The following is a 1,153,433-nucleotide window of genomic DNA, read 5'->3' on the forward strand; positions in this document are numbered from 1 at the left end:
CCAGTGAGCCCGGGGGTCAGGCGAAGGGTATATGCCTTATATAAATACGGTCTTGCCTACTCCCGCAGATTTCTTTCATGACAGAGGATCAAATTATTTCAACAGACGCTGGCTGTAGGACTTGGCCTGAAAACCAAGGGCCAGCCGGCTGGGGCCCGGTAGATTCCAACGTCTTTCCCGGGTTGAGCTTTGTGACCTAAACTTTTGCCCGAGGGGCCGTGGCTGCCGGGAGCCACTTCCCAATCAATCAATCATATTTATTGAGCGCTTACTGTGTGCAGAGCACTGTACTAAGCGCTTGGGAAGTACAAATTGGCAACATATAGAGACAGTCCCTACCCAACATTGGGCAGGCTGGGGCCCCGCCTTTCTGGGGCGAGGACCTTCTTTAGGCTCAGGACTTCCCAGGGAGGTGGACTGAGGTTCACCTGGCAGCCCTCCTCCCCAGTCAGCTTCCCATGGAGGTCACTGCTGGCCGGCAGGGCGGGGGTTTTACTACCTGATCTGAGCGGAAAGAGGTGCTCCCGGGGGGCCCACCTGCAGTCGGCGAGGGTGGAACTACCCTCAGCCACTGGCACCGATCCCCCAAACTGGCAGAGGGCAGTGAGGTGGGGTCCTGGAGCCTGCCCGCCCGCGGGGCCCTTCCTATCTCTCCGTCACGGATGCTGAACCGTCCCCACACATCCCGGGCCCTCCCTGCCCCAACGGACCGCGGGCCCCGCAAGCGAAAACCACAGCCCCTGCTCCGAGCACAGGTGGAGCGGCAGGAGCGGGTCGCTCCGCCCCTTGGCACGGGGCCCGGACCCAGCCGGGGCACGCGGCTCCCATCTGGACTGAGGCAGGGTGCCCACTGACCTGCCGCTTTGTCTGCCCGCTAAGCCATCTCATCGGCTTGGCCGGAGGCAGGCTAAGTATAAAGCCACATGACCTAAATTAGGCCACCACCTTCAACTGATTGTCCCAAAGGGGCTTTAATCTGGGTGCTAATAGGGAGGTGGCTTGCCCGCTGCTCCTCGCCAGCCTTCCAGGACCGCTGGCGAGGAAGGGACCGGGATTCATTCATTCAAACGTATTTACTGAGCGCTTACTGTGTGCAAAGCACCGTACTAAGCACTTGGAAAGTACAATTCGGCAACAGACAGAGACAATCCCTACCCAACAACGGGATAGGATGGTGCCACAGACTCCAACCCCGCCCTTGAAACCCAAGTTTGGAGATACAGAGCACAGGACTTGGGTACTAGCCCTGCTCACGCCACTTGCCTGCTGCGTGTGACCTTGGCAAAGTCAATTAACTTCTGTGCCTCGGTTTCCCCACCTGTAAAACGGAGGGAAGATTCCCCTGCTTTCTCTCTTCCTCAGACTGAGTGCCTCCACGTGGGAAAGGGAGGCCGAGTCGGACCAAATCATCTTACCTCTATCCAGCCAGGTGCCCGACCCGTACTTAACGCTTCGAGAGCGCCACAATTACTATTTTTGCAAAATGGAGGTCTGATGCCTATCTTCTCTCCTGCTTAGACTGTGAGCCTCCTGTGGACCTTTACCTCCCCCAGCGCGGAGTAGATTGCTTGGCACAGAGAAAGTGCTAAACGAATGGCACAAGTGAAAATGATTAGGTTGCCCCAGCAGCCAGGGTCTGTGGTTGGGAGTGAGTGGTGAGTTGTGGGATGGGGACGGGCTTGGAGGAGAACACCCTGGCCCGTAAACGTGCTCGCGGACTCTACCCTGCCAGGCAAAAGCCAGCCACCCCGGAACAGGCCACGGCCGGCTCAGCGCGTGCTTAACTGAGCCCCGGGGTCGGGGGCCCTGGACCGTCCCCACCCTCACTGACCTCTGAAACTCGCCCCCTCCCTGAACGGGGTTAGTGGCCTCAGAGGGAGCTCAAAAAATCCCACTTGTCGGGGCAGGGAAGGGCATTCCGCTCCCCGATCTGGATCCCTTCTCCCATCCGGCAGGTGCCACCCAGCAGATGGCCAGAGCCCAGAACGCGGGGGCACAGGGTCTCCTGCTCCACCATCCTGGCCCTAGACAGGTGCCCGGTGGCCTCCTAGGGTGCCGAACAAAGCCCGGGTTTCCCCTCGCTTGGTGAGATGACTTACCTAGGGTCACACAGCGAGCAGCGGCAAAGCCGGGGGAAGAACCCAAGTCGGGTTCCTGGCGTGGGCCCGTGCCGTGGGCACAAAGAGAGGAAAGTGGCCGGCGCTCAGGGCGGGGGCGATGCCCGCGGCCCCGGAGCCCGGTCCTGCTCCTAAACCGTCTAACGCAGAAACGCCTCGGCCGGCGCGGAGCCCCCCACGGCCAGGTCCCCGTCCGGCAGGGAACGGCAAAGCTGAGTGCCCTGCAGCCATCCCACCAGGCAACTCCGCGTACACAAATGACTCTTTATTGGCAAAGGTGACCTGAAAAACAACTTGAGCACATCCAAAAGGTTTACAAAGTCAAAAGCACCGTACAAAAGACCCTCAACCGTGAGCTGCGGACACAGTGGCGGGCGGAGGCCCCCCGCTCCATGGGATCGGGGAGGGGGTGGGGATCCCGTGGGCCCTTTCCTCCCCGTAGCTTTTAGTGGCCCCAGGCCGGGGGTGGGAGGGAGGGAGGGGAGGAAGCTGGCGAGGCCCACCCTGTTCTCAGCAGCCGGGCATCGCAACGGGGGCTCGGGGAAGGTAGGAATGAACGGGGCGAAGCGGGACTTTTCCAAAACTGCCCCCCAGAAGCAGTGGACGACGGTACAGAGACACAACGAGCCATCTCATGTCTGCCTGTTGCCCAAACAGCCCCCGACACCAGCGACAAGTCCTGTGGCATCCCCAGAGGCTCCCTCAGCCGGTGCTGGCCCCAGTTCCCACAGGCAGCAGGGCCTCGTGCTCTGTGACTCGAAAACCTTCACTTTTCCTCCCCACGAACTCGTAAAGCTTTACCGGTGCGACGACAGCCCCCAAAGGGGTGGATGGACCTTCCCGGGTCCCACTTGGGACCAAACTCACCCGGACTGGACGCCAGGCCCGGGGGTCAGCCCACACCTTTCCTTGAAGGGAAAGAATGAGGCTTTACTCAACACTAGAAGACCGGCGCCGGCCCATAAATACCCAAACTGTGACCGAGGCTACGGCAAAGGGGGGTGGGAGCGGCTGAACGGAGGCACTGCACTCCCAACAGTCCAGGGGCTCGGGCCCCCGTGGACGGAGGTGGGGCCGGGGAAAGGGTCTAAAGGCCCAGCGCGGCCCCATCCCCAAACAGCAGGAACGGCTGGGAGGGGGGATCGAGGGGTGGGGGAAAAGGGGCGGTCGCTGAGCTGCCGCGGCCACCGTGCACCCCGTGTCCGCGGCCGACCCCAGAAAGGGCAGGCGCCCGGCCCGGCTCTCACCAAAGTGGAGGAAGGGAGGAGGAGGGAGGGGAAGCGGGAAGGCAGGTGGAGGTGTCCACCCTTCACAGGGTCCCCAGGCAGACACAAGGCACAGAGCAGCAGCACAGAGGGGGTGGAGGGGGCAGATGGGGGAAGTCCTGGAGCACTCGGCAGTGACGCAAGATGGACTGGGGGCAACGAGGAAACCCAGGGATGAGCCCTCGGCAAGCACCCTGGCTTCCCCCCGACCTGGGGACAAGTCAAACGGCCTTTCCCCTTTCGGGAAGGGAAAGGGAGGGGAGAGAGACAGAGAAAAAGAGGTGGCCACATGAGGGCACCGTTGCCCTGGCATTCCCCACACTCCGAGGCCTCGGGAGGCGGCCAGGGAAAGGCCCTCTCAACCCAGCCCCACCCCGTCGACAGGGCTGACAGCAAAAGCCCTAACCCCCGGACTCGGCTGCGGCGGCCACCAGCCTGCCTGAGCCCTGGACCAGCAGGCTACCAATGCCCCTTCCTGGGATCGTGAGTGGTGCTGAGTGAACCGCGGCCGTCCCTAACCCTCAAGAGCCCAGGCCCCGTCCTTGGGCAGCCCGCTGTAGTACCAGGCCGCGAGGGACGCTTGCCCGCTTCTGCCCTGGCCTGCCTCTCACAGGAAGCTCTGGGAGAAGGCAAGGGCGGGCGGGGTGGTGGGCAGCGGGCCCGACCGCCCGATAAAAGACTCCTTGCGGGGTGCGGAGCCTGGCTCCGGAAGCCCCCCCTGCTCCTCCGCCCACCAAGGCCCGCACAACCTCCGCTGGCGATGCGGTGGGCACGGGACCCGACTGATGACAGCGCTCCAGCCCATACTAGCATCCTCCGCAGAGAGACCCAGAAGTAGCACTGTCCGCTGAGGACGCGGCTTCCCTCTTCCCCAACGCCACCCCTGGGTGGCGGGGGCACGCGCGGCAGAACATCCAACCCTCCAGCATCAGCACCGTGGCACAAACAAGAACCAGCCCCCCCCACCCTCCTCCTCCTCCCATCCGCCCCTCCGACCATCCCACCCCCTGACACACCTGAGACGGGAAGTCATTGCTCGCTCCCGCGCTGAAACCTGAAGCTGGGGGCAGGCAGGGCAGGGGTCTCCCGCTGGCGGAGGGGAGGGTGCTGTGCTGGGAGGGGCCCCAGCCAGGGCACGCATCCCGGGCAGTGAGAAGTGGGGGGCCGCCCTCGGCCCCGACAGTAAAAGCAGTTCTGCGGCGTTTGTCCCCGGCCACCGACCCTCGGGGTCCGAGAGGCCCCGGCCCCTCCTGTCTCCTGTCCCCGCCTCTGCTAAGGCCACTGATCTTCCCCTGTGACTGGCACGAAACGGCAGAGGGCAAGGAGAAGACGGAGGCCGCAGATGGGCACGAACGGCCGACCGGGAAAAGGGGGGGCGGCTTGGTGGGAGAGCAAGTGGTTGGGAGGGAGAGACACCGAACGAGCTACTCTCCCTCCTGTGAGATGGTTTCCCCAGGCACCGGTCCTGCCCCCGGGGGTGGGCAGCTACGACGACAACAACCGGCCCCCTCCCTCAGTCTACTTTCTTGGCGGGCAGTCGGAGCGCGTCGGCCAGGTGCTTGGTCACGGGCCCGGCCGTGTAGAAGAGGAGGATGACCAGCTTCCCGTGGGTCAGGGTCATCAGGGTCTGGTGGCCCGAGGCCCAGACCCGGTACCAGGGGCCGTAGAAGGGGTCCGAGATGGCGGGGCAGAGCATGTTGTTCAGATTCACCTCCGTGACCTGCAACAGCGGGGAGACCTTTGACCACCTGGCCCCGGCATCTCCCTTCAGCTCCCCCGGCCGGCCCCTGCAGCCTCTCTGCCCCGGAGGGAGGGGCACACCCTCAGACCCCCGTCCACCCCGGGGAGCCAGCGGGAGAGCCGAGCGTGCCCACGGAGTGTGCCCGCCAAGCCCCAGCCGGTCCCGGGTCAAACCTGACCTCGATGTCTGAGCTCCCCGCGTCCGGCCCTTTCCTCCTGCCCAAAGGCCCGGCCGCGGGCTACGGCCTTTAGCTGGGCTCTGCACGGAGCTAGCATCTTGCCTCATCTCTAGGCACCGTGGGAATACCGTGAAAGCCCACCGGTCTCTCCCGTCCCGGGCCGGGGAAGCACCGGATGGGGATGACGAGGGCTGTCCCCTGTGGCCCTCCAAGCTAAATTCAGCCCGGTTGCCCAAAGCGTTGGTCCATCCCGGGGCCGCCCAGCACCCTGGAAATCACCCAGTTTGGGGCCAGGAAGGACACGAATCTGCCTCGACGGGTCCCTGAGCATGCTCTGACCGGACTCCGACACACTCCGGGGGAGCAAGGGAAGTGACTGTCCCCTTGGGGGCTGGTGCCGAGGGGGGCGGCTCTTGGGGCAGAGTGGCCCATCCAACCTTGTGCGCCCTGACCCTCGGAGCCAGGAGGGGACCAGAGCCGAAGCCGAGACGTCGGCTCCACCCTGGCCTCCGTGGGCAGTGGCAGGAGGGGGATGGCGGAGATGCCAGTGGCCCTCTCTCAGGCACCTGGGCTGGGCACAAGGGGTTCCTCTCGCCCGCCAGCCACGCTCAGCTCACCTAGGCAGCTGGTGGGTCTACGGGGGCCGGAGTCCCAGAACCACAGTGGCAGCGGCTGGACACCAAAGGGCAACGGGACCACGTGGGGAACCCCGGCCCAGATGAAGGGGAGGCAGGCCAAGGGACAGACAAGACAGGAGAACCTGCCTCCCTCCAAGGGCTTTAGGGTGGGCGCGGGCCCAGCGCGGACTAGGAAGGCATCAGTAGTGGAGAAGGAACCGCATGAGTTCCTTTTTCTCCCTCTTCCTTCCTCCTCCTCCCCATCCTCTTTCGCCCTGTCCAGTCGAGTTCAGATTTGAAGAGGGGGCTGCCCTGGCTCTGACGGCCCCGGTCGCGGAGTCCACCCGGGACTCGTCCGCCCCCCGGCCTCGGCCTGCCGGTCCCCGCCCCTCGCTCACTCACCAGACCCAGGATCTGCAAGACGCTGAAGTGGTAGAAGAACATCAGGCCGGTCGACAAGAGGGCCCAACGGAAATTGGACAGGGGCTCGGGAGTGTAGGCTCCTGGTGGAAAGAAAAGGAGATGAATCAGCCGCGTGAATAGTCTTCTAACCATTTCATCCATTCATTCGATCGTGTTTATTGAGCGCTTACCGTGTGCAGAGCACCGTACTAAGCACTTAGGAAAGTACAATACAACAATAAACAGTGACATTCCCTGCCCACAACCAACTTTCTGTCTAGGAGGTGGGGGAGACAGACAACAGTACAAATAAAAAGAAATTACGGATTTGTACATAAGTGCCGTGAGGCTGAAAGGGGGGAAGAGAAAAGGGAGCTAGTCAGGGCGATGCAGAAGGGAGTGAGAAATGAGGAAAAGTGGAGCTTAGTCTGGGAAGGCCTCTTGGAATAGATGTGCCTTCAATAAGGCTTTGAAGGGCGGGGGGAGCGTAACTGTCAGATTTGAGGAGGGAGGGCGTTCCAGGCCAGAGACGGGACGTATGCGAGGGGTCGGCGGCGAGACGGGCGAGGTGGAGGCCCAGTGAGAAGGTTGGCACTGGAGGAGCCAAGTGTGCGGGCTAGGCTGCAAGAGAGAAGTGAAGTGAGGAAGGAGGGGGCGAGGTGATGGGCTGCTTTTAAGCCAGTGAGGAGGAGTTCTGTTCGATACGGAGGTGGAAGGGAAACCAACGGGGTTTTGTGAGGAGCGTGTGAGTGCAAGGAAAGCGCGGACGTGGCCCTTCCCCGCTGCAGAATCGGCCCTGGGGCTGGGGGCAGGATGGCCGAGCCACTGGTTTAGCAGATGAGCGCTCTCCCTACGGTAACGAGGGCTCCAGGCGGTGTGGCCGGGAGTCCGTGCTCTTCACCCCCAGCCCCCTCATCCCAGCCCCGCTGCCTGCTCTCTGGCTAGCCCGTGGGGCTCCGCAAGGGGAATCCATTCTCAGCCCCTCCCTCTCCCAGACCGGGCCGGGGTAGAGCAGACCATGGCCGTGGCTCGTGGAAGGTCGGAGAGCGAAGGGAGTGGCCCGGGGCCGCAGAGCAGGATGGATGGCACGGTGCTGGGGGCACAGTGCCGGGGCTAGAACTCAGATGGGCCACCAGCCCTCGGCAGCAATCGGCAGCGAGCGCTCCTCCACTCCCCCAAAACGGGACAGCCCCCGGTGCATCATGCACACAATTGCTCTGATGACAACCACCACCTAGTCAGTCGGTCAACTGTCACTGTGTTAAGCCCTTGAGAGACCTGGGAGTCGGAAAGTCAAGAGTCCAAATCCTGGCTCTGCCGCTTATCTACTGTGTGACCTTGGGCAAGTCACTTCACTTCTCTGTGCCTCAGTTATCCCATCTGTAAAACGGGGGTGGCGACTGTGAGCTCCATGTGGGACACGGACCGGGTCCAACCCGACTTGCTTGCATGCACCCCAGCGCTTAGTACAGTGCCTGGCACACAGTAAGCGCCAAACAAATGCCACAGTTATTATTATTGTAGTAGAACAACATAACAGACACGTTCCCTGCCCGTAACGCAGGTGCGCATCTGACCAAGAAGAGAGGGCCAGAGGATGACCCGCTGGTTCAGCTGAAGTCAGGCTGAGAAGGCCACAACTGGTCCAGACCCCCACAGGTCTGCTGTGCGACCCTGGGTAAGTCACTTAACTTCTCTTTGCCTCAGTTACCTCGTCTGGGAAATGGGGATCACGACCGTGAGCCCCATGGGGGACAGGGATTGTGTCCACCCTGATGAACTTGTATCTCTTCCAGCATTTCGAACAGCGCTTGGCACATAGTAAGCGCTTAACAAGTACAATAATAGCAGCAATTATTATTATTATTATTTAGCACCCCCCTCCCCTGCACCACTGCAGGCCACCTGCCATCCACCTGTGAAGAGGCCACCAAATGATGGGGGTCACAAGCCCTCAGACAAGAAGTCCGGAGGGGCAGGGCTGAGCCTCCATGGGGGATAGCTCTCCCACACAAATCCTCCAGTAGCCGGTGGCTCAGAATCCAGGATGGCTTCACCCGTCCGCTGCTTCTGCTCTTCCCTTTCCCTCCTGCCCAATGCCAAGGAGGAGGAGGACCTGGGAGGGCAGGGCATGGACACCCGTCCGTTCTGCCTAATGCCTGTAAGCTCACTGTGGGCAGGGAACACGTCTACCAACTCTGTTGCATTGTGAACTCTCCCAATCGCTTTGTACAGTGCTCCGCACACAGTTAAGTGCTCAGTAAATATTACCGACTGGTGCCAGTGACTCAAGGTAGAGTATGGGGAGAGGGGGAGGGAGAAGAAAGGGAGGAAAAGCGGATGGAAACTCCCAGGTTAATATAGGCAATGGGATTGCTGAAAGCAAAGCAGTGAGCGGAGCACGTGGGAGAGTCCAACAGGACGAGGAGCCCGAGGCTGTTCGGGGGAGCCCAGAAACACCACCAGAGGGCAGCAGACTGCCACGAGCTGATAATAATAATAAAATAATAATAATAATAATAATAATAATAGTTAAGCACTTACTATGTGCAAAGCACTGTTTTTAGACTGTGAGCCCACTGCTGGGTAGGGACTGTCTCTATATGTTGCCACCATGTACTTCCCAAGCGCTTAGTACAGTGCTCTGCACACAGTAAGCGCTCAATAAATACGATTGATGATGATGATGATGATTCTAAGCACTGGGGGGATACAAGGTGACCAGGTTGACCCACGTGGGGCTCACACTCTTAATCCCCATTTTACAGATGAGGGAACTGAGGCACAGAGAAGTGAAGTGACTTGCCCAAAGGGATATGGGAGGCCAGAGCGCAGAGAGGAGGAAGCTTTGGGAGAGGGTCGGGGGAGGTCAGAGGCCGCTGCGGGTGTCGGGACCCGGGACGGGTGTCCTAAGGACTAGGCCCTGGGCAACGGTTAACGGCTCTCCCACCGGGCTCAGGACAACACACTTTTGGTCAAGCCCCTTGAGGAAGCCCCGGAAGAGAGTGTGGTCACCCACGGATGGGTCTGCTGATGGGCCCCAGCGGTGGTGAGAACGAACCTCGGATCCTGGCCATTCACAGGGGGAAGGAGGGCAGTGGCCCCCTCAACCCCACTTCCTCAGCCCATGCCCTGACACTGCAATTGGCCCCCCAAGCCCCGGCAGGGACCAGACCCTGGAATTCTCACGCACCTGCCAACCTAGACTCTGCTTCGACAGCGGCCAAGATCCCAGCCTACCGGGCCGGCAGATCCCCTGACGCTGCCCAAGGGGCCCAGGGAGGGGCGGGGTCTGGCCAAGGCCTCCTCTCCCAAGGCCACTAAACCGATTCTTCCCAAATATCCCAATGAGAGTCCAAGCTGGCACCTGAAGGAAGCAGGTCTGGGTGTCGGACACCCCATTTTTCACTTTCACACTTTGGAATCCCACCCCTCCCTGCTCCGGAGAGGCTCTGCTTCCTTGCCACGAGGGCCTGGCCTCTGGTCTTACCCATAACCCTCCAGCACAGGGGGCTCGGCTCCAAGTCTCCCCGACTCCCTATCCTCATCCATAACTTAGGCTCTGCCAGGACAAAAGGACTTGGCCGCAGGCCCCTGGTGAGAGGAAGTCAGGGCAGGGGAGAGTCCCTGACCCAGGATACGGGATCTCGGGCACGCGTCTACCAAACCAACTCTGCTGCGTTGGACTCTCCTATGGCACACTGCACACAGTCCATGCTCGATGTACACCACTGGACTGCACTGCCTCTCTCGCCTCCTTGATCGGGCAGGCTCGGGGGAGGGGGATGCTCAGGTGAGGCCCTCCAGCCGGGGAGGAGCGAGAGGCAGCCTTACCTCCTTGGCGCAGCAGGTAGACGGGCACCACGTAGAGCATCACATGCTGGATGTAGTAAATCTCCAACTCAAACGGCAGCTGAGGGGGAGAAGGTGGGAGTGAGTGAGCACCGCAGCCCCCAAAATACCGACCGACAACTTTCCCTAAGGAAGATTCCCAAAACCCCTGCAGGACAGGGCTGTGCTTTGCTCCCTTCTGAGGCCGGGAGCGCCTGGGGGAGATTGGCCCCTGAGAACACTGCCCGGATAACGCCCGACAAGGAGTGGTTGGAGGGGTCTCTACCCCCTTCCCCTCCACCTCCCCGTCCACCTGGGGAGCAGGGAGGGGCAGACCCAGTGAGCTGACGGACGGTGGAAGCGGCAGCTTCACAAGCCCTGTGCCACCAAGCTGGAAAAGAGCTCAAAGGGAGGGCACAAAGCTACCCCACAGCCGCCTGGGCCCGAAGCCCATCCTGGCACCTGAACAGACAGTCTCCCGCCAAGGGCCTCTGGCTGGGCACGGCCCTCATCGGGCGGGCAGGCGGGTGGGCTGCCTGCTGCCAGGAGCCTGGGGGCAGGACCTAAGGAGCAGGCCTGAGACTTTGAGAGGAGGCTTCCCTGAGGGAAGCAGAACACAGAAACCCAACAGGGTCATTCACTAACGGGACATCCACCCCGGTCCGCAGCTAAGCATGGCCCGTGGGCAGGGGGGCTGACCCCGAGGATTGCAGCCCCTTCCCCCCCCCCAGCCATCTCTGGCCTAAGCCCCGATCGTCCTCAGCTCTGAAGGAGCAAGGAACTGGGGCTCAATCAGTCAAATCAATAATTGTATTTACCGAGAGCTTACTGTGTGCACTAGGCACGTGGGAGAGGACGACGTTATTAATGATAATAACGCCTCCATGGGCAGGGAATGTCTATTACCTATACTCTCCCCCAGATTTAGTACGGTGCTCTTCACACAGTACGTGCTCAATACCATTCATCGACTGATTCATGCAAAAACAGCCCAGAGAGGGTAAGCAACTGGCCCACGGACACACAATGAGCGAGCGAGTGAGCGCGTGACGGAGCTGAGGGGAGAACTAAGGGCTCTAGGCTCCCAGTCCGGGGCTGCTTCTGCTACAGTGCCCAGCTCAGTCGTCAGGGGAATGAAATCTGCAATTTAGAGTCCAGCCAGAGCAGAGGTCTGACCCATACCACAACTCCAGCAAGCACACGACCACCACTACCGCCACACGACCTCCCCCTCCACCCCCGCATGCCAACCCCGGCCCCTCCGCAGGCCTCAGTGCACTGCTGTTTGTCGTAGGCCTCAGCTGTGTGGTGTCCCCGCGGCCCCAGTGAGCCCGACGCTGGGAGAGCCCTGGACTGGGGTCCCTACTCTTGGCCAGGGAAACAATGGGGTGGCAGCAGCTGACCTCCTCCCTGTGAAGTCTGGTGGGTGGGGGTGGGGTCGTGGGGAGCCCCAGGAACCTGATCTCAAATCTGTGGGCTGAGAGGTTTGGGAGTTTCACAACCCCCCCGTGGACTTGCATCTCTGCTACCCTCCCCATCTCCCACCCCTGTTTTCTCCCGAGCGTAGACTTCCTCGGAAGCCCTGGTCAAGTCCCGTCCACAACGGAAGGAGGCCGAGAAGCTGCCCTACCCACGGCCGGCACCGGGTAGGAGAGTGCTTAGAACATAGTAAGCACCTCACAAGTACCATAATGACTATTCGTTCGGGACTTGGGCGGCTGCCTCGACTACTCTCCCTCATCAGGGTGGACCCGAGCCCAAGTCAGGAGAGGTCTCCCTGTACCCGACTCCGCCACCACCGCCACCACCAGCAGCGCTCTGCCCCTCTTCCCAGGAACTCAGTGGGGGCTGTGCTGCCTCTCCATCCCCACCCGCCCCCGGCCTGCCAAAGATCAAGAACAGAAAGGGCCTTAGACCTGGGAACACACAAGGAGGCCCTTCAGGACTTACACCTCCAGGCTCTAACATTACCCTATTGGACTCCACTTTGCCAGGTGGAGGGGAAACAAATATTGGTGCCACTGTCTGGGCGGAAGGCAGAGCAATTCCAACGGCCGAGACATTTGGGAAAAGTGGCAAGGGGCATCCCCTTAGAGGACACAGAGGCTCCTCTAAGGACCAAGGCCTGTCCTCTCGTCTCCCCCACGCTTTGATGGGACCCGACCTCGAGGCTGGTGTGGGGCTCCCAAGACCCTCGGAACTCGGGCCCCCCAGGAGGCTGGCTCTCCACCCATCGCAGGCCCCCGCCAAGAGGATCAGTAGTTCCGTAATGCCGGGAGCCATTGACAAAGGGGTTTTTCGCCCTCTGTGAAGGCCCGAACTCCCAGCTCGGGCAGCTGAGGGGGCGCGTGCAGCTTTCAAACAGCAGCCGCCTCAGGAAGCCGTTTGGATGGGCCTCCGAGATGGGGGTAATCGCTCCCTCCCTGACGAGCTGGGTCACTTTCCCTCCCCCGGCTGGCCCAGCCCGAGGAGCCGCCGTGGGACTGGACTCCAAGCGTGCGCTCTCCCAGCCCATCGGCCGACTGTTCCCAGGCCGCTGACAGAGGAGGACCTTCCGGGCGGTCAGGATGCGCCTAACTGGCACAGGCAATGGCCCAAGGAACAATCAGCACGGCGTGGTGGCTTGAGCACGGGACTGGGAGTCAGAAGGTCATGGGTTCTAATCCCAGCTCTGCCACTTGCCTGCTGGGTGACTTTGGGCAAGTCACTTCACTTCTCTGGGCCGCAGTTCCCTCATCTATAAAATGGGGATTGAGACTGTGAGCCCCACACGGAACAGGGACTGTGTCCAACTCCATTTGCTTGTGACTACCCCAGGTTTAGTGCAGTGCCTGGCACACAGTAAGCACTTAAATACCATTATTATTATTATTACTATTATTATTCCTGCCCTCACTACCTCCTCCCAAACTGCTTGTCTGCACCTGCTCTTCAGCTTCTGGGCTATCCCAACGCCGAAGCCATACCCCCAGAACGACAAAGGGCCCAGAGGCTGGTTCCGGCACAGCCTCCGGGCGGGGAGAAGTGTGCTGAGGGGTGGGGGTGCCACTTCCCTGGACTAGGTTTGGCCCACCGGCCCATTCCGGGGCTCTGCAGGATAATGGGCTCAGCAGCTGGGCCCGGGAAGTCTGGGACAACAATCCCACCCCTTGCCTCTCCCTCCTCACCATCACCTACAGTCGCCGTTTCCTGGTTGTCTCCGGGGCTGGAGGTTCAGAGCAGAACCCCAGAGACACCTCCCTTCTCTTGCTTCACGAGTCCCCAGGCCTCTTCGGAGACCTCCCTGGGCCCTTAGCATGCCAGGTGCACCTCTGCCCCCGCCCCCCGGCCTCGAGATCTTCCACTCAGCAGGTGCCCGCTGGGAAATCGGGCCGCTAATGACCTCTTCACTGAATTGTCAGTCCCCGCAACACCGTTTGGTGTTAAAACAGGCCGACGTTCTAATTGGAGACCTGAAATCATGCGCTCTGGGGCTCATTCCGCCCCGGCCCAGGCTGTGACGAGCGAACTCCTGGGTACCATGAGAAACACTGATGACCGTGGCCGGCACCAAGAGACAACACGTTCTCGGGAGCAGTAGGCCAGGGGGATAAGGACCTGGTTCATCCCAAATGGGAAAACCAGTCCACCACACACACACGCACACACACCATTCCTGGACTAAGTCCTAGGCTGAGGCTGCCACCTTCTAAAATGATAAGCAGAGACAGCAGCTGGCCTGGGGCAGAGGGAGGAAGGGGAGATGGAGACAAGTGCCACAGCACAAAATTACCAGGGCCCACCCCAAGGCCCAGGAGCACTTCATCTCCTTGCCCGCTCTTATCTCACCTCACTACTGTCTCAGTACAACCCAGACCGCACACTTCGCTCCTCTAACGCTAGCCTTCTCACTGTGCCTCCATCTCGTCTATCTCACCGCCGACCCCTCACGCACATCCTGCCTCTGGCCTGGAACGCCCTCTCTTCTCAAATCCAACAATTACTCTCCCCACTTTCAAAGCCTTATTGAAGGCACATCTTCAAGAAGACTTCCCTAAGCCCCCCTTTCCTCTTCTCCCACTCCCTTCTGCATCGCCCGGATTTGCTCCCTGTGTTCTTCCCCGGCTCCAGCCCCGCAGCACTTTTACACAAATCTGTCATTTATTTATTTATATTAATGTCTGTCTCCCCACATCCTAGACTGTAAGCTTGTTGTGGCCAGGGAATGAGTCTGTTTACTGTTGCATTCTACTCTCCAATGCGCTTAGTACAGTGTTCTGCACAGTCAGCACTCAATAAATACACCTGAATGAATGAATGAAAGAGATGTGGACTCCTCTTTCCTGGAGATCCTCCCAGAGTCACCTTGGACCTGAGCAACGACCTGCTTGGAGGCGGGGGCCAGAACCAGATAAACCATGAGGTCTTTTCCAGGTCCAGGAGTCCACTTCCCCAACTCCCCTTCACCCCTAAAACGAGACCTCTTCCCAACCAAACTTTCATTCATTCCATCGTATTTACTGAGTGCTTAGTTGGGTGTAAAGCACGGTACTAAGCGCTGCACATTCCCTGCCCACAAAGAGGTTTCAGACTAGGTTTATTAGAACAGGTAACAAACCCAGCCAAGTAATAAAGTGCAGGACAACACGGGCCTGATGACTACCGGCTGCACTTTGGATGGGCAAGAAAAAAGCAACGGGGAGCGAGAAGGAGAAGAGCTGAGAACCTCATTCTGCTTTGTCCCACTGAAATCCAAAAAATGAGGGAAAAGTCACAACCAAAGGCTCAGGAAGCAGGCTGGCCTAGTGGAAAGAGGATGAGACTGTGAGTCAGGAGACTGGGGGTCTAATCCTCTGGCCGCCTGTGGGTGATCTGGTCCTGGTCATTTTGTTTTATATGATATGTTAATGCTTACTATGTGCCAGACACTGGACTAAGTACTGGGATAGATACACGCTAATCAGGTTGGCTACAGTCCCCGCCCCAAATGGGGCACACAGTCTCAATCCCCACTGTACAGATGAATCACTGAGGCACAGAGAAGTTAAGTTACTTGCCCAAGGTCACACAGCAGACAAGTGGAGCCAGGGTAAGAACCTAGGTCCTTCTGACACCCAGGCCCATGCTCTAACCACTAGGCCATGCTGCTTCTAACATCCTCTCTGGGTCTCAGTTTCCTCATCTGTAAAATAAGGATAAAATGCCCCACCCCGCCCATCATGCCCACGTATGAGCCCCGCAGGTGACAGAGTCTGTGTCTGATTTCAATATTCCGCTTCTAGTAAATGTTTAATGAATGTTGCAATTATTATTGTAATCATCATCATCATCATTAACCCAAAAGGAAACAAGCAAGGGCCAGATCAGACCAGCCCATGCTCCTGAAAGGATAGGTCACAGAGTGGTCGTATCTGCCGAGGGGAGAGCAACAGGGATTGGGACAGGCCTTTGACACAACCAGGAGACTTCCAGGAAACAAGTCCCTGTGGCCGAGGAAAGGGACAATACTGGAAGGAGCGCGGTCTGGCTCACTCTTCCGGCCAGCGGGCAGGGAGCAAGCCAAGGGGTTGGGGAAACCCAAGTTCCTTTGCCTTCTCCTTACTCTAGGACGACTGTGACTGGGACGTAAAGACCCAGAGCACTTAGGAAGGCTCAGGGAAACCAGTCAGAGTTGGGGCTCCTTAGAACCCAGATATCCTGGCTTCCAGCTGGGTGCTCAATCCCACAGTGCCACGGAAGAATTCAACTCTGCCCACCCCAGGAATGGACTTGGGCCTTAGAAGGGCAGCTCCCAGAATTTAGTTGGTAATCGACTAGGTCATGTCGCCCTTAACTGGAGATAAAGGCAAGCCCGCTCCTCCTGCACATTCCCTCCCTTCCTCCTATCGGTTTCTAAAGGCAAACACGCTGATAGATGCTAACGAGGCCCCATGGACCTTCCGATTCCACAGCCTCCTCCAAATCTGCCCCTTCCTCAGACACTGGCCCTCGGTGACTGTAAGACAGACCGTTGAGGGCAGGGAATGTGTCTGTTCATTGTTGTACTGTACTCTCCCAGGCACTTGGTACAGTGCTCCGCAACAGAAAGTGCCCAACAAATATGACAATGAATGAATGAATGAGGTATTTCTGAAATCTGTGCTTCACGGAAAGCCATGCCCCATTCCACTCTGGGGCGGAGGGGTGCTTGCGGAGGCCCATCACGAATGGGGAGGATGTGACATGGGAAATGAGGGATGTTGGTGGGGTGGGGGTAGGAGCTCTGCTCCTCCAGGCTGACCATGTAAGACCCTGGGCAGGGACTTCACTTCTTTCTGAGTCTCCTTTTCCTTTTCCCTAAAGTGAGGCTGACTGGTAGTCACCCTAGTGTGAGGGTGGAAAAAAAAGCAGAAGGAAGAAATGTGCTCGATTATACTGCAGGCACCTAGAGCAGTGCAGCCTAGTGGAAAGAGCCCGGGCCTGGGAGTCGGGGGACCTGAGTTCTAATTCCGACTCCGTCACAGGCCTACCGTGTTAACTTCATCAAGTCACTTATTTCCTGCGCCTCAGTTTCCTCACCTGTAAAATAAGGATTCAGTACTTACTGTTCCTCTTGCTTAGACTCTGCTCCCCATGTGGGAGAGGGACTGTATCTGCCTGATTATCCTGTATCTAACCCGGCGTTAAGAACACTGCTTGACACATAGTAAGTGCTTAACAAATATAATGATAGTAATAATTATAATAATAGTAAAAAAAACCCCTCGAAAAACCAATCTGTTTGGGCCAGACAATTTTCAACTCTCAGCCCGTCTGCCCCCACTCAGGGCAGGATCACAAGACTGCAGTTGCTAAAATGCAAAGACTGTCGACCGCTGGCTGGTTTCCGGGCCCGCCTCCTCCCCTGAGTGGCTAAGTAGCACTCTCAGTTTCTCCTTCACTCCTGACCACTGGCTTTAAGGCACTCGATCAGCTCCTGCCCTCCCATTGCTTCCTTCCACTTGGGAATCTCAGCATTTCCGAATCAATGCCTCTCCCAGCCCAGGACCACAAATGGGTGGGGGAAGGGGGGTGGAGGCGGCGGCAGCAGCAGCAGCGAAGAACCCAGCTCCTGGATCGACTTCTCGCCTTGCAGCCCTGAGCAGGGGCTTCGGGGAAATAGCCAGAGTTTACCCTCTCCCTGCCAAACAACAGGGCAGTCCCTCCCCCTGCTCACCCCGTCGGCTGGCTGGGCAGAATGAAAGCTCAGACCGCAAGAAGCACCCCCCGGAGAAGCTGCTGGGTGGGGGCAGGAGTCCTGATGGGGATCAAGATGCCGCCACGGCCCACTCTCCTGCCACTTCTGGCCCCAAGGTACCTCTCCCGGGGTCACATCTCCAGCAGGCCTTCGGGAATCGGGTGTTCCCCCCTTCCATCTCAAATCTCCCCTTGCCAGATCCCGCCGCTCAGAAAGCACACATTGGCGGCGACAGACCAGAGGCTCCGGTCCACTCGGGACCGCACAGATCAAAATGCCCCTCCAGTGGTGGGGGGAGAGAGGTGGCCACCTGTTACTTACCAGGCGGGTATTCACCACAGGAAACAGCAGTGCCAGGAAAGCCCCATTCAGCATGTGCATCTGCAACCTGAAAGGGAAGAAAATCCTCTCAGCATCCAGGCCTGGGAGGAAAACGCGACTGGGAATTGGCACAAGCTGCATTTGCGCTTACACCAACACTGGGGACAGGCTTGTAGGGAAGGGAGCGGAGAGAGGGAGAGGAGGCCTGGTTCCACTGACGTTTGTTTCGGCTTGTTTGATGCCCAGTCTGTGGCCTGTGTAGGCATTGGTGACTTTAAAAATTCTCTTTGCAACATACATTCCCGCTGGGCAGTCCCAAGTAATGTCAACTCTGGGGAGGCCCTGGTCCAAAATAGGAGCCCAAATCCTTGGGGGAAAGCTGCTGGGGAGATTTCTGATATGTGGGGTATCATGCATCAAACTCACTTACTGACCCAGGACCCCGAACATTTACTGAGGGGCTGAAAATGTTGGGGACGGGGGGGGCTTTCTACTAGCTGGGTGCCTTCAATAGGGGAAAAGCTGGACCGATGAGACCTTTGCTAGTTTTCACAAGACCAATTTTAAAATCAGAAAAGTCAATTACCAGTTTCTGTTGAGTCCCGACTGCCTGCAGGGCACCATACTAATCACTGATCCCTGCCTACAAGGAGCTTGCAATCTAGCAGGCCAGACACAGACACTGAAGTAGATTTCAAATAGGAGGGATCAAAGAGTAGATCTGTACGGAAATGCTTCAGGGGATCTGAAGTGCTGAAGTGGAAGCTGAAGAGATAGGAAGGAGGGGGGAGAACTGAAATCAATCAAGGAAGGCCTCCTGGAGGATTTGTGAGATTTCAGAGGAATGAAGATGGTGAACCAGGAGGTGGTAGAGAACAGACTGAATATGAAGAAGAGAACTCACAAAGCTGGCAACAGGAGTTTCTGCTGGATGAGGAGGAAAATGGGTTTTGGGGCTTTTGGGGAGATGTGGGTAGGACATCATTTTAGAAGACTGATCCCTGCAGCAGAGTGAAATACGGACAGGACAGGGGAGGGACTGAGAGGCGGGGAGGTGAGTGAGAAGCGGAAACAGTAGCCAGGCCGGGACACAACACACACCCGGATCCAGGTGGCGGATGTCGGCGTGGAGAGGAAGGAACTGACCCCTGGGAAAGTTGAAGATGAGGAACTGTCAGGGTTTGGGGACAGACTGGAGATGGGGGGGGGTGGAAAGAAAGGGAAGAATCAAGGAAAATGCCAAATCTTCCGGGCTAGAGAGATGGTAGTGTTGTCGCTTGAGACGGCAAAAGTTAGGTGGAGAAGATATGGGAAGGAAGATGAGGAGTTCTGTTTTGAACATATTGTGCTTGAGGGGCATGTGGGACAACCTCAGAGAGAGAGAGAGGTCCTGGAGATAGGGGGAAATGGGAGATTACAGAGAAGGAGAGAGGTCAGGGCTAGCAAAGTAGACTTGGGAGTCATCCACAAAGAGGTAGTAAAGCCATCCCCCCCATCTTACCTCCTTCCCTTCCCCACAGCACCTGTATATATGTATATATGTTTGTACATATTTATTAATCTATTTATTTATTTATTTATCTTACTTGTACATATCTATTCTATTTATTTTATTTTGTCTCCCCCTTCTAGACTGTGAGCCCACTGTTGGGTCGGGACTGTCTCTATATGTTGCCAACTTGTACTTCCCAAGCGCTTAGTACAGTGCTCTGCACACAGTAAGCGTTCAATAAATACGATTGATTGATTCATTGATTGAGTGGCACGCTTCCCAAGGAAGTGACCGTACAACTCAGAACTGAGCCTTGCGGGATGCCTGCAACCCGGGGGTGGGGGGCAAAGGAAGAGCCAGGCCAGGCAAGGCAAGACCGGCCTGGTGTGGACAAGATTTACTCTTGGGGAGATGCACCCGTACCATCACCCCCTAGAAGGTGAACCCAGGTCCCTTCTCGGGCTGGCGGAACTGAGGTCTGCTGACTGGGGCACCGGCACGTGGGCACTGAGCTGTGCACAGTGCTGCTCCTCGGCAGCAGGAGCTGAGGCCTATGGCTGGCTGATGGGCAGGACTCCACCCTTTCAGGCGAGACTCTTCTGACCACTTGCAGCTTCACTCTCCCCAAGGAGGGAAGAGCTGAGAGGGTGGCCCAGATACTATCTCTCCCCGGAATGCAGAAACAGCACGAACATCAGGCTCCTTCCGCGGGAGACAGTGCAACTCCTAACAGCAGCAGCTGGTGGTTTCCCACTTCCCTGTTCAATGACCCACGGCCACCAGATAACAGTTCCCCAAACACGCACTCCCTGCCCAGTCTCCCCTCCCTTCACCCACCCTGGGCCCTCAGGGACTTGTGCGTGTGGGAGTGGGTGTGGGTGTGCAGGTGGGAGCAAGAACTATGCGAGAAAGTTTGTCAGTATTTCTGGTACCTGCAGAGTAAAATCTCACTCAGCTGGATTTAGGGAGCAGGGGAGGGACACGAATGATTGAATTCTTTTTTACATGCCGCTTTACCCGTTTGGTGGGCATCCATCTTCCCTGAGTCCTAAGCTTCACCCCTTCCTGTTGTCTCTACTGGCCTCTTTCTTTCATTATCTCTTTAAATCTCTCCATGGCAGTAGGGATGACAGGAAGTGCTTTACTTCTAATGTTAATCGCAGTAACACCTCACGACACTTATCTTTGAAATTATATATTGTAAGTTGTTTATTTATATTAATGTCCGCTTCCCCCCCTAGGCTGTAAGGTCATTGTGGACAGGGAACGCATCTGCTAGCTCTGTTGTGTTGTACTTGCTCAAGTGCTTAGTACACTGCTCGGTACATAGTAAGCAGCGGGAGAAGTAGTGTGGCTTAGTGGAAAGAGCCTGGGCTTGGGAGTCTGAGGATGTGGGTTCTAATCCCGGCTCCGCCACCTGTCAGCTGTGTAACCTGGGGCAAGTCATGTAACTTCTCTGTGCCTCAGTTACCTCATCTGTAAAAAGGGGACTAAGACTGTGAGCCCCACGTGGGACAACCTGATTGCCTTGTATCTCCCCCTGTGCTTAGAACAGTGCTTGGCACAAAATAAACGCTTGGCAAATACCATCATCATTATTATCATCACTCAATAAATACTACTGATTGATTGAGAGCAATGAATTGTGTGCTTACTATTTGCCAAGCCCTGGGGCCCACACACTACATCAGACTGAATAAAGTTCCTGTCCCACATATGGCTCAGTCAAAGAGGGAGGGAGAAGAGGTATCTTATCCCCATTTTACAGATGAGAAAACTGAGGCACAGAGAGGTTAAGTCTCCAGACACTGGGTCCCATTCTTCTTCCACCAGCCCTTGAGGTAGAGGATTCTCTCCTCCGACACCTTCCCCAACAATCTGGCTGCTTCTGCATATTTCCCTGCAGCCTTGTTAATACCAGTGCTGTCCCAGGAAGACTAAGACCTGGCTTACCCTGGTGCCAGATACCCCTGGCATCTGCAGAGGGAAAACTGGAAGGTACAGAGGATAAATCCCACGCTAATCAAAATTCCATTTAGGCGGGGGCTGATTTAACAAGGTTTCGCTGAATTCCCGTTCTCCCGCCTTGGGCTGCAGCCCTCGGGGGAGAGAGGGCAGGTGGGTGGCAGGGATTTGCCAGCACAATTCAAGGTGGCCACTACCCTTCTTGCCCCAAGAAGATTCGGGTCAGAAAAGGAGGCTTCTTCAAAGCTACTTTAACCACTGGGCAGATGGGGCAGCTGCCCAAGGGCTTCCAGCAGAGGCGGGAAGAGGAGTGCTTGCCCAAGGCTGAGCCTGGCCCATGGAGGGGCAAGCCCTTCTTTTGGGAGGTCTGCCAGTCACCCCCCTGAGCCAGGCTCTGGTGCAGACTCTGAGTCCTCTCCAACCTCCCCCCATAGCCCAACCGGCTGCGGCACTCAATAATTATTTGTGGCTGCAGTGGCTGCACTCTCTTGGGCTGAATGGGAGGCTGTTTGGCCTGCAGCCGCTGCTTGGCAGACAAGACTGCCCTGTGAGGGGGGAAAAAAAAGAATTTACCCGTCACTGCCTTCTTCCTTTGGCATTCCCCTATTACTGTGCTTGTCTAACTAACCCAAATCATCCATTCAATGCTGGAAGTTCAAACGCCAGAGAGGGAGTCGATCGAAGCTGAAAGGGATAGGAGACAGGGATGGAATGAACCTCAAAAAGCGGCGAAGCGGCGCAGTGCACTGTACAAGGTGTTTGGGAAGCTCAGAATAACCAAGTGACCCGGCCCCTGCTCACAAGAAGCATCTAGGCTCCAGGAGCAGTGTAATACTGGACGTCTGGTATTACCGGGCCCCGCGGTACTGGACACTGCTACAAGGAGCCCCATCCAAGACTGACGAGAGGCCGGCCTGTTGTGGTAGCTCTCCAGAGATAGCCATCACCGCATCTTCCACAAATTCCCAGGGTTGTAGCCCTCAACAGGTAGAACTGGATAGCCCACCTAAGGTCTTGGGACCTTCCGGGATCACGTCAGGGACTAAGGGAAGTGATCAGTTTACCCTGATCTCTTCCCAGACAGTCAACTGGCCAAGTCTCAGTGGGCCAGGAGGCTCCTGTTGGCTTGGTTGGACTCTAGACTGTGAGTTCATTGTGGGCAGGGAATATGTCTGTTATACTGTTATATTGTACTCTCCCAAGCGCTTACTACAGTGCTCTGCACATGGTAAGCGCTCAGTAAATACAATAGAATGACTGACTTTGACATGAGCAAAAAGTGACCCTAAGCACAAAGCCTCACTGAGGGCCCATCTCCTCCAAGAGGCCTTCCCTGACTAAGCCTTCATTTCCTTTTCTCCCACTCCTTTCTGTATCACCCTGATTTGCTCCCTTCATTCACGCCATCCTGGGCCCTATAACAGTAATGTCTGTATCCATAATTTATTGACATATTAATGTCTATCTTTCCCTCTCTACCGCAAACTCACTGTGGGCAGGGAATGTGTCTACCAACTCTGTTACATCATGCCTACCCAAGCTCTTTGTACAGTGCTCTTGACACAGTAAGCGCTCAACAAATATGACTGATTGAAAGTGTGGAGGTGGTGGGCCATCTCTCTCTCTGTCTCTCTCTTCCTCTTCCCGTTTCTCTCCCCCACCCCACAATCAGGGACAGCGACCACAATGCAGTTTCCAAGGAGACGCTGGCTTTGCACAAGCCCAAGTGTAGGGCAAGGGGACAAAGCTGGTTTTGACAGGTGGAGTTGCCATTCTATAGCTCTCAGCTTAAAGTGGGCAACTTTCTGGAGTAGGGGAGGAGAGGCCTCAGGGTCAGACTGGACACTGCATGAACATCAGACCACCCAGGGGCCAGGGACACATCTGAGGGGGAGAGGGGGTTCTTGAGGGCAGGATCATCATCATCATCAATCGTATTTATTGAGCGCTGACTGTGTGCACAGCACTGTACTAAGCGCTTGGGAAGTACAAGTTGGCAACATATAGAGACAGTCCCTACCCAACAGTGGGCTCACAGTCTAAAAGAAGAAGCTGCCGGGCCCCTAGGCTCCGGAGGCTGGCTGAGCCCGCTGGGCACAGCTGCCCTCGGTGGCTTCTGTGACAGGGGCCCCAACCTGGGAAATGGCCTTCCCTCCCCCACCGTCACCTCTCTCTGGCCTCAGCCCGTGCCAGGCCCCCTGAAAGACCCTAGCTCTTTGGGGCTGGGACCTGGAGATGAGGAGTTTTGGAGATGAGGGGTTTTCAGCTTCCTGCAGGGGAGGATTAGAATGGCCCTGGAGCTGCACTCCTGGAAGCCCTTCGGCAGCTGATCGATACAGAGCGGGGGAACTAATACAATTTGAAGTGGTTTAGCAAACGACTAACAGGAAACAACCCTTATCTTGAAGAGACCCAACATTTGTCTAAGGCACACAAAAAGATTACTTTGGCCTCTGCAAACCTGACAGGTTTGACCTTCGCTGGGTGCCTGGATCAAGAACTTTCCTGGGAAGTACTTTTTTTTTTCTTTTTAAACAGTATTTTGTTAGGCGCTTACTGTGTGCCCGGCACTGGGGTGGATGCAGGCTACTCAGGTTGGACACAGTCCCTGTACCACATGGGGCCCACAGTCTTAATCCCCATTTTACAGATGAGGTAACTGAGGCACTGAGAAGTGAAATGACTTGCCCTGGGTCACTCAGCAGACAAGTGGTGGAATTGGGATTAGAAACCAGGTCCTTCGGACTCCTAGGCCTGGGCTCTATCCACTAGGCACACTGCTTCTCACTCAGCAGTACAAGTAGCGTTCCTTGCAAAGCAGAGCTCTGGGGTCACAGCTCATAAGGGCAGATGGGGATATGGCCCCCATTCATTTCCCAGTATCTCCAGGATTCTCCCCACTGACCCTCCATGCCAACAGTTAGAAAAGCTTCTCAGAGCAAATCATTCCAACCCACTGAACTGAAGGAATCGGCCTGCTGGGCAGCCCCTCTCTTCCCTCAAAAAAGGAAGCTCCCGTTCGCATCTGCCAGCTTAGCCTTAAGAGGCTGAGTTCGGCCAGAGGCCCCGGGGCTCCGCCAGTTAGCCCTGCCAAGTTCCCTGCCAACTGTGCCAGGTGCAGGGTCACCTTCAGACCCTATGCGAGGGAGGTAACCGCCACAGGGCACAAAGCCTGATGAAATGGTGGTGTGGTACAGCGGGAGCACGATGCCAGAGGGAGGCGAACATGGCATGTGGATGCCATATCGGCGGGGCAGTGGCCTGGCATGAGAGGAGCAGCGGTGAGGGCACAATGGCGGAGGGGACAGAGATCAATCAATCAAATCAATCAATCGTATTTATTGAGCGCTTACTGTGTGCAGAGCACTGTACTAAGCGCCTGGGAAGTACAAGTTGGCAACATATAGAGACAGTCCCTACGCAACAGTGGGGATAGTGGAAGAATTAAGACCGTCTAACCTGCGTCCACGCCAGCTCCTGAGGTAACAGAGACCTGGGGGAGCGGGGAAGAACGCGATGGCTCTGGAGCAGCTGAGTTCTGCGGGTGGGTCAGGGGCCCACCTGGAGAAACGTCCCAGGGTCGGGGGCTCGTCTAGATTTCCACCTGACATCATTACATTCTGTTATGCTGCACGCACATGCAACATCGCAGGACGATGCCCTAGGCCCCAGGAGGAGGTGGCAGCCAGTGTTTCCCTGGCTTGAGGCAGCAAGGTGCCTGAAGCCAGCCCTGACCGGGGAACCACCGGGGTCCGTGACTGGGAGGGGGACAAGGCCAGACATCCCAGATCAGAGGGGCCCTGTCATCCCAAGGACTGACTGCACCACTCCCACCTCCTCACACTGCTCAGAAACCACCGCCCCGCCCCGGCCCACACACCCCAGGACTCCCAGCCTCATATCAGGGAAGATCAGGCTCCTGCTTCACCTGGAATCGTGGGCGGGGGAGTGTGTCCGTTATACTGTTGTGCTGTACTCTCCCAAGCGCTTAGTACAGTGCTCTGCACACAGTAAACACTCAATTAGTACCACTGATTGACCGACTGATTGAATCTGACACTCTGAGTCCGAGCAGGGGACCAGAAGGGAAACCGGCTCCTTGTTGGAGGCTTAGATAAAAACCTTGAGCTGGGAGGGGCTCTCGGGGCGAACGGCTTTTCAGAGGCTAGAGGCCTGGTCTGGGCCAATCTACCCATTCATTCATTTATTCAATCGCATTTATTGAGCGCTTACTGTGTGCAGAGCACTGTACTAAGCACTTGGGAAGTACAAGTCGGCAACGTATAGGGACGGTCCCTACCCAACAATGGGCTCACAGTCTAGAAGGAGGAGACAGACAACAAAACAAAACATGTAGACAGGTGTCAAAATCGTCAGAACAAACAGAATTAAAGCTATACACAGTACATGAACTAAAGCCATATACCCACTGCACCTCCATCTCATCTATCTCACCACCAACCTCTCGCTCGCATCCCACCTCTGGCCTGGAACACCCTCCCTCTTCATATCACTCTCCGCACCTTCAAAGCCTTATTAAAGGCCCATCTCCTCCAAGAGGTCTTCCCTAAGCCCCCACTTCCTCTATCTCCCACAACCTTCTGCGTCACCCTTGCACTTTGATTTGCTCCCTTTATAACCCCTCCCTCAGCACTTATGTACGTATCCATAATTTATGTATTTATATTAACGTCTGTCTTCCCCTCTGGACTGCAAGCTCGTTACGGCAGGGAGCTTGTCTACCAACTTTGTTATGCTGTACTCTCTCAAACGCTTAGTACAGTGCTCTATACACAATAAGCACTCAATAAATACAGTTGATTGGCTGGGCACTCCGTTTATCTGGGGTTCCCTCCTCCTCTACAGCATCCTAAAACTTGTGGCCTCATTAAAGTTAAGTCTCATTAAAACAAAACACGGCAGCAAAGGATTGCTCTGGGGACCAGCATTCCCACTGAGGTGTGGGAAGTGATCTTAGCAGGGTCAAGAGCTGTGGGGGCAAGAGAGGCCAGGCAACGGCCAGGGGAAAGTCCCTCCATCCCTGTCTTCACCTTATATTGTTCTCTCCTAAACTGTCGGTAAATACAATTGATAGACGGATTGACCTTTCCCACCCCAAGGCAGGCAGGCAGGCAGGCTGACTCTGCGTGAGGAGCCCAGAGGAGGGGCCGGATGGGAAGACAGAGGCCACTGGGCTTGGGTTGGGGGCAGGGTACACCACACAGGGGACCACCCCGGAGGGAGCTGAGAGGCCTTCTCATGGGATTGTTTTTAAAGTACAAACCCAAACATCGTTTTCCTCTTACCTGAAAAGGACAGCTGCACTCCGGCAGGGAGGACAGGCCAGGAGGTAGATCTGAAAACAGAGAACAAGTGAGTGTGCTTGTCAGGAGTGGCTGGGAGGCGGGGGGGACTTCAACCTTCTCAAGCCCAGAGCAGAGAGATAATCTTCCCTCTGTGGGGTGGTCTGGCTCCTAACACTGCTTCCTCCCCTCCTCTGGGTCCAGCTGTCACCCGGCAGGAAACAGTTATCCCGAATAGTGTGTATCTATCTAGACTGCCCTCTCCCAAGCGCTTAGTACAGTGCTTTGCACACATGTTAAGCACCTGACTGATCACCCAGCTGGACCACAGTTCTCCTCTTTGATGGGGAGAAGGGATGCAGAGCCCTCCCCCACGTGCTTGAGTGAGTCCCACCTAGGACGGGGAGACGGGGCTCAGGCCAGAAGATGTCCTTGGAGGCCCAGGGCCAGCGAGGCAAGAATCGCGCTGGGAACGGGCCAGAACCGCTGGAGCTCAGCTGGGGAAGAGGATTCCGGCAACTGGCTTTGGAAAGCCAATAATAATAATAATAATGGCATTTATTAAGCGCTTACTATGTGCAAAGCACTGTTCTAAGCGCTGGGGAGGTTACAAGGTGATCAGGTTGTCCCACAGGGGGCTCACAGTATTAATCCCCATTTTACAGTTGAGGTAACTGAGGCACAGAGAAGTTAAATGACTTGCCCAAAGTCACACAGCTGACAAGTGGAGGAGGCTGCATTAGAACCCATGACCTCTGACTCCAAAGTCCAGGCTCTTTCCACTGAGTCACGCTGCTTCTCTAAGAGCAGAGCAGGACTGTAAAGGAGCCTGTAGCTCCTCCTGCTCTTTTAACCTCCAGCCCACGGGGCAGCCTCCTTTAGGTACCTCTGTTGGAAGCATGGGGATTGTCCCAAGGCAGCCGACTAGCTTGGGGGTCAAAAGGTCATTGGTTCTAATTCCGGCTCCACCACACATCTGCTGTGTGACCTCAGGCAAGTCACTTCACGTCTCTGGGCCTCAGTTACCTCATCCGTAAAATGGGGATTGAGACTGTGAACCCCATATGGGACAGAGACTGTGTCCAAACTGATTTGCTTGTATCCACCCCAGCACTTAGTACAGTGCTTGACACAGAATAAGCACTTAAAAAATACCACAATTATTATTATCATTATTATTAAGTGGACCCCGGATGAAGGGTCTCATCTTCTCTATGCAGTTTGCATATGATCTCATAATAACCAAGTCAACTTTGGTCATTTTATCCCAATGTGGCCTAGTGGAGAAAGCACGGGCCTGTGAGTCAGAAGGACCTGGGTTCTAGTCCTGGCTCTGCCACTGGGCCACTGAGTTGTGACCAGGGGCAAGTCATGTCACTTCTCTGGGCCTCAATCGCTTCATCTATAAAATGGGTTAAGACTGTGAGCCCCATGTCGGAAAGGGACTGTGTCCAATCCACTTTGCTTGTACTACCCTAGTGCTTATTTCAGTGGCTGGCATATAGTAAGCACTTACATACCACAATTTTTAAAAATTATTATTATCATTATTATCTCCCAGGGGAGGGGAAAAAAAACTGGCCCCCCCTCCCAAGAGTAGCCACCCTGGCACCTGTTATGCTGCATACAGGATGTAACCTAGTGATGTCCTACATCCATCAGTGGTATTTCTTGAGCTCTTTCTGTGTGCAGAGAATTATACCAAGAGCTTGGAAGAAAACAATGTAATAGAATTGGTAGTCACATTCCCTGCCCAGAATGAACTGACAGTCTAAAATCATGCTATGTCATGTATGTAAGCCCACTCAATCCTATGTCAAGACTATAAGAAAAACAAGCACACGTGGATTTAGGCCATCCACCCACAATCTCTGCAATGAGCTGATCTCAAAATTCCGTGTTTTGAAAGTCCCGGATGGAAAGACCTGGCAGAGTTGCGAGGGCTCCTGCTTGCCTACCCTCCATCCCACCCCCGGACCTGGGCCCTGAGGTAGCTGTCTTTCATGCTCACCCTTGGAACCCACCCTGAATCACGCCCTGGGCAGGGGGGCGAGGACTGAGTGGATTTGCTCGCCTCCTCCAAGAAGCTTTCACTGATTAACTCCATCTGCCTCTCATCACCCCATCCATTCCAGTGCTCCTCCAGAAAGCTCAAGTGGAAATATTTCTCTATATCCCATGCCTTGGTCATGCCTCTCTCGGGTCTGGGCGTGCATATCTGTCCCCTCTCACCCAGGAACACTTTAAAGGCAGGTGCTGAGTCTCATTCTCCCTAACTCGCCATATAGTGAGTGATAGGTCAGTAATAATGATGACATCTGTGACATGCCGAGCACTGTACTAAGCGCTGGGGTAGATATGAGATCATCGGATCCCACATGGGGCTCCCAGAGTAAGTAGGAGGGGGTACAGGGATGGAATCCCCATTCGGCAGATGAGGGAACTGAGGCCCAGAGAAACTAAGTGCCTTGCTTAAGGTCACACAGCAGATAAATGGCACAGCCAGGACTAGAACTCAGGGCCTCTGACTTCCAGGGTCTGGGCAGTTTCCTGACCAGCTGCCCCAAAGGAGCACAACCTGGGTAGGATGTATGTGCCTTTGCGGACCCTGCTCCAACCACCGAGTTACCCCCGGCCCCTGTTTTCTAAACCTCAGAGAGCGCTGCTGTTTAATCCTCTCCCCAAAGCCCTATACTGGCCTCCAAAAACGCAGGTCGGAGGAGCCAGTTACCAAGGTAACCAGACGGGAGCACAAAGAGGGAGATCCTGTGGGCTCAGACACCAGAAGGGATGGGAGAGGAACAGACAAAAAGGGGGGAGGAAGGAGAAGGCGCGAGGTAATCCACTCCATGCATCCCCGCTTAGCTCCATCCCGGCACGACAGGTCCACCTTCCCCCTCCTCCAGTTAGCGCTTCCCGGCACGGTCCCTCCCTTCTCGGCCCAGAGGAGAAATGGAAACATAAATTCTTCAATCATATTAATAGAACTTCCACCCAGCGGGGTTTAAAGAGGCAGTTGCTAAACCTGTTTTTCCTCCCAGTCATTGTTTCCCCAAAGCCCCAGGTCCTGGTTGCCAAGCAGCATAATGATGGCATTTATTAAGCGCTTACTATGTGCAAAGCATTGTTCTAAGCGCTGGGGAGGTTACAAGGTGATCAGGTTGTCCCACGGGGGGGTCACAGTCTTCATCCCCATTTTACAGATGAGGTAACTGAGGCACAGAGAAGTTATGTGACTTGCCCAAAGTCACACAGCTGACAGTTGGCAGAGCCGGAATTTGAACCCATGACCTCTGACTGCAAAGCCCGTGCTCTTTCCACTGAGCCATGCTGCTTCTTTAGCAGCATGAAGCGTGGGATGGGGTGGAGGGGAAAAGTCACCCCAGACTTGGCGTTCAATCAGTGGTATTTACTGAGCACTTACTATTTGCAGAGCACTATATTACGCACTTGGGAGAATACAATCCGGAGGTAGGCAGACCGCAGCCCCACCCTCAAGAAGCTGACCCGTTTCCAGCATGGCTGGAAGCAGCACTTAGTGGATAGAGCATGGGCCCGGGAGCCAGAAGGTCATGGGTTCTAATCCCAGCTCTGCCACTTGTCTGCTGGGTGACCTTGGACAAGTCACTTCACTTCTCTGGGCTTCAGTTACCGCATCTGGAAAATGGGGATTAAGACTGTGAGCCTCACATGGGATCAGGGTCTGTTACCAACCCGATTACCGTGTACCTACCTCAGTGCTTAGAACAGTGCCTGGCACATAGTAAGCGCTTATAAAATGCCACAATTGTTATTAATGTTATTTTCACCAGTCTGGTGTGCATGGAAAAAGACTTTGAGCTGCCTTGGGGGGCTCCACAGTCTGTGGATCTGGCGGCTCCCCGAAACGCCTGCCCATCCTGACCCGAATGGGAAAGTAGCCTTCTTACACCTCCTCTAAGGCGATTTTGCCTGCTGAATTTGAGTGCTGAGGATCGAATGCTTCAGAGCCACTGTTGCAGCATTAAACTGCCCCTGAAAATATGCAAGAAGGAAATCTTCCCTGGCCAACATTTCCCAATCTGAAAAAACGCAGTTGCCCAGGTCTAAAGAAAATCAGGTAGTGGGAGCAAACAATGGGATTTCCTTTGACTCTTTTTTCCATGCTCTTTTTGGCTGCCTTCGTTTGGCTCCATCTGAGGTTAGGGGGACTCGTGAATGGGTGAGTTATTGGCACACGCTGGGCCTGAGACACAGGGGAACAGGAGAAGTTGTGGGGAGAGTGTTAGTTAGGAAAGGGGTAGGAATGGGGTAGAAAGAGAAGCCGTAACTGCTTTGCCAGGTTGTCCTATCCAGACCTGGGATTCTAAAAATACAGTCCACCCTCGCTTTTGCTACCACCAAAGAATCTTATAGTCTTCCCAGGGGCAGCAAAATGGGGGTGGAGGGGAGAGGGGTACATTCTAGGGAGGTTCCACCCCAGTCAGACCTCCGAAGGAAAAGAAAAAGAGCATCACACCGTCGGGCCCCATGTCGTGGCCAGATAAGCCTTCCTGGTCAGATAAAACCAGAGATCTTGGTGGGGACTTGAGGCAAAGCAGGCCCGGTATATGCTGGACCTGAGCCGGGGACCACTCCACACCGGCTTTGGGGCCACATAATCCAGTCGAAGGGTGCTCTGGTTAAGTCTCCAGTTAGGACACCCGCATTGTTGGAGGGGTGGAGATTAACCCGAGAACTGAACCGAGAACACTAAATCACCCATCGCCTCAAACCCTTCTTTGCTCCCGTCTCGGATGTGGAGCCACTGCCTGACCATGAATTCCCAGACTGATCTGATATGCTACATTTTCATCCTCCAGTCCTCGACAACAGTTCCCTCTCCAATACCCTCTGCTCAATAGGATGAGTTTTCCATGAAGGCTCCAAACCCAAAGGGCTAATAATAATAAAAATAATAATTAAGGTATTTGATAAAGAGCTTACTGTGTACCTGGCACTGTACTAAGCACTGGGGTAGATACAAGATAATTGGGTTGGACACAGTCCCTGTCCCACAAAGGGCTACCGGTCTCAATCTCCATTTTACAGATGAGGTAACTGAGGCACAGAGAAGTTAAGTGACCTACCTAAGGTCACACAGCAGCCGAGAGGCACAGTCAGGATTAGAACCCAGGTCCTTCTGAGTCCCAGGCCCGTGCTCTATCCACTAGGCCACAGAGACTCACCTAGCCCTTCCTAAGACTCTCCAGGGCTCAAATGGGAGTCTCGCGAGTCATCCTGAACTTCCATTAGCTGCATAATTCCAGCACAGCCCCTCGCTTACTATTCCCACTCAATCTTCGTTAGGTAAAAATGGATTACTGTGCTCCCATAACCAGTCCCAGAATGGCACCTCATCTAATCATTCCCACTCAATAGTTAAGTAAAAACGGATGTCTGTGTTGCCACCATCTAAACAGAAATTCAATAACCTGGCTTCGATGGGGACGGTTATATTTAGCAACAGCCTCTCAAGGACACCGAGGAGCCTCCGCAACAAATCTACACTCACTACTTTCCCTGCTAAGTCGAGAAAACACTGAAAATATCAGCATGATTTCAACAGCAAGATCACCTTGAACTGTGGAGGGCTTTTGATTTCTCCAAAACCCTCTGGCCTCAGTGATCTCAATGTGTCTTCAGAGCAGCAGCGCGCTAGGAAGACAGCCTTTTTACAAATGAGGAAACCCAGACCCAGAGAAGACTCGAGGGATTTGCCCTCCTCGGGGTTGCCCCAGTAACGGCAGCAGAACTAGAACTCAGGTCTCCATACCTTGTCTCCCAAACTCAGTTTTCCACTAAGCAGAGAATGGTCTCAGCAAACTCCAATCGCAAGGACTCCACAAAGGCTCCCTTGGTCTTTCTACTAAGAACTTTAGATACACCCAGCCGGTCTCTCCTTCGGGCAAAAAATGGAGTAGCATGGCCCAGTGGCTAGAGACCGGACCTTAGAGTCACAAGGACCTGGGTTCCAAATCCCGTCTCTGCCACTTGTCTGCTGTGTGACCTTGGGCAAGTCACTTCACATCTCCCCGCCCCACAGCACTTTGGACAGAGCATGGGCTTTCAAGTCAGAGGTCATGAGTTCTAATCCTGGCTCCGCCACTTATCAGCTTTGTGACTTTGGGCAACTCCCTTAACTTCTATGTGCCTCAGTTACCTCATCGGTAAAATGGGGATTACGACTGTGAGCCCCACTTGGGATAACCTGATTATGTTGTATCTCCCCCAGTGCTTAGAACAGTGCTTGGCACATAGTAAGCCCTTAACAAATACCATCATTATTTTTATTATTATCTCTGGGCCTCAATTCCCTCATCTATAAAATGGGGAATAAGATCGTGAGCCCCATGTGGGACAAGGACAGTGTCCAATCCGACTAACTTGTATCTACCCCAGCGCCTAGTACCATGTCTGGTACATAGTAAGCACTTACATACCACAATCATTATTATTATTATTATTATTACTATTATATGGATAAAGATACGGCCGCTGGTTTAGCGAGGTGATCTGCCAAATGGTGACTGATTCTGGGGGTCGTGACTCCCCCGGACCCAGTTCTAAGTAACAACTGAGAAGCAGCGTGGCTCAGTGGAAAGATCCCAGGCTTTGGAGTCAGAGGTTATGGGTTCAAATCCCGACTCAGCCAACTGTCAGCTGTGTGACTATGTGCCTCAGTTACCTCATCTGTAAAATGGGAATTAAAACTGTGAGCCCCCCGTGAGACAACCGGATCACCTAGTAACCTCCCCAGCGCTTAGAACAGTGCTTTGCACATAGTAAGCGCTTAATAAATGCCATTATTATTATTATTAAGAGCTTAGTAAGTGCCAATCAATCGATCGGTGGTATTTACTTAGCTTTTACCATGTGTAGAGTACTGTATTAAGCACTTGGGAGAGTACAATATAACAGAGTTGGCAGGCACGTTCCCTGCCCACAACGAGTTTACAGTCTAGAGACTGTACTCAGCCCTGGGGGAGACACAAGATGATCAGACTGGACACAGTCCCGATCCCCGATGTGGTACACACGGTCTAAAGAGGAGGAGGGAGAGAAGGTACTTCATCCTTACTTTCTACAGATGAGGAAACTGAGGCCCAGAGAAGTGAAGTGACTTGGCCAAAGTGACCCAGAAGGCAAGCAGTAAAGCCGGGACTTAAATCCAGGCTCTCTGGTTAGCAGATCTCGGCCCTTTCCACTGGGCCACGCTGCTTTTGTGGGCCAGTGCAGTGCTCAGTGAGGCAAGAAACACTGACAACGGACAAGGACTGTCAAGGCCTACTGGGGCAGGACGAGCCAAGGCAATCAAGAGAAAGCACTGCAGGGGACAGGTCTCAAAATGAACAGGGAGATGGAGAGAGACATCGAGGGGCTTGAATTACTTCCTCTAGAACAATAATGAAAGTGTCTCTTCGCCCGCAGCCCCCTTTCCCATCATCCTCTCCCTCCCCCTCCTCAAAAGATGCTAATAGTGCCTTAGAAATGCCTATTTGCCTAATTTCCCAGATTCATGCTGGGCCAATGGAAGATAATGCCAATTTCACTCATTCCGTTATTTGATTCACATACGAGGCAGGTACCAGATCCGTGGGCTGGAACATTTTGTCCTTATTTTCAAGGCCATGCTACTAAAGAGCAATAATACCGCCCATTCTGACCTTTACTCGGACAAGGCGCCCAGTGAGGGAGAGGTACAAGCAGAGAACACCCTGGGAATTGAGAAAAGTACTTTTTAGAAAGATCATTTGACAGGTAGGCCAGGAGACAGGACCTCCCAGTAGAGATCGCTGTAAAAATCAAGTCAGTCAAGAAGCTTGTTGAACAGGACCCAAGCTGAACCGGCCAGGCACAGACTCCTGGCGCTGCATACGTACAGTGCATCTAAGCTCCTTGAGGACAGGGGTTGGGACCGCCAACTCTACTGTGCTCTCCCAAGTGTTCAGTACACAATAAGGGCTTGATAAATACCACTGATCGGATGCCAGGTGGATTCATGAGTGCTTGGTTTCAAACTCCACGTCTTGGCAACGCCCAGGGGCAACTGCATATGGGCACACCTGCCCGGCACCGAGGGTTCTGCCCTTCCAGAAGTGAGGACCGAGTTCCTGCCTGGTCCTTACTACACCAAGGCGAGCTCAGACTCTGCACTCCTGGGACTCAGCTTAGACTATTCAGTTGTATTTATTGAGCACTTCCAGTGTGCCGGGCGCCGTACTAAGCGCATGGGACGGTACAATCCCTGCCCACAGTGAGTTTACAGGCAGGGCCAAGTGGGCAAGGTGGCTACCTAAAAGACATTGCCCTTCTAGGCTTCCAGTCCCGCCCTAGACCACTCTACCTCTATGGGGCAACTTGAGCCCACCCAACGGTCCCCAGGAAGGGCAGGCGGCCAGTCACCTGGAAAGTAGGGAGGCAGAACCGAACTACCCCCAGGGCTGCCATAATGCTGGCTTTCCTGCTGTGTTTCGGCTGGGACGTTGGGTGATTGGACAATGTTCACCCAACAATATGAGCCCGGCCGGGTCCAGGGCTCCATGCGGTCGGAAAACACAGTCTGTGTGCAACGGGGCATTGAACACCCTGCATACCATGGCGAGACAGCATATGCAACCCCTGGGGGTTTAGGAGAACTGGGTGGAGATCAGTCTCCCCTACCAACTCTCTCCCTACTAAAGAATGATGATGATGGTTTTTGTTAAGCGCTTACTATGTGCCAAGCACTGTTCTAAGCACTGGAACACACACACTGAATAATGTGGGTGGACCTAGGGGAAAGAGGATGTTCCAAAGGCCACCCTGTTTAAGGGTAAAAAAAAATCCAGTGAACAGAACAAGGGTACAGTGGCCCCCATGGAACAGGGCTACTTATCTCTAGTCACTCTAGTCAGTCGGTCAATTGTATTTATTGAGTGCTTTCTGTATACAGAGCACTGTTCTAAGTGCTTGGAGAAGCAGTGTGGTTCCGTGGAAAGAGCACGGGCTTGGGTGTCAGAGGTCATGGGTTCTAATCCCAGCTCCACCACTTGTCAGCTGTGTGACTTTGGGCAAGCCATTTAACTTCTCTAAGTCTCAGTGACCTCACTGTAAAATGGGGATTAAGACTGCAAGCCCCATGTTCCCACATCACCTTTTATCCCCCCTGGCACTTACAGAAGTGCTTCACACATAGTAAGCGCTTAACAAATGCCATCATCATTATTATTATTATAAACAAACAGACACATTCCCTGCCCGCTATGAGCTTATAGTTCGGTGGCAGCGGGGGAGACGGATACTAATATAAATTACAGATATGTACATAAGTGCTGTGGGGCTGGGAGAATGAATAAAGTGAGCAAGTCAGGGTGATGAGGGAGAAGAATAGAAATCTTCTCGGCTGTAAAATGCAATCAGCACTCAAGGCTCGCCATCCGGCATGGCACATTAAGACAGCACGCGTGCTGATGGGGTACCAATAGATGCACGTATCAGGAGTCTCTGAGCAGTCAACACCCATCCCATGTGAGGAGCAGAGGTGCGGGGAGAATGGGGAGAGACGGGCAGGAAGAAACAGGCTCTCTCCAGCCCCCTTCTCCCGCCCCTCCTCTCGCCAGCCAGGGCTCTTAGACCAGGAAGAACCACCCCGGCTCTCCAATCCGATCCGTCCTTCGCGGGGATCCGAAACCATCACCCCACGGAGGCAAAGAGGCGGGCAATCTCGCCAGGTGGCCCCTGGGGCCCTTGTGTCGGATGCTTGAATTCTGAAGCCAGTTACACCCTGTAATGGAGCTTTCTTTCAGGTCATCACCCATTTCGTGCCTCCCCACAGCCCCGCCAGGGATTCAGTAGCAGTAAATCTGTCCCCTGACAGTTTCCTGAACAGAAACGAGACTATGAGATTGTGCACTGAAAGGCCTGGAAGGAACAAGCACAGGGTCTCTGGTCCAGCGGGTACCCGCTCCGATGTATCATTCCTTTCCACCCTTCCTCTGAAGGAAACCTGCTCCCAAAAGCGGGAAGTGCCGAACGTTTCGGCTGGTCGGAAGCAGAGATGCATCCCGTCCTCCCACACCAGGGCAGTGCGGGGCAAGGGGTGGGCGATTTGTGGATTACAGGCAGGGGACGAGGCCGTGGATCTTGGGCTGCTGCTCTGCGGACGGCCCAAGGCTCAGCAGAAAGGCAGGGGAAGAAGCCCCACGGCTCTGCCAATTAGACCTGTGCTCTACAGTGCAGCTCCCCGCAATCGGACTCCGGGGGTTGTTGCTGAATTGTACTGTCCAAGTGCTTAGTACAGTGCTCTGCACAACAGTAAGTGCTCAATAAATACAATTGAATGAATGAATGAGTGAGGGACTTCAGAGTTCACTCATCTTCCCTGAGGCGGGGTAAATCGGAGGGCTTCAAAGAAGCTCCTTGGTGAGTCACTCCACGAGGAAGGTGCTGCTTATGGAATTCTCCTTGGCCTCCATGAAGGCACTACCATGAAGACAGAGAAGAGGGTGGGGAGGGGGAAGGATGGAGAAAGGCTGAGGGGATAGAAAGGTCTGTTCGACCTCACCTAGCCAGTCAATCAAAGAGGATCCTACTCCTCTCTACTGCCAGTGTTCCCCTGTTGCTTACCCAAGGTAACTTCTCTGCTATCTGCTCTGCTCTAGACTGTTGTGGGCACAGAATGGGTCTGTTTATCGTTGTACTGTACTCTTAGTACAGTGCTCTGCACACAGTAAGCGCTCGAGAAATACGATTGAATGACTGCTGGCTGCTGGGATCAGGACCAGGCAGAGAAGCCACCCCGAGGGGTAAGGTAATCCCACTCAGGTGGTCTTGGGCGTAACTCTGGGTAACCCCGGGAGCAGCCAAGCAGACGTCTGCCCTGAGCCCCCCATTAGGTGAAGGGACCTGAGTGGGTACCATGGGAGAGTCTGGGGGAAAGGCTTTGAGGAGTTTACAACCTACATGGGGAAGCAGAGCAATCCCAAATACACAAACGTACACAAAAGTACAAACCACAGCTACAAGTCATATTTAAAGGCACAGACCTATTGGAACTTGGTGGAGGAAGTGCAGAGGCTTCAGGGAAGAGGGGGCGAGGGGGAGGAGGAAGTGATCTCTTCCCTGCCAATCTGGGAACATCCCGACTTGGAAAGATACAAGGGGAAAAAGCTCCTCCCAGGGCTGCTGGAGTAAGGGTCCCTGCAGTGTGCACCAGGCCCCAGGAAACTCATCAATTCCTCCTTGTCCCCGGCTGGGACTTTCAGGGGTTCCTCGGACAGTTTCCTTTGTTGGCCCCTGCCCAGGGGTGCCTGGGGGTCCCCAAGGTGGAAGACTAAGGTCAGCAGAGTTTCAAGGACATTGGTTTCCTGAAAGGAAAGCACACAGCCACTGCCTGAACTTAACTGCTCAGCCTGACTTTAATCACTCATCCTGTTCTAAGGCTGAAAGAGCCATGGAGCCACCCACCCCCCTGCCTTTAATAAAAACAATAATAATTATCACATTACTAATATTGTTATAGTATTTGTTAAGCGCTAACTAGTCACTAGGTACTAAGCGGCGGGATAGAAGTAACATCAACAGGTTGGTCACATTGCCTGTCCCAGAGAAGCAGCACGACTTAGCGGAGAGAGCAAGGGCTTGGGATTCAGAGGACATGAGTTCTAATCCCAGCTCCGCCACTTGTCTGCTGGGTGTCCTTGGGTACTTCTCTGGGTCTCAGTTCCTTTTTCTGTAAAATGGGGATTAAGACTGTGAGCCCCACGTGGGATGGGGACCGTATCCAACGTGACCAGCTTGTATCTACCCCAGCACTTAGTGAAGTGCCTGCACACGGTAAGCCCTTTACAGACACCACAATTATTGTTATTATTACTGTTATTAAATGTCTTGCTCACCATCTCTGGCTCTGGAAGAAAGCGAGCAGCCAGCAGGAAGAAAGTTCCAGGTCAGTAGCTGGTCAAGGGCAAGGGAACCGCTCCCATAGATACCGAGAATCAACGGGGATTCTTCTCAGCTCCCGGCAGAGGCCAGCACCCCTCCACTCGCCAACTAAGATGCGGACAGTTGCCCTGTCGCCGTGGCTACACAGAGGGCCCTTGGCCGGGATGTGGCCAAGCCACAGGGAGGCGCGTGAGAAGGGGAAGCAAATCCCCAATCTGGCTCTGCTGCATTGGCCTGCCAGGCTGGGGTCCCGGGCCCTAAGCTCATAAATGGGAAGAGAATGGGTCTGTTGCATTGCTCTACTGTCCTCCCCCAAGCGCTTAATACAGTGCTCTGCACAAAGTAAGCGGTCAATAAATACCATCGATTTATTTGGGAGCCTCGCTTCCCAGTACTGTGCTGGTGGAAAGGTGGGGTTGACGGGAAAGAGATGAGGACCCTGGGGGCCGGGCCCAGTTCTGAGGAGGTCCGTCTGAGCCTTGGGGCAGGGGGCGAGCGCAGAACTCGACCCACACCATACATGGTGGCCCCCCCATGAGTCCTGGGCTCCTCTTGAACCTGGGGTGGGCAGAGGGCAACACCCCAGGAGGCCGGGCCAGAGGACCCGATCTGCTGAACAGAAGACCACATGGATGCAGGCTAGCTTGGCCCCCGGTGCTCCGCTGGAGGTGGGGAGATTGTGCCACCTGGCACTCCTGCAACTCTGGCCCCTTGGTGGGGGCTACTCTGACACACACACACACACACACACACACACACACACACACACACACACACGTGCGCCTTGCCTCGCCCTTCCTTTCCTCTCCCACACCCACCATGGAATCCCAGTCCAGAGTAGCCCAGTGGCAGGTATCTGTCAATCAAACAATGGTATTTATCGAGCACGTATTATGCACAGAGCACTGACCTAAGCGCTTGGGAGAGTTTGATACAAGAGAAGTACGGGACATGATCCCCGCCCACAAGAAGCTTAACGCCTACAGTGGAAGACAGACATTAATAGAAATCTCAACCTCAGGGAAGCCCAAATCCAGCAGATGTTGGCATTGGGCAGTGGGGGGGCCTGGTGCAGTTTGACACCCTTTGGTCTAAGGCTCCCAGCAGGCACAATGATCTATCTCCAAGTCTCAGCTGGAAGCTTCCCTCCTCCCCATCCCCACACTTCTCCATAATCTCCTACTTGACTCCACTCAGCTTTCTCACGACCAGATGCCTCCCCACCCCCAACCCCAAGCGCAGTTTCATTCCTCCAGGCAGGAACCTGTTTGTGTGGAAATGATCCGGGAATAGGTGCTCTGTTCAAAATAAAAAAAAAATCACTATCAACCTATGCTCTTCCTATGGAACAATAAGACTGCCCAAAACTGGTGGGACAGGGATTTATGCCAAGCCTGATTGTCTTGTGTCTACTCCAGCATTTAGTATAGTGCTTGGCCCCAAGTCAGTGCTTAATAAGTACCATTAAAAAAAAAAAAAAGGCAACAATTTCAGGCTCCAGATGGACTAATGAAGAGGCGCTTTTTTAGTCATCCCCAGAATTAGGGCTCAAGTAATTTAAGACGCATCAGATCCACAGGAGTGCATCTTTATGCAGGTTATTTGCAGCGCTGGGCGGTTCTAGTCCCTTTGGCCGGTTCTGGCCCATTCAGTCCATGCTTCTTAGAGGGGCCAAAGGACCATCTAGAGGACCACCAATACATCATGCCTGGAAGATAGCCGATCTCTTATCGAGGGCTTTGCATTTACCACTAGTGGAGTGCCCGACAATTATTCTCACGGGGCTTTTTGAACCATTAAGCCGTGCCGCTCTCCTTCCTCTGAATCAAATACAAGTCATTTGTTGTCATAGCAATGCACTTCCCACTCTCCAAATAGTTCAATTCGGGCTTTGTTTCAGCAGACAACGCTCTGTCGACTAAAAACCGGTCATTATCCTCCGCCTCATCTTGAGAGGGCTTACTACATCAGGAGCCTAGCTTTTTCGGTCCTCTTAAAGATCGTCTTTCTAAAGCATCAGCGGAACTTCTCTGGTGAATGGAAGAGATGCTACTCGATCTGACTGGCTGAGCAGACCTGGGTACGGAGACTGACTGTGGGAGCTGGAGAGCTGGCTGGCAGAATTGATGGAATTGAGGGAAGAAACAGGTTAGAGCCCTCCTGGCAAAGCAAAAGCAATACGCTCTCCGATCTGGAATGGGGGACCCTGGATTGTCCTCCTCTGGATCTGAGGAAGGGTTAACAGCCACACACTTTACTTCCCCCTGCTTATACAACTGAAATGTTGTTATTTCTAGAAGCACTGGATTTTCACCATTGGCTGCCCACCTGCTCTACGTCCAACCAAGACTCCTCGGTTGGCTTTAGGGCTCGTGCTCTCCACCTCACTTATCAGCTCTCTATACCCACTGCTCCCCGGCTCGCGCTCTTCCCTCTGCCCAAGCACACCCGACTGGGATCCATTCTCCTGTCTCCATCTTCCTGCTCGGACTGCTCCCCTGACCTGGACCCCGGCTCCCTTATGAACCCAGATGGCAGTCTTCCTATCTTTGAAGCCCTCCTAAAATCTGACCTCCTCCAGAATGTCTTCTTGGATTAAGCCCTAACACACCAAGTTGAACTAATCCATCAGCCACCCTTATATCTTAACTATTTCATTCAATCATATTGACTGAGCGCTTAATCTGTGCAGAGCGCTGTACTTTATAGGCATCCTCAGCACTTATACATATATGTGTGTGTTTGTGTGTCTTGCTTGAGCAGACTCTGGAGGCAGCAGGTTGGAGGCGGGGAGGCGCCCAGAGGGGTGGAGTGGGGTTCTGGTCGGGGGAGATGGAGCGGCTCATAATGGAAGATGCTGCTCACTGGTTGTTTGTTTTGGCTGTGGAGCAGCAAACCTGGAAGATTCTGTTGTCAGGGCCCTCCCAGCCTGACCTCACCCGATTCCAATGTAATCACTACCTTTCATACCTGTGATAAGTTGTCCATCTCCTCCCCCTCTCCCCCTGCCAACTCTATCTGATCTTCATATCTAGAGAGAGCTTTCTTTTGTTAACACCTGTTTCAAGTGTACTTTGAATTATTTATTCTGATTTACTCTGACATTTCATCCTAACTAATCTGCTTTACCACCTATTCCATCTTTGCTCTTCTTCCTACTCCCATTATCTGAAAACCATTTTGTACGTCTGTCTCTTCCCACCCCGCCCCACTTCTTATTGACAGGAAACATGTATTTTGCTTCTGCTGTACTTTTCCAAACACAAGACAGTGTATTATACCTAGCAGGGGCTTAAATACCACTGATCGGTTCACTGATCGGCTGATTCAAAGTGAAAGAGACAAAACAAGGGTCTCAAGGCCACCCACTTCATCCTGTTGACTAAGCCAAAAGCTTCTCAAAGCCCAAACATAATCACAATAATTGCTACTACTAGTGTTGCAGTACTTGTTAAGCACTTGCTATGCGCCAAGTGCCGTACTAGGTATTGGGGCAGACACCAGATAATCAGATGGGACACAGTCTCTGATCCCACATAGGGTTCACGGTCTAAGTAGGAGAGAGAACAGATACTGAATCCCCATTTTATTGATGAGGAAACTGAGGTCCAGAGAAGGGAAGTGACTTGTCCAGGGTCACACAGCAGGCATGTGACAGACTCAGGATTAATTAAAATCCAGGTCCCCTGCAGCTAATTTCATTAGGCCTCAGTGCTTCTGGGGGAACTGCCACTTTCAAATGGAGGCTTTTAGTACATATGTAAGGTCTTCCTCATGCGTGTGATTAGTCCAATCAATAATACATACTGAGCGCTTACAGTGTGCAGAGTATTGTACTAACACTACTTTACAGACATTAATATACATAAATTAGAGATATGGATGTAAGTGTCGTGGGGCTGGGAGGAGGGGTGAATAAAGGGAGTAAGTCACGATGATGCAGAAGGGAGTGGGAGGAGAGGAAAGGAGGACTTGGCCAGAGAAGGCCTCTTGGAGGAGATGTACCTTCAATAAGGCTTTGAAAGGAGGCAGGGTAATTATCTGTCAGAAATAAGGAGGGTGAGGGTTCCAGGCCAGAGGCAGGACGTGGGTGAGAGGTTGGCGGTGAGATAGATGAGATCGAGGTACAGTCATAAGGTTAGCATTAGAAGAGCAAACTATGTGAGCTGGGTTGTATTAGAAGAATAGCAAGGTGAGGTGTGGTTTGCATGAAACCTAGCAATGGACTCCTGACCTAGCAACGAGAGAGACCTGGCCCTCCTCACTGGGGAACTTTCCTGCTCCCCAGGCTAAACGCATTTCATTCCCTTTGCCCAAATTATAGCAGCTCACCCTCCCCACCTTCTCCCCTTGCAACCCACTGCAAGCCGAGCACTACTACTAACAACAGTGCTGGTGGTATCAAACCCTATTCTGAGGGCTGGAGTGGATGACAGAAGACAGTCTGGCCGGCCATAGCCCCTGCCCCTCACCAGGCACGCAGTCTAAGTGGGACAACAGGGTATTGATGAGGAAATACAGATGAGGAAACTAAGGCACAGAGAAGTGATGTGACTTATGCCCAAGGTCCCAGAGCGGGCAAGTGGAGGAGCCGGGATTGTAACCCAGGTCTTCCAATTCCCAGGCCCGCGTTCTTCCCACTAGGCCATGCTGCTTCCTCCTAGCTGGTTCCATCCCTTGACCAATGCTCCACAGCCCCCACCCTGTTTCTGTCTTTCTTAATCTTTTGTTTCTCCGCTTTCTGTTGCCCCCTTTCCATTTCCTTTCCCATCTTTTGCTCCTTGCTGGTCAGTGAGTCATCCCAGGTGGTAACCTTCCCAACTTCGCCCTCTCCACAAGCCTCCTCGAAGGACTGGACTCTCTGCTCCCAGCTGAGAGGGCTCTCCCAGGCTTGGCCCCAAGCCACATGATGCTTCTTGGGTTGCTTAATGTTCCTGCTAGATTGCTGTCTAACTTCCTTCACCTTCCTCCGGCTGACAAGCTGTTCTCAGAATATTCACCCCAGATAAGGTTCCCTGCAACTGTGCACATTCAAACACATTGGGTTTCCTGCCTGGGTTTACCTCTGCAGCCAGCTTGAATGTGGATTAAAAATCAGTCAGCCCAAGAACCATATCCCTGACACGAACTAATGTGTCACGTTCACCTACTTCGAACTGCCAATCGGCGCAGAACATTGGAGGTAGCATTTGAGAGAGATTACCAGAAGCAAGACATGCCATTTCCTGCCCTCAAAGACCTCATAATCTAATCAGGGAGATGAAAATCGGAGAGATGATAGTGGGAGCAGTAGTTTAGCTCTATCAGGACAAGAGACCACAATGAGTAATTAAACATACAAACACCAGACCGATAAAAGCTCAGGACCAAGGCAACTAGGGTCTTCTGAATGATTTGGGGCAGTGGGGTTTTGTTGGCTTCATGTTTGTCTGCCTTTTTTCCCCTGGTAGACGGTCTGTTTCTTTTTTTTATCATAACGTGGTCTCTAGCGTATCGGTGTGCGTGAATTTTATACATGCTCATTCACAGGTGTCGATTAAAAAGGCGGACACACAGTCCCTTCCAGACTCCAAATATGAACACTGTCATTTTGTTGTGCACCTGCATTTGTGGGCTGAAACACCTGGCACGGTCTGTGATTTTTCCATTTTCCCCTAGGTTCTGCCCAAACTGAGAGCTTCACAGGGGCATTGTGAGAGGAAGGCCTGGGGGGAGGGCGGTTGGCAAACTCCCAGCTGGTCTGCCTGTCCCTATTCCTCTCCCCAGCCCCACAGTCTGCTGCTCTATCATCCTGTTTGAGAAGGGGCTTTTTTTAAAAAAAGTGGCATTTAAGTACTTACTATATGCCAGGCACTGTACTAAGCACTGGGGTAGAAACAGGGTCATCACATTGAACACAGTCCCTGTCCCACACAGGGCTCATAGTCTCAATCCCCATTTTACAGATGAGATAACTGAGGCACAGAGAAGCTAAGTGATTTGCCCAAAGTCACACAGCAGAGAAGAGGCAGAGCCGGGACTAGAACCAAAGTCTTGCCAGGTGTGTGCTGTTTCCACTAGGCCAAGCTGCTTCACTTGTGCTTTTAAAACATCTGCTCTGTCCAACTCTGCTCTCCTCTTTCTCACTGGTGACTCCCTCCTCACACCCGCCCTCTGCTTGGAACTCCCTCCATCTTCACATCTGACAGACCACAGCTCTCCCCATCTTCAGAGCCTACTAAAATGACATCTTCCCCAGTCAGCCTTCCCTGACCCATCTCTCATCTCCCCCATCCTACTTTCCCGTCTCTATCATATCACACACATAATCAATCAATGGTATGGACCGAGCATTTATTATGGGCAAGAGCCCTGCACTAAGCAGCTTGGAGAGTACCATCAACAGAGTTGGTAGACATGACCCCAGCCCTCAAGGAGCTTACGGTGTAGTGGTGGAGACTGACGCTAAAATAAATTACAGATAGGGGAATAAAGAGATGTACCTAAGTGCTGAGAGGTTGAAGGTGGGGTGTGCTTCAGAGTGCTTAAGGGGTACAGACCAAAGTGCACAGGTGGCACAGAATGAAGGGCAAATAGGATGGAGAACTGAGAAGTTAGTTGGGGAAGGCGTCTTGGAGACATGATTTCAGAAGGAATTCAGATGTGGTTTCAGAACACGGGGAGAGTGGCGGTCCTGTCAGATATGAAGGGGGGAATGGAGATCCTGGCCAGGGGGAGGATATTAGCAGGGTTTCGAAGGCGAGATGAGATCGAGGTATAGTAAGTAGGCTGACGTTAAAGGAGTGGAATACATGGGCTGGGTTGTAGTGGGAGATGAGAGAGGATGGGTAGGAGAGAGCTAGTCCAAACCCCCTAAACTATTGCTTCTCACAATGTCACCGGCTTCACAGTACGTACACATACCTAGTTGGCTACTGAGGTGCTTCCAGTCAGCCAGTCGATCTTATTCATTGAGCGCTTACTGTGTCCGGAGCACGGTACTAGGCACTTCGGAGAGTATAACATAACAATAAACAGACAGTTTCCCTGCCCACAATGAACTTAAAATCTAGAAGCCTAGAATTTGCTTTAATGGCTGCCTCCCCTGTTAGCCTGAAATGTCCCTGAGGGCAGGGATCCTGACTGAGTAGTGTCCTCTCCCAAGTGCTTAGTACATACTCTGCACAGAGGAAGTGCTCAATCAGCACCATTCATTGCCTGACTGATTGTCCTCCCTGTTTTAGAGGGCCCCCTGTGTGTTCACTGCCCAGTGGCTGTTGGGGAAACCGACCCGCTCCTGATCTGGTCACCTGGCCCGCCCGTCTGCCCTCCCGGTGAAACTGTGTCGCGAAGGGCGCTGCCTCAGAGCTGCTAGATCGACTGCATTCCAATCCATCCATCCATCCATCGCCACTGTCGATCCGGTCTTGTCATTTGTGGCCGAGTACGGCTCGAGGATGGCGCCCATCAGCAGCCCAGGATCCCGCTGGAGTGACGCCAGTTGTCCCAATGACTTAGGAGGGTGGGCAGACTGCCGCTCTTTTCCTGTCCCTAAGGCCACTTGCCAGATCCACTCACACAGGTCACCATCCTCAATTTGGGGGCCTGACTTGTTCCTTTTATCCTCCCCGCTCCTACCCAGCCCCACAGCACTTACGTACCTATCATTTATTTATCTGTATTGACGTCTGTCTCCTCCCCCCCAGACTGTAAGCTCCTTGTGGGCAGGGAATGTGTCTGTTTATTGTATTGCATTCTCCCAAGTGCTTAGTACAGTGCTCCGCACAAAGCAAGCACTCAATAAATACAACAATGAAATAGGATTGAACAGAACCCTTCACTATGAAAAGCAGCATAGCATAGAGCATGGGCCTGGGGGTCAGAGGGTCGTGGGGTCTGTTGTGTGACCTTGAGCAAGTCACTTCACTTCTCTGTGCCTTAGTTACCTCATCTGTAAAATGGGGAAAGAGACTGTGAGCCCCATGTGGGATAGGGACTGTGTCCAACCCAATTTGCTTGTATCTACCCCAGCAAGAAGGAGCGTGGCTCAGTGGAAAGAGCACGGGCTTTGGAGTCAGAGGTCATGGGTTCAAATTCCAGCGCCGCCAACCGTCAGCTGTGTGACTTTGGGCAAGTCACTTAGCTTCTCTGTGCCTCAGTTACCTCATCTGTAAAATGGGGATTAAAACTGTGAGCCCCCCGTGGGACAACCTGATTATCCTGTAACCTCCCCAGCGCTTAGAACAGTGCTTTGCACATAGTAAGCACTTAACAAATATCATTATTATTATTATTATAGCAAGTGCTTCACAAATACCATAATTATTATTATTAGGCTCTGAGGTGCAGAGAGTCCCAAAGCTTTGGGGGGAGGAAAGGAGGGCTTTGCACTCCCCCTTTCTTGTCTCTGCTCCCTTTCAAGGCGAGGGGCAGAGGTTTGGCCCCATGGTTGTACATATTTATTACTCTATTTATTTATTTATTTATTTATTTTACTTGTACATTTCTATCCTACTTATTTTATTTTGTTGGTATGTTTGGTTCTGTTCTCTGTCTCCCCCTTTTAGACTGTGAGCCCACTGTTGGGTAGGGACTGTCTCTATGTGATGCCAATTTGTACTTCCCAAGCGCTTAGTACAGTGCTCTGCACATAGTAAGCGCTCAATAAATACGATTGATTGATTGATTGATTGATTGATTAATCCCTCTTTGCTGGTGGTGGTAAGTGCTTTCTATGCACTGTTCTAGTGTGACGCTGCCCACTTCCTTCCAGGAAGACTGTTGGGAACCACATGCCTCTCTGCTTTGCCCTGCCCTGCAAGTTGCCATGGAGATGGAACCCAGGGGGAGCTGGACAGTGGCTAGTTTGCAAGTTTCCTTCCTGAATTTCTGGATTTAGCCTGGGTCCCCCAAGGGCTCACTGGCAGGGGCCCAATCAATTCTTTAATTATTCAATCAGTAGTATTTATTGACCGCTTACTGGGTGAAAAACACTGTACTAAGCCCTTGGGAGACACGTCCCCTGCCCACGAGGAACTTACATTCCAAAGTGGGGACACGGACATTAAAAGAAATGACAGATAGCACATAACTGCTGTGGAGCTGAAGGTTGGGTGAATGTCAAGTACCTTAAAAGATACAGACCCAAGCGCACAGCTGATGCAAGAAGCAGAGGGAGTGGGGGAAAAGAGGGCTTAATCCAGGAAGGCCTCTTGGAGATGTGATTTTAATACAGCTTTGAAGGTGGGGAAGAGTGGTGGTCCCTCGGCTTTGGAGAAGAAGGGAGTTCCAAGCCGGAAGGGGGACTTGGGTGAGGGGTCAGCGGTGAGGTAGGTGAGATTGAGGTACGGGAAGTTGGCATTTGAGGAGCGAGGTTTGTGGACTGGAAAATATAAGGGTGCTGCCTGGACAGGGATTCTCAGAGCCCACCACGAGCCACTGACCCACAGCCTAGATCCCCCTAGGGGAAGCGGAGGCCTCACTCCCCATCTTCCCAGCCTGCTCTGGTTCAGGAAGACTTGGTCAGAAACCCCTGCTCCAGAGAGAACCACCACCCCACCTCCCCGGCTCTGCCACTTGCCTGCTGTGGGATCTTGGACAAGTCACACCACTTCTCTGGATCTCCATTTCCTCAACTGTAAAAGGGGGATTCAATACCTGCTCTCCCTCCTACTTTAACTGTGAGTACCAAGGGGGATGGGAACTATGTCCAACCTGATTATCTTGCATCTATCCCAGTGCTTACTACAGGGCCCGGCACATACTAAGTGCTCAATAAATACCAGACCAGCTCTGTCTGCCACGGGTTCTCCAAACAGTTCAGCTCCTCGGGGCCCCCTCGAACCCCCAGGAAGGTTTGTACACGGGTTTCCACACTCTGCACTATGACATCTTCAAGGCTTCCGACACTCTAGACTGTATTATCATTGCAGGATGGAAACGTGCCTGGTATATTGTACTCCCCCAAGCGTTTAGTACAGCGCTCTGCACACAGTAAGTGCTCAATAAACAGGATTGACTGACTTGCACTTTATAGCTACTTGCAGGATCTCCAATTTGTCCTTCTACACCCCTGCATTAGAGAGTCATTTCCCTCAATCAATCAATTGTATTTACTTAGCACTTACTGTGAACAGGGCACTGTGCAATACGATAGACACTTTCCCTGTCCACAAGGAGTTTACAGTCTACAGGGGGAGAAAGACATTAATATACATAAATGACATATGTACGTAAGTACTGCGGGGCTGAAGGTGGGGTGAAGAAAAGCTACAAATCCAAGTGCAAGAGCGATCCAGAAGGGAGAGGGAGCAGGAGAAACGAGAAAGGCCTCTTGGAAGGAGATGTGATTTTATTAAGGACATGCCCTCTAGACTGTAAGCTTGTGGTGGGCAGGAAATATGACTACCACTTCTGCTATATTCTAGTAATAATAATGGTATTTGTTAAGCGCTTACTATGTGTCAAGTACTGTTCTAAGTGCTGGGATAGATACAAGCTATTCAGATTGGACACAGTCTCTATCCCACATGGGGCACCCAGTCTTAATCCCCATTTTCCAGATGAGGCAGCTGAGGACCAGAAGTGAAGTGACTTGCACAAGGTCACACAAAAGACAAGTGGCAGAGTCAGAATTAGAATCCAGGTCCTTCTGACTCCCAGGCATGTGCTCTATCCACTAGGCCATGCTGCTTCCCCTTATTCTTCCAAGCGTTTAGTCGAGTGCTCTGTACACTGTAAGTGCTCGATAATTACGACTGATTGGTGTCCCATCCTCTCAGTGCTTCATGCTGAGCTCTGCACGCAGAGGACTCACTTCTGCCAGAGGTCAGGTGGAGAATAATGCTGTCCTCAACTGGCCTGCCCTGGGTAATCACCAAGGTCCCTGCCCTAGATCTGTGGGCGGAAAGCCCGAGATTTCTGTTTACAAAAGGAGGACGAGGGATAAGTGGGATCCCAAAGCGTCCTCCATGCCCAGGAAGTGCTGCAGCCTGTCCGAGCAGCCTGAAACAAAGAACGGGGACAACCAGAGAAAATGGTCACCTTTCACAAAAGTATATCACTTTGCTGTGGTTCAGAGCTGCCTGTAGGATGTACACGGTATAAGGAAGATGTCTAAACCAGGTCGACTGAGTATAAGAGCAACTCTTTCCCTAAATCTCCCTCCCAAACTCTTTCTACCAACCCCAACCTATTAGGTCTGGGTCTAAGGATGGGCTCCCGAAGTTCAGAAATAAGTTATTGTGCTCCAAAATGAACCATTCACTCTGCTTTCTACTGAAGCAGGGCTCTGCATCTCTACAGCAGTTTCAGTCTTCCAAAGCAATGTCACATTACCTCTCATTTTGTCCTTAGATCAATCAATAGATGGTATCTATTGAGTGCTTACTGTGTGCAGAACACTGTACTAAGAGCTTGGGATAGTACACTGTAAGAGTTGGTAGATACGTTCCCTGCCCACAGTGAGAGACAGAGGTGGAGATAGACATTAGTAGAAATTACAGATATGTACATAAGTGCTGTGGGGCTGGGGGGGGGGTGTGAATAAAGGGTGCAAATCCAAGTGCAAGGGCGGTGCAGAAGGGAGTGAGAGGGACAGATATTCCTAGCCTCATCATATCTGTGTGTGTGGGTGTGTACACATATGTATCTATGTATATATAAAACATATTAATACACACATATTAGATGTAGATAGATACACACACACATACACACTATATTTGGGAGTCTGGGGGATAATGAAGGGCGGAGGAGGATGGGGTGGGCCCCTTCCTTCCTCTCCCCCTCGTCCCCCTCTCCATCCCCCCCATCTTATCTCCTTCCCTTCCCCACAGCACCTGTATATATGCATATATGTTTGTACATATTTATTACTCTATTTATTTTATTTGTACATATCTATTCTATTTATTTTATTTTGTTAGTATGTTTGGTTTTGTTCTCTGTCTCCCCCTTTTAGACTGTGAGCCCACTGTTGGGTAGGGACTGTCTCTATATGTTGCCAATTTGTACTTCCCAAGCGCTTAGTACAGTGCTCTGCACATAGTAAGCGCTCAATAAATACAATTGATGATGATGGGCAGTTATGAGCAGTAGCAGAGCAGTGAATAAAGCACAAAAGGCAGGATGATAGGACCAGGGCAGTTACTGGAGCAACAGAGAAGGACAAGAGGATGGCAACAAGAAGAGATAATGCCATCATCTCCAGGAAAAGTACTGAAAACAGCAATATCGGAGGGATCGGGAAACTCCCCCTCTATTCTCCAGGTGATCACATATAAGTTCTCTTCAAGGACTGAGGTCACACTAGCTGAATGGACCATGACCTTTTTTTTTATGGCATTTGTTAAGGGCTTATATGTGCCAAGCACTGTACTAATTGCTGGGGTTACAAGATACAAGGTTGGACACTGTCCACATCCCATGTGGGGCTCACAGTCTTAATCCCCATTTTACAGATGAAGAAACTGAGGCACAGAGAAGTTAAGTGACTTGCCCAAGATCACACAGCAGGTAAGTGGTGGAGCTGGGACTAGAAGCCAGGTCCTCTGACTCCCAGGCTTGTGCTCTGTTCCCTAGGCCACAACGTTTTCCAAGAATGGTGCGGACAAGGGAACAGACTTAAATATGTGGAGACCACCCAGGGGGACTTCAGAGGTGAGGAAGCCCACTTTCAGAGAGAAGCTAGGAAAGGGCAGAAAGTGCTGAAGGGGGTAAAAAGCAGCTCAGGGGTAGAGAGGCATGATTAACAATCCAAACAACAGGGGGGTTCTTTCTCTTCTGGGGCATTTCTCACAGGAACCCCGGTCCATTGGCAACAGCAGCATGGCTCAGTGGAAAGAGCACGGGCTTTGGAGTCAGAGGTCATGGGTTCATATCCCGGCTCCGCCAACTGTCAGCTGTGTGACTTTGGGCAAGTCACTTAACTTCTCTGTGCCTCAGTTCCCGCAACTGTAAAATGGGGATTAAGACTGTCAGCCCCATGTAGGACAACCTGATCACCCTGTATCTCCCCAGCGCTTAGAACAGTGCTTTGCACATAGTGTGTAACAAATTACCATTTAAAAAACCAGCAGAATTTATTGAGCTCTCGGTTCAACTTAAAATAATTAAACAAGTGTGACCCCCATCTGTCTCCCCAGGGTGACACTGAAACAAAGGGCGTGGGTTGGGGGAAAGGGGATGGAAATTTCATTTGCCAGAAACCAACTGGTCGGGGGGCGGGGGGGAGAAACCCAGAGGTAGGCCAGGTCGCGATCTACAAACCTCTTTCTAGGAGAACCTAGGCGGGATGCCTGGTTTTGAGGAACTTGGGCAGCAAGGAGGGAGAGGGAAGCCCTTGGAGTGACACACAGAGTGAGGCAGACTTCCAACTCTTTGAAGTTGCTTTCAAGCTAAAAGCCTCCAGGATCAAGCAAGTTTGGGGAGGGGAGGAGTGGAGATCGCCGGCTCAGGGAAATCTGAGAGAGAAAGCAGGAAGATCGGTGAGAGGAGCAGTTCCTCCGCTGCCGATCCAAGCGGCTTCCCTTGGTCCCTCTCTGCCTCTCTTCTTCTGCCGTTTGAAGTCGATTGGCCAGAGGCCCCTTTAGTAACAGTAGTAGTAGCAGTATTTATTAATCTTAAGCATCTGACCTCCCTGCCTCCTGTCTCTCCCCTCTCCAGGCCATACTTCACCCTGCTGCCCGGATCATTTTCCTAAAGAAACGTTCAGTCCACACTTCCCCACTCCTCAAGAACCTGTAGCAGTTGCCCATCCACCTCCGCATTGAACAGAAACTGCTTACCATCAGTTTTTAAGCACTCGATGACCTCCTACCTTACCTCACAGTTTTTCCAACTACGACCCAGCCCGCGTACCTTGCTCCTCTAATGCCAACCCACTCACTGTACCTTGATCTCGTCTATCTCGCCATCGACCTCTCGCCCACATCCTGCCTTAGGCCCGGAAAGCCTTCCCACTTCACATCCAACAGACAATTATCTCCCCACCTTTAGAGCCTTATCGAAGGCACATCTCCTCCAAGATGCCTTCCCCGATTAGGCCCTCATTTCCTCTTCTCTCACTCCCTTCTGTGTCACCCTTCCACTTGGATTTGCAAACCTTTATTCACCCCACAGCCCTTATGTACTTATCTATAATTTATTCATTTTAATGTCTACCTTCCCCTCTGGACTGTAAGTTCGTTGTGGGAAGGGGACATGACTACCAACTCTGCTATACAGCACTCTCCCAAGCACTTAGTACGGTGCTCTGCACACAGTAAGTACACAAGAAATACAATTAACTGGCACTCAGCACCTCTGCTGAGACTGGCCATTCAACCAATTTCGTACTGAACAGTCTGGATTTTGGATTTTAAGCCTCCAGTCTCTTTCCGGCTCCAAATCCTGCTTTAGAAGTGACAGCCCTGTTCACAGGAACTGGTGAGGGAATATGACAGCTTTGGAGGGGGGGGGAAGGGGGAACCAGGGGCAGGGTCTCCCCAGAGAAATGGGATCCTGAAACTTGCTCCTGAAGATACCACATGTTTTGCTGCAGCCCAGCCGGCACTTCCCCAGCTAGTACCACATACATCTGAGAGGCCCCTCCCTCTGACATCTTTGCCTGGAGTGGGAGGTGGACTGGGTCTCGTCTTCCCTAGCGTTTGACATAGAATAAGCATTTTACAACTATCAATTTTTTTTCAGAAGCTTTCTTTTCCATCAACCAGTAGCATTAATGAACACCTGCTGTGCAGAGCACTGTATTATGTACCTGGGAGGGTACAATCGAGTTAGAAAACACTATCCCTACTCTCAGGGAGTTTATAATTTAGCGGAAGAGATAGACACTTTAATAAATTACACCTGTTCCCTGATGCTACCAAGGAAGAGATTTTTCTCTGCCACAGGACTGCAGCCTGGGGCCCAAATGGAGAGAAACCCCCTTTCCCAGATAGGGCAGTCAGGCCCTCTCTGGAGAAATGTTTTTCTGTTCCAGTTCCTCTAAACATCACAACAAAGCCAAACCAATTCTCCCAAGTACTTAATACACTGCTCCGAACACAGTAAAAATAGCCCTGATTGTTTGATTGTGATTAAGTAGCCCTAACTTTTCCCTCTGGATCTGGGCAGCCCCAAAACTAACTGCACATAACAGCTTAATAAATACCAGAATTATCTTTTTTGGCAATGATTTCTGTTAGCAGTCTTGGGAGTGGTGGGAGAGAAAAAAAATCAGAAAGTGTACACACACACACGGGAGAATACATCAGAAACTGAGACACAGAGAGACGCAGAAGTCACGCTTGTGCAGATCCACATATTGGAGTTCTTGAGAGAATAGGTTGCAGACAGCCTTTCTGAATTGTTCTGGATTGCCAGGCATGGCTGGTTTGAGATGAAACTTTTAGAGGAAGATGAAAAAATGAAGAAATGTTGGTGCAGAGATGACAGCTCTGTTCCAGCCTCCACTAAAAACTCTCCCCGGCCTTAGCAATGACCTTAGCTGCTGTAGCCTATTTTCTTTAGACTGATTTGGTTTTCCTTCTAAGGAGGATGCATGTAGGATCAGACTCATTCTAAGGAGCCCTGGTCTGGGTGACTCCTAACTTCAAATGGGGGGAGCAGGGCTGAACAGTCACCCCACCCCCTGACTTCGGCAGAGAGACAGGAAGGTTGTGGCCATGGCAGGGACGGAACAGATGGGAGCCTAGACATCCATGCCCAGCTCTGACCAGGTGACTGGTAGAGGGACCTCGGGAAAAGTCCTTTAAGTCTGTCCCCAGCCCCTCCAGGGCTACGTTTATCCCCCTCCCCGAGGGAAGCGATTTGCAATACCATTGGCAAAGAGGGACAGTTGTCTAATGTAATTCTCCCGTTTTGCAGATGGGGAACCTGAACCCCAGAGACATTAACTGATGTAACCTAAGTCACCCAGCAAAACAGACCAAGTCCCTGGATGCCTGCGGTGCTAAAGGCCCCAGAGTCCCCGACTCATTCACTCCCAACGCTCTTCTTTCATGCCCCCTCCCCTCTGCACTTCACTCAGCCTCTGGGGCAGCAACAGGCCCTGGTAGACCCCTCCTTGGCTATTACCATTTTGAGGAGTACTTTTTTTATGACACTTGTTAAATAGCTACTACGTGCCGGGCACTGGACTAAGCACTGGGGTAGATACAAACTAATCAGATTGGACACAGTCCACGTCCCACATGGGGCTCAGAGTCTTAAATCCCCGGCTGGGCTTTACCGAAAGCTGAGCTTTCCACTGCGATCTTTCACGGAGAGTTTGTCTCCCTCCAATGCACCTACTTTACTGATGCAGACAGGGAGTGGACAGATGTCCAGACCTTCAGCTCAGGGGCCTGGGGTTTCTGCCCTTCCACCTAATCCTCTTGAGCAGCTAGAGGGGTCCAGGTTCAGAGGCTGCAGGCAGAGCTGGGGACGCTCTCCCTTCTCTCTCTCTCTCTCTCTCCCCCCGTCCCCCGAGCCTAGGAGATGCTCGCTCAGCTCTGACGCTGGCAGCACGTTGCCTGCTGCCTCCTTGGTGCCAGGGCTTGCTGTTTCCCAATCTGGGTCTAGAGCCCCAACCTACCTCTCGTTACCACCTGAGCACGCAGCTGCCCACCCCTGGCACGGCAGTATAGACAGGAGAGCCATTACTTAGACCCATTCCTCTCCCACCTCTCCTCCTCCCAACTACTCAGCATCTCTTTCCCATTCCCAATCCTCCTCCGCTCAGACAGCTGGGGAGAGAAGGGGATTCTGCCACAAACCCAGAGCCCCACCCCTATTACGGCCCCAGTACCCCCGTTCCTGAGAGGCTTGGTCCCCGGGAGGATGTGGTGAGTGCGTCTGGGAAAAACTGATGTAAAAATCCAATTATCCCCCAAAAGCCTAGCCGAAGCCGGACTGGGCCCCCAGATGATGGATTTTCCTTCTGCTCTGTTCCCACGCCCCTCTCCTGGCAGCGACCCCAATAACACACTGCTGCGGGGGTTTTGGGGGTCATGGGGAGCAGCTCCCTGTCCTTGGCTGACACCGACAGGCCACACGTCCGGATGACTGAGTTGCCAGGACCTGGGGATCCAGAGAAACATACACAAATCTGGGCTGAACCAAGACTTCTGGCCACAGGCCTTACATACCAAAGGGTGATTTGGGTAGAATGTGGGACTGGCAAATAAATGGCAGGGTTCTCCGCCCCCTGCCCCCCATCCTCCGCCTCCACCTCCATGTCCTGGAGGACTCTGCTATTCCTCTGCACAGAGCCCCTCAAAGGGGTTTACCCACAGCACCAGGAGACCAAGTGACAGGAACTGAACGTACTGTCTGGCTCTGAGCCCGATTCAATCAGCTCTTGACAGCTCCCATTCACAGCCCTTCTGGAAGCAAAACCTACCAATCGGCCAGGCCTGCGTTACTTTTAGGCAAGGGTAATTAATTTCAGGTAGGAGGGAGAGACATAGGGAGATGACAGGAAGAGATTTGGGGGGGCGGCGTGTGTGTGTGAGAGCGAGAGCGAGAGAGAGAGAGAGAGAGAGAGAGAGAAATAGAAATTACTCAATTAACACTGGTCTTAGAGACCAGGGCCAGGGGGCATTACGGCCTAGAGAATAAAGCACAGGTTTGGGAGTCAGAGGACCTGGATTCTAACCCTGGCTCCACCACTTGCCTGCTGTGTGATCACTTACTTCACTTCTTTGTACCTCAGTTTCCTCACATGTAAAATGGGGATTCAATACCTGTTCTCCCTCCTACTTAGATTGGGAGCACTGTATGGGACAGGGATTGTGTCTGACCTGATTATCTATATCTATCCCAGAGCTCGGTACACTTCTTAGCACATAATGAGCACTTAATAAATACCACAATTATTAAGGAGGGAAGGACGGAAGCTGGGAGGGGAGGGGTGACATGGGACAGAAATTCAGTGACCGTATGGGATCTGACCAGCTCCGAGTTCCTTGGGCAAGTAAAGGTCACATTCGAAACAGCAGGGTTGGCGTTCTTTGAGTTCTTTCTGCTCAAACCCTTTGCCGCCCCAAAGCCAAGGGAGCTGGAGACAAGTGTTAGCTGGGGAGGCGGGCGTGGGTGAAGGTGCTACTTCTAGCTGCCACAAACACAACTCTGCCCCTTCAATGACCAAACACTCCTTTCCAAACAATGTGTGAGCAGGAAATGTGTCTGTTCTAATGTTGTGCTGTATGCTCCCTAGTAGAGTAAGCACTCAATAAAAATGACTGTCTGATCATTTCTGCCAACAAGCTATCTGCTGGCCAGTCCTCTCCCAGCCTTCACTTCCAGCTCTGGCCCAGCTCATTTTCTCTGCTTCTGCTCCCAAATCCCCTCGGCCTTCCTACCCAACTTTCCTCCTTCTTCAAAACTTTTAAAACCGGCTTCCGCCAGGAAGACCTCCCAGAATCATTCCAGCTCAAGCTAGGCGCTCCGAACAGCCTAGCGTGCATTACCTTCGTGAATGGCTATGGAGGAAAAATTATATGTTTTCTTTGGTTGGATGTTCAGGGTCAGGTTTGGGTCAGACAGGGAAGCTTCAACTCCAACTCTAATGCCACACTTGTCACGGACCGGTCTGAGGACCTCGTAAGGAGAGGATAGATAGAGCAGGACAGCAGAACTAAGGAAGGGTCTTCGAACAAAGAGCCGGATACAGCACCCACATGGAGTAGCAAAATGGTTCTGGGGTGAGCGCTATCAAACAGGCTTTCCTTGGCAAGGGGTTCTAGAAACACGCAATCCCCATTCTAATGGGAGATGTGGGTGTCCTATAACCTCTCTGAAATAAACAAGCGTGCTTGCTTCGATACATGAAGTTCTGAATATGTCTACTCACAGGTTAGTACGCAGCAAAACCTTCAGCCAGCTAGTAGTTTAAGTAAGGAGACAGAAGGAGAAAGAGAGACAGAGAACACACCCAAGGCTCCCTCTCCTGAATGTAAAAGGCTCTGCCCAATTTGCTGATTTGCTCTCATTCCCAGGATGTTCTGGGAAATGGAATTCCTGGCCAATAAATGCTGCAAGTATGTTTCCTACCTCGCCCTTCAGTCCCTTAAACTCAAATCACTTCCAGGGGAAACCTGAACACAATCCCAACAGGGCTTGCCTAAAAACACCTGTTGAGAGAGTGTACCATCAGATGACAGCAGGATACCCAACAGGAGAAGAGCCCCTACATCCACGTAGATTCTGGGGTCAGGGGAGGGAAGAATGCACACTGATGATAAACCCAAGTCCCAACCCTGTGCTACTGCAATAAGACCACTGGGATCTAGGGCAGCCTGACAGGCAGAGATTGGGAGAAGAGTGGTTCTCCTTGAGCGGAGGTTTCTCAAATATTAGGCCGCTGAGAGGCAGGCTCCAAAACAGACAATAGCCCTAAATGGGCCCACCTGGCCAACATGGCTAGTTTTCTTCACCAGTGTATAACAGCCTAGGAAGGACAGCTGGCTGCACCTTGGTCTTCCCAGCCACGCTCAAACAAGTGGTCGAGATTTCACGTCAGTAACGTCTTCTACAAGAAAAATGGCCAGCTCTCCCTTCACCCTTAGACATCTACACACATCTGTATGCCTAGAGACATCTGTTCGTTTATACTGCTTTTGCTGTAGGTTCCAGCTATCTTACTGTGTCCATATCAATTTGTGTTTGTGTTTCCGGCTTTTCCCCCTTTAAAGTCCTTAAGAGCAGGGACTGGGTCTCATTCCCACTAGGGTCTGGAACCTCCGCAGGTCACCCTCATCCTCTCATCCTCTGGCTCAGGGCCCCTTCCCACTTGAAAGAGCCCAGCCTGCTTCCTTCCCTACCACACATCAAACCCCGCCTCTTCCAACAGCATCCCCCAGACCCTGGCATGCCAGTGTGAGAGGCACAAGCCACCGATCAGAGGGAATGCCGCGTCTTCCCAAGCTTCAGGGGGTTGGGGGAGCTGCCTCAGGAAAAGCAGTCAGAAAGGAATGGCAACTGTGAAAAATATGAACCACCCCCAGACTCTCTCTCCCCCTGTGTTAGCAGGAAACAGGGAAACAATGGCTCTGGAGCCTGGGGGCGGGCGGGGGAAGGGACAGGGTAGGGGTCCCCCCAGAAAAATTCTAGTTGCCGGAGGGTTCGGTCAGACTTGGGCCCGACATTATCACATTGCGTGTCCGGCGTGATCAACGCAATGTCATGTGTGTGGGTGTGTGTCAGGACAGGGAGGGCTGGTGGACTTTTTCCAGCCTCGGGAATGCCCAAATGTCAGAAGCCGACCCTGCTGCCCGCAAGATGTGAGCATCTGAGGTCCCCAGGTTTGCAGCTCCCTTTTCCCACTGACCTTTACAACCTGTCCACTTCCTATTATGCAATAACCAAACAACAGGAATGTGCAAGAGAGGACACCCACAAGGTCTGGCGACATCTGGCTCTTTCCACTTCTAATAATTCAGTCAGAGGCCAGGACAGTGCACTCCCCACCGGGGAACGTCGGGTCCTCCCTCCAGGGTCGAGGCAGAGATGAGCAGTGAGTCACTAGCTGGCAAAGTCTTTTTGCTTGTTATTAATATATTTTCTATTGAAAGGGCTAAGCAGCAGGGAAAGGGGTGGGGGGGAGAGAGAGAGACAATGAGAGAGAAAGAGAGAGAGACGAAGATCTTAGAGGTGCAATTTCCTGACAGATGAAAGCTGGCTGTTCAGCCTGGGCAGGGAGAGATCCAGCAGGGGCAGAGGCGGCAGTTCTGGTGATGAGCTTTTTGTGATGCAAATCAAACTAAAAGGTCCGTGAGCGAGGGCAGAGATTTATACTCCTTCCTTTGGCTATTTCAAAGGATAGTCAGAGAGGCTTGCTTAATGGGCACGAGGTACCCTGGATCAATGCCCGCAGCCTTCTAGGAAGGCAGGCAGAGCCTCCAGAGGAGCAAGACAAGAAAAACAAAAACAAATCGCCTCCACCGGGGGTCGAAAACGTTGCTGGAACCCAAACAGTCCATTGTAATGGAGTAATGAAAATATTATAATCTAATGGGGTTGGCAGGACACATATGAATACACACAAACACACACTCACAGATGTGCGTGTGCACTTCCTGAGAAGCAGCATAGTTTAGTGGATAGAGGATGGGCCTCGGAGTCATGAGATCTTGGGTTCTAATCCCGGTACTGCCACTTGTCTGCTGTGTGGCCATGGGCAAGTCACTTCACTTCTCTGGGCCTCGGTTACCTCATCTCTAGAATGGGTATTAAGACTGTGAGCCACATGTGGGACAGGGACTGTGTCCAACCTGACTGGCTTGTAACTGCCCCAGCCTTAAGTTACAGTGCCTGACACATAGCAAGCGCTTAACAAATACCATTATATCATCATCATAAGTATTCCTGTACCAATGGAAACAAGGGGCAGAAAGGTATGTACCATCCAAGCAATGGATACAGCTGTACAGGCACCTCCTGAAGGACTGGGGGGTGGGGCTGTCACTGGAATGTCTCGATGAGGAGATAATGTGGGAAGGTTTAGCTGAGGAGTGAATCTTGACCTGTTTGAAAGAAGTGGAGCAAGAAGCAGTGGGGCCAAAAGGAGAGAGCACAGGGTATCGGGCAACTTGGGTTCAAATCCCGGCTCTGCCACTTGCCTGCTGGGGAACCTTGGGTCAGTAGCTTAACTTTCCGGTGCCTCAGTTGCCTGTGCTTCCCTTGGCCCTCCTTAGACAGTGAGTCCCTTTAGGGGACAGGGACTGGGTCCAATCTGCTTATCCCGTAGCTACCTCAGTGCTTAGTAAGCACTTCTATAGAGGGTACACCATTTTCCGGTCCAGGGCGACCTCTCTCTCCAACAGGGAAGGAATGAAACCCCATCCCTTCAGTGGAGGATGGGCAAGCCGCTTGAAACTGCACAGGCCAGAACTCCCAAGCCACTGGAGCTCCATCCCCAGCCCACGCTACTACCAATCCATCACATTTATTGAGTAGTCACCGTGTGCAGAGCACTGTACTGATCGGTTGGGGAGTACAATATGACAGAGTTGGTAGACACATTGCCGACCCACAACGCGACAGCGTTCAGTTCATGTCTCCCATTTCCGAGAACCTCCAGTGGTTGCCCATCCAATACTGCATCAAACAGAAACACCTCACCACTGGCTTTAAAGCAATCAGCTCACCCCCATCAAGTGCTTAGTACAATGCTCTGCACACAGTAAGCACCAATAAAAACGACTGAATGAATGAATGAATCCCACCTTACCAATCTCCTACAACAGCCCAACCCACACATTCCACTCCTTTAGCGCCAGGCTACTCATTGGGCCCTGATCTCACTTTATCTCACTGCCGACCCCTTTCCTATGTTCTCCCCCTTGCCAGGAACTCCCTCCCCCTCCATATACGCCAGACCACCACCCTATCAACCTTCAAAGCATTACTAAGGTCACATCTTCTCCAAGAGGCCTTCCCCGATGAAGCCCTCTTTTCTCCCCCCACTCTCCCTTCTATGTCATCTCTGCACTTCGAACTGTGACCTTTGGACATTTATTTGCCCCCCCCCAGCACTTATGAACATACATATCTTTAAATTATGTATTAAAAAATATTTATTCATCATCATCAATCGTATTTATTGAGCGCTTACTATGTGCAGAGCACTGTACTAAGTGCTTGGGAAGTACAAATTGGCAACATATAGAGACAGTCCCTACCCAACAGTGGGCTCACAGTCTAAAAGACTGTGACTATTCATATTAATGTCTATCTCCCCCTCTAGACCTTAAACTTGTTGAAGGCAGGGAACATGTCTGCTAATCCTGTTGTATTGTGCTCTCCCAAGTGCTTAGTATAGTGCTCTGCACATAGTAAGCACTCAATAAATATGATTAACTACGATTACTACTACTAAAAATTATAATACAAAGTGTGAAATTTGCTAAGTGCTTACTACGTGCCAAGGATCGTACACACAAGATAATCTGGTGGGACACTGTCCCTGTACCCCTTAGAGCTCACAGCCTAGGTAGGAAGGAGGAGAGGAATTGAATCCCCATTTTAGGGATGAGGAAACCGAGGCACCAACAAGGTAAGTGACTCGCCCAAAGTTACCCAGCTGACAAGTGGCAGAGTGGAATTGGAACTCAGGTCTCCTGACTTTCAGGTTAGGACTCTTTCCACCAGACCAGGCTGCACTGTTCAACCTGCCTATCGTGCTATGTCACATTGGAGGGTTGAGGTTTAGCGTGCTTTTGTTCTTGGAATTATCTTCTTACTGGTGCATGTCTGCCCCTCCCCAACTTAGTTTGCCAGCCCCTAACAGGGTAGGGATGAAGCCTCAGTTATTTTCTTGCAATCGTTCCAACTACTTACCACAGCGCTCTGCATATTGTAAGTGCTCAATAAATTTAAGTGATGATGATGAGAATGATAATAAAGGTGTAGTGGGAGGGAGGTTCAGGAGAATAGGAAGCCACAGCTCTAAGGAGGCATGAGGGAAGTAACTTACTCTCACCCTCTGCCCTCCCCACCGCCATAAGTCAGTTCCCCTTTAACACAAGTTTTCCTTGAACAGTTTGGACAGGCCGCTACTGAAGAACAAGGGAAGTTCCTTCTACAGCACAGCACACACCTTTCGGGACAGAATGCGATCCGTGGGTCAGTGCAAATAAACGTGTGTGACCTAGTGGAAATAGCCCAGGCCTGGGAAGACCTGGGTTCTAATCTTGGCTCTACCATTTGCCCACTGTGAAACGTCGGACACATGACTTCGCTTCGCCATGCCTCAGTTTTCTCACCTGTAAAAAGGGGATTTGACAGCTGTTCTCCCTCCATCTTACACTGTGGGCCCCATGCGGGGCAGGGACGGTGTCAAACTTGATTGTCTTGGATCTGCCCCAGTGCTTACTACGGTTATTGGCACGCAGAAGACAGTGGTCTAGTGGATAGACCATGGGCGTGGGAGTCAAAAGAACCTGGGTTCTAATCCCAGCTCCACTACTTGTCTGTTGTGGGACCTGGGGGAAGTCACTTTACTTCTCTGAAGCCTCACTTACCTCATCTGCAAAACGGGAATACTATGAGCCCCATACGGGATATGCGCTGTGTCCAGCCTGATTAGCATGTATCTTGAGAGAAGCAGCGTGGCTCAGAGGAAAGAGCACGGGCTTTGGAGTCTGAGGTCATGGGTTCAAATCCTGCCTCTGCCAATTGCCAGCCGTGTGACTTTGGGCAAGTCGCTTCACTTCTCTGGGCCTCAGTTCCCTCATCTGTAAAATAGGGATGAAGACTGAGGGCCCCCCATGGGACAACCTGATCACCTTGTAACCTCCCCGGCGCTTACAACAGTGCTTTGCACACAGTAAGCGCTTAATAAATGCTATCATGATTATTATTATTATTATTATTATTACCCCAGAGCTTAGTACAGTGCTTGGCATGAAGTTAAGTGCTTAACAAATATAAGAAATACTGTGATTATTACTGATTATTATTACCAAACACGGTGGCGCGCATCACATGACACTGGTTCAAGGTGCAGTTATTATAGCGCAATTTCCCCCCTCCTCCCATAACATGAGGTTCTTCGAGGACCCTACTGCCATGGTAATTGGGGAACTGATTATCTCTGTTTCCACTCCTAGAGACTGACTGTGCCCTGAGCTGGGATCAGAAGTCATGATCCTTGAGAGATCCGGGAAGCTGATCGGAGCCCATTAATGACCTCTCTAGCCTTCCGGAATGACCTCGACCCCAAACACGGGAGTTTTTGGGGGTGGGAAGGGCGAGGTCGTCGTTCTCCCCATCCCCTACCACCCGCCCCCACCCCGTAAGATCTTGGGAGCCAGCCCATCTGCTAAACGCCATCGGCAGACGGCTGGGTGCCTTGTTGCAACCCCCGCCCGCAGACCCTGGAGCTACAGACAGCAGATGGGGAGTGGAGAGGCGTCAGGTCTGAAGCCAGTAGAGAAAACTAATGATGACTTCATGGGTCCTCTGGGTTTTTCCTGCATCACCAGCATCATCCACGGATATTCCTGAGCCCCTCTGTGGGCTTTTCACACTGTAAGGAGTCGGTGGAAAACAGGGGGACATTTATTACCCCAGAAAGTTATGAAGTCAGAAACCATCAAGCTGCAAGGAAGGCTTGGATACATTCCTGAATAAAAAGCGCTATTGGGGAGAACATCTGCCCCCTGCCCCTTTCGACTCTTGTGGTTGGATGTTCCAGAGGTCTTCGGGTATCTGTGTTGCTCCGGTCGGGAGAAGCACCCTGGGCCTCATTTCCTGGATCTGCCCCTTCTTCTCCCTCTAAATGGCCCCCTCCAGTGCCCCAGGCATTTGGTCGTAGCCCATCTGGACTACTACATCCGCCTCGCTGGTCTCCCTGCTGCCAATCTCTCTTCCGTTCCCTCCTCCGCTGCCCCGATCATTTTCTAAAACGGTCTGCCCACATCACCCCGCTCGCCAAACACTTCCAACGGTCACCCATTCGTCTTTGCACCAAACGGAAGTTTCTGACGGCTGAGTTTCGAGGCCCTTCCTCAGCTCTCTCCCTCCTACATATCCGCTCTTCTCTCGCCCTCCTTGCCCTTTGCTCCTTTCCAGCCAACCTACTCAGTGGGCCTCGCTCCCTTCTCTGCTGCCGCCCCCCCCTTTTGCTTGCCTCTTTCCCCCTGCCTGGGACTCGCGTTCACTTCAAACCCAAATCTACAGCTTCTGCAAAGCCCTCCGGAAATCACAGCTCCTCCAGGAGGCCGTCCCCATTTTAATGTCTCATTTCCCCAGGTAAAAGCTCTTCAACTGACATTCCGCCTTTCTCCCAGCTCCCAACACCTCTCGTCTCCAATGCCGCCCAGGGAGTACACTCGTAATGGGCAGGGAACGTGTCTGCTAATTCTGTTGCATTGTACTCTCCCACGCACTTAGAACAGTGCTCTGCTCAACACTTCTGTGCCACCTGGGCGTTTGTGTATGTGTCTTCTCCCTAAAGCACCAACTCATGGACATCTCCTCTTTCCCTCCTTTCTCCCATCTGTAATTTATTTTAGTTTCTGTCTCCCCCACTAGACTGTCACCTCCTTGAGAACAGGGTGTGTATTTATTAACTCCAATATACTCTCCCAAGTCCTCAGACCGGGCCTCTGTACAGGGTAATGCAGAGCATTCACTAATTGGCTCGCGGTCTTACTTTGACCCAAAGACCCACACTGAACCAGAGGTGGGGTTTCCAACCTCATCCAGACAGAATATTAACAATTTATTAAATTACAATATAATTATTACAGGAGTGGTACTTGTTGTTAGGAGGTTCCATCAGAGATAAACCCCAATTGCCAGGATCTCCGGGAGAACGTGAGATGGTCTTTTCAGGGACCACGGGGCCAACAGCTAACAACTCATTCCTCCACCCTGAAGCCACCGGCTTTCATTCCCGAGAGTCCTGTAAAATAACGCATGAGGCGCAGGCGGCTTCCCGGAAGCCCCAGGCTGGAAACAGAATGCAGGCTCAGCCACCGACTTGCTAGTGACCTTCGGGAAGCTGCGTGGCCTAGTGGGTTCTAGTCCCGGCTCCACCACTCATCTGCTGTGTGACCTTGGGTGAGTCACTTCACTTCTCTGGGCCTCAGTGACCCCATCTGCAAAATGGGGATCGAGACTGTGAGCCCCACGTGGGACAGGGACTGCGTCCAACCCGATTTGCTTGTGTTCACCCCAGCACTTAGTACAGCGCTTGGCACACGGTAAGCATTTAAACACCATAGTTATTTATTTATTATGAGGGTAACGTCCCCAGAGCTCTGTTATCCCCTTCCGCGAAATGGAAGGGTCCTCACTGACCAGCCCTTGGTCTCTCGGGCGGGACCATCAGCAGGGCCGAAGCTACTCCGCCATTTTTCCCAGCTCCCAACGCCTCTCTCTTGTCTCCAGGGCCACCCGGAAAGCAACTGTAAGCTCACTGTGGGAAGGGAAAGTGTCTGTTTATTGTCTTGTATTCTTCCAAGTGCTTAGTACAGTGCTCTGCACACAGTGATTAATACGACTGACTGCTCAGGTGTAGCCTGATTGTGTCAGTTCAGTTAGTACTTAATTTCTTTTCTGTATGTACCCAGTCAGAAGAGGTTTTGCATATACCATGTCCCCCTGACCCCCCAATCCTCCCACCCAGAGAAGCTACTGCATATGAAAAGTTGCGTTCCAGGCCACGTCTCCACCTGATCTCCCCTAGCACTATCACGGGTCATCACGTCCGCCGAAACCGAGTCGAAAATTTCGGCAGCTGAAAAGGTCACGCTCGCACCTCTGCTCCTAGGTATGTGGCGGCTGGAACTGATTCCTTAAAAAGGCCGCTGAGTAATTCCCACCTTCCTTCCTGGCGTGGCTCTGCCCCCTCTACTCGATGCCCGTGTGCATCTCAATAATCCCAAGGTAGAAGCAAGCCGTTGAGAAGCCGGCTCTGGGAAATCTAAGCTCCCAGGGGAGGCTGGCCTGCTTTGGGCCCCTGCCCAGCCGGGACCGACCCGAGTACCCCCAGGGTCTGCCTGCCTTGGCCCCGCCCCGATCCCACCCGAGGAGAGACTTACCGCCCCGACCGCCCCCCACCCCGACGAGAAGAGGCGGGAGGCTCTGGGGAACGGAGGGCAGCCAGCCACACGTCTCTAAGGCTTGGCCGCCTGCCCTCTCTGGAGGAGAGAGTTGGCTGGGTTTCTGCAAACAAGACGACAAGGGGGTGAAGGTGTCCTGGCCTAGGAAAACAGTGCTCTCTTTCGCCTCCCCTACCGCCTGGCCCCAGAGGGGCAGGCCACCGCCCCAACGTTCGGCTCAAGCTCCGCCAGGGTCTCGCCGTCCAGCCCAGACGGACTCGCACACCACCTGCCCCGGGAATCCACTCCGAGAGGGCACCTCCCACGGGATGGAGGAAAAAAAAAAAAGAAAAATCACTGAGCCGGACGGCCCCGCTGCAGCAGCAACAGCAGCGGCGGAGACCCACTGTTTCCTCTCGTTCACAGAAAGTCCATTCATGAGAGAGAAAGAAAGAGGCGCGAAGAGTTTGGCTCCAAAGAAACAGACGTGAGGCCAGTCTTCTTGCCAACAGCATCACTTCCAGATGGGCATCCTAATCGGGCTCCCCGCCCCCGTCCCTAAACCGGCCTCCAGACCCCCACCCCGGATCCCCAGAGAGCCAGCCGGCCCTCGCCCGAACCCCAAGCTTCAACACCTCATCCCGGGGATGGTCACGTCAGTGAGCGTGACACTGTCCCATGGCTCCAGCCCTCAACCGCAGCAGGAGGGGATCTGTCTGGCTCCCAGCCCCAATTTTGCCTCAGTGGGTCCTGCAAAGATCGCTTATCGACCTGTCAGTGCTCCTTATTAGTGCCAGGTGTCGAGTACTGTACTAGTCACCTGGGAACTGTACCGTACAATAGATCCCTGCCCTCGGAGAGCTTAGGCTCTATCATTCAGAGCGGTTTCTGGTGAGGACTCCATGACTGTTTGCTGACCGACCAATTGACCCCATTAAGCTGGATGCTGCCTTGGGGGGGTGGCGGACAGGTAATGAGGGTCTTGCCACTGGCTTCAACCTCACTCGATGACTAGCACTGCTGATGTCGCTGCATTGGTTACAAGGTCCTAGACTAGTCTTGCATTCCCAGCCTACAAAAGGGGAAGGACAGTTGACCTCCCCTGCCCAGAATGGCTTGGGAGAAAGAAGAATTGGTGTGGAGCAATCTTGAAAGCACGGAAAAAGCCATAAGGAGTCTAGTGAGGACTACAGAGGTACGGATGAATTACAAAAACACACTCCATCACCACCCCGTGGCCTGCTGCCTTAAAATCCAAAGAGATGAATGTCTCTTTTACCTTGTTCCCCACCTCCACTGGATTTTCATTGGATCAGAATGTCACTCCATCCAGGCCGAGGAGAGAGAGGCAGGCAATCCTCCTCTTGGCCCTACCCTGAAAAATATCTGTGTAGCTGCCAGGGCTCAGGGAGGCCAAGCTATGGCTTTCTGAGCCCCGGTGGACTGGGATCCCAAAGTGAATTCAAGCTCGAGATGCCCTATCAATCTGCCTCACCCTTGTTCCCCACTGGCAGACTTCACCAGCCCTCACTCTCCACTCTTCCGTTTCCATTCCTACCTCAGTTTTTCGGTTTTAAAACACATCCATCCTCTCCTTCTAAAAAAGGTCACTCCCTTTGGGAGGTCTTCCCTAATGAACCCCCTCATCCCTCATCCGTAAGCACTTCCCACGTGCCAGGCACTTTACTAAGCACTGGGGTAGATCAATCAATCAATCAATCGTATTTATTGAGCGCTTACTGTGTGCAGAGCACTGTACTAAGCGCTTGGGGAGTACAAGTTGGCAACATATAGAGACAGTCCCTACTCAACAGTGGGCTCACAGTCTAGAAGGGGACGGGGGAAAGGCACCTAGCCTGGAAGTACGGCAGTACCAGGCCGATGTGTGGAGGGGACGGGGCAAGCTGCCGACCCACCTCCTTTCTCCAAAAAGCTGCTTAACACAGTGTCTTCACATCGAAGACGTATCAGATATTAAACTGAAAAGAACAGATACTACACTTGATCTTAGCCAAAAGGCCGAGAAGCGATAAAAGGTAAAAGGTAGATAAAAGGTAATCGGGTTGGACACAGTCCCTGTCCCACATAGGACCCACAGTCCTAATCCCCATTTTAGAGATGAGGTCACTGAGGCCCAGAGAAGTGAAATGACTTGTCCAGGGTCACCCAGAAGGCAAATGGCAGAGCTGGGATGAGAACCCAGGTCCTTCTGACTCCCGGGCCTGTGCTCTATCCACTAAGGCAGGCTGCGTCTCTTCTCTCTGCATCCCCAGCCCCCCGAACAGTGCTCTGCACCCAGCAGCCACTCACTAGGTATCTGTTATGGACACTTGACTGACACAGAGCCACACCCTGAGCCAGCCCCATTGGCACAGCCTGGCACAGCCCAGCCCTTCGAGACATGCAGCGTGCCCCCGAGCTGGGTGGGTCTGGAAGGGAGAGTGGTGTGCCGCAGGGACCAAAGACCACAGAGGTCAGCACCCCATTGGCACAGCCTGGTGACAAGAGTCACGAGGCACAGAGCTCAGACACAGAGGCCAAATTCCAATCATGGGAAACTCATGCAGGCACTTCCCAGGAAAGGGACAAAACGAGGGCATCAGGGGTCTTTGGTCCCTGCAGCGGCCCGGGTGACGTGGTGGGCCACACCACCTCTCCCTTCCAGACCCACCCAGCTCTGGGGCACGCTGCATGTCTCGAAGGGCTGGGGCTCTCCAGAGACCAGTACCTGGCTCGGATATTTCCCTCCGGCATTCCAGGCAGCTGCCCAAGCCCCAGGGGAGGGGTCAGGAATCACTAGGGGCTCCATCCGCCGAGGAGGGACCCTGGAACCCGTAAAAATGTCCCTTCCAGGCTGCAGAGCTTCCCTGGCCTACCAATAGCAACTGTCTACAGACTGACTTGGCTGCCACAGCACCATCCCTTCGTGACACCTCCTCCTCGCTCGGCGACTGTCGGGGTGGAGAAGACAGGCTGACGATCCTACTTTGTACAGCCATCCCAGAAGGAAAAAGGCACAACGTTGGGGGATCGAAATGAAGCGGACCCCAGCGCAAATGCAGAAGTACAAGCAGGAGTAGCAGGGGATTAAGTGGGTTAGGGTGACCACTTCAACTGCCCTAGAACGAACCACGGGACAGTTGTCTATTGTCTTGAAATCGTACAGTGCGGCCGACGAAAGCCCAGGACGTCCCCAGCTCACTTGGGATCTGTGGGCAGCCATCTAGACCGTAAGCTTGTTGTGCGCAGGGAACGTGTCTACCCGCTCTGTTCTACTTTACCGTTCCAAGCGCTTAGTACAGTGCTCTGTCCACGGTAAGCGCTCAATACATAGGATCGATCGATCCCACCGGGTCCCTCTTCACCACTGGGAGATCTCCGGCCTGATCCTGCCTCGCGGGGTGGGGATGGTGGGAAAGAGGGCGATGGTGTGGAAAAGGCTAATGGCCCCAGAGGCCGAAACCGCGTTATGTAAGAAGCCACCGGCTATTCACCTGGACAGTGAGCTCGCTATGCTCGCTTAGTACAGCAGCATGGCTTAGTGGCAAGGGCCCGGGCTTGCGAGCCCGAGGTCGTGGGTTCTAATCCCGGCTCTGCCATTTATCCACGGCGTGACCTTGGGTGAGTCGCTTCTCTTCTCTGGGCCTCAGTTCCCTCATCTGTAAAACGGAGATGAAGCCTGTGGGCCCCACGTGGAACAACCTGATTACCGTGTATCTCCCCCAGCACTTAGAACAGTGCTGGGCGCATAGTATGCGCCTAACCAATTCCAAAATTATTATTATTACGGCGCTCCGCGCACAGTCAGGACTCGGTAAATGGGACGGAGTGACGGTTCCAACATATTATTATATTGCAGCACTCTGCGCACTGTCAGGGCTGTATATCACCCCAGCGCTTAGAACAGTGCTGGGCACATAGTAAGCGCTTAACCAATTCCAACATTATTATCATTACAGCGCTCCGCACACAGTCAGGACTCGGTAAATGGGACGGAGTGACCGTTACAACATTATTGTTATATTGCAGCGCTCTGCGCACAGTCAGGGCTCAATGACTTCTGACTTATGAGAAGCAGCGTGGCTCAGTGGAAAGAGCCCGGGCTTTGGAGTCAGAGGTCAAGGGTTCAAATCCCGGCTCCACTGATTGGCAGCTGTGTGACTTTGGGCCAGTCACTTAACTTCTCTAAGCCTCAGTGACCTCATCTGTAAAATGGGGATGAAGACCGTGAGCCCCCCCGTGGGACAACCTGATCACCTTGTAACCTCCCCAGCGCTTAGAACGGTGCTTTGCACATAGTAAGCCCTTAATAAATGCCATTATTATTACTACTTGTGAGAAGCAGCGTGGCTCAGTGGAAAGAGCCTGGGCTTTGGAGCCGGAGGTCAAGGGTTCAAATCCCGACTCCACTGATTGTCAGCTGTGTGACTTGGGGCAAGTCACTTAACTTCTCTGTGCCTTAGGGCCCTCATCTGTAAAATGGGGATGAAGACTGTGAGCCCTCCCCATGGGACAACCTGATCACCTTGTAACCTCCCCAGCGCTTAGCATGGTGCTTTGCACATAGTAAGCGCTTAATAAATGCCATTATTATCATTACTTATGTGAAGCAGCATGGTTCAGTGGAAAGAGCCTGGGCTTTGGAGTCGGAGGTCAAGGGTTCAAACCCTGGCTCCACCGATTGTCAGCTGTGTGACTCTGGGCAAGTCACTTCACTTCTCTGGGCCTCAGTTCCCTCATCTGTAAAATGGGGATGAAGACTGTGAGCCACCCCACGTGGGCCAACCTGCTCACCTTGTAACCTCCCCAGCGCTTGGAACGGTGCTTTGCACATAGTAAGTGCTTAATAAATGCCATCATTATTATCACCTTGTAACCTCCCCAGCGCTTAGAACGGTGCTTTGAACATAGTAATCGCTTAATAAATGCCATCATTATTATTATTACTTATGAGAAGCAGCGTGGCTCAATGAAATGAGCCCGGGCTTTGGAGTCAGAGGTCACGGGTTCAAACCCCGGCTCCACCGATTGTCAGCTGCGTGAGTCTGGGCAAGTCACTTAACTTCTCTGGGCCTCAGTTCCCTCATCTGTAAAATGGGGATGAAGACCGTGAGTCGCCCCACGTGGGCCAACCTGCTCAGCGCTTGGAACGATGCTTTTCACATAGTGAGCGCTTAATAAATATCATTATTATTATTATCACCTTGTAACCTCCCCAGCGCTTGGAGCGGTGCTTTGCACATAGTAAGCACTTAATAAATGCCATCATTAGTATTAGTATTATCACCTTGTAACCTCCCCAGCGTTTAGAGCGGTGCTTTGCACATAGTAAGCGCTTAATAAATGCCATCATTAGTATTTGTATTATCACCTTGTAACCTCCCCAGCGCTTAGAACGGTGCTTTGCACATAGTAACCGCTTAACAAATGCCATTATTATCATTATTACTTATGAGAAGCAGCGTGGCTCAGTGGAAAGAGCCCGGGCTTTGGAGTCAGAGGTCACGGGTTCAAACCCCGACTCTGGGCAAGTCACTTCACTTCTTTGGGCCTCAGTTCCCTCATCTGTAAAGTGGGGATGAAGACCGTGAGACGCCCCACGTGGGCCAACCTGCTCACCTTGTAACCTCCCCAGCGCTTGGAACGGTGCTCTGCACATAGTGAGCGCTTACTAAATGCCATCATTATTATTACTATTATCACCTTGTAACCTCCCCAGCGCTTAGAACGGTGCTCTGCACATAGTGAGCGCTTAATAAATGCCATCATTATTATTAGTATTATCACCTTGTAACCTCCCCAGCGCTTAGAATGGTGCTTTGCACATAGTGAGCGCTTAATAAATGCCATCATTATTATTATTATCACCTTGTAACCTCCCCAGCGCTTAGAACGGTGCTCTGCACATAGTGAGCGCTTAATAAATGCCATCATTATTATTAGTATTATCACCTTGTAACCTCCCCAGTGCTTAGAACGGTGCTTGTAACCTCTCCAGTGCTTAGAACGGTGCTTTGCACATAGTAAGCGCTTAATAAATGCCATCATTATAATTATCATTATCACCTTGTAAACTCCCCAGAGCTTAGAACGGTGCTTTGCACGTAGTAAATCAGCTGTGTGATTCTGGGCAAGTCGCTTCACTGGGCCTCCGTTCCCTCATCTGTAAAGTGGGGATGAAGACCGTGAGCCACCCCACGTGGGCCAACCTGCTCACCTTGTAACCTCCCCGGCACTTGGAACGGTGCTTTGCACATAGTAAGCGCTTAATAAATGCCATCATTTTTATTACTATTATCACCTTGTAACCTCCCCAGTGCTTAGAACGGTGCTCTGCACATAGTGAGCGCTTAATAAATGCCATCATTATTATTAGTATTATCACCTTGTAACCTCCCCAGCGCTTAGAACGGTGCTTTGCACATAGTAAGTGCTTAATAAATGCCATTATTATTATTACTTATGAGAAGCAGCATGGATCAGTGAAAACAGCCCGGGCTTTGGAGTCAGAGGTCACGGGTTCAAACCCCGGCTCCACCGATTGTCAGCTGTGTGACTCTGGGCAAGTCACTTCTCTGGGCCTCAGTTCCCTCATCTGTAAAGTGGGGATGAAGACCGTGAGCCGCCCTACGTGGGCCAACCTGCTCACCTTGTAACCTCCCCAGCGCTTGGAACGGTGCTCTGCACATAGTGAGCGCTTAATAAATGCCATCATTATTATCACCTTGTAACCTACCCAGCGCTTAGAACGGTGCTTTGCACATAGTAAGCGCTTACTAAATGCCATCATTAGTATTACTATTCTCACCTTGTAACCTCCCCAGCGCTTAGAACGGTGCTTTGCACGTAGTAAATCAGCTGTGTGATTCTGGGCAAGCCACTTCACTGGGCCTCAGTTCCCTCATCTGTAAAGTGGGGAGGAAGATCGTGAGCCGCCCCACGTGGGCCAACCTGCTCACCTTGCGACCTCCCCGGCGCTTGGAACACTGCTCTGCACATAGTGAGCGCTTAATAAATACCATCATTACTATTACTATTATCACCTGGTAACCTCCCCAACGCTTGGAACGGTGCTCTGCACATAGTGAGCGCTTAATAGATGCCATCATTATTATCACCTTGTAACCTCCCCAGCGCTTAGAACGATACTTTGCACATAGTACGCACTTAATAAATGCCATCATTAGTATTAGTATTATCACCTTGTAACCTCCCCGGCGCTTAGAATGGTGCTTTGCACGTAGTAAATCAGCTGTGTGATTCTGGGCAAGTCACTGCACTGGGCCTCAGTTCCCTCACCTGTAAAGCGGGGAGGAAGACCGTGAGCCGCCCCACGTGGGCCAACCTGCTCACCTTGCGACCTCCCCGGCGCTTGGAACGGTGTTCTGCACATAGTAAGCGCTTAATAAATGCCATCATTAGGATCAGTATTATCACCTTGCGACCTCCCCAGAGCTTGGAACAGTGCTTTGCACATAGTGAGCACTTAATAAGTACCATCATTATTATTACTATTATCACCTTGTAACCGCCCCAGCGCTTACAGCGGTGCTTTGCACGTAGTAAATCAGCTGTGTGATTCCGGGCAAGTCACTTCACTGGGCCTCAGTTCCCTCATCTGTAAAGTGGGGAGGAAGATCGTGAGCCGCCCCACGTGGGCCAACCTGCTCACCTTGCGACCTCCCCGGCGCTTGGAACACTGCTCTGCACATAGTGAGCGCTTAATAAATACCATCATTACTATTACTATTATCACCTGGTAACCTCCCCAACGCTTGGAACGGTGCTCTGCACATAGTGAGCGCTTAATAGATGCCATCATTATTATCACCTTGTAACCTACCCAGCGCTTAGAAACGGTGCTTTGCACATAGTAAGCGCTTAATAAATGCCATCATTATAATGATCATTACCACCTTGTAACCTCCCCAGCGCTTAGAATGGTGCTTTGCACGTAGTAAATCAGCTGTGTGATTCTGGGCAAGTCACTGCACTGGGCCTCAGTTCCCTCACCTGTAAAGCGGGGAGGAAGACCGTGAGCCGCCCCACGTGGGCCAACCTGCTCACCTTGCGACCTCCCCGGCGCTTGGAACGGTGTTCTGCACATAGTAAGCGCTTAATAAATGCCATCATTAGGATCAGTATTATCACCTTGCGACCTCCCCAGAGCTTGGAACAGTGCTTTGCACATAGTGAGCACTTAATAAGTACCATCATTATTATTACTATTATCACCTTGTAACCGCCCCAGCGCTTACAGCGGTGCTTTGCACGTAGTAAATCAGCTGTGTGATTCTGGGCAAGTCACTTCACTGGGCCTCAGTTCCCTCACCTGTGAAGCGGGGAGGAAGACTGTGAGCCGCCCCACGTGGGCCAACCTGCTCACCCTGCGACCTCCCCGGCGCTTGGAACGGTGCTCTACACCTAGTGAGCGCTTAGAACGGTGCTTTGCACATAGTACGTGCTTAATAAACGCCATCAGTAGTATTAGTATTATCACCTTGTAACCTCCCCAGCACTTAGAACGGTGCTTTGCACGTAGTAAATCAGCTGTGTGATTCTGGGCAAGCCACTTCACTGGGCCTCAGTTCCCTCATCTGTAAAGTGGGGAGGAAGACTGTGAGCCGCCCCACGTGGGCCAACCTCCTCACCTTGCAACCTCCCCGGCGCTTGGAACACTGCTCTGCACATAGTGAGCGCTTAATAAATACCATCATTACTATTACTATTATCACCTTGTAACCTCCCCAACGCTTGGAACAGTGCTCTGCACATAGTAAGCACTTAATAAATGCCATCACTGTTATTCTTATTACCACCTTGTAACCTCCCCAGCGCTTAGAACGATACTTTGCACATAGTAAGCGCTTAATAAATGCCATCATTAGTATTAGTATCATCACCTTGTAACCTCCCCAGCGCTTACAGCGGTGCTTTGCACGTAGTAAATCAGCTGTGTGATTCTGGGCAAGTCACTTCACTGGGCCTCAGTTCCCTCACCTGTAAACCGGGGAGGAAGACCGTGAGCCGCCCCACGTGGGCCAACCTGGTCACCTTGCAACCTCCCCGGCGCTCAGAACGGTGCTTTGCACGTAGTAAATCAGCTGTATGATTCTGGGCAAGTCACTTCACTGGGCCTCAGTTCCCTCATCTGTAAAGTGGGGAGGAAGACCGTGAGCCGCCCCACGTGGGCCAACCTCCTCACCTTGCAACCTCCCCGGTGCTTGGAACACTGCTCTGCACATAGTGAGCGCTTAATAAATACCATCATTACTATTACTATTATCACCTTGTAACCTCCCCAACGCTTGGAACAGTGCTCTGCACATAGTAAGCACTTAATAAATGCCATCACTGTTATTCTTATTACCACCTTGTAACCTCCCCAGCGCTTAGAACGATACTTTGCACATAGTAAGCGCTTAATAAATGCCATCATTAGTATTAGTATCATCACCTTGTAACCTCCCCAGCGCTTACAGCGGTGCTTTGCACATAGTAAATCAGCTGTGTGATTCTGGGCAAGTCACTGCACTGGGCCTCAGTTCCCTCACCTGTAAAGCGGGGAGGAAGACCGTGAGCCGCCCCACGTGGGCCAACCTGCTCACCTTGTGACCTCCCCAGCGCTTGGAACGGTGCTTTGCACATAGTAAGCGCTTAATAAATGCCATCATTATTATCACCTTGTAACCTACCCAGCGCTTAGAACGATACTTTGCACATAGTACGCGCTTAATAAATGCCATCATTAGTATTAGTATTATCACCTTGTAACCTCCCCAGCGCTTAGAACGGTGCTTTGCACGCAGTAAATCAGCTGTGTGATTCTGGGCAAGTCACTTCACTGGGCCTCAGTTCCCTCACCTGTGAAGCGGGGGGGAAGCCCGTGCGCCGCCCCACGTGGGGCAACCGTGAAACCTCCCCGGCGGTTGGCGCTCACTAAATGCCGTCGTCGGAGGCGGGCGTACTCACGTGCATGACGGTGACCAGGTGGCAGGGGTTGAGCAGGTAGATGAGGGTCCTGGTGGCGAACTTGAAGCCCAGCTCCACGCCGAAGGTGAGGCAGAGGGCCACGAGGAGCAGGGAGCGGGCCGGGCTGCCGCCCCCGGGGGGGGCCGGCCCGGCGCCGGGGCTGGGCTCCCGCCGGCCCCGGATGTGCCGCAGGGCCACCCGGATCTCCAGCAGGGCCAGGGCCAGGGCCACCACGCTCTCCGCCAGCCGCTGCTGCCACGGCAGGAAGGCGGCGCAGTCGGGGCCCCCGTTGCCGGCGAACCGGGGGTCCACGCCGCCGTACAGCCAGTCCAGGAGGCTCGACACGTCGTAGCGGGCCATGCCCGCTCAGTACAGTGCTCTCCACGCGGTGGGCGCTCAGCAAATTCACCGACTGGCGTCCCACGGCGGCTACATGGGGGCCCCTCGCCGGCTCAGGGGGCGGCTGCGGCTTCCGGGCCCCTCGACGACTCTTCGCCCCTCACGGGGGAGCCTGCGGGCGGGGGAGACACGGGACACGACGCTCGGTCGGGGGAACAGCACGGGGGGGAATCAATCACTCCGTTTGCCCCACGCGCGAGGGGGCCGGGGGAGAAGCAAGAGACGATGGAAGAAAGAAAGGATGAAAGGAAGGGAAGCCCCTCGCTGCTGCTGCGGGCGGCTCCCCTCAGGACGCTCCCCTCACGACGCCCCTCACTGTCTCTCTCTCCCCTCTCCTCACTCACTCGCTCGCACGCACGCACGCGCCGGGCGGCCGCCCCGCCCCCGTGCGCACGCACCCCCCCGCCCGGGCCGCGCGCCAGGCCACGCCCCCAACGCGCACGCGCGCCCCGCCCAGGCCACGCCCCCAACGCGCACGCGCGCCCCGCCCAGGCCACGCCCCCAACGCGCTCGAGACACGCCCCGCCCGGGCCACGCCCCCAACTCGCACGCGCGCTCCGCCCCTCCCCGCGCTCGACACGCCACGCCCCCACCGAGCACGCGCGCTCCGCCCTCGAGACACACCCCGCACAGGCCACGCCCACCGCGCTCGAGACACCCGCCGCCCAGGCCACGCCCTCACCGCGCACGCGCGCTCCGCCCTCCTCGCGTTCGAGACACGCCCCGTCCGGGCCTCGCCCTCACCGCGCACGCGCACTCCGCCCTCCCCGCGCTCGAGACACGCCCCGTCCGGGCCACGCCCTCACCACGCACGCGCGCTCCGCCCTCGAGACACGCCACGCCCTCACCGCGCACGCGCGCTCCACCTCCCCCGCGCTCGAGACACGCCCCGCCCGGGCCACGCCCCCAATGCGCACGCACGCTCCGCCCTGCCCGCGCTCGAGACACGCCCCGCCCAGGCCACGCCCCCACCGCGCACGCGCGCTCCGCCCTCGGGACACACCCCGCCCAGGCCACGCCCTCCCCGCGCACGCGCGCTCCGCCCTCCCCGCGCTCGACACACCCCGCCAAGGCCACGCCTCTAAGCCCCGTCGCGCGTGCGCGAGAGAGAGAAAAAGAGAGGGAAAAAAAGAGAGAAAAAGAGAGAGAAAAGGAGAGAGAAAAAGAGAGAAAGAGAGAGAGAGATAGAGAGAGAGAGCAACCCTCTGCAGGGCCCACGTCCTCCCCCTGGCCTCCCCCTCTCCATCCCCCCCATCCTACCTCCTTCCCTTCCCCACAGCACCTGTATATATGTCTGTACATATTTATTACTCCGTTTATTTATTTATTTATTTTACTTGTACCTAATCTATTTATTTTATTTTGTTAGTATGTTTGGTTTTGTCCTCTGTCTCCCCCCTTTTAGACCGTGAGCCCACTGTTGGGTAGGGGCCGTCTCTATATGTTGCCACCTTGGACTTCCCAGGAGCTTAGTACAGTGCTCTGCACACAGTAAGCGCTCAATAAATACGATTGATTGATTGGCATGCCCTCCCTCCTCACAGCTCCCTCTCTTCCTCCCTTCAAATCCCTACTGAGAGCTCACCTCCTCCAGGAGGCCTTCCCACACTGAGCCCCCTCCTCTCTCTCCCCCTCCTCCCCATTCCCTTTTACTCTATTGATTGATTTATTACTATATTGATTTATTTTACTTGTACATATTTATTCTATTTATTTTATTCTGTTAATATGTTTTGTTTTGTTCTCTGGCTCCCCCTTCTAGACTGTGGGCCCGGTGTTGGGTAGGGACCGTCTCTAGATGTTGCCATCGTGGACTTCCCAGGCGCTTAGTCCAGTGCTCTGCACACAGTAAGCGCTCAATAAATACGATTGATTGATTGGCATGCCCTCCCTCCTCACATCTCCCTCTCTTCCTCCCTTCAAATCCCTACTGAGAGCTCACCTCCTCCAGGAGGCCTTCCCACACTGAGCCCCCTCCTCTCTCTCCCCCTCCTCCCCATCCCCTTTTACTCTATTTATTGATTTATTACTCTATTTATTGATTTATTTTACTTGTACATATTTATTCTATTCATTTTATTGTTAATATGTTTTGTTTTGTTCTCTGTCTCCCCCTTCTAGACTGTGAGCCCGCTGTTGGGTAGGGACCCTCTCTAGATGTTGCCAACTTGGACTTCCCAAGTGCTTAGTACAGTGCTCTGCACACAGTAAGCGCTCAATAAATACGATTGAATGAATGAATCCCCCTTGCCCTACCTCCTTCCCCTCCCCACAGCACCTGTATATATGTTTGTACAGATTTATTACTCTATTTATTTTACTTGTATATATTTACTATTCTATTTATCTTGTTAATGTTTGTACAGATTTATAACTATTTTACTTGTACATATTTACTACTCTATCTTGTTAATGATGTGCATATAGCTTTGACACCCGTCTACTTGTTTCGTTTTGTTGTCTGTCTCCCCACTTCTAGATTGGGAGCCCATTGTTGGGTAGGGACTGTCTCTAGATGTTGCCGCCTTGTACTTCCCAAGTGCTTAGTACAGTGCTCTGCACAAAGTAAGCGCTCAATAAATACGATTGAATGAATGCCCTCCCAACTCCCTGCTCTCTTCCCCTGCCTCCATCTCGACTGTGAGCCCGTTGTTGGGAAGGGACCGTCTCTAGATGTTGCCGACTTGTACTGCCCCAGCACTTATACAGTGCTCTGCACACAGTAAGCGCTCAATAAATACCACTGAATGAAGAATGAATTTCTCCACGCCTCCCTCTCCTCCCCAAGCATTGCTACTCTGACATTCTTAGAAGCATTGTGGCCTGGTGGCTACAGGATGGGGCTGGGACCACGGTGACCTGGGTTCTAATAACAGTAATAGTGATGGTATTTGCTAAGCGCTTACTATGTGCCAAGCACTGTTCTAAGCGCTGGGGGAGATACAAGGTAAACAGGTGGGGCTCCCAGATGAGGTAACTGAGGTGCAGAGATGTTCCAGCTCTACCATTTGCCTGCTTTAGGACCTTGGGCAATTCATTTCTGATAATAATAGTGATGGTATTTGTTGAGTGCTTACTATGTGCCAAGCACTGTTGTAAGCGCCGGGGGAGATACAAGGTAAACAGGTGGGGCTCCCAGATAAGGTAACTGAGGCGCAGAGACGTCCCAGCTCTACCATTTACCTGCTTTAGGACCTTGGGCAACTAACTTCGTTTCTAATAATAATAGTGATGGTATTTGTTGAGTGCTTACTATGTGCCAAGCACTGCTCTAAGCGCTGGGGGAGATACAAGGTAAACAGGTGGGGCTCCCAGATGAGGTAACTGAGGCGCAGAGACATCCCAGCTCTACCATTTGCCTGCTTTAGGACCTTGGGCAACTCACTTCGTTGCTAATAATAATAGCGATGGTATTTGTTGAGTGCTTACTATGTGCCAAGCACTGTTCTAAGCGCTGGGGGAGATACAAGGTAAACAGGTGGGGCTCCCAGATGAGCTAACTGAGGCTCAGAGATGTCCCAGCTCTACCATTTGCCTGCTTTAGGACCTTGGGCAATTCACTTCATTTCTGATAATAATAGTGATGGTATTTGTCAATCAAATACGATTGATGATGATGATGATTTGTTGAGTGCTTACTATGTGCCAAGCACTGTTCTAAGCGCCGGGGTAGGTACAAGCTAATCAGGTTGGAGACAGAGTCCCTGTCTCACACTGGGCTCACACTCTTAATCCCCATTTTACAGCTGCGGTAACAGACCCAGAGAAGTGAAGTGACTTGTCCAAGGTCACCCAGCAGACAGGTGGTGGAGCAGGGATTAGAACCCATGCCCTTCCAACTCCCAGACTCACGCTCTAGCCACTACACCATGCTGATGGAGACTCAACACCTGGTCACCCTCCCCCTAAACCAGCAAGCCCCACATGGGACAGGGACTGTGTCCCATCGGATTACTACGGATTTACCCTAGCAAATTTTCCTAGTGCTTCCTCCGCCCACCTCCGCTCCCTGGCACCATTTAACCGCCCCCACCAACATCTTGCAGCACCTCATTAAAGATTTTAAAACACGAACCTGGTAGCAGAGCCCCTTATTTCAGGAGCTAGCCGGGGCGGGGGAGACTGGGGCCGGAGAATCACTGAAAAAGAAGAAAAAGAGACAGAGTTCAGTGGCGGGCAGGTGGGTGAGGCTCAGGCCGTGTGTGGTAGCCGTCTCGATGAAGGCTCTGGATGGCACCGCCTCAGAGAGCAATGTTGGTGCCCCCCACCAAACCCATGGGCCCAGTGGTTGGAAATTTTAAAATCATCATCATCAATCGTATTTATTGAGCGCTTACTGTGTGCAGAGCACTGTACTAACCGCTTGGGAAGTACAAGCTGGCAACATATAGAGGCAGTCCCTACCCAACAGTGGGCTCACAGTCTAAAAGAGATGGGAAAGGAGGAGGAAAGGAGATGGGAAAGGAGGAGGAAAGGAGATGGGAAATGTCAGCTGGACGTGGCTCTAGGGTTACAAGAGACCTGGAAGGGGTGATGCAGTGGCTCTGGGAAAGAGGGGGCCCAGAGGTCTCCGGGAGAAGCTCTCTAGATTAGGGGATTTGGGCATGCTTCTGTAAGCATTCAATCGCATTTATTGAGCACTGACTGCGTGCAGAGCGCTGTACTAAGTGCATTTTTTGCTAATCCAAAGTGGGCCCCTAAGGGGCTAAAGATGTAAACCCTTCCACCCAATGCAACAGGAGCGTGGCAGCCAAATCAGCTTCCAAGTCACCTGGTGATCACAAACTGCATGGCCTAGTGGAGAGTGCCCCGCCTTGGGAGTCAGAGGATGTGGGTTCTAATCCCAGCTCTGCCACTTGTCCGCTGCATGACACTGGGCGAGCCACTTCACTTCTCCGGGCCTCAGGTCCCTCATCCGTAAAATGGGGATTAAGACTCCGAGCCACAATGATTACCACAATGATTGAACAGTGCTGGGCGCATAGTAAGCGCTTAACAAATACCATCATTATTGTCATTAAAACACCTGAACCAGGAGCCAAAGGGATACATTCAATCATTCAATTCATTCGATCGTATTTATTGAGTGCTTAATGTGGGCAGAGCACTGTACTAAGCACTTGGGAGAGTACAATACAAGCAACAGACATTCCCTGCCATTTTTTCTGTCGCCTTGTCCCACCCCAACCTTTCCAAAGCCCACTTTGCACCTTTTTTTTTTTAAAGCTATTTGTTAAGTGCTTACTATGTGCCAGGCACTGTACTAAGCGCTGGGGTGGATAAAGATAATTGGGTTGGACAGAGTCCCTGTCCCACATAGGGCTCCCACCTGTGAGCTGCGCCTTAATTGCTGGGCTGTGAATTGCTATCGTAAACCACCCTGTGTCACCCAGAGAGACCAGTTCGTGATGTTCCCATCCTAGATCCGAGTGATAATACTTGCTCCTGCCTGTCGCTTTTCCCTGGGTTGAATCAAGAGACTTTATGCTCATTAACCTCCGGCCGCGGAGGAGGCGGCAAAATCCAGTCATCACCAGCGGGACGGAGAGGGCACGCAGCAGCTTTCTCCCTCTCCGTCTCCCTCTGGCCTTGCCGGGTCTCGGGGGTTAGAAGAGAGCCTGTCCTGGGTTCGACTGACTTATCCCCCACTCGCCCGGGGTCATCTGGAGACTTCTGGGTCGTTCACTGGGTAGTTTCAGAAAGCAGAGAAACCAAAGCGGCAGTCCCGGCTCCCAAAAAGGCCTTTGAAAGATGGGCAAAGTAACTATGAATCAATCAGTCAATCAATAATTACTGAGCGTTTACTCTGTGCACTAAGCACTAGAGAAAGAACCAAGGGTACAACAGAATTCACAGGTGCGTTCCCTGCCTATAACGATGAACAGCCCATGAACCAACATAATTAATCCTTTATTTAGAGCCCGTGACATCAGTGCCGAACGGGAGATGTGAGATCTGAGACTTTAACAAATTACCTCTCCGGCTTCTGGCGCCCAAATGGAAGCTTCCCCTTTGCTCCATTGATTATTACAGGATAAGTGGTTCTCAGTTTGCTGTCCTAAACCGAGGACATGGTCTGCCCAACCGTGATCCGGACCTCGGAGCCGGAGGCAAAACCCGATGGCTCGGTCCTCCCCGCCCGCTACTCCACCTTCCCGCTGGTCTCATCGTCGCTGCCTTAGCTCCCGGCCAACTCCGAGCTCCCGGGATTTATGAGGCCGATGCTCACGATGCCACTCCTCTCCACTTGGCAGGGATCGGGATATCGTTTGGAACCTCGCCCTTTCATCCCTCTTCCACGTTTTTCCAAGGGCCTCCCGACTGTCAGTTGGTCACTGGATCATTCTCTGATACAAATTTAGTCCTCCCTTTCGCTCATGCAGTTGTATTTATTGGGTGCTTAGTGTGCTGAGCACTGCGCTAAGCACTTGGGAGGGTACAATACCTCCCAAACGGACACATTCCCTGCACACAACAAGTTTACAGTCTGGGCGCAGAGCCCTGAAGAAGGCAGTGTGAGGAGGCTCTGGCCCTCAGACAGTCAATAAATCGGATTTATTGAAAGCTTACCGTGTGCACAGCACTGTTCTAAGCGCTTGGGAGTGTACAATGTAACAGCCACAATCTCTGCCCACCAGCTCACAGTCTAGAGGGGGAGACAGACATTAATATAAATAAATAAATTACACATATGTACATAAGTAGTGTGGGGCTGGAAGGGAGGATGAATAAAGGGAGCAAATCAGAGAGGCACAGTCTGTTGAACAAATCCCAGAAAATATATAGGGATACCCTAAGTGCTACATCATTCCCTGGCCATGATGAGCTTCAAATATAAGAGAAGCAGCATGGCCTTGTGGCTAGGGCCTGGGTGTCGGAAGGACCTGGGTTCTAATTCCGGCTCTACCACTTTGCTGTGTGACCTTGGGCAGGTCACTTCACTTCTCTGGGCCTCAGTGATCTCATCTGTAAAAGGAGAATTAATAATAATAATAATAATAATAATGGCATTTATTAAGCGCTTACTATGTGCGAAGCACTGTTCTAAGCACTGGAGAGATTACGAGGTGATCAGGTTGTCCCACAGGGGGCTCACAGTCTTAATCCCCATTTTACAGATGAGGAAACTGAGGCACAGAGAAGTTAAGTGACTTGCCCAAAGTCACACAACTGGCCATTGGCAGTCAGAATTCGAACCCATGACCTCTGACTCCCAAGCCCGGGCTCTTTCCATTGAGGAACGCTGCTTCTCTGAGATGCCTATGTGGGGCATGGACTGTGTCCAACCTGATTACCTTGTATCTACCCCAGCACTTGGAATAGTGTCTGCCACATAGTATGCGCTTAGCAAATTCACTCAATCGTATTTATACTGAGCGCTTACTGCGTGCAAAGCAAATGCCATTTAAAAAAAAAAAAATCAGAGTTTCAGAAAGCAGAGAAACCAAAGTGGCAGTCCCAGCTTCCAAAACAGCCTTTGGAAGATGGGCACAGTAACTATGAATCAATCAGTCAATCAATCACTGGAAATTACTGAGCGTTTACTATGTGCAGAGCACTGCACTAAGCACTAGAGAAAGAACCAAGGGTACAACGGAATTAACAGATGCGTTCCCTGCCTACAACGATGAACAGCCCATGAACCAACATAATTAATCCTTTATTTAGAGCCCGTGAAATCAGTGCCAAACGGGAGATATGAGATCTGAGACTTTAACAAATTACCTCTCCCGCTTGTAGCTTCCAAATGGAAACTTCCCCTTAGCTCCATTAATTATTACAGGATAAGCGTTTCTCAGTTTGCTGTCCTAAAATACCGTACCTTCTGCCAGCACAAATCCAGTCCTGAAAGGTTCAGGTCATTCACAGTCAGGCTGCTTCCCCGAGTAAGAATAATAACAATAATTGCGGGATTTGTTAAGCACTTACTGTGTGTCAAGCACTATTCTGAGCACTGGGGAAGATACAGGGCAATCAGGTCAGACACAGGCCCTTCTCCTACACAGGGCTCGCAGCCTAAGTAGGAGGTATTCATTCATTCATTCAATCGTATTTATTGAGCGCTTACTGTGTACAGAGCACTGTACTAAGTGCTTGGGAAGTGCAAGTCGGCAACGTATAGAGACGGTCCCTACCCAACAACGGGCTCACAGTCTAGAAGGGGGAGAGGGAGGGGGAGGAATGGGGAGTCTAGAAGGGATGTGTCCATGGACGGCATAAGACAAGACGTCATATGGCCCCAGGCTGCACTTTTCTCCAACACCCAGCCCGATCGGAAAATATTTTGAGAAAATAACTGCTTTCTTTCCTTTTTAGACTGTGAGCCCACTGTTGGGTAGGGGCTGTCTCTATATGTTGCCAATTTGTACTTCCCAAGCGCTCAGTACAGTGCTCTGCACATAGTAAGCGCTCAATAAATACGATTGATTGATTGATTGATTTCCTTCTTTTCAGTTGTCCCCCTCCTCCCCCTCTCCATCCCCCCGCCCCACCTCCCTCCCTTCCCCACAGCACCTGCATATATGTTTGTATGTATTTATCACTCTATTTATTTTACTTGTACATATTCATTCTATCTATTCAGTCAATCAATCATATTTACTGAGCGCTTACTGTGTGCAGAGCACTGTACTAAGCGCTTGGGAAGTACAAGTTGGCAACATATAGAGACAGTCCCGACCCAACAGTGGGCTCACAGTCTAAAAGTCTAAACAGAATATTCCATTATGCTAATATGTTTTGTTTTGTCTCCCCCTTCTAGACTGTGAGCCCACCGTTGGGCAGGGCCCATCTCCACATGTTGCCAACCTGTACCTCCCAAGCACCCAGCACAGTGCTCTGCACACAGTAAGCGCTCAACAAATACGACTGAATGAATCAATGCTTCCCGTTTCACGGCTGAGGGAATTGAGGCCCAGAGAAATGAAGGAAAGGTCACACAGCAGACAAGCGGCACAGTGGGGATTAGAAGCCAGGTCCTCTTACTCATCATCATCATCAATCGTATTTATTGAGCGCTTACTATGTGCAGAGCACTGTACTAAGCGCTTGGGAAGTACAAATTGGCAACATATAGAGACAGTCCCTACCCAACAGTGGGCTCACAGTCTAAAAGGCCCGTGCTCTTTCTATTAGGCCATGCAAGGGCAAGATGGGCCCGAGAGTCACAAGGCCCTTGTGCAGCATGGCCAAGTGGATATAGCTCGGGCCTGCGAGTCAGAAGGTCATGGGTTCTAATCCCACCTCCGCCACTTGTCTGCTGTGGGACCTTAGGCAAGTCACTTCACTTCTTTACACCTCAGTTACCTCACCTGTAAAATGGGGATTAAGACTGTGAGCCCTCTGTGGGACAGGGACTGTGTCCAACCCAATTATCTTGTATCTACCCCAGAGTTTAGAACAGTTCCTGGCACATAGGAAGCGCTTACCACCTCCGGCCCGAAATTCCCGACTCTTCGCCCACCTCCGGCCCGAAATTCCCTCCCGCTTCGTATCTGCTAGGTGACAGCTCTCCCTGCCTTCAAAGCCTTTTTCAAATCCCATCTCCTTTTAAGCCTTGATTTCCTCTACCTCTCCCTTCTATATCACCCTTGCACTTCGATTATTGTCAGCTCCAAAGTATATCTATCTGTAATTTCACTTATTTATATTATTATCCGTCACCCCCTCCACACTGTAAGCTCCTTTTGTGCAGGGAACATATCTACCAACACTGTTGAATCAATGGCTATTCTATTTATTTTATCCCCTCGTCCCCCTCTCCATCCCCTCAATCTTACCTCCTTCCCTTCCCCACAGCACTTGTATATATGTATATATGTTTGTACATATTTATTACTGTATTTATTTATTTTACTTGTACATAGCTATTCTATTTATTTTATTTTGTTAGTATGTTTGGTTTTGTTCTCTGTCTCCCCCTTTTAGACTGTGAGCCCACTGTTGGGTAGGGACTGTCTCTATATGTTGCCAATTTGTACTGTGCACATAGTAAGCGCTCAATAAATACGATTGATGATGATTGATGATGATCTATTCCATTTATTTTATTTTGTTAGTATGTTTTATTTTGTTAGTATGTTCGGTTTTGTTCTCTATCTCCCCCTTTTAGACTGTGAGCCCACTGTTAGGTAGGGACTGTCTCTATATGTTGCCAACTTGGACTTCCCAAGCGCTTAGTACAGTGCTCTGCACATAGTAAGCGCTCAATAAATATGATTGATGATGATTGATGATGATCTATTCTATTTATTTTATTTTGTTAGTATGTTTTATTTTGTTAGTATGTTTGGTTTTGTTCTCTATCTAGACTGTGAGCCCACTGTTGGGTAGGGACTGTCTCTATATGTTGCCAACTTGGACTTCCCAAGCACTTAGTGCAGTGCTCTGCACACAGTAAGCGCTCAATAAATACGATTGATTGATATTATCAATAAGGCCTGCAGTTAACTGTAGAGCTGTAGCCTGAGTTCTGTCAGTAGCTGGCTGTGAAGGTTCATTACTAGCCTGCCCTTGCTTCTTCACCCCATCGGCGATTAAGTGACTGCTTGTCAAGTCTTCTGAAATACTTGAGGGGCTTGGACAAGTGCTATTGTATGAGAAAACAACAATTTAATAGCTGGAGCAAAACAAGTCTGTTTGTGGCCACAGCTGGAGGGACAACAATAGGGAGTTCAGCCGGGAGATGAGAGAGCACTGCCTCTCAGTCAGGGTAGGGAGAATTCATTCATTCAATCGTATTTATTGAGCGCTTACCGTGTGCAGAGCACTGGACTAAGCCCTTGGGAAGTCCAAATTGGCAACATCTAGAGACAGTCCCTACCCACTAGCGGGCTCACCGTCTAGAAGGGGGGAGACAGACGACAAAACAAAACATATTAACAAAATAAAATGTTATGATATGATATGTTATACGATATGTTGCCAATTTGTACTTCCCAAGCGCTTAGTACAGTGCTCTGCACATAGTAAGCGCTCAATAAATACGATTGATGATGATGATGATAAAACAAACAGAATAGTAAATATGTCCAAGTAAATAAATAAGAGTAATAAATCTGTGCAAACGTGTATACAGGGGCTGTGGGGAGGGGAAGGAGGTGAGGCGGGGGGGGATTCATTCATTCATTCAAGCGTATTTATTGAGCGCTTGCTGTGTGCAGAGCACTGGTTTTGTTCTCTGTCTCCCCCTTTTAGACTGTGAGCCCACTGTTGGGTAGGGACTGTCTCTATATGTTGCCAATTTGTACTTCCCAAGCGCTTAGTACATCATCATCAATCGTATTCATTGAGCGCTTACTATGTTTAGAGCACTGTACTTAGTACAGTGCTCTGCACATAGTAAGCGCTCAATAAATACGATTGATTGATTGATTGGACTAGGCACTTGGGAAGAACAGTGCTAAGCACATAGTAAGAAATGTCACTATGATTTTATTATTATTATTGTTATAAGGAACACTAGAACAGGCTAGATGGAGGGAAGTTGTGGGATTGTGATTTCTGGAGAGCTTTAAAAGAGGATCTGAGGCCTGGGGGACGAATCATTCCCCTGCATGGACAGCGTCCATCTCCCCCTCTAGACTGAAAGTTTCTGTAGGCAGGGATCGATTCTCCCAACTCGGGTGTACGGGAGTCAGTCACATTTATTAAGAGCTTACTGTGTGCAGAGCACTCTACTTAAGCTACGACAACAGACACATTCCCTGCCCACATGAGCTTACAGTCTAGAGGGGGAGTACAGTCTACTGTACTCTCCAAGTGCTTAGTAATAACAATAATAATTGATATAAATAATAATAATAAAATAATAATTATTATTATTATTACTCTATTTATTTATTTATTCATTTTACTTGTACATATCTATTCTATTTATTTTGTTTTGTTAGTATGTTTGGTTTTGTTCTCTGTCTCCCCCTTTTAGACTGTCAGCCCACTGTTGGGCAGGGACTGTCTCTATATGTTGCCAATTTGTACTTCCCAAGCGCCTAGTATAGTGCTCTGCACACAGTAAGCGCTCAATAAACACGATTGATGATGACTGATGATATTTATTACTCTATTTTACCTGTACATATCTAGTCTATTTTATTTTGTTAGTACATTTGGTTTTGTTCTCTGTCTCCCCCTTTTAGACTGTGAGCCCACTGTTGGGTATGTTTGTACATATTTATTACTCTTCATTTATTTTACTTGTACACATCTAGTCTATTTTATTTTGTTAGTACGTTTGGTTTTGTTCTCTGTCTCCCCCTTTTAGACTGTGAGCCCACTGTTGGGTATGTTTGTACATATTTATTACTCTTCATTTATTTTACTTGTACACATCTAGTCTATTTTATTTTGTTAGTACGTTTGGTTTTGTTCTCTGTCTCCCCCTTTTAGACTGTGAGCCCACTGTTGGGTATGTTTGTACATATTTATTACTCTTCATTTATTTTACTTGTACACATCTAGTCTATTTTATTTTGTTGGTACGTTTGGTTTTGTTCTCTGTCTCCCCCTTTTAGACTGTGAGCCCACTGTTGGGTATGTTTGTACATATTTATTACTTCATTTATTTTACTTGTACATATCTAGTCTATTTTATTTTGTTAGTACGTTTGGTTTTGTTCTCTGTCTCCCCCTTTTAGACTGTGAGCCCACTGTTGGGCAGGGACTGTCTCTACATGTTGCCAATTTGTACTTCCCAAGTGCTTAGTACAGTGCTCTGCACACAGTAAGTGCTCAATAAATACGATTGATGATGTTGATGATGATGACCTTGGGAAAGTCATTTCATTTATCTGTGCTTTAATTCCCTCAGGTGTAAAATGGGGGTTAAGACTGAGCTTTATGTGGGCATGACTCATTTGAACCTATCCCAGTGCTTAGTACAGTACCTAGCACAAAGTAAGTGCTTAACAAATGCCACTAAAGAAAAAAGGGATGAGCTTAGAAGCTACAAAATATGCGCTTAGTACAGTGCTCTGCACACAGTAAGCGCTCAATAAATACAATTGATGATGATGATGATGATTAGAAAACACCGCCTCGGATCATCTTCTTAACCTTCTGGCTTGAAATGGTAAAAACGAAGCTCCCTGTCGCAATGCTCCTCTGATTCGGGCAGCATGGCTCGGTGGAAAGAGCACGGGCTTTGGAGTCAGAGGTCATGGGTTCAAATCCCGGCTCCGCCACCTGTCAGCTGTGTGACTTTGGGCAAGTCACTTAACTTCTCTGTGCCTCAGTTACCTCATCTGTAAAATGGGGATTAAGACTGTGAGCCCCAAGTGGGACAACCTGATCACCTTGTATCCTCCCCAGCGCTTAGAACAGTGCTTTGCACATAGTAAGCGCTTAACAAATGCCATTATTGGGGGAAGCAGCGAGGCTCAGTGGAAAGAGCCTGGGCTTTGGAGTCAGAGGTCATGGGTTCAAATTCCAGCTCCGCCACCTGTCAGCTGTGCGACCTTGGGCAAGTCACTTCACTTCTCTGGGCCTCAGTTGCCTCATCTGTAAAATGGGGATTAAAACTCTGAGCCCACCTTGGGACAATCTGATCAGCTTGTAACCTCCCCAGCGCTTAGAACAGTGCTTTGCACATCGTAAGCACTTAACAAATACCATCATTATTATTATTCGGGAGAATGCTTTTCTCCAGAGCATGGGGAGAATGCTTTCCTCCAGGGCATGCCTTTACATCATCATCATCATCAATCGTATTTATTGAGCGCTTACTGTGTGCAGAGCACTGTACTAAGCGCTTGGGAAGTACAAATTGGCAACATATAGAGACAGCCCCTGCCCAACAGTGGGAACATACCCAACAGTGGGCTCACAGTCTTAAAGGGGGAGACAGAGAACAAAACCAAACGTACTAACAAAATAAAATAAATAGACTAGATGTGTACAAGTAAAATAAATGAAGAGCAATAAATATGTACAAACATACCCAACAGTGGGCTCACAGTCTAAAAGGGGGGAGACAGAGAACAAAACCAAACGTACTAACAAAATAAAATAGACTAGATGTGTACAAGTAAAATAAATGAAGAGTAATAAATATGTACAAACATACCCAACAGTGGGCTCACAGTCTACAAGGGGGAGACAGAGAACAAAACCAAACGTACTAACAAAATAAAATAGACTAGATGTGTACAAGTAAGATAAATAAATAAATAAATAAATGCGAGCAGGGCACTGTACTAAGTGCTCGGGAGGTGGGCAGAGAGGCAGGGAGGGAACATGGCGGGCCTGAGGAGAAGCGAGTCCCTCAGAGGGCCGTCTGTCAGCTTGGTAGATAACATAAAGTTTCTCTCCCCCTGCTAGACTGTAAACTCCATGTGGCCAGAGACCGTGCCATTCCTTCTTTCTGGGGTCTATACTGGGGGCACCTGTCACAGGGCACTGCATCAAGGAGGCTGTCGACACATTCTGCGCCCACTACTATCTCTGGCTTTGTCCCTCCCCAAACCTCGCAGTACAACCCCAAGGCAAAAAGCAATCGTAGTTGATGATCTTAGGTGGATCAGTGATCTGATCTGCAGATTTCTTGTTCATCCTCCTCTGTCAGGAGGAGCACAGTTAGTACCTACTATGTGCCTGGCAGCGTATTAAGCTCTGGTGTAGAGACAAGCTAATCAGGTTGGACGCAGTCCATGTCCCATGTGCAGCTCACAATCCCGAACCCCATTTTACAGATGAGGGAACTGAGGCACAGAAAAGCTTAAGCGACTTACCCAAGGTCACATAGAAGATGAGGGGCAGAGCCAGGATCAGAACCCAAGGCTTGTCCACTTTCCACTAGGCCACACTGCTTCCCTTGCAGCCAAGGCACCAAGGAGAAGCCTGGAGGGCCATTTTATGCACCTTAGCATAAAAGGGACTGTATTTAGCCTGATTATCATCGAATCTGTAAATTTACAATGGCATAATGATTATTACACATCAGGGTTCTGTCTTCTTTGAGACTTTGGTGGATATTAGTCTAGTTGAAGTTGAGACTGGCAAGAAACGGAGGGTTTTTACAGATAATAGCTGTTATTGAAATCACTGCCCAGTCCTCTTCCTCAGGAAGGCAAGAGATCTGTTTTCACAACATCTGAGGTCTGAATAATTTTTCCTACATTATCTCGGATTAGCTCCAATCCGCACGAGGCTATTATATGGCTAACGAGAAGGTACTTACGGATTGAGGAGGGTATTGTGGGCAACCTTATCCAGTATTCTTAATGGATTCTCTTCCTCCCATAATTATGTCTGATGCCTGCTCTCCACTTTGCCCGGAACGAATCTGTGGAATCGTTATATGATGGTTCTTAATCAAAACCGGAGGAGAATGGATATGGGTGGCTGTTGAAGGCATCGCTGGTTATTCTCTCTCCCAGAATAGTCAGTGTGTGGAAGGTTTGTGAGGCTGACATTTCTTTTGGCTTGATGGTCCAGTTCCTCAGTGCTTCCAGATTAGTTAGGCTAATAAAGATTGAAAAGATCTCAGCGCGGGAAACTCTGCAAGGACTTTAAAAGGCAAAAATCTAATAATAACAATGGTATTTGTTAAGCGCTTACTATGTGCAAAGCACTGTTCTGAACATTGGGGAGGTTACAGGGTGATCAGGTTGTACCACGGGGGGCTCACAGTTTTAATCTCCATTTTACGGACGAGGTAACTGAGGCACAGAGCAGTGACTTGCCCAAAGTCACATAGCTGACAGTTGGCGGAGACGGGATTTGAACCCATGACCTCTGACTCCAAAGCCCGGGCTCTTTCCACTGAGCCACGGTGCTTCTCCGATGGTAGGCATACAAAAGGTGTCCCTCACAGTACAAAAGATTCAAGAAGCAGCATGACCTGGAGGAAAGAGCCGGGGGCCTGGGAATCAGGGGACCTAGCTGCTAATCCCAGCTCTGCCAATTCCTTGCTGTTTGACCTTGGGCAAGTCACAACTTCTCTGTACCTCAGTTCCCTCACCTGCAAATGGGGATTCAATACCTGCTCTCCCTTCCTTCTTAGACTGTGGGCCCCATGTGGGACGGGCTGTGTCTGACCTAATTAAAATGAACCTACCCCAGTGCTTAGAACAGTGTTTGACACATAGTAAGCGCTTAGCAAATAACATAAAAAAGGGTCACTGGCTCCAAAAAGGGCCTTTTCTCCTCTGAAGTCAAAAAGTCACCACTCTGACTGCTCACAGACTCTGCCGCCTGCAACCTTCCTGCTCCACTACGCCTGGAGGAAAACCCCTGGAATTAGGCAAAGAGAGGAAAGGAGATTTTCACGGAAAAAAAAATACCGACAGGTCGGAAGTGGCCTCTAGCAGTGCTTAATTATCCCTTTTAGGAGCATCAGATGTCTTTCTTGACTTGGGCTGGTTCAGAGAGGAAAGGGAAATGGCCAGGGGAAATTATTTTAACCTAACACAGGTCCTGCCAGGGACCTAGGGCTGAACATCTGCCAGGATAATAATAATAATAATATTTGTTAAATAGCTCCATAAGTAGGGACACAGAATGATCTAGTGGTTAGAGCACGGCCTGGGAGTCAGAAGAACCTGGGTTCTAATTCTGGCTCTGCCACTTGTCTGCTTTGTGAGCTTAGACAAGTCACTTCGCTTCTTTGGGCCTCTGTTACCTCATCTGGAAAATGGGGATTAAGACTGTGAGCCCCACGTGTCCACCCCCATTCACCCAACACATCCAATCCGCCATCAAAACCTGCCGGTCTCACCTCCACAACATCGCCGAGATCCACCCTTTCCTCTCTATCCAAACCGCTATCTTGCTGGTTCAATCGCTCATCCTATCCCAACTGGTTTACTGCATCAGCCTCCTTTCTTATCTCCCATCCTCCTGTCTCTCCTCGCTTCAGTCTATACTTCCCTCTGCTGCCCGAATTATCTCTGTACAGAAATGCTCTGGGCATGTCACTCCCCTCCTCAAAAATCTCCAGTGGTTGCCTGTCAACCTACAAATCAAGCAAAAACTCCTCACTCACGACTTCAAGGCTGTCCATCACCTCGCCCCCTCCTACCTCACCTGCTTCTCTTCTTCTCCAGCCCAACCTGCACACCTCCGCACACCTCCTCTGCCGCTCACCTCCTCACTGTGCCTCGTTCTCACCTGTCCCGCCGTCGACCCCCAGCCCACGTCCTTCCTCCGGCCTGGAATGCCCTCCCTCCACACATCTGCCAAACTAGCTCTCTTCTTCCCTTCAAAGCCCTACTGAGAGCTCACCTCCTCCAGGAGGCCTTCCCAGACAAAGCCCCCCCTTTTTCCTCTCCTCCTCCTCCATCGCCCCCCCCACCCTATCCCTTTCCCCTCCCCACAGCACTTGTATATATATTTGTACATATTTATTACTCTATTTTATTTGTACATATTTACTGCTCTATTTATTTTATTAATGTTGTGTATATTTATTTTATTAATGTTGCCCCCCCTTTTTCCTCTCCTCCTCCATCACCCCCCCACCCTATCCCCTTCCCCTCCCCACAGCACTTGTATATATATTTGTACATATTTATTACTCTATTTTATTTGTACATATTTACTACTCTATTTAGTTTATTAATGTTGTATAAATAGCTATAATTCTACTTATTCTGATGGCATTGACACCTGTCTACTTGTTTTCTTTTGTTGTCTGTCTCTCAATTCTAGACTGTGAGCCCGTTGTTGGGTAGGGACCATCTCTATATGTTGCCGACTTGTACTTCCAAAGCGCTTATGCAGTGCTCTGCACACAGTAAGCGCTCAATCATCATCAATCGTATTTATTGAGCGCTTACCATGTGCAGAGCACTGTACTAAGCGCTTGGGAAGTACAAATTGGCAACATATTGATTGAATGAGTGAATACGATTGAATGAGTGAATGGAATCTTGTATCTACCCCAGTGCTTAGTCCAGCGCCTGACACATACTAAGTACTTAACAAATACCATTTAAAAAACCCACCAAACAGCAGAGAGCCCTGGGGAAGAAAGCTGGATCTCAAATGGATGTGAACCAATCACTTCCTTTTCTAAAGCGTTTAGGGATCCCTACCAGCCCTCCCTGGCTTAATGTCTCAGAAAGGGGGAGAAACATTCTGCCAACTTCCTAAAGAGACTGGAGCCAGCTAATCTACTATGACTTCACTTTTAAAGACTTTTCTTTCCCCGGGGATTAGCACGGCTGTAGGGGAACGTTTGGCTTTGTTTGTCCTCTTTCTTGTCAATATGGGATTGAGCTGACTTCTTGGAGGGTGGAGCTGAGAGAGGAGGCCTGAAGCTGGGGATTTGAGGTGCAGAAGCTGCAGGAACGGGGATGAGCTGGCAGGGAGGGCAGTTCAGGCCTTGGAGAGGTGGAACAAGTGTTTCCCAGCTCCTTCAGCCCTGTCAGCCCAGCTTCTCCCCCTTCTAGACTGTGAGCCCACTGTTGGGTAGGGACCGTCTCTATATGTTGCCAACTTGTACTTCCCAAGCGCTTAGTATAGTGCTCTGCGCACAGTAAGCGCTCAATAAATACGATTGAATGAATGAATGAATGTCAGCTATCGACTGATGGAAAGTGCAATCGGCCTGAGAATCCGGGGGCCCGGCTTCTAATCTCGGGCTCTTGCCACGTGCCTGCCGGGTGATCTTTCTCTATGCCTCAGTTTCGTCATAAGTCAAATTCATTCACTCATTCAATCGTATTTATTGAGCGCTTACTGTGTGCAGAGCACTGGAGTAAGCGCTTGGGAAGTACAAGTTGACAACCTATAGAGACGGTCCCTACCCAACAACGGGCTCGCAGTCTAGAAGGGGGAGACAGACGACAAAACAAAACATGTAACGGATGTCAAAATCGTCAGAGCAAATAGAATTAAAGCTATATGCACATCATTAACAAAATAAATAGAATAGTAAATATGTACAAGTAAAATAGAGTAATAAATCTGTACAAACATATATACAGGTGTTGTGGAGAGGGGAAGGAGGTAGGGCGGGGGGGATGGGGATTCAAATGGGGATTCAATAATAATAATAATAGCATTTATTAAGCACTTACTATGTGCAAAGCACTGTTCTAAGCGCTGGGGAGGTTACAAGGGGATCAGGTTGTCCCACTCAGGGCTCACAGTATTAATCCCCATTTTACAGATGAGGTAACTGAAGCACAGAGAAGTGAAGTGACTTGCCCAAAGTCACACAGCCGACAGTTGGGGGAGCCGGGATTTGAACCCATGACCTCTGACTCCAAAGCCCGGGCTCTTTCCACTGAGCCACGCTGCTTCTCTATAATAATAATAATAGTATTTGTTTAGCGCTTACTATGTGCAAAGAACTGTTCTAAGCGCTGGGGGTATACAAGGTGACCAGGTTGTCCCACGTGGGGCTCACAGTCTTCATCCCCATTTTACAGATGAGGGAACTGAGGGCCCAGAGAAGTGAAGTGACTTCCCAAAGTCACACAGCTGACAATTGGCGGAGTTGAGATTTGAACCCATGATGTCTGACTCCAAAGCCCGCGCTCTTTCCACTGAGCCATGCTGCTTCTCCGCCCAGGAGAGCAATACCTGTTCTCCTCCTTAGATTGAGAGTCCCATGTGGGACAGCCCCCCGGGCGCTTAGTACCGTGCTCTGCACACAGTAAGTCACACAGCAGCTAAGTTGTGGAGCCAGGATTTGAACCCATGTCCTTCTGACTCTCAAACGCGTGCACTAGACGTTTTGCCTTACCTAGGCCCGGTGTGAGGCGGTGAGATGGTTGGCTCAGCCCCAGGGCTCCGGGTCCATCGGCCTCACCGTCCCCCGGGTGTCCGACGCAGACACCACCGTCCCCGACTCTGGCCAACAGCGGGTCTAATGAAGGCTAGCAGGGAGGAGGCCTGTATTGTTCCCTCCCTGAAAGAAACTATGTGCTCACTCTGGAGTCACCTGCACCAGGTGGGTGCAGGTGCATCATAAATACGATTGAGGATGATGAGGATGATGACGATGATGAGGTGGGAGGGTTCCCTGGGGCCTGAATTACATGGAGCTGGCGGAGGAGGCCACCCCCTCCCTCCCGCAGGCAGACAGAGCCAGCTTTGACTTGATAACCTTTTCCTGAGAAACCTTGGAAGCACTGTTGACTAAGGTAAACTGACGCTGAAACCTTCAGTCCCACTTTCCCAATGAATTCCACCTCCCTCGGTCCTCTGTTTCTGTGTTGCTTCATGGCATTTGTTAAGAGCTTGCTACTATGTGTCGGACACTGCTTTCTGAGCAGTGTCCCCCTTTTAGACTCCCCTTTTAGGCTGTGAGCCCACTGTTGGGTAGGGACTGTCTCTATATGTTGCCAACTTGGACTTCCCAAGCGCTTAGTACAGTGCTCTGCACACAGTAAGCACTCAATAAATACGATTGATGATGATGATTGATGATTTTCTAGGATTCACTCCAGCTCCTCTCCACTCTCTATACATAAGGAAAACATTAGAAATCAGAAATTATTATGATGGCATTTTTTAAGCGTTCACATGGACCATGGCCTGGTGGATAAAGCATGGGGTCAGGAGATGGAGGACCGGGGCTCTAATCCCCTCTCTACCAATTTGCCTCCCGTGTGGCCTTGGGCAAGTCACTCCACTTTTCGGTGCCTCCGTTTCCTCAACTGAAACATGGGGATTCAATATCAATTTGTTTTGTTTTGTTTAATGGCATTTCTTAAGCGCTTACTATGTGCAAAGCACTGTTCTAAGCACTGGGGAGGTTACAAGGTGATCAGGTTGTCCCACAGGGGGCTCACAGTCTTAAGCCCCATTTTACAGATGAGGTAAGTGAGGCCCAGAGAAGTTAAGTGACTTGCCCAAAGTCACACAGCTGACAAGTGGCGGAGCTGGGATTCGAACCCGTGACCTCTGACTCCAAAGCCAATGCTCTTTCCACTGAGCCACGCTGCTGCTCAGTTCTCCCTACCGCTTAGCCTGCGAGTCCCACGTGAGACGGGGACTGTGCCCGACTTGATCGACTCGCATATACCCCAGTGCTCAGAACAGTGCTGGGCACATAGTAAGTACTAACAAATGCCGCTGTTATTACCAATCACTGTGCCGGGGTTGTTAGAAAATAACCCGATAAGATAGCCTCTGCCCCTCATGGGGGTTCACCATCTACGTGGGAGACAGGACAAGTATTCCATCCCCATTTTACAGATGAGGTAACTGAGGGAGAGATAAGTGAAGTGACTTGCCCCAGGTCACTCAGCAGACAAATAGAGGAGCCGCCATTAGAACCCAGGTTCTCTGATTCCCAGGCCATGTAGACTCTAGCCTGCAAAGCTTCCGCCTCTAGATCTTGTTTTGGGCAGGGAATGTGTCCACCAACTCGATAATATTGCTGTATAGTACTCCCCAAGCACAGAGTAAGCGCTCAAGAAATACAATTGATTGACCAATTGGACAGATCCCTCGTCTTTGCCTCTGCAGTTTGAAGACGATGCTTCTGGCGGTGAGATTTGATCCACGTGTGCACGTGTGGCGCACGTGTGGCACACGTGTGGTCGATATCAGGCAGAAACTCCTCACCCTGGGCTTCAAGGCTGTCCATCCCCTCGCCCCCTCCTACCTCACCTCCCTTCTGTCCTTCTCCAGCCCAGCCCGCACCCTCCGCTCCTCTGCCGCTAATCTCCTCACCGTACCTCGTTCTCACCTGTCCCGCCATCGACCCCCGGCCCACGTCATCCCCCGGGCCTGGAATGCCCTCCCTCTGCCCATCCGCCAAGCTAGCTCTCTTCCTCCCTTCAAGGTCCTGCTGAGAGCTCACCTCTTCCAGGAGGCCTTCCCAGACTGAGCCCCTTCCTTCCTCTCCCCCTCGCCCCCCTCTCCATCCCCCCATCTTACCTCCTTCCCTTCCCCTCAGCACCTGTATATATGTATATATGTTTGTACATATTTATTACTCTATTTATTTATTTTACTTGTACATATCTATTCTATTTATTTTATTTTGTTAGTATGTTTGGTTTTGTTCTCTGTCTCCCCCTTTTAGACTGTGAGCCCACTGTTGGGTGGGGACTGTCTCTATATGTTGCCAATTTGTACTTCCCAAACGCTTCGTACAGTGCTCTGCACATAGTAAGCGCTCAATAAATACGACTGATGATGATGATGATAAGCCTGACAATACGACCGACAATCCCTTCCTCATCTGGGCGGGAGAAAACTGTCCCTTGCCGCTCGATGATTTGAATCTCGGGGCAGCTGCCCGTGTACCCTGAGACTGTCGGTGAGAAATACTTGATGGAAATCTGAGTCCTACTAGTGACCCTGAGGTTGTCGGTGAGAAATACTTCGCGGAAATCGGAGTCCTACTAGTGACTGCAGGAAATTAGTGCCCAGAATTACCCTCTCCCCCTTTACGGGCAGTAAGATACAGGAGCCCGAGTCCCACAGAGTGTGAAGGGCCCAGGCGAGGGACTCAGGAGACCGGGAGTCCGCTGGCTCACCTGTTGGGGCTTGCCTGCTTGCTTGCAGGCTAACTTGTACTTCCCAAGCGCTTAGTACAGTGCTCTGCACACAGTAAGCGCTCAATTCATTCACTCATTCAATTGCATTTATTGAGCGCTTACTGTGTGCCGAGCACTGTACTAAGAGCTTGGGAAGTACAAGTCGGCAACATATAGAGACGGTCCCTACCCAACAACGGGCATTTACTGAGTGCTTAATTTATGCACAGCACTATACTAAGCACTTGGCCAGATACAACACAATAGAATTGGCAACACAATCCCCGCCCACAAAGAGTTTAGAGTCGACCAGCTACTAATGAAGTCACTTAACTTCTCTGTGCCTCAGTTTACTCATCTGCAAAATGGAGATTCAAAACCTGTGGGACCTATCTACCCCAGCGCGTGGCACTCAGTAAGCACTTAACAGAAACCAGTTACCGTTATTACAGACCGAGACCGTTAATGTCTCAATGAATGAATACGACTGATTGGTTGCTTGACTTGTCCATGCCTCAACTTCCTTACCTGTAAAAGGGGGGCAAGATGCCTGCCCGCCCTCGGACACCGTGAGCCTGGGAGGGACAGAGACGATGCGCGACCTGATTGTCTTGAACCTACCGCACTGCGTGGCACATAGTAAGCGCTTAATAAATGCCACCGTTGTGATGTCATTCTAGGAAGCCCCGAAGTTTGGCCCCGGCTTCACCGCTGACTCTTCGGGCCGCGTGGTGTCAATCAATCAATCAATCAATCAATCAATCGTATTTATTGAGTGCTTACTATGTGCAGAGCACTGTACTAAGCGCTTGGGAAGTACAAATTGGCAACACATAGAAACAGTCCCTACCCAACAGTGGGCTCACAGTCTAAAAGGGGGAGACAGAGAACAGAACCAAACATACCAACAAAATAAAATAAATAGGATAGAAATGTACAAGTAAAATAAATAAATAAATAAATAAATAAATAGAGTAATAAATATGTACAACCATATATACATATATACAGGTGCTGTGGGGAAGGGAAGGAGGTAAGATGGGGGGATGGAGGGGGGGACGGGGGGGAGAGGAAGGAAGGGGCTCAGTCTGGGAAGGCCTCCTGGAGGAGGTGAGCTCTCAGCAGGGCCTTGAAGGGAGCCTCCGCCTCCGACATTCTCCGCGACCTCCCGTGGATCCCCGCCCTCCGCCTGTCTCCTGGTTTCCCTCTTGCCGCTCCTGAGCTCTGCGGAGACAGCTGGGCAGCAGAAAGTGTGGCAAACAGGATGATGATTGCATTTATTAAGCGCTTACTACGTGCAAAGCGCTGTTCTAAGCGCTGGGGGGACACAAGGTGATCAAGTTGTCCCACGTGGGGGCTCACAGTCTTAATCCCCATTTTGCAGATGAGGGAACTAAGGCTCAGAGAAGTGAAGTGCCTTGCCCAAGGTCACACAGCAGACATGGGATTCCAACCCGTGACCTCTGACTCCAAAGCCCGGGCTTTTTCCACTGAGCCACGCTGCTTCTCTAAGCATGATACCCCACCCCCTCAGGGCACGGGGCCAGATCGTCGCAGGCATTATCGGTGGCGCTTTTGTGAGCGCCTACTGGGTGCGGAGAACTACCCTGGGGAATGCCATCAGGGCAGCCCTCACCCCACCGCCCTGAGGGGAGACATTGGGGAGGACGAGTAGGAGTTGGTGGAGAAACAGGTTTGTCCTTCAGTTCACAGGTGATGGGGAAGGAGGGGCTGAATTCGCTAGTGTGAGGGTGTCGCAGAGAGAATCTCTTGCACACTTTCTCCTGGGAAAATTCAGAAAGGTTCCCTTTAATAATAATACTAATCATAATGATGTGGTACTTGTTAAGCGCTCTCTATGTGCCAAGCACTGTTCTAAGAGTTAATCAGGTCGGACATAGTCCCTGTCCCACACGGGGCTCACGGTCTTAATCCCCATTTTACAGGTGAGGTAACTGAGGCCCAGAGAAGCGAAAGGACTTGCCCAAGGTCACACAGCAGACGCGGGGCAGAGCTGGGTTTAGAACCCAGGTCCTTCTGCGTCCCAGGCCTGTGATCTGTCCACTAAGCCACACTGCTTTCTGACTCTTTGCCTTTTCTTTTAGACTGTGAGCCCACTGTTGGGTAGGGACTGTCTCTGTGTGTTGCCAACTTGGACTTCCCAAGCGCTTAGTACGGTGCTCTGCACACAGTAAGCGCTCAATAAATACAATTGATTGATTGGGGGAGCATTGCTCCGACACAAATGATTGAGAGGAGGAAAGGATGTCAAATCTATCAGTCAATCAACGGGAGGCTGCTTATGGGCAGGGATCGGGTCTGCTAATTCTGTGGTATTGTACTCCCCCAAGCACTTTTTTTATGGTATTTATTAAGCGCTTACTATGTGCAAAGCACTGTTCTAAGCGCTGGGGAGGTCACAAGGTGATCAGGTTGTCCCACAGGGGGCTCACAGTCTTCATTCCCATTTTACAGATGAGGTAACTGAGGCAGAGAGAAGTTAAGTGACTTGCCCAAAGTCACACAGCTGACAATTGGCGGAGCCGGGATTTGAACCCATGACCTCTGACTCCAAAGCCCGGGCTCTTTCCACTGAGCCACACTGCTCCCCTAGCACTTAGGACAGTGCTCTGTACACAGTAAGTGCTCAATCAATACCACTGATTGATTGATAACAATAATGATAATTGTGGCATTTGTTAAGCGCTTACTATGTGCCAAGCTCAGTACTAAGCACTGGGGCAGGTACAAGATGATCGGGTCTCACACGGAGCTCATCGTCTAAATAGGAGGGAGATCAGGTATTGAATCCCCATTTTGCAGCTGAGGAAACTGAGGTACGGAGAATAATAATCATCACCACCATGGTATTTGTTGAGCACTGACTATGTGCCAGGCACTGTACTAAGCCCTTGGGTGGATACAGGCAAATCAGGTTGGACACAGTCCCTGTCCCACGTGGGCCTTCCAGTCTCAATCCCCATTTTACAGATGAGGTCACTAAGGCACCGAGAAGTTAAGTGACTTGCCCAAGTTCACACAGCAGGTACGTGGTGGAGCCGGGGTTAGAACCCAGGTCCTCATGACTCCGTTGCCCCTGCTTTATCCACTGCACCACGCTGCCTCCCGCGCTTACTGTGTGCAGAGCGCTGTGCTACAGAGTCGGTAGACATGTTCCCTGCCCGGTAGGAGCTTACAGTCTAGAGAGGGAGAAGGGCATTAATAAGGCTTGGATCATTTTTGCACTAGAGGCGACGGCTTGCATCCGTACCCTCTCACCCAGGGCCCCTTGGCCCAGCGGCCAGGCCTTGTGAAAGCTCGTTGTGGGCAGGGAATGTGTCTGTTGTTGTTTCGTGATCTCCCAAGCGCTTAGTACATCATCATCATCATCATCAATCGTATTTATCGAGCGCTTACTATGTGCAGAGCACTGTACTAAGCGCTTGGGAAGTACAAATTGGCAACATATAGAGACAGTCCCTACCCAACAGTGGGCTCACAGTCTAAAAGGTGGGCTCACAGTCCAAAAGAGTACTAGTACAGTGCTTTGCACACAGTAAGGGCTCAGTAAATCCAACTGAATGAATGAATGAGCGATTGATTAGTTGGGAGAACCGGTGGAGTCTGTGGCCACAGAATTGACATCTGGGCAGGGCCTAATACAAAGGCCTATGACCATCAGGGGACCCATCTTACCTCCTTCCTTTCCCCACAGCACCTGTATATATGTATATATGTTTGTACATATTTATTACTCTATTTATTTTACTTGTACATATCTATTCTATTTATTTTATTTTGTTAGTATGTTTGGTTTTGTTCTCTGTCTCCCCCTTTTAGACTGTGAGCCCACTGTTGGGCAGGGACTGTCTCTATATGTTGCCAATTTGTACTTCCCAAGCGCTCAGTACAGGCTCTGCACACAGTAAGCGCTCAATAAATACGATTGATGATGACTGATGGTGACCTGAAAGCTAATCCCGGCTCTGCTGCTTGCCTGACGTGTGACCACGGGGAATCAGTTCTGCGTGTCTCAGTTTCCTCCCCTGTAAAATGGGCATCTCTCTTCTCTCTTCCACTTAGACTGTGAGCCTCACATGGGACAGGGTCTGCGCCTGACCTGATTTCCCCATCATCATCATCATCATCAATCGTATTTATTGAGCAGTGCTAGGCACTTCAATTCCACAACCGTCATTAACAGCAGCAAACAACGCGGTGTCCTCGCCCATCTGGCAAGCCAACGTTGAGTAACTACGCTACTCTGAGCGGCTTAGTGACAGTTTAGGAGGCGTCTTTTCCAGTTTCTTGTCAAAACCAGGGGGAAGCAAAAGCCGAGAAATGAAAAACGCACAGAGCAACGGCAAAAATACGGTTGTTCTCCGCACAACTAGGGAGTACGGAGGAGCGTCAGAGTGGGGCATAGGCAACAGTGGCTCTCTCTGGGAGCAAGGTGATGTCGCCGGACTATCACTCGGGGCGGATTTGGTAAGGCCCTGATCCCAGCAGCTGGGTGACTGCGAAATTACTCCCACATCAGCAGCTGTTCTGATGAGGAAAGACCTCTGAACTGTTGCAAATCAGGCTGTCCAACTCCTCGGGCTACAAGGGTCACCCTCCTCTCCGGCTGATGAATTCCCAAAGACACGTGTGCTGGCCTAGCCGGGGCGGATCAACTACGGAAGCGACCCTTGAACAGAGGAGCAGCGTGGCCTAGGGGATACGGCCCGGGTCTGGGGGTCAGAAGGACCTGGGTTTTGATCCCAGCTCTGCCACTTGTCTGCTGTGTGACCTTGGACAAGTCACTTCCAAATCCCATTTTATCTGTAAAATGGGGGGTTAAGGCTGTGAGCCCCCTGTAGAACACAGACTGTGCCCAACCTGAATACCTTGTATCTACCCCAGAGCTTAGAACAGTGCCTGGCACATAGTAAAATGCTTAACAAGTACCATAAATGTATATATATTCTGTGTGTATTTATATATATATATATTATATTATAATTATATATATATTCTATGTATATTTATAAATATATATTTATGGTACTATATATATAGTGAAAGAGTAGTGGGGGGTTGTAGAGGCAACTGGGGGTGGAGGTCAGCTGCAGGGAAGGCAGGAGAGTATATGTATGGTGAAGAGGAAGGGTGCAGGTGACGGGGATTTCTCAGGTGCTAGCACTAGCTTGGCCCTGCCCTGGCATTCAATAGGGCAGGGCACCATCATCATCATCATCAATCATATTTATTGAGCGCTTACTGTGCGCAGAGCACTGTACTAAGCGCTTGGGAAGTACAAGTTGGCAACATATAGAGACAGTTCCTACCCAACAGTGGGCTCACAGCCTAAAAGGGGGAGACAAAACCAAACATACTAACAAAATCAAATAAATAGAATAGATCTATATTATTATCTAAAATCAATAAATACGATTGATGATGATGAATAGATATGTACAAGTAAAATAAATAAATAAATAAATAGAGTAATAAATATGTACAAACATATACACATATACACAGGTGCTGTGGGGAAGGGAAGCAGGTAAGATGGGGGGGATGGAGAGGGGGACGAGGGGGAGAGGAAGGAAGGGGCTCAGTCTGGGAAGGCCTCCTGGAGGAGGTGAGCTCTCAGAAGGGCCTTGAAGGGAGAAATGCCAAACACTTTGGCATCTCTCTGGGCTAGCAGCCATCACTGCTGGATAATCCAAACATGATTCATTCATTCGATCGTCCTTGAGTTCTTACTGTGTGCAGAGCACTGCACTAACTGCTTGGGAGAGTACAATACATCAAGGAACAGACACATTCCCTGCCCGCATGGAGCTTACAGTCTAGTGGGATTCTGAACTCTGGGCAAGAACAAGGGGGCTCATTTATAGGGTGCCCCATTTTGAGCTCCAGGAGGAACCCGGAGACCAATTTGGAGCCCAATACCTCGGCCGAGGCAAATTTCTGTCAAGTGTGGAGGGCACGCCTTGAATTTCACCTTTGCCACCTGCCTCTCTGCAGGTGGGGGCCGTCACTTACTGGCCATTGTCCTTGACACCGCCTCAGCCCTGTGGGCTGCAAATAATAATAATAATAAAAATAATTATAATGGTATTTCTTAAGTGCTCACTAGGTGTCAAGCACTATTCTAAGCACTGACGCAGATACAAGCTAATCAGGTTGGATACATTCTCTGCCGCGCGTGGGGCTCACAGTCTTAATCCCCAGTTTACAGATGAGGGGACTGAGGCCCAGAGAAGTGAAGTGACTTACCCAAGGTCACACGGCAGACAAGTGGCGGAGCCGGGATGAGAACCCAGGTCTTTCTGACTCCCAGCCCCGGGGTCTAGCCACTAGGCCATCCTGCTTCACGCGAACCGAGAAGCGGCGTGGTTGCACACAGTAAGCGCTCAATCATCATCATCAATCGTATTTATTGAGCGCTTACTGTGTGCAGAGCACTGTACTAAGCGCTTGGGAAGTACAAGTTGGCAACATATAGAGACGGTCCCTACCCAACAGTGGGCTCACAGTCTAAAAGGGGACTCAATAAAATAAAACTCAATAACTCAATAAAACTCAATAACTCAATAAAAGGGGGCTCAATAAATATGACTGAATGAAAGAGCAAGGGGCTGGGAGTTGGACGACCTGGATTCTCATCCTGGGTCTGCCCATTGCTGGTGGGGTGGCCTTGGGCGAGTCACTTCACTTCTCTGTGCCTCAGTTTCCTCAACTGTAAAATGGGGATTCCAAGCCTTTTCTCCCTCCTACTTAGACGGTGATCCCCGTGGGGGACAGGGACTGTGTCCTTCCTAATTAACTTGTACCTAGCCCGGTGCTTAGGACAGTGTTTGATGCATAGTAAGCTCTTAACAAACACCATTAAAAACTCTCCGAGTTGAGATGAGTCAAGGAGTGATATTACTTACTTTGAACCCGAGGAAATGATGACCAACTGCTCCCAGGAAGCCACCGGGTCTGGTGACATTTCATACCCCACCCCCGGCCAGGCTAGGGGGCTGAAGAAGCCGGGCCGCCCTGACGGGGACCAGAGAAGTTGTTAGGACTATCAGACGCTGGGGTGGCTGAGGCAGTTGGTCACCAAACCCTTAACAGCATCGTATAAATGGTATTTGTTAAGCACTTACTGTGTGCCAAGCACTGTACTAAGTGCTGGGGTGGATACAAGCAAATCCAGTTGGACAAAGTCCTTGCCCCATGGGGGGCTCGCAGTCCCAACTCCCATTTTACAGATGAGGGACGTGAAGTGACTTAGCCAAGGTCACACGGCAGACAAGCGGTGGAGCCAGGACTCCCAAGCCCGTGCTCTATCCATTATGCCGTGCTGCTTCTGATCAACCACCTGAAGTACTGCCTGGCCCACATCTCTCCTCTTCTCAAATCCTTGCTGGCTTTCGACAAGTCCTCCTCCGCCTTGGCTTCGAGGCTCTCTGCCATCTGAGCTGGCCTGACTTCTCTGCTCTCTTCACCGGCTATTCCCCACCCCGCTGCCTTTGTTCTTCCCAATCTACCACGCCAGCTATGCCTCGCTCTCAAAGCCTCCAACCCCTCGCTTCTGCTGTTTCCCCCGCGTGGAACTCCCTCCCTCCCACATCAGACGGACCACAGCTCTCTCCACATTCAATCCCTCCCCCTCCAACAACCTTCCCCAATCGATCACCTCTCGCCCCGAGCCATATGGTCCCTTCAGCTTAGCATCTTATTCACCCACTGTTGTAAGTGTCCTCAATCATTTAATTTGACCACTTGAAATGTAAACATTTCCAGGCCCCACAGCAAGCCTGGGACCAAGCTGGGACCCGGATCTCTTGATTTCCAGAAGTAAGCTCTTTCTACTAGGTCATACTGCCTCCCTGGGCCACAACCAGCTTTACTCTACTTTGTCCCCCTCCCCACCACCCAGACCCTCCGATGGACCCACCTGCACTTTGTCCCACCCCTTGCCCGACAGGGTCAGCTATCGGGACCAGAAGAAACTAGACAAGGTTGACAAACGACCCAGCTGGAAATGGTGAGCAATTCTCTGGGAAGTGAGCCTAAAAAAAGCCCTATTTCTGCTCTATTTTTAGCTTTTTCAATTTTCCTTTTAAGAAAAATCTCCTGAGAGATTGTTATAGACATCCACACACTGACACACAAATGCCCACACTCATTTATGAGTTCCTTACATACTCAAACACGAGCACGGATAGATAGCTTTTATCCCTGTAGAAGCTTCCAGGGACAGAGTTCAGGTATCACACAGACACACACGCACACACACACACACACACACACACGTGCACATCCATACACAAACACACTTAGACACACACATTTCTGTGGCAGAAGGCCAAGTACCTAGAGTATGGAAAAGACTTTGAGCCCTAGGTGTGCGTCCAATCCAATTACCTTGTATGTACTCCAGTGCTTGGTACAGCGCTTAGTAAGCGCTCAACACTTTACTATTCAATTTTACTATTTTCAATTACTATTACAGTGCTCTGCACAGCAGCAAGTGCTCAGTAAATACCATTTGGTTGATTGATTGATCTAGATGTGACATGAATCTCCCTACCATTCCCTCACCCTCTGGCTAAAGAGGAGAACATGCTGGGACTGGGGGATAAGTCTGAAGAGAATTCATGCATTCATTCATTCAATCGTATGTATTCATTCATTCAATCATATTTATTGAGCGCTTACTGTGTTCAGAGCACTGTAGTAAGCGCTTGGGAAGTACAAGTTGGCAACATATAGAGATGGTCCCTATCCAACAACGGGCTCAACTGAGCACTTACTGCGTGCACTGTACCAAGCACTTGGGAGAGTACCATACAACAATAAACAGATGCATTCCCTGCCCACAGTGAGCTCACAGTCTAGAGATGGGGAGACAGACATGGATACAAATACACAAAATGACATAAGTGTCGTGAGGCTGGGAAGGGAAAGAGGAGGCCTTCCCAGACTGAGCCCCTTCCTTCCTCTCCCCCTCGTCCCCCTCTCCATCCCCCCATCTTACCTCCTTCCCTTCCCCATAGCACCTGTATATATGTATATATGGTTGTACATATTTATTACTCTATTTATTTATTTATTTATTTATTTTACTTGTACATTTCTCTCCTATTTTATTTTGTTGGTATGTTTGGTTCTGTTCTCTGTCTCCCCCTTTTAGACTGTGAGCCCACTGTTGGGTAGGGACTGTCTCTATGTGTTGCCAATTTGTACTTCCCAAGCGCTTAGTACAGTGCTCTGCACATAGTAAGCGCTCAATAAATACGATTGATTGATTGATTGATTGAAAGAGGAAAAGTCAGGGCGATGCAGAAGAGAAGCATCGGCAAAACTTTGGGGGCCCGATTCCACTCCCTCATTTATCCTTGTAACCTTCCCAGCACTTAGAACAGTGCTTTGCACATAGTAAGCGCTTAATAAATGCCATTATTATTATTATTATTTTTAATTGGCATTTTTTTTAATTGGCATTTTTTTTTAATTGGATAATATTATTATTATCTTCCCAACCACGTTCTCCTCTCCTACTCATCCACCGGCCCCCACCCTTGCAGAAGCACCCTGCTCCTTCCTCTCTCACCTGGCAGGCCGGCCGCCAGCACCCCCGCGGAGGGATTATGCCAAGACGGTGGCTCTCTCCTCTCAAAGCCAACATGAAGTCAGGAGGGCTTCCCTGCCCTGGTTGTGTTCGAACTGACAGGATGGTTGGGGGGAAGCGGCGAGCAGAGACTCCTCCTGAAATGCCCTGGGATGTTGTGGCGGGAGACCAGCCGTGCCAACGCTTGGCGTGATGGAAAAACAGCGTCATGGGCACCACCCACACCACCTACTCTGGCAGCCATATGGGTCGGGTTGAAAGGGAGCTAAGCGGGAGGTGGGACAAGCGGTGGTATGACAGTAGAGTAGGTGATGCGGGGAAGAAATAGAGGGTCATTTGGGCAGGGCCAGCAGTAAACATGGGGTTCTTCTAGAAGCTGGCTACTGCAGTGATATTGGGGGCTCTAAAAAGCAGGAGGAAAAACAAACAAAAGGAGGTATTTTGCATATCACTGAGAAGAGAAACTGATCATCATCATCATCATCAATCGTATTTATTGAGCGCTTACTGTGTGCAGAGCACTGTACTAAGCGCTTGGGAAGTACAAGTTGGCAACATATAGAGACAGTCCCTACCCAACACAGGGCTCACAGTCTAAAAGGGGGAGACAGAGAACAAAACCAAACATACTAACAAAATAAAATAGAATAGATATGTACAAGTAAAACAAATAGAGTAACAAATATGTACAAACATATATACATATAAACAGGTGCTGTGGGGAAGGGAAGGAGGTAAGATGGGGGGATGGAGAGGGGGATGAGGGGGTACTTGTATGATGGCGTACTTCATGCTTAAGAGAGGCTGAGAAGTGTGTACGGTCAGACCTGAGGAACAAGAAAAATCAAGAGTTTTGGAGAAAACTGGTGCCTGGGCTGTGGAATGTTTTGGGCCATGAAAAATGGTTGCAAACTGTGAGAAATGGGGGACAACTGCTGCTTCTCAAGTATGTTCAAAATGCCAGCCCTAAAATGTGTCAGAGGTTTGGCAGGATTCTGACCTAATTAACTACCCCAGCACTCAGAGTTCTCTCTGCAACCCAACAATTTCTCTCCCTCCCTCCTTCACCAATCACTTGGAAGAGTATGATAATAATAATAATAATAATAATAATGACGGTATTTGTTAAGCGCTTGCTATGTACGGAGCACTGTTCTAGGCGCTGGGGTAGATACAAGGTAATCAGGTTGTTCCGCCTGGGGCTCACAGTTTTAACCCCCATATGAGGTAACGGAGGCCCAGAGAAGTTAAGTGACTTGCCCGAAGTCACACAGCTGATAAGTGGTGGAGTCAGGATTAGAACCCACAATCTCCGACTCCCACGCCCGGGCTCTTTCCACTAAGCCACGCTGCTTCTCTATGGTAACAACAGACTTCCCTGCCCACAGCAAGCTTACAGTCCGGAGCGGTAGACAGACACTGATAGAAAGAAATTACAGATATATATGTAAGTGTTGTGGGGCTGAGGGAGGGATGAATAAAGGGGGCAAATCCAAGCTCAAGGACGACGCAGAAGGGAGTGGGGGAAGAGGAAATGAAGGCTCACTCTGGAGAAGGCCTCACCAGCTTGTGTTTCGGAGCAGCTGTTGCGCTGAGCCCCTTTTTTCCATTCCCCCTCTCCATCCCCCCCGCCCTGCCTCCTTCCCCTCCCCACAGCACCTGTATATACGTTTGTACGGATTTATGACTCTATTTATTTTACTTGTACATATTTACTATTCTATTTATTTTGTCGATGATGTGCATCTAGCTTTACTTCAATTTATTCTGATGACTTGACACCTGACCACATGTTTTGTTTCGTTGTCTGTCTCCCCCTCCTAGACTGTGAGCCCGCTGTTGGGTAGGGACCGTCTCTATAGGTTGCCAACTTGTACTTCCCAAGCGCTTAGTACAGTGCTCTGCACACAGTAAGCGCTCAATAAATACGATTGAATGAATGAATAATATTAGACACAAAGTAGGTGCTTATCGAATACTAAAAAAAAAAAAAAAAAGGAAAGCTGGAATTGGAATGGCCGCATTAATTTCGTGAGGATGAGCAGGGGTCCTGATCAAAAATCCAGAAATATGGCCAGCTCACTTAGGGATCAGGGATATGAGCCTCGTCATCCTTCTCCCCCGCCGCGACTCTAGTCCGTAAATTCGTTGTGGGCAGGGAATGTGTCTGTTTATTGTTACAGTGTACTCTCCCAAGTGCTTAGTATCATGCTTTGCACACAGTAGGTACTCTATAAATGTGATTGAACGAACCAACAAATACCTCCATAATGCTCTCTCCAGTTTGGCAGCCATCTGGGTCGGGTTGAAAGAGACTAGGACTAGGAGTCAGAAGGACCTGGGTTCTAATCCTAGCTCCACCACTTGTCTGCTTTTTGACCTTGGGAAATCACTTCACTTCTCAGTGCCTCAGTTCCCTTATCTATAAAATGGGGATTAAGATTATGAGCCCTCTTTTGTTTTGCTGTCTGTCTCCCCCTCCTAGACTGTGAGCCCGTTGTTGGGTAGGGACTGTCTCTATATGTTGCCGACTTGTACTTCCCAAGCGCTTAGTACAGTGCTCTGCACACAGGAAGCGCTCAATAAATACGATTGAATGAATGAATAGGGACTGTGTCCAACCTGATTGTCTTGTGTCTACCCCTTGTAGATATAAAACAGTGCGTAGAACACTTCTTAGAACGGTGCTTGGCACATAGTAAGTGCTTAAAAATACCATTAAAAAAAATAGGGCTGGAATAGAATGCTAGGGTAACTGTCTCCTAAGGAATTAAACAGTTTCCCTCTATGAGCCAACTGATTCCTTGAACCGTCCGGGGCGAGTGCCAAAAGGCAAATAGTTGTTCCGCGGACGGACGGACAGAGAGAGGCTCAGAGTGACCCCCGGCAAGAACAAAGTCCAGAAGGCAAGACTCCAACCTGCCGGCTAACCCAGGTCACTCAGCTGTGGGACGTGGAATTCAATCAGACCATGAGAATGCCAATCAGCCACTTTAGAGTCCTGCTTCAAAGGCGGCCTCGGTTGTTGATTTAAACGCCACAGGAATTAATTTTGAGGAGACACGGCCCCTGGATTTTATTTCAGGTCCAAAACTGATGTAAGCCTCCGATCCTTCCACCCACTGGGCAGTGACAGTGACTTATTCAGAAAAAGCAGCTTCTTGAATTCCGCTTAGGTGCTCTCTGAAGCTCACCTGAGCAGAGGGTCTGAAAGCTGGCATAATAATAACGATGATGATGATAACAACAACAACAATAAAAACTGTGGTATTTGTTAAGTGCTTACTATGTGCCAGGCACTGTTCTAAGTGCTGGGGTGGATCCAAGCAAATCAAGTTGGACACAGTCCCTGTCCCGTGTGGGACTCTCAATCTCAAACCCCAACTTATGGACGTGGGAACTGAGGCCCAGAGAAGTGAAGTGACTTTCCCATGGTCACAGAGCAGAGAAGTGATGGAGTCGGTATTAGAATCCATGACCTTCTGACTCCTAGGCTTGTGCTCTATCCACTAGGCCATGCTGCTGCTGGAAGGAACCTCAAGGGCAATCCCCTCACCTCCCTGTTTTCTCCACCTCACCTTGACTTCTCTCAGTCTCAGTTACCTTATCTGTAAAATGGATATTAAAGCTATCAGTCCTAGGTGGAACGTGGACTTGCATCAACTTGTGCCACACAGTAAGTACGCAACAAATATCATTTTAAAAAATACTCAATCATGAAGTGTTCTATATTTTTCTGCATCGCCCTGACTTGCTCCCTTTATTCATCCCCCTTCCCAGCCCCCTCAGCACTTATGTACGTACCTGTAATTTACTTATTTATATTAATGTCTATCTTCCCTCTAGACTGTAAGTTCACTGCGGGCAGGGAATGTGTCTGTTATATTATTATAGTGTACTCTCCCAAGCTCTTAGTACGGTGCTCTGCACACAGTAAGCACTCAATAAATACAACTGACTGTTGAGCGGTTACTCTGTGCAGAGCACTGGACTACACTCTTGGGAGGGTACAATACAGTTGGTAGACCCGATCCCTGCCCTCAAGGAGCTTACTAAGCTCGGTCTTGCTGTTGGCCCAGTGGAAAAATTAAGGTTTTGGGTTCCGGTTCCAGTTCTGGGTGGGGCTGGGCCAAGTGAGCCCACTGCTGGGTAGGGACTGTCTCTATATGTTGCCAATTTGTACTTCCCAAGCGCTTAGTACAGTGCTCTGCACATAGTAAGCGCTCAATAAATACGATTGATTGATTGATTGATTGGTCGTTCGGACTCTAACCAAAACATTACCTGTGGCGTTCAGCAGGCAGCCTGAAAAAGAACTGGCTGATGTGGGCAGCAAAGACCGACGCTGGATGATTGCTAAGGCGATTTCTTATTATTATTATTGTTATATAATGATTACATATAATATTAATAGAATGATATAAAATAATAAGAATAATAACTGTGGTGTTTGTTAAGCACTTACTCTGTGCCAGCCCCTGTTTTAAATGCTAGAGTCAATGCAAGCTAATCAGGTTGGACACAGTCCCTGTCCTTCATGGGGCTGGCTCACAGTCCCAGTCCCCATTTTACCCAACAGCAGGGCCCGAGGAGATCCTGTAACGTACCCTTCAACTGCCTTATAGAGTGCTGAACTCCCCATGGGTGCCTGATAAATTCTCTTTGGCTGACTCATGTGGAAAAAATAGGCCGAGTAAGTTGATGCCTCTTGTGAATTGAAAAAGGACAGTGTGTGTGTGTGTGTTGTACGTGTATACATGTGTGAGACATACGTCAATCCAGATGGTCCTTAGGTTATCCTAGCCCACCTTGATTACTGTAGCAACCTCCCTGCCTCCTGTCTCTCCCCACTCCAGTCCATACTTCACTTGGCGGCTCGGATCATTTTTCTACAGAAACATTCAGTCCGTGTTTTCCCACTCCTCAAGAACCTCCGGTGGTTGCCCATCCTCTTCCATATCGAACAGAAACTCCTTTCCATCGGCTGTAAAGCACTCAATCCCGTCGCTCCCTCTTACCTCACCTCCTCACTCTCCTACAACAACTCAGGCCGCACACTTCCCTCTTCTAATGGCAACCTCCTCACTGCACCTCGATCTTCTCTATCTCTCTGCTCACCTCTCACCCACATCCTCTCTCTTAATATCTGGCAGACAACTACTCTCCCCTCCTTCGGAGCCTATTGAGAAGCCTATGAGGAGCAGCGTGGGTTGGTGGCAGGAGCCCGGGCTTGGGAGTCTGAAGTCGTGGGTTCTAATCCCAGCTCCGCCACTTGTCAGCTGTGTGACTTGGGGCAAGTCACTTCACTTCTCGGGGTCTCAGTGACCTCATCTGTAAAACGGGGATTAAGACTGTGAGCCCCATGTGGGACAACCTGATTACCTTGTACCTACCCCAGTGCTTAGAACAGTGCTTGGCACATAGTAAGCCCTTAATAAATACCATAATAATAATAATAGTATTTAATAATTATTGTTATTAATAACTATTAGTTATTGTTATTATTATTATTATTATTAAGGGCACGTCTCCCAAACCCTGCCCCCTCCCTGACTTTCCCATCACTGTTGACGGCACTACCATCCTTCCCGTCTCACAAGCCCTCACAACCTGATTACCTTGTATCTACCCCAGTGCTTAGAACAGTGCTTGGCACATAGTAAGCCCTTAATAAATACCATAATAATAATAATAATTGTATTTAATAATAATAATTATTAGTTATTATTATTATTATTACAGGCACGTCTCCCAAACACTGCCCCCTCCCTGACTTTCCCATCACTGTTGACGGCACTACCATCCTTCCTGTCCCTCAAGCCCGAAACCTTGGTGTCATCCTCAACTCTTCTCTCTTGTTCTTCCCACACATCCAATCTGTCACCAAAACCTGGCGGTCTCACCTCAGCAACATTGCCAAGATCCGCCTTTTCCTCTCCACCCAAACCGCTACCTTGCTGGTTTAATCTCTCATCCTATCCCGACTGGATTACTGCATCAGCCTCCTCTCTGATCTCCCATCCTCCTGCCTCTCCCCACTTCAGTCTATACTTCACTCTGCTGCCCAGATTATCTTTGTGCAGAAACGCTCGGGGCATGTCACTCCCCTCCTCAAAAATCTCCAGTGGCTACCAATCAATCTGCGCATCAGGCAGAAACTCCTCACCCTGGGCTTCAAGGCTGTCCATGCCCTCGCCCCCTCCTACCTCACCTCCCTTCTCTCCTTCTCCAGCCCAGCCCGCACCCTCCGCTCCTCTGCCGCTAATCTCCTCACCGTACCTCGTTCTCGCCTGTCCCACCACTGACCCCTGACCCACGTCCTTCCCCTGGCCTGGAATGCCCTCCTTCCACACATCCGCCAAGCTAGCTCTCTTCCTCCCTTCAAAGCCCTACTGAGAGCTCACCTCCTCCAGGAGGCCTTCCCGGACTGAGCCCCCCTTTTCCTCTCCTCCTCCCCATCTCCCCCACCCTACCTCCTTCCCCTCCCCACAGCACTTGTATATATATTTGTACAGATTTATTACTCCACTTATTTTACTTGTACATATTTACTATTCTATTTATTTTGTTAATGATGTGCATATAGCTTTAATTCTATTTGTTCTGACGATTTTGACACCTGTCTACATGTTTTGTTTTGTCGTCTCTCTCCCCCTTCTAGACTGTGAGCCCGTTGTTGGGTAGGGACCGTCTCTATATGTTGCCGACTTGTACTTTCCAAGTGCTTAGTACAGTGCTTTGCACACAGTAAGCGCTCAATAAATACGACTGAATGAATGAAAGTCTCCTCCAAAAGGCATTCACTAAGCCCTCATTTCCTCTTTTTCCACTTCCTTCTGCATTGCCCTGATTTGCTCTCTTTATTCCTCCCTCAGCCCTCAGCCTCACAGCACTTATGTACATATCTGAAATTTATTCATTTATATTACTGTCTGTCTCCCCCTCAAGACTGTGAGCAGGGAACGTGTCTCCCAATTCTGTTGTATTTTACTCTCCCAAGCGCTTAGTACACTGCTCTGTACATACTTGAGAACGGACGATACCATAGCAAGCGGACACATTCCCTGCCTACAACAAGCTCTGTTTAACTTCCTCCCGCGCCAGGCCTCATCATCATCATCATCAATCGTATTTATTGAGCACTTACTGTGTGCAGAGCACTGTACTAAGCGCCTCCCTCCATCTCGCCTGCCCAACCCTCAGCCCTGGATTGCCCCTGCGGTTCACTCCCTCCACTGGCACGCTTCTCTTTTAGAGAAGCAGCGTGGCTTAGTGGGAAGAGCCCAGGCTCGGGAGTCGAAGGTCATGGGTTCTAATCCTGCTCCGCCACTTGTCAGCTCTGTGACTTTGGGCATGTCACTTCACTTCTCTGTGCCTCAGTTACCTCCTCTGCAAAATGGGGATTAAGACTGTGAGCCCCACGTGGGACAACCTGATTACCTTGTATCTACCCCAGCACTTAAAACAGTGCTTGGCACATAGTAAGCGCTTAACAAATACCATCATTATTATTACTATTATTATTATTAGAGGAGGGATACTGTTCAGCAACCACTTTGGTCATTCTTCTACTGAACACCAATTGAACACTAGATTTTGGTTCAGGATTCGCTTTTACTGTTTAATTATTTGCCTCCCCCTAGCAAATTGGGTGGAAATCTCAGCCTTGGAAATTAATTACCGAGGCTGACTCTTCTAATCCAAAACACGAGCCGTCGAAGCATTTTAAAATAATAAAAAGTCAACGAGTGCCCAGGCCGAAATAGCCCATGAAGCCATTGGCGAACTGGGAAATGGTCAGCAAAGATCACTTCTCGTGGTTACTGAGCACCGACGCTTCACTTAACCTGTCGACTGCATATATACCGGTATATATGTGTATATGTTTGTACATATTTATTACTCTATTTATTTATCTTGTACATATCTATTCTATTTATTTTATTTTGTTAGTATGTTTGGTTTTGTTCTCTGTCTCCCCCTTCTAGACTGTGAGCCCGCTGTTGGGTAGGGACTGTCTCTATGTGTTGCCAACTTGTACTTTCCAAGTGCTTAGTACAGTGCTCTGCACACAGTAAGCGCTCAATAAATGCGATTGATTGATTGATTGATTGATTGATTACTCAGACTGTGAACCCCCTGGGGGCTGGGGGGCACAGAGTGGGGTCTGAACTCTTTGCTTAGTGCTTAATCAGCTTGGCCAAGAGCCTGGGTCTAGATATCAGAGCACCTGAGTTCTAATCCCAGCTCCTCCATTTGACTGCTGTGTGATCTTGGGCCAATCACTTCACTTCTCTGTGCCTCCGTTCCCTTTCCTGAAAGATAGGGATTCAATACTGTTCTTCCTCCTATTTAGTACTCAGCCCCATGTGGGACCTGATTATCCTACATCTACCCCAGTGCTTTGTGCAGTGCTTTTTTTTTTAATGGCATTTATTAAGCGCTTACTATGTGCAAAGCAATGTTCTAAGCGCTGGGGAGGTTACAAGGTGATCAGGTTGTCCCACGTGGGGCTCACAGTCTTAACTCCCATTTTACAGATGAGGGAACTGAGGCACAGAGAAGTTAAGTGACTTGCCCAAAGTTACACAGCTGACAAGTGGCAGAGCCGGGATTTGAACCCATGAACTCCGACTCCAAAGCCCAGGCTCTTTCCAGTGAGCCACGCTGCTTCTCACATAGTAAGTGCTTAACAAATACCATAGTTATTATTATTAATAATAAGTCAGTCAATGGTATTTATTGAGCACATATTGTGTGCATAGCACTGAGTACTTAACTAAACTTCTTTAGGTTTTCTCACCTGAAAAATGGAGATAATCTACCTGCAGCTCCTCACGTCACAAAGTGAGGATAAAATAAGTTAATATACTCAACTCTCAAATATTTATGAGTGGATTAACCACGGCAGTTTTTTTGAAGCTCTTACCTAGCTACTCATTTGTTTGCCTCCCCTTTTCAGACCTATGAGGGAAGAAATTTTGACATTTTCTTCTGCAAATTCTCTCCAAGATTACAATAATGCTATGCATAGAATAGAAAGGCTCCATAAATTCTGCTAATGATAATTGGGCTTTTTTTTGTAATGGTGGTTGTCAAGGGTTTCCTATGTGTCAAACTCTGGACTAAGTGATGGGGTAGATACAAGTTAATCGGGTTGGACACAACCCCTGTCCCACCTGGGGCTCACTGTCACAGCCTTCTATCATCATCAATCGTATTTGTTGAGCGCTTACTGTGTGCAGAGCACTGTACTAAGCACTTGGGAAGTACAAGTTGGCAACATATAGAGACAGTCCCTACCCAACAGTGGGCTCACAGTCTAAATGAATGTTTAGACATTCTACTGAATGTTACGCACAAACATTAGCAATCCTAACTTCCAAACTGTCATCTACTGGAAACTGATTCAAAGCAGATATTCCGGGGCCCTGAGAGAGGAGAGATCCTGAGACCACTCATTTATTGAGCGCTTACTATGTGCAGAGCACTGTCCTAAGCATTTGGGAGAGTACAGTGCTCTGCACACAGTAAGAGCTTAATAAATACGATCGAATGAATACAATAGAACCAGCTTCCTGTTCAGTTTCCCCAAACTGGAGGCCTCTTCTGGGGATGAGAGGTTGCAGGGGAGGTGAAACTAAGACCACCCCTGCCCTCAGTAGAAGGCGCATCTGATAAACTCTGATACTGGAAAGAATGGGGCAGACTCAACAGCGGGACCATCTGCTGCTTACTGAAGTGAAGAACAGTGCTTAGCACACAGTAAGCGCTTAACAAGTACTATTATTATTATTATTATTATTATTATTATTATTATTATGTTCTAATGGCTCTGGGTGGACTGAAGAGCCCTCTGGTGGTCAGTGGAAATAAAACATGAGCCTTCCTAAAGCGGAAAGAAATCCAGTGGCCACTTGATTTTTTTCCCAGTTCTTTTTCCCAGTTCTTCATCCCGCCTCCCAACCCTCCGGGCACCATCCATCCCAATTGGGAAGGGGAAGAGGGCGATGAGGACGTGATTTTGAGTTGGTGTGGGGGTGATAAGCACCCAGAGATTATTCCGTAACTGAGAAGCGGTGCGGCATGGTGGAAAGAGCACGGGGCTGGGAGTCGGAGGGTCTGGGTTCTAATCGTGCCCCTGCCCCTTGTCTGTCAGTCAGTCAATTGCATTTATTGAGCACTTACCGTGTGCTCAATATATATATGTATATATGTTTGTACATATTTATTACTCTATTTATTTATTTTACTTGTACATATCTATCCTATTTATTTTACTTTGTTAGTATGCTTGGTCTTGTTCTCTGTCTCCCCCTTTTAGACTGTGAGCCCACTGTTGGGTAGGGACTGTCTCTATATGTTGCCAATTTGTACTTCCCAAGCGCTTAGTACAGTGCTCTGCACACAGTAAGCACTCAATAAATACGATTGATGATGATGATGATGATGCAGAGCGCTATACAGCGTGGCTCAGTGGAAAGAGCCCGGGCTTTGGAGTCAGACGTCGTGGGTTTGAATCCCGGCTCCACCACAAGTCTGCTGTGTCACCTTGGGCAAGTCACTTAACTTCTCTGAGCCTCAGTTCCCTCACCTGTAAAAATGGGGATTAAGACTGTGAGCCCCACGTGGGACAACTTGATCACATTGTATCCCCCCAGCGCTTAGAACAGTGCTTTGCACATAGTAAGCACTTACCAAATGCCATCATTATTATTATTATTATTACTAAATGCTCAGGAGAGAACAACATAACAATGAACAGACACATTCCCTGCCCACAACGAGCTTAAAGACTGGAGCTTACTTGTCTGTTAGGTGTCCTTGGGCAAGTCGCTTCGCTTCTCCGTGCCTCAGTTGCCTCATGTGTACAACGGGAATAAAGGCTATGAGCCCCATGTTGACAGGGACCTGATTACCTTGTACCTACCCCAGCACATGGAACAGTGCCTGGCACATAGTATGTGCTTAACAAATAGCACTAAAAAAAAAAACTGTTTTGGTCATCCAGGCCTTCCCAAGTATGGAATTTCCTTAGTTAAGCTCACAAATTCATGTGTTCTCTGTATATCCCTCCCCAAGCAACCCGAGTCTAAAATTGTAAGCAATTTGGAGACATTTTATGATGAAATCCAAATATTCTGCTTCATGTGACTTGCTTCTCTCTAAACAAACATATTTGATCTGATTTGCCTGTTCTCCTAATGGGAAGGCACGGTTGGAAATATTAGGTCTTGCATCTGAGAACTGATTCCAGGGAAATGTTCTAATGATGCCAGGCACTGTACTAAGCAGCTGATACAAGGTAATCAGGCTCGACACGGGCCGTCCCACAAAGAGCGCACAGTCTTAACCCCCCATTTTCCAGATGAGGGAACTGAGGCCCAGAGACGTGAAGTGACTCACCCAAGGTCACATAGCAGACAGGTGGTGGAGCCAGGATTAGAATCTGGGAGTTGTTCTGAATGTGAGGCCTGAGGTCTATCCGCTAGGCCACCTGAAAGGCAAACCTTTTTCCGCAATACGAAAAGACTACTCATCTTCCGGATGATGTAGCCTCACTTTATAAATCATCATCATCATCATCATCATCAATCGTATTTATTGAGCGCTTACTATGTGCAGAGCGCTGTACTTGGGAAGTACAAATTGGCAACATATACAGACAGTCCCTACCCAACAGTGGGCTCACAGTCTAAAAGGGGAAGACAGAGAACAAAACCAAACATACTAACAAAATAAAATAAATAGAATAGATATGTACAAGGAAAATAAATAGAGTAATAAATATGTACAAACATATATACATATATACAGGTGCTGTGGGGAAGGGAAGGAGGTAAGAAGGGGGGGATCCAGTCTTAATAAACATGGCAATCAGTTCCCTTTAGCCTAGTGCTCACTCAAGGATAAAATATGCTGACTATCACAAACCTTTTAATTTAGTGGAGTTGGCTACCACAATTATAGCTAGGAGATTTCATTATGCCAGGTATGTTCTAATAATATGCTTTCAGTCTTGGCTAGGGCCACCTGTCTTTTATGGCCGGAGACTCCATCCACGGCGCTTCCCATCTTGGGTCTTGGCTAAAATCCTCGTTGGCAAACAGCTCCGATGTGGTTGACCGTGACCAGCTGCGTTACCGGACAGAAAAAGGACCAAGAGGATTTCCCTAGGCACGGCTGAATCCGGTGGATTAGGTTGGAAATATCTCCCTTGTCAGAGTTCCCTTTCCAGGGCTCTCATTCATTCATTTCCTTCATTCAAGCAAATCGGGTTGGACGCGGTCCCTGTCCCACGTGGGGCTCACAGTCCTCATCCCCATTTTACCCATGAGGGAACTGAGGCCCAGAGAAGTGAAGGGACTTACCCAAGGTCACACGGCAGACACGTGGTGGAGCTGGGATTAGAACCCAGGTCCTTCTGAGTCGCAGGCCCATGCTCTATCTGCTGATGGACTGTGTCCAACCTGATCTTCTAGACTGTGAGCCCACTGTTGTCTCTATATGTTGCCAACTTGTACTTCCCAAGCGCTTAGTACAGTGCTCTGCACACAGTAAGCACTCAATAAATACGATTGATTGATTGATTGATCACCTCCAAGAGGCCTTCCCAGACTGAGCCCCTTTTTTCCTCTCCTCCTCCCCATCCCCCCGGCCCTACCTCCTTCCCCTCCCCACAGCACCTGTATATATGTTTGTGCAGATTTATTACTCTATTTATTTTACTTGTACATATTTAATATTCTATTTATTTTGTTAATGAAGTGCATCTAGCTTTAATTCTATTTGTTCTGTCGACTTGATCCCTGTCCACCTGTTTTGTTTTGTTGTCTATCTCCCCCTTCTAGACTGTGAGCCCATTGTTGGGTAGGGACCGTCTCTATGTGTTGCCAACTTGGACTTCCCAAGCACTTAGTACAGTGCTCTGCACACAGTAAGCACTCAATAGATACTACTGAATGAATGAATGAATTCAATCACATCTATTGAGCACTTACTGTGTGCGAAGCATTGAACTAGGCGCTTGGGAGAGTACCCTATAACAATAAACAGACACCTTCCCTACCCACAGTGAGCAGTCTAGAGGGGAAGACAGACATTTATATAAAACTAAATAAATTACAGATATGTACATAAGTGCTGTGGGGCTGGGAGGGGAGATGAATAAAGGAAGCAAGTCGGGGCGATGCAAAAGGGAGCGGGAGAAGAGGAAATGAGGGCTTATATGTTGCCAACTTGTACTTCCAAAGTGTTTAGTACAGTGCTCTGCACACAGTAAGCGCTCAATAAAGACGATTGAATGAATGAATGAATAGTCAAGGAAGGTCTCTTGGAGGAGATGTGCCTTCAGTAACGCTTTGGAGGCAGGGAGAGTAATTGTCTGTTGGATATGAGGAATTACCTTCCATTTCATTTCCATTAAAGCCATCCTTTTCTTTTCCCTTTCACTCTTTATGTCTTCGTTTTTCAACTAAAGGAGGACCGTGGCAATGTGGTTTTGAAGATAAACCACAGGTCTAAACTGGTCCAAAAGCTTAACAGGCTTCAGCTGTGTCCCTCCACATTTCGTAACAGGATGAATATCTGCTGAAAAGCGACGTTGGCTAGGAATTAAACCCAGGCCAGCGGCTTGTGCGCACCAAGCTACCGGCAAAGGAGGGCTGCGGGGGCTGACATGGTGATGAACCGGAGCCGGGGAACGGGGGAAGCTCCAAAGTTGCTACGTGAAAGCAGTCGGCGGTTAGAAACCTGGTTAGAATTCACCATTCCAGCACTAAATGACTTGCCAGGACTGCTCCAGATGCTTGGCTAGCAACCCCACAGGGAGAAATAGCCCGTGAGCATTCGTGGGAGAAACTAAAAGACTCCCCTCCATGCTGGCCTGTGACACAGTCTCATAAATTAACACTTATGCACTCACTCAGCGCGTTATTATTGAACTATTACCAAGCACCCACACAACCTGGATTCGGCAGCTAGTGGGCAAAACAGACTTCCAGAATTCCTCTCCTTAAAAGAACACCTCAGTCTGTCACATAAGGATGGGCAGTTCAAGACTCCACCAACCAGAAAAACTTACTGAGTGCTTACTCTGTGCAGAGCACCGTACTAAGCACCTGGGAGAGTGCAACATAGAAGGCAAAATCCCTGCTATGACGGAGGGACAGATTGAAAAATAGCTAGTTGCCCCTTAACAAATAATCATCATCAATCGTATTTATTGATGATGTTAGACTGTGAGCCCACTGTTGGGTAGGGACTGTCTCTATATGTTGCCAACTTGTACTTCCCAAGTGCTTAGTACAGTGCTCTGCACACAGTAAGCACTCAATAAATACGATTGACGATGATGAAATAACACTATTATTATGATTATAGTTTGATCATTATTATTGTGCAGGAGTGTGCAGGATATCATTAGGTGGACAGTAACTCTAAGTGCAGAATTGTCCTTTGGCTTGAGGGGGATCTGTCAACTAGCGGTATATTTTCCTAAATGGTTTAGCACCTTCAGTGGCCCAAAAGTTAATGCCGGTAGGATCCCTTTTTTTATGGTATTTGCTAAGCGCTTACTATGTGCCAGGCACTGTACTAAGCGCTGGAAGGGATATAAGCAAATTGAGTCGGGCACAGTCCCCGTCCCTCATGGGGCTTAATCCCCATTTTTACAGATGAAGGAACTGAGGCCCAGAGAAGTGAAGTGACTTGCCCAGGGTCACACAGCAGACAAGGGGTGGAGCGGGGATTAGAACTCAGGTCCTTCTGACTCCAAGGCCCGAGCTCTATCCACTAGGCCATGCCACTTCTCACCTGCTGCTTTTGACCTATACTGACCTGAGTTTGGCCTGTGACCTGGTGAGGGTCTTCTCTTCCTCAGGAGAGGGGCGACTTCTCTTTGTGGGCCTGACTGGTTCTTTCTACGTTGATGAGACGGTTCATCACGGAGTTTATTTATTTCTTTTTATTTAATGGCATTTGTTAAGCACTTTACTATGTGCCAGGCACTGCACTAAGCACTGCGCCAAGGCACCGATCAGTCTGCAGCTGAGCTGCCAGCATGACATAGCTGATCTTACCGTGGGCGGAGCACTGTACTGAGCACTTGGGCGAGTACAATAAAAGAGAGTTGGTAGACGGGTTCCCTGCCCATAGGAGCAATTTGACTGCAGATACTTTCAGGCACACTAGAAGTACAGTGTTAATACAGTGTATTAACTGGCACCCTGATTAAAGGAAAGCGTTAATTCAGATTTCAAAGACTTGCCATTCCAGACTGAAAGCCACATAATACTTGGGGCGATCTGCATCTCACTCTATTATTATTGATTTGGAACAGATTCATTTGCTGAATCGTTCTTTTTCGGCAGAGCACTGCAGGAATGCTAATCTTTTAAGGACCGTAATTCTTTTTTTTTTTCATATATTTCCATTAAAAAAAGTTTAGGGAATTCTCAGTACATAGAGGGATTTTTTTATGGCATCTGTTAAGCGTTTCCTACATTCCAGGTACTGTACAAAGTGCTGGGGTAGATATGAAACTATCAGTTGGACACAGTCTACGTCCCACATGGGGCTGACGGCTTTAATCCCCTTTTTACAGATGTCACTGAGGTACAGAGAAGTGAGGTGACTTGCCCAAGGACACACAGCAGACAAGTGGCGGAGGAGGGATTGGGACCCAGGGCTTTCTGACGCTGAGGCCGGTGCTCTAGCTACTAGGCCACATTGCTTCTCTGGGGGATTTCGGGGAGGCATTCTCCAACCCAGGGCTAGGGATTCCTCTTCTCCTGATCTGGTATCTGAAAGGAGCAGTGAGAACAGAAAGCAGCCCACTGTCTCCACCACCAACTACAGTGCCAACGGGGCCATGGGAGAAGGAGGTGTCTCCCCAACTTGAGACACCTTGAGCATATTTTCAGGGGCACGCTGACTTTTCTGTGCTCTAGACTTGGAGCTCATCCTCTAGACACATTTGTGGGCAAGAAATGTGTGCCATACTGAATGCAATTCAGTTGAATTGCATTCAGTCAACGCAATTGAATGAATGAACCTGGGCCTTGACCCCATCCCCCGCCCAGTCTCCCGGGCCTGGCCCAAGACAGGGGACAGGCAGGGGTGATTCTGGGGCACTCGGTCTTCAAATACAAATACACATTTCCCTCTTCCCTCTGCCTTTTTTTTATTAAAGCTATTTGTTAAGCACTTACTATGTGTAGGCTAAGTGCTGGGGTGGATCCAAACCAGTCAGGTTGGATGCAGTCCATGTCCCACATGGGGCTCTTAACCGCCGTTTTGGGGATGAGGGAACTGAGGCACAGAGAAGTGATTTGCCCAAGGTCATACAGCAGACAAGGTTAGAACCCTGCGTCTGTTATATTGTACTCTCCCATGCACTTAGTACAGTGCTCTGAACATAGTAAGCGCTTAATCAATACGATTGAGTGGCCTTTCTAACTCCTACGCCTGTGTTCTGTCCCCTGGGCTGTGCTGCTTCTCATTTATTTTAATATCCGCCTCCACTACTATACTGTGAGCTTCTTGAGGGCAGGGATCTTGTCTCCCAACTCTATCATCCTCTCCCTTGTGTGTAGTCCAACTTGTTGCCAAATTGTACTGTGTGCTCTGCACACAGTAAGCGCTCAATAAATACGATTGAATGAATGAATACTGTTGTGACGTACTCTCCCAAGCGCTGAGTACAGTGCTCTGCCTGCATTAAGCGCTCAATAAATATGATTGATTGCTCAGGACCTATTAAATGCCGAAGTGACTTCAGCAGTGACAGAACAGTGCCATAGTGCCAGCGGATGACTGCTTTGGCCAGCTCTGCGGTCTCTGTCTCCCACCTTAGTCAACTATCTTTCGGGATTCCTGCTGAACCTGTACACCTTGGGGAACTCCCTTAGGTGGCTCTTTGGCCAGAAGCAGCGTGGCTCAGTGGGAAATTGCACAGGCTTTGGAGTCAGAGGTCATGGGTTCAAATCCCAGCTCCGCCAATTAGCTGTGTGATGTTGGGCAAGTCACTTAACTTCTCTGTGCCCCAGTTACCACATCTGTAAAACGGGGATGAAAACTGTGAGCCCCCCATGGGACAACCTGATCACCCTGTAACCTCTCCAGTGCTTAGACCAGTGCTTTGCACATAGTAAGCGCTTAATAAATGCCATTATTAAGGCTTCATCACAGATGCCGTAGCTCCACCTAAAATTCCCTTATTTGCAGAGCAGAGACGGGGACCGGGTTTTCTCAGTCCCAGAGGGGACCAAGAGCAGAAGTACCTAAGGCAGCACTCTCGTGTGCGCACACACATGCACATACACAAAATCATCCCCAGATACACCAGCATTTAGAACAGTGCTTTGCACATAGTAAGCGCTTAATACATGCCATCATCATCATCTGTATATATGTTTGTACATATTTATTACTCTATTTATTTATTTATTTATTTTATTTTGTTAGTATGTTTGGTTTTGTTCTCTGTCTCCCCCTTTTAGACTGTGAGCCCACCGCTGGGTAGGGACCGTCTCTATATGTTACCAACTTGTACTTCCCAAGCGCTTAGTACAGTGCTCTGCACACAGTAAGCGCTCAATAAATACGATTGATGATGATCATCATCATCATCATTCCCCGATACGTGTTGTACAGTGACACACAGAGGGTCTCACGCACGACACAGCCACACAAGGGTCACACACTGACTCAGCCCCACTGGCCCCACGTGTGGAGTTCCTGACACGGGAGGGCGAACGAGGAAACAAGCGTGGGGTGGTTTTCCTCTCCTTGGAAGACGGGAGGAGAGAGGGGAAAGAGACAGAGGGAGGAGGGGAGAGACAGAGAGGAGAGGGAACAAATCTGAGGACTCGATATTTCTCCCGCCCATCCTCTGAGGCGGACGGGCTCAGTTCGTGAGCTTTACAAGGCATCCAAGCTCCACCTTCCATTTCCCCCGGCTCACCACGCCACTCCTTACAGCCGGCGTTGGTGGTATAGTGGTGAGCATAGCTGCCTTCCAAGCAGTTGACCCGGGTTCGATTCCCGGCCAACGCAGCTCGAATGTTTTAGCTTCAAATTTCCCACTGGGAACAAAACGGCCCAAACCTTTTCCAGCCTTGGATGCCGTCTTCTGTTTTCGCAGCAGGGGGAGATCAGGCTGAAGCGTCTTAGGGACTCGATTAATTTTATAACCACGCGGACACAGTCTTCGACATAACTGGGACTTAAAGAAGGAGGCACTGACCTGTTGTGCGACCTTCTCTCGGCTCCTCAGCTGCTTCTTCTGCAAAATGGTGATGACAGCATAAGGATGTTGAAAAGGGAAAAGAAAAAAAAGAATAATTTTGGCAGTTGTCTGGACAGTTGAAAAATAACAAATTCGAGCTATTATTACTGTGCCTGGCCAGTGTGGCCTTGTGGATGGAGCACGAGTGGAAGGGCCTGGGTTCTAATCCTGGCTCCGCCACTTGTCTGCTGTGTGACCCTGGGCAAGTCACTTCACTTCTCTGTGACTCAGGGACCTCATCTATGAAATGGGGATTAAGATTGTGAGCCCGACGTGGGACAGACACTGTGTCCAACCCAATTTTCTTGTATACCCCCTGCCCACTAAGCACTTAGTACAGTGCCTGGCACATAGTAATAATAATAATAATAATGGTATTTGTTAAACACTTACTATGTGTAAAGCACTGTTCTAAGCACTGGGGAGGTTACAAGGTGGTCAGGTTGTCAAATGGGGGGCTCACCGTCTTAATCCCCATTTTACAGATGAGGGAACTGAGGCACAGAGAAGTTAAGTGACTTGCCCAAAGTCACACAGTTGACAGTTGGCAGAGCTTGGATTTGAATCCCTGACCTCTGACTCCAAAGCCCATGCTCTTTCTGCTTAACAAATAACACGATTATTATTCTCTGTGTCTCAGTGACTTCATCTGTAAAATGGGGATTAGGGCTGTGAGCCCCACGTGGGACAGGGACTGTGATGAACCTATCTTGTTTCTACCTCTGCACTTCGTACCATGCCTGGCACATAGTAAGAGCTTAACAGATACTATATGAAAAAACAAACAAATAAAAACCCGTGGAGAGCCAATTTAGGGCACGCTGAGTTTTCAGAAGTCTATAAACACCGGCTAATTCTGGGGCTTCCCTGCGTGGTTCCAGACAAGTTCAGACTCAGTTGGTCTGTGAACTGGTGATTCAGTCTTGGCTCCAAGATACCACTTGCAGGCTCTTTGGGGAGAGGGGCCGTTAGTCAACCCGTCCGACGCAAGTGTGCGTTTGCTAAGAGGATCTGTGAGAGGCGGTTCCACCAAGCCGATCCAATAGCCTGAGGAAATTGGACCGGATCAGCCCACAGGATTCCTGGGATAGCAATCAATCAATTGCATTTACTGAGCACTTACTGTGTGCAGAACAATCAATCAATCAATCAGTCAATCGTATTTATTGAGCGCTTACTGTGTGCAGAGCACTGTACTAAGCGCTTGGGAAGTCCAAGTTGGCAACATATAGAGACAGTCCCTACCCAACAGTGGGCTCACAGTCTAAAAGGGGGAGACAGAGAACAAAACCAAACATACTAACAAAATAAAATAAATAGAATGGATATGTACAAGTAAAATAAATAAATAAATAGGGTAATAAATATGTACAATCAATCAATCAATCAATCAATCGCATTTATTGAGCACTTACTATGTGCAGAGCACTGTACTAAGCGCTTGGGAAGTACAAATTGGCAACACATAGAGACAGTCCCTACCCAACAGTGGGCTCACAGTCTAAAAGGGGGAGACAGAGAACAGAGCCAAACATACCAACAAAATAAAATAAATAGGATAGAAATGTACAAGTAAAATAAATAAATAAATAAATAAATAAATAGAGTAATAAATATGTACAAACATATATACATATATACAGGTGCTGTGGGGAAGGGAAGGAGGTAAGATGGGGGGATGGAGAGGGGGACGAGGGGGAGAGGAAGGAAGGGGCTCAGTCTGGGAAGGCCTCCTGGAGGAGGTGAGCTCTCAGTAGGGCCTTGAAGGGAGGAAGAGAGCTGGCTTGGCGGATGGGCAGAGGGAGGGCATTCCAGGCCCGGGGGATGACGTGGGCCGGGGGTCGATGGCGGGACAGGCGAGAACGAGGTACGGTGAGGAGATTAGCGGCAGAGGAACGGAGGGTGCGGGCTGGGCTGGAGAAGGAGAGAAGGGAGGTGAGGTAGGAGGGGGCGAGGGGATGGACAGCCTTGAAGCCCAGGGTGAGGAGTTTAATATACTATTAAACTAAGCACTATTACTATACTATACTATTACTATATACTATTAAACTAAGCACTATACTAAGCACTTGGGAGAGTGCAATATAAAAGAGTTGGTAGACACGAAGCCACGGGTAACTCAGGCCTATTAAGAGCCATCACTCAGGCCCGGGCTGGAACCAGCTGGATATGCTAAGAAATCCAAACTCTGAGGAAACTCTGACCCTATTAAGAGCTGTCGGCTCAGGACTGGACAGGGTCAGTTGCCCACGGGAACGGCTGGGGAATTCGGGCATCCCGAGAGGGGCTGGAATAACTAGCAACTCTTCCAAAGAGGAAGCCACACGGGCCCTGAGAGAATGTGACTCGGCATAGTCGGGCTACGTTTGGCTGGAGTCACTGGGGAGAGGGGAAATGACATTGTTGATGATGATGATGGCATTTATTAAGCGCTTACTATGTGCAAAGCACTGTTCTAAACGCTGGGGGGGTTACAAGGTGATCAGGTTGTCCCACGGGGGGCTCACAGTTTTAATCCCATTTTACAGGTGAGGGAACTGAGGCCCAGAGAAGTTAAGTGACTTGCCCAAAGTCACACAGCTGACAATTGGCAGAGTCGGGATTTGAACCCATGACCTCCGACTCCAAAGCCCGGGCTCTTTCCACTGAGCCACGCATTGCTGTCAATCCACAGGCATCAGAGAGGAATATCAATCAATCAGTGGTATAGTACAGTGCTCTGCATGCAGTAAGCACTCAATAAATACCACTGATGATGATTTATTAAGCCCTTACCGGATGCAGGGCTCTGTACTAAGCGCTAGGGAGAGTATAGTACAACAAAAGGGGTACACAAGTTCCCTGCACACCAGGTGCTTGGAGTCTACAGGGGAGAAACAGACATGAAAATAAATCATGGATTTAAGGAAGCAGTGTGGTCCAGTGGATAAAGTCACGGGCCCGGGAGTCTGAGGAACTGGGTTCTAATCCTGGCTCTGCCACTTGCCTGCTCGGTGATCTTGGGCAAGTCACTTAGCTCCTCTGTGTTTCAGTTTCCTCATCTGTAAAATGGGGATTAAAGACTGTGAGCCCCATGCGAGACGCAGACTGTGTCCAACGTGACTGGCTTCTATCTACCTCAGTGCTTAGTACAGTGCCTGGCATGTATATGTACATAAACATGTATATATGTTTGTACATATTTATTACTCTATTTATTTATTTATTATGTATATATGTTTGTACATATTTATTACTCATTTATTTATTTATTTTATTTGTGCATATCTATTCTATTTATTTTATTTTGTTAGTATGTTTGGTTTTGTTCTCTGTCTCCCCCTTTTAGACTGTGAGCCCACTGTTGGGTAGGGACTGTCTCTATATGCTGCCGACTTGGACTTCCCAAGCGCTTAGTACAGTGCTCTGCACATAGTAAGCGCTCAATAAATACGCCTGATGATGATGATGGCACATAGTAAAGCACTTAAATACAATTTTTAAAAAGTGCTTAAGTGCTGCGGGGCTGAGGGTGGGGTGACTATCAAGTGCTTAAAGGGTACAGATCAAGTAATAATTATGGTATTTGTTAAGCTCTTACTAGGTGGCACTTAATGCCGGGGGGCAATACAAGCAAATAGGGTTGGACAGTCCCTGTCATCATCATCATCATCATCAATCGTATTTATTGAGCGCTTACTGTGTGCAGAGCACTGTACTAAGCGCTTGGGAAGTACAAGGTGGCAACATAGACAGTCCCTACCCACCCATTTTAGAGAGGAGGGAACTGAGGCCCAGAGAAGTGAAGTCACTTGCCCAAGGCCACACAGCAGACAAGCGGCGGAGCCAGGATTAGAACCCAGGATTTTCTGGAGGAAGGCGGCACCACAGACTTCCCAGCTGAGCTGAAGCGTTCACACACAGACTACGGGAGCCAATGCATCTGCAAGGAATGAAGGAGAGAAAGTTCACCCGAGAGGAATATTTGGCGTACCTCTGGCTGTGGGAAAACAGGAACTTGTTCACTTCCCAAATAAACGGTTGCATGGGAGGCCAATTTCGGAAAAACCCCACTCCAAGTGTCTCATTACGCTTGATTAGAAAGGTCTTCCTTATGTCTCTCCCAAGCCTGACTGCGTAAGGAAGAGCCTATCAGTCCCTAGTCAAGAGGTGAGGTGTCGAGTAATGAAAAGCCTAACAGCCCCGGAAGCGGCTGGGATATCCTCCTCATCACCATCAATCGTATTTATTGAGCGCTTACTATGTGCAGAGCACTGTACTAAGCGCTTGGGAAGTACAAATTGGCAACATATAGAGACCGTCCCTACCCAACAGTGGGCTCACAGTCTAAAAGGGGGAGACAGAGAACAAAACCAAACGTACTAACAAAATAAAATAAAGTTCCAGGGAACTGGGAAGAAAGTGTATTATTGCTGTTGTTGATGTGATTTTTTTCATTTTAATTTGGGAAGACAGGGAATTTTTTTTAATTCTTAAGGCCTCGGCTAAAAGTCTATATATACAGAGAAGCAGCACGGCGTAGTAGATAGAGCACAGGCCTGGGAGTTGGAAGGTCATGGGTTCTAATTCCAGCTCCGCCACTTGTCTGCTGTGTGACCTTGGGCAAGTCACCTTCCTTCTCTGAGCCTCGGTTACCTCATCTAAGAAATGGGGATTGAGACTGTGAGCCCCACGTGGAACAGACACTGTGTACGAGCCTATTTGGTTGTATCCACCCCAGCGCTTAGCACAGTGCCTGGCACATAGAAAGCGCTTCACAAATACCACAATTATTATTATTACACAGGGGAGGGTTGCGAGAAGCAGTGTGGCTCACTGGAATGAGCCCGGGCTTTGGAGTCAGAGGTCATGGGTTCAAATCCCGGCTCCGCCAATGGTCAGCAGGGGGACTTTGGGCAAGTCACTTCACTTCTCTGTGCCTCAGTTACCTCATCTGTAAAATGGGGGTTAAGACCGTGAGCCCCACGTGGGACAACCTGATCACCTTCTAGAGAAGCAGTGTGGCTCAGTGGAAAGAGCCCGGGCTTTGGAGTCAGAGGTCATGGGTTCAAATCCCGGCTCCGCCAATTGTCGGCTGTGTGACTTTGGGCAAGTCACTTCACTTCTCTGTGCCTCAGTTACCTCATCTGTAAAATGGGGGTTAAGACCGTGAGCCCCACGTGGGACAACCTGATCACCTTGTAGAGAAGCAGCGTGGCTCAGTGGAAAGAGCCTGGGCTTTGGAGTCAGAGGGCGCGGGTTCAAATCCCGGCCCCACCACTTGTCGGCTGTGTGACTTTGGGCAAGTCACTTCACTTCTCTGTGCCTCAGTTACCTCATCTGTAAAATGGGGGTTAAGACCGTGAGCCCCACGTGGGACAACCTGATCACCTTGTAGAGAAGCAGCGTGGCTCAGTGGAAAGAGCCTGGGCTTTGGAGTCAGAGGGCGTGGGTTCAAATCCCGGCCCCACCACTTGTCGGCTGTGTGACTTTGGGCAAGTAACTTCACTTCTCTGGGCCTCAGTTCCCTGATCTGTAAAATGGGGAATAAGTCTGTGAGCCCCCCGTGGGACTTTGGGCAAGTCACTTCACTTCTCTGGGCCTCAGTTCCTTGATCTGTAAAATGGGGAATGAGACTGTGAGCCCCCCGTGGGACAACCTCATCACCTTGTAACCTCCTCAGCGCTTAGAACGGTGCTTTGCACATAGTAAGCACTTAATAAATGCTATTATTATTATTATTATTATTATTGCCCCCAAAAGGAGCTACTTGAGAGACCGGTGATGCCCTGGCTATAGTCTTTTCTTGGTTGTCTATGTATGCAGCGCTCGATAAGACCAGATCTCAGCGCTCTTGGAGAGAAGAGAGGCCGATGGCAAGTGATGGATGGTTGAGGGTCTGAGCGGTGGGCTCACCTTTCAGCAGCTACTTGAATAGCAGGTGGTGATGTGAGCCCACTGTTGGGTAGGGACCGTCTCTATATGTTGCCAACTTGTACTTCCCAAGCGCTTAGTACAGTGCTCTGCACACAGTAAGCGCTCAATAAATACGATTGATTGATTGATTGATTGATTGCCTCTCACCCCCCTGCTCCTTTGGGGAGGGGCACCTCCAAGGCAGGCAGGGCCTAAAGGGGAAAGCCCAGGCCTGGAAGCCAGAAGCATGCATGATCTGTCAGAATATCATTTATGTTGTAGTTTAAATAAATGCGGATAGAGACCAGAAAATGTCTGGCTGTCATTAATGTTTTAATCGGCCTTAATATCCGTGTGGACATGCAATTAATGTACTATATACATATAATGTACCTGCTTAATATACATATATATATGTAATACTAATCATAATTAGTACGTACATCATAATGTATGGGGATAAAAGATGAATGCACGATGTACATTCTAATTCCAGCTCCTCCACTTGTCTGTTGTGTGACCTTGGACAAGACACTTCGCTTCTTTAGGCTTCAGTTCCCTCTTGCGGAAAATGGGGATGAAAACTGTGAGCCCCACATGGGACTGTGTCCAACCTGACTGGCTTGAATCTACCCCAGTAATAAGAACAGTGCTTGACACATAGTAAGCGCTTAACAAATACCATCATTATTAGGTGGGCAGAGATGATTGGCAGAGAGGCAGCATGGCTCGGTGGAAAGAGCCTGGGTTTGGGAGTCAGAGGTCATGGGTTCAAATCCCAGCTCCGCTGCTTGTCAGCTGTGTGACTTTGGGTAAGTCACTTCACTTCTCTGGGCCTCAGTTCCCTCGTCTGTAAAATGGGGATTAAGACCGTGAGCCCCACGTGGGACAACCTGATCACCTTGTATCCTCCCCAGAGCTTAGAACAGTGCTTGACACATAGTAAGCGCTTAACAAATACCATCATTATTAGATGGGCAGAGATGATTGGCAGAGAGGCAGCATGGCTCGGTGGAAAGAGCCTGGGTTTGGGAGTCAGAGGTCATGGGTTCAAATCGCAGCTCCGCCGCTTGTCAGCTGTGTGACTTTGGGTAAGTCACTTCACTTCTCTGGGCCTCAGTTCCCTCATCTGTAAAATGGGGATTAAGACCGTGAGCCCCACGTGGGACAACCCGATCACCTTGTATCCTCCCCAGCGCTTAGAACAGTGCTTGACACATAGTAAGCGCTTAACAAATACCATCATTATTATCATTATTAGGTGGGCAGAGATGACTGGCAGAGAGGCAGCATGGCTCAGTGGAAAGAGCCCGGGCTTGGGAGTCACAGGTCACGGGTTCAAATCCCGGCTGCACCACTTGTCAGCTGTGTGACTTCGGGCAAGTCACTTCACTTCTCTGTGCCTCAGTTACCTCATCTGTAAAATGGGGATTAAGACCGTGAGCCCCACGTGGGACAACCTGATCACCGTGTATCCTCCCCAGGGCTTAGAACAGTGCTCCGTATATAGTAAGCGCTTAACAGATACCATTATTATTATTATTAGTATCATCATACTCTTCCAAGTGATTAGTGAAGGAGGGAGGGAGGGAAATTGTTGGGTTACAGAGAGAACTCTGAGACTGTGGGACTTCTGCTGGTTTAATAGCTAGAGTTCAGAGCCGACGAGACGTTTACCTCCCATTAAAATTTCTAGTTGGACAGGAATGGCTAGGAGGCTTTATTGTGGTCTCTTAAAAGCCTCAATAAAAATAATGCTTTGGCTGGATGCCACACCTTTAATCCAAGCACCTCAAAGTGTTTTGCAGAGACTAAGCGTTAGTACCTGCACACAGTAAGCACTCAATAAATATGACTGATTGATGGCATTGTGAGCCCCACCCAGCACCTGTGTAAAGTGGGAGGGTGGTGAGAGCTGCTTTCACTGTCAGCACACACCTGGGGAGAAACTGAGGCACAGAACACAGAATTGTTCATGAATTCATTCCTTCATATTTATTGAGCACTTGCCGTGTGCAAAGCCCTGTACTAAACGCTTGGGAGAGTACCCTGTAACAATAAACAGAAAGTCAGAAACAGCAAGCTGGACACTGTCCCTTTCTGGAGTCTGTAATCAAGTCTCCTTCAGCCTAGGATTACCCACTCCTCCAACTCTCTTTTAGCAACAAGGGGCCGGCTGGCTGAAAACAAGACTGTCTGGAATAAAACAACTAGTGATCCTAGTGGGGCAGAAGTGGGGCTGGGTGTGGGGGCGGTCTTCCTTCCCCCCAAAAAAACATTTAGGCCACAATACAAATGAATGAAATTACAGGTATATATATATATAAGTGCTACGGGGAGTGGGGGGAGAACAAAGGGAGCAAGTCAGGGTGATGCAGACGGGAGTGGGAGTGGGAGATGAGGAAAAGTGGGGCTTAGTCAGGGAAGGCCTCTTGGAGGAGATGGGCCTTCAGTAAGGCTTTGAAGTGAGGGAGAGTGGTTGCCTGTTGGATTAGAGAATGGATTCATTCTCAGTCTCTTTTGCTGGCTCCTCCTCCCCCTCCCATCCTCTTACTGTGGGGGTTCCCCAAGGTTCAGTGCTTGGTCCCCTTCTGTTCTCGATCTACACGCACTCCCTTGGTGACCTCATTCGCTCCCACGGTTTCAACTATCATCTCTACGCTGATGACACCCAGATCTCCATCTCTGCCCCTGCTCTCTCCCCCTCTCTCCAGGCTCGCATCTCCTCCTGCCTTCAGGACATCTCCATCTGGATGTCTGCCCGCCACCTAAAGCTCAACATGTCGAAGACTGAACTCTTTGTCTTCCCTCCCAAACCTTGCCCTCTCCCTGACTTTCCCATCTCTGTTGACGGCAATACCATCCTTCCCGTCTCACAAGCCCGCAACCTTGGTGTCATCCTCGACTCCACTCTCTCATTCACCCCTCACATCCAAGCCGTCACCAAAACCTGCCGGTCTCAGCTCCGCAACATCGCCAAGATCCGCCCTTTCCTCTCCATCCCAACCGCTACCCTGCTCGTTCAAGCTCTCATCCTATCCCGTCTGGACTACTGCATCAGCCTTCTCTCTGATCTCCCATCCTCGTGTCTCTCCCCACTTCAATCCATACTTCATGCTGCTGCCCGGATTATCTTTGTCCAGAAACGCTCTGGGCATATTACTCCCCTCCTCCAAAATCTCCAGTGGCTACCAATCAATCTGCGCATCAGGCAGATACTCCTCACCCTGGGCTTCAAGGCTGTCCATCCCCTCGCCCCCTCCTACCTCACCTCCCTTCTCTCCTTCTACAGCCCACCCCACACCCTCCGCTGCTAATCTCCTCACCGTGCCTCATTCTCGCCTGTGCCGCCATCGACCCCCGGCCCACGTCCTCCCCAGGGCCTGGAATGCCCTCCCTCGGCCCATCTGCCAAACTAGCTCTCTTCCTCCCTTCAAGGCCCTGCTGAGAGCTCACCTCCTCCAGGAGGCCTTCCCACACTGAGCCCCTTCCTTCCTCTCCCCCTCGTCCCCCTCTCCATCCCCCCCACCTTACCTCCTTCCCTTCCCCACAGCACCTGCATATATGTATATATGTTTGTACATATTTATTACTCTATTTATTTATTTATTTATTTTACTTGTACATATCTATTCTATTTTATTTTGTAGTATGTTTGGTTTTGTCTCCCCCTTTTAGACTGTGAGCCCACTGTTGGGCAGGGACTGTCTCCATATGTTGCCAATTTGTATTTCCCAAGCGCTTAGTACAGTGCTCTGCACACAGTAAGCGCTCAATAAATACGATTGATGATGATGATGATTAGAGGAGGGAAGGCATTCCAGGCCAGAGGCAGGACGTGGGCTAGGAGTCAGTGGCGAGACATGAGAGATCGAGGCACAGTGAGAAGGTATCACGGCCTCGACAGACTGTATCACTGTTGGACGCCGTCTCGGTCCCTGAAGCTCCCTGAGAATAGCGTGTCTCCTTTCCTGGGTGCAGCGAAACTCTGGGTTCAATTTCTTCGTTCAGTCATAGGCCCCTGGGGCTCAGAATGGAACTGAGTTTGTCGCACTTAGTCCACTGCTCTAGATTTATGAGATTACAGGGTTTAATTACAAGCCCTGCTGTGTCTAATTAAAGTCTGAGGCCTCCTAGGGTACTGGCTGTTGCTTACATGTATTAAACATTTTAATCCAATTGGAAGAGTATTTACAATTACAGCCTGTAGCACTGGGGACTTTCAAGCAGCTCAGGGCCCCGATACCATGGTCAGCGCAATGCCTCAGAATTTCATCTTTTAATGCAAATCATTCGTTTCTTGGTTACATATCAGGGTTTCTTTTTTCCTGCAAAGAGCTCAAAAGCTATAATGATCTATACCAGGGTCCACATTCAGATATTAAACCCACTCTCTGTCCCTAGAACCTAGCGTGGCAAAGACTGAAAGGAAACCAAGGGGCAGGGGGATAGGCTCCATTGCATAAAATCAGTCAGTCGATCGTATTTATTGAACAGTTATTGTGTGAAGGGCACTGAACTACGGTCTTGGGAGGCTACAATGTAACAGGCACATTCCTTTTAGACTGTGAGCCCACTGTTGGGTAGGGACTGTCTCTATATGTTGCCAATTTGTACTTCCCAAGTGCTTAGTACAGTGCTCTGCACATAGTAAGCGCTCAATAAATACGATTGATGATGATGATGATTCCCTGCCCACGAGAAGTTTACAGCTTGCATAAAACGCCAACGCTCTTTGGAGCCATCATTCAACTCCACTACAGGCATCGAGGAACAGTTACTGGGGAACAAGCAGCAGCGAGCCCTAGTAGATAGAGAGTGTGGGACTGGGAGCCAGAAGGATCTGAGTTCTAATCCTGACTCCTCCCCTGGTCTGCTGAGTGACTTGGGCAAGTCACTTAACTTCTCTGTGCCTCAGTTACCTGATTGGTAAAATGGGGATTGGGACTGTAAGCCCCTTTTGGGACAAGGGCTGTGTCAAACCTCATTTGCCTGTATCTACCCCAGCACTTAGTACACTGCCTGGCACATAGTAAGCACTTAACAAATACCACAATTATTGTTATTACCTCTTCTTTCCATTCAACCATCTTTATTGTCCTCGTCCCTCTCCCCCAAATGTGTTCTCTCATTCCCCCTGCATCGCCCCTTCTCTCATGTACTCCTGTCACATCTAATAATATTAATAGTAATTCTGGTGTTTGTTAAGTACTTAATATGTAAGTACTATGTAGGCACTGTACTAAGCGCTGGGGTGGATACAAGCAAAACGGGTTAGATAGTCCCTATCCCACAGGGGGCTCGCAGTCTTAATCCCCATTTTACAGAAGAGGGAACTGAGGCCCAGAGAAGTGAAAGGACTTGTCCAAGGTCAGACGGCAGACAAGTGGTGGAACCAGGATTAGAACCCATGACCTTCTGGGTTCTATCCACTAGGCCATCCCGCTTCTTATTACACCATGCTGCTTATCATAGGCACATGTAGGGCAGCTGGTCCACCCAGGATGGGTCAGAATTTGAAGATGATATTTTACTGTGATAAAATCCCCTATGCCTTCTCAGCTGTCAGCAAACATTAATATTATTTGGGTTTAATGCCAGGAAGGGAGGCTTCCCAAGAGAGGATCTGTAGTCAAGTGGTTTGCCCCCAGGACAGAGGAATATGTACATATTTGTAACTTATTCATTCATAGTAATGTCTGTCTCCCCCTCTAGACTGTAAGCTCTTTGTAGGCAGGGGATGTGTCTGTTTATTGTTGTATCGTACTCTCCCAAGCGCTTAATACAGTGCTTTGCAAACAGTAAGCCTTCAATATGATTGAACGAATGGAAGGGAGCACTCATTGGGTGATGTGTGAGACGATATTTTTGAATAAAATGCCTGTACCACTTTGGTGAAAAACCACTCTACGGTACAACTACTACTACTAATAAATAATTACGGTATTTGTTAAGCACTTACTATGCAACAGGCACTGTTCTAAATGCTGGGGCGGATCCAAGCAAATCGGGGTTGGACACAGCTCACAATCTCAATCCCCATTTTACAGATGAGGCCCAGAGAAGTGAAGTCATTTGCCCCAAGGTCACACAGCAGTCAAGTGGCGGAGCTGGGATTAGAACCCGTGACCGTCTCTGACTCTCAGGCCTGTGCTCTATCCACTATGCCATGCAGCTCCTCACTGCTTACTAGGTAAAAGGGACCTCCAACAGGGCCCAAACCCCTCTCCTGCATTTTATTCTAAACACATTTACAACTTTCCTCAGAGTGTACTCACCTGCCAAAAGTTCTGACGAACACCCAACTGAAAACTGTATAGCACACTCCAGGCCGGGATGCTAACAGCCCTCTGAGGGACTCACTTCTCCTCAGGCCCGCCATGTTCCCTCCCTGCCTCTCTGCCCACCTCCCGAGCGCTTAGTACAGTGCCCTGCTCGCATTTATTTATTTATTTATCTTACTTGTACACATCTAGTCTATTTTATTTTGTTAGTACGTTTGGTTTTGTTCTCTGTCTCCCCCTTTTAGACTGTGAGCCCACTGTTGGGTATGTTTGTACGTATTTATTACTCTTCATTTATTTTACTTGTACACATCTAGTCTATTTATTTTATTTCGTTAGTACGTTTGGTTTTGTTCTCTGTCTCCCCCTTTTAGACTGTGAGCCCACTGTTGGGTAGGGACTGTCTCTATATGTTGCCAATTTGTACTTCCCAAGCGCTTAGTACAGTGCTCTGCACACAGTAAGCGCTCAATAAATACGATTGATGATGACTACTGTGGGTCTGTGTCATTTGTATGACACTGACCCAGTTGGTTACTGTGTTCTTGGTCAAATATGTACAAATCTAGATACGGTAAAGGGATGGGTCAGGCCTTGGCTGGTGTCAATTCATTCATTCATTCAATTGTATTTATTGAGCACTTACTGTTTGCAGAGCACTGCACTAAGCACTTGGGAAGTACAAGTTGGCAACATATAGAAACGGTCCCTACCCAACAAGGGGCTCACAGTCTAGACGGGGAAGACGGAGAACAAAACAAAGCACGTGGACATGGTGTCAAGTCATGCTGTGTGGTTGACAGGCTTAGAGAAGACTTGAACAAGTTAAGATGGGCAGTTCCTTGGACAGACATCACTCAGGGGAGAAGGTAACTCCTTCTTTGGGGGTTTTGGAACCGTGCCTCGATTGGATAGGTGTAATTTCCCCTGGTACGGTAAACTGTTTAATAAAGGCAGTAAAGAGTTTGGCCTTGAACTGCGTGGTGCCTCCGAACTTGGGAATTGGACTTTAAAGGCTTCTGTTTACTACACAATGTAATTCTTAAAACCAAAGCCCAGAGAGCTGGAGTTGAACGTCGGTTTAGGGGAGATGGAGAATTTGGAAGCGCAAAAGGTCGGAACATGATGGAGCAATTATCGGAATCTTTATGAAGAACTGTTATAAGTTAGGACGCTGAACAGATGATAATAATATTAATAGTACTTGTTAAGCATTTACTATGTGCCAAGCACTGTTCTAAGCACTAGGGTAGATACAAGCTAATGAGGCTGGACACAGTCCCTGTCCCACATGGGGCTCACACTCTTAATCCCCATTTTAACTGAGGTAAATGAGGCCCAGAGAAGTGAAGTGACTTGCCCAAGGTCAGACAGCAGACAAATGGCAGAGCCAGGATTAGAACCCAGGTCCAAGCTCTATTCACTAAGCCACACGGTTTCTCCATGTCTCCAGAGATTGGAAGCAAAACATCAAAGAGGATTGGGCAACCATCTCCTCTTGACAACTTACCCATTTACGTGGCTAGATGCAGGGAGCTAGACCAGATGACCTCTTGATTTCCCTTCCAGCTCGAGGAGCTGATTGAAAGGATTCAGAGGGAAAGAAAGACACAAACAGGCAAGCAATAATCAATCAATCGTATTTATTGAGCGCTTACTGTGTGCAGAGCACTGTACTAAGCGCTTGGGAAGTACAAGCTGGCACTAACCCTCACTCCCCCCTAATTTTTAAAAATTTGTTAAATAGTATTCCACGAAACTGGTCACACCACTAATGACATACGTCACTGAAGAGCCTTTACTATCTCTAGCACTTATGTACATATCTGTAAATTTATTTACATTATAAATATTATAATATAAATTATATTATATTATGTCTATCTTCCCCTCTAAAACTGGGAGCTTGCTGTGGGCAGGGAATGTAGTCTGTTTATTGTTCTCTTGGACTTTCCGAAGCACTCAGTAGAGTGCCCTGCACACAGTAAGCACTCAATAAATATGATTGAATGAATGAATGGTGCGGCACAGTAATCCAGATTAAAAAGTTTGGTGGTTGTTTTTCAATAGAAACTTTCCCTCTGTTGATCGCTTGGAACAATTTTCTAACCATTCAGGTAGTCCTATTCTCGGTGACTTTTTAATTCACTAAATAATTCATGCTACTTTTAATAACTTTTTTCCCCAGAACTCACAAAATGTCCATCATTATGCAGACCATAAAATGCTATTTTCTACATCAAAAGTGTCCACGGGTTAAAAAGATAAGCCATTCCTCAGTCTGGCCTTGGCTGCACTTGTGAAATTCCCTTTGGTTTGGTTTGGCATATCCTGAGGTTACAATTCCTGCCTGTTTATTTAGGGCTTATGAGTCATCACCCCATTTCAACCCCACCTAGAAACCAAGTCATACATGCATTTTTGTAAATCTAAAGCAAGCCTACGTTTCCCTTAGAGCTCACGCAAAACCTGACCGCAGGATACATTTGTTCAAAGCAAGACCAGAATCAGCCTGGCTAACGGATCTTGGTTGTGAAACTCAACTTTTAAAACAACCACGTCTAACATAGTTTGAATTTTAGATGGGCTTGCTGGTCTGCTTGGAGGCAAAGATTTTTGAGCAGCGTTTTAAAGGACTTATCCCTAAAAAAAAATATCATAACTGTTAAACTTCATTTTCTTTCACTAGTGGGCACTAGAGGAAAATTAACAGCAGTGAATAACCTAATGGTGAAAGAATCCCTGCCCAGATAGGGTGTTTGGTTTTTTTTTCTAAGCAACTCTGAAATTACTCTCTCCTCGAGGAAGGTTTTTTCCACTCTTTTGGTGTGATGATTTGCACACAAGCCTAGCACGTGGAGGCGTCTAGTGGACAAGGATAGCGTCTACCAGCTCCATTCAATCGTATTTATTGAGCGCTTACTGTGTGCAGAGCACCGTACTAAGCGCTTGGGAAGTACAAATCGGCAACATATAGAGACGGTCCTTACCCATCAATCAATCAGTCGTATTTATTGAGCGCTTACTGTGTGCGGAGCACTGTACTAAGCGCTTGGGAAGTACAAGTTGGCAACATATAGAGACAGTCCCTACCCAACAGTGGGCTCACAGTGCCTGGCACATGCTAAGTGCTTTACAAAAACAAAAAAGGAATTGAGTGGAGTGGCAGCTCTTCATCCACAGCGGAAGAGCCACCAAATGAACTTGGCGCAGCCTTTGTTCTCAGAGGAAACAAGAGCGGAGGTGAACCAAGTGGGTGGGTGCATCTAATTTTGTAGACAGTGGCTTTGGGCAGGGGAAAGATGAATGCTGCATTTTTGCAGTACAGATAAAAGAGAGGGGAAGGTATGTTTTTGTAGTGTACTCTTCCAAGTGCTCTGCATACAGTAAGAACTCAATAAATGCCATTGATTGAATTAATCAAGATTTGGTTTATATGGTCACAGCAGCCTGGTCAGTGGGGTTCACTGCTTTTGGGTGGGGCAAGGCAACAGATGAGAATAATGATATTGGTATTAAGTAGTTACCAGGCCCCCTCTCGAGTTGGCACATGGAGAGTTTCCAGTCCTCTACCAGTCCTGGCTACAGGAGGGAGAGTCAAGCAGAGGCCTGTCCCTTCCGTTGCCAGATTGGGCAGTGGCTAGTGAGTGGAAAGAAATCTGCCGCAAGTCAAACTCCCTTGTGCTGGGCAGCAGCGGTATGGGAGAGAGTCAAGTTTACAGCGTCGAAAAAGGTGGAAGAAGAAATACCACTTCCGTATTTTTATCAGGAAAACTCTACGGATCCACTACCTGAACAATGGCAGATGGAGGTGGGGTGCTCCGAGAGAGAGGTGGCTATGGAGTCACTGTGGGTCGGAAACGACTCCACAGGGTAAGACAAGTTACTAGGTGCCAAAGCATAGTGCACATATCGATCAATGGTATTTACTGAGCGCTTACTATGTGCAGAGCACACTACTAAGCATACATCCAATTGAATATGTGAGGATTGTTTCACCTCCCATTATTTGGGCCTTACAATCATTCATTCAATCATATTTATTGAGTGCTTACTGTGTGTAGAGCACTGTACTAAGCGCTTGGGAAGTACAAGTTGACAACATATAAAGACGGTCCCTACCCAACAATGGGCTCACAGTCTACAGTCTACGATCAAAGCCACTGTTCTACTTACAGGACCAGTCACAAAACAGAACAGGAACATAATCTCAAATGCAAAGCCAGCTGATCTTTAGTTAAGTTTCAAAGATGTTGAGAACTTTGGGTCCATTTTGTTTTTCAACCTGACATTTCCGTGGCTCCTGAGAGTCTTCAACCTTGGAGCGGGAGGCTGCAAGAACCTCTGAAGTTTTGGATGGAAGGAAAAAGACACAGAAGGAAGTAATCAGGCTGGCCAAAAGTGTGGATGACAGCCCCTGGGAAAAACCTAGACTCATTCTCTGTGCTGTTCCCACTTTGATTACTGGGGCTGGGATAGGATGGGAGGGGATTCGGAGGCGCAAGTTCTATGCTGTAACCTCGTTGTGGGCAGGGAACTACCAGATGCTTAGTACAGTGTTTGGCACAGAGTGCTTACACTCAATAAATATGATCGACTGATAGACGCTCAATCCTGGCATTTATTTACACATAACCAGAGTGATCAACAAGACTAAAGATGCGGCGTCTGGAAACCAAAGAGTCCTACAGACTGTAAGCTCCTGTGGGCAGCGATCACCATCTACCAACTCTGTTGTACTTTCCCATAGGTTTAGTACAATAGCATTTATTGATTGATTAGTGGGGATATTTTCTTTTGTTATGGTATCTATTAAGTACTTACTATATGCCAGGTACTGTTCAAGATGCTGGGGTAGATTACAAAGTAATCAGTTCGGAGATAGTCCTTGTCCCCAGTGGGGCTCACAGTCTTAATCCCCATTTTCCGGATGAGGGAACTGAGGTGCAGAGAAGTGAAGTGACTTGCCCCGGGTCACACTGCAGACAAGTGGCAGAGCCGGGATTAGAACCCAAGTCCTTCCGAATCCCAGGTTTGGGCTCTATCCGCTAGGCCATGCTGCTTCCCGCTGCATTTCTGGCCCAGAGTGGGCAGGGAGGAGAGAGATTATAGCCTGAATCGCTCAGACTCCCCTATTGCACAAGGAGTACAACAGGATTGACCTGGGTGTTCTCTGATTTACTTAGTTAATTCCTTAACTCCACTTCATTTGGGCAGCAGAGATGATGCCCAACACAGCTGCTGGGGGGGCAGGGGTGGAGAGGAGGTTCCATTTACATTCAAACCCTTATTTCTCCAAAACCTGACTTTGTTTTGGACCCAACCAGGAATTTCCAGACCCCGAGTCGGTGGGGCTGGTGCCGGCATTCCACTTCCATCCCTTTTAATATTTCTAGGATCACGGGAGGAAAGCCCTGGTGGGACTTTGGTAGGGTAGCCTATGCTTAGGGCCTGGCTGTAAAGTTGCATTAAGGCGATATTAAGCCTCGTGGATATTATTAGTCCTTCCACTGTAACACAGAGACCAGGCTAAAACATCTGCTCGCCCAATTTCTGAAAGAGATATTCGATCTGCCTTGGGGAGTCCCAGGACGGGTGAGCTGACCTGATCCTGACTGGAGAAGCAGCATGGCCTAGTGGAGGAGCAGCGTGGCTCAGTGGAAAAGAGCCCGGGCTTTGGAGTCGGAGGTCATGGGTTCAAATCCCGGCTCCGCCACTTGTCAGCTGTGTGACTTTGGGCAAGCCACTTGACTTCTCTGGGCCTCAGTTACCTCGTCTGTAAAATGGGGATGAAGACTGTGAGCCCCCCGTGGGACAACCTGATCACCTTGTAACCTCCCCAGCGCTTAGAACAGTGCTTTGCACATAGTAAGTGCTTAATAAATGCCATTATTATTATAGAGCTTGGGCCTGGGTGTCAGAAGGACCTGGGTTCCAATCCCAGCTCTGCCATTTGCCTGCTTTGTGACATCGGACAAGTCACTTCTCAGTGACCTCGTCTGTAAAATGGGGATTAAGACAGTGAGCCCCATATGGGGCAGGGACTGCATTCAACCTGATTAGCTTGTATCTACCCGAGTGCTTAGAACAGTGCTTGACACATAGTAAGCACTTAATGAATACCATCGTTATTGTTGTCATCCTGTCCGCAGGTTTTTGGTTTTGTTCTCTGTCTCCCCCTCATCTGTAAAATGGGGATTAAGACTGTGAGCACCCCCGTGGAACAACCTGATCACCTTGTAACCCCCCCAGCGCTTAGAACAGTGCTTTGCACATAGTAAGCACTTAATAAATGCTATTATTATTATTATTATTCTAGACTGTGAGCCCATTGTTGGGTAGGGACTGTCTCTATATGTTGCCAGCTTGTACTTCCCAAGCGCTTAAGGGCTCTGCACACAGTAAGCGCTCAATAAATACGATTGATTGATTGATTGGAGATGTTTTCCCAAGATTTTCACTACTTTGTGGCCTAAGGTGTGGACAATGGTAGACTTGGCGGGGTGGAAGAGGAGGAGAAGATACATTCCCCTCACACAGCCTCTCTTTCTGCTAACTTGATGACATCAGGGAGCCAAGTCTTTAATGACTGGGTGGGCAGGCAATTCAATTGGCTTGTAAACCCTGCTTTACGGTCTGCTTTCTTTCTCTAAAACCAGCTTCACTCTATGGTTTCAAGGCAATCCTTCTGCCAAAAAAACCCTCCCCCTTTTCCCCCTGCTTCCAATAACCTAGGTTAGAGCTATAAAGGAGGAACTCCCGGTCAATCCTTGGCTCTAGTTCAGGATTCCATTTTGGCATATTACACCAATTATAAAAGGAAATTGCACAACCAAAAAAGGAACTCAAAGTAATTCCGCCCTAACTTCACTTTGCCTGGCATTGAGTTGGCAGAGCATGGCCGTTCTCTTTGCTAAAAGTAGACAGAACTCTCCCTCCCCTCTCGGCGGGACATTGTTTTCTACAAGAGGCAATTGAAAAGAGCATGGGCCTGGAAACCAGAGGACCTGGGTTCGAATTCTGCCTCTGCCAGATGATGGCAGCGTGAACTTGGGCAAGTTCTGTGCTTCTGTTTCGTCAACTATAAAATGGAGATTAAATACTGGTTCTTCCTGCTACTTCTCCCCCTTTTAGACTGTGAGCCCACTGTTGGGTAGGGACTGTCTCTATATGTTGCCAACTTGGACTTCCCAAGCGCTTAGTACAGTGCTCTGCACACAGTAAGCGCTCAATAAATACGATTGACTGATTGATTGCTACTAAGAAAGTGAGACCGAAGCGGGACAGGGACCATGTCCAACCTGATTTCGTATCTACTCCAGCGCTTAAACAGTGCGAGACACAAAGTAAACACTTAACAAATACCAAAATAATAATAACAATAATAATAATAGAAAGTACATGAGACAGGGAGTCAGGAAGACCAGAGTTCTAGTCACAGCTCGGCCATTTGATGGCTATATGATCTTGGGCAAGTGACAGCTTCTCTGCATTCCAGTTTCCTCTTCTGAAAAATGTGGATAAAATACATGTTCTCCTTACCTCTTAGACTGCATTTGCTGTGTAGGACAGGGACTATATCCAATCTGAGTATCTCGTACCTGCTCCTGCAGTTAGTACCATTTTATACATTAGATCTTTTACAGTAAAGATTTCCAGATGATGACTTCTAGACTGTGAGCCCGCTGTTGGGTAGGGACCGTCTCTATATGTTGCCAACTTGTACTTCCCAAGCGCTTAGTACCGTGCTCTGCACACAGTAAGCGCTCAATAAATACGATTGAATGAATGAATGAATGAACAGGTTCTCCTGACTGGACCAAGGCCCGTCTGTCATCAGGCTCCCTATCAGGCCTTAGAGATGACCTTATAGATAAAAATACAGGGCTGAGAAATGAGGGATTCTGCTTGGCAGTCAGACAGTCAATCGCATTTATTGAGCATTTACTATGTACACACCACTGTACTAGGCATTTAGGAAAGTACAGTATAACAATATAACAGACACATTCCCGGCCTACAGCGAGCTGACAGTTTTAGACTGTGAGCCCACTGTTGGGTAGGGACTGTCTCTATATGTTGCCAATTTGTACTTCCCAAGCGCTTAGTACAGTGCTCTGCACATAGTAAGCGCTCAATAAATACGATTGATGATGATGATCATCATGGGGGGAGAATATGCTTTGAGCATTTTGATCTTTGAAGTGGAATGTACACTTCGGTTTCTTTTTCCTCTGTTTTGTGTCTTGGGATTTTGACATTTACTTTAGAGACCTGGTGTAAAGTAGTAATCTCCTGGGCCTTTCCAGTACTCACTGGTTAATGCTGAATAACTACTGGCACGTTAGCTGTGCGGCAGAATTCATCAAGCCTAACTGTAACACGCAGGGTGCGATCCTTCTGAAAGAAACTGACTTCAGACCTACACTTATGACTCTGACGCCTGGCCAAGGAGGGGAAACTCCTCCACTGTGAGTCACGAAACTCCTGGCTGAACCCAAGGCTCTCTGACCATTCGAGTGGGCCAAAAGAGCCAGGCACAAACAACGGCAAAATGAACTTCCGCTTTAAAGTCCTTCCCACTGGCTAAGGTCACTGATCACCGGTTTTTCCCACTGGCCAGGCTAAGGATTCGGCAGCGTGACCAACTGGGCTCTAAATAAGCCCTGCAGACTTTAATCAATCAATCAATCAATCAATCAATCATATTTATTGAGCGCTTACTGTGTGCAGAGCCCTGTACTAAGCGCTTGGTAAGCACAAGTTGGCAACATATACAGTCCCTACCCAACAGTGGGCTCACAGTCTAAAAGGGGGAGACAGAGAACAAAACCAAACACACTAACAAAATAAAATAAATAGAATAGATATGTACAATTAAAATAAATGAATAAATAAACAAATATGTACAGACATACATACAGGTAAATAGAGTAATAAATATGTACAAACATATATACACATAGACAGGTGCTGTGGAGAAGGGAAGGAGGTAAGACGGGGGGATGGGGAGACTTTAATAGCCTGGGGCCTAGAATTCCTGGGTCCACTTAGAATCTAACAGCTTCAATCCTGAGAAGCAGCATGGCCTAGTGGATAGAGCGGCAGCCTGGGAGTCAGAAATATCTGGTTCTAATTCTGGCTGCCACGTGCCTGCTGTGTGACCTTGAGCAAGTCACTTCACTTCTCTGGGCCTCAGTGACCTCATCGGTAAAATGGGGATTAAGACTGGGAGCCCCATATTCCCTTTTCTACCACTCCTTTCTGTGTCGCCCTGCCTTGCTCCTTTTATTCATTCCCGCTGCTCAGCCCTACAGCATTCATTCTTTCATTCAATCGTATTTATTGAGCGCTTACTGTGTGCAGAGCACTGTACAAAGCGCTTGGGAAGTACAAGTTGGCAACATATAGACACGCACTTATGTTCATATCTGTAATGTATGTATTTATATTAATTTCTATCTCCCCCTCTAGACTGTACGCTTGTTGAGGGCGGGGAATGTGTCTGCTTATTGTTATACTCTCCCAAACTCTTAGTACAGTTCTCTGCATACAGTAAGTGCTCAATAAATACTATTGAATGAATGAATGATTAAATGTGGAAAGAGCGCGGGCTTTGGAATTAGAGGTCATGGGTTCAAATCCCGACTCCACCAACTGCCAGCTGTATGACTCTGGGCAAGTCATTTAACTTCTCTGTGCCTCAGTTCCCTCATCTGTAAAATAGGGATTAAAACTGTGAGCCCCCCATGAGACAACCTGATCTCCTTGTAACCTCTCCAGTGCTTAGAACAGTGCTTTGCACATAGTAAGCGCTTAACAAATACCATCATTATTATTACTATTATTAAATGGATATGGACTGTGTCCAACCTGATTGGCTTGTGCCTGGCACCTAAAAAGTGCTTAACAAATACCATAAAAAAAACCCAAAACGAAAACAATGAAAGGAAATAAGCCCATCTGAGAAGAACTCGCTTTGCAGGCAGCACGCTCAGCTTTGTTGACCCAAAGACGAAGGCCACAGGTGTTGTTCGGCAAACGTATGAGCGGGTGGGTCGCATGGAGAGAGTGAAAGGCCGGAGCCTGGCGACAGATTTCCCTCTTTTCTCTTGCACAACCACCACCACGCCTCTTTCCCATCCTCAACGGTGTGTGGACAAATTGCCTAAAGTGCAGGTTTTATCAGTGATGAGCCAAAACATCAGAGCCAAGGAGTCTAAGCCCATTGAGAGCAAGGAGTTGGTCAACAGCCACTGGTGCTGTGACAACCCCTTCCTCGGCTCCATTTTCTCTTGCCTCCCCTCCCTCCCCCGCAAGTCACAGCTCCTGGACCTCTTGTAGACATGCTCACTTCCTCATGCAGCCCTGACTTCCTTTCTCCCTATGACCAAGGCATCTGTCCCTCTCACATACGCAACTACCTTCCTCTTGTAGACCACCCACCTCTTTCTTCTTTGGTTTTCTTTCTTCATTCCTCTTCTTCAAGTGGCTTTGAAAGTCCCAGATTGGACAGAGAGGAGCTGGTTTCAGGTTTACACAGAGCCGATAATAATAATAATCGTGGTATTTGTTAAGCCCTTGCTATGTTTCAGGCACTGTACTAAGCACTGGGATGGCTTCGAATTTGTCAGGTTGGACACAGTCCCTGTCCCAGATGGGGATCACAATCTTAATCCCATTTTACAGGTGAGGTATCTGAAGCACAGAGATGTGAAGTGGCTTGCCCAAGGTCACCCATCAGACAAGTGACGGAGTCGGGCTTAGAACCCAGGTCCTTCTGACTCCCAGGCGTGTGCTCTATCCACTAGGCCACGCTGCTTCACACTGCTTCCTGTCATCCTAAGCATCTGCAAATCAGTGGAAACTAATTTATGCCGTGATTGGCCTTGAGATGATTAGATCCTTAAGGATTTTTTTTTTTTTGGACACCTTTAATTGGAATCTATTTTCAGATTGTTTTCAATCTCCGGTTCCTGGGCCCAGTTAAGAAAATGAAAACAGAAATTAAGAGATGGAGTCAAGCAAAGCAATTTAACTGCTCAGGAAATGACTGACAAATATACCTGTGGCCTCAGAGAGCATAACTGCCTAGGGAGCAAGGATCACTTCTTCTGAACCTTTTTGAATATTGTGTTTAGTACAATTGGCAGATGATACATATCAAGGAGCAGGTCTACGAGGTTAATAAGTATGTCTGGACATGCCTGACCTTTTTAACCTTTCTGAGTAACCAGCCACGCAGATGTTCCTATATGACTGTATCATCAACCGAGCTTATCCTAACAGAAGGTTTAGAATGACTCATGAGGAAACATACGAGACCCGAAGTCAACTTCATGACTTCATTTGCTGGGACCTTTTCTGCCCTTCCTCCCCCAACCCCCATCCCTGCTCCCACCACAGACCAAAAACTACAGCACCATGATGAAAAGCGGAAGAATGTGGAGCCTTTTTGAAGGAGACAGAGGGACGAGGGTAGCAAATTATGATCTAAATCATCATCCTTCCCCAAGAATGGCCACCCGAATTAAAAACAAACTCTGCCGATCTCAGATCAACCTAGTTTATCAGGACAACTCATAGTCAACCCTGACAGAAAAAAATAAATTCTCCTCCTCTACAAGAAATTGCTAGCTTTTTTTAAAATGGTATTTGTTAAATGCTTACTATGTACCAGGCATTGTACTAAATGCTGGGGCAGAAACAAGGTTATAAGGTTCGACCCAGTCCCTGTCCCACATGGGGCTCACAGTCTTAATCTCCATTTTGCAGATGAGGTAACGGAGGCACGGAGAAGTGAAGTGACTTGTCCAAGGTCACACAGCAGACATGAGGCAGAGCTGGGATTAGAACCCAGGTGCTCTGACTCCCAATGCTGCTTCTCTAGTTCAAATACAACGCATTTTCCTCAGCTACATCTGGGAGTTTGGGTAGTGTGCATAGCCAAGAAGAAGGATCAGCGACTCTACTAGTAAGTGTGTAGGACCATAAAAAGGAAAAAAAATTACCAGGAGCAGTCCTGCTTTCACGTCGAAGACCCTTTTCAGATATCAGCCTTGCTTCTTGTCACCGGATTACAAGCGATGTCTCATCTCAGCCCAGCAAGGAGGCTTTTATTGGAAACAGAACAGGAGGAACTGGATTGGTGACAACAGTTACTTCCCCTCTGCTTTTAAGAGCTGCTCTTCATTAGGCCAAAATACAGGTGGAAAGATTGATCCTAAGGTCATTCCAATTCCTAGGCCAAAGCAGGGTGCCAAAAGCGTAAGCCGCTCTACTCCTTCACTGGCCCAAAGACTCTCCTGGCACACAATATTCTCCTCACACATCTCACCACATCACTTCCCCATCCTCCCCCCAGCTATTTATTCGGTCCCCCTGCCCAAACCTGGACAGTCCTCCAGATTTTTGTGGTCAAGCTCTACGGTTTTCGCTCTCTTGTGAGGGTCATGGATCTTCTGCACTGAGCCCACCTGGGGAAGAACAGAGGATGGTCTCACACTGTGAGATACGGTTACCCAAAGAGTGAGGGAAATGAAACCCCGAGGCAAGAGTGCTGTCCACCTCCAGAGCTTTCACTGACGTCACCATGAATTGAGGGTGAGGAACTGGCTCTTGGGTTTAGGGAGGGCTTGGTCTGGTCACCTTCACGTTGTCTCGACAGTACTTTTGTTCCTGTAGCTCATGCGGAAAAATCTGACCGGTGGCAGCTTCTCCCCAGGCTGGTGAGAACCCAGGTCCTTTTGACTCTCCATTAAGCCGCCCCTACTTTGCGACGAGTATCGCTAAAAGTGTGTCTGAAATGCAGTTTATTATTTGGGGGACATATGAACCGATGGTGGGAAAGCGCTTTCATTTCAAGGTTAGACAAAGTGATCACACGGTCGCTTGTACCTCTGGGCATATTACTACTACTACTGCTAATTTGGGGTATTTAAGTTCTTATTACATGCCAAGCACTGAGCTAAGCAGTGGTGGGTACAAGATAACCTGGTCAGAAACAGTCCCCGTCCCATATGAGGCTCACAAGTATCTAATGGGGAGGGAGTCAGGTATTTTATCACCATTTTACAGTTGAGAAAATGATGCACAGAGAAGTTAAGTCACTTACCCAAGGTCACAAGTGGTGAGGCTGGGATTTAGAACCCAGGTCCTGTGACTCAAAACCCAGCTGCTCAGCAGACACCATCCCCAGTACTTTTCTCATTGCTGACCAATTGGCCAGTGGTTTGTAAAAACTATTTCCGTGAGGGCATGCATAGAATTAGGTGCTTGCTCAGCCAGGTGGGACCCCGCTTCACTTCTCTGGGCCTCAGTTATCTCCTCTGTAAAATGGGGATTAAGACCGTGAGTCCTATGTGGGACAGGGACTACGTCCAACTTGATTAGCTTGTATCTACCCCAGCACTTAGTACAATGCCTGGCATATAGTAAGTGCTTAACAGATGCTATTAAAAATTAAAAAGGCCATGAAATGAGTCCAGGAGCTATTGCCAGGGAAGCCTGGACCCCAGTGCACTAGCTGCCCTAGCCTAAGTTCCTCTCCTGCTCTGTGCTGGTCCATGTTGCCACCTCCCAGCTTGTAATTGCTGAACCAAACATCCCTATCAAGTGAAAAACAAAATCACACATGTGCCAGATTGAATTGGACTGAAGGACTGAATACCAATATTCTTCTCTTTTTTATGATCCCTGGAAGCTAGGGTGTTCTGTTCATTCAGGAAGGAGTTTCCTTTTCCAATGAACCAAATTGGATTTGTCATGTGATGACATACTGGGAAATCTCATTCCAGGGAACTCTCTTTCCTTGCAAGTATACCAGCCAAAACAGAAATATTAGAAGCCAGGCACAGTCATAGAGATACTCCAAAGGAAACTTTTCATCCAATTTTATGGCCATGGCAAGCAGGGTTGGTTTCAAAGATTCAAGGACAGGCTGCTAGCCAGGGCCACCAATTTGAAATGATCATACCTACAGGCCTACACTCTGCCTCTGAGAGTGGAGAAGTTTCAGTCATTCATTCAATCGTATTTATTGAGTGCTTACTGTGTGCACAGCACTGTACTAAGTGCATGAGAAAGTACGATACAACAATAAACAGTGGCATTCCCTGCCCACAATGACCTTACTGTCTAAGGCAGGGTGGGGGGAGACACACATCAATACAAATAAATAAAATTACAGATAGGTACATAAGTGCTGTGGGGCTGGGAGGGGGGAAGAGCAAAGAGAGCAAGTCAGGGTGACGCAGAAGGGAGTGGGAGATGAAGAAAAGTGGGGCTTAGTCTGGGAAGGCCTCTTGGAGGAGATGCGCTTTCAATAAGGATTTGAAGGGGGTGTACAGTGATTGTCTGTTGGATTTGAGGAGAGAGGGAATTCCAGGCAAGAAGCAGGATGTGGGCCAGTGGTCGGCGGTGGGACAGGCAAGATTGAGGCACAGGTTAGTACCAGAGGAGTGAAGTGTGCGGGCTGGGTTGTAGAAGGAGAGAAGCGAGGTGAGGTAGGAGGGGGCAAGGTGATGGAGGGTTTTAGAGCCCATGGCCAAGAGTTTATGTTTGATATGGAGGTGGGTGGGCAACCACTGGAGTTTGGGGGGGAGCGGGGTGACATGTCCTGAACATTTTTCTAGAAAAATGATTCAGCTAGCAGAGTGAAGTATGGACTGTAGTGGGGAGAAACAGGAGGTTGGGAGATAAGCAAGGAGGCTGATGCAGTAACCCGGGTGGGATAGGATGAGTGACTGTATTGGATTTTAACAATGTTGTAGAGGTGGGACTGACAGGATTCAGTGCTGGATTGAATATGTGGGATGAATGACCGAGAGGAGTCACCATTGAACCCAGCAAGACGTGCCCCAAGACTCTTAAAAAATGTTTTTTTTTTTGGTGGTGGTGGTGAAGGAAATGTAGATTTCAAGACGATCAGCATTTGTGTGTCTTCAGTAAACACTATGCTGAGTTCTAGTCCATAATACCCCGAAGTATTTTTCATGTAGACTGTAAGCTCGTTAGGGGTAGGGAACATGCCTACTAAATATGTTGCATTGTACTCTCCCAGGCGTTTAGTACAGTGTTCTATATGTTGCCAACTTGTACTTCCCAAGCGCTTAGTACAGTGCTCTGAACACAGTAAGTGCTCAATAAATACGATTGAATGAATTAAGTGCTCAATAAATACCATTGATAGATTGATTGATGGGCTTCATTCTGATTACCCACCAAACCTTTTCTCTGAACAGAACTGTATAAATGTTAATAGGGCTAGAAAAGATCCATGGATTCATGGAGAGTCAGGATCCATGGATCTTCTCTAGCTGGTTTATAAAAGCCTACATTTATGAGAATTACATTCAAGTATTCAAATTCACAGCTCCTTTTTAGGTACTGTGACTATGCACCTATGAAAGCCTACTTCATTCATTCAATCGTATTTATTGAGCATTTAATATGTGCAGTGCACTGTACAAAGTGCTTGGAAAGTACAATTCGGCAACAGAGACAATCCCTACCCAACAACAGGTTCACTATTCTTTGTGCTGCAGAACAAATCAACTGATAGGTCAAATAGTTCTCAAAGAAGCACCTTTTGAATTTAAAGAATTTCAAGACATTGAAAAAAATTACTCCACCAACTAGATGAAAATCAATCAATCAGTCATATTTATTGAGCACTTACTGTGTGCAGAGCACTGTACTACACTCTTGGGAGAGTACAAGATAACAGAACTGGTAGACAAGTTCCCTGACCACAACAAGCTTACGGTCTAGAGGGAGACACAGACATTAATACATAAATTACAGATATGTATATAAAGTGATGTGGGGTTGAGGGAGGGGTGAATAAAGGACGCAAATCCAACGGCAAAAGCGACACAGAAGGGAGTGGGAGAAGAGGAAGTAAGGGAAGCCTGGGAAGGCCTCTTGGAAGAGATGCAACTCATCAGCCTTAACATCTAATTTTAGCAGGTTGCTGATGTATTTAGTGAAGAATTGACACCCTGGATACAAAACTGCCTAATAAATTAATAAACAAGAGCCGACTAACCATGCTGGGTTCAAGCAAAGCTTGCACACTGCTGTACTGAAGAATAACCCATTTGAAACAGACCCAACTTAATGACAGTCTTAACAGTTTAGTGTATTACAAGAGGCTTCTTAAAACAGGCTCCTTTCAACCATATAATTTGGAACTTAGTCCTGTTTTCATCCAAGAGTCTTAACGCATTTTGCAAAACTGATGAAAATGAGGTAGAGACAGTTAGGAAGTCCTGAATGTAACAGAGAACAGAACCCAGGAATCCCAATTCTAAGGCCAAGTTTTCTCCTTCTCTAATGAGTAATAGCTTGTTATCTTCATGTGTAAATATACCAATTGCTCACTTCATTATAGCCAAACTTTATGAGACAAGTGGGAGGGGGCTAGTCTAATGACTAATCTAAAACAAATGTCAGGGTTAAAATGAAAATAGGTAATGAATTAGGGCAGCTCTGATGAATGTTCACAGTGCTGAAATTCTAAGTCTATCTGGATAATATATTACATGGTTTGTTTTTATAGTGTCTGAAATCCCATTCTTGGTATTAAGTCTGTCCTTGGTGAAAGTGCTCAATAAATACGATTGAATGAATTAAATAACACTCACTTCACTAGTATCTTTCAATTAATATTAATGAAAATGAGAGGGAGAAAGGGAGAGGGAGAAAGTGCAGGGTGGGGGAGGGAGAGGGAGAGAGAGAGAAAAAAAAAGAGAGAGAGAGAGAGCACCTGCTTCATGAAAAATAGAAAATAGAGACCCTGAGGGGACTGGGAAACAGGCCCAGGAGGGGATTTATAATTTAATTATTATGACCCTTCATGTTTGAAGATGGAGCTACTAACAGGGTTGTCTATGTGTGAGGAAAGGCCTGCACACCAATCCTTTCTATCCTCTACCCTATATTCTTTGGTTAACAGTTGGTGCCTGACTCTTAACAACCATTTTTGCTCAAAATAAGCCATCCCATGTATGACTGTTCACCCCTGCTGCGTCTGAACTCTCCACAGGTATGACGCATTGCTAGAGGCTGAGGTCCTGAGCTTGTCAGGTAACGTTAGCATGAGATGACCTCATGCTCCCCTTTTAGACTGTGAGCCCACTGTTGGGTAGGGACTGTCTCTATGTGATGCCAATTTGTACTTCCCAAGCGCTTAGTACAGTGCTCTGCACATAGTAAGCGCTCAATAAATATGATTGATTGATTGATTGATTGATTGATGACCTCGATCAAATGGCTCAAGAAGACAGTTATGACGTCTGTGGCAGGTCCAAGTCTCTCAAAACCATCAAGAAAATTGGTCAACTCCACAGCTCAGTTTGATATGGGGTTTGATGCCAATCTGCCCTTGGTCCTTCTTACTCCCTGATCATCAGAGGTCATTCACCAGGGTGTATTGAACGTGATACAACTTTCAGTGACTGCCTTTGAAAATCTTTTTCCTGTCCAGATTGCTTCACCACCTCGGCGTTCTTCAGGTTTATCACAGTCCTCTCTTTTCTGCTGTTTTATAGCTTGCATTTGCTGCTTTATGTTGTTATACTGTACTCTCCCAAGCATCTAGTACAGGGCTCTGCACATCCAGTAAGCACTTAAGAAATATGATTGATTGATGGTTTCCTGGTGTGAACACTTTGAGAGGGATGTCAAAATTCAACATCAATCTGCCACCAATCATTGTCAGTGGTTTTGAGTTACCTTGGCACCAGCTCACACTAGCTCTTAGGAACATATCTGTACCCATCCTCTGCACTCTACTATATATGTTGATTCAATTATTTTATTTTATTATCATTGCGACCATATTACTTGTAAATGTTTTTGTGCTTGTCTCCCTTTTAGGATAAAAGCTCCTTGTGGTCAGGGAACATGTCTCTTCTGTATTCTACACTTCCCAAGGGCTTAATACAGTGTATTGGGTAGGGAACATATCTAGTAACTCTTTTATACTATACTCTCTCAAGCGCTTAGTTCAGTGCTGTGCGCGCAGGAAGTACTCCATAAATACGACTGACCAATTACTGCACCAAGTGTACCCAAAATAAATACTACTACTACAACAACTACTACTATTTTATTTAAAAGGAAACCAAAGCAGTCCCGAAGTTTACCCTACCCATAAGACCCTTGTTTCTGATGAAACTGAGAACCCCCAAGACTGTTGGAAATTCTGGGGTGGCTCTAGAACCACACCACACCAGCCTCACTCCCAGAAAATCCACCTAATACAAACCCTTGGACAATCCTCTGCCACTTTTTGGGGGCCTATTCACTCAGCTTTATGAGGCCTTCTTGGCATTAATCTCCACCTGCATGGCATTTTACCACACCAAAAAGCTTAATGTCATCTGCAGATTTGGAGATTTTACTTCTCAGCACCTCTTCCAAGTCATTCATGAAGATGCTTTAAAACTTCAGGTCCATGCACTGATCCCTGAGAGACCCAGGCCTTTATCTTTCTCTGTCTAGAAATATGGCTGACTAGTCTTATCTTTTGTTTTCCGACATTTAGCAAACTTTCTTATCAGAACAGAATAGTTCCTCTAATTCCATGACATTGCTTTTTTTAAAAGTCTTTGGAGTAGAAGCTTTACAAAGGCCTTTGAAAGATCTACATATATTATATCCATGCTTACTGACCCTTTCAAAGGACTGGAGCAGATCAGTGAGGCATGAATTACCTGGATAGAAACCAAATAGTTTTTTGCCCCCCAGCAGGTTATATTTTTTCTCAGTGCTCACTGATCCTCAACATAAATGGAGATTTCACAAATACGTGAGCTACAGAAGTGACGCTCGCTGGACTATAATTCCCAGGATCTCCTCCGGGGCCTTGTTAATGGATGAGAGTTACGTTGGTTATTTCCAGGCCACCAGCCCAGTTGGGCTCTTGTAACGATAGGTTAAGCTCTGGCCAGAAGTTCCATGACTTCACTGCCAAGTTCTTTTTGTGGCTCCTCGTTGATTGTCTTTCTGGGAAACTTTCAACTCAACGGGTTACGAGAGTCTGATGATTCCTGTAACCTGATGGGTGGGAAAAAGTTTCCCAGAGGCTTGGAAACATAATCTCAAATCAGCTTCCAAGTTCCTTGTTGTTTCCTTGAGCATAGCCCTAGAAATTAAACGGAATTAAGCTGGACTTGTTATACAACTCTCCTTCACTCCAAAGGAGTTGTGGTTTGGATTAGACCAAATTCTATCAACGTTGGAGTTACATAGGTTTTCAGAAGATTTCCCTCAGTTAAGAACTCTTGGAAATCCAGCCCTGCCGATTCTTCTGAGATCATTTATACAGTGTGAAGATTATTCTTCTTATTAGTAGTAGTAACAATTGTTAAGTGTTAAAATGTGCAAGGATATATTAGTAGTAGGATGAATATATGCAAGTCAAATTAGGTCTTTAGGTCATAAGGGACTCACCACCTAAATGGGATTCGGCCGACCCACAGGACAAAGAGAATGTAATCAAAGCCAAAAGAAAACTGGTTAAAATTCAACAAATCAGAAATATCTTCCAATAGAAGCAAGAGTTAATGAGAAGCTAAGAGTAAATCAGGGGGTACCTCTCCACTTCAGAGAGAGTAATTGAGTAATTGCACAATGAAATGCAATCATTTTCCCCAAACTGTAGGTGCTCTTTGCCCTCTGTTCTGTGGGGATTGGGGGAGGTAGGAGGGGCCTGGCTTTGAGAAGCCCTGTGCAACCCACAGAAGGAGAAGCTTTAGGGCCACATGCTGATTAGCTTCTGCTTACCCTGCATCCCAAGTAGTAGGAAGCGGGACAAAGGGCGCAGAAAGGTGGGACAGAGCACAGTGGAAGTGCATTTCTGATCCTCCCACTAACTTTCTTGGGCCACACAGCTCTCCAGCGGAGCGGGAGGTTGGGATGTTGTTCCCTGCTTCTCCACTGAACATGCCGTACCTCAATAATTACGTTCATTTTTTTCCGCGTGGCTTAGTGCTACTCTGAAATTCCATGAACACTCAATTGACTGTGTTGTGCAACAGTTTGTCCGGGAGGGCTTGGGTCAAGCCAACAATATAGAGCACTGAAAACAGGTTACTATAAAGTTGGAAACCTTGGGTTTTGCTTGTCCTATCTCTTTTGACTTTTAAATTTGTAAAGTAGATATTTCCTCAACGGAGTTACAGGTGGTTTCTTGGGGAAGTAGGAGAGGCAAAAGTACTTTCGCAAAGTCACTCAGGTGAACTGGTGGCAGAATATGGAAATGTTTCTGCCTTCAAGAACTGGAATTTGGAATCTGTCCTAGTAGCTACACTTTGCCTACAAGTTGAGTTTATAGCCAAGCAAATAAACTAAATTGAAATAGGTATGCCCTCTGCCCTCTGATGCCCTCTGGTATAATTTTAGGAACGAATAAAGTACAATAATGTATCTGGAATATCTGACAGGAGTCATTGTGAGAAAATGCATCATCTCTGACAGTAACATTGTGCTTTTGCTGACATTTTACGGACTGTGTTTCTAAAGCTGGTTCGTGGTATAGTTATCATTGAAAAACTTAAAGAAAATGTAAAGAAACAAAGGTAGTCTAGTCAGCATACCTACTATCTTGGGTTTTGAGTAAATCACTCGCTGTGAAATGTTGGTGAGTGATATAAAAGAAGGAATTTAATGGGTGTTAACCGTATAATTAGAGGGTACTACCTTTTCATTTTCTCTTCAAAGATTAGTTTAATTCTCCCTAAGAAATTAACTTTAAATTCAGTGAGGGGTTGCCCTTGTGTGGTTTTTACTATGGTTTCACAGTACTACACCCCAAACTATCCTGTTCCAAGTGTCCATTGTATATGCAAAATGTTGTCCTTTCTATTCAAAGGTGATACTGCTGACAGTTACCTATGGGTTCAAATGTGACTGAAAAGATTGATACGGACTAGCCATCCTTTCCAAACAGTACATATAAAATCTGTTTTTTTTTGCGAGCAGCTATCTCCAGTATTTTCAAGCTATGTCCACCTTCATAAGATACACTGGCTTTTGTTCAAAAAGTTTGCTGCCTGGCAAGTCGATCCTATCTCTCGGTGCTTTCGAACAGCGCGATTCCACAGCTCTGCTGCACTGCTTGAAGTTATTTCCAGTTGGATAAAAATAAAGTGTCTCCCGGCTGCCCTGCTGGGTTTGCGGCGCTTTTGACTAGTAGCCTGACAAGAGGGGTAAACGGAGTACAAACAGTACTCCTTGCAGTTCTGGTTTAAATCTAGGGTCGGGGCTCCCTGGAAGGGGGCTAGGTGTATTGGTTATGGCCCCCCTCCCGGGGTTTCGAGTGGCTTTATTACAGGATGGAATATCTGGCCACTGACCCAGTTTGCCCAGAGTCCTCAGCCACGGGGACGAGTCATTCATTCAATCGTATTTATTGAGCACTGTGTGCACTAAGTGCTTGGGAGAGTGCAATGTGGCTTAGTGGAACGAGCATGGGCTTGGGAGTCAGAGGTCACGGGTTCCAATCCTGGCTCTTCCATTTCTCAGCTGCGTGACTTTTGGGGAGGTCACATAACTTCTCTGTGCCTCGGTTACCTCATTTGTAAAATGGGGATTAAGACTGTGAGCCCCAGGTGTGACAACCTGATTACCTTGTATCGACCTTAGTGCTTAGAACAGTGCTTGGCACATAGTAAGCGCTTAACAAATACCATCATCATTATTATTATTATTGCAATACAACAATAAACAGATACATTCCCTGCCCACAATGAGCTTACAGGACCAGTCTTGATCCCCTGGGCTTTGGTGCTCTCTTCCCCTCTGCCAGTTAAATTCCAGGGAACCAGTTCTGATTCAATTTAAACCCCCAGATTTTGGGATGAACCAGATTTGGTTTATTTATTTTATTTTGTTAGTATGCTTGGTTTTGTTCTCTGTCTCCCCTGTTTAGACTGTGAGCCCACTGTTGGGCAGGGACTGTCTCTATATGTTGCCAATTTGTACTACCCAAGCGCTTAGTACAGTGCTCTGCACATAGTAAGCGCTCAATAAATATGATTGATGATGATGAAGATTTGGTTTAGAACCCCAGGGATGGAAATAAGTAGGAGCCAAGGACAGGCCCATCCTGAAAAACGGCTGGTTAACGTGGCTTACGTGGGCGGCAAAAACCATAAACCAAAAACCCAATTCCTCTGGGTTGAGAAGTCTCAAAACTGAGCCTCGCCTATTGTTCTTAGGGGGAGGCTCCGACATTGTTAACATCATCCCATGGTTTAGAGCATGTCTGTGCTTAGTACAGTCCTAAGTGCTTAGTACAGGGCTCTGCTCACAGTCGGTGCTCAATAAATATGACTGACTGAGCAAATGTCCATGGTTCAGGAAAGGGATTAGATGTCCATGGGGATCAAATCTAGTCCATGTAGTTCGGAACAGGGATTGACCCTGAAGAGAGTAAAGGACTCCGAAAACCTACGAAAAGCATAGAGAAACAGCGTGGGCTAGAGAATAGAGCACAGGTCTGGGATTTAGAGGGGCCTGGGTTCTAATCTCAGTTCCGCCACTTTTCTGCTGTGTGACCTTGGGCAAGTCACTTAACTTCTCCCCCTCTAGATTGTAAGCTCATTGTGGGTAGGGAATGTGCCTTCAAACTCTGTTATATTGTTATAGTGTACTCTCCCAAGCGCTTAGTAATGTGCTCTGCACACAGTAAGCACTCAATAAATACGATTGATTCTCTGCGCCTCAGTTACCTCATCTGTACAATGGGGATTAAGACTGTGAGCCCCATGTGGGACAAGGACTGTGTGGAACCTTGAATCTACCCCAGCACTTAGCACAGTGCCTGGAACATAGTAAGTCCTTAACACATACCATAAAAAACCTGATTTATTAAACAATCATCCTCCTTTGTGGTTGAGAAGATTATCTTTATCAGCACAGTGCACTTCGCCACAGGGTGTACTTTCCATATTATAAATGGAGAACAAAATCAACTCACTATAAATCACATTATGGAACACATTGGTTAAAGAACTCAGGAAAATTAAATGTTAATCCTATTTGAATCATGAGCTCCCACCCTGGATAAGACAACATTTAATACTGTTTAAGATATAATACATTTGCAATGATTTATTCCTGCCTTAAAATATCTTCATCTAAATTTTGCAATGTGTATCTCAGGTGTGTATTTATCAAGCATGACCCAAATAGTTTAGATTCATTCACTCATTCAATTGTATTTACTGAGCGCTTACTGTGTGCACAGCACTGTACTAAACACTTGGGAAGTACAAATCGGCAGCATATAGAGACGGACGCTACCCAACAATGGGCTCACAGTCTAGAAGGGGGAGACAGACAACAAAACAAAACATGTAGACAGGTGTCAAAATCGTCAGAATAAATAGAATTAAAGCTATAGGCACATCATTAACAAAATAAATAGAATAGTAAATATGTACGAGTAAAATAGAGTAATAAATCTGTAAAAATATATATAACTGCTGTGGGATTGGCACACTGCTATTTTCTATCCAGTGGGTAAGCACATTTCAGCTAACTAAACTTTTTCGGTATTTCACTCCGCGTAACATATGGCCCAAGGCAGTGAAATTTCAAGACTAAATGGTTCTGATGCCAGAGCTCGTTTTCAATAGATCCTCCTACAGAAATAGAGAAATATAGGAGGATCTCACCTGTCCTTGAGGCTTTGAGTCATATTATGTATTTGGAACAATAACGGTGGAAAATTTCCCCTTTGTTCTGGTGAGTTTTGTGTGGTAGTAGTAACGGTGGTGGTAATAGTATTTTTTGAGCACCCAATGGATGCTTAGTACAGTGCAATAAAGTACAAGCGCTTAGTACAGTGCTCTGCACATAGTAGGTGCTCAATAAATGCGATTGATGATGATGTAATTTGCTGAACTTCTAAAACACTTGGAAAGTACAAAACAGAAGTGATGTGTTCTCTACCCACAAAGAACTTATGTGCTAACGTTAATGAGGACAAAATTAGAAATATTTTAAAATTGACTGATTAAATGAAATAATTGAATGTACAATTGTATTAGCATGCTACATATGGGCAGAGGGTGGGTATGCCCATGTATTCACGTGGTTGATTTTGACAACTTACTGGAAACTAAAGGGAGAAGACTTGTTGGAGGGGGTGAGATTTTGGGAAGGCTTTGAATATGGGGAGAGTTGTCTGTTGCCTTTGGGGAGGGAGGGAATTCCAGGTAAGAGAAATAGGGAGGAGAGAGGAGAGGGAGAGAGGAGAAGGAGAAAGAAGAGGAAGAGAAAAGAGGGTGAGTGGAGAGGGAGAGGAAGAGAGATGGCACAGTGAGCAGGTTACCTCGGGGGGAATGAAGGAAACCAGCTGGGAAGAAGCTGGTAAATAGAACAGATACGTAAGATGGGGTGAGTTGGAAGACATCCTGGAAGCCGAATGTGAGGGTTTTGTAAACTCATGGGCACGAAATGTGTCTGTTAGTCTTTACTCTCCAAAGCGTTTAGTACAATGCTCTGCACACGGTAAGCGCTCAATAAATATGACTGACTGAGTTATGCAGATGGATGTGAGGAGCCAGTGGACAGTTCTGAGGAGTGAAGTGACATGGGCAAAGTGATGCTTTAAGAAGATGATATCTGCAGCAGCTTGATAAATAAATTGGATAAATAAACAGGATAAATTGGATGGGGGCGAGGGTGAAGGCAGAGAGACCACTGTGCAGGCTGATATCACTGATAGATAACTGTATGACAAGAGCTCGGACCAGGGTCACGGTTAGTGGGTAGAAAAAAGGGGAGGATCTGAGAAATGTTATGTACATTGGTACATATCTGTAATGTAACATCCACACATATTACATATCTGTATCTTCTGTAAATATCTGTTTATTTATTTTTATTAATGACTGTCTCTCCCTCTAGACTGTAAGCTCATTGTTGGCAGGGAATGGGTCTGTTTATTGTTATATCGTACTCTCCCAAGTGCTTAGTACAGTGTCTGCACACTAAGTGCTCAATAAATATGACTCAATGGATGAATGAATGAGATGTAAAGTCAGAACTAGAATCAGCAGGATTGTTGTGGGCAGGGAATGTCACTGTTTATTGTTGTATTGTACTTTCCCAAGCACTTAGTACAGTGCTCTGCACACAGTAAGCGCTCAGTAAATATGACTGAATGATTAAATGAATGAATGGCTGTATATCAGATGAAAGAACTGAGAAATGGCAAGGCGGCCAGGATGACCCCAATACTGCAGGAGACGGGAAAGTTAAGAAAAAGAGTGGTTTTAGGAGGGAAGATGAGTAGTTCCATTTTAAGCATATAAAGTTAGAGGTGCTGGAGGGACAACCACGTGGAGATGTCCTGGAGGAAGATGAGAGTCAGAGGGGAGTCTGGGGAGCATCAGAAAGATAGATTTGGGGGAGTCTGGGGGCATCAGAGGGGTAGACTTGGAAGTCATCTGCAGAGACGTGGTAGCACAGCTAGGTGAACAGATAATAATAAAAATAATGATGGCATTTATTAAGTGCTTACTATGTGCAAAGCACTGTTCTAAGTGCTGGAGAAGTGATCAGGTTGTCCCACGGGGGGGCTCACAGTCTTAATCCCCATTTTACAGATGAGGGAACTGAGGCCAAGAGAAGTTAAGTGACTTGCCCAAAGTCACACAGCTGACAATTGCCGGAGCCGAGGTTTGAACCCATGACCTCTGACTCCAAAGCCCGGGCTCTTTCCACTGAGCCACACTGCTTCTCATGTACTCCCCAGGAGTGAATGTAGAACTAGATGAGTAGGGAGCCCAGAACAGAGCAAGGAAAGGCTTGCCAGAGATTAAAATGGAGCTAATCTGGGTTGTCTAAGAACATCGCCCAGCTAATTCTTTATTAAGGAGCCCCTCAAGGGACAGAGCTTGTGTCTAATTCCCAGCCATATGCTTTCCCAACACACAGTACAGTGATCTGCACACATTAAGCGCTCTCTAAAACTCTTGCTGCTTACTACCCCATTCTAAGAAGACTGACTGGGAAAGTACATCATCGATGGTTAAGATCAAGATAGCTGAGCTGTAACTAGAAAAGGTTACCTCACATAATGACTAGCTGAAACTGGCTTCCAATCAGTAGGCATTTAAAAAAATTAGGGAGAAAGCTGGCCTTAGGGCAGAGAGAGTTTGTTCATAACCCAAGTACAGTACTTGGTGTTTTATTAGAATGTGAAAATCTACGTTTCTCGTATCTGGTTTCAAAAGCGGGACATTACTTTCCTTCTTGGCAGAACGTGTAAATAATAGGAGTTGGAACATTACTGCGATAGAATGCCAGGGCTAACTGTTTGATTAGGGGCAAAGAAGATAGTTTTGAGAGGCAATTCAATATTCAACTCTCAGGCCCGGGAAGTAGCACTTCACTGTTCGAGTGGAATTGAATAACTCTGCGGCTAAATAAGACTAGCCCCCTGTATCCGGGTGAAGCCAGGGAAGGCATTTATGGCGTTATTTCGCAATAGGCTGGAAATATCCATTTTCTCAAAAGGTCTCTATGGGTACCATACACAGGCAATGGAGCCTTGCCATTTACTAGCTGTAACCTAAGTCTAATAGGATGATGTTAATAGGAGTCTAATAGACCGTCTTGGTGCAGAAACGCTCTGGGCATGTTACTCCCCTCCTCAAAAATCTCCAGTGGCTACCAATCAACATCAGGCAAAAACTCCTCACCCTCGGCTTCAAGGCTGTCCATCACCTCGCCCCCTCCTACCTCATCTCCCTTCTCTCCTTCTCCAGCCCAGCCCGCACTCTCCGCTCCTCTGCCGCTAATCTCCTCACCGTGCCTCATTCTTGCCTGTCCCGCCGTCGACCCCCGGCCCACGTCCTCCCCCTGGCCTGGAATGCCCTCCCTCCACACATCCGCCAAGCTAGCTCTTGTGTGGGAAAGAACAGATGAGTGGGTGGATGAGAGGGAGACTGTCAGGTGGTAGAGGAAAAAGGACGTAAATGGAGGTAACCAGAAGGTGTTCAGAGAACTAATCCCATGATGCGAATACCCAGGGAATTAGAGTCACTCATTCAGTTGGAGATGATGAGTTCTTCTTTTTATAACTGACATTCATTTATTGATACTTAACATATATTTCTATTTTGAGGTTTTTGATATTTGGAAGAGCTGACCCCTAGAAATATCCTCTTTCCCTTCTCCTTTCCTCTCCCAGGTCCAATCATATTCCTGGGCCTTGTGCTCAAAGTGAAAAATGAGCTCCTGTGTGTTGCAGGACTGACATTTAGATGGAATAAGATTGATCCTGTTACACAACCTTCCTGTACTCTGCCGGTGATGGATTTTCCATTCAGGATCATGAAAAACTTCTTGAGGGTAAACTCTTAGTGGGCAGGGAATGTTTCTGTCAGCTTTGTTTGACTATACTCTCCCAAGCGCTTAATACAGTGGGCCGTGAGCAGTGTGGCCTAGTGGAAAGAGCACAGGCCTAGGAGTCAGAGGACTTGGGTGCTAATCTTGGCTCTGCTGCCTGCCTGTTTTGTGAGACCTTGGGCAAGGCACTTAACTTCTCTGTGCTTCAGTTACCTCATCTACAAAATGGGGATTAAGACTGTGAGCCCCATGTGGGACAGGGACTGTGTCCAACCCGATTTGCTGGTGTCTACCCGAGCGCTTAGTACAGTGCCTGGAACATAGTAAGTGCTTAACAAATACCAAAATTATTATTATTAGTATAGTAGTACAGCGCTCTGCACGCAGCAAGTGCTCAATAAGTATGATTGATTGATTGACAGAGGGTGGGTGAAATCCTGAGCAGGTTGGGGGAAAGGTTAAAAAATAAAGATGGCAGGACAACTAGTACTGAGTTTTCTGGCTTAACCTTTTAAGCGCCAGAGATATAGAAATGAGGAGTCAAATTAAACTGAAGAAATGCTCAAAATTAATAGCTCCCAGCATTAACTGTGAGCCCCTTTTAGACTGTGAGCCCACTGTTGGGTAGGGACTGTCTCTATATGTTGCCAATTTGTACTTCCCAAACACTTAGTACAGTGCTCTGCACATAGTAAGTGCTCAATAAATATGATTGATGATGATGATTAACCATTTCTTTTCCGGTGGTCACATCGCTGCCCGATGAAGCCAGGAGGAATATTTGACTAAGCAAAGCAGGAGTAGGCAGAGCTGCCTAATGAAGGAGGAGCTTGGCTTGGAGTGGGGAAATATCAGAAGTCCTGAACTACTGTATCTTAATTCGTCCTGCCTTTTCACTTTTAATGATGGGTATGTGTGCTAATTACTACTTCATAAGTGCCACATTGGGTAACGCTAGAGTCTGAAGCCACCTGTTTCTGGCATTACAAGGCATTCATAAAAATAAACAGGAAAATTTAAATACCCTCTTTGAAGTTCTACATTTGCTGGGTCTCACCTAAAAACTTTCCAGGTATAGAACTGCTTTTGGCTAAACCATTATTTATTAAAAAAAAACTAACAGGGTGGGACTCTTCAGATAAAAGATGAGTTTAAATCACATAGACTTGCAACAAGTAAAAAAGAGATAGCCTTCAATGATAATAATAATTACATTTTTTGTTAAGCACTTACTATGCGCCAAGCACTGTGTACAAAGTAGGATAGATACAAAATAATCAGTGTGGACACAATCCCTGTCCCAAATGGGGCTTACAGTCCAAGTGGGAGGGAGAACAGGTATTAAATCTACATTTTACAAATAAGGAAACAGGCACAGAGAAATTAAGTGACTTGCCCATGATCAGACAGCGGGCAAGTGGCAGAGGCAACATTAGAACCCAGGTCCTCTACTCCCAGGCCTGTGCTCTTTCCACTAGGACACTCTGCTTCTCTAATTTGGTTATTAAAAATTACTAAGTGAAATGATCCTAGGATAGAAAAGGTGAACAAGTTACTTTTGTGCCCCAATACAAACCAACCCAAATTTGAAATACATACAATACAAATACAAATCTCACAATTTTCAGTGACTTTATACCAATAAAATATTATTTATTATACTCTTTACTCACCCACATGTCTAAGGCAACTAAAGCTTTTGTGTCTTCCTCTATGTGAACTTACTGATGGTCTAATCTAATATGAAGTTCTTTGCCCTAGCATTTTTTATGGACAGTATTCCTAATGCACCAAGGTTTTCTTGTCCCATTGTATCAAGTAAGTAGGTCTCCACTTGAGTTTTGAGAATGAAAGTTCTGCACTTGACAGTCTTACAGAGATTGCTAAAAATAGCCCGACTGCCCAGCGCCCTTTAGAAAAACCTGATGAAAGAGCATTGCCAACAATCGCCATCTTTGCTAAAGTCTTCAGATAGCCTCTTTAGACATTTTGGTTCTGAAACTGTTGTAAATGAATGTACTTGTTAAAATTTGCCTCAGGTACATCACCAATGGCATTTATCAGCCGCATTCACAGCTGCTTAAATCGTTCATGAAAATTCCATAAATATGGAGATGGTTCTGCCACTCACAGGACGACTCAAACTTATTAGCCTTTAAATGAGGCACAGGCTGTTACTAAATGTCGTTTACACCCTCTGGCCAAGAAACGTTTTCTTAAATATTCTACAAATATTTCTACATCTTTGTAGGGAAATTTTTGGTTAAGTATCAGGTTTGCAAGCTCCTTTGCTGGCTTCTGTTGCTCTCCTCACACTTTACCTGGAAAAATCTTCCAAGGTTTAGTTCTATGACTTTTACGCTTCTTGCTTTTTATAGCATCTTCACTGGGTAATGAATTATTTTTAGGGGTTCCCCTAGCATTCCTGGTGCATGATTCCCTGGGTAGATAGCCTGCTATCTCACCTGCCCTCTGTCCTTCAATCAGTCAACCAATTTGTTTTTACTGAGCACCTACAGCATGCGTGATTGCATGTCAAGGGCCTTAGTCTTTCTGTTGATGCAAAGATGAATGGATGCAAAGATGAATGGGTGACTATTGGAGGAGTGTGCAGAATGACATGATAGAAAAAATGATCTAGGCAGTGGAGTGAAGTATGGACTGGAGAGGGGAGAGAGGGAAAGCAGGGAAGTCAGTGAGGAGGAGGTAGTCAAGCTTGTCTGCTGTGTGACCTTGGACGAGCCACTTAACTTTTCTGTGTCTTAGTTCCCTCATCTGTAAAATAGGGATTAAGATTTTGAGCCCCACGTGGGACAACCTGATTACCTTGTATCTACCCCAGCGCTTAGAACACTGCTTGGCACATAGTAGGCACTTAACAAACACCACCATTATTATTCATTTCTCTGGGCCTCTGTTACATAATGATTAAGAGTGTGAGCCCCATGTGGAACATGGACAGTGTCCAACCTGATTACTTTGTATCTAGCCCAGTGCTTAGAAAAATTCCTGGCACATAGTAAGCCCTTAGTAAATACAATAAAAGAAAGATAGGTGCAGGAGAGGATACTGGTGGGGGTAAAATGAGTTCAGTTTTGAACGTGTGGAACTTGACGTGCTGACAGGACATCCAACTAGAGCTGTCCTAGAAGCAGAAGGAAAATGTAAGATGGCTGAGAAAGAGAGGGGTCAGGGCTAGTGAAGTAGATGATAAGAATAATAGTGGTATTTGTTAAGTACTTGCCATGTTTCCCACTCTTTTCTGCATTAGGTAGCAACTATTGACCACTGTCCTTATGGCTTTCAGTTCTCTTCCTTTCACCTAACCACTCTCTCCTCCAAAATCATCCCCTAATTCTCACATTTTACTCCCTCTCAGGATAACTTATTCACCGCGCCATCTCTTCTCTTCTCTCATCTCTTTTGCAACTGACTCTTGTTCACGTCCTTCCTCCTGCCCGGAATGCCCTCCCACTCCACATCTCTGACAGGACCTTCCCAAATCCTCTTCCCATCTCCAAAGCGCTCCTGAAATCCCAACTCATCATCAATCGTATTTATTGAGCGCTTACTGTGTGCAGAGCACTGTACCAAGCGCTTGGGAAGTACAAATTGGCAACATATAGAGACAGTCCCTACCCAACAGTGGGCTCAAAAGGGGGAGACAGAGAACAAAACCAAACATACTAACAAAATAAAATAAATAAACTCCTCCAGGAGGTCTCCCCCAGTTAACTTCTAATCTTTCCAGGTGATATATCTCAATAGAGAAGTAACATGGCCTAGTGGAAGGAGAAAGGGACTGGGAGTCAGATGACCTGGATTCTAATCCTGGCTCTGCCAACTGCTTTCTGTGTGACCTTGGGCAATTCACTTCACTTCTTTGTGCCTCAGTTACCTCTTTGTAAAACTTAGACTGTGAGCTCCATCTGGGACAGGGACAGGGACTGTATCCAATCTGATAGACTTGTATCTACCCCAGCGTTTAGAATAGTGCTTGATCCATGGTAATCACTTAACCCATACTATACAAAAAAAACCTACACCCTTGAGCTTGAGTCACCTAAGTTCTCACACTACCTCATAAACCATAAGTACATATATTTATACTCTATCGTTTCTTGTGTGGAAATTATTTCAGTGTCTATCTCTCCTGTTACATTGCTACTTCCTTGAGGGCAGAGGGGAGCACGTCTATTTACTTTACTGTACTCACCCAAGCACTCAGTATACTACTCTGCACATAGTAGGCATTCAGCAAATACTGCTTAATGACTGACTGACCGACTGAACTCAAACCAGTCACCAAATATGATAATAATAATAATAATACTGGTATTTGTTAAGTGCTTACTATGTGTCAGGCACTGTACTAAGCGCTGGGATGGATACAAGCAAATCGTGTTGGACACAGTCCACGTCCTACGTGGGGCTCACAGTCTCAATCCCCATTTTACAGATAAGGTAACAGACACAGAGGAGTGAAATGACTTGCCCAAGGTCTCACAGCAGACAAATGGCAGAGCCAGGACTAGAATTTATGACCTTCTGACGCCCAGGCCCGCCTCACGTCCAATGATGCAAAGATAGATAGAAAGCAGACTATAAAAGATCACAAAGGCCATCGGAAGACAGCAAGACAACAAAAAGGCAACGAGCCCCATACCATGACCGGTACCAACAACCAGAAGACATCTTCTGGAATAGTTTCCTCAGGGCTATCTCTGAACCATGTACAAATGCAAACGACAGAAAAGCTTATCAACCGTGACTTCCTGAAGCTCACCAATGTTGAAACAAAGTTCATGGCAACAAGACTGTCTGGGACACGTGAGGGATTAATTAACCACAAAATACCCAAATAGTTACTGTATAGGGAACTGGAAGGGGACACAGTCAATCCCAAGGGCAGAAATTAGGTTTTAAAGGCACGGGGAAGCACAGGCTTAAACGCTGTGACAAGGCAGTGGGCTGTTGGGAAACAGCTGTTGCAGACAAAGAAATTGGGCATGAAGTTGCTCATTCAATTGTCTTTATTTATTGAACACTTACTGTGTGTAGAGCACTGCTCATAATAATAGTGGTATATGTTAGGTGCTTACTATGTACCAGGCACTGCTGTGGATAAAAGCAACTTGGGTGGACACAGTCCCTGTCCCATGTGGGGCTCACAGTCTCAATCCCCATTTTACAGATGAGGTAACAGGCACAAAGAAGTGACTTGCCCATGGTCAAGCAGCAGACAAGTGGCGGAGCCAGCATCCGAACTCATGGCTTTCTGACTTCCAGCCCTAGAGAAGCAGCGTGGCTTAGTGGAAAGAGCATGGGCTTGGGAGTAAGAGGATGTGGGTTCTAATTCCGGCTCACCACTTATCAGCTGTGTGACTTTAGGCAAGTCACTTAACTTCTCTGTGCCTCTGTCACCTCATCTGTAAAATGGGGATTAAGACTGCGAGCCCCACGTGGGACAACCTGATTACCTTGTATCTATACCAGCGCTTAGAACAGTGCTTGGCACCTAGTAAGTGCTTAACAAATACCATAATTGTTATTATTATTATTCTAGAATACAGGCCTTGTGTAGAGGAGCGTGGCTCAGCGGAAAGAGCCCGGGCTTTGGAGTCAGAAGTCATGGGTTCAAATCCCCGCTCCGCCACTTGTCAGCTGGGTGACTCTGGGCAGGTCACTTCACTTCTCTGGGCCTCAGTTCCCTCATCTGGAAAATGGGGATGAAGACTGTGAGCCCTCCGTGGGACAACCGCATCACCTTGTAACCTCCCCAGCGCTTAGAACGGTGTTACAGCTGAACAGCGTGGCTCAGTGGAAAGAGCACGGGCTTGGGAGTCAAAGGTCATGGGTTTGAATCCCGGCTCCGCCTCTTGTCAGCTGTGTGACTTTGGGCAAGTCACTTCACTTCTCTGTGCCTCAGTTACCTCATCTGTAAAATGGGGATGAAGACTGTGAGCCCCACATGGGACAACCTGATCACCTTGTAACCCCCCACCTCAGCGCTTAGAACAGTGTTTCACACATAGTAAGTGCTTAACAAATGCCATTATTATTATTATTATTATTAGAGGAGGATATCAGGAGGCAGAGTCGAAACAGTCGGGTCCAGATCTTTTCTTACCTGTAAATGACGCAGGTCAGTGTATTGATCCCATATTGGTCTTTTCAGCCCCATTCACATTCATGGGTAGGGTGTCCCCAGAAATAGTACCACAGTCTTGGTCCACGAAAAACTATGAGACAGAGAGAGCCTTTGTAAATTATCTTTTGCTAATGGATTTGTTAGCCATTTGTGAACGGACGCTAAGGATTACCTTTCATTCCTTTTTAGTTGCTGTTGCAGTTTGCTAAGATTATTCCCTTTTTGCCAGCCATTCTCAAGTTTCCGAGCACTGTTCCAGAGACTTTGATTTTTCATTCTGTGGATATTTTTAACCCGCTGGATGATCCAGCGCCTCTATCAGCCACTCACAAAGCTTCTGGGGGCTGTTCCGCAGACTATTTCTAGGCCTCTTTTTTCCTCTTTTTTTTTTCATTCTGTTGATATTTTTAAACCGCTGGATGATCTGGCCCCATGTCACAGGAGGAGGATGTCACCCTCCCCTTCAAAGATGAAGTCCGATGTGTCATCGACATAGGCTAACACTTCGCTTCGGGCCAGTCCTGAGGGACGGCAAGTCCTTCCCGCGGGGGTGCTAACTGAAAGAGAAGTTTTAGAAGAGTCTTCTTGGGGTAAGACGCTATTTTGACACCATTTTGGGGTTGAAGTTTCAGGGCAGGGAGGCCGCAGTTAGGAAAGCTAGACTGTGAGCCCGCTGTTGGGTAGGGACCGTCTCTATATGTTGCCAACTTGTACTTCCCAAGCGCTTAGTACAATGCTCTTCATTCATTCAATCAATCATATTTATTGAGCGCTTACTGTGTGCAGAGCACTGTACTAAGTGCTTGGGAAGTACAAGTTGGCAACATATAGAGACGGTCCCTACCCAACAGTGGGCTCACAGTCGAAAAGGGGGAGATGGAGAACAAAACAAAACATATTAACAAAATAAAATAAATAGAATAAATATATACAAACAAAATAAATACGTACAAACATATGTACATATATACAGGCGCTAGACTGTGAGCTCACTGTTGGGTAGGGACCATCTCTATATGTTGCCAACTTGTACTTCCCAAGCGCTTAGTACAGTGCTCTTCATTCATTCATTCAATCGTATTTATTGAGCGCTTACTGTGTGCACAGCACTGTACTAAGCGCTTGGGAAGTCCAAGTTGGCAACATATAGAGACTCTACCCAACAGCGGGCTCACAGTTTAGAAGGGGGAGACAGAGAACAAAACAAAACATATTAACAAAATAGAATCAATAGAATAAATATGTACAAATGAAATAGAGTAATAAATACATACAAACATATATACATATATACAGGTGCTAGACTGTATATACAAGTTGGCAACATAGAGAGATGGTCCCTACCCAACAGGCTCACAGTCTAGAAGGGGGAGACAGAGAACAAAACAAAACATATTAATAAAATAAAATAAATAGAATAAATATGTACAAATAAAATAGAGTAATAAATACATACAAACATATATACATATATACAGGTGCTAGACTGTATATACAAGTTGGCAACATAGAGAGACGGTCCCTACCCAACAGGCTCACAGTCTAGAAGGGGGAGACAGAGAACAAAACAAAACATATTAACAAAATAAAATAAATAGAATATGTATAAATGAAAGAGTAATACGTACAAACATATATACAGGTGCTAGACTGTGAGCCCACTATTGGTTGGGACCGTCTCTATATGTTGCCAACTTGTACTTCCCAAGCGCTTAGTCCAGTGCTCTGCACACAGTAAGCGCTCAATAAATATGATTGATTGATGTTGCCAACTTGTACTTCCCAAGCACTTAGTCCAGTGCTCTGCACACAGTAAGCGCTCAATACGATTGATGTTGCCAACTTGTACTTCCCAAGTGCTTAGTCCAGTGCTCTGCACACAGGAAGCGCTCAAAAAAAATGATTGATTGATTGATGTTGCCAACTTGTACTTCCCAAGCGCTTAGTCCAGTGCTCTGCACACAGGAAGCGCTCAATAAATACGATTGATTGATTGATTGACTGAATGGGGAGGGGGAGGAAAGAGGGGGCTCAGTCTGGGAAGGCCTCCTGGAGGAGGTGAGCACAGTAAGCGCCCAATAAATATGACTGAACGAAGTAATGAATGAAAGCTGGAGATTTGTGGTCTTTTAGACTGTGAGCCCACTGTTGGGTAGGGACGGTCTATGTTGCCAACTTGTACTTCCCAAGCGCTTAGTACAGTGCTCTGCACACAGTAAGCGCTCAATAAATACGATTGATGATTGATTGGCCTTCTTCGGGGGGGGGGGGCTTATGTCAAGGGACATCGTGGACTGAGGGGGGAGGAATCTGGGCCCTTCCCAGCGATGGGGGCGGGGGGGACTCATTCAAGTCACTTCGCTTCTGTGGGCCTCAGTTACCTCATCTGTAAAATGGGGATTAAGACTACGAGCCCCCCAAGGGACCACCTGATCACCTTGTAACCTCCCCAGGGCTGCGGGCCTACTGTTGGGTAGGGACCGTCTCTATATGTTGCCAACTTGTACTCCCCCGGCGCTTAGAACAGTGCTTTGCACATAGTGAGCGCTTAATAAATGCCATTATTATTATTATTGAGCGCTTAATGCGTGCAGGGCACTGTACTAAGCGCTCGGGAGGTGGGCAGAGAAGGAGGGAGGGAACATGGCGGGCCTGAGGAGAAGCGAGTCCCTCAGAGAGCCGTTAGCCGAGGCTCGCTCAGGCCACGCCCCCTCCGCGTGACGCATGCGCGCACGCGCGTGGTCCGAGCGCGAGGCCGCCTGCCATTCGGCGAGCGCCTCCACACCACCGCCCCCCCCCGGCTCCCTCAACCGCCGCCGTTGGGGGGGGGGGCGGGGGAGAGCGTGCGCGCATGCGCGCCGGAGCCCGCGCGCCCTTTAGGTGCCCGGCCGCGGCTTTCCCTCTTAAAGCAGCGCGAGCGCGAGCCGCCGGCCGGGCGGACGGGGTGGAAGCAGCGCGGGTGAGTGGGCCCTCGCGCCCTGCGCGTGCGCGTGGCCTCCCCTCATGGCCTCCCCTCACGGCCCCCGCGGCCTAGTCGGGCGGGAGAAGCCTGACCCTCCCGCCCCTGACGAGGACCGGACGCCACATTTTTTTCTCCCCCCTCCTTCTCATTTCATTTAATCCTATTTATTGAGCGCTAACTGTGTGCAGAGCACTGTACTAAGCGCTTGGGAAGGGCAATTCAGCAACAAAGAGAGACCCTCCCTGCCCACAGCGGGCTCACAGTCTAGAAGGGGGGGAGACAGCAAAACATGTAACAGGCACCATTCGTTCATTCAGTCGTATTTATTGAGCGCTTACTGTGTGCAGAGCGCTGTACTAAGCGCTTGGGAAGGGCAGTTCAGCAACAGAGACCTTCCCTGCCCACAGTGGGCTTACAGTCTAGAAGGGGGGAGGCAGACAGCAAAACATGTAACAGGCCCCATTCATTCATTCAGTCGTATTTATTGAGCGCTTACTGTGTGCAGAGCACTGTACTAAGCGCTTGGGAAGGGCAGTTCAGCAACAGAGACCCTCCCTGCCCACAGTGGGCTCACAGTCTAGAAGGGGGGAGGCAGACAGCAAAACATGTAACAGGCCCCATTCATTCATTCAGTCGTATTTATTGAGCGCTTACTGTGTGCAGAGCACTGTACTAAGCGCTTGGGAAGGGCAGTTCAGCAACAAAGAGAGACCCTCCCTGCCCACAGCGGGCTCACGGTCTAGAAGGGGGGGAGACAGCTCATTCATTCAGCCGTATTGATTGAGCGCTTACTGTGTGCAGAGCACTGTACTAAGCGCTGGGGAAGGGCAGTTCAGCAACAAAGAGAGACCCTCCCTGCCCACAGCGGGCTTACGGTCTAGAAGGGGGGGAGACAGCAAAACATGTAACAGGCCCCATTCGTTCATTCAGTCGTATTTATTGAGCGCTTACTGTGTGCAGAGCACTGTACTAAGCGCTTGGGAAGGGCAGTTCAGCAACAAAGAGAGACCCTCCCTGCCCACAGCGGGCTCACGGTCTAGAAGGGGGGAGGCAGACAGCAAAACATGTAACAGGCCCCATTCATTCATTCAGTCGTATTTATTGAGCGCTTACCGTGTGCAGAGCACTGTACTAAGCGCTTGGGAAGGGCAATTCAGCAACAAAGAGACCCTCCCTGCCCACAGCGGGCTCATAGTCTAGAGGGGGGGGAGACAGCAAAACATGTAACAGGCCCCATTCATTTATTCAGTCGTATTTATTGAGCGCTTACTGTGCGCAGAGCACTGTACTAAGCGCTTGGGAAGGGCAGTTCAGCAACAAAGAGAGACCCTCCCTGCCCGCAGCGGGCTCACGGTCTAGGAGGGAGACAGCAAAACATGTAACAGGCACCATTCATTCATTCAGTCGTATTTATTGAGCGCTTACTGTGTGCAGAGCACTGTACTAAGCGCTTGGGAAGGGCAATTCAGCAACAGAGACCCTCCCTGCCCACAGCGGGCTCACGGTCTAGAAGTGGGGGGGAGACAGACAGCAAAACATGTAACAGGCCCCATTCATTCAGTTGTATTGATTGAGCAATTACTGTGTGCAGAGCACTGTACTAAGCGCTTGGGAAGGGCAGTTCAGCAACAAAGAGAGACCCTCCCTGCCCACAGCGGGCTCACGGTCTAGAAGGGGGGAGACAGCAAAACATGTAACAGGCCCCATTCGTTCATTCAGTCGTATTTATTGAGCGATTACTGTGTGCAGAGCACTGTACTAAGCGCTTGGGAAGGGCAGTTCAGCAACAAAGAGAGACCCTCCCTGCCCACAGCGGGCTCACGGTCTAGAAGGGGGGAGGCAGACAGCAAAACGTGTAACAGGCCCCATTCGTTCATTCAGTCGTATTTACTGAGCGCTTACTGTGCGCAGAGCACTGTACTAAGCGCTGGGGAAGGACAATTCAGCAACAGAACTGACTTGTTTTTGAACAGTAAGCGCTCAAAAAATACGACATTGATTGGACTGGTTAGCTGTGCGCTGCCAGCTTGTCGTGGGCAAGGAATGTGTCTCCACTAATTATAATTATCATATCCCCTCCCCATCCCTCCCGCCTTACCTCCTTCCCTTCCCCACAGCACCTGTATATATGTATATATGTTTGTATGTATTTATTACTCTATTTTATTTGTACATATTCTATTTATTTTATTTTGTTACTAGGTTTTGTTTTGTTCTCTGTCTCCCCCTTCTAGACTGTGAACCCACTGTTGGGTAGGGACCGTCTCTATATGTTGCCGACTTGTACTTCCCAAGCACTTAGTCCAGTGCTCTGCACACAGTAAGCGCTCAATAAATACGATTGAATGAATGAATCGTATTGGCTAAGCCCTTACTGTGGGCTAGGCACTGCTCTAAGTAATAATAATAATGACATTTATTAAGCGCTTACTATGTGCAAAGCACTTTTCTAAGCGCTGGGGAGGTTACAAGGTGATCAGGTTGTCCCACGGGGGGCTCACAGTCTTCATCCCCATTTTACAGATGAGGTAACTGAGGCACAGAGAAGTTAAGTGACTTGCCCAAAGTCACACAGCTGACAAGTGGCAGAGCCGGGGTTTGAATCCATGACCTCTGACTCCAAAGCCCGTGCTCTTTCCGTTGAGCCACACTGCTTCTCTAATTATAATAATAATGATGGTATTTAAGCGCTTCCTATGTGCCAAGCACTGTTCTAAACGTTGGGGTAGATACAAGGTCGGTTGTCCCATGTGGGGCTCACAGTCTTCATTCCCCTTTTACAGATGAGGGAACTGAGGCACAGAGAAGCTAAGTGACTTGCCCAAAGTCACACAGCTGATAATCAATCAGTCGTATTTATTGAGCGCTTACTGTGTGCAGAGCACTGTACTAAGCGTTTGGGAAGTACAAGTTGGCAACATATAGAGACAGTCCCTACCCAACAGTGGGCTCACAGTCTAGAAGGGGGAGACAGAGAACAAAACCAAACATATTAACAAAATGAAATAAATAGAATAAATAGATAAGCGGCAGAGCCTGGATTAGAACCCATGACCTCTGACTCCCAAGCCCGGGCTCTTGCCATTAGGCTACACTGCTTCTCCAATTATAATCCTCATAATTACTGTGGGCCAGGCACTACTCTAAGCGCTGAGGTTTATACTAGTTAATTTGGTTGGACACCCTCCCTGTCCCATGTAGGCCTCACAGTTTTCAGCCCCATTTTACAGGTGAGGGAACCGAGGTGCGGTGAAGTGACGTACCCAAGGTCACACAGCAGACAAGTGGCGGAGCTGGAATTAGAACCCAGGTCCTGCTGATTCCCAGGCCTGGGTTCGATCCACTAGGCTATTGGGCTCTCCCAAGCGCCTGCCACGGTGCTGTGCACACAGTAAACGCTCAATAAATACGGCTGAATGAATAAGCTTTTGGCTGTAAACTCACTGTGGGCAGGGAATGTCTGCTTATTGTTATCGGGTACCCTCGCAAGCGCTTAGTACAGTGCTCTGCTCAGTAAATACGATTGAGAAGCAGCGTGGCTCAGTGGAAAGAACCCGGGCTTTGGAGTCAGAGGTCATGGGTTCAAATCCCAGCTCCGCCAACTGTCAGCTGTGTGACTTGGGGCAAGTCACTTCTCTGGGCCTCAGTTGCCTCATCTGTAAAATGGGGATTAAGACTGTGTGCCCCCCGTGGGACAACCTGATCACCTCGTAACCTCCCCAGCGCTTAGAACAGTGCTCTGCACATAGTAAGTGCTTAATAAATGCCATCATTATTATTATTATTATTATTGACCGGCTGACTGGGCGTTTCTGCATGTCCCATGAGGTCAAACAGAGTCAGGCCCTTGCGGAGCATCATGGCTCTCTATTTTTCCCCTGGCATCCCTGGCCGATTTCCCCCTCATCCCTTCTATTGGCATCCCTGGCTGATTTCTCCCTCACCTCCCCATGTCCCCCCCATCTCACTGGCTTCCACATATCCTTCAGTCATTTTTGTGGAGCATTTACTGTGTCAGGACACTGTGCTAAATGCTTGGTTCCCTACAGCGTAACAGAGTTGGTAGCCACATCTCCGGCCCCCAACGAGCAGATTTGTTCACATCCTCTGCCCCGTTTTGGGTGCCGGATTCTCATTGACTGGGGTCAGTTTGCGTAGACAAACTGGGGAAAATGTGATTCACTGTTAGGCCCATCCAAAGGTCACATTTTTTAAACAGGGCGTCATTTCTCCTCCTCGCTTCAAAACTTTTGGCATCGCCGTATCGAGTAAGTATTCCCCGTGGACAGTTTTGCCGCTTGCGTTAATCCTGGAGAGGGGAACAAGGGTTAATTTTCGGTGTCGCTATGTGGGTCCTGTTGAGAAACGGAGCAATTTGTTCAGCTACTTTAAAAGAACAGGTACCTGGCTAAAGAAACCTGTATTCCATATATCGGTGGTTTGGCACATCTTAGCTCAGATGCCAAACTACGGAGGGTGTGCAGTCTTAAATTGCATCTTAATTAGCCTCAAACGAGGACTGGTAATACCTTTGGTGTATTTAGGTTAAAAGGCTGCAATTTGATGGATAGGGTTTTGGGTTAAGGAACAGCTGCTTCCACAACGCAAGGCTTTATTGAAATAAAAGTGCCTTCCGTAAATGGTAAAGCAGTTTGTTAGACAACTTAAAATTTAAGATCTGGGGCATTTCTGCTCTGGATGTTTCCCTTTGCTAGTTGTAGGTCATAATAATAATGATGATGGCATTTATTAATGTGCAAAGCACTGTTCTGAACGCTGGGAGGGTTACAAGGTGATCAGGTTGTCCCACGGGGGGCCTCACAGTCCCTATTTTACAGATGAGGTAACTGAGGCTCAGAGAAGTTGTGACTTGCCCGATGTCACACAGCAGACATGTGGCAGGGCTGGGATTCGAACCCATGACATCGGACTCCAAAGCCCGGGCTCTTTCCACTGAGCTCTGCTGCTTCTCTATGTGATCAGACTGTTGCATTACTAAACTGCGAAGTAAGATGTTCTATGTTCTGGTAAAAGTGGGTTTTTGCATCTGTCTAGGTACTGGAAAAGAAATTTGAAATTTGAGAAGCAACGTGGCTCAGTGGAAAGAGCACGGGCTTTGGAGTCAGAGGTCGTGGGTTCAAATCCCAGCTCCGTCAATTGTCAGCTGTGTGACTTTGGGCAAATCACTTAACTTCTCTGGGCCTCAGTTACCTCATCTGTAAAATGGGCGTTAAGACTGTGAGCCCCCTGTGGGACAACCTGATCATCACCTTGTAACCACCCCAGCGCTTAGTACAGTGCTTTGCACATAGTAAGTGCTTAATAGTCAGTCAATCATATTTATTGAGCGCTTACTGTGTGCAGAGCACTGTACTAAGCGCTTCATAAATGCCATTATTATTAAAAAAATTTATAGAAAAGCGTTTTGCAACCGTATAGAACATAGGATGCATTTTTGTCATTTTGAAGACACTATTTTAGAATAGGTAACAGTGGAATCAACCCACAGTGTGATTACCGGTAAATAAAATAATGAAATGAGAGTGTACTTCACTGTTGAATGCTGTGTGTTCAGTGTTGGCTGCTCTTTTAAAAAGCTTTGGAGGGTTATGAAATCTGCCTCTCCCAGTTACAAGGATACAATTTGTTCCCTTCTGGTCCTTTACATCTCCATTTCTGAAGAATAAATTCCTCCTCGACTTTTTGTTGGTTTGCGTTATCATCTGGCCTGTTGCTCTGAGTAACAAATTTTCCTGTCACAACTTGTGACTCCCCTATTTCATGGATTATCTGGAAATGTATGCTTTTATAGAAGTACGGCAGAGCTTACGTAATTATGCTTATTATTTTTGTCTTCCTCTGGTCTGTTCAGTTTGTAGTCTTTTCTGGGTATTCACAGACATAAATGTAGTATTAATAATAGTAATCCCCCAAAATCTTGGATTTAGTCTTCTATGTATCAACAAGTCTCAGGCTCCAAACTGGCAGTACTGAAGCATTTATCCTCAGAAAAAGTACATTATTTTTGAGTTCATGGTGTGTACCAAGTGGGCCATTCTAGTCAGTAGGAAACGAAGGACTTATTTATTCATTCATTCAGTCGTATTTATTGAGCGCCCCCAAAATCTTGGATTTAGTCTTCTATATATCAACAATCTCAGGCTCCAAACTGGCAGTGCTGAAGCATTTATCCTCAGAAAAAGTACATTATTTTTGAGTTCATGGTGTGTACCAAGTGGGCCATTCTGGTGAGTAGGAAACGAAAGACTGTATTCATTCATTCATTCAGTCAGTCATATTTATTGAGCGCTTACTGTGTGCAGAGCACTGTACTAAGCACTTGGGAAGTAAAAGTTGACAACATATAGAGACGGTCCCTACCCAACAGCGGGCTCACAGTCTAGAAGGGGGAAGACAGATAACAAAACAAAGCATATTAACAAAATAAATAGAATAAATATGTACAAGTAAAATAAATAGAGTAATAAATATGTTCAAACATATATACGTATATAAAGGTGTTGTGGGGACGGGAAGGAGGTAAGGCAGGGGGGATGGGGAGGAAGAGGGAGAGGAAGTGGGGGCTCAGTCTACAATTTTACACAAAGGTGTAACCTGTGGGAAAGTTATTTATTATTAGTAATAATAATAATGGTATCTGTTAAGCCCTTACTATGTGCCAAGCACTGTTTTAAACACTATAATAGTGTAATTAAGTAATTGGCACATTACTGTACTAAGCACTGGGGTAGATTCAGGATAATCAGGTCCCATATAGAGCTTACAGACTTAAGTGGGACGGAGAACAGGTATTGAACCACTATTTTGCCGATGAAGGATCTGAGGCACAGAGAAGTTAAGGGACATGTCCAAGGTCACGCAGCAGACAAGTGGTGGCGCTGGGACAGAACCCGCGTCCTCTGACCCCCAGGCCACCATGCTTCTTTAGTTTCACCTTTTGCTGTATAACTATTGGGACCAAGGAAGGCAACAATATTCTTGGCAAAAGGTAAAAAACGTTTTCAACCTAAGCTGTGTTTAAAATTCTAGCAGTTGGGCAAAAGAGGTCTACTCAGTAAATACGATTAATAATACTTTTATTTTGTAATAGGAGTAGTAATTGTGTGACATTAGGTCCAGGAGACTTTCTCCAAAAGATTTGGAACTGGCTGCCAATTTAATGAATGGAAGAACATTGGACTTCCAGCTTAACATTGCCACATTGCCTAGGTTACATTATTTTGATGCTTCTACTTATTTGCTGTTCATTCTTATGGAAAAACTAGAAACACTGTCTTTTAAAAGACATTAGTTAAATGTTTTATTATGTTGGTTTTGTTGAAGTATAATAGATCTGAGTAATTTTGAATTACTGAACAGTGACTCTTGTGTGTGTGTTTGATCACTGGAGCAAATTTTTTCACTGAAATCATGTAATACAGATAAAATAGGAAGCTTTTTTATGTCTGAAGAGAGGAACTGCCAATTCTTTACTGTACCATTAAAACAACTAAAGGTGCCAAGATAGAATTGTATGGCATTGTACGGCAGTTGATTCTGTGTCTGTAGTCAGTTGTGATGACAGTTCAGCATTTACATACTGCATGCTAACAAATTGTCACATTCTCAAAGCTTAAATTGTTTAATAGATTCAACCTTGTTGTGTGTGGGGAGATCGGTAGATTTTCATTGAAACTCATGTTTGCTTGGGCCCTTTGTTCTTGGTCTTCTGAAAACACCTGCAACCTTTTTGTTAAGCTTAACAAGGGGGTGATAATAAGAAGAATAGTGACATTTCTCAAGTGCATACTTTGTGCCAAGCACAGCACTGACAACTGGGTTAGGTACAATCAGGACAGACACAGTCCCACGTGGGGCTCACAGTCTAAGACAGAAAGAGTCTGATATTGAATCCCTATTTTACAGATGAGGAAATTGAGGCCTAGGGAACTGAAGTGACTTACCCAAGGTCACCCAGCAGGCAAATGGCAGAGTCAGGATGAGAACCCAGGTGCTCTGGCTGCCAGTCCCTGCTTCTTTCCACTAGATTATGCTTCTCATGTACACTCAGTTCGGTAACGTGGGACTTCCACTCTTGACATATCCTACCTTGAGAGAGGTACATGTCTCGACCAGCCCTGTGCATATGCCCACAGCTATTTTTTTTATCATATTGAGTGCTTACTGTGTGCAGAGCATTGTACTAAGTGCTTGGGAGAGTACAACATAAGAGTTGGTAGACATATTCCTTGCCAACAATGAGCTTACAGTCTGGAGAGGGTTAATGAGAGAAGAGAGGGGATGAAAGGAAGACTAGGAGTTGTGGGCAGTGTCAATCAATCATTTATTGAGCACTTACTGTGTGCAGAGCACTGTACTAAGCGCTTGGGAGAGTACAGTATAGCAGTGAACAGACACAGTCCCTGCCCACGGAGTTGAGAAGGGCAGCAGGAAACCAACCTCCTGATGATGTCCTTGGGACAGGGATTCCTCAGGCTAATCTTCATGTGGCAATATCAGAGCTTATCATCCTACAAGGGTGATAGACGTTGGCAAGGCAGTAATGATCATTCCAATCGAAATAACTGATGCCAAGTTTCCTGATGGAAGCTGCAGTCTGCAGTTTTCCTAAAATTGAAGCCCAAACTCAAAATGCATGCCCCCAAGGAATTTTTCCTAATCTGAGGAAGCTGAACTGGTAATGCTTTCTGATCTATTTTGAGTTCCGCTCTGAAAGAAAGTGCTTCGATTCAAAAACTAACCACAGTTCAATTAAATTCATAGTCACGGGCATCTTATTTGGGCTCAATTCAGCTGTAACAAAGATGGCAACATTGAGCCCCAGAGTTATTTCAGCAAAAGGAAAAGCAGTTGCCCAGTTCACTCTCCAGCTCACTGTAGTGTTTGAAAAAGAAGCGTGGCCCTGGGTTCTAATTCTGCCTCCAACACATGTCTGCTGAGTGACTTTGGACAAGTCATCTAACTTCTCTGTGCCGCAGTAACCTCGTCCATAAAACAGGGAGTAAGACCGTGACCCTGATGTGGGCCACAGACTACCTCCAACTTACTCTCAACCGTAGCATTTATTACAGTGCCTGGCACATAGAAAGCACTTAACAAAAATAAAAAGACAAGACATCATTGTGGGTGAAATTAATACGAGACTGAAATGGGGACTATAACAGTCCTGGGCTCAGCCTTTACCCAAAAGTGCAGTCTCCAGTGATGTTGGCCTGTTGGATATTTGCACCAGTTGCCATATTTTTACTCTTTAGCCTCCCCAACCCTCATATAGTACTGTCTGCTCAAAAAGAGAAGTTCCTTTTTCCGATAAAGGTTACACCGTGGAGATGAATCCTTGGCAACGGGCTCCCGGTTTTCTGAGGCTTGGTATTTTATTACTCTGCCCTTATAATGTTTCCTCTGTCCTCCCTGCTTTCGGTTTCTCAGTTTCAGTTGTCCATTCAGCAGCTGTTTAGTCACCCTGCTTTCGTTCATCCTCTTTGTGTCCCACCCAGCGTACCTTTGTGGAGCTGAGCATAACTCTGACGCTAAGAAAAGTTTTATTGTCTCTTTTAAATTTGAGTGCAGTTTGACGCATTTCGTACTGAAATAAAGACGCGCTTTACTTTGTATATTGTGAGTTCTTCAAAAGTGGCTAGCAAGGACGTTGATGAATTGCAGAAAAAAGGCCTTTGGTAGGAAGGAAATGATTGAAAGCAGCATGGCTTAGTGAAAAGAGCATGGACTTGGGAGTTAGAGGACCTGGGTTCTCATCCTGGCTCCGTCACGCCTGTTGGACGACCTTGGACACACCACTTAACGTCTCTGGGCCTCATTTTTCTCACCTGTAAAATGGGCTTCCGATATCTGTTCTCCCTCCTATTTAGACTGTGAACTCCAAGTGGGAAAGGCACTGTTTGACTTGATTTTACCTACCGCAGCGCTCAGCGCAGTGCTTGGCAATTAGTAAACGTTTAATGAGTTCCATTATTCCTCGACTGTGAGCTCTCTGGTGTCAGGGAACTTGTCTACCAACTCTGTTATATTGTACAGTGCTCTGCACGCAGCAAGCACTCAATTGGTGTGATTATTACGATAAATTTAACTTCCTACATCAAGAAGGACCATATGCAGTCAACTGCCAAGAGGCTGTTGCAGGATTATGTTTATCAAAAATTTTTCGCTTTGTTTTGACCACTTTTCTCTCTCTTCTTACTAGTGGCTTTAAAGCACTTAATCACCCTGCCCTCTCCCTCACCTCGTTACTCTCCTGCTGCAACCCAGCCCACACACTTCATTCCTTTGATGCTAACTTTCTCACTGTACCTCAGTCTTGTCTGTCCCACTGACCTCTTGTCCGCATCCTACCTCTGGCCTGGATTGCCCTCCTTCCCATAAGAGACAGATAATTGCTCTTCTCCACTTCAAAACCTTATTGAAGACACATCTCTTAAGAAGCCTTCCCTGACTAAACCCTCCTCTCCCTTCTCCTACCCCCTTCTGCTTTGCTCTCACTTTCTCCTTCATTCATCCTCCCTTTCATCCCCACAGCACGTGTATATATGTGTAATTTATTTATATTAATATCTGTCTCCCCCTCTAGAATTTGAGCTCCCTGTGGGCAGGGAATGTGTCTGTTTGCTGTTATATTGTAAGCTCCCAAGCACTTAGTACAGTGCTTTGCATGCAGTTAAGTGCTTAATGAATATGATTGAATGAATGAGTGGTTTCATGATACTAAATGTTATTTCACCCCATTGTAAAGAAAATGGTAGAACCATAATACTCTAATGTAGTAAAATATGCTTCTCGGTGCAAAAAGGCTCTAGAAATCTTAGGCTCATAGAAACTTGAAAACAAGTTTTATTCTTTTGCCAGAATCCTTTCTAGGGATTTTTTTTTTTGGCTTAGATTGGAGAGTTTGATTTTTTGCCATTTATATGTAATGCTTGAGCTACACATTTTCATTGTCGTATTTATTGAGCGCTTACTGTGTGCAGAACACTGTACTAAGTGCTTGGGAAGTACAAGTCGGCAACATATAGAGATGGTCCCTACCCTACAACGGGCTCACAGTCTAGAGGGGGGAGACAGACAACAAAACAAAACATGTAGACAGGTGTCAAAATCGTCAGAGTAAGTAGAATTATAGCTACATGCACATCATTAACAAAATAAATAGAATAGAAAAGATGTACAAGTAAAATAGAGTAATAAATCTGTACAAATATATCCAAGTGCTGTGGGGAGGGGAAGGAGGTAGGGGAGGGGGATGGGGATTCTTCTACTGAAATGATGGGCTGCTGTTCCCTGATGAGAAAATTGAGGACTGGACAGAAGTAATGTTGCCTAAAAGAAAGAAGCGTGGGTTCTCATCCCGTTTCTGCCACTTGCCTGCTGTGTGACCTTGGTCAAGTCGCTTCACTTCTCTGTGCCTCAGTTTCCTCATCGGCAGAATGGAGATGAAACCTCTGTTCTCCCTCCAGTTTAGACTGCAAGCTCCAACTGGGGCAGGATTGTGTCTGACCTGATGACCTTTAAGTCTGAAAGATGAGAGAGAGAGAATGAATGAGAATTTACAATTTATGGGAACGTATTGAGCTTTAGAGCAGCCCTCTGGCATTGCTGCCTTTAGTTTCTCTGGTGATTTCTCGATCTTCATATTTCAGAAACTGTTGTGCATACAAAGCTCCATCCCTGCCCTCTTCCTTATCGTCACCTTATCATCAACTCAGGCAACCCCACCCTGGCAGTGCAACATTTGGCATATTTTTGATATAGATATTGTGCTAAGCAGCAAAAATATATTTATTGGTGAGTAGTCTTAATTTTAACTAGAAACTGTACTGGAGAAGTCTCCTCCAAACTCGGCAACATTCTTTTCCGGTTATTCATTGGAGTTTTCTGTGTTTCAGCAAATGTACTGTGAATTTCAGTGGTGTGTAGGGGAGGAAATGCTATTTTGACCACTGTACAATACCATTGGAGCCCTCAGAAGTGGGAAAGAGTGAATAGATGAAGCATGCTTTCTAAAACTTAGCCAATTTTGAACAATCATTTGAATTAGAGGCCCAGAAGCTATCTAAAGCAAGCAAGTATGCCATGAGATTGTACTTCATCATCAATCGTATTTATTGAGCGCTTACTGTGTGCAGAGCACTGTACTATGCACTTGGGAAGTACAAATTGGCAACATATAGAGACAGTCCATACCCAACAGTGGGCTCACAGTCTAAAAGGGGGAGACAAAACCAAACATACTAACAAAATAAAATAAATAGAATGTACAAGTAAAATAAATAAATAGAGTAATAATAAATAAATAGAGTAATAAATAAATAGAGTAATAAATAAATAGAGTAATAAATAGAGTAATAAATAAATAAATAGAGTAATAATAAATAGAGTAATAATAAATAGAGTAATAATAGAGTAATAAATAAATAGAGTAATAGTAATATACTTATTCTTCCAACGGGGTTGGATAGAGTACCACTTATCCCTTATAACATTGGTTCTACTGGTTGGCTGTGAGCCCCTTGCTGGGTAGGGATTGTCTCTACTTGTTGCTAAATTGTACTTTCCAAGTGCTTAGTGCAGTGCTCTGCACACAGTAAGTGCTCAATAAATACGATTGAATGAATGAATAAAGCTGAGAAGGTTTGAGGAAATAGTTCCCCATACTAGAGTTAGATATGTGTTCATTACAGTGGGCACCAATATTCTGTCATATAATTTCAAAATGTACTTATACCAAGAAGAATCTATGTGGCACATGTTCCCTGGGAATCAGAAGGACTGTCTGTCCATCTTCTGCCCCAGATTGGGTCATAAAGAGAAGTCCTGTTTCAGAGCCGAGAGAAGGCATCCACCATTCATCTTAAATTGTGGCATTTAGGCGCTTACTCTGTGCCAGGCACCGTATTAAGCACGGGGGTGGATACAAGCAAATCTCATTGGACCCATGGTCCCTGGTCCACCTGGAGCACTCAGTGTTAATCCCCATTTTACAGATGAGGTAACTGAGGCCTAGAGAAGTGAAGTGACTTGCCCAAGGTCATACAGCAGCTACATGGCAGAGCCGGGATTAGAACTGAGACCCTTCTGACTCCCAGGGCCATGCTCTATCCACTAGACCACGCCATTCTCATAGACCCTACTGGCTTTTTTTTTTTTCTGAAAGTGAGCTCATATCTCCTAGTTTGGCAGTTCTTTTTTCCTTCACTTTTGAGGCTGACCTCCACTCTACATTCTGTTACATTTTCTTATCTCCAATCTTGACTTTTTCATTCTCGCCCTTGCATTTTTGTGTTCTTTTCAGCTTCCTCTCCTCCCCGCAACATACCGGAGCTGGTCCTTCAGGGCCAAATGAAAGTCATGGTGGGCCCAGGCAGAGGACGTTTGGTGGCCTCTTTAAGTCCCCATTCACCCCTAACCCCTTCTCCTGAATATGTGTGCCTCTTCCTCCATGCCCTCCCTCATCTGGCTGGGGCATTTTTTAACCTGGTAACAGCTTTGGCAAAGGTCAGAGCAGGAGGTGGGAGTTAAGGTGCCGTTAAAATAGTTCTGTGGGGGGGGTCCTTGCTGAGAACAGTGGGCTCAGGACAGCTGCCCCTTTTTTTCCCTGAGCTCAAAGCAACCCTTTCCATTCACTCAAAATTTAGCTTTGTCCCTCACTGACACGCAGAGTCCAACTTTCAGGTGAAGCATAACAAGAACTTGATTATATTAACTCTCTTAGGTATGAATCAACTTCGTGCGTGAGAATGGAGAGAAAAAAGAATGGTTCTTTTCTTTTCGTTTCTTGTGTAGCCCCAGGGTTTCCTTAGAAATTTCCCATCCTGGTATGGACCTATATTGAGAAAGATCACGGTGGCAGTGAACCTGAAAACTATTCTCTGAAAGTAACCTAAAGAGTCATTATTGGAAAGTAGCTGGCTGCCCTTTCCAAGGATTGCTCACAGTTTTAAGTTGTTAAATGGTGGATCACCTAAAACATAAGCACTTTATGTTGGGATAGTTATAAAACCTCATGAACGTCTTAATTTTGCTTTTTTTTACCCTATCTTTCTTTTTAGTCAGAGGCAAACCAATCTGATTCTTTCTCCTTGCGAAGAGAGTATAATCTCTTCCTTCGAAACATTGAAAGTGCTTCTGTAACTGTGACTCCGAAGGATCTAGCATTATTTTATGTTTCCAATAGGGCATTAGACTCCCTTTCAATAGCTCACCCAGTAGATGTTACCTTTACACATAGTCTCCTTTAGGCTAGTTAAAGTATCACTTGTACCCGGTGGGGCATCTGGGAACAACTGAATTTGTTTCTGGTATCTTTTTCTTTAATAAATAACTAGTAGGATAGGTGTACTGACCTAATTTGGGGGAGTAGCAGGGGAAAGGGGAGCTGCATAGATTGTTCTTTGAATGAAAGATGACTCCTGGTAACATCTTATTTGTGACAGGATGTGGCTTGAGGCCAGTGTAAGACCTGTAGGATTTTCCTCCACACAAACATAAAGACTGTTCTTTGTTTTATAACTGCAGCCCCATTTTCCCCAGCCTGGTTCTTAGTGAATGTTACTTTGTTACTCATGTCCTTCCAGATAAGTGCTCCATAAAGTCACTCCGTCCATAGAGCAGATGGGCTGTTCTCCTCTGTTTTTCACAGCTATGCCACAGGGAAATCAGGCTGGTTGGCCATATCTTATACGGCAAAAGGTTTTACTTCAAGATCATATAAATATTATATTTTTGGTCCCCAGAAAAACATAGGACCCCATAAAACACAAATCCAGGGTACCCTGAGAGTCAGTAAAATGAGTATTTTGTAAAGGTTTCCCAACTATTTCACTTGAAACTAGTTTAAACAGCACCAAAGCAGGCTCTGTTTGATTGAGAAACAGTAAACATTTGCTCATTTAATAATACATCATGGCTAAACAATGCTTTTCTCCCGAGGGACTTTGTACCAGCCCTACTCTTGATCCAGTGGAAGGAGCACAGCTCGGAATGAGGAGACCTGGGTTCTAGTACTGGTTGTCTGTTTTTTAATGGTATTTGTTAAGCACCCATTATGTGCCAGGCACTGTACTAAGCTCTGAGGGAGATACAAGGTAATCAGGTTGGACGCAGTCCCTGGCCTACCTGGGGCTCACTGTCTCAATCCCTGTTTTACAGCTGAGGTAACTGAAGCACAGAGAAGTGAAGTGCCTTTCCCAAGGTCACACAGCAGACATGTGGTGGAACCAGGCTTAGAAACCCAGATTGAGCCCTCTCCTCTCCTCTCCATCACCCCCTCTCCCTCTGCCCTACCCCCTTCCCCTCCCCACAGCACTTGTGTCTGTTTGTACATATTTATTACTCTATTTTTATTAATGATGTGTATGTAGCTATAATTCTATTTATTCTGATGGTATTGACACCTGTTTCCTTGTTTTGTTTTGTTGTCTGTCTCCCCCTTCAAGACTGTGGGCCAGTTGTTGGGTAGGGACCGTGTCCGTATGTTGCTGATTTGTACTTCCCAAGCACTTAGTACAGTGCTCTGCCCACAGTAAGTGCTCAATAAATACCAGTGATGGAAATGAGTTTGCCCAAGATCACAGCAGGCAGCTAGTGGCGGTGGGCCTAGAACCCTGGCTGTCTTGGCTCCCAGCCCTGGATTCTGTCCACTACACCTCTAATCAATTAATCAGTAACTACTGTCTCCCTGTAATCAATTCCTCTGTGCTATTTCTTAGTCCTGAAGTGTCAGAACCGAGGCTGAGCCATCATGTTTGACGGGAGACTTCGCCACTGTCCCTATTCTTCCATATTTCTGTACAACTTCATTAGAAAGTGTATAGGTGTTCTCTATAACAGATGGGGGAAAACAGTGAGGTACAACAGATTGACTTGCCTAGTGTCACCCAGCATGCCACGGGCAGAATTAGGAATCATACAGATTAACCTCCTTTCTATTATTTTTGTTATAATGCTGAGTGGAGGGTGGGTTTGCACTCACAGCCACCTGTAGCACTTGGGAGTTTAGGGAGTCCCACAGTCTACGATTTAAGCACCCATTTCATTCACCTGTCCATCTTTCCATTGTCACTTTCCTGTCACTGTAGATAGTACGCCTGTCCTCCCTGTCTCACAAGCCCATGACCTTGGCGTTGTCTTCGACTCATCGCTCTCGTTCAGCCCACCCATTTAATCACAAAATCCTGTCAGCTCTACCATCATAACATTGCTAGAATCTGCCCTTTCCTCTCCATTCAACGCTGATCCAAGCAGTTACCGTTTCTCGTTTGATTACTGCCCTTGGCCTCCTCGCTGACCTCCCTGCATCCCGTCTCTCCCCTCTCCAGTCCATATTTCACCCTGGATCATTTTTCTGGGGCGGGGTGCAGGGGTGGGGGGGGAAGCTTAGTCCATATCTTCCCCATGCCTCAAAAACTCCCAGTGGTTGCCCATCCATTTCTGCATCAACAGAAACTCCTCACCATCAGCTTTAAGGCATATAACTGGCTCTCTCCCTCCCACCTTAACTTCACTGATATCCCACTAAAGCCCAATCCACATGTTCCTCTCCTCTAACAGCAAGATATTCACTATTCCTGGATCTCATCTATCCCACCACTAGCCCTTTGTCCAGGTTCTCCCTCAGGCCTGGAGCTTCCCTCCCCCTTCATATCCAACGGTCTATGGCTCTCCCCACTTTCAAAGCCCTCCTAAAATCGTACTTCCTCCAAGAGGCCTTCCCAGACTCAGTCTTCCCTTCTGTGTTGACTCTGTACTTGGCTGGGCACCCCTAGAATACTTTCGTGCCCACCCCATCCCCAGAGAACTTATATCAATTTTATTCTACTCTTTCTCCTATCCTTAATTTATTTTAATGTCTTTCTCCCCCAGTAGACTGTAATTTTGTGGGCAGGAATTGCATCTACCAACTCTGTCTTGTACTTTTTCAAGCACTTGGTACAATGTTCTGCATATGATAAGCCCCCCATAAATACTATTGATTGATCATTTTCACTTATGAATCATTTTTTTGTCTGTCTTACACTTTAGATTATTAAAATCTTGGGCAAGGATTATTCATTCATTCATTCAATCATATTTATTGAGCACTTACTGTGTGCAGAGCACTGTACGAAGCGCTTGGGAAGTACAAGTTAGCAACATATAGAGACGGTCCCTACCCAACAGCGGGCTCACAGTCTAGGAGGGGGAGGCAGCCAACAAAACAAAACATATTAACAAAATAAAATAGAATAAATATGTACAAGTAAAATAAATATTTATTGAGCGCTTACTGTGTGCACAGCACTGTACTAAGTGCTTGGGAAGTACAAGTTGGCCACCTCTTGCCTCTGTTGTAGTCCCCCAACAGTTAGCACAGTGTGTTGCACATAGTATGGGCTCAAATACTTTTGATACACTTTTTTTTTTTTTAAAAAAAAAAAGAACCCCTAAACCTCAAGTATTGTCCTGGCAGATGTTAGGGTTTCAGCTATATCTTTGGACAACTGCAGAATTTGAAATAACTCATTCCCCCTGGCAAATGAGTAATCCTTGGCAGAAAAAGAACAACTATTCCTAACTTTCCAAGATTTAATTTCATGATCAAGATGGCAGATTTCAAAGTTAAGAATCTCTGGTCTTAAAGAGTTGCAGTTTATTTTCTATTACATGTCTGTAGGGTTTCCACTTCACACTGCCTATATGATCTTCTGCCATATGTTTTTTGTTTGCTCTTTTTTTTTTTTTTTTTTTGCCTGAGCTAATATTTGACTGCCTCTGGGTTGTCTAGTGTTGCTTCCTGAGCATCTGCACTAAATTGTTCTCCACGCAGTGGGATCCAGGAGTCTTTCTCCACAGCAACACAATTGAGAATTTGGATTAGAATCTGGATTTGCCAGGGCAGTTGACTAGTCTGTCCGGCGACGGGGGTGGAGGTTGGGGTGTATAGGTGAAGCTGCCTGACCTGCTCGTTCCACAGACAATGGAAGGTGGCTCTTATGACCTTGGTTTAGAGATCAGTCAACAGACGAGGCCTCGGCTTCCCTCGCACCCCACCTCTGATCCCACTCCAGGAGTAGGATCAGGGGGCAAGGACGGTGAACTAGGGCTAATCCTCTGGTTGTACCCAAGCCCCTCCCTGCCGTCCCCAATCCCCAACAGGATCATCAGCTGCAGAGTCAATAGGGGTGGGGTGGTAGATGCGGGATCGGTTTCCCCAGGTCTTTGTCTCCACTCTCCCCTCTGGGAACTAGAGGCCTAGGGTCCGGGACGCCGGGGGAAATCTGGAGGATTTAGCAGGAAAGGGTTGAGACATGGATCAGACGTGATAATAATAATTGTGGTGCTTGTTAAATTCATTCATTCATTCATTCAGTTGTATTCATTGAGCTCTTACTGTGTGCAGAGCACTGTACTAAGCGCTTGGGAAGTACAAAGTTGGCAACATATAGAGACGGGCCCTACCCAATAGCAGGTTCACAGTCTAGAAGGGGGAGACAGAAAATAAAACATATTAACAAAATAGAATAAATGTGTACAAGTAAAATAGAGTAATAAATATGTACAAACATATATACATATATACAGGGTGCAGTGGGGAGGGGAAGGAGGTAAAGCGGGGGGGTGGAGAGGGGGAGAGGAAGGAGGGAGCTCAGTCTGGGAAGGCCTCCTGGAGGAGGTGAGCACGCGCGCGCACACACACACACACACATACACATATACACATACTGTCGCCTCCCCCCCCCCCCCCCCCCCCCCCCCCCCCAGAGAAGCACATGGCTTGTGGGCTGGGGTGACCTTTCTTTTTTCCAAGTGACCGGATGGGCAGGCCTGGCCAAGCCAAGCCCCCGGGCCGGCCAATGGCCGGCAGACACATAAAGTGGGTGGGAGGAGGAGGAAAGGGGAGAATCAATCAGTGGTATTTAATAATAATAATAATAATGGTATTTGTTAAGCGCTTACTATGTGCAAAGCACTGTTCTAAGCACTGGGGAGGTTACAAGGGGATCAGGTTGTCCCACGGGGGGCTCACAGTCTTCATCCCCATTTTACAGATGAGGGAACTGAGGCCCAGAGAAGTGAAGTGACTTGCCCAAAGTCACACAGCTGGCAATTGGCGGAGCAGGGATTTGAACCCGTGACCTCTGACTCCAAAGCCCGGGCTCTTTCCACTGAGCCACATTTAGTGACCGCCCTCTGTGCAGAGCACTGTACTACACGCTCGGGAATATAATACGGAGAGTACAATATAACAGAGGCGGCAAACAATCAGTGGTTAAGTGCTTACTATGTGCCAGGCACTGTTCCACGTTCTGGGATAGATACCTGATAATCAGGTTGGACACAGGCCCTGTCCCCACGTTGGGCTCTTAATCCCCATTTTCCAGGTGAGAGCACTGAGGCCCAGTGAAGTGACTTGTCCAGGGTCACAAAGCAGACACGTGGCCGAGGCAGGATTAGAACCCAGGTCCTCCAGACACCCAGGCCCATGCTCTTTCCACTAGGCCAAGCTGCTGCTTGGTCTGTCCCAGCTCTCATCCATCCTCCGCCCTTGAAAGTGCCCTCTCCCAGACATTCCAACTGGCTCAGACACTTTCTGTCTAGCTCTGGAGGTAAACTAAGTCACCTAACCGTGCAGTTAATCTCTAGGGGTAGTATGTCTCTTTGGAGCGGTCAGAGCTGTGACCGGTTTATAGCTCGTGGGTTAAACTGAGCAGATTTTTTATTTTTTTGGCCAGGCTCCTGGTAACTCTAGCACTTCTTTGGATCCAGGCCTTGGTAAAATGACCCATTTCTTCAGTGCCTGTGATCACGTTATGGGCAGGAAATGTGTCTGCTAATTCTGTTCTATTCTCCCAAGTGCTTATTACACATAGTAAACACTCAGTACCATTGATTAATCATGAGCCCACTGTTGGGTAGGGACTGTCTCTATATGTTGCCAATTTGTACTTCCCAAGCGCTTAGTACAGTGCTCTGCACACAATAAGCGCTCAATAAATACGATTGATGATGATAAGCACCAGGATTTCCACAAATTAACTCCAACGGTCAGAGTGACCTAGTGGATAGAGCATGGCCTGAAAGTCAGAAGGGCCTGGGTTCTTATCCTGGTGCCGCCACTTGTCTGCTGTGTGACTTTGCGAAGGCACTTAACTTCTCTGAGTTTCAATTCTCTCAGCGTGGCTCATTGGAAAGAGCATGGGCTTCGGAGTCAGAGGTCATGGGTTCAAATCCCAGCTCCGCCAATTGTCAGCTGTGTGACTTTGGGCAAGTCACTTAACTTCTCTGGGCCTCAGTTACCTCATCAGTAAAATGGGGATTAAGACTGGGAGCCCCAAGTGGGACAACCTGATCACCTTGTATCCTCCCCAGCGCTTAGAACAGTGCTTTGCACTTAGTAAGCACTTAACAAATGCCATTATTAGTATTATTATTATTTTGTCCAACCTGATTAGTCCTGCACTTAGAATAGTGCCTGGCACACAGAAAGAGCTTAACAAATACTGCAGTTGTTGATATTATTATTTGATATTTGAAATATTTAAGTAAATCCTAACTCTTGCCTGTTTAAACTTGAAACAGAAAAGAGATGCCGATAAAGAAAATATTAGTTGTCTTGGACGAGAAGTTCTTTGGGTTTTTTTTTTTTCGTCTGAATTCAGTAGTGTTAGAATGTGATTCTGGCTGGATAATGTCAATTCTAGATCTTTTGAAAATTAGCCTGTTGGTCCAGCTAGACTATTTCTAAATATAAAGGTGCCATAACCATATGTTTGTGGTTGTGCGTTCATACCATACACATTTAGAAGAGATGGCTGAAAACTAACTGGCTTAGCCTCACCAAATGCCAGCTTTTGCCCTCTGACTTCCCAAGACAACCAGTTGAAAGCTTCAAAGCAGGCAAATAATCAGTTGTCAGGTAGATCTGAGAAACTTGCGGAGGAGCAGCAACTGAAGGACTGTAGGTAGCACTTTCAGGGAGAGAGTTTCTGATATGAGGATTTTTGAAGCGTCAGATATCTTCCTTTTATTAAGTCAACTGCCAACATGTTCAAGGAGCAACAATTTACCATTGAGGCTTCAGTTTTACTTGTGGAAGCTAAGCCATGACTCCCTCGCATGCGAAAAGAGACCAGTCTTCATCTTATCTACTTTAGCAGTTGTAGCTTTTGGACAAATGTCAAGGATTCCCGAGGGAGGTTCAAATATAAAGATGGCCTCATTTGAAGGTGATGTTTATGCACAGATTATGGCTGCATTTCTTCAGGGTTTGCAGAATGTCATCTTACTATATGTCAAATATCTATCAACCTACCTCAGAATTTGTGTGATATTTGCCGCGTGGGATAGATTCGAGGCTGCAAATGCACATTATTTTTTAAGACGCTGTTTGTTTGGGGTCTTTCATGAAGTCTTTCATGTCTTGAATTGATCTAATCTTTTGAACCAATCAGTTCTTGAAGGATGTGAACCTTCAGATGTCCACATCAGCCACTTCATTGTGAGTAAAATGTTTGCCTATTCTTGACTTTTGATAGAGTACAGCAGTTTATTCATTCATTCAGTCGTATTGAGCGCTTACTGTATGAAGAGCACTGTACTAAGCGCTTGGGAAGTACAAGTTGGCAACATATAGAGACGGCCCCTACCCAACAGCGGGCTCACAGTCTAGAAGGGGGAGACAGACAAAACAAAACATGTGGACAGGTGTCAAGTTATCAGAATAAATAGAATTATAGCTAGACGCACATCATTAACGAAATAAACAGAATAGGACGTTGCTATGGTGTGTCCCGGAAAATATACTCTCTGGTGGTAATTGATTCCTTTTCTAGGAGAGCATGAGGGAGATGGTGAGATCAAGTTTTGAAGGCTCTGAGGCACAGGCAAAGAAGACCAATAGGGTCACGGTTACATGTGGATTTAATTGGTGCTTGAAAACAATCAGTCGCTGGTATTTATTAGAAGAGACCAAATGGCTGAGTATCCATTGGACTCTGGAATCAACAGTTTTCGTTTGTAGCTTCCTTCTTAGCCTTCACATCCTCTGTGAAGTCACCTGCATTAATCCTCTCCTTCAATTACTTGAGTGATCCCTCTCTTAAAATGAGGTCTGTGGATAATGAAACATCACCCTGCCAGTTTTCTTGGTTGAACTGACACTGAAGTCCATTACTACTGTGCAGGTTTGGGCGGATGTGTCGGAAATGGAGGCAGGAATGTCAGCTTGCAGGGCTTGGTGTCTAAAACGGCCAAGCGCAAAGGTCACTGAACTCCCCCCTGCTCCTGCCCCCCTGTCTGTTGATGTATAAATTGGGCAGCCCTCGGTTGAAGTGTTGGCAGTTGTGGCTTAGGGAAAGTGAGTCCCATCCAGTGGCTGGCTCACTCCCAGGCATAATCAGGCTTCCGGGACTTTGAACGAAATATAGTGTGGGCACGGGAAAGGTCATGAGCCTCAGCATTCATTCATTCATTTAGTTTTTTTATGGTATTTAATAAGTGCTTGCCACGTGCCAGGCACTAAATTAAGTGCTGGGGTAAATAAAAAGTGAGGCCTAATGAAAAGAGCACGGGCTTGGGAGTCAGAGGTTGTGGGTTCTAATCCCGGCTCTGCCACTTGTCTGCTGGGTGACCTCGGGCAAGTCACTTCACTTCTGTTTGCCTGTTACCTCATCTGTAAAATCGGGATTAAGACTGTGAGCCCCATGGGGGACAACCTGATTACCATGTACCTATCCCAGTGCTTAGAACAATACTTGGCACATAGTAAGCACTTAACAAATGCCATTATTATTATTATTATTACAAGCTGATCTGGTTGGTTACAGCCCCTGTCCCACATGGGCCTCACAGTCTTCACCCCCATTTTGCAGATGAGGTCACTGAAGCACAGTGAAGTTAAGTGACTTGCCCGAGGTCACGCAGCAGACAACGGGCGGAGCCAGGATTAGAACCCAGGTCCTTCTGACTCCAGGCCCGTGCTCTATCTACTAGGCCACACCACTTCCCTTTACTGTGTGCAGAACACTATACCAAGTGCTGGGAGGAGTACAATATAACAATTACCAGACACATTCCCTGCCCACAGTGAGCTTCCAGTCTAGGTACTAGGAGCGCTAGGATCTAAGTGGATGCCATCTGGATTCATTTGTCCTCTTTTCCCTCCCCAGCACCTCTCCCAAATCACCCCCAATCCCCTGTTTTGGGCAGGGAGTGGGCACGAAACCTCCCATATCCTTCCTTCCTTCTATAGATAGGGAATGCTTATCTGGCAGCGTCCATCTATCTGGACAGGACACACAGTGCTGATTAGGGGCACATTGACTATAACAGAGGTTTTCTTTCACACAAGATTTGTCTGGAACATCATCATCATCATCAATCGTATTTATTGAGCGCTTACTGTGTGCAGAGCACTGTACTAAGCGCTTGGGAAGTACAAATTGGCAACATATAGAGACAGTCCCTACCCAACAGTGGGCTCACAGTCTAAAAGGGGGAGACAGAGAACAAAACCAAACGTACTAACAAAATAAATAGAATAGATATGTACAAGTAAAATAAAAAATAAATAGAGTAATAAATATGTACAAACATACCCAACAGTGGGCTCACAGTCTAAAAGGGGGAGACAGAGAACAAAACCAAACGTACCAACAAAATAAAATAAATCACCTCGGGCACCTCTCCCACCCCCCTACCCTCACGTTATTGGAGAAAGGAGGGAACCAAAATGAGCCGATCCAGATTGGAGTCACCTCAGGTACCCACAACTTTCCTCGCCATGGGCAGAGAATGTGCCTGTTATATTGTTATACCCTGCTCTCCCAAGAGCTCAGTACAGTACTCTGCACACAGTAAGCACTCGATAAATATAATTCACTCCCCAAATGAGTTGGTAACCATTCTCTGTCCCCATTATTTTGGTGGTTGTATTAGGGTGACTGGCGGTGTGGCATAATGGATAGATAATGGGCCTGGGAACCAGGAGGTCGTGGGTTGTAATCCCGGCTCTGCCACTTGTCTGCTGCGAGACCTTGGGAAAGTCACTTCACTTCTGTGCCTCAGCTCCCTCATCTGTAAAATGGGGATGAAGACTGTGAGCCCCATGTGGGACAGGGACTGTGTCCAACTCGATTTGCTTGTATCCACCCCAGCACAGTGCCTGGTACACAGTAAGCACTTAACAAATGCCAGAATTATTATTAGTTGGGGATGGGATCAGCCCAGCACATGCAGATCTCTTCCTTGCAAGACTAAGAACTTGCTTGCTTGCAAGGAGGAGGCATTTTCATTCATTCATTCAGTCATTCAGTCGTATTTATTGAGTGCTTACTGTGTGCAGAGCACTATACTAAGCGCTTGGGAAGGACAAGTCGGCAACACATAGAGACGGTCCCTAACCAACAACCGGCTCACAGTCTAGAAGGGGGAGACAGACAAGAAAACAAAACATGTAGACAGGCAGAGAATGGAGTGGTTTTTGTAGAGGAAGGTGACAAATGCCAGGGTGGAAATCAAGATAAAAGACAGGGTGGGCGTGAGGAAGGAAGGAACAGAGATATGCTGCAGTTTTTTCCCGAAAGTACTGCTGCCATGACCTCACTTCTGGTGATCCGTGAGATGACTTTTTAAAGAAGCCGCTATCTAATCAACAGTTCCTTCCACAGAAGTTGTAGACAAAATTTCCGAGGAAGGTGGTGTAATGAGTGTGTGTATGGGGTTGCATTAGGAAACAGCGTGGCTCAGTGGAAAGAGCACAGGCTTTGGAGTCACAGGTCATGGGTTCAAATCCCGGCTCCACCAATTGTCAGCTGTGTGACTTTGGGCAAGTCACTTAACTTCTCTGTGCCTGTTACCTCATCTGTAAAATGGGGATTAAAACCGTGAGTCCCCCATGGGACAACATGATCACCTTGTAACCTCCCCGGCGTTTAGAACAGTGCTTTGCACATAGTAAGCGCTTAACAAATACCATCATTATTATTATTATTAGGAGGTTTGGGAAATTTTCCTTAGGTAAGTCTTGTAGAAAAGGAGGCTTTCAGATCAGATAATAAAAAGGTGGCTAGATTAAAGCTCAGAAAGGTCACATTTTTGAAAAACTAGAGAGAACAAATAGTTTGCACTTGTGGACTTCCAGTAAATAGTTTTGAAAATGTATCCTTGATGATTATTTAATGTGTTTGTGATACGAAATTCAGTACCGTTTTACATTTAGAAAAAGATTTTTCCAGCTTCATTCCATTGTATGGGGAAGCAGCATTGCCTAGGGGAAGAAACACAGGCCAGAGAGTTGGAGATTTTAATCCTGGCTTGGCCACTTGCCTTTCGTGTGACCCTGAGCAAGTCACATAACTTCGCTATGCTTCACTTACCTGTAAAATTGGGAAATCATCTTGCGCTACGTTGTTGGCATGGATTATTTCTGTCGCCTTAATGTGATAACTGCTGTTCCTGAAACTGAACTGATCAAGAGCATTTTTCAAACATCTATTTGCCCGTGTACTCTGCTGTGTAAAAAGTATAAACTGCAGACCCAGCTCCTGTCCTCTGCGGGGAGAGATGTATATGTAGTCCTTTGTGTTTGAAGGTGACATTTCCCAGGAGTGTAGGTTTGTGTGAATTACAGCCATTTCAAGCAAAAGTATTTATTGAGCAGTTTGTGCAGAGCACTGTACTAAGTGCTTGGGAGAGTACAATATAATAGACACATTCTCTGCCCACAATGACCTTATAGTCTAAAGGGGGAGATAGACATTAATATAAATTACAGATAGGAATATAAGTGCCTTGGGGGTCGGAGTTGGGGGGAGGCAATGAAAAAAGGGAGCAAGTCAGGGAGATAGGGAGTGAAAGAAAAAAAAGAGGGCTTCGTCAGGGAAGCCTTCGTGGAGGAAATGTGCCTCCAATAAGTCTTTGAAAGGGGGTGGAGAGTAATTGTCGGATAAGAAGAGGGAGGGTATTCTGGGCCAGAGACAGGACGTGGGTATGAGGTTGGCGGCAATCAATCAATCAATCGTATTTATTGAGCCCTTACTGTGTGCAGAGCACTGTACTGAGCGCTTGGGAAGTACAAGTTGGCAACATATAGAGACAGTCCCTACCCAACAATGGGCTCACAGTCTAAAAGGGGGAGACAGAGAACAAAACCAAACATACTAACAAACTAAAATAAATAGAATAGATATGTACAAGTAAAATAGAGTAATAAATATGTACAAACATATACATATATACAGGCAAGATAGATGAGATGGAGGTACACTGAATGGATGTGGATTAGAGGAGCGAAGTGTATGGGCAGGATTGTAGGAGACTAGCGAGGTGAGGTAGGAGGGGGAAAGGTGATCGAGTGCTTTAAAGCAAGTGTATTTGGAAGAGTATTGAATGGGGCCAGAAGTGTTGTGAACATCAGATAAATTGCTAAAAAAAATGTAAATTTTGTCAAATTCAGAACTTACATACCTTGATGTCTGTCCTCGGCCACCTATTCAAATTTGGGACCACAATTTGGATTTACAAAACTGTTAAAAGCACAAATCTCTAAATGTGATTTTCTTAGATTTGAACTTTGTTTGCAGTGCAACTCATCTTCTGAGTTTGTTCATCACGTAAATCAGATTTACTTGAATTCGAAGTGCTTATTCATTAGTTGATTATTAGTTATTAGAGTCTTTGCATATTCGTGTGCCATACCTATCCTGACAACCTTTTAAAATTTTTGTATCTCTTCTCCTTCTATATAGAAAGAAAGGAAGCTATGGTAAATTAAATATTCTTTAGCATACTTAAGGGGGAAGAGGGGAAAATCTTCTCATCCCTTGCCCTCTAGTAGGGGTCATCAGTCAGAGAATTGTACCAAGTGCCTCAGAGAGTACAGTGTAACAAAGACACATTTCCTCCCTATAAAGAGTCTAGGGGGGAGATAGACATTAATTGAAATAAATTTCAGATATGTACATAAGTACTGTGGGGCTGGGAGGGGGAATGAATAAAGGGAGCAAGTCAGGGCGAGGGAGAAGAGGAAAGGAGGGCTTAATCAGAAAAGGCATCTTGGAGGAGATGTGCTTTGTAATCACAAAGCATGCTCCTGAACTGGATGCTTATGGCAGTGGGTCAGCAATGGAGTGACAGCTGGGGGCTCCCAGCAATTGTGTCTGAAATTAAACAGAAACTTAAGTAGCTCCCATGTACATCTCTCTGAGGCGTAGGGAGCCGTGTCATGGAGTAATTTTTTTAGCTTGATAATTGTGGTATTAAGTGCTTACTATGTGTTAAGCACTGTTCCAAGCACTGGGGGCATAATAATAATAACGATGGCATTTATTAAGCCCTTACTATGTGCAAAGCCCTGTTCTAAGTGCTGGGGAGGTTACAGGGTGATCAGGTTGTCCCATGGGGGGCTCACAGTCTTCATCCCCATTTTACAGATGAGGGAACTGAGGCCCAGAGAAGTTAAGCGACTTGCCCAAAGCCACACAGCTAATTGGCAGAGCTGGGTTTTGAACCCATGACCGTGCTCTTTTCCGCTGAGCCATGTTGATAGGTCAGACGCTGTCCCTGCCCCACACGGGCTCCCGATCAAAATCAGAGGGAGAACAGGGATTGAATCCCCATTTTTCAAACGACATGACCGAGGCCCAGAGAAGTGAAGTGATTTTGCCCAAGGTAACCCAGGAGGCATGTGGCAGAGCTGGGATTAGAACCCAGGGCCTCTGACCCCCAGGCACGTGCTCTTTGCACTATACTACACTGCTCCTTGAATGCTTGAATGTTTGAGCCATTCTTGGAGAATTAAAGATGTGGATGGGATGGAGAATGGGAATAGGGGGTTCATCGCCACCGCAGTTCCCAAAGATACACCCTTCCACTGGTTCTTGTGACACCAAGAGGATGCTTTTAGTCTGTCAGTTTGCTGACATTTCGTGCCTACCTTTCTAATTGTCAGCTGTGTGACTTTGGGCAAATCACTTAACTTCTCTGTGCCTCGGTTACCTCATCTGTAAAATGGAGATTGACTGTGAGCCCCTTGTGGGACAACCTGAGCACCTTGTAACCTCCCCAGCGCTTAGAACGGTGCTTTGCACATGGTAAGCGCTTAATAAATGCCATTATTATTATTATTATTATTATTATTAATGTCCTAATAGTAACCCCTTCTGCTCACTGCTGTAACCTTTGCCCTCTACAGGAACAAAAACACCACCTCCTTGTGAGGGAGGGTTGTGTTACAGACCTGCAGCCTCCCATCACTGGCCCTGGCAGGGAAACTTCAGGTAAAATCAATCTGGTTCCAATTTGGGGCTGGGGCAGAGGGACCAGGTGAACAAAAGAGAAGCAGCGTGGCATAGCGGAAAGAGCCCGGGCTTCGGAGTCAAAGGTCATGGGTTCTAATCCCGACTCTGCCACTTAGCTGTGTGACTTTGGGCAAGTCACTTCAGTTCTCCGTGCCTCAGTTACCTCATCTGTAAAATGGGGATTAAGACTGTGAGCCCCATCTGGGGCAAGCTGATTACCTTGTATCCCCGCAGCGCTTAGAACAGTGCTTTGCACATAGTAAGCACTTAACAAATGCCATCATAAAACAAAAACAGAACCCAGCAAGAGCGTGTTGGAAAAAAAAGCTAAATGACAGGTCAAAGGGGCGAGAGCAGGGAGGCAAGGAGTTGGCCACAGGACATTGGAAGAACAGAGGGAAGAGAAGCCAAGATAGCCACAGAGGCTTAGAGAGGTGGACAGGGGAATTCATTCATTCAGTCGTGTTTATTGAGCGCTTACTGAGTGCAGAGCATTGTACTAAGCACTTGGGAAGTACAAGTTGGCAACATATAGAGACGGTCCCTACCCAACAATAGTCTCACAGTCTAGAAGGGAGAGACAGACAACAAAACAAGACATGTAGACAGGTGTCAAGTTGTCCGAACAAATAGAATTAAAGCTAAATGCACATCATTAACAAAATAAATAGAATAGGAAATATGTACATGTAAAATACAGTGATAAGTCTGTACAAACATATATACAGGTGCAGTGGAGAGGGGAAGGAGGCGGGGGGGCGGATGGGGAGGGGAGGAGGAGAGGAAAAGGGGGGTTCAGTCTGGGAAGGCCTCTTGGCAGAGTGAGGAAGGAGAATTGAGACAATAACTCAGGAAGGGACCAGAGGATAAAAGGATTAGATGGATAAGGTTACAGGGTTGGGGGCAGGGCTGGGGGGATAGAGAAGAAACTGACAGGTAAATCGATGGAGGAAGAGACAGACAGATGGACAAACGAACCAAAGGAGAGTCCCGGGATTTAGGAGGTGTTTAGGAGAATGGCAGGAGGAGAGGAATTATAGGAAGATAGAAAGGGAAGGGAAAGGATTATGAGGAGAAAAAAATGCAGCATCTGACCTGGTTGAAACAAGGATACTTTGCAATCGTATTCTGGTGAATAATAATGATGGTATTTGTTAAGCGCTTACTATGTGTGAAACACTGTTCTAAGCGCTGGTGAAGATGTGAGCAATTAGTTGTACCTGTCATATATGCTCCCTTTTAAAAATGTTTTTGATCCCTGCCTTTAGGCCAACTAGAGGTTATTTTAGGGCACTTTCATAGATGTTTGCCTCTTTGTTCCAGGAAGTAAGATTGCTTAATGACTCTTTCTTCACTATTTGCCCCCTCTGAGCGGTCTGTACAGGATTGAGCTAAACAAACTTGGTAAAAGGAAGTGATTCAGCATCCCCCCTACCTCCTACATTGTGCATCAGAGTCTGAAGTCAGATTTGTTCAAGACTGTCACCGCCTATTGAAATGTGCAATGTCACTTCATCAGGGTAAGAGTGGAAGTATGAAGAAGAGCATGTTGCCTTCGGAATGCAATGTAAAATTCTTTGGAATTTATATTTTCTTTTTTACTAAAGAAGTCTTCATTGATTAATCCCCAAGGTCACAGGCAAATAAGAGCTATGGTGACCATTTTTTGTTGTAGAATTACAAACCAAGGTGAAGCCAGTCTTCCAGTAACATAGGGGTGGTGTTCTGTCAGTCACAACCCCAAGTTAAGGAACTGTCATGACGCACGGGACTGTCTGGTGATCTGCACCCAAACAGGCTCGTGTAGTCAGACGCATGTTTTCTAACAATGTTCCACCTGGAACGTGTAGCGCAGAGACACGTTACGACAGGAGCGAATGTACTTAATAGAAATAGTTCAGTGTGATTTCCTTTTTTTTTTAATTTTAAGCAAAGGAAGGCAAGAAGTCTCATTTTCCAACAGTGGTTTACAAAATGGGCACCGTGTTGTCAGCTGCTTTTGAGGTTCCATGACCACAGAAAGACTGCACCCACTTTCCCTGACCACTCTCTTGCAGTGTGTGCCACGGGGCATAAGGGGATTGAGTGAAAAGATGTGGATGACTCAGGGAAATCATCATCTTTTTTACTGAAACAACTCGAGGATTTCCTGTGATTTTTTTTTCTTCCCACCTCTTCTCCTTCCAACCTTAATATGAAGTTCTGGGAAATGTAGACAGCCCCAGTCCGACCTTGTTCAGGTGAAGGCATCTTGGATTTTCCCCTCAGACCATTCAGTCAATCATATCAGATGTAGGTGGGTAGATGACTAGGCCGTGGTGAGCTGGACTTATCCCAGTTTTTAAACTGACTCTTCAATACTATTATTATTGTAATTATTAAAGTAATGCAGTCATAGATTTAGAATGCATTTCTTTCAAGAAAGTTAACCCTGTTTGCATATATCATTTCACTTTAACATATTTATTCATATTTATTGCGGGCAGAACATTGTACTAAAAACTTGGGAGAGTACATAACAGACACATTCCCTAAAGGGACCCTGCTCAACATCCTTGGGCAGAGCTGTTAGTAGATTGTTCATTTCACGCATACTCACAAATACAGTCTCACTCAGCAGCAGCATCTTTGAGCTGAGAAGCAGAGTGGTATAGTGGATAGAGCACCAACTTGGGAGCCATAAGGACCTGGGTTCTGATCCCGGATCTGCCGCTTGTCTGCTGTGTGACTTTGGACAAGTCATTTCAGATCTCTGTGCCTCAGTTACCTTATTTGTAAAATGGGGATTAGGACTGTGAGCCCCATGTGGGACATGGAACTGTATCCAACAAGATTATTTTGTATCTACCCTAGCTCTTAGAACAGTGCCTGGCACATAGCAAGCACTTAACAAACACCATAAAAAAAACCCCTATATTCAGTTGATATCCTTTCCAGTTTGGGATCTCTTTCCCAAACGCTTAATACAGTGCTCTGCACACAGTAAATGCTCAATAAATACGATTGATTGATAGTACAAATCAGTGCTAGGGGAGGCTGAGCTAAGCACAATAGATGTAGGTGGGTAGATGACTAGGCTGTGGTGAGCTGGACTTATATCAGTTTTTAAACTGACTCTTAACTAATTTGTGGTGTTTTTCTTAAATTTAGAAGCAGCAGAGATAAGGGCCAACGTAAAAGCCTGAAATCGAATCTGTAGCAAAAGACTGTAATGCAAATCCTTTTAGCATCAGGAGGTGCCTCTAGGGAGGCTTCAAATCGCATTGAAGTAATAACCGAGTTTTAGTGAATGCATTGTCATTGATTCAGAGTTCTTTGTCACTTTAGACTTCTGATTTTTCATGCTTATATTTTCATTTGTCCTAAGTGGAAAGGGCACAGGTCTAGAAGTCAGAGGACCTGGGTTCTAATGTCAGTTCTTCCACTTATCTTGACAAACCACATAACTTCTCTGTGCCTCGATTTCCTCATTCGTAAAATCGGGGTGAAGTACCTGTGCTCCCTCTAACTTAGGCTGTGAGCCCCAGGTGAGGCCTGATTACCTTGTAGCTACCCCAGTATTTAGTATAGTTCTTGGCACATTGTAAGCTCTTAAATACTATTATTATTGTAATTGTAAAAGTAATGCAGTCATAGATTTAGAATGCATTTCTTTCAAGCAAGTTAACCCTGTTTGCATATATCATTTCACTTTAGCAATTTGGGAGGTAGAGAGGTAGTTTTTACAGAAGGCAAAATTGAGGCATTTAATAGAAAGGTTGAGGGCCTTGCTCAAAATCCCACAGCAAGTATCTTGCAAGGTGGGAAACAGAAGCAAGGTCCTTTTGGCTCCTGGTTTAGTACTTTTTTAAAAAATAAAGCCAGATTAGATTATTGAAGGCCTTTTTTAAAAATTGCAGTGTAACCGCTGGGCTTTTTCCTCCAGGATTCTTCTTGCTCCGTGAGAGCTCACCTCCTCCAGGAGGCCTTCCCAGACTGAGCCCCCATTTTCCTCTCCTCCTCCCCACCCCCCCACCCTACATCACTTGTATAAATATTTGTACAGATTTATTACTCTGTTTTACTTGTACATATTTACTATTCTATTTATTTTGTTAATGATGTGCATATAGCTTTAATTCTGTTCTGACGATTTTGACACCTGTCTTCTTGTTTTGTTTTGTTGTCTGTCTCCCCCTTCTAGACTGTGAGCCCGTTGTTGAGTAGGGACTGTCTCTATATGTTGCCAACTTGTACTTCCCAAGCGCTTAGTACAGTGCTCTGCACACAGTAAGCACTCAATAAATACGATTGAATGAATGAATGAATTTGATCTCATATTTCACTGTCTTAATCATTCACTCCTGTGCTTTCGTCAGTTGGGACTACTTTTCTTCCCAACCACTGCCCCCGTCCCCAGTGTTGTAAGATGAGCTTCTCGTAAAATACTGTTAAATTGCACAAATTGTGGAAAGTTGTAGATAGCATTTTGAACTTAGAATCACTTCCTTTTGGACTTCGTTCAACTTGTTTCTCAATGCTTGGTGGAAGAAGGTTGTAGGCTCTCAGGCTTTTAAGATCAGTCTCATTCCTGTGTCCGTAAAACTTCTTGGACCCAGAGACAGTGAACTGGTGAGTTAATTACATATATTTTTAGATCGTGAGTATCCCCAAGGAACAGATATTGTATTTTTTTTCCCAGTGCTTTAGTACACTGCTTGCATGTAAGTTCTGTTACTACTATATGTTATTTGCTTTAGGTTCGTTTAAAAAAACCGATATGCATAATTTAATTTTCATTCTTTGAGGCATAGATTTTATTATCAATCCATGGTATTGAGCACTTAGTGCAGAGCACTGTAATAAGTGCTTGAGAGAGTACAATACAACAGAATTAGCAACCACATTCCCTGCCCGTAGCAAGCGTACGGCCTCAAATTTTTAGAAAGCATTAAAACACTTGTAGTTTTCAAAAGAGGCTCATAAAGTAATTCTGAGCTCTATATTCAGTCCATCCAATAAGTATGCTATGACAGAAAATATGTATGTTGGGCATAAGACCTTTAATGCCCCAAATCAATCTTACTTGGAAGTTGCTAGGGGGCGAAGGCTATTTTTATATATGTTCTGTTCTTTTACTGCATGCTATTTTAGGAAACCAGATGTTTTCAAGGGAAAGTAGTGCCTAAGTAGCAGGGCATGGAATATTCTAATCAGCCTCAACTGTAGTACACTAAGTGTTCTCTGTCAGGAAAATTTCAATGGACACAAAGCCAGATTACCGAGGCCAAGTATTATAATAACGACAATGCTGGCAGTTTCTTTTCATCATCATGATCATCAATCGTATTTATTGAGCGCTTGCTATGTGCAGAGCACTGTACTAAGCGCTTGGGAAGTACAAATTGGCAACATATAGAGACAGTCCCTACCCAACAGTGGGCTCACAGTCTAAAAGGGGGAGGCAGAGAACAAAACCAAACATACTAACAAAATAAAATAAATAGGATAGATATGTACAAGTAAAATAAATATATAGTTCTTCCCAAAAGTTCTTGCCGTTAATGGAACCTGTTGTTATATGCCTCTAATTTCCTGAAGGAAGAAAGTCTATGTAGAAGCAGTGTGGCCTACTGGATAGAGCCCAGGCTTGGGAGACAAAAGGACCTAGGTTCTAATCCTGGCTTCACCTCTTGTCTGCTGTATGATCTCGGGCAACATAATTTATGTGCCTGTTATATATAAAGTGGGGATTAAGATCGTGAGCCCCGTGTGGGACCTGAATTGTGTCCAATCGATTTACTTTCATCTACCCCCGAAATTAGCACAGTGCCTGGCACATAGTAAGCACTTAAGAAATACCATTATTACTATTATTATACAACTTGACTGAAGGACAAACTAAGGGAACCTTAAGAAAGTGCCTGCTGTCTTTGTTTCTGACTAATCCCAGTGAATGAGTTTTGGCATAGATAATGTGCCTAGTATGAATTAGCCTCGTTTCAAATTAGCCTTGTTTAGACTGTGAGCCCACTGTTGGGTAGGGGCTGTCTCTATATGTTGCCAACTTGTACTTCCCAAGCGCTTAATACAGTGCTCTGCACACAGTAAGTGCTCAGTAAATACGATTGATTGATTGATTGATTCAAACCTGATAGCGAAATCCTTTGGGGACACTGAAACTTTAACCATCAGGAAGCAATCTATGAAGTAGTTGTGGCTATGAAATTTTAAGATCTATTTTCCTAACGTTGAAAAGTGTAGTCCACGTGTTACCAGAGAAACTCGGAGGTGAAGTAAGTTGCCATCCTAAAGATGTTTTAGTTTTAATATCTGGTTAAATCAGAAAATTGTAATTTGTGGGCTTTGTAATGGAAAATCCTGATTGAAATAACAATTATGTTTGTATGCATTTCTATTGCTTACTAAGACTGAAGGGAGAATGGAGAATCTGGTATTTCTGGAAACAGAAACTGAGTTTTTATTTTCTCGGAATAACTTTTTTAATGTTTATAATAATAATGATGGCATCCGTAGTATGTTTGGTTTTGTTCTCTGTCTCCCCCTTTTAGACTGTGAGCCCACTGTTGGGTAGGGACTGTCTCTATATGTTGCCAACTTGTACTTCCCAAGCGCTTAGTACAGTGCTCTGCACACAGTAAGCGCTCAAGAAATACGATTGATGATGTGCAAAGCACTGTTCTGAGTGTTGGGGGGGATACAAGGTGATCACGTTGTCCCATGTGGTGCTCACAGTCTTCATCCCCATTTTACAGATGAGGTAACTGAGGGTCAGAGAAGTTAAGTGACTTGCTCAAGGTCACACAGCAGACGTGGGGGGAGCCGGGATTAGAACCCATGACCTCTGACCCCCAAGCCCATGCTCTTTCCACTGAGCCACGATTTGATAAGCACTTAGAATTTGCCAAACACTGTTCTAAGTGCTGGGATAGATACAAGCTAATCAGGTTGGATGCAGCACATGTCCCACATGGGGCTCACAGTTTTAAACCCAATTTTACAGATGGGGTAATTGAGGCACAGAGAAGTTAAGTGACTTGCCCAAGGTCATATAGCAGACAAATGGTGGAGCCGGGATTAAAACCTAGGGCCTTCTGTCTCCCAGGCCCGTGCTCTATTTGCTAATAATAATAATTCATTCATTTATTGAATCATTTATTGAGCACTTACTGTGTGCAGAGCACTGTACTAAGCACTTATTTGTTAGTATATACTAAGCACTGAGGTAGATACAAGATACTCAGGTTGGATACAGTCCCTGGCTCAAATGGGGCTTACAATCTAAGTGTAGGGAGGAGGAATTAATCCTCATTTTAGATGGGGAAACTGAGGCACGGGAAGCTAGGTGACTTGCCAAGGTCACACAGCAAACAAGTGGCTGAACAGCATGAGAACCAGGTCCTCCAGCTCCGAGGGCTCAGCTCTTTCCGTTAGGCCTCATTGCCCCTTACCACATCAATGCCACGATTACGCTCTTTTTTATGCAGATGTGTTTTTGAGGCGAAAAGTTTGAAGGCCTAAATAATAATAATAGTAATGATGGCATTTATTAAGCGCTTACTATGTGCAGAGCACTGTTCTAAGCACTGGGGAGGTTACCAGGTGATCAGGTCGTCCCACGGGGGGCTCACAGTCTTAATCCCCATTTTACAGATGAGGTAACTGAGGCCCAGAAAAGTTAAGTGACTTGCCCAAAGACACACAGCGGACAATTGGTGGAGCTGGAATTTGAACCCATGACCTCTGACTCCAAAGCCCATGCTCTTTCCACTGAGCCACGCTGCTTCTAAATTGGAACCCCTCTACTTAAGTTTAGTTCACGAACCGTTGGGCGGGTTACCTTATTTTCAAGAATGTATTTAAAGAATTAGCTATACCGTTTTTAAAATGTTTTCAAGGAAGACCGTTAAAATAAGGCAGGTACAGATAATTTGAAACCAGAATCTACCAACTTTTCCTTTTCATATAAGTTCGTGTGATTATAAAAATATTTAAAAAATTATCCAGTTGTTTCTGAAGTTATCAGTAATAGCTGTCAAACTGTAGACGTCAGGCTGAAGAGCCCTGTATAATTTCCTCTTAGATTTTTATTTAAGTATCTAGTGTTGAGGGCATCATCCGGATTCAAAGAGATGCTACTGATAGTGAGATTCTATCTGCGCGTAGGCGAGTTTGATTGCTTACGACAAATGTCACGGACTGTCCTTTCCATCGTGTGTGGGCCCAAAGAACTGCGTGTGCTCATCTGTTCCTTTTGCTGTCTGCACTGTCTGGTGCCTTATTCATTTTCTCTCTGTGTCACAGTCATTTTAATCTCTGTTGGGGAGGATTTGTACTCACTGAAACCCAGACTAATCGGTCCGCTGCTGGTTTCTCTCTGGACCGCATGTCCTGCCCCAAAGCCAGAAGATGTACTGTCTTTCGTGTGTGCTCACTGACATATTGCCTTATATGCATCCCCACCCGAGCCCACCATTGCACACAGAAACCCACTCAATTCATCCATAATACATGGTTTTGCTGTGGGTTTTAGTGGGATGTTGTTAAGGAATTAGGGTATGTTCTTCCAGCACCAGGTTGGCATTCGATGGCAGGTTTAGAAGAAATGATCGTATACGGTCATTCCGCAATGGTCACGGCGCGTGTACCGTGACCCAAGTTTTCCTTAAAGCCGGATCCATCATCCTCAAATATTATGAGATCGCAGCTCCTCCAAGAGGCCGTCACCAATTCATTCAATAGTATTGACTGCTTACTGTGTGCAGGGCACTGTACTAAGCGCTTGGGAGAGTACCATATATCAATAACAGACACATTCCTTGCCCACAACAAGCTTACAGTCTAAATGGGGAGACAGACATTAATATAAATAAATTATATATACATATATATGTGTGTACGTAAGTGCTGTGGGGCTGGGACGGGGGGATGAATAAAGGGAGCAAGTTAGGGCAGGAGTGGGAGAAGAGGAAAGGAGGACTTCGTCAGGGAAGGCCTCTTGGAGGAGATGTGATTTTAATAAGACTTTGAAGCAGGGGAGAAATTCTGTCGTAATTTCAAAACTCCCCAGGTTATAGTCCCAAATGCCACTTGAGTGCTTCTGTATCACCTAAGCATTTAAATGCTCAGTCTCCCGTAACCATTATGTATATATCTTCTATACCTATTACTTCCTCCTAAAATTTAATTCATTGTAGTGTCTGTCTCCCCTGCTAGATTGTGAACTCCTTGATGCTGAGGATTTTGTTACTAATTCTAGCGTGCTCTCCCAGGCATTTAGTACAGGGCAGGCACTCAAATAGCATTATTGACTGATTTGATTAACTAAGAGTACAGTTAAATTTTTAGGTAGCTCTTTTAGCTCGTATTTTAAAGATAACGCTGTGGGGAGTCATGCCAGCTCAACCAGAAAACACTATTTTTATGAGTAAGTGCTTAAATGCTGCTGGTTGATAATTGTTCATTTCTATTAGCATACAATTCAAGTAGCTAGTGAATGATTATATATGATATTTACCCTAACATTTTACTTGGGTGAATCTGGTGTATCATGGCAATTTCTCCTTTGGCTTTGTAAAATGTAATGAGGTCTTGTCTTCATATCTGATGCTGGGCTGATTTTCTGTCTTTTTTAAATCATGGTGCATGCTATTTCCTTTATTGTAGAGCTGTGCCACTAATAATAATAATAATAATGATGACATTTAAGTGCTTACTATTTGCAAAGCACTGTTCTAAGCACTGGGGAGGATAGAAAGTGATCAGGTTGTCCCACCTGGGGCTCACAGTCTTAATCTGCATTTTTCAGATGAGGTAACTGAGGCACGGAGAAGTTAAGTGACTTGCCCAAGGCCACACAGCTGACAATTGGCGGAGCCGGGATTTGAACCCATGACCTCTGACTCCCAAGCCTGTGCTCTATCCACTGAGCCACGCTGCTTCTCTAACCTCTCCTTCTAAACCAAACGTACTGTCCAAGGGCAGTCTCGGGATTTTCCCCTGTTGCAGGAGTCTCCCATTTATTCTTCCTGGGTGTTTTTGTTTTGGTTTGGTTTTTTTGGTGGTACTTGTTAAGCACTTACTATGTGCCAGGCACTGTACCTAGCTCTGGGGTAGGTACAAGGTAATCAGGTTGGACGCAGTCTGTGGCCTTCATGGAGCTCACAATCTTTAATCCCTCATCTTACAGATGAAGTCACCGAGGCCCAGAGAAGCAAAGCGATATGCCCATGGTCACACAGCAGCAGACAAGTGGTGGAGCTGGGATCAGAACCCAGATCCTTCTTACTCCCACGCCCATGCTCTATCCATTACACCATTTCTCGGGGGTTCCTGCAAAGGCCAAGTTGTGACCTTTCAGCAGCTTTTGTATTAGGCTGGTGAACCACTTGTCCATTGTGACATTTCTACCTGATCCAGTGATATTAGAGAAATCGGCTTAGGGACCAAAGCAAGGGGAGGATTGTTTCTCGTGGATGAGCCATCTGGCCACTTGCCTATCTAGTGATACGTTGTTACATGTATAGCATAGCATTGACTATATTGCTCACCTCTTTGGGCCATTCTTAATAGGCATATTTGGCATGAATAGTCTGAGTGGTCACCTGCCCCATCCATTTCATAAGCTTCAGATCCAAGTTCTAGGCTCATAAGAGTTAAGACTGCTTTTAATGCCCAAGTGAAATTGGTCCTTAAAATGCTAAGGACATTATGAAGCTGCATCATGCTAGTGACCTTTCTGACAGATTGCTATCAAAGCTTCACTAGCTGACTGCAGGAAAAACACTCTCTTGGGGAACCTAATCTTCATTTGAGGGCAAAACCAGAAATGAACAAATGGTTTCATCTTTGAAGTCAACCCCAAAATGCAAAAGGCCTGCCTGATATTTTCCTGAAGAATGGTAAGCAAATTTTCCGGGAGTGTTCCACAGAAATTCTTCCAGTTGCTGTGCTGGAAGGCAAATTGGGTAATTTGCTTTTATTTACAATAGTCCTTTTACTTTGAATCATTTTGGGCCTTGCAATTATTCATCAATAAGTGGTATTTAGGAAAAATGCAGTAGAATTAGAAGACGCTTTCCCTGCCCTCCAGGAGTTTACCCTCTAGCAGGGGAGACAGGCACCGAGTAAGAAGACGATTGTGTCGGGAGGATGATTTTTATTTCATCCAGTAGTATTTGTTGAGCCCTTACTGGGTACAAAGCACTGTACTAAATGCTGGGGAAGACTACAATAAAGGATGAAGGAGATTTCATCCCTGGTTCTCGGGGGCTCACACTGTGAAGTGTGGGGCAGGGACCTTGGCTTCAGACACCCGAAGAAGCCTCAGATGCATAAAGATGAAATGTCAGTCATATTTATTGACCGACCGTTTACTATGTGCAGAACAGTGCAGGGCAGAAGCACTTGGGAGAGTACAATGTAACAGACACATCCCCTTTTATTCCCATTTATTGCGTCCCTTTTGCTTAGAAGCCACAGCCCCGAGTGTCACCCAGTAACCTTAATGATGTGTTACTGCACATCAAGTGCAGCGGAGAAGCAGCGTGGCTCAGTGGAAAAGAGCACGGGCTTTGGAGTCAGAGGTCATGGGTTCAAATGCCGCTCTGCCAATTGTCAGCCGTGTGACTTTGGGCAAGTCACTTAACTTCTCTCTGCCTCAGTTACCTCATCTGTAAAATAGGGATGAAGACTGTGAGCCCCATGTGGGACAACCTAATCATCTTGTATCCGCCCCAGCGCTTAGAACAGTGCTTTGCACATAGTAAGCGCTTAATAAATGCCATTATTATTATATTATTATTATGTGTGGGTGATAGCAGCCATGGTTTGAAGGCCTCGGACAATTTTGGTTGACTCATCGACGGCCCCAGCTGTCTTTGGGTGGTCTACTTCAATGTGGATTGTGCACTTCCAAATGAAGGTAGCTAGGGATGGGCTCCATTCCCAGCCTCCCCAGGGGTTCGTTTCAACTAGAAAAGCAGGGTAGCTTTGTGGAATGGTCATGGGAGTCAGAGGAACTGGGTTCTAATCCTGGCTCTGCCACTTGCCTGCTGCGCAACCTTGGGTGAGTCACGTAACTTCTCCATGTCTAGGTTTCCTCATCTGGGTAACGTGGATTCCATACCTGTTCTCCTTTCCCCTTAGGCTCTGAGCCTTGGGTGGGACAGGGACCAGGTCCAATCTGCTTATCTTGTATCTTCCCCATTGCTTAATACAGTGCTGGGCACATAGTAAGTGCTTAAAAGGTATCACACTTTTTGGGGTGTTCCAGGGAACCAGTACAGAACCAAGACTGTCTTTTGATTTACTCCTGAACCTATCAGGACAAATACCCCCACCAATCCTCAAGATACAGACACGGCTAGCCATGCTGGAATCACACAAGAGTCCCAGAGGAATATTGATGCCATCACAGTGTTTAGTGTGCCCCTTTTCCTGACAGACCAGGGGAGCAAATTGACAGGATCCATAAATGGATTGGACTTCGGTTTTCCTACAGCTTCTGCCGCTGTTCACCGCAGTCAGCATTACGGATAGAAGCAGAGTGGCCTCGTAGAAAGCACAGGCCTGGAAATCGGAGGACCCGCATCCTAATCCCAGCTCTGCCACTTGCTTGCTTTAGGACAAATCACTTCATTTCTTTGTGCCTCAGCTTCCTCATCTGTAAAATGGGGATCAAATTTTCCTCATCTGTACAATGAGGATGAAAGACCCATTCTCCCTCCTACTTAAACTGTGAGCCCACTGAGGGACAGGCACTGTGTCCAACCATCGCCCCTGCTTACCTCCTTCCCCTCCCCACATCACCTGTATATATGTATATATGTTTGTATGTATTTATTACTCTATTTTATTTGTACATATTTGTTCTGTTTTATTTTGTTAATATGTTTTGTTCTCTGTCTCCCCCTTCTAGACTGTGATCCCACTGTTGGGTAGGGACCGTCTCTATATGTTGCCAACTTGTGCTTCCCAAGCGCTTAGTACAGTGCTCTGCACACAGTAAGCGCTCAATAAATACGATTGAATGAATTGAATGAATGAATGAACCTGATTATCTTCTATCTACCCCACGTTGTTTGGCACTTAGTGAGCACTTAACACATACCACCACTATTATTACTCCATCCTAATCCTCCTTGACCTTTCAGGTGCCTTTGTCACCGTTGACCACCCCGTTCTCCCGGAAACGTTATCCAACTTGGGCTTCACTGTCACTGTCCTCTCCTGCTTCTCCTCCTTTCTCCCTGGCCGTTTATTCTGAGTCTTTTTGCGGGCTCTTCCTCTGTCTCCCACCTCCTAACTGTGGGAGTCCTTCAGAGTTCAGTTCGGGGTCCCCTTCTAGTCTCCATCTACACTCAACCACTTGGAGAATTAGAGAAGCAGCGTGGCTCAGTGGAAAGAGCCCGGGCTTGGGAGTCAGAGGTCATGGGTTCAAATCCCGGCTCTGCCAATTGTCAGCTGTGTGACTTTGGGCAAAAGTCATTTAACATCTCTGGGCCTCTGTTACCTCATCTGTAAAATGCGGATTAAGACTGTGAGCCCCCTGTGGGACAACCTGATCACCTTGTATCCTCCCTAGCACTTAGAACAGTGCTTTGCACATAGTAAGCACTTAACAAATGCCATTATTATTACTATTATTATTGCTTCAACTACCACCTCTTCGCAAATGATTCCCAAATCTACGCCTCCAGGCCTAATCTCTCTCCTCTGCCGCCTTGCATTTCCTCCTGCCTTCACCAGAAAAGAAGCAGCATGGCTTAGCGGATAGAGCACCGGCTTGGGAGTCAGAAGGACCTGGATTCTAATCCAGGCCCTTCCTCACGTCTGCTGTGTGACCTTGGGCAAGTCACTTCACTTCTCTGGGCCTCAGTTACCTCATCTGCAAAATGGGAATAAGAATGTGAGCCCCCCGTGGGACAGGGACTGTGCCCAACCTGATTAACTTGTATCTACCCCAGTGCCTAGAACAGAGCTTGGCACGTAGTAAGCGCTTAAAAGGTACTATAATAATAGTCATTATTATTATAGTATTCAGGACATCTCTATCTGGATGTCCTGCTGACACCTCCAATTTAACATGTCCAAACCAGAACTCCCTATCTTCCCACCCTCCCCCGTCCTCCCCCTTGACTTTCCTGTCCCTGTAGGCAGCACCACAAGACTCTCATAAGCCCATTACATTGGCATTATCCTCATTCATTCATTCAATCATATTTATTGAGTGCTTACTGTGTGCAGAGCACTGTACTAAGCGCTTGGGAGGTACAAGTTGGCAACATAAAAAGACGGTCCCTACCCAACAACATATGTTGCCAACTTGTACTTCCCAAGCATTTAGTACAGTGCTCTGCACACATTAAGCACTCAATAAATACGATTGAATGAATGAACAAAGGACTCGCAGTCTAGAAGGGGGGACTCAACTCCCCTCTCATTCAACCCACATGTTCAGTCTGTTATTGTATTCTCCTAAGTGCTTAGAAGAGTGCTATGCCCACAGTAAACATTCAGTAAATACCATTGTTTGTTACCAAATCCTGTCAGTTCAACCTTCACAGCATCGTTAAAATCTGCCCTTTCCTCTCCACCCAAACTACCACTTTAATCCAAACACTAATCCTATCCTTTCTTGATTATTCATTCATTCAGTCGTTTTCATTGAGCGCTTACTGTGTGCAGAGCACTGTGCGAAGCGCTTGGGAAGTACAAGTTGGCAACATATAGAGACGGTCCCTACCCAGCAGTGGGCTCACGGTCTAGAAGGGCCTGTCTAGATGGCCTGTCCCGCCATCGACCCCCGGCCCACGTCATCCCCCGGGCCTGGAATGCCCTCCCTCTGCCCATCCGCCAAGCTAGCTCTCTTCCTCCCTTCAAGGCCCTACTGAGAGCTCACCTCCTTCAGGAGGCCTTCCCAGACTGAGCCCCTTCCTTCCTCTCCCCCTCATCCCCCTCTCCATCCCCCCATCTTACCTCCTTCCCTTCCCCACAGCATCTGTATATATGTATATATGTTTGTACATATTTATTACTCTATTTATTTTACTTGTACATATCTATTCTATTTATTTTGTTAGTATGTTTTAGTTCTCTGTCTCCCCCTTTTAGACTGTGAGCCCACTGTTGGGTAGGGACTGTCTCTATATGTTGCCAATTTGTACTTCCCAAGCGCTTAGTACAGTGCTCTGCACATAGTAAGTGCTCAATAAATGCGATTGATGATAATGATAGAAGGGGCTGATTACTGCATCAGCCTCCTTTCTGACCCCCCTGCTTCCTGCCTGTCCATACTTCACTCTACTGCTCGGATCATTTTTTTTCTACCAAACCACGTGGTCCATGTTTCCCCACTGCTCAGGAACCCCCAGTGGTTGCCCATCCACCTCCGTGTCAAACAGAAACTCCTGTCCATAGGCTTTAAGGCAGTCAATCACCTTGCCCCTTTCTGCCTCACCTCGCTGCTTTCTTACTGCAACCCAGCCCACACATTTGGCTCCTACTGCCAACCTATTCACTGTAGCTCAGTTTCGTCTATCTCGCCGTCGACCACTCGCCCATGTCCTGCATCTTGCCTGGAGCAGTCCCCGCTCACCCTCCCCATCCCTGCCAACAGCCTTCATGTCCAACAGACTATCACTCTTCCCCACCTTAAAAGCCTTATTGAAGGTACGTCTCCTCCAAGAGGCCTTCCATGACTAACCCCTCATTTCCTCTTCTACTCCCTTCTGCCTTTACCTTGCACTTGGATCTGTACGCTTTATTCACCCCTCCCTCAGCCCCACGGCACTTAGGGTACCTATCCATAATTTATATTAATGTCTATCTTTTAGACTGTGAGCCCACTGTTGGGTAGGGACTGTCTCTATATGTTGCCAATTTGTACTTCCCAAGTGCTTAGTACAGTGCTGTGCACATAGTAAGAGCTCAATAAATACGATTGATGATGATGATCGTTGTGGGCTGAGAACATGTCTGCCAACTGTTATATTGCACTCTCCCAATCACTTAGAATGGTGCTCTGTAATAATGATGGCATTTATTAAGCGCTTACTATGTGCAAAGCACTGTCCTAAGCGCTGCGGATGTTACAAGGTGATCAGGTTGTCCCACATGGGGCTCACAGTCTCAATCCCCATTTTACAGATGAGGTAACTGAGGCACAGAGAAGTTAAGTGACTTGCCCAAAGTCACACAGCTGACAATTGGCGGAGCCGGGGTTTGAACCCATGACCTCTGACTCCAAAGCCCGGGCTCTTCTCCACTGAGCCACGAGGGCTCAATAAATATGATTGAGTCATTATTAATATTGATAAACGACCTGCTCAACCTTTCGGTACTTTTTAGCTATTTAAATTATAAATGTTTTTGGACAAAAATTTAGTATCAGTGTTTTTTGTTTGTTTGAAGTAATCAGAATCTTTGTTTTTATATTGGCTCACATACACACACTTCTCCTAAACATGGAGATTGCATTCTTGCCAAACTTTGCATTAAGGCATGTTTACTTTGGAGTAGTCACGGTGTGTGACGCTGTCTCCAAACAATGTTTTTCAGTACTGTGGCATGCTGCTCCTAAATATGCTTATGATGTTGGACAAAAGTTCCCTGACTTCCTATGGGGGAACCCTAGGTAGGAACTGAAATTAAAACACATGATGTAGCGAGACGGAATGTATGTCGTCCACAAACTGATCTTGTTCCTGAACAACATATTTCATAACCTATTTGCAAGTTGAGGCCTTTGGACTGAAATAGGTTCATGTGTCTTTTCAGGACAGCACTGACGTGAATTTGGAAAAGAGCCTTGATGCATTCAAATGCCGTTAATAATTCAAATTCATGTTTTTCTCAAAAGCCGTGAACAGCTGTATCCAGGCTTATGAGTTTTGTCATTTTGTTCCAGGTTGAACCAAGAGAAGAAACTCAAAAGTGTCCCAGTTAAAATCAAAGGCCTGTAAGTACTGTGCTATTTTCTATTTTCCACTGTTTTTTATCATCTAAATTTGGAATTTGTAAGCACTTAAAGGTGTATTTCCTAATGGGACTTTTTGCGAAATCCTGCTTCTCTCTTTGAAGAGGTAAAAAAATGTCTACTGAAAGCCCTATTTGTTAAGGTTTTAGGGTCTTAAGAAAGAGTGATATGCATAATAAATTGTTCTTTCTCATCTTCCAAAGATGAGTAGGTAAGGTGACTGATTTTATTATGAAAATGTTAATTATAATAATAAGCCTTATTGATATTTTTGGCAATAATAATGAAATTTATTAAGTACTCACTGTGTGCTGAATGTTGGTGTAGATAGATACAAGGTAATGAAATTGGATACATTCCAAGTTCCAAAGGGGACTCGGTCTATTTTACAGGGGCTCAGGGCGCTGAGATGCAAATCTACAGCCCCGTGCTCTTTCCACTAGACCACACTGCCTCCCACAGATCTGTACTTCTCATATCAAAAAGTATCTAATCTAGGCCTTCTCCTCCATTTGGTTATGTCTCAGATTCAGTTCTCAGTGGTAATCTGAATCGGATGATCTAGATCATGCCTATACTTAAGAATAACTTTAAAATTATAGAAAATGTTAGAAAGGCAGCCACTTGAAGGCCTTTCCAAAATTAGATCGTCAAACCATTTGAAAAGTTGGCATCTAGGTAACAATTCAAGATTTAAAGGGCTTTTTCCTTAGATGAGGCCTTTATAGGAGTTCTTCATAGGGATTTCAGGTGTGTTCAGTTGGGGCAAACTCCTAAATATCTCAGATTCCACTGTAACTATACAGTAACCTAACCACTGCCTTTGCCTGAAGAGTGTGTGTGGTGGAAGGGGTGGGTGGGTCTGTATGCGTGAATGGTGACAATTCTTAAGTTGGCAACAAAAACTTCAGCGACCTTAATATTTTTTAGATGTCAGGATTGAACAATGTGAGCTTTTGCTCAATCTTTAAGAATGTCACTGGGGTAATCCAACCCAGGAAGAATGATAAAGTCTCTGGCCCAAGTAAGGCGGGTATAGGGAGTTCCTAAATTTCTGTACAGGATTTTCCTCAAGTAGGGGAGTACAGAGTAAATGCCAACAGGCATCAAACACTTCTGTCCTCTTCAAGTGGAAAGATGGTAGTGCTTCATGTGGCAATTATAGTGAACTTTCTCTCATATCCTTCAACTCTGGCAAGGAATACTACTTCTTACTAATAATAGCTTTTATAAAATAACTAGGTTCCCAAGACCACAGTAGATATACAATTCTAAGATCAATCTATGGTATTTGGGGTTTATAAGGTTCAGGATACTATACTAAGCCCTTGGAAGAGTACATTACAACAGAGTTGGTAGACATGTTCCCTGCCCACAAGGAACTTACAGTCTAGAAGATCAAATATAGTCAGATAAATAGCAAATGAAGGAGAGTGGCCTAATGGAGTCAGGGGGATCTGGGTTCAAATTTCAGCTCCTCCTCCTGTGTGCTGTTTGACCTAGGGCAAGTCACTTCACTTTTCTGTGTCTGTTACCTCATCGGTAAAATGGGGATTGGCTGTGAGCTCTTTATGGGACACGGACTGGGTCTAAAATCATTATCATATATCTACCCCAGTGCTTAGTACATGGACCGTGTCTAAAATCATTATCATATATCTACCCCAGTGCTTAGTACAGTGTCTGGCACATAGTAAGTGCTTAACCAATACCATAAAAAAAAAATCTACAGCCCCCATCCTACACGAGGCTCACAGCCGAAGAGGTAGGGAGAGCAGTTATCTCATCCCCATTTTATAGATGAGGAAACTGAGGCATACAGTTTAAGGAACTTGCTCCAAATCACCCGGCAGGCCAGTGACAGAGCCGAGATTAAGCTGCAAGATCTTGCCCATTCACAGTGAACTTCTGAGGCTTTTTGAATTTTGAGCATCATCTTTTTAGCTTGGAAGTTCAGGGAAACAGCAGCAAGACTTACACTGTATTCAACTGACATATCAGTTTGACCCGGACACTCAAATTTGGAACAATCAATCAGTGGTATTTATTGAACACATAGTGCAGAGCACTGTACTAAGCGCTTGGGAGAGGACAATGCAACAGAAGTAGCACACATGTCCCCTGCCTATAAGGAGTTTACAGTCTAGAACAAATTTGTTGTCCAAAAAAAGTTCACAAATATTATTCCTGTTAGCAAATCATGACAGAGTTCAGAGTGGAGTGAAGAATAGTGGCCCCAGATCTAGTTTTATTTAATCTCTTAAAAGTCAGGTCAAGGGACCTTTGACCTGGTCTTAAAGGAAGCTTGTGGTTCTCGAAGAAACTCTTTCAGTTTACCAGCCTATGAGCATTTCCAAAAACCCTCGAATCCAGAAATTACAAGTGTGCCAGTGGTTGTTTTCTAGAAGGAAACAGTCAAGAAAATATATAAAAGATTACGGACCACTTTGCAGTGTCAGCAAAACACTGTCAATGGAAAATAAGCCTGAAAACCAAAGTCAGCTATTAGATTGCCCTAGGAAAACATGACCCACTAGCCAAGATGTTCTTTGAAAATATGGAATTAAAAACTGTCTGGGAAATCTGCTTCCTAAACCAGACAGCCAGTGGTTGAACAAAGAAGTGAAGTAAAAATTCAGAAATTAAAGGAGAAGGTGAGTAGTCTCATGCTGACAATTCAGTCACTCAGTGCTATTTTTGGAGCACATATTGTGTACTAAGTACTTGGGAGAGTAGGCTACAATCGAGGAGGTAGACACGATCCCCGCTCTTGAGGAGCATACAGATTCAACTAATTTTCCCAGTTCAAAAAAATTATTTTGGTTCTCTGCGCAGACGTTCTGCTACGCCGTGGGAAATCTGATGCAAACAGTGTGAGAAGAGCTTCCTCCAAGAACCATTGGTTATTGAAGGTTTAATCTCAGCCCACATGGGCGGGAGGCATGAAGGGGTTTACTAATGCCCTGGGCCAGAAAGACCAAACTAAATTAGGTTCTAGGTAGCTCCTGAGATCTGCACATCATTTTCATAATCGGTTTCACAAGCTTGGCCAATGAGCCCTCCTAACAGATGGTAAGATAAGATCACTGACAAAGAGGGCCATGAGTCGGTTGCAACATGAAGGCTGGGCATTTGCAGAGGGTTAAGGGCACCAATTGTTATGGTGAGTTGAAATAGACAGAGGAAACTTAGACACACTAAAGGAGATAGGTGAAGCCGAATGATGTGAAATAACCAGGTAAGAGAGCAATCAGAAACAGCGTGGCTTTTGCTTTCTGAAGGCATCAGACAGGGCATTCATTCATTCAATCAATCGTATTTATTGAGCGCTTACTGTGTGCAGAGCACTGTACTAAGCGCTTGGGAAGTACAAGTTGGCAACATATAGAGACAGTCCCTACCCAACAGTGGGCTCACAGTCTAAAAACTCTATTGAGCGCTTACTGTGTGCAGAGCATTGTACTAAGCACTTGGAAAGTACAATTTGGTAACAGAGACAATCCCTACCCAACAATGGGCTCACAGTCTAGAAGGGGGAGACAGACAACAAAACAAAATATGCAGACGGGTGTCAAAATAATCAGAACAATTAAAGCGATATGCACATCATTAACAAAATAAATACAACAGTAAACATGTACAAGTAAAACAGAGTAATAAATCTGTACAAATATATATACAACTGCTTTGGGGAGGGGAAGGAGGTACGGCCGGGGGGATGGGGAGGAGGAGAGGAAAAAGGGGGCTCAGTCTGGGAAGGCCTCCTGGAGGAGGTGAGCTCTCACGGAGCAAAAAGAATCCTGGAGGAAAAAGCCCAGTGTTGTTATATTGTAATTTTTTAAAAAAGCCCAGTGCTGTTATATTGTAATTTTTTAAGAAGGCAGAGATCACTGGAGACAGGAACTCCAAACAGCAACACAGCTACGATTTAAGGGAAAGTCCTAAAGCTTTTGCAGTGGCCATTTGGATCTACATCCTGGGAGCAGTGACCTAATTTTCTAATTCTCAGGAAACACTAAACTTAGGAGCTTGCCGAGAGCTGATCTGTAAGGTTTCAGCAACTGGGGACAATTACCCCGAGCTCCAGGGGGTCCTATTCCTCTGAGTGGCTCAGCCCTTGACCATGTTGATTCATTCATTCATCCAGCGCTTAGAACAGTGCTTGGCACATAATAAGCGCTTAACAAATACCATTATTATTATTCAGTGGTATTTATGAGTGCTTACTCATAAATAAGCAAATAAATAAGCAAATAATAAATTTGCTTAAATAATAAATTTGCTTATTAATAAATAAGCAAATAAATAAGCAAAGCGCTTGGGAAAGTACAATATAACAATAATAAATCAGCCCCGGAAGCAGTGACGCTAAGACTCGGTCAGTGGTGGTGGAGCAGAGAGGTGACCAGAGTGTTGCACTACTTTTTAGACACCACATTTCCACCTCCCCATACTTGATGGCCTCACACCATGAACTTGACTTTCCCAGTGGATTTTTTTTTTTTCCACATTCTTTAGTTTTTCTTGAAGATTTTACCAACCGGGTCAATCAGTGGACTGGATCGAACACCTACATTGTGCAGAGCAGTGTACTGATTGCTTCTCTCCCCCTTCTAGACTGTGAGCCCACTGTCGGGTAGGGACCATCTCTATGTGTTGCCTACTTGTACTTCCCAAGCGCTTAGTACGGTGCTCTGCACACAGTAAGCGCTCATTAAATATGATTGATTGGGAGAGCACAGCCGAACTAAAAGACTCAAACCCTCCTCCCAAGCAGCTTAAAACCAACAGGAGGGACAAACCAAGATTTCCCCCAGAGTGGTGGTTCTGAAGGAAGAATTCCAAAGGGCAACTTTAAAATCACGGAAGATTCATGAAGAGACACCCTCCCCACGTGCCCCCCGAACACACACATACATACCCCAGGTACAGCTGATTACTTCTCATGTGACCCTTGTGCAGCATCCAGTCTTGTCAACCACACCTGTAACAGTGGAGAGCTACTCTCTGTCTTGCCAAAGCCACGATGGATACAGTCTATGTGAAGTGTGTAGGCTGCAACATTTACTGTCACTCATCTATAGGCAGGTTCCCAATTATGCCACTCCGACCTAGGAAAAAAAAAAAATTAGCTGTTGCATTCTGGGGAAAGTCTCAGGAGAAGTCCTGGGAGCGGACTCACTTAAGTCACTTATCAGCATGGCTTTTGGAGCGCTTTCGTTCTTGGGAATAGCTGGAAGGAAATTTGGAAGATGGCAAGTGCAGACGCTATCATCTCTACAGGTGGGATGACCTAAATGAGCTAGGTTTATGCTGCCAAGGCGAGGTTTAAGCTTTATTACAAGGGTGTGGCGCTTTTTATGTAAAATCCGAAGGCGCGAGGGATGGGTTTCGAGTATTGAATAGATTCCCAGCTTGGGAGTCCAAATTGTATTCTCCCGTTTTTTGTTTTTTGTTTTGTCCTGAGTTAAAAATGGATATGCTGTGAGTTAAAGGGAGGGAGTGCAGGATCTCGAGAGCTTTTTTCTTATCTGTAGAAATCAAATCTTTCCTCTTGGAGAAAAAATACATTCCGAGTTAGTCACAATCTTGGGAGAGGTAGCAATAAATGAGAATCGATGAGTTATGTAACTTTTACAGTTAGTTACAAATGTCTGCTAATAGCTTTGTTAAGCTTATTGTCTTCTGATAAAGTATGCTTTACTGTATTAACTTTGATATTAACAAAGAAGCCCCACGAGGGACAACCTGATCACCTTGTAACCTTCCCAGCGCTTAGAACAGTGCTTTGCACGTAGTAAGTGCTTAATAAATGCCATCATTATTATTAAGTCTGTCTATTTAAAATGCAGCATACATTTTTCCTCCCACTTAAACTGTGAACCCCATGGGTGACAGGGACTGTATCCATCCTAATTATCTAGTATCTATCCCGGTGCTTAGTACAGTGCTTGGCACATAGTAAGTCCTTAACAAATACTCATATTATTAGTTCTAAATAGGTAATTCATTCAATCATATTTATTGAGCACTTACTGTGTGCAGAGCACTGTACTAACCGCTTATGTTATCCTCGTCCACAAAAAGGTAGCATTTCTGTTTAATAGTATATTTGATCTGCCTCCCCTATGGTGCAATATCTGTTGAAATCTTATTAATATACTCAAGTGAAATAAATGTGTTTTTAAAAAGCACCCCACCCCTTTGCAGAGCTCTTGGTGTTGCAGTGACTGCTTCAAAATGTGATATTCTCAAGCTCTCAACAACCACCATTCTCATCTATGTAATCTCAGAATATTTTATAACAACCTTCCTCGGATTTTAATGCCAAACAAGCACCAGTCACGGACCTTTAGGCACAAACTAATTTGCCTCAAGTTTGAAGTTAAAATGGCCTTATGAAATAATTTGACATTGAGAGGTTATTTCCTCCTAAAGCTTAGCATTCATGGCTCTTGGCTATTTGAAACCTGGTTCTTTCTGTGTTCGGGGTTCCCAACATAGCGTCAGTAACGGGGCTGGACCAGGTCAGCCGTCTTGGGGGGCCGCTGGAGAGAAGACCCCATGATTTCCCCGTAGTCTAAATCCCACCATTCCGCCCATTTGGGATGATGGAAAGCTAAGGATATGGGGATGTGGGAAGACAGGGAACACTGTCAAAACTGATGTCCAAGACCCCCCCCCGCCAATTGCTAAACTAATTATGACACCAGGGCTTGTAACGTTTAGGACAAATGAATTACACTTGGCTTGTTACTGATAAGTGTCTCAAGGTGTAGGAGGCATGTCCATTTTTTTGTTTCCTTATTTTGCCGAGGGAGTGGGGGAAGAGGAGCTAAGCTTGTTCTTAAAAAGGCTTTACACTAACCCAACTCCATTCATTTTCTCTTGTGTGTAGTGTTGGTGTTGCATGCAAAGAGGAATAGAATTTCCTGTTTTTAACCATTTGTTGTGCCTATAATTTTTGTGTATTGGAGCTGAATTGTAATACTAATGCTTCTGTTTTGTGTGTAACCTAAACTGGTTCGGCAGGAGTGCTTGAAGTAACTGGAATGAAATATCAAATGAATCTGCTTTACCTCCAAGTCAAAGCAAAAGACAAATTTAACTACTGAAAAATACGTTGAATTTGACAACATTTAGGGTTCTCTTCCATTTTTTTTAAACGAGACCCTACTTTGGGATAGGTCTCAAGATGAAGAAGAGATTACCAGTACACAAACATGCATCCAGAGTATCTTTAGTCACACCTACTTAGTCTAGAAAAACTTGCGAAGCGCAGCTTGTGTAACCTTCTTGCTTTCGGAACTTACTCTGAGAACAATAGGTTGTTTATCCTGTTGTACGTCGTGTGTTGAGCAACTACAAGTGTGTCAGCACGTGAAGTCATTGGGCTGAAGCAAAAAGAATGCTCCGTATATCAGTGGCCTGAAGTTTTTAAAATGAACCGCATGGGGTATCTGACAGGGTATAGTCACCCACAGCCTATCTGTCGATCTTTGAAAAATATCAATTACCAGTACAGGGATAGAGTCTGTTGAGTCCCACCAAATTGGAGTTCCACATATTACTTGAATGAGGGAGAATTGAAAATGCCTGATCTGAATTCTGTGTTTAGCCACCAGTGACCCTTGGCATGCTTGATTTAATGGGCATCCTACGTCTGTTTCTCTGACAGCTCTTTAGTCTTCTAGAAAAGCGTATATACTCATTTCTCCTCTAATGGGGTTGCATTCTTGCAGATCCCCGTGTTCAGGTCAACTCCCGTTGAGATACTCATCCCAAATTCAACAGTGTGAATACGCACCACCATTTCTTCCATTACACCTTCGCCCCACATCTAGACAGATGCACAGTCAGAAAAAACATTCTCAGATTTTGCTCACAGGTTCTGTCCAAAACTCATAGGGAAAACACGTGTTCTGGCAGAACTGAATGCCTCTGTTTGAATGACTCGTGCCTATGAGTTACTAATAAATGAAGCTCTATCAAAAGAACAAGGAAAGATAGGGGCTTGAAAATATGGCCTGTTTTCTAGCCAAAGAGCTTTCTTGGGATTTCTTGCCTAAAGTTCTCAAAGAACCCAAAGTAAGTGGAATGAAACATCAAATTTATCAGATTTCCTTGCGGAGTGGAGCATATGATTAATGAATGCCAGACAAAAAACTGTCCAAGTATTGAAACATTAATGTATTCAGGGAGCTATGCAGCTGTTCCTTTGCATGCATGGAAATGCATTCGGAGATCACAATGTAAGATAAATCCCTGTACAGTGAAACCACTGAAAGAGAAAGTTTGACTCCATACAGAAAGTGAGTCGCTTATTAATATGAAAGAAGCTAGAAGCAAGATTGCATAAGTGTGCAAAGCAAGGTACATAAAAGGTCAGTTCACAGCTGGAGTAGTATATAGTAAGCACTTACTGTGTGCAGAGCACTGTACTAAGCTCTGAGAGAGAATGCACGCATGAGAACTAGACATGGTCTATGTAATGTAATCCATGTAAACCATGTAATCCCTTGGGGTTTTGGGGGGCAGGGTAGGGTTTTCAGTGTGTTAGGCTGTGAAATACTTCTCACTTTCTCCCCACCTTGATAAGGTATTTTGAAGACACTGTGTTCAAAGGACTGTTCAGCTCGTAACACCCTAGCTTAATTTACACCGCATAAGTCTCCAGGGTGATTATGCAAAAACAAATTTTGTAAAGTGAACCCAGTTTCACAGAGTAAACAGATTAGTTTCTAAATGAAAAGAGACCGAGCCAATCAATGTAAAAAGAACCAGTGTAAAATAATTGGGGTTCACTGTTCATTATATAACATGAGAAAATAAAGGTCATCATCAAACCAATTTTGCCGCACAGGGATACGAGGGTATCTTTAGATGTTCTGGGCACTCTTTTGTGAGCAGCTTAAAAATGTACTTACCTATCACGCTCATGAAGTATCACAGGTGTTAGATTTCTGTGTGTCCCAGAATTAAGTAACAGTGAAGCAGGTTTCCCTTGTGAAACTGGTTGTGCTTGGGAGGAATGAAAGTGTTGAAGGTAGTGTGGCATGATGGTTTTCTGCAGATGTGAAAGAGACAGGCTTGCAGTACCACCAGCAGAGTACTACCTGTGCCTCTCAGATGTCAGCTGAGGAAAGAATTATTTTAGAGAGGAATTTAGTCCCTTCCGAAAGTCATGGAAATCACTTTTCGATAGATTAGAGGATTTGTTGAGAAGCAGTGGCAACTTCTTCCTAGTCCTCAATCTGTGGACTCCAAAAGATAAATATCTTTTCCACTTCTGTTCAGTAGTGATAGGTAAAGTCCGAAAGTGACCATATTCTTAGAGATTGGTCACTTCTCCTCTCACATCAAAAGCTTAGCTGTTGAGCTGAGACGATAGGGTCTGCTCAGCTAGAAAGATATGGGTTTGTTGAAGTATCTGAAATTTCTCCCATCTTTTCTCCACACACACAGACACAGAATTTTTTTTTTCCAAGACAAAAGCTGAGGTTATTTAAAGCGTTGTTTAGTAGTACAAATACCAAGGTATTACTGTATGCACCTAAACTGTTGAGAGAAACTGATCCTTGTCCACAACATCATGTTATAACTCCATGGAGTTACCAGAGAACATTTTAATGTAAAGAACGCTGTTAGTCCTAAATGCCCAGAAAAAAAACAAAGCTCAAATGTTGACATTCTCAGCAGAAATATTTGTAACAATTCACAAACATGGATAAGACTTTACATTTTTCAGACCAGTTATTTCAACCGTCTTTGACTAATCATACACTACCATAAAGCCAGTAAGACTTTAGGTATATCGATGGTGTTATTAATGTGTTAACATTTTCTTCTTTGTGTGTGTGTTGTTGTTTTTTTTTTTCTCTGCCTTCTGCCTGGTTTGTGATCTTCACCCACAGGTGCATTCTCTTGTTGGCTTCCAAAGATTACTAACTTTTATCTGTAACTTTAAAATTGAGCTGCCTTGGCTGTCCTGCTACTCTTGTTGCTCCTTCCATTGTTGCCTTGAGAAAAGTAAGCACCCAAAGACTATCAAGAACTTTCAGACCTTCTTGAACAGTTCTTCCCGCTATGAAACCCAAGCTAGATGTGGTTAGCATTATTTTGCTCCCTGTCCACTTGTTAATATCCATATACAGCACCCTCGTATTTATTCCCTGGTATTTTCTTACCAATGCCAAGAAGAAAAGCACTATGGCCAAACGACTAAAAGCTAAGCCCATCTCGGACCAACCCGGAAGTCCATATCGCTCAGTCACCCACTTCGAGTCTCTAGCGGTCATCGACATCCCAGGAGCCGACACTTTGGACAAACTGTTCGATCACGCAGTATCCAAGTTTGGGGAAAAGGATTGCCTTGGGACCAGGGAGCTGTTGAGCGAAGAGAATGAAACGCAGCCCAACGGAAAAGTTTTTAAAAAGGTAAAACCAGTTGTCTCACTTGTAATGCACCGTTGCTTGAAAACAAAATTTCGATAAGTTTAAAAGGTTAACACCTTGGGGTGTGAATCCTGTTCCTAGGAACATAGTGAATTGATTAGATATCTCTAACATGTAAATAAATATCTGGCAAATATTTGTGTTTTGTAATATAAATGTAGATGCCGGCTGCTTGTTGGAATAGTTGTACCAATACAAAAATGTACTTTTTTTAAATCAGCTGATCTTAGGAAACTATAAATGGATGAACTACGTTGAAGTGAACAACAGAGTGAATAACTTTGGTAGTGGACTTACAGCATTAGGACTGAGACCAAAGAGCACTATTGCTATTTTCTGTGAAACCAGGGCGGAGTGGATGATCACAGCGCAGACCTGTTTTAAATACAACTTTCCTCGTAAGTGCTTTGGGCTCTTTAAGTTATATCAACTGTCCAATGGGGGTCTTGTTTTTAACATTGGATTTATCCCCTAGAGAACCTAATAACTCTTTAGGAAGTGGCAGTTTAATGGTTCTAAATTGTAGTAACACTTAATAGATTTGCAGTGAACTTTTATCTAAACTCTTGCAGGAAAAAGGTGTTGGAACAAGTTAATAACATGGAAAACTCCCAGCTTATTGTTTTTTGTCCTTTTCCAAAGACTGAGTGCGATGAACAGAATTCATGTTACTCATAAGACAAAACATTCCCCAAGAAACTACAGTGGTTTCTTACTTCATTTGCTTGTTGGGCAGGGAATATGTCTGCCAATTCTGTTGTGTGGTACTCTCTCAAGCACTTAGTACAGTGCTCTGCACATAGTGCTCAATATTTGGCATTGATTTGAAGTGACCCAATTGAGACCGACTTTCTGTGTGACTTCCTTCAACAGCTTAGTTTGGGCCCAGCTCTTCATTGTGAATAGGATTGCCCAAAGGGAAAAGAGGTTTTTACCGGTGGAGGGTAGGGGTGAGTTGACTGGAGGTTTGGGAGTGGAAAGTATGCTTCAATTAGCCAATAGGTCATAAAGGCAAAATTGTGAGTCCTTTTCAGCCCCTGCTCAGAAACTCGTAGCACATTTCAAACCTGTTTAGAAGCACTCAGGCTTTATCAGAAACCAGGGAAGAGAGGAGATTCCAGTTCCATTAGTTGGTTGAAAACAATGGATTTGCCTCCACAGAAATAAGCATCTCTGTCCCAAACCTACTTGGTGCAACAAACTTGACTAGGGACTGAGAGGTTATAAATAGACTTCTAAGCCCAAGTCTCTGCCTTCAAACTTATGCTGAAGAGGCAGATACAACGTGGAATACATTAGTACCTTGGCACTTGAGGATTTTTCTTTTCCAGAGTTGTGCCTATTTTGCATTTGGCAAAGTCCATACTCCTAGAGGTGATGGGCCCCGGCCCTACCTCTAATCCCTGTTATCTGCTGATTTCTCTGTAACTCTTCAGTTACTGGCCGACCCCACTTTCTCTGGAAAGCCCAGTTAGCCTTGAGTTGTTGACTAAACGTATGTGTTCAGGCCCAGATGGAATATGTATTTTCACCTCACTTTTGGGGGAGGATGGGGTTGTTCTAACCAGTACCCTGAAAATCAAAGGGACTATTGAAAGTGCCTCAACTTAACAAGAATGTGTTTCTTCAGAACAGAAATGCTGCAGAGGTTATTCGGTATGGTAGGACCGGGATAGAGTATAATTAAATTATTTCTAAAGCACCAAATTATTAATCTAGTATTGAATAGGTCAGTGTTAGCTTGAACTTTTATGCTGTATGAAAATTAATATTCTTGACTAACTAGGGTAATTTTTCAGTCGGTCTATGGAATATTTGCATCTTTGATAGGGTGGAGTAGGGAGAAAACGGAGGGAAAATTTTTTACGATTCCAAGCGCTGGGGGAAATGGCTGGAAAGAAAGCAAATTACATTTTGAGGGGGTAGGGGAATTATGGATGCAAATTAAATGAGAAGGAAGTGATATTAAGCCAGATCATACTTTGCTTCAGAAAGTGATAAGACCTCTAAAAGATTCTGTATCTAACTTTTATGGTCCTGATAAATGTTTTCTCTACAGGCAGACCTCAACGTAAGATGTTTCTAGTTAAGCCAAACGGCACTTACAACACTACTGTATTTTTTTATTTCAGCCTTACAATACTGGTCTCCTCTCCAGCACTAATTGTGGGGTTTTGGCGGGGGGGCAGATATTTTTAAAAGTTACTAATGTGAGAAATGAGGGATAGAGTTTTAAATGTGGGGATGGAACAGGGAGAAGCAGATTCACGGGATAGTCAAACGTATTTGAGTGCTTACTATTTTCAGAGCACTGTACTAAGCACTGGAGACAGTACAATATAGCAAAAATCAGACACATTCCCTGCCCACAATGAGCTTATGGTTCTGGTGGGGCGGGGAGGCTAGCCAAGCAGAATCACCACAGAGAAGGGAGACTTCCATTTTACTTTGAAGTAAAAATCGACTGCCTGATCGTGGAACCTCTCTGACCTAATAAATATCCAGTTGTGTAGCCGTACTACTCATCTAGAACTGACTTATTGAGTCATTTTGACCAAAATAGGGAATCCAGTCTTGATTCAGGAATTTATTCCCACATTTGTAACATTACGCCCGTGAGAAAATTGTTTCTGACTTACAGTCAATCAGTGTTTCTCCTTAAGACAGTCGGTTCCTGAGCCATGTATATTAATTTGGAGGACGGCTTGTGCTACTCATTTTTTTTTTCTTGTTTCTCAATAGTTGTGACTTTGTATGCCACCCTTGGTGAGGAGGCAGTGATCCATGGATTGAATGAATCTGAGGCATCCTACCTAATTACCAGCGTTGAACTTCTAGAAAGTAAACTTAAGGTAAGCTTAAAATCCAGTTTCTGCTTTTTAGGAACACCAGCGTATTAGTATTTGTTGAGAATCCTTTGGCTGCAGTGCACTATATCCAGCACTTTGGAAAGTACAACACAGGCTCCGAGGACCTTACGCTCTTACTGGGTGAGACAGAACTAAAGCTACTGACTTAAGAACAACCAGACTAAATAATGGAACAAACAATAGATAATACATATCTAGCATTCATTCATTCATTCATTCAATTGTATTTATTGAGCACTTACTATGTGCAGGGCACTGTACTAAGTGCTTGGAAAGTACAATACAGCAATGAAGAGAGACAATCCCTGCCCACAACGGGCTTACAGTCTAGAGGAGGGGGAGACAGACATCAATACAAGTTAACAGGCATCAATATAAATAAGTAGAATTACAGATAGATACCTAAGTGCTGTGGGGCGGGGAGCAGGGGAAGAGCAAAGGGAGCGAGTCGAGGTGATGTGGAAGGGAGGGGGAGCTGAAGAAAAGGGGGCTTAGTCTAGTAAAGTGCTAGAGGTGGCTGTTGGGGTGAGGCAACTCAGGATTTCTCAAGTTAACTGCCGGTGGGGGTGCCTGTTCCAGGAATCGAGACCATGAACTCGTTGTGGGCAGGGGATGTCTCTCTTTATTGCTGTAATGTACTTCCCAAGCGATTAGTAAAGTGCTGTCCACACAGTAAGCACTCAGTAAATACGATTGAGTGAATGACTGTGGCCTGTTGGATTTGTGGGGGAGGGAGTCCTGGCCGGGGAAAGCATGAGTAAGGAGAGAAGCAGAAGAGTTGCGAGCAGGAGGTCGGTTTGGGAGGAGCGAGAGTGTGAACTGGGGAGGAGTGGGTAAAGGGAAGTGACTCATAGAATGGGAAAAGTTGGTGGAGAGCTTTGAAGACAAACATGAGGGATTTCTACTTGATGTGAAGGGAGACGGGAAGCCAGTGGAGGTTTTTGAGGGATGGCGGAGACGTAATCCAGTCCGCAGTTCAAGAACCGGGGGCGGGAGTGTAACTTGGACTAGGGGTGGAGGCAGTAGGAAGGAAACTGGAGACGGAAGACCAGTTACGGGACTGTGTACAACATCTTAATAATACTCCCCAAATAATGGCCTGACTTTTTTTGTCTTTGATAGACTGCACTGTTGGAGATCAGCAGTGTTAAGCATATCATATATGTGGATAACAAGACTATCAACAAATCAGAATATCCGAAAGGATTCGAGATTCATAGCATGCAAGCGGTGGAGGAGTTGGGAGCCCAGCCGGAAAACTGTAAATTTAAGAATTTGATTAGTTTTATAATTTGTTTTCGTAGTTCACAGTTCTAGTTAAACAGTGGGGTTTAATTGGGGGGCTTGTTTGTCCTCTTTTTTTTCTATTTTTTTTTTCATTTTTGGCCTCTGATGATAAAACATTAACAAAATACATTAAGGATGTCTTTTGTGGATATTTCCCAAGCAGTCGGGATCCATTCATACTTGTAATGACAATTAATGATCTAAGACAGTGGGTCACACAGCGGACTGTCTGCCAGAGAATTGATGTGACAACCATAACGAGTCTGTGAAATTTTGTTTTTCCTGTTTCCTTTTTGCAAAATAGTAGCAATTACTTTAGAGAAAGTAAGGTCTTTGTTATCAGCTACATCAGTTTGGTGTTTCATTTTTATTTTAAATTCTGTATTTGCTGGATGTAGCTAGTCTTCATTTCCTCCAGTGTGTTGATCAATAAGTGGTATTTGTTGAGCAGTTACTGTGTTCCATAGCGTGCTGGGGAAAATAGTGCTACAGAGTTCCCTGCGTACATTGAGAATATAGTCTAGAGAGGAGCTTACAACTGCTAACGGTGCTTTCAAATTAAAGTTTTTTTTTTTCTTTTTTCTTTTTAGCAAGTATTCTTCCAAATAGGCCTATTCCCTCAGACATGGCTGTAGTAATGTATACCAGTGGCTCAACTGGCCGCCCCAAAGGAGTGATGATGCATCATTGCAATCTGATAGCTGGAATGACAGGCCAGTGTGAAAGGATACCTGGCCTGGGGTAAGGGATACCTCCCTCTCTGCAAAGAGAGCTTTATTTGGATAATCAGTGCCAGTGTTTGCTATCCTCTAAGCATGGTAGTAACTCTTACATTTTTTTTTAAATTTATTCCCATTCCTTCTTTCCTGTAGGCCAAAGGATACGTATATTGGTTATTTGCCGTTGGCTCACGTCCTGGAATTGACAGCGGAAATATCGTGCTTTACTTACGGCTGTAGGATTGGATATTCTTCTCCACTCACCCTGTCTGACCAGGTGAAAAGCTTCTCAGTTACTTGACTGCATTATCTTGAGGTGTGTAGGTTATCTTTTATAACATCTAAGTGAGAAGTAGCAGGCATTTTAAGCCCAACTGAAACTTTTTGCCTAATCGTCCAATAGTAACATGATTTCTGTGACACCCGAATGGTCACGTAAATGATCTGGCTGTTTTTCCTCAATCAATCAGTAGTTTTTCTTGAGCACCTCCTCTAGGCAGAGCTCTGGGAGAATAGAGTTCCTTGTCCTCAAGGAGCTTATTGAAAAATAGGACAGACAAAAATAAAATACAAGTAGGGGAAAAAAAACAGAGTGTAAAGACATCTACATAAATGCTACAGAGTGCAGGGAGAGTGTGGAGATCAGCACCCAGTATGATGTGGAAGTTGTTGGGGTTTTTTACCCGCCTCTTGGAAGGCCAAGCTGACACATTGTCTAGCTATTTTCTTCTTCTCTGACTGTTGTTTCCAAGTAAAAGCCGAAAACAGAGCTAAATGAGTCTGAGGTTTTAGCTTGTGACTGACTAATCTGACTGTTCAATACTGCTGCTGTTAGTGTAAAAGTACAAATTGAGACTTTAAACCTCCTGTACACCTCCCTCACCCAAGGGAAATGATAAGGTGAGAATGAGAGGTGCATTTTAATTAAAAAAAAAACCTCTAATGCACAATTTATAAGTCTGATTTGGCTTGTCTAAAGCAGGTATAACTGTGGGACCCAAACCCCAGGGGATAATTGCTCATTCCTTTTTGGGATTAGCTGTGCCTGGTGATCAATCTCATCTCAATTTTGATATGGCTGCAAAGCCGTTGGTTTTTTGAATATTTCATTAGGCACCACATAGCTTTATCCGACTATAGTCATAGTCTTCTCCTGTCCTTCCCACAGGGTGAGTTTTGAAAGTCAGCCACAAAAAGGCCTTTTATTCCATTCCTCTCCAAAAATGGTAGCTTTTTGGGGGAAGAAGAGAAAATTATTGACTCTTCACAGCCATCAGCAACCAATTCATTACCAGCTCCCTGCTTCTTTCTCTTCACTTTACTGTGCCAAGCCGCTCTTCTGTCCACTGACGTTTTTTTTTTAAGTGCACATGATGAGATTTGTTTCAGGGTCCTTACTGGAGTTGAGACACTAGAGAGCTCATTTTGAAATAAAGTGCACCCAAAGAAGTATTTGTTAAAGCCACTGAACTATTTTTTTTTTCTTGCACAGCTCTAAATTTTTGTGATAATTATCTAGTCTTTAAAAAAAATGGTATTTAAGTGCTTACTACGTGCCAAAAATTGTACTAAGTGCTGGCATAGATACAAGATAGGTTGGACATAGCCTGTGAGCCACATGAGGCTCGTAGTCAATCCCCATTTTATAGCATGTCTGAGGCACAGAGAAGTGAAGTGACTTTCCCAAGATCACACAGTAGACAAGTGGTAGAGCTGGGACTAGGATCCACATCTGCTGCTTCCAAACTCGTACTCTATCCACTAGGCTTCTGTTCTGTTCTGCTTCTGTTTCACTGTAGGTGGATAAAAAGTTATGACCAGTTTTGCCCCCAATTTTTGTCCTCATCTCCCTTTTCTAGATAATGTTAATGTTGTGACTGAAGGATTCTAAAATTCTCAAAGCTGTTTTTCCAGTGTCTGAATTAGCTGAAGTAATTTTTTTGATGCCCTTTTTTTTTTTGTCATTTTAGTCCAGTAAAATTAAAAAAGGAAGCAAAGGAGATTGCAGCGTACTCAAACCTACACTTATGGCAGCTGTACCTGTGAGTATAAAATAAAATTAAGACTCAACAAGAATACTTCATATTTTTATTTCTCTTTGCAAGTTAAGCATCCCAATAAGCTATGGTTTTAACACTACCATTTTCATTACAAATTTAGGATTTTATTTCCTTTGCCGTTTTCTCAGGCATTATCTTATGCCCAAAAATACAGGGTAAACATTTGGAAAGGAGCAGAACGCTTCTGAAATGTTTCTCCTTCAATGTGAGTAACTAAAAGGTAGAGGAAGAATTATTATTACTACTATTATTATTGTATATTATTATATACCCAATTTTAGAGCAGGCAGTGAGAGTGATGGATTCAATGACAAGTATTCTAGAAAGACTTCAACCAGGAGAAATGTTTCTCAAAACTTTAAGATCCTTCTAAAAATGCTGTTCTCTACAAAACAAAAGTATAGTGGGAAGCTCAAAATGGTAATTTAAGAAAAAAACTAACCTTTGTCTTCATCAGTGTGAATTATCTAAAGTTTGCATGTGTTTTTTCTCACTGTAGGCCATACTTTTTAACGTTTCATCCAAGCTTAATTTCATATTTATTCCATTCCTTAAATACTTATCATTGAGTGAGGCTGCAGTTGGTTTAAAAATGTGTTTTGATCTCTTGTGGTAAAATTTTGACTTGAGATCTTATCCAGCTGTCTCTTGAAAAATTAGTTTTTGCATACAGTATATCTGCCATCAGAGTGAAACCATTATCAGAATTTTTGTACGAACTGTAGATAACATTTGGCAGTCTTGGGTTTCAGTGGGTAGTAATCTTAAATCTTAATACAGAGTTTCAAGGCACTTTATGTGAGTCACTGTTTTTGTTGCTGATGTGTACTTTACAAAGAAAGGGAAATGCTTTTTCAGTCCTCAGTTGGGTTTTTGTTTTTATAGGAAATCATGGACAGAATTTATAAAACCGTTATGAGTAAAGTCCAAGAGATGAACTATTTTCAGAAGACTCTGTTCAAGATAGGCTACGACTATAAACTGGAACAGATCAAAAAAGGTTATGATGCACCTCTGTGTAATCTGTAAGTTCAAGATTCTTATCGTTGCTTTATAGGTTGAGTCCCGGAAGGCTAATGCTTGTCTTATATAGGTAGTTACTGCTCTGTTAGACAACGTAGAAATAGCTAGCCCTTTTTATTCAGTAGCCAAGCTGGAAAGGAAACATGGGTCTTTTGATTAAAAAGACCAATGTCCCCCCGGACCCGTAGGGTGGGGAAATTGTTCTAGATCCTAGATCATTAATACAGAATTTGTTGTAAAGATCATTCCTCCAAATATACCTTCATTTGGTAATAATAACAATAATTGTAGAATTTGTTAAGTGCTTGCTGTGTGCCAGACACTGTATTAAGCGCTGGGGTGGATACGACCCAATCGGGTTGGACACAGTCCCTGTCCCACTTGGGGCTCACAGTCTCTTTTATGTTTTAGACCCTTAGATTATTCTATTAATGCATTTTAGGGATGTGAAAAAATGACTTTTATCTATAAAGGTAAAAAAAAAGTGTCTTACATGCTGATTTTGACAATGGAAAAGAATGTTCAGCTTACAGTAACTATAAAAAAATTTGTTTCTTTGAGACAGTATGTATAAGTGATCTGTCTTTTTAGAGAAAGTTCTGAGCAGCGACGTAAGTGATGACCTATATTTCAGTATCAGTAGCAACAGTATTTGAGTATCTGATAGGTGCTGATCACTTTATGAGACACTAAATAGAACCCCAGGTGTTAGGCATCTGCAGTTCATCATATTTCATGTTTTTCATTGATGCTATTTATTGTGATATTCTTGGAAGGCTTTCTGATGATTTTGTTTTTAGCAATTGTATGTGGTCATTTTAAAGAATTTAAATAACCTGCTGTTAGACGAGGTTTACAAACATTTCGCATTAAGCAAAATACCAAATTTATTCACTTAATAACCCCCCCCCCACCGGTATAACTTTTGTAACATTAAAAGAGGTGGGGCTACTACACAGGCCACCTAAGAATTAAGTCCTGTAATAAGGAGAGCAGTAGAAAAAAGTAGAGAAGCGCTTAGAACAGTGCTCGACGCTTAGAACAGTGCTTTGCAAATAGTAAGCGCTTAATAAATGCTATTATTATTATTATTATTATTAAAAGGAAGGTGACAAGAGGGTACTAGAAACGGCTTCTCTGTTCTGTACTGCACCATCTCAAGTGCTGTGTAGGATAGGCATGTAGTAAATTAACCGCCTCCCCATCTCCTTTTCTGCCCCTTGAGTACCCTTGTTGTTGTGAAGAAACTACTCTCCTTCTTCCCTGAGGGCCCGCTGCTATCACTGCCTTCAATTAAGCAGTACAAAAAATGAACTTTTCCGTACTCCAAAATCAGGGTGGGATCATTGTGCAAGTAAATACAGTAAACTGCTCATTACTAAGCAATTCCTGGTGTGAGGTTTCCCCTCACCTTGGCATCAGGAGATAATAGCTGTACTATAATATATAGGTAAAAATGTTGGTAGCATATTATGTAAATTGCTGCTTAGGTTTGAAAGAAGGCACAAAGGTACAAAAGCAACAATCCCACATCGGGTGACTTGTAGCAAGTTAGACAGGACGCAGCTTCTTAGTAGAGACCCAACGACCTTTCCTAAAGAATAGTAGGTAAATATGGACTCTCGCACGATCAGTTTTGCTATAGCCGAATCATTTTTCTCAACCCGACCATCTAGTCCCCCGTCATACCGAGCTTTGGAATTGGTGATTGTCTGCTCTTCGCTCAGGTGGCTGGAACATTATCAGAAGACCTGAATCATATTTTCACCTCGATTACTGAGTTCTGCTATATGCTGTAATTTTGTTGAAACAATAAAATAAGCAAAGATGTCTTTGGCCACATTTTAAAAAATCATATGCAGAAAATGGGCTTAAGAATCATAAGTTTAAGTGGATTAAACCTGTTTGTTAAGAAACTTAGAGAAAAGCTAGCCCTAGGCACGTGAGACAAAGTCAAGAAATCCTTGGATCAAGTATCCAAGTTATGGTATTCATTGGGGTTTGGTGGCTAGTACGATATATACGTTGGCAAGCATTATAGCTGTATTCTATTTTTTAATGTTTTTTTTTTCATTTCTATTAAGGCTTCTATTTAAAAAGGTTAAAGCATTGTTAGGTGGGAACATACGTATGATGCTGTCCGGAGGAGCCCCTCTTTCACCTCAAACCCACAGATTTATGAACGTCTGCTTCTGCTGCCCAATTAGCCAGGGATATGGATTAACAGAATCATGCGGTGCAGGAACAGTTACTGAAGGTCAGTGCGTTTTTCAATCAATCGTATTTATTGAGCGCTTACCGTGTACAGAGCACTGTACTAAGCGCTTGGGAAGTACAAGTTGGCAACATATAGAGACAGTCCCTACCCAACAGTGGGCTCACAGTCTAGAAGGGGGAGACAGAGAACAAAACCAAACATATGAACAAAATAAAATAAATAGAATAGATATGTGCAAGTAAAATAAATAGAGTAATAAATATGTACAAACATATATACAGGGTCAAGAGAGGGTTTTTTTAGGATGGGAGAGACGTGGGCATGTTTGAAGGCAGAGGGGAAGGAACCAGTGGAGAGTGAGCGGTTGAAGATGGAAGTTAAGGAGGGGAGAAGGGATGGAGCGAGAGATTTCATGAGATGAGAGGGAATGGGGTCAGAAGCACAGGTGGCCGGAGTAGCACTTGAGAGGAGGGAGGAGAGCTCCTCTGAGGATACTGCTGGGAAGGATGGGAGAGTAGCAGAGAGTGTTGAGAGCCGGGGGGTTGGAGAAGGGTGGGGAGTGACTTTGGGGAGGTCGGACCTGATGGATTTAATTTTGTTAATGAAGTAGGAGGCCAGATCGTTGTGGGTGAGGGAAGGAGGAGGGGGAGGAACCAGGGGCCTGAGAAGGGAGTTTAATGTACAGAATTTTAATTTGCTTAGTGAGTCTAACTGGAGATCGCAATGTTCATGTAGATATTTTCATGTGCATTGTATTTATTTAACTAGTTGTAAACTCAGAAAATCAGAGGGCCTTGGAGTAAGAGTTCACTCAGTTCTAGAATGAGGGGATAATTAGTTCCCAGTGAAGCCCCGCATTAGGAAATTCTCACACTGGAATATGCCTGGCTTGGCCAGGTCTGCCCACCCAAGCCCAGCCATTACTTCCAACACAGCATCAGTGTCAATCGTATTTATTGAGCACTTACTGTGTGCAGAGCACTGTACTAAGCGCTTCAGCAAGTACAATATAACAGACACATTCCCTGCCCACTATGAGTTTACAGTCTAGAGGGGGGAGAGTCTATTCAGATAGGCAACATGTGCCAGAAGAATCCTAATTCCCTAATGGCGTTCAGTCCAAAGCGTGCCATTAGAGAAGCAGCGTGGCTCAGTGGAAAGAGCCATGCTTTGGAGTCAGAGGTCATGGATTCAAATTCCAGATCCACCAATTGTCAGCTGTGTGACTTTGGGCAGGTCACTTCACTTCTCTGGGCCTCAGTTACCTCATCTGTAAAATGGGGATTAAGACTGTGAGCCCCCCGTGGGACAACCTGATCACCTTGTAACCTCCCCAGCGCTTAGAACAGTGCTTTGCACATAGTATGTGCTTAATAAATGCCATCATTATTATTATTAATATTATTGTGGATGAACTAAGCATGTCTAGCTGCAAATGTAAATTGCGGCAATAAAAATGGCCAGCATTTAATAAGTAAACCAAGTCAGCTCTTTGTTTCCATCGATCAGAGTCTTTGCAGTGTACTAGCTCAATCAGTAACTGAAAAGTCATCCATCTCTCATGAAAATGCTAGTTGAATAGTTTAATATTATTACAAAACTAACCAGTATTGTAGTCACAGATTTAAAAAGGAGAGAATTACAGGGAGTCCTTGACTTTAGACCTTTCGAGGTAAGACACATGACACCGAAAACTTTTCTAAATTTGTACTCTGCTCCCAACTTGACAGCACTTAGCTTTTTTTTTATAGCAGTAGCTCTGTGGATTCAGGCAGTTGGGATTTAGCCCAGGGGAGCTGTGGGGAAATGGGGCAGAAAGCTTAAAGAGGTCAGAGTACTGGGAGAAGAGGGGTGGTTGACGTCCATTTTACTAGCAGTGAAGTAAAAGTGGGCTACTCTGTCATGGAACCTCTCTCGCTCAACATGAATAATTAATGAAGGCCTATGGTCTATAATTGGGTGCACTATCTGGGTAGCTTTGATTAAAAATAATAAGGTCCCCCATTCATAACGTTATTCCCATAAGAAAAATGGTTCCCTCTTGCAACATTTTGACTTAAGGTGCTGTTTTCAGGAACCAATTGGGTCATAAATCAAAGGACTTCCTGTATGGATTGTTTTCATCACCAACTGTGGTGCAACCAACTCAGTTTCCAAAACAAAAATACTTGCACAGACCTGTATTAAACATACAATTTTAGATGTCACAATGATGTCACACACACACACACACACACACACTCCCTGTCTCTCTTTCTCTCATGTCAGTAGAGTTTACTGGCAGTAGAACCCGTAGGAACACTTTCATTTCTAGGGAAAATGGTTAATCTAAATTACACTTCTTGGTTTTTGGAAATAAACATAAGGCGAGAACTTGTTTTGGCTGAAATCTTTCCAGTCATTTCCCCAGAATAATGGGACAGGTTTTTCCACTGGGATGTAAGAGTTTCCATTATGCTAGGATTATACTAAGCAAAGTATATTCACCCTGTCTTTGAAGTCAGTATTCTAAATTTACTAGTCCAGTTCGTATTGAAAATCAAATGGGGCACTTAGAATTAAATCGGAATTTTTCAAGTAATTATAAGATGTGATGATCATTTTTAAAGAAACTTGGTATTTTAAACCTCTTAGTAAACAGCTGCATTCCTTTTTCACCCATCTACTCTTCTTTGTAAATATACTGAAAAACATTAACAGATAATTGTCCATTTACAGTTACCGATTATAGCACTGGCAGAGTTGGAGCCCCTCTCATATGCTGTGAGATTAAACTAAGAGACTGGCAAGAAGGTGAGATCATTTTCTAGTACTTTGTTTCCTGGGTGCTTTGAGCAGACTTTTCAGGTTCCATCGCTATGTTCGTTATTGACATTCACCTTATCTTCCGTGATAGCCTGCTTTCTACCTCTGCTTATGCCTTCTCTCCTAGACTTCCCTTCTTCCTTTCCCTATGCTAGGGTTCCCTCAGGTCTCTGAATGAAGTGAACTGGCAATCCCGCATATCCACATTGGGCAACTCTGCTCGCTTAAGACTAAGGATTTCCTCCGACTGCCCAGAATTCCTTTTTGCCTGAGAAGTCCTTCCCAACCAGGGGGTTAATTTAGCTCTGGCAGAGAAACCCTGTGAGGTAGGGATTTCCTTGGATCGAGTTTATCCCCATTTCTGTCATCTACCCTGAGGGTGTCGTCACCAGCTATTGGAGAGAGGATGTCTCCAAGTTCAAAGTGGAGAGGGTCACTGATTAAATCTGTCTCTTCTTTGTGCCATCTCCTTACTTCAGTAGATCTTGGATCACTGAGATAGAAGTCTGGGCCAAGATGTGATATGTATTGAGGAATGTGCTTTTGATGACAATTTTCAGGAATACGGAGGGGATGCTGACGTATGTTACTAGTATTCATTCATTCAGTTGTATTTATTGAGAGCACTGTACTACGTGCTTGGGACAGTACAATACAACAGTAAATGGACACATTCCCTGCCCACAGCACACTTACAGTCTGTAGAGGGGTAGACAGACATTGTTACAAATAAATAAATGACAGATATGTACATAAGTGCTGTGGGGCTGGGAAGGGGGAAGAACCAAGGGAGCAAGTCAGGGCAACGCAGACAGGAGTGAGAGAAGAGGTAAGGAGAGGCTTAGTGTAGTCTGAGGACAGTCTTATCTAAATTAGAGTGTACTCCTGCAGTAAAAACGATATAAAACTTGATTGCCAAAATAGTTTGACTTGAAATAACTGATCACACATTTTCTGCCGTTAAGTGGATTAGCAGAAGGGCCCATTTAAGACCTAGAGAAGCAATTTCAAACTGTTGGGAGTTCTTTTTTGGGTTTTTTTATTACACCGAATAACCCCTCTGCTTTTTTTTTATCATCACTTTCAGGAGGCTACACAACTCAAGACAAGCCAAATCCCAGGGGTGAAATTATAATCGGAGGGCAGAATATCTCCATGGGCTATTTTAAAAATGAAGAGAAGACAGCAGAGGATTACTTTGTGGATGAAAATGGGCAGAGGTGGTTTTGTACTGGAGATATTGGTGAATTTCATCCTGATGGGTGTTTGCAAATCATAGGTTAGTAGGGGTCCTTTTGCCTTCTGTGATTGAAAATAATTGTGGGAAACCAAGTGTCAGGTATTAGACCTGTTCTTTTCAGGGTTTTTTTTTTGTTTGTTTTGTTTTAAATGGTATTTGTTAAGCACTTACAATGGGCCAGGCATTGTACTAAGCACTGAGGTAAATACAAGCCCCACATGGGGCTCCCGGACTTGATCCCCACTTTACACATGAGGTAACTGAAGCATAGAAAAGTTAAGTGACTTGTCCAAGGTCATACAGATGACAGGTGGCAGAGCCGAGATTAAAAACCCAGATCCTTCGAACTTCCAGGCCCATGCTTTATCTACTGGGCCACACTGCCTCTCTTTCATTAACCACCCTGGGTTGACAAACACCATTATTTACACCTATTTTGAATCAGACTCGTCACTGAAGGAGAAACCAACAATCCACGTTTCATATGGCAAAAGCCAGAACAGAAATTGTTGGGTGGTTTGGGCAGTGTTCAGCTTATTAATGACAAAAAGTTGTTCAGTAAGGCTTTGCTTTCTGTAACGATTGAATCGGTGAAAGAAAATCAAAACCAATCATAAATAAGAGTTGAGGTATCAAAATATTTTTTCCCAACCTTTTGACAGATCGGAAGAAAGATTTAGTGAAGCTGCAAGCGGGAGAATACGTATCGCTTGGCAAAGTGGAGTCGGCCTTGAAGAACTGTCCACTTATTGACAATATCTGTGCTTTTGCCAAAAGGTAATGAGGAAGAGTGCATTTTTGTATTTTGACTTCTAAGGCAAGATAAGTTCATTGGAAAATAACTTTTGATATAGATTAGCCTGCAGAATTTGAAAAATCTTCATCTTGGTTGAAATAGTAATGCTCCAGAGTTCAGAAAATTCTTCAGAATCAACCGAGTGAGGTTTCAGCCCAAAGTCTTGCCTCTATTTTAATACTGAGGTACAGAACGGATAAATCGAGATCCGTAAAAGACGTCTCTATATTATTTAGAATCGATTTAAAATCCATTTCCTTTACCATATCCCTAGTGATTAGGCCATTGTCGTTATCGTTTATTGGATTTCTTCTGTGTTTCGTTCTTTACCTGTCAGTTGGAATTACCGGTATTGGATGTTTTCTTCTGTTTATCATCCTTCGCCTTTTAGTGACCAGTCTTACGTGATCAGTTTTGTGGTTCCGAATAAAAAAAAACTGACGTTATTAGCTCAGCAGAGGGGAGTCGAGGGATCCTGGGTGGATATCTGTAACAACCCTACCATGGAAGCAGAAATACTGAAGGAGATCAAAGAGGCCGCAAACACAAGTAAGAAATGGATGATTGGTCGGTTGAATGCCATGACTCTGGGGATTGTGTCCCCGGACGGTGAGGTTAAAGATCAGCTCAGGCCCCGGCTGATGGCACCCACCCAAATATCTCTTTGCCTGGCGAGGGGATATTGTCTGGGCCTTCTAAAGATAGTATTTGTCAAACGCTTATTATGTGCCAAGCACTCTACTAAGCAACTGGGATGGATACAAGCAAATCACATTGGACACAGTCCCTGTCCCACGTGGGGCTCACAGTCTCAATCTTTATTTTACTCATTCAGTCAGTCGTATTTGAGCACTCACTGTGTGCAGAGCACTGTACTAAGCGCTTGAAAAGTACAGTTCAGCAATAGACAGAATCCCTGCCCACAACGGCCTTACAGTCTAGAAGGGGGGAGACAGACGTCAAAACAAGTAAAGAGGCATCAATATAAATAAGTAGAATAGACCATTAAAAGGCACCAGCAAAGTGAAAGTGAAATTGCCTTGAAAGTGCTAAATAAAATCATCCCAGGTTATTTCAGCAAGCAGGAAATCATTATTTCTCCCGGCCTCTCCCCGGCGTTTATTCCTCCCCTAGTTCTGCCACTCACCAATAGAAGGTAGAACTGAGAGAGGGGAAGGAAAGTCAGGGGGAGCAGGTGGGAGAGAAAAGGGGGTGTGTAGGGACAGAGGAAAGCAGCAGAGAGGGATTCCCATAGCCCAGACCACGCTATTTTTTGGCCCTGAAACCTGGCACTGGACTGACTGATTGAAGAAGTAGGTTTCATCCCTGCCAAGGTAGCACCCTCTATTGTCGACAAGATGGAGAAAACCAGGCTCCTTTTTGGCTGTTTTGGCTTCTTGGCTGAATATTTGGAAAGGTATTTTTCAAAAACTTGTTGTTAGATGGCATGTTCCTCACCCTAACCTGACCGGTGTCTCTCTAACGCTTTGCGCATCTGAAAATTAGGATAGTTGCCCGTGGCCACTTGTTCAAGCAGGAAGAAAGCTAGGATTCATTCATTCAGTGGTGTTTATTCATCATCATCATCAATCGTATTTATTGAGCGCTTACTATGTGCAGAGCACTGTACTGAGCGCTTGGGAAGTACAAATTGGCAACATATAGAGACAGTCCCTACCCAACAGTGGGCTCACAGTCTAAAAGGGGGAGACAGAGAACAAAACCAAACATACTAACAAAATAAAATAAATAGGATAGATATGTACAAGTAAAATAAATAAATAAATAGAGTAATAAATATGTACAAACATATATACATATATATAGGTGCTGTGGGGAAGGGAAGGAGGTAAGATGGGGGGATGGAGAGGGGGACGAAGGGGAGAGGAAGGAAGGGGCTCAGTCTGGGAAGGCCTCCTTTATTGAGTGCTTACTGTGTCAGAGCGCGGTACTTAACACTTGGGAGAATACAATACAGCAGTAAACAGACACATTCCTTGCCCACAATGAGCCTGCAGTCTAGAGAGGGAGACAGGCATTAAGATAAATGATATGTATATATGTTTGTACATATTTATTACTCTATTTTACTTGTACATATCTATTATATTTATTTTGTTAGTATGTTTGGTTTTGTTCTCTGTCTCCCCCTTTTAGACTGTGAGCCCACTGTTGGGTAGGGACTGTCTCTATGTGTTGCCAACTTGTACTTCCCAAGCGCTTAGTACCGTGCTCTGCACACAGTAAGCGCTCAATAAATACGATTGATTGAGATAAGGACATAAGTGGTGTGGAGCTGGGAGCTGGGATGAATAAAGGGAGCAAGTCAGGGTGATGCAGAAGGGAGTGGGAGAAGAGGGAAGGCCGCAGTAAGGCCTTGAAGAGGAGAAAGTGATGGTTGCATTTGAGGAGGGAGGGTTTTCCAGGCCAGAGGCAGGATGTGGGTGAGAGGTCGGTGCAAGATTGATGAGATCAAGGTACAATGAGAAGGTTGGCATCAGAGGAGCCATGTGTGCAGCCTGGATTGTAGTAGGAGAGTAGCCAGGTGAGATAGGAGAGGGTAAGGTGATTGACTACTTTAAAGCCAATGGTGAGGAGTTTTTGTTTGATGCCGAAGTGGTGAGTAGCCAGGGTAAGGAAATTGGCTGCTTTAAAGCCAATGGTGAGGGGTTTTTGTGGTGAGTAGCCTCTGGGGTTTCTTGAGGAGTGGGGAAATGTGGCCTGGATGTTTTTTAGAAATGAATAGGATTAGGACCGAGTAGCCTCAGGTCACTAAACTGTAGTGTTTCTAAAGTGGAATCCTTTTTTTGTTTGTTTGTTTTTTGCCAGCAATTGCTTCCTTTCATTACATGCACTGCAGAGTTTAAACAATATAAAATGGATTTGCCTACAAATTCATATTTATTGCTATCGGATCATTAGCTACAACTATAAATTGAGACTAATTCATAACTTGACCAAACAGACTTTATTAAGGCTAAAATGATATAATGCCCTGTGACACATTCTCTTTAGATATCCTCTAATGTTCGGACATTGTACCCAACTCCTCAGCTCTGACTTATTTTATAGTCTAGATAGCTCTAAGTGGGTAAAATTCAGAAGATATATGGTAGGATGCCTGATCTCTTATAAAAGGCCTTCTTTTGAAATGTAGCAAATACCTAGAAACATAGCAAAATGCAATTGTTCTCAGATTCTCCCACTCCCTTTTATGTCACCCTTGCACTTGGATGGGCACTTTATTCAGCCCTCCCTTGTCCCCACAACACTTATTTGCATGTCCGTAATGAATTTATATTAATGTCTGTCTCCCCCCCTAGACTGTAAGCCCATTATGGGCAGGGAACATGTCTACCAACTCTTACATTGTACTCTCCCAAGTGCTTTGCACACAGAAAGCATTCCAATGATTGATTTAGTTTGTGGAATGGCATAAAACCATAAATTGTATCCGTAAGGATTATGCCAACTGAGTGGAGAACCTCACAGTCAGATCCTGAAAGAGGTAGCCCTACCTTTTAGGCTATTTGCTATTCCATGAAGTCCATTTACAGAGTCTTTGTAGGTCATCTAATAGGAAATTCATATATCCATCTTTTTTCTTTGACCTGGAGAATTCGTGAGCAGCTCGTCACCATACTGTTTTGGTTTTTTTCTGTCCTTTTTTCTTCCCTTCCTGTTCCAGTGAAGTTGGAGCGATTTGAAATCCCAATCAAGGTACGGTTGAGCCCTGAACCCTGGACCCCAGAAACCGGCTTAGTAACCGACGCTTTCAAATTGAAAAGGAAAGAACTGAAAATTCATTACCTCAACGACATCGAGAGAATGTATGGGGGCAAGTAATGCTTTGGTGAGAAAGCTGGGCATGAGGGGCCCCGGTCAGCCGTCATTTCTAACGTTCGAAGCCTCCTAGGTGGAGAACATCCTGCAATATAGGTCTGAAGACTCGTAAGATAGCAAAACTGAAAACAAAACTTGATTAAAATAGCTGTTGGAACGCCTTTCAACTTTGTGGTCTCGCATTGTTCAAGTGAAGCTGAAATTGGAAAAAATATTTTCTTCTGAATCCTGTATTGAACTCAAAGTCCTCCTCCCACCCCACATGTGAGTTAGAACAAAAATAGCATTTTCCCTTTTGGTGTCTGTGGGTCCCTAAGAGGGGAAAAAATGTAATGGCAAATGGAGGTGTGAGGCATTTCAGGGTGTATGCAGCTTCAAGAAGGGGATTCCAAAACCAAGTATCAAGCATGTTCCTGCTTCACAAGACACTCGGCCACGTTTAGCATTTGCCAGTCCACCGTCACCAAATAAACCGAATCCGGGGGTTTCCAGAGTTCTCTTTCAAGTATTTATTTTGGCGGGCAAAATCACTGTTATTTAGGAATATAGCCTGCAAATTCAAATGAATTTCCTTTATTCTTAGAAGCAGAATGGATGTGTAGAGCTAGGCCAGGGATTGGATCCTCTGCCTTAGCGCAGGCCTGTGTCTATTAGCAGTCCCTAAAAGGGAATATTTTCTAAACCTGCTGAATTTGCCCGGGAGAGCCAAAACGCTTTATTGAAACTGCAATCCCAAATGAATACCTTTGATTTTTTTTGTAGCCTTAAATGACAAGAACATTTGTAAAGGTTCCCTAGCCCATCAGGATAAGTTTTCACTTTACAACCTGAGATCAAAATTGAAATGATCCTCCTCTAGATTCTCAGCTCACTGAGGGCAGGGAACGTGTCTGTCAATTCTCTCTCACTCTCCCAAGTGCTTAGTATAGTGCTGTGCACATGGTAAGCTCTGAATATACACCATTGATTGGTACAACCAAAAATTGGAGTAAGGAGTTGTTTCCCCACCCCTTCCTCTTTTCCCCTCTCCTACCAGAGTTGGTATCATCACATGCATCTTAAAAAGAAGTTTGGAAAGAGAAATGAACCTTTCATTTGTCTCGGCAAACAAGTAAATGGAGGATTTGATTTTTAAAATATAGCCATTTTAAAATATATTTATTCTTGGCCGAATTTGAATGGCTATTTCGTATTGCCGATTGGGGTTCTTAATCTCTTGCATTTTAGAAAGCATTCCAGTTCACCTAATTCCACTAAAGCAGGTTACAGTGAACAACCTTCCCAGTACCTTGTCTTTTTAATTTTATATTTTTAATCTACAGGTTTTGGCTAGGTTGTAGAAGTTGGTTTTTCCAGGGGAAGGCCTTGCTGTCGTGAAAGCTCTTTTCCTGTTATGCAACTGTTCGAAACTGGAAATTCTACACATGTCGGGTGGGAGGTGGGGGGGGGGGGGGTCTGATCAGGGGGCTTGATTTGTGTGCAGTAATTTGTAATGTATATTTTTAAAATCTGTAGTTAAAACTACAGGCTAGCTGTTCACAAGGGAACCGTGATGACTGTAAAGAGTGAAAAATGCTTAATACCATTCTACTTTGCACTTTTCTTAATCATTTGATAGGTGTGTTTGCTTCAATTGCTTTGTACAGCTCTGGGCCTCCCTTGCAGGAGACTAGACTTTCCTTGCTCTGAAATATTTATGAAGAAAAAATAGATTATTCTATTCATTAATATTTAAATGTTATGTATATGATGGTTAAAAAGGAAAACAATCGGGTATTGTCATTGTCAACAGGAATGAAGGTTTTTGTAAAGATTATCTGTGCAGTATTCAGCAGGGTAAAATTCTAGGCAAGTTTTTCCTGCGTGTGTGTGCTGTGTGTGTGTAGACAGTCTCCCCCCCCCCCCCCAACTTATAATCTTCCCTCCCTTTAACCGTCTCCTAAGTATGAAAATAAACCATCATTAACAAGTGGACAGATAGCCAATCTTGACCGTAAAACATGGGCAAATGCTTGCTTTTCCTCAAGGGACCATTTTCTTAACCTTTTGAAGATGTGATTTCTTTTTGTTATTTTGGAAGGCAAGCTTTCGGCAAACACTACACACATGCGTGGGTATGCACATGAATGTGTATGTGTTGGTGAACACGTTTTATTTTCCATCTGTTTCTTTCTGTTTTTATTTTGGATCTCTCCTCCTCCTTGCCTTCCTTAATGCTAACACACTGCCAACTGCTATTGTGTAAAAGCTCCGGAAAAGTGAATACAAAAAACACTGGCTGCGGGCTGCTAGTTTTCTGAAAATCCAGATAGCATTAAGGGACCAAAAGATGCCACTGCCCCTCTCTTTCCTTTTCTAGATCCATCCACCTGTTTACATACCTGGGGACTCTCTTTTTCCACTTATTAGTGACTTTTTAAATGATTGGATCTCTTGGCATTTGGGTCCTGATGTTTTCCTCCTTGTTAAAACTACTCACTGTTCAGTGTTTTTTCAGACCATGTCTACCATCACAGATGCTATAATTTTTAAAAAATGTACTGTGGCTTAGTCTCCTCTTTCAATTTCTTACACTGTATACCGGAATTGTATCCCCTTGGCTCCTTTAACCCCTTGATAGTATTAAATCTTTTTTTTTTTTTGTCTGTGGAATTAAAACAAGATCTCCACTGTACATGGAAGTATGACTGCATGTTATAGGTATGATCTGTCAGAGCTGAACTAGAGTTGAATGGTTGAAGAACTGCTTGAGAGAGTAAAGGGTCTTTCCACCACTTGCAGAATGTTTTTTTGATCACAGATAGGACACTTTGCCTCTATTTTCTTGGTAGTGCGTGTAAAGTGTTGCTGAATAAATAAAATGGGAACAGGGAAAGGATTTGCGTTGTCTCTTTGGTCTGAGAATCTGAATGTTTTCCCTTTTCAAATGTTGTTTTTTAGTGGGGAATCAATCAATCATATTTATTGAGCGCTTACTGTGTGCAGAGCACTGTACTAAGCGCTTGGGAAGTACAAGTTGGCAACATATAGAGACAGTCCCTACCCACCAGTGGGCTCACAGTCTAAAAGGGGGAGAGACATGTAAAAAATTGTACTCTTGCAGTCTGGGTCTTCTGTTGAATGTTTTCCCTTTTCAAATGTTGTTTCTTAGTGGGGAAAAAATTGTACTCTTGCAGTCTGGGTCTTCTGTTGAATGTTTTCCCTTTTCAAATGTTGTTTCTTAGTGGGGAAAAAATTGTAGTCTTGCAGCCTGGGTTTTCTGTTAAGCACCGCTACTGGGTGAGGTGGATTGAATCTTGGTGAAGAAAGCTGGATGGTAAATGACCTCCCAGTTAAAAAAAAATAAATGCCCCTTCTGGGGAAGAGCTAGTGTGTGAATGAAGGCCTTTATGATGGAATCCACAGATTTGAGGAGTACCGTTTAAATCTGTTTCCCTTTAAGTGCTCATTCCCACATCTAGCCACAATTGTTGTAAATGTGATTTTAAAATCAGTGATACAATCCCCGTTCATTTTGTTGAGTAACCCCATAAAGCACAGATGGTTTGAATTTTCCCCAAAGTCTTGTTGAGCCCGATGTAACCCCCAGAGATACTCCTTCACCAACTGCACCGTTGAAGCCTGTGCCCTCTTCAGCGGCAGAGTAGCCAGACGGGCCTCTTCAGAGCCCGGTGGCCCGGCCGGCAGCTCTGAGCCTTCTGATAGTTTAAAGAACCTTTAGGTCCCCAGGCATATCTATTTATTTTATTAGTATGTTTGGTTTTGTTCTCTGTCTCCCCCTTTTAGACTGTGAGCCCGCTGTTGGATAGGGACTGTCTCTCTGTGTTGCCAACTTGTACTTCCCAAGTGCTTAGTATAGTGCTCTGCACACAGTAAGCGCTCAATAAATATGATTGATTGATTGATAAATGATTTTAAAATCAGTGATACAATCCCCATTCATTTTGTTGAGTAACCCCATAAAGCACAGATGGTTTGAATTTTCCCCAAAGTCTTGTTGAGCCCGATGTAGCCCCCAGATACTCCTTCACCAACTGCACCGTTGAAGCCTGTGCCCTCTTCAGTGGCAGAGTAGCCAGACGGGCCTCTTCAGAGCCCGGTGGCTCGGCCAGCAGCTTTGAGCCTTCTGATAGTTTAAAGAACCTTTAGGTCCCCAGGCATATCTGTTCTATTTATTTTATTTTGTTACTATGTTTGGTTTTGTTCTCTATCTCCCCCTTTTAGACTGTGAGCCCGCTGTTGGGTAGGGACTGTCTCTCTGTTGCCAACTTGTACTTCCCAAGCGCTTAGTACAGTGCTCTGCACACAGTAAGCGCTCAATAAATACGATTGATTGATGGATTGATTTCAGGGACCCCCTCAGAGGAAAGGGGCCGTCACCTTGCCACCCCTCCGACCGGAATTGGGCACTGGCCTAGCCCAAGCCGGATTCCCCCGGAGGGCCGACCCCTCGGCCTGGTCGGACATTCTGTTTTTCCCAAGATGATCCAAGCCACCACGGAGGTGGGAGGGCCGGTTCCTGCCCATCTCAGCTAAGCACTGTAGGTGGGTTTGTCGTACAGCTTCTCAAAGGGGTCTCTGGGTAATTGCTCTGTTGGCAAGCGTGGTATTTACTATGTGCCAAATACCGTACTAAGGGCTGGAGTCGATACAAGCAGATCGGTTTGGACACGGTCTCTGTCCCACTTGGGGCTCACAGTCTTAATCCCCGTTTTACAGATGAAGTAACCGAGGCCCAGAGAAGTGAAGTGACGTGCTCGAGGCCACACAACGGACAAGTGGTGGAGCTGGGATTCGAACTCATGACTTTCCGACTCCTAGGCCATGCTGATGAGATCCAGGGAGAGAGGGAGGCTTCCGTTCTCCCGAGATCACCCAAGCCACCATGGAGCTTGGAAGGCCCGGTTCTGCCCATTCCAGCTAAAATTTGTAGATGGGCATGGCACTGAGCTTCAACAAAGCGGCCTCTGGGTAATTGCTGTGTTGGTGGTAGGATTGGAACCACAGTCTTCTACCAATCAATCAATCAATCGTGTTTATTGAGCGCTTATTGTGTGCGGAGCACTGTACTAAGCGCCTGGGAAGTACAAGTTGGCAACATACAGAGACAGTCCCTACCCAACAGTGGGCTCACAGTCTACAAGGGGGAGACAGAACAAAACCAAACATATTAACAAAATAAAATAGATATGTACAAGTAAAATAGAGTAATAAATATGTACAAACATATATACATATATACAGGTGCTGTGGGGAAGGGAAGGAGGTAAGACGGGGGGATGGAGGGGGGAGGAGGGGGACTGTCTCTATATGTTGCCAACTTGTACTTCCCAAGTGCTTAGTACAGTGCTCTGCACACAGTAAGCGCTCAATAAATACGATTAATTGATTGATTGGAACCACCTCCCTGCCCCCAAATTGCTTTGTGCAGTATCTCACGGCAGGGTTGATGGTGGTTAATTGAAATCTTTTTTCTTTTGGTTTTTTCCTCTCCTCTGCAAATGAATCTGTGGAGGAAAGCCCCCGCCCTCTCCCTGGAAATTAAGCAGTTCTCCTGTTCTGGAGTATAACAGCTCAACGTTTTGGTGATGAGATATGAGAATCGGTCATAAATGATCTCCTAACACAGGATCCTAACCCCGGGGTGGAACCACTGGTGGAGGGGATGGGAGTCCGAAGGTCATGGGTTCTAATCCTGACTCTGCCACTTGTCTGCTGTGTGACCTTGGGTAAATCACTTCACTTCTCTGCACCTCAGTTACCTCATCTGTTAAATGGGGATTGAGATTGAGCCCCATGGGGGACAGGGATTGTGTCCAACCCCATTTCCTTGTATTCACTCCAGTGCTTAGTACAGTACCTGGCATATAAGCACTTAATAAATACCACAGTTGTTATCATTGCTAGATTTGAAGGTCCGCCTTCTCATCTTTAATAATAATAACAGTATTTAAGTGCTTACAATAATAATAATAATAATAATAATAATAATGGCATTTGTTAAGCGCCTACTATGTGCAAAGCACTGTTCTAAGCGCTATGTGTCAAGCACTCTTAAGCACTGGGGTAGATAGAAGCTAATCTGGTTGGACACAGTCCCTGTCCCACATGGGGCTCTCAGTCTTAATCCCCATTTCACAAATGAGGAAACTGGCACAGAGAAGTTAAATGAGTTGCCTGAGGTCACACAGCAAAATGGGGATTAGAACCCAGGTCCTTCTGACTCCCGGGCCTGTGTTCTATCCACTAGGCCATGCTGCCTTTATCTGGGTAATCTATAGGTGCCCCAAAGGGAACAATATATTCTGATCAGAATAATATTTTTTAAAAAAACACCAACTTTGAGTAGCTAAGATAGCCAGTGTGCTTGCCTCATTGGAAAATTCACTTTTAAAACTTTGCCACCGTAGACGGAGGAAGACTCTGCTGAAATTCAGCAAGACTTTTCAATTCTCTTATCTGTGGTGTAGAATAGTGATGAAGGTATCCTTACTTTTTCCATTAACCTTAATGGCATAGGATAGAGAGCCAATACAGCGAGACTTGAGTTCTGAGAAACCAGAGTGCAAAGCGCATCGGCGTACCGCGAACCCAGTTTTATATAAAAGGGGGTCGGCTTTGGACCATAAAAATAATAATAATAATAATGATGGCATTTGTTAAGCACTTACTATGTGCAAAACACTGTTCTCGTTTCTTTCACCTCCTGTAGACTATACATTGTGGGCAGAAAACATGTCTGCCAACTCTGTTATATTGTACTCTCCCAAGCACTTAGTACAGTTCTCTGCACACAGTAAGTGCTCAATAAATTCAATCGTATTGAGCGCTTACTGTGTGCAGAGCACTGTACTGAACGCTTGGGAAGTACAAGTCGGCAACACATAGAGACGGTCCCTACCCAACAATGGGCTCAGTCTAGAAGGGGGAGACAGATAAAACAAAACATGTAGACAGGTGTCAAAACGTCAGAATAAATAGAATTACAGCTATATGCACACCATTAACAAAATACAGTAAATATGTACAAGTAAAATAGAGTAATAAATCTGTACAAATATATACAAGTGCCGTGGGGAGGGGAATGAGGTTGGGCAGAAGGGTGGGGGGAATAAAGGAAGCACTGTGGCAGATTGAGATGAAACATTGTGGGCACTCTGAATATCCTAAACGCCCCCGTCCCCAACATTGCAAGAATTGAGTCAGGATATTAAGGGGATATGGCAATAATGATAATAATGATGGCATTTATTAAGCGCTTACTATGTGCAAAGCACCGTTCTTCCTGTAGAGTATTTAAAAAGTGTACAGCAGAAACTCCCATTCTCCTTTGCCTAAGTTTTCCATTCAGATGTGCTCCAAGAACTTGATTATTCTATTTCTTTTAGGTCAAATCTCAAGACTCATTTGTGGTGTGGAAGCTTCGGCCAGGTAAGCTGACTAGCTTCCCAGTTCGGAACCTAGCCCCCTCTGAACGGGAAGCTCACTATGGGCAGGGAATGTCTGTTATATTGTTATATAACAATATATAACAACTCTTTTATATAACAACCCTTCCAAGTGCTTAGTACAGTGCTGTGCACACAGTAAGCACTCAATAAATATGATTGACTGACTGGCCAGCCTGGAGCAATCAAAGGAATGGTGTTTGGGGTGGATGAGAGAGGTGCCCACGTACACATTTTTTTTTTGGTGTGTATGTGTTTGTTAAAATCCAGAGCACTGTACTAAGCACTTAGGAGAGCAAAATCCAATAAAATTAGCAGACACGTTCCCTGCCCATAATGAGGTTACAGTCTAGAGGGGGAGACTATAATAATAATAATAATGATGGCATTTATTAAGCACTTACTATGTGCAAAGCTCTGTTCTAAGCACTGGGGAGGTTACAAGGTGATCAGGTTGTCCCACATAGGGCTTACAGTCAATCCCCATTTTACAGATGAGGGAACTGAGGCCCAGAGAAGTGAAGTGACTTGCCCAAAGTCACACAGCTAATTGGCAGAGTTGGGATTTGAACCCATGACCTCTGACTCCAAAGCCCGTGCTCTTTCCACTGAGCCACGCTGCTTCTCACTAGGAATTGTTATTTCTAATGTACAGTTTAAAGATACGTTCCTAAAAGCTTTGGGGTTGGGACAAATATCAAATATCCAAAGGTCAGATGGAAGTGCAGCCCAAACTCTGAGACAGCCAAAGGGCTGTGGGAAGGAATGTGCCTGTTTAGTGTTATACTTTGTGCAGAGCACTGTACTAAGCAAGCGCTCACTAAATGTCTGCCAAACTAGGCTCAGTTCCTCAGTATCCCCAGACCCACAGCACTTACATTATGTTTGTTCATATTATGACTGTCTTCTCCTCTAGACCATAAGTTCACTATGGCCAGGGACTGTGTCTGCTTATTATGCTGTACTGGACTCCCCTCAAGCACTCAGTATGGTGCTCTGCATGTAATAAGTGTTCAGTAGATACCATTGATTGAATGGTAATTAATTAAATTGATTAAATTTAATCAATTAATTGATTAATTAAAAATCACCCCTTCCAAGCTCCAGCAAATCATCATCAATCGTATTTATTGAGCGCTTACTATGTGCAGAGCACTGTACTAAGCGCTTGGGAAGTACAAATTGGCAACATATAGAGACAGTCCCTACCCAACAGTGGGCTCACAGTCTAAAAATCTGCCTTTATTCCTATTTGACCCCACTGTCAAGTGTAATCACAAGAATAATTACGGTATTTGTTAAGCGCTTACTATGTGCCACGCACTGTTCTAAGCGCTAGGGGAGATACAAGGTAATCAGGTTGTTCCACATGGTGCTCACAGTCTTAATCCCCACTGTACAGATGAGGTGACAGGCACAGAGAAGTTAAGTGACTTGCCCAAAGTCACAAAGGTGACAAGTGGCAGAACCAGGATTAGAACCCACGACCTGTGACTCCACTAAGCCACGAGCTTCTCATGTTGAGGAGTCATCCGGATTCAAGAGCATTCCTTCTCCGGGAGGATGCAGAATGGGACTGTAACAGATTGTTGGGCAGGGAAGGGAAGAAGACAAAGAAGACAGGAATCATTCTCAGCACTTTAATATCCTGAAAAGTTTTTGCAATACAAAAAAAACAAACCCTCAATCTGATCCTCCTTAAAAAAAAAAAACCTACCTTAAAACATCTTTTAAAAAGGTACATTCAAGAGATGGTCTAGTTCACCCACACAAAGCAGAAACTAGGTTCTTTCACAATGACTTTGGCTTTCCCAAAACAGTGAGCTTCTATATTCTTAAATATAAAAATTAAACCAGACATGCCTCGTGGAAAACAAATCCTAACAAAAAAACCCTACAGAAATACCATTTTTCAGCACTATTTTTCACGCCAGTCCTCAGTGACCCTACTTTGACTCCTGGCATTTCGGCTTGCTGGAGTTCTTTCCATCTGTGGCCCTTTTCAACCGGGTGGGTACTGTTTAAGCGTGTTAACTGCTGCTTCGACAGTTTGGAGCCTTTAAAAATTAAATGCCAGCGCCAAGACAGGTACAGACAGACTGTGCGGAATCGAGTGCCTAAATTTCTAGCCGGATCATCTGAGCCAACATGATCACAGGCCTCAGATGGGTTGCAGAAACCTACCCTCCACACAAACTCCTAATAGCAGCCATTTTCCTCCCAAAACAGCTTATAAAATGTGAAGAAAGCTTTCTTGTAAGATGAGCAAAGTAGTCAAGGGGAAAGCTTATATCACACAGCTCCCCCAAAATGCTCCGATGAATCAAGAAAAGCCGGCTTTACCTGTGAACGTTTTCAGGTAAGGGAAAAAGGTGGGAGGGAAAGGGGGAAGAGGCAACAGTTTACCACTGTTCCAGTCAAATCGACCACTTTGCTCTTTCAGATCTGCAGGTTGCCATTCTCCACTGTTTCACAATCTACTGTATAGTGAAAACGATGAGCTTATTAAAAGACAGTTGTTCCTGTGCATTTCCTCTACTGTGAACAGAACCAACACACTGGTTTGAAACAGAACCATTTGTCCACGTGCATCCTTAGGACACAAATCTGACACTGACAGACACGATTTATTAGAGGGTGTCTTTTTTTTTAGCAAACAAAAATAGCTGTAAACCAGGCAAAAAATAATGGATGTTTGGTGTAAAGAACCACTTTGGAAAAGGGGGGTCAATGCAGTTAGAAGGCAACCATAGGGATGCTTCCCAAACATTTGCTTTGATTATGCGGCATCCTATCCTTTTGTCGAAATAAGCAGGCCCCAGATTCAAACTAGGGTCATGAGTAGCAACTTAAGAGGCTTACGTGGCCCTTCAGATGTTGCAAACCTTCTCTGAGAGAAGGTTTACATCAAACAATAACAATATAGCTAGCTACCTCACAGACTTAAATTCTCCAGTACTGAATTTTGCTACGAGGCAGGAGAAAGCATCAACAGTTTTAAAGCGGCTCTCACTTGGTCCTTGACTTCGGAGCCCTTCACTGAGCCTATTCCCCTCCTCGCCCCTAATTTTGTTCAGAACCCTGCCGGCAGGCGGGCAAGCAGCCAGTAATGCATTCCGGAAGAAACGAGACCCACTTGGAGGCTGGGACAAAGACTTTGGGGAAACAAAAAACCAACAAAACTACTTTTTCACCTATTACGGGGTCTAGGCACCAATGGAGAACTTTCTCCTTTTGTGGACCTATTCGATTTAGGTAATACGCAGCAATATGCAGCAATAATTAGTGAGCGATTACGAACAGAGCCCAAACGAACAAATAAAACCACCACATCTTTCGACGCCCTTCCAGTCCCTACTAAATGAGGCGGGTGCCAACTCGGCTTTGGGTCAAAATACGTGGCACTTTTTGTCTCTGGTCCAGGTGACCCGGTGATATTCCTCTGATAGGAAGGAGGCAGGTGTCCTGCCTTCACCAATCTTGCCCGGCGAAGAGCTTCTCTCCGGGGGTTTCGGTCGCCTAAGAAAACAGTCCCTGTGGTAGCCGAAAGGAATCGGATGTCCGATCTTAGGTGGAGCAGGCTTGTCCGGCTAAAAGTGAGCGTCGACAGTTTATCAAGCTGCCCGGCTCCACGCTTCAGTTTCCACGACAGGAGTCTGCGTGCTCAAGCTGGCTTAGAGAAGGTGATGGGGTGGGGGCAGTTCAAAGAGTAACTAAAGGCTTTAAGGTTTAGAAGATCTGGCTTTGAAGTGGTTCTACAAAAGTAAATCGAACAGATCTCCGTGCGTTTTAGTCAGAATGTCTTTAGGTTGCTGGCTCTCAGAACCTGAAATTGAAAAAAAAGAAGAAAAAAAAGGGGGGGAAGAAGAAAGGAGACAGGGTTTTCACCCTCCACTAACTGGCCCAGTCTTGGAAACGGAAGCAGTCACTTGCAATCTTCCACACCGTGTTGGTGGGGGTGACTTGGGCTGTCAAGAGGAAGTTCTGGTTGAAGTGACGTTGTTTGTTGCCGTCGAACTTCACCGTCCCGCTGGTCACAACGAGAACCGTTGTCTGACTCTGTGTGGCTTGCTCTTCAACCAAAAAAAGGGAGAAAAGGCCATGAAAACGGAACATGTTTGCTTTTTAAAGGGGGGGGAAAGGCATCATTGAAAGTTACACACTCTTCTACCCTGAACACGATCTGCCTTTTATCCCAAAGGCTAATCGCTCCGGCCAGTTGGAATGAGGTCAAGATTACAGTCGGGTGGAAGACGTAGTTCGGAAGAGCTGTAGCGTAAACTTTGCCTCTGCAAAGAATTCATAATTGCCAGTTCTACTACTGGTGGCCGGTTCGTCTTTCCAAATGGTCTCCTGGCTCGGGGCCTCCACGACCGACCCCTGCTAAAATATCCGATAGAGTGGGGAATCCATCATCCTCAGGCAGACCCTCCTGCTCATCGGCTTCGAAGTCATCCACCGACTCTCTCTTTAAAGGGGCTGCTCCTCTCCGGCTTTTTTGTCTTACAAGTTGGATGGACGAAGCAGGAGTTATACTGAGATACTGGAGAAAAAGCCCCTCAGAAAGGATTGCCAAATCACGGCCTGGCCATTTTTCACTTCCAAGGCAGGCCCGTCTCGAAGTAGGAAAACGGCCCGGATTGCCTCAAACCCCGATTCCGGTACCTGAGAGAGCAGGGATCGATATCACGTGACCCACTACTGCCTATTATTACGCCTTGGCCGACCATTATTATTTTGGTTGCAAACAAGAACACAGGCCGCTGTCCCTAGATTGACTCCTCCTTTCCTTCTAGACTGCCAGCCCGTTGTGGGCAGGGAATATGTCTGTTATGTTGCTACCTTGTACTTTCCCAAGCGCTTAGTACAGTGCTTTGCGCACAGTAAGCGCTCAATAAATATGATAGACTCTAAGCAACTGTGAGAGGGAAAGCAGGAGGAGAAAATGTGGGGTTAAAGCACCTCAGGATGCTACAACACCTGTATTTTTGAGAGCCTAGAATATTGCACTGATATTCAATATTGATATTCAATAAATACGATTGATTGATTGCATAAACCCAAAACAAACCGAGCATGCTCCAATCTAGATGGGGAAGACCTCACAAAATGCACACACAAGAAGGGAGTCGGGTGGGTGGGAGCGGTGATCAACCCAAGTAGGCAGATGAGAAAAATGTACCAATCTCCTGGAATTTCATTACAACCACCTGGGACTAAGCCAGCTAAACCAAGAAGTATAATCCACGTAACTAAGCGAACCTCGGCAAGACACATCACAGGGTAAAAACTTCAGAAAGACTCATCGTGAGAGGTATTCCCTCCAAACACTTTTTGCTGTTATAACTGGCTTGTCCCAAGACTAAATAAAGCATCCCTGGATTCACTTACAATGCATCAATCAGTTCTATTATCAAGCATTTACTGTGCGCAGGGCACTGTACTAAGCTGGGAGAATACTACATAACATATAGAAGACAAGAGAGAAATTCTTAAATGATCCTACCGTGAACTGGCTGGCAGTCTAATGTATTGATCTGGAATTGACTGGATGGCAGCATTTCAAAAAACTCACTCAGGGCCTCTTGGCCTGAAATTGCATTCCCGTTCCACACCAGCGTTGCTTTGTCCAGGTACAGCCTCGTCAATACCTACGGCACACCGGGGTGGGGAAAGACGACAGGTTAGTTTTTCTGGAGAGAACTGGCGGAAATAGGACGCTTCCCCTATTGGGAATTTATTTTAAATGTCTGTCTCCCCCACTAGGTAAGTTCTTTGAGGGCAGGGGTCTTGCCAACCAACTCTTTTGTACTGTCCTTTCCCATGGGCTTAGTACAGTGCTCCGCCCACAGAAATACCATCGACTGAATCATAACGGATGACAAAACCCAGCTAATAGCCCCATAGCAAGACTGTCCAAACTAGACACGCGCCTGAAGACTAAAAGGCAAGGACGGCGTGGGCAAGGCGAACATGGAATTTAGTAAGCAGATTCCGTGACTCCAGGATGCGGGGATGGTTACTGAAGCTTGAGAGTGGCGGGTTCAAATATCAAAAAACGCTCCCCAACACAAGTGGCGATAAACAGAGAGAATTCATTGCCGCAGGAAACTGGGGAGGACAGAGCTAGCAAAAGGTTCAAGAGCTGTGTGGACCAGTTCAGGAGTGAACAGACCATGATGGGTTACTATCAATTAGGGTCCTAAATGGTTCATGAGTATCAATATCAAGGAGGTCAACCCCGCAACCTTTTTTTTTAAAATGGCATTTGTGCTAAGTGCCGGGGTAGATACAAGCTCATCAGGTCGGACACAATCCCTGTCCCACATGGGGCTCGCGATCCCCATTTGACAGACAAGGTAACTGAGGCGCGGGGAGTGAAGTGACTTGCCCAAGGTCACACAGCAGACAAGTGGTGGAGCCGGGTTTAGAACCCAGCTCCTTCTGACTCCGGGGCCCGTGCTCTAACCACTAAGCCATGCTGCTTCCCAACTCTTGCTGCCAGGAGGAGACTGGGTTGGTTGGGCAGACCGCTGGGGTGACTTAAAAATGGGAATAACGGAGGTTTTAAGCTCGACGGGATCTCTTTTAGACTGGGAGCCCACTGCTGGGGTAGGGACTGTCTCTATGTGTTGCCAATTTGTACTTCCCAAGTGCTTAGTATAGTGCTCTGCACACAGTAAGCGCTCAATAAATACGATTGATGATTGATGATGATGATCTCTGGAGAGTAGAGCGCTTCCAGGCTGGCTGACAAGGGGCATGGCTGTGTGGCTGGGTTCAATCAATCAATCATATTTATTGAGCGCTTACTGTGTGCAGAGCACTGTACTAAGCGCTTGGGAAGTACAAGTTGGCAACATAAAGGGATTGTCCTGCTCTGAATGGAAGAGGCCCGTTCTATCTTTCTATCATCATCATCATCAATCGTATTTACTGAGCGCTTACTATGTGCAGAGCACTGTACTAAGCGCTTGGGAAGTACAAATTGGCAACATATAGAGACAGTCCCTACCCAACAGTGGGCTCACAGTCTAAAAGGGGGAGACAGAGAACAAAACCAAAGATACTAACAAAATAAAATAAATAGAATAGATATGTACAAATAAATTAGAGTAAAAAAAAATATGTACAAGCATATATACATATATACAGGTGCTGTGGGGAAGGGAGGGAGGTAAGATGGGGGGATGGAGAGGGGGACGAGGGGGAGAGGAAAGAAGGGGGTATCAAGCGCTTAGTACAGTGCTCTGCACACAGTAAGCGCTCAATAAATACGATTGATATGTTTCCATCCCAAGGCTGCAGCCACTGGGAGAGCTTTGTGCAGAATGATAATCTAAGGATGAATGGGCCAGAACGAGGACCCAAAAGGGCTCCACTTAATTTCTGGGACGTATGGCGACTCACCCAAGAGTAAATCTGCTCCACCTGATAACAATAATAATACTGGCATTTATTATGCGCTTCCTTTGTCCAAACTAGAGACGCGCCTGAAGACTAAAAGTCAAGGATGGCGTGGGCAAGGCGAACACGGAATTTGGTCGGCAGAATCCGTGACTCCAGCACGCGGGGATGGGGCTCGGTGGAAAGAGCCCGGGCTTTGGAGTCAGAGGTCATGGGTTCAAATCCCGGCTCCGCCGATTGTCAGCTGTGTGACTTTGGGCAACTCATTTCACTTCTCTGGGCCTCAGTTCCCTCATCTGTAAAATGGGGATTAAGACTGTGAGCCCTCCGTGGGACAACCAGATCACCGTGTAACCTCCCCAGTGCTTAGAACAGTGCTTTGCACATAGTAAGCGCTTAATAAATGCTAGTATTATTATTATTATTATTACTGAAGCTTGAGAGGGGCGGGTTCCGAAATCGAAAAGCACCCGATTTTGTGCCAAGCGCTGAACTAAGCGCTGGGGCGGATACAAGCAAGTCGGGTCGGACACAGTCCCCGTCCCACTTGGGGCTCAGAGTCTTAACCCTCATTTTATGGTCACTGAGGCCCAGAGAAGTGAAGTGACTTGGCCAAGGCCACCCAGCAGACGAGGGGCAGAGCCGAGACTAGAAGCCATGTCCTTCACCACGCATTTTTCACACTGTTCATCCGGATTTCCCGGGAAGAGACCTCGGTACTCACCCTTCTCCTTTTGTCCATTGTTTCGTAGTAAATATTGGCGAATTCTTCAGCAGCTCTACATGCTTGCTCCACGTACGCTTTAAAATCCTGCCACAGAATTACAGGTTATTTAAGCACCTTCTGAAGTCAACCTGCTTCGGGGTCACTTCGCCAATCCTTCTGCTCTCTCCAAATATACTTTGATTTTCCCTGGAGATTTCCCAAGTAAAGCCACAGGGGTTTTAGAGTTATTCTGTAGTCCATTATCTTTATAGTTACACCTCCTTGGTCACTGAAAAAAAAATCCCTCAATACTGAACTTGCTCCTTATCAAATTCAGCCAGTGTTCGTCCAAGTGGAAAGTTGGACACTTAACAAATACCATCATTATTATTATGTGCCAGGCACTGTACTAAGCGCTAGCAGTGAGCCCCATGTAGAACAACCGGATTACTTCGTATCTAACCCGGTGCTTAGAAGTGTGCTTGGCACAGAATAAGTGCTTAATACCATTATTCTTATTATTATTACGTGCCAGGCACTGTACTAAGCACGGGCAGTGAGCCCCAAGTAGAACAACCTGATTACTTTGTACCTAACCCAGCGCTTAGAAGTGTGCTTGGCACAGAATAAGTGCTTAATACCATCATCATTATTATTATTACATGCCAGGCACTGTACTAAGCGCTAGCAGCGAGCCCCATGTAGAACAACCGGATTACTTCGTATCTAACCCAGTGCTTAGAAGTGTGCTTGGCACAGAATAAGTGCTTAATACCATCATTATTATTATTATTACGTGCCAGGCACTGTACTAAGCGCTAACAGTGAGCCCCACGTAGAACAACCAGATTACTTCGTATCTAACCCAGCGCTTAGAAGTGTGCTTGGCACAGAATAAGTGCTTAATACCATTATTATTATTATTATTACGTGCCAGGCACTGTACGAAGCGCTAACAGCGGGCCCCATGTAGAACAACCTGATTACTTCGTATCTAACCGAGCGCTTAGAAGTGTGCTTGGCACAGAATAAGTGCTTAATACCATTATTATTATTATTATTATTACGTGCCAGGCACCGTACTAAGCGCTAACAGTGAGCCCCACGTAGAACAACCAGATTACTTCGTATCTAACCCAGCGCTTAGAAGTGTGCTTGGCACAGAATAAGTGCTTAATACCATTATTATTATTATTATTATTACATGCCAGGCACTGTACTAAGCGCTAGCAGTGAGCCCCATGTAGAACAACCTGATTACTTCGTATCTAACCCAGCGCTTAGAAGTGTGCTTGGCACAGAATAAGCTCTTAACACCATTATTATTATTATTATTATTATTATTATTATTAGCCAGGCACTGTACTACACGCTAACAGTGGCAAGTAGAACAATCGGATTACCTCATATCTACCCCAGTGCTTAGAGGACTGCTTGGCACAGAGTAAGTGCTTAACAACTGCCATTTTTATGACTAGCGAAGCGCCGTGCTTTAGTGGCAAGAGCCCGGGCTTGGGAGTCAGAGGTCACGGGTTCTAATCCCAGCTCTGCCGCTTCTCAGCTGTGTGGCTTTGGGCAAGTCACTTCACTTCTCTGTGCCTCAGTCCCCTCACCTGGAAAATGGGGATGAAGACTCTGAGCCCCACAGGGGACAACCTGATGACCCTGTATCTTCCCCAGCGCTTAGAACGGTGCTCGGCACATAGTCAGCGCTTAACAAACACCACAGTTATTATTATTCTCTGTGCCTCGGTGACCTCATCTGTCAAATGGGGATGAAGACTGAGCCCCACGTGGGACCACCTGATGACTTTGTATCTCCCCCAGTGCTCAGAACAGTGCTCGGCACATAGTAAGCACTTAACAGATACCATTATTATTATTATTATTCTCTGGGCCTTCATGACCTCATCTGTAAAATGGACATGAAGACTGTGAGCCCCATGGGGGACCACCTGATGACCTCGTAGTAAGCGCTTAATAAATGCTGTCATTATTATTATTATTGTATTGTATCTCCTCCAGTGCTTAGAACAGTGCTTAGCACATAGTCAGCGCTTAATACATTATTATTATTATTACCATTGTCTGTGCCTCAGTTCCCTCATCTGTCAAATGGGGATGAAGACTGTGAGCCCTACGTGGGACAACCTAATCGTCTTGTATCTCCCCCAGCGCTTAGAACAGTGCTCGGCACATAGTGAGCGCTTAACAAATACCATTAATATTATTATTCTGTGCCTCGGTGACCTCATCTGTAAAATGGGGATGAAGGCTGCGAGCCCCCCTGTGGGACCACCTGATGACCTTATATCTACCCCAGTGCTTGGAACAGTGCTCGGCACGTAGTAAGCGCTTAACAAATTCCATCATTATTACCAAATACCATTATTGTTATTATTCACTGGGCCTCAGTGACCTCACCTGTAAAATGGGGATGAAGACTGTGAGCCCCCTGTGGGACCACCTGATCAGCTTGTAACCTCCCCAGCACTTGTAACAGTAATTTTTAATGGCATTTATTAAGCGCTTACTATGTGCAAAGCACTGGGACACCACGTGGGGCTCACAGTCTTCATCCCCATTTTACAGATGAGGTAACTGAGGTACAGAGAATAATAATAATAATGATAACATTTATTCAGCACTTACTATGTGCAAAGCATTCATTCAATCAATCAATCGTATTTATTGAGCGCTTACTGTGTGCAGAGCACTGTACTAAGCGCTTGGGAACTACAAGTCGGCAACATATAGAGACGGTTCCTACTCAACAGCGGGCTCACAGTCTAGAAGGGGGAGACAGAGAACAAAACAAAACATACTAAGAAAATGAAATAAATAGAATATGTACAAGTAAAAATAGAGTAATAAATATGTACAAACATATACAGAAGAATAATGACATTTATTAAGTGCCTACTATGTGCAAAGCACTGTTCTAAGTGCTGAGGAGGTTACAAGGTGATCAGGTTGTCCCACAGGGGCCTCAGTCTTAATCCCCATTTTACAGATGAGGGAACTGAGGCCCAGAGTAGTGAAGTGACTTGCTCAAAGTCACACAGCTGACAATTGGCAGGGCCGGGATTTGAACCCATGACCTCTGACTCCAAAGCCCGGGCTCTTTCCACTGAGCCATGCTGCGCTGAGGAGGTTACAAGGTGATCAGGTTGTCCCATGGAGGGGCTCACGGTCTTAACCCCCATTTTCCAGATGAGGTCACTGAGGCCCAGAGAAGTGTAGTGTGTTGCTCAAAGTCACACAGCTGACAGTTGGTGGAGCCGGGATTTGAACCCATGACCTCTGACTCCAAAGCCCGGGCTCTTTCCAGTGAGCCATATGCTTGGCACACAGTAAGCGCTTTAACAAATAGTGCTTTGCACATAGTAAGCGCTTAATAAATGCCATCACTTACACCCTTACCCTACACACTTACCCTACTGAGAGCTCACCTCCTCCAGGAGGCCTTCCCAGACTGAGCCCCCTCCTTCCTCTCCCCCTCGTGCCCCTCTCCATTCCCCCCGTCTTACCTCCTTCCCTTCCCCAAAGCACTTGTATATAAGCATATATGTTTGTACATATTTATTAATCTATTTATTTATTTATTTTACTTGTACCTATCTATTCTATTTTATTTTGTTAGTATGTTTGGTTTTGTTCTCTGTCTCCCCCTTCTAGACTGTGAGCCCACTGTTGGGTAGGGACCGTCTCTATATGTTGCCAACTTGTACTTCCCAAGCGCTTAGTACAGTGCTCTGCACATAGTAAGCGCTCAATAAATACGATTGATGATGATGATGATATATGCATCTATACAGGTGCTGTGGGGAAGGGAAGGAGGTAAGATGGGGGGGAGGGGGCGAGGGGGAGAGGAAGGAGGGGGCTCAGTGTGGGAAGGCCTCCTGGAGGAGGTGAGCTCTCAGTAGGGCCTTGAAGGAAGGAAGAGAGCTAGCTTGGCGGAGGGGCAGAGGGAGGGCATTCCAGGGAAGGAGGTAAGATGGGGGGGATGGAGAGGGGGACGAGGGGAAGAGGAAGGAAGGGGCTCGGTCTGGGAAGGCCTCCTGGAGGAGGGGAGCTCTCAGTAGGGCCTTGAAGGGAAGAAGAGAGAGGCTGCATATAGTAAGCGCTCAATAAATACGAATGATTGAATCATCATAAATCGTATTTATTGAGCGCTTACTATGTGCAGAGCACTGGACTAAGCGCTTGGGAAGTACAAATTGGCAACATATAGAGACAGTCCCTACCCAACAGTGGGCTCACAGTCTAATGAATGAGTGAATGAATGAGTGAATGAATGAATGAGTGAATGAATGAGTGATTGAGTGGATGGAGTGAGTGAATGAATGAGTGATTGAGTGAATGAATGAGTGATTGAGTGAATGAATGAATGGAGTGAATCAATCAATCAATCAATCAATCGTATTTATTGAGCGCTTACTATGTGCACAGCACTGTACTAAGCGCTTGGGAAGTACAAATTGGCATCACATAGAGACAGTCCCTACCCAACAGTGGGCTCACAGTCTAATGAATGAATGAATGAATGAGTGAATGAATGAGTGAGTGAGTGATTGAGTGATTGAATGAATGGAGTGAGTGAATGAATGAGTGATTGAGTGAATGAATGAGTGAATGGAGTGAGTGAATGAATGAGTGATTGAGTGAATGGAGTGACTGAGTGAATGAATAAGTGATTGAGTGAATGAATGAATGAATAGAGTGAGTGAATGAATGAGTGATTGAGTGAATGAATGAATGGAGTGAGTGAATGAGTGAGTGAACGAATGAGTGATTGAGTGATTGAATGAATGGAGTGAGTGAATGGAGTGAGTGAATGAATGAGTGATTGAGTGAATGAATGGAGTGATTGAGTGAATGAATGAGTGATTGAGTGAATGAATGAATGGTGAGTGAATGAATGAGTGACTGAGTGAATGAATGGAGTGATTGAGTGAATGAATGAGTGATTGAGTGAATGAATGAATGAATAGAGTGAGTGAATGAATGAGTGACTGAGTGAAGGAATGAATGGAGTGAGTGAATGAATGAATGGAGTGAGTGAATGACTGAATGAGTGAGTGAATGACTGAATGAGTGAGTGAGGGAGGGAGGGAGTGAATGAATGCCGCCCCTCCCGCCCCCAGGCCGGGCACTTACCACCGAGGCCGCCATCCCCGGGCGAGCAGACAGCAGGCTCGGCGTGTCTTCTCCGGCCCGGGCCCCCGCCGGCATGCGACGAGGGACAAACTCGGCCCGGACACCCACGGAAAACCTGCGGCCAACCTTGCCACCCTGGCCAACGAGGGCCCGCTTCGGCGTCTCCCCCTTCCGGCAACCCCCGCGGCGGCTTCCGGTCCGCCCCGAAACCGCCCCGCCGCGCCCACTTCCGGGCCGCCCTTCGCTCGGGTTCCGCCCGGTTCTCCGGGCCCCCACCCCAGATAACGCGAGAACGGCGGGGGGCCAATCAGCGCCCGCCTCGCGGCGGCGGCCGGCCAATGGGGAGGGACAGCCGAGCCCGCCTCGTGGCCGGCGGGGCGGGGGCGAAGGAGACAAGATGGAGGAGCGGGGCTCTGAGGGAACCCGTGTGGGAGGCTATAGCGGCGATTTTATCGTCATCAACATCGTCGTTATTATTATTATGGTGTTTGTTAAGCGCTTACTGTGTGCCAAGCAGTGTTCTAAGCGCTGAGGTAGATGCAATAATCAGTCAATAATGATGGTGTTTGTCATCATTATTACCTTTATTATGCAATATTACCATTATTATGTAGATGCAATAATCAGTCAATAATGATGGTGTTTGTCATCATTATTATTATTATGGTGGTGTTTAAGCACTTACAATGTGCCAAGCAGTGTTCTAAGCGCTGAGGTAGATGCAATAATCAGTCAATAATGATGGTGTTTGTCATCATTATTACCATTATTATGGTGTTTGTTAAGCGCTTACTGTGTGCCAAGCAGTGTTCTAAGCGCTGAGGTAGATGCAATAATCACTCAATAATGATGGTATTTGTCATCATTATTATTATTACTGTGGTGTTTAAGCGCTTACAATGTGCCAAGCAGTGTTCTAAGCGCTGAGGTAGATGCAATAATCACTCAATAATGATGGCATTTGTCATCATTATTATTATTACTGTGGTGTTTAAGCGCTTACAATGTGCCAAGCAGTGTTCTAAGCGCTGAGATAGATGCAATAATCAGTCAATAATGATGGTATTTGTCATCATTATTATTATTACTGTGGTGTTTAAGCGCTTACAATGTGCCAAGCAGTGTTCTAAGCGCTGAGGTAGATGCAATAATCAGTCAATAATGATGGTGTTTGTCATCATTCTTACCATTATTATGGTGTTTGTTAAGCGCTTACTGTGTGCCAAGCAGTGTTCTAAGCGCTGAGGTAGATGCAATAATCACTCAATCATGATGGTGTTTAAGCGCTTACTGTGTGCCAAGTAGTGTTCTAAGCGCTGAGGTAGATGCAATAATCAGTCAATAATGATGGTGTTTGTCATCATTCTTACCATTATTATGGTGTTTGTTAAGCGCTTACTGTGTGCCAAGCACTGTTGTAAGCGCTGAGGTAGATGCAATAATGATGGTGGTTAAGCGCTTACTATGTGCCCAGCAGTGTTCTAAGCGCTGAGGTAGATACAATAATCAGTCAATAATGATGGTGTTTGTCATCATCATTATTATTATTATGGTGTTTGTTAAGCACTTACTATGTGCCAAGCAGTGTTCTAAGCGCTGAGGTAGATGCAGTAATCAGTCAATAATGGTGGTGTTTAAGCGCCTACTATGTGCCAAGCAGTGTTCTAAGCACTGAGGTAGATGCAATAATCAGTCAATAATGATGGTGTTTAAGCGCTTACTATGAGCCAAGCAGTGTTCTAAGTGCTGAGGTAGATACAATAATCAGTCAATAATGACGGTGTTTGTCATTATTATTATTATTATGGTGGTGTTGAAGCGCTTACAATGTGCCAAGCAGTGTTCTAAGCGCTGAGGTAGATACAATAATCAGTCAATAATGATGGTGTTTGTCGTCATTATTGTTATTACTATGGTGTTTAAGCGCTTACTATGTGCCAAGCAGAGTTCTAAGTTCTGAGGTAGATACAATAATCATTCAATGATGATGGTGTTTGTCATTATTATTATTATTATTATTATTATTATGGTGTTTAAGCACTTACTATGTGCCAAGCAGTGTTCTAAGCACTGAGGTAGATGCAGTAATCAGTCAATAATGATGGTGTTTGAGCACTTACTATGTGCCAAGCAGTGTTCTAAGTGCTAAGGTAGATGCAATAATCAGTCAATAATGATGGTGTTTGTCATCATCATTACTATTATTATGGTGTTTAAGCGCTTACTATGTGCCAAGCACTGTTCTAAGCGCCGAGGTAGATACAATAATCAGTCAATAATGATGGTGTTTAAGCGCCTACTATGTGCCAAGCAGTGTTCTAAGCGCTGAGGTAGATGCAATAATCAGTCAATAATGATGGTGTTTAAGCGCCTACTATGTGCCAAGCAGTGTTCCAAGCGCTGAGGTAGATACAATAATCAGTAAATAATGATGGTGTTTGTCATCATAATTATTATTATTATGGTGTTTGTTAAGCACTTACTGTGTGCCAAGCAGTGTTCTAAGCGCTGAGGTAGATGCAGTAATCAGTCAATAATGGTGGTGTTTAAGCACTGTTCTAAGTGCTGAGGTAGATACAATAATCAGTCAATAATGATGGTGTTTGCCATCATTATTTTTATTATGGTGGTGCTTAAGCGCTTACAATGTGCCAAGCAGAGTTCTAAGCGCTGAGGTAGATACAATAATCAGTCAATGATGATGGTGTTTGTCATCATTATTGTTATTACTATGGTGTTTAAGCGCTTACTATGTGCCAAGCAGAGTTCTAAGTTCTGAGGTAGATACAATAATCATTCAATGATGATGGTGTTTGTCATTATTATTATTATTATTATTATTATTATTATTATGGTGTTTAAGCACTTACTATGTGCCAAGCAGTGTTCTAAGCACTGAGGTAGATGCAGTAATCAGTCAATAATGATGGTGTTTGAGCACTTACTATGTGCCAAGCAGTGTTCTAAGTGCTAAGGTAGATGCAATAATCAGTCGATGGTGTTTGTCATCATCATTACTATTATTATGGTGTTTAAGCGCTTACTATGTGCCAAGCACTGTTCTAAGCACCGAGGTAGATACAATAATCAGTCAATAATGATGGTGTTTAAGCGCCTACTATGTGCCAAGCAGTGTTCTAAGCGCTGAGGTAGATGCAATAATCAGTCAATAATGATGGTGTTTAAGCGCCTGCTATGTGCCAAGCAGTGTTCCAAGCGCTGAGGTAGATACAATAATCAGTAAATAATGATGGTGTTTGTCATCATCATTATTATTATTATGGTGTTTGTTAAGCACTTACTATGTGCCAAGCAGTGTTCTAAGCGCTGAGGTAGATGCAGTAATCAGTCAATAATGGTGGTGTTTAAGCGCCTACTATGTGCCAAGCAGTGTTCTAAGCACTGAGGTAGATGCAATAATCAGTCAATAATGATGGTGTTTAAGCACTTACTATGAGCCAAGCAGTGTTCTAAGTGCTGAGGTAGATACAATAATCAGTCAATAATGACGGTGTTTGTCATCCTTATTATTATTATGGTGGTGTTGAAGCGCTTACAATGTGCCAAGCAGTGTTCTAAGCGCTGAGGTAGATACAATAATCAGTCAATAATGACGGTGTTTGCCATCATTATTTTTATTATGGTGGTGCTTAAGCGCTTACAATGTGCCAAGCAGAGTTCTAAGCGCTGAGGTAGATACAATAATCAGTCAATGATGATGGTGTTTGTCATCATTATTTTATTACTATGGTATTTAAGCGCTTACTATGTGCCAAGCAGAGTTCTAAGCGCTGAGGTAGTTACAATAATCAGTCAATAATGATGGTGTTTAAGCGCTTACTATGTGCCAAGCAGTGTTCTAAGTGCTGAGTAGATACAATAATCAGTCAATAATGGTGGTGTTTAAGCGCTTACTATGTGCCAAGCAGAGTTCTAAGCGCTGAGGTAGTTACAATAATCAGTCAATAATGATGGTGTTTAAGCACTTACTATGTGCCGAGCAGTGTTCTAAGCGCTGAGGTAGATGTAATAATCAGTCAATAATGATGGCGTTTGTCATCATTATTGTTATGACTATGGTGTTTAAGCGCTTACTATGTGCCAAGCAGTGTTCTAAGCGCTGAGGTAGATGTAATAATCAGTCAATAATGATGGCGTTTGTCATCATTATTGTTATGACTATGGTGTTTAAGCGCTTACTATGTGCCAAGCAGTGTTCTAAGCGCTGAGGTAGATACTATAATCAGTCAATAATGATAGTATTTGTCATTATTATTATTATGGTGTTTAAGCGCTTACTATGTGCTAAGCAGAGTTCTAAGCGCTGAGGTAGATGCAGTAATCAGTCAATAATGATGGTGTTTAAGCGCTTGCTATGTGCCCAGCAGTGTTCTAAGCGCTGAGGTACATACAATAATCAGTCAATAATGATGGCATTTGTCATCATTATTACTATTACTATGGTGTTTAAGCGCTTGCTATGTGCCAAGCAGGGTTCTAAGCGCTGAGGTAGATGCAGTAATCAGTCAATAATGATGGTGTTTAAGCGCTTGCTATGTGCCAAGCAGTGGTCTAAGCACTGAGGTAGATGCAATAATCAGTCTATAATGATGGTGTTTAAGCGCTTATTATGTGCCAAGCAGTGTTCTAAGCGCTGAGCAGATACAATAATCAGTCAGTAATGATGGTGTTTGTCATCATTATTATTATTATGATGGTGTTTAAGCGCTTACTATGTGCCAAGAAGTGTTCTAAGCGCTGAGGTAGATGCAATAATCAGTCAATAATGATGGTGTTTAAGTGCCTACTATGTGCCAAGCAGTGTTCTAAGCACTGAGGTAGATGCAGTAATCAGTCAATAATGATGGTGTTTGTCATCATTATTACCATTATTATGGTGTTTGTTAAGCGCTTACTGTGTACCAAGCACTGTTCTAAGCGCTGAGGTAGATGCAATAGTTAGTCAATAATGATGATTTTAAGTGCTTACTATGTGCCCAGCAGTGTTCTAAGCGCTGAGGTAGATGCAATAATCAGTCAATAATGATGGTGTTTAAGCGCCCACTATGTGCCAAGCAGTGTTCTAAGCGCTGAGGTAGATGCAGTAATCAGTCAATAATGATGGTGTTTAAGCGCTTACTATGTGCCAAGCAGTGTTCTAAGTGCTAAGGTAGATACAATAATCAGTCAATAATGATGGTGTTTGTCATCATTATTATTATTATTATTATGATGTTTAAGCGCTTACTATGTGCCAAGCAGTGTTCTAAGTGCTCAGGTAGATGCAATAATCAGTCAGTAGTGATGGTGTTTAAGCGCTTACTATGTGCCAAGCAGCGTTCTAAGCGCTCAGGTAGATACAATAATCAGTCAATAACGATGGTGTTTAAGCGCTTATTACGTGCCAAGCAGTGTTCCAAGCGCTGTGGTAGATACAATAATCAGTCAATAATGATGGTGTTTGTCATCATTATTATTATTATGATGGTGTTTAAGCGCTTACTATGTGCCAAGCAGCGTTCTAAGCGCTGAGGTAGATACAATAATCTGTCAATAATGATGGTGTTTGTCAACATTATTATTATTATTATTATGGTGTTTAAGTGCTTACTATGTGCCAAGCAGTGTTCTAAGTGCTGAGGTAGATACAATGATCAGTCAATAATGACGGTGCTTGCCGTCATTATTTTTATTATGGTGGTGTTTAAGCGCTTACAATGTGCCAAGCAGAGTTCTAAGCGCTGAGGTAGATACAATAATCAGTCAATAATGATGGTGTTTGTCATCATTATTGTTATTACTATGGGGTTTAAGCACTTACTATTTGCCAAGCAGTGTTTTAAGCGCTGAGGTAGATGCAATAATCAGTCAGTAATGATGGTGTTTTAGCGCTTATTATGTGCCAAGCAGTGTTCTAAGCGCTGAGGTAGATACTATAATCAGTGAATAATGATGGTGTTTGTCATCATTATTATTATTATGGTGGTGTTTAAGCACTTACAACGTGCCAAGCAGTGTTCTAAGCGCTGAGGTAGTTGCAATAATCAGTCAATAATGATGGTGTTTAAGCGCTTATTATGTGCCAAGCAGTGTTCTAGGCGCTCAGGTAGATGCAGTAATCAGTCAATAATGATGGTGTTTAAGCGCTTACTATGTGCCAAGCAGTGTTGTAAGTGCTGAGGTAGATACAGTAATCAGTCAATAGTGATGGTGTTTAAGCGCTTGCTATGTGTCAAGCAGCGTTCTAAGCGCTCAGGTAGATGCAATAATCAGTCGATAATGATGGTGTTTAAGCGCTTAGTATGTGCCAAGCAGTGTTCTAAGCACTGAGTTAGATACAGTAATCAGTCAATGATGATGGTGTTTAAGCACTTACTATGTGCCAAGCAGTGTTCTAAGCGCTGAGGTAGATACAATAATCAGTCAATAATGATGGTGTTTAATCGCTTATTATGTGCCAAGCAGTGTTCTAAGCGCTGAGGTAGATGCAATAATCAGTCAATAATGACGGTGTTTGTCATCATTATTATTATTATGATGGTGCTTAAGCGCTTGCAGTGTGCCAAGCAGTGTTCTAAGCACTGAGGTAGATACAATAATCAGTCAATAATGATGGTATTTGTCATCATTATTGTTATTACTATGGTGTTTAAGCGCTTACTATGTGCCAAGCAGAGTTCTAAGTGCTGAGGTAGTTACAATAATCAGTCAATAATGATGGTGTTTAAGCGCTTACTATGTGCCAAGCAGTGTTCTAAGCACTGAGGGAGATACAATAATCAGTCAATAATGATGGTGTTTGTCATCATTATTGTTATTACTATGGTGTTTAAGCGCTTAATATGTGCCAAGCAGTGTTATAAGCGCTGAGGTAGATGCAGTAATCAGTCAATAATGATGGTGTTTAAGCGCTTAATATGTGCCAAGCATGTTATAAGCGCTGAGGTAGTTACAATAATCAGTCAATAATGATAGTGTTTAAGCGCTTACTATGTGCCAAGCAGTGTTCTAAGCACTGAGGGAGATACAATAATCAGTCAATAATGATGGTGTTTGTCATCATTATTGTTATTACTATGGTGTTTAAGCGCTTAATATGTGCCAAGCAGTGTTATAAGCGCTGAGGTAGATGCAGTAATCAGTCAATAATGATGGTGTTTAAGCGCTTAATATGTGCCAAGCAGTGTTATAAGCGCTGAGGTAGATGCAGTAATCAGTCAATAATGATGGTGTTTAAGCGCTTAATATGTGCCAAGCAGTGTTATAAGCGCTGAGGTAGATACAGTAATCAGTCAATAATGATGGTGTTTGTCATCATTATTGTTATTACTATGGTGTTTAAGCGCTTACTATGTGCCAAGCAGTGTTCTAAGCGCTGAGGTAGATACAATAATCAGTTAATAGTGATGGTGTTTGTCATCATTATTGTTATTACTATGGTGTTTAAGCGCTTACTATGTGCCAAGCAGAGTTCTAAGTGCTGAGGTAGTTACAATAATCAGCCAATAATGATGATGATGGCATTTATTAAGCACTTACTATGTGCCAAGCACTGTTCTAAGGGCTGAGGTAGATACAATAATCAGTCAATAATGATGGTGTTTGTCATCATTATTGTTATTACTATGGTGTTTAAGCAGTTACTATGTGTCAAGCAGTGTTCTAAGCGCTGAGGTAGATGCAATAATCAGTCAATAATGATGGTGTTTAAGCGGTTACTATGTGCCAGGCAGTGTTCTAAGCGCTGAGGTAGATGCAATAATCCGTCAATAATGATGGTGTTTAAGCGCTTACTATGTGCCAAGCAGTGTTCTAAGCGCTGAGGTAGATGCAGTAATCAGTCAATAATGATGGTGTTTAAGCGCTTACTATGTGCCAAGCAGTGTTCTTAGCGCTGAGGTAGGTGCAATAATCAGTCAATAATGATGGTGTTTAAGCGCTTACTATGTGCCAAGCAGTGTTCTAAGCGCTGAGGTAGATACAGTAATCAGTCAATAGTGATGGTGTTTGTCATTATTATTATTATTATTATGGTGTTTAAGCGCTTACTATGTGCCAAGCAGAGTTCTAAGCGCTGAGGTAGATACAATAATCAGTCAATAATGATGGTGTTTGTCATCATTATTAGTATTATTATGGTGTTTAAGCACTTACTATGTGCCAAGTAGTGTTCTAAGCGCTGGGGGAGATATAATAATCAGTAAATAATGATGGTGTTTGTCATTATTGTTATTATTATTATCATTATTATTATTATGGTGTTTAAGCGCTTACTATGTGCCAAGCAGAGTTCTAAGCGCTGAGGTTGATACAAAATCAGTCAATAATGATGGTCTTTGTCATCATTATTGTTATTACTATGGTGTTTAAGCGCTTACTATGTGCCAAGCACTGTTCTCAGCACTGAGGTAGATACAATAATCAGTAAATAATGATGGTGTTTGTCATCATTATTATTATGGTGTTTAGGTGCTTACTATGTGCCAAGCACTGTTTTTAGCACTGGGGGAGATGCAATAATCAGTAAATAATGATGGTGTTTGTCATCATCATTATTATGGTGTTTGTTAAGCACTTACTATGTGCCAAGCACTGTTCTAAACGCTGGGGGAGATACAATAATCAGTAAATAATGATGGTGTTTGTCATCATTATTGTTATTATTATGGTGTTTAAGCGCTTAGTATGTGCCAAGCAGTGTTCTAAGCGCTGGGTTAGATACAGTAATCAGTAAATAATGATGGTGTTTCTTAAGCACTTACTATGTGCCAAGCACTGTCCTAGGCCCTGGAGTAGATAGGATAATAAATATTGATGGTATTTGTTAAGTGCTTACTATGTGCTAGGCACTGTTCTAAGTGCTGGGGTAGATACAAATGGTGGTATTTGTTAAGCGCTTACTATGGGCCAAACACTGTTCTAAATGCTGGGGTAGATACAATAATAAATAATGGTGGTATTTGTTAAGCACTTATTATGTGCCAAGCACTGTTCTGAACGCTGGGGGAGATACAGGGTCATCAGATTGTCCCACATGGAGCTCACAGTCTTCATCCCCATTTTACGGTTAAGGTAACCGAGGCACAGAGAAGTGAAGTGGCTTGCCCAAGGTCACCCAGCAGACAAGCGGCAGAGTCAGGATTAGAACCCACTCCTCCGACTCCCAAGCCCGGGCCCCGGCCACCAGGCCGTGCTGCTTCAAGGCAATTAAGGTAATCATGTTGTCCCACGTGGGGCTCACAGTCTTAATCCCCATTTTACAGATGAGGGAACTGAGGCCCAGAGAAGTGAAGCGGCGTTCCCAGGGTCACACAGCAGACAAGTGGCAGAGGTAAGCGCTTAACAGAGTCATTCATTCAATCGTATTTATTGAGCGCTTACTGTGTGCAGAGCACTGTACTAAGCGCTTGGGAAGTACAAGTTGGCAACATATAGAGACAGTCCCTACCCAGCAGTGGGCTCACAGTCTAACAAGTATCGTTAAAAAAAATAGTGGAATAGGGGAGCAGTGAGAAGGTGAAAGGGGGGCTTAGGGGAGTTAATGTTGGATGGTGTTTATTTTACTTAGGAACGTAGTTGGCCAAGTCGTCAGGGTGAGGGAGGCTTTCTGAGCACAAAAGATTTAAGGAGGGAATAAAAGGTCTGCAATAGTTGGTGAAGGAGTTTGAAGGAGGAGTAGAAGAGCAGGTTGGTTGAATTTGGGCAATTTGGTTGAATTAGAGCAGGTTGGTTGAATTTGGGCAATTTGGTTGAATTAGAGCAGGTGAGACTTGAATTTGAAGTGGCAGAATTAGGACCGGACTTTTTCTCCTGTGATGTTCAGTGGCAGGAGTGGAGGAAATGGACTGTGGGGGTGATCAATAGATCAAATAGTATTTGTTGAGCACTTACTACATGCAGAGCACTGTACTACATTTGGGAGAATAGAATTATTTGTCCCGATCCCTACCTTCAAGAAGCTTGCAGTATAGGAAGGGGGTTCATTCATTCAATCATATGTATTGAGCGCAGAGCACAGTGTACTTCCAAGCCTGGGCTCTTGCCATTCATTCATTCATTCAATCGTACTTATTGAGTGCTTACTGTGTGCAGAGCACTGCACTAAGCGCTTGGGAAGTACAAGTTGGCAAGTACAAGTTGCCACCAGGCCATGCTGCTTCAGGGTAATTAATCATGTTGTCCCACGTGGGGCGCACAGACTTATTCCCCATTTTCCAGAGGAGGTAACTGAGTCACAGAGCGCTTGGAAAGTACAATTCGGCAACAAAGAAGCAGTCCCTACCCAACAGCGGGCTCGCAGTCTAGAAACCTGTTGTGAGTACCTTAAGTGATTAGGTGGTGCGAAAGTGCTGATGTGGAGTTTGGGAATACTAAGTCCAGCGCTTAAAACAGTGCTTTGCACATAGTAAGCACTTAATAAATGCCATTATTATTATTAAGTGGGGAGATGAGTCATTAATCTTTGAAAGCCTCTTGGAGGAGATGTGATTTCAGGAGGGAATGTGATCCGGGGCTGCAGTAGTTGCAAGAGCGATAGAGGGACAGGGTGGGTGGATAAAAAGGACGGTTTTGAGGGTATAGGTTTGAAAATCAAAGGGTGAGAGAATCAGCAGGGTGTCCTGTGTGGGTGTGATAGCCTGGGGTAGGTGGAGTGAGTCTAGTAGTGTCAAGGGAGTGTCAATGGGGTGAGGACCGAATTGGGAGGTGAAAGAGTGTGGTTGAGGTGTCAGATCGAAAGGTTGTGGTCAGAGAGTGATGTGTTAGAGTTGTTGAGGTTAGAGTGTAGTATTTCCTGGAGGTGTTGCAATTTAAGGGGCATCCAAGCTGATGAGTGGCTGAAGTGGAGTAAAGCAAGGGGTCGCCAGAATGGAAAAGAATGAGAAAGTGAGCTGGGAATATTGAGAGATCATCAACAGGGAGGCTGAACACAACAGGTGCAGTTGGAGGAGGAGCAGGAGGGAAAGGTGCCAAAGTCGTGAGAAATTGTGGGGTTCTAGAGAGGAAAAAGTGAGGAGTGGGAGTGATAAGATAGACAATGGGGGTGAGGAGAAGGCCGCCTCTGCCCCCTTTCCTTATGAGGTGTGGGTGGGGTGGGAGAAAGTAGCCCTTGAAAGGGAGTGCTTAAGCGGTGTCAGCGTTCATTCATTCAATCGTATTTATTGAGTGCTTACTGTGTGCAGAGCACTGTACTAAGCGCCTGGGAAGTACAAGTTGGCAACATATAGAGACGGTCCCTACCCAACAGTGGGCTCACAGTCTAGAAGGCAGCAGGCAAGAGGCAGGAGCCAGTGGGTCTGATCGATGATAATAATAATAATGGTGGTATTTAAGTGCTTACTATGTGCAAAGTGGGGGGATACAAGGTGATCAGGTTGTCCCAAGTGGGGCTCACAATCGTTATCCCTATTTTACAGATGAGGGAACTGAGGCACAGGGAAGTGAAGTGACTTGCCCTAAATCACACAGCTGACAAGTGGAGGAGCAGGGATTAGAACCCATGACCTCTGACTCCCAAGCCGTGGCTCTTTCCACTGAGCCATGCTGCTTCTCTGATAATGAAGGTGAGTTTCCCTGATGATGAAGGTGAATTTGCCTGTGGTGGAATGAGGGTCCCACAGACCACAGCGGAACAGAGTCGGGGCAGGCTTGGGTGATGAGGGTGGGAGATTTGGGGGGCAGTGGGAGTAGAGAACGGAGCTGAGGTGAAAGGAGGGAATAAGGACCTAGGGCTGTCGGAAGCAAGGACTACATCTTCACTTTGAGTCACAGTAGCCTTCACAGCAGTCCACAAATTCTGAAAGCCAACACCATCTCCATGCTTGGAGTTTTCTTATAGCTGCTGTAAAAAAGTCAGTTGGACATTTTTCTTCCCAGTAATTGTCATTGTCATCATCAGTTGGCATTTATTATACACCAACCTGAGCATCATACTTTGCTGGGCTTCATGGTGATACTAATAATAATAATGATGGCATTTGTTAAGCACTTACTGTGTGCCAAGCACGGTTCTAAGCGCTGGGGTAGATACAAGGTAATCAGGTTGTCCCACGTGGGGCTCACAGTCTTCATTCATTCATTCATTCATTCATTCATTCGCATTTAGCACTTACTGTGTGCAGTGCACTGTACTAAGCGCTTGGAAAGTACAGTTAGGCAACAGATAGAGGCAATCCCCCATTTTACAGTTGAGGGAACTGAGGCACAGAGTGGCTTGCCCAAGGTCACTCAGCAGACAGGTGGCGGAGTTGGGATTAGAACCCGTGACCCCAAGCCCCGTGCTCTTGCCACTAAACCACGCCGCTTCTCATGGTACTCGTCGTACTTTCATTCATTCATTCATTCAGTCGTATTTATTGAGTGCTTACTATGTGCAGAGCCCTGTACTAAGTGCTTGGGAAGTACAAGTTGGCAACATATAGAGATGGTCCCTACCCAACAGTGGGCTTACAGTCTAGAAGGGGGAGACAGAGAACAAAACAAAACATATTAACAAAACAAAATAAATAGAATAAATATGTACAAATAAAATAAATCAATAAATAGAGTAATAAATATGTACAAACATATACATATATACAGGTGCTGTGGGGAAGGGAAGGAGGTAAGATGGGGGGATGGAGACGGGAAGGAGGGGAAGAGGAAGGGGAGGAGGGAGAACTACTTCTCACAGTTCAAGAAGCAACGTGGCCTAGTGGATAGAGCTCAGCCCTGGGAGTCAGAAGGACCTGGGTTCTAACACTGGCTCCGCCACTTGTTTACTCTGTGACCTTGGGCAAGTCACTTTACTTCTCTGTGCTCCAGTTACCTCATCTGTAAAATGGGGATTTTTTTTTATTCATTCATTCAATCATATTGAGCACTTACTGTGTGCAGAGCACTGTACTAAGCACTTGAAGTACAAGTCGGCAGCATATAGAGATGGTCTCTACCCAGTAATGGGCTCATGGTCTTTTTTGTGGTTATTAAGCACTTAGTATGTGCAAAGATCTGTGCTAAGCACTGTCATTGATACAGGATAATCAAGTTGGACACAGTCCCTGTCCCACATGGGGCTCACAGTCTTAATTCCCATTTTCCTCCCTTCATCTTCCTCCCTTCAAGGCCCTACTGAGAGCTCACCTCCTCCAGGAGGCCTTCCCAGACTGAGCACCCTCTTTCCTCTCCCTCTCCTTCCCCTCTCCATCCCCCCCGCCATGCCTCCTTCCCTTCCCTACAGCACCTGTATATATGTATATATGTTTGTACGTATTTATTACTCTATTTATTTTACTTGTACATATCTATTCTATTTATTTTATTTTGTTAATATGTTTTGTTTTGTTCTCTGTCTCCCGCTTCTAGACTGTGAACCCACTGTTGGGTAGGGACTGTCTCTATATGTTGCCAACTTTTACTTCCCAAGTGCTTAGTACAGTGCTCTGTACACAGTAAGTGCTCAATAAATACGATTGATTTTACAGATGAGGTCACTGAGGCACGGAGACGTGGAATGACTTTTCCAAGGTCACAGAGCAGACTAGTGATTGAGCCGGCGTTTGAACCCTGGTCCTCGGACCCCCAGATCCAGGCTCTTTCCACTAGGCCATCATCATCATCAATCGTATTTGTTGAGCGCTTACTATGTGCAGAGCACTGTACTAAGCGCTTGGGAAGTACAAATTGGCAACACATAGTGACAGTCCCTACCCAACAGTGGGCTCCCAGTCTAAAAGGGGGAGACAGAGAACAAAACCAAACATACTAACAAAATAAGATAAATAGAATAGATATGTACAAGTAAAATAAATAGAGTAATAAATATGCACAAACATATATACATATATATAGGCACATAGAAAGCGCTTTACAAATGCCACAACTATAACAGCATTATATTATTATTAAGGCATATTGAATGGATCAGGTGTAACAAGTCTGACCTTGGACTTACGACACAATTGGTTCCTGAAAAACGCATCCTATGGGTGTGAATTCAAGTCGGAATCAGCCTTCCCCTCGGAATAATAATGACCGCATTTATTAAGCGCTCACTACGTGCCAAGCACTGCTGTGAGCCCTATGTGGGACAGGGACCGCGTCCAAACTGATCATCCTGTATCTACCCCACCGCTTAATACAGCATCTGACACATAGTAAGCGCTTAACGAGCCCATGGTTGGGTAGGGATTGTCTCTATTGGTTGCCGACTTGTACTTTCCAAGCACTAAGTACTGTGATCTGCACACAGGAAGCGCTCAATAAATACAAGTGAATGAAATACCATTTTTTTAAAAAAAAAAGGTGCGGAAGGTCTAGGTTGCCACTGTGCAAATTTTTTTTTATATAAAAGGCTTCAGAACCAGTTTAATTATGTTGCTAGTGGCATCTGGTGGCGCTCAGCAAATGGTGCTTTATCGGACTGGTTTTGGCAACCACTAGATAGACTGCCGGCTTGCACGAACCAGGTTCCAGTGTGTGTGAAGGGCTTACTCGTGAGAAGAAATCCAGCTTCCCTCTGCAAAGAAGGTGATTTTAAACTAAAAAATGTAATAAAAAAATTTTTTAATTTAAAATCACCTTTAGTATATTCTGCCTTGAAGCGGGAAAGTTTCCGATTGACCAGATTTTGCTAGGAGAGTGAGCACCAGCCTCAACAGAATGGGACTCGTTTGTATCTAGTAAATTGTAGTAAAATAATAATAATAATAGTGTTGACTTTTGTTAAGCGCTTACTATGTGCAAAGCACTGTTCTAAGCGCTGGGGGGATACAAAGTGATCAGGTTGTCCCATGTGGGGTTCACAGTCTTCATCCCCATTTTACAGATGAGGTAACTGAGGCTCAGAGAAGTTAAGTGACTTGCCCAAGGTCACACAGCAGACATGTGGCGGAGCCGGGATTCGAACCCGTGACCTCTACCTCCAAAGCCCGTGCTCTTTCCACTGAGCCACGCTGCTTCTCTGCAGTAAAAATGAGTCAGTGGTTGTTCAGCCGTCCTCCTCCATATCAACAGCAGCGATTGAGTTCCTACTGTTTGAGCCTGGTGCTAGACACCTGGAAACATACTGCTTGAAGCAGTGAAGCCTAGTGGATAGAGCATGGCCCTGGCAGTCCGAAAGGCCTGAATTCTAATCCTGGCTTTGCCATTTGTCTGCTGAGCGACCTTGGGCAATTCACTTAACTTCTCTGTGCCTCAGTTTCTCATCTGTAGAAACCCCCGTAAGGGATTAAGGCGATGAGCCAGCTCTGGAACAGGGATGGTGTCCAACCCAATTTGCTTGTATCCACCCCAGCGCTTAGGACTGGGCCTGGCACATAGTAAGCACCTAAATGCCACAATTATTGGTATGGTGTTTACTGCTAGACTGTAAGCTCGTTGTGGTGGGAAGGGAATGTGTCTACCGACTCTGTTATATTGTACTTTCCCAAGCATCTAGTACAGTGCTCTACATACAGTAAGCACTCAATAAATACAACTGATTGATTGATTTATTATACAGTAGAAGTCAAAGATTCTGCCCCATCCCTTAGCCTGGATATGTTGCCTCCCAAGCGCTTAGTACAGTGCTCTGCACACAGTAAGCACTCAATAAATACGATTGAATGAATGAATGAATGAGGCAAAGTAGAGGGGCGAAAATAATGTGGGTAAGAGGACTCCCGGGCCCATGTTCTATCCACTAGGCCACACTGTGAGCCCTATGTGGGACAGGGACTGTGTCCAGACTGATTATCTTGTATTTTCCCCAGTGCCTGGCACGTAGTAAGCACATAACAAATACCACAATTATTATTATTATTACTAGTAGTAGTAGTAGTAGTAGTAGTAGTAATAATAATGGATATTTGAGACGCCAGCGCTTCTCATTTGTAGTTTCAATCCATCCAAAACACCAGCAGTATGTCTTTGCAGCTTCATGTCATGCAGGAAGACGTGTGGTTGTGAGGCAGAAAGCAGAAAAAAGGAGGCCTTCCACCACTTAGGTGCATGCTTTGAGGGATGATATTAGGACTACTTATATCGATTGCATCTCTTGTAAAGAACACTGCTTTTGCACGTGAGACTACTTGTTCACTGATGAATCTCCAGGTCATCACTTTAAGGTCATTAATGAACACTGAGCCTTGAGGTTTAAAGGATTAGCAGGGTTGGTGTAAATTAATCCGAATCCAGGCCTTGGTCCAGAGATGCTGAACGTGATTTTTAAAAGGTTTATTTCACCTCCAACTAATGTTTTTTTTCCTTTTCCCTCCTCTAGGATGGAAAGTATCTCGACCCTGGAGCGGACGTCCAGGAACCTGAAGGTTTTGGGGATGTTTAGAAACGGATGGAGTCGGGGTTCCTAAAAATGGAGATTGACTGCAATTTGTCTCAACTGCCAGGAGCAGTTAATGATGCATGAAAGGCCTGGCAGTTGCTGAAAACCACACATCTCAGACGTGGTGAGTAAAAGATAGCTCTTATTTAGATGAAAGGTCACAGTGGAAAAAGATAAAAAACCGTTCTTATGTTTTGAATTAGTATTGCCTGACTACGGTCTATTCATTCTAGTATGGAGAAAGCCACAATCGGTCTCTGAGGCCCGTCTGTTTTTTTCAGCACAGTTTCACTCAGGTTTTTTTGTTGTTGGTTTTCCATGTTGTTTCATTTCATTCTGATAATTGTCTTTCTTGAGCTGTTAATTTGATTTGGGCAGTAATGGCAGAAAGCGATCATCCACGGGAAAGGTATGAAGTCCTCAACGTGACCAGCTAATATGAATAGGACTACTTCCCTTGAAGCCATTTTTCATCATCTGCCTTTTTTTAACATGTTTATTGAAAGGAAACTCATTTCACTGGCAAAACTAAACGTCCTAGTGCATAATGAATGCTATCAATCATACTTACTGAGCATTTACCATGTGCAGAGCATTATACTAAGTGCTGGAGAGAATACAATATAATAGAGTTGGTATACGTGGTCCCTGCCGAGAACAAACTGTTTCCTGAATCATTGTTCCCTTCCCACTGGTTGGTACAGTAGTCCAGGAATTAATTGTCACATAAAGATGCATAAGACCTTGTTACCTTATGAAATAGCACAAGACCGCCCCACTAACTAGTAGTATTACTTTACAAGATTTCTTCCCCTGTCTTATTTTCAATACGCTCATATTTGCCATTAATAGCAGTGGGAAGTCTTCAGTGGTTGGCATGGAAAACTTTATTTGGGGTAGAGAATAAGTGTACTAGAAAGTGTTTTCACTTGTTGGCGGCTGGCAGCCCTCCTTATTTGGGGGAGACTTTGGTGTCTTTGGTGGTTTCTCTTTTATCTGAGTCTGCCGGTACGGATTGATGATCAATTAGTCGTATTTATTGAGCGCTTTCTGTGTACAGAGCACCATACTAAGCGCTTGGGAGAGTACAATATAAAAAAGTTGATAGACACATTCCCTGCCTGCAACGTGCTTATAGTCTAGAGGAGGAGCTAGTAATATAAATGAATAAATTATGGATATGTATGTAAGTGCTGTGGGCCTGAGGGGGGTTGAATAAAGGGAGCAAATTAGGGTGATGCAGAAAGGAGTAGGAGAAGAGGAAATGAGGGCCTAATCAGATTGGCAGGGTGGAAGGAATCGTTTGAGGGGAAACGGAATTGAGAGTTAAGGTCCCCAGTTTGAATCTAGGAGCCAAGAACCCCTCAGGCTTCTCATCTACTCCCTTGCTAATGGTCCTAGAAAATGCAATCCAAGGTCCCTGGGGGAGCAGTGTGGCCTAGGGGAAAAAGCCCAAGCCTGGCAGTCACCTGGGTTCTAATTCAGGTTCTGCCACTTGCCTGTTGTATGACCTTGGGCAAGTCACTTCACTTCTCTGAGCCTCAGTTACCTCATCTGCAAAAATGGGAATTCAATGCCTGTTGTCCTTCCTACTTAGATTGTAAGTCCCATGTGGGACCTAATTATCTTGCATCACCCCTAATGCTTGTCTGCTGTGTGACTTTGGGCAAGTCACTTAACTTCTCTGTGCCTGTTATCTCATCTGTAAAATGGGGATTAAGACTGGAACAACCTGATTACTTTGTATCTACCCCAGTGCTCAGACAGTACTTGGCACATAGTAAGCACTTAACAAATACCGTCATTATTATTACAGTGCTTGACATATAGTAGGCACTTAACAAGTACCACAATTATTATTATTACTATTATTAATGAACAGGAAGTGTACAGAGGCCCATGGGGTAAGGCCAGGCAGCCCATGGAGGAAGAGGCTTTTGGGGCCTCAAGATCCTATTCATTCAGTCATTCATTCAATCGTATTTATGGAGCTCTTACTGTGTGCAAAGCACTGTACTAAATGCTTGGGAGAGTACAATATAACAAGAAACACATTCCCTGCCCACAGTGAGCTTACAGTCCTAGGGCCGAGGGACATCCAGAATGCAACTGATCACCAGGGGCCTTGTAGGGATCGTGGCAGCCCAGAGCGACCAGGCAGGTGTCTCTGTCTGGTGTCTCTGTCTCCCTTGTACTGGGAGACCAGGAGAGCCTGGGTTGCTGCCCACGGAAATGGAAGCATAAAGGATAGATTGCTACTTGCAATCTACTTACAGCATGGCCTAGTGGACAGACCACAGGCCTGGGAATCAGGTCAAGAGAAGCAGCGTGGCTCAGTGGGAAGAGCTTGGGCTTTGGAGTCAGAGGTCATGGGTTCAAATTCCAACTTCACCAATTGTCAGCTGTGTGACTTTAGGCCAGTCACTTCACTTCTCGGGGCCTCAGTGATCTCATCTTTAAAATGGGGATTAAGACTGTGAGCACCCATGGGACAACCTGATCACCTTGTATCCTCCCCAGCACTTAGAACAGTGCTTGGCACATAGTAAGCGCTTAATAAATGTCATCATTATTATTTATTATCATTATCCCGGCTCTGCCACTTGTCTGCTGTGTGACTTTGGGCACAGAGCCGAGGTCCTTCTGCTAGTGCTATCCACTAGACCACACTGCTTTTTGGCTTCAAGGGCTGGAACCTGGGCCGTACCCGTTCTGAATCCCATAAGGACGCCCACTGAAGAGTTGCTCCCTTTTTCCAATCATTTCTGAATCCCCAACCTTTATTAGGTTATTTTAAATGTTCCTTCTGTTGACATATTTGATGGTGATTTTAAGCACTTACTGTGCGCTGAGCGTTGGGGCAGATAAAGCGCAATCAGATCAGAATCTGTCCCCGTCCCACCTGGAGCTCCCAGGCTAAGGGGGAGAGAGAAAAGGTATTTTAGCCTCGTTTTACAGGTGAGGCCACTGAGCCCCAGAGAAGTTACCATGTGTCCAAAATCACACAGCAGGCAGGTGGCAGTCAGTCGTATTTATTGAGCGCTTAATGTGTGCAGAGCACTGTACTAAGCACTGAGGGCAGGGCCAGGATTAGAAACCAGGTCTCTCCCACTAAGCCACATTGCACCTCTCTCCATGCTGTGTCTGTCGATTGTCTCGTATCTCCATTTATTTTATTTTGTTAGTATGTTTGGTTTTATTCTCTGTCTCCCCCTTTTAGACTGTGAGCCCACTGTTGGGTAGGGACTGTCTCTATATGTTGCCAATTTGTACTTCCCAAGCGCTTAGTACAGTGCTCTGCACATAGTAAACGCTCAATAAATACGATTGATGATGATGATGATCTCCATGACACTGAACATTGTTCCACCCAAGAGTGATCCTGGGCTGGGATTTCAGTACAGGAATCCTGAGTTGTACTATACCGCACCTGAATCTTAGGGGAGGCGGTGAACTGTGGGAACATTTCTCGGTATCTGTCCCGCTGACGATACAGAAAATGCCGCTTGCCAGACCGATCATTACTAGGATTCTTCCTAATCCGAGTCATTCCCTGAAAATAACGATGGGCTCGTTAGAGAATCTCCTTAAAATGCCAGTGGACGGGTTGCGTCCGACCAGGCCTGGAACAAACAGCTCATTCTAAAGTACCGATGTCCCTAGGAGTACGCCGTAATTGTGGTCATTATGATAATTTGGAGGCAAGAGCTCTTAGTCTTAGGATCTGCCTCTGGCTTCATCTGGAGTGATGCAGTGAATGTTCAACAAACATAATGACATCGTTTCCCTCATATTAAGAGTTCAGTGCTTTAAGATTAGGGAATGTACTCTTCTGAGACAAAACAGTATTTCTAGAGTAGAACCTCGACAGCTTAACTTTCAAGACACGTGGGAAATCTTTCTGGATTTCAGCGTGTCCCCTAATTTTACATTCCAAGGAAATTTTGCCTACCAGACATCTCATGAATCTGGAAATAAGGCAGCGTGCATGGTCTTGGTGGAAAAAAACCCTAAAAAACGGGAGTCGGAGACCCAGAAGTCCCAGCTCTGTTACTGGCCTGCTGAGTGACCTTGGGCAAGTTGCTTTAGCTTTCTGGGCCTCGATTTGCTCATTGGAAAAATGGGGATAAAATATATTGTGACACCCATGTGGGGGTGGGGAGGCATTTGTCCATCTTCTGTCTCCCTCCCCCAGCGCTTAGTATATAAGAAATACTGAATCGATGCCATTATTCCTTTTTTATAATTATTGTTACTTCAGCCCTTAAGATGTAATGGTAAATACAGCTAGAGAGCGAAACACTTTGAGACCTCAGACGAAGAAGACCCAAAATTAAGTTGCCTAATTTTAATTTCCTTAATTAAAATTCAGAGAAGCAGCGTGGCTCAGTGGAAAGAGCCCGGGCTTTGGAGTCAGAGGTCATGGGTTCAAATCCCAGCTCTGCCAATTGTCAGCTGTGTGACTTTGGGCAAGTCACTTAACTTCTCTGGGCCTCAGTTACCTCATCTGTAAAATGAGGATTAAGACTGTGAGCCCCGAGGGACAACCTGATCGCCTTGTAACCTCCCCAGTGCTTAGAACAGTGCTTTGCACATAGTAAGCGCTTAATAAATGCTATTATTATTATTATTATGATGATGATGATGATGATGATGATGGGGCAAGAGTTAGTCACCACTGAGGTCTCAGACATATTCTTCAAAGAACATTTTCTCAGCCTGAGCCTTGCAATCAGTTGATTAGCATCCATCCTCGGCTAAGAGGATGAGGATTTTTGGCTTAAGGAAGTGCTTTGGTGTGAGACATGAAGTCAAAAAGCCATCTTTGCCAAATGTCAAATTTGGGAAGAAAGTACAAATTTAAATATACTAGCAGTTCTAAATTCTATTTTATTTTTTCCATTTACGGAATAGGTAGTGTGGAAGCTTGATACAGAGGCGAGAGAACTGGGTTTTGCTTTCAAGTCTGCTGCTAATTTGCTGGTGTGAACTGGTCATTTTAAACCCTCTACCCCTCCGCCTGCCTCAGTTTCTCCATAAGAAAATTAGGGATAATAACAGGCATAACCTCCCTACCTCGAGTGTGCTTTCATGAGTTAATAGAGCACGTTTTTGTTTCCAAAGAGACTCTGATGAAAGGGACCATAATATTATTATGAATCTCCCTATTGGCCAACACAGCCAACCTTTCCAGTGGGTGTCTGCAAGATTCATGGGAAAGAGTTTTTCCCCCTTGAACACAACAGAGATGCAACTGAGAGGACTTAAATGAAATGGAGATTTTTATTGAACACCATAAATTCTAAAGCCTATCTGAAGGCATTTCCCTTGGGGTGTAACACTGAGATGAAATACGGTAGCCCATCTTGTCTTTCATACAAGAAAGACTATTATCCAGGGAAACGTCCAAATTTCTTATATTTCAGCGTCAGTCGGTTGCATTTTTCCCCATTCTCTGTATTTTCCCTAATTCAAAAATGCAGCTGTCAGAAATGCTGCTGTTGAAGAGTATCCTTTATAGGAAAGCAACTTGTTCTTACTTGTTCTTATCTGTTTCTGCAATGATGTCATACTGTATGTTTTCATTATTATTATCCTTAATAGGAAAGCAACTTGTTTTTATCTGTTTCTGAGGTGATGTCATTTGCAGTAGGAATGCAGAGTAATCAATCAGTTCAATCAGTGGTATTTATTGAGCGCTTACTACATGCAGAACACTGTGCTAAGTTCTTGGGACAATACAATAAAACAGAGTAGGTAGGCACATCCTCCGAGCTTCTGGTCTAGAGGGGGAGACAGACATTTATATAGATAAAAAATTTCTGAAATATTCGGTTGAGTGTGACAGGTGAGCCTCGTTCCTGGGATTTTAGGTCCCCAGGACCAAAGACCTATCATCATCAGTGGTATTTATTGAGTGCTTAAATGGTATTTATTGACAGCACCACCGTCCTTCCTATCTCACAAGCCTGTATTCAAGGCGTTATCCTTGACTCCTTTCTGTCATGCAACCCACAGAGTCAATCTATCACTGATTCCTATCGGTTCAACCTTCCCAACATCGCTAAAATCTGTCCTGTCCGCTCCATCCAAATTGCTATCATATTAAACCAAGCACTTTTCCTGTCCTGCCTTGATTACCGTATTAGCCTCCTCGCTGACCTCCCTGCCTCCTGTCTCTCCCCACTCCAATTCAGACTTTACTCTGCTGCCTGGATCATTTTTCTACAAAAAATGTTCAGCCTCTATTTCCCCACTCTTCAAGAACCTCCAGTGGTTGCCCACCTACCTCTGCGTCAAACATCGGCTTGAAAGCAGTCAATTACCTTGCCCCCTTCTACCTCACCTCCATACTCTCCTACTTCAATCCATTCCACACATTTCACTGCTCTAATGCCAACCTTCTCACTGTACCTCGATCTCATCTATCTTGCCATCGACCTCTTACCCACGTCCAGCCTCTCATCTGGAATGCCCTCCCTTTTCATATCTAACAGTTATTCTCCCCACTTTCATTCGTTCAGTCATATTTATTGAGCGCTTACCGTGTGCAGAGCACTGTACTAAGGGCTTGGGAGAGTACAATATAATAATAAACGGACGCATTCCCTGCCCACAGTGACCTTACAGTATAGAGATAAGTTGCTCATTGAGAACGTGTCTTTTAATTCTGTTGCATTGTACTCTCCAAGTGCTTAGTACAGTGCTCTGCACGTAGTAAGTGCTTAACGGATGCCATCGATTGATTGATTTGTTCCCCCAGGGCCCAAGGTGCAGTAAGTGAGTCAGAGGGTAGCAGAGTACAAAGGGCAGGTAGTGGTTCTTTAGAGAAGCAGTGTGGCTCAGTGGAAAGAGCACGGGCTTTGGAGTCAGTGGTCATGGGTTCAAATCCCGGCTCTGCCAATTGTCAGCTGTGTGACTTTGGGCAAGTCACTTAACTTCTCTGGGCCTCAGTTACCTCATCTGTAAAATGGGGATTAAGACTGTGAGCCCCCTGTGGGACAACCTGATCACCTTGTAACCTCCCTAGTGCTTAGAACAGTGCTTGGCACATAGTAAGGGCTTTATAAATGCTATTATAATTATTACTATTATTATTATTATTATTATTATTATTGTTATTATTATTATTATTATTACAGGACCCAGGGGTTGGCCAAAAGGACCAGAGCATACTACTTGGGCTGTGTCTTCCAGTTGAGGCCTTTTAGGAAGTTGCTTCGGTAGCCACTGTGATCTAGGTCACTCCCGGGGGCCATCTATTTTTGAAGATTTCTGCTCTGCTTGACCAGGCAGCCCATCTATCATATTTATTGAGCGGTTACTTTGTGCAGAGCACTGTACTAAGCACTTGGGAGAGAACAATATGACAGATACCTTTCCTGCCCACAACAAGCTCACGGTCTAGAGGGGGAGACAGGCATTAATGGAAATAAATAAATCGCCAATATGTACATAAGTGCCGAGGCGTTGGGAGGAGGATGAATAAATTCATTCAGTAGTACTTATTGAGTGCTTACTGTCTGCAGAGCACTGTCCTAAGCACTTGGGAGAGTAGAGTATAACAGACACATTTTCTGCCCACAATTAGTTTACAGTCTAGAAGGGGAGAACGGCATTAATATAAATAAATTAGAGATATGTGCATAAAGTGCTGAGGGGCTGGGATGGGGGATGAATAAAGGGAGCCAGTTAGGGTGATGGAGAAGAGGAAAAGAGGGATTAGTCAAGGAAGGCCTCTTGGAGGAGATGTGCCTTCAGTAAGAGTTTGAAACAGGGGAGAATAAATGTCTGTCGAATCATCATCATCAATCGTATTTATTGAGCGCTTACTGTGTGCAGAGCACTGTACTAAGAGCTTGGGAAGTACAAATTGGCAACATATAGAGACAGTCCCTACCCAACAGTGGGCTCACAGTCTAAAAGGGGAATATGAGGAGGAAGGGCGTTCCAGACCAAAGGCAGGATGTGGGCAAGGGGTCTGTGGTGAGATAGATGAGACTGAGATGAGAGGGCTTCACAGAAAGCCCTAGAGGGTTCTTTGTTTAGAAACATGCCCCAGCAGGCCAAACTGGGACTGAACCCCAAGTTGCCTGATTCCCAGATCAGGCAGTCAGCCAGTGGTATTGAATAAGCACTTACAGCACTGTAGTGAGTGCTTGGGAGAGGACAGTAGAATGGAGTATTTATGCGCGATGCCTGCCCACAAAGAGCTGACTAGAACGGGGAGACAGACATTAAAATAAATTACAGATGGATCTATGTTCTTAAGGGCCATGTGGGTGGGAAAAACAAAATACTTGAGGGGAAACAGATCCAATACAGAAGGAAGGGCTGACCAGCAAATTAGGGTTTAGTCGGGAAGGCCTTTTGGAAGAGGTGTGGTCTTAGGAGGGCTTTGAGGGTGGGGAGAGCGTTGGTCTGTTGGATATGAAGGAGGAGGGAATTCTAGGCCATAGGGAAGAATTGGGCAAGGGGTCGGCAGTGACAAAGACAGGATCGAGTTACATTGAGTGGGTTGGTGTCGGATGAGTGAAATGCACGGGCCTGGTTGTAGTGAGAGGTGAGGCGTGGTAGGAGGGAGCAGGGTGACTTAATGCTGAGGGAAAGGCGTTTGATGTGGAGGCAGATAGGCATGGAGTCTGTGTAATGCGGAGGTGGATGGGCAACTATTGGAGGTTTTTGAGATGTGGACTGAGCCGTTTTTTTAGAAAAATGATCCAGGCAGCAGAGTGAAGTGAGAACTCCAGAGGGGAGACAGGAGGGAAGGAGGTCAGTGAGGAGGCTGATGCAGTAATCAAGATGGCAAATGAGGAGTGCTTGGTTCAGGGTGGCAACAGTTTGGATGGAGAAGAAAGGGCGGATTTGAGCGATATCGTGAAGGTGGAGCCGACGGGGTTGCGTGACACAGTGTGCAGATTGAATGAGAGCGATGAGTCGAGAATAACGCCTAGGTTATGGGCTTGGGAAACGGGGAAAGTTATGGGTAAGTCTTGGGAAGGATAAAGTGTGGGTGGGAGGATAAGGAGTGCTGTTTTGGATACCTGTTTTGAAGAGATGTCTTGAAGGCAGGAGACAATGTGAGACTGCAGAGAAGGAGGGAGATCAGGGCCGGCGAGGTAGATTTGGGAATCATCTCCGTAGAGACTGTAGTTGAAGCCATGGGAGCAAATGAGTTCTCCGAGGGAGTGGGTGGAGGTGGAGAAGAGAAGGGGACCCAGAACTGATCCCGGAGAGACTCTCACAGTTAGAGGGTGGGAGGCAGAGGAGTTGTTGAGTGTGAGACGGAGTGACCTGGGAGACAGGAGGAAAACCAGGAGAGGATAGTGCCAGTGAAGCCAGTGTTTTCGGGAGAAGGGGATGGTCTGCAACGTCCAAGGCAGCTGAGGGGTCGAGGAGGATTAGGATGGAGTAGGTGCCATTGAGTTTTGGCAAGCAGATGGACGTAGGACATAGGGCAATAACTGGAGGGAGCATTGGGGTGAAGGGAGGGTTTTTTTTTTTTAGGACAGAGGAGATGTGAGCACGTTCGAAAGCAGTGGAGTAGGAACATCTGGACAACGAGCTGTTGAAACCAAATTCTTTCTGTTGAACCAACAGCAGCCCGAATTGGAAAAAGCTTGGGTGTTAAGAATAAACACCTAAGCAGGAGGGACTCACTGGTCATATATGCCTAAGACAGGTATCATTTTTGAGAGGAGTTTTGGAAGGACAGTGTTATTTTTGAACCACCTCTGTATGCTGGGGAAGCCTTCATTCACAAGCCAAGACTATAAGGACTGTGCTGGGAGGCCAAGGGCTGTGAATTCTGGGCTCCTGACATTAGCAGGCCCTCCTGACTGACTAGTCTACTGACTAGTGACTAACTAGTGACTACTGACTAACTACTGACTAGTTAGAATTTTTCCTCCTTCATCCAGCTGCTGATGCCCTGGGGGAAGGAGGGTGGGAGGGAGGAGGAAAGGGGATTGGGTTGAGGGGGAGAGAGGGAGGCAGGCAACAAAGGCTGAAGGGTGTGTTGTATGTAGCAGGTAAGTAATGACAAGAAAGGAAGGGAAGCTAGCAATTACAAAACAAACCTGCCTCTTCCTCCAGCCCTATGTGAGCTCTGATTCCTGTGGAGACTCAAATTCTTACTCTTGGATTTGCGGCCTTTCTTCTCCTCTCCTTCAGCCCCACAGCTCTTCACTCTTGCCCCACGTGCGACCTGATTATCTCATGTCTACCCCAGCACTAAATGTGGTGCTTGGCACATAAGAAGTGCTTGACAAACGCCACAGTTATTATTATTATTGCTTGTGACTTCTCCAAGAAGTTAAATTGGTTGTAATCAGTTTTCAGTTCCACTCACCTGGCATGAATTGGGATGAACCCATTCACTCACTCATCCAAGGCATTTCCCAGTGGTCTACGTAGTGTTTTGTTTACAACGGTAATAGTATGTAATATAAGCATTGTCGCTGAACATTTCAATTCCTGGTGTGGGCAAGGGAAGAGACAGAGAAGATTCAGCCTGCTCACCATCACCAATGGTATTTATTGAGCACTTACGGGGTGCAGAGCACTCTACAGATTTATTACTCTATTTTACTTGTACATATTTACTACTCTATTTTGTTAATGCTGTGCATATAGCTGTAATTCCATTTATTCTGACAGTTTTGACACCTGTTTACATGTTTTTTCTTGTCTGTCTCACCCTTCTACACTGTGAGCCCATTGTTGGGTAGGGACCGTCTCTATACATTGCCGACTTGTACTTCCCAAGCACTTAGTATAGTGCTCTGCACACAGTAAGCGCTCAATAAATACAGTTGAATGAATGAATACTAAGCCCTTGGGAGAGGACAGTAGAACAGAGTCGGTAGACACATTTCCTTGTTCACAACGGACTTACAGTCTAGGAAATAAACCGAGTTTCAGGCTGGTTTCTGTGGGTGCTTGCAAGGATCTTTTGCTTGCAGTGTGAAAGATCAAAAGCCTGTGTTTCCCAGGGGAAACTTCTCAGCCCTGAGGAGTACTGGTTTTGACCCGAGTGCAGTAGATCAGATCTCTGGGAGCCCGCTGAAAACCCCAGGTCTCCAAGAGTCCTGCTTATTCTTATAGAAACCTTATTCATCCTATAAAAGGTATATTTTGCATTATCGTTACACGCCCAACTAACTTGCTACTGTTGTTGCCATCTATTTCTGATTGAAAGAACAAGACCTTTCAGCTTAGGAACATTGCCAAGTATTAAAGTTTTTCTAAAGGGCAGTTCATGGGCTGAAAATCCTAATTACTCTAACGGGGCTCACCCTTGAGTGTCTCGCCCTTGAAGGATAAGAGGTTTGTTTTCTACTCACTCTCCACAAGAGCTCCAGGCCCAGTGAATTAGAAAGGTCTTTTATTTTTATGAAAGCCACACGATACTTACCCTTCACAGGTGAGATAATGTATTTATCCCAGATAGCTCAGTCTCGAGTCTACTAAAATTAAGCTAGTCAGGTTTTTCCAATCTTGAGCCCTTTTCCTCAGAAGTGCCAACAAGTGCAGTCTTAATTTTGGTGATTTGTCTTTGTCCCAGTTGGTGAGCGGCTTCTGCTGTGGAACAGTGAAATTGGGCCCCGTATCAATTAAACAAAGAAGACATATTCTGTGCTTTGGGAAAATGGAATTAGGTTAAGAAGATGTGGCTTGATTTTTAGAATTAAAAAAAAAAACAGAAAAAGTAGCTGTATCTTGGCTTCTGTTGTTTCCTAGGTCTGAAGGAACCCCCACCATTTTTTCCCCACAAGTATCGACCCCAGCTTTGCTATGATGACTCGCCTTGTCTCCTGGATGCTGTTCTTTTCATTAATGGAATTGCTTACTTTTGAAGGTGCTGTCTTTTAACAAGCTTTTAATTGTCTGGTTAATATTGATTGTCAGGAAGTGGTGTTTCAATACAATTACCTTGTTACGTGACACACAGATTCTCTCTTACCTCTGGCGGAGCTGGGATTAGAACCCAGGTAGTCCAACTCCCAGGTTCGTGCCCTTTCCTCTAGGCCACGCTGCTTCAGTACTGAACTCAAAATGCTATTTCATTTTTCATTCTGGAGCAGTGTAATCAGAGCTCTGAAACCCTCCCTCTGCTCTTCAAATATTTTTAGCCGTGCCTGAAGCGCCCAAGGAGAGACCTTTGGACCATCAGCTCATTGTGGGCAGGGAATGTATATGTTATATTGCTCTCTGTGCTCTCCCAAGCACTTAATACAGAGCTCTGTACACAGTAAGCGCTCAGTAAATACGACTGACTGCTGTTTGGGCTGTAGCATTTGTACCATGGCCAAAGGAGCTAACTCCTGCTACACAGTCACTGGCGTGGCCCAGAACACCCTGGGGAATAGCGGAGAATTGCGTGCAACTATTTTGACTAAAAACAAAGCACTTTAGTAATAACGATCCATGCCGCGGTCCCTGGGGATTGATACAAGAGGAACCAAGAGGGGAAATTGTCCCCCGAAGAGGCAGCAGCAGGGTGGCGACAAAGTAGAATGGCACAGGTCCGAACAAGTCTGGCGATGTAGGCTGTACACGGTTACGGGGAGATTGATGTGCTTATGGTGTTGAGCTTAGAGGGGGTGTTGACGTTCCTCGGCAGTTGATGGGAGCGTCCTCTGGATCCTGGACTGACTGACCTCCCTGGGAGCAGCTCCAGTGACCCTGAGGAAGATGCTGCCCTGGGCGAGGAGGGCGAAGCCAGCCGGGGTGGGGAGAAGGGAGACATCTGGGTCAAAGCTGAGCCAGCGTACTCTCCCAAATGCTTAGTACAGTGCTTCACCTATAATAAGTGCTCAATAACTATGACTGAATGAATGAATCCAGCCATCAGGATGGTTCCGTTGGGGACCCGGGAACCTCTTCCCCTTCCCTGCTCCTGCTGGTAGTGGCGGCAGCTCCGTCATTCATTCATTCATATTTACTGAGCTCTTACTGTGGACTGTGGGCAGAGCACTGTACTCAGCACTTGGGAGAGTACAATAGAGGGGGACTCACAGCAGCAGCTCTTGGTTTAAATGGGGATCGCTTGTGACGCTCGTTGAGATGTGAACCAATGTCTGGAGGGAAGGCGAATGCCCAGATGACTGGCTGAAAGGGCACCATCCTCAAAACCTTCAGAGAAGCAACGTGGTCTAGTAGTTCATTCTTTCAGTCATATCTATTGAGGGCTTACTGTGTGCAGAGCACTGTACTGAGCAAATGGGAAAGTACAATCCAACACTCGTTTCCTGCCTACAGTGAGCTTACAGTCTAGAGGGGGAGACAGACATTAATATAAATAAATCATAGATATGTACATAAGTGCTGTGTAGCTGGGAGGGGGGATGAATAAAGGGAGCAAGTCAGGGTGACACAGAAGGGAGTGGGAGGCGAGGAAAGGTGAGCTTAGTCAGGGAAGGCCTCTTGGAAGAGGTGGGCCTTCAATGAGGATCTGAAGGCAGGGAGAGTAATTGTCCGTGGGATTTGAGGAGGGGTGGCGTTCCAGGCCAAAGGCGGGACGTAGGCCAGGGATCGGTGGCGAGACAGGCGAGATGGAGGCACAGTGAGAAGGTTAGCACTAGAGGAACGAGGTGTGCGGGCTGGGTTGTAGAAGGAGAGAACATGATCCCCATGCTATTAATGCTCTCTTTCATTGCATCTCCATCTCTAAACCTACTGAAAAACCCCAGGAATCCTGACGTGATAGTGGGTTTTGGCTCCGGGCTGAGTCTGTTAGGGGAAGGAAATTTCCCTGTTGGGAATTCCTAGTCTGGGCTGAACCCACAAACCTATCTAAATGCAAGAGATACTGTTTAGAGCCCAGTGTACTGTGCCAACAGGAGGGTTAATGCTTTTGGGTCACCAGGCCGCGACTCCTTGGGGTAGACTACTGTTAGCAATCTCCAGAAAGGTGTGGGGTCCGTAAAGGCGGGCTGATGTTTTTGGAACCCCGTGCTACTAATCCTTAGGAGTAGAATGCTGTTAGTACTCCAGAAAAAGATGGATTCTGTAAGGTTGCTTCAGTTGTCAGTCAGGTTTGCCTTGTGTAGCAAAGGCTGGGTTTTGTTGGGATCAGCAGTTTCAGAAAGATCTCCATTGAAGCTTTCTGGCTCTAATGAGGTGATTCACCCACTGAAGAGCTGGCTCAAAAAAGTGTGCCAATATAATGTGCTAGGAAGAAGTAATCTCTCGTGACTCAAATAAAAAAAGGCTTGTTTTGAACAGGCATCTCGTCTAGTAACTGGTGGTTAGGTGAGAGGATTGGAAGGAATTTTCTGTCTGTAGCTAAGTGTAACCAAAAGCTTGTCCCGGGGTATCCGAGCCATAAAATCCCTGGGTCAGAGTGAATGTCAGCCCATTGTCTTTAAAATACTTATGACTGTGGCTCCTCAATTTTAGAGGAGCATTTAATAATGAGGAAGAGGCCATGTTTGGATTACTAAGGGTTTGTATTAACAAAGTTACTTAGTACAGTTGGGAATATTTGGCATCGGTTTCAGTTGTTCTTGTTTTGTTTTTTTTTTGTTTTTTAATGGTATTTATTAAGTGCTTACTTTGTGCCAGGCACTTGAATAATAATAATAGTAATGGCATTTATTAAGCGCTTGCTATGTGCAAAGCACTGTTCTAAGCGCTGGGGTAGTTACAAGGTGGTGATCAGGTTGTCCCACGGGAGGCTCACAGTCTTCATCCCCATTTGACAGATGAGGTAACTGAGGCTCAGTGAAGTGAATTGCCCAAAGTCACACAGCTGACAGTTGGCAGATGCGGAATTTGAACCCATGACCTCTGACTCCAAAGCCCGGGCTCTTTCCACTGAGTCACGCTACTTCTCACTTTACTAAGTACTGGGCTAGTTACAAGCTAATCAGGGTGGACACAGTCAGTTGCGGTAACTGAGGCCCAGGGAGGTGAAGTGACTTCCCAAGGTCACACAGCAGACAAGTGGCAGAGCTGGTCCTTCCGATTCCCAGGCCCGTATTCTGTCCACCAGGCCACACTGCTTCAGTTCAGCAGGCCGGGATCTCCGAGCAAGAATAACCTCTCTCAGGTTTCTGATAACGGTAAACATTGGGAGAGTCTTGATCTGCAAGAGAGGTAGATCAAAAAGAAAAACAAAATCTCTGTTTTCCAGATGGGTGGGAAGAAATAGTAGTGGCTGGGGTGGTAAATCTGGATTGGCAGAGAATGCTCTTATCCTTGGGTCCAAGAAGGAAAGAACTGAAGTAGCACAGAAGACTGCAAAAAGGGACAAATTCAGAATCTAGCCTTCTGTTTCAAATTCTGTTTGGCATTTGGAGGGTGTCACGTAGTCCGATTTTAAGAAGACTGAGAGCTTTTCTTTAGTCTCCGTTGGTGTCAAAAACTTACAGCAGGAGCCATTTAATCCAAGCAAAGGCTTCTGACTAAAAGGAATGTCCAAATGTTAACCCTTGGTGGAGAGCAGTTCATGCAGAGAAATCTGGTCTCCCAAGGAGGCAGGGCTAGAAAAGATATGAGGCCTAACAAAGCCCGGCTGAAGTTGATTTGGGCAGATTTTCTTTTTGTCTGGTTTCTAGGAAGAAGTCACCTTATCCAGGTAGGTCCGGCTGTTTCAGCTGAAATACAGACGAAAAGAAGAAATCAGGGGTAGGGCGATACATGTTTTTTTCCCCTTGTCTCCTCTCCATTGGAGGTGGCTCAGGGCGAATGGAGAAATACTTAGATGAGAGCGGGTATCCGCCTCCTCACTGGTCTCTCTGCCTCCAGCCTCACTCTTCTACAGTCGAAGCTTCACTCTGCTTCCCATATTATTTGTCTTCAAAAGCCTTTGTGCACATGGCACCTCAGGCCTCAGAAACCTGCAGTGGTTACCCATTCCTCTCTGCAGCAAGCAGAAACTCCTAACCTTTGGATTTAGGGCACGCCAACCGCCGTCTCCCTCTTACTTGTATCCACTCTTTTCCTCAGCTCTCATGCTGTCAAAGTAATCCACTCACCGGCCTCAGTCTGTAGACCGTAAGCTCATTGTGAGCCGGGGATGTGTCTGTTTATTGTTGTATCATACTCTCCCAAGCGCTTAGTACAGTGCTCTGCACACAGTAATCTATTGATAAATAAGATTGAATGAATGGATTCCCATACCCACACCTTTCTTCCTGCCCAGAATACCCACTCTGTCCAAAACCTCCAGACCACACCTCTCCTCATCTTCAAAGCCCTTTAGAAAACTCACCCCCTCTGGGAGGCTTTCCCCAGCTGAAATTTTCTTTCCCCAACATCATTGCCTCCAAGCTGTGTATGTGACACTTTTGGATTCCCGCTGTATTTCTGCACTCGCAAACAGAACTTGTGAACATATCGACATATCTGTAGTAGAACATAATTAAGAAACTAATTGCACCATTGCGTACTAAGACCTGGGACGGATCCAAATAATCAGGTGGGATAGAGAAGGTCACAATCATGGAGGTAGGGAAAGCAGATAGAGGTGAGGAGACTGAGGCCCAAAGTGTTTGAAATGACCTGCCTCAAGTCACAAATGGGCCAGTAGCAGAGATAACAATAATAATCATGGTGATTGTGGTATTTCTGTACAGTATTGAGGGCTGGATTAGATACAAGATGATCAGATCGGACTCAGGCCATGGGGTTCCCAGTCTAGTAGGGAGAGAGAACGTACATGTAATCTATATTTTTTTTTTACAGCTGAGGAAACGGGGGCCCAGAGAAGCAGCGTGGTCTAGTGGAAAGAGCCTGGGCCTAAAAGTCAGAGGACCTGAGTTCTAATCCTGGTTCTCACAACTGCTTGTACAGTGAGCTTGAGCAAGTCACTTGATTTCTGTGTGCCTCAGTTCCCTCATCTGTAAATTGGAGATGAAGACTGTGAGCCCTTTGTGGGATAGGGATTGTATTCAACCTGATTAGCTTGTACCTACTCCAGTGCTTAGTACACTGTCTAGAATGTAGTAAGCACTTAACAAATACCATCAAAAAAAAAACAAACGAACAGGCCCAGGCATACACAGCCGAGCTGGGACTAGAATACTGGTGTCCTGATTCCCAGCCCCGTGGTGGTGGTAGGTGATCATCATCATCAATCGTATTTATTGAGCGTTTACTGTGTGCAGAGCACTGTACTAAGTGATGATGATGATGATGATGATGGTGGGGTCTCCTATTGACGCTCAGCTCAGATGCTTAAGACTTTAGACCAGAGACGTAGGGCCGAGGAGCTGATTCTGTGATCCTGGTTTGCATGTGCTGCTTGCCTTCTCTCATCCGATCCAGTCTCATTCCCACTGGGTAAACCACCATCACTAGATCAGTTCCTCGGCCCAGATTCGCAGCTGATCTAAGCAGGACCAAATTGGGACCAAAGTGACGGCCACAGTGGACTGCCATAGTCCAGCTCGTGGTTGCCTTTGGTAGCCACTCTGGTTTTCACTGCCCAAAACGCCCAATACACATCATTTCATCTTCTTCCACCAGATCAGCCAAAGGTGCTTCTACGAACAACTCGGCTTCCCTTAGTCCCACCCAAAGAGAAGGAAGTTCTGGATTTGAGACCTTAGGAGGTCCTGCCACTTTAGTCAGCAGGCTATTTGAGAGGTGGAGGCGTAGTGTAATGTCCACAGCCTTATTAAAGCAAGCGATGCTGTGGTTAAGTCTTGTGGTATTTGTTAAGCACTTGCAGATGTGCCAAGTGCTAGGTCTCAGATGGGGCTCATGGTCTAAGCAGGTGGTAGAACAGGTATTGAATCTCCATTTGGCAAATGAGGGAACTGAGGCACAGAGAATTGACTTGTCCAAGGTCACCCAGCAGGCGAGTGGCAAGCTGGGATTAGAATTGTATTGTACTTTACAAGCACTTGATACAGTGCTCTGCACACAGTAAGCGCTCAATAAATACAATTGAATGAACCCAGGTCCTTGAGCTCCCAGGCCTTGCACTTTCCGTTAGACCTCACTGATCTTCTAACTGGTCTTATTGGTTTGGGGAAGTCACAGCCCGGCTAAAGCAGATGATGACCATTGTTACGTCACCCCGGTTTCTGGGATCCATGGGCATGAAGTTCCAGGGATGTCCTAGGGTTTGCTGGGATGTCACCACTCGCCTCGTGGTCCTGCGAAGCCAGTGCCCGCACAGAGAGCTCCAGTAATTAGCCAGTAATTGTCTTATGCTGTCCAATCACATCTGACCATAGCGACTCCATAGTCACATCTCTCCCAGAACGCCCCTCCCTCCATCTGCAGTTGTCCCGATAGTGGATCCTTAGAGTTTTCTCGGTAAAAATATGGAAGTGGTTTACCATCGCCTCCTTCTGCACAGTAAACTTGAATCTCCACCTTCAGTTCTGTCCCCTGCTGCTGCTGCTGCTGCCCAGTACAGGTGAGGTTTGACTTGTGGCAGATTGCCTTCCTCTTTTTAGCCACTGGCCAAGCTAGAAATGGAATGGGTATGCCTCTGCTTGACTCTCCCACCCGAAGCTGAGACTGGTAAAATACTGGAAACTCTCCAGGTACCATCCTGAGAGGGGTTATCCAGTAATTACTTTCTGCCTTTTCCCCTATCTGTAAATTATTTTAATGTCTGTCCTCCCCCTTATCCTCCCCATCCCAGACTGTAAACTCCTTGTAAGCTACCAATTCTATTGTATTGTGTTCTCTAAAGCACTTAGTACAGTGCTCTGCATACAGTAAGTGCATAATAGGTACCATAGATTGTGGTATTTGCTAAATACCTACTATGTACCAACTACTGTACTAAGTACTGAGTTAGATATAAAATAGTTACACATCCCTTGTCCCACGTGGGGCTCACATTCTACACGGGAGTGGGGGGGACAGGCAATTTAATCCCTATTTTACAGAAGAGGAAACTGAGACACAGAAGTTAATGACTTGCCCAAGGTCTCACAGCAGGCAAGTTGTGGAGTGGGGATTAGATAGACTGTAAGTTCCTTGTGGGCAGGGAACGTGTCTGTTTGTAGTTATATTGTACTCTCCCAAGCGCTTAGAACAGTGCGTCACACACAGTAATCGCTCGATTAATATGATTGAATGCATGATTGGATAACCCAGTTCTCCTATTCGCAGACCTGTGCTCATGCTGTGAGTCCACACCGCTTCTCACCGTCTGTCTAGGCACTTTTATTGAGACTGTTGGCTCGCATCCTTTGGCTAGTAACCCATCAGCCACACGAGCCTGTTTTCTTCCTGTCTCCCGGAATGGGTTTCACATCAGCGCCGTACAACTCAGCAACTCAAAGCCAAACAAAAGCTTGGGCAGAACTGTGGCATGGGAAGCTTCCGGAGAGAGGGCATTGGGATTCCTTCCAACTGGCTCTCCGATTGCAGAAAGGAGGCCCGGGCAATAGCCTTTTGGGCCCGTAGCCCAATTTATTTCGGCCACTCAGCGCCTCTTCAGTGGTGAAGCTGTCAAAGGGCATATTTGTGGTCCTTCTCTTTCTGGCTCTCTCAAGTAGCTGAGGGTTGGGGTCTCTAGGATTGGGGAAACTGGGTATAATCACCTTCTCTAAGGTAAGACTAAGAAGGGGCAGAGGGAGCCTTCTGAGTTGCCAGCGTTCCCTGCTGGGGTTCTGTCTGGAAACTAGCGGGGCCAGTGAGTTTGCAAGGCCTCTGTTTCCAGAGCTGTTTGGAGAATGCATTCCATCTGAAGAGTGTTTAGAGCTCTCGTTGGAAGGTCCCATCCACACAAATACCCCACAGAGCCCTACAGAAGAGTCATCATCGATATGCTCTCATCCCATCTTAACCCATTCCCCTGTCAGATTTCCGGACGGCCTACCCTAGCGGGATATCTTCAACAAGAAGAAAATATCTGTAATTTTTTTTTAAAAAAAAAAAAAGGACACCAACAAAATCCTCCATGTGTTTTTCCTTCTCTATCTCTCAAAAGCCTCGTGGCTATAGAGAGAAAAGGAGCTGTGTTTGTATTGCTTTTTTATTTGGATTGGACAGGAACTAAATAGGGTTTGATGACAGATGGCTCCTCGAGGCTATACACATAGAAGAACATTATCCATCAGGCTCTGGAGTTCAAGCCAAGGCACTCTAATAATTGTTGCTCTCTGTCTTGACGGCAGCCTTAAAAAATAACTGCTATGTGCTTAAAATTTGGGGCTGAGACTTACTCAACGTCCATATTGCTCATACGGGCGCATCTATCAGTTGGAATTACAAAGGTTTCAGCTCCCTTTAATCGGATCAGTTTGGTATTAGAGCGGAAGAGGTTAACAAACGGCAACCCTTAGGGCTGAGAAAAGTCAGCAGCAGAAAAAAAAAAGATACGAAAAATTTGCCGTCCCATTTAATTCTGCCTCGAGGCCCCAGGTTCTGGGTAGTTCAACTATCCGGCATTAATTGAGGGTGACCACATCCCCCTGTTCTTACGAAGGAACGAATTACCTAGAGCCAAAGCAATTTCTGCTGCAGTCTATGCCCCAGCATGATGATGATACACTGCAGAATCTTTCAGGGTAGGTGAGTTTGCAGTAGTTCCCCCGCGTGCCGACTCAGCCAGGATTCTACTTAACTCCACCTTGTCGTCGGAGCTGAGGACAGCCCCTGTGCCCAAACGGTCTTGAATTTAATGAAGGTGGGGATGCTTGTGGTTTGAGATGATCCTACTAATTCCACGAGGCTGACGTGACTCTGGATTTTCAAACTGTTCTCTATCTCTTCTTTCTAGTCTGACTGGGTTTGGCTGAAAAAAAAAATCCAAAAAACTAGCCCCTGGAGACTTCAGAAACATCCAGTACAGTGCTCTGCACATAGTAAGCGCTCAATAAATACGATTGATGAAACATCCAGTCAAGTAGAAGTCAGACATTTGAATTAGTACAAACGGAATGATCCCCGTGCCACCAGGTAGCAATAATAATAAAGTACTTGTTAAGCGCTTACTACGTGCCGAGCACTGTTCTAAGCACTGATCAGGTTGGACACAGTCTCTGTCCCACATGGGGCTAACACTCTTAATCCCCATTTTACAGATGAGGTAACTGAGGCCCAGAGAAGTGGAGTGACTTACCCAAGGTAATATAGCAGGCAAGTGGCAGAGCTGGGATTAGAGCCCAGGTCCTTCTGACTCCTGGGACCATTCTCTATCCACTAAACCATGCTGCTTTTCGTTGGAGGCCAATTCCTTCGGCCAAGTAGATCATCAGTCGTATTTATTGAGCGCTTACTGTGTGCAGAGCACTGTACTAAGCGCTTGGGAAGTACAAATTGGCAACATATAGAGACAGTCCCTACCCAGCAGTGGGCTCACAGTCTAAAAGTAGATGACACAGGGGTTTGAGATGAGACCTTCTTCTGGCCAGTGGGAAGTGGCGTGGCCGCTGAAAGATTGGGCAGTGTGAGACCACCGTGTGTCTACTGTGAGCTCGTTGTTGGGTAGGGACCGTCTCTATATGTTGCCAACTTGTACTTCCCAGGCGCCTAGTACAGTGCTCTGCACACAGTAAGCGCTCAATAAATAATGAATGAATGATCGATTAAAGATCTTTGTGGGCAAGCGTGAAGAGTCACTCAGTCCTGACTCTAAGCTCACTGTGGGCATGGAATGTGTCTATTGTAATATTGTACTCTCCCAAGCACTTAATACAGTGCTCTGCACACAGTAAGCACTCAATAAATATGATTGAATGAGTGAATGAAGGTTTACTTGCCAACAGATTAATTCAGTCGTATTTATTGAGCGCTTACCGTGCGCAGAGCTTTGTTCTAAGCACTTGGGAGAGTATAATACAATAAACCGACACACATTCCCTGCCCCCGGTGAGCTTACGGTCTAACAGATGAACCCGTGCTAAGCAATCAGCCTCTCCTGCTCATCCCCTAAAGTACCTCAAAACGATCGCCTAATCAGGAGCCACGGTGGATTGTTGTAGTGTACTCTCCAAAGTGCTTAGTACAGTGCTTTGCACACAGCACTCAGTAAATATGATTAAATTGAATTGGATCTGCCCCGTTCCGAGGCCGGTGAGGGGACTGGGCAGCCAGCGCAGTCAGTCAGCGAGCCATTTGTGGAAATAGTCCCTCGTCGCCTTTGCTTTGGCATTTGGCTGCTGGAAGAGACTCCAATTTTTCACACCCTCCTTGAGCTCTTGCTCGGTCTCCCCATGGCAGCAGGCATCTCTGCTGCTCCCATCCAAGGCGCACGGCAGCGGGGGAAAAATGCACAACCCTGTTAACATACCGGTTTCCCCTTGCATCTTTATGAGCAAATTAAAATGCGCACAAAAGCGAGGCCACCGAGGCCAGCCTTATCTGCTGGGTACACATTGCTCTCCTGGCCCCTTTCCTGAGCGTTCAGATGCTACTCGCCCGGTTCCAAGCGGCGGAGGAGAACCGAGCCGAGGCTATAAAAGGCCAGCTGAAGTGAAACTAACGACTTGGTATCCAAGCGTGCAGCTCTCTTTCCGTCCCGATCTTTCCGTCTCTCGGTGATTTGCCGTTTTGGGTTGTTTGTTGTTTTGTTTTCCTGGGTCCCCAACTTAAAAGGGTAGTGGAGTAGAAACGGTACTAATTTGAGGGCCGTTTTCAGTTCTGTTTTGGAAGCTAACGGTGCTTTTAGGCCTGGGAGTTCGTGGAGGGTTCGGCGGGTCGGCCGCCTGGTCACAGGCATCCCCTCCTCCCCCCGTAGCTTCTTGGACAGGTATCGAAGCCAGCCACCCTTCCTCTGTCGATTCCGGGAAGATCATCATCATCAATCGTATTTATTGAGTGCTTACTATGTGCAGAGCACTGTACTAAGCGCTTGGGAAGTACAAATTGGCAACATATAGAGACAGTCCCTACCCAACAGTGGGCTCACAATCTAAAAGGGGGAGACAGAGAACAAAACCAAACATACTAACAAAATAAAATAAATAGAATAGATATGTACAAGATTGGACTTAGAAGACCTCTTTTCATGTTATCGAAGAGAGGGGAATGGCCCCTCAGCCCTGACTCGTTCCGAAAAGGGTCTTATAAGAAGCAGCCCCAAGAGTCTTATAGTAATAATAATGATGGCATTTATTAAGCGCTTTACTATGTGCCAAGCACTTTTCTAAGCACTAAACGAAGGTGATCAGGCTGTCCCACGTGGGGGTCCCAGTCTTAATGCCCATTTTACAGATGAGGTCACTGAGGCCCAGAGAAGTGAAGTGACTTGCCCAAAGTCACACAGCTGACAAGCAGTGGAGCCGGGATTAGAACCCACGACCCCTGACTCCCAAGACCAGGCTCTTTCCACTAGAAGCCTAGTGGATAGAAAACGGACCTGGGAGTCAGAAGGACCTGGGTTCTAATTCTGGCTCTGCCGCTTGTCTGCTGTGTGACCTTGGGCAAGTCACTTCACTTCCCTGGGCCTCAGTTCCCCATCTGAGAAAAGGAGATTAAGACTGTAAAATCCATGTGGGGCATGGACTGTGTCCACCCTGATTAGCTTGTATGTGGCCAAGCGCTTAGTAAAGTGCCCGGCACATAGTAGGAACTTAACAAATACCATCATTTTTATTGTCATATAACAACAATAACAATGATGGCATTTGTTAAGCGCTTACTATGTGCGAAGCACTGTTCTAAGCGCTGGGGGGATACAAGGTAATCAGGTTGTCCCACATAAAAACAATGATGGCATTTCTTAAGCACTTACTATGTGCGAAGCACTGTTCTAAGCGCTGGGGGGATACAAGGTAATCAGGTTGTCCCACATAAATAATAACAATGATGGCATTTGTTAAGCGCTTATCAGACACTGCCTTAGACAGATTCCTGCCCGGCTAAAATTGGAGCAATGTTGCCCAGATATTAAGAGGTGCGAAGGCTTGGGGCTCTGCTTCCTCACCCTGCTGACCTGTGGCCCTCCCTTGATCTTTGGTTCTTGGATGGATTGCGCCCTGAGAACATTATCCCTTTTTTTATGGTCTTTGTTAGCGCTTACTATGTGCCAGGCACTGTATTAAGCGCTGGGGTAGATACAAGCTAATCAGGTTAGACACAGTCATTTCAGCGTGGCTCAGTGGAAGGAGCCCGGGTTTGGAAGTCAGAGGTCATGGGTTCTAATCCCGGCTCCGCCGCTTGTCAGCTGTGTGACTTTGTGCCTCAGCACCTGTATATATGTATATATGTTTGTACATATTTATTACTCTATTTATTTATTTATTTATTTTGCTTGTACATATCTATTCTATTTATTTTACTTTGTTAGTATGTTTGGTTTTGTTCTCTGTCTCCCCCTTTTAGACTGTGAGCCCACTGTTGGGTAGGGACTGTCTCTATATGTTGCCAATTTGTACTTCCCAAGCGCTTAGTGCAGTGCTCTGCACATAGTAAGCGCTCAATAAATACGATTGATTGATTGATTACCTCATCTGTAAAATGGGGATGAAGACTGTGAGTCCCACGTGGGACAACCTGATCACCTTGTATCCCCGCCAGCGCTTAGAACAGTGTTCGCACATAGCGCTTAACAAATGCCATCATTATTATTCACTTCTCTGGGCCTCAGTTACCTCAGCTGTAAAATGGGGATTAAGATTGTGAGCCCCGTGTGGGACAGGGACTGTGTCCAAGATGATTATCTTGTATTTACCCCAGCGCTTAAGTACAGTGCCTGGCATGGAGTAAGTGCTTGACATCTTCTAGACTGTGAGCCCACTGTTGGGTAGGGGCGGTCTCTATATGTTGCCAACTTGTAGTTCCCAAGCGCTTAGTACAGTGCTCCGCACACAGTAAGCGCTCAATAAATACGATTGATTGATTGATTGAAATACCAAAAAAAAAAAAGGGAGAGAGAGGAGCGGCCAGAGAGATAGGAGGAGAACCTGGAGAGGACAGTGTCAGTGAAGCCAAGGTTAGATAATGTTTCCAGGAAAAGGAAGGAGGTCCACAGTGTCTCAGGCAGCTGAGAGGTTGAGGAGGATTAGGATGGTGTAGAACAGTGCTCTGCACATAGTAAGAACTCAATAAATGCCATTGATTATAGAGGACATTGGATTAGACAAGAAGGAAGTCACTGGTGACCTTAGAGAGGATCAGATCTGTGGAGTGGAGGGGTTGGAAGCTTGATAGCAGGGAGTCAAGGAGAAAATTGCCTGCTGTGTGACCTTAGGCAAGTCATTTAACTTCTCTGTGCCTCAGTCCCCTCATCTGTAAAATGGGGATTTAGATTGTGAGCCCTAGGGATATCAGATGTGTCCAATCTGATCATCTCATATTTACCCCAGCACTTAATACAGTTCCTGGCACATAGTAACTGCATAACAAGGACCATTAAAAAAATAAATAAATAAAGAGGAGTTGGTGAACGAGACTCAAGAGATAGGAGGAGAACTAGGAGAGGGCAGTGTCAGTGAAACCAAGCATGGATAGCGTTATCAAGAAAAGGGAGCTGAGAGGCCAAGGAGGATTAGCACGGAGTAGAGGCCATGGAATTAGTCAAGGAGGAGGTCATTGGCGACCTTAGGGACCGATTCCATGGAGTGGAGGAGTGAAGGCCAAGTGGCAGGGGACCGAGGAAAGATTTGGAAGAGAGGAAACGGAGATAGAGGCAGGAAACAGCCCTTTTGAGGAGGTTGGGCAGGAATGATCAAAGGGAGGTGGGGTTAAGGAAAAGGTTGGTTTTCTCAGGATAGGCGATACCGGGCCATATTCCAAAACAGAACCTCTGCCAGTGGCTTGGAGGCGGTCCTCCAGTTTTCTCTGTTTTCCACATGAGTTCTCTTCACCCACTTCTCCCCGGCACACAACTTTTACTCCTCCCAAACTCCTCGTCTGCCTGTACCTCTCTCGACTCTTCCAGCTCCATCCCCTTGCTCACGTTGTTCCCAAAGACTGGAATTCCCTCCCCTGCCCCAAAGTTGCCAGACCATCTCCAAAGTCCAGCACCTCCGTACAGCCTTTCCCCAATTACTGCCCAAAACCCCAATCATATCAGCCCAAATTTTAGCACTCACAGATTCTTGTTCTTATCCTGAATCCTCAGGTACTTGTGAATATTTTTATTCAATGTATGTTCCGTTTATATAGTTTAGTTTGTTTTTGTTCTGTGGTATTTGTTAGGTGCTTAAGGCTCCGGGGTAGATACAAAGTTATCAGGTTGGACATAGTCCCTGGCCCACAAGGGGCTCACAGTCTAACTAGGAGGGAGTAGGATTTAATCCTCATTTTGCATTTGAGGAAACTGAGGCGCAAAGAAATGAAGTGACTTGTCCAAAGTCACAGAGGAGACAAGTGGCAGAGCCAGGATTGAACTCCTTTCCACTAGGCCACTCTGCTTCTCATCTAGTCATCTGTGCATTCAATTGCTTATTTCCGCGGTTTGTCCACTTCTTGCTTTATCTTCATTCTTCCTCTTGCTCTCATTAAATGTAAATACTTTTTGTCTGTCTCCCCGTGACACTGAGAGCTCCTTGAGCTTTGGGGAATGTATCTTACTGTTGTGCCCTCCCAAGCCCTGAGAGGTTGCTCAGTAAATCCCATTGGTTTATTGGTTCCCATTAGATTTTAAGTTCCTTCAGGGATTTCTGTCAGATCTCCCAAGCTTCGCACAGAGTAGTTGCTGAGTAAGTATAACTGCTGGATGGAGTCGTGAATGGAGGGCTGGAGAAGTGTGAGCAGTAGCTGAACTGCGAGGGAGAGGGCTGGCTGGCTGGGGGAGTGAAACGGGGGTAGATTGGCTAGGCGGAAAGAGAGAGTGTCTGGTGGGAGAGAAAGGCAGCTGAGCATTAAGAATCAGCGTGGTGTAGTGGATAGAGCACGGGCCTGGGATTTGGATGGACCCGGGTGCTAATCCTGACTCTGCCCCTTGTCTGCTGTGACACCTTGGGCAAGTCGCTTAACATCTCTGTGCCGTAGTTACCTCATCTGTAGAATGGGGAATAAGATTCTGAGCCCTATGTGGGATGTAGACCGTGTCCAACCTAAGTAGCATACGTGTACCCTAGTGCCTAGTATAGTACCGGCACGTAGTAAGCACTTAATAAATACCATAAAAAAAAATGCAGGGGAGGGCGGTGGGAAAAGAGGACCCAAAACCTGGGATTAGGGTTTGGATCTGACTGTCACTTCAGGCTTCTGCAAGGGAAAGTGACATGATCGGAGTACTCCGAGTGGAAAATGAATCTTACTGCTGGGTGCCGAACAGACTGACATGGGGCGGGCTCCCAGCAAAGGAGTCAGCCTCTTTGGAATTAATGAATGATTCGAAGCCAGGGCCAGAGCACTCGGGGAAAGCCCTGCCAAACCCCTAGCAGATGAGCATGCCACAGACCGATTCCCTTTTCCTGTTTGACCAAGTGAGCTAAAAAGTGGGCAGGGCAGAGAGTGGGACACGGGATCTCCATGCCTGATCCTTAAACTGCTGCAGCAGTTCTCTGTTGACAGATCCCGGGCCAGGGACATCCAGGGAACCTTTCCCTATCACGAGGCAGAGGGGGTTTATCTTGCACAAAACACGTCGAGCAGCAGGCTTGGATCCTGAGCCCCCCGCCCAGGTCTCCTGTTCCTTTGGACTCTCAACTCTTTATGGGTTAGCTGGGCAAGTACAGACCAAACTGGACAAGAAGAAGAAAAAGTCTGGGCAGATTGTGACATTGGCACATCCCTAGTACACTGACAAAGATTCCTCTCTCCTAAAGGCTTTCCTTAGTTGCTAACCTTGTCCCCCTAGACTGTAATCTCACTGTGGGCCGAGAAAACGTCTACTAACTTATATCATACTCTCCCAAGTGCTTAGTACAGTGCTCTGCACACACTGAGTGCTCAAGAAACAGCAGTGATCGATGTTTTACCTCCACTTCAACCTGAGATTAGGGAGTGGCGGTTTTATGTTTGTCAACCCACTTTCCCACGGGCCTCGTGGCTGCTGGAGTGGTGAACCTCACCATACCCAGAGACCGCCTGTTTTTAGATTGTCAGATTTAGTTTGGAGTTTCCCGGATGGAGTCCAGGGGGCCACTTGAGGAATCTCAAACACAGGGCAAAAATACAAGCCCTGGGCAGGCTGAGGGACTGAATGCCCCCAGTTCTCCCAGAACATGGAGGTTACACTCTTCCAGAACCCCGCAGCGCCTTCAGCGCACGACTCTTTCTTCCAGCACCCCATCTAGACTGTGAGCTCGTTGTGGGCAGGGGACGTGTCTGTTTTATCGTTCTGTTGTACTCTCCCAAGCACTTAGTATAACAGCTCTACACACAGCAAGCGCTCGATAAATACAACTGAATGAATGGAAGCTCGGTCCCCCATTGTGCTGTCGTGTTTTAGCCCAAACGCAGGGTAAAAACCTGGGTTACAGCAGGACCGAGTAGGTGTGTTCCCTCAAGGTGAAGAGAAAGAAAAACGCAGGGGGAGAGTGGTTTAATAAAAGGTCACTCTCATTCCTCCTCCCCTCCCTAATCGTTCCCCTTCCCGAGGGTTTGACTCCTCGGCAGCTCCGTGGGAAGGGAATTTTCAGGAATCGCCTCAGGATTCCTTCCTGAGCTTCCCTAGGAAAGCCAGGAGGGGGCGGTGTTGCACCATTCAGCTTCCCTTTTATGGAAACTGAGTCACAGGCCAGTTAAGTGGCGGTCGCTTGAAATTCTGGTCCGGTCCCTAGCCTAGCCCGGAGTCCCCAGGGAGCCGGCTTCATTAAGCGGCTCCCTTGACCTCAGCCACAAACGCACACCTCACCAGAAGAGTATTTGAACTCCGTAGCAATTAGTTCAGGTTGCCCTACAAAGCCACCCAGCTTTGATCGTAAACAGAAAGCAACGCCCTAGAAGGTTTGGTGTAGAGGCGTAGTCACTGGGGGTAGAAGACTCTTGACGAAGGAATGTGGCTTCCCTGTTGATGTGGCGGGCAGCACAGTATTGAGTTGATGTGCTGAAGCCAAATGGAAAATACACCCCTTTTGTCATAGAAATGCGGGGGTATGAAAAACCTGGGAATCCTGCGCTTCCACAAGCACTGGGGAAAGAGTCGTTTTTGCCACCCTTTCCCCCTCCAACGCAGGAAGGCCAGATTTCAGCCGAACGTCCAGGAGTGTAATTTCTTTTTGTCATTAGGGTTTAGCCGTCTTGTCAAAAGGGCACCTTTCCACCTGAACCCATTTCAGCTCAGATTGGAGCTAGGAAGCAAATGGCAGGGTTTGCAGGCAAGGGCCCTTGAATGAATGATGGCATTTATTAAGCACTTACTATGTGCAGAGCACTGTTCTAAGTGCTGGGGAGTCTACAAGGTGATCAGGTTGTCCCACAGGGGGCTCACAGTCTTAATCCCCATTTTACAGATGAGGTAACTGAGGCCCAGAGAAGTTAAGTGACTTGCCCAAAGTCACACAGCTGACAATTGGCAGAGTCAGGATGGCCCTTGTTGGTTTGCTGTCGGCCAACCTCCCCACAGAAACCCGCGGCCTGGGGATTTTCTAGACTGTGAACCCGCTGTTGGGTAGGGACCGTCTCTATATGTTGCCAGCTTGTACTTCCCAAGCGCTTAGTACAGTGCTCTGCACACAGTAAGTGCTCAATAAATACGATTGAATGAATGAATGATAAAGGGCGCTTACTGAGGGGAGCCAGGGACTAATTTGTCGTCTTCTCCCCCCCACCAGCCTATCACGTTCATGTCAGCCGCAACGCTGTGAAAATCTTCAAGGCTCCAAATGAAGATGATGAAGTGGAACTCTGAGGAAGAGCAGAGCTCAAGCTTAAGTCCTTTCGTCTTTCAGCCACAGCTCCTTGTCGGCAGCCAGAATGAGGTAAGCTCCCGCCAAAGGACTCAGCTCGGGAGCCTGACACTCTGAGGTTTTTAATCCCGACTCTGCCCCTGGCAGTTTTAGGGGTGTTGGGAAGATTGCTTCAGCTCCCTGCCTCAGTTTCCTCTTCTATAAATGGTCATAATCTGGAGCCGCTCTGCAGGGCTGTGGTGAGAAATGCCTAATTAACGATCCTGTCGAAGAGCGTTGCAAAAAGGGCTCGTGAATCATTTCTTGAAAGGGCCCGAGGATTAGGGCCCGGCCGGCCGGGAGCTGGGGCGTTCGGTCCCGGCTTGGCTGTGAATTCATTGCATAATAACCCTGGGCAAGACGCCTCATGTTGTCTTCTCCTTTCCCCCATCTGGGCCACGGGGCTACCCGCATGTTTGGGAAGGGCCCTGAAAACTGGATGAGGCGCCAAAGGGGAATGCTGCATCGAGGTCTTGAAGAAGTGCTTAGTACAGTGTTTTGCACACAGTAAGTGCTCAGTAAATACAGTTGAATTGCGTGAAAGAACCGATTTGGCAGCTCAAAGCCTCTTTTGATTCAGGTGCTCCATCTTGACCCAGTGTGGGGGCGGTGGAGGGGGGAATCTCTGGCAGAAGGGTTACTGAAGAAGCGGAAGGATGGACTGTGGGAAGGCAGTTGGGAAGCTTTTGTGTTTCTCTTTCATGGTCCCCTCGTTGGCCCCAACACTGTCACGTGGGTCCTGTCGGCGTCTGCCAGTTTAGACAGCGGCAGGAAGTGAGGCTCGGCCCCTCGGATCGAATTGAATTTCTCTCGTCAGAAATTGTGGAGACATCCGGGCTGTCTTGTCTCTTGAGGTTCTGAGGTCCCGAACAGATGGCTCAGTTTGGATCTGCCGTGGTCATTGATCAGGTGATCGGGGAGGGTGTTGAACCCGCGCATCCCAATCTCTGTTTTCCCAATCCTCTTGAGCCGGAGGAGAGATGGGGCAAGGTACCAGAGTTCCCAGTGAACTCATGTCCACTGAGTGTCCTTTAGCTGGAAGAGAGATGGAGCAAGGGATCAGAATTGTTGTCTTTCACTCTCTCGTGTTCATTAAGTGTCCTATAGACTTTCCAAGGCATTCCCTGTAGTGAGAGAGGAAACTGAGGCAGAGGTGGGCCTGAGACTCAAAGAGTAGAAAGGAGTGTGGCACCTGGGGATGGAGAGGCAGCACGGGGCCAACCTCGCAACCTGAAGAGGGGATTTGGGAGGGAAGTAGAGGAGGAAGCGATATCTAGTTTGTGGACTTGCATGTTCAGTATTTGCAAAGGAGTTGCCCAAGCGTCTCCATCAGGGGCCGACTCACATCTCAGCCCGGTGAGGCAGAGGTTTGGTGTTTCCATTTTGCAGCGGAAAGGAGGAAGGCCTAGAGGGATTCGGGGACTTAGCCAAAGCCGCCTAGTTTTAGAGCTAGAATTTGTACCCAAAGTTTCTCAACTTAAAAGGGTTCGCAATGATGCCGGGGTGTTTTTTTTTCTGTTATTTATGTGGGGCCATTCGGTAGCTTGGGGAGAGCACAGTGCGTGAAGGAAAACGTTTGTGACCCCAGCCAGATATGGGTTGAGAAATCATATTTTGTCTGAATTTTCATCTGATGCCCGTCTGTTCACAGTTTCATGAGTGGATTCCATTCTGGACTCCCAGCCGGACGTCTCAGTGAAAACCGCCAGGCAGACAGGCGGGGGTTTCACAGAGAAGCTCTGTGTCCTCAGGCCCCGAGTGGGGAGGGTGAGGCCGGTTTATTTTTTCTCCTTCAACGGATCTGTGGTCTTTGGTGCCCCCACTCCCCTCCATGGCCCCGCGCCGCTCATCTCATTGTCCGAGCTGACACCTGACCTGAGACTTTGAGCCTGTGTCCAACCCGGTTTGCTCGTATTCACCCTGGCGCTTAGTGCAGTGCCTGGCACATAGTAAGCGTTTAACAGATAACATAATTAGTATTACTAGTATCCGGGCTCAAATATCTATTCCCCGGCACCCCCTCCAAGGAGAGAGTCTGCTCAGCTTCCTCAGTGCGATATGTCCAGGGTTGAGCAGAACCCCGAGACCCTTCCTCTCCTTGCCCCATCCCTCCGGGGGTCAATGTCTGGACTGAGCCCAGGTGGGGAGCGGAAGGGAGCCAGGGCTGTGGTAACAAGGGGTGATGGTCCCTCTGGGAGCTGCCTGGAGACCCCCCCTCCCCTATTCCCAAACACTTATGAACATACCACCCCTACGGGGCAACACTCTCAGTCCCAATCTGGCCCGGGGGTCCCCAACGGGGAGGATCCCTCAAACCGAGCTGTGTTTTTCATCGGGACTCAAGTCATCGGGCTAGTCCTGGCCCCGCCATGCAAATCTCCCCCATGAACTCAGAGACACCCGCCACCCACCCTTGTGTTTTCTTCCTTAATACCCGGGAGCAGCTAGGAAGGAAGGAAGGACTTGAGTCACCCAGGGTTTCTTGAAGTCTCCTCAGACCTGGCCAGGTTGGTGGCGATTTACATACAACTGAATCACAAGGACAGTGGTGGGAAACACCTATTAGATCATCTTTTCCCCTGTAACTCGTTCTGGCCGCTTCCCCCAGGCGTGTTTACAGCTGTGTACCACAGGTTGGATGAATCATTTACACACCCCGCTCCCCCCCAAAAAGTGAGACTCCCTTTCCACCTCTGCTCATAGTTCAGAAAGTGAGACAATATGAGGGGGGTGGGGGGCCTTGTGCTAATAAAAAAACCAAGCAGGCGGGCTTCACCTTAGCCTTGAGAGATTTTATCCACTCTGCTCAAGCATTATCACCACGAAGGGCGGGGGCAGAGTGAATTCCTGCACCAGTTTTCTCACACAGTCTCACTCTGTGGGGATTTCAGACCAACACGGCTGCTTTCAAAACTTTAAAGGGAAAACAACTGCCCCCCCTCTAAATGCCCTATACTTTGGGGGCTTTCACCGACCAGGCCATAAGAGGGTTTAGTAGACTTTGTTAGAGCAGTGGCATCTCTCTAAACGCCCAAGGGCCAGAGGTGTGGGAACTGGTGTAAATGTTTTACAGCACTTCCCTCAGTTCATGACCCTAGAAGAGTTGATCATCTGAGTTAATCAGGACTGAGGTTTGTTCCAGTCATCGATGTGAGAAGCAGCAGCACGGCTTAGTGGATAGAGTCCTTTCTAGGAGTCAGAAAGACCTGGGTTCTAGTCCCGACTCCGCCATGTGTCTGCTGTGTGACCTCGGGCAAGGCACTTCACTTCTCTGGGCCTTAGTTACCTCATTTATGTAAAATAAGGATTGAGACTGTGAGCCCCACATGGGACAGGGACTGTGTCCAACCTGATTTTCTTGGATCCACCCCTGCGCGTAGTACAGTGCCTGGCGCATAGTAAGTACTTAACAAATATCACACTCATTATCGTTAGTATTATGAGTTCAGTTAACTGAAGCAGTGGTCCTTGGGTAGGTGGGATAGCGATGATCATGAGGGCCTTACTCGGAGCAGTGCGCTATGCGGTCATCCTTCAGTCAATCAGTGGCAGGTATCAAACAGTGCTTAGAAGAGTGCTCAGTGCTTAGAACAGTGCTTGGCATACAGCGCTTAACAAATTCCATAATTATTAGTAAGCTCTTGGGAGAGAACAGTAGACATGATCCCTGCTCTGAAGGGATTTGCAGTCTGGCGAGAGACAGATATGAAAGTAAATAATAATAAATGATAATGTTAGTATCTGTTAAGCACTTACTATGTGCCAAGCACTGTTCTAAGCGCTGAGGTAGACACAAGATAATCAGATTGTCCCACATGGGGCTCACAGTCTTCATCCCCGTTTTGCAGATGTGGTAACTGGGGCACAGAGAAGTTAAGTGACTTGCCCAAGCTCACACAGCTGACAAGTGGCAGAGTTGGGATTAGAACCCACGACCTCTGACTCTCAAGCCCGGGCTCTTTCCCCTAAACCACGCTGTTTCTCGAGGTAGGGGTTGGTGACAGACTCTTAAGAATGTAAAAAAAATGTGAGTGTGGGGAAGGACCTAAGTATGGATGCAATAATAGTAATAAAAAGATGGCATTTGTTAAGGGCTTACTATGTGCCAAGCACCGTACCGAGCTCCGGGTAGATGTAAGATAATCAGGTCAGGCACAGTGTCTGTCGCAGGTGGGGCTCACAGTCTAAACTGGGAGGGGAGAGAACTAGTATCCAATCCCCATTTTCCAGATGAGGACAGAGGCTCAGAGAAGCAAGGTGACTTACCCAAGGTCCTTGGCGTCTCCCAAATGGCAGGGACTCAGACAAGTCCTGTAGGTTTTCCCGGGGCTCTTGCAGTGACCGTCTGTTGAACGAGACGGCCCAGAGTTTCCTGCCCACCTGCCTCTTAGGGGAGCGGTTAGGAGCAGTGAAAGCAGACGTTTCAAAAACTCATTTTCAAATCTCAACTCCAAGACGGTAAATGGTACTGTAATTGGGATGCTCCATTTGGATAGACAGGCACAGGAGAGAGGCAGATTGGGATGAGACTTTATTAGATGGTTTATTAATATTAATAATAATAATGGGATTTAAGTGCTTACTTTGTGCCAAGCACTGTTCTAAGGGCTGGGATAGAAGCAAGGTAATCAGGTTGTCCCACGTGGGGCTCACAGTCTTAATCCCCATTTTACAGATAACGTAACTGAGGCCCAGAGAAGTTGTGGCTTTCCCAGGGTCACACAGCAGACGAGGGGCAGAATGGGGATTAGAACCTATATCCTCTGACTCCCAAGCCCCTGTTCTTTCCAGTAACTATGGAGGGCAACGGGTGCGGGCAGAAGAATGAAACGGCCTAGCGGATTGAAAATCTCCCCCATCACTTTTCTGGGCTGTGATGTGAGTAGGGGCACCGAGGGGCTCCGTGAGAGCTGGGAGGGGGTGGGATGGTTTGAGGTGGGGGCACGGTGGGGGCAGGGCCTCTCCGGATCTGCAGCCTTAACCCTTTTCCCGCTTGCCGTTGGTTGTTCCAAACCGACAAGGCACACCCAGGCGTAGAGCACGCCATCCCGGCTTCCCCGAACGGGACCCGGGAGTAGGTCCCTCTGAGCCCCAGGGAGGAGCGGGGATCTTTACGGCAGCCGTGGCAACCGGCCCAAGCCCGGGAGCCTGTCCGAAATCAAGTCGGGCCTGAAGGGAGAGCTGCAGGTGGGGGTGGGCAGTAGCCCCGGGCCATGCTGCTAGAGCCGAATCTTTGATCTTGGCCACCAAATCAGATCTGGGGAGCCGGATTAAGTTTTTGAAAAAAAAAATCTCGCCCGACTGCCTTAAGGTGTGGGAAACAACTGCAGAGACGTGGAAGAGACCTTCAGGCCGGCCGGGAAGAGGGGGGGCTTCGGGAAATCTCTGTCCAGGCCCCCGCCCGGGAGCAAAGCAGGGTAAGGGGCTCGTTGTGGGTAGGGAACGGGTCTGTTTATTGCTGTATCGTAGTCTCCCAGGCGCTTAGTACAGTGCTCCACATGCAGTCAGCGCTCAGTAAATACAGCTGACTGAGCGCCATGGCAGGCTCCAGGCCCGAGCGGTCCCGCTGCGGCCGCATTGCGTGCCCACGGGCAGCTTTTGCTGTGCTGCCGCCTGCGGGCTCGGGGGCCGGGCCGGGCCGGGCTGCAGGAGGTCAGAGCAGCTTGCCAAAGAAGAGAAACCGAGGTAAGCAGTGTGGCCTAGTGGATCGAACACACCTGGGAGTCAAGAGGAACTGGGTTCTAGTCCCGGTTCCGCCGCGTGACCGTGGGTAAGCCACTTCCCTTCTCTGGGCCTCAGTTACCTCATCTGTAAAACGGAGGTGACGACCCTGAGCCCCGTGTGGGACAGGGACTGGGTCCAACCTGATTCCCCTCCGACAGGGCTCTTTCGGTTCTTTGTAGCGTCTCGCTCCTTAGTGGGACTTGGTAGTGGTCTGAGTGCCGGTGGTGTACGTGGAATGGCTGCCCTGCTCCCAGGCTGCATGAGCCCGTTGTTGGGTAGGGAACCGTCTCTATCTGTTGCCGACTTGTACTTCCCAAACGCTTAGTACAGTGCCCTGCACCCGGTAAGCGCTCAATAAATACGATTGAATGAATGAATGGATGAATATTTAAGCACTTGCCACCCCCACCAGCTAGAATCCCCCAGAGGGGTGTGGGTGGCGTTCCAAGTCATCACCCCAGAATGGAGAATCAAAGCAACACTTACAGAGGCTCAGCGGCTTTTAATAGTAAATAACCCTCTACCTTAAAGAAACCAATTAACCGGCCAGCCATCAAACAGTAGTATTTAATAATAATAAATGTGTTTGTTAAATGGTTACTATGTGCCAAGCACTGTTGGGTAGATATAAGGCAGTCACGGGGGACACGGTCCATGTCCCACGTGGGGCTCACAGTCTTAATCCCCATTTTACAGATGAGGTCACTGAGGCCCAGAGAAGCGAAGGGACTTGCCCGAGGTCACACTGCAGACATGTGGCAGAGCCGCGATTAGAACCCATGTCCCCTGAGTCCCAGGCTCGGGGTCTTTCCACTAGAGCCTGCTGCGTCCCTGAGCGTGAGTGCTTATTTGGGGCAAAGCACTGAACTCTTAAGCCATTGGGAGAGTTCGGTATTTGGCAAACGTGATCCCTGCCCTCAAAGAGCTTACAGGTAGGTGGGGGTGAAAATAAAACAAATTACATGGAAGAGGAAGCTACAGTATATTAAGCTAGTACATAGCTTTGCCTGCAAAGGGGCAGGTACATGCATAGGTGAGGTGGCAGTGCTACGGTAAGCGTGACACCAGTAATAATTGTGATTTTTGTTAAGCGTTTACTGTGTACTGAGCATGTACTAAGCTGTTGGGGTAGATCCAAGGTAATCAGGTCCCACATGGGGCTCACAATCTTAAGTAGGAAGAAGAGCAGGTATTGACTAACCCATTTTGCAGATGAGGGAACTGAAGCACAGAGAAGTTGTAACTCACCAGGGGTGGCCTGAGGTTCTCTGGCTCCCAAGCTCTTTCCCCTAGGCCACCCTACTTCCTGCAATGGGGGGATGTTGCGGGGAAAGGGGAGGAATTCGGGGAATGGCTCAGGGCGGATTGCCCCCACTCCCCTAAGGGTAGTGGACACTCCACTGGGAGACATCAGGAGCTGCGGGGGTTGGGGTGAGAGAGAGATAAAGTTTGAGAGAGAGAGAGAGCGCTTGATAGCTTGGCTCAGTGGAAAGAGCCCGGGCTTTGGAGTCAGAGGTCATGGGTTCAAATCCCAGCTCGGCCAGTTGTCAGCTGTGTGAGTTTGGGCAAGTCACTTCACTTCTCTGGGCCTCAGTTACCTCATCTGTAAAATGGGGATGAAGATTGTGAGCCCCACGTGGGACAACCTGATTGCCTTGTATCCCCCCCAGCGCTTAGAACAGTGCTTTGCACATAGTAAGCGCTTAGCAAGTACCATCATCATTGATCTCTTCCGCTGTGGGTGGATGGTCAGGTTCCCTTGGGAGGCAAAGGGGGTTCAAGCGCCCGCCCCAGGGGAGCAGTTCAAACGGGGGGCCGGCCCCCTGGGGTTCCCAAGCCACTCTGCCAGATGGCCGCTTCTGCCAAATGATCCTCCCGAGTCCCTGCTTTCAATTAGGAAAACCCCTGTTAATAGCAGCATCTAATTAGGCAAATTAACAGCTGCCTAAATGCATAAACGATGATCCGTTCAACGATCCACCAAGTAAAACAATTCTAAATCTAGTTGAGGGCCTAGGAAGGAGGAGATCAATCTCTCTCTCTCTCCCTCCCTCCCTCAGAAGGGCAGGCTTGAGAGCATTCAACTTGGGCTGGGAAAGGCAGCCAGCTCAGGCCCCAGCTGCAGCCTTCATTCATTCAATCATATTTATTGAGCGCCTACTGTGTGCAGAGCACTGTACTAAGCGCTTGGGAAGTTGGCAACATATAGAGAAGGTCCCTACCCAGCAGCGGGCTCACAGTCTAGAAAGGGGAGACAGACAACAGAACATATAAACCAAATAAAATAAATAGAATAAATATGTACAAGTAAAATAGAGTAATAAATATATTAAATATACTATACTATAGTAAATATAATTAAATATACTCAATTAAAATCATATTAATATAATATATTATATATAATTAAATACATAATATATTATAAAATATTGTTGTAATTAAATATGCTATAAATAGATTAAATATTAAATAATATTAAATAAATATACAAACATATATACGTATATACAGGTGCTGTGGGGAGGGGAAGGAGGTAAGGCAGGGGGGATGGGGAGGGGGAATAGGGGGAGAAGAAGGAGGGGGCTCAGTCTGGGAAGGCCTAAACATTTTTATACTCTACCCTGCCTCTAATGTATCTGTGCCTGCAGGCTGTAAGATCCTCATGGGCAAGGGACCGCGTCTACCCCCCGTTGAATTGTACTTTCCCAAGTGTTTAGTTCAGTGCTCGGCACACAGACACTCTCATCTCCAGCTTCTCTTTCGGCCCTAGACTGACCAGAAAGCTCTCTCTCTGTAGGGCCCCGCGGATTTTATTCTCACTCTCTGCAAAAGAGGGGAATGGGATCGGCTGGCGTGGCCTAGAGCCCCGGGCCTGGGAGTCGGAAGGACCTGGGGTCTAATCATCCCACCTGGCCACCCCCTTAGCGCCTGATGGGACCCCCCCCCCCCAGGTGGGAGCCAAGCTTGGGAGGGTGCCTGTCTCCCTCCCTCTGCGGCAGTCATCCCCAGCAAACTTCCTGCCGCTCTCTTCATTTCTGCCACTCGTCCGGGGGCTGGGCTGCCAAGGTGGGATGCAGTTTTTAACCGAGTTTCCAGCTGCAAAAAAATAAATAAAAGTAAAAGGTTGAGTCAGACCGCTTCAAAATAGTCTTGTGTTTAGACCGTCTTGTGTTTAGTATCAGCTAATAAGGCTTGGGAATTGCTTAAGACCCTCTGCTCATCATTTTCCTTTTTTTTTTTTTACAGTGTTTGTTAAGCACTTATTATGTGCCAGGCACTGTACGAAGTGCTGGGGTAGTCGGTCAGTCAGTCGTATTTATTGAGTGCTGTGTGTGTTCATTCAGTCATATTTATTGAGCGCTTACTGTGCGCAGAGCACTGTACTAAGCGCTTGGGAAAGTGTGTACAGCACTGTACTAAGCGCTTGGGAGAATTTACCAGTATTTAACAATATAACAGACACGTTCCCGGCCCCAGTGAGTATACAGTCTAGAGGGGGAGAGGATAATAATAATAATCGTACTTATTAAGCGCTCACTATAGGCCTGGCACTGTACTAAGTGCTAATTAGCTTGGATACTGTCCATCTCCCCCATGGGCCCTTCTAGACTGTGAGCCCGCTGTTGGGTAGGGAACTTCTCTATATGTTGCCAACTTGTACTTCCCAAGCGCTTAGTACAGTGCTCTGCACACAGTAAGCGCTCAATAAATGATTGAATGAATGAATGAATGGGCCTCATGGTTTTAATCCCCATTTTACATAAACTGTAACTGAGACAAAGAGAAGTTAGGGTGACTCGCCCAAGGTCACACAACCGGGATTAGAACCCAGGTCCTTCCGGCTCCCGGGCCCATGCTCTACCCGTCATCATCATCATCATCATCAATCGTATTTATTGAGCGCTTACTATGTGCAGAGCACTGTACTAAGCGCTTGGGAAGTACAAATTGGCAACATATAGAGACAGTCCCTACCCAACAGTGGGCTCACAGTCTAATAGGGGGAGACAGAGAACAAAACCAAACATACTAACAAAATAAAATAAATAGGATAGATATGTATAAGTAAAATAAATAAATGAATAGAGTAATAAATATGTACAAACATACATATATACAGGTGCTGTGGGGAAGGGAAGGAGGTAAGATGGGGGGATGGAGAGGGGGACGAGGAGGAGAGGAAGGAAGGGGCTCAGTCTGGGAAGGCCTCCTGGAGGAGGTGAGCTCGCAGCAGGGCCTTACAGCTTCATGCCACACAGCTTCAGTGTGGTCTTGGCTTTATTCAAACTTCCCAGGGAAGGGAAAAGAAAAATAACTTCAAAACCCAACCGGTCGTTTTTCCAATACTAGCAGTTCTGGGGAAAGGCTCGGTGGGCCGTCAGAGTGGTAATATTAATCCTATAGTGGTGTTTGTTCAGCACCGTCGACGTGTCCAAGACTGGTGAGATGGTCCGCGTCATTGGGTCGGGCACAGTCCCTATGCCACAAAGTAGGAGGGAGAACAGGGACTGAATCTTCGCTTTTCAGATGAGGCCACAGAAGGCACAGGGCAGGTACGTGCTGCTTTCAACAGGAGAGTTGTCTGGACGCTCCTCAGGCGTTACGGGCCCAGCCTCTTGCTGCCCCACATAAGCGAGAGCTGGCCGTCTCCACCTCCCCATTCATTTATACTAAAATCACAGGTCCTCCAAGAGGATTCCCCAGCTAAGCTCTCACTTCTTTGTTTGTTACACTACTTATTAAGCACTTACAAAGTGTCGAGCACTGTTTTCTAAGCTGTCTAAACCCTCCCTTCTGCATCACCTATGCATTTGGGTCCGCTCACCTTAAGCACTCTTTTTTTCTTCTGGCATTTAAGCGCTTTACTACGTGCCAGGCACCGTCCTGAGCGCTAGGGTAGATACCAGCTAATCAGGCTGGACACAGTTTTAATCCCCATTTTACAGATGAGGTAACTGAAGCCCAGAGAAGTTAGGCAGCTTGCCCAAGGTCACAGAGCTGGGATTAGAACCCAGGTCCTTCTGAGTCCCAGGCCCTTGCCCTCCGCCCTCAAGTCTCTCCCGTGCCACGGCTGCCCAGCACAGGGGAGTTTTGACTTGTAGCATCATCATCATCAATCGTATTTATTGAACGCTTACTATGTGCAGAGCACTGTACTAAGCACTTGGGAAGTACAAATTGGCAACATATAGAGACAGTCCCTACCCAACAGTGGGCTCACAGTCTAAAAATGGCCTTCCACTCTCTAGCCACTGGCCAAGCTAGGAATGGAACGGGTAGGCCTCCGCTTGACTCTCCCTCCTGAAATCAGGACTGGAAGACACTTATGTCCGTACCTGAAATTTATTTGATCATCTGAGGCCCCCTTCTAGTCTCGTAAGCTCCATGTGGGCAGGGATTGTCTAGCTTTCTAGATCGTGAGCCCCTTGAGGGACAGGCGTAATTCCCACCTGCGTATTAAAACAGTGCTCTGTGCGTATTAAGCACTCAAATACTACTACTACTACTACAATGCCTCCTCCACTGTATCATACTTGCCCAAGCGTGTAGTACAGTGCCCTCCACATAGCCCTCAAGAAACACCACTGATTGATTGATTTAAAAGTAAGTGACAGACAGGGCAAATGGCAGAGTGAAAGGCTATAGACGTAAGCGCTTTGGGGCTGAGGGGAGTATCAGCCTCCTCGCTAACCTCCCTTCCTGTTTCTTCTCCCTCCAGTCCATACTTGGCTGTGCCACCTGGATCATTTTTCTACAAAAACAGTCTATATCCCCCCCATTCCTCAAAAACCTCCAGTGGCTGTAAGGCACTCAATCACCTCTCCTACAACTGGGCCCACACACTCTGCTCCTCTAAATGCCAACCTGCTTTGTGAACATCAAGCTCGACAGCTTGTGCCTCAGTCTTTACCCCCGAAGTAAGTGGTGTTCACCCCGCCCTCAGCCGTACGGCACTAATTCCATACCTGTGATTAATTGTGATTAATTGTGATTAATCTGTGATTAATCGTAACATCTGTCTCCCTCTCTGGTCTAAGTTCCTTGTGGGCAGGGATCGTGTCTACCTAGCTCTGCACTGCACTCTTCCAAGCGCTTAATTTTCTGGGTAGGGGCTCGGTCTCTTGCTAGAAGAGGGCGGCTACAGATCCCAGTGAGTAAGTGACGGAGAAGAGAGGGCTTGGAAGGGAAGTGAGGGCTGAGGGAAGGTCTCTCGGAGAAGATGTGATTTCAAGGTATTTTGAAGGGGCCAAAAGGAGCGGTGGTCTGTCTGTTATGAAAACGGAGTACAAAGGCCCGAGGGATGGGGTGGGCCAGGGGTTGGCGGCTAGACAGACGAGATCGAGGTACAGTAAGTAGGCTGGTATTAGGGGAGCGAAATGTGTGGATTGGGATGTGATGGGAGGGAGAGCTGACTGAGTTTCTAAAAGCCGGGGGTAAGGAGTTTAATGCGGCAGCGGGCGGGCAACGATTGCGGGTTTTGGAGGAGAGGGGAGCTGGGGATTGGAGCGTTTCTTTTAGAAAAATGATCCGGGCGGCATAGCGAGGTAAGGATCGGACTGGGAAGGGACAGGAGGCAGGGAGGGTCAGGGAAGAGGCTGATGGATACTCACCCCAGCCCCTTGGTAGGTATTCATTCATTCAATCGTATTTATTGAGCGCTTACTGTGTGCACAGCACTGTATTAAGCGCTTGGGAAGGACAAGTTGGCAACATATAGAGACGGTCCCTACCCAACAGCGGGCTCACAGTCTAGAAGGGGGAGACAGACAACAAAACAAAACATATAAACCAAATAAAATAAATAGAATAAATACGTACAAGTAAAAGAGAGTAATAAATATGTACAAACATATATACGTATTTACAGGTGCTGTGGGGAGGGGGAGCAGGGGGAGAGGAAGGAGGGGGCTCAGTCTGGGAAGGCCTAAACATTTTTATACTCTACCCTGCCTCTAATGTATCTATGCCTACAGGCTGTAAGATCCAAATGGGCAAGGGATCGCATCTACCCCCCGTTGAATTGTACTTTGCCAAGTGTTTAGTTCAGTGCTCGGCACACAGACACTCTCATCTCCAGCTTCTCTTTCGGCCCTAGACTGACCAGAAAGTTCTCTCTCTTTAGGGCCACACGGATTTTATTCTCACTCTCTGCAAAAGAGGGGAATGGGATCGGCTGGCGTGGCCTGGCGTTTAGAGCCCCGGGCCTGGGAGTCGGAAGGACCTGGGTTCTAATCCCGCCTCCGCCACTTGTCTGCTGGGTGACACCTTGGGGAAGTCACTTCTCTGAGCCTCAGTGACCTCATCTGTAAATCGGGATCAAGACTGTGAGGCCCATGTTGGACAGGGGGCCGGCTCCTACCCAGTTTGCTTAACAAATACCACAACGACTTTACAATGATTAGATTTTAGAGGGAATTTTCTCAGGGAGACAGAACTCAGCAACCAGAGTAATTGGATGATGAAGGTCAGTGTCGGCGGTTCTGACGTGGTGCTGCTGTATTCTCCGGATTCCCCCATCACACCCTCCTCCTGCTGCCTCATCATAATTCAGCGCTTAGAACAGTGCTTTGCACATAGTAAGCGCTTAATAAATGCCATCATTATTATAACGGAGAGGCAGCGGGTCCCCCGCCCTGCGGCCCAACCCTCTGCATGGAACTCCAGCTCCTCGGACCCTCACCAATTTTTTTCTCTCCGAGGGAAGCGGTGAAGTCCACGGCTGGAAGCCAACAGAGAGGCCCCAGTGAACTCCGTGATGCACCTGGCCGTCGCCCGTACGAGAGTGGAGAAAGTCATGACCGGAAAGGCAAATTAATTGGGTCTTCCGATGAGTCACCAGATGCTCCAGATGGCCCCCGGGAGTCTGCCTTTTCTTTCCGTAATGTTTGGCACTTAAGGAAGAGTGGACAATCTGGATGATGAACCCGGCTGGTTGTGAAAACGACCCAAGTAGGTAAGTGATGGGCTTTGCTTTGCAGTCCACATTAGGCGAGCTCCTGACATTCCCGCTCAGCTGTCTGCCTTGATCCCGCGATTGGGTAAGTGGGTTTTGCCTTTCCCATTCCCCAGGTCATGTTTCTTCCCCCCGCCCCTCTTTTTATTTCTCTCTCTCATCTCTTTTTTTCCCCTCTCTTTCTCTCCCTCCTTTTGCTGCCTCCTTTGGAAATGTGCTCCCTCCCTCATAAAAACTCTTGATCCTACTTTTCTCTCCTCCCTGACCGTTCCCTTCTGGGACCAACAGTCCCATTCTGTTTGCTTCAAACCTGCCCACGTGTCTCCTCTCCCCAGAACTGCCCCTCTTTCAACCTCCCTGCACCTTCCAACTAACGCTCACTTACCACTCCGGTCCAAATCTCTGTTTTTTCTGACAGTATCCCCCGGCCTGCTTCTCCTTCTCTTTCTCTGGCCAGTCCTCTTGGGGCTGACGTTTTGGGCTTTATCCTCTTTGCCCGACTCCCTGGACTGTGGGTGCCCCTCAGTCTTCACTGCTTTCGATCTCACTGCTTCAAATGTCCCCTCTCTGTGCTGCACCACTGCCGCATCAAACTCATTATCCCTCCTTGGCGATTCTTCATCTCTTCCTCACTCCGGGACAACTGTACACGGATGTCCTCCCCTGGCACCTTAAACTCAACTTGTACAAAATTTAACCGTTCACATCTTCCCATCCCAGTCCTCTCACCCTCTCAACTTTCCTGTCATCGTTGAGATCCCATTTCCTCCAGGATTGCTTCCCCAGTTCCTCTCTTCTCCCCCCCGCCACCCAGTCTTTCCCCTCCTCCTGCCACTCATTATTGCAGTATGGCCTAGTGGATAGAGCATAGGCCTGGAGGTTGGAAGGACCTGGGTTCTAATCCCGCCTCCGCCTCTTGTCTGCTGTGTGACCTTGGGCAAGTCACTTAGCTTCTTTGTGCCTGTTACCTCATCTGTAAAATGGCAATTAAAGATTGCCATGTGGGACAGAGACTGTATCCACTCTGATTAGCTTGTATCTACCCTAGCGCTTAGTACCACGCCTGGCACACAGTAAGCACTTAAATACCACAGTTATTATTATTATTCTCTAATGTTTCTGCATACCCAAAATTTATTTGAGGATCTCGAGATAGTAAGCTTCTTTTGGGCAGGAATTGCAGTAAAATTTCCCTGTACAGCTCTTGTTGCTTTCTTCATGAAACAGTGAGTCCAGTTGTTTGCTGTGCATCTGTGCATTAATGTAACGGGGACTCTCTCTCTCTCTCTCTCTCTCTCTCTCTCTCTCTCTCTCTCTCTCCCCCCCCCCCCCCTCCCTCCCTCCCCCTCTTTCTCACTAGACCCCTCAACCTCTGCCTATAACCCCACAGTCAGCCCTCAGAGCCACACTGGATCCTCCTTTCAACTCAGTGACAGCACCTTTACCTCTCACAACTTCCCCTCTAGACTGGCAGCTCATCCTGGGCAGGGAATGTTTCCATTCACTGCTAGATTGCACTCTCCCAAGTGCCTAGTACGGTGCTCTGCACACAGCGAGTGCTCAGTAAACGCCAAATCGCAACTGAGTGAGTTTCTCCGAGTACTTCTGCTCCACGGGGCTGGGTTAGTCATCTGCCCCATTTGCTTGGTCACTTATCTGATCCCTACCCAGAGATTGTTTGCAACCTGCCGAGGGCAGAGTCTTCTGGTCTGCATGGCAGAAGTCAGAACTGGGAGGAGGAAAACACTTCCTCAGGAAAAGCCTTCGGGAAGAGTTGCACTTCCGGGGGTTTCCGGCAGCATGAAGGAACGGGAGTCAGCTGCTACAGTCAATAAAGGACTAATACAATGGTGGATGCCTTTCAGGTTTCTTCTAGAGCATTAGTGGCATGGGCAACTATTGGCAGTGTTTCTGGAATGGGGAGATGTGCAGAACCACAACTGAAAGAAATGACACCTGAAACAGGTTCAAAGGTTTTGGAGGAACAAGGAGCATTGCACAGAACATTAAACCCATTACTCGCTGGGTGGGTCCAGCTTTCCTCCCTCCCTCTCTCCCTCCCTCCTCCCTCCCCTTCTTCCCCCCTCCTCTTCCCTTCCTTCCTTCCTTCTTCCCTCCCTTCTCCCCTTCCCTCTCCTCTTTCCTCCCTTCTTCCCTTCCCTCTCTTCTTCCTTCTCCTCTTTTCTCCCTTCTCCCCTTCCAGGCAGTTTGGCTGTGGAACCTCAATGATCCAGAACCTCCATCTCCTGTAGGTGGCTGGCTCTAGAACCTCAATGATCTACAGCCTCAAACACCTAGAACCTCAATCGTGTGTAGGTGGTTGGCTCTAGAACCGCAATGATCTAGAACCTCAACGTGCTGTAGGCGGTCGGCTCTAGAACCTCAAACACCTAGAACCTCAATGTGCTGTAGATGGTTGGCTCTAGAACCTCAATGATCTAGACCCTCAAACACCTAGAACTCCAATGCGCTGTAGACGGCCGGCTCTAGAACCTCAATGATCTAGAACCTCAATGATCTAGAACCTCAATGTGCTGTAGATGGTCGGCTCTAGAACCTCGATGATCCAGAACCTCAAACACCTAGAACCTCAATGATCTAGAACCTCAGTGCGCTGTAGACGGCCGGCTCTAGAACCTCAATGATCTGGAACCTCAAACACCTAGAGCCTCAATGATCTAGAACCTCAATGTGCTGCAGACGGTTGGCTCTAGAACCTCAATGCGCTTTGGGTGGTTCTAGATCACTGAGGTTCTAGATCATTGGGGTTCTAGAGCCAACTGTCTGCAGCACATAGAGGTTCTAGATCATTGAGGTTCTAGGTGTTCGAGGTTCTAGATCATTGAGGTTCTAGAGCCGACCGTCTGCGGCACATAGAGGTTCTAGATCATTGAGGTTCTAGGTGTTTGAGGTTCTAGATCATTGAGGTCCTAGAGCCGACCGTCTACGGCACATTGAGGTTCTAGATCATTGAGGTTCTAGGTGTTTGAGGTTCTAGATCATTGAGGTTCTAGAGCCGGCCGTCTACGGCACATCGAGGTTCTAGATCATTGAGGTTCTAGGTGTTTGAGGTTCTAGATCATTGAGGTTCTAGAGCCGACCGTCTACGGCACATTGAGGTTCTAGATCATTGAGGTTCTGGGTGTTTGAGGTTCTAGATCATTGAGGTTCTGGGTGTTTGAGGTTCTAGATCATTGAGGTTCTAGAGCCGGCCGTCTGCAGCACATTGAGGTTCTAGGTCATTGAGGTTCTGGGTGTTTGAGGTTCTAGGTCATTGAGGTTCTAGAGCCAACCGCCTGCAGCACATTGAGGTTCTAGATCATTGAGGTTCTGGGTGTTTGAGGTTCTAGATCATTGAGGTTCTAGAGCCGACCGTCTACAGCACATTGAGGTTCTAGATCATTGAGGTTCTAGAGCCGACCGTCTGCAGCACATTGAGGTTCTAGATCATTGAGGTTCTAGAGCCGACCGTCTGCAGCACATTGAGGTTCTAGATCATTGAGGTTCTAGATCATTGAGGTTCTAGAGCCAGCCATCTGCAGCACATTGAGGTTCTAGATCATTGAGGTTCTAGATCATTGAGGTTCTAGAGCTGACCGTCTGCAGCACATTGAGGTTCTAGACCATTGAGGTTCTAGGTGTTTGAGGTTCTAGATCATTGAGGTTCTAGAGCTGACCGTCTACAGCACATTGAGGTTCTAGATCATTGAGGTTTGAGGTTCTAGAGCCGGCCGTTTACAGCACATTGAGGTTCTAGATCGTTGAGGTTCTAGGTGTTTGAGGTTCTAGATCATTGAGGTTCTAGATCTGACCATCTACAGCACATTGAGGTTCTAGGTGTTTGAGGTCCTAGATCATTGGGGTTCTAGATCTGACCGCCTACAGGAGATTGCGGTTCTAGGTGTTTGAGGTTCTAGATCATTGAGGTTCTAGAGCCAACTGTCTGCAGCACATTGAGGTTCTAGGTGTTTGAGGTTCTAGATCATTGAGGTTCTGGGTGTTTGAGGTTCTAGATCATTGAGGTTCTAGAGCCGACCGTCTACAGCACATTGAGGTTCTAGATCATTGAGGTTCTAGGTGTTTGAGGTTCTAGATCATTGAGGTTCTAGAGCCGACCGTCTGCAGCACATTGAGGTTCTAGATCATTGAGGTTCTAGATCATTGAGGTTCTAGGGCCGACCGTCTGCAGTGCATTGAGGTTCTAGATCATTGAGGTTCTTAGAGCCGGCCGTTTACAGCACATTGAGGTTCTAGATCATTGAGGTTCGGTGTTTGAGGTTCTAGATCATTGAGGTTCTAGAGCCAGCCAGCTACAGCACATTGAGGTTCTAGGTGTTTGAGGTTCTAGATCATTGAGGTTCTAGATCTGACCGCCTACAGGAGATTGAGGTTCTAGGTGTTTGAGGTTCTAGATCATTGAGGTTCTAGAGCCAACCGTCTGCAGCACATTGAGGTTCTAGATCATTGAGGTTCTAGGTGTTTGAGGTTCCAGATCATTGAGGTTCTAGAGCCGACCGTCTACAGCGCATTGAGGTTCTAGGTGTTTGAGGTTCTAGATCATTGAGGTTCTAGAGCCGACCGTCTACAGCACATCGAGGTTCTAGATCATTGAGGTTCTGGGTGTTTGAGGTTCTAGATCATTGAGGTTCTAGAGCCGACCGTCTGCAGCACATTGAGGTTCTAGGTCATCGAGGTTCTGGGTGTTTGAGGTTCTAGATCATTGAGGTTCTGGGTGTTTGAGGTTCTAGATCATTGAGGTTCTAGAGCCGGCCGTTTACAGCACATTGAGGTTCTAGATCATTGAGGTTCTAGGTATTTGAGGTTCTAGATCATTGAGGTTCTAGAGCCAGCCGGCTACAGCACATTGAGGTTCTAGGTGTTTGAGGTTCTAGATCATTGAGGTTCTAGAGCCAACCGTCTGCAGCACATTGAGGTTCTAGATCATTGAGGTTCTAGGTGTTTGAGGTTCCAGATCATTGAGGTTCTAGAGCCGACCGTCTACAGCACATTGAGGTTCTAGGTGTTTGAGGTTCTAGATCATTGAGGTTCTAGAGCCGACCGTCTACAGCACATTGAGGTTCTAGATCATTGAGGTTCTGGGTGTTTGAGGTTCTAGATCATTGAGGTTCTAGAGCCGACCGTCTGCAGCACATTGAGGTTCTAGGTCATCGAGGTTCTGGGTGTTTGAGGTTCTAGATCATTGAGGTTCTGGGTGTTTGAGGTTCTAGAGCCGGCCGTTTACAGCACATTGAGGTTCTAGATCATTGAGGTTCTAGGTGTTTGAGGTTCTAGATCATTGAGGTTCTAGAGCCAGCCGGCTACAGCACATTGAGGTTCTAGGTGTTTGAGGTTCTAGATCATTGAGGTTCTAGATCTGACCGCCTACAGGAGATTGAGGTTCTAGGTGTTTGAGGTTCTGGATCATTGAGGTTCTAGAGCCAACCGTCTGCAGCACATTGAGGTTCTAGATCATTGAGGTTCTAGGTGTTTGAGGTTCTAGATCATTGAGGTTCTAGAGCCAGCCGGCTACAGCACATTGAGGTTCTAGGTGTTTGAGGTTCTAGATCATTGAGGTTCTAGATCTGACCGCCTACAGGAGATTGAGGTTCTAGGTGTTTGAGGTTCTGGATCATTGAGGTTCTAGAGCCAACCGTCTGCAGCACATTGAGGTTCTAGATCATTGAGGTTCTAGGTGTTTGAGGTTCCAGATCATTGAGGTTCTAGAGCCGACCGTCTACAGCGCATTGAGGTTCTAGGTGTTTGAGGTTCTAGATCATTGAGGTTCTAGAGCCGACCGTCTACAGCACATTGAGGTTCTAGATCATTGAGGTTCTGGGTGTTTGAGGTTCTAGATCATTGAGGTTCTAGAGCCGACCGTCTGCAGCACATTGAGGTTCTAGGTCATCGAGGTTCTGGGTGTTTGAGGTTCTAGATCATTGAGGTTCTGGGTGTTTGAGGTTCTAGATCATTGAGGTTCTAGAGCCGACCGTCTACAGCACATTGAGGTTCTAGATCATTGATGTTCTAGGTGTTTGGGGTTCTAGATCATTGAGGTTCTAGAGCTGGCCGTCTACAGCACATTGAGGTTCTAGATCATTGAGGTTCTAGGTGTTTGAGGCTTTAGATCATTGAGGTTCTAGAGCCAACCACCTGCAGCACATTGAGGTTCTAGATCATCGAGGTTCTGGGTGTTTGAGGTTCTAGAACCGACCACCTAATGCGCATAGAGGTCCTAGATCATTGAGGTTCTAGGTGTTGGTGTGTTGTTGAAGTGCTAGATCACTGAGGTTCTAGATTGGGCAGCAGGCATGCCGCTGAGGTTCTAGATCATTGACGTTCTAGATTGGACGGGGCGTGCTTTTGAGGTTCTGGATCATTGAGGTTCTAGAGCGGGCAGGGAGCATGCTGTTGAGGTTCTAGATTGTTGAGGTTCTCGATCGGACAGGGGAGTGTGCTTTTGAGGTTCCAGATCGTTGCAGTTCTAGATCAGCTAGGGGAGCATGTAATTGAGGTTTTAGAATACTGAGGTCCTAGATTCATTCATTCAGTCAGTCATATTTATTGAGTACTTACTATGTGCAGAGCACTGTACTAAGTGCTTAGGAAGTCCAAGTCGGCAACATGTAGAGACGGTCCCTACCCAACAGTGGGCTTACGGTCTAGAAGGGGGAGACAGGCAACAAAACCAAACGTGGACACGTGTCAAGTCAGAACAAACAGAATTAAAGCTAGATGCACGTCATTAACAAAATAGACAGTAAGTATGTACAAGTGAAATAGAGTAATAAATCTGCACAAACATATATACAAGTGCTGTGCGGAGGGGAAGGAAGTAGGGTGGGGAGGTGGGGGAGAGGAAGGAGGGGGCTCAATCTGGGAAGGCCTCCTGGAGGAGGTGAGCTCTCAGTAGGGCCTTGAAGGAAGAGAGCTAGCTTGGCGGATGGGCAGAGGGAGGGCATTGCGGGCCGGGGGAGGACGGCAGGACAGGCGAGAACGAGGCCCGGTGAGGAGATTAGCGGCGGAGGAGCGGAGGGTGCGGGCTGGGCTGGAGAAGGACAGAAGGGAGGTGAGGTAGGAGGGGGCGAGGGCATGGACAGCCTTGAAGCCAAAATGCCCAGAGCGTTTCTGCACAAAGATGATCCGGGCAGCAGCGTGAAGTATAGACTGAAGTGGGGAGAGACAGGAGGATGGGAGATCAGAGAGGAGGCTGATGCAGTAATCCTTATCTTCCCTCCCATGATGGAGATGTCTTGAAGGCAGGAGGAGATATGAGCCTGGAGGGAGGGAGAGGGAGCAGGGGCAGAGATGGAGATCTGGGTGTCGTCAGCGAAGAGGTGATAGTTGAAGCCGTGGGAGCGAATGAGGTCACCCAGGGAGTGTGTGTGGATAGAGAACAGAAGGGGAGGATCAAGAACTGACCTACAGTAAGGGGATGGAAGGGGGAGGAGGAGCCCGCAAAGGAGACTGAGAGTGAACGGCCGGAGAGAAAAGAGTCGAGAACCAGGAGTGGATAGTGCGTGGAGGAGAAGGGGGTGGTCCACAGTGTCTACAGCAGCCTGGAAAACGGGCAGTCCTCACACTTCCAGCGTCCAGGACTGGGCGGGCCGCGGGCGGGGACGGAGAGCGGAGGGCAGCAGAGCAGAAGGCCGGCTGGCTCTGAGGCCGGGCCCGCCCTCCGCCTCACTTGGCTGTACCTTTGGGCGGCTCGTTTGCCGGCCCCCGCCGGGCGGGCTCACGGTGAGAAACGAACCTTTCAGCAGTTGGTGAGTCTCCGGAGAGGTCTCTGTGAGAGGCTGAGCAGCGCGGGAATTTCCTGGCCAGCGGAGGACAGGCTGAGGGCGGCCTGCTGGGGTGGTTACCTTGAAACATAGTAAGCGCTCAATAAAGACGATTGAATGAATGACTAAAACCAGAATCTTTTCACTAGGGGCCAGGATCATCATCATCATCATCATCATCATCATCAATCGCATTTATTGAGCGCTTACTATGTGCAGAGCACTGTACTAAGCGCTTGGGAAGTACAAATTGGCAACATACAGAGACAGTCCCTACCCAACAGTGGGCTCACAGTCTTAAAGGGGGAGACAGAGAACAAGACCAACGTACTAACGTACTAACAAAATAAAATAAATAGAATAGATATGTTCTATAGGATATCCCTGGTGAGCACGCCCAAGCCAGGATGGGCGCTTTTCTTCCCACGTCTTCTTCCCACTCTCACAGCACTTCTGTACATATCTGTAACAGTGACTTACACGCATGTCTGTGTCCCCCTCTAGACGGTAAGCGTGAGCAGTGGGCATGTCCCGTATACTACACTCTTGCAAGCGCTTAGTACAGTGCTCTGTATACAGTAAGTGCTCAGTAAATACAACTGACTGGTGTCTCCGTGTCCCAAGCGGGATCCTCAAAGGAACCATTAGACTCTGGGATAGAACCGTGGACTCCAAGACGGACAGACACATGCACAGAAAGAAATCTCTGCTCCTGGGTGCCAAACTCAGGAAAAAACCGTAGAAGCAGTGTTGCCTAATGGCTAGAACACCGGCCTGGGAGTCCAAAAGACTAATCCTGGCTCTGCCCCTTGTCTGCTGTGTGGCCTTGGGCAAGTCACGTCGCTTCTCTGGGCCTCAGTTCCCTCCTCGGGAAAATGGGGAATGAGACTGTGAACCCCACATGGGGTTGGGACTGTGTCCAACCTAATTTCCTTGTGTCCATGCCAGTGCTCAGTACAGTGCCTGGCACATAGTAAGCACTTAACAAATACCACAATTATCATCATCAAAACAACTATTAAATCCTGGCCTCCGTCTCTGTAAAAGGATGTCCAAAGATTCAGTCACTCAGTCCATGCCAGTGCTTAGTACAGTGCCGGGCACATAGTAAGTGCTTAACAAATACCACAGTTATCATCATCATCATCATCATAACAACTATTAAATCCTGGCCTCCGTCTCTGTAAAAGGATGTCCAAAGATTCAGTCACTCAGTCCATGCCAGTGCTTAGTACAGTGCCTGGCACATAGTAAGCACTTAACAAATACCACAATCATCATCATCATCATAACTATTAAATCCTGGCCTCCGTCTCTGTAAAAGGATGTCCAAAGATTCAGTCACTCAGTCCATGCCAGTGCTTAGTACAGTGCCTGGCACATAGTAAGCGCTTAACAAATACCACAATTATCATCATCATCATAACAACTATTAAATCCTGGCCTCCGCCTCTGTAAAAAGATGTCCAAAGATTCAGTCACTCAGTCCATGCCAGTGCTTAGTACAGTGCCTGGCACATAGTAAGCGCTTAACAAATACCACAACTATCATCATCATCATCATCATAACAACTATTAGATCCTGGCCTCCGTCTCTGTAAAAGGATGTCCAAAGATTCAGTCACTCAGTCCATGCCAGTGCTTAGTACAGTGCCTGGCACATAGTAAGCGCTTAACAAATACCACAATTATCATCATCACCATCATAACAACTATTAAATCCTGGCCTCCGTCTCTGTAAAAGGATATCCAAAGATTCAGTCACTCAGTCCATGCCAGTGCTTAGTTCATGCTTAGTACAGTGCCTGGCACATAGTAAGCGCTTAACAAATACCACAATTATCATCATCATCATCACAACTACTATTAAATCCTGGCCTCCGTCTCTGTAAGAGGATGTCCAAAGATTCAATCACTCAGTCCATGCCAGTGCTTAGTACAGTGCCTGGCACATAGTAAGCGCTTAACAAATACCACAATTATCATCATCATCATCATAACAACTATTAAATCCTGGCCTCCGTCTCTGTAAAAGGATGTCCAAAGATTCAGTCACTCAGTCCATGCCAGTGCTTAGTACAGTGCCTGGCACATAGTAAGTGCTTAACAAATACCACAATCATCATCATAATAACAACTATTAAATCCTGGCCTCCGTCTCTGTAAAAGGACGTCCAAAGATTCAGTCACTCAGTCTATGCCAGTGCTTAGTACAGTGCCTGGCACATAGTAAGCGCTTAACAAATACCACAATCATCATCATCATCACAACTATTAAATCCTGGCCTCCGTCTCTGTAAGAGGATGTCCAAAGATTCAGTCACTTAGTCCATGCCAGTACTTAGTACAGTGCCTGGCACACAGTAAGCACTTAACAAATACCACAGTTATCATCATCATCACAACAACTATTAAATCCTGGCCTCTGTCTCTGTAAAAGGATGTCCAAAGATTCAGTCACTTAGTCCATGCCAGTGCTTAGTACAGTGCCTGGCACATAGTAAGCGCTTAACAAATACCACAATTATCATCATCATCATAACAACTATTAAATCCTGGCCTCCGCCTCTGTAAAAGGATGTCCAAAGATTCAGTCACTCAGTCCATGCCAGTGCTTAGTACAGTGCCTGGCACATAGTAAGCGCTTAACAAATACCACAATTATCATCATCACCATCATAACAACTATTAAATCCTGGCCTCCGTCTCTGTAAAAGGATGTCCAAAGATTCAGCCACTCAGTCCATGCCAGTGCTTAGTACAGTGCCTGGCACATAGTAAGCGCTTAACAAATACCACAATTGTCATCATCATCGCAACTATTAAATCCTGGCCTCCGTCTCTGTAAAAGGATGTCCAAAGATTCAGTCACTCAGTCCATGCCAGTGCTTAGTACAGTGCCTGGCATATAGTAAGCGCTTAACAAATACCACAATCGTCATCATAATAACAACTATTAAATCCTGGCCTCCGTCTCTGTAAAAGGATGTCCAAAGATTCAGTCACTCAGTCCATGCCAGTGCTTAGTACAGTGCCTGGCACATAGTAAGCGCTTAACAAATACCACAATCATCATCATCATCATCATAACAACTATTAAATCCTGGCCTCCGTCTCTGTAAAAGGATGTCCAAAGATTCAGTCACTCAGTCCATGCCAGTGCTTAGTACAGTGCCTGGCACATAGTAAGCGCTTAACAAATACCACAATCATCATCATCATAACAACTATTAAATCCTGGCCTCCGTCTCTGTAAAAGGATGTCCAAAGATTCAGTCACTCAGTCCATGCCAGTGCTTAGTACAGTGCCTGGCACATAGTAAGCGCTTAACAAATACCACAATTATCATCATCATCATCATCATCATAACAACTATTAAATCCTGGCCCCCGTCTCTGTAAAAGGATGTCCAAAGATTCAGCCACTCAGTCCATGCCAGTGCTTAGTACAGTGCCTGGCACATAGTAAGCACTTAACAAATACCACAATTATCATCATCATCATAACTATTAAATCCTGGCCTCCGTCCCTGTAAAAGGATGTCCAAGATTCAGTCAGTCAGTCGTATTTACTGAGCGCTTACTGAGTGCAGAGCACTTGGGAGAGTCAACAATAAAACAATAAACAGACACATCCCCTGCCCAAAACGAGCTTACAGTCTAGAGAGGGAGAAGGTACATAGAGAACCTCACTTGTATCCACCCTTATGGTAAAGGATCCACCCCCCGAGCCAACACCCCTACTTTTTTCCCTCCCCTAGTTGAGACTGAAGCATCTGCCCATGAGAGAGAGAAACAGGTGGGAAGAGCCCAGTTTTGGGAGACCAAAGACCTGGGTTCGAGGCCCCACTCCATCACTTGACTGCCTTGGGACCCCGAGCAAGGGACACTGCAAAAGAGGGATGAAATGCCTCTTTTCCCTGTTAAGCTGTGAGTCCCAGATGTCCAATCTGATGGTATGCTATCTACCTCAGCGCTCAGCACAGTGCTCGGTACATAAGGGCTCAACACCACAATTGTAATGATCACCTAAATCGATCATTTGCCGATGTGGTGGCCTGAAAGAGTCAATGCATCGCCAAAAGGTGAGCAAGTTAACCAATCGTTGGCATTTGCTGAGGGCTTACTGTGTGCAGAGCGATGGACTAAGCACTGGGAAGAAGGGATAGACAGGATCTCTGCCCACAAGGAGGCTACAGTCCTTTTAAGGGGAGACACACATTAAAACAGTTTACAGATAGGGGAAATAGAGTCTAGGAATATTTATAGAACAGTCGCATGAAGCCAAATGCATGGTCAACAAAAAGGAGGGGCAGATACTGGAATTAAAGAGTTCAGTCGGGGAAGAAAGAAGGCTTAAGAGTAAGAGGGGTGTGCGGGTTGGGTCACAGTAGAAGGACAGAGCTGATTGAGCGCCATAAAGCCAACAGCTAAGAGCTTCTGTTTGATGGGGAGGTGGATGGGCAACCGCTGAAGGGTGTTTTTTTATGAGTGGAGAGATATGGACTGAACAATTTTCCAGAAAAATGATATTTTTTCCAGAAAAAGGCAGCAGAGTGAAGTATGGACTGGAGGCGGGGAGGTCAGCGAGGAGCCTGATGCAGTCATCAAGGCGAGAAACAAGTTCTTGGATCAGCAATTTGGGCGGAGAGGAAGGGGGAGAGTCTAGAGATGCTGTGAAGGGAGACCCGATAGGAGGGGGCGACAGATTGCAGGTGTGGGTTGAATGAGAGATGAATCGAAAATGCTAAGGTTATGGGCTTAGGAGACATGGGGGGTGATGATAGGGCTGTCTACAGGGATAGGAAAGTCAAGGAGAAGACACGGTTTTAACGGGGAGACGAGGAGTTCTGTTTTGGACGGGTTTAGTTTGAGGCATCAGGCGGTACAACCAAGTAGAGGTGCCCGGAAGGCAGGAGGAAATGCAAGAATTCAGAGGAGAGAAGTCAGGGCCGGAGAGGTAGATTTAGGGAATGCCCACATCGGAATGGTAGTTGAAGTCGGGGGTCTGGGGTAGGTGGAAAATAGAAGAGGACCTTGAACTGAGCACTTCCACAATTAGAAGTGGAAGGCAGAAGAGAGAAGAACCATGAGAGGATGGTGTCAGGGATGGCACGGGTAGATGATGTTTTCGGGAAAAGGGGGCGGTTCACAGCGTCACAGGCAACAGAGAAGTCGAGGAGGCTTAGGGTGGAGTAGAGGCTGTCGGACGTGGCAAGAGGGAGGTCACTGGTGATCTCAGAGAGGGCCGTTTCTGTGGGGTGTAAGGGACAGAAGCCAGATTGGAGACGGTCGAGGAGAGAAAGTAGAGGCAGGCGGTGAAGACGGCTCAATCGAGGAGTTTGGAGAGGAATGAATGGTAGGAAGTTGGGGCAATCACTGGAGGGTGTCAGGTTTTTTTAGAAGAGGGGATACTTGAGCATGCATAGGGTTCGTCGACTGGATCGTCTCCACAAGCTCATCAGCCCTTACGGCACCACTCACTGCAAACTGCAGAGAAGCCGCGTGGCCTAGTGGATAGAGCCCGGGCCTGGGTTCTAATCCCAACTCCACCTCTTGTCTGCTGGGTGACCCTGGACAAGTCACTTCACTTCTCTGGGCCTCAGTCACCTCATCTGTAACATGGGGATTAAGACTGCAAACGCTATACGGGACATGGACTGTGTCCAACTTGATTAGCTTAGCTTAACTTAGTGCTGTGCCTGGCACATCATCAGTGCTTAACCAATACCATGAAAGCAATAATCAAAGTATAGGCCCCTTTACCAGAGGAAAATGGAGGCCCGCCTGGTCAGGTCCTGATTATCTGTTATTCTGCCATTTAGATAACGTGGAAGCGGAAAACGGATCTGATGTCTACCCGTGAGCAAGGGTTTTAAGATGGACGGGGGTGTCTGGAACGGCGTTAGCTGTCAGTTACCCAAGTTAATGGAGAGGATGAGTGGAGTAGGGCATATGAAACAAGCCTGCCTGGGTCACAGGGAGGGAAGCGAGAGGCCCTCGGAAAAAACCCGCAACTGCCGACGGATTCCTGCAGCGGGGGAAGAGGGCGGAGAGATGGAGATGGCCAGCCCAGGACTCGGGAGAACTTTAAGAAGTTCGGTCAGGGAGAGACCCAAGAAGGCAGTGGAAAGAGCCCGGGCTTTGGAGTCAGAGGTCATGGGTTCAAATCCTGACTTTGCTTCTTTGTGCCTCAGTCACCTCATCTGGAAAATGGGGATCAAGACTGTGAGCCCCCCGTGGGACAACCTGATCACCTTATAACCTCCCCAGCGCTTGGAACAGTGCTTTGCACATAGTAAGCGCTTAATAAATGCCATAAAAAATTTTTTTGAAAAAAAGGCAGAGAGGTATCCATCTGCAGAAGCAGAGTTGCCCATCTAGCCCGTTAACTACTCGATCGATCCCTCTAGATCATAAGCTCGCTGTGGACAGGGAATACCAACTCTATTCTGGTGTACTCTCCCAAGCACTCAGTACAGTGTAGGGGGAGAGCCTCTACCATTTCTGTAGTATAGCGGTTATCCCATTTGCCTAATAACACGCTAGGTACCTGGTTTGAAACCGGGTGGAACCACTGAAACTTTTCCCTCCAGATTGTAAGATCATTGTGGGTAGGGAATGTGTCCGTTTATTGTTGCACTGTATTCTCCCAAGCACTTATTTGTAAGCACTCAATAAATACGACTGAATGAACCAAAGAGCCTGGGGGCTCGGGTCTAAAATAAGTTTCCTCACTTATGGAGGGGGGGGTGTCACCTCTTCCCAGAAGTTTCTCGGATTCCTGTTCCCAAAGAGGTGTGCTCGGGATGGAGGTTGGGAGGGAGGGCTGAGGGAGACCAGTGGTCTGCCCAGCCCTGTGTTCCATCCGCCTTGGACACTGGCACCGGGTTCCTTGGAGGGATAGTGCGACGGCTGGCCCCCCGGACACCAGCCCAAAACCCCCAACTTTTCCCCTAGACATCCCCTAACTCTCTCTCCAGTAACCCACTCTGGACTTTTGCTTTGGCATCTGCTGATATTTTTTGGCTACACAATTTCCCGTATCAAAGAATGCAATAAACAAAATACCTGCTGGTGGCGAAGAAGGGTATCCTTTCGTCCACGGGTTTCTCCTTGCTCCGGGGTGTGAGACGCAGCCAAGTTCCAATGCCGTGTTCGCCCTGCTCAAACCATCCCTGGTTTGGTAGATTTCAGGCCCGTCAACTCTGAGCCTGCGATCTGGGCCCAGCAGGCTCTCCAATCAATCAATCAATTGTATTCATCGAGCTCTTACCGTGTGCGGCTTGAAATGTCTTAGACTGGGGGCTGCTGAAGTACAGTTTCTTCTTTTTCCATTATTCAGTTACTTGAATATCTCCTCGCGCGAAGACTTGAGAACTTAAAAGAAAAAAAACAAAAAGGTATTCTTATTATCCCATCAGAAAAGCAGCCTGCGAGTCAGAGGATCTAACCTCTGATCCTGACTGCCCTATTGCCTGTGTGACCTTGGATAAATCACTTCATTTCTCTGGGCCTCAGTTTCCTCATCAGTAAATTGGGGAAACACCACGAGCCCCATCTGGGTCCAACCCGATTATCTCGTCTCTGCCCCAGTGCGTAGAACATAGCAAGCACTTAAACACCACTATTAGGACAATAATGCTGCACTGGCGGCAATTATATGAAAATGAAATATGACACAGTCCCCACCCTACAAGGGGCTCCCAGTAAATTGGAGAGAAGAGACTCAGGGGACCAATAATCAATCGATTATTGGTATTTTCTGAGCACAGGGTACGGAGCAGTGTACTGAGCACTTGGGAGAGTACAATACAAGCGAGTTGGTAGGCATGTTCTTTGCAAACCCGGACCTTTCAGTCTAGAGGGGACAGACATTTAGAGAAATGACAGCTATGGAAGAGTGAAGATCATGTGCTTAAAGGGGACAGATCCAAGTGTTTCAGGCGCTATGGAAGGCAGAGGGCACATGGAAAATGAGGACTTAGTTCGGGGAAGGCCTCGTGGAGGAGATGTGATTTTAGTAATGCTCCGAAGGCCGGGAGAGGGATCGTCTGTTGTATGAGACGATGGAGGGATCTCAAGGTCAGAAGGGCGACAGCAAAATAGACGAGATGGAGATACAGGGAATCGGCATTAGAAGAGCAAAGCGTGCAGCCTCGGTTGTAGTAAGAGATCAGAGAGTTGGGGTAAGAGGGGTAAGCGGAACGGGTGCTTTAAAGCCGACGGTAAGCGGAGGTAGATGGGCAGCCACTGGAGGTTCTTGAGGAGGGGAGAAACACGGACTGACCGTTTCTGAAGAAAAATGACCTGGGTAGCAGAGTGAAGTATGGACTGGGGTGGGGAGAGACAGAAAGCGGGGAGGTCAGCAAGGAGGCTGATCCAGTAATCAAGGCGGGATAGGATAAGCGCTTGGATCAGCGAGGTAGCAGTTTGGATGGGGAGGAAAGGATGGATTTTGAGAGAGACTGCGAAGAGAATCCTCCAAATCAAAAATAGAAACGGGTCAAAATTCAGGTATGTCAGCGATCAAATAGGGGTGTTAAATCTTGGTGAACAAGCAGAGGGGAGTCAGTCAGCCAGTCATATTTACTGAACGCTTATTGTGTGCAGACCACCGTACTATGCACTTGGGAGAGTACACTATAACAATGTAACCGATATTCCCTGCCCCCAACGACTTTACAGTCCAGAGGACAAGCTTATAGTCTAGGGGGAAGAGGCGGCAGCCTCCGGGACATTCTTGCTCTAAGGAAAATTGGTCCTTGGGACTCGTATGGCAGGGGGCAGGATGAGGGCAAGGGTTGGGCCTCCTCTCAATCGTGGAGCCCCCTTGACATTTAGCCAAAAAGACCGGGACTGCCCAGAAGCGAAGGACGGAGCTTCTCCCCTTAGGTCGTCTGTCTGTGGCCAGCGGGTGCCCGTGACTCAGGTATGAGTGGGGGCACCCCCAGCCTGGGCTCCTCGGGGCCATGGCGGTGGCAGGAGCAGGATTCGCTTACCGGGAGAGGTTGCCGGGTGTCTTCATTTTTCCATTTGCAGTCAGCTAGACAGACTGGGCTGGCTCAAACAAAATCCTAGGGCAGCTCATGCATTTTTTTAAATGGTATCCGTTAGGCGCTTATTATGCGTCAGGCACCGTACCGAGCGCTGGAGTAGTACTTCGCTCCCCTTATGCCAACCTGGTTGCTGTACCTCAATCTCGTCTATCTCGCCGTTGACCTCTCGCCTACGTCCCGCCTCTGGCCTGGAACCGTCTCCCCCTTCCTATCTGACAGACCACCATTCTCCGCTTTTTGAAAGCCTCATCGAAGGCACACCTCCTCCAAGAGGCCTTCCCCGGCTAAGCCCGCATCTCCTCTTTCCCCACTCCCTTTGTGTGGCGCCCTGACTTGTCCCCTTTACTCGCCACCCCTGCCCCCAGCCCCACAGCACTTACGTACGTATCCGTAATGTATTTATTTCTATTAATGTCTGCCTCCCCCTCTCGACTGTAAGCTCATTGTGGGCAGAGAATGTCTGTTATATTGTTTTTTGTACTCTCCCAAGGGCTTAGTACGGTGCCCCAGAGTTGACAGACGTGTTCCCTGCCCACAATGAGCTTATAGTCTACAGCCTCCTCCTCTTCCTCCATCATGACCCCCTGGCAGGTGGGCTGGATCTCCCTGGAAATCCAGGGAAAGGGGCTTTCAATTGGAGCCCGGGAGGAGGACGGGTGCGGGGTGCGAGGGAGGAGCGGAGTCCGGGCCTCCACACCGTCCACCGTGGGGGGTGGCCAGCTGGGCTGTCCCTGGAAACCACAGCCGACCTTCCCCGTCCTCCGGCCGATGAGCCTCTGGGCCACTCTGAGGTTGGGCCGCAGCCACCCGGCCGGTCCCCGGTGAGGCAGCGGAAAGGTCAGGAGGAGAAAACCCAACATCGCCGCCCGGGCGCCGTGAGCCAGGCGGCCCAGAATAACCCCGGCCCGGCCAGAGAGATTTACCCACAGGCTTCACACCTGACGCTCGCAGCTGTCTCCTGGATCCCATCTGCGGGAACAGCTGAGGGCTCGCAACAGTCGCCAGATTGTGCGACACGGACAACTGGTGACTAAATTAGGAGCGGGCCAGGGCCTCGCCATCCAGTTGGAGAAAATGGCCCTGTTGGCTCCTCTCGGGGGCTTGGGGCCTGAGGCAGTGGCGAGGCACCCACCGCTTGGAGGTCCGTGGACCGGCCGGCCCCAACTAAGGAAGGGTGACGGGCAGACTTCTGTTCCAAAAAAGGCCCCCGCTGACGGCAGGGTGACCTCCCACAGTCTCCCCACTGGCCGAGTTATCGCGAAGCTCCCTGCCTGCTGCCGACCTGAGGAGGAGCAGCGTGGCTGAGTGGACACAGTATGGCCCTGGGACTCAGAAGGACCTGGTTCTCATCCCAGCTCTGCCCCACATCCTCTGGGTGACCTTGGGTATGTCACTTCACTTCTCGGGGCCTCAGCTACCTCATCTGGAAAGTGGGGATTAAGAGTGTGAGCCCCACGTGAGACAGGGACCGTGTCCAACCTGATTTGCTTGTATCCACCCCAACGCTTAGAACAATGCCTGGCACATAGTAAGCACTTAAGTACTGTAATTATTAATTATTATTCTTATTATTATTATCCAGGAAAGGCAGGGCCAGGTGCCCCAGTCAAGCTCTTTCTCTGCACCAAATGCATCTCCAACAAAATGGCAGCAGGCCACCCACCCAGCCCTGCACGCCCCCATATCATTTACCCTGCCTCTCGGGGGGGCAAATGGCATGGTCCCTTGAGGTCCGGCCCACGTCATCCCCCGGGCTGGAATGCCCTCCCTCTGCCCATCTGCCAAGCTAGCTCTCTTCCTCCCTTCAAGGCATCCTGAGAGCTCACCTCCTCCAGGAGGCCTTCCCAGACTGAGCCCCTTCCTTCCTCTCCCCCTCGTCCCTCTCTCCATCCCCCCCATCTTACCTCCTTTCCTTCCCCACAGCAACTGTATATATGTATATATGTTTGTACATATTTATTACTCTATTTATTTTACTTGTACGTATCTATTCTATTTATTTTATTTTGTTAGTATGTTTGGTTTTGTTCTCTGTCTCCCCCTTCTAGACTGTGAGCCCGCTGTTGGGTAGGGACCGTCTCTATATGTTGCCGACTTGTACTTCCCAAGCGCTTAGTACAGTGCTCTGCACAAAGTAAGCACCCAATAAATACGATTGATTGATTGACCTCCCAAACCAACAAGTTGCCCCCCACGTCCATCGTCCAGGGGCCTCCTTCCCCATCGGCCTCAGCCCTCCCCGCGGAGGGACAGCAGCGATGGGGGCGGTCACTGGGGCCGAGACCGTGGGAATTCTGAGCCGCCACCCCCAACGGCTTTTACTCTATCGTCTGTTTCTCCCTGTCCTCACCTTTTAAGTGCATTTTTGCCTTTTGGGGGCTTTATTTTCTCCTGTGTGTCTGTCATCGGCCCCATTTCCCCTCTTGTTCTTAGATCTCATGCCCCTGGAGATCCAAGGACACGGTCTAATGCTCCCCCATGTGCTCTGCCCCAACCCACAGACCAGTGCTCTGCACCCAGTAAACACGTAGGAAATACTATTTCACTATCCGGTCCCTTTTCAAGAAGGTGAAATCTGGAGCCCTGGACGGGGTGGGGGGCGGAGGGGAGAAATCACCCAATTGTCCAATTGAGCAATGGCTCAAGCCCCGTTTTCCGGCATCAGCGGCTTCACCTCATGGACAGAAGACTTGTTTCTTGTTTTGTTTTTATGGTATTCGTTAAGCACTTCTTACGTGCCAGGCACTGTCCTAGGCGCTGAGGTGGATACAAGGTTAGGCACAGTCTATGGCCCACATGGGGCTCACAGTCTTAATTAATAATAATAATAATGGCATTTATTAAGCGCTTACTACGTGCAAAGCACTGTTCTAAGCGCTGGGGAGGTTACAAGGTGATCAGGTTGTCCCACGGGGGGCTCACAGTCTTAATCCCCATTTTTACAGATGAGGGAACTGAGGCCCAGAGAAGTTAAGCGACTTGCCCAAAGCCACACAGCCGACAGTTGGCGGAGCCGGGACTTGAACCCCTTACCTCTGACTCCAAAGCCCGTGCTCCTTCCGCTGAGCCACGCCGCTTCCCATTTTACAGAGGGAATTGAGGCCCAGCGAAGTTAAGTGACTTACCCAAGGTCACCCAGCTGACAAGTGGTGGAGCCGGGATTAGAACCAGGTCCTCTGGACTCCCAGGCTTGCGCTCCCTCCACTAGGCCACGCTGCTTCTCACGTTAGCGCCTGTCCCAGAAAAGTCCGGCCTCCTCCGTGGGTTAGCGAGATGAGAGGGAGCTAATGTGGGAGATGGCTTCTGGCGGATAGCTGCTCGCCTGCTCCAGGGTGGGCTGGACCACCTCCGACGGGCGGACAAAGAGAGAGCCAGCCTCTCGTTCCACACCGGGCCCCTGGGGTCCCCTGCTCGGGGGGCAGTGCCAGGGGCCCAGGGTCAGGTGGTGGGAAAGCTGAACTGCTGGCTTCACCCCCTGGATCCCAGGGCGCACCCTCGGTGCCCACTGGGATCTCCGGAGATGGTTGGGGTGGGAGGCTCAGGCGGCCTCCAGCTCCCACTCGCACCCCGGGAGCGGAGCCACGGGGGGCTCGCCCTTGGGATCTGCCACCGTCGATACCCTCTGCGGTAGCCAAATGCCAGAAATGAGGATGGGGACTCCTTCTCCCTCTCCCTGCCCTCCACACCATAGGGACGGAGTTGGGGGGTGCAGGGGTTGACCGTTTGGCCCCTGCCTACGGAGGCTCCCTGTGCCAAGTGAGCCCAAACTTACCTCTTAGTCACCCGGATGAGGGTTGGTGTGGTTCCCCCGCGACGTAGACACGGTCTTGGGAGTGCTCCACCTTGGACCTTAATAAAATCATAATGATAATGGTACTTCCTAAGTGCTTATTATGTGTCAAACATAGCGCCGGTGTCGATACAAACTAATCGAGTTGGACAAAGTCTATGTCCCACAGTCTTTGGGGTCATTGAGGCACAGAGAAGTAGAGTGACTTGCCCAGTGCTCACACAGCAGACAAGTGGTGGCGCCGGACTTAGAACGCGGGTCCTTCCGACTCCCAAGCCCAAGCGCCATCCACTAGGCCACAGCTGCTTCTTCAGTCAGGACCGGGTCGGCCCGGGGTCGTGGGGGGCGTGGAGTATCTCCTGACACGGAGAACAGGAAGGAGAGAGATTGACTGTGCGCTCAGTACAGTGCTCTGCACACAGTAAGCGCTCAATAAATACGATCGATTGATTGATTGACTGTGGCGCTCTCTTCCCCGGAGAGCGCCACAAAATGTTGGCCTGCCCGTGGTGGCTCAGGGGGAGCACTCCGGTCAGAGCCGGGGGGATGGCCCGGATGACCCCATGAGGACCCCCTCCCCTCTCCCAGGGCCTGGGTCCGGCTGTTTGTTGGACACAGGTTGGGCCATTCATTCATTCACTCACTCAATCGTATTTATTGAGCGCTTACTGTGTGCAGAGCACTGTACTAAGCGCTTGGGAAGGACAAGATGGCAACAGGGGGGAGGCTTCCGCTGTGACCACCAGGTGGCGGCTCCGGGCCAGTAGCCTGTGTGGCCAGCTCCCTCGGAGGGCCGCGCTCCGCCGCCGGACCCGCAAAATGACCAAACAAGCTCAGGTGCCGGACACACGGGGCCGCGCCGTCCCGTGGGCCCTTAGGAAGGTTAAAGTTCAAAGCTTAAAACCACAGCTTGATTCTGACTCTCCAGGGAGCCACCCTGGGGAGCACTCAGGGATGGGGAGATGGGCAGAGCAGGGTGAGCAGGCCAGCAGGGTGGGGATGGGTGGGCAGGCAGGCGGGGAAGGGCAAATGGGAGGGGGGAAAGAGGGCAGGGCCAGGCGGAGCGGGCGGGCTGCCTCTCCGGCTCCCAGGGGGCCTCGGAGGGTCCGGGGGTCCGCGCCTCCAGACAGGGTTGTCCCGTTTGTAAACAGTCTTTTAGACTGTGAGCCCAATGTTGGGTAGGGACTGTCTCTATACGTTGCCAATTTGTACTTCCCAAGCGCTTGGTACAGTGCTCTGCACATAGTAAGCGCTCAATAAATATGATTGATTGATTAAACACCACCCGCCTCCCTGCCAGTCCTGCACCGACACGTTCCCCCGTCTCCTCCCGGAGATGGAGCAAGCCGTGGCCCTCCTTGTGTCACCGACGGAGAAATGGCGCAACGCTAAAGGTCAGCAGTTTGGCAGGGGGCACATCTCCAGCTTTTCCCACCCCCTCCTCCCCAGCCCTGGGCTCCGGGGCCTCGCGCTGGTTCTGCAGGTAAGGGGGTGTGTGTGTGTATATGTATGTGGGAGTGCGGGGCAGCTGTCAATCACACGGCCTTCCCAGTCAATCGGGATCCACGCCCAAAGAGCCCACTCCACCACCAAAGCACCGGAGAACAATTCTCCATCATTACGTTGGATCGCCCCCAAAATCGGCAGAGCCGACCCTTCCCCTCTGGCTGTTCTGGAAGCGAGCCCGGGCAGTAGAGGCAGATGTGCACAGCTTTTCTCCCAGACCCGGGTTGGGGGCGGGACGGGTTGCCCTTTCAAATCCCTGTAAGATCAATAAATACGCTCAAATCAATACCTACAATCGATAAAATACACTCCATACGATGGATTGCGAGGGCTAGAGGCTCCATACTTAAGGCTTAGGGTCTTGTGAGGCCACTAGGCAGGTGCCCTGCAAATTCTATATAAAAAAAGCATCCTGTGGCCAAATGCCTGGGACTAAAGGCCCTGCAGAACGGGGGTGGGAGGTGGAAGGGCGAGCCACTTCACTTCTCTGTGCCTCAGTTTCCTCATCTGCTAAATGAGGATGATATACCTGTTCTCCCTCCCCCTTAGGCTGTGCCTAATTTGACTGTCTTGTACCCCAGCACTTAGCACGGTGCACGTCACAGAGGAAGCGCTGAACAAATCCCGCCATCATTATGAACACTTTAGACTTGACGGATGAAGGGAAGCAGAGCAGCTGAGGTAAAGTCCACACCCGGCCCCTCCTTGGGGGTGGAAAAGGGGGCGAGGGGCGGATGGGAGGGCTTTGTGTCCCATCTCACCCCTCCCACCCCCTTTTCTCTCCCCCAACCTTTCCCCTTCTCCATTCTCCCGTCATTCCCACGTCTCTTGCCTCCTTTCCCTTCCCTCCCTTCCCTCTTCCCTGTAGGCAGAAAAGGCTCTGTTGCTACGAATCAGCCACAATGATATCACCACACTGTGCCGTCTATCATCACATCACACGCCAAGAGACGGGATGGGCTCTTGGATCACACCACGGCTCCAAGGTGCCGTACCGTTCGGCTCGTCTGCACGAGCGGAACCCCTGGTCCTCTCTGGAAACGTCTGACCGGGTGACCGAGACCGTCCTGACTGGCCCCGGCCGCCTCTCCGATCCCGTTGGCGGTGTGTTCCCTAAAGGGAGTGCTCCTGGCATCAACGAGGCTTCTCGGGAGCCCTCGGTCCAATCCGGAATCGGACTGAGATGGCCCCTTCGGCCCTCTGGGGCTCCTCGGGAGGAAGAACAGCTCGGCCAGTCAGGGAGCAACCCGGAACGGTGACGCGGACACGTTTGGACCAGGCCTCCCGGCCGTCAGTGCGGCCGGCCATCAGAGCACAGATACATGATTCCGAGAGAATCGGGGTTGGAGGGCAGGGGGGTAACTGCCTCCCACCTCCACCACCTTGCAGAGAAGTTCTCTCCCTCTGGAGTCCTGGTGGCCGTGGGGACCTTCTAGTCAGAGAAGCCCCCGGCAGCAGGGAAGGTCACCAGATCCATCCCTCTGCCCCCAGGCTGCACCTCCCCAACTCAAGCGTATCCCACACGGTTGGGAAGTTCTTCCAGTGCTCTTACCCGAGTCCCTCCTGCTGCAGGTGGAGCCACCCCTAAGCGTCGGTCCTGGGGGCCAAGTCTTCTCCTGGCCGGCCTCAGCCTCCCGTCCCAGAGACTAGCAGCCCTCCTGGTCAGTCCTTTCTTTCCTCTAACCCAAGTCCCTCATGCTGCAGTCCTCGTTATGTGCAGGTAATGGATCTAACTTGGTTGTACTGTGTTCTCCCAAGCGCTTAGTACGGTGCTCTGCACAATATAAGGGCTCAATAAATACCACTGATTGATTTCCTGGCCACTGGACTGAGAGAGGAGAGCCAGTCAGTCACCCCGGCTAGAGAGCTCTCCGTGGGCTGGCAAGGGGTGCCAATCACCCAGCTCCCGGACCCTGCTGAAGGGTCAGAGGCAGACGGGCTCAAAAATGTCTCTGCCCTGCAGGGACCGGCCTGTTCCCCGCCTGGGCAACCCCCTTTCTCCCACTCCCCCGCTGCCGCCTGCTGATTTCTGAGCGGGGAGGGCGGCCTTGCGGCTGTGACTTCCAACCGGGGGCGGATGCCCGGGCGTCCGTGCAGAGCACGCTGGGTCCAACGCTTTCTCCGGCAGCCCCCTGGCCGAGCCGACCCCCGAGAGAAGCCCCGAGGTGGTGAGGGGGGGTGTGGGCGGGCACTCTGCTTGGGGGCCCCTTCCCCTCCGGCTCTTCCCGTGAAGCCCCGCCACTGAACCCCGGAAGACCACGGGGCTCCAGCCTCATGCTCCCCTGTAGCCAGCAGGAAGGGGGAGAGAGCCCGGGACGCGGGAATGCTTCCCCTTGTCCGACCCAATTCTCTTGTCTCGACCTGAGTGACTGGCACAGTACCACAACTACAGCAGGCAGCGATGCCGGGGGTTGAAGGGCCGGGCGGAAGGGCAAGAGAGCAGGGTCCAGGTCCTGTACTATTCTAAGCGCTGGGGTAGCTCAGTGAATGTCAGTCCATCAGTGGTATTTATTAATAATAATAAGCGCTTACTATGTGCAAAGCACCGTTCTAAGCGCTGGGGAGGTTACAAGGTGATCAGGTTGTCCCACGGGGAGGCTCACAGTCAATCCCCATTTTACAGATGAGGAGGCACAGGGAAGTTAAGTGAGCTGCCCCAAATCACACAGCTGACAGTTGGTGGAGCCGGCATTTGAACCCATGACCTCTGACTCCAAAACCCGGGCTCTTTCCATTGAGCCATGCTGCTTCTCTTTATTGAGCGCCTACTGTGTGCAGGGCACTGGACTAAGCGCTTGGGAGACTACCGCACAACACAGCTGGAAGACACGTTCCCTGCCCACAACGAGCTGGCAGTCTAGAGGGGGAGGCAGACATTATTAGAAATCAGTTGTGGATGTGGACATTATATTAATGTCTGTCTCCCTACATGGGGCTGCCTACGTTCTCCCACTTCAGACTGTCGGCCCCGTGAGGACGGGGGGCACGGGCGTCTCCTCCTTCCTCCGTCCCCCCGCCCCCGCCGCTGCTGTCGTGTTGCTGTCATGCCTCGGTCTCCCCACGTGGCAGAAACCCCTCCCCTGCCCGGTCCCAGGGTGAAAGCGGAGGAGTTGGCCGGTCCGGGACGGCCTCACCCCTAGCTCCGTGGGATGGGGGGCTCGGCCCTGTCCTCCGGCGACTTCCCGGTTTCCAAGGCCCTCTTAAATCCCAGCCACCACCCGGGCTGTTGTTTACGCGGGGTCATGCCCGGCCAGCCACATACCCTCAGGACTTCATACAGGAAATCGTTAAAATTCCTCGTCTTCTCCCCACGCACAGGCGGGCCCGGCCCGTGCCTCCTGCCGTCCCCCACCTCTGCCGCCCGGCCACCCAAAGATGAGGACGGAGCCGGCTCCCCTGGCCCCACCACGGGCCTCGGCTGCTGGCCGAGGGGTACCACCGATTGAGGCGGGAGGATCCCCACAAGGAGGGGGTCCCATCCACGTCGGGGGAGCGGCCGGCCGGCCCCCCAAAACGGAGCCTGCCGTTGACCGGCCGATCCCCGCACGTCTCCGGCCTGGCTCTGGCTTGACTCCCATCCCTCACGTTCACGCTCTCCCAACTGGAAAATGAGTCACCCAACGCCCCCTCCCCACACCGCGGGTCCACCTGCCTTCCTCCTCCTCCTCCTCCAGCCGCTCCTTCACCCGCAACCCAGAAACCGGCCAACTCGGCCCCTTCCCCCACTCGGGGTCGCTGAGACTCGAAGCAACAAATATCCTGATATTTTGCAACATCTGTTGCTTGTACCCTGTAGCTGGGCCGGCTCCAGTGGGCCTCACAGGGAAGGGAAGAGCTAGGAAATACCCGTCGTAAACTTTTTATGTGGCTTGTCAGCCCCGAGGAGGAGAAGCTCATGCTAAGTCCCCACATTCTTCTCATTTCTGCTGTTCTAATGAGCACCAGATGATCCCCAGTCGCGACTCTACTCGGGCCCCCTCCGCCGCCCGCTCGGAGCGCCGAGCCCCCTCCGCGCCACGACTCCAAGATCGCTTCCGCCCCGTGACCCCCGCTGCCTCCTCATCTGACATCTTGCAACCAGAGACCGGCTTTCCGTCGGCGGGAGACCCAGAGGAGAGGAAGGGGGCCCGGGTCAGGGCGGTGCCGCCTCAGCCCCGTCTCCCGGGTCACCGGGGCTCGGGGCCGGGCCCCCCAAGAAGCAGGGACGGACCCCGCGGGAAGGCCAGCCGGGAGCGGGGCCTAGTGCTCTCTCACAACTCCAGCCTGGGGTGTCCCCAGAGACGACCCCCCACCCCCCGTCCTCGCCCCCCTAGGTCCCCTGGCACTCAGGGGGTGAAGATTGGACTGGGAAGGAGCGAACCTTTAAGGCAGGGATGTGAACAGAAAAAGCTCATCTCTCTCCAGCCCCTCAGAGGCTTCTGACATGGCACCAGGGAATGGGAGGTGGGGAGGGAGTGCCCGCCAGCCAGCTGGCCACATCCACTCCCCAGAAGAGAGGCTTCCCTCAATTTTCTTTTTACGGTATTTGTTATGCTCTTACTGTGCGCCAAACGCTCTTCTATGCGCTGGGACAGGTACAAGTTCATTAAGGCGGACGCAGTCCCCACCCGGCACGGGGCTCACGGTCTGAGCAGGATCTCCTTTGTTCCAGTTCAGAAGCCGCCGGGCTTCTGATCGGTGGACCCCACCTTCCGAAAGCCTAATTCGTTTTGGTTTCGGGGCCCCGAGCCCTCCGTAGTCAGTCAATCGTATTTATTGAGCGCTTACTGTGTGCAGAGTATCATCATCATCATCAATCGTATTTATTGAGCGCTTACTGTGTGCAGAGTATTGTACTAAGCGCTTGGGAGAATACAACAATAGGAGATGCCCCTGCTCCACCTCCCCCTATGGTTCTGAGGACCCAAAGTGCTGAGCCTAATGTGCCTCATTTGGAAGAGGCCCCAGGCCAGCCAATCCGCCCTCAATCAATCAATCAATTGCATTTATTGAGCGCTTACTGTGTGCAGAGCACTGTACTAAGCGCTTGGGAAGTACAAGTTGGCAACATAGACAGTCCCTACCCAACAGTGGGCTCACAGTCTAATGCAGGTCTGTCTCAGAGGGGTCAGCTGATCAATCCGCACAGGGTGGGCGGGAATTTGGGATGGGCTCAGGGGGTGGCCGGGGAGGGACACCCAGTGTCCGGCCCACCGTATCCTCGTGGAGTTCTCGGGGGTCTCACAGAGATGGGTCACGCTCGGGGAGCCCCCAAGATGCAGGGACACCCTTCCCCCACACCGCCCCCGTCCCTAAAGGCGAGCAGGGCCCGGAGAAACTCCGCTTCCTCCCTTATCCAGAGAGAGTAAAGGTTGATGCCAGGTGAGTGGCAGAGCAGGCCAACTCACTAACTTCCTTTCCCCGGGGCCTCCGGGGGGAGAGCGGGCCGCTAAAATAATGCGTGCGGGAGCCGGGACACGTCTCCAACCCATCTGCCAGGCTGGGCGTGAAATGTTGAGCCGGCTCGGGCCCGGGGCCCCGACTGGATCGGGCCGCGCGGCGAGACCCCGAGCGCCCTATACGTTTAGGAGGCTGTAAAAGGGCACGGCTCTGCCAACTGATTCATTTCTCTGTTACTGGAAAAACGACTTTGCGGCAGTAACACGCTGTACTTTAAAGGTCAGCGAGAACAGGCGTCTGATAAATTAGACCTGACAACCCCACAGTGAGTCAATGATAACCAAACAGGCAACCTTAAAACAAGTAAACAGAGGCGGGGGTGGGGTGGGGGGAGAGTTAGCTGGAACATACAGCCATCGTCAAAGTCCAGGCTGGTGAGGCTGGGCCCCAGAGGGAGGGAAGGGAGGAGAGAGGGGAGCAGAGCATGGTTGAGGATGGAAGGTTTTAGGGAGAAAGGTGACGGGAACCTAAGCTCCGTTTGCTCAGGGGTTCCCGGGCATAATCCTGACACGTGACCAGGTCCAGACCTCGGGGGGCTGGCTTCCTATACTTGGCTTTGCACCCCCTTTTCCAAAAACATCCACCATACATCCAAAACATGTATGTTTTTTCCGAAAACATCCATCCACCCGCTTCCCCCCTGCTTTCTTGCCCCACTGCCACCCAGCTTCCCAGCCTTCACTGGGAAGCCTGCCCTGAGAGGAACATTGATAATAATTATACAGCAAATGAACAGCTGGGTGGGGGGGGGGGGAGGCTCTGCTGCAGGGAACAGAACCGCCCACCCACCCCCACCACCCCCCTCCAGCCCCGACCTGGCAGGGTGGGATACAGCAGCCCCCGGTGCCGGGGCTGGTGCCGAGCGGGGACAATACAGCCCTGTGGAAGCCCTGTGGGCGGCTGAGGGGAGGCTGAGGGAGGACGAGAAGGGGCGAGATGATTCAGACGGGAGGATGGAGAGCTTCAAGAGGTCTGGGCAAGTATCCGCTGTCCAAAGCCGGTCATAGAGACAATCTGAGGCGCAGGTGTGACAGGGGAGTGCAGAGGGGACCTCCCTCAACTCTGCAGGGCAGAGTTCCGTCCTCTCACAAAGGCAGGCTGTCCGGGGGGCTTGAGGACTGCTGTCCACAGAAGTCGACTTAGCATTTCGAGCATGGGAGCGTGCTGGGACAGGGGTAGTTTTGAAGGGTGAAGCTGCCCCTGCCCTTCAACTTTGGGATGCACAAAGCCCCCGGTTGTCCTGGCAGCTGGTAGCGGGGGAGTGACCCTAGAGTCCAAGCGGGACGGGGGACGGCCCTAGCTCACCCCCACGGTCCCACCTGACTCTGGGCTGTGCTGGAAGGGGGCAGAGAGGAGGGTCTGCCCTAGGGGTCCAGCGGCAGCCCCGCCCAGAGCCCGAACATCAGCAGAAGAGGCCGCTCTCCAGTCAGTGACAGGCCGACCCTCACCAGGGTCCACCCCAAAGCATGGGGGCCAAAGTCAATGGCTTTTGCCCTTCGGACAGCTCTGGGACATCATGGCCCCACTGTGCTCCTATGGGTGGGCAGGATTTCAGGGGTCCAAGTCCTACAGTACGTCTCCCGTTCTCTTCCGCTCGCTCTGGCAGCCGGGGACTGCCCCTGCCCGCACTTGAGACAGCCTTCTTTCTAGAACAGCCATCAACCCCAAGGCTTGTGGACCCCCATCTGCAGAACGGCTATCGAGTATCCCACGTCATCCAGGGGGGTGGGGGGACACGAGAAGAGGGTTGCCAACCCTGGGCCACTGAGGAGCCAGGACCCCGGACTTCCCACCCGGCCAGGATCTGGTAAAGAGGGGTGGGGCAGGGGAAGAGCCAACCTGCAGACGTACGTACGGCTTTTGGGGTTCCGAGGCCACGGCTTCCCCCACCCCATGGCCCGCGGTGCCCAGAGCGAGGGGAATGGAGGGCGGGTGGGCGCCCCAGAGCCTACTCTCTGTTCCGGCTTCCAGAGTCCTGCGGGTCAAGGGGGCGGCCCAGGGGAGGGCTTTTCCGGGATGGCCCAGCTTGAGCAGGCGTTTGGGCAATACAGCAAGAGTATGCAAAACCCGGCTAAAACATACAAGTTGGCACCCGGTCACTTTGAGATCAGGCCCGAAGCACCGCGGGGAGGAGGTGGGGGAACAGAGGGGAGAGAATCCGGGGGGATTTCGACGCATGTGGATATCATCAAGCGCAGAAAAACTGACATACAAAACATGCAAACAATCAATTAGCTCCTCCCCCCGCCCCACTCCAGCAAGTTAGTCATCTAGGCCCATTTTCTAAAGGGGCCAGTGCAGCCCAGCGACCCCCAAAATCGCGTCACCAAGCCCCTTTCCAGAAAGTCTCTTCCACTCAGCCTTTCGCCTGCCTGCGTGCCTGTCTTTCTATCTGTCCGGCGGGTGGGCAGGGCCTCGGGTCTCTGAGAGGTGTTTGCTACCTCTCGGTGGGTGAGGGCAAGGATGATGCCCCCCAGGCTGGATGGGATGCTCCGCTGGCTCAGGCCGCCTCTGGGGCCTCGCCGTCCAGGCCCCGTCACGAATCTCTGGGCTGGGGGGACAGGGAGCCCCGGTGGTGTCGCTGGGGTTGGGGTGGGGGTGCATGGTGAGTCGGCGCGGCGGCGGAGAGCCCGAGGTTGGGGAATTTGCTGCCTCCAGGGATCAGCCGGCACGTCAGCATCAGCATTTTCAGGAAGGAGTGCCCGCCCACCTCTTTACGCCAAGAAATCTGGAAGCTGCAACCGGGGAAACATGCCATGCCCTGTGGCCGGAGGCCCTGGGGAGCAGGCCACGGGAGGACTCATTTGGCCCTCTTGGTCGGCGGGATTTTTTTTTTTGTTTTTGTTCCCACTATTGTGTATTTCTAGGCTCCTGGGCTGAGCCGATCACACCCAGCAGAACCCCTGACGTCACTTAGCATGGCCAAGGGGAAAGGGCACCCGACTGGCAGACGGGAGACCTGGGTTTTAATTCCTGCTTTTAGTCCACTAGCCCGCTGGGCGACCTTGAGTAAGTCACTTAGCTTCTCTATGCCTCAGTTTCCTCACTTATGCAGCCTGGATGAATACTTGTTCTCTTCTTTGACCGTGAGTCAGTCAGTCATATTCATTGAGAGCTTTACTATGTGTCGAGCACAGTACTAAGCGCTTGGGAGTGTACATTATAACAAGAAACAGATACATTCCCTGCCCACAACGGGCTTACTGTGTCCCACATGATTACCCTGCATCTACTCTAATGCTTGGCACATAGTTAAGTGCTTAATATGATCCAGTGCTTAGCACAGTGCCTGGCACAGAGTAAGCGCTTAACAAATACCATCGCTATTATTATTATAATTTATGAGGATGACAATGACTATTATAAACACCTTCCTGATAACCCGGCCACAGAGGCTAAGCTTACACCTGACCAGAGAGAACAAAGCAGAATTAGACTAAAGAAAATACACCAAATAAACGACTGACGTTAGATTCTGAATGAACCAACGAACTGGCTGCTTTTTGACGTGCCCGTTTCTCCAGGTGCCATGCCCCTCCTCAGCTTGTTTTTAGGATTAGGTGGTTTCCCAAGGGCTGCCACGTCAATGCTGTCACCTGTCCTCTCTGCGGAGGAGAGGCCCAGATTACTCCCCCCATTTTCCAGACAGGGCAACGGAGGCTCAGAGAAGTTCATTCACTCATCCAAGGTCACACAGCAGGTCGGAGGATGATTGGTTCTCACCCAGCTCTTGGCACCCTACCTCACGTGCTGTCCTCTAGACTCTGCTACCTGTAAATTTACAGTCCAAGTCAGTTGCTCTGTAGAGCGTGCGCACTAATCTACAGAGCCGAAATTTATTTTAACGTCTGGCTTTCCCCTCGAGATTGGAAGCTCCTTGTGGGCACGGAACGCCGTCTGCCAACTCTGTTGCACTCTCCCAAGGGCTGCTTGATACAGTGCTTTATACACAGTAAACACTCAATAAATACCATGATGGATTGAATAACACCACCGAAATGAATGAAACCAATCCAGATCGCCTTTTAAGCTCACATCCAAGTAATGACGCTGAGATCGCTGGCCTTTTTAGACCTGCACGAAACATGAGCACTAACTCAGATAGGAGGCCTTATAAAACCACTGTCAAAATCACCACAAATTCTTAATTACCGGGGTCCTAATCTAAATTGTTTTACTGTAGTCGTATGTATTTCCTTAAGGATTTGTGCTGGGTGGGGCTGTTCCAAAGTGGTGGATGACCAGGATCCCAAGTCTGGAAGGGCCCTCACCTGTTCCACCCCTAAATCCGGCCCTCAAACCGTCCCAGAAACTCATGGTCCACTCTTCTTCTCAGGAGATTTCTAAGAGATTCCACAACCTGCCTAGGCAAGGTGCTTTCCAAGTTTATCCCTAAAGTTCTTCCCGAAGGGGGGAGGGATCGAAAGAGAAGAGAGAAGGAAGGGACAGAGAGAGAAGAGAAAAAAGCAGACAGAGAAGAGAAGGAAAGAATGGGTCAAGGGGTGGAAGGGGGCGGAAACAATCAAAGATATTTATTGAGCACTTGCTATGTGCAGAGCCAGGTACTAAGCAGAAAGCAAGAGAAAACAGAGGGAGAGTTATGTGTGAGAGAGAGCCGGGAAAGGGATGTCCATTTCAGAGAGGCTTAACAACTGTAAATACGCAGGCTGCACTTCAGCTTTTAGACCACAAATAAATTACCCTGGATACGATAAAAAGCTTTTTTATTGATGTGGATAAAGCTACTTTAAAGAGGAAACTCCCGAGGCAATTCCCAGCTTTATCTAAGACTTCCCTTTCCCTATTGAAAAACTCAATGATTTCCTTCTGCGGTTTTTATCAATGGGCCAGAGGTCTGATAAGATTGCTTCCTTCCTATGGTGCAAACCCTTGGAGCCCTGCCATCCCATTTGGAAAACTAATCCACTCACTCGCCTTCCTGTCCTGTGTCAGAGCTAAATGGAGCGTGAGGCCGGCTGGCTAGTCGCTGTCCACGAAACCCAGACGTGGGCCAGGCCCGGCTGAGCCCGCTTACCGGCTAAGCTCTGCCTCTGCTCTCGTCCCTGCTGCTCCCTTAGACGCACGGGGGCCTGTGAAAATCAACTGAAGGTCCGTTTCCCATGTTAGAGGACGAAGCCCTCACTGTGGGCCAAAGCACCGGGCTAGATTGAACGTCATCACATCGGACGCAGTCCCCGTCCCACATGGGGGTCTCACAGACCAAGAGGAAGGGAGAGTGGGAACTGCATCTCCATTTTACAGATGAGCAAACTGAGGAAAGTGATTTCCAGCACAGCCTGGGGACCCCAGGGCTGCCCATCCCGCCCACCCCTCCCTAACCCAGAGGGAGGGCCGAGGCAACCGTTCAAGATGGTCCCGAGGCCCCATTCTGATCCGAGGCAGTGGGATGTTCACGGTGGGCAGGGCCCCAGGCCCCCCGCAACACCACGCGGACCCCGGCCAGACTCACATAGGTAACTGACTGTCATAGGTAACTGACTGCACATGTATATATGTTTGTACATATTTATTACTCTATTTATTTATTTTACCTGTACATACCTATTCTATTTATTTTATTTTGTTAGTATGTTTGGTTTTGTTCTCTGTCTCCCCCTTTTAGACTGTGAGCCCACTGTTGGGTAGGGACTGTCTCTAGATGTTGCCAGTTTGTACTTCCCAAGCGCTTAGTACAGTGCTCTGCACATAGTAAGCGCTCAATAAATACGATTGATGATGATGATGATGATAGGTAAAGACGGCAGCCCCGGCCCGTTACCCGTGCCAGTCGGCAGGACTTGGGTCCGGCTGAACCGGAGGCAGTCCAGGTTGTCCCGGTCAGAGGCCCGAGATCTTCCAGAAGCCGCTGGGGTGGCCTAGTAGGTAGCACCAGAGTGAGTTTCAGGACAGGGCTTGTTTGATTTGGCCCAGCTTGGTTTTGGCGCAGAGGCCCCACTGGGCCAAGGCAGTCAGCACTGGGCTGTGACTGTCATGGGGAAGGAAAACAGTGGGGGAGACTGGAGACACGATATAGCCCTTCCCTGCGTGGAACCCCCTTCCTAAAGGGGATGCATCAACGTGGACACCTGAAGAGAAGCAGCATGGCCTAGTGGATAGAGCACAAGCCTGGAGTCAGAAGGACCTGGGTTCTAGTCCTGTCTTCACCACTTATCTGCCGTGTGACTTTGGGCAATTCACTTCTCTGTGCCTCACTGACCTCCCCTGTAAAATGGGAATTATGACTGGGAGCCCCATGTGGGACATGGACTGCATCCAACCAGATTACCTTGGATCTACCCCAGAGCTTAGCACACAGTAAGCGCTTACCAAATACCATTAAAAAAAGAGCAATCGATCATATTTACTGAGCACCTATTGTGGGCAGAGCACTCCCAGACTGAGCCCCTTCCTTCCTCTCCCTCTCATCATCCCCCCCATCTTACCTCCTTCCCTTCCCCACAGCACCTGTATATATGTATATATGTTTGCACATATTTATTACTCTATTTATTTTACTTGTACATATCTATTCTATTTATTTTATTTTGTTAGTATGTTTGGTTTTGTTCTGTGTCTCCCCCTTCTAGACTGTGAGCCCACTGTTGGGTAGGGACTGTCTCTATACGTTGCCAACTTGTACTTCCCAAGCGCTTAGTACAGTGCTCTGCACACAGTAAGCGCTCAATAAATATGATTGATTGATTGATTGAGAGAGTACGCTATAACAGAGTTCAGGAGGCATGTTCCATGCCCACAACAAGCTTAGAGTGCAGCAGCAGTGGATTGAACTCAGAGAGATGCGCACATCTCTGAGGTGTTGGAAAAATACCACAGATGGGCTTTTTAAAAAAACAAGGGGGAGGTGAGATGAAAATGAAGTTCAATGCTAGAAGAAAGAAGAGACTCCTACCTACTAGGTGGAAATCAAGCTGCTACTCTCAATCTCCACAGGCCAGTGATACTACAAGAAGCACCCCGTGTCCACTGGCCCGCACTTACTGGCTTCTCCAGCCCTCAGTTACTACAGAGCTTTTACTTCAGGCCCGTTATGTGTGCAGAACACTGTACTAAGCGCTTGGGAGGGTCCTGCCTTTAAGTTACTGATGGTCTAGTGGAGGAATAATAGCGTAAATAATAGCGTACAGAAGATAGGTATAAAAGCGCTACAGGGTTTGTGGAGGTTTGAATGCTTAGGGGGGCTGAAGAGGCAGAAGGAAGATACGAAGTGATGAGATGTGGAGTTAAGCAGGGAAGGCCTTCTGGAGGAGAGGCGGTCTCAGATGGGGAGAGCTGAGGTCTGCTGGAGGTGAAGTTCTAAGCAGTGGGGAGGGCCTGGGCAAGAAGCTGATGGTGGGAGAGGTGAGAGCGAGAAATGGTCAGTAGGTTAGCTTGAAAGCAATGAAGAACTGGGAGCTGGGGTGAGAGCGAGAAATGGTCGGTAGGTTAGCTTGAAAGCAATGAAGAACTGGGAGCTGGGGTTTCTTGGGAGAGAAATGACTGGATAAAAGGAAGCAGTCTACTGGTCTCATCAGTAGAGCCCAGGCCTGAGAGTCAGAAGGACCTGGATTCCAATTCCAGCTTTACCACTTATCCGCTGGGTGACCTTGGGCAAGACATTTCACTTTTTAGTGCCTCAGTAACCTCATCTGTAGAATGGGGGTTAAGACGACGAGCCCCATGTGGGACCTGGACTGCGTCCAACATGATGGACTTGTATCTACCGCAGCGCCTGGCACATAGTGCTCAATACCTAAAAAAAAAAAAATAGGAGGGAGAGAGCTGACTGAGTGCCCTCTCAACACGGGAGAGGAGTAGGGAAGAGGGAAAAGATGAGTGAAAAATTGGTTCATTTTCGATTGAAACTGTCTCACTTGGGACCAAAAGCTCCCGGTAAATCACTTGGAACAAAGGCCCTAGGATCAAGCCGACTGAGAGGAGCGAATGGTGCATTTGGAGAAACTAACCCCGAGTGAGTAGACTGCTCTTCACAGCTCTCTCATCTACCTGAGTTGAGCACTCACTTCTCTTGGCTATCATGAGCTCCCTTCTCTTGCCCTGACCCAAACCCCTCCACGGGGGCTCCTCTAAGACAAGCCTATCACCTGGACAAAGGGGAGAGCCACCAAGACAATGTGCCCAGTGCTGGGCCTGCCTAGTCCTCTCCAACGCTCTCTTGGGGCAGAGGACCTAGAGCTAAAAACCATCTTGAAATGCCCTTGGGCACCTCACCCACCATTTCCCTCGGCCAAAGGCCAGACCAACTCGGGTGCTGTGGTGACCATCGCTGCCCAGGGTCTATCTCTTCGGAATTGGCCGATTGGCGGCGAGGGGGTGGAGAGTGACGGTGAGAGGGCCGGACCCTCCCTGAAGCTCCGCGTCAAGATTATAAGCCCGCTCCGGCCCCATCCTGTCGCCAGCGGCCCGACGGGCCCGCACATGCTCGGGGATGGGAGCAGAAAGGGTGCCGCCGGTGAGTCACGTCAGGCTGGAGAGGGGGTAGGGGCTAGTCGGGAGCAGGAGCCCAGGGCGACATCACCCCCGGCTCACGAGACGGGCAGGCCGGCCACATGCCCGCCGAAAAGCCCCGCCGCACCCATTCGGGGAGCTCCGGGACAACTAATATATATGTATATATGTTTGTACATATTTATTACTCTATCTATTTATTTTACTTGTACATATCTATTCTATTTATTTTATTTTGTTAGTGTGTTTGGTTTTGTTCCCTGTCTCCCCCTTTTAGACTGTGAGCCCACTGTTGGGTAGGGACTGTCTCTATATGTTGCCAAATTGTACTTCCCAAGCGCTTAGTACGGTGCTCTGCACACAGTAAGCGCTCAGTAAATACGATTGATGATGATGATGATGAACTAAGCCAGACCTACTCTGGCCCAGAGCTGGAGGGAGGGACTGGAGAGGGGAAAGGCCAGCCTGCCTAAGCCAAAGTCTATCACTGCTATTTCCCGAGTGCCTTCCACGTGCAAAGCACCGTACCAAGCACTTTGGGAGAGTACAATCAATCAATCAATCATATTTATTGAGCGCTTACTATGTGCAGAGCACTGTACTAAGCGCTTGGGAAGTACAAATTGGCAGCATATAGAGACAGTCCCTACCCAACATTGGGCTCACAGTCTAAAAGAGTACAGGTAGAATTATTACACAAGAACGCCGCCCTCAAGGAGCCTACAATCTGGTGGACTGTATTGGGCTACATTGGTATATGGTACTCTCCCAAGCACTTAGTACAGTGCTCTGTGCACAGCACTCAACAAATACCATTGACTGAAGGGAGGACGGACGCTAAAGCAGTTTACAGAGAGGAGCAAGAAAAAGGGGTAAAGGCAGAGGAGTTAGTGCTTAAGTGTTTGTTTTTAAGACCGTGAGCCCCATGTGGGACAGGGACTGTGTCTAACATGATAACCTTGTATCTACCCACTGCTTAGAATAGTACTTGGCACATAGCGCGTAACAAACACCGTTATTACTATTAAGCAATAAGGTGTATGCTATTTATTTACTTTACTTGTACATATTTATTCTATTTATTTTATTCTGTTAATATGGTTTGTTTTGTTCCCTTCTAGACTGTGAGCTCACTGTTGGGTATGGACCGTCTCTATATGATGCCAACCTGTACTTCCCAAGTGCTTAGTACAGTGCTCTGCACACAGTAAGCGCTCAATAAATACGATTGAATGAATGAATGAATGAATATGAACGTTCGGTCACTGGAGTCGTTACCAAGAGGGTGCTTGGTGAATCCCAATGACGGAATCCATCCTAGACCCAGAGGGAATGCTCCGAGAGACTCCAGGTGTGGGGAGGTGAATAATTAGGCCAGCTAATATGGATCCAATTTTTTTTTTCCTCCTTCAAGATTTTGAGGGGTGAAGACTCCATAGCCCTCCCATTCCAAATCCTGCTTTGAAGCGTATGATACTATCCAAATGCAATTCCTCCTGCTGTAACGGAAGCTCGTTTCCTCTCATCCAGTCCTCCCCAGAGAAATCCCAGAACATTCCCGCTTTGCCTTCTCTGGGCTAGGCAGTGTCCAGTCCCTTGCCCTTCTCCACTGGACTGATTTTTCACCATTCCGTCCCCTTCGCACCCACACAAAGTGGCGGTGATGAGTCAGGTCTGACTGAATCCTGGTTCTCATGTATCCCCGAACCAGGCCTCCCCTCGGGGGGGATGGGAGATTCCCAAACACTTTGGCCTCGCCAGAGTGCCCTTTCTCAGGGAAAGCTCAGGAGGACCAGGTGGTTCCCCCTCAAGATTGCCGCTAGCAGGGAGGACCCCAACAACCCCAGGGAGGTGGGGGTGTGCCGAAAAGGACTGACTCAAGTCAAAAGGCTTTGGGCTAGACCCAACTTGGCCCAGGTGATGACCCCTGCCCTGGCTGCCATGATGGGCTAGACAGCCTCACAGAGCCCAGGGAAGCTGCAGAGGGGCAGCCCGTGGGATGACCCTCCAATCGGTGGTCCATAGCATGGCGAGTCACCCAGAGTGAGCCGAGTGTCCATGGAAAATGGCAGGGGGCCTTAAGAATCTACCTCTCTGAGGGTCCTGGGCTTCCCCAGGAGTGTTTCAGTGGAAGCTGAGCCAGAGGGTAAGGGTCATCCCGCCCGGCCACTGGCTAGCTGTCATTCAAAATCAATTTGTCAGTCAAGAACATTTCCTGAGCGCTTAACTGCGTGCCAGGCACTGTACTAAGTGTTTGGGGAAGTACGCAGATAAGTCTGAATAACCGCTTCTGGCCACTACGGACCTCGCCAGATAGGAGGGCTTCCCCGCACTGGGGTGTGGAGCGAAGGGAATGGAGAGAGGCCTCTCCTCTCAGCCTTCACTTGTCATGTCAAAGCCAGCCCCGTTCCCTTCTTGGTCATTGAGGTCCCGAGGGAGTATCTCAGACATCAGCCTGCCTCTACCCGAGGCAGGTCCCCTTACAGCCCCCACCCGCCCAAGGCGAAGAATCCAGATGATCGCGGGCCTTCCCAAGCCCAGCCACCAAACGGCCATCCACGGGCTTGAGAAATCTCATCCGGGCTGCAGCTCTGCCGGCAGAGGAGCTCACGGGCCTACAACTGTGTACGGGCCGGTCCCCGCATCCGGGAACTCATGCTCCCCTCCACCCCCTCTCCCCTCCTTCCTGCAGGCCAGCCTGGACACGGGAGTTGGGGAGGACCAGATGCCAAACAGCTGGAAGACACCAGCCATGGGCCAGTTCTCTGCTCAGAACAGAGAGGGCGGCCAGCAACCGATCGCATCGGCCTGGGCCTCCTGCTCTCCATCCTAGCCACCTCGCAACTCCACCAAACCCCTCCTCTCCCCCGTGCAGCCAAGCCCTCCCGGGCAGATGAAGCCAAGTGAGAAGCCCTCCCTGGCGCTGCCCTCTTCTCTCCCACCACCTCAGATGGCAGTACCCACGGGAGCTGAGCGCTCGTCGCAGCTATGAGGGGATGGGGGCTAGGCCTGCTTCTGAGGCATGCAGAGCTCTTGCTGGCTAAGGATGAGGCTGGAGCCTTGAACTCCATCTTGCCAGCCCTCTTTTTTTTTTTAATGTGGAAGTTGTTAAGCGCTTACTATGTGCTGAACTCTTGTTCTACGCGCTGAGGTAGATGCAAGTTAATCAATCAATCAATCGTATTTATTGAGTGCTTACTGTGTGCAGAGCACTGTACTAAGCACTTCGGAAGTACAAGTTGGCAACATATAGAGACAGTCCCTACCCAACAGGTTGGACACAGGCCCTGATCCACTTAAGACTTACAGTCTGGAGCACAGGGATTGAATCCCCATTTTACAGTTGAGAAAACTGAGGCCCAGAGAAGTGATATGGCCTGCCCCGGGTCACACAACAAGCAATTGGCAGAGCCGGGATTAGAACCCAGTTCCTTTGACTCTTAGGTCCGGGCTCTTTCCACTACGCCACGCTGCCCCTCCCAGCAGGAGGATCCTTGACGCTGGGGAGTCACTGCTTCTATCGAGCAGCTGGAGCCCGGACGCCCAACTCTGTGGTGGTGGAAATCAGAGCTGGTCCAAGCCAAACTGTTAACCGACAAACAAATCTCATTCGGTTCCGGCCTAAGCCCAAAGCAAGACGGGAGCAGAGGGGGAGTGGTGGAGGGGAGGGAGAGTAGTTGGGAGGGGGAGAGTGCCAGCAGAGCTATTGGAAAGTGGCCACTGGCCATTCACTGGTGGCCAGTCTGGCTTTCGGCAGCTGGTCTGACCCCAGGCCAGTCCTGATCTGACTCCACACACCTTTCCAACTAGTATTTTTATTCCAAGCACCCACCTTCCTTCGATTTTCATCGACTGTGAGCCCCTAGAGGTGTCAGGGATCTGGACTATAACTCATCTGCGCATTTCTTTCCCAGTGTACAATAGTTTACATACAATAAGAGCTTAATAAATACTCCTGCTATTGCCACTCCTGCCATCAAATCCCACGGGTCGGTAGTGAGGTGGGGGTGAGTCAGGGGTCGATCATTAATCAATGGTATTTATTGAGCACTTACCACGGGCAGCACTTGGGAGCGTACAATACGACAGTCCCACGGGGGGCTCACAAAGTGCTTAGAACAGTGCTTTGCACATAGCACTTAACAAATGCCACTGTTGTTATTATTTTACAGATGAAGTAACAGGCACAGAGAAGTGAAGTGACTTGCCCCAAGTCACACAGCTGGCAATTGGCAGAGCTGGGATTTGAACTCATGACCTCTGACTCCTAAGCCCAGGCTCTTTCCATTGAGCTATGCTGCTTCACAACAAAGCAGCGGGACTGGGGTGTGATCGAAAGTGGGTCGAGTGAGTCAGCAGTGGGTGCTGGCGTTTGAGCCTTCGGTGGGTGAGGGTTCCACCATAGAACTGTGGTGGTGACACCATAGACTTTCTCTATATGTTGCCAATTTGTACTTCCCAAGCGCTTAGTACAGTGCTCTGCACATAGTAAGCGCTCAATAAATAAGATTGATGATAGAACCCACACCCAGCAGGCAAACGGGAACAATCTGGGGATGTTTATGCTTTTGGCTTAAAGGACTGTGCAGGGAGGAGAGAGAAGGCAGAGGTGAGCTTGGCCCTTCCTGGGCTACTGTTTAGGGAGTGGTCCAAATGGAGCCTCAGCAAGCCTCAAGTGTGAAATCAGTGCTCTTTGGCTACAGGACACAAGGGAACTGGTGCACTCGGAAGGCAGAAAGGCTGTTATCTGTCTCCCCCATCTAGACTGCGAGCCCATTGTCGGGTAGGGACCGTTCTCTATATGTTGCTGACTTGTACTTCCCAAGCACAGTGTTCTGCACACAGTAAGCACTCAATAAATAAAATTGAATGAATGAAAGAAACACTTCAAATTGTGCCCCATTTCCCTTTCTAAATAGCAGGCCTAGAGATTTGTTGGGTTTGGGGGCCAGTGCCAGAGGGTCCAGGGGCCTGAGGGGCTGGGGCAGTCCGAGGGGACGGCCACCCCCCAAGTGCTGCTACGCAGGGAACACTTTGTCAATCAATCAATTGTATTTACTGAGCACTTACTGTGTGCAGAGCACTGTACTAGGCGCTCGGGGGAGTACAATACTACAGAGTTGGTAGACACATTCCCTGTCCACAATGAGCTAACAGTCCTCATGCTGCCCACCGAGGCTTGGCTCTGGGGGTCCACAGCCAAGTGCTCACCTCAAGATCACCAAGGGGTCTGCCTCATGAGCAAGCCCAGGGCCAGGCTCATTGCTGTAGGGGAGCGCATGAGCTCAAACTCACATACACCCCGGGGTGCACTCACCAGGCTTCGCCTTGGAAGGCTTTTCATCTTCTGTCCCTCCCTTCTCCCACCGCAAGGCCACAATAATTCCATCTGGCTGAAAACTGTGCATTTTCCCCTCCCCTCCCTCTTTCCCCATGCTTCTTTCTCCTCCCCTCAGAGTCAGCCCCAGCTCCTGCTTCCCTTCCCCAAGAAATCAGCTACACCGTTTGCATTCATTCAATCATATTGAGCGCTTACTGTGTGCAGAACACTGTACTAAGCGCTTGGGAAGTACAGATGCAGATTTGCATCAGATACCCTCCTAGGGTATGTGTGAGAAAGAGAGAGAGAGTGAGAGAGTGTGTGCGTGTGTGTGTGTGTGTGTGTGTGTGTTTTTGGGGGGAATGGCAGTTTCAAAATGGATTCCCCTAGTTGGAAAACTTCTAGAACCAGGACACTTATGACACAGATGGGGAAAAAAATCACATTTTTTGCCAATCTAGAGGCTGCAGGAGAGCTCCACCTGGATAGAATGAAGACTTCTGAAGCTTTCTCCCTATCTGGCCCCACTCCAGTCCCCGCCCAAACTGGACAAAAGGTGACTCTTTCATTTGACAGATGGCCCTTCCTTGTGTCTGTGGTTGCCTGCCTGGGGAGCATCTATTTCAATCAATCACTGGCATTTATTGAGCGCTTACTGTGTATGGAGCACTGTACTAAGCGCTTGGGAGAATACAGTCCAGCAGAGGTGGTAGTCACATTCCCTGCCTCAGTGAGCTCCCAGCCTTTGTGCCCACTTCCGCTGGCGTGGTGGGTGCTTTCTCTCCTTGGATCCTTCCCTTCCTTTCAGCTCAGCAGGGGTCAGGAGCATGGAGGAAAAGCCATTTAACCGTAAGGGTGGAAAAACACCTGCCGGAACCACAGTATCAGAAAGACTGGCACTTCTAGGAGGGGGATTGGTTCTCAGGCGAGGCTCACTTAGAAGAAGGGAATTTGGCCCTTCCTGGGCAATCATTTGGGGCCCGATCCAGAGGAGCATCAGCGTTCCTCTGGCATGATATTAGCGCTCTTTGGCTACAGGGCGCAAGGGAACTCTTGCACTCTGAGGGAAGAAAGGCTGAAAGAAACACTTCGGATTGTGCCCCAATTCCTCTTCTAAATAGGCTGGGAGAGAAAGGTGCGAGATCAACCGAGAGACAGGCAGGAGAACCTCTTCCCGGGACCACAAATCCCCATCTCTTTACGGGAAACTTCACATTTCCACTTGAGCCCCAACTGAAGTGCTTTCTGCCTTGACTGCTGCTTCAGCTTCCTTGCTGACCTCCCTGCCGCCTGTCTCTCTCCACTCCAGTCCTTACTTGACAGATCGCTTTTTTAAAGACCATTGAAGTCCACATCTCCACTCTCCTCAGGAATGTCTAGTGGTTGCCCATCCACCTCTGCATCAAACAGAAACTCCTCCCCGTTGGTTTTAAAGCAATCAGCTTGCACCCTCCAATACTACTTGGCTGATTTCCTCATACGCTCACTTTGTTCCTCTAATGCCAACCTCCTCATTGTACCTCAATCTCATCTATTGCACCACCGACCCCTCACCCGCATCCTGCCTCTGTCCTCGAATTCCCTCCCCGCTTCGTATCCGATAGCCCACCACTTTCCCCACCTTTAGAGCCTTATTAAAATCACATCTTTTCCAGGAGGTCTTCTATGACTAAGCCCCCTCATTTCCCCTACTCCCTCTCCCTTCTACATCACTCTTGGTCTTGGATTTGTATCCTTTATTCACCCCACCCTCGACCCCCAGCACTTAGGTACATATCCATAATTTACTTTCAATGTCTGTCTCCCCCTCTAGACTCTAAGTTCCATGTTGGCAGGGAATAGGCCAACCAACTCTGTTATATCGGATTTCCCCAAGCCCTTAGTGCAGTGCTCTGCACACAGTAAGCACTTAATAACTATGATTGATCGATTCATTGACTGATTTCCCTGCAGTGGAAGAACTGAAATTACCCTCTCAGTCTGACAATGGGGTAAGTGAAAAATACCAGGACATGTTTCCCACGCTCCCAATGAAGCTGATGGAGTTTCTCCCCAGGAGCACGACTGAGAGGGATGGCTCCGTGCTTCTATACAATAGAAATTGGAACTGCGGCAGAAGCCAGCCCTAGCTCTACGGTATCGACCAAAACAACTTTGCACTCGTCTGAGATTAAGACCCTGAAACAGCGCCTGGTGGTTACCATGGCACATTTGCCTTTGAGAACTCGGGTCTTTTTCGTTTTATGAAATGCTAAATACCACTGTGATTTCTTCTGCACATTTACTTCCTTTCTTCTACTAAAAAAAAACCCAACGAAATAAAGAAAGAAAAAAGTCCGGGCGTTTGCTGAGTTATGGAAGTGTGCTTTACTTTTAATGACACGGTGTCCAACGTGTACCATTAAGCCCCTAATTACGTTCTTAATATCTTTTATCTGTCTAAGCGGTTAGAAACAGCGTGACGTTCAACTCACCCAGCCTGGGTTAAAACAACCCGCGAAAGACATCAGAGCCGAGGGAAAGACCTCAGCAGCCGGGCCGGCGAGGCTAGTGTCGGGCCAGCTTGCTGAGAGTTTGGTTTGGATCGGCACCAAAAAGGCCAGAGCCGTTAGTCAGCATCTCTCCCAGTGATCCGGACCGCGGGGCTCAGAACATCCTCCTCTCCCACTGGGCTCTGGACCCAATTCTGGCTGCTAGTTCTGGCTGCTGGTGGGAACTACTCAACTGGCAAATTGTCTTCCAAGGGTTGGAGGGGAATCAGGAAAACCCTTGGGTAGCTTCGAGCTCGGCTAGACCAAACACGGAGAAGCACGATGTAGAAAGCGATGCTATTTGGCAGGGAGACGTACAGGGGAGGACGCAATGAGGCAAAACAGACTTCGCCCTCGGCCACTGCTCCTGGTAGCATGGGGCTTCCATTCCGAGGCCTAACCATCACCAAGGGACCACACCCCGCCGGACAGAGAAAGCTCTGAACAACAAGAGGGACACATACCATGTCACGGTCAAATACGCAATCAGGCAACAGCTGCCTTATTTATGGGAAAACAGCACACCAAAAACAGGATACGTGCATGTGTGTTTATGAATGTGCGGATATGTGGTTTCCTCCAGCCCCCCTTCGGTGACTTTATGGGGATAGCGGAGAGGGGGAGCGAGGGAGGAGGGAAGACGTTCACAAAGATGAGAGGAGGGGGAGGCAAGACCCTAGAGTAAGTTACCACAGTGAGCTGTGTGGATTTAGAACAGTGCTCAGCGCTTAGAACAGTGCTTCGCCCATAGTAAGCACTTAATAAATGCCATCATTATTATCGTTTGGGTCCAAGAGGGTATGGATAAATTTGCGGATGAGCATTTCAGAATGAGCTTCGAGAGGGGAAGCCAGAGGAGTCAAGGGAAAGGTCAGGTGTGTTAGATGGCAGAGTCTGGATGATTAGAATGGGAGTCAAGAGGAGAAACAGGTCCTCCTTGCAGGCTGGGTGGCCCATGGGTCCTGGTGGAAGAGCACTGCTCATGGATGGATATTCTCAGAACAGGGGCACCCCAGAAGTGAGGGGTGACCTCACCCTCAACAGAGGAGCACTGTGATGATGATGATGGCATTTATTAAGCGCTTACTATGTGCAGAGCACTCTTCTAAGTGCTGGCAGGGGAAGCACTGTGAAGGGGAAGCAGTTAGCCTCACCTTCACAACTTCTGGGGCAGGGTGGGTAGCTGTGAGACTTGGCTCTTCCTACAGCATGGATGCTGGATGGATGCTGGAAGTGGGGTCAAAATGTTGGCTTCACTCATTAAGGGGGCTCCCCTGCTGGCAGACCACACCTCCCCGCCCAACCTGAGAACCCAGCAAGGTGCTTGTTCCTGGACCGAGCTGACAACTTGTTGGACGCTCCTAGGGGCGAGCTGGGGGCTGCCCTCACTTTCACGGGTACATAGAGTCAGGGCAAAGGCTCTTTCCGCCTTCTGCCCTAATCTCCGAGCCCACGGGTGGCTTGCGGGATTGAGCTGGAGGCAAGCAGGGAGCTCCTTTCTTGGCCCTGGTCCTCAAGGGGAGCCTCACTCTCTCTCCACCCCCGGTCTTCTGGACTAGCACGAATCTCCTAGAGGAAGTCTAACCCAAGAACACACTCTTCCCTCCAAGACAGACACCTTCCCACCTGGAGGCACTGCTCCTTTCAACTATTAAACGCTAGGTCTCTTGGAGGCAAGGCCTGTTCCTAGTCCTTAAAGGTGCATTCCTCATGCCTAGCACCATCCTGTCACCCTGTGGATTAAAAATAAGAATAACAGCAACAATAAAAATAGCGATATTTGTTAAGCACTTACTATGTGCCGATCAATCGTATTTATTGAGCACTTACTGTGTGCGCAACACTGTACTAAGGGCTTGGCAGAGTACATTCCCTGCCTAACACAAGCTTGCCAAGCACTGAACTAAGCACTGGGGTAGATATAAGATAATCAGGTTGGACCCAGTCCTTGTCCCATATGGGGCCCACAGTCTAAGGGGGACTCCCTTGTTGCCCCCAGCTGTCCAGAGAAACTCCCCTCATCTTCCTTTTCCCCCCGGAGCATGGACCACTCCCCTTAGCACTCCGTCCACCACCCCCCCAGCCCCAGGAGGAATTATTTATTGGGGTTGAAGCCCCAAGTAGTCGATCAGACCCTCCCTTTCCCATTTGGACCCTTCCTGCACTCATTCATTCATTCATTCAATTGTATTTACTGAGCGCTTACTGTGTTCAGAGCACTGTATGAAGCGCTTGGGAACTACAAGTTGGCAACATATAGAGACGGTCCCTACCCAGCAACGGGCTCACAGTCTGTAGGGGTTGGGGGCACAGGGAATAAATGTCTGGTCTCCAGTTGTGTGTGTGTTTGTGTGTGTGCGTGCACGAGCTCACTCTATTGTCGGCTTGTGTGGTCCACGGGCCCCTCCCCTCATGATAGGGTCCGATTGGCTGGGTCGGTGCCCGAGAGGGACTTGGTCACGCCCGCATTATCATGGTGGCACTGGTTCAGCGATTACTCTCTGTTTACAAATAAGGAAACTGAGGCACAGAGAGGAGCCTCAGAAATGGAAATTCAATACCCGTTCCCCCTCCTACACAGACTGTGAGGCCCATGTGGGATCTGATTATCCTGTATCTATCCCAGCACTTAGAACAGTGCTTGGCATACTTAACAAGTATCACAGTAATTATTCTTATTTCCTCTCTTGCAAGGAGCCTGGTTTACTTTCCATTGACTGTTAAGTTCACCACGTACCCTTTGGAAACCAGAAGGAGAGGTTCCTTTTATATTCGATTGTGATGGGAGAACAGCTTAGGCTGCGGTGATCACTTTGAACCTTCTACTCCCTTGATTGCTCCGTCTCCCCTCTTTTCACTTTTCGCTCCGAAAGTCTACCAGGAAGAACTGTTTGGTGAGTTGAAATTACAGCAGGATTAAATGGTGAAAAAGCACTACAAGTACCAGCTGTGCCACCCTTAATGTTTGAAGTTGTAACATTTCAAAGAAGCCTTGTAGAATCTTCAACGGGAAAGAACTCCGAGAAATCTCTCTCTCACACACTCCGGCGAGCAGCACCGGCAAAGAGAGAAATAGGAGCCCGTTTCTAAGCGTCTCTAGAGAGGACGACCCTTCCACATCCCACCCTTCCAGTCGGGAAGTTCTTCACTTTAATAACCTAGGTTCCCCTTCTCCTCTTGGTGGGAATTCAGAAAACATGTAAACCGGCTGCCCAATATCTTTTCTAACAAGGTGACAGGGGAAAAAAAAGGGATAAGAAGTGGATCAATCTCTGTCCCTCCCCTTCTCTTCCAAACTCAAGAAGAGGTGGCTCTTATCTTTTATAGTTTAGAATTAATCCACGGGTGCAAATCTGATGTTCTACCGTGATGCTACACAACTCTTTTCTCTGTGAGAGAGAGAAAGAAAGATGAACACTCAGAAGACGTGAGCTTGGCCCTTCCTGGGCAATTGTTCGGGTCCCGGTCCGAGAGGAGCAACAGAGACAGAGAGTCTCAAGCGTGAAATCAGCATTCTTTGGTTACACTGCACAAGGGAACTCTTGCACTCTGATGGAAGAAAGGCTGTAAGAAACACTTTAAATTGTTTCCTCTTCTATATAAATTTATATAGCAGGCTGGGAGAGGCAGGATTGAGGTCAACCAAGAGACAGCCAGGAGAGTCTCTTCCCGGGACCACAAATCCCCATCTCTTCAGGGGAAACTTCACCACTTCAGCACGAGCCCAAACTGAAGTCGGTCACTAGCACACACCCCAACTCCACTCAACTTTTGTCTGAAGAAAAGCAGTGCGGTCTAGTGGATAGAGCATGGGGATGTGAGTCAGAGAGTACAATACAACAATAAGCAGTGACATTCCCTGCCCACAATGAGCGCAGAGTCTGGAGGCGGTGAGACAGACATCAATATAAATAAATAAAATGACAGATATGCACATAAGTGCTGCGGTACTGGAGGTGGGGTGGGGGGAGCAAAGGGAGCAAGTCAGAGCAACACAGAAGGCAGTGGGAAATGAGGAAAAGTGGGGTTTAGTCTGGGAAGGCCTCGGAGATGTGCCTTCAATAAGGCTTTGAAGGAGAGGAGAGTAATTGTCTGGTGGATTTGAGGAGGGAGGGCATCCCAGGCCATAGGCAGGACATGGGCCAGGGGTCGGCGGCGAGACAGGCGAAATTGAGGCCCAGTGGAAATGTGAGCAATACAGGAGTGAAGTGGTTGGGTTGTAGGAGAGAAGCGAGGTGAGGTAGGAGGGTCCAAGGCGATGGAGTGCTTTAAAGTCATTGGTGAGGAGTTTTTGTTGGAAGCAGAGGTGGAGGGGCAACCACTGGAGTCTTTTGAGGAGCAGGGTGACATGTCCTGAACGATTTTATAGAAAAATGATCCGGGCAGCAAAGTGAAGTATGGAAAGGAATGGGGAGAGGCAGGAGGCTGGGAGGTCAGCAAGGAGGCTGATGCGATTATCCAGGCAGGACGGGATGCGTGATATCAGACAGAACATTTTATATCCCCTGCTATTTAACCACTTCTTTGTCCTATCTGTAAATTATCACAAATATCACAGTTATGATTATTATTAAGTGCTATGTACTAAGCACTGTACTGCTATATATATATAGCATATATAGCAGTTAGCACTGCTATATATATATATAGCACTGTATATATGTTTGTACATATTTTTTGCTCTATTTATTTATTTATTTATTTTATTTGTACATATCTATTCTATTTATTTTATTCTGTTAGTATGTTTGGTTTTGTTCTCTGTCTCCCCCTTTTAGACTGTGAGCCCACTGTTGGGTAGGGACTATCTCTATATGTTGCCAATTTGTACTTCCCAAGCGCTTAGTACAGTTCTCTGCACATAGTAAGCGCTCAATAAATACGATTGATGATGATGATGATGAACTGCTAGGGCAGATACAAGATAATGAGGTCCCTCCTGGCGCTCACAATCTAAGTAGGAGGGAGCACATGTATTGAATCCCCATTCTGCAAATGATGAAACAGAGGCACAGAGAAGTAAAGTGCCTTGCCCAAGGTCACACAGAAGACAAGAGGCAGAGCTGGGATTAGAACCCAGGTCCTCTAACTCCTAGGCCCATGCTCTTTCCACTAGACCACACTGTTTCTCTATTGTGTGCTGCCTTGCCCATTAGATTGTAAACTCTCTATGGACAAGGACTGTGTCTTCCTTACCTCTTGTACTCTCCCCCGGGCCTACAGTGCAATGTTCTGCACACAGCTGGTGCTCAATAAATGTTATTGATTGATTTCTTTACAAGTAATATGAGCAGAAGGAAGAATAACCATACACCTGACAATAACCAGAGTATGGAAAGTTGAATACAAGACTAAGTATGCATGCTCAAAGACTGATATATTCCAGAGTGCCAAAGACGGAGGAATTTACAAGTGTTAAGTTAGGTGTTTGTTGACCCAACTTGGGTTGGTGGAAATTAGCCAGGGCAAGCATCCTGGAGGAGGTGAGACAGAACACAGGCTTAGGAGTCAGAGGTCATGAGTTCAAATCCCACCTCCACCACTTAGCTGTGTGACTTTGGCCAAGTCACTTCACTTCTCTGGGCCTCAGTTACCTCATCTGTAAAATAGGGATGAAGACTGTGATCCCCACGTTGGACACCTGATCACCTTGTATCCTCCCCAGCGCTTAGAACAGTGCTTTGCACATAGTAAGCGCTTAACAAATGCTATCATTATTATTCTAGAGTGCTTGAAAACATATGGCCTTACTGATGTTATAACTTAGCACCTCACCATTGTTCCCCCTCTACAGAAACCAGAAAAACTAGGGCCTTTGGCCTATGGGCCCCAGAAGGCAATGTCACCTAATGAAAAGTACGCAGTCCTGGACATTTGGAGGCTCGGTTCTACCACCACCTGTTTATGGTATGACCTTGGCCAGGTCATTTGACCATTCCGGGCCTAGAGCCTGTCTTGAGAGTTGTCCTACCCAAGAACCAGGTCTCCTGCAGTCAGTGGGTGGGATCAAGTGGGTAGGGAAGGAAAGCTTTGACCACCTTTCATTCCTGGGCTTGGGACCCCCACAGCAGGCCCAGGACACCCCCCCCGGGCCCAGCCACAGCTATTCTAGGACCCCACAATACACCCATTGAACCGCAAAGCGGTGATTCACTGTCACTGTCCCAGGGTTTGTTTTTTTTATGGTATTTGTTAGGCACTTACTATGTGCCATGCACCGTTCTAAGCACCGGGGTAAATGCAAGCTAATTGGGTTGGACACAGTCCCTGCCCCACTTAGGGCTCATGGCTTTAATCCTCATTTAACAGATGAAGGGGTGGAGGCCCAGAGAAGTGAAGTGATTTACCCAAGGTCACACGGCAGACAGGTGACCGAGCTGGATTAGAACACAGGTCCTTCCGATTCCAAGGCCCAGGCTCTGCCAACCTGTCCATGCCGCTTCTCTAGGGTGAGGGAGCAGACCTCTAGCTGGACAAGGGCAAGGGGGAAAGGCAGCACGAGGGTGTCGTGACCCGGAGGAGCTGATGTTCAATGGCACGATCTGTGTCATCAACAGTCGAACCTCCCTCCTGCTGAACTGACATTGTGTTTCAGTTGATAATGCAACTTCTCAGAGCACTGGGCTTCGGAACAAGCTGTACTTGGCAGGCGGCCACTGTACTGAGGGGATCACACTCCTGTGGGATGCCGGAGCCGAGACAAACACAACAGGTCACTTTCCACTAATGTGACATAAAAGGGCGGGGAGGGGGGGCGGGGGGAGAGGTGTGTGTGCGCCAGAGAGCGAGAGGGGGACAGAGAGAGCCAGAGAGATTTGAAAATGTCAGTGTTGACACTGGCAGCACGCCGGACTCAGTTGGCGGAGCCGGAATCTGTTTACCGTGTAGATGTTTAAGAGGGAAATCGGACACCCGATTTCTTGTTCGGCTCTCCTCTCCGGCCACCTTCTCCTCCTCCCGCACCCCAGCACTGGGGACGGGGGATAAAGCGGGCCCTTGTCGGGCGCCGGAATTCTTTTCGTGAGTGCGTGTCCAAGTGGTGAATGGCGGCACGGAGGGGGGGCTCGGGGGCTGGAGCCCTTGGCTCCAAGGGAGAAACCCTCACGTGGAGACGACCATTTGAATCATTCCCGCCATCCCGCCTCACGGCTGATCCACTGAAACCGCCTCTTGAAAGGCCTCCCTTACTAAGAGGACGTGCACAGGGCCGGGGCAACCAGCAGGTATAAATCCTTGCAACAGGAACCCCCACAAACACACAGTTTCGTCTCCGGGACCCCAGAGGTGCCCGGCAAGTCCTCTGAACTACGGACTGAGAAACGTTTTTCATGGTATTTTTTAAGCCCTTACTAGGTCAGGCATTGTACTAAGTGCCGAGGTAGATACAAACTAATCCGGCTGGACACAGTCCAGGTCCCACATGGGGCTCATAGCCTTAATCCCCATTTCAGAGCTGAGGGAACCGAAGCCCAGAGAAGTGAAGTAACTTGCCCAAGGTCACCCAGCAGATGAGTGGTGGAGCTGGGATTAGAACCCAGAGTCCTCTGACTCCACTAGGCCACATGATCTCCTTCGGGAAGGAGTGGAGCCAGAGAAAGCTCCAGGGCAGCCAGGGGCCCCAGCTGGCAGCTCGGTGGGTTCGGGGTGGGAGAGGGCAAGAGGAAGTGGAGCCGTGGGCACCCAGCTACGTGTTGGCGATGTGAAGAGAATTACGATGGTTTGTACTTTGAGGAGAAGAAGAAAACTGATCTGAAGCTTTAAGGTCACAGCAGCCCAGAGACATTGTTGTCAAAGCTCCGTGCCAGGCTATTCCCCACTCCGAGGGGGAATTGCGAGCTGGGTCACATGGGGCCCTTCCCACCCTGGCGCTCAGCCCGGATCGCCGGGGGCAGGGAGGCTGGCGGGGGTGCCCGGATTCCCTGGGCGGGCAGGGAGGCTGGCGGGCCCCTCGGCGAGTCTCCATGCTGCGGAGTTCCACGGTCCGGGCAGCGATGCTCCGTCTGAAGCAGGCACAAGTCGGGTTCGCTGGCCAATTTGGGTGAAAACCCTCATTCCCCCCGCCATCAAAGCCTCTGGGGGTTGCCCATCCAAACTCCTGAATTTCGCTTTTAGGCGGTCACTCAGCTCGCCTCTCCTGGCTCCTCTCCCATTCTAACCCAGCCCGCACACTTCACCCCTCTACCACCAACCTCACCGGGCCTCACCCTCGTCTCTCTCACCTTCGATCTCTGGACCACGCCCTCCCAGAACTCTCTCCCCCATCAATCAACCAATCAATCGTATTTATTGAGCGCTTACTGTGTGCAAAGCACTGTACTAAGCGCTTGGGGAGTACAAGTTGGCAACATATAGAGACAGTCCCTACCCAACAGTGGGCTCACAGCACATCCAAGGGACCACCGCTCTCCCCATCTGAAACCCCACCTCCTCCAGGAGGCCTTCCCAGATTAATTTCTCCTCTCCCCATCCCATATTCTCCTCTTCTGCACTGGAATCCTCACTCCCTAAGCACTCAGGCACTAATCCTCCTCCACCTCACGACGCTTATTTACCGACCTTTAAACTCCGTCGCTTTTCCCCTAGATGTAATTTCTTTCAGTGTCAGTCAGTCAATCGTACTTATCGAGAGCCTTCCGTGTGCAGGGCAGTGTACTATGAGCTTGGGAGAGTACAATATAACAGACACGCTCCCTGCCCGCCATGAGCTTAGAGTCTTGTGTCCGTCTCCCCCGTGAGATGGTAAGCACCGTGAGCGCAGGAATCGTGTCTACAAACTCTACGGTACTTTGTCAAATTTATCCCCAGGTTAAGTGCTCATTAAACGCCACTGACGAAAGGGTGGAGGGGGCCTGCTCTCTCCTCTGGGACCAACGTGGATCCACCAGGAGCCTCACATAGGAGGGTAATGTTTAAGGTTGCTGGGATGTAGTCCACAACGGCCTTCTTTCCAACAGGCCCCACCACTGCCAGGTTTCAGGAAAACGTTCCAAAGCATCAACACAGGCGAGAGTCTTTCTTCAGTGGGAACTGAGGGGCTGTTCATAAGAGTTAGCCGACCTGGGAGAGTTCTTGGAAAAGCGATCCGAACCCCGCTTCCCCTCTGTTTACCTGGAGAACAGAAGCCCTTTGGTCGGTTCTGCCTAGGAGGCCTCTGTGAGAGCCTTTCATTTAGAATCTCTCTCCTCTGAATCAGCCAGAGAAGCAGCAGCTCCTTCACGAGGCCTGTGGAGAAGGGACGAGGGAGCAACAATTCTCTGCCTGTTCCCCTATCAATCAATCGATGGTATTTACTGAGTGCTTACTACGTGCAGAGCGCTCTACTAAGCGCTTGGGAGAGCACAACCGAATTAGAGGGCATGTCCCCTGGCCAGAACAAGAAGCAGTGTGGCCTAATGGATAGAGCACTTGCCTGGGACTCACGAGGACCTGAGTTCTAATCCCAGCTCCACCACTTGTCTGCTGTGTGGCCTTGGGCAAGTCACTTTCCTGGACCTCAATTCCTTCATCTGGAAAATGGGGATTAAGACGGTGAGTCCCATGTGGGACATGGGCTGTGTCCAACCTGACTACTTTGTATCTACCCCTGCGCTTAGAACAGTACCTAGCACATAGTAAGCGCTTAACAGCTATCGAACACCAAAACAAAACCCAAGCTTACAGTCTAACAAGGCAACTGAAATAATAGTAATTGTGGTATTTAAGTGCTGACTACGTGCCAAGCGCTGTTCCAAGTGCTGGGGTAGTTACAAGATCATCAGGTCCCACATGGGGCTCACGGGATCTATTTATTGAGGGTTTACTTGGGTGCAGGGCACTGTATTCAGTGCTTGGGAGAGGACACCAGAGTTGGTAGTCAACCCTATCCCCGCCCTTTAGGGAGTGTACAGAATCCCCGCCCTCTACACAGAAATCTCCTTGTGTCTACCAACTCTTAGGCATTGTATCCTCCCAAGTGCTTATTACAGTGCTCGGCACACAGGGAGTGCTCAATACATTCCATCGATCGATTGACGGATTACAATCCTCTCCCTGGGAGACATTTTTCCATACTCAACGTTCCCCACACAGCATTCATTCATTCATTCAATCATATTTATTGAGTGCTTACTGTTTGCAGAGCACTGTACTAAGCACTTGGGAAGTACAAATAGGCCATATATATATATGTTTGTTGCTGATTTGTGTGCGTGTGTGTGTATATATATATATATATATATATATATATATACACACACACGCACACAAATCATCAACAAAAGCCCTTTTGGGGACAGGAAATCAGTACGTCTTAACTTCTTGGCACGAGACTAGTTCTGCCCTTGCAAAACTTTTCACAAGAACATCTAAGCCCAAGTGGTGTGGCCTGCCTCACGGGGACGGGTTCTCTGCCTAAAGCTTCCCGATAGCCTGACAGTGACTTTTCTTTAAACACCTTCTCCATCTCTGAGCAGACTGACCGCCCAGAAGGAGCCGAGCGTCCGGGGAGGGTTTGGAAACACGTTCCTCTCGGGCTCCTGGAAAAAGAGAGTCCGTGGGGAGCGAGGATGTAGGTGTTTCTGTACAAGGTTTCACGCCAAGCGGCTGCAATGTAAGCCAACTGGGATGACCTTCCCTCCACCCAGTCGATTTACCGTTCGCAATTCATCAAGAATGGAACAAGCAGGACACGCTCTACTTGGGCCGTTTTAAAAACTGAAGCTAAATAAAAACTCAGCCACAAACCCGTTTTTAGACCCTTCTTTTGGTTTTCCTAATTAAAAGAGCACCACGAAACAAAGGTTTTCCGTTATGCTCACTGTGTTCCCATCTGTATATTAACAGCTGTGGTGAAGATGCCGTTCACATTCAAGACCCGCCCAGTAGCACCGACTTTCAGCCCCGCCGACACAGAGAACGCAGAACCAGAGAAAGACTGACAGAAAGGCAGGCTGAGACACAAAGTCAGAGACAGGGAGAAAGGCAGAGATGCACATTGATTCAGAGAAATGAAAGTCAGCCTCACTGAAAGCAGAAGCAGCACGACTTAGTGGGAGTCAGAAGGACCTGGGTTCTAATCCTGGCTCTGCAACTTGCCTGCTGTGTGACCTAAGGCAAGTCACTTCACTTCTCTGGGCCTCAATTCTCTCATCTAGAAATGGGGGATTAAGACCGTGAATCCCATGAGGGGCATGGACTGTGCACTATGTCCAATCTGATTCGCTTTGTATCTACACCAATGCCTAGTACAGTGCCTGGCACATAGCAAGTGCTTAAATACCACAGAAGAAATGAAAAACGAAAAAGAGAGGCCCAGATATAATGAGACTCTACAGAATCTAAAATAGAAATGGCCTGTATTTTAACTCTCCCCCAAATGTACTGAAACTACCAAAGGCCGGCGGGAAACCTCTCGGAGCAAAACAAGCGTGTCACTTAGGACACAGGGAGCAATGGTTTGAGAGAAGACTATAGGTGATAAGGAAATGACAGAGAGGGCGTAGCTGAGGAGTGAATAAAAAAATGATTTTTAAAACTTGACTAGCAAGAACAATGGCCCAAACACTCCTCTAGAATCAGTTTCTGCCTCGCGGCCGCTCGGAAACCGAACATGGGTTTTGCACCGTGGTGCAGTGGTGGTCCTTTGGGGCAGGGCATGCGTCTGTTAGATTGTTAGACTGTACTCTCCCAAATGCTCAGTACCATGCTCTGCACACAGTAAGCACTCAAATACCATCGACTGACGGACTGAGGCTTCTGCAGCCCAGCCGGGCGGGGATCCGGAGAGGGATCTGATCCCAGTTCTTTGCGGGAGTCGGGAGAAGTCAGAAAGGAATGGGAGAAGCGGGAGATGCTGGGGGCACCTTTGCCCACCTCAACCTCCTCTTACTAAACTGTCCCTCTGACTGTGGCAAGCTGCTCCAGCCTTGGATCGGTCTCCTGGGGAGGCTTCCCTATCCTCAGCCTCCTTATCATGATGATATTTGTTAAGCGCTTACTATGTGTCAAGCACCGTTCTAAGCGCTGGGCTAGATACACGCTAATCGGGTTGGACAGAGTCCTTGTCCCATGTGGGGCTCACAGTCTTCATCCCCATTTTAAAGATGAGATAACTGCGGCCCAGAGAAGTGAAGCGACTTGCCCAGGGTCATCATCATCATCATCAATCGTATTTATTGAGCGCTTACTATGTGCAGAGCACTGTACTAAGTGCTTGGGAAGTACAAATTGGCAACATATAGAGACAGTCCCTACCCAACAGTGGGCTCACAGTCTAAAAGGGGGAGACAGAGAACAAAACCATACTAACAAAATAAAATAAATAGGATAGATATGCACAAGTAAAATAGAGTAATAAATATGTACAACCATATATACCTATATACAGGTGCTGTGGGGAAGGGAAGGAGGTAAGGTGGGGGGATGGAGAGGGGGACGAGGGGGAGAGGAAGGAAGGGGCTCAGTCTGGGAAGGCCTCCTGGAGGAGGTGAGCTCTCAGCAGGGCCTTAAGTCACACAGCAGACAAGTGGCAGAGCTGGAATTAGAACCCAGGTCCTTCTGACCCCCAGGGCCGTGCTCTATCCACTAGGTTGTACTGCTTCCTTCTAAACCCAGACCCCCTTGCTTGGGCCTGCTCCTGGAGGGGATCACTGACTAGCCAGCTCCGATGCCAGCAGCACCCCGGGGGTAAAGGGGCAGCCATCCTTCCCCCAGTTCCTGTACAAGGAGCTTGTTTTACTTTAAGGGGGACTCTCACACAGCTCCAGGAGGGGGACATGGGACAGGGCTCTCCGGGAGGGCAGGGAAAGGCTCCAGGGCAAGAAAGCTAGGGGCCTCTGGAGAAGACGGCTCCAGTGCCCAGGGCTCTGGGTTCGCCAAATCTTGCCCGCCCCCGGCCTTGACCTCCACTCACTCAGGCTTTGCTCTCTGCTTACCAGCTGAGATCAGCCTGGCAGGAGCCATCTGGGCACCCCCACCCCTTTTCTGTATATGTTTCCACCAGAAAACTTTCCTCCTCCCTTATGACCATGTCCACTTTCCTCTGAGCCCAGTTTGGAGAGGGGGCAGAAAGTCAAGGCCCAGAGGGGTAAATGGACCCACCTGAGGTCCCATTAGCCACCACCCTTCCTGGAGATGAATCATTCAGTCGATGACATTTATTAAGCATTTACTAGGTGCAGAGCGCTGAACTAAGCGCTTATGACAGCGCGATACACCAGTGGTGGCAGATATGTTCCCTGCCCACAACGGGCTTACAGTCCCAGCTAACCTGGGAGTCGAGGAGAGGAATGGCACAGCCAGGAAAACCAGCACAGAGATTCTCTTATCTTGAAGGGGGAAGATCTCTACAGATCGCTGGTTCACCACATATTAGACCACCCCCCCAACCCAAATGGGGAATCCCACCCCAAATGGGGAATCCCACCCCAGCCACACTCTTCAGAGAAATCACGAAAACCAATCCGTCCCAGCCTCCTCACCGAAGCCACGCTCCATCAGTGGGCTCCACACTCAAACAAACCAAGAGGGAAGTCAAACAGCGCATTTCCTATGCAGAAATTTCAGGGGGAAGCCTTACGGCCAGAGAGAGACGTGACCAAAATGCCACGTGTTCTTTTTTTTTAAAAAGATCACTGCCAAAGGAAAGACCCAGTAGGACACACACAAAAAAAATCTTACAACGGTAGCCAGCAAGTCTCCCTCACATTTGTGGTCTACTCCAGAGTCTTGTATTAAATTATGACTAAAGGTCACCCCTGCATGTCTGAACAGGCATTTGTGTTGTTGACTGAGAAACGGTTAAAATCCCCATTTTCCTCTTCTTCAAGGGAAGTAATTCTAGAGAGGAAAGGCCGGAGGTAAAGAGGAATGATTGTGATGAAGGCAGCGTTCCCCCTGCCCCCGCCGCACCGCCGGGAATGAAACGTTCTCATTTCTTTACCCTGGTCAAGTTTGCTTCTGATTTTCACTGCACACTTTTGCTGGTTTCAAAACGATAAGAAGAAGAAAAATAGGGTACTTGTCATGCAATTACTCTGTGCCAAGCACAGAACTAAGCGTTGGGGTAGACAGAAGATAAACAGGTCTGACACCATCCCTGCCAATCAATCATATTCACCAAGTGCCGAGCAACGTACTGAGCACCGGGGAGAGTACTATACAATAGAGTCGGTATCCTATGTCGGTATCCTATGTAGGACTCATGGTCTAAGGGAAAGGGAGAGCAGGTATTGACTCCCCATTTGTCAGATAAGGAAACTGAGGCACAGGGAAGTCAAGTGACTTGATCCCACAGCAGCCAAGTGTTGAAACCAGGATTAATAATAATAATAATAATGATAGCATTTATTAAGTGCTTACTATGTGCAGAGCACTGTTCTAAGCGCTGGGGAGGTGACAAGGTGATCAGGTTGTCCCACGGGGGGCTCCCAGTCTTAATCCCCATTTTACAGATGAGGTAACTGAGGCACAGAGAAGTTAAGTAACCCGCCCCAAGTGACACAGCTGGCAGTTGGCAGAGCCGGGATTTGAACCCATGACCTCTGACTCCAAAGCCCGTGCTCTTTCCACTGAGCCACACTGGATTAGAATCCAGGGTCCCCCGATTCTCAGGCCTGGGCTTCTGAAAAGCTAAGCCCGTATGTCCCTGTGCTGTCTCTGGTGGAAAAAAATAAAGGGAGAACTGCAAAGTGCAATATGTCTACAAGATGGCTTAGGGGTGGGGAAAGAAGATTTGCTTCTGAAAGCCAAAATACAAGTCTAAATGCCGTGGTATGGGAGCCAAAACACACAAATGACAGCTCTTTCATTAAATCTTGACTAGGCTCTGCAGCTTATTTTTTTCCTCTAAAGAAGAAACAGGCTGCAACCAAACAAAGCCAAAATGATCCAATGGAAACTGTGGGGAGATGAAACAGGGCTGCTTTGTCAATCAATGCGGCCTCCTTTTGTCTTTGTCAGGGACGGGTTTTAGAGCCCATTTGGAGCTCAGCTCTTGGATATCGGAACCCAATTCAGCCTGTGCTATCCCCCCTCCCGGCCCCACAGCACTTATGTACATATCTGTAATTTATTTATATTAATGCCTGTCTCCCCTCTAGGCTGTAAGCTCTTTGTGGGCAGGGAATGTGTCTATTTACTGTTACACTGTACTCTCCCAAGGGCTCAGTACAGCGCTCTGTGCACCGTAAGTTCTCAATAACTGACTGAATGAATGCACTGAATGAACGTTGCTGGCTACTAAACTAAAGGCCCCCCAGAAACTCTCTAGATTTGCCTCGGTCAGCTCTTCTATCTGGAAGAGGGTCTCCCCATTGCTGCCACTTAAAAAAAAAACCCACTATTTGCTAAGCGTTTACTATGTGCCAGACACTGTATTAAGTACAGAGGGTAGATACAAGCTAGTCAGGTTGAACGCGGTCCATGCCCCACCTGGGGCTCACAGTCTTACTCTCCATTAAAGATGAGGCAACTGAGGCCCAGAGAAGTGAAGTGACTTGTCCAAGGTCACACAGCAGATGAGGAGGAACTGGGATTAGAAGCCAAGTCCTTCAGCTTGTCGGCTGTGTGACTGTGGGCAAGTCACTTCACTTCTCTGGGCCTCAGTTCCCTCATCTGTAAAATGGGGATTAAGACGGTGAGCCCCTCGTGGGACAACCTGAGCACCTTGTATCCACCCCAGCGCTTAGAACAGTGCTTCGCACATAGTAAGCGCTTAACAAATGCCATCATTATTATTATTATTATTCAGTGTCCCAGGCCTGAGCTCCATCCACTAGGTCACGCCCCTTTTAGAGTGTGAGCCCACTGTTGCGTAGGGACCGTCTCTATACGTTGCCAACTTGTACTTCCCAAGCGCTTAGTACAGTGCTCTGCACACAGTAAGCGCTCAATAAATACGATTGATTGATTGATTGATTGATTCTCAGGCCTCACCTCAAGGCCATCGGCGGGGAGACTGGGCAGGGTGGCCTTCTGCAAAGAGCCTGGGGCTATGAGTCAGGAGGAAGGGGGTTTGAGGCTCCACTCTGCCACCCGCCTGCCGTGTGACCGGGAGCGAATCACAGCTTCTCCGAACCTCAGATCTGACCATCTGGAACTGGGGATGAGAGCTTTGCGCTCTCTACTTCTTGGCATTGTGAAAAATCGAATCTGATCCTCCTGTGCCGTCCCCGGTACTTGGTCCCTAGGAAGGACTGAATAGGTTTCCTAATCATTATTATCAGGAGAAAGAATTCACCTTCCCTCCTGATTGGGAAACTCCCGTCACTTTCTGAGAAACCCCTCATGTGTCATCTTTTGAGAAAGCCTCTCTAGTCTCTCTCCAACTTCTCCCACTCTTTCCATCACATCCTGGCCAGCTCCAAGCCTTACCCCGCTATGGTTTCCCTGACCTCCACCCTTCTTCCACTCCTACGCCACCCCCGGCTTCGCCATTCCCACCCGTCTTCCCGCTATCTTCCCCACGGCTCATCCCTTTCCCTTGGGTTGGCGCTAAACACCTCTGTTGCAATGCCCTGTTGCCATGGCCACATCACTCTCCTCTTCAGCCCTCACCCGACACCATGCCACCAAAAGTTTAGACATATGCTTATCTTTAAAGCTCTTCGTCCAGAGTTTTCCACCCAATCCCCCTTGCATAATTCCCTCCAGCCAACTTCTTCCACATCTAAAGCCCTCTTGCAAGATTCTCCCTCTCAGACACAGAGCTCAACGCTTTTTTTTAATGGTATTTTTTTTTAAGCACTTACTATGTGCCAGGTACTGTACTAACAGCTGGATTAGATAGAAGCTGATCACCTTGGACCCAGTCCATGTCTCACACGGAGCTCAGTGTTACTCTCCATTTTACAGATGAGGTAACTGAGGCCCAGAGAAGTGACTGGCCCAAGGTCACACAGCAGGCAAGTGGCAGAGCCGGGATTAGAACCCAGGTCCTTCTGGCTGCTAGGTCCGTGCTCTGTCCACTAGGCATGCTGCTTCTCTAACCTTCTCCTACCTATCCGTTCAGATGCCTTTAAAATCCCTCATTTGAGGTCTCCTTCAAAATCCAATCCAAAATCCAAAATCCAATTCCTGGATTGGGGTGGCTGGTTCATTCATTCAATCGCATTCCTTGAGCGCTTACTGTGTGCAGAGCACTGTACTAAGCGCTTGGTGAGGTGAGGCTGGTGAGGACTCCACAGCCCAGATCCAGCTGCCTAGTGGAGAAGCAGAGTGACTTGGTGGAAAGAGCCCGGGCTTTGGAGTCAGAGGTCATGGGTTCAAATCCTGGCTCCGCTAACTGTCAGCTGTGTGACTTTGGGCAAGTCACTTCGCTTCTCTGGGCCTCAGTTCCCTCATCTGTAAAATGGGGATTAAAACTGCGAGCCCCGCTGTGGGACAACCTGATTACCTTGTAACCTCCCCAGTGCTAAGAACAGTGCTTTGCACGTAGTTAGTGCTTAAAAAACACCATTATTATTATTAGCATTATTATTATTGGTGCCTGTGTGCAGACCTTGAGAGAGACTACCCCTGCCCTCCAGGACCTTCTTTTTAGTGGGGAGAGAGAGACATTTAAAAGCAAACACAGATGGGAGAGAGCAATACAGCTGTGTACATAACTGCTATGGAGGCGGTGAGAAGAGGAAGAACTCAAGTGGTTGGGAGAGACAGAAGTGCTCGAGTGGGAGCTGGAGGAGCCGGAGGTAATAGATGGAGAGATGAGAGATTAATCGCAGAAGGCCTCTTGCGGGAGATGTGATTCCTAACGTCCATGGTGATGAGCAAGCTGGTCATTTCCTGGGGTGGTCTAGGTTATTCTTGTCTGGCTGTTTACTTGGAAACACACAGGTTCTCCGGACAAAGGACACCTAGTTCTCGAGAACCCACGATGGAAAGGACTGCTGGTCCCTCAGTCAACAGATCGGTGGCATTTATTGAGCACTTACAAAGTTCAGAGCACTGTACCAAGTGCTTGGGAGAGTTCGGTCTTTTCAGTCCTACCTGCTCGCAATCAGCGGTCCCACCAATTCCCTGTGCCTCAGTTCCCTTATCTGGAAAATGGGGATTAAGACTGAGCCCCGCGTGGGACAACCTGATTACCTTGCACCCCCCCGGCGCTTAGAACAGTGCTTGGCACATAGTAAGCGCTTAACAAATGCCATCATTATTATTAATGCCTGCTTAGTGCAGGGCACTGAATTCAGCATTTACACCTTCCCAGACCTCCGGTGGGCTTGGGGGAGAAGCCAACAGGATGATAATTAGCCAGAAATCGTGGCTGCAAGTACAGACGTTTACTGTCCAACTATCCTCCTCACTGTGTTCACGTGGAGTGCCGCTGTCACTCTGTCTACGACGCCCAGGAGCTCAAAAGGTGGGCGAGAGGAGAGCGCCATGGCCCTGAATAATCAAAAAGGTGATTTGTCATGGGAAGAGATTCTCCCTAAGAATTGAGTTCTCTTCCATCTTGATTGATGCAGCATGGAGATGATCTCTTGTGTAGTATTTTTTTTTTCCCCTTCAAAAAAACTGATGATCTTACATGATTGTCATCAAGAGAAGCAGCGTGTCTCAGTGGAAAGAGCATGGGCTTGGGAGCCAGAGGTCATGGGTTCTAATCCCGGCTCCGCCACTAGTCAGCTGTGTGACTGTGGGCAAGTCACTTCACTTCTCTGGGCCTCAGTGACCGCATCTGTAAAATGGGGATGAAGACTGTGAGCCCCCCGTGGGACAAGCTGATCACCTTGTATCCTCCCCAGCGCTTAGAACGGTGCTTTGCACATAGTAAGCGCTTAACAAATGCCATCATTATTATTATTATTATTATTATTATTATTATCTTGAATGAACTCTAAAGGGTAATGACAGATACAGGCAGACGTGGTCAGGAAAAACCAACAGAAGATGGATCGGGTGGGTCTGGTCTGCAGTCACTAGAAAGGGGGTAACTCCCTTTGAGTTGATCACATCACCAAGAGGGAAAACCCAACTCAACATTAGGCCCTACAAAATAATAATAATAATTGTGGTATTTGTTAAGCACTTGCTATGTGGCGGGCACTGTACTAAACACTGGGGTAGATACACGGTAATCCGGTTGCACACTTCCAGGCCCGTGCTCTGTCCGCTAGCTGCTTCTCTACAAAAGCACGCTTATGGTCGGGCTTAGTCTTTACAGACACATAACGGGGGAAGTTATTGATTATCCATCTGGCCTTGGGTCTGTTCAGTCACTTGTACACACGGATAAATATCCACCCGTCAGTAGCACCATCTCTGAATCCAAAGGACAAATGAGGGCCATGGGGGTTTGGAGTACACCCAAAGACTACTTCTAGCCCTGTGCTTTCTCTGCACGATGGCAGAGTATTGGGATGTATTCTAGTTGAGAAGATTAAAACTACCTGCGTAATAATTCTGACTGTCATTAGCAGGAGCCCGCCTGCCCTGACTTTGCCAAAAGCAACGATGATGATCTCCATTTATATTCTCCTCTAAATCCTCTCGGCCTTACGGTTCAGATTTCTGTTTCAGGGCTGGAAGGCTGGTCCCAGATGGGTCATGTCGCATTCAGTGCGAGGCTGGAGGGTTTGGCCTGTCATGGGGACGAGACTCTGGATTGGTTACAGTTCAAGTGACTGCATCAAAATACAATTAGACCGTGAGCTCCTTGGGAAACACTGTCTGAACTGTACATCTGCAGCTGGTCGCGCGCTTAACAGAGTCCTTATTTATGAAACGCCTCATAACTGTAATAATCGATGAGACTGGCCACATAACGTGATAAATCCAAAAATATGAATTAATCTGGTGATCTAATCTGCCTCTGGATGGCAACACTTTATTATTGGGAAGAAGCATGGCGTAGTGAATAGAGCACAGGCTAGGGAGTCAGAAGGACCTGGGTTCTAATCCTGTCTGTTGGGTGACCTTGGGCAAGTCACTTCACTTCTCCGTGCCTCAGTGACCTCATCTATAAAAGGGGTATTGAGACTGTGAGCTCCATGTGGGATGGGGACTGTGTTCAACCGGATTTGTTTGTATCCACCCCAGAGCTTAGTACAGTGTCTGGCACATAGTAAGCGCTTAAAAATGCCATAATTATCATTATAACTGATTTTTGTTACACACTTACTATGTGCCACACAAGTGTTCAAAGCACTGGAGAGTTAATGTCATATAAGCAGACTGGGCACAGTCCTGATCCCACAGGGGACTCACAGAGGAAGGGAGGGCGGGTCTTTAACCCCATTTCACATATGAGGAAACTGAGGCATAGAGAAGGTAAGTGACTTGCCCAAGGTGATACAGCAGGCAAGTGGTGGAGCCAGAATTAAAATCCAGGTCCTCTGACTCCAAATCCTGCGCTCTTTCCACTAGGTCATGCTGCTGGTACCAAAGCAAATGGATAATTCAGGTTTTTAGATGAACTGACCTCTGGACAATTAAATCCTCTGGATAATTTTTTTTGCCTAAAATATCCTCTTAATAGCGGCGGAATAGATCTAGCCTCTAAAGGCTCAGCAAAGCTGTTTTCCAACATACGCGAGAGCATTTCAGGCATTAGGAGAAATAATGGATTCGCTTTGTCCTTGGAAATTTCAGCAGAATTATCTTTCATGGCGGGGGGCAGAGAAAGCAACTGCCTTTCCCATAGGAGTTCAGGGAGCACTTCTTATTTCCTAAGCTAAAGGGAACATGACAGTAGACAGGTTGCCATCAGTGCCTTGATGAAGAAGGCCGTACATCAGGCAAAACGGTTTTGAGCTTGTAATTTGGGTCCTGATGCAGCCGCCTCTGGGAGTCATATAATTGTACTGCTTTGCATGGGACATTATGCAAAATGCAAATAAAATATGGAAATAGCAGAAGACACGGTTTATGTGGGGGGTGAGGAGTGGGTGAGAGAGAGATTAGAGGAGATTGAACCTACTGTGTAGTCATGTGACTGACAGCACCTCACCTATTGCCCCTTTACCCAGTTGGCCAATTCATTTTCACTCTCATTCTCATATTCATTCATTCTCTCTCTCTCTCTCTCTCTCTCTCACACACACACACACACACACACACACCCCATGAGAAACAAGAAGCATTGAAAAAAATACAAAAAACATCAGCCAACGGGTTAGGTATTTTGAACAACTAATACCGCCAGGCCACCAATATGGCCCACACGCTGACCACTGGAAGGCGGCGGGCAGATCCGGCCCCACGGAACAGAAAACGGCCTCAAATTTATTAGTCGGAGAAAACTCTAAAGACCGGCCCGGGAAGCCAAGCTGCGGGGCCGGCGCCAGAATGAACCAAGTGAAAACGATGCCATCTGTCTCGGGGCTTCCGGAGGGTTTCTCTAGGGTCATTACAGCAGTCGGCAGTGAGACGCTGACCAGGGTCAGTGTAGAAACGGCTGACCCACCTCATCATCAGTTACAAAGCACGAGCTGGATGGACTCTAGAGCTTCCTTACACAGGTCGGAGAAGCAACGGGCCGGCAGCTATTTCCAAGAGATGCAACCGAAAACAGGTGGGCTGGTGGAGGCGGAGAACACGCTCCAGGGAAGCCTCCGAGGGCAACTGGGTTAGCTGGGGCAAGAAAGCCCAGGCTTGGCCCAGTCTGCCTTTAACCTGGGATGGAGCGGGGGCAGCTGTGGAGTCTGAGATGGTCCAGAGGAATGACCGTCAGAGGGATAACAAGAACTGTGATGTTTATTAATCACTTACTACGCACCAGACACTGTACCAAGCACTGGGGGAGCAAATCGGGTTGGACACGGTCCCCGTCTCCCATCAGGCTCACAACTCTAATCCCTATTTTCCAGATGTGGTAACTGAGGCACAGTGACTTGCCCAAGGTCACCCAACAGACAAGTGGCAGAGCCGGGATTGGAACCCATGACTTTCTGATTCCCAGGCCCGGGCTCTAATCTACCGGTGGAGGCTGGGGCGGGAGGAAGAGGCTCCAGGGCCCCATCCCCGCCAAAACAATTCTGGGACACACTGTCTCAGTAACACTATCCGGCAAACAGGGTGATATTGCGGGATTATGTGTCCCGGAGACGTCCAGGCTGGAGGGACAGGCGGTGGTGGCAGGGACGGGGGGCCCCCCACGTCCCCCGCCGGCCTGTCCACCCCCGCCGTGAGTTGGCTTCACTGGGGCACCCGTCGCTACCGCTTCCTTGGCGGGCCCGCGTGGCCACCGTGGCAGGGCTGCTGCTGTTTCCATGGAAACGCCCAGCAAGACAGGCACCCGGCCTGGCTCGGATGAACCCGCTGAGCCACACTGCCATCGCCCTGCCTTCTAAACCGTCCGGGGCCAGGTCTATCAACCGTTTGCTGCGGCGGGCGGGTGGACACACCAGTCAGTCCCTTGAGTCGGGAAGGAGGCGTTGCCGGAGGGCACACGGAACTCTGCTCCCGTGGATGCAAAAGCCATTCATTCATTCATTCAAATTTATTGAACGCTTACTGTGTGCAGGGCACTGTACTTAGCGCTTGGGAGAGTATAATACACCAATAAACAGCTACCTAGGGAGGGAGGGGAGCATGTAGATGACCCTGTCCAACTGAGCCCACAGCCCCAGACCTCCCCTCCAAATGGCCTTCCCTGACTATGCCCCCCTTTCCTCTGCTTCCACTCCCTTCTGCATTACCCTGACTTGCTCCTTTAATTCATCCCCACTCCCAGCCCCAAAGCACCTCGGTACATAACTGTAATTTATTTAATGTCTGTCTCCCCCTCTAAACTGTAAGCTCATTGTGGGCGGACACCCGCTTAGCCTCTCCCTCCATCAGGGACTGGCCGCGATGCTTCAGTTCAGTCAGTCGTGTTTATCGAGCACTTACTGCGTGCAGGACACTGGACTGAGCGCTTGGGAGAGGACAAAACAACAATAAGCAGACATCCCTAGACTGTAAATTCATTATGGACAGAAAACACGTCTCCTTATTCTCTTGGAAGAAGCAGCGTGGCTCAGTGGAAAGAGCCCGGGCTTTGGAGTCAGAGGTCATGGGTTCAAATCCCAGCTCTGCCAGTTAGCTGTGTGATTTTGGGCAAGTCACTTCACTTCTCTGTGCCTCAGTTACCTCATCTGTAAAAAGGGGACCAAGACTGTGAGCCCCCCGTGGGACAACCTGATCACCTTGTAACCTCCCCAGCGCTTAAACCAGTGATCGGCACATAGTAAGTGCTTAATAAATGCCATCATTATTATTATTATTGTTGTTGTATGATACTCTCCCAAGTGCTTAGTACAGTATTCTGCACACATTAAGTGCTCAATAAATGATTGAATAGTCCCAACTCTCCCATTTGACCCTACCCCGAGACCCTGGACCACGTGACCACAGTGCCCAGCCTGTCCCTGAAGCCAGAAGGGGCAGAGATTGGACATCATCATCAATCGTATTTATTGAGCGCTTACTGTGTGCAGAGCACTGTACTAAGCGCTTGGGAAGTACAAATTGGCAACATATAGAGACAGTCCCTACCCAACAGTGGGCTCACAGTCAGACTGGACGTGATGATGATGATGGCTTTTGTTAAGTGCTTACTATGGGCCAAGCATCTTATTACGCGTTGGAGTAGATACAAGGAAATCAGGCTGGACACAGTCCCTGTTCCACATGGGGCTCACAGTCTTAATCCCCATTTTCCAGATGAGGTAACTGAGGCATATCAAAGTGAAGCGACTTGCCCTAGGTCACAAAGAAGACAAGTGGCAGAGCTGGGATTAGAACCCAGGTCCTTCCGACTCCCAGGCCGTGCTATCTTCTAGACTGTGAGTCCACTGTTGGGTAGGGACCGTATCTATATGTTGCCAACTTGTACTTCCCAAGCGCTTAGTACAGTGCTCTGCACACAGTAAGCGCTCAATAAATACGATTGATTGATTGATTAGGGTGCACGGCAGAATCCGACAGGGCGATCTAGACCCGCCTGCCTATGCCAGGCCCAGTCCCGCCACCCCAACCATGCAGCAAAACGCCCACGTGGCAGTGCCAGCGTTCAAGGCGGAAAGTCTATACTTTCTCTCCTGGATAGGAGAGTCCTGTGGGGAAACAGTCCGAGATGAAGTACTCCAAAAATGATCTCTAAGGATTCTGCGAAGACCAGTTCTCATACTCCTCATGAACCCTGGTAAATATGGCTTGATAGCATCGGGACCAGGAGGAACCTACAGTATGGTGCTAATGCTTTCAGAAAAACAGAGTAGGCCTCAAAAGTAGTTGGAATTGCATTTACCAAATGCCCAAAACGAACTTACAATCTAACTGGGGAGACAGATGCAGAAATATCACATATCCACATATACACAGAATAGCCAGGAATGGGCATTAATTAGAACGTAGGTGGAAGAGGGGGGCTGAAGGATTGATAAGCAACGTGGCTCAGTGGAAAGAGCATTGGCTTTAGAGTCAGAGGTCATGGATTCAAATCCCAGCTCTGTCAACTGTGATTTCATTTCTCTGTGCCTCAGTTACCTCATCTATAAAATGGGGATTAAAACTGTGAGCCCCACATGGGACAACCTGATCATCACCATCATCATCATCAATCGTATTTATTGAGCGCTTACTGTGTGCAGAGCACTGTACTAAGCGCTTGGGAAGTACAAGTTGGCAACATATAGAGACAGTCCCTACCCAACAGTGGGCTCACAGTCTAAAAGGGGGAGACAGAGAACAAAACCAAACATACTAACAAAATAAAATAGAATAGATATGTACAAGTAAAATAAATAGAGTAACAAATATGTACAAACATATATACATATATACAGGTGCTGTGGGGAAGGGAAGGAGGTAAGATGGGGGGATGGATGGGGGACGAGGGGGAGAGGAGGGAAGGGAATATATACACAGTATATACACAGAATAGCCAGGAATGGGCATTAATTAGAACATAGGTGGAAGAGGGGGGCTGAAGGATGGATAAGCAGCGTGGCTCAGTGGAAAGAGAATGGGCTTTGGAGTCAGAGGTCATGGATTCAAATCCCAGCTCTGTCAACTGTGTGACTTTGGGCAAGTCACTTCTCTTCTCTGTGCCTCAGTTACCTCACCTGTAAAATGGGGATTAAAACTGTGAGCCCCACATGGGACAACCTGATCACCTTGTAACCTTCCCAGTGCTTAGAACAGTGCTTTGCACACAGTAAGCGCTTAACAAATACCATCATCATTATTATTATAAGCACTGGGGAACTGACGCTTATTCCAGGAAGACTTCCTGGAGGTGGTGGGCTCAAGTCTGATGGATATGGGGGCAGAGGGGGGGAAGAAGTTCTTGGCCTTACGGACAGTGGGGTTAAAAGCAAGATATAGCCAGAAAGTGGGTCTTGGTGGAGGGAAAGCCCAGAGGGTGAGGGGGGTGGGGAGGAGCACAGGCATTGATTAGAGGCAACAGATGAAGTTCAAGGAACTGGTGGAATGCGTTAAAGCCAACGGGCAGGAGCCTTGGCTTGATGTGAAGGAAGATGGGCATGACTGCTGGAGGGCTTGGAGAGGAGAAGATGTGTGCCAAACAATCTTTCAGGAAGGTGATCCCAACAGTGTGAAGTATGAAGTGAAAGGAGAAGCTGGAGGTGAGAAACTACTTAGGAGGCTGAGTCGGACGGACATGAGTCGGACGGACATGACGAGTGCTTGAACCAGAGTAGTGAGGAAGGGGTGGATTTGCAAAAATATAAAATAAAATTGGTTGACTTTGGCAGTTGACTGGCTATAATGGCAGAGTGACAGTGAAGAGGAAAAGATGATACCAAGACGGCAGACTTCAGAACAGCACCGTTCTCCTTTCATTCACTCAACTGTATTTACTGAGCACTTACTGTGTGCAAAGCACTGTACTAAGCGCTTGGGAGAGTACAATTGTGACAGGAGAGACAAGTATGGCCTAGTGGACAGAACATGGGTCTGGGTGTCAGAGGGCCTAGGTACTAATCCCATTCCCGCCACATATATGCTGTGTGACCTTGGGCATGTCACTTAATGTCTCTGTGCCTCAGTTCCCTCATCTACAAAATGGGGATTCAATACCCATCCTCCCTCCTACTTTCACTGTGAGCCCTTCATGGGACCTGATTATCTTCTATCTGCCCCAGGGTGTAGTACAGTGCTTGGCGTTATATTAAGTGCTTAACAAAGACCACAATTATTATTATTCTGGGGGCTTGGGAGGAAAGATGAAGTTCTGTTGTGGACAGGCTGAGTTTGAGAGGGCCAGTTGGCCCATTGGGTGGCAATGTCTTGGAGAAAAGAGGAGATGCAGGCCTGGATAACAAGGGGAAAGAGATCAGGACAACAGAAGTAGATTTGTAAGCCAACACACAGAGGTGGCTTCTGAAGCTATGAGCGTCGATGAGTCCCCCAAGTTAGGGAGGGTAGAGGGAGAATAATAATAATAATTATGGTATTTGTTAAGCGCTAACTGTGTCAGGCACTATACCAAGCGCTGGGGTGGAAACAAGCAAATTGGGTTGCACACAGTCCCTTTCCCACATGGGGCTCATGGTCTCGATCCCCATTTTACTGATAAGGTAACTGAGTCACAGAGAAGTGAAGTGACTTGTCTAAGGAAGCACAGCAGGCAGGTGGCCGAGCCGGATTAGAACCCATGACCTTCTGACTCTCAGGCCTGTGCTCCATGCACTATGCCATGCTGCTTCTCAAAGAGTAAGGGGGCCAGGTTTAGTGCCTTGGGGGGATCTTCTGATAAGGAAGAGGAGAGGTGGGGGGGGGGGGGATGGAAGCGGGAAAGGGGACAGAGAAGGAGCGATCGGAGAGGTAGGAGGGCTCCAAAAGAAGCAACAACTGGAATCTGAGAGTCTAAGAGGGTTCCCAGTACACTTCTAGGAAGTTGCCCCACTAGCTTCCTTATCTTCTACTGCCTCAAGTCAAGATAAGATAAGCTGGGGCTCATAATCAGCCTTGTTCCCAAACATGCCACCCTCTCCTCTGCCCTTACTAGTTCAACACCTCCAAACACTCTTCACTCGGCCCCACTGCAAGACACCATTTCAGACCTCTGATGGATCCAACTTGCACTGAAGCTCTGGAGTTTAATTCCTCTAGACTGTATGCTCCGTAATATCGTATACCAACTCTGTAATATCATACTCTCCCTAGCGCTTAGCACAGAGCTCTGCACTCCATAAGCGCTCAATAGATACAACTGATCTGAATTCATTTTGGAAAACTCCTTTCTCCCGAGCCAACGGGGAGCATTCCGTCTATATCCAGAACTCTCCACAAACCCACTTCCAGAACAGGCTCATTTCAGAAAGATCCTTTCTCCTGAGCCAACGACAGGCATTCTCTCTACATTTAGTCATATGTATTGAGTGCTTACTGTGTGCTGAACACTGTACTAAGTACTTGAGAGAGTACAATACAATAAACAGACTAGTTTACCGATGGGGGGGCAGGGAGGGGACACATTAATATAAATAAATGACAGATAAGGACATAAGTGCTGTTGGAGAGCTTGGGGGTTAGACAAAGGGAGCAAGGCAGGGCAACACAGAATGGAGTGGGAGAAAAGAAAAGGGGGGCTTAGCCAAGGAAGACCACTTGAAGAAGATGTGCCTTCAATAAGGCTTTGGGGGGTGGGGGGGGTGTAGGGAAGAGTCATTGTCTGCCAGATTTGGGGGTGGGAGGTGGGCATTCTGTTCCAGGCCAGAGGCAGGAATCAAACCCACCTACAAGGCAGGCTCATTTCAGAAATGTACTTTCTCCTGAGCAGAGGGGCATTCCCTCTATATCCAAAACCCCTCAGACCCACCTTCAAAACAAGCTCATTTCAGAAACACCCTTCCTACTGAGTCGACAGCCAGCAATCCCTCTACATCTAAACCTCCCCGCAATCCCACGGCCAAAACAAACTCATTTAGTTACCAAAGATAATAAATAGCTCAGTACCTGGGGAAACTTTCAGCAAGCTCCACTGCTGACTCCCAAGTCAGGAAATCCGAAGGCAATCTTCTCCAGAACGGCCGGAGGCCCGCCTGAACGCCGAGCTCCCCCGGAGAATCAGGCCTGGAGGCAGAGCACATTGATTAGCGTCCCAGGTGAAACACATTGTTAACACGTTCTCCTCAAAGGGGAGGAGCCTCTCATCTGATCTGAGATGGGGAGGCTGGAGATTGGGTCGATGGCTTTTTCTCCCCCCCACAGCACTTATGAACCTATAAATAAACCGTATATTACAAATTACTTAGCTAGATTAAGATATTAAGGCAGGCCTTAGTCTGCCTCCCCTTCTAGACTGTAAACTCATTGCAGCAGGGAACAAGTCTGCCAACTTTGTTGTATTGTACTCTCCCAAGTGCTTAGTATAGTGCTCTGGGCACAGTAAGTGCTCAATAAATACCACTGATTGACTGATTGATTTCTCCTTTCTTATCCCTCCTGGGCTCATGCAGTGTCTGCAGCTTAATTTGTAATGAAAGAAGTGCCGGGCTCAAGGGAAGCAGTGTGGCCTAATGGAAAGAGCAAAGGGCTGGGGGTCAGAGGACCTGGGTTTTAATCCCCGCTCTGCCAACTGCTTGCTGTCTGACCTTGGGCAAGTCACCCAACCTCTTGGTGCCTCAGTTTCCTCAACTGTAAAATGGGGATTAAATCCTACTCCCTCCTACTTAGACTGTGAGCCCCATGTGGGCCAGGGGACTTGATAAACTTGTAATAATAACAATAATAATGGTATTTATTAAGCATTTACTATGTGCAAAGCACTGCTGTATCTCAGTGCTTAAAACAGTGTTTGACATAGAGTAAGCACTTAGCAAATGCCATAAAAAGGGGAGATGATGAAATTTACATTTTCACTGCATGACAATTTTGAAAATGATGGGGGACTTGCTGCAACTTAAAGACCTTAATATTACCACTGAGTTAATCTTAACAAGTGCTGCACAGGTTTACAAATCTAAAGTAGAAATTGTATTTCCCCTTTTATAATGGGAATGAAGAGTGCAACCAGTGGTACTGGTCAAAGCCCTGGCAAACTTTGACCTAAAGTAAGCAGATGCTTCAGATGGTCGATTTCATTCATTCATTCAATCGTATTTATTGAGCGCTTACTGTGTGCAGAACACTGTATTAAGTGCTTGGGAAGTGCAAGTTGGCAACATATAGAGATGGTCCCTACCCAACAGCTGGCTCACAGTCTAGAAGGGGGAGACAGACAACAAAACAAAACATATTAACAAAATAAATAGAATAAATATGTACAAATAAAATAGAGTAATAAATACGTACAAACATATATACATAATCAATGGCAGCCTGTTTCTGAAATGGGGTGTGTGTGTGTGTGTGTGTGTTTGTGTGTAAATGTTAGGGGGGGTGTCAATCAGTGTGAGCCCACTGTTGGGTAGGGACTGTCTCTATATGTTGCCAACCTGTACTTCCCAAGCGCTTAGTACAGTGCTCTGCACACAGTATGCGCTCAATAAATATGATTGATGATGATGATTTAATGAGTGCTTACTATATGGGAGCTCTTTGTCTCTTTGTTGTAATGTATTCTTCTAAATGCTTAGTACAATGCTTTGCACACAGTAAGCACTCAATAAATATGATTGAACAAATGTGTTAATGAGGAGCACTGTACTAAGTAAATGGGAGCATACCCTATAACAGAGTTAGTAGATATGTTCCCTGCCCACAGTGAGTTTACAGTCTAGAGAACCTGTGGGCTTTTCCGTGTGGGGGTCCATGATTAATTTTTTTTTTAACGGTATGAGTTAAGTACTTACTATGGGCTAGGCACTGAACGAAGCACGGGGGAAAATACAAGCTTACCACCAGGTTGGACACAGTCCATGTCCCACATAAATATTTATTTTATTTATTTTACTTGTACATATCTATTCTATTTATTTTATTTTGTTAGTATGTTTGCTTTTGTTCTCTGCCTCCCCCTTTTAGACTGTGAGCCCACTGTTGGGTAGGGACTGTCTCTATATGTTGCCAACTTGTCCTTCCCAAGCACTTAGTACAGTGCTCTGCACACAGTAAGCGCTCAATAAATACGATTGATTGATTGATAAGGGGTCACATTATTAATCTCCATTTTACAGCTGAGGTCACTGCGGCACAGAGAAGTGAAGTGGCTTGCCCATGGTCACACAGCAGGCAAGGGGCAGAAGAGGGATTAGAACCCAGGTCCTTCTGACTCTTAGACCTGCAGTTCTATCCAATAGGTATGCTGCTTGCCACCGTGGTCGGTGACATATGGATTGAAAAATTCTTTGGGTAAAGGGAATCATCTGTTGATGAAATACCAGGGTGGGATGGTCTAAACTAGCCCATTGATGAATATTAGAAAGTTTTGGGAAACATGTAGAAAAATATTTTAGCAGTTTGCCGGCTGCAGTGACTTCTGCTCTGGATCCAATTCCTTCCATTTACTGGTCAGAATGCATTTGTATCATCGCCATATCATCATGGTTAACAATAGCGTGTGTTAGTGGGGAGAGGACAGACCTGGGAATCAGGAAGACTTGGGTTCAAATTTTGGCTCTGCCACCTGCTGTGTGACCTTGGGCAAGTCACTGAACTTCTCTGTGCCTCAGGTCCCTCATCTGTGAATACATGTACTCCCTCCCTCTCACACTGTGAGCCCCATGTGGGACAGGGACTGTGTCCAGGCTGCTTATACTGTATCTACTCCAGCCCTTAGTACAGTGCTTGGCACACAGTGGGTGCTTCCCAACGCATTCATTATCATTATTGTGTCCCCCCTTTTTCAGCTCATACTTTCTACACCCTCGTGCGGCCCTCTTTTCTAAAGTTTAAGGTTAAGTAGGGGAAAATCATCATCAAATATTTGGGAGAATAACAAAATTCTGAAATATGGGAGCAAACTGGCTTTAATCTGGATTACCAGGAAAACCAAAGTGTATTCAGGCTTTAAGGATATGCTTGATGATTACCTGCCTGGGTTTAAAAAGTCTGTCATAAATGTCCTCACAAACATCAATCGAATGAGAGATAAATGGACTTGAAGACCTAGTTGAGGTATTTTTGTTAAATCAATCAATCAATCAATCGTATTTATTGAGCGCTTACTGTGTGCAGAGCACTGCACTAAGCGCTTGGGAAGTACAAGTTGGCAACATATACAGACAGTCCCTACCCAACAGTGGGCTCACAGTCTAGAAGGGGGAGACAGAGAACAAAACAAAACATATTAACAAAATAAAATAAATAGAATAGATATGTATAAGTAAAATAAATAAATAAATAGAGTAATAAATATGATCTATCCGGGGAGCAGAGATGATGAGGGTAAAACTTTGGCTGGAGAAACTGTTGGAGGTTCACTTGGGGGAAAAGTTACTCGTGTCATCTTTTGGGCTGGTGGTAGTAGTGTTTCATACACCTGTGTGTCTTCTGCTTGGTGCAAGATCCCAACTCCTCTCCAGGCACACACTTGCAAAAAGAATCTCTGGTTACTTTGGAATACCGCGGCAGCTGCTCTTTATTCACCCCAGAGCGTTCATCGATGAAAGGTGCTGGGGGCTCTTACTGAGGCAGAGGCTGCTTGATTGATTGCCAATATTTCTGAATGATAGTTAAACACTTATTATGGGCCAGGCACCATTCTAAGCACGAGTAATCAAGTAGATACAAGTAATCAGATTGAACACAGTCCATATCCCAAATGGGGCTCACAGTCAATCCCCATTTTACGGATGAGGCATCCAAGCGGCGGAACCAGGATTAGAACCCAGGTCTTTCAAGGCCCTACTGAGAGCTCACCTCCTCCAGGAGGCCTTCCCAGACTGAGCCCCTTCCTTCCTCTCCCCCTCGTCCCCCTCTCCATCCCCCCATCTTACCTCCTTCCCTTCCCCACTGCACCTGTATATATGTATATATGTTTGTACATATTTGTTACTCTATTTATTTATTTATTTATTTTACTTGTACATATCTATTCTATTTATTTTGTTAGTATGTTTGGTTTTGTTCTCTGTCTCCCCCTTTTAGACTGTGAGCCCACTGTTGGGTAGGGACTGTCTCTATATGTTGCCAACTTGTACTTCCCAAGCGCTTAGTACAGTGCTCTGCACACAGTAAGCGCTCAATAAATACAATTGATGATGATGACCACACCCATGCTCTATCCACTAACCATGCTGCTAATCATTCTGTACAGGGAACGAGTCTACCAACGCTGTTATACTGTACTCTCTCCAAAAGTGTACTACAGTGCTCTGCACACAGTAAGTGCACAATAAATATGATTGACTGCCCCACGTGGGGCTCACCGTCTTAATCCCCATTTTACAGATGAGGTAACTGAGGCGCGGAAAAGTGAAGTGACTTGCCCAAGGTCACAGAGCAGACAAGTGGCAGAGCCGGGGTTAGAACCCAGGTCTTTCTGACTGACTCCCGGGACCGTACTCTGACCACTGGGCCACTTTGCATCCCTGTCTTGATGGTCATAATCCTGATGACACAAGTCAACCTCCCAGCTCGGTTCAATTTCCCAGCCTCTTTCACTGCCACCGCTTTCAGGTCTGGTGTCTGGTGACCATCAGTGACTAAATATTGACCTTGTGGGAGTCTAAGTGTCCGAATCGGTCAATCTGAGTACCTTCGGTGGGCAGGCTGCACCCTAGACACTCTGGAAAATTTCAGAGGAAGAACGGGACGTGGACCCCAAAGAGTTGAAGCACCCAATGTGAAAATGAGGGATTATCAGGGCCATTTACCTCCCGGCAAATAACTACAACTTTCTGAGCCCAAACTGAAACCATATGGAAGATCTGAAACAAAAATCTATGGACCGGGGGTGCTCTTTGGCCCCAGCCAACGTGGATGGGAGCCAATCTGCAGACCCTGGAGATAAAAGTCCAAGGCCTCAGGGCTCTGACTTATTTGATCTCTTTATTTGCTTTGAAAATAAGCACCTGGTTTGGAAAGAGATGTTGAAGATGACACAGGTTCGGTAAAGAGAGCTAAAAAACAACACTCGAAAAGTGGGACGAAAAGAGAGGCGGCAGTGGGATGTGGAAATTGTTTCTGTGGGCTCCTGTGACTACAAGAGGCCCGTCGAATCCTATATTGTAGCCAAGGCCACAGAGTCATCTGGTGGCCCAAGTTTCTCAATGGGATTTAAAATTCATTCAATCATATTAATTGAGCACTTACTGGGTGCAGAGCACTGTACTAAACGCTTGGGAGAGTACAATATAACAATAAACGGACAGATTCCCTGCCCACAGCGCACAGGACTCACAGTCTAGTGGGGAGGAAGAGGCATTAAATCCCCCTTTTATGGATGAGGAAACTGAGGCACAGAGCAGTTAAATGACTTGCCCAAGGTCACGTAATAGGCAAGCGACACAGCCGGAATTCGAACCCAGGTCTCCTGACTCCAAGTCGTTCTATTTCCACAAGGCCTGGTTGCTCCTCAAACTACTTCAATTCCCTGGGTCTCGATTCCTGTATTGTTCACCTTACTGTTAATGAACCCTCTTGATTCATGAGTTATTTATTTATTTATTTTACTTGTACATTTCTATCCTATTTATTTTATTTTGTTGGTATGTTTGGTTCTGTTCTCTGTCTCCCCCTTTTAGACTGTGAGCCCACTGTTGGGTAGGGACTGTCTCTATGTGTTGCCAATTTGTACTTCCCAAGCGCTTAGTACAGTGCTCTGCACATAGTAAGCGCTCAATAAATACGACTGATTGATTGATTGATTGAGTTACCTGATGGGCGAAACCCGTCAGTAAGCGGCTCAGTAAATACGACTGAATCGAATGAATTGACAGGGACCCGTCCAGCCTGATTATCTTTTATCTATCTCAGTGCTTGGCCCATAGTAGTCGTTTAACAAATAACATGGTTGTTATGAAGGGAGGCAGTGAGGTCCCGTGGAAAGAGTCGGGGCCTGGGAATCAAAGGACCTGGGTTCTAATTGGGGCTCTGCCGCTTGCCTGTTATGGGACCTTAAGCAAGCAATTGAGTTTCACAGTTGAGTCCCACAGTTTCCTCATCTGTAAAATGGGGATTAAATACCCGTTCTCCCTCCTACTTAGTCCTATAGAGAAGCAGCGTGGCTCAGTGGAAAGAGCCTGGGCTTTGGCGTCAGAGGTCATGGGTTCAAACCCCAGCTCCGCCAACCGTCAGCTGTGTGACTTTGGGCAAGTCACTTCACTTCTCTGTGCCTCAGTTACCTCATCTGTAAAATGGGGATTAAAACTGTGAGCCCCCCCCCCGGGGGCAACTGGATCACCTTGTAACCTCCCCAGCGCTTAGAACGGTGCTTTGCACATTGTAAGCACTTAACAAATACCATCATTATTAGAGAAGCAGCATGGCTCGGTGGAAACAGCCCGGGCTTTGGAGTCAGAGGTCATGGGTTCAAATCCCAACTCTGCCACATCTGCTGTGTGACCTTGGGCAAGTCACTTAACTTCTCTGAGCCTCAGTTACCTCATCTGTAAAATGGGGATGAAGACTGTGAGCCCCACGTGGGACAACTTGATCACCTTGTATCCCCCCCAGCACTTAGAACAGTGCTTTGCACATTAGTAAGCGCTTAATAAATGCCATTATTATTATTATTATTATTAACAGCACCTGGGTTTAACCCTGATTATTTTGTCTCTGCCCCAGCTCTTAGCACCGTGCTTGGCACATAGTAAGCCACTGTTATTGCTATTGTTGTCATTGTTATTACATTATTACTACTATAATGATCATTATAATCATCATCGGTATTATTGCTGCTAGTACAACTACCTGCCGAAGGGCACATAGCAGGCAAGTGGCAGAGCAGAACTGGAACCCAGGTCTTCTGACTCCCAGGCTGAAGCTCTTTCCACTAGGCCACACAGCTTCCCACTTTAGATCAGTAGCTGCATGATTCCAAGTGGATACTGATCTTTTTTAAAAAAAATGTGGGCTTCTAGACAACTGATAATAATAATAATAAAACAATCAATGGTATTTATTGAGCCTCTACCGAGTATAGAATACTCTAGGAAATACTTGAGAGAGAATGATGGAAGATTCATGTTCTCTGTCCTCACGGAGTCAGAAATTATTGACCCAAACTTGAGGGAATCAGAAATTATTGACAAATTATGGGAGCAGGAAGAACAAAATGATAACAATAATAAATCTATGTGTTAAGCATTTACAATGTGTGAAGCACTTTTCTAGATAAAAGTTAAAAAGGAGCCCACATGGGGCTCACAATCTTAATCCCCATTTTACAGCTATGGTAACTGAGGTCCAGAGAAGTGAAGTGACTCGTCCAAATCTGCTGTGCTCATTCATTCATTCATTCATTCAATCGTATTTATTGAGCGCTTACTGTGTGCAGAGCCCTGTACTAAGTGCTTGGGAAGTACGAGTCAGCAACATATAGAGACGGTCCCTACCCAACAACGGGCTCATCGTCGTCAATCGTATTTATTGAGTGCTTACTATGTGCAGAGCCCTGTACTAAGCGCTTGGGAAGTACAAATTGGCAACATATAGAGACAGTCCCTACCCAACAGTGGGCTCACCGTCTAAAAGGGGGAGACAGAGAACAAAACCAAACATACTAACAAAATAAAATAAATAGAATAGATATGTACAAGTAAAATAGAGTAATAAATATGTACAAACATATATACATATATACAGGCTCACAGGCTAGAAGGGGGAGACAGACAACAAAACATGTAGACAGGGGTCAAAACCATCAGAATAAATAGAATTATAGCTATAGGCACATCATTAATAAAATGTAGTAAATATATACAAGTAAAATAAATAGAGTTATAAATATGTACAGATATATACAAGTGCTGTGGGGAGGGGAAGGAGGTAGGGTGGGGGGGCGATGGGAAGGGAGAGAAAAAAGGGGGCTCAGTCTGGGAGGGCTTCCTGGAGGAGGTGAGCTCTCGCTCCAGGGGTTGCATAACTATGTAACTGTGTTCAAGATCATACAGACGACACGAGGTGGAGGCAGGATTAGAACCTAGGCCCTTCTGACTCCCAAGCCCACCTTCTAGGCCATCCTGCTTCCCCCATGTGGTAATAATAGGCGGTAATAGTAGAAATGCAGTCATGGTGAATCACATCGATTAGTGTTATTTATTGAGAATTTACTGTATGCACAGCACTGTTCTAAGTGTTTGGAAGAGAATGCAACAGAGTTGGTAGACAAGACTCCAGGCCTCAAGAATCAAGCAGAGTGGCTCGGTGGAAAGGGCACGGGCTTGGATGCCAAAGGTCATGGGTTCTAATCCCGGCTCTGCCACTTGTCAGCTGTGTGACTTTGGACAACCCACTTAACTTCTCTGCGCCTCCGTTACCTCATCTGCAAAATGGGAATTAAGACTGCGAGCCCCACGTGGGACAAGCTGATCACCTTGTATCCTCCCCAGCACTTAGAACAGTGCTTTGCACATAGTAAGCGCTTAACAAATACCATCATTATTATTATTATTATTATTAATATATTTGAGCACTGTACTAAGACTGTGAGCCCACTGTTGGGTAGGGACTGTCTCCATATGTTGCCAACTTGTACTTCCCAAGCGCTTAGTACAGTGCTCTGCACACAGTAAGCGCTCAATAAATACAATTGATGATGATGATGATGATGCGGGAGAAGACAATATAACAGACACATTCCCTGCCCACAATGAGTTTATTGTCAAGATGATGAGCTAGTTTATAATCGAGGGGGAAACAGCCAAACAACTCACTGACTTTACAAATAAAGACATCTGCACATAAGTGCCAGGATGGGGTAGAGGTGACATGACATGGCAGTGGTTGCCAATTTGTACTTCCCAAGCGCTTAGTACACTGCTCTGCACACAGTAAGTGCTCAATAAATACGATTGATGACGATGATGGTGGTTAAAAACTTTAAGGGGCTCAGAGGTCAAATGAAATCAAGCAACGGAACACAATGGCCGGAGCCCCCCTCCTCTCAGCCCCCCAGCTAGATTGTAATTCCGTGAATCCACTGATTCGACTGTACTCTCCCAAGCCCTTTGCACAAACTAGCTCTCTTCCTCCCTTCAAGGCCCTACTGAGAGCTCACCTCCTCCAGGAGGCCTTCCCAGACTGAGCCCCTTCCCTCCTCTCCCCCTCGTTCCCCTCTTCATCCCCCCCATCTTACCTCCTTCCCTTCCCCACAGCACCTGTATATATGTATATATGGTTGTACATATTTATTACTCTATTTATTTATTTATTTATTTTACTTGTCCATATCTATTCTATTTATTTTATTTTGTTAGTACGTTTGGTTTTGTCCTCTGTCTCCCCCTTTTAGACTGTGAGCCCACTGTTGGGCAGGGACTGTCTCTATATGTTGCCAATTTGTACTTCCCAAGCGCTTAGTACAGTGCTCTGCACATAGTAAGCGCTCAATAAATACGATTGATGATTACTCTATTTATTTATTTATTTATTTTGCTTGTCCATATCTATTCTATTTTATTTTGTTAGTATGTTTGGTTTTGTTCTCTGTCTCCCCCTTTTAGACTGTGAGCCCACTGTTGGGCAGGGACTGTCTCTATATGTTGCCAATTTGTACTTCCCAAGCGATTAGTCCAGTGCTCTGCACACAGTAAGCGCTCAATAAATACGATTGATGATCCAATTGACGATTGACAATTGACGATTGTCGATTGACGATACGATTGATGATGATGATGATGATGATGCACAAAGCAAGTGCTCGCTACACACCACAGATGGATTAAATAAAGTGGAGGCGCAGGCCTTCCCCCCACCCAGAAAAATGCTCTGGGTTCAAAAGTTCGAATAGGGGAAATGGCTATTTTCCCCCCAGGCCTCAGGCTAGGAAATTCCTCTGGTCCTGATTGCAGGGGGGAAGTAGAATAAATCATTTTGCTAGCTTTTCTAACTGGGGAGGGTTTCTCCTCTGGCAGAGTTCTCAGGAAAAAACCGTAATTGTTTCTTAGAGAAAATTCCAAGGTAGGAACAGCCTCCCGGCTGAGGACCAACCCACATGCTGTGCCGCAGCTCCCGCAAAGGACTCTTGGTGAGGACAATGTGCTCCTTGTTCTCCCTTTGTTCCTGCTGCTAAGGCATCCAGGTTGTACCACCGATGGTACTTTTTCATTTGAGCCCCTTAGAAGACCCTTTCCTTTCTATTTATCACAGCTCCTTGAGTCCTCCCACCTTCGGGAGTGAGAGGAAGGGAGGGCTCTCCTTTAGGAAAAAAAAACTCCCTAGCAAAAGGTGAAATGGAACTTAAAAAAAGAGACCACGCTGTGAAGCAGCATGGCCTAGTGAAAAGAGCACGGACCTGGGTTCTAATCCCGTCTCCCCCGCTTGTGTACTCTATTTATTTTACTTGTACATATCTATTCTATTTATTTTATTTTGTTAGTATGTTTGGTTTTGTTCTCTGTCTCCCCCTTTTAGACTGTGAGCCCACTGCTGGGTAGGGGCTGTCTCTATATGTTGCCAATTTGTACTTCCCAAGCGCTTAGTACAGTGCTCTGCACATAGTAAGCGCTCAATAAATACGATTGATTGATTGATTGGTTGCTTGATCTTGGGCACATCACTCCTCTGTGCCTCACTTACTCATCCATAAAATGGGGATTAAGACTGTGAGCCCCGTGTGGTACATGGATTGAGTCCAACCTCATGGTACCTACCCCAGCATTTAGTACAGTGCCTGGCACATAATAAACGCTTATTACCATTTAAAAAAAAAGTTCACTAAGCAAGTGAGTTGAGGGCTACAAAAGCTAACTGTAATGAATCTTCTTCATAATGAATTATAACAAAAGCCTTTGCAAAACAAAGTTTCCCTTGCAAAACAAAGTTTCCCTTGATCCTGGAAATCTACTGAATTATTCTGCTTTTTAAAGAACACCATACAGAGAAATCCTATAGAACAAAGTCCATCTCTATCAATTATAATCAATTAATGGCATTTACTGAACCCTTACTGTGTGCAGAGCACTATACTGGGAGTCAGAAGGTCAAGAGTTCCAATCCTGGCTCCAACACTTGTCTGCTGTGTGGCCTTGGGCAAGCCACTTCCCTTCTCTGTGCCTCAGTTACCTCATCTGTAAAGTGGGGATGAAGACTGTGAGCTCTATGCGGGTCAGAGACTGTCCAATCCGATTTGCTTGTATCCACCTCAGTGTTTAGTACTAATAATAATAATAATAATGACGATGGCAATTAAGTGCTTACTATGCGCAAAGCACTGTTCTAAGCGCTGGGGAGGTTACAAGGTGATCAGGTTGTCCCACAGGGGGCTCACAGTCTTAGTCCCCATTTTACAGATGAGGTAACTGAGGCCCAGAGAAGTTAAGTGATTTGCCCGAAGTCACACGGCTGACAATTGGCGGAGCTGGGATTTGAACCCATGACCTCTGACTCCAAAGCCCAGGCTCTTTCCACTGAGCCACGCTGCTTCTCAGTGCCTGGCACTTCATTCATTCATTCATTCAATCGTATATATTGAGCGCTTACTATGTGCAGAACACTGTACTAAACACTTGGAAAGTACGATTCGGCAACAGATAGAGACAATCCCTACCCAACAATGGGCTCACAGTCTAGAAGGAGGAGATGGACAACAAAACAAAACAAGTTACTTAAGTACGTAACAAATATCACAATAATAAAAATCCCTTTCCTTCTACACCTCCACTGTCCCATCTGTAAAATGGGGGCAATTTTCAATGCCTCCCCACCCCACCGACCCCCGGAATGCAATATGTATGGTGACCTAGACAGGCTGTAACAACACCACCAATACCGAGGTATGCATTTGGGGTAGTAGACATTTAAGGAATGCATAAAGTAGTGCTTTGCACATACTAAGCGCTTAATTAATGCCATTATTATTATTATAAAGTCTATCAAAGACAGAAAGTTCTGCGGTACAGAGCAGAGCCTGGATCAGAAGCTTAAAAGAAAAATGCTGGGCCCAGGTTCACTTCTAAACAGGTTCATTCATTCATTCAATCGTATTGAGCGCTTACTGTGTGCAGAGCACTGTACTAAGCGCTTGGAAAGTGGCGTGGCTCAGCGGAAAGAGCCCGGGCTTTGAAGTCAGAGGTCATCGGTTCAAATCCCGGCTCTGCCACTTGTCAGCTGTGTGGCTTTGGGCCAGTCACTTCACTTCTCTGGACCTCAGTTCCCTCCTCTGTAAAATGGGGAATAAGACTGTGAGCCCCACGTGGGACAACCTGATCACCTTGTAAATTCCCCAGCGCTTAGAACAGTGCTTTGCACATAGTAAGCGCTTAATAAATGCCATCATCATTATTATTATTATATTGGAAAGTACAATTCGGCAACAGAAAGAGACAGTACCTACCCAGCAACGGGCTCAAGGGGTCATTCGACTGCATTTATTGAGCGCTTACTCTGCAGATGAACAGGTCCCAGCGCTTAGAACAGTAGCACACAGTAAGCGCTTAACAAACACCACGATGATTATCAGCCTACTGTTGGGTAGGGACTGTCTCTATATGTTGCCAACCTGTACTTCCCAAGCGCTTAGTACAGTGCTCTGCACACAGTAAGCGCTCCTCCAGGAGGCCTTCCCAGACTGAGCCCCTTCCTTCCTCCCCACCTCGTCCCCCTCTCCATCCCCCCATCTTACCTCCTTCCCTTCCCCACAGCACCTGTATATATGTATATATGTTTGTACATATTTATTACTCTATTTTTTTATTTATTTTACTTGTACCTATCTATTCTATTTATTTTATTTTGTTAGTATGGTTTCGTTCTCTGTCTCCCCCTTTTACACTGTGAGCCCACTGTTGGGTAGGGACTGTCTCTATATGTTGCCAACTTGGACTTCCCAAGCGCTTAGTACAGTGCTCTGCACACAGTAAGCGCTCAGTAAATACGATTGACTGACTGATTGATTGATTGATCAGATGTTCAGTTTCAGGGATGAGCCACGCCGGTGTGCCTGAATGGAGACTACGAGACCCAGCATGCAATGCTCTGGGGGCACTGCCTCCTGGGACATCATCAATCGTATTTATTGAGCGCTTACTCTGTGCAGAGCACTGTACTAAGCGCTTGGGAAGTACAAATTGGCAACGTATAGAGACAGTCCCTACCCAACAGTGGGCTCACAGTCTATGTAGTCTCAGCCCCCTCCCCTGCCCTGGAGGGGCCTGGTGCCATCACTAGTCCTCCTGGCAGCCCTCCTGGTTGTCTGTGGCCTCCTACCCCCTCGGCTGCTGGACAATTTAATTGCCCTGCAGTACATAACCCTGGTTCAGGACGGTCGCTCACTTAAACCTCCTCCTCTACTTGGAAAGAGGAGACGATTTCCCCCTCCCTCTCTCCCCTCTTAATCTCAGCCCCAAATTTGCAGTCTCCCACACTGAAACCAATCAATCAATCAATCAATCAATCAATCGTATTTATTGAGCGCTTACCGTGTGCACAGCACTGTACTGAGCAAGTTGGCAACATATAGAGCCAGTCCCTACCCAACAGTGGGCTCAAGCACTTGGATAGAATGTAGAAAGAAAGAAATACGGCGAGAAAGAAGGATTCTCAGGGACCTTCATTACAGTCTGAGACAGGGAAAGGCATTTAAATTAATATGTGCACGTGAAGACTATAATTTCTGTGCTTCTGGGGATAACACATTCTACCGAGGCTCTGTATGCTAAACTAAACTGAAAAGGTTCAAGCCTCTCTTTATGCCGATGACTCAGGCTAGCTTTGATAGCAAATAAAAACATCGCGTCTTCCTGTAAAGAATATCGATATTAATCATCTGGTTTAAAGAGGGGTTACGTGTTTGGAAAGAATGAATCATCCAATACTCCGCAGCAACATCGGCGGAGGAATTATGTTCCCTGGCAGGCAGCGAGTTCCCTGCAACAAGTTACTGAAGGATTTCTGAGAGCTTTCATCAATGGAGAAATTCTTCCCCTGGAATTTATAATCCCTTCACTCCCACAGAACGAGCTCTCCTTTGTTTCTTCTCTTTCAGTCTTGCGGTTTTAAGAGACGGATTTCTACTTTTGCCAGATCCGAGTATTCAAATGGGCTAGAGGCCCCGGCCTAATGCGTAAAACGGGATGTTGACAAAAAGGCAGAAACCATTTTTTTTTTGGTGGGGCGGGGGGGTGGGGGGGTGAAATCTATGAAAGGAAAATGTGTGCGAGCCCAGGCCCGGCCAAATTGTCCAACGGCCGGCTGGCGTGTGTCAGGCCCTCAGGATTTAGTAAACCAATGATGGTGGGTTCTGGTGAGGTCACCCTTGAAACTGGATATCGTGGTGGAGGGGGAGAGGTTTTGGGGGGGTGAGGAGGGTGGGGAGGACGGATTGAGGGGGGCGGGAGGGCGGATTTAGGCAGGATCGTAGGCCCCAGAGGAGCCAGACTCCATCACATCCCACTCCTGTTCGAATCCCGGGGCTAGGGACTTCCAAACCAGAAGCCAGGAACTGCCAAGTACAGCCCAAACAAGAGTCGCTTTTACCTTCCCAACATCGCTAAGATCCGTCCTTTCTTCTCCATAGCAATCGTGGTACTCGGTAAGCGCTTGCTATGGGACAAGCGCCGCCCTAAGCGCCGGGGTAGATTCAGGTTAGTCAGGTTCAACGTGGTCCCTGTCCCACATGGAGCTCACCTCCTCCAGGAGGCCTTCCCAGACTGAGCCCCTTCCTTCCTCTCCCCCTCGTCCCTCTCTCCATCCCCCCGATCTTACCTCATTCCCTTCCCCACAGCACCTGTATATATGTATATATGCTTGTACATATTTATTACTCTATTTATTTATTTATTTATTTTATTTGTACATATCTATTCTATTTATTTTATTTTGTTAGTATGTTTGGTTTGTTCTCTGTCTCCCCCTTTTAGACTGTGAGCCCACTGTTGGGTAGGGACTGTCTCTATATGTTGCCAATTTGTACTTCCCAAGCGCTTAGTACAGTGCCCTGCACATAGTAAGTGCTCAATAAATACGATTGATGATGATGATGATGGTCTAAGTAGGAGGGAAAGGGATTTAATCCCCACTTTACAGATGAGGTAACTGAGAAGTTAAGTGACTTGCTCAAGGTCACGCAAGTGGCGGAACTAGGATAATAATATATATAATATACCTGTATATATGCATATATGTTTGTACATATTTATTACTCTATGTATTTATTTATTTTATTTGTACATATTTATTCTATTTATTTTACTTTGTTAATATGTTTTGTTGTCTGTCTCCCCCTTCTAGACTGTGAGCCCGCTGTTGGGTAGGGACTGTCTCTATATGTTGCCAACTTGCACTTCCCAAGCGCTTAGTACAGTGCTCTGCACACAGTAATAATAATAATAATAATGGCATTTGTTAAGCGCTTACTATGTGCAAAGCACTGTTCTAAGCGCTGGGGGGGATACAATGTGATCAAGTTGTCCCACATGGGGCTCACAGTCTTAATCCCCATTTTTACAGATGAGGTAACTGAGGCTCAGAGAAGTGAAGTGACTTGCCCAAGGTCACACAGCAGACTTGTGGTGGAGCTGGTATTCGAACCCATGACCTCTGACTCCAAAGCCCGGGCTCTTTCCACTGAGCCACGCTGCTTCTCGAGCAATAAATTGAGCAGTAAACGCTCAATAAATCCAGCGCTTAGAACAGTGCTTTGCCCATAGTAAGCGCTTAACAAATACCATTTAAGAAATAAATAAATAAATAAATAAATATGATTGAATGAATGAATAATAATAATAATGGTGGATTTGTTAAGCGCTTACTATGTGCAAAACACTGTTCTAAGTGCGGGGGGCGGGGGTACAAGGTGATCAGGTTGTCCCACTTGGGGCTCACAGTCCTAATCCCCATTTTACAGATAACTGAGGCACAGAGAAGTGAAGTGGCTTGCCCAAGGTCACACAGCTGACAATTGGCGGAGCCGGGATTAGAACCCATGACCCCTGACTCCCAAGCCCGCGCTCTTTCCACTGAGCCATGCTGCTTCACCCAGGGCTGCTGATTCCCAGGCCAGTGGTGTTTCCACTAGGCCAGCTGCTTCTCTACCCATATTACTACTACGCTGAGCCAAGAACTTCTACCCTTCCTCGCATCAGCCTCCTAGCTGACCTCCCGGCCTCCTGTCTCCCCCACTCCAGTCCATACTTCATTCTGCTGTCCGGATCATTTTTCTTAAAAAAAAACACAACCCACATCTCCCCAGTCCTGGAGAACCTCCAGTGCTTGCCCATCCACCTCCACATCAAACAGACCCCTTAATAATAATGATGATGATGGCATTTATTAAGCGCTTACTTTGTGCAAAGCACTGTTCTAAGCGCTGAGGAGGTTACACGGTGATCAGGTTGTCCCACGGGGGGCTCACAGTCTTCATCTCCATTTTCCAGAAGAGGTAACTGAGGCCCAGAGAAGTCAGGTGACTTGCCCAGAGTCACCCAGCTGACAATTGGCGGGGCCGGAATTTGAACCCACGACCTCTGACTCCAAAGCCTGCGCTCTTTCCACTGAGTCACGCTGCACTCGATCAGCTCTCCCGCTCCAGATTTACTACTACAGTCCAGCCCACACACCTCACTCCTCTAATGCCACTGTACCTTGACCTCACCAATCTCGCTGCCAACTCCTCGCCCATGGCCTGCCTCTGGCTTGGAACTCCCACCTCCTTAATCTAATAATAATAATAATAATAATAATAATAATAATAATAATAATAATAATAATGTTGGCATTTGTTAAGCGCTTACTATGTGCAAAGCACTGTTCTAAGCGCTTGGGGGATACAAAGTGATCAGGTTGTCCCACGTGGGGCTCACAGTCTTAATCCCCATTTTACAGATGAGGGAACTGAGGCTCAGAGAAGTTAAGTGACTTGCCCAAGGTTACACAGCAGACATGTGGCGGAGCCGGGATTCGAACCCATGACCTCTGACTCCAAAGCCCGGGCTCTTTCCACTGAACCACGCTGCTTCTACTGCCACTCTCCCCACCTTCAAAGCTTTATGGACATCATGCCTCCTCCAAGAGGCCTTCCCTGATTAAGCCCTCTTTCCCCCTACTCCCTCTCCTTTCTAATAATAATAATAATCATGGCATTTGTTCAGCGCTTACTATGTTCTAAGTGCTGGGGGAGATGCAAGGTGATCGGGTTGTCCCGCGTGGGGCTCACAGTCTTCATCCCCATTTTACAGGTGAGGTAACTGAGATACAGAGAAGTGGCTTGCCCAAGGTCACACAGCGGACAAATGGCAGAGGTGGGATTAGAACCCATGTCCTCTGAGTTCCAAGCCTCTACTCTTGCCACTAAGCCACGTTAGATCTGTACCCTTTAAGCCCTTGATATTCACCCCACTCCAGCTCCACATCTATGTACATACCATCAAGCGTATTTAATCAATCGTATTTATTGAGCGCTTACTGTGTGCAGAGCATAATACATACATACCCATAAATGACTTATTTATATTAATGTCTGCCTCCCCGCCTAGACTGTAAGCGCTTGTTGTGGCAGGGAATGTGTCTGCTTATTGTTGTATTGTGCTCTCCCAAGCACTTAGTTCAGTGCTCTGCACACAGTAAGCATTCAGTAAATTCACAGTGCTCTCCCAAGCACTTAGTACAGTGCTCTGCACTCAGGAAGCACTCAGTAAATACCATTGAGCATGGCGTAATGAATAGAACATGGGCCTGGGAGTAAGGAGGTCAAGGGTTCTAATCCCGGCTCCGCCACTTGTCCGTTGGGGGACCATGGGCAAGTCACTTCACTTCTCTGTGCTTCAGTTAGCTCATCTGTAAAATGGGAATTGAGACTGGGAGCCCCAGGTGGGACAGGGACCGTGCCCATCTCGATCTGTTTGTAACCACCTCAGCGCTTAGCACAGTGCCTGGCCCACAGTAAGCGCTTAACAAATACCATAATTATTACAAGTACCACAGGGGTGACGAAGCGATGGCCCCCACAAAGGTCCGAGCAGGACTCGGACGCCTGCACTCGTTCACCCCAGGCCTCCTTCAGATCAATCAATCAATCATATTTATTGAGCACTTACTGTGTGCAGAGCACTGTACTAAGCGCTTGGGAAATACAAGTTGGCATCAGATAAGTCCTGGGAGCTTCCGACCGGGGCTGTAAAGCCCCCCAAAGCTGTCTTTCCTTCCTGGGATCTCTCTGAAGCCTGTCCTTCTCCCAAGCCTCATCCTTCCCCAAATCCCACCCACCTGTCGCCCCCACCCCCTCCCCATGCTCCGGACAAAAAGCTGGCACCTATGAAGGGGCTTAGATTGCAGCCAAAGGCAGGCAGGTCAGGGAAGTTGGTGGTCTAGCCCCTTCAGCACCTGGTAGGGTGGTTGGTGGCCCCCGACACCCTCTCACGGTACCAGGCCAGGAGCCCCCCAGCTGACGTCACACGCATTTCGCCGGGCACACCACCTAAGGTGTTCTGACATCACAGGTGCCATTTTGTGGAAGAATGAAGATTGCAGGCAAGACTTGAGCGTTTCTTTGCCGGGGGGAAACCCATGAACTCGCCCTCGACCTGCCTCAGAGTCTTTGGGTTCCCCACCCAGGCCAGGGTGAAGCCTGGCATGTCCAAGCCGTGGCATTCGGTGGCAGGGGCTGCAGGCACCAAAAAATGTTTAAGGTGACACAAGGGCATTCAACACCACCACATCAGGACCAGAGTGGGGGGTCGGGGGGCAAACCAGCTGAAATCTGGATGGTCTGGCTTAAAATCGGGTGACCGGCCACCTTCACATTAAGCAATGGCCTCTGGGGAATCGCTCTCCCCAGAGATCTGTGAGATGAGGAGAGATGCCTACCTATATGAAATGATTTGGGGCTGCTAGGAGGCAGGGGGCTGGACTAAAGGACCTCTGGGGATTCCTTACAGAGCTCTGGTAGGTTGTGATTTACAAGGGGCTTCATCCACCGTGAAAAATGAACGTAAACTGCTCAGTTGGTTTTTTTGTATTTTTGGGGGGGGCGGTGGCTGGAGACAAGCTCATTCTCTCTAACCTAACACAAAGGATCCAGTACTCTCCCTAGCACTTAGTACGCTGCTTTGCACATAGTAAGTGCTCAATAAATATGAATGAATGAAGGGAAATTACCTTTTCCAGTGTGCAATATGAGTAGAGAGGCTCAAGTGCCATTTAGATAAATGAAACATTTATTTTTACATCTGTCTTTCTAATTCACCATAAACTCTTCTTTCTCATTATCACTCCTGTCATTTTTTAATTCTCCAGCATTGCTCAGGGAGAAAATGGGGATATCGTATCTGCCTGTAAGGACTTTGAGAGAGAGATGCAGATGAAAGCAATCTGTTGTTCTCCTCATCCTCAATGAATATTTTATCTAGCACCCCTTCCCCATCCAGGGCAACTGGGTATCGGGCCGGTGCCGTGGGATCATCCCGCAAGGCTCCATACGCCCAAACAGAAAGGCTCCATCACGGACTCCCTCCCCGGACCCACTTTCCCCGTCCTGAGCTAAGCCTTGAATCCCCCCGGTCGCTCTCCTGGGTGGGTCTGTCTTCTCAGCCCAATTGCAGAAGTTCTGTCTCAGCCACGCGGCTATTTCACGCGGATAACTCAGTCCCCAGGGTAGTCCCTTTCTAAGGAAATGTGCGGATATGCCTCGGGTGGTGGGAAGGCACGAAGCCAAACACAAAACAACAGCGGATATCCGAGAAGCATGAAATAATCCCCCTGAAAAGTGGGATATCTTATTACCATTATAAAACAGAAATGACACAGACCAAACAGAAAAAGGAAGTCGCTGTGTACTTCTTTGAAATTGTTGTCATGTGCTTGGCACCGAATCTGAGAACTCCATTTGTGTACAGACCGTTAAATCAATGGATTACTACGGCTACATTCCTATTGCCAATTGACTCTTCCCACTCCTTAGCTTTTTTAAAAAACCAGGCCCAGACTGAGGAATAACGTCGCCAGAACCGGGCGTGCTTATGGGTTTGAAACGAGGAAGGACCCTGCGGCCCCCCTTCCAAAATTGAAGGGAAACCGAAGAAATCACCTTTCGATAGGTTGAAAACGGTTCTGCCGGTTGCCATGGACACCAGGTCTTCGTCTGTCTGATGCCGTGTCCCCCCTCACGGTTCGAGACGAAGGGCCGGGTTCTCCGGCTGAAATGGAAACTCTGCCTGCTGGTGCCAAGGTGCCCAGAGGGAGTGGGGGCGGGAGGAAGGAGGCAGCCTATCTGCCGAATCGTATCCCAGGCGAAAGACCCCTGTCCCTGTTCTGTCGGCATTATCCCCAAACCTTGGGTTTCCCAAGGACACTTGGAGCTCTCAGGTTTTCTAATTCTGGTTCACTGCCCGGGAATGTCGATCGCTCAACGGGGTGGCAGAAGCGGCATGGCCTAGTGGATGGAGTCCATAAGGGCCTGGGAATCAGAGACACTTAAGTTAGACACAGAAGTCATTTAACTTCTCTAGGCCTGTTCCCTCGTCTGTAAAATGGGGATAAAGACTGTGAGCCCCATGTGGGATAGGGACTGGGTCCAACTTTATTAACTTGTACCTACCCCAGCGCTCAGTACAGTTCCTTGCACATAGTAAGTGCTGAAATGAAGCAGCGCAGCTTAGTGGAAACAGCATGGGCTTGGGAGACTGAGGTTGTGGGTTCATTTATTCATTCAGTCAGTCATATTTATTGAGCGATTACTGGGTGCAGAGCACTGTAGTAAGTGCTTGGAAAGTACAATTAGGCAACAGAGAAGCAGCGTGGCTCAGTGGAAAAGAGCCCGGGCTTTGGAGTCAGAGGTCATGGGTTCAAATCCCGGCTCTGCCACGTCTTTTAGACTGTGAGCCCACTGTTGGGTAGGGACTGTCTCTATATGTTGCCAATTTGTACTTCCCAAGTGCTTAGTACAGTGCTCTGCACATAGTAAGCGCTCAATAAATACGATTGATGATGATGTCTGCCGTGTGACCTTGGGCAAGTCACTTAACTTCTCTGAGCCTCAGTTACCTCATCTGTAAAATGGGGATTAAGACTGTGAGCCCCACGTGGGACAACTTGATCACCTTGTATCCACCCCCAGCGCTTAGAACAGTGCTCTGCACATAGTAAGCGCTTAACAAATGCCATTATTATTATTATTAGATAGAGATAATCCCTACCCAACAAGCCCGGCTCTGCCACTTATCAGCTGTGTGACTTTGGGCAAGTCGCTTAACTTCTCTGTGCCTCGGTTACCTCATCTGTAAAATGGGGATTAAGACTGTGAGCCCCACGCGGGACAACCTGATTACCTTGTATCTACCCCAGCGCTTAGAACAGTGCTTGGAGCATAATAAGAGCTTAACAAATACCATCATTATGATTACTATTATTACCACAAGGATTATTATTATTATTATTTTTGCTATGTTGTTAAGTTAGGGTTGGCTCAGGGGTTTACCGGCTCTGAAACGGCACGTCCCCAGCTCCTAGGGCCAGCATTATCATCAATCGTCCTCTTCCTCCATCCACCAGCCTGCAAAAGCTGATTCGGACCAGACGCCTTGTATAATAATTATGGTAGTTGTTAAGTGCTTACTATGCGCCAGGCACTGTACTAAGTGCTGTGGTGGATACAAGCAAATTGGGTTGGACACAGTCCCTGTCCCACATGGGGCTCACGGTCTCTATCCCCATTTGACAGATGAGGTAACTGAGGCCCAGAGAAGCAAAGCGACTCACCCAAGGTCACCCAGCAGACAAGTGGTGGAGCCAGGATTAGAACCTATGGCCTTTTGATTCCCAGGCTTGTGCTCCATCCATTATGCCGTGCTGTTTCGTCGGAGGCACGGCCCGGCCCAGACGTTTCACCCTGTTCCTGCCGCTGCCCGAAATGGTGCTAGCAGGGCTCAAAGATTCTGGTATTCCCTACGGCAGCTGCCGGAAACCCAACGGGCAGTTGGAGCAGCAATGGCGGGAACAGTGAGGAAGCGCAGCTGCCGCAGCCTGGCCGCTGGTGAGGTCACTCACTGCCCGAGTTCCTGCCCCCATTGGCTCAAACGGACTCCCCGCTGGGCAGCTAGGAGTGGGAAGCAGCGTGGCCAAGTGGATAAAGCCCGGGCCCGGGAGTCGGAAGGACCTGGGTTCTAATCCAGGCCCCGCCACTTGCCCGCTCTGTGACCTTGGGGAAGTCACTTCACTTCTCTGCGCCTTAGTGACCTCATCTGGAAAATGGGGATTAAGACCGTGAGTCTCACGTGGGACATGGACTGTGTCCAGCCTGATTTGCCTGTTTCTACCCCAGTGCTTAATACAGTGCTTGACGTATACTAATCGCTTAACAATTGCCTTAAAAAATAACAATTAAAAAAAAACAACCCTCCAGAGAGCCAGTGGCAGCAATACTGGAATCTCTGCTGTGTGACCTTGGGCAAGTCACTTAACTTCTCTGAGCCTCAGTTACCTCATCTGTAAAATGGGGATTAAGACTGTGAGCCCCACGTGGGACACCTTGATCACCTTGTATCCCCCCCAGCGCTTAGAACAGTGCTCTGCACATAGTAAGCGCTTAACAAATGCCATTATTATTATTATTACAATGTGGTGAGCTGTGGAGGCTACATTAACTGCTGTTTCCCTTCAACTACTGCCCCTAAGGCTCCTCCTGTGGGGGTCTGTGTCTCCTCCATCTCTCGGCCTCACTTTGTATTTCTCAGTCTCCCCGTTTTGACCTTTTTCTCTCTCCTTCCTGGGGTCCCCTGAGGGCCAGAAAACACGGTCAGTTTTGCACAATCCTACCCATCTACCGCTGAGTATGCTGATGCAGAGGTAGGGATCAGTCAATCAATTGTATTTGCTTACTGTGTGCAAAGCACTGTACTAAGTGCTTGGGAGAGTACAATACAACATTATAACGGACACGTTCCAGTTCCAGGCCCACCATGAGCTTACAAGCAAGAAGGGGAGACAAGATATTAATAGAAATGAAATTTCAGGTATAATAATAATAATAATGGCATTCATTCAGCGCTTGCTATGTGCAAAGCACTGTTCTAAGTGCTGGGGAGGTTACAAAGGTTGTCCCACGGGGAGCTCACAGCCTTAATCCCCATTTTACAGATGAGGCACAGAGAAGTGAAGTGACTTGCCCAAAGTCACACAGCTGACAATTGGCGGAGCTGGAATTTGAACCCATGACCTCTGACTCCAAAGCCCAGGCTCTTTCCACTGAGCCACGCTGCTTGCTGGGGGGCTGGGAGGGGGAGATGAATAAAAGCAGCAAGTCAAGGCAATGCAGAAGGGAGAAGGGGAAAGGTGGGCTTAGTCAGGGAAGGCCTCTTGGAGGAGATGTGCCACTAATAAGGCTTTGAAGGAGGAGAGAGTAATTGTCTGTCGGATATGAAGAGGGAGGGCGTTCCAGGCCAGAGGCAGGATGTGGGTGAGAGGTCGGTGGTGAGATAGACAAGACTGAGGTACAGTGAGAAGGTTGGCATTAGAGGAGCAAAGTGTGCGGGCTGGGTTGTAGAAGAGAGCAATGAGGTGAGACATGAGGGGGCAAGGTGATTGAGCGCTTTGAAGTTGATGGTAAGGACTAAGCCCACGTTGGAAGGATCCACCCTTCCAAGGCTCAGCTCTTATTTTTTCTTCTGCGGATGACTAAGTTGCTTCTCTGAGCAATTTCAGGGGATCTCTGACCTGGTGAAAGAATCCCTGGAAAGAGCTCTGGACAGAACCCTGCTCAAAGCATTTTCCTACTACAGTCCAGCCTCTCCTCCTATAGCTTAGCGCACACACTCCACTCCTCTGGTGCCAGCTTATTCACTGGGTCCCAAGCTCGTCTATCTTGGCACCAACCCCTTTCCCACATCCTCCCCCTAGCCTGAAACTCCCTCCTCCTCCATATATGCCAGACCCCTACTCTCTCCACCTTCATAGCACAATTAAGGCCATGTCTTCTCCATGAGGCCTTCCCTGATTAAGCCCTCTTTCCCCCGGCTCGCTCTCCCTTCTGCATCATCCATGCACTTGGATCTGTGACTTTTGGACATTTTATATTCGCCCCTTCCCCAAACCCATGGGATTTATGTACGTATCTTTAAATGATTTATTATTAATTACTTATTCATTCATATTAGGGATTGTTTCTCTTTATTGCTGTATTGTACTTTCCAAGCACTTAGTACAGCACACAGTACTCTGTACTGTGTACTCTGCACACAGTAAGTACTCAATAAATAAGATTGAATTGAATATGATTGAATGAATGAATGACTATTAATGTCTGTTTCCCGCTCCAGACTGTAAGCTCATTATGGGCAACTCAGCTACAGTGTCCTCTCCCTAGCACTTAGCACACGGTAAATCCTCAATAAATACAACTAACTGATAACAGGGATTTCTCAAGGGCCATAATTCGGGGTTTTGAAATAGCCAGGGGGACCACACATACTTGCATAGAGTTAGCATGTAATTTGGGTCCAGCTATACAGATTTCCAGGTCTAGTCTCAGGCAAATGTCAAGTAAGCCTTTTATTTGTGATTTTTTTTTCTCTTTTTTCTTTCTTCTTGGTCCATTTTCTCCCAGTTACTATCACTACAGTGAGATCCCCTACTTGTGGGGAGTGGCAGGGAGCATAAAGTTACAAGCCACTGAGGCTCCCAGGAGACACATACACACATATACACACACCATGCTGGGGCAAGGGGGAAGGTGGAGGAAGCAGGGAGATGGACAATTTTAAACCTTTGGGGATTTTCTTCATCTATTGGATTGGGGAAGGGAAGAGAAAGGGGAGAGGCACCGAGCTGCTACACTGGGCTAAGTCCTGATGAAAACACGGCTCAGGCTGAAATCACGCTGAATCCCATGTTTAGGGAAATTTGTGTTTCCTGACACCTTGTGAGTATGCACAGCACTGTTTCTTCTGACTCTATGACATCTGCTTCCAGACAGGTGTGTGTTCTACCATTACATCCTATCCCAAATCTACATCTCCGGCCTGATCTTTCTCCCTCTCTTCAGTCTCATATTTCCTCCTCGCTTCAGGACATCCCTACTTGAAATTCCTGCCGACACCTCAAACTTAACATGTCCAAGACAGAACTCCTCACCTTCTCACCCAAACCCTGTCCTCCCCTTGACTTTCCCATCACTGTAGACAGCACCACCATCCCCCCTGCCTCACAGGCCCGGAAGCCTGGTGTTATCCTTGACTCATCTCTTTCATTCAACCCACATACTCAATCTGTCACCAAATCCTGTCAGTCCAACCTTCACGACGTTGCTAAAATTGGCCCTTTCCTGTCCATCCAAACTGCTTCCATGCTAATCCAAGCACTTACCCTATCCCACCATAGCAACTGCCTCATCCTCCTGGCTGACCTCCCTGCCTCCTGTCTCTCCCCACTCCAGACCACCCTTGACTCTGCAGCCCAGCATGGTGAGGCAGATAGAGCATGGGCCTCAGTTACTTCGTCTGTAAAATGGGGTTTGAGACTGTGAGCCCCACGTTGGGCAGGGACTGTGTCCAACCCAGTTTGCTTGTATCCACCCTAGTGCTTAGTACGGAGCCTGACACGTAGTAAGCACTTAACAAATACCACAGTTATTATTATTATTACAAACCAGTTCAGTCCACATCTCCCCACCCCTCAAGAACCTCCAGTGGTTGTTCATCCACCTCTGCATCACTCAGAAACTCCTTAACATAAGCTTTAAAGTACTCCATCTACCCTTCTCCCCTACCTCTCTGATTTTCTGCTACAACCCAGCCCAAACACTTCACTCCTCTAATGAATACAACCTACTCACTGAATCTCAATCTTGTCTATCTCACTGCAGACCCCTCAACCACGTCCTGCCTCTGGCCTGGAACACTTTCCAACTTATTCAACAGACAATCACTCGCCCCACCTTCAAAGCCTTAAAAAGACATCTACTCCAAGAGGCCTTCCCCAACTAAGCCCTCATTTCCTCTTTTCCCACCTGGATTTGTACCCTTTATTAACCCACTTTCAGTCCCACAGCCTTATGCGTATATCTGTAATTTATTTATTCATATTATTGCCTGTCTCCCTCCCTCTCTAAACTGTTAATTTCGTTGTGGGTAGGGAACATGTCTACCAACTCTGTCATATAGTACTCTCCTAAGGGCTTAGTATAGTGTTCATTCACTCACTAATTCATTCAATCGTATTTATTGAGTGCTTTTTGCAGAGCAAACAGTGCTGTTTGCAGAGCACTACACTAAGCGCTTGGAAAATACAATTCAGCAATAGAGACAATCCCTGCCCACAAGGGACTTACAGTCTAGAAGGGGGGAAGTCTAAAAGGTGTTCTGCATACAGTAAGCGCTCAATAAGTACGATTGATTGATTGGAGCAAAGACATGGGTTGGGGAGAGCAGACTGCACTTGTTGATTGTTTCTATATTTGCCTTCCCTCCGAGACTGTACATTCTTTGTGGACAGGGACTGTCTTCCATTTAGATCTTTGTTTATTCCCAAGGCTTAAGTACAGGGCTCTGCACAAGGAGAGTGCTCAACAAATGTTAGCAATAAATATAATAAATAATCAGAGACGCACGCATAGTGGAGAGACACGGAATGAGGGGGAGGGGAAGAAGGGAGAAAGAGAGAGAGAGGGATGAGAAAGGCCATCAGAAACTTTTGATGGGCCCTCACTCAGAGACCAAAAATTGAGAAAACACTCTCCTAGTCATTCAAGCTTTCATTTTAGGGAAATGGAACACAATGGTGGAGAACGCGATTGCAGTGACTTCAGAATAAGCAATTGACGTCTGAACCTGGGATAATGTAGCTTCCATAATCTCACATGTTCCTTTCAGTCCAGAACAGAAAATTGATAACAGAAATACTCCTGAAAAATAAGCATTGCACAATGTGGAGCAACCTGGAGATTTCTATTTCAGACTGGCAATGATTTCTGCTAGAGGGCAAAGGGTACTGGTGTGGAGAAAAAAAAAGGAGTTACGGGAAAGGGAGGACTCTGGGCCCTCCACGAGGAGGGGAAGGATGGAAATCCACCAATCGCACCTGATGAGAAGTGCCTAGTACAGTGCTCTGCACACAGTAAGCGCTCAATAAATATGACTGAATGAATGAATGAATGAATGAGAGGAAAAAGAAGCTGCTTTTCCCCACCCTAGGAAAGCGTTCTATATGCTGTGCCATCTGTAAATGTTACCCCCCCAAATCCCAAGGTTGGTAAATGTGGACAGGCTGGACAATGCCAAATAGACTGTCCGTTTAGTCCATGAACCCGAGGGCTCCTCCTTTATAGACATCATGGAATGACTTGTGAGGAACTGGATTCACAGAGTACAAGTGTGGTTTGGAATTTTCTGTGGGCTGAACTTTCATTCATTCATTCATTCATTCATTCATTCAATCGTATTTATTGAGGGCTTACTGTAAGCCAAGCACTGTACTAAGTAGAATATAAAAATAAACACACACTCCCTGCCTACAATGAGCTTATTGACGTTCTCTAGACTGTAAGCTTGTTGTGGGCACATAGGGAACGTGTCTATCAACTCTGTTATATTGTACTCTCCTGAGCGCTTAGAACAGTGCTCTGCTCACAGTAAGCCCTCAGTAAAACATTTGAGAGGCTTCGAGGGAACACTCCAAGGGCCCCATCCACCAGCTGGAAGCCCAGGAGTGGTGGGATTCCTCTATATGCCTTGCTGGGGGGAGACATGAGAACTCAGGCAAAGTGAGGAGGGGCCCGAGGCTGTGACCCTCCAGCTCATTCCGTGGAGGGGGAGGCTGCCGATAGCTAAATTAAAGGAGCTTCGGCCCTGCAGGGTGTAGATGGGCTGCTGACACACATCAAACCCACCTGAATGACTCCACTCTGCAGAAGCAGCATGGCCTCGTGGATAGAGCACAGGTCTGGGAGCCGGAGGGACCTGGGTTCTAACCCCAGCTCTGCCATTTGTCTGCTGTGTGACCCTGGGCGAGTCACTTGACTGCTCTACGCCTCAGTTACCTCATCTGTAAAATGGGGGTTAAGGCTGTGAGCCTCAGGTGGGACAGGACTGTATCCAACCTGATTAGCTTGTGTCCAACCCCAGCCCTTAGGACAGTGCCTGGCATATAGTAAGCACTTAACAAATACCATTAGAGCAAACAAACAAATAAAAACTCTCCACTAGAAGGACCAGACAGCTTCAACTCCTCTGGGAAAGCCCAGTTGGGAAGAAGCAGGGGGCCCCAACTGGCTATTGGGATGTTAATAAGCAAATTCCTTTCCCCTTGTTGAAGGCAAAAAAAAAACCACCCAAAAAGCAAAAAGAAATCCCCCCCCAATCTTTTCTCAGGGTTTGTTTATCTGCCCCCTGCATTCATTCATTCGTACATTCATTCAGTCAATCGTATTTATTGAGCACTTGCCGCGGGCAGAGCTCTGTACTAAGCTTAAGGCCACTTTCAGAATGCCCTCTATTTATAGAAAACAGGGAGTTCGCAGAGGCTTAAACCCTGCCCTGCCAGTTAGCTAAGGGCCGATTTTGCTATAAGGGCAGGCAGCAAGCTTCTATTTACAGAAGAGGAGTTCTGTGGGGTGGGTAGGGGTGAAGCCCCAGGAAACTCTGCCAAAGATAAAACTGCTTGCCCCTGCCTTGGGGCCCGACCTTATCGGGCAACTGCCAAGGGTGGGGTTTGTTGCCAGGAAATGCGGTCCCGTGGACTGATCCACCATTTCTGAGAAATGTCAGTTTGGGGTGGCCCTTCTTCCTCTGTTAAGGTGGTTTCGGTGGCCCGTCCGGGGCACCGAGGTCCGGGCAAATCCCGCATGGATGGTTTGACCCACTGCTATCTCGTTTTTCGAAAGCGGTGGGCCCAGGGGTTGATTTCGGTGAGAAATCTCCTGTCCCTTTTCCCAGACAAAAACCATTATCCTCTGCAAGCAGGGTAAAGTATGCCACCCGGTTCGATTTAAATGCAGCCTTTTATTTTCCTCCCTTCCCGGGTTCGGTGATGGTCTAGGTTCAGCAGGGCCGTGCTGACTGAGTTTACGAGAAGGGTGATACTTTGTACTTCTGCGGATTCACCGGAATCGCTCCAAAAGGCTTCCAGGAAAAAAGAAAAAAAAGAAAAAGACAAGAGCTGGAAGCCGTAATCTACCAGCTTTAGGAGCTGTCTAGCTCCCTCCCTAAAGGAACTATCTAGAGAAATGTTTTAGAAGTGTTAGCCGCCTCGCTTGGCTCCTGTAAGCTATGAGGCAGTCAAACCCGAATAAACAGAAAATAAAGAAGCCTAGTGGACAAAGCCCAAGTCTAGGAGTCAGAAGGATCTGGATTCTAATCCAGATCCCCCACTTGTCTGCTGTGTGATCTTGGGAAAGTCACCCGCACTTTTCTGTTTCTCAATTCCCCCCATCTATAAATTGGAGATTAAGAACTTTGTCCAATCTGATAAGGTTGTATCCACCCCAGTACTCAGAACAGTGCCTGGGGCATAGTAAGCACTTAACAAATACCATTAAAAAAACCAAAAACACCGGAGAGGGGACATGGTTCAGCTACTTCCCATGGTTTGTGTGCATAACCTCTCTGGAATACTGTAATAATGATACTTTGCCCTCAGATAAGCACCTTTCCTTATAGCACTTTTATAGGCGTTAATTAAATGAGCTTCCCAACATTCCCACAAGGTAGGGGGAGCGTTCTTCCAAACTGAAAGTGAGCTGAGCTTCCTACACCCAAGGGTTAAGTGGTTTTCCCAACATCAAACAGCAAGTTGGTGGGGGGGGGGCGGGGGGCGGCAGGAGCCCCCCAGGAGGTCTGATTAAAAAAAAAAAGTCATATCTCGAATTTAAATAAGGCTTTTCTTCCCAGGAATCCCAAGAACTTCACACATTTAACTCTTTTGTTCTCACCGCCCAGGGAGACAGTCTGGGAGGGGGGCAGGAATAGACGCTATTCCTGTGCTGGTCCCAGAGTTGATAGCTTCAGAGTTCAATCGGGGGAACTGGGCCTGTAACTGAAGCTAGCCCGTCCCTGACAACGAGTTAATTTTGGACACTTTCCCTGCTCGGCGCCTTGCCCGATTCCCCCAAATGGTTTGCCTGGAGTGGGAACAATCTCGATGTCGACTTGAGCCAAAGGAAGTCTTTTCCATCACCTTTTTCCAGACCCCCTCCTCCTTCTGATCCCGCCCCCCCCCTAATTAGTAAACATCTTTATAAGCAAACTAGACTCCCAGGCTAAATGTTTGGCAACCTTAATTTTGGCAGCGGGGGATTCCGTGCCAGTTTACAGGCCAGGTGGGTGAGAGGGGCTATGACTGACTCTCAGGAGTGGGCTGGGACTGAGAAGAGAATGGTGGCCCATGACCTCACTTGACATCTGGCAGACATTGGAGAGAGAGGGTGTTGTCTCACCTGGGAAAGAAGGAGCTCTTTGGGCGGGCAAGCCCAGGAGACCTGCAGAAAGGCCTCACCCAAAGTCTTTCCAACCCAGCTGTGGGGAAGGAAATGCTCCTTATGGGCAGGGAGCGTTATCAACCATCATATTGTACTCTCCCAAGCGCTCAGTATAGTGCTCTGAGCACAGTAATCGCCCACTAAAAACCATTGACTGATTTGGCCTAAGCGGGCGATACTCAGGTGCCTCAGAGAGAGACCCTCGGGGAGCCAATTGAGGCAATTTATTGTATCAGGGGCTCTGGGAACTAATGATAATAGTAATAATTATAACTATGGAAGCACTTACTATGTTTTGGGCACTGTACTAAGCACTGGGGGAGACACAAAGTAATTGGGTTGGCAGAGGGACTCTGGGCTCACAATCTTAATCCCCATTTCACAGACGAAATAACTGAAGCAAAGAGAAGTAATCTGACTTGCCCAAGGTCACACTGATTAGAAGGGGACATGTCCCTGCCCTGGAGAAGCTTACAATCTTTTGGAGGGGGTGACGGGAGAGCTCCCCATGCAACTATCCTTGACAAAACACCAAGGGTCAGGGCCATTCAGTAAACAACACCTCCTATATCTACAGCTCTGTGTGCCAGTGTGTGTATGTGTGGGTGTGTGTTTGTGCACTCCCCCCTCAGCTGCCCTTTGTATTCAAAGATGAGGTTAATGACAGTCCGTGCACATAAGGGTGTGGCTGGAAAGATTCATGGAAAAATCAGTATTTCCAGACAGTCTTGCAGTGTTAATGCACTCGCCTTGTGCGTTCTGATGGCATTTACTGAGCCGCTGCTTGTTTTTTAATTCACGTCTTGGTCTTCTGATCTTTCCAAAATCCCTTTCGAGGAGAGAAAGCCCTCTCTGGGCTGTCGTTTTTGATGTTTCATCTTTCCTTTGGTTTCTGTCACCAAACAGTATGTATGAACCTCTCGGGGGCCAGGGACTGAAACGGTACTCTTCCAAGTGCTTAGTACAGTGTTCTGCACATAGTAGGTGCTCAATAAATACCATTGGTTGGTTCTCACCCACGCTTAGTACAGTGCTTTACTACACAGCAGGCATTTAATAAATACTGTTTCCATGGCTGATTGCATGCCAGACTGGTCTACCTGCTTTAGTTGTTTCCCTGCCTGCATGTGCCCCCTTTCAGTTCATCCTGGAGTGATGGGTATTGTGGCATTAATCGGTTAATCAATCAATCTTATCTACTGATCATTTACTGCGTGCAAAGCACTATACTAAGCACTTGGGAGAGAACAATATAATAGAGTTGGTAGACACATTTCCTGCCCAGAATGATTAGTGGCACAGTCTGGTCACCAAGAGGACTTCTAATACTGGCTCTGTCGCTTGTCTGTTGTGTAACCTTGGGAGAGTCATTTCACTTTTCTGGGCCTCAGTGACCTCATCTGCAAAATGGGGATTAAGACTGTGAGTGCCACGTGGGAAATGGACTGTGTTCAACCTGAATACCTTGTATCTACCCCAGTGCTTAGAATGGTGCCTGGCACTTAGTAAATGCTTAACAAAAAATGAGCTTACTATTCTCCTCACATTACAGTGCTGTGATGGGCACTGCCTCAGAAATATATCCAGACCTGCTACACATTCATGGAGGGGAGGGGTGCCAACTAGAGAGGTGGGAGTGACTGAGAGGCCCCCCCAGATCTTACCTAGAAGGGGGTTCATGGAAGAAGGCAGCTTGAGCAGAGTTAAGGTAAAGGGGAGGGACGTGGCTTGGTGAGGAGGAAGTGCGGGGGGGGAGGGGGGTATGCCAGGAGGGAAGAATGAATGGGAAGCAGGCTGTTCTTCGGCAAACAATTCCTCTTCTGGGATGTCTATTCCTCTCAGATACAGTTTGCAACCTTCTTGTTTCCCCTTAGTCAATTCTTACCCCAGCCAGGCACATTTTCTCCTTGAATTACCCTCCAACTCAGATCTAGTCACAGCAAGATCCTCTCACAGGTTTCTTGACCAGTGCAGGCTCTACAAGGCGCTCCATCAGCACGTAGCCATTTGCCTTACATGCTGCTCACATACAGGAGATTTTCTTGAACCACACATTGGAAATCAACCGTGGAGCTACCAACTAAATGGCGCTAGGGACTTACTGCCTCCTCTGCCTCTGCCACAAGCCTGAACCCACAGCTGAACTGATGACTCCTGCTTTGCATCCTGTTGTGGGCAGGCAGGCTTTCCCTATGCCTAGTGGGTTGGGGGAGAGGGAGGAGAAGGGGGAGGAGAAGGGGTTTGAAAATCTACTACCACTGACAGCTGGAGACTGATCCTCGGCTCTCCGGACCTTCCCTTCTTCCTTCCTTCCCTCCTGCATCCACTGTCCCAGTTCCAGCCCCCGTATTCCCTTTCCCGGCCACCCTGAATTACCTTCCTAGCTCTCTGGCTCTGGTGTTTTCTCTGGATCTGGCTCCGTCACGGCTTGAGCCAGACAGGTTCTGCTTGGCTCCTCTGCTGCAGCAGGACCTGGTCCTCGGCTGTCCTTCAGAAGGCAAGCTCTGTAATGTTAAGAAAACGGCCACCTCATTAACTCTAGGTATTTAAATCACTTTGAAAGCTTATGCATTTTAAGCACTTCAGGGATAAGGGATGCTGTATGGTAAATGATAATAATGATATTTTTAATCACTGATTATGTGCCGGGCACTGTTCTAAGCACTGGGGTAGACACCAGATAATCGGGTTGGACACAGTCCTCATCCCACACAGGCCTCACAGTCTTAATCCCCATTTTACAGATTAGGGAACCGAGGCCCAGAGAAGTAACGTGATTTGCCCAAGGTCACACAGCGGACAAGTGGCAGAGCTGGGATTGGAACCTGTGACCTTCTGGCTCCCGTGCTCTATCCTCTAGGCCACACTGCTTCCCCAAGCGCTTAGTACAGTGCTCGGCACATAGTGAGCACTCCCCAAAACCCATTCATTGATTGAGCGATTTATGGTCAAACTAGATGAACCGTCTTGATTGTTAAAGATGGGCGCATCAAAGTTTTTTTGTTTGCTGCGGCCACTGCTGGGGCTTTCTCATCTCAGATCCCATCTGGGTCGCTAAAACCGACTGGCTGGGCTTCTACCATCCACTCTCCATGGGCAATGCTCTGTTCCTAAACGCTCCCCTCTTCTTGGCTCTCTGCTAAAAGCTGCTTTGGGACTCAAAGGAGACCTCTGTTGTGCTCCTGTGGCCCCCAGTCCTCTCGCTACCCTGGGGCAAGCTTGCCGTGACTGCCACCACCTCACTTTGCTGGGTTCCCTTGGCTGAAAAGCCGGGCCTGGACCCCAATCTTGGCTGCCATGGCCTTGTTTGAGCCTGAGGAAGGGCCCTGGAGGCGCCTTCTCGTTTGGCCATTCTGGGGTGCTCCCTCTCATAGCCCCACTCCAACACTTTCATTTTTATTTTAAACGATTTTCGTGAAGCGCTTATTATGTACTAAACGCTGGGGTAGATACAAGCTAATCACTTGTTCCACATGGGGCTCGCCATCTTACCCCCCATTTTATGAATGAGGAAACAGGTCCAGAGGAGCAAAGTGACTCACCCAAGGTCACACAGCAGACAAGCGGTGGAGCCAGGATTAGAACCCAGGTCCTTCTGACTCCCAGGTTTATGCCCAGTCGGGGGGCTTCGGGCAATTGCCTCTTTATGGCCACCGAAGGGGCAGTGGGCCAGCCTTTACCCTTAGACACAACACACCAGGGTCATTCTGCTGGGAAAGTGAAGGGGAGAGCTGAGGAGTTATCTGGGGAAACGAATCGGCGTCCAGGGCCAAATTTGGATGGTTCTGATGCCACTCCAACTTCAGTGTTCTCGAACCGCATCTGCCGCACAGCCCTTTCCATGGGTTCGTCCTCTTCCCTCTCTATTTATTCTCATCAGATGGATCCCTCCTGAGTGACAGAGGGTCCCTGATGCCGTCCAAGATAAATTGTTGGGATTCATTTCAGCTGACTTCTCATCATGTTTACAGTCCCCGCAACTGTTTGACGTTGTTTTCCAAAGCCTGCGGCTATTAAATGGCCCCAGTCGAGAAATCCACCTCGCGTATCGGAAGGCAGCACAGTAAAGCACAAATTTCACCTGGCCTGCAAGCCACCCCGTCGTGAGCTTTATCCCCCCCTCACCTACTTTGTTCTCCCACGATTAAATACCCAAGGTTAAACTCTGGTTTGACTGTCACTTTGAATGAAAGGATTCACCGTAGCTATGTGATGTTCATTATTCAAGACTCAAAAAAGCATGTAGCTGCTTCAGTCATTAAATTTATTCTTGATTGCTGGGTGACTCGTTAAGCGAGATTCACAGTGTGCTGTTATTTCAACGGGCTGATCAGCTTTTTTATTGGCTCAGTAAAACCCTCAGATTTATGGCCCGCTGTAATGTGAAATGACTGTCCTAATCACATTTAAGTCTTCTCTGGGACTTCCAAACAGCCTAACCCGACCTGTCAGTAATTTTTAGCACATACATTAGAGCTCTCTTTGGCCAGGTTGTTGAGGAGAACAATACGGGCTCATAAATAAGCCCTCGATTTGCAGAGAGAGTGGCCTGCCACTTCAGTGGCTCCTAGACATTTGGGGGCTTGCGGAGTGAATAGCCAGTTTCCTCAGAGCTTGCGGTTCTGTAGACCAAGGTGGCCTGGGGGAGCGAGCTGTTCTCAGGACCCTCTCATAATAGTAGCTACGGGCTCCAGCCTGCTAGAAAGGGAATGCTTTTGTTTTCCAGAGAGAAACTCCCAAGCTGGGGAATGTAACCATTAGGGATTGCAAAAGTCATACCAAAAAGGTGCCATAATAATTACTCTATTTATTTATTTATTTTACTTGTACATATCTATCCTATTTATTTTATTTTGTTAGTATGTTTGGTTTTGTTCTCTGTCTCCCCCTTTTAGACTGTGAGCCCACTGTTGGGTAGGGACTGTCTCTCTATGTTGCCAATTTGTACTTTCCAAGAGCTTAGTACAGCGCTCTGCACATAGTAAGCGCTCAATAAATACGATTGATGATGATGATGATGATAATAATAAAGTCTTTTAGACTGTGAGCCCACTCTTGGGTAGGGACTGTCTCTATATGTTGCCAACTTGTACTTCCCAAGCGCTTAGTACAGTGTTCTGCACACAGTAAGCGCTCAATAAATACAATTGATTGATTGATTGATAATAATAATAATGATGACGGTATTTGTTAAGCGCTTACTACGTGCCAAGCACTATTCTAAGCGCTGGGGTAAATACGGGATAATCAAGTTGGCCCATGTGTGGCTCACAGTCACTATTTTACAGACGAGGTCACTGAGGCACAGAGAAGTTAAGTGGCTTGCTCAAGATCACACAGCAGACAAGTGGCAGAGCCTCTTACTCCCAAGCCAGTGCTCTTTCCACTAAGCCAAGCTGCTTAGGGTACCTCCACCCCCCTTTGACGAGGTGAAGATGGGGAGTCTGGAGGTGGGGTAATCAACCCTATTCTCCTCTCCCCTCACCAACCACAGGGATTGTCTCTATCTGTTGCCAAATTGTACTTTCCAAGCGCTTAGTCCAGTGCTCTACACACAGTAAGCGCTCAATAAATATGATTGAATGAATGAATGAACCACAATGTCTCCTAGGGCTAGTGACCAGAGAGGACAGTGTGGACTGAGGGATACAGAGGAGGGGAGGGGGTGCAAATTGCTTCTCCCCCACAAAACACTGCCTAGTCTAGTGGAAAAAGCCCGGGCCTGGGAATCAGAAGGGCTGGGTTCTAATCCTGGCTCTACCGCTTCTCTGCTGTGTGACCTTGGACCAGTCGATTCATTATCATCATCATCATCAATCGTATTTATTGAGCGCTTACTATGTGCAGAGCACTGTACTAAGCGCTTGGGAAGTACAAATTGGCAACATATAGAGACAGTCCCTACCCAACAGTGGGCTCACAGTCTAAAAGGGGGAGACAGAGACCAAACATACTAACAAAATAAAATAGAATAGATATGTACAAATAAATTAAATAAATAAATAGAGTAAAAAAATATGTACAAACATATATACATATATACAGGTGCTGTGGGGAAGGGAGGGAGGTAAGATGGGGGGATGGAGAGGGGGACGAGGGGGATTCACTTTTCTGGGCCTCCGTTCCCTCATCTGTAAAATGGGGATTAGTCTGTGAGCCTCAGGGGACAGGGACTGTGTCCAACCTGATCAGCTTGTATCTACCCAAGCTCTTAGTATAGTGTCTGGCACATAGTAAGCACTTAAATTCCATAAAAAGCAAATAATAAGACAAAACACGGGACCTGCCTTCCTTCCGGAAAGACTGCCCTAAAGCGCCTAAAGAGGAGGGGAAACAGAACCAAAGCACAGCCTTACCTGTCAGTCGATTGTCAAGACCTATGATAGCTATTAACTAGTAACTTGGGCCAAGTCTTACAGAAGCACAACAAAAACACTGCATGGCAATCAACCAATCTGTGCTATTTGGTGACTGCCTACTGAGAGCAAAGTACTGTATTAAATGCTTGGGAGAGCGCAACAGAAGTAAGACAAATGTTCCATGCCCTTAAGGAGCCTACCATCTAGTGGGAGAGACCAATCAAAATGATTTACAAATAGTAGGAGCTGGAGGAAGAACAAGGCTATAATGGGAATAAACGTGTTAACCCCAGTGTTTAGAACAGTGATCGACACTTAGTAGTGCTTAACAAACACCTTTAAAAATGGGGAGGCGGTGGGGGTGGGGAGGGCAAAATATCTGGATGAAATAACCAAATAAATAATTGCATGTTCAATGGGCTAGGAAGATGGGGAGAGTTGAAGTCCAGTGGATTTGGAGGGGGAGGGAATTCCCGGAGGGGTAAACAGCCTGAGCAAGGGAACAGAGGTGGGAGAGCGGGAATGAGAGAAGCAGCATGGCTCAGTGGAAAGAGCCCGGACTTTGGAGTCACAGGTCGTGGGTTCAAATCCTGGCTCCGCCAATTGTCAGCTGTGTGAATTTGGGCAAGTCACTTCACTTCTCTGGGCCTCAGTGACCTCATCTGTCAAATGGGGATGAAGACTGTGAGCCCCCCGTGGGACAACCTGATCACCTTGTAACCTCCCAAGCGCTTATAACAGTGCTTTGTGCATAGCAAGTGCTTAGTAAATGCCATCATTATTATTATTATTATTATTAATGAGGTACAGTTGAAAATGAGGGTGGGAAGAGCAAAGAATGTGAGCTGGGGAGTAGTGGCAATATGTGCTCTGCATACTGTAAGCGCTCAACAAATACCACTGATTGACTGATTGATGTAAGATTGGTGGGGGGGAGCTCCTGGAGAGCCCTGAAGCCAACTGAGAATGTTTTTCGCTTGATGAGGAAACGGATAGCCAGTGGAGGTATCTGAGGAGTGGAGCGATGTATGCTGAGCAGCAGCATTTCAGGAGGGTGACTCGGATAGCAGTGGGGAGAAGAGACCGTGGCGGGTAGACACTGTAGGGCGGGAGACCAGAGAGGAGTCTGACGGGGATATACGACAGTCCCAATTAGGGTGTCGGCTGTTTTGGTAGAGGGGAAGGAGTGGTTCTGGGATTTAGCACTCAAGGGAACGTGGGAGACAAGTGAAAGACAGGGAGGAGGTGAGGGGGTCGCCAATGTTACGTGCTTCTGGGAGGGTGAGGATGCTGCTGTAGTTGAGCAAGGTTAGAGGCAGGAGTGGATTTAGGAGGGGAGCGCAGACGTTCGGTTTCAGACGTGTGAAATTTGAAGTGCTCACAGGAGGAGATGTCCTGGAGGTAAAAGGCGAGCACTTGTTGGCCAAACTGAGGTCTGGATAATAACAATAATGATGGCATTTGTTAGGCGCTTACTGTGTGCAAAGCACTGCTCTAAGCGCTGGGGAGGATTCAAGGTGATCAGGTTGTCCCACATGAGGCTCATAGTCTTAATCCCCATTTTACAGATGAGGGAACTGAGGCACAGAGAAGTTAAGTGACTTGCCCAAAGCCACACAGCTGACAATTGGCGGAGCCGGGATTTGAACCCATGACCTCTGACTCCAAAGCCCGTGTGCTTTCCACTGAGCCAAGCTGCTTCTCTGAGTAGCGTTTCAAGGGAGAGGGATTGATCTGGGGTCAAAGATGATCGAGAAGAGGACAAGGAGAATCAGGACAGAGACTTACATCTGCGTTTGCAGGTGGTCGAATACCGAGAAAACCAACTGGTAAAAACTGCCTTGCCTCCCACCACTGAGGGACCCTACTCGTGATAGGCCCTATGCTTGCCGAGCTGTGGGGATAATAGCTATTGCCAGGAACTCTTTTTTTTTTTTAATGGCATTTGTGTACTACGTGCTGGGGTAGATACAAGCTAATCCAGTTGGACACAGTCCCTCTCCGGCACGGGGCCCACAGTCTTAATCCCCATATTACAGATGAGGTAACTGAGGCCCCGAAAAGTTAAGTAACTTGCTCAAGGTCACACAGCAAACAAGTGGCTGAGCCAGGACTAGAACCCAAGTCCTTCTGACTCCCGTGCCCGTGCTTTAACCACTAGGCCACGCTGCTTCTCAGTGCGATGGGTCTGTCTCCACACTTGTGAGCCCTCCGATGGGGACCGTGTCTAAATTCCCACTCGTGTATTCTTTTCTGGGGCCTATTACAGTGCTTTGCACACAATAAGCGTTTAATAAATACTATTACTACTATACTCCCACTACTACGGATGGTGAATTCTTTCAGTGTGGGTGAGGGCAGCTGAAATGGCTCCAAGTCCCCCTGGGCACATGCAATCTTGTCCCCCATGTACTCCTGTGTGGGTTGCTTGCAGTGAGTACTGCCTTTTGGGGTGGGGGTTGCCTCTTGGTCTCACAAGCTGTTCCGGCCGCCTGCGTGGAGAACCACTCCTTTCTTGACTGCCTCCCGCCCGGCTGCCGGGCCTGCTGCTGTGTTGTCTCCCGGCAATCTGTTGCTATGACAGAGCGCCCGAGGCTTGGCTTCCATGCTAGTTACCCCGACTTCCTTCTGGGCCTTGGGGGATGGTGGTATTTGCCTGGCTGCTTAAATGTTGAACGTGGGGTACGGGTGAGGCCGATGGGACTGCTCGAGAAGCACGACACCAAGTCTCGGAAGTTCCCAAAGAGCTGAACATTCGTACGGCTCTGTGGCTCTTCGGGTGGGTCTGAAGCTCGGAGCCGCGTTTTCACCAGTCCGTTTCCCAGGGGGTTGAGGAATTCTGTGAATGCTTCCCTGAGGTGACGAAGATCTCTGGATGGGTCTGGTGTTTCTCCATTGTGGGCTGCTGTGTTACCTTGCTTCTCTCCAGGCTTATCAGCAGTCCGGACTACGGAGAGGACTCGGCAGAAGCCTCTGCCACGAGGGTGGGGTCACTAGTGAATGACCCTGGCATGATTTTCATGCTCAATCATATTTACTGAGCGCTTACTGTGTGCAGAGCACTGTACTAAGCGCTTGGGAAGTACAAATCGGCAACATATAGAGACGGTCCTTACTCAACAGTGGGCTCACGGTCTAGAGGGGACTGTATCTGGAGATCCGAGGTTTCCTGGGAGATTGGTGTTCATTCCCAGGTACCAGCAGCACCCTTGCCCACTGCTGCAGGCTCCAGAACAGTGCTTGTCAGACAGTGCATGCTCCCTTCCGTGCTCGCTGCAGCTAAGGCGAGTCTCGGGTCTGTGCCGGTGGGTACGTGCTGGCATGGGCACTCTCGGCAAGATGTTTCCCCACTCCTCCAGAACCTCCAGTAGTTGCCCATCCACCTCCGCATCAAACAGAAACTCCTCACCGTTGGCTTTAAAACACTCAGTCATCTTGCCCGCTCTTGATAATAATAATAATTCTGGTATTTGTTAAGCACTTACTGTGTGCCAGGCATTGTACTAAGTACTTTGGCGGATACAAGCAAGTCTGATTCGATACAATCCCTGTCCCACATGGGGCTCAAAGTCTTAATTCTCAGATGAGGAAACTGAGGCCCAGAGAAGTGAAGTGACGTGCCCCAGACAAGTGGTGGCTCTGGGATTAGAACCCACAACCTTCCGACTCCCAGGACTGTGCTCTATCCACTGTGCCACGCTGCTTCTACACCTCACCACTCTCCTACTCCAACCCAGCCGGCACACTTCGCTCCTCTAATTCCAACCTTCTCACTGTACCTCCATTTCGTCTATCTCACCGCTGACCTCTCGCCCATGTCCTGCCTTTGGCTTGGAACATCCTCCCTCTTTTCCCTTTCAAAGCCATACTGAAGGCACATCTCCTTCAAGAGGCCTTCCCCGACTAAGCCCTCTTTTCCTTTTCTTCAACTCCCTTCTGCACCACCCTGACTTGCTCTCTTTATTCATCACCCCTCCCAGCCCCGTGGCACTTATATACCTATCTTATTTATTTATATTAATATCTGTCTCCTCCTCTGGACTGTAAGCTCACTGTGGGCAGGGAATGTGTCTGTCAGATTGTTCTTTCCCAAGCCTGCAGTTCAGTGCTCTACACACAGTAAGGTCTCAGTGTATACGATTGACTGACTGACTGACTAGCGAGGATGACAGAAGAAGGCTGATATTGTTCTAGCTTTGGATGACCTGAAGTCTGGTCAGGTTGGGGTGGGATGAGGCTGGAGCAAATGGGCAGGGGGGAGGGGGAGATAGACGACAGAGAGGAGGAGGAGAAGGAGAAAAAAGAGAGGGGAGGGGAAAAGTGAATAAGATAGGAGAGGAGAAAAGGATAAAAGTCAGAAAGACCTGGGTCCTAATCCTGGCTCCATCACTCATCTGCCGTGTGGCCTTGGGAAAGTCACTTCACTTCTCTGGGCCTCAGTTACCCCATCTGGGAAACTGGGATTAAGATTGCGAGCCCCATGCAGGACAGGGACTGTGTCCAAACCAATTTGCTTGTATCCACCCCAGCGCTTAGTATGGTGCCTGGCACATAGTAAGCTCTTAACAAACACCATTGCTTAGAACGGTGCCCCAGTGCTTAGAACAGTGCTTGGTACATAGTAAGCGCTTAACACACACCAACATTATTAAATTATCATTATTAATATCTCTTGCTGCAAGACCTCTCCATAGGACATACCACTGACACCTTAAAAGCTCAATATGTTGAAATGGGAACCCATCTCCCTCACAAACCCTCTCTACCGCCTGACTTTCCCTTTATACTTGGCAACTCCTTCAGCTTCCCTGTTACTGTAGGCTGAGATCTCACCATTATCCTGGATTCCTCACTCCACCTCAACCCTCTCATGCAGCGTTGCTCCTCCACATCAGTTTTTTTGAGGTGGACCTCTCCTCTCCATCCAAATTGCCCCTACTCTGGCTTGTCATATCCTGGCTCAGCTACTGTATCAGCCTCCTCACTGCTCTCCTCCTCGCCAGGCCACACTTCACTCCATCCATTGCCCAGATCATCTTCCTAAAATGTTATTTGGTACTCGCTTCTTTACTCCTCAAAATTTCCACTGGTTACCCATTGAGACGTAATGTGATCTAATATAAAGAGCATGGTCTTGGGAGTCAAAAGACCTGGATTTTAATTCCGTCTCTGCCACATTTGCCTGCTGTGTGACCATGGGCAAGTCACTTAACTTCTCTGGGCCTCAGTTTCCTTGCCAGTAAAGTGGGGATGCAATACCTGTTTTCCCTTCCCCTTAGGCTGGGAGCTCCATGTACAAAGGTACTGTGTATCTACCCCAGGGCTTAGTACAGTGCTTGGCACACAGTGAGCACTTCACAAATACCGCAATTATTATTCATCTCCACCTCAAGCAGAGACACCTGACCATTTTTATACGGTATTAATGTGCCAGGCACTGTACTAAGCGCTGACCGCTAATCCTTGACTGCTGGCTCCAAGGCACTCAATCATTTATTCATTCATTCATTCCGTCGTATTTATTGAGTGCTTACTGTGTGCAGAGCACTGTACTAAGCACTTGAAAAGTACAATTCAGCAATAGGGATCTAATCAGTTCTCTCCCCGCTCTACTTATCATACCTCTCTCTCACCTCAAAACAGCTCACAGACTTTGCTCCTTTCAAGACAACCTATTCCCTGTGCCTTGACCTCGTCTCTCACCAGTGGACTCTGTTCACACCCTCCATCGGATCTGGAACTCCCTCTCCCTTCCCGTTCAACAGACCACTGCTTTCCCTATCTTCAAATACCATCTCCACCAGGAGGCCCTCCCAGATTAATCTTTCATCTCCTACTCTTTCACCCCTACTGGCACTTCTAAGTTACCTAAGGATGTGGGCAGTCACTCCAACACCCCGTTGTCTCCATAGCACTTCTTTACATAGCTTTATACTCGGTTGCTTCTCCCCTCCCTGAAATTTATTTTAGTATCTGTCTCCCTGGCTATATTGAGAGCTCTTAAAGGGCAGGGATCCTGTCTACTAACTCTGTTATACTCTCCCAAGTCCTTAGTACCTTGCTCTCCAAAGAGTAAGTGTTCAGTAACAAGTATAATAATAACGAATAATCGATTCACTGATGGACTGCCATATGAACAAGGAAATCCACTTGGTGGAATGGGGATTCAACTAAATGTTTCAGTTGGTGTATTCGATGGAAGTGCCCTTTCGGTAGGTGTGGCAACTTCCCAGGCCTCTGAGATTTGAGGGATTCCCTCCTTCAGGGCATTAAACGCTTACTATGGGCCAGGCACTGTATTAAGTGCTGGAACGGATTTAAGTTTGTCAGGTTGGACACAGTTCCTGTCCCGCATGGGGCTCACAGTCTTATTCCCCATTTTACAGATTAGGGAACTGAAGCCCAGAGTGGTGAAGTGACTTGCCCAAGGTCACACAGCAGACAGGGGCATTGTCAGGATTACAACCCAGGTCTTCCGACTTACAGGCCCGGGCACTATCCACTAGGCCATGCTGCTTCTCTGGGAGCAAAGGATACACCTCACCAGAATTCCCACTGCTCGGCAGACCATGGGGCCACCTCTCACTGGAAGTGTCAGTTCCCAAAATTCCCTCGCTCTCCAGTAATAGCAGGAGAGGATCTAAAGGGAGAGACCCTGGTGTGGGCTCAGCACAGAGCTTGTTCAACACACATATACTTATGTGCCTCACAGAACTTAGGCACATATCTGCAATTTATTTATTTATATATTAACGTTTGTCTCCCCCTCCAGACTGTAAGTTCGTTGTGGGCAGGGAATACGTCTGCTTATTGTTATAGTGAACTCTCCTGAGTGTTTAGTACAGTGCTCTGCACACAGTAAGTACTCAATAAGTAGGACTGACTGACTCTCTCTCTCTCGGGAAGTGAGCTCTCTGAGAGCTATTTTCTCTCTGTTCAACTCCCCCATCCCACAGCACTTAGTCTAGGGCCTGTTCCCCAATCCGGATATTCGAAGGTGATGACATAAATGAGAATTTCTACTTGGCTCCTCTTTGGTTCACTTTATGCTCACGTGTCCCTTTGACCCATCAATGAAATGCAGGCCTGAGGTCGAACTTAAGGGGGTCAGGAGAGTGCAGGAGCAATAACAAACACAGAATGATGGAAACCACAGGGGGAATTTCAGGCAGCCACCAGGCAAATAGCCATACCTTGCGCCTGATCCTCCTTTGCAATTTTAGGCGGCTCCAATGAGGTGATGAGGCGCACCTCCCTCCCCAACCCCGCGGTTAAGCCCTGTGGCTTCTGTGTGCTCATCTTCATGAATCTCAAAATGCAATAAGATGACCATTTCTCACTCCCCCAAAGAGTTTGGAAAGAATTCCGGAGGGAACGGAACGTACCATTCCAAGCTGATGCGAGCAGTCCGTGGGATCGGGCCTCTTCCTTCTCTGCTGAATCTGTTTCTGTCCTGAAACGACCTGAGGCACTTGTCTTCAGGTACTGTTCTCACAGGTCAGTGGCTTCTCACACAATCAGAGGAGCGGAGGGGGGATGAAAAAAAAATGGACAAAAAGAAAAAAACAATGGTGAGTAATCGAATCTCAGTGGAGAGCCGAGACTTTTGAAACTTGGTTCTGAGTCACTGTGACAAATTCAGAGCGTCCAGACTAAGTGCTGAAATAAACAGACTTGAGGCCTTCTGCCCTGATCTCAAAACAAATAGGAGGAGAGCACCTGGTTTCAGTATCAAAACGCCCTAGGTTACCCTCTGTAATGGCACAATGGGGTTGCTGAATTAAAGCTAGTCGAAAAACAGACACGGTCAGAAGGGGAAAAAAAAGCCCAAAGTAGGCTGTTGCTAATGTTCCTCTCCTTCACTTAGGAGAAAGAAAGGTTGATTATCGTGGAGAGCCCTTTCAGTTCAGAACTGCCCGAGTGTTAATCAGGACTGAAAGAAAATAGCATATAATGACCCAGGGGCACCGACACAATACCTGCTTGCATTAATGTCTGGTTTTAACCAGAGTTATTAATCCTTCAATTTTATGCACACCGAATTCCAAGACAATGCATCACAAAAACAACAAATAAGAACACAGAGTTATTATGTAAAAGGCCTAGTTGCTCCGGTATCATCAAGTCCTGCTTCCTTCAACTGTTGTGAATGAGCTAGGTTAGATGGCCAGCTCTCGTGGATCTGGAATTTAAAAAAACCCCGAAATGACCAGATTAACTCCAGTCCCAAGTGGGGCTGGGGCAGAGTGTCCACAGGCAGGCTACATGCCTGTTTAAACTCACTATGGGTGGGGGACGTGTCTGTTATTTCTGTTATTTCACTCTCCCAAGTGCTTAGTACAGCGCTCTGCGCACAGTAAACACTCAAAGACTGTAAGCTTGTGTGGGGAATGTGTCTGCTATATTGTTACTGTGTACTCTCCCAAGAGCTTAGTCCAGTGTTCTGCACACAGTAAGCACTCAATAAATATGATTGAATGAAATACCATTGATTGATTGATTGGGGGGGGGAGGGCGAAGGGAGGTGAAGAGGCCAAAGTCAGAGAGAAAAAACAATCACTCAGTCAATGGTATTTGAGCACTTACTGTGTGCAGAGCAGTTTGTTTGGGAGAACACAATCCAACAGAGGTGGTAGACACCTTCCCTGCACAAGAAGAGCTTCGAGTGGAGAGGTAGGAGGCCGTGGGAGGAGCAGCAGCCTCCTCTGAAGCTGGCCACACAGCCCCCACACCCTCACAGAGAGAAAGAAGACAGAGAGAGCAGAGAGAGTGCGAGAGATGGGGAGAAAGAGATAGAGTTGAGGAGGGAGAACGGGAGAAGGAGATGCAGAGGGGCCCAGGTAGGATACACCAAAATGTACAAAGGCAGAGATGATGCACCTCCATGCACTTGTCTGCTGTGTGACCTTGGGCAAGTTTGAGCCCCCTTTTTCCTCTCCTCCTCCCCATCCCCCCCCGCCCTACCTCCTTCCCCTCCCCACAGCACCTGTATATATGTTTGCACAGATTTATTACTCTATTTATCTTACTTGTACATATTTACTATTCTATTTATTTTGTTAACGATGCGAATCTAGCTTTACTTCTATTTATTCTGATGACTTGACACCTGTCCACATGTTTTGTTTTGTTGTCTGTCTCCCCCCTCTAGACTGTGAGCCCGTTGCTGGGAAGGGACCGCCTCTATATGTTGCCAACTTGTACTTCCCAAGTGCTCTGCACACAGTAAGCGCTCAATAAATTCGATTGAATGACTGAATGAATGAAAGTCACAGAGAAGGTATCTATTTATTGTTGGATTGTACTCTCCCAAGTGCCTAGTACGGTGTTCTGCACACAGTAAATGCTGGATAAATACAACTGAAAGAACTTCTCTGTGTCTCAGTGTAAAATGGGGATTAAGACTGTGAGCTCCATGCGGGACAGAGACATATCCAAACTGATTAGCTTGTATCTACCTCAGCGCTTAAAACACTGCTTGGGACATAGTAAGCGCTTAAAAATTATGATTTAAAAAGAAGAAAAATTATTCCCTGCCCACAGTCTAAAGGACAGGTTACAGTCCCTGGTCCCATTGGCCGAGACTGTGATTCCAGGTGCTGTGCCTTGTCCCCCCCACCCCCTCTGTCTTTTATACATTCATTCATTCATTCAATTGTATTCATTAACACTATGCTCCTTGGGGTCAGCATGGTCCTTGCCAGGTAGCAAACATGGGGTGGGGAGTGACCCCACCAGACTGCACCCCTAACATTCACTGGCTTCCATCTCCCCCAGTCGCAGGCACACGGGCTGCCATCGGGAGGAAGGACGTTACTGACTCTAAACCCCCAGTCTTGTCCTCAGCTTCATCTGTGAAGCTAAACGCTCGGGCAAGGGAGTCCAGAATCTCCCGGTGGTTACGCTTTCGTCACGGAGGTACCCGTTGCTCATTAAGGATATGCGTTTAGGCAAGTCGCGCAGTGCTGTCATAACAAAATGCATCAGAAACTGGATGTCTCACTCTCCCTGGCACTCCTCTAGAGTTCAAAAACCAAACCAAACCAAAAAAATAAACCACACATACATTTAAAAAAAGAAAACAAACTCCAAGGGAGCAATCCTGAAGAGTCCTTTTGAGACATCAAAACAGCAATGCTTGCATGGACCATGATTTTCAATCAAGACACTAACAGGTGCCTAAGAATAAAGGTTCAGCTTAGGGGTGGCTTCGCCCTCTTTTAAGAGCCAAGCAGAACTGGGGCTGGTTGGAGCTGGGGATGAGAGATCTTGTTAAAAAAAAAGAACAAAAAATCCCCCAGACATGACAGGAAGGATTCTTGCGAAGAGCCGACAGGGGAAATGATTGTTCTCTTTATAGTCTTTATATGTCTGGATCTGCTGTTTTGTTAAGCGTTTATCATGTGTCAAACACCGTTCTACGATAGACCCAAGTTAATAAGGTTGGACACAGTCCCTGTCCCGCATGGGGCTCGCAGACTAAGGAGGAGGGAGAGCAGAGACGTGAAGTGACCTGTACGAGGTCACACCGCAAGTCACTGACAGAGCCGGGAATAGGACCCACACCTCTGACTGCCAGTCCGTGCTCTTTCTGCTAGGCCATGCTGCTTCTCCCACCGTTAGAGCCTTAGCTGCTGGCTAGGGACTGTCTCTATATGTTGCCAATTTGTACTTCCCAAGCGCTTAGTACAGTGCTCTGCACATAGTAAGCGCTCAATAAATACGATTGATGATGATGATGATGATTAGCTCCTTGTGGGCAGGGGTTACTTTGCTCTTCATTTTGTACTTTCCAGCCACACATAGGATGGTGCAGTGTTATCATCCTCTAGACTGTGAGTGCGTTGTGGGCAGGGAATGCCTGTTTATTGTTATAGTGTACTCTCCCAAGCGCGTAGTACAGTGCTCTGCACACAGTAAGCGCTCAGTAAATATGACTGAATGAATGCTACCATTGGTCCCTCAGTAAATGCAATCACAACTACTACTACTACTACTACTTTTAGTACAGGTTGAGTCCGTCCCGACTGTGATGTTGGACATCTTCTGGTTGGAAGTCTTTCCCCCGGGATCATTATGGGAACTTCGTACTATGGGGCTGGGGGAGGTTGTGTGCCTGCAAAAAAAATACAATCTGTGCTTGGACATTTCTGCAGTGCCATCTTTGCTTGAAACAGTTGGTTGGGAGTCTGTCCTCTTGAATCTGCTCTTGGCAAGCGAGACCTTGACGCTCAAGCGCTCCAAGGCCAAGACATTCATCACCGCTGAAGATCCTGCTGTTGGAGTCTGTTTTGCAAGCTCTGAGCAGAGGTCCAGATGGGTGCCTTGAATCATTCGGTACTGAGGAAATAGATCTCAGTTGCCTCTTTGGGATTTTCTGAATCGCCGATCAGTGTTTCATCTTCATCATCATCATCAATCGTATTTATTGAGCGCTTACTATGTGCAGAGCACTGTACTAGGTGCTTGGGAAGTACAAATTGGCAACATATAGAGACAGTCCCTACTCAACAGTGAGCTCACAGTCTAAAAGGGGGAGACAGAGAACAAAACCAAACATACTAACAAAATAAAATAAATAGAATAGATACGTACAAGTAAAATAAATAAATAAATAGAGTAATAAATATGTACAAACATATATACATATATACAGGTGCTGTGGGGAAGGGAAGGAGGTAAGATGGGGGGGATGGATCAGCAATCTTTTCAGCAACCTTTTCTTCAGCTAGATATGTCTTCCCATGCTTTCCCACCACACTTTGTCTTCTGCAAGTTTAGACAAACGAACGAGGCAATTCACTTCAAATCTGGGCTCCTCAGAATAATAATAATAATAATGATGGTATTTATTAAGCGCTTACTATGTGCAAAGCACTGTTCTAAGCGCTGGGGAGGTTACAAGGTGATCAGGTGGTCCCACTGGGGGCTCACAGTCTTAATCCCCATTTTACAGATGAGGTCACTGAGGCCCAGTGACTTGCCCAAAGTCACACAGCTGACAGTTGCAGGAGCCAGGATTTGAACCCATGACCTCTGACTCCAAAGCCCGGGCTCTTTCCACTGAGCCACGCTGCTTCTCAGGAGAGGCGTGATCTGTATAAAACGGTTGCCCGACGCTGTAAAGGTTGTTCAGTTAACGCAACACCCATCTCCATCAGTGGGCAAATGGAGGGCAATGCACACTTCTCACCCCCATAACTAGGGTGACCAGCACATGAAACCACCCAGGTCAAGTGCGCAGCCTATCGCGATGCCATGTGCCATTCTGTGATAGTGCCTTGAGTCATCATAAAAATAATCGTAATCAATTAGTGTTTATCAAGCACCTGCTGGGAGAGTGCGGTAGAATTATTACACATGATCCCTACCCTCATGGAGTCACCATTTAGAGGGGGAGACGGATACTAAAACAAATTTCGGAGAGAAGGAAGTAATAGAGTTTAAAGATCATCATCATCATCATCAATCGTATTTATTGAGCGCTTACTATGTGCAGAGCACTGTACTAAGCGCCTGGGAAGTACAAATTGGCAACATATAGAGACAGTCCCTACCCAACATTGGGCTCACAGTCTCAAAGGGGGAGACAGAGAACAAAACCAAACATACTAACAAAATAAAATAAATAGAATAAAATAAATAGATAGATATGTACCAAAGAGCTACAAGGGCACTCGACGGAACTTAAGTGCGTCAGTGGCACGGATGTGCCACTTTTAGACTTTTAGCCCTTTTTCCCCCTTTTAGACTGTGAGCCCACTGTTGGGTAGGGACTGTCTCTATATGTTGCCAATTTGTACTTCCCAAGCGCACACAGTAAGCGCTCAATAAATACGATTGATGATGATGATGATGATGATGTGTTAAAGTGCCAGTCGAGGGGAATACAGGCCAGGGAGATCAGAAGTTATCTGAGGGAAGGCCTCCTGCAGGAGGAGTGATGCCTCAGTCGGGAAGGGGAGCGTTGTCGGGAGGGGATGGGAGGAAGGGGGGCCCGATAGGAGGTTGTACTTGGAGAGTTGGATTTCGGAGTTGGTGAGGTGAGAGAAATGGTTCAGTGAGAAGAGGTGCTGAGGTATGGCCTTGTCCCAAGGGGTGAGTGGGTGGAGTGGAGTGGAGCAGGAAGTCTATCCAATCATGGAGCTGAAACTGTCTCCCCAGTATGGGGAGCGGGTCCTGAGACCCCCACGCTTGCTCCCAGGCCATTGCGACCATAGCATAGTGCCCAGGCCTGGGAGTGAGAAGGTCATGGGTTCTAATCCTGACTCTGCCACTTGATGGCTGTGTGACCTTGGGCAAGTCGCTTCGCTTCTCTGGGCCTCAGTTCTCTCATCTGTCAAACGGGGATTAAGATGGGGAACCCCTCGTGGGATGGGGACTGTGTCCAACCTGATTTGCTTTTATCCACCCCACTTAGTACTAGGCCTGGCACATAGTAGGCGCTTAAAAAAATACCAAGGTGATGATTCTTGGCTCTGTATGAAAATGGGTATAGCATCTGAGTGGGGAAACTTGGCATCAGGAGCTGAAGTGGAGGCAGGCTTGGCCCGGAAATTTTGTTTTTTTAATGGACATGAGACCATCCGGTTCGTATTGGTACTGGGGAGGGAGCAGCTGGAGGACAGTTTTTTGGGTTTTTTTTTTATATAATGGCATTTGTCAAGTGCTTACAACATGCCAGGCACTGTTCTAAGCACTGGGTAGATACAAGGTAATCAGGATGGACGCAGTCCGTGTCCCACTTGCGGCTCATCGTCTTAATCCCCATTTTACAGCTGAAATAACTAAGGCACTGAGAAGTGAAGTGGCTTGCCAAAGGTCACACAGCATACAAGTGACAGTCGGGATTAGAACTCAGGTCCTTCTGATTTCCAGGCCCATGCTCTATCCACTAGGCAACACTGCTCTGGATGTCAAACAAAATGGCCTGGGCCCTTGCCTGAAAAATTACAGGAAAACAACTCCTCAAAACCAATCACTCAGTGGTATTTATTCATCATCATCAACCGTATTTATTGAGCGCTTACTGTGTGCAGAGCACTGTACTAAGCTCTTGGGAAGTACAAGTTGGCAACATATAAATGAGAGATTTATCATATATATATATATTTTTATTGAATGTTTCCTGTGTGCAGAGCTCTGCACTAAATGCTTGGAAGAGTACAATATAATAATAATAATAATGATGGCATTTGTTAAGCACTTACTATGTGCGAAGCACTGTTCTAAGCGCTGGGAAGGATACAAGGTGATCAGTCTGTCCCACGTGGGGCTCACAGTTTTCATCCCCATTTTACAGATGAGGTAACTGAGGCACAGAGATGTTAAGTGACTTGCCCAAGATCACATAGCTGACAGTTGGCAGAGCCAGGATTTGAACCCGAGATCTCTGACTCTCAAGCCCCTGCTCTTTCCATTGAGCCACGCTGCTTCTCTAACAGAGTTGGCAGACATGTTCCCTGCCCACAATGAACTTACAATCCTGGGGGGAGACAGACATTAACAGAAATGAATGAATTATGGATATGGGCATAAATTCTTTGGGGCTGATGGAGGGGTGAAAAAAGGGAGCAAATGCAAGTGCAAGGGTGATGCAGAAGGGAGTGGGAGAAGAGGAAATGAGGGCCTAGTCACGGAAGGCCTCTTAGAAGAGATGGGCCTTCAGTGAGGCTTTGAAAATAGGGAGAGTGATAGTCTGTGGGGTATGAAGAGAGAGGGCGTTCCAGGCCAGAGGCAGGTCTTGGGCAAGAGGTCGGCGGCAACAGACGAGATCGATGAGCAGTGAGTAGGTTGGTGATAGAGGAGCAAAGTGTGTGGGCTGGGATGTAGTAAGAGAGCAGTGAGGTAAGGTAGGAAGGGCAAGGTGATTGAGTGTTTTAAAGCTGACGGTAAGGAGCTTCTGTTTCATGCGGAGGTGGACGGGGAACCACTGGGTGTTCTTGAGGAGTGGGGAAAATTGGACCAGTTTGGCAGAAAAATGATCCAGGCAGCAGGGTGAAGCATGGGCTGACGTGGGCAGAGACAGGAGGCAGGGAGGTCAGTGAGGAGGAGGCAGATACAATTGTCAAGGAAGAATATGTTAATAATAATAATAATAATGGCATTGATTAAGCGCTTACTATGTGCAGAGCACTGTTCTAAGCACTGGGGGGATACAAGGTGATCAAGTTGTCCCACGTGGGGCTCACAGTCTTAATCCCCATTTTACAGATGAGGTAACTGAGGCTCAGAGAAGTGAAGTGACTTGCCCAAAGTCACACAGCAGACGTGGTGGAGTCAGGATTTGAACCCATGACCTCTGACTCCAATGCCCGTGCTCTTTCCACTGAGCCACGCTGCTTCACGTTAAGTGCTTGGATAAGCGTGGTAGCAGTAGGGATAGATAGGAAAGAGCGGATTTTAGCAACGTTGTGAAGGCTGAACCTCCCAGGACTTGGCGACAGATTGAATATGTGGGCTGAATGAGAGAAAGGATTTGACGATAATGCCAAGGTAATGTGGCTTGTGAGACGGAGAGGATGGTGGTACTGCTGGGCTCAGAAGAGCAAGAAGAAAAACGTGCTTCTTGGTTTCCTATCAATAGATATGTTCCTCCAGCCTCATCGGTGGTGGAGGAGACTCTGCACCTTCCTCTGTTCTTGCAATATCAGTGCAACTGAAAATGAAACTTTTTTTTCAGCTCGTTGTGGGCAAGGAATGTGTCTGTTTATTGTTATATTGTACTCTCTCGAGCGCTTAGTACAGTGCTCTACACACAGTTAAGCGCTCAAAAAATATGACAGAATTGAACAAGTGAATGAACATCCACAATTCCTTTCCAGAAACTGGCCTTTCAATTTCCCAGAAGCATGACATCAGGGCATGGGGCCCCATCCAAAGCATGACCCACCAGAAATCTCCAACGGGGACAATTTCACAAAACAGTAAACTGTGTGATTATGATGTGCGTTCTTCATGCTCACCTTCTTTGGGCCGAGGCAGCATCACTTATGCTATGTGAGTTCAACATGCTTTTCTCCTGTTTCCTTGCACGACTATTATCATTCCTTACTAATAGGTGTATCAGGGAAGCCACCAAACCCCCTGGTATATGTCACATTGGCTTTTGTTTCAGCTAATCCACAGGCCACAATACTGCACTTCTCATGACATAAGAATAATAACAATGGTACTTGTTAAGAGCTTACTATGTGCCAGGGACTCTACTAAACGCTGGGGTGAATACCAGCAAATCGGGTTGGATACAGTCCCTGTACCACGTGGGGCTCACAGTCTCAATTCCCATTTTACAGATGAGGTAACTGAGGCCCAGAGAAGTGAAGTGACTTGACTAAGGTCACAGAGCAGACAACTGGCAGGGCCAGAATTAGAACCCACTGCATGCCTAGAAAATTACTAGTATTCCACGGACTAGTCTCGCCACAGTTCCCTGAATCATGAGAAGAGGAGACGAACCCTGGGTGCCCAATTTTTCAAATGGGGTAGGAAACGATGAGACTGAAAATAAAACATCTCACTACTCTGAGAGGGAAACTCGAGTACACTACTTTAGGAGGTCACTTGCAGTGGGGATTATTTGAATATGCACTAGACAAATCTCTAGACTGTAAGCTTGTTGTGGGCAGGGAATATCCCTACTATATTGGATAGCACTCTCCTAAGTGTTTAGTACAGTGCTCTGCAACCAGTAAATGCTCAATAAACACCATACTGTATTCCAGAAGTGGGATTGAGGACTAAGAAAAAATGAAGTAAAATGAAGAAGAAAATGGTCACGGTGCCTGAACACCCGAAATAGGATACAAGTTAATACAGGTATATGTTGCACAACCGAAAGCAGTTATCAGTCATTCAGATGTAACCAATTATTAAAGAATGCTACCCATCAAAACGGCTTTAAAAGAAACTAGAACAGGCTAAAAGGTACATCTTCTAAAACAAACACCAAACGGAAGACTATGAAGTGGGGCTACTCAGGTAACTGCTGAATCGGAGAATTCCCTACTCCCTCTCCCTTCTTTGTCACCTCTGCGCTTGGATCTATACCGTATAAGCTCTTGATAGTCACCCCATCTTAGGCCCTATGGCACTTGTAGACGTATCTGAGTTTATTTTAATGTCTAACTTCCCCTCTAGACTGTAAACTTCGGGTGGACAGGGAACACGCATTAATCCATTCAATCGTATTTACTGAGCACTTACTGTGTGACCAGCACTGTACTAAGTGCTTGGAAGAGTACACAATAACCATAAACAGACACATTCCCTGCTCGCAATGAGCTTGCAGTGTAGAGGGGGACACAGACATGAATAGAAATAAATAAATGACAGAAATGTATATAAGTGCTCTGGGGCTGGGAGGGGAAATGAATAAAGGGAGCAAGTCAGGGTGACACAGAAGGGAGTGGGAGAAGAGGAAAGGAGGGCTTAGTCAGGGAAGGCTTGCCTACCAAGTCTGTTGAACTGAAAGTATTGTACTGTACTTTCCCGAGTGCTTAGGACAGTGCTCTCCACACTGTAAGTAAGTGCTCAACAAATACCACCGAAGGATTGACTGATTCATTGGACTGATTATCAGGCTCAATGGCAACCCATTTTTAGGTCATGTTGTGCTTGATTTGAAGAGCAGGTCAGTTCAGCGCTGCAGAATGGCTTGGGCCAAAGGAGTTGTCGATGCCCAGAAATCATGGGCACCAGATGCCAGTAAGGCATAGTGCCCAACCAATCAGGACCCAGGCATAAGCACACGGCCAACTTGATAAAAACCAGGTCTACATTGGCTCAAAAGCCTTTCAGCCAATCCAAAAAAATGGTCAAAAGGACCAGTTGCAAATTTCTCTTTCATTGGATTGAAAAAAGCGGCATCTGTTTCAGCAGTTAATTAGATTGGGAATTTATTTTTCAAACAAATAGCAGTTCTGCCCTGCGCAGACTGAGCCGATGAAAATATGTGTTAGTTTTTTGCTTAATAGCGGTGATAATTGAACATTTCTCTAGTAATAATAATTGTGGTATCTGTTAAGCGCTTACTGTGGGCCAGGCACTATACTAAGTGCTGAGATAGATATAAGCAAATTAGGTTAGACACAGTCCCTGTCCCAAATGGGGCTCTCAGTCTAAATCCCCATTTTCCAGGTGAGGTCACTGACCCGGAGAAGTTAAGTGACTTGCCCAAGTTCTCACAGTAGACAAGCAGCAGAGCTGGGATTAGAACCCAGGTCCTTCAGACTCCCACTCACTTGCTCTATCCACTAGGCCACACTTTTTCTCTACTGGCATCTAAAACACCATTGGCTCTTACATTAGCCATGCTGGGAAAATTACAATAATAATAGCTATAATAACAATGCTAATTGAGGTATTTGTTAAGTGCTCACTATGTCCAAAGCACTTTCTAAGCACTGTAGTATATACAAGATCATCAGACACAGTCCCTGTCCCTCACAGAGCTCACAGTCTAAAGTGGAAGGGATAAGAGCCATTGAATCCACAGAGATGAGGAAACTGAGGCCCAGCGAAGTGAAGTGACTTGCCCAAAACCACACGGCAGATAAGTAGCAGATCCAGGATTAGAACTCAGGACCCCTCACTCTACAGTCTGCACTCTTTCCCCTAGGCAAAATGATTAGAGATGTTTGGTGAGCAGGCCCTCTAGTTTAATAATAATAATAATAATAATAATAATAATAATAATGATATTTGTTAAGTGCTTACTATGTGCAAAGCACTGTTCTAAGCGCTGGCTTAGATAAATCGCTAATCATGATGATGATCATCATCATCAGTGATATTTATTGAGCACTTACTGTGTGCAGAGCACCACACTGAGCGCTTGGGAGTCTATGAAAAAGGTCCGGCTCTAACGGTTTACCCTGAAACGAGGGACTTCCCACCCGCTACCATCAGTCCTGAGCAGAAATCCCAGCCCTGCCGATGAAATCATTAGGGAACTCCTCACAGGCAAAAAAAACCTGGTGCCTCTTTGCATGCTTAGTGCTCTTTCGCCTGTAGCCCTAGCCAACAGCCTTAGCAGCGTTTCCAAATGATACCTTTGAGAAATGCATTCTGTCCTAGTTCTAGGAAAAAAGGCAGAAATGACCATTTATGCTTCTCTCCCAAATTACATCTGGCCTACACTGGGATGGCAGCAGTACCAGTAATAATAATAATAATGATGATGGTATTTGTTAAGCACTTACTATGTGCCGAGCACTGCAGTCATGAGATGTATGAATTCATTCTCTTGCATTTATCGAGAGCTTACTGCGTGCAGAGCACTGTCCTAAGCGCTTGGGAGAGTACAAGATCACAATAAACAGACGTAGTCCCTGCCCACAATGAGCTTCAATCAATCAGTGGTATTTATCGAGAGCCTGCTATGTGAGGAACACTGTACTAAGGGAGAGTACAATACAACCGAATAAGTAGACACATTCCCTGCCCATAAGGGGATTACAGTCTTTACAATGTGCTAAGCACTGTGCTTAAACCCTGGGAGGAAGTACAAGACTCTTGGTTCAGGCCCGATCCTTGGACCTTAAGGGATTCATAACCAAGAAGCAGAAGAGGACCAGCACACAGGAAAAGAATAACAAGAATAACAGCAAAGCATCCCACACTTATTCCCAACTCCCCACTCCCTATTCTCATAATTCTGTTTCCTTGCTTCTACTTCCAAGAGGTCAGCATTATTAGACAGTATCCCTGTCCTTACAAGGTTAAGATCTAGGCGTGTTTCCTAATTACCTCTTTTAGAGACAATGCTGCCCAGACTCTACCCCTGAAGTCACAGACAACTTCTTTCCATTTCGACCCTCCCCGACACCCTCTGGAATCGTTTGCAGTTTTGCAGCCAGTGTGTCTGCGTAAAGAGAATACTGCAGTTCCATTTTATTTTGCTCAAAAGATCATTCCAAAAACAGGAAAGACGGGCAGAAAATACATTATCATTAAGAATGGCCATGGATTTCATTGTCATTCATAGCCACTGACAAAGCTGGTTTATCAGAAACAGGCAGGAAGGTGGTAATTCTACCCTGAATAACTATAGTGTCAGTATATAAATTCAATCGTATTTATTGAGCACTTACTGTGTGCACAGCACTGTACTAAGTGCTTGGGAGAGTACACAATAACAATAAACATACACATTCCCTGCTCGCAATTTGCTTACAGTGCAGAGGGGGACACAGACATGAATAGAAATAAATAAATAACAGAAATGTATATAAGTGCTCTGGGGCTGGGAGGGAAAATGAATAAAGGGAGCAAGTCAGGGTGACACAGAAGGGAGCGGAAAAAGATACCAATCAGCTTTATCCTTCTACCTTATTTTTGAGAGTGCGAGATTGGGAGTAGAATGTCATGGGTTCTAATCCATAGTCTGTCATTTGTCTGCTGTGTGACCTTGGATGAGTCACTTCACTTCTCTGGGCCTCAGTAACTTCATCTGTAAAATGGGGATTGAGACTATGAGCCTCACATAGCGCAGGGACTGTGTCCTACCTGATTTGCTTGAATTCACCCCAGTGCTTAGTTCAGTGCCTGACACATAGTAAGAGTTTAACAAAACCACAATTATTATTATTATTATTATTATTGCCCAGTTTCCACACTTTTAGTAAGCAGTATGGCCTGGTGGAAAGAACTCAGATCTAGGAGTCAAGAGGACCCAGGTTTTAATTCCTCTCCACCCCGTACCAGCTGAAGGATCTTGGGCAAGTCACTCAACTTTCCTGCACCTCAGTTCCCTCATCTGCAAAGTGGGGATTCAATACCTGTTTATAATAATGATGGCATTTGTTAAGCGCTTACTATGTGCGAAGCACTGTTCTACCTGTTCTCCCTCCTACTTAGACTTGAGAGGCCCACGTGGGCCCTGACGAACTTATATCCACCCCAGCGCTTAGTAGAGCTCTTAACAAACACCACAATTGTTTATTAAGAGGCACAACCCTTTTGGCTCCACCAGATCCCAGAGCCGGAGAGAGCTACAAGGCCTCCTCAACAATTACAATGCTGCGTGAAAATGCAGCGATAGCTGGCCATACCTAATCTCCTGCAAGCGGTGAATTTGGAGCTGATGTTTTTAAGGGACACTGAAAATGCTGTCCATTAGTTATGCTGCATACATCGAGAGATGATCCGTTCCTGTTGAACAAGACTTTTTTTTTTCACTTCCTAAATACTTTGCAAATGCCAGAGGACCAGCTGGGGAACACTTGCATATTGTGTCTTTGACTCTCGACTGAGGATCCTATTGATGAGGACAGTGCAGTTATTGAGAGCCTACTGCTGGCTCACTTGGCACCATCAGGGACAAAACGCCTTGACACCCAGAGAGGGGCATAAGATTGATATTATTTCCCAATGCATAAATTATGCTGTTATGAAACAACAGTGCCCTTTTCAGGTTTGGAAACCCCAACATAGCTCTTTGGATCTTTGACAACAGGAATTCATTTTTCTTTCATTCTACTTCCTTTATGTCTAAAACAGCATTCATATCCAAGAACTACGTTGCTTTTTAGGGTAGCGTCGGTGACTGCCATCCACAAATGGTAAGAAGAGAAAAAAGTCCTTTTCTCCTCCCTTCCAAAAATTATTTTGGCAGTCAACTCCTGAAGGTGCTTTATTCCGTTAATTTATCTGGCCCTTTTTTAAAGGCAAGGTGGGTTGCCTATTGGAATAAGCAGGGACCGGGAAATCAGAGAACCTGGGTTCTAATCCCGGCTCTGCCACTTGTCTGCGGGGTGACCTTGGGCAAGCCGTTTCACTTCGTAACCTCATCCATACAATGGGGATTAAGGCTGTGAACGCCATGTGGGACATGGACTGAGTCCAACCTCATTAGCTTATATCTACCCCAGTACTTTGTACAGCGTCTGACACATCGTAAGTGTGCATAACAAACACCATTAAAACAAAGTTCAAGTTACAGTACAAAGAAACTAAAGAGAAAAAAGTACATCTAAAAGAGCATTTCAGTGCTTTGCGCATGGTAAGCACTCAATAAATACGATTGACTGATATATCTCAAATGTGGCCACTTCTGGTCTCCAGAGGGATTCTGAGAAGCCTCTGAGATGGACACAGAGGGTGATGGACAGGCAGGTAGAGACCGGGTGACAGATGCTGCCAGAAGCAGTGCGGTCTTGTGTGGATAGAGCATGGGAATGAGAGTCAGAAGGACCTGGGTTCTAATTCCAGTTCTACCACTTGTCTGCTGTGTGACCTTGGGCAAGTCACTTCACTTCTCTGGGCCTCACTAACCTCATCTGCAAAATGGGGATTAAAACTGTGATCCCCATGTGGGACAGGGACTGCGTCCAACCTGATTATCTTGCATAATAATGATGATATTTGTTAAGTGCTTACTATGTGCCAAGCACTGTTCCCATTTTACAGAAGAGGTAACTGAGGCACAGAGCAGTTAAGTGACTTGCCCAAAGTCACACAGCTGATAAGTGGCATGGCTGGGATTAAAACCCACAACTTCTGACTCCCAAGCCCTTGCTCTTTCCACGAAGCCACGCTGTTTCTACGCCAGGGCTTGGAACGTGCCAGACACATAGTAAGTGCTTACCAATTATCATAAAAAAGATAAGATCAGAGAGTCCATGAATTGTATTTTAATATCCTGGATGCTGAAAAGGGTTTTCCTAGTTTTTCATTATCAGCCTAATTTTTAAAAGGCAGCCACCAAAAAGGTTGTCATGGTAATTTTTTCTCTGGAAACCCTTGACTGGTCTAATATATTTTAAATGGTGCATATGACTAAGAGTTTGAAGCATTAGATCATTCCTTGTTGTTTGGATAGCCTCTTAGTTCCAGTATAATAATAATAATAATAATAATAATGGCATTTATTAAGTGCTTACTATGTGCAAAGCACTGTTCTAAGCGCTGGGGAGGTTACAAGGTGATCAGGTTGTCCCACGGAGGGCTCACAGTCTCAATCCCCATTTACAGATGAGGGAACTGAGGCCCAGAGAAGTGAAGTGACTTGGCTAAAGTCACACAGCTGACAATTGGCGGAGCCAGGATTTGAACCCATGACCTCTGACTCCAAAGCCCGGGCTCTTCCCACTGAGCAACGCTGCTTCTCAGTATCAATATCACCACCGTACAGACAGTAAACTTTTGGGCAGGGAACATGTCTGCTGATACTGTTATTCTGTACTCTCCCAAGTGCTTAGAACAGTGCTCTGCACACAGTAAGTGCTCAATAAATCCGATTAATTGATTTATTTAGGCAGAGCACTATATCGGAGGTTTGGAGAACATAAGGAAGGACTTCAAAATGTAATCCTCTGCTCTCAAAAAGCTGATAATCTAAAAGGGAAGGCAAGCAGAACAGGGTAAAAGAATGTGAGAATAGATGGAAAAATCAGCACACAGTATAAAACATTGGAAAAATAACAGATAAATACAGCCAAGTGGCTGAGATGGTGTGGGCTCCTCACACTGAGGATGGATATCTGGGTTACAGCGGGAAGTAGACTGCCTTTTTTTCTGGAAGGACAATAAACAGGGAAACACTGAAGAATTTCACTCTGGCCCGCTAAAGACCCTGAAACCCATTACAATGTGCTCCTGTTAACACTTGTGGAAGCTCAGAGGAGCTCCTGGAGCAGAGGATAAGGGAATCAGAAGGAAAAAAAAAAGGAAAAAGGAGTAGGGGAGGAGAAGGCGGAGGATTTATTAGCGAACAGAAGACCCACGCATCCCTGGAGATTTCACTAAGCCCTGCTGTGTTTATAATGATAATAATTGTGGTATTTGTTAAGTGCTTACTATGTGCCAGGCACTGTAATAAGCACTGGAGTGGAAATAAGAAAATCAGGTTGCACACAGTCCCTGTCCCATGTGGGGCTCACAATCTCAATCCCCATTTTACAGTGAGGTAACTGAGGCCCAGGGAAGTGAAGTGACTTGCTTAAGGTCACAGAGCAGACAAGTGACTGAGCGGGGATTAGAACCAGTACTAAAAACTGGGAAATGATACTCTGGTGAGAACTAGATGCCCCCTGGCCCTCGGGAGGCTCCCAATCTAAGGAAAAATCAAACAATGGAAACCAGTATAAAACACAAAGTCAAGGACCAATACAAGAAATAAAAATACCATTTTTAAAAAATAGGAAAAAAATCCCTGCCTGCTGAATTTAAGGGCTGGAGAGGTGGCTATAGGGACCAAGAGACTAAGAAGATTAATCACGCAAGGCCTCAGGGAGGGGAAGAACAACGTCATCATCAATCGTATTTACTGAACGCTTACTGTGTGCAGAGCACCGTACTAAGCGCTTGGGAAGTACAAATTGGCAACATACAGAGACAGTCCCTACCCAACAGTGGGCTCACAGTCTAAAAGGGGGAGACAGAGAACAAAACCAAACATACTAACAAAATAAAATAAATAGAATAGATATGTACAAGTAAAATAAATAAATAAATAGAGTAATAAATACGTACAAACATATATGCATATATACTTACTATGTGCCAAGCACTGTTCTAAGTGCTGAGCACTGTTCTACCTGCCTGTTTATCGTATTACACTCTCCCAGGTGCTTAGTACAGTGCTCTGCACAAAATAAGATTGAATGAATGAATGAATGAATGAATGAATAACAAGAGTGCTGGGTACAGTAGAAGGGTGAAGAAGCACTGGTGGTTCAGTGGCAGAATTCTTGCCTGTCACGCGGAAGGCCCAGGTTCGATTCCTGGCCAATGCACTGAAATCTTATGAGAAGCAGTCTGGCCTAGTGGCAAAGGCACGGATTTGGGAGTCAGAGGACGTGGGTTCTAATCCCGATTCCGCCACTTGTCCGCTGTGTGACCTTTGGCAAGTCACTTAACCTCTCTGTGCCTCAGTTACCTCCTCTGTAAAATGGGGATTAAGACTGTGAGCCCCACATGGGACAATCTTATGACCTTGTATCCACCCCAGCGCTTAAAACAGTGCTTGGCACATAGTAAGCACTTAACAAATACTATAGTTGTTGTTATATTATTATTAATAAGAAAAGGCAGATCCATAAACTAGTACTGAGGAAGAGTAGTCTCTCCCAAGTATCCAGAACAGTGCTCTGCCCACAGTAAGCGCTCAATAAATAGCGCTGGTGAGGAGGAGGGGGAATCAAAAAAGACATTAGGATTACAAGACTGAAGGACAGGGAGGGTGGTCGGTCCTAGCATCAACAGGGATGGGAAAGTTAGGAAGAAGAGAGTGCTTGGGATGGAAGATGAGTTTTGTCAGGACTATAATAGTAATTACGGAATGTGCTTAGTGCTGTGAGCCAAGCACTGTTCTAAGCGCTGGAGCAGTTACAAGGTAATCAACAGGTCAGACACAGTCCCTGTCCCACTTGGGGCTCACAGTCTAAATAATCTCTTGCTACACCCTCCCTGGGGTTAAATAAGATTTCTCCTCTCAGCTGGCTGTTAGCTGCTCACTAGGTCATCCACCCAGATGGAAATGTTTAGGGAGGTTGGAAACCAGAGTGTCTGAGAGTGTTTTTCATACTTAAAATGAGAATTAGGCTAAATGCACTGAATACTGCCACCCCCTCCACAATACACACACACTTTATCTAGTTGCTAGTAGGCACTCAGCATTGACTGCCACAAATAGGAAGAATTTTCCAACTTGCTAATCACAAATTTTAAGTAAAGATTTGTATTTATCCGAGTACCTTCCAACATGGTTAAATTCCCTTATGCACATACTTGTTTGCAGTTACTGTAGAGTTCAATCAATCAATCCATGGTATTTATTAATAATTATGGTACTTGTTAAGCACTTACTATGTGCCAAGCACTTTTCTAAGCAGTGGGGTAGATATAAGTTAAATCAGGTTGAACACAGTCCCTGTCCCACATGGGGCTCACATTCTTAATCCCCATTTTACAGATGAGGCAACTGAGTCCCAGAGAATGAAGTGACTTGCCCAAGGTCACAGAGCAGACATATGGCGGAGCCGGGACTAGAACCCAGGTCCTTCTAACTCCCACGCCCGTGCTCTAACTACTAAGCCACGCTGCTTCCCATGCTTACTATTTGCAGAGCACTGTACTAAATGCATGGGAGAGTACAATAGAAGAGAATTAAGAGACATGTTCCCTGCCCACAACGAGCTTACCGTCTAATGGGGGAGACAGACATTAATATGAATTCATTCATTCATTCATTCGATCGTATTTATGGAGTGCTTACTGTGTGCAGAGCACTGTACTAAGCACTTGGGAAGTACAAGTTGGCAACATATAGAGACGGTCCCTACCCAACAGTGGGCTCACAGTCTAGAATAAGTAATAAGTAATTTATAATTAATTAATTAATTAATTAAGTATATAATAAGTAATTTATCATATATTTTTGAAGATATGAACTTAGGTGCTGTGGGGTTGGAGGTGGAGTGAATATCCATTGTCCAAAAGTCACAGATCCAAGTGCCTGGAATGCCCTCCCTCCACACATCCACCAAGCTAGCTCTCTTCCTCCCTTCAAAGACCTACTGAGAGCTCACCTCCTCCAAGAGGCCTTCCCAGACTGAGCCCCCTTTTTTCCTCTCCTCCTCCCCACCGGCCCTACCTCCTTCCCCTCCCCACAGCACCTGCATATATGTTTGTACAGATTCATTACTCTATTTATTTTACTTGTCCATATTTACTATTCTATTTATTTTGTTAATGATGTGCATTTCAGTTTAATTCTATTTATTCTGATGACTTGACACCTGTCCACATGTTTTGTTTTGTTGTCTGTCTCCCCTTTCTAGACTGTGAGCCCGTTGTTGGGTAGGGACCGTCTCTATATGTCACCAACTTGGACTTCCCAAGCGCTTAGTACAGTGCTCTGCACACAGTAAGCGCTCAATAAATATGATTGAATTGAATGAATGAATGCATAGGTGAAGCAGAAGGGAAAGCGAACAAGGGAAAAGAGGGCTTAATTGGGGAAAGCCTCTTTGGGGGATATGTGACCTTAGTAATGCTTAGAAAGTAAAGAGAGTCAGAGTCTGGCATATATGGAGGCGGGCTGGGGGGAGTTACAGGCCAAACAGAGGATGTGGGAAAGGGGTCGGCAGTAGATAGATGAGATGGGGGCATAGTGAGTAAACTGGAATTAGAGGAGTGGAGTGTGCGGTCTGGGCTGTAGTAGATCAGTGAGGTGAGGTAGGAGGGGGCGAGCTTACTGAGGGCTTTAAAGCCAGTGGCAAGGAGTTTCTGTATGATGCAGAGGTGGATGGTCAGCCACTGGTTCTTGAGCAGCGGGGACACTTGGACTGAACGTTTCTGTTGGGAAAAATTTCAGGAAACTAGACTAGACTTGGTGGCAGTTGCCTGATGGTGGTAATTCTATTACAGGGTGCTCTAAATCAACATATCCTGCGCAAGGTGCCCTCACTCCCACCTTTTCTTTTTTATGGTATTTGTTATGTGCTGACAATGTGCCAGGCACTGTTCTAAGCACCAGGGTAGACATAAGGTAATCAGTTTGGACACAGTCCACATCCCATATGGGGCTCACAGTCTTAATCCCCATTTTACACCTGAGGTAACTGAGGCCCAGAGAAGTGTGACTCTCCCAAGGTCACAGAGGAGATAAATGGCAAAGCTGGGACTAGAACCCAGGTCCCTGCTCTCTCCACTAGGCCATGCTGCTTCTCAGTGTGGGAGCCGGGGCAGTTCAAACCCCAGTGTTTTCCCCATTATGTCGCAGGTTCCTGCTTCTACTACGCTCTCCCAAATGCTTAGTACAAGGCTTTGGACTCTGTAGGTGTTCAATAAATGCCACTGATCAACCAACCTGTGAGCTTGGAACACAATAATTCGAACTCCACAGCCCACCTTGCCCGATCCTCCACCTAGAAATAGGAACTCATTCCAAGTGGGAAGCAAGTCCCACCCCACCCAGCCCTACCTCCTTCCCCTCCCCACAGCACTTTATATTTGTACAGATTTATTACTCTATTTATTTTACTTGTACATATTTACTACTCTATTTTATTAATGCTGTGCCTATAGCTATAATTCTATTTATTCTGATGGTTTTGACGCCTTGTCTACATGTTTTGTTTTGTTGTCTGTCTTCCCCTTCTAGACTGAGCCCATTGTTCGGTAGGGAACATCTCTATATGTTGCCGACTTGTACTTCCCAAGCGCTTAGTACGGTGCTCTGCACACAGTAAGCGCTCAATAAATACAACTGAATGAATGAATGAATGAAGTCCCAAGACCCCAGAGCCGAGTAGCTTCAGAGACAACTTGTTTTTCGAGTTTCTGAAATCAACTGCCCTCCAGCTCCACCAAACCAGCACCTGGGCAATTCACAAACTCACATTTTGTGGGTTTTAAAGTGGTTAACCAACAGAAGGATTAAAACCTGATCTTTCTTAAATTTCTCGAGGAGGTTACAATCGAATGAGGGAAACACGCCAACACAAAGGCCTGGAAGTATAATTGGATGAGAGTACCGGGGAAGACAAATAGAAATCCCAGTTTTCCAGAGAGTTAAGGTTGCTGGAGGCGGCGGTTGTAGCTGGAGTGGGCGGTTGTAGCCGGAACGATGGAGCGGGTTTGCGGGAGACGTGTTTTGGAGAGATTTTGGGAGAAGTAGCAGAATGGGGTTTGACAGAAGAGGGTTGGGAAATCCAGGCTTGGGGAGGTCATTGGCTCAAAAGCAGAAGAACTGTGTATGTGGGTTTGTTTGAGTGGGAAAGAGAGTAGAGGATGGCGTAGACCGGGAGGAGAGTGCGAGGGACAGGGCTGGTGTAGACTCTGGCATATCTTTGTTCTTTGATTTGAGGAGCAACCAGAAGCCACTTTTAGGGTCAGATTGATGTTCAGCGATTATCAGTACTGCTAACTGCAGGAGATAAAAAGAGAGAAGTGTGGTCTAGTGGATATAAGGAAGTCTAATGGACCTGGGTTCTAACTCCGGCTCCTCCGCTTGTCTCCTGTTTGACTTCCGGCAAGTCACTTCACCTCTCTGTGCCTCCTTTACCTCATCTGGAAAATGGGGATTAACATTACGAGCCTATGTGAGATGGGAACGGTGTCCAACCTGATGTGCTTGTATCCATCCCAGCACTTGGTACAGTGCTTGGCACATGGTAAGTGTCTAACAAATACCATTTGAACAAAAAAAAAAACCCACACTGAGGTTAGGGTGGAGGATATTGAGGGGTTTTTTTCCTTTCATTCATTTACAAACATGATGAAATAAACTTGGAGAGAAAGAGTTAGAAAAGCTCCCTCTAGACTGTAAGCGCACTGTGGGCAGGAAATATGTCCAACAACTCTGTTATACTGTATTCTCCCAAGCGCTTACTACAGTGCTGTAAACACAGTAAGTACTCATAAATATGACTGATTGATTGATTGGTAGATTTAGAAAAGTTAAACTCTTGTAAAGACTGAATCTGGATCTTAGTTCATGGGTTCAGTGTCTTTTATCCTCAAACTTCATCTTCTTTTTCTCACTTTTTGGCGCACTCACAGTTTCAGTTCCAAAATCCAATAAAAGGTTCTAGGAGGAGGATGAACCTCGGGAAGAATTCCCTCAGATGAGCCTTGAAACAGTTGGGGAGAGTTCCTCCGCTGGATGGAAAGGGCCACTTAACAGCTCTAATAATAATAACACACTGAGAAGCTGTTGGGCCGAGTGGATAGAGCACAGACCCAGAATCAGAAGGACCTGGGTTCTAATCCCGGCTCTGCCACCTGTCTGTTGCGTGACCTTGGGTAAATCACTTCACTTCTCCATGCCGTGGTTACCTCATCTGTAAAATGAGGATTAAGATTGTGAGCCTCATGCGGGACAGAGACTGTGTCTGACCTGATTAGCTTGTGTCTACCCCAGCGGTGCTCCTTTCAGGATGGCATCTGGAGAGTTTCCAGTACTCTACCAGTTACGACTACGGGAGGGAGAGTCGAGCAGAGGCATACCCATTCCATTCCTAGCTTAGCCAGTGGCTAGCCAGCGGAAGGCAATCTGCTTCAAATAAAACACTCACCTATGCTGGGCAGCACGACATGGGAGAGAGTCAAGGGCAGAGACTCGGGTTGACTGCGTGGCAGAAGGCAAGGGTAAACCAATTCCGTATTTTTACAAAGAAAACTCTACGGATACATTATCTTAACAGAAGCAGAAGGAGGTGGGGCGTTCTGGGAGAGATGTGTCCATGGAGTCTCTATGGGTCGGAGATGATTTAACAGCATAAGGCAAAACAAGACCCCAGTGCTTGGTACAGTGCCAGGTACATAATAAGCCCTTACAAAATACCATTAAACGACAAAAAAACTCCCAACAAAAAACAAAAATTGAGGGTTTCTTTCCTCCATGAGACTATTTCTGGACTCAAACTTTTGTCATCATTTGTTGCTTCCTGAATGTTAATAACGCAACAGGCCCTCTACTTGTCCACAAAAGGAGAACGATCTGTATTCAGGTTTCGGTTGAAAATCTAGCCTCACCGCAGATGTAGAAACTCAGGGGGAAATTTCACAGTGTTGCCCCTTGAGATTGGGTCTCCTTTCAGCAGGGTAAGAGGGTTTCATAAGAAGGAAGCAGCCCTGGTTTGAGCTATTTGTAATGCATGGTCAGAGTTGCCGGACTAAAAGTCCCCACGGAAAACTTAACCTCGCAGTCATATACCGGGAAGGAAGGTTAATCTCATTTTGAGCAATCCATTTTTCTTCTTCCCCTTCCTTTGTATTTGAAAAAGACTCTGGAATAAAGAGAACTAAATAGACTGCCTAAAGTAGGGGAGACACATCCTCTTGCCACCTTTATCTTAATCTTGCAAATTTACCGGTTTGCGAGGCCACTCATGGCGGCATCAAGGGGAATCAAGGGGAAAAGGGAATCCATGATGGATTAAGTGATAAAGCCCTTTTAAACTGTGCAGCTATTAGTTCGATAATTGTGAGCCATTGTGAGGCATGTCTGGTCTCCATTTATAAAAAAATAAAATAATCTCATGTGAATAATCTCTGACAAGGATGAATGATTAACAAGCATAAACAAATGTTGTCCTTGACAACAAGCGCTCCAGCTACAGTTACAGTAAATATTGAATGATGAACAATTGCCTGTTGTTTCAACTTATTGCAACATAATACATTCTTTTAAGGCTCATCATCACCTTCTTGTTGGTAACATTTTGCATTTTGGTTTAAAAAAAAGGGGGTGGGGAGGGGGGAGGCTTTCTGAATCCGAGTTTTTGTTCTCATGTAAATCACAGGATGGTAGGAAGAAAAATCCGGCAGGGTAGAATAACTCACTGCATTCAATGGAACGTTTTAACTATTAATAGAATAATCATATTTATCCTAGAGATTCCAAATACTTGATTTGGTCACGGGGCATTCAGCATGAATCATCTTGAGCTTGAAGAACAATGAAGTTTTTCAGTATTTGGTGGAAACCAAATCACCCAATCCCTCCTTTAGGCTAATTTATGAACAGGCAAATTGGACTCACCTGCAAAATAACCTGATTGAACTTGTTACAATGAACTCTGCCAGTTAACTGATTTAGTCATTGTGTTTGGGTACACTGAGTGTTACATTTACTTAAGGGGGGAGGGGTGTTACCAAAATGTATGGTTTTATCTTTTAAAAGATGCGGAACAGGTCCAAGTTTAAACTGAGTTATGTCTCCATTTTCAACCACACCACAACAGATTACCATTAATGCTAACAATGGGCCTGATTTTCTCCAGTTTGAAAGTAGTCTAAGTTCCAACCCTGTGGTTCAGAGGGACAGCAGGATGCTAAGCTGTTGTAACTAACTACTCCCAAGTTACCTCTGTGCACAGAGAATCCTCATTCGCCACACTACCCCAGGTATCCGAACGCCTCTCAAAATGTTCATCAAGACCTCCCATTCATCCAGAGGATGCAATTCAATGAAGCAGTGATATTTCTTGAGCATTTCCTGTGTGCTGTATATGGGCAAAACCAAAGCCCATATACTCTACGCACAAAACTGTCCTGCCCCTGTCAGGCGAGAAGGAGAATTCTCCCGTGGCGCTTCTTTTGGCTTTGGCTTTACTTGCTTGTACATGTTTGTTCATAGTAAACATAGCAAGCAGTTTAATCGTGAAACTGTACCTCTTGATTATCCACTGTGATCGCAGTCCACGTTAATTTTAGAAGGCTGCCTTTGGATGAGAACTGGGATGCGGTTGAGTCGCTAAAGAATTTTAACACTTAACACACCCCGTCTTCAGGCTGTTTTTAAAAATGTTGACGTTGCCGACGTGGCTCAGGACTTCGATTCATAAGAAAATCAACGCTTCTGCCACGGCACATCACGCCTACCTGGGGAAATCGTATTTTCCGGAGGATTTTTCCCATGGAATATTCATTTTGAACACTTGGCCTCAACGAACGCTTGTGGGTCGAATGCCATGCGGAGAAACAGCGTGGCCTAGTGGGTAGAGTACTGGCCTGGAAGTTAGAGGAGCTGGGTTCTAATCCCAGCTCTGTCAGTTGCTTGCTGTGTGACCTTGGGCAAGTCACTTCACTTCTCAGGGCCACAGTTTCCTCAACTGTAAAACTAGGGATTCAGCACCTGTTCTCCCTCCTACTGTGAGCCCCATGCTGGGCAGTGACTGTGTCCAACCCCAGGGGTTGACACATAGCAAGCACTCAAGAGATGCCATTTTAAAAAAAAGAGCAAGGAAATGTTTATGGAGACATCCTTCCACTTTAGCCCCAGAGTTCATCCTGGTCATTCAGCCTCTCTGATAGTCAGCTGGTCCAGTGGATCATTGAAGGACCCTACCTGTCTATGGCCCTACCAGTTGGACTAGACCAGTTATCTCCAAATGTGTAGGGGCAGGGTCTCGGACTGGCAAAAGATGGTTTCTAATAAAAGCCTACGATGCAGTCTGCTAGAGAGTGAGCGAGTGCGAGAAAAAGAATGAGTGAGAGTGAGAGTGTGTGTAGAGAGAGAAAAAAAGAGTGAGAGTGTGTATGTGTGGAGAGAGAGAGAGAGAGAACACATCAAGGTCCAGCCTCCTCCCTGTGAATGTCTGGTTTGTTAGAGACTGTTAGGCTTCGGTCATACATGGTTATTTCAAGTGTGAAAAACCTTTCCAACAGACCCGACAGGTCCCATAAAAAAATGGTATTTGTTAAGCGCCTACTATGTGGCAGGCAGTGTACCAAATGCTGAGATAGATACAAGTTGATCAGATTGGACACAGTTCCTGTCCCACATAGTTCTCACAGTCTTCATCCTCACTCTCCAGATGAGTAACTGAGGCACAGAGAAGTGAAGTGACTTGCCCGTGGTCTCACAGCAATAATAATGGTGGCATTTGTTAAGCGCTTACTATGTGCAAAGCACTGTTCTAAGCACTGGGGAGGATACAAGGTGATCAGGTTGTCTCAAGTGGGGCTCACAGTCTTAATCCCCATTTTACAGAGGAGGTAACTGAGGCACAGAGAAGTTAAGTGACTTGCCCAAAGTCACACAGCTGACAAGTGACAGAATCCATGACCTCTGACTCTCAAGCCCGGCAGAACTGGGATCAGAACCCAGAACCCTGGAACTTCCAGGCCCGGGCTCTATCCACTAGGCCTCACTGCTTCTCCTGACCTCTCCATATTATGGTAGATTTTGGAAGCAAGACCACTGGCCAGGGACATCACAAGGGGTTGGAGCTGGTCTCCCTCCCAAATCAGGAGCCAGGCCCCAGCTGGACGGTGGGATGAGGGGAACCGAGTCGCGGGCGTTGTTGGGAGGCAGCTGACAATGGGGTGGCCTTCTGGACCAATCGGGAGGCCGGCAAGAAAATGCAAACACTCCCTTGGATATGTGACCTCTAATGGCTCAAACGCTGACAGAGAATCAGTTGCGTGGGCGCCTTCTGTTAGATGGAAAATGAAGCTGTGGGTTGGGCCCTGTGGAAGACTGTAAGCTTGTTGTGGGCAGGGAACGTGTCTACCGACTCTGTTGCGTGGCCTAGTGGATAGAGCATGGGCTTGGGAGTCAGAAGGACCTGGGTTCTAATCCCGGCTCCGCCGCTTGTCTGCTGGGTGACCTTTACTTCTCCAGGCCTTAGTTACCTCACCTGTAAAATGGGGATTAAGACTGTGAGCCCCACGTGGGACAGGGACTGTGTCCAACCTGATAATCTTCTGTCTATCCCAGAGCTTAGAATGGTGCTTGACACATAGTAAGTGCTTAACAAATGCCATTATCATTACTAGTATTACTCTCCCAAACGCTTAGTACAGTGCTCTGTGCACAGTAAGCGCCCAATAAAGTCCACGGATTGACGGACTGACTGGTCCAAGTCCCCAAACTGTTTCTACATAAATCCAAAGACAGAAAAGATCATGAAGATCCCATACACTACAGGGCACTGGGAAGAAGTAGCAAGATAAGACTGGGAAGACTGCATTCACCTATGTTCATGATTAATTATTCAAATGTTAAAATTATACTGTAGAAACACTGGAATCCCAAGTAAAGTGATGGTGACTGTCAACGTTCAAATGCACTCTTGTAAACATGTTTATTTATGGCAAATGTGGTGATTCACACCCGCTTATTTCCCTGCGTCACAATGCTTTCTTGTTCCACTGCTCCAGATTTTCCAAACAAGTGGAGAGAGTGAGAAACTTTATAAATCATTCAGGCAATGCATAACAAATATTTGGTCTTTGCAATCAAAGACTCTAACTACATCTCAGCAATTATTCCTCAGCTGTCACGACAGAAGCGGTGTGGGCCTAGTGGATACAGCACGGGGCTGGGAGTCAGAGGACCTAGGTTCTAATCCCAGCTCTGCCAGTTGCTTGCTGTGTGACCTTGGGCAAGTGGCCTCAGTTTCCTCAACTGGAAAATGGGGATTAAAGCCCAGTCCTCCCTCCTGTTTAGACTGTGAGCCCTGTGCGGGACAGGGACTGTGCCTGAACTAATTAACTTGTACCTACCCCAGAGCTTAGAACAGTGTTTGACACATAGTAAGCTCGGTGTGGGCAGGGAACTTGTCTGTGTATTGTTATGCTTAGTTCAGTGTTCTGCACATAGTAAGTGCTCCATAAACACTATTGACCGACTGACTGATAGTAAGTGCTTAACAAATACCATAAAAAAAAACAGTTTGCATCGTATTCCACCATGAAAGATTTATTAATAATAATAATAATAATGATAATGATGATAGCATTTGTTAAGCACTTACTATATGCAAAGCACTGTTCTAAGTGCTGGTGGGGATACAAGGTGATCAGGTTGTCCCATGTCTTCATCCTCATTTTACAGATGAGGGAACCGAGGCTCTGAGAAGTTAACTGACTTGCCCAAGATCACACAGCAGACATGTGGGGGAGCTGGGATTAGAACCCATGACCTCTGACTCCCAAGCCCCGTGCTCTTTCCACCGAGCCACACTGCTTCTCAAGCCCTGGAGGAGCCCTAAAATATCCTAGTTTTTGGAGTCAATCTGCCCACGGTGCAGATAGGGCTGCAGGTTTTTTTGTTGTTTCTTTTTTATGATATTTTTTAAGCGACTAATATACGCCGGGCACCAAACTAAGAGCTGGGGCAGATAACAAGCTAATCGGGTTGATGCTCTGGCAGGATTTCGTCAAATCTTCGTCAAATAGGGGCACATTTAGGATGAAGAGGCGCCCCAGTTTCCTCCATGCTGGCATTAGCACCAGTCCAAAGGTTTCCTGCCTTTTCCTAGCAGCTCCTGCTGTTGCTGGACTTAGCCCTGGGCCCGAGAGATGGAAGAGGAGCGGGAGTGGGGACAGATAACGAGCTCGTCCGGGCCTGGATGGAGAAATCTCCATCTGAGTTTATCAGTCCGGTGAGCAGTTCCACAGGAGCAACAAAAGTGTACCTTCGCCTCAGGACCGGGAAGTTTCAGGAAAAACTGAGGGGTGCCACAAGGAGTCAGTCAGTCAGTCGACTGCACGTCCTGAGCGCTGACTGTGTGCAGAGCACTGTACTAAGCGCTTGGGAGAGTATAACAGACACATTCCCTGCCCACAATGAGATTACAGTCTAGACGGGAAATAGACATTAATATAAATAAATAAATTACACGTATCCACCCCCAGTGCTTTGTACAGCGCCTGGCACCTAGTAAGCGCTTAAACAAATACCACTATTATCATTACATTTCAGGAAAAGCTTAGGGATGCCAAAAGGAGAAAGCTTAGAGGTACCAGAAGGACTAGGCAATCAACTAAATCCCAAAGCTCTGTCAAGTGAGGGCGGGTGAGGAGTCCCTGTCTCTGTCTGTCTCTAGCAAAGATGACCCAAAAGTTGATATTAGCTATTCTCTTATGCCAAATAGCATGGGGTCAGACAACCCAGAAGGAATTTTGGCTCTTTTCCCAGGTTCCCATGAGGTAACCATTTTACACTTTTCCAGATGGGGAGGGGTCAAGACTCTGGTTCAGTTCTGTCCCCTGGCTACAACAGTGAGACATCACCCATCCCCTGAAGTCCTTCCCTCTGGCAGTTTCACTCAGTAACTTGGCATTCTGGAAATGTACCTAGCCTGCACTGTACAGGTAGTCCGACCCCACAGGGATGGTAATATCAGGGGGGACTGCATGGCAGGAGTGGGGTCAGGGGAAAGGGTTTGCTGCCTAACCACACAATTCACCGCAACCTTTGATTTTACATCTTTCCACCCACACAACCCTTTGAACCTGACCTTAGACGCCCTTCAAAATACGGCTGCACTTTGTCGACTATTTACTCTTCAGATGGGCTCTGAAGAGTTACTGAACTTGTAAATTCGCCAAAAAGGAGGAGAAACAATACAGCTGCAGCTGGGTTTCTCTCTGGTGAGAGCTCACGGGATTTCAGATTTCTAGAACTCTTTTCTGTTGACAGGAAGGAGAAGGGGCTGAGATTTCTCCACAAGTGAACGTGGGGGTAAGAGGATCAAATTTAACATTCTTGCTGGGGGCCCGGAGTATCCCAATACAGGGATATTGAATTTTAGACAAGGACACTAGGAAAAATGTGGACTTTAATTAGGAAGAAGCTGAAAGAAGAGCTAAAAAAACCCCCCACAAAACCAAGGGGGCTGCTAAAAGTCTGGAAGCAGTTACAAAATACCATTTTAGACAAGTAGGGTGGCTCCCCAATGCTTAGAACAGTGTTTTGCACATAGTAAGAGCTTTACAAATGCCATCATTATTATTATTAATGGAAAGAACACAGGCTAGGGAGTCAGAGGACCTGCGTTCTAACCCCGGCCCCGCCACTGGTCTGCTGCTTGACCTTGGGGAAGTCACTCAACTTTTTTGTGCTTCAGTTCCCTCATTTGCAAAATGGGGATTCATTAATTCATTCATTCAATCATATATTATTGAGCACTCACTGTGTGCAAAGCACTGTACTAAGCGCTTGGGAAGTACAAGTTGGCAACATATAGAGACGGCCCCTACCCAACAACGGGCTCACAGTCGAGAAGGGGTGATGGACAACAAAACAAAAAATGTAGGCGGGTGTCAAAATCGTCAGAATAAACAGAATTGTAGCTATATGCACATCATTAATAAAATAAATAGAATAGTAAATATGTACAAGTAAAATAAATAGATTAATAAATCTGTACAAATATATGTAAGTGCTGTAGGGAGGGGAAGGAGGTAGGGCAGGGGGGCGATGGGGAGGAGGAGAGGAAAAAGGGGGCTCAGTCTGGGAAGGCCTCCTGGAGGAGGTGAGCTCTCAGTAGGGCTTTGAAGGGAGGAAGAGAACTAGTTTGGCGGATGAGTGGAAGGAGGGCATTCCAGGCCAGTGGAAGGACATGAGCCAGGGGTTGAATACCTTTCCTCCCTCCTACTTAGACTGTGAGCTCCATGAGGGATATGATTATCTTGAATATACCCCAGCGCTCAGTACAGTGCTTGGCACAGAGTAAGCGCTTACCAGATAATACAATTATGACTGTTATTATAATTACTGCTTTCGAAGACCTGTTAAAACGTTTGCCACCAAACCTAAGAACCAGAGGACCAAACAGATGCCTTGCACGGTTAGACTACTGAATCGGTCTGCTAACTGGTCCCCCTGCCTCCAGCTTCTCTCCACATCAGTTCACACCCCTCGCTGGCGCCTGGGTCTCCTTCCCGAAACATGGCTCAATGGCTGTCTCCCGCTCCTTGAAATTCTCCATATGGAACGTAGGCTCCTTCCCACTGGATTCGAGGCTCTTCATAATAATAATAACAATAATAATAATGGCATTTATTAAGCACTTACTATGTGCAAAGCACTGTTCTAAGTGCTGGGGAGATTACAAGGTGATCAGGTTGCCCCATGGGGGGCTCACAGTCTTAATCCCCATTTTACAGATGAGGTAACTGAGGCACAGAGAAGTGAAGTGACTTGCCCAAAGTCACACAGCTGACAATTGGCGGAGCCGGGATTTGAACCCATGGACTCTGACTCCAAAGCCCGGGCTCTTTCCACTGAGCCACGCTCTTCATTTTCCAGGTCTTCCCCAACTTTCATTCATTCATTCAATCGCATTTATTGAGCACTTACTGTGTGCGGAGCACTGTACTAAGTGCTTCCTCATCTGCTACTCCCCAACTCATACTCTTCCTGCACCCCAAGCCTTCCTCCTGACTCTGACCTCTTGCTCATTCTGCCTGCCAAACCTGGAATATCCCTTCTCCCCAACCCCCTCCTCCCCCAACCTCAGCCCTCTCCACCTTCCAAGCCCTCTTCAAACCCCACTCCTGATTTTTTTATTTTATGGTATTTATTAAGTGCTTACTATGTGCTGTACTCCCCTCTCAGGGTCACACCTGGAGAGTTCCCACTACTCTACCACTCTCGACTACAGGAAGGAGAGTCAGGCAGAGGCATATCCATTCCATTCCTAGCTTGGGCAGTGGCTAGTGAGCGGAAGCACTCTGCTACAAGTCAAAACTCATCTTTGCTGGGCAGCAGCGGAATGGGAGAGAATCAAGGATAAAGACTCAAGTTTACTGTGTGGAAGGAGGCAATGGTAAACCACTTCTGTATTTTTATCATGAAAACTCCCTGGATCCACCACCAGAATGATTGCAGGTGGAGGTGGGGCGTTCTGGGAGAGATGTGTCCATGGCATCGCTATGGGTCGAAGACGACTCGACGGCATAAGGCAAGACATTGCGCTGTACTAAATGCTGGGATAGATACAAGTTAATCAGGTTGGACACGGTTTATGTCCCACGTGGGGCTCACAGTCTTAATCCCCATTTTCATGAGGTAATGGAGAAGTTAGGTGACTTACCCAAGGTCACACAGCAGACAAGCAGTAGAGCCGAGATGAAAACCTAGGTCCTCTCTCAGGCCCTTGCTCTTTTCACGAGGCCACGCTACTTCCACAATTAATTTAACGCCTTGATTCATATCAACTGACAGCCATTTCCGGTCCTTGTGACACCGTAAGCGCTCAGTAAATACAATTGAATGAATTTACTTATAGCCATCCTCAGCACTTGTGTATACACATATATTCAGCTGAACATTCACTTTATTCAGATTCCAATTGTAAATAATTTTAGGTCTGTCTCCCAGATAGAATTCAAGCTCCTCTTGGGCAGGGAACATGTCTTGTGCTCCTGTAGCACTTCCCCAAGCACCGAGTATGGTGTACTGTACCCAACAGGAGTTAAATAAATACAGGTAAAAAAGGTCAACCGAGAGAAAATGTCATCCTTTAGGTGGCTTGGTGGATAGACCACAGGCCTGGAAGTTAGAAGGACTGGGGTTCTAACCCCAGCTTCTCCACTTGTTTGCTGTGTGACCTTGGGCAAGTCACTTCACTTCTCTGGGTCTTGGTTACGTCACCTGTAAAATGGGAATTAAGAGTGTGAGCCCCATTTGGGACAGGGACTGTATCCAACTTGAATGACTTGCATGTACCCCACTGCTTAGAACAGTGCTTGGCACGCAATAATAAAAATAAATAAAATAATAATAATAAATAATAATAATAATAATAATAATAATAAAACAAGTACCATAATTATTAGCCTTTAAAAAATGGGAAGCTCACATAAATGAGAACAAAATGGGAGGTGAGGTACAAGTAGGAAATTAGGCAGGCTTTAAGAGTGCTCTGCAAGAATGTAATTAAATATTCTTCAAATATACCGAAAGAAGAAAACCGGAGAGGTGATCAATGCTGATCGAGGGATAAACATTACACTTGGGGATGAAAATATGATCATTGAGAGGCTCCAGTATTTCTTTAGCTAGGTACCTAGAAAGGAAATTGCTTGAGAGATTCCATACATGAATTGTTTTACCAAAGCAGATGTGACACTGGAAGAACTGCATCTGGCCAGGATGACCATCCAACATGCTTTTGACCCAACTGATGAACTAGATGTAGCAACTCACCAGGACTGTAAAGCAACCACCGAGACTTCTGAAAGAACACTGAGTGGCCTAGTGGATAGAGCCTGGGTCTGGGGGTTAGAAGGACCTGGGTTCGAATCCCAGCACAGGGTAAGCACTTAATACCAAAAAAAAAAAGGAACTTGGAGGGAAGTTATGGAACTCTTGGCAAGATTCGATAAGCTATTGTTATTGTAATCTATGGCTGGGGGTAAGGGTGTGCCAGTGAAACCCCCAGAGACAAGAACAACTCTTGAAGTGAACCTGGAATCACAGACTAGTCTTACTTCCCTAGCTGGGAAGTCAGTAAAATCGATTAAGAAGTTTAGCATCCATGAGCACTTAATTCATGAAATTCAACATGGGAACATGGAAAGACCATGACCTCACTGAAATCATGGTGGGGGTGTGTGTGTGTGAAAGAGCCTGTAGATAGAGGGAAAACCCTGAGAGTAATATGTTCAGATTTTTCCAAGATCACTGTCAAGGTTCCATTCTACAGGCATTTAGAAACTGAAGGCCATTGAATTCGATGGAATGTCCTGACACAGAGAGAAAACTGGCTAAAAGATAGGAGAGCAAATTTAGGAAGGAAGAAGTGGCTGCTCTTCCAAATGGAAAAGTCAACCAATCGATGGTATTTATTGAGCACTTACTGTGTACAGAGCAGTGGGAGAACACAATACAAAAGAGTTGGTAGACAATGCTCCCTGCCCACCAGGAGTTTGCAGTTGAGATGGGGAAACAGACATTAAAATAAATTACAGCTATGTACACAAGTGCAATGGGGCTGAGGGAGGGTGACTATCAAGTGCCTAGGTGCTGGAGAAGGGTGCGGGAGTAGGGGAAATGAGGGAAGTTTGATTTTAATAAGACTTGGAAGGAGGGGAAAGGATAGATTGTTGGATATGAAGGGGGTCAGAGGGAGGACGTGGACAAGGGCTTGAAGGCGAGGTAGACGAGATCTAGGTGTATTGGGTAGGTTGGTGCTGGAGGAATGAAGTGTGAAGGCTGGGCTGTAATAGGAGAGTAGCAAGGTGAGGTGGGAGAGTGCTTTAAAGCCCATAGTAAGGTGCTTCTGTTTTATGGGGATGTGGATGTCACTGTACCTCGATCTCGCCACCAGCCACTGGCCCACATCCTACGTCTGGCCCAGAATGCCCTCCCTCCTCAAATCAGACAGTTACTCTCCCCCTCAAAGTCTTATTGAAGGCACATCTCCTTCAAGAGGCCTTTCCAGACTAAGTCCCCCTTTTCCTCATCTCCCACGCCCTTCTGCATCACCCTGACTGGCTCCCTTTATTCATCCTCCTTCCCAGCCCCATAGCACTTATGTACGTATCTGCAATTGATTCATTCGTATTGATGTCCGTCTCCCTCCCAGACTGTAAGCTCAGTGTGGGCAGGGAACATGTCTGTTTATAGTTACATTGTACTCTCCCAAGCGCTTAGTCTGACACTCTGCCACACAGTAAACACTCAATCAATTCAACTGAAAAAATGAATGAATGAAACACCAACAGCACTAGTGGCTCAGCTTGATCCCTGCCCCAACCACGTTTCCATTCCATGGTCTGCGCCTGCAGGTCTTTACATTCCATTTGGTAAGAAATGCTTTCCCTTCCCCACTGCTTTTTCTCCCCCTCCGTCTTCCAAAACTGGGCAGACGGGTCCGTACGCTGACTTAAGGTTGACCATTCTCTTTCGGGGAAGGGCACAGGATTGGGCTCAACATTAATCCTTTCATAGTGCGTTATAGTATAGATAAGCGAAGAAAAGAATCCAGATTGTCCTAGCCAAAATGATGGAGAAGTCAATAATAGGGGAAATAATTTTGCGGCCGTTAAAACCTGTAGCAGGATGGCCTGTTTTTTTTGTACAATGTGGCCAGGTCTATGGGTCTCACATTTGTCTTCTTAGCCACACATGCACACACACATCAACCTCACCATCAATGGTTTCTTCTCTGAAGATGAAGGACTGGTATGTGTGTGTATAGATACACACACTCTCTCTCTCTCTCTCTCTCTAGCACACAGTGGTCTCAATAAATTGCACTGAGAATTTAAAATGTCTTGAAAACACTAACTCACTAATATGAAAGTGGTATTAGGAGCAATTCTTCTTTATTCCCATTTTATAATTGGAGAAACTGAATTAAAGGTTCATTGAACCAATTAAGGTTCATTGAACCTGATTCTTGCCTTCAGCTTAGAGGAAGAACAGTGAGGGTTTAAGGGTCTAGGAGTGGGACCTACTGGATAGAGCATGGCGTAGTGGATAAAGCCCAGACCTGGGACTCAGAAGGTCATGGATTCTAATCCTGGCTCTGCCACATGTCCGCTGTGTGACGTTGGGCAAGTCACTTCACAGGGACTGTGTCTAACCTGATTAACTTGTATCTACCCCAGTGCTTGGCACAGAGTAAGCACTTAAAAGGTACCATTACTACTACGGGAAGCAGCGTGGCTTAATGGAAAGAGCGCGGGTTTGGGAGTCGGAGGACGTGAGTTCTAATTCTGGTTCTGCCACTTGTCTGCTTTGTGACCTTGGGCAAGTCACTTAACTTCTCTGGGCCACAGTGAGTTCATCTGGAAAAAAACGGTGATTAAGACTGTGAGCCCCCCCGTGGGACAAGAGCCCACTGTTGGGTAGGGACTGTCTCTATATGTTGCCAACTTGTACTTCCCAAGTGTTTAGTACAGTGCTCTGCACACAGCAAGCGCTCAATAAATACGATTGATTGATTGATTGATTGACAAACTGATTACCTTTTATCTACCCCAGCACATAGACCAGTGCTTGGCACATAGTAAGCCCTTAAAAATACTATTATTATTATTATTATTATTAGCACAGGCCTCAGAGTCAGAAGAACCTGGGTTCTAAACTCAGCTCCGCCACTTGTCTGCTGTGGGACCTTGGGCAAGTCACTTAAACTCCTCTGGATCACAGTGAGCTCATCTGGAAAAAGCAGGTGAAGACTGTGAGCCCCACGTGGGACAGGGACTGTGTCCAACCTGATTACTCTTATCTAACCCAGCTCTTAGAACAGTGCCTGGCACCTAGTAAGTGCCTAACAATTACATAAAAAATTCTTAGGAATCCCTTCATTCAGTGAAGAGGTGAGAGGGACAGGAAAATCTTGCTGGGTGCCAGAAAAAGGATGTCGTGCCAGGAGAGCATTGCGGTTGTTAAGTGCCATTTGAGGGGGGTCAACTGGAGGCTAAAGATGGGTCCCTGCTGCTGCTTTTCTCTCCAGCATAGCTCTTCAACCTGCGTTAAAGAGCTGAGTTGGGGACTGCAGAGGAGGTGGTTAATAACACAAGCTGCTCCTGACTGTCTGGTTCTCTGCTCAAAACTGGGGTACACCTCTTTCAAATAGAGAAAAAAAATAGGGGGAGAGGGTGGCCTTTCTCTTTTTGGCTTCTGAAAGGTGCACTGCTAACCCTCCGGAGCCTAGGACAGAAGAACTGTTGTGATGATTTGGAATACTCTATTTCAAACCCAAACAAATAATAAACCCTTATTCCCCAGCCCGGCCGTTAGGAGTGAGTTGGCAAAGAGGAATCCTGGGAGCCTTATCTCCCGCCCTAAATGGAGAATCAAAACCTGCTCTGTACAAAATAAGCGCTTAATACCCAAGCGCTTAGTACCATGTTCTATATATAGTAAGCACTCAATGAATTCGGTCGATGGATAATATTACTGCTCCTGAGTGGCAGTGGGGAATCATTCGTTATGGGCAGGGAACGTGCCTGCTAATTCTGTTGTCCTGTATTCTCCCAAGTGTTTAGTACACTGCTCTGCACATAAGCAGGCGCTCAATAAATACCATTGATTGATTGACTGATTTCAGACACTTGAACAGAAGTATGCTGTGTGATTTTCCTCTCCCTGCATATTTTGCCCCAAGTACAAAGCTTAAAAGGGATTCCCCTATCCTAAAAATACCTTCTTTGGACCCCACTGTACCCTTGAGTTCAACATGGCCTCATGGAAAGACCCCTGGAAGTCTGAAATCCCAGGTTCTAATCCCGGCTCCGCCACATGTCTGCTGTGTGACTTTGGGCGAGTCACTTCACTTCTCTGAGCCTCAGTTACCTCATCTGTAAAATGAGGATTAAGACTTTGAGCCCCATGGGTACAACCGGATTCCCTAGTCCTTATCCCAGTGCTTAGCACACAGTAAGCACTTAACAAATGCCATTATTATTATTATATCCCGTCTTCCCCCTCCCATTCCTATCAAACTTCTCAAACGGCTTCTGTTCCACCCACTGCCTCCACTTCCTCTCTTCCAACTCCCTCTATGATCCTCTTTGATCTGGCCTCGGGCCTCTCCAAACTCACCAATGACCAATCCCCTTTCTACCCAACGGCAGAAGTGGTATTTATTGAGCGCCCACTGGGTGCGATGCACTAGACAAAGAAGCACTTGAGAAATACAAAATAAGCAAGCGACACATTCCCTACCCACAAGAAATTTACACTCGAATGGAAGGAGGCAGACCGAGAGGAATCTACAACTCTCTGAGCCTCAGTTCCCTCATCTGTAAAAATGGGGATTAAGACTGTGAGCCCCACGTGGGACAACTTGATCACATTGTATCCCCCCCAGCGCTTAGAACAGTGCTTTGCACATAGTAAGCGCTTAACAAATGCCATCATTATTATTATTATTACAACTGAAGAAATCAAAATAAATAAAGGGACAAATAAATACATATATTTACAAGAGCAGTGAGGATGAAGATGAGAAGGAATGAGTATTAGAGGTGGCTGAGAGATTTAAACCTCCCCAATCTCTCATCTGCCTTTGACACTGTGGACTCTTTCCTTCTTCTGAGTGCTCCGCATCCAGTGAGCGATCAATAAAGACGATTGACTGATCGACTGATTTCTGGAAACTCCATCTAACCTCAGTTTTACGCTGCCCCGGTTTTCTCCTGATTCTCCTCTTACCTCCGGCTGAACCTTCTCAAGTCTTTTTTTGCCAGCTTTTTCTCTGCCTCACCCCCTAATCTCAGGACTGTTTTCTGAGTCCCCTTCTCTTCTCCATTTATACTCATTCCCTTGGGGAGCTCATCCACTTCCTAAGCCTCGACTACCACCTCTGTGCAGATAACTCCAAAATGTACCTCGCTAGCCCTGACCAGTCGCCCTCTGCAACCCTCACATTTCCTCCTGCCTCTGGGACAGCTTTATCTGAATGCCCCACTGTCACCTCAAACCCTCAAAAAGGCACTCCTCATCTTCCCTCCTGGTTCTCCTCTTATCTCTCCGGTCGTTCTTTCTCAGTCTCTTTTGCAGGCTCCTCCTCCCCCTCCCATCCTCTTACTGTGGGGGTTCCCCAAGGTTCAGTGCTTGGTCCCCTTCTGTTCTCAATCTACACTCACTCCCTTGGTGACCTCATTCGCTCCCACGGCTTCAACTATCATCTCTACGCTGATGACACCCAGATCTACATCTCTGCCCCTGCTCTCTGCCCCTCCCTCCAGGCTCGCATCTCCTCCTGCCTTCATGACATCTCCATCTGGATGTCCGCCCGCCACCTAAAGCTCAACATGTCGAAGACTGAGCTCCTTGTCTTCCCTCCCAAACCTTGTCCTCTCCCTGACTTTCCCATCTCTGTTGACGGCACTACCATCCTTCCCGTCTCACAAGCCCGCAACCTTGGTGTCATCCTCGACTCCGCTCTCTCATTCACCCCTCACATCCAAGCCGTCACCAAAACCTGCCGGTCTCAGCTCCGCAACATTGCCAAGATCCGCCCTTTCCTCTCCATCCAAACCGCTACCCTGCTGATTCAAGCTCTCATCCTATCCCGTCTGGACTACTGCACTAGCCTTCTCTCTGATCTCCCATCCTCGTGTCTCTCTCCACTTCAATCCATACTTCATGCTGCTGCCCGGATTATCTTTGTCCAGAAACGCTCTGGACATATTACTCCCCTCCTCAAAAACCTCCAATGGCTACCGATCAATCTGCGCATCAGGCAGAAACTCCTCACCCTCGGCTTCAAGGCTCTCCATCACCTCGCCCCCCTCCTACCTCACCTCCCTTCTCTCCTTCTACTGCCCAGCCCGCACCCTCCGCTCCTCGACCACTAATCTCCTCACTGTACCTCGCTCTCGCCTGTCCCGCCATCGACCCCCGGCCCACGTCACCCCCCGGGCCTGGAATGCCCTCCCTCTGCCCATCCGCCAAGCTAGCTCTCTTCCTCCCTTCAAGGCCCTGCTGAGAGATCACCTCCTCCAGGAGGCCTTCCCAGACTGAGCCCCTTCTTTCCTCTCCCCCTTGTCCCCCTCTCCATCCCCCCGTCTTACCTCCTTCCCTTCCCCACAGCACCTGTATATATGTATATATGGTTGTACATATTTATTACTCTATTTATTTATTTATTTATTTATTTTACTTGTACACTTCTATCCTACTTATTTTATTTTGTTGGTATGTTTGGTTCTGTTCTCTGTCTCCCCCTTTTAGACTGTGAGCCCACTGTTGGGTAGGGACTGTCTCTATGTGATGCCAATTTGTACTTCCCAAGCGCTTAGTACAGTGCTCTGCACATAGTAAGCGCTCAATAAATACGATTGATTGATTGATTGATTGATTGATTCCCTCCTCCACCTAACTTTCCCCATCAGAGTCGAGAACCCCACCATCCTCCCTGTCCCCGGAGTCTGTAAGCTTTGAATTGACTTCTTGCTCTATTTCACCTCTCACACTCAGTCTACTGCAATGTCCTCTGGTTTTTCCTCCTCAACATTTCCAGCATCTGTCCCTTTCTCCCCACCTGAAGAGCCACCACGGGGGTCAAGGCCCTTGTATCCCGGCTCAGCTACTTAATCATCCTTCTCGCCAACCTCCCTGCTTCCGCTCTCTCTGGCCCATATTTCCCCTAGCGCCGGGATTAGTTTACTAAAATCTCATTCTGCACAAATCTCCTCACTTCTCAACGACCTCCAGTGCTGACCCGATCCTCCCTGCATCGAGCCTGACCATTAATTCTAAAGCCCTCAATCGGTTTTCTCTCTCCCACTTTCTTCTCTCAATACTCCCCAGTTTGCAATCTACATTCCTCTCAAGCAAACCAACTCGTGGTGTCTTGATGATAACAATAACTGTGGTATTTGTTAAGCGCTTACTACATGCCAAGCACTGGTCTAAACTCTGGGACAGATACAAGGAAATCAGGTTGTCCCACCTGGGGCTCACAGTCTTAATCCCCATTTAACAGATGAGGTAACTGAGGCACGGAGAAGTTAAATGGCTTGCCCAAGGTCACACAGCAGACAAGTGGCGGAGCGGGGATTAGAACCCACGTCCTCTGACTCCCAAGCCTGTGCTCCTTCCACTGAGCCATGCTGTTCCTCTTGATCTTGTCTCTCCCACCACCAACTTCTTCCTCATGCCCTCCCTTCTACCTGGAACTCCCTTCTTATCCAACAAAACACATTTCAGTCATACTTATTGAATGCTTACTGTTTGCGGGGCACAGTACTAAGCATGTGGCAGAGTACAACACAACAATATAATAAATTCTCCTCCATTTCTGGGATCATAGCTCCTCCGGGCACCTCCCCCAAGTAATCTCTAATCTAAATTCTGTTGTATTGTACTCTCCCAAGCACGCACTTAGTGCAGAGAGTAAGAACTCAATAAGTACCACTGAATGATCAATCCCACAGCACGTATGTACATGTCAGTTATTTATTTTTTATATTGATGACATCTATCTCCCCCTTTAGACTTTGAGCTCGTTGTGGGCAAGGAATGTGTTTATTGTTACACTTTTCTCTCCCAAGCTCTTAGTACACTGCCTTGCCCCTCGGTTAATTCATTCATTCATTCGTTCATTCAATCATTGCCAGTGCTCCCACAGATCTCAAGTTACCAAGCCAGCACTTAAGTAAGATGATGGTGTTACTAATTCCATCAGGGCAGCAACAGAATAAGCATTTGGCGACACGGTACTTGTTTAAAAACTTGTGAAAGTTTGAGGGAGGAAGGTGATTTATTAATGGTACTTAGTGGGCGCTTAATCCGCAGAACACTGTATTGAGTGCTTGGAAGAGTACAATTTTTTAAAACTTGGTGCCTAAAATTAGTCAGGTTTCTAGACATTTCATGCTACATCTTTCTCCAGTAGCAGAGATAATCGAGAGTTGGATAAATACTACCAGTTACAATGTGGCAGGCTTTTACCTAGACTTTACCTTACGGAAAAAGTTGGTCGAACCAACTGCCTTCATTTTATGCTCTAAGTTAAAGAGTTTGAGACTGCGAGATTTCTTAAGATGCTGGTGTTGAAAGTCTCACTTGGGGTAAACAAGTCGCCTGCACCTTTTACAAGGGACAGACTCTTTCTTAAACATTCGTCCCCGTTTTCCCAAGCACTCTTTAGAGAACACCAAATTATCCCTCCTTTCTAAATGAGGGTGCTTTGTGGGGTTAAGGGGACAAAGAGTAGGAAGCAGCCCCCATCCAGTCTTTTCTTTAAAGATTCCTTTAGGGCAGGCAGAGGGCCTCTTTTTATGATATGTAAAAGGCTCAATTGACTGTGAATGTTTATTGCATTTTGCACCTTTTGCCCAAGTCGAGGCTGGGATGAACAAAACAATCATGACATCGATTCCAGAGAAGGATATTATATTATTACCTTTTTGCGTGTTGCCGATCCGGTCCCCCAGGTAGCACGTTTCCTTAATTCCAAACTCGGGTTTTCCAGTCCTAGGAGAAGACAAGGGATCTCGCTAGTGCTCGGTCCAGGTCTCGGATGTAAATTTCTCTCCATTTTCGGCTGTTAATTGTGCCTGCTTGTACGCAGAAGTTAAGCAAAGCTCTCCCAGTTTCTCTAGGGTCAGCGGGAGAGGTAATAATCACCTCCTGGAGGTGAATTTTTTTTTAAAGATATTAGGGCTCACCCATTGGAAAGGGAGAAACACGGCGTGGTAGCTAGAGCACGGGCTGGGAATCGGAGGGTCATGGGTTCTAATCCCGACTCTGCCATTTGTCTGCTATGTGACCTTGGCGAAGTCACTTCACTGGGCCTCAGTTACCTCATCTGTAAAACGGGGATCAGAGCTGTGAGCTCCACGAGGGACGGGGACTGTTTCCCTGTACAAAGTGCTGGGGTGCATACAAGCACAGACCCTGCCCCAGGTTATATTGTCATTAATTCCCCTTTTTTGACTGTGAGCCCATTGTTGGGTAGGGACCATCTCTATATGTTGCCGATTTGTACTTCCCAAACGCTTAGTACAGTGCTCTGCAAACAGTAAGTGCTCAATACATACGACTGAATTAATTAACTAGGGCATTTGTAAAGAAGCAGCGTGGCTCAGAGGAAAGAGCCCGGGCTTGGGAGTCAGAGGTCGTGGGTTCTAATCCGAGCTCCGCCACTTGTCAGCCGGGTGACTTTGGGCCAGTCACTTCACTTCTCTGGGTCTGTTACCAGCGCTTTGAACAATGCTTCGCACGTAGTAAGCGCTTAACAAATGCTATTATTATAATTACCTCATCTGTAAAATGGGGATTAAGTCTGTGAGCCCCATGTGGGACAACCTGATCACCTTGAATCTCCCCCAGCACTTAGAACAGTACTCAGCGCGTAGTAAGAGTTTAAGAAATACCATTATTATTCTAATCCCGGCTCTGCCACTTGGCAGCTGTGTGACTTTGGGCCTGTCGCTTCTCTTCTCTGGACCTCAGAGACCCTGTCTGTAAAATGGGGATGAGACCTATGAGCCCCACGTGGAACAATCTGATGACCTTGTATCTCCCCCAGCGCTTACAACAGTGCTTCGCACATAGTAAGTGCTAAACAAAAACCATAATCAGTATTATTATTACCTCCCCTGAAAATGGGGATTAAGTCTGTGAGCCCCACGTGGGACAACCTGATCACCTTGTATCTCCCCCAGCGCTTACAACAGTGCTCTGCATGTAGTAAGCGCTTAAGAAATACCATTATTATTACTACTATTATTATTATTATTGTTCTACTGAACATGTGAAGTGATTTGGGCTGGCCACTTCAATTCTCTGGGCCACTCTAGTCTGTAAAATGGGGATGAGGCCTATGAGCCCCACGTGGGACCGCCTGATGACCTTGTATCTCCCCCAGCGCTTACAACAGTGCTCAGCACGTAGTAAGCGCTTAACAAAAACCATTATTATTATTATTATTCTAATGAACATGTGAAGCGATTTGGGCCGGTCCCTTCAATTCTCTGGGCCTCAGCGACCCAGTCTGTAAAATGGGGGTGAGGCCTGGGGGACCGCCTGATGACCCTGTATCTCCCCCAGCGCTTAGAACAGTGCTCAGCACGTAGTAAGCGCTTAACAAAAACCATGATTATTATTAATCTAATGAACATATGAAGCGATTTGGGCCGGTCCCTTCAATTCTCTGGGCCTCAGTGACCCAGTCTGTAAAATGGGGGTGAGGCCTGGGGGACCACCTGATGACCTTGTATCTCCCCCAGCACTTACAACAGTGCTCAGCACGTAGTAAGCGCTTAACAAAAACCATTATTATTATTATTATTCTAATGAACATGTGAAGCAATTTGGGCCAGTCCCTTCAATTCTCTGGGCCTCAGTGACCCAGTCTGTAAAATGGGGTGAGGCCTGTGGGACTGCCTGATGACCATGTATCTCCCCCAGCGCTTACAACAGTGCTTGGCGTGTAGTAAGCGCTTAAAAAATACCATTATTATTATTATTATTATTCTAATGAACATGTGAAGCGATTTGGGCCGGTCCCTTCAATTCTCTGGGCCTCAGTGACCCAGTCTGTAAAATGGGGGTGAGGCCTGGGGGACCGCCTGATGACCTGGTATCTCCCCCAGCGCTTAGAACGGCGCTCAGCACGTAGTAAGCGCTTAATGAAAACCATTATTATTATTATTATTAATCATCAATCGCATTTACTGAGCGCCTACTGTGCGCAGAGACCTACTAAGCGCTTCATGATTAATTAACGATAATAAAATAATATAATTAACGATGATAAAAACCGACCTCCCTTCCTCTCCCTCCTCGTGAGGCGGCGGAGGCCCCAAGAGGGGCGGGCACGAGGCCCCTGACAGGAATGGGGGGGGAGGGGCGGGTTTTGCGCACGGCTCACTCGGCCGTTAACGGCCGCGCGCGCGCGGGCTTGTTTACGCGCGTGCGCGACCTGCCGGAGCCTCCCCCCCCCACCCCCCCACCCCACCGCATTCCTCGCCGCCTCCCCACCGCGGCCCGCCATTGGTCCGCCTCCCGGCCAATCGCCGGCCGGCTCCGCTTTCACCTGCCTTTCCAAATAAACAAACAAACCGTCGCCCGAGCGCGCAGGCGCGCCCCTCCCTCCCCCCCCCCGCCCCCCCCGCCTCGGCGCTTCCCGCGCGCTGGAGGGCGGCCCCCCCCTCCGCGGCGGCCGCTCCGAGCGCCGATTGGCCGGCAGGGCTGCTTCTCAAGGCGTGGCTCCGCCCCCTCCCGCGGGGGCGCGTCTCCCATTGGTGCGGGCGTGGCGGCGCAGGCGCGCGCGGCGTCCGCGTGAGGGGGCGGTCACGTGTTGTTTTGCCCGCCGCCGCCGGCGGCCGGGCTCAGTGTGTGGCGGGCGGGGGAGGGGGTGAGACGTGCGGCGGGAGCTGCGGCCGCCCCCCTCCCGTCCCCCCCCCCTCCCGGTCCTCCATCCCCTCCTCATGGCCAGTTCCCCGGGCGCGGGCATGGGGGGCAGCGGCGGCGAGGAGAGCGGCGGGGACCCCCTGCCCCCGGCCGGCGAGGACGTGAGGAAGTGCGGCTACCTGCGCAAGCAGAAGCACGGCCACAAGCGCTACTTCGTCCTGCGGGCCGCCAGCCGGCTGGCCCCGGCCCGCCTGGAGTACTACGAGAGCGAGAAGAAGTTCCGCAGCAGCCTCCGGGCCTCCTCCTCCGGGCAGGCCTCCGGCGGGCCCCCGAAGCGGGTCATCCCCCTGTACCAGTGCTTCACGGTCAGCCGCCGGGCCGACGCCAAGCACCGCCACCTGATCGCCCTGTACACCAAGGACGACTACTTCGCCATGGTGGCCGACAGCGAGCAGGAGCAGGAGAGCTGGTTCCAGGCCCTCAGCCGCCTCATGGGCCAGGCCCGGGGCCGGCCCGGGCCCGAGGAGGCCGGGGAGGACGAGGCCGCCGAGCCCCCGCAGCCGCCCGGCGGCGACGACGACGACGACGACGAGGACGGGCCCAGCCCCGGCTTCAAGGAGGTGTGGCAGGTCCAGGTGAAGCCCAAGGGCCTGGGCCACAGCAAGAACCTGAGCGGCGTCTACAGGCTGTGCCTGTCCAGCAAGGCCGTGCAGCTGGTCCGGCTGAACGCCCAGGCCCCGTGCGTGCAGCTGCAGCTGCTCAGCATCCGGCGCTGCGGCCACTCGGAGCACTTCTTCTTCCTCGAGGTGGGCCGCTCCGCCTCCATCGGGCCCGGCGAGCTGTGGATGCAGGTGGACGACTCGGTGGTGGCCCAGAACATGCACGAGACCTTCCTGGAGACCATGAAGGCCCTCAAGGCCTTCGCCGAGTTCCGCCCGCGGAGCAAGAGCCAGTCGTCGGGCACCAACCCCATCTCGTTCCTGTCCACGCGGCGCCACCTGGGACACCTGCCCCCGAGCCAGGCGGGCCTGCCCAGGAGGCCGAGGACCGACGGCACGCCGCCCAACGCCTCCGCCAACGCCGCCGCCAACGCCAAGAGCGGGGCCTACAGGTTCCGCACGTCCAGCGAGGGCGAGGGGACCATGGCCCGGCCGTTCCGCTCGGTCACGGGCAGCCTGATGCACCTGAACGCGGCCCGGCTGGGCCTGGGCCGGCCCGAAGGCCCCGGCGGGGCCCGCTCGGCCCGGGCGGTCCTGGGCGGCCCTCAGCACGCCCGCTCCGCCTCGCTGCCCGTGGCCCACCTCCCGGCCGCCACCAGCCCCGTCAGCGTCTCCCCGGGGTCCGGCCCGGACCCGGCGCCCCGACCCGCCAGCGCCTCGGCCGCCTGCTGCGGCTCCCCGGGCGACGGGGGCTTGGCCTCTTCCGACGAGTATGGGTCCAGCCCCGGGGACCCGCGCTACCTGCGCGTGCGGAGCGGCACCCCGGACTCGCTGTCCAACACCCCGCCCATCCGCGAGGAGCCGGGCCTCGGCCACTACATGGCCATGGGCCCCCGGCCGGCCCACCGGCCCGGCCCCGGCGGGGAGGAGCCGGACCCCCCCCGGGAGCAGCAGCAGCAGCAGCAGCAGCAGCAGCAGCAGCACTCCCACCCCCGCCACCCCCACCCCAGGGAGCACTGGCTGCTGCTGCAGCAGGAGCCCGAGCCCGACGGGGGCTTCGAGGCCGACAAGGGCCTGCGGAAGAGGACGTACTCCCTGACCAGGGCCAGGACCGGCCCGCCGGCCGCCCCCGACGACGGGCCCGACCCGCCCCGGCCCCGGGGGATCCCCGCTCCCGAGGACGGCCGGGACCTCCAGGGCCGGGCCAGGGCCAGGGAGGAGGGGTACATGCCCATGCTGCCCGGGGTCGCCGCCACCCCGCCGCCGGCCGGCCACGGCGACTACCTGCCCATGGCGCCCCGGGGCGTCCCCGCCCCCAGAGCCTGGGGCGGCCCCTGGTCCCCGTCGCCGTCGTCGTCGCCCTCCTCGTCGTCGTCCTCGTCTCAGGCGGACTCGCGGGGCTATGTGATGATGTACCCCCGGGCCGGCTCGTCGCCCCTCCGGAGCCCCCTGACGGGGCCCCCGCCCCGAGGGCCCGGCGACAAGGGGCGCAACAGCGAGTACATGGACATGTCCCCCGGGGGCTCCGCCGCCCCCAGGCCCGCGGCCGACGGGCCCGGCGGCCCAGCCCACTCCCTCTCCAGAGCCCTGAGTGCCTACTTCTCCCTGCCGAGGAGCTTCAAGGCCCTGTCGGGGCAGGACGACCACAGCGAGTACGTCCCGATGGCTTCCCCCGGGAGGCTGCTGGGCCGGGGGGGCCCCGCGGCCCCGCCGAGCCCCCCGCCGGAGGAGGGGCCGGGCCCGGGCCGGGCCGCGAGGCCCACGCGGCTCCCCCTGGGCCCCGGGGGGAGCCACGCCGGGCCCGGCCCCTACGAGCGGGCCACCCCGCCGGAGCCGGCCAGCCCCGGGGACTACATCAACATCGACTCGAGCGACAAGGCCAGCCCCACGCCGTACTCCCTGTCGGCCGAGGGGTCCCCGTCGTCGCTGGGCTCCAGCGGGGACGCCAGGCGGTCGCCCCTCTCCGACTACATGAGCGTGGACCTCGACGTCCGGTCCCCGAGGGCGGGCCGGGGGCTCTCCGGCTCCCCGGCCGACGGGCCGCCCTACGGGGCGGGCCCCCGCCCGGCGAGGAGCCCGCCGGCGGCGGCGGCCGACTACGCCCGCCTGGCGTTCGGGACCACGTGCGCGAGCGTCGCCGGCGGCGGCGGCGGCGGGACCGACGACTACACCGAGATGACGTTCAACCCGGCCGGGACGCCGCCCCTGCCCTTCGCCCCCCAGGCCAACGGCGCCGTCCGAGGAGGCGACAGTCCTCCCTCCGTCGTCGTCGGCCGGTACCCCGGTGGCCCCTGCTTCCCCGGGCCCCGCCCCGAGCCCCCCGTGGGACCCAAGGTCATCCGGGCCGACCCCCAGGGCCGGAGGCGCCACAGTTCCGAAACCTTCTCCTCCTCCGCGGGAACCGGGGCCCCTTCCTCCTCCTCTTCCTCCTCCTCCTCCTTCTTCACCGACGGCAGCAAGAGACACAGCTCGGCCTCCTTTGACAACGTCTGGCTGAAGCCGGAGGAGGGCCCGGCCGACGGGCAGGAGAGCAAGATGTCCAGGGACACCTCGACCGGCTTTCAGAACGGTTTAAACTACATCGCCCTGAATTTACGGGAGGACTCCCTAAACGGTGAGGCCGGCGGCCCGGCCGTCGTCGCCGCCGCCGTCCCCGCCGCCCCGACCTGCCATCCCCTCCAAAACGGTACCGCGAATTTGGACAGCGGAGCTTACGTAAGCATAGACTTCTCCAGATCGGATGGTTTAAAGTGTAATTCCGCAAGAAAAGGTTTGTAAGCTTCAGACTTTCATTCCCTTAGCCGGAAAGAGGCCCCCTGGGTGGTTCGTGTCACCTTACCCTGACGCCCCGGGGCGGTGGGAGGAATCGGATGATGTGGGGACAGTTACAGAGTTTATTCTGCAGGGCTGAGGCGCCCCACAGATGATCTCCTTCCCGCTCGGTAGCATTTGACCGTAAGTAGGGGCTTCGGCTCTGAATGGCTAAGGGGTCCCAGGGTAGACGGAGCAGAGTTAGGGTTTACTAGGGCCCACCCCAACCGGGGGGCTAGCGTTGACTGTTACCCAAATGCGTGACTTCTCCCATCCCCTACGTGTCCAGGAGATGGGCGGCTGAGTCCCGTCCACCGGTTCCCAGTGGATAAAATCAACTAGAAGGTTGGATTTCCAGGCCTTTCTAGTTGTCTCCACCTGCTGCTTGAATTTGGGGATTTAGTAGGGACTGGGGACTCTGAGTACTTTGTCGTTCGGGGAGAACTCCTTGTCACCTGAGTGATTTTTTTTTGGGGGGGGGGGGACCCAAACTGGCTGCCCTTTTCCTGTGATTGAAGCAATATCTGTTGTGGTGTGGCAATATCCCAAGCCCATCCTGGTGCCTTACCAAGGAGGGGTGAGGCGGTAAGTTCCCCTCTGTTTCGGGATGGAAAAGGACCTGGCCTGCCTCCCCCCAAGCATGAGAGAGAGAGAGAGAGAGCCCCGACGTGAGAGTCAGAGTCCTTGGCTTTTAAACCAGGTCTCCTCCAGCTGCTTGCCGTGTGACCTTGGGCAAGTCACTGAACTTCTGCCTCAGTTCCCCCCCGCCGACTCAAGACCGTGAGGCCCACGCGGGGCAGGGACCGAGTCCGGCCTAATTACTCTGTACCTACCTCAGTGCTTAGGACGGTGCTGGGCACGTAGAGAAGCAGCGTGGCTCAGCGGAAGGAACCCGGGCTTGGGAGTCAGAAGTCATGGGTTCTAATCCCGGCTCCGCCACTTGTCAGCTGTGTGACTTTGGGCAAGTCATTTCACTTCTGTGGGCCTCAGTGACCTCATCTGTAAAATGGGGGATTAAGACTGTGAGCCCCACATGGGACAACCTTGTATCTCCCCCAGTGCTTAGAACAGTGCTCAGTGCATAGTAAGCGCTTAACAAACGCCATCATTATTGTTATTAAGTCACTTTGCTTCTCTGTGCCTGAGTCACCTCATCTGTAAAAGGGGGATGAAGACTGTGAGCCCCACGTGGGACAACCCAATCACCTTGTATTCCCCCCACTCCAGTGATCAGAACAGTGCTTAGCACATAGTAAGCGCTTAACAAATGCCATTATTATTATTATTATTAAGTCACTTCACTTCTGTGCCTGAGTTCCCTCATCTGTAAAAGGGGGATGAAGACTGTGAGCCCCACGTGGGACAACCCAATTACCTTGTATCCCCCCCCCCCCACTCCAGTGATCAGAACAGTGCTTAGCACATAGTAAGTGCTTAACAAATACCATCATCATTTTTTATTATTATTAATTATTAAGTCACTTCACTTCTCTTAACAAATACCATCATCATTATTATTATTATTATTAAGTCACTTCTGTGCCCGAGTTCCCTCATCTGTAAAAGGGGGATGAAGTCTGTGAGCCCCACGTGGGACAACCCAGTTACCTTGCATTTCCCCCCACCTCAGCGCTTAGACCAGCGCTTGGCACGTAGTAAGCGCTTAACAAATCAATCAATCTATCGTATTTATTGAGCGCTTACTGTGTGCAGAGCACTGCACTAAGCGCTTGGGAAGTACAAGTTGGCACCACATAGAGACAGTCCCTACCCAACAGTGGGCTCACAGTCTAGAAGGGGGAGACAGAGAGCAAAACCAAACGTATCAACAAAATAAAATAAATAGAATGGATATGTATGTGGCTGAGTTCCCTCATCTGTAAAAGGGGGATGAATCAATCAATCAATTGTATTTATTGAGCGCTTACTGTGTGCAGAGCACTGTACTAAGCGCTTGGGAAGTACAAGTTGGCAACATGTAGAGACAGTCCCTACCCAACAGTGGGCTCACAGTCTAAAAGAAGAGGAAGAAGAGGAGGAAGGGGAAGAGGAGGAGGGGGAAGAAGAAGAAGAGGAGGAGGAAGAAGTGAGCCCCACGTGGGACAACTCAGTTACCTTGAGTACTGAGTTGTCCCAGAGGGGGCTCACAGTCTTCACCCCCATTTTCCAGATGAGGGAACTGAGGCCCAGAGAATATAATAATAATAATAATAATAATAGCATTTATTAAGCGCTTACTAGGCGCAAAGCACTGTTGTAAGCGCTGGGGAGGTTACAAGGGAGTCAGGTTGTCCCGGGGGGGCTCACAGTCTTCATCCCCATTTTCCAGATGAGGGAACTGAGGCCCAGAGAATATAGTCATAATAATAAGGTAATCAATAATAATAATATCCCCCCCCACCTCAGTGCTTGGCATGTAGTAAGCGCTTAACAGATGCTATTATTATTATTAAGTAAGCAATTAAAAGCACCGCTTTTTAAAAAAAATCTCCCCCCCCCCCCCGTGCCTTAACTTTTAAGCTGCTCTGTGGGGGGGGGGGGGCACACGCGCTTTGGCTCGCGGCCGTGGGGGGGCGCGCGCGCGCTCTGGCTCGCGCCCCTTGGCGGGGGGGGGGGGGGGGAAGGAGCGCGCGCGGGAATGGGCTCCGCTGATTGGCTCCCGGGGTCCCCCGCTCCCCCCCCCTCGCCCGCCGCCAGGCCCAACTAGCGGAGCGCCGATAGGGGGCGCGCCCCGCCCCGCAGCCACGTCGCTCCCCGCTGGCGGCCGCTCGGCGCTCCCGCGGCAGGCCCGGACCGGACCGGACCGGATCAGGCCGGCTGAGGCCGGGCCTCGGTTACCTCAGCCGTGACGTGCGCGCGCAGGCGGCGATAAATAGCAGCAATAATGATGGCGTGTGGGACGCCCTTACTAGAGAAGCAGCCTGGCTCAGTGGAAAGAGCCGGGGCTTTGGAGTCGGAGGTCATGGGTTCGAATCCCGCCTCCACCACAAGTCTGCTGTGTGACCTTGGGCAAGTCACTTAACTTCTCTGAGCCTCAGTTCCCTCATCTGTAAAAAGGGGGATTAAGACTGGGAGCCCCACGTGGGACAACTTGATCACCTTGTATCCCCCCCAGCGCTTAGAACAGTGCTTTGCACATAGTAAGCGCTTAACAAATGCCATTATTATTATTATTACTATGTGCCAAGCGCTGGGGGGGATACAAGGTCAACAGGTTGTCCCACGTGGGGCTCACAGTTTTCACCCCCATTTTCCAGATGAGGGAACTGAGGCCCAGAGAAAATAATAATAATAATAATAATAGTAGCATTTATTAAGGGCTTACTAGGTGCAAAGCACTGTTCTAAGCGCTGGGGAGGTTACAAGGGAGTCAGGTTGTCCCAGAGGGGGCTCACAGTCTTCACCCCCATTTTCCAGATGAGGGAACTGAGGCCCAGAGAAAATAATAATAATAGCATTTATTAAGGGCTTACTAGGTGCAAAGCACTGTGCTAAGCGCTAGGGAGGTTACAAGGGAGTCAGGTTGTCCCAGAGGGGGCTCACAGTCTTCACCCCCATTTTCCAGATGAGGGAACTGAGGCTCAGAGAATATAATAATAATAATAGCATTTATTAAGCGCTTACTAGGCGCAAAGCACTGTTCTAAGTGCTGGGGAGGTTACAAGGCAGGTTGTCCCAGAGGGGGCTCACGGTTTTCATCCCCATTTTCTAGATGAGGGAACTGAGGCCCAGAGAATATAATAATAATAATAATAGCATTTATTAAGGGCTTACTAGGTGCAAAGCACTGTTCTAAGCGCTGGGGAGGTTACAAGGTAGTCAGGTTGTCCCACGTGGGGCTCACAGTTTTCACCCCCGTTTTCCAGATGAGGGAACTGAGGCCCAGAGAATATAGCAATAATAATAATAATAATAGCATTTATTAAGCGCTTACTAGGTGCTAAGCGCTGGGGAGGTTACAAGGTAGTCAGGTTGTCCCAGAGGGGACTCACAGTCTTCATCCCCATTTTCCAGATGAGGGAACTGAGGCCCAGAGAAGTGAAGTGACCTGCCCAAAGTCACCCAGATGTCAAGTGGTGGAGCTGGGATTAGAACCCATGACCTCCGACTACCAAGCCCGGGCTCTTTCCTCTGAGCCACAGTGCTTCTCCAATAATAATGATAATAATAATGATGGCATTTATTAAACACTTACTATGTGCAAGTCACTGTTCTAAGCGCTGGAGAATTTACAAGGTGATCAGGTTGTCTCATGTGGGGCTCACAGTCTTCACCCCCATTTTACAGAGGATGGCATTTGTTATTCATTCATTCAATCATATTGAGCGCTTACCGTGTGCAGAGCACTGTACTAAGCGCTTGGGAAGTACAAGTCGGCAAGATATAGAGACGGTCCCTACCCAACAACGGGCTCATAGTGTAGAAGGGAAAAGTGATCAGGTTGTCCCAAGTGGGGCTCACAATCTTAATCCCCATTTTACAGATGAGGAATTGAGGCACAGAGAAGTTAAGTGACTTGCTCAAAGTCACACAGCTGACAAGCGGCAGAGCTGGGAGCGCTTACTGTGTGTCAAGCTCTGTTCTAATCACTGGAGTAGATACAAGGTGGGGCTCACAGTCAAGAAGGGAAAAGTGATCAGGTTGTCCCATGTGGGGCTCACAGTCTTAATCCCCATTTTACAGATGAGGAACTGAGGCACAGAGAAGTTAGGTGACTTGCCCAAAGTCACACAGCTGACAAGCGGCAGAGCTGGGAGTGCTTACTATGTGCCAAGCACTGTTCTAAGCGCTGGGGTAGATACAAGGTGATCAGGTTGTCCCATCTGGGGCTCACAGTCTTAATCCCCCATTTTACAGGCGAGGTCACCGAGGGGCAGGGAAGTGAAATGACTTGCCCAAAGTCACCCAGCTGACAAGTGGCGGAGCAGGGATCGGAACCCATGACCTTCCGACTCCCAAACCCGGGGTCTTTCCACTGAGCCACATAGCCACCCCAGCACTTAATACAGAGCCTGGCACGTAGTAAATGCTTAACAAATACCATAACTATTATTATGGGGCCTCGTGAAAACCCAGCAGGGAGGCAGCACTGTGGATTTAAGGCAACCAGAGCATTGGTAGTAGCCCTTCTCCAAACAGTTGCCACACTGGTCACGATCAGACCTCTGTCAGTCCTATTTATTGAGCGCCTACAGTGTGGAGAGCACTGCACCAAGCGCCCGGGAGAGTCCGGTGGAGCAATAAACAGAGACAGTCCCTGCCCACGGGGAGCTTAATAGGTATGGTATTTGTTATTTATAGTAATAATAATGGTATTTGGTAAACGCTTACCATGTGCCAAGCACTGTTCTAAGCGCTGGGCCCTTAAGGGCTTACTACGTGCCCAGCATTGGCGTAAGCACTGAGGTGGATAGAAGCTAATGGAGTTGGATACAGGCCCTGGGGGGTTAGAGTCGCAAAACCCCATTTTAAAGATGAGAGAACTGAGGCACAGAGAAGTGAAGCGACTTGCCCAAGGTCACCCAGTAGACAAGTGGCAGAGCTGGGATTAGAACCCATGACCTTCTGACTCCCAAGCCTGGGCTCTATCCAGTACACCATACAGCTTACAGTCTAGAGGGAGAGACGATCAATCAATCAATCGTATTTATTGAGCGCTTACGGTGTGCAGAGCACTGTACTAAGCGCTTGGGAAGTACAAGTTGGCAACACATAGAGACAGTCCCTACCCAACAGTGGGCTCACAGTCTAGAAGACTGTGAGACAGACATTATTAGAACGGTTGGGGGCTCTCGGGTTAATCAGTCAATGGTGTTTATCATTATTATTATTCTTATGGTACTTGCTAAGCGCTTACTGTGTGCCAAGCACTTCTAAGCGCTGGGGTAGATACAAGGTAATCAGGTTGCCCCTCGTGGGACTCACAGTCATCATCCCCGTTTTCCAGATGAGGTAACTGAGGCACAGAGAAGCTAAGTGGTTTTGCCCAAGGTCATACAACAGACAAGTGGTGGAGCCCGAATTAGAACCCATGACCTCTGACTCCCAAGCCCCTGCTCTTTCCACTAAGCCACGCTGCTTCTTTTAATATTGAGCGCTGGCTATGTGCAGAGCACTGTACTAAGCGCTTGGGAGAGGACAACAGAATTACTAGGCACATTCCCTACCCCATAGTGAGTCTAGAGGGTTAAAAAAAAAAAAAGGCAGAGAAAAAGTGGCCAATATTGAGGTGTGGCGGTGCGATTAACATCCCAGAGGAAACAGCTTTTCTTCAAATTATTTGGACTGTAATGTCTCTAAAGTACTGAGTACCGAAGGTTTCTTTATTTTAATTTTTTTTAAAGCAACTTTAAGCAAGGAGGTTAAATGGACTTGGTAAAAAAAAAAAAAAGTGATGTGAGGAATTGCTTGAGGTTGATCCTTCGGAGAAACCACTGAGTGAGATCCCGCGAAGTTTATGTACCACATTTGGGGAAAGTTTAAACCGTAAAGTAAGGAAGTTATATTAGTATCTTTGAAAGAATTAGAGACCCCCTAAATATTTTTAGCTGGAGTGCTTAAATAAAAATGTTTCGCTCCTGGACTCCCCCCCTTTTTTTTTTTTTTGAAGGAATTTGTTAAGGGCTTACAATGTGGCAGGCAGGTAGGTGTGAGATAATCGGGGGGTTGGCCAGAGTTGGACTCTTTTCCCCTCTGCCTAGTTGCCATGGAACCAAATCAGAAAAATCACGGTCAGTATTGCGCTGGAGGGGCGCGGAGAATCCTTTTTAATAGTGGTCACGTGTCAGGAGGAGTTGGGTTTTTGCATATCCTTGATGCAAAGTTGCATCATCTGCATTTCTCAATACTTTATAAGGACACAGTATGGTTAGGATGTAATATGCTGACTTGAAACCTTACACAAGTGGTATGCAAACCCCAGCCCTTCCGAGGGGAGTTTTAGTTCCTAATATGGTTCAGCTCGCTTTGACCCGGGGATTTTAGCCCCGTTTATGTTTTGGGGATTGAATGGGAATCTCCTCATTTTGTGCCCCTGTTTCACTTGTGAAATCTGAGACATTGTTACTGTGGTGTGGGAATGTTTCCGTCTTGTTACATTAGACCCAATGAATGATATTTTCTGTTGGGAGTGATAATAGCCCTCTTTCATTCAGTTAACCACCGTCATCCTCTTCTCCTTTATGGGGAGTACACCGTAATGTTTTTTATTTTTTTTTTCCCCAGTAGGAACTCCAGGAGGAAAGTGGCACAAAAGCCAGCAGCTTGGCTTTAGTGGAAAGAGCATGGGGTTGGGGGTCAGAGGTCGTGGGTTCTAATCCTGGCACCACCACTTATCAGCTGTGTGACTTCGGGCAGGTCACTTCACTTCTCTGTGTCTGTTACCTCATCTGTAAAATGGGGATTAAGACTGTGAGCCCCACGTGGGACAACCTGATCACCTTGTATCCTCCCCAGCGCTTAGAACAGTGCTTTGCACATAGTAAGCGCTTAACAAATGCCATCATTATTATTATTATTATTATCATTATTATTATGTGGGACAACCTGACTACTTTGCATCTATCCCAGCGCTTAGAAAAGTGCTTGGCACGTAGTTAAGCGCTTTAGTACCATTATTATTATTATTAACGTGTACTCCTCACGGATTCTATTACTTAAGCAAAGCTTTTTCAGTTTCCTCAGTAACACGATGCCCTCCCTGTGCCAGAATTAGCTTGTTGACATTATTACGTCTCACTATTAATACCGTGCATTGACAAGAGGGCAAAAACAGATCATGTGCAGTTAGTACTTGTGCCTCTTTTCAGTTCCCTTTAAGGAGCTTAGGTAGGCTTTGAAAACTCTGTAATCCTATAGTGTCCCATTGGCTGATTTTTTTTTTCCCCCCCTCAATTAAAAAGCAAGCACAAACCTCAAGCATTTTATCAGCAGTATGGGGAGGCATTGCTAATAATAATAATGAGGTATTTGTTAAGCGCTTATGTCCCAAGCACTGTTCTAAGCTAGAAGCAGATGCGTAGCACCTTAAGGGATGTGCTGGATCCCATAATGGATCCCATAATAAGAAAATCATCTGTAGTTGAATAAAAATAAGCGAGCTTTTCTTTTCATTTTCAAGGCGATTGATTGCATAATGAATGCTCGATTTTTGACCCCAAATTGCACTCTATTAGGATGGTGATTTTATTATTAATGTAATTAGGAAAACAATTCTTACTGCCCTGGAAGCTTCTCCCCCCCCGCCCACCCCAGTAGTTTGGCAAATCTGTATTGGTTAGGCTGCTGCAGATGGCCAGGCTAACGTTCATTCATTCAGTATTATATATGGAGCGCTGACTGAGTGCTTGGGAGAGTACAACACCTACAGCTTCTATGAATTTTGGAGGAAGCGTACTTCCGTACAGTAATGGAAATTTTAAAAGATAATATTAATGATGGTATTTGTTATACCCTTACTATGGGTCAAGCGCTGGAGTAGATACAAGATAATCAGGTTGGACCCAAAAGATCTTGCTCAGGTGAATCGAGTGGTTTGAAATTCTGGATGCGTCCCCTCACCCCCTCCTTTTTTGTGGGGGGGAAAATCTTTGAATGGTTCACTTTTGCTACAAGAGGATTTTCTCTGTTCATGTAGGGGAGAATTTTGACAGTGAATTGTGTATTTAGAGAAGCAGCCTGGCTTAGTGGTTAGAGCATGGGCCTGGGACTCAGAAGGCAATGGGTTCTAATTCCATTTCTGCTACATGTCTGCTGTGTGACCTTGGTCAAGTCATTTCTCTGGGCCTGTTACCTCATCTGTAAAATGGGGATTAAGAGTGTGAGCCCCATGTGGGACAGGGACTGTGTCCAACCTGCCTAACTACTCCAATGCTTAGAACAGTGCTTTCTACATAGGAAGCACCTAACAAGTACCGTAATTATTATTCCAAAGGGACAGAATTTGACTCTTCTGCACTTGCTCCCATCTACCAACCATCCATTTCAATCATTCTGTTGTATTGAGTGCTTATTGTGTGCAGAGCACTGGACTAAGCGTTTGGGAAAGTACAGTAGCTGAGAAGCAGCGTGGCCCAGTGGAAAGAGCACGGGCTTTGGAGTCAGAGCTCATGGGTTCAAATCCCGGCCCCGCCCACTGTCAGCTGTGTGACTTTGGGCGAGTCACTTAACTTCTCTGTGCCTGTTACCTCATCTGTAAAATGGGGATTAAAACTGTGAGCCCCCCCGTGGGACAACCTGATCACCCTGTAGCCTCCCCAGTGCTTAGAACAGTGCTGTGCACATAGTAAGCGCTTAACAAATACCATCATCATCATTATTACAGTACAACAATAAAGAGACACATTCCCTGCCCACAACGAGTTTACAGTCTAGACTGGTTTTTTTTTTGATGGCATTTATTAAGCGCTTACTATGTGCAAAGCACTGTTCTAAGCGCTGTTTTCAGTGGGTTGTTTTTCTTTGGCGGGAGTGGGGGGTGGACTATGGTAGTTTTTTCCTGGTGTTTGAGCCTTTTACGCCCCTTGCCCGATTTGGGCAACCCCCTCCCCGCAGGCCTTGCTCCTCCCACCCACTTGGGCACCTCAACCCATCCTCTCCAGGGGCTGGGGATGAGGGCGGGAGAAGCAGCAGCATGTCTTCTCCTCAGCGCTTAGAACAGTGCTCAGCGCTTAGAACAGTGCTTTGCACATAGTAAGCACTAAACAAATGCCATCATTATTATTATTCTAATTCCCTTACGGGCCCGTCGGCTGCCACCCGTGCTCGCCGCCGGCGTTTACGGCGGTTCTGCTTCACGTGGGTCTTCCCCTCTTTTGGAAGCTTTAAACTGTTAATGCAGGAGAAGCGTCCTGGCCTCCCCCCCGCCCACCCCACAACTCCTATTTCTGGCACTCAGACAGCTGAACCGGCATCTTAAAAGTTATTTTCGCGGCTGACTTCACCGTCACGTTTTCTGCCGGTCAAACCTCCGCGCTTGGCTGAACGTGCCACTCATCAAAAGGCGGCCGGACAGTCGAGCTGGTTTTTCGAACTCGGCCGCCGCACGGTCACCGATGGGCTTTGTCAAATACCAGATGGGTGACGTTAGGGAACGCAGCGGCTCGGCTGAAAATGAAGGCTTGTTTGTTCCCCAGCCAGCCTCTCCGGTTTTTCCGTAGATAAATAAGCGTGCTTGCCATACATACGGGCCCAAATATAGGTTTGCCGTATATAGCCTGAGTAATCCACTCAAAATCAGATTTAAATGTGATGTTTGCCAAATGCTCATCGTGCATTTTCGGCTCCAGACACATACATGGCGTGAGACTATTTCGGGGTGGGTAGGTTTTAGTCAGGGCGGTACGTTAAGGGCTTCACTAGAAATATATGAGAAGCAAACAGAATTTAGGGTGACATCAACAAAAGATGACACGATTATTTAAATCGTAAAGGAGGAGCAGCGTGGCCTAGCGGAAGGAGCACAGGCCTGGAAGTCGGAGGACCTGGGTTCTAATCCTGGCTCTTGCCACCTGTCTGCTGTGTGACCTTGGGCAAGTCATTTCACCCCCTCTGTGCCTCAGTGACCTCATCTGTAAAATAGGGATTGAGACTGTGAGCCCCATGTATATATAATGGCATTTATTAAGCACTTACTACATGGAAAGCACTGTTCTAAGCCCTGGGGAGGTTACAAGGTGATCAGGTCGTCCCACGGGGGGCTCACAGTTTTTATCCCCATTTTACAGATGAGGTCTCTGAGGCCCAGAAAAGTTAAGTGACTTGCCCAGAGTCACATAGCTGACAATTGGCAGAGTCGGGATTTGAACCCATGACCTCTGACTCCAAAGCCCAGGCTCTTTCCACTGAGCCACGCTGCTTCTCTTAAGCAGCAGCCCCATGTGGGACGCGGCCTGTGTCCAGCCTGATTAGTTTGTACCTACCCCAGCACTTTGTACAGTGCCTGGCTCTTAGTAAGTGCTTAATAATAATAATAATGGCATTTGTTAAGCGCTTACTATGTGCAAAGATACCACCTTTATTTTTTTTTTTAAGTACAACCCTTTTTTAAAAAAAGATGGACTGCGTGTGTGTCTGCCCGGATCTCAAATCATCTTTTCCTTCAGTCTTTTGAAACAACGTAGTAAAGTCCTTTGGACTCAATCTAACTAAGGTGTTGGCTTCTTGAGAAAAGGGTAAGTGATTGCTGTGGGGATCTGACCCCACCCAGACACGCCTCATCCTTTGTTTTTATTTTTTCAGGATTCTTTTGATGATCCTGGAGAGAAGCCTGCATGACTGTGCTAAGACAGTATATCTGAGGCCCTTTTTCTTTTCTTTTCTTTTTTTTTCCTTTTTTTGAAGCTAATGACTAGTAACAATTCCATGAGGGCACCCTGTTGGCAAGCCTCTTCAGTTACTGGCCCCAGGCCAGTTCTTGCTCTTTTGGACTAGTCGAGTGATTTAAGAGCCAACATCCAGGCTTGCGTCCAGTCCTGCCCTCGCCCTCTTTTTACAGTAGTTTCAAGGAGGCAGCCCCAGGGGAAACCCAGAAGCCGTGCCACCTTAAGTAATACTCTATTTATTTATTTATTTTACTTGTACATATCTATTCTACTTATTTTGTTAGTATGTTTGGTTTTGTTCTCTGTCTCCCCCTTTTAGACTGTGAGCCCACTGTCGGGTAGGGACTGTCTCTATATGTTGCCAACTTGTACTTCCCAAGCGCTTAGTACAGTGCTGTGCACCCAGTAAGCGCTCAATAAATACGATTGATGATGATGAGGATGATAGAGCCCGGGCTTGGAAATCAGAAGTTCTGCCCTTGTCTGCTGGGTGACCTCAGGTGAATCATTTCATTTCTCAGTGCCTCAGTTCCCTCAACTGTAAAATGGGGGTTAAGACTGTGAGCCCCATTTGGGCCAGGGACTGTAAAAATACTACTGCTAATACTTGTGATGCTTGTTAAGTGCTTACTAAGTGCCAAGCACTGTACTGAGCGTTGGGGTGGATCGGGTTCCCAGTCGGGTTGGAAGCAGTCTCTGTCGCACGTGGGGCTCACGGTCTCAGTTCCCATTTTAGAGACGAGGTCACGGAGGCACAGAGAAGTGAAGTGAGTTGCCCACGGTCACACAGCAGACGTGGTGGAGCTAGGATTAGAACCCGTGATTGTGTCCGACCTGATTAGTTTGTATCTACCCCAGCACTTAGTACAGTGCCTGGTACATAGTAAATGCTTAATAAATACAATATTTAGGCACCGCCTATAGCCCTTCAGTACAGTCTCCCTACTCTGCAAAAACAAAAACCTTACATCAAGGAACTGTGAATTTCCTCGCTGTTTTCCTCCCCATTCAGGATCCATTTGTCCAGGTCCTGCCCTAGAGTTACACAATGGTATTTATTGAGCACTTATTTTGTGCCAAGCACTGTGCTAAGCGCTTGGGAGAGTGCAATACAGCAGACATACGCTACCCACAGCGACCTAACAGCCTAGAGTTTAGAGCACTTAAAAGGCAGAGCTTCTGATTAGCACAGTAGCAATGCTACTTTTCTGTCATCCACCTCTGGGGGAAACTTGGGAGTTTTCGGGGGGATTTTTTATGGTGTTTAAGTACTTAGTATGCACCTGGCCCTGTTCTAAGCGCCGGGGTAGATACAAGCCAGTTGGGTTGGACACAGTCCATGTCCCACATGGGGCTCACAGTTTTAATCCCCATTTTACAGGTGAGGGAACTGAGGCACTGAGAAGTGACTTGCCCAAGGTCACACAACTGGGATTAGAACCCAGGTCCCTCAGACTTGCAGGCCCACTGTCTATCCACACTAGGCCACACTGCTTCTCAGTTCCTAATAGTTTTAGGAGTTGCGTTCCTCAAAGATGTCATCGGAAGATTAATCAGTCCATCCATTCATTGAGCACTTACTGGGTGCAGAGCACTTTAGAATTATTTTTCAAGGAATCGAGAAGCCCATTTCGAGTTGTTTGCTTTGGCAAGTGTATTCCCTTTTGACCAGGGGTACTCAAATCGTGCTGACAGGCCCCTTTGGAATAATTGCCAGTTGATGGTAGTTGCAACAGGTCATCTAATCAATAGTAATAATAATAATAATGATGGTATTTGTTAAGTGCTTACTATCATCATCATCAGTCATATTTATTGAGCGCTTACTGTGTGCAGAGAACTGTACTAAGCGCTTGGGAAGTACAAATTGGCAACATATAGAGACAGTCCCTACCCAACAGTGGGCTCACAGTCTTACTATGTGCAAAGCACTGTTCTAAGCGCTGGGGGGGATACAAGATGATCAGATTGTCCCACATGAGGCTCACAAGCTTAATCCCCATTTTACAGATGAGGTCACTGGGGCACAGAGAAGTTAAGTGACTTCCTCAAAGTCACACAGCTGACAAGTGGCGGAGCCGGGATTAGAACTCACGACTTCTGACTCCCAAGCCCATGCTTTTTCCACTGAGCCACTCTAAGTTTTCATTGAACGCTTAGTGCGGGCAGAGCGCCGTTCTCAGTGCTTGGGAGAGTACGATAAAACAGAGCTGATCCATCAGCAGCTGATGGGCGAATCCAGTGGAGGTTGGGAGACCCGCTCCCTGCCTTCAAGGAGAGTCCGGTTGAAAGAAAAAGAGGAGGAAGTTGCAACCCCAGTTCTTCAAAATAAAATTATGTTTCACGGGAAGCCGAGAACTGAGCCGGGGGACTGATCAAAGCGATAAAAAAAAAGACCCCGGGAAACTGGAATGCAGTGTTACCAGTGAGCGTTTCTCGGGGTAGGACTGAAGTTGGTCCTCCAACTTTTATTAGAGTATTGTTCGATGAGTCACCCCGAAGTGGCCTGTAATAACCCGGAGAAGGGCCTCCTGGGCCCACCTGCAAATTGCTGTTTTTTCTCTTTAGTCATGTAGGGCTCGATTAGCATATTAAAGATTTAATATTCAGGTTTATATCATTACACAAGTTAGAACAGACAAGTTGACTTCATTTGTTTTGAAGAAGCAAATGACAGCTGCCAGGTTGCCGGGAGGAGAGGGAGGGAGGGAGGGGAGGAGAGAGATTCAGGCACATGGAGTTCATTTCAGAGGCTGAAAAGTTTGTTCCACCTTTGGAAGGGAGGGGAAGTATTTGCTGAGATCTCCGATTAACTGGAAGGGCGGCAGTTCCAGAAGCCGGCAAGGTGACCAATCAAGCAATCGGTCTTAATCGGTGATCAGAATAGATGATAAATTCGGCTGGCTTCGTACTACCGCATCCCTAAAATGGGTCTTTTAGTTTTTCTTTTCTTTTATAAGAAAATGATCACAGTCCCTCTTGAACTCAAGATTTTGGGAGCACAGAACAACCTTTTACCAGAGTTGAACAGTATTTAGCCCGTGCAAAGGAGAAAGCAGGCTGCTCTGCCTGGTTCTCTTTAAACTTGGCAAAATCTAGTAAAACGCTCAGCTTGCTAAATCGATTTTTTTTTGTTTTCATTCAAGACCACTCTCTCTTGGTTGTTCTCACCTTTTCTCATTTGTAGCTGACACCCTGCTCAGATCTAGATTGGGTAGATTTGTTTTTTGGACTTTGAGGGATGAAATGGGTGGCACTCAAGTCCATGTGCTTGCGAACGTGGTGGTTTGTAAGGGTGTCACGTTTCTAGACTCTCAATCAGTGGTATTTATTATGCCCTTACTGTGTGCAGAGCACTGTAGTAAGCACTTGGGAGAGTAAAATATAAGAGTTGGTAGACTCGTTCTCTGCTTTAGTAGCCGGGGTTACTGAGCAGGACTGGAGCAAAAGTCCTTGCATAATGCCTTTTTCCATCACGATTGTTTTCCATTTAGTGACCAGGACCAGGTTAAGCCTTGCCCAGGTGGACAATCCGAGGCCCAGATGTGACTCGCTAATTAATTATGGCATTTAAGTGCTTACTATGTTCCAGGCACTATACTAAGTGCTGGAGTGGATACAAGAAAATCAGGCTGGACACAGTCCCTGTCCCACATGGGGCTCACAGTCCTAATCCCCGTTTTACAGATGAGGTAATGGAGGCCCTGAGAAGGGAAGTGACTTGTCCAAGGTCACACAGACAAGTAGCGCAGCCGGGATTAGAACCCATGGCCTTCCGACTCCCAAGCCCGTGCTCTATCCACTAGGCCGTGCTGCTTCGTTCTAGACTGGGCCGGACTGTGCTGCCCAATTCTATCCTGACCCAAAATGAGCCCTCCCCAGAATGGTCCAGGGTCGCCTGTCGCAGACATCATCCCATGAGGCCAAGGGCTGGTTCTGAGGCGAGGGCGCCACTTCTGCCATGTTCCTGGGACCCTGTCGATCATCCCAGTCCGAAACCTACGAAGCAGCAGGTTGCCAAGTCCCAGTGGGATTGGACGTGGCTTATCGGCTAGAGCCTGGGCCTGGGAGTTGGAAGGACCTGGGTTCTAATGCCGGCTCTGCCACTTGGCCTACTGTGTGACTTCGGGCAAGTCACTTCATTTCTCGGGGCCTCCGTCCCCTAATAAGTCCTTGCATAAGGGGGATTTTACAGAGCCCCATGTGAGACGGACTGTGTCCAACCTGATTTGCTCACCTCCTCCAGGAGGCCTTCCCAGACTGAGCCCCTTCCTTCCTCTCCCCCTCGTCACCCCCTCCATCCCCCCCATCTTACCTCCTTCCCTTCCCCACAGCACCTGTATATATGTATAAATGTTTGTACATATTTATTACTGTTTATTCTACATGTACATATCTATTCTATTTATTTTATTTTGTTAGTATGTTTGGTTTTGTTCTCTGTCTCCTCCTTTTAGACTGTGAGCCCACTGTTGGGTAGGGACTGTCTCTATATGTTGCCAATTTGTACTTCCCAAGCGCTTAGTACAGTGCTCTGCACATAATAAGCGCTCAATACGATTGATGATGATGATGATATCCCAGCACTTAGAACAGTGCTAAGCACATAGCGCTTAACAAGTACCATAATTATTATTATTATTTTGTGTGCCGACCTGAGGCCGCCCTCAATAGCTTGGAACCCAGGCGACTCCAGTATGGCCCAGTGGCTAGAGCCCGGGCCCGGGAATCGGAAAGACCTGGGTCCTAATCCCATCTCCCTGACGCGCCTGCTGGGTGACCATGGTCTAGTCACTTCACTCCTGGGCCTCGGTTCCCTCATCTGTAAATGGGGATGAAGACTGGGGCAGGGACTGTGATTTAGTTCCTATGTGGGACAGGGACTATATCCAACCTAATTAGCTTGTATCTACCCCAGTGCTTAATACAGTGCCTGGCACAGAGTAAGCACTTAAAATCTCCCCACAAAAAATTGACCCCATTTCTTGCGCAGGGAAAATATAGCATCAGTTCTTCTAGAAATCCTATTGAGGGGATATCCTTTCAACAATGCACACCTGTCTGGATACAGCACATTGTTGTTAGTAACTGTCGTGTGCGGTAGACACGCAATGAGGCCTAAAAGCCAGGCTTCTGAAACAAGGCAACTCCTGCATTTCACAGAACTGGGCGTGCTGGGACTCTTCTAAAGACGTCATTCACCCCATTTACCCACTGGTGGCTTCCTGCAATTTTCTACAGAGCAATACTACAGTATCTGGTCTCTTCATCTGTGGCGAAACCACCTCCGATACACGTCTACGCCAGAACCTATATCTGGATTTATCTCAGAAATCGGTTTCAGTGTTGAGAGGGGAAAAAAAAAAAAGCATACATTTCTATCTCCCAACCACTACCCCATAACTAATTCCTCACATTAGCTGGATGTTTGGTCTGCGTGCCAAGTAAGGTTGAAAATCACATTCGAGAGAGAGTCAAGCCAGTTGTATTTACTGAGCACTTACCGTGTGCACAGCACTGTTCTACGTGCTTGGGAGAGTAAACTACAACAGAGTTGAAAGACACATCCCCTGCCTACAGTCCAGAGTGGGAGAAAGACATTAATAGAAATAAATTTTGGGTAGGCACGTAAGTGCTGTGGGGCTGAGGGAGGGGTGAATAAAGGGTGCAAATCCAAGTGGAAGGGTGATGCAGAAGGGATTGGGAGAAGAAATGAAGGCTCAGTAAGTGAAGGTCTCGTGGAGGAGATGTGCCTTCAGTAAGTGAGGAGAGCTTGTCTATAAGAGTGATTGTCTTTTGTTCTGTTGGATGAGGACATTAAGAAATATCTCTTATTTTTGTCTCAAGTTTGTAGTGTATAAAAATGAAACCAGCCTAGTTGGACAGCTGCCCTTGGAAGAGGCTGTAGAAGGGAATGTCGTTTAGTCACTTTGGTTTGTGAACAGGATTATCAATTGAAAAAAATATCCACCGTCTAAGAAAAACGGTCAGGAAATGAGCTGCTGGCTGAGCAGTTGGGGCAGTTATTGAAACAGAAGTTACAATGAACACGTTTCTTAGGTTTTCTATTCTCATAAAGGCCCCTAATTTCAGGCGGAGCATTGTGAGGTACTGTATTTGGCTAACGGTGTTGTACAGACGGGATTGTTAACTCCAGTTGGATTTTTCATGAAACTGTATTAAATGAAGCGCATTTATGTCGAGGAGCAAAGAACAAATTCCGAACTGCTGCAAAAAGGTGTGAATCTGATTTGCTCTGAAAAGATTTGAAGTATATAATATCAGATTTGAAATCAGAGGCGCAAGGGGCTTCAATTTTGACTAGGGTCAGGGCCCTGTGAAATCAGTGGCAAGGGGGTTTATAGTGCTGTAGTGGGATTGGTGGGAAAGAAGGCTGGGAAGAGCTAGACCAGAATTGGGAGAGAAAGAGTAGTTGACGGGGCTTGTCTCTGCCAGTCCACCCCATGACACACTTTTCCTCCCTCCCCTCCCTCTTCCTTCCCTCCTCCCAGATGAAGGTACTTGGGAAGACTGTTGATTGCTTAGAAACCTCTGATGCCCAGCACTATGTTGTTGTTCTTTTTCTAATCTGAGGAGTTCAGTGGAATAACCAAAATGATTTCAGTTGGGGTTCAGTTTGTTCATCAAAATCATCCTGAAGATTAAAAATACTTATTTCTCGGTGTAAACAGCTAGAATCCCATGAGATTTGATGTTTTCATAAATGACACTGCCCCTCCAAAATATTGAATGGGAATTATTTTTTCTTTCCTTTTACCAAAAAGCTAATAAGTATTTAGTGCAGGAGGTGAACATGTTCAGTTAGGATTGCGTTCCTATGAGTGTTAGACACCCAAAACCTTTGGACCTTGAAGAATTATATGTATCACGCAAGTGTCAGACTAAAATGACCATGTATAAAGGGCACTTGGCACAGGGCCATTTCTTGCACTTGGAACATTTTTTAAAAAAATTGTTCACTTCAATCTTTGGACTTCTGACCTTTTTTCTTAATTCTTCAAGCGTGAAGGTAATGAAATGAGCATGTGCCGCATATCCTGACCAGTAGCCGGGAGGAGGTGTGTTGGGGGGTGGGGGGAAATGCAGGCCTTTGAAATTGCAGCCAGATGCAAATCTGTTGTTTTTAAAATCTCCGATTAAATAATGACGAGTGTAAAACTGTGCTCGGCAAAGCTCAACGTAGGAGTCTGTTTAAGGCAGGGAGTATGTCTAACAAATCTTCTGTGCTCTCCCAAGCACTCAATTCGGTGCCCTGCACATAAAAAGCGCTCATGGAAGGATCGGTTGTAACCCAAAACCCTTTGGGTGGGGGGCGGGGAGGGGATCTCTGCACTGGTCTCCACAACCCAGCATATGGCTCACCTTGGGATTTGGATTTAACAGTCTGTAAGCAACAACTCCGTATTTTCCTTTAGCTTTCAGGCCTACCATTGCACTTCCAAAACAATGAATTTGTAAAGGAAACACGCCCGGAAGTGTGTAGAACTCCTGCCCCCCTTAGTAAGCTTGAACAACCCCCAGCCCACCTCTTCATGGTTCTTTTTTCTATTTTGTCCACCACTTACTATGTGCCAGGCACTGTACTAAGCGCTGGGGTAGATACGAGTTAGGTTGGACACGGTCCCTGCCCTACTTTTCAGTCTTAATCCCCATTTCTCTAGCAAGGGAACTGAGAGGTCCAGAGAAGCGAAGCGACTTACCCAAGGTCACTCAGCAGATAAATGAGGAGCAGCGCGGCTCAGTGGAAAGAGCACGGGCTTTGGAGTCAGAGGTCGTGGGTTCAAATCCCAGCTCTGCCAATTGTCACCTGTGTGCCACTTAACTTCTCTGGGCCTCAGTTACCTCATCTGTAAAATCATCATCATCATCAATCGTATTTATTGAGCGCTTACTATGTGCAGAGCACTGTACTAAGCGCTTGGGAAGTACAAATTGGCAACATATAGAGACAGTCCCTACCCAACAGTGGGCTCACAGTCTAAAAGGGGGAGACAGAGAACAAAACCAAACATACTAACAAAATAAAATAAATAGGATAGATACGTACAAGTAAAATAGAGTAATAAATATGTACAACCATATATACATATATAAAATGGGGATTAAGACTGTGAGGCCCGCCGTGGGACAACCTTATCACCTTGTAACCTCCCCAGCGCTTACAGTGCTTTGCACATAGTAAGTGCTTAATAAATGCCATCATTATTATTATCATTATTAAATGGGATTAGAACCCAGGTCCTTCTGGCTCCCAGGCCCCCTGCTCTTTCCACAAGGCCACGCTGCTTCTTGCCATGGTCGTGAAGTGATTTCTGACAATTTCACGGGTTTCTCATTAGGTCTTTCACTGGATCAGATATCTGACCACAGATAAACTGTGCTTAGGGTGGGGAGACCAACACAGTTGGCTAGATCCGGTCATCAACTGGAATAATTAGGTTAGTCAGTCATCAGCTGAAATAATTCTGTTAAGGCTCTCATTTCTGCCCTTACCTGCTGATGATCCAGGGAGCAGAAGCCAAGGAAATTTGGGCCGAATGCAAATTAATCCATTTGTTACACTAACTCACAATGTCAAGTTATAAAAAATGGAACCAAAGAAATTCCTAATGTATTTGACAGCACATGCAGGGAAGCTAAATAGGACTTCCTAGAAGGCCTCCAGTAACATATATATATTTTTTTTAATTCTATCATGTTTCTGTAAATTCTGGCAGTGCAAACTGTAACTCCACAGATCTAAAGGAAGCTAAATGGGTTTAAAGAAGAGTTTGAAAATTCTCACTGGCATGGGAAAGTCTTTCCTTAGTCACTTGCTTTGATCTGTTAATTGCATGGATGTAGCATTGTTTGCTTGTAAATCAGAGGTATCTTAGTAATTACACTGAAGTTGGAGGTGGGGGGGAGATAAAAAAAACAGGTTTTGGGGGTTAAATTCCTCTCTACCACTAATTTAGGCAAGTGCTTTAAAAAGCCTTGTAGGTTCTTCTAATGTTCTCCTAGCAATAAAAACAAAATTCTTGCAGCCTCACAGAGAGAGGCAGCACAGCTTAATGGAAAGAACACAGGACTGGCTGAAGGTGGTGGCAGGAGACCAGGGTTCCTGAAACTGGCCCTATATACCACCTTTGACAAGTCACTTAATCTCTCTGAGCCTCAGTTTCCCCCTCTGTAAAACAGGGATAAAACAATCTGTGAATTCCTTCCGGAACAGTGACTGTCCGATCTCAAAACCCTAGTATCCACCCCAGTGTTTAATATCATGGCTATTATTCGGTGACAAGATTCTGAATCTCGGTAAAAATGCCAAAGATACTGCCACTATACGGTATAGCAATCAACGTCATTCTTTACACATCAGACCCTATGGAGCTGTGTTTGAATTTTACCATATGCGGTTTAATGGCAGTGTCATTTGAATAAACTCAAATAAGCCTTGAATTATTAGAGAGCATCAAACTTAAGGGAATGAAATTTTACCCTGCACTGAAGAACCCGCTCAGTGAATTCCATCATTTAGATTGTTCCCTGACCTTTTAACATCTTCTAGAAAAAGTATCCCAGGCTTTAAGCCTGTTGGCCCACCAAATTATAAGAAAAATAAAAGGGGCCAAAGATATAAAATATATCCCCTCTGCCTTTTTTAAAATTTAATGTGAGCTTTGGGTGTTAACTGCAACATGGCCTTTATGTTTTCAATTTAAAATTCTTCATCAGGTCAGTGTTGGTAAAGGGCATGGCTGTTGCTAAATAATTACTGAACTTGAATTGCTTTTGGCTATTTACAGTATTTGTTTAGTAGAAGGCCTGGCCCATAGTAAGCCCTCAAATACCAGTTTTATTTTATTGTATTTCCTGCATAAGACCCCCACAAAATATTTCTAGAATAATTCAGTGTATTGATACAGATTGTATTCCAAATGCAGTGTACTTGATTTATAACTATTATACTCTGTAGTACTGATCATCATCATCAATCGTATTTATTGAGCGCTTACTATGTGCAGAGCACTGTACTAAGCGCTTGGGAAGTACAAATTGGCAACATACTGATCCATAGTATTGAGTACTTGGGAGAATAAATGAGCAGTCGATCACATTTGGTCAGTAAGCTGATTATGGTATTTGTTAAGCGCTTACTATGGGCCAGCCACTGTAGTAAGCGCTAGGGTAGATACCAGATAATCAGGCTGGACAAAGTCCCTGTCCCATATAGTCCCTGTATATATGTATATATGTTTGTACATATTTATTACTCTATTTATTTATTTTATTTGTACATATCTATTCTATTTATTTTACTTTGTTAGTATGTTTGGTTTTGTTCTCTGTCTCCCCCTTTTAGACCGCGAGCCCACTGTTGGGCAGGGACTGTCTCTATATGTTGCCAATTTGTACTTCCCAAGCGCCTAGTACAGTGCTCTGCACATAGTAAGCGCTCAATAAATACGATTGATGATGATGATGATATAGGGCTCACGGTCTTAATCCCCACATTACAGGATGGGAAAGAGAGGCACAGAGAGGTGAAGTGACTGCACAAGTTCACATAGACAAGCAGTGGAGCCAGGATTAGAACCCAGGTCTTCTAACTCCCAGGCCTGGGCTCTTTCCATTGGGCCCCACTGCTTCTCAGCGCTGTTCTAAGCTCTGAGATAGGTACAAGTTAATTAGTTCGGGCACGGTCTTAGTTCCGCATGGCTCTCTCAGTCTATCCAGTAGGCTCATTTTCTTTAGTGTGATTAAGATGGAGGTTTTGAATTGATAGACATTGGAAGTATCAATGATCTACACCAGCTCTATCTCCAAGAATCTCAGCATTTTCCCTGATTGGAAGGGAACAGTCAGTTCTCCTTTTAGCATGCTTTTATCGTCCTGGATAGAATCCCGTTGGGGAAATCTGGGGATGCTCTTTCCAAAACCTGCCTCTGTAGCGTGCGGATCTGTCTTGGGGCTGTGCACATTGTCAGTTAAGGCATGACTGTAATGAGGCGAGGTCTCGTGAGGACAAAGTCACCAGGGGCTAATTGGTGGTTTAGGTCAGGGGGAGAGAGAGAGAGAGGGAAAAGACTCAACTCTCCTAAAAAGGACCCAACTAAGCTTCCACTTTGGTTCCCAGAAGAGCAACGGGTTGGTTAAAATGAAGGCTACTTCTTCTCCCCCAGCCAAGCCAGTGAACAGGGGAGAGGCCGAGTTGTACTGACGCTACAGGAGGCTAGGCTCGTTGAAAGAACATGCCGAGGCCAGCAGCATGTCTTTATTCCCCCAGGAAACTCTGTGTTTTGGAAATGAGGGCCTTGATTCCTCACTCCAGGTTTGGGGAAAAATGGGATTGGAGGCCATTGTCCCCCTTCTACCCTGGGTTGTTAGCAGATGTATTCGGGCAACCCTAAATATATCTCTGAGATGCCTCCATGGTCAACCAATCAATCAATGGGATTGATTGAGCGCCGCCTGTGTTCAGAGCACTCTACTAAGCGCTTGGGAGAGGACAGTACAACAGTCGGTAGACACGTTGCCTGCCCACAACGAGGAACTCACCTTCCCCAAACTGGAAGTCATCACAGGCAACCGGGAGAGTTCAGTCGGCAAAATCGCTCTAGACTGCTAACGCGAGTTCAGTTTTTTACGGTGACAGAAATGGGTCAGTCGACTTTAATCCCGTGACTGTAAGTAACAATTTTCCTCTCTCTTTTCCCCTTCTCTCTCCAGACTGATAACATTACCAAGGAAACTGTTTTTAGAAGAACGCGAGGGTTGTGGATTTTTCTGCTGGTCTCTCCCGGATTTTGGAAAGCACAGAGGTTTACAATAGCTGCTTTGGCTTCCACCAGCACAGACATGGACACCCACAATTGAATGAATTTTGTTCACACAAATCAGCCTGAACTGCTGCCTATAATGGAGTTATTTTTGAATTATGGAATGTCACAACTCTGCTTCAGTGATGGATTTCCTTCCTCCTGGCTCCACTCTCCCCTGCCTCCCCCAACCTATCTGTATGGGTGTAAACCTCGAAAGGCAGATTGTCACTTCCTCATATTTCCCCTTTCCCCTCAAAAATGTTTTTCATCTATATACACACAAACTATATATAGATACACACACATATAAATGCACGCATTTATGTGTGTGTGTATGTAAACACCCAAAGGTGACTGACAGTATATTTAATACATGGATTTGCTTATCTGGTATGATACTAAATGCCTAGTAGCTTTAACACGTAAAGTTTAGAAAAATGATTTGGAAGTTTAAAATCTTTTGGGGGGGAGGGATGGTGAGGGGAGAACTATGTAATAGAACGTACATCTATGATCTAGAATCTTCTCTTTTTTTAATGGTACAGACGATAATGGTACAGAAGCTTACTTCTTGATCATAGATCTCGTGATTGTAAATCACCTTCACTGGTATCAAACCTATTGATCAGCATGTCCTATTGATCAGCGTGTTCCCCAGTTAAAGTGGCAAGAAGAGAGCGAGAACTGATGATTGCAAATATTTCCCCCTTTCTTAGCTACAGACATAAAACGAGTTGGAATTTCTGTCTATGCATTTCAAATGGAAAAATTCAGACCGGTTGTGTAGCATCTGCCTTCATTTGTTCCCCCCACGCTCCCTTCCCGCTTTCCCAGAACCAGGTCACCCTATCTTTTTAACCAAAGTCTCTTTTTCATATTGGACCAAGTTTTGCAGAAAGGAAAACAGTAGAGGCTTGGCTCGGTCTGTCACGCGTCTAAAGGAAAAAGCTTCCAACAATCACGGCTTAGTCTGGAAAGCAAAATCTATAGAAATCCGAGTGAACCACAGTACTTTTGCGGGGTTTTAGTGGACGGCCGATTCGGAGCGTCTGTTAATGCTGCCCTTTTGGAGAGCGCGGCATCAGTTGTGGGTACACACAATGTATGGGTCTCAAGGCCCTGAAAATAAATAGGGTCATGGCCCATACAGCTCCAAGATGCCGGCCACCACCCCCCTCACCGAATATCGGGCAAGGGTGAGGTTCAAACCGCCTCGCCTCTGGACAACTGGCTCAAGAGTCTACTTTTTAGAGCAGCTCAGCCACTCAGTTTGGATGTTCGGTGACTTGTACTTAAATCTATTTTTTGGCAGTCTTAAGGAGTACACGGTACGAAAACGATCAGTTGAATTTTCGGAAAAACGTACCCGATACCGACCTCCTTGCGGTTCTCAACACTTGAGGCAGGGAGGGTGGAAGGGGATTGGGGGTGAGGGTGCCCGAAGAGATGCATTTCCACTTCTCTAAGGGGCGGGGGGAGTACGGTGGTACAGTCACTAGTTGCTGCTGGAGCTCAGACTCCCTCAACCAGTTGAAAAAAAAAGAAAATAAAAATCTCATCGCTTCTACCGATCATGATCTCATCACGCAATACAGCTCCTATTGGCTCTCTAATGATGCAATATTTTAGACAGCCTTTTTTTTTTAAGCTCTGCAACTTTTTAAAGAGTAATTTCAGTAATGATAGAAGTTCAAACATCTCTAATGGTGAAGTGAAAAGAAAAGGTTGTTTGGGAAAAGAAATGAATTAAATGTTACATTATTTACTTATTAGGTCCTGAGGCTGCCAATGTACTGTGTACAGCACTGACTTAATACATGCTGAATAAATGGGTAACCTCAAACACGGTAGTACAGATATTAACAGGTACGGCATTATGAATATGCAATCTTTTTGAATCTTTTCTTAGTTTACAGACAACTAATTTATTCAGTATTGTGCTGGAAGCCTATTTTCGGGAATATGTAAAAACATATCAGTAGGTATATTACCTTCCAGCTACCAGTTTACGCTGCTGTATAGTACAGAAATACCAATGACGGAACAATGTTGTGACCTGTAAATTTAATTTGATATGGGGACATAGTAATTTCGTCTGTAAAAACGAAAACATATATGGTTGGAACTATTCATTATATTTGCTATTTCTGCTTCACAGATCTGTTTAAAAGTCGAGCTGATTTTTCTGGCTTTGTCTTCCATTGTAAATATTGTTACATTGTTTTCTTTGTAAACACATCGCGCATTTGCGGTTTGGGGAGACTGGCTTGGAGCTCTGTATAGTGTTTCTATTTATCTGACTTGGCTTTCCCTAGAGCTACTTGCAGTAAAGACGTTGTTCATGTAACCCCGTGCGTGCATGTGGATTTTTAACGGAGTCCTGATCTGGCTAGCGGAAGGATGAGCATTTGCTCTTGAGGTGGAAGAATTGGCCTTGGTGATTTTATTTTTCATTTTTTGGAATCAGGAAGCCTTGGAGGCTGGGCTAATTTTACTTTGGGAACAGACTGTATCAATTAAATCATTCCCTTCTCCAATCTTTCCCGTAATGTCTATATTTAAAAAGCCAAACCCTCTATTTCCTCGCTAAGATGTGCATTACTAATACAGTGGAAGGCGAGCTGGGTTTTCAGGAAGTTCAGCTCGAGGGCCGGCCTGCTGACCAAGGAGACGTCCAAGATGAGGAATGCAATGGAGCGGAAGGGGAACCGGAGCCTTGCTTCCCTGCCTCTGGAGCAGGATGAACTTTAAAGAAATCCGGACCCTCCTTCTGCCTCTTGCTTGGAATTCTATCGGCCCCTTTAGCCCCCCAGGGCCAAAAGAGAAAGAAGAGGTGAGGGACTGATTCTGCTACATAATAATAATAGTAATAATAATTCTAGTATTTGTTTGGCGCTTACTATGTGCCAGGCACTAAGTGCTGGGGTAGATACAAGATAATCGGGTTGGACACAGTCCCTGTCCCACATGGGGCTCACAGCCTTCATCCCCATTTTACAGACGAGGGAACTGAGGCATAGAGAAGTTAAGTGACTTGCCTAAGGTCACACAACAAAGTGGCAGAGTGGGGATTAGAACCCATGACCTTCTGACTCGCAGGCCCGTCCTCAGTCCAGTATACCACACTGCTTAGCCGGGGGCAGGTGTGGTAGTGTGTCTGAGACTGTAGATTAGACACCCAATCTGTGCTAGCCCTTTCCAATCTCAGGTTGTCCATGCAGGTGGCTCGGTTCCATAGGAAAGAAACGTTTCATTTCACATTCAAAAAGTGTTCAAAAAGTGTAAGGAAATGGATGGCACCCGTTAAGTGCTGTAGTGGGTTAAAAAAAAAGATTTTTGGGGTTGTCTTATTAGCCTATGGTATCTCTCAATTTGGCCCCAAACAGGCCTCTCATTTCCACGTACTTCCCAGCCCTTTCACGAGTGTGGATGCGGATGGGCTATTTTTAAAACCCTTTTTGTAGAAGTTAACTCTCCCAGAAGCAGTGAAACCATCCCCCGACCTCAGTGCCCTCCTCGGCACCATGGATTTCCAGCAAAGTCTGGCTCACTTTAGTGCGCATGCTAGTGTACGCTGGCCCCGTGGTAATAATAATAATAATTATGGTACTTAAGTGCTTACTATGTGCCAAGTACTGTTTTAAGCAGGGGGTTAGAGACAAGTTATTCAGGTTGGACATAGTCCCTGTCCCAAGTGGGGCTCACAGTCTTCAATCCCTCTTTTACAGATGAGGAGGCCCAGAGGAGTGAAGTGACTTGCCCAGGGTCTCACAGCACACATGTTGCGGAGCCAGGACTAGAACCCAGGCCCGTGCTCTATCCACTAGGCCACGCTGCTTCTGAGGAGGAGGAGGAGGGGTAGCAGCCGTGCCAGCATGAATAAATACAGCTGTCGCAGATGATAATCATAATAACGATGGCATTTGTTAAGCGCTTACTATGTGCAAAGCACGGTTCCAGGCGCTGGGGAGGATACAAGGTGATCAGCTTGTCCCACGGGGGGGCTCACAGTCTTCATCCCCATTTTACAGATGCGGTCACTGAGGCCCAGAGAAGTGAAGTGACTTGCCCAAAGTCACACAGCTAAGTGGCGGAGCCGGGATTAGAACCCATGACCTCAGGCTCTTTCCACTGAACCACGCTGCTTCTCTTGATGACAATCATGTAAGATCATCAGGCTTTTTGAAGGGGGGAAAAAAATTACACAAGAGAACATCTCCATGCTGCGTGAATCAAGGTGGAAGAGAACTCAATACTTAGGGAGAATCTCTTCCCATGACAAATCACCTTTTTGATTATTCAGGGCCATGGCGCTCTCCTCTCGCCCACCTTTTGAGCTCCTGGGCATCGTGGACAGAGTGACAGCGGCACTCCACGTGAACGCAGTGAGGAGGGTAGTTGGACATTAAACGTCTGTATTTGCGGCCATGATTTCTGGCTAATTATCATCCTGTTGGCTTCCCCCCCCAAGCCCACCGGAGGTCTGGGAAGGTGTAAATGCTGAATTCAGTGCCCTGCACTAAGCAGGCATTAATAATGATGGCATTTGTTGAGCACTTACTATGTGCCAAGCACTGTTCTAAGCGCTGGGGGGATGCAAGGTAATCAGGCTGTCCCACGTGGGGCTCAGTCTTAATCCCCATTTTCCAGCTGAGGGAACTGAGGCACAGAGAAGTGACCTGCCCAAAGTCACCCAGCTGACAAGTGGCGGAGCGGGGATTAGAACCCATGACCTCTGGCTCCCAAGCCCGTGCTCTTTCCACTGAGCCACGCTGCTTCATTCGGAGAAGCAGCGTGTCCTAGAAGGAGAGAGCATGGGCCTGGGGATCAATCGTATTTATTGAGCGCTTACTGTGTGCAGAGCACTGTACTAAGCGCTTGGGAAGTACAAAATCAGAGGGTCCAGGGTTCTAATCCCACCTCCGCCACATGCCTGCTGTGTGACCTTGGGCAAGTCACTTCTCTGTGCCTCAGTTACCTCATCTATGAAATGGAGAGTAAGAAAGTGAGGCCCATGTGGGACAAGGGACTGTGTCTATCCTGATTATCTTCTATCTAGCCCAGCACTTAGAACAGTGCAGGGCCTGGAATAAGTGCTTAAATACGAAATAAAATAAAAAAATCACTACTGCTTGAACATGGAAGGAGGGGGCTGTCAGCAAAGAGGTACTCTTTGCCACAAGGTATGCCTGCTATCATAGGCCCTCCTGCCTTTTCTCCTAATAGCCCCCAAATGGTTCTTGCACTGCCTTTCTCCCATCCGGACCCCCGGTTACCGCCACTCTTCCCCTACACCCCCAACTAGCTCTAGACTAATCAAGGTGTTTAACTCTGGACCAAGCCTGGACTTGAAAAACCCAAACCAGATCAACCACACCTAGCAAGGGGTTCCCGCTTCAGGACGAGAGAGCCGCAGGTCGGTAGAAACGAATTACAACCGATAGGGAGAAAAATGAAAAATTCAACAATACCAATGAATGATGTTAAGAGAGTATGGGGGGGCGGTCAGTGGATTTCTCAAGCCTCTAAGCCTTCCCGGTAAATGGTCCTCAGCGGTACAGCCCCTGCACTGTACCCAATATCCCGTAGGATGGGACCGCAGAGTCAATCAGGCCATCCTCTCTTTCATTCAATTGTATTTATTGTATTGTATTCAACTGTATTTACTGTATTTATCTGCACATAGTAAGTGCTCAATAAATACGACTGATGATGACGATGATGATTTATTGAGCGCTTATTGTGTGCAGATCACTGTACCTATTGACCATAAGCTCACTGTGGGCTGGGTCTTTATATTGTTTATATCTATATATGTATATATGCATACATATATATGTATATATGTATACATATATATGTATATATATGCGTAAATATGTATGTGTATATGTATATATGTATATATGTGTGCACATATATGTATATATATGTATATATATGTATATATGTGTATGTGTATATATGTATATGTGTATATATGTATATGTGTATATATGTGTGTATATATATGTATATATGTGTATATATGTATATACGTGTGTATATATATGTATGTGTATATACATATGTATATATGTATATATCATCATCAATCGTATTTATTGAGCGCCTACTATGTGCAGAGCACTGTACTAAGCGCTTGGGAAGTAGAAATTGGCAACATATATCTGACTTTATATTGTTACGTTGTGCCCTCCCAACCACTTAGCACAGTGTTCTGCACATAGCGTTCAGCAAATACCACTGATTGATTGAGGAGAGAGGCAGCAATCCCTCCTCCCCCAGAGCACCTGGTCAGCTAGCTTACAGCCCCCGGGGAGCCGCTGCCTGGCCCTGGCACCTGTCAATCAATCGTATTTATCGTGTGGGGATTTGGCCGGTGCCATGCCAGGCGGGCAACTGACGGCCAGTTTGGTCACTGGGCCCTTCCCCGCCCCACATCCACTCCAGCACGCCCTCCTGGCACGGCTCGCCTCGCCTCTCACAGTCCCTCTTCTCGCCTTCCCTCCCCTGACAGGTCCGTCTTCTGGTCAAAACTGCAGCTCGGTCTGTTTTGCTAAATTTTTTGAATCGGAGAAGAGGGTCCACAGTCGGGTCGGACTTCCACCGGGGCACGCAGCGCCAGGAGCCAGTCCGCAGGTGGGGAAGAGGGACAGCCCCGCTTTAACCGGCCAATTTGGGATTCGAACCAGGTCTCCCCAATTTCCATTCCTCTGGACCACGCTGCAGGGCTCAGAATAAAACACCTAGAATCTGAAAGTGAAGCAGGACAGACAGGGATCGTGCCTAGCGCTGTACTCTCCCAAGCGCTCAGTAGTAGTAGCGTGGTCCTGGGGGTCAGGTGGTCATGGGTTCTAATCCCGGCTCTGCCACTTGCCTGCTGTGTGACCTAGGGCAAGTCAATTCACTAATCAATCAATCAATCGTATTTATTGAGCGCTTACTGTGTGCAGAGCACTGTACTAAGCGCTTGGGAAGTACAAGTTGGCAACATATAGAGACGGTCCCTACCCAACAGTGGGCTCACAGTCTAAAAGGCACTAATCATCATCAATCGTATTTATTGAGCGCTTACTATGTGCAGAGCACTGTACTAAGCACTTGGGAAGTACAAATTGGCAACATATAGAGACAGTCCCTACCCAACAGTGGGCTCACAGTCTAATCTGGGCCTCAGTTACCACATCTGGAAAATGGGGGACTGAGCCCCATGTGGAACAGGGACTGTGTCTAACCTGATTTGCTTGTATTCTTCCCAGAGCACAGTACAGTGCCTGACACATAGTAAGCACTTAACAACTACCACGATTATTATTACTACAGTGCTCTGCACACAAGAGGTATTATCGATGGTATTTACTGGTTGTATGGTATTCGGAAAGTGCTCACTATGTGTCAAATAACAACTACCACAATTATTATTACTACAGTGCTCTGCACACAAGAGGGATTATCGATGGTATTTACTGGTTGTATGGTATTTGGAAAGTGCTCACTATGTGTCAAATTCTGTTCTAAGCACTGGGGTAGATACAAATCATCATCAATCGTATTTATTGAGCGCTTACTATGTGCAGAGCACTGTACTAAGCGCTTGGGAAGTACAACTTGGCAACATATAGAGACAGTCCCTACTCAACAGTGGGCTCACAGTCTCAAAGGCACTAATCTGGGCCTCAGTTACCACATCTGGAAAATGGGGGACTGAGCCCCATGTGGAACAGGGACTGTGTTTAACCTGATTTGCTTGTATTCTTCCCAGTGCACAGTACAGTGCCTGACACATAGTAAGCACTTAACAACTACCACGATTATTATTACTACAGTGCTCTGCACACATGAGGTATTATCGATGGTATTTACTGGTTGTATGGTATTTGGAAAGTGCTCACTATGTGTCAAATTCTGTTCTAAGCGCTGGGGTAGATACAAATCATCATCAATCGTATTTATTGAGCGCTTACTGTGTGCAGAGCACTGGACTAAGCGCTTGGGAAGTACAAGTTGGCAACATATAGAGACAGTCCCTACCCAACAGTGGGCTCACAGTCCAAAAGGCACTAATCTGGGCCTCAGTTACCACATCTGGAAAATGGGGGACTGAGCCCCATGTGGAACAGGGACTGTGTCTAACCTGATTTGCTTGTATTCTTCCCAGCGCACAGTACAGTGCCTGACACACAGTAAGCACTTAACAACTACCACGATTATTATTACTAGTGCTCCGCACTCAAGAGGTATTATCGATGGTATTTACTGGTTGTACGGTATTTGGAAAGTGCTCACTATGTATCAAATTCTGTTCTAAGCGCTGGGGTAGATACAAATCATCATCAATCGTATTTATTGAGCGCTTACTGTGTGCAGAGCACTGTACTAAGCGCTTGGGAAGTACAAGTTGGCAACATACAGAGACAGTCCCTACCCAACAGTGGGCTCACAGTCTAAAAGGCACTAATCTGGGCCTCAGTTACCACATCTGTTAAATGGGGGACTGAGCCCCACGTGGAACAGGGACTGTGTCTAACCTGATTTGCTTGTATTCTTCCCAGCGCACAGTACAGTGCCTGACACACAGTAAGCACTTAACAACTACCACGATTATTATTACTACAGTGCTCTGCACACAAGAGGTATTATCGATGGTATTTACTGGTTGTACGGTATTTGGACAGTGCTCACTGTGTGTCAAATAACAACTACCACAATTATTATTACTACAGTGCTCTGCACACAAGAGGCGTTATCGATGGTATTTACTGGTTGTACGGTATTTGGAAAGTGCTCACTATGTGTCAAATTCTGTTCTAAGCGCTGGGGTAGATACAAATCAAATTAGGTTGGACACAGTCCCTGGGTGCAAAGCACTGTATTAAGCGCTTAGGAAAGTACAGTACAATAGAGTTGGATTAGTCGCATTCCCTGCCCACAATGAGCCTTACAGCCTAGAGGTACTCAGTAAATGAATGACTGAATGAAAATGGATCACCAACCGCATTCAGCCTCTAATATTGCGGCTGCTAAGTTGAATCCATGGAAGTTCAAGACCACCTCTTCCCCCTGGATCCTTCAAAGGGTACAGTTCTTCCAGACTACACTCATTATGGGCAGGGAACATGTCTGCTAATTCTGTTATACTCTCCCAAGTGCTTAATACAGTGCTCTGGGCATAGTAAGTGCCCAATAAATACCACTGATTGGCTGACAGAGATCATCTTTGTATCGTCTGTAACTGGGGAAGTGAATCAACATCCCCCCGGTCACTGAATCTTTCCCATTTAGTCTGCTTTCCTTCCTGCCTCTCCAATCTGAAACACATTAACTGCCCCCCTGTTCAGCACAGCTGTCTTGGGTTTAGTGGGCCTGATTGCCAGTTTTCATTTCCGCTCAAAGTAGCCAAATAAGGAGAAAATACTCAACGTGAAATACGACCAACGGAGGCGGGAGCTAACGAATTCAAGTTGCCTTTTCAAAAAAATAGCCTGGTAGACAAAATAAAACCCACTAAACATGACAAAACAAATTTCAACCGGAGCCCTTGCCAGTTTTTCCTTATTAGAGCAGAGCGAGTGGGTCTGGGTAGACCAAGCTCAAGGTGACGTTAACAAACCAGAAATGTAACTTCTCCGGGCGAAGTTGGACCCTGGTAGGCCAGCCCTGTCTGATTCATGGAGGATTGGTCCTGTTGGGAAGGGGAAGGAAGGAAAGAAGAGAGGGAAGGAGGGAGGGAAAAAAGGAAGGGAAGAAAAGGAGAGAGGAAGAGAGGGAGGAAAGAAGCAGCGTGGCCTAGTGGGAAAATATTGGGCTTGGAAGTCAGAAGGACCTGGGCTCTAATTCCAGTTCTGCTATTTGTCTGCTGTGTGACCTTGGGCAAGTCACTTCACTTCTCTGGGCTAGTAAAATAGGGATGAAGACTGTGTCCAACCTGGTTAACTGATATTTACCACAGTGCTTGACCCATGGCAAGTGCTTAACAAATACCACTAAAAAAATGGAGAGGGTAGAGAAGGTGAGGAGGGAGCGAGGAAGAAGGGAGGGAGAGAAGCTTACGCACGGACACATGAGCATATGAGTGGAGGCAAAACTTGTTTGCTTCGGCATTTTTTTTCCCTGCATTTCCCACTTCACCATAGGCAATTCTAGGGCTGCAGTCCTCTTGATGGGTTTACCAGTCTTCTGTCCAACAACAGCCCCCTGCTGAAGATTCCCCAGCCCCCACCTCACCACAAAGCCTTGTCTTCACCCAACCCAGAGCCTTCCAGGGCTGTGCTGACAAGCACCCCCAAGGACCCTGAAATCAGTTCAGCGCCGTCCGGGCGGCGAGACCCCAGATTCCCAGAGCTTATTCGGTTCAGAGAGGGAGAAGTGCCACTCCCTCCGTTTCCACACAAAACGGGTGGGTCCAATCCCCAGGCACCCCCCGCCCCCCAAACACCGTTACCTAGAGGGAACATCCCACTGGTTGCAAAGTCCGCCCTCACCGCCAAGAGGTGACGATCCCAGAAACCTCCAGGGCTTCCAACCGGTAACCCTAGAAGCCACTTTCCCGAAACCAGACACCGCATAGTAACGTCCTTCGGTTATTTTGGTGCGGGAGTGAGGTGCACGGGAAAATATGAGCCGTGCGATCCCTGCAAAAGGAACCATTCAGTACCGGGCTCCGACAGAAAGAACGCCTCTGTGCTACTCCGACGGAGCCAGGGTCCGAAGCCGCCGGGCCCAGCGTCAGTCACCGCTCTGGGACGTTTCAACTTGCACATTTCATCCGAGGGTGGCGAGAGACTGGAGACGGCGCGGCAAAATTAAAGCTACTTGCAATCCACCTTTCAAGGCCGGGGGCACCCGTCGACCTAAAGTCCGTTTGATGCCAGCACGTTTAGGAACAAGATATACCCAATTCATCCTCCCTGCCCGCGTCCGCGGTATTTTCTTAAGGCAATGGTGCCCTCTTGTGATTCATTCACCGAGAGGAAATGTCCAGAAGGCAGGGAGCCACGTGGAGGAACGTGGAAGCTTCTTATGGATAAGGAACGTGTCCACTAATGCTGCTGGATTGTACTCTCTCGAGTGTTTTGTACAGTGCTCTGCTCAGTCAGCGCTCAATAAATACCATTGATTGATTGGAATAAAGCTAGGAGGTTTTGGGCGTTCTCCCTCAGGATCATCCCTTTTCCCGTCTTCAAAGCCTTCCAGATCACATCTCCTCCAGGAAGCTCTCATCTCCCCAACCCATTTTGTTCCACCATTGTTTCACCCAGGCAATTAGGTACTCCCTCTTGCCCCTACATTACTTATACCCATCATCTTTACCCTCAATCTCTTTCCCCTACCCATAAATTATTTTAGCGCCTGTCTGTCTGCCTCCCCCTCTAAACCAGCAGCTCTGAAGGGAAGGCAGGAACCATGTCTACTTGCTCTCCTGTACTCTCCCCACTCTGCATGCAATCAGTGCCCAATAAATCCCATCGATGGATTGGTCCAGGGGCCCAGGACCGCACACCTTATTCTTTCTAGATGACCGAGTCTTTCAAGTCTTTCGAGGCCCAGTTTTGCACATCTGGATGACAAGGCGAGGCAGAGATGTGGTCAGGTGGAGGAACCGTCTCCTAAAGCGTCAGATGTGCTTCCGACGCTTCGCGGGGAAACAGATGAGGTTTCGCGAGAAGAGTTCCGAGCCTCTGTGTCTGGCCGGAACAAGAGGGTGGGCTCCAAGGCCAACGGTGGAGACGCATTTGAATCGTAAAGGATATATATTTAGAGTCAAAGTGTGTACGTGCCAAGATGCTTGCCCCATATTCTGGCACCGCTGGCTCATTTCACGTCTCCTCAGGAACTATTTTTTTTTTTTGACCTTAGTAGAAATAAATTGGTTGTTGGTACTTCAATCGCCATCCGAGCCAATGATTCACTGGGGCGGTCTCGGGCCAAGCCGCAAGTAGAAGGGACTGGGGCTGACGAGATGTACTATCCTCTACCCGGGGGTCAGATGGAACTTAGTCCGCCACAGATGACAGAGTCTTGAGAGAAGCTGTCGCCCTGGGTCGATTAAGGGGACCTGGGCTCCTTAATAGGGACTAAAATTTGTAAAACAGACCTCTGCCATGGGAAACGAAAGGGCAGAGGAGACCAAAAAAGGCAGCCCAAGAGGGTGAGCTTTTGCCGGTGGAGAATGATCCCGGTGCGGGGATGATGACAGACAGAGAGAAAGATCTTTTTCAAAACCTGCTTGGGACATCAGCCAGATTTCCTGGCTTCACCTTCCACCGCCCTGCCCCGAGCGAACACAAATGGGGCTGTGAGAGGCTTGGAAACGGGGGCGGGAGGAGGGGGGACGGGACAAGGTCTCCGTTTTAGCTACCTTTCACTTTATTCATTCATATCATCAAGGGAGTACAGCCGTCGGGAAGAGTTACGTGATTCCGCTCTGAGACATTCACGTCGGCCTTTGGGTGAGCACCTTAACGGATCTGAAATCTCGAGGGTGTTTGGCTGAGCCGGATGTATTACTGCTACATCACATAGAGGATTTATTAAAAAAAAAAAAAAAAAAAGTACAGAGGATATGGCTAATCATGGTAATATATCGCCAGAGAATATAAAAACACTTAAAAAAAAGTTTGGGGATTCTTGAGCACAAGCCTTTGATAATATGGTATACAGTTAAGGACATTTTCCAAAACCCAGATCCAAGGGGTGACAAAGCTGTACATTACCGAAACGAAATCAAATCGGAACGTGGGACCAGTTTGAAATTCGCTTTGCGGACCTAAATCCTTTCACTGCCAGAAATTTTTAGATTTGGAACACACTGCTACCTACCTGTGTACACTCTGGATGGAGGCGGAACTTAGGCTGATTCTTGTTCAAACGACAACTTCGACTAAAAGGTTGTTTACACAATATACACATTTCATTACAAGAAATAAACCAAACTTTGCCTTTTTATATTAAAAACCTGGAATACAGTAGGGTTAGTAGCACCACGAAGACTGTTTTTCAAAACTGCAGTCTTGCATTTAAAAATCAACTCAGGGTGGTTCTTCTCTCGGTTACTTAAAACGGGATTCTGTTTCCTCTTAAAAAGAAAAAAAGTGCCGTTTGGGTTCCTGGGAGAAAAAACGAGGAACTTCATCTTCGGATCGGCGACGAGGCGGCCATCACGCACCTGTCCGGGAACGAGTCAGGAGTCCTACGTCTCGTACCGGGACGCGCCCGCGGCTCCAGGTTCTGGGGTGTGGCTGAGGTTTGTCGGAATCTGTCCGGTTAAATGGTTTCTGTGTGTCCTTGGCTGTGTACGTAGCACCATTGTTGAGTGGGGAAAAGAGTGCATCTCGGAAGTTTTCTATAGTTTTAACTATAGAAAAAAAAAAAAAAGAACCAGGAGACGGCTCTCCGATACGTTACGTCCTCTTCTTGCACACCTGACATCGGCTAATACGGGTCCTGAGGTCTCCCGCTTTCAGCGTCTCTGACTGAGGTTTACTGGGGGACAGAAACGAAAGTGCGGTTTAGGGTTAGCGGCAGGGCCGCCCCGCTCCACGTGCCTAACGGCGTCCGATGTTCTCGGTGGATTTGCCGGGTTCGGGCGGCTCCTCTCGTCATGGGCAGGGAATGTGTCTGTTATCATTTTATCCTTCCAAGTGCTTAGTACGGTGCTCTACACACGGGAGGCTCTCAGTAAACACAGCTGACTCCCACATTGTGGCCCAATGGCCCCTAAGTGTCCTTCCTCCCTACAGCGCCTCAGTTTCCCTCCTTGGGTCGGTGGCTGGGCGACGCCGGCATAGGAGAGTTAGACGATCCCAATAGAGAATCGCAGTGCCAATACATCCGATTCTGGACATCCCCAGGTGGGGTTGTGAGAAAAATCTCATTGACCTAGCAGTCAGGTAATATGCGAGAAGCAGCACGGCCTAGTAGATAGAGCCCGGGCCTGAGGGTCAGAAGGACCTGGGTTCTAATCCCAGCTTTGCCCCTTGTCTGCTGTGTGACCTTGGGCGAGTTACTTCTCTCGTCTGGGCCTCAGTTTCCTCATCTGAAAAACGGGGATCAGTAGCCCCGTGTGAGACATGGGTCCCACCTGATTAGCATGTATCTAACCACAGCGCTTAACTAATGCCATGATTATCATTATGTGGATTCCAGGCTCAGTCCGGCTGTGACTCTGGGCCACCATTTAATCACTCTGGACTCAAAGAGGGAGAGAGCAACACCTTACAGGAAGAGAAAAAAGGCGGCAGAAGTGCTCTGTGCCCTCCTGAATAGCTGTAATTTATTTATTTCTGTTAATGTGCATCTCCCCCTCCAGACTGTAAACTTGCTGTAGGCAGGGACGGCTTTATATTGTACTCTCCCAAGCGTTTAGTATAGTGCTCTGCACACCGTAAGCTCTCAATGAACACAATTGGCTGACTCCTGGAGGAAATGAAGGCTAAAGTGGTCAAACGACCCATTTCATTTCATGCCCGGGCACGCAGAATGCGAGTTCCTAGGGGCACTTGAGTGGACTTCATGGAGGAGGGGGGTATCCTGCTGTGACCACAGACTGCACCGCTTAAACCAGCCAGTTTACAATTCGACTGCAAGTTCCTTGTGGGTAGCGAACGCGTCTACCAACGCTGTTGTATGGCACCCTCCCAAGTACCGCGCTCTGCGCACGGTAAGCGTTCAATAAATACCACTGATTGGGGAAAGGGTGAGAGAGTGGGGATGGCTCGATGCAAATCATCACTTCCAATGGGAGTCAGAGGACCCAGGTCCTAATCCTGGTTCTGCCAACTGCCTGCTGTGTGACGCTGGGCGAGTCACTTCACTTCTCTGTGCCTCAGTTCTGTTCTTCCTCCTGTTTAGATCGCGGGCCTCATGAGGGACAGGGACTGTGTCCAACCTAATTCACCTGCATGGCACAGCCTAGTGGGTAGAGCATAGGCCTGGGAGTTAGGAGGGCTTGGGTTCTAATCCTGGCTCTGCCCCCTGTCTGCTGTGTGACCTTGGGCAAGTAACTTCACTTCTCTGTGCCTCAGTTACCTCATCTGTAGAATGGGGATTAAGACTCCGAGCCCCAGGTGAGATGGGGGCTGTGTCCAATCCAATTTGCTTGTATCTACCCAGTGCTTAAAACATAGTAAGCACTTAAATACCATTATTATTATTATCAGAACAGTGTTTGATACCTAGAAAGTGCTTTACAAGTACATTATTATCATTATTAGAACAGTATTGGACACCTAATAAGCACTTATCAAATACCATTATGATTATTACAATAGTGTTCGTCATCTAGTAAGCGTTTAATACCATTATTATTATTAGAACAGTGTTTGACACCTAGAAAATGCTTAACAAATATTATTATTATTATTAGAACAGTGTTGGACACCTAGTATTTGCTTACTACCATTATTATTATTAGAACAGTGTTTGATACCTAGTAAGCACTTAAGTCCCATTGTTATTACTATTATTATTAGAATAGTTTGACATCTAATAAGTGCTTAACAAATACCATTATTATTATTATTATAAGTTTGTGACACCTAGCGAGTGCTTCAATTCCGTTACTATTATTATTAGAATAGTGTTTGATAACAAGTGCTTAACAAATACCATTATTATTATTATTAAGTTTGTGACACCTAGCGAGTGCTTAAATTCCATTACTATTATTATTAGAACAGTGTTTGATAAAAAGTGCTTAACAAATACCATTATTATTATTAAGTTTGTGACACCTAGCAAGTGCTTAAATTCCGTTACTATTATTATTAGAACAGTGTTTGATAACAAGTGCTTAATACCATTATTATTAAGTTTGTGACACCTAGCAAGTGCTTAAATTCTGTTACTATTATTGTTAGAACAGTGTTTGATAACAAGTGCTTAATACCATTATTATTATTATTAAGTTTGTGACACCTAGCGAGTGCTTCAATTCCGTTACTATTATCATTAGAACAGTGTCTGATAACAAGTGCTTAATACCATTATTATTATTATTAAGTTTGTGACACCTAGCGAGTGCTTCAATTCCGTTGCTATTATTATTAGAACAGTGTTTGATAACAAGTGCTTAATACCATTATTATTATTATTAAGTTTGTGACACCTAGCGAATGCTTCAATTCCGTTACTATTATTAGAACAGTGTTTGATAACAAGTGCTTAATACCATTATTATTATTAAGTTTGTGACACCTAGCGAGTGCTTCAATTCCGTCACTATTATTATTAGAACAGTGTTTGATAACAAGTGCTTAATACCATTATTATTATTATTAAGTTTGTGACACCTAGCGAGTGCTTCAATTCCGTTACTATTATTATTAGAACAGTGTCTGATAACAAGTGCTTAATCCCATTATTATTATTATTTTGTGACACCTAGCAAGTGCTTCAATTCCGTTACTATTATTATTAGAACAGTGTTTGATAACAAGTGCTTAATACCATTATTATTATTATTAAGTTTGTGACACCTAGCGAGTGCTTCAATTCCGTTACTATTATTATTAGAACAGTGTTTGATAACAAGTGCTTAATACTATTATTATTATTAAGTTTGTGACACCTAGCGAGTGCTTCAATTCCGTTACTATTATTATTAGACCAGTGTCTGATAACAAATGCTTAATACCATTATTATTCTTATTAAGTTTGTGACACCTAGCGAGTGCTTCAATTCCGTTACTATTATTATTAGAACAGTGTTTGATAATAAGTTTGTGACACCTAGCGAGTACTTAAATTCCATTACTATTATTATTAGAACAGTGTTTGATAACAAGTGCTTAATACCATTATTATTATTATTAAGTTTGTGACACTTAGCGAGTGCTTCAATTCCGTTACTATTATTATTAAAACCGTGTCTGATAACAAGTAAGGGCTTAACAAATACCATTAACAACAACAACTACTGAGGCAGCCAGCCTGCTGATCGCAAGGCGCACCATTCCTCTCTAACCCAGGGGCGGTTTGGGAGTGGATTCATTCAATCGTTCATTCAATCAATCGTATTTACTGAGCGTCTGCTGTGCGCGAAGCGCTGAACTAAGTGCTTGGGAGTGTACGATCTAATAATAATAGTCGCAGTGGATGGGAACGGAGCCACTTACCCTTTTGAAGAATCTTCTCAGGCCGATTAAAGCGAAATCTCGAAACGGTCGCCCCCCAATCCAGCGGGAAGGCGGTCTCCCGCCCCCCAACCCTCCGCCTCACCTAAACATTTCCGCCACGTCCACGGTGGCCAGCCAGAAGCTGTACGAGTTGGCGTAGTAGTTGCAGGTGCCCCGGCCGTGGCACTCGATGAAAGGAGCCGAGCGGAATTCCTCGAGGCAGGAGCCGGGCGAGGCCAGGGCCTGGCCCGAGCCCTCAGCGCCGGCACTGGTGTGCTGGAGGGGACAGAGGGGACAGGTCGGTGAAGCCGGGGAGCGGACGGGGGAGCGCTCACACTCTCAATCCCATTTTACAGACGAGCCAGCTGAGGCCCACAGCAGTGCGGTGACTTGCCCAAGGTCACACAGCAGACACGTGAGGATTAGAATCCAGGTCCTTCAGACTCCCAGGCTGGTGCTCCATCCACTAAGCCACACTGCGGATCTGCAGGTCACCCCTTGGGGCTACCAGGGAAGCAGCGGGGCCCGGTGGAAAGAGCGTGGGCTGGAGTCCCAGGACTCGCAGCGTGGCTCAGTGGAAAGAGCACAGGCTTTGGAGTCAGAGGTCGGGGGTTCGAATCCCGGCTCCGCCACGTGTCTGCTGTGTGACCTTGGGCAAGTCGCTTCACTTCTCTGAGCCTCAGTTCCCTCATCTGGAAAATGGGGATTAAGAGTGTGAGCCCCACGTGGGACAACCTGATCACTTTGTATCCCCCCAAGCGCTTAGAACAGTGCTTTGCACATAGTAAGTGCTTAACAAATGCCAACATTATTATTATTATTGGGTTCTAATCCTGACTCTGCCACTTGCTGTGTGACCTTGGGCAGGCCACTTTGATTCTTGTTCTCTATCTCCCCCTTTTATTCATTCATTCATTCATTCATTCAATCGTATTTATTGAGCGCTTTAGACTGTGAGCCCACTGTTGGGTAGGGACTGTCTCTACATGTTGCCAACTTGTACTTCCCAAGCGCTTAGTACAGTGCTTTGCACACAGTAAGCGCTCAATAAATACGATTGATTGATTGATTCTCCGTGCCTTGTTCCCTCATCTGCTAAATGGGGATTTAAAAACGTGTTCTCCCCTACTTAGACTGGGAGCCCCATGTGGGACTTGATTGTCGTGTAATAATAATAACAATAATAATAATAATAATAATGATAATGACTGTATATGTTGCCAATTTGTACTTCCCAAGGGCTTAGTACAGTGCTCTGCACATAGTAAGCGCTCAATAAATATGATTGATGATTGTCTTGTAATAATAACAATAATAATAATAATGATAATGACTGTCTCTATATGTTGCCAATTTGTACTTCCCAAGGGCTTAGTACAGTGCTCTGCACATAGTAAGTGCTCAATAAATACGATTGATGATTGTCTTGTAATAATAATAATAATAATAATGATGGCATTTATTAAGCACTTACTATGTGCAAGGCACTGTTCTAAGCGCTGGGGGTATACAAGGTGATCAGATTGTCCCACAGGGGGTTTACAGTCTTCATCCCCAATTTACAGAGGAGGTAACTGAGGCCCAGAGAAGTGAAGTGACTTGCCCAAAGTCACACAGCTGACAAGTGGAAGAGCCAGGATTCGAACCCAAGACCTCTGACTCCATAGTCCGTGTTCTTTCCACTGAACCACGCTGTACCTACGCCAGCACTCGGTACAGTGCTTGGCATAGAGTAAGCACTTAAACACCACAACTATTATTATTATTCTTGGCTTAATAAAAGACTATAATTGCCACATTGATGGAGATCATTGAGAGACAACTGTGAGCTAGCCTGCGAGTCAAGAGGCGGAGGTTCCAGTCCCAGCTCTGCCCCTGGCTTGCTGTGTGACCTTGGGTGAATCTCTTATCCTCTCTGGGCCTGTTTCCTCGGCAGTAAACCGGGGTTAGGATAGATCGTGAGTCCCGTTTAGGACAGCGGCGGGGTCCGAAGCAGCGTGGATTAGGGGAAAAAGTGAGGTCCTGGGAGTCCGAGGACCTGGGTTTGAAACCCGGCTCCACCGCTTGTCTGCTTTGGGATCTTGGGCAAGTCACTTTGACGCTCTGGGCCTGTTTTCTCAACTGGGAAAAAGGCGTTCAATGCCTGTTCTCCCACCTAAACTGTAAGCCCCAAGTGGGACAGGGATCGTGTCCACACTGATAATCTTGTACCTACCCCACGGCTTAGTAGTGAAGTCACTTCACTATTCCGGGCCTCAGCTACCTCATTTGTAAAATTGGGAAAAAGGGTGTGAGCCCCAAGTGGGACAGGGACTGTGTCCAACCTGATTAACTTGGATCTACTCCAGCGCTTAGAAAAGTGCTCGGCACATAGTAAGTGCTAAACAAGTACCATAATTATTATTAGTAGTATTACTGCTCAGGGAAGGGGGCTGCATGGAGGAGACCAGGGGAGGCTGTTGCAGACCTGCCTACTGGAGAAACAGCACGGCTCAGTGGAAAGAGCCCGGGCTTTGGAGTCAGGGGTCATGGGTTCAAATCCCGGCTCCGCCAACTGTTAGCTGTGTGACTCTGGGCAAGTCACTTCACTTCTCTGGGCCTCAGTGATCTCATCTGTAAAATGGGGATTAAAACCGTGAGCCCCACCGTGGGACAACCTGATCACCTTGTAACCTCCCCAGTGCTTAGAACAGTGCTTGGCACATCGTAAGTGCTTAACAAATACCATCATTATTATTATTATTATTACTGCGTGGCTCATGGATCACACACGGTCTGCAGTTTTGCTGCAGTGGCAGCTCTAGCAGGTGTCGCCAGAGCATCATTATTATTATTATTATTACTGCATGGCTCATGGATCACACACGGTCTGCAGTTTTGCTGCAGTGGCAGCTCTAGCAGGTGTCGCCAGAGCAAAGAGGACCAGGGCCCTGGCATCCCTGCCCTTGCGTACTGCTGCTCACCACCCCATCCCGCTAGACAGGAAGCTTGTAAAGGCAGGGAATGTGTCTGCTAATTCTATTGGATTGTCCTGTCCCAAGCGCTCAGTTCAGTGCTCTGCACATAGTAAGCATTCAATAAATACGATTAATCGACTGTTTGATCCCAGAGTGCTCGCCCCTCTGGCCGGACGGTTCTTGGGTCCCTAACGGAAAGCTCCTTGGGTCGGGTGACAGGACTGGGATCCCCAGCCCGCCCACGGGGCTCGGGCCTAGAGACCGAGCATCCTTGGCCAGACTCTCCCATCTCCACCCCCTGCCACCGCCTCCAACTTGACTGCATCCCAGAAGGTGGGGAGGTTTCTTACCATCATAAAGGAATAGCCAATCCACAGGGAATCCCAGCCCTGGGGACAGTGCGGGATCTGGATGGTCTGGCTGTGGATCGCGATGACCATGGCGGGAGATTCGCACACTACACACCTGCAGGAAACAGCACACGCAGAGGGAAGACACTCGGGGACAGTCCCTTCTCCACCTTCCAGCCCTCAAGGTGGCCCAAGTAAGGAGCCCCCCTGCCATCACCCAGCTGCCCGGACCCCTGACCACCCAGAAAACACCAGAAGAGCCCAGCCTGGACTCTCTGGGAAATGGGGAGCCAAGACATCATCATCATCATCAATCGTATTTATTGAGCGCTTACTGTGTGCAGAGCACTGTACTAAGCGCTTGGGAAGTACAAGTTGGCAACATAGAGAGACAGTCCCTACCCAACAGTGGGCTCACAGTCTAAAAGACAGCGGTGACCAGGATGTCAGTCAGTATTTATTCATTTATTTAGCAGGACAATGCGACAATAAACACACGCATTCCCTGCCCACAAGAGTTTACATTCTAGAGGGAGACAGGGAGGGGGCAGAAAGATTATCTGTCAGCTATCCCAGTCTTGGTACAGTGCTTGGCACGTAGTGAATGCTGAATAAACTGCAGTTATTATTATTAGAGAGAAGAAGGCACAGAGAGAGACAGAGATAAAGACACAGTCAGAAAGGCAGAAAGATGGAGACACAAAGGGACTATCTTGAATCTACCCCAGCCTTAGTACAGCGCTTGGCACAGAGAAGCAGCGTGGCTCAATGGAAAGAGCCCGGGCTTTGGAGTCGGAGATCGTGGCTTCAAACCTCGGCTCCGCCAGTTGTCAGCTGTGTGACTCTGGGCAAGTCACTTCACTTCTCTGGGCCTCAGTGACCTCATCCGTAAAATGGGGATTAAGACTGTGAGCCCCCCGTGGGACAACCTGATCATCTTGTAACCTCCCCAGCGCTGAGAACAGTGCTTTGCACATAGTAAGCACTTAACAAATGCCATCATTATTAGTAGTAGTAAGGCTGGACAAATTCCACAGTGGTTATCATTAGGAGGCACAGAGACGGTCGAGATAAAGAGACAGAGAGATGGAAGCAAAGAGGCAGTCATGATCTTAAATGGGCGGAGACAGTCAGAGGGACAGAGACAGCAGGAGATGGGAGACAGCTAGACTGAGCCTCTCTGCTGGCCCTACACGCTTCAGATCGTTCCCATCCCACCGGCCTGGGCCACGGAGACCCACCACCTCCAACTTGTACTTCCCAAGTGCTTAGTACAGTGCTCTGCAGACAGTAAGCGCTCAATAAATACGATTGAATGAATGAATGAATGGATGGATGGGTCACTGGGTGAGGTCAGCCCCCAGAACTCTCGTTACAGCATCTGTCCGCCCCTCTGCCCAACCGGGGCCGGGTTCCCCCACCCTCGGGTCTCACCGGCTGATGAACGGCTGGATGCTCGGCCCCTTGAGGGGCTCCATGCTCATGGGCATGGGCTCGGGAGTGGACAGCCAGTAGGAGTAGTCGTTCCGTGAGGCGAAGTTGCACACGTTGTTGATGTTGCAGAACATGAAGGGCATGGTGCTGAAGCGGCGCAAACAGCTTCCGGCCGTCCCTGGGGGAGGAGCGGGAGGGGCACGTGGGGCAAAAAGGCAGAGCAGAGTCCGCCACCCTCCACTGCCAACTTGCCCGGACAAGTCCTGGGGGCATGTCGGGGGGCGCCTCCCCCCTCCACCCAGGCTGGCCATTCTGAATCAAAATAACAGGAATGGCCTCTTCCTCCCACACAATTCGGCACCAAACCCCCAGCCCCCGCAGAAACACGCACTGTTTAGGAATGATTGCTCCGCCCCCCATCCCTTGACGCGGAACAGCCCCTCAGGAACCCAGGTGTGGCCGGGCGGGGAGGGAACACATGGCTTCCCCCTTAAGAGAAGCACCGTGGCTCAGTGGAAAGAGCATGGGATTTGGAGTCAGGGGTCATGGGCTCAAATCCCAGCTCCGCCAATTGTCAGCTGTGTGATTTTGGGCAAGTCACAACTTCTCTGGGCCTCCGTTCCCTCATCTGTAAAATGGGGATTAAGATTGTGAGTCTCACAAAGGACAACCTGATCACCTTGTATCCCCCCCAGCGCTTAGAACAGTGCTTTGCACATAGTAGGCGCTTAACAAATACCATCATTATTATTCCCCCGCCTGACTCCTCTCTGGGTGGACATGAGGTCACACTGAGGAAGGAGAATGGGAGAAGCACGATGCTGTCGACCACGTGGAAATCATGCAGGACTTGGGGCCACTAGCGGGTTGCCACTACTGGTCCTCCCCCAGGCTCCACTCAGGATTTTCCCTGAGAAATCATCTCAGCGGGTAAGTCATCACCGGCTGAACCCATCGGCATCAGCCTGGGAATGGGTCACATTACCACCACCTGGTAGCCGCCTGGACTCCAACCTACTCAGACGCTCAAGGATCCAACAAGTGTTTCAGGGATTGTCTTGTCTCTCCCAGTGGCAGGTGTGTAGTTGTGTGTGTGTTTCTGGGGAGCAAGGAGGGGCAAATGCAGAACAGTGTACACTGTCCCTTTTTCAGCCACTGGTAAGTTCAACACTGTGGCTCCTCTTACGTTTGTTACTTTTTAAATTCCCTCCTCGGGCTGTTGTTTCTTCTTTGCTTATGGTATTTAAGGACAGAACGATGACCCTGTTCTCGTCTTCCTTCTGTCCCAGCTCCCTCTACTTCCTCCACTGAACCCTCTAGAATGTAAGCTCGCCGTGGGCAGGGAACGTATAATGACGGCATTTTATTAAGCACTTACTACGTGCAAAGCACTGTTCTAAGCACTGGGGAGGTTACAAGGTGATCAGGTTGTCCCACGGGGGGCTCACAGTCTTAATCCCCATTTTACAGATGGGGTAACTGAGGCCCAGAGAAGTGAAGTGACTTGCCTAAAGTCACACAGCTGACAATTGGCAGAGCCGGGATTTGAACCCATGACCTCTGACTCCAAAGCCCGTGCTCGTTTCCACTGAGCCACGTTGCTTCCCCAGAAGGTGGGGAGGTTTCTTACCATCATAAAGGAATAGCCCATCCACAGGGAATCCCAGCCCTGGGGACAGTGCGGGATCTGGATGGTCTGGCTGTGGATCGCGATGAACGTAGCTATCAACTCTGTTGGATTGTGCTCTCCCAAGCACTTCATACAGTGCTCTGCACACAGAAAGTGCTCGATAAACATTGATACTCTCCCTCGTCCTCGGCGCAGTGCTTTGCACAAAGTAGGCCCTCAAGAAATACCACTGGATTAACCTCTTCCAGGAACCCTGGAAGAACTTGCCAGGGATCACAATCCCCAGAGTCACTCTTCTACCTTCTCCTCACTCGAGGCCCGACTGGACCTGCCTGGACATATGTCCGTTGCCGAAGTCTCTCACTCATCTCTCCTAAGGGCAGAGACCAGATGTATTTTCTACCAGGAGTTGGGCATGATGTCACTGTCCCTCGGTTTCTCAGTAAAAACTGACTCGACTGTCCTTGACCAAGAGGCAGGGAAAGGGGTGAGGCCAGAGGAAGCCCTCGGGGTGCCTTGGAACCAGGGAGGAAGGGGTGGGAGACCGATTGAGGCCCGCGTCTCCCGGAAGAGACCGCGGAACCGTTCAGCTTCGTACCCAAGTCTTGGCCGTGGGCTCTCTCGTTGCCCTGCACGTAGAGGAGGGAAAAGCCATCATAGATTGGAACGGTGCCTTGTGGGCAGGGGGGCGTATCTGTGGTCTGGCTGTGGCGAGTGATGAGGAATCCGTGGGCCATAGATGGTGCTCCTGGAGGGCCAGGGGGACCTTGCAACCCATCGGGCCCGGGGGGGCCGTCGGATCCCCGGTTGCCTGTGGAAAGACAGTGGCATCAGTAGTGAGCCCTCATGGTGGCCCTCGGCATCTGGGCCGAGGACGGTGCAGTCCAGTTGGAAGAGTTCTCCTTCCTGCACTGAGGAGATGGGACAATCCAGACGGAGGCATTCTCTCCTGCCAGATCTCCAGAGAAGCAGGAGAGAATGGATATCCCTGTTTTGTGGGTGAAAAAACAGTGGTCTTGGGGTGAGGGATGGAGGGGTAATAGTATGTTCACTGTGGGCAGGGAACACGTCTACCAACATGTCTCCTCCTCTAGACCGCAAGCTAGTTGTGGGCAGGGAATGTGTCTATTATATTGTATTCTCCCAAGCACTTAGTACAGTGCTCTGCACACAGTAAGCACTCAATATGACTGACTGATCGACTGCAACGCCCGGCTACATATTGGGCTTTAGTCCACGTTTGACTCGCCCTTTCCCAATCTGTCACGAGGCAGAATTTTAGAAGGGAAGTTTTCCTCTGTATTTGGTTCATTTACTTTCCTTTTCTCTGTTTTCTGGCATTAGCAAAACACCATTTGTGTGTCTTGTCACCCCAGCTAGACTGTAAGCTGTTTGAGGGCAGGGGTCTGGTCTACTAACTCTACTGTATCGTCTCCCAAGTGCTCAGCACACAGTGAGCGCTCAATAAATACTACTGATGGAAATGCCTATTTTTAGGAAACTTAGCAGCACCCCTGAGCTGGAGCTGAGCTCCTACTGGGAGAGAAGTCACACAAACACAGGCTGTTTTCCGCAAGCTGTTTCTTCACTGATACTGTGGCTAACGAGGCGGCGGGACAAGGGTCTCGTCCTCCACTGCAAACGCTGTGTCTGACCGCCTAAGACACAACCAAGTAAGATGCAATCGGCAAGACGGGGGCGGGGGGGGGGGGTGTTCCGTCTCCCTCCAGACCCTCGCGTGGCTCTAGCATACTGTTGGTCTTCAATACTCGCTGCCGTGTAATCAGAGGATGCCTAGATGGCAACTTGGCAGGAGCTGGATCCTCAGTGCCCCCTCTGACTGGTCTAGATGGAATGTTTACTTAAACAGAGGTCAGCATGCAGAAAGTTGCTCCCTTGAGCTCAGGCCAATCTAGGGCATAGTTTTTCCCAGGACGCTCCAAGGCGTTGAAGGACTACCGCCTTCCTCCTCCCTTGCCCATCAGGGACAATTTCTCCCCACAAGAGAGGGCCCATTCGATCCTGCTGTGGGCGTCAAGTCGGCAAGACTGTATTAAAGACCAGATCCCCCTTCCCAAGCTGGCCGTCAGCACACTAACAACGCAAGAGGCATCTTTTCTAGGCCAAGGTTTCAGCTTGAATGAATTACCCTGCTACAGGTTTGCCCTCGGGGGCCATTTTGCAGAAAACCTCCTTGTCTCCAATTACGGGGACCGAGGGACACGCGGGACGTGCACGTGGCCCCTTCCCGTGGAGATGCAGCCCAGCCCAACCCGCCGAGCTCACCTGGCTGGCCCGGGTGGCCTCTGTCTCCCTTGCGCCCACCAGGGCCGTCAAATCCAGGAAGCCCATTGCGGCCGGGATCCCCAGGCTGACCAGTTGGACCTAGAGAGAAAATGCCCGGGAGATCACACATCCAGGTCATCCCGCCCCACCCTGGTCCCCGTGGCCTTGGGGCTGGAAAGCCGACATGACCTCTCATTGTGGCCGAGCTGTCTGGTATACCAGGGGAGATTCTCAGGTCTGAGGGGAGAGTCCGGGGCGGAAGGACCGGGATACACCTGAGGTCCAAACTTTTCATCTGGACCACTCAGCCTTGGTGGCTCTGCAGCCAGACCAGCCAAGGGTCCAGAGCCCTAGTGTTTGTAAGACACTCACAAAGAGGGAAATTCCCTCCTGCTCCAACATGCTTATACAGGTACCCTTCAGCTACAACACAATGTGGAAGTCAGAAGGCCTCCCCACCCCCACTTTTTTTTCTTTTGCTATTTGTTAAGCTCTTACCAGGTGCCAAGAACTGTACTAAGAGCTGGGGTAGATACAAGATTGGCAGATTGGCACAGTCCCCGTCCCACATGGGGCTCACAGTCTCAATCCCCATTTTCCAGGTGAAGTAACTGAGGCCCAGAAGTAAAGTGACTCACCCAAGGTCACAGCAGACACGTGGCAGAACCGGGATTAAAATCCTGGTCGTATCAACCCCCAGGCCCGGGTTCTATCCACCCTGTTTTTGCCCTGTGGTCCTGGAACTGCTCATTAAGTGGCAGCCGGCCACATCTGGCAGGGGAAGCCACAGGACTTGCCCAGGGGACAGGCATGGGACCACCACTCAGGCACGCCGACCATTTTCATCATAAAGTGGCCGGTACCACTGCCAGTTCGCTGAGCCAGGCAGACCCGCCCCGGGCCGAGGGCCGCCAGAAAGGAAGTCGGTCGAGCCTCAAAGACATCGGAAGGAAGAGTCCCAGTTTCTGGTGGATCATTACCTGGTATCCCTTGGGGTCCTGGAAGGCCCGGTAGCCCTTTCAGTCCCGGCAGACCCGGTGACCCCGGGGGGCCGGGATCTCCTTTGACCACGATGGTTTCTCCCGAGTGACCGGGGAGGCCTGGAGGACCTAGGGACAAGCAGTTCGTCGGTTTAGAATGGAAATTGGCATGTGAAAAGACGTTTCACCTATTCCCCTGCCTCGGGGTTTCACGGCCAGGCCGAGGGACAGTCAAACGCGAGGAGCTGAGCCCGGCTGACTATGGCACAGCTCCTCCAGTCCAGCCCCAAAGCCTCAGTAGAGTGGCAGAGAGAGGTCCGTTCTGCCCCCTTTCACTTCCCACCTCCCCCAGAGGACTAGCTCAAGGTCACAGTGGCAATCAGCAGCAAAATCAGACAGGCAGGGCAACACCACAGTCTCGAGGTGGTCAAGAAGGCGCCGACACAAGTGACATCAATGCTTTCAAACCGGAGTTTGAAACCGGAGTTCTGGCTTCAGTTACTGCCCTTAAGGCAGGTGATGGCTGTGTTCAGAGGGGCTAATCTAGAGGCAACCAATCGATCAGCCAATCCTATTTACTGAGCGCTTCCATGTGCAGAGAACTGTACTAAGCGCTTGGGAGAGGAACTTGGGTCTCACATCCCATTGTGGCTTCAAGCTGCGAAATCCTACTGCCCAGCTGCAGAGGTCACTGCCATTCTCCCACTCCCTTCTGCATCACACTTGCCCTTGGATTTCCTATTTGCTATTCACCCCTCAGTCCCACAGCACTTACGTGCATATCCGTAATTTACGTATTTATTTTACTGGCTGTCTACCCCTCTAGACTTCTGAACATGTTAGCAGGAAACATGTCTACCAGTTCTGTTAAACTGTACTCTCAAGTGATAGGTATGGTGTTCTGCACACGGTAAGCGCTTAATAAATATGATCGATTGCCACTTGGTAACTACTTTCCTCCCACTGGGGAGGTTTGGAGAGATGGTGGAGCAGCCCAGCAGCACCATCACCTGCACTCAGGTAGTTCTGAGTCCACTTGGGCAGGTCTGGGGTGAGGGGGTTGGGGAGGAGAGAAGAGAGGCCTGGATCAAACCGGCCCCTAAAGTTGCCCTGACCGGATCAATCTGATCATTCTCTCCTTCTTGATCGTAAGCTTGCTATGGACACGGAACACATCTGTTCATTCGGTTGTACGGTACTCTCCCAGGAGCTCAGTACAGTGCTCTGCACACGGTAAGCTCCCGATAAATACCATTGACTGATACCCCGAATTCACCACCTTGGGTCTCAATCATGAGTTAAAGAGTGAGTGGAAGGGAGGAATCAATGCGACTTCCAGAGGGGCTTCCCTGGGAGCCTGGGCGGGAGGAGACAGTGGCTCAGGAAGTCAGAGAGATTCCCAGTAACTCTCACCTGGTGGGCCTGTTAGCCCTGGGTCTCCAGCAGGACCAGTTGAGCCTGGGGGTCCACTGGGGCCTTTCATCCCTGCAAACCAAAGAAGAAGAGTCAGAGCCACCCCCCATCCCCTCCCCAAACCAGCAGGGAACTCCTGGCCCCTTTGGGCGTGTGAGATTGGTCCCCTTGAGCCATAAGCAGTGTGGCTTAGTGGATAGAGCGTGCATGTGGGAATTAGTAGGGCCTGGGTTCTAAATCCCAGCTCTGCCACATGTCTGCTGTGTGACCTTGAGTAAGTCACTTAATTTCTCTTTGCCTCATCTGTAAAATGGGGATTAAGACTTTGAGGCCCATGTGGGACAGAGACTGGGTCCAACCTCATCAACTTGTATGCACCCCAGTGTTTAGAACAGTGCTTGGCACATGGTAAGCACTTAGCAAGTACCGTTATTAGTTGTTAATAAAGGAAGTCATTGGGAATACACACCTGGGAATCCGGGAACACCAGGGAGCCCGAGATCGCCTTTCATTCCATTGAGGCCTGGCCGTCCTGGATTCCCCTGAAACAGCCGACATGAATATCAGCCTTGCAAGCTCAGGGGGTGTGGAGGGGGTGGGGGCGGCACCCCAAGAGGCCTGGATGGCCCTGACCCTCCCCTAATTAACTGGGGAAGTGCTGGAAACCCCCAGGCATGGGGCAGCTCACTCAGGCAGCTCACTGCAGACTGCGGTGACGGAGTCTCTTACAGCAGCTGTCCCATTCGGTAAGGCTGGGGGGTTCTGAGTTTTGGAGCTGTGCTAATTGACAAGACACCCCCCATACCACCACAACAACCCTCCCCACACCCTGAGAAGCCCTTTGATTGCCCCCACAACACTGTGAAATCTGTGAGGGCAGGGACTCATCTCCTGGATAACCGTCCAAAGCGTCAATTCACTGTCAAGGTTCTGTGTTTTGCTGCATTGTATTGTACTCTCCCAAGTGCTTAATACAATAAGAGCTCAATAAATACGACTGAGTGAACGAATATCCAGCAGCAGCTCCCCTCTCCCTCGCCCACACCTCCCATTTCCTACCGGGAGGCCGGCTGGTCCTTGATCTCCTTTCAAGCCAGGTAAGCCAGGCTGTCCGGGTTGACCGGGATTCCCCCTCTCTCCTTTCTGCTGTCCATTTCCAGGGGGACCCCGGGGACCTTCTCGACCTGGGGGCCCTTGGTGCAAAACAACAGATATCCAGGGTCAGGAAGGGTGGGGAGAAGGGGGCCCGGGGAGAAGGTCATCCCAGGATCTCCATTCTTGAGTGGGAAACGGGGTCCACACTTTCCACATCGCCCTTCCCTCACCTATCTGACTTGAGGTCAGTAGCAGGGGGTCCCCGTCTCCACCTTTTTACTGAACATGAAGTTCAGGGAGCTCGTGTCAATGGGTACGACTGGAGAGATTAAGGTGTTTTCTTTCAGAGCCCAATCAAATGCATACCTTAAACTTCAATTCATCAGGGACAAGGGCAAAAAACACACTAGGGCTATAATAATGATAGTATTTGTTAAGCGCTTACTATGTGCCAAGCACTGTTCTAAGCTCTAAGGTAAACACAAGGTAATCAGGTTTTCCCACGTGGGGCTCACAGTCTTAATCCCCATTTTATAGATGAGGTAACTGAGGCCCAGAGAAGTTGTGACTTGCCCGAAGTCACACAGCTGACAAGTGGCGGAGCCAGGATTAGAACCCATGACCTCTGACTCCCAAGCTCGTGCTCTTTCCACTGAGCCATGCTGCCTCACTTGGGTGAGCCCCAAATTGTTTTAATCGAGGCTTCACCAGGAGGCAGTTGAAGCACTGATATTCTTTTGAACTATCCTGCTATTCTGAGCAAGTGGAAACATTTTCCGTATTTCTGCAGCTGCGAACTGCAAGTGACCAGAGAGCAAGTTAATTGTTTCATATGGGCTATGAAGAAATCCAGCAATGACTTTCTTACTTCTCCTTTCCCCTTTTTAATCATTATCTCTGCCTTTCTAATTGGTGAACTGCAGGCTGCAGAATATTTTCAAAATGCTTTTTTTTACAGGCAGGTTTACAACACTAACCGGAGACAAGCGGCACAGTCATGAAGAATTGATTAAGATTGTTATTTTTATTATTATGGTGGTACGAAGACACAACTTTAAGGTCCTCGTTATCCTCTGCCATAAACTACGTCTACAGACTATGCCTCCTGTAAAATGGAAATTGGCGGAGCAATCTAGGCTTAAAAATCAGAGTAAAACTCCAATCGCTTAATTCAACGTGGGTTTCCTTAAAATGGCCCATAAAGCTAAGCAGCTAGCCTACTACATTGGGATTTAGCGCGACTAAGAGGAAAGACTAGGGGCCTGGGAGTAAGTGCTCTGTGCCTGCCTGCTCTGCGACCTTGGGGAAGTCACTTAACTTCTCTGTGCCCTAGTTTCCTCCTGTCAAATGGGGATTAAAGTACCTTTTCTCTTAGACCCCACGTGGAACAGGGACTCTTTTCTGATCTGCTCATATTGCATCTACTCCAGCGCTCAGTACGGTGTTTGGCACATAGTAAGCGCTTAGATTGGTGAAAACACACTAACTGGATCAAGTGAAATAATCCGACTTCCCTGATTACTTGTTGACAGGGGGAGAGCAATTATGTTGCTGCCAAGTACTCAGGATAGTTCCTAGATCTGCAGTCTCAAGAAGCAGGCTTTTTAGGTGTACTGCTTTTCCAGCCGCTTAAATGATTTAATAATTTAGGTTATTAATAATTCAGTTCATTCAAACCACTAGAATTTCTAGTTACTACAACAGATGAGGTGTAATAGTGCTCTCTAATTTCTTATAGCAACCGAGAACACGCCCGCTTCAATTTTCAGGACTTAGTTATTCACGGAGGCTCAGGGACAGTGCCGAGGTGAGGGGCAAATCAAAAGGTCGCAAACGTCGCATGCAAAATAGATGTGGGTTTCCCAGTTCGAAACTTCGGCAGGGACTACCTAATGGTTCAGGCACAGAAAAAGGATTGAGGGCCCCTTCACCCAAGTACCTTTACCAACAGGTTAAAGGTGAGCAGGTTGGATTTGGGGGGTAACCGTACCTCTTCAGTGACTTAACCGTCGGGGGCAAAATGTTTTTCTCTTACAGCGCATGCAAAGCAGTAAAAACAAACTGACCGAGTGAAGAATCTAACCTGGAGGACCTGGCAGGGTCAGAGTTCACCAAAGCCCAAAGATCGATGTTAGAAGGGTCAGACACCACACAGTATAAAATAAGATTACTAGTTAGATGCGGCACACATTATGGCATAACCACCCATTTCTCCAGCATGTCTTTGACTCTAGAAAACAACCGGTAGGCATGCACAAACGCATATGACCCTGGAGAGTTATACATTTCCACAAACACCACATTCAGACAAAACTTGACCAGAGGCGACATGGTTTTACTGCTACTTCTATGGCGCCTTACAAGTTAGTTTCCTGGAAACTAATCTTTGCATGACAGAAATGATATAACAGTTTCACTGACAGTGTTCAGCAATTTTTACCCGGGGAGGGGAGAATATTAAAGTCACCTCAGTTGCTCTCGTGATTTGCTCACTTCATTAAGTGAGGTGGAGTTTAAGCCTCTGACCATTCGGGAAGGATATCACCATCTAGAGCCCCAGGGACTGACTTCTAAACTGAACATGGTCATGAGAAAGAATCTCCACGTATATGGATTTAATAAATCAAAACAGCTTGCATGCATTCTTAATCAGTTGGAATGGCCTCCTGATAATAGCTTGATTTGTATCGGACTATCTTGTATGTCAAGCCATTCCTTCTAAAGAACATTTTGACATTTTACCGGAGACTAAGGTGCTTTTGTGCTTTACCAACTAGAGGTTGGGGGGGGGCGGGGGGATGAGCCATCATTTTGCTTCTACTAATGAGTTATTCCTGGAGAAGATTTGGGGGTCCCAAGGACGTGAAGACTGTCAGTGAAAAGACTTTAAACTATTTTGACATGCAACACAACACAAACGACAAAGTATAAATCTTACATTACAATAACAATTATTGTTATTACGTTCTCTGATCAGAATAGTCATTCCCTTCTTTAAAAACTGAAGTTTTTTTAAATGAATAAGAAAACAAGACACCGCCCCCCCCACCCCCACCCCCAATCAGGCTCAGTGTTAACTGACTCTAAACACAATCTACTCTTGCAAATCTTGCTATGACATGGGAAAAAGGACTCTGTGGCCACAGATATATTGATCATAGTTGGCGTCAGGGATCTAGAAATCAGGGAGGGTAACTGCATTGGTGAGAAAGATGGCAGAGGGCAGAATGTTGACAGGGTAGCTACTCCTGTTGCTAGACAATGCACTTAAGGCATGAGTCTCCACAAGCAGCAGATCTTGATCTGACCATACGGAGAGCTATAAACAGGACACTCTGTCTGTGATCCAATTCAGAGTTAAGAGGGTGAGTGTTTGGGAGGGAGAGATGATTTAGGACCCCCAAATTCCAAGATCATAATTTCATGAAAATCCATTTGACACCACCACGCTGGAGAGGCACTTAAGCTTAGAAAAAGCAGCTGCCTGGATGGAAGTTATCATAGCAAAATTTCCAAGATTTTTCACAGCTTAAAACTGCAAGGGAAGCATAAGCCAAGTCAATGTCACGGTACAGATAGATGTTGGGGAAACCCCAAGGGGCCGCTGATTGTTACCATTTAAGAGGCATATTTTCCATCAATCAATCATAGTTATTGAGCATTTACCAAGCTCACTAAAGGGCACTGTAATTACTAAAGAGGAAAACTGCCTTAGTTGAGATCATGGCTCTCAGAGGGGGAAAATTCAGGAGGGTGTTTTTAATACGTGGAGAAATATCTGGTCAATGACAGATATTCAGAATTGGTGCTAGGTGGATGTTAACGTGGCCTTCTTAAGGGACTGATGCTTCCCAGCTTATCTTGGTTAGGAGCGGCCACGTCTCAGAGTCCAGGGTGTCGGTGACCAAGGCTGCGGCGTTCTACGTAAGCAACAATTCCGAGGGAGGGGGGATGTTTATTTTAAGGCAAGATCTAGTTTTCCCTCCACCTCCACAAGGATTCCTGTGGGATTCTGAAAGATAGCCATTCCACAGAGAGCTCTGAGTAAGAAAAAAAATGTTGCCAAGTACCACAGAGGGGCAGGGGTGGAAAGGAGGTGACTAGCATGGGCAGTGTGGCTTAGGGCATATAGAGTTGTGACTTTTCAAAGAGTATACCGTCCCCAGAGTAAAAGTGTATTGTACTCTCCCAAGGTCTCACTACAGTGCTCCACACAGTATGGACTCACCGAATACCATGGATGGATAGAAAAATGTGGCAATCCACCGCCCGTCAGGTTTTAAAATTGAACGGGAGGCTGACTCGAGCAGCAGTTAAGATCTCGCTCTAGTGGACGGATCAGAGTATCCAACTGAGGGACAAAGAAACAGGAGGCCGGGGTCCTGGGATATAAGGGGAGCCTGGACAGAGAAGTTTATTTGCTCTTGTGCCGAGTGGGAATGGAAAATTCCCCGACATTCTCACCAGCCTGACCTCAAGAGGACACTTTTCTCCTTTCAGCCCTTCCCCTGAAACTTGAAAGAGGCTATTCATCTTGAATCAATACCCAACACATGCAGGCATCTGTGGGTGTTCCTTCTCCTGATTAGGGGAATGCTTAGGCCATGAATCACCCTTCTCCATTGGATATTTCTCGGTAACCTTTTCGGGCATGTGTTTATGTACGTGGATGACGAAACCTGGAAAATGGAGTTGCTTTGGTTGAGGGGGCGGGATGGGTAATCAACCCAGAATGAAATGCCACCTGTGTCCTCTTCTGCTCGGTGAGAATTTGAGGATTTGGCTGCTAAGATTACTGGGATGCACTGGAAAGCTCGGGAGGAGCCTGGCAAGTAGAGGCTTTTTCGACCTCTAAAAACCCAATTTGGAATGGAGTTTCCCACGGAAGGTGGGTCCCTCGGAGGACAACAGCTCACCGGACCTCTCTGTGAGGTGGTACTGGGCAGGAATATGTTAAAATAGCTTTCCTAATTAGGCCACCTCTGGTCTGGCAGGGCAATGGGAACATGGTAGTTGGCTTTGCAGCCTTCCCAAAAGTCAGCCATGTTAAACCAACCATATGACAATTGAATTGGCATATCCCCCTTGAGCAGTCTCCATTCAAGTACTAGACAACAGGAACAAAATGCACATGTACAATATACAAATGTCATGCAAAGTGACTTTTGGAGTTAAGGGGCTAACCTGCAGGACCTAAGAGGGGATCAAAGTTCACCAAGGTCCAATGTCACCATTAGGACAAGGGGGAAAAACATCAACATTGTTAGAAACGTCAATCAACTAGAGTATGAAATTAAGACTTTTCACTTAAAAGCTTTAGCTCAACAGGATCACAGCCTGAAGTGGATGTTCATACATCTGTGCACAAACCAAACTATCCTCTTCCATGGTTAAGACTCCAATACAAACAGCCTATGTAGGGTATTTGGGCAAGGCCAGAAATCATTTTCAGAGTAATCATTAGTACAAGCTCATATGAAGAGCAGCTTGATAGAACAATCAGGTTTAACATTCCATTTCACTCCTAGTGGAAGAACACATCCGAAGTCAAAGAGAACACAATGGATGCATTTTCTCCATCTGACTACTTTTCTTAGTTCTTATATCCTTAGAAATGGGGTAATGACAGAATCACAGCTGTTTGTATGACTAACGGCCTTATGCTGAAATGTTACCAAAGCCGCATTTCAACAATGAGCTCCATTACTGCTCAGAACAAAAGCCCAAAGTGTGGATTGTACTAAAACAGGGTAGTTTGGTTCTCCACATCAGTGCATGCACAAGTAGGCAAGACAAATGTTTCCATTTGTCACATTCCACGAAACAAGATGAGGGATAACACAGCTGAGCTGACCGCAGGTTTCCTCCTACCCCACAAAAAACTCCCTTCAATATCGCCCTCCACCAAAGAAAGTTCACACGATGCTGACTGATGTAAATCTGTAGCATCAATCGAATGGATCAATGGCTTTAGGGGACACTTCCTTAGGAGAAAGTTCACATGATCCTGATTGGTGTCAATTGGCACCTTTCAAGGCATTTCTTTCCAAACAGACCAAGAAAAAAAAAAAAATGGGGGCTTTTTAGTCCCACCCCAGCGCTCCACACTTGACCCACCCTGCTTGTTTGGTCCCTGCTTATTTGGTCCGTATCAATAATACTGATTTCTTTTGTCTGTCTGAAGCATTAAAGTCGAGGATTCAAGTATCCAGAGAAAATGATCCCGGAGCTTCCCAAAGCAGAAACCCTGGAGGCTGAGCTCAGCAGTGTTATTCCCAGGTGAAATGCATTATTTCCAAAATTAGTGCACGGAATGGACCCCGCACGGACACAGAATGGAAGAGAGAAGACTGAGGAATGAGTTGAGAAGGCTGGAGCTGAGTGAACTGGAAAAGGCAAGCAGGAGAAGGCGGGGAGAGGACAAAATTACTCTCCAATTTGATCATGCTGAGATGCCAAACGTGAATTTGATCGCGTGACTCCTAGTTAAGATGGCTGATTGTGCTGGATGGAGTTGGCGGATCACAGGACCGTGCACGAGGGTTCTCGGCCCGTTCTGCCCGAGTCGATGGGGTGCTCGTTAAATGATTTTGGTGATGTCATGCCGAGAAGCTCACATTTCAGAATGCCAAAAGGGTTTTTGCCATCAGGTTATCTGCAGGGGTTTGCCTTGAAAGAGAGGCTGGAAAAGCTTGTGCTTCCAATGGGGTTCTTTGATTTTCAAGTAAGAACTTGGGATGCAACTCTTCGGGACCAAGAGATCAAGTGGGGGCTTGGCCCGGGAGTGCTTTAGATAGAAATTCAGTCTGGTTTGAAATACCAGGTAACCTGCTGGCAAAAAAAAAATTAAAAAAAAAAAAATCACAGCCAAACAACAGGCATCCACTTCCCTATAGCGTGGCCACCTACCTGGTCTCCCGGGAGGGCCTTGTGGGCCGGTGCTACCTTTAGGGCCTTCTTGAGATTGGCCCGGGGAACCGGGAAGGCCTGGGGGACCCTGAACCCCAGGGAATCCCTGGAAACCAGGTTCGCCCTTTGGTCCCGGAAGGCCGGGGCTTCCCGGAGAGCCAGGAGAGCCCGTGTCCCCCTTCTGCCCTGTGAAGAAAAAGGCCACAACTGTTAGGAGCATCTTGACCCGTCCTTAGGCTGCAGCTGGGTCTATTAAGGGGACCACCCAAACAACTGTCACGTCACCAACCCTTTTCTCCTCATTGCTGACAAGTCCCTGGTTCTCAGCAATAAATCTTACCAGAAAGTCCAGGGAGACCCGGGGGGCCCGGGCGGCCGAAACCTGGTTGACCTGCCAAGAAGCCGAGGTGACAGACAGGTTAGTGACCAAATCTGGGAAAATGGACTCCAACATCAGGTGAGATCAGTGTGACAACCTCCCCTGCTCTCCAGGCGCTTCCAGCCTTGGGACTGCACACTTCCCCTCATTTCTCAAATGCAAAAAAAATACAATGTATCCGTTTTTATTACGATTGGATGGGGGAAGTGAACCAACCACAGCTATTGGTGAAACAAGATACTGGGGGACCAGGGTATCTGGCCCTGTTGGAGTAGGAGGGAAATGAGGGGAGTTTTGGACCTTGGGGTTGGTAGGACTATGAGAAAATGATCCAGGAAGAGAATTGGAGCGGGGTTTGGCCCAAACTCTTTATCTTTGAAACAAGGGAAGGGATGGGAGGCTGTAAAGTTGGCTGGGGGAAGAGGAAAGGGGAAAAGGATACTTTGTATTTGGAAGGGACCATCTAGAATCCCCAAGAAGTACAGCCCACCATCTCACCTGGTTCACCCTTCTGTCCAGCTGGTCCGGGGATGCCATCTTGACCAGGTTTCCCCTTCTCACCAGGGATCCCAGGTGGGCCGGGGCGGCCCTGTCCACCTGAAAGGAGGAGCCCGGCAGGTTCTAATTGCCCTCTGGCCTCCAAGAAACCCCGGTCCTCCCTCCCTCCCTATCCTGCCAAACGACCTTTAACCGGGCCCATGTGAGAGCAGCAAAACCCTAGGAAATGGCCAGTTAACTCAGAGGGTCTCCAGTAAGCCAGCCTTGAAGACAAACACTTACCCCCTTAACCAGGGTCTAAAAGATCAGAAATATTCTGCTTCTTAAGTGTCATTTTGCAACAACAGGTTGTTATGCAAACCTGTACCCCATGGAGAGCGGGCGGGGGGGGGAAACTTCGAGCAGGCAGGCTCCAGGAGGAAGCTTTCTCGTCTCCGGAGTCAGAGAGCTGAGGAGGGGCATTGGGAAGTGTCGGATAGGGAAACATGAGCATGGCCAAAGTAAACTTCGTGGGCCAAATAGAAGTCCAGACTGTAAGCTTGTTGTGAACAGGGAATGTGCCTGTTTATTCTTCTACCGTACTCTCCCCAAGTGCTTACTACAGTGCTCTGCACACAGTGAGTGCTCAAAGAGTATGATTCCCATGGCCAGACCTTCCTAAATCATTTTCCTCACTACAACCTTCCCTTTTCCTCAAACAAATATCCTTTTGCCTCAGAGCCCCACATTTGGGGCAAATCCTTTTCCTAGGGTGTTGGCCACTCAAGGCATTCCTCTGAGGGGGGAGAAATATATTCCCAGAAAGTACCTCTCTCCATTACTTGTTTGGTTCCTTTCCCACTACGATCCAGCCAGCACACTATGCTCCGCTAAGGCCTACTTACTTACTGTGCCTTGCTCTTGTCCCTCTCACCTTTGACCCCTTGCCGAAATCCTCCGTCCTGCCAAGAAGTCCCTCCCACTTCATTTCAGGCAGACCACCGCCCTCCCCATCTTGAAAGTTCTACTATTAACTATTAACTATATGTTGCCAACTTGTACTTCCCAAGCGCTTAGTACAGTGCTCTGCACACAGTAAGCACTCAATAAATATGATTGATTGATAACCCACCCCTCCTCTCCTCTCTCCACTCTCCTTACTCTTGACATTTGTTTTCTCAGTGGCATTTGTGAAGCATTACGTGGCAGGCACTGTACTAAGTGCAGGGTAAATACATGCTAATTAGATTGGACACAGTCATGTAACACATGGGGTTCACACAATCATGAGAGGCAGCACGATGTGGTGGATACAGCATGGGCCTGGGACTCATAAGGTCATGGGTTCTAGTCCCCGCTCTGCCACTTGTCTGCTGTGGGCAAGTCACTTAACTTCTCTGGGCCTCAGTTACCTCATCAGCAAACTGGGGATCAAGACTGGGAGCCCTACACGGGACAGGGACTGTATCCACCCCAGTGCTTAGTACAGTGCCTGGCACATAGTAAGCCCTTAACAAATACCATCATCATAATAATAATTAATCCCCATTTTACAGATGAAGTAACTGAAACACAGCAAACAAGTGGGGGAGCGGGTTTAGAACCCAGGTCCTTCTGACTCCCAGGACCAAGCTCTACCCACTAGACCATGCTGCTTCTCACTTGTGTGCCAGAGTTGAGAGCTTCCCCGATAGCTCTTATCTTTATACTCTGGTGCTTCCACCTACCTGCAATTGTTTTAATGTAGGGGCCTCACTGAACTAAGCACTTGGGAAAGTACAATATGACAGAGTAAGTAGACATGTTCCCCCGCCCACAATGAGTTTGTGGCTTCGAGGGTAAGGACTGTCTGTGCCTACTAACTACTGAAATCTTCCAAGTGCTCAGTACAATGCTCTGCACAGAGTAAGAACCCGATGAACATTACTGATCATCTCACTACCCTGTTCCCAGATGGGCTTAAGCCCAGCCTCCTCCTCCATTTCTGATCTTCGGTATCTGGCCTATACCTCTCAGTGGACGTCTTGGGCGTTCTGGAAAGTGGGTGGGGGCTACACCATAGCCCACAGCCCCTCGTTTGGGGTGAGCGACACTCTCGACCAGGTGAGGAGTGGGGACGGTCTGCAGGCTGACAAGCGTTTTTGTGCTTCTCAGCAGAGTCCCGCTCACCGGCCCTGGGGCAAGTGGGTGGAGGTGGCAGAGAAGATAATAATAACTGCGGTGTTTGTTAAGCACTTACTTTGTGCCGGGCACGGTACTAAGCGTTGGGGTGGATACAAGCAAATCAGGTTGGACACAGCCCATCCCACGTGAGGCCGACAGTCTCAATCCCCATTTTACAGATGAGGTAACTCAGGCCCAGAGAAGTAAAGCGACTTGCCAAAGGACACACAGCAGACAGGTGGCAGAGCCAGGATTAGAACTCATGGCAGCAAAGAGGAGAGACGGCAGAGGGGAGAGACGGCAGACGGGGGGCCTGCAAGCCTCTGAAGACAGCAGGGACATGGAGAGGAAGTCTCGGGTTTCTGCGCTGGAGCCATTCCTCTGTCAAAACTCTGGGATCACTAGGAAGAGCCAGGGATGCGCCCATGTCTTCCCGCTGGGAAGTGCGCGCGCGCGCACACACACACACACACACACACACACACACACATGCACACTTACCTACAGGACCAGGTTCTCCTGGGAGGCCAGGGCTTCCAGGTAGACCGTCGAAGCCCTTGGATCCCGGCAGGCCTCGGGAACCTGAGGGAGAGAGACCCGCGCGGGAGCGTGAACAGAGAAGCTACACCTCTCCCGGAGCCCTGCCCCAGCCAGCCCACGCTATCCTCCGGGATCTGGAGCCGGCGGGGAAAGCCAGCCAGAGCCGCTCACAAAACACAAAAGGCACCGGGGTTCCCGGGTGGGTTTTTTCGTCTTCTCCCCCGACTCTTTCAAAAAGCATAATTTTAATGAATTTGTCCAGGGGCCAGCATCCCTGCCTATTCATAAATGCCGGGAGGCAGGGCAACAACCCACACGGATCCTGGATCTCTTTGGCTCTTGATGGTGGGAACCAGGAAAAGAGGGAGTCAGGAACAAGGCAGGCTGTCAAAACAAACACAACGGCTTAATGGGTGTTTTCAGGCCCTGCGGTTCAATACAGCCCAACTGTTTTCAAAGGACACTGCCTTCTTGATTACTCGATGCCAGTGGGTACAAGTCCATCCGGAGGCGGCCAGGAAAACTTGGCTAAAGGGGAAGCAGCCAGAGCAGAAGGCTACTGCCCTCCTTCCTGCTGCAGAGAAAAAAGGAACAAATCACAGCAGAGAGGCACTGTGTTCCAGTGGATAAAGCATGGGATAAAGTCAGGAGGACCTGGATTCTAATTCCAGCTCCACCACTTGTCTGCTGTGTGAACTTGGGCACGTCACTTCACTTCTCTCTGACTCAGTTACATCATCTGTAAAATGGGAATTAAGACTGTGACCCTCATGTGACACGAGACATGAACCATGCCCATTCTGATTAAGTTGTATCTTCCCCAGCACGTAGTACAGTGCCTGGCACATAGTAAGCGCTTAACAAACACCATTAATTGGAAAAAAAAAAAGGATCTTGAAGAGCTGAACTCCCCCCTCCTCATTCTCATAGTTTGGCCAAAAATAAAAAGTGCTTGTTATTTCACCTCCACGAGAAGAGTGTACCTGGCCTTGGCTCAGTTTTCAGGCTATGGACACTGTGTTTTCTGCATTCACTGGTGTCATTCAGTCACCCAACGTGGGCCCCTAGCAGGCTTGGCAGGGGCCGTTCTGTGCAATATTTATTTTATTGAATTTTTACCAAGCGAAATGTTTGATTTGCTGTGGGGCTGTCCAGCCAGGCCAGAGGCAGCACAACCCTCAATTACGGTGGCCGCTTTGTGGGGAAACTTGTGGATTCCAAGTTGCCTTCTCCCGTCCGCAGCCCCAGATCCCAAAGTTGGGCAACAGGGAGATTTATTCTACAGTCTGGGGTCCGAGGCAGGGATGGGGTGAGGGGGTCGAGGAAGAAGCACTCCCTGGGAGGTTGCAGTTCAGATAAAAAGCCACAAAAATTGGTAATATTGAGGCCCCACCGACAAGGTTACAGAAGAAAAGGGGTCCCTGCATATGGCATGTCCGGTTTGAAGGGCTCCTACCCAGGCGACAAGATTTCTTTTCCTATGCTCAGGCTGGCACATGGAAAAATGAAGAATTTGGGAGTTCGAAAGGCCATGGCAACTCCTCCTTTGGACTTACTAAACCTGGAGAGGTTCTCGCCTGACCAAAGGTGGACTGGATTTCTTCCAGGCTGACCACTGGGGGACACGGTGGACCTAATGCCGAGGCTTCAGAAGGGATGGCTTTGGTTAACAACCGTGAAGTGTGTCAAGAGACTTCACTCTAAAAATCGGTCTCCTCATTGTCGGAGGAGAGGGAGGATGAGTGTCTTCGCAGAAAAAGGCCCAGGCTCCGGGCCTACTGAGGCAAGAGAATGAAGCTGAGAGTGGGCTGCAAGAAAGCGCTCGTCAATGAACAAAATGGGCAACAGGTTTCGGCCTCGTACCAGCCCCTCATTCCTCAGCCACACTGTCCTCCACCATGGTGACCATGGTGCTCTCCTACCGAGAGCCAGGTTCCTTAACCGGACTGGGGCTTGAACGCCTGATTCCTCAAAAGGCTGTACCGAGCTCACAACGCCATGCCCCTGTGTTGGACCGGAAAAATCACTCTCCTCATGTTCTTCCTCAACTCCTTCTAGTGGAAGAAGTTAAGCGGGGGAAAGGCAAGAGGCTCGGGACCAAAACCAGAGGCTGATGTCAACTATGAGACGCTACTTCTGTTGGCCTTGTATAGAAACACATCGAAACAGAAAAGGAGGAGGAGGAGAGGGAGGAAGAGGAGGAAGAAGAGTGGCGGCAGTCAGCGTATTCCAGGGTATAAAGGGGAATGTTACCTGGGAATCCGGGAAGGCCGGTTTGTCCTTTGGGCCCAGGACTCCCTGGTAACCCAGGCAAACCAGGGTTTCCTATGGCACCTTTGGTACCAGGTGCTCCTGGCAACCCAGGCAATCCGGAGTCACCCTGAAAGTGGGAAGACAAAAAGGACAATGGAAGCTTCAGTGGGAGCCTCTGCACTTTTTAAGCTGCGTGGACTTTTGCAGTGCCTTTCCCCGCAAGGTGGGCTGCTTGTCTTTTCCAGCTAGCCTATCAAATCACATCCAGGGGGCAAAACAAAATACTTTCAGAAGTCCCCACACACAAGGCTCAGTTAAGCCTCGGTTCTGAATCTTTCTTGCAATTAAAGAAACATTTTGCCTCACCGGACAACACACTAGAAAGGGAATTGAAGAAAATCACCTTGGGGGGGACAAAGGGGAAGAAAAGTACGGCAGCGGACTCTCAATGTGTGAATGACTGAAACCCACAGACGATCCAAATACTCCGTTAGAACCGGTAGTTGGAATTTTCTTCCCCATCTGCTGGCCAAACTGACTGGCTCCCATCATAGCACCTCCTCTCTCCCTTCCCCTTGTCTTCCTCATTGTCATGCACCCCACTGATGCTGATTCTCCTGGTACAGAAGGCACCGACTGACACTGCCAGAAGGTAGGACAGAAAAAACAAAAAAAAAATGGTCTGGAGAGCACCCCTAAACCACCTAATTTTATTTGAAAATTATTTGTTGGAAGTGACTTGAATCGACCTGGGTGGAGCCCAAATCTGTGCCATCTTCCTATTTTGTTACAGTCCATTTTGTTGGGAAGGGAGTCCACAAACATGGGGAAGGGAAATTGGCCACAGTGATGTCATCTGACCAATGAAATAATATAGGGAATAAACACATCAAAACAAGACTTATTTCAGGGTCTCGTTGCCAGATGGTGGGGAGTCCAGCCAAATTCTGCCTTGGCCATCCGAGGCGGAATTCAGTTCAGACTCCATGTAAGATTCACTTTGGGGGGCTCGAGGGGAGACCAGCCTCACTGTTTCTGCCTTTTTAACAATACGCAGCTCCCTGCCTTCTAGATCATGCTGACCAACTACTCTACTCTTGACTTCTAATTTAAAGCTCAAATAGCCTGTAGAAACAAGCCACCCATGATTACTTAAAAACCTCCAAAAAAAAAAAAAAACCCACTCCCACACACCAAACTATGAGCTGGCAGAGGTATTTCTTGGGGCACTGAAGCATGGAAATGCTTTTTGAAGTAGTAATCATCACAGCAGGAAAAAGAGGGACAGAAAAAGACACACAGAACTGCTTTCTCAGCAGGATATACTGTACCTTAGGGCCAGGGGGCCCAGGGAAGCCAACCCCTCCGATACCCGGGTCACCTTTGTCCCCTTTTATGCCAGGGAATCCAGGGGAACCGGGCTGTCCGGGAACTCCTGGGGAGCCAGGAGTCCCTTTCACCCCTTGGGGACCTGTTCAAGACAAATTTGAATTTGTTTATATTAATGTCTGTCTCCCCCCAGAGTGTAAGCTCATGGTGGTCATGGAATGTGTCTGCTTATTGTTATACTGTACTCTCCCAAGCGCTTAGTACAGTGCTATGCATACAGTAAGCGCTCAATAAATATTGCTGAATGAAGAAAGGCAGAACTAGATCATAGGGGGTTGCTTCCATGAAATGCGTTGGCTCATGAGATCAAAAATCCAAGAGGACTGGACAGTACAGCAGGTTTTGCCCCCATGTTGTGCAGATGAAGGAGCTAAGCTCTATAGGGGTCAAATGCCTCGGGGGTGGGTGGGGTCACCCTAAAATTGACTCTTTAGATCTAGGGAAAGGTGGAACACAGTGAGGGAGATGCAGGGCCCTGGTCAAATGAGCAATGCCCCCGGAATCCAACCATAACTTCGGCACTCATACCCTCCTGGTCATTAAGGCGCCCTGTGAAGCCAACCGCAAGCCAAGAGGAACATCGGGAGGAGGAGAAGGGCAATGTGTTGGTGACCAGGTGAGGTTGGCAGTTGCAGAGTGAAGCAGTCGGAGCGCCTCAATGCCAGGGGGAGTAACCATGTAACTTGGTAAATCTGGATTTGACGCCACTTCTCACCACTCACCTGGGAAACCCATGTCACCGATGCTGCCTTTTATTCCGGGAGGTCCTGTGAGTCCCGGTTGGCCGGGAAGGCCAGGGTCTCCCTTGGGTCCTACAAAAATGAAGTCAGTGATGGGTTAAGCTCCCGGGAGATAGGAACGCAAGACTTGGTTGCCGGCTCTTCCAGGAAGTGGTAAGGATAATAACGGTATTTGTTGAGTGCTTACTATATGCCAAACACCGTACTAAGTGCTGGTGTTGACACGGGTTTATCAGATAAGACATAGGCTTTGTTCCACATGGGACAACCAGATAGCTCTACATCCACTGAGGGAGCAGACCAAATAGGATAAAGCAAAAGGATCCACGGGGAGACAGGCAATCTCTCTCAGTGACTACCCTGCACCTCAAAATCCTTAAATGGCATTTATTAAGCACTTACTAGATGCTAAGTGCTAGGTTAGATACAAAGTTGATCAGATTGGACCCAGTTTCTGTTCCACGTGGGGCTCACCTGAATCCCCATGAATCAGGTGAGGGAATTGGCAGTGACCTATGGTCCCCCAGCAGGCCAGTGAGAACCTGAGTCTCCTGAGAGGTGATCCCACTCTCTTCCCATTGAACCACAGAATCCACACCCCAGCAACGCAGTCTTTCTGATTTAGAATGAGAGCCCCATGTTGGACAGGGACTCTGTCCAACCTGATTACCTTGCATCTACCACAGTGCTTGACACATGGTAAGTACCTAACGAATGCCAGAGAACCAAACCAAAACAAAATCCCCAGGGTAGAACAAGTATTCCTCTCCAGCAACTGCTGGTTGTGCATCTGAGACCAAGACCGTCCCCAGGACAGTGGTGGAGGCCACGGGTCTTACCTGATGGACCCGGTGAGCCAGGTTGTCCAATCAGACCTGGTTGTCCTGGGTCACCGGGAATTCCTTGGTAGCCCTTCTGGCCCAACTCTCCTGGGATACCTTTGGAGAGGCGGGGAAGAGGTGAAGAGGTGAAAGCCATAAGCTCCCTCTAGACTGTAAACTCGTTATGAGCAGGGAATGTGACTGCTTATTGTTATATTGTACTCTCCCAAGCACTTAGTACAGTGCTCTGCACAGATTAAGTGCTCAATAAATATGAGTGACTGACAGGAGAGATGGTGGAATTAGCTGGCTGCCTTATAAGGCAGCCCATCGAGGGAGAACTCCTCCACCCGATCTTGAATTAGCTTTCCAAGAAACCATGACCCCCTTCACCCTTCTTCAGGATGCTCTCCTTCCCCACCCCACTCACCTGGTAAGCCGGGATCGCCCTTCTCTCCTTTGGAGCCCAGAAAATTTGGATCCATTCTGCCGGGAGGGCCTGGGAGGCCTGGTTCTCCTTTGCCACCCTTCTGCCCCGCGGGTCCGGGGATCCCCGGCTGACCCGGACGGCCACTGTCACCTAGAGCAGGAACGGGCAAAGAGGAGGCAAATGCTTCACCATAAACCCATAAGGGTTGCTAGAGTTTCTGAGTCCTCTAACCAGAGGCAAAAGACAAGCATCACCCAATTTCAAATAATAATAATATTGATGGTATTTGTTAATTGCTTACTATGTACCAAGAACTGTACTAAGCACTGGGGTGGAGATAGGCCAATCAAGTTGGACTCAGTCCCATGTGGAGGTCAGAGTCTCAACTGAGGCCCCGAGAAGTGAAGTGACATGCCCAACATCACACAGGAGACAAGTGGCGGAGCCTGAATTAGAACCCAGTACCTTCTAACTCCCAGGCCCTCCTCTATCCGCTACACCACACTGCTTCAACTGAGGTGAGTCTTGGGAAAATTCCCACATCTGGGAGATAAGATTAGCGGTTACTCAGGAAACAATCCTGATCTTGAAAAGGTGATTGAATTTGGGGTCGGGCATGCTGGCACAGCAGCTTTTATCATTCATATAGATCAGCAATTTGGCGTATCTTCCTCTCTCTCTTTTTTTTTTAAACAGTATTTGTTAAGCGCTTCCTACATACCAGGCACTGTACTAAGTGCTAGTGTAGACACAAGTTAATCATGTTGGACATAGTCCATGTCCCACGTGGGGCTCACCATTTTACAGATGAGGTCACTGAGGCCCAGAGAACTGAAGTGACTTGTCCCAGGTCTCACAGCAGACGTGACAGATCCAGGATTAGAACCCAGGTCCTACCAACTGACTGACTCACTCTCTCTCTCTCTCTCTCTCTCCTACCTTGAAATGTTTGAACAAATCAGCAAAACCTTCAGGGAGTTGGTCAAATTGGGCTCAATTTTCCAAACATCCACTAAGTCTGCTTTCCACAATGACAATGATTTCATTGGTGAAGTCTTGCAAATAAGAACATTCATTTGGTAGCCACATTATTTTTTTTTAAAAACCCAAGTGCCCTCTCTATGAAACAAACTGGAAGTAAAATATCCAGCAATGGCCAAATCCTTGGGTGCATATTAGCACCGAAATGGTTCAAATAAGTCATCCATAGAGCTATATGCTTGTACTTATTTGGTTTTGATGCTACAGTGGCATTAGCAATTCTGGACATTAGTTGTTTGGGTCCCTGTAAAGATCCTTCACTGGAACCTCTACCCACTCCAGTTCGTTTTGTGAAAATTGAAGGAAATTGGTACGGGGCAACATATAATGTGCAAAATACATTTATCTTTTAATGCAGGTAATTTAATGATTAAAACTCAGGTGATAAAGGGCCATAAGGGAGGAAAATGAAATAACATTGAGTGAGAAATTGGAAAATTTTGAGTGAAACTAAAATGTCCATTCCAATAATTATTCAAAAGGCACATGGGGTTCCATAAAATGTTACCGGCTGCCGACGGACCATGGTCACACAGATGACCTTATGCAAAAAAACACAAAACTCAGCAACAAATAAACACAACCTAAAGGCTCATGGTCAAGCCATCCATGATGAGTGAACAGAAGATATGTTAGGAAAAATGGAATAAAATGTACACATCTTTAAATTATATATTATAAAATGACATTTATTCATTCAATCGTATTTATTGAGCACATACTGTGTGCACAGCATTGTACTAAGCGCTTGGGAAGTACAAAGTGGTAACATATAGAGGCGGTCCCTACCCAACAACAGTTTATATGAATGTCCGTCTCCCCCCTGAGACTGTAAGCTGATTGTGGGCAGGGAACATGTCTGCTAACTCTGTAGTTTCTTTTTTATGGTAGTTAAACTCTTAATCAATCAATCAATTGTATTTATTGAGCGCTTACTGTGTGCAGAGCACTGGACTAAGCGCTTGGGAAGACAAGTTGGCAACATCTAGAGACGGTCCCTACCCAACAACGGGCTCACAGTCTAGAAGGGGGAGACAGACAACAAAACAAAACATGTAGACACGTGTCAAAGTCGTCAGAACAAATAGAATTAAATGTCATTAACTTGAATCTAGCCCTGTACTCAGAACGGTACTTTTTAAATGGCACTATATGCTAGGCACTATAGTAAGTGCTGGGGTAGATAAGAGTTAATCAGGTAGGACAGTCCTAATCCCCATTATATAGATGAAGTAACTGAGGCAGAGAAAAGTGACTTGCCCAAAGTCACACAACAGACAAGCGGCAGGGCCGGGATTAGAACACAGGTCCTTCTGATTCCCAGGCTTGTGCTCTAGCCAGCAGGCCATGCTGTTTCTCCATTTAGCTCAAGGACCCACCCAGACGGAGGGGACATTCAAGGGGTCCCTTCTACTCACCTTTCTGTAATAATCAATCAATCATTAATATTTACTGATTGCTTACTACGTGCAGAGGACTGTACTAAGTTCTTGGGAGAGTACAATACAGCAGAATTAGACACGTTCCCTGCCCATAATGAGTTTACAATCTAGAGAGGAGGATGTCATTTCATCAAGTTTAGTGTGATCCCTAAGGTGTGGACCCCAGATTCTGCAGATAAGAGGTAACAGGGAAAGGGAAAACTTTACCTTTAAGGCCAGGAACTCCACTCCTTCCAGGAATTCCTAAAGGTCCCGGTGGGCCTGGAGGCCCCATTACTCCCATTTCACCTTTGGCACCTAAAGGCATTGAATCAACAGAGAGTCATTATGGGATAAACAACCTCAAAGCCTATCCAGCAATGAGCATTTTTCTCCAGTCTTGGACCCCAAGCCCAAACCTCTCGGCTGTTCAAGTAGTCTGCAGGATGGGGAAAGCCAGGATAATTCTAATCCCTGCGGGATCAACTTTCTGGCTTTCGGAGCTTGAGGGCTGTTTCTGGAACTGGCTTAAAAAATGTTTGGATCACTTTTAAGAAAAAGAAAAATAAAGTATGGGTATTTGGGTGAAAGGGGAAGGGTGAAAAGAAAGGGCAGTTTCTTGTTTGAACAGCTTGTTTGCCCTACCGTCCAAAAATACATACATATATATATATATAATCCCACCCATAAAACCACCCCACAGCACAGACTCTTTTAAGCTCCTATTCTTGACAATTTAAACATACACCTCCTTCCCCACAAAGCAAACCAACTGTACCAACTGAACTCAAATCACCAGGTTCTCTTCAGGCTCAAAATATAGAATCAAGGATGTAAAGTGAAAGATTCTGAATGTCGGTCAACATCACCACTCCACATGAAAGTAAATGGCACGAAGCCATTTTCTATCCCCTTTCTGCCCAAATTTGCATAACTAGTAATAAAGGGCTTTGTTTGGCAAGATGGGCTTTCTACCACAGCTTTAGGAAGATGGTTCTGAAATGCTTGACTCACTTTGGCCACCCTCTGTTTCAGAAGAGCCCTGCCCCATGTTCCCATTAGCATGGAGACCACTGCCCTTACCATGTGCTTTCAGATTGAAGTCAGCTGGGATCATGCATATTTTCAAAACAGAATGAACCTTTCAGAAAGCAAATGTCTCAACTGACTGATCTGCCTCGAAATATACAGAGCAAACTCGAGAGCTCAGACGGTACCCGAAAACGCACAAGTGTCAACAATGCCCCGTCACTTGCTAAAGTCGGTACGTTTGCTCTCTAGAATCACTGAAGCGCTAAGCGGAATGGGCCACAAGGTTTCCTGGAACTTTACTGAGACTGCCAAGGTCTGCAGCTTGAAAAAATACTTTGGGGGGCATAGAGTTTCCAAAAGCACTTTCTAAAAATAAAAGACAATGTTACCGAAGATAAAAAGGGCACCAAGAACTACCTTCTGAGTTTTGACTAAAGCTACCACCACCGCCACCAAAGAGAAGCTGGTAATTAGAGGTGTCACTGTGGCTTTAACTCTCCAGATCTATCTAGGCATTACTGGGCTATCGTCTGCACAAAACGTTTCATTTCACCACAAGATCTATGCACAATGGGGGATGAGCGAAGGGTGGAACTGCCTTTTCTTTATTATTTTTATTTATGGTATTTGTTTAGGGCGTACTATCTTACAGACACTGTATTAAGCGCTGGAGTAGATACAAGCTAACCAGGTTGGACACAGTCTGTGTCCCACATGTGGCTCAAGTCTTCATCCCCATTTTACAGATGAGGTAAATGAAGCACAATGAGAAGTGACATGCCCAAGGCCACACAGCAGATAGGTGGCAGAGCCGAAATTAGAACCCAGGTCCTTCTGACTCCCAGACTTGTGTTCTATTCACTAGGCCACGCTGCTTTTCCTTTCTGTGGCATCCCACAACTCTAGCTTGGATTCTCTTTACTTAGGTGTTTTGTTTCACTCCCTACTATCAGACAATCACAACACAACCTCCAGCATGCTAGAATCCTGTATGATATTCCAGCTTCTGCTCAAAAAAGGAGCACACGAGAATTACCCAGGGGAAACAGTGGAAGCGACTGCAAAGTAAGAGCCCTCTACCCAGGAGCTCCACGGTGACTCTCAACATCCCGCCGAAGAGAATCCCCCAAGCAGGTCCAACTGGCTGAGCTCCTTCCATGTGTCAGGAAGAGGGTGGGGGGGGAAGGGGTGTGTATATGTTTGTATTTGGCGTGTTTCCTTACCTGGAAATCCTGGGACACCCTCTCGTCCTGGCTGTCCCGGCGGTCCAGGTGGCCCCAAGGGGCCGGGCGAACCGGGGAATCCTGAGCTGCCTCTCTCCCCAGGGGGTCCAGGGACATCCAAACCGGGGCGGCCCGGGGCTCCTTTCTCTCCGGGGAGTCCCGACAAACCTAGGCCAAACCAGGACAGCACCCCATCAGCCAATCTGACATGCCCCTTCCAGCTTTTCACTTTCTCTCCCAGAGAGCCTTGGCGTAAATCTCCCCTCTTCAAGCCCAGAAGTGAATTTATGAGTCAACTGGCCTCTCAAATCCAAAACCAATTTGGGGGCTTCCAAGCACACTGCTGCAAAACCGCTGCTACTTTAAAGAAGCAATGCCATAAATTACGGATTGATGAACGTGTCAGCTTTTTGTACATACTGTTCTACTGCTCGCTTTAAAAAGCATCACCGTCATTTTATATTAGCACCTTGCTTTACCTTCTTTCTTGTTTTAGGAATAGGATGCTATGTTCCTGGCATTCCAACATTTTCTTGCCCCACCAGATTTGCAAGAAGGCAATAACAAGATTAAATTCTGTTAAAAATTCTCCCCCGCCACCCTTCAAAATAAGACCTGGTTAGTGACGAGTCATGAGATATTTTTCCCCGCCTTTGCTGAGTCACCAGGTGGTGGAATTTTAACCCCAGAAAAATGCCACACTTCAAGCAGAGTCATCTTTTATTCAAATGAATCTGATGCATTGCTGGAAAAAAAAATCAGCCGCCAGTGAAATTCTTTGGTTTCGCTTAGGAGGGGCAGCGATGAAAGTGCAAAAATCTAGTGTTTTTGATTAGATTGGTGGCTAAACGATCCAGAAGGGGGCCGTTTTGGACTGCTAGAGATTTCTCCGATGACAGCAATATCCTGAACAAACGTATCCCTTGATCAATGGTGACTGTTACGCTATAGTCCCTGGAATCTCTCTGGGGGGGTTATCAGATCGGTGAGTATTGTAAAGTAACGCCCAAGGCAAAACACGCTATATTAGGTCAAAAAATTGCGGTCCGTCATGAGATAAACCAATTGGAAGAAGGGATGACTTTGAGAAGGAACTACAGTACCTGGTGCACCTGCGGTTCAAAAGTCACCGAGTTACAGTTCATCAGGAAGTCACGACACCAAGCAGAAGTGAGTTGCATAAAGAAGGCATTAGGTTAGGAAACAAAATCAAGCACATAAAAATTAGAACAAGTCTACACGGAAGTTATCAGAAATGGGTTTGATTTCCAAAGACCTCAAAGTACCACACCCAGGAAGCATGAATGGATAAATGTATTTGTGATTTTCCCTGGCTGATCATTGGGACTTTATCAAGAAAGTGCATTCTCGTGACAGACTAAATCCTTAGTTTCAAATCTCAGCCATAAACTCTCTCTCCTCTGCTTCTAACCCTTGGGTCCTTTTGAGAAATCTTTTTTAGCATGTGGACTCCAGAATGGCATGATTATGTTTTGACTCTGTGATGACCTTCCAACCCCCTACTTGGCTCTGCTTAGCCAAGAAACCCAGCCGTGTGTCTAACACCCAATCCATTCCTGATAATATATCGAATCCACTTTAGTTGTTTTCAGATTAAGGCCCTGCAAAAATTCCTAGGGGAAAAAAATATTTCATAAAAACCCCCCATCAAATGAAGGATCCTCAGTTTACTAGCACACCCTCTTTTCTGTAGCCTATCATGTCAAGTGTTTGGAGTGGGGATGAATCAGAAACTTGCAAGCTCCATGATGCAGAAGGAAAAAACAATGATCCAGGCTATTCTTCACCTCCTTGTGTCGACAACGTCTAACGTACACAACTTACTCACCTAAAGAGCCAGGGCAGGCTCAGGGCCCTGATGCTCGGAGCCACTTAGTAGGTAAAACTCGTTACCAGAAAATCTAAGGCGAATAAACTGAGAGGAGAGAGGGGATGTGAAGGACAAGACTAAAGGTCTCTGATAGCTCACAGGCAAATAAAGCAAAGTCCAAATCCTATGGAAATAAGGGGTCTTCCATCCTTGTCCCCCCAACTCCCTCGTAGCCCTCCTTGATCAGTGATTCCTCGGCTTCTTTTGGTCCACCAGTATAGAGATTAGAGCCCGCTCCCTCTACTGCAGTCACCACGAGAATGGGTCGGGATGGCTGAGTGGTCTAAGGCGCTGCGTTCAGGTCGCAGTCTCCTCTAGAGGCATTGGTTCGAATCCCGATCCTATCATTCTCAGTTTTCCCCCTCCCTATCCCCCCCACCTTACTTACCTCCTTCCCCTCCCCACAGCACCTGTTTATATGTATATATGTTTGTACGTACTTATTACTCTATTAGTACATATTTATTCTGTTTACTTTATTTTGTCAATATGTTTTGTTTTGTTGTCTGTCTCCCCCTCCTAGACTGTGAGCCCGCTGTTGGGTAGGGACCGTCTCTATATGTTGCCAACTTGTACGTCCCAAGTGCCTAGTACAGTGCTCTGCACACAGTAAGCGCTCAATAAATACGATTGAATGAATGAACGAACTGAGCTTGCAAATACGTGATTCGATTGCCACATCTTCAAGATTGTCTTTCTCCTGGAGATGTTGGACTGAATGACGGTGCAGACACAGGGAAAGTGCAAGAGATGAGAGAAGCAAGGCACAAGCACTGTTCCAAATAAATTATACTGGAAGCCTGTCAGAGCAAGTTAACGTTTGGATACAGAAATAAGGAAGGGACAGGCAGAGCATTCAAACTTCAGGCAAAGAGCAAAGTGCAGAGAGAGCTGTGAATGTTAGTAAAAACAAAAACACAAAAAACAAAACACCTAGGGCATGCGCTCCATTTCAGTTTCAGCAAGCAGTTAGTATCCTCCAAGAGGTATTTGGAATGAAGGGAGGAGCACTGCATATCCTTTGGAAACAGGCACATTTTACATGACAATGGAGGCTTTGTGGTATAAAAGACAAACCACTTAATGTGTTGCTGAAAACAAAACGTACCGGGTGAACCATGCAGGACTATAAACCATTTCTATAAAAAGGAGGTTGATTTCCATTGCATCATTACTGTTATCATTTTAGCTGTGCAGTCACAGAGTAAAGTTGCATAACTCTGGTTCAAAGCACACAGAATGAGAAAGAACAAATAATGATCAATTTGGCCCAACTATACCGCCCCCTCCCCCAAATCTTTCATCCAGTAAGACTCTGGGCCGAAGACATCTCTAGAGATACCGTACTAGAAAACCAGAAGCCAAAGTTTGACCGCAGCTTGTAAATTGTTAAACTCAGAAGTAAAAGTTTAACAGCGAAAATCTGCATGTAGTACAAAAGGCTAATGTCCTCAGATGCCTATTTTCAGCTTAACCTTCAAAATGTCCTAAGAGTCTCTTGCGATTGCTGGTGAAAATGGCCATTTGAGACACCTCGATTATGTATTTCACAGGCCTGTAAAACTGTCTGACTTGGGAAATGGGCGTGGGTTTTTTTCTGAAACTTTTTATTTGCTGCTGAGGTATAACGTGTTTTGGGGAGTTCAGATTTTTCTGCTGTAAACAGTGAAGGAAGGACCTTCTTCCCAGTGAATGTGAGTCCTGAAAGGGCCAGGGACTTGTCTAATTCCCACCTCTGTATACCTTCCCAAGGCTTGGCACAGTGCTCTGCACACACTAAGCGCTTAATATCATTACAACTACTCCTCTAAATTTAAAGAAGTTACATAATTTCCTCCACTCCTCCCCTACTTGGAAGTGATTTTCACACTTTCCAAGTAAGGCCAGAGAGGCGAAAGGGAGACAAATTCAATTTGGGAATAAAACCCAGACAGGCCGAGCCGAAAGCTAAAGGGTATCTGACCGTCAAGGGAGTCTGGGACTCTTGAAGTTGAGGTCTTTCCAAAATAACGAGGGTTTCGCCATTTCAAATATCCAGTACTACCACCAGGAACGGCAGGCACTGAAACGATCTGCTCAGTGGGTCTGCTTTAAGGGAGTACAAAATGTTCCACGCTCACTTTCATTTTACGTCTTATTTTAGAGCGTCACAATGAACATTTGCTGCCCCCAGGGATGTCCTTCAGTGTGGAACACGGTGTCTGCGGGGAGAGAAATGTTCCGGTGTCGAGGCACCAGGCTGCCTCCTCCCCAGACTTGACAAAGCCATGCTCTCCTGTGGAAGAAAACAGTGGGAGCCCTGCCCACCCGTATCTCTATCTCCACAAACAAATCCATCTGGGTCCCCGTTGATAAAAGCTTCTATGGAGAAACTGCCGTCAAAAGAGGGGGAGGGTCTAGTGGGTGATCAGTGGGCCAAGCGATTGCTGATTTTACTGGGTTCCTTCCCACTGCTCTTTGAAATAAACGAATCAATGGTGGAGGGACTTCTGAAAAAACACCAAAGTCATGTTTGAGGGCCCAGTTCCTGGATGCTTTGGAAATTTACGGACTTCAACTGAGGCTTCAGCAGGCCCCGGGGAGCTCAAGGCTGAGATGACCAGCTCCTAGCTGGTGGGATTCTTTCCCATTCAATTGTGTGGCAATTTCATGTAAGATGACAGCGTGACGTGCGGTGTATTTTTGGAAACAGAGGCAGGAAGGGGCTTTAGAAGCCAGGGACGATGAAAAGTGAGATTACCGAGCACTGCTCCTATGTGTTGTAATGACTGTGGCTAGGCATCACCTCGGACACATCTGCTGATCTCCCAGACATTGGGGGGGGTCTCCACCCTGTGATTCATCCCGTCTCCGGTCTTACCTGGGGGCCCCACAGCCCCAGGGAGGCCGGGCTGTCCTGGGGGTCCTTGGCCGCCAATTCCAGGTAGCCCTTGAGGGCCTGGTGGTCCAGGTAGTCCACTTGCTCCGGGGTCACCTAGGAAGAAACAGGGAAATGGGTCATCGTGGAAAAGAATACATTTCCCTAAGCCCAACCCTGTTGGGGGAATGTTTTGCCTCAGGCCATGTAATTGCTCAAGTGAACCAACACAGAAAGGGTTGCATATTCTTCTCATTGCCCCTCTAGACTGTAAGCTCATTAAGGGAAGGGAACATGCCCACTAATTCTGTTGTACCGTACTCTCCCAAGCACTTAGAACAGTGCTCTGCACAGTAAGCGCCCAATAAATACCATCAACAGACTGATTGTATTGTACTCTCCCAAGTGCTTAGGACAGTGCTCTGCTCACAGTAAGCGTTCGATAAATGCCATTGATTAATAAGCACACCTAACTGAGCACAAAATCTGATAAAACACCCATGGCAGACATTCAGGACCTTTGTCTATATGGTCCTAGACACCTGACTATTTCCTCAGCATTAAAATTAGGAGCGAAGAGGTAAGAGAGGCGTCCGAGCTACAGATTCCTTATTAATCCTTTGGGTCTCCTGTTCAAGTTCAAACAAGACTGGCTATGCAGCATGAGCGGAAATTTACCCCAGGGTGGACAGCAATTTTCAGGGTGGAAAGACATCTCAGGACTTCAGCATATACACTGGATTTCTAGAGGGCCCGGACTCTGAAGGGCAAATGCCAAGAAGTCTGGAATGATCACTTTGGTCTCCGACCGTATCACGTTGCAAAAACCCCAGGCCCACACTAATCCACTGTCACTTCTGAACTGTTAAGTGCTCCATCCAGGTTTAGTTGCTTCTAATAATTGTGGTAATAATAATTAAGTGCTTACAACGTGCTACGCACTGTTCTAAGTGCTGGGCTGGATACGAGCAAATTGGGCTGGACACAGTCCCTGTCCCACATGGGGCTCCTAGGCTTCATCCCCATTTTACAGATGAGGTAACTAAGGCACAAAGAAGTTAAGTGACTTGCCCACGGTCACACAGCGGACACGTGGTGGAGCCGGGACTAGATCCCAGATCCTTTTGACTCCCAAGCCTCTGCTCTATCCACTACGTCATGCTGTTTCTCTTGAAAGAAAGATCTCCCTAAAATAGAAGGAACAGTACGAGTCAAGTTACCTTTGGGTCCTGGAGTCCCATCAAAGCCATCACGTCCTGGGAGACCGCGGGGTCCGGGGAACCCAGAATCGCCTTTGGGCCCAGGCTGTCCTTTCGACCCAGGGGTTCCTGGCGTTCCAGGTAGCCCGGGTTGTCCAAATCCAGCCTCTCCCTGGGGCACAACAGTTTTAAAAGAGAAACATGATTTTCCTAACGCTCTGAACTTTATTTCTAATACTTGTTCTTCCAACAAGAAATGGGAAAGGGGGAACAAGAGGGAGGGAGTTAAACACTGGGGAAAATATCCAGTCCTTTGGGACCACACAGTCATTTGTTTGAGGAGGCTGGGGGGCCTCTACATCCCCAGAGAGGTTTAAGATTCTGTAAGATACAGCTGGGAATGGAAAGGGCTTAATCCAGGAGCCCTGTCTGATGACCATGCAACAATAGCAAGAATGATAATAATAAAAATGATGCTATTTGTTAAGCACTTACTAAGTGTCTGCACTGCAGTAAGATTGGGATAGACCAGATAATGATGGGATGGGGAGTCGGAAGACCAGATTTAAGTCCCGAATTTGCCACTGGTCTGCTATATGACCAAGAACAAGTCAACTTAGTGCCCTTTACCTCAGTTTTCTCACTGGTAAACAGGGATAAAATACCCAGTCTCTCTACCTCTTATACTGTGAGTCCAAAGAAGACAGGGTGTATGTCCCAATGGATTATTATACTATGTATTATTATCAGCAGTTGGACACAAAGGAAGGTCTTAATTCTATTATTATCATTGCCACACAGTGAAGAAAAGACAATTCAAGGAGGGCTGGGAGAATTAGATCCAGCTTTTGCAGCACGGATCACCACCACCTCTTGGAACAGACTCAGGAGAGATTCCACTGGCATTGTCGGAGTGGGATGAAAGAACTCCTTCAGAGTGAAAACCCAAAGCAGAGATAGGTGGGAGAAGGAAGGGGCAGGGGGAGGAAGAGGGAAGAGGAACGGAAGCGAAGCTGACCTTCTGTCCCGTAAATCCAGGTTGCCCAGGAGGACCTTCCGGACCCATTCTTCCTGGTGCTCCTGGTTCTCCAGGAGACCCCGGAATTCCAGGGAAACCTGCAAGATGTTGGACAAGTCAAGAGCCCACATCCACAAGGTTCCCGCAGTTAGCGGTGGTTCCCAAGTGCCCAATCTTGTGGACAATTCACACCCACCACATAGAAACAGGTTCTACAGAGAACCCAGTGGCCAAATGAAGAGACTGGAAGGAGTTACAGAAAAAAGAAAAGGGACTGATAGAGAACACCTCCTTAGACCTGTGCATGCACGTAATCCCCCGCCCACCTCACCTAAGCTTATGCTGTGGATATCTATCCCTTAGCTTCTGTTTGCCCTGTCTCCATCAGAGGCCTTTAGAGTGTTAGAGCCTAGCGCGAAGGGTTAGTTTATACACTATGGTGTCTAGCACAGGGCCTTGGGTTGCTCCTTTAGGCGAGATGGTTCTTACCCAACCCTGCCCTCTTGTTCAAAAGATAAGCCACTGCCATACATACCTTTGGGCCCTGGCGGTCCTGGAAGCCCAATGCCAGGGATACCCGGTTCCCCCTTGATGCCAGGGATGCCACGCAAGCCCGGATGTCCTGGCTGGCCAGGGTCGCCTGAGGGAAAACCGAGGCAGTTTACATGGGAAAGAGCCGGAAGAAGGACATTCAAGCAAAAGGGAGATGCTAGGGAAGAAAAGTTCCACTGTACCTGGAAGTCCCACTTCCCCAGCCCTGCCTGGGCTGCCGGGAGGACCAGGTTGGCCCGGCTGACTTATCGTCTGCCCCGGTTCACCTTTGGCTCCTGAGAAAGAGAGCGCATCAATGAAGAGCTCGGCAAAAGTACCAAAGGGTCTCAAGGGAAATGAAACGGAAGGTCCTCAAACCAGTAGCCAACTGAGAGTCTCCAAGACAACCCAAATCAATCTACCATTGATAATTATTGAGCATTTACTACATGTACAGGACTGTACTAAGAGCTTGGGAGAATATAACAAAAGTAGCAGACACATTCCCTGCCCATAACGAGCTTATAGACACCATAAAGGAAGTCGGAGAGGAGAGCCGATAGGAGTTTGGACGGCCGTCAGCTATGGATCACCGTTGAAAGGGGAGAGGCTAGCTGTGAAAATGGAGACAGAAGGAACGCATCTCTGGCATTCAACATGGCACACCTAGGACTTTGTGTTTGCCAGTCCCCTCCCCAAGATGGTAAGTTTCTCTGAAGCAGAGACCAAAACTGGATTTGGTCACTTCTGTCAGCTCCCAAGACAGGGGCCATAGCAAAAGCTCTCCATGCTGATAAGACAAAAATCCCCCGGATGCATCCATTAGCCCATCGCCCAGACTTCCAGGCCGGAGTGAAACCTCCAGAATCCTCTCTGGGGTTCGGGCCGGTGGGAGACATCTGTCAACTTCTGGTACGGCACTTGCCACTTGGCCAATGGGGCCAACCTGATTTTCAAGGGCATTTCTACCTACTGGTCGGTACCACCTGCTTTCCAGGGAAGCCGCGAGCCTGGTGCTCCCCTTTAAAACCTCCTCTGTTGGCCTGTTAACTCACCTGGCACACCTGGAGGTCCTGGATGGCCTGACACCCCTTGGATACCTTTCTCCCCGATGGGACCTGGGGGGCCAAAGCCAGGGGGTCCCACTGGCCCCCTGTTCCCAGGGAGGCCGGGAGCGCCTGGGTTCCCAGGGAGCCCCCTTTCTCCTTTGAAAGCGATGCCACCCTGAAAAGAAAAAAAGGGAAACGCTGTTGGGTCCCTGGTCTAATGCCCAGGACGGGCAGGGCAAAGACAGGGAAAGGCTTGTGCTGCTCATCTGTGGTCCTTTAGGAGTGGAAATAGAGTATCTCCATCATCCTGGACTGGAAACACGGTCACCTCGACAAAGAGTCAGTCAGAACTTGGGCCAAAACAAGACATCCCATGCCTTACTGGGGCAGTGCCAGTCTCCCCCACCTCTGCAGGCATCCCAAACCCTTCTTTTGGTAAGCTGTCGAGGCCACGTGCCCAGGACGAGCAATCGCCCCCAAGGAAGCCTGAGGTCACCAAACCAGAAACACTGAATCCACTCACAGGTTCACCCTTGGGGCCAGGGAGACCGGGCAGCCCATCCTGTCCAGGGCTCCCAGCCAAACCGGGAAGGCCCGGTGTCCCAGGAAAACCTGGGTCTCCTTTGTCACCCTTGGTTCCTGGAAAGGCGAGGATGTCCCCTGGGTCACCTTTGGCACCGGGAAAGCCTGGGGCACCGGGAACTCCTGGACTGCCCTGGGAAAGAGAGGAAAAGCAGTTTAGGCTCCTTCAACCAGCCAGAAGGTCACATTGTCAGCAACGGAGATATCATTTAGCTCAAATCCATGCTGAGCCCACACAACCCATTTTGGTGAACCAACCAACCCCCTGCTCCATTCCAACCACCCCCCAGTTCCTGCCCACAACCAAAACACTTACAGGCAATCCCATGAGTCCAGGCATACCAGTGTGCCCTTTCTCGCCTTTCTGTCCAGGGAAACCAAGAGATCCTGAAACACGCATATACACACGGACACACATGGGAATACAGAGAGGGCTTGAAACCTTGCCCCAATGAGTCCAGCCCTCAGCTACTCTCGTGACCCCACAGGACAGACTTCTCCTGCAGACCAATCTCTTTTTGTTCTTATGGTATTTGTTAAGCACCTCCTATGTGCCGGGCACTGTACTAAGTGCTGGGATTCCCCATTTAACGTGAGGTAACTGAGGCCCAGAGAAGTTAAGTGATTTTCCCGGTCGCACAGTGGAACAAGTGGCAGAGCCGGGATTAGAAACCAGGTCCTTCTGACTCCTGGGCCGTGCTCTATCCACTAGGCCATGCTGCCTCTCAGTTTGGGTCCTGGGTTTTGACTCAGCAAAGGTAAATGTGACCCTCTGATTTCCGGGCTCTTTTGTCCCCCTGGTATGTCTGAATTTCAGGAAGCACCACAAAAAGATGGAAAAGTCTCTCAAATACTGAAATTCTTTGCTCCTTGTGGCCCAGGGGAAGTGGCCACAGGTCACTGTGTACTGCTCCCTGTTTGACCTCCGATACCCCTTGCACTCGTGGTTTCACCTGGCCACTTCCCCATGAGGAAGAGGGAATGACAGAAGGCCAACCAGCTTTAAGAGAACTCTTTCTTTCCAAGCCATGGGAGGCATGACTTGCATGTTAGAAAGATCATTCATTCAATCGCATGTATTGAGCGCTTACTGTGTGAAGAGCACTGTACTAAGCGCTTGGAAAGTACAATTCGGCAACAGACAGAGACAACCCCTACCCAACAATGGGCTCACAGTACTAAGACTGGTCTGGGTTTGACTCTCTGCTCTTCAATGAGGGATGTGATTTCAAGTGAGGGATTATTGCACTAACCCAAAGGGAAGCTAGGAAAATGCAGAATTGTCCTTGGGTTCAACTGCCATGTCTCTAGCCATAATAACAATAATAATAATAATAATGGAATTTGTTAAGCGTTGATTATGTGACAAGCACTGTACTAAGCACTGGGGTGGATACAAGCAAATCCGTTCGGACACAGTCCCTGTCCCCATTTTAGAGATGAGGTAACAGACACAGAGAAGTAAAGCCAAAATGGGAAGAGTCCAGTATAATAATTGCGGGATTTGTTAAGCGCTTACTATGTGCCAGGCACTGGACTAAGCACTGGGGTGGACACAGGCAAATCGGGTTGTTCACAGTCCCTGCCCGCTGTGGGGCTCACAGTCTCAATCCCAATTTAAAGATGACATAACAGGCACAAGGAAGTGAAGTGACTTGCCCAAAAATCACAAAGCAGACGAGTGGCAGAATCAGGATTAGAGCACCTGACCTTCTTACTCCCAGGTCCGTGCTCTATCCACTAGGACATGCTGCTTTTTATCAGTATCAGGGAAGCAGTCTTCCTCTTTCTGTGACTGAACCTCTCCTGAGGCCCCCTTGGAAAGCAGGGATGCAGCTACTTTCCTCTGATGAAACTAATAGAAAACGGGGTTGGCTGACAAAGGTTGATATATAACTTTCTCACTCAAACATTACCAGCACATAGGTAACTGATAATGGGATGGGAGTCCAGCAGCTACCATCTCACTGGACGAAGGAAAAGAATCATGGATTCTAAAGCAACGGGAAAGGAAGCATGGGGGGTGCTCTGGGGAATGAATTCTTTACCTGGAAGCCCAGGAGGTCCTGGTGGTCCTGGCTGTCCCGGGGGTCCCGAAACGCCATTTCCAATACAGTTGAAGCAAGTGTCTCCCTTGTCCCCTGGAGAGTCGCAATGGAAACCCAAAATGAATCCAACAGAGAGGGACGTCGCGTCCACACGTCTCAGGGAAACCCACCCCACGCTGTTCAACGGCAGGCTGAAGGAAGGGTTGACAGAGAAGAAATGCAAAGGAAGAGAAGACACAATTGGAGATCTGACCTTTAAATCCTTGCTCTCCAGGGAAACCTCTCTCTCCTGGAAGTCCGGGGAGGCCGGGGTCTCCCGGCTCACACAGTTGTTCACCTACAGTGATGAGGTAATAATAATTGAGGTATTTGTTAAGCACTATGTGCCAGGTACTATACAAAACACTGGGGTGACTACAAGGAGATCGGGTTGGACACAGCCCCTCTCCCACATGGGGCTCCCGGTCTTAATACACATTTTATAGATTAGGTAAGTGAGGCCCAGAGAAGTGACTTGCCCAAGATCACACAACAGACAAGTGGTAGAGCTGGGATTAGAACCCAGGCCCTTCAGATTCCCAGGCTTATGCTCTACTCACTAGTACCTGTAGTACCTAGAGTGTACTTGTACTTCCCAAGAGCTTAGTACAGTGCTCTGCACACAGTAAGCACTCAATAAATACGATGGAATGAATAGTACCTGGACTGCTCGTCCTTAATGCTTACTTTCAAAGCCACATAGCTTTCCTGCCTTCCCGCCAGCATCTCTAGATCCTGACCAAGCTGAAGCTCAGCCGTAAAAGCAAGACACAGGGTCACCCATGAAAACAGCCAGAATCCCATCAATCAGTCAATGCCATTTATTGTTTAATCTGTGCACAGCACACATCAAAACCCTAAGAGATATTAGAAAGCAGCCCTAATGAAATGTTTCATATCTTCTCCTTCTTTCTTCTCTTCTTCTACCGTTTGGTTGTATAATAATGATGATATTTATTAAGCGCTATGTGCAAAGCACTGTTCTAAGCGCTGGGAGAGAACAAGGGCCTGGGAGACAGGAGGTCATGGGTTCTAATCCCAGCTCCGCCACTTGTCTGTTACGTGATCTGGGGCAAGTCACAACTTCTCTATACCTCAGTTCTCTCATCTGGAAGATGGGGATTAAAACTGAGCCCCATGTGGGACAGGGACTGTGTCCAACCTGATTATCTTGTACATACCTCAGTGTTTAGAACAATGCCTGGCACATAGTAAGTGCTTAAATATCATTATTCATTCATTCAATTCAATCGTATTTATTGAGCGCTTACTGCGTGCAGAGCACTGTACTAAGCACTTGGGAAGTACAAGTCAGCAACACATAGAGACGGTCCCTACCCAACAGCGGGCTCACAGTCTAGAAGGGGGAGACAGACAACAAAACAAAACATGTGGACGGGTGTCAAGTTGTACAGTTATGGTTGTACTGTACTCTCATTCATTCAATCGTATTTATTGAGCACGCACTGTGTGCAGAGCACTGTACTAAGCGCTTGGGAAGTCCAAGTTGGCAACATATAGAGACAGTCCCTACCCAACAGTGGGCTCACTTCACTCCTCTGGGCCTCAGTTCCCTCATCTGCAAAATGGGGATGAAGACTGCGAGCCCCACGTGGGACAACTCAATCACCTCATATCCTCCCCAGCGTCTACAACAGTGCTTCACACATAGTAAGCGCCTAACAAATACCATTATTATTATTTCCACTGCCATGATTACGAGAATTATGCCATGTTGCCTTGGGGTGGGGAAGCGAGAGGCAGGTAGGTTGTTCACCTAATAATAATATTATATTATTAATAATTAATAATATTGATAATATTATTAATATTATCATTATGTGGCTTGGGAGAAGTTGAAGAAGGAAACAGCTTAAGTATATGGCTGTAGGCAAAGATCTCGACTAAGAGTCTCTTGCTGTGGGGGGCAGTAGAAAGATTTAGTTGGATGCAGAGTCATAAAGATTCTAATCATAAAGAATTACAGACTCTCGCCCTTGGCACTTATATTTAACACCTATTAAAAATATCAAAAATAAAATGAGCCCTCACCCACGCATCCCTCCGCTGCCCTGCTCTGACTTCTGAGAAGCAGCGTGGATCAGTGGAAGGAGCCCGGGCTTGGGAGTCTGAGGTCATGGGTTCTAATCCCAGCTCCGCCACTTGGCAGCTGCTTGGCTTTGGGCAAGTCACTTCGCTTCTCTGGGCCTCAGTTCCCTCGTCTGTCAAATGGGGATGAAGACTGTGAGCCCCACATGGAACAACCTGATTACCTTGTATCCCCCCCAGCGCTTAGAACAGTGCTTGGCACATAGTAAGCGCTTAACAAATGCCATCATTATTATTATTATTATTAAAATCCAGTGTGCCTTTACGGGAACCACTCGTGTTTGTATTTCTGTCCATTCCTTGCGAGATTCTTTAGGTTTTTTTGGTTTTGTTTTTTGGCAAGTAGTAAGACAGCTGCTGTATGTTCACTGTAACCAGTGTAAAATCACTTGTGACAGGCTATTAAGTGATGACATAACAAAGGTGCTCACAAAACAGTTTCCTTGGGGAAATCTGAAGAGGCCATAGGGTTGCTGAGCAAGTGGCTCAAAGGCAGAGAGGACTTGTCCAAGGTTAGACAGCAGATAAGGGCAGAGCCAGGATTAGAACTCATGACCTCCTGGCTTCCAAGCCCATGTTCTATCCGCTATGCCACACTGCTTCTCCATGATGGTATAAACCCAGATAAAACACCCACCCTAAATAATAATAATAATAATGGCATTTATTCAGCGCTTACTATGTGCAAAGCACTGTTCTAAGCTCTGGGGAGGTACAAGGTGATCAGGTTGTCCCATGGGGGGCTCACAGTCAATCCCCATTTTACAGATGAGGGAACTGAGGCACAGAGAAGTTAAGTGACTTTGCCGAAAGTCACACAGCTGACAATTGGCGGATCTGGGATTTGAACCCATGACCTCTGACTCCAAAGCCCATGCTCTTTCCATTGAGCCACGCTGCTTCTCAATGGATGACAATGCTTCTCAATGGATCTCTATGGATCTCAATGCTTCTCAATGGATCTCTAAATGGATAATAATAATTGCATAAGCTCCTGGATGGCAGGGATTTTATTCATTCAATCGTATTTATTGAGCGCTTACTGTGTGCAGAGCACTGTACTAAGCACTTGGGAAGTAATAATAATAACAATGGTATTTGTTAAGTGCTTACTATGTGCAAAGCACTGTTCTAAGCGCTAGGGAGGTTACAAGGCGATCAGTTTGTCCCACGGGGGGCTCACAGTCTTCATCCCCATTTTACAGTACAAATCAGCAACATACAGAGACGGTCCCTACCCAACAATAGGCTCACATTCTTTACCAACTCTACTGTAGATAACTCAAGCACACGCTTAGTACAGTGTCCTGCACACAGTAATTGCTCAATAAATTCCACTGGTTGAACTGCGGTATTTGTTAAGGGCTTACTATGTGCCACACACTGTACTATGCTCTGGGACACATTCGCGATAATCAGGACCGACGGTCCGTGGCCCACAAGGGCCTCAGAGTCTGAGTAGGTGGGAGAACAGTAATTAAGTCTTCATTTTCTACATGAGGAAACTGAGGCACCGAGAAGTGTAGCGCCCAATGTGACACAGCAGTTAGTGGTGGAGCCAGGATTGGAATCCAGGACCTCTGATTCCCAGGCTCTTGTTCTTCTTACTAGGGACCTTTGGGAAGAGTACATTAGGCACTGCAGATTTTGCAGGCTGGTGGAGTATTAGGGGGACTCCTGAGTTTTGAAAACAACTGGCCGGACAGGCTTGAAATGCCAAGCTAATCCCGCGAGGGAACCCATGGTCCTCCATTTCAAAGGAGGTTCCCAGGAGCAGAGCGACACTCGACTTACTTGGAGGAATGCGGGGTCCGGATGGTCCAGGCGGCCCTGGGGGCCCGGGAGCACCAGGTTGGCCATCGTGTCCCGGGAGTCCGGGGAGGGAAAGTCCTGGGGGGCCTCTCTCCCCCTTCTGGCCCATTTCCCCTGGAAAGCCAGGTTCCCCAGGTAGGCCCGGAATGGGAGTTCCTAGAAGAAAAAAAAAAAATCACTTAGCAGTGATCAAACAATCAATTGTACTTATTGTGCGCTTGCTGTGCACACAGCACTGTACTAGTGTTTAGGAGACTACAATATAACAATATAACATACACATTCATCAATCGTATTCATTTATTGAGCGCTTACACTCCCTGCCCAGATTGAGTTTATAGTCTAGAGTTTACAATGATGATCATCACAGACTCTTCCAGTTCTGACCCTCCAAGCGCTCAGTACTATTGGGCCTCTCACCAGTAGAACGCAAGACGATGCAAAGGACGGGTTCATGGCTCTTGTTTCACCTGCTTTCTGCCTGAATAAACCCACTTCCTCCCATAGGGCTGAAGAGTTAAGCCTCCAGTTTACTGCAAAATCCGCACAACTACGGAGGTGGATGGAGGCCCGGTGGTTTGTCTGGGAAACTGAACAACGACAGTCTAATGAGTGAGAAGAGTCGCTTCTGTTTGACTCTGCACCTAGGCCAAGTGAGGGGACCCTGAGAGGAGAGTTGTGAGTGACCCCCACTGCCCCCCAAAATCACCTCCAGGTGAACACTCCCACTCCTGCCCTCCGCACAATCCCACACACAATCTCTTACCCGCTGGACCAGGAACTCCAGGAGGCCCTGGAACCCCAGGAAATCCTCGCTCTCCTTTCTCTCCCGGCAAGCCCGGCAAACCTATATTTCCCTTTTCTCCCACGAATCCGCCGGTCCCGGGTTTAGGGATCACCTGCGTAACCGAGAAGAGAAGGCTGAAGGGAGAGGGAGAGGAAGCAGAGCTACTGAGAATGCTCCGCTGGCTTGTACCCGTAATGGTAAGGGCCACCGATGCAAATTCTCCTCTTGGATACCCCACGTAACGTGCTGTTACCTCCTGAACCTTCTCGGTTTAGTCTTGGCCCCCAAACTGTGGATCACCAGACTGATACCCCTGAGCTTGAGAGGAATTACATACTCATGTTTCTGCAAGGTGCCAGACTAACAAAACAAAATTTCGTCTCAAATCCTGAATGCTTCCAGGCAATGAGTTTCTCAGACCCAAATCAGGGGATCACTGGGGCCAAAGCATTGTTTGGGGTGGGGAGGAGTGAAGGCGGTTTAGGAGGGGGTGTTAGTTATGCAGATAAACTTGCAAATGTAGGTCTGGCTATGAAGTAGGTTGCATATCCTCTCCTTTCCTGCTGCATCGTCCTGTCTTAAGCATAACATCCCACCAACTTTTAATAAAATAAAAGCTGAGGGTTGCCATTTTTTCATTTCAAGTGCCAGGCTGGCGTCCTTGAAAGGGTTATGAAAAAAAAGGGAGAGGCATGAACACATACGGTCTTGGGGAGGTAGACCCAAAGAAATACGCACACAAACAGGCAAACACAGGCACATAAATGGCTAGGGACGCACACGTACCAGATGGATGGGGGTCAGGGGGGGAAGTACCTTCTCCCCGATCTCCACAATTCCGTGGGACTGATGGTTCCCATCACCCCTCTTTAGGAATCGGTGCCCTTGCATCACGCCAACCTTAAATGACAGTCGGTTCTTGCCTCTGCCTTAGCAGTACCATACGGTCGGGGTCATCGACAAGGCCCAAACCACACTTAAGGTGGTTTTCTCCACTTGTACTTACTTGGAGGCCCCCTAAAAAGTACCCTCTGGAAGCGGGGAGGCAGAGGATCATTTAGAAATTGAGAAAACCCTTGTGTCTAACCCATCCTTCTCCCAGCCCAGGCAGAAATAGCTCCAACTTGCTTTGGGGTTGAGGCTTTGAAAAAAAAAAAGTACTGCTACCCTCTGTTGGTTGTTAAGGCAATGGACATGGAGACAAAAACGGGACAGAGAAAGGCACTGAACGGAGGGAAAGACACCCTAATAACAACACTATGGCAAAGCTTCGCAGATCCCCAGCTATCATTTGGGAAGGAGCGCAGCTAACTCTCAACCTGTTTTGAAAAGCATTTACTATGTGCCAGGCACTGTACTAAGCACTGGGTATAGATGGGGGGGAAGCTCAAGCAAATCGGGTAGGACACAATCCCTGTCCCGCATGGGGCTCACAGTCTTAATCCCCATTTTACAGATGAGGTAACAGGCATAGAGAATCAATCGTATTTATTGAGCGCTTACTGTGTGCAGAGCACTGTACTAAGCACTTGGGAAGACAAGTTGGCAACATATAGAGATGGTCCCTACCCAACAGTGGGCTCACAGTCTAGAAGGGATGTGACTTGTTCAAAGTCACACAGCTGGCAGAGCTGACATTAAAACCCAGGTCCTTCTGACTCTCGGGCCCATCCTCTATTCAATAGGCCATGCTATGTCTGGGAATGTGTTAGGCACAGTTAAAGGCAATTTGAAAGAGAATTACGAGTTGCATGGTCTTGGGAGTCAAGGGACCTGAGTTCCAATGCCAGCTCCACCACTTAGCTGCTCTGTGACCTTAGGCAACTCAACTTCTCCATGCATCTGTAAAATGGAGATTAAGACCGTGAGCTCCATGTGGGACATGGGATGACTACATCCAATCAGCCTGTATCAACCCCAGAGCTTAGTACAGTGCCTGGCACATAAGAGCTTAACAAATACCAAAATTCCCATCCGACTCAGACACTTGTCTGCTGGGAGACCCTTCCATCTCTGGACCTCTTTTCCCTCATCTGTAAAAAGGGGATTAAATACATGCTCCCCCTTCCTTTTAAACTGTAAGCCCCATGTGGGCAGGGACTGTGTTCAACATTATGTTGAATCCATACCAGGGCCTAATACAGTGCTGGGCACAAAATTAAGGGCTTAACACATTCCACAATTATTACGATTATACCTAGGGGAAAAGAAGTATGTGTGGGGGAAACCACACATTTTCCAAGGGTAAAATAATGGCTCTATACCAATAAAACTGAACGAGACAAGAAGGAGCATAAAAAAAGTACCAGTCCTGGAGGTCCAACTGGCCCGATGTCTCCTTTCTGACCCTGTGGGGAAAATGGGAAGACGGAGCATTTGAGAAAGGCTTGTAGAAATGTTTTTTTATTTCCTTTAGCAACAGGTAAGACAAAAACTATTTGCTAGAGACCCCAAACACCAGGCATATTGATAGCACGTGTCTGCCAAGAAGCCTTCCCTAAGCCCTCCTCTCCTCTTCTCCCACTCCTTTCTGCATCACACTGACTTGCTCCCATCACTTCTCCCCCTTCCCAGCCCCAAAGCACTTATGCATATATGTTATTTATTTATATTAATGTCTGTCTCCCCCTATGGACTGTGAGCTCACTGTGGGCATGGAATATGCCTGTTGTTATGTTGCACTCTTCCAAGCGCTCTGCACACAGAAGGCTCTCAATATGATTGACTGACTGAATGAATGAATCAGGCTCATCTGCTCCCCTCAAACATAAGTGACCGCAATGGCATGGAGGTGTTAGGGAGGGGAAGACAAGAAAGAGGCCACAGAAAGTGCTCAATTTGTAAGGTTCCTCTTTCCGGTTCGAGAAGTCATATGGACTAGCCTCTCCAATGAGACATATCCTAACTGGGAACTGAACTTTAGACTCCCTCACCCATTAGAGGGTAAGCACCCTGAGGGCAGGCAATGTATTTCTTGCCTTTGTTTGACTTTCTCATTGTGCTTAGTGAGTTGCACTCAGCTGTTACTCATATACCATTGGGCCCCATGTGGGACATGGACTAGGTCTAATCTGATTAGCTTGCATCTACCCCAGTGCTTAGTACAGTTCCTGGCACATAGTAACTGCTTAACAAATACTGAAAGGTTTTTTTTTTTTTTTTTAAAGGGACCTGGGTTCCCATCCCAGCTCAGCCCCTTGTCTGCTGGATGACCCTTTCCATCTCTGGGCCTCTTTCTCCTCATCTGTAAAATGAGGGTTAAATACATGCTCTCCCAAGAGTTGACTTTTCCCTGGGGCTAATTTTATCAACCAATTAATCAGTGGTATTCAATGAGCGCTTAGTATGTGTTGTACTAAGCACTTGAGAAAGTACAACTCATTCCAGGCCCACAATGAGCTGACAGGCCTAGAGGGGGAGACAGATATTAAAATGAATTACAGATGTGTTTGTGTGTATATGTTGTAGGGCTGAGGATGGGGCTAACATCAGGTGCTTATGGGGGACTCACTTCCCCACAGCACCTGTATATATGTATATATATTTGTACATATTTATTACTCTATCTTACTTGCACATATCTATTGTATTTATTTTGTTAATATGTTTGCTTTTGTTCTCTGTCTCCCCCTTCTAGACTGTGAGCCCGCTGTTGGGTAGGGACTGTCTCTATATGTTGCCAATTTGTACTTCCCAAGCGCTTAGTCCAGTGCTCTGCACACAGTAAGCGCTCAATACGACTGATTGATTGACTCGGTGAAATAAGCCTGTGTCATTCATTCAATCATATTTATTGAGTGCTTTACTGCTTACAGAGTACTGTACGAAGTGATGCTAGTCTTCGGAGATGAGCTTAACTTTCAACCAACTAGTCTTTTCTAAGTGGGCAAGCTTCAGTAATGCCCCTCTCCTATCCACTCATTTCCCCGCATTCCCCAGTTCCACCTTTATCCTACCAATTAGGAATTTATTTTCTAGAAGGGATGGATTCCCTCAGTGGAACTCAAGCCAGCAACTTGGAAGTTTCATATTTAGATCTCCAGCTCAACTGGGCAACTGTATCCACCAGGCTAGAAGCAACCTAACCCCAAATGCTCACCTTTTCGCCATTCCTTCCAGGAACTCCAGGGTAACCACGCTCACCAGGGAAGCCCTTTGAGGAGAAAGGGGCAACAAGTTGAAGATTTTGTTAGAGAAAAATCCAGAACAGTAGATTTAAAAATAGGAAGCAGTGGGAGAGTGTCCCTGCCCAGGAACTCCTCCCACTCCCATTTCCTCCCTAACCAACAGAGTGTCTCTCTGCAGGTACTCACCTGTGGGCCCGTTAGGCCACTTTCTCCATCTTTACCTGGTTTTCCCTTTAGAACACAAAAGTATTTTAAAAAAATATACATGGTTAGTGGCTGGGACCTTAAGCCCCTTTCCCCATCCCCTCCCATGGGGTACAGGAGTCAGACTGGATTTATTACAACATGTTATAACTCTAAGTGGAACTGATGAGGAAAGTGAAAGAGAATATGAAGATTACTAAAGCTTTATCCCCAACTGTTACCCATTTCAGTACTTACTCTTTTTCCTGGTTCTCCTTGCTCACCTTTGTCCCCTTTCACACCACCTGGAGAACCCTGGAAACACACAAACATCATCTTATATGCAGCTCCTGGACATACTATGCAGTGATTCAGCTCTACGAAGGTGAAGCTTAGAGTGACAATGGGGTTTGATGAAACTCACAGGAGGCCCGGGTGGTCCTGGTTGTCCGGGGGGTCCCCGTTCTCCAGGAAGACCCTATCGAGAACAGACGGAGGGGAAAGGAAGTCAACATTGGTTCACATGCATGTTTGGCTACATCAGGCTATCCCAAATGAATCCTTCCATCCCTATTCCATCACCATAACCGCCAGATTGATATATTGACTTCTGCATGCCATTTATTTTGCCTTCTACCCCTCCCTGAATTTTTGCCGCTTCCGTTTTTTATTCCATCGCCACTGATAGATACAATCTGTGCTAGTCCAACCGTGTCAGTTGACTGTAAGCCCTTCAGGGGCAGGGACTGAGCCCAGTACAGTGTTCAGTAGGTAATCAGAGTGGCATATTGGATCCAGCATAGTCCTGTGAGTCAAAAGGACCTAGATTCTCCACTGTGTGACCTTAGGTAAATCACCTAACTTTTCTGTGCCTCATGTACCTCACCTGTAAAATGGGGATTAAGACTGTGAGCCCCACGTGGGACACAGACTATATTCAACCTGATTACCTCTGATTACCTTGTATCTACCCCAGCGTTTAGAACAGTGCCTGGCAAGTGTTTAATACATACCAAAAAAAAAAAAAAAAAGGAAAAGAAAAAGCAGTATGGGTCAAACTATCTATTAACAACATACACAATGATCTTGTCTCTGCCCCAGCACTTAGTACAGTGCTTGGCTCATAGTAAGCACTTAGCAAATACTATTATTATTTTATGAAGAAAATCTAAATGCAGTCCTCCGAATCCTGCATTCCTGAGAGGAGGGACAGCACTTCATGACTTGCTATTCGCTCACCTGATCTCCTTTCTGAAACTCTAAATCAATAGGTCTCTTCTGTTCACCAATCTGCCCAGGTGGACCAGGTGGCCCCTGAAGACCTTGCTCACCCTAACAAGAGGAAAAATAAAAAGAGAAAGAGAGATTAGGGAAACCATTTATGTCAACCAGTCGTGCCACTGTAACCTGTGAACCAAGGCAGAAAGCACGCTGGGAAGGGAAAACAAGTTCAAATAGCTATGAGAGGAGAAAATTGAGGACAAAAACTCTCCCTCTCGCCTCACCTTTTCACCTTTGGGTCCTTGGAAATTTAAACCCATATTGCCCTGAAAAAATAAAAAAAAAGGTTTTTTTTTAATTCATGATCAGCAGCCTCAGAGACTTTGAAACATCCACAACAACTTTAAAGAACAGAGAATCACCTTTGGTCCTGGAATTCCTGGTGCACCTGGAGGACCCTGAAAATTGAACAGGGAGAGAAAATAAAAATGATTAAATATGTGTTCTCCCTCTCCGTAAGACTGTGCACCCCATGTGGGCCAGGGATTGTATCTATACTTTACCTACTCAAGTGCTTAGGACACATAGTAAGTGCTTAAATACTACAATTGCTAGAAGACATAAAAAAGGGCTGAAGGAGGCAGAAGTGTAGCTGATTAATCAATAAATCAATCATACTTAGAATGCCTACTATGTATAGAGACTGTACTAAGCACTTGGAAGAGTAAAACACAACAATATAACAGACACGTTCCCCGCCGATAACGAGTTTATGGTACAGAGGGACAAGCTTACAGTCCAGAGGACGACCTTAAAGTCTGTACAATTATATATCTTGGCTAAGGATTTCATAAAACCACATAAATAATATATTGTAAATTATTTATTTCTATTCATGTCTACATCTCCCTCTAGACTGTAAGCTCTTTGTGGGCAGAGAATGTGTCTACTAACTCCGTACCCTCCCAAGCATATCAGTACAGCGCTCTGCACACAACAAGCACTCAATAAATACCTCTGACTGATCGATCGACTGACTGATTGATGGCACTAGAAGGGGAGGAGAGGAAGGGGCCTTATGAAATCAAAGCCCAGTCTCTATTTCAATGTTGGGTTCTGCCTTATTCTGGCACCAGCAAGGCCTGGGCGTCAGAAGATCATGGGTTCTAATCCCAGTTCCAATCGCTTGTCTGCTGGGTGACCCTGGGCAAATCACTTCACTTCTCTGGACCTCAGTTACCTCATCTGTAAAATGGGGATAGACATTGTGAGCCCCATGTAGGACAGGGACTGTGTCCAACCTGATTTTCCCTCATTCCTGCCCTAAACCATGGGCCTCCATCTGTTAAATGGCGGGGGCTGGGGGGAACTAACGGAGTCTAACAGTAAAGTCAGTAACGGTACAGACTTTTCAGAGCTCCTTCACCTTCTCACCCTCAAAGAGAAATTTGCATTCAAAACCCACTGGACTGACTCTCTGCACATCAAGGACAGGAAAAGGACTCTGCAGCCTTCTCTGCTGGAAGAAGCCAGTCAAATATCTGTTAGAATGACTTACCGTTAGACCTGGTGGTCCTGGAGGTCCCAGTGGACCCGGGATGCCTGATGGGCCAGGGGGACCCTGTTAAAAGAGAGAAAGTCAGATTTTAAAACTGACAACCAACTTTAAGGAGTCACATACCACAGATAGGCTGACAGGACAGTGGTCAATGTTCTTGCTACTGCTACTTCTGAATTTTCCCCTTAATTCCCATGTCATCAACCCTTACATACTCAAGACCAATGAAGGGAAAAACTAATCTGTGCAGCAAATAGAGTCCATTTCTTTTCTCCTCAGACTTAGAGTAGGTAGACTATAAGCTCGTTGTGAGCAGAGAACATATTTACCAACCTCATTGTACTGTAATCAATCAATCGTATTTATTGAGCACTTACTGTGTGCAGAGCACTGTACTAAGTGCTTGGGAAGTACAAGTTGGCAACATATAGAGACAGTCCCTACCGAACAGTGGGCTCACAGTCTAGAAGGGGGAGACAGAGAACAAAACCAAACATATTAACAAAATAAAATAAATAGGATATGTACAAGTAAAATAAATACATAAATAGAGTAATAAATATGTACAAACATATATACATATATACAGGTGCTGTGGGGAAGGGAATGAGGTAAGACGGGGGGGATGGAAAGGAGGTTGAGGGGGAGAGGAAGGAGGGGGCTCAGTCTGGGAAGGCCTCCAGACTGTAGTCTCCCAAGGGCTTAGTAGTGCTCTGCATACAGTAAGTGTTCAATAAACACCATTGACTGATTATCTTTCTTGGGCTACTACTATTCAAAATTATTTTGGGAGAGGAAATCTGGGAGGAGTTAAAAAGTAAACTGCAGTGACTGGAAAACAGAAACAAGAAATCCAGGACTAAAGACAGGGGAGGGAGAGCAGGGAAGAGAAAGGGGAGAGGGGAGGGATGGGAAGAGAAACAAACGGAGGGACAGAGAGGTGGGTAAAGAGATGGGAGGGTGGTGTAAAAGGTGAGAAGAGAGAGGGGCATGTAGAAGGAGAGCTAATGAAAATGATCAAGTCAACATCTAATTCTCATAAATCTAGAAGAAATTATTCCAGACCTGGTTGGTTACTAAACAGATGTCAGTGGCAATGACCTTTCTGAGTCCTAACAAACCAAGAATCCAATCTCAAAAAGGGCGGGATACCTGCTCTCAGCAGTGAAAGACTCTAGGCACTTACCTGTATTCCAGGGAGGCCTGGATACCCAGGATCACCCTTTGGCCCCGGCAGCGACGATGTGATGATGCTACCCGGGTCCCCCTGAAAGAAAGCATTAACTCAGGAGCAGATCACGGCATTGCACACCTGCCCATCAGCCAACCTCCAGAAGTCCATCAGGGGACGAGAAAGTGAACCCGAGGATCCTGGGACCAGATAGCTATGCACAGATTCAGCCTATGCAAACTTTGGAATTGCCCTCCATGCAACCACGGTCTCACAGCAGTCCCATGCTAATAAAAGTTGCAGACTCAAAAGGATCAGCCCCCACAATGTACCTCACACACACCCCAACCCCTTAAAACATAAGCACCAACATCTCTACTTATGTGCTGCCCACCCCCACCACAATATGGGTTAAAGGGAGAAATGATCACGGCACAAACACACTTACCTTCATCCCTGGGAGGCCAGGAGGTCCCTGGATTATAAAGAGAAAATTAATGGTGAAAATGATCACACCCCTCTGAAAAAGGCACTGGATGGATTGAGCAGATTGTTGAAGAAAATTCCTCCATGAGAAGGGAAACGGTTGTAGCTAGGCCCTGAGCAATTGAGGGCCCTAAAATACTCGGGCACGACAGATATACTAGGCTCCTCAGAAATCCTGTAGCCTGTCCCCTTCTCCGAGCCCTCCCCCTGCCCCAGGCAGATCAGGCCCCCTGTTAATGAGAGGCTACTTTGCTAATGAGTCTCACAAGTCACCCCCAAATCCCACCCGTCACTGACTGTTGTTCTACTCCTCCACTGACTGTCCCTGGCGAGAAGCAGAACAACTCAACACTGACCAGGAGCAGAGATCACCATTTCTACTGGCACAGAAACACCTTCCTTTCTAAAAAAGCTCCCTGAGATAGAAGTACTTGGTCTGGTGGAGGTTGTAAGGTTGTTGATTCAGGTGAATGACCAAAAACTCCTTTCTTCACTCACCAGGAGGAGAAGATAATTGAGATACTAGTTTGGCCTCCGCTTCCTATAAAGGTTTTCTGCCTCCCCTCTCCACCATGTTGTCCTCAGAGGCAAGACTTCTCAATCCTAAGGTCATTACTTACCGGAGGGCCCTGTAAGCCAGGAAAACCAGGGCTTCCTGGGAATCCACGTTCTCCCTAGAGGGAAAAGAAAAGGGGAAGTGACAGAAGAGTGCCTACTTGGTAATGCAAAGGGGCCGGCAGAGAGGATGCCCGTTGTGAGCCCAGGGGTGTTGGGACGGGTGGGCAGTTGAGGGCAGTCACATTACAAAACCTGGAAATGAACCTGCACAAAACCAGTTTTGCCAATTGTTTTCAGTGCCCCTCAGCCTGCTAAAAAAGGACTATTATTCCACCCCCACAGCTTTACACTTGATACAAGGGACCGACATGGGACCCTTCCCTCAAAAATGAAGAAGCCAAACTGATCGGGAAATAGTACTCAGTAGAACAGTCCCTCAACTGAAAGAGAGGTGAATGGATGAAGAGAGAGGCAAATGGATGCAGATTCCATGGGCCTCGGCTTCAGGTTTTAGGGTGCCCTGTTCAGCGTTGAAATGGATCCACTGAGGCTTCTCAACCCTGGCCACAGCAACCCTACACTGAAGCTCCCCATGCGTACATTCAAACTCCTGAGTCAATCCCACACCGAGCCTCCTAAATACAGGAGATAAGCTAGTGTCCACCCCCTTCCTCCCTCCCTCCTCCGGCATCCATTTCCCACCATCTCCGCAGGGAGAACCTGGAGCCTCACCTTGGTTCCGTTGCACCCCGGGATCCCTTGAGGTCCTGGGGCTCCGTCATGGCCAGGCATACCCTTTAAAAAGAAGGAGATTTTTGTTTCCAGTCCACCGTCCTGGAGAGCAACGTGTTCAAAGCTAAAACTCTAAATAAAGGAGCGCAGGGTAGGAAGAATTGAATCCTACTCACAGGAAGTCCCGGTGTTCCGGGGAATCCAGGAAGTCCAGGGGGTCCCTAGGAGAGGAAATATTTGTTAGATCAGGGAATTTGAGACAAGTCAAACCAGGAGAAACCATCCCCTGAAGCTTCTATAATGAATCGAGAATTCAGGACAGCAGGTGATTCAATCCCTGACTTTAGCTACTCAATTATGCCTTCTCAGTAGCTCTGGCTAGCTCGGTCCAGTCTGAGGTAACTCTGAGGAACTGTCTCCTTAAAACAACTCTAGACTGTCAGCTCATTGTGGGGAGGGAATGTGTCTGTTTATTGTTATATTGTACAAGTGCTTAGTACGGTGCTTTGCATATAGTAAGTGCTCAATACATACGACTGGGTGAATGAATGAATGAGAACTCAGCACACCCAGCACATTGGAGTTCTAAACACCTTCACTGGAATCGCACCGAGACTAAGCGAACTACAATGCGTGAAAAGTGATAACACTGAGGACAATGAGGAAGGTTACTCTGAAGAGAGACCGGCATTTTGATTTGACATTCAGAATACTGGTTTTTCTATGGCTTAAGGAGCAGGTAGCAAGGCTACCAAAGTCTACACCAGCCATAATGCAGCATAAGTTCTAAGTTGTGCTTGGGAATTATTACTTTTTTTTAGTGTTTTTCAAAAACCAAAAAGGTTTGTGTGTTTCTTTTGTCTTGTCTTATGCTGTCGAGTCGTCTCCGACCATAGTGACTTCATTGACACCTCTCCCAGACTGCCCCGTTCTCCACCTGCAGTCCTTCTGGTAGTGTATCCATAGCGTTTTCTCGGTAAAAATTCAGAAGTGGTTTACCATTGCCTTCTTCTGTGCAGTAAACCTCCCCCTAGACTCTCCCATGCTGCTGCTGTGTAGCAAGGGTGAATTTTGGCTTGTAGCAGATTGTCTTCCATATGCTAGCCATGGGATGGGTACGCCTCTGCTTGACTCTGCCTCCTGTAGCCAAGACTGGTAGGGTGCTGGAAACTCTCCAAGTGCAATCCTGAGAGGAACCTTTCTTTTACTAATAGCTAAATTAAAGAGGTTTCTCTGCCCCTGCACCCCCAGGAAGGAACCAAAGAGCCTTCTCTTTAATAATTATGGTATTTGTTAGTGACTTATTATGTGTCAAGCACTATTCTAAGTGCTGGAGTAGATACACGTTGATCAGATTGGACACGTGGGGAGCACGGTCCAAGTAGAAGGATGAATTTTTACTGATCCCAGACAGGCAAACCAACAGAGATCTGCAGGGCAGATGCAAGAGACTCTTGTTTGTCTCAGCCACTTAAACCCTTAAAATCATCATCATCATCATCAACAATCGTATTTATTGACTGCTTACTACGTGCAGAACACTGTACTAAGCGCTTGGGAAGTACAAATTGGCAACATATAGAGACAGTCCCTACCCAACAGCGGGCTCATAGTCTAAAGGGGGGAGACAGAGAACAAAATCAAACATACTAACAAAGTAAAATAAATAGAATAGATATGTACAAGTAAAATAAATAAATAAATAAATAGAGTAATAAATATGTACAAACATATACATATATACAGGTGCTGTGGGGAAGGGAAGGAGGTAAGATGGGGGGGATGGAGAGGGGGAGGAGGGGGAGAGATTAATGCATTTATCCTCCAAAAGGAGGGTGAGAGTCAGTGAATGAGAAGTGGAAACAGCATGGGCCTGGGTTCTAATCTCTGCTCTGTCACTTGCCTTGGGCAAGTCACTTAACTTCTACACCTCGGTTTCATCCGCTGTAAAATGGGGATTCAATACCTGTTCCCTCCCCACCAATTTAGACTGTGAGTCTCACGTCCTACAGGGTTTGTGTCCAACCTGATAAGACTTGTATCCACCCCAGAGCTCAGAGTAGAGCTGATGCATAATAAGGGTTTAACAAATACCAAAAAAAAAAAAAGGAAAGTTCACAGGATGTGTTGCCTCCAAAGCACATCTCCCTTGGATGAGTCTCTTCTTGGATTGAGTCTTTCTTGGATGAGTCTCCCTTGGATTACTCTCTTCAGAGTAACCTTCCTCATTGTACTCAGTGTTATCACTTTTCACGCGTTGTAGTTCGCTTAGTCTCTGCGCGATTCCAGTGCAGGCGTTTAGAGGTCCAATGTGCTGGGTGTGCTGAGTTCTCATTCATTCATTCATCCAGTCGTATGTACTGAGCACTTACTAGATGCAAAGCACTGTACTAAGCACTTGTAGTACAACGTAACAATAAACAGCGATAAGTACAGTACTCTGCACACAGTAAGCGCTCACTAGAAATCAGCGTGGCTCAGTGGAAAGAGCCCGGGCTCTGGAGTCCGAGGGCGTGGGTTCAAATCCCGGCTCCGCCACTTACTGGCTGTGCGACTCTGGGCAAGTCACTTAACTTCTCTGTGCCTCAGCTACCTCATCTGTAAAATGGGGATTAAGATTGTGAGCCTCACGTGGGACAACTTGATCACCTTGTATCCTCCCCAGCGCTTAGAACAGTGCTTGGCACATAGTAAGCGCTTAATAAATGCCATTATTATTATTATTAATAAATACGATTGAGTGAATGAATGAATGAGTGCTTTACCCAAAAGGAAGCCAATCTTTTATGGGAGCTTCAAAATGAATTTTTTGAAGCCATTCTTGCCAGTTCGCTCTTCAAGAGAAGCAGCATGGCTTAGTGGAAAGAGCCCAGGCTTGGGAATCAGAGGTCATGGGTTCTAATCCTGGCTCCGCCACTTGTCAGCTGTGTGACTTTGAGCAAGTCCCTTCACTTCTCTGTGCTTCAGTTACCTCATCTGAAAAATGGGGATTAAGACTGTGAGCCCCACTTGGGACAAACTGATAACCTTGTTTCTCCCCCCGTATTTAGAACACATGACACATAAATCCTTAAAAAATACCATCATTATTATTATTACTTTCTTGTACTTCTATTTTGCGGGAATAGATTGCTCAACGACCTGGAATCTGACATTTTTCACCAGAATGGCTTTACTTACCCTGATCCCTTTGGGTCCCAGAGGCCCTGGAAGTCCATCATCACCCTGCAAAATGCCACAAAGACATATTAAGAGTTTGTCCTCCCAAGATTCTTTGGTGTCAGGGTTACTACACAGTAAAGTAGAATTTTTTTGTACCTTAATTGCAAAGGAGATGGTAAAATTATAGAAAACAAAAGGCCAAGAAACAGCAGTACTGGCTAAAGAAGTTGACTGTAATCTCATTTCTGGTTCTGCTGGGACTTCCGGGCACAGAAGTGCCAACTTTTCATTTTGGATGTTGGAGGATAAAAAGGGGGTTGAGATTTTAGGGGGTGGGGGAGGGACCAGGCTTCATGGGTCTAACTGGGCAGAAAGCTGATATTTTGGGCCTTTTCCACCTTATTCAGAAACTCTGAGGACTCATCAGAGACCCGAGATGAGGAATTCTGAGAGAACAGTCCAGAATATTGTGAAAATGCTCACACTCCACTGCTCCTGTGTAATGAACACCACTGGAAGCGTGGGTCGGCCCCCCTTCCCCTCCCCACAGCACTTGCGTATATTTGTACATATTTATTAATCTATTTAATTAATGATGTATATATATATATAATTCTATTTATTTTGATAATATTGACACCTGTCTACTTGTTCTGCTTTGCTGTCTGTCTCCCCTTATACACTGTGAGCCCATTGCTGGGTAGGGACTATTTCTATATGTTGCCGAACTGTACTTTCCAAGCACTTAGTACAGTGTTCTGCACACCGTAAGCGCTCAATAAATACAATTGATTGTTTGAATGAATGACTGAATGAATTAAGGGGGAAGGGAGTGTCTGAGGATTTGGAAAATCTGAACTGGGTGAAATCACTCTCCACAGAAAATAATGAAAGTCAGAGTTAGCCAAGAGACTCCATGCAGAGACGATTTCATTCATTCATTCGTATTTACTGAGCGCTTACTGTGTGCAGAGCACTGTACTAAGCGCTTGGGAAGTACAAGTTGGCAACACAGAGACGGTCCCTACCCAACAGTGGGCCCACAGTCTAGAAGGAGGAGACAGGCAACTAAACAAAACATATTAACAAAATAAAATAAATAGAATAAATATGTACAAGTAAAATAGAGTAATAAATATGTATAAACATATATACAGGTTTGCAACTCCAGCTGTGATAACGAATAGTAAGGCCCTTTCTGGGCCACAAATTAAACAATACCGCCCTCTAGTGGGGAAAGGGCGCATTTTCCGACTAAAGAATGAACACTTGGGTCTCTTCTGGAATTGCTATTTTCTGAGTGCCTACAGTGGGGATCGAAATCACCCCAAACATCCGCTCCTTCCCCTTGCCCAGGCCCACCGAGGAGGGGACAACAAAGGCTGATGGACTGAGGCTTGCGGGGGGGGAGAGGAGATATTATGCTATTACGTTTTTAGTACCATTCATTCAATCATTTCTTGAGCGCTTACTGTGTGCAGAGCACTGTACTGAGCGCTTGGGAAGTACAAGTTGGCAACATATAGAGACGGTCCCTACCTAACAGCGGGCTCACAGTCTAGAAGGGGGAGACAGACAAAACAAAACATGTGGACAGGTGTCAAGGAGAAGCAGCGTGGCTCAGTGGAAAGAGCACACGCTTTGGAGTCAGAGGTCGTGGGTTCAAATCCCAGCTCCGCCACTTGTCAGCTGTGTGACTTTGGGCAAGTCACTTCACTTCTCTGCGCCTCAGTTAACTCATCTGTAAAGTGGGGATCAAGACTGTGAGCCCCCCCATGGGACAACCTGATCACCTTGTAACCTCCCCAGCGCTTTGACAGTGCTTTGCACATAGTAAGCACTTAACAAATACCATTATTATTATTATTATTATTATTATTAAGTCATCAGAACAAATAGAATTAAAGCTAAATGCACATCATTAACAAAATAGAATAGGAAATAAAAAGAGTAATAAATCTGTACAAACATATTTACAGGTGCTGTGGGGAGGGGAAGGAGGTAGGGCGGGGGGGGGGGGGATGGAGAGGAGGAAAGGGAAAAGGGGGCTAAGTCTGGTCGCCTTTCCCCTATCACGGGGACAGAATTTCCGCCACCTCCTTCATGGCGTCTTTGACTCTCGGACAACTCATGCCACCTGAGATGGTTCTTGGTTCTGACCTGTGGTCAGTGGAGTCTCTCTATCCAGGGCTGCCTTCTCATGTCAAGTGAAGCAGCAGCCTCAAAGGGCCGAAGGGGGAGATGGCTCGGCTTCCCTCTGCCCACTCAAGCGACTCCTGCATGGGTGAGTGGATAGAACAAAGGCCTGGGAGTAGGAATGATCTGGATTCTAATCCTGGCACCTCCACTTGTCTGCTATGTGACCTTGGGTAAGTCACTTCACTTCTCTGGGCCTCAGTTGCCTCATCGGTAAAATGGGGGTTAAAAGTGTGAGCACCTCGTGGGACAGGGACTGTGTCCAACCTGATCAACATGTACCTTACCTCAGCGCTTAGAACAGTGCCGGCACATAGTAAGCGCTTAACAGGTACCATAATTATTATTATCATTATTGCAGTGCCTGCACATAGTAAGCACTTAACAGGTACCATAATTACATTATTATTATTAACTGGACCTGAAAGGGAAGTGCAAAGGCTTTGGAGCTGTGTGTGTTTGGGGGGAGGGAGGGAGTCCCTCACCCCAGAGAGAAATGCTCACTCAAGGTGTCAGGGAAGAAAGTTCCCCTAAGTGGTGCATGTGTCATTACGTTCCACTACTGTGTGTGTGAATTGTAACACAATATCACTGGGGAAGTAAAATTTTCCCCAGTTCAGGGAGGACTAAATGTAGCCAGGCCCTCTCCAAGTCAATATGAGGTCAAGAAGAGAGTAAGAATACCACTGAAAAGTGAAGCCCAAAAGAGGCAGAGAAGCAGGATGTGTTCAAATTAGGGGGCTTGAAAAGAGAAACACCATCCATGCATCTATCATTCTAGGCATGAAGAGTACAATATAAACAAGTCCGATTTCCTTGTCATGAAAAAGACGATTTTAAGAGCAGGTAGAGGTAGTTGTAGGGAACAGAGGTTCACAACCCCTTGGCCCACCTAACTGGATTTATTCACTTTTTGCCTAATGGGAGAATTAGACTCAGGTACCCTAATTGTATATAAGGACAGGCCAAGTGGAAATATGGCTTCTTTATCTTGGGTTAACCTGAATAATACTGAGAAATCATTGACTCTGAATACAGCTATAAATTTACACTGGAGAAGCAGCATGGCCTAGTGGATAAAGCACAGGCCTGAGAGCCAGTAGGTCATGGGTTCTAATCCCGGCTCTGCCACTTGTCGCTGTGTGACCTGGGGCACATCACTTAACTTCTCTGGGCCTCAGTTACCTCATCTGTAAAATGGGGATTGAGACTGTGAGCCCCATGTGGGACACAGACTGGGTCCAATCTGATTTCCTTGTATCTACCCCAGAGCGTAGTACAGTGCCCAGACATACTTATTATTATTCTTCTTATTATTATTGTTAGCATAATCTCAGTATTATTCAGGACGGCAGGCCATTCCAAAGACGAATACATGCATTCCTGCAAGATGTCTCATAGTGGCACTTGCTAGATGTCTTTCATGCCAAAATACCATATCACATTACTGTAGTAGAAATTGAGATTCAACAGGTGTGGCGGTCACATACCTTTTGGCCTCTAGGCCCAGGGGGTCCTTCTGGTCCCGGAAACCCGGGTAAACCTGTATGTCCTTCTAGACCTGGAAATCCTCGCTCCCCCTGAAACAACAGCCAGTGAATTCATGAGTGGATTTTCAGAAGCAAATAGCAGGAAACATGACACTTGGGAAAAGTCACCAAGAGCTTGTCCCAGTGACGGACTGAGACAGCAGAAAGCATCCAGTCACTTGGTTCCTAAAAATGGCAGAAGAATGTGAGCAGGGAACATGTCCGCTGTATTGTTGTTTCGTACTCTCCCAAGTACTTAGTTCAACGCTCCGCACACTATAAGCACTCCATAAGTATGACTGATTGAAGAACAAACTTATTGGAGAGCAGGGATTCTTAAGATTTGCTCTCAGCTTCTTCGTTTGCCAAGGATGGCACTTGGTTCCATCGGTCGAGTCTACTTGAGAAACTGTCTTAACTGGGTAACAAGTCTCTACTTCTCTGAAACCTTAAAACTATACATTTCTCAACAACTTTTTTTAACCTTCTCCAGAAGATGTGGTCATCCATCCAAATCTTTTTCTTTTTTACTAAAAAACTGCCTCAACCCTACATATACAGCTATACTCTCTAAAAAACCATATATATGGATACTACTTACCAATGGTAATAATGTCTACATTTCTTTTCCCAAAAAGGCAACTGGAAAATGAGAAGCCAGCAATGTTTCCCATCATAATCAAATTCACATTCTAATGGAGTGCATCACTGTACAGAGTTCTGTTGGGAACTATTTGAAATTATCAGCAACACAAAACACATCCTTTGGTTACCATGCGCTTAGTGTAACACTTCTACTCTCCTTACCTCCCCACTCCTTTTTTTCTCTCTCTCACACACACACACACACACAAACACACACAATCATAGGTACTGAATGATAACTGTCAGAGCACTGTACTAAGCACTTGGGGAGAGAACAATGTAGTATGTTGTCAGTAGGCAATCACTACCCTCAAGGAGTTTACAGTCTAAAGGGGACACACACACCCCACCACCCACATACTCTTCTGTGATAACATAATAATAATTGTGGTATTAGTTAAGCGTTTACTATTTCACATGCACTCTACAGAGCACTGGGGTAAATACAAAAGCAATCAGGTCAGAACATCCCCTTCCCCACACAGGGCTCATAATCCCCGTGTTCACTCAGCTGCAGTTTGCATTTCCCCAAGACTCCAGCTCAATGGCTATCTCTCAATGATTCGTATTCATTGAGTGCTTACTAAGTGCAGAGAACTGTGCTAAGTATTTAAGAGTACAACAGAATTAGCAGAACCTCCCTGTCACTGCCAGCCTCTTACTGTAGTGCTCTTCAGTTCTTCTTTCACACTGCACCAGACTCTGAGATTCTTTGAGCAATTCTGACATTTTTTTTTTGCCATCCCCTGACACTCCCCATGCCAAATGACCCACTCTGTAAACTTCTGCCAGGTTTTTAGTCTCTTCTACTTCATGTCATTCCCCTGTCCTTCCTTCTTCTATTTCATTCTCTCTCTCTGTGTGGCCTAGTGGAAAGAGCCCAAGTTTGGGAGTCAGAAGGACCTGGCTTTTAGTCCCAGCCCCACCACTTTATTATTTTAATGGTATTTGTTAAGCACTTACTGTGTACCAGGCACCGTTCTAAGCACTGGAGGAGATACAAGGAAATCGGGTTGGACACAGTCCATGTCGCACGTGGGACTCACAGCCTTAATCCCATTTTTCAGATGAGGGAACTGAGGCACATAGAAGCAAAGTGATTTGCTCAAGGTTACACAGCAGTGGAAGAGATGGGATTAGAGCCCAGGTCCTTCTGATTCCCAGGCCCATGCGCTAGCCATTAGGCCACACTGCTTCTCACTTGTCTGCTAAATGAACTTGGACAAGACACTTCATTTCCCTGTGCCTCAGTTACCCCAACTGTAAAATGGAGATTAAGACTCTCCCCCTTTTAGACTGTGAGCCCACTGTTGGGTAGGGACTGTCTCTATATGTTGACAATTTGTACTTCCCAAGCGCTTAGTACAGTGCTCTGCACACAGTAAGCACTCAATAAATACGATTAATGATGATGATGATGATGATGATGATGATGATGACTGTGAGCCCGATGTGGGAGGGGGATTATGTCAAACACAATTTGCTTGTATACACCCCAGTGCCTGGCACATAGTAAGCACTTAAATATGACTATAATTACTATCAATTATTATTATTAACTCAGCTATCTCTCACATGCAGGAGATATTTAGTGAGAGGGGAATGGGGAAAGGAGAGGAAAGGAAGAAAGGGGAAAGAGGAGGTGTGGATATAGTAACAGGAAGACGGATAGCACCTTAGTAAATAAAAATAAACACCATTTGGCACTAAGCCAAGGGCCATCTGGTTCTCAGCATCTCTGCCTTCTCTAAGAAGGCAGAAACCAACAGAGAAGCAGCAGGATAGGGCACGGGCCTGGGATTCAGAAGGACCTGGATTCTAAACCCCGTACCACTGCTTGTCCGTTGTGTGACCCTGGGCAAGTCACTTCACTTCTCTGGGCCTCAGTTCTCTCATCTGTAAAATGGGGACTAAGATAGTGAGCCCCACGTGGGACAGGGACTGTGTCCAACCCGATATGCTTGTATCCATCCCAGTGCTTAGTATGGTGACTGGCAAATAGTAAGCGCTTAACAAATACCACAGTAATTATAATAATTATTATTATCCGGCAAACCCACACAATATGATATTCTGGACTGTCGATATGTAGTGTAGCACCCAATAATAATGGGTTCTTCAATCAGGAATTGGGAACTTGGGACAAGGGCACTGCAGAATAAATGTATGTTCTTCCCAGACCGAGATAGGTCTTTTTGAAGACAAAGGCAAGTTTCCGGCAATGAGCTTTGGCTCAGAACACAGAAAGGCAGTTTTCCTTGATTTGTTGGTTGGAATTGGTTGGTTGAACTCTGAAAATGGTGTTCAGTCTTGAGCATTTAAATATGGGACAGAAGTAGCTACAACTGGAAGGCGTCCAGAGCAGTAAGGAAAAATTTAAGAGCTAGATAGTGTTTATCTGGGTGTTTGGGACTTTCATTCACTAACTTTCCTAACACTGATGCTAGAGACCAATGAAGCAGAATGAACGTCCCGCAACTTCAAGTCAGAAAAAACAAAACAAAAAACACGTTATGAAGTTGAGCAGATCCGGTATGAAAGTCAGATCATAATTAAAAAGCCACTTTTCTGACAAAGTACTCCTAAGGTACGTCTTTATTTTTGGTTTTGGTTATTCAGGGTACAATTTGAGGGGTTTTTAGGTTAATACACTGTGGACAATTTTAACGTTTGGGGTGTTTTAGCTTTTATTTTTACAATGTGCTTACAATATCTTCAAGGTAATGGACTCTTGGGCAAAATTCCTCCATTCCAGAACTGGCAAGTGATATACATGGCTAAATGAACCTCAGCATCAATTCCTTGTTAGCATCCACAGTGGGGCAACTATTTAATTTGGGATTTAATCCAGCATCATTCATGCGAAACAATGTGCACATTTTGATTTTAAGGAGAGGGGTGGACTGCACTCTGGAATAAGAAGGATGCCACTGACAGAAACAGCATGGCTTAGCGGAAAGAGCATGGGCTTGGGAGTCAGAGGTCATAGGTTCTACTCCCAGCTCGGCCACTTGTCAGCTGTGTGACTTTGGGCAAGTCACTTAACTTCTCTGTGCCTCAGTCACCTCATCTGTAAAATGGGGATTAAGACTGTGAGCCCACGTGGGACAACCCGATTAACTTGTATCTACCCCAGTGCTTAGAACAGTGCTTGTCACATAGTAAGTGCTTAAATACCATCATTACTAGTATTACTAACACATGAACTAAGCTAAAAATTACCCTAGGTATCCGTTACTAAGAAGATTTGAGATTCTTTTCTGAGTAGACAGGATAGAAATCTGCTATGTGGAAAACGTGATCTCTGTTCTTCTTGCTGTTCCTAGCAGACTCTGGTCCGATTGAGACGGAGGGGAGGGTGAGGAGGGGCAGAAAAATTCAGCATTAAATAGCAGTTGTTCTCTGGAGAGGATGGGAAAACAAAGGCAGGACTCATTTTAAGAGGAATTCAGAGTATGATCTCACAGATCCCTGTTCTATTTTGGAAGAACAACCCCTATTTCACCTCCCGGTCCTGACCTCCCCACTCCAACCCTTGTTTGAAACAGACAGAATTTCCTCTAACGCCAACCTCTCACTGTTCCGCTGTCTTGGAGGTTGCCTCTTGGAGATTTACCTACTTCAATCAATCAATCGTATTTATTGAGTGCTTACTATGTGCAGAGCACTGTACACTAAGCACTTGGGAAGTACAAATTGGCAACATATAGAGACAGTCCCTACCCAACAGTGGGCTCACAGTCTAAAAGATACAGGAAACCCAGTAGAATCCGTGTGGTTTGGCTTGCCTATCTGCTTTGGCCCTACAGTAGCCGGCCCCAAGATAACCACCACACGAACGCTTCGAGTCCTTTGCCGTGGAGAGCTTACCTTTTCCCCTTTAACTCCACTGCAGTCACATTTAGAGCCCGACGAACAGCCATGGCAAGCCTGTGAGAGGGGAAGAGAAAGGAAAATTAATCTGGGCTCCAAACTTCATCTCTGTGGCTGTATTCTTCTACAGGAACTTAAACCAGAAGAAATGACACTCACCCTTGCAGGTGGCATCTCCACAAAATATGACATTAGAAGCAGTGTGGCGTATTGATGAGGAGGAGAAGGGAGAAGAAGAAATAATAATAGCAATGGTATTTGTTAAGTGCTTACTGTGTGCCAGGCACTGTACTAAACGCTGGGGTGGATACAAGTAAATCAGGTTGGAAACAATCCCTGTCTCAATCCCATTTTTACAGATGAGGTAACAGGCACAGAGCGGTGAAGCGACTTGCCTAAGGTCACACAGCAGACAAGTGATTAAGTTGGGATTAGAACCCACAACCTTTCGACTCTCAGGCCTGTGCTGTATTACATCATGCATCTTCTCACAAAAGAGTACAGCCTGGGAGCCAGAGGACCTGGCTTCTAATCCCACTCTGTCACTGGTCTGCTGTGTGACCTTGGGCAAATTACTTAACTTTTCTGTGGCACAGTTGCCTCAACTGCAAAATGGTGATTCAGTTCCTGCTCCCCTTCCTATTTAGACCGTGAGCCCCATGTGGGACCTGATGATCTTGTATCTACCCCAGTGTTTAGTGCAGTCCCTGGCACATAACAAATACTGCAATTATCATTATTATTATTACTGTTATGAGAAAGAAAGGTTCAAGGCCTTTAGAAGGCAGTTCCCTGACACTTGGAGAACACGGATCACTAACTTCTCAGTGCTTGTGGTCAGAAAAGCACATTTCCAGTCCACATGCTAAACTTAACCCTGACAGAATGAGAAGTAATCAACGGTTTGTGTTTATTTTTTTTTTAATTGAGGGCTTTCTGTATGTAAAGCACTTTAAGAAGCACCATGGGAGTCAGAAGGACCTGGGTTCTAATCTCAACTTTTCCATTTGTCTGTGGACCTTGGGCAAGCCACTTCACTTCTCCGAGCCTCAACTACCCCATCTGTAAAGTGAGGATTATAACTGAGCCCCATGTGGGACAGGGACTGTATCCAACCTGATTAGCTTGTATCTACCCCAGCACGTAGTACAGTGACTGGCACATAGTAAGCGCCTAACAAATACCATTTTTTTTAAAACCGTGGCAAAACATTCCAGCCACTAGATGCCACTTTCCATTCAATATTGTCTAGCATGCTGAGCTTAAGACAGCCTCCATTTAACTACATGTTACTGGAAAGGTATTTACCATGGAGAGAAAGAAGACTCCCTCTGCTCACCTGTCTCCCCTGCCCTTTTCCACAATTTTAGTGGCCCAGGAAGCAGAAGGCTCAGAACTCCTCCATTTACTTTCTGCCAAGAGCAGCATTCACAGTGACAAGCAGCACGGCCTAGGGGAAAGCGCTTAATACAGTTCTCTGCACACAGTGAGTACTCTGATGAAACCACTGATGAAATAATCTAGTAATAATATTACTCTGTTAATACCACTGATGAAAGAGCACCAGCCTCCAAGTCAGTGGACCTGTTCTAATTCCGACTCCGCCAATTGTCTGCTGTGGGACCCTGGGCAAGTCACTTCACTTCTCCATGCCTCAGGCAACTCATCTGTAAAATGGGGATTTAGACTGGGAACCCCATGTGGGGCCGGGACTGTGTCCAATCTGATTAGCCTGTATTTACCACTGCACTTAGTACAGTGCCCGGAACATAGTAAGTGATTAACAAATACCATTTTTTTAAAAAAGTAGAGGGTTTGGGGGGGCGCAGGGCAGAGTACTTTGGGCAAATTATCAGGGAGCACTGTCTTAAAATATCTTACAGGTTGAATGGTCATACAGAACCCAGGAAGGTTGTTGGCTCACACTTATCAAGGCAGGGGCCGTAAATATGACCCATAACCCATTTGGCATAGAAAATCCCTTGGCACCTAGCCTGAACGACTACAGTGAAGTAACCTTCGTCACCCAAAGACTGGTTATATAAAACTGGAGAGGCGATAATGGTTTTGTGGGGAAGACCAAGTGTACCATAACGGTAAGCCATCATGACACTCCAGGGGATCCACCTCCACAAACAAAGACTCCTCAACATCACTGAGCCCCCTCCTACCTCACCACTCACCTACTACCATTCAGCCCACACACTTTGCTCCTCTAATGCTAACCTCCCTGTGCCTCCATCTCACCCATCTTGCCGCCAACTCCTCACGCACGTCCTGCCTCTGGCCTGGAACGCCCTCCCTTCTCAAATCTGACAGAATTACTCTCCCCTGCTTCGAGGCTTTTTTGAAAGCACATCTCCCTAAGTCCCACCTTTCCTCTTTTCCCACTCCCTTCTGCATGGCCCTGACTTGCTCCCTTTGTTCTTTCCTGGCTCCCAGCCCTACAACACTTATGTACATCAGTAATTTATTTATTCATATTAATGTCTTTCTCTCCTCATCTAGACTGTAAGCTCATTGTGGGCAGGGAATATGTCTATTGTCAAACTATACTTTCCCAAGCACTCAGTACAGTGCTCTGCACATAGTAAGTGCTCAATAAATGATTGACACAACTGACTTCACTTCTCTGTGACTCACTTCCCTCATCTGCAAAATGGGGATTCAAACCCTGTTCTCAATCAATCGTATTTATTGAGCGCTTACTGTGTGCAGAGCACTGTACTAAGCGCTTGGGAAGTACAAGTTGGAAACATATAGAGACAGGCCCTACCCAACAGTGGGCTCACAGTCTAGAAGGGGGAGACAGAGAACAAAACCAAACATATCAACAAAATAAAATAGAATAGATATGTACCAGTAAAATAGAGTAATAAATATGTACAAGCATATATACATATATACAGGTGCTGTGGGGAAGGGAAGGAGGTAAGACGGGGGGAATGGAGAGGGGGACGAGGGGGAGAGGAAGGAGGGGGCTCAGTCTGGGAAGGCCTCCTGGAGGAGGTGAGCTCTCAGTAGGGCCTTGAAGGGTGGAAGAGGGCTAGCTTGGTGGATGTTAGGAGGGAGGGCATTCCAAGCCATGGGGATGATGTGGGCCTGTTCTCTCTACTAAGGCTGTGAGCCCCAATTGGGGCTACCCCAGTGCTTAGTACAGTCCTTGGTACATAATAAGGACTTAAATACTTCAATTATTATTACTACCATCAGGTAATCCACTTCCCCTCATGAGAGCTGACTCATAATCCAGCAAATGTCAGGATTTGTATGGTAATTCTTTCCACAATCCATCTTGGAAAGGTTACAAAGCATGAAATCAAGGGAATGTAGATGGAGTATTTTTCCCCCCTTGAATATAGGTTGGTGTACATGTTTCCTAATTGGTCGAGGATTCTGCTTGACCATTAGCTGTTAGGAAGGACAACTCTACCCTACTCTCCTTACCAATCAATCAGTGGTATTTTCTGAGTGCAGGGAATAATAATGATGGTATTTGTTGTACTAGTCACCACTTGGGAGAGTCTGACAATTAGGAGACATGATTCCTGTCCTTAGGAATCTTACACTCTAGCAGGGAAGACACAGACTGTGTCCAACCGGATTATCTTCTAGCTACCCTAGGGCTTAGTACAGTGCTTGGCATACAGTAAGCACTTAAATACCATAAAGAAGAAAGGAAATGAAGAAACCACTGGAGACTTTGGAGGAGTGGGGAGATATGCACAGAATGACCGAAAGTCATCTGACAACAAAGCAAAATAGAGGCTGGAGTTGGGAAAGACTAGAGGTAGGGAAGTCTTCAAGGTGGCTGAAGTGAGCTGGGATATGACAAGAACTGTAAGCTCGCTGTGGGCAGGGAATGTGCCTATCAACTGTTTCACTGTGCTCTCCTTCCAAACCATCATCAAGTTGGTCCAGGCACTTCTAATCAATGGTATTTATTGAGCACTTACTGTGTGCAGAGCATGGTATTAAGTGCCTGGGAGAGTACAATACAACAGATACATTCCCTGCCCACAACAAGCTTACAGTCTAAGGATCTGATGACGCCTGCATCTACACCAGCAAGTGGAGGAAAAGACTCAGATAATTCAGGGAAAACAGGCAGGAGCAGGAGGAGAATCATTGGGAGGACTCCATCTTGGCCCTCCTCCTTGCCTGCATGGAAGTCTCGGGATCACAGAAAAGTGGTTCTTTAAGGTGAAGAACCACGTCGAACTTTCCCTTACATACTTCCTCGGCCTGGCCTTGAAACAGTTCTGCTATCGCAAATTACACACAAATGCATTACAACGGTACGATAAGAGGACAAATATGCCCAGAATTTCTTCTCCGCGGCACTCAGAAATGGATTAAGGGCATAGCGTTTGACGGCTAACTCAGTAAGGCAGACATACTAGGGTTCTAATTCCAGCTCTGCCACTTGCCTGCTGTGTGACCTCGGGCAAGTTGCTTAACTTCTCTGGGGTTCAGCTTCATCATCATCATCATCAATCGTATTTATTGAGCGCTTACTATGTGCAGAGCACTGTACTAAGCGCTTGGGAAGTACAAATTGGCAACATATAGAGACAGTCCCTACCCAACAGTGGGCTCACAGTCTAAAAGGGGGAGACAGAGAACAAAACCAAACATACTAACAAAATAAAATAAATAGGATAGATATGTACAAGTAAAATAAATAAATATTTATTTATTTTATTCCTCGCCCTAGATTCTAAACTCGTCCCCTACTCTGTAGGCTCGCTGTGGGCAGGGAATGTGTGTGTTATATTGTACTCTCCCAAGCATTTAGTACAGTGCTCTGCACACAAGCGCTCAACAGACATGATTGACTGTAATATAAGGATTTAATGCATGCTATTCCTCTCCCTTAGACTGTCAATTTCATGTGGGACAGGGACTATGATGTGTCCATCCCAGTGCTTCGAGGTGAAGCACTTTAAGGTGTCCACCCCAGTGCTTAGTATGATGCTTGGCATATGACAAGCACTTAACCATGCCATAATTATTATTAACAACCACAACTATCATCATTATTGGGGTCCCCTAACCTAATCCAGGAGGGCCAGGGCCCCTTGGGTGACCCTGTCATGTCTAGTGCAAGAACCTGTGACATCTTCTCAAGAGGTCATGGCTTTAGGATGGAGTGAAGAGCCAGCGGACATTTAAAGACCAGAGACCGAACACCAATCAGTCTGCTGCGTGACCTCGGGCAAGTCACTTCTCTGTGACTCAGTTACTTCATCTGTAAAATGGGGATTGTCCATGAGGCCCAAGTGGGATTACCTTGTATCTACCCCAGCACTTACCAAAGGGCCCAACAAATGTTAAGCACTAAGGAAATGCCATAAAAAAATAAAAATTATCACACAACTCCTGTACACTTCAAAATGGTCTGGCACTTGTCACCTTCGGCTCAAAGGCATTTAATCAGCCATCTTTCTCCTACTTACCCACAATCTTCTACACTGCACCCCAGTTTGTAATCTTTATCTCACTGAGAAGCAGCCGTGGCATACTGGAAAGAGCCCAGGCTTGGGAGTCAGAGGTCGTGGGTTCTAATCCCACCTCCACCACTTAGCTGTGTGACTTTCGGTAAGTTGGTTAACTTCTCTGGGCCTCAGTTATCTTATCTGCAAAATGGGGATTAAGATTGTGAGCCCTGTGACTTTGGGCTAGTTACTTAGCTTCTCTGTGCCTCAGTTCCTCATCTGTACAATGGGGATTAAGACTGTCAACCCCACATGGGACAACCCGATTACCTTGTATCTACCTCAGCGCTTAGAACAGTGCTTGGCATATAGTAAGCACTTAAATACCATTGTTATTATTATCCTGTCTGTCTAGCCCCCTCACCACCCAGATCTAGACTGTGAGCTCATTGTGGGCAGGGAATGTTGTCTGTCTGTTTTTATATTGTACTCTCCCAAGCGCTTAGTACAGTGCTTTGAACACAGTAAGCACTTAATATGATTGAATGAATTCAAATCCATTATAACCTTGCTCTCTTCCTCTTCGAAGCCCTTTTGAAATTACACTTATAGACTGTAGGCTCCTAGTAGGCAAGGATCCTGTCTACCAACTCTATTGTACTGTCAAATGTATTGAGCGCTTACCCTATGCAGAACACTGTACTAAGCACTTGGGAGAGCACAATACAACAATAAACAGATACATTCCCAACTCACAGTGAGCTTGTCTAGAAAGATTTGTCTAGAGTCTAGAATATTGTCCTCCCCCAGTTCCTAGCCCAGTGCTCAGCACACAGTACGTGTTCAATAAATACTTTTGACGGTTTGAGGCCTGCCATGATCAATTTCTCTCCTTTCCTGGACACATCTACCCCAACTTCCACTTCAATATTCTGAATCAGCTACATGTTAGTGTAGTTATAACTGCCAATTGGACTTCTTTACATGTAGACCTACATACCTCATTATTTAAGCATTGATATATGTGTATGTATACACACACACATATCTCCATTTCTGATATAAATTAAGACTCGATTACATCATTTGAAGGCATTATAAGAGTTTTAATAGCCAGAAACTTCCTCCAGAGGAATGAAGCTGGGGGGTTTGAAAGGTTAAGGCACTGCTGCAATCTACTTTAAGGTAAAGTTGTCCTAAGGGGAGACGTGCTGGGGTGAATTACAGATATGACCGTAAGTGCTCTGGGGTTGGGAGGAGGGACGGGCAAAGGGAGCAAGTTAGGGCCACACAGAAAGGAGTGGGAGATGAGGGAAAATGCAGCTTAGTCTTGGAAGGCCTCATAGAGATGTGCCTTCAATAAGGCTTTGAAGAGTTGTGTCTCAGATTAGAGAAGGGAGGGGGTTCCAGGCCTGAGACAGGACTTGGGCTGGGTGGAATAATCCAGTTGAATAATCAAGTAAATTTTTTTACACCCAGAGGCTAAAGGAAATAACACAAAGCTTAAAACAATTCCTTCCACACACACCCTCCCTCCACTTTAGCAGTTTCTGCCTGCAGGGCACCTAAAGAGACCCCCCACAACTGAAATCTCAACCAAATATCCCAGAGGGGACAGAAGTTCTGCTCCACACTGCACTGGCACTTCCTTTAATACCTTTGGGAATGCACAATGGGATGTCTGTGCATTCTTTCCAATATTTGCCGAGGCCTCTGGACCCGTGCTTCCCTCCAACTGCCTCACTAACTTTCTGACAACAATCACACTCGATTAGGTTTTCCAGTCCCCATGTCTTTCCTCCCCTCAATTGAATGGGTAAACTGGTTCTGCCACAGAGTTCAAAGTGATTTTTCTCTGCCCCTCCTCCCCAGTGCCCTTAACAGGCTCTCAGAGCTTTTTCAAGGGAATACATTCATCTCTCTCCTCTCAACTGACATGGGGGAGTCACCCACACTCTGACAAACAGGAAGCCAAAACAGAAAGGTAGTCTGCCGTCTGGCGTGAGGGAGATTTTTATCTCCCTCCAAATGGGAACCTACCCCCCATTCAATCAGTCGATGGTATTTATTGAGTGCTTACTGTGTGAGTATGATACAACAGAGTTAGTAGATACCTTCCCTGCCTACAAGCTTAGATGGGGAGACAGACATTAATAAGAGAAAATAAATTAGGGGTATGCAATAATAATAATAATGGCATTTATTAAGCACTTACTATGTGCAAAGCACTGTTCTAAGCGCCGGGGAGGTTACAAGGTGATCATTTGTCCCAAGGGGGGCTCACAGTCTTAATCCCCATTTTACAGATGAGGTAACTGAGGCCCAGAGAAGTGAAGTGACTTGCCCAAAGTCACACAGCTGACAAGTGGCGGAGCCGGGGTTTGAACCCATGACCTCTGACTCCAAAGCCCGGGCTCTTTCCACTGAGCCACTCTGCTTCTCTAAGTGCCATGTACCTAAGTGCCAAGGGGCTGAGGGTAATAATTGTGCTATTTGTTAAAAAATAATAAATAATGATGGCATTTGTTAAGCGCTTACTACGTGCAAAGCACTGTTCTATGTGCTGGGGGGGGATATAAGGTGATCAGGTTGTCCCACGTAGGGCTCACAGTCTTAATCCCCATTTTACAGATGAGGTAAGTGAGGCTTAGAGAAGTTAAGTGACTTACCCAAGGTCACACAGCAGACACATGGTAGATCTAGGATTCGAACCCGTGACCTCTGACTCCAAAGCCCGGGCTCTTTCCACTGAGCTAGGCAGCAGTATGCGCCCAATACAATTGATTGATTTGATAGGTTGATTTATTGTCTGCTTCTGATTTGAACGGACCATTGGGAATTTCAGGCACCTGTGTCAGGCATTTCCCCCCCGCTAGCCACATCCACTTTCCACCCCGCCGCACTAATGCCTGTAGCCATAATTTATATTGATGCCTGCCTCCACCTCTAGTAAACTCCTTAGTGGACAAGTAACATAACTACCAAGCACTTAGTAAGATTGTAAACTTGTTATGAGCACGGAATCTGGCTGATATATTATATTCTCCAAGCAAACAGTAAAGCGCTCAATAAATATGACTGGCTGACTGCTCTGTATGCAGTAAGTGCTCCAAAAATACAATCGATAGTTCCTAAGCCCTGATTTGCATAACTAGCTGCCCCATAAACACAACCCAAAAGTTCAAGGTGGGAGCAGCTCTGGCAGAAGTGGCAAGACACACATCTTTACCCCCCTTTTTGCAGAACTGGTACTCTCAAATATCAACCTGCTAAAAAATAAATCATCTATTTTAAAAGTTCGTTCTTTGTTAAGCATTTGCTTTGAACCAGTCACCGTATTAGGTGCTGTGGGAGATATAAGATAATGAGTACCACACGGGTCTCACAGTCCTAATAATAATAATGGTATTTGTTAAGCGCTTACTATGTGCAAAGCACTGTTCTAAGCACTGGGGAGGTTACAAGATGATCAGGTTGTCCCCGGGGGGGCTCACAGTTTTAATCCCCATTTTACAGATGAGGTAACTGAGGCACAGAGAAATTAAGTGATTTGCCCAAAGTCACACAGCTGACAAGTGGCAGAGACGGGATTTGAACCCATGACCTCTGACTCCAAAGCCCGGGCTCTTTCCACTGAGCCACGCTGTCTGTGTGCAGAGCACTGTACTAAAAGCTTAGGAGAGGACAATACCACAGAGTAGGCAGGCATGTTCCATAACAATAATGATAATAATGATGATGTTTGTTAAACGCTTACTATAGTATGCTACTGTCGTACGTGTTAGGCGCTTAACAAATACCACAATTATTATCATGTGCCTGGCACTGTACTAAGTGCTGGAGTGGATACAAGCAAATTGGGTTGGACACAGTCCCTGTCCCACTTGGGGCTCACAGTCTCAATCCCCATTTTACAGATGAGGTCACTGAAGTGACTTGCCCAAGGTCACACAGCAGCCCGCAAGAAATTTACAGACCTTCTACACCCCTGAGGGAGATGTTGAAATTAAAATAGCAGGTCCCACCAGCATCTCTAGAGGGAAATCTTCCAACTGCTGTAGTTAATAGGTACTTGTTAACACAATAAAGAATTACCAGCGGGGTTACAAGAGACCAATACTGAAAAAGCACACTCCCTAGGAGAAAGCAGCATGACATTTTCCATGCTACAAGATAAGGAAGTGTCAGGTCTTGCCTAAATCTTCCCTCCTCCCCCAAGTACCAAAGCTTCCAACCAAACCCTCCCCACCCTCCTGGGTTTATGGATGATGCCCTCAATCCCCCAGGACTGGGGAAGAATAAATCCACCAATTCCACACTATAATCCAACTCTTGCTGAAGTTGTTGGGGTGAGGATTCCAGCCTCACTATTTATCCTCAGGCTCAATTGTCCCTCCTGTTTGAGCAAGAATTCCCAGGATCCTGACACACTGAGGGGCTGGGGGGAGGGTCAGAGGGCCACAGGAGAACAGAAAAAGGAATGGATAAGATAATCAATGGGGCATTGACCAGTTTGTTCTCAGAGAAGGAGGTATTTTACCCAAGGCTGGAAAAGGTGTAGTTTGGTCTCTGGAAACACTAATGGTGTTCAATCTGGTCAAAAGATTATCCAGGGAAAAACAAAATAAGGGTTTCCTGCTCTCATAGCATGAAAACTCTTTTTTTAAATGGTATCTGTTAAGAACTTAGTACTTGCTAGGCACTATACTAAGCACATTGGGGGTACATATAAAATAATCAGATTGCCCCATGTGAGGCTCATAGTTTTAATCCCCATTTTACAGGTAAGGTGACAGGCACAGAAGTAAAGTGACTTGCCTAAGGTCACACAGCAGACAAGTGACAGAACGGGGATTACAACACAGTGTCCTCTGACTCTCAGGGCTATGCTCCTTCCACTAGAATATGCTGCTTCTCTGCCTGACAAGATTATCTGGTATCTACCCCACTGCTTAGTACAGTGCCTGGCACACAGTAAAGCACTTTTTTTAATGGTATTCATTAAGTGCTTACTGAGGCACAGAAAGGTTAAGGGACTTGCCCAAAGTCCCACAGCAGGCAAATGGCGGAGCCGAAATTAGAACCCACATCCTTCTAATAATAATAATGACGGCATTTATTAAGTGCTTACTATGTGTAAAGCACTGTTCTAAGCACTGGGGAGGATACAAGGTGATCAGGTTGTCCCATGTGTGGCTCACAGTCTTAACCCCCATTTTACAGATGAGGGAACTGAGGCCCAGAGAAGTGAAGTGACTTGCCCAAAGTCACACAGCTGACAGTTGGCAGAGTCGGAATTCGAACCCACGACCTCTGACTCCAAAGCCCGGGCTCTTTCCACTGAGCCACGCTGCTTCTCTAACTTATTCTAACTCCCAGGCCCGGGCTGTAGCCACCAGACCACACTGCTTTTTGCTTTTTTCTTTCTCTCTCTCACACAGTGAGGCTTTGAGCCCGTTGTTGGGTAAGGACCGTCTCCATATGTTGCCGACTTGTAATAAAACAATAATAATAATAATAATAATAATATGACAGCATTTGTTAAGCGCTTACTATGTGTGAAGCCCTGTTCTAAGCACTGGGGGGATATAAGGTGATCAGGTCATCCCACGTGGGGCTCACAGTCTTAATCCCCATTTTACAGATTAGGTAACAGGCTCAGAGAAGTTAAGCGACTTGCCCAAGTCACACAGCTGACAAGTGGAGGAGCCAGGATTAGAACCCATGACCTCTGACTCCCAAGCCCGTGATCTTTTCACTGAGCCACAGTGCTTCCCAAGACTTGTACTTCCCAAGTGCTTAGTACAGTGCTCTGCACACAGTAAATGCTCAATAAATACAACTGAATGAATGAATATGATAGGAAAGGAACTCTGGTTTTAATTCAGGTTCAATTATACCATATCCAACTGGTACTACAGGTATTTGGAAATGTTAATTGTGTGCAATGGTTTCTTGAACCAACTAAATGATACAGAACTTGAAAAAATAAAAAAACCATATATATTTGAGATATTGTTCATTATACATATATATGTGTATTTTATATATATATATGTATATATATATATATAAATGAAAAAAAATTTCAAGTTGATTTTTTAGGCACAGATGGGCACTTTCATAGCTTGTGAATTCACTAGCGGTTAGCGTGATATCAAGGATCACTGAAAACTGTTCTGCTTGTGGAGAATGGATTAACCAACTCCCTGTCAGTTACCTAAATTCACAATATATTGAAGCTTGTTATGGGCAAACTCATTATGGGCAGGGAATGTCTGCTAATCCTGTTGCACTGTACTCTCTAGCAGTGCTCTGTGCATAGTAAGCATTCAATAAATACCAGTGATTGTGTGAAAGTCCACCCCTTCTGTGTTCAATTTATAAGACAACTGAGATAGGGTGAGAGATGTGAATGAGATGACAAAAAAAGTTGATGGAACGGAATGCTACCATTTCACACGGAAATACATCAAAGTCAGGGAGAAGATAAAACATCAAAGAAACAGATGTCTTCCTCCTCTCCTGCCACCCCATGCTCTTAACTGAGTTGATTCTGCCCAGAATCCTTTTATGAAACTAACTAGGCACCCAGATCAGAGGGCCATTTCAGCTCCTTCGCACCTAATGTGTACCCTCTTAAAAAAAAAAAACCCATGTCCTCATGACTCTTTCCCCTAGAAATGATTTTAAGGGGTTTGATTATGTGGCAGCATCCCAGTTACACTTTGAAGCATTATCTCTCTCTCAAGTCTTCACAATGCAAGTACCATTTGGACTTACAAAGGAAGTCTTTGCAACATTGCCACTGTTCCGGGGTGCCCCCTTCTAGGGAACAGGAGGAGTAGAGTGGCCTAGACTGGGAGTCAGAAGGACCTGGGTTCTAATCCTGGATCCGCCACTTGGTTGCTATGTGACCCTGGGCAAGTCACTTCACTTCTCTGTGCCTCAGTAACCTCATTTGTAAAGTGGGGACTAAGACTGTCAGCCCCGTGTGGGACAGGGACTCGGTCCAATCTGATTAGCTTGTATCTACCCCAGCGCTTAGTACAGTGTCTGGAACACAGTAAGCGCTGAACAAATACCATCAAAAAAAGAGGCGCAATAGGATGGAGTTGCTGAAATTCTAGTGGCCTTTGGGTTACCAAACATCAAGCAAAGCCACAAAAGAACAACCAGACCATCAAACCACAATCACGAGCCAACCACAATGCTACAAATCATTTCCCGATGGGTTGCAAGTTATGAAGCTCAGTTCCAAAACAAGTATTCAGTATGGCCGCAGTTTGGCAACAGACTGCAGCAGCAACCAATATTACAAAAACCTCCCTAGCATCAATCAATGGTATTTATTGAGCGCTTACTGCGGCAAGAATATCCGTGGGGAGGTGGGTGAGAAATCATTCCTTGAAAAGAAGTGTGGCCTAGTGGATAGAATATGGGCCTGAAAGTCAGAAGGATCAGGGTTCTAATCCTGGCTCCTTCACCTGCCTGCTGTGTGACCTTGGGCAAGTCACTTCACTTCTCTGTGCCTCACCTGTAAAACTGGGATTATGACTGTGAGCCCCACGTGGGTCACGGACTATGTCCACCACACTACCGTCTCTCTACCCCTGTGCTTAGTACAGTGCCTGGCACATAGTAAGTGCTTAAATACCATTTTTTAAAAAAGTAACAGTAACATTTCACACTGAAATGCCACTCCACTAAAGATTGACAGTAGATAGCTCTGATTCAATCAGAAAGTTTGCTGGGGCTATGGACTAATCACTTAGGATGTTTGGGGAGTCTCCATCAAATTAGATTTCTGATTAAGATGAATGGAATTTAGAGATTTGGACCACGGGAAACAGGATCAGATGTGATTTATTGTGAGCTTGACTCGAACTATGGTCTTAACAGAAGGAAAATTCCCACTGGAGGGGCTCACATTCCCCCCAGCAATCCAGAATGGAAGTTAATGACAATATTTATTACACGCTTACTATGTGTCAAACTCTGTACTAGGCGCTGGGGCATATACAAGATCAATCAATTGTATTTATCGAGTGCTGACTGTGTGCAGAGCATTGTATTAAGTGCTTGGGAGAGGACAATAAAACAGAGTTGGAAGACATTTTTCCTGCCCACAACCAGCTTACATTTAGATGTATAAAAGTTCTCTCTGATGACAAATCACACTCTTCCCTTGGCTTCTTTGGAGAGCATTCCCTGACTCAGTCAATCAGTGGAATTTATTGAGTGCCTGCTGTGTGCAGAGCACTGTACTAAGTGCTGGGACAAGTACAATATAATAGCTGATAAGCATGGTCTAATCTACTGGATTAGAACCCAACAAGAATGAATAAATTAAAGATATGCACATACGAGTTGTGGGGCTGAGGGAGGGGTGAATAAAGGGTGCAATTCCAAGTGCAATGCAAAAGGGAGCAGGAAAAGAAGCAATGAGGGTCTAGTGGGAAGGTGTCTTGAAGACGTGTCTTCATGAAGGTTTCAAAGGTGAGGAGAGTGATCACCTGTTGGACAGGAACAGAGAGTTCGTTCCAGGCCAGAGGCAGGACATGGATGAGAGGTCGGCAACGAGACAGATGAAATCGAGGTACAGCGCGTAGGTTAGCATTAAAGGAGCGAAGTGTGTGAGCTGGGTTGTAGCAGGAGAGCAGCAAGATAAGGTAGGAGGGGGCAAGGTGATTGAATGTCTTAAAGCCAGTGGTGAGGAGTTTCGCTTTGACGTGGAGGGGCAGCACCGCTGGAGGTTCTTGAGGAATGGGGAAATGAGGACTGAGCATTTTGAAGAAAAAAATGATCTGGGTGGCAGAATGAAGTATGGACTGGAGTGGGGAGAGACAGGAGGCAGCGAGGTCAGCAAGGAGGCTGATATAGTAATCAAGGTGGTATAGGCTACATGCTTGGATTTGTATACAAGTGCTCTGGAGCTGAGGGTAGGGTGAACATCAAGTGCCTAAAATCAATTAAAAGTTCAATTTCATCATTTGCAAAATGGGGGTATAACCCTTGCTCTTAGACACAGCCCTAGACACACAGGACTAAGTGCCTAAGAATGAGGGTGAACAACTATTTTCCCCTCCACTTTACAGGTGAGGAAGCAGAGATGTTGAGTTGCCCAAGGTCACACAGTAAGCAAATGGCGATGACAAAAATATGAATTTCCCGATTCCTCATCCCATCCTCTTTCCACTAAGCCAAGCCACCTACCAAATTCTGCCAATCTTCCTATAATATATGTTTTCACTCCTTGCTGAAGATAAAATGAACACTGTGGTATAACCTCACTGTGGGCAGGGAACATGTCTATCAACTATTATATTGTACTTGTCCAAGCACTTAGTACAGTGCTCTGCACACTGTGGGCAGGGAACATGTCTATCAACTATTATATTGTACTTGTCCAAGCACTTAGTACAGTGCTCTGCACACAGCAGGCACTCAATAAATTCCACTGATTGACTGAGTCAGGGAATGCTCTCCAAAGAAGCCAAGGGAAGAGTGTGATTTGTCATCAGAGAGAACTTTTATACATTTTTGCAGCTTTGGTCACGGGAGTCAATTTCTGAACATAAGGTTTCCTCACTGCAAGTACACAGTGACTCCTGGGTCATCTGAGAACCAGCTGTGTTGCCCTTTCTCAAAGAACGTGTATCGTGGCACTTCAGTTTGACAATCATCTCGGCTGTTAGCGCTGGAAAAATGTTGTCATATTACACGGTTGATTTCTTTTTTAAAAGGGAGCCATAAATGGTGGTGTGAAAGGAAAGCACTATAAACAAGACACGTACAAAAATGCTTCCTCTTCTTCAAATGAATTAACTTGGGTCCAGCAGGCTTTGGAAGGAAGATAACCTTTTCATCGACTCACAAGAATTCTTTGAAACAGTGAGTTGGTTTTTGATGATGTTTCAGATCCCAACTAAAAACCACAGGCTCGATCCAAATGAGACAATTTGCAAAAAGAAGCGTCAATTTCTTAACCATAACTCGCTCCAATATCCTCAAAAGTATAAATCATTTAAATGGTTTCCAACTATAGGAAGGCAACGGGCACAGTGCTGCTGCTTTGCTATTCAGGAAATCCCAATTGTATTTTCACTTTACACAACAGGCCTCCCTAATCACCAGCCTCTAGGGACCATTTGATTTCTTCCAGATGCAAGAAAAATACACACACATGGTAGTCATAGGTTTAAAATGTACTACCCTTTTATGAGATTTCCTAAAAACAGGTGTTGGATGTTTCCACTTTGGATCCCAAAGCTTGCAGTGGAGCCAAATCTTCAACCTATCAACTAGGTGACTGAGTTACTAATTAATGTTGCCAAATGCTTCAGAGACAAAAGCACTGGTAAATTGCCCATGACTAGGGATTTGAAATTTTACCTCAATTACAAGTCTGTAATGACTTGATTAAATGTGGAGTCATGGCCAAGTCACTTTTCCTTTCTGTGCTTCTGTTTTCTTATCTGAAAAATGAGGCAATAACCTGGACATTTCCTCATCAGTAAATGGTGAGGACAAAATGAGATAACTGTGAGTTTTGGGGGTTTTTTAATGGTACTTGTTAAGTGCTTACGATATGACAGTGCTTAGTACAGTGCTCTGCACACAGTAAGTGCTCAGTAAATACGATTGATTGATTGATTGACAGGAACTGTACTAAGCACTGAGGTAGATACAAGATCATAGAGTTGGACATAGTCCCTGTCCCACCTAGGGTTCGCTGTCAATCCTCAGATGAGGTAACTGAGGCACAGAGAAGTTCTCAAGGTCACACAGCAGAAAAGTGGCAGAGGCAGGATTAGACCCAGGTAAATCTAGCTCCCAGGCCCTTGCTCTATCCAACAGGCCACACTGCTTCTCAATGCCACTGACTGATTGATGGCTGACTGGAGGGTGTAGTAATAATAATAATGATGGCATTTATTAAGCACTTACTACATGCAAAACACCGTTCTAACATCGCTAAAGGACAACAACAACCTATTCAGCTTGGAAAAAAAAAAGAGAGCAGTCTGGGATGGCTCCAATTCTTGTACTGTCACTGAGCACAACACCCATATCGATCGTTTCATGCTGTTACCACTTAATCATAACCGTGACGTATGTTAAGCTTTTGCTGTGTGCCAAGCACTGGACTAAGCACTAGGGCAGATAGATGATCATCAGTTCCCACATGGGGCTCCCAGTCTACGTAGGAGGGAGAACAGGTACTGAATCCCCATTTCACAGATCAGGTAACTGGGGCACAGAGAAGTGGAAGAGACTTGTCCAAAGTAATGCAGCAGGCAAGTGGCGGAGCCAGGATTAGAACCCAGGTCCTCTGATTTCCAGGCCCATACCCTTACCACTAGGACAAGCTGCTTCTCAATCTATGTTCTTCTTCCAGCTCCCAATTTAAATTCAACTGGCTTTTCTAGTGGGTTGGACATTGCTGGGAACCTTGTCTTCACACTAAAGTCCCCCCATGGGCTTAGTACAGTAGCCACAGTAGGCACAGAAGCACCAATGCGTAGTAGAAGCAACATGGCTACTATGGTACTATGTGCAAAGCACTGTTCTAAGCGCTGGGGAGGTTACAAGGTGATCAGGTTGTCCCATGGGGGGGGGCTCACAGTCTTCATCCCCATTTTACAGATGAGGTAACAGGCACAGAGAAGTTAAGTGACTTGCCCAAAGTCACACAGCTGACAACTGGCGGAGCCGGGATTTGAACCCATGACCTCTGACTCCAAAGCCTGGGCTCTTTTCCACTGAGCCATGCACGGGCATGGGGGTCAGAAGGTCTTGGGCTAGGGGCTGGCAGTGAGACAGTGGAGATTGAGGCAAAGTGAGGTTAGCCCTAGAAGAGCAAAGTGTGTGGGCTGGGTTGTAGAAGACAGAAGCGAGGTGAAGTAGGAGGGGGCAAGGGGATAGACTGTTTTAAAACCAATGGTGAGGAGTTTTTGTTTGATATGGAGGTGGATGGCCAACCACTGGAGTTTTTTGAGGAGGAGAATGACATTTCCTGAACATTTTTGCAAAAAAATGATTTGGGCAGCAGAGTTAAGTGGACTGGAGGGGGGAGAGACAGGAGGCTGGGAGGTCAGCAGGGAGGCTGATGCAGAAATCTAGGTGGGATAGGATGAGTGACTACATTAATGGGGTAGTAGGATGGAGAAGAAAGGGCAGGTTCTAATCCCGACTCTGCTGCTTATCTGCTGTGTGACCCTGGGCAAGTCACTTCACTTCTCTGTGCCTAAATGGCCTCAACTGTAAAATGGGATTTTACAGACGAGCCCCCTGTGGGATAGGGACTGTATCCAACCTGATTATCCTGTGCCTACCCAAGCACTTAGAACACTGCTCGACACATAGTAAATGCATAACAAATACCACCATCATTATCACTCCAAAAATATTACCGAATGAACAAACCACAGAGGGCACTTGGATGAAGTAAAACTAGGAAGGTTTGAAGGAACACTCCAGAATTAGTCATCCGGGACTCGGGGCTTCCCTGTTCAGCAAGGCACCAAACCCAGAGGCAGCAAAGTAAAGGACTGGTGATTCCAAGAAGTCTGTGCATTTCAAAGGCAATGCTTAGACCAAAGGTATTCCCCTCCAGCTAGGTTTCGACCCAAATTTGTGATTCAATGAGGCATCCCACTTCAGGTCAAACCCATCAAGATAGAAATCTGTTAAGGCAATCCCTTCTTCTGGAAACATTTTCTCTAGGAAAGCAAGAGGAAGCAACCCTTAGCTATTACAGGGAGACCCCGAGGCTATGCACCAAGCAGGCCTCAGAGAGCAGACAGATCTCCAAGAATGGCCCAAGACCTCAGTTTCCTCCCCTATAAAATGGGGAAAAGAATTACCGTGGAGTTATTGAGAGCAATGGCTTCTCTACATTCATTCAATCATATTGTTTGAACACAGTGTGTGCAGAGCACTGTATAAGTGCATGGAGGAAACCAATACAAAAATTAACACATTCCCTGCCCACAACAAGTTTACAGCCTAGATTGGGAAAACAGACATTAATATAAATAAATTACAGACTGCATATAAGTGTTGTGAGGATGAACAAGGGCCCTTGGCAAGTGCAGAGTAACGATTCTGACCCCTTCCTTCTCTCCTTTTCTATGCCCACTCTGATCCTCGGAGACTTCAACATCCACATGGATATCCCTGATGACTCCTCTGCTGCCCGCCTTCTATCTCTCCTCGATGCTGCCAACCTCTTGCTCCACCCCACCTCACCCATTCACCAACTTGGTCACACCCTCGACCTCATCATCTCTTACCACTGCACTGTGTCCACCCTCACCAACTCTGAAATCCCTCTCTCTGATCATAATCTTCTCACCTGCCTCCTCACTCACACTCCTTTCCCCTGTAAATCCATATTACTCCCTCACAGAGATCTCCGCTCTCTTGACCCCATCCATCTTTCTGAGCGCCTCACACCCCACCTCACCTCCCTCTCCTCTCTACCCAGTCTTGATGATCAGATTACTGCTCTCAACTCTACCCTTTCTTCTCAGCTAGACTCACTCGCTCCCCTTTCCCTTTGCCGCTCTCGTACCACTAACCCACAGCCCTGGATCACTGCTACTGTCCGCCTCCTTCGCTCTTATGCTCCAGCTGCCGAAAGTCTAAACATCATGCCAACCTCGTTCACTTCAAGTTTGTCCTTTCCTGCCTTAACTCAGCCCTCTCCTCTGCCAGACAAAACTATTTCTCCTCCCTTATTGACACCCATGCCCATCATCCCCGCCAGCTCTTCTGTACATTCAACTCCCTTCTCAAGCCCCCCCCCCACCCCCCCGGTTCCTCCCCTTCCTCCTTCCCTCACCCCCAACGATCTGGCCTCCTACTTCATTAACAAAATTAAATCCATCAGGTCCGACCTCCCCAAAGTCACTCCCCCCACTTCTCCAATCCCCCGGCTCTCAACACTCTCTGCTTCTCTCCCATCCTTCCCAGCAGCATCCTCAGAGGAGCTCTCCTCCCTCCTCTCAAGTGCTACTCCGGCCACCTGTGCTTCTGACCCCATTCCCTCTCATCTCATGAAATCTCTCGCTCCATCCCTTCTCCCCTCAACTTCCATCTTCAACCACTCTCTCTCCACTGGTTCCTTCCCTTTTGCCTTCAAACATGCCCATGTCTCTCCCATCTTAAAAAAAACCCTCTCTTGACCCCACCTCACCTTCTAGTTATCCACCCATATCCCTCCTACCATTCCTTTCCAAACTCCTTGAACGAGTTGTCTAACCACGCTGCCTCAAATTCCTCAACACCAACTCTCTCCTCGACCCCCTCCAGTCTGGCTTCCGTCCCCTACATTCCATGGAACCTGCCCTCTCAAAGGTCACCAATGACCTCCTGCTTGCCAAATCCAACGGCTCATACTCTATCCTAATCCTCCTCGACCTCTCAGCTGCCTTTGACACTGTGGACCACCCCTTCTCCTCAACACGCTATCCGACCTTGGCTTCACAGACTCAGGCCTCTCCTGGTTCTCCTCATCTCTCCGGTCGTTCTTTCTCAGTCTCTTTTGCAGGGTCCTCCTCCCCCTCCCATCCCCTTACTGTGGGGGTTCCCCAAGGTTCAGTGCATGGTCCCCTTCTGTTCTCGATCTACACTCACTCCCTTGGTGACCTCATTCGCTCCCATGGCTTCAACTATCATCTCTACGCTGATGACACCCAGATCTACATCTCTGCCCCTGCTCTCTCCCCCTCTCTCCATGCTCACATCTCCACCTACCTTCAAGACAACTCCATCTGGATGTCTGCCCGCCATCTAAAACTCAACATGTCCAAGACTGAACTCCTTGTCTTCCCTCCCAAACCCTGCCCTCTCCCTGCCTTTCCCATCTCTGTTGACGGCACTACCATCCTTCCCATCTCACAAGCCCGCAACCTTGGTGTCATCCTCGACTTACATAGTAAGTGCTTAATAAATGCCATTATGATTATTATTATTATTATTATTCTATGGGTCTCAGTTCCCTCATCCATAAAGTGGGGACTGAGACTGTGAGCCCCATGTGGGACAGGGACTATGTCCAACTCAATTTGCTTGTATATACCCCAGCACTTAGTAATAATTACAATAATAATAACAATAATAATAACAATAATAATACTTGTAGTATACATTAAGCACTATGTGCCAACCACTGTTCTAAGATAGCTGGGTTGGACACAGTCCCTATCCCATGTAGGGCTCACCGTCTTAATCCACTTTTTACAGATAAGGTAACAGGCACAGAGAAGTGAAGTGACTTGCCCAGGGTCACAACGGCAGCCATGTGGCAGAGCCAGGATTAGAATTCACAACCTCTGACTCCCAAGCCCGCGCTCTTTTCCATTAGGCCACACTGCTACAGTTCCTGGCACATAGTGAATGTGTAACAAATGCCGCAGTTATTATTACTATTATTAGATGGGAAGGGAGGGCTGGGAGGAGGGAGGGGAAAGGAGGAGACTTGAAGTCTGCCTCATGACCGTGACCTCTTCAGTGCTTCCCACAGACAGCTCTCTTTCCCCTGGTGGAGATGATTCCCCCGAGATGGTTCCCGATGCACACAGGAATGCAAAGATCACACATTGCTGAAATAGCCAAGTGAGGTCTGGGCACGGACAGTTCCCACTTCTTCACTGCTAAATATAAAAAAAATGCCCAATTCCAATTTCCTAAACTTTACTTTGACCAAAAAATACAAATAAAAAAGTTCCCTGGCTCAAGTTTTTTTTAATGGTATTTGTTAAGTCCTTCCAGCGCTTAAAACAGTGCTCTAGCGCTTAGAAGAGTGCTTGGCACATAGTAAGCACTTAACAAAAGTTATTATTATTATTATCAATCAATCAATCATATTTATTGAGCGCTTACTATGTGCAGAGCACTGTACTAAGCACTTGGGAAGTACAAATTGGCAACACATAGAGACAGTCCCTACCCAACAGTGGGCTCACAGTCTAAAAGGGGGAGACAGAGAACAGAACCAAACATACCAACAAAATAAAATAAATAGGATAGAAATGTACAAGTAAAATAAATAAATAAATAAATAGAGTAATAAATATGTACAACCATATATACATATATACAGGTGCTGTGGGGAAGGGAAGGAGGTAAGATATTACTACTACTATATGCCAGGCACTGCACTAAGCACTGGGATAGGTACAAATTAATCTGGTTGGACACAGTCCCTGTCCCACATGGGGCTCACAGTCTTCATCCCTATTTTACAGAGGAGGTAACTGAGGCACCCAAAAGTGAAGTGACTTGCTCAAGGTCACTTAGCAGACAAGCGGCGGAGCTGGGATTAGAACCCAGGTCACGGGGCTACCAGCCCTGGGCTATCTCCACTTGGCAACTTGCTTCCCTGATTTAAATGGATGGTGTTGTCATCATCCCCTGGAAGATGGAAAAGGAAACTAAACAGCTCTTCTTTCCTTTAAAATACCATGAGCCGGTTTGATGATTTTCACGGTAACTCATTCCAAGGCGATCCTTTTACTCATGGCATGACCCGACTTGTCAACCACCACCAGGTAGTTTCTTGAAGACTCGCTTTGAGTATGGATACGTTCTTCACTCTAAACAAAGTCAAGCTGGCATTTTGTAACTGTCATCAAAATAAGCTGATGTCTAGACCATGATTTTGAAGGCCACTGAGGATAAAGTACGAGAGAGCCATGGTTTTTTAATAATGGAGACTTACTGTAATTCAAAGACCTACAAAGATAAACTCATTAACTCACAAAACTGCTGTGGGAGGCATAGGCAAGTTAAAAAAATCAGTAAGAGCACAGGCCTGGAAATCAGGAGACCTGGGTTCTACTCCCAACTGCAACACTTGCTTGCTATATGGACTTAGGCAAGTCATTTCACTTCTCTGTGCCTTAGTTTACTCAAACTCTGCATCAAACAAAAACTCACCACTGGCTTTAGAGCAGTCCACCACCTTGCCCCCTCCTACCTCATCTTGCTACTCTACTCCTACACTCCAGCCCGCACACTTCACTCCTCTCATGCTAACCTTCTCACTGTGCCTCACATCTTGCCTATCTCGCTGCTGAGCCTGGTCCACATCCTACCTCTGGCCTGGAACACTCTCCCTCCTCAAATCCAACTCTACTTTGCTTCAAAGCCTTATTGAAGGTACATCTCTTCCAAGAGGCCTTCCCAGACTAAGCCCCTCCTTTCCTCTTCTCCCACTCTCTTCTGCGTTGCCCTGACTTGTTCTCTTGGTTCTTCCCCTTAGCACTTATAATAATAATAATAATAATAATAATAGCATTTGCTAAGCACTTACTATGTGTGAAGCACTGTTCTAAGCGCTAGGGGGATACAAGGTGATCAGGTTGTCCCACGGGGGACTCCCAGTCTTCATCCCCATTTTAAAGATGAGGTAACTGAGGCCCAGAGAAGTGAAGTGACTTGCCCAAAGTCTCACAGCTGACACGTGGCCGAGCCTGGACTAGAACCCATGACCTCTGACTCCCAAGCCCGTGCTCTTTCCACTGAGCCACACTGCTTCTTATGTACAGATCAATCAATATAAATAATCAATCATATTTATTGAGCGCTTACTGTGTGCAGAGCACTGTACTAAGCGCTTGGGAAGTACAAGTTGGCAACATATAGAGACAGTCCCTACCCAACAGTGGGCTCACAGTCTAAAAGAAAAGATATTTATTCAACACTCATCCTATCTAGACTGTAAACTCACTGTGGGCAGAGAATGTGTCTGTTTATTGTTGTATTGCACTCTCTCAAGAGCTTAGTATAGTACTCTTCATGCATTAAGCACTCAATATATACAACAGAATGAATGAAAGAATGAGGATAAGTAGCTGTTCTCCCCCTCCCTTTTACTGTGTGTCCCATGGGTGCAATTTGATTATGGGTGCAACTTGATTACCAGTGTCTGCCCCAGTGCTTGGCACATTATCACCATTTTTATTATATTATTATTACTATTATTATGTTCCCATGACCAGCATAAGTGCTCACCTAGGGCAGGACAACCATCAGAGGGGGGTTAAAGCTTCCTCTGTAAGGTTTCCCATGAGTCTTTGTAATGAAGCATTTCCTACATGGAAAGGAAAAGCCCATCCCAGCTTGGGATTATACCATGACTTGCTCTTCTGCCAAGATTTCCTTTCCACTGAAGTATTAGCCTGTAAGCTCCTTGTGCCTGTCAACTGCCTTGTAAAAAAAAATTATTTTTAATGTGGTATTTGTTAAGCACTTACTGTGTGTCGGGCACTGTACTAAGCACTGGGATGGGTACAAGCAAATCGGGTTGGACAAAGTCCCTGTCCCACATGGGGCTCACAGTCTCAATCCCCTTTCTGCAGATGAGGTAACTGAGGCACAGAGAAATGAAGTGATTTGCCCAGGATCATGTAGAATTCAAGTGGAAGAGCTGGGATTAGAACCTAGGTCCTTTGACTCACCAGTGCTCTGCACTCAAGAAACACCACTGGTTGACTGGTCCCCTTTCATACTTAGCTCACACCCCGCTGTTTATGCTCCTTTTATTGTAACAATGCCACCTAGTCCAATTCCTCTCCTCGGGGCTCTTCTCTCACACTCCTCCCTCTTCACTCCTCCCCCAATCAGTCAGCCATATTTACTGAGCACTTACAGTGTGCAGAGCACTGTTCTAAGCACTAAGGAGAGTACAATATAACAAACAGATACATTCCCTGCCCACATCAAGCTTACAGTACAGAGGAGTCTCTGCAAGAAGCCCAACCTGGAAAGCCTGGGGCCCAACCTCAAGACTAGGAGCTGGTTGTGGGCAGAAAACATGTTTAGCAACTATGGTAATACTGAACCTCTCAAGTGCTTAGTACCGTGCTCTGCACTGAGAAATGTTCAATAAACCCCATTGATTGACTGATTGAAACCTGCTCTCTCCAGCAGGATGCTGCAAAAATAAAATTCAACAGCCGAAAAACAGGAACACGGGACATCATCATGACCTAGTGGATAGAGCATGGGCCTGGGAATCAGAAGGACCTAGTCCAAGGTCTGCCACTTGCCTGTTGGGTGACCTTGGGCAAGTCACTTCTCTGGGCCTCAGTTACCTCATCTGTTAAATGGGGATTTAAAATTGTTGGGATGGACTGTGTCCCAGATTACCTTGTATCTACCCCAGCACTTAGAACGGTGCCTAGCACATAGCTCTTAAATACCGTATAAAATGAAAAATAAAAAACACTCCTTCACCCAAATACTTTCTAGAAAGTCCCTTTTAACATGGCAGGGCCTACTTTAACTCATTTTCATACAACTGGCTGCAAAAAAACAAGCTCAAACTTCCAAGCCTGTCTGTTCTTTTCTCTCATGCAGCTTCTCTCTCTGTGTTAATAATCAATGGATACAATGTCACCACCCATGGTCACCCTCAAAATTACTGGTTACATTTTTGCCCTGGGCTTTGAAGGCATCCTTCAAGTGTAACATATAATTTCTTAATAGGAAGTTACCGGTGGAAAACCCACATTAAAACACAAAAAGCCTTTCTGAACTCCTCGGTTGGGAGATTGAAGATACCAGCTTGCTCATATACCTTGATGTGTACACCCTTTCTAGAACTCACTTTGCTTATCTTGCCTGGAGCTCGGCTCCTCTTGGCTGCCGACCTAGTCTATATAATATGTTTTGTTTTGTTCTCTGTCTCCCCCTTCTAGACTGTGAGCCCACTGTTGGGTAGGGATCGTTTCTATATGTTGCCAACTTGTACTTCCCAAGCACTTAGTACAGTGCTCTGCACCAAGCGCTTAGTACAGTGCTCTGCACATAGTAAGCACTCAATAAATACAATTGATGATGACAGTAAGCACTCAATAAATGAATGAATGACTGAATCAGAGGTGCAAGGGTATTAAACAGGCCTGACTGGTCTTTGGACCTGTTCCCTTTGGGAACTTCTTATATTCCCTACCCTCAGCCTTACTTGCATATCTATAACACATTTATATTAACGTCTGTCTCCCCCTCTAGACTGTAAGCTCCTTATGGGGAGTTAATGCATCTATCAACTCTTACTGTCTTCTACCAAGCGCTTTGTTCAGTGCCACACTCACGGTAAGCACATAATACCATCAACTGTAGCGCCTGGGAGAAGACAACAGAATAGAGTTGAAGCGGTCATTTCTTTTTTCCTTTTTTTCCACTTCACATCCACCCACTGCCACCCACTGCCATTCTCTCAGGACTTCACACAAAAGCTCTGAATAATTTTTTTAATGGCATTTGTTAACCATTTCCTATGTGCCAGGCACTCTTCTAAGCATTGGAGAAGATAAGAGTTGACATTGGATGCAGTCCATGTCCCACATTAGGCTCACAGTCTTAATCCCCATTCTACAGATGAGGGAACTGAGGCACTGTGAAGAGAAGTGACTTGCCTAAGGTCACCTGGTAGACAAGTGGTGGAGCCAGAATGAGAACCCAGGTCCTTCTGACTCCCAGGCCTGACTCCAATAGGCCACACTGCTTCTCACAATCATGTTGCTTTTAATATATAGAAATACATGAAAATTGGTATATGAAAATACTGATCCACTAGAATATTTCTTCACCTGGCCCCTCCCCTATTTGGAGGTTGGTGAACACTCTGTCATGACCTTTCTACATCCGGGTAGGACCTCCCAGGCAGGCTCCAAAGAGAGCCAACACTTAAATACTAATATTTATTAGTATTACTAATTCCCTTCCCCACAGCACCTGTATGTTTGTACATATTTATTACTCTATTTATTTATTTATTTTACTTGTACATAGCTATCCTATTTATTTTATTAGTATGTTTGGTTTTGTTCTCTGTCTCCCCCTTAGACTGTGAGCCCACTGTTGGGTAGGGACTGTCTCTATAGGTCGCCAATTTGTACTTCCCAAGCGCTTAGTACAGTACTCTGCACATAGTAAGCGCTCAATAAATACGATTGATGATGATGATGATGATTTATTAAGTGCTTATGGTGTGCAGAACACTGTACTAAGCCCTAGGAGAGTAATAATAATAATTGTGGTACTTGTTAAGCACTTACTATGTGTCAGGGACTGTACTAAGCGCTGGAGTAGATACAAGGTAATTGGGTTGGACACAGTCCCTTGGCCCACATAGGGCTCACAGTCTTATCCCCATTCTACAAGTGAAGGAACCGAAGTACAGAGAAATGAGTGACTTGCCCAAGATCACACAGCAGACAATTGGCAGAGCTGAGATTAGAACCCAGGTCCTTCTGACTGCTAGGCCTGTGTTCTATCCACTAGGCCACACTGCTTCTCACAGGGTCCCTGTCCCTCAGGAAACTTACAATCTAAGGTAGACAATGGGGTGTATGCAATTCACCCCCCCTAGACAGTTCCCCCTACTCTAGATGGTAAACTCCTTGTGGGTATGGAATGTTTCCGTTTATTCTTGTACTATATTCTCCCAAGCACTCAGTACAGTGCTCTGCACACAGTACATCCTCAATACTTCCCAAGCATTTAGTACAGTGCTCTGCACACAGTAAGTGCTCAATAAATGTGATTGATGATGAAGATGACTGAGTGAATGAATGAATCCTTCACATCGGATGAAAATCTCCCAGTTCAGCAATGACAGAGAAGCAGTGTGGCTCAGTGGAAAGAGCATGGGCTTTGGAGTCAGAGGTCATGGGTTTGAATCCCGGCTCTGCCAATTGTCAGCTGTGTGACTTTGGGCAAGTCACTTCACTTCTCTGGGCCTCAGTTACCTCATCTGTAAAACGGGGATGAAGACTGTGAGCCCCCCGTGGGACAACCTGATCACCTTGTAACCTCCCCAGCGCTTAGAACGGTGCTTTGCACATAGTAAGCGCTTAATAAATGCCATAAAAAAAAAAGCTCAGGTTAAATCCAGTTGAAAAAAATCCATCAATGGGATCACTTTGTGCAGAGCGCTATACTAAGTGCTTGGGAGAGTCCACTGCGGAAAGTTGAAATGTTTCCAAGTTGATGCTGGGTTTGAGAGGGGAACTATATACACAATGAGGCTAGCTCTTTCTTGCTTTCAGAGGGTTTTGATGATTTCATTGGCATTTCATTCATTTCATTCTCCGCAGCCCCCCTACAAATGCTAATAGACCATTCAAGATGGAGGCTTTATTGAGGAGCTATTCACACTTGCTAATGAATGCCTACCTTACATTCTTTGGCAGCAGAACCAAATCAAGCCACTTCAAAAGATGAGAGGAGAATTATTGGCCTCATATACCCCTAGCTGCCTGATAGAGCTGTAGTGTGAATTCCTGTAATACCTCAGAACACTGTTTTCCTTTCGGATGGTTAATGTGCACTACAAGCTCAATCAATCCAGGGAGTCACACAGCATCATTGCTTTCTGGGGTAGGAAGAGAATGTGTCCCCTCCCCACAGCACTTGTGTATATATGTACATATTTATAATTGAATTCTATTTTTAACGATGTTTATATATCTATAATACTATTTATTTACAATGATGCTACTGATGCCTGTTTACTTATTTTGATGTCTGTCTCCCCCCTACTAGACTGTGAGCCTTTTGTGGGCAGGGATTGTCTCTATTTGTTGCACTGCTTGGCTCAGTGGAAAAAGCACAGGCTTGGGAGTCAGAGGTCATGGTTTCTAATCCCGGCTCCGTCACTTATGAGCTGTGTGACTTTGGGCAAGTCACTTAACTTCTCTGTGCCTCAGTGACCTCATCTGGAAAATGGGGATTAAGACTGAGCCCCATGAGTGACAACCTGATTACCTTGTATCTCCCCCAGTGCTTAGAACAGTGCTTGGCACACTGTAAGCACTTAAATACCAAAATTAATTGCTGAACTGTGCTTCCCAAGCACTTAGTACAGTGCTCTGCACAGTAAGTGCGCAATAAATACGATTGAATGAATGAATGTGTCTGTTACATTGCTGTGTTTTCTCTCTCAAGCACTTAGTACAGTGCCCTGCCCACAGTAAGCACTCAGTAAATATGATTGATGGGAGCAACCAGAAACCCCACAGCACTTATACACATATATCTGAACATAGCAAGTGCTCAGTAAATACCCAATGATTGATTGAGAACTTGGAAAAACAGAGGCTTAGAGATGAATGGATGACCAAACGATGGAATGCAGGTTACGGGTGACCTTGGTCAGTTAATCATTGGTCTCATCAGCAACAAGGGCACCTAATCTGAGGATAGAATATTTTTTGGTAACTAAACATTACTTCTGCACATATCCATAATTTTATATTAATGTCTGTCTCTCCCTCCAAACTTTAAGCTCATTCTGAGCAAGGATGTGTTTGCCAATTCTCCTATACTGTACTCGTCCTGCGCAAAGTGAGTGCTCAATAAATAAGACTGACTGATTCAAGTGTGTTTCTTCTACCCTGCATTATTAGTTTACTTTCTGCCACTTACCGATTTTTTTTCCTCTCTCAGAAAGGACAGTACCTCTCACACTGCTGCTTTCTTTCCATTTTAATATTGTGACTTTTCCTGGGTCTAAGCATGATCAACTGAGCAACAGTATTTATTGAGCACTTACTAGGTGCATAGCATTGTATTAGATGCTTGGGAGAGTAGTACATGAAGTACATGAGATGCTTGCCCTGGAAAAGTTTACAGTCCAGTGGGGGAAGACTGTACGGTAAGTTTTAGGTAGGGAAAGAATACGGAGAGAAGTTCTGCGCTGCGTGTGAAGGGGGTGAGAAGCTACATGGCCTAGTGGATAGAATACCAGCCTGGGAGTCAAAAGGACCTGAGTTCTAATCCTGACTCTCCCACTTGTCTGCTATGTGACCTTGGGCATGTTACTTCACTTCTCTGGGTCTCAGTGACCTCATCTGTAAAAATGGGGATTATGACTGTGAACCCCATTAGGGACATGGACTATCCAACCTGATTAGTTGTATCTACCCCAAGGTTTAGTACAGTGCCTGGCATTTGGTAAACACTTAAATACCATTATTAAAAAAGCATTTAGCAGGGACTGACAAGTGTCCAAGTGATGCAACAGAAGGGGGAAAATAGAACAGTGAGATGAGTGATTACTTCCACATCAAACAAAAACTCCTCACAATTGGCTTTAAAGCAGTCCATCACCTTAGCCCCTCTTACCTCACTTCTCTCCTCCTACAATCCAGCCCACACATTTCGCTCCACCAGTGCTAACCTTCTCACTGAGCCTCAATCTTGCCTATAATAATAATAATTACAGTATTTGTAAAGGGCTATGTGCCAGGTATTGAACTAAACGCTGGGGTAGATACAAGCAAATCGGGTTAGACACCATTCCTGTCCCAAAAGGGGCCCACAGTCTCGATCCCCTTTTTACAGGTGAGGTAATTGAGGCACAGAGAAGTCAAGTGACTTGCCTAAGGTCACCCAGCAGATGAGTGGCAGGGCTGGGTTTAGAACACAGGTCCTCTGACAACCAGGCCCACGCTCTACCTGCTAGGCAACACTGCTCCTCACACAAAATAGGCATCCCTAACCTTTAAATGGTGAGCCCCACGGGAACACAGATTGTGTCCAACCCGATTCCCTCGTATCTACCCCAGTGCTCAGTACAGTGCTTGGTACATAGTAGGCCCCTCCCAAATGCCACAGGTATTATTATATCCCCCCCAGCCCCTCCTCAGTTCTAAAAATGTGCCTCATGCCAGGAAGAACCCTGGGCTATCACACAAGAACTGTGGATTACACAACTTCACAAACAAACAACTCAAAAGAGCATAACAGTATCCAAGCACATCCAAACCACTGCAAAATTCTGCTCCCTACTTGGGTGGGCTGGGCCACACAAATCCAGTCCCGCACCTCAAGGGATGAAAGCCTTCTCCATCCCTGCTTCCTTCTTCTGCATGCAGTACTCTAGACTAGACTGTAAACTCATTGAGGGCAGGGAATTGGTCACCAACTCTTGACAGTATACTGTACTGTCCCAAGCGCTTAGTACAGCGCTCTGCACACAGTAAGTGCTCAATAAATATGATTAATTGATGTCAAGGCTACCGACCCTTCCCAGGGTAAACTGACTCATTTACTGAGGACTTGCTGTGAGCACAGCAATGTACTACGTGCTTGAGAAAGGAAAGTATAACAGAGTAGGCAGATGTGTTCCCTGTCCAAAATGAGCTTACAGCCTAGAGAGGCAGATAGACACTAATACATGTAAATAAATTAAACATATGTACACAAGTGCCCTGGGACAGAGAGGACTGTACTCTACTGTAGACTGTAAGCTCACTGTGGACAGGGAATGTATGTTTATTGTTATATTGTACTCTCCCAAGTGCTTAGTACAGTGCTCTGCACACAGTAATTGTTCAATAACTGAATGAATGAAAGTGTTCAATAAATACCACTGACTGACTCCTTCTGGCTTGTAAAAACAACTTCAGTGCCCAAGGCCAGATTCTAGGCTGAAGAAGCACTGATACCCAACACAATAGGATTATAATTTATGGGTTTCCTCCAATAGCCAAATTGTGGAGGCCAGCAGTTTATCAGAAATTGTATCCATTTATCTTATCAAGCTTAAATTTATCTTATCTTGAGAAGTACTATAGCACAGAGGAAACAGTCCTGGCCCGGGAGTCAGAGGACCTGGGTTATAATCCTGCCTCAAGTCTCCTGTGTGGCCTTGGGCAAATCACTTACCTTCTATGGGCCTTAGTTACCTTATCGAAAAAATGGGGATTACGACTGATCTGCATGTATGGACTGTGTCCAACTTGATTATCTTGTATCTACTCCAGTGCTTAGCCCAACACATACTGTTTAAGTAATACCATGAAAAAAACCAAAATCAATAGGCAAACATGCCCCTTCCATTTCTTCTTGGATTTGAGTCAGAGTTGTTTGGTTTTAAAGGGAAGCTAGACAAAGCCTTAACACCTAGAATGTGTGTCATCAGGCTACAGAACAAGTTGAAACAAAAGCCTCTAGGCCTAACAAAAACAGAAAGCAGCATTTAGGACTATTTATATGGTATTTATCTCAGCTAATATGTCCATATTAATTACAAAACAGAAGAGTCTAATGTTTACCTGAAATGCAGCACATTAAAAAAATAGTTCTAGGAACAGAGCTAGTTCTGGATTCCCAAGACGTTTCAGGAATTTCCTCTTTACCTACAACGAGTTTTAAAGGGATGCGGCTTTCAACTCTGACAGCAAAATCCCTTCCCCAGTGAAGTCCTAACAGCTACAGATCAGAAGATATGGCTAAAAGCTGGAAGGGAGAGGTGGGTGAGGGTCAGCATTCAATCAATACTATTGATTGATGGAATGATTGGAAGAGGGTGGGAGATGTCTGGGAAAGGTTGCAAGAGAGAGGACTGAAGAGATAAGGAGGTAGTAGTAATAATAGTATTTATTTAGAACTTGGTGCAGAGCACTGTACTAAGCACTGAGGGAATAATAACAACTGTGGTATTAAGTGCTTTACTATGTGCCATGCACTGTATTAAGCGCTGGGGTGGAAAAAGCAAAATCGGGTTGGGCACAGCCCTTGTCCCACGTGGGGTTCACAGTATCAATCCCATTTTACAGATGAGGTAACTGAGGCCCTGAAAAGTTAAGTGACTTGCCCAAGGTCACACAGCAGACAAATGGCAGAGGTGGGATTAGAATCCATGATCTTTTGACTTCCAGGCCTGTGCTCTAGCCACTATGCCCTGCAATTCAATCCGGTAAAAACTCAGCCTAAGGTAAATGAAGACAGGAAATTGGAGCATTAAAAAAAAAAAAAAAAGGGGGACAGTCTGCTTTGGATGCCAAAAAGAGGTCCCTGGCAGAAAAGCTTTAGAAACCACTGCAGTTAAGATGAGGGCTTCAATTTAATTAAGGAAACTGCTGGCTTCTTTGACAGAAACAAACCAGCTAATGTTAATGAACAGGAATGTTCTTAGAAAACCACTTCCATTGAAGGGTGGGAGTGGAGAACAAAGCCAGGGAAGAAACAATTGGACTGCAGTATAAATTTTCAAATGTAAGCTCCTAGAGGGCAAGGGCCATGTCTGTCAATAGAAGAGTTCTGGCCCAGTGCCAAGGTGTGGGTGTTTGATCAATGGCCTCCATTTACGCCTCAAGATTTATCTAGCAGACTAGTACCCCTTGAGAGAGTCGGAGAAGCAGTGTGCGGCTGCCAAGTTTTTCAACTCTCCTATAAACGTGAGGCCTCTCTCAGGGTGGCATCTGGAGAGTTTCCATCATCATCATCAATCGTATTTATTGAGCGCTTACTGTGTGCAGAGCACAGTATTAAGCGCTTGGGAAGTACAAGTTGGCAACATATAGAGACAGTCCCTACCCAACAGTGGGCTCACAGTCTCTCCCAGTCACGACTAGAGGAGGGAGAGTCAAACCGAGGCATACTGTTGGGTAGGGACTGTCTCTATATGTTGCCAATTTGTACTTCCCAAGCGCTTAGTACAGTGCTCTGCACACAGTAAGCGCTCAATAAATACGATTGATGATGATGATACCCATTCCTTTCTTAGCCTGGGCAATGGCTAGCCAGTGGCAGGCAATCTGCTACAAGTCAAAACTCCCCCGTGCCGGGCAGCAGCGGCGTGGGAAAGTGGCAAGGATAGAGACTCATTTACTGTGCGGAAGGAGGCAATGGTAAACCACTTCCAGACTTTTACCAAGAAAACTCAATGGATCCACTACCAGAACGACTGCGGACGAAAGTAGGGTGTTCTGGGAGAGATCATCATCAATCGCATTTATTGAGCGCTTACTATGTGCAGAGCACTGTACTAAGCGCTTGGGAGGTACAAACTGGCAACATATAGAGACAGTCCCTACCCAACAGTGGGCTCACAGTCTAAAAGGGGGAGACAGAGGACAAAACCCAACATACTAACAAAATAAAATAAATAGAATAGATATGTACAAGCAAAATAAATAAATAAATAAATAAATAGGGTAATAAATATGTACGGATTGGACACGACTCGACAGCATAAGACAACCTCATAAAGGTGAACATGGCTGATTCAGATGTTTAACCTCGTTATGGGCAGGGACTGTATCAGCTTGAAATTATTTGAGAAAAAGTGTATGGTGGCCCAATTTTTCAGCACTCCCATAAGAGTAGTCAGTCGATCTTATTCATTCATTCAGTCGTATTTATTGAGTGCTTACTGTGTGCAGAGCACTGTACCAAGCACTTGGAAAGTACAATTCAGCAATAGACACAGTCCCTGCCCACACCGGGTTTACAGTCTAGAAGGGGGGTGGAAGGGCAGGCATCAAAACAAGTAAACAGGCATCAAAATAAGTGGGAATTATAGATATATACACATCTGCAAGGCACCGCACTAAGCTCTTGGGAAAGTACAATATAACAGTAAACAAACACACTACTGGCCCACAACTAACTTACAGCTGGCTTAGACTGGAAGCCCATTGAGGGAACAACCCAGCTAATTCTGTTGTATCGTACTCTGCCAAGCGCTTAGTACACTGCTCTGCACATAGTGTGCACTCAAATACCACTGATGGATTCAAAAACATCCCCAGGTCTGGGCCGCTCAGTATGTGGGAGCACCACATGACCTAGTGGCTAGCGTACAGGCCTGGGAGTCCGGAGGATCTGGGTTCGAATTCGGTCTCTGCCACTAGTCTGCTGGGTGACCTTGGACAAGTCACTTCACTTTTCTGTGCCTCAGTTCCCTCAATTCCTGTAAAATGGGGATTAAGACTGCGAGCCCGTGTGGGTGCTCTCTTCCTCCATTCAAGGCCCTACTGAGAGCTCACCTCCTCCAGGAGGCCTTCCCAGACTGAGCCACCTCCTTCCTCTCCCCCTTTCCCTCTCCATCCCCCCGCCTTACCTCCTTCCCTTCCCCACAACACCTGTATATATGTATATATGTTTGTACGTATTTATTACTCTTGTACATATTTATTCTACTTATTTTATTTTGTTAATAATGTTTTGCTCTCTGTCTCCCCGTTCTAGACTGTGAGCCCACTGTTGGGTAGGGACTGTCTCTATATGTTGCCAATTTGTGCTTCCCAAGCACTTAGTACAGTGCTCTGCACATAGTAAGTGCTCAATAGGATTGATGATGACAATGATGATAGGGACCGTCTCTATATGTTGCCAACTTGTACTTCCCAAGCTCTCAGTACAGTGCTCTGCACACAGTAAGCGTTCAATAAATATGATTGAATGAATGAATGAATAAGGACTGTGTCCAACCGGTTTATCTTGTATCTACCCCAGCATTTAGAACAGTGCTTGACACGTAGTAAGTGCTTAAATACCATCACTCTCCAAAATAAAGAGGTGCTGTTGGCAAGCAGCCTGGATTAGTCAGGCGGTGTGTTACAGGGGTGTCCAACCCAGAGAACAGGCCCAGCTAAAAAGGGGGTTTCCTGTATAGTAGGTGAGGAGCACATCTGCATCCATGTCCTGAGCCTGCTGCTGCCCCGGGGGTGGCAGGTGATATTTATTGAGCACTTAATATGTGCAGAGCACTGAACTAAGTGCTTGGGAGAGTACCATATGTAGTTGGTAGACACGTTCCCTGCTCACAGTCAGCTTACAGTCTAGCGGAGTAGACAATCAATCAATCATATTTATTGAGCGCTTACTGTATGCAGAGCACTGTACTAAGCACTTGGGAAGTACGAGTCGGCAACATATAGAGACGGTCCCTACCCAACAGTGGGCTCACAGTCTAGATGGGGGAGACAGAGAACAAAACCAAACATACTAACAAAATAAAATAAATAGAATAGATATGTACAAATAAGATAAATAAATAGAGTAATAAATATATACAAACATACATACATATATACAGGTGCTGTGGGGAAGGGAAGGAGGTAAGATGGGGGATGGAGAGGGGGCGAGGGGGAGAGGAAGGAAGGGGCTCAGTCTGGGAAGGCCTTCTGGAGGAGGTGAGCTCTCAGTAGGGCCTTGAAGGGAGGAAGAGAGCTAGCTTGGCGGATTATCATCATCATCATCATCATCATCATCAATAGTATTTATTGAGCGCTTACTGTGTGCAGAGCACTGTACTAAGAGCTTGGGAAGTACAAGTTGGCAACATATAGAGACAGTCCCTACCCAATAGTGGGCTCACATATCCATTATTCTATTAATAAATTATTTTATTATAGTGTAGATATCTATATACAATAGACATCAAGAAACAGCGTAGCCTAGTGGAAAGAGCACGGGACTGTGAGTCAGAGGACCTGAGTTCTAATCCCAGTTCCACCACGTACCTGCTGTGTAACCTCGGGCAAGTCACTTCACATCTCTGTGCCTCAGTCCTCTCATCTGTAAAATGGGGATTCAATACCTGTTCTCCCTCCTATTTAGACTGTGAGCCCCATGTGGGACCTATCTTGTATCTACCTCAGCACTCGGTATAGTGCTTAGCATTTGTACAGATTTACTACTCTATTTTACATGTACATATTTACTGTTCTATTAATTTTGTTAATGATGTGCATATACCTATAATTCTATTTATTCTGACTTTTGACACCTGTCTACATATTTTGTTTTGTTGTCTATCTCCCCTTCCAAGACTGTGAACCCGTTGTTCGGTAGGGACCATCTCTATATGTTGCTGACTTGTACTTCCCAAGCACTTAGTAATAATAATGATGGCATTTACTAAGCGCTTACTATGAGGAAAGCACTGTTCTAAGTGCTGGGGAGGTTACAAGGTGATCAGGTTGTCCCACGGGGGGCTCACAGTCTTCATCCCCATTGTACAAATGAGGTAACTGAGGCACAGAGAAGTGACTTGCCCAAAGTCACACAGCTGACAAGTGGAGGAGCCGGGATTTGAACCCATGACCTCTGACTCCAAAGCCCATGCTCTTTTCCACTGAGCCACGCTGTACAGTGCTCTGCACACAGTAAGCGCTCAATAAATATGATTGAATGAATTGAATGAATGTAGTAAGCACATAATGAATGCCCAATTATTATGATCATCAAAGCAGGGATGAAGACTCTCAGGAGGGGGTCAAATTCTTCCTAGCCCACCCCTCTCCATTCCCACAGATATTTTGGGGGTACTGGTTGAACAGCACAGATATCCCAGGGAATCAGTGACAATGCATTCATAATTGGAAAAACAAGACTGCTCACCATCAATGTGCAAGGATACAGCGTGAGCCCCATGTGGGACAGGGACTGTGTCCGGCCTGATTATCTTGTATCTACCCCAATGCTTGGCACCTAGTAAGTGCTTAATACTTTAAAAGATAGCGTTCTTCCCATTTGGATAAGTATTCAAAACAAAAGTAGCGGTGAAGTAGAAGGTGAAATTTGCTTTTCTTTTAGACTGTGAGCCCACTGTTGGGTACGGACTGTCTCTATATGTTGCCAACTTGTACTTCCCAAGCGTTTAGTACAGTGCTCTGCACACAGTAAGCGCTCAATACGATTGATTGATTGATTTTCAGTATCCCTGTCAAAACCTTGGGCATCATGGTACCCTACCAGGCAGCAGTCGGGAGAGATGGATTTCTGGCCTGAATTTCCCACCCTAAATTCACAAGAATTTGTGAATTTCTGCCCCCTACCTACCTCTCATTTTCACTGGGAGATGGCATTTCGTGTTTTTCCTCTCAAAAGTCTGCTGTGATTGGAATCCCTCAGTAGTCCAAAAAAAACCAGAGGCACCATTATGATCATTAACATAATGGGGTAGAAATACATTTGGTGAGATTCCATGTAAAAGATGCCTGGATTGTAGTTTAAATCAAGCGCTTACTGTGTGCAGAGCACTGTTCTAAGCACTGGGGGGATATAAGGTGATCAGGCTGTCCCACGTGGGGCTCACAGTCTTCATCCCCATTTTACAGATGAGGGAACTGAGGCACAGAGAAGTTAAGTGACTTACCCAAAGTCACACAGCTGACAATTGGCAGAGCTCGGATTTGAACCCCTGACCTCTGACTCCAAAGCCCATGCTCTTTTCACTGAGCCACGCTGCTTCTCTATTTTTTCTTCATGATTTTTGTTCTACAGTAGGAGCCTGGTCGATCTAATCGATGACCACGTATATGTAATACTAATTATGATACATGTTAAGCATTTATTATGTGCCATGCACTGTTCTAAGCACTGATGTAGATACAAATTAATCAGGTTGGACATAGTGCCTGTCCCACATGGGGCTCGCACTCTTATCCCCATTTTACAAGTGACGTAACAGGCCCAGGGAAATCACGTTAATTCATTCAATCGTATTTGAGCACTTACTGTGTGCAGAGCACTGTACTAGGCGCTTGGGAAGAACAAGTCGGGAACATATAGAGATGGTCCCTACCCAACAACAAGCTCACAGTCTAGAAGGGGCTCATAACTTGCACAAGGTAACCCAGCAGACAAGAGGCGAGCCGGGATTAGAACCCAGCTCCTCCTGACTCCCGGGCCTGTGCTCTATCTACTAGGCAACGATGCTTCTCAGGGTGTTGCAGCCATCCCAGTATCATAAATGAGCCCACTGTTGGGTAGGGACTGTCTCTATATGTTGCCAGTTTGTACTTCCCAAGCGCTTAGTACAGTTCTCTGCACATAGTAAGCGCTCAATAAATACGATTGATGATGATGATGATGACCACTCAACCAACTGTATTTATTGAGCCCTGAGGGCAGAACACTGTTCTAGATGCTGGGGAGAGTACAATATAACCGAGTCATTCTCTCTGTCACCACCCATAACCACTCTCCCTGGGAGTCCTGGAAAATTCTGTCCATGACCACACATTCCCCTCCCATCTCAATTTAAAATGATAATAATTATGGTACTTGTTAAGCACTTACTATGTGTTAAGCACTGTTCTAAGCAGTGGGGAACATACAAATTAATCAGGTTGGACACAGTCCCAGTCCAACATGGGGCTTGCATTCTTAATTCCTGTTTTACAGATGAGATAACTGAGGCCTACTGAAGTGAAGTGATTTGCCCAAAGATACACAGCAGATGTGTGGCAGAGCTGGGATTAGAACCCAGGTCCTTCTAACTCCCACTAAGCTTACTGCTTCTCCCCAATAAGGCTTAGAACAGTACTTGGCACATAATAAGCGTTTAATACCATCATCATCACTAAGGGTATTTACTGAGCATCAACTATGCGCAGAGCACTGAACTAAGCCCTTGAGATCAGTTAGCTCACCAACAGGACTAAAACCAAAGATGGCTAAAATACGGAGAATGATGCGAGCCTGACTCCAAGCCAAACCCTTCAAAACACAAGAAAATCACCCCAAAGCCAAGGTGTAACCTGATATTCCTTTCCCCAAGATTCATGCCCATCTTTGGGTGAACAAGAGAGAAAGAAATACAATCCATCCTAGTAATCACACAGGACTAAAACAATAATTTACATCCCTAGAGTCAACTGTTTCTCTTTCTTGCTCACAAGATTTATTCTAAGAAGCAGCCTGACCCATCAGAAAGAGCACAGGGTTGGCTTCTAATCCTGGCTCCGCCACCTGCCAGCTGTGTCATCTTGGGCCAGTCCCAACTTCTCTTGGCCTCCGTTTCCTCATCTGTAAAATGGGGATTAAATTACCTTTCCCTTGACCTTAGACTGTGAATCAGACTTGGCCTTATCACGTATCTAATGCTAGCACTTAGGATAGTATTTGACAAAACTCTTTAACAAATATCTCTGTTGTTATCATCTGACCAAAACTCAGTCTCTGTAAAAATTTGATTCTACTTGCTAGTAAAGGATATCACTTCCCACATCTCCTTGTGTATATGTTGCGATGTACATTTGCACAGGTCTGCATTCCTTACTCACAAAAGGCAATAATCTACTAAACAGCTAAATACTCTTAAACACTATTGCAAATCTCTAACAGTTTGATCAACTGCCTCCGCACTGAGAGAAGTTAAGTCAAGTACACTTGAAAGACACTTCGAAGAAGTTCAGCTATTGAACATCCATAAATTAGGGTATTAAGAGAATTAGCCCACTGCAGCACATATGTTCTGTTCACCACAACTGCACGATAAATATCGTTGATATTGATCTCAGCTGGCAATAGAGAAGTAGAGAATTAAATTCACTAGTAGAATTTCTTCACCTCTGGGGATTACTCAAAAACCAGTTACAATTCAACCAGTTAGTATACAAATCACTTAGTATAAATTTTAAAGCCTAAACATCTACCCCTGGAATGCCTATTTCTAGTCACAGCTACATTAGATGTTCGCCATTCACTTTTCTAATAAGTGAGAGATTGGGTTTCTACTTTAATCCCTACCTTCTTTCTTCCCACAGTTAATACAAGGGGAAAAAAATGTTCCATTTACTACTTGGGGAAAAAAAATTAAAGGTAACTCATTCCTGATTAGAGTGGTGCCTCTGTGCTGAGTAGATAGATAACCCTCAACCTATAGACTTATGCACTAGTAAAGAAAACTTTAAAAAAAAAAAAGACAGACTATTTATCAAATCCATAATCTAGCTTTAAAGTTACACTCACTTCTGCTAGAACATGTGTATATTTTCACTACACAATCTGGATATAACACGATGGAAGAATTAGAGAATGCTCTTCCCACAAATCAGTTCTGGAAATAACATTGACCCATCTGTGCAATTTATGGATCATCATGGAAAGAATCAATTGTGTATACCCTCCTGGCCTAGATAATCATCATCATCACCATCACTGTGGTATTTGTTAAGCGCTTACTATGTGTTAAACACTATACTAAGCATTCCGGTAGAAGTAATTAGGTCCTACATGGGACTCAGAGTCTAAGTAGGAGGGAGAATAGGTACTGAAGTCCCAATTTGCAGATGAGGGAAATAAGGACTGTGAGTTGTTGGATAGGGCCCATCTCTAAATGTTGCCAAGTGCTGAGTACAGTGCTCTGCACACAGTAAGCGCTCAATATGATTGAATGAATGAATAAAAGTTAAGTGACTTGCCCAAGGCTACACAGCGGACAAGTGACATTAGAACCCACGTCTTCTGGCTCTCAGGCCTGTGGTCTTTCTAAGAAGCCACGCTGCTTCTCTAGATCAAGGCAAGAAGTACCTAAACTTCCCAACCTCTGCCTTATCATCATCAATCGTATTTATTGAGCGCTGCGTGCAGAGCACTGTACTAAGTGCTTGGTAAGTACAAGTTGGCAACATATAGAGACAGTCCCTACCCAACAGTGGGCTCACAAGCAACGTGGCTCAGTGGAAAAGAGCACAGGCTTTGGAGTCAGAGGTCATAGGTTCAAATCCCTGCTCCGCCACCTGTCAGCTGTGTGACTTTGGGCAAGTCACTTCAATCAGACGTATTTATTGAGCACGTACTGTGTGCAGAGTAGTGTACTAAGCACTTGGGAAGTACAAGTTGGCAACATATAGAGACAGTCCCTACCCAACAGTGGGCTCACAGTCTAGAAGGGGGAATTCAATTTCTCTGGGCCTCAGTTCCCTCATCTGTAAAATGAGGATTAAAACTGTGAGCCCCCCGGGGGACAAACTGACCATCTTGTAACCTCCCCAGCGCTCAGAACAGTGCTTTGCACATAGGAAGCACTTAATAAATGCCATCACTATGCTACTGTCCCACAACCCTCTTGGTTTTTGCATCTTTCCAGTACTTAATACAGTAAAACAACATTGAGGGGCACAGATGCAAACAAATCATGCTGTTAGGGATGAACACAACAATAACATAGGAATTTGTATCAAAAAAATAGCCATCCTGGTGGTCTTCTTGGGCCTCAAAACCCACTGGATTAAGGAATGCTGCAGTACAAATTTTCCCAAGTGGTAATTCAAGAACATTACTTTCCCGGTTCAATAAAGGACACAACTTTCGTACCATAGAACTGTACGTACACCTAAAAAGTAGGTCATATCGTATGACAAATTATCTAGTCCAGCTGGGAACATTTTTGTCAAAGTAGATTAATGTAACCTTTGGGTGGGTCTTGAAACAAAATTCTGTATTCACAATCAGTCCTTCCGGTGCCCTATATAAATTTAATTATCAGCTAGCCTACCTGGCTTTAGTCATTTGTCCATGTGAAGGCAGTGGACTGGTCCAGAGAAACTCTGAGGGTGCCTAAATCTTAAGGGGTGATGTCCATTTTTTCCCCGTGTTCACAGCCAACCTCTCATCAGCCCCATTCAGAGCAACCTTAAAAATCTCTCAAAGTCTCTAGCTTTCTCGCTTTTTCCACATTACCTGGGCCCCTGGTGGCTTAACACATCTTCTTCAGCTGCTAACTCACATCCAAGGAGTACCCCCTTTAAGACGGTAAGATCCTCCAGGGCAGACTCATAAATATTAATTTTACTGTACTCTTTCAACCACTTGTAGCTTGTGAGATGGTGAGTACCCTGAAGTACAGGGATCCTATCTAATTCCCACCTGAGCATCCTCTCCCAGTGCTTGGTACAGAGCTCTGCACATAGTTAAGCACTCAACAAATGCTAATTACTATTTAGCATAGTGCTCTGCACACAGTAGATGCTCACTGAATACAATTAACTGAGGCAGGAAGGGAAGAACAGAGTTCAGACGGGGGCACAATCTTATTAAAGTCTGATTCTCCCCTCCATGAGAAGCGGTGTGGCTCAGTGGAAAGAGCATGGGCTTTGGAGTCAGAGGTCATGGGTTCAAATCCCAGCTCTGCCAATTGTCAGCTGTGTGACTTTGGGCAAGTCACTTAACTTCTCTAGGCCTCAGTTCCCTCATCTGTAAAATGGGGATTAAGACCGTGAGCCCCCGTGGGACAACCTGATCACTTTGTAACCTCCCCAGCGCTTAGAACAGTGCTTTGTACATAGTAAGCGCTTAACAAATGCCATTATTATTATTATTATTATTTGTATTTATTGAGCACTTACTGTGTGCAGAGCACTGTACTAAGCACAAGTCGGCAACATATAGAGACAGTCCCTACATCCACAACCAGGAAGGACCCAAGCAGCGTGGCTCAGTGGAAAGGGCCGGGGCTTCGGAGTCAGAGGTCATGGGTTCAAATCCCAGCTCCACCACTTGTCAGCTGTGTGACTTTGGGCAAGTCACTTCTCTGGGCCTCAGTTACCTCATCTGTAAAATGGGGATGAAGACTGTGAGCCCCCCGTGGGACAACCTGATCACCTTGTAACCTCCCTAGAGCTCAGAACAGTGCTTTGCACATAGTAAGCGCTTAATAAATGCTATTAAAAAAAGTATGTGCTCTTTGAAAGAAGTAGCTTCAGATACATCGGGGCGCTGTTGATAGTGAGCAGGGCTGAAAGGGCGTTTGTGGGTGTTTTGTCTAGCCCCACAGCCTGGGTGAATTACACTCAATTAATGGAGTAACAGCTTAAAAATATCAGAACCCCCTGGAACTTGATAGCTACCCATAATTCATTTATTTATAGTCACATCTGTCTCCCCATACAGACTGTGAGCTTATTGTGGGCAGGGGATGTGCATCAACTCTGTTGCAAAGTATTCTCCCAAGCACTCAATACAGTGCTCTGTACACAGTAAGTGCTCAAATACCACTGATGGACAGCAAATATTAAAACTTATTTTCTGCTGGGTGAAAGAAGAGGTGGAGAAAAAAATACATCTAGATTTTGTTCAAGAATGTAAGTGAGCAGCTGAAGATCTTGTGAAGCCACTTCTCAAATATATATTAAATATTTATTGCAGGGGAAGTCAACAGTCACACTTGGTGTCCACAGTTCACTCCATGCCTCTGCCATCAGTTGGTGCGCCACACTTCCCTGAATGCTATAAATCACTGAGTGGAGCCATATGATGCTTTTCTCCACTAAACAAAATATTCATTTTCAATATTTACAGAACACCATTATTACCAAAACATTTCTATTAGTTGTAAGATGGACCTCCAAAATGCTTTTACTTCATTGCATGCTTCTATCCTTTCTCTCCCCTGGCTTTTAATTGTCTAGGTTTTTCAGTCCTCTATCAATAGTCCTAAATCCCAGATCATGTTCTAGTGCTTGCATGCTTGCAGGGGTTTGGTGCATAAAAATGGTCTGAGGCCACTGCAAGTGACATTTTGTTAATGTTTCAGGGCAGTTAACTAGCATATTTATTAAGTGCTTACTATGTGTCAGGCATTGGACTAAATGGTGGGGTGAATACGAGATAGACAGTTCCCACACGTCTCCCTGTCCTACTGGGACTCCCTATCTCAGTGGCGGAAGGTCAGAGAGTCAATAAATGATTGACAATGAGAGCATTAAAAAATTACAATGAGAGGCAAAGGGCAAAAGAGATAGGCAGAAGATCTGAGAAGGGACAGGACTGAGATTCCTTACTCTCTGCCTCCAAACTATCATTGCTTCCCGGGCTTCAGGCTTCAGGACAGATCAAAGTCGACAACAGAAAAGCTACCTGGGGTTTTTCCAGAGTCTGTGGGAGGAAATTTCTAGAAATAATAGTAGTAGTAATAATAATAATAATTGTGGTATTTGGTAAGCACTATGTGCCAGGCACTGCACTAAGCGCTGGGGTAGATACAAGGTAGGACAGGGTTTTGCACATAGTAAGCACTTAATAAATGCCATTATTATTATACAAGGTAATCAGGTTGGACACAGTCCTGGACCCAGGGACTCACACTCTTATTCCCCATTTTACACATGAGGTAACAAAGGCACAGTGAAATGAAGTGACTTGCCCAAGATCACACAGCAGACAATTGGCAGAGTCGGGATTAGAACCCAGGTCCTTCTGATTCCTGGGCCCAATTTTGCTCTATTCACTAGGCCACGCTGCCTCTCTAAAAGCACATCTCAGCTGTCAGCCCCCACAGCCTAGTTTAACCAATCAGTATTTTCCAAATGCAGTCATTTTGAGTTTCTTCCAGCCATTCACACAGAACTGTACAGCTCTGAAGGGGAATTTTCAGTCCAGCCCTTGAGAATGCCTCCCCTTAAGACACCTTTACCTTAAAGTGGGTTGCAAGCAGTGACTTCACCTTTCAAACATTCCAGCTTCATACCTCTGGGGGAGGTTTCTGGCTATTAAAACTCCTACAGTGCCTTCAAATGATGGTGTAATCAATTAAATCAATCAACAGCGTTAATACAATCACTTATCCTACTCCACCTTGATTACTGTATCAGCCTCCTTGCTGACCTCCCTGCCTCCTGTCTCTCCCCATTCCAGTCCATTCGTCACTCAGCTGCCTGGATCATTTTTCTATGGAAACATTTGAGATTTGTCACTCCGCTTCTCAAGAAACTCCAGTGGTTACCCATTTAACTTGGCAAAAACTCCCCACCATTGGCTTTAAAGCACTCTCTCACCTTGCCCCCTCCTAGCTCACTACACCCCTACTATGACCCAGGCCGTACACTTCGCTTCTCTAATACTAACCTTCTCACTGTGCCTTGATCTTGTGTATCTCACCATCATCAATCGTATTTATTGAGCGCTTACTATGTGCAGAGCACTGTACCCACATCCTGCCACTGGCCTGGAATGCCCCCCCCGCCTTCAAATCTGACAGACAATTATTCTCCCCCCTTCAAAGCCTTACTGAAGGTACATGGCCTCCAAGCGGCCTTCCCTAAGCCCTTCTCTCCTCCCACTCCTTTCTGCTTCACCCTGACGTGCTCCCTTTATTCAATCCCACTCCTGTCCCCATAGCACTTATGTCCATATCTGTAACATTTATTTATTTGTATTAATGTCTGTCTCCCCTTCTAGACTGAAAGCTCGCTATGGGCAGGAAATGTGTCTGTTTATTATTTTGTAATAATAATAATAGCATTTATTAAGCGCTTACTGTGTGCAAAGCACCATTCTAAGCGCTGGGGAGGTTACAAGGTGATCAAATTGTCCCACAGGCAGCTCACAGTCTTCATCCCCATTTTACAGATGAGGGAACTGAGGTCCAGAGAAGTGAAGTGACTTGCCCAAAGTCACACAGCTGGCAATTGGCAGAGCCGGGATTTGAAACCCTGACCTTGGACTCCAAAGCCCGTGCTCTTTCCACTGAGCCACGCTGCTTCTCTTGTACTCTCCCAAGTGCTTAGTACAGTGTTCTGCATGCAGCATGGCTTATTGGAGAGAGCACAGGCTTGGGAGTCAGAGGTCGTGGGTTCTAATTCTGACTCCATCGCTTGTCTGCTGTGTGACTTTGGGCAAGCCTCAACTTCTCTGGGCTTCAGTTACCTCATCTGTAAAATGGGGATTAAGACTGTGAGCCCCATGTGGACAACCTGCTTACCTTGTATCTACCCCAGCGCTTAGAACAGTGCTTGGCACATAGTAAGCGCTTAAATACCATCACTATTATTATTATTAGTTAGTGCTCAAATAACCGAATGAAGGGAAGACCCAACTTATTAAGGGGCAGAGCCCAAATACTGGACCACAATTTATCTGCATAGAGGAAAAAGCCATATCCCCTACTCATTTGCTCTATGATGGCAAATGGCCTAAATTGGGATATTCCCTGTTCTGGCCTAATGAATATTTGTTATAGTATTTGCCGATCAGGAAACTAAATAGTGGAAACTATTACAGAAGGTTCTTCCCACCATACCCGTCTGCTCTGGGTATAACCCATCCCACACTTTGGCCCAAATATGGCTAAGGAGGATGCAGTGAGGAGCATTAGGATTGCAAAGCAGCTCATTTTCTAGGTTTACTGTTTTTTACAGTACTTGGCATTTTTTGCACCTTTATAGTATTTAGTATAGTAATACAGCAGTGAAAACAAAGGTATAAAGAAGACTGCCGGGAGTATGAATGGAGCCTGGGGGAATAACACTAATAAACAAATTTAAATCAAAAGATGTGGTAGTGTTCTCACTGCTTCCGCCATATCCCATCGAATGAGTGGTTATTACAAATCAATTTCCCCAGTTTACAACCCCCACATTATTGGAGAACTCCTGGTATTGCTAAATTCACCATCAAGGAACACTCAATTTGTCTTAGTCAACGCAGCATGTTTTTTCTATCCCTGAGGGTGTCCTTTCCAACTTGGAAAACTTGTTTTGCTTTCTATTAACCTCAGTACAGTCTAAGCTGCCCCAAAGAGTAGGTTCCAATTTGGCCTTGAAAAAGCTTGATTAATACCAATTGATTCCCCGTGAAGGTATGATTAACCCCCAAACCCTGCAACTCAATTCTTTGTTGTTATTGCCACCCAGTTATTCAACTAATTTGGCATTGCCATGAATAAAATGGAGCCAGTTTTCAAGTAATAAGGGGAGGGAAAAGGTGAAGTGACTTGAGCGTTGTCCTAGAAGCATTCAAATATTTTAGTCAACTCGGAACTCCTCTCATTCATTCAATTGTATTTATTGAGCACTTACTGTGTGCAGGCCACTGTACTAAGCGCCTGGGAATTACAAGTTTGCAACATATAGAGACGGTTCCTACCCAAGAGTGGGCTCACTCCCTACAGTACCCTGGGCTTTATCCTAAGCTGTACAACATTTTCCAAGAAAATGATCATTCATAATTCAAGAACAGTTCTAAGGTACCTTGCATCTTTTTCACAAGATTAAAATTCTTGTCATAGGTTCTTAATGTGTCCAGTTGGGAAGCTAATTTACACACTTGTTTTGGGGAGAGATTTCTTAGTTGTTTTTCCCAGAAACTCAATTTTTGGTTAAAAGCTGCAGAGAAATGTTTGTCCCCAAGGTTTTTCATCTTGTTGAGAGCCCAAGTTCCCACTGTAAAATGATGGTTCTGTAAATTACCATCAGCTATAAAAATTACCAGAACTTACATAATGTCTATTTAACAATCTCTTGTTCTTGCCCTTGTATCAGGCCTTTCAATGAAACAGGTGAGTACCACCGGACACCCTGAAGAAGCTTGTGACCTCAGTTTGCTTCAAAAAAAAAAAAAACAAACCCCAAAAATTGTATGATAGATTTTGCTGATCCAGTTGATACTGCGTAACTGCTTTAAAAGTAAAAAGCGAATCCTACACTGTCCCTTCTATCATTCCTTCCATCCCAAGGGAAAACTGCTCCAACATTAAGCAGGAAAAGTTAAAAGATATTACCAAAGGCTGTGATTACTATCATGAATTTAGCAAAATGATAAAACTCCAAGTATGGCTGTTAGGAAAGGCTGGTTGGAGGAAAAAGCTACTTTTTAAATCACAACTACTTAAATCTCCCCAAGCAGTCCCTCCTGGAGGGTCAAGTCTTCTTTTTTCCCCTCACCATCCCTTTTCAATCCTAGTTGGAAAGTAGTTCTTCAGTTCCAGAGGGGAACAGCAGCTCTACAGGTGTCACCACCTGTGTCTCCTCGTGCTTGATACTTTTCCCCACAAATAGCCCTCCCCAAATGTTCCTTTCAACCCGTCCCTCGGAAATTCAATTCATTCCCACCATCTTTTTAAAAAGAGAAAAGGATGAGGAGAGGGGACACAAGTCCAACTATTTAAACAGACTAGACACTTTAGTAGTGTGACTTCAAAAAAAAAACCTTAATACGCTTAAGGGTATTTTAAATCGCAGTACCAAAAAAAGGAAAAGTGAAGATAAAGTTACTTGAAGGCTTCGATCACTTCGAAGTGTTTTTCCACCATCCACCCGACTCCCTTACCTACCTTCTTTCCCAATAAGCCCGCATTGTACTCTCCCAAGCGCTCAGTACAGTGTTCTCACACAGTAAGTGCTCAACAGGATTGAAGGAATGATTGAAGGCGTACTAAGGGGTCTTTTGGGGGTGGGGGGGGAGAAGGGGCAGGGACGAGAAAGGGGGTTGTTACCGAATTGTACTTTTCATGCGCTTAGTACAGTGCTCTGCACACAGTTAGCGCTCAATAAATACGATTGAATAAATGAATGAGTGAATGAATCCACCTTTCAGGCGACAGTGATGAGGGGTTCGGGATCCCAGAGGGAAACAAGGTGTAATAAGCTCCTCTTAGCTGTAAACTCGTTGTGCGCAGAGAACGAATCTGCTAACTGTCGCATTTTACTCTCCCAAAGCACTTAGTACAGTGCTCTGCACACGGCAAGGGATCAATAAATACCACGAATTGACTGAGGAGGGGGTTTGGCCCAAGCCTTCCTCTCGATCTTCTAACAAGCGCTTAGTACAGTGGTCTGCACATAGTAAACCCTCAATCTGTACCACTGACTGATGCTTGTATCCACCCAAGCGCTTATTACAGCGTCTGGCACATCGTAAGCGCTGCAACCGGGCTTAGTGGCAAGACCATGGGTTTGGGAGTCAGAGGACGTGGGTTCTAATCCCGACTCGGCCATTTGTCTGCTGTGGGACTTTGGGCAAGTCACTTCACTTCTCTGGGCCTCAATTCCCTCATCTGGAAAATGGGGATTAAGACCATGAGCCCCACGTGGGGCAACCTGATTAGCTTAATACAGTACTCTGCACACAGTAAGCGCTCAATAAATACGATTGAACGAATGAATGAATTACCTTGTATCTGCCCCAGCGTTTAGAGCAGTGGTAAGCACATAGTAAGCCCTTAAATACCATCATCATTATTATTACTCTCTGCGCCTCAGTTCCCTCCTCTGTAAAATGGGGGTGGAGCCCCACGTGGGCTAGGGGCCTGGGTCCAACCCGATTTACTTGCCTCCCCCCAGCGTTTAGTACATAGTAAGCACTTCACAAACACCAGATTAGCTGTGTGACTTTGGGCAAGTCATTTTACTTCACCGCATCTCGGTTCCATCACCTGTTCCCTCCTTCACCAGGGGATGAAGCCTGTGAGCCCCACGTGGGACAACCTGATGACCCTGTATCTACCCCAGCGCTTGGAACAGTGCTTGGCACATAGTAAACGCTTAACAAATGCCAGCATTATTAAGTCACTTAACTTCTCTGTGCCAGAGTTACCTCATCCGTAAAATGGGGACGAAGACTGTGAGCCCCACGTGGGTCAACTCAATTACCTTGTATCCTCCCCACCTCAGTGCTTGGCACGTAGTAAGTGCTTAACAAGTGTCATCATTATTACTGAGTTACCTCACCTGGAAAATGGGGATGAAGACTATGAGACCCACGTGGGACTGCCTGATGACTTCGTATCCACCTCAGCGCTTAGAACAGCGCTTGGCAGATAGTAAGCGCTTAAAAAATGCCATCATTATTAAGTCACAACTTCTCTGGGCCTGAGTTCCCTATCTGTAAAATGGGGGTGAAAACTGTGAACCCCACGTGGGACAACCTGACGACTTTGCATCCACCTCAGCGCTTAGCACAGTGCCTGGCACATAGTGAGCGCTTAATAAATGCCATCATTATTAGTTAAGTCACTTCACCGGGCCTGAGTTACCTCACCTGTAAAATGGGGGTGAAAACTGTGAACCCCACGTGGGACAACCTGATGACTTTGCATCCACCTCAGCACTTAGCACAGTGCCTGGCACTTCGTAAGCGCCTAATAAATGCCATCATTATTAGTTAAGTCACTTCACCGGGCCTGAGTTACCTCCTCTGTAAAATGGGGTTGAAAACTCTGAACCCCGCCTGATGACTCTGCATCCACCTCAGCGATTAGCACAGTGCCTGGCACAGAGTAAGCGCTTAATAAATGCCATCATTATTAGTTAAGTCACTTCACCGGGCCTAAGTTACCTCACCTGTAAAATGGGGGTGAAAACTGTGAACCCCACGTGGGACAACCTGATGACTTTGCATCCACCTCAGCGCGTAGCACAGTGCCTGGCACATAGTGAGCGCTTAATAAATGCCATCATTTATTAGTTAAGTCACTTCACCGGGCCTGAGTTACCTCACCTGTAAAATGGGGATGAAGACTGTGAGCCCCACGTGGGACAACCTGATGACTTTGCATCCACCTCGGCGCTTAGCACAGTGCCTGGCACATAGTAAGCGCTTAATAAATGCCATCACTATTAGTTAAGTCACTTCCCTGGGCCTGAGTTACCGCACCTGTAAAAGGGGGGTGAAAACTGTGAACCCCACGTGGGTCAAGCTGATGACTTTGCATCCACCTTGGCGCTTAGCACAGTGCCTGGCACATAGTAAGCGCTTAATAAATGCCATCACTATTAAAGTCACTTCACCGGGCCTGAGTTACCTCCTCTGTAAAATGGGGATAAAGCCCTTGGGTCCCACGTGGAACAACCTAATGACTTCGCAGCCCCCTCAGAGTTTAGAAGAGCACTTGGCACATAGCAAACTTTTAACAAATACCATTATTATGATGAATTAGGTCACTCACCGCAGCCTCGGCCATCTGCCCGCAGAGCGCCAGGGCCACCAAGCCGGCAGCCAGGTGGCCAAGCTGGCTCCTGGAGTTCAGTTGCATGCTCCCCTGCTTCCTCCTCCTCTTCTTTCCTTTTTCTTCCTCCTTTTCTTCCTCTTCCTCCTCCTGCTTAACACGGTCCAGCAGCGGCCGGGCTCTTCTGCCTCCCAGCTGCCATGGTGTCGGGGATGAATCCGGCTGCACCAGGGGAGGGGGGAGGAAAAAGGGGTGGAAAAGGGGGTGGAAAAAATGGGAGAAAGGAAAAAGGAGTGGGAAAAAAAGGGGAGTTTGGCCCTCTCCCTCCTCCCACAGAGCGGCTGTTGCGTTAGCGCTCTGCACCAACTTCTGCTGTGGCTCAAAAACTTTTTCCCAGCCAGAGCTCCCTGCCCGGATCTACTTTTTTGGCCAACACCTCTGCCCCCCCCAACAGTATCCCTCCGCTGTCCCACCTGTTGCCCGCTTTAAGAGGGGGTGGGAGAGGGTCCCATGCCCACCTAGGGGGATTTGGGGGGGCATGTACCCCCATACCATCCACCCCCTCCCCTCTCCCGCCCTCCCACCCCGTCCTCAACTAGGGGGACTATTTTCCCCCCCTCTGGCGGAGAGAGACGAGGTTGGACCGGTGATGCGGTCGCGGTGTAGCCGGACCGTGCAGCGCATTAGGCGCGGGGGGTAAAGGATAAGACTTCATCATCATCAATCGTATTTATTGAGCGCTTACTGTACTAAGCGCTTGGGAAGTACAAGTAACAAAATAAAATGAATAGAATAGATATGTACAAGTAAAATAAATAAATAAATGGAGTAAAAAATAGAGTAAGAAATAGTAATAGAGTAACAAATATGAAATAGAGTAAATAATAGAGTAAAAAATTGTAATAGAGTAACAAATATGAAATAAATAAAAAAATAGAGTAAAAAATAGTAATAGAGTAACAAATATGAAATAAATAGAGTAAAAAAGAGTAATAGAGTAACAAATATGAAATAGAGTAAAAAATAGAGTAAAAAATAGTAATAGAGTAACAAATATGAAATAGAGTAAAAAACAGAGTAAAAAATAGTAATAGAGTAACAAATATGAAATAAATAAATAGAGTAAAAATAGAGTAAAAAATAGTAATAGAGTAACAAATATGAAATAAATATAGAGTAAAAAATAGTAATAGAGTAACAAATATGAAATAAATAGAGTAAAAAATAGAGTAAAAAATAGTAATAGAGTAACAAATCTGAAATAAATATAGAGTAAAAAATAGAGTAAAAAATAGTAATAGAGTAACAAATATGAAATAAATAGAGTAAAAAATAGTAATAAATAGAGTAACAAATATGAAATAAATACAGAGTAAAAAATAGAGTAAAAAATAGTAATAAAGAGTAACAAATATGAAATAAATAAATGAATAGAGTAAAAAATAGTAATAAATAGAGTAACAAATATGTATAAGAGTTGTCATTACTGTCTCTGTTAGCGCGAACAAACCGGTAAATAATGGAATAATAATAATATAATATTGTATAGTAATGATAATAATAATATAGTATTGCATAATGATGATGATAGTCAATCAATTGTATTTATTGAGCACTTACTGTGTGCAGAGCACTGTACTAAGCGCTTGGGAAGTCCAAGTTGGCAACATATAGAGACAGTCCCTACCCAACAGTGGGCTTAAAGTCTAAAAGGGGGAGACAGAGAACAAAACCAAGCATACTAACAAAATAAAATAGAATAGATATGTACCGGTAAAATAGAGTAATAAATATGTACAAACATATATACATATATGCAGGTGCTGCAGGGAAGGGAAGGGAAGGAGGTAAGATGGGGGGATGGAGAGGGGGACGAGGGGGAGAGGAAGGAAGGGGCTCAGTCTGGGAAGGCCTCCTGGAGGAGGTGAGCTCTCAGCAGGGCCTTGAAGGGAGGAAGAAAAAAACATGGAACGCTTCACGAATTTGCGTGTCATCCTTGCACAGGGTATTTGTTAGGCACTAAATTGTGAGAAGCAGCGTGGCTCAGTGGAAGGAGCACGGGCTTTGGAGTCAGGGGTCATGGGTTCAAATCCCAGCTCCGCCCATTGTCAGCTGTGTAGATCATGGATTCAAATCCCGGCTCCGCCCATTGTCAGCTGTGTGACTTTGGGAAAATCAATCAATCAATCGTATTTATTGAGCGCTTACTGTGTGCAGAGCACTGTACTAAGCGGTTGGGAAGTACAAGCTGGCAACATATAGAGACAGTCCCTACCCAACAGTGGGCTCACAAATCACTTCTTTGTGCCTCAGTTACCTCATTTGTAAAATGGGGATTAAGAGTGTAAGCCCCACTTTGTAACACCCCCCACCCCCACCCCGGTGCTTAGAACAGTGCTTGGCACTTAGTAAGCACTTAATAAATGCCATCATTATAATTATTACTATGTGCCAAGAACAGAGTCTTAATCCCCATTTTACGGATGAGGTCACTGAGGCACAGAGAGTAGTAATGATAATGATTGTGAGCCCGTTGTTGGGTAGGGACCGTCTCTAGATGTTGCCAGCTTGTACTTCCCAAGTGCTTAGTACAGTGCTCTGCACAAAGTAAGCGCTTAATAAATGCCATTATTAGTAGTAGTATTATTATTATTACTATGTGCCAAGCACAGAGTCTTAATCCCCATTTTATAGATGAGGTCACTGAGGCCCAGAGAATAGTAATAATAATAATAATGATGGTATTTGTTAAGCGCTTACTATGTGCAAAGCACTGTTCTAAGCACTGGGGGGATACAAGGTGATCAGGGTGTCCCACATGGGGCTCACAGTCTTAATCCCCATTTTACAGATGAGGTCACTGAGGCACAGAGAATAGTAATAATAATGATGGTATTTAAGTGCTTACTATGTGCCAAGCACATAATCTAAATAATAATGATGGTATTTGTTAAGCGCTTACTATGTGCAAAGCACTGTTCTAAGCGCTGGGGGGATACAAGGTGATCAGGTTGTCCCACAGGGGGCTCACAGTTTTAATCCCCATTTTACAGATGAGGTAACTGAGGCACAGAGAAGTTAAGTGACTTCCCAAAGTGGCGGAGCCGGGATTAGAACCCACGTCCTCCGAATCCTAAACCCGGGCTCTTTCCACTGAGCCAAGAATGCCCCGACCGAGTTTAGGAGCTCCCCCTGCATCTCTAGACTACCGCAACTATGTGTTGTAGGCTTTGTTAATAACAATAATTATAATAATAACAATATTTGTGAAGTGCTTACTATGTGCGAGGCACTACTAAGCGCTGGGGTAGATACAAGCCAATCTGATGGGACGCGGACCCCTGTCCTACATAGGGGCTCACCGTCTCCCCATTTTACAGAGGAGGGAACTGAGGCCCAGAGAAGTCAAGTGACTCGCTTCAAGGTCACACAGTGGACAGGTGGAGGAACCGGGATTAGAACCCACGACCTCCTTACTCCCAGGCCCGTGCTCTAGCCGCTAAGCCATGCTGCTTCTCCATGCTTAGTACAGTGCTCTGCACACAGTAAGCGCTCAATAAATACTATTGATGCTGCTGCTGCTTTGTTGTAGGTTGTGCAACATTTTTACAGGCAGGTGGAGATAGAATTAATAGCCCCGGGGCGTCTAAAAGGAACTCCAGTCTCTGCAAGTAATAATAATGTTGGTATTTAAGTGCTTACTATGTGCAAAGCACTGTTCTAAGCGCTGGGGAGAATACAAGGAGGTGAGGTTGTCCCATGTGGGGCTCACAGTCTTAATCCCCATTTTACAGATAATAATGATAGCATTTATTAAGCGCTTACTATGTGCAAAGCACTGTTCTCTGCACACAGATGAGGGAACTGAGGCACAGAGAAGTGAAGCGACTTGCCCAAGGTCACACAGCAGACATGTGGGGGAGGCGGCATTCGAACCCACGACCTCTGACTCCCAAGCCCGTGCTCTTTCCACTGAGCCACGCTGCTTCTCTGCAAGTGTCCTAAAGTGCAAATTTCCCCGGTAATAAGGCCGGGGCAGGGGTGGTCCCTGATGGAGTGGTTTCCCCCTTGTCATCACCATCATCAATCGTATTTATTGAGCGCTTACTGTGTGCAGAGCACTGTACTAAGCGCTTGGGAAGTACAAATTGGCAACATATAGAGATAGTCCCTACCCAACAGTGGGCTCACAGTGCGTTCAGCAGGTTGGAGGACACCATGGGGGGGTTGCCTGTGTATGCACGTGTGTGTACATAGATGATTGTACACGTGCAAATTGGGGTGTGGGGAGGTCCTGAGGGCTTTGGAGGGGAGACAGTAGCTCAAGTGGACAGTAACGCATCCACCCATTGCAGCCTCCCAAGCCCCTAATAATAATAATAATAATAATAATTGTGGGATTTTTTTAAGTGCTCACTATGTGCCAGGCTCTGTACTAAGCACTGGAGTAGATACAAGGTAGTTGGGGTTGGACAGTATGCTCGTTGTGGGGCGGGGATTCTCTTTATTGTTGTTTATTGTTCTCTTTTAGACTGTGAGCCCACTGTTGGGTAGGGACTGTCTCTATATGTTGCCACCTTGGACTTCCCAAGCGCTTAGTACAGTGCTCTACACACAGTAAGCGCTCAATAAATACGATTGATGATGATGATGATGGAATTGCACTTTCCCAAGCGCTTAGTACAGTGCTCTGCACACAGTAAGCATTTAATAAATATGGTTGAGTGACACAGGCCCTGTCCCATGTGGGGCTCACAGGTTTAATGGTACAGTGCTCTGCACACCGTAAGTGCTTAATAAATACGATTGAATGGATGAATGAATGATATAGACACTGTTCCACCTGGGACTCACAGGCTTAATGGTACAGTGCTCTGCACACAGTGAGCACTTTTTTAAAATTTTTTTAATGGCATTTATTAAGCGCTTACTATGTGCAAAGAACTGTTCTAAGAGCTGGGGAGGTTACAAGGTGATCAGGTTGTCCCACGGGGGGCTCACAGTCTTCATCCCCATTTTACAGATGAGAATTTATGAGAATCAGCGTCGTTTAGTGGCAGGAGTCCAGGCTTGGGAGTCGGAGGATGTGGGTTCTAATTCCGACTCTACCCCTTGTCTGCTATGTGGCCTTGGGCAAGCCACTTCACTTCTCTGTGCCTCCATTACCGCCTCTGTAAAATGAGGATTAAGAGTGTGAGCCCCATGGGGGACAACTTGATTCCCTTGAATCTATCCCAGGGTTTAGAACAGTGCTGGGCCCATAGTAAGTGCTTAACAAATGCCATTATTATTATCATTATTATTATTATTATTCTCTGTGCCTCTGTTACCTCCTCTGTAAAATGAGGATAAAAAAAGATGGCATTTGTTAAGTGCTTACTATGTGACTAGCACTGTTCTAAGTGCTTGGGGGGTTAATACAAGGTAATCAGGTTGTCTCACGTGGGGCTCACAGCCTTAATCCCCATTTTACAGATGAGGTAGCTGAGGCACAGAGAAGTTAACTTAAGAAATTAAGAGTATGAGCCCCACATGGGACAACCTGATTACCTTGTACCTACCCCAGCACTTAGAGCACTGCTTGCCATATAGTAAGTGCTTAATACCATTACTATTATTATTAAAAAATATCCATCACCATCAATCATATTTATTGAGCGCTTACTGTGTGCAGAGCACCGTACTAAGCGCTTGGGAAGTACAAGTTGGCAACATCTAGAGACAGTCCCTACCCAACAGTGGGCTCACAGTCTAAAAGGGGGAGACAGAGAACAAAACCAAACATACTAACAAAATAAAATAAATAGAATAGATATGTACAAGTAAAATAGAGTAATAAATATGTACAAACGTATATACATATATACAGGAAAATATGAATTTATTTCTAGACTGTGAGCCCGTTGTTGGGTTGGGACCGTCTCTCTTGCCGATTTGTACTTCCCAAGCGCATAGTACAGTGCTCTGCACACAGTAAGTGCTCAAGAAATACAATGGAATGATTGACAGAGTCCCTGTCCCATGTGGGCCTTGCCATCTTAATAATTTTGGTATTTGTTAAGCACTTACTGTATGTGCCAAGCACTGTTCTAAGCGCTGGTGGAGACACAAGGTAATCAGGTTGTCCCACGTGGGGCTCACAGTCTTCATCCTCATTTTACAGATGAGGGAACTGAGGCTCAGTGAAGTGACTTGCCCAAAGTCACACAGCTGATTGGTGGTGGAGCAGGGATTAGAACCCATGACCTCTGACTCCCCAGCCGGGGCTCTTTCCACTTAGCCACGGCTGCTTCTCTAATGGTCTTAATGGTAGAGTGATGTGCACCCCTTCAGCGCTCAATAAATAGCACTGATTGAGGGGGATTACAATGTCCGAGCTGCTGGAGGGGAAAGAGAGAGAGAGAGTGAGTGGCAGTGTGGTCCAGTGGAAAGAGCCTGGGCTTGGGAGTCAGAGGTCATGGGTTCTAATTCTGGCTCTGCCACCTATCAGCTGTGTGACTTTGGGCAAGTCACTTAACTTCTCTGTGCCTCAGTTCCCTCATTTGTAAAATGGGGATTCAGACTGTGAGCCCCACAGGGCACAACCTGATCACCTTGTATCCTCCCCAGCGCTTAGAACAGTGCTTTGCACATAGTAAGTGCTTAACAAATGCCATCATTATTATTCTAATTCTGGCTCTGCCACATGTCTGTTGTGTGACCTTGGGCAAGTCACTTAACTTCTCTGAGCCTCAGTTCCCTCAACTGTAAAATGGGAATGAAGACTGTGAGCCCCCCATGGGACCATTTGATCACCTTGTATTCCCCCTGCCACTTAGAACAGTGCTTGGCACATAGTAAGTGCTTAACAAATGCCATCATTATTATTCTAGTCCTGGCTCTGCCACATGTCTGCTGGGTGACCTTGGGCAAGTCACTTAACTTCTCTGAACCTCAGTTCACTCAACTGTAAAATGGGGATGAAGACGGTGAGCCCCCCATGGGACCACTTGATCACCTTGTAATCAATCAGTCGTATTTATTGAGTGCTTACTGTGTGCAGAGCACTGTACTAAGCGTTTGGGAAGTACAAGTTGGCAACATATAGAGACAGTCCCTACCCAACAGTGGGTTCACAGTCTAAAAGGAGGAGACTGAGAACAAAACCAAACATACTAACAAAATAAAATAAATAGAATAGATATGTACAAGTAAAATAAATAAATAAATAACTAGAGTAATATGTACCAGTGCTCGGCACTTAGTAAGCGCTTAAATGCCAACATTGTTAGGATTATTATTGTATTGCATAGTGTTGTGTAGGCTTAGGACAGTGCTTGGCACATAGTAAGCGCTTAACAAATACCATCATTGTTAGGATTATTATTATTGTCTAGGTTTATCTAGACTGTGAGCCCACTGTTGGGCTGTGTTGCCAATTTGTACTTCCCAAGCGCTTAGCACAGTGCTGTATTGCATAGTGTTGTGCAGGCTTAGAACAGTGCTTGGCACATAGTAAGCGCTTAACAAATACCATCGTTGTTAGGATTATTATTATTGTCTAGGTTTATCTAGACTGTGAGTCCACTGTTGGGCTGTGTTGCCAATTTGTACTTCCCAAGCGCTTAGCACAGTGCTGTATTGCATAGTGTTGTGTAGGCTTAGAACAGTGCTTGGCACATAGTAAGCGCTTAACAAATACCATCGTTGTTAGGATTATTATTATTGTCTAGGTTTATCTAGACTGTGAGTCCACTGTTGGGCTGTGTTGCCAATTTGTACTTCCCAAGCGCTTAGCACAGTGCTGTATTGCATAGTGTTGTGTAGGCTTAGAACAGTGCTTGGCACATAGTAAGCGCTTAACAAATACCATCGTTGTTAGGATTATTATTATTGTCTAGGTTTATCTAGACCGTGAGCCCACTGTTGAGCTATGTGTTGCCAACTTGCACTTCCCAAGCGCTTAGCACAGTGCTGTAGTGCATAGTGTTGTGTAGGCTGAGAACAGTGCTTGGCACATAGTAAGCGCTTAACAAATGCCATCGTTGTTAGGATTATTATTATTGTCTAGGTTTATCTAGACTGTGAGCCCACTGTTGGGCTGTGTTGCCAATTTGTACTCTCCAAGCGCTTAGCACAGTGCTGTATTGCATAGTGTTGTGTAGGCTTAGAACAGTGCTTGGCACATAGTAAGCGCTTAACAAATCATCATCATCAATTATATTTATTGAGCGCTTACTGTGTGGAGATCACTGTACTAAGCGCTTGGGAAGTCCAAGTTGGCAACATATAGAGACAGTCCCTACCCAACAGTGGGCTCACAGTCTACAAATGCCATCATTGTTAGGATTACTATTATTGTCTAGTTTTATCTAGACCGTGAGCCCATTGTTGGGCTATGTGTTGCCAACTTGTACTTCCCCAGCGCTTAGTGCAGTGCTCCGCACACAGTAGGCGCTCAATCAATAGGATTGATTGATTGATTATTACTGTGTTGGGCCCTGGGGGCGACCCCCAGCCGTGGGAGTTGGGGGCGTGATGGACGGGAGGAGGCTCCGCCCCTCGGGCCTCCATTCCCGGGCTGGGGTCGGGGCGGGTGGCTCCCCGCAGCCGTCCGCATGGACCCCGCGTAAGTTCCGCGGGGGGCTTTTTGGGGGGCCCCCGGGGGCCTCCACCCTCGGCCTGACTCTCCCCCACTCCCTTTGCAGGTGGTGGCCGTTCCTGCTCGCACTGTGCCTGGTGATCGCTCCGGCGCTGGCGGTAAGTCCCTAAACCAGTCCTTTACCAAGAATAATAGTGATGGGATTGGTTAAGCGCTTACTATGTGCAAAGCACTGTCCTAAGCGCTGGGGGGATTCATTCATTCAATCGTATTTCCTAAATGCCACCGTACTAAGCGCTTGGGAAGTAATAATAATAATGATGGCATTTGTTACTGTGTACAAGGCACTGTTCTAAGCGCCGGGGGGATTCATTCAATCGTATTTCGTAAAGGCCACCGTACTAAGCGCTTGGGAAGTAATAATATGATGGTGTTTGTTAAGCGCTTACTATGTGCAAAGCACTGTCCTAAGCGCTGGGGGGATTCATTCATTCAATCGTATTTCATAAATGCCACCGTACTAAGCGCTTGGGAAGTAATAATAATAATGATGGTATTTGTTAAGCGCTTACTATGTGCAAAGCACTGTCCTAAGCGCTGGGGGGATTCATTCATTCAATCGTATTTCATAAATGCCACCGTACTAAGCGCTTGGGAAGTAATAATAATAATGGTACTTGTTACTATGTGCAAAGCACTGGTCTAAGCGCTGGGGAGATTCATTCAATCGGATTTCATAAATGCCACCGTACTAAGCGCTTGGGAAGTAATAATAATAATGATGGTGTTTGTTAAGCGCTTACTATGTGCAAAGCACTGTTCTAAGCGCTGGGGGGATTCATTCATTCAATCGTATTTCATAAATGCCACCGTACTAAGCGCTTGGGAAGTAATAATAATAATGATGGTATTTGTTAAGCTCTTACTATGTGCAAAGCACTGTCCTAAGCGCTGGGGGGGTTCATTCATTTAATCGTATTTCATAAATGCCACCGTACAAAGCGCTTGGGAAGTAATAATAATAATGATGGTGTTTGTTAAGCGCTTACTATGTGCAAAACACTGTTCTAAGCGCCGGGGGGATTCATTCAATCGTATTTCATAAATGCCACCGTACTAAGCGCTTGGGAAGTAATAATAATAATAATGATGGTATTTGTTAAGCGCTTACTATGTGCAAAGCACTGTTCTAAGCGCCGGGGGGATTCATTCATTCAATCGTATTTCATAAATGCCACCGTACTAAGCGCTTGGGAAGTAATAATAATAATAATAATAATGATGGTATTTGTTAAGCTCTTACTATGTGCAAAGCACCGTTCTAAGCGCTGGGGAGGTTACAAGGTGATCAGGTTGTCCCACGGGGGGCTCCCAGTCTTAATCCCCATTTCACAGATGAGGCAGCTGAGGCCCGGAGAAGTGAAGTGACTTGCCCAAAGTCACCCAGCTGACAATTGGCGGAGCCGGGATTTGAACCCATGACCTCTGACTCCAAAGCCCGGGCTCTTTCCACTGAGCCATGCTGCTTCTCTATGTGCAAACCACTGTTCTAAGTGCTGGGGGATTCATTCAATCGTATTTTATAAATGCCACCGTACTCTCTCCCCCTTCTAGACTGTGAGCCCACTGTTGGGTAGGGACCGTCTCTATATGTTGCCAACTTGTACTTCCCAAGCGCTTAGTACAGTGCTCTGCACACAGTAAGCGCTCAATAAATACGATTGATTGATTGATTGACAAGCGCTTGGGAAGTACAAGTTGGCAACATATAGAGACGGTCCCTACCCAACAGTGGGCTCACAGTCTGGTAGGTACAAGGTGATCAGGTTATCCCACGTGGGGATCGCAGTCTTAATCCCCGTTTTACAGATGAGGGAATTGAGGCACAGAGACTAATAATAATAATAATGGCACTTATGAAGCGCTTACGATGTGCAAAGCACTGTTCTAAGAGCTGGGGGGATACAAGGTGATCAGATTGTCCCACGTGGGGCTCGCAGTCTTAATCCCCGTTTTACAGATGAGGGAACTGAGGCACAGAGAATAATAATAATAAATAATAATAATGGCGTTTATGAAGTGCTTACTATGAATAATAATAATAGATAATAATAATGATGGCATTTATGAAGCGCTTACTATGTGCAAAGCAGTGTTCTAAGCGCTGGGGGGATATAAGGTGATCAGGTTGTCCCACCTGGGGCTCGCAGTCTTAATCCCCGTTTTACGGATGAGGGGACTGAGGCACAGAGAATAATAATAAAAAATAATAATAATGGCGTTTATGAAGTGCTTACTATGAATAATAATAAATAATTGCATTTATGAAGTGCTTACTGTGAATAATGATAATAAATAATAATAATGGCATTTATAAAGTGCTTACTATGAATAATAATAATAATAAATAATGATAATGGCATTTCTGAAGTGCTTACTATGAATAATGATAATAATAATGGCATTTATAAAGCGCTTACTATGTGCAAAGCACTGTTCTAAGCGCTGGGGGGATACAAGGTGATCAGGTTGTCCCACGTGGGGCTCGCAGTCTTAATCCCCGTTTTACAGATGAGGGAACTGAGGCACAGACAATAATGATAATAAATAATAATAATGGCATTTCTGAAGTGCTTACTATGAATAATGATAATAAATAATAATAATGGCATTTATAAAGCGCTTACTATGTGCAAAGCACTGTTCTAAGCACTCAGGGGATACAAGGTGATCAGGTTGTCCCACGTGGGGCTCGCAGTCTTAATCCCCGTTTTACAGATGAGGGAACTGAGGCACAGAGAACAATAATAATAAATAATAATAATGGCATTTACGAAGTGCTTACTATGAATAATAATAAATAATAATAATGACATTTATGAAGTGTTTACTATGGATAATAATAAATAATAATAATGGCACTTATTAAGCGCTTACTATGTGCAAAGCACTGTTCTAAGCGCTCGGAGGATACAAGGTGATCAGGTTGTCCCACGTGGGGCTCACAGTCTTAATCCCCATTTTACAGATGAGGGAACTGAGGCACAGAGAAGTGACTTGCCCGAAGTCACACAGCTGACAATTGGCAGAGTTGGGATTTGAACCCATGACCTCTGACTCCAAAGCCCGGGCTCTTTCCACTGAGCCACGCTGCTTTCCACCCCCCCGTGGGTGGGGGGTTAGGGGGGACCCCCCCCATCCCAGAGATTGGGGGGGCACAATGTGCCCAGTGATGCCCTTCCTGCAGGGTTTATTATTAATAATAATAATGATGATGGCATTTAAGCGCTTACTATGTGCCAAGCACTATTCATTCATTCATTCAATCCTATTTATTGAGCACTTACTGTGTGCAGAGCACTGTACCAAGCGCTTGGGAAGTACAAGTTGGCAACATATAGAGACAGTCCCTACCCAACAGTGGGCTCACAGTCTAGAAGGGGGATCACTGTTCTAAGCGTTGGGGGGATACAAGGTCATGTGAGCCCACTGTTGGGTAGGGACCATCTCTATATGTTGCCTAGTTGTACTTCCCAAGCGCTTAGTACAGTGCTCTGCACACAGTAAGCACTCAATAAATACGATTGAATGAATGAATCAGGGTGACCCACGTGGGGCTCACAGTCTTAATCCCCCAGAGGAGGTAACTGAGGCACGGAGAAGTGAAGTGGCTTGCCCAAAGTCACCCAGCTGACAAGTGGCGGAGGCGGAATTAGCACTCACGACCTCTGACTCCCAAACCCGGGCTCTTTCTGCTGAGCCACGTTGTTTCTCCAACCTGTACCAATGGTATTGTTTTTAGTTTAAGGCACTGAGCGAAGCGCAGGGATGAGGCATAGAAAAATTGGGATTGAAGCAGGGGCAAGAAGCAGTCGTTCAATGGTGTGTATTCATTCAATAGTATTTTTTGAGCACTTACTGTGTGCTGAGCGCCGGGATGAGGCACAGAAAAGTTGAGATTGAAATGGGCAAGAAGTATAATAATAATATAATAATGACATTTGTTAAGCACTTACTATGTGCAGAGCACTGTTCTAAGCGCTGGGGGGGATACAGGTGATCAAGTTGTCCCACGTGGGACTCACAGTTTTAACCCCCATTTTACAGATGAGGTAACTGAGGCTCAGAGAAGTGACTCGTCCAAGGTCACATAGCAGACGTGGCGGAGTGGGATTCGAATCCATGACCTCTGACTCCAAAGCTTGTGCTCTTTCCACCGAGCCACACTCAGTGGAGAAGTAGTCGTTCAGTGGTGTGTATTGAGGGCTTACTGTGGGCAGAGCACTGGCCTAAACGCTGGGATGAGGTATAGAAAAGTTGGGATTGAAGCAGGGGCAAGAAACAGTCGTTCAGTGGTGTGTATTGAGCACTTACTGTGTGCTGAGCGCTGGGATGAGGCACAGAAACGTTGGGATTGAAGCAGGGGCAAGAAGCAGAGGCAAGAAGCAGACCTTCAGTGGTGTGTATTGAGCACTTACTGTGTGCTGAGCGCCGGAATGAGGCACAGAAACGTTGGGATTGAAGCTGAGGCAAGAAGCAGTCCTTCAGTGGTGTGTATTGAGCACTTACTGTGTGCTGAGCGCTGGGATGAGGCACAGAAACGTTGGGATTGAAGCAGGGGCAAGAAGCAGTCCTTCAGGGGTATATATTAAGGGCATACTGTGGGCAGAGCACTGGCCTAAGCGTTGGGATGAGACACAGAAAAGTTGGGATTGAAGCAGGGGCAAGAAACAATTAATCAGTGGTATTTATTGAGCACTTACCGTGGGCTGAACACTGTATTTATAGCTTGGGAGAGAATGAACCATTATAAAAAGGGGAGATTAAGGAATGAGGTGGGATGGTGACATTTTCTGGACCATAGCGTGCGGCCTTCCTACTTCAGAGCCCCAAGGGACCCATGGAGTTTGACAAGCGGGAGGAGGGTGGGAATCTGAACCTCAAAGCAGGCCCTCTTTAAGACAAGTGGCAACTGCTTACTGTGTGCAGAGCACTGTACTAAGCGCTTGGGACTGCTGAGACCGTTCAGCCCTTCCCGTGGCTATTGACTTTCTGGTTGTTTATAAGACCTTTATCAGAATTTCGATTCCCTGTGTGTTTTTTTTAACTCTCCCAAAGTTATGTTTCGCCAAAGTATACCATTCACACAGTTTATATAGATTGCTTGATTAGCAATCAAATGAATTATCTGAACAAGTATAGCCCCCAGAAACCTTTCATTTCACCTTGATAACTTCCAGGAACTGAAGATGAATTGATCCCAATAGCCAGTTGTGCTTTTCATGGATAAACAGATCTGGCCAATTAAGTTGGTGGGAGTCTTAATCAGGTGTTCTAAATTCATTATTCAGCCTGCCGCCAATTGAAATATCAAACACCCAATTAAGTTGGTGGGAGTCTTAATCAGGTGTTCTAAATTCATTATTCAGCCTGACGCCAATTGAAATATCAAACACTCTTATAAATTACAACCGTTCAATATGGGCAGTAGAAACTAATCTGTACATACTAAAATTTTGGTGCTTAAAACTGCTGTTTCTGCATACTGCAAGGGTGAAGACTTATTTTAAATAGCCTTATGAAGTGTTTGGGGGCTTGGAGAGTATACATGGAAAGTTTCTGCAAGTATCTCCAAATATGTGAGGTATTGTCTTATGTATGTGTCTGAAGAAACAATAAGAAGTTTTGTATTCAGATTTTGGCAGGTAGCACATTGGACTAGGAAATGGGTATTGGGAAATGTAGCAAGAGCTGAAGATGTGCTCGCTTTGGCAGCACATATACTAAAATTGGAATGATGCCCCTGCACAAGGATGGCATGCAAATTCGTGAGGCGTTCCATATTTTCTCCAGCGCTTAGAACAGTGCTTTGCACATAGTAAGCGCTTAATAAATGCCATCATTATTATGTACAGATCACACATGTTTTCTTTAAACTTGAACAGGCCATTTGAAAGCTATTCATACTCGGTACAATTTTAATGTGATTGTGGAATCCTTGTAGTGTCAAAATGAAAACTTCTGGGCCCTGCTACTCTGTAAAAATGTCTGAATAAAATGAGCTGATCTTGCAGGAGAAAAAACCTTTTCTTCAAAAAGGAAAGCTTTCGTATTTTATTTTAATTTTTAACTCAGGGGAACCACTCTAAAATGACAGACTGATTAAGCAGAAAAAGTTGTTTTAGTACTGACCTCATCTTATTGATTTGAAGTCCATTGTTGATTTGTATTCTTAATGGGAATGCCCCCTGGCTTGAGTTGGTAGAGTGCCTAGTAATTTTACTGCCTCTTACAAAGTGGTATTTTCAGGTAGAATATACCACAAACGTTGGAAAAAGTGCCAACAGGCCCCAGTCTATTGGAAGCTCTATTCACTCTTTGGCTTCTTGTCTAACTGAAAACTCATTGGTGATACTAACTTGAGAAGCAGCGTGGCTCAGTGGAAAGAGCAGGGGCTTTGGAGTCATAGGTCATGGGTTCAAATCCTGGCTCCGCCAATTGTCAGCTGTGTGACTTTGGGCAAGTCACTTAACTGCTCTGTGCCTCAGTTCCCTCATCTGTAAAATGGGGATTAAGACTGTGAGCCCCACATGGGGCGACCCGATCACCGTGCAACCTCCTCAGCGCTTAGAACAGTGCTTTGCACATAGCAAGTCCTCAATAAATGCCATCATTATTATTATTATTGAGAGAAAACTATAAAATATTTACAGCTTTTTCTGATGTGTTAGTTTGTCTTCCTTCACCTCTTGAGTAACAGCCATGAAATTATTGAAATCCAAAGGTTATGCCATGGTTTTCAGTCTTATTCAAATTGAAAGTATCCACCTGTTGCTTACTCCTGGACAATAACTTTGTAGCAGAGTTTGGGCTTATTCTTTTCAGTATGAAATGGAAGGAGGAGGGAGAAAAATCTAATAATAAAATATCTCTATGTGGAGGGAAATTGTTACAATTTTTCTATGGCTTTTCCTGCAGGAAATCTTAATAGTATTTGATCATCAGCTAGAACACATTTTATTTCATGCTTTTCAGATGTTAAGCCTTAATATGGCTCATTTGTTTAATAAACATAGCTTTTATTAGGAGCTTTCTAAGTGCCAAAGCATTAAGCACTGTGAGAGAGACAATCAGATGGGACTCAGAACTGTGTCAGATAGGCCTCAGTATCCTTGTTACATAGGACTCTGAATCTAAGAGGTTGATTGGGAACACAGGCGTTTTTTGCCCATTTTGCACATGAGAAAACATCTGAGAGATTCCTTAACAGGTCAGTGGCAGAAGAGGTATTGGAGTACCTCACTGCTTAGAAGCAGTGTTGCCTAGTGGATAGAGCAAGGGCTTGGGAGTCAGGACTTGGGATCTAATCCCAGCTCCATCACTTGTCTGCTGTGTGACCTTGGGCATGTCACTTCGCTTCTCTGTCCTTCAGTTACCTCATCTGTAAAATGGGGATTAAGACTGTGGGCCCCATGTGGGACATGGAGTATGTCCAACCTGTGTAACTTGTTTCTATAGTCTATCATGGTTATTATTGATTTAGGTACTTTTGTTCAGAACCACCCCATTTGTGGGCTTGGTTTCAATACCCCTGGCCCAGCTTCTGCCATAAATTGCAGCCTGAGGGAAATGATGTCTTATGTCCCTAATAAGACCGCTTAGTATTAAATTGAGTGCTAATCAGTCACATTTATCGGGTGCTTACTGCGTGTAGAGCATTATACTAAACTCTTGGGGGAATACAGTATACCAGACACATTCCCTGCTCACCATGAGCATAATAATAATTGCGGTATTTGTTAAAGTACCAACCATGTGCCAGGGAGTGTATTAAGTGCTGGGGTAGGTACAGGGTATTACCCTGTCCCGTATAGGGCTCTCAGTCTAATCCCCATTTTACAGATAAGGTAACTGAGGCCCAGAGAAGTGAAGGGACTTGCCCAAGGTCACATAGACAACTGGCAGAGCTGGGATTAGAACTCAGGTCCTTCTGACCCCCAGGCCTGGGCTCTATCCACCAGGCCACACTAATTCCAACCATAAACATGCCCACCAAATACCTGCCAGTTGAGCACCTGGGGCTTTTTGAAATTTATAATCCAACACAGTTCTGCCCCAGTTACCTCCCAGTTTAAGATCAAGCCTGCATTAATAGTAAAGTATACACTTGACAGTCAATCCAGATAAATGCTTCTGCTTTATCTGGACATTTTAGAGGAAAGCATTTTCCTGGCCTTAATATGGGCATCTATTTTCCACTTCACTATGATCATGTAACCCTAACTTATGTTTGCTCTTATTTAAATGCTTCGTAGATTTCCTATTCCATATAATTTCTTTATGAACTCTAAAGACCTCACAACCCTACAGTATTTCTTACTTCCCGTAAACCTCTACAACCTTGTGTGGACCACCTTTGATGGTCAGTGTAGGTCCATTCTCGTAAAACTGCTTGGAAGAACTGGGCTAAATGCTTCCCCACTCCCAGCAGGGCTACTGATTCAATTTATCTATAAAACTGTAGCAGCAGTTTTAAGTTGAGCATAGCAGGTATCTTCCCCCCCATCCCATAAAAATGTTGTCTTTGACTCCTGAGCAATACAGAGAGCATGTCTTCTTTGGAATCCCTGCAGTGGGATTGACAAAGAGGCAGGACTATTCCAAGGAAGGGCTTTATGCAGATGAACTCTGTTTATAGACAACTGGCTTATCCCCAAAGTAGACTTGCAGCAGTCTGCTCTCAGGTAATTTCTGAGTTAATTATTTCTTGACTTCTGTGTTCCTTTTCACTGCTCCCTCCTGTTCCCCTATTCTTGGTTCAGGGTCCCTTCAGCAGCAGGCAGAGAAATGCTCAAAAATCTCTGCCCCACTACTCTGAAGACCCTTTAGTCACCACTGTCCTAGGGCAGAATTTTTCTGCTAGGATTGTTTTGGGACTTACCTCAGGGTGGATTGAGAGGAAACCTCGTGGGTTTAGACATAGAGGTCATCAAACCATTTGACGGACCACTTTTTAGGAGAATCCTGTATGCTTCCTGTCTCCTCAGGTGGAAAATAGGCCAGACTTATTTTTCTCCACCCTATTGACAGGAACTTCTGGTCTGAGTTGCCCCCTTCTACCTAACAATGAAGGTTGGATTCTTTCTTTCATTAATTAATTAATTCATTCAATCGTATTTATTGGGAGCTTACTGTGTGCACAGCACTGTACTAAGCGCTTGGAAAGTACAATTCGGCAGCAGAGACAATCCCTACCCAACAGTGGGCTCACAGTCTAGAAGGCGGAGTCAGACAACAAAACAATAACATTAATAATTCTCCGTGCTGAAAGACTGGGAGATGGGGTTTTCTTCATTGAATGGAAATTTTTCTCCAGCACCGTGAGCCCATGTTGAGCAAGGACTGTGTCCAACCTAAATAACTTTTATCTACTCCAGTGCTTAGAATAGTGTTTGACACATAGCATGCAACAAATACCATAAAAAACCCCTCTGTTTGCATTCCACAATCCACTGAGATTCCCAAAAGTGCAGCTAGGGAAAAGGGAGAGAGGCAGGCAAAGGGAACCAATCCCCTATAGTTTTTGTGGAGAATTCAGGGCTTGGAGATGTAATCTGAGGAAGAATCAAGCAATCAATGTCAGTGGTGCTTACTGAGCTCTTACTGTGGGCAGAGCACTATACTAACACTTGAGATTACAGTACAGCAGAATTAGCAGACATGTTCTCTGCCCATAACAAGCTTACAGTCTAGGTTGGGAATGGGGGACACTGGCCATGCTGTAAGGAAAAGAATGAGAAAGAACTGGAGTCTTGTGAAAGGAAAGAAGCACTGGTTGTGGGACCTGTGGATTTTTTCAGGGGGGGGTTGTAAAGAAGCTTACAGGCCAAAATTGGGGACTGGGGAGAAGGAAGGAAAGGAAATAGGGAGGAGGGCTGGATAGACCTTTGACCTAGCCACCTCTCTTCTACCTTGTTGGTGGGTGACAGTGGGTTAGCAGCTTGGGCCCAGAAGTTCCAATCCTGGCTCTCCCATTTGCCTGCTCTGTGACCTTGGGCAAGTCACTTCACTTCTCTAGGCCTCAGTTCCCTCATCTGCAAAATGGGGATTAAGACTGTGAGCCCTATATGGGACAACTTGATTAGCTTGTATCTACCCCAGCGCTTAGTACAGTGCCTGGCACATAGGAAGCATTTAACAAATATCATTAAAAAAGCAGATCCCAGTGAGAGATCTGTGTCTTTTACAAGGATGATTGGGGTGTGGCTATTTTAGTTGGAAAAGGCAGCACTGTTCTAAACCCTGGGGTGGATACATGTTATTCAGGATGGACACAGTCCCTGTCCCACGTGGGTCTCACAGCCTAATTAGGAGGGCATAGGATTGAATCCCCATTTTCTAGTTGAGGAAACTGAGCACAAAGTGAAGTGACCTGCATGAGGACAGCGCATACAAGGACACTCTCTCCCCTCTCCCCTTCTCCTGCTCTCTCTCTCCCTCTTTGCTCATTCAACTCTTGGGCCTCTCCCTCCCCCACTTAGATTGACAGCAGGAACATGGAGGGGACACTTGTCCTCGCCTCTTCCTCCTGCCCAGGCCACAGAAGAGCCGTCTGGCTCAGTCACCGCTCACTTGGACCGAGGTGGGAGGAAGGATTCGGATCCCGTTACCAGTCCCTTGAGACAGGCATGCCCCGAGGACTCCGGGCTATTTTTCATTTTTGGCATCTGCTACCCGAAATAGCACCAGGCACTCCAATCTAATCATGATAACATCTGTAACATTTAAGAGGCTCACAACCCCCACCCCAAGCTCTGAGTATGGCCCAGGGCCTACCAGACTTTCTCATCCACCCTCCCCAAACAGTCCAGTGACTATTGCCCTCTGGGGTTGCGGGGCCTCTTGATCCCACATGTACCTTCCCCTCTCTTTTATCTGTACTGCAAAAATGCAGCATTCATCTTTTCCCTGCCCAAAGCCACTGTCTACAAAATTGGGTGCACCCGCCCACTTGGTTCACCTCCTCTCTTGTTTCCTTTGAGAACAAAGGCTGTGCAAAGTTCATTTGGTGGCTCTTCGGCTGTGGTTGAACAGCTGCCACTCCATTCAATTCCTTTTTTGCTTTTGTAAAGCACTTACCATGTGCCAGGCACTGGACTAGCCCGTTGTTGGGTACGGACCGTCTCTTTCTGTTGCCGATTTGTACTTCCCAACCACTAGTACAGTGCTCTGCACACAGTAAGCACTCAATAAATACGAATGAATGAATGAATGACGTGCTGCGGTGGATGCAAGGTTGGACAGAGTGAACCCACCTGGGGTTCACATTCAAATCCCCATTTTACAGATGAGGTAACTGAGTCCCAGAGACGTAAAGTGACTTGCCCAAGGTCACACAGCAAAGTGGCAGAGCAGAATTAGAACCAAGGTCCTTCTGACTCCATGCCCTATCCACTAGGCCACACCACTTCTAATTCTCTTGCTTAACTGGCGGCCCTAGATTTCCTCTGAAAGCGTGAAGGTCGTGACTCCAGCCTCTTCTCCAGGTCTGTGTACAGTAATAATAATAATGATAGTATTTAAGTGCTTACTATGTGCCAAGCACTGTTCTAAGCGTTGGGGTACATGCAAGGTAATCAGGTTGTCCCACGTGGGGCTCACAGTCTTAATCCCCATTTTACAGATGACGTCACAGAGGCACAGAGAAGTTAGTAATAATAATAATAATGATGGTATTTAAGCACTTACTATGTGCAAAGCACTGTTCTAAGCTCTGGGGTAGATACAAGGTGATCAGGTTGTCCCATGTGGGGCTCACAGTCTTAATCCCCATTTTACGGATGGGTAACTGAGGCCCAGAGAAGTTAAGCGACTTGCCCAAAGTCACAAAGCTGACGAGTGGTGGAGCCGGAATTAGAACCAATGACTTCTGACTCCCAAGCCCGGGCTCTTTCCACTGAGCCACACTGCTTAAGCAGTGAGAGTAGGGAGGGGCCGGTGGCATCTCCCGGTTCATTGGAAGCAATTTTTTTTTAATGGCATTTATTAAGCGCTTTCTATGTGCAAAGCACTGTTCTAAGCACTGGGGGGGATACTAGGTGATCAGGTAGTCCCATGTGGGGCTCACAGTTATCGTCCCCATTTTACAGATGAGGTAACTGAGGCTCCGAGAAGTTGTGACGTGCCCAAGTTCCTTAGGGAATGGGGCTGCCTGACTATGGAAATGTATGGGGCTGATTCATGTCCCAGACACAGGAATTTCATCTTGGTTGATCAGCGGGGATTAGGGGCGGTTGATGAGGAGCATCGTGGACTTGGTTGGGTGTCTTCAGGATGGACAGCTGACCCGAACCCTCCACACTGGTTTGTCTAGATGGGGAGCCACCCCCGACCACGTGCAGGTCGAAATGGCCTGGAAGAAATGTGGGGGTCAGTATTTCAACTAGGAGCATCCCCAGGGCAGTCAGAGTCTGAAGGTAGTGAGTTCTAATCCCAGCTCTACTACTTGTCTGCTGTGTGGCGTGGGGTGAATCACTTCACTTTTCTGTGCCTCAGTTGCCTCATCTATAAAATGGAGATTAAGACTGTGAGCCCCATGTGGGACAGGGACTTTATCCAACCCAATATGCTTGTATCTATCTCAGCGCTTACTACAGTGCCTGGCACATAGCAACATGCTCAGTGGAAAGAGCACGGGCTTGGGAGTCAGGGGTCATGGATTCTAATCCCGACTCCGCCACTTGTCAGCTGTGTGACTTTGGGCAAGTCGCTTAACTTCTCTGGGCCTCAGTTAACCTCATCTGTAAAATGGGGATTAAGACTGTGAGCCCCCCCCCGTGGGACAACCTGATCACCTTGTAATCTCCCCAATGCTTAGAACAGTGCTTTGCACATAGTAAGCACTTAATAAATGCCATTATTATTATTATTAAAAAAGCAGACCCTGGGCCTTTCTGGCCCAGGGTGAGAACCAAACTAAGGGAAATGAGCTTACTGAAAATAAACTTTCGCATAGACTTAGACAACCACTCCTTGTCTGGCAAGTTAATGAAGTCCTGCATCTTGCACGATATGAATCCCATACCTGGAGACTTGTTAAATTGAGCTTTAATTCCTTCAAAAGAAAGTTTTGAGTAGAATTAGAAAAACACTCCTTGCCTGGCAAGTTAATGAAGTCTTGAACCTGGAGAGTTGTTAAAATGGATCAGTCCACAGTCCTCTGAGAGAATTTGAGTTTCGCCTTGCCTGAGGGCAGGGGGTGGGGATGGGGGGCTGGATGATATCCCAAGGCCCCCCTGGATCTGATTTGCTTGTTGCTTTTGTTTTTATGGTATTGAGCACTTACTATGCATCAGGCACTGTATTAAGTAGTGGGCTAGATATGAGCTAATCAGGTTAGAAACAGTCCCTGTCCCACCTGGGGTTCATAGTCTCAATCCCCATTTTTCAGGTGGGGGAATTGGGGCACAGAAAAGTTAAGTGGCTTAAAGGCAGGAAAATGCACCTCAATCTCCAAGCAGTGATTTTTTTTTATGAAAAGCCCTGATTCAAAAAGACATTACCTGGGGGGTAGCGTTTGTGGGCTTTGAGTTTCATAACTAAATACTTCTGGACTTAAATTTTTCTCTGCTGCTTTCCCCTTATTTCATCACCAGGTTTGGCTTTTCAAGCAGACTGTGGACATTAGTGAAAGAGCTTCCAAACAACCCTAAATCTCTGCCCAGCCCAATGTTTGACCCATGAATCCCAGTCCCCAGAGACCTGCACTGCTGGTGGTAATGAGTAATGTGTAATAGGTTACATTTTAGATCCATTAATCAGGACTTGATTATTTTTTCAAAGCAAGCTTTAACAACCTAGATTCTAAATAATCATTTGGACCACTTCATCATATGGCCTCCTAAATCCGGTTTTCTAAGGAAAACCATTTGTCTCCAGGGCAGATGGTCACAATTGGTCACGACTGGGCTGGAGATCAATCAATCGAATTTATTGAGGGCTTACTGAGTGCAGAGCACTGTACTAAGTGCTTGGGATAGTACAATATAACAGACACATTCCTTGCCCCCTATGAACTTACATTCTAGAGGACACAGCTTTCCGTCCACTTCCCGTTCCAGCATTTTTTCTCTCTGTTTCAACTGAGTTGGGACTCTGTCTTGTCTGATGCTTTCTGTGAGTGCACAGAAAAAATACAAGCCTCAACCTTGTGGAGGTCACCTATTTTTTGTAATGGTATTTAAGTGCTTACTATGTGCCAGACACTGTTCTGCACACTAAGATAGATACAAAATAGGTTGGACACAGTTCATGTCCCACTTGGGGCTCAAAGTCGTAATTCCCATTTTATTGATGAGGGAACAGGCACAGAGAAATGAAGTGACTTTCCCCAGCAAACAAATGGCAGAGGCAGGATTAGAACTCAGTTCTTTTTGACTCCCGGGCCAGTGCTCTATCCATTAGGCCATGCAGGGCCATGAGTGAGGTGTCAGTAGTTGTGTGGAGGTGTCTCGGGGAGGAGTGTCAGTGGAAGCTATGAACTGGAGCCCTTGGAAGGCTTCTCTGTCAATCAGTGGTATCTGAGCACTTACCCTGTGCAGAACACTGTTCTAAGCACTTGGGAGAGTACATTCAGAATAGGTAGACACGTTCCCGGCTCACAAGAGCTTCCAACTCACTGCCTGCCCTTCCTTCCCACAAGGCGCCTAATGATAATAACGATGGTATTTTATTAAGCGCTTACTATGTGCAAAGCACTGTTCTAAGCGCTGGGGAGGTCACAAGGTGATCAGGTTGTCCCACGGTGGGCTCACAGTCTTCATCCCCGTTTTACAGATAAGGGAACTGAGGCCCAGAGAAGTTGTGACTTGCCCAAAGTCACACAACTGACAATTGGTGGAGCCGGGATTTGAATCCATGACCTCTGACTCCAAAGCCCGGGCTCTTTCCACTGAGCCACGCTGCTTCTCTCTCCTCCTTCTCCCCAACTCCACTTCCTCTTCTTTCCCAACTTGCTGTGCCCTGTACCCATTTTGTAGGGCCTGAGGTGAGCACATTTTTTAAATTGGTGTTTAAGCACTCACTAGTAGCTAAGCAGTATATTGAGCACTGAGGGTAGATACAAGCTCATAAGGTTGGACACAGCCCTGTCCCACATGGAGCTCACAGTCTTAACCCCCATTTTACAGATGAGTTAACTGAGGCACAAAGTGACCTGCACAAGGTCACACCGCAGACACGTGGAGGTGTCAGAATTAGAACCCAGGTCCTTTTGACTCCCAGGCCCACGCTGTATACAGTAGGCCGCTCTGCTTCTCCAAGATCATCATTATCATCAATCGTATTTATTGAGCACTTACTATGTGCAGAGCACTGTACTAAGCGCTTGGGAAGTACAAATTGGCAACATATAGAGACAGTCCCTACCCAACAGTGGGATCACAGTCTAAAAGGGGGAGACAGAGAACAAAACCAAGCATACTAACAAAATAAATAGAATAGAATAGATATGTACAAGTAAAATAAATAAATAAATAAATAGAGTAATAAATATGTACAAACATATATGCATATATGTTTGTATATGCTAAAGAAATTATTTTTAAGTTCAAATGATGCAGTTTGTTGTGTGTTGGGAGCCCTGCAAGACAGTTTGGGTTCATCTCTTGCCGTCTTTCGACCAAGTGAAGCAAGTCAAATTGGCAGTCTGTTTTGGCCTGTGGAAGTGCCGAGGAAGAGGAGTTTTGGGGAACGAGAAGCAGCATGGCTTAGTAGATAAAGCATGGGCCTGGGAATCTGAAGGACCTGGGTTCCTCAGTGCCTGGTATATAGTAAGTGCTTAACAAATACCATAATAATTATAATAATTAATCTCAGCTCTGCTACTTGTCTGACCGTGGGCAAGTCACTTCACATCTGGGCCTCATTCCGTCATCTGTAAAAAGGGGATTTAAGACTATGAGCTCCATGTGGGACATGGACTGTGTGTCCAACCTGATCACCTTGTATCTATCCCAGTGCTTAGAACAGTGCCTGGCACATAGTAAGCACCTAACAAGTGCTATTAAAAACAAAAAAAAATGAACTGCACCGCCACGCAGTTTCCTTCAGTCCTCTGCTGCTTCTGCGGCCAAGAGTGGGTTGAGGGTTTGCCATTGGGGACAGAAAGGGCATAGACAAGTTGACTTCAGTCCCCTCTTTACCTGGTGGCTTTCTGCCCCAACCCGACTCATTTCCTAATAATTCTCACTTATTCCAGGCCCAATACTAGTTTCATAAAGGAAATGATCCGGTTTCAGCCTGATGTATGTAAAAAGTTGGACTGCGAGCTCCTTGTGGGCAGGGAATATGACTTGTTATATTGTACTCTCCCAAGTGCTTAGGCCGGTGCTTTGCACACAGTAAGGACCCAATAAATATGATTGAATGAATGAATGAGTCGGAATTGACACAAGCCTGACTTCCTTTCATCTCTGTGGGTGAGATTAGCAAAGAAACTGAGCTCTAGCCTGAAATTCCTCTCAGCCAAGCCTCCCAACTCTCCCCCTAGAATGCCTAGTCCTCTGCATCAACATTTGACCAGAGCTCTAGAAAAGTGCTTGGGAATACAAACTTTAAAAGAAAAACAGAAAAGATAAGATCATCTTCCTTGCCTTGACAGGTTTTACAACCAGCCTTTCTAGATAAGCTCTATCTTGGCTGGGTGGAGAAGGGAAAGGGAATAACAGTGCTGATTGATTGGCTCATTGAAGGGGAGAGAGTTTGCACATTGGGAATACTTTGATTTAGTTTGCATCCTCCTTTCTTCTGAGCAGTTCTCCTGGTTTTCCTCTATAAACTCCCAAGCGCTTAGTACAGTGCTCTGCACCCAGTAAGCACTCAGTAAATACCTGTGACTGACTGACTGATCTCAACGACTATCCCGGGAATGGGTGGGATGAAGAAATTCATCTGCCCTGCTTTATAAATGCCCAGAGAGGTCCAGTGATTCGCCCAAGATCAAGCATCAAAGCAGGATGCTCCTCATCTCGCTCTTGGGAATTTCTGACCTTAAACAGGTCCTCTTGGGGGCAGATTTGCTAGTGGCTCTTCAGCTCATTGTGAACAAGTTGCTTTCTACTACAACCCATTTGGCTCCTCTCACACCAACCTTCTCACTGAATCCCGATATTGTCTAACACACCGCTTCTCGCCAACATCCTGCCTCTGGCTTGGAACACCCTCCCTCCTCATATTCGACAGATAATTGCTCTCCCTGCCGTCAAAGCTTTATTGAAGGCACATCTCCTCCGAGGGGCCTTCCCTGACTCAGCCCTCCTTTCCTTTTCTTCCTCTCCCTTCCGTGTCCCCGACTTGCTCATTTTATTCATTCGCAACCCCACAGTGCTTATGTACATTACTGTAATTTATTTCTTTCTATTAATGTCTGTCCCTGCTCTAGACTCTAAGCTCGTTGTAGGCAGGGAATGTGTCTGCTATATTGTGTACTCTCCCAAATTCTTAGGCAATGCTCTGCACACAGCAAACGCTTGATAAATACAATTGACCAACAGATGGAAAGGTGCCAGGAGAAAGTTGGCTGCACAACCACCAGTGCATACCTTAAAATGCATGGTCTGTGGTCAGCTGTGCGCTTTCCACCTCAACCTCCACGCCCATCCCATATTGCCCCTTTAGACTGTACTAAAATCCCTGTTATTTGTAGGGAACGTGCCTACCAACTCTATTATATTGTACTCTCCCAATCGCTTAGTACTGTGCTCAGCACACAATCTCAATAAATCTGGTTGCCCCAGGAAGGCTGAGATCCAGGCTTGGCTACTGTGAGAGGAAACCATAATCCAACCTGGAGAATTTGCAGGAGAAATAGCAGCGGTCCCCTGCTCTCAGGGAGCTTACAGTCTAGTGGGACTGGAGGGAGACATCATCTAATCTGGCATGGTCCAAATTGAGAGAACTGTGGCACTGTACTAAGCGCTGGGGTAGATATACATTAATCAGGTTGGACACAGTCGCTGTCCCACATGGGACTCAGTCCTAATCTCCATTTTACAGGTGAGATACCTGAGGTCCAGAGGAGTGAAGTGACTTGCCAAGGGTCACAGAGCAAACAGGTGGCGGAGCTGGGATTAGAACCCAGGTCCTTTGACTCCCAGGCCTGTGAACTATCCACTAGGCTACACTGCTTCTCCCAGGGAATGCTTTCAAACTGGAGAAAAGCATGAGCCATAAAATCTGCTTGGGGGTAAAGGGCAGAGAACTTGTCCTAGGTCAAAAAGCCTTCCCCCTTCCTGCCCCTGCTGCTGTGCCTACCACAATCAAATTTAAGAAGTAAATTTGAGAAGCAGCATGGCTCAGTGGAAAGAGCCCGGGCTTTGGAGTCAGAGGTCATGGGTTCAAATTCCGGCTCCGCCAATTGTCAGTTGTGTGTCTTTGGGCTAATCACTTCTCTGAGCCTGTTACCTCATCTGTAAAATGGGGGATTAAGGCTGTGAGCCCCCCGCGGGACAACTTGATCACCTTGTAACCTCCCCAGCGCTTAGAATAGTGCTTTGCACATAGTGAGTGCTTAATAAATGCCATCATTGTTATTAAGTAATCGCAACAGATTTTCCTCTTTTGCAGAAACGAGTGTGAGAGGAAAGAGCTCAGTTTTGGAAGCTGGATAAGTGGAGGATAATCAGGTTTCCCTATCTCCCTGGGAAATTGGGCGGATTAATTAGTAATCGTCAATGAGCCCCTTTGAAGATGTGAATATATGAGTAAATGCCAAGTCATTATTTATTTTCTTTAATCAATTACCTGTATTCTGGTGGGAGAGTAAAATTAGAGTGTTATATTGCAGTATTAATTGGTACTCGGAAAACCTTTTTTATGTGCAACACAAAACCTCTTTTTAATGTGTATGCTGCTGGGAAGCAGAGTGGCCTAGTGGATAAAGGCTGGGATTGGGAGCCACAGGACCTGGGTTCTAATTCTGGCTCTGCCACTTGTCTGCTCTGTGACCTTGGGCAAGTTGCTTCTCTGTGCTTCTGTTTCCTCAACTGCAAAATGACGTTTCAATGCCCATTTCCCCTCCTACTTAGGCCCTGAGGTCCACATGGGACAGGGAGTGTATCTGGCCTAATAAACTAGTACTTCCCCCAGTGTTCAGAACAGTGCTTGAACCTGTAGTAAACGTTTAAAATTAAACAACGACAGTTTTGCAGGTCAGAGATAGTGGCTGAGCAGAACTTGGTGCTATGCATGAACAGAGAGGTGCATGTTTCACCAAAACAAGCTCTAGGCCTGAGAATAATAATAATTATGGTATTTGTTAAGCACTTAGTATGTTCCAGGCAGTGTATTAAGCACTGGGGTGGAGACAAGTAAATCGGGTTGGACACAGTCCCTGTTCCACATAGGGCTCACCGTCTTAATCCCATTTTACAGATGAGGTAACTGAGGTGCAGAGAAGTGAAGTGACTCACTCCAGGTCACCCAGCAGACAGGTGGCAGAGCCGGGATTAGAACCCATGACCTTCTGTCTCCCATGCCCGTGCTCTATCCACTATGCCATGTCCCTAAGGAGATGGCGTTAGACAAATTGCATGATTTACACAAAACATTTATAAGCTTTTCTCACTTTCAAGCAACGAATCCAAGTCCAGACTTTCCAGTTAATTGGTAGAGACAAGCCACTTTTTTTTTCCTTATGGATTTTTGTTAAGCACCTATTATGCAACAAGCACTATTCTAAGTCCTGGGATAGATCAAGTTAATCAGGTCGGATACAGTCCCTGTCCCACCTGGGGCTCACAATCTAAGTAGGAAGGAGACCAGGTTTAGAATCCCCAATTTAGAGTTGAGGAAACTGAGGCACAGCAAAGTGACTTGCTCAGTCACATCACAGGTAACTGGCAGAACCAGGAGGAGAACCCAGGTACTGACTTCTAGTCTGTGTTTTTTTTCTACTAAGCCATGCTGTTTCCCAGTTCTTTCACCTCCCAGTAATTGACTAGTGTTGTCCTTTATCCCATTTTGGAATAAAAGCTCATGATCCACTTCCAGCTGGCACTCAGAACCCACTAGAAACTTTCACTGGTCACCTTTTCATCAGTAAGCATTAAATAAATACAATTGATTGATTTTTATCTCCAAGGATGTCTTACGGTTCAGTCATAGATCACTTTAAAGCCTTGTTTCCGGCTGTAGAAGATGTCTTTCACCTTGACCAATGTGTGAATTTATGGCTGGTTGGTTTGGGATTGAGATTTGACCGGGCCTGAAATCATTTTACTTTGGCATTTTCTCTCCCCCGGAGGCAAATCCACAACGCAGGAACTTGGCAGGTTGCCTTTGCTGGCCTCTAGCCTTAGCAATGACAGAGCCAACAGTGGGTATTTATTAGAAAGCCGATTATTGGAACCTCAGGGGCTCAAGTATCCAAACCAAGCTCAGTTATGAAAATTGTAATTAAAGATGAGATTACAGGAAAAAGGGTGTGTCAATGGTAAAGTGCAATTCTGTTTGTAAAATTGAATTTCCATTATCTGAACTAGCCCCTCACTTCTCCCCCCAGGCAGTTTTTTTTGATGGTATTTAAGCACTCACTATGTGCCAGGCACCATACTAAGCACTGGGGTAGAAACAAGCTAATCTGGTTGAACACAGTCCCTGTCCCACATCAGGCTCACAGTCTTAATCCCCATTTTACAGATGAGGAAACTGAAGCACAGAGATGTTAAATGATTTGCCTAAGGTCACACAGCAAACAAATGGTGGAGACAGGTTTAGAACCCAGGTCCTTTGACTCCCAAGCCTGTGCTCTTTCCACTAGGCCATGCCTCCTCTTAGTTTCATATCATCCTTACCATTTTGCACCCCAAGGAAATGCAGTAGACATGATCTTTGCTGCATGTCAGACTGAGGAGGAGGATATGGAGCAGGTTCAAGATTTTTCCCTGGGATTTATTGTCCTTACAAAAAAAAAATAGATGCTATCAGCACACCTGGGATCTGCTTACTAAAGGAGTTTATCAGCCCAGAAAAGTTTCTCAAGCTGCCAAGATTTCTCCATGATGATGTGATTATACCAGAATCAGTCAGTGGTATTTATTGAGCGCTTACTATGTGCAGAGCACTGTACTAAGCACTTGGAAGAGTACAATTGGCAGGCATTCCCTGCCCATGACTAGCTTACAGTCTAGAGGAGGAGATGGACAGTAACATCAGTAAATAATGTATAACGCATGATTTAAAGATACGAACACAAGTGCTATGGGATTGGAGGAGGGAAGAATGTCAAACGTCCAAAGGTCGCAGATCAAAGTGCAGAAGGGAGAGCGAGCAGGGGAAAAGAGGATTTAATCGGGGAAGGCCTCTTGGAGGAGATGTGATCTTATTAATGCTTGGAAGGTGGAGAGAGTGGCGGTCTGGTGTGTATGGAAGGGGAGGGAGTTCCTGGCTAGGGGGAGGATGTGGGAAAGGGGTAACTGGTGAGATAGACCTGAGTAACCTCGCACTAAAGGAATGGAGTGTGTTGGCTGGTGGCAGTTGGGAGGGACTTGGAGGAAAGAAGAGCTGTATGCTAAACCCCATCTTACTCTTTTGCACAAGGGTGTTTGGAGGTTGCAACAAGGAATCTAGAAGTTTGAGCCAAAATGCATTTCAACTACTCCAAGAACCTTTTCTAATGCAAGTCCAGAGTTTCTTCTGAGTTAATGACTGGGTTCTAGAAGCACTCTACCAGAGGGAGCACGATAACATTAATAGATACGGCCCCTGCCCCGCAAAGTGTTTATCTACCAGTGGGGGAGGCAGGTCCTAAAATAAAGTAGAGGTAGTAGGAAGCAAAAGATCTGGGATCTCAAGCGCTCGGTACAGTGTTCTGCATGTAATAAATCCCATCGAGTGATTGACTGATGGACATTTGGGCCAGTAGGGTGGTGGAAATGGGATTGGGTACCCATATGTTTCAGTGATATCATGGAAGGGCTGGATTGGTAGCCGGTGGGAAGCAGAGTGGGGAGATGAGAGAATAATCAGGGAGGGCTTCCTGGAGGGGGTGTGATTTTTGTAGGGCTTACAAGATGGGGAGAGCGGTGATCTACCCAATATTAAGGAGGAGGCAATTCCAAGGCAGGAGGGAAGGGGTTGATGGCAAGAGAGACAAAACTGAGGCCTGAGGTATAGGCTGTATCAAGAATAGAGCGTGTGAGCTGAGGTGAGGTGGGGGTAAGCAGAGGGGAGGGAGGGTTGATGAGTGTCTTAAAGCTACAGCTTCATCACAGAAGCCCCATCTAAAGTATCAAAGTAATGTGAAGATGGGATACCCAACCATGGCCTTGCCAATGAAGTGAGGTACTTTTAATTACACAAGGACAGAAACGTTTGAAAGTGAAGTGAAGCAGTACCTCTGACAACGTAGCGTAGCTATATGGAGATGGGAGTGAACAGCAGTTGAGACAGGTCAACCTGATATAGATCCATTAGAAATCCAGTGTCCCTTAAAGATAAGAATTCGAGAAGATTGCGATACCAACAGGGAAATCCAGAATTGGCACCATCGGTAGGTAGCAAGTGTTTAATGGCAACAAAAAAGCAGTGTGGCTCAATGGAAAGAGCAAGGGCTTGGGAGTCAGAGGATGTGGGTTCTAAACCTGGCTCTGCCACTTGTCAGCTGTGTGACTTTGGGCGAGTCACTTCTCTGTGCCTGTTACCTCAACTGTAAAATGGGGATTAAGACTGTGAGCCCCATGTGGAACAACCTGATCACCTTGTATCCTCCCCAGCGCTTAGAACAGTGCTTTGCACATAGTAAGTGCTTAACAAATGCTATTATTATTATTATTATTAGTGCATAGAGCCATGGGCCTGGGAATCAGAAGGCCCTGGATTCTAATCCTGGCTTCACCACTTGTCTAGGACCGTTTCACTTCCTTTCACTTCTATGTGCACAGTAAGTGCTCAATAAATACGATTGAGTGAATGAATGTGCCTCAGTTCCCTCATCTGTAAAAGGGGGATTAAGACTGTGAGCCCCATGTATGACAGGGACTGTGTCCAACCTAACTAGTTTGTATCTACCCCAGTGCTTAGAGCAGTTCTTGACATGAAGTAAGTGCTCAACAAATACCACCATTCTCATTAAGGCACAATCTTTAAATGCCCAAAGTAAGGATGGTTTGTTGATCATGCAGCTAGTCAATGGCATTTACACAGCACTTACTGTGTGCAGAGTACTGTAGTAAATGCTAGGGAGAGTCCAATATAACAGTTGGGAAACATGTTCCCTGTCCTCTCTGAGCTTACAGTCTAGGGATGAGTTAGCTACTCAAGCACAGCCAGATAGAATCACCCCTTTAGTAGCATCGTATTTGAAATCCCAAGGACAGCTCTAGCTATACATACATACAAGCACACACACTACAGTGAAATACGTCTTTATCATTTTCTCTATGTATACTGTACATGTGTGTACTACATAAATTAGGAAAGCAGCATGGCCTAGTGGAGAGAGGACAGGACCAGGCTCTGGGTTCTAATCCTGCCTCTGCCATTTGTCTGCTTTGTGACCTTGGGTAAGTCACTTAACATCTCTGTGCCTGTTACCTCATTTGTAAAATGGGGATTAAGACTGTGAGCCCTATGTGGGACAGGGACTGGGTCCAACCTGATCAGCTTGTATCTACCCCAGCGTTTAGAACAGTGCATGGCACATAGTAAGTGCTTGATAAATACCATTTGTAGGATTATAATGGAGTGACTATCTCACAAAGGGAATGTTTTTCTACTATCCAGCCCTCCTAAATTAGCTGTGAAGTATTATTGACCTTGGAGGCAAGATGAATACATGACATCATCCACAGATAATGTCAAAACCTCTTCTTTAAACTGCCTGTTTCTAGCCTCCCCCTCCACCTCATCCTCCAGATTTTCCCACAGGTTAGCAAGAGGGACTTGTGTGAATTTTTTCCACCTGCCTTCTGAGTATGCTAGCAGAGAGGGAATGATTGTAGGCAGGGGTTGGGGGGAAAAAAGGATCTGCTAAGTCCCGTCCCCAACCGAGACTGGGCCAGGATTGGAGCCATCCTGTGGAAAATAAAAACCTTTGCAACAAGGGGTTTTGGGACTTAGGCTCAATCAATCAATCGTATTTATTGAGTGCTTACTGTGTGCAGAGCACTGAACTAAGGTCTTTGGAGAGTACGACATAGCAATATAACAGACACATTCCCTGCCGTCAGAAGTGACATGGTGTACCCTTACTGCAAGGGAAGCCCTATGTCTGGGGAAAGTCAATGGAAGAATGAGACCTGCTCCCTATCTTTTGGGAATTTACCATCTAATGGAGCAGGGCACATATGTGTCTGTTCTGTTATATTGTACTCTCCCAAACGCTTAGTACAGTGCTTTGGACACAGTAAGCACTCAGTAAATACTATTGAATGACTGAATAGCTAGATCAGACATACAGTTAACAGAGGCAATGGACAGAAGAGACACTTGAGTGAGAACAGAAACACATTATATATGATATATATAATATATATATATATTTGGAGAAGCAGTATGTGAAGTGGGTAGAGCACGGGGCTGGGAGTAAGAAGATCCTGGGTTCTAATCCCAGCTCCACCATATTTCTGCTGTGTTGCCTTGGGCAAGTCAGTCCACTTCTCTGGGCCTCAGTTACCTCATCTGTAAAAAGGGGATCTATTCATTCAATCATATTTATTGAGCGCTTACTGTGTGCAGAGCACTGTACTAAGCACTTGGGAAGTACAAGTTGGCAACATATAGAGACGGTCCCTACCCAACAGCGGGCTCACAGTCTAGAAGGGGGAGACAGACAACGAAACAAAACATGTGGACAGGTGTCAAGTCATCAGAATAAATAGAAGTAAAGCTAGATGCACATCATTAACAAAATAAAGAGAATAGTAATAGGGGATTAAGACCGAGCCCCATGCGGGACAGGGACTGTGTCCAACCCAATTTGTTCGTATTCACTTCCGTGCTTAGTACGTCGCCTGGCACAGAGTAAGAGCTTAACGAATACCACAATTATTATCATTATTATTAATAGATATATACAGTGGAGGAGGGAAGCTGGAATGATTGGAATGAGAGGAGCCAGGTGGCATGGATCTGGAAAGGGGAGGGAGTGGGTGTTCAGTAGAGGTTCAATAAGACTTGGTGGGAAAATGAAGGGAGAGCCCTCCAAGCCTGGGAATAAATTGCCTGAGCAAAGCTGCGGGGGTTGGGGGGAGGTGGAGGGGTGGGAGAGTTGATTGTGGGGGTGAGGGTGTTGGCTCCATTGGAGCAGGGATTTAAGGAGCGATAAGGGCAATTAGAAATGCTGGACAAGGTCAGGAATCTGGATGTGATGGGCGTTCTCCAATTTCTTAGACTTGTCTAAGAGGGGCTGCTGGCCCCTCACCCAGTTCCTGCCTCTGGCCAGGAACACCCTCTTTCCTCAAATCATACAATTACGCTTGTCCTGTCCCCACTTCAAAGCCTTATTAAAGGCACATCTCCTCCAGGAGGCCTTCCCTAACTAAGCCCGCCTTTCCTCTTCTCCCACTCCCTTCTGCATGGCCCTGACTTGCTTCCTTTGTTCTTCCCCCCTCCTAGCCCCACAGCACTTAAGTACATGTCTTTAATTTATTTACGTATATTAATGTCTACCACCATAGACTGTAAGCTTGTTGTGAGCATGGAATGGCTGTTTATTGTCGTATTGTACTCTCCCCAGTGCTTAGTACAGTGCTCTGCACTAATAAATAACGATTGAATGAAGGAGGAGCCTCCCCGTCACCTGGCCTGAGCCCCAGAATGAGTCACCCACGAGGTGTCACCGTGTTTCATTCGTGTTTCATTCTGCCCGGGAGCCCCTGGCCCTGCCATGTCTCTACATGCTGTCTCCTCCTTCCTACCTGCCAGTTGATGTTTTGGGCACAGCATGGGTGCCAATAAAATCTCCAGTGAGCCTGGATGACCTCACAGGGTGAGCTTCCTCAGCAGCCTACTGGGGCCCATTTCCCTGTACCATCCACACTCCCATCTCTCAGACACGGATGTTCTGCTTCATTGGGTACCTCGACATCCCCTGGGCCCCAGCTGCATGGGCTCAGACCTGAGCAAACCATTATGGGGCAATAATGTGGGTAAAACCCACATCTCTGGGGGCTAAAAGGGGGCTGCAAAGTCTCTCTCTTTTTTATAAAATAAGAATAATGATTATGGTATTTGTGTTTACTATGTGCCAAGCACAGTTCTAAGCACTGGGGTAGATACAAGGTAATCAGGTTGTCCCATGTGGGGCCCACAGTCTTAATCCCCATTTTACAGGTGAGGTAACTGAGGCACAGAAAAGTTAAGTGACTTGCCCAAAGTCACACAGCTGACTCCCAAGCCCGTGCTCTTTCCACTAAGCCATGCTGCTTCTAGTATTTGTCAAGCGCTTACTATGTTCCAGGCACTGTAGTAGGTGCTGGGTTAGACAGTGAGCTCATTGTAGGCAGGGATTCTCTCTCTTTATTACTGTATTGTACTTTCCCAAGCACTTAGTATAGTGCTGTGCACACAGTAAGCACTCAAATGTGACTGAATGAATACAAGTTACTCAGGTTGGACATAGTCTGTGTCCCTAATGGGGCTCACAGTCTTAATCCCCATTTTATAGAGAAGGTAACTGAAGCACAGGGAAGTTAAGGGACTTGCCCAAGGTCACACAGCAGATAAGTGGTGAAGCTGGGATCAGAACCCAGGTCCTTCTGAATCCCAGACCTGTGGGAATACACATAGACAGATGGGCTGGGGCATAAGCTGCATGCCTTCATTGATTTTTATTGCAGTGAAAGGGGAAAGGTAAGAAAGATTTCTTTTATTTCCAAGGAAAGCAAGGATGGGTTTGCTATTTAAGGATGGGGAAAGAGCAAGGGAGATAATTTCAAAAAGTAGTTATAGTCTAGTTAGGCTATTCAAACGCAATCTCTATTTTAATGTCTGTGTCCCCCTTTTTAGATTGTATAAGGGATTCTATACAGACTCTATTCCCTTTTGGACTGGGAATGTGTCTTCCTGCTCTGTTGAATTATAGTCTCACAAGCATGTAGTCCAGGGCTCTCCACATAATCAGTGCCTAATAAATACCATTTGTATTTATGTGCCAGGCACTATACTAAGCCCTGGGGTAGACGGAAGATAATTGGGTTGCATGCAGCCCCTGTCCCACATAAGTCTCACAGTCTCAATCCACATTTTTCAGATGAGGTAAGTGAGGCACAAAGAAGTTGAGTGATTTACCCAAGGTCTCACAGACAAGTGGCAGAGAGGAATTAGAACCCAGGTCCTCTGGCCCCCGGACCCCTGCTCCTTGCACTAGGCAATGCTGCTTCTCATTGACTGAGTCATGATGTCTTTTTACCTCTTGGAAAGGGGAAAGTCAGCTGGAGTATTTTAAACTCCTTGATTTGTTTATAGGATATGTCGACAGAAACCATTGTGGAAGTATAACCGTCTCTGGCGAGATTATTTGCTTAAGCTGTTTCAACTCTCAAATCAGACTTATTCCTAACTTCCATCTCCCCCCACCCTCCCTTCCCTGCTGGCTGGTCACCTTTTCTCAAGAGTCGAGAGAAGTGGAATGCCAAGTCAGTTGAATACTGGACCAGCTGAGAGAGGCCAGCCTTCAGTGCTGTGAGATACTCCTCCCCGAGCCAAAATCTGTGGGGGAGAAATCTGGGTCTTTCATGAAAAGTCCAGACTAAGAGACCAGGGATTTGTCATCTGCTTGAAGCTGGACGGAACACCTGCAGGACAGGAAGTGTTGTCCAAGTGGAGTTGGACTTTGGTTTTGGGACCCTGGATCAAGATAAATATCTAAAAATTAATGGTATTTGTGAAGCACATGCCAGGCACTGTACTAGGCGCTGGGGTGGATACAAGCCAATCAGTTTGGACAGAGTCCTGGTTCCACAAGGGGCTCACAGTCTCAATCCCCATTTTACAGAGGAGGGAACTGAGGCACATAGAAGTGAAGTGACTTGCCCAAGGTCACACAGCAGACAAGTGGCGGAGCCGGGATTTGAACTCAGGTCCTCCTGACTCCCGGATCTGAGTTCTATCCACCAGGCCAGCTTCCTTCTCTAAGATAAGATAAAATAAAGAGAAAGCTCGTGAAGTTCTTCACTTCCCAGAGTTTCTCCTGATTTTCCAATTTAGAAAGCGCTATTGGCAAGTGGAGGTGCCCAGAGGAGACATTAATGGGTCCCTGCCAGCCTCTCTCCTCTTCTCGGTGAAATACGTGTCAGGAGAGCCAATCCTTTCTGTTAAGGGAAAGCAACTACCTGCAATATTGTGATATTTTTTAAGTGCCTACTATGTGTCCTGCACTGTACTAAGCACTGGGATAGATATAAAGATAATCAGGTCCCGCATGGGGTTCACATACTAAGTAGCAGGAAGAACAGGGATTGAATCCCCATTTTGCAGATGGGGGAACTGAGACACAGAAGTGAAGTGATTTACAGCAGGTAAGTGGTGGAGTCGGGATTAGAACTCCCAGGCCCGAGCCCTTTCTACTTTTAGTCAAATTGCTGCTTCCCCCAATATTGGACAGTAACAAGGTCAGTGATACCAGTGATCAGGTTTACTTTGTAAATGTACATATCTGTTGTTTATTTAAGTGTCTGTCTCTCCCTCTAGTCCTTAAGCTCATTGTGGATAGAGAATCTTTATTGTTGTCATACTTTCCCAAGCACTTAGTACAGTGCTTTGAACACAGTAAGCATTCAATAAATACGATTGAATGAATGAATACTAGCTGTATTGTACTCTCCCAAGTGCTGAGTTCAGTGCTCCTCACTAAGTGCTCCACAAATACTCCCAATTAGTTGATACAATTCTGGGGATCTATACTTGGAAAAGAATTTTGGGTACAAATCAACAGCCTCTTCCCCCAAAGGTGAAGGGAGAGTGGCAGAGAATGGACAGCTAGCATTCCTGCGTCCTAAGCGATAAACAGAGCCCTCCTCCAGAGCAACATAGTATCTGCTTTGGATCAACTTTCTCCATCATGACGCACAGCTGGCCTACTGCTCTGATCAGCGGCAGAAACAATCAGTCATATTTACTGAGTGCTTACTGTGTGCAGAGGACAATTTAACAATGTAAAGGACACATTCCCTGCCCACAGACAGCTGGAGAGTTGAGGCCAGGGTCCTCGGGCTGGATTAGGTGATCGTTTGCACGGTGCCATGGCTCTCCACTCAGTCTTATTTATTGAGGACTTACTGTGTGCATAGCACTGTACTAAGCACTTGGGAGAGTACAATATAAGGGACCCATTTCCTGCCCACAACAAAGCTGACAGTCAAGAGGGGAAGTCTACAGCCATTGATTTGGTGCCCTTCTTAGATAATAATAATAATAGTATTTGTTAAGCCCTAACTGTGTGCAAAGCACTGTTCTAGGACCTGGGGGGATACAAGGTGATCAGGTTGTCCTACGTGGGGCTCACAATCTTAATCCCCATTTTGCAGATGAGGTATCTGAGGCACAGAGAAGTTAAGTGACTCGCCCAAGGTCACACAGCCGATAAGTGGCGGAGCAGGGATTAGAACCCATGACCTCTTGACTCCCAAGCCCCTTATTTCTGTACTTGAGGGAGGCAGTCACCCTCCTCTGGGCTGGCATTTCTGTCAGCAGAAGAGGGGCAGGCAACTCTTCCCCACCCGCCTCACCCTCCAGCTTGAGAAGGAATCCGTGTTTGTAAACAGGGTGGGGACCCGTCTATTTTAAGGATCACTTCTGGAAATCTTAGTCACTTTATTTTTATACTCATTCCTCAGCGTAACCCTAACCTGGCCCTTCTCAGGGAGTCCCGCTTGCTCCGAGAGGAGTGTTGACTCTTTTAGGTCGCGAATGGCACTTCCCCATCCCAGTCTCTAACATAGTTTGCCTGGGACCCGGGAGCATATAAAGAATTATCATGGGAAGCAGTGTGGCATAGTGGAAAGAGCTCAGGCTTGGGAGTCAGAGGACATGGGTTCTAATTCCGGCTCTGCCGCTTGTCTGCTGTGTGACCTTGGCGAAGTCGCTTCACTTCTCTGGGCCTCAGTTTCCTCATCTGTAAAATGAGGATTAAGGCCGTGAGCCCCACATGGAACAGGGACTGCATCCAACGCAATTAGCTTGTCTCTACCACAGCACTTAGTACAGTGCCTGGCACATAGTAAGTGAATAACAAATACCACAATTATTATTATTAACACGGAGATACTGTGGGGTTGTAGAGGGCTACTGTTCCTTTTAATTTAACCTGATTACTCAGATTTGTGCCAGGCACTGTACTTAGCGCTGGGGTGGGTACAAGCAAATTGGGTTGGACACAGTTCCTGTCCCATGTAGGGCTCAGTCTTAATCCCCATTTTACAAATAATAATAATGATCTCATTTGTTAAGCGCTTACTATGTGCCAAGCACTGTTCTAAGCGCTGGAAGGATGCACGGTAATCAGGTTGTCCCACACGGGGCTCACAGTCTTAATCCCCATTTTACAGGTGAGGTAATGGAGCCCAGAGAGGTGAAGTGACGTACCCAAGGCCACACAGCACACAAGTGGTGGAAACGGGATTAGAACCCATGACCTTCCGACTTCCAGGTCTGTGCTCCACCCATTAGGCCAAGCTCCTTCTCCATTTCATATTCCCAGTTCAAGTTTTTAACCACCAGTTCCACACGGACTGTCTTGTCAATGTTTAATTTAGCAATGAAAAAAGAAATGGACCTCCATTTACGTGGACCCAGTTTCTTCTGTGTGTCTTTCTTAGGAGTTGGAGCTCCCAACCCAATCCAGTCAGGCTGAATTTTACCAGTTAATCTTCAGTGCTCGTTTTGGCAGCAGAAACTGTTTGCCCAAAATACACCAGCTATTCATATGTCCAAATTAGAACTGTTTTCTTAACCTAATGCAGTTGTCCTGATAGCTTGGGAGGCCACTCTGGGAGATGACCCTGAGGTCTCAAGAGGCCCCCTGGGACGGTGTGTTAATAAAATCAGTTCTGCCCTATAATCCCTGCCTTGACCAACACAGTATGAATCTTATTTTCAATATAGACCCAGCAGATTTACAGAAAAGGCCTGATTTAGAAAGGGTCTGAGCAAGCAGCGTAGCTTAGCAGATAGAGCACGGTCTTGGGATGGGGAATTCAATTGTGAGCCCTTTTGAGACAAGAACTGTGTCCATCCTGATTTACTTGTATCCTCCCTGGTGCTTAGTACAGTGCCTGGCACATAGTAAGCACTTAACCGATACCAACATTATAATTACTATCATAATTAAGAACATATACCATTATTATTATTATTACTATTATTATGCAGGTTTCAACTAACGTAAAATTTTATAAGGTTTGCACGGTTGACCCAGACGGTGGTAGAGTCGATTTTCCTTTGGCCTGTCTTTTTGAAAATGCCTAAATAAAAAGTTCATTCTCCCCTGCCACTTCTGGAGGAAAAGCAGAAGCAGATAAGACTCCGTTAACTCTTCTTAGGAATCTGGAGATCTTTAGGAAGCCACGGGAACTGGGAAGAACTGCTTTCCAAAAGTATGTCACGGGGCTAGTCCGTACCTGTGTTTCTCCGCATTCACACATTCCTCTGTCAGAGGAATTTGGGCCGGAAGCTTTTGTAAGCACCCCCCCCCCCCCTTCTCCCTCCCCACCCCGCCTTCACTCCCACCTCTTATGCTTTCCTCCCCTCAGCACACCGTGAATTCTTGATGGTGGAATGAAGGAGATGAACGTAGCTGGGAGTTATCTATTCTGAAAACTCAGACGTTTATGCTCTTGACACCAAATCAACTAATTTAGCAAAGCTGTCTGGGAGGCAGTGTGCCCCAGTAGTAAGAGTTGAGACTTGGGATCTAATTCCGGCTCTTCCACCTGCCTGCTGGATAAGTTACTTAGTTTCTCTGGGCCTCACGTTCCTCAATCAATCCATCATAGCTATTGAGCATTCTACTAAGCTCTAATACAGTGCTATATAATAGAATGGTTGTCACATTCCCTGCCTACAGTGAGGTGAGTAAAATAGGGAATGATGATAATAGTAATAATAATGGTGGTATTTGTTCATCGTTTTCTTTGTGCAAAGCACTGTACTGAACACTGGGATGTTAATCCTGTCGCCCTGTCCCACATGGGGCTCAGAGTCTGTGTGAAGAAGAACAGATATTTAATCCCCATTTTACATATGAGGAAACCTATTTAAGTACTTGTTTTTTCTTCCCCTGAGACTGTGAGCCCCATGTAGGACAAGGACTGTGTCTGATTTGATTGAAGGGAATCTACAGCAGTGCTTGGCACATAGTAAGCACTAAAGTAAAAAACTAAAAAAAACCTAAAAAAACTAAACAAGAGAAGCAGCATGGCTCAGTGGAAAGAGCATGGGCTTTGGAGTCAGGGGTCATGGGTTTGAATCCCGGCTGTGCCAATTGTCAGCTGTGTGACTTTGGGCAAGTCACTTCTCTGTGCCTCAGTTCCCTCATCTGTAAAATGGGGGTGAAGACTGTGAGCCCCCTGTGGGACAACCTGATCTCCTTGTAACCTCCCCAGCGCTAAGAACAGAGAAGTGTAAGTGCACGCTTACTATGTGCTTGGCACATAGTAAGCGCTTAATAAAATGCCATCATTAAACAAGTACCACAGTTATGATTCTTCTGTCTGGATCACACTATGTATGATCACTTAACTTGACAAGAAGCCATATCTGTTCTTAACATTGATATTTATTGGTTGGAGAGTAACTTTCAGCTTCTAGTTGCTTCTGAATTAAAGATAGCCACTTGGAATGTTATGAGAACTCTTTTAGGGACCAGTTTCACAGTTAATTCACCAAATTTAGTCAGAGGACAGCACCCCATGGCCAAGCAACTGGGATCACTCTGTTTCACTGTGGCTGGGATCCTATTTGGGAATTGGCTTATTTTAATTGGCTCCTCTCTTTCCCATTCTCTCTGCAATGGGTAACACAAATAAAGGGATCAGAATGGCCCCTTCTACCCTGACTCGAGTGACTTTGTCCTCTTTTGGTAAGCTCCCCCTCTATCAATCAATCAATTATGTTTATTGAGCACTTACTGTGTGCAGAGTGCTATACTAAGTGTCTGGGCGAGTTCAATATAACAAACAGCTCACAGTGAGCTCACAGTCTAAAGAGACAGAAGTTTATAAAAAAAATTGTGGATATGGACATAAGTGCTGTGGTACTGAGGGAAGGGTGAATAAAGGATGCAAATCCAAGTGCAAGGGTGACGAAGGGACTGGGAAAAAAGGAAATGAGGGCTTAGTCTCTTGGAGACTCGTAAGCTTCTTATGGACAGGAATCTTGCCTGCCAACTCAGTTGCACTGGGCTTTCCCAAGCACATAGTTCAGTGCTCAGCGCACCATAAGTGCTCAGTAAAAACCATTGATTGATTTGACTACAGGGGTTTGGGGCTGTGGGGAAGAAGTGGGGTCCTGGTAGTCAAGGAGGGTTAAAGAGTTGGGAGGATTGGGGTAACTTACTCCACGATGGCAACAGAAATACAGTATGAAGGAATGCGCGTGCCTTACTAAATAGAAGCAGGTACTTCTGGTCAGTTCCAAAGGATTTACTGGGCCTCTGGGAAATCTTCAAAGTTCCCAGTAGACTGTAAGCTTGTTTATAGGCAGGGAAAATGTCTACCAACTCTCCCAAGTGCCTAGTACAGTGCTCTCCACTCAGCAGGCGCTAAAGAAATACGACAGATTGATTGAAAGATTGGGGATCAGGGAGATTGTTAAATATAATCTGGCCCTTGGCACACATGCTTCATATTTGTTCCAACTTTTCTCTCTGTTAAAAAACATATGTCATTTGAAGTTACTTAGACTTTTTAGGAGATTAAAGGCCTCATTCAGTGCTCTGTCTAGCTTGTGCAGTTGGAAACGTAACTCAGGCCAGAATGGGTTGCCTCCACCAACTATTTTAGAGCTTTAACTCCCTCCTGAAATCCCCAGAGTCTCCCACTGCCCCCTCTCTTGCCACAAACGTACTCACAGAGATGAACATCGCCTTCAGGAGTGTCTTCAAATGTACCTATTGTTAAGTGCTTACTATGTGTCAAACACTGTTAGACACAGGTTGGACACAGTCCCTGTCCCACAGAGGGCTCCCAATCTAAGTCGGAGGGAGAACAGGTACCGAATCCCCACTTTGCAGACTGGGAATTTTGCAAATGAGGGACTTGCCCAAGTTCACTCAGACAAATCGCAGAGCTGGGATTAGTCCCCAGGCCGATGCTCTTTCCACTAGGCCATGCTGCTTCCCAACAGCACGGGAACTCAAACCCATGTCTCTGTGAGGAAGTTACAACTGCAGTTTGGTTCCTAGACCATCCTGACACCTGTATAGTCCACCGCTTGGCACATAGTAAGCACTTAACAAATACCACCATTGGGCATTGTGACTTTTCTGGATCAGATGGCAGGGGTTTGTGTTCTAGGTAACTTCATTTTGCACAGTGGCGTAATTATGGATTTAATTCTCCTTAAGCACCCATTCAAGGAGCCTGGAACCACGGTCAAAAATTCTTCCTGAAGTGATTTCCACACAAATGAAGGCAGCTCTGAACGCAGGTCATGGGTGGGTCTGCTTTCTGGAGGGAGAGAGAGCCAGTAAGTTGGCACAGGATAGAATGTCTGAGAGGCAACGTCCTTGCCCTTATGTGGGCAGTGCCTACCCTGCGGTTATAATTAGGCACATCTGGCAGGAGACAGCGTGAGTCGAAACACCTTGTTTCTGCAGTATCTGCTAGATTACAGGCAAACTCACAGTACAGGGCTTGGTGCCCAGACTTTGCTGCTAAGAAGCCTCTTTTCCTAGTTCTACTATCCTCCACACAAATATAAAGTAGGCAGTGTAGTGGAAGAGGATCCCAATTTTGTATAGTCCCTCTGCTTTTAGTCTGAGACCTTGGAACGGACATGGAGTAGTGCATTTTCACCCTGGTGAAGGCAGAACAAAGTGTTTTGTGTAAATCAAGGGGCCATTAGACATGTTCACACGTAATGCCATGGACAAATTCTAAGAATTCGGTGGGCTTCTGAGTGGGACGGGAAGCAGCCTGGCCTAGTGGGAAGAACATGGGCCTTGGCATCAGAGAATCTGGGTTCTAATCCTGCTACATTCATTCATTCAATCGTATTTATTGAGCGCTTACTTATGGGACAGGAACTGTGCGTGACGCGTAGTAAACTCTTAATAGGTACGTTTAAAGAAGACACCCCTGAAGGTGTATGTGTGTGTGAGGGTTTGTGTGGCGAGAGGGGGCAGTGGGAGATTCTTGGGCAAGTCACTTCACTTCTCTGGGCCTGTTACCTCATCTGTAAAATGGGGATTAAGATTGTAAACCCCACGTGGGACAGGGACTGTGTCCATCCTGTGCTTAGTATAGCACCTGGCACGTAATAAGCACTTAGGAAATACCTTTAAAAAAATCTTTTCTTGGTTTTTATGTTTCACAAGCCCGTAACCTTGGTGCTATCCTGACTCATCTCTCTCATTCAACCCACTTATTCAATCTATCACTAAATCCTGTCAGTTCAAACTTCATAACATCACTAAAATACGCCCTTTCCTCTCCTGCCAAACTGCTACCACAGTAATCCAAATACTTATTGTAATGCTCTTTGATTATTTTATCAGCCTCTGCCTGATACAGTACTGACCTCCCTGCCTCTTGTCTTTCCCAGTCCATACTTCGCTTTGCTACCCAGATCATTTTTCTACAAAAACGTTCAGTCTGTTTCCCCACTCCTCAAGAATCTCCTGTGGTTGGCCATCAAACAGAAACTCCTTTCCATCGGCTTGAAAGCAGTCATTCATTCATTCATTCAGTCATATTTATTGAGCACTTACTGCGTGCAGAGCACTGTACTAAGCGCTTAAAAATTATAATGGCATTTGTTAAGCACTTATGTGCCAGACACTGTCCTAAGCGCTGGGTAGATACAAGGTAATCAGGTTGTCCCATGTGGGGCTCACAGTCTTAATCCTCATTTTACAGACGAGGTAACTGAGGCACAGAGAAGTTAAGTGACTTGCCCAAAGTCACACAGCTGACAAGTGGTGGAGCTGGGATTTGAACTCACAACCTCTGCCTCCCAAGCCCGTTCTCTTTCCATTAAGCCACGCTGCTTCACTCATCATCTTGCCCCTATCACCTTGCCCCCTCCTACCTCACTTCACTGCTCTCCCATTACAACCCAGCCCACATACTTCATTCCTTTAATGCCAGCCTATTCACCATACCTCAATATCGTCTATTTTGCCACCAACCTCTCACTCGTATCTGGCCTCTGGCCTGGAACGCCCTCCCTCTTCATGTACAGCGGCGGATTACTCTCCTCACCTTCAAAGCCTTATTGAAGGCACAAGAGGCCTTCCCTGACTAAGCCTCATTTCCTTTTCTCCTACTCCCTTCTGCATCACCCTGATTTTCTCCCTTATTTCACCCCCACTCAGCCCCACAACACTTACACATCTGTAATTTGTTTATATTAATGTCTATCTCCCCCTCTAGACTGTAAGCTCATTGTGGGCGGGGAACGTGTCAACCAACTCTGTTATATTGTACTCCCCCAAGTGCTTACTTAGTACAGTGTCCTGCACACAGTAAGTGCTCAATAAATACCACTGATTGATTGCAGAGTGCTGTAGTGAGCCCTTGGAAGATTACAGTACAACAGTGTTAGTAAACGTAATCCCTGCCCACATTGAGTTTACAGTCTACAGGGAGAAATAGACATTGAAGTGCTTTAAGTTTAGGGGAAATAGTAGCATATAAGAATATTTACCAAAGCACTGTGGGGGTAGAGTAAGTATCACTTAAAGAGGTTTTCTACTTGAAGTGGCCATATATAATCAAGAGGTTTTCAACGTGAAGTGGCCATATATAATCAAGTGCAATTCTGGCTCCCTTATACTATCAGCACTATTGAGAGATCATTTATTAATAGAAATGATCATGATAATAATAACTGTGGTATTTTTAGGCACTTACTATGTGCCAGGCACTACTAAGTGCTGGGGTAGATACAAGGTAGTTGGGTTGTGCGCAGTTCCAGGCCCACTTAGGGCTCCAACTCTTAATCCCCATTTTTCAGATGAGTAAACTGACACCCAGAGCAGTGAAGCTACTTGCCCAAGGTCACACAGCAGACAAGTGGAAGAATGGGGATTAGAACCCAGGTCCTTCTGATTCCCGGGGCAGTTTTGTATCCACTAAGCCACACCACTTCTCAAAATCCCCATTGGCTCAGTCAGTGGCCTGATTATTCTGGGTTGAGATCAGTGTTACCATAGTGTGGTCTAGTATACAGCTATGCATTCTTGTTCAGCGATCATTGCTGTTTCCTCCTTGGTCCTTTTTGTGCCTAGACTCCTTTTTCTATCTCTACTTGTTGCCCTGACAGGCATTAAGACCTTCTCTCTTTTAAGCAGTTTAATGAGTTTTGGAGGAAAATGTCTGAAAAATACACTTCTTTGCTCAACCCGTATCTATCTTGCTGCAGTGGAGGAAAGACCCGACTTCCAAACTAAGAGGAAAGGAGCAAGATTAATGTTCTTAGCTTGACCAACATTTGTAACTCAAATCCTGCAAGTAAATGTAAAATAGATATCTCTATATCTCTCTAGTGTATAGAGGTATATATGTGTGTATGCTCAGCTGAGTTAAGATCTTTTCTTAACTTTGCTTCGTATACCTAGTATTGAGCAAATCCATTCTCCTTTAGTGCTCAATTCTTGAATATTTTTAAGATAAGTGCAGTCCATGTGTTTCTGATTTATTTACCCTTTAAGTCATCCAAATTTTTGTTTTTCAAATGCTATCTCCTTTCCAGGAAGCTTTATGGGAACTATCCACTTTGAAACCAACATTTTGGGCAGCTCTTCAGTTGAATTGGAGCCAGGGCTCTAAGTTAACTTCTGAACTCAGATCCCACAAGTTTCCGAGCTGGCTGGGTGACTCCAGCTCTGAGGTCTGAAGGGCCTTGGTCGAAACCCAGTTCTTAAAAGATGTGCAGCAGTGGCTTGTAGAGCCAGAGAAAAGACTGGGCTGGTGGGAGTCAGGGGACCTGGGTTCTAATCCAGGCTCTGCTATTTTCCTGCTGGGTGACTCTGGGCAACTCATGTAACTTGGACACAGTCCCTGTCATGCATGGGACTCACAATCTATGTAGGAGGGAGAACAGGAGAACCAAGGCACAGAGTAGTTAAGTGACTTGTCCAAGGTTACATAACAAGTAATTGGCAGAGCTGAGATTAGAGTCCAGTTACTCTGATCTGAGAGTCTGGGGTGGATACTCAAGTTTACTGCACGGAAGGAGGCAGTGGTAAACCACTTCCATTATTTTTACCGAGAAACTCTGATACACTACCAGAACGGTTGCAGATGGAGTTGGGGCGTTCCGGGAGAGATGTGTCCATGGTGTCGCTATGGGTCAGAGACGACTCAGCGTAAGATGAGACAAGACTGATGCAGAGGTGGATGGGCAACCAGAGCACAGGCTTGGGAGTCAAACAGAATCTCCTCTCCATTGGCTTTAAAGCACTCTATCCCCTTTCCCTCTCTTACCTCACTTTGCTTATCTCCTACTACAACCCAGTCGGCACACTTCGCTCCTCTAATGTTAACCTTCTCACTGAATCTCAATTTCATCTGTCTCGCCTCCACCCCCTCACCCATGTCCTGCCTCTGACCTGCCCGCCCTCCTCATATCCAACTCCCCCATCTCCCTTCGAAGCCTTACTGAAGGCAGATCTCCTCCAAGAGAACTAAGCCCTCTCTTCCTTTTCCTCCACTCCCTTCTGCCCTTCTGTGTCACCCTAACTTGATCCCTTTATTCATCCCTCCTCCCAGCCCCGCAGCACTTAAGTACATATCTGTAATTTTATTTATTTGTATTAATGTCCATCTCCCCCTCTAGACTTTAAGGTCGTTGTGGGCAGGGAATGTGTCTGTTGTACCCTCCCAGTGCTCAGTACAGTGCTCTGCACACAGTAAGCACTCAGTAAATACGATTGGCTGACTGACTTTCCACTAGGCCATGCTTCTCCTGCAGTAAGCTATTTTATCACAGCGAGATTTGAGCAGGGTTTCGAACACTTTGGTGTTGCTTCAGAATAGGCTCTGGCAGCAGTCAATCAGTGGAATTTATAGAGCACTTACTCTGTGCAGAGCACTGTACTAAGCACTCAGAAGAGTACAATACAACAGAATTAGCAGACACGTTCCCTGCCCACCACACATTGGCAAGGCATACAGAATTTGCTGGGCACGGGCATAGGCAGGATACTTAGCACTGTCCTAATCCAGTAAAAGTAAGTTGAATGAATGAATGACTCAATCAATCAATGCCATTTATTGAACAGTTATGTGCCAAGCACTATACTAAGCACTTGGAAGAGTGCAATATAACAGAATTAGCAGACACGTTCCCTGCCCATAACAAGATTACAGTCTAGAAGACTGTGTTTCAATCTGAGTTTAATGAGTTAGAAGGACCTGGCTTCTAATCCAGGCGCTGCTGTGTGACCTTGGACAAGTCACTTCAGTTCTCTGTGCCTCAGTGCCTTATCTGAGAAGCAGCATGTCTCAGTGGAAAGAGCAGGGGCTTGGGAGTCAGAGGTCATGGGTTCAAATCCCGGCTCCACCAATTGTCAGCTGTGTGACTGTGGGCAAGTCATTTGACTTGTCTGTGCCTGTTACCTTATCTGTAAAATGTGGATTAAGATTGTGAGCCCCACGAGGGAAACCTTGTAACCTCCCGGTGCTTAGAACAATGCTTTCCACATAAGTGCTTAACAAATGCCATCATTATTATTATTATCTGTATCTTACCTGATTACTTTGTATCTATATCTGCACTTAGTACAGTGCCTGACATAGTAAATTCATAGCAAATACCATCAAAAAGGTCTGAGTTCAGAGAAGCACTCGTTGTCGTGAGCACAGATCTTTTCTTTTTTTGCTTCAGCTGAGGGTATCAGTGCAGACACATTGGGTGGAGGGAAAATTCTTGGTGTGTCCCTCCTATTCTTATTCAGGCTGGGAGGCAGTCTTTGTCCAAAACAAGTAGTTATTTCTGCCTGGTGATTAGTAAGAAATCCCGGTGTCATGGATATTTCATTGCCCGTGTATCCCCTGAGGGGAGGGAGCCAGGAGTGAAATGTTTGGAACCTCTTAGATGTTTTGTACTTCACCTTTACCTGGTCCCTGAAGGCACAGCTGCTTCCAAAGCAGAGCTGAGCCCAGGATAATAATAATTGGGGTATTTGTTAAGCCAAGCACTGTACTAAGTGCTGGGGTAGATACAAGATAATCAGATCCAACATGGAGCCAAGTAGGAGGGAGAGGGGGTGTTGAATCCCCATTTTGCAAATGAAGGAACTGAGGAACAAAGAACTGAAATGATTTGCCCAAGGTTACACAACAGGTACGTGGCAGAGGTGGGCTTAGAACACGGGTGCTTTCAGGCCGGTGCTCTTTCTACTAGGCCAGCCAAAGAGGGGGGAATCCAGCCCATCTGTTGTACTTTTTCCAAGTGTTTAGTGCAATGCTCTGCACATACAAAGTGCTCAGTAAATATCACTTATTCATCGGCTCTGCCCATTGCAGTCCACCCATTCTGTGCTGAGGCTTGGCGAGGTTAAGTGACTTGCCCAAGGTCTCACAGCAAAGTGTCTTACTCAGGGTTAGCAGCAAGGATCAACAAAGCGCGAATGTTGACATCGGTATAAATGGCTAAATTTGGGGTGAAGTGAAGAACACCAGAGAATCATCAGTGGTGATAGCTTTCTGTAATTAGCAGCCAGCTTTTCTTCTTACTGAACAGTAAGGTGTTGGTTTAGTCCAGAGCACATCCAGTGAGTTTAATTATGCAGACTAACATGTTCATCTAATCTTGATTTTGTCATTTCTTTCCCCTAATGGGAGGAGAAATCTGAACATCTAATCAGATTCTGCACTATCTCTTACAGACATTGTTATTATTATTGTCATTGTTGTATTTTAGTACTTACTATTTGTCACAAACTGTTCTAAGCACTGGGGTAGATACAGGTTAATTAGGATGGAAACAGTCCCTGTCCCACATGGGGCTCACCGTTTTTAAATAGGAGGGAGAGCAAGTATTTAATCCCCATTTTACAGTTTAGGAAATTGAGGCACACTTTTCTCCTCTAGGGCTAAAAATTTTGTCACTGTGCCTCAGTCTCACGTGTCTCATCCACCGACTCCTAGCCCACGTCCTGGAACACCCACCCTCTTCAAATCATACAATTACTCTCCCCTCTTCAAAGCCTTATTGAAGACACGTATGCTCCAAGAGGCCTTCCCTGACTAAACCCTCCTTTCCTCTTCTCCCACTTCCTTTTGCATCATCCTGACTTGCTCCCGGTATTCAGCCCCACTTCCAGCCCTGTATCACTTATGTACATAGTCTATAATTTATTTATATTGATACCTATATCATCTCATGGGTGAGATGGATTATGGTGAGGAAAACGTATACAGTTGCAAACTTCAGGGGTAACAGTTCCAACATGTTTTGCTTTATGGACCGAATTTTAGGAATTCTCTGGGCAAATACCCTCATGCCTCTCCCAAATATCATATACATTAGAATGGGGTCATGGGTTCAAATTCCGTCTCTGCCACTTGTCAGCTGTGTGACTCTGGGCAAGTCACTTAACTTCTCTGTGCCTCAGTTACCTCATCTGTAAAATCGGGATTAAGATTGTGAGCCCCACATGGGACAACCTGATCACCTTGTATCCTCCCCAGCGCTTAGAACAGTACTTTGCACATAGTAAGCACTTAAAATATATAAAAATTATTATTATTATTATCAGAATGGGGCTTTGGTCGTTCAGGGGATTATCTCCTACCATAACTGACTCCTCGTGATTTTTACGTGTCTGCAAATGACTAATAATACCATCCCAGGCTGCTGCAGTTTAGGCAGACGTTTCCCTCAGGGACGTGGTGATTTAGGAAACATGGTGAATTCATAATAGTGGTATTTAAGCACTTAGTACGTGCCAAGCACTATACTAAGCAGTGGGTTGGACATCTCTGTGCCTCAGAGATCTGTAAAATGGGGATTGAAACTGTGAGCCCCTCATGGGACAGGGACTGTGTCAAACCTGATTTGCTTGTACCCACCCCAGTGCTTAGTATAGTGCCTGGCACATAGTGAATGCTTAACAAATACCACAGTTTATTATTATTATTATTATTATTCAAGCAAATCAGGTTGGACACAGTTGAATTAGACCTGCTATCAGTGAGCTGTATTGCAGGGTACTGGATCTTCTGGTGTTTGGAGTTTAGAGATTATCAGGAGGGTTGGGATGCCCTGGGGGGCTGGAGGTTTTGTTTTTGGCTGATGCTATGTCTCTGTTTCTTGTAACTCCTCCTATCTCTAATGCAAATGTATCTCTCTCAGGCCCACTTCATTCATTTCTTTCATTAACCAAGTTTTACAAAGAGCTGAATGCATTATTTCACAAATTCAGGCTGTAGCAAAACTTGCTTTTTTTTTTCCTATTCTTATTAAGGGGAGCTTACCCTGGCTTTTAGAAAGGGTTAAGATTGGTGCTCAGTGGCTCAGATAGGTTGGGCAGAGATCCTGTTGGGTGATGAATTCTTTAGGGTAGGAATTGGCCACAGAAGGTGGTTTAGCTTTCATCGTCTAGATTATGGGAGTCAGGTATTACTCTGTGGAGGTGCTTAGATGAAAGAGCAGGCATTCTTTAATGTATGGGGACCCAACTGTCCTGGTGGGGAGGGGGTTGAGGGTGGGGAAGGAATGTATTCCTTGTGGCTTTCACCTCTTGAAAAAAGATTTGTAACCTGAAACTAAGAGTAATGGTATTTTCTGCTGGATTTTGTGGTGCCTTCCCAGGGTAAGAGCAGCTGAGAAATAATGGTTTTGCTTTGATGAAAGCAATGCCAGCTAACTCCGCTGAGTCCTCCTAAGCCTTTAGTGAGGTGCACAGAGCTGCATAGAGGGGCAAAAGATCGATGGATTGGCAATAATCAAAATCATTCGGATCAAAGATGAGGATTTCATCCAGTGAGGTGGCCTTGCCTTGACTCTCTGATATTGTAATTGTAATCTCCAAAGTGCATAGTACAGTGTTATGCACCCAGAAAGGCCTCAATGAATAGGATTGATAGGCACAGTCTGAGGCAGGGGGCTGGCCCTGCAGGCAAGAGCGTAGTGTCTCCCCCGACACTCTACTTTTTCCCTCATGGGGGTCAGAAAGACCTGCGTTCTAATCTTGGCACTGCCACTTGTCTGCTGAGTGACCTTGGGCAAATCATTTGGTTTCTCTGTGCCTCAGTTACCTCATCTGTAAAATGGGGATTAAGATGGTGAGCCCCGTGTGGGACATGGACACCTGTATCTACCCCAGTGCTTAAATCAGTACTTTGCACATAGGAAGCACTTAACAAATATCATTTTTAAATAAAGTGGCGGAGCCAGGTTTAGAACACAGATCCTTCTGAGTCCTGGGTTTGTGTTCTATCTGCTAGGCCATGCTGCTACTGAAGCATTAACTCATGTACATATCTACCTCTTCCTCCTATCTGGAAGTTATTTCAGCGTCTGTCTCCCTCTTAGATTTTTGAGTTCCTTGAGGGCAGGGACTGTTTCTTCTAATTCTGTTGTACTTTCCCAAGCGTGAGATACATGCTGTGCTCACAGAAGGTATTCAGTAAACTGTTTGATGACAGATGACTGTTTGAAGTCATCCCAAAAGTCACACTTTCCATATACATTTGTACCCACTCTTGGCTCATACACATACTATTCTATCTAACTCTATTCATGTCTTCCACTCTAGACTGTAAACTCATTGTGGGTAGGGAATGTATCTGTTATTGTTGTGTTGCACTCTCCCAAGAGACAGTGTCCTGCACACAGTATGCTCTCAATAAATGCAATTGATTGATTGGTTTTTCTACAGTATTTTCATGTCTGTTCATTTTACAGTGAGGGAACTGAGACACTGAGAGGTTAAGTGACTTGCCCAAGTTCACAGAAGAGACAAGTGGCAGAGCTGGGATTAGAACCCCGGTCCATACTCTACCCACTAGGCCACGCAGCTTCTCCATTATCTTGTATCTAACCAGGCACATAGAACAGCAGCCTGGTCTAGTGGATAGCTCAGGCCTGGGGTCAGAAGGACCTGGGTTCTAATCCCGGCTCTGCCACGAGTCAGCTGTGTGGCCTTGGGCAAGTCACTTAACTACTTTGGGCCTCATTTACCTCATCTGTAAAATGGGGATTAGGACTACGAGCCCCATGCGGGACAGGGACTGTGTCCAGTCCAGTTTGTTTGCAGCCACTCCAGCACTTAGTACAGTGCTTGGCATCTAGTAAGTGCATAACTACCACTATTATTATTATAATTATTGTTATTACAGACTTGACACATACTATAGTAATGATCATTAGCTTCAGCATTGACTCATCCACCTGTCCCAGCGCAGAAAGTTGAGTTTGGCCAGGGTGGCGTGGTTGATTCGCCCTAGCATTGTCCTAGCTGGGACTCTGCCACGGAAGCCACTTTGGCTACGAGTCAGCCTGTCTGATGGAAGATGGGTTGTTGCCTCCCAAAGCACAACAATCAGAGCTCCAGGGAACCCCGAACTCTCTGGCTAGCAAGAGTCCCCTACCCAACTTCCCCATCTTGTTCTAGCTGGTGGACGATGTTACACACAGGAATTCCAGACACTTGTGTGTAAGGAGGTTTTCTAAAAGGTCGTCACCCGCACGAGAAATTTGGTCTATGTTTGTATTACAGTGACCCATATTTTGTGCAGCCAGAGTTGGTGTTTGCTTTGTGGGTTTGAAACTATGTACTTTGTCTTTACCAGATGGAGAGAAAAAGCTTCTTCCTCTTTCCAGTCTCGGTCAAACTTTCCCCATCTTGAATAAATAATTGGGGATGTTGTCTCTTTCCTGACCCTCTGGAGGTAGCTTTTTTTTGTTTCCTCCCCTTCGGCTTTCCTGAATAGGGGAGGAGTTGCAGTGTTAGTTGAAAGCCCGGGAAATCAGAAATCAGGGCTTTCTTACGTGGTAGTCCTGGCCGGTTCATTCATTCAATCGTATTTATTGAGTGCTTACTGTCCTCTGATTCCTAAGCTTGTGCTCTTTCCAGTAGGCCACACTGCTCCTATGGTCTCTGCCTTTTTGCCAACTCAATTAGGCCCTGGAGCTTGGGTCCAGAGCCACCTGCGAATCGTCCTTGGGCAGGGATCCAAGGGCAGAGGAATGTTGTTTTCCAGCAGCAGTAGGACCCACATCTCTTGGGAAGCAGCGTGCCTTAGTGGATGGAGCACAGGCCGGGGGCCAGAAGGAAGAGCCCTCGTTTGGATGGTGGGGGCCTGAGCGGACGTAGTCACTTGTCTGCTGTGTGACCTTGGGCAAGTTACTCAATTTCTCTGTGCCTCGGTAATCTCTTGTGTAAACCATAGATTGAGTGTGAGCCCTACTGTGGGACATGGGCTGGGTCCAACCTGATTGACTTGAATCTACCCCAATGCTTAGTACAGTGCCTGGCACATAATAAATACTTAACAATTACCATTAAAAAAGTAGTCCAAGGGCCCTGCACTTTGGGCCTGCACGCTCAACTCTGCTAGAGATGAGAATGCTCCCATAACTGCACCAGATGCCCTCAGAGAGCTTAGTCTCAAAATTTACCCTGCTGATGCTTTTCAGTTCATCTATTATTTAGTACCTTGAACACTTAGTAGGTGCTCAGTAAATACAGCTGATTGATTCATTCATCTCTCCCTCTTACTTAGACTGTGAACACCATGTGGAATGAGGACTCTGTCCAACCTGCTAAACTTATATCTACCCCAGCACTGAGAACAGTGCTTAGCATAGTAAGTGCTTAATAAGTACCATGAAAATGCTTACATAGAATAATAACAATAGTAATAATAATAATAATTGTGGTATTTAAGTGTTTACTATGTGCCAGGCACTGTTCTGAGCCCAGGGATGGATATAAGCAAATTGGGTTGGACACAGTCCCTTACCTCACATGGGTTTGACAGTGTTAATCCCCATTTTATAGATGAGGTAACTGAGGTGCAGAGAAGTAAAGTGGCTCACCCTAGTTTGCAGCAGACAAGTGGTGAAACTGGGATTAGAACCCACAACCTTCTGACTGCCAGGCCCGTGGTCTCCTCACTAGGCCACACTGCTTTGTGGATAATAATTTGGCTGGGGAAAATCCCTTATTTAGAATCGCGGGAGGCTTTCACTCTGGCCTTCAGCTTTCAAAATCTTCAAACGGACTTCCTGTAATTTTTTTTCCCAGGGAGCTGGCATTTTAAGTTGAAGAAGCCTGAAGATAGAGGTTTGGAAAGAATGTGGAGGCAGAAAGTGAAGACTAATCTTCTTTGTTCTAGAAACTAAGTGGAAACAGAATGATAGGACTCTTCCAGATGTTTTCCCATTATTGTTTCCCATTTCATTGCTTTCTGTTTGTAGATCACTGCCCTGAGTACTATCTTATCTCTGTTGGTCTACTATGATGACATAAGCTCTGAATTCAGTATTTCGGCTTCCCTATCACTTCCTTTTTCTGTCTCTGAGTTCAGGGTGGATTGGATCCTCCATCACTAGGGCTGAGTGATTGAGCTAGTGGTAGGTTTTGCCTTTTAATCGCTTTTCAGGAAGCTTGTTGTTTTCACGATGTGAGGTGACTTGGAAAATCCGCACCCCGAAGCTGAATGTGAAATAGCCCAGGCGGTGTCAAAATTGCTTTTGATCCAAAAAGTTCTTCAGAGCTCAAACGGGCAAGGTGAGTTAGTCGTATTTATTGAGAGCTTACTGTGTGCAGAGCACTGTACTAAGGGCTTGAAAGAGTACAGTATAACAATATGCAGACATTCCCTGACTACAAGAAGTTTACAGTCTAGAGGGGGAGACATAAATTAATAGAAATAACAAAATGACAGATGCACATTAGTGCTCGGGGAGGGGAGGGGAGATGAATAAAGGGAGCAAGTCAGGGCAATGTAGAAGAGAGTGGGAGAAGAAAGGAGGGCTTAGTCAAGGAAGGCCTCTTGGAGGAGATGTGCCTTCAGTAAGGCTTTGAACCGGGGAGAGTAATTGCCTGTCGGACATGAGGAGGGAGACCGTCCCAGGCCAGAGGAAGTACATGAGCGAGAGTTTTGCCTGGTTGTGGAAACCCATGTCTGCCCTGCTGGAGGTGGACACTTAGTGTGGTTCTTGGGTGTACCGAGTGTCTGTCATGCTTGCTGAACCTGTCACGTACAAATTTGCTTCGGGGAGGCCCTGCTAATGCAGGTTAGATTTGTTTTTTTGAGGAATGCAGAGTTATATTATGCTTTTCTCTCTGACTGACAACCTAAAAAACCACTGGTGACTGGCATAGGTGAGCACAAGAGAATATTGGGGTATTGATTTATATATATATAAGTATATATTGTCCTTCTGTCTCCCAGGCCTGTGCTTTAACCAACAGGACACCTTGTTTCTTAGATTTTATCACATTTTCTCATCATCTGAACTTGCTATGGTCAACCTGAGTCATCAGTTACCAGCGTGTACAGTATTTTAGTTGAGAGGTCTTTAGATGCTTTTTCTTGGGTCTCTTTCTTCTTACCCATGCACCATCACTGTGAGCCCCCCATGGGACAACCTGATGACCTTGTATCTACCCCAGTGATTAGAACAGTGCCTGGCACATAGTAAGCACTTAACAAATACCAACATTATTATTATATAACAATCAGCAGACACATTCCCTGCCCACAACGAGCTTACAGTCTTGCCAACTGAGAAGCAATGTGGGCCCGGTAGAAAGAGCCTGGACCTAGGATTCAGAAGACCTGGGTTCTAATCCCAGATCCACCACTTGTCTGCTGTATGACCTTGGGCACGTCATTTCATTTCTCTGGGCCTCAGTTCCCTTATCTGCAAAATGGTGATTCAAAACCTGTCCTCCTTTCTACTTAAACTCCATGCCCCATGTGGGACCCGATAATCTTGTGTCTCCCCCAGTGCTTAGAACAGTGCTTGGCATATAGTAAGGGCTTAACAAATACTGTTATTATTCTTATTAACTGCACCATAGGGTGTTACATCGGAATTTCCCCAAAGAGGCTTCTAGGGTGGGAACTCCATTCCCAGCAATTTCAAATTGCCAACAGGCTTCAGCTAGCCTGTTGATGAGAATGAGATGAGAGGATGGTTTACAGCATGTTAATCACTTGGGGATTCCAAAAGGTGGTTACAAAGCTTCAGAAGATGCTAAGAAGAGAAGGGGCTGAAAGGTGATGGGGAAATAAACTCCATCAAGTCAGTCTTTTGTCCTGAGGATTTTGCTATGGGAATGAGTAGAACCAGTAAAGGTGAGTAGGAGTTTGTGGTGATGAGAGGGTGTGTGGGTACCTTCTTTGTTTCCTTCACCTTTGCCCTGCAAAGGAAGAGTTCATGTCATTACAAATCCAGGGTTTCTCTCCCACCCGCTCTGGGGGTAGAGAAACCATCTAAGGATGTGGGTAATGTTAGGCAAATCCCTTTTCTCTCTTTCTGGCTACCAAATTGGCAGTATGCCCTCCTGGAGTACGTACCCACAGGTGATTCAGACCACCCCAAGTCCGTCCGTATTGTCCAACATCCTTGTCCAGTCCTAGAGTTCTCAGGTGGTTCTGTACAGAGTGTACAAACTGCCCATGGTCAGGGGCTGAAGGTGGCAGAACATTTTGAGCACAGGGACGGCTTTAGGTCGTTCATCTTTCAGTCTTTGCTTGGACTGTGGCTTAGTGGATAGAGCAGGGGCCTAGAATTTAGAGGACCTGGGTTCTAATCCACCTCGTCTTCTGTGTGACTTTGGGCAAGTCGCTTCTCTGTGTGCCAGTTACCTCATTGTAAAAAATGGAGCTTAAGACTGGGAGCCCTGTGTAGGACACAGACCGTGTCCAACCCAATTATCTTGTAGAAAAGCAGCATGGCCTAGTGAATAGAGCAAGGGCTTGAGAGGCAGAAAGACCTGGGTTCTAATCCTGGCTCTGCCACTTGTCTGCTGTGTGACTTTGGCAAGTCACGTAACTTCTGTACCAGTTACCTCATCTGTAAAATGCGGATTAAGAGTGTGAGCCCCATGTAGGACAGGGACTGTAACCAACCTGCTTAGCTTGTATCTACTCCAGTGCTTAGTACCGTGCCTGGCATAAGTGCTTAACAAATGCCACTATTATTATTATCTTCCCCAAAGCTTAGTACAGTGTCTGACAGATAAGTGCTTAACAAATACCATTAAATACCCAGACACAATGGAACTGTCACCCCCAACTCACAAGCTCCCTTCTCTGACCTCTGTCCAGTTATTAAAGAATTGAAAAGAATTGGGACCAAGTCATGCCTTATTGGAACTCCAGCTGTCTTCATTAAAATCCCCCCTCCACTCCCTGCTTCCCAATTCATTCTGTTCTTTCTGCACTGGTTGTGAGCTGCCTCTGCCAGGCCTGGAAGAGAAGGCCTGATGTCTTAAGAGCACCCAGTGAAGCTGCTAATCTGTTTTACCAGGTCTGGTCTGTCCTTTGCTCTGGGTCTCTGGGATCCATCAAGATGAAAGCCCTCTATAAACATCGGTTATTGTTATGATAACCAGTCCCATCTTCTGAGTGTGATAAATGGCCTTCTGGGTTCCCTTTCCTGTTCTGGGTTTTTTTTCCCTGCTTGATGACTTCCCTGCCCTTCTTTCTCTCCTCAGGTTATTTGTCAGGGTGCTACAGAGGGGATCCTCATATCCAGTTAATCAAGTGCATATGAAAGAGAACCTAAACTTGTAAAGGGCAGTGGTGGCTTTTAAGATATTACCATAAGCACTTACCATGTGCCAGGCACTGTGGTAGATACAAGTTAGGTTGGACACAGTCCCTGTCCCACATGGGACTCACCGTCTTAACCCCTGTAGATGAGATCACTGAGGCGCAGAGGAGTTAACTTGGCCAAGGTCACACAACAGAGAAACAGCAGATCCCGGATTAGAATCCAGGTCCTTCTGATTCCTAGGCCCCTGCTCTATCCACTCTATTCTCAGGCAAAGTAATACAAAGCTAGAATTTATACCCAAAGGATAGAGCAGTTCTCAGGCATACCCTTTTTTTCCACTCCCCGGCCAAACTCTCAGTTGCCACCTCTGGCAGCAAGACTTTCCAGGAAAGGCATGAGAGAAAGAGGGAGAGAGAGAGAAAGAGGGTCATCCCATTTCTCTGATCAACATCTTGAAGCTACCTTTCTCATAGGCACAGGCGTAGTGGGGGGAAAGGGGGGGAAGTTCACGTAAAAACCATAAACCTTAAAAGGCCAAACAGAAAAGGAGGAATTCAGTCTCACCTGAAAAGCAGTTGTCTCCAGAACAGGTGTTGTAGTAGTAATACTATTATTATTTATTAAGGGGTAACTGTGGCAAATCAGCGAACTGAGCACTGTTCACCTCATTTCCCATAGTCTTGCTTCCTATATGGAGCCCAGAAAAAATATGTAGTGGACCGTGCTTTCAAAATTCTGTCATTTTAATTTGACTGCCTTAGTTTTCTCGGGCGTGTGTTTATTTATTGTATTATTGTACTTTCTCAAGTGCTTAGAACAGTGCTCTGCACACAGTAAGTGCTCAATAAACACAACTGAATGAATGAATGAATATGCCAGAGAAAGCTGATAATGCCAAGGTTGGGGATTCGTTCCCCAAACAGGCTTTTGGAAATTTTAGATGCAGTGTGGCAAAGTGGATAGAGCACAGGCCTGGGAGACAGACAGTCATGGGTTCTGATCCCGGCTCCACCACGGTCTTCTGTGTGACCTTGGGCAAGGCACTTAACTTCTCTGTGCCTCTGTAAAATGGAGATTGATACTGGGAGCCTAATGTGGGACAGGGACTGTGTCATCATCATCAATCGTATTTATTGAGTGCTTACTATGTGCAGAGCACTGTACTAAGTGCTTGGGAAGTACAAATTGGCAACATACAGAGACAGTCCCTACCCAACAGTGGGCTCACAGTCTAAAAGGGGGAGACAGAGAACAAAACCAAACATACTAACAAAACAAAATAAATAGAATAGATATGTACAAGTAAAATAGAGTAATAAATATGTACAAATATATATACATATATACAGGTGCTGTGGGGAAGGGAAGGAGGTAAGATGGGGGAATGGAGGGGGGACGAGGGGGAGAGGAAGGAAGGGGCTCAGTCTGGGAAGGCCTCCTGGAGGAGGACTGTGTCCAACCCAATTTGCTTTTATGTACCCTAGCGCTTACTAAGATGCTTGGCACATAGTGCTTAACAAATATCATAACTAATTAGTCACAAGCAATTGATTCCTGTGTCTTTTTTGTTCGAAAGAAGTGGCAATCCCAGAATCATCAAGGGGTGGCATCTGAAGGAGCACTTTCATGATGACCCTGTTCAATCAATCATATGTATTGAGCATTTACCATGTTCAGAGCACTGTACTAAGCAATGGGGAGAGTATGATACAACAGACTTGGTAGAAACGTTCCCTGCCCACCCTACCAACCTGCCCACCCGGTTGTAGCTTTCCAACAGCCTTTTGTGTCACCTGCTTACCTGGTGGTTTTACTCTAGGTGGTAGGGAAAGCACTTTCTAATTTTATTATTATTATAGTTATTATTTGTTACATTGCTTGAGTGCTTACCCTGTGGAGGACACTCTGCCCAGCACTAGGAAAAGGTTCCAGGCTGTAAATCTTGGAAGCGGCGAGGTCTAGTAGATAGACACGGGCCTGGGAGTAAGAAGGACCTGGGTTCTAGTACCGGCTCCGCCACTATCTGCTGTGTGACGTAGGTCAGGTCACTTCACTTCTTTGGGCCTCAATTACCTCATTAATAATAATAATAATAATATTTGTTAAGTGCTATGTGCAAAGCACTGTTTTAAGCACTGAGCACTGTTCCTATAAAATGGGAATTAAGACTGTCAACCCTATGTGAGACCTGGACTGTGTCCAACCCTATTAGCTTTTATCTAATGGATAGAGCACTAGCCTGGAAGTCAGAAAATCATGGCTGTCACCTGTCTGCTGTGTGACCTTGGGCAAGTCACTTCACTTCTCTAGGCCTCAGCTATCTCATCTGTCTTATAGGGCTTAAGATTGTGAGCCCCATGCGGGACAGGGACTGTGCCCAATGCAATTTGCTTGTATCCACCCCAGTGCTTAGTACAGTGCCTGGCACATAGTAAGCACTCAACAAATACCATAATAATAATTATTATTATCTACCCTAGTTTTAGTAGGTTACCTGGCACATAAGTACTTAACAAAAACCACAATTAATTAATAATGAGTGCCAACAGGGCCCAAGAGGTTCACAGTCTAAATCTGTCACTGGTGACAGATACACAGTAATCTGTCACTGGTGACAGATACACAGTAATAAATAATATAATAATTATGGTACTTGTTAAGCACTTACTATGTGCCAAGCACCGTTCTAAGTCCTGGGATAGATACAAGCTAATTAGGTTGGGCACAGTCCCGTCCCACACGTGACTCAGTCTTTTGATTTTACAGCTGAGGTAACTGAGGCACAAAGAGTTAAGTGACTTGTCCAAATACACACAGCAGTCAAGCAGTGGAACCGGGACTAGAACCCAGGTCCTTCTGATTCCCAGGCCCAAGCTCTATCTGCCAGGCAAAATACTCATGGTATTTGTCAAGCACTTGCTATGTGCCAAGCACTGTCCTAAGCACTGAGGAAGATACAAGATAATCAGGTTCAGACACAGTCCCTGTCCCACATGGGGCTCACAGTCTAGCAGAGGGCAGGCTCTGGATTTAGACCAAGCCAGGAAAAACATGGAAATTTCCACCAGGGAGATGTCCCGTAACTTTTGCTGTTATTGGGTTATTATTTTCCTTAACATTTATCCCATTCTGTGACTTTCTGGATAGAGCATGGGCTGGGAGTCAGAAGGAACTGGGTTCCAATCCCAGCTCCACTTCTGTCTGCTGTGTGACCTTGGGCACGTCGCTTAACTTATCTGGGCCTCAGTTACATCATCTGTAAAATGGGGGCTAAGGCTGTGAGCCCCACGTGGAACATAAACTGTGTCCAACCTGATTACCTTTAGTTCTATACAAGGGTTGGTACAGAGCCTGGTACAGAGTAAGTGCTTGACAAATCCCATTAAAACAAAAACAGGGCATCCCCGATAGTACTGGACAAAGAGAACCCAGGGAAAAGAGAGAATAGTGAGTCTCTGAAGCTTTCAGTACATGTCTCCCCATTCCTCAAGAACCCTCAGCGGTTGCCCTTCCACCTCTACATCAGACAGAAGCTCTTTACCATTGGATTTTAAGCACTCTATCACCTTGCCCTCCTACCTTACCTCACAGCTCTTCCTCTACAACCCAGCCCGCACACTTTGCTCCTATAATGCCAATATACTCACTGCACCTCGATCTCCTCTGTCTTGTTGCAGACATCTTGCCCATATCCTGCCACTGTCCTGTTCCCTCTTTGTATCCAGCAATTACTCTCCCCCACTTCAAAGCCTTATTGAAGGCACATCTCCTCCAAGAGGCCTTCCCTGACTAAACCCTCATTTCCTCTTTTCCCACTCCCATTCCCTTCTGCATCACCCTTGCATTTTTGATTTGATCCCCTTCCCCCTCCCACGCCCCAGGCGCCTGACACATGTATATATCTGTAATTTATTTATATCAATGTCTGCCTCCCTCTCTAGACTATAAGCTCATTAGGGACAGGGAACTGTGTCTGCTAATTCTGTCATATTGTACTCTCCCAAGTGTACAAAGCTCAATAAATATGATTGATTGAGCTCAGTTTGGGAGTGACCAATTGGACCCTCCTGGGCACAAGTGTGTGACTAGCATATTTGAGGACCTTCTGGTTGGAAAGTTGAAGGAATATGTCTTTAGCAGGCTTGGGTTTATTAAAAAGAAAAAGGACATGACGTGTCCACCACAAACACCCGGTTTTTTCCACATACAAATGGGGAAGCGGCTGTTGGTGTTCTTTTCCAAAAAGAAAACCAGTGGTGAGTCCAGGTATGCCTTCAAGTTCCTGCTTTGAATATGGCTGCTGGGTGGCTTTGAAATGCACAAATAACTTTTTGTTGCTGTTTGTGTGGCTGCATTTTCACCTGTGCCCGTGCTCTCTAAGCTGAGCTCTAGAGGCTCCTTATCACCTCCAGTTTGTGAATTTTAGTGCTGGAAAAAGAACTCAAAAAAGAACTGGAGGCTCTTCCCAATCCATCAGTGGTATTCAGTGAGCACTTACCTTGTGCAGAGCACTGTGCTAAGCATTTCATAGCGCATAGGAGAGTAAGTACAATCTCTGCCCTCACATCAGCTTTTCTCTCAGCTCTCTCCCTCTTCCATCTCCACACTCTTCTCCTATTCTCCAGTCCTCCCATGTCCACTTTCCTACTGTGCTTCTGCTCCATCTGGGAGCAGTGAATCACTCTATCAGTGGTATTGATTACCTTTTGTTAAGGGTATTGTTAAGCACTTACCATAGGTACTTACTGTGTGCAGAGCATAGCACTAAGAGCTTGGGAGAGTGTATAAGAGAGTTGGCAGACATGTTCCCTGCCCACAAGGAGCATACAGTCTAGAGGGGGAGAAGGACTTCAATATAGCTAAGTTATGGATCCGTACATAAGTGCTGTGGGGCTGAGATAAAGTACAAGGCCAAAAGCAGGAGGAAAGCAAAGAGGGAGTAGAAAGTTGTACAAATGTACCAGGTTGACGATAAACAGAGCGACAGACATAATCTCATTATACAGACTGGAAAGCTAAGACTGAGAAGGGCCAGATCCTCAGCAGCTGGGTTGCAATGAAGACTCCTAGCCCTCAGGCATTAGCATGCTTTCCTGCTCTGACTCAACAAACCCTTAACTTCAGAGGTGAGGCTTTCTCCCCTGGCATGCATTCGTTCAGCGAGGATTGATGAGTTAATATCCGAATGGCCCCTGGAGCTTTTCAGGTGAATGGTGATGATAGTATCAGACTGGTGATGAAAAATTCCACTTAGGTGAGAAATAACAATTAAGCCAATGTGGCCTAGTGAAAAGAACACTGGGAGTCAGAGGTCCCAGCTCTGCCAGTTGTTTGTGACCTTGGGCAAGTCGCTTCACTGTTCTGGGCCTCAGTGTCCTCAACTGTAAAATGGGGATTCAATACCTGTTCTCCTTCCTAAATAGACTTGGAGTCCCCATGCAGGGAAGGGACTGTGTCTGAACTAATTAACACATACCTATACTACCTCATCATCAATCGTATTTATTGAGCGCTTACTGTGTGCAGAGCACTGTACTAACACATACCTAACACATACACATACTATGTTTGAAACATAGTAAGTGCTTAACAAATACCATTTAAAAACAACACCCATAACATACCCATATCATCAGCATATTTGTGTTTCTCTTTGCATAATCAGCCTGTTTTTCTTGGAAGGCTCATCCGTGAAAAGATAGGAACCAGCATTTGGAGGAGTTATTTATGAGAAGTCTAATTTCCTACATTCTCACTTGCCCTGTTTATTTTGACACTTGTGGGGTGAGGGAAAACTTGGGCGTGTTACCCCTGACCTGGGTCAAAATTCCCACCTGGGCACCCGGACCAACTTTGAGGAATATGTTGAAGCAACAGCGTGCACGTGTGTATGTGCATGCGTGTGTGCATGCATGTGTGTGTGCGCACGCTTTGCCCACCTCTAGATACCACCATTGGTAAGGGGAAGCATTTAACATCTCAGGGGGTTTCTTTAGGACCAAGTTCAGTGGCACAGCGGTGTCAGAGCAGTACACTTACACTTCTGGAAACATCCAGGCCCTCAAAAGCCGCCGACCCCTCTTAATAACAGCAAGGCTTACCTAGAGCTTCAAGACTTTCTCAAAGGGGCCATTGTTGTGCCTTTTTCAAGGTGGGCTCCCGGGCTTCCAGGTTGCCATGGAGATGGCATGTTTCCCTTCCTTTGGAGATGTTTGCTTGTGATCTCAGAAGTCTTTTCAGCAAATTAGCCTAGGTGATTGAGGAGGGGTGGAGGGTGAGGGCTTATAGTGGAGCCCCAGGAAGGCTTTCACTTGGAGAAGTTAAAATAAGTTACAAGGTGAAGGAGATTGAAATTTAACAAATAGCAGTGCCCCTTTCATAAGAATGAGACTGTATTATTGTTATAATAATAATAATAATAATAATAATTTTGGTACTTGTTCAGCAGTTACTCTGTGCCAAGCAGCTCACTAAGCACTGGGGCAGATACAAGATAGGTTGGACACAGTCCCCGTCCCACATGGAGCTCGCAATAATGATTATGGTATCTGTTAAGCACTTACTGTGTGCCAGGCCCTATACTAAGCACTTAGAACAGTGCTTGGCACGCAGTAAGCACTCAACAAATACCATAATTACTATTACTCCAAGTAAATCAGGTTGGACATCTATGTAGGGATTGTGTTAATGTAGAGGAGAAAACCTGGTCAGTCCCAAATTCCAAAGTTCAGGGCTGTGTTAATCCCCTGTAGGCATGAAGAACAGCTTTTTAATAGACTATAAAGATCAGTATGTCATCGGAAGATCAGAAAGGAGAAGGAACCATAGTTAACTTTCTCACCTCCAAGAGCTATTATGATGCAGACTCAAACCATCTGGTTAAAGTAAAAGTCCACGGAAAAATTACAGAAACCAGATTTGAGCTCTGGATTGACAGCAGATCACCATGTTAGCGGTCTGGATAATTTTGGAAAGTCAATCAATCAATCAAAACTATTGAGCACTTACTATGCACGGAGTACTATAGTAAACTTTTGGGAGAGTACAGTACAGCAGACTTAACAGACATGTTCCCTGCTCACAGTGAGTTTAAAATCTAGAGAGGAGACACACGTTACTATAAATAAATTATAATATGTAATTTAAAGGTAAATACATAAGTGATGTGGAGTTGAGGGTGGGGCAAGTATTAAATGCCCAAAAGTAATAGATCCAAGTCCTGCCTTCTGATCTGAACCTGGCCAAATGTTTGTTTATTTTTGCAATGGCATTTGTTAAGCACTTACTAGGTGCCGGACACTGTACTAAGCGCTGGATAGATGCAAGCTAATCCGATTGAACTCAGTCCCTATCCCACCTGGGGATCAGAGCTTTAATCCCCATTTTACAGATGAGGTAACTGAGGCCCAGAGAAGTGAAGTGACTTGCCCGAGGTCACACAGCTCACAAGGGGTGAAGCTGGGATTGGAACCCAGGTCCTCTGATTCCCAGGCCCGTGCTCTTTCCACTTTCAAATCCCGGCTCCGCCAATTGTCAGCTGTGTGACTTTGGGCAAGTCACTTCACTTCTCTGGACCTGTTACCTCATCTGTAAAATGGGAATTAAGACTGTGAGCCCCCTGTGGGACAACCTGATCACTTTGTAACCTTCCCAGCGCTTAGAACAGTGCTTTGCACATAGTAAGTGCTTAATAAATGCCATTATTATTATTATTATTATTATTACTAGGCCATGCTGCTTCTCAGAAGTGCCCATCATTTTATCCTCTGGGAATTCTCCTGGTCCTGGTCTAGGAGCCGGGGATATGGCACTTTCCAGGTCGTTTGTGTAGCCTAAGGCCTGATGCTTGCCTTTTGTGGCCAAAATCGTACAAGGCTAAAGAATGCCGAGCAGGGCAAACACAGCTGCATTGCTTGTCTTGCTCACTTTTCTTGATGGGTGTAAATCTTGTGCTCTGTGGACACAGCCTAAATGGTTTTCTTGGAACAATGACTCCATTGGCAAAAAATGCCTCCATTTGAAATGCAATACCACAAGGTGGTTGTGCCTCTGCATACTTCGCTGTTATCCCGAAATCACACTGTGTCAGCCATTGTTTCAATGGGAAATAAGGGGTTAGGGGAGACAATGACAGAGTACATGGCCTCTTTCACACCGGGTGAAATTTAAGGTTTTGGAAGATGAAAAGGCCTGATGAAGCTTGTTTCAAACTGCATAAGGCTAACACTGAACTTGTTTCTCTGGCATGTCTCTAACATCTGACACTTAAAAGTGGTCAGTAGAACCCCAGGGGGACCAATTTGTGGAAGCCGAAAGTCATTTTCTAGAAAGCGATGAATTTTAAATAGTTGGAATTGGCCCCAGGTGGATCATATCCATAATTCATTTATTTACATTAATGTCTACTTCCTCCTCTAGACTGTACCAACTCTGTTACATTTTCCCAAGCACTCACTACAGTTTTCTGCACACAGTAAGTGCTCAGTAAATACGCTTGCTTGATTGGACAGGGACTGTGTCTGGCCTGATTATTTTATATCTGCCCCAGAATTTAGCAGAGAGTAAGTGCTTAACAAATACCGCAACCACTTTATTATTATTTATCATCCTTACCAATACTATCAGTAATATCATCCTAATGGAAGATCGTAGAATTGCCGCAAAGTCCTGTTATTCCGTGAAATCCATATTCCTGGCAGGGCCTCACTTTTAGACTGTATAGACTCTAGACCATAAGCTCGCTGTGGGCAGAGAACATGTCCACCGCTTCTGCTGTACTCCTCTAATTGCTTAGTACCGTGCTCTGCATAAAGTAGGCACTCAGTAGATACCATTGATTATAAGAATAGGGCACAGGCTTGGGAGTCGGAAGGACCTGTGTTCTAATCCCAGCTTTGGCCCTTGTCTGCTGTGTGACCTTGGGCAAGTCACTTCAATCCTCTGTGCCTCAGTTCCCTCGTCTGGAAAATGGGGATTAAGATTGTGAATCCTATGTAGGACAAGAACTGTGTTCAACCCATTGTCTTGTATCTACCCCAGTGCTTAGAACAGTGTCTGGCACCTAGTAAGTCTTTAACAAATGTTTGGTTTTGTTCTCTGTCTCCCCCTTTTAGACTGTGAGCCCACTGTTGGGTAGGGACTGTCTCTATATGTTGCCAATTTGTACTTCCCAAGCGCTTAGTACAGTGCTCTGCACATAGTAAGCGCTCAATAAATTCGATTGATGATGATGATCATTGTTATTATTATTATTATTATCATCATTATTATGTTGCCCTCCCATTCCAGGCAATTTTGGCTCCTGCAGTTCTGACAGGAATGGCTACACCCCCCCTTGCCAACTTGTACCTCCCAAGTGCTTAGTACAGTGCTCTGCACACAGTAAGCGCTCAATAAATACGATTGAATGAATGAATGTACCCACACCCCTGAGTTTCTTAGTAGTGTGGCGTAGTGAATAGAGCAAAGGCCTAGGAGTCAGAAGATCATGGATTCTAATCCCGGCTCCACCACTTGTCTGCTTTGTGACCTTGGGCGAGTCATTTCACTTCTGTGCCTCAGTTACCTCATCTGTAAAATGGGGATTGAGACTGTGACCCCCGTATGGGACAGGGACTGTGTCCAAACCTATTTGCTTGTATACACCCCTGCACTTAGCACAACATCTAGCACATAGTAAGCGCTTAACAAATACCACAATTAGTATTCTTTTCATTCTTATCGTTATGGTTGTTGAGGGCGGCCACTGCAGAAGTAAAGGGAAAACCATGGGAGCTTTAAAAATGTGGAAACCAGGGAGCCTGTTTTAATAGCAGGTGTGATCCACTAGAAAAGTCTATCCACCAGAGCGATGACCAGTCATTATAGAGTTGATAAAATCACACCGAATTCATTCCAATCAAGCTCTCATCCTCTAGACCCCAAGCTTCTGGTGGGCAGGGAACATGTCTCTTGCATTGTGCTCTCCTAAGCACCCTACACAGTGCTGTACGTTGCTCGGCACAAAATAAGTGTTCAATAAATGCCATTGTTGGATAGTGCAACAGAATTAGCAGACAGATTCCCTGCCCATAATGGGCTTACCATCTAGAGGGGAAGACAGACGTTAATATTAATAAATAAAATTTATAATATGTAATTTAAAGATATATACAGAAATGCCGTGGGTTAGTAGTGGGGCGAATATCCAATGTCCAAAGGCCACAATTTCAAGTGCAAAGATGACGCAGAAGGGAGTGGAAGTTGGGGAAAAGACGGCTTAGGGAAGGTCTTTTGAAGGAGATGTGATTTTAATAATCCCCCGAAGGTGGATAGAGTGGTGATCTGGCATATATGGAAGGTGAGGGAATTCCAGACCTGGGAGAGGACTTGGGAAAGGGGTCGGTGTCCAGATAGATGAGATTGGGGCCCAGTGAGTAAACAGGAGTAAGTGAAGTGGAGTGTGTGGGCTGGGCAGTAGTAGGAGATGGCTATGGTGAGGTAAGTTGGGATGAGCTGATTGAGTGTCTTAAAACCAATGGTGAGGAGTTTGTGTTTAATGCGGAGGTGGGTGGGCATTTAGCTTTAATTGTATTTGTTCTGAGGACTTGACATCTGTCCACATGTTTTGTTTTGTTGTTTGTCTCCCCCTTCTAGACTGTGAGCCTGTTGTTGGGTAGAGACGGTCTCTATATGTTGCCAACTTGTACTTCCCAAGCGCTTAGTACAGTGCTGTGCACACTGTAAGCACTAAATAAATACAATTGAATGAAAGAATGGGCAACCATTGGAGGTTCCTTGCTTCGAGAGCGCTGGCTGCTTTGGGTGTGTGACGTGTTCTCGGCTTCCCTGATCTGTTTTTCCAATTTTGACTTGTGTGCTTTCTGAACATTCACCTCTCTCCTGGCCTGGAGAACCAAGGCTGGCTGAAAAAAAAAAAAAAAGCCTAAGGAGGGAATCTCTTCTGTCTCATAAGAACACACTTATTAAGTGGGAGAGATAGTTTCAGAACTACCGAAAGATACTTTCGTCTCAAAATTAGCTATTAGGAATGCAACTAGCAAGTCCTTGTTTTTTCTTTTCAATAAAATTTTCATCTAATTTGGAATTAAATTTGTTGAGATCAATTGGAGCCTCATTCTCCCCCCGTCCAACTCCCCCTTACTTTCTGTTTATAGGGGGAAGTCATGATTCTCAGTAGCCTGTGAGGGATTGGATTTTGCTCTGTCATGGAAAGATTAACGATTTAAATCTTTCTTGCCACAGAAGCACTTTATTCACTCACACCGTCACGCCCATAAGCGTGTCAGGGCAAAATGTTTTTAAGTATCTTTTAGCCAATTTGGTTGAATGTATTTTTCATTCTTTCCAACTAGTTCCTATGGGATCGTACAGGCAGAAACCTATCCCAAAAGCCTTCCAGAGGAGGGTAACATAGTGTAAAACTTCTAGCATAAAAATCCCCAAATTAGGTTACATTGCGAGAAAGTCACATTTTCCACATATCACATTTTCCGAGTTCTGAAATCTGTGAGCACATGACTGGCCATGGAAAGATATTGATTCATTATCATGGCACTATAAGGGGGAGTCAGAGGTTACTTTGTCAGCTCAAGGCAGAAGTGCCTTTAAAGCACCCCCAAAAGATGGGGGAAGACCCTGTGTTTATTCCTGTTTTAACCTCTTCAGAGAAAGAAATCCCACAACACTCTTTGTAATCAGGGACTCACAGGAAATTATTCTGAACATAATCATCATCACCATCAATGGTATTTTTTGAGTGCTCTGTGCACAACACTGTAGTGAGCGTTTGGGAAAGTACAGTGCAACAGAGACTGTGAGCCCATTGTTGGGTAGGGATTGTTTCTGTTGCCAATTTGAACTTCCCAAATGCTTTGTACAGTGCTCTGCGCACAGTAAGCGCTCAATAAATACAATTGAATGAATGAACAGAGTTGGCAGACAGGTTCCCAGCCCACAGTGAACTCTCCTGCAACAACTCACAAGATTTCGTCCATAAACTTTGTGAACAGCTAAGCACCCAATCTTGGCCAAATTTCCTTTAATATTGAAGCTTATGCTGTAAGACTGATCTGGGTTTCCCTAGCATCTAAGGCTACTGAATCATTGTCCAAGAAACACCTTGGATAGATGCGGGTGATGTTCTTCACCCAGTTTGAATCTCTCACTTAATCACTCAATCAGTAGTATTTATTGGGTGCTAACTGTGTGTAGAGCACTGTATTAGGCAATTATTAGGCAATGGGGATGGTACAAAAGAGTTAGTATGCGCGATCTGATCCCAGCCCTTGGTGACTTTACCGTGTAGTAGATACAGAACACCTTGTTTGTTGTGACCTGGAAGTGATTTTCATGTTTTGCAACCCATAGAGAAGGGAAGTGAGAAAATGAGCGTGTTTTGCTTAGAAAGAGCAACTAGGTGATTCTTGTCTTCTGCAGATGGTTTGATTTTTATAGAACAGCTCTGACTGGGTGATTGGGAGGCATGTAATCCAAAATAACAGTGGGGGCTGATGCTGTCATTTGTGCATTTGTGACTTATCCGTGTCCGTTACATTTGTTTTATGGTATTTGTTAAGCGCTTATTATGTGTCAGGAACTGTACTAACTAGATGATTCTTGTTGTCTTATGCAGATGGTTTGATTTTTATAGAACAGCTCTGATTTGGAGGCATGTAATCCAAAATAAGCCTGGAGAGTGATGCTGTCATTTGCGACTCATCTGTGACCTTTACTTTCTTTTTAATGGAATTTGTTTAGCACTTACTATGCCAGGCACTGTACTCTATGCCAGGCACTGTACTAAGCACTGGTGTATATTCAAGATAATCGGGTTGGACAAATAGACTCAGTTGCATCTACACTCCCCTTCTTTTTGAAAATGGCGACTCCTGTGGAATAGGCAATAGGAGGAACCCAAAAAAGGAAAATTCCCAACAGTCGATGGGAAATGAATCCGCCTTCCCAAAATGGCTTCTCACTAATAGGGCCTTTATTCGAAAGATGGTTAATTTGACCCCCACGACCACCCTCTCTGGAACATTTTAGCTGGGTGTAATGTGTTCTTGGAAGCTGTGGAGCTGCTATAAAGAGCCTTCAGACTTATTTGGTCAAATGTATTTTACGTGGTATTTAAGTGCTATGTGTCAGACACTTCACTAAGTGCTGCTCTAGACACAAGCTAATCAGATTAGACATAGTCCTTGTCCCACATGTTCTGAATGAGGCTCACAGTCTAAGTAGGAGGGAGAACAGGTATTTGATCCCCATTTTGCAGTTGAGGAAACTGAGGCGCAGAGAAGTTAAGTGACTTGCCCAAGATCACATGAAAGGCAAGTGATGGAACCCAGATCAATCAGTCAATCAATCAATCGTATTTATTGAGCGCTTACTATGTGCAGAGCACTGTACTAAGTGCTTGGGAAGTACAAATTGGCAACACATAGAGACAGTCCCTACCCAACAATGGGCTCACAGTCTAAAAGTCTAAAACCCAGATCCTCTGATTCCCAGGCCTGGGCTCTGTCCACCAGGTTATGCTGCTTCTCCGTTCACTCACTAGTATTTATTGAGCTCCTGTAATTTACAGAAGATGATACTAAGCTCCTAAAAGGGTGCAGAATGGGGTGGAAGACATGATCCCTGCAGTCAAGGCGTTTGCAATTCAGTGAAATTCTACCTATGACTAGGCCTTAGCAAAAGATGTGTTGATCGCTTACCCCTTGCTCTGAGAGCAGGTTGGGAAGGAAAATAACTAATAAATAACTAATGATCGCAAGATCCTCAACCAAAAAGTTTGGCCTGTGGAATAGAGCATGGGCCTGAGAGTCAGAAGGACCTGGGTTCTAATTCCAGCTCTGCCACTTGTCTGCTGTGTGACCTGGGGCAAGTCACTCCACTTCTCTGAGCCTCAGTTCCCTCATCTGTAAAATGGGGACTAAGACTGTGAGCCCCATGTGCGGCAGAGACTGTGTCCAACCTGATTAGCTTGTATCTACCCCAGTGCTTAGAACAGTGCTTGACACTTAGTAAGTGCTTCACAAATACCATCCCGCCCTACCTCCTTCCCCTCCCCACAGCACCTGTATATATGTTTGTACCGATTTATTACTCTATTTTACTTGTACATATTTACTATTCTATTTATTTTGTCAATGATGTGCATCTAGCTTTACTTCTATTTATTCTGATGACTTGACACCTGTCCACATGTTTTGTTGTCTGTCTCCCCCTTCTAGACTGTGAGCCCGTTGTTGGGTACGGACCATCTCTATATGTTGCCGAGTTGTACTTCCCAAGCGCTTAGTACAGTGCTCTGCACACAGTAAGTGCTCAATAAATACGATTGAATGAATGAAGGAATATTGCCCCTTCAGCAGACCACGTATTGTCAAAACAGATTACATGGCTGTGGAGCTAAAAGCAAAAATCATCTTTTAACCCAAAGGATTCCAACAGACTCTGTTGAGTTATGGGAATGTTTTCCCACTTTAGGAATTGCAGCAACCTGTGGAGGGAGCTACCTCACTTCTGTCAAGACACCCAGCTTAACCCCGGGGAAAGCAAAGGAGAAAAGGCATTCCCCTGCAGTTAATTACCCTGGGGAATTTCAGGGAATCAGCCAAAGAAGCAGCATGACATAGAAGATAGAACACCGGCCTGAGAGTCAGAAGGTCATGTGTTCTAATACTGCTCCAGCGCTTAGTACAGTGACTGGCACGTAGTAAGTGCTTAACAAATATTATTATTATTGTCATACGGCCCACTGGAATGGCCCATTTAGCTTTCCTTGCCTCACTGGTGGGGGATGAAATCCTTTGCAAGCCAGAACATGGTGGCCTGATTGACTGACTCTCATCATCATCCTTCTGGGAGCCTTGGGTAATGGTTTGGTTGACTACAGTCTGTGATTTTGTCAAGTGCTCTTGGACAGCAGCTGTCCCCTTAAGTGGAAACCCCCGCATATAAAAACCAAGAGGTAACCTACCTTGTCCCCTGCAAAAAAAAATTAAATAAATAACAGCCTGCCTTGTCCTCAGGAAACACACAGCATTTTTTTCCATGGTTATTGCCTTTGGCAAACAACCGTCTGAAAGACTGTCTCGTGTTGCGAGCTGTAATGTGCCTTGTTTATATTATACACAAAGGCGCTACACATCCATGCTTTTTTTTAAAGATGGTATTTGTTAAGCGCTGACTATGTGCCAGCCACTTTTCCAAGCGAGGTAGTCAAGTGGACACAGCCCACTCTGGGGTAGGTACAAGCTAATCAAGTTGGACACAGTCCATATCCCATATGGCACACAGTCTTAATCCCCATTTTACAGATGAGGTCACTGAGGTCCGGAAAGGTGAAGTGACTTGCCCGAGGTCACACAGCAGACAAGTGGTGGAGCCAGGATTAGAACCCAGGTCCTTCTGTCTCCTAGGTCAGACACTGTGTGATATAACCCCCCTGTTTGAATTCATTCATTCAGTTGTATTTATTGAGCGCTTACTGTGTGCAGAGCACTGTACTAAGCACTTGGGAAGTACAAGTCGGCAACATTAAGAGACGGTCCCTACCCAACAACAGGCTCACAGTCTAGAAGGGGGAGACAGACAACAAAACAAAACATGTAGACAGGTGTCAAAATCGTCAGGACAAATAGAATTAAAGCTATATGCGCATCATTAATAAAATAAATAGAATAGTAAATATCTACAAGTAAAATAGAGTAATAAATCTGTACAAATATATATATACAGGTGCTGTGGGGAGGGGAAGGAAATAAGGCTCGGGGGATGGGGAGGAGGAAAAAGGGGGCTCAGTTTGGGAAGGCCTCCTGGAGGAGGTGAGCTCTCAGTAGGGCTTTGATGGGAGGAAGAGAGCTAGCTTGGCGGATGGGCAGAGGGAGGGCATTCCAGGCCAGGGGGATGACGTGGGCAGGGGGTCGACGGCGGGACAGGTGAGAACGACATGGGCATGTTTGAAGGCAGAGGGGAAGGAACCTGTGGAGAGTGAGCAGTTGAAGATGAAAACTAAGGAGGGGAGGAGGGAAGGGGCAGGAGATTTGATAAGATGTGAGGGAATGGGGTCTGAAGCACAGGTGGATGGAGTAGCACTTGAGGGAGTCCTCTCCAGTGGATCGATCAGTCGTATTCATTGAGCACTTAACTCTGCATGATTCATTCATTCATTCCATCATATTTATTGAGCGCTTACTATGTGCGGAGCACTGTACTAAGCGCTTGAAGTACAAGTCGGCAACATAGAGACGGTGTCTACCCAACAACGGGCTCGGTAACCCCCCGAGTTTAATGCCATTAATAATGATTCTCCACCCGATTCATTTTGTTGCTGCAGCTCAGCTCTTATTAGCATGGGCCCTGACATGTATCTGCCCATCCCCTTGATCCAGGTTTTTGCTGTAACCAATGCCCTTCCATCTGTTTCAGGGCATGACTACATGTGTTTTATTTAGATAAGCTGTAATTAAGCAGACTTTCAGCATTTGATCATTTTGCTCCTTATGTGGGGAACACCCGGCAAACTCTAAACCTTCTGCTATTAAGTATCGAAAAAACCCAGTTTGGGAAAAGGCCATCCTCCACAACAATGGAAACAGTGTGGCCTAATGGATAGAGCACAGGCTTGGGAATCAGAAGGATCTGGGTTCTAATCCCAGTTCTGCCAATTGTCTGCTGTGTGACTTTGGGAAGTCTATTCACTTCTCAGGGCCTCAGTTTCCTCAATTGTAAAATGGGGATTCCATACCTGTTCTCCCTCCTGCTTAATAATAATAAAAATAATGGCACTTATTAAGCGCCATATGTGCAAAGCACTGTTCTAAGCGCTGGGGAGGTTACAAGGTGATCAGGTTGTCCCACAGGGGGCTCACAGTCTTAATCCCCATTTTACAGATGAGGGAACTGAGGCATAGGGAAGTTAAGTGATTTGCCCAAAGTCACACAGCTGACAAGTGGTGGAGTTGGGATTTGAACCCATGCCCTCTGACTCCAAAACCCGGGCACTTTCCACTGAGCCATGCTGCCTCTCTGAGCTGCTTCTCTGCTTAGACTCTGAGCCCCATGTGGGAAAGGGACGGTGTCCAAAGTGATTATCTTCTGCCTACCCTAGCGCTTAGAGCAGTCCCTGATGCATAATAAGCACTTAACAAATAGTATTATCATTATTATTACAGTTTTAGGAGCTGGGGAAAGCTGATAGGGAATTCCATCTTACCTTGGGAGGGAGGTGGTTTCTAAGAAGACCCCACCTTGTCTGTGTCTGACGCAGTCCATTCTATTTTAGAAACTTAATCCAGGGAAGGGTCTGTTAAGCAGGGTGGAGTCATCTCTCCTCAGCTTCTGTTCATTTGGATGTCAGAGTGCACCATCAGTTTGTCTAGAAAATATTAATATGCACCTTGTCCCAGTTACAAAGCCATCATTCACGGCCGAATTGGGGAATCTTTCACTTCTCATCATCTGGCTTCAGTTGAAGCCGTGATCATATTACGGAAGAAATAATTAAGGGGCGGAAGGCAGAATCACCTCAGAAATAAATTGGAAATCCAAAAAGCTTTTCAACGCAAGTCACCCGGGGTGAATTTCCAAGTCCCACTGCGATTTAGAGTTGTCTCCCTTTCTCTTTCACATGTGGAAAATTGTGAGAGGCAGGGTGGCTTAGTGGATAGAGCATGGATGGGCTTGGGAGTCAGGACCTGGGTTCTAATCCCAACTCTTCCACTAATCTGTTGTGTTACCTTGAAAAAGTCATAAGTAATAATAAGTACTGCTAAGTAATAATAGCAGTAATTATGGTATTTAAGTGTTTACCATATGCCAAGCTCTGTTCTAAACACTGGGGAAGATACAAGTTAATTAGGTTGGACATAGTCCTTGTTTTATGGCGCACACACTCTTAATCCTTATTTTACAGATGAGATAACTTGTTCTGGATAGGGAACATGTCTAGCAACTTGGTTGTATTAAACTCTCCCAAGCACTTAGTACTGTAGACACAGTTCCCCAGTGTTCTCTTTATTGTTTCAGGAGGACCTAATCAATGAGAAATGGCCGTGGAATTTAAGAAGGCATTAAAGGATGCATAAAGTTAAGCTTGACTCCCTTGGAAAGATAGTACAAAAAAGGCAGGGTTCATGATGGGCAATTTCTGGCCAATTGTTGAAATTTTTAGACCGATCAAATATGTGTGGAAAAACACTGCCCATTTCGGGTCAGGGTGGTTGGCGTGTTTTGGAATTAGGAGACTATGATTCAGTAGCCAGCTGGAATGTGTTGGTGGATGGTACTGTGAGGATTGACTCAGGCAGTCTAGTGCTCGTTGAACAGTGAAATACGGTTGGGGAAAGGGAAAGTACATAGCGATATTCTTTCTAGCAACTCTGCCGGGAGGATGGGAAGCTATCTGGAAATTTGGCACAGGGATTCCAAATGAACAAAAGGGAAATGCAAAGAGTGGTTAAATAGTTTTCTTAAGAAACTGGGTCTTGTTTCTTAATCTCTTATTTCTTATTGTATTCCACACATTCTGGGATTCACCTTTCGGTTATTAATAATAATAATGACAGTAATAATAATGGGATTTGTTGAGCACTTACTATGTGCCAAACAATGTTCTAAGTGCAGGGGAAATACAAGGTAATCAGGTTGCCTCACCTGGGGCTCCCAGTTTTAATCCCCATTTTCCAGATGAGGTAACTGAAGCACAGAGAAGTTAAGTGGCTTGCCCAAAGTGGTGGAAGCAGGATTAGAACCCACATCCTCTGAGTCCCAAGCACGTGTTCTTTCCAGTAAGCCACACTGCTTCTCATTTGCAAGTATGTGCTAGGCATGATTTCTCCTGCCATCAGTCGATTGGAAAAAAAAAAAAGGGCTTTCTGTCTCGGAAACCCTTTTAGTTGAGCTGGTATTGAAAAACCATGTTGAGACTAATCAGTCATCAGTCCATCAATTATACTGAGTGCTTGCTGGGTGCAGAATACTGTACTAAGCATTTGGGAGAGTACAATACAACAATATCATCATCATCAATCGTATTTATTGAGCGCTTACTGTGTGCAGAGCACTGTACTAAGTGCTTGGGAAGTACAAGTTGGCACCATATAGAGACAGTCCCTACCCAGCAGTGGGCTCACAGTCTAAAAGACTAAAAGTCTACAACAGGCACATGCCCTGCCCACAACGCGACTGACTTGTCACATTGGTTACAATATGTGAAAACCAAATACCCGATTCCAGGGTCAGATTTACCATCAAATCACCTGAGGTTTTATGGCATGTGTTAAACGCTGACTGTGTGTCAGGCCCCGTTCTGAGTTTTGGGGTGGATACAAGCAAATGAGGTTGGACACAGTCCATGCCCCCACATGGGGATCACAATCTTCATCCCCATTTTACAGATGAGGTGACTGAAGCGCAGAGAAGTGAAGTGACCTGCCCACGGTCACCAAGCTACTTCTCTGCTTCTGGGTAGTCACTAAAGATCCAGACTGTGAGCCCACTGTTGGGTAGGGACTGTCTCTATATGTTGCCGATTTGTACTTCCCAAGCGCTTAGTCCAGTGCTCTGCACATAGTAAGCGCTCAATAAAAACGATTGATGACGATGATGATGATCTAGTGAAGGATTTTTCCCCAGATTTGACAAGTGAAAACTCTTCCTTTGTTCAAGCCACCCTCCTTTCTTGGAACAAGTGAGAAGCAGCAGGGCTCAGCGGAAAGAGCATGGGCTTTGGAGTCGGAGGTCATGGGTTCAAATCCTGCCTCGGCCACTTGTCAGCTGTGTGACTTTGAGCAAGCCGCTTCACTTCTCTGTGCCTCAGTTCCCTCATCTGTAAATTGGGGATTAAGACTGGGAGCCCCTCATGGGACAACCTTGATCACCTCATACCTCCCCAGTGCCTAGAACAGTGCTTTGCACATAGTAAGCGCGTAATGCTATCATCATTATTATTATTATTATTATCTGCTCAGTCCCCTCTGTAAATAAAACTGAAACCAAAATACACGGTAGATGTATTTCAGCCGTAATCCCCGTTTCCATTCATGGGATTGTATTTATTGAGGGCTTACGGTGTGCAGAGCACTGTGCTAAGCGCTTGGGAAGGACAGATGGGCAACGGGTGACAGAGACGGCGGAGACGGCGGGGGCGAGGCCTAATGGCGGACGCGTAGGCCGCCTCTTTGAGCTCGGAGGAGGCCGGAGGGCGGTAAGGCGGGCTCCCCCATCCCCCTTCCCCCGCCCCGGCCCCGCCCCCTCAGACCTCAGCCCCGCCCCATAGACCTTTAGCCCCGCCCCTTCCCCTCAGCCCCGCCCTTCGCTCCTCGGCCCCGCCCCCTGGCACCGCCCCTTTCTCCTCAGCCCCGCCCCTTCCCCTCAGCCCCGCCCTTCGCTCATTGGCCCCGCCCTTTCCCCTCTGCCCCGCCTTTCGCTCGTTGGCCCCGCCCCTTTCCCCTCAGCCCCGCCCTTTGCTCTTCAGCCCCCCTCGCTCCTCGGCCCCGCCCCCAGCCCTCAGCCCCGCCCCCAGGCCCTTAGCCCCGCCCCACCACTCCTTAGCCCCGCCTCTCGCTCATCAGGCTCGGCCCTTAGCCCCGCCCCTCGCTACTCAGCCCCGCCCCTCGCTCCTTAGCCCCGCCCCCTCCCCCTCAGCCTCGCTCCTTGGCCCCGCCCCTAGGCCCCGCCCCCTACGCTCCTCGGCCCCGCCCCGTGGCCTCGCCCCGTAGCCCCGCCCCTCGTTCCTCGGCCCCGCCCTTCGTATCCAGACGCCTTTGGGTTTGGACGAAGAACATCCCCAGGTACATCTCGGACTTTAAACCCTTGCCTCCCAACATAATAATAATGGCATTTATTAAGCGCTTACTATATGCAAGGCACTGTTCTAAGCGCTGGGGAGGTTACAAGGTGATCAGATTGTCCCGCGGGGGGCTCACAGTCTTCATCCCCATTTTACAGATGAGGGAACTGAGGCCCAGAGAAGTGAAGTGGCTTGCCCAAAGTCACACAGCTGACAAGTGGCAGAACCGGGATTTGAACCCATGACCTCTGACTCCGAAGCCCGGGCTCCTTTCCACTGAGCCACGCTGCTTCTCTTGAGCCACACTGCTTCTCTAAGATAAGCTGATTCAAATAATGAGTTTCCAAGGGCAGATCACAGATTCCAATATCAGCGAGGCTCGCATCTCCTCCTGCCTTCAGGACATCTCCATCTGGATGTCTGCCCGCCACCTAAAACTCAACATGTCCAAGACTGAACTCCTTGTCTTCCCTCCCAAACCCTACCCTCTCCCTGACTTTCCCATCTCTGTTGACGGCACTACCATCCTTCCCGTCTCACAAGCCCGCAACCTTGGTGTCATCCTCGACTCCGCTCTCTCGTTCACCCCTCACATCCAAGCCGTCACCAAAACCTGCCGGTCTCAGCTCCGCAGCATCGCCAAGATCCGCCCTTTCCTCTCCATCCATACCGCTACCCTGCTCATTCAAGCTCTCATCCTGTCGTGTCTGGACTACTGCACCAGCCTTCTCTCTGATCTCCCATCCTCGTGTATCTCCCCACTTCAGTCCACACTTCATGCTGCTGCCCGGATTGTCTTTGTCCAGAAACGCTCTGGGCATGTTACTCAATTCCTCAAAAATCTCCAGTGGCTACCGATCAATCTGTGCATCAGGCAGAAACTCCTCACCTTTGGCTTCAAGGCTGTCCATCCCCTCGCCCTCTCCTACCTCACCTCCCTTCTCTCCTTCTCCAGCCCAGCCCGCACCCTCCGCTCCTCTGCCGCTAATCTCCTCACCGTGCCTCATTCTCGCCTGTCCCGCCATCGACCCCCGGCCCACGTCATCCCCCGGGCCTGGAATGCCCTCCCTCTGCCCATCCGCCAAGCTAGCTCTCTTCCTCCCTTCAAGGCCCTACTGAGAGCTCACCTCCTCCAGGAGGCCTTCCCAGACTGAGCCCTTTCCTTCCTCTCCCCCTCATCCCCCTCTCCATCCCCCCATCTTACCTCCTTCCTTTCCCCACAGCACCTGTATATATGTTTGTACGTATTTATTACTCTATTTATTTTACTTGTACATATCCTATTTATTTTATTTTGTTAGTATGTTTGGTTTTGTTCTCTATCTCCCCCTTTTTAGACTGTGAGCCCACTGTTGGGTAGGGACTGTCTTTATATGTTGCCAACTTGTACTTCCCAAGCGCTTAGTACAGTGCTCTGCACACAGTAAGCGCTCAGTAAATACGATTGATTGATTGACAGGCCCTATCCAACAACGGGCTCACCATTTTCCAGTCAGTGTTTGGTCTGTGGGCAGAGGGGGAGGGCGAGAGGGTCCAAAAGCTTTCATCCTAGACATAGATTTTTTTAAAAAACGTTTTCAAAGACCTGTAATTTGTCTGGCACTTTTCACCTATTGAAAAGCAACTGGTACCTTTCCAGTGCTGTCTGAATAGTAATCTTCACTCAGTGAGGTTGCCCTGGCTTTCAAGGGTAGCATCATAATTTACTGGGAAATGTCAGAAACCTCAAACTTGTGTGCGGGAATGAGACAGGTCAAGCTACGGAGGCTAAAGAGTCCTTCAAACAATGTAACAAGATGCTCGCTGAAGGCTCCGGAAGAGAAAATTTGACCAAATTTTCCGTCTATATGAGAGAGTAGTTCAGTTGTCATAAATGTCTGGGAGGGGCTCTTTCAGAACAAGCGCTTAGTACAGTGCTCTGCACATAGTAAGCGCTCAGTAAATACGATTGATGAATGGGGATCCATTTTGGAGGTACTCAACTCCGTTGTAACTCACTCCGAGGTAATACGTTTCCTTTGCTGTGCACTTGGGGTGTGGTCCGAGAAATGCAGGGTGGAATTGAGGGAAGCCCAAGGGAATCCAGTTTTGTGGAGTGAAAAGGCGGGGGCACAGGTTAAAGATCAAAGGTGAGCAGCTTATTATATTGCTGAAAGCTAAAAGCAGATTCCTAAGCCATTGCCTGGTAATGTAGGTCAGGGGTCAGGGACAAAAAGCTGAATGTCAGGATGTGAAATACCTACCCCCTTCTCTCCTTGGAAAGAATCCTTACTTATTTGAGCAAAGTGATCCGAGCTTTCTCCTCCAGAGCTGTATTTGAGAAACGATGCCGTCATGTGAATTGTGTAAAGTGGGAGCACGGCCTCATCGATCACTCAGTCAAAACAGAGTTTTTGAGTGTTTACTGTGTGCAGAGCACTGTGCTAAGCACTTGGAAGAGTACAACAGAACAATATAATAGAGTTGATAGTAATAATAATAATAGTGGTATTTGTTAAGCACCACAACAACGATAACAGAAGAACCGTTAGAAAAATTCTGGATTATGGCAGAAGACACGATCTTCTGGAGAAAATATATTCGTAGAGGCGCTATGAGTCGGAAAAGACTCGACAGCACTTGATAATAGTTTGTAGATAATTAAGCGCTGACCATGTGTCAGACACTGTTCTAAGCACTGGAATGAATACAAGCAAATAAGGTTAGACACAGTCTCTGCCCACAAGGGTCTCACAGTTTTAATCCCCATTTTACAGATGGGGTACCTGAAGCTCAGTGAAGTGACTTTCCCAAGGAAATGGATTAGTGGCAGAGCTGGGATTAGAACCCAGGTCCTTCTGATTCCCAGTGGGAATCCACTTGGCCGTTCCCTACCCACAAGGAGTCATGAAGTAAAAGGAGTGTGAAAACAGCCAAGATGAAAAATGAGCGTTGGTGGCAAAAGTCCTAGATTGACAGAGTCGTTCCTTGAATCCTGAGGTGGGACACCTTCCCCCTTCATTCTAGGAGAGGTCCTGGGGCGATTCTAGCCCCATTGTGGGGAGGGCCATTGAGTTTCCACTCTTTAAAGCAAAGTCTCCTGTTTGACCGCTTCTTTTGATCCTGCTAACGGAAGACAGAGCGCCACTAGAATTAGCGTTATGAGAGGCTGGAGTCGGAGAGACCGGGGAGGAGGTCAGCGGAGGAGTTGGGATGCAGTACAACCAGAGTGTGAGTCAGGGCTGCAGCTGTTTGGGTAGACTGGGAGATGCTCTGTTAAAGGGAGGGCCTATGAGTAGTAGAAATGGACCACTGACCCAACCTTTCCTGGGTCCTAGGATATGAATGTTTTATTTACTCGAACAGCACGCAGGCATCTGAAGAATAAGGAAAGTGGCTTGCGGGAAGGCCACAGTGAAAATTATGGTATTAGAAATGAGATCTGACCCGTGATGCTGGAAGTTGAACGAGCGGTAATTGGAAATAGGGAAAATGAACTGTAAGCTCCTCCTCTTAGACTGTAAGCTTCTTGTGGGCAGGGAACGTGAGAAGCAGCGTTGCCTAGTGGAAAGATCACGGGCTTGGAAGTCAGAGGACCTGGGCTCTAAACCCGGCTCCGCCACTTGTCTGCTGTGTGAACTTGTACAAGTCTCTTCATTTCTGTGTCTGTTACCTCATTGGTAAAATGGGGATTGACTGTGAGCTCCACTTGGGACATGGACTCTGTCCAACTTGATTAGCTTGAGTCTACCCCAGCGCTTAGTACATTGCCTGGCACATTGTATGCACTTCACAAATACCGTTTTTTTTAAAGAAGTGTCTACTAACTCCATTATATTGTAATCTCCCAGGTGATTAGTATTCCTTCATTCAGTTATATTTCTGAGTGCTTACTGTGTGCAGAGTACTGTACTAAGTGCTTGGGAGAGGACAATATAGGAACAAATGGACACATTCCTGCCCACAGCAAGCTCACAGTCTAGAGGGGGAGACAGACATTAATAAAAATAAATAAATAGATGAAGTAAGTTGTCAATAAATGCCATTAATTGACAAATGGAGATCTGGAGCATTTAACAGGCCATACCGACACTTTAGGGGAAAGCAGGGAACACTCAATAGGGAAGAACTGGCTCAATCATGCATTGGAGAGAGTTGGGTGATCTCAGTGCATTTCAATGCCAGCTCATTTTATTAACTTGGCAGTCTCCAAAAATTAGTTTCTCAAAACTTTCTTCCTAAAGATCAGCTCCATTTAGATGAAGTGCATCCATGAAGCTAAATACAGCCTTACAAAGTCTGGAAGAGAAGCTTTGTAAGTTTGGCTGCTGCCGCGATCCTGTAATTATGGCATAATAAGCCCAATTAGCTTTACTGGCCAGATTCTTCCTGGGGTAATTGTTGCCATCCTCACTCTGGCGAACAAATGTGAGATTCAGAGGAACGAGGGAACTCCTGGTGACTTTCCAGCCATTAATTAGGGAAACGGGTGGACGGAAATAAACAGGCATACCTAGCGCTTAGCCACGAGGATAAAGCTCTAGGTCACCTAAATCCCGTGGCCCTCATGGAGATGTGATTGTTTAACATGTTCTCCTATGCATCTGGTTCCATGGACCTGACAAGGCTGATGCCCAGTTCTCTGGTGAAATGCCTGGTGTCTACACTGAGATTTGGGAGGAAAGGGTGCATTGGCAAGAGGTGGGATTGTGGGACTGAAAAACAGGAGACAAATGGATGATCTGTGCAAGAGGACGTTCACTACCCACAGAGCCTCTCTCCAGCTGACAGTGGGTAGGCAGAGAGTCTTTTGGGACTGAGAATCAGGATTTCTGGGAAGCTTGGCCCCCTGGGCGGGCTATTCATAGATGTAGCATACTGGAAAATGTAAAATTCTCCTTGAATGGGATATTGTGGAAGGCCAGTTGCGGGAGTGTCTGCTTATCAGTCAAGCCATTTTATTTATTGACTACTTACTTTGTAAAGTGCATCCACTAAGCCCTGAGAGAGTTCAGTAAAGTTAGTAGATAATATCATGCCCCTTAAGGAATTTACAGTCTAGTGGGAGAGATAGACAATAAACTACTCGTAGGCTGAATCAAACAGTGTGTACATTATACGTCCGAAAGGCAACAGTGCACATCAGTCAATCAATCGATCGTATTTGTTGAGCACTTACTGTGTGCAGAGCACTGTACTAAGCGCTTGGGAAGTACAAGCTGGCAACATATAGAGACAGTCCCTACCCAACAGTGGGCTCACAGTCTAGAAGGGGGAGACAGAGAACAAAACCAAACATACTAACAAAATAAAATAAACAGGATAGGTACAAGTAAACTAAATAAATAGAGTAATAAATATGTACAAACATATATACATATATACAGGTGCTGTGGGGAAGGGAAGGAGGTAAGATGCGGGGGATGCAGAGGGGGATGAGGGGGAGAGGAAGGAAGGGGCTCAGTCTGGGAAGGCCTCCTGGAGGAGATGAGCTCTCAGTAGGTTATTGTTACATCATCATCAATCGTATTTATTGAGCGCTTACTGTGTGCAGAGCACTGTACTAAGCCCTTGGGAAGTACAAATTGGCAACATATACAGTCCCTACCCAACAGTGGGCTCACAGTCTAAAAGAGGTTATCACATGAGGTTATCGTCCTCAAAACTAGTGTTTGATGGTTCAAACAACCAGATAAACCTTAGCCCAATCCAGGTCGTTCTACCTTGATTTGATTCCATTTTTGGCTTGACTTCTCAGCAATCTCCAAACTGTAATTGGGTCGATCAGTAACTAATTACCTTCCTACTTTACCCACAGAGTCCTTCTTGCTTTGAATATGTATTTGATCTTTTTAGATGTGAACAATTCCATGCTGCCAAAGAGTAGCAAACATCTCCACCCAGGGTTTAATGAGCCTTGTGTAGTTGTCTAATTAAACAGTATACCCCTCTACATGGTAAACTCCTTATGGGCAGGGGATGAGTCTGCTAATTCTGTTGTAGCGTGCTCTTCCAAGCGCTTAGTACAGTGTTCTGCCCATAGTAAACACACAATAAATACCATTGATTAATTGATTCCACCATTAGGCACTCTTATTATTGAGTATAAATGTTTGTACATATTTATTACTCTATTTTATTTGTACGTTTATTCTATTTATTTTATTTTGTTAATATGTTTTGTTTTGTTGTCTTTCTCCCCCTTCTAGACTGTGAGCCCGCTGTTGGGTAGGGACCGTCTCTATATGTTGCCAATTTGTACTTTCCAAGCGCTTGGTACAGTGCTCTGCACACAGTAAGCGCTCAATAAATACGATTGAATGAATGAATTGATTGACTTCTTATTATATTGTAGCTTTCCAATCACAGTACAGTGAGCTGCACACAGTAAGTGCTCAATAAATACCTTTGATATCAATACTAAGAGAGAGGCAGAGGCACAGTCAATAATAAGAACAGTGCTTTGCACATAGTAAGCACTTAATAAATGCTATAAAAAATGAGTAATAGGTAATAGGATTGGTATTAGGCACTTGATGTAAAAAATATAGAAGCCCAATGAATGGTAGTAATCCATACAACAGAGTTGGCAGACATGTACCCTGTCCACAATAAACTTTCATTCTAGAGGGCTTTTATGTATTGCTTGAGGCTTATTTGTTTGTTGAGAAGCAGCGCGGCTCAGTGGCAAGAGCCCGGGCTTGGGAGTCAGAGGTCGTGGGTTCTAATCCGGCTCTGCCACTTGTCAGCTGTGTGACTTTGGGTAAGTCACTTCACTTCTCTGGGCCTCAGTTCCCTCATCTGGAAAATGGGGATGAAGACTGTGAGCCCCACGTGGGACAATCTGATGACCTTGTATCCCCTCCAGTGCTTAGAACAGTGCTTGGCACATAGTAAGCGCTTAACAAATACCATTGTTACTATTATTACTTGGTGCTCTGTTTCTCACTGCTGTGTTCTCAAATTACAAATAGGATGTTCTGGGGGCTGCCTGCACTTCAGTGTCAGCTAGTTGGGTTTTTTTTTACTCCTTACTGATGAGTAGTGCTTTTGTTCAGTCACGTCGCATGAAAAATATGAGATGTATACAGATAGGCTCAAATATCTTGAAATATATGTCATATCAAATGATGATAAATAGCCGTGAGTATCAAATGAAGATCTGGCGCAACTAGATTGGATGAAAAATACCCGCGTCATCTAAAATGTGTCTTTTGAGGTCCGATTTGGGAGTGCTTTCTCAAGCTGTGTCTTTGGAAGCTGAGTGAGTTGTCCATTTACTTGAAATAGAGGAATACTGGTTCTTGGGTTAAAAAAAAAAAAGCAGGAGGTAGCTAGAAATGAAAAACGTACCTCAGTGATCACTTCACATTTCCCAGCATCCACTCAAAAGACCTTTTGTCCATTCGTGAAGTAAAGGGATGGATATGAGTGAGCTTTGTTCTCCCTGCCATCTTAGGTCCCATTTCCCAACATCACTGCGTTTACTGACAGGCTTTTAGGAGTTGAGGGAGAGCTTCAGGTTGTCCATACCTGAAAGTGATTCCAGTTTCACAAGTTTCTTTGTAATGTCTGTGACCTACCAAATATATACTAAAAATATCAATGAAACTGTGAGCCCCATGTGGGGCAGGGACTGTGTCCAACACGATTTGCTTGTATCCACCCTAGAACTTAGTACAGTGCCTGGCACATAGTAAGCGCTTAACAAATGCCATAATTATTATATCACTGCTCGCTCTGGAATGGGAATTCAGCTTTTGGGGCGAAGTCAGAAAGGAAAAACTTTTGAACTCCTATATCTCGTCACATTTGACGGAAGTGTTAGTAGAAGCGCTTAGTACAGTGCTCTGCACACAGTAAGTGCTCAATACGATTGAATGAATGAATGAAAAATGTTTCCCCAGGAAGGAGCCAGAAGAAGAGAAACCCAAGCAGCAATTCCCGAATGGTTTCACCTCCAAAAACATTTTCATTCCTTAGTTGTTGGGAAGTTTTAGGGAAGCCCCAAATCTGAGGGAAGTTGAGGGGGCTCTAATGGCTCCCCTACCCTATCACCTGGATGGGAGATTATGCTCTTTTGTTCTCCCTGGAGCATATGCCTCTCTGCCACCGAGGGCCTGGCCCCCTTTCCATCATACTCAGGGATGTTGAGCCCCTCAGGTCACTGGCAAAGGTTAGAATCTGAGGTGGGAGTCCTTTCTGGTTGTCCCCCGGTTAACATAGGCAGAGCCAGATTTCTATTCCCTGAAACGGTTATGATGTTTCAGCATAAACTACTGTAGAAACACGGATTGAGGGAGGGAAGGTTTGCTGATTCCCTTATGTTAATTGGTACTGAGGTGTAGGGTGATGAGCACAAATGACAGATGAAAAATGAAGCTAGTTGAACAGATAAATCAAGCCAATCCCCCTGCCCCCCCCCTTCCTCCCGCCCACCTCCCTTATTTCTCTGTCTTTCTCTGTCCCTAACTTACTGTCAAAGTACAAAGCAAAGTTGAAGCCCAGGGCCCCCAGGGCCCGCAGCTTCTTGAACCACTTGGGGAGTGTCTGATGTCAGCTTCTTTCCCGAAATAAAATCCTGGTGACAAGTAACACCTGGTGGGAAGCCAGCTGGCTTCCCCTTGCTTCCTCCCTTCCCATATCTTTTCATTCACCAAAGCTCAGTGACCCTCCTCGCCCCCTCCCTCCCTCTCTCTGGGCTTCCCCTTGTCCCTCCTCTTCAACACCCACCCTCCCCATCCACAGAGGTTAATGTTACCCTTGTAATGTGGCTCAATTTGACTTGACTTTCAATAAGCAGGATTTCTTGTAGGGTGTAAAATGAATTGCCAGTACTGTCACAACAAGGGAAAGGAATATTCTTGCTAACGTTGTTGCCAGACCTTGTAAATGTGTGAATAATAATTATGGTATTTAAGTGCTTACTTTGTGCCAGGTACTACACGAAGCGCTGGAGAGTGAAGTTGGGGGACAAAGGCTGGGTTTAGTAGAGGTATGGTTTCCACACAGGACCAGGGGTGAGGGAAGGAACAAGGGATCCTTCACTCCGCTTTGGCTTGTCCTGGCTCCAGGGATCTAAAATGAGGGGTGGGGAGGACTAGGACCCTACAGGGCTCCAAGCCTGCTAATCATGCTGTGATTGACCCACCTCACTTCCCACACCCTGCTGCTGGGGGTCAGAAGGATGTGATTTCTAATCCTGGCTCTGCCACATGTCTGCTAGGTGACCCTGGGCAAGTCACTTAACTTCTCTTTGCCTCAGTTACCTGATTAGCTTGTATCTTGGGAAGAAGCATAACATACTGGATAGAGCATCGGCCTGGGAGTCTGAAGGTCATGGGTTCTAATTCTGTCACTTGTTTCCTGTGTGGCCCTGGTCAGGTTACTTTACTTCCCTTACCTCATCTGTAAAATGGAGATTCAGACTGTGAGCCCCTTGTGGGACAGGGACGGTAGCCAACCTAATTTGCTTGTATCCACACCAGTGCTTAGTACAGTGCTTAACACATGGTGAGAAGTTAACAAATACCACAATTATTATTATTACCTACCCCAGCACTTACAACAGTGCTTGACACTTAGTAAGTCCTTAACAAATACCATCATTATTATTATTACAGTGCACTGTACACAGTAAGCATTCAATAAATACTATTAATTGATTCCCAGCTATGTATTTTGAGTGGGAGCCTGTTGTTCCGTAGCCTAGTGAATAGATCACAGGCTTGGGAGTCAGAAGGACCTGGGTTCTAATCCCAACTCCACCACTTGTCTGCTGTGTGACCTCGGGCAAGTCACTTAGCTTCTCTGTGCCTCAGTTACCTCATCTGTAAAACGGGATTAAGACTGTGTCTTATGGGACAGGGACTGTGTCCAATCTAATTAACTTGTACCTCCCCCATGTCTAGAACAGTGTTTGACACATAATTAGCGCTTAACAAATAGCTTAAAAAAATTAAACCAACTGTCGGTCTTCCATCTTCCAACTGTTGCCCACTGTGTGCCTTTGACTCCTTGTTCCGCCACTTTTCAGAGAAATTTTATCCTCCCCTTCTGGGCCTTTGGGATTTTGCCCAGTTCCTGCTGTTTTTGTTTTCTTTCTCAGCCTGGCCATGGCCCGTCTCTGCACTTCCCTGGGGTTGCTGGTTGACCACACCAGTGGATGGTACTGGCAGACAGCCAGCTGGGCAAACCCCGCAGCTGCCTTTACCCAGTGCTATCTCAACTGTGGAAGCTTACTTTGGGCCTGATCCCTGAAGGGAACAGCTTTTCCACAGGCAAGAAATGGCAGGGTTCATTGTCAGACACGCAGTTGGCAGGCAGGCAATGTTGCCTGGGCACCCAATGGGAGAAGAGCCAGGAACGAGGTGCCATGACAATTGCTGTGAGTCAGTTGACCTGGGTTCTAATCCCAGCTCTGCCAGTTGGTTGCCTTGGCCTTGTTCAAGACACTTAACTTCTCCGTGCTTTAGTTTCCTCAGCTGTAAAATGTGGATTCAATAGCTGTTCTTACTCCTACTTAGGCTGTGAGGCCTCTACAGGACAAGGACTGTGTCTGACCTAATTAACTTGTACGTACCCCAATGCTTAGTACAGTGTTCAACACATAGTAAGTGCTTAACAAATACCATAAAAAGAAAAGTTCCTTAGGAAAAGCCAAAGCTGAGAAGCAGCTTGGCCTGGAGAAAAGAGTCCAGGCCTGGTAATCAGAACTATTCTAATCCCAGTTCCTCCACCTTCCACCTTGGGCAATAAGGCTTTCCCTTGTTTCTGATTGTTATACACAGAGTCAATCCATCGTATTGAGTGCTAACTGTGTGCAGAGCACTGTACTAAGCACTTGGGAAGTACAAGTTGGCAACACATAGAGATGGTCCCTACCCAGCAGTGGGCTCACAGTCTAGAAGGGGGTGACAGAGAACAAAACCAAACATATTAACAAAATAAAATAAATAGAATAGGTATGTACAAGTAAAATAAATAGAGTAATAAATACTTACAAACATATATACAGGTGCTGTGGGGAAGGGAAGGAGGTAAGGCGGGAGGGATGGAGGGGGGAGGAGGGGGAGAGGAAGGAGGGGGCTCAGTCTGGGAAGGCCTCCTGGAGGAGGTGAGCTCTCAGTAGGGCCTTTGAAGGGAGGAAGAGAGCTAGCTTGGCAGATGTGGGGAGGGGGGGCATTCCAGGCCAGGGGGTGTATGGCGGATGTGTAGCGGGCCAAAAGCGAGTAAAATTGAGGAGCTGAATGTTCCCCAATACTGCAGGTGCCAGATCCAATTTTTCTTCATAATACCGAGTAACGAAGCAGAAGCCAGCATGAGGCCAAAATGAAAGGGTTCGGCTGAAGCGGTAGCAAGTCCAGACTAGATGGCTCCATCTTCACGCCTCCTAAAGATGATTTCTTCCTTTGTCATCGGCGGGCATTGATTGAAAACGTTCGTCTGTGGGGTGTGATGAAACCCATCCAATAATCTGTTTTTAACGCCCAACTCCTCCTCTAAACTCCTCGTGGGCAGGGGTCCCACCTCCCAACACTGTTGTAGTGTACTCTCCCGAACGTTTTGTACGGTGCTCTCCGCAAAGCCAGCGAGCGCTCAGTACGTACCAGAGATCAATCGATAACCATCGATAGATAAGCAGTATGGCATAGGGACAGGGTACAGACCTGGGAGTCACAAGGATTGCTGCCATTTGTCTGCTGCATAGAGTTAGGACAGGGGCCAGGGAGTCACAAGGTTTACTGCCATTTGTCTGCTGCATGGGGATAGGGCACGGGACTGGGAGTCACAAGGTTCGCTGCCATTTGTCCCCTGCATGACCTTGGGCGAGTCACTTAACTCCTCTGTGCCTCAGTTCCCTCATCTGCAAAATGGGGATGGAGACTGTGAGCCCCACGTGGGCTAGGGAGAGGGTCCAACCCAATTTGCCAGTTTCCACCACAGCTCGTAGAATGGTGCCTGGCACGTGGTAAGTGCCTAGCAACAAATAATAATAATAATCAATCAATCAATCGTATTTATTGAGCGCTTACTGTGTGCAGAGCACTGGACTAAGTGCTTGGGAAGTACAAGTTGGCAACATATAGAGACAGTCCCTACCCGACAGTGGGCTCACAGTCTAGAAGATAATAATGATTGCATTTATTAAGCACTTACTGTGTGCAGAGCACTGTACTAAGCGCTTGGGAAGTACAAGTTGGCAATACATAGAGATGGTCCCTACCCAGCAGTGGGCTCACAGTCTAGAAGGGGGTGACAGTGAACAAAACCAAACATATTAAAATAAAATAAATAGAATAGATATGTGCAAGTAAAATAAATAGAGTAATAAATACGTACAAACATATGTACATCTATACAGGTGCTGTGGGGAATCAATCAATCAATCAACCATATTTATTGAGCGCTTACTGCGTGCAGAGCACTGTACTAAGCGCTTGGGAAGTACAAGTTGGCAACATTTAGAGGCAGTCCCTACCCAACAGTGGGCTCACAGTCTAGAAGGGGGTGACAGAGAACAAAACAAAACATGTTAACAAAATAAAATAAATAGAATAGATATGTACAAGTAAAATAAATAGAGTAATCAATGCGTGCATACATATATACATCTATACAGGTGCTGTGGGGAAGGGAAGGAGGTAAGACGGGGCATGGAGAGGGGGAGGAGGGGGAGAGGAAGGAAGGGGCTCAGTCTGGGAGGGCCTCCTGGAGGAGGTGAGCTCTCAGTAGGGCCTTTGAAGGGAGGAAGAGAGCTAGCTTGGTAGATGGCGGGGGGGGGGGGGGGTATTCCAGGCCAGGGGGTGTATGGCGGATGTGTAGTGGGCCAAAAGCGAGTAAAATTGAGGAGCTGGATGTTCCCCAATACTGCAGGTGCGACATCCAATTTTTCTTCATAAAACCAAGTAACTAAGCAGAAGCCAACATGAGGCCAAAATGAAAGGGTTCTGCTGAAGCGGTAGCAAGCCGAAACTAGATGGCTCCATCTTCACGCCTCCTAAAGGTGATTTCTTCCTTTGTCATCGGCAGGCATTGACTTCAATCGTTCGTCTGTGGGGTGTGATGAAACCCATCCAATAATCTGTTTTTATCGCCCAACTCCTCCTCTAACCTCAGCGTGGGCAGGGGTCCCATCGACCAACTCTGTTGTAGTGTACCCTCCTGAGCGTTTTGTGCGGGGCTCTCCGCGAAGCCAGCGAGCGCTCAGTACGTACCAGAGATCAATCGATAACCATCAATAGATAAGCAGTATGGCATAGGGACAGGGTACGGGCCTGGGAGTCACAAGGTTTGCTGCCATTTGTCTGCTTCCTTGGTTTAGGGCAGGGGCCTGGGAGTCACAAAGTTTGCTGCCATTTGTCTGCTGCATAGGGACAGGGCAGGGGCCTGGGAGTCACAAGGTTTGCTGCCATTTGTCATCATCATCATCATCATCAATCGTATTTATTGAGCGCTTACTATGTGCAGAGCACTGTACTAAGCACTTGGGAAGTACAAATTGGCAACATATAGAGACAGTCCCTACCCAACAGTGGGCTCACAGTCTAAAAGGGGGAGACAGAGAACAAAACCAAACATACTAACAAAATAAAATAAATAGAATAGATATGTACAAATAAAATAAATAAATAGAGTAAAAAAATATGTACAAACATATATACATATATACAGGTGCTGTGGGGAAGGGAAGGAGTTAAGATGGGGGGATGGAGAGGGGGACGAGGGGGAGAGGAAGGAAGGGGCTCAGTCTGGGAAGGCCTCCTGGAGGAGGTGAGCTCTCAGCAGGGCCTTGAAGGGAGGAAGAGAGCTAGCTTGGCTGATGGGCAGAGGGAGGGCATTCCAGGCCCGGGGGATGACGTGGGCCGGGGGTCGATGGCGGGACAGGCAAGAGCGAGGTACAGTGAGGAGGTGAGCGGTGGAGGAACGGAGGGTGCGGACTGGGCAGTAGAAGGAGAGAAGGGAGGTGAGGTAGGAGGGGGCGAGGTGATGGACAGCCTTGAAGCCCAGGGTGAGGAGTTTCTGCCTGATGCGCAGATTGATCGGTAGCCATTGGAGGTTTTTGAGGAGGGGAGTAATATGTCCAGAGCGTTTCTGGACAAAGATAATCCGGGCAGCAGCATGAAGTATGGATTGAAGTGGAGAGAGACACGAGGATGGGAGATCAGAGAGAAGGCTGATACAGTAGTCCAGACGGGATAGGATGAGAGCTTGAATGAGCAGGGTAGCGGTATGGATGGAGAGGAAAGGGCGGATCTTGGCAATGTTGCGGAGCTGAGACCGGCAGGTTTTGGTGACGGCTTGGATGTGAGGGGTGACTGAGAGAGCGGAGTCGAGGATGACACCAAGGTTGCGGGCTTGTGAGACGGGAAGGATGGTAGTGCCGTCAACAGAGATGGGGAAGTCAGGGAGAGGGCAAAGTTTGGGAGGGAAGACAAGGAGTTCAGTCTTCGACATGTTGAGCTTTAGGTGGCGGGCAGACATCCAAATGGAGATGTCCTGAAGGCAGGAGGAGATGCGAGCCTGGAGAGAGGGGCAGAGAGCAGGGGCAGAGATGTAGATCTGGGTGTCATCAGCGTAGAGATGATAGTTGAAGCCGTGGGAGCGAATGAGGTCACCAAGGGAGTGCGTGTAGATCGAGAACAGAAGGGGACCAAGCACTGAACCTTGGGGAACCCCCACAGTGAGAGAATGGGAGGGGGAGGAGGAGCCTGCAAAAGAGACTGAGAAAGAATGACCGGAGAGGTAAGAGGAGAACCAGGAGAGGACGGAGTCTGTGAAGCCAAGGTCAGATAACGTGTGGAGGAGAAGGGGGTGGTCCACAGTGCCAAAGGCAGCCGAGAGGTCGAGGAGGATTAGGACAGAGTAGGAGCCGTTGGATTTGGCAAGCAGGAGGTCATTGGTGACCTTTGAGAGGGCAGTTTCCGTGGAATGTAGGGGACGGAAGCCAGACTGGAGGGGGTCGAGGAGAGAGTTGTTATTGAGGAATTCTAGGCAGCAAGTGTAGACAACTCGTTCAGGGAGTTTGGAAAGGAATGGTAGGAGGGATATGGGACGATAACTAGAAGGTGAGGTGGGGTCAAGCGAGGGTTTTTTTAGGATGGGAGAGACATGGGCATGTTTGAAGGCAGAGGGGAAGGAACCAGTGGAGAGTGAGCGGTTGAAGATGGAAGTTAAGGAGGGGAGAAGGGATGGAGCGAGAGACTTCATGAGATGAGAGGGAATGGGGTCAGAAGCACAGGTGGCCGGAGTAGCACTTGAGAGGAGGGAGGAGAGCTCAACTGAGGACACTGCTGGGAAGGATGGGAGAGTAGCAGAGTGTGTTGAGAGCCGGGGGGATGAAGAAAGGGGGGAAGAGACTTTGGGGAGGTCGGACCTGATGGATTTAATTTTGTTAATGAAGTAGGAGGCCAGATCGTTGGGGGTGAGGGAAGGAGGAGGGGGAGGAACCGGGGGCCTGAGAAGGGAGTTGAATGTACGGAAGAGCTGGCGGGGGTGATGGGCATGGGTGTCAATAAGGGAGGAGAAATAGTTTTGTCTAGCAGAGGAGAGGGCTGAGTTAAGGCAGGAAAGGATGAACTTGAAGTTAACGAGGTTGGCATGGTGTTTGTCTGCTGCATAGGGTTAGGGCAGGGGCCTGGGAGTCATCAATCGTATTTATTGAGCGCTTACTATGTGCAGCGAACTGTACTAAGCGCTTCACAAGGTTTGCTGCCGTTTGTCTACTGCATAGGGTTAGGGTACGGGCCTGGGAGTCACAAGGTTTGCTGCCATTTGTCTGCTGCATAGGGTTAGGGCACGGGCCAGGGAGTCACAAGATTCGCTGCCATTTGTCTGCTGCATGGGGACAGGGCACGGGCCTGGGAGTCAGAAGCTTCGCTGCCATTTGTCCGCTGCGTGACCTTGGGCAAGTCACTTAACTCCTCTGTGCCTCAGTTCCCTCATCTGCAAAATGGGGATGGAGACTGTGAGCCCCACGTGGGCTAGGGAGAGGGTCCAGCCCAATTTGCCGGTTTCCACCCCAGCTCTTAGAATGGTGCCTGGCACGTGGTAAGTGCCTAGCAAACAAATAATAATAATGATCAATCAATCAGTTGTATTTATTGAGCGCTTACTGTGTGCAGAGCACTGTACTAAGCACTTGGGAAGTACAAGTTGGCAACATATAGAGACAGTCCCTACCCAACAGTGGGCTCACAGTCTAGAAGATAATAATGATAGCATTTATTAAGCACTTACTGTGTACAGAGCACTGTACTAAGCGCTTGAGAAGTACAAGTTGGCAACACATAGAGACGGTCCCTACCCAGCAGTGGGCTCACAGTCCTAAAAGAGGGAGACAGAGAACAAAACCAAACATATTAACAAAATAAAATAAATAGAATAGATATGTGCAAGTAAAGTAAATAGAGTAATAAATACGTACAAACATATGTACATCTATACAGGTGCTGTGGGGAATCAATCAATCAACCGTATTTATTGAGCGCTTACTGTGTGCAGAGCACTGTACTAAGCGCTTGGGAAGTACAAGTTAGCAACATATAGAGACAGTCCCTACCTAACAGTGGGCTCACAGTCTAAAAGGGGGAGACAGAGAACAAAACCAAACATATTAACAAAATAAAATAAATAGAATAGATATGTACAAGTAAAATAGAGTAATAAATACGTGCAAACATATATGCATCTATACAGGTGCTGTGGGGAAGGGAAGGAGGTAAGACGGGGGGATGGAGAGGAGGAAGAGGGGGAGAGGAAGGAGAGGGCTCAGTCTGGGAAGGCCTCCTGGAGGAGGTGAGCTCTCAGTAGGGCCTTTGAAGGGAGGACGAGAGCTAGCTTGGCAGATGTGGGGAGGGGGGGCATTCCAGGCCAGGGGGTGTATGGCGGTTGTGTAGTGGGTGAAAAGCGAGTAAAATTGAGGAGCTGGATGTTCCCCAATACTGCATGTGCCAGATCCAATTTTTCTTCGTAAAACCGAGTAACTAAGCAGAAGCCAGCATGAGGCCAAAATGAAAGGGTTCGGCTGAAGCGTTAGCAAACCGAGACTAGACGGCTCCATCTTCACACCTCCTAAAGATGACTTCTTCCTTTGTCATCGGCAGGCCTTGAGTTCAAAAGTTTGTATGTGGGGTGTGATGAAACCCATCCAAAAATCTGCTTTTAACGCCCAACTCCTCCTCTAAACTCCTCGTGGGCAGGGGTCCCATCGACCAGCTCTGTTGGAGTGTACCCTCCCAAGCGTTTTGTGTGGGGCTCTGCACAAAGCCAGCGAGCGCTCAGTACGTACCAGAGATCAATCGATAACCATGGATAGATAAGCAGGGTGGCATAGGGACAGGGTATGGGCCTGGGAGTCACAAGGTTTGCTGCCATTTGTCTGCTGCATAGGGTTAGGGCAGGGGCCAGGGAGTCACGAGGTTTACTGCCATTTGTCTGCTGCATGGGGTTAGGGCAGGGGACTGGGAGTCACAAGGTTTGCTGCCATTTGTCCACTGCATGACCTTGGACGAGTCACTTAACTCCTCTGTGCCTCAGTTCCTTCATCTGCAAAATGGGGATGGAGACTGTGAGCCCCACGTGGGCTAGGGAGAGGGTCCAACCCAATTTGCCAGTTTCCACCCCAGCTCTTAGAATGGTGCCTGGCACGTGCTAAGTGCCTAGCAAACAAATAATAATAATAATAAATCAATCAATCATATTTATTGAGCGCTTACTGTGTGCAGAGCACTGGACTAAGTGCTTGGGAAGTACAAGTTGGCAACATATAGAGACAGTCCCTACCCGACAGTGGGCTCACAGTCTAGAAGGTAATAATGATTGCATTTATTGAGCACTTACTGTGTGCAGAGCACTGTACTAAGCGCTTGGGAAGTACAAGTTGGCAACATATAGAGGCAGTCCCTACCCAACAGTGGGCTCACAGTCTAGAAGATAATAATGATAGCATTTATTAAGCACTTACTGTGTGCAGAGCACTGTACTAAGCGCTTGGGAAGTACAAGTTGGGAACACATAGAGACGGTCCCTACCCAACAGTGGGCTTACAGTTTAGAAGGGGGTGACAGAGAACAAAACAAAACATGTTAACAAAATAAAATAAATAGAATATATATGTACAAGTAAAATAAATAGAGTAATAAATACGTACAAACATATATACATCTATACAGGTGCTGTGGGGAAGGGAAGGAGGTAAGGCGGGGGGGATGGAGGGGGGAGGAGGGGGAGAGGAAGGAGGGGGCTCAGTCTGGGAAGGCCTCCTGGAGGAGGTGAGCTCTCAGTAGGGCCTTGAAGGGAGGAAGAGAGCTAGCTTGGCAGATGTGGGGACGGGGGGCATTCCAGGCCAGGGGGTGTATGGCAGATGTGTAGCGGGCCAAAAGCAAGTAAAATTGAGGAGCTGGATGTTCCCCAATACTGCAGGTGTGAGATCCAATTTTTCTTCATAAACCTGAGTAACTAAGCAGAAGCCATCATGAGGCCAAAATGAAAGCATTCTGCTGAAGCGGTAGCAAGCCGAGACTAGATGGCCCCATCTTCACGCCTCCTAATGATGATTTCTTCCTTTGCCATCGGCAGCCATCGACTGAAAACGTTCGTCTGTGGGGTGTGATGAAACCCATCCAATAATCTGTTTTTAACGCCCACCTCCTCCTCTAAACTCCTCGTGGGCAGGGGTCCCATTGACCAGCTCTGTTGGAGTGTACCCTCCTAAGCGTTTTGTGTGGGGCTCTGCACAAAGCCAGCGAGCGCTCAGTATGTACCAGAGATCAATCGATAACCATGGATAGATAAGCAGGGTGGCATAGGGACAGGGTACGGGCCTGGGAGTCACAAGGTTTGCTGCCATTTGTCTGCTGCATGGGGTTAGAGTAGGGGCCTGGGAGTCACAAGGTTTGCTGCCATTTGTCTGCTGCATAGGGTCAGGGCACGGGCCTGGGAGTCACAAGGTTTTCTGCCATTTGTCCGCTGCATGACCTTGGACGAGTCACTTAACTCCTCTGTGCCTCAGTTCCCTCATCTGCAAAATGGGGATGGAGACTGTGAGCCCCATGTGGGCTAGGGAGAGGGTCCAACCCAATTTGCCGGTTTCCACCCCAGCTCTTAGAATGGTGCCTGGCACGTGGTAAGTGCCTAGCAAACAAATACTAATAATAATCAATCAATCAGTCGTGTTTATTGAGCGCTTACTGTGTGCAGAGCACTGTACTAAGCGCTTGGGAAGTACAAGTTGGCAACATATAGAGACAGTCCCTACCCAACAGTGGGCTCACAGTCTAGAAGATAATAAAGATAGCATTTATTAAGCACTTACTGTGTGCAGAGCACTGTACTAAGCGCTTGGGAAGTACAAGTTGGCAACACATAGAGATGGTCCCTTCCCAACAGTGGGCTCACAGTCTAGAAGGGGGTGACAGAGAACAAAACCAAACATATTAACAAAATAAAATAAATGGAATAGATATGTATAAGTAAAACAGAGTAATAAATATGTGCAAACATATGCACATCTATACAGGTGTTGTGGGGAATCAATCAATCAATCAACTGTATTTATTGAGCACTTACTGTGTGCAGAGCACTGTACTAAGCGCTTGGGAAGTAAAAGTTGGCAACATATAGAGACAGTCCCTACCCAACAGTGGGCTCACAGTCTAAAAGGGGGAGACAGAGAACAAAACCAAACATATTAACAAAATAAAATAAATAGAATAGATATGTATAAGTAAAATAAATAGAGTACTAAATACGTGCAAACATATATACATCTATACAGGTGTATAGGAGCTGGATAAAATTGAGGAGCTGGATGTTCCCCAATACTGCAGGTGCCAGATCCAATTTTTCTTCATAAAACTGAGTAACTAAGCAGAAGCCGTCATGAGGCCAAAATGAAAGGGTTCAGCGGAAGCGGAAGCAAGCCCAGACTAGATGGCCCCATCTTCACACCTCCTAAAGATGATTTCTTCCTTTGCCATCGGCAGGCATTAACTGAAAACGTTTGTCTGTGTGGTGTGATGAAACCCATCCAATAATCTGTTTTTAACGCCCAACTCCTCCTCTAAACTCCTCGTGGGCAGCGGTCCCATCTCCCAACATTGTCGGAGTGTACCCTCCCGAGCGTTTTGTACGGGGCTCTCCACAAAGCAAGTGAGCGCTCAGTACATAGCAGAGATCAATCGATAACCATCGATAGATAAGCAGTGTGGCATAGGGTTAGGGCAGGGGCCTGGGAGTCACAAGGTTTGCTGCCGTTTGTCTGCTGCATAGGGACAGGGTACAGGGGCCTGGGAGTCACAAGGTTTGCTGCCATTTGTCCGCTGCATGACCTTGGGTGAGTCACTTAACTCCTCTGTGCCTCAGTTCCCTCATCTGCAAAATGGGGATGGAGACTGTGAGCCCCACGTGGGCTAGGGAGAGGGTCCAACCCAATTTGCCGGTTTCCACCCCAGCTCTTAGAATGGTGCCTGGCACGTGCTAAGTGCCTAGCAAACAAATAATAATAAAAATGATAGCATTTATTAAGCGCTTACTATGTGCAAAGCACTGTTCTAAGCTCTGGGGAGATTACAAGGTGATCAGGATGTCCCACGAGGTTCTCACAGTCTCCATCCCCATCCCACAGGTGAGGGAACTGAGGCCCAGAGGAGCCAAGTGACCCGCCCGAAGTCACACAGCTGACAAGTGGCGGAGCTGGGATTTGAACCCATGACCTCTGACTCCAAAGCCCTGGGCTGAGTGTGACTGGACACTTAACATTCAGCCTTCGTCTACCGCAGTTGTCAAGCGAGAGTGAGCGATGTGGGGAAGACTGCAGCGGCCCACTGTTGGGTAGGGACTGTCTCTATATGTTGCCAATTTGTACTTCCCAAGCGCTTAGTACAGTGCTCTGCACATAGTAAGCGCTCAATAAATACGATTGATGATGATGATGATCTTGGCTCCGAGGGGAATATGCAGGAGCAGCAATCGGGGAGGTTCGATTTAGGGGGAAGTTTGAGTCTGATCTAGCCTCATCTGGGGTTTTTGGATCCCTTGAGCCTCAGTTTCCCCATCTGTGAAATGGGCTTGGTGCAGTGATCCTTTCCTTCCTGCTGCTGGGACTGAATTAATTCAAGGGGCAGCCCAATTAATGATAATGATAATACTAATAATAATAACTGTGGTACTTGTATGAGAAGCAGTGTGGCTCAGTGGGAAGAGCCCGGGCTTTGGAGTCAGTGCCTCTTCCCCCCACCACCCGCAACACACAACCTCCTCTCTCTTTACACAACCACCCACCCACCCTCAACTCCGCTAAGGTGTGTATCAAATGCCACTTGGTATTTTTCTGATGATTCCCACGGATGAATTTCACTCTTTCACTTTCACCTCTTTCACTTTGGGAATGAGAGGGTTGCTCCCAAGAGAAAATTGCAAATGGTATTTCTAGGAAAGCCCTAGAAATCTCAACAACTGTCCGATGACAGGAGTGAAAGTGGCTTAATCAGTCGTATTTATTGAGCGCTTACTGTGTGCAGAGCACTGTACTAAGCGCTTGGGAAGTACAAGTTGGCAACATATAGAGACAGTCCCTACCCAACAGTGGGCTCACAGTCTAAAAGGGGGAGACAGGGAACAAAACCAAACATACTGACAAAGTAAAATAAATAGAATAGATATTAAATTTCTATCTTGTCACTAGTCAGTGACCTTGCCCCTTACGAGGGCTTTGTTTTGCTTCAGTGATTCCCGCCTGGTCAGAATCCGTGAGGTCAAAAGTAGCAAAGACGGAAAAAGAGAAACCAGCCCAAGGAAGATGCGTGCTTTTGGATTGCTCTCCTCTAAGTCTGAATTGGTGCGACTGTATTCTGTGCCACATATCAATAAGTGTTTCTAAACCAGTGAATTGTTCCCAGAGACAAACATTTTCTTTGGCTGTGTCTGAAGCTGCACAGATGTTACATGTGTTTCCAACCTAGGAAGAATGTGTTTGGCCATTTCAGTTGCAAGAGGCAATTATTTCAGGGTTATTTGAGTAAGACAGGATTGGTTACCTATTTCTGTCAAGAAGAATGTGTTTGCTGGTGGAAACAGTTTGCCCAAAGGCTGTGAGGACAGTGCAGATGTTTTTCAAATGTGATCTTATTGAAGTACACTTGGAGATGAGACAATACTTATATGTAGCCCCTCCTGAGATGGACTGAAATTGAGAAGCGAGATGTCATTCCCGTCATTAAATCACATCTCTTGGACTTTGTGCGAAGCACTGCCCTAAGGCCTGGGAGACTTCAATAGAAATAAAAGACATGGCTCCTCCTCCTAACTGGTATTTGTTTAGTGCTTTGCTAGGGTGCTGAGCACTGGGGTGGGTAAAGACTCTAATTTATTTATACTAATGCCTTTGTCCCCCTCTAGGCTGTAAACTGGAAATGGGCAGGGAATGTGTGTGATATACTGTTCTTTCCCAAGCTCTTAGTGCACACAGTAAGCACTCAGTAAATATGATTGACTGACTGACACCATCCCTGTCCCACATGAGGCTTACAGTCGAAGTCAGGCCCTCAAGGAGTTTTTGGTCTCTAGTGGTAGAGCTTACAAGCTAGTGGTGAGCTGGTTTCACATACTTGGTGTCTTTGAAGTTCACAAGAATAAGTTACAGTTCTTGACTCAGCCACTCAATCACAGGAATCCCTCTGTAAAATGGAGGGGGTACTGCAGGGTGTGATGGGGATAATGTTACTGATAACTCCTGAGTGCATGCAAAGCATTGAGCCGGCAGAATTTGTCTGAACTTGGCCCCTGCTTCCTGCCTAGCCTCTCTGACTGTGGCAAGGAGAAAGCTCTAAGGTGGTCTGGCTAGGAAAAAATCCACTTTGGAAATTCAAAAGTTTCGCCAACAACTAGAAAAAAGAAGCTGGGGTGATAAGGGAAAGATAGAGGTGTATTTCTGAGGCTCCGTACTCCTGGCAGTGCACTCTGATCCCAACTTGGCTGACACAACCATCACCTGTTGCTCCTCTTAACTTCTGTGGACACCCCTACTCAGTCCCTCCTGGCCCTTTGTGTTAAGGGGAGTGTGTGTGTTGGGGGAGGGAGAATTGGAAATACTCCTGTGAGTTTCCATAACAGCTTCTTCCAAATGGCTGTGCTTCCCTGGATTCTCACAGGTTGGGAAGGGTAGGAGTTATTGTTCCCATTTTAGAGGTTGGGGAAACTGAGGCCCATGAGGGTGAGGAGACTCCTCAAAGCCACAAAGTAAGTGTGTGTGTGTGGGGGGGCGGACCTCAGCCCAGGCAGGGGGGTCTTTCGTGCAGGACATCTGGCCGTCCCTGAAGGGGATTGGATAGACATTCATTCATTGTCATTTATGGAGCGCTTACTGTGTGCAGAGCACTATACCAAGCACTTGGGAGAGTACAATATAATAATAAACGGACACATTCCCTGCCCACAACGAGCTTACAGCTTAGGTCCATCTGGAGGAATGCTGCTAGCTAAGGACTCATTTAACTTAGGGGTCTGCGGAGGACACTCACGATACTTGGTTTAACTCAGTTTCGACCTCTGCTTTCCACAGGGTGAGAAGAAATCCTATCACGGCCCTTGTGGTGGGCGAGATTGCAGTGGAAGTTGCAAGTGCTTTCCAGAGAAAGGGGCTCGGGTAAGTCACTTCTTTGTTTGCTGACGAAAAGCAGTTCGGTGTCTCTTATCTGTTTTTTAAAATGTGTTCTTTGTATAAAGTTGATATGCTTAGGATTTATTCAATCAATGCTATTTACTGAGCACTTACTATGTGCAGAGCACTATACTAAGCTCTTGGGAGAGTACAAAAGAGGATTAGCAGGCATGTTCTGTGTGCATAATTAACTTACAGTCTTAGAGTCTTCAGCCATGACTTGATGGTATGAGAGCTGTGAATCATGGGCAGGGAATGTCTGTTTCTTGTTACATTGTACTCTCCCAAGCGCTTGGTACAGTGCTCTGCACACAGTAAGCACTCAATAAATTGGATCCGATGAATTGAATGAATGAGGAACAGCTGTGGGTGACTCAGAGGGTTTATGATGCTGGCCTGGAGCTCGTTGTCCTCACACAAGCTTTAATTCATTCATTCATTCAGTCGTATTTATTGAGCACTTACTGTGTGCAGAGCACTGTACTAAGCACTTGGGAGGTACAACTTGGCAACATATAGAGATGGTCCCGACCCAACAATGGGCTCACAGTCTAGAAGGGGGAGACAGACAATAGAACAAAACATATTAACAAAATAAAATAAATAGAATAAATATGTACAAGTAAAATAAATAGAGTAATAAATATGTACAAACATATATACAGGTGCTGTGGGGAGGGGAAGGAGGTGAGGCGGGGGGGGATGGAGAGGGGGAGGAGGGGGAGAGAAAGGAGGGGGCTCAGTCTGGGAAGGTCTAATCTGCAATTTTAATCTGCAACTTCCACTAAACCAGGCAATCCACCGTGTCACAACTGAAAGGCAAGTGGCCTGTGTGCACAACCAGGGCATTCATTCAATCGTATTTATTGAGTGCTTACTGTTGTATTGTGTTGTTTCCAAGCAGCTGTTCTAGGCCCCCCATTTTGCTGCATTCCCAACTCTCCTCTACCCTCTGAGTTCACCGCCGCAGAGGAAGCCAGGCCTACCAGCTTTGGGTCACCTCAGACACCCAAACTGTCTGCTCCAGCTCCTGCTGGCCCTGTTTCTCCCCAGATTTGCATTTGTTTGTTTCGGTTGGCTTCTTTTGTGTGTTTTAGTGGTATTTGTTAAGTGCTGACTATATGCCAGGCACTGTACTAAACGCTGGAGCAGATACAACATAATCAGATTGGACACCCTCCTTGTCCCAAGTGGAGCTCACAGTCTTCACCCGCATTTTACAGATGAGTTAACTGAGGCCCAGAAAAGTGAAGTGACATGGCCAAGGTCACTTAGCAGACAAGTGGCGGAATCGGGTTTAGAACCCAGGTCCTCTGACTCCGAGGCCCATGCTCTTTCCACTAGGCTATGCTACAATTTGACACCATTCTCAGTTTCCCCTTGGGTTTAGGGAGAAGCAGTGTGGCTCAGTGGAAAGAACACGGGCTTTGAAGTCAGAGATCATAGGTTCAAATCCCTGCTCCGTCAATTGTCAGCTTTGTGACTTGGGCAAGTCACTTAACTTCTCTGTGCCTCAGTTACCTCATCTGTAAAATGGGGATTAAGACTGTGAGCCCCATGTGGGACAACCTGATCACCTTGTAACCTCCCCCAGCACTTAGAACAGTGATTTGCACATAGTAAGCGCTTAATAAATGCCATTATTATTATTATTATTATTATTATTTAGAATAGCAAAAATCGGTTGATTGGTCAGCCAATCGTATTGTGCTCTTTGTGTAGAGCACTGTACTAAGCGCTTGGGAGAGCACAATATAACAGACATGTTCCCTATCCACAACGAGTTTACAGTCTAGAGGTTGGTGCCTCCACGGCTGCGGGATAAGGAAAGGAAATGAGGTTGGCTCAGCGAGCCTCAGAGATTAACCTGGGCTCAAGCAGGGATTAGGACTGGTGGGAGGGAGGGAGCCTAGGGGATCAGTTAACAAAGGATGTTCCACACCTGTGTGGAGAGCAGGGATGGGGCCCATTACAGGTGATCGGCTTGTGAGGCTTGGGAAAGCCACTTCACTTCTCTGTGCTTCAGTTATCTCATCTGTAAAATGAGCATTGAGACTGGGGGCTCTATGTGGGACAGGGACCGTGCCCAACCCGATTAACTCGTATCTATCCTAGCGCTTAGAATGGTGCTTGGCACATAGTGAGCACTTAACAAGTACCATAATTATCATTATTGTGTCTCCTGTCTGCTGCAACCGGACAGCCCAAGACCCCAGGGCTGGGCGGACAGTCAGCCCCATTTCCAGGGTAGAAATGAATTGTTTAAACTGGCCCCGGCAGAGTTGACCCTGTGGTGCTAACCGCCGAAAGCTCTTTTGTTCGGATGTCAGAAAGGTTTTAGGCTGTTTTCATAGCTGGGCCAGTGGATTCAACAACCACCATCCCCCACCCCCTGCCCAGACCTCAGCAGATCGAAAAGCGGTATTGAAGGCTCTCCATGGCAGGCCCTCCTCAGACCACAGCCAGCTGACTCCTCCATTTGAGGAGCCAGGCGCGTGACTGGGCAACACAAATTCTTTCTGTGATAATAAGAATAATAATGGTATTCGTTTAACACTTACTATGCACCAGGCACTGTACTAAGGTCTGGGAAAGATATAAGATAATCGGGTTGGACAAAGTCCTAGTCCCACATAGGCCTCCCAAGCTCAGTCCTCGTATTACAGATGAGGTAACTGAGGAAAAGAGAAGTTAAATGAATTGCCCAAGGTCACACAGATGACAAATGGTGGAGCTGGGATTAGAACCCACATCCTTCTGTACTCTGAGGGTTTCAGGCCTCGTGATAACATTTCCAGAGCCAGCAACCATTGCACCTTCCCGGATCATAACCGGACCTATTCTGCTTGGAAACCCATCATTCAAGTGATTCTTTTTCCTTTAGTTTTATTTGTTAAATGCTTACTGTGTGCCAGGCACTATACTAAGCACTAGGGTAGATGCAAGCTAAATCAGGCTGGAGACAGTTAATATCCCACAACCCAGGAACCAGTGTGCCACTGGACAGTTATTCTCCCAAGCTCTTAGAAACAGTGGTCTGCACATAATAAGTGCTAAATAAATACCTTTGATTGAGGAGGGCTCAAGATCATTCAGTCATATTTACTGAACGCTTACTGTCTGCAGAGCACTGTATTAAGCCCCTGGGAGAGTACAATATAACAATAAACAGAAATATTCCCTGACCACAATGAGCTTACAGTCTAGGGACAAGCTTATAGTCTAACTACAGATTGTTTGGAAAGTCTCATCAGGGAATCATGATATTTTCGTGGCTCTTCCCGGAGTCAGCCAGTCAGTCGTATTTACTGAGCACCTACTGTGTGCAGAGCCCTGTACTAAGTTTTTGGAAGAGTACAATATAGCAGTAAACAGACCCACAAGAAACTTACAGTCTAGAGAGCTTACAGTCTATCTACAGATTGTTTGCAAAGACTTATCTGGGAATCGTGGTATTACTGTGGTGCTTCCCAGAGCAGTGTCCCGTTTGGCTTTGTCCTTATGTTGTTTTAATGTGTGGGATCACCAGCAAGGACTGTTATTTTTTAATTAGGGCGCGTTCCCGCCTGTGGGTTTGTTCTCCTGGAAAGGACACACTCTTGCAACTTGGGCTATGGGCTCAGATTTTATTGTTTCCTTAACTTCATGATGTTTCGGGAAAGTCTTTTGGGGTTGGAGGAGGGAGGGGAATAAGTAGGATAAAAAGGGTATTTCTTGGGTTGTTTCCCGTCTGGAGAGGAGCTGAACCTAGGGTTGTTTTTATTTTATTTTCCTGGTGTCACCAGATTCTGTTCAGTAGTCCAGACATCGAGGCCAGGGCCAGGTCAAGGAGGCCACGGGCAAGGGCCGGCTCTGAATCCTCCCAGCCCCACAGCTCTTAAGGATAAACTTGAAATGGTTGAAGTCAGCCTGTTATCTAGATTTCCGCCAGCAGCGCTCTGCGGCTCGTGCACAAAAGCGAAGGAGGTGGACTTTGCGGGTGAACTAGGGTTGTGGGTTAGTGGGTGCTTTAGCTGCTCTGTGAAGAGCTCTGCTTCTTGACAAACAGGGTGCAGCGGGTGGGAACTGTCAGAGGCAAAAGTGATTCCCAGAGAGAGGTGGTGGTTATGGAAGCAGCGGGGCTTAGTTGGAAGAGCCCAGACCTTGGAGTCAGAGGACCTGAATTCTAATCCCAATCCACCTTTAGCTTTTCTGTGCCTCAGTTTCCCATCCTTTTAATGGAGATGCATTCATTCAATCGTATTTATAGAGTGTTGTACTAAGCGCTTGGGAAGTACAAGTCGGCAACATATAGAGATGGTCCCTAACCAACAATGGGCTCACAGTCTAGAGATTAAATCCTACACCCTCTGACTTAGGCTGTGAGCCCCATGTGGGACAAGGACTGTGTCCAACTTAATGATCTTGTACCCTAGCTTATCTTTGTACAGTGCTTGGCACATAGTACGCTCTTAACGAGTACCATAATTCATTATTTAATTAATTTGGAGTCACACAGCACCTGGAACACAAATCCCCCTCTTGAATGTAAGCTTACTGTGGGCAGGGAACATGTCTTCCAACTCAACAATACTGCACTTTCCCAAGCTCTTAGTTCAGTGCTCTACATACTGCAGGTGCTCGATAAATATGATTGATTCCACCTACTCCACCTCTATTGAGAGAAGCAGCATGGCTCAGTGGAAAGAGCCCAGGCTTTGGAGTCAGAGGTCATGGGTTCAAATCCCAGCCCCACCAATTGTCAGCTGTGTGACTTTGGGTAAGTCACTTAACTTCTCTGTGCCTCAGTTAACTCATCTGTGAAATGGGGATTGTAAGCCCCCTGTGGGACAACCTGATCACCTTCTAACCTCCCCAGTGCTTAGATCAGTGCTTTGCAGGTAGTAAGCGCTTAATAAATCAATCAATCAATCAGTCGTATTTATTGAGCGCTTACTGTGTGCAGAGCACTGTACTAAGAGCTTGGGAAGTACAAGTTGGCAACATATAGAGACGGTCCCTACCCAACAGTGGGTATTGCATAATAAATGCCATTATTATTATTATTATATCAGCACAGGGCTTCTGGTCCACCCAGAGGGTATTTAAAATCCACATCGTACAAATCTACAAATTTTATAGCAAAAGCAGTAAAGGCATAGGTTGGCATTTTTAAGGGAAACATACCCGTGGAATTGGAGGTGCCCTCCTGTGGATTGGCAAATCAGGATATAAATATTTCCCCCACTAAATAATAATAATAAGGTGGTATTAAGCACTTATTATGTGCCGGTCACTGTACTAAGTGCTGGGGTAGGTAGAAGAAAATTGTATTAGACACAGCCCCTGTTCCACGTAAGGCTCATGGTCTTCACTCCCAGTTTACAGATTCATTCATTCATTCAGTTGTATTTATTGAGCGCTTACTGTGTGCAGAGCACTTTACTAAGCACTTGGGATGAGGGAACTGAGGCATAGAGAAGTGACTTCAGTAACTTGTCCAAGGCACACAGCAGACAAGTGCTAGAGCTGGCATTAGAACCCAGGTTCTCCAGTCTCCCAAGCCTGAGCTCTCTCCACCAGGTCACAGTCCCCTGTAAGCATGTTGTGGGCAGGGAATGCGCCTGTTTATTGTTATATTGTACTCCCCCCAACTGCTTAGTGCAGTGCTCTGCACACATTAAATACTCCAAAAATATGACTGACTGACTTACGTTTCCTCCCTGCTGCTCGGGAGCATGGGCTGGTGAGTTGGATGAAAGCATTTCCACGGTTCTTAATTGCGGGTTGAGCTTTTGCCCAGCTTGGCAGCATTCTCCTTGGCAAGTCCGCCTTGGAAGCTGGGCCTTTTCCCTTTTTGGGGCATTTGGAAGGGCAGCCAGATGGGCCCCACGCTTTTCCAATGTGTGCTGTAGCAACAGCGCCGCTCCGTAATCCGGATCCAAACACTCTCCTGGGAGCAGATTTTGGGAAGCCAGAGGAGCTGTGAGCTGACGGGTTCAGTTGTATTTATTGAGCACGTAGTGTGTGCAGAGCACTGCACTAAGAGCTTGGGAAAGTACAGCACAGCAGTAAACAGTGACATTCCCTGCCCACAATGAGATCACAGTCTAGGCAGAGGGAGACAGACATCAGTACAAATAAATAAAATTACAGATACGTTCATAAGGGCTGTGGGGCTGGCAAGTGGGGGAAAAGCAAAGAGAGTGATGCAGAAGGGAGTGGAAGATGAGGAAAGGTGGGTTTTAGTCTGGGAAGGCCTCTTGGAGAAGATGTGCCTTTAATAAGGCTCAGAAGTGAGGGGAGGAAGGTAATTGTCTGCCGGATTTGAGGCAGGAGAGCATTTCAGGCCAGAGGCAGGGCGTGGGCCAGTGGTCAGTGGCGAGACAGGCACGAGCGAGGCACAGTGAGAAGGTTAGCACTAGTGGAGTGATGTGTAGGGACTGTCTCTATATGTTGCCAATTTGTACTTCCCAAGTGCTTAGTACAGTGCTCTGCACATAGTAAGCGCTCAATAAATACGATTGATGATGATGATATGTGCATAGAAGGAGAGAAGCGAGGTGAGGTACGAGGGGGCAAGGTGATGGATTGCTTTAAAGCCTATGGTGAGGAGGTTTGGCAGGAGCGACCTGGAGGGGTCCGTGTCGACGGGGTTGGAGGCCAGGGGGGGAATGTGAGGGCAGAGGTGGGGAGGGAAAATTCAGGCTTCCCAAGCAAATGCCAAGGTCTTGTTGTATCAACAACTGTCACTCCGGTTCCCATTCCTCTCTGGAGTAGGGCTCTCTGGTCAGGCTTGCAAGGCGTTTTAGAGAGTCTTTTTGGCCCCTACCTGAGCAGACCTGACTCAGAAGGACATCTGCTAACATAATAGGGATTTGGGCAAGTCGGGAGTAGACTGGTGGAGACCTGAGTCTGGGGTGTGGTGGTGGTGGTCATCATAGTAGTAGTACTAGCAGTATTAGCAATGAACTTAACTTCTCTGTGTCTGTCAAATGGGGATTAAGATTTTGAGCCTCATGTGGGACAGGGACTGTGTCTAACTGGATTACCTTGTATCTACCCCAGTGCTTAGAACAGTGCTCGGCTCATAGTAAGCACTTAACAAATATCATAGTAATAATAATAATTTTATAATAGTGAAGCAGCATGGTGTAGTGGATACAGCACAGACCTCGGATTCAGAAGGTCCTGGGTTCTAATCCCCGCTCTGCGACTTGTCTGGTCTGTGACCTTGGGTAAGTCTCTTCACTTCTCTGGGCCTCAGTTACCTCATAATTGGGATTGAGACTGTGGCCTCACATAGAACAGGGATTGTGTCCAACCCAATTTGCTTCTAACTACCCCAGTGCTTAGTACACTACCTGGCACACAGTAAGTGCTTAACAAATACCATAATTATTATTACCTGCACTCTTTTTAAGTTCATGCTCCAAGTCCTGGGAAAGGATCCATAGGTGGGAATTACACATAGCCACTGGCCTTTAGTGTAAGTATAAGAGAAGGGGAGAGGAGACTGGTAATGAGAAGAGATGAAACAAAGCACTACAACAACAACATTAAAGTTAAGGACAGATATACCTAGTAAAAGCTTAAAAAGCAGTCTCATAATAATAATAGTATTAAGCATTTACTATATGCCAAGCACCGTTCTAAGCACTGGGGTAGATACAAGGTTATCAGGTTGTCCCACGTGGGGCTCACAGTCGTAATCCCCATTTTACAGATGAGGGAACTGAGACCCAGAGAAGTGAGGTGACTTGCCCGAGGTCACACAGCAGACAAATGGTAGCACTGGTATTATAACCCAGGTGCTTCTGACTCCCAGCCCAGATTCTCCGTCCTGTAGGCCATGCTCCTTCACTTCTTGTTTTTCTAGGTCTTGGCTAAAGTTTTGAATTTCTAAGTGGATTTCTTCCTAGCCAGACCACCTCAGAGCTTTCTGCTTGCTACAGTCTGATAGGCTAGGTAGGAAGCAGGGGCCAAGTTCAGACAAATTCTGCCGGTTCAATGCTTTGCATGCACTCTGGAGTTATCGGTAACTTTATCCCCATCACACCCTGCTCTGCCTCCTCCATTTTACTGAGAGATTCCTGGGATTTGAGTGGCTGAGTCAAGAACTGTAACTCATTCTTGTGAATTTCAAAGACCCCCAAGCATGTGAAACCAGCTCACCACTAGCTTGTAAGCTCTACCATTAGACTGGAAACTCCTTGAGGGCTGGACTTAGTAATAATAGTAATAATGATGGCATTTATTAAGCGCTTACTATGTGCAAAGCACTGTTCTAAGCACTGGGGGGGTTACAAGGTGATCAGGTTGTCCCACGGAGGGCTCACAGTCTTAATCCCCATTTTACAGATGAGGTAACTGAGGCACAGAGACGTTAAGTGACTTGCCCAAAGTCACACAGCTGACAAGTGGCGGAGCCTGGATTTGAACCCCTGACCTCCGACTCCAAAGCCTGTGTTCTTTCCACTGAGCCATGCTGCTTCTCTGTGAGCCCCATGTGGGACAGGGAAATTCCAGATTTTGGAATTGCTTTAGTTGCTGTAAATTCGGGATCATGTTGACCAACTCTGTAACACTAAATTTTCTCAAGCGCTTAGTGCAGTGCTCTGCACACAGTATACACTCAATAAATACCCCTGACTGACAGATACCATTGGTACATTGCTAGGGAGCCTTGGAGAGAGTTGGCTAGACAGTAAGCTCCTCTAGACTGTAAGCTCTTTGTGGGCAGGAAATGTGTCCTCCAACTCTAATAGTGTGCTCTCCCAAGTGCTTAGAGCAGTGGTCTGCACACAGTAAGCACTCAATAAATACAACTGATTGATAGGACAGCCATGGCTTGAATGTTGGGCAATCCAGTGCAGGTACCCAGCTATGAGAAAACCATGGGTCCTCTCAGTCATTTCTGCCTGATCAAGTACCACCACAGGAAAATATAGTGGTGTTAGTGTCCTACCTGATTAACTTATATCTACCCCAGTGCTTAGATGAAGTGCTTGACACATAGTAACCACTTAACTGATACCATAATCCTAATTAAAATAATAATTCACCTCCCTCTGCTGCCAGTCTGTTTCTCTAGACTGTAAGCTCATCTTTATCCCATAAGCTTGTTATGGGCAGAGAATGAATCTGCCAGTTCTGTTGTAATAATAATAATAATAATAATGATAATGTTGGCATTTGTTAAGCGCTTACTATGTGCAAAGCACTGACACTTAGTATAGTGCTCTGCACGTAGTAAGCGCTCAGTAAATACCACTGATTGATTGTTGGTCCAGGACCAACTCTGTTATATTGTACTTCCTAAGGGCTTAATACAGTACTCTGCCCATAGTTAGCGCTCAGTAAATATGATTGATTGTTGAACTCTTGTTTGGGCACTTCCCAGGGCAGATGGAACTTCTGATAAATCCCCCGATGATGGGGGGGCTGGGGAAATCAGGCCTGCCATTCGTGACTCCATCTTGGGAGAAAAAATCCATTCCATTTGTCTCGTTCTAAGATCTGCCCTGGTTTTCCAGCCTCGCTCTACACCAGGCCGAGACTTGACTTTTCCAACTTCTCTCTGGGAGAAGATAGGAGAGTAAAAGTCTATTTTATGAGGCATTTGGGAATTTGGAAACTGGAGCAAAAATATCCTCAGGAACAAGAAGAGACTGTGTCGGGGGTCCCGTCTTGGGTACAACCTGGCCATTTGGGGAGCTTGCTCCATCCTGACATCCCGAGAACTATGGAGATGGAACAATTCCTTATATGGTTCCTGGGGTTTTCAGAAAGGAACAGACTGTGTTGCTCCTAGGATTACAAGCATTTCTCACTCATGCTGTCTCCTAGCGCAGGGGCGAGGCGACGATTACTGTCAGTTTGAGTGAAGTTGAGCTCTTCAAAACGATAGCTGTTACATAAATAAATCTAAAATACCAAAGTTCATGAGCCCTAGTCTTTCCTTCCCAAGGAACAGAACAGAGCAACTTCACATCACAGACACAGGCCATTGTGGTTTTAAGTGGGTGAGTGGGGAGGAGTCAAGGGTGGCAGTTGGATGGCAGGGGAGCTTTTGGAGGGCAGAATCTTTGGGCAGAGAAGTGGCAGCTCTGCCACCCTTCACACAATCCCCATTAGCTGGGGCTCCAAGGGCCCAGGCTGCCACCATGGTGACAGGCCCAGGATCCCTCTAGGCTGTGAGCTCATCCTCTAGGCTGTAAACTCCTCTCTAAATTGTAAATTAATCCTTTAGGCTGTAAACGCACCCTCTAAGCTGTAAGCTCATCCTTACAGATGTGCCTTCAATAAGTACAGTGTTTGGCACATAGTAAGTACTTACCAAATACCACTATTATTATTATTATTACAATACAACAATAAACAGACACATTCCCAGCCCAGAATGAGCTTACTGTGAATGGGCTGGAGCCGGAGGGAGACTGCAAAAAAAACTTCCAAGTGGGGGTGCATTCTTAGTGGGGCTTGGAATGACTTTGAGGCCAACAGGACCACTAGGAAAATCCACATTCTGTAGTACCCGTCTCTCACTGATCACTCCTCTAGCCTGTAAACTTGCCCTCCAGACTGTGAGCTCCTCCTCTAGATTGTAAGTTCTTTGTGGACAGGGAACGTGTCTACCAGCTCTATTATAGGGTACTCTCCCAAGTGCTCAGCACACAGTAAGTGCTCACTAAATATGATTTATTGATTGATGGCTCCTCCCTACCTCTCTGGACTTCTAAGGAACACAGCACAAACTCGAAATTCTCACACTCCCAGATTGTGCTGGCTTCCAGTAAGGTGAAGGCCAGATTTACAATCAATCAGTGAATCAGTGGGAGTTTTTTGAGCGCTTACGGTAGGCAGAGAACTGTACTAAGTGCTTGGGAGAGTCCGTAGTAGTAGTATTATTAAGCAGTTACTGTGCTCGAACCACTACACTAAGCATTGAAAGAGAGGAGACAAGATTGCTGCCGTAAAGGAACTTACAGTCTCCTGACAGGGAGATGGACAGCAAGACTATGTCCTCAGAGAGTAGATTTGTGTTGGCCAGAGAATCTGACCACTTATTCCAAGTGGTCTCATCCATCCCCTGTGATTCTTGAAGCACTCTTTTTCCTCCCCCTTTCATTACTCTTCCTCACACTTAGAGATGAGGAAGCAAACCTGCAAAGATATCAGGGCAGTCAGTGGTATTATTGATCTTCCTCTGGGAGCCAGAACACCTAACTGAGGGCTGAAGAAAAACTAGATATAGTCCAGGACCTCAACTCGTGTATTATCCCTTGACCAGAGACAAGACAGACATAGGTTAAAGTTGCTGCAGAGTACAGGAGGTAGAATTCTCCAGGGAATGATGCAGAGGCAAGAATCACTAAGGACATAAGCTCATCTTCTAGACTGTAAGCTCATTTTTGGGGGGGAATGTGTCTGTTATATTGTACTCCTCCAGGTGCTTAGTACAGTGCTCTGCACCCAGTAAGCACTCAAATACGATTGATTGACTGGCAGAGGTTTGTAGAGGTGCAGACGCATACAGAAACAAGTGAGGGCCCTGGATTGATAGGAGTCAAGCAATCAATCAATCAGTAGTATTTATTGAGCACTTACAATGTGCAGAGCACTGTACTAAGTGCTCGGGAGAGGACAACAGAATTAGCAGGCATGTTTTCTGCCCGTAGTGAGCTTACAGCCTGGAGGGGGAAACAGCCATTAATATAAATACATACATTACAGGTATGTACATAGGTGCTGTGGGTCTGGGAGAGGAGATGAATAAAGGGAGCAAGTCAGGGCAACACAAAAGGGAGTGAAGGAAGAGGAGCGGAGGGCTTAGGGAAGGCCTCTTGAAGGAAATGTGCCTTCAATAAGTACTGTGTTTGGCACATTGTAAGTGCTTACCAAATACCAATATTATTATTATTACAATACAACAATAAACAGACACATTCTCTGCCCACAACAAGCTTACTGTGAATGGGCTGGAGCCAGAGGGGGAATGCTGAAAAACTTCCAAGAAGGGATGTGTTCTTAGTGGAACTTGGAATGACTTTGAGAAGCAGCGTGGCTCAGTGGAAAAGAGCATGGGCTTTGGAGTTAGAGGTCATGGGTTCAAACCCCGGCTCCGCCAATTGTCATCTGTGTGACTTTGGGCAAGTCACTTTACTTCTCTGTGCCTCAGTTACCTCATCTGTAAAATGGGGATTAAGGACTGTGAGCCCCACGTGGGACAGCCTGACCACTTTGTAACCTCCCCAGTGCTTTGAACAGTGCTTTCCACATAGTAAGCGCTTAATAAATGCCATTATTTTTATTATTATTATTTGAGGCCAATGGGACCATTAGGAAAATACACATTCTGTAATACCTATCTCTCACTGATCTCTTTGCAAGGGGAATCTTGGGTTTGAGGATTGTGAGCTGTCTACTCCTCAAGGTATGGCTAATGCCACCTCTAGTCAGTCATATTTACTGAGCGCTTACTGTGTGCAGAGCACTGTACTAAGTGCTTGGGAGAGTACAATGGAACGATATAACAGACACATTCCCTGCACACAATGAGCTTACAGTCTAGAGGAATGCAGGGCCTGGCTTCATGACTCTTAATTTAGCTCGGTTTCTTGAACCACCAAGGCTCAAGTTAATTCCAGATGTGCTGTGATGGTTGTGTGTGTGTGGTGGAGGTTCATTTCATCTACAGAAATCCAGGGCAGAGATGACTTTACTGATGGGGTATCAGTGAGTATTGTTTGCAACGCCTCAGGCTACAGTCTCTCTAAATTCCCACTTGAGGTTCCGAAGGAGGATTAAAAGAGAGAAGGACAGAGAGCCATTTACTCAAACTCAAAGACCTATCAAGATCATCCAAAGTTCAGAACACGGTTCACTTTGGCAAGTTGGAGAGGTCCCCAGTTTTGTTTTGTTTTTTTCCGTGATCAGGTCTTTGGGCTTTTCCACCTAGACTGATTTCCAGTCAGGGGAGATTGTACATGAAGTTTCTGAATGGGTATCGGTGGCATTGGATCCTGGCATGGGCACGCTGAAGAATCCAGGCAATCAAGACGTCAGTCAGTGCTGTCACATGCCCCCAGGGTAGACCTGATGAAGAGAGTGTTTTGACCAGTTCAGCTTAAGTGATTGGCAGTCTAGCTCCAACATTTGCGAGGCAGCTGGATCTCCTTCATAACCAGGGAAAATGACTTTCAGCTCTCTGGCTTCAGACGAAGCTTTTACTCGTCGTGAAATTTGCAAGCTTTTATCTCCCGGGACCCCTAATTTGTATCTGTTTCCTGGCTTTAAAAGTATACTAATGAGACACAATGACGTGCCCGGTTCGTGCGGCCAGATTGCAACATGACTTGGCCCCATTCGCCCAGAGCACAACATCAACTCCTCCGTCGGATCGTCCCTGCAGGGCGAGGTGGGAGCCGGCCTGGGTTTGGAGCTCCTAGGGTGTCATTCGTATAGATTATGACAGCTGAAAGTGTCCCATAATTCCCCTAATTCCCCTGCAGCCACGCTGGGAGGCAATGGTAAACCACTTTGGTATTTTTACTAAGAAAACTCTGTGGATACACTACCAGAACAATTGCTGATGGAGGTGGGGCGTTCTGGGAGAGATGCGCCCGTGGTGTCGCTATGGGTCCGACACGACTAGACAGCTTAATATAACAGCACGCTGGTAGTGACCATCTGTAGTGGGGAAGAAGGGGTTGTGGGTGATCCATCCGTGGGCAGCTCACGACACTGGGGAGGCTGGAGGGATAATCTTTGCAACACGGAGCTCATCGATCCATGGCATTTATTGAGCGCTCTCTAGTGTAGTAAATCATGGAAGATGCTTTCATCAAACTTAGCTTTTCTTTCTGAATTTTCCATAGAAATTGTTATTGCATTACCTGCCGCCCTCTTTGTAGAATTTAGGTTATTTTTAATCAATAGGTACAATAATTTAAAACTTTCTACTAGGCTGTAAGCTCGTCGTAGGCAGGGAATCCGTTATATTGTTGTACTCTCCCAAGCACTTAGTACGGTGCTCTGCACGCAGTAAGTACTCAATAAATACAATTGATTGATTGATTTCCACCTGGGGATGTCCTTTCCCAGCGGTGGTGGTCCCAAGGCCCAATGTGTCACCTTGGGAGTGGGGCGTGGACTATGTACACCCCCTCCCCCATCAGGCCCACTGTTGGCTGCCTTGATTGATTGATTGATTGATGGCAGGGCTAGACCATCCCACACATGCTCAAGACATGACTCCCCTCACCACCCTTCCGCCCACCTGCTCAAACGTGACATGGGTAAAGCACGGAGCAATCCTGGGGACCTTACCCAATTTTTCAGGCTAAGATGCTGAAATCAACGTCGCCCCCAATCCTACTTTAACTAGGACACGTCTGTCCGAATGCCCTTCTGATCTACAATCTCTAAAAGGCTTTATTTTTGCCCCCAGAAGATCCAGTCCCTTGAGGAGAGCAATTAAAAAGCATACCATAGGCACTTTATTTTTATTAAAATACCAGCTTTCAAGTTAGAAACATCTCTTAGCCAGGGCTAAAGGTTCTGATAACATGACTTGGCAATGTTTGCCGTGAGGATGAGGTAATGACTAAACAAACTCTTTGAACCACTGTTCTTTTTTTATTATTTTTAAGAAACTGCTTGGGTCTTGATTTATTGTTTCGATTGATTAACTGTTGCCAACTGTGGCATCAAGTCAGCAGTGATCAGTCTTTCCTCCCTCCACCATGCATCCCCAAATAGAATTTCCAGACCTCCCCACCCCACCGCCAACCTCACTTACAAACGGGAGTAAATGTAACCCTGGTTTCGATTGGTTTCCAAACCTCTCCCTCCGCTTTGACATCAAGACGGGGCCTGCCTGTACAGAGCTGGGAAATTCATTTTCTTCAACAGATACATTTGTCAAGATGATTCAAGGCTATAGCCACTAGTCTTATCGTGCTTTGACATCTTGGAATAAAAAAGAGTATGACTCCGATTGGGCCCCCAGGATTAGGCCTTTTGACACCCCACTCCCGGCAAGGATGTGTTGAAACATGACAGACAGGTGCCCTGTTGAAATGCCCACCTGGGCTGTTAGTCTTCCCTTTGTCACCGAGAATAACAACTGTGGTATTTGACTATGTGCCAAGGGCTGTACTAAGCGCTGAGATCATTTATTTCAGGGACAGCCTCTGTCCCTCATGAAGTTCCCATGGGATGGAGTCAGAGAAGAATCAGTCAATCATTGGTATTTATTGAGCACTTACTGTGTGCAGAGCACTGTATTAAAGTGCTTGGGAGAGTATCCTATGACAGAGTTTACAGCCATATTCCCTGCCCACTACAAACTTATGGTCTAGAGAAGCTGTAGAGAAGCAGCGTGGTGTAGTGGAAAGAGCATGGGCCTTGGAGTTGGAAGGCCATGGGTTCTAATCCCAGCTTTGCCACTTGTCTGCTGTGTGACCTTCACCTCTCTGTACCTCAGTTACCTCATCTGTAAAATGGGGATTGAGCTCCAAATGGGACAGGGACTGCGTCCAACTCAATTTGCCTGTATCCACCCCAGCGCTTAGTATAGTGCCTGTCACATAGTAAGCACGAGTCAAGGCTTGGGAGTCAAAACGACCCAGGTTCTAATTCTGACAACTCTACTTGTCCACTTTGTGACCTTGGGCAATTCATTTCTCTGTGCCTCAGTTACCTCATCTAGAAAATGGGGATTAAGACTGTGAGCCCCAAATGTGGGCCAGGGACTCTGTCCAACCTGATTAGCTTGTATCTACACCCTGCGCTTGGTACATTGCCTGGCACATAGTAAACGCTTAACTAATATCATTAAAAAAAGCCAAAACAAACAAACAAAAAATGAATCAATCAGTAATATTTGAGAGCCCACTCAGTGTAGAGGTTTTAGGAGCATACAATAGAATAAGTAGGGATTATATTCCCCATCTTCCTCACTAGACTACAATCTCCTTGAGAACACAGGTCCTATCTACTCCCTCTCTTGTACTCTCCCAAGTGCTTAGTACAGTGCTCTGCAGAGGGTAAGTGATCAATAAACTGAATCGATCTGAGTAGGATTTAGAGGCCTATAGGGTGGAATAATGAGGGATTATTCAGGGAAGGCCTCCTCGAGGAGCCGTGATTTTAGAAGAGTTTTGAAATGAAGAGACCCGTGGTCGGCTGGATGTGAAGCAGGAGAAGAGTCGTGAGCAAGAGGTCAGCGACGAGAGGCATGAGAATAAAACACAGCCAGTAGGTTGTTTTGGGAGGAAAGAAGGGAGCAAGATGGGATGAAGTGAGAGCCCAGTGAGGACAAGTATGCTGGAGAGAGCTGATTGAGTGAGGATGGATCTGTGAAACCGGTTATTACTTCAATCAGCTTCTTTGCATGGGTTCTTGGTCCTCAAGACTTCCTGTTACCATGTGTGAGGGGTGACAGGGACAGGCAGAGATTGCCAGCAGGAGCTATTAATCCCAAATCTCTAAACTTGCAGTCTGAGACTTAGTAGTGTTAGTAATAAAGCTACTGTATGCAGAGCACTGTACTAAGCACTGGGCTAGATACAAAAAACTCAGGTCGGACGCAGTCCCTGCCGGACGTGGGACTCTCAGCTATCAGATGATAAGCCTTGTGAAAATATGGAGGGTGATTTTCTCAGGGTGGGAGCTGGATGATATATCTCCCCAAAACAGATTCCCGGGGCTCTGTCAGGTCAGGCAGATGGAAAGCTTGAGGCCAAGGCTGGGGTCATGTGTAAAAACCCAAGGCCTTGGAACCGTTCTGAGCGTTTCCCAGGGGTGGGAGCTTGGGCCAGTTGTCCTAGAAAACTCCGCTTGCTCCGTCACTCGTTCAGACCAGTTTCTGCTTTGGCTCGGATCGTGGTCCAACGGGAACTTAATGCCGGGGAGAAGCAGGCTTTGCGGGGGGCTGGAGAGAGATTGTAGGACGAGAAGTGTTCTAATCCCGCATCCTCCACTTGTCTAATAATAATAATAAGCAGCATGGCTCAGTGGAAAGAGCATGGGCTTGGGAGTCAGAGGTTCTAATTCCGGCTCTGCCGCATGTCTGCTGTGTGACCTTGGGCAAGTCACTTAACAAATGCCGTCATTATTAATAGTGGTATATAAGTGCTTACTGTGTGCCAGGCACCGTTTTAAGCACTGGGGTAGATACAAGATAATCAAGATGTCCCAGGAGGGGCTCACAGTCTTAATCCCCCTTTTACAGATGAGGTAACTGAGGCACAGAGAAGTGAAGTGACTTGTCCAGAATCATGCAGCTGAGAAGTGGTATTGTGTGGCCTTGAGTAAGCCACTTAACTGCTCTGTGCCTCAGTTATCTCCACTGTAAAATGGGGATAAAGACTGTGAGCCCCACGTGGGACAACTCAATTACCTTGTATTTACCTCAGTGCTTAGAACAGTGCTTGGCACATAGTAAGTGCATAACAAATACCATAATTATTATTATCATTATTATTAAAAGAGAGAAGCTTGTGAATAAATCTTAAAGAAATCTTACAAAGGGAATCTCGTCTAAGCTCCCGGCTTCCAGAAGACCAAATGTAAAACATCTAAGAATGAAAAGAAGCAGCATGGCCTTCTGGATTGAGCACGGGCTGGTAGTCAGAAGGGCCTGGGTTCTAATTCTGACTCCACCAGTTGTCGGCTGTGTGACCTTGGGCAAGTCACTTAATTTCTCTGGGCCTCAGTTACCTCATCAGTAAAATGGGGATTAGTGCTGGGACATATACTGTGCCCAACCTGAATATCTTGTATCTACCCCAGCGCTTAGTGCAGTGCTGCCATATAGTAAGCGGCCAACAAATAGCGTTGAAAAAAAATGAAAAGCTGCTTGTTTTCCTACAGAGTTCTGAAGGGGTGTTTCCTGTTCTACCACTCATTGGGGCTCAGTCTGTTGCTCAGGTTGATTCTGCCCTTTTCATATCAATCAGTGGTATTTGTTGAGCGCTTACTGTGTGCGGGGCACTGTACTAAGTGCTTAGTGATGCACAATGCAGTAGGTAGACAGGATCCCTGCCCTTGATGAGCCTCCACCTAAAGAAGGAATCTGATCACACTGGATGAATCCAACATTTTGTGTTGTCTTTTTTCCACTGGTAATTAGTTGCCAGAGTTAATACAGACAGTGAAGTTCCAAGACCTTCTATTTTTCCCCGAAATTGACTTGTTTTCAGTGAAATGGATTCCATTTTTGTCTTCATTGATTTGGTCCTATTTGTTACCCGGGATCCTATGAGATTTCTGACTCCAGTAGCTGGGAAACAAAATACCTGTTTTCTGTGGGGGGCCCAAATCATCATAATAATGATGATGATAATAAATAGTAATTGTGATATTTGTTAAGCACTTATGTGCCGAGAACTGTTCAAAGTGCTGTAATACTAACAGATTGGACACCGTCATGGTGTAGTGTCTAGAACACAGGCATGGGAGTCAGAAGGTCATGGGTTGTAATCCCTGCTCCCCTACTTGTCTGCTGTGTGACCTTGGGCAGTTTACCCCATCTGTAAAATGGGGATTGAGACTGTGGGCCCCACATGGGATAGGGGCTGTGTCCAACACGATTTACTTGTTTGCATCTACCCCAGTGCTTAGTACAGTGCCTGCCACATAGTAAGCCCTTAAACAAATATAATAATAATAATAACAGTCCCTCTCCTACCCTGCCTTCAGTTATGCTCAGATTTCTCCAAAACTAAACATTCTCCGAGTTAGTTGCTCCATCATGTTGGATTTTCCTTCCTAACACATCTCACATCTGTCCTTTCTATCCAAATGGATTCCAGTATGGTTTCCGTGCTGAGCCAAAAATGGGATTTGGCGGGGATTAGTTGTCTATCCACACTCCCCCATAATAATAATGATGATGATGGCATTTGTTAAGCACTTATTTCTGTGTCAAGCACTGTACTAAATAATGGGATAGATGCAAGATAATCAGGTCAGACCCAATCTCTGACCCTCTTCAGGCTCACAGTCTAAGGAGGATGGAGAGAGAAAACAAGTATTGATCTCCATTTTACAGATGAGGAAACTGAGGCACAAAGAAGTGAAGTGACTTGCCCAAGGTCACACAGAGCCACTAATTACCAGGCCAGGGCTCTTTCCACTAGGCCATGAAGCTTCCCAAATGTTCTGGAAAACTGCTGGAAGAGTGGCATAGTGTTTGGAATTTAGCAGCTGTTGTATGCCTTGCTGTGGTTATTCTTTGTTTTTTAAAACAGTTCCTGAAAAGGCTTTGGTTTGTCATCAACTTTTGTTGGGAGAACAAATGCAGGTGTGGAGAAATTCAAATGAAATCCTATGTTTCCCTAAGAAAATTAATCCATCTAAAGGAAGTTTATTTATGGGAATTACAATGATCAACACAAATAAGAGTCCTTTTGTTCTAGAAAAATGTGGAGTTAATGGTTTGTGAGGCAGGCCTGATCGTATCTGGTTTGTTTGATGTCAGAAATTCACCATTTGCTTTACATTTAGGTTCCGGAATAGATGGTGTTTACTGATGCAAATGAGTTCATTTAATTTTATTTATTTGAGTTCAGTCCAAGCCTCTGCTTTTTTCCACCTCTTGTTTCAAGTGCGCAGGTGTCCATCTTTCTTTGCATTGACCACTTAGAAATTATGACTTCATTTCCCCTCAGCAAATTCCTGCTCCCCCAAACACTTTCAGCTGCCATAATCGATATATTTCCGGGGCCTGATCTTCCCCCACTTCTGAAGTCTGGAATCAGTTCAGTCTAAAATATGTTTTTAGGCTTTGATTGTTCGGAAAACCTGTCAACGTGGCCTTCTGTCATCCAGTCTGAACCCTGCATTCATTCATTCAATCTTATTTATTAAGGCACTTAACTGTGTGCAGAGCACTGTATTAAGTGCTTGGGAAAGTACAATACAGTAAACAGTGAAAATCCCTGCCCACAACGAGCTCACAGTCTTGAGGGGGTGGGTGGGAGGGGGAGACAGACATCAATGCAAATAAACAGACATCAATACAAATAAATAAAATTACAGATATATACATAAGCGCCGTGGGGCTGGGAGGGCGGGGAGAGCAAAGTTTGCTTGACTCTTTGAGAGTTAATAATAATTATGGCATTTGTTAAGCACTTACTATGTGTGAAGCATTTGAATTTATTTTGTACTTTTATCTTCTCAGCCTGAGTTATTTCATCTGTTACACTTTCAGTCCCCTATGTTTGAGTGGGGAGGTGTTTGCAGAAGGAGGGCGGCAGAGCGAAGTGTGCCTAGTGGATAGAAAATGGGCCTTATAGTCAAAGGCCCATGTTCTAATTCCTGCTCCACAACTTGTCTGCCGGGTGACCTTGGGCAAGCCACTTCACTTCTCTGTGCCTCAGTTACCTCATGTACAAAACAGGGATTAGGACTGTGAGGCCCATGTGGGACATGGACTGTATCCAACCTGATCGACTTGTATTCATTTGTGTTTAGTACAGTGCCTGGCACATAGGAAGCACTTAAATACCACTTTTAAAAAAGGGGTAGACTATGCCAAGTGGATAAGTAAGGAGGGAGCTGATGGAGCATCTTAAAAATCCATTGGCAACCAATCAGTGCTGGCTCAGTGAAAGAGCACGGGCTTTGGAGTCAGAGGTTATGGGTTCAAATCCCAGCTCCACCAATTGCCAGCTGTGTGACTTTGGGCAAGTCACTTAACTTTTCTGTGCCTCAGTTCCCTTATCTGTAAAATGGGGATTAAGACTGTGATCCCCACGTGGGACAACCTAATCACCTTGTATCCCCCCATCACTTAGAACAGTGCTTTGCACATAGTAAACGCCTAACAAATACCATTATTATTATTATTATTAACTAAGTGCTTACTATGTGCAGAGCACTGTACTAAGCACTCGGGAGAGTACAACAGTGTTAGCACACAGTTGTCAGGCATTTCTTCTTGATGTGGTAAATTTACATTCTACTGTACCCAACTAATGTTTTGACAAAAATCATTCAATCAATCAATTTACTATGTGCAGAGCGCTACTCTAAGTGGTTGGGAAAGTAAAATATCTATAACAGCTTTGGCAGACTCGCTGTCCCCAAGGAGTTTACAGCCTCAAGAGAATAATCCCCCCGGAAGTCAAATTTTCCCTTAGCCTAGGCTACCGTGGATTTTAGTCTCCTTCTTGGTCGTTTGCATTCTTGGTGAGAATGTGGTCAAGGGAAGAGCTGTCCAGTGAAGAAGCACAATGCGTGTCTTGAATGCGGGAGTGAGCCCCAGAAAACCCACAGGAGATACTGCTTTCTCTCTAGCCTTGATTTGGTAATGAGTTTTGTGGTTGGGGTGGTTTTCCTGTGTTTGATTTCTGAGCTATCAAAGAAATGATCCATTTTCCGGGAACAGGAGAGCTGACAGAATTATTGCCTGCTGAGCTTGCCTCCGACCACAAGGTCTCAACCAGTGTGTGTGGGAGGGAGAGAGACATGCTATACTTACCTATCTCTTGAGAGAGAGAGGGATAGAGACACATGCTGTACTTATTTAATGTATCTCTTGAGAGAGATATGTTGTACTTACCTATCTCTGAAGAGGGAGGGAGAGAAAAAGAGAGATGCTATGTTTATATCTTTTAGACTGTGAGCCCACTGTTGGGTAGGGACTGTCTCTATGTGTTGCCAATTTGTACTTCCCAAGTGCTTAGTACAGTGCTCTGCACACAATAAGCGCTCAATAAATACGATTGATGATGATGAAGAAAGAAAGAGACTGAAGTGACCCAAAGGATCGTATGGAAATGCCAGATGGGGTCTTGGCAACCTCCTTGAAGCCATCCTGACTTGCTCCCTGTACCTCTCTCTCTCCCTGGGACATCAACTGAGCAGCCGTCTTGGAGCCCTTACGTTTGATTCTGCCATTCCTCTGATTCCAGCCTCCTCCTGTCTATCCAGAAACCTCAGCTTTGTGTGGGACGGCAGGGACTAGAGAGAGCATTCTGGAAGCAGGATTCCAGTTGTTCTCTGGTCGGTAGAATTTGGGAACGTGGTCAGATTTTATGGGGTACCAAGAAAGGAACTCAGAGTGTGGCCAAGCAAAAAGAGTGATGGAGCTGGGATCTAGGGGACCCAGGTCTTATCCACAGCTCTGCCACTGGCCTTTTGGGTGACCTTGAGTTAAGTTACTGACCCTCTCTGTGCCTCTCAGTTTCTTCTTCTGTGAAATGGAGACAGGACGCCTCTTTTTGCTGTTTCTCAGTCGGTGAGGCCCATGTAGGAAAGGGACTCTGTATAACCTGACTGTATCTACTCCAGTGCTTTGCACATAGTAAAAACTCTTAATAAATACCTAGTACTGAGCACAGCACTTTGCCCAGAGAATGTGCAAAATACATATTACTACTAGTGCTACTACTTCCCCAATTATTATTGAGGAGAAATGCTCTGGGCTCTGCAGATTTCTGCAAACTATTCTGTGTCATAGTTCTATTTCACTTCTGGTTTGGCCAAATAATCATCATAATTGTGCCCGGGCCAGTGCTAAGCACTCTGGAATAATCAATACAACCAGATCAGGCAAAATCCCTGCCCCCCTTAGGGCTCACAGTCTTAGCAGGAGGGAGAAGAGCTATTTAATCCCCATTTTATAGATGAGGCAACTGAGGCCCTGAGAAGTCAAGTGATTTGCCCAAGGTCACAGATGCAGGGACTAGAGCCGGGTTAGAACCAAGTCTCTTTCCGTCAGGTCTCTCACTCTTTCCACCAGGGCACACTGCCTCTCCTAACCTCATAAATTTTCTTCAGCTACAGTCAGTACAGTGGGATCCGTAGGGCAGAAATCCTTTAAAGTAGCCTTTGGATATTTCCCCGTATACAAGAAAACACTCCTAACCTCCTGTTCTCTTTCCAAGAGGCCTCATAAAGCCAGACAAGAGTCCCTGTGCTGGGAAAGGTCATTCCACTAGGAAATTGGAGGGATCCCTGGAGTTGCTTTTATCTTATTTCCTCCCGTTCCCAAGCTCTCCGTTCCTAACCTGAGTCTCTGTTGGTTTTAGAAGGGTTTGTATGCCAATTTCTAATTGGAAAAAGCCTCCTGTAGCTTAATCAACTGGCTCTGGAGGACTGGTCTTTCTTTAAAGCAAAGAAAGGATTCTCTTCTCCATTTGGAATTTGCCCCGTCCTCTAATCAGATTCCAGCTGCAGGGGGAAAATCCAAATTCCTCTTCCCACTCTGCCTTTTCTAGGGTCTAAGGTGGAGATTAAACAGCAGGGCAAAGGTCCTTGTAATTTAGAGACCCCCAGCCCCCCTCTGCCTGCCACCCCCACAACTCCTCAGGGGAAGCATCAGTGTGATGAGGACTGTGACAGAACTGTATGGGAAAAGGCTGTAGTCTTCTGAGGCTAATGGACAGTTGTTGATGAAAAGCAGATTACGGAGAGGAACAAGCAAGAACCCTGGGCTTGGTTTGGCGACAAACTCCAATTCACATTTGGAATTCTTGCCTCAGAGGGAAAGATCTTGATTGCAGCAGCCCCTTGGGCCCTCAGAATCCATCCTGGGGATGAAAGATTTGATCACCATCAGGCGCAGTTTGACTCTAGCAATGGTTATTCAGTAAATACGATTGGCTGACTTAGCACTTGGGAGAGAACAACAAAATTAGCAGACACGTCCCCTGCCCATAACGAACTCACAGTTTCGAGGGGGTGACTGACATGAATAATTAAATTAATAATAGATTAGTTAAAGATATGGACGTAAGTGCTGTGAGATTGGGGGTGGGGAGAATGTCAGAGGTTCAGAGGAAGAAATCTGCAGGAGCTCCCTATCAGAGGACACCCAACACTGTCAGGAACAAACAGGAAAAGAACCAACAGGCACTCCACACAACTGTACAAACATAAAGAAATCAAAAGGTTTCTTCATGAACTGCAATTCTTCCTCTCTCTCTCTAGACAGAGAAGGGGGAATCCGTTTCAGTAGGTTACAGTAAACCTGGAGGCTGCCCTGTCTAGGCTTCCATAATGCATCTGCTTCCTTCCTGCTCTGCAGGCCTCCTCCTGGGCATGCCTGGGGCATAGAGGGTGAGACTCAGCAGGGCCTTGCGGGAAGAACTAGGAAAGAACTGACTCCTGGCCCCATCAGATGCCTGCTGTGGGAATTTGGACAAGTCACCTCACTCTCTGGGCCTCAGGTTCCTCATCTGTAAAACAGGAATACAAAACATTTCCTTCCCCATGCTCAGAGTTTGAACCCCATGTCGGGTGGGTGGGAACTGTGTCCGGCCTAATGATCTTGCATCTCCCCCCAGAGCTTAGTTCAGTGTTTGGTTCGTAGTAAGTGCTGAACACACGCTATTATTGTTGTCATCATCATTCCTCATCAGCTAAAGTTGAGGGCTGATTGTGCCAAAGTGCTCCTGCCGCTGGGAGCATAATGATTGTCACAGGGGCAGCGATGGAGAGCATGACCCCTGCTTGTCGGGGGAAGGAGGAAATGTCCACCTGTCTCAAGCCCAGAGGACATTTCTGCCTCCCAGGAGGGTGAATCCCTTCCATCATGGTGGTCAAGGAAGAGAGCAGGGTCTTGTGTGTTCTGGGGTGATGAAATAATTGCTGGTAGGCAATTATCTGTTGTAGAGAGAAGCGTGGCCTAGTGGACAGAGTACCGGTTTGGAAGTCTGAGGACCCCGGTTTTTAATCCCGGCTCCACCACTTGTCTGCCGTGTGACCTTGGGCAAGTTACTTCCCTTCTCTGGCCCTCAGTTTCCTCATCTGTAAAATGGGGATTCATTCAATCATTCATTCAATTGTATTTATTGAGCGCTTACTCTGTGCAGAGCACTGTACTAAGCCTTGGGAAGTACAAATCGGCAACATAAATCCTACTACCTGTGGGCAGGGACAGTGTCCACACTGATTATCTTGTGCCTACCCAGTGCTTAGTACAGGGCTTGGCACATAGTAAGCTCTAAAAAGTACCATAATTACCACTGTTACTTGTTATATTGAGCCCCTACTTTGTGCAGAGCACTGTACTAGTGTAACTTAGTGGGTGGCATCACCGTCATGTCCTTTCCTCAGAGTTCCCATTTTTGCCTCTTCCCATTCCTTCCAACCCTGCCTTCTTCAGGGACAATTTACAATCAGCGCAGTCCATTAGTGGTATTTACCGCAAGGGGTGGGGTTCCCCCTCCCTTCCTCAGCAGCTATCAGTGGTATATATTGAGCACTTACTGTGTGCAGAGCATTGTACTAAGCACTTGAGAGTATAATATAAAAATGTATCAGCGTTGGTAGACACATTCCCTGCCCACAAGGAGCTTACAGTTCAGGAGTCCACTGTGGCAAATCTATCCCTCGGGATCCGGGTTGCGCGCTAAGCAGTTGGACATTGCAGGAGAGTGAATGAATCACTGTCTCTTTAAAGCCATTTGACAGCCACTTTAAATCAGTGCGTGTCTCTTGTTCTATGTGGAAAATGAGGCACAATTGAAGGGAGAACCAAACTTCCCCCTCCAGGTGACACAGGGGCAGACGGTTATGATTTAAACAAGGGCTCAGTGTAGGATTCTCAAGATTGCCGCTTTCATTGGATCAGCTGCAAAGCAGAGCCCTAAATGTTTAGAGTTGAAAAGAGTGTGTACTAACACTGTCATGAGATTAGTCGGTTTTAACTGTAAATGTCGGGTGAACTTAACCTCATTTAAGCTCCAGATGTGTATGATGTAAGTTAAATGTTTATAGACCAATTGCAGTGTATATTATTCCTCAGAGAGTTACATATTTTCCAGAAAGATAGCACCTGGGTCACTGCTGGCAATCCAGGGAGTCAGTGACCTGAGTTTGATTTTAATAATAATAATAATATGATGCTATTTGGTAAGCGCTTACTATGTGCCAAGCACCGTTTTAAGCACTGGGGGAGATCCAAGGTCATCAGGTGGTCCCATGTGAGGCTCACAGTCTGAATGCCCGTTTTACAGATGAGGGAACTGAGGCACAGAGAAGTGAAGTGACTTGCCCAAAGTCACATAGCTGACAAGTGGCAGAGCTGGGATTTGAACCCATGATCTCTGACTCCCAAGCCGGTGCTCTTTCCAATAAGCCACGCTGCTTCTATTAAGTTTTGTTTCTTAACCTGCCAGTCAGGAAAATAATAGAAATCCCATAAAAAAATGAGACCTCAAAAGAGCCCAATGTTGTGATTCCCCGTTCAGTTCCAAGTTTAAAATCTATTTACCTTTCACTTCCTGAATCTAGATCAATCGATCAATCTTATTGTACTTACTGAGCTTTTACCTTGTGCAAATAAAGGTTGTAGATGAGAAATTTCTAAAGGGCAAGGACCCTCTCTGACATCAATCAGTGGTATTTATTAAGTGCTTACTGTGAACATAGCACTGGACTAGGCACTTGGGAGAGTACAGAACAGAGTTGGAGTACAGTACAGAGTTGTGCCCTGCCCACAATAAGCTAACAGTCTGGAGGACCTGTCATCTCTTTGCCGGTGCCTTTCCCCATACACTCTAGATGGGGATACAGACCTTCAAATAAAATTATAGTGTGGAGGCTTATCGGCTCATCCTTATCCTTAGGTGCGCTACTCTCAATTATTGACTCCTTTGGTTAGTAGCAGATTTGTTTTAATCCTCCATCTTCTAGCTTTCATTGACCACCCTGATCATCCTCCTTGTTGGACACCCGAATTCCATCACAGTCACTCTTTTCAATCTGGTATTTATTGAACGCTTATTGTGAGGAGAGCACTGAATTAAGGGCTTGGGAGCATGCAATACAATGGAGTTGGTAGATTCATTCTCTGCCCACAAGGAACTTACAGTCTAGGCAGTGATCTATCTGGGCCTATCCCTCTTCTCCAGCCACCAATCAGTCAATAAATGGTCCTTATTGAGCATTTGAGAGATTACAGTGCAGTTGGTAAACATGACCCTAGCATCCCAGGAGCTTTCCTTCAACCTGGAGGAGGGGAGTGGGTCTCAGGAGGGAAGAGGGGACTTCCCCCCACCTAATCAATCACTTGTATTTATTGAGCGCTTATATTTGCTACAGTATAGCAGAATTGGTAGACTGTGTTCCCTGCTCACTACAAGCTTACAGTCTAGAGGGGAAGACAGAAAATAATATAAATAAATTATATCACAGAGGGAGGGGTGAATAAAAGGAGCAAATCTAGGGCGGGGCAATGCAGAACGGAGTGGGAGGAAAGGAAATGGGGGCCTAATTGAGGAAGGTCTCTTGGAGGAGATGTGCCTTCAATGAGGCTTTGAAGGTGGGGAAAGGGATGTCTGGATACGTGGGCAGGGAATATCTCATATTTTTCCGTTGTACTCTCCCAAACACTTAGCATAGTGCTCTGTACACAGTAAGCATTCAATAAATATGATTGCTTGATGTGAAGGGAAAGTCAAGACATGGGTGAGGAACTGGCAGTGAGGTAGATGAGAGCAACTGTTTCTGTTCATTAAAGTTGGATAAATGCTGTTAATCCCATCATCTGACAGTCAGGCCCATCTGGTTTTGAGCAAGGTTCTGTGCTGGTGTGTTTAGGAAATCTGTTTATTCCTAAGAGGTTTCAAAGACCTCTGTACTAGACAGCTTGTTGTATTTGCAAAGCATAAACCTTTTCTTTTTCCCCCTCCTTTCCCGTGCGTGGTATGTCAAGACCCCAATCCTGTCTTTCTGGCTGATCCCCTATAATCCCTAGAGTCAACGAAACGTCAGAGCCATAGAGGTTCTCCAGCTCCCACACACTTGTGTGTGTTTGAGAACTCCTTATATTTAGGAGTGAGAGGTTTTTCTTCCAGGGCCAGATGTACTGTTAACACTGGAAAGTGGTGGGGTTTTTTTTCCCATCTTACTTCCTAGACGTATAAAATTGACTTGTCCCAGAGACAAGAGAAGACTTGAGAAGCAGTGTGGCCTAGTGGATAAAGCATGGGCCTGGGAAGTCAGAAGGATCTAGATTCTAGTTCCAGCTCCTCCTCTTGTCTGCTGTGTGACCTTGGGCTAGTGACTTAACTTGTCTGGGCCTCAGTTACATCATCTGTAAAATGGGGATTAGTACTATGAACTCCATGGACTGTGTCCAATCTGATTATCTCATATCTACTCTGGCACTGCGTACAGTGACTGGCACGTAGTATGTGCTTAACAAGCACCATTTAAAAAAAAATTGGACAGCAGGAGGGTGGGAGCCATTTTAGTAATGTACTGTCAGTTGATAAGTGGTATTTATTGAGCCTTTAATGTATGCAAAGAACTGGCCCAAGCGCTTGGGAGAAGTAGCGTGGCTCAGTGGAAAGAGCACGGGCTTTAGAGGTCATGGGTTCAAATCCCGGCTCCGTCACTTGTCAGCTGTGTGACTTTAGGCACGTCACTTGACTTCTCTGTGCCTGTTACCTCATCTGTAAAATGGGGATTAAAACTGTGAGCCCCCCGTGGGACAACCTGATCACCTCCCCAGTGCTTAGAACAGTGCTTTGCACATAGTAAGCGCTTAACAAATACCATTATTATTATTACAGTAATACACAGTTTTGCTGGACGTGATCCCTGCCTACTAGGAGCTTACCGTCTAGATGGGGAGATAGACGTTAAAAGAAAGTACGGATAGCATAAATAGAATTCAAGGACCTAGATGTAAGTGCTGTGTGGAGCTGAGGTGAATATCAATACTAAAGCAGTAAATTACCTTCCTGTACTTTTCGTAGTTAGCGTCTTCTCCATCTCTTCATTCAGGGAGCCTGAACCTTCTGGGAAAAAGTCATCATGAGTGTTAGTGACATCAGTTACCTATTCAGAGATTGAAAGGATTTGTTCCCTGAGCATAGGGATCCTACTTACTCTAATAATAATAATTATTATGAATAATAATAATAGTAATAATAATAATACTTATTATTACATTATTACATTACCATATGTAATGTATTACCATTACATAATGGTAATAATGTACCATTATTACATAAATAATGGTGATTAAGTACAATAATTGTGGTATTTGTTAAGCAATTGCCATGTTCCCCACACAGTACTAAGCGATGGGGTAGGCCCAAGCTAATCAGGGGGATACAGACCCTGTCTCATGTGGGGTGAGGAAACTGAGGCATAGAGAAGTTAAATGTATTTACCCCAGCACTTAGAACAGTATTTGACGTATAGTAAGCGCTTAACAAATCCCATAAAACAAACAATAAACAAGTGATTTTTCCCAAGGTCACTGAGCATGTGGCAGATCCAGGCTTAGAACCCACGTCGCTTGACTCCCACCCCATGCTCTTTCCCTAGGTTGCACTGCTTATCTATTTCAGGGTACAGTGCTCTGCACACAGTGTGCACTCAACAAATACCATAAATCGGTTGATCTTTTAGAGCATATTTGTCCAGCATCTATTTCCAGTGTCTCCCACACTTCTCCGGAACCCATGACCTGACTCCCAGGGCTGGGCTCTATCCACCTCGCTATGTCTGTTATGTTGTTATACTGTACTCTCCCAAGCGCTTAGTACAGTGTTCTGCACACAGTAAACGCTTAGTAAATATGATTGACGGGCTGACAGGAAGCAGCCACTTCTCGTCCCGAAGCTTCCTCCTGAACCGGGAGGTGGACCTTGTATGACCATGACGGGGCCGCCACCCCGACTTGGGTTTGTCCCATTGGGAAGGAATGTCCAGGCTTTGTCCCTAATGGACCTTGGCAGTCCACCCATAGAACATCCCACCTGGGGGTAGTCCATCATAGAACGGCAACCATGTCCAGCCCTGGACAGCCCCTTAGCTTTCTACTGACCTGGAGAGTTTGCTGGCTAGGTAGGGAAAAAAAACTTGGTTAAAAATTGCAGGCAGGCCGCAATCTCCAGCACAGAGATGTCTCTGCTCTACCTTCAGCCATTTCTCTTTGCCTCCCCCTTTCTCTCTTTCCTCTCTCTGTCCCCTTTCTCTCTCCCCTTCCCTCTTTTTCTGCCCCCTCCCCTTTTTTCTCCCCTCTCCTCTTTCTCTCTCCCTTTCCTCCCTTTCTCTCCTCCCTTTCTCTCCTCGCTTTCCTCCCTTTCTCTCCTCCCTTACTTCCCTTCCCCTTTCCCTCCCACTTCTCACCTCCCTTTCTTTACCCCTTTTCCCCTTTCTCTCTCCCCTTCTCTATGCCCCCTTTCTCTCCCCCTCTCTTTTCCACCCTTGCTTTCCCCCTTTTTCTCTCCTCTCCCCCTTCCACTTCCTCCTCTTCATCTCTCCTTTCTCCCCCTCTCTGTCCCCTTTTCTCTCTCCCTCTCTTCCCCTTCTCTCCCTCTCTTCCCTCCTCTCCCTCTATCCCCCTTCTACTTCCCCCCTCCCTCTCTCTTCCCCCTTTAATAATAATAATGGTATTTGTTAAGCGCTTACTATGTCCCAAGGACTGTTCTAAGCACTGGGGTAGATACATATGCGGCTCACAGTCTTAATCCCCATTTTACAGATGAGGTAACTGAGGCACAGAGAAGTTTAGTGACTTGCCCAGAGTCACACAGCTAAGTGGCAGAGTCCGGATTAGAGCCCACAACCTCCGACTCCCAAGCCTGTGCTCTTTCCACTTTTCCTTTCTCTTCCCCCCTTTTCCACCCCCTTTCTCCCCAGCCACCATCTCCCTCCTGTTCTCTCCCCCTTCTTCCCCTTTTCCTCCCTCCCCTTTCTCTCCCCCCTGTCACCTCCCACTCCCTTCAGCCTCTCAAACCTTCCTTAGGTGCTTCCGTTCCTGTTCTGTGTACTTAACGTCTGGACATCTCCAGCTGTGTGTGGGACTGCTTTTTCAGAGTTCCATCAGAATTTTGGCTGCCGAATCAGTAATATTTTATTGCATTTTTTTTTTTTGTATTTTCAAGGATAAGGGGCAGAAGCAAGGACTTATCTGTTAACTGTGGGCTCCTTGTAGGCAGAGGGCATGTTTACCAACTCTAGTATATTGTCCTCTCCCAAGCGTTTAGTCTAGTGCTCAGCATAAAGTAAGCATGTAATAAATACTATTTATGGATTAATTGTTTCTCCTATCCCCAGCTCTCCTGGTGTGCACTATACCTCCTTCTGAGCATATTCTCCTTCCTGCTTCCGCTTTTCCCCCCTCTTCCTGCTTCCGCTTTTCCCCCTCTTCCTGCCTAGTCTCTTATCTCCATCCCCCTCCCCAAATCTGGGGAGATAAGCAAAATCAACAGTGGGTTACCTTCAGGGGCCCCGCCGTTTATTTGCCTTGACTTGCCATATCTGTTTATTCAGGATCCGGAGAGCCCTATGTCTTACCCACAGGGGACATGTACTTGCCTTCACATGAACTACGTTTGGAATTTTCAGTGAGTCTGTTTTTGGGTTTGTTTTCTTTTCCTGGATCTGGGTGGCCCTTTATTTTCCTAGCCACATTCTGCTTTCTCTAATGTTAAACCCCGGGATTTAAGTAAAAGCCTTTCAGAGTGGAACAGGTTCACCTACTCACCACCGCAGATCTGTGAGTGGTATTGAGACTCCCAAATGGTCATTGTGGAGATTTTCCTGCCTAGCCACACTTTTCTTTCATTTGCTGAACTTGCCCGTGGCCTTGTGGCTTCCAGGAGATGATCTGAGGAGCCTTGAAGGGGAGATTTTCACATAATCATTCTGGGGTATTTGTTAAGTGCTTTCTATGGGCCAGGCACTGTACTAAGCACTGGATAAGAATGGACTGAGTGGTGATATAGGAGGCAAAGAGGAACTCAAAACTACAAAGGGAAGAGAATAGATCAATAGTATTGAGTGCTTACTATGTACAGAGTACTCTACTGAGCGCTTAAATCCAACTATTACTGTCTGTCCTGTACCACTTCCTCCAGAATAATGCAGTCGTCATTTTTCTAAGATGCATTTCCACTTTTTTTTTAAGTTTTAGGCTTACATCCGCAGCCCTGTAATGTAGGGAGGAGAAGGAATGATTATCCCCATTCTGCAGAGAGGAAATTAGCTGTGGTGCTTGTAACGCACTCAATTTATGCCAAGCACTGGGGTAGATACATAATTATCAGGTCGGATACAAGTCCCTGCCCAACATGGGGCTCACAGTCGAAGTATGAGAGAGAATAGTCATTGAACTCCCATTTCGCAGATGAGGAAACTGAGGCACAAAGTGGTTAAGTGATTTCTCAAGGTCACACAAGCAGGCAGAGCTGGGAGTAGTACCCAGCTTCTCTGGCTTCAAGGTCTGGGCTCTTTCCACTCGGCCACGCTAGTTCCCAAATTGAGCTGTGGAGAGTTTGGGCCTTTTAGGCTCTGCTGGCAGTGGTGAGACAGGATCAGAACCCAGTCTAATAGCGATGGTATTTGTTAAGCGCTTACTATGTACAAAGCACTGTTCTAGTGCCCTGGCCTTCAGGGCTACCACTGATTTATTGATTGATTGATTAATCTGGCACCTCACTGAGACAAAGGAAATCACTGAGATGTGCATCTCTAATCCCACTAGCAGTGTTGCTTAGTGGAAGGAGAACAACTGACTGGGTGTCAGAGGACCTCGGTTCTATCCAGGCTCTGCCATTTGCCCTCCGTGTGACCTTGGGCAAGTCACAAATTGGGCCCAGCTGCCAATCTTTTCTTTTTTTTTCTTTTTTTTAAATGGTATTTGTTAAGCACTTACTATGTGCCAGGCACTGTACTAAGTGCTGAGGTAGATACAAACCAATCAGGTTGGACACAGCCCGTGTCCCACATGAGGCTCACAGTCCTTAATCCCCATTTTACGTTGGGCAAGCCAGTTAAAGGCTCTCTGCCTCGGTCTCCTCATCTGTAAAATGGGGATTCAATGCCTGTTCTCCCTCCTGTGAGCCTCGTATGGGACAGGGATTGTGTCTGCTGTGATCAACTTGTATCTACCCCAGTGCTTAGAACAGAGCTTGACGCTTAGTAAGCACTTAACAAATGCCATAATAATCCCAGACCTGGAGCTCAGCTCAGTTTACCCTCTGGACCCTGGCCATAGTGGGAATTGGAAAATGCTCTGTAGAGCTTCATCCGTTGCCGGTTAGGGACTAGGATAGCCTATCCAGAGGAAGAAGCAGTGGGAAGGAGCAGACTCTTGATGAACTGTTCAGTAGTAATAATGATGGCATTTGTTAAGCGCTTACTATGTGCCAAGCACTGTTCTAAGTCTGGGGGGGGGCAGACTACAATAATAATAATAATAATAATAATAATAATAATAATAATGTTGGCATTTGTTAAGCGCTTACTAAGTGCAAAGCACTGTTCTAAGCGCTGGGGAGGATACAGAGTCATCAGCTTGTCCCACGTGGGGCTCACAGTCTTCATCCCCATTTTACAGATGAGGTAACTGAGGCACAGAGAAGTTGTGACTTGCCTAAAGTCACACAGCTGACAAGTGGCAGAGCGGGGATTTGAATTTATGACCTCTGACTCCCAAGCCCGTGCTCTTTCCATTGAGCCACGCTGCTTCTTCTTGGGCCTAGCTGCCAATCTTTTTTTTTTCCTTTTTTTAAAATGATATTTGTTATGGTATGTGCCAGGCACTGTACTAAGCCCTGAGGTAGATACAAACTGATCAGGTTGGACACAGCCCGTGTCCCACACGGGGCTCACAGTCCTTAATCCCCATTTTACAGATACGAGGAACTGAGGCCCACAGAAGTGAAGTGACTTGCCCGAGGTCATAGCAGACAAGTGGCAGAGCCGGGATTAGAACCCAGCACCGTGCTCTTTCCACTGGGCCCTCCCTGCTTCTCAGTCTGCAGTCCTGTTTGCAGATTTAAAAAACTGCATGACCTAGTGGAAGAAGAAGATGGGGAAGGGGATCTGAGCGGGCCTGGTGAGGGAACATGCTCTGAGGTCCTGCTTTTCATCCTGGGCAGGGCGGAGGTGGGGGCAAAGAGAGGAACATATGACATGGCCAGGCACCTCCTTCCTCCCCCCCTCAGGGTTTCCAGACCCCTTTGTGTCTCCAAATCAAATCAGCTCATCCCGCCTTCCAAATATCTTTGTGGTGATGCTGTTGTGGGGGGCGTTGAGGGTGAGGTAAACCCTCCTGCTGTGTTTGTGAAGTCAGGTAGCCAACTGTCTAGGTGTGCTCCCAGGTGCAGATTGGATTAGCATGAAGGTACTTCGCAGACATGAGCTCATTTTGCCCCCAGAACAACCCTCTGGGGGCACTTATTACCTGTGGCAGGAAGAGCCTTGAGACTTCCCAAGTTGTATCTCAGCCAAGGCCCTGATACTTATGAAGCGCTCACTATTCATTCATTCAATCATATTTGTTGAGCGCTTACTGTGTGCAGAGCACTGTACTATGTGCTTGGGAAGTACAAGTCGACAACATATAGAGACGGTCCCTACCCAACAACGGGCTCACGGTCTAGAAGAAAAGATGGTATTTGTTAAGCGCTTACTATGTGCCAAGCACTGTTCTAAGCGCTGGGGGAGATACAAGGTAATCTGGTTGCCCACGTGGGGCTCACAGTCTTAATCCCCAATTTACAGATGAAGGAACTGAGGCACGGAGAGGTTAGGTGACTTGCCCAAAGTCACACAGCTGGGTGGCAGGGCCGGGATTCAAACCCACGACCTATGTGCCAAGCCCCATGCTCATCCCCAAGGCAGGTACGGGATGATCTGATTGGACATAGCCTGTTGTCCCAAGTGGGAAGCAGCTACTTTATCTCTGTTTTGCAGATGAGGAAACTGAGGCTTGGAGCTGTGAAAATAATAATAATAATGATCGTATTTGTTAAGCACTTACAATATGCCAAGCACTGTTCTAAGCGCTGGGGTAGATACAAGGTAATCAGGTTGTCTCACGTGGGGCTGACAGTCTTCATCCCCATTTTACAGATTCATTCATTCATTCATTCATTCAATTGTATTTATTGAGTGCTTACTATGTGCAGAGCACTGTACTAAGTGCTTGGGAAGTACAAGTTGGCAACATAGAGAGATGGTCCCTACCCAACAGCGGGCTCACAGTCTAGAAGGGGGAGACAGACAACAAAACAAAGCATATTAACAGATGAGGTAATTGAGGCACAGAGAAGTAGAGAAGCAGCGTGGCTCAGTGGAAAGAGCCCGGGCTTGGGAGTCAGAGGTTGTGGGTTCTAATCCTGGCTCCGCCACTTGTCCGCTGGGTGACTTTGGGCCGGTCACTTACTTTTGTGGGCCTCAGTTACCTCATCTGTAAAATGGGGATTAAGACTGTAAGTCCCATATGGGACTAGCTGATTACCTTGTATCTACACCAGTGCTTAGAACAGTGCTTGGCACATAGTAAGTGCTTAACAAATGCCATTATTATTATTAGTACGTTAAGTGACTTGCCCAAGGTCACACCACAGGCAAGTGGCAGGAGTCTTGCGAGTCTCCTGACCCCTCACCCCTGCTCTTTCCATTAGGTCATGTGTTACTCGTTCCTTGATTTCGGTGACCCTCCCTATGGTGCCAAAGGGTCACTCTTGGGCCAGAGAATCTTGGACCTGGGGCTTACCCCCTCAGTGTTGGCATCACCACCTCGTTCCTCCTCCTCTTCTGGCGGTGAACAGATGGCCGAGGTATCCGCTACCCGATATCCTTCTGACACATGTTTTACAAATGTACCTCGGCTACACAGCCTAGGGAAGCAACTCACGTTTCTGCAGTAGTCACTGCAGTATTGGCTGGGGAAATTTTTTTTAAATGCTATTTGTTAAGTCCTTACTGTGGTCCTGCACTGTACTAAGGGCTGGGCTCGATTAATCAGGTTAGACACAGTCCCTGTTCTCTCCTCCCAACCCCCCATCCCTCCCTGGTGGCAGGGGACTGGACCAGTTAACCCAGTCGGTGACTCTTGATTTGGGCCTTTCTGCACTCCAAGATTGGCAGAATTCCCATTCGTCCTCCACCCCAGGAAATACTTTCTCTCCTGTGGTTTGCCCGCTTGTCCGGGATGGGAACGTTGCCTTGTTGGCTCGGGCAGATAGGTCCCCTGCCTTTGTGGTCGATAACAGGAGAGAGAGAGGCTCCTCTGTCTGCAGTTCTCCTGGGTTTGCGATCTGCCTTCCCCCTTCTCCCCTCATCATAAGCCTAATGAGCACAGCTCTTGACAGATGAAATCTTTCTTGGGACCTGAGAAGCTCTCACACAAAGGTCCCGCTTAATCCCCGGCCTCGGGTACAATTCAGCAATCTGCGTGGTCATGAATTCCAGGGATCCAGAGGCAGGAAGCCCACTGCGCTGTGGGAAGGGACCCCGCCGTCCAGGCTTTCATCGCATTGTGCCGGGAGGGATTGAAAGGACAAAGCGCCCTGTCCCTCAAAGATTAAGCAGACTGGAAGCGTGGTCTGTCCAAACAAATGACTGGGACTCTGGGAAGAGGTTAACGGAGCCTGGTCTCCAGTGTCCATGAACTTAGCTGTGAAGCGTGTGTGACGGCAGATGAGGCGGGGGTTAATCGTCTCATGGATCTCAGCTCGGGTGGGTGAAGAGGTTACGGAGGAAGCTCTCCCAACCCCACTCACTTCCGCCCTTTGGTAACGGAAGTTCAAAAGGTCTGCTGATCCCTTTTTGGATTAGGGGCTGGAGGGAGCCCCATTTGTCCCCAAATCTCCCCTCCGCTGACCCTCCTGGGCAAGGAGACTGATGTCTCGACCCCTTCCCCGGGCCTGGCCAGTGGAAAACTGCTCAGTCGATTGTATTTATGGAGTGCTTACTGTGTGCGGAACACTGTACTAAATGCTTGGGAAAGTACAGTACAACAATATAACAGACACATCGAGCTTACAGTCTAGAGGGGGAGATAGCTATTAACATAAATAAATTACAGATATGTACATAAGTGTTGCAGGGTTAGATGGGGGGATGAACAAAGGGAGCAAGTCAAGACGTGCAGAAGGGAGTTAGGAGAAAAGAAAAGGGCTTAGTCAGGAAGTCCTCTTGGAGGAGATGTGCCTTCAATAAGGCTTTGAAGGTGAGGAGAGTAATTGTTGCCATGAGGAGGGAGGGCATTTTTTAGTATCTAGTACTGATTTCCCTCTCATTTCCTGAGAAACTGGGATCTGAACAATATCTGTTCTGCATCCCCCTCTTAGACTGTAAGGTTGTTGTGGGCAGGGAACATGTCTACCAACTCTGTCACATCGTACTCTCCTAACTGCTTAGTACAGTGCTCAGCACACAGTAAACACTCAGTAAATACGACTGATTGATTATTGATCCCCCACTGCTTAAGGGATTTTTCCATGCTTCCAACAGCCAGAGGAGGGAAACTGCATTTTCCAGCTTCCTCCAATAGAATTTGTCTGCTGTGTTTTTCCGAGCCCAGGTCCATTCCAAGATACCCCACTGTGGGCTTGTACTCTCTAGAGCACTTAGTACAGTGATCTGATTGATTCCCCCGATTTAAGGCCAGATGGTAATGAAATCCGAACCGGCTTTTAGAATCCCGCCTGAAGGAGGCCTGTTCTACGCTTCCGCGGGAGAGTCACATGGAAGGGATTGGCTTGAGTGGTTTGTGAGAATTCCATCACAACAGATTTCCACCACATCTGTGATGCAACAGGGCTGTGTGGAGCCGGGATTCCTTTTCAAACTCAGACCTGCCATCTTCTCTGGTTTAGAAAATGACCAGAAAATGAGAACGGCCCTTCCACTTGCTTAGAACCCAGGTTCTCTGACTCGTAGGCCCATGCTCTTTCCACGAGGCCATGCTGCTTTACTTTACCATTTCTTCCAGGGGATCTGGACAACTATTGCAGGGAGGGTTAGGGATGGATCAATAGCAGTTGCTGGGAGGCGGAGACCACGCCACATCCGGTGTATGTCTATCTGGGGCCAACGTTTGGCAGAAGCCCAACGCGAGTGGGGCCGATGCGGATGGCCAGCTTGTCCAGAATCAAAAGCCGTCGACGTCCCCAGGGACCGAGCTCTGATGTGCCGATAGCCGAGCAGCGAACGCTGACTGCCGAAGTGCAAGGATTTCCATTCAGGCCAATCCCAAATTTCAGCAAAATGGGACACAATGGCCCTTTAGTCTCCGGCCTAAAAGCTCTGACTGGTGAGATTTTCACCTCGGTGCTGTACCATTTAATGCAACTAATTTTCGAGTGATAAGATTTAGGAACAATCCGCCTTCTGTTGCCAGAGCACAAGAAGAAGGAGGAGCAAGCCAGCAAAAGTAGCCACACAGGAAAGTTTGCTTCGACTGGTGTCCATCTGAGCCATCCTTATGTCGGGGGCTCGCTCATCGAAATCCGTCGTTTCTTCGGAAGCAGTGTAGTCCAGTGGAGAGAGCACAGGCCTGGGAATCAGAGGGGGTGGGTTCGAATCCCGGCTCTTCCACATGTCTACTGTGTGACCTTGCGCAAGTCACTTACTGGGGTAGATATAAGATAAGCAGTTTGGACATAATCAATGTCCCACATGGGGCTCACAGTCTTAATCCCCACTTTACAGATGAGGTCACTGAGGCCCAGAGAAGTGAAATGACTTGCCCAAGGCCACACAACACACAAGTGGCAGAGTCGGGATGAGAACCCATATCCTCCGACTCCCAAGCTCTTGCCCTTGTCTAGGCTGTGCTGCTTCTGAGCATTGATAGTAATGATGGCATTTATTAAGCGCTTACTATGTGCAAAGCACTGTTCTAAGCACTGGGGATAATACAGGGTGATCAGGTTGTCCAACGTGGGGCTCACAGTCTTAATCACGTTTTATAGATGAGGTAACTGAGGCCCAGAGAAGTGAAGTGACTTGCCCAAAGTCACACAGCTGACAGTCGAGCATCTGTTGTGCACAGGGCACAGTGCTCAGCGATGGGGAGAATACAGTGGAATCCTTCTACCTGATTTCCTGCCCTCAAGGAGCTTAAAGTCTTTCTCTCCGGAGAACTAATTTTTTCTTTTGTGCTCAGGGACCCGAGCTTGGGGGTTTGAAGGCAACTGACACTTTTCTACATTTTCCTCAATTTCAAGTGCTGAGGTTGTCCTTATGAGAAGACAAGGCAGCGGGCGAGAATGCTCTGACCTCCATCTCAAGATGGAGCTCGGAGTAAAAGCCAGCTCAGAAACAAACAGCAGGGGGAAGGAGGGTGAGCTGTGAGGGAGATTGGAGGCACCGCCGAGTAAGTTGGCAAAATTCACAGAATACCAGCCTGCTGCCAATTTATTTTAAACAAGGACTCAGAGTGCTCTTAAATCCAAACAGTCAGGTGAACAATGTGGCAGGAATGTCATCTCCCTCCAGATGAACTGGAGTGGAGACGTCGAAAGTCCCGCCGCTCAGTGAATCCATAAAAAGCTCTCATCTGGTGAAAAGGCAGCAAGATTATCCAAGTGTGATTTGAGGTTTCCCAGAGCTCTGAGTGATGGGGCAAACCACTGAGGTCTAGTGGAAAGAGCACAGGGTTCAGGAGGCCTGGGCTCTCATCCCGGCTCTGTCACTTGACTGTTTTGTGACCTTGGACAAGTCCCTTACCTTTTCTGTACCTCAGTTCCCTCATCTGTAAAATGGGGATTAAATACCTGCTCTATCTCTCCTTTAGACTGTGAGCCCCTCATGGAACAGGGACTCTGTCCGATTCTGTTCACACTATGTCTATCCCAGTGCTTGGCCCATAGTAAGCATTTAATGAATATTATAGAATAAAAGAACAGGCTTCAACAAGCCAGGCTTCACCCAAGCCACTGTAGTTGATGCACATGCCTATCCAGACAGTTACAGGGGATTGGCTTGATGCCACCAGCTCTTGGTCTGTGGTAACAGGGCAAGGAGGAGTGGATAATTGACATCCACAGATAATGCAGACATCATGACTCTCAGCCCTTATTCAGTGCAATTGCAACTGCTACATAACTTTTCTCCCTTCCCCACCCACCTCATTAGCCAGTAGTTTCATCCTTCTGCCCCAGACTTTTCCCCAGAGAATGGGAGAGCTTTGCGGTCTTGGGAAGAGGGTAATAGGCTGTGAAGTAGCCCAGGGCCATGATTGAGGATGAGCCTTGAGAGGCCTGGGAGTCAGAAGGATCTGGGTTCTAATCCAGACTCTGCCACTTGTCTCCTGGGTGACCTCAAGCAAGTCAGTTGACTTCTCTGTGCCTCAGTTACCTCATCTCTAAAATGGGGATTAAGACTGTAATAGTTATTCTGTTTGCAAATATTTTCCAGTTTGTCACTCCCTTTAAGGTATAAGCTCCTTGTGGGCATGCCCCCTCTAGAATGTAAGATCATTATGGGCAGGGAACGTGACTGCTAATTCTCTTGTATTGTGCTCTCCCAAGCGCTTAGAACAGTTCTCTACAAATATTAAGGGATCAATACCATTGATTGATTGATTGAGGACAGAGAACATGTCTCTTGCTTCTTTTATAATCAATCAGTCATTTATTTACCATTCATTTACGATTGAATGGTACCTATTTATTACCCTATTTATTTTACTTGTACATATTTATTCTATTTATTTTATTTTGTTAATATGTTTTGTTTTGTTGTCTGTCTCCCTCTTCTAGACTGTGAGCCCGCTGTTGGGTAGGGACCATCTCTATACGTTGCCAACTTGTACTTCCCAAGCACTTAGTACAGTGCTCTGCACACAGTAAGCGCTCAATAAATACGATTGAATGAATGAATGACTGTGAGCCCAGGGACTGTGTCCAACCTGACAACCTTGTATCAATCCCAGCGCTTAGTAGAGTGCCTGGCACATAGTAAGTTGTTAACAAATACCATTTTTAAGAAAAAAAGATCTAGTGGGCCTGGACAATCCGAAAAGCAGCTCGTCACCCCTCACCACAGACTGCGCCCGCACTTCCGACCTGGGGTGAAAGTGGTTATTATAGTTATTATCATTATTGTTGTTCTGTTTGTTAAGCACTTATCTGAGAAGCAGCATGGCTCAGTGGAAAGAGCACGGGCTTTGGAGTCAGAGGTCATGAGTTCAAGTCCTGGCTCCACCAATTGTCAGCTGGGTGACTTTGGGTAAGTCACTTAACTTCTCTGATCACCTTGTAACCTCCCCAGTGCTTAGAATAGTGCTTTGCACATAGTAAGCGCTTAATAAATGCTATCATTATTTTTAGTGTTATTACTAAGTGTCAAGCACTGTTTTAAGCACTGGAGTAGATACTGGGTAGGGACCGTCTCTATATGTTGCCGACTTGTACTTCCCAAGCACTTAGTACAGTGCTCTGCACACAGTAAGCGCTCAATAAATACGATTGAATGAATGAATGAATGAATGAATGAATGAATGAATGGGCTGTTCTTTTGCTGCCCTCTGCTGACCGGTCGTTGAAACGCCACTTGGTAATCCCCCTTGGGAACTTTAATAATAATAATAATAATAATGATGGCATTTATTAAGTGCTTACTATGTGCAAAGCACTGTTCTAAGCTCTGGGGAGGTTACAAGGTGATCAGGTTGTCCCACGTGGGGGCTCACAGTCTTAATCCCCATTTCACAGATGAGGTAACTGAGGCCCAGAGAAGTGAAGTGACTTACCCAAAGTCACCCAGCTGACAGTTGGCAGAGCCGGAATTTGAACCCATGACCTCTGACTCCAAAGCCTTTGCTCTTGCCACTGAGCCACGCAGCTTCTCTAAAAAAAAAAACCCCAATAATATGACATTTGTTAAGCGCTTACTTAACGTGTGAAGCACTGTTCTAAGCGCTGGGGTTGATACAAGGTAAACAGGTTGTCCCATGGGGGGCTCACAGTCTTAATCCCCATTTTACAGGTGAGATCACTGAGGCCCAGAGGAGTTAAGTGGCTTGCCCAAAGTCTCACTGCTGACAAGTGACGGAGCCGGGATTAGAACCAATGACCTCTGGCTCCCAAGCCCAGGCTCTTTCCCCTGAGCCATGCTGCTTCTCTTAAAATCATTCAGTCCTATTTATTGAGCACTTACTTTGTGCAGGGCACTGTCCTAAGCACTTGGAAAGTTCAAATCAGCAACAAGTAGAGACATTCCCTGCCCAACAATGGGCTCACATTCAGGCATCAGGAAGTCTTGAGATCCGTTCCCCAACCTTCCACAAGCCCGTCCATAGGGATCTTAGACCCTTAAGTCAGGAAAGATGGAATCAAGTGTTGATAGAGTGGGCAGAATTGTTTTAACGTCTGTCTCCCCAGCTAGGTTAGGGATTACGTCTTCCAACCCTGTTGTAGCGTACTCTCCCAAGCTGTCAGTACAGTGCTCTGCACCCAGTAAGTGCTCCATAAGTACCACTGATTGATTCAGTTAGACAAAATACCTTCCAAAGGGAGTTTTCCTTTTATTAGTTTGGAAACACCTCCCGGGCAGACATTGTGTGTCTTCTGTTGCATTCAATCTAGTGCGACGATCCTGGATACCAGTACCTATTTTGTAGGTTTGATGTCCTTCACTGAAACCTCGACCCTCCCCAGCCTACTAGCACAAGTAAGGCCAGGCATTCTGGTTTCGTGGGAAAACCAGAGTCCTGGGAAGATTCTCTGTCCCAGAAATTCCCAGTCCAGCAACTTTCCGACGTTCTGGCCAATGACAGTCTGTTTTTGGCCTCTGGTTCATTTTATCTCGCCTCTGTTCCTTCCAATCTTCCAGCGATGGTCCCTGGGCACAGGCCGACGAGTAGATGTCCTTGCAGTTGGTGAAGATGGGGTACACGCAGGTTTGGTTGTCACTTCGGCCATGGTAGAGGTGACACTGTGTCACTCTAGAGTTGTGTCCCTAATCAGCACCATGGCCTATTAAAAAGAGCATTTTAGTTCCGGCATCACCACCTACCTGCTCTCTGATCGTGGACAAGTCACTTTTCTGTACTTCAGTTCCCTCATCTGCAAATTGGGGATTCAGTACCTGTTCTCCTTCCTACTTTGTAAGCCCCACATGGGACCAATTATCTTTTATCTTCCCAGCACTTAGTCAAATTCCAGAATTATTACCATTATCACTATTATTATTAGCCACAATCCGTAGCTCTTCTCTGATCTGACTGGGTCTTAAAATGGTCACTCCGTGAGAAAAATCTCAGGCGAGCCTGGGAACCCCGTTGGGTTCATCTGCCCCTTCACCAGTCTTTCATTAAAGGGATCCATTCCTGGTGTAGTCCAGAGATTGAATCTTAAAACCCTCTTTAACTGGGCTTTTTCTGAGTGTTTTAGGAGCTCAGAGTAGACCGGGAACAAGAGGAACATTTATGGAAATCAGTTTAACTCCAGTCGTAATGGTACATATGTGGGGAGATGATGCAAATTGTTACTCATATTTTGTTTTAATTCTTCATCCTCTCTAGCAACCAGCTCCTCTCAGACTATGTCCTTTAGTTTGAACCTGTCAGCTTGTAGGATTGAGCGTAGCTGCTGAGATCTTTTTAAACCTCGTAGCTTGGGAACCTTGGCACTGATGATTAGCCGTTGTTCTCGCACTGTGAGTGCCTTGTCACATCTATAAATGGGTTTTTAAGAGGTTTTTATATGTCTCATTTTTTTCTGCCCCCAAAGGAAGCTGGAGTCAGGATTGTTTCATTCTCCGGGGACTTGGAGACGTGGAGGGGGGGACGTTTCTCTCTGTAAACGGCATCATTCATTCATTCATTCAATCGTATTTATTGAGCACTTACTGTGTGCAGAGCACTGTACTAAGCGCTTGGAAAGTACAAGTTGGCAACATATAGAGACGGTCCCCACCCAACAACGGGCTCACAGTCTAGAAGGGGGAGACAGACAACAAAACAAAACAAGTGGACAGGCGTCAAGTCGTCAGAACAAATAGAATTAAAACTAAATGCCCCCCACCTCTGCATCAAACACAAGCTCCTCACCATTGGTTTTAAGACACTCAATCAATTAGACTGGGAGCCCACTGTTGGGTAGGGACTGTCTCTATATGTTGCCGATTTGTAGTTCCCAAGTGCTTAGTACAGTGCTCTGCACACAGTAAGCGCTCAATAAATACAACTGAATGAATGACTGATGTTTAAAACGTCAGGCTGTGCGAGCCAGCTTTGTTTCTTTCTTCTTTGGACCACCTGATTGATTGATTGGCCAGCCTCTCAGGAGAAAACCGACCCTTTATTGTTGGGAAGGTTCATCTCCAATGGGAGAAGGAATTAGTGGCCGCCATTGGTTGTAAATCTCACTAAATGTGTCTGTAAAGTACTGATAGCCAAAAAAGCTTGGAAGCCCCCAGAATAGATCTTTTTTCAGATGTTCATGTGGAACTTGGCAAGTACCGCAACTTTCCGAGCTAAGTTTATCATCTAGCCAAGAGACTGTCGACTATGCCTCGGACTCAGTGCCCATCCGTGTTTCTGTTCCCTCCCTCCAGGGTCGACCAGGAGCAATCGGAAGCCAAGGAGCCATCGGGATCCCAGGATTTGCCGGCCCTGAGGGTTTGGCGGGGCCCAAGGGAGAGAGGGGTGCGGCAGGACTCCCGGGACATTATGGAACAAAAGGAGAAAGGGTAAGATCAACCATGTGGCTTTTTGCCTTTTGCTACCATTGAGCCATTGGACACCTGACCAAAGGAGCGAGAAAGCCGCTTCATAATATAGTGCCTGGGTGAGTTAGTGAATAAATGGCATTTAGGGTGGATTGCAGAATTGGGTTTTGGGCACCTAGATGGAGAATCCTTGGACTCACAGCAGGGAGGAGGTTTGTCATGGCCTATGGGTTAGACGTCAACATAAAGGATGAATCTAAGTCCGTCGTTTCCCACTAGAGGAGAGGAGGAGGAACAGGAGATGGAAAGGAAAGTGAAGTAGCGATATGATTTCAGAGGTGCCTAGGGATTGATAGAGAAATCAGTTCAGGGTCCGAGGGGAATCTTCGCTCTGGCATTATTAAAATGATATTGGGGCAGGAAACATGTCTGGTAATTCTCTTGTACTGTAATCTCCCAAGCTCTTAGAACAGTGCTGTACACATAGTAATTACTCAGTAAATACCACTGATTGATTAATTGATTGATCACCTTAATCTGATCCCTTCCCTTGGGCCTATTCAGGGTGACATACTTGAACCCATCAAAATCAGTGTCTTAAAGTGGCTATGGCAAGTAACATTCTTTGCCTTGGAGACCTTAGGAGAAGCACCATGGCCTGGTGGATAGATCACAGGCCCGGGAGTCAGAAGGACCTGGGTTCTAATCCAGGCTCCACCACTTGTCTGTTGTGTGGCCTTGAGCAAGTCACTTTACTTCTCTGTATCTCTGTGATATCATCTGTAAAATGGAGATTAAGATTGTGAGTACTATGTGGGATAGAGACTCTCTCCATAACTTGTATTTACCCCAGTGCTTAGTACAGTGCCATAATAAGCACTTAACAAACACCATTAAAAAAAAAAAAGACCTAAAGTTTCTTTCCTTAATCTAATCTAGAGGGATCATTCTGCCCACTAGAGACTTGCACATTTCCTGGTTGGTGCTGGTCTTCTCAGGAGAGCTGGAGGAAGCAATACTCTCTGAGCTAGTTACCTCCTCTGACCATGTATTTCAAGGGCAACGGGCAACCATGGCAGATTCCACTAGGAACCCCGAAGTCCTTGAGCCAGTCTTAGTTGGAGAAGATTAATCAATCTTATTTATTGAGTCCTTACTGTGAGCAGAGCACTGCACTAAGCACTTGGAGAGTACAGTATGACAGTGTTGGTAGACACATTCCCTGTTCACAGTGAGCTTACGTTCTAGAGGGGGAGGCAGACATTAATATCCATAAAATAAATTATGGATATAAGCAACTGTTACGGGGTGAAGTGGGGTGGTGAGTAAAAGGAGCAAATCAGGGCAACACAGAAGGGAGTGGGAGAGGAGGAAAAGAGGGCTTAGTCAGGGAAAGCCTCTTTGAGGAGATGTGCCTTCAATAAGGTTTTGAAGGTGGGGAGAGCAGTTGTCTGTTGGATATGAAGAGGAAGGGCGTTCCAGGCCAGAGGCAGGATGTGGACAAGAGATCAGTGGCAAGATAGACAAGATTGAGGTACAGATAGTAGGTTGGCACCAGAGGAGCAGAGTGTGCACTGTTGTGGTGTGTGGGTCATACAGAGCAAACCTGTGCATTAGGGTGAAAGTTACCTTATCACTGAGGGCAAGTTGATGCTCACTTTTCTCCCCTCCTTTTGTTCAGGGCCCTATGGGTGTTCCTGGATTTCTTGGCATTAACGGGATTCCGGTAAGTGTGCATGCAGAGGCGTTGTAGCGTAAATGACTGGGGTCAGGGTCACCGCTCAGCTATGGGCCTCCTTCTACCCTGGTCAGAAAGGGCCATTGTTGAGCCCACAGAGATAAAGGTTGATACAGGTTGTGGTGGCAGAGATTTGGCCCGGGTTTACCCCAAATGGTGATTGCCCTGGGAATGGGAGCTGGGTTGATGCTGCTTGAGAGAATAAGGAGAGTCATGACCCCTGGCATGGACTGGATCAGTTCTGCCAGGATTCTGGTTATAAAGCCAAAATACTCCTTTTTTGTTGGCTTGTTTTGGGGTTTTTTTTTTCCTCCTTTCCTATTCTCTCTTGCCTTTCCTTAGTAGATGTTTGTATCTGACTTTCTTTCTCCTCTGCCTCTTCTTCCTTCCCTTCCTCCTCCCTCACGCATTCTTGGTCTTCCCTTTCTTCACCTTCGTCTCACTCCTCTCCCACCTTCCTCATCCAGCCTTTCCCTTGAATTTAACTGTGCTCCCTTCTCCCTGAGCCTCCCCTCCATCAGGCATCATCCAAAACATGACGAGAACAGGCTGTTCTTGAGCTATTCCGTGGGAAGCAGCTGTTCTGAAAAAAAAAATCAAGTAAAATGAAGTCATCAGGGAGGATTGGGAAAAGTCGCCTGGATGTCAGTCACCCCTCGTCTGCAGCCTATGTTTCTTTTTCCCTCCCTCCATCCACATGCCCACGAGAAGCCGGGACAGGTATTCCAGGCTGAACATCTTTCATCCTGGACTTGTGGTAGTCAATCAGTGGTATTTGTTGAGCGCCTAGGGTGTGCAAAACATTGGATTAAACACTTGGGAGAGTACACGTGGGTAGACATGATCCCTTCCCACAAGGAGCTTACAGTCTAGAGGGGGAGACAGATATTAAAATAAATTAAGGATAGTGAACCTCCTGTGCTTTGCTTCAGCCGTTACTGGAGCCTATCCATCATTGTCTTTACCAGATTAATTGTTTTTCTTAATTCCAAGGCCTTTCTGGAGTAACTCATCCTCTAGAAAGCCTTCCCTGAGGAATCATGATTGGCACCTACTTCCTCCCCTACTGTGTCTTCTGCACCACCTAAGGCCTTGGGAACTCACTCTCCTCCCATTGCACTCCAGTACTTTCTACTCTGTTGTTTTCCCTTCCCGTAATTCGTGTTAATGTCTGTCTTCCCTGCTAGATTGTAAACCTGAAGGCAAGCTACTCTGTCTTTCTCTCCCAAGCTGTCCTCTGCAGGGTATAAGCTCTCAATAGACACTGTTGATTGACTGGTTTTAGCCGAACATATTAGTTTCCTCATGTTGTCTAGTTCTGTCAGATTCATTGTGTCCCAGAAGTAAGCTCAAGTCTCTCTGCTTTGAGTTCATTGCTCTCCAGGTGGTCACCGGCTCCTGTGACATTCCGAAAGTAGACCATTAACCAGGTTAAGTGATAACCATTTAAGACCTTTCATTTTGGCTGTATTTTCCTTCTATTTTCCTTGGCCCCCTTTTCAATTTTTGGATGTCAGTGCACTGTTTTGGAAATTGTATCCTGTCCTGATCTGTTTGATTTTCTCTTTAGGATTGCATAAATAATGACATGGGTAGCTGTGGTTTAGAGAATATGTTTCCCTTGAATTACCAGTTGCTCCTCATGAATAAATGGGTGGAGGGCAAATGAATGAATGAATGGTTGTTGCTGGGTGGGACAGGCTCTTGGGCTGTGGGTTGTGTTGGAGGATATTGGCTCTACCAATTCCTCAAGTTTCACTAAGTCCTTTGCCCCCAGGACTAAGTGGCTCTTGGAGAGACGTTCATCACCTAAAGATGGAGACCATGTAGGTTTCTGGCCTTTCATAGAGTTACAGCCTAATGGACTTTTTGGCACCAACAAGTACAGCAAAATCGGGTGTTTAGAAACTACGTTCTCTCCCTCTCTCCCTCCTTCTTTCTTTCTCTCCAGATGAATGTGGCCACGGTCCTCAGGACCCCTCTGCAAGATGTGTTTAGCTTTTCCCATGGAACTGAACAAAAACAATCTCCTGGCAAAAGATTCGGAGATGAACACACTAGATCATAGAGCCCCAGAAAAACGTGTTTAAGTTCATCTGGGAAGGTTTTTCGCTCTCTGGGATCTGGCTTGTGTCCCGAGGTTGCCGGGGGGAGGATCGTAAACTGGGGTCCATTTGTGGCCGGGAGAGCTGACAGAATCTGACTCCTAGGTTACTCTGTCCCCATGATGTGGGAAGGAAGAGAAGGCGTTGGTTTTCCTCCAGTAAACCTTGGATGTGCTGCTAATGGGTCTGGCTCACTCTTTCTGTCCCTCTGTCCCTCTCTTTCCATCTCTCTCTCTCTCTATGCCTCTCCCTCTTTCTCTCTACTCACTGTCCCCCTGTCTTTCTCTCTTTCTCCCCTTCCTCGACAGTAATGATCAGATCAGGGCTCTGTGCACCTTCCATCCACATCCAAAATCATCCATGTGATCCTCGAGAGAGGGTGCCTAAGGCGGCATTCAGGGGAAATTCATTCAATCGTATTTATTGAGTGCTTACTGTGTGCAGAGTACTGTACCAAGTGCTTGGGAAGTACAAGTTGGCAACATAAAATTATGTTCGCTCACGAGTAGCAGGGGAATCAGAGGGTCTGGTGACTGGCTTCCCCTGCCAAAAACATGGAGACTTTCTCTGGAGGACGTCTCACCTAGCCCTGGCCCCTAATTTCACACCGTCACGTCATAGCTGTCCTCGTAAAGCAAGGCTTGTTTGGGATCAACCTAGTGATCTGGCCAGCTCAGGGTTCTGCCTCCGGGCTTGGAGGGACCGGCTGGTGGCTGTCCTCCTGGACACCCGTCCATTCTCCTTCTTAGGGATGGATCACCCAACACCACGGGTGCTTCCTCCTGAATTTCCCTTCCCAAATTTCCAACCCCCTCTGGAATTCTCTCCCGTTTTGCCTCAGGAACTGTCGGTCTGGTGGTTGCAGGGAGAGGATGGGATTGGATTCAGAGCTCTAAATGGGGTCTTTTTGCAGGGCAGAAGACTCCAGGAAACAGTTGAACAGCCCTGAAGAGTCAGTTCTTTGGCTTTCCGAACCCAGTGTTTATCTCTCTCTCTGGACAGGGTCACCCAGGTCAGCCTGGAATGCGGGGTCTCCCTGGACTCGATGGCTGCAACGGAACCAAGGGAGAGATTGGTTTCTCTGGCTCAGTTGGATTTCCGGGACAGCAAGGACCGCCTGTAGGTGACAAGCCCTCTTTTTTTTTTTAAATGGTATTGGTTGAGCGCTTACTATGTACCAGGTACTGTACTAAGCGCTGGGGCCCACAGTCTTAATCGCCATGTAAAGATGAGGTAACTGAGACACAGAGAAGTGAATTGGCTTGCTCAAGGTCACACAGCAGACAAATGACAGGCTGGGATTAGAACCCAGGTCCCTCTGATTCCCAGGCCAGTGCTCAATCCCACTAGGCTATGCTGCTTCCAAGTGTCAACCAAGCGATCCTCTGGGCAGCCCAGGGTCACTTGGAAAGGGCAGGAGACTTGTGCTTCTTCTCTGAACAAGAACCCCCAAGAATCAAAGATGGGACCTCCATGTCCAATCTTCCTTCTCCTTCGGGAATGAAGCTCCAGGAAGTCTGTTGAGCTACATGGTCAGTGGGGTACGTGGGCAACAGAGGGCACCTTCCCACTCTGACACATATGAAGGAGAGCATTCCCACCCTTCTGTGCCTCTCAGCTTTTCTCAAATCCCTTTCAGTGTGGAGATTCCAGGCAGAAGCCGTGCTTCCGCTCCATTTGCCAGACAAGTTTCCTAGGGAAATATTTCAAGTCAGTTCTTAGCCTGACTGGTGAAATTTTGAGGTAGTTTTAAGCGAGGCCCCTGGAGCTCCTGAAAACTTTGCCAAGGATCTGACTGATCCAAAAATTAGCTCTGGAGTTATTTTCTGTTTTTTATAAGAAAACTTCGGGCCTTTAGAGTTAACACACTCCACATCGGTGGAGACACCTCTGCGTATGTACCCATAGAGAGAGATGAAGATATTCACATAGAATCTCATTAAGAACTGCATAAATCTGGTTCCAGAGCATATCTTTTGGTGATGATGATAAGCACTTAGTGCCATGTTTTCGGGTAGATACAAGATAATCAGGTCAGGCATGGTCCTTGTCCCATGTGGGGCTCACAATATAATAATAATTGCGGTATTTGTTAAGCGCTTACTATGTGCTTACTGTACTAAGTGCTGAAGTGGATACAAGCGAACAGGGTTGGACACAGTCTCTGTCCCACGTGGGGCACACGGTCTCAACTCCGTTATACAAATGAGGTAACTGAGGCATAGAGAAGTGAAGTGACTTGCCCAAAGACCCTTAGCAAACAAGTAGCCGAACTGGAATTAGAACCCAGAACCTTCTGATTCCCAGGCCCGGGTTCTTTCCACTGGGCCGTGCTATGGTCCTGTAGCTTCTATTCCTGGCATTGGGAGAGGGAACATTGTCTATATTCTAGGCCTGCTCGTGTTCTGGGGCTATGCCAGGGAGCAGCAGTCCTGAGCCTGTCTGCCACTCAGCCCATTAACTGGGGTCCAACAGACGGGCAGGGACATAATTATTTGCCCAGGGGGCAGGAGACACAGCTTCCCTGAAAGGATTTGTTTCCTTTTTAACTCAGGGTCATCCTGGTCTGAAAGGTCCAAAAGGAGAATCTGTCTTTGCCCAAGGTGGTTTCAAAGGGCTGAAGGTAAGAGTTTCTACGATTCCAGGGTGCGGTGAAAGTTGGGTCCTCCCCAAATCCCAGCCCAGATTGACAGTACATTCCCGAGGGACCCCAAATCTGAACCTCCCAAATTTTGTTTCCCCATCAGGTGATTTTTTTTCTGTTCAATTGAACGTTCATTGCAAATTTTTTCTTCTAAAGAATGCCCTGCGGGTCTGTGAAAGAGTGTGCATTACATAACTGGGATTGTCCGAGTATGAAAAAGCCCTGAGTTATTTGCATTATTTTTTTTCTAGCGTGGGCAGAGTTTCAACTGGGCCTGTCTGAGTTGCACCCCCTAAAAATAAGACTGCCTCTGCATCCATTGCCCCTACACACACACACACACGTTATTGTTGTCTTTAGGAAGTAGAGTGGGAATGAGGGGCAGAGAAGGTGCAGTACTTTCCAATTTTCCTGGGCACAGGGTAGAAGTGATCAGGAGAGGCTCTGTCAGTGGTGCTTCCTCTCTCAGATGCAATCTCTCCATCAACAATGTGATTTTCAAACTAAAGATCAGCTCTGTAGGTTTGGAGAGATATGGATGGCTTGTATACAGTGGCATGGACTTGTGTAGGTTTAGAGTGGATGTCTGGGAAGGGGTGAGGAGATTGGTCATAGAAAAAGCTGAAATTTTCCTCCCTACCTACCCTAGGAGTCAGAGAATTTCCACATTTTCCCTAAAATCTGGCCAAACCATTGATGTAAATTAACTTTCTGTTCTTTCTGACCGTCCAGTCGGGCCAGAATAACCACGCGTCTGGAGACCAGGGCTGGAGATAGCCACGTTATTGTTTCCTAGCGGATGTTTAGCTGACCAAAGCAGAAGGAAATGAACAGAAGAACTGTGCTACTCAAATGGGATTCTTCAAATTGTCTTTGTAGTTTGGGGGGCTTACCAGGGTGGTTTTGAATAGTTCAACACTTCTTGCGAGGAAATAACCCAGAATCTGGTGGACTATAATGAGGGTGAATAGCATTGAATCCCAAATCACTCCGTTCTTTGGGCATGTATGAAGCACAGAATGCTTAAGGTGCTGTCTGTAGCACTGAATTTTGACCATTATATTTTTCTCCTAGGGGGAGAGCGGACTGCCCGGACTCGATGGGATTGTTGTAAGTTTTCATTTATTTATCGTACACTCGATGGTTTTTGAAGTCAACCTAAAAATTTTGCTCCATGGAACTTAATGTTCTTTGTGACCTTGGACAAGTCACTTCACTTCCTCTGTGTCTGTTACCTCAGCTGCAAAATGGGGATTGAGACTGTGAGCCCGCATGGGACAGGGACTGTGTCCAAACTGTTTTGCTTGTATCCACCCCAGCTCTTCATACAGTGCCTAGCATATAGTAAGCGCTTAACAAATACCATCATCATCATTTCTGTATTGTACTCTCCCAAGCACTTAGTATGTTGTACTGAGCGCTCTGCACATAGTAAATGCTCAATAAACACCATTGACTGATGATGATGATGATGATGGTATTTAAGCGCTTACTACATGCCAAGCACTGTTCTAAGCACTGATGGTATTTGTTAAGCACTTACTGTGTGCCAAGCAGTGTTCCTGGTGCTGGTGTAGATACAGAGTAATCAGGTTGTCCCATATGGGGCTTACAGTCTCAATCACCGTTTTACAGGTAAGGTGACTGTGGCACAGAGAAGTTAAGTGACTTACCCAAAGTCACACAGCTGACAAGTGGCAGAGTCGGGATTAGAACCCACGACCTCTGACTCCCAAGCCCGTGCTCCTTCCACGGAGCCATGCTACTTCTTTTGATGGATTTCTTGATGCTCAGGTGTACTCTTTTACCACATCCCTTGGCATTAATCCTCATTTTTCAGTTGACATCTGAGGCAGACAGGCTAAGTTCCTGGCTAAAGCACATGCCAGCCCATCATCAATGGTATTTATTAAGTGTTTACTGTGTGTAGAGTGCTATACTAAGCGCTGGGGAGAGTGCAGTACAATAAGGTTGTTAGATCTGTTCCTTACCCACAACCCACTCCATAGATCTGACAGTTCACTTCATCCGAGGTGACTCGTTGCTGCTTTACCGTCCGTCTTGAAACAATAATCGTAATTGTGGTATTTGTTAATAATAATGATGGCATTTGTTAAGCGCTTTCTATGTGCGAAGCACTGTTCTAAGCACTTGGGGGGGAATACAAGGTGATCAGGTTGTCTCACGTGGGGCTCACAGTCTTCATCCCCATTTTACAGATGAGGTCACTGAGGCCCAGAGAAGTGAAGTGACTTGCCCAAAGTCACACAGCTGACAAGTAGCCGAGTCGGAATTAGAACCCATGACCTCTGACTCCCAAGCCCGGGCTCTATCCACGAAGCCACGCTGCTTGTCTGATGTGCCAGGCACTGTACTAAGCACTGGGGTGGATCCAAGGAAATTGGTCTGGACACCGTCCCTGTCCCACATGAGGCTCACAGTCTTAATCCCCATTTTACAGACGACTTGCCCAAGGTCACACAGCAGACAAGTGGTGGAGCTGGGATCAGATCCTTCTGACTCCTAGGCTTGTGATCTATCCATTAGGCTACAATGCTTCTCATATTTCGTGTTCTAATTGTAAAACCTTCCTCCGTAGGGTCCAAGAGGGTTTCCCGGCCTGCCGGGATCGCTAGGCCACACGGGATTGCCGGGAGCCCAGGTAAGTGGAAGATCATTCGGAGGTTGGGAATGTCAAGCATCCAGTGGCCCAGAGACTCAGACTAAATGGGTTTATCGCCCACTCCTTCCTTCTCCCACCCTGTCCACATGGACAGGGGGCAGGGGTTGGCATCACGTCCCAGCACGCAGTACCCCTCCCGCTTCCTGGTAGCCCCAATCATTTTCCTCCCCCTCAACGCGTCTGCGTGCTGACCTGAAATCGAACCAGTGTTGCTCTCACTCCAATCCTGTGCCTTCCTAGGGTCCACCGGGTCCGCCCGGCCTCCCAGGGGCCAAGGTAAGTTCCCCGTTGAGAGTCGGTTGGGTTTTCCGGGCTTTGGGAGGGTGGCTTATCCAGGAGATAGCTGGGGAGTTGAGATGGTGGTTTTCTTGGTTTGGGAGGCAGCTTGGTCATTGGTTTATCTTTCTCGCTGCCCCCTCCAGGGTAACATGGGACTGGGATTCCAAGGAGAAAAAGGAGCAAAGGTACGTTGAGCCTGTTCAGAATTGAAAATGCCTGGAAATGGAAATTCTGTTTGCCAGACTCTCGTGTACCCCTGCATATGGCGATAACAACCACCTCCTTCAGTCTGCCTACATCGAGCTAAAGGGAAAATAAACTTGAGTTGAAATGAGCCACTCAGCTAAAGGCAGGGACGGGGCCCTCTCCTGTCCTTTTCTCAATCCTTCAATTGTATTTATCGAGGGCTTGCTGTGTGCTGAGCACTGTGCTAAGTGCTTGGGAGAGTACAGTGTAAAACAGAGTTGGTAGACATGTTCCCTACCTACAGCGAGCTTACACACACTAGAGTCTTTTGTCCTCTAAAATCTAGTTCTCTATAGCCTAGCTTCTACAGTCGTCTGTCCTCTCCCTGTCTCTCTTCCAGACCCTTTTCTGCTCTGTGCCGTGGCTTCTGGATTTTCTCTCGGCTCTTTCCCTCTGACACTTACTTCCTCCCTTCTCATTTCAAGCTCCTGGAAGCCTGCGGCTATTGATTTCTCCTCGGGTTTTTTCTGTCAACTTGCCAAAGATGTGTTCCCTTGTCTGCAAGGAGAGGGCGAGTGATTTCTATAAGGTCACGCAGAGGAAACAAGTCCTCTATTTTTTTTCCAACTTTTTTATGGAATTTGTTAAGGGCTTACTATGTGCCAGGCACTCTTTTAAATTATCCTTCTCTGCGGTTCATTTTTCCTCTTGATTGGCGGAGTGCAGTGTGCATTTAAGACCAGGGTCCCTCCTGGCCACATCCCCAGCTGATTCCAAGCTTCCAGGGTCTTTGGGGACTAAAGCGGTGAAACCTCTGGGCAAACCAGGGCCCCCCCGACATCCAGTCATCTTTTTCCTTTTATCCTTTCACAGGGAGATGTCGGCCTCCCTGGGCCTGCCGGGCCCCCGCCATCCACGGGGGAATTGGAATTTATGGGATTTCCCAAAGGAAAACGAGGCGACCAGGTGGGTACGATCCCCCAAACGCACACCGGAAGGGAACCCGCCCCAAAGAAACCTTGGCCAGTCAGTTGTAATTATTGCACTCTTATTGTGTGCACAGCACTGTACTAAGTGCTTGGGAGAGCACAATATAACATTGGAACAGACACATTCCCTGCCCACAGTGAACTTACAGTCTACAGGAGGAGTCAGACATTAATATAAATAAATTACAGATACGTACCGAAGTGCTGTGGGAGTGGAAGGGGGTAAATCAAGGGAGCAAGTCAGAGTGGTGCAGGAAGGGAGTTGAAGGAAGGAAAAGAGGGCTTAGGGAAGGCTTCTTGGAGATGTATCTTCAATCAGGCTCTGAACCCGGGGACAGTGATTTTCTTTCAGATAGGAGGAAAGAGGGAATTCCAAGTCAGAGGCCGGACATGGGTAGGGGGTTGGCGGCGAGATAGATGAGATGGAAATACAGTAAGAAGGTTAGCAGTAGAGGACTGAAGTGTGTGGGCTGAATTGTAGTAGGAGAGTAGCAAGATGAGGTAAGAAGGGCAGTGGGGAATCAATACTTGTTCTCCCTTCTACTTAGGCTGTGCACCCTATGGGAGATCTGATTATCTTGTGTCTACCCCAGTGCTTAGTACAGTGCTTGACCCATAATTAGCATTTAACAAACATACCCCCAGACCTGGGATTCAGAAGTCCTGGGTTTTAATCCCCCAGCTCCACCAGTTATCTGCTGTGTGAGCTTGGGCAAGTCACTTATTTCTTTGTGCCTCTGTTACCTCATCATCAATCAGTGGTATCTGGTGAGTGCGTATTATGTGCAGAGGGTTGTACTTAGCCCTTGTGAGAGTACAACAGAATTAGCAGACTCATTCCCTGTCTATAATGAGCTTACGTTTTAGAGAAGAGTTTACCGTCATCTCTATTATTCCTCATCTGCAAAATAGGGATTAAATCTGAGAGCCCCATGGAGGACATGGACTGTGTCCAAGCTGATTAGCTTTTACGTATCCGAGGACTTAGTACAATGTCTGATATGTTGTAACAAATTCCATTTTAAAAGAAAGGAGGGGGTAAGTACAGTTCTTGTTCACATGGAGCTCATAGTTTAAGTAAGAGGGAGACTAGGTATTGAATCCCCATTTTACAGATGAAAAAACTGAGGCCTAGAGAAGTTAAGTGACTTGCCCACATTCGCACAGCAGGCAAGTGGCAGAGGTGGAATTAGAAGGCTGATCTTCCGACGCCCAGACCCGGGCTCTTTCCACTGGGATGTACCGCTTCTCTGCCAGTGTCTGCTCCTCCTCTAGCCTTCTGACCCTTGTGGTCTGTAACCTGTCATGGGAAATGTTACTCTCCATTTTGCCCCTGAGAAGGCTAGAGAGAAGGACTTGTTCCATCTCCCTTCACCACCCCTCTGGGATGCGCTGTGGATCACAAGGTTAAATTCTGAGGAAGCTCGGAATCCAGCCCTGGAAACACTTTGCTGACCCGGTTTGACCCCCATCTGCCATTTCTCATTGGATTATTTTGTTTTAACAGGGTGAGCCGGGGGCCGGAGGCATCCCGGGACCTGTGGGCCGCCCTGGTCTGCCTGTAAGTATGCCACTTAGTGCAGAAACCGCCTCCGTTTTACAGTCGGGTTCTGAAAGCCACCGTAAACCCTAGCACTACCGGAGGACCCTTTCCTGAGGAAGTCTATCCAGTTTCCAGCTGGTCCATCACAGCCCCAGACACCCTTATGGCCCATATTTTTCAGCACCAACCCACCCTCTGCCCTGCTTCCTGCCACCGAGGCCCACGGTCCAGTTGCCGTGGCTTTATCGGGGGGAGTCTGGGAGGGGAAACATACTGTGTCTGGAGCTACCCAGGAGAAACGCTCTAAGTGTGGGTGACTTCCACAGAATGTCATCAGCATACTCCCCTGTCTGCCAGGGTGTGAGCGTGTGATATCACCTGCCTGACGTCACGTGCTTTCGCACCATCACTGGCTTCCCTGATTTTGCCCGGACATCCTGCAGGCTTTCCTGGGCCCATTGGCCTCTGTAACACTAATATTTTCCCCTCAGGGCTTCGGAGGTTTCGGAGAAAAAGGAGAAAAAGGAATTCCTGGCCTGCCAGGACCTCGGGTAGGAGATTAAACTGTTATTGGGTGGGTTGGGGGGATTCTCTGAACATTTGTTCCTTCCCTTCTGATTCAGTCAAACCGACGCCCACAGAAAGTTCTTGTTCTTGCTGTTCTGGAAGTCCTCTGCCTGACCCCATCCCTCTTTTGCAGCCATTGCCAAGAAACTCACTGAGTGTATGGCCCTGGTGTAGTGGCTTGATACTGCACAGCAAGATTTGGGAAGGGTCCTTGGGCTGTCAACCGAGCAGTCACCCCCTCTCACTGGCTAGTTAATGTGATCCATCCTCCATTAATGGGATCCATCCTCCACCCCATTCTCACGATCCGTAGGGTTACGGGCCAGGGGAAGAGGTATGTTCAAGGGCTGAACAGATGTCCGAAGGAAGCTCTTGGAATTCCACCACACGGTGGGCGAGATAGAGACGAGGGACCACAGTCCCAGAATGTAGTACTTCTCTTTGAACCCATCTCCAGGTCACCCCCTCAGTTAGAGAGATTCAGCGGCAGGAGGTGAATCACTAAGCTAGACACTTGTAGCAGATTCCCAACTTGATTGCGGTGGGCACTGCTTCTTAAACTGGAGTGTAATGTTTCTAACATGTGTCTTTTCCCCTCGTAGGGACCCACGGGTCTGGAAGGAAGCAGCGGAGGTCCGGGGATTAAGGTATCCGGCTAACTACTCTGCTGTCGTGGAGTACAGTCAGAGTCCACCACATCACTAGCAACAGAGAGACTGTGTGGTTTGGGGATGTTATAATTGTTCTTGATGTGTCCAGTCTCCATCCTCACAAAATGGGGAGGGTGGGTTTGTTGGGACTGTTATCTAGTTTGCCACCAGGTGTTGCCACCAGCCAGTGCTGCCCTGATCATTTTGTTTGATGGCATTTGATTTCCCCAAGGCACAGAGGGAATATGCCCAGTTTGGGTCCGGAGGATGCCAAACTCGGAATGCAATCCAGCGAAGGCTATCGTTTCCCCTTCCGTGGCTCCTGAGGGTGGGATCAGGAGCGGCTTGCCTGGTTATCATAGCCCCATGCCTGATGGACAATCTCTATTCCTCTCTTCCAGGGGTCCTTCGTTAAACGGGCTTCACTAAAGAGGCTAAGTCCAGTACCACCTAAAAGTGGAGGGGGGTCGTTTCTTAGCTCGGGTCCAGTCACAAACTAATGCTCACCTCCTCGTGTGAGTTCATGCCCTGTTCCCCTCTGTGGGGTTCAGTGGAGCCTGCCCTTAGTTCTTCTCCCTGACAACGAAACCTGGCTGGGGCTCCTGTCGAGAGCTCCTAGCCTGTGTCGTGGCCGGGGCTCCTAGCCCACGTCCCTGACGGTTTTTCTGGAAGGGTTTGACCTTCACCTAAATGGGGTTGTGCTTGTTTCACAGGGTCTGCTGGGACCTCCTGGGCTCTCTGGGATGGATGGATTTTCAGGGATGAAGGTAAGGCTGCCACAAGGATAGACAAAGCTCGCTCGCATGCTGACATGTGTGCATGTGTGGGTATATATTGAGGTATCGGTGGTGGGGGAATGGTGGGCACAGAAGACTTCTCATCTATGTGGAAGTCTATGATTTAGAACAGTTGCCAGCATCTGACAGTCTAGAACCAAGGGTGTACACACAATCAATCAATCAATCGTATTTATTGAGCGCTTACTGTGTGCAGAGCACTGTACTAAGCGCTTGGGAAGCACAAGTTGGCAACATACAGAGACAGTCCCTACCCAACAGTGGGCTCACAGTCTAAAAGACACAGCCCTTGCATGGTTGATGAGAACACATGACCATAAGCCATGCCATTGTGAGTCAGATCAAGAAATCCCTCCCAGTGTTGTCTGCCGGCGGGAATGCCCAAGTGCCTGGAGGAACAGAGTGTGGTTACCCTCGCTACACCATCCATCGCAGTGATGGAGCACCTACTTGGTACAGAACATTCCACTTTGCGTTTGGGAGCGTACAAAAGAGTTAAAAGACATAAATCCATCAAATTGTATTTATTGAGCACTTACTGTGTGCCGAGCGGTGTACTAAGCACTTGGGAGCATACAGTATAACAATAAAGACACATTCCCTGCCCACAATGAGCTTGCAATCTAGAGAAAGACTTGCTGTAATTCTTAATTTTTTTTTCAATGCCCATGAGATATTTTGTATTCTTGAGAACTATTTTATGGTATTTGTTAAGCTCAGTTCTGGTCACTTCTATTCATCCAAAGTACATTGGCTTCAAACTTCTTATTTTTGCCAATCGCTTCTGCCCACGCAAATTTCACATACTCCCCTACCTGTATGTGTGTCTCCCCACCTTGACTGTAAGCTCCTGGAGGGCAGCGATCTTGTCTACCAACTCTTTTGTACTCTAATCTCCCAAGCGCTTAGTACAGTGACCTGCACACAGTAAAAGCTGATGAAATACTATGGATTGTCTTGTTACCCACTTGCTGGGAGAAGAAATGTTTCTTTCTGTTTGTTTTAAAGTTGATCCTTTCAAGCTTCGGGGGCTTGCCCACTCCCCTGCCCATCCTGCTGTTGCAGGTGTTTGGGGGACCACTTTCTCCTGTCCCTCGCACTGCCCAGCTATTTACAGACAGAACTTTGAATTCCTTCCTCCCACACCTGACACCCCAAAACATTACTTCATAGAGGGGCATGGCAGAGATGGGTTGGCGCCAGTTTGTTTACTAGGTGCTTAATATAGCACTCAATAAATATTTTTGATGGATTTTGCCCATCCTGTAGTAGCCAACAAAGTGCTCCTTGCCACAAGGTCTTTTCTCTGGAATCTGGGGAGGGGGGTGGAAGGGGGACCAACCCCCAAAGGGTGAGAAGAAGCCGCCTCAGTGAGTCTCACATTTCCAGGGAGACAGGGGTGAGTCCGGACTGCCGGGTCCCACGGTTTTCGTCGACATGGAAGGCGCTGTCATCTCCGGTGAGTGTTTGGATGGAGATTTGGGGGAAGACATTCAGCAGATGTTCCATCTGCAGGTCCCGCAGCCCCGGGGGATTTGCTCTCCGGAATCTCCGGAACCGTCCCGGGGGGGTCCCACCGGGCCCCTTGTCCAAGCTCCTGCTAACCACTGACCTCCTTCCATGGGTGGGAGGCAGAAGGTTCAGGCCATCCTGCCAAGCAGAGCCGGTCAGAGGGCTCCTGCAATCACGGGAGCAGTTTGGGCGAGCTCAGAGGAGGGAGCTCAGGGTGACGTGGCCCTGCCTGAGGCAGCAGATGGTCAAGGATGTGCCCGGGATCCTGGCTGTGTTGATAGGAGAGATAGGGCTGCAGAGGTTGGGGTCAGAGGTCATCAGTAAGACCAACCCCATTTTGCTCCCCGGGCTCTGCATTGCGGGCAGGCTTTTGGCACAAGGTTCCCGCCCCGTGGGGAGGACTTTCCTGCCTGCCGGCTGCCCCTGCACCCTCCTCTGAGGACCTCCGGTTCTGACTGCTCTCCCAATAGGTTCTCCTGGAGATCCAGGGCAGCCGGGCCGCAAGGGGCCTAAAGGAGACACTGGATTTCAGGGAGGCCCCGGGCTCCCGGGCTCCCCCGGCTTGTCCTTGTTCCTGCCAGGTGAGTGGCCGCCACCCCGGAATATATACTTGGGAAATCACCCCAGTTTAAGGGTTGGGAGGGTGTGGGGGGTGGGCTTCCACCCCCAGCCAGGATAGAGTACTGGCAGTCAGCTAGTCAATCATATTTATTGAGCGCTTACTGTGTGCAGAGCACTGTACTAAGCACTTGGGAGAAGACAATATGCAATAGAACAGACACATACCCTTCCCACAGCGAGCTTACGGTCTAGAGGGAGGGAGTGGCACGGTTCCTGTTGGGGCCCTGGGCCGGGAAGGTGGGTCTGCAGGGAGGCTTCGAGGGACCGGGTAACAGGCGCCAATCCATCTCATCAATCTTGCCCTGACCCCTCACCCATGTCCTGCCTCTGGCCTGGAATGCCCTCCCTACCTCAATTCTGTACTCTCCCCCTCTTCCAAACGTGATTGAAGGCACATCTCCTCCAAGAGGCCTTCCCTGACTAAGCCCTTCTTTCCTCTTCTCCCACTCCCTTCTGCAGCGCCCTGACTTGCTCTCTTTATTCGTCCCACCTCCCAGCCCCACAGCACTTGTGTTCATATCTATAAATGATTTCTATTAATGTTAATCTCCCCCTCTAGACTATAATCTTCTTTGTGGGCATCTTTTTATTGTTATATTGTACTCTCCTAAGCACTTAGTACAGTGCTGTGCACACAGTAAGCACTCAGTAAATATAACTGAAGGAAATGAATGAATAAACAAATGAACAATCCCCTTGGTTCCACTGTTCCACCGCATCCTGTCCTGACCTGACCCAGCACCTGGAAGCTCAGGCTCACGGAGGGGCCCAATGCCTAGTCTCCCGGGATCCCGGGATCCGCTAGGGTTCAGATATCCCAGGCCCCCTTGGGGGGTTTCCTGCTGTCTTGGCACAGGGATGGCTTATGCTGTCAGCAGAAAGATCTCTATACCTCAGCCTGCTGCTCTGGGATTGGATAGATCAATCAGTCGGTGGTATTTATTGAGCATTTATTGTGTGCAGAGCACTGTACTAAGCACTTGGGAGAGTACAGTATAACAGACACATTCCCTGCCCACAACAAGCTTACAGTCTAGAGGGGGAGACAGACAATGATATAAACAAATTAACTGTGGCTATGTACATGCTGTGGGGTTGACGAGGGTAGGTTTGACCAAAGGGAGCAAGTCGGGGTGATGCAGAAGAAGTGGGAGAAGAGGAAATACGAACTTAGTCAGGGAAGGCCTCTTGGAGGATATAGGCCTTCAGTAAGGCTTAATTGAAGGTGGGGATTGCAATTGTCTGGGGTTACGAAAAGGATGGGGGTTCCAGGCCAGAAGTAGGCGAGAGAGATGAGATCGAGGTAGAGTTAGTAAGTAGGTTGGCAGTAGAGGAGCGAAGATACTTCCCTCCTCCTCCTCCTCCTCTCCTTTCTCATCTGTCCCCACTTCCCATCAGTGGAGTAAGGGCTCAGAGCATCCCCGGGGGATGGAGTGGGACAATCACCAGAGTTTCTCGGTTCTGTTTTCCTTCCAGGCCCCCGTGGCCCATTGGGACCCCAAGGCCTTACTGGAGTGAAGGGGAAGCGGGGAGAGCCAGGCAACAGCACGTTGGGATTGGCCGGCATTCCTGGCCGAGATGGGCAGCCGGGGCCACCGGGGCCACCGGGACTCCCTGGTAAGTGTCCCATGCTGAGGGAGGGGCTTCCAAACCCCAGACCAGGGCCACTGCAGGGCTTTGGCATCCAAAACCCCACTCCTGGGGAGCTGGTCTCTGGGCAGGCTTCTTACCAACCAAGCCAGGTATCCCGCCTCCCCTGTTCTTTTACGCGAGCCCCCTTTATGCCCTCCTGGGGGGCTGGGGAGGATATGGGGTCTGGGGACCCCAAGGTTCACGATCAGAGTGGCTTCCGGTTAGTCTTGCATCCTGGCTTCAGACCCACAGAGCTTTGGGCAGTCAGTCCCCTCTGCCGTCCTGCCCGCTAAAGCCATCCTCATCTTCCTCTGGCTCTTTCTTTTCCTTGCCTGCAGGATCAGGATTTTCAACTGGGGCAATCCAGAGATCAGAGCATGGGTTGCCTGGGAAACTGGGCGAGCGGGGTCAACCCGGAGGCATTGGGCCTAAGGGTTTTAAAGGTGAGTGGTACAAGCCGCCCCCCATCCCTCGGTCCTTTGTGGCACTTGAAACGAGGAAGTCAGATGCCTATGGGGGCTTGGAAGGGGTGTAAGATTTTGATTTTCAGTTTCCTTGTGCAGGTTTGTACGCATCCAATTTCTCAGGCCGTGGGAATTCTGGGAATTCTGGGAACCTCAAGCAAAGTGGCATTGACCAACTGTCGTTATTCAGTGGTTGATTGCTCACCTTGTGAATCACCTGGGCCAATCAGGGCTTGCTTCTCCCTCTCCCTCCCCCCCCCCACCCCCCCATACTGCTGGAAAATGGAAGTGCTGTGGAAGCCACAACAAGATCAGCTAGCTTGAACCACATTTGTTAGCTCAGACATAGTGAAATTAGCTTAGGGCTGAGACCAATGCCTTTGGCTAAACTGCATCCTATAAATGACTTGAGCCCAGGGGACCCAGGGGAGAATGCTTGGGAAAGCATTCCTGGGTTAGCCACTGGCTTCCCATGGGCTCACCTCCAAACGTCCCTGTGCTTCCTTGGGCCTCCTTGGACTTCCCTGGACCTCTCCTGACCTGTCTCATGGGAGGTGGAAATCAGCCCTTCCTGGGCTGCTTTTTCTGGCCTGGAGGTCTTGTCCTTTGGGTCAGGAGGTGTGCTGCTCTCTGTTTCTCCCCCATCCTCCCCACAAGGACCACCCAAGCAGTAAGCAGGGTGCCCCTTCCCTCTCCCCTCCCTCAGTCGGCTAATCCCTGCCTGTTTTTTAGGGGATCCTGGTGATTGTGCGTGCAATGGAGGAAACACCGACTACGGCCGTTTGGGTGAACCAGGCCCTCCAGGGGAGCCGGGCCTCCGGGGAATTCAGGGCTCAAAAGGATTGAGGGGCGACCCAGGCTCACGGGGGAACCAGGGGCTGAAAGGACCTCCGGTGAGTGGAGAAGGGATGGAATCATCTGAGGGAGTTGGGGGCGGTGCTGGGGCAGGCAAGGAGCAGACTCATTTCCTCCAGCCACAGTTCTGTTTTTACAAACCATCACACACCCTTCTCCCTTCAATCAGTCAATGACATTTACTGAGAGCTTACTTTGTGCAGAGGTCGCAATTGAATGCTTGGGAGGGCCCAGTAAAATAAAGTTGGTAGGCATGATCTCTGCGCACAGGCAGTCTCCTTTCTAGAGGGGGAGACCGACACTGAAATAAATTACAGATAGGGGAAGTGGGAAGGAATAAGTATATATATATACTTATATTTATAGGTGCTGTGGGGCTGAAGGTGGGGTGAATACCAAGTGTTTAAGGGATAAAAGTCCTGAAATAAATTACAGATAAGGAAAGTGGGAGAGAATAAGGAGGGGTGTGTGTGTGTGTATGGATATTTCTATACATATATATGCTGTGGGGCTGAAGATGGGGTGAATACCAAGTGTTTAAGGAGTAACCTTCATGTCAGGCTTACTCACACCTCCCTTCTCTCCCTTTCCTCCCCAACCATCATAACGTCGTCGTCCGTCCGTCCCCCCCCCCCCCCCCCAAAAAAAAATTACATACCATCTCTATCATGCCAGGGATGAAGTTAGGGGAGTAGAGGAAGTGTGCTAAGCTTATTGGAGTAATTAGCTTATTGGAGTAATTCTTAAGGAGGAGATGGATTCCATACTGCACTGTGATCATTCTGCTTGTCATTAAGCGCCCTCGAGGAGCTTCAGTCTATAAACTGTCCAGAATTCTCAGGCTTCACCTGCCAGGAGAGCTGAATGAGAGGGATCTAGGTTTGTGGAAGCCAAAGGACGTTGGGAACTGGCTTCACTGGCTGAGGGCGGCGACCATGGCCATACCCCTGCCCCTCCTTCACCACCTCCGTCTTTGTCTCCCTGGCAGGCTCTGCTTGGAGCTCCAGGTTCGCCAGGCCCCAAGGGACAGAAAGGGGAGCCCAGCTTCACCCCGGGCACAGTCGTGAGGGGGGACCCCGGAGAGGTCGGCCTCAGGGGCCCTTCTGGCGTCCCGGGGACTCCGGGCCGAGATGGACAGCCGGGTTTACCCGGCAAACCGGGCTTACCGGTAAGTTCACCCTGGGATGGTGGGGGTCTGGACCGGACTCTCCTTGGAGTTAGGATTAAGGAGCTACCATCCATGTCTCCCCCATATAGGGGCCCCGCCGTCTTTTCCCCTCACTACTAGTGTCATCAGTCTTTTGTTGTCGTGGTGATGGTTATTGCCATTTCACCCAATCGGTGATTCCCCGACTATACACCGTTCCCTGAAAACCCCCCAGAAGAGGCTTTGGGATGGCTCTGGCATCTGCCTGGCCGCAGGAGTAGTTGGGTTCAACCGGCTGCTGAAGGGCCTCCCAGATTGAACGGCTTCCACCCGGCTCCACATCCCGTCCCTTACTCGGGGGGCACCCTTCCGGAGACCCTACAAGAGGTTGTCTTCCACCCTGCCTGGATGGAAGTTTCCGAGGGGAGCCCACCCAGAGAGCAGACGGAACCAGGGGTTTCCCGTTCAGCTCTTGGCCGGGGTCCTGGGTTCCAGTTCCACTGGGTCAGTGGACATCCAAGGAGGTGTCCTGGGGGTGGAGCTCGAACTAGGTTTTGAGGGTGGAGCAGAGAGGTGGGATTCCCAGCTTGAAGCATTTAAGGCCTCCAGACAGACCCATCTTCCCCTGAGAAGACAGAACCCAGATCTGTCAGGTGTCCCCTGGTGCCTGGCTTCTGGGACTTGGGGACCATAGGTCACCAAGCTGGCAGAGGGGACGTGGACTTGTATGGAGAGATATTCCCATAGAACCGTTGGCCTTAAACATTACAAATCCTGAATAGATCATCCTGACTATCCTAAAAATCCTATCTAATTTAACTTCAGATATTGAAACAGTAACTGGGGCTTTCAATCAGTCATATTTATTGAGTGCTTACTGTGTACAGAGTGCTGTACTAAGCGCTGGGGAGAACACAGCAGTAAACATACGCATTCTCTGCTCACGATGAGTTTACAGTCTAGAGGCCTTTAAAACTCTATTTTACATTTGAGGAAATTGAGGCACAGAGAAGTTAAGTGACTTGCCTCAGGTCACACAGTAGGCAAGTGGCGGAGCCGGAGTGAGAACCCAGGCCCGGACACTTTCCACTAGGCCATGCCACTTCCCAAAATAGATGAGTTATTTTGGCACCCAAGAACTTTCTGAACAGATCCTATCTCCCAGACTTCAGCACTTGTAGCTGAGCTCCCAGGGCCGGACGGTGGTGGGGTATCACATTTTCTGGAAGACAGAACCCACGTGAACCCACAATTGGACAGGGACTGGAGCGACCACTTAATTCCCCAGTCTGAACCGGTGGTCAGGCAGGGATCAGGGGCTCCAGAGACTTGCTGATGCTTTCCAAAGAGCATTCCAATTCAGCCAGAAAACGTGGGTCCCATTGGATTACACTACCTCATTTGTAAGCCAGCCCGGGCCTGCAAAAATTTGGGTGAAGGATCAGACGTTTTGACCCAAGGTGAAGCTACAGGTGCTGGACTTTTTTGATCTTTTTCATATGGTATTTAAGTCCTTACTGTGCGCTAGGCACTGTATTAAGCACTGGGGTAGATACAAACTTATCAGGTTGGACACAGTCCTCGTCCCATGTGGGGCTCACAGTCTTAATCCCCATTTTACATTTTGAGGTAACCGAGGCGCAGGTACGTGACTTGCCCAAAGTCACCCAGCAGATGAGTGGAGGAACGGGGATTAGAACCCAGGTTCCTAATGGGGTTGTTGCTTTTCAAGGCCAGGAGTCTCAAGCCAGGGCCCAGGGTGGCAGGGTGACGGGAGGGTGGGCTGGGTGAAATCTGTCCCACTAGTGATACTGACACTTTTTTTTTCTGCAATGGGCAGGGTGACGGTGGATTTGGCTTTCCCGGCGAGAGAGGCCTGCCGGGTTCTGTTGGCCCCACGGGTGCCCCGGGTCTCTCGGGGCCACCGGGGCCGGGGTTCCCTGGAGCAGCTGGCATCCGGGGGGTGCCCGGCGACCCTGGAATCGATGGGTTTCCCGGCCCGCCAGGTCTCCCCGGACCTCCAGGTAAGGTTCTGGAAAGAGGAAGAGAAGACCAGCACGGAAGCTGGCTTCTCCTGCCCGGATTTTTCCGTCTTAGGACTCGGTCTACCTCACTGGGATGTACGGGAGCTGCCCTGCCACTGCCTGGCTGTTAAAACTTTTATAACTGGCTTGTAAAAAGAAGCGTGGGACCCCGGACCTTGTGACCCACTGGCCCACTCCGGCCCTGCCGCTTCTCCTTGTCACTGCCAAGCTCTGGGCAGGGGCCGCGGTAGGGAGGCGGTAGGGTGGGTCTGGATCGTCCCACTAGGCCCAAGAGCCCGGGGACGGTAATGGGCACCTCACGGATACCACGATCGTCATTATCTGGAAAGGGCTCAGGTCCGAGACGCGGCCTCCTCGCCTCGGGCAGAGGCTCCCCTCCCTCGATCTCCCCGCATGATCTGTGCCAGCTGCGGAAACGGTCCTTTTAACTCGAGCGCCCGCTTCCCCTCTCTGCTGCCGCTTTTTTAATAAGCTGTTTTGGCTTCTTGCTGCTTGTGTGTATTTGTTGAGAATTTTCTGACTTGCCATGTTTTTGATACGGCCAAACATATTGCCAGACCAGAGCCTACCTGTGCCATCTAAAACAGTGGCACAATCTGCCAGGGAAAGAATTCCAATGGATATAACGCCCGGCGAACCTGTGGAATCTCCAGAGAGATGCCCCGGGACGGAAACGAATGAGATAAGAAGCAGCAAGGTGTAGCGGATAGAGCATGGGACTGGAATTCAGCGGGTCATGGGTTCTAATTCCGGCTCTGCCACTTGTCTGCTGTGTGACCTTGGGCAAGTCGCCTCACTTCTCTGGGCCTCAGATATCTCATCTGTAAAATGGGGATTGAGACCGTGAGCCCCTCTTGGGTCAGAGACTGGGTCCCACCTGATTTATTTGTGTCTACCCCAGCGCTTAGTACAGTGTCTGGCACATAGTAAGCACTTAATAAATTCTAATTAATGGGGAAGCAGCGTGGCTCAGTGGAAAGAGCCCAGGCTTGGGAGTCAGAGGTCATGGTTTCTAATTCCAGCTCTGCCACTTGTCGGCTGTGTGACTTTGGGCAAGTCACTTCACTTCTCTGTGCCTCAGTTACCTCATCTGTAAAGTGGGGATTAAGATTGTGAGCCCCGCGTGGGACAACCTGATCACCTTGTATCCCCCCCGGCGCTCAGAACGGTGCTTTGCACATAGTAAGCGCTTAACAAATACCATTATTATTATTGTTATTATTAAAATTATTATTATTGGCATTGCCCTTCCCACTCTTGGCGAACAGGCAGATTCTAAAGTGTTTCTGCCCCTGGCAGTGTTCGTGGACCCTCTCGGGTCAGGGGGCAGGGTACTTGGCAAATATGTTTGGTCTGTGGATGAGAACTCTCGGGGGCCTCGGGGTGCTTCTAACTTGGTTTAACCTTTGGTCCTTTGCTTGCTTGGTATAGGTGACTGCTGCTGCAGGGAGCAGGTTGGGGAAGGAGACTTAGACCCCGAGGGAGGTGAGAGCTAGGCATTAGCGGTGGGGAGACATCCCCCTCATTCCTCCTATCAATCCCCGGGCACCCGCAGAGCGTGGCGACCTGTCCAGTGGCACCGTCACAATCCGGGCGCCTTCCCCGAACCCACGGGCCGCTCCCTCAAGCTGCTGCCAACCTTGACCCCGCGCGTCTGTGCCCTTGCTTGATCTGCCTCTCGCGATCTGAGTCAGAGCATCCGGGCAGAGAGCATTCTGGACGTCCACCCAGCAACAGTTCGGTTGGACCGGGCCGGACCATCCCGGTGGCCTGGAAAGGTGGGGGGTGATGGGGAGATGACATAGGCAAATGATCGATGCTCCTCTGGTTTTTCCGGAGAATCCCGCCGGGAGGAGATTGGGAACGGTTAGCTAAACCACCCGCCTTGGCAGTCGGAGGACCGGGTGCCGTGCCAGTTGGGACTACGGACCATCGGATAGAATGTGGTTAACTGAACCGAGCGGGACTTGGCTAACCGTCATAACTGGAAGGGACTGTTCAGTGGAGGGCAGTGGTCAGATACGCTAAATGCCCCTGCTTCAACCTCACAGATTGTCTCAGCGGCGGTGGGGGGGGGTTGGGGTGACTAGGTCATCGTTTCTAGACCTGATTGGAAGTCCCCGCCTCAAAGACGGGGATGCCCTCAAAGCAAGGACTCTGACCTTCTGTGCTGACCTTACCCAAAGCTTTCCAGCGGCATCCGGGTTCCCTGACCGTCACGTGTCACCTGGACCTCTGAGCTCGCTCTGATCTCCGGGGCAAGGGTGGGCAAGCCTTGTGTAGAGGGCTTTGGGAGTCTGGGTCCCCAATCTCCCTGCCAAGGCTGGGCCGGTTCAGAGGGGTCCGTTTTTCTGGTAGGGGGAAGACAGACAGGTGGCAAGCCTGGCACCGGGCCACATGCTATGCCCAGGCCCCACCCCCCCACCCAGCCCCGAGACTGGCTGGCTACAATCAGAGACCCTCAGGGGTCAGGGGGAGTCTAACACAGTGGGGCTGGGCACACTGGTGGGCAAAGCAATTGGCAGGACCCAGGATTCCTCTCACTGGCCCATAGAGCAGCCTGGCGGGCGTAGGACCGTTGATCTCTCTGGCCATGCTGCCCTCCACCCAGCCCGTCAGCCTAATCCGGCGCGGGAGGGCCCAGTTCCCCGGCCGTGGAGAAATCTAGCCTAGAGGGGTGGGATCAGGACTCACCCCAGCCTTGCCCATTTGTCTTTCCAGGAGCCACCATGCCCTGCGTTATCTCCGGCGCATACGGTCCACCAGGCTTACCCGGCTCGCCTGGATCTCCAGGTAGGGGTCCCAGGGCCAGCCGGCCCAAAACCTCTCTCTGCTCCCTGGAGGGGACACTCTCAGTCTGGGGGTCCCCCAACTCGGGTAGGGGCGGGCCTTGGGGAACTGGCTCAGGCCCGACCATCTGTCTTACCTTCTCTGGGTTGGTTCCTTAGGGCGCAAAGGTGAGCGGGGCTTCCTGGGCTCCCCGGGCCGGCCAGGATCCGACGGGTCGAAGGGGCAGCCCGGGACCCCTGGACAGGTGCAGCTGCTGGAAATGCCAGGTGAGAGGGCGGCGGTGGTTTCTCCGCGATCCCACCTACTTCGTCGGGCACGGGTCTCGATGGAACGGGTCAGGGGCAGCAGAGGCGGCAGCAGCTGTACCATGGGTTCCCCGTGGTGGGGGAAGGGGTGGAAGGGAGTGTGTCTGCCAGCCTCACCCTTGCCCAAAGGCCCAGACGACTTAGCCCTGCATCCAGTCACCCTCCTCCACACCACAGGGCCTTGGTTTTGCTGTCTTTAAAATTGGAGAATAAGGCTGTAGACTGTAGACTCATTGTGGGCAGGGAATATGTCTATTTATTGTTGTATTATACTCTCCCATGCGCTGAGTACAGTACTCTGTACACAGTAAGTGCTCAATAAATACAACTGACTGACTGATTGACTGATGGCTGGAAGAACCAAGGTTGCTAATGTTGGCTAAAACTTTGGAAACTAAGCTGCTTGCAAATGCAGGGCATTGCCAAGATGTAGGGTATCCAGAGGTCATCTCGTTGCTTCCCCTGCCACCTCAGCGGCATTCCCCCAGGACCGACCTGGGTCTGTCCCTTTCAGGAGCTCTTCCCTGAACCCAAGGTTCAATGCCTTATGGGGGACTTCTCTTCCTCTCTGTGCATTTAGGATTTTCCGGGCTCCGTGGGGACAAGGGCTCGTTGGGGCTCCCGGGGCTTGCTGGGGCGGATGGGCCCCCCGGGAAGGTGGGACGGCCCGGCCCGCCGGGCCCCAAAGGAGCTCCCGGGGAAGTGCTTGGGGCGGAGCCCGGTGCCCCCGGGGAGCCTGGCCTGCTGGGACTTCCAGGAGATAAAGGATTTCTTGGAGAACCCGGGTTTCCGGGAGAGAGAGGTGAGTTCTTGTTCCCTCTGACTGGCATGGTTGAATTTTAAACTGGAAAGGAGTCTCTCGGGCTCACCTGTAGTTCATGCCCCTTCATGTATGCACACTCGCATTCACAACTTCCCATACACTGACTACGTCATCTTCGTCTGTGGCTTCTTGTGGTTTTTCCCCATCCTAAAACGAACACCCTGGGGAGGATCCGAGATGCATTTGGGATGGGAGTGATGGGATATGTCAAACTTGGGGAAGACTCGTGTCCACAAAGCTTCGTCCCATTGCTTTCTCCCGTGCTATAAAGTCGGTTTGACCGGGATAAGGGCCTGTGGGAAGCCCTGATGTTCCCTCCCCAAGTCCCTGACCTGATCCTGGGCTCCTTCTCCCGCAGGCTTCGACGGGAAACCGGGCCTGCTGGGCGTCAAGGGCGAACGGGGCGGCCCGGGGGCCCCTGGCAGCGCTGGACGGCAGGGTTCCCCGGGACCCGGGGGCCCGCTTGGCCTCGAGGGGAAACCGGGCCCAACCGGAGCCTCCGGCTTTCCAGGACCTCCAGGTACACGCCTTTAACCCAGGCTCCCTGGGGAGGGGGTGGGCCGGGCTGGGGTAGCTAGGAGAGTTTCTCATTCTTCCCGGTTTTCATTTGTCACGTTGGTCGGAAGAGGCCCCGGAAGAGTTCGCCTGCCACCCTTGGGCCTTGGGGCAGAGCCAGCTTCCATTCTTCCCTCAAGGGCTGACTGACTGCCATCTGTTACTAGGATGCTTTGCCTCTCCCCAACCCCCCTTTTCCAGTGCAGCCCCTGTCCCTGGGGCTTAGATCAGTAATTTGTTTGGCTCCCCTGGGCCAGTTTGGGCTGGGCGACCACGGCCTGAAGGCAGGGACGCATGCTCTCCCAACCCCACACGGCCTCCTTCTCGCTGGTGGGAGCATTTTAACCCCCATCACCATTCTGCTGTCATGCCTTTGTCTTTCATTCTGCCGTTCATTTGCTGTTCGAATCTCTTTCCGTCACCAAGTCTGTCACGTTAGAAACAGCTACCACTCCCAGCCCACCACCATGATTGAAGTATTACCTGCACTGTTTCTGATGGGTTAACTGCATTTTTTCCCCCCTCTTCCTTTTTCTCCCCACATTATATCCGCTTTCCCTTCATCACCTGCCTGCCTCTCCTCCATGTCCCGTCAACTCTGCATGTGTGCTGTGTCCCTGTTTGATTATGGGCTGTCTCCCCCGAGGCTGCCCAGGTGAGCCACGCCCCGTAGCAGCCACTGCTCCTGGACTAACCCCGACCAAAACGTCGCCCTCACCAAGGGGATTGCTCAGATCGCCCTGGTTCTCCAAGGGGTGGGGGTCTGCGCTGTCCCCGGCCTAGCCCAAGGCTCCGTCCCAAACCTGACATCAGTCCCTGCCAGGCCCCGCTGGTTGCTTTCTCCAGTCAGAGTGTTGGGTCTTTCCACATCTGAGCACTCCCCTGAGACAGTGGTCCGCGCCCTTAATCAGATGGGATGAGCCAAACGCTGAGCCCAGGTGGCTTCCGCAGCCCTCAGATACTAAACCTCGGCGCCCTGAAGGGCTTATCCCGTGGTGGCGGTGGCGGCAGTGGGGCCTGCTCTTCCAAAGAGGAGCCTGACATTCCTAATTGCTCGCGTGGGAGCTTATCGGTGACGCAAGCCGGGGAACTCAGTTTGACCCCTTCCTGTCCCGGTTTGCCCTGTACCGGGGGCCGACCCAGGCCGGGGCCCTGAGGCCTTGGCGTCGGCAGCGGGCGGAACCGTCTCGGTACCCCGGGAAAGGCCGAGGTCCAGCCCTGCCTACGAGAAGCAGTGTGGGCTAGTGGAGAGAGCACGGGCCTGAAAGTCAGAGGACCTGGGTTCTAATCCTGCTTCTACCACTGGCTCACCGTGGGCGAGTCACACTGAACGTCTCTGGGCCTCAGTTACCTCGTCAGTAAAATGGTGATTCAGTGCCTGATCTCTGTTCTACTTACAGTGTGAGCCCCATGTGGGACCTGATCTTGTGTCCACCCCAGCACTTACTACAGTGCTGGGCATATGATGAGCGCTTAACAAATATGACAGTTATTATGCTTATCATCCTATTGTTATTATTAAAGGGGAAAGGGAGACGGGATGGCCGGGGCTTCTCGACTGGCAGCTGTGTGGCCCGAGGGTGGTAGCTAGGGTCGGGGTGGTGGCGGCCGCCCTCCTGGAAGGGGACTAACGCTTCCGCCGTCTAAACTCCGTGTTGGCGGGGCCGCATGCGCCAGCGTCGGGGGCTCTCCCATCAATGGCCCGTGATCCCACCGGGGCTGGGGGAGGGGCCGTGCACTCGACCGGCCGTGGGACCCAACTCTCCCTCTGTGTCGATTCAGGACAGCCGGGCCTCAGAGGAGCCAGCGGGGAGCCGGGCCCCGCCGGGCCCACGGGGATGAAGGGTCTGCCGGGCCTGGGCGGATTCCCCGGGGCCCCGGGCCTCATCGGCTTCCCCGGGACCCCCGGTGCGCTGGGTCTGGATGGACCACCTGGCTTCCCCGGACCTAAGGGTGAGTGTGAGCTCATTTGGGGCAGGGAATGTGTCTCTTTCTTGTTATATTGGACTCACCTCTGTCCGGGCCCTCTCCCCACCCCATCCCTCTTCCATCCTGCCCTTCTCGTGCCCTTTCCTCAGCCCATCCCCTTCCTCTCCTGCCCCTGTCCCCCTGCTCCCCTCCCAACGTGTCCCAATCTGGATGAGGATGGCGGGGTGGGACAATGAGACCTTTCAAGCTGGCGGTGCCCTAGTTTCATCCCCCAGCCTTCCCGTGGCCGGGGAAGGCCCGGCCGGATACCTGAGCATGGAGGCGCCGGACCTCGGGACTCTTGTGTCTCCCAACAGGCGAGAGGGGAGTGTCCGGCTTGGTGGGCTTCCCTGGAAGTCCAGGTCTGCAGGGGATCCCCGGAGCCAGCGGACTGAAAGGAGGTTCAGGGGCGACCGGAGCGGACGGGCTTCTGGGCTACGTCGGCCTGCCGGGCCAGAAGGGTGAGTGTGGAGGAACGGGAGCGGCTGCAGTGGGTTGTCCTACTCAGGCTAGGTTCGCACGTTTCACCCCGGGAGCGTGGAAGGGCTGGGGCTGGTTCAGATTCGACACTGCATGGCCACGGCTACCCCACCCGCCCGGCCATAGGGGGTCGGCCGCAGGGAAAAACCCAGGCCACAGTCAGACTCACACGTGGACTCATGCCTCCGTGTCTTCCGTTGTCACATGACAAATCGTCCAGGGGGTCATGCATGGGTGGAAAGACACTTCCCTCCGGGCCGATTCCCAACTTAGAGGGCCAACTTTTGTGACAGAAGGACCTGGGTTCCAGTCCCGGCTCCGCCACTTATCTGCCCTGTGACCTTGGCCGAATCAGTTCACTTCTCTGGGCCTCCGTTCCCTCATGGGGATTAAGACTGTGAGCCACATGTGGGACAGGGACTGTCCCCAACCCGATTTGCTTGTGTCCACCCCAGTGCCCGGCATATAATAAGCGCTTAACAAATGCCACAGTTGTTATCATTATTATTAGGGAAGAGCTAAGGGAAGCGGCAGTTGTAGCCGGGGCGTTCCCCGGGGGGTGACGCCTCTCGAGGTCTACGCAACCCCGGCTCACCGACTGTTCCATCTCTTCAGGTGACAGAGGGGTGCCCGGTCCCACAGGGCCCAGTGACCCACCACCACCGATGCTCAATCTGATCTTCAAAGGGGATAGAGGAGCCCCAGGCACAGCTGGAGTCAGCGGGTTCCAAGGGCTCCGAGGTACCGTGTCCATTTCCATTTGGGGCCCATCTCTTCCAGCCCCCTCCCACAGAGGAGGGGACTCCCCATTTGGTGTAAGCAGTTGGGATGGTGGGGGTGGGGGAAACCATCCATGGGGAAGGGGCACCGCACCAGACAATACCTTGGCAGCACTGTGGGACCTTGCTGCTCTGCCAGCTTCGTCCTGTAGCAGAAACGACTGGGCGAAATGAGGCAGGAGAATAATACTGATTACTGGGCCTGTAGCCGACAAGCGGTGTGATCTTGAAGGATTCATTCCACCTCTTAGCCTCAGTTTCCCCATCTGTAGAGCGGGTGATAGCAATCCCTACCCTCACAGGGATGCTGAAAAAAAAACCCAAAGCAGCCATGTGAATGAGTAGACAGCTGGAGATTTTGTTCTTTTTCTCCCTCAGCATTTCCCGTCAGGCTTTTATTTGTAAAGCTTCGGTGCCAAGGTGGAAGGATATAGATGTGTGAAAGGATTTTGACTTGGCACACACGTGCGCGTGGTGGCTGGAATCATGGAACAAGCAAAGTCCACAGAGAGGCCTGACTTTGCCAACCGGGTGTTTGTGTGTCGATCTCTCACCCTCTCTCTCCCTGTTTCACTTGTTCTCAGGGGATAAAGGGATGCCCGGCCTCCCGGGATCCCCCGGCATTCCAGGGACACCCGGCTTCCGCGGAGGAGACGAGGGACTTCCTGGAAAGCCCGGGCTTCCGGGACCCATGGGGCAGCGCGGCCTCCCTGGAGAGAGAGGAACCTCCGGAATCCCAGGGTTCCCCGGAATGCCGGGAGGAAGTGTAACTATCCGTTTTTTTTCCTGACTGAAGTGAGGCAGAGGGGGCTGGGGACGGGGGAAGACGGGGAAGGGAGCAAGCGTCTGGCCTGGGAGGAGGGCCAAGCTGGCCTGTACTGGCTTCCGAGTTCTGGGGCCTCAGTTTCCCCACCCCGCCAGCCTTGCCCCTTGGAGCTGAGAGTTCCCAACACGGTCCCTGCTTGCCCCTGCACCCCCTCACCTCTTAGGGTTGAGGGGCGGGACCAACAGGCCTGATGGGGAGAGCCTCAGTTGTATGCTGTCAGCCTGCTTTTTTTGGTCCCAAATCTGCCCGACTCCCACTCCCATAAACCCGTTGAAGTTGGCTGTGCCAGGACTCGGTCGGGGTCCTGGGTCTAATCGTGCCCTTCATTGGTATTTTCCAGGGCTCCCCGGGGCTCTCTGGACTTCCAGGCACCCCAGGAGCTGGAGGCTTCAAGGGCTTGAAGGGTAAGTAGGTGCCCGGCCCCAGTAGCTAACGGATCCAGAGCACGTCCTCTCCCACACCCCCTGCCCCCCGAGGGATGGGCATGGGTGGAGCAGGGATCGGAGTCACCGGGTTCCCCATCTCCATCCTTGCCGTGCCAGGAGCAGGGTGACAAGCACAGCTCTGAGAGTTTCAGGGTAGACACCGAACTAGGAAAATGAAGCTGTCCGTGCTGCAGAGCAGAGAGCGGTGACACTGCTGTGCTTGCTCCAGCTGGACTCGGGGACTGGATTGGCTCAGCCACTACCAGCTGGGAAGCCCAGTGGGCCTGGAGCTGTTCCTGGATGGTGCCCGGGATCCTGGGCAGATCAGCAGGGAGCACCAACAAGGTTATGGGGCCCAGGCTACCCAGTGGCTGGAGCTTGGCAGTCCTGGGCCAGGCAACCTGTGGAACATATGGCCTGATGGCCAGAGCCTCACCCTCTTTTCCCCAGGTGACCGAGGACAGTCGATTGGACTCCCCGGGGATCCCGGCGCCAAAGGACAGCAGGGCAGCCCGGGCTTCCAGGGTAAGACTCGGGCAACCACCTCATCTCCTTGCCCCTTCCTCCTCCCCATGCCCCCCCCCCACCGCCACCCGCCACCAGTGCCACTCTGGCTCTGCCCTCTACCCAGACCAGGTTTGTTTTTCCCCCTCCATGGAGAAGGGGGTGGGTGCCCGTGTCTCCGGGGCCCCCTCATCCCCTCTTCCGCGTGAAAGACCTGGGCCCCAATCTGGCCTCGGGCCCACTCATTTCCCACCTGCTCACCATCCTCTTTCTGTCTGGCGTTGCAGGTGAAAGAGGTCGGGGGGGACCGGAGGGCGCCCTGGGCGTCCCGGGCATCAGGGGCGTGGACGGCGGGCATGGGGCCACCGGTGACGTTGGCCAAGCAGGCCCTGCAGGTATCTCTCCACGTTGCTCCCCGTCTGTGCCTCACCAGGGCCCGGGTTGGCCCGGCTCGGCCTGAGCCCTCTGCTCCCACTCCCGCTCACAGGCACCCCCGGGATCGCTGGGCCGCAAGGAAAAGCGGGCGTCCCCGGGACCCCAGGCCAGCTGGGACCTGCAGGATTCCCCGGCTTCCCTGGCTTGCTGGGAACTAAAGGTGGGTGTTACTCGGGTGGGCGGCGGGGGCTCTGTGTTGGCACGTGGGACCCTCCTGGCTGGAACAGTCCTGCTTCGGAGCCACCTTCGTCCCCGGCACCGTGCCCGCCGTCAGGAAGCAGGCAGGCCAGAGTTCGACCCTGTTGGTCTAGTTGTCCCCCTGGGCAGGGGGCTGGGCTCCGTCACACCAGCACCGTGACCGCCGTCTCCACCGTAGGGTTCCCTGGACTCCCGGGGCTGACGGGACTGAATGGGCTGCCGGGCAACAAGGGCTCGCCTGGGACGCCAGGTTAGGAGGGGCCGGGACCGGGCCTGGAGGGGGGGCTTGGCATGGTGAGGAGGGGAGGAGCTATTGAAGAAACCACATGTGGCTCCTTTGGGTCACGGGGTCTTTGTGGGTCCAAAAGCTGCCATCGCAGTAGTCACCTGCAGTGGCTCTGCTTCCTCTTCCTGCTGCTCTTCCTCCTCCTCCATTCCCACTCCCCGTCCTCGTCCCTTGGCAGGTCTGAGCGGAGCCGGCTTGCCGGGGCCTGCTGGATTTCCCGGTGTCAAAGGCGAAGCAGGCTCCGTGGGGAGTGGGATCGGAGCACCCGGAAACCCCGGCCTCAGGGGCTTCAAAGGAAGCATAGGTAAAGGGGTACGGGTGGGTGTGGGGGCTTTGGGGGGAGAGTTCCCAGGGCACCCCCGCTGCCCATATGACCTCTCAGTCGTATATATTGAGTGCTTACTGTGTGCAGAGCCCCAGACTCGGGGCTTGGAAGAGTGCAATGTGACCACCCTCCTTCTTGTGTCTTTGCAGGTTTACCGGGTGTTCCGGGCCAACCCGGCCCCCAAGGAGCACCTGGCGTCTCTTTGCCTTCGCCCATCCGGGGAAGGCCGGGAGACCCCGGGCATCCTGGTCTGGATGGAGAATTAGGTGGGCAGGCAGGGGACGAGGCAGGGGTGAGGCCCCCAGGGACGCCCGGAGCTCTATTTCGGGGCACCTGTGCCCCCAGTTAAGTCGGGGGGCATTGGGCTACGGCAGCTCCATCTGCTCGGGGATTCTTCGACTCTGCTCCGACCCCGCTCCCAGCAGGCAAGGCCCCTCTCCGGGGACCCCTCAGCCGCTTTCCTGAGCCTCAGTTTGCCCCCTCTGGAAATGCCCGACAGCGAATCCTTGGTGGAGGGACTTGAGGATAGGCCTGGTCAGGAGGCTGATGGAGACAGGATTTTTGAATCCTGTCACTGACGCGGTTCTGTTCCTGTCCTCCCTCCGTCTGTCTGTCCCTCCCTCATCGGCAGGACTCCCTGGACTGCCTGGGCTCCCGGGCACCCCCGGACCGGCCTCTGACCAAGGTGACACTGGATCCCCTGGCATCCCTGGTCCTTCCGGCTTTCCGGGCACCAAGGGGGACCAGGGAATTCTTGGAATCATGGGCATCCCAGGAGAGTCTGGACTGAAAGGTATGTGTTTTATTAGCTTACACACTCCTCTCTCTCTGCATCTCTGCATATCGCTATGTCTCTGCATCTGCTTCTTCATCTCTGAGTCTCTGCCTTTCTATATCTGTCTCTCTGCTTCTCTGCCTGCCTATGTCTACATCTCCCTCTTGAATATCTCTCTGCATCTCTACAAATGTCTCCCTCTAAATGTATGCATCTCTCCTCCTGTGTTTCTGTCTGGATGTCTCTGCCAGTGTCTTCTGCCTGACTCTGCATCTATCTTTCTCTATGTCTCTGCCTCTCTCTGGGTCCCTCTCTTTTTCCTGCATGCCTCTCTCTCCCCATGTCTCTATCTCTGCGACTGGATCTTTACTCCTTTGCATCACTCTGTCTCAATCTGAATGCCCCTTTGCCTCTCTCTTTCTCTCTCTACCTTAGTATGTCTCTCTTTGTATCTCTCTGGGTCTCTTCCTATATCTCTGCTTCTCTCTCCACACCTCTGTGTTTTCCTGTCTCTGCTTCTCTGAGTCCCTCTTTTTAACTCTGTGTTCCTGCATCTCTCCTGTCTTTGGGCATTTCTCTGTTGATCTGTCTGTCTGTATCTTTGTATCTGTCTTCATCTGTGTCTCTGTCGCATCTCTTTCTGCATCTGTGTTTCTGCATGTCTCTTTGAATCTCTATATATCGCTGCCTATCTCTACATGTAGAGATATCCTCTCTACCACAGAAATAGACACCTATTTCTCTGCAACCCTCTGCCTTTCTGCATCTGTGTATCTCTACAACTATAGGTCTCTCTGCATAAAAATGCCATCATTATTATTCTTTTATTACTATCTTTCTAAATCCAAGTCTGCCTGTCCCTTTCTTCACCTCTGAATCTTCAGGCATCTCTCTCTGTCTCTCTCTATTTCTCTAAATCCCTCTCTCCATATCAGTCTGCCTCTTGCAGTATCTGCCCGTCCTTCTTTGAGTCTCTCTGCATCCCTGAGTCATCTGCCTGTCTCTTGTCTCTTCCTCACTCTGTATCTCTCACTGTGTCCCTGCATCTGTATGTGCTTCTCTGCCTGACTCCTTGCTCTTTTTGTTGTATCTCTGTGCTTGTGTGTGTGTCTCTCTCTGCCTTTCTCTTGGCTTCTCTGTCTGACCCTCTCCCTCTGTGTCTACATCTCTGCATCTCTCTGGTTCTCTATATCTCTCCTTACACCTCGAGATCCTCCTGATCCTCTGCATCCCTACAGCTGTTTCTCTATTTGTCCTTATCTCTCTTCATCTATCTGTCTATATTCTTGGGCCTCTCTGCATCCCTATCTCTCTGCATATGCCTGATGCTACATATCTATATCTCTGTGTCTATCTCTCAAAGTATCTCTTTTTACCTCTCTCTTGGCCCATCTCTCTGTGCCTGGCTCTGCCTATTTGCATCTGGGTACGTCTCTGCTTCCCTATTTCTCTTTGCACCTGTCTATGTCCCTGCATCTCTCTGTGTCTCCACTCTCTGTCTTTTGTTTTCTGTCACTATCTCTTTGCATTCCTCTGAGTCCATCTCTCTCTGCATCTCCCTGCATCTGTCTCTGCTGCTCTGGACCTCTTTCTACGTCTTTCTCTGCCTCTATATCTCTGGGTCTTTCTATGCTTCTTTCGATGTCCGTATATTCCTCTGTCTCTCTTTTCTGCCTCTCTGTGTCCATCCATCTCTCTCTACATCTCTATGTCTCTGAGTCCCTCTCTCTGCATCTATCTTTACATTTCCGGGCCTTGTTCGGTGCACGTGTCTATCTTTATATCTCTGCCTCTCGCGGACTCTCTCTCTGCATCTCTACACATCTATCTCTGCTCTCCTTGTATCTCTCTTCATCTATGTCTGTCTCAGTCCCTCTGTGCATGTCTCTGCCTCTCTCTGCAAGACTCCATCCGTCTACATCTGTGTGTTGCTACATCTGTTTCTCTCACTACGTGTGTGTCTCTCTCATGGTTCGTCTTTCAGTATGTCTCTTTACACCTCTGCATCTCACTGCCTGACTGCTTATCTACATCTCTCAGTCCCTCTCCACCTGTCTCTGAGTCTCTGTCTGTGCATCTCTCTATATCTCTCTGTGTCTACTCTTTTTTTTCTTCCTGCCTGGATGTGTGTCTCTCTGGCTCCCTTGCTCTACATCCATTTCTGTGGCTCTGCATCTCTCTGTTTATCTCTCTACTTCTGTGTCTGCCTGACTCTGCATCTCTACATCACCCTGCCTTTCTCTGTTTCCCTGCACCTGTTTCTCTCTGTGTCTTTCCTCCCAACTCTGGTCTGTCTTCATCTCAGTATCTCTCTTGTGTCTGGCTGATTGCATCTCTCTACACCTCTTTGCTGGCTTCTCTCTCCACCTCAGTATATTTCTCTCTCCATGTCTCTGCCCACCCCCCTGCATTTCTCTCTACATCTATAGCCATGTCTGTCTCTCTCCATTCCTGTTACTGTGTCTCTCATTCCTCTCCCTGAATCTCTATCTCTGTCTTTTGTGTCCCTCCCTCTGCATTTTTGTCTCTTTGCGTCTCTGTCTGTCTCCCTGTACACCTCCCTGCTTTTCGTATGTTTCTGCATCCCTCTTCAGCCCTTCCTATGTTTCTACATGTGGATCTCTACATCTGTCTCTGTGTGCATCTGGCCCTGTGAGGGTCTTTCTCTGAAGCTGTCTCTACATGTCTTTCTCCAGCTGTGTGTCTCTTTTATGTCTGACTCCCAGCATCTGTCTATGTCTTTCTGCCAGTCTCTGCTTCATCTCCCTTTGTCCCTATCTGCCTGCGTCTCTCTCTCTCTCTTCATGTCTTCTCTGTGATGTCTGTGTCTCTGTCTGGCTTCCTGAATTTTTGCATCTGAGTTCCTCTCTTCATCTCTGGGTCTCTCTGTATCTTGTACTTCTCTGTCTCACTGACAATCTGCGTCTCTCTGAGTCTCTGCATTTCTCTGTATGTCTCTGGTCTCACTGTCTGCATCTCTCTATGAGTCTGCATTTGTCTGTGTCTCTTTGGTCTCACAGACTATCTGCATCTCTGCATTTCTCTGTGTCTGCCTGTATCTCTCTCTACCTCTGTCTCTCTACATCTCTTTGCCTGTCTTTCTCTCAGCACGTATGGCTGTCTCTGTGTCTTTATATGTCAGTCCCTCTGCATCTCTCTACATCTGTGACCCTACCCCCCAAATCTCTGCCTTTCTTAGTCCTGTCTCTCCTCCCTTTTGCCCCCTCTCTGTCTCTGCATGTCTTTTCCTACATTTGTGTCTGCATCTCTGAATCCTTGTATTTCTCTCTGTCTCTCCTGTTCCCCCTCTCTGCATCTCTATCACTCTTTGAGTCTCTCTCAATGCCTCACTGCTTCTCTCAGCATCAATCAATGGTATCTATTGTGTGCACAACACTGTACTAAGTGCTTGGGAGAGTACAGTATAACAGTTGGTAGACATGTTCCCTGCCATCAGGAGCGTAAATCTACGATTTAGAGCATCTCTCTTTCTCTCTCTCTCTCTCTCTCTCTCTCTCTCTCTCTCTCTCTCTCTCTGAGTCCCTCTCTCTGACTTTGTCTCATGTGCCAGTATCTCTCTCTCTCCTCAGAATCCTTTTCTGTGTCCGTCTCTACATCTCTGCCTCTCTCTTGGTCTCTCTCTACATCTCTGTGACTATCTCTCTACACCCAAGTTTCTGACCAACTCCCTGCATCTTCACATCTGTGTGTTTGTGTCTCTCTCTGCATGCATCTATCTCTTTGAGTGCTTTTCTACATCTCTGTTCATCCATCGCTGTGTCTCTGCATCTCTGTACTTCTCTGCGTCCCTCTCTGTCTCAGCATCGCTTCATCAGTCTCTCGGCACCTCTCTGTCTCTCTACATCTTAGCCTCTCCCTCTCTGCCTCTGAGTCTCTGTACATTTCTCGCTATACATTTCTTTGCCTTTCTCTCCTTGAATCTCTCTTTATAGGTCTTTGTTTCTCTGCACGTCTCTCTCACTGCATCTCCAGATCCGTCTGCGTCCTGCTCTCCGTCTCCGCATCTCTATCTCTTTCTGCATCACTCTCTGCATCGTTGCATATGTGTCTCTGTGCATCTCTCTGCCTCACTCTTATGTCTCTGTACATCTCTGCCTCCCTATTTCTCTTTGCTACCTCTACCTCTTTCTACATCTTCATCTCTGAGTATATATCTCTGTGTCTCTGCCTCTCTGAGTTCCTCTTTCTGCATCTCCATCTGTCTGCATCTATCTCTACGTCTTGCTCGGCCCCACTCTCTGCCTCTCACTCCATCTCTTTGCATCTCTCTAAATCCACCTCTGAGTCCCTGTCGCCCCCCAACCTCCTAATCCCGATCTGGCTTAACGGGAGGGACCGTGATTCTTTCTCCTCCGTCTCAGGTGTGCGAGGTGAAGCAGGCTTCATGGGGATTCCCGGGAAAGACGGGGCTGCCGGAGACAGCGGGTTTCCGGGGCTCAAGGGCCCGGCCGGCCCCAGAGGTGAGTCCCGCGGTTCCCGCGGGGTGCAGGGTGGTTCCGGCGGGGTCTGGCTCTGGGAGTGGACGCTCAGAGCCCCACGCCCACCGCCCGGCCCTTACTTTTTCCCGCAGGTTTCCCCGGGGCCCGCGGTGCCCCCGGAATCACACCAATCCCCGAGGACGTCCACCCCTCTCCTGGCTCACAGGGGCTTCCGGGCACTGACGGCTACATGGGCCTGGTGGGAGATCCTGGCCCGCAAGGCCCTCTGGGCCTGCCAGGTAAAGTGGGGGAGAGGAGGTGGTCCCGCCCCCAGGGACACAGTCCTCTGACCATGGGGAAGCAGCGGGCATCCTAGGCCCACCTGCTCTGGTGGCAGAGCCCTGGCATCCGTCCCTCTGCAGCTGGGATCCCATGCTGGGGTCCTGGGGCCCTCACTTGGAGCCTGCAAAGGGACCAGGATGGAGTCAGCATCGCCTGCTCCATTCCCACAGCCCCCCCGCCCTTTGGGCCCAGACAGGTAGTGGCAAAATAGCAGCCTCGGGCCTGTCCTGAGGAGCTGGGGCTCTTGCCGGTTGGTTCCTCCCCTGAGGATGCCCCTGCCCAGCTTCCTCCTCCACCAGCCCCACCGTCAAACGCGGTAGGACGGTTGAAGCCCGATTGGGGTTTTTCGCCCCTTTAGTTTGATCCAAAAGGGCCAGAATGTCCAACGAATGGGAAGCAGCATGGCCTAGTGGCTAGAGCGCGGGCCTGGGACTCGGATGGTCCCTGGGTTCGAATCCCGGTTCTGCCACTGGTCTGCTGTGTGATCTTGGGCCAGGTCACGTCACATCTCTAGGCCTCAGTGACCTCCTCTGTGAAAATGGGGATTAAGACTGAGAGCCCCATGTGGGACAGGGACTGTGTCCAACCCGATCTGCTTGTATTCATCCCGGCGCTTAGTACAGTGCCTGGCCCATAGTAAGTACTTAACAAGTGACATTATTACAATGCCGTGGGCATTTGGGGAGAGTCTCACGGCTGGTAGAGACTCAGCTGTGGCTCCACTCTCTGCAGGCGCCAAAGGTTTGGTGGGCATCCCGGGCAAGGAGGGGCCCAGCGGGCTGCCCGGCTCCCCCGGCAGCCCCGGAGACTCCGGCCTCCCGGGTCTTCCTGGCCCCCCGGGGTTTGAAGGTGAGTAACGCCACCCACACCCGCCTCCCCGTACCGGGCTGAGCTTCCCCTCCCCGTAACGCTTTCCCCTCCGGCAGGGGCTCCGGGGCAGCAGGGCACGTCGGGACGGCCCGGGATGCCCGGCCGGGGCGTGGGCGTGGGCTCCACGCTGGTGAAGCACAGCCAGTCGGAGCAGGTGCCGTCCTGCCCCACGGGGATGGCCCGCCTGTGGGAGGGCTACAGCCTGCTCTACGTCGAGGGCCAGGACAAAGCCCACAACCAGGACCTGGGTAGGTGGGGGCCGGAGCCGCGGGATCCCCATCTGTGGCCCAGTCTGGGGGTGGCCTGGGTGGAGGAAGCAGGCTGGACTGGCACGGGCCCCCAGAAGACTGGATAAAGGGTGGCACGGGATAATGGGCGAAAGCCCGTTCACCGGCAACCCCGCATCTGACTTACCGCCTTAACGAGATCTAGGTGTGACCACGGGTCCCAGCGGGGTGCTCCGCGGCAGAGACCGACTCCTCCTCCTCTTCCTCCTGCGGCCAGGGCTCGCCGGCTCGTGCTTACCTCGCTTCAGCACGATGCCCTTCATCTACTGCAACATCGACGAGGTGTGCTACTACGCCAGCCGCAACGACAAGTCCTACTGGCTGTCCACCACGGCGCCCATCCCCATGATGCCCGTCGGCCGGACCCAGATCCCCCAGTACATCAGCCGCTGCTCCGTGTGCGAGGCCCCGGCCCAGGCCGTGGCCGTCCACAGCCAGGACGTCACCATCCCCCAGTGCCCCGCCGGCTGGCGCAGTCTGTGGATCGGGTACTCGTTCCTCATGGTGAGAGAAGGGACGGTGGCCGCGGGGAGCCTGGGCGGAGGGCAGGGCGCGAGACGGTTCTTTGGGGGCGAGGGGAGTCAGGGAGAAACTCTGCCAGGAAGCCCAGATAGGCATTCAGTTATCACGGCTACCCGCAGAACGTGCCAACGGATGAACAGGAGGGGTTGTGGCTAGAAGGGGCGGGAGGGAGAGGGGCATGGGGGCTTGAGTGGCTGCCCTTTGACCATCTCCATTTTTACGACCCCAAATCCTGGCGTTGCTCCCGCCCCGTCTCAGGGCCTTGAGAATCTCCAGCCAGGGCTTGAAAGACCCCAGATGGTGGCTCTCAAAAGGATTAGTCAAACTGAGAGGCCTGTCCCTTCCCAAGCCTCACCGCCCATCTAAAAATCTCTATCCCCTTGTCACCTCTGTGCCCCAAATGAACCATCTCCACATCAGCAGGCAGTGGACCCCAGTTTCACCGTCTTTCAGCCAACAGTCACGTAACAGTTACATACGCTGAGAAGCAGCGGTGGCTTAGTGGAAAGGGCCCGGGCTTGGGAGTCGGAGGTTGTGGGTTCTGATCCCAGCTCCTCCGCTTACCAGCTGTGTGACTTTGGGCGAGTCATTTAACTTCTCTGTGCCTCAGTTCCCTCATCTGTAAAAGGGGGATTGTTGAGCCCCGCGTGGGACAACTGATTACCTTATATATACTTCAGTGCTTAAAAACAATGCTTGGCACATTATAAGCGCTTAACAAATACCATCATCATTATTATTATTATTATTATTATTATTATTATTAATTAGCCTCAAAGCCGCCGCACCCACGGGTTCCATAGTGCCAGTAGGCCAGAGGGAGATTCCTTGCTCCTCTACCCCCACCCCATGATCCCTCCCTAGGGCCGGGCCACTCGATTTGGTGGTGAGGGGGCTTACATTGAGGCCGCTGGGCTTTCCCCCATCTCTGGTGGGGGGGTCCTGGGGATTGCATCTTTTTCCCTCGGACTGTCGCAGGGAGGAGACGGGGCCTGCAGACAGGGATGGAGGTGGGGAGGTGAGAAGCAGCCCGGGTGGGCCAGTGGAGGGATCTCCTGGCTGAAACTGGCCGCCAGTCAGCCTAGAAATGGGAATCTCAAATCAACTCCCCGGTGAAGCCCCAGACCAGTAAACCTACTAGAAGGAGCAGGGCTCTTCCTTGCCTGGTTCACACAAAGCCCCTTGCAGTGCTGGAAAGAATTCCAGAGCCAAGACGGGCCTACCTTCCACAGCCTCCTCTTCACTTGCCCACCTCGTCAAAGCTGCACACTTAGTCACAGATTCCTTGAACCGAAGGGCCGGGATCCTGTCATTTGCCCCAGCCTCGCCAACTGGGGAGTTTCACCCGCGTTCTCAGCCGGGGCATCACTTCCCTTTCCCTCGCCAGGCTCCACTTCCAAAGCTCGCTTGACCCTCCTCTCCCAGGGCCTGCTGAGAAGCGGGGCTTCCAGTCCAGCCCTCCCGATAGGAGCGTTTTCGGAGCCCGCCGCTCTCTCCCGAGGTGCGGAGCCGAGGCCCGATCCCTTCCTCTTGGTTCCAGCACACCGCGGCCGGGGCTGAGGGCGGAGGCCAGTCCCTCGTCTCGCCCGGCTCCTGCCTGGAAGATTTCCGGGCCACTCCTTTCATCGAGTGCAGCGGCGCCCGGGGGACCTGCCACTACTTCGCCAATAAATACAGCTTCTGGCTGACGACGGTGGAAGAGAGGCAGCAGTTCGTGGACTCTCCTCCCTCGGAAACGCTGAAAGCGGGCCTGCTGCGCACCCGCGTGGGCCGCTGCCAGGTGTGTATGAAGAACTTGTAGCGAGACACGCGGGGCGAGACCACGACGACGGGCCGCAGGACCGTCGGCCTCCGGGGGCCCGGGGCCAATGTCTCGGCTGGTCTCGCCAGCCCGGACCCCCACGTGACTTGGGACTCACACGGTGCTGCCCTTCGCTGGGAATCTCTGCCACGACCCGAGGCTACCTCAGAAAGTCTCCCTGGTGCCCTTCTCTCTGCTGCTGTTCTGCTCGGCCGGCGGGTGGACAGGTGGCCATCGTTCGGGTGCGAGTCCCGGTTCTGTTTTGGACGAGTCAGTTTCTCTTTCTCCGCTAAGTTTCTTGCATTCTAGGAAAGGAGGGATTTGGCCTGTTCTGATACCTGTTACTTTATTAAAGAGGTGAGCATTGTTGTGGGGTGGGAAGGGACATCTACTTAGTCTCTGCTTTATCCTCCAGCAACAGAGCTCACGCCTGGTAGAAAGGGGAGACGAAAAAGGTTCGTTGCTGGTTCCCATTTACATCTGTGAGGCCTTTCCGAGGTAGCCCAACCGCGTTCTCGATATGCCTTTACAATCAAAAGCCCGGCAGATAACCCCTAGTTAGTGTTTTGAAGCCCTAAAGTATTTCTGTGTTGGATGTACAGTTTTGATTCTTCACTCACCTTGTATATTATATCACTGTCCTTGGGGCTCTCTCTAAATAGTCTTTTCCTCGCTCACCGCCCAATGCCTGCAGGAAGTAATTAGGTGCTAGTGATTCCTTTTTCGTAAGTATTTTGGGAACCACCCTCCATATACAGACGCTGCATATTTTAAGCATCCACAGAGTTACTAATCCTGGCATCTGTTGCCCTCCCGGACGACTGCGGCTTTGCCAATAAAGGAGTTTTTACGTACGAACACCTATCGCTTTCAGACCGTTTCTCTCATACATTGTTGCTAGGAGTAAGTCTTCCTCCTGATGCCCCAGCCCCTCGGGTCAGAAGCAGGGGGAGGATATGTAAAAGAAAGTTGCATTAGCCTCAAGAGGATGGAAGGAACCACCCGAGGTCTCCTAAGCCTCAGGTCAGGTATGTTCACCTGTCTCACCTGTCTTTAGTGAAGCTTGTCCCTGGCCACGAGGCGGGAGGGAGGAGCCTGAGTCTTCTCACACCACTGGCTCGCCCTTGAGGAAAGAGATCGAAACTCGGAAGTTGCCAAAGCCGGCTGCCTTGGCAGACACTCAATCGCCAGAGGCTTCGGGCTCTCCGGGCCGAGGCCTCGGACCGGCCGGAAAAGCCCTCTCCACAGCCTGCCCCGAGCACGAAATGCCCGGTGGCCAATACAAACCATCTGGGGTTGTGTTTTGATGCAACCCTCTCCTCTAAACAAGAGTGGCTCTGGTTTCCTCCTTTCTTGACTGGGCGGCTCCAGGCTAGGCCTAGAGAAACAGCGTGGCTTAGTGGAAAGAGCCTGGGCTTTGGAGTCAGAGGTCGTGGGTTCGAATCCCAGATCTGCCACTTGTCAGCTGTGTGACTTCGGGCAAGTCACTTCACTTCTCTGGGCCTCAGTGACCTCATCTGTAAAATGGGGACTAAGACTGTGAGCCCCACGTGGGACAACCTGATAACCTTGTATCTACCCCAGTGCTTCAAACAGTGCTTGGCACATAGTAAGCGCTTAAATACCATCACTATTACTATTATAATTATTAAGCCAGCCCAGCGAAAACCCCATTGCTCTCAGAGGTGTCTAAGGCTCACCAGCTTCCCGCCCCTGAAGCCAGGCCAGCATCGCCACTGTCAGACCTCGAGCCCTCTGGTTCACAGGGCGGGGAATGTGTGATTTCACAAACTGAAAAAAACATTTCTATTTTCCACCCTCCCAGAGCGTCAACCGCTTGGCCGCCTAGAAAGCTCAGCCCCACATCTGAAAGAGGAACTGGGGTTCTTCTAACTTTGCCCCCTAGCAACCTCCAATAAGGGCTCTGGCTTTGCCAGCTGAAGCAAGACAGAAGCCCTCTAACCCTGGATGGAAAAATCCAGCCCCCATCTGTGCCCCACGCAGATTCGAAGTTGGGTGTGTTTCCGCAGCCTATTAAGAGCAGACCCCGATTTGAGCCAAGCCACCCCTGCCTTGCCAATCATCATCATCATCAATCGTATTTATTGAGCGCTTACTGTGTGCAGAGCATGCCACCCTCTACCTCCCCCACGCACACTGCTGACACCTCTCCAGTGCTTCACACCCAACACCTCTGTTTTTGTAAATCGGCAATGCTGTTGCCAGGGAAGTTTAAGTCACCTGCTTCTGGTACGTGCTGGCCCGGTCCCTTAAAGGTGGCCAGACGGCAACCCTTAGGACTTTGGGCAGGTCTCTCTCGGTCTCACCTCACGGCCACGCCTTTAGGACCACCCTAAAATGAAACGCAAGAGAGGAGGTATGCCGCCTACGAAGTGCTTCGGAAATTTATTAGGAGCACGGACCAAGTCCTGTTACATAGAAACGTTCGTGGAAATAGAACTCTTTAAAAATAAATATACAATGAAAACAAACCCCTCCCCTGACTCCTGAAGCCAGGCCGAGAACAGGGGACTCGACGTCAAGGTGACATGGATGCTGCGGCCGGAGCGGCCACGGCGGCGGGTCCACGACGCCCGTTCCCCGAACCGGAAGGCCAGTTAAAAGGCGCTGCCCGTTGGCTGTGGTATCTTTTCCAGAAACTTCACAGAAAAGCCGGGTTGCTAGCCTCCCGAGGACCCTTTATCCCTGATCCAGCCCCCTTCGAAGGAGGGGATGAGTCGCTTCCTGGGCTGCAGTTCCTCCAATTGACCCCATGTGATCTGTCCCCTCTCCCCAATCACCCCGGGAAAGAGTTAAGGTGACATCGGTGGTGGCCCGAGCTAGTTCAGAGCCTCACTCTGGTGTGGCACCTCTGATGCCATCCCCATCTTACTTGTGGACTCTCTGGGAGAGGGCGAGGCTGGAGCGCGGCATCCTGGCAGGGGGGAGAGGGGATCCGTCGGTAGGGTCCTTATCTTCTCTTTCGTCGTGGGAGGGAGGGGAGGGAGCTTGTTTGAAACCACGGCTGACTCCGTTTCAATCTGCTGTCGAGTTTTGTGCTGTTGGTTACTTCAGGCACTTTCTGGCTAGAAAGGCTGTGTGGCCGTCCCACGCCTGGGCGATGCTTTACCGGGTGCCGATGGCGGGCTGGGTGTCCCCGCTTCAGACGCTCAGAATCTCAAACTCTTCTTCTAGTTCGAACAGCTTGTCCGTCGATTCGATGAGCTCTGCGCCAGGAGGCAAAACGGAAAAGGGCATCAACCTCGGGAATGACCCGGTTGGCCTCAAGGCTCTCCCTCACGGTCACCGGTTCTAGTTGGCCCTCGTGCCTCTGGGGTTCTGTGGTCTGTGGGAGTGGAAGGGTCTGGGGGAAGGTGTCTGTTCTCTCCTGGTATAACCCCGATCGTCTGTGAGACTGGCGGAAGTCCGTACCTGCTCCGGTCGTGGTCACTTCGGGCTTGGCCGGAGGTATGAAAGGAGGCCAGTGCGTGGGATGCTTTTGCACTAATTCAAACATCCTTAAACTCTGCCGCCTTAGGATTTCCTGGGCACGACCAAAAGCACGGATTAAGACATCAGACCGAAAGGGATTTTCTGATTTCCACCCGCCCCTCCCAATCCGGTGGAAGGGAAAGAGAAACTGAGCACCCTTTACGGGCGCCCATCGGATGCGTTCTTTTAAACACGACTTGTAGTCAACGCTCTTCACGGTAGAAATGAACGGGCAGCGGTGATCTGCCTTCGATTAATCAATAAATCAATCAACCAATCGCATTTAATGAGCTCTAACTGTGTGCAGAGCACTGAACTAAGCGCTTGGGTGAGTACCATGTAACAGAGTTGGTAGACACGTTCCCTACCCACAGCGAGTTCGCAGTCTATAGGTGGAGACAGACTTTGATATAAATATATGATTTACAAATGCAAGCAATTGGTGCATTTCACATTTATCGCGAGGGTATGAGCTAAACAGGAGAGTAATTAGGACAGGGTCAGGGACCCGGTGGAATCACTAACCTTAATTCCCAAGAAGCGGGAATTGGCCTAGTGGAAAGAGCCCGGCCCTGGGAGCCAGAGGACTTGGGTTCTAATTCCGGCGCTGCCACTTGCCTGTTGTGTGACCTTGGGCAGTTCACTTCACCGGGCCTCAGTTTAAATACCTGTTTACCCTCTCCCTTGGTGATATTCATGTGGGGAAGGGGTTGTGTCTGATCTAATTGGAGAGTACCTTACCCTACTACTTAATACGGTGCTGGGCACCTAGTAAGCGCTTAGATACCACAATTATCATCATTATTATCATCCTGGGGAACTAAGAAACCATTTGACCACCTCTACTGCCAGAATGTGGCTCTGGGATCCTTGTGGGGGATTCTACCGAGAAGCCAGAGCGGACTATGGAGGGGGGACGTTCGGTTCTTTACCTTTTGAACAAGGCTACACCAGTTATCAAAATCTTTTTCCTCTTTGCAGAAAAAGCCCTGGGGGGGGAAAGGAAAGGATCACAGTTGAGAGGTTCCTAAAACAAGGCAGGCCACTCTGATTTTGGACTGTCGCGCCCTGGGCCTCTTGAAAAATCAGACTCCAGTAACTTCAAATTCCATACCAAGTGGAATGTGATTCGAAAGCCCCCAAACTTCCTCCCCAGCTGCGCTTCCCACCCTCCGCTCGGAGCGTTCCAACTGAAATCTTCACAGTTACAGTTCCACTTCAGTGATTTGTGAGATTCCGGCATCTATCCATGCATGTCCCACATTATCACGTAGAAGCAGACGAAGAAGCAGGATGGCCTATTGGAACGAGTCCGGGCCTGGGAGCCAGAGGATTCTAATCCTGGCTCTGCCACATGCCTGCTGTGTGACCTTGGGTGAGTCACTTCACTTCTCTGTGCCTCAGTAACCTCATCTGTAAAACGGGGATTGAGACCGTGAGCCCCATGGGGGACAACCTGATTACCTTGTATCTACAACAGTGCTTGGCACATAGTAAGCACTTAACAAATATCATTATTAGCATTATCAACAGGTGCCTGCCCCGCTCCCGATGCAGGGGTTAGCTACAAGGAAAAACATCCGCTGAGTTGGGAAGATTTTCGGTTCCCAGTCAGGGGAATGCAGTCGGTCCTAAGACCTGGGCCCTCCCGGGCATTGGGAAACATGCCAGGCAGTGCCCGGGGCCCTTACCAATGCCACCGAAGGGTCCAGGTTCATGATCTTCATTCGCTGAGGGGCTTGCTGGCAGTGGAAACTCTGGTCGTCGACCAGCCCGTTCTCCTCCGTGTCCACAAAGGTCTGAGTGGTGTGAGGGTCCAGGTAGATCAGCTCATTTCCTGCGTGGGAGAGTGGCTAGTTTAAGAAGCAGTGTGGCCTAGAGGATAGAGCCCGGGCCCGGGAATCGCGAGGACCTGGGTTCAAATCCCAGCTCTGCCACTTGCCTCCTGGGTGACCTAAGGCAAGCTACTTGGCTTCCTCTGGTTCTGAGTTATCTGTAAAATGGGGGTTTAGATTTTAAGCCCCACTTGGGACATGGACTGTGTCCAACCTAATTAGTGTGGATACACCACCCCCACCGCTTAGTACAGTGCCTGGCACTCTGCACAGCTGTAATTAATTTACTTATATTAACGTCGGTTTCCTCTCCCCCTCTAAACCGAAAACTCATTGTGGGCAGAGAATGTGTCTGTTCATTGTTATATTGTACAGCGGACTGTGAGCCCACTGTTGGCTAGGGACTGTCTCTATATGTTGCCAACTTGTACTTTCCAAGCGCTTAGTACAGTGCTCTGCACACAGTAAGTGCTCAATAAATAAGATTGACTGATTTCCCAAGTGCTTAGTACAGTGCTCTGCACACAGTAAGCTCTCAATAAATGACTGACTGACATACAGTAAGAGCTTAAATCCAAAACAAAACAAAACAAAAACAAAAAAGAAGAAAGCCAAAACCCTCTCCTTCTTTTAAAAGGATCCTTTGGCTTCCCTGACTCCTTCCAATCAATCACAAGTACTGACTGAGCATCTACTGGGAGCAGAGCATTGTGCTAAGCTCTTGGGGGAGGACCAGAGTGTAGATAGGCAAGACCCCTGTCCTCTAAGCACTTACCACAGCCTATGGAGGAGCTGAGGAATAGGAGCTGGGGCGAAACCATTTAATCTTTCCTGCCTGACAACTGTCTGTCTCCTCCTTCTCTAAACTGTGAGCTCGTGTGGGCAGGGAATGGGTCTATTTATTGTATTCTTTCAAGCGCTTAATACAGTGCTCTGCACATGATAAGAACTCAAAAAATATAACTGACTGACTGGGCTTGGGCTGGAATTTGCTGCCAACAGGCTCTCTGGAGCACGAGAGCTAAACCTCTACTGCAGATTTATTCCAGAAGAACTTTCATCCCAAATCTCCAGCTCCTTTTGTGAAGAGCAGTATAAACCCAGCTGTCCTATGGCAGTGGAATGGGGTGATAAGAAGCTGCACAGACCTAGTGGAAAGAGTTCGGGCAGAGGACCTGAACTCGGAGGACCTGAGTTCTAATCCCAGCTCCACCACTCGCCTGCTGTGAGACCTTAGGTAAGTCACTGAACTTCCCTGGGCCTCGGTTTCCTCCTGTGAAAAATGTGGATTCAATACCTTTTTTTGTTTCTTGTGGGGGAAGGAGTTTATGTAAGATAATCGGGATGGGCACAGTCCATGTCTCAACATAGGGCTCACAGTCTTAATCCCCATTTTATAGACGAGGTAACTGAGGGAATGTGTCTACCAACTGTGTTATACTGTACTCTTCCAAGCACTTAGTACAATGCTCTGCACATAATAAATGCTCAATATGACTGGCTGAGGCACAGAGAAGTTAAGTGACTTGCCCGAAGTCACAGAGCAGACAAGTGGTGGAGCTGGGATTAGAACCCAGATCACAGCTCCTCTATTTAGACTGTACATCTCAAGTGGGACAAGGACTCTATCAAGCTTAATTATTTTGGGTCTACGCCAGTGCTTAGTACAGTGTCTGGCACAGGTTGAGTGTTTACCAAATAGCACACTTACAGTATTGTTATGTGGTTTGGTCCGGGGTCTAAATTCCTGGTATAAGGCAGGCCATCCTTCCCATCTCCAACTCCCTTCCTGCTGTCTTTAGGAGTTGGAGAAGGTAGTACTTGCTTCAGGCCACTGCCCTGCCTGAGGTAGGTTGCCTTTTGCCCTGCGCTCTCTCTGGGAAGGAGAGAGATTAGTGGTGCCCTGCTAAGCGCTTAGTACAGTGCTCTGCACACGGTAAGCACTCAATAAATACGATTGAATGAATGAATGAAAGAATGGTGCTGGTGAGGTGCAAGGTCAAATGGGGCCTTGAGGCAGTAAGGGGGAAGTCTGTGAAATACACACTGGGGAGGGAGACTGGGTCCCTGCCTCTGGTTTTTTCCCTTTCCGTGGACTAATAGTGATGGGATTTATTCAGTGCTCACTGTGTGCCAAGCACTGCACTCAGCACTGGGGAAGACAGAAGTTCATCACCCAGCTCCCGATCTGAAAACTGACAAGTTTCTCCATCACCCCTGGACTGCAGGGCAGGGACTGGGCCCTGGAACTGCATTTTCTGCTGCTTTTCCCGCCAAAGCACCCCAGGACTAAACCTCTCCCTCCCTCCCAGACTTACTTGGGATGGTTGTTTCCTTACCTAAAAATCCTATGAAATAATAGGCGTTATTTGGTTTTCCTCCTAATGCACCTAAAGACTGGGGCATCTTAAAACACTCCTGGAAGGAAAAAGAAGACGAGAGTCTCTCAATTTGGCAGGGGACTACTGTGCGCTTGGGTGGCAATGGAAGGGGAGGGAACGGGGAAGGAGGGGGAGAGGGGCGTGACAGAGAAAGGAACTTACTTTAAATGCATCGATATAAATAGGATTGATGTGGTTGATCCCCAGGCGAAGAGGTACGATAAGCAAGAGGGGCTTCCAGATGGCACAGTACCCGGAGGCGTTCTTGCTTTGGCCAAGAGCACTTAGGTGAAGGGGGGGACCGTCTTGGACCATGCCACTGCCCTGGGGCAGGAGCCGACACATTTTTTCTGAGAACACAAGAAACGAGTCTCTTTCTTTGCCCTCGCGGGCTGGCTTCGTTTTTCTAATTCTGGCATTTCTTCTGCGCTCTAGGCCCCTGGTTCTTGGTGCTCTCGTGTCTAAGGGTGTTTTGTTTTTAAATGGTATTTGTTAAGTACTTACTACGTGCCAGACACTGAACTTAGCGCTGGGGTAGATACAGGCTAATCAGGTTGGACACAGTCCCTGTCCCACGTCGGGCTCACAGTCTTAATCCCATTTGATAGATGAGGCCGCTGAGACCCAGAGAATAATAATAATAGTAATAACAATAATAGTTGTGGTATTTGTTAAGCACTTACTATATGCCAGGCACTATACTAAGCGCTGGGGTGGATACAGGCAAATTGGGTTGGACCCAATCCCTGTCCCACGTGGCGCTCACAGTCTCAACCCCCATTTTACAGGTGAGGTAAGTGAGGTACCGAAAAGTTAAGTGACTTGAACAAGGTCACAGAGCAGACAAGTGGCGGGGCCGGGATTAGAACCCATAACCTCCTGGCTCCCAGGCCCATGGGAGTCCACTATACCATGCTGCTCCCTTTGTTTGGGGACCCAGGCTTAGTACTGTCTCCCCTCTAGACTGTAAACTCTTTGTGGGCAGGGAAAGTGTCTGTTCCCAAGTACAGCTTTGCACACAGTAAACGCTCAGTAAATACGACAGACTCACTGACTGACTGTCAAGCTCCTCGAGAGCAGTCTTCTTGTTAGTCTTCTCAACTCCCTTCTTGGCCCAGAGCCTGCCTGCCGGAGGCACTCCCTACCAAACCCCTGAATGTTGCTTCACCTACATGTGCCTCAGTTTCCTCACCTGTGAAATGAGGATTAAATACCTGTCTCCGTCCAGATTGTGAGTGCCTTGCGAGACAGGGACTGGCCTTAGCACACAGTAAGCGTCTGACAAATACCACAGTTATTATTACTGAACCCTTTTTCCTCTACTGCTCCACTTATCAGGGAGCTAAAACATAGCAAAACTTTATACTGCTGCCAATGCCTTTGGCTTAAGAAACTGAAAACAAAAACCCATTCCTCTCTTCCTCCCCGGCAGGGATTTATTGTTGCAGACTATTTGGAGGGACTTGAAAAGGGCAGAAAAATCAATGTGTTTTAGAAGTAGTTACTAGAAAAGGAGCCGTCACTGAACCTTTGAGGCACTCTCTCCTGCCTGGACAGTGGTCCATAGCCCCCTGCTGCCCCCACAAGCGTATGGAGCAAAAACATTTCTTTCAAATTCAGAAAATTCTCCAAATTAAAGCAAATAAGGGAGGGAGACCTAGGGAAAAAGAAAAGACTCAACCTAAGCAATCATGGAGTCGGACCTCTTCCCCATCACTTTTGGGGGGGGTTGGGTATTTGGAGATGGGGGATAGGACCTAGTTTTTGAGGACGAAAAGTTGGGTTCCATTAACTGAACGGTAATTTTTTGAGGTGGCTTGTCAGGGTATCACCTGGGATGTTATCCAGTCTTGACACTTACTGATATCTTCAATGACCACCGTGTTATCCATTGAAACGTAAACAGCCAAGGAATTCCACTCATCAAATAGAGCAAGTTTTCTGCAAAGCAACATAGAGAGGCATAAATAAGGAGATGGAAATCTCAGTAAGAAAACATTGGTGCTGCAAGCGGATTGTTAGTCATTGGGATATTTAGTAAGACAGGGTGTCCACAACAGAGCCACAGTTAGAATCTCCTCTGGAGATTCGAGGAACTGATCTCTCTTGACATCAATCAACCCAGAGGCCTGAAGAAACGGAAAATATGGATTTGCTTTTCTTTGAAACTCTGATCTCACAGAATAACTTCATGCTTATTGTACTAAAGAGAAACTCTACCCGACTCTCCTTCTGGAGGGATTCTTGGGCCCCAGAGAATACACAGGCCAATTATTCTGGATGTTGCACATAATTATGGTCCTTGTTAAACGCTTACTATGTGCCAAGCACCATACTAATCGCAGAGGTAGATACAAAATAATCAGCTTGGCCACTGTCCTTATCCCATATAGGACAAGACCAGGCCAGGTGGGGGGGATTAGGACTTAATCCCCATCTTACAGATGAGAAAACTGAGTCACAGAGAAGCTGGGTGACTTGCTCATGGTTACATGAAAGAGAAGTGGCAGAGTCAGGATTATAACTCAGATCCTCTGACTCCCAGACTCACGCTCTTTTCTATTAAGTCATGCTACTTCTCAACATCAAGGTGCAATAGCTATGGTCTCCCTCTCCAGTTGCACATACGTGTTTCTGCTCATAAATGTATCCTATCAACTTGCTTGACTCCACCATGGTGGACTGGAAAGAGTCACTCTTGGGGATTAAATCCTATTCCCTCAAACTGGGAGCTCCATGTGGGACAGGGAGTGTGTCCAACCTGGTTATCTTGAATCTACCCCAGTGCTTATAAAGCGCTTGGCACACAGTAAGTGCTTAAATACCCTAATTAATTAACTCCCTGACTGAGAAATGCTCCAAAGAACCAATCGAACTAATGGCCAATTTTCTCTTACCTTCTTGCCCCCAAAAAAGTTGAATAAAGGACAAGCTAGAACCACCGCAGCCTTGTTTTTACATTTGCCACGGATGTGAGCCTTTTCTATAAACTGGCTTCCCATTACCAGTTCGCCAACAAGTGTCAGCATTCCAAGGAACACATAAACTTCCGTGGTAAGCCCAGTTTCGATCTCCCTCCTTCCCTTTTTTTAAAATGATATTTGTTACGTGCTTACTATGGGCGTGTGGCTCAGTGGCAAGAGCCCGGGCGTGGGAGTTAGAGTTCATGGGTTCTCATCCCGGCTCCGCCACTTGTCAGCTGTGTGACTTTGAGCAAGCCACTTAACTTCTCTGTGCCTCGTTACCTCATCTGTGAAAATGGGGATTAAAACTGTGAGCCCCATTTGGGACAACCTGATTACCTCGTATCTACCCCAGTGCTTGGAACAGTACTTAGCATATAGTAAGCACTTAACAAACACCATCATTATAATAATAATAATAATTATTATTATTATTATTATTATTATTCAGTTCCTGCCCACAAGGGCTCTTGGAAGAGTTTCTCGAAAGAAACCGAAGCAGTAAAAAAAACTATCCGACAGTTTTCTCGGGCGACAAGAGATCATCTAAGGAGGCCGGTCCCAACTCTGGAGGATGGATTGCCCAAGAAAGGAGTTTGGGGGACACTTGCTTCGAGGCTGGAAGTTATCCAGCGCTTAGAACAGTTCTTTGCACATAGTAAGCGCTTTACAAATGCCAAAATTATTATTATTATGATGAGCAGGAATCATTATAGGCAGGGAACGTGTCTGCTAATTCTGCTGCACTCTCCCAAGAGCTTAGTACAGTATTCTGCACACAGCGCTCGAATACCATCGATTGATTCATTGAATCATCAGCTAGCAGTGGCCGGGGGAAACCTGCTCCATCGTGCCTCACCAAAGGGCCGAAGCGCTCGGGAGTGGCAACGTGCCAGCTGGGCCTGCCGGCATATGGCTCTCCAAGCCCACCCTTGGGCCACTCAGAGCGGACTGAACTAGGGAGGAAACGGGATCTCCAAACACACCATCTGTTTTAACTTACTTTAAAACTTGGGCGACTGTGTTTGGTCCAAACCATTCTCCGATGGACTTCCCTTCTCCGACGCCCATCTGTGCTATTTTCACACCAGAAAAACGGACACGTTAGCAAGAATCCCGTAGACCAGGCACCTGCTCTTAGCCTGTTCTGGCAGCTTTATAAAACCAGGAGTGAGACACTTCATTCTGCTGGCTGGGTCGTCTTTCTAAAACATTGGTTACATCTACCTTTCCTCCAGTAGTTACTTGTTGCTCAAGCAGAGGCTGTTGAACACTGGCTTTAAAGCACTGCATCGACGGTCCCTCGCCTATCTTTCCACTCTCTTCCATACTTCACCCCAACCTCATCTTTTCTCCGTGCCTCATTCTTTCCCCTCCCGCCTCAGACCTCTTGCTCACCCTTCCCCCTTCCTCCTGCCTGGAGCTCCATCCAACTTGGAATTTGCCACTCCATGTCTCTCCCCATTTCCAAAGTCCTTCTCACACCCTTCCTCCTCCGGGGGGACATCCCCCCCAATTAATTTTGCTACTCCCGAGGCCGTGACCTAGTGGAGCAAGCACGGGCCCGGGAGCCAGAGGAGCAGGGTTCTAATCCCGGCCCTGCCACATGTGACCTTGGGCAGTCACTTCATTTCTCTGTGCCTCAGTTTCCCCATCTGTAAAATGGGGTTTAAATCCTACTCCCTCCTACTTAGGCTGTGAGCCCCATGTAGGACAGAGACTGTGTCCAACCTGGTTAACTTGTTTCTACCCCAGCACTTAGAACGGTGCTTGACACACAGAAAGCACTAATCAAGTACCATAATTAATATATCCTTCTGATTCCCACCTCAGCGCTTCTGCACTCCCAGTTACCCTGAGCACTTTTGCGCACACATCCATTTATGTTTAAGCACTCAATCATCCGCACAACCATCCTTCCATTCTCTTTTTCCTCCTATCTGTAAATTATGTGGAGCCTTCCTCCCCGGATTAAGCTCCTTGAAGTAATGATATTTGTTAACCATCCACCAGAAGCAAAACACTGAACTCAGCACATGAGGGTGAGATTCTTGTCTTACTCCTAGTGTATCCTCCTAGGCTTTCAGCACAGTGCTTGGCGCCCAGTAAGGCGCTCAATAGACATGATGGACCGACTGATTCTTTCATCCAGCCGGTCTTCAGAAAGAGGAGGAGAAGGCAGTGGCGGGTGATTCCTTTGAAGCCAATGCTTTGAGAAGTAGCCTGGCCAAGTGGATAGAGCACAGACCGGGGAGTGAGAAGGACCTGGGTTCTAATCCCGGCTGCACCATGTGGGACCTTGGACAAGTCACCTCACTTCTCTTTGTCTCAGTGACCTCCTCTGAAAAATGGGGATTAGGACTGTGTGCCCCACTTAGGACATGGACTGTGTCCAACCTCACATCTTGTAGCTTATATCTACCCCAGGGCTTAGTACAGTGCCTGGCATATATTAAGTGCTTAGCAAATACCAGAAAAAATGGCTAGATCCTTACCCATTTGATGGATGGAGTAACAGCAATCTTTTCTGTCTAAGAAGCACTGCAAGATCTTGTGATACTCCTCTGGTTGCTTTTTGTGTTTCTCCCAACACCAATCTTTAGAGGGAAAAGGGTAAAAAAAAAAAACCCAATTAAAATGTGTTCCATGCTCTTCCCTTTGAAAAAACTCAATGTTCCTGTAATTAAAATAGGAAGAAAAACAGTCACAGCCCAAAAAGGAGGACTGGGGCTCGCTGGAATATTTACAATTTTGAAAATTGATTCCATAGCATAAAAAGTAAAAACAAAAAAACAAAATGCAAGCTACAGACGCCACCCTTCTTGGAGTCCAAACCGAGGCCTGAATAAATGCTACATGCAGAAAGGAAACTTCTGCTGCCATCTTAACCTGCTTGGAAGAAGTTGGTCTGTTGTCAAACTGATCGCAAGACCACCCAAGAGGATCCTTTTGAAATACAAATTGCATCAAAATGGAACAGTAGTAGTCCTTGCCATCACAGGAAATGGAGCCAAACGGGTCCTGCCACCTGATGCACCGCTCTGACATGGAAACACTCGGCAGAATTCCCGGAGTTCCAGAGCAGAAATCGGTCCTTGAGCACTTCTCCTGGAGAGCCCTGACCCCTGTCCAAAGGAAAGCTACTGGTGGCCAGGAAATGGATCCCACGCTTCTGTGGGACAACCCCCAAGTACTCAGTAGTACAGTTTAGCACATTCAGTGGGTGCTCAAAAAATACCTTTACTTCTCCCCCTCTAGACTGTAAGTTCATTGTGGGCAGGGACTGTATCTGTGTACTGTTATATTGTACTCTTCCAAGCACTTAGTACAGTGCTCTGTACACTGTAAGCACTCAAAAAATATGGCTAAATAATAATAATGATGATGATGGTATTTGTTAAGCGTTCACTATGTGCAAAGCACTGTTCTAAGCGCTGGGGAGGTTACAAGGTGATCAGGTTGTCCCACAGGACAACCCCCAAGTACTCAGTAGTACAGTTTAGCACAGTCAGTGGATGCTCAAAAAATACCTTTACTTCTCCCCCTCTAGACTGTAAGTTCACTGTGGGCAGGGACTGTGTCTGTGTATTGTTATACTGTACTCTTCCAAGCACTTAGTACAGTGCTCTGTACACTGTAAGCACTCAAAAAATATGGCTAAATAATAATAATGATGATGATGGTATTTGTTAAGCGTTCACTATGTGCAAAGCACTGTTCTAAGCGCAGGGGAGGTTACAAGGTGATCAGGTTGTCCCACGTGCGGCTCACAGTTTTAATCCCCGTTTTACAGATGAGGTAACTGAGGCCCAAAGAAGTGAAGTGACTAGCCCGAAGTCACACAGCTGACAGTTGGGGGAGCCGGGATTTGAACCCACGACCTCTGACTCCAAAGCCCACGCTCTTTCCACTGAGCCACGCTGCGTTAATGCTACTATTACCACAGAAAGCAGCTTGCAAGCCAACGTTTTTATAATGCTTCAGGAGAGGTGTGGTCTACAAGCGACAAAGAGCGGCTCCAACATTTTAGAACTCTACCAAGGCTTTCTGGTGGTGAGAGGAGGGCTCACTCCTCACCCTGCTCCAGCACACTGATTGAACAGTCCGTCAGGGGAGCAGAAATAGCTACTATCCAAGGATTCTTCTCTGATTCGGTGCTTAGTACAGTACACGGCACAGAGTCAACGCTCAGTAAATACTATCGATTAGATTGCAGGCTTTGAGATTCCCAGCTGGGAGGGATCAAAGTCAGTGTCTCCACGTCTCAATTTTCTCCTGGCCTCCAGCGTTCCTGAACCATCAAACTCCTTGTCTGCCGGAAGCTCCAGAGGGTGAAATGGACCCTCCTTCTTCTCAAACCAATAGCTTCGGAATCGTGAGGAGGAGCTTCCAAAACCCCGATGATTTCTGGCACCGAACAACGATGGGATCCAAACGGCGGATGCCGACAAAGTGGAGGTGAAAAACTGTGGCATCTTTACTTCCCTGTGGTTTCCCCAAAATGGCAAAGGGCTAATAATAATAATTGTGGTACTTGTTAGCCCTTACTATGTGCCAAGCATTAATCTAAGCACTGCGTAGATACAAGGTAATCAGGTTGGACACAGTCCCTGTCCCACATGAGGCCCACACTCTTAATCCCCATTTTACAGGTGAGGTAACAGACACAAAGAAGTGAAGTGACATCACACGGCAGAAACATGGCAGAGCCAGGATTAGAACCCATGTCTTCTGACTCGTAGGCTAGTGAGACACCTGGCCCACGGTGACGACGAACAGAAAGTAAACCTGCCAAACTCCCCTTCTCAATCCATGGTACTTATTGAGTGCTTACTGACTGCAGAGTCCTGTACGAAGCATTTCGGAGAGTACGGCATGAGAAGCAGTGTTCCTTAGTGGAAAGAGCACGGGCTTGGGAGTCAGAGGTCGTGGGTTCTAATCCAGGCTCTGCCACTAATCAGCTGTGTGACTTTGGGCAAGTCACTTCTCTGTGCCTCAGTTACCTCATCTGTAAAATGGGGATTAAGACTGTGAGCCCCACGTGGGACAACCTGATTACCGTGTATCTAACCCAGCGCTTAGAACGGTGCTTGGCACATAGTAAGCGCTTAATAAATACCATCGTTATTATTACTGCGACACAAGAGGCTAGAAAGGGCTTCTGACCCTTCTTCTGCGAGGAAATTGGTTGAAATCCTTCTTCGCTCCCAAAAGGCTAACCTTTATAAATCTCTATTATCCCTCTACGACTCTCGGCTCCATCATCACCCAACTCCCCACTGACACCGTGCACAGCACAAGTTTTGATAACGAGGTAATACGTGGGGAAACAAACTCGTCCCAACCCTCGGCTCCAGCAAGTTTCATGATGTGTCACATTAAGGGGCTTAATCCCAAATAACCAGTCGACCTACTGTGAATGGTTTCTGAGTTCTCTGTTTTCCACAGAAAGTGACTGGTAAAAAGAACGGCTATTTCCTATCGCATTCGGGCTTCGTTTCTTTAGCCAACTATAAGAGTATTTCCGGAGTCATTTTAGCACCCGTCACCTCTTTTAGACTGTGAGCCCACTGTTGGGTAGGGACTGTCTCTATGTGATGCCAATTTGTACTTCCCAAACGCTTAGTACAGTGCTCTGCACATAGTAAGCGCTCAATAAATACGATTGATTGATTGATTGATCCTAATGGCAGAGGATGGATGGACCGATGACCACTCACCCCTTCCCAAATGCCTGCAGATCAGGGCCTGGGCCAACATCATCTGTCCGCAACGGAGCATGCATCCCCAGCCGGCGTCTGACGAAGGGCCGGTCCCTCCTGTGGGCCGAAGAGCAGAAAATCAGGACGGGTTTGGGCACCGGGGGACGGGGGGCTTTTTCAGATGGACAGGTCTCCCGCCGATAGGTTAATCAAGGGTGGGAGTCAGAAGCGAAGGAGGAGAATGAATATCTTTTAGCTGGGAAACGTGGACGAGCCCCGGAACTCCCTAAGAGAATGCTCTTTAAACTTGCAAAAATAAGTCTGTCTCCTCCATTAGACTGTAAGCTCCCTGTGGGCAGAGAATGTGTGTGTGTTGTAATCCCCCAAGTGCTTAGTACAGTGCTTTGCACATAGTAACCGTTCGATAGAAACGGCTGATTGATTGAGATTGCTTTCTTTCAAAGCCACCTCTGTTCCCTTCTCTGTGTGTCTCTTCTCTTCCCCAGAGTGGAGCCACAGTCGACCCCTCGCCCACGTCCTGCCTCTGGCCTGGAACGCCCTCCTTCTCATCATCAATCGTATTTATTGAGCGCTTACTGTGTGCAGAGTTGGGTTCTCATACCCAAAAAGCAATGACTCTCCCTGCCTCAAAGCCTTACTGAAGTCATATCTCCTTCAAGAGGCCTTCCCTGACTAATCCATCCTTTCCTCTTCTCCCACTCCCTTCTGCATTGCCGACCTGCCCCCTTTATTCATCCCCTCCCCCAGCCCCATAGCACTTATGTACATATCTGTATATTATCTATTTATATTCATGTGTGTTTCCCCGCTGTCTAGCCTCTAATCTCACTGTTGGCAAGGAATGTGTCTGCTTATTGTTACTAAGAGGTTAGTACGGTGTTTTGCACATAGTAAGTACTTAATAAATACAAATGAATAAATGAATGAATGAACCCAAAGAAATACCTTATCAGGCAGTTCCCTCTCCCCCAAAGATGTCTGGCCCTAGCTATTAACAATTAATAATGTGCTTTCCCATATACAAAGGATTATATTGACCTACCCAGGTTTGACCTATCAATCAATGGTATTAACTGAACTATGTGTGGAGCACTATACAATGCGTTTGTGAACAAAATAGTTAGTAGACATGAATCAAAAATCTTGTCTGTTCTACTTTTAAAACTTCTCCAGAATCTGCCCTTTCCTCTCATTGCACACTGCTACCATGCTGATAAATATTCCACTTTGACTTGTTTAGACTGTGAGCCCACTGTTGGGTAGGGACTGTCTCTATATGTTGCCAACTTGTACTTCCCAAGTGCTTAGTACAGTGCTCTGCACACAGTAAGCGCTCAATAAATACGATTGATTGATTGATTAACTACTGCAGCAGCCTCCTTGCTGACCTCCTTGCCTCCTGCCTCTCCCCCTCCAGTCCGTACTTCACTCTGCTATCCTGATCATTTTCCTAAATAAAAAAAGTACAGGGCCCCTTCTCCCCAAGCCTCAAAAACCTCCATTGGTTGCCCAGCCCCCTCATCAAATGGAAACACTACCGTGAGTTTTAAGACAGGCAGCTCTCCCTCTCCTGTCTTACCTCACTGATTTCTTACAACAGCCTAACCCACATATTCTGCTCCTCTAATGACAATTTATTTCACTGTACTTATTTCATTGCAGGAATCAATCAATCAATCAATCGTATTTATTGAGCGCTTACTATGTGCAGAGCACTGTACTAAGCGCTTGGGAAGTACAAATTGGCAACACACAGAGACAGTCCCTACCCAACAGTGGGCTCACAGTCTAAAAGGAAGCAGCGTGGCTTAGGGGAAAGGGCACAGGCTTGCGAGTCCGAGGTCGTGGGTTCTAATCCCGGCTCCATCACCTGTCAGCTGTGTGACTTTGGGTAAGTCACTTCTCTGTGCCTCAGTTACCTAATCGGTAAAATGGGGATTAAGACTGTGAGCCCCACATGTGGGACATCCTGATTACCGTGTATCTACACCAGTGCTTAGAACGGTGCTTGGCCCATAGTAAGCGCTTAACAAATACCATCATTATTATTATTATTATTACCTCAATCTCATCTAACGTGCTGTTGGCCCCTGGTCCACGTTCTCCCTATTCATTTATATTAATGTCTGTTTCCCCCTCTAAATTGTAAGCTCATTGTGGACAGCGAATGTGTCTGTTTATTGTTGTATTATACTCTTCCAAGCGCCTAGTACAGTGCTCTGCACACAGTAAGCGCTCAATGAATACGACTGACTGACTGGCTTCTCTCCACCTTCACATCTCACAGACCACCATTCTTCCCACCTTCAAAGCCCCCTTAAAATCACATCCCCTCCAAGAAGCCTTCCCTGACTAACCCCTCTATTCCCCACCCAATTCACCTTCTCTTCTGTATGGCTTGGGTGTCCTCCCCTTAAGCATTTTGATCCTCACCCCAACCCCACCCCAGCCCAGTCTATAGCTTGATATTCTGCCACTTCCCCTATCTGTAATTTATTTCAGTGGCTGCCTCCCTCACTAGATCGTAAGCTCCTCAATGGCAGGGATTGCGTCTATCAACTCTATTGCAGTATATTCATTCATTCAGTTGTATTTATTGAGCGCTTACTGTGTGCAGAGCACTGTACTAAGTGCTTGGGAAGTACAAGTCGGCAACAGATAGAGACAGTCCCTACCAAACAGTGGGCTCACGGTCTAGAAGGGGGAGACAGACAACAAAACAACATGTAGACAGGTGTCAAAACCATCAGAATAAATAGAACTATAGCTATATGCACATCATTAGTAAAATAAATACAGTAGTAAAAATGTACAAGTAAAATAGAGTAATAAATATGTACAAGTGCTATGTGGAGGGGAAGGAGGTAGGGCGGGGGGACAATGGGGAGGAGGAGAGGAAAAGGGGGCTCAATCTGGGAAGGCCTCTTGGAGGAGGTGAGCTCTCAGTAGGGCTTTGAAGGGAGGAAGAGAGCTAGTTTAGCAAATGTGTGGAGGGAGGGCATTCCAGGCCAGGGGAAGGACGTGGGCTGGGGGTCGACGGCGGGACAGGCGAGAACGAGGCACGGTGAGGAGGTGAGCGGCAGCACAGGGTGCGGGCTGAGCAGGAGGAGAGAAGGGAGGGGAGGTAGGAGGGGGCGAGGTGATGGACAGCCTTGAACCCGAGAGTGGAGTATACTCTCCAAGAGCTTAGTACAGTGTTGACCGCACAGTAAGAGCTCAATAAATTCTATTAATTGATTTATTCATTGACTTTCTGTAAAAAAAAAACAAACTGTAACGCCGAAGTTCAAAATCCTATCTTAATCCCTCTCTTGATGGAGGACTAGAGAGACAGTTAGATTCCTTCATCTCCACCTGGACCTCCATAGCAATCAAGTGATTCTCTTTAAAAAAAAGAATGTGTTAAAAATATGAATGATCATAAATGAATGCTGGCTTTTTTTTTGTTTGTTTTCAAATAATCCTATACATACCGGTGAAATAGATCACCTCTTGCACAAGCTAAAGGATAAAGAGGCATTATTCACTTGTGGGTAAACTTACCTATTGGTGAAAATTTCCTTCGGTATGTAAACCACAGGCGGGCACTTATATCGGACAACAGCTTCGATTTTTCTGCAATCAAATGAAAGCATAAATCATCTCATCCCACCAGACAAGTTGGTTCGGTTTCAAATATGCAACCAGGCTCTTGAACTGCACAAGGCGATGGGAGTGGGAGGATCGCGCCTGGGGTAACTGAAATTAACTTCCGAAATTTGGAAAGTTTTATTGTGAACCTGGTTTGAACTTCCTCCCTTCGCCCTTCTGGAGCAAAATGGTCTTGTCTGGGATTCCCCTATTTGGCCTTAGCATGCTGAGTGACATGAAATAAAGTGACCAGAGGCACAAACTGGATAATTGTCTCCTGAATAACATTTTACCTTGGAAAAAAAAACACCACAATACAGATAACCCCGCCAGCTGAGGAATGTGACGTTACAATAATTAATAATAATAATTATGGTGCCTTTCAAGCACTTACTATGTGCTGGGGAAGATACAATCCCTGTTCCATATGGGGCTCAGAGTCTAACGAAGGTGGGGAAAACAGATACTTAACCCTCATTTTACAGATGAGATAACTAAGCAGAGAAGCAGCGTGGCTCAGTGGAAAGAGCACGGGCTTTGGAGTCAGAGGTCCTGGGTTCGAATGCCGACTCCGCCACATGTCTGCTGTGTGATCTTGGGCAAGTCACTTCACTTCTCTGGGCCTCAGTTACCTCATCTGTAAAGTGGGGATTAAGACGGTGAGCCCCACGTGGGACAACCTGATCACCCTGTATCCTCCCCAGCGCTTAGAACAGTGCTTTGCACATAGCGCTTAATAAATGCCAATTATTATTATTATTATAACTGAGGTAATAGAGAAGTGAAGTGACTTTCCCAAGGTCACAGAGCAGATAAATGATAGAGTCAGGATTAGAACCTCTGACTCACAGGCCGGTGCTCTTTCCATTAGGCCACACTGCATCCTTACGATTGATGATGATGATGATCACAAATCTCACGGTTACCCAACAGGGTCAGAGCTGTCTCTTTCCAGCACAAGGCCTCTTCTAAATTGCCCCACCCAGTAAGTCAATCGTACTTATTGAGCGCTTACCGCTCAATACTGCGCACAGAGCACCTTACTAAGTGCTTTGGAGAGTACGCTGTAACAGACACATTCCCCGCCCACAGTGAGCTTACTTCCCTGATGAGGTAGAGTCGCAACGACAGGAAAAGCAGTGTGGCTTAATGGGTACAGCATGGGCCTAGGAGTCAAAAGGTCATGGGTTCTAATCCCGCCCCGGCTTTTCCACATGTCTGCTGTGTGACCTTGGGCGAATCACTTCACTTCTCTGGGCCTCAGTTACTCATCTGTAAAATGGGGATTACGAGTGGGAGTCATACGTGGGACAGGGACTGTGTCCAACGTACCTTGTATCTAGTGCTTAAAACAGTGCTTGGCACATAGTAATTGCTTAGAGTACCATAATTATTATTAATTATTATTAAAAAACGGTATTCCCTATTGCAAATATGCGGGCAATCGAAGATGGAGGAGTAGCATATAGCTGCCCCACAGATAATTCGAGCCCTCTCTCTACTTTGCTTTCCTTCTAGCTGTGTCTACCAACTTTGTTACGTTGTACTCTCCCAAGCACTTAGCACAGTGCTCTGCACACAGTAAGCGCTCAAAAAATACCACTGATTGACTGAACAAAGAAGGGACGTGCCGCCCAAGTACTCGGAGTGGACAGGGAATGTGTCCACAACAACCTAACCCGCACACTCTGCTCCTCTGAAGCTAACTTACTCGCTCTACCTCCATCTCGTCTACCTTGCCGTTGGCTCCTGGTCCACTTTCTCCCTATTTATATTAATATTTGTCTCCCCCCCCATGCCGTAAGCTCGCTGTGGGCAGGGAATGTGTCTGTTTATTGTTGCACTGTACTCTCCCAAGTGCTTAGTGCGGTGCCCTGCACACAGTAAGCGTTCAATAAATAGGACGTATTGACTGCCATAGCTTCCCCTTTATTGCTTTCCACCCACTCATCATCATCATCAATCGTATTTATTGAGCGCTTCCTATGTGCAGAGCACTGTACTAAGCGCTTGGGAAGTACAAATTGGCAACATATAGAGACAGTCCCTACCCAACAGCGGGCTCACAGTCTAAAAGGGGGAGACAGAGAACAAAACCAAACATACTAACAAAATAAAATAGAATAGATACGTACAAATAAAATAGAGTAATAAATATGTACAAACATCTATACAGGTGCTGTGGGGAAGGGAAGGAGGTAAGATGGGGGAGATGGAGAGGGGGACGAGGGGGAGAGGAAGGAAGGGGCTCAGTCTGGGAAGGCCTCCCTCACAAGTCACCTTCGCATCAGAAACCTACCTGCTTTAAGATGATGTTGCCTCCCCAAGATCCACACGGGCTCATCTGTTTCTGGGAATTCCTCGAGGTAATCTGACAAAAATAATCGTTTGGTTTTCAATCTCCTCAACTTCTCCCACTGTGGAGCACCCCCCTCCTTGAAAATGATCTAACCTGGATTTCCTCTCATCTCTTAGCCATTCCTTCTCATTCTCTTCGGCCGGCTCCTCCTTTACCTCCCACTCTCGAACTGTGGGAGTCCCTCAAGGCTCAGTTCTGGGTCCCCTTCTATTCTCGGGAAAACTCATTCGCTTCCACGGCCTCAACTCCCATCTCTTTGGGAATGATGCCGAAATCTACCTCTCCAACCCCAACCTCTCTCCTTCGCTTCCCGCCTTCAGGACATCTCCTGAATGCTTCACTTGACAAGTCAAACTAACATATCCAAAACAGAACTCCCCATCTTACCACCCAAACCCTGTCCCCTCCCAGCCTTTCCCATGACCGTAGATATCACCAACCTCCCTGTCTCCCAAGCCCATTCCCTCGGCATTATCCTCAGCTCATCCCTCTCCTTCAACCCACACATTCAGACTGTCACCAAATCCTGTCAGTTCTACCTTCCCAACATCTCTGGAATCCACCTCTTCCTCTTGATCTAAGCCCTTAACATATCTCTTGAAAACAGCATCAGCCTCCTCGCTGACCTCCCAACACAGTAAGCGCTCAATACAATTGAATGAATGAATGAATACGCAGGACACTGTACTAAGCGCTTGGGAAGTACAAGTTGGCAACATATTCATTCATTCAATCTCCCCCTTTTAGACTGTGAGCCCACTGTTGGGTAGGGACTGTCTCTATATTTTTAGACTGTGAGCCCAGTGTTGGGTAGGGACGGTCTCTATGTGTTGCCAATTTGTACTTCCCAAGCGCTTAGTACAGTGCTCTGCACATAGTAAGCGCTCAATAAATACGATTGATGATGATGATGATGTTGCCAACTTGTACTTCCCAAGCGCTTAGTACAGTGCTCTGCACACAGTAAGCACTCAATATGATTGAATGAATGAATTAATATGTTGCCAACTTGTACTTCCCAAGTGCTTAGTCCAGTGCTCTGCACACAGTAAGCGCTCAATAAATACGATTGAATGAATGAATATGTTGCCAACTTGTACTTCCCAAGAGCTTAGTACAGTGCTCTGCATAGTAAGTGCTCAATACGATTGAATGAATGAATATGTTGCCAACTTGTACTTCCCAAGCACTTAGTACAGTGTTCTGCACACAGTAAGGGCTCAATACAATTGAATGAATGAATGAATATGTTGCCAACTTGTACTTCCCAAGCACTTAGTACAGTGCTCTGCACACAGTAAGCACTCAATAAATACGATTGAATGAATGAATATGTTGCCAACTTGTACTTCCCAAACGCTTAGTCCAGTGCTCTGCACACAGTAAGTGCTCAATAAATACTATTGAATGAATGAATGAATATGTTGCCAACTTGTACTTCCCAAGCGCTTAGCACAGTGCTCTGTACACAGTAAGCGCTCAATAAATACGATTGAATGAATGTTGCCAACTTGTACTTCCCAAGCGCTTAGTACAGTGCTCTGCACACAGTAAGCGCTCAATACGATTGAATGAATGAATATGTTGCCAACTTGTACTTCCCAAGCGCTTAGTAGTGTTCTGCACCCAGTAAGTGCTCAATACAATTGAATGAATGAATGAATATGTTGCCAACTTGTACTTCCCAAGCACTTAGTCCAGTGCTCTGCACACAGTAAGCGCTCAATAAGTATGATTGAATGAATGAATGAATATGTTGCCAACTTGTACTTCCCAAGCGCTTAGTACAGCGTTCTGCATACAGTAAGCGCTCAATACAATTGAATGAATGAATATGTTGCCAATTTGTACTTCCCAAGCGCTTAGTACAGTGTTCTGCACCCAGTAAGTGCTCAATACAACTGAATGAATGAATGAATATGTTGCCAACTTGTACTTCCCAAGCACTTAGTACAGTGCTCTGCACACAGTAAGCACTCAATAAATACGATTGAATGAATGAATATGTTGCCAACTTGTACTTCCCAAACGCTTAGTCCAGTGCTCTGCACACAGTAAGTGCTCAATAAATACTATTGAATGAATGAATGAATATGTTGCCAACTTGTACTTCCCAAGCGCTTAGCACAGTGCTCTGTACACAGTAAGCGCTCAATACGATTGAATGAATGTTGCCAACTTGTACTTCCCAAGCGCTTAGTACAGTGCTCTGCACACAGTAAGCGCTCAATACGATTGAATGAATGAATATGTTGCCAACTTGTACTTCCCAAGCGCTTAGTAGTGTTCTGCACCCAGTAAGTGCTCAATACAATTGAATGAATGAATGAATATGTTGCCAACTTGTACTTCCCAAGCACTTAGTCCAGTGCTCTGCACACAGTAAGCGCTCAATAAATATGATTGAATGAATGAATGAATATGTTGCCAACTTGTACTTCCCAAGCGCTTAGTACAGCGTTCTGCATACAGTAAGCGCTCAATACAATTGAATGAATGAATATGTTGCCAATTTGTACTTCCCAAGCGCTTAGTACAGTGTTCTGCACCCAGTAAGTGCTCAATACAACTGAATGAATGAATGAATATGTTGCCAACTTGTACTTCCCAAGCACTTAGTACAGTGCTCTGCACACAGTAAGCACTCAATAAATACGATTGAATGAATGAATATGTTGCCAACTTGTACTTCCCAAACGCTTAGTCCAGTGCTCTGCACACAGTAAGTGCTCAATAAATACTATTGAATGAATGAATGAATATGTTGCCAACTTGTACTTCCCAAGCGCTTAGCACAGTGCTCTGTACACAGTAAGCGCTCAATACGATTGAATGAATGTTGCCAACTTGTACTTCCCAAGCGCTTAGTACAGTGCTCTGCACACAGTAAGCGCTCAATACGATTGAATGAATGAATATGTTGCCAACTTGTACTTCCCAAGCGCTTAGTAGTGTTCTGCACCCAGTAAGTGCTCAATACAATTGAATGAATGAATATGTTGCCAACTTGTACTTCCCAAGCACTTAGTCCAGTGCTCTGCACACAGTAAGCGCTCAATAAATATGATTGAATGAATGAATGAATATGTTGCCAACTTGTACTTCCCAAGCGCTTAGTACAGTGTTCTGCACCCAGTAAGTGCTCAATACAATTGAATGAATGAATATGTTGCAAACTTGTACTTCCCAAGCGCTTAGTACAGTGTTCTGCACCCAGTAAGTGCTCAATACAACTGAATGAATGAATGAAAATGTTGCCAACTTGTACTTCCCAAGCGCTTAGTCCAGTGCTCTGCACCCAGTAAGCGCTCAATACAATTGAATGAATGAATATGTTGCCAACTTGGACTTCCCAGGCGCTTAGCACAGTGCTCTGCACCCAGTCAGCGCTCAATAAGTACGACTGAATGAATGAACAACCCAGGTGAGGGAAGCCAACGTGAGGGAGGGGGCGCGCGGCACGTGACGAGGCGGCGCGCGCCACGGCGTCGGCGTGAAATCCCTCCGCGGTGACGTCACCGCGGAGGGGGCGACGCGGCCCGAGGGAGCGGGCTCCCTCCCCCCTCCTCCAATGGGAAGGAAGGAGGGGAGCCGCCTCACCCCTTAGCCCTCCTTTGGCGCCTCCGCCAGCCCCCGAGCTTCCCCTCCGACGGGGGATCCCCGGCTTCCCCTTCGTCCAGCCTCCCTTACCTGACTCCATTCTCCAGCTGTCATCCTGCGCCGCCGCCGCCGCGGGAGCCCCAAGGACGACGGCCGCCCGGCCGCGGGGCACGCCGGGACTTGTAGTGCGGCGCCGCGGCGGAGGGGGCGGGCCGACTCCGCCCGGGACTACAACTCCCAGAATCCTCCGGGGGGGCGCGGGGCGCGGTGATTGGTCGGGCGCCGGAAGGAGGGCCGCCGCCGCGAGGGGGCGTGGCCCGGCCCGGGGTTCGACGGCGGGGGGATGGACGGGGCCGTGTCTAACTTGGACGTCTGCAACCTGGCCTATGGCGGCAAGCTGGACGACCTCAAGGACAAGGTCCTGGGCGACAAAGCCCAGGCCACCAGGACTGACCAGGTAAAGGGGCGTCATCCCCACTCAGCCCTATTTATTGAGCGCTTAGTACAGTGCTCTGCACATAGTAAGCGCTCAATAAATGCGATTGATGATGAGCGCCCCCTGCGGGCAGAGCACTGTGATAATAATAATAATAATGACGGCATTTATTAAGCGCTTACTATGTGCAGAGCACCCTTCTAAGCGCTGGGGGCGCTACAAGGCGATCAAGTTGTCCCACGTGGGGCTCACAGCCTTCACCCCCATTTTACAGATGAGGGGACTGAGGCGCAGAGAAATGACTTGCCCAAGGTCACACAGCAGACACGTGGTGGAGTCGGGATTTGAACTTCCTCTCGTCCCCCTCTCCATCCCCCCATCTTCCCTCCCTTCCCCACAGCACCTGTATATATGTATATATGTTTGTACATATTTTTTTACTCTATTTATTTATTTAATTTATTTGTACATATCTATTCTATTTATTTTATTTTGTTAGTATGTTTGGTCTCTGTCTCCCCCTTTTAGACTGTGAGCCCACTGTTGGGTAGGGACTGTCTCTAGATGTTGCCAATTTGTACTTCCCAAGCGCTTAGTACAGTGCTCTGCACATAGTAAGCGCTCCATAAATACGATTGATGATGAGGATGATTTGAACCCACGATCTCCGACTCCAAAGCCCGGGCTCTTTCCACCGAGCCGCGCTGCTTCTCTAGTAATAATGGCAGTTGTTAGGGGCTCACAGTCTTCACCCCCATTTTACAGGTGAGGGGACTGAGGCGCAGAGAAGTGACTTGCCCAAGGTCTCACAGCAGACGTGGTGGGAGTCGGGATTTGAACCCACGACCTCCGACTCCAAAGCCCGGGCTCTTTCCACCGAGCCGCGCTGCTTCTCTAGTAATAATGGCAGTTGTTAGGGGCTCACAGTCTTCACCCCCATTTTACAGGTGAGGGGACTGAGGCGCAGAGAAGTGACTTGCCCGAGGTCACACAGCAGACACGTGGTGGAGTCGGGATTTGAACCCACGACCTCCGACTCCAAAGCCCGGGCTCTTTCCACCGAGCCACGCTGCTTCTCTAGTAATAATGGCAGTTGTTAGGGGCTCACAGTCTTCACCCCCATTTTACAGATGAGGGGACTGAGGCGCAGAGAAGTGACTTGCCCGAGGTCTCACAGCAGACGTGGTGGGAGTCGGGATTTGAACCCACGACCTCCGACTCCAAAGCCCGGGCTCCTTCCACCGAGCCACGCTGCTTCTCTAGTAATAATGGCAGTTGTTAGGGGCTCACAGTCTTCACCCCCATTTTACAGGTGAGGGGACTGAGGCGCAGAGAAGTGACTTGCCCAAGGTCTCACAGCAGACGTGGTGGGAGTCGGGATTTGAACCCACGACCTCCGACTCCAAAGCCCGGGCTCTTTCCACCGAGCCGCGCTGCTTCTCTAGTAATAATGGCAGTTGTTAGGGGCTCACAGTCTTCACCCCCATTTTACAGGTGAGGTGACTGAGGCGCAGAGAAGTGACTTGCCCAAGGTCTCACAGCAGACGTGGTGGAGCGGGATTTGAACCCACGACCTCCGACTCCAAAGCCCGGGCTCTTTCCACCGAGCCGCGCTGCTTCTCTAGTAATAATGGCAGTTGTTAGGGGCTCACAGTCTTCACCCCCATTTTACAGGTGAGGGGACTGAGGCGCAGAGAAGTGACTTGCCCAAGGTCTCACAGCAGACGTGGTGGAGTCGGGATTTGAACCCACGACCTCCGACTCCAAAGCCCGGGCTCTTTCCACCGAGCCACGCTGCTTCTCTAGTAATAATGGCAGTTGTTAGGGGCTCACAGTCTTCACCCCCATTTTACAGATGAGGGGACTGAGGCGCAGAGAAGTGACTTGCCCGAGGTCTCACAGCAGACGTGGTGGGAGTCGGGATTTGAACCCACGACCTCCGACTCCAAAGCCCGGGCTCTTTCCACCGAGCCGCGCTGCTTCTCTAGTAATAATGGCAGTTGTTAGGGGCTCACAGTCTTCACCCCCATTTTACAGGTGAGGTGACTGAGGCGCAGAGAAGTGACTTGCCCAAGGTCACACAGCAGACGTGGTGGAGCGGGATTTGAACCCACGACCTCCGACTCCAAAGCCCGGGCTCTTTCCACCGAGCCACGCTGCTTCTCTAGTAATAATGGCAGTTGTTAGGGGCTCACAGTCTTCACCCCCATTTTACAGGTGAGGGGACTGAGGCGCAGAGAAGTGACTTGCCCGAGGTCTCACAGCAGACGTGGTGGGAGTCGGGATTTGAACCCACGACCTCCGACTCCAAAGCCCGGGCTCTTTCCACCGAGCCGCGCTGCTTCTCTAGTAATAATGGCAGTTGTTAGGGGCTCACAGTCTTCACCCCCATTTTACAGGTGAGGGGACTGAGGCGCAGAGAAGTGACTTGCCCAAGGTCTCACAGCAGACGTGGTGGAGTCGGGATTTGAACCCACGACCTCCGACTCCAAAGCCCGGGCTCTTTCCACCGAGCCGCGCTGCTTCTCTAATAATAATGGCGTTTGTTAGGCGCTCACTATGTGCCAAGCAACGTTCTGAGCCCTGAGGGAGATACAGGGTAATCAGGTTGGCCCACGTGGGGCTCACAGTCTTCACCCCCATTTTACAGATGAGGAAACTGAGGCACAGAGAATAATAATAACGATGATGGTATTTGTTAAGTGCTTACTATGTGCCAAGCACAGTTCTAAGCCCTGAGGTAGATACAAGGTAATCAGGTTGGCCCACATGGGGCTCACAGTCTTCACCCCCATTTTACAGATGAGGGAACTGAGGCACAGAGACTAATAATAGCAATGATGGTATTTTTTAAGCGCTTACTATGTGCAAAGCACTGTTCTAAGCACTGAGGTAGATACAAGGTAATCAGGTTGTCCCACGTGGGGCTCATTCATTCATTCATTCAATCGCATTTATTGAGCGCTTACTGTGTGCAGAGCACTGTACTAAGCGCTTGGGAAGGACACATCAGCAACAGATAGAGACAGTCCCTACCCAGCAACGGGCTCACAGTCTAGAAGGGGGAGACAGACAACAAAACAAGGCATGTAGAAAGGTTCACAGCCTTCATCCCCATTTTACAGATGAGGGAACTGAGGCCCAGAATAATAATAATAATAATGATACCATTTGTTAAGCACTTACCATGTGCGATTCACTGTTTTAAGCATTGGGGTAGATACAAGGTAATCAGGTTGTCCCACGTGGGGCTCACAGTCTTCATCCCCATTTTACAGGTGAGGGAACTGAGGCTCAGAAAAGCGAAGTGACTTGCCCAAAGTCACACAGCTGATAAGTGGCCGAGTCGGGATTAGAACCCATGACCTCTGACTCCCAAGCCCGAGCTCTTTCCACTGAGCCACACTGCCAATTCGGCAACATGTAGAGACGGTCCCTACCCACCAACGGGCTCACAGTCTAGAAGGGGGGAGACACAAAACAAAGCAAGTAGACAGGCGTCAATCAATCAATCGCATTTATTGAGCGCTTACTGGGTGCAGAGCACTGTACTAAGCGCTTGGGAAGTACAAGTTGGCAACATATAGAGACGGTCCCTACCCAACTGTGGGCTCACAGTCTAGAAGGGGGAGACAGAGAACAAAACAAAACGTATTAACAAAATAAAATAAATAGAATAAATATGCGCAAATAAAATAGAGTAATAAATACGTACAAACCTATATACAGAGTTGGTAGACTCATTCAATCAATCAATCAATCGTATTTATTGAGCGCTTGCTGTGTGCAGAGCACTGTACCAAGCGCCTGGGAAGTACAAGTTGGCAACATATAGAGACAGTCCCTACCCAACAGTGTTCCCTGCCCACAGCCAGTTACCATCAAAATAGATAAATAAAATTATTGATACACATCATTGATAAAAATAAATAGAGTAATAAATACGTACAAATATACACAAGTGCTGTGGGGAGGGGAAGAGGGTAGGGCAGAGGGAGAGAGTGGGAATAAATTCTAGCTTCTTATCTGGACCCTTTAACAATAATAATAATAATAATAATAATAATAATAATAATAATGATGGTATTTGTTAAGCGCTTACTATGTGCCAAACACGGTTCTAAAAGCTGGGGTAAAAACAAGGTAATCAGGTTGTCCCACGTGGGGCTCACAGTCTCAATCCTCATTTTACAGATGAGGAAACTGAGGCCCAGAGAAGTTAACTGACTTGTCCAAGTTCACATAAAAGACAGGTGGCAGAATCGGGATTAGAACAGTGCTTTGCACATAGTAAGCGCTTAACAAACACATCATTATTATTATTATTAGAACCCATGACCTGTGTGACTCTCAAGCCTGGGCTCTTTCCATTAAGCCACGCTGCGTCCCTTTATCATCATCATCAATTGTATTTATTGAGCGCTTACTATGTGCAGAGCACTGTACTAAGCGCTTGGGAAGTACAAATTGGCAACATATAGAGACAGTCCCTACCCAGCAGTGGGCTCACAGTCTAAAAGGGGGAGACAGAGAACAAAACCAAACATACTAACAAAATAAAATGAATAGAATAGATATGTACAAGTAAAATAAATAAATAAATAGAGTAATAAATATGTACAAACATATATACATATTGTTGCAGGTGAGGTGGGGGACGGGGAAAAGAGATTTCCCGACCCATCCCCTCTTGGCCACATCCCCCAATTATCCCAGTGGTGAGGGTGGAAGCACTTGGAATTTATATAATAATAATTGTGGTATTTGTTAAGCACTTGGAATGAGCCAGGCACTGTATTAAGCGTTGGGGTGGTTACAAGCAAATCACGTTGGACACAGTCCCTGGTCCCTCTGGAGGCTTACAGTCTTGATCCCCATTTTATGGACGGGGTAACCGAGGCCCAGAAAAGTGAAGTGACTTGCCCAAGACCACACAGCTGAGGGGTAGTGGAGCCGGGATTAGACCTCAGTCATCATCATCATCATCATCAATCAATCAATCAATCAATGTCGTATTTATTGAGCGCTTACTGTGTGCAGAGCACTGTACTAAGCGCTTGGGAAGTACAAATTGGCAACATATAGAGACAGTCCCTACCCAACAGTGGGCTCACAGTCTAAAAGGGGGAGACAGAGAACAAAACCAAACATACTATGCCATACAGCTTCCACTCCCTTCCCCCCCCCACCACACACACAAAAAAATACCAAACAACAACAAAAAAACTTGTTTCTATCAGCCTCCATCTCTCTGTTTTGGTCCCTACTAAAATTTGATAACCACAGTCTCTTCTCCCTGGTGATGACTGTCACCCCCTCCAGGTTTACATTCTGTTCACTCCTTTTCCCAATGCGCATTCCTCATTTAGTGCGGGTATCATTTATCAGCATGGTTAACTAAAAGTAGTAATAATAATTGGGCTATTTGTTAAGCATCTACTATGTGGCAGGCAGCGTACTGAGCGCTAGGGTGGATACAAGCAGATCAGGTTACTGTTGGGTAGGGACTGTCTCTATATGTTGCCAACTTGTACTTCCCAAGCGCTTAGTACAGTGCTGTGCACACAGTAAGCGCTCAATAAATACGATTGATTGATTGATTGATCAGGTTGGACATCATCCCAGTCGCACATGAGACTCACAGTCTTAATAATCCAGATCACCACCGTGCCCGTTTCTGTTCCCACTTTTTGGCTTTACGTCTGTTTCCTGCCCTGGTGTCTTCATGCCTTTTAGCCCACTTGGCTCCCCCAGTGCCATTCTACTCACTGCACCTTGATCTTATCATCATCAATCATATTTATTGAGCGCTTACTATGTGCAGAGCACTGTACTAAGTGCCTGGGAAGCACAAATTGGCAACACATAGAGACAGTCCCTACCCAACATTGGGCTCACAGTCTATCACCGAGCACTTGCCCGCAGCCTTCCTCTGGCCTGGACCTCCCTCCCCCCGCAATATCTGAAAGACCACCATTCTTTCCACCTTCAACACCTTCCTAAACTCACATCTTCTACAAGAGGCCTTCTCCTACCCTACCTGCCCTCCCTTGATAGGTACTTAGATCTCTATCCTTTAATCCCTTGTTATTCACTCTACCCTCAACATTTATGTACATATCCTCCTATCTGTAGGTGATTTCAGTGTGTGTCTCTCCCGCTCCTGTGGACTGTAAGCTCCTTGTGAGCAGGGCTCTGTGTCTTCCAATTCTATCCTATTGTACTTTCCCAAGCACTAAATACAGTGCTCTGTACACAGTAAGTGCTCAAAAACCATTGATTCACTTATCGTGTTCATCAAGCCAAATGTTAGTGCAGTCCTTGGCGCCCAGTAAGTGCTCAAATACCATTAATTTAATTGTCTCCATCAACTCAAACGCTTGGTGCAGTGCTCTGCACACAGGAAGTGCTCAATAAATACCACTGATTGATTGATTGATCGATTGATCAACTTGGTTTCTCTCATTACCAAGAGTCCCCCCTGCTTTCCCCTGGGTTCGGTTACCCCCTGTTGATTTAATCCTTCCGACCCATCCTACCTGGGAATGCTTTGTTCTCCGTTTTTTGGTTCCCCAAATAGCAGATTGGCCAGGCTGTACTGTGGCCGCCCCTCGTTTGCATTTCCCATCCAGGCGTGTGAACCTGGGGGCTTTCGTTTCCTTTTCTGTCTGCAGGATAACAGGACGGCTTTGCACTGGGCGTGTTCGGCAGGACACACAGACATCGTCGACTTCTTGCTGCGTTTTGGAGTGCCGGTGAATGATAAGGATGATGTAAGTACTAGTCAGAGCTGATAAATGCCCGAGGTAATCTCTGGGCACCAGTGTAACGTTTATTCCTCTATATAAAAAGATAGCCCTGTCTACCTTTTGGCTCAGTGGCTGGACATCTAAGCCCAGGGACAGGAGTTCCTGACTCTTGATTCAATCATTCGTTCAGCTGTATTTTTTGAACTCTTTCTGTGTGCACTGCACCAAGTGCTTGGGAAAGTACAATACAAGAATAAACAGACTCATTCCCTGCCCACAATGAGCTTACAGTCTAGAGGAGGGAGACGTATACGAATAAATACATTACAAATATGTACATAAGTGCTGTGGGGCCGGGAAGGGAGGAGAACAAAGGGAGCAAGTCAGAGTGAAGCAGAAGGGAGTGGGAGAAGGGGAAAGTGGAGGTGTCTAGTCTGGGAAGGCTTTTGGAGGAGATGTGCCTTCAATAAGGCTTTGACCTGGGGGAGAGTAATTGTCTGTTGGATTTGAGGAGGGAGGGATTTCCAGTCCAGGGGTAGGACGTGTTCCAGGGGTCAGAGTTGAGACAGGTGAAATCGGGGCACAGTGAGAACGTTAGCACTAGAGGAGCAAAGTATGAGGGCTGGGTTGTAGAAGGAGAGAAGGAAGGTGAGGTAGGAGGAGGCCAGATGATGGAGTGCCTTAAAGCCAGTAGTGAGGAGTTTTTGTTGGATGCAGAGGTGAATGGGCATCCACTGGAGGTTTTTGAGGAGCGGGGTGATATATCCTGAACGTTTTTGTTGAAAAATGATCCGGGCAACAGAGTGAAATATGGACTGGAGTGGGGAGAGACAGGAGGCTGGGAAGTCAGCAAGGAAGCTGATGCAGTAATCAAGGCGGGATAGGATGAGTGATTGTGTTAACGTGGTAGCAGTTTGGATGGAGAGGAAAGGGCAGACTTTAGTGAAGCCGTGAAGGTGGAACTGGCAGGACTTAGTGATGGACTGAATGTGTGGATTGAATGAGAGAGAGGAGTCAAGGGTAATGCCAAGTTTACAGGCTTGTGAAACAGGGAGAATGGTGGTGCCAAATTCAGTGATGGGGAGGACAGGGTTTGGGTGAGAAGGAGTTCAGTTTTAGACATGTTAAACTTGAGGTGACAGGAGGACATCCAAGTAGAGATGTCTTGAAGGCAAGGGGAAATGCGAGACTGCAGAGAGGTGGAGAGATCAGGGAGGGAGATGTCGATTTGGGTATCATCTGCGTGGGGGTGGTAGTTGAAGCCATAAGAGCGAGTGAGTTCTCCAAAGGAGTGAGTATAGATGGGGAATAGAAGGGGACCCAGAATTGAACCTTGAGGTACCCCTATAGTTAAGGGGTAGGAGGCAGAGGAGGAACCCGAGAAGGAGACTGAGAATGGATGGCCAGAGAGATAAGAGGAGAATCAGGAGAGGACAGAGTCAGTGAAGCCAAGGTTGGATAATGTTTCTAAGAGAAGGGGGAGGTCCACAGTGTCGAAGGCAGCTGAGAGGTTGAGGAGGATGGAGTAGAGGCCATGGGATTTGGCAAGGGGATGATCATTGATGACTTTGCTAGCTCCCTTGAGACTGTAAGCTAGCAGGGAATGTATCTGCTAATTCTGTTGTGCTCTCCCAAGCGCTTAGTATAGCGCCCTGCACATAGTAAGCGCTCAATAAAAACCATTGATTGATTGATATTCACGTTCCACTATAAGCTGGCTGTGAGCAGGGAACGTGTCTACCAACTCCGTTGGATTGTAGTCCCTCAAGCGCTCTGCCCACAGTAAGGGCTTAATAAATACCATGAATCAACGTGGTCTTTTTGCTGTTTCCGTCCCCCCAGGCGGGTTGGTCTCCTCTTCACATTGCCGCCTCCGCTGGCCGCGATGACATCGTGAAAGCCCTCCTGGCCAAAGGAGCCCAAGTCAACGCCGTCAATCAAAACGGCTGCACACCCTTACATTACGCCGCTTCCAAAAACAAGCAAGAGGTGGGTCCCCTGGCCGTCAGCCCCTGCCCGTTGCATCCTGAAAACCCACTTCAGCTGAGCAGACCCTTTCTTTCTTGTTTTAATCTCTTCCCACCGCCGCCGGACTGCAGATTGCCGTCATGTTGTTGGAAGGAGGAGCGAATCCCGACGCGACGGACCAGTTGGAGTCCACTCCGTTACACCGGGCAGCGGCCAAGGGGAACCTGAAGATGATCCAGATCCTCCTGCAGCACAAGGCCTCCACCAACATTCAGGACTCGGAAGGGAACACTCCTCTGTAAGTGAGGATTTGGTCTGCCCCTGGGCCCCGGGCACCTAAGAATTCTTGGATGGGTCCATGCCAGTTGTCCTGAGGGGCTGACACTTACTTCACTTCCACAGACTCTGGGAGTCCAGTTATTAATCTTTTTTTATTGAGCGCTTATTGTGTACTAAGCACTTGGGAGAGTACAACATGACAGTTGATCACGAGCATACAATCTAGATCACACAGTCTACTTATTACTAGAAGAATAAGTCCTGTCATGTTCCTCTGACTTATGTCTTGGTTTTGACTATCATCTGTCCTCCTTACCCTTATTTTGGCTATTTTGTTCCTGAGCGTCCCTTGATCAGTAAGCACGTTTTTTATGGCCTGTGTTAAGGGCTTAGTATGTGCCAAGCACAGTCTTAAGCACTGGAGTAGTTACTCACTAATCAAATTGGACACAGAACATGTCCCACATGGGGTTCACAATCTCAGTCCTGATTTTACAGATGAGGAAACTGAGGAACAGTGAAGCCGGGTGACTTGTCCAGGGTCACACTGCAAGCAAGTGGCAGAGCAGGGATTAGAACCCAGGTCCTCTGACCTCCACACCCATGATCTTTCTGTTAGGCTGCACTGATTTTCCCTCTCCCTTGACTCTTAACCCCATGTGGGGCAAACTGTGATTAATCTGCTTTTAGAGGCTTTGTAATTTGTCTATTGCAAACTGCCTCCCTCTCAAACTACCTCTCTCTCACATGCTAAATGGTAACATTCTTACACTTGTTTATCTTTTAAATTGTTTTATGGTATTTAAATGCTTACTGTGTGCCGGCACTGTACTAAGTACAGAATGGGTACAAGGTAATCGGGTTGGACATAGTCACTGTCCCACATGAGGCACGCAGTCGTAATCCCCATTTTGCAGGCTGGGTAATTGAGGACCAGAGAAGTGAAGTGACCTGCCCAGGTGACACAGCAGACAAGTGACCGAGCGGGATTAGAACCCAGGTCCTTCTGACTCCGAGGCCCCTGTTCTATCCATTAGGCCATGCTGCTTCTCAACACCTTTCTAAATACCTTTCACCCACTGCCACAGTAATAATAATAATTATTATTATGGTATTTGTTAAGCACTTACTATGTGCTAGGCACTAATACTAAGCACAGGGTTGGATACAAGCAAATCATCATCATCAATCGTATTTATTGAGCGCTTACTGTGTGCAGAGCACTGTACTAAGTGCTTGGGAAGTACAAGTTGGTAACATATAGAGACAGTCCCTACCCAGCAGTGGGCTCACAGTCTAAAAGGGGGAGACAGAGAACAAAACCAAACATACTAACAAAATAAAATAAATAGAATAGATATGTACAAGTAAAATAAATAAATAAATATAGGGCTGGACAGAGTCCCTGTCCCACATAAGGCTCACAGTCTTAATCCTCATTGTACAGATGAGGTAACTGAGGCCCAGAGAAGAGAAATGGCTTGTCCAAAGCCACACAGCAGACAAGTGGCAGAGTTGGAATTAGAACCCATGACCTTCTGATTCCTAGGCCCATGATGTATCCACTAGGCCGTGTTGCTTCCCAGTATGTCAGTATACAGCCTCAGTGGTCTAGCAGGGAGCCTAAGGAATAGTTTGGTTAACTTGTGGTGTGTGTTTTTATTTCAGACACTTAGCCTGTGATGAAGAGAGAGTGGAAGAAGCAAAACTACTAGTCTCCCGTGGAGCAAGTATTTACATAGAGAATAAAGAAGAAAAGACCCCGCTGCAGGTGGCCAAAGGGGGTCTCGCATCCTTGCTCAGGAGACTAGTGGAAGGCTAGGTGAGCTGAGTTTGTTTTTTGTACTCCTTTTTTCCTGGGAACCACCTCCTGGTGTACCCTGGAGGGTGAAATGTTTGCGCTGCTTTTATGTCATAGGGTGAGGAAAATTTTACACCAAATCGAGTAAATGTCTGTGGACCAAGTTCTCCTCTCATTTCTTCCCCTGCTCCCATATCCTCCCTGTTAGCGAGAAGCTTTCTCTCCTTGGGGCTAATCAATTTATCACTGGTATTTACTGAGAGCTCATCTGTAAAATGGCAATTAAGACTGTAAGCCCCATGTGGGACAGGGACTGTGTTCAACCTGATGATCTTGTATTTAGTGCTTAGAACAGTGCTTGGCACTTAGTAAGTTCTTAACAATTGCCATAATAATAATAATAATTATTATTATTATTAACGGGATCTTGAGCAAAGGTTTTGGCTGCCACAGGGTCAGAGACGGAATCCTTGAGAGTGGCAGGGACTCAGCGAACATTGTAGCTGCAGAATAATAATAATAATTACTAATTATGGTACTTGTTAAGCACTTACTATGTGCCAAGCACTGTTCTAAGTGCTGGAGTAGATGCAAGTCAATCAGGTTGGCACATCCCCCGTCCCACATGGGGCTTACACTCTTAATCCCCATTTTTACAGATGAGGTAACCGAGGCCCAGAGAAGTGCAGTGACTTACCCAGGGTCACCCAGCAGACAAGCGGCAGAGCCAGGGTTAGATCCCATGTCCTTCTGACCCCCAGTCCTGTGCTCTATTCACTAAGCCATGACTAAAGGACACTATTTCCCCAAGTGCGGTGTGGAAGGGAGGACCCTCGGGGTCTTTTCGACCACTCCCAAGCCCGTAGATGGTGTAGCACCACTATGAGGAGAAACTGACCTCCATTCACTAACGAAATCATCAGTCCAGAGTGGCAATGCATTTCCCTCACGCCCATGACATCATTACACCCAGCTTCTGGCACCATTTTATTCCCCAAACAGCGTGGACACTTTCTTTCATGAGGATAGATTGCTAAGTGATGTCAAGTAAGCAAGCTATGCTGCTTTACAAAATGTACAGCAACTGAAAAACAGGGAGAAACGCTGGCTGTGGAAGAGAAGTGGCAGTGTTTTTCTTTGCATTTTTAATTGGAAATAAAATGAATCAGCACTTAGAACATCACTTTTGAGAAACAAAGTTTTCACCATCCAGAAGCCTGTGTTATTTCAGTGCTCTCTGCTTTCTAAACTGCTTGGCCCCACTAACAGTTGTTGATTCAGGTGAGTAACCGAAAGATTCTGCATCGATTATGAGACACAGAAAGCAAATACCAGACTTCAGACACACTGGTGCTTAGGCTGACTTAAATGATGCTTTATTTTGACAGATTGCTCGTTGTCTGTCTTGGGCACTTTCCGTCTCCTGTAAGGTTTCTGAATTTAGCACAACATCAGATATTCATAAAAAAGCATCTCTTCAGCCCAACCAGTTTGAACTGAAGAGTGATTTCCACTCAGACAGAACCGACCTGTGCGGAGCACGGAATTGTACGAACTTCTCGATTTACCCTAGTAAAGCTCCCTCATCCCAACATTTTGTTTTAAAGCTGGCATGCTAAAGCACCCTGGAGGAACTTGGGTGAAATATTTCACTTCTCCTTTTTCATCTGCATCCTTTATTGAGGAAATAGCACAGTTTAAGAGTGCTACCCAATGCAGAGAAATGCAGCGTGAAGCTTAGCTTCCTAGGAGACAGTGAAAAGCCCACTTCCTAGGAGACAGTGAAAAGCCCTCGTGTTTTATCTGGATTCCGGCACCAAATTGGGAAAGTAGGTACTGTCCAAGAAGATGGGGAAAGATAACAGAAGCCATCAGAGGAAAGCAGAGAGAATCAATGTAGTCGATAAGCTATTAGGATACAAACTATGCTTTCATCGAAGATTACTTTTGATTACAAAGGTAGAAGGCGGTCTCTGCGTTCGATGCAGAAAGAGGAGTGACACGTCACAAACACGGGACCAAAGAAATGTCGTTTCTTGAAATCCTTTTGATGGGATTGGGGAGGCAAGGGAAGGGGCAGGGAGGAAGCAGACCAATTCCTGAGGTTTTTACAAGAGCCATCAAGACTTTCAAGTCAAAGAAGCTATAGCAGAGTTGGGCAAGTAGAGGGCTCCGTTTGATAGAGAATCCCTCCGAATTAATTTCCTGGGGCCCAGGTTTCACCTGGGATTTGGGAGGCAGGTCTAAGGCCTTCAATCCAACGATCACTGGACCTGCTGAGGCACTGAGAGACACCTTCTAGGATATTGTTTCACTTGTGAATTGATGAAACAGCTTTATCTTAATCCTTTAATGGACTAACAGATTTAGAGGGGCTACTTTAAATGGTCCCTAAGGGTAGCTGGAGAGAGGGAAAAAAAATAACACAAAAATCCAACTCAAAAGGAACAGCAGTCAGCTGGTTGGGGAGAGGTTGGATTTATGTGTAAAAATCCTTTGCTCAACACTTGTGCGCAGGGAATGTGTCTGTTTATTGTTACATTGTACTCTCCCAAGCGTTTAGGAGAGTGCTTTGCACACAGTAAGCACCCAATAAATACGACTGTCTCCTGTCTGTCTTCTGTAAATTCAGAAATTTGCACTGCATCTAAGTCTCAAGCAGGGAATTCTGAATTTTCACACTCCCATTCAAACATCTGAAAGAATCACTGTAATGCCCCGGGGTAGGATGGCTAATTGTCTGGTTTTTTGTCTACAGGCACCCTTATGTCCAGTATTTTAATTTCCTGCCGTTGGCTTCCCTTCATTTTGGCAGCAGAGCCGTATTCCCGGGGACCTGGGAGAGAAAAGCCAAGGTGGTAGAACAGGAAGGAGTCAGGAGTCATGACGGAGTTTGGGTGGCGTGGTAGATGCAAGTCAATCAGGTTGGATGCAGTCCCTATCCCACATGGGGCTCACAGTCGTAATCCCCATTTTTACAGATGAGGTAACTGAGGCCCAGAGAAGTGAAGGGACTTGCCCAAGATCACAGAGCAGATATGTGGCTGAGCAGGGATTACAATCCAGGTAATCCCCATTTTACAAATGAGGGAACTGAGGCACAGAGAAGTTAAGTGGCTTTTGGTGTACCGCTGCACTGTGGCACATAGGATGTAATTTTATGAACGTGTGTGCCAGCACATGTGATGTCACGGGTCTCTCTGGGTCCCGTACTCATGAGGGCCGTGGGGGTGGGGGAGGGGGACGGGGTCCTTCCACACAAGGGCCTTCCGGCTAAAGTCCTCTAGCTAGCTTTGTAGCAGTTGTAACAAGTGAGAAAAGAAACAATGCCATTTTACTTTGTGTTTGACCCTTCAGGATAGGCTCGTTATGGGCACGGAGTGTATCTGTCTATTGTTATATTGTACTCTCCCAAGCGCTTAGTACAGTGCTCTCCACACAGTAAGCACTCAATAAATATGATTGACTGACTCGGAGGCAGCATCTCCATGCTTTTTCCCACTTTTCCCAACTAGGAGCAGTGTTGTCTAGAGGTTAGAGCATGGGCCTGGTTGTCAGAAGGACCTGGGTCCTAAACCAGGCTCTGTCACTTGTCTGCTTTCTGGCCTTGGGCAAGTCATTGCACTTCCAGCGCTTAGAACAGGGCTTGGCAAATAATAAGTGCTTAACAAATACCATTGTTATTATTAATCTTATTCCCTGGGCTTCAATTCCCTCATCTGCAAAATGGGGATTAAGACTGTGAGCCCCAAGTGGGACAAGGACCTGATTAGCATGTCTCAACCCCAGCACTTAGAACAGTGCCTGCCACATATAACAGTGCCTGGCACAAAGTTGGCAGTACTCAGGAAAGTTACTTCAATCAATCAGTCAATCAAAGGTATTAATTAGGCCCTTACTGTGTGCAGAACACACTAAGCACTTGGGAGAGTACAGTATAACAGAGTTGGTAGGCACATTTCCTGTCCACAACGAGCTTACAGTCTAGAATTCATTCTAAATTAGCTTCCCGGGTTGAAATGTTCTGGTTAGTTGGAACCCTGCTCACTCTCCCTGAACTTGGAAGAGCATTTAGGCCTTGGGTCGATCCCTTCGTTTGGCATCTGATCATATTTCTCTGAAACTAACTTTGTAGCTTGTCGGTACGATATTAAAAGCAAAGTTTTCTTTGCATTGGGAGGACAAGATACGGCTTTGATGGATTTGCTAGACAGTAGACTATAAACTCAGTATAGGCAGGGAACGTATCTGCTAATTCTATTGCACTGAACTCTCCCAAGCGCTTAGTACAGTACACATAGTAAGCTCTCAATAAAAACCATTGATTGACAGGGAAAAGAATCAAAATATGGAATTCATTTGGCCTAGATCCAAGACACTGCACTATTGGTTCGTTTACCTCATTTGCTCACTCCTGGAAATCTTTAAAGAAATTATAACCTGAGCTTCTCTCAGAAAAGTGAGTTCCTATTGGCTGGTGAGAAAAAGACTTACTGGTTTGTATTTTGCGATATTAACGTGGCTAAAGCTGCCTGGTGGAAATTGATGAGGAAAGCGGGAGTTGCTGTGTGGGCTGAAATACAGATAGGTGGGATTGAAGCAAGAAAATGGATTTTTCGACTTGGATCCTAACTGCTGTGAGCATTCATTTTAACTGAACACGATAACTTACACATGATGCAGATCTTTAAAATAGAGCTGAGCATGATAATGTACTTCAAAGTCCTGCGCTTCTTGAGTAGTTAAATTCAGCTCCCATGCTCTACTCTGTAATATCGTTATGTTCTTATTATGTTTCAAACACTGTACTAAGCGCTGGGGTAGATACAGGATAATCAGATCTGACACAGTCCCTGTCCCTCATCGGGCTCACAGTCTTATGTAGGAGGGAGAAAAGGTATGGAATCCCCAATTTATTAGTGAGGAAACTGAAGCACCCAGAAGTTATGTGACTTGTCCAAGGTCACACGACAGGCAAGTGGTAGAGCCAGGATTAGAACCCAGGTTCTCTGACTTCCAGACTAATGATCTTTCACTAGGCCCTTCAGAACCTCACACTTTTGCGCTTTCTTTTTAAGTCAGTGCCCCCACCCCCGAGACCAGACTCTACTGAAGGGACTCTCCAGCAGTGTCTGGGACCACTTCCGACTCCTCCTCTCCTTCCACCTCATCGGTGTTGTGAACGGAGTTCTTGGGGGACCCCGTGACTTGGGTTGCTGTAATAGGTGCCACTTCTCCGACAGGAACCGCTTCGTACACAGAGGTTGGGAGTTCCCTTGTCATTGATCTGGGAAAAGAGAGCACAGTGGAGCGAATGGCAGCTTTGATACACACCAGGTAGAGACAGAATGGCGAGGTTATCTTCCTTTTCAGCTCAGCAGGGAGCAGACTGCACTCCATACAATCCAGGGAGAGGGTTCAGAGGAGAACCACAAATCTTACTTGAGGCTTTAGGAAATAAACCTTATGAGTTCAAAGCACTGGGGAAAGAACAAGGGGGGCTCAACTGGGGAGAAAAATCACACCCTCAAGTATAGGAAGGAATGTTTTAAGAGTGATGGTGAGTAAACTGTTCCTCCTAGGGGCTAGCTGTGTAGACCAGGGATGAAATCGGAGAGGAGGGATTGAGGTGGGCAAGCCAGCAAACAGGGAATAACGATTAGGTGTGAGGTCACCTCAGCATGAGTACAAAAACTCCTCATCATCGGCTTTATGGCAAGCAGGAGGCAGGCAGCCACTACAGCCCAGCCTGCTTACGGTGCCTTTACCTCATCCTTCTCTCACTGCCGGCTCCCTGCTCAGAATTCTCTCCCCCTTCATATCCGACAGACCACCACTCTCCCCATCTTGAAAGCCCTGCTAAAACCCTATCTCTTTCAAGAAGCCTTCCCGGACTAACTGCTCATTTCCCTATCCTATTAGCTCTCCCTTCTGTGTCACCTGTGCGCTTGGGTTCATTCATTCATTCAGTTGTATTTTTTGAGCGCTTACTGTGTGCAGAGCACTATGCTAAGCACTTGGGAGAAGACAGTATAACAATAAACGGACTCATTCCCTGCCTTACCCCTTAAGCACTTTCTTAGTCCACTCCCAGCCCCACAGCACTTATGTCCGTATCCTTCGTCATCATCAGCTGTATTTATTGAGTGCTTATATGTGCAGAGCACTGTACTAAGCGCTTGGGAGAGTATGATAGAGTTGGCATACACGTTCCCTGCCCATAATGAGCTTACGGTCTATCTTCTGCCACTTTTGCTATCAGTAAACTAATTTAACATCTTTCTCCTGACTTTTTCGGAAGGAAGGGATCTTGCCTCCCGACACTACTGTATTGTACTCTCCAATCACTTAGTACTATAATAATAATAATGGTATTTGTTAAGCACTTACTCCGTGCCAAGCACTGTTCTGAGAGCTGGGATAGATACAAGGTAATGCGGTTGTCCCACGTGGGGCTCACAGTCTTAATCCCCATTTTACAGATGAGGTAACTGAGGCACACTGAAGTTAATTGGTTTGCCCCAAGTCAAACGGCAACAAGTGGTGGATCTGGGATTAGAACCCACGTCTTCTGACTCCTCAGCCTGTGCTCTTTCCACTAAACCACGCTGATTCTCTACTGTGCTCTGCACATAGTAAGCACTCGGATACTGTTGCTTGAGTGATTGTCAGGTAAAACCCTAAAATGCATTTCCAAGGGAAGTTTTGGATTCTCCTGGCATGGAGATGTTAAGAAACTAGGAGGTAATGACCTCTCCAGTCTGAGTTAGTTGCTCTCCTGCTCTGAGGAGAGGGGTGGGTGAGCTCTCGAGAGCTCTTCAATTCCAGAATTGATTGATTCTAACTTGAAAGAACCCATAGTTGACTGTGAAAAATAAAATAGGAGGGTGGGAAGTTTTCCTCACAAAGAACTAAGCCAGGCCTTGTCCAGTTGACTCTCCGATCCATTTCTTACGGTATTTTTAAGCGCTTACTGTGTGCCAGGCACTGTACTAAGCGCTGGACTACATACAAATTTATCAGGTTGGAAACGCTCCCTGTTCCACCTGGGGCTCAGTTTTAATCCCCATTTTACATGTGAGGTAACTGAGGCCCAGAGAAGTGAAGTGACTCACCCAAGTTCACACATGGCAGACAAGTGGAAGAGCCAAGGTTAGAACCTAGGTCTTTCTGACTTTCGGGTCCATGCTCTGTCTACTAGGCTTCGCTGCTTCCTAGGTCCATTCGGAGGAAAGTCAAGGGGGCTAGATTCATTTTGCGTAAACTTCTCCAAGAAATCAGGCGGCATGGCCTTTTCGATAATATACAGAAAGTGATGATGACTTTGAGCTCATCCTGTAGACTCCAAGCCCTTTGTGGGCTCAGATTGCCTCTGCTAACCCTATTTTATTGTACTCTCTCAAGCGCTTAAAAATTCAGTGCTCTGTACACAGTTCGGCAAACAATCAATACCGATCGACTGATTGACTGCACAGGAGTATTTTCACACCTTGGCCCGGAGAGCATTATGCTCCATCCATGTGGGGAGGAAATGTCTAATAGTCAAAGTAATGCGAGTGATTACCGCCTCTCTGCTGTTACTTTCTCTTTCCTCCTCTTCGACGCGATCTTGGTCATGACAAACCACACCACCAGGCAGATGAGAAGGGCTCCCAGGACGGCTCCAATTAACGCCCCAGCAATGATGTCGGCATCAGAATCTGGAAAACACAAGCTGCCGGTCAAACCTTTGAGCAGCCTGATCCTGGTCACAGCTGGGGCAGCTGCCAGGAAAATTGGGGGACCAGATAGTGCCGACAAGAGCAATAATAATGATGGTATTTGTTAAGCGCTTACTATGTGTCAAGCACTGTTCTAAGCCCTGGGGTAGATACAAGCTAATCAGTTTGGACACAGTTGGACATAGTCATATGGGGCTCACCGTCTTAATCCCCATTTTACAGATGAGGTAATTGAGGCCCAGAGAAGTGAAGTGATTTGCCCAAAGTCACACAGCAGACATGGGAAAGATCCGGGATTAGAACCCGCGTCCCCTGACTCCCAAGCCCGTGCTCTTTCCACCAGATCATGGGGTCACGTTACAGTCCGCCTGAAAGCCACACTGAGCAGTTGTATGGGCAACTCACGTCCGGACGTTAGATCGATCTCACAGGAGGCATTCCCGAGGCTGTTGGTGGCGATGCACCGGTAGTATCCTTCTTCAAAATCGGTCAGGTTCCCGATCACCAGAATCCCCGATCTTGGATCTGTCAGAGAGAGCACATGGGCTTGGAGAAGGCCTTTCTACAGAGTTTTCCGTAGCTGTCCCTGTCCCGGTTACCCCGGGGAGGACAAAGTCACAATATCATTGGGGTGGCAGCGAGATTGTAAAGGAAATGTGAAAGCCAGAAGCTAGGTACCGAGGAGTGTGACGTGCAATGAACAGAGGCATAATGGAGCATCCAGACTTTCGACTGGCGGTGGGCCAGTCCACCTCGCACAACTCAACTTTGAAGAGTTTCCCATCAGGTTGAGGGGGCAGGTCCATCCCACTTCCAACACGGGATCCAGCCAAATGGGAAGTGCAGGTAGACCGCTGCTGTCTCTCACTGCCCCCGCCTCATAATAATAATAATGGTATCGGCTAAGTGTTTACTATGTGCCAGGCACTGTTCCAAGTGCTGGGGTAGATACAAGATAATCGGGTTGGACACAGTCCAGGTTCCACAGAGGGTTACCAGTCTCAATTCCCATTTTCGGATGAGGGAACTGAAGCACAGAGAAATTAAGTGACTTGTCCAGGGTCATACTGCAGACAAGTGGCAGAGCCAGGATGAGAGCCCATGACTGGGCCGTGCTGCCTCATCCCACCCCACCGACCCTCCAGGAGCTGGGCCACTTCCAGCTCATCCCTGGGGGTCTAAGAGACCCCCGGGTTCACTGCTGGTCAGCAGGACTCTCTGGAAGTGACGGAGGTCCTGGGGTTTCTGTGGAGACACAGGTCCACTCGAGCTGGTTTGCTCTGGGGTTACCCTGCCCAGGTCATTCCTCTCGGGGCCGCTCTGGTTAAAAAGAAAATTCTGATTCCCTCCCGCCCATCCAGGGGTGCGACGACATTTTCCCTCCTCCATGCCCATCAGAGATGGCATGGATTGAGATTTGATGAAGAACCTGCCTAGCTGAAGAAGAAGAAGAACAGTATTTGTTAAGTGCTTACTATGAGCTACGCACTGTATTAATTTGGAGTTGAAACATGGTGTAATGAATGGAGCTTGGGCTTGGGAGACAGAAGGTCATGGGTTCTCATCCTGGCTTTGCCACTTGTCTGCTGTGTGACCTTGGGCAAGTCATTTAACTTCTCTGATATCAAGGCATCGGAGCATAGCTGAGGGACAGAACTTTTAGGGGTCCTTGGTGGAATGGTGGTATTAACAATAATGATGATAATAACTGTGGTTTCTGTTAAGCGCTTACTGTGTGCCAAAGACTGTATTAAGCACTGGGGTAAATACAGACTAATACAAGGTCCCACATGGGGCTCACAATCTAAGTAGTAGGGAAAACAGGCATTGAATCACCATTTTACAGATGAGAAACTGAGGCCCAGAGAAGCAGTGCGCCTTGCCCAAGGTCAGACAGCAAGTAAGTGGTCGAGCCGGGATTAGAATCCTACCCTGTGACTCCCAGGGTAGCTTTTTGACCGGGCCCACGCTGCTTCCTGTGTCGCGGCCAATGGTCTCGGCTCAGAGAGGCTACTCACTGTATCGTTCTTGGATGGGTATCAGGGTCCCTGTGTCTATTTTGTACCACAGATACTGCGGGCGCGGCTTCCCTACTGCCGAAAAGCACGTGAGTGAGATCAGGTGCCCCGTCTCAGTTTTCCCTCCGACGTGACAGAATGGCGGCGAAGGTTTGACTGGAAGACAATGGAGAGGGAAAACATTGCAAGGACACATTGCAGGGTCGGAAGACCTGGAGTGAAGGTTATCTAGTTGCTTGGCCTAGTGGATGGAGCCGGGCCTGGGAATCAGAAGATCATGGGATCTAATCCCAGTTCTGTCACTAGTCTGCTGTTTGGCCTTGGGCAAGTCACTTCACTTCTCTGGGCCTCACCTACCTCATCTGGAAAACGGGGATTAAGACTGAGAACCCTGTGTGGGACAGGGACCGTGTCCAACGTGATTAACTTGTACCTACTCCAGGGTTTAGTACAGTGCCTGGCACATAGTAAGCACTTAATACCAGAAAAAAAAAAAAAGAAAAGCGTTCAGGGGGCCTTCTTGTGGAGGGGCAATTGGTCTACCAGTAGCACAGTATTATTGTTGTTATTAACAAAAATAACATAATTAACAAATAATGACATTTGTGAAGCACTTACTATGTGCCAGGCATAGTATTAAGCACTGGGATGGATACAAGAAAATTGGATTGGACACAGTCCCTGTTTTCCATGGTGCTCACAATCTCAATCCCCATTTTACTGCTGAGGTAGCTGAGGCACAAGGAAGTGAAGTGACTCAGCCAAGGTCACACAGCAGTCAAGTGGTGGAGAAGGGATTAGAACCCTTGACCTTCTGACTCTGACTACTCCTCTGACCACTTATCCACTTGACTCAAACATTACTGGGAAAGTGTAAACAATAATAACAATTATTGTCAAGAGTTTATTGTGTGCTAAGCACTGGGGTCGATACAAGATCATCAGTTTGGACCCAGTCCCGGTCCCACTTGAGGTTCAGATCTAAAAATTGAAGGGAGAACAGGTATTTAATCCCCATTTTACAGATAAGGAAACAGAGATCCAGAGAGGTGAAGTGACCTGCCCGAGGTCACATAGCAGTCAAGTGGCAGAGGCAGGATCAGAACTCGGGTCCTCCGACTCCTAGGCCCATGGTCTTTCTCAATAAGCCACTCCACTTCTCGAAGTAAGAGTTCAGAGCCCTGCCTCCCGGTCAACAACTTGAACTGAAGAAGAAAATTATACAAAATGTCCCCTCAGGCTGAGTCAGGAGGGATGGGGTTGGGGTGGCGGGGAGAAGATATTAATAATAATAATGCATAATTATGGTACTTGTTAAGCTCTTAATATGTGCTAAAAACTGGGGTAGATACGAGCTAATCAGGTTGGACACAGTCCCTCTCCCACGTTGAGATCACAGTCTTAATCCCCATTTTTTACAGATGAGGTAACTGAGGCATAGAGAAGTGAAGAGACTTGCCCACACAGCAGACATGTGGCAGAGCCGGGATTAGAACCCTGGTCCTCCTGACGCCCAAACCCGCGCTCTATCCACTAGGCCACGATGCTTCTCCTGCCTGCGGTTTCCCGGACCGCACTGTCATTCTGCCCTTAGGGAATCTGCCCAGTTGTTAGGCAAAAACCAGCGCCCAGAGAAGTCGGGTCTGCCAGCAAGGATCTGGGCCTACAGCCAAACCCACAGTCCTTAAGCGCGATCCACAAGACCCTCCCAGCCGCCTGAGATGCATAAAACTAAATGGCGGGGGATCGCCAAATCGTACCTAACACGTTCACCAAAACGCTGCCTTGGTTACTGCCTTCAAAGTCGGGACTGTTGGTGACGTCGCAGATGAAGACCCCCGTGTCGGAAGGCTGCAGGTTGGTTATGGTGATGGATGCGTTGCCGGGGACTGAGGAAGCCACCACTCTGTCCTTGAACTCGCCAATGCTGTACGACTGTCCGTGCTGAGAATAATACACCTGAGGCACAGAAATGGCCGCCGGTTAGAGAACACGAGGACTGAGGTACACACAGTTGACTAGCCTGCCGTGTCTTTTTTCTGGTATAGTCCGTCAGTCATATTTATTGAGCACTGTACTAAGCACTTGAGAGAGTACCATATAATAATAATTGGACATATTCTCTGCCCACAACAAGCTTTCATTCTAGCTGGGGAGACAGACATTAATATAAATGAAGACATTAGATATGTACATAAGTGTTGTGGGGATGGGAGGTGGGGATGAATAAGGGGAGCAAGTCAGGGCGACGGAGAAGGGAGTGGGAGAAGAGAAGAGGGCTTAGTTAGATGTGCCTTCAAAAAGGCTTTGAAGGAGGGGACGGTAACAGTATAGTAATTGGCATAGGTTCTCTGCAGCTTGAGCTCTCAGGACGTTGGCATGGAGTAAAACGGCCAAGGATAGACAAAATTGGCTCCTTAAGCTTTGCATCTGGGGGTAGGAAACGTGTCTACCAACTCTATTTTATTGTCTTCTCCCAAGCGTTTCGTTTAGTGCTCTGCACAAGTAAGTTGCTCAATAAATATCGTTGTTGATGATGGTGATGAGGAGGAAGAGAAGGAAAAGGAGAAGGAAGAAGAGAAAAAGGAAGAGGAGGAAAGGAGGAGGAGACAAGTAGCAGACAAGTCCCACACACATACACAATGAGCTTTCAGTCTAGAGGACAATAATGACATTTCTCATTCATGTCATCAATAGTCACCAAGTCCATAGACTTAGATGATAATCAAAATTAGCTATTGGGGGTAAGTTAACCAATGTTAACTATTCTCTCTCTCATAAATCCTGGTTACTCTGCTTGGAATTTGTGAAGAACCAATTAGATTCTTTGTTTTTGCCCACCATTTTATGCTCTGACTAGCTCCCAGGCTACAGACTGCAAGGCAAATGTAATTTTGTTGGTGTGGTTATGAATCTTAGTTCTCCATGACGAAACAGAGTTAAGTTCTCCAGTCACCGGACAGCACTCCTTAAGGTTCCTCTAATGCGAAACCCAACTTATAAATATTGCCATAGTATTGACTGAAGTCCTTAATAGATGTTATCTGGACACCTTCAATGATTGATAAATCCTCTAAGGGCGCCTGAGTCATATGGAGCAGAAATTCGAGCAGAAATTCATGTGGCATCTTGTTGTAAAAATAAACCCGAGTGGAAATAACCCATTTGCTTTTGGCTGGATTGAGTTGCTTAGCAACAAAGAATTCCGGGCCTAGGGCAATTTGTGAGATTAAAGCTCCGGGAACTATGAACCTGTGAACTGGAACCCTGAGAGAGGGGGAAGAAGATAAGGAAATAAGAAGAGTCACTAGTCTGAGCTCTGCAGTGCCTCAGAGCAGGAAAGATGAACTAGGCCATTGGAATTTATAATACGTGCAGCCAAGCAGGGTCTGTCTGATTTCCAGACAACCTTGTTGCTGAATTCACTCAGCATTCTCCAGACAGATTTCTGGGGATGGTCTGATCCTCTCCATCCCATCCCAGCTTCCTTCTAAAGGCTAAAGATCTGGGTCAAAAATGGGACCAAAGGATGGGGGGCAAAACAACAACTACAGCAACAACAACAAAAAAACCCACAAAGAAAAGCGAAATGACCCAGAGTATTAAAATGCAACTTTGAAAATGACCCAAGAATAGGTTACACCAGCAACCTGCCAACCTCCTGATCATCTATCTCACTCCCCCGCATAGTTGGCTGGACTAAACCTTGCAAGCCTCTAGACTGTCAGCTTGTTGTAGGCAGGGAATGTGTCTATTTCTTGTACCCTCCCTAGCACAAAGTACAGTGCTTTGAACACAGTAAGCACTCAATAAATACGATTGGATGAATGAATACAATGCCTGGCACATAGTAAGCCCTTAATAATAATAATTATAATGGTATTTTGCATTTACTGTGTACTGTGTACCAGGCACTGTATTAAACGCTGGGGTGGTTACAAGCAAATCGGGTTGGACACAGTCCCTTATCCCTCATAGGACTCAAATGGGGCTTAATCCCAGTTTTACAGATGAGGGAACTGAGGCACAGAGAAGTTAAGTGACTTGCCTAAAGTCACACAGCAGACAAGTGTACAGCTGGGATTAGAACCCAGGTCCTTCTGACTCCCAGGTTTGTGCGCTAGGCCACAGGCAGCAGTGCAGTGGGGGATCAGCCTTGCTAGGACCTGGACTGGTCAAGGAAGCCTCCCAAACTGGAGACCCCAAATTCGCTTAAAGCTCACACAAGGTCCCAAAGATTCCTCCAAGTTCTCTAAGCTTGGTCCCGCCTGATACAAATACTCACCACAAAGAGGTTAACACTCCCTTGACCAAGAATAAGTGAATTCAAACAGAGGACAAGGCTGTGCGATTACTCTCGTTCCTGCCACCACTGTAGACGACCTACAGGTGGAAGAATTGATTTTGGACTGCTTTGCCTCTTGCAGCTCCTAGAGAAGCAGTATGGACTAGTGGCTAGATCCCCAGCCCGGGAGTCAGAGGGACCTGGGTTCTAAACCCGCCTCCGCTGCTTGTCTGCTATGCGGGCAAGTCACGTCACTTCTCTGTGCCTCAGTTACCTCATCTGGAAAAGAGGATTAAGACTGGTGGGACAGGGACAGTGTCCAACCTGATTCTCTTGTATCTAACCCAGTGCTTAGTACAGTGCCTGGGGCTTACAGGCGAAGCAGGACGCAATGTGGCCTAGTAGAGGGGATCCAGGCTTGGGGGTCGGGGGACCTGAGTGCTGGTTCTGACTCCACCACTTGTCTGCTGTGTAGCTTTGGGTAAGTCACTTCACTTCTCTGTGCCTCCGTTTCTTCATCTGAAAATGAGGATTAAATCCCACTCCCTCCTATCTAGACTGTGAGCCCCATGCATTTAAAAAAAAATGCCAAAGTTTGCATTCTTATTCTGATAAACGTACACTCTCCTCAGTGAACTATTATGTAAGTACGTAGAACCGTGACCGTAAAAGCCCATTAGTTGAAGCTGGAACTTAAATTGCAGGAATGGGAGACTAATACTTGGTGCAGAAATCTCTGAATTGTTATCGATTGCATGCTCCTGAGTTGTCTTGAATCCATGTCTGCAGCCCATTAAGGATCAGATTTGACTTCAGATTCGTCTGTCAGAATTTTGCCTAGGCATACAATCTATAGTGTAAATTTCACGTTCTCGAACTACATACGACTTTATTTTGAAGTGGACATGAATGCCGATATCAGTGTATATATAGTGTAAGTGCTCCAAAGTGCATTTAAGAATGCCAAGCGTTTTACCAACATTGAGCCAGATCTTGCTGATGTTGGAACAAAGACATGCTGTATCTGAGAGTAACTCAATTCCACTCGCCTAATTTCTCCTCCAGCAGCAATCCAATCTTTTTTTTTTTATCCAATTGAGAGGCCAGGCCACACGGGATAAGAACCCATTAGCTGTAGAAGACATATTCTGGTCTGTATTGGCACTGACCATTCACAGCCACTTAAAATACTTGTAATCACTTCCTGAATGTGATTCTAGCCATACCTAGAATGTACAATCAACTCTTTACCAATTCACCTAAAGCAAAACCCCTAAATGCAGCCGTAATGGCTTTTTTTAAAAATAGGGGAGAACAAACCGTCCCATAAAGATAACTGTGGGCCAAAGATTTAGCAAGCACATCCACAAAACATGGGCTGCTTTCCATACCTTCCCAGATTTACATCAAAAGATTAACAACCGTATGAACAGACCCTGGAAAATGGAGGGAGGAAATAGGTGAAGCCTGTTTTGTTAAAGAAATGGGACAGTTGGATATTCAGGCAGTCCACCTCTCCAGGGTTACAGTTGGCTAAAATCCATTCCTGAAAGTTGAATAGATGATCCCTTCTGACTTAAAACCCATTTGTGTTCACTGATGCCCAAATTTTTACCTAACTCCCAAGGGCTCAAAATCTCCTTTCCTACCGTGAAGATTCACTTGTTTACAATTCTGTGTACTGAGCATCATAATCTGCATTCTAATGGGCTGAAGTGTTCCCCATTTATATTTACTGCTCTATAGACTTTGAAGGCAATTTCTTGTTCAACACAGAAGGAGACAATGGACACTTAATCCCTTTTTTGACAGAAGAGGACGCTGAACTAGAATGAGAATCCAGGACCTCCAATTCCCTGCCCTGTACTCTTTCACTAGGCTATACAGCGTCTCTTGGATCCTCCTGGAACTTAATAGTGGTTTTTTTTATTTTTTTAATGAGTCTTGTTAAGCATTTATTATGTGCCAGGCACTGTATTAAGCAAGGGGGTAGAGAAAAGATTGGACACAGTCCCTGCCCCACGTGGAGCACACAGTCTTAATCCCCATTTTACAGATAACTGAGGCACAGAGAAGCTAAGTGACTTGCCCGAAGTCACTGGTTGTGGGCAGGGAATGTGTCTGTTGTATGGCTGTATTGTACTCTCCCAAGTGCCTAGTACAGTGCTCTGCACACAGTAAGTGCTCAATAAATACAATTGACTGACAAGTGGCAGAACCGGGATTCAAACCCAGGTGCTTCAGCTTCCAAGGTCTGTGCTGTATCCACTAAGCCAAGATGTTAATGGAATCCCTTTTCCAAGACATCTCCCAGTAAAACAGTCGGTGGCTTTGGAATTGAAATCCTTCTATGGCAAGAAGTTTGTGAAGAGGAAAAAGTCTACTGTTTTTCTCTTCAAAGACTTCTCCTGTCAGGGAAGTTAATGATCCTTTTTCTAATTACATCTATTTCTGTGTCTCTAGCTATTTCAATCATTCAACCATATTTATTGAGCACTTACTGTGTGCAGAGCACTGTACTAAGCACTTGGGAACTACAAGTCAGCAACATATAGAGACGGTCCCTACCCAACAATGGGCTCACAGTCTTTACCAACTCTACTATAGACAACTCAACCACACGCTTAGTACAGTGTCCTGCACACAGTTAATGCTCAATAAATTCCACTGGTTGGATTGTGGTATTTGTTAAGGGCTTACTATGTGCCACACACTGTACTATGCTCTGGGTTACATTCATGATAATCAGGGCCGACGGTCTGTGGCCCACAAGGGCCTCAGAGTCCGAGTAGGTGGGAGAACAGTAATTAAGTCTTTGTTTTCTAGCTGAGGAAACTGAGGCGTTGAGAAGCTATTTTCTCTCTTCACTTCTCTATCAGCCTATCTATCATCTAACTCTGTTCTCTCCTGCTAGCTATACTATCTGCCCTCTCCGCAGGGAATAGTCCTAATTGTATAATTTGTTTTTAGTATGGAATATAAGTTTCAACTGTTTTCATTGCAGAGGTTGGTTGCTGGCTCCCTATCACTGACCCTTTCATTCTTCCAACTTGGTGCCTGGGGTAATCCTGCAAGGGGCATGTTTTAGAAAATTGAACAAATAAATAAAATGAGCCCCAGGCTCTCCTGAAAGCCCCAAAGGCTGTGAGCTAGCAGCATGGCATAGTGTGTAGAGCAGGGGCCTGGGACTCAAAAGGTCATGGGTTCTAATCCTGACGCCACCACTTGACTGCTGTATGGCCTTGGGTAAGTCACTTTACTTCTCTATGCCTCAGTTCCCTCATCTGTAAAATGGGAATTAAGACCCGATCTGCTTGTATCCACCCCGGAACATCCTGGCATGTAGCTAATCACTTAACAGATACCATTATTGTTATTATTTTTAACTGGATGATGGTCCAGGCAGAGAGCCTGGGAATCAGAAGGACCTGGGTTCTAATCCCCATTCAGCCACTTGTCTGCTGGGTGACCTTGGGCAAGTCACTTCACTCCTCTGGGCCTCAGTGATCTCATCTGGAAAATGGGGATTAAGACTGGGAGCCCCATGTGGGGCATGGACTATGTCCAGCCCATGGTAAGTGCTTAACAAATGCCATTAAAAAAATACAAATAGAGGAAGCTTCCCAGCCCAAAGGGCTCCTTTAACCAGCAGCAGGAAATAGAATGTGTCCATGATTCTAGGGGGTGATGACTTTACATGGAAGTGAACAGCAGCAACACACAGCTTTTGCCCTCAAGCATCACGATTAGATTCCCAAGGAACAGGCTAAATGGACTTGGGAAATCCAAACTGGGGAAGCTTTTCTAGCATCTCACCGGCGTGTAAGGTTTTCCCAGGGCCTGGAGAGGCATTTCACTGGGATAGATGTGGTACTACGGTACCCAGGGGTCTACGACGCTACTTTTTGAAAGCTTGCTTCCTGGCAAGCTCTTGTTGGATTCTGACCATTTCATAGCCCATCTGTTGAAAGCTGTTTGAAGTGGAGAGATAATTGTGAACATAAACAATGTAGCCAAAATGCCTGGATAATTCATGCTTCAATTTTAGCAATGTATCAGTTACAGGTGGATGGGAATTTTTCCCTGAATTATTCAGATAATTCACACCAAAGCGTATTTTTGGCTTCAAGCATCAGGATAGAGGAATTTGTAAGTACGGGCCTATGGGGAGTATTCTAACCCTTCTCCCTCAAACTGCCTCCACCTGAAATCTCTGCTTGGCAAAGCGTTTTTCATTCATTAAATTGAATTTACTCAGTGCTAACTGTGCACAGCACTGTACTAAATGCTTGGGAGAGTACAATATAACAATAACGATAAACAGACATATTTCCTGCCCACATGAGCTAGTGCCCTGGTGATGGTCAGATGGCCAGTAGAAGTTGGGGTCCTTATCTGAGGCCAGCCTGACCCCCAGATGCCATTTAGGGGATGGTCAACTGGGAGGTCAGGCTGGGGAACTGGAATTCAAGAGTAGCCTGCCCTTAAGTAATAGTCAATTGTATTCATTGAGTGCTTACTGTGTGCAGAACACTGTACTATGGGCTTGGGAGAGTACAGTAACAATAAAACAGAAACATTCCCTGTCTAAAGCGAGCTTACAGTCTAGGGGGGGAGAGAGACATTAATCGAAAGAAATAAATTATGGATGTGGACATAAGTGCTGTGGAACTGGGCGGGGGGATGAATTTACGGGAGCAAGTCAGGGCGACGCAGAAGGGAGTGGGAGAAGAGGAGAGGAGGGCTTAGGGAAGGCCTCTTGGAGGAGAGGTGCCTTCAGTAAGGCATTGAAGGGGGGAGAGTCATTGTCTGTCTGATTTGAAGTGGGAGGGCGTTCTAGGCCAGAGGCAGGACAGAGAAGCAGCGTGGCTCAATGGAAAGAGCCTGGGTTTGGGAGCCAGAGGTCATGGGTTCTAATCCTGACTCCACCACTTGTCCGCTGTGTGACTTTGGGGAAGTCACTTCACTTCTCTGGGCCTCAGTTCCCTCATCTGTAAAATGGGGGTTAAGACTGTGAGCCCCACGTGAGACAACCTGATTACCTTGTATCCCCCCCAGCGCTTAGAACAGTGCTTGGCACATAGTAAGGGCTTAACGAATACCATCATTATTATTATGTGGGCGAGGGGTCGGCGGCGAGATAGACGAGATCAAGGTACAGGGAGAAAGTTGTGTGGACTGGATTGTAGTAGGAAAGTAGCTAGGTGAGGTCAGAAGGGGCAGGGTGATTGAAGGCTTTAAAGGAGAGGGTACTTACGGTGGCGTACTGGAGCTCCGAGGAGTGGTGGAAAGACCACTGGATGACAGCGTCGCTCAGGGGCAGTGTGGAAGTGAACGTACAGAGGAGGGTGGCAGAGGCTCCCACAGTGACGTTCACCACGCTCACGGGGACGGTCACCTGCACAGCAGTGACGGAGCCTGAGGTCAACGAGAGGAGAGCGTCAGCGGGTTCCCCTACTCCCAAACCTGGTCCGGTTCCATGCCCTGTGTTGGACTGTGCCAGGAGACACTGAGTGTCTGCCCGGGTATTAGTGTGCCAATGTTCATACAGCAGGGAGGGGGTGTCAGGGGGACCTGGGTTCTAATCCTGACTCTGCCGCTTGTCAGCTAGGTAACCATTGGCAAGTCACTTCACTTCTTTGTGCCTCAGTTACCTAATCTGTAAACTCAATCAATCAATCGGATTTATTGAGCACTTACTGTGCGCAGGGCACTGTACTAAGCCCTCGGGAGAGTACTACATAACAATAGAACAGACACATTCTCTGCCCACAGTGAGTTTGCAGTCTAGAGGGAGTGACAGACATTATTAGAAATAAAGAAATTGTGGATATGTACAAAAGTACCGTGGGGCTGAGGCGGAGGTGAATCCAGCGCTTAGAACAGTGCTGTGCACATAGTAAGTGCTTAATAAATGCCATCATTATTATTATTATAAAGGGAGCAAATCAGGGTGACACAGAAAGGAGTAATAGAAAAGGAAATGAGGGCTTAGTCAGGGGAGGCCTCTTGGACGAGATGGGCCTTCATTAAGGCTTTGAAGGTTGGGAGAGTAATTGTCTGTTGGATAAAATGGGGATTAAGACTGTGAGCCCCACGTGGGACATGGACTGTGTCCACCTGAATATCTTGTATCTAGTACAATGCCTGGCACAAAGTAAGCGCTTAACAAATATAATTTTTAAAAATGCAGCATTCTGCTTTTGCCTCACCCCTAATCAACTCATTCATTCCATTTATTGAGCGCTGGATGCAGAGCACTGTACTAAGTGCTTGGGAGAGTACAATACAACAATAAACACATTCCCTGCCCACAGTGAGCTTACAGTCTAAAAGTGGGGGAGACAGACAATATAACAGTGTGGCTTAGTGGAAAGAGTGTGGGTTTAGGAGTCACAGGTCGTGGGTTCTAATCCCGGCTCCACCACTTGTCAGCTGTGTGACTTTGGGGAACAGTGTATGGCACATAGTAAGCGCTTAACAAATACCATAATCATTATTATCATAACCACCAGACCCCAGGACCATCCTCAAAGCCTATAGAGGATTAAAGATACTTTAAATTGAACTGGATACATATGAAATCTCTTCGACTAAACTCATTTATCACCCATTCCTCATCTGAGAAGGGAAACCTCAGAAAAAAAGTTAACTGTTCTGTTAGTATAAAAATAATAATTGTGGTATTAGTTAAGCACTTACTATGTGCCAAGCACTGTTCTAAGCCCTGGGATAGATACAAGGTAATCAGGTTGTCCCATGTGGGGCTCACAGTCTTAATCCCCATTTTACAGATGGAGTAACTGAGGCAAAGAGAAGTGCTTAGAGCAGTGTTTGGCATGTAGTAAGTGCTTAACAAATTCTATTTAATTCTTTGTTCTGAGGACTTTGACACCTGTCTACATGTTTTGTTTTGTTGTCTGTCTCCCCCTTCTAGACTGTGAGCCCGTTGCTGGGTAGGGACCGTCTCTATATGTTGCCGACTTGTACTTACTAAGCGCTTAGTACAGTGCTCTGCACACAGTAAGCGCCCAATAAATACGATTGAATGAATGAATGAATGAACAAATACCATTATTATTATTATTATCATTATTATGTGACTTGCCCAAGGTCACACAGCAGACAAGTGGCGGAGCGGGATTAGAACCCTCATCCTCTGACTCCCAAGCCAATGTTCTTGCCATTAGGCCATACTGCCTTAAGAGTGGGAAGCTTTTGTGGGTAGGGATTGTCGCTCCTTATTGCTGTATTGTCCTTTCCAAGTGCTTAGTACGGTACTCTGCACCCAGTAAACACTCAATAAATCAGATTAAATGAATGAATGAACGTGGCCTAGTGGATTGAGCACCAGCCTGGAAGTCAAAAGGACCTGGGTTCTAATCCCTGCTCTGCCACTTTGTCTGCCGTCTGACCTTAGGTAAATCACTTCACCTCTCTGGGCCTCTGTTACCTCATCTGTAAAATGGGGATTAAGACTGTGAGCCCCATGTGGAACATGGACTGTGTTCAATCTGATCATCGTGTACCTAGCCCAGTGCTTAGCATAATGCCCTAGTAAGCACTTAACAAATAACATAAAAAAAGAGTGTGGACCAAAAAAGACTGAGTCAGGTGCTCTAGATAAACAGTACTCATTTTCTGAAGTAACCAAGGAGAACAACAGAGAATATAGGAGAAAGTCCTAGTTGTAATTTCACCCAATCCATAAATTAAGGCCGGATTTTTTTTTTTGAAACAAAAGAACCTTCTTTTCATTGCTGTGACATATAAACCCCGAAGGTATTTACATCTTGTGTCCAATCTCATTACAGTAACTGCCAGTAGTAACAGTACAATCCAGATCAGAGAGTACTGAACATTGTATTAACATGCCAAACCCTGTACAGAAAAAAACACAATTCTAGAAATCACCCTCCCTCGTAATTTAGGTAGAAGGTCAGAAATTCCCACCGCACCCCCAACATTCTTCGATTGTGAGCCCTTTTGGGGGAGGGGGGGCCCACCATAACTATACCTCAGAAATCAATCGATGGTATTTATTGAGTGCTCTACTATTTGCAGTGCACTGTACTAAGCGTTTGGAAAAGTACAGTGCAACAGTGTTAGCTTACATGTTACCTGCCGGTAATGAGCATAAAGTCTTAGAGGACCTCATCTCTGTATTTATTTCTCAGTGCTAGTGCCTGTTAGTGCTTAACAAATACCATAATTATTACATATAATTGTAATAATTGTATTATATTTACATTACAACCAGAAATGAGAAATCCAGGAATCTGAGGCTCAACAGTAACATGGGGTGTATCCTGGTGAAAAGAGCATGGCCTGAGAGTCAGAATGACCTGAGTTCTAATCCCGGCTCTGCCACTTGCCTGCCGTATGACCTTGGGCAAGTCACTTAACTTCTCTGTGCCTCAGTTTCCTCATCTGTAAAATGGGGATTCAATACTTGTTCTCCCTCTGACTTAGATTGTGAGCCCCATGTGGGACAGGGACTGTGTCTGACCTGATTGACTTGTATCAACCCCAGCGCTTAGAACAGTGCTTGACACATAGTAAGTGCTTAATGAAGACCATTATTATTATTTTTCCCTCTAGACTGTGAGCTCATTGTGGGCAGGGACTGTGTCTGTTATATTGTTATATTGTACTCTCCCAAGCGCTTAGTATAGTGCTCTGCACACAGTAAGCGCTCAATAAATACGATTGACTGACTCAGTCCCAGGAAATTAATTTAAAAGCTCAGAGGGACCCCTTCCTCATCCAGAAAAGGAGTCTAGTAAACCCTACCTTCAGGCTGCAGGAATTGTTTGACAAGAAGTCTAGTGGTCCATGAGGGGACCAGTTACACCCCAATAAGATTCACTCAATGTTTTTCAAATAAGACATGGCTCTCCTAAGCATTAGAAAGAGAAATTGTATTTTCAGCTCCCTGGAAGAGAGTAACTGTTAAAAGTGCAATCTCTTATCTACATATTAAAAGCCGATTTCGCACCATAGTAGAAACTCATTTTTCTAAGGAAAAAAAAAAAGATTAAAAATGCATTCAGCGGTAGTTTTGGAAATCTTTCAGAAAATCACCAGTTGAAAAACAGCCATTTGAACAGATCGGTAATTCTGTAGGTTGTGTTACAGCGCTGTAGGTTTTAATTATGGTGCTTATAAACCTCCGATTTTATCGCTTGTATAGCTCGTGCGCTTCATTTACTCTTCAGGAGAAATTCACACAGCAGACAGGTGGCAGAGTCGGAATTAGAACCCAGGTCCTTCTGACTCCCAGGGCTGTGCTCTTTCTACTAGGCCATGCTGCCAACTGGGCAAGGGATTCACCCTCCAAAGTCCCCACGCTCACAGATACAGTCTCACTGACAATAATAATAATAGCATTTATTAAGCGCTTACTATGTGTATTTAAGCACTGGGGTAGATACAAGGTAATCAGGGTGTCCCATGTAGGGCTCACAGACTTCATCCCCATTTTAAAGAACTGAGGCCCAGAGATGTTAAGTGACTTTCCCAAAATCACACAGCTGACAAGTAGCAGAAGTGGGATTAGAACCCACGACCTCTGACTTCCAAGCCCGGGCTCTTTCTACTAAATCACTCTGCTTCTCCGACGGTTTCATCATCGACTAAAGGACAACTCCGCTTGGTGTTGAGCACAAAATTGGATATTTCCTGCCTCAAAAGGCAGCCCCAATGGCAAATCAAAGAGAAAGTGAATGGAAGTCAAACTCCTAAGGACTTCACTGGATGGCAGAGAAACTCATCTCCCCTCCAAATTTCTTCCTGCCCTTATCCCGAATCAAGAGACACATGAATGAATCTTAGAAAAGTTGCCACTGATAATGGCTTCCTTTTCAGAAAATGCCTGAAAAACAAGTTTGACGGGCTCTTGGTAGCCAAGAACTCTTCAAGGGACTGAATGTACTCTGCTTAGACAATGGCTGGTTTTCCTCCTATGTAAAGAGGAAAAAATGATATGAGTCCTAAGGAAGGTTTCACAATATTCTTCTCTTCTAGGTGACAAATTAATCAATAGCATTCATCGAGCGCTTACTATGTGCAGAGCACTGTACTAAGCACTTGGGAAAGTGAAGCAGCACGGCCTAGTGGATAGAGCACAGTCAGAAAGTTGTGGGTTCTAATCCCAGCTGTCACTTGTCTGCTGTGTAACTTCGGGCAGGCCACTTCACTTCTCTGGGTCTCAGTTCCCTCATCTGTAAAATGGGGATTGAGACTGAGCCCCACGTGGGACAGGGACTGTGTCCAACCCGATTTGCTTGTATCCACCCCAGCACTTAGTACAGTGCGTGGCACATAGTAAGCACTTAACAAATACCACAATTATTATTATTATTCTCTAGACTCTAAGCCCATTGTGGGCAGGGATCATCTCTATTGCTGAACTGTACTTTCCAAGCACTTAGAACAGTGCTCTGCACACAGTAAGTGCTCAATAAATATGATTAAATGAATGAATTATCATTATTACACCACAAAAGAATTAGCAGCCGCGTACCCTGCATATAATGAGCTTACAGTTTAGAGTAACAGTAATTTGAGGTGATTTTGCCACTCACCTGATAGGCTTGCTAGGATTGCAAACATCTTCAGTATCACTGGAAACATATTTTTTCCCCCTCCTGAGAGCCAGGAGCTCCCAGTTTATAGATGCACAGGTCTGGGCTAAACCGCCAACTAATTTGGTTTTTTAGCAGAGGGTTTTTGCTGTTCTTATCTCCTTAGGCTTCATCAAGTCAACAATTCTCTTCCTTCTCATTTTCCTGCTTTATCAGGTACAGAATTTTCTGGACCCAGTTCTGTGACCATGCCATGGAAATGCTTTCCTGGGATAGGTGTACTTGATACATTTGTTAGCTTGTTAATAATAAACCCAACCAATTGCAAAGCCCTGAAGTTTGTATTAGACAACAATTTTTCAGTCTTCCTTCGTGCAGACTTTTGAACACATGAAAGACTACCTTCACACATTTCTCCCTTTGTAGGGTGACTTTTTAAAAAATGATATTTGTTAAGCACTTACTATGTGCCAGGCACTGTACGAAGCACTGGGATAGATACAACCAAATCTGGTTGGACATACTCCAGATCCCACATGGGGCTCCCGGCCTTCATCCCCATTTTTCCAATGAGGGAACTGAGGCCCAGAGAAGTGAAGTGACTTGTCCAAGGTCACCCAGAAGACAAGAGGCAGAGCCAGGATTAGAACCCAGGCCCTTCTGACTCTCAGACCTGAGCTCTTCGTGAGTCAGCGTGTGACCAGGGGCTTGGCAGTGCTTACCTAGCGATAGGAGGGACACTGGAACAGGCCGGTGCCAGGAGCAGCAGGAGGGAAGGTGGGGTGACTCAGCTAACGCTGTATTCATTGGAGTCCTGGGGCTGGTCCGCTCCTAACCAACTCATGTTTACCCTGTGTCATAACCGCTGTCCTGAAAAACCAACCCCCACACCCCTGTCCAATTCCACCCAGAACTCCTTGGTTCCCTTGCAGCTCTGCAGATGGGGAAGCAGCATGGCCTGGTGGATAGAGCGCGGGCTTGGGAGCCAGAAAGACCTGGGTTCTAATTCTGACTCCTGCCACTTGTCTGCTGTGTGACCTTGGGCAAGTTACTTCTGCCTGCCTCAGTGCCCTCATCTGTAAAATTTGGATTAAGATGGTGAGCCCCATGTGTGACAGGGACTGTGTCCAACCCAATTACCTTGTATCTACCCCAGCGCTTAGTACAGTGTGTGGCACATAGGAAGCACTTAATACCACAATTACGATTATTATTAGATGGCCGGAGGCAGAGTTTTATCCGAAGGAAGAAGGCAGAACATTGCCATCTGTTCCTTCAGTGTTCATCTCTGCGATTAATTAAACAAAGCTGGCTGAGTGCGTTCTGGGCTTGATTACAGTTAACTCTGTGGAGGAGCAAAAACCCTCTGTCATTTCTCAATTATCCAGGACTGAGTAAAAATGTTCCTCACAAATTATTGAAGCAGCATGACCTACAGGATAGAGCACAGACCTGGGTATCAGAAGGACCTGAGTTCTAATCCCAACTCTGCCATTTGTCTGCTGTGTGGCACTGGGCAAGTCACTTCTCTTCTCAGGGAACGTGGCTGCCAACTCTGTTGCATTCTATTCTCCCAAGTGCTCAATAATAATAACAATAATGGCATTTGTTAAGCGCTTACTATGTGCAAAGCACTGTTCTAAGTGCTGGGGAGGTTACAAGGTGATCAGGTTGGCCCATGGCGGGGCTTACAGTTTTAATCCCCATTTTACAGATAAGGTGACTGAGGCACAGGGAAGTTAAGTGACTTGCCCAAAGTCACACAGCTGACAGTTGGCAGAGTGGGATTTGAACCCATGACCTCTGACTCCAAAGCCTGGGCTCTTTCCACTGAGCCATGCTGCTTCTCATACCACTGATGATGATGATGCTTATATTGGATCAACCCTAGAGCTCCCCACAGTGCTTGGCATATAGTAAGTACCTAAATACAAAAGTTATCAGTGCCTTCTATGTTACTAAAATCCCAAAATTATTATTAGAATGATTTTCAAAAGCCCTCCATTCATTCACATTTATTGAGTGCTTACTGTGTGCACAGCACTGTACTAAGCACTTGGATGAGTATAATAAAACAGGAGAGCAATTATAGAAGAGATCTGCTGCATGAGCTAATGTCAATTAACTTTTCCAGGCCTCAGTTACCGCAACTGTAAAATGGGGATTAAAACTGTGAGCCCCATGTGGGACATGAACTATATCCAACCTGATTAGTTTGTATCTACCCCTGCACTTAGAACAGTGCCTGGCACAGAATAAGTACTTATCAAATGTGAACCCATTGTTGGGTAAGGACCGTCTCAATATGTTGCCGACTTGTACTTCCCCAACAGTTAGTACAGTGGTCTGCACACAGTAAGCGCTCAATAAATACGATTGAATGAATGAAATACCATTAAAAAAGGAGAAAACAGAACCTTCTGAAGGAAGAAGACAGCAGTTGTGGTCAGAAAGGCTTAAACTTAAAAAACAGCCAGCAAGGAGTGTGACTTACATTACCCTGTTTCTAAAGCTCTACAGAGAGACAGTGTGACCTGGAGGAATTATTGAACAACTGAACCCGACATTTGAAATACTGAGACTTATATCCTGGAAAAAAAAATCATGTTCAACTTGGCAAAAGGGGAACATCTATTCCAAATTCACATTCCCTAATCCATATTTATATTCATATTTCATATTATATTCGTTGCACACTGGGGCAATAAAACGCTTTCACTGAACATCTTGGAAAAGGGCTCTCTGGAGCTACCACAGCCTGTACAATGTTTCTAAATTTAAAGCTTCTTTCAGCTTTATAACCCAGTGGGGTCTGACTTTATAACAGTAGCTTCCCTCAGGGGATGGCTGGAAGAGTGGGATGAGTTGCAGGGAAGTTGGGAAAGGAATTTCAAAGCCCGGAGGGAAGACTACAGAGAAGAAGAGTTTAAAGAAGAGAGTGGAGGGTGACTAGCTGCTCATCTAGTACAACCATCAAGGCAGGGAGGCGCCCATCTCATCACCCTTCCCCTGAGGTAAAACTGGGCTACTTCATTATGGAGTTCCTTGCACAAGCCAGGTACCATATTTACTGGCAAACTGCCCCCATAGCAAAATGTCCCAACACGATTTTTTTAAATGGTGTTTGCTAGGTGTCAGGCACTGTACTAAGCACTGGGGTAGATACAAGATAATCAGGTTAGACACAGTAATTCGATTTTTTTAAATGGTGTTTGCTAGGTTTCAGGCACTGTACTGAGCACTGGGGTAGATACAAGATAATCAGGTTAGACACAGTAATACGATTTTTTTAAATGGTGTTTGCTAGGTGCCAGACACTGTACTAAGCACTGGGGTAGATACAAGATAATCACATTAGACATGGTCCCTAGCCACATAGGGCTCACGGTCTTAGTCCCCAAGTGCTTCGCACATAGTAAGCGCTTAACAAATGCCATGATTATAATTATTATTTTAGTCATCCCCATTTTATAATAAAATATTTATAAATCATTATGTAATCGATTATGATAATATAATTATCGATCAATTTCATAATATAATAAGTGCTTAATACAGTGCTCTTCGCCCAGTAAGCACTCAATAAATACTATGGAATGCATTGTGGTAGTTCATCCATTCATTCAGTCATATTTATTGAGTGCTTACTGTGTGCAGAGCACTAAATGCTTACTATGGGCCAGACACTGTAGTAGTAGATGAAGGACCTGAGTCATAGAGGAAGTGAATCTGTAACTTATTTATGTTCATGCCTGTCTCTCTCTATAATAACCATAATAATGATGGCATTTATTAAGCGCTTACTATGTGCAAAGCACTGTTCTAAGCGCTGGGGAGGTTACAGGGTGATCAGGTTGTCCCACGGGGGGGGCTCACAGTCTTCACCCCCATTTTACAGATGAGGTAACAGGCACAGAGAAGTTAAGTGACTTACCCAAACTCACACAGCAGACGAGTGGTGGAGCCGGGATGTGAACCCATGATCTCTGACTCCAAAGCCCGTGCTCTCTCCACTGGGCCACGCTGCTTCTGGACTTTACAGCTCGTAGTCGTGGGCAGGGAATGTGTCTGTTTATTGCTGTATTGTACTCTCCCAAGCGCTTAGTACAGTGCTTTTCACACAGTAAGTGCTCAGTAAATACGGCTGAACGAATGACTTGCCCAAGGACACACAGCAGACAAGTGGCAGAGCCGTGATTGGAGTCAGATCTGACTCACGGACCTGTGCTCTATCATTAAGCTACCTTTCTTCTCGTTTTTTTCAAGAGGAAGTGGGAGATTTTTTTTTAGGGGGGCCTTTAATCTTCAAACTACGGGCCAGGGTAGGGGGTCAGAGGTCAAAGGGTGAAGGCTGAGCTCCGGAGAACAAAGCCACGTGGAGGTACTTCACTTCACTAAAATGGGGATTAAATTGTAAGTCCCACGTGGGACAGGGACTGTGTCCAACCGGATTAACTTGTATTCATCCAGTCGTATTTATTGAGCGCTTACTGTGTGCAGAGCACTGTACTAAGCATTTGGGAGAGTACACTCTAAGAATAAACAGACAAATTCCCTGCCCACAACGAGATTACATTTACCTCAGCGCTTAGATCAGTGCTTGACGCATAGGGAGCCTTAAAATAAATATTCTTATTAATGTCTGTCTCCCTCCCTAGACTGTAAACTCGTTATGGGCAGGGAACTGCTAATTCTGTTGTACTCTCCCAGGAGCCTAGTAATAATGATAATAATGGTATTTGTTAAGTGCTTATTATGTGCCAAGCACTGTTCTAAGCGCTGAAGTACAGTGCTTATAGTAATTGCTTGATAAATATTGATTAGCAAAGTTCATAAGGGAAAAAAAGGAGGATAGAGGCAGGAGAGTGGACAAAGATGGTGAGGTAATTAATTCATTAAGGCAGGCAGGGCCTGGGGCATTTAATTTATTGTGGCAGAAAGATGAGACCTAATTGCAGGTTGAAGGAGGTAATTTATGAGAACTGCCTCCGGGCAAGGTGGAAGAAAAGAGGACCTGGATAATTCATCCATTGCCTATTGTATGCTGCACCTGGAAGAACGAAGAAGAAGTAAGAAAAACCTGCTCAAGTACCTTCTTTACCTTCCTTTTCTTTATCCCCTACGTCTTTTTTCTTCTCCTGCTCCCTTTATCGCTTAGTCTTAATTCCTCTTTAATTGGCTCTCCCCCGTTGCAAACGAGTGGAGCGGTTTTGCAATGAAATCCTGCCCACTCCAGTAACGTAGCCCTTTCACTCATCCGTAATTGAATACACAATTCTGGGTAATTTTTGCCAAAATAGGGTCGATGACCTTGATGCTGGAGTTAATACTACACTCAGTAAATTGTTGCTAAGAGAAAATTGGGGGTATTGTACTCTCCCCAGTGCATAGTGCAGTGCTCTGCACCCAGTAAGCACTCATTAAGTACAGTTGACTGAGTGGTTTGATTTAAGATTCAGTTTCTTGGGACCTGTTGCGTCGTCAGTTGTAAGGCTGCCTATATAGAATAATAATGATAGCATTTATTAAGAGCTTACTATGTGGAAAGCAACTGTTCTAAGCGCTGGGGAGGTTACAAGGTGATGAGATTGACCCACGGGGGGGACTCACAGTCTTAATCCCCATTTTACAGATGAGGGAACTGAGGCCGAGAGAAGTTGTGACTTGCCCAAAGTCAAACAGCTGACAAGTGGCGGGAGCTGGGATTTAAACCCGTGACCTCTGACTCCAAAGCCCATGCTCTTTCCACTGAGCCGTGCTGCTTCTCCATATATATTATGTATATAATAATAATGGCATTTTTAAGCATTTACTATGTGCAAAGCACTGTTCTAAGTGCCTTTATATCTCTGTTGTGGGCAGGGAATTTCATTCATTCATTCAGTCGTATTTATTGAGTATTTACTCCGTGCAGAGCACTTTACAAAGTGCTTGGGAAGTACAATTAGGCAACAAATAGAGACAATCCCTGCCCACAATGGGCTCACGATCTAGAAGGCCCATTTATTGTTATATTGTACTCTCCCAAGCGCTTAGTACAGTGCTCTGCACACAGTAGGTGTTCAGTACATACAATTGAATGAATCAGGACTTGACTTTCCTTTCTGTGGGAAGAAAGGATGCGGATGGGAATCCACCTGACACTATCTGGATCCAAGTATTGGAATCTGGCGTAGGGGCTGGGCCTAGTCAAAGCCCACATAGATCCTAGACAGTGGAGCCGGGGCAGGTTGGCTTGACCAGATGTGAACCCAGGCCGGTCTAGAATGCAGCTCGTTGTGGACAGGGAAAATGTCTACCAACTCTATTATATTGCACTCTCCCAAGTGCAAACTACAATGATCAGACCAGAAACTGCAGGAAGCAGTTCTGGGTTGGGTCAGGTTGGATTGAGTCAGGGGGTTCTGGCCCATGGAGGGGTTTTCAGGAGACCAGCCAATTCCAGATCCCAGTACATGTATAGCCGAGCTACATTTCACAACAGTATGGTTGACATTGTAGTCAATAATAAATGTAGTCACTTTCTCCATTAGAATGAGTTTGGCAGTTTCTTCTTGTGGGAATTAAACTGATTGTTTAATAATAATAATAATGATGATGGCATTTATTAAGCACTTACTATGTGCAAAGCACTGTTCTAAGCGCTCGTTTGTTCAAGTTGGTTTGGCTGCTACTTTGAAAAAAAAAAGAAATCATTGCAGTGAGTGTTTCACTAATGATGGTTCACCTGTAAATTCATTCCACCCTTGGGGCCTACCCTTTGGCAGGATAGGATAGGATGAGCAGGAGGAAGGACAGGAATTGACACTGAAAAGAATCCCATTTTGTGATTTGTGTAATTAGCAACTGACTAGTAGGGGGAATTTACAGTCTCTGCCTCTAGGCTGAAAGTTCCTTGTGGGAAGGGAACATGTCCACCAGCTCTATTGTATTGTACTCTTCTCAGTACTTAGTACAGTGCTCAGCGCACAGTAAGTGTTCAACAACTATCATTGATTGAGGGGAGGTGGATTCCAAAAGTTGACTTCATTTAAGAGTGTTTCCTCTGTCCCTTATTCCTGGAAGGTAAGGCCTAGGGTGGTCAAGTCATTTGGTTCTTTCCTGGACAGTCTGATTTTTTTTTAAGCTGGTCAGTGACCTTTCTGGGTATGGTACCAACTGTCTTTCTGAGAGATTTTTATTTTCAGCACTCAGCCTCAATCCATCAGTCTATGGTATTTATCGCTGTCTGCAGAGCACAGTACTAGCATGGCTCAGTGGAAAGAGCACGAACTGGACTTGGGAGTCAGATGTCATGGGTTCAAATCCTGGCTCCGCTAATTAGCTGTGTAACTTTGGGCAAGTCACTTAACTTCTCTGTGCCTGTTACCTCATCTGTGAAATGGGGATTAAGACTGTGGAGCCCCACAGTCAGGGTGTGGGACAACCTGATCACTTTGTATGCTCCTCAGCGCTTAGAACAGTGCTTTGTATATAGTAAGCGCTTAGCAATTGCCATCATTACTAAGCACTTGGGAGAGTACAATAGAATTAGTTGGTATGGTCCCTGCACTCAAGAAGTTTACAATCCACTGGGAGAGAGACTAAAATAAATTACAGATGGGAAGAAGGAAAGGGGATCTCTACATTAGTGTTTGCTTAATCATATTTATTGAGTGCTTACTGTGTACTAAGTGCTTGGGAGAGTACAATATAGCAACATAATGGACACGTTCCCTGCCCACAACAAGCTTACAGTCCAGAGAGGGAGACAGACATTAATATAAATAAATTACAGGTATGTAAATGAGTGCTGTGGGGTGAGGAAGGGGTGAATAGAGTGTGCAAATCCAAGGGCTTAAGTGACAGGATGTGTAAGATAAATTCATGAATGCTATAGGAGGTGGGTAATATTTAAGTGAATTCCTCATATTTCCACTACAAGCCCTATTTAAAATCTAATGTCTTCAGGGAGCCTTCCTAGACTAATCTCTCACCCACCTCCCCACCCTGTTTGCCCTCCATCTTGGGCCTCTGTACTTTTGTCTGTAGCCTTAACAACCCACAACACTTATGTTCCTATCTGTAATTTATATATTTCTATTAATGCCTTTCTCTCCCTCTAGACTTTAAGCTCACTGTAGGCAGGGAATGTGTCTGCTGTGTCTGTATATTCTGTCCCCAAGTGCTTAGTACAGTGCTCAGCACACAGTAAGTGCTCAATAAATATGATTGATTGAAACTGGGATTTGAAACCATCTTTCAGGAGGGGAGATGTTTAATGCCTGGGAAAGAAAAGTTGCTCCTTGCGCAGGGACTAGAGTAGGGAACAGGAAAGCCCAGCACACAGAGTGCCATCTCTGGAGCTGACTTGAGCTCGTCCTCTAGATTGTAAGCTCTTTGTGGGCAGGGAATGTGTTTATTCTTATATTGAACTCTCCTAAGCGCTTAGTACAGTGCTGTGCACATAGTAAGCTCTCAATTGAACGAGTTCCCTGTTGATGTGATTGTCCCCTCTCTGACACTGGAGTTTGGTGCCCCCTGATGGGAAATAGGAGACCGCTCTTTTTTCTTCCCAAGACTTTGCTCTCTAGTAACCACCTGATGATATTATTATTATTATGATATTTATTAAGTGCTTACTATATGTCAAGCAATGTTCCACGCACTGGTAGAGACAAGTTAATCAGGACGTACAGAAGCCCTGTCCCACAGAGGGCTCACCGTCTAAGTAGTCTACATCCCCTTCTAGACTGTGAACCCGTTGTTGGGTGGGGACTGTCTCTATCTGTTGCCGAATTGTACTTTCCAAGCGCTTAGTACAGTGCTCTGCACACAGTAAGCGCTCAGTAAATATGATTGAATGCATGAATGAATGAAGTAGGGGGGAGAAGCAGCGTAGATGAGTAGAAAGAGCACGGGCTGAGTTCAAACCCCGGCTCTGCCGCTTGTCAGCTGTGTGACTTTGGGCAAGTCACTTAACTTCTCTGAGCCTGTTACCTCATCTGTAAAATGGGGACTAAGACTGTGAGCCCCACGCGGGACAACCTGATAATCTTGTATCTACCCCAGCGCTTAGAAGAGTGCTTGGCACATAGTAAGCGCCTAACAAATACCATCATCGTCATCAATGGGTATTGAATTTCCATATTACAGTTGAGGAGACAGGCACTCATAAGTTAGGTGACTTGCCCAAAGTCACGCAGCAGACTGTGGGCAGAGTCGGGATTAGAATCCAGGTCATTCTGACTCCCGGGCCATTCTTAATCCCCAACTCAGAGAGTCCTTTCAAACTCAAAAATGATGGGTTTGAAGTAGCCCTGATCTTTGCCCCTGTCTCCATAAGGACAGACCTCTGATAGCCATGAATGCAAAATATCCCATGTCTCTTCAAACCTAGACCTGGATCTTTTCCTTTCCTCCCCACCCACTACAGGTTTCCTTTATTCCCACCCTTAAGCTTGGTAGATCCCTATGAATCCTATCTAGCCAACAAGGCTCCTGACCAGTGATGAAAATGATGATTTGACCATTTTTTAAAATGGTACTTGTTAAGCACTTACTATGTGTCAAGCACTGTTCTAAATGCTGGAGTAGATACAAATTTATCAGGTTGGACACAATCCCTTGTCCCTCATGGGGCTCACTGTCTAAGATGAAGGGAGGAGGATTTAATCCCTATTTTATAGAGCAGGTAAATGAGGCACAGAGAAGTTAAATTCAGAGAAGCAGCGTGACTCAGTGGAAAGAGCCCGGGCTTGGGAGTCAGAAGTCATGGGTTCTAATCCCGGCTCTGCCACGTGTCTGCTTATGTGAGCTTGGGCAAGTCACGTAACTTCTCTGAGCCTCAGTTACCTCATCTGCAAAATGGGGATTAAGGCTGTGAGCCCCACGTGGGACAACCTGATCACCTTGTATCCCCCCAGTGCTTTGCACATAGTAAGCGCTTAACAAATGCCATTATTATTATTATTATTATTATTATTATTAAGTGACTTGCCCAAGGTCACATAGCAAACAATTGGCAGAACTAGAAGTAGACCCCAGGTCCTCTGACAGTTAGGCCCATGCACTTTCCACTAGGCAACACTGCTCACCATTTCATGTCTGTTCTACAGGCCACCACAAAGGAACCCATCTGACGGCACTCAGAATAGGATTCTGAGTTCTAATTCAACACAGCTCGCTCTAGAGGAAGTCTTGGACCACTTCGAGGATGGCGTAAGTACACATCCACTTAAATATGCCTTTCTTGTGCTAGGATTTTGCTGTTCCTTCATTTCCTGGTCTCTTTTGATAGGTCAGTCGGTCAATCATATTTATTCAGTGCTTACTGTGCCCAGAGCACTGTACTAAGCGCTTGGGAGAGTACAATATAATAATATAACAGGTACATTCTGTGCCCACAATGAGCTTCCAGTCTAGAAGGGGAGACAGACATTAATATAAATAAATTGGGCAGGAGCTCATGGATTCGATTATAGCACTTCTTCCAGGTCTGATAATTGAGGGTCTGGTGAGTGAAAGACACTTGGCTAATTTATTTAAGGGCACTCACTGATTGAAGAGAAAGTGGGGGGCAAGTTTTGAGTACTGTCAGCAAAGCAAGGAAAGTCATAAATTGTGAAACTGTCTGTTGGAAGCACGATAAATCAAACTTTGCAGAATGAAGACGATTTAGTGCCGATGTTCCTCGAGAATCAGTGCTGAATTGGAATAATAATAATAACTATGGTATTTATTAAGCACTTACTCTGTGCCAGGTACTGACCTAAGCGCTGGGGTGGATACAAGCAAATTGAGTTGGACATAATTCATGTGTCACATGGGCCTCACAGTCTCAAGCCCCATTTCACAGGTGAGGTAACTGAGGCCCAGAGAAGGAGAAGAATAATAATTATGGTACTTGTTAAGCATTTACTATGTGCCAAGCACTGTTCTAAGCGCTGGGGTACATACAAGTTAATCGGGTTGGACACAGTCCCTGGGCCATGTGGGGCTCACAGTCTTTATCCCCATTTTACGGTTAAGGTAACTGAGGCATGGAGCAGTGAAGCGACTTGCCCAAGTCCTCACAGCAGATGAATGGCGGAGTCAGGATTGGAACCCAGATCCTCCTGACTCGCAGTCCTGTGCTCTATGCAGTAGGCCAGGCTGCTTCTCCACTCTCCCCAAAGGGATGCAAGGTTTATTGGGTCTGGGCTTGGTTTTAGGGCTGGGAGAGAATGAAAGAGATTCTGGTCTCAGATGTTGGAGGATCAGGGTTCGAAGGGAACTGGAATCTGGAAGCAGGTGGCCAGTGGCTTCCTGTCTGGAGTGAGTTGCATTGAATTAGAACTCAGTATCCCATTCCAGGCTCTACCTGCTGGGTCTCCATTGGGCTTGACATTTCGTTTCCTGGAAGTCCCAAATGACCATGTCCTCTCCAAGTGTGGGCTCTCAGCAATTACGGTTGGAACGATGCCCAGTACACTGTGGAAGCTTAATGCGTAGTAAGTGATCATCCTCTTTTTGGCAGGAAGTTCCTGCCACGAATTACCATTCTGTACAGCTGCAAATAAGCAAATTCCAGTCATAAATGGGCAATTTATGGCTCCATCCAGAGGTTACAGGCAGCCAGCCTTATTCTCCTGTCTTGAGGTGTGGCTCTTGTGACTGGAAAGTGATTACTGCCTCCACATCTCACAGAGGGCGGGTGATGCCTCTTCATCACAAAACCAAATATAGACTTAGGAGAAATGTACTAGTTGGGTGGTGGGGGTGGTTTCCCATCTTTTTTCTTTTTTAATGGTATTTAAGCACTTACTGTGTGTCAGACATTGTACTAATGCTGTGATAGATAAAGCGACTCAGATTAGACACAGTTCGTGTCCCACAGAGGGCTCACAGTCTTAATCCCAGATGAAGGAATTGAGGTACAGAGAAGCGAAGTGACTTGTCCAAGGTCACACCGCAGACAAGGGGCAGAGCTGGGATTAGAACCCAAGTCCTTCTAACTCCCAATCCCAGGCTGTCTTCACTAGGCCACACTGCTTCTCAGTGCTAACGGCTTGGAGTCGATGAGTAGTAAACAGGGATCTTTGTTGTCTGAGAGTTTCCTGAAATGACAGGTGGAGGGCACAGTGATAAGATGGTCGTTTGGCGACTTGTTTGAAACGTCTTCCTGAGTGCCAAACTTAACATTTGCCTAACAGTCAGTACTGAGCAAATGATGTAGGTAATTGAGGCTCCACTAAGCTCCTCGGCCTTGGTATTTCAAAGACAAAAAAGATTCCCCTCAGTATATCTGGATCATTGTGTCGTCAGGCCACAGGATTGCTCTGTATGGTAATGATTGTGCTGGGTTCTAATTCTGGCTCTGTCTCTTATCTGCTGTGGGACCTTGGGCAAGTCACGTCATTTTTCTGGGCCTCAGTTACCTCAGGCAGGATTAGAACCCAGGTCCTTCGACTCCCAGACCCGTGGTCTAGCCCCTGGGTAACTCTGCTTCTCTAGACAGACTTACTAATGTCTGTCTCCCCCTCTAGACTGTAAGCTAAGTGTGAGCAGGGAACGTGCCTATCAACTCTGTATTGTACTCTCCCAAATGCTTAGTACAGCACTCTGCACACAGTAAGCACTCAATAAATACCACTGATGATGAATAAGGTGGCAAAGAGCCAGCATATGGATTGAACCCCCGGCTACTAATCACCCGGTCCGAATTCCGGGTTGTCGAAACCAAAGCAAAGCATTTCCGTGCCACTGGTCGGTAATTCCCTTAATGCCACGTTTACAATTCTTACAATTCACCTCCTCCACCTAAGCCACTCTGACGTGCATCTTGAGAATTTAGCCGTGGCCCTTAATTAAGAAGGGGGTTTCAATGTCCTCGAAGAGGCCTCACACACCTGCAGGGCTGGGTGTTTTTATTTTGTACACTTTGTTGGATCCAAGTGATGGAAATTATGGCGGTGATTGTGTTTGAAGGAAGAAATACCTGAGAGAGAAGGCGGGGGAAACATCAAGGACCCTCAGAAAAGGCATAAATGACTGTGGGGAAGCTGGGCAGTATCTCTGCCTTTCTGCGTGTGGGAATAGCGTGCTTTTTTGCGACTTAGCAAAGATCAGGAAAAACAGCCATGGTGGTTCAACCCGGGTCACCAGATCCCTCCTTACCTCCTTACCTCCTTCCCTTCCCCACAGCACCTGTATATATGTATATATGGTTGTACATATTTATTACTCTATTTATTTATTTATTTATTTATTTTAAATGTACATTTCTATCCTACTTATTTTATTTTGTTGGTATGTTTGGTTCTGTTCTCTGTCTCCCCCTTTTAGACTGTGAGCCCACTGTTGGGTAGGGACTGTCTCTATGTGATGTCAATTTGTACTTCCCAAGCGCTTAGTACAGTGCTCTGCACATAGTAAGCGCTCAATAAATACGATTGATTGATTGATTGATTGATTGATCCCTCTGGAAATATTAAACAAGGCCCCTCCGATGGCACGGCCCGGCGGAAAGAGCGTGAGCCTGGGCGTCAGGAGGACTTGGTTTCTAATCTTGGCTCCATCACTTGCCTAATTGTGTGACCTTGGGCAAGTAACTTGACTTATCTGGGCTGCAGGTAGTTCATCTGTAAAATGGGGATTAAAACCTGAGACTCATGTGAGATGTGGATTGTGTCCAACTTGATTATCCCTCAGGATTATAAATTTGTTGTGGTTAGGGAGCATGTCTACCAACTCTGTTATATTGTGTTCTCCCAAATGCTTAGTACAGGGCTCTGCACAGAGTTAGCACTAAATAGGTACAATTGATTGATTGGTAGAGGGATGGGTGTGGGGGAGAAGGCAGGTGAGATGGTTGTGTCGGAGACAGGGATTTCCGGAGTTGATGAGGGTAGAGGTTGTCCGGTGACTAGAGATGATGGGATGGAGAGTGTGTCAAAATTGAGGAGCGGACGAGGAGGGGGGCGGAGTTGAGGAGCGAGAGGAAACGAGTAGTGGGGAGGTCACTGGGAACATCCATGTGAATGGCAAAGTCCTCTAGGATCAGCATAGGGCCGGAGAAGGAGAGAAGGAATGTGGGAAAGGGATCAAAATGTGATTTTTTTGTTTCCCATTTGAAATTTGCAGTGATTTTGCAAGGGTGGCACAGGTACAGTTGTAACATGTTGAATCACATCTGCTCTGTAGATTGTAAGCTCCCTGTGGGCGGGGAACCTCCATCAACTCGATTATCGTATTGTACTTTCCCAGACCCTTAGAACGGTGTTCTGCATACAGTAAGCCCTCAGTAACACCATTGATTAACTGGCTGAAAATTTGGGGTGAGCTTTAGTTGTTTTTGTATTTGTAAAGCTCTTACTATGTGGCAAGCACTGCTGTAAGCATTGGGGTAGGTATAAGGTAATCAGACACAGTCCTTGTCCCACATGGGACTCACAGTCTAACTAGAAGGGGGAACAGCTATTTAATCCCCATTTACAGATGAGGAAACTGCAACACAGAGTAATTAAGTGATTTGTCCAAGGTCCCACAGCAGGCAGTTGGCAGAGCTAGGTTTAGAACCCAGGTCTTCTGATGCCAAGCTCATGCTCTTCTAGGCCACGTTGCTTCTCATCCCTAACCAGAATGGCAAGTACAGAGGTGCCAGGATTACGAATGACCGATTCCAGCTTTGCCCGAATTGAATCCTCAGCCTCCCATCCTCTAAGGGTGGGAGACCTTCAAGACTCAGTTCTGGGTCCCATTGTATTCTCCTTCTGTACCCACTCCCTTGGAGAACTAAGTCAACTACCACCTCTATGGGGATGTTTCCAAATCTCCATCTCCAGTCCTGACCTCTCTCCCTCTCTGCAATTTTGCATTTCCTCCTGCCTTCAGGGAATCTCTACTTGGATGCCTTGTCAAACCCTCAAACTTAACATGTCCGAAACAGAGCTCCTTATCAATCAATCAATCAATCGTATTTATTGAGCGCTTACTGTGTGCAGAGCACTGTACTAAGCGCTTGAGCACTGTACTAAGACCTTGGCCTCCCCCCTGATTTTCCCATCACTGTAGACAACACCAGAATCCTTCCTGTTTCACAAGCCCATAAACTTGGCATTATCCTGATTCATCTTTCTCATTCAATCCATGTGTTTAATCTATCATCACTAAATTCTGTCTGTTCGACCTTCACAACATTGCTAAAAATCTGTCCTTTCTTCTCCATTCAAACTGCTACCACATTAACCTAAGCACTTCGCTTATCCCACCTTGATTACTCTATCGGCCTCCTTGCTGACCTCCCTGCTTCCTGCTGTTGCCCCACTGCAGTCCAGACTTCACTCTGCTGCCTGGATCATTTTTCTACAATTTTTTCAGGACATGTTTCCCCACTTCTTAATAATTATGGTACTTGTTAAGCACTTACTATGTGCCAAGCACTGTGGGGTAGGTAAAAGTTAATCAGATTGGACAGTTCCTGAACCATATGGGACTCACAGTCTAAGTACTGCATCCTCATTTTACAGTTGAGGAAAATGAGGCCCAGAGAAGTTGACTTGCCCGAGGCCACACAGCAGGCCCATGGCAGAGCCTGGATTAGAACCCCAGATCCGTTCTCTTTCCACAGATTACCTCTTGCTCCCTGCTCTGCTGAAGAAATGGCCCCAAGAATCCCTAGTGTCAGGGGATTTCCAGAATGTCATCAGGTCTGGGGAACAGTTGTTTGGCTGAGTCCCAGTTGCTGATGGCATTTGTTTAGCCTAGGGAGGGAAGGGGGGAGATGGGAGGAAAGCAGCAAGGCCTAGGGGTAGAACACAGGCCTGGGAGTTAGTAGAACCGGTTCTAATCCCAGCTCCTCTACTTGTCTGCTGTATGACCTTGGACAAGTCACTTTACTTCTCTGGGCTTCAGTTCCCTCATCTGTAAAATGGGGATTCAGACTGTGAGCTCCAGGTGGGACATGAATTGTATCCAAAACCTGACTAGCTTGTGTCTACCCCAGCGCCTGGGGTAATACATTCATTCATTCATTCAATCGTATTTATTGAGCGCTTACTGTGTGCAGAGCACTGTACTAAGCGCTTGGGAAGTACAAGTCGGCAACATTTCGAGACGGTCCCTACCCAACAACGGACTCACAGTCTAGGAGGGGGAGACAGACAACAGAACAAAACTAAACATGTAGACAGGTGTCAAAGTCGTCAGAACAAATAGAATTAAAGCTAAATGCACATCATTAGCAAAATAAATGGAATAGTAAATATGTGCAAGTAAAATAGAGTAATAAATCTGTACAAATATATATACAAGTGCTGTGGGGAGGGGAAGGAGGTAGGGTGGGGGGATGGGGAGGAGGAGAGGAAAAAGGGGGCTCGGTTTGAGAAGGCCTCTTGGAGGAGGTGAGCTCTCAGTAGGGCTTTGAAGGGAGGAAGAGAGCTGGCTTGGTGGGTATGTGGAGGGAGGGCATTCCAGGCCAGATGAAGGACATGGGCTGGGGGTCGATGGCGGGACAGGCGAGAACAAGATACAGTGAGTAGGTTAGCAACATAGGAGTGGAGGGTGCGGGCTGGGCTGTAGAAGGAGAGAAGGGAGGTGAGGTAGGAGGGGGGCAAGGTGATGGACAGCCCTGAAGCCGAGAGTGAGGAGTTTTTGCTTGATGTGTAGGTTGACAGGCAGCCACTGGAGATTTTTGAGGAGGGGAGTAACATGCCCAGAGCATTTCTGCATGAAGATGATACAGGCAACAGAATGAAGTATAGACTGAAGTGGGGAGAGACAGGAGGATGGGAGATCAGAATAAGTGCTTAACAAATACCATAAAAAGGGGGCAGCCCTCAATTCCCAGAGAGCTTTCTTGAATGAGGGGAACAGTTGTTCTCCATCTCCTTTGAGATCGATCTTCAGGGATTTGGATTTAGCCCTGAAATTTCCCAAGAGGGCAAACTGGCTAATTCTGGACAATTAGGGTCGATTTGAGTCGTGCCTCAGCAGTTTTACCCTGAGGCAGAAGAGTGAAGTTGAGGACCTCTCAACCCGGCTTCCAGCCCCACAGTCCTCCGGTGATCTGCTGTTGGCTTTCGGGTTCTGGTTCCCTGCGTGGAAGCAGAGGAATCTGTTGTAGAAGGCACACCCCGTGCTCACAAGCCTGGGAGACGGTGGTGGTAAAAGCTGCTTTTTCTGGACTGTGATTCACACTTGTTTTGAGCATTCAACACGTCTTTGCCCGGGGGAAAGAGGAACTGAGTTGGAAAAAGGAAAGAAGGGCCTGAGAAATGGCAAGTCGAGAGCTATGCGTTGATGGGGTCTAGGAGGGAGCAGGGGAGGTAGAGAGGGACGGACAGAAGGAGGAAGGGAAGGATGGACAGATGGGAGGAGCAAGGGAGGGATGGACGGACGGAAGGAGGGATGGACGGACAGACAGAAGGAGGGACAGACTGTGGAAGAAGGGAGGAACACACAGGAGGAGGAAGGGAGGGATGAATAATAATAATGATGGCATTTATTAAGCACGTACTATGTGCAAAGCATTGTTCTAAGCGCTGGAGAGGTTACAAGGTGATCAGGTTGTCCCACAGGGGGCTCACAGTCTTAATTCCCATTTTACAGCTGAGGTAACTAAGACACAGAGAAGTTAAGTGACTTGCCCGAAGTCACACAGCTGACAATTGACAGAGCTAGGATTTGAACCCATGACCTCTGACTCCAAAGCCAGTGTAAATATTCGCTGTAGGGATCTGGCCAAAATCGAAGATCCGATAAGCTGCGTGGCCTAGTGTCTGGGTATCTGGGTTCTAGTCCTTGCTCAGCCACTTGTCTGCTGGGGAATGTTAAGCCCTCAAGGCAAGTCATAAGACCTCTGAGCCTCAGTTTCCTCATCTGTAAGGTGGGATAGAGTACCTCTTTCCTTTCCCTAGCTTGGGAGCCCCTCGAGGGACAGAGACTGTGTTTGACCTGACTATCCTGTATCTATCCCAGTGCTTAGAACAGAGCTTGGCACATAGTATGTGCTTAACAAATACCACAGTTATTTTATTTATTATTATTACTTGTTCTCCCTGGCCTAGGCTTTTACCTCTTGACTCAACCCCTTAAAGCTGCGCTCTGCTGTCCTGTCTATTCTAGGGAAAGAGTCCCTTTGACTTAAAACAAAATAATTGAATGTGTGTGAGGAAAGGGGAGGTCCTGTCCTCCCCTCCCACACCCATTCAGGGGCAGGGCGGGGGGGCTGAGGCATTTCTGGGACAATTGAGCGTTCCACCCCAAAAATGTCAGCCCTGAGTGGCCCCATTCATGGATGGGGCCATTTTCCTAAAGTCGGTGCATGAGTCTCCTCAGAGCCAAGCCGTGGGCCTTCTCCTCAAAGGGCTCGAGGTCCCGACTCCTGAACAATGACTATTTGACATGTTGTTTTGCCTCTGATTTATATGCTACGTGTTTAATGTCAGCTCCGTGCTTCATCCATCCCAGAGGCGAGGGACTGCAGCCTTTGAGCCCAGCCTGTAAAAAAAATGACTCACCGAACTGCTAGAGTTCATGTATATTCTCAACTGCGGCCCTGACGAGTAAAATCTTAGGAATTAGGGGGAGCAGCATGGCACAGTGAGTAGAGTACGGGTCTGGGAATCCGAAGGTCATGAGTTCTAATCCCAGCTCCGCCACTTTCATTCATTCATTCAATCGTATTTATTGAGCGTTTACTGTGTGCAGAGCACTGTACTGAGCACTTGGAAAGCACAATTTGGCAAAAATAGAGACAATCCTACCCAACGATGGGCTCACAGTCTTGAAGGGGGAGACAGACAACAAAACAAAACAAGTAGATAGACATCAATCACATCAAAATAGCTTAGAACAGAGCTTTGCACATAGTAAGCGCTTAATAAATACCATTATTATTATAAATAGAATTACAGATATGTACACATCATTAATAAAATAAAGAGAATAATAAACATGTACAAGTATACACCAGTGCTGTGGGGCGGGGATGGGGGTAGAGCAGAGAGAGGGATTGGGGGCGATGGGGAGGGAAGGAGGAGCAGACCTGAGATAAGAACCCAGGTTTTTCTGCCTCTCAGGCCTGTGCTTTATCCACTAGGCCATGTTGAGCTCTCACTGTGTGCAGAGCACTGTATTAAGCACTTAGGAGAGTCCAGTATAACAATAAAACGGACATATTCCCTGCCACATGTCTACTGTGTGACCTCAAGGAAGTTACTTGTCTTCTCTGTGCCTCAGGTACCTCATCTGTAAAATGGGGGCTGAGACTGTGAGCCCCACGTGGGACAGGGACTGTGTCCAGCCCGATTTGCTTGTATCCACCCCAGCGCTTAGTACAGTGCCTGGCACATAGTAAGCGCTTAACAAATGCCATAATTATTATTATTATTATTTAATCAGAGGAGAGGGTGCCCTGTGAATCCCATGTGGGACAGGGACCGTGTCCAATGTGATTTGCTTGTATCCATCCCAGCGCTTAGTACAGTGCCTGGAACATAGTAAGTGCTTACCAAATACACAATTATTACTAATTTTTATTATTATTACCTTTGGGCAAGTTGCTTCACTTCTCTGTGCCTCAGTTACCTCATCTGTAAAATGGGGATTAAGACTGTGAGCCCCATGTGGGACAGGGATTGTGCCCAACCCGATTTGCTTATATCTACCCCACCTCTCAGTACAGTGCCAGGCACATAGTACGTGCTTTACAGGTACCATAATTGTTGTTGTTATTATTAAATGCTTAGCAAAGTCCATTAAAAAATGGATTCAGCAAACTTACACAGTTGAGTCTTTGAACGCAAACAAATAAGCAGAGCGATTTTCCTCACACTCCTTATGTGGTGTCCTGCCCTGAATAAACGCTATTATTCATTCACTCATTCAATCGTATTTATTGAGCGATTACTGTGTGCAGAGGACTGTACTAAGTGCTTGGAAAGTACAGTACAGCAATAGAGAGAGACAATCCCTGCCCACAGGAATCCTCTTTTGAAGGAGGTAAAGTGTTAGGCCTAGTTCAACATTCCATCTCCCGGAACACCAATTAATCACCGACCCATCAATCGATGGTATTTACTGAACACTTACTTTGTGCTGAGCACTATACTAAGCGCTTGAGCAAGTTCAGTGGAATTGGTGGACAAGATCCCAGCCTTTGAGGAGCTTACTGTCTAATGGTGAGACATATTAAAATAAATTACAAGGAAGTGGGAGGTGGTAGTGATAGTAGTATTTATTAAGCACTTTGTGCAGAGCACTGTTCTAAGTGCTGGAAGAGAATACACTGGTGGTGGTGGGAAATCCCTAAATGCGTAGGAAGCGGTACTAAGTGCATGGATGAGGGAGTAGGGAGGGAAAATAAATTGCTCCCTGATTCTCACAGACGGAAAAAATGCCTACCTATTGGCTCCAAGAATGTCTATCGATGCTATTTATTGAGTGCTTACTATGTGCAGAGCACTGTACCAAGCACTTGGGAGAGTACAATGCAGCACAATTAGCCAACAATCAATCAATCAATCGTATTTATTGAGGGCTTACTTTGTGCAGAGCACTGTACTAAGCGCTTGGGAAGTACAAGTTAGCAACATCTAGAGACAGCCCCTACCCAACAGTGGGCTCACAGTCTAAAAGGGGGAGACAGAGAACAAAACCAAACATACTAACAAAATGAAATAAATAGAATAGATATGTACAAGTAAAATAAATAAATAAATAAATAGAGTAATAAATATGTACAAACATATATACATATATACAACACACTTCCTGCCCGTCAAATCACTTCCTCTCTGTTTTCAAAGCAGTGTGGGAAGCAGGGTGGCCTAGTGAAAAGAGCTCGGGCCCGGGAGTCAGATGGCCTGGGTTCTAATCCCAGCTCTGCCACCTGTTTCCGGGTGACCATGGGAAAGTGACCAAGGGACTTCACTTCTCTGGACTTCAGTTACCTCATCTGTAAAATGGAAATGAAGACTGTGAGCCCCATATGGGACATGGACTGTGTCCAACCTGATTACCTTGTATCTACCCCAGTGCTTAGTTTACTGCCTGACACATAGTAAGCACTTAACAAATACCTTAAAAAAAAACCCCTTTCCAAAACGTCCCCTACTCCAGGAGGCTTTCCCTGATTTCTCCCCACCTCCCTGGTTAACTCATCCTGTCAGCCTTCTTGGCACTCATGAACAGATCCCATTGTTTCCTTGTTATCTATTTGCTTCCTTCTAGCTTTATTATTTGTTTCTAAATTCTTCCTTGTTAGTCTAGACTATATTTGGCCATGTATGTTTATCTGTTTCTCCAATTAGGTGGTTTGCCCCTGAAGCAGCATGGCCTTAGAGGAAAGAGCACAAGCCTGGGAGTTAGAGGACTTGGGTTCTAATCCCGGCACTGCCACTTGCCCGCTCTGTGACCTTGGACAAGTCACTTCACTACTCTGTGCCTCAGTTACCTCATCTGTAAAATGAGGATTATAACTTCCTCCGTGTGAGCCCCATGTGGGACAGGGACTCTGTCCAACCTGATTTTCTTGTATCTAGCCCGGCACTTAGGACAGTGCCTGGCATGTAATAAGCACTTAACAAATACCATAAAGAAGGGGGGGAGTTGTGTCTAACTTTTGTAGTATACCGTATTCCCCTACATCTAGTACAGTGCTTGGCACATAGTTGGTGCTCAGTAAATAGTGGTGGTGTTGGAAATGATGCCATTAAGGAAGTGAAGTCTGAGCAGGGCTTTGTCAGGGAGAAAAATGTCATTTTACAAACAGGGAAGGCAGGCAGGGTTAAGATGCAATCACATTATGGGAAGTGACAACCTAGTTTGGCAGGTCAATCTTTTTCAGTGTATTTTAATTAAAAAGAAAAATCACAAGCGAGTCCTTCGGGCTGATTCTTTTCATGTCCGGTGCTTTCTTTTTCAAACTCCTCGTTTTCCCTTTTATTATCTTCAGCACCAAGGAATTGGAAACACTACAAACACTACAAGCACCACACAACACTAAGCACATTCTTGTCCACGGTTTATAAAAGAACCTTGGAAACGTCTGGTGCCAAGGGTAATATAACATGTTTCTACCAGAATCGCCTGGGGAAACACTCTAATGATCTATCTTGGAATCAGTTCACCTTCCCTCGACATATACATTCAACATGAGAAAGTGCATTCAGATCTTTCACAGCAAACAAGAATAGTTTGGTCTTCCAAATAACCTCTGTGTCTGTCATTCTTTGTTGTCTGATGTTATGAAATGTTTCTCTGGCCCTTTCAAGAAACCAACAACCTGCCTGAAATGGAAGTCATTTTTTAAAGTGCCCCTTTTTTTTCTTTCCTGAGCCCCAGGTTAAATCTTGTTCTTGGAAAAACTGGGCCCAAGGTGAACTTTGGAGGCCTACATTCAATGAGATTCACCCCAACCTTTCCTAATAATACCTTTGCCCTTTTCTAATAATCGTTGTTGGGTAGGGACCGTCTCTATATGTTGCCAACTTGTACTTCCCAAGCGCTTAGGACAGTGCTCTGTACACAGAAAGCGCTCAATAAATACGATTGAATGAATGAATATTAATGATAATAATAGTGGTTTTTAAGTGCTTACTATGTGCCAAGCTCCATACTAAGCTCTGGTGTAGATACAAGATAATCAGGTTTCACGTGGGTCATTATTATTAATATTATTTATTGTATTTGTTGAGCACCTACTATGTGTCCAGAACTGTTCTGAGCACTGGGGTAGATTCAAGTTAATCTATCTAGACACAGTCCCTGTCCCACTGGGACTCACAGTCTAAGAAGGAGGGAGACCAGGTATTGAATCCCTATTTTGCAGAAGAGGGAACTGAGGCACAGAGAAGTGAAGTGACTTATCCAAGGTCAAAGAGCAGGTACTGATGAGAAGCAGTGTGGTCCAGTGGATAGACCACGGGCCTGGGAGCCAGAAGGACCTCGGTTCTAATGCTGGCTCCACCACTTGTCTGATGTGTGACCTTGGGCAAGTCACTTCACTCCTCTGTACCTCAATTGGGACATGGACTGTGTCCAACCTGATCACCTTGTATCTACCCCAGTGCTTAGACTAGTGTCTGGCACATAGAGCTTAACCAATACCTTTTTTATCTTAAAAAAAAGAGGAATGTGGGAGAGCCAGGATTAGAACCCAGGTTCTCTGATTCCCAGGCTTTTCATCCTGTTTTCAGCCTAGCTCTTCAATCACTCCACTGGTTTCTGTCATGTTCCCTTCTTGTCCCCTTTCATGTCTACAAGTTCTGATTGTGTGGAGGAGAAAGAGACATCCAGTTGGGTAGTTCAGGAACTTGGCTCTGCTTGAGACATCCTAAGAAAACCCTTCTCATCCTTTTGTCCTTACTCTCTGAAGTAAATGATGAGAGAGATAGAACCCTTGGGAGTCCCCAACTGTAATTCATTGTTGGTCATACAAATGGGGACTCGATCTGGAGCTTCATCAGGGCTCAATATCGTTTCCATCCGAGTTAGACAGTAAAGCACAATGTCTAGGATAGAAGCCGGGAAACATCATTGCCTAATGGATAACGTATGGGCCTGGGTGTCAGGAGGACCTAGGTTCTAATCCCAGTTCTGCCACTTCTCCACTGTGTGATGCTGGGCAGCTCACCTCTCTGGGCCTCAGTTACCTCATCTGTAAAATGGGGATTAAGACTGTGAGTCCAGTGTGGGGTAGGGACTTTGTCCAACCTGAAGCAGCGTGGCTCAATGGAAAGAGCACGGGCTTTGGAGTTGGAGGTCTGGGGTTCAAATCCCGGCTCCACCACTTGTCAGCTGTGTGACCTTGGGCAAGTGACTTAACTTCTCTGGGCCTCAGTTACCTCATCTGTAAAATGGGGATTGAGACTGTGAGCCCCTTGGGACAAACTGGTCACCTTGTAACCTCCCCAGCGCTTAGAACAGTGCTTTGCACATAGTAAGCGTTTAATAAATGCCATTATTATTATTATTATTAGCCTGTATCTACCCCAACACCTAGTACAGTGCCTGGCACGCGGTAAGCGCTTCACAGATGTCATAAACAAAAAACCAACACGAAGCCTTCCTATATCAGACGCACCTGACTCGTTGCTCTGTTCATGACTGCTTCCCCACAGCACACATCCACACATGGTGTGCGTGTGAGTATCTGCAAGTGATGTTTCTGTGGCTTGAATTTTTCCTCTCCTGTGTGTCTCTGATTCTTTTATTTTATGGCTAATTGTCTTTATAATAATGGCTGTTGTATTTGTCACTTTTCCTATGTGCCAAGCACCTTACTAAGAGATACAGTACAATCACATCACCCACAGTCCTTGTCCCAAATGAGGCTCACAGGCTAAGAGTCTTTGTGCTCATAGTTTTTGTGTATTTATACTTATCCCACTTCTACCATTTAATTGAAAGCTCCTCTAGGACAGGTACAATGTTCTTTACTCTTCTAATGCCATCCTACTCACTGTACCTTGATCTCACATCTCACCACCGACCTCTCACCCATGTCCTACCTCTAACCTGGAACACCCTCCTTTTTCATATCTGACGGATAATTACCCTCCCCACTTCAAAGGCTTATTGAAGGCACATCTCTTCCAAGAGGCCTTCCCTGACTAACCCCTCATTTTCTCTTTTCCCACTCCTTTCTGTGTTGCCCAGCCCCACAGCACTTATGTACATACCCACAATTTATTTATATTAATGTCTGTCTCCCCCTCTTAGGCTGAAAGCTTGTTGTGAGCAAGGGAACGTGTCTGTTATACTGTTGTGTTGTACTCTCCCAAGTGCTTAGGACAGTGCCCCACACACTGTAAGTGCTTAATAAATATGATAGAAAGGGGGGAAAAAAAGGATTGATTTACCTCCCCGCAGAACCAAGTCCATAAATACTGTTGACTTACTGTGAAGCTGGGCAGAAAATATCCTTATCTCATTTTAGAGTTGGGAAAAATGGAGTCCCTGAGGCCAAGTAGTCAAGAGGTCTGGACCAAAATATCCCTCTCAGCCTCTTCCAAACACAAAGCCGTGAAGAGCCGTGACTCAGTCTGTGTCCTTGGGGGGAGTGAGTCATTGACTGAACAATTAAAAAGATTAATGACATACTGGAATTTCTTTAAGGTCTGATCAGGTCAGGTTTGTGGGTTATTGTTATCTGTGCCGGAGAAGAATAGAGGATGTTAGATCTTCAATTGCAGGTTTGGACATTTCACTGATTTAAAGGTTAAGCTGTTTGAGTGGCCTCTGAGGAGTTTGCAGATTTTTTTTTTCCCTTTCTATTAGCTTTGGCTGGGGATGTTCATCTGGGTATATCCCGATAGGGTCTCTATTCAGCAGGGCTTAGTTCTAGGGGAGTCCCTGAACTTGAGAGAGGATGCTTTGGCGTCTACTCCTCAGCAGAAGGGAACCCACTCTAATCATCCGAGACAGATGGGGGTCTGCCCCCTCTTTTTTTGGTACGTGTTCATTCATTTATTCAATCGTATTTACTGAGCGTTTACTGTGTGCAGAACACTATACTAAGCACTTGGGAAGTACAAATCGGCAACATATTCATTCATTCAGTCGTATTTTTTGAGCACAAGATGGTCCCTACCCGACAACGGGCTCACAGTCTAGAAGCTCTCACTATAATAAGCTCTCACTATGTGCCAGACACTGTTCTAAGCGCTGGGGTAGATACGAGGTAATCAGGTTAGACTCAGTCATTGTCCCACATGGGGCTCACAGTCTTAATCCCCGTTTTACGGTTGAGGTAACTGAGGCCCAGAGAAGTTAAGTGACTTACCCAAGCTTACAGTCTAGTGGGTGGGACATTAAAACAGCTATAGAGAGGGTAAGGGGCTGAGTTTAAGAATATGGATATAAGTACTGTGGGGGTGGGAATAGGGTGACTATCAAAACACTTAAGGGGTACAGACCCAAGTGCATAAGTGAAACAGAATGGAGGGTGAATAGGGTGGGGGAAATGAGAGGTTGGTTAGGGAAGCCCTCTTTGGGGTGATAGGGTTTTAGTCAGGCTTTGAATCCATCTATGGTATTTATTGAGCACTTACTGAGCACTGTTCTAAGTGCTTGAGAGAGTAAGATACAGCACAGTTGGTTGTCAGTCTGTCAATCAGTCAATTGTATTGATTGAGTGCTTACTGTATGCAGAGCACTGTACTAAGCACTCGGGTAGCACAGTATAACAAATATAACAGACACATTACCTGCCCACAATGAGCTTACGGTCTATAGGGGGAGACAGAATTTAAAATAAATAAGTAAAATTACAGATCTATACATAAGTGTTGTGGGACTGGGAGGGGGGGATGAATAAAGGGAGCAAGTAAAGGCAACACGGAAGGGATTGGGAGAAGAGGAAAGGAGGGCTTAGTCAGGGAAGGCCTCTTGGAGGAGAGGTGCCTTCAATAAGGCTTTGAAGGTGGGGAGGGCAATTGTCTGTCGGATATGAAGAGGGAGGGCGTTCCGGGCCAGAGGCAGGACGTGGGCGAAAGGTCAGCAGCGAGATGACGAGATTGAAGTACATTAGGGGAGCAAAGTGTGTGGGCTGGGCTGTAGTAGGAGAGAAGCGAAGTGAGGTCAGCGAAGGGAAGGTGATTGAGTGTTTCAAAGCCTATGGAAAGGAGTTTCTGTTTGTGGGGGAGGTGGATGGGCAACTACTGGAGGTTCTTGAGGAGTGGGGAAATGCGGCTTGAATGTTTTTTTAGAAAACTGATTGAGGCATCAGAGTGAAGTATGGACTGGAGTGAGAAGAGCCGGGAGGCAGGGAGGTCAGCAAGGAGTAATGAAGGCAGGATGGGATAAGTGCTTGGATTACCATGATAGTAGTTTGGATGGAGAGGCGAGGGTAGGTTTAGCGATTTGAAAGTGGGGAGAGTGGTGTTCTGTTGGATATGAAAAGGAAGGGATTCCAGGTCAGAGAGAGGACATGAGCAAGGAGTCCCTGTCAAGACAGCAGTGTAGCCTAGTGGAAAGAGAAATGGGCCTGGTGGTCAGAGGACCTCGGCTCTAATTTTGGCCCTGCCGCTTCTCGGCTGTGTGACCTTGAACAAATCACATAATTTCTCTGTGCCTCGGTTACCTCATCTGTAGAATGGGGATTAAGAGTATGAGCCCTATGTGGGACAGGGACTGTGTCTAATCTTATCGAATTGTATCTAACCTTAGCACTTAGTAAAGTGCCTGGCACATCATAAGTGCTTAACAAATGCCATTAAAAAATGGAGGAAAATCGAATAGCTTGACGTTGGAAGGGAAGTGAGAGATTAGTCAGGGAAGGCTTCTCAGTATTATTGTAAGAGTGACTGAGTTGGGAAACCAGGCCAATTAATCAAATCCTTGTTACCCACTTTCTCTTTCGTGTCTCCAGAAACGATCAGCCTTTGAGGAAAATTTTCTAAGTCTGGTTTTATACAAGAAACAAAGCTCAGTGTATATGAAGGCCCCAGAATCGCGGGAGCAGGGAGGAAGAGTGTGGGGATAGAGGGGAATCTAATTTTGATCCTCTTCTAGATTGTGAGTTCCGAAATTGTGGGCAGGAAATGTATCTGCCAACTCTCCTGTATTGTCCTCTCCTGAGTGCCTAGTGCAGTGCTGGGCACACAGTAGGCCCCCAATAATTACCACTGATTGACAGATTGAATGTAAGGTTGTAGAATAGTCACGATTTGAGGCCTTCCATCTTTGAGGCAGACAAAATTCCCACTAGCTTCAATATTTGGGCCAGAGATTTGAAGATCACAGCTTGGGTGGCCTGTAAATCTAAGCTAAAACAAAAATAGGAACGTTCCCTTTCCAGGGGAAATGTTATGAGGCTTGTGATGCCTCTAATTCATGTTGGGCACACCTTCTCTTCTCAGTGGAGAGTCCAGCTGTTCTCAGATGTTTAGCCAACCTCAGGGGAGCAATCCGCCAAGCCCCATTCCCGAAGTTGAGACACAAATCCAAGGCAAGCAGCCATTACGTTCTGTCCCAGGTGGAGAACAATTGAGGTGTGTGGAGAAAGATAAGGAGAAAAGATGGAGAAAGAAAATCAGACTGGAAGCGCAGCACATTGTCTCGCTATCCAAAAACAGCTCGGGCTTTCAGACATGGGCTTGGCCAGTGTCAGGACCCAGCTAATGAGAGAGCTCCGATCGAGATGGTAGCCTCATTTCCTGATCTGTGTGTTCTTCAGGGCTATTTTCCTTGGATCCATCTGCCGCTGATTCCATTTATCTTAAGGGAGTTGGACTTTTTTTTTTTTTTTTACGGGCCAAGGAAAGAGGTCTCCACGAATGCCTGGTTGCTAAAAACATGAGGCTGTCTGAGACAAACCACCACAGGACACCTGCACTTTCAGTGTGGGTGGGAGACGAGGGGGAATTCGAGGGCTGAGGGTTGGTGTTTATGCTGGAGTGGGTTTGTGCAGGGCTGAAAAAGGGCTCCTTTGTGAAGTACACTATTACAGGTTACACACACACACACATCACATGCTCCCCCTCCCAACTTTTTTTCAGCTCTAGAGCTAAAAGTTGCTCTCCCTCTGCCATGCCCAGCTCGAACCCAACTCCCAGGTTGAGGGTTTAAATTAGGAGAAGCCAAAAGGCGAGAAGCAGAAAGCAAATCCAGTCGTTCTTCCAGGAGTTGACTGGGGCTTCCCATGATTCCAGGTCAGTACCTGGACTGAAAACCAGATGGTCAGAGAGCAGGGTGGGGGATTGTGGGGAGGGCTTATCACAGCCAGGACACTACTCTTAGGGGATGCAACATGACATAGTGGCTAGGGAGTCAGAAGGTCATGGGTTCCAAATCTGACTCCGCCCCTTGTCTGCTGTGTGGCTTTGGGTCAGTCATTTCACCCCTCTGGGCCTCAGTTACCTCGTCTGGAAAGTGGGGATTAAGACTGTGAGCCCCATGCGGGACGGACTGTGTCCAACCTGATTTGCTTGTATCTACCTCAGCGCTTAGTACAGTGCCTGTACGTAGTAAGCGCTTAACAAAAACCTCAACTATTATTATTATTATTATTACTCCAACCCCACCCCAAGCCCCCCTCCACAGCAAACCCTCAGCTGAGGGGGCTCATTTGCTTTCATCTTGGGGGAAAGAGAGTGGATTTCCTGGTTCATCCAACCTAGATATTTCAAAGGTCCTTCTTGCCTCAACTAGCCCGAAAATAACCAGGTGGTTCAGCAAGTTAAACAGTGATGAGTTGGGGGCCTCTTCGGGGCTCCTGGTCGTTGCCCCCGGAGTCAAGGGCCCTTTGTTCTCTTCCTCAGACATGTGGGCTGTCATCGGCCCGGCCCAGAGATTTTCTTTTAGACTGTGAGCCCACTGTTGGGTAGGGACTATCTCTCTATGTTGCCAACTTGTACTTCCCAAGCGCTTAGTACAGTGCTCTGCACACAGTAAGCGCTCAATAAATACGATCGATTGATTGATTGATTTCCTGTAGCCCAGCCAGCTCACCTGAGAGGCCCCCAACAGAAAAGGAAAGAGTGGGAAAGTGAGAAGCAGGATGAACTTGTCGACAGCGCACGGGCCTGAGAGTCTGAGGACCTGGGTTCTAATCCTGACTCTGCCAATTGTTTCTGTGTGACCTTGGGCAAGTTTCACTTCTTTGTGTCTCCGTTCTCCTTTTCTCCCTCCTACTTGGGCAGTGAGGCCCCTGTGGGGCAGGGACTGTGTCCGATCCAATTAATTTGCATCGACCTCAGAGCTTTGAACAGTGTTTGACACATAGTAAGTGCTTAAATGCCGTTTAAAAAAGGGGGCGGGGCAGGGCTGGATCAGGTGTTTGGGGCCAAATAAGATCCAGCATTCACCTCAGTTCAGATCATAATAAAAATAATAATAATGACATTTGATAAGTGCGTACTATGTGTCAAGGACTGTACTAAGTGCTGGGATAGATACAAGATAATGAAATTGAATGCAGTCCCCCACCCACATGGGGCTCGCAGAGGGAGGAAGAACAGATATCTCACCCCCATTTGACGTACGAGGAAGCTGCGGCACAGAGAAGTTAAGTCATGCAGCAGGCAAGTGGCGGAGCTGGAATTGGAACCCAAGTCCTCTGACTTTAAATCCCGTGCTCTTTGCGCCGAGACCCGCTGCTCTTCCTGGAAGCTGGTTGTGGTTTTTTTTTGGACTTCTGGCCCTCGGCTCGGTACCAGTGGGACAATTCCACCCGGACCCACGAGCTCTCTGAAGCACCCTCAGTCGGCTTCAAATCCAGAGGGTCCATCCCGGTTGAGGAATAGGGCTTTCCTGGAGAGGAAGGTAATCGGAGATGGTGTCCCCCTTTTCCCTTTTATGCTGCTCAGGGAGGCTACCAACCCGGCCCCTCTTCCCTCTCACCTCACTTCCCTTATTTTATTATTTTTTAAATATTTTTATATATTTTTATATATTTTATATATATTTTATATATTTTTAATATTTTTTATGATATTTGTTAAGCACTTACTGTGTGCCAGGCACTGAACTAATTGAGTCAGGTTGGACACAGTCCATGTCCATTGTGGGGCTCACAGTCTTAATCATCATCATCAATCGTATTTATTGAGCGCTTACTAAGTGCAGAGCACTGTACTAAGCGCTTGGGAAGTACAAATTGGCAACATATAGAGACAGTCCCTACCCAACAGTGGGCTCACAGTCTAAAAGATCCCCATTTTACCCCATAATCCCCATTTTACCGAAGAGGTCACTGAGGCACTGAGAAGTGAAATGACTTACCCAAGCTCCCACAGCAGACATATCTGGCGAAGCTGGGATTAGAAGCAGAACGGTTCCTCCAGAGCTTTCCAATTGGACACCGCTAGTTTAGGATGGCAAGAAGCATCTTAAAGTGTCATCCACTCCAGTCACAGCTTCTAGCCCCATCCCACCCAATCCCCTTTTAAAAAAAAATTAGGTATTTATTAAGTGCTTACTATACTGTACTATGTATTCTTTCATTCATTCAATTGTATTTTTTGAACGCCTACTGTGTGCAAAGCACTTTGCTAAGCGCCTGGGAGAGTACAATGTAACAATAAAAAGATACACTCCCTGCCCACAACGAGCTTACAAGTCTAGAGGGGGAATAATGCAAGCTTAATCAGGTTGGACACAGTCCTTGTTCCACATGGGGCTCTCTGTCTTAATCCCCATTTTACAGATGAGATAACTGAGTCACAGAGAAATAAAGTGACTTGGCCCAGGTCACGCAGCAGACAAGTGACGGGACCACAATTAGAACCCAGGTCATTCTGACCCCCAGACCTGTGTTCTATCCACTAATAATAATAATAGTAATAACGATGGTATTTGTTAAGCGCTTACTATGTGCAAAGCACTGTTCTAAGCGCTGGGCATTGTTCTAAGCGCTGGAGGCTATTCTGCTTCTCTATGATGACTTTTAGACTGTGAGCCCACTGTTGGGTAGGGACTGTCTCTATATGTTGCCAATTTGTACTTCCCAAGCGCTTAGTACAGTGCTCTGCACATAGTAAGCGCTCAATAAATACGATTGATGATGATCCGTTTGACAGAGCAGGCAGCTGAGATCCCGGGTGGGTAATGGAGTATTAACCCATACTCACACAGAGACTGTGACGATAATAATAATAATAGTAATGATAATTGTGGTATTTGTTAAGAATTTACTATGTGCCAAACACTCTACTAAGTACTGGGGTGAATACAAGTAAATTTGGTTGGACATAGTCCCTGTCTCACACAGGGCTCACAGTCTTAATCCCCATTTTACAGGTGAGGTAAACTGAAGCACAGAGAAGTAAAGTGACATGCCCAAGGTCACACAGCAGACACATGGCTAGAGAAGCAGCATGGCTCAATGGAAAGAGCCCGGGCTTTGGGAGCCAGAGGTCATGGGTTCAAATCCCGGCTCCGCCAATTGTCAGCTGTGTGACTTGGGGCAAGTCACAACTTCTCTGGGCCTCAGTTACCTCATCTGTAGAAGCAGCGTGGCTCAATGGAAAGAGCCCGGGCTTTGGAGTCAGAGGTCATGGGTTCAAATCCCAGCTCCGCCACTTGTCAGCTGTGTGACTTTGGGCAAGTCACAACTTCTCTGGGCCTCAGTTACCTCATCTGTAGAAGCAGCGTGGCTCAATGGAAAGAGCCCGGGCTTTGGGAGCCAGAGGTCATGGGTTCAAATCCCAGCTCCGCCACTTGTCAGCTGTGTGACTTTGGGCAAGCCGCTTCACTTCTCTGTGCCTCAGTTCCTTCATCTGTAAAATGGGGATGAAGACTGTGAGCCCCCCACCATGGGACAACCTGATCACCTTGCAACCTCCCCAGCGCTTAGAACAGTACTTTGCACATAGTAAGCGCTTAATAAATGCTATTATTATTATTCCAAAATGGGGATTAAGACTGTGCACCCCACGTGGGACAACCTGATCACCTTGTAACCTCCCCAGCGCTTAGAACAGTGCTTTGCACATAGTAAGCGCTTAATAAATGCTATTATTATTATTCTAAAATGGGGATTAAGACTGTGCACCCCACGTGGGACAACCTGATCACCTTGTATCCTCCCCAGCGCTTAGAACAGTGCTTTGCACATAGTAAGAGCTTAACAAATGCCATCATTATTATTATTATGGCTGAGCCGGGATTAGAATCCAGATCCTTCTGACTTCCAAGGCTGTGCTCTACCTGCTAAGCCACACTGCTTCTCAGAAGTAGGCCCAATCCACTGCTCTTGTCGGAAGGTCTCCCTCCCCATCCCATGGCCCTCTCCTCTCCCAAAAATTCCCACTGCAGTGGGGGGTGTGATCCGGGGGGGGTGGGAGAGCACCCCCCTTCTGTGCCTGTCAGACGACGGCCCCCTCTTTGGCTTTAGGAGAGAAGAGTATTCCCAGTTCTGTCATTCCCGCTCTGCCCCGCCTCCAGCAAGCTTTCCCTCTGTGCCTCAGTTTCCCCAGACCTGAGGGGGAGTCTGAAATCCCCGCCCCCTCCCACCTCTCGGTAGTGTTGGGAGGATGTGAGTGGCCAAGGGATCTGCGGAGGACTTTGAACTGCAATAATAGCATTTATTAAGCACTTACCATGTGCAAAGCACTGTTCTAAGCGCTGGGGAGGTTGCAAGGTGATGAGGTGGTCCCACTGGGGGCTCCCAGTCTTCATCCCCATTTTACAGATGAGGGAACTGAGGCCCAGAGAAGTGCAGTGACTTGCCCAAAGTCACACAGCTGACAAGTGGCGGAGCCTGGATTTGAACCCGTGACCTCTGACTCCAAAGCCCGGGCTCTTTCCACTGAACCACGCTGCTTCTCTGTAATAGACGCAACATGGTGAAGTGAATCGAGCATGGGCGGGGGAATCAGAAAGTCACGGGTTCTAATCCCGGACCCATCACTTGTCTGGTCTGTGTGACCTGGGGTAAGTCACTTCACTTCTCTGGGCCTCAGTGACCTCATCTGTAAAATGGGGATTAAGATTTTGAGCCCCATGTGGGACAATTTGATTACCTTGTATCTACCCCAGCTCTTAGAACAGTGTTTGGCACATAGTAACTGCTTGTGTAGGGATTGTCTCTATCTGTTGCCGAATTGTACTTTCCAAGCGCTTAGTACAGTGCTCTGCACGCAATAAACGCTCAAGAAATATGATTGAATGAATGAATGAACAAATACCATAATAATAATAATAATGACATTAAGCATTTACAATGTGCAAAGCACTGTTCTATGCACTGGGGAGGTGACAAGGTGATCAGGTTGTCCCACGGGGGGGCTCACAGTCTTAATCCCCATTTTACAGATGAAGTAACTGAGGCACAGAGAAGTGAAGCGACTTGCCCAAAGTCACACAGCTGACAACTGGCGGAGTCGGAATTTGAACCCACGACCTCCGGCTCCAAAGCCCGGGCTCTTTCCACTGAGCCAAGCTGCTGCTTCCCAAGCGCTTAGTACAGTGTTCTGCACACAGTAAGCACTTAATAAATACGAATTGAGTGAATGAAAAGCTCTTGGCACATAGTAAGCACTTAGCAAGTACCGTTATTATTATTATTATTTCTATTGCTGTCTGTCTCCCCCTCTAGCCTGTAAGCTCCCCCTTTATTCTTTAAGGTCACTCAATAAGTAGGAGTGAATGAGTGACTGCCAGACTGAGCCCCCCTTTTCCTCTCCTCCTCCCCTCCCTATGGCCCCACCCCTGCCCTTCCCCACCCTACAGCACAAATATTTGTACATATTTATCATCATCATCATCAATCGTATTTATTGAGCGCTTACTGTGTGCAGAGCACTGTACTAAGCGCTTGGGAAGTACAAATTGGCAACATATAGAGACAGTCCCTACCCAACAGTGGGCTCACAGTCTAAAAGGGGGAGACAGAGAACAAAACCAAACATACTAACAAAATAAAATTAATAGAATAGATATGTACAAGTAAAATAAATAAATAAATAGAGTAATAAATCACTCTATTAATCATGTGTATATAGCTATAATTCTATTTATTCTGATGCTATTGATGTCTGTCTACTTGGCAGACTGAGCCCCCTCTTTCCTCGCCTCCTCCCCATCCACCCCCCCCCGCCCTACCTCCTTCCCCTCCCCACAGCACCTGTAGAGATGTTTGGACAGATTTAGATTTAGTAGCCTCAGTGACCTCATCTGTAAAATGGGGATTAAAACCCTGAGCCCCACGTGGGACAATCTCATCACCTCGTGCCCCCCAGCGCTTAGAACAGTGCTTTGCACATAGTAAGTGCTTAATAAATACCATTATTGTTATTATTGTTATTATTATTATTAGTCTGTGTGCCTCAGTGACCTCATCTGTAAAATGGGGATTAAAACCCTGAGCCCCACGTGGGACAGTCTCATCACCTCGTGTCCCCCAGCGCTTAGATCTGTGCTTTGCACATAGTAAGCGCTTAATAGAACAGTGCTTTGCACATAGTAAGTGCTTAATAAATGCCATTAAAATACCATTATTATGATTATTCTGTGTGCCTCAGTGACCTCATCTGTAAAATGGGGGTTAAAACCCTGAGCCCCACGTGGGACAATCTCATCACCTCGTGTCCCCCAGCGCTTAGATCAGTGCTTTGCACATAGTAAGCGCTTAATAGAACAGTGCTTTGCACATAGTAAGTGCTTAATAAATGCCATTAAAATACCATTATTATGATTATTCTGTGTGCCTCAGTGACCTCATCTGTAAAATGGGGGTTAAAACCCTGAGCCCCACGTGGGACAATCTCATCACCTCGTGTCCCCCAGCGCTTAGATCAGTGCTTTGCACATAGTAAGCGCTTAATAGAACAGTGCTTTGCACATAGTAAGTGCTTAATAAATGCCATTAAAATACCATTATTATTATTATGATTATTCTGTGTGCCTCAGTGACCTCATCTGTAAAATGGGGAGTAAAACTCTGAGCCCCACGTGGGACAGTCTCATCCCCTCGTGTCCCCCAGCGCTCAGAACAGTGCTTTGCACATAGTAAGCGCTTAATAGAACAGTGCTTTGCACATAGTAAGTGCTTAATAAATACCATTATTATTATTGTTATTATTATGATTATTCTGTGTGCCTCAGTGACCTCATCAGTAAACTGGGGATTAAAACTCTGAGCCCCACGTGGGACAATCTCATCACCTCGTGTACCCAGCGCTTAGAAACAGTGCTTTGCACATAGTAAGTGCTTAATAAATACCATTATTATTATCATTATTATTGTTATTATTATGATGATGATTATTCTGTGTGCCTCAGTGACCTCATGTGTAAACTGGGGATTAAAACCCTGAGCCCCACGTGGGACAATCTCATCCCCTCGTGTCCCCCAGCGCTCAGAACAGTGCTTTGCACATAGTAAGTGCTTAATAAATACCATTATTATTATCATTATTATTGTTATTACTATGATGATGATTATTCTGTGTGCCTCAGTGACCTCATCTGTAAAATGGGGGTTAAAACCCTGAGCACCACGTGGGACAATCTCATCACCTCGTGTCCCCCAGCTCTTAGAACCGTGCTTTGCACATAGTAAGGGCTTAACAAATACCATTATTATTATTATTATTATTATTATTATTGTTATCATTATTAGTCTGTGTGCCTCAGTGACCTCATCTGTAAAATGGGGATTAAGACTGTGAGCCCCACGTGGGACAATCTCATCACCTTGTGTCCCCCAGCCCTTAGATCAGTGCTTTGCACATAGTAAGCGCTTAATAGAACAGTGCTTTGCACATAGTAAGTGCTTAATAAATGCCATTAAGATTATTATTATTATTATTATTATTATTATTATTATTATTATTATTATTATTATTATTATTATTATGTGTGCCTCTGTGACCTCATCTGTAAAATGGGGATTAAAACCCTGAGTCCCACGTGGGACAATCTCATCACCTCGTATACCCAGCGCTTAGAAACAGTGCTTTGCACATAGTAAGTGCTTAATAAATACCATTATTATTATCATTATTATTGTTATTATTATGATGATGATTATTCTGTGTGCCTCAGTGACCTAATCTGTAAACTGGGGATTAAAACCCTGAGCCCCACGTGGGACAGTCTCATCACCTCGTGTCCCCCAGCGCTCAGAACACTGCTTTGCACATAGCAAGCGCTTAATAAATACTATTATTATTATTATTATTATTATTATTATTATTCTGTGTGCCTCAGTTCCCTCATCTGTAAACTGGGGATTAAAACCCTGAGCCCCACGTGGGACAATCTCATCACCTCGTGCCCCCCAGCGCTTAAGAACAGTGCTTTGCACATAGCAAGTGCTTAATAAATACTATTATTATTATTATTATTATTATTATTATTATTATTATTATTATTAGTCTGTGTGCCTCAGTGACATCATCTGTAAAATGGGGAGTAAAACTCTGAGCCCCACGTGGGACAATCTCATCACCTCGTGTCCCCCAGCGCTCAGAACAGTGCTTTGCACATAGCAAGTGCTTAGTAAATACCATTATTATTATTATTATCATTATTATTATTAGTCTGTGAGCCTCAGTGACCTCATCTGTAAAATGGGGAGTAAAACTCTGAGCCCCACGTGGGACAATCTCATCCCCTCGTGTCCCCCAGCGCTCAGAACAGTGCTTTGCACATAGCAAGTGCTTAATAAATACCATTATTATCATTATAATTATTATAATTATAATTATTATTATTCTGTGTGCCTCAGTGACCTCATCTGTAAAATGGGGAGTAAAACCCTGAGCCCCACGTGGGGCGATCTCATCCCCTCGTATCCCCCCCAGCGCCCAGAACAGTGCTTTGCACATAGTAAGCGCTTAACAAATGCCATCATCATCATTATTATTATTAATAATAGCAAATACCATCATTATCATTATTATCATCACCATTATTATTGTTGTTGTTGTTATTATTAAATATGAATGAATGAATGTAGGCGCGAATCCGGGCCGCGTTTTGCAGGCGCTCCGGGATCGGGAGTCGGTCCGTTCCGGGGTTTGCGGCGGTCGGGGCTCGGGCAGGCGGCCGATCCGGGCCGGGTTTTGCGGGTGTCGGGGCGGGGATCCGGGCCGGGTTTTGCGCGGAGCCGCCGGAGCCGCCGCCGCCGGCCGAGCGGCCAGGTGAGACACCTCCTCCTGCGGCTGCCGGGCTTGCAGCTTGCACCGCCACCCCCCGAACCCAGGACTCCCCTCCTACAGCCCTCCCGCACCCGAGGAGCCCGAGGTAATAACCAGCGGGGGGATGGTCACCTCTGTTAAGCGCTTACTACGTGCCAACCACTGTTCTAACCGCTGGGGTCATAGTCATCATCCTGATGATGGGCTCTGTTAAGCGCTTACTACGTGCCAACCCCTGTTCTAACCGCTGGGGTCATAGTCATCATCCTGATGATGGCATCTGTTAAGCGCTTACTACGTGCCAACCACTGTTCTAAGCGCTGGGGTCATAGTCATCATCCTGATGATGGGATCTGTTAAGCGCTTACTATGTGCCAAGCACTGTTAAACGCCTACTACATGCCAACCACTGTTCTAACTGCCGGGGTTATAATCATCATCCTGATGATGGGATCTGTTAAGCACTTAATATGTGCCAAGCACTGTTAAGCGCCTACTACGTGCCAACCCCTGTTCTAAGCGCTGGGGTCATAGTCATCATCCTGATGATGGGCTCTGTTAAGCGCTTACTACGTGCCAACCACTGTTCTAACCGCTGTGGTCATAGTCATCATCCTGATGATGACATCTGTTAAGCGCTTACTATGTGCCAAGCACTGTTAAGCGCTTACTACGTGCCAACCCCTGTTCTAACCGCTGGGGTCATAGTCATCATCCTGATGATGGCATCTGTTAAGCGCTTACTATGTGCCAAGCACTGTTAAGCGCTTACTACGTGCCAACCACTGTTCTAACCGCTGGGGTCGTAGTCATCATCCTGATGATGGGCTCTGTTAAGCGCTTACTACGTGCCAACCCCTGTTCTAACCGCTGGGGTCATAGTCATCATCCTGATGATGGCATCTGTTAAGCGCTTACTATGTGCCAAGCACTGGTAAGCGCCTACTACGTGCCAACCACTGTTCTAAGCGCTGGGGTCGTAGTCATCATCCTGATGATGGGCTCTGTTAAGCACTTACTTCGTGCCAACCACTGTTCTAAGCACTGGGGTCATAGTCATCATCCTGATGATGGCATCTGTTAAGCGCTTACTATGTGCCAAGCACTGTTAAGCGCCTACTACGTGCCAACCACTGTTCTAACCGCTGTGGTCATAGTCATCATCCTGATGATATCTGTTAAGCGCTTACTATGTGCCAAACACTGTTAAGCACTTACTATGTGCCAACCCCTGTTCTAAGCGCTGGGGTCATAGTCATCATCCTGATGATGGGATCTGTTAAGCGCTTACTACGTGCCAAGCACTGTTAAGCGCTTACTACGTGCCAACCCCTGTTCTAACTGCTGGGGTCATAGTCATCATCCTGATGATGGCATCTGTTAAGCGCTTACTATGTGCCAAGCACTGTTAAGCGCTTACTACGTGCCAACCCCTGTTCTAACCGCTGGGGTCATAGTCATCATCCTGATGATGGGATCTGTTAAGCGCTTACTATGTGCCAAGCACTGTTAAGCGCTTACTACGTGCCAACCCCTGTTCTAAGCGCTGGAGTCATAGTCATCATCCTGATGATGGGATCTGTTAAGCGCTTACTATGTGCTAAGCACTGTCCCAGCACTGGGGTAATAATAATCACAACTTGTACTTCCCAAGCGCCTAGTACAGTGCTCCGCACACAGTAAGCGCTCAGTAAATACAATTGAATGAATGAATGAATAATGATGGGACCTATTAAGTGCTTACTATGTGCCAAGCACTGCTCTAAGTGCTGGGGTGATAATAATCAGATATCTGTTAAGCGCTTACCATGAGCCAAGCACTGCTCTAAGCGCTGGGGTAGTAATCATCATCATGATGATGATATCTTTTAAGCGCTTACTATGTGCCAAGCACTGTTCTAAGCGCTGGGGTAATCAGAATAATGGTGGGATCGGTTAAGCGCTTACTATGTGTCTAGCACTGTTCTAAGCGCTGGGGTAATAATAATCAGAATAATGATGGGACCTGTTAAGCGCTTACTATGTGACAAGCACTGTTCTAAGCACTGGGGTACTAATAATCAGAATAATGATGGGATCTGTTAAGCGCTCACTATGTGCCAAGCACTGTTCTAAGGTGTCAAGCACTGTTCTAAGCACTGGGGTAATAATAATCATCATGATGATGGTATCTGTTAAGCGTTTACTATGTGCCAAGCACTGTTCTAAGTGCTGTGGTAATAATAATCATCATCGTCTCTATATGTTGCCAACTTGTACTTCCCAAGCGCTTAGTACAGTGCTCTGCACACAGTAAGTGCTCAATAAATACAACTGAATGAATGAATCCGTTAAGCGCTTACTATGTGCCAAGTACTGTTCTAAGCGCTAGGGTAATAATAATCAGAATAATGATGGTATCTGTTAAGAAGTGCTTACCATATGCCCAGCACTGTTCTAAGCGCTGTAGTAATGATAATCATCCTGATGATGGGATCTGTTAAGCGTTTACTATGTGCCAAGTACTGTTCTAAGCATTAGGGTAATAATAACCAGAATAATTATGGTATTAAGCGCTTACTATGTGCCAGGCACCAATAATAATAATGATGGTATTTGTTAAGCGCTTACTATGTGCCGAGCACCATTCTAAGCACTGGGGTATTAATAATAATAACAATAATGATGGTATCTGTTAAGAGTTTACTGTGTGCCAAGCACTGTTCTGAGCGCTGGGGAAATAATAATCGTAATGATTGTATTGGTTAAGTGCTTACCATATGCCAAGCACTGGGGTAATAATCGTATTGATGGTATTTGTTAAGTGGTTACTATGTGCCAAGCACTGTTCTAAACGCTGGGGTAATAATGATCATAATGATTGTATTGGTTAAGCGCTTACTATGTGCCAAGCACTAATAATAATAATGATGGTATTTGTTAAGCGCTTACGATGTGCCAAGCACCATTCTAAGCACTGGGGTATTAATAATAATAATAATAATAATGACGGTATCTAAGTGTTTACTGTGTGCCAAGCACTGTTGTAAGTGCTGGGGAAATAATAATCGTGATGATTGTATTAGTTAAGCGCTTACTATATGCCAAGCGCTGGGGTAATAATTATATTGATGGTATTTGTTAAGTGCTTACTATGTGCCAAGCACTGTTCTAAATGCTGGGGTAATAATAATCATAATGATTGTATTGGTTAAGCGCTTACTGTATGCCAAGCGCTGGGGTAATAATCATATTGATGGTATGTAAGTGCTTACTATGTGCCAAGCACTGTTTTAAATGCTGGGGTAATAATAATCATAATGATTGTATTGGTTAAGCGCTTACTATATGCCAAGCACTGGGGTAATAATCGTATTGATGGTATTTAAGTGCTTACTATGTGCCAAGCACTGTTCTAAACGCTGGGGTAATAATAATAATCATAATGATGGTATTTGTTAAGTGCTTATTATGTGTCAGGCACTGTTCTAAATGCTAATGGTAATAATGGTAATAATAATGATGGTAATGGTAATAATAATAATAACAACAGTAATGATGGTATCTGTTAAGTGCTTACTATATGCCAAGCACTTTTCTAAGTGCTACTGTGGATATAGGGTAATCAGGTTGTCCCATGTGGGGCTCACACTTTTAATCCTCATTTTACAGATGAGGTAACTGAGGCCCAGAGAAGTGAAGTGACTTGCCCAAAGTCACACAGCTGAGAAGTGGCAGAGCCGGGATTAGAACCCAGGACCCAAGCCTGGGCTCTTTCCACTAAGCCACACTGCTTCTCCATCCCTTGGGATAAACTGAGGGACCCGATCCATCCATCTCCTCCTCCTCCTCAGTGGGATCACAGAGCACTGTCCTAAATGCTCGGGAGAGTTAGCAGACACGTATGGGACGGAGGCAAGCTCCTGGGGAGAGGAGGGGGCTTTTTTTTTTTTTTGATGACATTTGTTAAGCGCTTACTATGTGCAAAGCACTGTTCTAAGCGCTGGGGGGTTACAAGGTGATCAGGTTGTCCCACGTGGGGCTCACAGTCTTAATCCCCATTTTGCAGATGAGGGAACTGAGGCTCCGAGAAGTTAAGTGCCTTGCCCAAGGTCACACAGCAGACATGTGGTGGAGCCGGAATTCGAACCCGTGACTCTGACTCCAAAGCCCAGGCTGTTTCCACTGACCCACGCAGCGTGTCATTCATTCTCTACTGAGAGCTCACCTCCTCCAGGAGGCCTTCCCAGACTGAGCCCCTTCCTTCCTCTCCCCCTCGTCCCCCTCTCCATCCCCCCCATCTTACCTCCTTCCCTTCCCCACAGCACCTGTATATATGTCTATATGTTTGTACATATTTGTTGCTCTATTTATTGATTTTACTTGTACATATCTATTCTATTTATTTTATTTTGTTAGTATGTTTGGTTTTGTTCTCTGTCTCCCCCTTTTAGACTGTGAGCCCACTGTTGGGTAGGGACTGTCTCTATATGTTGCCAACTTCTACTTCCCAAGCGCTTAGTACAGTGCTCTGCACACAGTAAGCGCTCAATAAATGCGATTGATGATGATGATTTGAGGGGTCCTTGAGGGGCTTGTCATTTGAGGGGTCCTTGGGGTGGACAGAAAACTACTATGCACCCCCTTCCGTCCCAAAGAGAATGATGATGATGACATGTATTGAGAGCTTACTACGTGCCAAGCCCTGGTCTAAGCGCCGGGTGGATACAAGCTTATCAGGTTGGACGCAGTCCCCGCCCCCCATGGGGCTCACAGTCTCAATCCCCATTTTCCAGATGAGGCCACTGAGGCCCAGAGAAATGAAGGGACTCGCCCAAGGTCACGCAGCAGACAGGTGGCCGAGGCGGGATTAGAACCCGTGACCTCCCGACTCCCAGTCCCGGTCCCCCAGTGGCTTGTCGCTCTAGCCACTCGTCCAGGAAGCTCCTCGAAAATCCACATCCGTTTGCCAGAGCCTTCGCCCAAGCCTGGTTTGCAATAAAAACAGTCTTGCAAACCCAGGCAAAAGTCAAGTTCTTGGGCCAGAGGAGTCAATCAATCAATCAATCAATCAATCAATCAATCGTATTTATTGAGCGCTTACTCTGTGCAGAGCACTGGACTAAGCGCTTGGGAAGTACAAGTTGGCAACATATAGAGACAGTCCCTACCCAACAGTGGGCTCACAGTCTAAAAGGGGGAGACAGAGAACAAAACCAAACATACTAACAAAATAAAAGAAATAGAATAGATATGTACAAGTAAAATAAATAGAGTAATAATAGAGTAATAATAGAGTCACAAGTCTTCCCTTTGAGCAGTGGCTAGGGTGCAGGGGGTGAAAAAGAGGCCGGGGTTTTACGGGGAGGGAGATGGGACGGAAAGGGGACAGGCTTCAATTAGACAATGGTATTTATTGGGCACTTTGCAGAGTAATGATAATAATAATGACATTTGTTAAGCGCTTACTTTGTGCAAAGCACTGTTCTAAGCGCTGGGGAGGATACAAGGTGATCAGATTGTCCCACATGGGGCTCACACCCCCATTTTACAGATGAGGGAACTGAGACACGGAGAAGTGAAGTGACTTGCCCAAAGTCACACAGCGGACAATTGGCAGAGCCGGGATTTGAACCCATGACCTCTGAGTGCTTGGGAGAGCACAACACAATAAAGCCGGTAGACACAATCTCTCCAGTAGCTTATAGTCTTCAAAGAGCCGGTGGGAAGCAGAGTGGCCCAGTGGAAAGAGTGCCAGCCTGGGAGTCAAAGGATCTGGGTTCTAATCCTGGATCCTTCATTCAAGTCTCTTCATTCATTCATTCTACTCATTCATTCATTCATTCATATTTATTTATTTATTATGTATTTATGTACATAAATACATATGTATTTATTAATACATATGTATTACATAATACATATGTATTACATTATTATTGTTATTATTATTATTATTACATTACATAATACATATGTATTACATAATACATATGTATTTATTGAGCACTACTGTGTGCAGAGCACTGTTCTTAGCACTTGGAAAGTACAATATAGCAAATAGAGACAGTCCCTGCCGACAACAGGCTCACAGTCTAGGAGTGGGAGACAGACATCAGTACAAGTAAACAGGCATCAATATATATATATATATATATATATATATATATATGTATGTATATATATATGTATATATGTATATATATGTATATGTATATATACAAAAAAAATATATATATATATATATATATAAATATATATGTATGGGCTGTGGGTCAGGGAAAGGGAGGAAGACCAAAGAGAGTGATACATTTCTCTTATCTGCAAAATGGGAATTTAATACCTATTCTCCTTCCTACTTAGACCCGTGAGCCCCGTGTGGGGCCTGATTATCGTATATCTCCCCCAGCGCTCAGTACAGTGCTTGGCACAGAGTAGTGCTTAACAAATGCCACCGTAAAGATGACATTTTGGGTCTTTTCAGTCTTGATTGGTAACTTAGGCTGTGAGCCCCGTGTGGGACAGGAACTACCTGATTAAATTGTATGTACCCCAGGGCTTAGAACAGTGCTTGACACATAGTAACTGCTTAACTAATATAATGATAATAATAACTCTCAAGTCTTGTCAGAGAGCTGGGATGAACAAATGAGGGGGTCTGTTCAGAAAACTGAGCAGGCTATAATAATTATTAATTTAATTGTATTTATTGAGCGCTTACTGTGTGCAGAGCACTGTACTAAGCACTTGGGAAATACAAGTTGGCAACATATAGAGACGGTCCTGACCCAACAACGGGCTCACATTTGTTAAGCACTAACTACGTGCCAGGCACTGTTCTAAGCGCTGGAGCCCTTCATCGCTCCCCCGGAGTGAACACCTGTGCCCAGCGTGTTGTAGCATGGCTTAGTGGAAAAGAGCACAGGCTTGGGAGGCAGAGGTCTTGGGTTCTAATCCTGACTCTGCCACGTACCTGCCGTGTGACTTTGGGCAAGCCGCTTAACTTCTCTGTGCCTCAGTTACCTCATCTGTTAAATGGGGATTAAGACTGTGAGCCCCAAGTGGGACAACCTGGTTACCCTGTATCTACCCCAGCGCTTAGAACTGTGCATGGCACATAGTAGGCATTTAACAAATACTATAATTATTATTATATTATTATTGTAGAAACAATATCCCCCCAGTGCTTAGAACAGTGCTTTGCACATAGTAAGCGCTTAACAAATGCAATCATTTTTATTATTAAGAGTTCACCTAAGGGAGTGGAGGGGGGTGGGTAAAAATAGAACCTGGGCAGAAAACAGAGACAGTGAACAGATCATCATCATCATCAATCGTATTTATTGAGCGCTTACTGTGTGCAGAGCACTGTACTAAGCGCTTGGGAAGTACAAGTTGGCAACATATAGAGACAGTCCCTACCCAACAGTGGGCCCCCAGTCTAAAAGGGTAGACTGTTAGACCCCAATCTAACAGATTGGGGTAGGAAGACCAGGACACCTGGCGGCTTCAAAGCTGGGCCCCGAAAGCATCACCTTTTTTAGCCAGGGAGTTAAGCGATCAATCAGTGTTATTTATTGGACAGTTACTATGTGCCGAGCAATGTATTAAGCGCTTGGGAAGCTACAGTACAACGGAGTTGGCGGATGCATTCAGTCCATGAGAAGCTGCGTGGCCCAGTAGATAGAGCATGGGCTTGGGAGACAGAAGTATCAAGGTTCTGGTGGCGGTTCTGCTACTTGTCTGCTGTGTGACCTTGGGCAAGTCGCTTTACTTCTCCGAGCCTCAGTTGCTTCATCTGTAAAATGGTGATTACTACGGTGAGCCCCGTGTGGGACGTGGGCCGTGTCCAACCTGGTTAGTTGGCGTTTTCCCCAGGGCTTCTGACAGTGCCTGGCATAAATTAAGGGCTTAACAAATACCCTATACCTCCCCCCGAAAAAAATTTACAGTTTAGAAGGGAAGGGTTAGTGGTCCAATGCCTTTCTCCACTGGAGAGCTTCAGCTTCATGTCCCGAGCTCACCTGGGAAGACTTTGGAACCAGAGGATTGCATCCTAATAACAACTGTGATGTTTGTTAAGCTATTACTACGTGCCAAGCAGTTATATTGCCAATTTGTACTTCCCAAGCACTTAGTACAGTGCTCTGCACACAGTAAGTGCTCAATAAATACGATTGAATGAATGAATGCACAGAGTGCTAAGGTAGATAGAAGATAATCAGGTCTGGTTGCTGGATTAGGGTGGAGGGACTTCAAATTGGACCCCTGAAACTCAAATTTGCCTTGGGGCACGGCCCGACCCCATCCTGAGTTGCTTCGCACATTTTTTCCTCTAGCTGTAAAATGGGCTAATGGACCCTGCAGTTTTCCAAAGGCCCAAGTAGAGGAAAAAGCGATGGCTTCTGAACTTTCTGCATATTTGAAGGTACACATGTCGCGCACACACAAAAGCGGTGTTGTTCAACGCGACTGCTCTCGGGGATACAAGGCAGCGCCATTGTGCGGCCCAGCGCTTGCTTTCCCTCCCCCCCCACGCACCCAGAGATGCGAACAGCGATAGGTGGTGTTTGTGTACAATGTCATCAGCCAGCCCAGGTAGCTAACAAGCGCGTATTTGTCCCTGAGAAAAGTGTGTGTCTGAGGGAAGTTGCTAATTCCGAAGGCGATTTCCGGGTGTCCAAAGTGTTGACGTGTCTTTGGGCCCGATTTCCTGGCAGGAATTTCGCCTGACTTTCCAGAAGTGGAGAAGAAGAATACTACCGTATTGTGCTAAAGGGTTGGCTATTCATGTGCCCAAGGGGACACTCCAATCTTCCTTTCACCTCATGTAGCAGTGGTGTCCATGGTGGTGGGCTATGGAGGAGAGGAGAGGGTGAAGATGGCAGCGGGAAGATGAGTAGTTGGGAATGGGCTGGTTCACATAATTGTTGTGTTTATTGAATGCTTACTATGTAGAGGACACTGGACTAAGCGTTTGGAAAAGAACAGTGCAGTAGAATTGGTAGGCACCATCCCTGCTCACAAGATCCCCACTGTCTAGAGGGGGAAGACGGGCATTAAAATAAATTACAGATGAAGAAGTGGCATTACAGATAGGCGGAATGTCAGGGCGTCAGGATCGATCTTCAATCAGTGGTATTTGAGTGCTTTTTTTGTGTGCAGAGCCCTGTACTAAGTGCTTGGGAGCGTTCGAGTCAAGAAAATTGGTAGACATGAGCATAAAGTCCAGAGGGGGAACACGATCATTAAAATAAACGGCAGATGTGGGAAATAGCAGAGCATAAGGATGGATCAATTAATCAATAGTATTTGTTGAGCACTTAAAAATAATCCTGGTATTTATTAAGCACTTACTGTGTGCACTGTACTAAGCGTGGTGTAGATAGGAGATACAAGGTTCCACGTGGGGCTCACAGTCTGTGGAGGAGGGAGGCTAGGTTTTGAATCCCCGTTCTGCAGATGAGGGAACTGGGGCCTTGAGAAATTAAGTGACTTGCCCAAGGTCACACCGCAGGCAAATGACCGAGTCGGGCTTAGAACCGAGGTCCTCTGGCTCCCAGGCCTGTGCTCTTTCCACTAGGCCACGGGTTGTTTCTCATACTGCTTACAGTGTGCAGAGCACTGTGCTAAGTACTTGGGAGAGTACAACGCAAAAGCATGTGCATTCTTGATGATGATGATGGCATTTGTTAAGCGCTTACTATGTGCCAAGCACTGTTCTAAGCGCCGATCCTTGATTAGAGTCTTGTCTCAGCCATCGATGGTGCTGACGTGCTGCCCTATATTGTTTGTTTGAGCCTGCCCTTAATGCCTGGAGTTGCTTTGTACATGTAACCCTCCATTCAGGTGGTCATTCTCTTCGTGGCACTTTTCATTTAGAGAAGCAGTATGCCCTAGTAGGAAGAGCACTGTCTGGACGTCAGGGGCCCTGGGTTCTGACCCCGGCTCTTCTACTTGCCTGTTGTAGGACCTTAGACAACTCAGTTAACCTTTTTTTGGTTCACTTTCCTCTTCTGTTAAATGGGGTTGACACTGTGAGCCCCTTGTGGGACAGGGACTGTGTCTGACCTGATTGTTTTGCATCTACCTCAGTGCTTGGTACATAGTTAGCACTGACAAAAGCCCCAATTATTATTAATAATAGTGCTCTTTTACTATTTCACATGTTTTTAAGGAACTGTGCCTCAGTTTCCTCATCTCTAAAGTGGAGGTTCAATGCCAATTCTCCCCCCCACTTGGACTGTAAGCCCCGTGTGGGACAGCGACTTTGTCCGAACTATCTTGTGTCTACCCCAGTGCTTAGCACGGTGATTGGCACATCGTAAGCGCCTAACAAATGCCGTAATCATCACCGTCATTATTATCGGTTATTAATGGTAAAGCAGAGCAAAGAAGGAGGTTGCCTTTAAACGGTCCAAATGAGTCCAAAATAGTCAATCAGTCGTATTTATTGAGTGCTTACTGTGTGCACAGCATTATACTACGTGCTTGGGAGAGTACAATATAATACACATTCCCTTCCCACAACGAGCTTACAGTCTAGAGGGGGAGACAAACATTAATAGAAATAAATAAAATTACAGATAAGTACATTAGTGCTATGGGGCTGAGAGGCGGCATGAATAGAGGGAGCCCATTGTTGGGTAGGGACCGTCTCTATACGTGGCCAACTTGTACTTCCCAAGCGCTTAGTACAGTGCTCTGCAGACAGTAAGCGCTCAATAAATATATTGGAATGAATGAATAAAGGGAGCAAGTCAGGGTGACGCGGAAGAGAGTTGGGAGAAGAGGAAAGGAGGGCTTAGTCAGGGAAGGCCTCTTGGAGGAAATGTGAGGTGGAGCCATACACTTCAAGCTCAATTTTTCCATATTTTGAAGGGATTAGAAATTTGAATCTGGTGGATTGGTTTCGCTATCAGACCTCAAATCCCTGGAAGACAAGGACCCACTGTGGGCTTGGGGCTAGGGACAGGCAACACTGCTTATCTCCTGGGTCCCGTTGACTAATTGCCAGAGCAGCATTTTCAACACATGCCAATCATCGCTTTTAGTTTTGCCCCTTTGGGCTAAAGACCAGCCGCAGGCTAGCAAGCCTGCTGTGATAGTAATTTAGGACTCCGCTCTTTAGCCGGGGATATTGTGGGTATTTTGGGAACAACAGGTTTTTCATCCTTGCCACCAGAGTCCAACCAAGGTAGCCTGTCGTGCCTTGGGTGATTGACATTGGCCCATATTGCTTGCTTCTTGCGTGTTTCACAATTAGATAACAATTAGACTCTTGCAGCGTGGCCCAGTGGATAGAGCCCCAACCTGAGAGTCATAACGACCTGGGTTCTAATCCCGGGTTTGCCATTTGTCTGCTGTGTGAGCTAGGGCAAGTCACTTCACTCTGCGTGCCTCAGTTACCTCTCCTGGAAAATGGGGACTAAGACTGTAAGCCCCATGTGGGACATGGATCGCGTCCAACCTGTCTACCTTGTATGTGCCCCAGCACTTAGTACAGTGCCTGGTACCTTGTAAGTTTTAACAAGTACCTTAAAAAAAATATCAGCGAGACTTCTGAGAGTGCCAAGTTTTGTTTAAAGTTGGTCCTTCTTTATGGTATTGTTACTGTAACATAGTAAGTAGTAATAAGTACCATTTGACACTTACTATGTGTCAAGTACTGTTTTAAGAGCTGGGGTGAATACAAATCAGTCAGTCCTTGGAGAGGGCCATATGTACAAGAACCAGAATTTGATCCTTTTTATCACAGTGTCTCACGGCAAGATTTTGCAAAGCAAACTTACAGTTTTCCAGGTAGTGTGGTACCCTAATCCTTATGAAAGACGGCTAAGCTGTCTCTGAGCATCCATGGGAAGTACATTACTAAAAGTTGTAGCCCCAAGTCCCCTCCCCTCAAGTGTGAGAAGCAGCGTGGCCTAATACATACAGTGTGGGCCTGGGAATCCGAAAGAGCTGGGTTCTAATCCTGCCCCCACCACTTGCCTGCTGTGTGACCTCGGACAAGTCACTTGGCTTCTTTTCCTGTTACCTCTTCTATAAAATGGAAATTAAGATTGTGAGCCTCATGTGGGGCAGGAACCCGATTAGCTTGTGTCTATCCCAGTGCTTAGTACAGTGGATGGCACAGAGTAAGCGCTTAACAAATTCCACTAAAAAAGGAGCTGGCCGTCTAACATGGGAGACAAGGCAGCAGACAGTCCTCTGCAAGAATGAGTTGAGGGGGAGGAATGGGGATGTGGAATTTACTGGTGGGTTGTAGAACAGATGGGAGTAAATAAGGGGTGAGACTCAGAGCCATTTCCCTAAGAGGAGAGAAACCGGGCCTTGATTTTGCACAAAGGGAACAGTTTGGGGGAAGTATCGCTCCGCTAAATGCCAGCGTGGACACCGTGCCTCGATCGTGTCTATCTCCTCGCCAACCCCTTTCCCACGTCCTCTCTCTTTATATCCAACAGATTGACACTCTCCCCACCTTCAAAGCACTGTAAAAAACACCTCTCCTCCAAGAGGCCTTGTCCAACTATGCCTTCATTTCCTCCTCTCCCACTCCCTTCTGCAACCCCCCTTGCTGGAATTGGCTCCCTCTATTCACCCTTTCTTCAGCCCCAGAACACTTTATCTATCTATCTATCTATCTATCTATCTATCCTATCTAATCTATCTATATCTATCTATCATTTCTATATTAATATTATGTATTAATTACCTATGATATCACCCTTCATTTCTATATATTATTTCAATCAGCATCCGTCTCCCCTCTAGACTGTAAGCTCATTGTGGGCAGGGAACATGCCTACCAACTATGTCATATTGTACTCTCCCAAGCACTTGGTACAGTGCTCTGCACACAGTAAGTGCTCAATAATACGATGGATGGATTGAAAAGAGGGACAAGGAGGGGGATGAGAGAAAAGCTCCCAGCATTCAAGAGACTTTTTACAAGTATCCTAGCAGAACTTTTGCCACTCCTGTGGCTTATATTCATTTTCGGTCTTCCCTTTCCATATCGTCAGCGCCTGCTTGGGACAGCAGGCCGATGGAGATTAGTCACAGGCGTCACCGGGGCTGAAAGTCTGACCCCACATCTGTATCCGGGTTCCAGCCACACCCCTGGGGCAAACAGTTCCTCTGTTAAGTGACCCACGGCCCCCAGAGATGGCTGTCCCTCTGTCACCCCTCTGACCCAACCGCCCAGCCGATCCTCTGGGGAGCCATTGCCAAGATTCTCCTCAGGGAATTTTGTTGTTATTTATACCTGCCGTCATTATTAATATCATGATTACCCACTATGTGACCTTGGGCAAGTCACTTCACTTCTCTGGGCCTCAGTTCCCTCATCTGCAAAGTGGGGAGCAATGATACCTGTTCCCCTTCCTTCTTAGAATGATTTTTTGTAATTTTTTAGGGTATTATGTGCCAGGCACTGTACTAAGTGCTGGGGTCAATACAGCTAATCAGGTTGGAAACAGTCCCTGCCCTACATGGGGCTTGCAGTCTTAATCCCCATTTTACAGACGGGGGAATTGAGGCACAGAGAAGTACAGCGTGCCCAAGGCCATACAGCAGACAGGTGACCTAGCCGGGATTAGAATCCAGGTCCTTCTGACTCCCTTGGCCGTGCTCTATCCACTAGGCTGTACCTCTTCTCAACAGCCATGTGGGACCTGATTATCTTACATCTACCCCAGCACTTAATACAGTGCTTGGCGCATAGTAAGTGCTTAGCAAATTCCAGAATTATTACTATTACTAATAATGGTAATAATAAAGCTGGAAAGATGAATTGGGGCTGGTATATGTTCTCAAGTGCTTAGTACCATGCTCTGCATACTGAAAGTGCTCAATAAATACCATTGATTGATTGACTTACTAAATAAATCATAGGAAAGAAGTTGGGGAGAAAATGCAGTAATCTCTGCCCAAGTCACCCATATCTCCACCCCTAACAGATGTTCAATTTCTGGTTAGTTGCAGAATGGGAGGGAATGCTAAATAATTGCACTGCAGCAAGGACCGATGGGAAAGGAATATGCAAACATGTCTAGTCAATAAAAATTGATATAATTTAAAAAAGTAATCTTTAAAGGGAACAAAAGGTGGGGAGGTCAGCTTAGTTTCAGGTGGAAAAAAATAAATTCCAAGCTCTGGCCAAGATTGAAGCCAACATTTTTCTTGCAGTCCATTTTATGGAAAGCAGGAGGTCTAGAACGGGAGTTGATACTGCCTGACCACACCACCCCTAATAAATACTTTTAAAGAGGTGCCATCTTTTCCCACCTCCTTTTTTGTGACATCTGTCTGGACTCAGTACAAAGCTCTCTCTCTCTCTCTCTCTCTCTCTCTCTCTCTCTCTTAGAATGGCCCTTTTTTAATGGTATTTGTTAAGTGCTTAGTATGTATCAAACACTGTTCTAAGTGCTGGTTTAGCTATAAGTGAATTAGTTTGGGCACAGTCCTTGTCCCACTTGGGGCTCACAGTCTAGTTTAAGTAGAAGAGAGAACAGAAGAGCAGAGGCACAGATGAATTAAGTGACGTGCCCAAAGTCACACAACAGACAAGCGAGGAAGCTGGGGAATTAGAACCCAGGTCCTCTCACTCCCAGGCCATGCTTTTTTATTAGGGCCCGCCGCTTCTTTTACACTTTGATTCAGTTTCCATGCTTCTCAGGAAGTTCCAGATGGAGCGTGATTCCTGTCGGTGTACAGTTGGAAGAGGTTAAATTTCTCGGCCTTCAACTGGCACTGTGCAAATTTCCAACTCCAGAAATCCTGGCCCCAGAATGTCCTGCAGCCCAGGCCAATGTCAATTTTTCTTCTGCTCTCTAGGTGTTAATTTGCTGCTCAAAATATCCCTCTTACATCCAACAACATGAACAACAGTAATAATAATGATTGGGGTCTTTGTTAAGTGTTTACTATGGGCCAAGCACTGTATTTGGGGTAGATATAGGATCATCAGGTCCCGTGTGGGGCTCACAGTGTAAGTAGGAGGGAGAACAGGGATTGGATCCTCATTTTGCAGATGAAGGAACTGAGGGACAGAAGCCACACAGCAGACAAGTGGTGGAGCCGGGATTGGAACCCAAATCCTCTGACACCCAGGCTCTTTCCACTAAGTCATCCTGCTTCTCTACAGGCCTGAGAACAGTTCCAATGCCCGGGAATGAATTTCATGTCCATTTAACTGGGTTCGGCGCATCCTCGAGGAACCTGATCCCGAACTAAGAAGGCTGATTGGCCAGAGAAAGAGACGAGCCCATGTCCTTGGCTAGCCACTGTGGTTAAGCATAGTCAAGGGACAAGATGCTAAGGTACTTCTTCGCAGGGAAAACAGCCTTGGAAGAGAAGTGGAAAATTAAGAAAAGATAGTGGGGACCTCAAAATGTGGGCTATATGGGGGAAAAGGTAATAAGCAGGAACCGAGTAAGAGGATTTTATTCTCCGCAAGGCAGATTTGAGGAAGGGGATGGGATCCAAAGGTCTCAACTGTCCAGGGAAGGAAGGCTTCCTGGAGGAGGTCCACTATCTCCCCCATCTCACAAGCCGGCAACCTTGGCGTTATTCTCAACTCATCTCTCTCATACAACCCACATATTCTGTCTGTCACTAAATCCTGTTAGTTCAACCTCTCCAACGTCGCTAAAAATCCATCCTTTCCTCTCCATCCAAACTGCTACCATGCTTCCATCAAGTGAGTGAACCCTACCCAGGGGTGACCAGGAAGAAATTCCTGAAGGATGCTTATGAATTTCTGCTGCCTCATCAGCTTCCGCATTGCATTAATATAGTCGAAGAGAATTTTGGCATGGCAATATTTTTTTAAGGGTAGGGATTTTGGAGAGGAGAAACAGCAGGTCTTAGTAGGTAGAGCCTGGTCCTGGGCATCAGAGGGACCTGGATTCTAATCCTGGCTCTGCCACTTATCTGCTGGGTGACCTCGGACAAGTCGCTTCACTTCTTTGTGCCTCAGTTACCTCCTCTGTAAAATGAGATTAAGAAAGTGAGCCCCGTATGGGACATGGACTGCATCCAACCTGATTATCGTAGATCTACTCCAGCACCTAGTTCAATGCCTGACACAAAGTAAGTGCTTAACAAATACCATAGGGGGGAAAAAAAGCAGAGGGAAAGTTCATTCCTTGAAGGTCCAGCGCTTAGAACAGAGTTTTGCACATAGTAAGTGCTTAATAAATGCCATTATTATTATTATTACACCCCAAAATGACTTGCATTTTAAGCAGTTTAAGTCCCCAGACTAATCCTGTTTACCAGAGGTCCTTTCCATAATTCACCAAGGGTATTTATTGAGTGCTTACAGTGTACAGAGCACTATACTAACCGCTTGGGAGAGAACACAAGGATAAATGCATATGCTCCCTACCGTCAAGGAGCTTGCAGTCTAGAAAGGGAGATGGGCAGAAAAGTAAATGAAAGGTGTGTGGCAGCATTTATGGGGAAAGGATTGAAGTCTTCATTCTGCAATGCCTTTCAATTACAGGGGGCCTCTCACAAGTGTGAACACTGACCAATGCTATGTTAGCAGTGTTGATCTGTGACAAACTAGTGGGGCAAGGACAATGGCCCCACTGTCCGGGGGAACATTCTTGGGAATTTTAAACCCTCAGAGTCATCTCCAGATCAAAGGTTTTAGGAGACAGGCAAATAAAATCAATTACTACCTATCAAAATCAAAGGGTGCTTAATCCTGGTCTGATGTTACCTCTTCAGGTTAGCCCACCTTCAGGCCTCCTGGATTCCGTGTGGAGGATTAAAAGAGTTTTTCCCCCCCACTAGGTTGTTGAATCAACGTTTTTCACAAGGCGGTTTCGGAAAGGGACCAGCGAGAGCAGTCCGGAGTTAGAGACAGACAAAGACTGGAGCCCACAGAGTTGGATTTGGGGGTGTTCAGTGCCTGGCATAGAGGATAGAGCATGAGTCTGGGAGTTAGTAGGATCTGGGCTCTAGCGCTGGCTCCACCGCTTGTCTGCTGTGTGTTCCTGAGCAAGTCACATCACTTCTAGGCCTCAGTTACCACACCTGTAAAATGGGGATTAAGTCAGTGAGTCCCTTGTGGGACAGGAACTGTGTCCAACCTGACTAACTTGTATCTACCCCAGCGCTAAGAACAGTGCCTGGCACATAGTAAGCGCTTAGCAAATACCATTAAAAAAAAAAGTCAGGTGGCCTTGGATGAGGTCGGATTGCTCCTGAGAACAGGGTGGACCCATTTTCTGAATTCCAGGTGTTTGGGTAGTGGCTCCCGTGGCTTGGACCAGGTGGGTAGGACTGGGATTCTCTGTCCTACCTCTATTAATCAATCAATCAGTCATATTTATTGAACACTTACTGTGTGCAGAGCACTGTACTAAGCGCTTGGGAAGTACAAGTTGACAACATATAGAGACAGTCCCTACCCAACAGTGGGCTCACAGTCTCTATTCTTTCTCTGATGCTCCCATCCCATCTTCTTCACATTCAATCCATTAAATCCAAGGGTATTTACTGAGTGCTTACAGTGTGCAGAGCAGTGTACTAAGCGCTTGGGAGAGAGTACACAAGAGTAAGTAAACATGATCCCTGCTCTAAAGACGCTTACAGTCTAGCAAGGGAGATGGCCATAAAAATAAATTACAGGTGTCCAGCTGCATTTATGGGGCAGGGACTCAAGGCAGGGAAGGCTTCCGGAGGAGATTTGCTTTCAGCAAGGTTTTGAAGGTGGGGAGGGGGCAGTCCGTCAGATATGAAAAGTGAGTTCCAGGAAGGAGGGAGAATGTGAGGGAGGGGTTGGTGACCAGACTGAACGAGGCACAGGCTGTTGTTGAAGGAGGAAAAATGAACTCAGGCACAGCAGTAAATTTTGAACTTCTCTAAATTAGCCTTTCTCACTCTGGAGGAGGGAGTCTGTGAATGTACCCTTCTCTCTACCTTGAAAGCAGAAAAATTGATCTTGAGTACAGAACTACTCGTCTTATTTATTGAGAGAAAATGTTTTGGGGGAATTGAAATGCGTCGGGGTCCCTTGTTGACACTGGATCGGTCGTATGTATTGAGCGCTTACCGTGTGCAGAGCACCATATTAAGCGCTTGGGAGAGTATAATGCAACAGAGTTGATAGACACTTTCCCTGCCCTCAACGAGCTTACAGTCTAGAGGGGGACCCCTGGATCCTGCTAATAAGCATGGAAAGGGTGCTCAAGCAGAAATAACATGTTCAGAACTCTTTCTGGTGTAGTTTTCTCATGGCAAATTGTGTGCTAGAAGAGGGAGTAATGATGCTAGAAGAGGTTCTAATCCCAGCTCTGCTACTTGTCTTCTTTGTGACCTTAGGCAAGTCTCTTCACTTCTCTATGCCTCAATTACCTCAAGTGTAAAATGGGGATTAAGATTGTGAGCTCCATGTGAGACATGGACTGTGTCCAAACTGATTAGCTTGAATCTACCCCAGTGCTTAGTATAGTGCCTGGCACATAAGAATAAATAAATGAATAAATAAAATGGAGTAATGACACTTAGAGCAAAAGTACAGCATGGCCTAATGTGTAGAGCTTGGGCCTGGGAGTTAGAAGGACCTGGGTTTCAACCCTGGCTCTGCCATTTGTCTGCAGTGTGACCTCGGGCAAGTCACTTCTCTTCTCTGGGCCTCGATTACCTCATCTGTAAAATGGGGATTAAGACCGTGAGCCCTATTTGGGACAGGGACTGTGTCCAACCTGATTAATGTGCATCTAGCCCAGCACATAGTACAGTGCCTGGCACATAGTAAGTGCTTAGCAAATACCATAAAAAGAAGTTCAGGGGAAATTTCCCTCTCCTAGGCTGCTAAATACACAAGAAGGTGATCTAGATGGTTTCTGTCAGTTTGCAAGGGCTAATATTAGACCCTGTTCAATTATTTTGAGGATGGGTTAATAGTAATAATAATAATAATGATATTTGTTAAGCACTTACTGTGTGCCAAGCATTGATCTAAGTGCTGGGGTAGGTTCAAGATAATCACAAGACACAGTCTGTGGCCCACAGAGGGCTCTCACTCTTAGTCCCCATTTAATAGATGAGGTCACTGAGGCCCAGAGAAGTGAAGTGACTTGCCCAAGATCACACAGCAGACAAGTGGAAGAGCCGGGATTAGCACCCAGGTCCTTCTGACTCCGAGACCCATGCTGTAGGCACTAGGCCAGTGGTCGACCCACCGTATTGTGCACAGAAAGAACACAAACACCTTCCTCCCTGCCCTTCCCTTCCTGGCTCCCTCCCAGCACACACTCCTCCGCTCTGCCCCCCGGGGAAGGAAGACACCTGCCAGCTTTGTTGTCACAGAGTTGTTTGGAACGCCCTTTTCTCGGTGTAAGATCATTTCCTTGTTGATCCTCCCTCCCGATATGTCTCGCTCAGGTTAGATGTGTTCAAGTCGGGCGGACTGTATTTTCCAGTACAACCATAACTTATTTATTTGTGTCGATGTCTGTCTCCCCCAGGTCAGACACAGTCTTTTTTTCCATATGGGGTTCACAGTCTTAATCCGCACTTTATAGATGAGGTAGATGAGGTAACTGAAGTACAGAGAAGTGAAGTGACTTGCCCAAGGTTACACGGCAGACACTCTGCGAGTGCCATTGTGCTTTAATGAACACCTTCCTTCTCTAGGCCAAAAGATTGTCCCTAATAGCCTGGGAAGCCTGTCCTGATTCACAGAGGAGAAAGCAGGTGCAGACAAAAAAATTGGCCCTGATCCATGATCCGTCCATCCATCAGTCAATCAACAAATTCATTCAGTTGTATTTATTGAGGGCTTACCATGTGCAGGGCACTTTACTTAGCGCTTGGAAAGTACAGTACAGCAATAGAGACAATCCCTGCCCACAACGAGCTTACAATCTAGAAGGGGGAAATGATATTGAATGCCTACTGTGTGCTGAGCACTGTACTAAGCACTTGGGAGAGTACACGTTCCCTGCCCACATGGAGTTTGCAGTCTAGCGGGGGAGACAGACATTAAAATAAATTATGGATATGGATATATGTGCTGTGGAGCTGAGGATGAGGTGAATAAAGGGGGTGAATCCAAGTTCAAGGGGCATAGGGGAAGCCTGAGACTAGAACCATCTCTCTCTCTCTCTTTCCCTCTCTCGACCAGTCCATGGGTTCCCAGAAAGAGGGAGGGAGGCCCCCGGAATGCTCGAAACCTCGGGCAAAGAGGACTCGGAAGGCCCGTCTGCCCTCCTCAGATGAATCAACCCTTGTTTCCTGTTGCAGGCAGTCGAGCCTCAGTGAACTGAAAAGACTTGGACTTTTCGGTCTGGAAAGATAAGGCTGTGGGGAGGGATGATTGAGACCTAAGGAATGGTGAAAGAACGTGGAATCCTAAGTGGATCCTAATCTTGAAGGTGATAGGTTCCAAAGGAAGCCAAGGCGATAGGTTCCAAAGGAAGCCAAGGATGGAAAACATCTGGAATCGGCTGCCGCTAAAGCCCTAGGCCCTCATTTCCTTTCATTCATTTATTCAATCATATTTATTGAGTGCTTACTTTGTGCAGAGCACTGTACTAAGCACTTGGGGATGTACAATATAACAATAAACAGACACAGTCCTCTTCTCCCACTCCTTTCTGCATCACCCTTTCACTTGGATTTGCATCCTCTTTTCCACCCCTCCCTCAGCCCAACAGCACTTAGGTACATAACCATAATTTATTATATTAATGCCTGTCAATCAATCAATTTGTGGTATTTATAGCTCATAGTACTTGATTAATGATAGCATTAGTACCATTGAGTGTTTACTATGTGTAGAGCACTGTACTAAGCACTTGGGAGAGTACAATCGAACTGGTAGACATGTTCCCTACCCGCAACGAATTCACAGTCTAGAGGGGGAGGTGAACATTAATAGGAATAAATAAATAAATTACGGATAGGGGCATAAGTGCTGTGGGGCTGAGGGAGGGGTGAATAAAAAAGGTACAAATCCAAGTGCAAGGGTGATGCAGAAGACAGTGGGAGAAGAGGAAAATTCCTCATTTTGCAGATGAGGAAACTGAGAAGCAGAGAGGTGAAGTGACTTTTCCGAGGTCACACAGTGGGTCAGTGGTGGAGCTGAGGCATGGACCTGGGCCATGTGAGCCAGGGCATCCCTGAGCCCATGCCAGGGCTATATTTCTTAGCCCATCTTTTTTTAATGGTTATTTGTTAATCGCTTTCTGTGTGCCAGGCACTCTACTAAGGGCTGGGTAGATACAGGTTTATCAGATTGGACACAGTCCCTGTCCCATATGGGGCTCACAGTCTTAATCCCCATTTTACATTTGAGGTCACTGAGGTATAGAGAAGTGAAGTGACTTGCCCAGGGTCACACAGCAGACATGTGGCGGAGCCAGAGTTAGAACCCAGGTCCTTCTGACTCCCGGGCCCATGCTCTAGCCACTAGAACAAGCTTCTTAAGCCTCCCCTCACATCTCCACCCACTTCCCCAATCTATCAATGGTATTTATTGAGCACTTGCTGTGTGCAGAGCAGTTTTTCTCTGCCATGCTCCAAGACCTGACTCTCTTACCCCAAATTCTATCACATTAGCTGTCTGAAAAAATGATTTTCCAGCAAATATGTTGTATACACGCCTAACCGTACCTGGTTAAAAAATCCTGGTGCCTTTTACAGCTGGGGCCGTCACCTTGCATTTTGAAAAGTTACTTGAGACTTCCTCCATATCCCCATGGGCAAACATTTGTTAGTAATGAACTACATCCTGTAGGCTTGGCAAATAAACCCCACCTCTGAAGTCAATAGAATTTTCAAATATTGAGACCAGCGCGTCTAATGAGTACATCCTTAGGAAGAAGATTAACATTGTTTACTCTGGATCGTCCATTTTTCCAAGTTAGGGGGAGAGAGGGAAATTAAGTTATCAAACAGGATCTTTTCTTGAGATGGGGAGGAGAAACTATTGTGGTATGAGTTAGCACCCATCTGGAGTAACAATAATAATAATTGTGGTATTAGTTAAGTGCCTATTGTGTGTCAAGCACTGCAGTAAGTTCTGGGATAGACGGAAGATAATCAGGTCCCACTTGGGGCTCACAGTCCAAGTACGGAGAACGGGTTTTGAATCCCTATTTTGCAACTGAAGGACCTGAGACACAGAGAAGTGAAGTGACTTGGCAAAGGTTACACAGCCGACCCCGCCCCTCTTGGAAAGTGAGATTCTGGGGAGCAGAAAGGTGAGGGGAGACGGTTAGCCGTGGTTCCGGTGGCTTGCTCGGAAGCAACAACCGAGGTCTGGGTGTGTTTGCCTTCAGGGTCTTGGTGCCGCTGATCAGAAGAGCCCGGTGTTGAGGGGAGCGGATCTGGTGGGTATAATCAGGATGGCCTGCTTGAGAGTCTGCATCTGAGGGAAAACCACTCCTCCCCACACACAGTAAAACACACATAAACACAGTCACACCACAGGCCGTGTACTTGTGCAGTCGCAAGTCTCAATGGCTCTTTTTCCTTTTGTAGGCGCTGCCCGTCTCACGTCCCCACCCCAGGGGAGAGGTGCCCTGCACGTTTCTCTCGAGGCCAACGTCTCCAGGGTCAGCGACAGTTGCCGGCACGCCAGGTGGAAACGTCGTGGCTGGCGTCCGATGAAACCGGGCGGAGAGCGGGCCTGAGGCTCACGGCCTAGGACAAGGCCTGCCCCGTGACGCCCCTCTGAAGAAACTTCCTACCTACAAAGGCTCGGCCTGCGCCCCGGGGCCCCTTTCGAACCCGATTCGGCGATCCCACCCCCACCCCTCCAGCTCAGATGAAGCATAGGAGAGACAAGATGTTGGACTTGAGCTTTTTGACCGAAGAGGAGTATGAGAAACTTATGAAGGTCCTGCAGAGGGATGCGGAGCTGAAGAAGAAGGACAGCGACCGCATCAGGTGCTTGGGCGGGAGGGAGGGCACAGATTTGAAAGAGGGCACAGATTTGAAACCCCGTCCTATCTGCAGTGCCGGGGGTGCTGGGAGGAAAAGGGTCCCCCTTACCGAGTCACCGCTGTTTTCTCTGAGGCAGCAAATCCCTGCCTCTCTGTGTTTGTGTGCAAGCACACACACATGCATCTGTCTGTAAGATCATTATTATTATTATTATTAATAATAATAGTAAGAATGGTATTAAGTGCTTAAGAAGAAGAAGAATGGTATTTGTTAAGTGCTTACTCTGTGCCAGACATTGTACTAAGCACTGGGGTAGATACAAGATAATCGGGCTGGACATTGTTCTTGTCCCACAAAGGGCTCCCAGTCTCAATCGCTATTTTACAGATGAGATTACCGAGGCACAAAGAAGTGAAGTGACTTGCCCAAGGTCACACAGCAGACAAGTGATAGAGTTAGGATTCGAACTAATGACTCCCAGGGCCGTACTCTATCCACTAGGCCACGCTGCTTCTTGTCGTCGGCGGGGAATGCGTCTACGAATCTGTCGTAACGTACTCTCCCAGGCTCTTAGCACAGTGCTCTGCACACAGTAAGCACTCAATAAATACAAATGATTAGTTGATCTGAATGATACAAAGGAAAGAAGAGAGTTGAAATCCCAGTAAGTGGAGCAAATGGAGGCAATTTAGATTTTCCGGTTCAAATAGTGTTGAAGATCTTCTTTAACAGCCTAAATTACCTAGGGGGTTGTCAGTCAGTCGATCAGTCAGTCGTGTTTATTGAGCACTTTCTATGCGTGGAGCACTATACCACATGCTTGGGAGCGTACAGTCCAACAGAATTAGTAGACATATTCCTTGCCCATAACGAGCTTACAGGCTAGAGACCTTCTATTTCTCTGGGAGCTGGTTAGACTCAGGTTTTGCCTGCTTGCTTTCAAGGAGCTTCTTGAATCCGCACTCCGTGTGGGGTATACAAACACCCACGTACACGGAACAAGAAAGCGGAAAGGTGAGCAGCAGGTCTGCTTCCACTGTCCAGGGCCATCACTGAATCTGAAACGATTTCCCCCTGCATCTGGGACTTCGGAAGTTCTGTATGGGGTGGGGTTGTGGTTTCTCGCTTTGTGTAACATACCAAGGCCTTTTGGTACAAGGAGGGAGAACCTGATAGCTTTTGATGCCCTTTTCTGATTGTCAGGGAACCAAACTCCAGTCATTCCGTGTCAGCGAGAGGTAGGTTTAGGATCCGTGCTGCTGTGCAGAGCTATAGAAGACAGGAGGATCGTCGCGAGACAGATGGACAGAGGGTCCTTCAGCCTCCTGCCACACTGGCTATGGGCTATATTAATGTCTGTCTTCCCGTCTAGACTCTAAGCCCGCTGTGGGCAGGGAATGTGTCTGCTATATTGTTAGGTTGTACATCCCCAAGCGCTTAGTAGAGTGTTCTGCACACAGTAAGCACTCAATAATTACGATTGAATTGCTGACTGGCCCAGCCCTCAATACTCATCTTCCTGCTAGAGAGAACGGCCTCTGGGAACAGCTGGTGGGCAGGAAGATGAGGTAATAATAATAATAATGGTATTTAAGTGCTTACTATGGGTCAAGCATTTTTCTAAGTGCTGGGTAGATCCAAGCTAATTAAGTTGGACGCAATATCTGTCCCACGTAGGGCTCACAGTCTTCATCCCCATTTTACAGATGAGGTAACTGAGGTAGACAGAAGTGAAGTGACTTCCCCAAGGTCATACAGCAGACAAGTGGGATTAGAGCCCAGGTTCTTCTGACTCCCAAGCCTGTGCTCAAATCCACTAGGCCGCTTGAGGTGGGAGGGAGGTTATGGTGGAGATAGCTCAGACCAAAGCTGGAAGCAACGGCTAAATCTAAGCCAAGCTATTAGCCAAAGAGGAGGCTCAAAAAAACCACCAAGAACTAAAGTTTGCATTCTCCGATTGGTTGGCAAGGGAATTTTGTAATGACCAGAGAGCAGCACGGCTTAGTGGAAAGAGCACAGGCCTGGGATTCAGAAAATGTGGGTTCTCATTCCAGCTTTGCCACTCATCTGCTCTGTGCCCTTCGGCAAGTCACTTCACTTCTCTGTGCCTCAGTTACTTCATCTGTAAAATTGGGATTAAGATTGTGAGCCCTGCATGGGACATGGACTGTTTCTAACCCAATTAGCTTGTACCTATCCCAGCGCTTAGTACAATGCCTGGCACATAGTAAGTGCTTAACAAATACCATTTTAGGAAAATGAAGTTTTAAAAACAACAGGCCCTCCTTGACGGGCTCACTTGGAATGTGGTTTTCGGTGTCCATTTGGACCCCGTAGAACAGGAGTTTATTGTGGCAAGCATCGGCAGAGAGGCGGAAGAGTCCCACACCCTGTGGAACTCCACACAGGCAGCGAGCAAACATTATAAATGTCTCTGCCCTCTGTGTGCTTTCCCTGGTTCGTCTTTGTGTTTCCAATGATTTACTGTAACTTCCTCTCTGTTTACCTTGAATGCTCCTGCAGAGGTGCCAGGGAGGTTTTGTCGGCTTCAGAAGTAAGTCCCGGGAATCAGTCCGGGCTTTGAGGAGATCAGCAGTTAATCCAAACCTCTAACCCCAGCTTCTTGTGCAGGCTCTGAAAAAAAAAAACAACCCTCATTTGAACCACACTTGGAAAACTCAGGCGGGGATTTAAGAGTCTGACAAAGGGTGGGGCAGTGGGGATTTGGATGACTCTTAGAACGGGCCAGGAATTTTTGACAAAATGGAGTCTTTCTGATTTGCCTTTTTGGACTCAGGGTAGCATGGGCCAGGAATCTCCATCTCTGGAGACCTTTAGATGTAAGCCGTCTAAGGGGGTTTTGGCTTGGCCCGGTCTAGAGGAGGCACAGGTGTGGGTGCCTTTCTGGGACTCCTCCGGGTGGAAGATTCTTTGCCGAATCTTTGCAGGAAGCTGGAATCCACCATGGCCCCGGGAACCTCTCTCAGTTTTAGCATCCATTCCTAATCCCATCTGTTTGGGAGCTGGTTGGGGAGTAAATTAATCAATCAATGGTATTTAATCAATCTTTGGTTTTTATTGAGCATTTACTGTGTGCGGAGCATTGTACTAAGAGCTTGGAAGAGTACAATGCAACAGAATTAGACATGTTTCCTGCCCACAACGAGCTTACGGTCTAGAGTTAATCCCTTCTGGGGTCTGGGGGAGGCTCTTGGGAACATCCTAGCCCCTGAAGTTTCTTTCGTATATCAGCCGCTACGAGGCCTGGGTTGGTAGGGTGCCCCACCCACTTTCTGCTACCAGGGTGGGTTGGCATCTTCTGCCACGGGGTTCCTCTGGGGCCAGTGGACTGACCCAGCCCCAGCAGGAGGGAAGAAAGCCCAGCCAAACTCTGAAGTTATATGTTGCCAATTTGTACTTCCCAAGCGCTTAGTACAGTGCTCTGCACATAGTAAGCGCTCAATAAATACGATTGATGATGATGATGATGAAGTCTCACATCAGCCCGCTGTCTGGGAGGACCAGCCCTACAGGAGAAGCAGCATGGCATAGTGGATAGAGCACAGGCCTGGAAGTTAGAAGGTCATGGGTTCTAATCCTGGCTCTGCCGCTTGTCTGCTGTATGAGCTTGGGCAAGTCACTTCACTTCTCTGCCCTTCAGTCACCTCATCTGTAAAATTGGGGTTGAGATTGTGAGCCCCACATGGGACAGGGACTGTGTCCAACTCGATTTACCGGTATCCACCTCAGCGCTTAGTAAGTGGTACATAGAAAGTACTTAACAATTACCATAATTGTTATTATTATCATTACTAGAAGAGTGTGTGTCTGGGACATTGTGTAAAGTGGGCAGTGTGCTGGGAAGAAGCAGGGTTGAGCAGTGAAATAAAAAGATCCTGGGGAGAGAACTCAGTTATCCTGACCGGAAGCCACTCGGTAAAAATTGGGACCTGTCCACAACAAGATTCCAAGTCTGGGCCTCAGAAGCTCTGTTCATTCCTCAGTCAGCTCATTCGAGTTGGAGGTGGTGGCTCAATCCTCTCGGCCTTGGAGCCGAGCATGCCAGGTTGGTCTCAGTTCCCTGGGGCTAGGGTTTCCAGTAGCGTCAGCCAAGAAGTGTGAGGACCTGTCCTCTCTCGGCATTCCCGGATGACACAACACGTCTACCAGTCCAGTCTGGCTTCGGGAGCTGGGTATCCAGGGTCAAGCCCGTCGGGCCAGCCACCTGCCCTGCTCGTGACCGTGCTTCCCACGAAGCCCGAGATGCCATTGTGTGGTGGCCAACCTGGGCTGACGATGGCCCAGAAGTTGCCACAGCAGAGAGCAGAGGGATGCCGCCACGGTCAGCTCCCTGGTCTTTCTCGTGAAATGGATTCCTAGAGAAAAACACACATATACATACATACACATACACACACAGTGACCATTGAGTCACCAAATTCTGCCACTGATGGATGGTTTTCCAAAATGAGGAGCAGGAATGGGATGGAGTTTTGAAATCCTCAGATGATCCCTAAGAATAATCATAGTTGTGGTATTTCTTAGGTGCTTCTTGTGTGCCAAGCACTTTACTAAACCCTGAGGTAGATTCCAAATAATCGGATTGGACACAGTCCCTGCCCCAGATGGGGCTCACAGTCTCAGTAGGAGGGAGAATAGCTGTGGAATCCCCATTTAACAGATGAGGAAAATGAGGCACAAGGAACTTAAATGACTTGCCCACAGTCACACAATGCAAGTGCCAGACCGGAATTAGAACCCAGGTCCTCCCAGGCTTATGCTCGTTCCACTAGGCCACACCACTATCTCCACGGTCCTCAACAGTGTGTCTCATTGCCTGCTGTAAACCTCCGATCAAAGCTACTGTTGGTCTTCTTTCCTCTTGTCTGACTGATGTCAGAGGGGTCCCCAGTCCCTGAAGTGGTGAAAGGCAGGAAGAGAGGGCAAAGAGAAGCACAGATCAGCTCCAAATCGCCTGTTCCCACGTCCTTGGCTATTGACTGACTGGAGGATTTAGGATCTATGCTTTGAGAATGAAGTGTTGTCCTTCTAATGGAAGCAGCCTGGTACTTCTACCTCCCCGTTGGAGTTGTTAATATTGACCAAGAACATGTGGCATTCTGGGAACAAATACAGAAATTTGAGGAGTCAGGAACTGCCGAAGAGGGAGCCTGGATCTCTGTTGCCGTTGTCGCAGAGACCAAGGGCTTGTGAAAGCTCCTGTCTCTTCCGAACGACTTCCAGATCTCTGCAGGTCGGGACAAAGAGGGCACCATCCGTGGGGAGGAAGGAGAGGAGACTCCCAAAGTCTCTTCTCCACCTGGCCTCCGAGCCCTCTGTCCTATCAGACCGACCCCGTGACAGCCCTCCTGTGAAAAGGCCAAGTTTTTGTTTGAGTTGGCTGCGATATATTGCCGCTGAAAGGAGATTGGCTGCGATTCCCTCTCAGGGCTCCATTGCTCCTGTGGGGCCCATGCCGTTTGTGCCGTCAGGACCTGTTTGGGCGCATTTCTAGTTCCGAGCCTAGCCCCTGTTCTCACCGCGGGCCTTGGTCGCTGAGACGTCGGGACTGAACAGATGGAGCTGGCTCGGGCTGGTTTCCCTCACACGAGTCGGCATCATTGCCACTTTTGTTTGTAAATCTGCTGCCTTGTTTTGGATGGTTGAAGCGCATGGAGCTCACTGCGGTGGGCGTCTTCACCTTGGCTGCGTATTTATTAGGCACTCACAGGGAGCTAGGTTTTCTCCAGACTCCCCAGAGGTACGGCTACTTGCTTCGAGGAGCTTTTGTGCTGGGTTGAGGAACCCCGTCCGGCTTCTTTCGTATTCCCAGAGTTGGGTTGAGCTTCATTTCATTCATGTTTATTTCCCTTCCATTTTTGGGCATTGATCAGAGACACCGTTTGAGCATCCACATTTGTCAGGTTTACGTGGGAGTGATTTTTTTTAATGGTATTTATTAAATCGCTTTCTATGTACCAGGTACTGTACTACACACTAGGGTAGATACAAGGTAATCAAGTTGGACACAGTCCATGTCCCGGTTGGGGCTCACAGGCTTAATCCCCATTTTACAGATGAGATAACTGAGGCACAGAGAAGTGAAGTGACTTGTCCAAGGTCACAGAGCGGACAAGCGGCAGAGCCGGGATTAGAGTCAATCAGTCAATCGGTAGTATTTATTGAGGGCTTACAGTGTGCAGAGCACTGTGCTAAGCAACTTTGGAGAATACAGTGTAACAGAGTTGGTGGACCCGTTCCCTCCCCACAAAAAGCTTACAGTTTAGAGCAGGGTACAGACATTAATATAAATAAATGAATTGCAGCTATGTACATAAGTGCTGAAGCTGAGGGAGGGTGAATAAAGGGAGCAAATCCAAGTGCAAGGGAGATGCAGAGTGGGAGAAGAGGAAATTTACCCACCCTGGGAAATATTTCTCTGTTTCTGTCTGAGGCCGAGGAAGCCCAGCACGTTGAACCCAAGCTCTGTGCCTCCTTGGGTGGAAAGTTCTTTCAGGCTCCAGTTTGGATGGAGCTGTGGGAAGGGACCCTGGGGCTGCTTGATTTTATTGCCAGCAAGATGGAGAGCGGGTTAACTGTTGTTTGCTGCTCTGTGTTAAGGGTTGCCTTCTGCTTTCTCCTCCTCTCTCCTCCTCCGCTTTGAAGGCGGTTACAAGGATCTCTCAAGGATGATAAGAAGAAGAAGTTTGTAACCGGAGAATGGTTCAGTGAAGCCAAAGCCCAACGGTTCCAGGAGGAATTACAAGGCCCCGATCTGCTGAGAGCATCGATTCGGAGGAAGAAGGGACCGAAGGAAAGTAAGTGTCCGGGACCTGCTGGGAGCCTGTGGAGAAAGGAAGATAGCGGAAGAGCAGTGTGTTGCTGTAGCAACGAGAAGCCTTATTAATGATAATAATAATAATGGCATTTGTTAAGCACTTACTATGTGCAAAGCACTGTTCTAAGCTCTGGGGAGGCTACAAGGTGATCAGGTTGCCCCACGGGGGGCTCACAATCTTAATCCCTATATTACAGATGAGGTAACTGAGGCACAGAGAAGTTAAGTGACTTGCCCAAAGTCACACAGCTAATTGGTGGAGCCGGGATTTGAACCCATGACCTCTGACTCCAAAGCCCGTGCTCTTTCCACTGAACCATGCTGCTTCTTGAGGCTTCCTCCAAGCGGTGTCCCCAACTAAGCCTTCATTTCCTATTCTCCCACTCCCTAATTATGCATCATCCTGATTTGCTTCACCCCCGCCTCAGCCCCACAGTACTTATTTCCATATCTTTAATTTATTTAATGTCTGTCTCCCTCTCTACACTATGTAAGCTTGTTGTGGACAAGGAATATATCTACCAGCTTTGTTACATTGTACTCTCCCAAGCGCTTAGTACAGTGTTCTGCACACAGTAAGCGCTCAACAAATGCAATTGATTGATCGTCACAGGTGGCCATCGTCTGTTGGTGGATCTGTGTTCTTAGTGGGGGCTTTACAGTGAAGAAGTAGATTCACTAAAAGCCACTAGGAATGGTCATAAACCAATCATTCATTTATATTTATTGAGTACTTACTGAGAGAAAGCACAGTACTAAGCACTTGGGAGAGTACAGTATATCAGAATTTGTGGACATGTTCTCTGCCCCCGAGGAGCTCACATTCTAGAAAAGGCAGCAGATATTAATATAAATACATTACACATATGTTCTTAAATGTTTTGGGGCTGAGGGAGGGGTGAATAAAGGGTGCAAATCCAAATGCAAGGGTGATGCAGAACGGAGTGAGGGAAGAGTACCTCGCACATCATAAGCACTTAACAAATAACAAATTATAATTATTATAAGAGGAAATGAGGGCTTTGTTGGGGAAGGTCTCTTGGATGATATTGGTCCTGGTGGTTAAATGGAATCAGAGGAGGAAGACAGATACACCTTTGAAAGATGGGGGTTTCCCCGTCTTTTTTAGCACAGTGTCTTACCAAATACCACCAGAGAATTGTGATTCTAAAGTGATAGTATTGACTGGGCAGTCCAATTCCTGAGGTGACATCTGACATCACAAGATTCAGGCGCAGACCCCATTCAATCAATTAGTAGTGTTTTTTGAGTGATTACTGTGTGTAGAGCACTGTACTAAGCACTGGGGAGAGTACACTAGAACAGAGTTGTAGACATATTCCCTGCCTACGATGGGCTTACAATCCAAAAGAGTCCGCTACCAAGAAGCCGCACGCTACAGCCCCGGAACAGGATGGACCTGACCTCACCAAGTCGCCATTTCAAGAACCGTGGCAGTACCATTACTTACTGGATGCCAACTCTGTGTGACGTACTAGGCACTTGGGAGATGACAGCAGAAGCCAAAGACACTTTCCCTGTCCATAGACAGCTTACATTCTGAACAGGTGGATGGGTGTAAAAAATATTTTCGGAGGGTGAGAGCAGTAGGAAGAGCCAGCAGTCAAGTGAGAAGGAGCGTGGTCAGATGGAAAGAGCCTGGGAGTGGGAGGGCCTGGCTTTGAATCTAGGGTCCACTGTTTGTCTACTAGGTGACCTTGGGTAAGTCCCTTCACTTCTCTGGGCCTCAGTGTCCTCTTCTTTAAAATGGAGATTTAATGTCTGCCCTCCCTCCTACTTAGGCTGCGACCCCATGTGGGACAGGGACCGCATCCAACCTGATTATTTTAGAAGAGTGCCTGGCACATAGTAAGCACTTGGCAACTACCACAAACGTTATTATTATCAGGGAGGGAGTAGAGAGGGTGAGAGATCCGAAGAAATCAAAATAATTCACTGAATGAACAATCGAGTATGCATGTGTGCCCTTGGGTGCTAAAATTTGGGGGTTAAATATGCTCTAGAGAGGTGGCTTTGGAGGTTAAAGGGACGTGGGTTGTTGAAATAAGGAGAGGGAGAACTTTCTGGAGCTCCTCGCTATTTCCTGTGATTCAGTTGGGCCCAGACCCGAAATCAAAATAATTCACTGAATGAACAATCGAGTATGCATGTGTGCCCATGGGTGCTAAAATTTGGGGGTTAAATATGCACTAGAGAGGTGGCTTTGGAGGTTAAAGGGACGTGGGTTGTTGAAATAAGGAGAGGGAGAACTTCCTGGAGCTCCTCGCTATTCCTTGTGATTCAGTTGGGCCCAGACCCACCCGTGACTGCTGGATTCCTAGCAGAGCAGAGGCAAGAAATTAATCACCCCAGCCACCTCCGTGCCCTGGGGGTGTATCCCCTTGTCTTCCCTGCCAAGGCCTGCACTTCCCTGTTCTGATCCCTCTGACCAATACCCACCTCCTCGTTACTCTAATGTCCAGAGTCTGAGGGACCCGGAAAGATGCCAGCATTAGCCTGTGGCACCAGATTCACCATCCGCTCTTGAGTACTTTGCCTCTCTTGCCCACAGTAATAATAATTAATAATTGTGGTGTTTAAGCACTGTACTAAGCTCAGGAGTGGATACGAACAAATAGCATTGTGCACAGTCCCTATCCCATGTGAGGCTCATAATCTCAATCCCCATTTTACAGATGAGGTAACTGAGGCACAGAGAACTGAAGTGACTTGCCCAAGGTCACAGAGCAGACAAGTGTCAGATTGGAAAAATCCCTAGGTGTTAGGATGGCTTACTTTAAGGGTGAGTAGGGTGAATCCTGATGAATTCAAATCTACTCCAGTGATTATTTATTTATTTATTTTACTTGTACATATCTATCCTATTTATTTTATTTTGTTAGTATGTTTGGTTTTGTTCTCTGTCTTCCCCTTTTAGACTGTGAGCCCACTGTTGGGTAGGGACTGTCTCTATATGTTGCCAATTTGTACTTCCCAAGCACTTAGTACAGTGCTCTGCACATAGTAAGCGCTCAATAAATACAATTGATGATGATGATGATGATGATGATTAGAACGGTACTAGACATATACTGAGTGCTTAACAAATATAATATTAATAAAAAATCAGTAGCTAGGGGCAAGCTGTAAGATTAGAACCAGCCCTAGCATCCTTTTTATTTTTTTATATGGTATTTGTTAAGCACTTATGTGCCAAGCACTCTTCGAAGCCCTAGGTAGATAAAAGTTAATCAGGTTGAACACAGTCCCTGTCCCACATGAGGCTCACAGTCTAAATAACAGTGTGTCAAGCACTGTCTAAGTCCTCAGGTAGGTCCAAAGATAATCGGATTGGACGCACTTGGATCTCACAGTCAAGGAGGAGGGAGGCCGGGTATTGAATTCCCATTTTGAGGAAACAAGGTCACACAGCAGGCAGGTGGCGGGGCCACGATTAGAATCCAGGTCCTCTTGCTCCCGAACAGTGCTTTCTCCACTAGATCATGCTGCTTCCCACCACTCCGTGCTCTCAAACTTTGGTTCAGGCCCAGTGAGAGTTGTGTGTTCAGGTTGTTCGAGGACAGGCGTTAAAGCTCGAAAGTCAGGGGAACGCTGCTTACTTCGGCAGACAGAAGGGAGTGTAACCACTGGACCCCCCAGAGATTGGCCAGATAATCATAAAATATAATAACGGTAATAATTTTGGTGTATGTTAAGTTCTGACTTTGTATAAAGCACTGTACTAAGCTCTGGGAGAGATACAAGATAACTCTGCTTATTATAACTTAATCTACTTATACTATAACTTACTGTACTATACTATAACTTACTATGCTTGCTACTTACTATAACTAGCTTATTATGGGCTAGGCACTTTACCCAGCACTGAAGTAGATACAAGATAATCAGGCCAGAAATAGTCCCTGTCCCACATGGGTCTTGCCATCCAAGTGGGAGGGAGAACAGGCCTTAAATTCCCATTTGACAGATAAGAAAGCTGAGGCCTGAAGAACTGAAGTGACTTGCCCAAGGTCACACAGGAGGCAAGTGGCAGAGCCTGGGTCCCAGCTGTGGCAGATACCCTGCACAACCCGGGCGGCACCCTGCCCCCACCCCATTACTGCCCACCCCAGTTGGTACTTGTGCTCCTCCCCACCCACAGAGTGGCACCTGGGGGCAGAGCTGGGGTTTGGGAGGGGTGGCATTCTGTTCCATCCCAAGGGGCTCCCAGTCTACTCTCTGGTCTGCAGAAGGATAGCCCGGGAATCTGGAGGCCCATCTAGCAAGCTGGTGAATCATCATCATCATCAATCGTATTTATTGAGCGCTTACTATGTGCAGAGCACTGTACTAAGCGCTTGGGAAGTACAAACTGGCAACATATAGAGACAGTCCCTACCCAACAGTGGGCTCACAGTCTAAAAGGGGGGAGACAGAGAACAAAACCAAACATACTAACAAAATAAAATAAATAGAATAGATATGTACAAATAAAATAAATAAATAAATAAATAGAGTAAAAAATATGTACAAACATATATACATATATACAGGTGCTGTGAGAGGCTGGACCCCAGGACCCAGGAGGGACTGTAAGGGCTACCTCTTCATTTTGAAACTGGATGTGAAGGGAAGAGGGGACAGGAGTGAGGATGGGGAGGGAGAAACCTTCTGGGATCTAAAAGATGAGAAAACCACTGACTGGAAATCCTCCCATCTTGTCACAGATGAACAGGTCTCGGAGTCCCGCCTAAAGGGTCAGGGCTCGTGCGGAAGGGGCCAGGGGAGGCGGGCGGCCCAGGCGGGCGGGGAGGGCTGCCTGCCCTTTCTGCGAGAACAATCGCCCGGGTGTTGCCGCCTCCCCTGTTGTTGCTGAGTTCCTGGTTGGCAGGCAATGCGCCCTTTGAATTACCTGGCACAGTTCACCCCTCCTCCAGGGTTGGAAGCTATTTCTGTCCTGAAGGAATGCCGGTCGGGCCTCACCACTTCAGTAACCAAAGGCCGTCCACCCTCAGAGACGCCACCGGGTGAGCGCCGAGACAAAGCTCGGGGTCCCGGAGGCTGTTTATCTTCCTCTGGGGGCCCCCTGGACATCACATCCTCCCAAATCCCGCACCATCCATCCACCTTTTCCCCCCTTCTTAATCTCGCCATCCTGCGAGGCATCAAAGGATATTGCTCTGTGGGATTATGGAGGTGAAGACCAGGTGTGTGCTTGAGGCTTTGTCATTTTCATTCCACCACACGGGGTTGGGCAGTTGCTGCTCAAGTCAGTCATCACTGAGGATATGTGGTAGGGCCCTGGGATGCTGTGTGACCCTGGGCCCATCACTTGAGTTCTCTGCCTCAGTTTCCTGATCTGTAAAATGGGGATGAAATATCTATTCTCCCTCTTTTTTTTTTTTGTAATGGTATCTGTTATGTGCTTACTATGTGCCAGGCAGTGTACTCGGCACTGGAGTAGATACAAGATAATCAGATTGGACACAGTCCATGTCCCATGTGGGGCTCACAGTTTTAATCCCCATTTTTCCAGATGAGGCAGCTGAGGCACAGAGAAGTTAAATGACTTGCCCAAGGTCACACAGCAGACAAGTGACAGAGCCGGGATTAGAAACTAGGTCCTTCCGTCTCCCAGGCCACGCTACCATTCATTCATTCAGTCGTATTTATTGAGCGCTTACTGTGTGCAGAGCACTGTACTAAGTGCTTGGAAAGTACAATTCAGCAATAAGGCACCCTGTGGACTGTGAATTCCATGGGAGAAAGGGACTGTGTCCAACTGTCCTTACATTGTAACCACCCCAGTGCTTAGGCAGATAGTAAATGCTTAACAGATACCACAATTAACATTATACCAATCCATCGGTTGTATTTATTGAGCATTTATCATGTTTGCAGGGCACTGTACTAAGCACTTGGGAAAGTACAATATAACAGAGTTGGTAGAACACATTCCCTGATCGTAAGGAGTTTACAGTCTACCCAGTTCACCTATAAATTCAGACATTGTGTTCTTACGGGAACCCTGCGATAAGGAAAACTCATATTGCAGGAGGCATTGTGCGCAACTAGCACCCCGACACATATGCATGCCCATCCTTTTCCGTGAACCGTGTCACATGTGGTCTGAAGAATGGTCCCTATTCCTGCTATGCTCTAGCCAAATTGCAGGTTGTAGCAGAATTGAGTGGGCTGACAGTAAGAGAAGCAGTGTGGCCTAGAGAATAGAAATCAGGAAATCAGGACCTGGGTTCCAATCCCGGCTCTGCCTCTTGTCGGCTGTGTGATGTTGGGCAAGTCACTTCACTTCTCTAGGCCTCAGTTACCTCATCTGTGAAATGGAAATTGAGACTGGGTGCCCTATGTGGGACAGGGACTGTGTCCAATCTGATTCTCTTGTATTTACCCCTGTGCTTAGTAAAGTGCCTGGCACATAGAAAGCACTTACCAAGTACGCAGTTATTATTATTATTGTCTGCAACGAATACTAAGCCAGTACAGGTCATTTCTGCTCTAACATGTTTTTACACAGTGTGAGTAAAACACAATGGGAGTATGAGAGTAATAGTAGCAATAATAATAATAAGTGTGGTATTTCTTTAAGTGCTTGCTTCATTCCAAACACTGTACCCAGAGCTGGAAAAGAACTCACAAGTGGGAATCAGACAAAGTCCCTGCCCCTTGGGGGGGGCTCACAATCTAAGAATAAAAACGGGAGAGTTGGTACCGCGCCCTGTCCACAGTTAGTGCTCAATAAATATGATCAATTATTTGATTGAATTGGAGGCCGACACATCCAGAGTTATAAAGCAGTAAGATGGTGGAAAGAGATAAAACACAAGGATGCGTACGCAAAACAAAAAACAAAATCAACAGGAGGGTGTGGCCATGGAGCAGAATTTCAGGCTGCGGGGTGGGGGGCTCAGAATCCCATAGCCTCCGCCACCGCTCTAGCAGCCGGCAGGCTTCCCGCTGTCTTGAGAAATGCCAAACCCATGAATTCCCAGTGAATCCATTGGCTAGTCTAAGTCAGTGTTTCCATACCTTCCCAGGTTCTTGGGGGACACAGTTACCACATCGCAGTGAAAACGAGCGTACATCAGCCTCTTAATCATCTGGGAAGGTAAACCCAAAACAGTACCCAGATTTTGCCTCCCAGAGAAGAGGATTCTAAAATCACCGGATCATTCCGCTTATCCTGTCAATATGAGGCATTCCCATAGGGCTTTCTGAGGACAAATCCATTTTTTAAAATGTTCATCCTGAAACAGCCAAACAACTAGATGCCAAATCCTTAGCTGCAAAGATGCTGAGCTGTGATCAGTTTATGCCGTCCTCCTGGGTGTTTCTCTTAAATGTCAGGACGAGGCACGAGTTAGCCAGCTGTCCATGTGAGGAGAATCTCCCCTTCCTATCTTGCTGCTAAAAGGTTCTGATGGCCTCCCTTGGGCATATATGAGAAGCTGATATGCTCTAATGAGCAGGTCTTTTTTTATGGTATTGGTAAGCGCTGGGGTAGATAGATGCAAGTTAATCTGGTTTGACACAGTCCCTGTCCCACATGGGGGCTCACAGTCTTAAGTAGGAGGGAGAATGGGTACCGAATCCCCATTTTACAGTTGAGGAAACTGAGGCACAGAGAGCTTAAGTGACTTACCCAAGGTCACACAGTAGCACGAGAAGCAGCGTGGTGTAGTGGATAGAGCATGGGCTCGGGAGTCAAAAGGACCTCCACTTGTCTGCTGAGTAATCTTGGGCAAGTCAATTCACTTCTCTGTGCCTCGTCTCTGAAATGGGACAAAACAGGACAGGCTGTAATCCGAAGGTGGGCGGGAAGCCCCCGTCATCATCAATCATATTTATTGAGCGCTTACTGTGTGCAGAGCACTGTACTAAGCGCTTGGGAAGTACAAGTTGGCAACATATAGAGACAGTCCCTACCCAACAGTGGGCTCACAGTCTAAAAGGGGGAGACAGAGAACAAAACCAAACATACTAACAAAATAAAATAAATAGAATAGATATGTACCAGTAAAATAAATAAATAAATAGAGTAATAAATATGTATGCACGTTGTCATGATCACAGCATCTTTCTTGAGTCCAAAGATAGAGGATCTGTGATTCCCAGGGAGAGGCTGGTGGATAAGTTTCTCCAGCCGGAAGGGACTGAGTTCCATTTTATCGAAGATGGGGGCCACCTGAAGGAGTGTCGGACACTAAACTTTTCACCCTTTTTTTTTTTGTAATGGCATTTGTTAAGCACTTACTATGTCCCAAGCATTGTACTAAGCCCTGAGACAGATACAAGCTGGGAACTGAGGCACAGAGAAATGAATTGACTTGGCCAAGGTCACACAGCAGGCAAGTGGCCTGTCACCTAAGTTTGCTGTGCCTCAGTTCCCTCATCTGTAAAATGAGGATGAAATATCTGTTCTCCCTCTATTTTTAATGGCATCCGTTAAGTGCTTACTATGTGCCGGGCACTGTACTACGCGATTCGAGCTAATCAAGTTGGACACAGTCCCCGTCCTATGTGGAGCTCTCAGTTTTAATCCCCGTTTTAAAGACAAGGGAACTGAGTCCCAGAGAAGTGAACTGACTTGCTCAGGGTCTCACAGCAGACAAGAGGCAAAGCTGTGATTAGAACCCACGTCCTTGTCAGCTTGTCACCCAACTTGTCAGCTGGGTGACCTTGGGCAAGCCACTTCAATTCTCTGTTCCTCAGTGACCTCATCTGGAAAATGGGGATGAAGACTGCGAGCCCCACGTGGGACAACCTGATCACCTGGTATCCCCCCCAGCGCTTAGAACAGTGCTTTGCACATAGGAAGCGGCGTGGCTCAGTGGAAAGAGCCCGGGCTTTGGAGTCAGAGGTCATGGGTTCAAATCCCGGCTCCGCCACTTGTCAGCTGTGTGACTTTGGGCAAGTCACTTCACTTCCGTGGGCCTCAGTTACCTCATCTGTCAAATGGGAATGGAGACTGTGAGCCCCCCGTGGGACAACCTGATCACCTTGTAACCTCCCCAGCGCTTAGAACAGTGCATTGCTCATAGTAAGCGCTTAATAAATGCTATTACTATTATTATTATTATTATTATTGTTATGTCCTTTAGACTCCAAGACCCGGGCTGGGAACTGGACCTAAGCCTTGCTGCACGTTTTTAAATGCATCTCTCCGCTCTGTCTGCCTCCCTGTCAGGAGGCGGTTCAGCCCTCTGAAGGCAGGCCTGCTACCTGAGCCAGTACAAACAATCGGGATCAGCTCTTATTAGCTCCTCCGGTGTGTGCCAAGCTCAGGTGCCGTCCAGTCAAAACAGGAAGCAGCTGAAGGCAAATCCTGTACCGGATTCAGTCCTCGAGGCCACCGCCGTCACCGCTGCGGTTTTAGGAGTCTCTTTGACCGTTTTCGCACGAGGCGTAAGAGCTGGGCAGCTGGGGGATTGGATGGCCGTGTTAAGACGAGCACACCACGCGCCCATTCCTCCATTGTCACGTGTGACCCGAGGCTCAGAAGAGTGGTGGAGTGACGGTCCAGCCACTGCGTGGACTCGCGGCATGGCCGAACCACCCTGTCACTCAGTCGATCATATTTATTAGTAATTGGGGTATTTGCTAAGCACCCACTATGTACCAGTACTATGCTCTGGGGTGAATACAAGCAGATTGGGTTGGATATAGTCCCTGTCCCATCTGGGGCTCACAGTTTCAATCCCCATTTTACAGATGAGGCCACAGAGAAGTGAAGTGACTTGCCCACTGTCACGTTAGAATAGAATAACAATAATAGTAATGATGGCATTTGTTAAGCGCTTACCATGTGCCAAGCACTGTTCTAAGTGCTGGGAGGATACAAAGTAATACCAATATCTACACTGGACTGGACCCAGCCACTCCCAGGACAGGATGCCTCCCTACCATGGCCTTCTGGCTCCCAATAATGGCATTTATTAAGCGCTCACTGTGTGCAAAGCACTGTTCCAAGTGCTGGGGAGGTTACAAGGTGATCAGGTTGTCCCACAATGGGGCTCACAGTCTTCATCCCCATTTTACAGGTGAGGTCACTGAGGCACAGAGAAGTGAAGTGACTTGCCTAAAGCCACACAGCTGACAAGTGGCGGAGACGGGATTTGAACCCATGACCTCTGACTCCAAAGCCCAGGCTCTTTCCACTGAGCCACGCTGCTTCTCTATCCACTATGCCGTGAGTGCTTTCTCCATGCAGAGCACTGTACTAAGCTCTTGGGAGAGTACAATGCAACCATATAACAGACACATTCTCTGCCCACAATCAATCAATCAATCAGTCGTATTTATTGAGCGCTTACTGTGTGCAGAGCACTGTACTAAGGGCTTGGGAAGTACAAGTTGGCAACATATAGAGACAGTCCCTACCCAACAGTGGGCTCACAGTCTAATGAGCTTATAGTCTAGAAGGAGGACAGACATTAATAGAAATAAATAAATGACAGATAAGGACATAAGTGCAATGGGGCTGGGAGCGGGGATGAATAAAGGGAGCAAGTCAGGGTGATGCAGAAGGGAGTTGAAGAGAAGAAAAGAAAAGGAGGGTTTAGTCAGGGAGGGCCTCTCAGAGGAGGTGTGCCCTGGACAGATAGGTGGCTACCTAGTGCTGAGGAATGCCACTTTCCACCTTGGAGAAGGAGCATGGCATAGCATTCATTCATTCATTCATTCAATCGTATTTATTGAGCACTTACTGTGTGCAGAGCACTGTACTAAGTGCTTGGGAAGTACAAGTTGGGAACACATAGAGATGGTCCCTACCCAACAACAGGCTCACAGTCTAGAAGGGGAGCATGGGCCTGGGAGTAGGAGGACCTGGATTCTAATTCCGGCTCTGCCTCTTACCTGCTGTGTGACCTGGGGGAAGTCACTTCACTTTCCTGTGCCTAGGGTACCTCACCTGTAAAGTGGGGATTCAATATCTGCCCTCCCTCTTTATTTAAACTTGAGTCCCATATGGAAAAGGGACTGTGCTTGACCCGATTATCTTGTATCTACCCCAGCTCTTAGAAGAGTGCTTGCAGCCTAATAATTGCTTAAATATCATTATCAGTGTTATTATTATTGTTATTATTAATTCTCCCCTAGTGCATCCTTATAGCACACTGGATATGTTGCCAACTTGTACTTCCCAAGGGCTTAGTACAGTGCTCTGCACACAGTAAGCGCTCAATAAATATGATTGATTGGATAACATCTGCTGTTCTCTGACATTTGTCATTCAGTCAGTTGTGTTTATTAAGCACTTACTGTGTGCAGAGCACTGTACTAAGTGCTTGAGAGAGAACGATATAGCGGTAAACAGACACATTCCCTTCCCACAATGAGTTTAAGTCTAGAGAGGGAGACAGACATCTGAGGGCCTCTGGGTTTAAGGACTGGTGATCCCATTGTTGAAAAATGAAATGCACCCAAGATTTGCTCCTCCTCACCCTGTGCAAACGGCTATCCTCCCTGGGCAGAGAGATGAGTCCTGATGTTAGACTTCTCAGGGGGTGGGAATCAGGTCTGCCAACTCTTCCCTCCTATCATTCCTCTCCAAATTCCTTGAAAAAGTTGTCTACCCCCGCTGTCTCCTTTTCCCCTCTTCCAATTCTCTCCTTGATCCCCTCCAATCTGGCTTCCACCCCCTTCACTCCACGGAAACTGCCCTCTCTAATGCCATTTACGACCACCTTCTTGCCAAATCTGACAGCCTCTACTCCATCCTAGTCTTCCTAGACCTCTCGGCTGCCTTTGACACTGTGGACCACCCTCTTCTAGAAACATATCCAATATTAGCTTCACTGACACTGTCCCCATCTGGTTCTCCTCCTTTCTCTCTTTAGCAGGCTCCTCCTCCGCCTCTCACCCTCTGACAGCGGGGGTCCCTCAAGGCTCAGTTCTGGGCCCCCCTTCCATTCTCCATCTACACCCACTTCCTTGGAGAACTCCCCTGCAGTCTCGTATTTCCTCCTGCCGTCAGGACATCTCTATCTGGATGTTCCCACCTCAAGCTAAACACGCCCACAACAGAACTCCGTATCTTCTCACCCAAAACCCGTCCTCCCCTTGTCTCTCCCATCATTGAAGGCAATACCGCTGTCCTCCCTATCTCACCAGCTGGTAACCTTGGCATTGTCCTCAACTCATCTCTCACACAACCCACATATTCAGTCTGTCACCAAATCCCGTCTATTCTACCTCCACTACATCACTAAAATCCACCCGTCCCTTTCCATCCAAACTGCTACTATCCTGATCCAAGCACTTACCCTATCCTTCCTTGACAACTGCATCTGTCTCCTTGCTCACCTCCTTGTCTCTTCCCCACTCCAGTCTGCCTGGATCGCTTTTCTAAAAAAATAGTTCCGTCCAGGTCTCCTTGCTCCTCAGGAACTTCCATCAGACAGAAACTCCTTACTTTAAGTACTCAATCAACTTGGCTCTTCGTGTCTTCCCTCACTGATCTCCTGCTACAGCTCAGCCCACACACTTTGCTTACTCACTGTGCTCCGATCTCGCCTATCTCACCGCCGATCCCTTTCCCGCATCCCGCCTCTGGCCTGGAATGCTTTTCCCTTCCAAATCACACCAAATCACCACTCTCCCCACCTTCAAAGCCTTATTAAGGACACATCTCCTTCGAGAGGTCTTCCCTGATTAAACCCTCCTTTCCTTGACTCCCTTTCCCTTCTGCATCTTCTCTGCACTTGGATCCGTACCCTTTGGGCATTTGGTATCCATTCCACCCTCAGTAACACAGCACTTATGTACATATCCGTGAGTTAGTGATGTTTAGTAATGTCTGTCTCCCTCTAGAATGTAAGCTCATTGTGGGCAGGGAATGTATGTACCAACTCTGTTAGATTGTACTCTCCCAAGTGCTTCAGTACAGTGCTCTGCCCCCAGTAAGCCCCCAATAAATACAATTGATTGATTGATTACTGTAGTCAAATGTTTAATACAGTGCTTTGTACTCAATGAGCACTCAATAAGTGCCAGTGATTGACTGATTGTGTTCAGTTAATTGAGAAACAGCACGGTTTAGTGGAAAGAGCATGAGGCTGGGAATCAGAGGACCTAGTTTCTAACCCTGGCCCTGCCACTTGCCTACTGGGTGACTGCTCTGTGCCTCAGCTTCCTTAGAATAATAATAATAATAATGATGGTATTTGTTAAGCACCTACTATGTGCAAAGCATTATTCTAAGAGCTTGGGGGATACAAGGTGATCAGGTTGTCCCACGTGGGGCTCACAGTCTTCATCCCCATTTTACAGATGAGGTAACTGAGGCACAGAGAAGTTAAGTGGCTTGCCCAAGGTCACACAGCTGACAAGTGGCGGAGCCGGGATTCAGACCCATGACCTCTGACTCCCAAGCTCGTGCTCCTTCCACTGAGCCATGCTGCTTCTCACCTGTAAAATGGGTTTTCAATGCCTGTTTTCCCTCCTACTTAGACTATGAGCCCCACGTGGGGCAAGTACTGTGTCTGACCTGATTATCTTGTGCTTACAACAGTGCTTAGTACATAATAAATGCTTAATAAAAACCACAATTATTATTAATTTGTGAGCCCCCCCCGTGGGACAACCTAATCACCTAGTAACCTCTTCAGCACTTATATAACAGTGCTTTGCACATAGTACGTGCTTAATAAATGCCATCATCATCATCATCATTAAATTGAGAAAGCAGCTTTGGTCACTGCCCACTAATGAGTTTTTATTCTAAGAGTGCCAGCACCAATCGATCATATTTCCTTGTACCTACCCAGCGCTTATTAGAACAGTGCTTTGCACATAGTAAGCGCTTAATAAAAACCATCATCATCATCAAGTTGAGAAAGCAGATGTGGCCACTGCCCACTTGTGAGTTTTTGTTCGAAGAAGGCCAGCACCGATCAACCACCCCAGCAATCAATCAATCAATCAATCGTATTTATTGAGCGCTTACTGTGTGCAGAGCACTGTACTAAGTGCTTGGGAAGTACAAGTTGGCAACATATAGAGACAGTCCCTACCCAACAGTGGGCTCACAGTCTAAAAGGGGGAGACAGAGAACAAAACCAAACATACTAATAAAATAAATAGAATAGATGTGTACAAGTAAAATAAATAAATAAATAGAGTAATAAATATGTACAACCATATATACATATATACAGGTGCTGTGGGGAAGGGAAGGAGGTAAGATGAGGGGGATGGAGAGTGGGACGAGGGGGAGAGGAAGGAAGGGGCTCAGTCTGGGAAGGCCTCCTGGAGGAGGTGAGCCTTGAAGGGAGCACTTAGAACAGTGCCTCGCACATAGTAACTGTTTAATACATACCATAATAATTTTTGTTATTATTATGGAGCACCTACTCCGATCAGAGCACCATACTAATCATGGGGAGAGTACAGTGTACATATGGTGCCAACTTGTACTTCCCAAGTGCTTAGTACAGTGCTCTGCACACAGTAAGCACTCAATAAATACCATTGATGATGATGATGATATCTGTAACTTATATTAATGTAAGTCTCCCCATCTAGACTGTAAGCTCGCTGTGGGCAGGGAATGTATCTGTTATTTTTCTACGGTACTCTCCTAAGTGCTTAGTACAGTGTTCTGCATACAGCAAGCACTCGGTAAATACGATTGAATGAAGAAGAGAGGAGGCAACGATAGTTCCTACCCAGAAGGAGCTTCCAGACTGGAGGGGCAGACGATCATTAAGATAAGCGACAGCTGGATCCGGACATGAGGGCTGTGGAGCCGGGGGAGGAGAGAGTGGGAAGATGGGAGTGAGCCAACTGTCTGGGGCCGAAGGGGGAAACGGAGAATCCTGGAGATGCCCATTCGAACGCCGGAGTGGCGGCTGTTGGGCTAGCCGTCCGGCCGCATCCGTTGGCTTTGGGGAATAGTCCTCGGGTCTCATCTGCTTTTCCCTTCTTCCTTTCTTCCCCCAGATGGGAGTCAGGAGCCTCCCGGAGAGAGTTTGCGCTGGACGCTGTCACCGGAGACGAGTCTTCCCTTTAGCAGACCCAGCCCAACCCCACACGACGGAAGGTGAGCGCGGGCCTGGGCGGGCTCGGAGCCAGGCTGGGGAGATGTTGATCAGGACGATTTCAAACCTTGCAGCGTTTTACCCCTCCGAGGGGGTCGGCCTTTATCTCGGATCCGTGCTGCTGGAGAAATTAGCACGCGAACCTCTCACTTGGGTGTCTAGTACAGTCCATTCCAGAAAGGACCCCCGGCGGCTGGGAGGAGGGGAAACCGGAAGGGAGGGTTAGATTCCTGGGCGTTGTAGCCTATTTGTAGAATAACTTCGTTGGGAGAGATATTTTATTTCCCCCTCGCTGGTGATCATGCCCAGCAAACAAAACAGACCTCCTTAGGAAGCAGGGTGTTTCCTGACAGCATCCTGGCTGGCTGGCTTACAATGAATCGCTTGAAATCAAGCCAGATGAGACCAGAGTAGCCAATCCCACAGGTTTTGAGCCATGCCATCTCTGTTTACCGGAATGCCAGCTTTACCCTTTCCCCCCCCTTTTAGCCAAAAGATGGACTAAATTTTAGCTTTCTCTATTTATTGACTCCTTGTCCCTCAGGCATTCAGCACCACCCTTACATATCGACGTAAATACTCAGCTGTCGAAGCACTTGCTCTGTCCGTGGGGTCTTCTTCCTCCTATTAGTCATTTAGTTTGCGCCTGTCAATACCATTGATTGATTGATCGAAGGGGATCACTCTGATAAACTTCAGGCCTAGGATGGTACTGAGCGCTTGGGAATGTGTAACTGTAAATTGATTGTGGACAGGGAATGTGTCTGCTAACTCTGTTGCATTGTACTCTCTCAAGTGCTTAGTACAATTCTCCACCCAGTATCAATCAATCAATCAATCAAGTGGCAGAGCCAGGATGAGAACTATTTCTCCCTGCTCAGTACTGGGCTCTTGAAATTAGGCCACACTACCTGGAGACTTGCATGGATTCAGTGTCTGTAGCCCTTGAGAACTGCTCCCCACGACCCAATCCATCGCATTCGACCCCCATTCCAGGCGGATTCCTTGCTAGGTTTTGGGGCCATGGAGTCTCCATTAATAATAATAACAATAATAATAATTGTGGTATCTGTTAAGCACTTACTGTGTGCCGGGCACTGTACTCAGCACTGGAGTGCATACAAGCAAATCAGGTTGGACACAGACTCTGTCCCACATGAGGCTGACAGTCTCAATCCCCATTTTCCAGATGAGGTAACTGAGGCCCAGAGTAGTGAAGACCTCCTCCAGGAGGCCTTCCCAGACTGAGCCCCTTCCTTCCTCTCCCCCTCGTCCCCCTCTCCATCCCCCTCATCTTACCTCCTTCCCTTCCCCACAACACCTGTATATATCTATATATGTTTGTACATATTTATTACTCTATTTATTTTACTTGTACATATCTATTCTAGTTATTTTATTTTGTTAGTATGTTTGGTTTTGTTCTCTGTCTCCCCCTTTTAGACTGTGAGCCCACTGTTGGGTAGGGACTGTATATGTTGCCAACTTGTACTTCCCAAGCACTTAGTACAGTGCTCTGCACACAGTAAGCGCTCAATAAGTATGATTGATTGATTGATTGATTGAAGTGTCTTGCCTTAGGTCATACGGCAGACAAGTGGAAGAGCCGGGATTAGAACCCACGGCCTTCTGACTTGAAGGCCCAAGCTCTATCCACTCTGCCATACCGCTCCTCCTCGCTAACTTGACTTTCTCCTCGGGCAGGCCCGGTGAGACGGACCTCATCAACGACAACAGGCGTCACCCCTCTCCCAAACCCAGACCACGGCTCGCCACCCTGCCAACTTCTCCCCCGTCGGACAAGGTACCCTTCACCCATTCCCCCTGGGTCCTGACCTCCTCCAGGAGGCCTTCCCAGACTGAGCCCCTTCCTTCCTCTTCCCCTCGTCCCCCTCTCCACCCCCCCGTCTTACCTCCTTCCCTTCCCCACAGCACCTGTATATATGTTTGTACATATTTATTACTCTATTTATTTTACTTGTACATATCTATTCTATGTATTTTACTTTGTTAGTGTGTTTGGTTTTGTTCTCTGTCTCCCCCTTTTAGACTGTGAGCCCACTGTTGGGTAGGGACTGTCTCTATATGTTGCCAACTTGTACTTCCCAAGTGCTTAGTACAGTGCTCTGCACACAATAAGCGCTCAATAAATACGATTGATGATGATGATGATGCCGGTGGCCCCACTGGACGGGCTGCCCTTTGGGCTTCTTACCGCTCACTCGGCCCCGCCAAAACCACAGACTCCCGACCCCAGCGCTGAAAGAAATTGTGTCAGGCTAGCAAGGATGAAACTGCAAGCAGGGTCACGTTGTTACAGTATATGATGGTAATGGTGTTTGTTAAGCACTTACTACGTGCCAGGGTACTGTACTAAGCACTGGGGTAGAGACAGGTGTGTCAGGTTGGAAACAGTCTTTCCTGCATGGGGCTCTCCATCTTAATTCACAATTTACAGCCGAGGGAACTGAGGCACAGAGAAGTCAAGTGACTTGCCCATGGTCACAGAGCAGACATGTGGTAGAGCCCTGGCATAGTGGATAGATCATGGGCCTGGGAGCTGGAAGATGGCTTAGTGGAAAGAGCCCGGGCTTGGGAGTCAGAGGTCATGGGTTCTAATCCCGGCTCCGCCACGTGGCAGCTGTGTGACTTTGGGGAAGTCACTTCACTTCTCTGAGCCTCTGTTCCCTCATCTGTAAAATGGGGGTCAAGACCGTGAACCCAACGTGGGGCAACCTGATAACCTTGTATGTATCCCAGCGCTTAGAACAGTGCTTGGCACATCGTAAGCACTTAACAAATACCATCATTTTTATTATTATTATTATTATTATCCTGGCTCTAATCCTGGCTCCACCATTTGTCTGCTGTGTGACCTTGGGCAAGTCGCTTTATTTCTCTGTGCCTCGCTTACCTCATCTGTGAAATGGAGATTGAGATTGTGAGTCCTGAGTGGGACAGGGAGTGTATCCAACACAGTAAGCGCTCAATAAATATGATTGATTGATTGATTTGCTCGTATCTGCCCCAGAGCTTAGTGCAGTGCCTGGCACATGGTAAGTGCTTAACAAATACCATAGTTAATTAATTCAGGCACCATTGATGGTCAGTGGACCATTGGGTGCATAGGTGGCTAGGAAGGCCCGTGATGGCTCACAACCACAGTCACACCGGGTACACACAAAGATTGTCCCCGGGTGCAGCAACACATTGACACAGGGCAGACTGATAAATCCTCCACCCCATCCCCCCCCGCCCTACCTCCTTCCCCTCCCCACAGCACTTGTACAGATTTATTACTCTATTTTACCTGTATATATTTACTATTCTATTTATTTTGTTAATGATGTGCACATAGCTTTAATTCTATTAGTTCTGACGATTTTGACACCGGTTTACATGTTTTGTTTTGTTGTCTGCCTCCCCTTCTAGACGGTGAGCCTGTTGTTGGGTAGGGACCGTCTCTATACGTTGCCGACTTGTACTTCCCAAGCGCTTAGTACAGTGCTGTGCACACAGTAAGCGCTCAATAAATACGACTGACTGAATGAATGAATGAAGCTCATTGGGTGCAAGGGAACAGCGCCACACTGTGGCCTTTTTTGAATAGTGTATTTGTTAAGTGCTTACTACGTGCCAGGCACTGTACTGAACCCTGGGGTGGATACAAAGTCATCAGGTTGGACACAGTCCCTGTCCCACCTGGGGCTCACAGTCTTAATCCCCATTTTCCAAATGAGGTAACTGAGGCCCAGAGAAATGAAGTGACTTGCCCAAGGTCACCCAGCAGACAAGAGGCCGAGCTTGGATTACTGACTCATGGCTGCGGCGTGGCGAGGGTTGATGCCCAAATCAGGGGTCCGGAACCCCGGATCCCAAGGCCCCCACCACCCTAGGAGAAGGGAAACTTAGAATTTGTTTCCCGGAGGATTCGAAGGACTTTCAGCCCACAAAAATGCTCCTTGGTTTATGGGTGCTGATGAGGGGGCCCTTTTGCAATCCGTGTTTGGCCTTGAGATGGCCTGACAACCCAACCGAATCATCATCATCAATCGTATTTATTGAGCGCTTACTATGTGCAGAGCACTGTACTAAGCGCTTGGGAAGTACAAATTGGCAACATATAGAGACAGTCCCTACCCAACAGTGTCTTGTGAGCCCCAGAACCCCCATTTGACAGGCATCCCGTGAACTACTGCCTCGATCCGCTCGCCTGGGCAACCCCAGGGGTAAAATTCCCGAACTACTCAGAATCTCAAGAGGTCATCTGGTCCACCCTGCTGCCTCTATGCAGCAGCATGGTATAGTGGGTAGGAGCACGGGCGTGGGAATCAGAAGGTCTTGGGTTCTAATTCTGGCTCTGCCACTTGACTGCTGTGTGACTTTGGAAAAGTCACTTCACTTCTCTAGGCCTCAGTGACCTCATCTGCAAGATGGGGATTGAGACTGTGAGCTCCACCTGGGACAGGGATTGTGTCCAAACCGATTTGCTTGTATCTACCCCAGCCCTTAGTACAGTGTCTGGCACTTAGTAAGTGCTTAACAAATAGAGAACCAGCATGGCTCAGTGGAAAGAGCATGGGATTTGGAGTCAGAGGTCATCGGTTCAAATCCCGGCTCCGCCAATTGCCACCTATGTGACTTTGGACAAGTCACTTCACTTCTCTGGGCCTCAGTTACCTCATCTGTAAAATGGGGATTAAGACTGTGAGCCCCCCATGGGACAACCTGATCACCTTGGAACCTCCCCAGCACTTAGAACAGTGCTTTGCACATAGTAAGCGCTTAATAAATGCCATCATTAATGAATTAATTAAATACCACAATTATTATTATTATTTATGCAGGTCAAGACTGCCCAAGACACATGGGCTACCTGCTCTTTTCCTAGACCTCATTCTAGACTGTAAGCTCGTTGTGACTAGGGAATGTTTCTGTTTATTGTTGTATTGTACTCTCCCAAGCACCTAGTACAGTGCTCAGCACACGGTAAGTGCTCAATAAATACGATTGAATGGATGAATGAATGAATTCTAGGGTTCCAGCCACCCAACAGTCTGACTTCTCGCTCATATCTAAACACACCCCTCTTGCAGCTTACGGTACCTCAGTTTCCAGCAAGCTGGAGGGGTGTCCTTCCCAGCTGTGGGAGAGAGGAAGCTCCCTATGGGTATGGCTAAGTGTTGTTCATACCCTGCTGGGGCTCAGGGAACCCCTGCCTGATACCCTCTGCCTGGGTAGCAGGAAACAGCTTGGCAGTGTGGAGATCTCCTATATGCTGTATCTTCCTCTGGTTTTCCCCAGCTTCCCTAGCTCTATTGAGTAAGAGAAAGTGAACCTAGAGATTTTTCTGGTGCCGAAAGCTGAGTAAGAAGGAGAGAGAGAGAAAGAGAGAGATCAAGCTGGCAGAGAGAAGGGCCCCAGAAATCCCTTTCAGATCTGGGGCAGGGGTGTGTGGTACACAGATCAGGGGTCCTGGGATGCCACTCACCTCAGGGGGACCGTTTCTTGTTCTCATTCAGAGGCTCAGTGACGTCTCTCCAGCAGACAGCGGCATCGGGTTGAGCCCCTTCCTGATTGCTGCAGACGGCTCACAGCTCTTGGAGAAAGGTAAGTCCGGTCGAGCCGGCCTTAGGGCTCCCCATGCCCACACCCGATGATCAAAGCACGAGGGGGGTCCCCGGAGGAGGGGCCTTGGGGGTGAGGCGCCGGGCACCTCCCGGAGATGGAAGACGTCTAGAGCCCGATACCGGTTGGTAGCATCTGGAAGAGGCCTCGCGGGCCATCCGGTTTGACCTCCCGCCTCCGCAAACCACTTTACCTACTCCCAGCCAGGTGACTGACTGCCTCCCGCATCTAAAAGATTAGCAGGGACGGTAGTTCTAAAATGGCAGTTTCTGTGAAGATTTCTCCTCAGGCCACTTCCAATGGCAGGAGAAAGCAGGGTCCCCCGTTGGCCTCGCCCACACTCCATTTTTATGTACCTGCTAAGATAGGGCAGTTGGCATCTCTGATCCAGGTTCTAGTACGACTCCCCTCGAGGTTACCATTGCTGAGCCTTTCTGTTACTCCTTATCCTCCCCTGCTATCAGCCCAGATCCCTGTCATCATCAATCGTATTTATTGAGCGCTTACTATGTGCAGAGCACCGTACTAAGCGTTTGGGAAGTACAAATTGGCGACATATAGAGACAGTCCCTACCTGTCTCCAGAAGGGCCTGGCAGAGAAGGAGAGAGGATGTCTCCCTTTCCCTGTCTATCTCCCCCCTCTAGACTATAAGCTCACTTGTGGGCAGGGAAGGTGTCTACCAACTCTCTTATATTGTACTCTCCCAAGCGCTTTGTCCAGTGCACTGCACACAGTAAACGCTCAATAAATAGGATTGATTGATTGATTGAGAGAGCAGTGTGGCCTCGGGGGGAAGAGCACGAGCCTGGAAGTCAAAGAATCTGAGTTCTTATCCTGGCTCTGCCAGTTGGGTGACCTTGGGCAAGTCATTTAACGTCACTTTACTCATCTGTGAAATGGAGATTCAATTCCTGTTCTCCCTCCTATGTAGACCGTGAGCCCAATGTGGGACAGGGACCGTGTCCAACCTGATTAGTTTGTATCTACCCCAGCACTCGGAACAGTGCTTGAGACAGAGCAAGTCTCAATAACAAAAATAATAGTAATCCTGAGAGACAGGGATAGGGTGAGGACATTGAAGTGTGGGATGGTCTCCTCCCCTCCATGGTAGGAAGCTTCTGCGGTGAACCTGCCAAGCTGAGGGCTGAACTCTACTCGCTGGCTTGTTGTTACAGATCTGGATGTTCCTTCCACCCCAGCCATGGTGCCAGAGAGAGACCCAGCCCACGCCGATTCCCACCTCTGGCCAGACCAGCCGGCCGTGCCCGGCTCCCCTGCCAGGCCCACGGTGGACAAGAAGAGCCCCCGAGGAGAAACTGGCCCCGGCAGCCGGATCCCCATCAAAAGGAAGTCCAGCCTGAAGTGGATAGGGTCGGAGCCGGTGCCGAGCAGCGAGGAGCGGCCCGAGACCCAGCGGGAGCCCCTTGCCCCCGGCGACCTGTCCTCGCCCACGGGGAAGCCGGGGGGCCCTTACACCATCTCGCCCATGAGGAACGGCCCCAAAGACGAGCAGATCGGCCTCAACCGAGAGCACTTCAGGAACCTCAAGGACTTCTGGGAGAAGGGGGCAGAGTGCGCGGCCCCGAGCTCGGCTTCGGAAGCTGAGGAGGAGCTCGGCGGGCGGGCATCGGGGCCGGGTCGGTCCGCCCCGGGGCCTCCCGCCCAAGAACAGGCCCCGAGGTCTCGCCTGCCCCACAAGCGGCCAGCAACCGTGTCATCCAGTGAGGATGAACCGATCTACTCGGTCCCGCACCGGAAAGGGGTGTGGTCCTCGGCTCCCAGGTCCACCCACGCCAAGGCCCACGGGGCCGCGGCCACCAGGAGCGACTCCAGCGAGGACCGCGGCCGGCAGCCCCTAGTCGGAGAGGATGGGGCCCCCCGGCCGGAGGGGCGAAAGTCTAGGCTGCCCATCAGGATCCCCTCCCTCCCCGTCGAGCCGCCCCCGCGGCAGGCCGCCTTTGAGCCCGAGACTCCGGCCGACGAGTACGTGCTCTCGGAGGAAAGCACCCCCACCGGGGGGGAGTCCCTGCAGAACCGTGTGAAGATCATGATCGAGACCGTGGAATCCGAAGATGAGGACCCCGGGGACTGGGGACAGCCGGTGGGGAAAAAGCCCCCGGGGATGACCAGCGAGCCGGACCAGGGCAGAAAAAGAAAGGCCCCGGGGGTGGACTCGGCCACTCCTTCGAGCACAGGTGTCCCCAGGCCTTCCCTTCCCTTGCGCCTCCCTCTCTCCCTTGGGTTCGTTCCCTCAGGTCCTGGGTCACAGGACTCCCTTCTGTCTTCCTGACCTCGGGGTCTTCAGGGACGCTGTCGGCTGGGTTTGATTTCCCTCAGTCTTCTCATCCTTTCTCGCTCCCTCCCAGCCCGGGCACCATTTTATTTTCCATGGTCGGAGCTGGACAGAGCTGCTCCTCTTGTGTGCAAGTGTTCTGTTCCTCAGAGTGCAGGTCCACGTAGCTCGGCGTCATCTTCTTCTTCAGGCCGTCGCCCCGAGGGTGGGGCACTCTGAGAGTGTCAGCAAAGACCGGGCGGCTGGGAGGGTAGGGACCATCTTTCTTGGTGATGGATTCCCCATTATTTAACAAAAAGTCCAAAGTGGCTCCCCTTTCCACCCTCTCCCCGGATGTCCTTGGGGGCAGCCCTTTCTGACGCAGAACACCTGGTTGCCCGGGCCCATCCCAGGAACGGCCTTGCTTAGTTAGTCAATCGTGTTTATTGAGCGCTTGCTGTGTGCAGAGCATCGTACTAAGTGCCTGGGAAAGTATATTATAACAATATAATAGATACATTTCCTGCCCACAACAAGCTTACAGTCTAGTCTATGCTTTTGTGTGCCTCGAGGCCCAGATTCTGTTTACCCACATAACTTTGACACGTCTTGTCTTTCCCTCATCCCCTCCAGAGGTGACCGGCTGCAGTTCTCCCGTTGTCCAGGCCCTGGCCCGAGCCAGTGGTGTGAATCTGGCGAAGAGCATGGTGAACATTTATACGAGTACCGAGAGTGAGTTTCCTCCCCGTCTCCCGGGAAATGGTCAAGGAACTGATCACCGCTCCGTAATAATACTAGTAATAATAATAATAATGATATTGGTTAAGTGCTTACTATGCGCCAAGCACTGTTCCTAGCAACTGGGGCAGATGCAAGGTAAGCAGGATGGACATTAGTCCCTGTCTCACATGGGGCTCACACTCTTATCCCCATTTTACAGATGAGGCAACTGTCCCCAGCTCTGAGGTGAGCTGGGGCATTCAAATCCGTGAAGCTTTGCTGAAGGCTGGAAGGGAAGAGGAAGCTATAGGCGTCCAGCACTAGTAGTTGCTTCATTTGACCCATTTTCCCTCAATCAAATGCGCCCAACAAAAGCAGCATAATCAGGATTCTTCTCCAAATAGAATCATTTCCTCAAGCTCCAGTCTCCCCGGACCCGAATGCGCAGATAGATGCATCATGCGGAGGGCAATGAAAATCTGGCAAACAGAGGCCCCCAGTGAGACTGGCATAAAAGCAAGCAGTAAAGTGGCTCAATAGAAGTCCCAAGTGAATTTTCTTCCAATGAATGTCAATACCAACTAGCCGATCCCTGAGTCCTGGGAGCCCTAGTGCAACAGGAAAGAATTGCCAGAAAGTTAATGTATGTGAGAGGGGGAGAGAGAGAGAGAGAGAGATTTCCATATTTACACCCATAACTGCCCCACCTCTTTGCCTAATTTTAGCTACCCAAAAATAGGGGAGGGGCTATTAGGTGGGGAACTAAACCTAAGGGAAGAGGAGGAAAATGAGGAAAAAAAATTGAGGAAAGGGAGAAGGAAGAGGAAAGCAAGAGTGCAGTAGAGAATATCTCTTACTTTTTTGCCCTCTCCAAGGTGGCACACTCCCCCTCCCTTCTTAATCAATCAGTCAGTGGTATTTATTGAGCGCTTAGTGTGTGCAGAGCACTGTACTAAGCCCAGGAGAGTATAGCGTCGGTAGACAGGCTGATGGGGGACGTTAGGCAGTACGAACCATTGGTCAATCTGTTGTCTTTATTGAGTGCTTGCCGCACGCGGAGTGTTGTACGAAGTGCTTGGGAGAGTTCAGTACAGTAGAACTGATAGACACTTCCTGACTGTGAGAAGCAGTGTGGTTCGGTGAAAAGAGCCCGGGCTTGGGAGTCAGAGGTCATGGGTTCTAATCCCGGCTCTGCCACTTGTCAGCTGTGTGACTTTGGGCAAGTCACTTCACTTCTCTGGGCCTCAGTTCCCTCATCTGTAAAATGGGGATTAAGACTGTGAGCCCCACGTGGGACAACCTGATCCCCTTGTATCCTCCCCAGTGCTTAGAACAGTGCTTTGCCACATAGTAAGCGGTTAACAAATGCCATCAGTATTATTATTATCATGCTTACAGTCTACAGGGGGAGACAGACGTTAAAATAAATTACAGGTGGCACCTATAGTAGAGTGTAAGGATATGGGCATAAATGTCTTGGGGCTGGGGTGGGTATCAGAGTGCCTGTAGGCATGCCTCTCTGAATTTTGGGCACATTCCCTGTTTTTTAAATCTGTCGTCTTTGTTGGAATCAGGATCTCATCTAGTATGTGAAGCAGTAAGACCCAGAGAGCAGCTCATGGGCCTGGGGGCTGGAGGGCCTCACTTCTAAATCCCGGCTCTGCCCCCTGCCTACTGGGTGACCTCGGGTGAGTCGCTGTACTTCTCTGGGCCTCAGTTTCCCCATCTGTACAATGGGGATTCAGTACCTCTTCTCCATCCCCCTCAAACAGCAAGCCCCGTGTGGGACAGGGACTGTGTCCAATCCTATTATTTGCAACTACCCCAGCCCTTAGCATGGTGCTTGGCACCTAGGAAGTGTTGAACAGACCTCGCAATGATTACAACCCTTTAGAAAGTAGAAATTTGAGAAAAAGGAGAACAATCTATCTGGTCTCCCGAGGAAGCTTTCCAGAGCTTCGGAACACCATCATGGTGGTGTGTTTGTGCCAGAGATAATCTGGAAGAGATTTTCCTTTTGGCTGCCAGTGCGAACTCAGAAACTTGAAGTTCAGTCTCAGCCTGAAGCCAGTTCTCCTTCTGGATAGTTGGCCCCTATCCCCTCACCCCACAAAAGAATGCTGTTTCTTTGTTCAGTTTTCCAGGCTGTTTGCTTTTTTGGCAGGGCGCATATTAAAGGCATTGGCACCCAGTTCCATTCTTTCTTTTTTTAAAAAAAAATGCTACTCATACATATATACTTTCTGCCAGGCGCTGTACTAAACTGTGAGGTAGATACAAACTAATCAGTTTGGGCACAGACCATGCGTCACATGGGGCTCACAGTTTTAATCCTCATTTTACAGATGAGGTCACTGAGGCACAGAGAAGTGAAGTGACTTGCCCCAGGTCACACATAGCAGACGAGTGGTGGGGTCGGGATTAGAACCCAGGTCCTCCTGGCTCCCAGGCCCATACTCTAACCACTAGGACCATGCTGCTTCTCGTGTTAGGGGTTGGGGTCTCGTGGTGATGTTGGTTTTTGAGCAGTTGAGAAACCCCTTGGTGCCATCAATCAATCATACATATTTATTGAGCGCTTACTGTGTGCAGAGGACTGTACTAAGTGCTAGAGAGAATACAATGTAATAATAATCATAATTGTGGTATTCGTTAAGCGCATGCTATGTGCCAGTCACTGTTTTAGGTACTGAGGTGGAAACAAGCAAATCGGGTTGGACACGGTCCCTGTACCATGTGGGGCTCGCAGTCTTAATCCTCATTTTACAGATAAGGGAACTGAGAGGCCCAGAAAAGTGAAGTAACTTGCCCAAGGTCACCCAGCAGACAAGTGGTGGAGCCAGGATTAGAACCCAGGTCCTTCTGAGGCCCAGGCCCATGCTCTATCCACTACGCCATGTCGCTAACAGAGTTGGTGTAGACACATCCCCTACCCCCTACAGTCAAGAGAGGGAGACAGACAATATAAATAATTAAAATTAATATGAAGTACAGTGCCTTGCACATAATAAGCACTGCCTAATATCATTTTAAAAAATGGTTTTTGTTTAGGCCTTATTTTTTGTCAAGCACTTTTCTAAATGCTGGGGTAGATGCAAATTATTCAGATTGGACACGGTCCCTGTCCCAAACAGGGCTCAGTCTTAAGAGAACAGGTATTGAAGTGACTTGCCCAAGGCCCCACAGCAGGCAACTGGCAGAGCTAAGATTAGAACCTGGGTCCTTTGGCTCCCAGACACATGCTCCTTTCACGAGGCCATGCTGCTCCTCTTCTCCCCCACATCCTGCAGAGCTGAAAAATACCTTCTGGATGGAATTGGGCATGTCCGGACTCTAAGCACAAAGTGGGAAAAGAAGCAAGCAGCGGGAATGAGACCCACGTTTAATCCGACAGAGTCCGAGAGGGGCCAAACCCCGGAGAAATTTGTCAAAAAATGTTCTGCGGCAGTTGATCCATCAGTTGAAATCCCAGAGTCAAGTCCAATAGTCCGCATATAGATTTGGACGGCAGAATTCCTGCTTTAGACGGGACTCCAAAGTGGATGGGATTTACGTTAGCCGCCAGAGGTAGCTTGCGTCAGCCCGGGGGTTCTGTTGGGAGAACACCACTGACGCCAAAGTGGATTTACCCCCTCTCCTGCCTGGTGGGAGTCATCATCAACATCATCAATCGTATTTATTGAGCGCTTACTGTGTGCAGAGCACTGTACTAAGCGCTTGGGAAGTACAAATTGGCAACATATAGAGACAGTCCCTGCCCAACAGTGGGCTCACAGTCTAAAAGGGGGAGACAGAGAACAAAACCAAACATACTAACAAAATAAAATAAATAGAATAGATATGTGCAAGTAAAATAAATAGAGTAATAAATATGTACAGACATATATACGTATATACAGGTGCTGTGGGGAAGGGAAGGAGGTAAGATGGGGGGGATGGAGAGGGGGACGAGGGGGAGAGGAGGGAAGGGGCTCAGTCTGGGAAGGCCTCCTGGAGGAGGTGAGCTCTCAGGAATGCACGGAGAGGGAGAAAGGAGGGATGATAATAATGGTAATATTATTACAATAATAATAATGAGAAGCAGCATGGCCTAGTCAGAAGGTCATGGGTTCTAATCCCAGCTCTGCCACTTGTCTGCTCTGTGACCTTGGGCAAATCACTTTACTTCTCGGGGCTCATCTGTAAAATGGGGATCAGGACTGTGAGTCCCACATGGGACAGGGACTGTGTTCAAACTGATTAGCTTATATCCACCCCAGCGCTTAGTACGGTGCCTGGCCCATAGTAAGCGCTTAACAAATAAAAGTATTATTATTATTCTAATCCCAGCTTTGCCACTTGTCTGTCTTGTGGTTTTATGAGGTCAGGTCACTTTTTGGTGTTTCAGTCTCCTCATCTGTAAAATAATAATGATGATATTTAAGAGAAGCAGCGTGTCTCAGTGGAAAGAGCACGGGCTTTGGAGTCAGAGGTCATGGGTTTGAATCCCGACTCCACCATATGTCTGCTGTGTGATCTTGGGCAAGTCACTTAACTTCTCTGGGCCTCAGTTACCTCATCTGTAAAATGGGGATTAGGACTGTGAGCCCCATGTGGGACAACCTGATCACCCTGTATTCTCCCCAGCACTTAGAACAGTGCTTTGCACATAGTAAGCGCTTAACAAATGCCAATTATTATTATTATTATTATTATTATTAAGCGCTTACTATGTGCAAAGCACTGTTCTAAGCACTGGGTGGGGGGGGGATACACGGTGACCAGGTTGTCCCACGTGGGGCTCACAGTCTTAATCCCCATTTTACAAATGAGGTAACTGAGGCTCAGAGAAGTTAAGTGACTTGTCCAAGGTCACACAGCAGACATGTGGCAGAGCCGGGATTAGAACCTCTGACTCCCAAGCTCCGGCTCTTGCCCCTGAGCCATGCTGCTTCTCTAGCCGCGCTGCTTCTCTATGGGGATTAAGACTGTGAGCCCCATGTGGGACAGGGACTGATTAGCTTGTATCCACCCCAGCGCTTAGTACAGTGCCTGGCACATTGTAAGTACTTAACACATACCATAAAAAGCAACAGCAGCAACAAGCCAACCTCTCTGTGTCGACAGCCTATAACAAGCCTCAGAACCGTCAACTTCTTGAGCCCGAGAGAGCCAAAGACCTGAGCCGATCCACTCCCGCGTTCTTGTCTGAGGTAAGAGGGGCCGAGGAGCTCATTTCTAGCCGCTCGGCGAAACGGAGGGCTGGAAGGAGCCGTGTGTCCAATTCCTGCCTGCGGCAGAGCTCCCACTGGGTACAGGTCAATGGGGCCGGTCACCTCCGGGCACCAGAGAGACAAGTCTCGGTCCTTTTAGGCGGCGAATGTCTGAGGTTGTTGCCAACTTGTACTTCCCAAGCGCTTAGTACAGTGCTCTGCACACAGTAAGCGCTCAGTAAATCCGATTGATTGATTGATTGATTGAGGTCTTCGAGCTTCTGTCGTTAAGGCCGAGGGGAAGGGGCCTCGGACGTGGCCTTTGGCGTCGGCCCGCTCCCCGCACGCTCACGGGTCTCACCGTTGTTCCTTGGGCAGACCGAGTCGGACACGGCTTCGGAGATCAGCTTCCAGTTCAGCCGGCACAAGAAGACCCCCAGCATCGGCAGCCACTCTTCAGACATGGCCTCCGTCTCCTCGGTATGGACTTCCAGCCCCGCCGTGGTAGGGGAGAGATGGGCAGCGGCTAGCCGATTCCCCTTCCTCTCCCCATTCCCCGATTCTTTAGTGGGGTCCAGGGACCCCTTTTGTCCAGGTGGATGGAGATAAAGTGACATCAGGCCTGGGCCGCCCTGGACCTCAGTGGCATTTGAGCTCTAGAGGTAATAATAATAATAAAAATTATCATTATTATTATTATTATGGCACTTATTGTGTGGTAAGGGTTTGGGGTTAGCCCGAGAGTGTGAGATTGGACACTCACAGGGCTCCCGAATAGACGATAACAATAGCCAAGGTAACCCATTATGGCTGACCCTCCTGTCAGCCTGTAACCACTGGGTGGGAATTTTGATGGCTGGCCATCCCCTCCCTCCTGAAGACTGACAGAGTCTCACTAAGCGCTGAGTACAGTGCTCTGCACGAAGTAAGCGCTCAATAAATACAGAGTGAATGAATGGGTTGTACGCTATTTTATATATTTTATTGAACTGAACTCTCCCGAGAGCTCAATATGGCACTCTACACACCATACACCGCCCATAAGTAGCGTAGCTCAGTGGATAGAGCCTGGGCCTGGAAATCAGAAGGACTCGGGTTCTACTCCAGGCTCCACCTTGTGTGTGCTATGTGACCTTGGACCAGTCACTTCACTTCTCTGGGCCTCAGTTACCTCATCTGGAAAGTGGGGATTAAGAGCATGAGCCGCATGTGAGACAGAGACTGTGTCCAACCTGCTTCGCTTGTATCTACCCCAGTGCTCAGAACAGTACTTGGCACATAGTAAGCGCTTAACAGGTACTGTTGTTAGTATTATTATTATTAAGAGGGTCTCACCTTTCATGGTGAGATGGGAACTCCCTCTGTGTTGTGGCCCTCCGGTTCTACAGCTCTCAGAGGAGAAAATCTTTCCTAGGGAAAGTACAAGAAAAGTCGAATTCAGGGTATTTGCCTTCAAGGGTAGGGACTGTCTCTATATGTTGCCAACTTGTACTTCCCAAGCGCTTAGTACAGTGCTCTGCACACAGTAAGAGCTCAATAAATACGATTGATTGATTGATTATAGTTGAACGGCAGAATGGGCTGCCATAAAATGGACTGTTATTCCTGCATAGTAATTACACCCCTGCTTCCCCCCTTCTAGACTGTAAGCTCGTTGTGGGCAGGGAAAGTGTCTGTTTATCAATCAATCAATCAATCGTATTTATTGAGCGCTTACTATGTGCAGAGCACTGTACTAAGCGCTTGGGAAGTACAATTGTTACATTTGACTCTCCCAAGCACTTAGTACAGTGCTCTCCACACAGTAAGCGCTCAATAAATACAATTGAATGAATGAGTAAGCCACTACAGCCCCTTCCTCCTTCTGATGGCTCCCTGAGGAAGGGTGAGGCAGGCATACTTAGCCTCTTTTTGCCCACGAGAAAGCAGGGGCCCAGAGAAGGGCAGTGGTTTCCCCAAGGTCACACAGCAAGTGAGAGGCAGGGCTAGAGCCCCCCCTGCCCAGGCCCCATTTTCTTAGCCTCTTTGGCTTTTTGACCCTGATTTCATGTGACCGTTCAGTGCATCGGGGTTTCCCAGTCTGCTCCCAAACCGACAACCCAATGGCAGCCATCTGCTGGGGCCCGGACTTTGGCACATGCCCGAGGCGAGAGGCACTCCAACAGCTGCCTTTTCTCTCTCCCCTGACCGGTCACTGAAAGGCCGGCCCCAGGGGGGCAACTGGACTCTTCTGGGCCTGGTCCACGGTGACCAAATAATGAGTCCCATTGGCACCCGGAGGGGGCCCATAGTCCCGGCTGGTTTGCCCGCCTGCCATACCCTCTGTAACCCTGCAGACGCTGGGTCCTGAAGCCTCTAGACTGTAAGCTTGCTGTGGGCAGGGAATGTGTCTGTTAAAGTATTATATTGTATTCTCCCAAGCACTTAGTACAGCTCAATAAATTCAATCGCCTGCCTGATTCTGAAAGCCAGAGGTGGTACTCTCCCAAGTGCTTAATACAGTGCTTTGCACCCAGTAAGTGCTCGAGAAATATGATTGACTGACCGAATGAATGACCCACCCATCGTTGATGTCCCCCAGCGCCCGGGACATTTTCTGAGACTCCCAGACTGCTGGGTTTGGGGGGTTGGAGGGTGGACCCGGGGAGCTTGACCTCATTCCTAGTGCTGATGCCCTTCTCCCTTTAACCCTTTGACCCGGACATCCCGTCCCCACGTGAACTTTGGTGGTGTCCTGAGGTCGGAGCCCCGGGGAGGGAGGGGGCCGGTTGGGGCTCCCTCATGGCTCAGCGTTTGAGGCCCTTGGGGGCCCCACCGGCTGGCGGGGTTCCTGACGCCGTTGGTCTGCCCCGGTCCAGGTGAGCGGGAGCGTGCTCAGCGTGTACAGCGGCGACTTCGGCAGCGTGGGCGCCCAGGGAACTGTCCAGTTCGCCCTGGACTACGACGAGAAGAACAGGGAATTCCAGATCTTCGTTTCCCAATGCAAGGACCTGGCCACGGTGGATGAGCGCAAGGGCAGATCCGACCCGTGAGTCTACTGATGGGTATGATGGTGATGATGGTGGTGGTGACGGTATTCATTAAGTGCTTGCTATGTGCCGGGCACCGTTCTAGGGGCTGGGGTGGATACAAGCTAATCAGGTTAGAAACACAGCCTTAATCCCCATTTTACAGATGAGGGAACTGAAGCACAGAGAAGCGAAACGACTTGCCCAAGGTCACACAGCCAACAAGTGGCAGAGCCGGGATTAGAAACCAGTTCCTTCTGACTCCTGGGCCCTTACTCTTTCCACTAGGCCATGCTGGTTCCACTGAAAAGCACATTCACTACCACACACACTCCCTCACAGATCCTCCCACACACATTGGACTGCCCCCTCCGCCCTCCCATTTTTTAACAACTGTCCTTGTGGAAAGAGCACGGGCCTGGGTATCAGAGGACCTGAATTCTAATCTCAGTTCTGGAAGGCCCGAGTTCTAATCCTAGCTCCAGTCGACCTACCAGGGAGTGTTCATCGGGGAAAATTCTTGCACCTTGTCCCCCGTGTCCGGTGTCGTGTCATAGCCAGGTTTCGGGGATTCTCCCGTTAAGATATGCTTCCGAAACGCTCCCGACTTGCACGCTAGAAAGACTGTCTTCTCCTGCCTTGGTTAGCGCTCACCTGTCTCCACAGAATGATTTATAAACACCTCAAAGTCCATTCATCTCTAACGTGCTTTCTTAGTTTGGGCTCCACAGCCTGCATGTTCCAGGCCTTTGGTGAACAGAAATTCCATACAACAATTGCAAGTCATCCTTGTTTTTTGGAACGGGGCTACTCAAAAACTTCTCAGCTGGCGGCTGACGCTTTGTCGTCCCTTTTTTTGTCTCCGCTTCAGGTACGTCAAAACCTATCTGCTTCCTGACAAGGCTAGAATGGGGAAGAGAAAAACCTCTGTGAAAAAGAGAACCGTGAATCCGATTTACAATGAAGTGCTGAAGGTACTGGGCGGACTGGGCAGATGTGCTCCCAAGAAAGGGTTTGGTCCTCGGATCTGGGAGCCTGAAGGACCTGGGTTCCAATTCCGGCTCCGCCGCTTGTCTGTTGCGTGACCATGGGCGAGTCACTTCACTTCTCTGGGCTTCGGTTACCTCAACTGTAAAATGGGGATTGAGAATGCGAGCCCTTTGTGGGAGAGGGACTTTGTCCACGCTGATTTGCTTGTGTCCACCCCAGCGCTTAGTACTGTGCCTGGCACAAAGTAAGCGTTTAACGAATACTACAGTTGTCGTCATCACTATCTGCTGCACACTTTGCACACTTTGGCCAATGCCTCAGGTCACTATTTTGTTTCTCGTCAGCTGCCAGGGTGTCCAAGCTGGGGTCATTGGCCCAGTCTCAGTTGAACTGGAAAACTGGAAGCAAAAGAGCCTGGTGTGAACTGACCTTCATCTGCTCACTTGTTTCTCCTAAAGAGGGGGCAACCGGGGGCGTGCTGCCTAAGGTCTCCCTACCTGTTATCCTACGAAGGGAATGTGTCTATTTATTGTTGTAGTCTCCCAAACACTTAATACAGTGCTCTGCACAGAGTAAGCACTCAATAAATACAACTGACTGACCGACAGCGATCACCACCAAGGAGGCCATGCGCTCCTCTGAGATTTGACCTGCTGGTGGAAGGTTTCCCACCTCTAAAGCTGCTAAGTGATTCTCCTGTGGATGTCGACTGGCTTCTGGTAGAGTCACGATTAGCCTCAGACTTCCTCAAAACCCAAAAACGAGCCCCATTTTCAAGTACTGAGGATTCAAAGACCTCCCTGTCAAGGTCTTGGAACTACAACTTGAGGGATTCAGGAACTTTGGAACTGCAACTTGAGGGATTCAGGAACTTCCTGACAGCGAAGATGTGTCTGTTATGTTGTATCCTCCCAAGTGCTTAGGACAGTGCGCTGCATGCAATAAGCATTCAATAAGCATTCAATAAATACCATCGACTGACTGACAGAAACTGGAACTGGCATTTATGAGAAAAATGGCTTTAGGAGTGAGCCACCCTGGAGGCAGATCCCCTTTCTGATTATGTGCTACTGTGCTTTCATTCATTCATATTTAATGAGCGCTTCCTGTGTGCAGAGCACTGTCCTAAGCGCTCGGGAGAGTACACCGTAACCATAAACAGACACGTTCCCTGCCCACAATACCCCGGCCCACAGGGTAGGCGCCCAGTAAGTACCGTTGACTGACTGACAGACTAACTTGGCAACGACGCTGGTTGTCTTTTGCAGTACAAGATAGAGAAGATGGTTTTGCTGATCCAGAAATTGAACCTCTCTGTGTGGCACAATGACCCCTTGGGACGCAACAGTTTCTTGGGAGAGATGGAAATAGACCTCGCCAGCTGGGACTGGGGCAATCGGAAACTGAACTGGTATACCCTCAAGCCGCGGGTAGGTCCCGAGCCGACCTAGGCCAGGCTCAGCACGCTCGGAAGGGTCCGGAGGCCGGGGAACCAACCCGGAAGGCGTTCTGTCGGTCTGTGGTGCCACCGTGCCAGCGTGTTGAAGCGGCTCCTGCCCTCCTAGAGCCACTTTGGCTCTCCAGGCTGCGGAAAGAGAAGCAGCGTGGCCCAGTGGCTACAACACAGGACGGGGGGGTCAGAGAACCTGGGTTCTAATCCCGCCTCCGCCACTTGTCTGCTGTGTGAACGCGGGCGAGCCGCTTGACTTCACTGCGCCTCCTCTGTAAAATGGGGATTCAGACTGAGAGCACCACAAGAGACGGGGGCTGTGTTAAATTTGATTAGCTCGCATCTACCCCAGCGCTCAGTACAGTACCGGGCACAGAGTAAGCGTTTGAGAAATAGCATTAAAAACCAAAAAAAGGCCGGGGGGGGTTGGCGGGTCCCCGCTCTGATCTGTGCCTTCCCGTTCCAGAGCCTATCTGCCCTGAATGGCGTGGATCACCGAGGAGTGATGAATCTCTCCATTAAATACATTCCCCCGGGGAGTCTCGGTAAGTTCCAGAAGGGTGTTGTCTTTCTGCTCAGGCCGCCCTGTTACGCCAGCACCCACTCTGCTTCTGATGGGCCTCTGCTTCAACACCACTAGTTGCAATAATAATAATAAATAATAATAATAATTGTGGAATTTAAGCGGTTACTATGTGCCAGGCACTGTACTAAGCGCTGGGGTAGATACAAGCAAATCGGGTTAGACACAGTCCCTGTCCCGTATGGTGCTCCCAGTCTCAATCCCCATTTTACAGATGAAGTAACCGAGGCCCAGAGAAGTGAAGTGACTTGTCCAAGGTCACACAGCAGACCAGTGGTGGAGACGGGATTAGAACCCATGACCTTCTAACTCCTAGGCCTGCGCTCTAGCCACTCCCCATGTTTAAGTCATCAACAAATACCACTATTATTATTAGTAGTAATAATAATAGTGGTATTTGTTAAGTACTTACTCTGTGCTAAGCACTTTACTAAGCGCGAGGAAGCAATGTGGCTTAGTGGATAGGGCACAAGCCTGGGGGTCAGAAGGACCTGGGTTCTAATCCCGGCTCCGCCACGTGTCTGCCGTGTCTCTTCACTTCTCTGCGCCTCAGTGACCTCATTAAAATGGGGATTACTACTGTGAGCTTTATGTGGGACATGGGCTCCCCTCCTAGACTGTAAGCTGTTTGTGGACAGGGAATGTGCCTGTTTATTGTCACATTGTACTCTTCTAAGCACTTAGTACATTGCTCTGCACACAGTCAGTGCTGAATAAATACGATTGAATGGACTGTGTCCCAACCTGATTAGTTTGTATCTATCTCAGTGGTTAGTGCAGTGCCTGGCACCTAGTATGTACTTAACAAATACCATAAAAAAAAGATTTAAAAAAATACTGCCTTCACCACATCCCTGAGGTGGAATGATGGGGCAGGGTTGATTTTTGCCCCATTTTACAGACGGGGAGGCTGAGGCCAGAGAGATTCATACGGCTAATGACCGAGCCGGAAGCGAGCCCCGGTCAGCGAAGGCTGGGCTGTGGTAGGACAGATGGTGACGATTCCTTCTGCTCGCCGGGATGATGTTTCCCGTTTCCCTCCGTCGCGCCGGCCCGGCAGATAGACGGAGTGATGGCGGGCTTGGCTCTTGGCGGGAGTTTGAGGAGAGAACAGGGATCATCCTGCAGGCCCAGATTCTCCTTCCACCCCAGACCAGGGCCCCTGCCCCTGCCCCGCGGGGGCTGAGGTGTTCTGCCTCGCCTTGTTCTGCAGGCCCCAAGAATCCTGTGTCGGGAGAAGTGCACATCTGGGTCAAAGACACCAAAGATCTGCCCCAGCTCCGCCCCTCCGGAGTGGACTCATTCGTGAAATGGTAACCGCCCCGATGGACTCACCATGCAGGCCTTTGGTCCCGCTAAGACTGCCCGCCCGCTCTCTGCGGCCCTCCCCAAACTTCCCAACACCGCAGGAGGGAATGATGGGGAATTATACCCCTTGTCTATCCCCCCAGATCTTGGCTCTTCCTTCTCCCCTCAGAGAGGGCATCCCTGCCCTGATTTCCCCGACTTCCTGGCCTGCACGGCCAAAATCCACCCCTCTCTAGCATTCTCCCGGCAGTCTTCTGCTTCTCCTTTTTTCTCCCCCGTTTCTTTCTACCGTCTCCTTTCAGAAACCGAAGACTTTGTTCTGTGGGAGTGTCTGAAAATGGCATTTCCGTTACCGAGCCTTTAATTTTCCCGTCTCGGAGGTGGCGTATTTTCAGCTCCTACCAGCGATTGTCAGCGGAGGATAAATCGCACAACAATATTTGGGTCGTACTGCCCGTGCCTGGCAGGCGGCGAGCCGATTTAGCCTTTCTAGAAATCCCCCGATCTGGTCGGAATCTGGGAATTCCCCTTTGGGGGCCAGGCCGCCTCGCAACTCTCCAGGTCCAGGCTGCGGAGGCGGGAGAGGATGTCGCTTCCAGAGCGGGCAAGGGTTGCCTGGACAGATCTCGGGTTTGTGGCGTTGGTGGCTTTGCCCCTCTGCCTCATCGGTAATTTCTGTCCTTCCCTCCTAGCTACGTGCTCCCGGACACCAGTAAGAAGAGTTATCAGAAGACCCGCGTTATAAAGCGGGATCCCAACCCCATTTTCAACCACACCATCGTCTACGACGGTTTCCACACGGAGGATTTGAAAGACGCCTGTGTCGAGTTGACGGTGTGGGATCACGAGAAACTGACCAATCACTTCCTCGGAGGCCTGAGGTTGGGTCTCGGGACAGGTGAGAACCGATGGGAATTGAGGAGGCGGTCGCTCAGGTTGAAGGGTGAATTACTTAGTGATGGACTTTTGGAGAAATGGTGTCTTCACGGGGCAATCAGCGTGCTGGGTGTGATCAGCCAGTGGTATTTGTTGAGTGTTTACCGTGCGTAGAACACTGTATCAATCAGTCGGTCATATTTATTGAGCGCTTACTGTGTGCAGGGCACTGTACTAAGCTCTTGGGCCAGTACAACAAACAATATAACAGACACATTCCCTGCCACCGTGAGCTTATAGTCTAGAGGGGGAGACAGACATTCATATAAATAAATAAATTGCAGATATGTACATAACCCTGTGGGACTGGGGGCAGGGGTGGTAAATTAAGGGAACGAGTCAGGGAGATGCTGAAAGGAGTGGGACAAGAGGAAAGGAGGGCGTAGTCAGGGAAGGCCTCTTGGAGGAGATGTGCTTTGAGTAAGGCTTTGAAGATGGGGAGTTGGGTTATCTGTCGCGCTTAGTACAGTGCTCTGCACACAGTAAGCGCTCAATAAATACGATTGCATGAATGGATATGAGCAGGAAGGACGTTCCAGGCCAGAGGGAGGACATGGGTGAGGGGTGGGCGGCGTGATAGACGAGATCTAGGCACAAGTAAGTAGGTATTAGAGGAGCGAAGTGTGTGCAGGCTGGGTTGTAATAGGAGAGTAGAGCACCTGTATATATGTATATATGTTTGTACGTACTTATTACTCTATTTATTTATCTTGTACATATCTATTCTATTTATTTTATTTTGTTAGTATGTTTGGTTTTGTTGTCTGTCTCCCCCTTCTAGACTGTGAGCCCAATGTTGGGTAGGGACTGTCTCTATATGTTGCCAACTTGTACTTCCCAAGCGCTTAGTACAGTGCTCTGCACACAGTAAGCGCTCAATAAATATGATTGATTAGAGAGGTGAGGTGGGGGAGGGTACTAAGTGCTTGGGAAAGCACAATTCAACAGAGTAGACAGACACATTCTCTGCCCACAAAGAGCTTCACGGGAGCACTGGCTTGGTGATTCCAGGATTCTTCTGAGGATTCGATTGGGAGTACAAGAAGGCAGTGGACTGGTGGCTAGGAAGAAGAATGAATAACTCTAATCTCTGCCCCGTAGATACGAATGTGATGACATGGTATCGCAACCGGGGTTCTGGTCGCGGCTCTGCCACTTGCCTGCCTGCCCTGGGCCTCAGTTTCTTCTTCTGTCAAATGGGGATCAAGTTCCTGTTCTCCTTACTACTTAGACTGTGAGCCCTCTGTGGATCAGGGACTATCTCCAACCTGATCATCTTGTATTTTTTTACCTCGGTGCTTAGTATGATGCTTGACACAAAGTAAGCACTTAAGCGATATTACATTTAAAAAAAAATTATGGCATCTGTGCACGATAGTCGGGGATGGGAGTAGTTATCAATGGGAGTAAGTTAATTATCAGTGGCAAATAGAGTTTAGAAGCCAATTTTCGAAAGGAAATGGTCATAGAAGCAGCTTTCACCTACCCCTCTTTAATTCTCAGGAAATCTTGAAGAGGTGATATTCCTCTTCTGCAGTCAATCAGTGGTATTTATTGAGCACTTACTATGTGCAGGACACTGTACTAAGTACTTGGGAGAGTACAATGCAACAGAAATAGTACACATACTCTGCCCCTAACAAGCTTATAGTCCAGAAGGGGAGAGCGAATTATAAATAAATAATTTAAAGGCATGTACCTAAGTGCCGTGGGGTTAGGTGTGGGGTGAATATCAAATGCCCAAAGGTCACAGATCCAAGTGCATAGATGACACAGAAGGGAGAGGGAGCCAGGGAAAAGATGGCTTAATCGGGAAAGGCCCCTTGGAGGAGATGTGACCTTAGTAATGCTCTGAAGGTGGGGAGAGTGGCGGACTGGCATATATGGAGAAGGAGAGAGATCCAGGCTAGGGAAGGACCTGGGAACCAGGCAACAGACAGGGATACCAAGACATAGAAACGCTAATGTCACTTAGAAAACAGAGGTACGTAGGCCTATGATTGTGGGTTGGGGTGGCAGGGGGTTAGGGGGGCTCTCTTTTAAAGAGAACATAGTCATTTTTAGCCCCCAGATGCCTGATGTAAGACAGACCTGTGCCATCTGTGTGGATTGTCCCTGCAGGTAACCCATTTGTTGAATGTTTACTGTGTGCAGAGCACCGTACCAAGTGCTTGGCGTAATCTAGTACAAAACAGTAGGTAGACACGGTCCTTGCCCACAACGAGCTTAGAGTCTAGAGGGGGAAAAGACATAAAAAGAAATGACAGATATGGATCAATCCATCAGTTGTATTTATTGAGCGCTTACTGTGTGCAGAGCACTGTACTAAGCGCTTGGGAAGTACAAGTTGGCAACATATAGAGACAGTCCCTACCCAACAGTGGGCTCACAGTCTAAAAGGGGGAGACAGAGAACAAAACCAAACATACTAACAAAATAAAATAAATAGAATAGATATGTACAAGTAAAATAAATAGAGTAATAAATATGTACAAACATATATACATATATACAGGTGCTGTGGGAAAGGGAAGGAGGTAAGATGGGGGAATGTAGAGGGGGACGAGGGGGAGAGGAAGGAAGGGGCTCAGTCTGGGAAGGCCTCCTGGAGGAGGTGAGCTCTCAGTAGGGCCTTGAAGGGAGGAAGAGAGCTAGCTTGGTGGGTGGGCAGAGGGAGGGCATTCCAGGCCCCGGGGATGACGTGGGCCGGGGGTCGATGGCGGGACAGGCGACAACGAGGTACGATGAGGAGATTAGCGGCAGAGGAGCGGAGGGTGCGGGCTGGGCTGGAGAAGGACAGAAGGGAGGTGAGGTAGGAGGGGGCGAGGGGATGGACAGCCTTGAAGCCCAGGGTGAGGAGTTTCTGCCTGATGCGCAGATTGATTGGTAGCCACTGGAGGTTTTTGAGGAGGGGAGTAACATGCCCAGAGCGTTTCTGGACAAAGACAATCCAGGCAGCAGCATGAAGTATGGGTTGAAGTGGGGAGAGACACGAGGATGGGAGATCAGAGAGAAGGCTGATGCAGTAGTCCAGACGGGATAGGATGAGAGCTTGAACGAGCGTGTAAGTGCAGTGGGGCGGAGGGTGGGGTGACTATCATATGCTTAAAGGGCACAGATCCAAGTGCTTAGGCAACCCAGAAGGAAGAGTTAGTAGGGGAAGTGAGGGCTTAGTGGGGGAAGGAAGACCTCCTGGAAGAGGTATGATTTTAGGACTGCCTTAGTTCTGAGAATGCAGGGAGACGGGGCCCTCTTGCCTTATGGCAGCCACACTGAGAAGTATTAGCTAAGAGCTAAAGCCTAAGCAGAGATTCTCTGTGAGAATTAATGGAATAATGGGTTTTGTTCTGGACTGGTTTGAATTAGCTCCTCCTAACAGATAAGATGAGATAAAAGATAAGATAAGAAGGATGCACACATTAGATGATGATTAATTAGAGCCCTGAGAAGGCCTCTTCCTCCTCCTCCACGCCTTGTCACTCATGGAGACTTGGGACTCATTTCTTAAATCACTGTCACCACCAAAATAAACCAGTCTCTTGGCCCCAAAGAAGGGCTTTGCTGCTAAGTTTGTGTAAAGTGGGGTGATCTGCCCAACTCTACCTCTTTTCCCTTTTTTTTTAATGGTATTTCTGTGTGCCAGGCACTCTACTAAGTGCTAGGGTAGATACAAGCTAATCAGGTTGGACGCAGTCCCTGTCCCACATAGGGCTCCCAGTCTCAATCCCCATTTTACAGATGAGATAACTGAGAGAAGTGACTTGCCTAAGGTCCCACAGCAGACCAGTGGCGGAGCTGGGATTAGAACCCAGGTCCTCCTGCCTCTCGGGCCCAAGCTCTATCCACTAGGCCATGCTGTTTCTCTTGAGAGGGCAGAATTTTCTACTATTCAGAAACAAGCCTCACCCTAACTCCCCCTAATAATAATGATGGTAGTTGTTAAGCGCTTACTAGGTGCAAAGCACTGTTCTAAGCGCTGGAAAGCCTAACCCTCTCCAAGGGAATCACGGTGGGTGGCTGAGATTAGCGCCCAGGAGTCTCACCTGCCCTGGGATCTTTTCCTGTTTCATAACCTGCGATCGTTGGTTGCTCCGGCCGAGATTCGGTTCCGCCTGAGAACAGGGGAAGTGAAGGGCGATGATAGCTGCAGTAGCAGCAGTAACTATAGTGGTATATATTGAGTGCTCACTCAGCATACTCTGGAAAGTACACTCAGTACAAGAGAAGTTACCAGACACAATCCCTGCCCATGAGGAGCTTCCAGTCTAAACAGAGGAGACAGGCATGAACAGATTTACAAATAGTAGATTTAGAATAAATAATTGCATGTGCATCGGAATAAGTACGATGAATCAGCGTGGCTCAGTGGGAAGAGCCCAGGCTTTGGAGTCCGAGGCCGTGGGTTCAAATCCCGGCTCTGCCAGTTGTCAGCTGTGTGACTTTGGGCAAGTCACTTCACTTCTCTGGGCCTCAGTGACCTCATCTGTAAAATGGGGATGAAGACTGTGAGCCCCCAGTGGGACAACCTGATCACCTTGTAACCTCCCCGGCGCTTAGAACAGTGCTGTGCACATAGTAAGCGCTTAATACATGCCATTATTATTATTATTATTGGAATTCATTCATTCAGTCGTACTTATTGAGCGCTTGCGGTGTGCAAAGCACTGTACTAAGCGCTTGGGAAGTACAAGTCGGCATCAGATAGAGACGGTCCCTACCCAACAACGGGCTCACAATCTAGAAGGGGAAGACAGACAACAAAACAAAACATGTAGACAGGTGTTAAAACTGTCAGAATAGGGGAGACAGAGGACCTGATCACCTTGTAACCTCCCCAGCGCTTAGAACAGTGCTGTGCACATAGTAAGCGCTTAATAAATGCCATTATTATTATTATTATTGGAATTCATTCATTCAATCGTACTTATTGAGCGCTTGCGGTGTGCAAAGCACTGTACTAAGCGCTTGGGAAGTACAGGTCAGCATCAGATAGAGGCGGTCCCTACCCAACAACGGGCTCACAATCTAGAAGGGGAAGACAGACAACAAAACAAAACATGTAGACAGGTGTCAAAACTGTCAGAATAGAGGAGACAGAGGAACCTGATCACCTTGTAACCTCCCCAGCGCTTAGAACAGTGCTGTGCACATAGTAAGCGCTTAATAAATGCCATTATTATTATTATTATTATTATTAAATAGAATCATTGCTATATGCACATCATTAACAAAGTAAATACAGTAGTAAATACTTACAAGTAAAATCCACATGGACAGCACAGACCGGAGCCGAGGATGGGTAGGAATGAAACCATGCGTGCTCGAAGGGGTCGGTGGGATGGATCAGACGGGGAGAGTTGGGGCCGGCGGGAGGAGCCGGGATTTCAGGAAGGCTGTGAAGAGGGTGGTAGGCGAACACTGGGCCTGTCTCTATCCTCAACCTTCTCGGTTATAAAGGGCCGAGCTTCCAGTCAGTCCGTCGGTCATACTTATTAAGTGCTCATTCTGTGCAGAGCGCTGAACTAAGCCCCCCGGGAGAGTACAGTATAACAATAAACAGACCCATTCCCTGCCCACAACGTGCTTCCACAGCATCTGGGGTGAGGTGAGTGTCGTCTCCAGATGAGAGCAGAAGGTGAAATACACTTCATAGGGGTAGTAGTGAATGAGCAGCAGGGCCTAGGGGATAGAGCACAGGCCTGGGAGTTGGAGGATCTGGGTTCTAATCCCACCTCCAAAGCAGCATGGCTCGGTGGAGAAGAGCATGGGCTTTGGAGTCGGAGGTCATGGGTTCAAATCCCGGCTCCGCCAATTGTCAGCTGTGGGACTTTGGGCAAGTCACTTCACTTCTTGGTGCCTCAGTTCCCTCATCTGTAAAATGGGGATGAAAGCTGTGAGCCCCCCGTGGGACAACCTGATCACCTTGTAACCTCCCCAGTGCTTAGAACAGTGCTTTGCACATAGTAAGCGCTTAATAAATGCTATCATTATTATTATTATTATTTGTCTGCTGAGTGACCTCGGACAAGGCACTTCACATCTCAGTGCCTCAGTTACCTCATCCATAAAATGGGGATTCAGTTCATGTTCTTTCTCCTAACTTGGACCGTGCACCCCAGTGCGGGACAAGGACTGCGTCCACCCAGTCAGTCAGTCAGTCAGTCGTACGGTACTGCCCTGTACAGAGCACACAGTAAGCGCTCAATAAATACGATTGATTGATTGATTGATTGATTGAAGAGTACAGTCTAATAGACACATTCCCTGTCCACAACAAGCTTACAGTCTAGAGGATGAACTTGCCAAGTTTAGAACAGTTCTCGGCACATAGTAAGCACTTAACAAATACCACTAAGAAAAGCGGTGGTAGTAATAGTATTTATTGAGTGATTTCTGGGTGAAGAACACTCTTCTAAATGCTGAGACCCAGAATACACAGGTAGGAATTAGACAGGGTCCCTGGCCCTCGGGGGTCTCACAAATCTAAGAATATAAGTGGGGAGAAGGGAGTGAAAATACACAAAATACATACACAAATATACAAAACCAAATAATAATAATAATGATGGCATTTATTAAGCGCTTACTATGTGCAAAGCACTGTTCTAAGCGCTGGACCAAACCCAAATCAACAAGAAGCTGTGACTAAAGGAGAAGAATCTCAGGGTCCTTGGAGCTCAGGGCCCACCGTCGGCTGCCATTTTCCCGGCATTTTGTGGAGGCCTTGTGACGTGGGTGTGGCAAGAGGGAATACACAAAATAAATACACAAATATACAAAATCAAACCCGGATCAGCAGGGAGCTGTGGCTAAAGGAGCAGAATCTCAGGATCCTTAGGGCTCAGGGATCACCCGCAGCCGTTTTTCCGGAGTTTTGTGGAGGCCTCACGGGGTGGATGTGGCGGAAGAAGCTTTCTTCCCCAGCCTGGTGCATGCGGAGCTGGGAGTGGGCACCCACAGTGGTGGGACAGAGGCGGGGGTGACCATGGATGCTTACTCCCGAGGCCAGAAAAGTCAGAAAAATTTCCAACTCGAAGATCGGCTGTGGCCAGAGCACATATTTACCTGGCTTTACCTCAGGCCCAGGACCCAGGAGGGCTTGGCTGGTCACACTGCCCCAGAGTGATAACAACTTGACACCTCTTGCTCCATCTTGACCGATCCAGGAGCGCTCCTTGGAGATCCTTGGAGAGCTCAAGGGAGTAGCACCTGGACATAATAATAATAATAATTATTATTATTATAGTAAGCATTGTGCTGGCAAACTTTTACCATGTGGTAAGCACTGTACTAGGTGTGGGAATAGACACGAGGGGATTGAGTCAGACATGGTATTTGTCCACGTGGAGCTCACATCTCCTCCAAGAGGCCTTCCCCAATTGAGCCCTTTTTTCCCCATCTCCCTCTCCCTTCTGGTCATCTATATGCTTGGATCTGTCACCTTTGGGCATTTGGTATTCATCCCACCCTTGACCTCTCAGGACTTGTGTACATATCTGTGAATTATACATTATAGATTATTTACATTGATGTTTGTCTCCCCTTCTAGACTGTAGTAGACAGTGAGCCCACTGTGAGCCCACTGTTGGGTAGGGACTGTCTCTATATGTTGCCAACTTGTACTTCCCAAGCGCTTAGTACAGTGCTCTGCACACAGTAAGCGCTCAATAAATACGATTGATTGATTGATGGTAAGCTTGTTGTGGTCGGGGAACATGTCTGCCACGCCCATCGTGTCCTCTCCCAAGCACTTAGTACAATGCTGTGCACATAGTAAGCGCTCAAGAGATACCATTCATTGATTGATTAAGGAGAAAGGAGGATGGGTATTGAATCCCCATTTTCCAGCTGAGGAAACAGAGGCAACAGAGTGGCCCAAGGTCACACGGCAGGCAAGCAGCGGAGCCGGGATTAGAACTCGGGCCCTCCGGCTCCCGGGCCATTCCTCTCTCCACTAGGCCGCCCTCCGATTTGGTTCTTCGTGGCTCCCCTCAAGGCCCGGCCCCACGTCTTCTTCCTGCTCATTTCTTTCAGGATCCAGCTACGGCGTCCCCGTGGACTGGATGGACTCCACCCAGGAGGAAATGGCTTTTTGGCAAGACATGATGTCCGCCCCAAATGAGTGGATCGAGGGGTCCCTCCCGCTGCGGTCTCTGGCCGGGCGGAGGAAGCTGAAATGAAACCGGCGGCTTCCAGGCCGGCAGAGCCCCGAGGGCGGTGGTGGGTTTCAAACCGCCACCTCCCGCGGTCCGGAACTCTTCCATGATTTTTCCCAAGTCCCACGGTACGGTCGGGCCACCCGTTTCCCGCCCCGGGAGACTCTCCGCAAGGGCCCGTCCAGGCCGGGGTCTGCCGTCTGTCCTTGACTGCGTTTGGAGGCGGGAAATCTCATCCCAGACTCCACTCCCAGGCCGCTGCCACCCTCCACGCCCGCGCCACGAATGTGGATCGGGAGACAGCCGGGCGGAGGCCTGCTTGGGAACTCTTCCGAGACTTGAAGCTCAAAGAGATGTAATGGACGCTCCCTGCGCCTCACGGGGAACGAAGGATCTAGTGGCCCGAGTGGTGCTCTGTCCCCACCAGGGACCCTCGGGTGGTCAGATCCCCATCCTGGCTCGTGGGCTCAGCCTGGTAGGGACCGAGAGGGACTGGGATGGCAGAAGATCCAAACCCTTGGGCCGGGCACCCCTGGGCGGTCCACAGCTACAGAAAGTTGGGCCGGTTTATTTCCGTAGCTACCAACGGGAGGAGCCCAGAGGCCTTTATTCAAGGGGCCGAGCCCGGATGGTACCTTCACCCCAACTGAGCTGGAAGCACAACTCCAGACGGGCAACTCAGCCCCGCGGTGCCTCAGGGACGGGCAGCTCGTCATCGGGGGCTCAAAGATCCCCACACGGAGGCAGGGGCGGGAGGCCGGTGTCCGGGGGAAGGAAGGAGCCGGAACAGCTGACACTTCACCTTCGACTGATTCTGTTTCCTGGGAGAAGTCACCTCTCTGCTTTGGGCCTCCGTTTCCCCACTCTGCAACCTAGGGAAATGACCTGCATTTGGGGTTAGTCGGGGAGGGGGGAGGAGGAGGGGCAGGGAGAGAAACATGCCGAGGGGGTTTGCAACCTTAATGAGGAGGGGGCACAGAGGGCCTTATGTTCTGCAGAACGTAAACCTGCTACACGGAAACGCAAACTTGCTACACACACACACACACACACTCTCTCTCTCTCTCTCTCTCTTTCTCCCTCTCTCTCTCTCTCTCCCTCTCCCTCTCCCTCTCCCTCTCCCTCTCCCTCTCCCTCTCCCTCCCTCCAGTCTCCAGTGAACATAGACCCCTCAGCTCTGGAGTCAATCAATCATATTTACTGAGTGCGGAGCACTGTACTAAGCACTTGGGAGAGTACAACACAACAATATAACAGACACATTCCCCACCCACAATGAGCTGACAGTCCGATTCCACCACGTTGGATATCCGTCCCCGACCCGGAGACCCCCTCAGTTTGAATGAATGAGTGAATGAACGATCCTCAAGCGGAGGCCCTGCAGCTTTCCGAAGGGGCGCGGAGCAGAGGAGCACGTGCGTGCTGAGGACAGCTGGCATTCTAACCCACGTGCCCAGACGGACGCGGGGCACTGCCCACGCCATTGGGCACGAGGCCACCCCGTGTCCCACCAGGACGGACCGGGCTGTGGCAAGGAGGTGCCCCAATTCTCCGGCAGCCAGTTCCAACCTGCAGGCACCGAGGGAGCCGGCCTTGGGGAGGGCTGAGGGGAGCATCTCTTCAAGAGCAGCGGGATCCTCAGGGCGTAAAGGAAACTGAGGTGAGTAAAACCAGAGAGAACAGTTTCCGGTTCCCCCGTCCCTGGGGATGATGGGGACCGGGGCGGTGAAGAGGAGGTGGGCTCAGGGGGCATTTTTTTTTTTTACCTCTTTTTAATGGTAAAAGAGATCTGTGTGGGGCTGGAAATCAATTAAAACGATATTTCCATTCTTCCTGAGGCAGCCACTTGTTTGTTGCCAGCCTGAGGACGGGTCAACTTGGCAGGGAGAGATGGGAGGCTGGAGGGCGGTGGGATGCTGAGCCTCTGAATCCGCTGGGGGTCTCGGGCAGACTCCAGGGTTCATCGGTTTCCGGGTTCCCACCTCAGGAAAACTGTCAACTTTCAAGCCCAGCTTGGACTCCCGCTTCTTGGGAAGTTTAGGGACCTCTGTCCTTTTCCCGGTGAAACTCCCGGGACCTTAGGAGTCCCTGGTGTGGGATCTGAGATTATTGGGTTTGGAACAGGTGAGGGAAGCCAGGGGCTCTTGAAGCTGCTGGAGACAGAATTACGAGCCTCTCAGTTAATGAGACCAGTAATAATAATAATAATAATAATGCCATTTGTTAAGTGCTTACTGCGTGCCAAGCACTATTCTAAGCGCTGGAGTAGATTCAGGGTAATCATGCTGTCCCACTTGGGGCTCAGAGTCTTCATCCCCATTTCACAGATGAGGTAACTGAGGCACAGAGAAGTTAAGTGGCTTGCCCAAGGTCACGCAGCAGACAAGTGGTGGAGCTGGGAATAGAACCCACGTCCTCTGACTCCCAAGCCCGGGCTCTTTCCACTGAGCCACGCTGTAGTAGTAGTAGTAGTAGTAATAGTAATAGTAGTAGAACGTGTCTGCTAATTCTGTTGTATGGTACTCTCCCAGGCGCTTAATACAGTGCTCTGCACATAGTAAGGGCTCAATAAATACCCCTGATTGACAGTAGTAAGGTACTTATTAAGCCCGTACTAATGCCAAACACGGTACTAAGCACTGGGGTACATAAAAGATAATCAGATTGGACATAGTCCTGGTCCCACATGGAGCTTACAGTCTAAGTAGTATTTGTTCGTAGTATTAATCAATCGTATTTACTGAACACTTACTGTGTGCAGAGCACTGTACTAAGCGCTTGGGAAGTACAAGTCGGCAACACATAGAGACAGTCCCTACCCAACAGTGGGCTCACAGTCTAGAAGGGGGAGACAGAGAGCAAAACCAAACATACTAACAAAATAAAATAAATAGAATAGATATGTACAAGTAAGATAGAGTAATAAATATGCAGTAATATTATCGTTATGCTATCTGTTAAGCACTTACTGTGTGTCATGCACTGTTGTAAGCACTGGGGTAGATACAAGTTAATCAGGTTGGACACAATCCCTGTCCCAGGAAGCAGTGTGGCTCAGTGGAAAGAGCACAGGCTTGGGAGTCAGAGGTTGTGGGCTCTAATCTCACCTCTGCCACTTGTCAGCTGTGTGACTTTGGGCAAGTCACTTAACTTCTCTGTGCCTCAGTTCCCTCATCTGTAAAATGGGGATTAAGACTGTGAGCCCCACGTGGGACAACCTGATTACTTTGTATCCCCCCCAGTGCTTAGAACAGTGCTTGGCACATAGTAAGAGCTTAACAAATACCATTATTATTAATTATTATTAATAATAAAGTTGGAAGGACTATTACAATGCTCTGCTGCCTTGTATTCTCCCAAGCGCTTAGCCCAGTAGTCTGCACTCAGTAAGTGCTCAGTAATAATAATATAATGATGGTTATTTGTTAAATACTTACTATGCACCAAAAACTGTATTAAGCCTTGGGCAGATGCAAGACAATCAGGTCCCATATGGGGCTCACAGTATAACTAGGAGGGGGAACAGGTTTTGAATCCCCTTTTTGCAGCTGAGGGAACTGAGACACAGAGCAGTTAAGCGACTTGCTCAGCGTCACACAGCAGGCAAGTGGCAAAGCCTAGATTAGAACCCAGGTCCCCTGATTCCTAGGCCTGTGTTCTCCCCCCTCGGCCATGCTGCTTCTTAAATAGCACTCACTGATTACAGAACATCATACTAAGTGCTGTGAAGAATTAGAACCCACCCCCTGTGGGTCGGGGGGCTCACATTCTAAAAAGAAAAAGCGGGAAAGGGGTTCGGTGGCAGATACATAAGGAGAAATGAAACAAAAGACTGAAGGCAACATAAGAGAAACAAAGAACAGGAGGGCACGGTGGCAAGAGGTTCAGAATTTTTCAGGCACCCCACAGTCGGAGGCAAGGCCACGGGGACTGCCATGGAAACGTTGCTCACGGACTGAGGCCTGGTGATGATGATAACGGTATTTGTTAAGCACTTACTATGTGCCAAGCATTGTTGCAAGTGGTGGTGGAGGGGGGGAATACAAGGTAATCAGGTTGTCCCGTGTGGGGCTCACAGTCTTCATCCCCCTTTTACAGATGAGGGAACTGAGGCCCAGAGAAGTGAAGAGGCTTGCCCAAAGCCACACGGCTGACAAGTGGCGGAGGCAGGATTAGCACCCATGACCTCCGACTCCCAAGCCCGGGCTCTTTCCACTGAGCCAAGCCGCTTCTCTACCCGATGAGGCTCAGGGGGTAAGGTGTGTTGGAGGGAAGGGGTGCCCAGTACGGAGCCCAGGGTTCCAGGTGTGGAATTTCGGGTTTTTTCTTAGGCTATTGGCTAAGCACTTACTATAGTATCAAGGACGGTTCTAAAAGCAGTGGGGTAGAGACAAGCCAATCGGGGCGAAAACGGTCCCCGCCCCACTCATTAAGGAGGAGGGGGGACGGGTTTTGTAGTTGAAGAAACTGATTCATTCGTTCCGTGGTATTTAGGGAGCGCTTGCCGGGCGCTGAGCACTGTACTGAGCGCTTGGGAGAGCCGTGCAGCCATAGAGAGTGACAGTCGCGGTCCACGGGGAGTTTGGAGGGGGAAGGGAACTAAACGGAGAAGAGGCGCAGAAGTGAGCGGCCTGGCCGTCGGGGTTGAGGGTGTGGGCGACGGGGCCACGCGGGGCTTCCATCCGGGAGGGCCTCTCGGAGGAGACGGGCCTGGCCGGGTGAGGGAGGCCCCGGGGGCCCAGGGGCCGAGCGGGCCGGGCAAGGCTCCCCGAGGGGGGGGGGGGGGGTGTGTGCGTGTGTGTGTGTGTGTGTGCGTGCGTGTGTGTGTGTGCGCGTGTGTGTGTGTGTGGGGAAAGCACAGTCACCATCACAACCACACACCGGGACGAGGGGGGCGGGGGGAGGGAACGACCCCCAGACCCGGGGACTGCCGGGGGAGGAGGGAGGGGAGGAAAAGGAGGAGAGGAGGGGGAGGAAAAGGAGGAGGAAAAGGAGAGAAGGAGGAGGAGAGGAAAAGGAGAGGAGGAGGAAGAGGGGAGAAGCGGGAGGAGGAGGGGAGAAGGGGGAGGAGGAAGAGAGGAGGAGGAAAAGGAGAGGAGGAGGAGGAAAAGGAGAGAAGGAGGAGGAGGAGAGAAGGGGAAAAGGAAAAGGAGAGGAGGAGGAGAGAAGGAGGAGGGGGAAAGGAGGAGGAGGAGGGAAGACGGAGGAGGAGGAGGAGGGAAGAAGGAGGAGAGAAGGGGGAGGAGGAAAAGGAGAGGAGGAGGAGAGAAGGGGAAAAGGAGAAGGAGAGGAGGAGGAGAGAAGGAGGAGGAAAGAAGGAGGAGGAGGAGGAGGAGGAGGGAAGAAGGAGGAGGAGGAGGGAAGGAGGAAGAGAAGGAGGCGGCGGCGGGTTTTTGTTATTTTTTTGGTGCGCGTCTCTTCCAGGGCCGCGGTAGCGGCTGCGGGGCGGGGGGTCCGGAGGTGTTGCGGCGCTCTCCGGGCCGTTACGGGAGCAGGTGATGCCAGTGATGAGTCAGTGGGCGGGGCGGGGGCGGGCACGGGGGGCACCGGGAGCACGGGGGGAGCAGGGGGAGCAGGGGGAGGAGGAGGAGGAGGAGGGGGAGACGGGGCTCGGGCTGAGCCGGCCGCCTGCCATTTCATCAGCCCCGCAGGCACCGCCCCGCCCCCCGTCCGCCCTCCCCGACGGTCCCCGCCTCCTCCCGCCCCTCACCTCCGCGGCGGCGGCGGCGGCGGCGGCGGCGGCTCCGTCATCTCCGGCGGCCCCGTCATCCGGCTCCATCATCCCCCGTCGCGGACCCTCGGCCGCCCGTCCGCCCGCCCGCCCGCCGGGCTCTGCGGGAGGCGAAGGGAGGCTCGCTCCTCCGGGGCCCGGTAAGGAGCATCCCTCCCCCCCCCCCGGCGCCCCCTCCCCGTGCCCGTGCCCGTGCCCGCGGGGCGGGGGGTCGCGGTGGCGACTTGGGCCGGCCTCCGGTTTTCCCCCCCGGCGTTGCGGGCGGTGTCGGGCCCGCGGTGCTCACCTTCCTCCTCCGCCCGCAGCTCCTGGGGCGCCCCGCGCCGCCCCGTCGCCCGCCCCGCGCCCACCATGGGCCGCCCCGGGACCCCGCCGACCGCCCGGCCCTGACGGACGCGCACCGCCCCGCACCAAACCGCACCGCACCACCCCACGGACCCCCCGCCGACCCCCGCCGACCCCCCGAGGGCAGGGCAGGGCAGGGCAGGGCAGATAGCGCCCCCTGCGGGGCAGGTCGACGATAGGGGACACGTAGCATCCCCCTCCCTGCCGGCAGGTCGACGATAGGGGGCAGGTCGACCATAGGGGGCAGGTAGCGCCCCCTAAAGGGCAAGTCGGGGGGCAGGTAGCGCCCCCTAAAGGGCAAGTCGGGGGGCAGGTAGCGCCCCCCTGTGGGGCAGGTCGACGACAGGGTAGCGCCCCCTGCGGGGCAGGTCGACGACAGGGTAGCGCCCCCTGCGGGGCAGGTCGACGACAGGGGACAGGTAGTGCCCCTTGCGGGGCAAGTCGGAGGGCAGGTAGCGCCCCCTGCGGGGCAGGTCGACGACAGGGGACAGGTAGTGCCCCTTGCGGGGCAAGTCGGAGGGCAGGTAGCGCCCCCTGCGGGGCAGGTCGACGATAGGGGGTAGGTAGTGCCCCTTGCCGGGCAAGTCGGAGGGCAGGTAGCGCCCCCTGCGGGGCAGGTCGACGATAGGGGGTAGGTAGCGCCCCCTGCGGGGCAAGTCGGAGGGCAGGTAGCGCCCCCTGCGGGGCAAGTAGCGCCCCCTGCGGGGCAGGTCGACGATAGGGGGCAAGTAGCGCCCCCTGCGGGGCAGGTCGACGATAGGGGGCAGGTAGTGCCCCCTGCGGGGCAAGTAGCGCCCCCTGCGGGGCAGGTCGACGATAGGGGGTAGGTAGCGCCCCCTGCGGGGCAAGTCGGAGGGTAAGTAGCACCCCCTGCGGGGCAGGTCGACAACAGGGGACAGGTAGCGCCCCTTGCGGGGCTAGTCGGAGGGCAGGTAGCGCCCCCTGCGGGGCAAGTCGGAGAACAGGTAGCGCCCCCTGTGGGGCAAGTCGGAGGGCAGGTAGCGCCCCCTGTGGGGCAAGTCGGAGGGCAGGTAGCGCCCCCTGCCGGGCGGGTGTGGTGAGCGGGCAGGCGGGCGGGCGGCCGCCAGGGTCGCAGGCCGGAGCATGGGCCGGCGGGAGCCCCTGGGGCCTTAGCCAGGCCTGCTCCCAGGGGACTCCCCCCACCCCGGCTCCCCGTGGCCCCCCGTGGCCCCCCGTGGCCCCCCGTGGCTGCCCGGCTCCCCGGGCCCCCGAGGCAGGAGCATGGAGGCCATCTGGCTCTACCAGTTCCGGCTGATCGTCATCGGGGACTCGACCGTGGGCAAGTCGTGCCTCATCCGCCGCTTCACCGAGGGCCGCTTCGCCCAGGTGTCGGACCCCACGGTGGGCGTCGACTTCTTCTCGCGCCTGGTGGAGATCGAGCCCGGGAAGCGCATCAAGCTGCAGATCTGGGACACGGCCGGGCAGGAGAGGTTCAGGTGAGGCCCGCCCGGGGGGGCCCCCGGCCCCGAGGGGAGGGGGCTCCCCCGTCCTCCGCCTCCCGCGGCGACCGGGTCCGGGGACGCCCGCTTCCGAGGGGACCGACCCTCGAGCGCGCACACGTGTGTGGCGTGTGTGTGAGACACAGTCAGCGTGCGTCAGTTGACCCCGTGTCCGCTTGTGAATCGTGGTCCAGCAGGCGTCCGCCCATCCTAATGACGGTATTTGTTAAGCAGCCGCCGTGCCGGACACTGTGCCGAGCGCTGGGCCGTGGTGGGGAGACAGGCGGATGGGGTTGGACGCAGTCCTCTCCCATTTGGAGCTCCCGGTCTTAATACCCGTTTTACGGATGAGGTCACTGAGGCCCAGAGAAGTCAAGCGACTTGCCCAAGATCTCAAGGCAGATGAGTGGCAGAGGCGGAATTAGAACCCGGGTCCTCCTGAGTCCTAGGCCTATCCGTGCTCTGCTTACTAGGCTGGGCCGCTTCTCTGCCGCGAGCCCCGGGGGCAATCTGATCCGCACAAAGCGGGCTTTTTTTCACCGGCCAGTACCGACAGGCCGCGGGCCCGGCCCCGCAAACCGTGATGCTCCTTAATAATAATAATGATGGTGTGTGAGTGCTTGCTATACGCCAAGCACTGTTCTAAGCGCTGGGTGGGGGGATGCAAGGTGATCAGGTTGTCCCACGGGGGGCTCACAGTCTTCAGCCCCATTTTGCAGATGAGGCTCAGAGAAGTGAAGTGACTTGCCCATAGTCACACAGCAGAGACGTGGCGGAGTCGGGATTAGAACCCGTGACCTCGGACTCCCAAGCCCGGCCTCTTTGCACTGAGCCACGCTGCTTTCGCCTCTGGGCCTCCTGCCCCCGGTTCTCCCGCCCCGCCGCCCACAGTGGGCACTGCCCGAGTTCTTGCCCGCAATGGGGAGGTGGCAGAACTGAAACCCCGGCACAAAAAGAGACCGCCCTCCCACACACGCCATGTTCCACCATTCCCGAGTCACCCGCATCACTGTTTTCTTCCCTCCCTCCCCGCACTTTTAATTGTGATGTTGTTGTTGTTGTTGCTTTAAAGCCTCCGGGAAGTCGAGCCACCCTCTGGGAGACCTGGGGGAAGGACGGACTGTGACTTTGATCGGGTAGCTTCTGCTGAGGCGGGATTGGAGCGGAAAAACTAGCTTCCGGCGACTGCGTAGGTGTGATGGGTGGTGGTGATGGGTGAGAAGCAGCGTGGCTCATTGGAAAGAGCACGGGCTTGGGAGCCAGAGGTCATGGGTTCGAATCCCCGCTCCGCCACGTGTCTGCTGTGCGACCTTGGGCAAGTCACTTCACTTCCCTGAGCCTCAGTTCCCTCATCTGTAAAATGGGGATTAAGACTGTGAGCCCCACGTGGGACAGCTTGATCACCTTGTATCCCCCCCCAGCGTTTAGAACAGTGCTCTGCACATAGTAAGCACTTAAATGCCATCATTATTATTATTATTACCCTAGTTGACGGTGGGCCCCGATATCTTCCAGGAGCTCCCCGTTCCAGGGGGCCGATGGCTCTGAGATATTCATTGAACCCTGTCCGAGCTCCACTCACGTGAGAGTCTGTCTCGCTGCCATTGAGGGTTTTAGTGAATGCCACCCATGTGGCATTTAACCAGTTAGTGTGGGCCGAGCGCCGTTCTTAGAGCTAGGGTAGATACGAGTTCATCAGGCTGGACCCGGTCCCTGTCCCACGTGGGGCTCACAGTCTGAGTAGGAGGGAGAACGGGGTTTGAATTCCCCTCTTTACGTTGGAGGGAACAGGCACGGAAGTGACTACCCCAAGGTCACACAGCAGTCTAGACTGTGAGCCCACTGTTGCGTAGGGACCGTCTCTCTATGTTGCCAACTTGGACTTCCCGAGCGCTTAGTACAGTACTCTGCACTCAGTAAGCGCTCAATAAATACAATTGAATGAATGAATGAAAGGGAAGTGGCAGAACTGGGCTTAGTACCTACATCCTCCGACTGCCAGGCCTGTGCTATTTCCAGTAGGCCCGTGCTCTTCCCAGTTTAGGCTTGGAGTAATAATAATAATAATAATAATAATAATGATGGCATGTATTAAGCGCTTACTATGTGCAAAGCACTGTTCTAAGCACTGGGGGAGATGCATGGTGATCAGATTGTCCCACGGGGGGCTCACGGTCTTCATCCCCATTTTACAGGTGAGGGAACTGAGACCCAGAGAAGTTAAGTGACTTGCCCAAAGTCACACAGCTGACAAGTGGCGGAGCCGGGATTTGAACCCATGACCTCTGACTCCAAAGCCCATGCTCTTCCCATTGGGCCACGCTGGATGAGCAGTCTCGGGACTTCTCTAGGGCAGACCGCAACACATAATATGGCATCCACCTGCCTCTTTTTTTTTTTTTTTCTTAAAGGTAGTTGAGTTCTTATAAATGCCATCATTATTATTATTGTGGGTCAATCACTGTTCTAAGTGCTGGGGGAGTTACAAGCTTATCGGGGGGGCATCCACTGTCCCACATTGAGCCCACAGTCTAAGTAGGAGTGGGAACAGGTCTTTAATCCCCACTTTACTGTTGAGGCAGCTGAGGCCCAGAGAGGTTATGTGACTTGCCCACGGCCACACAGCAGGCAGTTGGCAGAGCCAGATTTAGAACCCAGACCCTCGGACTCCAGGGCCTGTGCTCTTTCCACAAAGCCACGCTGCCCTAAGAGACAGTGGCTTCCCTATGCCCGGCTGTATATTTTATCTTTGACAGGAGGGCATCCCAAAAGTTGATGAGAGACTAAAATATATATATATATATTTTTTTTTTTTCTGTTGTCCCTCCCCTCCCTCAGTAAAGGACTGTGCATCATTTTCCCCTACCTGGGAGGAAGTTGGCAGAGCTTTGTGTGAATGGCAGCAAGATCTGTAATCCTGACGAGAAGGATTTTCTTGTTTTTTTTTTTTTTCCAAGTCAAGATGAACGATGTGTGCAGAATAAGGAAGTATGGGCCTGGGATTTAGGCCGGAGCTGCTTAAAGAGAGAAGAGTTAAATGGGGCTTCCGTTTTTCTCGCCCCAGAGATGGTTCTCCTGTCTTGCCCCCCCCACTCAACATCAGATGGTGCATCTGGGGATCCGTGCTTGAAGGCTTTTGGCCGAAACCCTTCTCTTTCCAAGAGAGAAGAGGGGGTTGGAGTGCTCACCGGTTTGGCCTGGGGCGAGAGCTAGGATCAGCTCTGAGAGATTCTTTATGGCTCGAATCCGAGGCAGAGGCGGCGTGTTGACGTGCGTTGCCGCCTCTGGAGGTTCAGTTGCAGGGAAGGGGCAAGGAGGCCCCCGGGGAAGGAGTGTGACAGTGCTGTGTAATGAGGGCTAGGCCTCCCTGCGGCTCTGAACCGTCTTGGCGTCTGTGGTGTGCAAATATCTTCAGGACCGTGGCTTGGTTCGTTAGCTCTCGGGGGGGCCTACGCCGGGTGGCCACTCTTCCGTTGAGGTTGTGGAGGGCACCGCTGGCCTTGGAACGGCGTTTGGCATTTAGTGAGCACATAACAAGTACCGTAATGACCATCACCTTCCAGGGGCCGAGCCCTCAACCTCTGGCAAGGTGTCAGGGCGACGGTATGCAACGAGATGAGAGATCACTTTAGCCCTCCAGAGTTGGCTGCTTCCCCTCTACCCCCTGATCCACTTGGGAAATTCCTCCTCCACCTCCTCCCTCTTGCTGCCCTTGCCTTAGGAGGCAGGGCTGGCCCGCCTCGTCAGTCAACTCGAAACCCCTCCGCTCGCTCCTCAGCCTTCCCTTCTCCGAGTCGCCTTGCCCAAGAGGGATCGTTTCCCGACCCTGTTCCCGACTCCCCGCCGCCGTGATAAAAGCGCCGTCTGTTAAGCTCACGGTTGTGACCCGCGTGAGGGTGGATACCGGATGATGAGGTCCCTCCCCGGTCCCTCTCCCTCCTTGGGATTACAGTCTCGGGGAAGGGTAGGAACGGATACTGAATCATCCTCTTCCTAAACTTAAGTTAAACCCTTGAAATCCCAAAGCCCTTGCCTCCCCACCTTCCTTTTCCCCTCCTTGACTGCCATCTTCAACCACTCACTTGCTAATGGTTTTTACGCCACCGTTCCCTCCGGTTTTCGCCCCACCTCCCTCAGTGGAAAGAGCCCGGGCTTGGGAGTCAGAGGTCATGGGTTCAAATCCCAGCCCCGCCAATTGTCGGCTGTGTGACTTTGGGCAAGTCACTTAACTTCTCTGGGCCTCAGTTCCCTCATCTGTAAAATGGGGATTAATCAATCAATCGTATTTATTGAGTGCTTAATGTGTGCAGAGCACTGTACTGAGCGCTTGGGAAGTACAAATTGGCAACATATAGAGACGGTCCCCGTGAGTCCCATGTAGGACAACCTGATCACCTCGTATTGCCCCAGCGCTTAGAATAGTGCTTTGCATATAGTAAGCGCTTAACAAATGCCATTATTATTATTATTATTATTATTATTACTACCATCCCTCTCCAGACTCCTTGAGAGAGTTGTCTGCAACCGCTGTTTCCACTTCCTCTCTCAATTCTCTTTTTTTCTTTCATGGTATTTAAGCAGTGGCATGGGAAAGAGTCGAGGGCGGAAGCTCGAGTTTACTGTGCCGAAGAAGGCAATGGTAAACCGCTTCTGTATTTATATCAAGAAAACTGTGGAGAACGGTGCCTGGCACGTAGTAGGCGCTTAACAAATACCATAATACTAATTATTACGATTACACTACCAGAACGCTTGCAGATGGAGGTGGGCGAGATGCGTCCACGGAGCCGCTGTGGGTCGGAGACGGCTTGACGGCGTAAGACAGGACGATGTACCAGGCAGTTATTCTAAGCACTGAGGTAGATGTGTAGGAATCAGGTTGGAAGCAGTCCCTGTCCCACATGGGGCTCACGGTCTTAATCCCCATTTTACAGATGAGGTCACTGAGGCTCAATGAAGTGACTTGCCCAAGGTAACCTAGCAGACAAGCGGCAGAGCCGGGACCAGAGATCTCCTTGATTTCCCTCTTCCCGCCCAATCTGGTTTCCATCCCCTTCAGTCCATGGAAACTGCCCTCTCTAATGTAACCAGTGACCTTTTTCTCACCAAGTCTGATGGCCACTACTCTATCCTAATGGCATTTGCTAAGCGCTCACTATGTGCCAAGCACTGTTCTAAGCGCTGGGAGGGATACAGGGTCATCAGGTTGTCCCACACGGGGCTCACAGTCTTAATCCCCATTTTACAGATGAGGTAACTGAGGCACAGAGAAGTCAAGTGACTTGCCCAAGGTCACACAGCTGACAAGTGGCAGAGCCAGGATTAGAACCCATGACCTCTGACTCCCAAGCCCGGGCTCTTTCCACTCTCCACTTTTTCTCCTAGACCTCTTGGCTGCCTTTGACACTGGACCACCCCCTTCTCCTGGAAATATTGCCCAACTACTTAGTACAGTGTTCTGCATATAGTACATTGTTCTCCTCCTACCTCTGGCCACTCCTTCTGAGTCTCTTTTGCAGGCTTCTCCTCTGCCTCCCGTTCTTTAAATGTGGAAGTCACTGGAGGTTCAGTTCTGGGTCCCCTTCCGGCCTCCATGTCCACCCACTCCCTTGGAGAACTCTTTTTTCTCATGACTTCAAGCTGCCTTCCTTACGGAGATGATTCCCAGATTTACCTCTCCAGCCCTGACCTCTCTCTCCTCCCCTGCAATCTTGCATTTATTTACTCCTGCCTTCAGGACATCCCTGCCAACACCAAGTTAAACGTGTCCAAACCACAGCTCCTTGTCTTTCCCATCACTGTAGGCAATATGACCGTTTTCCCTATCTCACAAGGCCCTAACCCTGGCATTTTCCTTTACTCTTAACCTCTGTCAGCCCACAGAGTCTGTCACCAAGTCCTGTCAGTTCTTCCTTCACAATATTGCTAAAATCCACCTTATCCTCTCCATCCAAACTGCTGCCACGTTAATCTAAGCAATCCAGGCCTGGGAGTGAGAAAGTCATGGGTTCTAATTCTGGCCCTGCCACTTGTCTGCTGTGTGACCGTGGGCAAGTCACTTCACTTCTCGGTGCCTCAGTTACCTCATCTGTAAAATGGGGATTAGGACTGGGACATGGGACGGGAACTGTGTCCCACCCAATTTACTTGTATCCACCCCAGCGCTTGGAACATTCTTGTCTTAGGCTATTGAGTCGTCTCTGACCCATAGCGACTCCATGGACACATCTCTCCAGAATGCCCCACCTCCATCTGCAATGGCTCTGGTATTGGATCCAGAGAGTTTTCTTGGTTAAAAAAAAAAAAAAATGGAAGTGGTTTACCATCTCCTCCTTCCACGCAGTCAGCTTGAGTCTCCACCTTCCACTCTCCCCCGTGCCTCTACTGCCCAGCTCGGGTGAGTTTTAACTTGGAGCAGATTGCCTTCCACTCGCTAGCCACTGCCCAAGCTAGGAATGGAATAGGTGGGCCTCTGTTGACTCTCCCTCCCCTAGCCAAGATTGGTAGACTACTGGAAACTCTGCAGGTGTGACCCTGAGAGGGGCTTAGAACAGTGCCTGGCATATAAGTGCTCAACAAATACCATAATTTTGGTTGTTATTATCATCCTCTCCCAAGCACTTAAGACAGTGCTGTACACACAGTAAGTGGTCAAGAAATAGGATGGATTGATGGGCTGAGGGAATGTATCTGTTGATTGCTTAGTACGGTGCTCTGCGCACAGTAAATGCTCAATAAATACGTTGAATGCGGGAATGAACGAGGTTGTTTGTGGCCTGGATTGGGGAAAGTAGTGCTCCTGCAGGGTGAGGAGCGGCATCCCCTCTCCTGGCTCATGCCCCCTGGGCTGCCATCGGGATGGTGGTCCGGCGGACGGTTGCCTGGTGGTAGCCAAGCAAAGCCGGTTCTGGACACTCTCTCCAGCTAGTGTGACATTTCCGTATTTCTCTGCGTGTGTGCCTGTTTCTTTATTATTATTATTATACTTTAAACATTTTAAGCACCGTCTTAAGCGTTGGGGTAGAGATGAGATAATGAGGTTGGACGCAGTCCCTGTCCCACGTGGGGCTGGTAGTGTAGGAGGGACAACAGGTATTGCCCCTCCATTTTACAGATGAAGAAACTGAGGCACAGAGAATAATAACTATGCCAAGTGCCTGCTGTGGGCCAGGCACTGGGTTAGATACAAGGCAGTCGAGAGAAGTGAAGCAGTGAGGCCCAGAGAAGGGAAGTGACTCGCCCAGGGTCACACAGCAGACAGGCGGCAGAGCCGCAATTAGAACCCAGGTCCATCTGACTCCCGGGGCCACGCTCTATCCGGTAGGCCACGTTGCTTCTGACACGAAAGACCCAAAGATCTCCAGGAGTGGCTCTCACTTTGCTTCAAGGGCTAGCGCTTTCATCTTCCTCTCAAAAGTCTTCTCTTTTTTTACTTGTCTTTCAAAGTCATCAACTTCCTCAATCATATTCGAATGGTCAGTGTGGGCAGAGCACTGCACTAAGCCCTAGGCTTTGATAGTATATCGATCAATGGTGTCTGAGCACTTACTGTGTACAGAACACTGTAGCAAAGGGCTTGGGAGAGGCCAGTACAACACAGTTGGTAGACACATTCCCTGCTCCCAGTGGGTTTGGTCCTGTTTACCTCCCGCTCTACTGGTGTCCTTGAGGCTGATGCGTTGAAGAATGGGAAATCGGGTTTGAATCAATATTTGAACACCAACTGCACGAAGAGCACTACTTTGAGCACTTTTGGCAGAGGACGATTGAGTTGGTAAACACGATCCTTGTCGACAAGGAGCTTAAGCAAAATTACAGGTAGAGGATGTGGCAGAATATAAGAACATCAACTTAATGGCGGTGGGGAGTATCAAAGTGCCTATGGCTTCATTTGGTTGGGGGGGGGGGGTGCTACTTTTAAGGCAACAGGTCCTATTGCCTTCTTCTGAGAGAACCTCCGATCAATGGAAACGGAGGAAATAGAAAAATATTAATTGTGGTATTTGTTAAGCTCTTAGGATGTGCTAGGTACTGGGGTAGATACAAGCTAATCAGGTTGGACACAGTCCCTGTCCCATATGAGGTTCACGGTCTTAATCCCCCTTTTACATATGAGGGAACTGAGGCCCAGAGGAGTGAGGCGATTTGCCCAAGGACACCCAGCAGACAAGTGGCAGAGCCGGGATTAGAACCCAGGGCCTTCCGACTCTCGGGCCCGGGCTCTAGCCACTAGGCCACGCAACACCACGATGACGTCCCTGTTGCTCAAGCGCACGTCAGAGCCTATAGCTTAGGGAAGGCAAAGATATACCGTATTCTAGAATCGCTAGTACCGTCTCGGTGACAAAAGTCACAATCATTTCGTCATCCTCTCCAGCTCGGGCTGCCAGGCGGATTCTCCCAAGGGCTATGGGAGCCCAGAGGAAACACGGCGAGCCTGCTTGGTGTTTACATACTCACTGTGTGCCGGGCACTGTAATAAGGGTGATGTTTGTTAAGCGTTTACTATGTGCCGGGCTCTGTACTTAGGCAGTGGGATAACAATAATAATAATAATAATGATGATGATGGTATTTGTTAAGCGCTTACTATGTGCAAAGCACTGTTCTAAGTGCTGGGGAGGTTACAAGGTTGTCCCACAGTGGGGCTCACAGTTTTAATCCCTATTTTCCTGATGAGGGAACTGAGGCCCAGAGAAGTTAAGTGACTTGCACAGAGTCACACAGCTGATAGTTGGCGGAGCCGGGATTTGAACCCATGACCTCTGACTCCAAAGCCCAGGCTCTTTCCACTGAGCCACGCTGCTTCTCCATCAAACAAATCATGTTGGACACGGTCCCTGTCCCACGTGGGTTGCTCAGTCTTAATCCCCATTTTCCAGATGAGGTACCTTAAGGCCCAGTGAAGTGACTCATCATTACTATCATTATTATTATTATTATTACCCACGGTCCCACAGCAGACCAGTGGTGGAGCTGGGATTAGAACCCAGGTCCTTGGGACTCTCAGGCCCGGGCTCTATCGACTAGACCACACTGCCTCTCATCATTGCCTCAAGGAAAGGCAGCCACGAGGTGAGGGGGAGTGATGATGTTGCCAACTTGTACTTCCCAAGCGCTTAGTACAGTGCTCTGCACACAGTAAGTGCTCAATAAATACGATTGATTGATTAATTTTGGGTGTCCAGCAACCAGTGTGAGCTTGTGTCCCTACTCCTGTGGCTCACTTTCTGCCAGATGTGAAAATGAAGCAGGGCCCAGGAGGGTAGTGGAATGGGTGGAGCAAACCATGAGATAGATAATTCTCCCTTTTTTTTTAGCCAGAAGAAAAAGCAGCGTGGCTCAGTGGAAGGAGCATGGGCTTTGGAGTCAGAGATTATGGGTTCAAATCCCACACAGTCAGCTGTGTGACTTTGGGCAAGTCACTTAACTTCTCTGGGCCTCAGTTCCCTCATCTGTAAAATAGGGATTAAGACTGTGAGCCCCCCCCGTGGGACAACCTGATCACCTTGTAACCTCCCCAGCACTTAGAACAGTGCTTTGCACATAGTAAGTGCTTAATAAATGCCATAAGAAAAATTAATTGTACTGTTAAGTACTTACTATTTGCCAGGTGCTGTACTACTTGCTGGGGTAGATAAGAGATAATCACTGGGGTGGAGAGAGCATGGGCCTGAAAGTTCTGGTTCTGCCACTTTTCTGCGCTGTGACCTTGGGCAAATCACTTCACCTCTCTGTGCCTCAGTTACCTTCATCTGTAAAATGGGATTGAGAGCGTGAGCCCCATGTGGGACAGAGATTGTATCAAACCCGATATCCATCCCAGCACTTGACAGCATGCGTGGCACAAAGTAAGTGCTTAACAAATACTATTATTATTATTATTCTCATTATTATATCTACTGAGTGTTTAGTGGGCCCAGACTAGACTAGGGAGAGAACAATTTAGTAGACTTGGTAAACATTCATTCATTCATATTTATTGAGCTCTTACTATGTGCAGAGCACTGGACTTAGTGCTTAGCACTGTATTAAACATGATCCCTGCCCATTAGGGAAGCTGCATGGCTTAGTGGAAAGAGCGGGGGCTTGGGAGTCACAGGTCATGGGTTCTAATCCCGGTGCTGCCACTTGTCAGCTGTGTGACTTTGGGCAAGTCACTTAACTACTCTGCGCCTCAGTTACCTCATCTGTAACACGGGATTGAGAATGTGAGCCCCACATGGGACAACCTGATTACCTCGTATCTACACCCAGTGCTTAGAACAGTGGTTGGCACATAGTAAGCGCTTAACAGATACCATCATTATTATTACTAGGCGCTTACAGTCTAGTTGGGGGAGATGAGCATGAAAGTACAGGTAGGAGAAATGGATATGTATTAAGTGCTGTGGGAGCAGGGTGAAAAATCGAGTTCTCAAGGGTTAGACACTATCCTCTCCTGGTTCTCCACCTGTCTCTCTGGTTGCTCTTCCTCAGTCTTTCCCGTGCTCCTCCTCTTCCTCCCTCCCTCCCCCTAATTGTGGAATTCTCTCAAGGCTCAGTTCTGGGTCCCCTCCTATGCTCCATCGAAGCTCACTCCCTTGGAGAGCTCACTTGCTCCCATGGCTTCAACTACCATCTCTACAAAGATGATTCCCAAATCTCCATCTCAAGCCCTGAGCCGTCTCCCTCTCTGCAGTCTCGCATTTCCTTCCACCTTCAGAACACCTCTACGTGGATATCCCACCGGTACCTCAAACTTCACATGTCCAAAACAGAACTCTTCATCTTTCCACCCAAACTCTGTCCTCCCCGACTTTTCTATCACCCTTAGGCAGCACTACAACCCTTCCTGTCTCACAAGCCTGTAACCTTGGCATTATCCTCAACTACTCTCTTTCTCTCTCTCTTCCTCCCCTCACCTTTTCAATCTGTCACCATATGCTTTCAACGGGTTCGCTAAACCCCACCCTTTCCTCTCCATCCAAACTGCCACATTAATCCAAGAAGTTCTCCTATCCCTCCTTCATGTATCAGCCTCCTAGTTGACCTCCCTGCCTCTTCCCCTCTTCAGCTTATACTTCACTCTTCTGCCCAGATCACTTTTCCACAAAACTGTTCAGTCCACCTTCCCCACTCAAGAACTTCTCGCTTTATAGCTGACAGACGATCACTCTCCCCACCTTCAAAGTCTTATTAAAAATCACATCTCCAAGTAGCCTTCCCTGACAGAGCTGTCATTTCCTCTCCTCCCCCTCCATCACCCGTGCACTTCACTTTGAACCCTTTATTTGCCCCACAGCACTTGCATACGTATCCCAATTTATATGAATGTCTGCCTCCCCCTCTAGACTGTAAACTCTTTGTGGGGAAGGAACGTGTCTACCATCTGTTATATTGCACTCTGCACACATTAAGCACACAACAAACTTGTTTTTTTTTATTAGGAAGTATTTGAAAGTGGGGAGAGTGGTGATCTGTGGGAAACAAAGAGCGAGTCCAGCGGGGGGGGAAGTGGGCAAGAGGTCAGTGGTGAGAGACAAGATGTGGGTTGTTGAGCGGAATAAAGTGTATGAATACGGTCTTAGTAGTTGGGTGAGGTAAGGTATGGGCCAGCAAGGCCTCAAGGCCAGCGGTAAAGGGTCTGTTTTATGAAGAGATGGTTGGGTAATCTTAGAGGCCTCGGTTGAGTGGGGAATATGTGGCTGTGTGTGCGTGTGTTGTTTTATTTTGTTCTTAAGGAAACCAGATCCAGGAGAATGAAGTAATGTTCGGAGAGGGGCGAGGTAGGAAGGCCAGCGAAGAGGCTGAGGTAGTAAAGGCAGGATGATCAGCGGGCCTAGGAGAGGCTGGCTCCACTTAGCACCCCATCAGCCTCCTGCTGTTCCCCTCATTCATTCATTCATTCAATCGTATTTATTGAGCGATTACTGTGTGCAGAGCACTTTACGAAGTGCTTGAAGCTCCTTGAGTGAGGTGTCTGCATCTGCTGTCTCCACTCTCTCCTTGATCCTCTCCTGAGTTTTGCCCCCTTCACTCCACAGAAACTGTCCTCTCAAAGGTAACTAATGACTTCCTTTCCATTAAATCCAACAGCCTCTACTCCATCCTAATACTCCTTGACCTTTCTGCTGCCCTTGGGACACCTCTATCTGGATTATCATCTTCCCCGTGATTGTAGATAATACCGCTACCTTCCCTACCTTACAAGTCCGTAACCTTGTCATTTTCCTCGTCTCTCACAGAATCCCCCCGCGCCCCCCCCCCCCGCATTGTGTCACCAAATCCTGTCAGTTTTAACCTTCACAATTCTAAAATCTGCCCTTCTCCCTATCCTATCCCATCTTGACTATTGTATCTGTCTCCTTGCTGCCTTCTCTGCCTCCTGTCTCTCCCAACTCCAGTCCATACTTTCACTCTGCTGCCCAAATCACTTTTCTACCACCTTTCAGTCCATGTTCCCCCGCTCAAGAACCTCCAGTGGTTGTCCATCCACTTCAGAAACTCCTTACCGTTGGCTTTTAAGGGCCAGCGACAAAGAGGAGGCGGTGGTGCAGAAATTGGTTCTGATATTTCATCATCTGAGGAGTAAATGAAGGAACGTGCTTAAAGTAGCACAGGAAACCTAACAGGGTGGTTTCAAGGAAGCAGCATTGCATAACGGATAGAGCACAGGCTTGGGAGTCAGAAAGACCTGGTTTCTAATTCCGCCTCCATCACTTGTCTGCTCTTTGACCTTGGGCAAATCCCTTCACTTCTCTAGGTCTCAGTTCCCTCATCTGTAAAATGGGGATTAAGATTGTGAGCTATGTGGGACAGGGACCATCTCCAACCCAGAGACCTCGTATCTAACGTAGAACAGTGCCTAGCAGATAGTGCGTGCTTAATAGTATTATTCTCTACACCATAAGTGTTTTGTGGGCAGGGAGTGTGTCTATTGTACTGTATACTCTCCCAAGCACTTAATACAGTTCTCTACACACAGTAAGTGCTTAGTAAATACAACGGCATGACTAAATGGCTTAAGGCCCCCTGCAAGATGGTGTTAAAAGCTTGAGTAAGGTTGTTGGATCATTTGACCTCAGGGAAGGGAATCCCAAGGGCCTCCTCAAAACTTTTCCTAGCCTGGTTCCTCATCCTATACCCAGCTTAACGGGTCAGGTCTCTGATGTCCGTGGGATATGAGAGAGACAGAGTGCGTCCCAGACTGAGCCCCTTCCCTCCTCTCCCCCTCGTCCCCCTCTCCATCCCCCCATCTTACCTCCTGCCCTTCCCCACAGCACCTGTATATATGTATATATGGTTGTACATATTTATTACTCTATTTTACTTATACATTTCTATCCTATTTATTTTATTTTGTTGGTATGTTTGGTTCTGTTCTCTGTCTCCCCCTTTTAGACTGTGAGCCCACTGTTGGGTAGGGACTGTCTCTATGTGTTGCCAATTTGTACTTCCCAAGCGCTTAGTACAGTGCTCTGCACATAGTAAGCGCTCAATAAATACGATTGATTGATTGATTGTCGTCACTGATCTTACCTCCTACCTAGGGGTCTTGCTGGTGGAGTAGAGGAAGACCCTCCCGTGAGCGTACGCTTGGTAAACTGGGTTCCGGTGCAACTTACCTAACGGTGCTCCTGTCGCCTTTCAGGTCGATCACCCGGGCCTACTACAGAAACTCGGTGGGCGGCCTCCTCTTGTTTGACATCACCAACCGCCGGTCCTTCCAGAACGTCCACGAGTGGCTGGAGGAGACCAAGGCCCAGGTGCAACCCTACCAGATCGTGTTCGTCCTCGTGGGTCACAAGTGCGACCTCGACGCCCAGAGGCAAGTGAGCCGGCACGAGGCGGAGAAGCTGGCGGCCGCCTACGGCATGAAGTACATCGAGACCTCGGCCCGGGACGCCATCAACGTGGAGAAGGCCTTCACGGACCTGACCCGGGACATATACGAGCTGGTCAAGAGAGGGGAGGTCACCATCCAGGAGGGGTGGGAGGGGGTCAAGAGCGGCTTCGTCCCCAACGTGGTGCACTCCTCCGAAGAGGTCGTCAAGTCCGACAGGAGGTGCCTCTGCTAGGCGGGCCCTGGGGGGACCGGGCCCCCTTGTCGGAGAAGACCCCCTGCCCCCTCCTTCCCCCCCCCACCCCCCGCCTCCAGGTGGGTGCACTGGGCTGTGGGGGATGGGGGCACGGGGGGTGGCGCTTTCCAAGGAACTGAACGTAAAGGTCCTCAGTGTATAGCGGCAAGCCCGGTCCGGGCGATGATTTCTCTAGGTACTTGCCCACATGCGGGAATCCCCTGCTAGGCCGAGAGGAGTCTGTGGTGCAGAAAGGAGGAAAGCCGAGAGGAGGAAAAATGAAACGGCGGGTAAATATTTTCTGAAAAGGGTGAGCCCTGGGAGATGGTCCGTCCCCCGGAAGGGTGAAGATGCCTTTCTTACTGAACGACACTGGAAATAAGCTACGGGTTTCTACTACTAACCGAGGGGACCGGTCAAATCACTACTGGGTGACAGCCCCGTGGCCCGTGGGTGAGGGGACGGGGTGGGAGATGAATGGGTGCTGATGCTAACTAACAATTTTTGACCTCTCACCCAGTCTTGAGGCCCTTCCACAGCATCTTGTGTGTTCAGTGACTGATCACTGTCTGAGCCTCTCCAGGAAGGTAGGCGATGCGGTGGGGGGGGGGGGGGGCCGGTGCCGCCCCTGCTTTCCGTTCTTTCTTTTCCCTCAAGCGTTTTATTTCCCACCTTTGCTGGAAGAACCACTCCAAGGGGAAGCTGCTCCTGCTTCCTGTGCTTAAATGCTGGAGGTTGTTTTCCTTATCAAGGGGAGCGTATGAATCCACGTCACCCCTATGGTTTGCTCTTCGTGCTGCACTTGGGTTTCACTAAGCAGGCTGCGGTTAACGGAATTGCTGACCCACATACTAAGGAGTAAATTGTGAGAGGCTCTTGTCTTAGGGTGATGGAAGTAGGGGCACTCATGGGAGGCTGCAGTTGTAAAAAAAAAAAAAAAAATTAAATTAAAAGTTTAAAAAAAAAAATGCATGTTGGACCAGAATGAAATGAAGCTGTACACATTTTTTTTTCCTTGCTTTGTGTTCTAACAGCTCTAACAAATACTGTATGTACTTATGTGGTTGCAGACAAACATGCTTGTAGGTAGCACTGACTTATCAATGTGATAGGTTTTAAAGAAATGTATTATGTGTTTTGGTCAGGCATTGTATAGTGACCATGCTTGCTAATAAACATGCCAGTTTGGTAAGAGTGATGCTTTTTTTGGAAACAGGAGTCAGTTTTATCATCAGCATCCACCAGAGGCTCAGACGTTATCTAGAAGATGGTCTTCCTGGAGAAGTTCAGACAGTGATCAGTCACTGAACACACAAGCTGCGAATAAACATGCCAATCGGGTAAGAGTGATGTTATTTTTGGAAACAGTACTCGTTTTTATCGTCAGCATCACCCAGAGGCTCAGGCATTATGTGGTAGATGGTCTGCACCTGTGATCTGGGGAGCAGGGTTTTTGTTTTTTAAGTTGCAGTCAGTTACAGAGGAAAAATGGTGGTAGTGATTCTCAGAGGTGGGACGGAGAGTTAAGTGACCTGCCTCTGCGTGGTGAGGGTGGTTCAGGGCTTGGTGGGGGAATGTAAAAATGTGAATGTATGGAGGGAAGAGAGAGAGAGGGAGGAAAGTCTAATGTCGTAATTGACTTCAGCTGTTCTTAAATAGCTTCGTTACCTCAGAAGCAGACAAGTTAAACTAAAACTTGCCAAAAATCACAGGGGTCATTGGTGGAGCAGTGCTAAGAATTTTGCCTCAGCACCTCAAGGTTGTAAGTTCTAACAACTCGCAACAACAAACAAGAATCTTTTTAAGGTCCTCGCACCAGAGCCAGAACTAGAACTTGGGCCTCCAGCCTCTCAGGCCTGTTACTTTCCTCTGGGCTCCAGCTCTCACAGTTGGAAGGCTCCTGTTTGTCCTATTTTAAGAGGAAGATAAAGCCAAAGAAGAAAAAAAAAAAAAAAAACCAACAAAAAACACCTTGCATACCACACTCAACCCATTTCTTTCCAACAGAATGGAAAGAGAGAATTGACAATTTGATTCAAAGCTGCTTCTCTTACAGGGAGAGCTTTAAGAGAGGAGAAAGAAGGGGAGAGGGGGAGAAAAAAAGCAAGCAAAAGGGAGGAAGGGGGAGCGACAGGAAGGAAAGGGGAGGGAGAAGGAAAGAACCTACTGATTGTTGATGAACTCAGACACACAAACCACTTTATGTCAAGCACACGACAATGGGATTTTTAAAAACCGTCTTTACATAAGGCAGATCAGCTCATGGGTCTAGCAACGGCAGATGCTGCAACACGGCATCACTCTTGGGTTTGCAGAAAGGGTGTGTGTCCTTCACTCCGGGGAGGCTCCATACGGGTCCGTTATTTCCAGGTCCTCGGTGAGGCCGTGTGGATCTGTTTTCAATAACTCTTAATTTCATGAAACATGCACAAAAACCAAATCTCATCTCTATAAATAAATAAAACGTGGCTGGCCCTTGCCTTCCGATCGAATTCGAGGTGGTGGTTGGGAAGATTCAGAGTTCGTTCGGTCCATTCAGGATACAAAAAAAAAAAAAAAAAAAGGTCTGGAAATCTGAGCCCCATTAAAATTGTCAGCACTACGCTCTGCTTTTGGTGGGATCGTCTTTATTTCTTCTCTTTACATCCCAATTGTACACCCGAGCCATATCTGAGTACAGGGTTAAGGAAAAACCTTTCTCACCAAAAACACAAACGCTTCTAGAGAGAAGAAACGAAAAGGTTTCCCTGACAGCTGCTCAAAAGAACACTGCACTCACCTGTCCAAACCCTGCCAATCAAATCTCCAGGCCATAACTCGGTGATTCTCCTCTCTTCCCCTCCCCTCCATCACTGAGGTTCTAGATTCAAGAAAGATGAGTCTTCCCACGGTTCTAGATCAATGAGGTTCTAGATTCAAGAAAGATGTGTCTTCCCATGGTTCTAGATCAATGAGGTTCTCCCATCATTACGGTTCTAGACTCCCCAAATCATACATGAGAGAGTGCTGGCCTGTCGTAAATAGCACACGAGAGAGATCGGACCTGGCAGAAATGGCAAACATCAGAGGTGGCACAGGCGTAAGAAAGGACACTCATGATGGAGGTGGCACACATCAGAAATTCTCACCCACTTGTGCCTAAAGGTCAAGTGAAAGGAAACAAAGACAGAGGAAGACCACATCCACTCTGAAAAATTTATCCACAAAAGTGAACTGCTGTGGGCAGAATGGGTCTGCCAACTGCATTAATTACATTGTCCTCTTCCCCCAAGCGCTCAGTATGGTGCTCAGCACACAGAAAAACACTAAGTACGATGGATTGAAACACCCTGCTCCGGGGAGTCGTGGGCAATATGTAACCTCGTTGTGGTGACGGTCGCCACATTCACGACGCAATAACCCCCACAGAGGGATAGTCCCTCTTTCTAAAAAAAAGGATACTGACTTCTGTGGTGGTGAACTGATCCCGAAGAAAGTCTAGGTCTTCTTCTAAAGAGTCGAGGTTCCTCGTGGCCGTCGAGAGATTCTTTTCGAGCAGCGCCTGAGCTTCGTCGATGTCGTATTCGAGCATCACGTTCGCCTGATGGGAGAGAACGTTTCGCCGTGAGTTCTTGGTACAGTGCCCGGCACATAACAGGCAGTTAAATACCACAATTACTATTCTTATTTTGGGTCACCTTCCGGGGTACTCCCTGAGCACCCTACTCATCCCTTACAGTCACTCCATCAGTGGTCTTTATCAAGCACTCACTGTGTGCAGAGCACTGTAACCGGGCGGTTGGAGAGGATGAGACTACGGGAGTCAGTATGTGCCACTTCTCCCCAGAAACGGCTTACGGTCTAGAGGCGGAGATGGACGTTCCGGTATGGGACAGAGAGGGGACAAGACGGGGTAAAAAGCTAGGTCCATAAGGGATAAACGGGTGGCGGTGTCCCATGGCCAAGGCGGCACCAGACCAGGCAGGGAGCCGCCGCAGGAGACGACGATGAGGTTGGAGGAAGAGAGGTCAGACGCCCGGAGGGCGAACGTGGAAGTCACTCACCCCCAGCCACAGGCACACTTTATCCGTCGGAGGAACCGAAGCTTTGCAGTAGAGGTTGTCTGCCAGCAGGAACCTGGTCTCCAACGCATCCGCCGATTCCTGAAGGGTAACGGAGGACGAGGAGATTGGGAGTCGGCACAGCGGCTGAGGATACAGACCTCACGAGGAGACTCGAAGTCTCCAGAATCCAACTCAGCCAGCTGGCATCCGTTCCAAAAAATTCCAGGAGCGCCTACCCTCGCCCCCCAATGATGATGGATCTCTTCACGCTCCATCAATCCTGCCTCTCTGGTAACCGCTCTACTGGAGTCAGTCTCTCCTTCTAACACCCCGCCCCTCCTTCCATATCTCTCTCTCTCTCTCTCTCACACACACACACACACACACACACACACACACACGAATTACGACCGCAGATTGAAAGACAAGATAGGGCATGAAATATCCAATGTTCACCAATGCGAACCATGCCAAATCCCCTTTTAGACCAGACTTTTTTTTTTTTTTAAATCGAGGTTTGCCCATTGTCACTTTGAAAATAAGGGCTGCTCTGCTTCTGGTCACTAAGGTGGGGCCTACACATAATCACATTTACTGAGAGCTTACTGTGTGCCAAGCATTTGGCCTAGTGGATAGAGCAAGGGGCTGGGAGTCAGAAGGACCTGGGCTCTAATCCCAGCTCTGCCACTCATCTGCTGCACGTCACTTCATTTCTCTGGGCCTCAGTTACCTCATCTGTAAAATGGGGTGCAAGACTGTGAGCCCCATGTGGGACAGGGACTGTATCCAACTTGATTTGTATGTTTATCATAGTGTCTGGCATACAGTAAGTGCATAATGAATATCACACTTATTACTATTATACCAAGTGCTTGGGAAAGTACAGTATAACAGGGTTAATAGATACAATCTCTGCCCATAACAAGCTTACCATCTAGAGGGGAAGAGAGGCACTGAAATACAGAAGTTGCAGATATGTGCTGAAGGGCTGAATCCAAGGGCAAGGGTAATGCAGAGGACTTGGAGAAGAAGAAATGGCTCAGTCAGGGAAGGCCTCTTGGAGGCTTTGAAGGTGGGGCGATCACCTATCAGTTATGAAGGAATTCCAGGCCAGAGGCCGGACACGGGCGAGGGGTCAGTGGCAAAACACACAAGATCGAGGTCCGGTGAGTAGGTTGGCATCATTTTTAACAGAGGAGCGGAGGGTGCAGGCAGGCTGGGTTGTAGTATGAGAACAGCCAGGTAAGGTAGGAGGGGACAAGGTGCCTGAGAGCATTAAAGCTGATGGTGAGGAGTTTCTGTCTGTTGTGGAGGTGGATGGGCAATCACTAGGGGTTCCTGAGGAGTGGGGAAACATGGACTAGAGCTGAGAGAGGAAGGAGACTGTGAGCCCCATGAGGGACAGATACCTTGCTAATTTCCACCTGTAGATTTTCTCCCGGGGCTTAAGTGCAATTCTCTGCACATAGTAAGTGCTAATAAATACTATTACTACAGAAAGCAGAGACGTCAGCAAAGAGATCGATGCAGTAATCAAGGCGGATTGGATGAATGCTTAATGTGGCAGCAGTTTGGATGGAGAGGAAAGGGCTGATTTTTGTGATGTTGTGAAGGTTGAACTGACAAGATCTGGTGACCATATGAGGACTGTATTAGAGAGATGAGTCAAAGAGAATGCGCCCGACAAAGGGAAGCAGTGTGGCCTGCTGAAAGGTTATGGGCCTCGGAGTCATGGGGCCTGAAGTCTAATCCTGGCTCGGCCACTAGTCTGCTGGGTAGCCTTGGGCAAGTCACTTAGCTTCTCTGTGCTTCAGTTTCCTCATCTGTACAATGGGGATTAAATCCTACTCCCTCCTACCCAGGCTGTGACCCCCAAGCGGGACATGGACTGTGTCCAAACTGATAATCCTTTATCTACCCCAGCACTTAAAAGAGTGCTTGGCATACAGTACACTGAACAGATACCATCATCACTGTAATAATAATCTCAATCAGGTCCCAGACAGCCCTGAAGGCCACCTTGTGAGGTACTCGCCAATCAATTCTGGTTTGTTGGGGGGGGGGGGGGGAGATGCCTCATCCAAGAAACTAAGGACACTGATTCTTCTAACCCCGCACATCGCTGACCGTCGGTAGGCTCTACGAATGACATGTAAGAACAACTACAGATGAAGTTGGGACGTTCTGTAGAAGATGCGTCCGTGGGTCCTCTGCACATAGTAAGCGCTCAATAAATACGATTGATTGATTGATTTGACAGAAAAGGCCTTGTGCTGGGTCCCCACCCAGGGCGAGCTTTAGGGCCAAACCAATCCTCTGTACTCTGGCGAGTCCACGGATCGGCCGCAGACTGATTCAGAGTGGCCAAGAAACCCCAGTTGCGCTTACCTTTTTCTTCTGCATATATTTTAAAATTTCTAACGTCTGTTTGATTTCGGGGATCTGGCTCTTTAGCCTGCAGAGGAAAAAAATGACAGATGAGCATCATGCCAACTAAGGCCCACGCTTGCCCCCGCCCATTCACCCCCGTGACCAAACTCTTGCCCTTCGGGCACAGAGGAGCAGGGGTGGACAAACTGACCCAGGAGGGCACTTCCCCTGGCCCACCCACCAAGTTGGGGACATCAACAGGATTTCCGTCATGCGACGAAGCACACGGTCAACTCTGAGGCTCGCTATCGCGCGGGATGTTCGAAACGAGGACCCTTGGAAAAACCGTCGCCTCTGAGGGAGCGCCTGATGTTCTACCCCGGGTCACGTTCCAAAATGGGATGGAGAGGAGGGGGACCGTGGGCTCGGGGTTCCCTGGCCGGCCTCCTGCCTCGCTCCGCCCCGTCGGAGCCCCGATCGGAAGAACGGACCGGAGGAATGTTGCCGGCCTCTCCCCTCCTCCGTTCCACCCTCTGGGGCTCGCTCAATTCAGCGGCCGTTGAGACGGCTTCCCTTTCCGGCACCAACCCCTGTTCCCGGAGCGATCCCGTGGCTTACCTTCTTTTCTTCTGAGCGAGGTTTAGTTCCATAAACTTATACTTCTGATACTGCTCATCCAACTTCTTGAGGACCACGTCGGCCGTCTCGTTCCCAGGCTTCTTCATAAAGGCATCCACGTCTTCCTTTAACCCAAAAACACAGGCCGTGAGGCGCGGGTTCCCCGACCGCGGGGAGGCCGAGATGATGGGGCCGGCTTCCTCCGTGCTCCGCGGCGGTAGGGGACAGGGAGACAGAAAACGGGCCAACGAGATGCTTGGGCCACCCCAAAACCTCACCTCACATCTGGCTAATCTCGGCCCGGAGTCAGGGACGGGGAGCTTTGCTCCCTGCTAGAGGTGAGCTTCCAGAAGCAGGGGAGTCGGAGGGCTGATGGGCAGGGCATCGGGCCAGGCCACCCAGAAGATGCCCGGCTCCCCAAAGGTACCGACCGGGAGCCCCGGGTTCAGGATCCCAACCTACCTGCCCCCGAGCCAGAGGGGGAAGCCCCACAGGGTGTGTAAATATGGCCCACTGCTGTGCCCAGCAGCCACGGGCTACTCACGTGGGGCTGGTGGGAGTCAGTCAATCGTATTTAAGGAGCGCGTACTGTGTGTAGAGCACTGTACTACGCACTTGGGAGAGTACCAATACAACAGACACGGTCCCTGTCCACAAGGACCTTACAGTCTAGAGGGGGAACCAGACATGAATAGAAGTAAATAAAATTACAAATATATACGTAAGTAGATGGGGAATTAATAAAGAGAGAAAGTCAACGTGAGGCAGTAGGGAGTGGGAGAAGAGGAAAGGAGGGCTTAGTCAGGGAAGGCCTCTTGGAGGAGAGGTGCCTTCAGTAAGGCTTTAAAGGTGGGGAGAAGGTGGGTATGAAAAGGGAGGGTGTCCCAAGCCAGAGGCAGGAATAGGGCGAGAAGCCGGCGACGAGATAGCTACCACCTCCCCTGGACGATGTCCAATGACCCAGGTCCCCAGCTCGGGAAGATCTCGGGAGGGAGTCCCATCCCTTGGCCAAGGGGCATCGTGCCCACCACACTGCCCCGGGGAGCCCGTGGGCCCCGGGCAGCACGGCCCAGAGCCACCAGGGGACGGCGGCGGGGCTGGAAGTCCAAGGACCTGGGTTTTAATCCTGCCTCCACCACCTGTCTTCTAGGTGACCTTGTCGCTTAACTTCTCTGGATCTCAGTCTCCTCATCTGTAAAATGGGGATTAAATCCTACTCCCTCCTACTGTGAGCTCCAAGTGGGACAAGGGCTGTGTCCAACCTGATGATCTTGTATCTACCCCTTCGCTTAGTACAGGGCTAGGCAAACAGTACGTGCTCAGCAAGTACCATAATGATTTCAAAGCCAAGCGTCACCCCAATTTACAGAGGCTCACCTGCGCCTCAAAAGAGAAAGCACTGACCCTCTTTACAAATTGGAAGCTCGCATTTTTCTAAATGCTTTCAAGTGAGCGCCTCGGGAAGGGTCTCTCATCTCTTTCCAATTTGAATTTTTGGAAACTCAGAACACGGACACAGGCAAGAACCAAACACCCGCGACCTCTCGGTCTTCTTGCGGCTTGTCACGGTTTTCATGCTTAAGAGCGGGGATAGAGATGGCTTCTGCATGGGGTACCCTATTTTCCTTCTCCCTAATTCAGTGAAAGGGACCTGTAGAAGAAAACTTCCCGGACTCCGCGCTGTGTTCAAAAAAGGCTACGTCCGAGACAAGTTTATTACGGCTCCCTACCAGTGCTAGAGGGAGCGCTAGTAGTAATAAACTTGTAATAAAGCCAGCCAATCTCATTCTCTGGGAACACAGAAACCACTTCTGAAAAGACGTCGACAAGTTGCTGGGTGGCCTAATGGAAAGAGCCCCGAGTTCTAGTCTCGGCTCTGTCACCCGCCTGCCTCCTGACCTTGGGTGAGTCATTTACCCTCTCCTGGCTGTCCCCTCATCTGGAAAATGGGGGCACTTTCTCACCCTTTCTTTTACAATGACAATTATCGTGACCAGGTGGGGAAAGGAGAAGAAACACTAAGCGCTTATGACGTGACAGACACTATACTAAGCACTGGGGCTGATACAAGATAATCATGTCAGATAGGCCCTGTCCCACATGGGGCTCGCAGTCTACATCAGAGGGAGAGAATTAAATCCCATAGTGGTATGACTTGCCCAAGGTAGTAACAATGACAATAACGATGGTATTTGTTTTGTTCTCACTATGCACCGAGCACCTTTCTAAGGTAACTGGGCAAGGCAATTGCCAGAGCCGGGATTAGAACCCAGATGCTCTGATTCCCAGGCCTGCTCTCTTTCCATTAAGCTCCGCTGCTTCTCCAATTACTTCCTACACGGCTCTAGCTTTGTGAATGCCTGCGGGGAATCGACACCGTGAATGAGGGGATTATCTTGCATCTAGCCGGCCCTCGGCCCATGGTAAGCTCTTAAAAAATGGCAAAGGGGTAACAATCCTTTTTTTTTCCCTCCTTAGAAGGTCAGAGTTCCCTTTGCTCTTTTCCTACCCTCTCTGCCCAACCCCTGAGAGTGTGCATCCGGGATGAAGCTCCTTGGCCCACAAAAACATTCCTTCCTCCTCATTTCCAATAACACCTGAGGCCACAGGAACACGTCGGGTGGAGTAGGGGAGAAGCTTCCTAGAGATGCCTTCCTCCCGTCCTCCCAACCCTCCAGGGTCCTTCCTCCCATCCCTGTTCCTCTGGGGTTGGGCAGAGGGCAATGCCAACGAAGCCCGACCCAGCTGAAGCGCCTCATCCACTGCTGGCCGCCGGAAAATCCCTTATGCTTCTCCTGAGTGCTCACGGTGGATATTCACCTGAGAAGGGAATTTTTATGGTGACGGATGTAGTCCAGCTGGGATGCGCTGGATGTTAAAGTGTGAGACAGAGCGGGATGAAAACCTCTGTGCTTCAATAACAAAGACTGTTGTCCTCTAGCATCGGACAAACTGGCCCTGGCCTCCCCGTACGAGCCCCATGTGGGACAGGGACTGTGGACTGTGTCCAACCCTATTTGCTTGTACCCACCCCAGCGCTTAGTGAAGTGCCTGGCACATAGTAAGCACTTAACAAGTACTATTATTATTATTATTATTATTGTTTTCCACCCCACCGGGGCGTCATTCTCAGGGAGGGTCTATGAGGCAGTTCGGACACCCCACTTCTGCCCATACTGTACGGCCGTGTCTGATCCCAATTCAGTTCCACTCAATCGTATTTATTGAGTACTTACTGTTTGCAGAGCACGGTACTAAGTGCTTGGGAGAGCACAGTACGACAATAAACATACACATTCTCGGCCCACAACTAGCTTGCAGTCTCGAGGGGGGAAACAGACGTCGATACAAATCAATAATTTTAAGGTACGGCTCCTCTATTGGTCCGTCTTACAGTAACCCGCTAGTGGGGAGGGTCAGGGCGGGGGGCAGTGGGTATTTTAAGGGAGGGATGTGCACCCAAGGGACCATCCAAAGATGTTTGACAAGGGGGTGGCAGAGTTCCCATTCCTGACACAGCCACTCAAATGCACGACCCACCCCACAATTTCAGAAGGTGCGTGAGTTTCCTTCAAGACCAACATCTTGGAGGTCCCTCTGACTTCTTGCAAATAAGTTAGACAGGGAATCTGTTTGGTTCATCTTGGGCACCAATCTGTCATCCCCCATTCCAATGCCAAACTCTCCAAGGTGAGGGGATCTCATTTTTACCTGGCAGGCAGATCGGCACCGACCTGGCTACTTCCCCACAGAGAGCTGCCAGAAAGACATCAGGTATTTTAAGATCCCCATATTTTGAAATTCGGGGGGCAGTAAAAAGCACCCAGTAAAATTTTCAAGGTGGTGAAGTCTCTAAATCTGATTTTGAATGGCTCACTTTCCTCACACATCTCTAGTAGTTGCTGTAGCTGGTCGGATGGGGTCCCCTCGGAGGTAACTTTCTAAAGGAGTCAGAAGCGAGAAGCAGCTTGGGCTAGGGAGTCAGAAGGACCTGGGTTCTAATCCCGCTCCACCACCTGACTGCTGTTTGACGTCCGGCAAGTCTCCGTGCCTCAGTTCCCTCATCTGCAAAATGGGGATTCGAGTCCTGTTCTCCCCCCAAATTGCTCTTCCCCCCCACCAAGTCTGTGAGCTCTTGGTGGGTGGGGAATGTGTCTGTTATATTGTTACACTGTATCTCCCAAGCGCTTAGTACAGTGCTCTGCACACAGTAAGCGCTTAATAAATAAAACTGACTGACTGACTTAGGCTGTGAGCCCGATGTGGGACCTGATGATCTTGTATCTACCCTGGCACTTAGCGCTTAACAACGGATGTTTGAAAAAACGAGAGAGATCTGTAGAGACTCCGCCGGCCCATCCCTGACCGGCAGGGTCGGAGGGTCCCTCTGGTCCGTCCCTGAGGTGTCCGAGCCTGATCCTTGGCCAATGAAAGGAAACATGGGCTACCTTCGAGGAAGCACCCTTAGGCAACCCCATCAAAAACAGCGGCGGCAACAGCCTGGGAGATAACGGCCGGACTTGGGCCGTAGCCCTCCGGGTGACTTCTAGCCGGCTGGCCACGTGGCCCACCACATGCCTCGGTGCTGGACACGGATACGCGGCAACTGTGCTTAGGCTGCCTCAATGCTCTGTGGACCCGCAGGCACAAACTCCACCTGGCAGGGCTTAGAGAAGCAGTGTGGCTCAGTGGAAAGAGCCCGGCTTTTGGAGTCAGAGGTCATCGGTTCAAATCCCGGCTCCGCCAATTGTCAGCTGTGTGACTTTGGGCAAGTCACTTCACTTCTCTGGGCCTCAGTTCCCTCATCTGTAAAATGGCGATTAAGACTGTGAGCCCCATATGGGACAACCTGATCACCGTGTACCCCCCAGCGCTTAGAACAGTGCTTTGCACATAGTAAGTGCTTAACAAATACCATTATTATTATTATTAAGGGAGGAAACCTATCAAAGGGAAGGATTCTTAAAAACTACCCCTCGACGTATCAACAGTTCCTACTCATTCTCATTAATCGTAATCAGGGGGTTTTCCTGATTTTCCTGAGAAAATCCGGGCCTGGCGATCAGGTGACCCGGGTGCCCAACCCCAGCTCTGCCGCTTGCCCGCTGTGTGACCTCGGGCAAGTCGCCGGGCTAGACACAGGCTGATCAGGTTGGACACGGTCCGTCTCACGCGGGGCTCAGTCGTAGTCCCCATTTTACAGATGAGGGAACGGAGGCACAGAGAAGCGAAGTGACTGGTCACCTGGGAGGCACGTGGAGGACCGAGGATTAGAACTCAGGTCCTCCGACTCCCACCACCCAGACCCAGTCACGGGGCGAGCAACTGGGTGGTACGAGCAGGGTGAGCGACGCAGACCCCCGACGTTTCCCACCTGCCCCCGGCACCGCTGAACGAGACCGTAATTTATTTATTCTACCATCTCTCTCTCCCCACTACACTGTGAGCTAACAAGTCTAGTGGACTGTCATCTCCTGAAAGTTCAGGACAGTGCTCTGGGCCCAGGAGGCGCTCAATAAATACCATTTGTAACCTCCTTGAGGGCAGGGATCACATCTACAAGATCTACTGTACTCTTCCACGGTCTCGGTCCAGTACTCTGGAGAAGCAGCACGGCCTAGTGGCTAGAGCACGGGCCCAGGAGTCAGAAGGGCCTGGGTTCTAATCCCGGCTTTGCCATTTATCTGCTGGGTGACCTTGGGTCACTTCACTTCTGTGGGCCTCAGTTACCTCATCTGGAAAATGGGGATTAAGAGGGTGAGCCCCAAGTGGGGCAGGGACTGTGTCCAATCCAATTTGCTTATATCCACCCCAGCGCTTACTACAGTGCCTGGCACGTTAATATCACAACTACTATTACACGTAGTAAACACTAGGTAAATACCGCTGATTTTAGTGGTCACTTGATAGTCCCGTTTTGATACATTAAATGAGAAGTCAGAAACACGTTCAGTACAGCACAGGCCTGGGAGTCGGAAGGACCTGGGTTCTAATCCTGGCTTTGCCATTTATCTGCTGGGTGACCTTGGGTCACTTCAATTCTGTGGGCCTCAGTTACCTCATCTGGAAAATGGGGAGTAAGAGTGTGAGCCCCAAGTGGGGCAGGGACTGTGTTCAATCCAATTTGCTTATATCCACCCCAGCGCTTACTACAGTGCCTGGTGCATTAATATCACAACTACTATTACACACAGTAAACACTAGGTAAATACCGTTGATTTTAGTGGTCACTTGATAGTTCCGTTTTGATACAATTAAATGAAAAGTCAGAAACACGTTCAGTAGAGCACAAGCCTGGGAGTCAGAAGGACCTGGGTTCTAATCCCAGCTCGGCCCCTTATCTGCTGTGTGACCCTGGGCAAGTCGCTTCACCTCTCTAGGCCTCAGTGACCTCATCTGTAAAATGGGGATAAAGACTGTGACTAACCTGATGATCTCGTCTCTACCCCAGCGCTTAGCACAGTGTCTGACACATAGTAAGCACTTAAATACCACCCAAAAGAAGGTACCTTCAAATGTCCCAAGAATTCTCCATAAGACTAATTGGACAGGAGACACTCCCGTCTCCCCCGTTCCTCTGCAACCAGCTTAACCTTTCTCTCGGCTCCCTCCGGGCAGTTCAGAGCAACAGTCCCCAGCCAAAGGACCCCATTTCTCGAACCCATAACTTCCGCGCATAGAAAACTGAGCTCATTTCACACGGCCCAGTCAGGCGGGGGGACGTTAATCTGCTCTATTTATTTATTTATTTTACCTGTACATATCTATTCTATTTTATTTTGTTAGTATGTTTGGTTTTGTTCTCTGTCTCCCCCTTTTAGACTGTGAGCCCACTGTTGGGTAGGGACTGTCTCTATATGTTGCCAACTTGTACTTCCCAAGCGCTTAGTACAGTGCTCTGCACACAGTAAGTGCTCAATAAATACGATTGATTGGTTGATTGAAAAAGGAAATCTGTTTTGGCCACCCCTCCTTCCCAAGCCATTGACCCAGGGGACTCGACAGGAGCTGACCGCCTTTCCGAGCACGTGTGCCCCTCGGCCGCTAAACCCTCCGCCTGACCCCCGGACAAAGTCCTACCTGACGCTGGGCCCTGAGGGTTCTCATATTGTACTCTCCCAAGCGCTCAGTACACTGCTCTGCACACAGTGAGCGCTCAATAAAAACGACTGAATGACAAAGTGGGCCAACACTGCAAGCCACAATGACTGTAAGCTCGTTGTGGGCAGGGAATGTATCTGTTGGACTGGACTCTCTCAAGCGCTAAGTACGGTGCTCTGCACACCGTAAGCACTCAATACCACGGATTGATTGACTGATTCAGAGGACCTGGGTTCTAATCCCAGCTCTGCCACTTGCCTGCCGTGTGACCTTGGGCAAGTCTCTCTTCACAAGTCACTTCTCTGTGCCTCAGTGACCTCATCAGTAAAATGGGGATTGAGACTGTGAGTCCCATGTGGGACAGGGACTGTGTCTAACCTGATTATTCAGTATCGACTCCATTGCGTAGAACAGTGCCTGGCACAGAGTAACCGCATAACAAATACCATAAGAAACAAACAAAAAAGGACTGCAAGCCCTTTGTGGGACAGAGACTGTGCCCAACCCCTTTATCTTGCATTTACGTCAGTTCTTAGTACAGTGCCTGGCACATAGTAAGCGCTTAACAAATACCATTTAAGAAAAAATAAAAACAGGGAAAGTTAAATGAGAATAAGGACATAGCCCGAAGCGTTGTGGGACTAGGGTGAGTATCAGAGTGCTTAGAGGATTCATGGCCAGGGACGGATAGGGGAAATGAGGATGCAATCAGGGAAAACCTCTTGGAGGAGAGGAGACTTTTCAGAGGGCTTTGAAGGTGGGGGTCAGTTGACTAAACTGTTCAATGCACCTCAAGGGGAAAGGAAAACTGAGGCCTCACGGGCTCCTCTTCTCTTCCTCCAACCTTCTCAGACCCACATTCCCATCTGGACTTTTAGACTGTGAGCCCACTGTTGGGTAGGGACTGTCTCTATGTGTTGCAAACTTGTACTTCCCAAGCGCTTAGTACAGTGCTCTGCACACAGTAAGCACTCAATAAATACGATTGATGATGATGACTAAAAACAGGAAGACATCGCCGTGGCCACTCCCCGAATTTCCCATCACTGTAGACAGCACCGCCATCCTTCCCGTCTTACAAGCCCATCATCACGGTGTTATTCTTGACGTCTCTCTCACATTCAACCCACTGATTCAATCCATCACCAAATCCTGTCGGTCCCACCTTCACAACACTGCTAAAATCCGCCCTTTGCTCTCCATCAAAAATGCTACCGCCTAAATACAACCACTCATCCTATCCCGGCTAGATTACTGCATCAGCCTCCTTGCTGACCTCCCAAACTGCCATCCCTCCCGACTCCAGCTCACGCTTCACACCACTGCCCGGATCATCTTTCTACAAAAGTGTTCGGGACATGTCACCCCCGTCCTCAAAACTCTCCAGTGGTTGCCCATCCACCTCCACAAACAAAAACTCCTCATCACTGGCTCTAAAGCTGTCCATCACCTCGCCCCCTCCTACCTCACCGCACTTCTCTCCTCCTAGAGCCCAGTCCGCACCCTCCCCTCCTCTGGTGCCGCTCCCCTCCGCCCTGGCCCTCGATCCCTGGCCCACATCATCTTACCTCTGGCCTGGAATACCCTCCCTCCTCACATCTGCCAGACAATGACTCTCCCCGCACTTCAAAGCCTTGTTAGAGACACATCTCTTCCAAGAGGCCTTCCAGAGGAAGCCCCACTTTTTCTCACCTCCCACTCCCTTCTGCTTCACCCCGACTTGCTCCCTTTGCTTTCCCCCTACCACCCCAGCCCCACACCACTTGGGTATATTACTGTAATTTCATTTACTTATATTAATGTCTGTCTCCCACCCCCTCCAGGCTGTGAGCTCCTTGTAGGTAGGGATTGTCACTGTTCACTGTTGTACTGTTCTTTCCCAAGTGCTCGGTACGGTGCTCTGCACACAATAAGTGCTTAATAAATACAACTGAATGAACAAATCCTCACCCTGGTCTGGAGACTGGGGTGTCTCAAGGGCAATTAAATGTGTCCAGCCTCCCACTTGACTGACCAAACATTCTCTAGTATTTGTGGGACGCTTAGTGTGCACGGACCACTGTACTGAGCGCTCGGGGAAAGGAAAATACGACAGCTGGTTGACAGGATCCCTGCCCACTGGGAATTTGCGGTCTAATGTGTAAAATAGCCACCACCAGCCACTTGTACATATACTCAAGTGTACATTCAATTATTTTTTCTGATTCCCACCGGAGGTATTTTTATACCTGATAGAGGATAAGCTCCGGGACATTCACCCCACCCTCGGCCCCACAGCAATCAATCAATCAATCATATTTATTGAGCGCTTACTATGTGCAGAGCACTGTACTAAGTGCTTGGGAAGTACAAATTGGCAACATATAGAGACAGTCCCTACCCAACAGTGGGCTCACAGTCTAATCACAGTCTAATCACAGCACTTATATCCACGTCTATAATTTGTAACTACAACCCCTCTGGACCGTAAGCTCTTGGTGAGCAGGGAACATATCTACCAACTGTTGCTCAGCACTCTCCCAAGTGCACAATACAATACTCTGCATGCAGTAAGCACTCAAGCGCTTAGTACAGTGCTCTGCACAGAGTAAGCGCTCAATAAATACGACTGAATGGATACCACTGATTGATTACATCTCTATCCGTAGCTTATTTTTACCATGTCTCCTTCTGTTGACCGTAATCCCCTCAGGGACAGTAACCAGGCCCACCAACCATGTTGAAATGTATGCTCCCAAGCCCTCAGTACTAGGCTCTGCGCACAGCAGGGGCTCAATAATAACAATTGTAGCACTGGTTAAGCGCTAAGCACTGTTGTAAGCGCTGGGGTAGATGCAAGTAAATCAGGTTGGACACTGTCCCTGTACCACATGGGGCTCACGGTCTTCACCCCCACTTTACAGATGAGGTCACTGAAGCACAGAGAAGGGAAGTGACTTGCCCAAGGTCACAGAGCATATAAACGGCGGAGTCGGAATTAGAACCCAAGACCTCTGACTCCCGAGCCGGGGATCTTGCCACTGAGCTACGCTGCTTCTCCATGGATGCTGCTTCTTGTACCAACCCCAGTGCTTACAGCAGGCGCTCAATAATAACAATTATGGTACCTGTTAAGCACTAAACACTGAGCACTGTTGTAAGTGCTGGAGTACATCATCATCAATCGTATTTATTGAGCGCTTACTGTGTGCAGAGCACTGTACTAAGCGCTCGGGAGAGTACAAATTGGCAACATATAGAGACAGTCCCTGCCCAACAGTGGGCACATGAAAGTTAATCAGGTTGGACACAGTCCCTGGCCCACGTGCGGCTCAGTCTTCACCCCCATTTGACAGATGAGGTCACTGAGGCCCAAAGGAGTGAAGTGACTTGCCCAAGGCCACACAGCAGACAAGTGGCAAAGGCGGGATTAGAACCCATGACCTCTGACTCCCAAGCTCGGGCTCTTGCCACTGAGCCACGCTGCTTCTCCATGGATGCTGCTTCTTGTACCCCCGGCCCCCAGCGCTTAGTACAGTGCCTGGCACATAGTAAGCTCTTAAGAAATACCACCACTTACCATAGTAAGCGCTTAACAAATGTCACCATTATCAGTATTACTATTCTCTGGGCCTCAGTGACCTCATCTGTCAAATGGGGGTGAAGACTGTGACATAATAGACATGATGATGTCTATTAGAGAAGCAGCATGGCTCAGTGGAAAGAGCCCAGGCTTGGGAGTCAGAGGTCATGGGTTCTAATCCCGGCTCCGCCACTTGTCAGGTGTGCGACTTTGGGCAAGTCACTTCACTTCTCTGGACCTCAGTCACCTCATCTGTAATATGGGGATTAAGACTGTGAGCCCCACTTGGGACAACCTGATTACCTTGTATCCCCCACACAGTGCTTAGAACAGTGCTTGGCACATAGTAAATGCTTAACAAATGCCATTATTATTATTATTAGCCCACCATGATGATGACTATTAGAGAAGCAGTGTGGCTCAGTGGAAAGAGCACGGGCTTGGGAGTCAGAGGTCGTGGGTTGTAATCCCAGCTCTGCCACTTGTCAGATGTGTGACCTTGGGGAAGTCACTTCTCTATGCCTCGGTGACCTCATCTGTCAAGGGGGGATGAAGACTGTGAGCCCCATGTAGGACAACCTGATGACCCTGTAACCTCTCCAGCGCTTAGAACAGTGCTTTGCACCTAGTAAGCACTTAAAAAATGCCATTATTATTATTATTATTATTATTATTATTATTATTACCCTTCCCTGGGCCTCAGTTCCCTCATCTGGAAAACGGGGATGACGGTTGTGAGCCCCACGTGGGACAACCTGATCACCTTCTATCTCCCCGAGTGCTTAGAGCAGTGCTTGGCACATAGTAAGCCCTTAACAAATGCCATCATTATTAGGATTATTATTCTCTGGGCCTCAGTGACCTCATCCTGTAAAATGGGGATGAAGACTGTGAGTCCCACGTGGGACAACCTGATCACCTTGTAACCTCCCCAGTGCTCAGAACAGTGCTTGGCACCTAGTAAGCACTTATCAAATGCCATCACTATTCTTCTTCTTCTCTGGACCTCAGTGACCTCATCTATAAAATGGAGAGGAAGCCTAAGCCTCACGGGGGACAGCCACATAACCTTGTTTTCCCCCCCCCCCCCCCCCAAATTTAGGACAGTGCTTGTCACATAGTAAGCGCTTAACAAAGGCCATCATTGTTAGTATTATTATTCCCTGGGCCTCAGTGACCTCATCTGTAAAATGGAAATAAAGACTGTGAGCCCCCCATGGGCCCAACCTAATCACCCTGTATCCCCCCCCAGCGCTCAGAACAGTGCTTGTCACATAGTAAGCCCTTAACAAATGCCACCGTTATCAGTATTACTATTCTCTGTGCCTCAGTGACCTCAACTGTAAAATGGAGATGAAGACTGTGAGCCCCCCGTGGGCCCAACCTAATCACCTTGTAACCCCCCCAGCGCTCAGAACAGTGCTTGGCACATAGTAAGCGCTTAACAAATGCCACCGTTATCAGTATTACTATTCTCTGGGCCTCAGTGACCTCATCTATAAAATGGAGATGAAGACTGTGAACGCCCCGTGGGCCCAACCTAATCACCTTGCATCCCCCCCAACCCCCGCAGCGCTTGGAACAGTGCTTGGCACGTACAGTAAGCGCTTAACAAATGCCACCATTGTCAGTATTACTATTCTCTAGGCTTCAGCGACCTCATCTGTAAAATGGAGATGAAGACTGTGGGCCCCCCGTGGGCCCAACCTAATCACCTTGTATCCCCCCACAGCGCTCAGAACAGTGCTTGTCACATAGTAAGCGCTTAACAAATGCCACCATTATCAGTATTGCTATTCTCTGGGCCTCAGCGACCTCATCTGTAAAATGGGGATGAAGACTGTGAGCCCCCCGTGGGCCCAACCTAATCACCTTGTATCCCCCCCAGCGCTCAGAACAACGCTTGTCACATAGTAAGCGCTTAACAAATACCACCATTATCAGTATTACTATTCTCTGGGCCTCAGTGACCTCATCTGTATAATGGAGATGAAGACTGTGGGCCCCCCGTGGGCCCAACCTAATCACCTTGTATCCCCCCAGCGCTTAGCACAGGGCTTGGCACGTACAGTAAGCGCTTAATAAATGCCACCACTATTAGTATTATTATTCTCTGGGCCTCAGTGACCTCATCTGTAAAATGGAGATGAAGACTGTGGGCCCCCCGTGGGCCCAACCTAATCACCTTGTATCCCCCCACAGCGCTCAGAACAGTGCTTGGCACATAGTAAGCGCTTAACAAATACCACCATCATCGGTATTACTATTCTCTGGGCCTCAGTGACCTCATCTGTGAAATGGGGATGAAGACTGTGCCCCCGTGGGCCTAACTTAATCACCCTGCATCCCCCCCTCAGCGCTTAGAACAGTGCTTGGCACATAGTAAGCGCTTAACAGATGCCGCCACCACCATTATTACTATTATTATTAGTAGTAGTAGCAGTATTATTATCATTTGTAGTAGTAATGCCGGTGCCGACGACAGTGCGGTGGGGGCCCGAGGAGGCCCCGTTTCCCGCTGTTTCCCGTCCCGGCGGTCGGTCGGTCGGTCGGTCGGTGACTGACTGACTGACTGACTCACCACAAAGATGGCCTCGGGGATGCCCAGGTGACCCCTCCGCCCGTTCCCGGCCCCCGCGCCCTGGGCGGGCACCGCACCGACGCCGCCGCCACAGCCACCGCCTCCTCCGTCGTCCCCGCTGGTCGCCATCTTGGGGGGCGCCCAACGTGCTCCTCTCCGCGCCCCGACGGACCGCGCAAGCGCCCCGCCGCCCCGCCCATTGGCTGGTGGCCGCCCCGCACCCCGCGCATGCGCCCCAGCGCCACGCCCATTGGCCCGCCCCACGCCCCGTCCCGCCCGGCTCGCGCCCCGCCCTGCGCACGCGCCCCACCCCTCCCGGCTCGCGCCCCGCCGATTGCACCGCGCACGCGCCCCGCCGCCCCGCCCATTGGCCCGGCCCACGTGCCGTCCCTCCCGGCTCGCGCCCCGCCCATTACCCCGCCCCTTGGCTCGCGCCAGCCCCGCGCACGCGCCCCGCCGCCCCGCCCATTGGCCCGGCCCACGAGCCGTCCCTCCCGGCTCGAGCCCCGCCCACTACCCCGCCCCTTTGCTCTCGCCCGCCCCGCGCATGCGCCCCACCGCCCCGCCCATTGGCCCGGCCCACGCCCCGTCCCTCCCAGCTCGCGCCCCGCCCTGCGCACAGACCTCACCCCGCCCTGCTCGCGCCCCGCCCATTGCACTGCGCATGCGCCCCGCCGCCCCACCCATTCGCCCGGCCCACGTGCCGTCCTACCCGGCTAGCGCCCCGCCCATTACCCCGCCCCTTTGCTCCCTGCGCACGCGCCCCACCTCCCCGCCCATTGGCCCGCCCCGCGCCCCGCCCCCCCCGGCCTTCCTATTGGCTGCTCGACGCCTGACTGACAGCGGGGGGGGCGGAGGAGGGAGGGGGGAAAGGGCAGAGAGGTAATAATAATTCATTCAATCGTACTTATTGAGCGTTTACTACGTGCAGAGCGCTGTACTAAGCGCTTGGGAGGTACAAGAACATAGAGAGACGGTCCCTACCCAACAATGGGCTCACAGTCTAGAAATAATATAATAGTAATAATAATAATGGCATTTATTAAGCGCTTACTCTGCCCATAATAAATACCATTCATCCATTCATTCAATCGTATTTACTGAGCGCTTACTGTATGCAGAGCACTGGACTAAGCGCTTGGGAAGTACAAGTCGGCAACATAAAGAGACGGCCCCTACCCAACAACGGGCTCACAGTCTATTAATAATAAAATAATAATAATAATAATGGCATTTATTAAGCGCTTACTCTGCCCATAATACCATTCATTCAATCGTATTTATTGAGCGCTTACTATGTGCAGAGCACTGGACTAAGCGCTTGGGAAGTACAAGTCGGCAACATAAAGAGACGGCCCCTACCCAACAACGGGCTCACAGTCTATTAATAATAAAATAATAATAATAATAATGGCATTTATTAAGCGCTTACTCTGCCCATAATACCATTCATTCAATCGTATTTATTGAGCGCTTACTATGTGCAGAGCACTGGACTAAGCGCTTGGGAAGTACAAGTCGGCAACATAAAGAGACGGCCCCTACCCAACAACGGGCTCACAGTCTATTAATAACATAATAATAATAATAATGGCATTTATTAAGCGCTTACTCTGCCCATAATAAATACCATTCATCCAATCGTATTTATTGAGCGCTTACTGTATGCAGAGCACTGTACTAAGCGCTTGGGAAGTACAAGTCGGCAACGTAAAGAGACGGTCCCTACCCAACAACGGGCTCACAGTCTAGAAATAATATAATAGTAATAATAATAATAATAATGGCATTTATTAGGCGCTTACTCTGCCCATAATAAATACCATTCATCCATTCATTCAATCAATCGTATTTATTGAGCGCTTCTTACTGTATGCAGAGCACTGGACTAAGCGCTTGGGAAGTACAAGTCGGCAACCTACAGAGACGGCCCCTACCCAACAACGGGCTCGCAGTCTAGTAATAATATAATAATAATAATAATAATAATAGCATTTATTAAGCGCTTACTCTGCCCATAATAAATACCATTCATTCAATCGTATTTATTGAGCGCTTACTGTATGCAGAGCACTGTACTAAGCGCTTGGGAAGTACAAGTCGGCAACCTAGAGAGACGGTCCCTACCTAACAACGGGCTCACAGTCTAATAATAATATAATAATAATAATGATAGCATTTATTAAGCGCTTACTCTGCCCATAATACCATTCATCCATTCATTCAGTCGTATTTATTGAGCGCTTACTATGTGCAGAGCACTGTACTAAGCGCTTGGGAAGTACCAGTCGGCAACAGAGACAGACGGCCCCTACCCAGCAACGGGCTCACAGTCTATTAATAATATAATAATAATAATAATAATGGCATTTATTAAGCGCTTATTCTGCCCATAATACCATTCACTCAATCGTATTTATTGAGCGCTTACCATGTGCAGAGCACTGGACTAAGCGCTTGGGAAGTACAAGTCGGCAACCTAGGGAGACGGTCCCTACCCAACAATGGGCTCACAGTCTATTAATAATATAATAATAATAATGGCATTTATTAAGCGCTTACTCTGCCCAAAATAAATACCATTCATCCATTCATTCAATCGTATTTATTGAGCGCTTACTATGTGCAGAGCACTGGACTAAGCACTTGGGAAGTACAAGTCGGCAACAGAGAGAGACGGCCCCTACCCAGCAACGGGCTCACAGTCTAGAAATAGTATTATTAATAATAATGGCATTTAAGCTCTTACTCTGCCCATAATAAGTGCTCAATGAATATCATTCATTCATTCATTCAATCGTATTTATTGAGCGCTTCCTGTGTGCAGAGCACTGTACTAAGCGCTTGGGAAGTACAAGAGAAGTAGCATGGCTCAGTGGAAAGAGCATGGGCTTTGGAGTCAGAGGTCATGGGTTCAAATCCCGACTCCGCCAATTGCCAGCTGTGTGACTTTGGGCAAGTCACTTCACTTCTCTGGGCCTCAGTTACCTCATCTGTAAAATGGGGATTAAGGCTGAGAGCCCCTGTGGGACAACCTGATCACCCTGTAACCTCCCCAGCGCTTAGAACAGTGCTTTGCACATAGTAAGCGCTTAATAAACGCTGTCATTATTATTATTACAACAGACACAATCCCTGCCCATAATGAGCAATCCATGGTAATTCATTCAGTCATATTAATTGAGCACTTGGGAGAGTACACTGCAACAACAGTCACATTCCCGGCCCGCAATGAGCTTACAGGCTACTTGTTAAGCGCTATGTGAAGAGCGCTGTACTAAGCACTTAGGAGAGTCCAATCTAGCAGAATTAGGAGACACGTTCACTGCCTGCTCATACGGAATTTACTTTGTACAGTGCAGGTGATGACCCCGGGAAGTCAGAGGAGCTGAGCGAGGTTTGCCCAAGGCCTGAGGGCGGGCAGGAGGGGTTCAGACCCTGGGCCGCATAGGGCCCAAGCCATCTCTGTTGGCCCAAGGCCCGGCCACCTCCTCCAGGAGGCCTTCCCAGACTGAGCCCCTTCCTTCCTCTCCCCCTCGTCCCCCTCTCCATCCCCCCCATCTTACCTCCTTCCCTTCCCCACAGCACCTGTATATACATATATATGTCTGTACATATTTATTACTCTATTTATTTTACTTGTGCATATCTATTCTATTTATTTTGTTAGTACGTTTGGTTTTGTTCTCTGTCTCCCCCTTTTAGACTGTGAGCCCACTGTTGGGTAGGGACTGTCTCTATATGTTGCCATCTTGTACTTCCCAAGCGCTTAGTACGGTGCTCTGCACACAGTAAGCGCTCAATAAATACGATTGATTGATTGATTGATTGATCAGGAACCCTCCCGCACCATCTGCCTGTCCCTCCGCCCATGGCCCGCCTGGGATCGTCCCCACCCGGAGCCCGCGTTCACACCCAGCAGGGAAAGGAGCGGGGCTGGGCCGGGCCAGGCCGAGTCGTCCAAAGTCTGGCGACCTTCCAGGAAACACCCATGTGATGTCATTTAAAAAAAAAATTGGCATTTAAGTGCTTACCGTGTGCCAGTCAATCGTATTTATTGAGAGCTTATGGTGTGCAGAGCACTGGACTAAGAGCTTGAGCACAGTACAACACAACAGTGTAACAGACACATTCCCTGCCCACAACATGCTTAGTCTAGAGGCACTGAACTAAGTTTAATCGTAATAACAGTCCTTATTACAGTACATGTTAAGCGCTATGTGACAAGACTGTTTTAAGTGCTGGGGTAGATTTAAGTTAATCAGATTGGACCTAGTTCTTGACCCACATGGGGCTCCTACTCACTCACTCAATCCCCATTTTACAGATGAGGCAACCGAGATTTGCCCAAAGTCACACAGCAGACGGGCAGTGGAGTCAGGATTAGAACCCAAGTCCTCCTGACTCCCAGGCTAGTGCTCTATCCACTAATCCACGCTGCTTCTCTGAGCCACACTGAGGTACCTTAACTGAAGCGGCACGGCCTGGGAGCTCCGCCATTTGTCTGCCGTGTGACCTTGAGCAGGTCACTTCACTTCCCCGCGCCTCAGTTACCTCATCTATAAAATGGGGAATGAGACCGAGACCCACGTGGGACAGGGACTGGGATAAACCCTATTTGCTTGTATCCGCCCCAGTACTTACTACAGTGCCTGCCACATGTAAGCCCCCCATGGGACAACCTGATCGCTTTGTAACCTCCCCAGCGCTTAGGACGGCGCTTTGCACATAGTTAGCACTTAATAAATGCCATCATCATCATCATCAATCGTATTTATTGAGCGCTTACTATGAGCAGAGCACTGTACTAAGCACTTGGGAAGTACAAATTGGCAACATATAGAGACAGTCCCTACCCAACAGTGGGCTCACAGTCTAAAAGAAATGCCATTATTATTATTATACAGTTGTGCTTACCGATACCACAATTATAATTATTATACGGGGCAACCAAAGTTGCCATGGCTACATGGGACCAGTGAGGGGAAGACCTTTGGCAGGTGATGTCATTCCAGAGCCACCCGGGCAGGACAAGCTCTCCGCGGAAATCAATCTTCTTGTCCAGACGGCTGGTTGAATGGACAGACCGGCCCATTGGTGGTTGACTGCAGGAGGAAAAAGAAGATTTAGTTGGAGAGTGGCTAGTCCCAGTAGACTCACTCACACCACCGTTCATCCATCAGTAGTATTTACTGAGTGCTCACTTTGTGCAGAGCACTGTACTAAGTGTTTGGGAGGGCACAACAGAGGTGGTGATACACAAGTTCGCTTACCACGAGGAGCTCAGGGTCCAGAGAAGAGACTTCGCCTCTGCCCGTCTGTGAAAAACCTGCTGTGAAAAGAACTGTCACAGTCCTGTGAAAAGAACTGAAATCGCCCACGCCATCCCGATCCGCTTGCCTCTGGACAGTGCTTTTTGGAAAATGTTCCCGGTCCCTGATGGGAAACTTCTAGCTTTTATAATCCTGCGCTGACCCGATAGAGCCCAAATCTGCTTCCTCAGGAAACTGGAGAGGGAGAGAGAAAACAACCCATATGTCTTAGTAATTCCCATGTGTTTCTTCGCCGGGGAAAACGGTTATCATCATCATCATCATCATCATCAATCGTATTTATTGAGCGCTTACTATGTGCAGAGCACTGTACTAAGCGCTTGGGAAGTACAAATTGGCAACATATAGAGACAGTTCCTACCCAACAGTGGGCTCACAGTCTAAAAGGGGGAGACAGAGAACAAAACCAAACATACTAACAAAATAAAATAGAATAGATATGTACAAATAAATTAAATATGCTTCACACTCAATCTGCTTTAAAATGAGATAGCTCATTGTCGTTAAACCCGTGTCCCAAGTATATAAGGGAGCTTGCACCTTTCCAAAATTATGTGTTTTGAGCTGACCTATCTGCTAGGCTTCAAGCCTCTGATAAGGCCAAGATATTAAACCAGAAAACAAGAGCATCCTGTTACCACTTAAAAAACCCCAAAAAACTAGTACATGTTAAGCACTGTGGTAAGTACAAGCTAATCAAGTTGGACACAGTCCCTGTCCCATATGGGGCTCACAGTTTTAATCCCCATTTTACAGGTGGAGTAACTGAGGCCCAGAGAAATTAAGTGACTTGTCCAAGGTCCCACAGCCAGCAAGTGGCAGAGCTGGGATTGGAACCCCGGTCCTTCTGACACCCAGGCCCGGGCTCCATTCCCTAGGCCACGCTATTCCTGTTTAAGGTGTTTCATTCACTAAATGAAGGGAGAAGAGCCCCAAATGGATTTCAGAAATCAAACTGAAATCGAGTTCCAGTTTCCAGGGGAAGTTCACTAAGAAGCAGTGTGGCCTAATGGATAGAGCACAGGCCCAGGTCAGAAGGACCTGGATTCTAATTCCAGCTCTGACACTTCTCTGCTGTGAGACCTTGGGCCAGTCCCTTAACTTCTCTGGGCCTCAGTTCCCTCATCTGTAAAATGGGGATTAGGACAATGAGCCCCACATGGGACCTGGACTGTGTCCAACCTGACTGGTTTGTACCTCCCCTACTGCATGCCATGTAATAAGTATTTAAATACTGTAAAAAAAGATTTGAGGTTTTTAAATCTTCTACTGAGCAGTGACACTGGGCTGCGTTTTGTATGATATGCCATTTGATTGCATGCCACGTAAGTATTTAAATACCGTAAAAAAAAGATTTGAAGTTTTTAATCTTCTACTGAGCAGTGACACTGGGCTGCGTTTTGTATATGCCATTTGATTGCATGCCACATAATAAGTATTTAAATACTGTAAAAAAAGATTTGAGGTTTTTAAATCTTCTACTGAGCAGTGACACTGGGCTGCGTTTTGTATGATATGCCATTTGATTGCATGCCACATAAGTATTTAAATACTGTAAAAAAAGATTTGAGGTTTTTAAATCTTTTACTGAGCAGTGACACTGGGCTGCGTTTTGTATGATATGCCATTTGATTGCATACCACATAAGTATTTAAATACTGTAAAAAAAAGATTTGAGGTTTTTTAATCTTCTACTGAGCAGTGACACTGGGCTGCGTTTTGTATGATATGCCATTTGATTGTCCCTTAGGGACAAATAAGGCTCCTTTAAGACCCTTCACATGAATGCAATTGGGCTCATCAACAACTTTGGACAGGGAATTGATCAATATGGGAAACTCCCGAAGAGAAAAAGCGAAAGCATAGGGTTTGCATCTCAGCTGAAAGAAATCAATGCACACACATTAATCTCTTCCCATTGAGCCAGACGGAAACTATCTTTGCACGACAAATGTCAACTGAACTAGCCTCACAGGTGTTTGGCAAGTATGCTCTTTTTGGGGAGGTGTGTGTTGGGTGAGGGGGTGGGAGCACAAAAGTTAACAACAAATAACATTTTCACATTTCATTTTTTGGTCTGGTGGGCCCAGAGAGTGGGGGGCACTGAATGGCGGGGTGGGGGAGAAAGAGCCAGGGGCCAGGAAGCACGGAAAGAGAACCCATGACAAGTGGGGAAAGAGAGAGAGGGGGACACAGGGAGAGGAGAGAGAAACAGAAATGAAGAGGAAGAAATGAAGAAAAAATAAAGGGAGAACTACCAGAGAGCACTGGGGAGTGAGGGGATAGAGAGGAGCAGCAACTGATGCTTCTGCACCAAAGCAAGCACATATAGTTTGTCCCAAGGTGAGCAGAGAAAAAAGATCAAATTCAGATGTGGTGCAGGAAGAACCAGCAGGATTTGGCAATAGATTGAACGTGAAGCCTGGGTCTTTCTAAAGAAATTGCTAGGATGGGGTGCTCAAAGTATCTGCTCCTGTACCTGTATATATGTATATATGTTTGTACATATTTCTTACTCTATTTATTTATTTATTTTACTTGTACATATCTATCCTATTTATTTTATTTTGTTAGTATGTTTGGTTTTGTTCTCTGTCTCCCCCTTTTAGACTGTGAGCCCACTGTTGGGTAGGGACTGTCTCTATATGTTGCCAATTTGTACTTCCCAAGCGCTTGGTACAGTGCTCTGCACATAGTAAGCGCTTAATAAATACGATTGATGATGATGATGATGATGATAATTGAAAAAATGGCGAGGAGTCCAGGAGGACATTGAGGCTGAATGCTATTGTGATGGGAAGGATGGTAGTGTTATCAACACAGGTGAGAAAGTAAGGAGGAGGAGGAGAGGGGTCTAGAGGGGAAGATTAGTTGTGTTTTGAGACAGCCATACGTTGGCTTTGGAGTTGGAACAGTTGGCTTTGGAGTCAGCCGTCATGGGTTCAAATCCCGGCTCCGCCAACTGTCAGCTGGGTGACTTTGGGCAAGTCACTTAACTTCTCTGTGTCTGTTACCTCATCTGTAAAATGGGGATTAAAACTGTGAGCCCCCTGTGGGACAAACTGATCACCTTGTAACTTCCCCAGGGCTTAGAACAGTGCTTTGCACATAGTAAACGCTTAAAAAAATACCATTATTATTATTATTATAATAAGCATGCACACTTACATCACTGTGGTTTCTTCCAGCTGTAATTGGTTTGCCCCACCAGTCCACAGCCGCCTAATCCCTTGGGCTGCAGCGAGGACAGTGGTGAGGACAATCGTGCCCAAGAAGCAACTTACCTGGATTTCATCTATCTACCCACTGACCTCTCACCCACGTCCTGCCTCTGGCCTGGAACTCCTTCCCTTCCTCATATCCAAGATTACTCTCCCACGATCTTAAAAGCCTGATTGAAGGCACATGAAGCCTCGAAGAGGCTTTCCCTAAGCCCTCCTTTCCTCTTTTCCCACTCCCTCGACTTGCTCCCTTTATTCCTTCCCCCCTCCCAGCCCCACAGCACAGACGTCCATATCTGCAATTTCCTTATTTATGTTGATGTCTGTCTCCCCTTCTAGTCTGTACACTCACTGTGGGCAGGGAATATGCCTGTTATATTGTACTCTCCTAAGCGCTTAGTACAGTCATCTGCACACAGTAAGTGCTCAACAAATACAGCTGACTGACAACTTTCTGCTGCCAACCTAGGAGGCTGCGGGAAGAATAAGGTGGCGGTGGTGGAGGTGGGACAAGGCGAGGCCCAGGATTCCCCAAGTCCCTGAGCTAGTGGTCTGCTCCTACCTCACCCGGCCTGTGGCTGTCCATCGCGACAGAAGACAGACATGATCATAAAGGGAGGTGCTTAGACCATTTCCACAGGATAGGCCGTTGAAACATTTCAGACGAACCCCAAAGTCAAGTGACTTGCCAGAGGTCACCCAGCAGACAAGCAGTGGAGCTGGGATTAGCCCCCAGATCCCTAATAATAACAGCGGCATTTGTTAAGCGCTTATGTGCCAAGCACTGTTCTAAGCGCTGGGGCAGATACAAGTTAATCAGGTTGGACACCGCCTGTCCCACACAGGGCTCACACTCTTAATCCCCATTTTACAGACAAGGCAACTGGGGCCAGAGAAATGAAGTGACTTGCCCAAGATGACCCAGCAGACACGTGGCAGAGCCGAGTTAGGAACCCAGGTCCTTCTGACTCTTAGGCCTGGGCTCTATTCGCTAGGTCATACGGCTTCTCTTGGATGGGAGGCTGCCCCTCCCGACATACCTAACTAGATCCTGGAGGTTAAGGATAACAGACCTTAAACATCCGCCACAAACGTCCCCGCCAGATGCGCCAGCCCTACCACCCTGGATTCCTCAAACTCTTTTCTGCCACAGCAGCAGGCAGCGGGGGCCAGGGGCAGGGAATGAGGCACAGGGCATGGAGAAATGGCAGAGACGGGGCCGGCCCCCGAGGCTTCCACCTCCCCTGCTTTGGACACATCCCGCTGGCAGGTTAACCGCCTCTGGCTGGACCACTCTTTGCCCACGGTCATCTGGGCATACGTAGCAGCGAGCCATCTTTCTCTCCCCGCCCGGGTGCTTGCCAACTCCATCTCTCGCCTTTTCCTCCCCAAGGGCAGTTCACCGGCTAGGCCCCAGACGTCTTCGACACCGGTGACTTGTGTCACGCTGCCGTTGGGCAGGAAAGGGGGGAAGAATAACCCTTTAAGGGTGGTGTGTGAAGAGAAACGTAGTGAGCAAGATGTCTCCTGTGGCAGGGCAGTCTTGATGTTGAGATGAATCTCAGCGTCCTTTAGGCCGGCACTTTGGCCGAGAGTTAGCTGACAGCGAATGGATCTATAGAAAGGCGCAGAAGTGGGACTGGTCCCTTAAAGGGAGAGCAGGGCTCCTCATCGGTCCTCCCACCCTCCCCGGGCTCTCAGGTCCCCAGGCACCGGTCCACGACATCGTTCCGGCTAATGTTGGGAACCACCCGTCCACTGACACTTTCCAAGAAGCAGTGGGGCCTGGCGTAAAAGCCATAGACTCACGTGAGTCAGGAGACCCAGGTTCTAATCCTGGCTCCACGCATGACCTTGGGGGGGGGGGCACTTCACTCCACTGCACGAACAAATGAGAATAATAATTACGCTATTTGTTAAGCACTTACTATGGGCCGGGCACTGTACAAAGCGCTGGGGTGGGTACGAGTGAATACACAGTTCCTGTCCCACAAGGGGCTCCCAGGCTCGGATCTCCATTTTACAGATGAGATAACAGGCACAGGGAAGTCAAGTGACTTGCCCAAGATCACATAGCAGACAAGTGGCGGAACCAGAATTAGAACCCGTGATCTCCCGACTCCCACGCGGGGCAGGGACTACATTCCACCTGTGCACATTGCACTTCCTCCGGAACTCCTCCGGGTACCAAGTGGATGCCCACCAGGTAGCCCAGTGATCATACTCTCACCCCAGGACTCCAAAGGTCACTTTTCCCGAGATAGGACACAGCCAGAGCAGTCTCTTAGACGGTCTGAGGCCAAGCCTCTCCCAAGGCTGGAAGAAGCCATCGCTCGGACCACCCAGGGTGGTCGACGGTGGCCCAACCGTAATCCAAAAGGCCATCGCCGGCCGACCTCCACCGAGAAAAGACGAAGTGACGGTCATCACAGCTCCGAGCTCTGGGCTAAACATCTTCCAAGTCTGAGAATTTTCCACAGGGACATTATGCAATCTAAAAAACCTCCAACACATTACGTGCCAGATTCATTTGCCAGAACCTGGCCCGTAAATCAACGGATGAAACGTGAACTTCAGTCCCCAGCCGCCGCGAGGTCGACAGCCAAGAACCGGAATAATTGATTTCAACACTCCCAGACTTACGCTTAAAGAACGTGACTTCTTTTGTGGGATTTTTTTTTTTTTTTTTACACCCACCTCATCTTGTCATTTCATGGCAGGTGGCTGTTTTCCAAAACACTCTGTATTCACTTTGGTCAAACGAAGAGGGACTTGGAGAAATTCTGTATACGAAGAGCAAAAAGCGAACCTTGCAATATGGGAAGCGTGGTTTTTTTGTTTCTTTAAAACAATCAGCAGATACAAGGCATAAACCTGAAACCAAGGGGAAATGCCCCATGAAAATATCAACCCGGGGAAGAAATAAAAGCAAACGAATGGATGGGTTCTGCTCCCTTTAGAGCACACGCAGGGGACTTCTGGGGCCAAACCCAGAGAGGAGACCGGCTCCCAGGTCTGGTCGAGATGACGTTTCCAAGCTCCGCCAGAGGCCTCCCGGTGAAGCATCGGATGTTCGTATTCTACCAGGCCTCATACTCCCTGAAGTGAAAATGCGTGTCGTCAGTTAACGGTGGGAAATAAATGAGAATTCCGGCATCAAGTACTTAGCCGTTCGGGCGAGAATCCCAAAAGCCAGAGCGTTGTCCATGTCCCGATCACCCGGCTCTCTATTTGCCTGAGTTCTTATCAATAAATGGTCACACGATAACCATGTACAGACATTCCCCTTGGTTCAAAAATACCACCTTCCAAATGGAGATAGATAACTGGTACGCCATGCTACCCAAGAGCCAAAACACAAAACCAAAAAAAAAAAAAATCTCAGAGAGCTCTTTTCTGTACAGAGCACAGGTCCGCACTGCCTCTCCAACTCCAGCCCACCCTCCCTACCATCCCTCTCCCCTCCTCGGATAAAAGCCTGGGTGCGCCCTGAATTCAATCTTGCCATTAAAGTTCACTCAAATTTTACAAAGGTACACTGGCCATCTTACCCTATGAATTTCCCCCCAACTCTAAACACAGAACTAAAATTCCTTCTGTCTCACCTCTTTTTATTTGTTAGAATTCCACAGTTAAAGATACAGAACCTGGGGGGCGGGGACACCCCAGGACACCGGAAGGAAGCATCTACGTTTCCCGGGGGACCGCCCTTCAAAAGGATGCATTTAGTATCGGGAAGTCTCCCCCCGACCGAGGTCATCGTGCAAACCCTCCCAAGACGCCCAGGGAGGGGGCTGGGGGCTGGGGAAAGGACCCCAACAAACGCTAAGAGTCATTACAGAACCAGACTGGGTGGCAGATCTCCACAATCCCCGGCTGGATTCCTTTCCGGGACCGAAAAACGAGATTCCCCATCTTCAACGTCCAGGGGTGGATTCCTTCCTGACCTCTAGGACTCGGACAGCTGGCGTGAGAGATGGAGTGGGACTGTTTTCTGGCATTTCCATACTAGCGGGGGGGTGGTCTGGCAGTCCCACTAGGGAAGGGTACTCTTCTCCCGCTCCTTGGGAGAATGGTAAGCTCCCGGAATTTAGTCCTTGAGTCCAGCATCCGCTTAATAGTCTTCCCTGTCGACGAATGACTCCCAGTTTGCCAAAGAGCGGGGAGGAACTGGAAACCGCTCCCCAGCTGGTGATGACAGGTTATATGTTCCCAACAAGATCGTCGCTAACCGTCGGCTTCCTATCGGGGACAATTGACGTGTGTGACCTTTCCCTCACGGAGATGTCGTTCTCCCCCATGTTTGGGGACGGTTGTTTAGGAGGAAAGATGATGGACATGTTCCCTCTCTCTCTGCTGTCAACCACTGAGTTTACTGAGCATCATTCACTCACTGTGACCACGGAAACGGAGCAAGCTCCACGGCGAAGATGATGGGCATCGAGGTTTCCACAGAGCCTGCGTGGGCCCAGTCGCTGGGCGGGTTTTCCAAAGTGGAGGAATCTAAGGCCTCTATCTTCCCGCTTGGTCATTTCCAACGAGGCAGGTGAAGGGCCATTTCCAGCAGATGACTGCCACCCTAACGACCGTTAACTTGCTGGGAAAGGCAGTTCTGCCTCCTCTGAAGTCGACTCTTCGGCTCAGCCCTTTTCTCGTGTTCCACTCGGCCCACACGGGCATCGCCGCTCCACGCGGACCAAAGCGCACCCTCACTTGCCATCTGGACCGAACCACAGAAACCGCTTAACCAAAGTATGATCGTCCCAATGGCCGTTCATCTGAACCGCTGCGATGGTTCAGGATCTCCCCAGGCGGCCTCCTGTCCCATAGCAGGGACGAGGAATCGGGCAGGGAAGAACCCATTGGCCTGATACGAAATTTTTAGTTGCTGGGACTGAAGAAATCAAAGCCAAGTCAGGTCCTACTGTCTCCGGGATTATGTACCAGTCCAGTCGAGAGCCCCGCCTATGCCCACCCGATCATCTGGTGCAATATGTCCATTTTACTTTTCCTACTGAGCGTCCAAGGAAGTTAGCGGCAGAACGTTGCAAACTTCCTAAATACCCGTGTCAGCAAGAGGATTAAAAAAAAAAAAAAAATCACGCACTCATTTTTAATGAAATACTTTGCTGAAAGGGGAATAAAAGAATGTTTCCCTTGCATTCTTGGCACAAAAATCAACAGCATACTCGCTAGGTCAAATAACAGATACACAAAATGCACTAAGTGCTGTATTTCAGAGGTTTACCGGAGGGCGGGGCCGGGTGGGTTGCTCATCAAATAGAATGCGATCTCAGCATTTAGTGACCTCACGGCGCCCAGATTAGAGAGTCATTCATTTATATAGGCGGCTGTTGAAAAGAAAAGATGCATCCTGACGATGGCTGAATTTGGTTGGCAGGACGAGAGCCTTTTTGGGCCCTCAGGGACGCTTCCCATCCCCCTGCTCCCCATCTCCTACACCCCGCCTCTAAAATTTGGGAAGCGAATCCCGCACCGGAGATATAAAGGTCAGAGACGACAAGACCAATCCTCTTTACGCAGTCACGACTTTCAGTCGCCAACGTCTTCACGGAAAAAGGAAAAAAAAAGTGGGTCGTTTTTTTGACGGCCCACGGCGTCCAGGCTTTCCCCTGTCTCATAAACAGGCGGAGGAAAGGTTACCTCCTGCGGAAAGCCTTTTGGGCAGTACGCCTGGCTCCCCCGCCCCCTCTTCTTTTCAGAGGAAAGGTAATTAGGGTTTTCAGGAAAGATCACTTGGTTACAAAAGAAATTTAACGGAATTTCTTCAGTAATAATCCAGTTGGAAAATCCTAGAAAAGAAGACGGCGTCTTGTAGCGTTACAGAAACGATGTGCAGAAAAGTTTACATATATTTACACGCTTAAAAAAAAAAGTCAATTTCGTCATTCCCGAGTTGTCTCTGAACAAGTGGCACAAAAGCTGTATATATATATTTAGGATGTATATATATATATATCTATATATACTCTAAGGCTCGCCATCTCTGGGAATCTAGTGATCTGGTCTCCAACCCCGGGCCCTCCTGAATTTTGACCACCGGCACAGCCGGGATCACGGAAACCGCTCCCGTCGGCCGTAGACGAGATCTCCACCGAGTCCCCCGACCCCCTCTCCTGCCCCGCTGGTTGGCCGCCCCTGGGGCTGCTCACTCAGGCGACGCTGACGGCCGGAGACGGGGGGAGCGGGAAAGGAGGGCGGCTGATGCCGCCCCTTGGCTCCGAGGGGTGCCCCTTGCTGGGAACCTGACAGACGTTCTCAGCCGAAACGGGTCGTGAGCTCGAGGGTGGGTCAGGAACTCCCGCTCCGCCGGGCGGCACGTATGGTCGTCGGGCCAAGGGGCCGATTGGCGCGCTAAGGGGGATCGATTCACAGCATTTCAAACTCACAGTACGACATTTGTGCATTACACGGAGCAATCGTAAAAGGGACTGAGGTCGGCGTAGTCGGCCTGCCGGCGAAACCCTCCAAGGTGGGCGCCCGCGTGGGCCCAGCCCGCGGAAGCTTCGACGCCCACGTTCTGCCGGGTGCCGGCTTCGGCCGTGGTTCGCCGGGGCGAGGGAGGCGGGCGGGCTGACGAGGGACGCCTTTCTGCCGCCACGACCCCACTCCGAACTCAGAGGTCCTTCCGCCCACCGGGCCTTCTCTTTCCTTCAACTGCGATTACCTTTTCGACCCAAGAGGTTCGGGGGTGGTGGCTTGACCCGGAGGAGACCGGCGAGGGCGGTCCCGTCCCGCGGTGACTGTTAGAAACAAGACTCCCTAGAGAGCTGCGACTGAAAGGGATTTTATAGCACGACAGAGCGAGGCCGGAAGGCCGAGTCGGAACCCGCCCGGCCCGGGGGGGCTGGAGAGGTCTCCTCGGGAACAGGTGTCTGGTGATTCCCGTGTCTTGTCGCTCGGGAGGCGCTACATGAACTGCATCTGAAAGGGACGTGGGAGAGATACACAGAGTCAGTCAGTACTGTAGACGGAGCGTGGCGTAGCGGATAGAGCACGGCCCTGGGAGTCAGAAGGGCCTGGGTTCTAATCCCAGCTCTGCCACTTGTCTGTGGTGACTTTGGTCAAGTTCCTTCACTTCTCTGTGTCTCGGTTACTTCATCTGTAAAGTGGAGCTTAAGACTGTGAGCCCCACATGGTACATGGACTGTGTCCAACCTGATCTACTTGTACCTACCCCAGCGCTTAGCACATAGCAAGCACTTGGCAAATACTATTATTATTATTTCTAGGCTTTGCCCAGAGGTCCCTGTTCGGTGAGCAGTCAGCCGGCTGCGGTTTCTCTGGGACTCTCCCCTAGACCATAAGCTCATTGTGGGCAGGGAATGTGCCTGCTGTATCGTTCCATTGTACTCTCCCATACACTAGGTACAGAACGACACACAGTAAGCGCTCAATAAATACGAACGATTGACCGGGAGATTGACCGAGCAGGTGCTCGCTATAGACTGGCGCCTGAGTGCGGCCATCTCCACTGGAACTGCCTCACGAATGCCCCCGATCCCTGAATCGCGACCTCTTTCAGCGGATGATGGGAGGGGAGAGGGAAGCTGCCAGAATCCCTGTTACATGTTGGGAGGAAGAGGAGAGAAAGTGCTGGAGATTCCTTGGAGACTTCATCTGGGTAATTGTACTGGAATTTCCCCAAGCACCCGCCTAAACAAAGCCTTGCCTGTTTCAGGCTCCCTGGGTCCCCTCAGGATAATGTGTCACGTGACCGCGTAACCGCGAGACGCTGGCGCTGTTGATCTCAGTCGCGTGTTTTGCACTCAAGAAAGGAGCGGCTCTTCTTCAGCGGTGGTTCCCAGAGGACCGCTAGACACCCGGGAGGAGGTGAACGCGGAGCTGGGCATGGGCACTGCCGAGTGCCAATCGGGCCTGCCTCAATGACACTCCTTTGGTACACGCAGCATGGCCAGGACTGAGAGACCACAGGTCTTTTGCGGATACCTGTGCGCCCACAGGGTCAAAAAAACTCCTGTCGATACGGTCTCATTCACCGAGCAGCGTGGCCTAGTCGACAGAGCCGGGCCTAGGAGTCAGAGGGCCTGGATTCTCATCCTGGCTCTGACAACTGCTTGCAGTGGGACCTTCGGCAAGTCACCTCGCTTCTCTGTTTCTCAGTTTCCTCAACTGTAAAATGGGGATTCAGTATGTGTTCTTGCTCCTCAGACTGAGTCCCATGAGGGACAGCGACTGTTTCTAACTCAATAAACTTGTATCTACCCAAGTGCTTAGAACAGTGCTGGACACATAGTAAGCACTTAAATACCATGGTAACAACAATAATGATAATAATAATCACCCTTGACACATGTCCAGGGTGAGTCACTCCCCAGCCCCTCTACCACCACGTGGGGTGTCTCTCTTTCTCACGCACACGTGGCATGTCACCCACACGTCAAGCCATTTACCACCCCACAAATGATTAATAGAAACAGAGACAAAATCTACCCCACAGACCCCAATTAAGGCAACCGATTCCAGTGGGAAAGTTCTTTAAGAACGGGGTTTGGGCAGAGTGCCGGGTTCTTTTCAGATTCTGGCCAAACCGTGGGCTCACGAACTCGGACGGCCCCGTTTGAGATAGGCCTGAAAACGCCCTTTGTGACGACCACAGCGAGGAAAAAAAAAATCTAATCTTGAAAAATCATTTCCTGGGTCTCATCTCGGCTGGCACTGGAGGGGAATTTCTACCACACAAACAGTCGCCAGCGAGCCCGGGACCAACTGAAAATATAAGGGACCCATGCTGAAAGGGATTTTTAGGTATCTGAACCAAAGGAACCACAAAGGCAGGTGGATGTATTAGACTGTCGGTGCCTCCCCATATCCGACTACTTGGGAAAACGTATCATCTCATCTCAAAAGGAAAAAAACAAAAAAACCCCAACTCTTTTGTGAGGGAAAAATGACAATCTCTTCTAAGCTCAAGAAAGGGGCAGGTAGAACTGAGACAAACGAGGGGTCAGACATTGGTATGCCCCGTTCCGATCAGTCTGGGGTAAGAAGTTAAGCCGTCAGCCACTTAAGTCGGCTTCTGGCTGGCTTCGTTCCGGTACTTCCTGACTGACTTCTGGGTTTGGAGCTACGGGGTTGATGTCGATTACGATGAATTAGACCGAGTCTCCTTCTGGTTCTTGGCCCGGCCTAAACAGAGGCAAAGACGAAAGGCGGACTTCGGAGTCGCTGTCCGCTTTCACCGCCCTCGAGGTAAGGAGGGTGACCGGGGTCTCAGAGACAGAAACTGACGCTTGCCCTCGCTCACTGGCAGTACCCTCTGGGAAAAAGGGCAGACTGCCAGATTTCCCCTATGGGGTCAACGCGGGACATGGCTGTCCTTCTCAAGACACCCACTTCCAAGGAGGAACCTCCAAAACGCCAGCCCTATGGGCTGGGTGATTGGGTCAGGCTGAGGCCTTCCCAGACTGAGCCCATTTTTTCCTCTCCTCCTCCCCATCCCTCCGGTCCTACCTCCTTCCTCTCCCCACAGCACCTGTATATATGTTTGCACAGATTTATTACTCTATTTTATTTGTACATATTTACTATTCATTTTGCTAATGATGTGCATCTAGCTTTATTTCTATTTATTCTGATGACTTGACACCTGTCCACATGTTTCGTTTTGTTTTCTGTCTCCCCCTTCTAGACTGTGAGCCCGTTGTTGGGTAGGGACCATCTCTAAATGTTGCCGACTTGCACTTCCCAAGCACTTAGTACAGTGCTCTGCACACAGTAAGCGCTCAATAAATACGATTGAATGAATGAATGAATGACCCAGTGAGGACCATCGGTGCCCGTCAGAGCCTGGCGCTTCATCGGGAGAGCCGGCGCAGACTGCTTGCGGCCAGAGCCCGGCATTTCCCTGATTGAGTTCGGTCTCCGCCATCCACTCTCCCCATCTGTGCCCCGGCCTCTACGTTACCCAACGTTGCCAAAGTGTAAGTTCTTCACCATGATCACCCCCACAACTTCCATGGCCGGGATGTCCCAGGTGGACGGAGCTGGCTGATGCCTTCTAAGAAGGCATGAGAAGCCTGAGAAGCTGAGAAGCAGCGTGGCTCAGTGGAAAGAGCACGGGCTTTGGAGTCAAAGGTCATGGGTTCAAATCCCGGCTCCGCCAATTGTCAGCTGTGTGACTTTGGGCAAGTCACTTAATTTCTCTGGGCCTCAGTTCCCTCATCTGGAAAATGGGGATTAAGACTGTGAGCCCCCCGTGGGACAACCTGATCACCTTGTAACTTCCCCAGCGCTTAGAACAGTGCTTTGCACATAGTAACCGCTTAATAAATGCCATCCTTATTATTATTCTAAGGCAGCCCGGGGAGACGGCTGAAGGAGGAGGGTGCTAAACTGTAACCTCCAGGATCCGCCCGAGGAAGGCTCGGATCTGAGAAAGGTCTGACCGACGGACGATCATTTGCTCCCGCCAATGGTAGGCCCGGCCCGACGCTCCATCAACTCATCCCAAGGGGTAAGACCGACCTGAGTTCCGGAGACGGGCGCGAAGGGGTTGGTGGGCCTCAGGCCCGGCTGCGTGTAAATCACAGGCTGCGGAGCCATCAGCGGCGCGGCTCCGAGCTGAGGTGGCACCTGAAATGGCAAACGGAAAACTCCTTCAGCTGGGCAGAGTCACCCGACGCTGTACAGGACGCCGAGGTCCGAGACTCTTCCAATCCACGCCAGGTGACCCGGGCGCTGCATTTCGAGTGGAGGGGAGGGAAATCCATTCAGGGACCCTCGGTTTATCTATGATTTTGTTTTCCAGAACGGGCCACCCCACGACCCGACGTCGTCCCGTTGGCGCCTCCTCGCCGACCGAGATCGGGATGATAGGACCCATCGGTTGGGGTTCGCCTCCTCTCCCTAACCCTGCTCACCTGAGGGAGATGCTCGGGAGCAATGAAATGGCTCAAAGGAAATAGCGGAGAGAGGAGGGGGAGGAGAAGCAACAGAGAGCACACGTAATACCAAAGCTCCACGACCAGTCCCCGAAGACAAGCAGAGACTGTAACCGGAGAGGGGACAAAGCAGGAAAAGCCGACTAACAGCCCTTCGGTCCGGGTCGTTCTGAGGGACTCTCACCATTCCATACACAGGCACTTGGGGTGTAGTCATCGGGTAGGTCGCCGGGGCAGGCACCTGGAACGACGACAAGAAGGGCGTGAGAATCCCCCCGATGTACAGATGAGGTAACGGAGACCCAGAGAAGTAACGTGACTTGCCCAAGGTCACACAGCAGCCAAGTGGCGGAGCCAGGATTAGAACCCATGGCCTTCTGATTCCCCAGGCCCGGGCTCCGTCCATTCTACCATGCTGCTCTCCGACCTGATTATCTAATTCTACCCCGGCGCTTGGCGTGATGATCGGCCCATGGTAAGCGCTCTATAACTACCACTGCTTGACTCGCTGGGAGACAGGGAAGATGACGGTGTGGTTGATGGGATGAGAAAGTGGATTTACGGGGGCAGATGAGGAATTTGGTTTTTGACGCATTAAGCTTCAAGAGGCTGAATGAAATGAAAGATTAAAGAAGCGGGGAGAGATTGGGGCTACTCGGATAGCTTGGTCACCTTACAGGAAAATGTAACGACAGCAACGGTTGTGGTACTTGTTAAACGCTGACTGTCTGCCAGGCGCTGGGGCAATCACTGGGGTACATACAGATAATCAGGTCAGATCCAGTTGCTATCCCAAATGGGGCTCACAATCAAAGTACGAGGGAGAACAGGGATGGAATCTCCATCGCACAGATGAGGAAACCGAGGCCCAAAGAAGTGAAGGGACCTGCCCCAGGTCACCCAACAGGCAGGTGACAGAGATGGGATTAGAATCCGGAACCTGTGATTCCCCGACCTAGGCTCATTCTACTAGAAAGTCATAACTTGTGGTAGATCTGATGTTGGCCTAGCAGGCTGACTGACAGTCCTAACTCCCAGAGTTCCAAATCAGGCTGGGAACAGCCCGGAGATGGACAGAAGTCCTCATTCTGGCCAGGGAGCCCCGGTAACATCTCCAAATCGTGGCTGGCAGGCTTGCGACTTCCTCATTTCTCTTCCGAGAACCCAGCCCGGGGGGAGGATCGGGGCCAACCAGAACCACAACGTCCCAAGAGGGAGGGGAGAGCCCAAGATGAATCAAACTGGACCACACGTCCCCCCGCCAGCACCCCAACGCCAGCCCCTGGGGTTAACGCATTTACCATATGTGGAGCGGGAGGGATGGGGGCGGGGGTCCAAGTGGTGGTGGACGTGCTCGTCTTCGCCTGCCAGTTCATTCCCCCGGTCAGTTTCTTCTCTGAAGGCTGATTCCACTGCATATCCGACCTGAGATGAGATCGAGGGGAACAGATTCTGCATGAACAATCTTGCCGTGGCCACACTCCAATTCGGAGTCAGAAAAAAAGGGGAAGTGTCCCATTTTTAAAGGAACTTTAAGAAGCTCCTTGATGAGATGTTTCAATCTATCAGTGGCATCTGGGTGCTTATTATGTGCAGATCCCTATACTAAGAGCTTGGAAAGACAGAATTAGCAGACAGAATAATACAATTAGCAGATACGCTCCCTACCTCAAACGAGCTTATAGTCTTTCTTGGCCCCCTCCCCAAACAAGCTTGTCTCCATCTCACCCCAGTGTCCTGTGGTGATCAGCACGTCCAGTCCTCTGGGCTAGTTCTCCAATTCTAGGCCCAGAGCCGCCCGCTCCCACCCAGACTACTTTCAGCCTGCAGAGATTTCAGAAATGTAAGATTTCCCCACTCGGTCAGAATTCTGCTTCCGGATCGGCAGGTCCGAGGGCCGGCCTGGAACCCTCTCGCTCGTCTCACGTAACGGAACACTGTTCGTACCCGCCAGAGTATGTGCTATTCCTGAAAATCTCTTGTCTGTTTTTAAACCAAGGAAGACGGTGCCAGGACCACCCTTCGCTGTTTACTTAGGGTGATTTGGTGCTTAAAACGCTCCATCACTTTTCCAAAGGCACCTGGCTAATTTTAATCATCAGCTAGGACGATTAAGACTCCTTCCGAGTACCCCCTAGAGCCCCAGGAATTATTCCACGGGGACACCATACTGTTCGGTAGGGCTGGATCAAAGAGTCCTTGTCCTTTGCTTTTTGCAAGAGAAAACAATTTGGCTAACGAATCAATGGCATTTACTAAACATCTACAGGGCATGTAGCATTAGCAAGCCCACAATCCTTGCCCACAAAGAATTAACACTACTGGAGGGCAGTCATCTCAGCCTTTGTTTCCACCTGGGCACCCCCGGTCTTTTGTTTTTTACATGGCATCTGTTGGGCACTTACTATGTGCAAGGCACTATGCTAAGCACTACAGTAGATTTAAACTAATCAGGCTGGAGACAGTCCATGTTTCACAAAATGGCTCACATTCTTAATCCTCATTTTACAGATGATGGAACTGAGGCCCAGAGAAGTGAAGTGACTTCCCCAAGGTCACACAGCAGACATGTGGCGGAACTGGGATTAGAACCCAGGTCCTTCTGACTCCCAAGCCCGGGCTCTATCCACTGCTTCTCACCTTAGCTGTGACAGGAGAGAGGCTACCAGTCTGTGAAATCAACCATTCATTTCTATTTTTTCTGCAATCCCCTCTGACACTAAAGGAACCGCCACAAATGTAAAACCCAAACTTACTTTTTCGAGGGGGTTCCTCCAAATCCAAGATCTGTTCAACAACAAGCAAAAATGAAAATGGGTGACTGCTCTTCAAGTACCTTTTCTCCCCTTAAACGTGAAATGGAAAATCGTGACATACTTCCCACCAGGTTAGCCAGAGAAGAATCGAGGTCGTTGGCTAAAATTTTCCCACCGGGCTGGCCAGCAGCTCGCTGGACTCGTGCGGCCGCTGTGGGTTGGAGCACGTCATCTAGAAACAGAAAACTGAAAAGAAAAGATGGAAACACTGTCAACAAAAAATGGCCATTTGGAAAACCATGCCTTTCCCCCGATATTTTGACTAAACACGGGTCGGGTTGCAGAGCTCAGATGGGGAGAACGCCCGACGATTCCCATTTCGTAACGTCTGGGTTTCATTTGTAAGTTTCGCCTTTCACACTAGAAAGGGCGTCGGTCAATGCAGTGGGACAACAGCTTCTAGCCTGCTGATTTTCCTCCTTTTGTTGATATTATTTATTCAATTCATTCAATCATATTTATTGAGCACTTACTGTGCGCAGAGCGCTATACTCAGTGCTCCGAAGTATTATGCCACCCGCTGCTCAGCTAATCCAAATGTCTGGGGCACAAGTACCGTTCAGATTAGGGCGGCCCCGCACAAAAACCACCCGATGGAAACAGAACGGCTCCGGGTTGCTGGCCTCCGATGCTTGTGCTCGTGATCCGGAGTTACTTAAGATCGTCCTTAGCCCCGTAACGGTATCCACCGTTACGGTGTAAGCAGCGTGGCTCAGTGGAAACAGCCCAGGGTTGGGAGCCAGAGGTCATGGATTTTAATCCCGGTTCCGCCACTTGTCAGCTGTGTGACTTTGGACAATGCACTTAACTTCTCTGGGCCTCAGTTACCTCATCTGTAAAATGGGGATTAAGACTGTGAGCCCCTCGTGGGACAACCTGATCACCTTGTACCCCCCACCCCCAGCGCTTAGAATGGTGCTTCACACTGTAAGTAAGCCCTTAACGAATGCCATTATTATTATTATCCCTCTCTAATGTTCTATTATACTTTCTCACACAGCATGCGCTCAACAAATACAATTCAATGAATGAATCCCTGTTCCGTTTTCACTCTACTCCTAAGATTTATCCTGCTAGTTCAGGAGCAGCTCAGGAAGCATCTCCGAGATGCTCGTCCGAGGATGGGCGGATTTGGGTTTTTGGTAGCGAGACTGGACCCTCTTGAGTCTGCATCCTCCACACCCCTGGTGTGCCATGGGCATGGCACATGTCTGCTAATTCTGCTTGGATTCCCAAGCGCTTAGTACCATTAACTGATTGCTGGGAATTATGGCCATTTTGACTAACTGTGGCCTTCAAGGAAATCATACATAAGGTTATTTTTATTCACCCAAATCGAGTTGTTTTAAGCTTTTCACGATCTCCAAATCTCAAATGTGCATTTTCTCAGCCACTGCTGAGCTGTACAGGAATTGGCAAGTCTTTATGACCGATATGCAGGAAATCATCCCAAGTTAAGGAGGGACGTGATGACACGGGCTTCATAACTAGGTAAATTTAGAGAAATATGGTGGCCCCGCTTCCCAGTTTAGCCGGGGCAGTCCTACGTCCCGGCTGTTCGGGCACTTGGTCACTGGTGAAAAAAACAATCCAAGGTCCTGGAAGAAGGGGGTGGGGAACATGGCTCCGGGTTTGGCACAAGGAGAGGCCTGGACCCCGTTCTATTCTAGGAGAGGAAAAGGACTCCCTCGGGTCAGGAGGAGGGTTCCCGCTAGGCCGCTGCTCCCAGGTGTCGGGAAGAGGGCACTGGCAGGTTCCCGTTTCTGACCGACCGTGGTTCCATTCCCGACTCGGAATGGAGGGCGGGGAAAGGGATCGCCGCTTCCACTGCCCCTGGGGCGCGCTCATGGAACCCAATGGCGCTCAGATGCCACCTCAGCTCAGTGGCCTAAAGGGAACCTGGACCCTCCTGTGTTCTGGTCCCAGACCTCTCATTCATTCAATTGCATTTACTGTGTACAAAGCACTGTACTAAGCACTTGGGAGAGTATGCCATAACAATAAACAGACACACTCCCTGCCCACAACCAACTTACCTCAGAGCTGGCTCACAGGAACCCTGCCCTCAGCCCACCCTAGGCTCAAATACAGCAACCCACCACAACCGAACATTATTACTAATAATATTTATTGAGCGCTTACTGTATGCAGAGCACTGTACTAAGTACTAGGGAGAGTACAGGAGAACATCGAAAACATTCCCTGCCCACAACAAGCATCCCTTCACACTACGGAATCCCTGGATTCCCTAGAAAAGCTCATTCGACACTGACTTTGATCAAACTTTTTTTTTTAAATGGTACTTGTTAAGCGCTCACTTTGGGCCAGGCACTGTACTAAGTACTGGGGCAGATAATAATAATAATAATAATAATGGCATTTGTTAAGCGCTTACTACTGTTCTAAGCGCTGATACAAGATAATCAGGTTGGACACAGTCCCTGTCCCAAATAGGGCTCCCAGTCCTAATCCCCACTTTACAGCTGAGGGTACTGAGGCCCAGAGATGTGAAGTGACTTGCCCATGCTCACACAGCAGCCAAATGGACTCCCGGGCCCGGGCTCTTTCCACTAGGCCAAGCTGCTTCTCCAACTCACACGTGGCCACTTGATCCACTGAACACGTTTACCACAACTGAGAACACAAGCCCTTTCAGAGAATGGCCAGGTTGGCCTAAGGCAGGCAGATGTGGCGCAGACTGGAAAACTAACTAGGCTCTGCCCGCTTTGCCAAAATACCCCTGCACAGTAGGATCCGCTGGCCAGCTAGAGGAAGGCTGATGGGTTCGGCTTGTGCCTTCTGGGCACACGGCACGGCTGAGGTGAGGTGGAAGGGGATCTTTTTGACTCTGGTACAAATCCACGCTAATTCCTCACGTTAACAATTATGTTTCATAAATTGTTTACATTAATGTCCATCTCGCCTCCTACACTGGAAGCTCACAGCAGGCAGGGAACTTCTTGTAACTTGCTCTCCTAATTGCTTAGTACAGTGCTCCGCACAGTGTAAGCACTCAATAAAAAGCACTGACTGACTGATGGGGAATCCAGAACAGGGTATTAACCATCACCGTGGTGACAGAGCTCGTTTGGGCCCTCTCTCCATCGCTAAAGTACACGGTTTTCGAAGTTCCGCACGCTCTGGGTGGGGCCGACCGCACCATTCCCTCCGGGCGTCTCTTCGGCCTCGAGGGGCCGTGACATCAGACCCTAAAGTGCTCTGAGTAAACACTCACCCATTAAATCGGCAGCAGGTGTGTTCCATCAGGAGCATATGTAAGAGAGGAGGGGAAAGAAAAAAAAAAATATACCAGAGTCCTTGTTCAACACGACCAACAGCTAAAGGAGAGATTTATGAATTCAACCTGAAGAGGGAAAGCACTCATTTCAGCTCTGTGAATTCTAGTTGCCCCACTGGATTTCTGAGGGAACACCACTGCTCTACCAACCAGAGAGGAGTTCTGAATTCTCTCGGTAATTCCGGGGAGCCTCTGGCGTGGAAGGAACGTACAATGGGAAAGTAATGGCTCTTGCAACCATCGGCAGACGACCGCGGGGAGGGAGCACAGGAAATCAACGGGAGGGTCAGAAAGCATTGGCCCGGAGACAGAACACCGACTGAATGGCCAGGCCCCGGGGGAAGGCGCCGATGGTTCTAATCCCAGCTCTGCTGATTGTGTGCTGTGTGACCTGGACTAGTCGGTTCACTTCTCTGTGCCTCAGTTACCTCATCTGCAAAATGGGGGTTAAGACTCGGAGCCCCATGTGGGACATGGACTGTGTCCAACCTGATAACCTTGTATCTACTCCAGTGCTGAAGAGTGTTTGACACATAGTGAGGGGCTTAACAAATACCATAAATAAATCACTAAATAACTGAACGAATAAAGATCAAATGTGAAGTAGTAGAACTGCTAAGAAAAACCAAAAATGCAGGTACAGAATGGGGACAGATGAGTGAAACACAATTACTAATGGACATTAAACCGAATGGGAATTAGCAATGGAGTGCCTTTATTATTTTTCTTCTTAATATTATCATTATTAACAATAATGATAATAATAATAATGGTATTTGTAACGCGCTTACTATGTACCAAGCACTGTTCCGAGCCCTGGAGTGATTGGTTTAGATACAGACAGTGATTCAAAGGGGGCTCACGGGCTAAGAAGGAAAGAGAACAGGTACTGAAGCCCCATTTTACAGATGAGCAGAATGAGGCTCAGAGAAATGAAATGACTTGCCCTAGATCACGCTGCAGGGAAGCAGTAGGACCAGGATCGGAACCCGGCTCCACCGGCGCCCAGGCCCAGGCCTGCACTCTTGCTGTTCGGCCACACCGCTTCCCTAAAAGAGTCCCCGTCATGTTGGGATGAATTACTCAGGACTAGAACTGGGAAGGAAGGAACAAAGACTTGGGAAGACGTTCTTCCCCGCTACACTGGCCTAGCCGGACCCTCTATTCCCAGAGTCTGCCTCCCACTCTGGGGAAGCGCGCTTTCCAGAGGACGGAGTCCGGGGAAGAGACGAAAAGAAAAAGATAAGATCACTGGACAAAAGATAAGTCTCGTGAGGAAAGGCTAAAAGAAGTGGGGTGGTTTAGCTGCAAAAAAAGACTTTAACTGGCCTTAAGTAGATGAAGGCTTTTAGGAAATGGACTCAAATCAAAGCGGGAGAGATTCTGACTGGGCCTAAGGGAGAACCCACTCGATGTGAGGCGGAACAACTGGGGAACTGACTTCTGCTGGAGCCTGGAGGACGTCCCCCCCCCGGGATACCCTACGGAGAGGAGATGGGCAGTTGCCAGGTGACGAGGTCGGATGATCCCCTCAGTCCTTCTGGCCCTAAGATGCCACGATCGGAGAGCTACTGGGCGTCATTCTCGTGGAAGAGCTGCGGCTTGGCCGACAGAGCCGCCACCGAGAAGCCACCGTTCCTCACAACCACGGAAAATATCTGAGGCCCGGGAAGTCGCTATTACCGCTGGCGGTCCCGTATTCCGGCGCAACCGACTTGGCTCCGAACACGGCGTCGAAATCCACGTTGATGGCTGAAGCGGCAGGATTCTGCGGGGTTGACCGGAGGGGGAATCCTAAGGAACAAAGTGAGAGAGTTAGCTGCCACGGGATGCCGTGAGGCCATGACGGAAACAAAAGGTCAAAAGAAAAGAGATTACCGTCAGATGTCACGGCGGGGTACACGGAAGCGTAGGCAGCCGTAGGAGCACTAAAGTCATCTTCGTGCAGTATAGGGGAGAGGACAGGAGGAGAAGGGAGCGGTGGGGATTGAGAGAGAGAGAGAGACACACACAGAGACAGAGAAGCTGACACTGAGTCATGGCACTGACAGTTCAAAACTTTTCAAACCACCCTAGCCCAAGGCCCAGAGAGGAAGCTCTTCTACCGTATCTTGCTGAGGAGAACCCTAAAGAAACCAATCGGACGATGTCTCAGAAGGCATCCATTAAACGAAACTTCTCCTCGGTGGGCCGCCTCAAAAAGCAGACCGAGTGAAAGTCAGGTAAGTTCCCGAGAGCTCAGGAGAGGGTTAGTCCATCAGCCGGGGGCTGCAGCAGCAGCCTTGTGCCCACGGACCGTATTTCGCCCCAGGTTTCCGGAATAAAAACCAATTAACCTGATCTATGGATGCAATCCAAAGCAAAAGACTTGAGGTGCAATGTGGCAGATTCCTTATGTTAAAGGATTGTGGCAGAGGAAGAAGGGAAAGGGGGGAAAAGAAAGGTGGTAAATCACATCTCCTACTTCCATTTGGGAAACAGAAAGGATAGTAAAGGGTGTTTACCACTAAACAGTTCCACTGTTTGTTTGGAGGAAAAGGTAGAAGTGACGAGAGGGGAGGTGGATTTTACGGCTTCTTCGACCGGCTCCATGTCGAAGATGTCCAGATGTGGAGGAGAACCAACACATCCATTGGATGATGAGAAAGGACCTTTCGTGTAGCACCAACGGGAAAAGGAAACAGAAAAGATCATCTCGAGTACCAGCGGGCCGCAGAGGATGCAGAGGACACAGAGACCGTCTATCGGCAGTGGGAGGTTACCGGCAGGGGGTGGGCGGATCTGAGCCTGGGAAGTTGGAAGGAGGAAGCCCTTCTCCCCGTTCCACTCCGGTTTCGGGCGAAACCCCTTGAAATCCCAGCCCCGAGAGATGTAAACCCGGAGTCCCCTGGAGTCCCCTCAGGTGGCCACCACTCTGGTTGGGTGGGTGGGAAGTTTTCTAAATGTAAAGCCCAGCTGATAGCCAGATGTGAGAATCGAGCTCTGGACTACCCTTCTCCGCCCCTCCCACTGCGGTGGATAGGACTTGGACCTGAACACATGGGAGAGCCGACCCGCAGACAGTCCAGGTCCCTTTTTTAGGGCTGTGGGTAGTAGGGATGTGTGAAAGGGATTCCAAGAGCTTAGTACAGTGTTCTGTGTACAGAAAGTGCTCAAAAAGTACACCTAACTGATTCTTTGCTTTCATGTGCCCAAGAGGCGCTTTGGGGATGGGGACGGATAAGGCCGCTCTGCTAGATGAGAGGGGTTGGGGAGAGGAAAAAGCAAACAAACAAAAAACCACCCGGCACTGCTCAGACGGAAAACCTCCTGAGGCTGGCAGAGGTGAGTCTTCCTTCAGTTCCCCTTTCCCAAGGGCTTAGTACAGCGCACCACAATCAGAGGGTGCTCTGTCAACAGCGTCGCTCCCACTAGGGAGAATTCCGCCATTTCTCCCACAGATCACAAAGGTTTCCCTTTTTATAAAAAAAAAGGCTGATTCTCCGTTAAACGGCCATTTGCTTAACAGAGTGGGAGTTCACCCCGAACCTCCCCCCTCAAAGGACACCCCGGCATGTTCTCCCGGCCCCTCAAAGCCAAAGGCGTTGTTATGTTCCCATTTTGCAGAGAAGGAAATGGGTCAGAGTTGAGCCGGGGAGACGGGGGCTCGCCCAACAAGGCCAGTGGGTCCAAAAGAGCTGGCGCCGGGCCCCACACGGTTTACAAAGAGAAAAATAAGTGGCTGTCACACTCTTTTTCAGAACGATCTTGACAGCTATCTAGATTACAATGGCAAAGAGGCGCGTGCTGTGGGATTCGATATAAAACACCCATTCCAGGGGCTGCTATAGGATAGGCGAGTTTCAGTCCCATGGACCACCAACCTCAGTGCCCCCTTAGAAAACTGGCAGAGCCCGCTGTCCGGATAAGGAACCCAAGGGAAAAAGTGCCAATTCGACAGCGTGATTTCTGATTCAGTTCCCCTACCGACGGTTTGGATTCGGGTTATCGCCGTTACCGTGGCTGTTTAAAAAGAAGCGACAGCCCTACCCAGCAAATCCTGAACGGGTTTGGTTTGGGAAAAATTTTTTCTTTTCTCCTAACAGAAAACAAGGAGTCCCTATGGCATGTAAGAGTCACTTACAGACAGAAAAATAGGCAGTTTCCCAGGTGTTCTCCTTGACTGTTATAAATAATTTTTACATATACCTATGTAGTTTTGTACATCTAGAACGCCAAAAGTGACAATAATATTTCGATGACTTTTGAACATCCCTAACTTCTGTAAATGGAGTACCAAAAGCAGCGTGGCTCAGTGGAAAGAGCAGGGGCTTTGGAGTCAGAGCTCATGGGTTCGAATCCCGGCTCCGCCACTCGTCAGCTGTGAGACCTTGGGCAAGTCACTTAACTTCTCTGGGCCTCAGTTCCCTCATCTGGAAAATGGGGATTAAGATTGTGAGCCCCACGTGCAAAACCTGATCACCTTGTATCCCCCCAGCGCTTAGAACAGTGCTTTGCACATAGTAAGAGCTTAAATACCATCATTATTATTATTATTATTATTATTATTCTTTCTGTCAGGAAGCACTGCCCAACTTAAAAACTTAGGATGAAAGAGAAGGGTGAAGAACAGGATACTTAGGTGGCTCGTTTGGTTTTTATCGGCTTTGCCTTTTAAGCTTATCGAAGCACAGAACTCAGGTCAAAATATCCGACCCTGAGAGGAGCTTCCAAAGAAATAGCATATTTTGCTTTCTCTGGGGAGTCGATCGACGACGGTTCCACTGGCATTAATAAGGACTAGTTCAACTCCCAGAAAGTCACCTAGCTGTCATTTCTGACAAACGTTTAATTTTGCCTACTTCGACGGTGTCAAAGTCATCACGCCTCTAAGCACAGAATGAGTTCCTAAAAGAGGAGACCAAAAGCACATCTTTTGATGCTACCTTAAGACTACCAAGGGCCATCGTGAGGTATGGGGCTTTTGGGTTTCTGCGGTAGCACCTGTGTTACAAAGAAAAGAAAAAGGGAGGTCCCGTAATGTGAACTCTGTGTCTTTTGGTGCCTCGACTTACCTGTCCCCCAGGCACTGCCTACGGAGGTGGCGATAGCTGGGGTGCTCTGGACAGTTGGAACGAATGCAGGCTGAAGGTCAAAGAGATCGCTAGAGAGATTGGGCATACTGTGAAGAGAAAAAGTGGCACCATTTCAGCCTGGACTCCTGAAAAACTAGAGCATTCTACCGTCAACAGTCTCAGCATACCCTTAACACAAGGAACTCCTGGCGAGAAACCCTCAGGAGTCCATGAGAAGCAGACGTAAAGTAGTCCAAATAATGACATACGTCCAACCGTACAACTGAATCCACCTGTACCCCAAAATGCTGACAGTTAGGTACGTGTGCTAGAGGTGGCTTTGGGGTTTGGGTTTCTCAGGGTGGCGGGGCTCAATCTGGGGAGGCTGGTTGGACGAGGAGGGGTTTCAGGAGGGTTTTCGATCGGTCCATCGACGGTACCTTCAGACGCGAGCCCTGGCCTGCCGGATTTGGGGAGGGAGTCTGTAGCGTGTACAACAACGGGAGAGAGGGAGTGGAGGGGCGGGGAAGAATCCATGGCGACTGTATGGGGACAGGGACTGTGTCCAACGCAGCACCTGGCACATACTAAGCGCTTAACAAACACCATTTAAAAAAAAAAGGGAAAAGGCATTTTGGTCGGGGCACCGGACCTGGGACCTGAACTAGGGGCTGGGGGATCCCCCAGACCTGCCAGAGAGAATCACAGACCGCCTGAGGAGGGGCCCACCCAAAGGCCAGACAGGCCCTGGGTCGGCCCTTGCTGACGTGATTATACTTCCACTTTTAAGGCTCGATGGAACCATGACAGTTCGTCTCACCTATTGGTTGTGGGTGCCGGGGCTGCGGTGACATGGATGCTTTTTCCCGATAAAGCGCTTGGAGACTCGGTTGTGGAAGCAGAATTCGAGACCACTGAAATCTCTCTTAATCGCTGCTCCTACAACGAAAGCATCAAGTCTCAGTTGGCCAGAAGAGACTTCCCATAAAATGAATCTATCAGCTCTCTCGCTCTCCCTCGCTTCTCTCCTATTATGATCCAATCAGTAATCTCCGCTCCTCTAGGGCTTTCCAACTCTCTGTACCCAGATCACATCTGTCCCACCACCGGCCCTTCTGCTCACATCCTCCCTGGGGCGAGGCACTGTCTCCCCTCTCATAGAGGACGGTCCTCTGTTCTCCCTATTTTCAAAATCCTGCTAAAATCACATCCCTGAGAAGCCCTCCCTAAGCCCTGTTTTCTTCAACCTGCTCTCCCCTCTCTGTCGAGTACACACTTGGCTGTGTATCCCTTAGTACTTGGATACTCACCCCAGCTGTACAGCACTTATGTACCAATAATAATCATAATAGTACTTGTTAAGAGCTTACTATATGCACTCTTTCCCCCAGGCCAGGCCGCTTCTCAACAGTCACTTGTCAGCTAGCACAGCGTTTATCGTGGCGGCGCCCCTGTGAATCGTGAGGGTTTACACACCGGGCCACCACACGTCTGTCCCTCTCCTACCCGGAACACTTTCAGCACACGTCTCAGCATATATGTGCGGCCAAATCTGGGGACTTCAATCGAGCGAAAGAGTGCTTTAAACAACACTGACGTCAAGAGTCAAAGGTCCAAACGTCGGAAGGCACAACAGGGGATGTCTGACTAACACTAAATTGAGCTCGGACCCTCTATTTTTTTCATTATAAGCAGTCAGACCTGCCAGACGTTATAAATAATCCCTTCTCGCTATTTCTTAGATTGGGAGCCGTGTGAGGGGCAGGGACTGCATCCAATCTGATAGCCTCCGAACTACCATGGTGCTTGGCACAGGAGCCCTTGGGAAATACTGAAAGCGAACACCACAGAAGGAGAAAAATGACTACTGTCACAGGGAAACTATAAAGGGAGATCAGCTTTGGAGCTCTTGGCAAAAATCCTTCGGTTCATTTCTCCTCCAAAAAACTCCACTGGTTTGGTTCTGCTTCTGGCTAGAAAGCAAAGGCTGCTAAGACAGCAAGTGTACGTTTAAACGGTTATGTCTGTTAGGGTGCAATCTGCTTCCTTTCGGGAGAACAATGAACTAAGCAAGCTCAGAAGCAACCAACTTATGCCTCACCTTAAGTGCTTGCAGTCTAGCCTGTTCTTCTTCTAATGCTTGTTGTTTCTCCTTCTCATCCATTCGGGTAAAAGACATTCCTGTGTTGGCGAGGGTGGACACGGCGCTTGATAAGGTGCTAGCCCTAAAATGACAAGTTCCAGTATTTAGAGACCATGTTGCACAAGCTGGGGGGGATTAAAAAAAACAAACCAAAAACACACAAACTCTTTTCTGTTGAAAGATCCATTTTACCAGGATGTTTTTTTCACCCATTATTATGTGTGTCCAATTCACCTTCGGTTGGAGAGGAACTACCACTCTATATCCAGAATTCTGAGGGGAATGCAAAATAAGAGCGGTCTTCACCCAGGGATAAAATGGCGTATGTCACGGCTGCCTAAGAGCAGCTTGCCAAGAACAGCTTAGAAGTGAGAGAAGAGTCACATTAGTCCCTACTAAAACCGTTGCATGAAACATGGGGAAAATGATAATTTCAAATCCCATGCACAAAAGAAGCTTCCTGACCTATGCTTGGTACATGGGTTCTGCTTGCTCTCTAAAGTCGAAGAACCATTCCATGTTTAACGGACTGTCTCCCCCTCCAGACTGTAAGCTTGTTGTGGGCAAGAACGTGTCTACCAACTCTGTTGTAGTCTCCCAAGAGCATAGACCCGAGCTCTGCACACAGTGCTCAATAATACGAATGACTGGAGCATCACAAGCAGTCTGACGTATACCTTCCGCTCATCCCTCGCTGGCTGATTCATTCATCAGCCTGCGACAAGTTGTAACATGAGAGACAGGAATCAGGTCCTGGCGGCATTTCCTACTGCTTCTTTTGGAACTAGTCTCTAGCAGGAACCACCGAGGTTACAGCAAGCAAAACAACTTGATCTCGGGTATCAGAGACAGGTCGGAGTCCATTCTAACAAATACCCTTAGAGGGACGGGTTCGGTACATAAGCCTTATCCTCAATGTCCGGCAAAAAAGCCCCTCATTTTGTCTACTGCTCCCCAAAATGTGTTGTAAAAACGTTCCTCCAAACCAAGTCCCCCTCATCGCCAATCGCCGACTGCACTTTGGTCAGGGAGAGACCATGTCCAATATGGGGACGGGTTTGTGTGTGGTGGTGGGGCAGGACGGGACACCTCCGGTCCCTGAGACTGGACAGGCTGGAGAGGGACTCATTGGGGTTTGCTGGCCCCTGTGGAGCTTGGAGGTGGAGCCCAGTGAGCTGGAGGCTTTGCTTTCTGTGAGGTGCTCATTCGTCTGGCCTGGAGAGCACCGGCCAGGGAAAAGAGAACTGTGGGAAACCACCTCGCTCCGCTGAGATTCCAGGACACCGGCAGATTGCCGAGGCCCAAGTGCCGGGGTCTGGGCAGGGTTTGGTGACTCCAGCCTCCATCTCTCTCTCTCTTCCATCCCCGAGGCGGCCACGGGGATGAAACAGAACCGGCAGGCCAGTGATGCTGGGTTCCGCTGTGACCAAGATCCATTTTGGCAAAATGCTTTAGGCTTCCAGGAGCTGACTTGTTTTCCCTCCGAGACACCAAACTGGGATACATTTCGGACATGCTATGTGGCAAATGAAAGCCCTGCTTGGAAATACGTGAATGAATGCTGCAACGCCAACACAGAAGGGAGGAAGCCACATTTCACTGACAAGGTGGCAAGCGGCAATCGACAGTAGACATTCAGACGGTAGACTGGTCTAGGGCAGCATGGTGAGAAGCAGCGTGGGTCACTGGGGAGAGCGTGGGCCCAGGAATCAGAAGGATCTGGGTTCTAATACCGGCTCCGCCAAATGTCTGCTGTTTGACCATGGGCAAGTCACTTCATTTCTCTGGGCCTCAGTTTTCTCATCTGTAAAATGGGCATTAAGACCAGGAGCTCCATGTGGGACAGGGCCTGCGTCCAACCTGATGAACTTGTCTCTACCCCAGTGCTTAGAACAATGCTTGCCACATTAGTAAGCGGTTAATAAGGCCCATAATTACGATTATTACCATTACAGGGCAGTATCAAGATCAGGGGTTTATGCCTTAGTTCCCGTCCTTTTCATTCATTCAATCATATTTATTGAGCGCTTACTGTGTGCAGAGCACTGTAGTAAGCGTTCGGGAAGTACAAGTCGGCAACATATAGAGACGGTCCCTACCCAACAACGGGCTCACAGTCTAGAAAGGGGAGACAGACAATCAGCTGTAGAGGTCGTGGAAGGCCTGTTGAGGCTGGAATGTGGCCAACTCGGCCAAACATGGGAGCTCATTCAATCAGCCAGCCAACGGTAATTACGAAGCGCTTACTATGTGAAGAGCACTGTACTAAGTGCGTGAAAGAGCACAGTATAACAGACATGCTGCCTGCCCACATTGAGCTTATAGTTTAGAGGTCAGCATATGAGGGCTCCGGGGCTGAATTATTAACTAGGACCACCCCTCTACTGGAAGACCTCTCCATTTCTGACGCCGGCCACCGGGACGGAGACTGGCTGCCCGCCGTTCTGAGGGAGGACCTGGTCACCACCATTGCCCTCCACCCTTCAAGTGCTCTGGGTTGTACTGGGCCCCTCTAGGGGAACAGTAATAATAATAATAACGATAGCATTTATTAAGCGCTTACTATGTGCAAAGCACTGTTCTAAGCACTGGGGAGGTTACAAGGTGATCAGGTTGCCCCACGGGGGGGCTCACAGTCCTAATCCCCATTTTACAGATGAGGGAACTGAGGCACAGAGAAGTTAAAGTGACTTTCCCAAAGGCACACAGCTGGCAAGTGGCAGAGCCAGGATTTGAACCCATGACCTCTGACTCCAAAGCCTGGGCTCTTTCCACTGAGCCACGCTGGACGGGAGACCACTGCCTCAAGATCTAGACTTCATGGGATTTCATCCTATTCTTTCAACCAGTCAATCAATGGTATTTACTGAGTGCTTACTATGTGAAGAGCACTGTACTAAGTGCTTGGGAGAGGACAATATAGAAGGGTTTGTCTTTGGACAACACACGGTGGCCAGAAAAAAAAAAGTAAAGAACCGTAACCCCATAGATAGCTCAACTTGCTACCCAGAGCAGTTGCTAAAGTTAAAAAATACCTGTTCTCTCTACTTAGACTGTGAGCCCCATGTGGGACACGAACTATGCCTGCTCTAACTTCTATCTGCCCCAGTGCTTAGAACAGTGCTGGACATATAGTAAGTCCACAACAAATACGATTTAAAAAAATAACCACATTCATTGAGCACTTACTGGGTGGAGAGCCCAGTAGTAGGTGCTTGGGAGAGTACTAATATAACAGACTCAGTAGACACATTCCTTGTTCACAAAGAGCTTACTGTTTAGAGGACTACACTGTAAAAGAAATCCAAACAAAACTGAATATTGAAAATGAGACGACAGAAGAGGAAGAGTTGGACATTTTGAAGGGTTGGTCAAAGGTCTCAGAGACAAGATAAAGCATGAGCCTAGGAGTCAGAAGGACCTGGGTTCCAAATGAGAAGCGAAGATAAAGCATGAGCCTAAGAGTCAGAAGGACCTGGGTTCCAATTCCAGCTCTACCGCTTGTCTGCTGGGTGACCTTGGGCAGGACACTTCAGTTCTCTGGGCCTCGGTTCCCTCATCTGTAAAATGGGAGACTCTGAGTCCCACAGGGGATACGGATTGTGTCCAACCCGATTGGCTCGTACCAACCCCAGCGATTAGTACAGTACCTGGCACATATTAATTGCTTAACAAGAACCTAAAAAAATAAATACATGAATAAACAACCGACATTCAGAATGCATGCAAAATTCAACTTCGTTCCAAACTAGGGTGTCTGTTTTACCTGCTGGCGGCTGACACTTCTTTTGTTTTCTTCCCTTCCAGAGAGGCCAAATGTTGTTCCAATGCTTCAAGCAGGCTGCTCGGTGCCTAAAGTTACAGATCTCATAAAAATCACCGGTTTGGGGAAAGCGGATGACGTCAAAGTCCCACCCTCCGTAATGAAAAAATAATATTCAGGCTTCAATCTTAACTTTCGGAAACGAAAGAACACAAAATTCCAGCATCGAGATCAGATAAGGCCTGATCTGATAACGCCCCAAGCCGCTCTCATGGGAGAAACATTCACAACGATATATTAAGTCCGTTCAAGAGAAGAGGTAGATCAAACAAGCAACGGCTCAAAATTCTGAAGTTCACGGGAACGGAATGAATTCTACCAGGCGCTGAGCGCTAAAGCAAGTTAATCAAGCCTAATCGGCTCTAAGCAAATGGTTCCCCCATGGCTAAATTCTTCCCCAGCAGCTGGCTGCCACACCACACCCACGCATGTGAGAATTTTGTACTTTGATACTGATCTGTCCATCGTGCCACCCAAATTTACATAAAAACAAAGATGAGCTCCAGAACCACTCAAACTAAGCAAGGGAAATTAGGGTGCAGTCATTTTTCTGATAATGAAAAGTAGCTCACGGTCACAACTGGTGATTTAGAGGTGACATTCACTTTGAAGCCTCAATATTATTCTTGTAACACTGAAAACTCTCACTCTATTTGTAAAGTTTAATGTCACTCCTTTTCTTGGCTATTTCGAGAAATACACTAGTCCCTCAATGTACATATTTTGATTTTCATACTCATTCTGTTTTCAACTGAACCCGTAAGTTCTGTAAAAACTTTTCAGAGCATGTTTTAACCTACATATCCATTTCTCTAACTTGGTGAGGTAAGCAAAAAAAAAAAAAGAAAACCACAAACAAAAAAAATTCAGCTAACCTGTAATGCGGTACAACTATTCAAAGAGCATTAACAGATTCAAAAACCAGCAGTGGTATAGTGTGTGCATTCTTAGGGCAGAACCAGTTTCCTCTTCAGGGCTTAGAACCATGCTTGGCACATAGTAACCACTTAACAAATACCATTATTATTACTATTATTATTATTGTTATTAACAACAGAGCAGAGATATATAGCCTTGGTGAAAGAACAAGGGCCTGGGAATCACCCTGGGTTCTATTCCAGGCTCCGCCACTTTGTCCACTGTGTGACCCTGGGCAAGTCACTTCACTTCTCTGTTCCTCAACTGGAAATTGGGGATACCTGCTCTCTCTCCTACTTGGACTGTGAGCTACACGCAGGACAGGGACTGTGCCCGACCTAATTAACTTGTACTTACCCCAGCGCTTAAAAAGCACCTATCAAATATCATTTAAAAAAAAAAAAAAGAAAAACCAGTCAGCTCCTGAAGGAGTTACACCACCTCAAAAAGGACCGATGAAACTCTGATTCTGGAGAATGTTTAAGTGGGGAAAACTAAAAATGACCTGAGAATCTGGCTAAAGTTAAAGGCAGAAACTCAATTCATGCTGAACGTAAGGAAGAAGGGCCGGGGGCGAGAAGAAAGGACATCATCCATACTGGACTTTAATGCAATCGGTCCAAATCAGGGAAGGCTGACAAAACAAGCATGCTAGATTGGTCGAAATTCCTAAGAATTAGGAAGAGTATTTCAGTTTTAATTACGCTTTAGCTACTACCTAACAACTAGCTGCTTTTTAGCAGGCATGCATGAAACTACAGCCCAAGACGGAGCTCAGCAGAAAAGTCTGTTGTTTAAATTAAAAGACATTTGTAGGTATGCGACAGGATCCGGCAGGCATCCTTAGAAATAGGAGAAACAAAAAAATTCTCCCCACTAAGGATCCTTAGGACAGCAATTTGATCTAGAGATCTTAAAGGGCTCACCCTGCCTGAAATGGAGAAGGGGCCGGGAGGGAGGGTGGAGAGGAAGTGGGGAAACATGCCCAAAGCATTTGAGTCTCTTTCTAAAGGAGGGAATGCAGTGAGGTTAAAAGATGGTCAATAATAATAAGGGAGTTGCCATGAGAGATTATCTATAAAATATGTTCTCCTGGGCCTCTGTTGACACTACAAACTCATCACGTGGTTCCCGCTGATTTCCCAGACTGGAGTGAGCTATAATTCACCATAATTTCTGCTATTTGCTGACCTCTCCCCCACCCACCATACCCTGCTGCTGGAGGCAGGCTGGTCCACCGAGAAACAGTGAGGAGCAGCGTGGCGAAGTGCCCAGAGGACGGGCCTGGGAGTCAGAAGGACCTGGGTTCGAATCCCAGCTCTGCCACGTTTGCCGTGTGACCTTGGACAAGTCATTTCGCTTCTCTGGGCCTCAGTTTCCTCAACTGTAAAATGGGGATTAAGAGTGTGAGCCCCACGAGGGACAGGAACTGTGTCTGATCTGATTAGTTTGTATCTATCTCAGTGCTTAGAACAGTGCCCGGCACATAGCAAGCACTTGACAAGTACTATAATTATTATTACTATTATTCACTGAAAGGTAAATCTGGAAAACTATAGATTGGACAACAGCACTATCAAAAAACAAACCCCAAACCTTATTTAATCATTATTATTTTTTCCCCCACTGTCACTGGGCGGGGGGGTGGGGGGGAAGGGGACACATTTTGGTTCAAAATCAAGAGGGGAGAAAGAGCAATTTGACCAGATAATAAAAAGAATGCAGAGAAGTCAGGGATGGGGTTAAGCGCACCACAAAGGGCAGTTACTTTGGGGAAGAGTTGTCCAAAAAAGGAAACAGGAGCATTTATAAAACATAATAATAATAATGGCATTTATTAAGCACTTACTATGGGCAAAGCTCTGTTCTAAGCGCTGGGGAGGTTACAAGGTGATCAGGTTGTCCCACGGGGGGCTCACAGTCTTAATCCCCATTTTACAGATGAGGGAACTGAGGCCCAGAGAAGTGAAGTGACTTGCCCAAAGTCACACAGCTGACAGTTGGCGGAGCCGGGATTTGAACCCATGACCTCTGACTCCAAAGCCCGAGCTCTTTCCACAGAGCCACGCTGCTTCTCCCAGATGTCCCTCAAATGTCTTTCAGCTTTTGCTTCTGTATTAACAGAGAACCAAAATGGCCTAGGTGATAGAGCCCGGGCCTGGGTGTCAGAAGGATCTGGGTTCTAATCCCAGCTCCAGCACTTGTCTGCTGTGTGACCTTGGGCAAGTCACTTCACTTCTCTGTGCCTTGGTGACCTCATCGTTCAGATGGGGATTAAAACTCCGAGTCCCACATGGAACACGAACCGTGTCCAATCTGATTTGCTTTTATCTAACCCAGTGCTTAGTACAATGCCTGATGCTTTGTAAGCACATAATAAATTCCATTAAAAAAAAATGGTAACAGAGAGAAAGAGTATATACTTATAATGGGAGATTTGATAGAATTCCAGGGCTGCTAATTGATGCCCATGGATTGTTTTAAAAAAACCCAAGAGACTGCAAAAGGAACCAATTTTATCTTCCAGGCCTAGTGAAAAGAGAATGAGCCTGGGAGTCGGAGGACCTGGGTCCTAATTCTGGCTCTGCTACCTCTCTGCTGTATGACCTTGGGCAAGTCACTTCACTTCTCTGGGCCTCAGTTACCTCATCTGGAAAATGGGGGTGAACACTGTGTGCCTTATAATAATGTTGGTATTTCTTAAGCCCTTACTATGTGCCAAGCACTGTTCTAAGTGCTGGGGGGATACAAGGTAATCATGGTTGTCCCACGTGGGGCTCACAGTCTTAATCCCCATTTTACAGATGAGGAAACTGAGGCACAGAGAAGTGGTGAAGTGACGGGGGCCCTAAGTCACCCAGGGGGCAAGTGGAGAACCCAGGTCCTCTCACACCCAGGCCATATTCTTTTCACTAGGCCACGCTGCTTCTGAATATTTTATATTTAGCCTAGTGCTTAATATATGGTAAGCACTTAATAAATATCAAAGAATAAATGAAGTTGAAACTCACTAGATATGAGCGCTACATTAGCAGGAGTCATTGAGGGCAGAGGGCAATTTTTGGGGGGGGCAGGGGGAAGAGAAGAGAGATAATGCCCCATTCCCTCCTTACCTGGTCATTTCCAATCCCACCCAATTCCAAACACAATCGTATAGATGAACGGTATTCAATTACGATGAAATAACATGCACATTTCCATATATAAATATATGGAAGAGAATGAATATGATTGAATACACCAACTGGTAAAACACAAAGGACAAAAAAAGCTGGGTTAAATAAATGTGAAATGTACACTGACCTGAGTTAGATCTGGAATGTCACCCTGATCAATTCCAACTTGCTGGGTTCACAAAAAGGAAACAAAAAGTACACATTACTACATGCAGTGGCAACGAAAAGAAAGAACCGTGGGAGCAATGTTTACATATACGCTAAAATACGTATAACGACATTCATGACTTTCTGAACTGGTACCTGTGCTAGCTGCCATGTCCAGCTTAATTCGGTTTTCACAGCGACGGAAAACTCAGATTTAATTTAGGAAAAAAAGATTTAAATTTAGAGTACGGTTCACGCGAGAGGCACCCGCTACTCTGCAAATGCGGAGAACAGCTACGTTACATTTTGGAGTCATATAATGAGTCTTAGAGTTGTTCTAGGATTTCCAGAGGGTTGTCTAACTAGTAGACCTCTCAAACTACTGTAGAGAGTGGGGTGATGTATCATTGGTATTCAAGGAAAATCCAATTCAAGAGTGATTTTTCAGAAGAGGAGAGGTTTCCTTCATCGCTGGAATCCATTTGAGACTTGTCATTTGAACAGCAGATTAGGTAGTGCCAACAGGCTGGGGGTGGGAAGATGAAGGGGAAAGTGAAGCGTTATCTTTCAAAGTTACGGAGAAGACGGTAATGTACCAGTGCAGAAAGCCAAATGACAGCTTTATCATCTAGGGAGATTACTTTACCTCTGCAACTTTCAGGAATTCGGACAATTTAGTCATTCTTGCTAGGAACTTTTTATAAATATCCAATCCTTCCCTGCACTGGTTCTTCTTCATATCAAAGTACTTTTCTGAAAGACACAAATCGCCAACAGGTTCAGTATATCATTTCAATGAAGGAAAAGTTTGGGAACTCATTTAACATACTATTTCAGGCTAAGTGAGAGTCCTGGATGCACATTTCCATCTGTTTCGATTATCAAAGAAGTTCACTGTTTTCTCTGCCAACAGGAAAAAAAAATGCTCACATCCTCAAGAAGTGTCTAATGGTATTGACTGAGTGTTTACTGCATGCAGAGCACTGTACTAAGAACCTGGGAGAGTACAATATGACAAGAGTTGGTAGACATAATCCCTGCCCACAAGGATCTTAGGGTCTAAAGGTAGGGGGGTAAACATTAAAATAGATTACAGCTGGGTAAACTTTGGCTGAGCATAAGAATATGAAGCATCAGGCTAGAGGTTAGGGTGACTCTCAAATGCTTAAGGGGATACTGATCCAATAACATGGGCGAAGCAGAAGGGGAGGGATCAAATACGGGAGTTGAGGGCTGAGTCACAGAAGGCATCCTGAAGATGTGATTTATGCACATGACCATAATTTATTTATATTAGTGTCTGTCTCCCCCCGTAGACTGTACGTTTGTCGTGGGCAAGGGTCAGAAACGCAGATAGATGGGGTAGAGCAGAAGATCTCCAGCTGAAATGCCGCTGGGAAGGACGGGAGAGTTGATGTGGGAGGAGGGAGGGACTGGAGAGGTGCTGAGGAGTCTTTGGGGAGATCAAGGATGATGGTTTCAATTTTAACCGAAGAAGTACGTGGCCAGGTTATTTAAGGGAGATGGATGGGGGGGGCAGGGGATTGAAACAGATGGCTCAGGCAAAGGGCGTGGGAGCAGATAAGGGTGGAGAAGCATCATTGCTGGCTGAAGCAGAGGACAGAGCTAGAGCAGCTGACAGCGCTTACCGTGTGCACAGCACCGGACTAAGTGCCTGGGAAAGTAACAGAAAACAGTGACGTTCCCTGCCCACAACAAGTTTACAGTCTAGAGTGGGGAGAGAGACATCAATACAAAAACATAAAATTACAGATATGTAAACAAGTGCTGTGGGGTTGGAAGGAAGGAAGAGCAAAGACATCAAGTCAGGGCGAAGCAGAAGTGAGTGGGAGATGAGGAAAAGGGGGGCTTAGTCTGGGAAGGCCTCTTGGAGGAGATGTGCCTTCAATAAGGCTTTGAAGCAGGGGAGAGTCACTGTCTGTAGGATATGAGGAGGAAGGGCGTTCCTGGCCAGAGGCAGGATGTGGGCCAGGTGTCGGTGGTGAGACAGGCGAGATCAAGGCATGGTGAGGAGGTTAGCATGACAGGGGCATGGTGCGCTGACTGGGTTGTAGGAGAGAAGCGAGGTGAGGTAGGAGGAGACAAGGTGATGGGGCGCTTTCAAGCCAACGACAGTGCTCTGCACACAGTAAGCACTCAATAAATAGGACTGACTGACAGTGAATGAAGGAATCATCATCATCATCAATTGTATTTATTGAGTGCTTACTATGTGCAGAGCACTGTACTAAGCGCTTCGGAAGTACAAATTGGCAACATATAGAGACAGTCCCTACCCAACAGTGGGCTCACAGTCTAAAAGGGGGAGACAGAGAACAAAACCAAACATACTAACAAAATAAAATAAATAGGATAGATATGTACAAGTAAAATAAATAAATAAATCAATCGAGTAATAAATATGTACAACCATATATACATATATACAGGTGCTGTGGGGAAGGGAAGGAGGTAAGATGTGGGGGATGGAGAGGGGGACGAGGGGGAGAGGAAGGAAGGGGCTGTCTGAATGAATGAATGAGATGGATGAGGTCAGCCCACTGTCTGGATTTCTTTTTGCCAGCAATGCCCTGCACTTCAAGCAGAAGAGGTGAGGAAGCATACAGTGTCTCAATCAATCCATAGTATTTTTTGAGCCCCTTGGGTGCGTAGTACATTCCACCAAGTCTTCTAAGAACCCATGATGCTTCTATTTGAAAACTATCGGGCCCAATGCTTTAAGATACACACCAAGCTTCCTTTCTGTAGAAATAGGGTCAAGAGGAGAAGACTAGCAGGAGAGAAGACCGTTGCCATGCTCTTCCATCACAGGATGGCAGGAAGGGGGTTGAGGGGGACTGGAAAAACGTCCCAAGTCGAATCTCCTTAATGACAGATCGCTCAGAAATGAGCAAAATCTAGGGCTCAGCATTGCCAGAAATGTCACCTCATCGTTTGGAACACAGAAGACGGCAACCCCTCAAGGAGGTCTGCTGTTTCCAGCCCAAAGCCACCATTTAAACATCTTTGGCGTCGACGGCCCTGAGATCAGTGACCAAAATACGAACTGCTTTAAGGCATGTTGAATTTCTTCCCGTTAATACTTTCTGCAAAGAACCACGCTTTTTATTTGACTTACCTAACAGGTTAATAATCCCCTCGTTATAAGCTGCAAACAGCCTAATGGAATCCTTAAAGAGAAGCATGAAGGCTGCATTTATTACCCCGTTGGTCAGTTCATTTGGATTTGCCTGTAGTGGAAACAGAAATAAAACTGATCATCGATACGGGGGTGAAACTTTCCCTGTGCATTCAGCCCCGCCCCCTCCTTCCTCCCTACCCCCCGCCTAGGATATCGTGTTTGCAAACAAAAGTCGCTCTGAGATGCTTACATCAAAATCGAGAAGAGCATCGAGCTGGTTCTGTATAATTGGAAGTGTTTTCAGCAGTTTTTCGGTATTCATAGTTCTCATCACTCCATCTATCCTACAAGGTGTACAACGGTAAATGTCCCATAAATATCGGGCACGAGAAACATTGCTACGATCACACTTATTTTTTTTAAACGCGCTGCACTTTGAGCTCTGCTAGGTTGGAAATCTTCCCGCAACTTGAAAAACTGAAAGAAGAACTACCCTACCCTCGTTTCATTTTGGTAAAGTCAACTGCTACCAGCCTATATGAAAGTGCTTTTTCGTTCAAGTATCTGCTGTATCGCCTGATAAAGGTAGACATATCATAACCTGAAAAGGAAAAAAAATCCAGTTATTTCACATTTTCCACCAATCAACATCAAATCCAACAAATAGCTGCTGGTCAATGTTCCCTGCTAATGTGAACTTCTCTCAACAATCACACTTTCAATCAAACAAGGACTGTTTTTCCATCTTTCCCAGTTTCAACAACCTTTATGCTTGAAACCTCAAAATAGAAGTACGTAATGAAATTATGTGGTCTCTTTTTGAGGTCCATATATGCTGCCATTAAATTAGAGCAATTCTTTGTCATCCTCACCTCAGCAGTCAGATGCTTCTTTTGCAAACCTCAGGAATTGTCCACTATCTCTGATATTCATTCATACACACACACCTAATGTGAAAGAAGGGATCAAAAAGACCTACAGGAAACCCAAACTCCCTCTAAAAACATACATGCAGTTTGGAAGAAATAATAGAATTATAAACCCAATCAAAATATGCAATAGATTGGTCCCTTTGCAAACTATAACTACCTCTCTTTTCCTACTGCAGGCTTATAATGTTGTCTCACTCAATTATTTTTCATGAGGTACAGAAGTTTCCGCAAGAGAAATATTCTTACCCTGCATGGCACTTTTATCCAGGTAGTTGTTTAAATTGAACAAAGTATTTCGGGATGCAAGATACTGGATAAATCGCTGTGAGACAGAAAAAAAATCGGGGTAATCTAAAATTAGTTTTCTCGCCCAAATATAATTCCTTCACAAGTTACAAACTCCGAATCTTGGGATTTCAGAGTGTAGGTCATTCGGCTGCCTCGGAGTGGATCACGAAGGGAGAAAGGGAGTGAACAATACTACATTCTTTATTTGAAACACCCATAAGTAGTTCCAGGAGCAAATTCTTCAAAACTTAAATAATGCCATTTTTTCCAAATATTATTCCTTAAATGCTCACTACATGCCATTCATCCATTCAATCGTATTTATTGAGCGCTTACTGTGTGCACAGCACTGTACTAAGCGCTTGGGACGTACAAGTTGGCAATATACAGAGACGGTCCCTACCCAACAGCAGGCTCACAGTCTAGAAGGGGGAGAGAGACAACAAAACAAAACATATTAATGAAATAAAATAAATAGAATATGTACAAATAAAATAAATAGAGCAATAAATACGTACAAACATATATACATATATACAGGTGCTGTGGGGAGGGGAAGGAGGAAGACTAAGCACTGGAGTAGATATCAGGTTGGACACCATCCCTGACCCTCATGGGGCTAACAGTCTTAATCCCCATTTCACAGATGAGGGAAGTGAAATGGCTTGACCAAGGTCACACAGCAGCCAAATTGTGGAGCCGGGATTAGAACCCAGGTCCTCTAACTCCCAGTCCCGCACTCTTTCCACTGGGCCACGCTGCTACTCCTAAACCCGCAGCTGAGTGTAGACCAGGCCGAGATAAATCTCTGCAATTTAAGGAGAAACACAGAGTGTTTTTAGAAAGCCACTTCAGTCCAGACACTGAGGCAGCAGTACTGGTGGGGCACTTTCCTACTTCTCCCTCTAGACGCTAAGCTCATTGTGGGCAGGGAATGTGTCCGCCGACTCTGTTATACTGTACTCTCCCAAGCGCTTAGTCCAGTGCACTGCACACAGTCAGCATTCAAAAAACACAACCGTCTGATTCTGAAAATGAGGCAGTCCTCGTATACGGGCACGATGACCTTAGACATCTCCCTCTCCCCCTCGTCCCCCTCTCCATCCCCCCCATCTTACCTCCTTCCCTTCCCCACAGCACCTGTATATATGTATATATGTTTGTACATATTTTTTTTACTCTATTTATTTTATTTGTACATATCTATTCTATTTATTTTATTTTGTTAGTATGTTTGGTTTTGTTCTCTGTCTCCCCCTTTTAGACTGTGAGCCCACTGTTGGGTAGAGACTGTCTCTATATGTTGCCAATTTGTACTTCCCAAGCGCTTAGTACAGTGCTCTGCACATAGTAAGCGCTCAATAAATACGATTGATGATGATGATGATGACGACAAAGTCCACACATACTGCACTTCGCATAACAGTCTTCCTGGGTGTATTTTTCTGAGGGGTGTGTGTGAGGTTAATGGCACCCCTGCTGAAAACTGGTTGCCCCTTTTCAAGTCTACTGCCAAGATGTTTTCTTAAAATAACAACTTGCCATATATTTTGGGTTTTAAGCAATTCTAAAATGAGGAGCGCACAATCTTGCATTTTAATCAACCAGTGAGTGATTTTATTGAGCGCTTATTGTGTGCAGAGCACTGTACGCTAAGTGCCTGGCAGAGTACAATACAACAGAGTTTGTAGACACGTTCCCTGCCTACAAGGAGCTTACAGTCTACGGGATTTTCACCTTAATACATCCACCACCCCTATCTGTTCAGCCACAGAGAACTAAAAGGTTCAATGGGGTTACACTGAATAATGGATTTGCTGAGACGGATTTCCAAATGATTATGGAAATGTCGGAGAGATCTTTCCTGTCAGTGAGGCCCTTTGGATGATCAACACCAGGGTTCAAATTGTAAAGCCTGCTTCGAATCCATTGTGTCTTAGTCTTCCAACATTTGCACTTTCTTTTCAGCTTTCGAAACACACTTGCATACATTCATTAGAACCAGAAAAGGCAATGGAAATATAAAAATAACACATGCCAGAGAGAGAGAGAAGGGAAAGGGTTGGGGGTGAACAAAAGGCATGCTTTTAATACCAAATGATCCAGGGCCAAGGCTCCACTAGCTAAATTGGCAGGAAAATCAAGGCAGATGCCCAGGTAATTCTGGGTACTGGAAAAAAAAACAACCCTACCTACTCTTGCCTAAATCATACGGGTAAACTCAGGAAAAACCCAGTTTCCCCCTCTAAATCATTTATAGAATAATCACATTCGTCAACTCCAGTTTCCAAGTGCATGTTTAAACTAAAAATCTAGGACCACTTCCCATCCTGTCCCCCTCCTCCTTCCCCCTACCAAAAGAAAAAAGGGGGAAAAAAAAACCAAACAACAGGATGAGATTTTTACTCAAAAAGTTCAATCAAATGGCATTACTTATGAAACTCTCCTGGATAACAATAGTCGTTCCCAATTACCACATATTAGCTCTGACACTGGTGAAATGGTAGGCATGCATTTTGGCGGGATGATATATCTTTAGAATCCACACGCAAGGTCACTTGAAAAACTGAGTACAATCAGTTCTCCCACCAACCCGTTCACGGCAAAACCGCTTGAGGGAATTAGGATTCGGCTCGCAGTAGAAGGCAGAGGCCGTGTGAATGTCTCCCTCCTTCTAGACTGTAAGCTTGTTGTGGCCAGGGAATGTGTCTGTTATACTGTACTCTCCCAAGTGCTCTGTACAGTGCTCTGCACACAGTAAGTGTTCAACAAAGATGACTGATGAACTTAGCCTCTATTCGCCCTCAGTCTGGGCATTTCCAAGACCTGCGTGGACCACTGTACTCTCCCAGGCGCTCAGTACAGTGCTCAGCACACAGTGAGCGCTCAATAAATCCGACTGACCGACCAGCCCTGTCTGGCCTCACGCAGCACCGACCGATGGATGAGACACGTTGGGGGAGGACGGGAAGAGACATTCCCGTTCCTAAGAGGCTTACCTCATTTCCATACATCATGAGGTGGTGTGTTGTAATTAGAGCCTTGAATACTACGACCCAACTACTATTGGCGGTCCTCTCAAAGAGGGTATCTGCCAGCTGTGGAATATTCACATTCATTTCATTTGTGCACTGTATTAGGTCTGAAAGAGAGAGAACACAACAACCATTCAGGTAAACCACAGGACAGAACCCAACGCCTAGAAAGGGAGCCCGAAGACCAGAATTCGCAATGGCCAACTTAAAGTTTCCAGGACTCTACCAGTCTCGGCTCTGAGAGTCAAGCAGAGGCATACCCCTTCCATTCTGAGCTTGGGCAGTGGCTCGCGAGTGGAAGACAATCTGCCGCAAGTCAAGGCTCACCCACGCTGGGCAGCAGCGGCGTGGGAGAGAATCGAGGGCCGAGACTTAGGTTTACTGCGCGGAAGGATGCAATGGTAAACCACGTCCGTATTTTTACCAAGAAAACTCTATGGATCCACTACCAGAACGATTGCAGACGGAGAGCGGGGCGTTCGGGGAGAGATATGTCCATGGTGTCACTATGGGTTGGAACCGACACGCCGGCATAAGACCACTTAAATGGAGATGCCCACGTTGCCACCCGAGCCAGCAGGTCGGCAGATCCAATAGTGCCCGTGTCTCGGGCGGGGATTAACGGGGAATGCTCAATGCTCACTACTATAACTTTTCCCAGCATTGACAACAAGTCTCAATTGTTTTCATAGCCCTGAAATAACTCCCCCAGATCCCATACATTCTCTCAATGAGACCCAAGAAGATATGAGAAACTGGAAACCATCTTCTATATTATATTAAGAAAGAGCGGATGCATTCCTTAGTCTTATTAGGCCTCTCTGCTTTGACTACCCATCTTGAAGCAGTGTGACCTAGTGGATGAAGCCCAGGCCTGGGAGTTAGAAGGACCTGGGCTCTAATCCCAGCTTCGCAACTTGTCTGCTGGGTGACCTTGGGCAAGTCACTTCACTTCTCTGGGCCTCAGTTCCCTCATCTGTGAGATGGGAATTAAGACTGTGAACTCCATGTAGGACAGGGACTCTGTTCAACCTGTTGGCTTGGATCGATCCCAGAGCTTACTACAGGGCATGGCACATAGTAAGCGCAAGAAATACTACAACTATTATTATTATTACAAAAATGACTTGTTTTGTGGCCACCTTGCAGCAGAAAGCCTTGGGGATGCTGACCCTAGATGGTTCAAATTAAGTGTTTGGTTTTTTTTGTTAGCTCGCTAAATACAAGGTATTAATTGCCTTAGTTACACATTAGTTGGTTTCAGATGTCTATCAAGTGTTACCCAAGCAGCCAACTGCTACACACTCACTGCTTTTTAGGAAGTGATGACAGATGATCTGCACAGACACAGTAAGCACTCGATAAATTTCACTGGTGATGAAGGACATGACCGAAATCAATCCATTTTTCCACAATTATAAAAGGAGGAAAACTGACACTTTACAAGCAAAACCATTCAGACCAAGAACAGTGAGGAGGGTGAACTGAAAAGGCGAGTGGAAGTCAATGAGAGGAGTACTGTAGTATGTTGGCAGAACGAACCCTAAGCAAACTAGAAAATTTTCTTTTTTTTTAAATGAATTCAGCACTTTCATTCATTCAATGGTATTTATTGAGCGCTTACTGTGTGCAGAGCACTGTACTAAGCGCTTGGGAAGTACAACCTGGTGACATATAGAGACGGTCCCTACCCAACAACAGGCTCACAGTCTAGAACTTGGATTCTTCCCATTCGAATGACAGGCATAAACTGGGAGTCTAAATTGCAACTAGAAGGTGCAATTTTATCGACCTCAATTAGTTAATCAATGGTACTAACTGAATGCTTACTGGGTGCAGGGCACTGCATCGTGCATTTGAGAGAGCTCACTACTATGGGATTGATACACCCAGCCCTTGCCCAAAAGGGATCCCTGAGATCCTTTAGAAGCAGCGTGGCCAAGTAGAGGCACTAGGATCTGGGTTCTAATCCCAACTCTGGCACTCATCTGCTGTGTGAATCTGGGCGAGTCACTTCCCTAGGCTTCAGTTACCTCACCTGCAAAGGGATTAAGCTTGGAAGCCCCCTACGGAACAGGGATTGTGTCCCATCTGATTAGCTTGTATCTACCCCAGCGCTTAGTACAGTGCCTGGCAAACAGTAGGTGCTTAACAACTACCTTCTAAACTGTGAGCCCGTTGTTGGGGAGGGACTGTCTTTATATGTTGCCAACTTGTACTTCCAACAGCTTAGTACAGTGCTCTGCACACAGCGCTCAATAGATACGATTGAATGAATAAATGAACTACTATTAAGGAAAAAAAAAATTAAATTCGGCCCTTGTGGTTGCAAAATCGTTTGAAGAGACTGGGCAAACCGGAATGTTGCTCTGGCGCTGTCATTAGAAGTAGGGTCAGGAGTCCTTAACATGTCGGGATCACCCAGATGCAAACAAAGGCAGGTGGACCACTCAACTTTGTTCAAATATCACCCACAAGTTAGAATTTGGGAAAGTGTATGGGAGGGAGACAGAGTCCTGGGTTCAAATATACCTCACGAACTGGGACAAACACAATGTCACTGAGCTGAGCCCCATGGGAAGACTGAAGGTTAAGGAAGGAAACGGTCAGTGTACGACTTCTCTGGGGTCATTTGTTTTTTTACGGGCAGGAAAATGAGATTCCTGCAGAGGTTCTGAGAATTCAGAATATTCACTGTGAGGCAAGAACACGTACCTTTCGCACCCCTCCTCCCCCAGCCCAGAGACCGACAGAGGCGTAAATTTGGGGTGGCTCTGGGCCTCCATTTCCAGCAGCCCCCCTCCAACAACCACCCACATATCCCAGGGCAGAGGGGAGACTGGTGGTCATGGAAGATGCTCTCGAGAGCTAAACTAGCTACTTGCACTTGCTGCCAACGTGCCACTCAACAATACCCAGGAGGCGGCGTGGTGGAGAAGGGGATCAGAGGGTCACACATGGCAGAGTGGATAGAGCACAGGCCTGGGAATCATGGGTTCTAATCCTGGCTCTGCCATTTGTCTGCTGTGTGACCTTGGGCAAGTCACTCCTCTGGGCCTCAGTTCCCTCCATCTGTAAAATGGGGATTGAGACTGTGAACCCACATGAGACAGGGACTGTGTCCAACCCAAATTGCTTGTATCCACCCCAGCACTTGGCACATAGTAAGCACTTAAATACTACAATTATTACTTTTGGGATGGGGCCAAAATGAAATATTTTAAAACTCAAGTGGGCACGGCTGGACTTTCAAATGCACAAATTTTGTGAGTCAGTGAGGGTCACATTTTGATTAATCCCAACCTCCCACCCGGGCATCGTCAAATAGATAACTACCAATCGATCGGAAGCTAGGCAACCCAAGAGACACCCAGTAGTTCTTTGGTATGAGCCGCTCTCCAAAGTGACTAGGGAAGAGTCACTTGTAGGGCGGAACCCTTGCTATACCGCAGCGAACAGTTGCTAAGGCGGTTTTTCAGTTCAGGAAGAGGATGTGACCACGGACTTCAGACTTCAAAAGCGTTCAGAGAAGCAGCATGTTATCTCCGCCAGCAGAATTTAACACTGACATATTGGGGGATGGGGGACGGGGGTGGCAGAAAGCGTGTGACTCCCCCATGGGGTATTAGCTCACTTCCAAACAACACAGTGAGTCCTGGATTGGGTAGGTCTCATGTACCATTACTTAGGCCTGCCAAGCCAGAGGAGATGGATACTAGGAGCGGTAACATTGTAATGCATCTTCAAAGATGTCACTAAATACTTGACACAGGCAAAATTTTTAAAAATGCTACTCAGAGGTTGTAACCTCATATGCTTGATTCCAATCAGTCAATCAACTGATCAACAGTATTGATTGATTGCTTACTATGCCCTATTTTAAGCACTTGGTAGAGTGTGATAGAGGAAGTAGACCCTACTCCTGCCCACAAGGAGATCGCGGATACTTTACAGATTTCTACATTTTAAGTGCTACTGGATTATACAGGGGCTGGAGTTCACTACAAGTTGAAGACGACAGCTAATTTCTTTACACTAAGTTCAGGTCTAGGAGATCAAAGGGACCACAGTTTTCAAAAATTCAAAGACAAGAGTAGATTTCTTCGCCCTCTACAATGGAGATTGGGGTTACATTTTTTGTTCATTTTGAAAATCATCGCCTTTGCTTTTGGAAAAAAGGAAAACGCCCTTAAGCAGGCAACGGGTCAACCACATATTTCACTACCAAAAGAACATAAAAGAACCCAGAATCGGATTTCAATTTTTACCATAAGCCTCCTTCCTTTTTCCTCGACGACTGGACACTTCAGCTTTCGGCTTTTTCTTTTTCCAGATATTATTTGAATCGCAAACCTATGATAGTGCTTAAACCACCCCGAGCCTACTAAGGCCAAAAAGCACCCCCTGGACCACCTAAACCACTTCACCCTCGCTTCACCTCCCCCGAGGCGTCAACCCCGATTCCTCGGGCCCTGGCCTTCTCCCACGGCCTGCCTCTCCCCATCCCTTTCGATCCGGCCGTCTTGCGGCTGGCTCTTCTCTCTGGCCCGGCCGCTGAGCTCAGCCTCATTTAGGCTGATGTCACCAACAGACTTGTGCCTGGCTTGTCTGCACCTGTCAAATCTGATCCAGGCAAGATCTCTGGCCTCCCCTCAGGACAGCCTCTCTCAGAGTCGGAGATGATCTCTGGCTGGAAAACCATCTTTCCTTCTTGCTAAGGCTAAGCTGCTCCTCTCTGGAGGGGGTGCAGGGTTTGAGGTGATTCATCCGAGGGAGAAAGGAAGAGGAGGAAAGGTACAAACCACACCTAATTGAACCTGCTCTGCATAGCGTGGTCTAGAGCACTGACCACAGACAAAAACTGGGTTAAGTACTTCAACAGCTGGTGCTTATGTCAAGCTGAGAAAAATCAGTGGATTAGTAATTACAATAATAATAATAATAATGATGGTTTTTGTTAAGCGCTATGTGCCAAGCACTGTTCTAAGTACTGGGGGATATACAAGGTCATCAGGTTGTCCCACATGGGGTTCACGGTCTTAATCCCTACTTTACAGATGAGGTAACTGAGACACAGAGAAGCTAAGCGACTTGCCCAAAGTCACACAGCTGATAAGTGGCGGGGCCGGAATGAGAACCCACAACCTCTGACTCCCAAGCCCGTGCTCTTTCCACTAAGCCATGCTGCTTGTTAAGCTCTTACTATATGCCAAGCCTTGCTCTGAGCACTGGCGTAGATACAAGTTCATCAGGTTGACAGCACGGGAGTAACACAAGGACTGGGGTTCTAATCCCAGCTCTGTGATGTGTCTGCTGTGTGACCTTGGACAAGGCACTTCACTTCTCTGGGCCTCGGTACCCTCATCTGTAAAATCGGAATTAAGAGTGTGAGCCCCATGTAGGACAGGGACTGTGTCCAACCTGATTACCTTGTATCTACCCCAGTGCCTGGGACATGCTTGGCACGTAATAAATGTTTAACCAGTACCATAATTATTATACATTACTATTCTCCCAAACACTCAGTACACTCTCCAAACACTCTGCACCCAGTAAGCACTCAATATCCTGCCTCTGGCCTAGAACACCCTCACTCCCCAAATTCAACAGACAAATTACTCTCCCCACCTTTAAAAACTTTACTGAAGGCACATCTCCTCCAAGAGGCCTTCCCAGACTAAGCCCCTTGTTTCCTCTTCTCCCACTCCCTTCTACATGACTTTGACTTGCTTTCATTCATTCATTCAATCGTATTTATTGAGCGCTGTGTGCAGAGCACTGTACTAAGCGCTTGAAAAGTACAATTTGGCAACATATAGGGACAGCCCCGACCCAACAACGGGCTCACAGTCTAGAAGGGGGAGACAACAAAACAAAACAAGTAGACAGGTGTCAATACCATCAGAATACAGAGAATTATAAATATATACACATTAGTCAAATAGAGTAAGAGTAATATGCACAAATATACATAAATACTGTGGGGAGGGGAAGAGGGTAGGGCGGAGGGAGGGAGTGGGGGGTGATGGGGAGGAGGATGCTTCCTTGATTCTTCCCCCATCCCAGCCCTAGAGTACTTTTACATGCAACTTATTTATTTGCATTGATGTTTGTCTCTCCACCTCTAGATTGTAAGCGCACTGTGAGCAGGGAATGTGTCTGTTTATTGTTGCAGTGCACTCTCTCCAATGCTTAGTACAGTACTCTGCACACAGTAAGCACTCAATAAACACAACTGAATGCATGAATGATTGAATAAATACCACTCTAATAATAATAATAATGATAGTATTTAATAAGCGCTTACTATGTGCAAAGTACTGTTCTAAGCTCTGGGGAGGTTACAAGGTGATGAGGTTGTCCCATGGGGTGCTCACAGTCCTCATCCCCATTTTACAGATGAGGTAACTGAGGCCCAGAGAAGTTAAGTGACTTGCCCAAAGTCGCACAGCTGACAATTGGCAGAGCCGGTATTTGAACCCATAACCTCTGACTCCAAAGCCCGGGCCCTTGCCACTGAGCCACACTGCTTCTCCAGAGTACAACACATTCCCTGCCCACAGTGAGTTTACAGATGAGAGGCTGACAACAGTGAAAAAGTCACAGTGTCACTGTTGTGGTCTTGAGCCGGCAAAAGATCATCTTACCAGAGAAGTCTGAAGTCGTAGTGGAAAAACAAGACCCTTCATAGTTTCTCCACAGAAAAAAACCCCAAGAAAACCTCAGCACAGAACAGCTAAAGACTCTGCACATCTACTTCCTCAGAAAGTCTCACCTTTCTGGTTGTAGTAGTCTTACTTTATCCTAAGTCTTTGAGACCCAATTTAATATAACATTTCGGTTTCGGAAATTTCACTGGTGAACAGCAGTGCAAGGAAAAAATAAAACTGCATGACATTTGATGAAATTAAAAATACACATAAAGCCCAACTAAAAGCCCGGTGATGGATTACCTCTAGCCTGAGCCACTACCGGAATAATTGAGACTTGAAAAAAAGGCCAGTCTTTGGTGTCATCTACAGAGGCTGCAAATATGTCACCGAAAATGACCCTGAAATGGCGTTCAGCTCTATCAAGGGCAAAGTTCAACAACCTTTTCCTTCGGAAGAGCCGAACACAACGTTGGAGCAGGTGGTTGTGTGCAAACACCCCATGGTATAAACTCAACACGCATTAAATCGACCTCCCCGGATTCACCGTGGAGTCCCTACGAAATGCTCATAATTAAAGGGTGTGGGGAAGCACTAGAGAGGGAGGGAAGGAAACAAAACAGTTCCCGTTCTCTCCTTAATTTCTATTTGGGAAAGAGAGGGGAGGGAGAGGCCAGAGTGGCAATGCTTCACACGTTTACACATTCAAAGGTGCAGGGTGTTCGTCCTGATTCCAGCTGCAGACGAAACGGCTTGGCTGGCACTCAACTTTAGGAGAAAAGTATTAGGTGGCAGTTCCCTAACCCCAGAAAGATGGGGTGGGCAGAGGAGGTATAAAGAGAGGGCATGGAGAGACCCAGGTTTGGAAGGAAAGTTTCTGGGGAGGGAAAGAACCTGCAAACCTAAAACTAACCATAGTAGCATGGATTAGAGAACAGACCACGGGCCTGGGAGCCGGAAGGGCCTCGGTCCTAATTCCAACTCCACTACGTCTGCTGTGGGACCTTAGGCAAATCACTTAACATCTCTGGGCCTCATTTCCCTCATCTGTAAAATGGGGATTAAGAGCGTGAGCCCCAAGTGGGACAGGGACTATTTCCAACCTGATTAACTCATACCTACCCCGGAGCTCAGAACAGTGCTTGGCACATAGCAAACCCTTAACAAGTACCATAATAATAATAATTAAAGCAAATGTGCTTGCCCTCCCCTGTCAGACTCATATCACTTATGTCCATATCCATAATGCATTTATATTAACGTCTGTTTCCCCCATTAGACTGTAAACTCAATTTGGGCAGGGAGCATATCTACCACTTCAGTTCTATCGTGCGCTTCCAAAACGCTCCACATACAGTAAGGGCTCAATAAATCATCATCATCATCATCATCATCATCATCATGATAAATACCACTGATTGACTGATTTCTTGAAAATGGGGGCAAGGAGAAAGGGAAGATGATTGCTTGGAATAATAAGAATAATGATGCTATTTGTTAAGCGTTTACTATGTGCCAGGCACTGTCCTAAGCGCTGGGCTGGATACAAGCAAATCGAGTTGGACACAGCCCCGTCCCACGTGGGGCTCACAGTTTCAAACCCCATTTCAGCGATGAGGTAACTGAGGGCCAGAGATGTGAAGTGACTTGCTCAAGGTCACATAGCAGACAAGTGGCGGAGCCGGCATTAGAACCCATGACTTTCGGACTCCCACTCCCATGCTCTATCCACTGTGTTATGCTACTTCTCCCTGAGCTGAATGCTTCCTTCCCCTGATGGGGGAAGATGACGGGACCACCCATTTCCTTCCCCAGCAGGGCCCGGTTCATTCATTCATTCAATCGTATTTATTGAGCGCTTACTGTATGCAGAGCACTGTACTAAGCTCTTGGGAAGTACAAGTTGGCAACATATAGAGATGGTCCCCACCCAACAACGGGCTCACAGTCTAGAAGGGGGAGACAGACGACAAAACAGAACATGTAGACAGGTGTCAAAATCGTCAGAACAAATAGAATTATGGCTATGTGCACATCATTAACAAAACAGAATAGTAAATACGCACAAGTAAAATAAATAGAGTAATAAATCTGTACAAATATATGCAAGTGCTGTGGGGAGGGGAAGGAGTTAGGGCAGGGGGGATGGGGAGGAGGAGAGGGAAAAGGGGGTGTCTGGGAAGGTATCTTGGAGGGGGTGAGCTCTCAGTAGGGTTTGAAGGGAGGAAGGGAGCTAGCTTGGCGGATGTGCGTGGCTCAGTGGAAATGAGCCCGGGCTTTGGAGTCAGAGTTCATGGGTTCAAACCCCGGCTCCACCAATTGCCAGCTGTGTGACTTTGGGCAAGTCACTTCACTTCTCTGGGCCTCAGTTCCCTCGTCTGTAAAATGGGGATTAAGACTGTGAGCCCCCCTGGGACAACCTGATTACCTTGTATCTACTCCAGCGCTTAGAACAGTGCTTGACACATAGTAAGCGCTTAACAAATACCAATATTATTATCTTTTAGACTGTGAGCCCACTGTTGGGTAGGGACTGTCTCTATGTGTTGCCAATTTGTACTTCCCAAGCGCTTAGTACAGTGCTCTGCACATAGTAAGCGCTCAATAAATACGATTGATGATGATGATGTGCGGAGGGAGGGCATTCCAGGCCAAGGGGAGGACGTGGGCCGGGGGTCAGTCACCCCAGGAGTCCTCCAGGTGCCCTCTTGCCCCCACCTGGCCTCAGGGAACAGGGTGGACGGGCTTTTTCCCATCCCCAAAGTTTGAGGGGTGAAGTTGACAGCTTCATCCTCCCGGTGCCGATCCCGTGGGCACCTGGGCTCCAGAGCCCGACCCGGAACGGAGCAGAGCCGGGTTCGGCTCGAGGGCCGTGGGTCGCCGCCCCAGTTCGGATCTGGAGGCTAGTGGGATCAAGGCAGAGGATGCTGCCTTGGGCTTCTAAAATCTAGATACACTTCCTAAAGCAAAGACTCCTCAATTCTACCTTCTCCTGGGAACTGTAAAACTGAAAAAAGGATTTTAAAGAAGACCGAGGTTTCTGAGAGTAGAAACTGCCTTGATTCTATTCTCGAAACCTTCTCCATCTGGAGTCTATATCAGCCCTGAAGCTTTCTCAGTTAAAAACAAACACTTTTCAGTAAAGAAGCTCTCTATTAACAGTGGGTCTGGGATGGAACCATTTGAAACAGGTCCCTCCTTGAAATCCAGAATATATGTCTCCATTTGAGTGGAGTTAGGACATCAAAGGAGCCCACCTGAAACACCCTTTAATACTCCCCGGTCTGTCAAAAAGTGTTATAAAATAAATGCTGTAGCCTGGGTCTGGGACTCAGGTGGACCCGGTTTCTAATCCTGGCTCCACTACTTGTCTGCTGAATGACCTCAGGCAAGTCATGTCACTTCTCTGCGACTCAGTTCCCTCATCTGTAAAATGTGGATTAAGACCGTGGCCCTACATGGGACACAGACTGTGTCCAACCTGATTATCTTGTATCTATCCCAGTGCTTAGTACAGAGCCTGGCACATATAAGCGCTGAACAAATACCATAGAAAACCAAACACAAAAAAGAACCTAACGTTCATAAAACAACACTTGGGATAAACTCTCTTTCAGAGGGTTCTGACCTCCATTTGGTCTCTACATCTCCACCGCACGAAAATATCGAGCATCTTAATAAAAGAATGACAGCTTCACTCACTTTAGTTCCTTCTTCCCGTAAGTCTTCCTAAGAAACGTTATTTTGTAACCCTTAAAAAATCACATTCATGAATATTAATACAGTTCCATCCCACCCTCTATTTTGAAGAGGAAGACGTCTTCCCAACACTATGGGCAGAATTAGGAAAAGACACTCCGTGTGTTGACAAACGGCATATAGCGGGCTATCTTATCGCCTACCTCAAAGTCCGTATAAATCAGGATTGATTCCGCTGAAATAATTGGCTACAAAACCCAACTGGAGATTTTTATGGCACCAGAAATGGGTCTGCTGCATGACAAGCTGCAGATAGGAGAACAGAAAATAAATGCCTGCCCTTTAGCCACCAATAAAAAGTCAATCACAGAAACATTTCATTCGTTTATTAGAAGTCTCCTTGAGTCTGTAAGCTCCTTGAGGGCAGAGACCACGTCTACCTCACCAACTGTACTGTACTCTCCCAGGTGCTTAGTACAGCGCTCTGCGCACACTAAGCACTCGATAAATGCCACTGACTGATTGATATATTTACCCCTCTACCATTCTGTACATAGTTAGTTCTATTTCCCTTTCATAACCCTTTCTCTCCTACATCTCTGACATTCTGCCAAATCCCAGGATGACGCTCTGCATTAAGATTCACCATCTGCGACCGCAAAAGCTTGCAGGGCCTAGCAGAAAAAGCCTCATCTCTGCCACTTATTTCCCACATGACCTCAGGCAGGTCACAGTCTCTCCCAGCCTCACTTTCCTCATCCATTAAGTGGGGATTCGATACCCATTCTCCCTCCCTCTTCGAGTGCGAGCCCCGTGTGGGTCAGGGCCGACTGTCTTCTATCTGCCCCGGTAATCAGTGGTATTTACTGAGCGCTTTCTGGGTGCGTGGCACTGTACTAAGCACTTGGGAGAGTATGTGGCCCAGTTGGTAGACACGTTCCCTGACCGCAAGGAGCTTACAGCTTAGAAGGCAATCACCAAGGTGCTTGGCATGTGGTAAGTGATGAATAAATACCATCAACATCATCGTCATCGCAGCCTTGACTGACAGTCTGACTTCTAGTTCTGGAACTCCCTCTTCAAAAACATATTTGTGGCTGCAGTTTGTGAAAGCCCAGTTGAAGGGCAGGCAATAAGTGGCACCTGGGCTAGAAGCAGAGTCCTCCCAGCCCAATAACCTGCCTCTGACAGTGGTACCGAAAGAAGCCCGGAGGATAAGTGTGATAGCATATGCCCTTCTAAAAGACCACCTTCCTCTCCCTCCCTCTAGTGATCTTGGACAAGGGACTTCACAACTCTGGGCCTCAGTTACCTCACCTGTAAAAAGGGGATTAACACTCTGAGCCCCATTTGGGACATGGACTGTGTTCAACTTGATTAACTTGCATCTACCCAAGTGCTTAGGACAGTACCTGACACATAGTAAGCGCTTAACAGATACCATTATAAAAAAAAGAAGCCCCCATTATAATTATCATTCCTTCTTCCAACAAGGAGAGAGAGGAAGAGAAACCTGGTAATTTCCCCAAGGTTTGAAGAGATGGTAAAAGGGGGAATAAAATTTCCATCTCCCCATAGAGCTCTTCCAGGGACCATTAGCTACAGGTTTCTTGGACCGAGGACGGAGCCGGCGGGCTGGGGACCACGTGGAGCCCCCATGATGCCGGAAGGCATTCAGAGGCCCAAAGCCACCGCTGCTTTCTCCGAAGTCTGCCCACTTTTTGAGGGAAAAAATGACTCTACCTTCTTTCCTAATTCCCTTTTTTATACTAGAGAAGGAGGAAACCGACAATGCTCTAGAATGCTGGTCTGAAAGTCGGCCACATTTTTCACGATGAGAAGAGTTGATGTCGTCTGATCGTAAACTTCCAAATGAAGGGCAACTAAAGAAGGACCCATTCGACATTTTTCCTCAGAACTTTCTGAATCCAGGAGCATATGCATGACATACTGAAGGGGAGGATAGTTTCATGAGAATAGACACAAAGAATCACTACAGAAAACCACCCAAATGATCATGAAGACTCAAGACAACTCAAAGAGATCTTTTTGAGAAGGCTGCTGATTTTTCTCATTAGCCCTGAACTGAGTCATTTAACTGCATTTTGTCCCACAGCTAGGCCCTGTTTTCCAAATCAAAATCCACATCTCACATAAGTCTAGAAATCTCTGAGGGTTCTGAGGCTAAATGAGATCTTAGGCTTGCCAATATAACTGAATTCCTCCAAACAGTGTGGGGTTCTCAATCCCTGCTGATGAGGGCAATGATCCTAGAAACCTCTTATCTCTGAACTAGAGTGGCTTCTCACCAACTCCACTTTTGAGGAGGCATCTTACACTAACGTCCAGCTTCAGAAACAAGGAAAAGAAAAAAAAATCCATGCTGTTATCATCATAATCATGAAGAGAACTTGAGTACCTGCTGTGAACTGAGCCCTCCACCAGAGATTTAGAAATGAAGCAGAGGGGTCAAACATGCGGTGCTGGCCCACCCGCACTGAACTTCCAATCTAGAGCACAGGTATGGGAGTCGAAGGGTCATGGGTTCCTATCCCAGCTCTCCCACTTGTCTGCTGGGTGGACTTGGGCAAGACACTTCCCTTCTCTGGGCCTCAATTACCTCATCTGTAAAATGGAGCCTAAGATTGTGAGTGCCTTGTGAGACAGGGATTGTGTCCAACCTGATTTGCTTGTCTCCATCCCAGCGCTTAGTACAATGCCTGGCACACAGCAAGTGCTTAACAAACACAACAATTATTACTATTATTATTAACAGGGGAGAGACAAGCAATCACAGGTGGTCAAATATGCAACAGGCAACAAAACAGAAGCACAGACAATACGAGCATACCTAATAGGAGCATGAAAAAAACCAAGGAGTTGAGCAAAACATGTATATGCAGGGGGGCTGAATGGTTGGAATGACCAGGACTGATGGTTAGGAAATGATTTGGGAGGATGTGGCAATAAATTATGGTATTTTTTAAGCACTATGTGCCAGGCACTGTACTAAGCGCTGAGGTGGATACGAGCAAATCGGGTTGGATGCAGTCCCTGTCCCACATGGGGCTCACAGTCTTCATCCCCATTTTACAAAGGAGGTCACTAAGGTAAGTTCTATGAAGGGAAAAGGCATGAACCAAAAGTCAAAGACGGGAGAGTTGCAAAGGCAGCAAAGCTCCCCCCGCCCCAGACTTTGAGCTTGTTGTGGGCAGGGAATGTGTATGATGTTATATTGTACTCTCCCAATGGCTAAGTACAGTGCTTTGCACAAAGTAAGCACTCAATAAATACGATCAATAATAATAACAGAAGGCTGTATAAAGTAGGATGCGGTAGGAGGAAGAGCAGGTGGTTACAAAAGGTATCAATCAATCAGTAGTATCTACTAAGTTCCTACTACGGCAGGAGGGTTGTATTTGAGATTAATGGGTATCAACTCTACCCTCAAGGGGGTTAAAATCCAGTTGTGGGGGGAGAGATCACTAAAATATCTGCAAACAGAAGGAAGGCTAAATAGGTACGTAAATGAATGAATGCTTCGGAAATAGGGCACGTAAATCAAGATGTACAGAGTAACAACAACAACTGTGGCAGCTACCAAGCTTGTTAACTGCATACTCTGTGTCAAGCAGCACTGATTGAAGAACTGGGATTGATGTGGACACAGGCCCTGGCCCACATGGGGTTCCCAGTCTAAGGTGGAGGGAGAACATGGATCTTATCGCAATTCTTAGATAAAGAAACTGACACCCAGAAGTGAAACCATTTGCCCGAGGTCACAGGGCAGACAAGTAGCCAGGCCGGGATTAGAACTCAGGTCTTTCTGATTCCCAGGCATGTGCTCTATTCACTAGGCCATGTTTTCCAGGGGCGAATTATCGGCAGCTGTACGTCAGACAGAATGGGCAGGGGAGAGGATAGAGTCAGGGAAACGGGTCGGGAAGCTGTCGCAGTGATCAAGCCCGGCGGTGACGAGGGCGTGGGCAGGACGGGGCCTGTCGGGGGAAGATCTGTCTTTAAGCCAACTGAAAATAACGACCAGAACAGCTCTCTGTCGGCTGCCCCTTTATCAAGCCTCACTCTTTTCCGCCTGCCTCCTGACCTCTTGTTCTTTGCTCCTTTCAAATTAACCTGACTGCACTTCCTTGGAAACGCTCCCCACCCCATCCTCATCATCACCAGTGCTATTTATTGGGAGCTTGCTATGGGCTGAAGAGCACTGCACTAAGCTCTTGAGAGAGCATAAGCCAAAAGAGTTGGCAGACACATTCCTTGCCCGCAAGAAGCTTACAGTCTAGAGGGGAAATCAATCCATCGATCAATCGGTGGTATTTACTGAGCACTTCCTACAGGCAGAATACTATACTAAGCACTTGGGAGAGGACAACCTACTGATCGCGGCCTTGCCTGGACCTCTCCCATCCCTCAGCCTGGCCAAACTAGGTCCCTTCCCTCTTTCAAAGCTTTCCTAAAAAAAGTTACCTCCTCCAAGTACCATTCCCAGATGAATCTCCCCCTTCAATGCTCCCCCATCAGAAATTTGAAACGTTCTTGACTTATTTTTCTATTTAGTTGCTTATTCTCTACCTTCTGAATGTTTGGTAATCTTATTTCCCCCCATTAGACAGTAACCTCATTGAAGGCAGGGACCACAACTTCTACACGCCCTAGGCCCTCTTTAAGGGCTGCTACTGAACCACCAGGCCTCCAGTTAGAAGTCTCAAAATAAAGCTGCCCTCTGAGCAGCTCAGACATCCAAAATGATTTCCCGTGGAATCTGTCTTGCTGATCTACGCAAAAATCACTCCATTTAGACCCACCCACCCTTGATAATGTTCTAATTTAAAGAGAGCCTAGAATACTTTGAATGCAAAGTCCAAGAAAGTATTACCTTCAAATTCCTAATCTCTTTACTCATGAGTGAAAAGGGAGGACAGTCTTCTCTTGGACTCTTCCTGGCTTCTGGGGAAGGCACAACCTATGGCTATGTTCCAAAACCAGTGATAGAGTAATTCGAAAACACTTTTCCTTAAAACATACGGATTCTTCAAGTACAAAATATCGATCTCTTGGAAACCCAATTTATAAAGGGTTTTTTCCATTCAAAATTAAGTTACAGTGCAAATCCAAGGAGGGTGAAATTGAGTCTGAGCTTCCCCCCCATCCCCACCAAATGTCTCCTAGTTGTTGAAAGAAAAAAAATTCACACAAATTCAGGCCAGCTACCTATCCTGCCCCTTTGAAACTTCACTCACCAATTAGTAATAATTGGAACTTATGAAAATGATGAAAAATGAAAGGTTCAATTCAGGTTTCTTCAATAAATGGTATATATGGAGCACTTACTATGTGCAGAACACTGCACTAAGCGTAGTCAATCAATCAATCAATCAATCGTATTTATTGAGCGCTTACTATGTGCAGAGCACTGTACTAAGCGCTTGGGAAGTACAAATTGGCATCACATAGAGACAGTCCCTACCCAACAGTGGGCTCACAGTCTAAAAGGGGGAGACAGAGAACAGAACCAAACATACCAACAAAATAAAATAAGTAGGATAGAAATGTACAAGTAAAATAAATAAATAAATAGATAAATAGAGTAATAAATATGTACAACCATATATACATAGTCAAATAGAAGACACAGTGCCTGCCCTCAAGGAGTTTACAATCTAGTAGAGGAGTTTTCCATTTCTAGCTGAACTGTTCTGCTGACTGAAATTTGTTTCAGAGGGAGAACAAAAGTACTTAATTTTCATGTAAGAGAATATTAATACTAGTTGTGGCATTTGTTAAGCACAAAGTACCAAGCTCTGTACGAAGCACTGGGGCAGATACAAGATAAATGGGTTGGACAAAGTCCCTGTTGCACATTAGGCCCGCAGTCTAAAGGGTGGTGAGAACAGGTGCTGAATCCCCTTTTACAGATGAGGAAACTGGAGGCACGGGGGAGTTACATCATTTGCCCAAGGTCACACAGGAGGCAAATGTAGACAGTAAACTCATTGTTTGCAGGGAACATGTCCGCCAAATTGGTTGTATTGTACTCTGCCAAGCACTTAGTACAGTGCTCTGCAAACAATAAGCACTCGATACCAATGAAGTGGCAGAACCAACACCATTTCATGGAAAATGTCCAAACAGTATTAATATTGAGTATTTATTCTGCGCAGGGCACTGTTCTAGGAGTTGGGAGAGTGCAGTTTGTAGGCCTGATCCCTGTCTTCATTTTTTTTACAGTGTTTGTTAAGCATTGACTACGTTGCAGGCACTGACCTAAGCGATGGGCTGAATACACGCTAATCAAGTTGGACATGGTCCCTGTCCCACAGAGGGCTCACGATATTAATCCCCATTTTACAGATGAGGTAACCGAGGGCCAGAGAAGTGAAGTGACTTGCCCAAGGGCACACAGCAGACAAGTAGCGGGGCTGGGATTAGAGCCCAGGTCTTTCCAACTCCTAGGCCCATGCCCTATCAACTGGGCCAAGCTGCTTCTTGTTCATTTTGGGCAGTTCACCTCAGTGGAAAGACGCAGCCCAAATGTGCCCATTTAAATTACCAAGAGCTTTAAACTCATTTTTTCTCCCTCATTCGCCTCTTTCCCAAATGGATTACTGCCAAACTGAAATTCACTTTCAATCCGGATGCCTAACTTTGCAAGTCAGCCAAATTTATAGAGTTCCTTCAAGGAAGAAAAACCAAGCCATTAATTCTTAGATATATTCTAAGAACTCCACCAAATGGAGGAGCTTAGGTATGGGAGAATCCAACCCAAAGTCTTGCAGAAAACTTTAGGGAGAAAAGGATATGTGACGGGAAGCAGTAATAATAATAATAATAATGATAATAATTTTTTAAATCATCCCTTCTAAGACAGATATCTGTAATGGATCAATCAACTGTGGAGAAGCAGCGTGGCTTGGTGAAAAGAGCACAGGCTTGGGAGTCAGAGGTCATGGGTTCTAATCCCAGCACTGCCACTTGTCAGCTGTGTGACTTGGGGCAAGTCACTTAACTTCTGGGTGCTCAGTTGCTTCATCTGTAAAATGGGGATGAAGACTGTGAGCCCCACATGGGACAACCTGATGACCATGTATCTACCCCGGTGCTTAGAACAGTGCTTGGCACATAGTAAGCGCTTAACAAATACCATTATCAGTATTATTATTATTATTAATTGTGTTTATTGAGCACTTACTGCGTGCAGAGCACTGTATTAAGTGCTTGGGAGACTACAAGAGTACACAGCACATTCCCTTCCCACAGTGAGTTTACAGTCTGCAGGGGGGGATAAAGAAAGATAATATGATCATTCCCCATATAAATAAACCAACTCAGGAGTCAGCTCTGAGAGACTGAAAGCAGCTACTTGTTTTAAGTGACATCCACTGTGTGCCATTGTTATTATTTTAATAATTCAAAAGCAGTCTCGGCACTTCTAGACAAGCCGAACTTGGAAAGAGCTCAGAATTTGGGTTCCCTGGGGAATTCCTGGTCTACCAGCATAGCTGGTAGAGAAGCAGTGTGGCTCCGTGGAAAGAGCCCGGGCTTTGGAGTCAGAGGTCATGGGTTCAAATCCCCACTCCGCCAATTGCCAGCTGTGTGACTTTGGGCAAGTCACAACTTCTCTGTGCCTCAGTTACCTCATTTGTAAAATGGGATTGAGAATGTGAGCCCTTCATGGGACAACCTGATCACCTTGTAACCTCCCCAGCGCTTAGAACAGTGCTTTGCACACAGTAAGCACTTAATAAATGCCATCATTATCATTATTGTTATTGCCAACATCAACCATCAATAACAATAATAATAATAATGATGATGATTATACTTGTTAAGTGGTGTTTTAATTGCTGGGGTAGATACAAGTTAATCAGGTTAGACACAAACGGGGCTCACAGTCTTAACCCCCATTTTACAGATGAAGTAACTGGGGCCCAGAGAAGTGAAGTGACTTGCCCCAGGTCACACAGCAGACACGTGGCAGAGCCGGGATTAAAACCCAGTTCCTCTGGATTCCCAGGCCCGTGCTCTCTCCACTCAGTCAGGCTGTTTCTGGTCAGACTGTGCCAGGAAATGATCTGAAAATATGAGTGATTCTGCACCTGGCTCCAGATCGTTTCCCATGCCCCTACCGGGAAACCATCTGTTGGATCATTCCGCTCGGAAAAATGGCGAGTTAGGGTTCTCTGGAGTCTTGGCAGGGCCACCTGGGAAGGGCGGAGGTCCTTTCTGCTCCGGGTCTCTCCGTTAACATCTAGGCACTGCGCGGAATCGCCTGGAATTTTACTGAACCACCCAAAAAGGGCTGGATGGAGCCCGCTTGGTTACTTTTAAACTGAGTTTGCAGGCAGCTCTTTTACAGGACCCCTGATCCCTGTGCGACCTAACTGAATTCCGATACGCTCTGGCGGACGGACACCAAGTAAAATGAGACCCAGAGGAGAAAAAGGCTTGCGTCGGCATGTGGATGATAAGCAGATGGCAGGCGTCCATGAGGCAAGAGAACGTCCCTGCTGAAGGGGAAGAGCAGCTAGCTTCTGTCTGATGATAACTTTCCAGGAACATTTTCCTCCTTTTTGTCGGGGATCACTATCTTCTCTCGCACACTGTGGCGAGGTACACGCTAGTCGCTAAGTCACAGGGACGGATATTAAGGGACTTTTTCCATAAGGGCACACTCCTAACCATTTCCGAGACTGCAAGAACGTATAATCTAGGGGATAACGTCGACAGAAAAAAAATAAGTAACAGCAAAGGGACTATCATTTTAAAGCATAATAGTCTCATAACGGGAATCGAGCCAAACCACTGGCACTCAAATGGATCGAGAGAATCACGAGGGCCCACAGTAAAATCGACAGCGTTGAAGGCGGAGGGTTGCGGGTCAGAATTCATTCCGACTTGACTTTTGGGTAGATACGTTAGATAGCATTTGGAAATATTACTGGAGAGCAATTTTTACATCTACTGAGAACCTCAAATGACTGGGCAAGAATCACAGTCAGCACTTCCTGTAAAAACAGCAATTTTTGGATTTTGAATATCTGGCAAATTATGACAAAAGTAGAGCTAAAGACGGGAAGCAGAGGGGACATCAGGAGACACGAAAAAATTCCGGGCATTGCAAAAATTCCTGGCGTTGCAAAAACACAGCAACTCATCCTCAGCGTTTATTCGATTATGAAGGGAAACGCCTCAGCTTTATGTCTTTCAGTGCCTGGGCCTCGTCCTTTCAGACAGACACTAGACAGGAGCTAGATTTCCAAAATGAACCTTTATGAGTGGTGTGAATTTTTTGAAACTCAAATTCCTTTTAATTCACATATTATGACTGATACGAGAAACCTCGAAAATGAAGTCCGGCCTTCTCTGAGCGGAAAAACTGCCAGAACCTTTTCTGAGAAGAAGGGATGACCAAATTTCCCCAAGTCACGACTGAAACTGTCAGCTAGTCTCATTCCAGGAAGAGTAATATGGTAATTAAAGGAATACACTTCAGATTAATCGTTTGGAATAATCATCTCCTACCAAGGATATCAAGGTTTAGTTTCAAAACACAGTTTTTCCTTAACAGGAGACCCAGTGGGCACACCATAAAATTACTGGAATGAACTGTGCCTATTTTATGTTTGGCCTTAATACCTAGCCCGTTGGGATTCAGTGTGCAAAATAACATCGCTCTTATGCAACGATTTTTAAATAACCCGAAACCCACTTTCCATTCTACGGATCTTGGCCCTCAAATTTATAGTCTGAGATTTTCTGGGAGTGAATCAAAATGACACTGAGGATTAAAAATGGTATCCTTTCTGTCTATGAATTGTTCCACCCTAAAAAAGAGTTACCTTAACTTCAAAGGCTGCTGTTATTCTAAGAAACCAAAGAGAGGCACAGTCCTGTACATCAGTATCTTTTCACGTTTCAACACTTTGCTCATAATCCTGGAAAATTTAATGACAAACGCCTTTGTTAACTTGAGGGATGCTTAAAAGCCCCAAAGCCTCTTAAATCACGCTTTTGGATGGTGGCCCACGACTGCAAAGCAATTTATCTTCCCCAACCTGGGAATTTTTTTCTCAGTTTGCTTCATTTGCCGGATTTGGTTTAAGAGGTGGGTGCTTCGACATTTTCAAAATTCGGTTCTGAGCGGTTCTGCAAGGGCCTCCCAGTTCCAACGGAAAATTGTCATACACCGTATTTTCAGTGCTGTTACTTGTAATCCCCGGAGGGACAAAGAGACCGTTCCCTTTCCAAAGAGAGACAGCTTGAGACCCCCACCTTAGGCCTGACCTCACTTCTCGGGGTGCCTGACAAAATGCCACTTGGTTTATAATCTCGTGAGAGGGCTGTTATCAAAACCAGACTGGGGAGTCGGACCATCTGGGTTCAGTTTCTGCCTCCGGCTCCCTGGGAGACACAAGATGACAGACTTTCGAGAGCCGTCACTTCATCTGTAAAATGGGTGCATTAATTCTTCCCACCCACTTTAAGACGGGAGCTGTGTTAAAGAACGCTTGTAAGGGGCTCTGGGATTCTGGAGTGAAAGGCACCATAAGGGTAAAAGTGTATTATAAATACTAAAAAAAAAGATGCTCTTAAATAAACAGCCCCACCCTGGCCTCGGGCTACTGCCCATCTGGGACTGTTGGGTAGGGACTGTCTCTATATGTTGCCAACTTGTACTTCCCAAGCGCTTAGTACAGTGTTCTGCACACAGTAAGCGCTCAATAAATACGATTGATGATGATGATGATGATGACACCAGGCGGACCGGCTTCTTGGTGGGGAGCAGGGCACCCCATCATCATCAAACACTGTACTAAACGTTCGGGAAAGTACCATCCTACAGAGTTGGCAGTCACGTTCCCTGCCCACAACGATTTTACAGTCTAAGGGGGGGGGAATGGGGCCTTAATCAATGGTATTCATTGAGTGCTTTCTGCATGCAGAACACTGTACTAAGCACTTGGGAGAGTACAATCCAACAGAGCTGGCAGACACATTCCCTGCCCACTCTTGTTTACAGGCTAGAGGGGCTATCAGTCCATCACTCAATGGTTTTTACTGAACGCTTACTATGGGCAGAGCACTGCACTAAGCGCTTGGGTGAGTCCAATCCATGACAGTTGGCAGACATACACCCTGTCCACAACTAGCTTGCAGTCTAAGAGGGGGAACGAGGCACTCGTCAACCAATGATACGTACTGGGAGCTTACTGCGTGCAGAGCACTGTACTAAGCCCTTGGGAGAGTCCAATCCAACAGAGTTGGCAGACATACTTCCTGCCCCAAATGAGCTTACGGTCTCAGAGGGGAAGACGGTCATCCAATCAATGGTATGTACTGGGCGCTCACAGCATGCTGAGCACTATGCTAAGCCCTTGGGAGAGCCCGACCCGAGAGGGTCAGCAGACCCGTCCCCAGCCCACAAAAATCTTAGAGTCTAAGAGGAGAAGACAGGCAAGAATCAATTCCTCAATGGTACCTACTGGAGAAAGGGGCATTAAATCAGTGGTATTTATTGAGCACTCACTGTATTCAGAGCACTGTGCTAAGCACTTTGGGAGAGCCGGAAACAACAGGATCGGTTGACACGTTCCCGGCCCACAGCGATCTTAGAGTCTAAGAGGAGGGTGATGGGCACGAATGAATTCGTCCGTGGTACATAGTAGACGCTCACAGCGTGCAGAGCACTGTGCTAAGCCCTTGGGAGAGCCCGATCCGAGAGGGCCGGCTGACCCGTCCCCGGCCCACAAAGATCTTAGAGTCTAAGAGAAGACAGGCAAGAATCAACTCCTCAATGGTACGTACTGGGGAAAGGGGCATTAAATCAGTGGTATTTGTTGAGTGCTCACTCTGTGCACAGCACTGTGCTAAGCCCTTTGGGAGAGCCGGATACAACAGGATCGGTTGACACGTCCCCGGCCCACAACGATCTTAGAGTCTAAGAGCGGGAGATGGGCATTAATCAATCAATAGTATTTACTGGGCACTCACTGTGTGCAGAGCACTGTACTAAACCCTTGGGAGAGCCGGATACAACCGGATTGACTGACCCGTCCCCGGCCCACAACGATCTTCGATTCTAAGACGGGCACGAATGAATCCGCCCGTGGTCCGTAGTGTACGCTCACAATGTGCAGAGCGCTGTGCTAAGCCCTTGGGAGAGCCTGATCCGAGAGGGCCGGCTGACCCGTCCCCGGCCCACAAAGATATTCGAGTCTAAGAGGGGGGAGACGGGCACGAACGAATCCGTCCGTGGTACGTAGTGGACGTTCACAATGTGCAGAGCACTGTGCTAAGCCCTTGGGAGGGCAGGATACAACAGAATCGGTTGACATGTCCCCGGCCCACAACGATCTTCGAGCCTAAGGGGGGGGAGACGGGCACGAATGAATCCGCCCGTGGTACGTGGTGGACGCTCACAATGTGCAGAGCACTGTGCTAAGCCCTTGGGAGGACAGGATACAACAGAATCGGTTGACATGTCCCCGGCCCACAACGATCTTAGAGTCTAAGAGGGGGGAAGACGGACACGAATGAACCCGCCCGTGGTCCGTAGTGGACGCTCACAGCGTGCAGAGCACTGTGCTAAGCCCTTGAGAGAGCAGAATACAACAGAATCGGTTGGCATGTCCCCGGCCCACAACGATCTTCGAGTCTAAGGGGGCGGGGGGGAAGACGGGCACAAAGGAACCCGGCCGTGGTACGTAGTGGACGCTCACAATGTGCAGAGCACTGTGCTAAGCCCTTGGGAGGGCAGGATACAACAGAATCGGTTGACATGTCCCCGGCCCACAACGATCTTCGAGTCTAAGGGGGGGGGGAGACGGGCACGAATGAATCCGTCCGTGGTCCGTAGTGGACGCTCACGGCGTGCAGAGCACTGTGCTAAGCCCTTGGGAGAGCAGGATACAACAGAATCGGTTGACATGTCCCCGGCCCACAACGATCTTCGAGTCTAAGGGGGGGGGGGGCACGAATGAATCCGTCCGTGGTACGTAGTGGACGCTCACAGCGTGCAGGGCACTGTGCTAAGCCCTTGGGAGGGCAGGATACAACAGAATCGGTTGACATGTCCCCGGCCCACAACGATCTTCGAGTCTGGGGGGGGGGGGGGGGGGCACGAATGAATCCGTCCGTGGTCCGTAGTGGACGCTCACGGCGTGCAGAGCACTGTGCTAAGCCCTTGGGAGGGCAGGATACAACAGGATCGGGTGACATGTCCCCGGCCCACAACGATCTTCGAGTCTGGGGGTGGGGGGGAAACGGGCACGAATGAATCTGTCCGTGGTCCGTAGTGGACGCCCACAGCGTGCAGAGCACTGTGCTAAGCCCTTGAGAGAGCAGGATACAACAGAATCGGTTGAGATGTCCCCGGCCCACAACGATCTTCGAGTCTAAAGGGGGGGGGGGGGGGCACGAATGAATCCGTCCGTGGTACGTAGTGGACGCTCACAACGTGTAGGGTACTGTGCTAAGCCCTTGAGAGAACAGGATACAACAGAATCGGTTGGCATGTCCACGGCCCACAACGATCTTCGAGTCTAAGGGAGGGGGGAGACGGGCACGAATGAACCCGCCCGTGGTCCGTAGTGGACGCTCACAAAGTGCAGAACACTGTGCTAAGTGCCGGTCCGTAGCGGGCAGCCCCTGAGTGCGCGGAGCCCCGCGCTCGGGGTTGGGGCGGTGTACTCACAGTCGAGGTGCTTCTTCTTGGGGCCCATGACTTCGTGGGTGGTGGCCTTGCAGACGGCCTTGGCCACGGCCGAGCCGGTGACGCTGTGCTGGGCGGCGGTGATCCGGTCGGTGAGGGACTGGCCCGACATGCTGCTGCTGCTGCTGCTGCTGCTGCTGCCAACGCCGCCGGGACCCCCGGCCCGGTCGCCCCCCGCCGTCTGCGGCCTTCCCGCCGGCTCGGGGGTCGGGGGTCGGGGGTCGGGGGTCGGGGAGGAGGAGGAGGAGGAGGTCGGCGGGGCTGCGGCTCCTCTTTGCGCTTCTCCCCCTCAACCGGCCCCCTTCTCTCACATTATTTCTGGCCTCCAGACAAAATGGCGGCGGCATCAGGTGACCGCCCGACGCCAACCCGCCCCCCGGGGCCCCGGGACCCGGCACCAGGGACCGCCCCCGTTAAGGTGGAACCCGCCGCGGGCCCAAGACCCCTACACCGAGGGCCCGAGGACGCCGGGGGACCCGGGAGAGACGGAGGGGCTGAGGGCCTCAGGAGCCGGGGGGCTGAAGGCCTGAGGAGTGAGGGCCTGAGGAGTACTTCCCAAGCGCTTAGGACAGTGCTCTGCACACAGTAAATGCTCAATAAATACGATTGAATGAACGAATGAATGGGGGGCTGAAGGGCTGAGGGCCTGAGGAGTTGGGGGCTGAGGGCCTGAGGAGTGGGGGGCTGAGGGACTGAAGGCCTGAGGAGTGGGGGGCTGAGGGGCTGAGAACTGGGGGTCTGAAGGCCTGAGGAGTACTTCCCAAGCAGTGCTTTGCACACAGTAAATGCTCAATAAATACGATTGAATGAATAAATGGGGGGGCTGAGGGCCAGAGGAGTGGGGGGGGGGTTGAAGGCCCGAGGGCCTGAGGAGTGGGGGGGCTGAAGGCCCGAGGCCCTGAGGAGTGGGGGGGGGCTAAAGGGGGGGAGATGAGGGGCTGAGAACTAGGGGTCTGAGGGCCTGAGGAGTACTTCCCAAGCGCTTAGGACAGCGCTCTGCACACAGTAAATGCTCAATAAATACGATTGAATGAACGAATGGGGGGCTGAGGGCCTGAGGAGTGGGGGGGCTGAAGGCCCGAGGGCCTGAGGAGTGGGGGGGCTGAAGGCCCGAGGGCCTGAGGAGTTGGGGGGGGGGGGGCCTGAGGAGTACTTCCCAAGCGCTTAGGACGGCGCTCTGCACACAGTAAATGCTCAATAAATACGATTGAATGAATGAATGAATGGGGGGGCTGAAGGGCTGAGGGCCTGAGGAGTTGGGGGCTGAGGGGCTGAAGGCCTGAGGAGTTGGGGGCTGAGGGGCTGAGAACTGGGGGTCTGAAGGCCTGAGGAGTACTTCCCAAGCGCTTAGGACAGTACTCTGCACACAGTAAATGCTCAATAAATACGATTGAATGAACGAATGGGAGGCTGAGGGCCTGAGGAGTGGGGGGGCTGAAGGCCCGAGGGCCTGAGGAGTGGGGGGCTGAAGGCCCGAGGGCCTGAGGAGTGGGGAGGGCTGAAGGGGGGGAGATGAGGGGCTGAGAACTGGGGGTCTGAGGGCCTGAGGAGTACTTCCCAAGCACGCAGTACAGTGCTCTCTGCACACAGTAAATGCTCAGTAAATACAATTGAATGAATGAATGGGGGGCTGAGGGCCTGAGGAGTGGGGGGGGGGGGTGAAGGCCCGAGGGCCTGAGGAGTGGGGGGTCTGAGGGCCTGAGGAGTGGGGGGCTGAGGGGCTGAGAACTGGGGGGCTGAAGGCCTGAGGAGTACTTCCCAAGCGCTTAGGACAGTGCTCTGCACACAATAAATGCTCAATAAATACGATTGAATGAATGGGGGGCTGACGGCCTGAGGAGTGGGGAGGCTGAAGGTCCGAGGGCCTGAGGAGTGGGAGCTGAGGGTCTGAGAACTGGGGGGCTGAGGGCCTGAGGAGTTAGGGGTCTGAGGGCCTGAGGAGTACTTCCCAAGCACTCAGTACAGTGCTCTGCACACAGTAAATGCTCAATAAATACAATTGAATGAAAGAATGAGGGCCTTAGGAGTGGGGTTCTGAAGGTCTGAGGGCCTGAGGAGTGGGGGGCTGAGGGTCTGAAGGCCTGAGGAATGGGGGGCTGAGGGTCTGAAGGCCTGAGGAGTGGTGGGCTGAGGGTCTGAAGGCCTGAGGAGTCGGGGGGCTGAGGGTCTGAGGGCCTGAGGAGTGGGGGGCTGAGGGTCTGAGGGCCTGAGGAGTGGGGGGCTGAGGGTCTGAGGGCCTGAGGAGTGGGGGGCTGAAGATCTGAGGGCCTGAGGAGTGGGGGGCTGAGGGTCTCAGGGCCGAGGAAGTTGGAAGTCTGAGGGCCGGGGGACCGGGGGGGGGTCTTAGGGCTGGGGGAGCTGAGAGCCTGAAGGGCCGGGGGAGTGGGGGGGCTGAGGGTCTGAGGAGTGGGGGGGGGCTGAGGGCCTGAGGAGTGGGGGGGCTGAGGGCCTGAGGAGTGGGGGGGTCTGAGGGCCTGAGGAATAGCGGGGGCTGAGGGGCTGAGGGCTTGAGGAGTGCGGGGCTGAGGAGTAGGGGATCTGACAGTCTGAGGGGCTGAGGGCCTGAGGGGCTGAGGGCTGGGGGAGCTGAGGGGCTGAGGGCGGGGGGGAGCAGGGGGTCTGAAGGGCTGAGGGCCGGGGGAGCTGAGGGACTGAGGGCCGGGGAGCTGAGGGGCTAAGGGCTGGGGAAGCAGGAGGTCTGAAGGGCTGAGGGCTGGGGGAACTGAGGAGCTGAGGGCCGAGGGAGCAGGGGGTCTGAAGGTCTGAGGGCCAGGGGAGCGGGGGGGAGCAGGCGGTCTCTGGATTGAGGCGGGGGTCCTTCCCTCAGCTCTGCCGCGGGTGCCTCTCTCCGGGCCGGAGCAGAGCAGCTGTCGGGGCCAGCAACAAGAACCATCCCAGCTCTCACTGGAACGCTGTGCTTAAGCCACTCCTTACCTGGGTTAACTCTTCCCTATACATACATAACATAGGGGGACGTGTCTGCCGGGTGGGGGGGTCTGTATACAACCACATACATATATGTGTGGGGGGGGGGGTGTCACTCTGTCGCTATGCATAGACAAAATATGTGGTAGTATATACTATACTGTACCATATATATAGTGCTGTACATTGTATCCGTATGTGTGCATGGATATACACACACACACACACACACACACACACACACACACATTATATATGCATATATATATGAATATAAAGTACAAGCCTGAGAATCGCTATGGCCTAATGGATAGAGCACAGGCTTGGGAGTCAAAGGATCTGGGTTCTAATCTCAGCTCCACCACTTATCTGCTGTAAAACTTTGGTCAAATCACTTCACTTCTCTGGACCTCACTTCCCTCATCTGTAAAATGGGGATTAAGACTGGGAGCCCCAAGTGGGACCTGAACTGTGTCTCACCTGATTAGTTTTTATCTACCCTAATGCTTAATACAGCCCCTGGCACAGAGAAGTGCTTAATGAATACCGTTAAAAAAAAAAAGTGGCCAAGTTGGGATTAGATCCTGGGTTACTGACTCCCAGGGTGCCCCTTCACGCTTCTTCTCACTAGTGGAAACAGCAGAGGACTGGAGAGTCAGGAGATCTGGGCTCCAAGCCCAGCTCAGCCACTTGCCTGCCATGTGTACAAGGGCAAGTCACTTACCTGCTCTGTCTGTGTTTACTGTGTGCAGAGCACTGGGCTAAGCATTTGAGAGAGTGCAATATAACAGACACACTCCCAGCTCATAATGACCTTACAGTCTGGAGGGGCTTAGTACAGTGCTCCGCGTCCAGTGAGGGCTCAATAAATTCTCCCCCTCAAAGCCCACCACACACGATGCAGTTTATTCCCTTACTGTAATCAATCAAATGCTTTTTTATCGGCCACTTACTGTGTGCAGAGCACTGGGCTTACTACAGTGTTCTATACACAGTAAGTGCTCAGTAAATATGACTAAGTGCTTGTGAGAATACAGTATAACAGAGGTGGTAAACACGTTCCCTGCCCACAAGAAGCTTACAGTTTAGCGGGGGAGATGGACATTAAGGTAAAGTACGGATAGGGGGAAGAGTAGAATCTAAGGATATGTGCATAAACGCCGTGGGGTTGGGATAATAATGATGGTATTCGTTAAATGCTTACTATGTGTCAAGCACTGTTCTAAGTGCTGGAGTATATACAAGTTAATCAGGTTAGACATAGTCCCTGACCCACATGGGGCTCAAAGGCTTGACTCCCGTTTTACAGAAGAGGTAATTGAGGCCCGGAAAAGTGAGTAACTTGCACAAGGTCACACGGCAGACAGGTGGCAGAGCCGAGATTAGAACCCAGGCCCTTCCTCTGTCCACTGGGCCGTGCTGCTTTGATGAATATTCATTCATTCATTCAATCGTGTTTATTGAGCACCTACTGTGTGCAGAGCACTGTACTAAGTGCTTGAAAGGTACAATTCAAAGTGCATAGTCAATGTGGAGGGCAGGGCCAGTAAGGACAGTGAGGCCTTCCTCAGTATCTTCTAAGAACTTTTCTAAGGCCCCAGTGACAAAGAGAAGCAGGGTTGCCTAGTGGATAGAGCACAGGCCTGAAAGTCAGGAAGGCCTGTGTTTTAATCCCGGCTCTGCCACTTACCTGCTATGTGCCCTTGGGCAAGTCACTTCACTTCTCTGGGCCTCACTTGCCTCACCTGTAAAATGGAAATTAAGACTGAAAGTCCCATGTGGGACAAGGACTGTGTCCAACCCAGTTATCTTGTATCTACCCCAGCGCTTAGAAAAGTGCCTGGCACATAGTGCTTAACAAATAGCATTAAAAAAAAAAGAGGACTAAAATCCAGAATTGACTGGGCAGAACAGTATCTGTGCTCCTTCTACAGAAGACCAAAAACCCTAAAGACCCCATAGTTTTCCTATCTACCTCCTGGAAAAGTGAAAAGGGCAGCACCAAAGAGAGGCTAATTCTTTCCAAGACACAGACTATTCCTTTTAATCTGGGTAAGATAAACCTTCCCCTTTTCCTACTGTGAAGAAATAGCATCTTGTCCTCTTATTCCGACTGAGGGATGAGTTAATGAGGTGTCTGTTTCTCCCTGCTCTAGAAATACTCACCTCTTATCCCTGTACAAAATAGGGTACAATGATAAAGGTGACAGGTCTTGGCAAAAAGAAAGAAAGGAACCATCTGTGGCATCCTTCAGCAATTCCCTAGACCTTGCCTCTGGGCCATGAGGAAGGTACAGGGTCTGGAACAAGTGGCATCACCTAACCGTTTTGCTATTATTGAGCAGTGGATTTTTATTTTTCTTTCAATTCACTGAGCAATAATGAGGCTGATTCCCCTCCCACTTTCTCCACTGCAAGAGAAAGTTTCCCACCTCGTGGGTGATTGCAGTGTCTCGGGATCTGGACTTCAACCGACAACTTGGCTAACAAGACCACTAGTGGAAGTATTAAGGGGTCCTCCTGATTGCGTGCTTCCCCTAGCTACTTGTGCCCAGAACCCCTGAGTGCTTTGATGCTCATTCCAACCTCACCCCCACCACACTTCATATCCTCACACTCCTAAAAGTCATTTATTTTAGTCTTTTAGACTGTGAGCCCACTGTTGGGTAGGGACTGTCTCTATGTGTTGCCAATTTGTACTTCCCAAGCGCTTAGTACAGTGCTCTGCACATAGTAAGCGCTCAATAAATACGATTGATTGATTGATTGATTGATTGATTTTGTCTATCTCCCCCACTACACTGTGAACTCCTTGAAGGCAGGGATCATGTCCGCCAGGGATCATATCCACTGCACTCTCCCCAAAGTACTTAGAGTACAGCATTCTGCACAAAGTGCTCAGTCAATTACAGTGATTGAAAGACTGACCCATTCTGGACGTTCTCTCGTCACCCAGGTTCGCTCCGATGCTTTCTCACACGGTCTGGATGTTCTTTCATCATCCAGGTTCTCTCCGACACTCTCTCACACGGCTTGGGATAGGCCTATTTTGGGCCAAACCACGGGCTCCAGTGAAGACTTCTCTGGCTCTGGGGAGCGAATGCTGGCTGGAAGAGAGAGAAGAATCAAGTTCATTAAGGAGCTGTTAGTCCCAGCCTCCGCAGCAAGATGTTTCTGCTTCTCCGTCTTCTGTGACTCAAAAATTCCCCACATTTTCTCCCCAAGCCAATTCCCCACCCAACGCTCAGCACCTCTTCCATTATATTTTATGGGCGTCTTAATGACAAACATAACTCCTCAGTAGCCTGGAGAAAAGAGGGTTGGGGAAACTTGAGAAGCTCTGGCAGAGGGGCGGAAGGGTTTTCGGCCTTGAAGGTGCCAGCTTGTAAATGTTACTGGGTCTTATCCCGCGGTGGAGGCAGAGTGAGAATATACCGGACCACTGGAAGGGGCCCTCTCCCCTCCCACTGCTGAGGGAGAAGGACCCAGAGAGGGGAGGGGAGGGCACTCCGGTGGCAGGAGTGACCCTGCATGTGGCAGGGCCGCCCTAAAACCAAGCATGGTGTAGTGGCTAGAGCCTGGGCCTGGGCCCATGGGCCAGAAGGTCAAGGGTTCATTCATTGATTCATTCAATCGTAATTATTGAGCGCTTACTGTGTCCAGAGCACTGTACTGAGCGCTTGGAAAGTACAATTCAGCAATAGAGACAGTCCCTGCCCACACTGGGCTTACAGTCTAGAAGTGGGGAGGAGGGGTTCTAATCCCAGCTCCGCCACTTGTCTGCTGTGACACCTTGGGCATGTCACTTTACTTCTCTGGGCCTCAGTTACCTCGTGTAAAATGGGGATAAAGACTGTGAGCATGTGGGACAGGGCCTGTGTCCAAACTGATTTGCTTGTATTCACCCCAGCGCTTAGTAGAGTGCCTGACAGTGTTCTGCACACAGTAAGCGCTTAATAAATACGATTGAATGAATGAATTAATAATAATAATAATAATAATAATAATGGGCAGAGAGTACAGGGTATCATTCAGATCTGCTTCCCTCACTACAGCCTTCACTGCTGTAGACTAATAATAATTATGGTATTTGTTATGTGGTTATTATGTGTCAAGCACTGTTCTAAGCGCAGCAGTAGACACAAGTTTATCAGGTTGGACCCAATCCCTGTCTCACAAGGGGCTCACACTCCCAACCCCATTTTACAGATGAGGTAACTGAGGCCCAGATATGTGAATAGACTTGCCCAAGGTAAGAGAGCAGACATGTGGTGGAGCCGGGATTAGAACCCAGGTCCTTCCAACTCCCAGGCCTGTGCTCTATCCACTGAGCCATGCTGCTTCTTAGACTGTAAGCGAGACTCCAGACTGTTAACTCCCTGTAGACTGTAAGTTCGTGTGGGCAGGGAATGTGCCTCCCAACTCTGTTGCATTGTTATCGCTTAGTGCAGTGCTCTGCACATAAGTGCTCATTAAATACAAGTAATTGATTGATGAAGTGATTACTCAAATGGATGGAGTGGTTTTCAAACTAATGCCCGAAAGTTGGCGAGGACAAAGGATGCCGGCTGTCCACACTGGGATAGAGGAAGGAAAATGCCCTAAGCATAGCTCCACTACTAAGGTCCTGATAGACTAATTTTGGGCCCCTTCAGACTATTGTTTCTATGGTATTTGTTAAGCATTTACTGTGTGCCAGGTACTGTACTAAGCACTGGGTAGATACAAGCTAATCGGGTTGGACACTGCCCTTGCCCACAGGGGCTGATAGACTTCATCCCCATTTTACAGATGAAGTAGCTGAGGCCCAGAGAAGCAAAGTGACTTGTCCAAGGTCACCCAGCAGACAAGTGGCAGAGCCAGGATTAGAACCCAGGTCCTCTGATTCCCAGGCCCAGGCTCCTTCCAGCAGACCACATTGCTAGCAGAGCATTTCCTTACACTAGAAAGTGCTGTGGCTTTTTGGAAACTGTAAAGTCATTGTGGGAAGTGAACGTGTCTGTGTATTGTTATGTTGTATTCTCCCAAGTGCTTAGTCCAGTGTTCTGCACAAAGTAAGCACTCAATAAATACAACTGAATGAACAAACGAGACATTTTAGGCTGGAGTCTTTCTTCTCCTACGTAAGGAGGTTGGCGGCTGATTGAGTGAAGTGTCTCATGTCTAAATGGCCACGCGGGCAGGCTCAGCGTGATTCCAGGTCTAAAATTCGGCCCTGTGGCCAGAACCCAACAAACGTGAAACTCAAAACCCAGGTCAGCTAGGGAGCACTCTAAAATGTAAAATGGGCTCCTTCGTCCTGAGCCAAACCTGGGAGTTGCACTCAACTCTATCGCTAAGTACACCGGTCCCTAAGTGCATCCGGGAACCTATTGATCTTGTTTTAAGAATCTCAATTGCCTCTTGAAAGCCCAGCCTCAAAAACTGAGCTATGTGGGGAGTCCTGGCCACTACTTCAACGGAGAGAAAGGCAAGATACTACTTTTTTCTACGTACTCAATGGCAAGGAAGATGCTCTATGAGAAATTTCCTTCCCGCAAGTGAAGCGGGGAAAAGAAAATCTATCCCTTTCTGGCAGTGTCACCTCATGGGAAAATGAACATTAACCCGCCCCCACCACCACCACCACCACCATGTTTCCTGACTCAGAATATTCTGGGTCATCCAAAATGTCTTCTTTCAAATTAGTGAATCTCCCGGATAATCAGAGATTGCGTTTTCAAGCATCGGGTTTTTCATCTTTTTTAATTTTAATTATCTGGGGCAGATATATAAAATACGTGCACGCTCAAGTCTTCTTCTCTATCCCAAACTTCTCCTCCCGCTCGTGTTAGGGCCATCCCACAATCTTTCACCGTGATCTTCTCCGCTTGACTCCCTTATTCCTGTCCTGGCCAGCATTGCTGCTGAGCTTGGAATGCTGAGCCAATTCCTGAACTGCCCAAGTCCCACCTCCCAGGGCTGAAAGCAGGACAGGGCAGAACAGGGCAGGGCAGGGACTCCCTACACACCTCCTCAATTTCCGGGAGCACAGAGATTTGGTTCAGGGGCCCGAGTCAGGAGAAATTTCTTCCAGCTCTTAGCTGGATCCAAGCTGCCAGGCCAAGAACACAGTAGACGCCCCTCTCCCCCCACCCCAACTCACGTTCAGATGGTCCTTTGCCTCTTAAATGTAACTGCTTTTCTCCTACACCCTTTTTCTCTGATCACTTGTTCTCTTATCCTGGAGTGGCCAGGCCCAGTTTGACCAGAGCTGGGAACTCTCTCCAATAAAGCTTTTTTCAAAAGCTTTTGAGCACTTGCCAAACAGGAGGCTGGTCCTTTATTTCCCTCTTCTGGGTTTTTACCCCAACATGAACCTTCCCTTTAGTTTTAAATTTGTCTTATCAGAGAAACCACTGTATGTCTGGGGTTCGGCAGATATATGGGACCCATGCCTGGGTGAATTCCTATCTTCAGAAGTCAGGTCAGGCCAGGTCTGACTCCTTGCTCAAACATTTAACATCCCAGACCAGATTCTCTCCCTCTAAAATGGTAGCGGTGTATGTCAAAACCACCCCCATCACCAAAATAATCCGTTCTCCAGTTTTATTTCATCATGGCAATCCCTCATGTCCCATTCTAGCTAGACTGTGAGCCCACTGTTGGGTAGGGACCGTCTCTATATGTTGCCAACTTGTACTTCCCAAGCGCTTAGTACAGTGCTCTGCACACAGTAAACGCTCAATAAATATGATTGATTGATTGATTGATTCGTTGTAGGGTGTTTGTCCACGTGATGTGCCAACAGAGCTTTTAAAACATATTCTGTTATATTTTATTTCTTCTTTTTCATCCTGCATCAGTAAGCGCTCAATAAATGCCACTGATTTGCCAATTGATTTGGTTTTGTGTGGGTGTACCTTGGGTGGGTTTAGCAGCCGGAAATTGAAATTTGCTCTAAAGTCAAACGTTGCTTCAGTTCTGTTGAAAAAAGATCAGGGCTGATAGGGCAAAATGTTTACACATAGTTTTGCATACATTTGCAGGTTGGGGTCAAAAGGTAACTAGCTCCAAGCAAGTAAATTAAAATAAATTTGAAAGGGCAATTTGCTGAAATTGGAGCCTGACCCGATGTCAATTCATTCATTCATTCAATCGTATTTATTAAGCGCTTACTGTGTGCAGAGCACTGTACTAAGTGGTTGGGAGAGTGCAACGAGCTTACAGTCTGGAAGAGACTGCAGTCACCTGTCAGTGTCAAGAGTCATGCTGCGTTATAGAAATGTTTGAATCAGTCAGTCAATCCATACTATTTATTGAGCGTCTACTGGGTGCAGAGCTCTGCCTTAAGTACTTGGGAGAGTAAAATAGATCAGTAGACATGGTACCCAGTGGGAGAGGGGTAGGAGAATGGCATTCAGTAAAGTCTATGACAGGTAAGACTGGGTAATAGAGTATATAGGATGTATACTTGAAAAGCAGTACGGTGTAGTGGATAGAGCACGGCCTGGGGGGCAGAAGGTCATGGGTTTTAATCCCGGCTCTGCCACTTGACCTTGGGCAAGTGACTTCACTTCTGGGCCTCAGTTACCTCATCTGTAAAACGGGGATTGAGAATGAGCCCTACATGGGACAGGCACTGTGGTCAACCCGAATTGCTTGTATCCACCCCAGCGCTTAGTACAGTGCCTGACACATAGTAAGTGTTTAACAAATTCCACAATTATTATTATTGTTACTTAAGTGGTAGGGGGAAAGTAGTTAAGTGCTTAAGTGGTGGTGTGAAAGTATTGAAGAGAGACTTAGAGGATACAAGTTTGAGGTAAATTTATTGGGAAGAGAAAGGGTTTGGGGAAGACATGAGATCTCAGAAGGTCTTTGAAGATGGGGAGAGGTGTAGTTTGGTTCAACAGGAAATGGGAGAGAATTCCCGTTGGGAGAACAGAGTGTAGTGAGTAGGTTAGCTAGAGGGGAATGAAGAAAGCAGCTGGCAGCTAGTGGGGGAATCAATCAGTGATATTTATTGAGCGCTTACTGTGAGCAGAGCATTAAGTGGTTGGGAAAGTACAATTTAATAGAGTTGGTAGATGTGACACCTGCCCACAGGGAGGCGGTTTATTGGGGGAGGTGGACATTAGAATAAATTACAGAGTGGGGGATAAAGTAGAATATAAGGTATTTTCAGAAGTGCTGTGGGGCTGGGGTGAGTGTCAGAGCGCTTAAGGGGAATACAACCAAGTGCATAAGCAGTCAGAGGGGAGGGAGAATGGAGGAATCAATCAACGCTTTTTATTGAGTACTTATTATGTGCAGAGTACTATACTAAGCACTAGGGACTGTACAATACAACAGTCAGCAGACACATTCACTGCTCACAGTGAGCTTACAATCTAGAGGGGGAGACAGACATTAATATAAGTAATTTAGAATATATCATTTAAAGATATGTATGTAAGCGGTGTGGCGTTGAGGGTGGGGGTGAATATCAAATGCCCAAAGAACGTAGGTTCAAAGGACTTTGGATGATAAAGAAGGCAGAGGGAGGCAGGGGGAAAAGAGAGCTTAATTGGGGAGGGCCTCTTGGAGGAGATGCGACCTTAGAGGAAAGGGGAGCTTTGTCAGGGAGAATAGAGTTGGTAATTAGACAACTGTTGTGAGTGCCTTAAAACGACTGGTGTGGAGCTTCTGACTGATGCGGAGGGAAATGGGGAACCTTCTGAGGAGTGAGGAGATGCGTGCAGCCTGACTTTGGAGAAAGAGGATCTGAGAAGCAAAGTATGGACTGAAGAGGGGGAGTTCCCAGGCTTACGGAAGCCCTGATAGAGCCTGAAAGCATAATGCTCTGACAGGAGATGTTTAACAGGCTTGGAAGAGTTAAAAACTGCTAGGAAAATATTACTATACTTCAACAGTTTATGCTTACTCTTCCCTGTGTATGGGTGCCTGGTTTCTACTAGCATTACAAACTCTTTTTTTCCATGCTATTTGTTAAGTGCTTAGTCTGTGTCAAGCACTGTTGTAAGTGCTGGGGTCGGACACAGTCCCTGTTCCACATGGGGCTCGCAGTCCAAGTGGGAAGGAGAACGGGTATTGAAACCCCATGTTACAGTTGAGGAAACTGAACCACAGAGAAGTTCAGTGACTTGACCAAGGTCACCCAGGAAGCAACTGGCAGAGCAGGGATTAGAACCCAGGTCCTCTGACTTCCAGCCCTCTGCTCTTTCCACTAGTCCACGCCGTTCCTTGTCGGGAGGGAATGTGTCTCCCAACCCTGTAGTATGGTACTCTTCAAAGAGCTTAATACGGTGTTCTGCACATGGTAAGCACTCAATAAATATGACTGATTGTTGATTACATATAGTATGTTAAGAAAGAGTAGTTTGGCCGAGAGATGAGGTTGTGCACACTCTTGGTGATGCTTTTGAAAGAAAGCCCACCTTTTATGGGAAACCTGAAAAATTTCAGTTTTTCCTGAACTACTGTTTCTCAGTCTCCTGAACCAAGGATGTTATGATGTAAAGTTGGGGCGAAGCGGAAACATCCATGCTTAAGGCACATATATTCTTGGGGATGACCAGAAAAGAAAGCCCTGCCTAACTACTTTTATGGGAGACAAGGAGAACATGGGCTGGAAAATCCCAACTTTTGTTTCCCCAGACACCGTTTATCATGTGCTGAAAATAAATGGTCAGATATAAATGTGTTATAATGAACTACACAACACACACACACACACACACATACATACACACACTCACACACGAATCCAAAGCAGGGAAAGGAATTGATAAAGTTGTCCGTATTAAAAAACAAAGGTTAAGCAATCCAGCCAAGGAAGGAAAGAGAGGGGTTGCAGATAAGGTTAAAAAGTAGATGGGGAAACAGAGAGATGGAGCAACTCTCTGCTTCTCCGTTGACATTGAACAGCCTTGTTTATTTTGAAGGAAGTGGTATCAGCAGAGTAATAGAAGGAGCACAAGACAGGCAGAGTAAGGAAATGTCGAAGAACCAGTGACACATACGTGGTTTTTTCTTTATGGTACTTGCTAAGCGCTTACCATGTGCCATCGACTGTGAGCCATATGTGGGACAGGGACTGCGTCCAACCTGATTTGCTTCTATTCGCCCCAGCCCTTAGTACAGTGCCTGACACATAGTAAGCGCTTAACGGATGCCACAATTATTATGACTCATTACTATTTACGCCTGCAGTTTGGGATTTGCTGAGCCAGCCGTTCTGGATTTGCTAGAAAACAGTGTCACGAGACCCACCTTGGTCAACGCTCTAGGCTTGCTACTCCTTCTTCCACAGTGCTGCCCGGTACTATGTACTGAGCATCTCCCTTGCTGGGCACTCGACAGGCTCCAACGCAGTCTCCAGAATGCATGACCCCGGGCCGGAGCTGGGAAAGCCTGCGCTCTTACTCAAACATTCAAGAACTGTTTGGACCCCTGACAGCTGTCTGTTTTTAATATGTATTTTCAGCTTTCCTCTCTTCTTTATGGTTAATAATATAGGATTGCAATTGTGATATTGTTAAGCGCTTACTACGTGCCAAGCAGTGTAATAATAATGATGGTATTTAAGTGCTTACTATGTGCTGAGCACTGTTCTAAGCGCTGGGGTAGATACAAGGTAATCAGGTTGTCCCATGTGGGGCTCACAGTCTTAATCCCCACTTTACAGAGGAGGTAACTGAGGCCCAGAGAAGTAAAGTGACTTGCCCAAAGTCACACAGCTGACAAGTGGCGGAGCCGGGATTGGAACCCACGACCTCTGACTCCCAAGCCCGTGCTCTTCCCACTAAGCCACGCAGCTAAGCACTTCAGTAGATAAAAGATAATCAAGTCAGACACAGTCCTTGTCCTACATGGGGCTCACAGTACAGGGGAAGAGAGAATGGGTATTGAATCCCCATTTTACAGATGAGGTCATTGAGGCCCAGAGAAGTTACATGACTTGCCCAAGGTCATACAGCAGGCAAGTGGTGGAGCAGGAATTAGAACTCAGGTCCTTTTGATTCCCAGGCCCGCACTCTACCCACTAGGCCATGCTGCTCTTCTATGTCCCTTATGCTTCACCAAGGTCCTAACTCTATCTCCTCACTCCTCAAAAAAATTTCAATTGTTGCCCATCCTTCCCCATATCATGCAGAAACGCCTCACTTTGGCTATAAAGGACTCAATCAGTTCTCTTCCCACTAATAATAATAATGATAATAATAATTGGGGTATTTAAACACTTACTATGTGCCAGGTGCTGTTCTAAGCACTGGGGTAGATATAGGCTAATCAGGTTGGGCACAGTCCCTGTCCCACACGGGGCTCACAATCTTAATCCCCATTTTAAAGATGAGATAACTGAGGCACAGGGAAGTTAAATGACTTGTCCGAGGTCACACAACAGACATGAGTCCTCTGATTCCTGGGCCCGTGCTCTGTCCACTGGATTACACTGTCCTCACTCGTCTCTCACTGCCGCCGAGCTCATATATAGAGAAGCAGCGTGGCTCAGTGGAAAGAGCCTGGGCTTTGGAGTCCAAAGTCATGGGTTCAAATCCTGGCTCTGCCAACTGCCAGCTGTGACTTTGGGCAAGTCACTTCACTTCTCTAGGCCTCAGTTCCCTCATCTGTAAAATGGGAATGAAGCCTGGGAGCCCCCCACGGGACAACCTGATCACCTTGTAACCTCCCCAGCGCTTACAACAGTGTAAGCACACAGTAAGCGCTTAATAAATGCTATTATTATTATTATTATTATTATATATTTCATTCCCCTCAAGGAACTGACTCACTGGGCCTCATTCTCACCCCCTTCCTTTTGCTTGGAGCTCCTTCACCCTTCACATCCTCATAGCACTGCTTCTTCCATCTTGAAAGCTCTTCCAAAAGTCACATCTCCAGGCACTGTATTAAGCGCTAGGATAAATATGAGCTAATTAAGTTGGACACAGTCCGTGTCCCACATGGGGCTCCGTCTTAATCCCCATTTTACATATGAGGTAACTGAGGCAAAGAGAACTGAAGTGACTTCCCCAAAATCACACCGCAGACAAGTGGCAGAACTGGGATTAGAACCCAGATCCTTATGACTCCCGGGCATGGGCTCTATCACTTGGCATGCTGCTTCCCAGTTATCCTACTATCAGTGTACTTCTTTTACGTACCAAGTGCTTTACACACAACAGGCGCTGGCACAATAAGAAAACACCCAGATCCATGGCACCTAAGGCCAGTGGCTTAGCTTTCCTCTTACTAACCTCATTTCAAACAATATTTCTTCAACTTGGGAAAGATCAGAAGAAAAGGGAGGCAGAGAAGATCTTGCTCCAGTAACAGAAAGTCAATAACACAGCTTCAGGTCCAAATTTGATGAAGAAATTAAAAACATTTCAGAGGAACTGAGCCTGGTTCATGGGTAGGTTTCTCGGCACTACTTTAAGTAAGCTCTGTGGTTAACATGACAGAGGAGGAAGTGAAAGCCAACATGGAACATCCACATAAACTTCCTCGAATCTGTTAGCAACGCATGAGAGGAAGGAGTGAGACTGCAATGTACAGCGTTAGCGACACATTTTTTGTTGGGTTTTAAAAAATTTGTTGATGTTCTTTGTCTAAGGGAGAAAACCTTAGACAAATTGTTTGACTTAAGCCTGTCCTATGGGCCAAGCAGTGGGGGTAGATGCAGTACAATCAGCTCAGACACAATTCCTGTCCTAAACGGGGCTCACAGACTTCGGAAGGAAGGGAGAACAGGTTTCTCATCCTCATTTGACAGAAGAGGAAACTGAGGCACAGATAATCCACCAGAGACGAGAAGCCCACTGTAGATATTATAATCCAACCACCTATGAAAGGTATAAATTGTTTTATGGCATTTGCAAACCTTAGATAAATTGTTTTACGGCAGAGCAGAAAACCTCACCAGTTACCTTGATAGCCAATTAACTGATCCAGTTCTGTATTTCACTGAAAGTTCTGATTTGTAATTTCAGAGGATTAGCATACACCCTAAGAAAGGAACCAAGGTAGTGCCACGAGAGAAAAGTGTGTGGCTCCATAGAATGAGCACTGTCCCGGGAGGCAGGAGACTTGGATTCTAATCCTGGCTCTGCCACTTTTCTGCTGTACCACCTTGGTCGACTCATTTAAACTTCTCTGTGCCTCAGTTTCCTCCTCTGTCAAATGAGGATGAGAAACCCGTTCTCCCTTCCTGTTGAAGTCTGCGAGCCCCGTGTAGGACAGGAATTGTGTCTGAGCTGATTGTACTGCATCTACCCCCACTGCTTGGCCCATAGGACAGGCTTAAATATTGCAATAATAATATTATAAGGTGTGAATTCTAGGATCAAATCATAAGAGAGGTTCAAGCTAAGGAGTGTCACCCTACAACCCATAGAAAGGAAATGATTCCAGGTGTTTTAATTCACTCTGGCTTCCGGACTGCCTTAGGACACTGCTCATGGTCACTCTGGAATTTTATCCTCTCCCAAACTGCAATCATTATAGTCAACGGGAGTATGTGTATGTGTGTGGTGTGGGGGGGAGGGGGCTGGTTATTTTTACGGGGTTGTTAAGAATGGAGTCACGTGAAGGATACGATCATTTCTTAATTGAAAGGACGCCTCCGGATTAATGTGTTGACTGTTGAACAAACACAATAAAGACCTTCAAAAATAACAGCTGGGCAATGTAGATTTTTGGAAAATCCACCAGAGAGGAGGAGCCCACTGTAGATATTATAATCCAACCACCTATGAAAGATATAAATTTATTTATGGCATTTGCAAAGCCTTTACTATGTGTCAGGCGCTGTATTAGTGCCGAGGTAGATACAAGCTGATCAGGTTGGACACAGTTCACATCCCAGGTGAGGCTCACGGTCTTAATAACCATTTTACAGATGAAGTAACTAATGCAGTGAGAACTTAAGTAACTTTCCCAAGGTCACACAGCAGACAAGTGATGGAGCTGGGATTAGAACTCAGGTCTTTCTGACTCTCAGGCCTATGCTCTATCCACTAGGCCATAAAATTCCTTCCATAAAATAGGGTGAGCAGGCCAAAATTGAGTAGCCCAACTTCATGGATCTGTTCAACCAGCTGTTTTGCAGAAAGGTGCAGATTTTTCCACTGGATTTATGGACACACAAAAAGGCAATGAGCCAGTCTTGACCGAAACTCATTTCAGACCTCATCCCGTGAGCCACAGTATTGGTTAAGTGGAACAAAGACCAATTGTTCTAGTCCTTGGCTCACCTTCAGTGAATTCTATGCTTCCCCTAGGCTGTAAACTCGTTGTGGGAAGGGAATGAATCTGTTATATTGTTATATTGTACTCTCCCAAATGCTTAGTACAGTGCTCTGCACACAGTAATTGCTCAATAAAAATGACTGACCGATTGATCGACTGGTTAAGCATATACAGCTCATAGGAATGTGTAGCAGTCTTCTTTGCACTCTAGGTATTTTCATGTGGCAAAGCAAATCCAATGAACTTGTTCAGTCCTTGCCCAGAATATATCACTACCCACTCTGGGCAAGTGGAACGTGTTTGCCAATTCTGTTATGATTTATTCTCCCAAGTGCTTAGTACAGTGCTCTGCACACAGTAGACGCTCGGTAAATACCATTGATGATGAAGTGAAAGCGTGCTACTAGATTGGACTGTGGTTGTCCTCAAGGAGCCCTGAGGAGGCTGAAACTCTGCTCAACACCCCACAGTGTCCTTTTCCTCTGGTTCTATATATTGTAGTCATCATCAATCGTATTTATTGAGCGCTTACTGTGTGCAGAGCACTGTACTAAGTGCTTGGGAAGTACAATTGGCAACATATAGAGACAGTCCCTACCCAACAGTGGGCTCACAGTCTAAAAGTAATCCTGGTCTCTTACGCTGGTTCTGTGTGTGTGTGTTGCTTTATCCATTCTTATGTGTCTGTTGCTTCTCTTCCTTAGGAGATTTACCATTCTTGTTCACGTTAGGTAGCTTTAGTGAGTCATGTGACCGTGATTTCACGCCCCCCTACATGGGGTGCATTAGTTTAAGTAGAAAAAACGCTAACGGTTTAAAAATAGGCCCCTTCCGAATTCCACGGTGAATCATGCTGCCATTATTAGATGATTCTTTTCTGTCATCAAGCATGAGGAGCGTTGAACTGGAGAGAGAAATATACCCTGCGGGCCAGCGGGGTCACGTTCTTGGAGAACTGGATCACAACTGTACTTGTGCCAGGGACTTACATGGTACGAATTAGGATTCGTTCCAAAAGCAGCGTGGCCTAGTGGGAAGGGCAGGGTCCTCGGCGTCACATTAGAACCTGAGTTCTAATCCTGGTCCTGCTGCTTGTCTGCTGTGTGACCTTGGGCAAGTCACTTCACTTCTCGGGGCCTCAGTTTCCTCATCTGTAAAATGGGGATTAAGACTGTTGGTCCCGTGTTGGATACGGATGGTGTCCAACCTGATTAGTTTGTCTCTATCGCAGCACTCAGTATACAGTGCCTGGCACATAACCAGCATTGAACAAATACCATAAAAAACAAACAAGGAAAACTCTATGGAAGAGTCATACGAAATTCCTTTGTTTGCTGTGCTCCGGACCTATCGCTCACCTCTCCACACCTGCAAACTGCTCCAAAGCACACTGCACTGCACTGGATGACAGAATTCCTGGGTTCTTTTTCCCTTTCTGAAATGTCCCCTTTGCTTCCTAAATCCCTTCATCCTTAATCAGTAAATGGTATTTACTAGGTGCTTGCTGTTTGCAGAGCGATATAGTAGACGCTTTGGGAGAGTATAATCCAACAGAGTTGGGAGAGGCATTCAATCAATCAATCGTATTTATTGAGCGCTTACTGTGTGTAGAACACTGTACTAAGCGCTTGGGAAGTACAAGTTGGCAACATATAGAGACTGTCCCTACCCAACAGTGGGCTCACATCAAGCTTCCAGTCTAGTGGGCGGAGGGGCAGGTAAGTGGTACTGCCCAAGTTACCACAGCACCACCCCCGCACCAGCTCCATCCCGCCCCGGTCCGTCTCTGTCTCGGCTTTGCCCGAAAAGGATCAATTAATAATAATAATAAATAATAATGATGGCATTTATAAAGTGCTTACTATGTGCAAAGCATTGTTCTAAGCGCTGGGGAGGTTACAAGGTGATCAGGGTGTCCCACAGGGGGCTCACAGTCTTAATCTCCATTTTACAGATGAGGTAACTGAGGCACAGAGAAGTTAAGTGACTTGCCCAAAGTCACACAGCTGACAGTTGGCGGAGCCGGGATTTGAACCACTGACCTCTGACTCCAAAGCCCGTGCTCTTTCCACTGAGCCACGCTGCTTCTCATCAGTTGTAATCAGTTGTATTTACTGAAAACTTACTGTGTGGAGAGTACTGTAGTAAGCGGTTGGGAGAGCACAATACAGCACAATTAGCAGACAAGTTCCCTGCCCACAACGAGCTTACAGCCTAGAGGGGGAGATGGATATTAGAGAAGCAGCAAGGCCTCGTGGCAAGAGCCTGGGCTTGGAAGTCAGAGGACATGGGTTCTAATCCCGGCTACGCCACTTGTCGGCTGTGGGACTTGGGCAAGTCACTTCACTTCTCTGTGCCTCAATCACCTCATCTGTAAAATGGGGGATAAAGACCGTGAGCCCCACGTGGGACAGGGACGGTATCTGGCCTATCTACCCCAGTGCTTGGCACATATTAAGCTCCCAACAAATACTACAAATACTATGAATAAATGAGTGATTTATAATATGTGATTCAAAGATACGTACATAAGTGCTGTGGGGTTGGGGTTGGGGCGAATTTCAAGCGCCCA

General features: G+C 47.7%; 13 protein-coding genes, 2 long non-coding RNA genes, 5 other non-coding genes and 1 pseudogene across 35 annotated transcripts; 12 read left to right on the forward strand and 9 right to left on the reverse strand.

Annotated features, from left to right (window-relative positions):
• Positions 1-4,403: 4,403 nt before the first annotated feature.
• TMEM164 (transmembrane protein 164) lies at positions 4,404-126,578 on the reverse strand. Its single transcript, XM_038748232.1, has 8 exons — positions 126,559-126,578; positions 80,332-80,395; positions 75,858-76,368; positions 26,431-26,480; positions 17,668-17,734; positions 10,155-10,233; positions 6,321-6,421; positions 4,404-5,102 (listed from the first exon to the last, which is right to left on the reverse strand). Exons 3-8 carry the CDS (start codon positions 76,215-76,217, stop codon positions 4,896-4,898), a joined length of 864 nt encoding a protein of 287 aa, XP_038604160.1. The 5' UTR covers positions 76,218-76,368; positions 80,332-80,395; positions 126,559-126,578; the 3' UTR covers positions 4,404-4,895.
• LOC119930342 lies at positions 67,726-67,916 on the reverse strand. The gene has a single exon (XR_005451819.1). It is a non-coding gene; the product is annotated as a U2 spliceosomal RNA (small nuclear RNA).
• TRNAG-UCC lies at positions 126,297-126,368 on the forward strand. The gene has a single exon. It is a non-coding gene; the product is annotated as a tRNA-Gly (tRNA).
• A 48,610-nt stretch (positions 126,579-175,188) lies between the features above and the next one.
• ACSL4 (acyl-CoA synthetase long chain family member 4) lies at positions 175,189-252,743 on the forward strand. Of its 6 annotated transcripts, none has more exons than XM_038747684.1 (16): positions 175,189-175,261; positions 220,481-220,531; positions 230,464-230,986; positions 231,225-231,402; positions 233,747-233,856; positions 234,997-235,135; positions 235,752-235,902; positions 236,034-236,157; positions 237,851-237,922; positions 238,826-238,965; positions 241,048-241,220; positions 243,900-243,974; positions 245,074-245,265; positions 245,889-246,003; positions 246,414-246,571; positions 249,711-252,743. In XM_038747684.1, the coding sequence occupies exons 3-16, from the start codon at positions 230,636-230,638 to the stop codon at positions 249,866-249,868; spliced, it is 2,136 nt and encodes a 711-aa protein (XP_038603612.1). In that variant the 5' UTR covers positions 175,189-175,261; positions 220,481-220,531; positions 230,464-230,635; the 3' UTR covers positions 249,869-252,743. The 6 variants fall into 6 exon arrangements, with proteins under 6 accessions (XP_038603612.1, XP_038603614.1, XP_038603616.1 ...); XM_038747686.1 differs by having other exon boundaries at positions 175,190-175,261; positions 230,747-230,986; XM_038747688.1 differs by having other exon boundaries at positions 175,190-175,261; positions 230,750-230,986.
• Positions 252,744-258,939: 6,196 nt separating this feature from the next.
• On the reverse strand, positions 258,940-270,722 carry NXT2 (nuclear transport factor 2 like export factor 2). Its single transcript, XM_038748225.1, has 4 exons — positions 270,587-270,722; positions 265,445-265,531; positions 262,820-262,964; positions 258,940-261,386 (listed from the first exon to the last, which is right to left on the reverse strand). Exons 1-4 carry the CDS (start codon positions 270,659-270,661, stop codon positions 261,208-261,210), a joined length of 486 nt encoding a protein of 161 aa, XP_038604153.1. The 5' UTR covers positions 270,662-270,722; the 3' UTR covers positions 258,940-261,207.
• Positions 270,723-337,777: 67,055 nt separating this feature from the next.
• LOC119929652 lies at positions 337,778-490,371 on the reverse strand. The gene is made up of 9 exons (XR_005451573.1): positions 490,308-490,371; positions 487,942-488,012; positions 446,269-446,388; positions 434,901-435,028; positions 402,038-402,154; positions 350,876-350,952; positions 345,321-345,424; positions 345,116-345,222; positions 337,778-338,125 (listed from the first exon to the last, which is right to left on the reverse strand). It is a non-coding gene; the product is annotated as an uncharacterized LOC119929652 (long non-coding RNA).
• On the forward strand, positions 463,550-463,620 carry TRNAD-GUC. The gene has a single exon. It is a non-coding gene; the product is annotated as a tRNA-Asp (tRNA).
• On the forward strand, positions 468,758-468,895 carry LOC119930180. Its single transcript, XR_005451668.1, has one exon. It is a non-coding gene; the product is annotated as a small nucleolar RNA SNORA7 (small nucleolar RNA).
• Positions 477,677-477,813, forward strand: LOC119930287. The gene has a single exon (XR_005451769.1). It is a non-coding gene; the product is annotated as a small nucleolar RNA SNORA7 (small nucleolar RNA).
• A 623-nt stretch (positions 490,372-490,994) lies between the features above and the next one.
• Positions 490,995-519,858, forward strand: IRS4 (insulin receptor substrate 4). The gene is made up of 2 exons (XM_038747682.1): positions 490,995-494,324; positions 517,420-519,858. The coding sequence occupies exons 1-2, from the start codon at positions 490,997-490,999 to the stop codon at positions 517,422-517,424; spliced, it is 3,333 nt and encodes a 1,110-aa protein (XP_038603610.1). The 5' UTR covers positions 490,995-490,996; the 3' UTR covers positions 517,425-519,858.
• A 10,020-nt stretch (positions 519,859-529,878) lies between these two features.
• COL4A5 (collagen type IV alpha 5 chain) lies at positions 529,879-655,842 on the reverse strand. Of its 2 annotated transcripts, XM_038747868.1 has the most exons (53): positions 655,598-655,842; positions 604,952-605,011; positions 600,398-600,487; positions 596,730-596,774; positions 593,726-593,770; positions 593,550-593,612; positions 592,880-592,933; positions 592,222-592,248; positions 591,789-591,869; positions 590,603-590,665; positions 589,467-589,502; positions 589,329-589,370; positions 589,063-589,155; positions 588,248-588,301; positions 588,082-588,138; positions 587,827-587,871; positions 587,613-587,666; positions 585,820-585,861; positions 583,493-583,625; positions 582,709-582,882; positions 579,020-579,103; positions 578,767-578,859; positions 577,035-577,105; positions 576,660-576,851; positions 576,143-576,311; positions 575,291-575,383; positions 575,092-575,196; positions 574,557-574,654; positions 573,560-573,710; positions 572,343-572,456; positions 567,592-567,759; positions 565,565-565,654; positions 562,875-563,024; positions 562,463-562,561; positions 561,606-561,695; positions 560,826-560,965; positions 559,495-559,621; positions 557,203-557,283; positions 554,560-554,658; positions 554,023-554,073; positions 553,683-553,868; positions 551,958-551,966; positions 548,857-548,865; positions 546,738-546,871; positions 546,148-546,220; positions 545,679-545,750; positions 544,266-544,394; positions 543,286-543,384; positions 541,598-541,810; positions 539,370-539,547; positions 537,936-538,050; positions 534,732-534,904; positions 529,879-530,996 (listed from the first exon to the last, which is right to left on the reverse strand). In XM_038747868.1, the coding sequence occupies exons 1-53, from the start codon at positions 655,682-655,684 to the stop codon at positions 530,915-530,917; spliced, it is 5,082 nt and encodes a 1,693-aa protein (XP_038603796.1). In that variant the 5' UTR covers positions 655,685-655,842; the 3' UTR covers positions 529,879-530,914. The 2 variants fall into 2 exon arrangements, with proteins under 2 accessions (XP_038603796.1, XP_038603797.1); XM_038747869.1 differs by lacking the exons at positions 548,857-548,865; positions 551,958-551,966.
• Positions 655,843-664,170: 8,328 nt separating this feature from the next.
• COL4A6 (collagen type IV alpha 6 chain) lies at positions 664,171-845,645 on the forward strand. Of its 3 annotated transcripts, XM_038748142.1 has the most exons (47): positions 664,171-664,205; positions 664,285-664,336; positions 758,423-758,506; positions 802,790-802,924; positions 804,585-804,629; positions 807,749-807,865; positions 809,301-809,369; positions 810,465-810,500; positions 811,990-812,052; positions 812,314-812,349; positions 812,496-812,537; positions 813,412-813,504; positions 815,035-815,088; positions 815,562-815,621; positions 816,240-816,284; positions 817,001-817,054; positions 818,474-818,543; positions 819,067-819,177; positions 820,694-820,834; positions 821,188-821,292; positions 822,046-822,206; positions 823,157-823,336; positions 825,156-825,339; positions 826,792-826,845; positions 828,082-828,153; positions 828,309-828,416; positions 829,036-829,257; positions 829,637-829,798; positions 830,480-830,488; positions 831,616-831,786; positions 832,119-832,262; positions 832,897-833,022; positions 833,645-833,826; positions 834,227-834,290; positions 834,762-834,836; positions 835,103-835,210; positions 835,303-835,410; positions 835,627-835,698; positions 835,913-836,038; positions 836,209-836,325; positions 836,691-836,852; positions 841,217-841,315; positions 841,426-841,572; positions 842,348-842,464; positions 842,542-842,733; positions 842,990-843,276; positions 844,835-845,645. In XM_038748142.1, exons 1-47 carry the CDS (start codon positions 664,195-664,197, stop codon positions 845,093-845,095), a joined length of 5,133 nt encoding a protein of 1,710 aa, XP_038604070.1. In that variant the 5' UTR covers positions 664,171-664,194; the 3' UTR covers positions 845,096-845,645. The 3 variants fall into 3 exon arrangements, with proteins under 3 accessions (XP_038604070.1, XP_038604071.1, XP_038604072.1); XM_038748143.1 differs by lacking the exon at positions 830,480-830,488; XM_038748144.1 differs by lacking the exon at positions 826,792-826,845.
• LOC119930260 lies at positions 669,938-670,026 on the forward strand (annotated as a pseudogene).
• Positions 845,646-847,475: 1,830 nt separating the features above from the next.
• On the reverse strand, positions 847,476-871,247 carry ATG4A (autophagy related 4A cysteine peptidase). 2 transcript variants are annotated; one of them, XM_038748517.1, is made up of 13 exons: positions 871,169-871,247; positions 867,419-867,490; positions 865,033-865,104; positions 861,487-861,585; positions 858,262-858,363; positions 856,770-856,842; positions 854,665-854,744; positions 852,966-853,153; positions 852,762-852,840; positions 850,279-850,424; positions 849,520-849,576; positions 848,528-848,639; positions 847,476-848,322 (listed from the first exon to the last, which is right to left on the reverse strand). In XM_038748517.1, the coding sequence occupies exons 1-13, from the start codon at positions 871,176-871,178 to the stop codon at positions 848,258-848,260; spliced, it is 1,155 nt and encodes a 384-aa protein (XP_038604445.1). In that variant the 5' UTR covers positions 871,179-871,247; the 3' UTR covers positions 847,476-848,257. The 2 variants fall into 2 exon arrangements, with proteins under 2 accessions (XP_038604445.1, XP_038604446.1); XM_038748518.1 differs by lacking the exons at positions 852,762-852,840; positions 852,966-853,153.
• A 174-nt stretch (positions 871,248-871,421) lies between these two features.
• Positions 871,422-885,221, forward strand: PSMD10 (proteasome 26S subunit, non-ATPase 10). Of its 2 annotated transcripts, XM_038748337.1 has the most exons (6): positions 871,422-871,535; positions 878,189-878,287; positions 880,106-880,252; positions 880,363-880,529; positions 882,179-882,332; positions 885,070-885,221. In XM_038748337.1, the coding sequence occupies exons 1-5, from the start codon at positions 871,422-871,424 to the stop codon at positions 882,330-882,332; spliced, it is 681 nt and encodes a 226-aa protein (XP_038604265.1). In that variant the 3' UTR covers positions 885,070-885,221. The 2 variants fall into 2 exon arrangements, with proteins under 2 accessions (XP_038604265.1, XP_038604264.1); XM_038748336.1 differs by lacking the exon at positions 885,070-885,221 and having other exon boundaries at positions 882,179-882,474.
• Positions 885,222-887,417: 2,196 nt separating this feature from the next.
• Positions 887,418-906,970, reverse strand: VSIG1 (V-set and immunoglobulin domain containing 1). The gene is made up of 7 exons (XM_038747701.1): positions 906,922-906,970; positions 901,593-901,753; positions 893,811-894,009; positions 892,051-892,206; positions 890,438-890,557; positions 889,876-890,011; positions 887,418-887,598 (listed from the first exon to the last, which is right to left on the reverse strand). The coding sequence occupies exons 1-7, from the start codon at positions 906,968-906,970 to the stop codon at positions 887,418-887,420; spliced, it is 1,002 nt and encodes a 333-aa protein (XP_038603629.1).
• Positions 906,971-944,497: 37,527 nt separating this feature from the next.
• On the forward strand, positions 944,498-1,020,588 carry LOC119930030 (synaptotagmin-like protein 2). Its single transcript, XM_038748445.1, has 17 exons — positions 944,498-944,577; positions 966,957-967,364; positions 974,028-974,179; positions 989,161-989,260; positions 990,963-991,062; positions 994,781-994,868; positions 996,063-997,082; positions 997,793-997,891; positions 1,002,986-1,003,071; positions 1,003,450-1,003,551; positions 1,005,930-1,006,099; positions 1,006,951-1,007,053; positions 1,008,338-1,008,499; positions 1,008,986-1,009,064; positions 1,010,316-1,010,415; positions 1,011,103-1,011,308; positions 1,019,381-1,020,588. Exons 2-17 carry the CDS (start codon positions 967,243-967,245, stop codon positions 1,019,524-1,019,526), a joined length of 2,835 nt encoding a protein of 944 aa, XP_038604373.1. The 5' UTR covers positions 944,498-944,577; positions 966,957-967,242; the 3' UTR covers positions 1,019,527-1,020,588.
• A 5,120-nt stretch (positions 1,020,589-1,025,708) lies between these two features.
• On the forward strand, positions 1,025,709-1,026,675 carry LOC119929657. 2 transcript variants are annotated; one of them, XR_005451575.1, is made up of 3 exons: positions 1,025,709-1,025,825; positions 1,025,859-1,026,267; positions 1,026,388-1,026,675. It is a non-coding gene; the product is annotated as an uncharacterized LOC119929657 (long non-coding RNA). The 2 variants fall into 2 exon arrangements; XR_005451576.1 differs by having other exon boundaries at positions 1,025,709-1,025,807.
• A 126-nt stretch (positions 1,026,676-1,026,801) lies between these two features.
• RAB39B (RAB39B, member RAS oncogene family) lies at positions 1,026,802-1,043,198 on the forward strand. Of its 2 annotated transcripts, XR_005451574.1 has the most exons (3): positions 1,026,802-1,027,035; positions 1,040,671-1,041,684; positions 1,042,314-1,043,198. XR_005451574.1 is itself a non-coding variant. In XM_038747842.1 (2 exons), the coding sequence occupies exons 1-2, from the start codon at positions 1,026,821-1,026,823 to the stop codon at positions 1,041,095-1,041,097; spliced, it is 642 nt and encodes a 213-aa protein (XP_038603770.1). In that variant the 5' UTR covers positions 1,026,802-1,026,820; the 3' UTR covers positions 1,041,098-1,041,705. The 2 variants fall into 2 exon arrangements, 1 of the variants encoding a protein (XP_038603770.1); XM_038747842.1 differs by lacking the exon at positions 1,042,314-1,043,198 and having other exon boundaries at positions 1,040,671-1,041,705.
• Positions 1,043,199-1,043,279: 81 nt separating this feature from the next.
• VBP1 (VHL binding protein 1) lies at positions 1,043,280-1,061,493 on the reverse strand. Of its 2 annotated transcripts, none has more exons than XM_038747843.1 (6): positions 1,061,373-1,061,493; positions 1,048,129-1,048,253; positions 1,047,529-1,047,595; positions 1,045,141-1,045,239; positions 1,044,539-1,044,677; positions 1,043,280-1,043,767 (listed from the first exon to the last, which is right to left on the reverse strand). In XM_038747843.1, exons 2-6 carry the CDS (start codon positions 1,048,233-1,048,235, stop codon positions 1,043,697-1,043,699), a joined length of 483 nt encoding a protein of 160 aa, XP_038603771.1. In that variant the 5' UTR covers positions 1,048,236-1,048,253; positions 1,061,373-1,061,493; the 3' UTR covers positions 1,043,280-1,043,696. The 2 variants fall into 2 exon arrangements, with proteins under 2 accessions (XP_038603771.1, XP_038603772.1); XM_038747844.1 differs by having other exon boundaries at positions 1,048,129-1,048,249; positions 1,061,373-1,061,444.
• Positions 1,061,494-1,076,781: 15,288 nt separating this feature from the next.
• On the reverse strand, positions 1,076,782-1,133,866 carry LOC119930112 (phosphatidylinositol-binding clathrin assembly protein-like). 3 transcript variants are annotated; one of them, XM_038748597.1, is made up of 21 exons: positions 1,133,684-1,133,866; positions 1,109,588-1,109,730; positions 1,106,547-1,106,622; positions 1,105,867-1,105,969; positions 1,105,619-1,105,712; positions 1,105,366-1,105,477; positions 1,102,873-1,102,979; positions 1,102,207-1,102,248; positions 1,097,929-1,098,014; positions 1,094,121-1,094,244; positions 1,092,840-1,092,958; positions 1,092,020-1,092,126; positions 1,089,470-1,089,616; positions 1,088,844-1,088,903; positions 1,088,649-1,088,759; positions 1,083,729-1,083,839; positions 1,083,608-1,083,638; positions 1,082,153-1,082,276; positions 1,081,036-1,081,092; positions 1,080,436-1,080,543; positions 1,076,782-1,076,871 (listed from the first exon to the last, which is right to left on the reverse strand). In XM_038748597.1, exons 1-21 carry the CDS (start codon positions 1,133,811-1,133,813, stop codon positions 1,076,857-1,076,859), a joined length of 2,007 nt encoding a protein of 668 aa, XP_038604525.1. In that variant the 5' UTR covers positions 1,133,814-1,133,866; the 3' UTR covers positions 1,076,782-1,076,856. The 3 variants fall into 3 exon arrangements, with proteins under 3 accessions (XP_038604525.1, XP_038604526.1, XP_038604527.1); XM_038748598.1 differs by lacking the exon at positions 1,089,470-1,089,616; XM_038748599.1 differs by lacking the exons at positions 1,088,844-1,088,903; positions 1,089,470-1,089,616 and having other exon boundaries at positions 1,133,684-1,133,865.
• Positions 1,133,867-1,153,433: the final 19,567 nt, after the last annotated feature.

Source organism: Tachyglossus aculeatus, chromosome 6, assembly GCF_015852505.1.
Source record: "Tachyglossus aculeatus isolate mTacAcu1 chromosome 6, mTacAcu1.pri, whole genome shotgun sequence".
Lineage (NCBI taxonomy): Eukaryota > Metazoa > Chordata > Mammalia > Monotremata > Tachyglossidae > Tachyglossus > Tachyglossus aculeatus.

What these genes read in the sequence shown, in the direction of transcription:
- NXT2 (XM_038748225.1), bottom strand. Translation starts at nt 270,661, where the DNA reads ATGCCGGCGGGGGCCCGGGCCGGAGAAGACACGCCGAGCCTGCTGTCT. An exon ending in CAATGGACAAAAGGAGAAGG is followed by an intron (nt 262,965 to 265,444) that starts GTGAGTACCGAG and finishes GGTGTGCCGTAG; the next exon opens with GTATTGACGAGGCTGTACCT. An exon ending in AGACTGCCAGCCAGTTCACG is followed by an intron (nt 261,387 to 262,819) that starts GTAGGATCATTT and finishes TTTTGGTTGAAG; the next exon opens with AGCAAGCCACACAGAGTCAG.
- LOC119930030 (XM_038748445.1), top strand. Translation starts at nt 967,243, where the DNA reads ATGAAGCATAGGAGAGACAAGATGTTGGACTTGAGCTTTTTGACCGAA. An exon ending in GGCCACTCCTTCGAGCACAG is followed by an intron (nt 997,083 to 997,792) that starts GTGTCCCCAGGC and finishes CATCCCCTCCAG; the next exon opens with AGGTGACCGGCTGCAGTTCT. An exon ending in ACATGGCCTCCGTCTCCTCG is followed by an intron (nt 1,003,552 to 1,005,929) that starts GTATGGACTTCC and finishes GCCCCGGTCCAG; the next exon opens with GTGAGCGGGAGCGTGCTCAG.
- LOC119930112 (XM_038748597.1), bottom strand. Translation starts at nt 1,133,813, where the DNA reads ATGTCGGGCCAGTCCCTCACCGACCGGATCACCGCCGCCCAGCACAGC. An exon ending in TCATGATGTATGGAAATGAG is followed by an intron (nt 1,106,623 to 1,109,587) that starts GTAAGCCTCTTA and finishes TCTGTCTCACAG; the next exon opens with CGATTTATCCAGTATCTTGC. An exon ending in TCTGGCTAACCTGGTGGGAA is followed by an intron (nt 1,083,639 to 1,083,728) that starts GTATGTCACGAT and finishes GTTGTTGAACAG; the next exon opens with ATCTTGGATTTGGAGGAACC.
- COL4A5 (XM_038747868.1), bottom strand. Translation starts at nt 655,684, where the DNA reads ATGCAACTGAACTCCAGGAGCCAGCTTGGCCACCTGGCTGCCGGCTTG. An exon ending in CGGACCCCGCATTCCTCCAA is followed by an intron (nt 579,104 to 582,708) that starts GTAAGTCGAGTG and finishes TCATCACTGTAG; the next exon opens with GTGAACAACTGTGTGAGCCG. An exon ending in AGGACCTCCAGGTGTGCCAG is followed by an intron (nt 575,384 to 576,142) that starts GTGAGTTAACAG and finishes TCTCTTTCTCAG; the next exon opens with GAGCCAAAGGTGAACCGGGG.
- ACSL4 (XM_038747684.1), top strand. Translation starts at nt 230,636, where the DNA reads ATGAAACCCAAGCTAGATGTGGTTAGCATTATTTTGCTCCCTGTCCAC. An exon ending in CACTTATGGCAGCTGTACCT is followed by an intron (nt 237,923 to 238,825) that starts GTGAGTATAAAA and finishes TTGTTTTTATAG; the next exon opens with GAAATCATGGACAGAATTTA. An exon ending in ACTAAGAGACTGGCAAGAAG is followed by an intron (nt 243,975 to 245,073) that starts GTGAGATCATTT and finishes CATCACTTTCAG; the next exon opens with GAGGCTACACAACTCAAGAC.
- VSIG1 (XM_038747701.1), bottom strand. Translation starts at nt 906,970, where the DNA reads ATGTTTCCAGTGATACTGAAGATGTTTGCAATCCTAGCAAGCCTATCA. An exon ending in AATCCTAGCAAGCCTATCAG is followed by an intron (nt 901,754 to 906,921) that starts GTGAGTGGCAAA and finishes CGTTGACCTCAG; the next exon opens with GCTCCGTCACTGCTGTGCAG. An exon ending in CGTTTTGGTGAACGTGTTAG is followed by an intron (nt 892,207 to 893,810) that starts GTACGATTTGGC and finishes ATTGTCTTCCAG; the next exon opens with TCAAACCTTCGCCGCCATTC.
- TMEM164 (XM_038748232.1), bottom strand. Translation starts at nt 76,217, where the DNA reads ATGGCCCGCTACGACGTGTCGAGCCTCCTGGACTGGCTGTACGGCGGC. An exon ending in ACCTGGTCACCGTCATGCAC is followed by an intron (nt 26,481 to 75,857) that starts GTGAGTACGCCC and finishes CTCTGTTTTCAG; the next exon opens with ATCTACCTCCTGGCCTGTCC. An exon ending in TCTTGCAGATCCTGGGTCTG is followed by an intron (nt 5,103 to 6,320) that starts GTGAGTGAGCGA and finishes CCGCTGTTGCAG; the next exon opens with GTCACGGAGGTGAATCTGAA.
- PSMD10 (XM_038748337.1), top strand. Translation starts at nt 871,422, where the DNA reads ATGGACGGGGCCGTGTCTAACTTGGACGTCTGCAACCTGGCCTATGGC. An exon ending in CGGTGAATGATAAGGATGAT is followed by an intron (nt 878,288 to 880,105) that starts GTAAGTACTAGT and finishes CCGTCCCCCCAG; the next exon opens with GCGGGTTGGTCTCCTCTTCA. An exon ending in TCGGAAGGGAACACTCCTCT is followed by an intron (nt 880,530 to 882,178) that starts GTAAGTGAGGAT and finishes TTTTTATTTCAG; the next exon opens with ACACTTAGCCTGTGATGAAG.
- ATG4A (XM_038748517.1), bottom strand. An exon ending in CTGCAGGCATTTGGGAAGGG is followed by an intron (nt 858,364 to 861,486) that starts GTGAGTGGTCAT and finishes TTCCCTCTAAAG; the next exon opens with ATTGGTGTTGGGAGAAACAC. An exon ending in TTTATATCGATGCATTTAAA is followed by an intron (nt 852,841 to 852,965) that starts GTAAGTTCCTTT and finishes TTTTCCTTCCAG; the next exon opens with GAGTGTTTTAAGATGCCCCA.
- IRS4 (XM_038747682.1), top strand. Translation starts at nt 490,997, where the DNA reads ATGGGGGGCAGCGGCGGCGAGGAGAGCGGCGGGGACCCCCTGCCCCCG.
- RAB39B (XM_038747842.1), top strand. Translation starts at nt 1,026,821, where the DNA reads ATGGAGGCCATCTGGCTCTACCAGTTCCGGCTGATCGTCATCGGGGAC. An exon ending in GCCGGGCAGGAGAGGTTCAG is followed by an intron (nt 1,027,036 to 1,040,670) that starts GTGAGGCCCGCC and finishes GTCGCCTTTCAG; the next exon opens with GTCGATCACCCGGGCCTACT.
- VBP1 (XM_038747843.1), bottom strand. Translation starts at nt 1,048,235, where the DNA reads ATGAAGAAGCCTGGGAACGAGACGGCCGACGTGGTCCTCAAGAAGTTG. An exon ending in CTCGCTCAGAAGAAAAGAAG is followed by an intron (nt 1,047,596 to 1,048,128) that starts GTAAGCCACGGG and finishes TTTCCTCTGCAG; the next exon opens with GCTAAAGAGCCAGATCCCCG. An exon ending in AAGTGTGCCTGTGGCTGGGG is followed by an intron (nt 1,044,678 to 1,045,140) that starts GTGAGTGACTTC and finishes CTCTCCCATCAG; the next exon opens with GCGAACGTGATGCTCGAATA.
- COL4A6 (XM_038748142.1), top strand. An exon ending in TGGCCAAGCAGGCCCTGCAG is followed by an intron (nt 835,211 to 835,302) that starts GTATCTCTCCAC and finishes TCCCGCTCACAG; the next exon opens with GCACCCCCGGGATCGCTGGG. An exon ending in AGGAGAGTCTGGACTGAAAG is followed by an intron (nt 836,853 to 841,216) that starts GTATGTGTTTTA and finishes CCTCCGTCTCAG; the next exon opens with GTGTGCGAGGTGAAGCAGGC.